Here is a 1,032,958-nt window from a genome sequence, read left to right as displayed (position 1 = left end):
CCTAGGCATCCTCTTGACCTCCTACACCATCCCCCAGCCTCCTAATTCATCTACCTCTTCAGGGCTGTAGAGCTTCCTGGGCCTCAGGACCCACATACAGAAGCCAGGAGGCCTGTGTATGGTCCCTCTCTCCCCATTCTCCCCTTGTGCCAGCAGGGATGGGCAGGCTCTAAGGGTCTTCGTCTGTGGATCTGGCTCCTATCCTTCTCAAGGAGGAGGCTCTGCCCAAATATCCCCTGAGCAGATCCCTCTAGCTGTCTAAAACCATTTCCATTCCTTTTAATGTCCTCTGTCTGGCCAGAGCACCTGGGCTCCCCTTGGAGCCCTTGTTCTCTCCTGGGAAGGCAGAGGCAGTTTTTAAGTCTATCAGACCTGAGTACTTAAAACACTGGGCAACTGTGCAAAAATGTTTGTGCAAGGAATCTCATCCAAATGACAGTGGAAGAAACTGCCTAACTTAGAAATCAGCCAGGCCCTCTGAGTGGTTGCTGCAAAGTAGTGTCTGCTAGGACAACATGGGGCTGAAGGAGTCATGAAGATTGGCAGTCGGGGCAAGAAGGGGTGAGGAGGTGGGGAGAGAGAGGGACTTGCCTGCTCTGCAGGACGAAGATGTGCCCTATACCCAGGGAGAGGTGGCCTGCCGTGGAGGTGAAACCGCCTTTGCAGAATTGTAAGTCATGAGAGAAATCTAACATGACTCCCTCTTGCTTCTAACCTCACAGGCTAAATTGGTTTTCTTATTTCTTTTTTTTTTCTTCTTCTTGTAGTGCAGAGGCCAACATAACTATGAGAGGAATTTAGTTCATAGTTAAAGGCAAGAAAAACTGACCCCCTCCTTGTCTGGAGATTGAAACCACATTCATAAGACAAGGTTAGAATTGTGGTGGGGCCTGAACTTTGCTAAAGAATGGGCATAAACAGCGACCTGCCGTTGCTCACTTAGCTTGCTTTTCTATAATGCTTACCGCCCTGGAGTCACATAGCCGGAAATCTCAAGATTTCTAACTTCTCCAGCTGCTCATATAGAGGCTGGGCACGTGGCTCACACCTGTAATCCCAGCACTTTCGGAGGCCAAGGCGGGTGGATCACTGGAGGTCAGGAGTTCAAGACCAGCCTGGCCAACATGGTGAAACTCTATCTCCCTAAAAATACAAAAAAATTAGCCAGGAGTGGTGACACATGCCTGTAATCCCAGCTACTCAGGAGGCTGAGGCAGGAGAATTGCTTGAACCTGGGAGGTGGAGTTTGCAGTGAGCTGAGATCACGCCACTGCACTCCAGCCTGGGAGTCAGAGCAAGACTCCGTCTCAAAAAAAAAAAAAAAAAAAAAAATCACCATTATGAAACCTAAAGAACTTTGAGATATTTTCTAGATTTAGAATTTTAGCAGACCAAGAGACACCACGTGGACCTGTGACCCACACCAAGAAACTGACTCAGCTGCTTGAAGATAGTTTTAACACCTCTGTGATTTCATCCACTACCAATCAGTTGTCTCAGTTCCCTAGTCCCCTGCTTGCTGAAGCACTCTTAAAAACACTAGCCTCTGAATTCTGGGGGAGGTGGTTTTGAGAATTATCTTTCATCCTCCTTGCTTGTCTGGCCCTGCAATTACGAAACTTTCTCTGCTGCAACAGTGTCCCCACTGGAGAACATGGTGAGGGGGTGTCCCTGCTGGAGGATGGTTGGGGAGGGGGTCCCTGCTTGAGGATGTGGGAGGTATACCTGCTGGAGGAGGGGTGAGGGAGGGTGTCCCACTGGAAGATGGGGGTAGGGCACAGTGGGGAGCCACACTAGGGCCAAGAATATCCCCAGGACTGGAGGTAGCTTTTGCAGCTTAAACAAGAGGCATAGTCGCGAGGGCAGGTTAGGACTTGGGTGTGTCCAAGAGGCACTTGGAAGGAGTTGCCCTTCCCAGAGGGTAGCCCTTGAGCTATGGAAAAGATCCCACTGAAAGGAGATGGTTAGATTATCTCCTGGAAATTGTCTTTGAGTTTCCATCTTCAGTGGGCCTGGTTTCCCTGTACTGGTCTGTGGTGGTCACTGTGGGAAGGCAGTGGGGAGTGGGTCTGGGGAGGGAGAGGGACTGCCACAGGGGCAGCAGTGGCCACCCCCCACAGGTCCAGACCATCCCCTCTCCAGAGTACAGTGGAGCAGGGTACACCTAAGAGCTCCAAATAATACTTATGCCCAGGCCCCTCCCCAAATAATCCAGTTTAATTGGTCTGGATATGGCTTGGGCATTGGCATTTTATTTATTTATTATTATTAATTTTTTAGAGACAAGGTCTTACTCTGTCACCTAGGCTGGAGTGCAGTGGCACAATCACTCTTGGCTGTTGTGCTCAAGTGGTACTTCTACCTCAGATTCCTGAGTGGCTGGGACTACAGGCATGTGCCCCCATGCCTGGCTAATTTTTTTAAGTTATTTTTTGTAGAGATGGGGGCGTCTCACTATGTTGTCCAGGCTGGTCTCAAACTCCTGGACTCAAGCAGTCCTCCCACCTGAGTCTCCCAAAGTGCTGGGATTACAGGCGTGAGCCACCAAACCCGGCCGACATTGGCATTTTTAAAGTTCCACAGTGACTGATGTGTGGCCAAGGTTGAGACTCACTGCTCTAGAGGGAGGGGACCCTTCAGGGAGATGGAGACCCTGACAAGAAGCGTACGTGTGTAAAAGTAAGAGCTGAGAACCACCTGAATATCCAGTGACCAAGAGCTGGTGGAATAAATGTTGCTGTGTTCATACTGTGGAATGTTATGCAGCCATTAAAAATGATTCTGTGAAGTTTTACTCTTAATCACCCAAAACTGTAAACACTCCAGATGTTCTTGACCCAGGGAACAGCTTCATACACTGGTGTGTGCATCCCATGGAATGCTAAGGAACATTGAGATGAAGGGAACCGGTAATGCAGCAGCTTGGGTGAGTCTTCAGTGCCTCATGCTAAGTGGCAGGAGACACATATGCTCTGATCCCATTTATATGACAACTCGGGAAAGGCAAAACTATAGGATAGAAAACAGACCAGTGATGGGCAAGGCTGGGAGCAGGAGTCGACTACAAAGAGTTTGAAGGCATTTGGGGGTGACGGAATGTCCTCTATCTTGACTGTGGTGGGAGTTACAGGTTACAAGACTGTGTCAAATTCATAGAATTATGAACTGAAAAGGGTGAATTTTACAGTATGGCAACTATACCGCACTCAGCCTGACTTTTAAAAACTGGTGCTGGCTGGGTGCAGTGGCTCACGGCTGTAATCCCAGCACTTTGGGAGGCCGGGGTGGCAGATCACATGAGGTCATGAGTTCGAGACCAGCCTGGCCAACATGGAGAAACCCTATCTCTACTAAAAATACAAAAATTAGCTGGCCATGATGATGGGTGCCTGTAATCCCAGCTACTCGAGAGGCTGAGGCAGGAGATTGCTTGAACCCGGGAGGCAGAGCTTGCAATGAGCCGAGATCGCCCCATTGCATTCCAGCCTGGGTGACAGAGCGAGATTCCATCTCAAAACAACAACAACAACAGCAACAAAAAACTGGTGCTGTATGGCCATATTCAGTGGCATGAGAAGATTTGACACGGTTACCTGATGAAAGCAGACAGCTGTATGTATAATGTGAGGCTGTTTTTGTAAAAACACACATATATATGTCATACGTGGAAAATAGAGGCGCAACAAAGCTAAGCAAATGTTTGCAGTGGTTAGTGGAATTGTGGGTGATTTGAACATTTTTCATTTTGTTTGTACTTTCTAAAATTTCTACAGAGGGCATGGATTGCTTGGAAGCAGGCAGGGAGGGAAGGAACATAAGTTTTCGTTCTCATTTTGTGGACGAGGAGCCTCTGTCTGAGCGGCAAAGCCAAGACACACACCCGGACTCCCCTCCTGGCTCTGAGTCCGGAGTTCTCTCTGGAGATGTCCACGGTGCCTGCTCAGCCTGCTCTGTGGCCTCCCCTAGGAGCACAGGCCCAGGGAATGCTGTGAGAGAGGGGAGGGTGAAGGCAGGCCTGGGCAGCAGTGGGCAGGGCCCTGGCCTGGATGGGTGGGTGGGTACCACAGGCTGCTGTCAGGAAGTAGGGACCTCAGCCCTCTGTTTTGGGTGAGCTGTTCCAATAAACTTGGCTTAGGGATTCCCAGAAGTCCAAGTCCCCAGCCTCCTGCTCCCTCCTCTGACACTGCCTCCCAGAAAGTCAGGAGGCTGCACAGCCACCCTCGTGGCGGGACACCTTCCAGCCAGGCTGGGCCCTTTCCGCTGCCCTGAGGCTGCAACCTCCCTCCTTGCTCCCACAGAGCCATGGCTATTCCTGCCCATCCCTTACTTATGTTTTCGATTATTTTTGCCCAGATTGAGTTTGCATTTTTCCAAGATGAATTTCATCTTGCTGTTTCCTGTTCCCATTTTCAGCTCTAGACGTCCCTCGGGGAGATAACTCAGTGCCCACAACCTTTGCACCCCCCTCCCCGCCTCGCCCCTGCTGTGGCACACCTCTCTCCAAGCTCCCTTTGGTGCTGTTTCCACCCATGTGCATTCTGTCCAGAGGCCTGCGGGGACCAGGACGTGGCCCTGCTTGGGGGCCTGCCCCTGCTGCCCTGGTTTCCTCCCTCCCGTGGGCTGCTTGCCAGCAGCATTTGGGAGAGTGTGTGGCCAAACTGCTGATGCTGCTGGCCCTGAGCTCCTGAGGGCTGTTGGCCCCAGCAGAGCTGGCCCTGGGCCTTCTCTGATCTATTCCTGCACATTGCTGTGGCTAAGAGTAAGCTGGTATATTCGTATCCCATGACTGCTGTAACAAATTATCACAAACTAGGTGGGTAAAAACAACAGAAATTTATTCTCTCCCAGTTCTGGAAGCTACAGTCAAAATTCCAGCTGTCAGCAGTGCCACCCTCCCTTGAAGGCTCTAGGGGGGATCCCTTCTCGCCTCTTCAAGCTGCTGATGCTCCTGGTGCTCTTTGGCTTGTGGCAGCATCACTCCACCCTCTGCCCCGCCTGCAATGGCCTCCTTCCCTCTGGGCCTGCTCTGTGTCTGTCTTCTCCTTCTCTCTCTCTCTTTTTTTTTTTTTTTTTTGAGATGGAGTCTCGCTCTGTCACCCAGGCTAGATTACACTGGTGCCATCTCGGCTCACTGCAACCTCTGCCTCCCAGGCTCAAGCGATTCTCCTGCCTCAGCCCCAACCAGTAGCTGGGATTACAGTTGCCTGCCACCATGCCAGGCTAATTTTTGTATTTTTAGTAGAGAAAGATTTTCACCATGTTGGCCAGGCTGGTCTCGAACTCCAGGGTTTAAGTGATCCACCCGCCTCAGCCTCCCAAAGTGCTGGGATTACAGGCATGAGTCACCATGCCTGGCTGTCTTCTCCTTTTCTTATAAAGACACTAAGACACTAGTCATCGGATTTAGGCTTTTTTTTTTTTTTCTTTTTTTGTCATCCAGGCTGGAGTGCAGTGGCACAATCATAGCTCACTGCAACCTCATACTCCTGTGCTCAAGTGATCTCCAGCCTCAGCCTCCTGAGTAGCTAGGACTACAAGCGTGCGCCACCATGCCTGGCTAATTTTTGTATTTTTTGTGGAGATGATGTCTCACTGTATTGCCCAGGCTGGTCTCAAACTCCTGGCTTCAAGTGATTCTCCCACTTTGGCCTCCCAAAGCCCTGGGATTACAGGCATGAGCCACCTTGCCTGAAAGACCATCCCAACTCAGGATGATCTCATCTCAAGATTCTTATTTTTTTTTTCCTTTTCTTTCTTTCTTTCTTTTTTTTTTGAGATGAAGTCTCACTCTGTCAACCAGGCTGGAGTGCAGCAGCATGATCTTGGCTCACTGTAACCTCCACCTCCCATGTTCAGGCAATTCTCCTGCCTCAGCCTCCCAAGTAGCTAGGACTACAGGCACATGCCACCACGCCTGGCTAATTTTTGTATTTTTAGTAGAGATAGGGTTTCACCATATTGGTTAGGCTGGTCTTGAACTCCTGACCTCGTGATCCACCCACCTCAGCCTCCCAAAGTGTTGGGATTACAGGCGTGAGCCACCGTGCCCGGCCAATATTCTTATCTTAATTACACCTGCAAAGACCCTTACACCAAATAAGGTCACATTCTGACATTCTGGGTGGAAATGAATTTGGGGGGCCACCATTTAACCCGCTGGCCTTAGTCCCACTTTGCCAAGATCAGTTCTAGACTCTGTGACCTGGGGCAAGTGGCCAGCCTTTCTTTATTTGTGTAGATCCATCAGAGCTGTGGGATTCGTATTTTTGACAGTAGATGCGCTAGTAGCTTGCCTGGGACCTGGCTGGTTATATAACAAAAAGAGACACTTTATTTTTGAGAAACCATTACTGCCTTTTAAGGAGTGTGTGCATTGCCGCTTGCTGGATGGGTTCCATATAAGAACCGGTAGTGGCGGGGGTGGTGGGGAGAGGGTAGTTGGAAGCCTGGGACAGGACTCGGAGTGGGAAGACTGGGCCAGAGGTCCAGAGAAGAATTCCCAGCTCCCTGCCAGGGGATTTGGCTGCAGAATTCCTTATGGAGGAGCGAAGTGTCCTTAAAATGAAGGCTGTTTGGGTTCATCTGTTTAACTAGCCCAGGCTCAACCAGCAGTTCAGGTATGGCTGGCAATGGTGAAGGGTCTAGGGGGCTAAGAAGGCTTACGAGAAGAGGGATGTTTGCTGACCTCAACTCTACCACAAGGTGACAAAGTTGTCCACTGTTTCCATCATGAATTAATTCATTTATGTTAAGGGAAGACTATAATGTCATTACATTCCTGGATAAACAGACCCAATGTCATTTATTTAGTATTTTCCCATTTGCCACTGTCATTCTTGAAATAAAACAGATCCAAACATGGGGAGTTCCATTTATTACCACCAAGGAGAAGCCGTGGGCTGGAAAGTTTCTGGAAGCCCCAAGGCTGTCATGGATGCTGTTTCTTGGGATGGAGAGTCCTGAGAGGCTGGACGTGCTGCCTGGTACATGGAAGGTCAAGGAGGAAGGAGGGTTGGAAGCCAGGAGTATGGCCATGAAGGGAGTCTCCAAAGTCCTAGTCAGGGGTGGAACCCAGACCGGAAGTTGGGGTAGAAGACAGGGATGGGAAGTGACAGCTGCTAACATTTATGGAGGGCGAGAAATAGGCCAAGGACTGTGCTAATTATTTTTTATGCTGTATTTTTGTTCTTTTTCCAATTATATGGAATTGGCACTACTGCCATTTTTTTCCATCTTACAGATAGGGAAACTGAGATTTTGAGCTAAAATAATGTTGCCAGAGTAGTCATAAGAGGCAGAAATATGATTTCAACAGTGGATGTTTGCTCTCCCTCTCCCTCTCCCTCTCCCTCTCCCTCTCCCTCTCCCTCTCCCTCTCCCTCTCCGTCTCCCTCTCCCTCTCCCTCTCCCTCTCCCTCTCCCTCTCCCTCTCCCTCTCCCTCTCCCTCTCCCTCTCCGTCTCCCCGGTCTCCCTCTCCCACTTTTTTCGGTCTCCCTCTGTTGCCCAAGCTGGACTGTACTGCCATGATCTCGGCTCGCTGCAACCTCCCTGCCTCGGGCTCCTGTGATTCTCCTGCCTCGGCCTGCCGAGTGCCTGGGATTGCAGGCGCGCGCCGCCACGCCTGAATGCTTTTTGTATTTTTGGTGGAGACGGGGTTTCGCCGTGTTGACCGGGCTGGTCTCCAGCTCCTGGCCTCTAGTGATCTGCCTGCCTCGGCCTCCCGAGGTGCTGGGATTGCAGACGGAGTCTCGCTAACTCAACGCTCAATGGTGCTCAGGCTGGAGTGAAGTGGTGTGATCTCGGCTCGCTGCAACCTCCACCTACCAGCCTCCTGCCTTGGCCTCTTAAAGTGCTAAGATTACAGCCTCTGCCCCGCCGCCACCCCGTCTAGGAAGTGAGGAGCGTCTCTGCCTGGCCGCCCATCGTCTGGGATGTGAGGAGCCCGTCTGCCCGGCCGCCCTATCTGGGAAGTGAGGAGCGCCTCTGCCCGGCCGCCCATCGTCTGGGATGTGAGGAGCACCTCTGCCCGGCTGCCACCCCGTCTGGGAGGAGGTGAGGAGCGCCTCTGCCCGGCTGCCCCGTCTGGGAGATGAGGAGCACCTCTGCCCGGCCGCCCCGTCTGGGAGGTGAGGAGCGCCTCTGCCTGGCCGCCACCCCGTCTGGGAGGAAGTGAGGAGCGCCTCTGCCCGGTTGCCCCATCTGGGAAGTAAGGAGCGCCTCTGCCTGGCCGCCACCCCGTCTGGGAAGTGAGGAGCGCCTCTGCCCGGCTACCACCCCATGTGGGAAGTGAGGAGCGCCTCTGCCCAGCCACCCCTTCTGGGAGGTGAGGAGCGCCTCTGCCCAGCCGCCCCGTCTGGGAGGTGAGGAGTGCCTCTGCCCGGCCGCCCCGCCTGGGAGGTGAGGAGCACCTCTGCCTGGCCGCCACCCGGTCTGGGAGGAAGTGAGGAGCACCTCTGCCCAGCTGCCCCATCTGGGAAGTGAGGAGCGCCTCTGCCCGGCTGCCACCCCCTATGGGAAGTGAGGAGCGCCTCTGCCCGGCCGCCCACTCTGGGAAGTGAGGAGCGCCTCTGCCCGGCCGCCCACTCTGGGAAGTGAGGAGCGCCTCTGCCCGGCCGCCCACTCTGGAAGGTGAGGAGTGCCTCTGCCCGGCCGCCCCGTCAGGGAGGTGAGGAGCGCCTCTGCCTGGCCACCACCCCATCTGGGAGGAAGTGAGGAGCATCTCTGCCCAGCTGCCCCATCTGGGAAGTGAGGAGCGCCTCTGCCCGGCTGCCACCCCCTATGGGAAGTGAGGAGCGCCTCTGCCCGGCCGCCCACTCTGGGAGGTGAGGAGTGCCTCTGCCCGGCCGCCCCGTCTGGGAGGTGAGGAGCGCCTCTGCCTGGCCGCCACCCCGTCTGGGAGGAAGTGAGGAGCGCCTCTGCCCGGCCGCCCACTCTGGGAAGTGAGGAGCGCCTCTGCCCGGCCGCCCACTCTGGGAGGTGAGGAGCGCCTCTGCCTGGCCACTCCGTCTGGGAAGGGAGGAGCGCCTCTGCCCGGCCGCCCCGTCTGGGAGGTGAGGAGCACCTCTGCCCGGCCGCCACCCCGTCTGGGAGGAAGTGAGGAGCACCTCTGCCCGGCCGCCACCCCGTCTGGGAGGAAGTGAGGAGCGCCTCTGCCCGGCTGCCCCATCTGGGAAGTGAGGAGCGCCTCTGCCCGGCTGCCACCCCGTATGGGAAGCGAGGAGCGCCTCTGCCCGGCCGCCCCGTCTGGGAGGTGAGGAGTCCTCTGCCTGGCCACCCCGTCTGGGTAGTGAGGAGCGCCTCTGCCCGGCCACCCCGTCTGGGAAGTGAGGAGCGCCTCTGCCTGGCTGCCACCCCGTCTGGGAGGAAGTGAGGAGCGCCTCTGCCCGGCTGCCACCCCGTATGGGAAGTGAGGAGCGCCTCTGCCCGGCCGCCCCGTCTGGGAGGTGAGGAGTGCCTCTGTCCGGCTGCCACCCCGTCTGGGAGGAAGTGAGGAGCACCTCTGCCCGGCTGCCCCGTCTGGGAGATGAGGAGCACCTCTGCCCGGCCGCCCCGTCTGGGAGGTGAGGAGTGCCTCTGCCTGGCCGCCACCCCATCTGGGAGGAAGTGAGGAGCGCCTCTGCCCGGCTGCCCCATCTGGGAAGTGAGGAGCGCCTCTGCCCGGCCGCCACCCCATATGGGAAGTGAGGAGCGCCTCTGCCTGACCACTCCGTCTGGGAGGTGAGGAGCGCCTCTGCCCGGCCGCCCCGTCTGGGAGGTGAGGAGTGCCTCTGCCCGGCCGTCACCCCGTCTGGGAGGAAGTGTGGAGCACCTCTGCCCGGCTGCCCCGTCTGGGAGATGAGGAGCACCTCTGCCCGGCCGCCCCCTCTGGGAGGTGAGGAGCGCCTCTGCCTGGCCGCCACCCCGTCTGGGAGGAAGTGGGGAGCGCCTCTGCCTGGCTGCCCCATCTGGGAAGGGAGGAGCGCCTCTGCCCAGCCGCCACACCGTCTGGGAAGTGAGGAGCGCCTCTGCCCGGCCGCCCCCTCTGGGAGGTGAGGAGCGCCTCTGCCCGGCCGCCCAGTCTGGGAGGTGAGGAGCGCCTCTGCCCGGCCGCCCCGTCTGGGAGGTGAGGAGCACCTCTGCCCGGCTGCCACCCGGTCTGGGAGGAAGTGAGGAGCGCCTCTGCCCGGGCGGCCCTGTCTGGGAAGTGAGGAGCACCTCTGCCCGGGCAGCCCCGTCTGGGAAGCGAGGAGCGCCTCTGCCCGGGCGGCCCCTTCTGGGAAACGAGGAGCGCCTCTGCCCGGGCGGCCCCATCGGGGAAGTGAGGAGCGCCTCTGCCCGGCCGCCCCGTCTGGGAGGAGAGGAGCGCCTCTGCCCGGGCGGCCCCGTCTGGGAAGCGAGGAGCGCCTCTGCCCGGCCGCCCTGTCTGGGACGTGAGGAGCGCCTCTGCCCGGCTGCCCTGTCTGGGAGGTGTACCCAACAGCTCCAAAGAGACAGCGACCATCGGGAGCGGGCCATGAGGACGATGGCGGTTTTGTTGAAGAGAAGGGGAGGAAGTGTGGGGAAAGGAAGGAGAGATCAGATTGTTGCTGTGTCTGTGTAGAAAGAGGTGGGCATAGGAGACTCCATTTTGTTCTGACTAGGAGAAATTCTTCTGCCTTGGGGTGCTGTTGATCTATGGCCTTTCCCCCAGCCCCATGCTCTCTGAAACATATGCTGTGTCAACTTAGGGTTAAATGGATTAAGGGCGGTGCAAGATGTGCTTTGTTAAACAGATGCTTGAAGGCAGCATGCCCTTTAAGAGTCATCACCACTCCCTAATCTGAAGTACCCAGGGGCACAAACACTGCAGAAGGCCGCAGGGACCTCTGCCTAGGAAAACCAGAGACCTTTGTTCATGTTTATCTCCTGACCTTCTCTCCACTATTATCCTATGACCCTCCCATATCCCCCTCTCCGAGAAACACCCAAGAACGATCAATAAATACTTCATTAAAAAAAAAAAAAAAAAAAAAAAAAAAAAAAAAAAAAAAAACAGTGGATGTTTGACCACAGAGCCATCCTCCTAACCATTCACCCAACAAAAGTGTGTTGAGGCGCGGTAGCTCACACCTGTAATCCCAGCACTTTGGGAGGCCAAAGGGGGCTGATCACATGAGGCCAGGAGTTTGAGACCAGCCTGGCCAACATGGCAAAACCCCATATCTACTAAAAATACAAAAATTAGCCGGGTGTAGTGGTACATATCTGTAATCCCAGCTACTCGGGAGGCTCAGGCACGAGAATTGCTTGAGCCCGGGAGGCGGAGTTGCAGTGAGCCGAGTTCACACCACTGCACTCCAGCCTGGGTGACAGAGTGGGACTTTATCTCAAGAACAAACAAACAAACAAACAAAAAGGTGTGTTGTGTGCCTGGCTTTCTTCTAAGTGCAGGAGGTATAGCAGATAAGACATACAGAAACCCCTGCCTCATGACATTCCTGTGGGGCAGGACAGACAATTCCCTAGGGAGGACATGGCCTATGCTGGGTGTGGTTGGTTATAGCAAACATGGCTGCAGGAGTCCCTTCCATCTGTGACCCTTCCACAGAGTGACTTTGATGCTTCCCCCAGCAAGAGATGGGGTTAGGCCTCCCCTTGATTCTGGGCTGGCTCTGGGACTTGCTTTGACCAACAGAATACAGCAGAAATGACATCTTGGCACTTGTGGGCTTAACCTTGCAAGGGCTTGCAGCTTCCACTTCTGCCTCTTGGAAGCTACTGCCATGTGAAAAAGCTGGTCTGGTCTGTGGGTGCTGAGAGGCCACATGGACAGAGGACCGAGGTGCCCAGGTGACAGCCAGCACTGAGTCCAGCTCCCTGCTGACCATCATTGCATGGGAGACCCCGGCTGACACCGTGTGGAGCAGCCAATTCACAGAATCGTGAGGAATGCTCTCTCACTGCTGTTTGAAGCCATTCCATTTTGAGGAGGTTTGTTACGCAGCCATGGATTACTGAAACAATGGTGAGAACAGCCAAGTGCATGGGTAGAGCCAAAGTCAGGCAAGGGGAGAGAGGGCCCAGGGCTCACCAAGAAGATGACATTTGAGCAGTGACTTCATGGAGGGAGGAAGGAACGTCCTCAGTGACCAAGCCTGGGCCTGGCAGGTTTAAGGAAGAACAAGGAGCCTGAGCAGCTGAAAAGTGGGGCCAGATCTCGGGGTGCCCCACAAGCCACTGAAAGGACTGTGATGGGGAGGCTCTGAGCAGAGGGGGGTGTTATTCCACTCAGTTTTTGTTTTTGATTTTGATTTTTGAGACAGGGTCTGGCTTTTTCACCCAGGTTGGAGTGCAGTGGTGCAATCTCAGCTCACTGCAGCCTCAAACTCCTGGGCTCAAGTGATCTTCCCACCCCAGTCTCTCATATAGCTAGGACTACAGGCATGTGCCACCACACGCAGCTAATTTTTGTATTTTTTGTAGAGACGGGGTTTCACCATGGTGCCCAGGCTCAAGCAATCTGCCTGTCTTGGCCTCCCAAAGTGCTGGGATTACAGGCATGAGCCCAGCCCCCAATCAGCTTTAACAGGAGGGACCAGGGCCAGGGCAGGGAAGCCCCTCTAAGAGGCTACTGCACTGACTCAGGTGAGTGTGGAGGGTGATAAGACCAGGTAAGGAATGCTGGCTTCTGACTGTGACAGAGAAAGAGGCGAGGATTGACTCTGGCAGGGGAAAGGCTGGAGTTACCACATCCTGAGATGGGGCCACCTTTGTGGAGGCTTAGGAGTGTGGCTCTAAACAGGTGACCCTGAGACCTCTCTAGAAATCAAGGGAAGACGTTGAGGATCTGACCTGGTTTGCATGTTTGTCCCCTCCAGGTCTCATGTTGAAATGTGATCCCCAGTGTTGGAAGTGGGGCCTGGTGTGAGGTGTGTGGGTCATGGGGGTGGATCCTCATGAAGTGCCCTCCCCATTGGGGTAATGAGCTCTCACTCTAAACAGATCTGTTTGTTTAAGAGCCTGGAACTTCCTCCTCTCTCTCGTGCTTCCTGTGTAGCCATGTAATGTGCCTGCTCCCCCTTCGCCTTCTGCCACGAGTGGAAGCTTCCTGAGGCCTCATCAGAAGCAGATACTGGCTCCTTGCTTCCTGTACAGCCTGTGGAACCATGAGCCAAATAAACCTCTTTTCTTTATAAATTACCCAGCCTCAGATATTCCCTTATTGGAGTGCAAAACAGACTAACACAGGATCCAATTTGACAGAAGAGGCCAGCACCGCAGGAGTGGTGTGGACTTCAGCTATAAACAGGGGATTGTCAGGGGCAAGGAGGTCACCAAAGGAGGGGAGCCCTGCAGAGGATGTGCAAGAACTGAGCCCAGGGCCTCCCAGAAATTTAAAGGATGGAGACCAAGAGGGGTGGGGGAAACCTGGGTCAGGTTGGAGTCTTAGAGACCAAGTGGAAAGGCTTCTAAAGAGGAAGGTGTAAGCAACTGTATCAGATGTTTGATGGATCACCTAAGACAAGGACTGAGAAGTGACTGGTCCCTGGAGGCTTGACCAGACAGTTCTGCTGTTAGGTGGGGGCTGGAAGGAGCCTTCTGCCCTTGAGGTGTCCTTAGGAGCATGGCACTCCTTCTAACCTCTTTTTTTTTTTTTCTTGAGACGGAGTTTCACTCTTGTTGCCCACTCAGGCTGGAGTGCAATGGTGTGATCTCAGCTCATCGCAACCTCTGCCTCCCGGGTTCAAGCGATTCTCCTGCCTCAGCCTCCCAAGTAGCTGGGATTACAGGCATGTGCTGCCACGCCCGGCTAATTTTATATTTTTAGTAGAGATGGGGTTTCTCCATGTTGGTCAGGCTGGTCTCCAACTCCCGACCTCAGGTGATCCGCCCACCTCAGCCTCCCAAAGTGCTGGGATTACAGGCGTGAGCCACCACACCTGGCCAATCTTCTAGCTTCTTGAATGTGCTGCTTGGCTTCTGTCATCTGTTATTCAAGTCACCTCACCAACCCAAACCCCAATTTCCTTATTTGTAAAATAAAAATAATGAGGCTCCTGCAACGGATGGGTGTGCAAACTCAGAGTGAACTGACAGATGCCAAATTGGACCCTCTGTACCACCTGGTCATCTTTTGGTTACTAATGGTGGCTCTGCAGTCAGATCTGGATGACTGGCCAGGTGCCTGAGTATGCAGGTGACCTCCAGGACCAGATGCTCCAGCCCCAACCCCAACCTCTCTTCTTGGTACTCTGGAAGACCTGGGAAAAGGGATGAAGGAACCCCACATGATTGTGGTGGAACGGGGTGCTCCAAATGGAAATGAAACCACTCAAGGAAAAAGTAAGTTGCATTTCTGGCATTCTGAGTTCTTGGACTGAGTTCACACACACACACAAAATATAATCATTTCATTTAAGTTTAAAATATTTAGCACAGAATGCAATCAGCAAAATCCAGACCACGGGAAACTCCAAAGGACAAACAGTCTAGTTTCAATAGATAAGTTGCCAGAACAAGAGAGATAGAGAGAAAGAGCAAGAGAGAGAGAGAGAGAGAGATTGAGACAGAGCCTGTAGGCTAAAACAGATTTAAGAGATGGATCAATCACAGCACCTGGGCCTTTCTTGGGTCCTAATTCAAACAAACAAACTGTAAAAAATAAAATGTGTGAAGCAATAGAGGAAATGTGCACTCTGGATATTGGATATTAAGGAATTATGGTTGAGATTTGCACAAGTGATAGTAGGTTAAGAGAGAAGAGAGAGGGAGAGAGGGAAGGGGAGGCGGGTAGGGACAGAGTCCTCTTTTGAGAAATGTACAACAAAGTATTTCCTGGTGAAATCATATGATGTCTGGGATTTGCTTCAAACTTATCTTGGAGAGGAGGCAAGGGTGGAACACAGATAACACAAGACGGGCTGAGAGTTGAACTGCAGGAGCGGGTGACAGGGCAGGCGGCTCAGGATGTCATCTTTTTGCTTTTGCATATTTGAAATTTTCCATAATAAAGTGTTTTTTAAGCAAATGCATGAAGCCAAGACTTGCTGCGTGCTCTCTGCCAGACTATTCTAAGCACTTGACACATGTCAACTCTTTGATGCCCAGGACTCTTATGTCAGGGGATGACACTGATGTCCCCATCTTGCTGGGGAGGAGATGGAGACACAGAAAGGGCAAGCAACTTGCCCAAGCTTGCACAGCTGGTGAACAGCAGTGTTGGGGTGTGAACCCAGGCTGCTTCCATCAGGCTTCTCCAGGTCTATGTGCTTCCAAAACAATGTCTGGAAGAGATTATGTAACAAACTGTGATTGTTCTCTCTGGGAGGTGGGACAGTGGAGTTTAATGGAACTTATCATAATGGTTTTTGTTATTTTGCCTATCTGTGTTTTCTTATTTTTCTACAAAGAATTTTTAAAAAGGAAGATGAGTCAACAGACCCACAGTCAGTGGCCATGAACAGCATGGGCCACGGAGGGGCTTCTGCTAGGTGGGAATTCTGAGCCCAAGGTCCCACCAGCTTGGAGGGGTGCAGCTCAGTGTGGCCATCAGTGGAAGCAGGCAGAAGTGAGGCTTGAATCCCACAGTGGGGAAAATGCTTTGCTCCAGGCAGAGCCTACTCTGGCAGGTCACAGCCAGGATTCAGACCCTGCAGGGAAGTCAGCAGCATCGCTGGGCGTCCAGCCCAGTGCTGGGCACCCGCAGCCACGCAGGCGCATAGGGTGTATGTGCCTGTGACCCTGCAGGTCCCAATAGCACAAACTCATTTGAGGATGGGGGGTGATGAGGGTAGGACACAGTGGCCCCTCAAGGGGTGGGGGTAGGGAAAAGTGGGGGGCACTGCCTCACCTCTGATTCTTCCATCAAACTTAGATGGGCTGGGGTCATAACCCCACCCCCATCAGAGTTTTGGAGAATGTGTGACCAACTGTTGCAGGCAGGCCCCAAACAGGTCCACCTCGCCTCACTCCTGTGACTGCTCTTCTTTGGGCCTCTCTTGGATCCCCACCCACCCATTCCCAACCAGATGCCTCACTGGCTCCTTCCTTAGCTCCGGGGCCCAGGTCTTGTGGGCTCTGCCCCAGCATCAGCCCCAGTTGGTCCCACCCTCTTCTCAGGGCAGGCCACCCCACTCCTCCCTCTGCCCACAGGTTGGAACCCAAGCTTAAGGTGGCCTCTAAGGCCCTGCTCACCTTCTCAGGCCTTGCATATGCCCGGCCCCAGCCCCAGCCCCCACAGTGTGCCCTTCCTTGTGTGGTCTGTCCCTGCCCTCCAGGGATGCGCCTGCTTCATCCCACTCACCCTTTCCTCCAGGAGGTTTGTGCTGGGCCCCAAGCCTGGACTGGACCCCTTGTGAACCCCCAGATAACTGAGCTATAGCTGTCTGTCTCTTCTGCTGGAGAGAAGGCTCCCAGGGGCAAGGCCCTCTCTGTGTGGGCTGGGGTGGTCGCCCTGCACACATCTCTGAATGTTTGCTGCTTGAGCAAGTCATCCTCATGGTCAATGCATGCATTGGATGCTTGTTGCCCTTAGGAAGTGCTTCTACCAGGAGATGGCCCTCTTCCCCAGGCCACAGCCATATCCTCCCAAGAGGGCTGAGGGCCTATCTTGGATGCACAAGGAACGGTGATCTCCCAGAATGCAAGTTCTTTTTAGGTCCTAGATAGTGAGCTCCAACCTTATGGACACAGTAACTGAGTCTGACTTCCTCACCCTTTGGGAAGGTGTTTTCCTGTAGAACTATGAGTGGGTGATTTTAAAGAAGGGGCAGGGGGGCAGGCCTGCTGTGGGCGAGGGTCAGCCATGTTATGGAGTGAGAAGGAACCAGCGTTGCTAAGGCCCAGAAGTGAGGTGTAAGAGCCTTGGGGTTCCAGGCTCACTCCAGGGCTGGAGGGAGGAGGGGAAGGTGGAGAGGGTGCAGGGTCTTAGGGCCCCCACAGAGGGTGGGATTTCCTCCTTGAGGAACACAGGGAGCCCTCCAGGCCCTCAGGGGTGGCCTGTGTGTGGTGAACTAGAGGTGTGAAGAGAAACGAAACCCCCAGGCATGTGGGAGCTTGTGGCGACAGGGCAGCTAGACATGGTCCAGGCTAGAGGTGGAGACGTCAGAATCATTGGCAGGTGGGGATCTCTGCATCAGGGGTTCATCCAGCTCCCAGGGAGAGGAGGAAGAGCGGGAAGAGAGAGGTGCCACCCCTGGGACCCCCACCAGGGAAGCGGGAGAGGAGGAAGAGAAGCCAGCCTGGAAGTGTGAGCAACCCTAACCCTAATTCTAACCCTAACACTAACCTTGGCAGGGGGAGGAGGTCACAAAGGGAGCTGCAGTGGCTGGCAAGGCCCGTTGGTCTTGGGTGATCCCTGGGGCCCTAGTCAGAGTGCCAGGTGCAGAAACAGCTGCCTGGGACTGAGGAAGTAGAAACTTTGAATGTGAACATCTCCTTCGAGAAGCTTGGCAGTTAAAGGTGAGGTCAGAGATAGACACTGGGCAGGTACACATTTTTTCAGCAGGAAAAACTCTGGGTCCACAGTGGCCTTGGGAGCATTCTGGCACTCCCTCTAATGGCAGGAGCTGGGGCGCTGGGGGTGGGTGCCTGCTGGGAGCCCCTTCCTCTCAAGCAGCTGGCTGCCCGCCTCTCCTTTTCCTTGGCAGGGCTTCTGATGGGGCCCACAGACAAACAGGCAATAACGTGAATACCTCACACAGAAACTGGCCACGAAACTGCTGATGCCATGATCCGTGATTGGTTTTTTATTCTTGTATTTTCCTGCTTTCCAGCTTTTACATTTCTCTTTACCAGACACTGATTTTTTTTTACACCTTCCTAATACTTTAGTACTATTACCAGACATAAAAGCAAGCGATTCTCCTGCCTTACTCAGCCTCCCCAGTAGCTGGGATTACAGGCGTCTGCCACCATGCCTGGCTAATTTTTATATTTTTAGTGGAGACAGGGTTTCACCATGTTGGCCAGGCTGGTCTCAAAATCCTGACCTCAAGTGATCTGCCTGCCTTGGCCTCCCAAAGTGCTGGGATTACAGGCATGAGCAACCATGCCCAGCCCTAGAAAGTGTTTTTAAAGGAATCGATTGCGTTCTACTATTCCCTTTCCTCCTTTCTGCTGGCCGGGATGATGCAATGATGGCTGGATCTCAAGTGAATATTTTGTATCACAAGATAGAAGTCACACATTGAGGCTAGGGGAGCAACAAAATGGAAAGCCAGATGCTTACCTTTGGATTTTGTTTATATGAGCAAGAAATACATTTCCTTTAAAATATTATTTTTAGAGACATGGTCTTGCTCTGTTTTCTACAATAGAGACGGGATCTTGCTCTGTTGTCTAGGATGGAGTGAAGTGTTGCAATCATAGCTCACTGCAGCCTTGAACTCTTGGGCTCGGGTGATCCTTCTCCCTCAGCCTTCTGAGTAGCTAGGACTACAAGCGTGTGCCACCATGCCCAGCTAACTTTTAATTGTTTTGTAGTGACAGGGTCTCACTATGTTGCCCAGGCTGGTCTCAAACTCCTGGGCTCAAGCAATTCTCCCATCTTGGCCTCCCAAAGTGCTGGGATTACAGACATGAGCCACTACACCTGGCAAGAAACAAATTTCTATCTTATTTTAGTCATTGTTTCATTGGTTTTTCTACGAGTGCATGGCGGGATGCCTTACTGGGGCTCAGCTGCTTTGATGGGCTTCTCTTCTTTGCAGCCATGTGACCTTGAATGAGATGCCTGAATGGTGTGGAGCTCCTTGCCACTAGTTGCTTTCAGAGGGTGATCAGTAACACCTACACTGGAAGGTTTTTAATCTTTGAGAAATGGATATAGAAAAAGTTGTACTCAGTATATTTTATTTACATTTTTATAACTTTTAATGAGGCCAAACATTTTTGTATCTATTTATTGGCCACTTATGTATCTTCTTTTGTGAATCACCTATTTATTTCTCTTAGCTCACTTTTGAAAGTGGAAACAAAGTAAAATTATTAATAGTTTTATTATTTATTTATTTTGAGACAGAGTCTTGCTTTGTTGCCCAGGCTGGAGTGCAATGGCATGATTTGGGTTCACTGCAACCTCTGCCTGCCGGGTTCAAGTGATTCTCCTGCCTCAGCCTCCCGAGTAGCTGGGATTACAGGCATATGCCACCACACATGGCTAATTTTTGTATTTTTCATAGAGGCGGGGTTTCACCATGTTGGCCAGGCTTGTCTTGAACTCCTGACCCCAGGTGATCCACCTGCCTCAGCCTCCCAAAGTGCTGGGATTATAGGCATGAGCCACCATGGCCGGCCTATTAATAGCTTTAAAAATGTAAAAAAACTAGCCGGGCATGGTGGTGCATACCTGTAGTCCCAGCTACTGAGGATGCTGAAGTAGGAGGATTGCTTGAACACAGGAGGCGGAGGTTGCAGTGAGCCGAGATTGCATCACTGCACTCCAGCCTAGGCACCAGAGTGAGATTCTATCTCAAAAAAAAAAAAAAAAAAAAGAAAAAGCTTTATTTATTAATAGCAGCTTCCCTTTATCAAAGACTTACTATTTTTCAGGCATGACTCTCCAGATTTATCTCAGTGAACCGTTGTAGCATTTTTGCAAGGCATGGTAGTGTCATTATTATCCTATTGCTATAGAGGAGAGAAACTGAGGCTCACAGAGAGAAAGTGCAATGAGTACGGAGTGGAGGTTCACAGCAGATGGGTCTGAGGCCACAGCTGCTTCTTAAAACTACAGGAGGCCAGGAATGTTCACTCTCTAAGCACTGCATTCTTTCCCAGTATTTTGTTTGCTCTTTATTTTCATTTTCAGTATATTTTGATGTACAGAAGGTAAAAACTTTTATGCAACCAAAGTTCTCTGTCCTTTCTTAAGAGACTTCCCCATCAAGAATATAAATACAGGCTGGGCACACAGGCCGGGCCTGGTGGCTCATGCCTGTAATCCCAGCACTTTGGGAGGCTGAGGCAGGTGGATCACTTGAGGTCAGGAGTTTGAGATCAGCCTGGTCAACATGGTGAAACCCCATCTCTACTAAAAATACAAAAAAAACCCACAAAAAAAACAAAGAAAAACAGCTGGGCATGGTGGCATGTGCCTGTAATCCCAGCTACTTGGGAGGCGGAGGCAGGAAATCACTTGAACCTGGGAGGCGGAGGTTGCAGTGAGCTGGGATCGCGCCACTGCACTCCAGCCTGGGTGACAGAGTGAGACTCCATATTAAAAACAAAAACAAAAAAAAACCTTAAAAAAACCTCACAATGTAAATAAAGACTCCATATTTTCTTGTAGTCCTTCCCTGGTTCCTCTTCTAACATCTACCTCATTAATCTGGAGTTAATTTTGAGGGAGGTAGGAGGTGGGGCCAAACATTATTTTTTCCACCAGACTCCATTTTGAACGACCTCTCCTTCCTTCTGACCTAACACTGGGCGGATTGTTTCACTAAGTTGTCACATGCCCTCTTCCCAGATTTTCAGGCTGTAGAATTACTCATCAGTGCTGGAAGCCTGCCCCCCCCACCCCCGCCCCACGCCTTGCTGTGGTGACCCCCATCCCAGCAGAGTCTCCCCACAGCTGGGCTTGCTGTCTGCCCTGTGGTGAGTGGAAGGAATTCAGCATGAACTCTGCTCACTCAGCAGCCAGGCCTGAGGAGCACCGGACTGTGGAAAATCACATATGTTTTTCAAGTTGTTGAAAACCAAGGAAATTGTTCTGCCAGTTGTGAGGGTGGCTAGACACTGTCTGGGAGACCTCAGGTCCCATGGCTCTGGGAGCCATCCCATCTTGTGGGCCCAAACAGGCTAACCCCACTGGTAATATCCAGGCACTTGGGCGGCAGAGAAGGGGGAGTTTCTAGGAGCCTCCCCCAAGAGGGAAGAACAAAAAGGAAGGAGCCTAGCCTGGTCCTTTCCCCTTTGGTCCCAGGAGGCAGATCCAGGACTCCAGGGAAGATATGGAGGGGCTGGCATCTGTGATCCCAGTAGCCTGCTGGCCAGATCTCAGGCCTCCCAGACCTTCTATTTAGCCCCCTCCCCCAGATACACATGGTGGTGCTGGACAACTGGGCTGTGGCAGAAGTTTACATACAAAGGGTTTGCTGGGCCATCTCGGTACACACAGCTTCACATCCTTCTGAGGCGCAACCCGTGTCTGAGCTGCTGCCATGGGGGTCCTGGGGGCCACGGAGGCCATGGGGCAGGTTGGGAGGGTCTGCTCCCGGCCTTCCAGACCCTGCCATTCCTGCCTGTCCCCAGGCCCTGATGACCTCCTATCCTTCTGTGCCCTGCAGATCCCCACAGTCAGAACTCAGGCACACTGGGCCCTGCTGGCAGGTGAGTTTCCACCTCTGACCAGGTTGAGGCACCAGGCAGCTCTGGAGGCTCAGGAGCTACAGCTTGGGTCTCAGTGGGAGGATGCTGGCCTGTCCCCCTCCTCAGCTGGCACTAACAGGCCCCTGACCCAACCTCAACTTCTCTCTTGGGGTCTCAGCCCTCGTGGCAGGGTTGATGGCCTTAGAGCTACATAGGACCTACCCACTGGGCCATGGTCCCTGTCTCCCTGTTCCCTGCAGGTCAGTTTCGCCAGCTTCCACCCTTGGACAGTTCTGGCTCTCTCAACAACTCTCCTTCCCATTCCAGCAGCAGCAAGGGATGGGGGGCACTCTCCCCAGCGCAGGCCCCACCCTCCCCAGCCCAGTCCTGCCGCAGTGGCTGTCCCTTGGGGTAGGGAAATGCCAAAGCAGTCCCTTCCACATCCATGTGGGAAGCTGAAAGTGGATCACCAGAGTGTCTACCAGCCCCCCACTGTAGCCCAGGAGAACACCTGGATGCAGGTGCAGACCCTGCTAAGTGGCAGGGGTAAGGGACCCTGAAAGCCACCAGGTGCTCTTGGCTACAAGCCTTCCATCCCCCTGACTGGCTTCGCTCTGGCAGCAGAGGGAAGAAGTCCCCTCACCGACCCCGTGGCAGAGCCTGGGCACAGGGCTAAAGGAATTTTTGGTGCAGGTCTTCAAGTGGAGTGGGAGTCCCAGCCCCACCACCCAAGGGGAGGCACATCAGCCTGGCATGGAGGGCAGCTGCCTCCCATCCACCTGCCCAGACCCTTGGTGTCAGAGGGCCCCCAACCTCATGGCCCTCCTTGCAGCCCAGCTTTCCATGAGGGCTTTTGCACATGTTTTTGTCGGTGACTCGCTGTGACTGAGGAAAAGCCTCCTTCTATTCCTTTTTTGTTTTCGTATGGCTTCTATTTTCCCTGGCAGAGGATGTTGGGCTCACATCCAATCCATGTTTGAGTTGTTCCCAGGGAAGTGACGTGCCATGCTGCTTCACCCAGCCTTGGGCCGCCGGGCTTGACATGCTCAACTGGGGGCAACGGAGCAAATTCCCAGAACAAGTTTTGAGAAAGATGATTCAAAGCTTTGCAGAGGATGAGGAAAGGTGAGAGCTTGCGGATCCTTGCTGCCACCAGGACTGGCCTGGGGGCATGTGGCAGGCAGAGGCAGGCTCAGGTGCACAGGGAGCCTGGGTGTTGGGGCTCAGGGTCTGCTCTGAGTGCCCCAGTGGGTACAGCTCAGGTTGATCTCTGAAGGCAAATGATGAGAGCTAAAGGGCAGCAGTGTGAGTGCCAAGAATGTGTGCTAGGCACAGCACATGCATGATCCTGTATGAACGACAAGGAGAACAGGGACACAGGTGGACGGCACTGAGGCTACATGCCGAGATGTGGTGCCTGGGAGGTAGAGCCAGAACCTGACGCAGTCCCACCGCTTTTTCAAGGAGATGCAGTGAGAAAGCAAAGGCAGGGTCTTGGCAGGACCAAGTGTGAGAGGAGGCAAGGCCTCCCTGTGGTCCTGCTCCCAGGGGATGGCATGTATCCTGGGCCCAGCAGCCTCCACTGTGGCCTCCCTGGCCTGCTCCAACTCACTCGGGGCTGCTCTGGGGACCCAGGTGCTTCCTGACCCACTTTTCCTCTTTCCTTTTGACCCCAGGTCCAAACTCTGCCCTGTCAATCATCCCAGGGGCTCCTAGGCTTCCCTACCTGACTACTTCACTGGGGCCAAACCCCCGCAGACAATCGTGGCTTAGGGCTGTCTGCCTCTGCACTTGGCCCATGGGCTACCCGTGAGCTTTCTCTTGTGTCCTCATTCCTTTGAGGGGGATGTCCTCGGAGCTCTGTCCTTAGCTCCCCATTCCTCCAGTATGAGACAGGGACTAGGCTTGAGTCACGGGGGACTGTGCTGTGTCACGCCCTGCCATACTAATGGGACCACTCTGCCTGTTGATGGCCATTGTGGGGCAGCCAACATTTGCCCTGGAGAAGCCTTATGGCAAACACCAGGCACCAAGGTGCACATCCCTGATGGATCCTGGGATCGGTTGACACTCAATCCACCTGCCCTCTGGGCCCTCTGGGCCCTCTGGGTCCATGCGGCAGCTGGAGGTATTGTAGACACTTTTTAAAAAATGAGTTCTGGTAAGAAGAAGGTGATAAATGGCTATTTGTCCACGTTGGGACCCGGAGGGGAGGGATGGCATGCCCTTACATAGGACTCCTACCCACAGCGGGGCAGCTGGCCACTCTGAGGGCAGTTTTGCACCTGCCTCCTGGCTGGAAAGTGAGTTCCCACTGTTCTGTCCCTCCCTGGGGCCCAGCACAGGGCCTGGCCCCACACAGACCTGAAGAGGTTGGTGGGATGACTGAATAAATTGACGCTGGGGTGCAGCAGGGCCCATGGGCAGAGGCTCCAGAGCCTGGAAAGGATGGGGTGGCCTTTCTGTGGCCCTCCGAATTGAGAGAGATCTCAGAGGCCTGACACCACGGCTTTCCGTTCAGGGTTCCTGGTCACCCGCGGAGGGCTCAGCACCCCGGTGGACTCGGGGTCCCGCCTTAAGGGCGGTGCCCAGGAGAGAAGGAGGAGGGATGTCAGCCCCCTCAGACCCGCACCCCAGGCCCTCCCCACCACCTTTCCTTCCCTCAGGCCCTCTGTCTTCCCAGTCGCCCCGCCCCCTGCCCCTCTGTCCTAGGCGCAAGTCTCCGGGCCTGGGACGCTCGCCGCCAGCGCCCGCCCGCCTGCCCCGCCCCTAGCCCCCCGCTCCCCCCCGCCCCGCAGCCCCTCTGTCCACTCTCGGCTCCTCCTTCTCTTCCTCCTCCTCCTCCACGGGGGTGGGGAGCCGGCTCCGGAAGCCCCGGCGCCCCCGCCCCGGCCCCCGCCAGCGCTTTGGAGACGGCTATCCGCGCGGGAGTGCGCCACGCGGGGCCGGAGCGCCTATTAGCCGCCAGGGCCTCGGAGCGCCCCGACTACCCCTGAGCCCCTCTGGCTTCGGAGCCCCCCAGCACCCCTTCCCGGGTCCCCTCGCCCACCCTAAATCCACTCTCCCGCCCTTTCCCGGATTCCCTCGCTCACCCCATCCTTTCTCCCGCCCCTTCCTGGATTCCCTCACCCGTCTCGATCCCCTCTCCGCCCTTTCCCAGAGCCCCCAGAGCCCCTGACCCCCCGCGCCCTCCCCGGAGCCCCCCGCGCGTGCCGCGGCCATGGCGGCCGTGCGCGGGGCGCCCCTGCTCAGCTGCCTCCTGGCGTTGCTGGCCCTATGCCCCGGAGGGCGCCCGCAGACGGTGCTGACCGACGACGAGATCGAGGAGTTCCTCGAGGGCTTCCTGTCAGAGCTAGAACCTGAGCCCCGGGAGGACGACGTGGAGGCCCCGCCGCCTCCCGAGCCCACCCCGCGGGTCCAAAAAGCCCAGGCGGGGGGCAAGCCAGGGAAGCGGCCAGGGACGGCCGCAGAAGGTAAGAGCCCGGGGCAGGGCGGGGGTGTGGGGGGCTGGCATCTCAGGTGGGAACAGGGGGATTCGGCAGGGTCTGGCCACTCCCCAGTCTGCTAGGGGAGGAATGGCTGGCTTACTAATGCGCACGCGAGCCCAGATGCCTGGAGGGACCCTGTGCCAGGCCGAGGTCAGCGCTGGCGTGGAGGTACATCCAGCACCCGGGCGGCAGGGCCGCTTTTGGGGGCCGATGGCTCTAGGGTTGGTGCTGTGGTTGTACAGGTCGCTTATCCCCATTCCTCCAGTACACGACAGGGACTAGGCTTGAGCCACAGGGGACTGTGCTGTGTCACCCCCTGCCATACTAATGGGACCACTCTGCCTGTTGGTGGCACAGCTTCACGTCGTCCCTCCCTCCTGCCTTTGCCCTCCTACTCCAGGAGGTCTCACGTAGGTGAGAGGGTTTCAGGTGGTGGTGAGCACAGGGCTTCAGGTGGTGGTGAGCAGTGGGTGGTCCTACATTAGTACCGGAATTAGATGAGGTGATGCGTCACTGAAGCATTTAACCCACGGCCTCTTGCATAATCAGTTGTCAGTAAATCTTAGCTGTTTTCATCGTGGCCCTCTGGAAGGTGGCAGAGGGTCTTGTGATCCCTGTCTCCCAGGAGATTCCAAGGCACCATCCAACATTCCTGATGTCAGCAGCCCCTCCCCTGCCACCCCAGCTCTAGATCTTTCCTGGCTGCTTCCCACACCCTGGGCTCCCTGTGCCCCTCCTGCCTCTGGCCCTCCTTCTAGGCTTGCTCTCCTGGCTCTGGGGCACCGCTCTAGCAGCCCTGCATCCCCTGGCTGTCTGCATTTGGTAGCTTTCCTGTGTTTCTGCCAAACTCCCCTCATGCTCCCCACCTCTCATCAGGTTCTCAATAGCACTTGCAGCTCCTGCTTAGGGTCCTGGGAGGATTCCCATGGGGAATCCTCACAACCAGCCCCCGCTCCCTTTCCCAGACTCTGAAATGAGTGTGCAGCCACAAGCTCCCTACCTGTCCTTTCTGTCCTCTGTGTGATCCCTGAACCCCCCAGGAGTCCCTATCCTTCCAATCAATTCCAAACCCCTTACTTCTCGAAAGGGGACCACTTCCTCTTCTTTGGGCTTTAATACTCAACCAAGTGTCCCTTTTATTTGAAGCTTTTCTTGCCCCGTAGGAGACCCGGGGAAGGTCCTGGGCCCATGTCCCTTCCTTTGTATGGCAGTTGGCAAGGATGACCAGATGCTCCTCCAGGCCTGGATGGCTCAGTCACCTCTCTGCCCCTTCTGTGCCCAGAACAGAATAGTGGAGGAGTGGATAGTAAGGAGCCCCTATTGAGGTTTTGGCAGGTGGGGGGATGAGGGCCTCCCCCTGGGAACTGGGAACCCTATGCTCAGTCTTTAGAGAGGCTGAGATTGGTGGTCACAGCCCCAGACTTGCAGACAGAAAACCCGGGTCCGGATCCCAGTTTGCCACTTGGGCAAGTGACTTAACCTCTCAGTTTGCTGATCCGCACTGGGAACTGACAAGAGTCCCTGTGCCCAGGTTCTGGGCATCTAGAGAGAGGCCTCATGGGGGCACAGAGCTGGCTCTGTTCATTTGACACGAGTCTGCATCTTGGACAGTGCCTCCGGAAAAGACCAAAGACAAAGGGAAGAAAGGCAAGAAAGACAAAGGCCCCAAGGTGCCCAAGGAGTCCTTGGAGGGGTCCCCCAAGCCACCCAAGAAGGGGAAGGAGAAGCCACCCAAGGCCACCAAGAAGCCCAAGGAGAAGCCACCTAAGGCCACCAAGAAGCCCAAGGAGAAGCCACCCAAGGCCACCAAGAAGCCCAAGGAGAAGCCACCCAAGGCCACTAAGAAGCCCCCGTCAGGGAAGAGGCCTCCCATTTTGGCTCCCTCAGAAACCCTGGAGTGGCCACTGCCCCCACTCCCCAGCCCTGGCCCCGAGGAGCTACCCCAGGAGGGAGGTTTGTGCCGGGCTCCTCTGCGGTGATGGGGCTCTGACTGCCTGCTCGGGTGGAGGCAGGGAGTGGGAGGCAGGTTTCTGGGGCCCTGCTTCCTATAGACCTTCAGCTCCCCACTGGATGGGAACCTTGCTTTTGCTATGAATTTCACAATTTGATTGGTGGGCTCCCTCAGTGCTGTAGCCCCTTTTGGGTACGGAGAGGGCTTGGCAGCCTTTTGGGTGCGACCTCTGTCCCTCAGGCCCCTGCCCAGATGTCCCTGGGCTCTTAGCCCATGGAGTTCCCTCCTGCCTTCTCCTGCTAGGGACAGCTTTGTGGTAGGGCCTCCAGCAGCACAGTAGGCTCCCCAGAAGGTGGGCCCAGCTCTTTGGCCCCATGAGATGCCAGCAGGATGCTGAAGGCCAGAGGAGCTCAGGCCTCATTGGAGTGAGCTCGGCCTCAGGAGGGTGTCCACAGGCTCTGTGTGGGCTCTATGGGTGGCTGGTGGCCTGAGGCTCCCAAGGTGGTCAGAGCAGGCCTCCCGCCCACCTGCTTCTGGAACTCCTGTGTTGCAGGGGTGCCCCTCCCAAATAACCGGCAGAATCCAGGAGAGGAGACCCATGTGGAGGCACGGGAGCACCAGCCTGGTGAGTGGCCGTTGTCCACCTGGCCTCAGGGCCAGCTGCCCTGGCTGGTCGGACTGAGGGCTTCCCCAGAGTTGGCCTGGGTGGGGTTGTCAGGCAGCTACCAGCGCTTTCCCCTCAGAGCCGGAGGAGGAGACCGAGCTACCCACGCTGGACTACAATGACCAGATCGAGAGGGAGGACTATGAGGACTGTGAGTAGGGTCCTGCCAGCCCCACCTGGGTCGGACCCCTGGCCTGGGGGATGTGCCAATGGGCCCATCCCAGCCTTGGGCCCCACTCTGAGCCAGCCTCCCCCTCAGTTGAGTACATTCGGCGCCAGAAGCAACCCAGGCCACCCCCAAGCAGAAGGAGGAGGCCCGAGCGGGTCTGGCCAGAGCCCCCTAAGGAGAAGGCCCCAGCCCCGGCCCCGGAGGAGAGGATTGGTAGGATGAGGGGCAGAAGAGGGGGTGCCGTGGCCACGGGCGCTCTGGCCCCCTCCTAACCTCCCCGCCTCCCCAGAGCCGCCTGTGAAGCCTCTGCTGCCCCCGCTGCCCCCTGACTATGGTGATGGCTACGTGATCCCCAACTACGATGACAGTGAGTACCCAGCATCCCAGAGTCTGAGGGACATAGGCAGGTGGGGGTCAGGGCTGGGGTGTGGTCAGGAGCCAGCTGGGGCAACTCACCCACCTTGCAACCCCACCTGTGCCCGTGGTTACCTCGCTGCCCCTGCTGTCCCCGCCTGCCCACCCCAGCCACTGCCCTGTCTCCTCTGCCCTCAGGCTGGTCTTTCCTTGGCCGCTTCCCTGGTTCCTGCTTGGCTGTGACCCCCACAGGCGTGTCCCTAGGCATACACTCTGCCCTGTCACCCATGTGGGTTCCAGCCCTCCCAGTCCTGTGCTCTAACTGGCTTCCCGCTGGCTCGTGGCCACTGCCCCACTCTATTTAGGGAGCCCGAGGGCTTTTGCCTCCCCGTTGCTCATGCCCCTGCGTCCCTGGAGCCCTCAGGTTCCCTTTCCTCTTGGGTGGCAGCCTGTGCATCGCCATTTCCCTGCCCCTAGGTCCCCATCAGTGCCTCCAATGTCTCCCCATCTCACCTCCCAGCCCACAACCCTAGGCACAGGTGCCAGTTGTCCCTCCAGGCCTTTCCCATGCCCTGGGCCTCGAGTCCTTTCCCCTGGCCAGATGCTCCTGGGAGGCCGGGCTGGTGACTTCAAGAGGCTCTTGCTCAGCTGCCCCCTGAGCTCGGGCTGCTCCTGACTCCTGAAAGACCCTCTCCCAACTCAGCTGTCCCCCATCTCCCATCCTCCTCCCCTCTGGCGCAGTCCTGTCCTGCTGAGCTCCTGTGGACCCAGGAGCTGAGGCCCCGCAGCAGGGTCAGGGCAGCCTCAGCTAGCTCTCCCTCCCCACAGTGGACTATTACTTTGGGCCTCCTCCACCCCAGAAGCCCGATGCTGAGCGCCAGACGGATGAAGAGAAGGAGGAGCTGAGTGAGTGGGACCAAGGACTTCCCGCACCAGGCCTGCCCTGAAGGCCACCTGGGGCCTGCCTGATCCACCCCACATGGTCCCCAAAGCCCAGAGCCAGGCTGACTGGCCCTTCCTACCTTGCACCTTCCAGAGAAACCCAAAAAGGAGGACGGCAGCCCCAAGGAGGAGACCGACAAGTGGTCAGTGGAGAAGGGCAAGGACCACAAAGGTGCATGGCTGGGGCTCGGGGCCTGGGTCCCTGTGGGGCATCTGGACTCCCGATTGCCTCCCGGGCCCTTGGTGCCATGTCCTCCCTTCATTGTCCCTAGAGCCCCGAAAGGGCGAGGAGGTGGAGGAGGAGTGGACGCCTACGGAGAAAGTCAGTAAGTGGGGGGCACAGGGGGGTGAGGGTGGGGGCCATAGGATAGGGGTGCTGGGACAAGTGACTGGCCCAAGGTCACAAACAGGACCCAGGCCCCCGGAACCCTTTCCTACTCTTAGATTCTTGAGGCCCAGAAGGGAGGGGCCCCAAGAGCCCAGGACAGCCTCGCTTGGCTGCCCCAGCCCTGGACCCCAGCCTGGCCTGCTTCAGGAGGGTGGCAGCTCCCCAGGGCCCCTAGTGGCTGGGCATGGTAGGGGGAGGACCTGGGGCCTTGGTGGGGAGTGAGGACCTCAGGTACCTTCACAGGTATCCCTGCAGGGCCATTGTGCAGACGGTCCCCATCTGGATGACATCTGTGGCTACGCCCTGGGGGACCTCTACCTGTGATTTCACATGTGTCCCCTGAGAGCTGGGCATGGTCAGCCCATTCTCCAGATGGGGCAGCTGAGGCCCAGGGAGGGGAAGCACAGGCTGGGATTGGAAGCAGCTCCTGGCCTGGCTTTGAGTCGATTCCAGGTGGGCTGGTGCAGGGCACCAGGGAGCCACCAGCTGACCAGAGCTGCCCTCTGACTGGTGCCCCCGATGTGCTGGGAGTGGGCTCTGGGCTCCTTGGTTCTGTGTTTGGTGGAGGGAAGGATGGAGCTAGTGAGCCACCAGTCTGGGGTACGCATCCTCAGAGTGTCCCCCCATTGGGATGGAGTCACACCGTATCGAGGACAACCAGATCCGAGCCTCCTCCATGCTGCGCCACGGCCTGGGGGCACAGCGCGGCCGGCTCAACATGCAGGTGGGCATTGGGATGGGCCCATCTCCCAACTGGGATAAGGGACTCCTCCGCCCATGCCCAGCCTCCCCTGCCCCCTGGACAGACCGGTGCCACCGAGGACGACTACTATGATGGCGCGTGGTGTGCCGAGGACGATGCCAGGACCCAGTGGATAGAGGTGGACACCAGGAGGACTACCCAGTTCACAGGCGTCATCACCCAGGGCCGAGACTCCAGCATCCAGTGCGTGGCCAGGCTCATGAGTAGTTGGCAGGGGGGAGTGGCTCCATAGGCACGGCTCTGTGTCCCATTAAGGAGATTCCAGTGGGCCCTTCTTTGGCCCAGCCAAAGAAGGCCAAAAAGATCAGTGAGGGACTGACCCTGCCCATCCCCACTCCTCAGCCATGGTCAGTCAGCTCCTGTGTCCTGATAGCACGAGTTTAGGGACAGACCACCTGCCCATGGCTATGTGATGGGCATAGGACCCAGGCTCAACACCTGGGCCGTGCGCCACCACCCTGCTAGCTCTTAAATTCTTGGGGCTCAGAAGAGGGAGGCTCAGGCCACCTGAGGGCCTGGGAGGGGGAAGACCCTTGCTCTGACCACTGTCCACTCCACAGTGACGATTTTGTGACCACCTTCTTCGTGGGCTTCAGCAATGACAGCCAGACATGGGTGATGTACACCAACGGCTATGAGGAAATGGTGGGCACCATGCCCAGGCTCTTGGCTCTGCTCCCATTGTCTGGGCGGGGGGTGGGCTCTCAGAGGGGCTGGCAGTACTGCTCTGAGGCCTGCCTCTCCCCAGACCTTTCATGGGAACGTGGACAAGGACACACCCGTGCTGAGTGAGCTCCCAGAGCCGGTGGTGGCTCGTTTCATCCGCATCTACCCACTCACCTGGAATGGCAGCCTGTGCATGCGCCTGGAGGTGCTGGGGTGCCCTGTGGCCCGTGAGTGTGGAGGGCTGGCAGGGGCTCTGAGGGGAGGTGGGGTGCTAGGGTGGGCCAGCCGGCACCCGGCTAAAGACAACCCCACCTCCCTTGCAGCTGTCTACAGCTACTACACACAGAACGAGGTGGTGGCCACCGATGACCTGGATTTCCGGCACCACAGCTACAAGGACATGCGCCAGGTTGGGAGCATATATCCTGGGGCTGGGGGTGGGACCTGTCTGTGGCTGACAGGAGTCTGTGCCTGGTGCTTCTGCCACTGGGCCCAGTCCCTACTTGTTCCAGGGATGCTGGCTGTCCCTCACCTTAGGAAGGAGGCCAGTACCTGGGGACTGCCTGAAGGGGTCATGCCTGTCCCTCCCCATAGAGCAGGCCCTGGAAGTGGAAGGGGCATGGTCAGTGGGGGACAGATTGCATGACTGATTCCACGTCCTCCCGCTCTGCCCCAGCTCATGAAGGTGGTGAACGAGGAGTGCCCCACCATCACCCGCACTTACAGCCTGGGCAAGAGCTCGCGAGGCCTCAAGATCTATGCCATGGAGATCTCAGACAACCCTGGGGAGCATGAACTGGGTGAGGGTCTGTGGGGGCCAGCAGCTGGCCTGTGCTGCTGATGTGCAGAGCTCACTGCCTCCCGCCTGTTCCTGAGCCCCTCTGGGGATTCTGGCTTGTCTTACAGGGCCCTAGGAGCCCCAGCTGTCCCCCAGACCCTCGGGTATGAGGTGGGTCTGGGTCCTTCCTCAGCTGCCCTGGGCCTCGGGAGATTGAGTGCTCACTAAGGATCCCACCCTTGCAGGGGAGCCCGAGTTCCGCTACACTGCTGGGATCCATGGCAACGAGGTGCTGGGCCGAGAGCTGTTGCTGCTGCTCATGCAGTACCTGTGCCGAGAGTACCGCGATGGGAACCCACGTGTGCGCAGCCTGGTGCAGGACACACGCATCCACCTGGTGCCCTCACTGAACCCTGATGGCTACGAGGTGGCAGCGCAGATGGTGGGTTGAAGGGTGAGGCTGGCCAGGGTCCAGGCAGCTGGGGGTTGTGGGGGTTTGGGTAGCCGATGCCTACCCTGCTGGCTCCCCACAGGGCTCAGAGTTTGGGAACTGGGCGCTGGGACTGTGGACTGAGGAGGGCTTTGACATCTTTGAAGATTTCCCGGATCTCAACTCTGTGCTCTGGGGAGCTGAGGAGAGGAAATGGGTCCCCTACCGGGTCCCCAACAATAACTTGCCCATCCCTGAACGCTACCTTTCGCCAGATGCCACGGTGAGGCTACAGCCTGGCTGAAAGGGCAGGAGGGAGCAGCTGGACCCTGGGGTCCTGGTGTTCTGGCCTTGGGGGTGGGGCTGAAGGTGCCTGAGCTCCAGAGGCTGAGGCTCTGGGGGTTGGGGGACAGGGGATCGTGCGAGTACTGGTGTGAAGCTTCATGGAGGGTGATCGGGCTAGGTTGGGGATGGTAGCCGGAGGCTGCAGCCCTGGCCTCACACGTGCTGGCCACTCCAGGTATCCACGGAGGTCCGGGCCATCATTGCCTGGATGGAGAAGAACCCCTTCGTGCTGGGAGCAAATCTGAACGGTGGCGAGCGGCTAGTGTCCTACCCCTACGATATGGCCCGCACGCCTACCCAGGAGCAGCTGCTGGCCGCAGCCATGGCAGCCGCCCGGGGGGAGGATGAGGACGAGGTCTCTGAGGCCCAGGAGACTCCAGACCACGCCATCTTCCGGTGGCTTGCCATCTCCTTCGCCTCCGCGCACCTCACCTTGACCGAGCCCTACCGCGGAGGCTGCCAAGCCCAGGACTACACCGGCGGCATGGGCATCGTCAACGGGGCCAAGTGGAACCCCCGGTCCGGGAGTGAGTCAGCCTGGGAGGGGCTGTGGGCGGGGCCTGGTCCGGAGAGGGGCTGACTTTGGGTCTGTGTCTGTCCCCGGCCAGCTATTAATGACTTCAGTTACCTGCATACCAACTGCCTGGAGCTCTCCTTCTACCTGGGCTGTGACAAGTTCCCTCATGAGAGTGAGCTGCCCCGCGAGTGGGAGAACAACAAGGAGGCGCTGCTCACCTTCATGGAGCAGGTGGGGTGGCTAGGGCAATGCCTGGGGAGAGGAGGCTGCACAGGCTCCTGGACGGGCGGGAGGGAGCAGCGGACCACATTGGACCTTCCTGAGGACCAGTACCCCTTACCTGCTTCCCTAGGTGCACCGCGGCATTAAGGGGGTGGTGACGGACGAGCAAGGCATCCCCATTGCCAACGCCACCATCTCTGTGAGTGGCATTAATCACGGCGTGAAGACAGGTACCTAGTGTGCACACCTTTACCCCTTCTTTCTGAGGGAGGACCCCGCCAGAGAGGGTGGGGGAACTCAGCGAGCAGGCAGTTTGGGGAGCCTGGGGGCGAAACTCAAGAGAGGGAGGGCGGCGCCTGGGGGCGGGATTCAGGGGGAGGGCGGGGCCTGGGGGCAGGACTGAGTGGGAGGGTGGGGGCCTGGGAGGGGCGCTCTGGGGCAGCCGAATCGTCCTCCCTGCGCAGCCAGTGGTGGTGATTACTGGCGAATCTTGAACCCGGGTGAGTACCGCGTGACAGCCCACGCGGAGGGCTACACCCCGAGCGCCAAGACCTGCAATGTTGACTATGACATCGGGGCCACTCAGTGCAACTTCATCCTGGCTCGCTCCAACTGGAAGCGCATCCGGGAGATCATGGCCATGAACGGGAACCGGCCTATCCCACACATAGACCCATCGCGCCCTATGACCCCCCAGCAGCGACGCCTGCAGCAGCGACGCCTACAACACCGCCTGCGGCTTCGGGCACAGATGCGGCTGCGGCGCCTCAATGCCACCACCACCCTAGGCCCCCACACTGTGCCTCCCACGCTGCCCCCTGCCCCTGCCACCACCCTGAGCACTACCATAGAGCCCTGGGGCCTCGTACCCCCAACCACTGCTGGCTGGGAGGAGTCGGAGACTGAGACCTACACAGAGGTGGTGACAGAGTTTGGGACCGAGGTGGAGCCCGAGTTTGGGACCAAGGTGGAGCCCGAGTTTGAGACCCAGCTGGAGCCTGAGTTTGAGACCCAGCTGGAACCCGAGTTTGAGGAGGAGGAGGAGGAGGAAGAGGAGGAGATAGCCACTGGCCAGGCATTCCCCTTCACAACAGTCGAGACCTACACAGTGAACTTTGGGGACTTCTGAGATCAGTGTCCTACCAAGACCCCAGCCCAGCTCAAGCTACAGCAGCAGCACTTCCCAAGCCTGCTGACCACAGTCACATCACCCATCAGCACATGGAAGGCCCCTGGTATGGACACTGAAAGGAAGGGCTGGTCCTGCCCCTTCAAGGGGGTGCAAACATGACTGGGACCTAAGAGCCAGAGGCTGTGTAGAGGCTCCTGCTCCCCCTGCCAGTCTCATAAGAGATGGGGTTGCTGCAGTGTTGGAGTAGGGGCAGAGGGAGGGAGCCAAGGTCACTCCAATAAAACAAGCTCATGGCACCGACTGCTCACATTCTGAGGTGTCGGGTGGGGAGGAGGAGGGAGACCAGCTGGTGGGTGCATGGGCTATGGTCACTGTGGGCACCCCTGCAGGAGTCCCATACCCAGAGTGCCCAGGGCTCAAGGCTCGCATCAGCAAGTGCTCAGGCTTTATTTACAATGCCGACACTGCAGGGAATGAACAGCCTCCATCTGGGTCTCTCCGGTCAAAACCACTTTTTTGAGTCAGGGGCCCAGCCCCAGGCCTCCCAGGTCATCGTCCTCTGCCCCGAAGCCCGAGAAGCTGATGGGCTGGCAGGCCAGGCTGCGCAGGTTCACAAGGCAGGCGGTCTGCGTGGCACTGAAGTCAGGGACAGTCACCAACAGCACTGTCTGGTCCTCAGGACCTGCAAACAAGTCACATGGGACCCACTGTAGGTTCCAAGTAAGTCCTGCCTCAAAGAGAAGCTGCCAGAAATAAACAGGAGTCCCCATTGGCACACAGTGGGGACACTGTGACAATAGGAGACCAGAGATTAGCCTTGAGAAGCATACAGGCTGGGAGCCATTCCAGCCCCTGCCCAGCTGGTGAGGCAGCTTGGCTCCCACAGTGAAATGGCAGCTGTGCAGAAGACCTCAGCTGTCCATCCCACAAGGGCCAGGGGGACTCCACAATGCAGGTTTTCTTCTCTGTGAACCTTGTCCCCAGGTGAGAGCAAATCAGCAAATCAGGCCTGGGCCCCCAGAAGACAAAAATTACCTCGGATGATTTTGGAGCCAAAGCTGGGGGTGTTGCCACAAAAGTAGACATGCGGGCACTCTGGGAAGATGAACGGGTCAGTTTTGTAGAAGGGGTAACAACCTGGAGGAGAAGGGGCAGCTCTGAGGAGGGTTCCACCTCAGCACTAGCACCCTGCACAGGATGTGGGGCTGCAGCCCCTCCTCCCACTGCAGGCCAGTAGGAGACCCCCAGTGTGACAATAGGAGCACCTCCAGACATTGTCACAAGACCTCGGCCCTGCTGTTGCTGCCCGTCGGGGTGGGCAGCCATTGGCCTTAGAATTAAGATTCCAGAGTAGCTTCCAGAGCAGGTGCCAAGCCTCTGAACTTCTCCTCAGACAGCTCTCAGCAATGCTGGCAAGTGCAAACCCACAGGGGGACCCTGTGCACTTCAGGGTCCTGCCAGGCCTCCTGGCCCTCTGCTCCCACCCCATATGGCTGAGCTTGTTACCTAGAGTGTCAGGGGCTGTGGGGCTGATGTGACGGACCCGCAGGGTCCACTCCAGGATCTCCAAGTGATCCTCCATGCTGCTGTATCGGAAAATGTCACTCACGTTCTGTCCTGATGTCCCCAAAAATCTGCAAGGCAAAGCTCCGCTGACCCTTGGCTTTGGGTGCCACCCATAGTGGTCAGCCCAGAGCTCATCTGGCGCTCTTGTGGGGATGCCCCAGAGAGAAGGAACAGATGCTAGGTGGGCCTCTGCAGCCCTGCCACCTTCCTGGGCCCTCCCTCCCCTCCCTTCTTTGTGCCTCCTGAGGCAAAAGGCTGGGTCAGACTGAAGTGTGGCTGTGCCAGCTACCTGACTCCATCAATGGTGGCCTGGTAGGGGTTGGTGACCAGCTGGAGCGTGGAGTAGGCAGTGGCCAGCGGGAACATGCAGGGGTGGAGGGGCTGCTGGGGGAGCGTGTAGTTGGTGGGATCAAACTCGCCTGGCATCACGTCCACGGGCACTGAGGCCTGGAAGGCACAGGGCAGGGAGAGCTCACAGGGCCCCGAAGGAACCCCCTACCCCAACTCCAGCCACTCCCCCTGCCCTCCTGCCTGCCTTCTGTTGCCCAGTGGCAGCTTTGAAGACTGCAATCCCTATCACCCCTCCAGCCCCCAGCTCGCTCACGCTCAGCTGCAGGAGGATTTCATCCAGCATCTTAACAGCCTCCACGCTGGCTGCCTGGGTTTTCTTGGTGAGGTATTTGGCCTGGAATAGAAGCCCAGGAGGCCATAAGGCCCAGGTGAGTCCCAGGCTCAGAGGAGAGCAGAGCCCCACCAGCTGGAAGATGCAGTTGTTGTCCCATAGACCCTCACTCCCTTCTAGCCTCCCACCACCTTCAGCGAGGGCCTGGGCACGAGGAGCCCCATTGCAGGAGGCCCCAGAGTCACTGCAGGGCGCTTCCCACCGACCTGCAAGACCCCACAGGGTACCCAACTCGCCATGGGGAAGGAGGGTCTTACAGGCTTGCAGGCTCCTGGGCTGGGGCTGAATGCAGCCAGGTGGGCTCCATACCTTATTGATAGAATCCCTGCTCTGGGTGCTGTGGCTGAGGAGATTGCCAGCGAGGATAACCCGGGAGACGTGGGCGGCGCTGCACTGCTCCCCTTCGTCCCCAAGCTGCCCTGTCACCACATCCACCAGCAGCTGCGTGCCCAGCAGGCTCTCACCTCCACCTCCACCCAGGCCCAGGCCGGACACCAGCAGCACGAACCTGCAGGAGAAGGTGGGGTCCTCCAGGGTGCTGAGAAGGGAGGCAGCCCCTCCTAGGTGCAACTCAAAGATTCCACTGACCATGAGCTGGTTCCAGCCCCCGAGAACCGCTGCTCACCTATCTGTGTCAAGTGGGGGTGCGGGCTTCTGGGGAGCAAGGTCAGCAAAGCAATAGTCCTCTACCAGAAACTTCCCGTCGTCTCTCACGGAGCCAAACACAGCCAGGACGGTCCCTGAGGAGCAGTGGCATCAGGCCTGAGCAGGGAGCCCCAGGTGCTACCACTCCTTCCAGTCACCCCAACGGGCAAAACAAGCCAGTTCTCCACAACCACATTGGTGAATTCTCACCTAGGACTCCAGGATGCATGCCTGCTTCCTGGAGTCACTGCCTTTGGATGGAGGTGGGGAGACCCATCTCCCAGCCAGGTCTCACCCAATCCGATGGCCTCCAACCGCCTGGAGCCTCACCTACCTCCTCAAGAACACACGTGTGCCCGGCCACACACCCCCACTCCCCCCAGGCTCCCCACTCACACCATCCCTAACACACCACCGCTGGGCTTTTCACCTGCATCACCCTCATCCCCTCATTGGGCTCCCTACCTGTAACCAGCTTTGACACGTCAATGGTGCCTTTTAGTTTGATACGCTGCAGTTCATCTTCCAAGACCAGCTCGTCATCTGGGTGTATGTATTTACTCCGAGGAGGCTGGGGGAGCAGGTTGTGCTGGAATGCAGAGACAGGAGGTATAATCTTGGGGCCAGAGCCCACCAAGGCTCCGGTGTTAGTGGGCTGGCACTGCAGCCCCCACCCCTCTGGAGCCCATTGTCTCTGAACCTGCTTCCCTACAACCCCGCCCCCAAGGAGGTGTTCTAGTGGGAGGCCAGGTCTGCCTGGCGGCCCTGCTGTGTAGCACCCTGCCTCACCTCCTCGCTGATCTCCCGCAGGATGGAGGGCTGCAGCGGCATGGCCTTAAACAGAGTGCCCACCACACAGCACTTCTCCTCAGGCTGCAGTTCACACAGCTTCTTCACTCCCACTCCACTGCCTGGGACATGACGGGTACAGATTCAGAGATGAAGTAGCCCCCCCGCCCCGCCGACAGAGGCCATGGAGGCCCTGCCCAGCACTCCACGAGAGCCCAATCACAGGGCCCTGGCCCTTGCCAGGAGAGAACATCAAGTGCAAGGACCCCCTGGACTTCAAGGTGACAGTAAAAAGTGAGTCAGCCACAGGAGACCAGGGACTCTGGGTGTGGTTGGGCCCTGGATGCCAAGTGTCCTCATGAGAACAGAGAGACAGACACACAGACGAGGGAGTGTGAAGACAGGCAGAGTGGAGTGACGTGGCCACAAGCCCAGGAACACCAGGGAGGAGGCCAGGAAGGACCCTCCCCTCGGGCCTTCAGAAGGAGCCAATCCTGCTGACATCTGGATTTCAACTTCTGGCCTCCAGAGCTGCCAGAGAGTAAATGTCTGTGTTTTTCTGTTGTTTTTGTTTTTGTATTTGTTTTTGTTTTGAGGCGGAGTCTCGCTCTGTCGTCCAGGCTGGAGTGCAGTGGCCCGATCTCAACTCACTGCAAGCTCCACCTCCCAGGTTCATGCCATTCTCCTGCCTCAGCCTCCCAAGTAGCTGGGACTACAGGCGTGTGCCACCATGCCCAGCTAATTTTTTTTTTTTTTTTTGTATTTTTAGTACAGACAGGGTTTCACCGTGTTAGCCAGGATGGTCTCAATCTCTTGACCTTGTGATCCGCCCGTCTCGGCCTCCCAAAGTGCTGGGATTACAGTCGTGAGCCACCACGCCCGGCCATGTATGTTGTTTTAAGTCAACCAGTTTGTGGTGCTTTGTTACAGCGCCTACAGGAAACTAATACAAAGTACTGCTTCACTTATACCTAAATTACAACACTGACTCTTAAAAAGAAGCATGCCAAGTCTCAACACAGCCCTGCCCCACAAATAACTGCCATTTTCTTTAAGACTTAAGATTCTTCCACCCCACCCTCCACCCCCACCAAATGCTTCATCCTCTGAGACCAGAGATACTCAAAATGCAGACCTCAGATCCCCTCCACCCATTCCATTCCCGTGGAGTCAGGTGGCTTTGTTTACCCAGGGCACCTGGGCACCGTCTTCCCCAGCCCCTTTCCAGGATCCTGGGGATGAACAAGAACACATAGGAGGGGCTCGGCACTCTCAAGAAGAAAGGTATGGAGAGTCAGTGAGGGCAGGAGGGAGGAATACAGGTCCCCACACAGCACAGATCCAGGCCTGGAGAAAACACCAAGGAGGTGATGGGGCAACGTGGATGCCAGACCAGCCCCTTAGTCTAGCTGACTCCAGCACAACCTGAGCCCCTGCTGCCTGGGAAGAACCAGGAACATTCCTCAAATCTACACCCTAGGGATCAGACAGAGGCGAGCAACTCAAAACAAGACAAGAAGGATGCCAGCAGCAGAGAGAAATGCAACAGACTCCACATCCTCACTTATCCCACTCTTACTCTCCCCCAGGTGGCCTAAGCACTGTACATGTAACTCAGCCAACCCTGAAAACGTGCCAGGAGTAGATATTATCACCCAACTGATGCACAGAGAGGTTAAGCAACGTGTTCAAGGGCACACAACTGGGATCCAAGTGTATGCCCCTGAACACTGGGCAGAATGACATCCCTGTAACCGATAGTAGGACATGCTTCCACCCAGGCAATGTGCTGGCACGAAGATCAAAACTAGACATAAGGGCCAACACTTGCCCCCACCAGCCCACTGGGTATAGGCAGGAGAACGACAACAGGCCATAAACAAGTAACTCGCCACAGTGACAAGTGTTGTGAACAAATGGTGAGCTGAGGTAGAAAACGGAGGCCCTCACTGCGAGGTGGCTTCAGGTGGCCCCTCAAAGAATATAACACTTCAGCTGACAGTGGGGCTTAGATGCGTCCATGGGAAGACGAGGGAAAGAGTGTGCCAAGTGAAGGGAAAAGCCTACAGCAGGAAGGTCTGGGCAGGTTTGGGGAACAGGTGAGTGGAAAGACCAATTTGGAGAGACAGGCTGAGCTTCAGTGAGGATGCGCAGGCCACACGGAGAAGCCACATGTAGGTATTCAGGGTGGGGGCCAGCACCAACCACCAGGCCTGTGAGCGAGTGCTACTGCTGCCCCGCTGCTATCAACACATTCATTGTGGCAGCTGTTTGGTTTCCTGACCAGTCTGTGGGCACAGTGAAATCGCTGTTGTCCATCACTGGGGAGCTTTTTTGACAGCTCCAATAACTGGAAGAGAAATGTACGACCAGAGGAGGTGCTGCCGGAAAGAATCTAGAAGGTGGCATTGACATTGGGCCCAAGTAGTAACTGAGCTCTAAAAGGAGCCAAGGAAGGTGTCCCGAGGGCTGAAAGGGAAGTGAGGAAAAGCTACCAGAGCCGCAGGAGGGAGCCCCTGATTATGTGGCAGAGGAGAGGTGAACAGCACTTTGTCTCAGGAAAACAAAACAGAAAACATCCTGATATGATTTGGCTCTGTGTCCCCACCCACATCTCATCTGGAATTATAATCCACACGTATTGACGGAGCGACCTGGTGGGAGGTGACTGGATCGTGGGGGTGGATTTCCCCCATGCTGTTCTTGTGATGGTGAATGAGATCAAACCATCATGCAATCTGATGGTTTAAAAATGGTTGGCAGTTCCCCTTGCTGTCTCTCTCCTGCTATCATGTAAACGTGCCTTGCTTTCCCTTCGCCTTCTGCCATGATAAGTTTCGTGAGGCCTCCCCAGCCATGCGGAACTGTGAGTCAATTAAACCTCTTTTCTTTATAAATTACCCTATCTCAGGTAGTTTTTTATAGCAATGTGAAAATGGACTAATACCTATCCCTAATGAATTTGATGTTCTAGCTAGATTTCTAGGCCCAGGGTTCTCCTGCCTGCCTACAATGAGAGTTGATCTTGGCTTGGTGTGGGATGAGATGGGCTTCTCAAAGCTCCCCAGGGGATTCCAATGTGCAACTAGGGCTGAGATCCATTTTGCCTGGTGCCAAGGACAGTAAAAACGAGTAAGACCTGGTCTCACCTACAAAATCCTCAGTTTAAAAATATAATAGGAGATGGATTTGAAAACTACCTGGAAAGCCACTCTTATGTTAAGTGGTAGGAATGGGGGAATGCAGCAGCACCTAAAACTCAAATAAACTCAAAGGGGGAGATGGGGGTCCCTGCTTCACCACCAAGAGTAATCCAACTGCAGGAGAGATCACCAGGGAAGAAATGGGGGCAAAGAACAAGGGTTGCGTTGGCCAGGCCACTTTATTAGGAAAGACAGAGAGCCCAAAGGACAGGAAAATTAATGGCCAGCAAATATGGGGGCCAGGAGGAGAGGCAAACAGACATGAGTGAACAGAGGGGGTCCCCTCGAGACCAGAGAGTGCATCCTCATCAGTCTTGGCTCCTGGTGCCTGGCGCCCAGGCTTGCCACACTGAGGGGCTCTCTGGCTACAGCACAGGCAAATACCTGAATAATCTGCACTGAAGATAGGAAAACCATTTTCCTCTGCCAGGGAAATAATCGCCATCACCGCCAGAGCTAAGTCCTTATCTCCAACCAGCTTCTGAACTAAAACTAACTCCAAACCCACAAATTACTTAATTTAATCCTTGTTACTATCTTAAGAAGAAACTGAGGGAAAAAGAGGTTAATTTTCCCAAGGTAACAGGAAGTGGGATCAATTAGATAAAATGTTCCCATTCTCTTGCAGAACATTTCTAAGTTCTGGGCTGCCGTGGGGGAAGCACCTTCCCAAACTCTTACTTACCCCAGTGCTGCTGGGCCCGGTTCTCCAGGAAGGGTCTCATTTGGATGAGGCGGGTGGCATAAATGTGGGCATACTGCCGGTTAAAGCTGCGCTCTCCTAGCCGGAAGGGTTGCGAGGAGTTGGTGTAGGTTGCCACTGGCACCCGGGCAAAGGTGGCATTGTTGGCTGATGGTGGGGACAGTAGAGTGTGGGCCCTCTGAGCAGCCTGCTCAGAAAACATGGCCACACTCCTGGCTTGCTTGGTCCACACAGCTTCGCCCAGGCCAAGGAGGTTCACTGCGAAAACACAAAGGCATTCCTGCTGCCCCTGTCCATCCCCCAAAGCAGCAGCTCTCCTGGTGTCTCACTGCACCCAAAGGATACTGGGAAAAGAAGGGGAACAGCTGTAGTTGACACCAGACATTGTGTCCACTTGGAAATTTATCATGTCTGGATACCGATGTCTCACCCTGTAGTGGTCATCCAAAAAGAGAAAAGGAAAGCTAGGAGTGTTTGTCCCATCTGGAGTTCTCCCCGAACCCTAGACTCAGGTGTCCTGTTCCATCTAGACAACTACCAGGGTCTCAATCAAGTTCAGCGTGCTACAAATGGAATTCCCGATCTGCCTCCATCCAGCTCTCCGGCACCTGCCTCATTTCCGGACATGAGGCCTGCCTTATTAAATAAGCCTTCTGTGAAATAATAAGCCTATGATTAAATAATAATAAAAAGAACTAAACCAAAACCAAAACATGAATCAGTTACTGCTCTGCTCAAAACTCTCCAAAGTGTCCTCATTTTATTGAATAAGGCCCCAAGTCCTTACAACTGCCTATGATATCTGCTCCACTGGTCCTCCCCGCTCCTGGTTCCCACTCCTCCACCTTGGATCCCTCTCCACAGCAGGGGGCCTCTGAACTCTTGCTTGCCCCTCTCCCATATACTTATAGGGCTCACTTGCCCATCTCCTTTAAGTTCTTACATCTTTACTCAAATGTTACCTTGCGCCCTGCCCATCTGATTTACAACTGCAACTCTCCCCAGTACTTCCATTGTTATTGTTGTTTACAACATTTACCTTCTAACAAACTGTATATTTTAAATGTATTGTCTGCCTGCTCCAACTAGACCATAAGCTCCAGGAGGGCTGAAATTTTTGTCTTATGCCACCAGCCACCTAGGGCTACGAAGTACAGGAGATGTGGTGAGTCCAACTGTGATGTTTGGGTTGGACACACAACGGATTTCTAAGAATAGTACAAAGAATATCCCAATAATTTTTTCACATACTATTGAAATAATAGTTTGGATATATTTATGGATTTACTCCAATTGATTTGTTTCGTTTTACTTTTTTCGTACACCTACTAGAAAGTTAAAAAATTCCCTAGCGGCTTGCAATCTATCTCCACGGGACAGCACTGGCCTGGGACACAGGCTCCGCACACGTGTCTAACGAGTGACTCGATAGGAGCTTTTGGCTCAAACGTGCTTGATGGCGGCAGCAGCCAGGCCGCGCTACTCGGGATGGGGCCGAGGGCGCCCTGGGGGCTGCCCCAGTCACGGCGGGTGCCCCGGCTCGGATCCAAGCGGCAGCTGCGGGACGTCCGCCAAGACACCAGCCCACCGCCCCAGGAGCCCAGCCTCGCGGCCTGGAACCGCCACCCCCAGCTGACCCCGTTTGCCCGGACCCCACTCACCGCGCGGCGCGCCGCATCCCGCCAATCCCCGCGCGCCTTCCCCGCCCATCGCCGCAACTCGCCAATCCCCGCGCGCCTTCCCCGCCCATCGTCTCACCTCACCAATCGCTGCCCTCCTCGCCCCGTCCGTCACCAGGCGCCGCATCCCGCCGACCACTGTGCGCCCAGTCCCTGGTCGCCCAGAGAACGTGGAGCCACACCCTCGGTTTCCTGGGCAACGCGGGGCGGGGGCTCGCGGGCCGGCGCCGCGGGTCTTGGTTTGGCGGCCGCGCGTGCAGGGGTTGGGCTGACGGGAGGTGACGGCCTCCAGTGGGCTGACCGCGTCACCCCGTCAGGCCCTGCCCAAACCGCCCAGTGGTCGTCACCCCGCCAGATCTCCCAGTGGTCGCCCGCCGGCCTCCTTGGTGAAGCCCCCAGCGTCCCAGCTTTCCCCGCAGAGCTGCCCACTTGTAGCGATGGCGACACGCGAGGAGGATCCCAACAGAAAGAAGGCCCAAGGCCCACAAACTTGGCCGGGGAGAAGTAACTCTTCCTGAAGGGATGGCGCGGGGTCTCGGGATTCCTCCCGTCCTGCCAGCGTCTGCGCCCGGGAAACGCATTGGCGGTTTCGGGGTCCTCCCCAGCCTGCCCACAGCTGCACACCAGCTTCCAGCCCAACACTCCCCAATCTCCAGTATCCTCGTTGTCCCCGTTACTCATACTCGTTCTTACCACCACGTCTTTCTGAGTGCTGTCTCCCACTTTGGGAATACTTTTTTTTTTTTTTCCATCTCCACTAATTTATAGAATTCCTCACCCCATCAAGAGACACTTCCCCACTAAGCTTCCCGGGCTCTTCCTGCCGCGCACTGATTCTCCCAGGCGTCCTCTGGCGCTACTGTTCTGCTCCTTCCCTGGGCCTGTTTCCTAAGTCCAGGTCTTGTCTCCGCAACGAGTGGATATTAACACTCGTTAATTATTATTTAATATTTTAATTTTTGTTTTTGTTTGTTTGTTTGTTTGTTTGTTTGTTTGACGCAGCGTCTTGCTCTGTGGCTCAGGCTGGAGTGCAGTGGTGCGATCTCGGCTCACTGCAGCCTCGAACTCCCAGGATCCAGTGATTCTCCCGCCTCAGCCTCCCGAGTAGCTGGGACCACAGGCGCGCACCACCACGCCTGGCTACTTTAAGTTTGTGTGTCTGTGTGCGTGTGTGTGTAGAGACAGGATCTCCCAATGGTGCCCAGGCCAGTCTGGAACTCCGGGGCTCAAGTGATCCTCCCACCTCAGCCTCCCAAAGTGCTGGGATTACAGGCATGAGCCACCACGCCCAGCCTTATATTTTAATTTAAAATGTGATATTTTAATTATTAAACGCCTTTGCAACTGCTTTGAGGTTATGTCACATTAATTCACCTGCTCCTCAAATAATCCTTTGGGTCGGACACAGTGGCTCACGCCTGTATCCCAACATTTTGGGAGGCTGAGGTAGGAGGATCACTTAAGCCCAGGAGGCTGAGGTTGCAGTGACCTAAGATTGCACCACTGCACTTCAGCCTGAGCGACAGAGCCAGACGCTGTCTCAAAGCAAACAAACAAAAAATCTTTGAAGCATGAACTATTATTTTTCTCCCACTTTACACGTGAGGAAATTGAGGCAGGGAGGGCAAGAGAGGTCATGTAGCTAGTGAGTAATAGCTGGGATTCACACAAAGACAGCAGGACTCTTGCTGGTAAGGCTGTACTGTTCTGAGCCTTCACCTGAAACATTGTACATGTATTGGGCAAACAAATAATTTTACTTCTTCCTTTCCAATTCAGATGCTTTTTATTTCTTTTTCTTACTGATTACTCTGGCTAGAACTTCCCATACTATGTTGAGTAGAAGCGGTGAAAGTGGGCATGTTTGTCTTATTCCTGATCTTAAAGGGGAAGCTTTCAGTCTTTAGCATTAAATATATTGCTAGCTGTGAGTTTTGGGATTTGGCCTATGGATTTTATTATTTGAGGTAGTTTCCTCCTATTCTTAGTTTGTTGAGCTTTTTCTTCTTTCAAAAGAGTGTTGAATTTTGTCAAATACTTTTTTGACATCAATTGAGATGACTGTGTGGGTTTTTTTTCTGTTAATGTGGTCTATTACATTTATTGATTTTTATGTTAAACCATTCTAGCATTTCAGGAACAAATTCCACTTGGTGGAATTACAAACCAAAGTTACAATAATACTAGCTTTTACTGTATTCTCTTTTATATAATTAATTTTACTTTAATTGCCCCTGAATTTTCCTTTACCATAGATCGTTATTTCTCCCCTCCAAGTACTAACCAGGCCCAACTCTGCTTAGCTTCTGAGATTGGACACATTCAGGGTGGTATGGCCATAGATGAGATCTTTATTCGTTTATTCGGCTTTTTTTTTTTTTTTTTTTTTTGAGACAGGGTCTTACTCTGTCACCCAGGCTGGAGTGCAGTGGCACAATCTCGGCTCACTGCAACCTCCGCCTCCTGGGTTCAAGTGATTCTCTTGCCTCAGCCTCCCAAGTAGCTGGGATTACAGGCATGTGCCACCACACCTGGCTAATTTTTGTATTTTTAGTAGAGATAGGGTTTCCCTATGTTGACCAGGGTGGTCTCTAGCTCCTGACCTCAAGTGATCTGCCTGCTTCAGCCTCTCGAAGTGCTGGGATTACAGGCATGAGCCACCTTGCCTGGCACTGAACTCTTGAAGTATCCTGTGATGACTCCCCAGTGGTGTGCACACAGGGCTGTGGCTTTCAGGGGCTCTGCAACCCTGGGAGAATGAGGCCATCTGGGGTACCAGCCCACCCCCAAGTCCATCTGCACATTTAATCAAGGGCTGCAGGGTACTGCCCCATAGGTATGCCCAGTGGTTCTGAGTTAAATCAGCTTTGCAAGGGGCTTGCTCTGGGCTGACCTCAGAAGAGGAGGCTGGAAGGGTTGGGTTGGTGCTATCAAGAGGTTGTGTAATTCAGACATCCTCATTTTAAGCTCCTGGATATGTGTGGGACACAGAAACTTCCAGGTGCGAGGACTCAGGTTGCCCATGAGCTCTCCTGGCTGTGTGCAGCCAGTTGATTCTCCTGGAGAGGGAGCCCCAGACCCACAGCCTCACTGCCTTCTGCTCTGCTCTGAGGTCTGTCGGCACAAAGGTCAATAACAGGCTCAAACCCAGCTCCACCACCTCCCAGCTGTGTGTAACCTTGGACAGCTTGCTTAACCACATGGGGCTAATACTCATACTGTATTGGTTGGGGTTAGGTTCTATTGTGAATATGAAAGACTTCAAACAACAGCAGCTTCCATCAGGTGGAGTTTGTTCTCTTCGTGTAGCATGCAATGGGAGGTAGAGGTGGTGTGTGATGCTGCCATATGTCAGAGATGCAGCCAGACCCAGCTCACGGCTCCCCCATCCTGTGGCTGTGGCTCTCATCTTCATAGCCCCAGGAGGCTGTGTGCCAGCTGGGTGTTAGCCAGCGGGTTGGAGGGAGGCACAAACATCTGTCTCTTAAGGAGAAAACTGCCACCACACCTAGTCATACCTGCCAGTGAGGGAGGCTGAAAGTGTAGTCTTTATTCTGGGGCCAGGGGTGTAACTACAGACTCAGTCATCACAGAGCGTGAGAGGGCACCGGACTGCCACGTGTGCACTGTGCCCAGCAGCTGAGTGCCTGGGGCAGAGGAGCTCAATGGCCATCAGGTGCTGTCGATATCCAGTCTAGTCCTGCTTCACAGACAGGAAACCGAGTTCCAGACAGGCACACAGAGAGGGAAACTGGGCCTACTCCTTGACCTTGGCCAAGGCCTCCCCCAGCTGTCCTGTCCCTACACCTCCACACCCCCAGCTTTTCCATCTAGAAGATTCTAGAAGGTTCACTGCAAAGGAAGAGGTGGGTGTGTGCAGACCTACCCATTCCTTATGTTTCTCCAGCTTAACCAGGCCTCTGCACTCTTGTGCAGGAAAATCAGAACATGGGGGAGTCCAGGTTCAGGCTGGGGCCTCTCTCAGCCTGTCAGGGAGGGTCAGGACTGAGGTGGGCTGTGGGCCAGCAGGCGCCCATCAGTCCCTGACAGTTACACTGGACAGCTAAGCTGGAGAAGCATGTGAGTCACATATTTCTCATGCCAGGGCAGAAATTTAAGAGCCTGTCTTTAACCTTATCAGTGGTGTTAACTCAGCTAAAGAAAGAATGTGCAGAGAGAGAGGGCTGGCAGGCTGGGACACAGCAGGAACTGGGGCCCAGGTTGGAGTCTCAAGAGGTTGCAGGATAAGATCAGAAAATACAACACAAAGCTGGGCACAGTAATCCCAGCACTTTGGGAGGCTGAGATGAGAGGATCCCTTGAGGTCAGTTCAAGACCAGTCTGGACAACATAGCAGGACCCCCTTGAACTCTACAAAAAAGAGAGAAAACACAACACAACAGGGGCCCGACCCATGCCAACAGGGAAGGAGCCTTTGGGGAGCAGCTCTTGCTGCGCACCTGGGCCAACTTGGCCAGCACTGACCGTTGGAGAGGCCACTCACCCCCACCCCCTCCCTGGGCAAGGCTGAGGCTCTTGAGGGGTGGAACATCAGGCATGTTGGGGACATAATCAAAAACAAAAATCTCCTGCCAATGCAGAAAACCTTTCCACAAATGAAGAGAAAGAAACATTTAATTATTGAATAGGCATTAAACAGATTGCGATGCTCATCACAGACAATCTGCTAATAAATTGCAAAGGCAGAAAGAAGTCTCACACTTGTATATAACCAGGTGCAACCCATCCCGTCCACGTTCTCAAGGGAAACGTCACAGGTGCTCAGGTAAGAGGACTTGACAGCACCAGTGGTCACACACAATTCTCTGTAAATCCCCAGGTAACTGTGGTGGCCATCTGGGTTTGCCTAAAGGAAAAAAAATAAATTCGTTCGTTTAAGACTGGAAGTGTGTTTGCAACTTGAGCTAGGCATCAGGCTAAAGTTAGGCTCCCCTTTGCCCACGGAAACTGGGAGATAAGGATGTATCTCCCTTGGTGATTACACTTCAAATGGTGGCTCCTAGGTCCTTAAGGAGACATTCCTGGGATGTGAAACTTGAAAGAGGCTTATTTAACTTTTGAACAGATCTACATAAAAAAGTCCGGGAAGGAACTTGCCATGATAGATTTTCTAAAGAAAAAGGAGAAGGGAAAGTCTGTTGTTTTGTTTTTTTTTCACCAAAGAGAATAAACTTATTCTCATTTTTAATTTGCATTTGCCCTTCTGGTGCCTCAAACCTGGGGTGAGAGCACTTGGGCAGCATAGCCGGCCCCTGCCCTGACTAGAGGTTGTCCTAGGGAATAAAATGCAGATTCTGACTCTGAGCCCCAGATGAGGCCTGCACTGCGGGGGAAGAGGCTCCCTAAGGCCTCTGTTTGCATCCAGGGTCTTCAGGGGTGTTGGGGCAGGGATGGAGGAGGGGAAGGTCAGACTAATGGGATGATGCTTTTTTTGCCTTTTATTTTTATACATTTTTTAATGTTAAAAAGAAAAGCATAATTGCCACAAATTGCAAAGGACTAAAGAAGTCTAGAATAATGAACACATCACTTCAGCCTGGAGAGCAGATACTGTCAATCCTATTAATCTTATAATACAAGTCCCTTCAAGTATTTTTGTCCTTTTATTTTATTGTATTTTATTATACAAAAGGACTTTTTTTGGTCCTTTTATTTTATTGTATTTTATTATTATTATTTTTTGAGACGGAGTCTCGCTTTGCTGCCCAGGCTGGTGTGCAGTGGCACGATCTCAGCTCACTGCACCCTCTGCCTCCTGGGTTCAAGCAATTCTCCTGTTTCAGCCTCCCAAGTAGCTGGGATTACAGGCACATGCCATGACACCCAGCTAATTTTTGTATTTTTAATAGAGACGGGGTTTTGCCATGTTGATCAGGCTGGTCTTGAACTCCTGGGCTCAGGTGATCCACCTGCCTCGGCCTCCCAAAGTGCTGGGATTACAAGCATGAGCCACTGCCTGGCCTTTTTTGTCCTTTTAAATGTGATATCCTAGCACATAGTAAAGATAATGTACTATGAGCGTAAGGTGGAACCTTCTCTGCAGAGCCAGATGACAAGTTCCCCTCTCCAGAGAAATGGGCTGGAAGTTCTTACCTTCTCTGCCATCAGCATGGCTGAAGGGAGAGAGTGGGGAAAATCCAGGGACTGGTCCACAAAGGAGGCACTCTGGGTTCATTCAGTAGCGTGCCAGATGATGCTTCTGCTATCAGACTGAACGTGAGTTCTTGGCAGAAGAGGAGAAGGGGCAGAAACTGATGGAAGTCCCTCCAGAGAGATGGGAAGGCTCTGGACATTCCCAGTGAGGGCAAGAGGCCTCCTCATGCACAGTCAGGGGGCTTGAGCCAGAGCAGGGTTCCATGGGGGGATGTGTGGCAGGGACACCCAGGACCAGGAGCTCTGGGACATCTGGAGCGAGCACCTTGGCTCAGATGGAGGTGTCCTTAGAGTGGCAAGGCTTCTGAGGCTTCTAGAAAGACAGGAAAGGTGAGAGGCGGTGGGTTTATGAGCAGCTTTCTGGTGAGACTCCCCTTGGGGGCCCCCAGGAACAAGTAGGGTGCAGAGTTGTGGTGGTAGGAGTATGGAGGAGGCCAGTTCTGAGTCACACAGAACTCAGGCACGGTGGGGGCATTTAGGCCCTTTGGATCCTGTATTCTTCCTTCCTCTCCTCCTCCCTTCTTTCCTCCTTCCTTCCTTCCCTCCCTCCCTCCTTCCCTCCTTCCCTCCTTCCTTCCTTCCGTCCCTTCTTCTTTTCTTTCTCACAAGATCTTGCTCTGTCACCCAGGCTGGAGTGAGTGGCATGATCATGGCTCACTGCAGCCTGGACCTGGCTCAAGCTCCCTGAATATCTGGGACTATAGGTGTGCGCCACCACAACAGGCTAATTTTTGTATTTTTTGAAGAGATGGGTTTTCGCCATGTTGCCCAGATTGGTCTTCAACTCCTGGTCTTAAGAATCCTCCCTCCTCTGCCTCCCGAAGTGTTGGGATTATAGGTATGAGTCACTGCGCCTGGCCGTGTTGCATTTCTTTCTTTCTCTCTCTCTATTTTTTTTTTAAATAGGGTCTCACTTTGTCACCCAGGCTGGAGTGCAATGGCAGAATCCTGGCTCACGGCTGCCTCAACCTCCCAGGCTCAAGCAATCCTCTGCCTTGGCCTCCCAAGTAGCTGGGATTTCAGGCGTGAGCCGTCATGCTTGGTTACCTGTTGTATTTCTTTTCTTTTCTTTTCTTTCTTTTCTTTTTTTTTGAGAGGGAGCCTTGCTCTGTTTTCCAACTGGGAGCTGTTGCCTGGCAGTGGCTGGTGGGACCCAGGCCAGGACCACACAGGGCTCACAGTGAGCAGGGCCCTGCAGGCCTGGCCAGGGAGCATCCACCTCCGCCAGAGAGAGCTTTCCTTTCAGTGGGTGGACAACATGGAGCGGGTTTTCCCCTCTCAGAGCTCTCCAGCCATGCCCACCTCACACCACCTTCTGTCCAACATCCTCAGGTGTAGACTGTTAGACACTCCACATAAGGGATGCCTGAGCTTCACCTGAGGAAAAAGTTTGGTCTCACAAGTAATTCGTATGATCTCTGCTTTCTGGAAACAGCCTTCTCTCCTTTCTGTCTGTACTGCTAGAATACTCAGAGGCAACCCCGCCCAAATGAAATTGGCTCCTTTTGAGGACATCAAAATTGCTGCTCCCTGCTGCAAGTACTCTCTGCAGAGAAGGCTAATGCCTGCCTCAGAGTCTCCCAGAAACTGCAGTCTTTATTTATTTATCTATTTATTTTTATTCTACTTTTTTTTTTTTCAAGATGGGGTCTTGCTCTGTCGTCCAGGCTGGAGTGCAGTGGCTTGATCTCAGCTCACTGCAACCTCTCCTTCCGGGTTCAAGAGATTCTCCTGCCTCAGCCTCCCTAGTAGCTGGGACTACAGGCATGCGCTACCACACCTGGCAAATTTCTGTATTTTTAGTAGAGACAGGGTTTCACCACGTTAGCCAGGCTGATCTCGAACTCCTGACCTCAGGTGATCTGCCCACCTCGGCCTCCCAAAGTGCTGGGATTATAGGTGTGAGCCACCGTGTTTGGCCTGGAAACTGCAGTCTTAAATAGACATACTACACAGTCTAACTCAGTGCTTTCCAACAGGAGTGAAAGCCAGAAATGCAAGCCACTTATGGAATTCTAGATATTCTAGTAGCCACATTTAAAAAGTGAAAAGAAATAGGTGAAATTAATTTTAGTAATAATCCAATATCCGAAACATTATCATTTCAACATATGATCTATATAAAAGTTATTAATGAGATATTTGCATTCTTTTTTGTATGAAATCTTCAAAATGTTGTGTGCATTTTACACTTGTAGCATATCCCAACTCACAACACATTTCAAGTGGCCAGTGGCTGTCATATTGGTCAGTGTAGGCTGAACTCCTGTCCTGGGTCTGTGCCCACCTGTTTCTCTCTATCCTTCTGTCTCTCTCTTTTGTCTCTCTCTGTCTCTCTCTCTCACACACACACAAATACACACACCACATACACACACCATATACATTCTACCCTCAGTTTATTCCAAACAACACTAATACAGGCAGTTTTTGTGTGGAAAGGACTAACCTTATCAGACAACTACATCAGGAGTGTGAAAGGATAATATTTTTAAAGCAAAATCTTGACTTGCATACTAAGTGAACAACTGCCAAATATTTTATTTACTTGTGAATTCATGTAGGAATCAATAAGATGTGACAGCCCAAGGAGCTGGGCAGTGCTCATCTTGTGGCTCATTCCTGGGCCTGGTTCAGAGAAGAAGTCAAAGAGCCAGTGCATGTGTAGACTGTTAGGAATGCCCAGATGAGTTTGCTTAATAGATGCAAAATTGGCTTCTTCCACAGAGAAGGGAAAAATCAATTGTGCTTCCACTGGACAACATTTATTTGCATGTTTATAGAGAAGAACCATTGCCTTGCTATTAGTTATAATTTAGAGTTGTGGCAGGGCACGGTGGCTCACGCCTGTAATCCCAGCACTTTGGGAGGCAGAGGCAGGTGGATCAACGGAGGTCAGGAGTTCGAGACCAGCCTGGCTAAAATGGTGAAACTGCTCTCTCTTAAAAATACAAAAATTAGCCAGGCGAGGTGTGCACATCTGTAATACTAGCTACTCAGGAGGCTGACGCATGAGAATCACTTGAACCTGGGAGGTGGAGGTTGCAGTGAGCTGAGATCATGCCACTGCATTCCAGCCTGGGTGACAGAGAGAGACTCTGTCTCAAAAATAATAATAATAATTTACAGAGTTTTGAAACAGCTCAAGATAACGAAAGGTTCAGACACCCCATCAAATCAGATAACCGGACACCTATGATCTTTTTGGTTCATTTCAGTCTTTCACAATTTACCCTGTAGAGCTTGGATTATAACATGATCCCTTACTTTATGAAATCAGCTTGTTGAACAAGCAGACTCACGTGGTAGAATCCTAATGGTACTTGATTTTGTTCACCCACTGTCCCAGCATGCTCAGTGGAGTGGGCTGGTGGCCTGCTATCGGGGCGGAAACTCAGGCACTTCATGACTTTTGTAATCTCTCTAAGCAACAGAAAATGCCAAAATTCCAGAAAGTCTCAAGTTTCAATTTAGTAATTAAATTGCCAGGCGCCAGATAAAATCAAAACTGAACACCTGTCTGGGTGAAAACACCTTTCCTCTTGGGGCCTTCAGGAAGGGGTGCCCCTCCTTTCTCGCTCACCTCCTCCCCACCGACCCCCAGGTACAGGGATTGCAGCAGGGCTTGTGGGGAGGGAAGGAGGCAGGCTGAGAGCTCTTACTGGGCTGTCCTGTAGGCAGGAGACTTTGTACACTCTGGATCTGGCTGAGGTTTGAGCTGTTGCTGCCTGTCTCTCTGTCTCTGTTTCTCTCTCTGGTGCTTTGGATGTCCCCTGCGGCTCCTCTGGTACTCATGAGGATCACTCTCTCCTCTAGCTCCTGGGTTCTCAGATGAAGGGTGATGGGAGCACTAACTATTCTCTCCTGAGAAGTCGTCTCCCTACCCTCCAGCTGTCTGACCTTCTTACCCCTCATGGCGCATGAGGGGCTCAGGAGGCATGATGCCAGGTTCTGGGCATTTCCTCTAAAAATTTGCACGTTCCCTGGCCCCTGCTTCGGTGTCCATGTTCCTCATGTCTTAGTGCCTTGCCTGTATTTGCAATGAGAAGCTGGTTGTGTTTCAAATGGGTACCTCTCTGCCTTTCACAAAGGGCCCATGCAGGGAGGCACCCAAGCCAGTGTATTGAGATGGGGTGCGAGCAGTGGGCCAGGGGAGGCTGTGTGATTGGGTGTGGGGGTCCCAGGGCCGCTGCCCACCCACTGGGCTGTTGGGCAGAGTTTGCTGAGCACCCAGCAAGCAGCCTCTTCTCTGCACAGCCCCAAGTAGCTGGGCAGTGCCCACTTTGTGGCTCATTCCTGGGCTTGGTGGAGGTGGTATAAATCCCACCGTCTCCTCTTCTAGAGGGCTGGCCTTGGCGAGATGCTCACACTCTCTGGGCCTCAGTGTCCTCATCTGTAGACTAGGCATGATCATAGTTCACACTTCACTTGGCAGCATGGGAGTGAATCAAGGTGAGCTGGCGAAGGGCCAGCTCCCAGGAGGTAGATGGTGGCCATGATCATGGTGATGTGTGCACTGGGACCCTAGGATCCCCCTTGGCTGGTCCCCAGCCCATCTGTCACAGACAAGACATCACAGCAATTCCAATTTGGCAACAGAGTTTATTGACGTGCCCGCCCCCGTGGGCCTGGCCCTGCCCCTTATTCCTCTTTCTCGTCTCCATGGGTGATGATATAGCACAGTGACTTGTAGTCGATGTTCCCTGCCAGGTCCATGGGCGTCAGGGCGAACATCTGCTCCACCTGCAGGGGACACTGGTGAGAGGAAGTCCCCTGGCTCCTGGCCCAGCCCAGCAGAGACCTCACCTGAGCCCTGTGGCCCTTCTGTCTGCCCCCTGCATCTGTGCTTTGTGCTTTAGCTTTTCAACCCTAGACCCCAGACTCTGGGTTAATGTTTTTCTGTTGGCTGACTCTGGGCAGACTGAGGAGTCGGTGCAAATGCGGGCCAAGGGGCAAAGGGTGCCCCTCCAGCCACAGGCACAGGCCCACCCCAAGTGTACGAAACCTCTCCCTATCCGCTTCCCCCCAGGTCTGTGCACAGTCTTCCTGCCTGGCGCACCCTGCTCTCTTTTCTGACTCCACATCTTTACCCTCTAGGTCTCAACAGAGATGGCACCTCCTCCAGAAAGGCCCTCGGCTCACCCTTCCAGCAACTGCCTCACTGGTACTGGGCTCTGGGTCATGGGTGAAGGCCCAGAGAAGGTGCTGGGGATGAGTATTGAAGGGGCTGGGTAGCCTCACCTCAGCTGGAGAGAACTTGTCTGCCTGGGTCAGGAGAAGCTGCTTGAACCTGGGGGGAGTGAGGAGGGTCTGAGCAGGAGACTGCAGGGGAGTGACTGCACAGGGAAGGTGGGTGCGGAGGCTCACATGGCGCAGGGAAGGGTTGGCTGCACCCCAAAGAGCAGTGTAAGGCCCCGAAGTACAGGCAGCCCCCTTCACAAGGGGCCTCACCCCTCTCTCTGCTTCCACCACGGTGCTCCTCATCTGGCTGGGCCCATACTTACTCATCCTTGTTCACCACCCCTTTGCCGCTGGGGTCAAACATGCGGAAGGCACTCAGGATGGCTTCCTCGGGGTCTGTCCCTGGGAGACCGAGGCAGCCAGGTGAGCATCCATGTCTCCAGCATCCCAGGTCCCCCCCAGTAGGAAGTGGGCTGCACGAGGAGCCCCCCACATCCCAGAAGAGGTGGGGGTATTCCCTAACACAAAATGTTTCTCGGGGATCAGTGGGGCTGGGAATGGTCATCCTCCTGAGGCGGGCAGCCTGGCTGGGAGATTGGAATTGGGGGGGTGCTGAAGGCACATTTCCTGGCCCCAAGTCAGCACTGGGGTGACCAGTGCACATGGGATTCTAGGGCAGAGGATGTGCTTGGAATGGGCCATGGCCAGGAAGAGTCCAGGTGGGTCCAAGTGGGTTCAATTAGAGTTCAGGTGGGGTTCATGTAAGGTTCAGGTGGGGGTCAGGCAGGGTTTAGGTGGGGTTCAGGCAGGGTGCAGGCTCCCTGCCTGGCCAAGGGTGCCCAGCTCTGTCCCAGACTTACCATTGAGCTTTTCCCCAAAGAGCGTGAGGAAGACGGTGAAGTTGATGGGGCCCTTGCCCTCCTGCAGCATGGCGTCCAGCTCCTCCTCTGGGACACTCACCTTCCCTGGTGGGGGTGGGGCATGAGGTGCACACAGGGACCCTGGGTGTCCCCCAGAAGGGCCCAGGCCACCCTCCCTCCATCCTGGCCACAGGCGCTGGAGGGGCAGAGGCAGCTGTGGGTCGGGGAGGTGAAGTGAAAGGAAGCATGACAAGGGGGGAAGGGCAGTGTGAGGAGACGGGGAGGAGGGGAAGCAGGGGAGCAGGGTGCTGTCCCCCCAGCCACTCCCACCCGCCCAGCAGCTCAGAGTAGGGACCCCAGTGTGCAAGGTGGGGCCGGGTGGGAGGTGGGTGCACGCACCTAGCTGGGAGTAGGTCTCCCTCAGGTCTGCCTTGCAGATGAAGCCATCACGATTCTGGTCGATACAGCTGAAGGCCTGTGGGATGGGGGCCTTCAGGTGGGAGCAGCCCCCAGCTCTAGAGAAGGTGGGAGGTGGGGGAGAGGCCTGGGTGGTGTGAGAGGCAAGGTCAGGGTAGAAGGGGGGTATGTATGTGGGGTGGGGTGGGGCGGCCAGTATGGGATCTGAGGCTACTGGGAATGGGCACTCACTTCCTTGAACTCCTGGATCTGGGCTTGTTCAAACATGGAAAAGACGTTGGAAGAACCACGCTGGGCCTGCTTGGTGGCTGCCACCTTGCCCCGGGTCCCCGCCTTCCTGCTGGCCTGCAATACCGTGAGTAGGGAGGGGTCCTCTCCCCAACTCCTCAAAGTCTCCCCACCCCACCCATCATGCACAGTCCCAAAGCATTCCCAGGAGAGCCCGGGCCAGGATCCTCTTCCTCTCACTGGGGACCACCCTCAACCCAACACAAGCACAGAAAACTCTGCTGCCCCAGCCCAAAGGCCAGCACCTGGGAGACTGCCAGCTTTTCTTCCCCAGCAGGCACTCACCATTCTCTCTTCAGAGGTGTGGCTGCTGTCGTGATGGCAGGGCCCAGCCTCCTTTATGTCTCAGCCTTATCACCTGAAGGTCCAAATAAGGAGAGGAACAGAGGACAGGCCCAAACTTGGCAGCCCCTGCCTGGGCTGGGGGAGGCCTAACAGATTCCAGCCATATTCCTGATGACCTTCATGTCCTCAACGTGTAACATCCTGCTGTCTATCCATCCTGGCAGGGCCAGGCGCAATGTCTGCCTGGAGCAGAGCAGGCTCAAAGCTCTCACCACCCTAGGTCCTGATGAAGGGATCCAGTTACTCCCATATCTGACCACCCGTCTTTGCCGGTCCAGCCAGAACCCCGGCCAGTGCAAGAGGACAGCTGGGGAGGGCCAGTCCAGGGCCCCCGCCAGGCATGGGAGGGCAGTGGTTAGTTCTGAGGATGGTCTGTGGCCTGAGACCCCCAGGGCTTCCCAGAGGTTTTGGTGATCCTAGGCTCTGACCTTTTGCCCCTCTGACCAAGGGGCAGAAGGCATTCCCCGAGCTAGCTGTGACCCCAAGCAGAACACTTTGCTTGGCTTTGGGGCAATTCTGGAGGGTTAACGAACTCCATCAGCTGCCCTCCCATGCAGTCTACCTTGCTCCCAGTCTGCCCTGCTGTTTGGAGCCTTGCCTTCCTCAAGCCTCATCTCAACCACACTACTTCAAAAAGCTCTCCCTAACATCCTCAGCGGGGAGCTTCTGGGGCACATTTCCCATTTGCCTGGTGGCTAATGTGTTTGTCCTTCCTGGCTTCTGTGCCCCTCCTGAGCACCCCACCTGGTTGACATCTGTATCCCCAGAAGGCCTGGTGCACAGTGGGCCGATGGGCAGGCCTGCGTGATGCTGTTCCAGAGAAGCAGTCTCGCCAGCTTCTGGAGCTGAGGGCACAGCAGACAGGCTGGGGAAACGGGGGACATCCTGGACGCAGCAGGAGTGGGCCACCCCAGGCTGGGCTCACTGGCTGCTGCCCCTCCACTGGAGCCAGACCCATGTCTGTCAGTAGCTGGCTGGTAGAGTGCAGGAGCTCTTATCTGTCAGACCCAATACCCTTTTTATATAACAAGAGTTTTCTTTTAAATTTCTTAAATTCCATTTTTTTTTTTTTTTGAGACAGAGTCTCACTCTCGCACAGGCTGGAGTGCAGTGGCGCGATCTCAGCTCACTGCCACCTCTGCCTCCCGGGTTCAAGCCATTCTCATTCCTCAGCCTCCCAAGCAGCTGGGATTATAGGCATGTGCCACCACACCCAGCTAATTTATATATATATTATTTTATTTTATTTCTATTTTTAGTAGAGACGGGGTTTTATCATGTTGGCCAGCCGGTCTCAAACTCCTGATCTTAGGTGATCTGCGTGCTTCAGCCTCCCAAAGTGCTAGGATTACAGGTGTAAGCCACTGAGCTCTGTCACCCAGGCTGGAGTGCAGTGGCATGAGTAGAGCTCACTGCAGACAACCTCCTGGGCTCAAGTGCTCCTTCCTGCCTCAGCCTCTGGAGTAGTTGGGAATACAGGTGCACACCACCCTGCCCAGTGTTTTTTTTTTTTTTTTCTTTTTTTAATTAATTAATTCATTCATTTTTGAGACAGAGTTTTGCTCTGTTGCCCAGGCTGGAGTGCAGTGGTGCAATCTCTGCTCACTGCAACCTCCGCCTCCTGGGTTCAAGCAATTCTCCTGCCTCAGCCTCCCAAGTAGCTGGGATTATAAGCGCCTGCCATCATGCCCGGCTAATTTTTGTATTTTTAGTAGAGACGGGGTTTCATCATATTGGCCAGGCTGATCTTGAACTCCTGACCTTTTGATCCACCTGCTTCAGCTTCCCAAAGTGCTGGGATTACAGGCATGAGCCACCGCGCCCAGCAGTGCCCGCCCCGCCCTTTTTTTTTTTAAGAGATGGGGTCTTGCTATGTTGCCCCAGGCTAGTCTTAAATTCCTGGCCTCAAGCAATCCTCCACCTCAGCCTCTCAAAGCACTGAGATTATAGGCGTGAGCCATCACACTGGCCCATAACAACTGTTTTATGACACCTCCTTCGTTATCTAGACAAGAAATTCATTTCATCTATTTCAATTCGGTCATTTCAATTCGGACATATAACCTACCTACGTATAGAATTTTAAGAATTAATACAATGTCCTGAACTGTAATATAAAGGAGAAATAGAAAGCAATTGATATTAAAATGTGTTCCACTATGTGAATGCTTGAGCATAACAGTAATGATAACAAAATAATCAGATGCTTGCACCAACTTACAAGGAATAATTTAGACTCAAGAGAATTAAGAAGATCCAAAGCAATTCCACATGAGAAGTAGCAGAAAACAAGAAATCTGAAGGGAGACATGACTTTCCAAAATCCCAACTTTGGGTTAAGATCTGAAGGAAACAAAACAGTTGTTCCTGATTAGCTGGGTAATATCTCTCATCAAAAAATAAATGCATGAAAATCACACAAATATGTTTCTATGTCACTGTGTTTATGCTGCAGAAAGATGGCATTAGGCCTACACTTGGCTAACTCTAAATAGGCATTCCACCGACAGAAGCATCTGGAGGAACCTTAGAAATCCAACATGTATCTGGGCCCCTACTCACTGGCAAACCTAAGTGGCTCTGACTGGACAGGACAGTGCTGAGACTGACCTGCAGCAGGACCAGCCTCATTCCCCCACTTCTCCAGAGCAGCACCTGGCCTGGCACTCCCTCTGCACACATTCCATGGGCAGGCAAGCAGGGGCCCGGGCCAGGCAGTGTACTGTCCACTGCTCTGCCATCCCCCATGACACCCCATTCCTGTTCCTACAGCCTGGTCTGTCACTCCTCACACTCCCCTTGGCACAGCTGGCTGGAGGAGCTGTCTGGAGGGCATTGCCGAGATACTGAAGTGTCCTCATGCATGTGACACAGACTCTTTATAGATTGTCCCCACAGTCCTAATGCGCAGAAGTCAAAGAACAGTGGACAGGCCATGTTTAAAACTTTTAACATTTTTAATTAAAAAACCCACGCAGTCTCAGGTTGGGCATGGAGAGGGTGGCATGTCATATGATGAGGTTGTCCCTTGGGGTGTGCTGAATGCTGCTTGGGGTTTCTTCCTGAGCCAGCGCTGTGGGAGCTGAAGATGCAGGGCTGGCCCTTCTCCCCTTTGTGGGCCCCTTGGGGCAGAGGCTTGGGGGCTCTGTCTCTTGCACCTGCTACGAGGGTCCATCCCAGAATCACAAGCCACTCAGGGATGGGGGTATGGGAGAGAAAAGGTCTCTAGGGGTATTCGCAGCTTGGGACACCTCCTCCATGGAGCCCTCTCCCATTGCTCCCTGGGCCTCTTGAGCCTCAGGCAAGAAAATGGCCAGGACTGGGTGATGAGCAGCCCCTGGCTGCCCTTTTGGCCCAGGTCTAGGTCTGGTCAAGCTATTGGAGCTGCCTCCCCACACAGGATGAGTTCCCAGGGAAGTGAGGCCACAGCAGGATCCAGAGGGCACCCCTTCCCAGAGCCTGGGCCCAGGTGAGGCCAACAGCTCTGACAGTGTGGAAATGCAACAAAGTCCTGAGTGAGCAACTCCCTTCTGGGAAGTTGATTCCAGCAAGAAAGGTGGGGGGCTTCCAGAGTCTCTGTTCCTGCTTCTGCCGCACCCCCGTTAGGGCCCTGGGGCTGTCCCACCGAAAAACTGAGGGAAGAGGCCCGCTCGGTTCCCCAGCGCGATGGCAGGCGGCCCGGGTCCTGACAAGGCCAGGCCTCCTGCCCCGCCAGGCTGCGAGCACGTGTGGGGAGCACTTCCCCATGGAGCCTGGGTGCTGTGGGGCTGTGGCATCCTCCCTGCGCTTGCGGCCACTGCTCTCACTGGCCCAGCATGCAGGCCTTCTTACAGGCCACCGCCGAGACCAGGGCTGCGCCCCGGCCACTGCCCTCCTCCGACTCGATGAAGGTGATCTCGCAGCTGGGCGTCAGCCTGCGCACGCTAGCGTGGAACCGCTCCTTGAAGCTGGGCAGAAGAGAAGCAGGGCTGCCGTTCCTCCTCCCACCCCATCCTCCACATTCATTACCGGGCGCCCTGCACGCAGTCGACCCTTCCCCCAAATCTAGGCCAAGGGGGACGAGAAGACTACGAAATCTTGGAGCTTGGGAACCGCAAGGAACCTTGGAGCGCGCGCTTTTTGGGCCCCGCTTTACCAGGGAGAGGGCGGGGCGCGCTCACCTGGGGTGCAGCTTGTACACGGAGCCATCCACGCCCACAGTGATGCGCATTACGTCCTCGCTGCGGCTCTCGCGCATGCGATTGATGACACCCGCCAGCCCCGCCGAGCACATGTGCGCAGCGCGCGTAGACACGCTCTCGCAGGCGCGGCGCACGATGTCACAGTCGGTGGTCGAGGGTCGCAGCCCCAGCGTGCTCAGGATGTTGTAGATCTGCTTGCGGTCGCCCGTGTCGCTGCGGGGCGGGAGGAGGTAGGGCGGTCGCTGAGTGTCGCTCCGACAGTCCATCCCCCTCCAGCGGCGGCCTCTCCTTCTCCAGGGAGGGGCCCCGGCCAGCAGTCCCCCCAGCGGCGGCCTCTTTCCCTCGCTGAGCCGGGGCCCCTCTCTGGAGAAATGGGGGCGATCCTGCTCTCCTCACCCAGCCAAAGCGTTTCCGCCAGGGACCAGCAGTAACCTGGTTAGTACTGCTCCCTCTAACTAAGCCCAGGGTCTCAGCCCTAACGTGGGAGTGTCAACCATGCCTCGCCATGGGGCTGTGAGTGATGTGAGAGGATGGCCACGGCGGGCAGGGAGCACCGAGGGGACTCACGGATGGGGACCACTGCCTGGACGCAGGCTTGCCCCCATCCCTGCTCTTGGCATCCCCGTCCGGACCCCGCCTCCTCCCCTTGGGCCCGCCCCCTCCTCTCCGTCTCGGGCCCCGCCCCTCCCTTTGCATCCCAGTCCTGTCCCAGCCTCCTGCCCTTGGACCCATCCCTGCCCCGCCCTCGCCTCAAGCGCCCGGCCTCGGGCCCCCCCCACTCCCACGCCCCCCGTGCCCCGCCCCGGGCCCCGCCCAAGCCCGGAATCCCGCCCCAGGCCCTAGTTTCCCATCCCTGCGCCCGGGGCCTGGGACTCAGCGTCGTCCTGAGACCAAGTCTGCAGTGCCCGGGCGTCCCCAGCCCCTGCCCTTTGCACCCGCCCTCCTCCTCCGCACACCTCTCCACCTGCGACACGAAGCGCGTCTCGAAGGCTCCGCGTGTGCGCAGCTGCTCGGAGGCCTCCCCGTGGAAGAGCAGGTTTTCGTCCACTAGTCTGAGCAGCACGAGCCGCACCAGCTCGCCCATGTACTTGCCACCTATGAGCTTCTCATACCTGGACATAGGGCAGCTCCATTACATCAGCAGGCACGAAGGAGGGCCCCTCATGCAGGTGGAAGCCGGGAGCCGGCCCCACTGCTCCCCATTGAGGTCACGAGGCGGCCACGTGGGGCACCGTGATCCCCACTCCCCCATCTGGTTCACGTCTTTCCCTCGTTAATGAGCCAGAGCTTTAGAAATGTCAGGGATTAGGAACGTGCACGTTCAAGTCAATCACGGGAGCAACTTTGGCCTGCCCCTGGGCCCACTGCAGTAAAGGGAAAGACAGATAGTTCAAAGACCCCATCCAGTCCCTCCGAAACCTTCCTTGCAGGGGGCCCTGCGCCGAGCACAGGACCTACAGCTTCAGTCCTCCTTTAGCTGCATCCAGAGCTGCTGTTCATTGGCCAGTTATGGTTGGGGAAACTAAGACTTGGAGGGTTAGTGCCCAGTCGGAGGCACGCACCATGTTGCTGGCACTTTCTTGCTTAATCTATGAACTTCCGTATTTAATTTAAATAAATCGAATACTACTGACCTATAATAATAGAGGCCTGCGAGTGGCAGAGAGGACGCTAATAAAGTAATTAGCATAGGCCTGGCGCAGTAGTTGGTAATCAAGTGATAGCCATGATTAATGATGAGCTCTCTGTGGGTTGGTTTCCAAGCTGTGACTGTCAACCCGCAGCATTCCACAAAAGACTAATATTCTTTCTGTGAATGTGGCCAAATACATACTTTGGGGAATGTTGGGTTAAACCCAGAAACCTTGCTGGGGGCGTCTCAGAGCCTCCTCTGCATGCACGATCACCTGTCAGAAGGAAAGAGGTCTGGGCTTATCAAATCACAACTGGGACTAACCCTTCATCTCTCACAGGGGCAGGTCATGACTGAGCAGAAGGGATGGAGCTTACGAACGGATTGTTAGTTTGCTTTTCCCCAGAGTTGTTTAAAAACAAGCCCATTATCTGCAATGGCCCGGCTCCCATCTGCCGCTGCACCAGAGCAGCCCAGGGCCTGGGTTGTGGGGGAGGGGGGCATCCTTACAGCTGCTGACCGGGGTTTGCAGAGCTCTCGTCCACCAGGCGGTCATACTCCAGCAGGAACTCGTCCAGCTCGCCAGAGTCCCCGAAGGCGCCCCACTCAGTGTTGACGCACATGCGGCCCTCGTCCCCCTCCACCAGCTCCACATTCTCCATCTCCTCCATGTAGCAGGCATTGCAGCCCGTACCTGGGGTGGAGGTCGGGGGGACTGTCAGCGAGAGCTGCACTGCCACGGAGTAGGGCCTGGTTCCTGCCCACAGGAGTCCCTCTCCCGCTCCCCCATGCCTGTCTCTGCTTTGCCTGGAACAATGGAAAGGCGGCTCTCCCTGGGGCTGGAAGACCTGGGTTGCTTCAGTGGCCAGGGACAGCTTTCTGGGCTGTCCTCTTTCCTAACAGGCAACAGTAACACCTTCCCTGCCTGTTACCTAGGTGGTTGGGAGGACTGAGAGAAACAGTGTGTATCAAAGAAATGGTTGTGGGACGTTATCATTTTATTTTGTCTATGTACCACCCTTGTTTTCTGGCACTGCCCATGCACATGTTTGAGCTTCTCTGTCATTTTGTCATGTTTGGATGGCAACCCAAAGTGAGTAAGGCATGGTGTGGGCCCTTGGGAGCAGCCCAGAGGCCCCTGTAGACAATTCTGGATATGGAATTTTGTAATTTGCTGGCCCCTGTGCAGAGTGACAACATGGAGTCTTTTGTTCACAAGTTATTAAGAGTTTCAAACTGCTGACAGCAGAGCCTCAAGCTAGCATGACTGTTGGGCTGCACACCCCCAAAGCTGTCAGGGACAGCAACTCAAATGCTGGTCAGTCGAGCTGCCACATAGGAATCAGGGCTCAGTGATGCCTAGCCTTCCTGTTTTTATTTATTTATTTATTTTTTTGGAGACAGAGTCTCACTCACTCCATCGCCCAGGCTGGAGTGCGGTGGCGTGATCTTGGTTCACTGCAACCTCTGCCTCCAGGGTTCAAGCAATTCTCCTGCCTCAGTCTTCTGAGTACCTGGGATTACAGGCACGCACCATCACACCCAGCTAATTTTTGTATTTTTAGTAGAGACGGGGTTACACCTTGTTGGCCAGCTAGTCTTCAACTCCTGACCTCAAGTGACCCGCCTGCTTTAGCCTCCCAAAGTGTTGGGATTACTGGCGTGAGCCACCTTGCCTGGCTGCCTTCTAGTTTTTTATGAACAAACAGAAATCCAGACTTTGATGTGAATTCTCCTAATTTTCAGATCTTGGTAATTGTTATAAACATGTTTTTAAACACTGAGCAGAGTCAAGAGTGGATGTGGTGCAGATGTGAGCCATGGGTCACTCCTTGCCACCTCTGCCCCAGGAGGGGTTATGCCTGGGCCCAGCAGCTGCTTGGTGGGAATTCATGTGGAAGTGTCTTGGGGAGTCCCAGGCAGTTCCGGAGGAGAGGGTGGAAAGGGCTGGGGGGATCACAGCCAGGGATGGCCCGGGCTCACGTTTAGATGCTGAATTTAAAGACAACGTTCCTTCTGAAAGGTGAAAATGGAAGTAAGAGAAGTATAGAACCACACGGCTGTGCGCACAGCAGATAACTGATCTGATTGGATTGCTCCTCAGTGAAGGCTCATTATAATGACCTCTGGAACTTCTGAGAAAGATCTGAGTTGGTGTGGAAGACCCCTCTGCTGGGAGGGGTGGACTGCTGCTCCCTTTCCTGGTACCTGCCTTCACTTTGGGTGGGGGCAGGGGCAGGGGCAGGTCCGTGGAAAGACCATTCAGGTAGAGATGGCACCACTTTTGCTTATCCTCTTCCACTTGGACCAATCTGTCCAGTTGGTCAATTTACCAGATAAAGTGTTTTAATTATAATCCTGATGGGCGAGGTGGATATGCAGCTGGCATACCATCTGATGCAGGAATGTGGCATCACGGCATTGAAATGCTTCCTACTGTACACGGTGCTTCCTTCTTGATACCCCAAGACCACCCAGGCTGTAGTGCCAGGCTCTGCTCTGACATCACCGGTTGTTAAGTACTTTGGTCCTCACCCCACAGGGCCCCGTGAAGCCTGTTGTACACAGGGAGCCTTGGCAGTCTGGAAGGGGCAGGGGTGCAAGGAGCCCTTACCCACAATCATGCCGACCTCGCACTGATGGTCTTCATAGTAGCAGGAGATCATCGTGGCCACCGTGTCATTCACCATTGCCACCACATCCATTTCAAAGTCCTGCCAAGAAGCACAGAGGCTGCAGTGCTGGGAGCCAAGGAGAAAGGCAGGCAGTGCTGGGGTGGTGGCCCAGGGCAGCCTCCCCCGGCAGGCACAGGTGCCCCTTTACCCCTCTCCGTTTGATGGCGTCTCGCAGAAGCCCCACGACATTGTTCCCTTCTGCTCCTGAGGCCTTGAAGCCCTTGGTCCAGTTGAGAAGGATGCCCTGTGGGGAGAGGGAGGCCTGGTGGCTGCTGACATGCTGGAGGCAGGGTGCTAGGGCCTGTCACTACCTCCTGCCCAGGGCCATAAAAGTATGCACCCTACTTTACAGCTGAGGAAACAGGCTGAGAGCAGCCCCATAGCTTTGAGAGGTGTTGGGAACGATTCTCCTTGAATATCTCATATTTCTGCAGGGCTGAGTCCCAGCCAATTTAAGAATGTTGTACTGCACAGCTCTGAGACATCATCCCAGAGTCAAGGCAGGGCTTGCGGGGAGCAGCTCTGTGTAAAATCAGGATTTCCCTCCTGCAAGGCACCCCGCTGCATGCGCAGGTGCCACCTGGCCGTCTCTGTCTCTGTAGGGACTGGGGCTTGGAAAACCACATGAGATGTTGCTCTGGCTGCTGCTTCTGCTGTGAGTGAGGATGTGGCCTTCTCCCTGACCCGAAGGTCTCGTGTTTTATGTGTGTGCATATATAACCGTGTGTGTGTGTGCACGCACAGATGTAACTGGCAGGCCACCTTGCTAGCTTGCAGGAAGGGTAGAATCTCAGTTCCTTCACATTTCTGACTCAGCTAGAGGCAGTGTGACATGACCGTGGCCTGCAGGTGACCCAGAGCCCGGCTGCCTGAGTTTGAGCCCCACCCTACTGCCAGCTGCTCTTTCCATTGGAGTGAGGAGATCACAGCTGGTGCCTCACAAGGCGCAGAGCCAGAATTAGCTAATGTGATGCTTCTTTTCCACAACATTAGAGGTGGCAGGTGACATGGCCACAATTTGAATCCAGATCTCCCTTCTGAGCACACGGTATGGGGGCTACATTTGAAGGCAGAGTTCCCCTGGGGCGCCTGTGCCGCCTGTCATCTGCCTTCTGCCCCTCCACCTGGCCCACCTTATCGATGTCTTCGTGCCTCACAGGAAAGGAGAAGGTGAAGCCCAGGGGCAGCTTCTTGTGCTTCATCTGATGCTTGTCCAGGAAGTCGGAGATGCACTCGGAGATGTAGTCGAAGAGCTGGAAGATGCACGCCATGGTGACCATCTGGCATGGGGGAGTGCACTGGCCGGCAGCCCTCCCCACAGCCTCATGCCAAGCTATTCCTCAGGGATACTGCACCACCTGGCCACTGAACGCCAGGCCTGTCCGCAGTTTCCCTCTCCTCTTCTGCTGCTGCTTGTTGGGCTCAGGCCCTAAGCCTCCCCTATGCCAGAGACCTGCTGACAGTGGCCCCCGGGACAGGGCAACACAGGGCAGGCTGGTCCCTGGCCCGGCTGTGCTCTGTCAGCCTAGCCCTCCCAGCTGAACCTTGTGAGGTCCAGCCTCAGGCCTGGCCAGCTATTCCTGAGGCTCCAGATGGAGGCACATCCTTGATTTCTGTCTCCAGCACCCGGAGTCTCCTTTTCTACTTCCAGCGGCCCTGGCCACCCATCCTTACTGAAGACCAGCCCTGACTCCCCTCACACGGGCCTCTCCATGGAAGTGGATACTGCCGAATGCTCTGCTGACTGACCAGGCTCCTCACTGGCTGCTGGGGCCAGGGAGGTCCCCACACCATCCCACTGCCTTGATTCACACCCAGCCCACAGACAGACTAGCAAGCTACAGGGGTGTGAGGACGGGTAGCCACGGGCAGCCTCCTGCCTTGGAGCCCTGCCCCTCCAGGAACTGGCCTTGGCCACGTGCTTGGCTGCAGCCAGGCCTCTGGCCTTGCCCAACTCCCCCTAGGCCTCATTCTGCTTCTATGTTTCCCGCACCCCAGTCCTCCCCATGGTCAGAGGTCCTTGCTGCCTGGGTAGACATTGTGATTGCTGTCATCCCACTTTCTCTGCATGCTGGTGGAGGGCGAGGGGTGGCCCTTGGAGAGGGGGACAGTGCACTGGCTGCCGGGTCACATTTCTGTTCTTACACATTGGTTTTTCCTCTGGTAAACCGGATAAGGTGTGACTGGCTGGGGTTCCTTTTGCCACTAACCCTTCCTCAGCCGGTTCCCCTCTCAATGCTGGCCAGATGGTGACTGTGGGACTTGGGGACATGTTGGCCAGTCCTGTTCACCCAGGCCTCCAACTGCCTCTGAGGCTGGGTGGTCCTCCAGCCCCCGCTCTCCCCACCCGTGATAGACAGGTGGCACCTCCTGTCAGGACTAGCTGGGCCCTGAGATCCTGCATGGCCTTGGCCCCCTGCCCCAGCCCCTGCCCCGCTCACCATCTCAGCAGTGCCGGTCATGGCGTCCTCGGGGATGGAGTACATCTGGTGTTTGGTCTTCACGCTCCACTGCCCCTCCTCACCTTCTCCCACCTTCACCAGCATCACCCTGAAGTTAGTGCCACCCAGGTCCAGGGAGAGGAAGTCCCCGACTTCTAAAGGCATGGAGAGAAGTGTGTCAGCCTCAGGGGCACCCACAGGCTGGCCTTGGGCTGGGTGGGCCCCAGGTGACTGAGCCCGGATATTACAGAGAGGAGAGGGAAGGCACAAGGGGACCAAGGGAGCTGGACAAGGGGCCACCAGACACCTGGGGACACCAGTGTCAACTGTGGAGGGGGTCAAAGGTCAGCCGGGGAACAGTCAATGGGAAACTCCTGCCCTGGACAGTCACCGAGAGCCCAGGGACCAACTGAGGACCTAGTGCAATGGCCCAGCTACAGAACTGGGCTGGGAGAGTTCTCTAAGTGCCCATGGGGAGCAGTGAGGTTTTTTTTTTTTTTTTTTTTTTTTTTTTTGAGATGGAGTCTCACTCTGTCACCCAGGCTGGAGTGCAGTGGCGTGATTTTGGTTCACTGCAACCTCGGCCTCCCGGGTTCAAGCAATTCTCATGCCTCAGCCTCCCGAGTAGCTGGGACTACAGGCATGTGCCACCATGCCTGGATAATTTTTGTACTTTTAGTAGAGACGGGGTTTCACCATGTTGGGCAGGCTGGTCTCAAACTCCTGGCCTCAAGAGATCCGCCTGCCTTGGCCTCCCAAAGTGTTGAAATTACAGGGGTAAGCCACTGCACCCAGCTAGGAGTGAGATTTAAAACGCCAATTTCCTGAGGTTTGCCAGCTCCAGGATGAGCCCGAGTGCCCCAGGGCCAGACCAGAGGAGCCAAGGGTGAGAACTGGCCCCACAAGTCGAGGACTTCATTGCTCCCCAGGAGATTCTGTCTCAGGCTGGCTGTGAGTCTGGGAGTGCCTGGGGTGCTTCTCCCAGCTAGGGCTGAGCCCACAGCTGCTTCTTGATGAGGAGCTGGTTCCCATGTGGTACCTGAGCCTTCTGGGGTGGAGCGCACGTAGGTGGGCAACATCTTCACACTGGCCTCTTCATGGGTCTCCAGCCTCAGGCCACGGTCCATCTCCTTCTGCATCCGTCTCATCACCTTCTTCAGGTCTTCCTCCTGCAGCTGGAACTCTGCCAGGATCTGCTCTACCTGCACAGGGAGGGGATGGGAGCAGTTGGGCTGGGGAGGGGGGTAGGCTGGGGACCTCAGGGTGGGGCTGTCACCAGGCATCTACACACCGAGGGCCTCACGGGGCATCTCCCCCACACGCTATGGGCCTCCTTCTGTCCTCTGACCCCGGGGTCAGGATGATCCATCATCTCAAACTTTACTACAGGTAAAACCAGCTGGAAAGTCAGAAGAGCAGAGTCTGGTACCAGCCACTCAACAAATGCAGCCCACAGCTTGTTGGAGGGGTGAGCAGCAGAGGGCAGAGTAGCTTCTGTCCCTGACGATATCCCTGTGGCACAGCGTCCTGTAGCACCCTGCTTCGTCCCTCAGGTCAGAGCCAGGGAAAGGAGGGGCTAACTGGGAGATCTGGCGAGGTGGGTCTTGAGCCACCTGTCTGGAGGGTGCCAGGCAGCTGGCATTGCTGTCAGAGAGACCCAGTCCTCCTACTTGGGATTTACACCAGAAAATAAATGGGCCCATCTGCACAGGTGTGCTAAGGGCCAGCGAGGAGTGAGCGTGAGCGTCTAGAAGGAGGTGTCTGCTGACTGAAGCCATCTGTGGCAATGGGCACACTGGGCCACAGAATGAAGAGGGTCCCTATGCACTGACGTGAGAGAAGCCTGGGCACACGAAGCTCAGATCTGATACTGCCACTCCCGTGAGCATGGACGGCCCATCGTGTGGCCGCTCGCTCTTCACATGGCAGTGTGAGGACAGGCCGCGAGTGCAGATGTGACTCTGCCTATGCATCCCCAGCAAGCTGGCATGTGGACAGCTATGTGTCTGTCCACTGGGCACCCTAGTGCTATTCATGGAGAAAAGGCCATGTTAATGTGCTGGTTATCTCTGGGCAGTGGTGAGAAAAATAATCATAAGAATATTTTCATCTTGAATCAAAAAGAAAAAGGAAAGATGCTCTGATAAAAGCCGTGGATCCATTCCACAAAAACTCACACACTTTTGCCCGCAGTCTTACGCATAAGCTCAGAGGGTTGGAGATGCTCTGAATTCCAGCCAGGAAGCAACATGGCCATTTTCCTCTTCTTCCTCAGTTTTTAGAACTCAGATTTTGTTGGTGTGGGGAGCACATTGCGCCACGATTAGCCTAAGTTGGGCACAGCAATTCTGTACTCCTCTTACTGATGATCGGTCTAGAGTTGGGCGTTTCACCCAGTTCTGGCCAATGACAGGTGAAGGGAAGCCTGATTTTAGCAGGGGGAGGAGCTTCAGTGTCCCCCTAAATTTGTAAACACAGCTGTGTAAGGATGTGATGGCCAGCGCTGTGATAGCCACCCTGCAATCATGAAGAAACAAGGCCAGAGGTTAAAGCTGTTAGCATACTGCGGATGTAGGGAAGAGAGAGTAATGCCAGATCCACCCTCCACGTGCAGCTTATGGGAGCAGACGCCAACCACTTATGCCACAGTGAGTCCGGTGTTTGGCTTCCTGCAGCCCAAAGCATTCCTAATAGATACAGATCTTTAGTTAAGAACCATGTCTCTTAATGAGGCCCCACATGTAAAATTTAAACTCAGGCAAGGTCAGAAAGGGATGGGGCTGATAAAGTCTGTGACAAAAGACACAGAATCAAACACCCATGTTGGCTGAGCAGGCACTGTTCTGAGGCTGTGAGCATGGGTGGGAGTGCACGCCCTCCCCGACCCCTAACCCTCCAATCCAACTGCCCCTGCGGAGCACACCCCTGGAGATGTCCTCAGGGCTCTGTGGAACAATCCAGGCTGTCCTCAATGCCCCACAGCTACAACCTTTGCCTCCTCTGTCTTTCTTTCCTACACCCACCAATGTAGAGGATGCCAGGAACTAACTGTGAAGGCATCTGCCATTTGCTGAATTCCTCCATATGCCAGGCCCTGCATTAGGTGCCTCACATAGCAGCCTCACACACTATGCTCTGTCACCACAGCACCAGGGAGGAGGTGCCAGCAGCACCCATCTTGCAGATGACGAAAGGCTTACAGAAGTCATTTGTGCAGGCACGGGCAACCAGCACACCATGGTGAGGCCAGCACCCAAATCCACACACACAGTGGCTACTGGCAGGAAGTCCTAGGACCCAATTATAAAGTACCTGTGGGCTCTCAACAAAAGTGATGCTGCTCTTGCAAAGGTCCAGCCCTCACACCTGCCTGGCACCACCTTTGTGCCTCTCTCCACGTGGCCCATCCTGGTGGCCACGGACCTGGACTCTGGTCCTTTGGCCCCAGGTTCTTCATGGGAGGAGCCAACATTTCAGTCTGAGGTCTTGGCGGAGGACAATGGCAAGGAGCCTATGCCCAGGTGGCTGATCAGGGTGTGGCTGTATTGTCAGACAGTTGGAGCCCTTGAGTGATCCTCTCTTGCAGGGCTGTGGGGAGAATTGGCCCAGCCCTTGGAGAATAAGGAGAGCTAGGTACAAGGTGGCTGTTGTTTCTCTTATCACATGTTGGGAGGCTGGGCCCTGTAGGGTGTCGAGGAGGCTCAAGTCTTCCCCCTCTGTATCAAGGCCTGTGTGTGGCCCTGCCACTGACTGGGTGAAGTCCTGGCTGTACTGCCTTCTAGGCCAGAAAGTTCTCCCGGAGGAATCCCGGCATTGCATGATGTCAAACTGATACCATCTGTTCAGAGGGCAATTTGGAGTTTCTCTAAGTTTAACTTTGATCTGACAGTTTCTCTCCTAAGAATCTGTTCTGCAGCAAGAGGGCTGCAGGCATTTCCAAGATACACAGGCGGGTGTCCTCTTGCTGCAACAGTGAAGACCCCCATATTCACCGTTGGGGACTTTAAATCAATGCCAGGACACTTACCGCAGGGCCTTCTGTGGCCTTTCCCGTGAGGGAGACGTATAGGCTAAGTGAAAACGTGAGATGGGACCTGAGGTAGGACCTGATCCCATTTCTGTAAATAAAGTTGCATCTGGCCTGTGAATCTGATTTGTTCTGTATAATATTCTCAAAAGCTTAAATTTGCTGCCACCACTTAAAATCTATTTAAAATAGAGACACTTTTACACAAAAATCTGGATTTCTGTAAAAGTAGGTCTGTATTCTCTGTGGGCTGCAGGGAAGCAGGGGACATGGGGTGGGGGAGCCTGTCTCCCCACAGTGGCAGAACTGGCCAGGGTCTCCTGGCTCAGGGCTCTCATCTGGGCCCCGCCCTAGCCAGATGCTGCAGGGTCTCTGCATTGTCCACACCGCAGGGCCTATGAGGACCCCTCACACACTTCCCAGTGGGCATGGGTTGGAGGATAGATGCTGTCAGCTTCCGAGGCTGCAGTCACCAGTAGACCTGGGGGTTTACCTCTCATGTGGGGAGCATCCTCCAAAGGTGAGCCTTGTTCTTGGTGGGAGCAAGCCCTTTCCTCAGGGTGCATCTGGGCCTGCAGAAGTTCCCCTCCTGGTGCAACCCCAGAGAAGGAAGCTCTGACCCAGCTTGGTCTCACAAGCCTGGGGGTCACGTTGTGGAGCAGAGGTTGGCCTCACAGACTCCCAGGACAAGCCCAATGGCAGGGACTGAGGCTGATGCACACTTCCTATGTGCCAGACCTGCTCTGGGCACCCCTCCCTATTATTGCTACAGCCACCCTGGGACGTGGGTACTTTTATTATCTCAAGTGAGGAAACTGGACACAGAGGTACAAACCCTTTCCCAAGCCCACAGAACCACAGGCCACAGAGGAGTTTGAACCCAGGCACTGGCTCCAAGCTTTCCTCTCACCCAGCCAGGCTGCAACCTGCTGGACTTCAGGCCCAGCACCGAGCTGTTCCTGGTGCCCAGACCTCAGCTACAAGTGTCTCTCTGGCAAGCCTCATGCTGGGTGTCTGTGCAAGCTTACAGGGCTTTCCTAAGCAGTCTAGGAAATGTGGTGGTACCTGGGGAGCCTGAGAGCCTGGCCCCCCAGGTGTAGCCTCGGAAGAAGAGCACAGACAGAGCCTGTCCCTCCCCCTGGCAGCCTCTGGGAGGCAGCCCCAGCCAGCTTGCAGAGGTTTCTCTTGCTGACCTCACCCAAGAGGTCACAGGACACATAGTCAGGGCCCACAGCCAAACGTACAACTTTTCTTGCCTGAGGACACCCCCACACTCCCTGCAGGGCGTCTGACCCTCATCTCTTCAGCAGATGCTCACTGAATGCCAGGTGCGGCACAGGGCACAGAAGCAGAGTTGACAGTGGGACCAACCCCTCTCAAGGGCGGGGATCTGCAGGAAAGAACCTCAGTCAAGTTGGGGACAGGCTGGGGGGTGAAGGAATGGGGACAGATGAAGCAGGGACGAGGTCGGGCAGCTGCTGCCAGAAGATGGGAGCAGGGGACCTGCACTGAGGCTGGAGCAGAGGCAGGGAGGGAGGAAGTGAGGCTGAGCTGTGAGCAGCAGGAGGTGAGAAGCCTGGAGGCGCCGGGCTGCAGAGCGGGGGCATGTTGGGGCAGGGTGGAAGCAGGGCGTCAGGCTGTCCTAACAATCCCTGTGCAGGGATGGTGGGCGCAGGCTTGGTGAAAGCGGTAAGAGTCTAGACTTATTCTGAAGGGAGGTGGGAGGGGCTGAGGAGAAGAACAGAAGGGCCTGGGAAGAAGAGGTTCCATCTGACCTGGGAGTTGGGTTGTGGGAGTTGGGATCTTGGTCTGGGCATGTTAACACATCTGCCAGCCAAGGGGCGATTTGTTCCAAGTAGCAGTTGGCCACGTGAGGCCCAAGTTCAGAGGAGAGTCTGGCTGGAGAGGTAGATGTGGAGCCATCAGTACAGAGACAGTCGTTAAGGCCACTGGCCTGGACATGGTCACCAGGGTGTACAGGTTGGATAGCAGTGGGAGAGGCGGAGCTGGTCGGGCAGGGCTGCCAGGGGCAGGATGCTGTCCCTTTTATGCAGCGAGCACTGCTTTGTGACCCCACCTCCAGAACACAGTAAAAAAGGCAGGATGCCTTCTAGTGCTGCCTTTGGCAGATGTGGACTGAGGAACTGTCTATTCCAGCACTGGGAGGGGCTGGCTGGTGGAGCTGTGGGTCCCTGAGGACATGGCCAAGGGCCAGGGCAGTCCTTGGGCAGACGCTGCAGGTCTGGGGGCTCCAGAGCCTATCCGAGTGCCAGATGTCCAGCTGTAGCCTGGCCCCTTCCATTCCCGGGCCCTCAGGTGGCTATGTACACAGAAGTGAGTGACTGTGGGCTAGTGCCCACATTCTCCTGAGGGACAGAATCCCCAATCCACCAACCCCTGGAAATGCCATGCAGAGCCCCCAGAGAGCCAGACAGCCCTAGGTAGCCCACCAGCTCCCCCCATAAAAGCCCCAGGCCAGGCCCCGGACACTGGTGTCCTGGGTCACTGTTAGCTCCAGGAATAAGTACCCTAGAACCCCTCAAGAGGCTGGACACTGGGTAGCCACAGTGAGGAGGGGTGGTGGGCGGGGGGCCAGTGGCAGGCACAGCTGCCCTAGCCAGGACCCCCGAGGCCTGTGTGCCTCCTTCCAAGGTGCCCCGAGCCTGCTCGCCTTCCCTGCCCCCAGCCTTGGTTTTGGTAATCTGCAAAACCAAGGGCCCTGCCCTGGGGGCTGCTCTCCCAGTGTAAAGTCCCTAACTTTGGTGTGACCCTTACCAGAGTCAAGGCTGTCTGGACCTGGCTCCTTGTGACATCCATCGCCATCTCTCCGAGGGGCTAAGAGGTAGATGCTTTGGGAGGCAGAGATGCTCCTGCCTGCTGAGGCCTAGCACATGCTGTAGCCTTGGAGCGTAAGGCCCGCCTGTGGCAGCAACGGCTGCTTGGATGGAGAGCTGCCTGAGGCTGGCAGCCCAGGGCTTCTGCACTGAAAGGGCTCAGCCCGGCGGCTGCTCAAATACTCTGCCCCCTGACATGGGGTCAGAGGCAGGGCCAGAAAGGGAGGGTAGGCCCATGTGGGGTAAGAGTTGACAGGGCCATGGGGACAGAGCCATGGGGCAGCCAGCCACACTCTGTGAACACGGGGTAGGGATTGCTGCCCAGCAGGAGGGGGTATGCAGAGCCAGCCTACCCATCTTCCATTCCTCAGCCTTGTGCGGGCAGAAAGTCACCAGGCTGCCTTGGCCACAGAACACTTACTGAAATGCCCTTGGACAGGGAGGGGGTCCTAAGGGGGCCTGGCCTGCGCTGGTGCAGGTCTGGACTTGCTCTTGGAGGCAAGGGGATCCCCAGTGGATTTTCATCTGCAGAGAGGTTCGATTTGCATTTCATACAATCCAGGGGTCTGTATGGAACTTGGGGAAGGGGTGGTGGAGGAAGGTGGCCAACTGATCAAAAACAAACAAAAAACAGGGGTATCATTCTTAATTTTGTGACTGCAAAGTCCAGGCCTCGGGTTTGCTTTGGGTGCCTCCATGGCCATAGACCATGACTCTTGGGCTCTGGCCCAGGCCTCTCCTTGGGCTCACCTGGGAGTGACATCCGCATGCTATGTACTTGCTGGCACCTGCCAAAGTCTGCTAAAATTAGCTGAAGCTGGCAAGTGAGTCGGGGTATGGAGGGTGCCTTGTCAGAATGCCAGGTCTCTCGCCAATGGCCAGAGCGATCACTCCCAAGAAAGCCCTTGATACAATTGATCCCTTTCCCAAAATAGAACAGAGATGGCCTCATCAGACCTCATGTGACAGGCCACTGACCCCCACAGCCCCCAGCTCTGAGCTACTGTTTGCTCATGGGGGCAGAGCTCACGCCCAGGTTTGGAGTGGCACTGGGGCCTTCTGGTTCAGCCAGGCCAAGAAGCAGCTACCCAGCGAGACTTGCCCTTCTTCTGGGCCAAGCACACAGCACAGGGGAGGAGAATCTAAATTCAGTTCTCAAGAAAGGCTGAAGATGTGTACAAAGGCTGAAGCTGAGGCAAGTGGGCCCTCTTTCTTGGTTGACTGAACTGCCAGTGCCTTCTCCAGCCTCTATTTAGAGCAACAGGCATCCCCTAGAGTTCCTTTCTGGGAGCCACCTGCTGATATTCATTGGCATCCATGAGGCCAGAAAGGGGCCCAACACCCCTACTTCCCCACACTGTCTAATTCTCCAGGACCAGATTCTCATGACTCATGCCAGCCCTCCTGGGCACCCACCCTTGTCCTGTCTCAGTGCCTCCTCTTCAGGATAAGGGGTGACACCAACAGGTCTGTATTGCACTGGAGTTGAGAGTCATTGTAGCAGGAACAGTTCCTGCTTTCCAGGAATTTTGGAAGGGCAAGCCTGTCCAGAACCTGTCCAGAGAAGAGGGGCCAAGAAGGGGAGGGCCTCAGAGATGATGGCTCATGGAGGATGCCCAGGATGTGCTTAGAGTCTTCAGTAGCTCAAGGGCTGTCCCGAGGAGGATGGATGAACATTGTTTCTGCTTAGAGCTTTCTAAAAAGACAGAACTGTGCAGCTGTGGGCTAGGATGTCTCAGTAGATAGTGAACTCCCCATTTATGGGGAGAGAAAGACAAGAGCAGAATCAGAAGGGACCTTGCTCTATCTCCCAGTGGTACCCCTATTTCTTAGTTGCTCAGGGTTCTGATTGACAGACATGACTTAATTTTCTTTTTCATTCATCAAAAGAAAATAATATGACAAGTTTGGTGATGGATATTCAAGATGATTAATTCTATCAAAAAATGAGACATAACCCATATATCCAACTTCAGGAGGTTGGTTAAATAAATTATGCTACACTTATATGTAGTCATTAAAAATGGTAAGATTCATCTGCTGCTATTGGCATGGAAAGATGTTCATGACATACTGTTGAAAGGGAATGTGTAGCCGCCCTTGAAGCTGGCCTTCAATTAGCCCTGCTTCTGGTATTCACCCCATGGTATAGTCCCTTCCCATGCAGAATAGGTCTAGCCTGTGTAACTAATATGATAATGCAGAAATGGTGGAGTATGACTTTGGAGCCTAAGCCAGAAAAGACCCTGTGGCTTCTGCCTTGTTCTCTCCTGGACTGTTCCCTCTGGGGGAAGCCAACTGCTATGCTATGAGGATGCCTACAAGAACTCTGGGAAGATCCATTGAGAAGAAGCGAAGCCTCTTGCCAATACACAGCTCCAACTTGCCAGCCATGTGAGTGGACCACTTTGGAAGCAGCTCCTCTGGCCCCAGTCAAGCCTTCAGGTGATGCAGCCCCAGCCAACACCTTGACCTCAGGAGAGACACCAAGCCAGACCACCCAGCTAAGCTGCTTCTGAATTCCTGACCTACAGAAACAGTGTGAGATAAAAAAGGTTTGTTGTTTCAAGCTACTATGGTTTTTTTTAAAAAAATATTTTATGAAATAAAATTTTGTTATTACAGGACAAATAAGTTTAGAAACCATTTTCTATCTTTTAGCATATGGTCCAGATATAGGACAGTGTCATACCACATTCTTGTCATCATAATACATGAAAAGGTGAAGCCAGTAAGTTTTGAGGCCGTTTGTTATACAGCAATAGATGACTAACACAGGGGGAAAACAGGAAACATAGTATGATCCATTTTTGTCATATATATGATATAGATAATATATGTATTGGGAGGAAATATACCAAAATGGTGACAGTAATTATCTTGATGATGGTGGTATGAGTGATTTTAACTTATTTTCCTTTTCGCTTATCTGTATTTCCTACATTTTCTGCAGTAAATGTGTGTTAATGGAGTAATATTTAACAATGAAGTTAAAAAAAGAAAGGTTGAGCCTTAACCGCCATTTTGCACAGAAGAAAGCCTGGAGGCCCAGATTCTAAAGGATAGAGGTTCACAGTTAAATGAGCCAAACTGCTAGACCCCATATGCCATTGGGAAAGATATTGGGAGCCAGGAAGCCAGGGAACCCAAAGTGTCCACCCTTCCACCACTGGCCTGTTCCCTGATACCCTCAGTACCAGCTGGGCACCAAGCGTGGGCACGCTGATGCAACAGGGCCTGGAGGTCAGCATGATGTTGCAAGTGTTTGCTTACAGCAGGGTAGACTTGAGACTGGCTGTGCTCTTGTGCTAAGGGGCAGGCTAAGGGCCTGGTGAGTGGGAGGGTGTTACGCAGTGGCTGATGGCCAGAACATCAGGGAAAGAGGCAAGGGGAGAGGAGCCGAGAGACAGCAGAGCATGCCAGGATCAAATGACCACAACTAGTGTGTGCCCTGTGGCTTCCACATGCCAGGGGATGTGCTAGACCCTTTAGATGGATTGAAACTGGCCTGTGAGTTGAAGGCTGTCATTTTATATGCAGGGAAATTGAAGCCTATGGGAGTTAAGGGATTTACTAGGATGCAACAGCTATGAGCGACTTGGCTAAGATTCACCCATGGGTCACTCTGACTCCAGGATTGTTGACAGTTTGGTCTTCTTGACTAGATGGGGAGGGCTTCAGGGTCAAGCATATGCTGGGGGACAGGAAATATCCTTTGGGGCTTCTTCCACGCTGGAGATGTTCAGAGGCTTCAGCTGAAGCTGGTGGAGGTGGGCACAGTGGTAGACACAGAGGTCAGTTTTGCCCCAGTGTTTGCCTCTGTCAACAGATGGAATGGAGCCTGGGGCTGGGTGTCGGGGATAAAGCCTAAGGCCAGCACTGCTGGAGGAGAAGAGCAGAGCATGAGTAAGGGTGCAGGGAGAGGTCCTGTGCATTGCCTAGGGAGGGGTTAGGAGAATCATCCAAGACCCTGTGCTGAGAGGCAGGATAACACTGGGGTAACACAGAACTTGTAGGATCTTCAGCCTGAGTCTGAAGACTGGCTTTGCCACTCACTGGCTCTAGGGCCTTGGGCAAATTTCTTAATGTTTCTAGGCCTCAGTAAGGGGCAGGCAACAATTCTACTACCTCACAGGACTGTTGAGAGGATTCAATGGGATAATGCAGGTAAGGCTGTTGGCACATACAAGTTGTTCAATAGTTTATAGCTGTTGTTGCTACCAAAGGATATTTTAGCCCTTGGGTCAGAGTTTAAGACATGGGCTGTCCCCAGCTCTTGATTTATGGCAGATCTAATGCCAAACTCCTACCCCAATGCATACTGATTATTTCTGTGTTTTAAGGAGGCAGACTAGGTGGCATAGTCTCTTTGATGCTAGTCCTACAGTAAATCAATGAAGCTTTTTGTCTGAAAAGAGTTACTAGGGAATGATCCTCATGAAGCTGGCAACGTAGGAAACTTCAGGAATTGGTTCCTCTATCTAAACAACCAGTAAGTTAGGAAAGAAAAAAATCCTGTAAGAGTCAACTCTTTCAGAATTCTGGAACCTGATTGGACACTTACAGCAACCATGGGAGTGCTCGATGAAGGGAGAGGCATGCTGATGGCTCATAAGTGAGTGGTGTGGGCAAACCAGCTACCATCCTGCATTCTTCAACATTCCTGTGGCCATGTGGACAGTAATTGTGTTCCTAGAGCAGCTGGCTGGAGCAGGAGTGGGCAGAAAAGACCTTGTCTTCTAGAAATTTGGAGAATCAAATTTCTTTTGTTTATCTGGTGGTTCCCTGAGGGCTCAGAGTAGAGCTTGCCTTTGTTTCTGCCCCTTCAAGCAGCAGCAGCCTTCCAGGTGGCATCTATCAGAAGATTTTTAAACAGGTACATGCTAGGTTTTTTGTTTCTTGGGTTTTAAAAAAATCTATGCATTTAAGGAATGCTCTTCCAGGTCATAGGCTGACTGCAGAGGCACCAGAACAGAAACGTCAATGACCAGACACAACAGAGAATACATACTTTGCAAAATCATTTGGAAAAGTCACTATACAAATGGACAACTGCAGCCCTCAACAAACAACAAAACCAATCTCAAAGGAGGGGGAGAATCTGGCTTCAGAATTACCACATTATACTACTCAAAATGTTAAGTTTTCAACAAAGTATTACAAAGCAAATAAAGAGGAAGATATGGCTCTCTAACAGGACAAAAATAATTTAAAAGAAGCTATCCATAAGGAAGTTTAGACATTGGAATTACTAGTCAAAGACATTGAGTCAACTGTCTTAAATATGCTTAATTAACTAAAGAAAGCCATGGACAAAGAACTACAGGAAATTGGGAGAGCAATCTATGAACAGATGGGGAATGACAATAAAAAGAATTTATTAAAGAGGAACCAAATAGAAATTCTGGATCTGAAAAGTACAATACTGAAATGAAAAAGTCACTGGAGAGGTTAAATGGCCAATTTGAGCAGGCAGAAGAAATAATCAGTGAACTTGAAGAAAAGGCAATTGAAGTTATCCAGTCTGCAGAGCAGAAAAAAAGAAAGAAGAAAAATGAACAGAACCCGAGGGAACAGTAGGATACCATCAAACATACCAACTAAGTATATGGGAGCTCCAGAAGAAGAGAGATGGAAAGGGGAAGAAAAAGATATTTGAGAAATGGTGAAATAATTTCCTAGATTTGGTGAAAGACAAACATACACATCCAAGAAGCTCAACGAAATCCAAGTGGGATAAACTCTAAGAAATCCACACTGAAACACATTATAGTCAAATTGTCAAAAGACAAAGACAGAGAGAGAATCTAAGAAGCAGCAAGAGAGAAATTACACATAGCATACATACCAAGGATTTGCAATAAGTTTAATAGGTGATTTCTCATTAGAAACCAAGGAGGCCAAATGGCAGCTGTAATAATAATTACACTTTAGGCCAGGCATGGTGGCTCATGCCTGTAATCCCAGCACTTTGGAAGGCCAAGGTGGTTGTATCACTTGAGGTCAGGAGTTCGAGACCAGCCTGACCAACATGGTGAAACCCCATCTCTACTAAAAATACAAAAATTAGCCGGGCATGGTGGCGGGCACCTGTAATCCCAGCTAACTCGGGAGGCTGAGGCAGGAGAATTGCTTGAATCTGGGAGGCGGAGGTTGCAGTGAGCAGAGATTGCACCACTGCACTCCAGCCTGAGTGACAGAGGGAGACTCCATCTCAAAATAATAATAATAATAATAACACTTTAATAATAATTGAAGTGCTGAAAGAAAAAAAAACCATTAACTAAGAATCTTATAGGCAGCAAAACTATTCTTCAAGAATAAAAAAGAAATTAGACATTTCAGATAAAGAAAACCAAAGGGAATTAATTACCGGCAGGCCTGCCCTATAAGAAATGCTAAAGGGAAACATTGAGGCTAAAATGAAAAGACACTAAGTAGTAATTCAAAGACATCTGAAGACATAAAAATACACTGTTAAATGTCACTATATAGGTAAATATAACAGCAAATATTAATGTAGTTTTTGTTTGTGATTCTTGTTTTCCTATATGATTTAAAGGCAAATGCAGAAAATAATAATAAGTTTATGTTAGTGAGGATATAATGTGTAAAAGCATAATTTGTAGTAATAACAATATAAAGGAAGAAAGGTGGAGATAAATAGGAGTAGAGTGTTCATATACTATTGGAACTATTATTCAAACTAGCTTCTTATAAGTGTAAGATGTTAATTGCCAGCCTCAAGGCAATCATTAGGAAAATAACTAAAAAATATGAGAAAAGGAAAGTGACACAGGATTTTTTCCTTGATCACTTTGCAAGCCGGGGACCTTGGTGATGCCCCACCCAGGCCTCACTTGGCCATGCTACCTGCTGCGGGAGATGGCCCACCAACCCGTGCTCCCCAGACCAAGTCTGGCTTGTGCACTGGTTCCCGAGTTCTTGTACCGCACCCAAGAAGAATGAGGATACGCTGACAATCAAAGAGGGAGCAAGGCGAGCGTTTCATTGAGTGATGAAAACAGCTTTCAGCAGAGAAGGGATACAGAGGTGGTCCCCCTACCTGAAGTTGGCAAAGTGCCCCCAGTGTGGCTGATTCCAGGGCTTTTATGGGCTCAGAATGGGGGAGGGGCAGGCCATAGGTAGTATTGGAAAAGGCAACATTTGATTGGTTAAAAGGGATTATAGAGGGCAGGCAAACAGGAATGGAAGTTCTCACTCTGGATCATGGGTTTCATCTGGGACCAGCAGTCCGGTCTTTCAGCCTTCAGGCTATTTTTTGGCTTGAAGGTGGGGTTTCATGGGGGACAAGTTTCTATCTGCCAGGCATTTGGCTGCCTCCTGTTGCTAACAAAAGGAGAAAATAATCAAAATGTAACAACACAGACACAAAATCAAGAAGTAAAAAAAAAATCCAGTAATGGAGGAATTGAGAAACTTAAAAATGTATAAGACACACAGAAAAAAAAATAGCTCAGTGGTAGAAGTAAGTCCTTCCTAATCAGTAATTATTTTATATATAAATAGATTAAACTCCAATTAAAAGACAGATATTAGCAGAGTGAATAAAGAGAACATTATCCACCTATATGCTATCTATAAGAGGCTCATTTTAGATATAAAGATAGAAGAATTTGAAAGTAGAAGGATGGAAGAAGATATTCTATGAAAATAACAACCAAAATGAGAGTTGTGGTGGCTGTATTATCAGCCCAAATAGATTTTAAGTAAAAAAAAAAAAAAGTTCTCAAGAGACAAAGAACATTATAGGTTGATAAAAGTTTTGATCCATTAAGAAGATATAAAAATTATAAACAGAACACCAAAATGCATGAAACAAAATTTTGCAAGATTGAAGGGAGAAATAGAGTTCTACAATAGTAGTTGGAGACTTTAGTACACTACTTTGTTTTTCGTTTTTGTTTTTGTTTTTTCTTGAGACAGAGTCTTGCTCTGTTGCCCAGGCTGGAGTGCAATGGTGCGATCTCAGCTCACTGCAACCTCTGCCTCCTGGGTTCAAGTGATTCTCCTGCCTTGGCCTCCCGAGTAGCTGGGATTACAGGCGTGTGCCACCATGTCCAGCAAATTTTTTGTATTTTTAGTAGAGACGGAGTTTCACCATGTTGGCCAGGCTGGTCTCGACTTCCTGACATTGTGATCCACCCTCCTAGGCCTCCCAAAGTGCTGGGATTACAGGTGTGAGACACCGTGCCCGGCCACTACTTTGAATAATAGATTAAACAACTAGACAGAAGATCAATAAGGAAAGAGAGGACTAGAACAATACTCTAAACCAATTAGACCTAACAGACATATACAGAACACTCTGTCCAACAATAGCAGAATGTGTATTTTTCTCAAATGTGCATGGAAATTCTCAAGGATATTTTAGTCACAAAACAAGTCTTAGTAAATGTAAAAAATTTGAAATCATATAAAGTATCTTTTTGGATCACATGAAATAAAACTAGAAGAGAATAACAGAGGGAAAACTGGAAAACTCACAGATATGTAAAATTTAATCAAGACACTTTTAAACGACTCTCAATTGCAGGGAGGGGGAGAGAGAGAACTCAGATTATTAAAATCAGGAATGAAAAAATGAAAGAGTGAACATTATTACTGACTTTATAGAAAAAAAGGATTATGAGAGAATACCATGAACCATTTAGTATTGTTTGTTGGCTTACCCAAGTTAGATAAAATGGAACTTTAACTTAGGTAAACTTGGATAACTTAGATGAAATGGAAAAATTCCACACATGAGCTACTACAACTAACTCAGGAAGAAACAGAAAATCTCATTAGACTAATAACAAGTAAGGAAATGGAATTAGTACTAAAAAACCTACCAACAAAGAAAATCCCAGGACCAGATGTCTACACTGGTAATTCTACCATCCATTTAAAGAAGAATTAACACCAATTCTCTCAAATTCTTCCAAAACATAAAAGAAGAAGTAACGCTTCCTGATTCATTTCATGAGGCCAGCATTGCCTTGATACTGAAGCCAGACAAAGATACTACAGGAAGAAAAACTACAGAGTAATATTTCCTGTGAATATAGATGCAAAATCCTCAACAAAATACCAGCAAATAAAATTCTTCAGTATTAAAAAATTTGTTTTTAGTGATGAGGTCTTACTCTGTTGCTCAGGCTGGAGTGCAGTGGTGCAATCATGGCTCACTGCAGCCTCAGCCTCCTGGGCTCAAACAATCCTCCTGCCTCAGCCTCTTGAGTAGCTAGGACTAAAGGTGCACAACCACCACATCAAGCTAATTTTCTTTTTTTCTTTTCTTTTCCTTCTTTCTTTCTTTTTTTTTTTTTTTTTTTTTTTTTTTTTGAGACGGAGATTTGCTCTTGTTGCCCAGGCTGGAGTGCAATGGCATGATCTTGGCTCGCTGCAACCTCCGTCTCCCAGGTTCAAGTGATTTTCCTGCCTCAGCCTCCTGAGTAGCTGGGATTACAGGCATGTGCCACCACGCCTGGCTAATTCTGTATTTTTAGTAGAGATGGGGTTTTTCTATGTTGGTCAGGCTGGTCTCGAACTCCCAACCTCAGGTGATCTGCCCGCCTTGGCCTCCCAAAGTGCTGGGATTACAGGCATGAGCCACCACGCCCAGCGCTAATTTTCAATTTTTTGTAGAGATGGGATCTTGTTTACTTGCCCAGGCTCTTCTAAAACTCCTGATTTCAGGTGATCCTCCCACACCAGCCTCCTAAAGTGTTGGAATTACAGGCATCAGCCATTGCACTCAGCCTCTTCAGCATATCTTCAGGCTATGGTTATGGATTATACACCATAACCAAGTGAAATTTATCCCAGGAATACAAGAATAGTTCAACATGCAAAAATTAATGTAATGTACTACAATAATGGAATAAAACAAAGAAACTACATGGTCATATTGATTGATGCAGAAAAAGCATCTGACAAAACTCAACACCCTGTCATCATTGAAACAAGAAGAAAATTTCCTCAACATGATAAATGTCATATATGAAAACCCCATAGCTAACGTCATACTCAATGGCAAAAGACTTAAACTTTCTTCCTAAGAGAGGAACAAGACAAGACTACCCACTTTTGCCACTTCTTTTCAACATAGTAATGGAGCAGTTAGGGAAGACATTTCTAACCAAAGCAATTAGGGAAGAAAAATAAATAAAAGGTATCCATACTGGAAAGTGCTATGGAAAGAATGCGTCCTCTCAAAATTCATACATTAAATCTGCTGTGTGATGATATTAAGAGGTGGGGCCTTAGAAGGTGACTAGGTCATGAGGGTAGAGCCCACACAAAAAGAAAAAGAGCCCTTATAAAAAGAATACCAGAGGCCAGGCACGGTGGCTTATGCCTGTAATCCCAGCACTTTGGGAGACCAAGGTGGGCAGATCACGAGGTCAGGAGATCGAGACCATCCTGGCCAACATGGTGAAACCCCGTCTCTACTAAAAATACAAAAATTAGCTGGGCGTGGTGATTGGTACCTGTAATCCCAGCTACTCAGGAGGCTGAGGCAGGAGAATCGTTTGAACCAGGGAGTCAGAGGTTGCAATGAGCCGAGATTGTGCCACTGCACTCCAGTCTGGTGACAGAGTGAGACTCTATCTCAAAAAAACAAACAAACAAAAACAACAAAACAAACAAACAAAAAGGAATCCCAGAGAGCTACCTTAACTTTTCCACCATGTGAGGACACAGCTAGAAGGTGCCATGTATGAACCAGAAAGCAGGCCTTCATCAGACAGTGAATTAGCTGGTGCCTTGATCTTGGACTTCTCAGCCTCCAATTTATGGCATTTTGTTACAGCAGCCCAAATGGACTAAGACAGAAAGAAGGAAATAAAACTATCTTTATTTCAGATGACATGATCTTATGTAGATAACTATAAATAATCCACCAAAATATTTGAGCTAATATTTGAGATCAAATTGAGCTAATAAGCTAATTCAGCAAAGTTGCAGCACACAAATATCAACACACAAAAATCAGGGTTTTTTTTATACACTAGCAACAAATAACCCAAACAGGAAATTAAGAAACAATTATGTGAAATTAGGAAACACTTCACACAGTCATTTAGGAATCCAGGCTTCTACTTTATGGCTCCGCCCACCCCCTAAAGCCTCATCATTATCTGCAGCTAGCCCATGGAAAGGTGAGAAAGAACATGAAGAAGCCACCCTCTTCTTAGGAGCCTACACCTGGAAATGGAAATAGTATATGTTGCTCCACTGAAATTGCATGGAGACATCACACTGCAAGGGAGGCTGAGAACTACAGAATAGCTGGCCAGCTGTTGCTGGCATTATCATCACTGTGGACAAAGAGGACATGGGTTTGGGTCTAGAGCTAGCAACCTCTGCTATGTTCACTGGATTCCTAAATGACTGTGGGGAGGAGAACCTCCCAGCTGATGAAGAACTGCATTTGACTATTATATGGGCAAGAAATACAATTCTACTATGTAACTCTATTTCATGTTTTGCTGTATTGGTTACTGCAGTGAAGTGTTCCCTAGTAACTACTCAGAATGATGGTATCAATGACCAAAAATATGTTGGAAGGGGATACTGGATCACTCATTATTCATTGTTTCTTGAGAACCTAATTTGTGCTTAGTCAGAAGCTAGAAAAGTGATTAGTTTTTAGTTTCCAAGGATCTTTCCATCTAGCAGAAGAGACAAATGAACAGCTTAATACAACCAGATACCAGCAAAGCTACAGCGTCTTTGGGGACATAAAGAGACTGACAGGTTTCATTTTGTTTTGTTTTCTGAAGGCAACAGAGCAGGATTTCTTTGATGCACTAGGGGGAACTGGCCAAGAAGGGAAGGACATTTCAGATAGAGAAACCAGCAGGACAGTGTCAGGGGTGTTTAGAGAAACACAAATATTTGAGTGGCTCAGACTTAAGGCACACCAAGGGAACACCTAGCAAATGAGGCGAGGCAGACGAGAAATAAACAACAGAGAGGAAACCAAAATATTCTGTCTGCTCAGAAAGAGAAAAGTGCTGCTGTAAATGGCATTTGGGCCAAAGGGGAAATCTGCATTGCATTACAGACCATTTATAAATGAATAACCATGAATGTACAAAATATTAAAAGTATGGCTAATAGCCAAAGCTGTCTCAGAGGAACATTTACGCCCATAAAGGCACTTACTATAAAGTAAATGGGGGCTGGGCATGGTGGCTCACGCCTGTAATCCCAGTACTTTGGGAAGCTGAGGCGGGAGGATCACTTGAACCAAGGAGTTTGAAACCAGCCTGGGCAACATAGTGAGACCCCGTCTCTACAAAAATAAATAAATACATAAATAAAATATTAGCCAGCTGTGGTGGTGTGTGCCTGAGGTCCCAGTTACTCAGGAGGCTGAGGTGGGAGAATTGCTTGAGCCCAGGAGGTCAAGGCTGCAGTGAGCCATGATTGCACCACTGCACTTCAGCCTGGGCTGTCGAGTGAGACCCTGTCTCAAAAAAATAAACACAATAAAAAAATGGGAAATCAATGAGCAAGATTTGGTAATCTGATCAAATATAACAGAGAAGACACTAATAAACAACTATAGGAAATGGGTGATTTTCAAAATATAATATAATATAAATTATCAAAATTGACTTATGAGGACAGAAAAACCTGCACAGATGGATAACAATATAAGAAAAGTTAACAGATGTGGAAAAATCTTCCTCTAACAAGAGTATCAAGTCCAGCTAGTTTTTTTTTTTTTTTTTTTTGAGACGGAGTCTTGCTGTGTTGCCCAGGCCGCAGTGCAGTAGTGCTATATTGGCTCAGTGCAACCTCTGCCTCCCGAGTTCAAGCGATTCTCCTGCTTCAGCCTCCCAAGTAGCTGGGATTACAGGTGCGTGCTACCACACCCAGCTAATTTTTGTATTTTTAGTAGAGATGGGGTTTCACTATGTTGGCCAGGCTGGCCTTGAACTCCTGACCTCATGATCCACCTGTCTCTGCCTCCCAAGTGCTGGGATTACAGATGTGAGCCACCGTGCCTGGCCAACAGCTAGTTTTTAAAAAATAAATATGGATACAGAAATGTCCAATGCAAGGCCCCAGCCAAGGATGAGGCAGAGTCATCGCTTATTGAATGAGGCAGTGACAGGCAAGACCTGTGGGCTGTCAGGGAACGTATGTGAGGGACACAGAGCTGGGACACTGAGTCCTGCACTATGTTTATGACAACACAGAAACAATGGGTTGGAAGAATAACATCATAATAGTTCATGTATACTTTGTGCCAGGTGCTGTCCTAAGCTCTTCTATGGATTAATTTATTGGATCCTCATAGCAGCACTATGGAGAGATAAAGTAAGTTTCCCTTGTGACTCTTGCTAATACAAGGTCCAAACTCTGGCACTCTGTCTTCAGGGCCCACCCTGCGTCACTGAGCCATCCTGCCTCCAGCTAGCTGGAGGGAGGGACAAACAGGCTGAGATGTCATTGCAGGAGCCACAGTGATGGGTGAGTGGTACTGCTGGGCAATAGGTAGTGGGAGGAGAGGGCTGCAGACCCAGCTCACAGAGACAAAAAGAGATGCAGGCCCAGGGTGCTTGTTAGGACCAGGGTAGAACCAGTCTCACCTCTTAGCAGACACACACCTGAATAAACATCCAGAACATATAAAGAATACTTCCAACTCAATAAGAAGGTGACAACAACCCAATTTTTAAAAACTCACCAAAAATGCCCACTAAGCATACAGAAATATGTGCAACATTATTATTAGTCAATTGTAGAAATGCAAATTACAACCACACTGACGTATCCTACACAGTCACCAGAGTGGCTGGCTAACATTTAAAAGATGGATGAAAACAAGTGTCGGGAGGAGGATGTGGAGCAACTGGAATTCTCAAACACTGCTGATGGAAATGCAGCATGGTACAGGCCACACTGGAAAACAGTTTGACAGTTTTTCTCAGTTTAAACGTACGCTTAACCACACGATACTACTCCTAGGTATTTATCCCCCCAAATGAAAACTCCTGTCTACACAGACTTGTACTTGAATGTTCACAGCAGCTTCACTCATCATAGCCAAAGCCTGGAAACAATCCAAATGCCCATTAGCTGGTGAATGAATAAATGGATGAACACACTGTAGCACAGCCATACAGTGGAATACTCACTGCTCAGCAATGGCAAGGGAGGGAGGATTGACACACTGCTGAGCTAGGCATTATGTTAAGTGAAAGAAGCCAGACACAGAAGACTATATTCTCAGTGATCTCATGTATAGAACATTCTAGAAAAGGCAAAACCAAGGGGACAGAAAACAGATGAGTGATTTCCAGTGGCTAGGGTGGGAGAAGTGATTGACCGCAAGAGGTGGGGCTGAGGGACTTATTTGAGTGATGGGACGATTCTGCCTTGATGGTGATGGTGGTTATATAACCATATACATTTGATAAAACTCATCAAACTGCACACTTAAAAAGTGAATGTTACTGTATGTATATTGTATGTTAATTTTTTTTTTTTTTTGACAGAATCTCCATTTGTTATCCAGGCTGGAGTGCAGTAGTGTGATCTCAGCTCACTGCAACCTCTGCCTCCCGGGTTCAAGTGATTCTCATGCCTCAGCCTCCCGAGTAGCTGGGATTACAGGCACCTGCCACCATTCCCAGCAGGTGCCAGTGAAGCCATTGTTCCAGCTCACTCAATGGGACTTGGGACAGGAAAGAGGAGATCTGGGGAGCTGGTGGGACGCTTACTAGCTACCTGACCTTGGATGAATGATTCATTCCTCCAGAGCTTCTGTTTCTTCACCTATGAAAAGGGAGAAGATGCCACCTCATTCCAAGGAGCTGCATGGGGACTAAAGGAAAAATCTTGACACTGAAACCCAATTTTCTGTTGTTACAGGGCCAAGGAGCTCTGGGCCTGAGAGGGGAAGAGTCTGTCTTCAGGTCAGCATTGCCCAGTATTATAGCTGGATGTTTGTCCACCCGAACCTCATGTTGAAATTTGATCCTGAATGTTGGAGGTGGGGGGGCCTAATGGGAGATGTTTGGGTCATGGGGGCAGATCCTTCACGAATAGATTAATGTCCTTCCTTGGGGGCAGGGTGTGAGTTATTTCTTACTCTATTAGTTCTCAAGACAGTTTACTATTAGGAAGAGCCTGGCACCTCCCTGCCTCCTTGTGCTTCCTCTCTCACCATGTGATATCTGCACATGCAGGCTCTGCTTCACTTTCTGCCATGAGTGGAAGCAGCCTGAGGCCCTCATCAGAAGTAGGCATTGGTGCCATGCTTCTTGTACAGCCTGCAGAACTGTGAGCCAAATAAACCTCTTTTCTCTGTAAATTATCCAGCCTCAGGTATGCCTTTACAGCAACACAAATGGTCTAAGACACCAGGACCCCCTGAAAATCAGCAAGGTCACTGGCAAAAGCAAGGCTATCCAGCACAAGCCTCTGCTTCTCCTTCTTCTTTCTTCTTCCTTCTTCCTTCTTCCTTCTCCCTCTCCCTCTCCTTCCCTTCCCTTCCCTTTTTCCTTCCTTCCTTCCTTCCCTCCTTCCCTCCTTCACTTTTCTTTCTTTCTTTTTCTTCCTTCCTTCCTTCCTTTCTTTCCTTATTTCTTTCTCTTTCTTTCTTTTCTTTTCTTTCTTTTTCTTCCGCTTCTGCTTCCTCCTCCTCATCTTCCTCCTCCTCCTCTTCCTCTTCCTCCTTTCCTCTTCTTCTTCTTCCTCTCCTTTTCTCTTCTTCCTCTTCCTCTTCCTCTTCCCCTTCCCCTTCCCCTTCCCCTTCTTCTTCTTCTCCTTCTCCTTCTCCTTCTCCTTCTTCTTCTTCTTCTTCCCCTTCTTCTTCTTCCTACTTTCTTCTTTCTTCTTTTTTGAGACAGGTCTTGCTCTGTCACCCAAGCTGGAGTGCAGTGGTGTGAACATGACTCACTGCAGTCTCAAACTCCTGGGCTCAAAAGATGCTCCTGCCTCAGCCTTCCAAGTAGCTAGGACTACAGTTGTGCACCACCACACCTGGCCAATTAAAAAAATTTTTTTGTAGAGCCAGGGTCTTGCTATGTTATCCAAGCTGGTCTTCAACTCCTGGGCTCAAGCAGTCCTCCCACTTCAGCCTCCCAAAGAGCTGGGATTACAGGCATGAGCTATCACACCTGACTGCTTCCCCTTCTTCTTCAGGTCTCAGCCCAAAGGTCACTTGGAGAGCATCACTGTATTAGGCTGTTCTTGTGCTGTTATAAAGAAATACCCGAGGCTGGATAAATTATAAAGAAAAGAGGTTTAATTGGCTTACAGTTTTGCAGACAGAACAAGAAGCATGGCGTTGGCATTTGCTTCTTGTGAGGCCCCTGGAATCTTAAAATCATGGCAGAAGGAGAAGGGGGAGCAGGTATCTCATGCAAGAGTGGGAGCAGGAGAATGAGAGGGGGCCAGGCTCTTTCAAACAACCAGCTCTCACGTGAACTCACTCATCACCAAGGGGATGGCACTAAACCATTCACGAGGGATCTGCCCCCATATCCCAGACACCTCCTTCCAGGCCCCACCTCCAACATAAGGGATTACATTTCCACATGAGATTTGGAGAGGACAAATATCCAAAGTATATCAGTCACTATTGGAAACCACCTCATGTTCTATTTATTTATTGTTAATTGTCTTTGCCCTCTAACAGGCAATGCCCGGGAGAGCAGGAGCCCAGTCTATCTCATTCAGGTCTCCAAGACCCAGGGCCTGGCCCATCATGGGCTCTCACTGCTCAGCAGCTGCTCTATGACCTGCAGGCCAGTGCAGCCTTGAGCTGTTCCCCAACACCAGGCTCTGGTCTCACTTTCCCAGCATCCTGTGACTCAGCACTGGCAAGGTCTCTGGGCCAGCCCCTGGGCTGCAATAGGAGCAAAAATGGGGCAGTTGTCCATGCATGCTCTTAGGGGTGGGATGGATACATTCTTGCCCTCTAACATCCAGTTCCCCTTCCTTCTTGCTCATGGAGCCTCTGTTTTATTCAGGGTCAAGTAGTAATGGACCCAGCAGCGGGGGCTGAATGCCCTGGACAAATTCACCCTGCTCTCTTCTGCTAGAGCTGGCTTCAGGACAGTGAGATGTGAGAAGGAAGGCCTCTGGGGAGATATGGTGGGGGATCCCCTTCCCTTCTTGTTTCCAGAACATTTTTGGGTTTGTTTGTACCTCCTGTGCCTGTGGCGGCATCTGGCAGATGTGGGGAAGGCTAAGAGAATCTGGAAAGCTGACCCAGAGCCTGACACCAGGCTGAGAGCTGCCTGCCTCTGGACTCTTTCTTATGTGCTTTGACAATGCCTGTTGGTGAATCCAGTTTTAGTTGGGTATCTGGTACAGCCTAGACAACACTAACAGACACGGTGGGCTTAACAGGTCATTCTGTTCAGCTCCACGTGACAGGTGCTCCAAAGAGATGGAAACGAGGTGTGGTGGGCACAAAATGTAGTTACCGTTTACAGGGTGGGGTTTGGAAAAGCAGGTGAGGCAGCAGCTGGGGAGGTGGAGCTCCCAGCCAGGTGACCAAAATCCAGTGCTGTGCTGGAGAAGGGTTAGCAACTGGCTGTCCTGGGAAGCAGACCTGACTGGCAGCATTTGCTGCCTTCTGTGTTGTCGGCACTTCACCTGATGTCACTCAAGGAGGAGTTGAGCAGAGGCCGCACCAGTGCCCCTCCTGAACTGCAGCTTGGAGCCCTGGGTCTGTCATAGAATCACCCGATGCTTCCCTGCTCTGCCTGCCTCCAATCCAAAGATTTCCTCAACATCTGATCCTCCTGACCCACCCGGGCCAACTTGCCCACCTCTGAGAGGCTGCAGTTCCCATGGGGATTGGTTGCAAATGCACCCACTGGCTTGATGTGGTGGGCTGGGCTGTGTCTGAAAGGACTGAGGGAAGCAAACCATTCCACCCATTGCCTTTGTCCAGCATTACCTTCCCAACCAGCCAAACTCAGGCCAATGCTGCCCTCCTGGATTTCCTGGGAGGGTGAACCACATGCATGTCCTTTGCAGCCACATTGAAAAGCTATTGGAGAGCTAGTTTACTAATAGCAGGATCACTCTCTAGGATTACAATGCTCTAGGGTTTTAAATGAAAAACAGTATGATGCCCATCTGAAAACTCCATCTAATCCCCCCAATATCACAAAACTCTCCAAATACAGCAATCCACAAAGGACTTCTGCATAATGTAATGTATTTAAAATACCAAGTACCTAATTATATAATCCCTGAAGAACTCAGCAGTGGGTACATTTGTATGTAGTATGTGATGACCCTGTTCATTTCAGATGCTGTAGGAGATGCTATGGGTGCCTGCTGGGCTCCCGTGCCTACCCCCAGCTGCCCAGGGTTGAAGAGAAGAGCTGGACTTCTTTCCTGGGACTTACTCCTGATCTACAAAGTTACTTCACCTAGAAATACCTGGGAAGTTATGCCCTTCCTAGGCCTGGCAGAGAAAACACATTATGTTTTGCACAATTTGGGACATATGCTAAAAAATGATTTGTTGTTTATCTGAAATTCAAATTTAACTGGGTGCCCTAATTTTTTATTTGCTAAAGCTGGCAGCCCTAGCCTTTCCCCAGGGGCCTCCAGCCAGTGACTGACTCATGTAGGAGCACAAAGGCTGGCCCCTGCCTCAGAGGGACAACTCTGTGATGTCATTCACATTTGAGAGCTCCCTGCTGGGTCAGACTGAGGCTCAACTGCTGCTGAATCTGTACCTTTGCGTATTTCTACCCCATTTCATCCTAAGAGCACCCTCCCACTCAATCACAGGTGCCAGAATCCTTATCTCAGGCTCTGCTTCAAGAACCTAACACAGTCTACCAGGGGTGGTCCTAGAAATCAGCCTATGAGGGCGGGACTCTGGAGTTGGATCACTTCCCAGCTGGATGCCACCTCACTGGTGGTAGAAGTACTGACAGTCTCTGGCACATTGCAGCAGTGGATTGCCAAGGCCCTGCCTGTGGGGAGCGGAGATGGAGGTGGACAGGGAGGTACTTGCTTACTCAATGTCTCTGGCACCGAGGGTGTGGGGGAGATGCTAACCCGAAGGACTATGCCACTGAGACCTGTGGATCAGTGGAGTGATGCATGGAAAAGAGAAAATGGCAGGCTCAGGTCTATCGATTTAAAGCCAAGTCTGAGAGCCAGAGGGTCTTCTTGGCAGTGTTTGAAGAGACGCTTGTCTCCTGTAGTGAGGCAGGCAGAGCTGGAGACCAGGCACAGGACTCAGTTGTAAGAGCAGCAGCAGAACTTCAGCAAGGGCTGAGTCCTCCACGAAGGCAAGCCAGGGCCCTGATGGGAAGGAGTATATGCAATCGTATGCTGGGAAATGGCTAACAATCTGCTGTCTAGAGATGCGGGATGCCCTGGTTTGTAGCATTTTCTGATTTTCATGGTTGAAATACACCCACCATGGCCCATTTCCAGCTACCGACATGGTGTCACTGAATGAAGATTTGGAAAGGGATGTGTACAACTGGCTTTCTAATGTGCTAGTGAGTACACTTGAGAATTTTGAATTCCCAGATTCCCACGAGCCACCTGCACCTACAGAAGTAGTCTTGCTGTGAGAAGGAGGCCTTTTCTCTCCTGAAAAGTATGCAGATGTCTGAAAGAGACAAGTGCCCCAGGAGAAAATGCATGCCTTCCTCAGGATCGGCCCCCACCTCCCCTCCTGGCGACAAGGAGGGCCAAATCTCAGCACGGCCCAACTTGGACCTGTCAAGGAAGAAGAAAAAAATTGTATGCCAAAGGAACTCAGTCTTTGGCTAACAAGTACTAGCAGGAAGTGGGAGACTAGATCCCAAAGGTGCTGGATCTTATGCTTGAGACGGTCCCAAAGGTGCTGGATCCTGTGCTTGAGACCAGATCCTGAAGGTGCTGGACTGAGGCAGGTGGGATATCAAGAGGATAAGAGGACTTTGCTGATGTGGGGGCATTCTCCTATGATGCAGGATTTAACACCCTGGCAAGGGTCCCAAGAGAGGGCTCTGATACATTGCTGGGGTGGCTGTTGGTAGCTTAGAAAAAGCAACAGCTCAATTAAATGAAGTAGGGATGCTTGAGTTTACGTGGTGGACCAAGAGGAAGTGATCAAAAGGATAAAAGAAATGGGGCAAAATATAATTGACCTACTCTATAAGATCAAAAAGCCTGTAAGCTGGCTATGTTCCCTGGAAAGGCAGGGAAGACACTCTGCTTCCCAGGCTGTAAAGAATCTGCTGGTGTTGGGCACATGGATGAGGCTCAGAAGGGCTGTCCTCTGTAGACCAGAGTTGATGGGAGACAACTCTTTTTCAGAGCTTCTCCCCCTAATGGCAGTGGGGATGATAGATCACTTAAGGGCAGAGACCAGGGGCAACACTTAGAAGCACATCAGAAGCAAAGTGGGAATAACTATCATATTGGGCACCAAGGTCAGACTAACAACTAGAAGGGATTTGCTTATAGGGGTCTAAGGAGAAGGCTAATAGAGTGTTGGATTCTTAGGGGCCAGAAAGGATGAACAGAAGACCAAGGTCAGTCACCCCAGTGGAAAGTTATGATGGAAAGGCACAGTTTCCAAACCTCAGCCAGTTCTCAGAACAAGAACCCATTGATTGAAAGAGGGACTGGGTTCCCATGAGGAAAGACTCTGTAGCACCACAGCAAGTGTGTATAACAGGAACCTATGGCTATTTATATTCGACCACACTGAGTAAGGGTAACACTCAGATCTTTTGATAGTGATTTCATAGCAATTCACACTTTTTTTTTTTTTTTTTGAGATGGAGTCTTGCTCTGTCACCCAGGCTGGAGTGCAGTGGTGTGATTTTGGCTCACTGCAACCTCCGCCTCCTGGGTTCAAGTAATTCTCCCTGCCTCAGCCTCCTGAGTAGCTGGGATTACAGGCACCCACCACCACACCCAGCTAATTTTTGTATTTTTTAGTAGAGATGAGGTTTCACCATGTTGGCCAGGCTGGTCTTCAACTCCTGACCTCAGGTGATCTGCCTGCCTCAGCCTCCCAAAGTGCTGGGATTACAGGCGTGAGCCACCATGCCCAGCCAGCAATTCACACTTATATCTAGGGTCCTAAAGTGCTATCATGGCTGTCCTAGTAGAGTGCAGGCTTATTGGGGTAAGACGACAAATATAGTTATGGCCCAGGTATGTCTCACATTGGATCCACTAGTTCTGTGTATTCACCCAGAAATCATTTCCTTGGATCCTGAATAAATCATTGGAATGGATATACTTAACCATAAGAAGAGCCCTTACAATGGTTCCTTGATTTATAGAATAAGCAACATTTGTAATAGCAAAGGCGAAGTGAAAATGCTGCACTCCCACCCAGACAAAATAGAAAAACACAAATCTGCAGGGATGGCAGAAATTATTGCCATTCTCAAAGACTTAAAGGATGTATGTAGAGTGGTGGGTCACATCATATCAACCTTTCATTCTCCAGTTTGATCTCTGCAAAAACTGGTTGGATCCGTCCTGACCCTTAGGCTATGTGATTGGCAAATCTGATGATACTCTGCATGGAATGTGAGATTAGGCCCCAACAGGAGTCACTGTCCAAACCCCTAGGGCTCTGGACCAAGGTCATGCCATCTGCAGCAGAGAACCAAACACCACTTGTAAAGCATTTCCTGGCATGCCACCCAGCAGAGTATCTGACCATAGGACATTAAGTGACCATGTGGCCATAACTGCCCATTATGAGTTTAGTGCTGTCAGACCCACTAGGTCATAAGCCATCTATCATAAGATGGAAATGGTATATCTGGAATCAGGCTTCAGCAGGTCCAGATGGCACAGATAAGCTGCAGGGACAGGTGGCCCAGACCCACCTGCCATCTACCACTGTTGCACGAATATTGGCCCCTGTGCCTCTTTTTCACTCACATGCACATATGGCCTCCTGGTGGGGGGTGTCTTTTGTCTAGCTGCTGGAGGAGGGAAAAACCCACCTACGCATTGATCATGGATAGGTTAGTTTGGCATGTTGATGCAAGCTGGAAATGGACTTCTGCTGTACTTCAGCCCCACTCAAGGTGGCCCTGAAAGACACTGGGGAGAAGAAATCCTCTTAGTAGAGTTTTGGAGGGTGCACCTGCTTATTCACTTTGTGTGGGGAGAGATGCGGCCTAAGGTAAATATAGACTCATGGACATTGGTGAATAGCTTAGCTCGTTCTTCAGCAGCTTGGAAGGAGCAACATTAGAAGATTGTGGAAAAGCCGTGGCATGGGGAAAAGTTGTAGAGATAAACCTGTGTGAGTGGGCACAAAGTATGAGACATTAATGACAGCCAGAAGCCACTTCTTGTGGAAGAGGCAATAATAACCAAGTGGATAGGATGGCCAGGCAGCTGAATGTCGGCCACCATGCACTCAGAAATAGATAATCATGGGTCAGAGAAGGAAGCCATGCCTGTGCCCAGAAGCATACATTCCCTCTCATCAAGGCTGACCTAGTTTTGCTGCTGTTGAATGTAGGAACTGCCAGCAATAGGGACTGGTGCTGAATCCCTGGTACAACACTGCTCCTGGAAGAGACCAACCAGCCACTACTGGGTGACAAGTTGGCTAAATCGGGCCCCTTCCAACCTGGAAAGGGCAGCATTTTCTCTTGACTTGGATTGACATGTATTCCAGCCAGCAGTGGACTTGCCTTTCCTACCCTCAGTGCCTCAGCCAGTCCTGCTAACCAAGGAATCACAGATAGAGTGGTGGAGCATCCTCTTGGAGGCACAGTGGAGCTGTCATCTTGAAGATGACACCCATGAGGAGGGCCCACTGTCCTCCAGAATGCAATATACACTCTAATGGCTATGGGATGAGGCCATGTTCCTGAAAGGTAAAATATGTGGGTTTGGGAACCAAGAGCTCTTCATCACTCTCCATGATCCACTTGGGAAATTTATGCTTCCACCATTCACAACTTTAGGTTTTGTGGGTCTAGAAGTCTTGGTTCTCAGGGGGGGTCCTTCCACCAGGTGATACATTAACACGTTCACTAAATGTACAGCTACAATTGCCTCCTGGTCATGCTGTGCTCCTTGTGCCAGCAGCCAAGCAGGTAGAGAAAGGTATTACCATCCTGGCACAAGGAGCATAATGTGGCAATTTACCCTCGTCATTACGAGGTAGGACTATAGCTACATAATGGAGCAGGAAGAATATGGCTTGCACTCAGATGATTTGCCAGGGTGTTTCTTGGTAGTCTCATGTCCAGTTGTAATTGGGAATGGACAACTTACAATAACAATAGCCTGATAAAGGAATCCAGGATTCAGATGCCTCAGGGATAAGGGTTTGGTTCCTGCTCTGGGCAAGTCACCTAGACCAGCAGTGTTAGCCAAGGGGAAGGGGACACTAGAATGGATGGTGGGGGTGGGGCATGATGGTGAGTATCAGTGACAGTCTTACAATCACCTGCAGAAGTGGGCATTGTAGTTCATCCCTCTATTTCTCCAATTGTAAGTTTTCCCTGAAGCTGTGCCTGGATGGAGAGAGCTTAAAGTGGAAAGCAGTAGGTCTGAGCAGTCAAGGGGTGGACTGTAGTGCCTGCGATTGGCGCCTCACTGGCCGACTGGCCTGCACACCCAGCCTTTAGCTGCAGTGAGCAGCAGCTGCAGACTGCTCACAGCTACACCCTTCTCCTGAGAGTTTCCTGGAAATGCCTGGAAGATCTTCCCTCCCCCCTGGCCCTCAGCTGATGGCTTTGATACAGGTACAACAGGCTGGCCCCTCTCCCAGGAGGGACAACCCTGTGATATTCTTCATGCATCAGAGCCCAGGTGGAACCAGACTGAGGCAGACTTAAGCTGGACCTGCCTCTTTGACTGGCTTCTTACCTCTCGTTTTCTGTCCCCCCAGCTTCCTTACAGCTTCTGCTGACAGTGCTCCTGCAAACACCATTTTCCAAGAATTCCAATCTCAGGCTCTACTTCTTGGGAACCTGACCTAAAACAGATACAAATCATGTTTTCCCTTCCTACTGCGCAGGCTGGCAGCAGACAAACGATGCAGGCAGGCAGTGAGACTGAGATTGGGTCCTCCTGGCAGAACAGCTGAGATATGATGTCCATACCCTCTCCCAGGACCCAGGTGGAACTTGAATACTGATTCATCATACTCACTTTTCATTTGGAGAGTGAATGAGTGAATTTTGGGTAAATGACTTTGCAATCCGTGAAAGTGAATACTCAGAACATTTTCAGGTAGCAGAGGATCCCTGTACTTCCAAGACAGAGTGTTCATTGAGATCAGCCTCACAGCCATGCCCTCTGGGTCACAGCCCAGGAGCACGGAAAATCCCACTTCTTGGCCTCTCCAGCACTCCCCTTTCCTACTTGTTTATTGGCAGGGCTGATAGTTGCTGGTTGTCTACAACAAAGATCCCACTAGGAGGGGCTAATACTCAGGTACTGCCAGGTAAGGAATGCTGTGAATATCACTCCAGGTCACAAGTGCTTGTGTTAGGGGACTCCTGGGACTAAGAAGGGTTTAGTAAGAGTAACCTGCGTTGAATCTAGCCTCATTTCCTTTTTCTTTCTTTTATAGTGTTTAATTTTTTGGTAATAGAGGACTTCGAAGTAAGTAAAGGAGATAGTATAACAAACCCTGATGTACTCACTGCCTGATATCAATAATTGCAACCTTAATTCATTCTAGTATATTTGTACACGTGTTTCAGACTGAAATAAAGGGAGACGTTCAGCCTCAGGTGTAGAAGCAGTGCGACAATTTCCTACCACAGAGGAAGATGAAGAGCAGGATAGGAGAGGCTGGCGGCTCCCAGGAGCAGGTCACCTGCCCCCACTGCAAGGCCCCTGTGTGCTCAATAAACTGACCCTTGCGCAGAGACTAAGGCTCACTTATTGGAAACCATTAATGTTACAGTTACTAAGTAATTAACAAGTGATGCATAGGGCTGGTCAGTTATGTGACTATACGTGCGCGTGTGTGCACGCACGAGTGCATGTTTAGGTCATTACAGAAACACCACCATTTCTTTGTAATCAGCTGAAATCACCACTCATTAGTGGGCCTCTCGTGGGCTATAACTGATTTTACAGCCACCTGTCATTTCTTTTTTCTTTACAACTTTGTGCGTTTGTGTTTTTCATGGCATGCTCAGGGTACACTATGTTCTGCACGCAAGCAGGGGCTGCACGGGCTCCAGCTCCCCTTCTCAGGCACGTCCCTCTTGATGTAACATGTAGGATGGAACTTCTTCCCGTGCGCTCTGTGAAGGGGCCCCGCAGCTCCCCAGCTGGGACAGCTGCTCTGGAGCCTTTGGCAGGGCTGGGCACCTGTGGAGCCTGAGGCCAGACCCAGGGAGCCACACTGTGGGAACCACAGGGCACCTGGAACATGGGTTTAACCCGGGCCTGTCTGTGAGTAATAGTGTCACAGTGGGAGGGCAGGAGGCAGGGTGAGTCAGTGGCTCCTGGAAAGGGATCTGTCGTGACTCACATGGCATTCCTTCCCTCATCCTTCTATCCTTCTACTTGCAGGACTTTCCTACAATTCTGTCTGTGCTGGTTCACGGTTATGTAGCATCAGGATGGGGCTCCCTCTTTGCTCAGGCCAGCAAAAGAGAGACAGAAAGAGAGAGAGAGAGAGAGATTGAGAGAGAGAGAAAAACAGACACACACACACAGAAAAAGAAACAAAGTGAAATACAGAAAGATAGACACACAGAGAGAGAGACAGAGTGACAGAGACAGAGAGAATACTACAGACAGACACACAGAGAGACAATGAGACAGAGAGAGAGGGGGAGAAAGAGACAGAAAGAGAGAGATACAGAGAAGTTCACACAGCTGTGAGGGGGCTAAAGGAGGAAGTGTCCACTCCTGAGAAGGGAAGGGAAGAGAAAGGCAGAAGGAGGGGCTGGGCCAGGTGTCCCAACACAGGGACAGGAGCACACAGGGGACATGCCTGGGCTGCCTCCAGAGGCCTGGCTCAGCTGAAGAATGACAGACCCCACAAGGGGCTTCCCACATCAGATAGGCCAGAATGTTCCCCTGGAGGTCACTAAACAGGGGCTTAAATCTCTCTTGCTTTGGGGTGGCTTCAAGGCAGAGGCCAGGGACACTTTGTGCCTCCCTCCATCTGTCCCCTCTTCTCCTGGGGGTCCTGCTGTGGGCAGGTGCAGGTGTGGGCCTAGCTGCATCAGTCAGAGGGGCTCACGCTGGGGCTCCTGTGGCCCACTGATCCCCTGGATCTCACTAATGATGTCCCCCTTGGCTCGCTCCTGCCCTGGGGCTTCCTAGACATAGCTACTCCTTCTGAGGGGTCCTCATCCCCAGAGGCCTGGGCCACAGGCAGCAGAGTGCTTCTCCTGGGGACAGCCCCCACTCTTGTCACCTCCCAGCCTGGCCTGGCCTCCTGTCCTGGCTACAGCAGGGGCACTGGGGTTGTGACACGGCATATGATGGATGGCCCAGCCCTGGTCCCACAAATGCAGCCCTAGCCCTCACCCCCACACCAGCTGCCTGCCCACAGGGTGCCCATTCCCTGAAGTCAGGGACCTGTCACTGCTCCGCTAGGCCTTGGTGCTGCCTGCTCCTCCCAACTGGCCCCTCTTCCCAGCACACCTGCTTGGAGGCCACCTGGAGCTTTGCACTTGCACACCTGTCTCAGAGCAGGTGCCATGGCAGTATGGGGGGCATCTCTCCTGCTGGGGCCCAGTACAATTCCTGCCAGGGATGTGGGTAAGCATGATGGAGTGCACCTTATTCCATCCTCATTCCACTTCTCAGCCTGCTCCTTCAATGGAGCAAAGGTGCCCAGGGCAGCTGGAGGGAGGAAGGTCAGTTCCTCCCGGCATGCCCTCCTGGTGTTACGGATTGAATTGTGTCCCCCCAGATTCATATGTTAAAGCCCTAACCCCAATGTGATGGTATTTGGAGATGAGACCTTTGGGAGATAATTAGGTTTAGATGAGGTAAGGAGGGGGAGCCCCCATCATAGGACTAGCATTCTTATAAGAAGAGACACCAGAGAGCTTGTTTTCACTCTCTTCACCATGTGAGGACACAGCAAGAAGGTGGCGGTCTGCAAGTCAGGAAGAGAGCCCTCCCTGCAACCTGACCATGCTGGTACCTGATCTTGGACGTCCAGCCTCTAGAAGAGTGAGAAATAAATTTCTGTTGTTTCTAAGCCATCAGTGGATGGTATTCTCTTATGGCAGTCTAAGCTGACCAATACACCTGAATCTTATCTTTCCAGGATCCTTCCTGAAAAAAGGTCACCAAATCTATCAGGCAAAGTTAACCAGATTTACTCATCTGTCCATAGTGAGGTGAGAGTGAAAATATGGACCAAAAGGTCCCCAAGAGGGGTGCCCAGGGCCCTATTTCAGGCCACCCAGAAGTGGTGGCCCAGTAAAGGATGAACCTTGATGCCAAAGGAATGAGTCAGTGATGATGCGGTACCAGGCAACCACAGCTGGTAAGAAGGGGCTTATGAGGGGTGGGGGTGGTGTCAGTGGAATCAGCCTTGCCCCTAAGGAGCTGACATCCACATGGAGAAGTCACTGGGCACAGGACTGAGGCCACAGGCTCCTGTGACCACAGGTAAGATCTGGAAGGTTGGTACCGGCAAGACGGCTGCTCTGAATCAGAGAAGTAGAAAGAGGGAAACCAGCAACACTTTACTTTCCTCCAAAGCAACCAAAAGGAGAAAGAAGACAGTTCCTCCTGGGAGTCTGCACACAGACAACCACAGCTGACGTCTTGGGGACAACTTTGAAAGTGCAAGGAGGGCATTGCTCATTGCTCCAAGGTCAAACACTGGCTTGGGGTAGGGGCAGCACTTCCCAGAGACACAGGACTAGACTGAACATGGGTGGGCCTGGACAGCCAGCTCACTTGGAAAACATCAGATCCTTAGGATGACCCTAAAACCAAGATAGGTTCCCCCAAGACAAGGACTGAGTCCTCTGTGCAGCCAGAGCAAGCAGACAGGAGTGGCCATTGCAGCTCCACGCTTCCCTCATCTGGGCCTTGGCACCCTGCGATCCAGGCACTAGAAGAGGGGTAGATGGGGTGGAGAAAAGTGCAGAAGTCAGTGATACTCATCCTGCCTTTGTTTAGAGTTTGATATTTTGTCCATCATAATTTTTTTTTGCATTCATTTTGATTATTTAAAATAGCATATATCTTGATGATTGATGTTTCTGGTGACCCCTTAAAGTTTGTGCCGGAGGCATTGCCTTGTTCCACTCTTGGCCCTGACAAGAATGTCAGTGACCTCCCAGGATTCTGGGGTTCACAGCTGGCCCTGGTCAGGACCAGCACCCACTCACATGTGGAGCAGATACAGGATGGGGCATGTGCAGCCCCAGAGTCTGAGACTGGATGCCCAGCCTAAGAAGGTGGTTCACTCACATGCCACTGTGAATGCAAGGGGCTCAGGGACAGCTCTGCTGTGGCCTTTATTAAAGTGATTCCCTGTGCACATATATGTGCACATGCATGTACACATGCAGGTATGCACAGGCACAAACATGCACACATAGCACATTCACACACACGCACACACACACACTGGCACACTATGCTTTCTCTCCCCGTTTGGGGAAAGTGCCAGATCTCCACAGCCCACATGTCCACCTCTCCCTAGCTCCGAGCCATCTTTCTGGTCATGCCAAAGACAGCCGCTTCCTTCTCCCCAGGTGGCCTGAAGGGGCCCCTTTGGGCAGGATTTCTCATCCAAATTGCTGCCGTAACACCAGTGACAGGCAGATCTGGGACTGGTTGGGGCCTCGGCCGGTCCAGCTGTCTGGCTGCGCACCCTCTCACTTGGGCTGGTTGTTTTCCTCCTAACATCATTAGCTCTGCCAGAAGCACAGCCAGCCTGGGGTTTATGCTGACCTGGTCATTTCACACAGGCGAGAGGGAAGCATGCCCAAAGTGACTGGCTCTGCCCACTTACCCCTTCTCCCCCACTCTGCCTGGGCCCCCAGCTGGAGTGATGCAGGCACATTCCCCCCAGTGTTTCACAGCAAAGTCCCCTGTCTCCAGCTCTCTCCTTCATCACTGCTGAGCTCAGGGCTGGCTCAGAGCATGCCTGGATTTCTCTTTGTTTTTGGAAAAAGTAACTGCCCTGCACTCCTCAGCAGGCCACAGCAGCCCTTGGGCTCCCTGCGAAGTGATTCCTGCCAGGAGGCAAGGCATCTTTGACTTGTCACCATGTCTAGTGAGTGTTGTCTCAAAATCAGGTAGTGGGCTTTGCCCACAAGACCTCACATCCCTAACCCCCCTGTCTAGGGCTCTAAACTCTCCAGAGCCTCTCCCCAGTGAAGGCCACTGCCTGGACCTCTTGGCAGCCTGACTTCCAGGTTGCAGGGCCAGAGTCCAAAGCTGGATGGGTCTGCCAGGCAGTAGGGGCCTTCCTGCCCCAGAAGGCACCCCTGGAAAGACCCTTCTCAAACAGCCTGTGCATAAAATCAGATTCTGAGGTTCAAACAAACCACAGAATGTTGGGGACAGGCAAGCAAACACTCCCAGGATGCCCAATGGAGGGCGAGCTACCTTCTCCTTGGCGGCCTCCATCCTGGCTCTGTCGTCCAGCATCTGCACAGCAGCCAGCGCGGGGAGCTGGGACCCCTCAGCCTTCCCCAACAGGCTTCTGAAGCGGAAATGTCCAAGGCTTCTCCCCCACAGGGGTCACGGCCCGCCCTTGGGTCCCCGGGAGAATGTCGTCCTCCTCGGGCTGGTTGGGGTTTAAGGTTCAGTCACAGTTTCCTCCTTTTCATTGTTCTCCAGCAAGTTGGCAAGCATTCCCTTCTGGACCCTTCCTCACTGAGCCTGGATGTTCTCCAGGCAGGGCCATCGCTTGGCGCTTGGGTGGCGTCCTCAGTGCTTTCTCTCCTGGTTGTGTTGAGCTGTGGGGCTTAGTGTCCTTCAGACAGATTCAGTAGGAAATGTCCTCTCCCTCCTGTGGCCTGGAGACAGATTTTGAGTAATTAGACTGCAGGTGACTGTTTCTCTCACACCTAGCCTGCTTCCCCGGGGCTCAGGCGCCGCTCGGCATTTCCTGCTCCAACCAGGTGTGGAGTGGGGGATTCTCCTGCCAGGGCTTACTGTGCTCCTGAGAGGGCCTGTGGTTGTCATGGTGACCAGGAGTGGCCTCAGCAGGGCTGACCATCCTGTCATTAGAGCTGCCATGCATAAAACTGGGACTGGTGGCAAAGAGCTTCCATCCCCATCACCATGGTGACCACTCAATCGCCTTGTCTCTGCAGTGACCGCTAGCCTGTTAAGCCTTTGCCACCTGTTCAGTTCCTGGGGCAGTGTCTCAGAGTCTCCCACACTCCTGTTCTGAGGAGCAGAGGACCCCGTGAATCTGGAAGCAGAGGAAAGGGAGCAGGCACCTTGGCGTGGCTCAGGAGCAGGCCCCTGGGACCATCTCACATCCCTAACCCCCCCATCTAGGGCTCTAAACTCTCCAGAGCCCCTCTGCAGTGGAGGCCACTGCCTGGACCTCTTGGCAGCCTGACTTCCAGGTCGCAGGGCCAGAGTCCAAAGCTGGACGGGTCTGCCAGGCAGTAGGGGAGCCCATCAGAGGGCTTTGGCATGGCCTGCCCTGACTATCGTCTTGAAATCTGAACCAGAACAGTACACCTGGCCCACACAAGCCTGGCTGAGGTTGACACTGTCAGAACAGAGGCCCACAGGGACTGGCTCCTCCTCTGGCCCTGTTCAGGAAGCTTCAGCCTGGGATGCAACCCACTCTCCCCTTCATAGCCCAAGTGCCCCTGGAGAGGTTGCCCTGTGCAGTGGGGAGGCCCAGTGAGTGGATGGAGCAGGGGGCCAGGGTGCTGGAGCCAACTCAGCTGTGGGCTCAGTCAATAGTCTGGAACAAAACGTACTTCTGCCTAAGACGCTGAGGTCTGGTGTGTATTTCCCACTCATGGCCCTTCTCAGTTAGGATTGGCCACTTTTCAAGTGTCGAGTGTGACTGGTGGCTACCATATTGGGTGGTGTCGGTATAGACCAAAGAGGGCTCAGGACCCAGCTCCAGGCCACCTACACTCAGAGGTCCAGCAGAGGGGGTGAGGAGGAGTGGCCAGTGCGATCTCTCCAGACAGATGTGCTGTAACACTTTAAAATCAACTTCCTATTGATGGTCATTGAGGCAGTTTCAGATTTTCACTATTACAAAGGAGGCTGTGGCAGAAGTCCTTGAATTTCACCAGAGTCTGAGTGTGTGTCAGTGTTTCTTCTGGATGGCTCCTGGAGGCTGAATTGCTAGTTCAAATGCTGTACACATTTTACATCTTGGTAGGCAGGACCACGTGGCCTCTTCACATGGCTTCACCAGTTTCTTCCACCAACAAAAGAAGTTTGGCTTTATCCTGGCAAATCCTTCAGATGATAAATCTTTATGAGTTTTTTGCCGATCTGTCACCTCATCGTTGCTTGAATTGCAAAATGCTGGACACCTTTTCATGTGTTTCTTGGTGATTGCATTTCTTCTTCTAAGGATGATTTGTTTATATTATTTAACTATGTTGCTATTGGATTATCTTTTGCCTATGGACTTGGAGAAACTATTTTATATTTCATCTGTAATATCTATTAATCCTTTGTCTGTTAAATATACTATGATACCTCCCCTAGTCTATTGCTAAACTTAACAACTTGATTAATTGTGTCTTTCATCATACAGGAATATCTAGTTTTTATGAATTTCAATCTTTATTTTCTTGTTTTGGGGTTTTTATATCTTGTTAGGAAAACCATTTCCAATCCCCAAATTGCAAAAATGTTCTCCCACATTTCCTTCTAATATTTTTCCAAGTTTTCTATTTGTTCAGTACTTTAGTCTTTCTGCAATTGCTTGTGCTGGGTGCGCTGCCATTCTGCACCTCACATCCTCGCCTTTCTTCTCATTCCTCTTTTCTGCTCTCCCGGGTCCTGGGAGATGGTGGTTTGAGTATGGTGCGAGGGAATACTCTAATATGGCTATTTGGTGGGGAAGCAATCCCTTCCCCACTGCTCTGGATTGTTGGCTTTCTTATAAATCTTAGCACTACTCATCCCACTTCAGAAAATAATGCTGTTGACAATTTCATTGGAAATGCATTGACTTTGTGGGTTTAGGGATTCATTTTAGAGAACTAACCTGTTTATAATATTGAGTTTTCTCATCTAGAAATACGTGTTGTTTCATTTATTTTGGTCTTCTTTTATGTCCTTCAGGTGAATTTTATTATTTTTCTCATATAGATCTTACACATTTCTTGTTAGATTTATTCCTAAAGAAAGGCAATACATTTATTAGGAGAAGGAGCAATTGTCATTATAACTAGTATTGATGAAAACATTTATGATTCACAAAGTACTTCTGCATTCATTCTGTCATCTAATCAGACAGTCTTAGTGTGGCAGGCAGTGGTATTATTATTTTATTTTTATTTTTTTGAGACAGAGTCTCGCTCTATCACCCAGGCTGGAGTGCAGTGGCTCGATCTTCACTCAATGGAACCTCTGCCTCCCAGGCTCAAGCAATTTTCACGCCTCAGACCCGCGAGTAGCTGGGACCACATGCGTACGCCACTGCACCTGGCTAATTTTTTGTACTTTCTTTTTAGTAGAGATGGGGTTTCACCATGTTGGCCAGGCTGGTATCAACCCCAGACCTCAGGTTCCACCTACCTCTTCCTCCCAAAGTGCTGGGATTACAGTAGAGTGGGGAGGGAGCGGCTGAAGCGGAAGTGTGGAATGTTTGGCCAGCACACCTGGTCAGTGGTAGTATTATTACCACCACTTTCCAACTGAGGTTGCTGAGGCTGGGGAGGTTAAAGGATTGGTAGGGATGGTCTCCCCAACTTAATGTCTCCCTAAGGGTTCCTTACCATAGCTTCCTGCTAAGGACAGGGGCCAAGGCAGTCCCTCACACAGAGGTCCCAAGTTCTGCCACATGGCCCTGCCCTCCCTGGACACAGCTGATTGAAACATCACCTGATCCAAGAGCAGCCACACTGCACACTGGCCAGAGCCTAGTGTAGCCAAGCATTAAATCAGCTTTAAAATGCATTTTAAGGCTTTTTCTTTAGTCTTAAAATGTAACCTTGAAATGTACTTTGAAACTGTGCTTCTCTCCCTTTCCCACTAGACACTCCTTTGCACCATGCCCGCTTATCTAACTCTATGCTTACTTGGGAATTCCAGGGACTAATCTTGAAACAAAAACCAGACACAGAACCCCTGCAGAATCCTCCAACTTAGGGGGAGTCGGAACAATTCGCCCACCACCATCTGGCCGAAGTAAAGATAACACCAACCAGACCTCAGGATAGGTGATACTCAAGACAGCCATTGGATCAAGACACATAGACCCTGTACCCTGCACTGCTCCCACGTATCTCCCATACCAAGTTTTCCTTAAAGAATCCTATGATAAATTTTAAAATTTGAGATAATAGAATGCTTTAAAACAACAATTCACCATCTTCTTGGTTTGCCGGCTCTAGTTAAAACTACTTTTTTAACTAAAAAAGTTAAAACCTCTCCTCTTGTATTTGGCTTTCAAGCGGCGGAATCCGAGTCCAGTTACAATGGGGGACATTTACCCTACAGGGACTACTTGAAACAATGAGTAGTTTATTTGGGGACCACAGAGTGGCAGAATCTCTGAGCCATTCAATGCTCCCAAAGGAAAGTGCTCTGTCCTCCTTCCTGGGGTGGGGTGGATGGTGCATTCCTGGCTGATGAATTGGGGAGCGGGTGGGGAGGGAGCTGCCCTCCCCAGGTATAGCTTCTTCGGGATGCCCCTTGCCTTTCTGGCCCCATCCCTCCAGACACTCGACACTTCTGCTTCAGCCCCTCCCTCCCCATCTGCTTGCCCCTGCCCGTCAGCCTGTTGCCTCCTAACTTGACACCTGCTCCCCTCTCTCCCCCGCCACACTTGGTAGCATCTCTCATTTGCGCCACCTTGCAATTGGTCTCCCCCTGCCCTTTGTCTTGTGTCATTATAGTGGGGCATATTTGGGAGGGAGTTCACATAAACATATGTATTTAATCATCCATGTTAACCGAAAGTTTGTATGTATCCAGCTCGGGGTTCCTTGACCCTCTCCAATCTGTGCCAGTTACTTTACTTCTCTTTTCTTAAGTGTCGAAGAAAGTCCTGGGCTTTGCTCTGATTGGATGGCATACTGATGGCCAGCTGAGTGGCCTGTTGATTGGCTGAAGCTTGGATCAGGTACCTATCCAAAAACCAATCGCTGTGGCAATAAGGACCACTGGTTGATAGGCTGGGGCCTGGGGCCTCATGTGGCAGGGTGTGGGATTAGCCTCTAGTTCATGATGTAGTTTCCCTGTGAGTACTTTCCCTGTGTGCTCATTGCTGTTGTTTGTTAGGTTGTGTTTGGTGTGCCCAGGCTTTCCAAGGGCACACCTTGTGTTCTTGGCCTTCCTCTGCATCCTTCTTTCTGCTCTCACGTGGGGCCTACAGCCCCGAGGACGTGGGAGGTGCACGCCTGGTGTGCAGCAGGGGACTCCTCTGCAGGCCTTCCCACCTGCCCCTCTTTGACAGCTCTGTAGACTTCCTCTCGCTTTTTGTACAGGGCAACCCCACGACTATCAGGGTACCATCAACAGGACAAGCCACTTGTCTAAATGACCATGTGTCCTAATTCTAAGTTCCTGGCATTCATCCCGTATGGCTACTGATAACTGATATGGTTTGGATATATGTCCCCACCAAATCTCATCTGAATTGTAATCCCCAGTATTGGAGGTGGGGCCTGGTGGGAGGTGTTTGAGTCATGGGGGTGGATCCCTCATGAATGGCTTGGGCCATCCCCTTGGTGATGAGTCAGCTCTTGCTCTGAGTTCACACGAGATCGGTTGTTTAAAAGTGTGGCACCTCCCAGTGCCTCTCTCTCTCTCACTCCTGCTTCCACTGTGTGATGTGCCTGCTTCCCCTTTGCCTTCCGCCATGACTGTAAGTTTCCTGAGGCCTCCTCAAAGGCTGAGCAGATGCCAGCACCATGCCTCCTGTAAAGCCACCAGAACTGTGAACCAATGAAACCTCTTTTCTTTATAAATTACCCAGTCTCAGGTATTTCTTTATAGCAGTGCAAGAATGGCCTAACACAGCTACATATCCATCTCTAGCTCCTCAGCTGCAGAGGGCTGTCTTAGGACAAATACAGCTTCTGGGAAGCCCCTGCTGGGGCACAGTCTCAAAATCAAGGCACCTGCCTCCTGTCTTCCTTGGCTGTAATCCCTTCCTGCCCATGTATACTCCTGTCCTGTCCCTCCCTTGCTCTGACATCCCCTGTTGCTTCATAGCCAGTCGCAGAGCTCAAACTTTTGGTGGCAGACTATGTCTGTCTTCCCTGGGGCCTGGAGAACACAGAGGGAGCCCAGGACGCCTTGGTGTGGGGTTGTAGTGTGGAGCAGTGTTCCTGAGGGCTGGGTCTGCTGACAGGCCCTGATTGATGACATCAAGTCTGTGCACCTGAGGCTTGGTGACCTACTCAGGCCATGGAGGCCTGACCACATTGGTGGCCCCTTTCCACACCCCTTTCCTATATGAGCTGTGGAGGCAGCTCAGCTGCCATGGCCTTGGCTGACTGAATGAGTAGGTGTGGGAGCAAGGGCCATTGTGTGGCTGGGCTCCCCACCTGGACTGGGCTTCCTGGGCGTATACTCCTTGATACGCTTTTGTCCAGCTCCCCAAAGGTTCTGCTGTACAGCAAGGGCTGGCACCTTATGTGAGCTGGGCAAGGCTGCAAATGTGGGTGGGTACTTGTTTTGCTCAGTGGGGCAAACTTAACAAGGCCTGGGCCATTTATCGTGGACAGTGTTAACTCCAGTTCTGTCTGCAGAGAGGCTTTTCTTCTAGGTCCCAGCACCTAAGGCGGGAGCCTGGACTAGAGAACTCTGCTACCCACACTCCTGTGCAGGCTTCATTCATAGCCTTAGTGCCCAGTCCCTGCATTTTCCATTCCCACAATGTTGTACTTGCAGAACAGGTGCAAGAACAATACAAGCATGAGAATCGCTTGAACCTGGGAGGCAGAGGTTGCAGTGAGTGGGATCACACCATTGCACTTCTGCCTGGGCAACAGAGCAAGACCCTGTCACAAAGCAAAACAAACAAACAGATACCCTTCATCCTGATTCCTGTATTTGCTTTATCATTCTCTCTCTCTCTGTCTCTGTCTCTCTCTCTCTCACACACACACACACAGCCTGTAAGAGTAAGTTGCAGACACAATGTCCCTTTACTTCTAAATTCTTGTGTATATTTCCTATAAACAAAGACTTCTCTTATATAACCATGGCACAGTGATTGAAAGCAGGAAATTAAAATAGACACAATACTATTATCTAATCTAGAGGCCTTACTTCGGTTTTAGCCTATCTTCAAATCTCTACTTCCCATAGATGCCTTCCACCCACTATGATTAATAATCCTTTTCTTCATTAATGAGAAGACAGATAATTATCACTGTTACCTGTTAAACATCAGCGATGACTAGAGCTTGTAATATAATGTTTTATTATTCCCAACAACATTCCTATGGAAAGAATATTTTTCTAGTTTTATAGATAAAAACAAAAGGAGACTCAGGGAGGTAATGGTTTGCTCACTTTTGTGATTTTGTGATGTGTCAGTGCTGGGACTGAATCCAAGTTGGGTGACAGCTGGGACGATGCAGCGTAAGGCAGGTCTTGCTTTTTGGTAACACAGTGAGCTTGGGAAGTCTGCAACCATATGACTATGAATGAGGCTTCCTGGAACAGTAGAGGCTGAGTGAGGCCAGAGAGGAGCAGGAAGAGTTGCCAGGAGTGGGCTGCATGACAGTTTGTTAAGCATTTCACTGTCGACATCTGAACCCCAACTCTGTCCCTTACCAACAATCTCCTTCAACTGAATCTCAGTTTCTATGTCTGTAGGGTGGCAATAATATTTTCCCCTGTTTTTGTGAGGATTAAATGATGTGGCACATGGAAAGTACTTGGTATAAGGTAAACTTTGGGACAGCCACTATAATGTGTCAAGTGAATACACTGAAATTTATTCCATCCAAGCACTGTCTTCCTGATCTTTTTGCACAACTTTCAGTGGGAGGAAGAGGGGCTCCAGAGACTTTCCTCAGAAATGGCTCTCACCTGCCTCCTATAGGGAAATGGTGTCAGTGCAGGCAGTTGAGCCCGGACTGACAGCACCCAGCAACCCAGCTTGTCAGACTACTGTGTCCATATCTGTGGGTGGCTGAGCCTAGCCATGGCCAATGGCTGTTCCTAATGTTTACTACCAAAACAGGGGAAATGTGGAAAAGCCCTTTCCACCCTCTGTACTTGGAAACACCCAGGGAAGAGGATTGGTGAGAGAGGTACCGAGTGAGTGGGCAGGTGGTGGGAACTTTCTTTCACCACAGATTATTTAAAGCAGCGTCTCTCAGCTGGGCGCAGTGGCTTATGCTTGTAATCCCAGCAATTTGGGGGGTCGAGGTGGGTGGATCACATGAGGCCAGGAGTTCGAGACCAGCCTGGCCAACATGGTGAAATCCCATCTCTATTAAAAATACAAAAATTAGCCAGGTGTAGGGGTGCATTCCTGTAATCCCAGCTACTCAGGAGGCTGAGGCATGAGAATCACTTGAACCTGGGAGGCAGAGGTTGCAGTGAGTGGGATCACACCATTGCACTTCTGCCTGGGCAACAGAGCAAGACCCTGTCACAAAGCAAAACAAACAAACAAACATATATATCTGCAAAGCAATGTTTCTCAAAACTACTGCTCCCAAAGGACATTTTGACATTTTTGATCGTGCAGTGGGGAGGGGGTGGGTTGGTACTGACATTTAGTGGGTACAAAGGCCTGAGATGCTGCCTACACAATGCACAGGGCAGTCTCCCAACAACAAAGAACTATCTAACCCAAAATGTCAATAGTGCCAAGGTTGAGAAACCTTGATTTAGAGTAATGTTTAAAGTGATGCTATTGTTTTTCCAATATATCATGTCTTTCCCATAATCTCAGATATGGCTGCTTCTAGCATCACAACTTTGTGACCTTACTGACAACTTCCAAAGACCAAGTTCCTTTCAGATGTATGTGTCTTGCAAGTTCCTTTCTGATTACATGTGAAACTGTGCCCGACAGGGTTAAAGAAACTAGTAACTAACAGAAATCTTGAGCTTGTCTTGCAGGGCAGCCGATAAGGAAACAGTTTGCTATAATCCCCTCTACTTATACAACTTGCTGGAACAGGTTGGAACCAATATGGCTGACTGGAGCCTGTACAAAATAGACTTACTAGCCCAAGGAGCAGCCCTTTGATGTCACAGCCTGAATTCCCACAGCTTGTTTTATACCAACTCCTGAATCTGCATGTGACCCTTGAAGCAGCATGAAGAAGCAACAGCTCACGACCAAGAGATTTTCTAAACGCTTCTTCATTTCAGCCAATCACTGTCCAGCCCGAAACTCCACTTCCAAAATCTCTCCCTTAAATCTACTGCTGCGAAGCAAGTATTGGGAGACAGAGTTGAGCCCATCTTCCGTCCCCTTGCAAGGCTGCTTGGCAATACATCTTTCTTGCTACAAAAATCCAATGCTTGGGTGTTTGGTTTTACGTTGTGTGCAGGCAAATGCAGCCAGTTTAGTTTGGTAACATGTGATGTCACTTAATACACAAGAAACGGGCAAGATATGGCATCCTCAGGGAGCTGTGCCTCACTCATTCCTATCCGTAGACTTGCCTTCTTTCAACAACGCAAGCAAAAAGAAGGATTCATTTGGGTTGGTTCCAAGTCTTTGCTTTTGTGAATAGTGCCACAATATACATGCATGTGCATGTGTCTTTATAACAGCATGATTTATAATCCTTTGGGTATATACCCAGTAATGGGATGGCTGGGTCAAATGGTATTTCTAGTTCTAGATCCCTGAGGAATCACCACACCGACTTCCACAATGGTTGAACTAGTTTACAGTCCCACCAACAGTGTAAAAGTGTTCCTATTTCTCCACATCCTCTTCAGCACTTGTTGTTTCCTGACTTTTTAATGATCGCCATTCTAACTGGTGTGAGATGGTATCTCATTGAGGTTTTGATTTGCATTGCTCTGATGGCCAGTGATGATGAGCATGTTTTCACGTGTTTTTTGGCTGCATAAATGTCTTCTTTTGAGAAGTGTCTGTTCATATCCTTCGCCCACTTTTTGATGGGGTTGTTTGTTTCGGTCTTGTAAATTTCTTTGAGTTCATTGTAGATTCTAGATATTAGCCCTTTGTCAGATGAGTAGGTTGCAAAAATTTTCTCCCATTCTGTAGGTTGCCTGTTCACTCTGATGGTAGTTTCTTTTGCTGTGCAGAAGCTCTTTAGTTTAATTAGATCCCATTTGTCAATTTTGGCTTTTGTTGCCATTGCTTTTGGTGTTTTAGACATGAAGTCCTTGCCCATGCCTATGTCCTGAATGGTATTGCCTAGGTTTTCTTCTAGGGTTTTTATGGTTTTAGGTCTAACATTTAAGTCTTCAATCCATCTTGAATTAATTTTTGTATAAGGTGTAAGGAAGGGATTCAGTTTCAGCTTTCTACATATGGCTAGCCAGTTTTCCCAGCACCATTTATTAAATAGGGAATCCTTTCCCCATTGCTTACTTCTGTCAGGTTTGTCAAAGATCAGATAGTTGTAGATACGCGGCATTATTTCTGAGGGCTCTGTTCTGTTCCATTGGTCTATATCTCTGTTTTGGTTCCAGTATCATGCTGTTTTGGTTACTGTAGCCTTGTAGTATAGTTTGAAGTCAGGTAGCATGATGCCTCCAGCTTCGTTCTTTTGGCTTAGGATTGACTTGGTGATGCGGGCTCTTTTTCGGTTCCATATGAACTTTAAAGTAGTTTTTTCCAATTCTGTAAAGAAAGTCATTGGTAGCTTGATGGGGATGGCAATGAATCTATAAATTACCTTGAGCAGTATGGCCATTTTCATGATATTGATTCTTCCTACCCATGAGCATGGAATGTTCTTCCATTTGTTTGTATCCTCTTTTATTTCATTGAGCAGTGGTTTGTAGTTCTCCTTGAAGAGGTCCTTCACATCCCTTGTAAGTTGGATTCCTAGGTATTTTATTCTCTTTGAAGCAATTGTGAATGGGAGTTCACTCATGATTTGGCTCTCTGTCTGTTATTGGTGTATAAGAATGCTTGTGATTTTTGCACATTGATTTTGTACCCTGAGACTTTGCTGAAATTGCTTATCAGCTTAAGGAGATTTTGGGCTGAGACAATGGGGTTTTCTAGATATAAAATCATGTCATCTGCCAACAGGGACAATTTGACTTTCTTTTTTCCTAATTGAATATCCTTTATTTCCTTCTCCTGCCTGATTGCCCTGGCCAGAACTTCCAACACTATGTTGAATAGGAGTGGTGAGAGAGGGCATCCCTTTCTTGTGCCAGTTTTCACAGGGAATGCTTCCAGTTTTTGTCCATTCAGTATGATATTGGCTGTGGGTTTGTCATAGATAGCGCTTATTATTTTGATATACTTCCCATCAGTACCTAATTTGAGAGTTTTTAGCATGAAGGGTTGTTGAATTTTGTCAAAGGCCTTTTCCGCATCTATTGAGATAATCATGTGGTTTTTCTCTTTGGTTCTGTTTGTATGCTGGATTACGTTTATTGATTTTCGTATGTTGAACCAGCCTTGCATCCCAGGGATGAAGCCCACTTGATCATGGTGGATAAGCTTTTTGATGTGTTGCTGGATTCGGTTTGCCAGTATTTTATTGAGGATTTTTGCTTCAATGTTCATCAAGGATATTGGTCTAAAATTCTCTTTTTTTGTTGTGTCTCTGCCAGGCTTTGGTATCAGGATGATGCTGGCCTCATAAAATGAGTTACGGAGGATTCCCTCTTTTTCTATTGATTGGAATAGTTTCAGAAGGAATGGTACCAGCTCCTCCTAAAATGTGGCACATATACACCATGGAATACTATGCAGCCATAAAAAATGATGAGTTCATGTCCTTTGTAGGGACATGGATGAAGCTGGAAATCATCATTCTCAGCAAACTATCGCAAGGACAAAAAAACCAAACACTGCATGTTCTCACTCATAGGTGGGAATTGAACAATGAGAACACATGGACACAGGAAGGGGAACATCACACACCAGGGACTGTTGTGGGGTGGGGGGAAGGGGAAGGGATAGCATTAGGAGATATACCTAATGCTAAATGACCAGTTAATGGGTGCAGCACACCAACATGGCACATGTATACATATGTAACAAACCTGCACGTTGTGCACATGTACCCTAAAACTTAAAGGATAATAATAAAAAAGAATTCTTACTTTAAAAAAAGAAAAAAAAAAAAAAAGGGTTCAGGCCGCTCTGGGAGGCCCAGCACCACCCAGCACAGGTCAGTACAGTATCCCGCCTCGCGCCCGACTCCACCTGGCGAGCAGGGAGGAGCCAGGCTCACGCGAGGCGTGGCATCTCGCCCCTCGCTGCATTGTGCTTCCGGCCTCATCTTTCTGCATCCGGGGTATGAGAACCCACAACCAGGCTGACCGGATCCGGAAGTGGATTGCGAGCCAGGAGGAGGAAGCCGGCGGTGGCCCCGTCAGCAGCCGGCTGCTGAGAGGCCGGTAGGCGGCGGCGGTCCCGAGGGGCGGCGGCCGCGCTGCTCCCTGAGAACGGGTCCCACGGCTGGGCAGGCGGGCGGCCTGAGGGCGCGGAGCCATGAAGCTGTACAGCCTCAGCGTCCTCTACAAAGGCGAGGCCAAGGTGGTGCTGCTCAAAGCCGCGTACGATGTGTCTTCCTTCAGCTTTTTCCAGAGATCCAGGTGAGCGGCAAAGGCTGGTGGGCCGTGGCGGTAGGGCGGAGAGGACTGGGGTGGGGGTCCGAGTCGGAGTGGGCCTGGGGTCTGGGGAGGCATCAGGGAAGGGTCGAGGAGGCAGGAGGGTAGGGGCAGGGCGGGGTGGCCGAGTGCCCGGGGTCTGAGAAGGCTGGAGTCCGAGTCAGGGGCGGGGCGGGGCGGGGAGGGGAGGGCCCGGGGTCTGCTGTCCGGGCTTGGTCTCCTGTAATGGAATGTGGCCGTGGACTGTAACTTTGAGGAACCAACATTCGCCCTTAAAGAGCTTATACCATTCTAGAATATAGTTCTCTACTCAGTGCTTTTCAAATTTCTGTGGTGTAAAAATTTTAAGGGGACTGTGAAGTAGTGCAGATTTCCAAGCTTCATGCCAAGATGTTCTGAATTAGTAGATTGAGGCCTCGGTATTTATATTTTAGACCAACACCTCCCACCCAGTGATTCTGACTCTGGGAGCTTGGGTGCCGCATCTTGAGAGCCATATTTTGATTTTCTTGCGGGGCTTCCCAACAATTCTGTATGAGAGATATTAATACACTTTTTTTGGTTTGTTTTTAATGGGTGAAGTCACTGAGGTACCAACAGGTTATATCACAACCAGCTAGAACTGAAAGCCAGGTTTAACACTTTTTAATTGGACACTAGTGGTACAAAAGGATTCCACACGGAAGATGCAAATGAAGCATGGGATCTGTAGGGCTTACGGGCTTTTACTTGTTTCTGGGGCGCTTTAATTGCTGGAACGTGTTAGAAGTAACAGATACTTCCAGACCATTCGTGGGAGGGATTGGGGTGACTCAGGCCCGAAAGAAGAAGGACCCTACATGGTCGGTATCTATGGTCATCTTGTCTCAAAATCTGATAGAATCTGCCATTTGGATTCTGTTTTCCCTGCTTCAGTGCAGCTGGTTCTTGATGAGAGTTATTTGCCGAGGACTTGCTGGATGTAAAAAAAAAAAAAAAAAAAAGTTATTTTGTTGAAACTTTCTGCTCCTTTGAGTTCTTTTAAAAAATACTTTTAATTGTGGTAAAATGGCACACAAAATTTATCTTCACTATCTTTAAGTGTGTAGTGAGTTCATTGAAACGAAATAGATTGATAGTGTTGTGCAGCCACCCACTGTCAATCATCTCCAGAACTCCTTTTTATCAAATTCGTGTCTATTAAACACATTCCTTTCTCCCCCAGCCCATGGCAACCGCCATTCTAATTTGTCTCTGCGATTTTGACTTTTCTGGTGACCTTAGATAGATGGAATCATATAGTTTTTGTGTGTCTGACTTATTTCATGTAGCATAATGTCCTCAAGGCTTATGCATCTTGTTGCATATATCAGAATTTCTTTCCTTTTTAAGGCTGAATAATCCATTGTATTATTCACCACATTTTGCTTATCTGTTCATCTGCCAGTGGACACCTGGGTTGCTTCCACATTTCAGCCATTGTGAATGATACTACTATGAACATCGATGTACAAATCTCTCTTCAAGACCCTGCTCGCATTTTTTTGGTATTTACCCAGAAGCGGAATTGCTGCATTATCTTTTAGCTCCTTCTTGGGGTTCTTGGTCTTTGCAGTCTTTACCATGGCCTACATTCACTGCTCTGTGTTGTTGCTTTTCTCAGATGGAACTTTTGGTGCCAACTTGGCTCTGATTCTTTTCCTTTTTCCTTCCCATTAGTACTTAAGATTCTCAGAAATTTCACTTGTAGGACTTATACCTCACCTGCTTGGGATACCCACACTAGTTTCCAATGACTAACAGCTACAACACTAAAGGGACATCTCTACTAATATGTCTTAAAACCACACATGTACCAGCTGATTTATTTATTTATTTTATTTTAGATGGAGTCTTGCTCTGTCACCCAGGCTGGAGTGCAGTGGCACAATGTCAGCTCACTGCAACCTCCGCCTCCTGGGTTCAAGCGATTCTCCTGCCTCAGCCTCCCAAGTAGCTGGGATTACAGGTGCGCACCACCATGCCCGGCTAATTTTTGTATTTTTAGTAGAGATGGGGTTTTACCATGTTAGCCAGGCTGGTCTCGAACTGAGCTCAAGTGATCTGCCTGCCTTGGCCTCCCAAAGTGTTAGGATTACAGGCTTGAGCCACCACATCCGGCCTGAGCTTGTTTCTTATAAGACCTCTTTACTTACGTCCTTTGTGCCCTATAATTACCAGATCCCAAACTTGAAAAAGTAGTCTCCCAGCTTTTTTGGCCTTTGTATACATGCTGTCACAATGCAGTTCTTCCTTTGTCTCTTTATAGCTGTATCTCAAATGCTGTCTCTAGGTTTACTGCAAAGCCATCCTTGTTTGAGGTCTTCTTTTCTGAGGGGTTATTTTGATCACTTCAGTCCCTCAAGATATTAACAAGTAATACTGTGTGTGCAGGCATTGTTCTAAGTGCTTTACACGTATTACCTTGTTTAACTGTTGCACAAATCTTGATTTTTTTGTTGTGGAGGCACAGCACACAGGCCCAGAGTCAGGCCTTCAGTTACCTATATGGCTCTGCTAGAGCCTGCTGCAGACTCCCATTTGAGCACCCTGCTCTGATGGCCCTGGTTGCCCTTTATATCACATTCCCAGTTGGAGGCTCCTTGTCAGCACCTCTTCCTCTGGCTGTACCATCTCCTGTGACTGTTCTGTTCTGGATGGATCTCTCTGTTGAGCCCATGATGGACCTTCTCCCTTTTACCCTTTGTATGAGCCATTTCCCACTTCTTTGTCTTGGATGAGCAGTTTTCCTTTTATTCCATCCAGAGTGTCTTGCGCTCGTTCTGTGGATGAGCCCCAGCAGACCTGAGCCAGCACTCACTATGGGTGTATGTGGCATTGCAAGGGTCTCTCATGTGGACACAGCCATAAATGGTTGTGCATTTCTGCCTGACAGTTTTTGCACACTATTTTTCTAGTGCAGTTCTTATAAATGTCCTGCTTCTTGGAAGTTATTGGTACCTTGAGAGCAGGACCTGCCTCTTGTGTTTCCATTGCATTCCAAATTATACACTCACCAAAATGTAAAATTGACCGTATCCTGTGGGAAAACCCCCAGAAAATTCACCTGTTTTGGTGAGCTAGGTAGCAAACAGATGGAGCTTTCATGGTGATGATGATTCATAATTATCAGTATTTGTGCTCATTTATAGAGTGTTTGTTACTAGGGATGGGAGGGAAAGGAATGAAACCAAGAAGCAATGTCTACTTAATGTATAAGCCCAGAGGTCACTTTCCACTGTGTTGGGGACAAGGTGATAAGAAGTAGGCAATAAATACATTTTGTGTTTCTTAGCGTTCAGGAATTCATGACCTTCACGAGTCAACTGATTGTGGAGCGCTCATCGAAAGGCACTAGAGCTTCTGTCAAAGAACAAGGTAAGAAGACCCTCCAACTTCTGTGCGTGTGCTGGCCTGGCTGCCATGCCTCACCTCACATAGCACCCAGCTCTCTCCTTTCTAATGGGACCCTACTCCTCCTCTAGCTTGTTCTCTCTTTCCCACCTCTTCCTTTTCCTATTTATGCAGAATTCTGTGCCCACTGTTGAAGTCTGAGCTTCCCAGATAAAATTGCCCTCAAACTTAGACTCATTTAAGATTAGGGTCCGACTCTTTTGGAGCAGTAAGCAGCCTTCATATCGTATTCTTCCCTATCCTCTCCAGAGTTGCAGACCCCTCAAAAAAGGATTTCCAGCTAGCACTGTTGAGGTACTATATGCATTCTGTGCATCGTAGATTTTTTGAGCAGGAATCTGAAAAAACTATTTTTTCTTTCTGATAATTCAGGTTTAGGCATTTATTTAGATGTGTATGTTATACAGACAGATCAGGAAAGAGTTACATGAGTTTCATCAGGTAGGGACAAAGATCATTTCACACTTACGCTAACCTCAAGTCACATGACATAGAGTTACTGAATTGATGATATAAATGTCAGTTATGATACAGGCAGGATTGACTATACACACTTTATGTGGGATCTCTGTGCTGTTAACATCATAGAAGTGAAATCGCATCACAAATATTTCAGTGTTCTTGCTCTGTTTTCCTTCAAACTGTACCTGCCCTTCCCACGTTTATTACTTAAAGACAATTCCCCCACTGACCAGGTTCTCAGTTTCTTTGGAGGGTATGCACTTTGACCCCATATTTGAATCTTAATTGGGGATGGTATACAAAATATGGAGAGCATTGGTGACAACCCCCTGTCCTCGTCCTCCTCCTCATTCTTGTTCTCATTTATCTCTGCTCTTTTCTGATTTCAGGGGCTCACCATCATTCCCTCCTCTTTTATTTGTTTTTCTGTTGTTTAGCATTGGAATCTTCTGGGTCAGATCCTTAAGGACAAGAAGGTTCTTATTTGTAAGCTGTAATCCTTACATTTCTCTTTCCTTGGGGATATGGTTAGCTGTATCAACTCTGAATCCTTTCAAAGTGATGAAAATGAACAATCCTGTGGATTGTGAATATTTTGCGGAAGACCTATACAACTGTACCTTTCAATCATATGAGGATTTTAGCACAGTGCTCTGGAGGCCTTAGCTGGCAGTGGCTAATCTTTTTCTAGACTAACCCCCCTACTCCCAGTCCCTCACCAGAGTGGAGCAAACCCAGCAGGTTGCTATAATATGGAAGACTGAGGCCCTGGGGGGTAATTTCCTGTCTTTTGGCTGCTCTGAAAGGATTTTTTAAGAAAGCAGAGGCCTCTTGGCTTGTCCAGGGTTCCCTAAGTTTGGGAGCAGCACAGAGCCCCAAGGGCTCCAAATCCCCAAGATATAGCTTGGCCTGACCCGAGCTTAAGGAATACACTTGGAAATGCTCCTGGGGCCATGTTGTCTAGGGTGTGTTTTCTGCACCACTGGCTGTTTCTTTAAGCCCTGGCTTTGCATACTGGGCCTCTGGGTATTTACTGGTCCTAAAGCAGGTGTTGGGCCAAGCTCCTGTGTGTGGCCCATTGGGCTGTGCTGCTAAGCCTCTCCACAAGACTTACCCAGAGCTACTGAGCTTCAGAGTGGCTTCATTTGGCCTAACATTGTGATGCTTTGATTTGGGGGGATTAAAAGAAGTCTGAAGCCCTCATGTCAGCATCCATGTGTCTGATCTCTTGTCTCCTTAGACTATCTGTGCCATGTCTATGTCCGGAATGATAGTCTTGCAGGTGTGGTCATTGCTGACAATGAATACCCATCCCGGGTGGCCTTTACCTTGCTGGAGAAGGTGAGTTTTTTATTTGCCTCTACTGGACTTGGATGATGAATGGGCACATTTATGGACTGGGACAGGTGGTGATGGCAGTGCCTGAGGCATAAGGGATGAAATGATGTGTCCAAAGTCAATACATTTTTCAGCCCCCTTCCTTGCAACCCAAGAGACAATTTGGCATCCCTGTATGGGTTTCCTCCCCGGTGCTGTCCCTCATGTGACCTGGGTCTAGGCCAGTGAGTCATAGCATCTCTTCTCTGGGATGGGACCCTCGGAGACAGCTGTGCCTTGTGTTCTCGCCCCCTGTGCTTCTGCTCAAGGAGTCTCCCTCTTGAATGCCTTCACTCTCCACATCGCCTCCTGCAGTTGCTACATCCCTCTACCTTGATGTCAGTCAGTTGCACCACAGAGCTTAGCACCTAAGCATTCGTTAATTTTTTGTGTGTACAGTGCTAATTACTAATATTAACTCTTTGAAGTCAGAGGTTTCTTCCTATACCCCAGAGCACCAAAATACCTCCAAACACATGGCATCTAGTGGTTTCTTAAATCCAGGGGACCTAATTCTCTTTTTTAAAAAATTTCTTTGGAAAATTAGAGGGCCAGTGCCCTTTTTTTCTGGAAATCTGTAGTTTAAAATTCAAATACCTTTATTACTCCCCAGGTGAGGTTCATCTCGGGCTGGGCATACTTTTGATTCTCAGAATATTTAGGATATGTTTTAATGATAAAAATTTGGAAAGAACTTTAGCCTAGATTTTCTCTGTTGCCATTATATGTCCCCCTCATTCCTCCTTCCTGGGCTGTGAAGGCCAAGGAACCTCATTCAGGGTGAGGTGCTCAGGGTTGAAGCCCTGTCATTGAGACCGCTGGTGAGTGCACAGTGGGAGGCTTGTTGAGACTCCTTTGTCTTGCAGGTACTAGATGAATTCTCCAAGCAAGTCGACAGGATAGATTGGCCAGTAGGATCCCCTGCTACAATCCATTACCCAGCCCTGGATGGTCACCTCAGTAGATACCAGGTAGGGTTAAAGAAAGCTTCAGCAGACACCACGTGGCCCAGAATCCATGTGAAACTGAAAAAGCCAACTGCCCTGATATTCTGGTCTAATTACTTCTGACAGCTTCTGATGCTGGTGTCCTCTCTCAAGCCTTCTGTTTGGAAAACAGAGAATCTACCTTCAGACCAGGGAACCCAAGCTCTAGGCAGGCTTTGGGTTTCTGTTACATGTTAAGCAGGTTGTGGGTTTGTTTTTTGTTTTTTGTTTTTTTTGAGATGGAGTCTCACTCTGTTTCCCAGGCTGGAGTGCAGTGGCACAATCTTGGCTCACTGCAGCCTGCACCTCCTGGGTTCAAGCGATTCTCCTGCCTCAGCCTCCTGAGTAGCTGGGATTACAGGCATGTGCCACCACACCTGGCTAATTTTTGTATTTTTAGTAGAGACATGGTTTCACCATGTTGGTCAGGCTGGTCTCGAACTCTTGATCTCCAGTGATCCACCCGCCTCGGCCTCCCAAAGTGCTGGGATTACAGGCGTGAGCCACTGTGCTCAGCCCAGGCTGTGGTTTTTAACCTGTGAAAGTCTGTCCAGCTTCCTCAGTTTTAGGTTTTGCTTACAGGTAGCACTCCAGTCCTGACTTTATTATTTTTCACTCTTTCCTAGAACCCACGAGAAGCTGATCCCATGACTAAAGTGCAGGCCGAACTAGACGAGACCAAAATCATTCTGGTAAGCAGGAAGATGGAGAGCAAGCCCAAGAACTGAGGCAGGGGTGCGATTTGCCACTGGCCAGGCATGCACAGATCCATCCTCGTTTTAATAGAATAGTAACCACGGCACTCTCCAGGAAGTGGGATTGCCCACCCCTTCCCCCACCCCGGGCATCAGACTGTCTCTCCTATACCCTTGTCTTGGTTAATGGCACCCATTGTTTCTAGGGGACCAAGCTGGGAACCAGTGGAACCCTCAAGTCTCCCTTCCTCATGGCCACTGCCTGTCTGAGCATTTACTGGGTTCCTAGGGTTTGGCTTCTGAAGACCTGGATTCCCACCCTGGTGCCTTTGTTAGGGTTTCAGGTGCCTCCACACCCCACAGGTGCCTCCCCTTGCAGTGTTTGCATTGAAGGTGAACAGATTGAAGCGCAGTGCACTGACCACAGGGCAGCTTCTGGTATATGGGCCCAGGGTTGTCACACAGGCCCCTTTGAAAAGCGCCATTTTGAGCTGAAATCTCCTGATTTGTAACTGCTGCTTCAACTCCTTTTTTTTTTTTTAATTTTTGCATACAAGTGGAATGTAAGCAGCCATCTGTTTTTCTCAGGTTTGTCTCTTACAGCCTTTGCCTCTAAGTGGTCCCCTTGCTTCCTGCTCACCTCCAGTCTGTCCACCAGAGAGTAGTCATTGATCTGCACAACTTAGAACCCTTCAGCAGCTCTCAGATCCGCCCCAGGATAAAGTGCAAACTAACTCACAGTCTCCTGACTGGGCCCTGTTCTTATACCCTTTCCTGCCCAGCTCACACACAGGCTCCTGAAGGTTGGGCCTTTCTGATCAGATGTCACAGTTTTGTCACTGCTTGTTTACATGTCTCCCTGACCAGCGTATGAGCACTGGGACATCTTTCCATCCTGGTCATGATACAGTGCCTAGTTTATACCATGCTCAGCAGTTGATACATACCTGGAGTGGATTGAAGCCCACATACAAAGCTTTACCATTTACACAGGCATAGCTTTAGTGTGTACATCAGCGTCTCCTGGGGTTGGAGTTGTTGGCCTGCGATGGAGCCTGGGAACCTGCATTTTATAAAAAGCATCCCAGGGGCTTCAAACGCAGGTGTGCTGACTGCACTCCAAATAACGTGGCTTTGGAATGAACGATAGCTGTGAAAGTCTCATGGTATCTGTGTCTTTTGAAACCTTGTGAGCTTTCTTACCACCTAGGTGGCATTTCTCCATTTTCTCCTCAAGCCGTCTCTTCTTTCTGTTGCTCAAGTCCTAGTCAGAGTACCATGACACCTGGGACACCCGCTGTTTCTCCTCTCCCCATGGTGGGGAGTGGATGAGTCCTATTCACCCAGCCTCATCTAGCTGCAGTTGTAAAATCTAGATGATTGGCGTGCATATCTGAATCAATTAACTTTTTGTGTTAAAAATTTGAGTCGCCCAGCTGTGTGTAGGGATGAAGGATGTTCTTGCTGGCTCCTTGTTCTATGGCACTTCATGTGTGCATCCAGCTGCTGCAGCAGTGGTCATCTGGGGAGAGAAGTGAGCTGCTGCTTCCTGAGGGCCCTGGCAGCAGAGCTGCTGGCTCTTGTGAGAAGGGGTCCATCTCTAGACCCCTTCCCGTGGGGTCAGTGTTTTCATTTCCTAAGTCAGAGTTTGTAGTGATGACATTTAGGACATAGCCCATTTAGAAGGCAGGACATGTTCTGTCATAGTGCTGTCTGGTATATATTTGGGGCATGTATGTAACTTAGAATTTTCTAGGAGCCATATTTTAAAATGATAAAAGGAAAATAGGTAGAATTTAATTTAATTATATATTTTACTTAACCCAATATATCCAAATACAATTTTTCCAACATGTAATTGGTATAAAACTTATTTTTTTTTCAGTATAAAACTTACTAATGAAGCATGTGTGAGTTTGCATCTGAAATCTGGTGTGTCTGTACTCAGAGCACTGCTCAGTTTGGACTTGCCTCACATCAAGTGCTCAGTAGCCATTTCCCACCGCCTTTGTTTCCTGTGGCTGCTGTCAACAGAAACCCTAAAATATTTGCTTTTAACAAATAGCCCTGTGGGCCTCGCTGGTGTCTTTTGGGGCTCTGAGGGTCTGTCCCAGGCCTTTCTCCAGCATCTGATGGCTGCTGGCCGTCCTTGGCGTTCCTTGGATTAGAGGTGCATCACTCCAGGCTCTGCCTCTGCCGTCACGTGACCTTCTCTGTGTGTGTTTCTGTTTCTTACCAGGACATCAGTCATGGAATCAGATGCCACCCTAATCCAGTATTACCTCTTCCTAACTAGTTACATCTGCCAAGACCCTATTTCTAAATAAGGTCACATTCAGAGATTCTGGGGATGTTAATTTCTGGGGCGTGGCTGGGGTTGAGGGGTGCGGTGCGGGTCACTATCCAACCCAGTACAATCATATAGTGCCCAGCTACTCTTTTTTCCAAAGCTCCGTGCACACGCGCATGTGCGTGCACACACACACACAAATGTATATATAAATGTGTGTGTATGTATATATATGAGTTTTCCTGGAGTGCTGGTTATCTAAGCCTGTGCTGGGGACAGGTTTTTGGGAAGTCTGCTACATCCCAGTTAGATCTTCTAGATTTCACGGGAATGTCACCAGGTTCTGTTCCATCCACTTGGACAGTAACTATTCTTGGACCGAGTCTTGACACCTAGAGGTGGAGTTTATGTGTGTTGGAGAGGAACCCAGGTAAGGCGCTTTCCCCCATGACTGAGATATGAGGGGCTCGTGTCAGGGTACGTACTGAACAGAGCTGGATTCTCTTTTCTCTTTTGTCCAGCACAACACCATGGAGTCTCTGTTAGAGCGAGGTGAGAAGCTAGATGACTTGGTGTCCAAATCCGAGGTGCTGGGAACGCAGTCTAAAGCCTTCTATAAAACTGTGAGTACCCAGCACCTGCTGCCTTCTGGGTGTTCTCTCTAGAGAGCAGTTGCAGCTTGCTGCTTCTGGCACTCTCCACTATGAACAGGTCTTTCTTAGACTATTGAATCATGGTGGATGATTCCTTGTGCAGCAAGAGCCTAAGGTGAGCGCCTCAGGCCCAGGTGGTTGGAGGCAGTTCACTTGGGCGCCGTTGGAGTCGATGCAGGCCGAGGCCTTGCTCCACTCATGCCTCTGCTCTGCCCTCTGCTGCTCTGGCTGATTTCTGAACTCCTACCCCCAGTCCAGGAAGGCTGGTTCAAGTTCTGATCACCAGAGATTTACTGTTGAATCTTATTCCTCTTTCTGCTGAGTAGACATAAGTCTTTAAGATGCAAGCAATTCAGCCTTCCTGAAGAGGTTCTTAAGCTTTTAATTTCCCTTTGACAGAAAATATTTAATTGACAAGGATGGGTGCTGCTGACTGCCGCTTTCTCTCAGGTCAGTGCTCATGTCTTCCTATGTGGAGATGGCACTGTTAGCCCATGGTTGGACAGTCATAGGGACAAATTTACTTGGTCTGTCCACACACATTTGGTTTCATGTGCACATTGGAGGGAGATGGCTAGGTGGGATTAGGAAGACAGTCTGTGACCAGAAAGCAAGAGAGAAGGTGGCAACAGTGGTCCCCACAAACCACATCCCAAGTGGGAACCACATCTGTTGTCCTCAGGACCATCTTCTAGGAAGAAACACCACCGTGGTGGTCAGATAGCATTGTTTGAAGACAAGAGTGGGGCAAAGTTAAGATATTCTGCCAATCCCATTTGTATTATTATTGGTCCTTTGTTTGTACCTGGCCTAACTGTAGGAATTTTACTCACTTTTTGATAGCATTAATGGGGTGTGAGAAAAGAAAGGAAAAAGGATCCCAGACTAGTTTTGGAAGCCGGGGCCCGCCTTGTGCTTGGTGATGGGAATTGCTTGTGGACAGCTTCCCTCAAGGCCTCCACCCCCACCCTGTTCTAGTGCTAGTTTCTCTGGCTGGCTGTGTCCTGTGGAGCTCCCTCTGCCACGCCTGCCAGGACTGGGGCTTCCCTGACTTCGTCAGTCCTCCTGCTCAGCTCCTCTTTGCTTTTTTCCAAGGCCCGGAAACAAAACTCATGCTGTGCCATCATGTGATGCAGCCTGCCAGAGGCCCAATGCTGGAACGGCACCATCATTCACATCAGAACTGCAGCCCCTGGAAAAGAAGAGACAGCCATAGACGAGGAGCCAGAGTGGGGGCAGACTGGCCATTTTTATTTTGAAGTTCCTGGGAGAAACGGATGGTGGAAGGGTGGTGAATGTTGAAATTCATATGTGTGGTAGTGATTCTTGGAAAGAATTTGAGGTCCCCAAAGGTGTATTTTTGGGCAAATGAAACCATAAACTCCGACTGGCTTCTGTAGATGCCAAAGGGCTCTTTTTCAGCTAACCCTGGGAAGGCTCTGTAGGAGGGAGGTCGGAGCCAGCTGTTTCTCGATCTTTGGTATATCTTTGGATTTTATTTGTACATTAATGATATTAACACTCCAGTGGGGGGTGGGGAGTCCCTGATGCTAGGGCTGGGGTGGGTGGAGTTTGAAGACTCTTGGGAAAGCCTCTCCTGGGGCCACTGTTGGGGGTAGGAGTGAGCCCACCACAGTGGCCACAGGCAGGCCCCCACTTCAGGCCCAAGGCCTGGGGCGGGGGGAACAGTCACTGGGTCTCAGATTCTGAGCCTGTTGTTTAGCTACCTTTCTGCTAGGATTGGCTTCCCACAGAGGGCAGGGCCCATCCTAAGCAGCTTCCAAGTCCCACAAAGGTGGCTTGTGGGAGGATTTGGAAGGAGCTGCATTGTGGGCAGGGAGTGTGTGGATTGAGGTCGTACCAGCAAGTAGACTAGGAACTGAGCCCAGGAAAGGGGGATGTTTTCCTGGTGTTTGGGTGGTCAGCTGGGAGTGTCTATTGTCAGGGGAAGATCAAACACAGGTGCACTCAGCTGCCCAGGGCCTCTGGGACACTTGCCTTGACTTGCAACTTGCCTTGAACATCACGATCAAAGCAGCAGGTGCTGTGGTCTCTCAAAACTGATTTTTATTTGCCTCTCTGGCTGCGAGACTGCCTTGAACCGCCTGAGGCCTATGCATCTGAACAAGTGGGTCTCTCCCATGAGCACCAGGAGTGGATGCCAGCCGGCCCCGAGGATTCTCAACACCCTACCTATGGTCTGGCCAGCATAGGCTTGCTAGTTCCTTCTTGGTCAGAGGCAGCTGCATGGGGGAGGGAGGCCAAGGGTTTGGTCTAAGCTGTGCCCTGCCACCTGGCAGGAGGCCCACTCACAGCCCAAGTCATGGAAACAGGCTGGAGCAGCCCAGGAGATGGGCCCAAGATGTTCTGGGTCCCTTCGGTCCTAGTGTTATGTTCCAGTCTGCTCACCTGTGCTCAGGATGCATCCCTGGGATCCAGCACCCATGGAAGCTCCTGCTGGGATGGTGTCATCTATGAGTTTTGAACCAGTGTGGTATGGTCCTTGGGAGCTCTGCTCTGAGCTTGCCACACTGCTGAGAGCGCCCACTGTCCTGACCAGAGTCTCAGTGGTCCTGACCCCCAATGTGGGCAGGGGCTGGGCAGGAGGGTGGGGTCTGCCATGGGTTCAGAGGACCCCACCTCCTGGCTGGTTTACCTGCTGCTGCCCATTTCCTCTGGGTACTGCTGGCCAGAGGACTTTAGCCTACCCCTGAAGAGCCTGTCCATGTCATTTTCCTACTGCCATAGACACCCTAAGCCCAGGGCCCCTCGAGGCCCAGACTCAGCCTGCCCACAGGTGCCGGAGACGGAGTGGAGTGGGCCTGGATCCGAGGGATGCTACCTCTCCCTTTCCCACTTGACCCTGGGGAGAGATGGGGGCGGGGAAAATGGAGGTATGAATTTGGGGTAAGAGGAAGTGAGATCTCCGCTTGCAGGTCAGCCCCTGCCTTGCAGGGTGGGCTGGCTTGACTCAGGCCCTGTGAGACAGAGGGCCCAGCCCGGCCCCGCCCACAGATCCCCTGCTCCTGTTGTGTTCTGTTGTAAATCATTTGGTAAGACTGTATTTTAGTAACTGCTGCCTAACTTCCCTGTGTTCTATTTGAGAGGCGCCTGTCTGGATAAAGTTGTCTTGAAATTTCACAGTGGTCCTGTGCTTTGTGCTTCAGGGGAACCGTTTCTTCACCAAGCCCTGCCCCTGGGGAGAGAGTGGCCTCCTGCTGTGTGCCTGCATGCCTGCCGCATGCAAGGGTCCAAGTTATCCTGACCAGCTCCTGTCCAGGAGAGGTAGCTGCAGGCCTGACTCCTTCACCTCCTTTCTATAGACCTTGCTAGCAGGAACTGTATTTTCTTTTTTGCTGTTAACCAGGTGAGGGAGCCCTGGAGTAGAAGAAGCCCTGTCATTGCTGAATCCTGTTACCTGGTCTTAGCTGCAGCCAGGAGACCCACCCTAGGAAAGCTGTCTCATAGCTGCAGAGCCGTGGGACAGGAGGCCCCATCCCCATCCTGATCCCGCTGTAGGCTTCCCGTCCTTCACCGCTGACCCCAGGGTCAATCTGAGACCACCTGGCATCCCACCAAGCACAGGTGGCAACTTTTCAGGAGCAGAGGGGGCTCCACAGGGTACCTGGAAGCTTCCTGCTTCCTGGAGGAGCCAAAGCTGACCCCTGCTTTGGTTGGGAGGTGAACCAGGAGGAAGTCAAATTCAAGTCTCACATCTCGTTTTGAGTTCAGGGAACCCTCTGAAGCCTCTGCAGCCTCCCAGGGAGGCGGGCCCAAGGCTGCTTTCAGCCTGTACTTGTGATCCTGGAAGGCAGAGACCTCTCTGACTGGCCAAGCAAGCAGCCTTGGGTAGTGCTCAGCTTTTCCTGTTCTGAGGACCTGCCAGACCTGGGGTGGCATGGGATGGGGTAACCCTTGGGGTCATGTGGCCCAGGGAGCTTTGTTCAGAGGGTGCTATTTAAAAGTGATGAATGGGCCGGGTGCGGTGGCTCACGCCTCTAATCCCAGCACTCTGGGAGGCCGAGGTAGGCAGATCATTTGAGGTTGGGAGTTCGAGACCAGCCTGACCAACATGGTGAAACCCCGTCTACTAAAATACAAAAGTTAGCTGGGCATGGTGGCGGGCACCTGTAATCTCAGCTACTCGGGAGACTGAGGCAGGAGAATCACTTGAACCCAGGAGGGAGAGGTTGCAGTGAGCCAAGATCGCGCCACTGCACTCCAGCCTGGGCAACAGAGTGAGGCTGCCTCTCAAAAATATATAAAAATAAAAGTGATGAATGAAATGCCCATCGGTGGTGTCCTTTTTGCCTGTAGTGCCTGGCCCAGTACAGGGTGGCTTAGCCCTGTGTGCTGTGCCCTAAAACCTCATCAGAGTTGCTGCCCCCATGGCATCTGCAGAAGGGCCTCAAGAATAATGTATGTGAGGGTGCACGATCCGCAGTGCCTGCAGCCTTCCTGGGGGAGGCCTGGCCTGGAAAGCCTCCTCCGATTACAGCTGATAGGCAAGTGGAGCCCTAGATACCATGCTGGGGACAGACACTGCAGCACTCGTGGGCACTGGCCTAGATTCTTTGCACCTGGCTCTTGGGACCTGCCACCTGCCCACCCACACACCTGAGAGCACCTGTCCAGGTGCAGACCATGGGGAGCAAGAAGCTGACATCCAGGGCCACTCTGCTGTGTGAAGGTGCTCAGGGTGGAGGAGGAGACTGAGGGCTTTAGTCAGTTCTGGGGGATCCTTCAGGCTCCCTGCCCATAGTGGATAGGACCGAGAGTGTGTAGGGGCACTCGTCAGAAGTTACTTGGACCCAAAATGCAGGTGTGTTTAGTGTCTGGGACTGTTTTGAAGCCCATCCTTCTGTTTCAGGAAAGTGCCGTGGCACTGCCTGGGACATAGGCGTGGAGGGGAGCCAAGGGCAAGGCCACACTCTGAGCAGGTTGCCATGGAGACACGAGGGTGCATCAGGGGGCCCAGCAGGGGCCATGAGGGTGCATCGGGGAGGAAGGAAGGAAGGCATTGAGGCTGAGAAGGGCCAGCATAGCACAGGCAGGTGCAGTTGCTTTCCCGGGCTGGGCCTGAGCGTGTGCCCCATGGGGCCAGACAGCATAGGTGGTGGGTGGAGCCTGAGGACAGGAGAAACTTGGCAGGGGGTTACTCCTTACTCCAACCTAAAGGTTTGCTCTTAGCTTGGGCTGGAGATGCAGAGGCAAGGCCTCAGGGGTGTCTGTCTCCTTCACACCCAGGACGAAGTCCCCAAGCCTGGCCTGGCCCACAGGCCTGTAGCACCTGGCCAGTCTGGCCTGGTATCTGGCTTCCCTGTCTCCATTCCAGCTCTCTGTCCTGGATTCTGGGCTGGTTGTGTGGCCTCTGCTGGAGCCTCCTGGCCCCCATGGTGGCTGCCTACTGTATCACCTTGCGCCTCGCCTATGTCTGGTACCGAGGCTGATGTCCACACAGGCCTGCGTGCCGTCTGTCTGTATAATCCACTGGGGAGGAGCCCGGCTCTGTGGTCACTGTGTGTCCTCAGCACCCAGAATAGCCAATACATGTAGCAGGGGCGAAAGGAGACAGCAGGACAGCCAGAGGTCTTGGTCCTGGGGCTCCTTCCTGCCCAGAGGCTGCCCTGGCCACATCTTTAGCGGCCACTGGGGGTGAATGGCGAGGTCAGGGGTGTTGGGGCCTGGGATCCAGTTTCAGTTCCAGCATCCAGGGTGGACAGTGCTGGGCCCAGAAGACTTCAGAGGACCAGAGGAAGAGGTGGGGACAGCTGGTGGAGCTATGATCTATGACTAGTGCCCTACCTGGGGTGAGCCGTTCACCCTAGAGGGGCTCAGGACTGTCAGGGCCAGCTCAGGGCTCCCATAGCACTACCTTTTGTTGGAGGAGGGGCCCAAGTAGGGTCTTGGCCAGGGACCGGGCTTGAGTCTGTATTTTGGCGCAGGAGGTCGGCAGGATTCCAGCTAAAGCACCCAGCTGCACTTGAAGCAGTTTGTCCTGTTTTTCTTTTATTTGCAGTTTCCCGAGACAGAACAAAATAAGAATAATTTTTGTACACTTACAAGGCTCAGAAAGAAAAGACAATGAAACTCAGCAAAAAGAGAGGAGGGGAGGCCAGCCAGCACCGTGGGCAGCCGACCCCTTGCAGCGCTGGCCAGCGGCCGCCGCCACCACACCGCGGACACCTAGCTAGCAGAGCGGTGTGGCTTGCTCTTTAGGGGTCATGCAAAAGAATTATCCCCCAGAAAAAAAATCCCCAAATTATCCCAGACAGGCAGCTCCGTGGAGGTGACAAGGTGAGAGGGAGAGGAGGGGAGGAGGCCCCAGGACGCCAGGGTGGCCGGCCGCTGGGCCACGCGCTGTCCGTGGTGAGCCCTGCCGCTGTCCCATGGCCCAGGGAGCCACTGGTGCGGAGCCCGGCAGATGTTTACCCTGTGTTCATGGATGGGGACAGCTGTCCTGGGCACAGCGTGGACGGAAGATGGTGTCCACTCTGAGTGTTCATCGGTGGACAGTCCCCTTGGAGTTTAGGATCCTGTGTCCTGTTCCCCATTCTGTGCCCCTCCCTTGGCTTGATTTGTAGGGAAGATAAAGAAAATCCTTGTTGAAAACAATGTGAATTGAAAGTGGGCAGGCACTGGGGCAGGAGCCCCGACCCTCTGCAGTCAGAGCTTCTGACCACCCCCACCCAACCTGGCTTCAGACCCGCCCTGCAGCCCCACCATGCTCGGGCTTGCCCTGTCCCCGAGCTCCCCCATGGTACACACGATCACAAGGGGCCGGGGACCCACCTCCTCGAACCCAGGCAGCCGACGCTCAGGAGCACAGGGCTGCACCCTGCCCTCCATCCACTGGTGTCCTGGGCCCTGTGCCCACCTGTTTCTGTCCCCAGCCCGCCTTATCTCCATAGCTGCATCCCTGGCCCACCTAGAAGGTGCCCTCACACGCACTGCAGCCCGCCAAGGCACTGGCACACCTGACACTGCACGGGCAGCACTGCCCTCACGCCTCCCACGTGCCCTCGGCTGGCTCCCACTGTAGCTTTTGCTCCCTTCTGCTCCTGGCCCAGATTCCAAAGGCACTCCCACTTCAGCAAACCCCTGCACCGACCCTCGTCTCAGCCCAGAAGCTGGGCAGCCACCACCTCTGACCCCACTCTGCCACTTGCTGCACCACCCAACCAAACCCCAAGCCCCAGGCTTCCCCAAACTCCATCAGCAGACAAGTATGCCCAGACACAAAGCCTGGCCTCCCCTCCCAGCTTCAGTTGGGGGCTCAGGGACTTGAGCGAGGCCCGCAGTCCTTTGTCAAAAGTCTGCTCCCCCTTGCGGGGTGCAGAGAAGCCGAGCAGGCTGGGGGAGGGCCGAGGGGCGGAAACAGGGTTGGGAGCTGCCAGTGCATCTGCTGCTGGCCAGCAGAGAAGGGACAGACACCTCACACAGGAGGGGGGCCAGCCCAGGCAGAGTCCTCTTGCCACAGCTGGCTGTGTTGGAGCTGTAGCCAGCAGTGCTGTCTCTTGCTCAGCGAGAGGCCCGAAGCTAAGCTGTGCCCCTCTTTGCACTTTACTCCCCGAGAAGGACCAGAGCTGGAGCCCTGGGTGTGTGGGGGCATCTCTGATGGCCTTGGGGATGGGACTCCCGTCTCAATACTCCAGGGGGTGAGGGGCCGGCCTGGGCTCTGCTGAAGGGTTGTCCGTGCTGGGTGTGTGGGGATACCGGGCACGGAAAACCCACACCTAGCCCTTCAGGGGATGAAAGGAAGGGAAGGGAAAGCAGGAACAACAGCAACTCTCAGGCACAACTAGCGGGAAAGGAGGCAGCCCAGCGGGCCCCCACAGCCCCTCCCAAGAGACAGCTGACAGTCACGACAGCCAGCGAGCACACCACGTGGAGCCCATGCGTTGGCAGGAGGATGCAGACACCTTAGGTGTGGGGTGTGTGCGTTACCTACAAACTAACACCGTTCAGCACGTGATGGGGGCCTGGCAGACAAGTTCATGTCCCAGCTGGTCCCCCAGAGGCCAGGAGCACAGACGGACACACGTGGAGCTTGGGTGGGGAGCGGCCCCACGAATGCCAGTGATTTTTACAGCTTTTTCCTTCCTTTAGTTTTTTTTGTTTTTTTTTTTTTTCATTTCATCTGATGTCAATTTTTTTTGTGGTTGTCGTCGTCATCTTGTTTTTTTTTTTTGTTTTTTTTTTTTTTTAAACAAATCACATCTGGTCTTGTTTTTCTGCAGACACAGGCACCAGGGGAGGGAACGAGGCAGACACAAACATGCGACAGGCAGGCCGTGTGCCCGAGGGCAGTCGGGCTCCAAACACCAACTCTGTCCGGCGAAACCAGGGCGCAGCTCTGAAATGGGGCGGGTGGGTCAGCTCCTCAGCAGCCCCCTCTCCCGTCCACCCCCAGGCTCTGCTGTCTGCCACGCGGCACTGCAGAGAGGGTTAAAGTCCAGAAAAGGGCCCACTCGGGAGAGGGGTTCAAGGTGCCCAACCCAATTACTACTATCCCTGTAAAACTGGGCTCTGGGCTCTGGGCCCGCTGCACCCGCCACCTGGGGAACTCCCATCTGGGGCTCTAACAGTCCTCACAAACGGCATAGTGCCCAGGACTGTGCTGCCTGGGGCCCATCCACCTGCAACCCACCCAGCTCTGGCCAGTGTGGACTGCTCAGGCCCTCATCAGCTCCCCAGTCCTCTGGGGAGGCCCACCACACCCAGCCTGCCGTGGTCCCTAATTTGACATCATTCCTGTGGCCTCACCAGGAAAGCTCAGGGATTTCCCAGGCATGGGCTCTGCCACAGACCCCACTGCTCCCCATCGCCTCCCCAGGCTGCAGCCATTCACACCACCACCACCCCTCTGCCCCAGCTGTCACTTAGCACAGAACACTCACCTTCACTGCAGCGGGGCCACAGGCGCGCCCGAGCAGTGGAAGTGCACGTTCTGCCACTTGCCGTCACGGCGGTGCCACACCCGGGTCTCCTCAGACTGGCTGGTGCGGGGCCGGCCCTGCCCGTCAATGTACTGCGTGAGCCGGATGTAAGCGATGCAGGCGGCGTCCTCTCCGATGACGTGCACGTGCGGGTTCAGGATGGTCGTGTGGATCGGCTTGCTGTTCTTGGCCAGCACTGTAGACAGCAGGCGGGGCGGGGGTCTCGGGTTACTGTGGCTGCTCTGGTGCCCATCTTCCACCCCCACCAGCCTAACCCTTTCCCTCTCTCAACTCCCCTTACTGGGGAGGCTCGGCTCTCCTGGGAGCAGCACGGGCCCCTCCAAGAGTGGGATTCTGGGGGCTGGGTATGGCCTCTGGCGGGTGAGAGGTGGCTGGCCAACCCTGGGCACAGAGGGGACAGGGCTTCCATAGGCAGCCACCATGCTGTCCCTGGGAGGGGCCGAGAGGCTCTCCTGGGGGCACCGCCCCCTCATGCCCACCCGGGCTCCCTCACTCACGGTTCTCGAAGTAGAATCTGTGGAAGTCCATCCCTTCAACCAGGTTGCCCAGTGCTTCAGGCTCAAACGAGGTCAGCCCTGGGTCACAGATTTTCCTGGGGGCCAAATCCAAGTGAGGAGGGGCCCCGTGGACCCCTGACTCTGAGCAGGCCCCCCCAAGGGTCCCACATCCTTGTCCTGCACAGCCCCCCCCCAGCCCCAGGGACTCACGCGTAGGCCTCAAAGTCACCGTTGTTGACGGCCTCGATGAGCTGCTCCGTGGTCTTAATGATCTCCTGCTTCCGGGCTGTGGGGAGACATGGCCAGGTGACCACTGGGTGCTGGCCCATTCCCCCCGGACCCCTCCACACAACCCAGGGGAGGGCCTGGGGGAGCTCGAGCTGCATCCACGCTGTGTTCCTGCCGCTATTCGCAGAAGAGATCCTCTCGCCCGCCCCCCCTCCATCACCAGTGGCTTCTTCATTTTCAAGTGCAACAGCCTCCATCTTATTTTTCTTAACTAAAGTATTTTTGAAGAACAGAAATATTCTATCCACATTACAAAATGCCTGGAAAATGCAGAAAGAGGAAAAATCCCCACAATCCACTTGGAGGTCACCTCCTGGCCCCACGTGCTGTCCGCCGCAGTCTCCCTCCTGCCCTCCCGTGAGCCAGCCCCGGGGCCCACCAGGCCTGGCCCTGCGCTTCCCTGCAGCTTCCCAGCCCCACCCTCCTCCCAAGCCTTGGGTTCTTAGTGCTTCCTTCACCCAGCAGCTCTGGTGAGGGGGCTACTGAGTGCAGGCACCAGGCGAGAAGGCAGAGACCTGCCTCAAAGGAGGAGCTGTCAGCAAGGCCACGCGGAGGCTGGGAAGGAGGAAGCAGCAGGGGGTGGCCAGGTGCAATGTAGGCTACAGGGTTCCCCAGAGCGATGACCAGGGCTGTCCCCGCAGAAGGAAGAGTGAGCGTGGTCTCTTGTTCCCCGCTTTTCTCATAGGAGCTGCATCCTGCTGGCTTCACCTGCTTACAGTCCGGGGCCCACATGCTACTCCTGCAGACACCCCTGTTGCCCTGCACCCCCATGCCCAGGCTTCTCCCGGGCGCCTGCCTGCGGCTCCTGCCTGCTCCCCTCGGATGCCAACAGGCCCCCCAGCCATGCTGGTCCTCACTGGCCTCCGGGGCGCTCACTGGCAGCCTGCATTGCTGCTTTAACTACAGCTTATTTTCATTGTAAAAGATTTTAAATGTATGGAAGACGTGGAGAGAATAATAGAACCCACACTCTACGGATTCAAATCTTAACACTTTCCTATTTGCTTTAGACGCATTTTTAAAGAAATAAAGCACCGCACATGTAGTTTGAAGATGCCTGTGTTCTCCTCAATCTTGCCTCATTCACTCTCCTCAGGCAGAACTACTGTCCTGAGTGAGGTCCCTAGCCACATCTGCGAGGATATATACGCAGGCATGCACATACATGCACACTCACACATAGAACACACATGCACACGCACGCTCACCTATACACATGAGTAACAGTGGTTTCTCAAAGTAATTCGTCCATGGAAAAAACTCAAACCCCCAGAAGTGCACCGGAAGCAAGTTCCTGGGAACTCTCCCTGTGGGGAAAGTCTCTGCACTCCCAGCACTGCGCTCCGTGACCCTCAGGCTGCTGCAGGCCGCACCCGGGACACCTGCCCTCAAATAGCTGCCCGCCCTGCAGGACACCATTTTCACCAAGAAGGCAGGCCCTGTGGTGACGTTTCCACTCTTCAGCTGTGAGTGCTGCCTCCAACAGTCACATACATGTGACCTGTCTGTGGTCTAAATTCCCAGAGGAGGGAATTCTTTTTTTTTTTTTTTTGAGATGGAGTCTAACTCTGTCACCCGGGCTGGAGTGCAGTGGCATGATCTCGGCTCACTGCAGTCTCTGACTCCCAGGTTCAAGCGATTCTCCTGCCTCAGCCTCCCAAGTAGCTGGAACTACAGGTGCACACCACCATACCCAGCTAATTTTTTTTGTGTGTGTATTTTTAGTGGAGATGAGGTTTCGCCAGGTTGGCCAGGCTGGTCTCAAACTCCTGACCTCAAGTGATCTGCCCACCTAGGCCTCCCAAAGTGCTGGGATTACAGGTGTGAGCCACTGTGCCCAGCCAGAAGAGGGAATTCTAAGCACGCCCTGTGGTGGGGTTGCCTTTATCTCTCCCGCCTCTGGGAGCTCACACCACCAGGGAGCCCACCTGGCAGGTGGACTGAGTCCACAAAGGAGGCGCCACATGCCCAGGTGTGCCTCATGCATGTGTGTGGGGCGCTGCCTGGGAACACCTGTGCTACACCTGTCTGCTCTGGGGCCTCATGTCCCCTGCTGCACAGTGACAGCAGGAGGAGCCCGATGGCACCTGAGGAGTGGGGTGTACACATGTTCACATATGTGATCACATGCATGTGTGTACACGTGATTGTGCGTTCATGTGCGTGTATGGAAACATGCACATGAGCAGGACGGTGTGCAGGTGAAGCTCATACATATGCATGAGCACCTGTGTGTGCATGTGTGTGTGCAGTGCCTGTGAATGTGCACGTGTCGTGTGTGCCTGTGTTGTGTGGCGTGGGCACATGTGCACTCGTGGGTTGTCCCTATCTGGAAAGGCCCTTGCTCCTGACCCAGCTGTACTTCTGCTGCCAGCCTGTCTCCCTTTCTTGCCTAACTTTCATCTAGACCATGTCATGGATGGTCCTCAGGACAGTCTTGCTACACAAGCCCAGTTCCCACCCACCTGGTGGACCCTAGAAAGCTGGCCTCTAGGAAGGTAGGCTGCAGGATCCAGAAGCCCCTTCCCCTCCAGTTCCTGCTGCAGCCACCACGAGTCCCATTCCTGCCCCATTCCACCTGCCCAGCTCTAGGAAGGCACAGAGCTCTGTCCCAACACATGCTGTGGCTGTTCCTGTCCTTGCCCCTGGGCCCCAGGACAGTAGCATATGACACTTGAGGGCCCGCCTCCGCCCCCGCCCCCGCCCCCGCCCCCGCCCCCGCTGCTACGTTCCTGCCTCCTCTCCACCCTCTGCCTGGCACCTGCCTCTCCCCCGCCTCATGCCTCCACTTTCACCTGTCCTTTCCTGGAGGTAGCCCCAAGCTTCAGGTCTGACCTCTCTTCCACCTGTAGCCAGTCCTTCCAACAGCCCCCAAGCCAGGCCCCACTAGGCTGCCTGGCTCTGCCCTCCTTGCACCAAGAGAGAAGTCTGGTGTCCACATGTCCCAAACACCTCCTGTCACTTAGTTAACCCCCCTTTCTAACGTACACAGAGAGCTGCCCCTCCCACTCCACAAGGGTTCTCAGGCGCACAGCAGCAGGCAGCTGGAATGGAGAAGAGAATGACATTATGTCATTTGGTTTCCAGTCTGCTTTGGTTCTATAGTCACCTTACACTAATGGTAAGTGAAACTAACCTTCCGTTTAATGAAGTAATATGCAGTGCTTTTAAACAAATTGTAATTAAAATGGGAGTTGATGTGAAGAGAAAGCGTAAAGTAAACAGAAGAGGAGATGCACAGTCAGAGTTCCAATCAAGAGTGGTAACCATGCTGAAGTATGGGAAGCAGGTCCGTCGTGAGATCCACCCATCCATTCCACAGAGGGGAAACCTAGGCTGCCCCTGCCCTGCAAAATGGCGCTGCCCAGACCCCAGCTTGACCCAGCCCCCACTCTGCCTCCCCACATAGCACATAGGAGCTTTTGTGTCCTTGATATCCAGGCCCCTGAAGAAGGGCATGATCCCTGATGGAGGGAAAGGAGTGGTGCCCAACATGAAGGGGTGCCCGGGTGGGGAAACCTGCTGGCTGAGGACAAGCTGTCCTGGCAGTTCCAGGGACAAAGGGGAGGTGGTGGGCAGGGTCTGGCATTGGAGGGGTCTGCACGAGCCAAGAGCCTCTGCAAGTCAGGCCTTCCAGGTGCCCCGACATGAACAGGAGCCTTTGCATTGCCTGTGGCTCTCTTGGGGTGAGGCAACAGATCCAGGCAGGCTTAATGCGTCCAGGTGGGGTCACAGCAGGTTCTCATCCTGGCCTGGACTCCTGGGACTCCAGGCTGGCCCCAACCCCATCTCTCAGAGCCAGAGGTGGCTTCGGGAGGGAGGGCAGCTGGCCAGGGATCAGGCTGGATTGTGTATAATCCGAGATTAGAGAGCGTGGGTGGGGAGGAGACGGGGCCTGAGGCGGGCCGTGGGCACCTGCCCTATTTACACAGCTGGTGGGTGCCTTCTGGATAAAGGAAGTGGAAAGGAGGGAGAAAGCTGGCCACCTGCCACCTGGGCCCAGGTGCCCTCAGGGCAGTACCCAGACTCTTCCTTTCCCTGAGTTCCCGGAACATCTCACCCACCCCTTTCCCAGCCCTGCCCAGCCCCTCCCAGGAGGGCCACACGAATCTCCATCCTGCCCTGCTCACAGCTCCTTCCTGCAGCCCCCACCTCCCCAGCCAAGCTCAGGGAAGACTGGAGGGGCAGGTCTGTGCTGTGGCCCCTGAAGGTGAGCCTGGACACGGAGCCCCGAGCTGGCCACTCCACACCCACCCTGGGCCCTGTCCTCAGAGGACTCACCCCAGATACTGCACAGACCTTGAGGGCAGGCTGCAGTCCTGGGCTGGGGTCATGCCAACCTGATGGGGTGACCTTCCAGGCAGGCTCCTTTGGGCACACCCCTCCACTTCTGCAAGGGCAGCAAGCCCCTTAAAATCAGATGAGCTGCTGTAGAAGTGGCAGGTGTGGGGGGTTCTGACCACTCCCAGAGGCTCTGCTGTGCACCCACTCCAGCTGCACGGCGGCCCCTCCCCATGCCTCCCTCCTTGAGTTCTGGTCGCCCAGGCACCCCGACCCTATCAGCATCAAGAACCTGGCTTCTCCCCTCAGCTGCTTGCCTCTGATCTCCTCAGTTAACCCCCGCTGGGGGTCCTCAGCCAACCACAGAAGCTCTGGGGGTGAGTATCCCTCCAGGGGCTGCCCCCTGCCCTCTCGGGCACCCAGGGTGGATCCAGTGCCCCTTTGAGCCTGCAGCCTGCATCCCCCTCCTCAGGCCGCTGCTCCTGTGGGTTCACTCTCCCCACACCCCTCTGCCCTGGCTGCCTGCAGCAGTCCCCAGGCCCAGCCTGCAGAGGGGATGGGGGCACGCAGACCCCACCTGTCCCTCAAGTACTTACCTAGCCACTGCCCTGCCATGCCGAGCCCTTGGCCCAGCAGCCTCTTCTCTAAAAGTATCTCCACACCACCCCCAGCCTGGTGTCTCCCCACAGGTGGGGGTGGCAGCAGCCCTGGGATGTCATCCATCCCCGTAAGTGATACTGCGGGTAGTCGGCAGACAGACGGGGAGGTGGCCCAGCCTGGCTCCTCCCTGGCCGGGGAGGCTGCCCAGCCTGTGCTTCCTGTCCCGCCCGCTCTGTTTCAGCCTGGCCCCAGCTGCCCCCCAGATCCGCACCTCCCGATCCCCATCTGCTCCCTGCTGTCTGGACTTGGACAGCTCTAATGCTAGAGCGTCTCAGGCCGGGACTGACACTTTTCTGCCCCTGCCCAGCAGGTCCACCTTGACCCAAGCCAGCAGCTCCTGGCGTGCTGGCCCTTGCCACACGTGCGGACCCTTTGCCACCCATTCCCCTCCCATCAGGAGAAAGCTGTGGACCTCAGGGTCACGAGTGCTGGGATCGGCGACAAACCTGCTCTTTCGGACACTCTTCCTACACACACGTGTCATACACACTTCATAACCATAACCTCCATTTTCTGAAAGCCAATGGCACCTTCATGTGCTTCGAAGCAATTCCCTGGGATCCAGCAGAGGGATCCTGTGCCCCGCCCTCCCCCGCAAGCTGGCCCTTCCCAGAGCACCATTGCCAGGCTCGCACGCCCCGAGCCCCTCCCGGCAGCCGCTGCCAGGGCCACTCAAGGTGCTACTTACACGGGGTGGGCAGGGGGCCAGGGATAGTCGGAAATGGGCAAGGCGGGGTCCCCACTGGCGAGGGGCCCTCGGCTTCTGGGGTCCCTGAGCCCCTCCTCACAGAGTTCAGGATGTCAGAGATCCTGGGGGCTGGGGCGGAACAGACAAGACGTGAAGACAAGGCAGGCACGGGGGGCACGCAGGAGAGAAACCATGGGCAGACAGCCAAGCCAGAGATTGAGGGGCACACAGGCAGACGTGGGGGATGGGGCACAAGGGGACAGAGGGGAGGGAGGGAAGATGGGGGGTGTGGGGGAAGATGGTGGACCTGGGCCAACAGAGGGGATATAGGGGACAGAAGGGGATGTGAGGGACAGAGGGGAGCTTGGGGGACAGAGAGGGAAACGGGAAATGGAGGAGACGTGGGGGACAGAGGGGAACGTGGGGGACAGAGGGGCATGTGCGGGGACAGAGGGGGTGTAGGGGATGGGGGTGCATGAGGGGACCAAGGTGGGTGTGAAGGACAGAGGGGGTGTGGGGGACAGAGGGGGGTGTGGAAGACAGAGGAGGGGGTGTGGGGGACAGAGGAGGGTATGGGGGACAGACGGGGAAATGGAAGACGGGGTGTGGGGGACAGAAGGGGGTGTGGGGGACAGAGGGGGGCGTGGGGGATGGGGGTGGAGGACAGAGGAGGGTGTGGGAGACAGAGGGGGATGTGGGGGACAGAGGGAGTGTGGGGGACAGAGGAGGGTCTGGGGGACAGAGGGAGAGTCTGGGGGACAGAGGGGGTATGGGGGACAGAGGGGGTGTGGGGGACAGAGGGGGTGTGGGGGATAGAAGGGGGTATGGGGGACAGAGGGGGGCATGGGGGGCAGGGGGGTGGAGGACAGCAGAGGGTGTGGGGGACAGAGGGGGGTGTGGGGGACAGAGGGAGTGTGGGGGACAGAGGAGGGTCTGGGGGACAGAGGGAGAGTGTGGGGGACAGAGGGGGTATGGGGGACAGAGGGGGTGTGGGGGACAGAGGGGGTGTGGGGGACAGAAGGGGGTGTGGAAGACAGAGGGGGTGTGGGGGACAGGAGGGGGTGTGGAAGACAGAGGGGGTGTGGGGGACAGAGGGGGTATGGGGGACAGAGGGGGGCATGGGGGGCAGGGGGGTGGAGGACAGCGGAGGGTGTGGGGGACAGAGGGGGGTGTGGGAGACAGAGGGGTGTGTGGGGGACAGAGGAGGGCGTGAAGGGACCAAGGTGGGTGTGGGGGACAGAGGGGTGTGTGGGGGACAGAGGAGGGTGTGGGGGATACAGGAGGGTGTGGGGGATACAGGAGGGTGTGGGGGATACAGGAGGGTGTGGGGGATACAGGAGGGTGTGGGGGACAGAAGGGATTGTGGGGGACAGAGGGGTGTGTGGGGGACACACGAGGGTGTGGGGGACAGAAGGGGGTGTGGGGGACAGAGGGAGAATGTGAGGGGCAGAGCAGAGTTTGGGGAGGAAAATGGAAACGAAGGAAAGAGGGGAATTTGGGGGACAGAGGGGGATGTAGGGATAGAGGGGGGACTTAGGGGGACGTGGAGAGGTTGTAGGCTGACCGAGGGGGATATGGGAGGACAGAGGGAGACGGGGGACAGAGGGTGCTGCTGCGGACAGCGTGTGCGTGGAGAGGAGGCTGCAGGAGTGAAGGGCAGATGCTCTGGCTGTCGGGTGGCGTGGGCTGAAGCTGCTGGGGGCAGAGGGCACCCTCCAGGGAGAGGCTGCTGGCCAGCAAGAAGCTATCAGGTAAGTGGCCCTTGAGGAACGCTGGGCAGGCTTACAGGGAGAGGCGGGAGTCACGGGTGTTACAGAGGAGACCTGGCCTGGCCCCATGAGGACAGCCCAGGTCAGCGGAGGCCAGGCTTATGATTCTCCGTAATATCCCCTTGTTGGTGAGCTCCAGAGACCCTGGCTGGGGTTCTAGTTTTGGCACCTTCCTCAGCCCCCTAGACTGAGGAAGGGTGCTCAGGGGTTGGGGTCACATCAGGAACCAGGGTGGCCCTGAGTGCAGGCTCCTGGGCACCATGGGCAGGGCCCCTGGGTGGGTGTGAAGTCTGTGGGGCTGGGACAGTGATCAGCAGGAGGGCCTAGGGGCATGGGGGGCCTCAGAGGGGCCAGGGCTGCCCGGGGCTGGGACAGACCCTTCTGAGAGGGGCCTGGGGCTGGACATCGAACGGGGAGTGGCAGTGGGAGCAGGAGCCGTGGAGGGGTCTGGGCCCCTGAGGGAGAAGCCAGGAGCTGCCCTGCTGGTTAGCGTGGGAGCCCACAGGAAGCCCCGCCAGGGCAGGACGCCAGGCTGCGGCGCCGGGGCAGGGTAGCTGGGCCGTGCACGCAGGTGGGAAGCTGCTGAGCGCCGGCCATTCGCAGGGAGCTGTCCGGCAGCAGAGGCAGCAGGCCTGGGGGCCACTACTTACACGGGGAGGGCAAGGGGCCTAGGAGAGCCGGAGACAGGCAGGGCGGGGGCCCCACTGAGAGGGGGCCCTCGGCTTCTGGGGTTCCTGAGCCCCTTCTCACAGAGTTCAGGATGTCAGAGATCCTGGTGGCTGGGGTGGAACAGATGAGTCGTGAACATGAGGCAGACAGACATACCAGGCGGCGGCAAGGCGGAGGAGGCCAGTAGGAGGGGTCCCGTGTTCTAGACCCCTCAGGCCCTGAATCAGAGCCTGACTCAATAGCAAAGAGCCCCGCCGCCCGCAAGCTGAGGTGGAGTGAGGCCTGCACCGACCCTGAAGACTGGAATTGAGGCCCGAGCCTCCGGGACCTCCCATCCTGCCCAGTGGCCTGGAGCAGAAAAGTGGTCCAGGGCCCTCCTCACAAAGAGGTGGGGCTCGATGGGCTGGGGCCACCCTGGAAAGCCCCAGTGAGGGATTGTGGGGTGATGAGGCTGGAGCCAAGGTCCACGCTCAGCCTGCCCTCGGCTCTGGAGTGGCCCCTCTAGGGGGTTGCCAGCCCTCCAACATGACCCCCACAGCAGCAGGGCCCAGGCTACTTACATGGGGCTGGCAGGGGGCTAAAGGGAGCCGGAGATGGGCAGGGCAGGGGCCCCTCGGCTTCTGGGGCTCCCAAGCCCCTCCTCACTGAGCTCAGGATGTCGGGGACCCTGGGGGCTGAGGCGGAACAGGTGAGGCAGGCAGGTGGGTGGGGCGCCCACAGGAAAAGAAGGCAACTGGAGAAGGACAGGGGGAGGCCAGAAGGGAGGGAGGGGGTGACAGCTGGATACCTGGGGCTCCTGGGGTGGAGGTGGGGTGGCCACCCTATGGGGGTCCTGGGCCTGTGGTGGCCACAGCAGGTATGTGAAGGCCGAAGGAGCCAACACGGGGCCGGTGCCAGAGCCAGAGCCAGCAGAGGCCAGGGCACCACAGGCCAGTGCAGGCTGGCGCAGAGTCAGAGGCCACCCTGCCACCCTAGTGCTGTGACCACCCCTGGCCAGAGCCAGCAGAGGCCAGGCGCACGGAGATGGAGTGACAGTCATTGTAGGGGCATGATGGCCACTGAGCCTGCCTGGACTCTGTGCCAGCCTCAGGGCAGCCTGGCAAGGCTTCTTTCTGCACAGGGTGGGGTGGGGGGTGTCTGCCTCTACCTTGAGAGGCTGCTCGGGCTCAGATCTGAGCCACAACTGCTGGCTTCTGGTTGTCTTCTCTTCTCCCCTGCAGGATCCAGGCTGGGCCCCCCTCCCAGGTCCCCTCCCTCACTGCTCAGCACCCCACCCAGCTGAGGGTGATGGCAGAACCTCTGGACAGCCTTCATGCTGTTGCCTTTGGGGCCTGTTCCAGGCTGCAGGGGAATCACACAAACACCCACTCTCCGGCATCCAGGGCCCAAAGTCCTGTGCTCATCTCTGCTCAGGGACAGTGTCATAGCTGGGTAGGGCAGGCAGGAGCAAGGCTATGCTTTGGACAGGTGAGAAGTTTTCTCCCCTAAACTGGCAGAGTGGCTGACACTTTTTGGGCACCAGGGTAGCCCTGAGAACAGCGTAAGGCTTATTACATGACTGTGTGAGCGATGAGGGTCAGGAGGCCCCACGTGGGTGGTCTGGAGGCGGCAGACTCCATGGAGCATGCCCCAGTGCCTGGTGTCCTGGGGGCCTCTTGGGGAACACACAAGACATTGGCCTGGGTGAGCAAGGGAGGGGGCCCTGGAATCTGTGGTGCAGAAGCCCACCGCAGCAGGACACTCCTGGCTCAGCAAAGGCAAACACGGACACACTCACCCAGCTGCCCGGCCACTTGACAAGTGCATGCTAGACAGAAATGCAAGCTTAAGGAGCTTTAAGACAAGGACAGCATCTTGGAACAAATTCTACCCATGGGCCTGTTTCCCCGTGAGGGTCCTGGTGTGGAGAACCTGCCTCCGTGCAAAGCCGTGGCTTCCTCACTTGGATGCGGTGACTGAGACTGCCCGGCTGCCGGTCATCTCTGCCACGCTTCCCACCCTCTGGGCAGGCCTGACACCCAGGCTTGGAGCGGGATTGCAGCTACAGGGCCCCTGAGCCCCTCAACACACGCACAAACCAGGCGTCGCAGGAGAGCTGACCCTGCCCAAGTCCCACCCACCTCTAAGAGCAGCCCAGCAATGCCAAGGCCGCTGGGGGGCAAGGACTCAAGTGCAGGTACCTTTAGCGTCTTCATCCTCTATGGTGGTGTTGGCACTGTCAGAAGACTCCTGAGGAAACACGGGAGGCAGCGGGTCAGGATGCGGCCAAGGATAGGTGGGACGTGGCTGAGGGCAGGTGGAAAGGGCTGGGCCTGTGTCAGCACCAGCCCAGGCTCTGAAGCTGATCTCTGCCTCGGCTGCTTCCACAGGGCTTAAAGGCCAGGGGCTCAGGGAACATGCCCTCTGGCGGCTGCAGGGCCCCAGCTCTGTGGACCTCATGCGGCAGTGACCGGAGAAGACATCCAGTTCTGTGCTGGTCCCTGGGAGGGCACCCCTCACCAGGGCACATTCTCACGGCAGCTGGCACAGGCTGGCGCAGAGTCCGAGGCTGGCCCTGCCACCCTAGTGCTGTGGCCACCCTGCATCCCCGACACATGAGGGCTCCACTTCTCCCAGCAAGATGAGCCTGGCAGAGAGACTGGTATGCTCAGCCGACTCTTTAACAAGAGAGGAAAACGGGCTTTTTGAAATTCCAAGACGTAAAACACAACAGGACTGGCTGGTTCCAATGAAGCAGCAGCCGGTGTCATCCAAAATACAGGGTGAGGCATTCCCAGGAGCTCTGCAGGTCTGCACAGGGCTCCAGGAACCTTGGCCTGGCCCCAGGCAGAGCACTCCTGTCGCCCACATTCCCTCAGGGCACCTGCCCCTCCAGGACTGGACGTCTAGTCAGGCCCCGGCCTCACCTCTCAGGTGGCCTTAGAGGGCAGAGGTGGCCCCAGACTCTCCCACCCTGCTCCAGGGCTGCTGCCCTTCAAAAGACCATCCCCCAGGTCCCCAGGAGGCCTGCTCTGCTCCTCAGAGGAAACATCTTACAAGGTCCCTGGGGGACAGCCCCCTGGTCTGGACACTGCCTGGACACTGCTCGGAGGCCCTAGACCAGAACTACGGGTCTTTCGGTGCAGGGTCAGAGTTCATCATAGCCCAGAAGGTTGTTTAGGGGTCCTGCAGAGAGCATGACCCACCCCAGACACACACGGGCCCCAGGGGCACCCATCTCCAGCTGCCAGGTGGAGAGAATGCCCAGGCCCTGGTGCCTAGCACCATGGGTGCCCCTTGGACCCCCTGGTCCCTGCCATGGAGAAAGATGTCTTCTGATGATGGGCTGGGTGGTGGCACTGGCCAGAAGGAAGTGGGGGTCCCCACAGAGGCACTCTGGGGGCTCTGTAAGGAGCCCAGGCCTAGGTGGGAGCTGGGCTGGAGGGCCGTGTTGGGTGTAGCGGCGCTGTTTTGGAAGTCCTGGAAACGGCTTGGCTGCTGGCCCCATCCCTCCCACCACCCCAGAGAGCCAGCCCCTTCCCTGGCCCCAGAGTGATGATGCCAATGTGATGGGAGCTGATGGCCAGAGCAGAGAGGGGAGCAGAGGAGGGAGGGTCTGCTCAGCAGGAAGCACTGGGGGCCGCGTGAGGGAGGTGGGGTGGAGGACAGCCAGGAGGGTCAAGGATGCAGCTCCTGAGATGCAGGCCCTGCTCCAGACCTCAGGAAGCCCTACAGCCTGTGGTAGGTGGGACACGCGGAGCCCTGGTCTGAGAGTGTTGGCCACATGGGGACCGGGCGCAACTGTGCCAAGCACCTCCAGGGGCGCGCCTGGGGCCTGAGCCAGTCTGTCCTGTTGTTGCCCACGAAGACGGACTGGGGCCCTACCATACTGCGGGGAGGGGCGGCCAGGGCCATGGGACATCTGCCCTCCACTCTGGCACAAATGCTGCCCCAGACCTCTCTCCTGGCCCGGAGGCTCCTGCCTGGGGAAAGCGGGAGGAGGAAAAGAGGGCAGTACCTTAATCCCGTCCACTGGGTTATGGATGACGGTGGTTTGAGGCTCCTACAGAAGAAGGAAGACACAGAGGAAGGAAAGAGAGGGAAAGTGAGAAGAGGAGGAAGCAGAGACCACCAGGAGGGGAACAGGGAGACAGAGGAGGTGTGGGTGGCCAGAGCCTGCAAGAAAGAAGTGCAGAGCAGAGTGGGGGACAGGGATGGAGGCGGCGTGGAGCAGCTGGGGAGGAGCCTGGGTCAGCCGGCAGGGATGGAACGGACAGGAGCTCTGTCCAGGCTGGCGGAGGTGCTGCTGTCCAGGGTGGGAGATGGACTGCGTGGGGCCCCGACAAGCTGCACAATGTGTGTGGGAGCCAGAGAAGCCAGGCTCGGTCTTGAGGGGTTCTCCCCACCCTTTACTGCCTGAACCCGTGCCCCAGCATGGTGGGGGGCACAGGTTTGAAGATGTCATGGGGGTGGGGGTGGCACATGGGATGGACAGGGTCCGAGATGGGGCTGGCTGTGAGGCTGGCACGTGGGCCTCCCTGGCCACTGGAAGGCCCTAGGTAGGCTGCACCAGGCCACCCTCCAGCCACGGCCTGGCTGCTCTGAGCAGCTCGCCCCTCCCAGGACCGCTCTCCTCTCCTGGGTCTCAAGGTGGCCATTTGGCAAACCCAGTATTCCCGTGGGCAGTCTGGGGCTGGCTCCCGAAGCCTGGCCTGGGGTTCTCAGGGGACACCAAGCCTGCTTGCAGCAAATCTGGGGACCTACGGGCCAGCAAGCCCCAAAGCTCTTAAGACAGCTGAAGAGACACAGCACAGTGCCCCAGCAGGAAGGCCGGCACCCACCAGCCACAACTTTACATCCTTGGGAGTACTGCTGTAGGGTTCACCTGTAGGAGCCCCCAGGGCAAGGGGCACTGACGGGCGCAGTCGGAGCGGAGCATGGTGGGGACCCCTCCCCTCCCCGGCAGGGAGCCCCTAAGTCCTGCCTCTCAGGCAGCCACAGAGCAGCACTGAGGGAACACAGACGGGACGGCAAGCCCCCCCCTTGGCTGCCACTGGCTTAGACACCTCTCTACTGCACCACTGTGGCCCCGTCTCCCCATGGCCGTGGAATGTGCCACTACGGGCTGTTCCCCCTGCAGATCCTGGCCCAGCCCCACCAAGCCAGAGCCTGGGAGTGGTCTGTGGGTCGGCCTGTTGAGGATGGTGGAGGAGCTGAGGGTGGGGTCCTGGTGGGGAGAGGGTGTCTTCTGCCTCACTGACTTCCTGAACACTCCTGCAGAGACATCCACAGGTCAACATGGGTGGGAGGCTGGGCCTCTCCCCTGCACCCCAACATATGTGGGTCTCAGCCAGGGGCTCCCCAGAGCAGCCCTAAACCTGTCTGAATTGGAGCCCCCCCCCACAACAGTGGCCTCTTCTCTCCACTTCACCACCAGTGAGGGATGAGGGGCGGGGGCCATGCGAGTGCTGTCAGACAGGCCAGGCGGGGCCAGACCCCACCTTCACCAGGCCCCCTCTGACCAGCGGCAATCACACAGCCAGGGGTGTAGGAGGGGCTGAGAGGCAGAGTTTGAGGAGCTCAGTACCAGGGCGGCAGGAGGAAGAGTCCCTTTGGGGCTGGTGGCGGCTGCACTGTTTTTGGTGCTATTCGTCTGGGGCTGTGGAGAGAGGGAAGAGGAACCCTTAGGTGGGAGAAGCCCCTCACTCACCATTCCCTGTCCCATGTCTGTCAGGGCATGGGGGGACGGGGACTCCAGAGCAGGAGCCCCAGGGAGTGGGGGTGAAGCTGCAGGCTCTGGGCTCCCCGGCACCCCGGCACCCCAGGGCCCGGCTGGAGCCTCACCTTGACTCCATCTGCTTTCTTGTTGAGTAAACTCTTGGCTGCTGCATGGGGAGGAAGAAGGTATGGTGAGTGATGGGCCTGGGTCTCGCTAAAGCACACCCCCACCCCTTTGCCTGATCCCACTCTTTCCCCAGAAGCAAGCCCAGGGTCCTGAGGTAAGTGTGGTTCCAGCACCCAGGCTGGCTCTGAGCAGGTCGGGGGCTGTCCCGTCACCCCAGGACAGCCCTGTCTCCAGCCTCCTCCATGACCCTGGGGCTCCTGCAAGCATCCAGATTTCTCCTCTGACCAGACCCAGAGATGCGCGTGGGTGCTGGGGAGCCCCCTTGGCTTCTGGGCCACATGCAAGCTCTTCCTAGAGGAAGGCAGGATGCCGCTTCCTCCCTGATGGGAACTCAGGACTAGCGGTGCCAGGTTGGGGTGGGGGCAGCTGAGCCAGCACCCCAGAGGTCATGCCCTCCCGGGCCCTGCCTTCCTGGGGTAGGGGTGGGTGGGCTTCAGCTGGCCGCCCACTCAGAGGGCCTTGTCCCAGCCCAGGTGCTCACCCTGCTCTCAGACCCCCGTACCTTGGCACCCAGGCCTCAGAGGTCTGTCCCATGGGCCCCTCGGCTCAGGCACCAAGGGCAGCCCTGCTCGCCCTCATTCCGAGCTGCCCAGCAGCCCTGGCCTTGGGGCCGCTTCTGTGCACTGACTGGGGCCAGCACAGGCCTTTCTGCCCACAAGCCCCCGAGGATACTTGGTCCCAGCAGCGGGGCTCCCGCCTCACCCAGCACTCCCCCTCAGAGGTCAGAGGGGCCTGGCCCCAGCCCCCAGTGCCCACACCCTCCACGGCTGTTAGGATTTTAATTACAGAACTAAAAAATAAAAATAAATAAATAAACAAAAGAGTAAGTCAGCTTACCTTACAGAAAAGGAAAGGTGAGAAGGGGAGGGAGTGAGGAAGGAAGAGAGAGAGAGAAAACAAGATTTGTGTTGGTTTGGGCAGGGGCGCAAGACTGCGGGCCCAGGACTCACAGGTCACCTGTCCTGGACCACGCTCACCAAAAAGAGCCAGGGCCATGCGGCCAGCCGGTACAGCAGGGTTAGAGAGGCAGCCAGGCTGGAGCCAAGGGCATGACGACATGGGCAGTGTGGGGATGCTTGCCCCCGGGCCAAGCCGGGAAGGAAGGTGGCACAGCAACCCCCCATCCCTCCTCCACCGCCTGGCTCCAGGACCCTGGCTGGCCAGGCCGTGAAATTGGGTCCTCCTGCCTGGGGACCCCGTGCTGCCCATGCAGGCCTGGGTGGGGACAGACAGGCACGTTTCAACCTAGGACTGCAGCGCTTCTCAAATGGGATCCTCCCCCAACCCCAGCAGCAGCAGCAGCAGCAGAATCACCCTGTACAGTCATAAATGCAAATTCCCAGGCCCACCCCGCCCTCCTGAGCCGGAACTTCTGCAGGGCTGGACATCTGTTCCATAAGCCCTCCCGGTGGTTCTGACGCTGGGTGCTCCAGGTTGCCGTGGAGATCAGGAGGCTGCACCCCACAGGGCATAGACAGGCCTGGGCCTGCTGCCTGCTGACCACCCCCTCCCTGTCCAGATGCCCAGCGCTGCCTCCTCCATGGCCCTGGCCCCTCCTGGGCTCTGTGGGGACTGGGGTCGTGCCTGCGCAGTGGCTGCATGTGGCCCTGTGGACCCCATGTGCAGTGGGCACACAGTTTCTATTCCCAGGCTCCCCTTCCTCACAGATCTCTTAACTCTCAACAATTTTGTATCAAGCCCAGGAGTCCCTCCCAGGATCCATGGAGAAGTAGAGGGGCCTCAGGCATCACTCTCCCGTCCCCAGGCCTAAGGCCCCACCTGGTAAAGCTGCGCACAGGGCCACCTCCTTGATGTCCCAAGGCAGCCCTGCCCAGTGAGTTCCCAGGACCAGAAATGCCGACTGCCCATTTCCCTATAGCACAGACTGAAAACCCTCCCCCTCGCTGCGGCTCAAATCTGCTTCCCTGTAACTTGCTGTGGAGGGAGAGTCCCAAAGACTCGGAACTCAGGGTTCCAGGACCCCCATAGCCCCCTCTCCTGTCTATGCATCCCACCCTCTCAGCTCCCCTCCCATCTCCAGTACACACAACTCATCCCAGAAACACCTGCCCAGTGCCAGCCAGCCTGAGGCTGCAGCTGGGGGATCCTGTCCTTGCTGGTGACCAGCTGCCCGACACAGCTGGGGGACGGGCTCCTCCTAGGAGCCTGAGGAAGGAGGCATCCAGCCTCGCCTTGAGGACATTTGTCGTGGGGAGCTAAACAGGCAAGGAATGGACCCAGTCCCCTCCAGAAACACACATTTCAAAAAGCTGTGGCCAACTGAAGCAGGCAGTTTCAGAAGGCTAGTTCTACCCCACCCCCAAGGGGACAGCCAGGCACGCAGCCTCCGCCAACCCAGCGGCACTTCCAGCCAGGCTCTGCATTGGAACCGGGGCCAGCATGTCACCCTAGGCAGCAGCAGAACTGAGCTCTTTCCCCGGGCACATCCTCAGAAGATTCTCACAGGAAAGGAGGCACCGAAGTTAGGCCCATCGGCGGGGCTGACAGAGACCCGGGACAGTCCTTGGTACTAAGAGGGTTCCGTTTAGATCCCTGAGTCTATCAAAACCTGCATTTCCAAACTGTGCTACTGGAGATGTACCACAGCAGCAGTGGGAAATAAAAAGACAGAAGTTCACAGTCCAGTGGGCAGCAAATGCCGCGTACAAACCAGCCCTCCTCGAAGGACTCAGGCCGACGCTGCCGTCAGAGCTCTGGGAAGCCCTGCAGCAGACGTCCCTGTTGTCTCAGTCAGTTCCCAAACATCCTTCCTTGTGAACCCGCTTTTAAAACAATCGCTTGTGCACGCCTTGGGCGCAGTGTGGGGTGCATGGGCCCGGCTCTCCTGAGTGCATGGCTCCCGGCCAACCATTTTTTGGGGGGCTGCTCATTTCACATCTCTGCCTGGGACTAACTCCAGATTCACCGTGGCCAGAGTCTTGTCAATGCCCATCTACGCTAGCGTTCAAGGGCATGGGAACTTCCTTTCTGTGTCTCAAGTTCAAAGCATGCGTTAGGTGCCGCAGGAGCCCAGGGTAGGCGGAGCAGTCACAGGCATCCCACACACCTGGGCTGGGGGTTCTGCAGGCCTCTGTGGGACAAGGAGAGACCCTCTGCCCTCCATCCTGGGAAGGCACTGCCCATTCCCAGGTCTCCAGGCCGGGGCAACTGCTGCCACCCTGCAGCTAGCTGGACACTGGGTCTCCTATGCCCTTACACCCGATCAATGCAGGAGAGACCACAGAGGCCAAACTGAAGCACACTCGACAGACGGGGTCTCTCTGCGGGCCGAGGGGGCTATGCCACATGGGCTGGTACCAGACTCTGACCGGATGGTACCAGACTCAGCTGCCATTGGCAGAGAACTGAGCTCCATGCTCACTGCTGTGTGATATGGCTGAGCTGGGCTGACCTAGCAGGATGGGTGGTCCTCTCAGCCCTGCCTCTGCCTTGTCCCCTTAGCTGGTCACCCAGGACAGCCATGCTGGGCTCTGTCCACATGCACTGACCACCCTCCAGGACAGAGCTGCTCTCGGCGCCCAGGGTTGAGCCACACATGCAGGGCCTCATGCACCGTCGCCCCACGTTCACTTGCAGGCAGGCGGGCATTGCAGCGGGAGCCCCGGGCACAGGGCAGCGTAGAGGCAGCTGTATCTCAGCACTGTCCCCTGGGCAGCAGCGCCTCCCCAGAAGCCACTAGCCTCACCCTTTTCTAATCACAGCCCCCCTCCCGCCTGTGCTCTGGAAAGGCCTGTCAAATGAAGCAGACGCGGGAGGGCCCTCCCAGGGTGGTGCCTGCTAGACACGTCCACTGGGCTCATGGGAGGAGAACAGAGTGCCCTCCCCGAGGACGGCCTGGGCCTCCCCAGGAGGAAGGTTCTCTGGCTGGGAAGGCCAGGCTGCTCACCCTGTGGGTCATGAGGAGGCCTGGGGAAGGCAGTCCCCAGCACCCCGGAACCTCTGCCTGGTCCCCAGCCCACGTTGGAGGCACCGACAGGGAACTCTGCAGCTCAGCCCAGGGAGGATCTGGGGTCACCCCTCTAGCCCTCTGTGTTCTGTGGCCAGGCGCTGTCAGCTTGGCCTGCCCTAAGCTCTTACCAGCCTTCAGCTCAGGCTGGAGCTGCAAGGAGGTCTTGGGGTCACCTAGCCCTCATGGGGTCTGCCCGTGGTCACAAGCCAGCAGGTGGGCAGAAGCCAACTTGGGCCTCTGGGCTCTGGCCCCGCACAGCCCAGAGGAGCAGGTGGGCAGTGCCGGCCTTTTCCCTCACAGGGTTTGGGGCCGGGTGAGGAGGACTTTGCAGAAACAACCCAAGAGGAAGCCTTGAAAGTCTCCTCAGGGTGCCTAAAACCCCCACCCGCTCCACAGCGGACTGTCCTGGGGGGATGCTCAGGGCAGACATGCACGTGTGGGACTCAGCAGCACAGACCACCGTCTCCATGCGGCCCCTGAGGGGCAGGGTGTGGGTCTGCCCCGAGGGCCTCTGCCTCTCTGGCTCTGCTCCTCAAGGCTCTCCTTTCAGGATTCAGACCCCCCAGCAGCAGGCCCAGTGGCTCCCTGTGGGGCCCAGGCCATTCTTAATGGGGGTCTCCAGACCCCCAGACCTCGGGGGCCAGGACCAGAAGGGCTTGGTGTAGCCCAGGGGTCACCTAGCCCAGCCCCTCCTCTTACAGGCGAGGAGCCTTGGGGGCTGCCTCCCTGCCCTTGTGGTAGGCTCTGCTGGGATGTGACCACACGGGAGCAGGGGCTCCCGGGGGCCTGGCGGCCTCTGGGGCGGCTCTGGAGCCCGGCCAGCGGCTGCGTGCAGCAGGGGGCTGCATGCTGGCAGGAGGGACGGGTGGGAGTGGGTGGGATGCTGGTCGAGACACATCTACCTTGTTCCACCAGCCCCATGGTGGTGCCGGAGGCCGCGGTGGACATTGTGGCCGGAGCGGTGGTCTGTCTGCCCACTGTTAGCACCGGGTTAGAGACGAGGGGAAGGGAGGGGTGGGCGGACACAGACGAGGGGTGGGCGAGGTAAGGGAAGAAAAGAGACAAAGGAAGCAGAAGAAGATTAGAGTTAAAGTTTAGGTGACAGATGGTTCCAGAATCCTTTGCTCAAGAGAGTGAAAACAAGATTGGACTGATTGACACGGAAAAGCATTTGCCTCCTTTCTCCTTAGAAAACCCCAGTGGGGGCTTCTCATGCCCGAAGGGTGTGGTGAGCACACAGCAGACAGGACAGTCCTATTAGTGTTGGTGTGACCGTGTGCACGCGTTCCCGGCATTACAGCATCACAGCAAAAGTAACAGGATGGCGGGTGGGGGGCACCAGATGCAAACGGACAACGAGAGAGACGGATCACAGACGCTCGCACACGGAGTGTCGGACGACGGAGAAGCCACAGGCACAGCTTGTCCAGACCTGGGCTGCCGGCTCCACTCCGGGGCTAACGTCATGCCCCGATGGGTCTGCCAGCGCCCTGGGCCTCAGGGGTCTATAACAGACCCCACCCCCCACTCACCCCACCCCCCCGCCAAGAGAACTTGCTTCCCAACCACCCATCCTGAGCAGCCGGGACAGGAGGCTGCAGCTCATCCAGAACTCGGAAGGAGGCCCCCCGAGCCTCCAGCATCACCCCACATCCCTTCTGCCCACCTCCCGCACAAAACACAATGCTCAGAGCACTCAAAATGACAAGGAGGCCACACAGATGCCCGACAAACGCCTGGACAGACACACACGATGCTGTGAGCCCCAGTGGGGCAGCACAGATGCTCGTGTTCAGGGGGTGGAGGGACACAGACCCAGCACGAAGGTGATGGCCTCGGGGGGCTGGACCCTGTGGTATCACCCAAGGAGGGAGCCCAGCGGGGCCAGGTGGGCAGTGGGTCTCAGAGCTGAGGGCAGACGCCAAGGGCAGGCCTGCCGCAGAGGAGGATTGGAGAGGCTGGTGAGGAAGGAGGCGCTCTCCTGCGTGGGCCAGCAGGGAGGGGGCAGCACCTGTCTCCCTGGAGAAGAAAGGCTCACCTGAGAAATTCCGTGTGGCCAGCATGGTGGTGAGGATGGCTCCCTGGGGAGAGACACAGATAAAACCGGGGCTATCCCATCAGTGTTCCCTGCTGGCTTCTGGCCAGGATAAGACCCCTGTCCTCCTGCCCAGATGCTCAGCCTCATGGTCATGAGGCTGACATGACCTCAGCCTTCCAGAGAGGCAAGAGCTCCAGGAAGCCAGCAGCCGCACTGAGACAGATCACCTATTTCCAGAATTACACACACCCTGGGCCTAAACCTGTTGACCAACTACAGCTTCTAGCTGCTTCAAGACCCCTCAAACCTCAGGGGTCACCAGAACAGCTGGTCACCATGGCAGCTCCTCTGGGGTCCAGATCCCTGACAGCCCCTTCTTTTCCTGACAGGCTCAGACAGGGCAGCAGTCCTGGGGCTTCCGGGAAGAACTGCTCAGAGACCAGCAGAGGGCAATCAGGCAACAAGTCCCCATCCCGGAACCCACAAGTAGAGGGAATGCCAGCGTGCGGTCTCGGAGCCAGCCCTGGCCAAAGCAGACAGGTCGGATACCCTACTGGGACCCACCTCCCTCCCCGAACTCCCCCAGCCCACCCAAGACCAGTGTGTGTGACTCTGCTCTCCTTACCAAACCTGTCTGAGCCGGAAGCTTCGGACTTGCTTGTACTAAAGAGTGTGACTGCCAGAGGGTGCGTGCTGCCTGCAGAGCCCGGGTGAGGAGCCCACAGCGAGCGCTTCAGGACAGCTCCTCCAAGGGCTGCTAGGAGGTGGCACAGACAACTAGGAGGGGCCACACCTGGCCCAGGGCCCCTCTGGACTCGTTCCCAAGCTGGCCTGAGTTCACCTGATGCATCCAGTCTGGGACTTGCTAACAGTCAGTCTTGGGGGCAGCAGCAACCCCTAGGTCTGCCCAGACCCCTCCAAGGCCCCCCCCGCTCCAGCCCAGAGGGACACAGAGAAGCATGGCCGTGCCTGGGACTAGGGGCCAGGGCCTCACCTTGAGCTTTCTTCTGGCATTGAACTTTTTCAGACACTCCACAGTCTCCTGTCTGTGCATCATGGATGCTACCGTGGAGCGTTGCTGTAGGGAAAGGGGTGGTCATATGGCGGCCGAGCCCGTAGCACAGGGGAGAGGCCAGGGTGGCAAGGCTTGCGGCACCCCGGGGTCCCCACATGCCAAGAGCCATCGGCTACCATTGCAGCAAGGGTTGTCTGTCCCCACCCGCCTGGGACTTCAAGACTTGTCTCTCCCTTGCCTTGCCCACTCTGCCCCTCATAGACAGGACTGCAGTTGGGAGGAAGGGATCACCTCTACCCTCTAATGCCCTCCAAGCGCCAGGCCTCACAAACATGCTGGTGTGTCTCAAGCCAGAGGCCACAAGGAGCACCCAGGGGACCCAGGGGAGCTCTTGGATGTCAGGAACAGGACCCTCTTGGGGCCCTCGCCAGGGAAGTGGTCTGAGGCCACCTCCACCAGGAGCCCCCTCCCTGCCATGGGCACCAAGAGCGACTCACGCAGACCCACGGGTGCTTCAGGGCCTCATGGGCTGTGATGCGCTTGGCAGGGTTGATGGTCAGCATCTGGTTGATGAGGTTTTTGGCTTCAGGAGTGACGGTGTCCCACTCAGGGGACGGGAACTGCAGAAGGAAACAGCGCCCCGGCCGGGCCTGAAGCCCCCTCTCGGGAGGGGCAAGAATTCTCCAAGGGGCTTCATCTCCAGCTACGAATCCGGGAGAGCAGGACCCAGGACCTGGCCACAGGTGGCTTCACCCCACTCCTAGCCTCTTCCCACGCTGCCCTCACCCGACCACACCTGGAGGAAGGGAGCTCATCAGAGAGGGGCTGGTGCACTCACGTCATAGGCACCAGCCTTGATCTGCTGGTACAGCTTGTGCTGGTCCTCGTCCCAGAAGGGTGGGTAGCCCACGAGCAGGATGTACAGGATCACCCCTGCGGATGGGGCCTGTGAGCACCGCAGCCACTTGCAGGGTGTCACCGTCCATGAAGCCCATGCCCTGCACCCTCACTGCCCAGCTCCTGTGGCCCTGGGAGGGCATTGGGGTCCCCAGCATTCCTTTGCCCCCACCTGTGCAGCAGACACTGGGGTAGAAGGGCACAGGCAGCCCCCCGACCTCTGCCCCACACCCACACTATCACAGGGATGAGGGTGACGCCAAGCCCCTCTGCTGCTCCCCACCTCTGTGGGAGGAGACCCCTGCCCAAGGACATGGCCCTGCCCATGGCCCAACAGCCCCTGACCTCTCTTCTCCACTCCCATCCACCCACCACACTTCTGGACCAGACCTCTGCTGAGCGCAGGTGAGCACTGGGGTGCGCCAGGCTCATGTGAGCAATTCTAATCTGGGTGGAAAGGGGGCTCCCAGCTGTGTGGGCAGACCCCTGCCAGGGCAGCTCAAGGGCAGGTCTGACACAGATAAACCCAGATGAGAGTAAGACGTGCTGGCCACTGCACACTCCAGGATGTAGGTGGGAAGTCCTGAAACACCCGAGGCCCTGCCCCGCACCAACTCGGGCCAGGCCTCACCACATGCCCAAATGTCCACAGGCTTGCCATACGCCTCTTTACGAAGGACCTCAGGGGACAGGTAGCCTGGTGTGCCAGCGAACCCTAGAGAGAGGGGAAGAGGCCACGAGGGGCCGTCAGCATCACCTCCTGCCCTGCCGACTGCCAGCCAACACGCCCTGCCCCTGGCACTCACCAAACCATGCCTGCTGGTCCCCCTGCACCTCGATAGCCAGGCCGAAGTCTGCCAGCTTCACTGCAGCCCCTTTGCACTTGCTGGCCAGGAGCAGGTTCTCCGGCTGCAGGGAGGTGACCGGCACAAGGGTGCACGTTGTTTAAACCCAGAGGTGTTATGCGGGGTGGGGTGGGGGGTTACAGAACAGAGAAAACAGTGGTTTGCAAGAGACAGGTGCACAGGTCTGAGCCCTGCCCCCATGGTGTCTGCAGGGCATGGCTGAGCCTTCACCCCAGAGTCCCAGATGCTGAGCCTGCAACCCCACAGTCCCTCTGCCCCTGGGGACAGAGACACAGCAGCTCTGGCCTTTCAGAGGAAACTTGGCTCTCAGCCTGAGCTTGGATCCCCATAACCTGGAAGGGCGACCTGGGGGCCAGTTGGACCAAAACCTCAAGCTCATCCTTACAAGCAAACTAAATGTTCCCCACAGCCCTGGGGCAGACTGTGCAGTGGCTGGGGGCTCCCATGGCCCTCGGACTCCCACTGGCTGAGAGGCTGCAACAGCCCTCCCTCCCCTCCCTGTTTCCCACTCCTCAGGAGACATGGGATGTTGGGGGCTGCTTGAGGGGAAGTTCAGGTATTTCCTGCTGAGATGGTGACCCCCAAAGGGCAAGGAGAAATGCCCAGGGGCCTCAGCACTAGGGGCAGCCCAGGACATCCACCCACCAAGTCCCCCTGGCTCTGGTCATCCCCACTACATGGGGCAGGAAGGAGGCCCCTGCAATGACCCCCTGCCCTCTGGGTATCCACAGGTGGGGGGGTTACTCAGGCCCTGACACAGGGAGCAGTGCCCTTGCTCAAGCCAGAAGGACATCTGCTCCCTATCTTGCAGCAGCGGCCAAGGAGGCCTGGGGGCACTTGGCACTGAGGGCCTGAGGGGGTCCCAGGGCTACTGCATCCCATGGGACCTTCCCGTCCCAGCTTTCAAACCCCATCGGGCTCTGGCCTACCCATCAGCCTCACCATCTCCCAGCGGTGGGGTCTCTCGGCTGCAGGCCTTCCTTGTCCCTGACCAGTAGGGGGCTCCCTGGGGCCCTCGGGTCCCCTTGGCCAGCCTCCCAGGCCACCCCTTCGCCCTGGTGAGTGCCCCGCTGTCCTGGCACTGCTTCCATCTGATGCACTACCCTCGGGATCACACTGCCGCTTGATGAGCCGCCAAAAGAGACAAAACAGACCACTTCACCTACTTTTAACACTGGTTGTGTACCTCAGAGATCCTGAAATGTGAGAAAGTGGCTCCCAGAATGAATGACATATACTATCCCCATGTGGAAAGACTGCCACAGCCCCGAGCTGTGAGCGCCCCTCGGCAGAAACCCAGAGCTTCCTCGAAAGCTCCAGCCACGCCCTACTGAGCAGGTGGGATGAGGCCATGTGCCCCCTTGACAAGGCAGCACTGGGGGCTTCTGTCCCCCACCTCCACCTCCTCGTCACCTTGGGGGTCCCAGCCTGCTGGGGCACACGCATCCCTGTCCACCGAGCACCAACCCACAGGCCACTGGACATGGTGATTTTGCCAACGTGAGTGGGTGGAGGCCCCAAGCTCCCCGTGCAGCCACACGGAGAAGTCGGACAGAGGAGGGGTCAGTGGCTGCATTTCTCCACCCAGCCCAGAGCAGACTTGCTGCATGTCCCCCCTCCCCAGAGGAAACAGACCAGCAGTTCTTCCGAAGAGAAGGAGCGTTAAGTGAACATGGACCGTAGGAAGCACTTGGCAAGAAGGCCTGGAGGCTCCAGGGTAGCTCTGAGGCTGTGCCCACCCCTGCTAGGCCACCCAGTGATGCCCCCACCCTGGCTCTTTTGCAGCTCCCTGGGATGACATCAACTGCCCTCTGCTCTCTGCCACCCTCCCCAGTGGGGTGAGAGCAACCCCACTACTCTGCTGCTTCCTGGGCTGTCACGATCAAGGCAGTGGATTTCTGTCCAGGAGAAAAGGACATCCTGTCCCCCTCAACAGAAGGTTGAGACAGCAAGAATTCTGTTTGTCCCCCAAATTGGGGAGGAGGTACCACTGACCTCCACTTCTATGCCTTGGCCCCAGAGTTAACCAGATAAATCATGGGGTCTGGTAACAAAATGTCTGTGACCCCTCACAGGAGAACCGCTGAGTCCTAACACCAACCCATGTGGCCTCGAGGGGAGCACCTGGGGGCCCTCTCCTCCCAGAGGCACCTGAGTGAGGCTGACTCAGGTGAGACAAAGCAGGACATGCTTGGGATGCAGAGATGAGAGGGAGTAGGGGGTACGGTGGCGTGTAAACGGTATAGGAGAGGGTCCCGGATCTGCTCTTGGTGTGACACTCTCCCCAGAGCAGCGCAAAGATCATCGATGTCCTAAGGAAAGGTGTGACTCCCATTCAGCATGAAAACCAATGGGGAGGTTGGTCTTAAATGCCATCAGCGTGATGGCCCCAGGGTCTGCACTGCTTGCCTGTCTACAGAGAAGCAGCAGGCTGAACCAAGCCTTGGGGAAGCTGGGGTTGAAGAAGAGGAAAGGAGATTGGAAGGAAGGAAAGGGAGGGAGGAAGGGAGAGAGGGAGGAGCAGAGAGACAGCTAAGCTTCTGAGAGGCCACCCTGTACCCTGGGGGGTGACCAACCTTCTTCTGAACAGAGCCTAGAACTGCTTTGCCCAGACCTGAGCCGGGGGCAGCAGAGACTTGAAGAAAGGGCTGGGAGGACTTAGCAGACCCTGGCAAGTCCTGCTGTCACCACCCTGCTCCCAGCGGCGTCAGCCCTGTCACCTGTGTCCTCACCTGCCAGAGTGGAGTCTTGGTGGGGGCTCACAGTTAGACCCTGAGTGGACATTTGTTACTAGCTGATTTCTCTATCGCCCAGGCTGGAGTGCGGTGTAATAGGCTGATTTCTGAAGACTAACCCCTCCCAGCCCTGGAGGTCCGGAGGGGTAGGGAGGGCCATGTGCGGACACCCCCCCCAACACACAAGTGCACACACATGCACATGTACACACATGCCCACACAGACATGCACACACATGCATCATGCACACATGTGCCCACATGTACACATTCACATATGCACGCACACAAACATGCCCACACACATACACACTTGTACACACATGCATACTCATGCATGCACACAGTCCCCACATATGTGCATGCACACATGCCATATGTATACACACATGCACACAGGCACACATACAGACACGTGACCACTCATGCAGACATACACACTCACACCTGTAAGTGTGCACATACATGCACATCCCCGCACAGGTGCAAGATGCACACACAAGCATGTATACACACATGTGCACACACACTCACACAATGCCTCCACCCAGGCATGTACATATGTACACACGAACCTCCATGTACACACATATGCACACGCACACACACACTTCTATGCACATGACACATGCACACTTACATACAGGTGCACACACATAAGCATGCACACATGCCTCCACATATGCATGCACATATGCACACCCTCCACACAGGACGTGCACACACATACACATGCATATGCATGCACACACTCCTCCATGCATGCACACAAGGACACACACACACATACACCTCACCCCTCCAAGCTCCACAGTGCCACACACTGTCCAGCCCCTCACACTTCCTTGTACACAGCATGCAGGTACAGACAACAGACACCTGGCACAGAGTGGGGTGTGGACTCACCTTGAGGTCTCTGTGGACGACCCCCATTTGGTGACAATGGAGAACAGCCTCCAGGATCTGCTGGATGCAGTGACTATGGCAAACAGCAGGTGGGTTAGTGCGAGTGGCCCTGGGGAGCAGCAAGAGGAGGCACTGGGGGCAGGGGCAATGGTGCTGTGTGGCCTGGGGGGACCAGGGGGACAAAGCGAGTCAAGGGGAGAGGAGATGCTGGCCAGGACGGGCTTCTGGGGCTCCTTCCTCACCTCCAAGGCCAGCAACTCTGGCCCTGGCCCTGCCTTCCCCTCTGGGCCCATATCTGCTCAGAGGGCATGGCCAGGCACACAGAAGTGACTTTCAAAGGAAACACCCCTGTCCCCAGGCTCCTGTTGGCCAAGCCTGACCCTAAGCTGGGCACCCTCAGGAGGGAGGCCAGGCTGAGTCTGTACCCTGCAAGGCAGGCTGAGGTGAGCGGGCCGGGCGAGCGGGCTGGAAAACCAAGGCAGGGAAGGGTCAAGGTGGCTGGGGGTGGGGGTAGGGGGCTGCCCTAGTGTGTGAGAATGCCCCAGGACCCTGCTCTGTGCTGGAGCAGAAATAATGTGCTTGGGCACATGTTATTTCATTTTAATAAAAAGTGAAACCTGCCTGGGCGCGGTGGTTCATACCTGTAATCCCAGCACTTTGGGAGGCCAAGGTGGGCGGATCACCTGAGGTCAGGAGTTCAAGACCAGCCTGGCCAACAAGGCGAAACACCGTCTCTACTAAAAATGCAAAAATTAGCTGGGTGTGACGGTGGGCAGCTGTAATCCCAGCTACTCAGAAGGCCAAGGAAGGGAGAATTGCTTGAACCCGGGAGGTGGAGGTTGCAGTGAGCCAAGATGGCGCCACTGCACTCCAGCCTGGGCGGCAGAGGGAGACTCCATCTCAAAAAGAAAAAAAAAAGTGAAACCCAAGCTTCCACATCGGCTGGTGGCTGCCGTGTTGGGTGGCTCAGTTCCAGCAGCACTAGGGGCATCTAGCTCAGCTCCCAGGGATCTGAGGGGCTGGGTAGGGGGCTGTGTGTGCACAGCACTGAGCACACGGAGCTTCCCCTTCAACCCTTCCTCTCGTAGTCAGGGAGGGCTGTTGGCAGAAGTCCAGGGCCCTTCCAGGCCATGACTGGCTGGGAGGAGAGGTCCAAGCTGCTCTCAGGCCACCTCCCTGACACCTGTCCTAGAGCACATGAGACCCAGGGCCACGGAGCCCCTGCACACACCGAGAGCCTGTGGCTTGAATCTGCTTCTGCCCGGGTGCCCCTGGAGCCCAACACAAGCCCTTCCCCGGGGACAGCTCCACAATGCAGGGTGATAGCAGCCACCACCTCCGAGGCTGCCCTGCTGGGCCTGGAGACATTTGCCACGGGCTGCCGATGCCCACCTGCCTGGGGTCTCAGTCACCGCCCCACCGAGGGACAGGAAGACCCCCTCAAGACCCTTCTATCCCAGCCAGATCCTTGGGGACAGGAGGGTGACCAGGGTCAGCAAGATGAGTGGGCTTTGTTTTCCTAACAGCAAATTCAGAGAGGACACGGGAGGCCAGCCTTCTTCCTCAAATAGCTCCCACCCCTCTTGGTCCCATCTGTACAGCGTCAGCCATTGCATTAAAAAGTGAATCTGAGTTTCCTCCTGAAGAAATCCAGCCCTCAGAGTCCTCATGGGTGATGGACTCCTGAGGTGTGTGCGGTCAGGAGAAGCCAGGCCCAAACTCATGGGAGACAGCCCCTTGGTGGTGTCACTTCAATGTCACCAAGAGTGGGAACCACAATCCTATCTCCATGCTCCATATGCCCCGGGGTGTCCTGCCTTCCCTCCTCCCCGTGTGCCCTGGGGTGTCCTGCCTTCCTTCCTCCCCGTGTGCCCTGGGGTGTCCTGCCTTCCCTCCTCCCCGTGTGCCCTGGGGTGTCCTGCCCATTTGTTGAAACATCCTCCCTTCTGCCTGGCCTACACATAGAGACTTCCTGGCCTCTTTTCTGCTCCTGCAACTCCCGTAGGGGGCTGTGTCCCTGAAGTCAGCCCATGACAAGCCACTATGAGGAGCATCTACTTCCCATGCTGCCCTCATCTGCCTGAACCAGCCCCTCCTCCTTGTTCCCGAGGGGGCCCAGCATCTGTTCCTTTGAATGGCCAACTGTGTCCTGGCAAGGCCTGTGAGCCTAAGCATGGCTGGCTGGCTGGGGTGGGGGCTTTCCTCTGGTGGGCAGACTCAGCCTCCCTGCGGGACGGGAAGCCTGGGCAGTCGGGGGTGAGGCTGTGGGGTCAGATATCCACAGCCATCCAGATGGGTCCAGATGCAGAGTGAGCTCAGTGTGGCCCTCCCAGGGGCCCTCCCAAGGGCCAGTCGGCTCCTTCATGCACTGCTGCATGGTGTGGACGGTAGCAGTGCTGGCCAGAACCTGTGGTCAGTCTTGGTCCTGGTTTGTCCTGGGAAGGGCATAGATCTTGGGCTCCTCCTGTCCAACTGTGTGCACTGTCCCCCAGCCCATCCCCGTGGTCCATCACCTCCCCGTGGTCCATCACCTCCCAGGAAAGGCTGGACTTTCCTCTGCCCTTGGGCACTCTCCAGGTGGAGTGATGTGTGCAGAGCTTGTGGTCACCAGGAAGTGCCACCTCCCTGGACACCAACAGGGACTCGGCCTGCACCGCATGCACCTCAGACTACTGCTGAGGGCGAGAGCTGAACCTTCCTCATCAACCTTCTTTCAGCCTCAGACTTACTGAGTCCTGGCCGAAGCTCTGGCCACGCCCTGTATCCTCCTTCCTCCCCAGCTGTCATCGCCCCCTGACTCCACAGTTGGCTCGCCCAGTCCTCCTCAGCCTCCCCTGCTGGTGGTGCAGGGCCCCAAACCAATGCCAGAGACGGGGACTATGGGCCCAGCATTGGGTCTGCACCTCTCCATGGTGTTCTTGAGGGTATGACGGGGACTTGGCACGTGTTGCTGAGATCAAGTCCGCCCCGTCCATTGTCACGCAGGCTCCAGACCCTGCAAACGCATGCTCAGGATTGAGTTGGCTGAGCAAGCCAGGGGTCCCCAAGACAAGGCTGGGCCAGGCTGCACCCAGCAGGGTAGGTGGGATGGGACAACCACCGGCCTGGGACAGCCCATTCAGGGCAGTCCCCTGCACTTTAGGGACCTGTCCTCATATTGCCCTTGTCCTGGTGCAATCTGAGACCACGGCCCTTGGAGGATGTGAGACTCACAGTCACACCATCTTGTCTGCCCTCACTTTCTGTTAACATCGCTGTCTTCTCTAGGAAGGGCTGACCCCCTGTAGGTTTGTTTTTGTTTTTTCATGTTTTGAACAGTTTAAGATGTCACTTTTGTGATTAGAATTGTTCCCAAGAAGCATTTGGGACGTTATTCTCAGCCTGGGCTCTGATGTCCTCCCCCTCCGCGGACAGTCAGCATTGCACCAGGTCCCTTCAGCCATCTTTCAGTAGCGACATTGCTTTTTTTTTTTGAGACGGAGTCTCGCTCTGTCACCCAGGCTGGAGTGCAGTGGCGTGATCTCGGCTCACTGCAACTTCCACCTCCCGGGTTCAAGCAATTCTCCTGCCTCAACCTCCAGAGTAGCTAGGATTACAGGCATGCGCCACCACGCCAGGCTAATTTTTATATTTTTAATAGAGACGGGGTTTCACCATGTTGGCCAAGATGTTCTCGATCTCCTGACCTTGTGATTCGCCCGCCTCGGCCTCCCAGAGTGCTGGGATTACAGGCGTGAGCCACCGTGCCTGGCCACCACATTGCTTTTTAAGGTTTTTTTAAAAAATGGGTTCTAAATGTGTTGAACTTTGCTTTCCCTGTTTGAAGAAGACGTGGGCACCCTTCAGTTTCCCCATAAACTCCAAAATAAGACCCTGCTTCCGTCTAAGAGGAATTTCCAGCTTTGTTGGTTAGAAATGAGTTCAGAAAAGCAATGACTGTCCTGTTTCTGGTTCCTTAGATGGGGCTCATCCAGAAATCCGTCAGCTGCTCCACGGCAGCAGCTCCTGGTCCTTGGCAGGTACCAGGCAGGGCATTAGTACACTTGCCCTGGCTGCGTCTGTGTGGTTCGGAAAGCACCTCCCTGCCTGGGTCTGGCCAGGAGGCCTCGGCCCATCCTGTCCCTCGCCTGTCCTTCTTTACCTCTGTCTCAGCACAATCCTGACTGTTCAGACATGGGGCTCCGCCTGGGGGTAAGTCAAGCTCTCTCCTTTGCTATAGTCCTGCCCCGAGTTTGTGGCTATGCTTGTGGGGTAGGGGCCCACGGGGGCCTCTGTCAGACTCTCCACCGAGCTCCACTGCTTGAAGGCTGAAGCTCACGCACAGAGAGCAAAGCCGCCGTGGCCCCAGGCAGGGCACGAGGCTCACCCAGAAAGAAAGGAGCCCAAGGCTGCTGAAGCCCGAGGAGGGTCCCTATGCTGAGGCTGTCGTTCCAGCAGGGCCAACCCAGGAGGGGCTCTCCAGGAGGCTCCTTCCCTCTCCATGTCCCCTCTCCCACTGAGCCTCCAAAATCACTGCCCGGATCCTGGCACCCTCTACAGGACGCAGGCCGTGTGCCCCCTCACTCCCCACAGTCTGGCTATGGAATGCCCTCCATTTGAGCTCCAAACCCTCAATGGAGGCAGTGGAGTTTCTAAGAGAACATCTCTTCTGGCTGGTTCCAAGGGACCCCATATACCAGGGGTGCCCTCCGCATCGGGAGTCCTGTGAGAGGAGATGGGGAGACCTGGGTCAGAGCAGGGAACACTACAGTTTGCTCTGGCAAAGGTTCCTGGAACCTGAACAGCCCGAGCATTTCCTGAGGACGAGAGAAATCCCTCACTTCTCCCTTCCCGAGCCTACCCTGAGGCTGCTCCAGACCTCGACAGGCCAGCTCTGCGGTCCCCTGGCCCACAGCAGAAAATCTGGGTTCAAGCATGTGGGACTCCTGCTGCCAGGCCAGGCACCCCAGGGCCGGCCACGGGGAGGGGCTGTGGGTGTGTGTGGGGTGCTGTGTGTCCATCAGAGACTCAGACTGAGGAGGGAGAGGCTGAGCAAGAAGTCAAGGCCACACCTGTGGATTGGGCAGAGGGGCTGGCGCTCTGGAGGGAACTGGCCTGGTGTGATGAGGAAGCCACACGCGACCCCTTCACCCCCATGGCTGGAGCTGCCCCATTCCAGCCTCCACCTGGGGCGGCGAGGGGTGCGGCATTCTGGGCAGGCTGACTCTCAAGCTGACCCCCAGATTGGGGGATAACAGATTGTGTCTCCTTCCCCAAACCTGATGAACACAAAGACTCCTAAACCACACAGGGCCAAGAGGGATCCACAGGAGCAGAGGGGGCTCTGGGGGCTGCAGGACATCAACAAGGAGGCAGAGGGAGCATAGGAGAGGGTGGGGCACAGAGGGGCAGGGGAGAGGGCTGGAGGCAGCAGGTGAGAAGGGTGGGAGTGAGGGGCCTGTGACGGGGCACGGGCAGGGGGTGGGGGTGGGGGAGGGTGGGGCTGTGGTCTAAGGCACTCCTGAGCCCTAGCTGTGAGGTCCGATCTGCTGATGGGAGGCTCTAGGAGGCCACACACCCCCACCCTTGCCCAGCATCTGTCCACCCCTCAGGGCACTCCACCCACTCCAGGATCCCACCTGCCCCGGCAGGTGTCTGGATGGGCCACCAGGGACCCTCGAGTCCACCTGGCCAGCAGGCAGGCAGCAGCAGGCTCTGTGACATATCTCATCCCAGAAGCTCAGAGCAGGGGGATAGGGCTCCGTTCCACTTTCTACTTTTCTTCTAAGTAGAATATAAAGGAAAACCTTGTCTTCCTGCACTCCAAGGGCACAGGCCTCTCCAGGCTGTTCTGCAAACTACAAAGTCCCTCCTCAAGGATTCTTAGAAAAGAAGCCAGTGTCCCAAACCCCACAGAAGTCTGGGGCCAAGAGACTCGCCAGCTCTGTCCGTCTCCCTGCCTGGCTCTAGGGGAGGTCCAGTGGCACCAGAGCTGATCACACTGCCCATCAGGGATGCGGGCCATGTCACGATGGGCAGTTTCCTACTGGTGCAGAGGCAAGTCACATCAAACTACTTCTGCTACTTTAAAAAAAATTCATTTTTCTGGATCAGAAAAGTAATACATATTCATTTTAAAAAGAGTTTTTTGTTTTTTTTTGGAGACAGAGTTTTGCTCTTGTTGCCCACCCAGGCTGGAGTGCAATGGCGCAATCTCAGCTCACCGCAAACTCCGCCTCCTGGGTTCAAGCGATTCTCCTGCCTCAGCCTCCCGAGTAGCTGGGATTACAGGCATGTGCTACCATGCCCGGCTAATTTTGTATTTTTAGTAGAGACGGGGTTTCTCCATGTTGGTCAGGTTGGCCTGGAACTCCCGACCTCAGGTGATCCGCCCACCTCGGCCTCCCAAAGTGTTGGAATTACAGGTGTGAGCCACCGCGCACGGCCTAAAAAGAGTTTTTAAATAGACAAAGATACAAATTTAAAATCATCCACAATTTCACCACCTAGCGAGGTCCTCCGTTAGCCTTATGTATGTATTTATTTTTTGGAGACAGGGTCTTGCTCTGTCACCCAGGCTGGAGTGCAGTGGCATAATCTCGGCTCACTGCAACTTTGAACTTCTGGGCTCAAACCATCCACCCACCTCAGCTTCCCAAGTAGCTGATGTGCATGTGTGCCACCATGCCTGCCTAATTTTTTTTAAGTTTATGGTAGAGAGGGGGTCTCATTAAATTGCCCAGGCTAGTCTCAAACTCCTAGCCTCAAGCAATCCTCCTGTCTTGGCCTCCCAAATTGTTAGGATTACACATGTGAGCTACCATGCCTGGCCTCAGGTTTTTTTTTTTAAATACACATCTCTGTGGCAGAGCAGGGTGGGCAGAGCCCAGTGGGCAGGGAGTAATGCTGTCAGCTGTCCCTGAGGTGCGATGTACTGTTACGAGAGACATCCTTGTCAGGTGTCAGGGTGGCATCTGGCCTGGGCCACAATAGGCTACCAGTGGCCTATGCTTCCAGGGACAGGGCCCTGTCACCTCCCCAGCTGACATCTGCCATCCCTCAATCTGGTCTCCAGCAGCCGGGCCACAAACAGCCATCTCTGAGACCATCTGTCCCTCTTCATCCCCCCGGGGAAGGCCAGCCTTGTGGGAAGGGCTGCCTGAGGGTCCATGGGAAGCCCCACCTGGATGGAGCCCAAGTTCCTCCATTTCATCCTTACACTGGGAGGCCCATAGACCCAGGGCCAAGCCCTCTGAACAGCACTTTGGGCGTGGAGGGGAGGTGGCCTCTTGGCTCTGTGCTGAGGTTACAAGTTTCCTTTGGCTTCTTGCCCATCACTCTGGGATGTGGGTGAGCAGGGATGCTCAGGACCAGACGTGGGTTAGAAAGAGCAGCAGGAGTGGGTGAAGGAGGGATGGTGAGGGTATAAAGGAAGAGGGACAGGACAGCGTGAGGGCTCTGTACCCACCTGGCATCAGCCTCGCTGTAGTACTCTCTCGCCACAATGTCTTCAAAGAGCTCCCCACCAGTGACCCTATGGGAGAAGCATGAAGGGGTCACAGATTCTGGAGACCCCTGTCACACTGCACTGTCACCTCCATTACTACCACCACCACCATCACCACTATCATCACCATCACTCCCATCATCACTAACGTCACCATCACCAGCATCATCACAATCATCATCACCACCACCAACTGCCATCACCACCAACCACCATATCACTACCACCATCACCACCACCGTCACCACCAACCAACATCACCATCACCACCAACCAACATCACCATCACCACCAACCAACATCACCATCACTACCACCATCACCACCAACCAACATCACCATCACCACCAACCAACATCACCATCACTACCACCATCACCACCAACCAACATCACCATCACCACCAACCAACATCACCATCACCACCAACCAACATCACCATCACTACCACCATCAGCACCAACCAACATCACCATCACCACCAACCAACATCGCCATCACCACCAACCAACATCACCATCACCACCAACCAACATCACCATCACTACCACCATCGCCACCAACCAACATCACCATCACCACCAACGAACATCACCATCACCACCAACCAACATCACCATCACTACCACCATCGCCACCAACCAACATCACCATCACTACCACCATCACCACCAACCAACATCACCATCACCACCACCACCACCAACCAACATCACCATCACCACCAACCAACATCACCATCACCACCAACCAACATCACCATCACTACCATCGCCACCAACCAACATCACCATCACTACCACCATCACCACCAACCAACATCACCATCACCACCAACCAACATCACCATCACCACCAACCAACATCACCATCACTACCACCATCGCCACCAACCAACATCACCATCACTACCACCATCAGCACCAACCAACATCACCATCACCACCACCACCACCAACCAACATCACCATCACCAGCATCACCACCAACCAACATCACCATCACTACCACCATCACCACCAACCAACATCACCATCACTACCACCATCACCAACCAACATCACCATCACCACCAACCAACATCACCATCACTACCACCATCAACACCAACCAACATCACCATCACTACCACCATCAACACCAACCAACATCACCATCACTACCACCATCAACACCAACCAACATCACCATCACCACCACCAACAACCAACATCACCATCACCACCAACCAACATCACCATCACTACCACCATCACCACCAACCAACATCACCATCACTACCACCATCACCACCAACCAACATCACCATCACTACCACCATCACCACCAACCAACATCACCATCACTACCACCATCGCCACCAACCAACATCACCATCACTACCACCATCACCACCAACCAACATCACCATCACCACCACCATCACCACCAACCAACATCACCATCACTACCACCACCACCAACCAACATCACCATCACTACCACCACCACCACCAATCAACATCACCATCACCACCACCATCACCACCAACCAACATCACCATCACTACCACCATCACCAGCATCATCACCACCATCACCACCACCACCACCACCAACTACCATCACCAACCACTATCATCACCACCATTACCATCACCACCACCACCACCACCATCACCATCACCATCACCACCATCACCATCACACCATCACCATCATCACCACCATCACTACCATCACCATCACCACCATCATCACAATCATCATCACCATCACCATCACCACCATCACCACCCCCATCACCACCATCACCATCACCACCACCATCACCATCACCATCACCATCACTGCCACCACCACCATCATCACTATCACCATCACCACCATCACACCATTACCATTATCATCACCACCACCACCATCACCAGCACCACCACCTCCACCATATTACCATCATCACTTGGGACTGACAGCTTACTAGTGCTTACTTATCTATAATGACATTTAAGATTTCAGTCCTCACAACCACTCTATGACTTTGGCCACTATTATACTCCATTTTTATGGATGAGAAAACAAATTTCAAAGATTTGGTGACTTGCCCAGAGTGGGCAGCAGAGGAGCTTTGTCTCAGGATCTGCATTGTTACACCCAGGCCTTGTGACTCAAATTCCAAGTCTGAGAAGATCTGGTCTCCCCTCCTCAATACTCTCCCACCCCCACTTAGGGCCAGAGTGGTGGCCCTCGCACAGGATCAGAGCCCAAAGACACGGTGCCTAAATCTGGCCTCCTTGGTGGCCCGGGGTCTTGAGGTGTTCAAGGTCCCATCTCTAGGAGGAGAACAGAGATGACAGGCAGAAGGGAGGTCTCTGCCCACTCTCCTGCTCTGTGTCTCCACCCAGTGAGTAGTCACTGGGCCCTATGGTCAGGATAGACCCTGTGAGCAGAAGCCACAATCTGAAGGGCCTCTGGGAGCCAGGTAATGTGGGCATGGAACAAAAAGGTGGAGGGGCTGGATGCACGGCAGGGGAGTAGGACGGAGCCCTCTGCAGGTCTGCCCAAGCCCCTCACACACTTAGCCTGCTTGAGTCTGCTGGTAGACTCCCCTAGAAGTTCTCACCCCTGAGAAGGTTAGGGTCTCTGCTCCCACACCACTTCCTGTGACCCTATGTGTGGGGCAGGCCTGTGGGGTCCGAGCCCCTCCTCTGCCTCCGCACCCTCTTCCCCATCCCCCCGCCTGCTCCACTGCACTGCCTGGGCGCTGTGGCTTCTCTATCTGCCTGGCAGTTTTCCCCATTGGTTCTGGAATGTAGGGCTTAGGTCTTCCTCATTTTTGGGCCCAGCACTTGGGGCTGGGCTGGTCCACGGCAGGGAAGACCCAGGGAGTGGGTCTGTTGAACATGTGACCTTGGCACATGTGGGTGCTCTCTCAGCACTGGAGAAAAAGAAAAGTGAGCATGTGTTGAATGTCGGCTCACCCTTGCTCCAGCTAAACGCATGCCCTGATGATCCCATTGAATCCCCTCAAAATCCTTTGAGCAATGTGAGGGTGAAATGCACTGGGAAGACACCCAAGTCCCTGGCACCCAGCAGGGCATTAAAGGACTGGGCTTTCCCTTTCCTTTCCCCATTTTTCTGTCCAGGCTGGGGGCTGGGGGCAGGGGCTCTGCCTCTGTTGCCTGACTGGCTCTGCTGTTCTGTGTCCCCGACCAGCACCTGGCATGCGACCTGGAGCTCTGCTCACCCTCGCTCACTCCTCTGCATGCCTGTCCTCTCACTCCTCATGGGTCAGCACATTTCTACAGCCAATCAACCACCACACCAACCACAAGGAAACAAAACAGTGTTGACGGGGTCCTTCCCAGGGTCATCTGGCTGGGCTCCTGAGCTTGGCCTGTCCGTGTAAGGGTGTCTGTGCGCATGTGTTCACATGTGTGGGTGCCTGTGTGTGCCCTTGTGTACATGTATACTGGCTTGTGCATGTGAGCACATGTGCACGTGTGTCTGCGTGTCTGTCTGTATCTATGTGTGCCCATGCGTGCACTCATGTTCATGTATATTGTTTTGCATGTGTGCATGTGTGCCTGTGTGCATGTGTGTACAACTGTGCGCCTGCGTGTGCCCTTGTGTACTTGTAGAGCAGTTTGTGCATGTGCACACATGTGTGCATGTGCGTCAGTGTGTATGTTTGTACATATGTGTGCTTGTGTATACATGTGCATTGGGCAGGAGGATCAAAACCCACATCTAGCCCAGGCAAGGACCTGGCATGCCCCAGTGTTGTGCTATAACTGTCTAGGTCTTGGCACACATTGAACACAGATTAGGCTCTGTAGACGCCAAGTCCAGGTACAGAACAGTGGCTAAAAGGCCTTAAGGTCTTGAGCCGGGGCTGCAGCCCAGAGTCCCTCCAAGGGGTGCCTCACTAGGGCTGATGCCAGGCCCTCTGGGGTGCTCTGTGTGCTCACGAAGCTGCAGTTTGGGCTGGTGGGCACCTGAGACTCCCTGGCCAGGGCCATGTAGTGGTTCAGTTTCAGGGAAGGGAGTTTGCTCCTCCACCCAACGTTGGTTGCTGTGGGGAGTTTGGGAAACTCAATGCTGGCCCAGGAGGGACACAGTCTGGGAAGGTACACATATGACTCCATGGCCCCCTTTCCTTAGGCTGTGGGGGACACATGGCTGATTCTAGGCTTCAGCCATGGCACCTATGGGAGCTTCTGTCCTCTGGGTGTGCAGGTGTGTGTGAGACCCTCTATTCCCAGGCCTGGTCCTCAAGCCTTGTGACATTCCCAAGCAAGGGGAGTGGGGATATCTGTCAATCTCCCAGAATCCACAGAGTCCCCAAACTACTATGGGGCCTCAGGGCCTCCTGAGGGCAATGCCAGCCAACTCCAGAAACTGCTGTCCTGGCCCTCTGCTGGCCTGGAGGCTGGCTGAGGCACAGGGGCCATGGAGGTTGGTGGGGAAGACATGGAGGGTCCTTCCTGACTCGCCAGCCAATCTCCTCTTCCCAGCCTGCCTCAGGGCCTCCCATGACACCTGCCTGGCATGTGCTTGGCAAGGCGGGAGACATGAGAGTCTCTCAAATGGGCACACACATGCACGAACACACCACCCTTTCTCCTCCTCGGCTCCTGTAACATATGCAGCCATCTGTTGACCACCAAGGGCCCTGGACCGGACCACCCCCCACTCCACAGTCTCTCCATTTCCTGGGAAAAGAGGCTGGTGGAGGTGTGGTGGGGCACACAGGTGTGGCAGCAAGCCTGCCAGCTCCCCAGGGCCACGGGACAGACGTTTCAGGACACAGCCTCAACCAGGCAGTGGCAACTGTGTCCTGGGTCAGCCCTAGTCACCTGGCTGGTGATTCGAGTTGGTGTCTTGTGAGACATGCAGGGGAACCTGAGAGGTGGCCAAGCCCCTGCAGGGACAGTCTCAGCTTCTCTAGGCCAGAGAACCTCATGTGGACAGAGGCCTCCTCAGGCCTACATGTGCCATGGCCTGACGTCTGTCACTTGAGGAAGGAGGAGCTGAGAGGGCAGCCCCCACGCAGGTGCGTCCTATCTCTGCTCGGCCTGCATGCTCACAGCAGCCATGGGGAGGGCCTGGGGTAACCATGGCAATAGCGCCAAGGCTGGGCTTCTCTGGCTGTGTGGCCTCCTGGAGGCCACAGGGGCAGGCTAAGGCCTATGGGCCCTTGCCCAGGTCAGGGTCCTGGAGCAGCACTGACTCACAGACAGCTAAATATAGCGCTGCTTAGCAGGAACTGTCAAAAGTGAGGGAGATGAGATCACTGCTTCTAAATCCGGCAGGAAGTGAGAGGCGGCAGCGGCCCCAGACACGTTCTAACTGAGCTACTGCACACACACTCATGAAACACTCACACATGCACATTCATGCAAATACACACATACACATGCATGCACACGCATGCAAACATGCATGCACACACTTGTGCCAGCGTACCCACATGCACACACCTCCACATGCTCACTCATACATTCACACAATACACATGCACATGTATGCACATCCCCACCCATATGGACCCTGATTTCATGTGCTCACACGCCCCCACGTGCAAACACCCACACACATGCATACATGTGCACAGGCTCACATTTCACAGCCACACTCATAAACACACACATGTGCACTCACGCCAGCCAGCGGTGCCCCAGTCCAGCTGGGATGAGGGCACCAAGGAAAGGAAGGTGAATGCAGCTGCTGACTGACTATTCCTCTGGGGTCCACCCACCCACTGCCTGCAGTGTGCCCTGTTCTGTGTGGAGGACAGGGGGAGTCCAGGATGTCAGCCCTGCCTCTGTGGGCCTCAGTAACCCTAGTGCAAAGCAAATGAGGAGAGGCGAGGGAAGCTAGGCCAGGCACAGCTTGGAGCAAGGGGACCAGCAGCAGAAGCACACTCAAGGGAGTAGCCAGCCCACGGGTGGGGACTATTCCCTGGGGCTGGGGAGGCTGCAGATCCCACCCTGAGCCAAGGCTGGGAGTGAGTGCGGCGAGAGTCCCCAGCTCTAGAACTTACAGATCGAAGACCAGGTAGTGGAAGCCCTCCTCGGAGATGCTGTCGTGGAGACGCACTGTGGGGACAGAGAAGCCATAAGGGGCTGGCAGTAGCCCAGGACACACCTCCTGCCTGCCTCCATACCTGTCCAGGCACACCACCAGCTGTGTAAGCCCTAGGGTTGCCCAGAGGATCGGGCTGGGTAGGGCCCGGGTGGGCAGGCCAGAGGGCAGGGCTGAGCAGAGTGCTTTGGGCCCTGCGGGCCAGCTGGCCACCCAGCGAGCACCCACAGGGCCTCAGGGCAGTGCCACTGCCCCAAGCTGCCAGTGCCTCACCCTCAGCTGCCAGTCTGGTCACCTGTCTCCTTCTGCCAGAGAGAGACCAGGCCCTTTTGGTCCTAGCCTGGGCCTCAGCTGCTCCCAAACACCATGGAAATCAACAGGAGGAGCTCACACCCCCAAACCCCAGAAAGGAGCTGCCGTGAAGCTCCACATGAGGAGAAGCTGGGACAAAAACCACTCATTATTCGCCCTGGGAAGGGCTGCCTTCTGTCTTCAGGCTCTGTGTCTCTGCTGTGTCCTGCCAGCACAGGCTGGCGGCAGGGTCCCTGCCTGATGCAACATCATCCAAAGGTTTGGGCCCTGAGCTCCGATTCCAGAGCTGGCATGGTCAGCAGGATGGACCACCATCATTCCCTCCTTCCTCCTTGCACAACTTCTCATGACAATCTATGTGCGGCGTGCCTGGCCCTGGAACTCTGCCTGGCGCAGGGCAGGAGCTGGTCAGGATGTGATGAATGAACGAGCGGATGAAGAGGCGAGGGAACAGTGAGTGATTTCAGCACAAAGCAAGCAACCTCAAGGCCTGCTTTTCCTTGAGCTGGAGATGTGCCCTGTACTAAGCAGCAAATATTTTCTAGGAATGACTCATTTTGGACACTCTCCCACGTGCCGATTCTGATGATTGCTAGAACAACGAGGACGACGACAGCCAACACGCTAGGGCTGTTCTAAGCACTTTGTGTGTGTTATTTCATTTAACCTTCCCAACCACCCCGAGAAGTTACAGATGAGGAAGCTGAAGCACAGGGAGGTTAGGTAAGCAGCTGATAGTCACACAGCTCACAAAAGGCAGAATAGGGCTGTGGACTCAGCGGGCAGTCTGGCTTGAGGGCCTGCACTGCACCAGCCTTATTCCCTCCAGTCCTCAAGTCCTGGGAAGAGGAACCTCTGAGGTGTGGCTCTCCTCTACCACCTGAGACTGGGCCACAGACGCTGAACCGGTAAGGCGTAGCCGCCTTCTCCTAGGTTCGCAGGTCCCTGGGCCTCAGGCACAAGCAGCCCCTTCTTCGCATGCTCCGGCACTGTCCCAGTTTCTAACTGGCTGCCAGTGCCCTCCCTCCTCTGGCTCTGGTTCTCCCCGGGGCCCAGCCTGATAGCGTCCTTACATCCGGGAACTCCATGTGGCCTCTGGGGCCTAGGCCTCACCTTGCAGATTCCTGGACTCCGGCAGCCCCATACCGATGGCCCTCCTTAGCCCCTAAACCTCAGGCAAAACGCCCTCCACCAAGGGCGGGCCAGGCCCCAGAAGCCTCCACAGAATCAGAAAATATAGGGCGAGCCCAGCCCCTGCCACTTGCACTGGCTGTGTGACCTGGGGCAGGTTGCTCAGCCCATCTAAGCCTCAATCTGCCCCTCTGTGAAATAGGATAAATGGCACCTCTTCATGGGGTGGCCGTGAAGATCAATTATGTAACCTCTGTGGTGCTCTGAGACAGTCAGCACTAGGTAAACCACAGCTCTGTGACCGTCACTGTCACATCATCACCTGAGTGTGAAGAATCCCAGGTGACCAACACTCAGCACCAGGGTCTGGGGCCCACTTAAGAGTCCTGGGGTTTTTGCAAGCCCAGTGCAGAAAGACCTGCTCCACTTCTCTGCCTCAGGCCCAGCAGCTCAGCCTTCTCCTCTCTGCCCCCACCAAACCCCATTCTCAAAGAGCAAGGTCTTCCCCAGACCATGTCCTGGGTCAGTGCCCTGGGCGGAGGGCAACTCCTACCCACTAGGGCTGTCTGTGAGCCGATGCTGGCCTCTGCCAAGCAGGGACTCCACCAGCTAAGGCACTCATCTGAAACCAATGTCCCCTTTCCCTCTCACCCCTCTCTGGCTGACTTCTGTCCCAAGAGCATGGATGCCCTCTCACTAGGTCCCCTGGACCCTCTCTTCACTCTTAGGCTCCCATTCTACCCAGGCTGGCCTCTGTGTCCCTAAGACATGGTGGATCCTGGAGGCCCATCAACATCCTGCTTCTAGGACTTGCCTGTGACATCTCTGGAGTTAAAAAGCTCATCCCTCTCCACTCCTTTCTAGTGGGGACTGCCCAATAAGCTCAGTTGGGGGCCCAGCAGGCTGGCCTCTCTGAGCTGCCCCACCTGGGACATGCTTCATGAAAATCACACACTCAGAGCAGAGGTCGTCCCAGGGGCCATGGAGGGGATGCCCCCCCCAGAACCCCCACAGGCAGCTCCAAGGGAGACCCTGTCATCTATGAAGGTACCTCACTGCTCCCTGGGGGCGCTGCAGGGCTGATCTCATGGTGGGGGCTGCCCCTGCCCTCAGGCACCCACCTCCCCATGCAGGCCCGGTGGGGTGGGGCAGAGGCAGATGGGCTCCGGGGTGGCAGCTGGGGGGGGGAATCCCACCTCCTTGGCAGGAAGCAGGTTGCTCAGGCCAGATGGAGCACTGGGGGGTCTGTGTGGGGAGTCTGGGCCGTGTGCACGTGGACACTTTAAAAAAAAATTTTTAACTTTTTAAAAATAGTTATACACTTATTTTAGTGGTTTAAAAGAAAACCTAACTGGCACATCAGACGGCAAATTCAAAGACAGGGCTAAGTAAAAAAGTGAATTGTCAGAAAATCTATTTAAATAAAAACAGTAAGCAAATAACACTGTGGGCAGCATACACAGGTGGCAAATAAATAAAGTCCTGGGTTACTAAGAGGAACCAGGGTGAAGAGTCCAGTCTGGATGCAGTGGGTTGGTGGGCAGTGGTGAATCTCGCCAAGGGCTAAGCTGCAGCAGCAGGACCCTGAGAGCCCACCTGGGGCTGCAGCCTGGACCCAGGCCCTGGAGCTGGGGCTGCCGCTTTCCACGCTGGGGTCCTGCTGGGTCCAGTGGGGCACCTGCCCCTCTGCCCAGCTCATTGGTGAAGCATCAGATAAGGCAAGGTGGTTCCAGCCCCCTAAACCAGGTGATGAGGGTTTAGCGACCTTCGGAGCCAGGCCCAGGTGAGTGTGTGGATGCTCCAGGCTCCTAAACAGGCTCCCAGTCCCCAGCTGTTCCTTTGGAACAAGCACGCCTGGGCTCCTCCTGGCATAAGTGAATCAGAGCTTTGGAGGAAAGGGCCCAAAATCCACCTGACAGCTCCCCAGGTGCCTCCGAGGCCAAGAGCAGCTGCCATCCCCAGGGCATTTCCTGGCTGCTCCCCGACAAAGGCAAGGCCTGGGCTCCAGGCCCCAGATGCCCCCGTGGAGCAGCTGACTCTGGGCCAGGGTCACTTGACCCAGACCGTAGTTCCAGAAGAAGCCCTGGGCCAGCGAAAGAAAACATTCAGGGGCTCTCAGCCCGAGGACGGCATGTGCTGGGGTCTTTGGTCAGTCTTTCTTTTCCTTGTAACTGGGCCATCTTGTGGCTTTTTTTGAGGCCGCAGAATGTTGAGGCCCCTGTGTGTTCTCAGCAGAATGGTAGCTCAGTGTTATGGCGGCTCAGAGTTATGGGGGTCACATGCTGGGCACTGGCTCAGTGGAGGGCTCTGTGAGGAATGTGTCCTTTACCTTCCTCTGCACCAATGCCACAGACAAGACCCGAAGGACAGAGTGGGGTGGGGAAGGGACCTGTCCAGTCGGGTGGAGCTGGGCACCCAGAGCCCCACCTTGGGGCTTCCCTGGCTCTGAGCACCCCCGGGAATCATGTCACATATGACAAAGTCCTCAAGGTCAGGGGAGAAGAGGGGGCGTCCTCAGGGGCTTCTGGTGGGATATTTCAACAGAGAAGAAAAGGAAGTCTTTCTGCATCTCTTTGAAAGTCTGACAGAGAAACTGGAATGGGCTGCTGTCCGGCAGAAGGTGGGGACCCATCCCCCCTCCCTACCCCAGGCCGCTCACCGATGTTGGAATGCTTCAGAAGGCGGCAGATCCGAGCCTCTCTCTCCAGCTTCTGGTGATCTGGGGGACAGAAAAAACAAGGCATCACCTCCTGCGCCAGCAACTGGTGGCCCACGGATCGTCCATGTCAGGAGAGGCCCATGAGGGTGTGCCAGGACCTCTGACGAAGACAGGAGTGGTTGTGACCCCACAGTGAGTAGTCATGCCCCCGCCAAGGGAACACCCTTCGTGGCACCCCCTGGGCCACTGGTGGCAAGGCTGGGGCAGGGACCAGCCAGCTTGTGTTTGGGGTGGGTGGAGAGGCCCATTCAGGTGGGGAGCGCTACTAACTCGGGGCTAAAAGTTTCCCTGGATGATTCAAAGTCAGCGGTGCACTGATTTAATCCTCCACTTATCTGTCCTAATTCCATACTCTTTGGAGCTTTTGGCTGAAGCCAAATTTGTTCTTCCGAGGCAGGGGAGGGGCTGTCAGAATGGGGCCGGGAGGGGGTGAGGGTGTGCCCCGGAGCCTGGCTGGCAGGAGGAGGAGGGGAAAGCCTCAGGGGGATAGGAGTAAACTGGTGGTGAAGCAAGAGGTGGCCCCTCCTGCCCTGGCCGCTCTCCTCCCACCCCACAAGGTGCGGGGCCCAGATCCCCGGACACCAGAGGCGTGGAGGTGACTGGTGCCCCTTGGGTGGCCCTTTCACTGGACCCCAAAGGATGGAGCAACTTATCTGCCAGAAATTTTACATTTCAAATAGAGGCAGGAGGCTTTTAAAAACTGATGGAGATTGTAATAGCAAAACCCAAAACCCCACACTTCCACTGACAGAGGGAGGACTCCATGCGCTGCAGTCACACAGGGTCCCATACTGCAATGCATCAAAGCCCTCCGCCAACCCCCACGTGCGGGTAGCACCCACATCCTAATAGTGTGGAGGGAACGAGCAGCAAAGGAAGACCCACAGTGTGCTCTTATTTACACAAAGGCCGAAACTAGACAGTCGGTGGGCACAGCCACACGTGGGGAGCTGCGAGGAAAGGCCAGTGCATTTCAGAGTTCAGGATGTGACTGGGGAGGGGGCATCAGTGTCTGGAGCCCCCTCCACCTGCCCAGTGCTGAGTCCCACTATGGGAAAGGTGAGCAGGGCCTGGGGGCACATAATTAATACACAAGACAAGACCTCGGGGATGCCTCCTTCGCCAGGAATGCCCAGTAGCGCCCAGGAGCAGGGAAAGAATGAGGCTGCAACTTCACAATCATCCTTGGGAAGCATTAAAACCTCTGATCCCCGCGCTTGGCAGAAACTTGTCCACCTGCAGGAAGGGAGGCCTGGCTGAGTCATGTCTGGGGTTAATTCCCCTGGAGCAGGTGTGGCGGTGGCGGCCTGGGGGTACAGGATATGCCTGCAAACACGCATATGTCTTGAGTGAGAAAGCCACGCCTACAGAGGGGAAGGTCTCTGGGAGCGGCATCCCCTGGCTCCCCCCTCCCAGGACAGGCATTCGTCTCCCTGCCCTGGCCACCTGGCTGCCATCTGCTTCAAGCCTAGCCGCCTGGCATCCCACGAGAGGGATTCAGAGGGATCTGGCAGAGCCTCCAGGTGGCATGGAGGGAGTCAGACCCCATCCCGCTGTTTTGCTGGAAGCCCAGGGCATACCTGCTCCCTCTCCCACCTGCACACCCAACTCAGCAAGCACTGCACAGTCTTCCAGAATACTCCAGTCCCTGCTCCCCCTCCCTCCCCTCTCCCCTCCCACTGAAGTGGGAGCTGAGGTGCCAGGAGCCTCAGGGATTTGTGATGGCGGAACTGGAACCAGCCCAAGTGTCTGTCAGCATCAGAATGGAAAAATCAAACATAGTCATAATAGAATACACATGGTGTGGGCTCCGTTTTCCTATCTGCATGGAGCTCAAAACCCAGCAACACTGGACATACCTGGGGAGGGGAGGGGTCCATGCACAAGGCCTGGCTCCAGTGGAAAGCAGGGCACCGACTCTTGCAACATCTCCGACCCCCATCCCTCTGGGATGGGAGGAGGGAGGGCTCTCAGGGTGCAGGATGGTGAGTTCAGGGGGTTATTGTTTTCTTTCCTAGTATCTTTCTTAAACTGATTGTGAACATTTTTCAGACTTAGAGAAAAACTGCAACAACAGTGCAGAGCAATCGTGTACAGCACTTCTGTATAATCTCCCTGCCCTGCCCCTGCTTCCATATAACACACTCGCTTTTTCTGACGCGTGTGTAACACCAAGCAGCACTCAGGTGCATCTCATAAGGACAGGGTGTCCCTTCCATAATCTCAGTGCAGGTCCCAGATTCAGTAAATAGAATGCAGATATGACACTCATGTCTCTAAGCTACAATCCACGTTCCACCTTTCCAACTTGTCCCAATAAAGTTGATGGCTAATCTTTCCCCAGGACAGGATGCAAGCCCAGGACCACACATCACCACGGGACATGTGGGCCAGAGCCAGGCTGAGGGAAAGGAGGACCTAGGAGGGAGATGCGTTGGAACCAGGGCACGTAGTTTCCTTTTGAAAAATTGCCCGATTAGAGTTAAATCAATAAAATCATAAATCCAAATCAGGAGAAAGATGCAATTATGAATGCATTCTCCTGGGACACAGATAATTTATGCCTGTGTTTTATTACTGAAACATCGCCAAGAACTGAGCCCCAGCCCAAAGATGACACCTATTCCTGAGCATGTGTTTAGGGAGATAATTGTTTGTGTGGGGCGAAGAAAGGGCACCTGGCTGCCCAGTCCTGGCACCAGGTGTCCACTCGTGGTGGTCATACAGGTTGCTGACTGGTCCTGTTTCTGTAACACCCGCAACAGCACCTCGACCACCTCTTCCCAGCAGCTGCAGTAGGTTAGAGCTCAGAGAGCCGTTTGGAAACCATAAACCATGACACAAGATCTAAGCTGGTAATACGCAGACAGACACACACGTCGTATAGAGTGCTTCACTCTTGGTGGCAGGATTACGGCTAATGTTGTTTTATTCGTTAACTTCCCCTCCCCCAGTTTTGATGGTGATCATGCGTTACTTCCATAATTTATTTAGCAAAGCATTGTTTTTAAAAAAGATTTTGATCCTGTCTCCAGTGACCAAGCTACTGATTCAATATGACGAGGATGTTTCATAAAATCTGCTATGGTAGCATTTGCCCTTAAACTTTAAAAATTCGGGCAAAAAATAAACCTAAGCGGATATAATGTGACTCTGGATGGGACTGAGAAGCCACAAGAAGGAGGGGGCAGGAGGAAGAGGCGTTCTCTCTCCACCTGGCTCAGACAGCCCCATCTCAGGGCAGGCCAGAATCCAGCTTCCTAACTCTGTGGACATACTATGACTTTCTTTCCACAAAACCAGGGACATTATTCTTGGCTTCCACAGGAACACCGTAAACCCCTTGTCATGGACAAGGTTAAGTAAGTTAAATTGAATCCAATCCAGTGCATAAGAAATGTGGCCCGGCCCTAAACGGTACAGCGGAAGCTGGCCCTAAACGGTACAGTGGAATCTGGGGGAACCTCCAGCTCGGTCCTATTCCCTGCCCCAGACAGTAGAGCAACCATATCTTGCTCATCCCTGCCTGCCAGCCTCATTCTGGGGGGCTCTGGTCCCCAGGGAACCTGCTGGACTCAGGAGACCAGAGCAGTGGCCAATGAGCAGGTCCCGAGGCCAGCAGGCCTGTGGCGAGAACACAGCCGGAAGTCTGCCAGCGGCGGCTCCCTACCTGCCCAGGGCCCCGTCAATGCCCCCAGGACCCCCGCGGGGCACCCCTTCCTGAAGGAGGTCCCAAGAGGCCTCCTGAGTGGCCAGCTCTGGCTATGCCCACTACGGTGATGTCCTGGTCAGGGCCAGGCAGTGTCACAGAAGTCACAGAAGAGGTGCCACACCTCTGCAGGTTGTGAATCCAACGACAAAGAAACCCCAAGAACCCACCCCATCCAACAGCCGGTGCCTGGTCAACTCCTCAGAAGGTGCTGGATCCCCTCTCCCCGTCGGCCAATGTCAGGCTCAGGCTCACAGCACCTATACGCACGCACTGGCTCCAGGAACTGCAGTTCCCTGCGATGCTGAGTTTTCCTAAAGGAGTCTAAGAACATCCTCTGAAATAGACCGTGGGACAGAAGGCAGGGGCTGGGGAGTGAGGACACAGGCTGAGCCCCTCCCAACCTCCAGGGGACCTCACCCCATCAAGAGGAGACCCCTCTGCCCTCTTGCCCTCCCTCTTCTCCCACCCCAAGACCCCTGGCCAAGGTCTTGGGGTTCCAGGGCAGACAGTCCCTGGGGCACAAAAAGCCAATGACAGCAGTGCCTGTGCCCCTTGTTACAGCAAAGTGATGAGCAGAGTGCTCTCAGGCCCTGATTCTGCCTGTGGAGACTCAAGAGGTGATGCTCAGTGGGGTTTTAGAGGATGAGTAGGAGTTTGCCTACTCATGCTTGGAAAAAGACTTGGTTCTCACACCCCCTCTGATGTGAAGCTTGGAGAGGGAACTCATGAGTTCAACCAGCTCCTAAATGCTTGGGCATCTTGCGAATCTGCACCCTAAACGGAGGCAAGGGCGTATGTGTGTGGGCCTGTATTTAAGCCAGAAGGTGACTGGCCCATTCAGTGTGGATGCAATTCTACACATGTGCACACATGGGTACACATTTACACACCTGCTCCCCAAGGGGATGGCTAAGAGAGACGCTGGCAAAAGCATTGCTATTTATTTCTCCTACCAGAGAAACATCCCACAGATCAAATACAGCATTGATTTATACCCCCATAAAAGCATTTATCAAAAAACCCCCAAAACAACAACAACAAAAAACCCCATAAACAATTGTCCTCAAAAAGATCAGGCTAAACCGGAGCCTGTAATTATCCGCCTGCCTGCTTGAATTCTAATGATAGTGCGACATCCTCAGATTCCAGCCCTCGGGGAATGCCGAGCCCCGGGAGCTTTTCTAGGTGATTTGGCTACAATCTCTGCACAGAGCCCTGGCCTGCCGGCCATTCATCCTGCCAAACCTGCACCTGGGTGTCCCCCGAGGTCCACACGACAGGTAGGGCCAAGTGCTGGGGCACAGACAGGCTGGGGGCCACTGAAAGACAGGGAAGAGAAGCACCCCCAGCCGAGCCCTGCACAGCCGCGCTGAGCTCATCTTACGGCAGGCTTCCCACCCGCTCCCGCACACATCCCAGGATGCCGAAGACACCCCGGACTGCGCAGGGCAGGCTGCTGGGCTGGGACTCAAAGCCAAGGCCTCTCGCTGAAGCGCAGGGGCTCTCTGTGATATGCCACTTGGTCTGCATTCCCTGCTGCTCTCTGAGCTGGTGGGTGGTGCCTGCCTGGTGGCTGCAGCCTCTGCTCAATGCAGAATCTGATATTTACAGCCTGCAGATGCTGGCTGTGGGGGCAGCAAGGCCGACATCACAGAGGAAGGGGAGACAACACCATGCCAGTATCAGGAGGGCGCTCAAGGGCCCAGGTGACAAAGCTCCCCTCCTCCCTCACCCACAGCCTTCTCCAAAACACTGAGAGCCCCGCTGGTCTGGGTTACCTGCCTGCAGAGGCCCGACCAAAGCAAACCACTCATGCTCGTGGGGAAAGACAAGGTCGGGTTATGCTTGCCTAGATGTCCAGCCTCTCAGGAGCAGGGACCACAGGTCCTCCACCAGCAGCCATTCCCAGAGCCACAGGACGCCCGAAGCCTTGGCGTGGAGCTCTGAGGGGCAGGGTAGGGGAGTGGGGGCTCCTCCAAGCTGTTACTGTGCTGGTGGGTTGGCAGCTGGCACCCACCACCATGAACGTGACAGGGGCAGGGGCCACCTCAAGGTGCCCACAGCCAAGTGCGGGAAGAGACAGGACCGGGACATGGGCACATGGGCACAGCCACGTGACCCATCCTGGGGCACCTGCCACATGCCAGGCACCGTCTGTTCTGGGCACATTACAGGCATCAACCTATTTCATTCCAAAAATGCCCTGAAAGACCAGGAGTGGCGGGGGAGAGACTGCAAACCTCTCCTGGTGTGGAGGGAGCTCCTCCCCTCCTGCCACGCCACCCTCAACAGCACGGGAGCCGTAAGGTCCCCTGAGCTAAGAACAAAGAGAAGCCAGCTGAGGGCGATGGGATAGGTGGAGCTGACGGGGGAGGACATTCACACCAACCCTGCTGCATCTGCAGGGTGAGGCACAGGGCAAAGATGAGGCAACTGAGGCACAGAGAGGCGCTCAAAGCTGCCAGGGCTGAAAGGCCAAGGCTGGGGGCCTGGTGGGAGCAGGGTAGCCTTCAACATCCCAAAGGCGCACTTGTGCATGGCTCCGGGGATCCCTCGTGTCCCAAGTGGACAGCACCCAGAGGCCATGGTGTGACCAGTGCCCCCCACGGGGGAAGGAGGGTCTTACAGGACAAGTTAAGGTTACATGGTTTGGTAAATTGTTGATGTTCGCTCCCATAATTTCCTCTTTCTTTCTCCAGAGCCAAGAAGGGGTCCGGGATGGGGCTGGCAGAGGCTTCCCTGCCCACCCAGGCCCCCTATGCCATCCTCCACCCTCCCCACCCCTCCTCCTCCCTGGCAGGGGGTGACTCACAGCAGGGGTGGGGGGTGGTGAGTGAGAGGAACCAGGGAGAAGGGGAACAGGAGGGCGTGGGTGGGCACCGGGCCCCCCGCCAGCCACCAGGAGAAACAGCAGAGCTGGCACCTCCAGGAGGACACCACAGGGCACTGGGCGGGGGCGGCGGAGGGGCAGGAGGGGGAGGCACAAGGCCCACCCGAGTCAGGAGGGGCTGCCTCCCTCTCGCCCCAGGGCCTCTGGAGTTGTCAGACCCAGAGACCAGGAGGAGGCCCACCGGGTAAGCTCTGTGCTGGCTGGGGGATGCAGCTGGGGCCACCTGGGACCACTGCCACCAGGGTCTGAGGGCTGGGGGGTGGGGCTCCCTAGGTGCCATGAGTCCTGCCCACCGCATGGCCTGGGACAAGGGATGGCACTTCCCTGGGCCTCATCTTGAAGATGGCTGTAATAACGGTATCTGGCCCCAGGACTGTGCCGGACTGAAAATGGAATCGTGTGTGGAAATCCACACTGGCCTGGCACAGGGTGGGTGCTCAAGAACGTACCCCCCTCCATTCCAGGCGGCCCTGCCTCACCCCGAGGGAGGTTGCCAGACCCCCCATGGGCCCATCACTGGGGGCCCCCCACCAGCACCAGCGCTCTCCACCCATTTCCTCATGCCTGGGAGGAGATCGTCAAGGACAACCCCTTCTGCTTGTCCACCACACAGCCCAGCTGGGGAGGGCACTGGGACGGTGCGTGTGGCAGAAGGGCTTTGCTCCAGCTGCCCTGGCCTGGAAGCAGTGGCTGGGGAGGGATGGGCCAGAAGCTGTGTACTGTGCCAGCTTCTGGTTCCTCAGGGCTGGGGCTACCTGGGGCTCTGCTCCTCCAGGCTAATCCACAGACCAACATCAAGACAGGTGGTCCACCTGTGCTCTGGACTAGGGTGGCAAGGACACCAGACTCAGGGCTCACCAGACTCAGGGCTCTGACCCAAGCCTGAGGCTGTCTGGCTGAAGGTGCTGTGACGTTAGTGCCATGCTCCAGAACTCAGGCCCTGCACAGGGGCCTGCTATGGGATGTGGCACGCCACCACGGCCTGGGCCAGGAAACTGGCTGCATCCAAATCCCACTTGGCCTCAGTTTCCTCCCATGAAATGGATTCAGGAGATGCCTTGTCAAGTAGCGCTGTTCCTGTCCAGAGAAGACTTCGAGGGCCACAGCAGAGAGGGGCCCCCAAAGCCTCCCCCCATCCCCACAGAGCTGGGCACACATCTGTCCAAATACTCTGGACCTTGGTGGGGGTCAGCAGCCCCTCCCTGCACTGTCAGTACATTGGCAAGACCCATCAGCCCCAGGTGACCTGCACACCTGTCTCAGCGACCTGTACCATCACAGGCATGAGAGAGCTTTCTAGACTTTTTCTTTTCTTTTCTTTTTCTTTTTTTGATGGAGTCTCTCTCTGTCACCCAGGCTAGAGTGCAGGGGCATGATCTTGGTTCACTGCAACCTCCGCCTCCCGGGTTCAAGTGATTCTCCCATGTCAGCCTCTCCAGTAGCTGGGATTACAGGTGTGCACCATCACCCCTGGCTATTTTTTGTATTTTTAGTAGAGACAGGGTTTCACCATGTTGGCCAGGCTGGTCTCGAACTCCTGACCTCAGTTGATCCACCCACCTCAGCCTCCCAAAGTGCTGGGATTACAGGCATGAGCCACCATCTGGCCCTCTAGACTCTTAAACAGCTCACCAACATCCACATCAAACACCAGCCAGGCATATTCTGCACCCTGCCTGGTACCAACACACTTAACTCAAGCGTCCCAATTCACTTCAAGGCTAAACTTGACTGCGCTCGCACACTAGTGACAGAGTACTTGGGAGCCAAGCCCAGCCCTGTGTGGTACTGAGCAGCTGGGCCAGAACCTGATAGGACATCCTGGGCCTTGACACTAGGCCAGTGGGGTCTGACCTTTAATTCTGTTTGGCCATGTCCTGGCCGGCTCCTACAGACTCTGGTGACAGAAAAGCGGGCATTGGCTGTGGGGTGGGGCAGGCATGGGGCAGGCAGAGGCCAGCTCACATCTCGGGGCCAGCACTTGACAACCTGGGCTGCCAGCAAGTCCCTTGGTAGCATTGACCTTGGATTTCTTTGAGAACAGAGAGGGCAGCTGGGTGGGGACGAGGGAGTGGCTTCCAGCAGCCCCTCTCCTCTGACTCTCCTCCCTGGCTGGTAAATGTGAAGTAAAACCAGTCCTGACCCCAGAGCCAGCTTGGGCCATGCAGCAGGGACTGCCCATCCAGTCTCAGGGTGCAGGCAGGCTGGTTTAGGGGCTGAAATGAGGCCATGGGCAGATCCCGGCCATTCTCCTAAAAGGAAAACTGCTCCTTGAGAATGACCCTGTGAGTCCTTCAGGGTAGTGACTTCTGTGTGCTGAGGACTGGCTCTGGGCAGGCCTGTGAGCTGCTCATGGCACCCATGAAACAGGGCTGTTGCTGTGTCACCCCAGCTTTCAGATGGGGACACGGGGGCAAGGAGACTGGGTAGAAGTAGAGCTGGACCCCGTCACAGGAGGCCCCACTTGGGGCCTCGGGAGCAGCCCCCTCTTCATTTTCTTTTTGGTGGGACTTCTCGGAGCCCTTCAGATGCTGCCATAGTGGGCTGGACAAGCCTGCTTTCCCTCTGGAGATCTGGGGTGGGGAATTGGGGGGGTGGGCAGTGAGGACTTGGGGAGCCCAGTGGTAGGTCTGAGGCAAGAATAACCCCGGCCCAAGGTCTGGGGGCCAGGTCAGGACCCTCTGAGGGCAGCACAAGTCTACCAGAAAAGGTGAGGTGATGTCGAAGAGGGTAGGCAGTGGAGGCAGACACCCCTCTCCTCCTGAGCACCCAGCACCTCTTGGGGTCCCAAGTGGTCCAGTCAGGCCTGTGCAGCCCCGGGAGGCTGAGCCCTGTGATGAAGATGCAAGAGGGCAGCTCTCACTGTGGCTTTCTGTGCATGTTTTGTTTTTAAAAGGCAACACGACAACCAGCAATTAACCCGCCAGCAGCTCCACCACCCGCAAGAAGCACCTGTGGGCACATCCTGCAGCTGCCTACCGCCTCAAGGTCAGGGCTCCCAGGGACCCTGGCAACCAGGTCGGCAGCACCCTGCCCCTCTGCATGAACGTGCATGATGGAGCTGGAGCCGAGGGCCTCATTGCTATTTGCCAGCCATATGGGGATGAACACAGCCATTCTGGGAGCCCAGGCCAGGCCAGCGGCTGCAGTAGGGCCACTCCCAGGCTACACACTGGGGGGTCCACAGCATCTTCCCTCCATGGGGTCCACTTGGCCTTTCAGCTGGGGCCCCATTCCCAGTGCCCTTTTCAGAATCAGAACCATCCTCGAGCTTGTGGGGTGCAGCTCTGCTTTGAAACGGAGGTGTGGCTTGGAATTCCTTCCCTGTCACTGCCAAGCTGTGGCGTTTTGTGCAGGGCTATGGTGTAAGGCCTAAAGTTAAAGCCAACATTACGTGCTACCTTGACACCCAGTAAAACCAGGAAGGCCCTGAACAACCTAGCTTCATGTCCCCCACCGGACTCTGCTGCTGTGGCTAAGTCCCCACCCAGGCAAGCCTCCTCCCCACAAAGACCAGGCACAGTTCCTGCTTATGCCTGAGTAGCGAGATGCAGCTCTCTGCCAACCCACGGAATTATTCAAACCAGCCGAAACTGCCTCTGGTGGGAACCAGGGGCCACCTCACCTCGTGGTTACTCCAAAGCCTGCCTCCCCAGCCCCTGCCTGTTCACTGTGTCCTGAGTGCAGTGTCCTCCTCTCTGGGCTCTGAGTATATGTGACAATAAAATGCCGTCCACTCATCCATCCAGTGCTGGGTGTCATGTGTTCAGTCATCCCCATAACCCCAGGACAGGACTCCCATGCTCACAAATGGGGTGAGTAGGAGAAGATTTAAATCAAGGTGCCTAGACTCTCCAGTCTAGGAAAACAACGGTGGCCCCCCACAGGGCAGGCACGGTGACAGGAGGGGCTTGCTAGGCCATCCCTCCCAGCCCTGGTGCGATGGGTCCTCCACCTAGGGTCCCCCCACCCCCAACACATACACGTCCCACCAAAGCCCATCTCTCCATAGACACCATCTTGGCTTCCTCCGGAGACAGCCAGGACACTGACTCAGGCCAGCCCCTGGGGGTGCAGGACCCACCCTGTCAGGGTCCTACTCTCAAAAATAAGGCCCAGACTCCAGGGCTGCACTCTTGACCACTGTGGCCTTATGTCCAGCCTCATCCTCTGCCCCCAACTCTGTCCATGTCCTTTCTGTCCTTTTCAGAGAGCGGACAGCTGCCCGGAGGTTCCCACTCATCCCTGAGCAGATGCCTGGGGGCCCAACCCAGCCCGAGGCCCGAGGCCAGGGAGCACAGCCCGAGGCCAGGGAGCACAGTCTGGGGCAAGCACTGCCACATTTTTTAAGGTATTGAGGAAAAAGAACAGAGAGGACTGTGCAACAGAAGCAAGTGGCCAGCAGCCCCACACACTGCTATCGGGCCCTTTCCAGAATGCCCCCCACCACCTCCGCATGAGAGCATCTGCACACATCCGCCCTCCCCAGCAGGGGAGGCTGAGGCCCTCACATTCACCCACGGGGCTCTTCTAATCCCCGCTAACCTCAGTAAACCCTCCATGACCTTCTGTAGGCTAATCACTCCACACTCCACCCCCAGGTGACATGCAGACAATGGAAACATCATGACCTCAGAGCCACTGTGCAGACCTGTCAGGACTGCAGCTCCTGGCCCTGGGGACAGAGGACAGTGGCTGCCCACAGGGGAAACACACACCCAGGGCCCCCAGGACCTTCCAGGGCTCCCTGCAGCTGTTCCCCCTCGAGCTTTGCCCTGGATCTCCAGCTCTCCAGACTTTCCCATCAGCTGCCAGACCAGCACAACAGAGACCAAAGCTCTGCCATTCCCAAGCTCGGTTCCCACCCACGCCTCAAACCCGCACCTTGCGGGCTTCCCCACTCCTGCCCAAGTCTTCCCAAGGACCTGGGCACTCCGAATCCCCTTCTCCTTCCATTGGCGGTCATTACCACTCCCTACCCAGCTCAGTCCTTAAGTGGAATCTTCAAAACACTCTTCTCCTCCCACCCGTTCAACTATGTTTATTAAGGAGGTACTACGTGCAAAGCAGGAGGCCTGCCCTTGCTGGGCCTACAGTCTGCTGGTGGGTGGCCTGGAGGGAGCAAGGGGCGGTGAGCAGAAAGGACTGGGGGAGGGGGCTGTGCCCACACTGGCAGAACCAGGTCTTCAAACCTTGGGCCCACAGGCTGTGGGTTCAGCCATCTCCCCAATCCTCACTCACCTCCTGGAACCAGCAGAGCCTGGAAGTAAGGATCCCGCCAGATCTGGGAACTGTCAGTGCTAGAAAAGCCAGGCAGCATGGAGGCCAACCCTCCACCTATTTTACAGAAAAGAGGAGTGAGGCAGGGAGGGGATGGTCTTTAGGGGCCAGAACCCAGCTCCCAGGTCTCCCCTCTGCCGGGAGCCTTTTCTGCCGCTGACAAGCCCCTGACCCTGCAAGATGAGTGGCTGGAAATGCGGAAGCACGGAAAGGGGTCCTTCGTGACAACTCCTCCCCTCCCCTCCCTCCCTTCCCTGGCTCAGGAATTCCTCCCTCACCCCCTCCAAATGCCAACAGGGTGGGCCCTGCTCCTGCATCCAGTTCAGGATGCATCTGCCTTCCAGGGATCATGGAGGCTCAGGAACCTGGCATTGGACCCTGACCAGCAGGTCTTGGGACTGGGTGTCTACACAGGGCCACACCCAGAACCAGAGAGCAGGAGGTCATGACGCTGCCCACCCTTTCTCCACCCGACAGATGGGGCCAGCAGGGGCCAGCACCCTCCGCACAGCCCGGCTCCCTGTTCTCCTGGTCCTCTTCGGGGCCGCTTTCTAGAAGCCTTCGATTAAACCAATTCGGTTTCCAAACTAATGACAAAGTCCTGTCTCTTAACAATCTGGCTTAGCATTGCCAGATAAAACACACGGTGCCCAGTTAAATTTGAATTTCAGACAAAGGATAAAATTTGTTTTTGCTATAAGTTTGTCTCAATTTCAGATACACAACAAATAATTTTTAGTTTAAGTAAGTGTGTCCCATGCAATTGGGGACATACAGTGCTTATTTTACATCTTTTGATTGTAAATCATACTTAATTGCTAAATCCAGCCGCCTAGCCTCGCTCCTTCATTGCTCCTAGGTGGCCCTCCCCCTGGGAGGGGCAGGCATGCGGTGCCCCCACTAAGCCCCCAGAAGGCCTGCCTCCCAGCTCCCCTAACTCCTTCTGCACCTGGATGCAGGGTCCCTTCCCCATAATCCCAATTCAGGGACCATCCCCATCCTGTTGAAGGCTGACCCTAGGGCAGGGGAGGGGGCGTTTCCCAGGGATTCCCCCAACTCCTGGCCACCCTCCAAATCCCTAGAGAGCAAATGTAAAAGGCAGAGTGGGCCAAGAGTTCGGTGGGGGTCCAAGCTCTAAAGCTGTTCCCTCAGGCTGGAAGCCACCCAGGGAGGTTGGGGTAGGGAAGCGGAGGAGGTCTCCCAGCAGGGAGGAGGTGGGGAGAGAAGCCAGAGGGGAAACAGGGGCAGGGGGAGGGGAGAAGAGAGGAGGGGAGGGCCCCTGAGCCGGGGAGGAGGGAAAGGGGCGGGTCCCCAGGCTGGGAGGGGAGGGTCCCTGGGCTGGGAGGGGTGCTGCTGCCACAGGCGCATGCTCAGCTGTCCCTGCAATGCGGCGCCTCGTCCTCTATTAACCCAGTTCCGCGGATTCTGCCGACCAGGCACTCATTATCCCCCTGAGCAGGGGTCGTTTTCTGGCTGTGGACTGTGCGGGAGCCACAGGAAAACTGCAGTACCGGCTGCAGTAGGAAAGCCCCGGAGGCAGCCCCGCCACCCACTGCACAAAGGGGTCCCAGGCAGGCAGATTTCTGGCTGGGGAAAGGGGGGGTGTTCAGGCTTCCCTGGGGTGCAGGCTCACCCCCAGCCCCAGTGATCACAGAGACCTCAAGATGGTCCCTGTCCATCACGCCTTTGGGCAGGAAGTGTCCCCCCAAGACAGAAGGGTCCCTGGGGAGACCAGGTGCCCCAGAAAGGGAGCTGGGGTGAGCCGCACATGGGCCTGCAGGCAGGAAAAGGACAGTGGTGATACTGATCTCTCTGTGGGGTGAGCCTTGGGCCTGGGAGGTGAGCCCCACTTGTGAGGTCAGCCCCACCTGGGAGCCCCATGCTGGCCCAACCCTCGGCCTGCCTCAGCTGGGTGAAATCTAGAGTCCTCCACATCCTGGCTCTGCTAACCACCAGCTAGGGGACCCTGTCCACCTCTCAGCTTCTTTGGGACTCAGCTTTCCCCTCATGTGAAAGGGGAGCCCACGCAGCTCAGAGGGTGGGAGGACGCAAGATAGCGTCGATGATGCCAGGCATACAGGAGCTCCACCCTGAGCTGAAGGGCCATTCCAGGCCACTAACCAGGGTCACCCCGCTGCACTGCTTCCCGAGCGCGCTTCCCTCCACACAGGGTGTCCAACAAGGCACAACAAAACTGTCCCCAAAAGAACAGCATTGTGTGGACAATGAGCAGCAGGGGCTGGGCAAGCGGGCGAGGGGTTGGGGCGGGGGGTAGATAACAACAAGACATGTTTTAAGACTTGTGTGCCTGATGATCTCTTTACCCCCAGTCAATTAATTTTCCTCTAACTGCTTTTGTTAACAGTAGTTTAATAATCTCTCATTATTCAGTACATTCACCAACTTTAAATGTCTCACAATCCTCCATTTAATTAAGTATTAAATATTAAAAATCGAACTGTTACAGCTTTGGCACCAGCTGGTGCAGTTCTGCAGTGTCCGTGTGGCCGAGTATTTCGGTAAGTGGGGGCCTGAGTTTTTCTGGAGTGGCGTCCTCCTTCCTGGAGCTGCGTGCTACCAGCTGCTTCTCATCACCAGGGGCCTTGAAGGACCAAGGCTGCCCTGCTAGGGCCTGGACATGAGTGGGTGTGGGGACACAGCACTCCTAGTGACTTGCAAGGAGTGAGTGAGGCCCCTCCACTGGCACTAGACCCAAATCAGGGGTGAAATGCAGCTGGGCAGGCTGCTGCAGCCTCCCCCACAAGGCCCAAGGGCCCAGCATCCTTCTCCCCACCCAACCCTTGCTCTCTGGGTCCCCTCTCCATCCCCCACCTCCCTGAATAGCAATGGGGAAGGCCATTGCTCTCTGGGTCCCCTCTCCATCCTCCACCTCCCTGAATAGCAGTGGGGAAGGCCATTTCGGGGAAGCCCTTGCCCCACCACAATGGGAAGGAGAGAGCCAGACACCCAGGCAGAGCCTGGGCCCAGCCCCTGGTTAGGAGGGGTGTTATGCTCTCCCACGTTTTCACAGGCTCTGGGCTGGGAGCCAGGAGGCCATCAGATGAACCAGCTGCATCTGCCCTCAAGGAGCACATGGTCAGATGAGAAATAGCCAGGGGCGCCTGCCATGGGGCCTGGGGAGTTCCAGGCAGGGTGGCTGGCTGCCCGCAGGATGATCCAGGACAGCTTCATGGAGGAGGGGGCCCTGGGGCCTGCAGGCTGGGTGGGCCAGACGACACCAGAAAGCTACTGGGTATTCACGAGGGGTCCTCCGCAGCAGGATGCAGAGGGTCTGGCCAGGAAGGGAGGCAGCAATGTGGAGAGGGATGGTCTCAGAGCTCTGCAACGTCCCTGTGAGTAGATACTTTACAGCTGGGGAAACTGACGTCTAGGATGACTGAGTAACCTGGCCATGGTCAGGCAGCTGGGCAGTCAGGGTTGAAGCAGGACATTCACCTGGAGGTGCGTGTCCCACAGTGAAGCTCTGGGGCTCCATCCAAGACCCCATCCCTCACCTGCCCCATTCCTCCTCAGCTAGGAAAGCCCAAAGGGCCTGGGAGGGTTGGGGAACCTCAGGTCCCTGCATGGGGGAGGCAGCCCAGGGCAGCAGAGGCCACAGGACAGAGCCCCCGGACTGAGGTGGGTGGTGAGCGCAGGATTCTGCCTGCGGAAGAGGGCCAGGAGGAAGTGCCAAGCATCCTTCCTCTACGGTCTCAGCAGACCGTCCAGTGCTGTCACCGCCCACCCCAAGAGGCAGGCTGGGGGCAGGAGAGGGGACACTAAGGCAATACCCACAGCATCTGGGCAAGGCCACCTCTGTCTGGGTCATTTTCTGGAGCCCCAGATTTCAACTCCAAGGGGATGAGTTTCCCTCCAAGCCGGGGTGGTGGGGCTAGCTCCCTCATCAAGAGTTCTGAGGCTCCACTGTGATCTACACTGTGTGGCTACAGTGGGGCCCCCGGGGTGTGACCTGCACACCTCAGGGCTGCTACCCAGGAGCAGGACTCAAGCACCAAGGGCAGACAACCCAATTGTGCAGGGGCTGTGTGACCCAAAGGTTCAATTCTGAAGAAACCTCTGAATCATTAGAAACACAAACACAGGCTGCATATGAGATGGTATCAAGGAATTACTGCCCGTTTTTCAGAATGATAAAGCTCCTGTGGCTGTTTTTGGAACCCTTTTCTGCTAGGGATGCATGCTGAGATATTTATGCACTGAATGGTAAACATCCCAGGGTCTGGGGCCCAGATGGAACAGGACTGGCTAAGAATTGATAACTGTTGAAGCTGGGTTCGTTCTATCATTTTCTCTGTATTTGGGAATGTTTGAAATTTTCCACCATAAAAAGTTAAATAGGAAAAAAATGCCCAAGAAAATGGCAGGGTGAGGCTGTGCAGCCCTGGGCGGAGGGCCTGTGTACAACTCGAGGCCAAGCAGAAAGGGGTCGGCCTGCCCTCTGGAGCCGCACACGGCTGGGTATCCCTGCCCCTGCCCAGAGAGGCATCCTGCTGGAAGGTCACAGCAGGGAGCTGGCTGCTGAGAATGCCAGGCAGCCCCCTGGCTGGCTACCCCTTCCTCCCACCACCCTACCCAGCTTGCATCGAATGAAGAAACAGGCTAGGCATGCAGCTTGAGAGGCACAAGCGCCTGGGAGCAAGGCCTGTGATGAGCCACAGGGCATTCATGGCAACACAAAGCAGCTCAGCTCTGCAGCCTGTGTGGTCAGCAGGGTCTCCAGGGTGCAGCCATCCTCTCCCTCAGATTCCCACTACCCTAAATCCTTCTGACTCATAGAGCACTTTGAGAATATAAATAGGGGTTGTGAGGTTAATTTAGAGGAGCTATATAATTCCACAAAAACATACTCGGGTGGTTTTCTGCTTGACCCTAACAAACTCCTACTCATCCTTCAACGCCCATGCAACACAACTTTTGGAGTGAACGAGCACAAGACAGGTCGCAGTGGCAGTGCAACTCCACTTTTAGGACTGCCTCAGGACTGCCTCAGGACCCCTCAGGACTGCCTCTCCCAGGCCCCACCCAGCATAAAGCATCGCAGCTGCTGCTTTCAGGGTGTATCTGCTCATCTCTGTGTCCTCCGTGTAAACCTGTTAGATGAGTGAGAATCTATGTCTAGGGTGTGTCTAAAGGGGTTCCTCTCTCCTCCTCCCGAGGTCTCGCACAATTGAGGAATGAGACAGAATATGCAGAGGGGCCAGGAAGCCCTGGGTCTGACATGCCCCATGGTCCCTGGCCAAGGAGAAGCAGGCAGAGACAAAGTGATCCCAAAGGAGAGGCTGGCAGCACGGTGCTGCCCTGCATGGGCCCACAGGTGTGGGCCTGGCATCCAGGAGGGAGGGAAGGCCCCACGGGACTCAATCTGTGGAGAGAGGGGCCACACTGCACACATATGTCACCAGGCCACAGAGCACGAGGCGGTGCTACCTCATACGTATGGCCCTGGGAAGTGCATGTCAGGGCTGCGGGTCTAGGTGGACAAGGCTTTGGAGGCCCCTGATAAGGAAGGGCCCAAGGTGGGTGGGGGTGGCTGCTGACCTTCATGGACAGATGGAAAAGCAGGAGGGAGACAGCCAGCTATGGATTCTGGTTTCCTAAGCTAATAAAGTTGCACAGGCTTTTAAAACACCAAGTTGACCAGCAAGCAACATTTTTGCCAAACTGAATTCACTGACACATGTCACGGAGCCTCTCCCGAGTGTGGGGTCTCAGTGGCTCTGCCAACGTCGTCAGGAATTAGCTAGAGCCAGAAAAGTAGCAGCCTTCGTTCAACAGAACATCACACAGCAGTGGGAAGGGATCCATCTCACGGACACACCCTAGAACATCACCCGAGCACAAGACAGGTCACAGTGGCAGCGCAACTCCACTTTCAGGCTCAGACACAAGCAGGTGAAATGCCCATGTGGCAAAACAACAGAGAAACGAGGCAGGGATGAGCATAAAACCAGGAGAGGGATGAGGGGAAGGGGGTGCCTGGAAGGCTCCAACATGAGGTGTTTGAGGTTCCTGCTCTTCCTGGCTTAGGGACCCCACCTTTGTGCTGGGTGATACTCCCACACCCCTCCAGAACACTTCACTCTAGTGCCTCCACCAGTGCCAGCCACAGAACGTCAGGGAACACAGAAGCCTCCTGGGCTTATCAAGCAGTGCACACAGCAAGCACGCGGGAGGTGCTGGCTTTAACATGACTGCTGTCATCGCAGGGTGGCCGTGGGACCTGAGCTGGGCCTGGCATCTCTTCAGGCCTCAGTTTCAAGCCTGCTAGAGAAGGCTGCACTGGGCAGTGCCAGGACTCAGGGTCCAGCAGGGCCACCGGACACTTGTGGGTCTTCATCCATGATGGGACAGCCACGGGACATATGAGCTGCTCCCTGGGGCCAGGAGGACAGCAGGCTGTGGCCCACACTCGATCATCCCCGTGCCTGGGCTCAAGCCAGCAGCAGTCCCTGGGTGGTCACGGGGAAAATTTGGCCACCGCAGATGACCACACTGACCCACGACTCCCAGCGGCACAGGTTTGGAGGACAGCAGAGGCAGCTTAGATCCTGTGGTCCCGGTACGGCAGCCCACTCAGGGTCTGTGCACTCAGCAGACACCCCAGGACCCTGGCCAGGCCTCTCGGCATGAGCAGCTTCCTGCCCTCTGCTCCCGGCGACATCTGCCCTCCAGCACCCCAATCACCCTTGGTCCCACCCATAATGACACACTGAGGCTCTCAACCACATGGCTCAGTCTCTGGAGCCTTCCTGGACATCCCTCCTGAGTCTGGACGGAAATCCTGGTTACAGAGGCCACTCCACTCCCTCCTCTTCCCACCTGCTTGTCCAAACACCCCAGAGCTCATCGAAGCTGACCCTTGGAGCAAGTGGCCTTCAGCTCTGCCCACTGCTCTCCCGGCCAGGGGCCACCTCCAGGACCCCCACCTGCCTCACTCCAGGCCCCTTGGGTACCTGAAGCATCTTCCCAAGCAGGAACCAGAAGGACCTCTCACTCCCCCAGCTCAGCCTGGGCTGGTCCCAGCCTAACTGCCGGAGGGCCAGACAGTCCCATTCCAGAGGCTCTATCATGCTCCACACATGCACCTACACATGCATGTGCGCACAGACATGTGTGTGAACATGCACAGGTACGCTCACGCACACACAGACCTCCTCTCTATGGCACCCTGTGACAGGCATGGAGTGTCCAGGCCTCAGGGATGTCCCCCAGAGACCCCACAAGAACTGGCCACAGGCACAACTGAGCACTGCCCACTTATGACCAGTTCTGTGTCTTGATCAAGAAAAAACAAGCTGACTGCCCTAGGTCCTGCAACACAGCCTGGCCCACCCACCCCACCACAGGCTGGGCCCCAGGGGGCCAACAGAGCTGACCAGCAGGTGGCCCACTTCCAGCTGTGCAGAGTCACAGGGCAGAAGGGACACCCAGGCCCCTGCAATGTGTGGAGAATGGTTGGGAGCGCATGCCTCTGGACCTGCCCCAGCCCACTCCTCAGTGTCCCTGCTGAACCCTCTGCAGTGTCACCCTCCCATGGCCCCTCGTGGGCTGGGACACACACATGGGGACTGACCCAGCCCTGGGCACTGCCAAGCCCCTTCGTGGCTCAGTGACGAGTAGGCAGACAAGCGCTGGGACAGGAGCAGGTCCCACTGCAGCCTAAAGGACCTCCCCACAGCCTGGTGTCAGAGAATGCTCCTAAGAAGGGGAAACACTGATGGCCTAATACACAGCAGTCGCTCAAACAATGCCGACACATCGCTCCACAAATGGCACAGGCCCGCCCCCACAGGTGGCTGGATCACTGTAAACTGCAGGCCACAGACAGTAGGCAGCTCTCCCACCAACCCAGAGGAGGCCCGTCTCTGCCCACATTAGGCCCTCAGCATCTGGCAGCCTGGCCAGATGGGTCAGGGCCTCTCCAGCTCCCACTTAGCTCAGATTTGCGCCTGGATGCTAATCAAGGCTGCTGGCGGTGCCCTGGGAGGGGAGGGGCTGAGAGCCGCAGACAGGGGCTTCGCTTGGCTCCCTCTACCAGGGCATCATCCAGCCAGCCCCTCCTCCATGGAACCCCACTGTACGGGGCAGTGACATGGGGCTGCCACCTCAGTGAGGCAGCCCACTCTTCCTGCACCCACCTCCACAGCCCCACCTGGCGCTCTGGTACACCCCACCTTGGGGCTCCAGCAGGACCCCTGCCATAGTCCCTCCCCACTGCCTCCTCAGATCTGTGCTCCAACCACAGCAGCTGCCCCGGGAGGCCTCTTCCCATCACCATCAGATTTGCTGTGTGTGCTGACTTTGGGTTTTGGGTTTTGTTTGTCCTCGACCTGCCCCACAGGACAAGGACAGCACAAGGGCAGAGAGACCCCACAAGGGCAGGGAGACCCCGTGAGGGCAGGGAGACCCCGCGAAGGCAGGAGCCTGTCTGCTCCATCACTGCCTGCAGCGCCCAGAGCTGACCATCGCCAGCAGGGCTCGGGAGGCCCGTGATGGGGCATATCCACACGCTGAGGGCCACTTGGGGCCAGCACCACTCGAGGCCCTTCCTCGCACACACGCTGCACATCTGAGAAGCCCTCGCAGGACAGGTGGGAGTGCTCTGCCACTGTGTAGAAGACTTGGGCTCTGTTAGGAAACTGCCGGGTCACCTCCCAGTAGGCCACGACGCCAGGACTCTGCTGTCAGAAGGCAGATGGCCAACCACAGCACTGCCTGGTCACCCGAAACTTTATCACTGAGCTCTCATCTGGCCCACGGCTCTCAGGGCAGATGACACCACCCAACCCCCATGGCAACCTGGCCACCTTGAACCTCTCCCCCTCCAGCTCTGGGGGCAGAGACCCCAATACTCTTGGGAAGGGGAGGTGAAAGGGGGCCCTGAGAACAACCTAACCAGAGCACAAAGGTGCATCCAAGGGTCTGAGGGTCCCTTGGCACCCCCACCAGCCTGGGCCCCACTAGGCCAGAGGCGCCCTCAAGTCCCCAACACTCCTGTGCCTCCCTCTGCCACAGCCTCCACTCCAGGAACCCCACTGCATCTGTGCATGGAGCCACAGGCCAGGTGGGCCAAGTGCTGGCCAAGACTGGGAGGGGCCTGCCGCCCAGTCCACAGGGCACGGCCTCCAAAGCCCCTGCCCCAGCCTGACAGCAGCTGGGCAGGCCACTCCCCATGCCCTACCTCTGGCTGACAGCTTCTTGGTGTTGATGATCTTGGCTGCATACTCATGGCCGGTGCAGAGCTTGACACAGCGTCGGACCACAGAGAAAGCCCCCCTGGGGAGGAAAATGGGGGAGCGAGAGACAGAGACAGAGACAGACAAGGAGAAAGAGAGAGAGCCGATTAATCTCCCCATAAACACTCCCCATTAAGCATTCAGCCACCGGCCCGGCCTTGGGCAGATGGCTGTGAGTCAGAAACTGTGAGGAAGTGGGTGCCCCTCACAAGCCACTCTCAGCTGGCCCCACTCAACACCAGCAGAACAGAGGCCGGCTTCCCGACGGCTGGCAGAGCCCTGGCAGATGGCACACCCTGGGAGGCTGTGCAGAGGAGAAGGACCAGTCAGGCCCTCAGGAGGGTGGTGGAGGGGTCCCGTTCAGCTCCTGTGTGACCTACAGGCCTGTATCCTTGTGGGTTGGCTGGACCAAGAGTGTACGTCCACAGGCCTCTCAGCAGGCATCCTCGGGGGCTCTGTACCACATCCATGAGGCCCTGCTGAGTCTTCCCCAGAGGCAAATGAAGCTGGCCTTGTCTGGAAGGCCCAGCTCCAGAGGGCAGTTACATTGGGATTTGTGCGGTCAGACATGGGGACTCATGGAAGGTTTTGTAGGGAGAGAGAAACATCACATCATTAAACTGCAAAGCTGGAGGAGAGGGTCCTGAGAGCCTCCACTGTCCAGGTGTCATCGCAGAGGCCATGGAGGTCCAGGGTAGGGGCGAAGGGACATTCACGAACTGACAGCCTGGGGGTAGGGAGAGGGGAGGAGGGACGGGGGACAGAGGGAGTTGACCAGCATCAACCATGGTCCAGAGCCCAAGAGACACAAAGAAGGAAGCAGGTTAAGGCTGCTGAGGCCATCGAGAAGAGGCCATGAACGTACCCCACAAAGCCTGGCCTGCAGAGGAGCTCCTGCCCTGGCTTCAGGGCGCCCTGAGGGAGTCAGTGCCACCCAATGGGAGCCACAGAGTCTATGAGGCAGGAGGGGAGGGGGCCAGTGCCCACCAGGAGGCCCCGCAGAATCTGACTAGTCACCACGGTTGATTTAATTTGATTTCAGATCATTTTCTAAGAACAGCACACATGAGGCAAGGGGCCTGGTCAAGAAATGTCACATGAAGGGTCTGAGTCCAGACAAAAGGGCCAGAGGATGCTCTCAGGCTGGGGCTGGGAGAAAGGGTGGCTTGGAGGAAGCCCACCACCAGGTGGGCACCCACCCGTGCAAACCGGAGCACGCAGGGCCCTCCTGTGTCTGCACCTGCAAAGTGCCCAGCCTCCCCCCTACAGGAACAGCCTCCCCTCCCAGAAAGCTTCCTCGGCCTGGACAGCCTGAGAAACCCACATGGGAGTCCAGGCCAACGGCTCTGGGTGGTGGAAGAGGAGCGTCTTACACACGAACACAGTTTTATCTACAGTCCTTTGTGGAGATAAATCTTTGTAAAGGAGTACTGTTCAATTCCTTGGAAAGATAAATAATTACACTAAATCTAATTGAACATTTTCTTAACGCCTCAGGTCTCATGAGCAGTCATTGTGCTTGGGCGGCCACTGAGCTGCGTCTTCGATTTTTAAAGTCCACCCGTGAACAGGGACAGGGGCTGCCTCAGGAGAGGTGGGGGGAGACGCAGGGGTGGGAGACACGGCGGGGGGGAGGCATGGCGGAGGGGGTGCGGCGTGGGGGGGATGCGGCATCGGGGGGACGCGGCGGGGGGGGCGTGGCGGGGGGGCACGGTGGGGGGGGCACAGTGAGGTGCTCACTGTTCACTCCTCATTCTCTTGCTCTGCTTGATTTTTTCACCATGTGCATCGGTTACATTCTCAAAATGTTTTTAAAGAAAAATATAAAGAAAGGATTATTATTTTTAACATATGACATTAACTTAGGAGACTGAGGTGAGGGCAAAGATCATGCTTTTTGGCTGGTCTGGCTTCAATTCCGGTTAGACGGGGTGACACAGCTCTCTGAGCCTCAGTTTCCCCATCCATACGACTGAGCAGAAGGGCCTTCCGGGGCCACTGTGTGGCTGTTTGCCAGACTTCTTGCTCAGGAGAGGTGAGAACTTCCCGAAACGAGCCCTGAGCTACCATCTGTAGCGCTCTGACCCCTAGAGGGCTCAGCGGCCGCAGGGCTGACCTGGCAGGCCTCCACTGAGTGTTCTGGACCAGGCCCTGAAGGGAGCGGGGAATCTGGGCCTCCGTGCGCCAGGACCCGACCACACACTGCAGGGCTGACCCTCAGTGGGAAGTTCAACAGACTGCACATCTATGCCAAGCTGATGATGCCCGTATGGCACCGCTGTGTTGAGCCAATCCCCAGAGCAGGGAGGAGACCCAAGCGCAGCTTCCCACCAGCACAGCAGGCTCCCAGCTGCTGGCCAGATTCAGACAGGTACCGGAGCAGAAGGCGGCAAGCCACAGCTGTTCCCTAGCACACGACATCCATGCACCATATCACCAAGAGCCTGACTGCAGGTGGGTGGGTCAAGGGCTTCCTCCAGTTGATCCCTCTCCCCTCCCTGGGTCAGGCAGCCCCTTTCTCCTCTGCAGAAGGCTCCAGAGCCGCCCCTGCACCATCAGCCTAGGTCGGAGCAGTCAGCAATCGGGGAAGGCGGGGGCAGGGAACACAGGTAAGACTGCCAGAGCCAGGAGGCCGAGGCCAGGCAGCATCACTGAGGAAGGAGGAAGGCATGGCTGGGGGCCTCAGGATGAGTGTGGGGTGAGAGCACCAGGCCGCACAGCTGTAGTGACATAGGATGTGGCAGGCACAGTGCTAGGCACCCAGCAGACACTCAGCAGGAAGGGCCCAGGGGTGCAGGGCCCGGGGGTGAAGAAGGCCCTGCTCTTGGACACAGGCCTGCAGGTGGGGTGGGGGGCACCCTCAAGAAGAGAGGACAGGGTCCCCTTTCCCAGCGACTCGGATGCCCCCAGAGGGAGAAGGTGGCCAGCTGGGGGAAGGCATAGGAGGGCTGGCTCCCAAGGACACCACTGCTCCCTGCGCCCCGCTCCTGGGCTCTGCCTCTCCCACGCCTTCTGTCCCTCACTGTAGCCCCAAACCTTCTCTGAGCCCCAATGTCATCGCCACCCCCCAATCTCTCCCTCTCCTCTCTCCTCCAGGGGACTTAAGGAATGTATGCTTAAGTCTCCCACCCCAGTTATTTGCCCGCTTTACCCACCACTTCCCCTAAAGAGCACCCTGAAAGGGGCTCCTCCCCATAATGGCTGTTCACCCGTACCCATCCTGCCATCTCCCCAGGGAACTTGGGCTGGCAGCTGCAGATCCACCTCCGCCTCCTCCCCTTCCTGGTGGTTCTGCCACTTGCCAGATGGTAATCTGTCACAGGAAGCCCCCTTGGAAGTGTCAGCCCTCTTGAGAAGTGGCCACAAACACGTTTAGCATGAGCCATGCAGGCCATGGCTGGGGCCCCAACATCTCCGACTTCTCCAAGAGCAAAAAAGCCAGCACCATCACCATCCTCCCTTGCGACTCAGTGCTTGCTCGCCAGAGTTTATAAACATTGAGAGACAACACTGACAAAGAGCCTGGATCTGTATCGTAAGCCTGTCCCTGATGCCAAGGCAAACTCCTATGCGTCCTTCAAGATCCAATGCAAACAGCTCCCCCCTTTCCCACCTCACACAGAAAGTCAGCTTGGTCTTTAGATATTGCACCTCCCACATTCCTTAGGTTAGTTTACTTAATTATCTATCTGTTCACTTTTGCCACTCCCCCTTCCAGTGGCTCTCTGTGGGCAGAGTGCCCTATACTCTGGACCTAGGTATCAGACACAGTGCCTGGGCCGTGATATAGGAGCAAGAACTGACCTACAAGCAACACAGTGGGCTGTGGAGCGTGGAGTTGCTGGGCCTCAGGGCTTGTCCAGCCCAGCAGTACAGGAACACCAGCCCCTAGAGTGTCCCAGCAGGAAGGGAGACCCACCAAGGCTTCCAGGGCCTGTGGGTAGACGGGTCTGTGCTACACTGAGGCCACAAGGCCCTGGTAAGTAAGGCCCCAAGTAAATAAGCCCTGGGGCTTAGGCTCCCCACCTCCCCACCAGCGCACAGACAGGCTCGAAGCCCGGTCTTCTTATCTGGAAGCACGGGCGGGCCTAGCAGGTGGCAGCATGGTCCTCCGGCTCAGCAAAGAACGCCTTGGATGACACTGCAGGTGCACAGACTGATCACACGCCTGTCCCTGGGGTGTGGCCCACCCCAGGCAGCTGCAAGGGCACAGTGGATTGGGGCAAAGGCAGGAAAAAGCCGGAAGAGGTGCTCCTATGGGATCCCAGGTCGATGTTCCTGTGGGCTGCGAACTGCAGCTGAACATCAAGGTTGCCCGCATGATGGCCCGCATGGGACGAATGCTACCGAGCCAGGCTGAAAGCGATTTTGAATAACCTGTTCAGATCATGAGGCCCCTAGGCACCAAGCATATTATGGGGCTTTTAAAATCAAATAAAGCTAATTAAAACAAGAAAATACTCTTTGAGTCCTTGCTTTGTGGAAGGCTCTGAACCCTGTCTCATTTACAGTGGGATCAACAGTACCAGGGAAACCTGTCCTGAGAGAGAAGGGGAAGAATTAATTCTGGGTGGGAATGGAGCCCCGGAACTACGTGGCCTGTTTCTTTGACTGCACCTGCTTGGGCACCTCCTTCATTGCAGCGGGGCTCAGCCTCCTCACGCGATAATGGGGTGAAGGCCACCTGCGAGGAGAGGTGCTGAGTGTAGCTCCCCTGACTGCGGCCACCCAGGGCAGTCGGTGTTTCACAGGCAACCTGTGGGCTCCCGGGGCTTCACAGGCAGAGGCGGCAGGAAGCGTCATTGTCTGCAGGATGCCCCATCCACCTCTGTCTCCTCCTCGCATCCAGTCTATGGCTCCCCTGGCTCCACAACAGACTGCTGGTCCAGGCCCTGGCTCTCCCAGCTCTGAGCTGCCCCCCAACCCTCGTGCCTGCCTCTTCCCTCCAGTCCCCACTTGCAAGCAGCCACCTGTTGCTGACTATCCGTGGCTCCCACCAACCCCCACGGAGCTCCCCACCGCAGGTGGCTCTGTGGCCTGCCCTGCTCTCCACTAGGTCATGCTGGTCGCACTGCGGCCCTCCCCAGCTGCCCACACCTCTCCCCGGAGAGCTGGGAGGAGGTGTGTCCCTGAGCAGCCTGGCTGGAGTTTGTGGGAGGGCCCAGAGAGCAGGAAGGAAATTTCGCCTTGCCCCCAGCAGGACCACACAACAGCCCCTCTAGGGCCCTCTCATGCCTCACCTTCACTGGTGAAGACTGGAGGTTACCATGATTACCTGTTCTTGGGGTGCCAGTTAAGACACTTGGTAATGACACGAGGGAGGGAAGGTCGGACCCTGCGTCCCCACAGCCTGCGTTGCCCCAGCTGAAGTGCTGCGTGTGGTCACGCAGACCTTGCTCAGGTGCCCTCCCCAGCCGCCTCACAAGGGCTGGTGACTTCCATCAGTAAGAGGGCAGTGATTGTCCCCCTACGCAGAATGAGGTGATACAGGTACCAGCCACAACACAGTATCCGGCATCCAGAAAGAGCTGGCAGTGTGATTCTGCTCCCAGGACGGCACAGGCAGGGACCCAGGTGCCCGCGGCTGCGTCGTGCATGTGATCCCCACGATAGGCTGCTGAGCTCCCGCAGGGCAGCGCTGGGCCACACAGGATCAAAGCAGCCTCTGCGTCGGCCCACTCAACGCTTGAATTCCGTTCCCTTAGCGGAAATTTCGGAGGCAGCAGCTTCTCTCTGCCTTCTCTCTGTTCCTCTCTCTGCCTCCCGCAGCCCATGTCCACACCATCCAGTTTCCTCCCCAAGTGCTGGGGCCTGTGCCACCCGAGCCAGGGCTGCCTACATCAGTCCTGAGCCTCGCCGGTCGGTTGCAGTTCACAGGCGTGTGCACACACACGTGTGCACTCTCCTCTCTCAGACGTTGCAGAATGGGCCGGAAACGCCCCCTCGGATTCCCAACAACAGTGACAGCCAAGGGCCATGGGACCCCTTCAATCTACAGCAAGGCCACACGCAATTCCAGGAAGTTCTTAAATTTTAGAATTTTAGAAAGAAGCTGAGAAGCCTTGAGTAAAAGCAAAAGATCCAAGCCTGGCTGACCTGTTTTGTAAATCGAAATTTCCCATCCAGGTTTTGCGTGTGACGCTCCCCACGCAGGCCAGGCGCTGTCTCCCTAGTAGCAAGCACAGCCCCCTCCCCCCTCGGGTCCTCCAGAGCAGGACCTTCTGGAAGAGTCTGGGCCAGCCACATAAGCACTCTCAGGTCGACAGCTTTATTTCCTGCTGTAAATTAATAAATGGTTGTTCTGAAACCAGCCTCAGGCCACCTACGTCCTTTCTTGCCTGGCTGGCCCCAGGTGGGCTCCATGAGGAGGCCTGGGCTAGGGGCTGGGGACACCCCAGCAGGCACAAGTCCACTGACCTCATGCGGACCTTTGTGTTTTTCTTGTGTGGGTGAAACTAAATCAAATTGGTATTTATTTGTGTGTTGGCTTAAAAACACAGTTCCTATCTTTGATTAAAATGAGCTCTTGGGAGTGCCGGAGGGGGAGGTCCTTTTATATTCTAATCTTGACCTAAGCAGTTTGGTGGAAACAGTAACTTTTATATGAACAGAGTGCTGAGGTTGTTGTGGGTTTTTTCTTTTGTGTATTTTTCTGCTTATGATAATATAAAAACATAACTCACCTTCACAGTAGATGGAATGTATGTTTGTATTACTGTTACGTTTACAATGTTTGTTATGGAGTAAACAAGAGGGTCTACAGAATGTGTTGACGTTGCCTCCATAACCCACAACACGGTCAGTAGGGCCCATCAATGTTTGCATGTGTGCAAGTGTGCAGCTCTGCACCATGAGGAGGTGTCTTCTTACACAATTAGGGGGCTCTTGTTGCCACTTTCCACTTTCTCCTCTCACTATGTCTCCTGCGCTGTTAATGAAGCCTCAACAGTGTGATCTGACGGTTGCATACTTCTTTGCTCATGGATACTGTCCTGTGGATGCCTGCATGGTATTTACTCCTCCCCAGCCTCTCTGGCCCTGGGGTTCCAGCAAGGGAGGAGAGTGTTTGGGCTCCTGAGGAGTTTGGGACAAGCAGGTGCCCCGCCAGGCAGGAGCTGGAGTCCCCAGGCCCAGAGTAAAATCCCACAGGGAGGCAGGTGGCCATCCTATCCCCCCACTGGCAAGACGTCCCCCAGGCAGGTGCAAGCCGAGCTCCCAGGGCTGTGTCATCCACTCCTGCTCAGGGCCCAGGCATCCTGGGTTCTAAAAACTAGGTCTGAGGTGACCCTATTGGAGACAAGCAGCTGGACACACTCACTTCTGCTTGTGAGCACCCAAACTCGGCCACAGCCTGGGCCAGCATCCAAGCATGTGCCTTATCAGCATGGGAGTTCCTGTTTTGTGTTTGACTTTTGTATTTAACATCACTTCACATACGAGCCCCATATTTTGACTGAGATCATATACTCACTTACAGGAAAGAATATTCCCTCAAGCTGACGCACCACTGATAGCTGGGTGCTTCCTCCATTAGCAAGCGTTTAGGAGGTCTCCAACTTCCCTTCTCAAAAATGGCCTGCCATGACTGTTTCAGTTATTTCAGTAGCGTTCACTTCCAAAAGCACAATTCACGTCAGCAGCAGTGGAAAACCATTCTTCCAAACTTGGAATCTGGGTGGCTCATACAGCCCCAGAGAGAGTTCCCAAAGCTCTTTCCTGCTTTGGCCCAAGGGCTCCCCAACCCTAGCTTCGGAGCCCAACAAGAGCTAAAGTCTTAACTTATCCATGCTTTATGAGTCTGCTCGGGCTGCTGCAACAAAGTACCACCAACCAAGAGGTTTAAACAACAGATATTTATTTTCTTACAGTTCTGGTGGCCAGAAGGCAGAGATTAGGGCTGGTTCCTTCCTAGGGCTGGGAGGGAGAATCTGTTCCATACCTCTCGCCTGGATTTCGGTGCTGCCTGCAATCCTTGGTGCTAGTTGGCTTCTAGATACATCACCCCAATCTCTGCCTTCACAGTTACATGGTATTCTCTCTGCATGTGTCTCTGTGTCCAAGAACACCCATTTTATAAGAACACCAGTCATATCTCCAATATGACCTCATCCTAACTTGACTAATTACATCTGCTACTATCCTATTTCCAAATACAGTCACATTTTGAGGACTGGGCTTCCACATACATGAATTCTGGGGGATGCAATTCAGCCCAGGATGTATGCTGAGTCCAGGTCTGCCTTGTGGAATCTGCTACCGTGTGCAGCTGCAGCAGGCAAACACTTCCCAAATCACACTCCTCAAACATAAGCTTCATAGGATGTTAACAGATGCTAGGTGCAAAAGGGGTTCTGTGAGAAAAGAAGTTTGGGAACCATTAGGTTAGACGGTTTTTCCTTCCTTCCTTTCTTTAACTGCAGGACTTCTCAGGACCTTTAATGGGATCATCTGTATTGTGAACCTCCAAGAAGGGAGTATGAGGTGCATCCTTTTCTTAACCTATTTGACCATAGAAATCTTTATTCAAAAAGGCTCTGGAGGGCCAGGAGTGGAAGGAGAAGGGACTTCTATTCTTAGGACTCAACACTGGCCCCTTTCTGAAACCCTACGTGATCCACTGAAGCCACAAGAGATGCTTCTGATGAAATGAACACATTAACAAAGAAACACATGGAAAGAGCCAGGCAGAAACCTCCTCTGTCCATCCACCTAATGTCCACAAGCTCATCCAAGGATACACCCAAACTTGACGGCTCCACACCACAGCAGCAGCCACTGCCCTGGGGTCTTTGTGGGTGCATCTCAGAACGAGAAAAACCCAGCAGAGCACCCTCTGCTCTCTGCCCCTCTCAGCAGAGTGGTGTGGCTGCCCCCTCGGCCTCCTGGGGACCACGTGCCCCTCCCATCAGAGCCCTTCTCCCAGGGGCAGGGCCCTTCCCACCCACCTGTGCAGCAAGCCACTCGCTTCAGCGCATCAAAGCCTCAAACCTGCCAGGTCCCAGGTCACCGTTCTGCTAAATTTCCTCCCAAATACTGAGTACCGGCTCATCCTCTGGTCAAGCCAGGAAAGTATATTCAGAGATAGCATTTTCTTCACATTTCTGACAATGCTATGAGCAGAGCACAGGCCATTTCTTAACCAAATAAGCTCATGAGAAAATCCCCCATATGCCCTGGTGAGGTTCACAGGTGAATGGTGGTGCACGGGAGCGCTTCCACATTTTCACACGGGTTAACGTGGTCGTCGTCACTTCTAGACAGCCAGATCGAGTTTGTACAGGTTTTCCTCCCATATGTTGACAATCCTGTATAGCAGAGGTCCCCAGCCTTTTTGGCACCAGGGACTGGTTTTACGGAAGGCAATTTTTCCACAGACTGGGGTGAGGGCTAGGGGAAAATAGTTTGAATAGAGTGAAACTGTTTCACCTAAGATCATCAGGCATTCGTTAGATTATCTTAAGGAGCGGGAAACCTAGATCCCTCGCTTGCGCAGAATCTGACACCTCCGCTGATCTGACAGGAGGCAGAGCTCAGGCTGTAATGCTGGCTTGCCCATGGCTCATCTCCTGCTGTGCAGCCCAGTTCCTAACAGGCCACGCACCAGCACTGGTCCATGGCCTGAGGGTTGAGGAACCCAGCCGTATAGGGTAGGAGAATGGTGTGATTTTTGACTTGTTTCTGTGACACTGTGTTCAATTTCAGCCTCAGGGGCCTCACATCTCACACTGCCCAGACCCACTGCCAGGAACTGCTACAGCCAGGACCCTCTGGGTCATGCTGGAGAGCTCAAGGCAAGAAAGCCAGTGGCAGCAAGGCAGTGGGCAGCAATCCGGGGTGGGGTGGGGTCCGACTGGCTCCCAAGGCTCCACACATCCCCAGGAAAGCTATTCTCCCTCTTCCCGCCCAGCATCCCACACACCTGGTTGACCCCTCTCCAAGGAAGGAAACCCCCAGCCTCTGCCTCTCTTCTTGGGTCCTCCCTGCCCTCGCCAAAGTCCGCAACCCCAAGGGACCACATCAGATGCCCCTGTCTGTGTATCACAGTACCGACAGAAGGGGTGCAACAGGAGGCAGGACAAGGACACAGGCATCCTGGGATGCATGCTGCTAATGGGTGGCCTCAGAGGTGGCACGCACAGGTAGCAAAAGGGCTACGGAACAGACAGTTGGTCCTCAGGCACTGATTGCTCCCTCTCTGTCCCAGCGACCAGCCCAGAACGGGCATGCAGAAGGCACTGGGCAGTGCTTGCCCAGGGATGGTGGGAGTGCTGGGGCTTGGCTGCATGTGCCCTGTGATTGATTGGCAATGTCTGCACTGAGCACCAGAAGGAGACTGCGGATGCATATCATGAGATCTCTCTTTGTGATTTAGAAAGATCTATGAGTCAACAGGCTACCTCCTGGCCCTGGATCAGTCCCTCCTGATTTGTACAAGTCTCATCTCCCGGCCCTCTGCTCCTCATCTCCCCAAAGTGCACCCAGGCCAGCACCCTCACCACCTTGGTGCCCTGGCCATGGCTTGGCCATATATAGGCTGTTGTATGTTTGTATGGCAATTCTATGGGGGTGCTGGCCTCTCTAAGACCAAACAGGACCCTCCCAGGACACTAAAGCAGTGCACCCACCCCTCCCAACAAAAGGTCAGCTGGGTCCCAGGAAACAGCAGAGTCAGATACACATGGGGATTGGCAGATGCTAATGGTGTATCCTTCCCAGCAGGCGCTGCACTTTCTGTCCCACCTGGGATGTGGAAAGTCAAGGGAAGACAATCAAGGCCCACAATTCTGGACTCAGAAAAGCCAAGGAGAGATTAGAAAGATGGGAGGTTTGAATCAGGAAGACCTGGGGTGTTCCGGACTTATAACTTAGCGCTGGTCTGCAAAATGGATTTGATGATACATATTACACATGGTTAATGTGTTAGAATAACAGGTGCCTACCTCAAATCTCACTGAAAAATAACTTCTGGGTAGATTTTTAAAAAATACCTAAAATGTGAAAAAAAAACTAAAAAATGTAAAAAGCAAAGCTTAAAACATTGGTCTAGCATGTGAGAAGCTTGGAAGTCATTACTCCTGTCCTTACAGACAAAAAGCTAAACAAACTGAAAATCAACAACTCTTCTTAGATCCATCAGAGAACTGAGGTTGCAGGAAAACTGCTGCTTCCAAAATTGGCAGATAGAGAGAATTACAACTTACCATCACTTCTCAGCCTTTGGTTAAAATCAAGTGTGCAGAATCACAACTTACCAGAGCAGAAACCTCCATGGAACCAGTGCTAGGGTAGGAAAACCTAAACTGTGATTGCCGAATTGCCAGATGCTCAGTGTGGACAAGTCTGAGAATTAAGAATTCCAGGGTGCCCAGCCTTAGCAGGGTGCAGCCACGCTTTTGTAAATTCTACCTCCAGGAGCCATACCAGGTTCTCACAGCGAAGACTGGAGGAAAACTCCCCAGGGCTTCTGGCAGGGGAAGGAGAAAAATATTCATTTTGAAATATGCCAGAGCGTTCTGTTCTTCATAACAAAGCCTGCCCTCAGGAGAAATTATCTTACTACAGCCCAACCTGCTGGGGCTTTATCAGAGCCAAACCTACCTTGGGGAAGGAAAATACCCAACTCCAGCGCCCTCCAGCCATCCTGCAAAAAAAGTGGGTAGAAGGGAGAGACTGAGAAGCACTTGTGAAGGTCACAGCACAGGGGCAGGCACAGGCTCGCTAAAATACTGAGGCCTAATTATAGGAGTACAGAATGCTTCCTCTCCCTCAACATCCTGCTGTCACATTACTGAAGGCCTGTTCACCACATCGCTTTTACCCAGTACATCATGTCCAGCTTTCAATAAAAAACTACAAGGCATATAAAAAGGCAGAAAAAAATAGTCTGAAGATACAGAGCATGCACCAGAACCAGACTCAGATATGGCAAAGCTTTTGGGAACTATCAAACTGGAAATTTAAAACAACTGTAATTCCCATGCTAAAGGCTCTAATGGGAGAAGTGGACAACATACAAGAACAGGTGGGTGATGTAAGTAAAGAGATGGAAGTTAAAATGCTAGAAATCAAAAACGCTGTAACAGAAATAAAGAATGTCTTTGATGCAGACTAGACACAGCTAAAGAACCAACCAGTGAGTTTGAAAACATATCAATAGGAACTTCTAAAACTAAAATGCAAAGACAAAAAAGAATGAAAAAGACAAAACAAAATAATCCAAGAACTATGGAAAAATTACAAAAGATATAAACACATGTAATAGAAATATCAGAAGGAGAAGAAAGGGGAAAAGCAGAAGAAATATTTGAAGTAACGTTGACTGAGACTTTCCAAAATTGAAGCCAGGCACCAAACCACAAATCCAGGATGCTCAGAGAATTCCAAGCAGAAGAAATACCCCAAAGTGTATATCGGGTTGTATCACATTCAAACTGCAGAAAATCAAAGAGAAAATCTTGAAATAACCCAGAAGCAAAAAAACACCTCACCTGTCAAGGGGCAAAGAAGCATTACATTAGACTTCTCAAGCTCACAAGAAGAGAGTGGAGTAAAATATCTAAAGTGTTGGAAGAAATGAACCACCAACCTAGAATTCTGTATCCAGAGAAATTATCCATCAAAAATAAAGAAGAAACAAAGATGTTCTCAAATAAAAATTGAGGCAATTGGTCACCAGTATACCTGCCTTGTAAGAAATGTTAAAAGAAATTATTCAGAAAGAAGGAAAATGGCATAGCTCAGAAACTTGGATCTACATAAAGAAAGGAAGAGACTTAGAGAAGAAGTAAGTGAAGGTAATATGAAATCTTTTTTTCTAATTATTCATTGATCTAATAGATAACAATTTGTTCAAAATAATGATACCAACAGTGTTTTGGGTAATTATCACTTATGGATAAGTGAAAGAAAGCAACATTATCAGGGATAGGAGAGAGGAATTAGAAATACTCTGCTATAACCTATAAGGTATTTGCATTACTTCACTACCTGTGAAATGGTGTAGTGTTATTTGAGAGTGGACTTGGGTTAGTTGTAAATGTATATAGGTATATGGCAAACTCTAGGACAACCACAGAAGAGAAAGAGAAAGAGAGGGAAAAGAAGAAGAAGAGGAGGAGGAGGAGGAATGCTAAGAGAGACAAGAGAGGAGAGAAAATGGAATTATATAAAATGCTCAATTAAACCACAGAAAGCAGAAAAAGAGTGGAAGACAAAAAAAAGAAACAAAGAAAATAGGGAAAAATAAAAAACAGAAACAAATATGGTAGCTATCAATCCAACTATATCAATAATCACTTTAAATGTCAATGGGTCTATACACAAATTAAAAGACAGAGATTGTCTTATTGGATCAAAAAACAAGACCAAACTATATGTCATCTACAAGAAACCTATTTAAATATGAAGACACAAATAAGTGAAGAGTAAAGGCATGGATGCTACTCAAAGTTATCTACAGATTCAAGTGAAATCCCTATCAAAATTCCAATGGCTTTTTTTCAGGGAAAAAAAAACCCATCTTAAAATTGACATGGAATCTCCAGGGACAAAAAAACGGTCAAAATAGTCTTGAAAAAGAAAAACAAAGTTGGGGGACTCACATTTCCTGATTTCAAAACTTAATATAAAACTGGCCGGAGCAGTACCTCACGCCTGTAATACCAGCACTTTGGGAGGCCAAGGAGGGTGGGTCACTTGAGGTCAGGAGTTCAAGACCAGCCTGGCCAACATGGCCAAACCCTGTCTCTATTAAAAATACAAAAATTATCCAGGCATGGTGGTGCACACCTGTAATCCCAGCTACTCAGGAGGCTGAGGCAGGAGAATCACTTGAACCCGGAAGGTGGAGGTTGCAGTGAGCTGAGATCATGCCACTGCACTCCAGCCGGGGTGACAGAGTGAGACTTCATCTCAAAAACAAAACAAAACAAAAAACCCAACCTGAATACAAAACAATAATCAAAATAGTCTGACACTGGCATAAGGACAGACACAGAGACTAATGGAATAAAATAGAGTGCCCAGAAATAAATTCTCCCATATATTGATTTTCAACAAACATGTCAAGGGTTATTCAATGAAAAAAGGACAGTCTTTTCAACAAGTGGTGCTGGGGAAACTGGGATACCCACATGCAAAACAATGAAGTTGGATCCTTATCTTACACAATATACAAACAATAACTCAAAATGAATCAAAGACCTAAATTTAAGGCTAAAATTACAAAACTCTTAGAAGAAAACATAGGTGGAAATCTTCATAACATTGGATTTGGCAATGATTTCTTGGATATGACACCAAAAGTGCAGGCAACAAAAGAAAAAATTAATTGGGCTTACCAAAATACACAATTTTTGTGCATCAAAGGACACTATCAAGAGAGTGAAAAGACAACCCACAGAATTGGATAAAATATTTGCAATTCACCTATCTGATGATGAATAAATATAGGAGAACTACTAAACATCAATAACAAAGAAACAAACAAGCCAATTCAAAAAATGAGCAAAGAACTTGAATAGACATTTCTCCAAAGAAGATATGCAAATGGCAAACAAGAGATGTTGGAAATATGTTCAACATCACTAGCCATGAGAGAAATCAAATCAAAACTGTAATGAGATACCACTTCACATCCATTAAAATGACTATTATAAATTTTTTTTAATTAAAAAAAGCCTGAAAATAACAAGTGTTGGTGAGGGTGTAGAGGACTTGGAACCCTTGTGCATTGCTGGTGGGAATGTAAGATGTTGCAGCCACTGTGAAAAACAGTTTGGCAGCTCCTCAGAAAGTTAAACATAGAATTACCATATGATCCAGCAATTCCACTCCAAGGTGGATCCAAAAAAAATGTAAAGCAGGGACTCAAACAGATACTTGTATACAATATTCATAGCAGCATTATTCACAATAGTCAAAAGTAGAAGCAACTCAAATGTCCATTGACAGAAGAATGGATAAATAAAGTGTGGTCTATATATACAATGAATATTATTCAGCCTTGAAAAGGAAGGAAATCATGTCTACAACATAGACATATCTTGAGGACATTATGCTAAGTGAAATAAGCCAGTCACAAAAGACACAAATACCACATGATTCCCCTTATATGGGATACCTAGAATAGACAAATTCATAGAGAGAAAGTAGAACAGAGGTTGCTGGAGTGAGGAGAGAAGGGGAAGTCAGTTTTTAGCGGGTACAGAGTTTCAGTTGGGGAAGATGAAAAAATTCCAGACAATGATGGTGGTGATGGTAGCACAACAATGTGAATGTACATAACGTTACTGAATTGTATCCTTAGAAATGGTTAAAATAGTAAAATTTTTATGTATATATGACATAATTTAAAAATTAAAAATAAATAAATAATAATTTTGATTAGCCAAATCAAAATACATATAAGTGAACTGTCTACATTAATTAGAGAAAACAATCATTTTAGGATCAATAATTTGCAATTGACCATTCTTTGTCCATTTCTGGACTCTACCATTGATTAATTGTGTGATCCTGAGAAAACTCCTCATCTGTAAATGGAGATGATAATAGCATCTCTTAGAGCTTTTGGAAAAGTCAAAAAACAATGCATAGTCTGGTGCATAGTAAAATGCTCAATAAATGTTAGCCATGATTATTTCTTTCATGGATAAAGAGTGGATTCTTTAATGGTAAATTATATGTTACGTATAATTTTGTTTTACCATAATTTTAAGAAGTAAATGGATGGAGAAAGATGTACCATGCTAACAATAATTAAAATAAAGCTGGAGTAACTATATGTATATATGTATGTATATGCGTATGTGTGTATGTGTGTGTGTGTGTGTATGTAGTTGTTCAGACAGGGCCTCACTCTGTCACCCAGGCTCGAATGCAGTAGCACAATCATGGCTCACTGCAGCCTCTACATTCCAGGCTCAGTCTCCCAAGTAGATGGGACTACAGGCATGTGCCACCACGGCTGGATAATTTTTTTTATTTTTTGTAGAGATGGGGTCTTGCTATGCTCCCTAGGCTGGTCTCAAACTCCTAGATTCAAGCATTCCTCCCACTTCAGCCTCCTAAGGTGCTGGAATTACAGGTGTAAGCCACCACGCCCAGCTATATATAGTAGAGACACGGTGTTGCTATGGTGCCCAAGCTGGTCTTGAACTCCTAGGCTCAAGTGATTCTCCCACCTGGGCCTCCCGAAGTGCTGTGATTATATGTGGGAGCCACTGCATCCACCCAGGAGTAACTATATAGACATCAGAAAAAAAAAAAAACAACAGATTTTACAACCAGGGAAATTATCAGGAATAAAGAAGAGCATCACATAATAATAAAAAGGTCAATTTTCTAAGATGACATGCAGTCCTAAACATGTACATACCTAACATAGAGCATCAAAATATGTGAGGCAAAAACTGATGGAACTTTAAGGATAAAAAGATGACTCCACTACCATTGTTGGAGACTTCAACACAACTCTATCAGAAATGGACAGATCCAGCAGGCAGAAAATCAGTAAGGACATGATTGAACTCAACAGCTTCATCAATCAACTGGCTCTAATGGACATCTATAGACTACTTCATCCAACAACAGCAGAATACATTTTCTTCTCAAGCTCAAGCTCAAATGGAACAGTCACCAAGATAGACCACACTTTGGGCCATAAAAACACCCTGATACTTTTAAAATATAGTAATCATACAAAGTATGCTCTCAGACCGCAATGGAATTAAATTAGAAATCAATAACAGAAAGATAGTCGGAAAAGCCCAAAATACATGGACACACCACACTTCTAAATGACACACAGACAAAAGAAAAAATGTCGAGGGAAATTTTAAAATATTTTGAACTAAATGAAAATACAACTTATCAAAATTTATGGAATGCAGCAAAGGTAGTCTTTATTATTTATTTATTTTTTAGGGACAAGATCTCACTCTATCATGCAGGCTGGAGTGCAGTGACACAATCATAGCCCACTGCAGCCTTGAACTCCTAGGCTCAAATGATCCTCCTGCCTCAGCCTCCTGAGTAGAAAAGACTACAGGCATGCATCACCATGCCCTGTGATGTTTTTTGTTTGTTTGTTTGTTTTTAGAAACAGGATCTTGCTATGTTTCCCAAGTCAGTCTTGAACTCCTGTCCTCAAGTGGTCCTCCCACCTTGTCTACCCAAAGCACTGGGATTACAGGTGTGAGCCATTGCACCTGACCAAAAGTAATCTTTAGAGGAAAATTTATAGCATCAAGTGCATACATTTTGAAAAGAAGAGGCCGGGCACAGTGGCTCACGCCTATAATCCCAGCACTTTGGGAGGCCGAGGTGAGTGGATCACGTGAGGTCAGGAGTTTGAGACCAGCCTGGCCAACATGGTGAAACCCTGTCTCTACTAAAAATACAAAATCCAGCCAGGCGTGGTGGCGCATGCCTGTAATCCCAGCTACTTGGGAGACTGAGGCAGGAGAATCGCTTGAACCAGGAAGTTGGAAGTTGCAGTAAGCCGAGATCGCGCCACTGCACTCCAGCCTGGTGACAGAGCGAGACTCCATCTCAAAAAAAAAAAAAAAAAAAGAAAGAAAAGAAAAGAAGAAAAGACAAATCTAAAATCAGTAATTTAAGCTTCCACCTTAAGAAACTAGAAAAAGAAAAGCAAATTAAATCCAAAGTAAGCAGAAAAAAAGAATAAAAACTAGAGCATAAATCAATGAATTGTGCAAACAAGAAATTGATACAGAAAATCAACAAAGCCAAAAGCTAGTTCTTTGAGAAGATCAATAAAATTGGAAACCTGCTAATCAGGTTAACTAAGGAAAAAAGAGAAAAGAGGCAAATTACTAATACCAGAAATAAAAGTGGGGCCACTACTACAGATCCCACAGATATTAAAATACTAATAAAGAAATACTATGAAAAACTCTATGGCCATAAATTTGATAGCCTAGATAATATGAACCAACTCCTTGAAAGATACAATCCTCTAAAACTCACACAATGAGATATAGATAATATAATATAAATAGGACTGTATCTCTAAAAGAAATTGAATGAATAATAATTTTCCAAAACAGAAAGCACCAGGCCCAGATTGGTTCATTGGTGAATTCTACCAAACATGTAAAGAAGAAATCATATCAATTCTCTAAAATCTCTTTTAGAAAATAGAAGCAGCAAGAATACTTCCTAACTCATTCTATGAGGCTAGCATTACCCTAATACTAAAACCAGACAAAGACATTATTTAAAGAAAAGAAATATACAGACCAAAATCTCACATGAACACAGATGCAAAAATTCTCAACAAAATATTACCAAATTGAATCCAACAATGTATAAAAAGAACTATATATCATGATCATGTGGGATTTATCCCAGGTATGCAAGTCTCATTCAATATTCAAAAATTAATTATTATAATCCAATGTGTCAACAAGGCAAAGAGGAAAAATCACACAACTATATCCAATACATGCAAAAAAAGAATCTGACAAAAATCCAACACTGTTTCATGATTAAAAACTCTCAGCAAACTACGAATACAGTAGAGCTTCCTAAACTTGATTTTTAAAAAATCTACAAAAGACATATAGTACAAAAGACCTACAGTTTACACCATACTTCATGGTAAGAAACTGGATACTTTCCACTAAGATTAGGAACAAAGCAAGTATATTCCCTTTCACCACTGCTATTCAACATCTTACTGGAAGTCCTAGTTAACATAATAAGGCAAGAAAAGGAAATAAAAGATACACTTATTGGAAAGGAAGAAATAAAACTGTCTTTGTTCTTAAATGATATGCCTATATAGAAAACCCCAAAGAATCAACAAAAAAATTCCTGGAACTGATAAATGATTATAGCAAGGTTGCAGGATACCAGGTTAATATATAAAAGTCAATTGTTTTCTTATATATCAGCAATGAACGATTGGAATTGGAATTTTAAAACACAATACCATTTACATTTCATCCTCCAAAGTGAAATACTTCGGTATAAATCTAACAAAATATGTACAAGATCTATATGAGGACATTTACAAAACTCTGATGAAAAATATCAAAGAAGAACTAAATAATGCAGAGGCATCCCATATTCATTAATAGGAAGATGCAATATTGTCCAATGTCAGTTTTTCCCAAATTAATTTACACATTCAACACACTCACAATCAAATACCAGCAAGTTATTTTGTATATATCAACAAAGCGATTCTAAAGTTTATATGGAGAGTCAAAAGATATATAATACAATAACCAACACAATATTGAAGGAGAAGAGCAAAGTCTGAGGTTTGTGAATACCAGATAGAGAAAGGATAGCCTTATCAACAATGGTGCCAGAACAACTGGATATTCAGATGAAAAAAATGAATCTAGACACAGATCTTACACCTTTCATAATAATTAACTTAAAATGGGTCATAGACCTAAACGTAAAATGCAAAACTTTAAAACTTCTAAAAAATAACATAGAAAATCTTTGTTATTATTGACTTTGGGTTTGGTGATGATTTCTTAGATACAATGCCAAAAGCACAATTCATGAAAGAAAAAATTGATGAATTGGACTTAATTAAAAGTAAAAAGTTCTGTTCTGTGGAAGACACGAGAATTAAAAGGGAAACAACCACAGACTTGGAGAAAATATCTACAAAACACCTATCTGATAAGACTGGTTTTCAAAATATACAACGAACCCTTAAAATTCAACAATGCAGAAACAACCAGTTTAAAAATGGGCAAAAGATCTGAACAGATACCTCACCTAAGAAGATATATAGATGGAAAATAAGCATATGAAAATATGCTCGATATCATAAGTCATTAGGGAATTGCAAATAAAACAACAAAGAGCTATCACTATACACCTATTAGAATGGCCAAAATCTAGAACTCTGACACCACCAAATGATGGTTAGAATGTGGAGCAACAGGAATTCTCATTCATTGTTGGTAGGAATGCAAAATGGTACACCTGCTTTGGAAGAGAGTGTGGTAGTTTCTTACAAAACTAAAAATATTCTTTACCTTACACTCCAGCAATCACACTTCTTGGTATCTCCCAAATACATTGAAAACTTATGTCCACAAAATACCTGCAAACAGATGTTTATTGCACCTTTATTCATGACTGTGAAAACTTGGAAGGAACCAAGGTGTCCTTCAGAAAGCAAATGAACAAACTGTGGTACATCCAGACAATGGAATATTATTCAGCTAAAAAGAAATGAACTATCAAGCTACACAAAGACAGGTTCCTCCTTCCACTTAAGGAGGAAACTTAAGTGGCCATTGCTGAATAAAGGAAGCCAGTCTGAGAAGGCCACATACTGTATGAGTCCAATGGTAGGACATGCTGGAAAAGGCAGAACAATGAAGAGAGTCAAAAGACCAGTGAATGGCAGGGGTTGGGTGGAGGGAGAGACAAACAGGTAGAGCACAGAGAAATTCTGGGGCAGGTGAAACTACTCTGTGTGATACTGTAATGACAGATACATGTTATTCTACATTTGTCCAAGCTCATACAATCTACAACAGCAAGAGCAAACCCTAATGTAAGCTATGGGCTTTAGTTAATAATATATTAATATTGGTCCATCATTGTAACAAATGTGCCAAACTAATGCCAGATGTTAACAACAGGGGTGGGGAATGGTGAAGGGGAATATGGGAACTCTATACTTTCAATCCAATTTTTCCATACAGACAAAACTGCTCTAAAAATGGAGCCCATTAATTTCTTTTTCATTGTAAAGAGAAAAAAATGTATTTTTAAAACACCAGGATAGAGAAGGACTTTTTAAAATCATAGGCAGAAAAGCATATATCACAAGGAAAATGCCTATATATTTGCCATATAGTGAAATTTCAAAACTTCACTGTGACCAGAGGCCCTGAACAACATTAGGAAAAGGTGTTTCAGGGACTCTAAAGTCTTCCCCTGGAGCTGTCATCACCCCGGGAGACATCCTGACTGTAACACCCACCTACGCATGGCCCTCTCAGTGTATAAGGGTTCCCTCCAGGGCTCTCAGGCCATGGTGAAAGATGGGGCTATGCTCCCCATGTCACAGAAAGGGACAGGCACTGAACGCTCTGCTGAGACCATGGCAGCATGGATGTGGAGGTGGGATCAGACCAGACCCCTCTGCCCCAGCCAGGCACAGTGACTCATGCCTGTAATCCCAGCACTTTGGGAGGCCAAGGTGGGAGGACTGCTTGAGCCCAGGAGTTCAAGGTTACAGTGAGTTATGATGCACCTCTGCACCCCAGACTGGGTGGCAGAGCAAGACCCAGTCTCAAAAACAAAACAAAATGAAACAAAAAATTCCCAACCCCCTCAAACAACCTCTTGCTGCCCTGCACAGGTCCCCTGAGGTGCCCTGCACTGGCTCAAAAACAGTCTCCTGGGGAGTTGGACGGGACGCCCCTGTGAGGTGGGGGAGGTGGGAGCAAGAGGAGAATGAATCACAGGACTTGAGCCAAGCTGAGCCCTGGGAATGGGAAGAAGCAGGGCTGGGAGTTGGCAGCAGGACCAAGACAGGGGCGAGAGGCCTTGGGTGCCGTCTTGGCTCACTCCATCACTCGGTCACGCTGGCTGGGCCAAGGCGGAGGCAGTGGGCGTCAGAGACAGCTCTTCCAGCTAGAGAACAGACTTTCACATTTTCTGGATTCTTGCGAGCCAGCTGATGTCATGTTGTTAGCCTGACACTGGCCACGGTGGGCATCTTCACACCACAGAAATGGGCAAACACCACCCACCAGGGACCCCACCCCCCTGTTAAACATTGACTTGACCAGGGCACCATTTGAGAGGGGACTGCAAGGGGGGATGATGTGGCCTCCCTCTACATACCCCAAATACCCAGAGGGAGGGGGGTTGAGGGGCAGGGAGGGAGGAGAACCTGACAGGCCAGAGACCACCTAGGGGCTGAAATTACATGCTCTCCATGGGAGCAAGAGAGGAGAGGGGGTGAGCACCCTTCCTGAGGAGAGGGCCCACAGGGGAGCCAGTCTGACTGGGGGTTCTGAAAGCCACGGTGGGCTGGGCTGGGATCCCCGCAAATCCAGCCTGTCCTGTGCAGCCTCGGTGGGAAGTTCCCCCTTCCAGGGAGGGTCTGGGACTTCTGCTCATTCTGTATCAGCATCCATCTTTCTCTTCGACTTCTCCGTTCTCTCAGGTGAACCATATTCTCCAGAAATCTTCAGCAACAAATGTCTTCCTTTAGCAACCCCACAGGAGCTGTGCCCCAGAGCAATGGCCATGACCCCAGTGGGGAGGTCTGCATTAAGCAAAGAGCAAAATAAATACAGAGATGAAGACAGAAGGGAGGACCGCCCAGGAACACCTGTAGCCCACTGTGCCCATGCTCTTCCAACAGACTGGGGGAGGCCTGCAGGTCAGGCCTAGCCTCTAGGGTGGAGAGGTCCAGCCTGTCTCTTAGCCCTGGACACGGCCTTGAAGCACGTGGTGGATTATGCAGATAATGCACAGGGGTTGCTGGAGAACTGTCACTCAATCTGGCCATGCTGGAACCAGTGAGCAGGAGGAGGGTGTGGGCAGGAGGAGGAGGGTGTGGGCAGGGGGAGGAGGGTGCGGGCAGTGGAGGAGGGTGTGGGCAGGGGAGGAGGGTAGGGGCAGGGGTAGGAGGGTAGGGGCAGGGGTAGGAGAGTGTGAGTAGAATGAGGAGGGTGTGAGCAGGGGGAGGAAGGTGTGAGCAGGGGGAGGAGGGTGTGAGCAGGGGGAGGAAAGTGTGAGCAGGGGGAGGAGGGTGTGAGCAGGGGGAGGAGGGTGTGAGCAGGGGGAGGAAAGTGTGAGCAGGGGGAGGAGGGTGTGGGCAGGGGGAGGAGGGTGTGAGCAGGGGGAGGAGGGTGTGAGCAGGGGGAGGAGGGTGTGAGCAGAGAGAGGGGGGTGTGAACAGAAAGACGGTGTGAGCAAGGGGAGGAGGGTGTGAGCAGAGGGAAGAGGGTGTGAGCAGGTGGAGGAAGGTGTGAGAAGGGGGAGGAAGTTGTCAGCAGGGGGAGGAGGGTGTGAGCAGGGAGAGGAGAGGGTAAGCAGGGGGAGGAGGGTGTGAGCAGGGGGAGGAGGGAAGGGTGTGTGAAGAGGAGGGTTTGAGGAGGCTCAGCCTGGGGCCTCCTGTGTCATCGGCGCCATCTGGCCCCTGGCACTGGGAATGGTCTGCCAGGGCTCACTGCATCTTTGGAATTCCTCCCCTGCCCACATGGAGAGGCTGTCACGCACATCAGGGGCCAACCCACTCCCTGGGACAAGGCCACGGTGCCTGTGTCCTAGAGCCTTGGTCCCTGCCTCATGAGATGAGCTGAGCCAGAGTCTGGTAGAGGTGGCCCATTAGCCTAGGGCTGCCTGGAAGGAGCCTGTGGGAACTCTGAGGGGAACTCTGAGAGCTGACCCTTGTTGAATTTGTTTTCCTGTTTTTACCCACTGAAAGCTTTCATTTCTTCTTCTGTGAGCTGTTGCTGCTGTCAATCATACTTCAACTGGGGTTTTGGCCATTTTTTTTTTAACTGGGGGGCCTCATTCTGTCACCCAGGCTGGAGTGCAGTGGTGTGACTGCAGCTCACTGCAGCCTTGATCTTCTAGCCTAAGTGATCCTCCCACCTGGGCCTCCCAAAGCGCTGGGATTCCAGGCCTTATTGACCTATAGGAGCTCTTTCCATATGAGGGAAACCACCCATTCACCTCATGTAGCCCAAATGCTGGGAGGGCCTGCTGTGGCCTCACCCACACAGGATATACCCAGGAGGCATGGGGCAGGCACGTTCTTGTTCTGTCCCCTAACATGAAGTGAACACTTTAAGCACAGGGCATGTCTCTTCTCCTCTTTGCCCCTAGAATCCAGATGTGCAGATGGCTAATTGCCGGGGCTGCCATCCTGACTCTCACCTGAGAAATTCCAGGGACAAGCTGAGCTGTGGGATGAAAGAAGTGCCCATGGTAGGTGGAGCCAGGATGCCAGATAGGAAGACCCAGGTGGGAGGAGAGACAGGGCCTGCCCCATGCCTGTGTGTGGTGGCGCCCAGCCCGGTGCCCTGCTCCTGGGTCCCCATCCCCCTGCCCCCGGCTTGCATCCCATGTCCCCCTCCTCTCCTCACAGCTTGCCTTCCCTGATTGGGAGCCGCTGGCCCTCCTCCTGTGCATCCCCCCACTTCCTTGGACATCCCCTTCAGAACCACACTGCTGCCCTCTCTGAGCTGGATCCACAAGGACACCCGGAGTGCAGGACAAGGTTCCACCAACGTGTCTACTTTGGGAGGATGAAGGCAGGAGTGACATTACAGAGAGAGGGAGGTGCGGGGCCCCATATCCCACCTTGTCCAGAGGGCAAGGCCCCGTCCTGCTCAGGGAATGCAGGTGACCACTAGCCCCAAGACCAGCCATGAGGCACAGAGAAGGCACTTTGCCCAGCAGCAGGCCTTGCACATCAGGTGGTGTGCGAGGCCCTCGTCTCTCCTCACAAGAGACCAGGGGCTGAGCAGACCATCCCTCCCCGGGGCCTCTGTCCATGGCCAGCCTGCCCTTTACTGCCTGCAAGCCGGAAGGCCCAGAAGGGTCCAGCAAAGGCACTGAGGGAACTGAGCTGCAGTGACCAGCCTGGCTTGGCTTAGCCCTGTCAGGGGGATTGTGTCCTCAGGTCTGGGTGGGCTGACACGGACCCCAGAGCCCTGCCCAGCACTGCCCGCCTGGCCTAGTAGGCTCCTACCACCAACGCAGATTCCACAAACCACAGCGACTGTGCTGTGCACTGTCCCAGAGGAGTGGGCAGGCACCAGGCCAGGCCCCAGGCCAGGCCCCAGAGAGGAGAGAGCAGTCTCACCACAGCCAGGCTGGTGCTCCTCCCTGCAGGGGGCTGGGACAAGGGGCAGTTCACAGCTGCCCGGCTGAAGCCGGGCTCTGGGGCCGGGGTCAGCCCACCCACCTGGGGCCCAGGCCATCTGCGCTCCTGGCCTGACGGGAGAAGGGACACAGACGGCGGCTCTAAGGCCACTGAGCTCTCAGGACGGCCCGAGCACCCGAGCTCTGAGCCAGCACGAGCAGGAGGGCTGGGCTGCGCCTCCAGCCCCGGGGCCCACCCTTGCTGCGCCCCCATCTCCCTCCTGCACGTCCAGGGGCTGCCCTGGACCACATCGGGTCCCCAGCTCCGTCGCGCCCCTAAGCACAGGGCATGGGGAGGGCCCTCGGGAAGGACAGGCAGAAGCGGTCCCCATCCGAGGAGTCCTCTGACCCCAGGGTGCAGGCATGGGCTGGAGTGCGGTGGGGTCGGGACTCTGCGCCCACGGCCTCCCAGCTGTGGAAGGGACACAGCCGCCTCGCCCGGGCAGGAGCGCCCGCGGGGGAGCAGTCAGTCCCTCACCCCAGTAGTGGGACCTGAGTGGATCCAAAAGCCAGAAACACCAGCCCATTCGGAAGAAACTGGGGACGAGAGAGATTCCGACGCCAGCACCGTAGGGGCCGCACTCGGTGTCCGCGCAGCCTTGCAGCGACCTCAAAGGCGGCGCTTAAAAGCCAGTCACGCCCCTCCTGGAGCGGCGGCCCGCGGGTAGGCACCGCCACCGCGCCGGAGCAAGAGGTGAAACCCGGGCTCCGGAATGACTCCCGCCAGAACCAGGCCGAGGCCGCGCGGCTCGCGAAGGACGAGCGGGAAGAGCCTTTCCGCCGGCTGAGCCGTGGGCGCCACCACCAGGGACCCCAGGCTCACCAAGCCACGCGCGGAACCGCAAGGGGTCCACGCACGGTGGCCGAGACCGGGCGGGGGCGGGGGCGCTTTGGGAATTAGGATACGCTTTGTGCCCGCTTGCTTCTTTTTTCCTGCAAGCTGCGCATCAATTAAAGTACTCGGGTTTTGTTTGGTTTCAGATCAATCAGATTTCATCCTTCGAAAGTTTTATTCTCAAGGAATGCAAAAGGATTTTGGAAGCTTAGAAATGTCCACGTAATCAGACTGTGGGGCACCTGCATATGGGAGAGGTGAGCTTTGGGGCAAGTCTCAGAAGAAAGAAATGGGGCTTCCACAGAACAAGTTCCTGGGGCCGGAAGGGACTCGAGAGAGTCATTTGACCCAACCCTCCTGGTTCATAAGTCGGGAGGCTGAAACCCAGAGAGTTACATGGCAGCCCAAGGCCACACAACCCAGTGGCTATGTCATGGGCGGTGGGAGGGGGCCTTGTATCATGTCCTTTAAAAATGTCCTTTGTACACCCGCATTCATAGCAGCATTATTCACAACAGCCAAGAGGCAGGAGCAACCTGCGTCTGTCAACAGATAAGCAAAATGCACACAATGGAATATTATTCAGCCTTAAAAAGGAAGGAAATGCTGACACAGGCTACAACATGGGCGAAACTTGAGGACATTATGCTCATTGAAACAAGGACAAACACTGTCTGATTCCACTTATATGAGGTCCCTAAAGTTGTCAAATTCATAGAGGCAGACAGCAGAATGGTGGGTGCCAGGGTGAGGGAGGGGAATGGGGAGTCGGTATGTAATGGGGCAGTTTCACTTGGGGAAGATGAAAACGTTATGGAGATGGATGATGGTAACAGTTGCACAACAATGTAAATACACTTACTGCCACTGAACTGTACACTTAAAAATGGTTAAGACAGCAAATCTTTCTGTTATGTATATTTTACCTTAATAAAATAATGTCCTGGTATGGTATGTAGCTGTTATCTCTGAGGAATCATTAAGAAATAATGACAGAAACTGGTACTTGCAATGCTGTCTTTAAAATCTGGTTTTTATTTTTATTATTTTTTTACTCTTTTGAGACAGTCTCATTCTATTGCCCAGGCTGGAGTGCAATGGCGTGATCTCGGCTCACTGCAACCTCCGCAACCCCCTGGTTCAAGTGATTTTCCTGCCTCAGCCTCCTGAGTAGATGGGATTACAGGCACATGCCACCACGCCTGGCACATTTTTGTATTTTTAGTAGACATGGGGTTTCACCATGTTGGCCAGGCTGGTCTCGAACTCCTGACCTCAAGTGATCTGCCCACCTCGGCCTCCCAAAGTGCTGGGATAACAGGCGTGAGCCACCGCACTCAGCCAAAATCTGGTTTTAAGAACAACTCCTTTATTACCATGTGGCAAATCAAATTCTTAACCTCTAGTAACAAACAAGAAAAACTCAGAGAAAAGAATCCCTAAGGATTCCAGACAGTAAACCATAAACTAAAAGCAATGTGTGGCTGTGAGGGGTGGCAGGCAAGACTGTTGTGCCCCAGCATGTGCCCCTGAGGCTGGCCCCGGGGGGTTGCAACCCCCACTCAGGCCTCTCCCAGCCCCAGCCCGGGGTACCCAGAGGGGCTGTCCTGCTCCTGCGAGCACCAAAACCTGGCTCTGCGGTTCTGAGCTGTGTCATCCTTCACACAGGACCCCCACCGCCCCAGCTCTGGGCCTCAGGGACAACAGTGGGAAACCAGAGGCCTTCAGGCTTGGGTCTCTGCTCCCACCTGCAGACAGGACAAGGGGAAGGGGGTGTGTGACTGACTCTGCCCTACCCCCACTCTGGGCAGGGAAGGGTGGCTGTGTGGCTGGCTCCCGGCACCATGGACTGACCCTCACGACGCTCCAAGAGGTGACCCTTCTCCTGCCCAGGGTCATACAATGGGACCCAAATGAGGCACAGGCCCATCCTCACCATGGAGTCATGCCTGCTAGAGACTTTCCTCTCCACATCTCTGTCCCCACAGCCCAGAGGGGGAAACTGAGCCCCAGTGTGTGCTTCCTGCTGGTGATGCCCCCATAGGTGACCAAAGCTGGGAAGAGCCCCACATTTACCCCAGGGCAGTGAGGCCACAGAAACAGCACAGGAGTCACAGGGAGGCTGTGCTCTGGTCCATCCACACTCCAGAGCCTCCATCCTCGGTGCCAGAAAGTGGAGGTGAGTGGAATTTAAAATGACAACTCTATTCCAGCATCCTCAGCCCACACTGGGGGAAATAGCTCAGCCAGGTGTCAGTGGCGGGGTGGGGCAGAGACCCAGAAGTGCCTGCGACACTCTCAGGGGCTGCAAAGCCCCTGAACGGCCTTCAGAGCTAGGGACAAGCCACCGAGGACCTGGGAGGGCAGGAGAAGGAGAGCCCTCCAAAAGACAGGATCCTTTAAGTGAAAGGAGAAAGGAGAGGGAGGAAGAGGGAGGGAAGGAGGGGAGGACGATGAGGCTGGAGAAAGAAACAGCCCCAGGTCCTGCCCGGGAGGGGCTGCCCCATAAAGTGAGGGGGGTGCCCAGTGGCCATCGTCACCACACCAGGAAGAGCTTAGAAAAGACCAGGAAGCAAAAGAGGGAGGAAAAGTGGAAACATGAAGTGAGAAAAAGAGAGGAGGAGAAACAGAGAGACAGAGGAGACACAGAAAGAGTAACACCTCCCGCAAGACAGACTGTCCTGGGTTGGATGTCACGTGGACCAGATAAGAATTTGCGAATGTCAATCAGAGAATAAAAATGTAAGAATAAAATGAACCTGGCCTCAGGCATGCAGAGGAATTGTGAAAAGCACCAAAATCACTGCTTTTCTCAGGGTTTTTGACTGGGAGGGGTGTTCTCCGTCAGTCCCTGGGGCTGTTATGATGAAAGGATGGGGATGGGGTGGTGGTGGGCAGTGGGCCCAGGACAACTGGGTCCCCAGCTCTGTCGAAGGAGGAGTACAGTCTCAGCCACATTAATTTCCAGGGAGACAGCAGGACCCTCGGGGTTGGTGTGCTTCTTCAGCAGCGGCCTTGTGACCACCACTGTCTCACTAGCCACTGGGCCCAACACCCCTGATGGGCTCCTGACATCCTAGCACCCAGCCCAGCCTCCACCCACCTCCCGCTGCCTGGCTGGGGTCTTGAGTGACAGGCCAGCACTCCCTCGCTCCGTCCCGTTCCCCTGATCCTTGGGCTGCCTTTCAGGGCACACACATTGTGCCTCAGAAGTCCCACACTGCAATGGAAGTCGTCCTGCTGCTATGAGGCCCTGACAAGGACTTGAGGGGCCCAGGCTTTCTCTGAGGAAGGAAAGAGGGCACAGGTGGAGGGGACCACTGAGGCCCACCTCACACTGCAGTAATGGGAGGCTACAGCCCCAGTCTTGCTACAAAGGCCTGGCCTGGAGTTTCTGATAGGATAGTCCCAAGGGCCACTCAGGAAACAAGCAAAATAGAGTCCCAGAATGTGAGGTGAGGCCCAGACATGGGGTGAGGCTATGGGGGCAAAGTTTGGAAGCCAGGGCAAGTACTGGGTTCCTAGTCACCGTGGTGGAACCCTCAGTCACACAGCCCTGAAAGTAAGGTGGTGCAGATGGCATCTTCCCCTGTGCTGGTCTCTGGAAAGGGTCACCCAATGTGTCATGTGTCCCTGAACTCCAGGTCAGAACCTGCCCCAGGCCCAGCTCATGTGAGGGCTCACAGGTTTCTGGATCTTCCTGGGCCAGTAGGAGCCTGGCCCTCCCCAGTGCCTCTGGCCTGAGCTCACATCAGGCACAGGCCCAGAGGGCTGGCTAAGTTTAGAGATGCTGTCATCCAGCACCAGTCAGATGCTCCAGTGACAAGGCTTCTTCTCACAGTTTTTTGTTTGCGAAGACACTTCGCAGCAGAGGCTGGTTCAAAGAAGGTGGCCTGGCCAAAGCCACATTTCTGCTGGGGTCCTGAAGATTAGGGGAGGCCGCCAACCATGAGCTGGGCATTGGCAGTCACTTTAATTTCTAAGCTCACTTCTCAGCAATGTGAACATCGAGATCCAGATGTGAGAGCTTTTATTTTCTGAGTAGGTTTTATTTCTTTGACATCTTTATTGAGATTTAATTCATATACCAAACAATTCACCCATTTAGAGTATATAATTCAGTGGTTTTAAATATATTAAGAGTTGTATATCCATTACCACAATCTAAGTTTATAACATTTTCATCACTTCAGAACCAAACTTCTACCCATTAGCAGTCACCGCCCATCCTCTTTCCATCCATTCTCGCTCCAGTTTCTGTCCTACAGGTTTGCCTTTTCTGGACATTTCATAAAAAGGGAATTAAACAACACATGGCCTTTGTGACTGGCTTCTTGCACTGAGCATGATGCTTTTAAGGTTCATCCACATTTTAGCATGTGTCAGTGCTTATTAGTATTTCATTCCTTTTTATGCATGAATAATATTCCACTGTATGGATATAACACATTTTCCACATCCATTCATCAGCTGGTGGACATCTGGGCTGTTTCTACTTTTTGGCTATTACGGATAATGCTGCTATGAACCAGTTTTTGTGTGGACATACGTTTTCATATCTCTTGGGCATACACCAAAGAATAGAACATTTTGAGGACCCACCAAAGTATTTTTCATAGTAGCTGTACCATTTTACATCCTCACCAGCAATGAATGAGCATTCCAACTTCACACCCTCACCAACACTTGCTATTATCTGTCTTTTTGACAATAGCCATCCTAGTAAGACTGAAATGGCATCTCATGATGGTTTTGAATTGCATTTCCATAATGATGCCAAAATCTTTTCATGTGCTGTGGGCCATTTGTTACCTATTTTAGAGAAATATCTAAGTCCTTTGCCCATTTTTTAATTAGGTTGTTTCTTCTTACTGTTAGGTAGTAAAAGTTCTTAAAGTATTCTGAATACAAATTCCTTACCAGACACATGGTTTGCAAATATTTTCTCCCATTCTATGGACTATTCTATTCCACTTTCTCAATGGTGTCCTTTGAATACAAAAGTTTTCACTGTTAATGAAGCCCAACAGCAAAACTATTTTTCTTTTGTTGTTTATGCTTGTGGTGTCATATCTAAAAAACCGTTGCCTAATACAAAGTTGCAAAGATTTACTCTTATGTCTTCTTCTAAGAATTATGTGATTTTAGCTCCTACATTTAGATCTATTATTTATTTTGAAATAATTTTTGTATATGGTGTGAAGTACAGCTCCAACTTCATTCTTCTGCATGTGGATACTCAATTGTCCATTTGTTGAATGGACCATTATTCTTCTCCACTGGAATTGTCTTGGCACCCTTGTAAAAAATCAACTGAACATAGATGTATGGATTTATTCTACACTCTCAATCCTATTTCACTGATCTATGTATTTATCCTTATGTCAATACCACCCTGTCTTGATTGCTGTAACTGTGTAGTTTTGAAATCAGAACCCGTGAGTGCTCCGACTTTGTTGTTCTTTTTCAAGATCATTTTAGCTATTTTGGGTCTCTTGCATTCCTGTGTGAATTTTAGGGCCAGGTTGTCAATTTTTGCAAAAAACGCAGCTAGAATTTTCATAGCAAAAATGTAGGACAATTTGGAGTATACTACTATTTAACAATATTAAATCTTCCAATCCATGAACATGGGATGTCTTTCCATTAATTTAGGTCTTCTTTAATTTCTCTCAACAGTGGTTTGTGGTTTTCAATGTACAAGTCTTGTACTTCTTTTATTAAATTTAGTATTAAGTATTTTATTTTTTAGATGCTATTGTAAATTGCTTTTCCTAATTTTGTTATTTTAAACTTCTAGTCCATTGAAATACAATGGATTTTTGTATATTGGTCTTATATCTTGCCACTTTGCTAAATTCATTTTTTACTTCTAATAGTTTTTTAAATGGATTCCTTAGGATTTTCTGTATATGAAAGCATGCAATCTGAAAAGACAGGTAGCTATAACTATTTATTTCCAATCTGGAAGACTTCTATCTCTTTTTCTTGCCTAATTGCCCTGGCTAGAATCTCCTATACCACGTTGCCTAGAAATGGAAAGAGCAGATACATTCAGTTTTCCACCATTAAATATGAGGTTGGCTGTGGATTTTTCACAAATGTATTTTATCAAGTTAAGGAAGTTCCTTTCCACTTGTCGTTTGTTGAGTTTTTATCATGAAATAGTATTGGTTTTTGTTAAATGCTTTTTCTGCATCTATTGAAATGGTTCATATAGTTTCTATGTTTGTTCTATCAACATGGTGTATTATATAGATTGATTTTTGTATGCTGAATGAACCTTTAATTCTTGGGATACATCCTACTTGTTCATAATGTATAAATAATCCTTTTTATATGTTGCTAGATTTATTTTGCTAGTGTTTTGTTGAGGATGTTTCATCTGCATTCATAAGTGATAATAGTCTGTAGTTTTGTGATATCTTTGGTTTTGGTATTAGGGTATTGCTGGCTTCACAGAATGAATTGGAAAGAATTTCCTCCTCTTCTACTTTTTGGGAGAGCTTGTAAAAGACTGGTATTAATTCTTCTTTAAATGTTTGGTAGGATTTACCAGTGAAATTATCTGAGCCTGAGCTTTCCTTTGTGGGAAAATTTTAAGTTACTAAGCCAATCTCTACTTGTTATAGGTCTATTCAGATTTTCTATTTCTTCTTGAGTCAGTTTCAGTAGTTTGTGTGTTTCTAAGTATTTGTCCATTTCATCCAGGTTATCTAACTTGAGGGCACATAATTATTCACAGTTATTTCCTTATAATTTTTTTTCTGTAAGGTTGGCAGTAAGGTCTCCTGTGTCATTCCTGATTTTAGCAATTGGAGTCTTCTTTTTTCTTGGTTTTACCATCCTTTTTATAATAGTAACCTTCCTCCTAACGGGCACTCCTGAGTCTTCTTAATTATTCCCAGAGGTATTAATCACCTTCTACCCTATCATATAATTTGTTTAGTATTTATGTTTATTGCCTGCCTCTATCCAGCAGTATATAAGCTCCCCAAGGGCAGGCATCCTTGACTGCTTTGTTCACTACTATTTCCCAAGCACCCATGGCACATGGTAAGTACAGGCAACCAGATTTGCTGAATAAATGAATAAGCCTTCAGGAGAGCAAAAGAAATCAGGAACAGCCTAAGACAACTATGATGGTAACTATTATCCTTAAAAGAAACCAGGAAAAATGAAAAAAAAAACAACATGGTGATTTTGAAGCTGTGGCCCTGTGTTGTCCAATATTGTGGTCACTGTCACCATGTAGTCGTAAGAACCTGGTCCAAACTGAGATGTGCCGTAGGGGTAACACACCAGATTTCAAGACATACTACAAAAAGGAACGCAAAATAGCTTAATAATTTTTGTTTTGATTACATGTTGAAATGATTTTTTTATTTTTGTACAGATGGGGTTTTGCCATGTTGCCCACGGTCTCTAACTCCTGGGCTCAAGCGATCCACCCACCTTGGCCTCCCAAAGTGCTGGGATTACAGGCACGAGTCACTGCACCAGGCCTCTGAAATGATATTTTGGATATAAGGTTAAATAAATATATTTTTAAAGTTCCTTTCACCTGTTTCTTTTTTCGTTAAGTACTAGAAAATTTTTAATCACACATATGGCTCAACTTTGTATCACATTTTATCTCTTCTGGACAATGGTGCTCTCGACAACTTGGATGGGGTGGGTGGTGGGGTAGTAATGTCATTGTGAATGTAGAGAAAATGAAGGTAAACTTCAAATTCAAGCTTAGGTGGGCTCTGAAAGAACCAAGGGTTATATGAAGGAGTGTGGGCTTAGGCAAGTGTCTGGCCTCAGGTGCAGACTCCTCTGCAGAGTCTAGGTATGCAGTGCCCATTGAAATCACCTGAGAGCTTTTAAAAAATGCTGATACCCCATTTCCCTAGTGTCTGGCTAAATGCGATGGGGACTGAACACTCCTCAGGGGCTTCCCATGTGTAGTCAGGGCTGAGAACCGCCACATGGTCATCTTCTTTGGGAGGGCCTGCTCCTAACCAGACTCATACTCTTTGCCCAGAAAGCCCCTAACTAATGGCCTGGATCAAACTCACAGACGCTGAGAATCAGACAGCACCTCAACAAACAAGAAGTCATGTGAACAACTTCATTAAGAAATGAGCTGAAGGCTGCAAGCCTCTTGGAGTCAAGCTCCATGACAGACATATAAGTGCTGACAGCCGTGCTACTGCATTTCACCAGGTGACAAGACTGTTTACCCAGACTGGACATCAGAATACCCCCAAGACCTACCTGCAGAGCCACCCAATACCTCTTATAAGGCCCTCATGTTTTACAGGGTGGGTGTGCCACTGCTCTGGGAAGCAGTCCCAGGTGCAAGGCCTGAGTGACCCGACCATTGCTGAGTCACTGTGGAGCACCTACTGTGTGCCAGGCACTGTTCTCAGCACTTGAATTCAGGGTGTGTTAGGTGACAGAATCAGGGCCCCTCAGCTCCTTGCTGGAAATGGCACTCACTGAGATGTGCTTGACACCCAGAGGGCATTACAGCAAAAGGCATAACACCTGCTGTACTTCATTGTAAGGGCGACAGCAGCTCCTGCCCTCCAGGCTTCTCTTGCTGCTCACAAAGTGAGGAAACAAGGACTGTGGGTCCCAAATTCCACCCTGTACAAGTGTGCCATTATGATTCCTCCCATAAAATCTTCTTACGTCTTTGCCTGGTTGTTGCCAATCTGTTCTAGAATTCAACAAAAGCTTCTGTCTGGCTTAACAAAGAATCATAACTTAAGTTATTTTTGGATAATTATGTCAATACAAAAAGAACTATGTCCACCAGGAACTGAGCCCTCAACAAGTGACCCTCTAACCCAGGAGACAAAAGCCACCCAAAAGTTTGGCAGCTAGCAACACCACCTTTCTCTAACATAAAAGGATGTTTTCATTTTAAATAAATTCAAGTTTTTCTATGAATAAAATATACATTTCTGTGTAATATGCCAATATGATAATTTTTTAAAAACCAAGTTGATACATAATGCATTTTTATGTTTCTATACTAACAAAGTGACTTGCAGCTGTAAAAGATGCTTTAAAAATAATCAAATCAGATTCCATTTTTGTGGGGGAAGAGAGAGAGAATTAAATTTTTTGAAAATACATTTAAAATCTCCAGAAAGGCCACATCTCTTGCCTGGACGAGGGAGGTGGCATCACGGAACACAGGGAAATGGGAGTGGTCTTCCCAGGGACAGACATTGCACACTTATCTCCACCTGGTCTCTTCTAGTAAATTACTGTTACATTCTAGGGTGGTTCAATATAGACTCTTTAAAGGCCAATGGAGCAAAAATGAGGGAAACATCCCTGTTAGAATTTTTAAGTAGAAGATATAAAACCTAAACATTGCATATCTCTCCCCTCTGCTCTTGGGGATTCCTAGAAAAGGGGGATGGAAAGATGGCAATAGGTCCTTCAGTTCTTTCAAGTGAGACCTGAGACTTCCTTAGTCCTGTGGCCTTTGACCTCGGCAGAAGTCTACTTGCACCCATCTCCACAGGCCCAGCCCCTGCAGCTGGTCGTGCTGAGAACACAGCTTTCCTTCACAACAGTTGGGCCCTCCTAATAACCTTTCAGGCCCTGATTTCAAATATAGCATCCTATTATACCCCATCACACTTGCTAGAGGATGGGTCCCAATTTTTGGTTTAAAAAATGTGGCCAACGCGTATGCACACATTTCTCTGCTAAGAATTGGAAGGCACTTAGCTGAAGAAAAGACTTACTGACACAGGGGGTCGTCATGAAAGTGTTGGGCAAACAGATTGCAGAATCACATATATGGTGATTCCATCTGTGTTTTGAAATCATATATATCTGCTATATATGTAGATGTGTATATATGTACACACACACACATATCCTCATACTGACATTAAAATTAAGAGGCCAGGTACCTCTGGAGAGTGAGGGAACTTGAGTGTAAACGAGTCACATTTTACTGCACGTACTTCTGTATTACTTGGTGTGTGTGTGTGTGTGTGTCTGTGTGTGTTTTACAAGATCATATTGCCCTGGTAATTTAATTAATAAAATAAAAATTTCTAGTCTTGCTGGTGTCATATGGAGTCAGAGTGTTGGTTGTCTTTGATGACGAAAGGAAATAACATCTTCACAAAGGGGAACCTAGAGGTAGTGCCCTTGGTTTGGAAAAGCACAAATACATCATGGTGAGCAGCCGGCCTAGGACAGGTGCCCAAAAGCCTCAGGTCAGAGTAGACCACAAGCTGGCCATGAGTCAGCCAGTGGAGTTACAGCATTTTTAAAGCACAGAATAGAGTAGGGTAATGAGCTTCTGAGAAGAGCAGAATGTGGATTCAAATCCTGACCCTGTGTGACCTTAACTGGGGAATGGGGCTTCTCTGTGCTTCAGCTACCTCTCCTGTAAACTTGGGATGATTACAGTACCTACTTCACAGATCTAGCACGTTAATATAATAATCACCATTTAAGCGCTAGCAACTGTTACCAGAAAAGAAAAGAGTCCTGGTAGCAAGCATGCAGATATATTCTTAGCTCTCAGCAAAGTAGGTTATGGTATAAAAATACCATTAAATAGTAACTAAACTAGCATCACCTTAATGCACATCTTGCCAGCAATCTCAGCATGTGCGACTTCTTTTTAAACTACCCTACATTAAGGAATCAAGACCAGGAGGACTCTTGCTGGCCTCCTGGGAGCCAGGCCGGAAGGCAGAGGCCCACCCAACTCACCCCTTCCCCACCTTGGGCCAGGCACTGGGGACACAACCGTGGGCAGGGGGCCGGACCTCCGCCTCTCTGTGGGTAAACTGTCCAGCACATCAGATGGGGCAAAGTGCCAGGGAGAAGACAAGTTGGGGGGAGGGGCAGGGAGCAGTGGGGAGGCAAAAGGAGAGCCAGGGCAGGGGGCGTCTGGGACAGCCTGCTGAGCAGCCCAAGGGAGTGAGCTGTGAGGGGTCAGGGGAAGAGAGGCAGCTTGGCCAAGGCCCCCAAGGCAGGGAGTGCCTGGTGTGCTCTGGGGAGAGAGAAAGCAAATACGATGATCCCTCCTCCTCCATTCCTCTCTTCCCTGGCAACCAGCTCAGAGCTTGGAGACTCAAAAATTGATTCGCTCTGAATTTCCTAAGTTTATCTATTAACTACCTAGCAGGCCATTCGCTGGTTCACAGTGTGCCTCGCGGCAGAAGGCATCCACCAGCTGACAGTGATGCCCCCGCCAGCGGTCAGGCCACACACGCCCCAGGATATAGCCTGCTTGCTGGCGACTGGGGTATCACTGGATGGAGTCAAGGACATATCAAGGTCAGTTTTGGGCCTATCTGAGGTTTAGTGGGAGAGATAGGAGGGGTGGGAAATGCCCTGGACTGGAGCTCAGGGGCCATTCTTGCTGCCTGGGCTTGGGCAAGTTGCCAACCTTTCCTGAACTTCGGTTCTTTGTCTGTAAAATGGGGCTGGGGAGAAGGGCCTTTCTGGACAATTGGAATCAAATAAAATCAAACATTTAAAGTAATGTACACATTAGGTGTTGTTACAACATGGCCCAGCCCTAGCTGCCATCTCCCCCAAAAAAGGAGAGGCCCATGAACCCCTGAAATGATATCCAAAACCTCGTGGGAGATGCTTTCTTCTAGGGAGATCTCCATGTTTGAAAAGAGACAACTCCCCAAAAATGGAAGATTCACAAGGCTGAATACAAAATGTGAGACCTCTTCCTACCCAACAAACGGTCGACACTGACCACCCATCAACACTGACAACCTGCCAACCCGAGGAATGGCAGCACCCAGGGAAAGGGGCGGCCCCAACGCTGCTGTGCAAGTGGACACAGCAGGGAGAGTGGCAGCACCTGCAAAGACAGAAGACACGCAGACCCTCCTCGGCAGCCCCACTGCCAGGGACATACCCTAAAGAAACTCTCACACTTGCGCCCCAGACGCACTCAGGGCCCGGGCCGTGACGGTGTTGGCCACGGTGTGCTGGGTGACAATGGAACACAGGAGACAACCTAGATTTCCATTGCGATGGGGGCAGGCAGGACAGTGTTCACACTACAGGTCGCCACGCAGCAGCCTGCGATCAAACACATCGAGGAGCACAGGTGTCAACAAGACTGTTGAGTGAAAAGTACAAGTTCCAGGCTTTTTACATAAAGTTAAGAAAAACACCCACAAAAAAGAATCCTATATATTAGTTATGGATACTTATATCCATGTGTAAATGTACCCAAAAGAGCCTGGGAGGAAAAATACAAAAGCAGTAGTTGGAAGAAAATGGGTTATTTAATATTTCTTTGTAATACTTCTTATAATTTTTTTACAAAAGGACTTAAAGCCAAAATGACAAAAGATTAACCATTTTCAATTCTGTGTAGAAGAGATACTGTGTTCATTTTATTATACCTGGGATTTTTCTGGATTTTTAAAGTTTATCCAATATAAAAAAAATTAAAACTGCACTGTGGGCTGGGCCATGCCGGGCTGAGGGCTTCCTTGCCTTGCTCTGTAACTGCTCCCACATGGGCCACCGGGCTAGTGTCTGTGAGCCCTGCCAGGCTGAGCAGGGAAGGGCACACACTCCCTACAGAGCTGGGCAGGGCAGGGCTCCAGAAAGCGGCCCCTCTTGGCTGGCTGACCATGCTGCCCAGGCCTCTGAGGAAGATTCGGGAGCAGAGACAGCAGAAAAGGATGGGGCAAGGGAGGGGAAAGGCCAGTGGCCTCGTCACACATGAGCAGCTGTGGGCCTGAGGCCAAGCCCTTCCTTTGGGCAGGGAGCTCAGCACCACCTGACTGGGTGCCAGTGGCTGCAGCTTTAAATAAACTTGGACATGTCCACCTGGGGCCAGGAAGCAACACCAACTGTGCCCCGGACAGGCACTGTCAACAACCAGCCAACATATCAACCAAGGGACCCCAGTGCTGCAAACGGGCTGAGTGCCCACAACTGAGCCCTGGCCTCAGACATCCCCCTTAGGTGTCCTGCTCTGCCCTCCCAGCTCCCTGGCCCACCTCTATGGCACGGCTGCATCCCCGAGGAATCGGACCCTTCCCTACCCAAGAGCCGCCACAGCAGGGCAGTGGTAGGCCCTTGGCGTCTCCAGGGACGCGGCGCCTAGCAGGACTCCACAAAGGTGCACTGGGCTGAGCTGCCTGCTCCTGGCTTGGGCATCTCCTCTTGTCCCAGGTCATGGGGCTCCCCTCGATGCCAGGCTCCACTCCTCACCTCGCAATGCATGGCTCCCAGTACTTTCGCGCAGGAGGCCACACTCGCTCCCTTCCAGCAGCAGCTCATTCTCTGGCTTGACAGAGAAGCCCAGCAGTCTTAGCCCCACCTGGTCTCCACCTCTGGAGCCACCTCTCTCAACCTTCCCCAGGCAGCCCCAAAGACCTCCATTCCCCAGTGTGGCTGGCACTGGCCAGGACATCCAGCTGCGCTGGAATCGGAGGCTCAGCGGGGAGCTGGCCACCCGGACACTGCCGCTGGACGCAGGGAGGCTCGCAGCAAAGGGAAGAAGGAACAGCCAGAGGGAGCTGCAGGCTGAGGACACTGGGGGCACATGGGGAGGTCTTGAAAGTGGCTTCTTTGGAGAAGACCAGGGACACCTGCTGTGAGGGCCTCTGTGCTTCTGAGCACAAGCAGAGAAGACAACAAGAAGGCCCCTGACGAAAAACTGACTTCCCACTGTTGCTCTCTTCCTCAGAGAACCAGGCACATTAACTGCCACCCACCTGCCCCTCCAGTGGCCAGGACACCTCTGGAGGCCAAGAGAACAGACGGGGGTAGATCGGTGCATCTGAGGGGTGAAGACCGGGGAGCCAGCCACCCACTCAGGGATCCGCATGAAGGGGGCTGGGCCCGTCCCCTCCCTCGAGGTCTCAGCCCTGGGGTGCTCTCCAGATCCATCCAAGGAAGGGTCCCCCAGCCAGCCTGGCCCCCCACCCCACCCATCCAGCATGGGCTTCTTGCACAGGGCTGGGCTCCACATCCCTACCCCCTACCCGAATCCTCTCCACGCGTGCAGGGAGAAGTGGGGAATGAACACACCCCCACACTCCTCCAGCTCCGCACTCCACAATTATCAATGATCAGCGTCCCTCACCCACCACAAGGTTTCACCAGACACTTATTTAGTAAAGGAAAAAAAGGATCTGTTGCTGGATGTGTAAGAGGAAATCTCGCCAGCACCGCCAGCGCCCCCACCGCCTGCACTGAAGGGACGGAGGAGGATGGGGGAGGACGGAGGAGGATGGGGCTCTGGCCCAGTCAGGCTGGAGATTCAGGAGTTCTGAAGCTAGCCCTAGGGATGCCAGGTGCAGCCACCTTGATTCTCAGACGGGAGACCCCAGGCCAGACAGGAGGCCCCTGAGGCGCTCCCCATCTCTGACCCCAGGGGCACAGCCGGGTCCGGGGACCACGAACCAGACCTTCGCCCCACACTGCTCATACTGCCAAGGAAAGAACGGGAGCCACGGCACCTGTTCCCCGTGAGGTCCCACTTCAAACAAACCTTCAAAGCCCCTTCCCCTTTAGGGCGCCCCCGCCAACAGTCCAAAATCCAGCCCCCACCCACCTCGATGACCCTGAAATTTGCAACCCAGTCAGGCTCTTAGTCTCTCCCCCCTATCCCCATGACCTGATCCAGGCTCCCTGACCTCGTCCTCCCCACACCTCCAAATTCCTGTTTCCAGAAGAATCTGGGGGAAAATCCTCCAGAACCCAGATTCCCCAGGGGACCTACAGCAGAGGCTCTCCCACGCCGGCACCCCCAGCGCGGATGGGGCCACGCGCAGGAGCAGGCGCAAGCAGGTCCCGCCACCCCCGCCGCCTGCCGCTTGGGTGGGGGTGGGGACGGAGACAGCGCGCCCGCGTCGGGGACGACCCTCTGAGGCCGCAGCCGACCCCTCCCGGCGCTCCAGGCCCGGCGGCCACCCCCGCGCGCCCCTCCTCTCTGACCTCCCCGCCGCCAAATGCGTCACGTCTGCCGGGCGCTCCGAGGACACCTGCTGCCGCCCCCGCCGCGCCAAGTCGCGAGCCCGGAGCCCCGGCCCGGCCGCCGCGCTGGGCAGAGCTGGGGAGGGCCGCGTGCGCTGAGGTCCGGCAGCCGGGCCCGGGGCCGGGGGCTCGCGGGTCGGGGCCGCGCGGGGCCGTGCGCTTGGGCCCGGAGCCCAGAGAAACCGGCGGCGCGCGGGGCCGCAGTGCGCCCGGAGCCGGCGGCGCGGAGGGTCCCGGAGGTCCCGGCCCTCTGGGGTCCCCGGCCCAGCCCGCGCGCGCCGCTGCTCTTACTTGCCAATATCCTCGTAGAGCTGGTACTCGTCGGTGAAGCGGGTGCAGGTCACCGTGGTGGCCATGGCGGCGGCGGACGGGCTCGGCGTGCGCTCGGCTGCGCTCGGGCGGCGGCGACTCCGGCTCCCGCTCGCGGGCACGGCGGCGACACGGGCGCGGGCGCGGGAGACACCTCGGCTCGCGGCGCCAGGCGGGGGCCGGGCTGGGCTGCGCCGGGCGGCGAGAGCACGCGAGATCTGCTCGCTCCGTCCTCGCCAGGAGCGCGCCGCACACCTACGCGCGGGGAGGCGCGGGCGCCGCTGTCACCGCCGCCGCCGCCGCCGCGCCCGCCCCGCCCCGCCCGCCGCCCCCTGCACGCGCCTTCCCTGCGCCCTGCACACGCTGCTCCTGCACCCGCACCCGCAGGGCACCGGCGCCCTGCATCTGCACACGCGCCCTGCACACACACCCTTGCCCCGCACCCGCAACGCACCTGCACCTGCACCTGCACTCACACGCGCGCCCGCCCCCGCCCGCCCCCGCACCCCACACACACACCCGCGCCCTGTACTGACGCCTTCATCCTGTACCCGCACCACGCCCGCACCTCGCGCACGCAGGCCACTTGCTGCTGCCGACCCCTCGCTCTCACATAACACAGAAGAGTGCACATAATGAACGCAGTCGCCTCTCTCTCTCGAAGGCCCACCTAGCCTGACAGCAGGAGGGGACTGGGGCCCACATGGAGGCAGAGGGCTCATGTGCTGCCCTCCACAGGACTCATTCCTCACACCCTCAGGAGGAGATGCTGCCAGATCCCTTCTGCCCAGTCTCCATCAGCCACACATGCCACAAAGGCTGCCTGGCCAGGAGGAACCACCCAGAAGGCCGGACGTACACACTGGGACACTAGCATGAGAAAGTGAAAGGGTGGGGCCTGCCCCCTCCCCTTGGTCCCAGCCCCTCCCTTCCCTCTCACTTCTCCAAAGACTGGTTGCTGGGTTGTCTGGAATGGAGGTCCCAGGAGGCGACATTCGGAGTCCAGACCAAGGGACCCGAGCCAGGGGAACAGGGGCTGCTCCATCAGCAATTTGGGGGGCCTGAGAGCTCACAGCCACCCTGATCAGGTAAAGGTACACATTCTCTCCTTTTCCAGCACGGTCCACCTGCCTGCCCCCTGCTTTTGCCTGGAGGAGGAGGGGCCCGTACACCCCAACCCCCTCCTCAAAGCAGCCAAGGAGGAGGAGAGTGCAGGGAGGCAGGCAGGAGGCAGAGCGACCCGGTTTCCCATAAAACAGCCTTCCCTGAGGCCTGGCACCGGGCCTGCTGTCCAGAACCGGGACTTTAGACCACTGGGCTCCAACATCCATCCCCACACTCTTTTCTGACAGGGTCCATCCTGGGCAGGCTCTGAGGAGGGGGTTTCCAGCAGCCAGCTCTGGATTTGGGTCATGCCGCTGCCCTGATACGACCTCCTTACTGCTCCCCAAGGACCAATTCTGGGCCTATCCTGCTCATCCCTCTCACCTCGTGGCCAGCCCAGGGCAAGCCCCAGAAGCCACAATAAATGTCGTGTGGATAAGGGAGGGGATAAAGGGATTCTGAGTGCCGGCAGTCAGGGCCCTTCTGGGCCAGGATGCATTTGGCATGGGACTGCTGGGCAATTAGTAGACCACACGGCAACAAGTCCCTGCCATCGACCCACCTGCACCCAGAAGACACTAGAGGAAGAGAAACTCTCAGGCCAAAGGCAAATGCTGGGCCACCTGGGGAAGTCCCCAGCTGAGGAGGCAGAGGGATCCTGGCCTTGACTTCAGCAGGACCACAGCAGGAAGGGAGACCCCGTCCATGTCAGACTTGGACTCAGAGAATCCTGGGCCATCCTAACAGACAGACTGGCATGGGCTCGAGAAAGGACTGGAGGCCAAGTCTGAGGTTTGTTCTTGGCGTTGTGTTTAACCCCACAGGAGTTTCTTCCAGCACCTGCTGGAAGCATCCACATTTTCCCTTTCTGAGCTCTAGAAAGACGAGGTAGGGCCACACAATAGAATACAAATAACAAGCCAAGCACGGTGGCTCACGCCTGTAATCCCAGCACTTTGGGAGGCCAAGGTGGGTGGATCACCTGAGGTCAGGAGTTTGAGAGCAGCCTGGCCAACATGGTGAAACCCCATCTCTACTAAAAATACAAAAATTAGCCAAGTGTGGTGGCCCATTGCCTATAATCCCAAATGAGAATCGTTTCAACCCGGCAGGCAGAGGTTGCAGTGAGCTGAGATCGCGCCACTGCACTCCAGCCTGGGCGACAGAGCAAGACCCTGTCTCAAGGGAAAAAAGAATACAAATAGGAAGACAAACAAAAGAAAATTGCACCCCTCTGTAAGTCGGACTCTTTCCAGGCTACTGTGAAGCCACACACACTCCTACCGGCATGTCCAGGAGATGATAAAGTGGTGCTGGCATCCTAATGACAGCTGACACTGATTGTGCAGTTTACATGTACTATCTCATTTAATTCTGAAACAATCCTATAAAGCATGTACTATTATTATCCCCATTTTACTAGATGGGATAATGGAGAGACAGAGAGGTACAGTAATTTACCCACAGTCACACAGCCACGGAATGACTATGATTCAAACCCTAGTGTCCCATAAAACCTCCCTTGCCTTCCACACACACACAGAGAGACACACACACACACAAACACACACGTACCCACAAACACATCCATACAAACAGATCCACACTCACACGGCTTCCTGGAGCCCTGAGTGTGGACACAGCAGCACAGCAGGTGGTCTTTTATGAGGTCATCTTTCTTGGTTTTTTTTTCTGAGATGGAGTCTCGCTCTGTTGCTGAGGCTGGAGTGCAGTGGCACAGTCTCAGCTCACTGCAACCTCTATCTCCCAGGCTCAAGCAATTCTCCTGCCTCAGCCTCCCAAGTAGCTGGGATTACAGGCACCTGCCACTCTAATTTTTGTATTTTTAGTAGAGATGGGTTTTTGCTATGTGGGCCAGGCTGGTCTCAAACTCCTGACCTCAGGTGATCCACCCACCTCGGCCTCCCAAAGTGCCAGGATTACAGGCATGAGCCACTGCACCCGGCCGAGGTCACTTTTCAAAAGTTGAGAAGCTGCCCAGGACCAGGGTTACACAAGAATGTGGGGTCACTAAGAGATGCAATTTGAGATTCATCATTGTATCCTATACTTCTTCCCACCTTTTGTACCTGTTAGCACCTGGGACCCCCAGGCAGTCCCTCCTCCGAGCTGAAATATTAGAGGTATGAAGCGGAGCTACCCTGGCAAACGCAGGAAGGTCAGCATGATTGGGCACCAGACAGTGGGGAAGGGCTAGGCTATCAGAGGCAGCCAGACTGTCCCTACCCAGACAGCTTGACCCCACACTAACACTCAAAAAACAGCCCACTCCTCACTCTCAGAACCAGATGGCTTCTCCCTATCATAGGGAAATTGGTAGAAGGGAGAAAGACTTCCAACCATGACTCTCTGGTCCCAGATTCCAGAAGCCCTCTCGTCTGCCTTTGGCTCTGGTCAGAGAGGCTCAGACTTCCCCTCTTCCCACCCCTGCCTTCAGGAAGGGCCCACTTCCACCCCAACCCCCGTGTCATCTCTGCCTCCCACCTTGTCCTTTCAAGCTTGCTTTCATAAGCGAGGAGGGCTCTCCCTCCCAGGTGGCAGCTGGGGAGGGTGTGGGGAATATCAGTTCTGGGAGGTTATTGTTAGGACAGTCACCATGGCAACAAGCACCACATCTGCAGAGCCAAAAGTGCCGCACATGGGGTTCATTATCCCAAAGAAAGCCATGCCTCCCCTGTCCCCCTCACCTCCAGGGACTGCTGTCATGTGGGAGGGTGTCACTGCACCTCCTCTCTGAGGCCCAGTCATCCACCAGGGAGAGCAGGCTGTGGTTCCCAGAGCAGGAATACCCTGGTCCAAACATCTCCCATCATCTGGCCCTTGACACGGCAGCCCATACAGGACATAGTGGCAAGCACATGGAGTGGCTACGGTGGTGATGGTTATGATAATGATGGTAATGGTGGTGGTGGTGGTGGTGATAATGATAATGATGGCAATGGTGGTGCTGGTGGTGGTGGTAGTGATGGTGGTGATGATAGTGATGGTGGTAAGGGTGGTGGTGATTATGATGGTGGCGGTGGCAGTGGTGGTGATGGTAGTGATGATAATGATAGTGTTGGTGATGATGGTGGTGGTGATGGTGGTGGTGATGATGGTGGTGTGATGGTGGTGATGGTGGTGGTGGTGATGGTGGTAGTGATGATAATGATAATGATAGTGTTGGTGATGATGGTGGTGTGATGGTGGTGGTGATGATGGTGGTGTGATGGTGGTGGTGGTGGTGATGGTGGTGGTGTGATGGTGGTGATGGTGGTGGTGGTGATGGTGGTAGTGATGATAATGATAATGATAGTGTTGGTGATGATGGTGGTGTGATGGTGGTGGTGATGATGGTGGTGTGATGGTGGTGGTGATGATGGTGGTGTGATGGTGGTGGTGGTGATGATGGTGGTGTGATGGTGGTGATGGTGGTGGTGGTGGTGATGGTGGTGGTGATGGTGGTGGAGGTGATGGTGGTGTTGGTGGTGATGGTGGTGGTGATGGTAGTGGTGGTGGTGGGGTGATGGTGGTGGTGGTGGGGGTGATGATGGTGGGGATGGTGGTGGTGGTGATGGTGGTGGTGGTGGAGGTGATGGTGGTGGTAGTGGTGATGGTGGTGGTGGTGGTGGTGGTGATGATGGTGGTGTGATGGTGGTGGTGGTGGTGGTGATGGTGGTAGTGATGATAATGATAATGATAGTGTTGGTGATGATGGTGGTGTGATGGTGGTGGTGATGATGGTGGTGTGATGGTGGTGGTGGTGATGATGGTGGTGTGATGGTGGTGATGGTGGTGGTGGTGGTGATGGTGGTGGTGATGGTGGTGGTGGTGGTGGAGGTGATGGTGGTGTTGGTGGTGATGGTGGTGGTGATGGTGGTGGTGGTGGTGGGGTGATGGTGGTGGTGGTGGTGATGATGGTGGGGATGGTGGTGGTGGTGATGGTGGTGGTGGTGGAGGTGATGGTGGTGGTAGTGGTGATGGTGGTGGTGGTGGTGGTGATGGTGGTGGTGGTGATGGTGGTGGTGGTGGTGATGGTGGTGGTGGTGATGGTGGTGGTGAGAGGTGACAGCGTGCTGGCAGTCCTCACAACCCTCGCTCGGTCTCGGCGCCTCCTCTGCCTGGGCTCCCACTTTGGTAGCACTTGAGGAGCCCTTCAGCCCACCACTGCACTGTGGGAGCCCCTTTCTGGGCTGGCCAAGGCCGGAGCCCACTCCCTCAGCTTGCAGGGAGGTGCGGAGGGAGAGGCACGAGCGGGAACCGGGGTTGCAGGCGGTGCTTGCGGGCCAGCTGGAGTTCCGGGTGGGTGTGAGCTTGGCGGGCTCCGCACTCGGAGCAGCCAGCCGGCCCTGCCGGCCCCGGGCAATGAGGGACTTAGCACCCGGGCCAGTGGCTGCAGAGGGTGTACTGGGTCCCCCAGCAGTGCCAGCCCACCGGCGCTGCGCTCAATTTCTCGCCAGGCCTTAGCTGCCTTCCCGAGGGGCAGGCCTCAGGACTGCAGCCCACCATGCCTGAGCCTTCCCCCACCTCCGTGGGTTCCTGTGCAGCCCGAGCCTCCTCGATGAGCGCTGCCCCCTGCTCCACGGTGCCCAGTCCCATCGACCACCCAAGGGCTGAGGAGTGCGAGCTCACGGCGCGGGACTGGCAGGCAGCTCCACCTGCAGCCCCGGTGCGGGATCCACTAGGTGAAGCCAGCTGGGCTCCTGAGTCTGGTGAGGACGTGGAGAGTCTTTATATCTAGCTCAGGGATTGTAAACACACCAATCGGCACTCTGTATTTAGCTCAAGGTCTGTGAGTGCACCAATCGACACTCTGTATCTAGCTGCTCTGGTGGGGCCTTGGAGAACCTTTATGTCTAGCTCAGGGATTGTAAACACGCCAGTCGGCACTCTGTATCTAGCTCAAGGTTTGTAAACACACCAATCAGCACCCTGTGTTTAGCTCAAGATTTGTGAGTGCACCAATCGACACTCTGTAGCTAGCTGCTCTGGTGGGGCCTTGGAGAACCTTTATGTCTAGCTCAGGGATTGTAAACACACGAATCGGCACTCTGTATCTAGCTCAAGGTTTGTAAACACACCAATCAGCACCCTGTGTTTAGCTCAAGGTTTGTGAGTGCACCAATTGACACTCTGTATCTAGCTGCTCTGGTGGGGCCTTGGAGAACCTTTATGTCTAGCTCAAGGATTGTAAACACACCAATCGGTACTCTGTGTTTAGCTCAAGGTTTGTGAGTGCACCAATCGATACTCTGTATCTAGCTGCTCTGGTGGGGCCTTAGAGAACCTGTGTGTCGAAACTCTATCTAACTAATCTGATGGGGACATGGAGAACCTTTGTATCTAGCTCAGGGATTGTAAACGCACCAATCAGCGCCCTGTCAAAACAGGCCACTTGGCTCTACCAATCAGCAGGATGTGGGTGGGGCCAGATAAGAGAATAAAAGCAGGCTGCCCGAGCCAGCAGTGGCAACCCGCTTCTGTCCCCTTCCACACTGTGGAAGCTTTGTTCTTTCGCTCTTTGCAATAAATCTTGCTACTGCTCACTCTTTGGGTCCACGCTGCTTTTATTAGCTGTAACACCCACCTCGAAGATCTGCAGCTTCACTCCTGAACCCAGCAAGACCACGAGCCCACCAGGAGGAACAAACAACTCCAGACGCGCTGCCTTAAGGGCTGTAACACTCACCGCGAAGGTCTGCAGCTTCACTCCTGAGTCAGCGAGACTACGAACCCACCAGAAGGAAGAAACTCCGAACACATCCGAACATCAGAAGGAACAAACTCCAGACGCGCCACCTTAAGAGCTGTAACACTCACCGCGAGGGTCCGCGGCTTCATTCTTGAAGTCAGTGAGACCAAGAACCCACCAATTCTGGACACGGTGGTGGTGGTGGTGGTGGTGATGATGGTAGTGCTGCTGATGGTGGTGGTGGTGGTAATGGTGATGGTGATGATGCTAATAGTGGTGGGGATGGTGATGGCGGTGGTGGTTATGATAATGATGGTAATGGTGATGCTGGTGGTGGTGATGGTGGTAGTGATGGCGGTGGTGATAGTTGTGGTGTCATTGGTGGTGGTGGTGTCAATGGTGGTGGTGATAATGATGATGGTGTTGGTGACGATGATGGTGATGGTCATGGTGGTGGTGATGGTGGTACTGCTGATGGTGGTGGTGGTGGGGATGGTGATGGTGGTGGTGATAATGATGGTGTTGGTGACAATGATGATGGTGGTGATAGTGATGGTGATGATGAAGGCCATAGCTACAATTTACAATTCACTCATCACCTGCCCTAAACCATTCTAAAAGTCCAACATCCACCATTTTGAATAAACTTCATAGCATTATCATTGCCTCCCTTTTACAAATGAGGAAATTGAGACACAGACTCTAACTGGCCTCAAATCAGACAGCTAGTTTAGTATTGGCATCTGGATCTGCCTGACTTTGTGGCTGGTTCCTTTAACCACTGTGTTCTGCTTAAGGGTGTCCACCAGCCTTCTTTGTGCAGTTACTGTGTGCCCAGCTCTGCCCAGGCACTCAGTCGCATCAGGGTATGAGATGGACAAGGATTCTGCCTTTGCAGAGCTTGATAACAAGCAAACAAGAATGCATCTAGTACTCATGTTGTATGTAGATTTTTTAAAAAGTGGTGTGCTAGAGAGTGACAGGGTGGCAACTTCAGAATGGAAGTCCATGGAAGAGCTTTCTGAGGAGATGATGTCTAAGCTGAAGTCTGAATGACACAGAGAGGCTACCCTTGAGAGCAAAAGGGCAGGGTGTTGGCAGAAGAGGCTGCCATGCAAAGGCCCTGTTTCAGGCACTAGCTGGTGTGTTTAGGCAATGAAGACTGTGGGAAAGAGGGTGAAGCAGTCAGACCCAGCAAGGGCATTTTGTCAGTGGCTTATTGGCAGATTCACCTGAGTCCTCCAAGGGATTTGGAACCACCTTGATGACTAACAAGCAAAGTGATAAAGCCAACTAACCATTGTGGCCCTGGGCCGGGAGCAGCCTCCGCAGGCTTGGCTCAGAGGCTTGGCCCGAGAACACAGGGTGAGAACCCCCTAGACTTCCTCCCTTCTCACCAAGCATCCAAGCATAAGTTGGACACCAGCACCTGTCCCGGAGATACTGTGCCCTTGGGCAAAGGGAGGGAAGTGAGAGCAACCCCTGCTAAGTCTGCTGCCAGGCTGAGGCTCTGGGCCACCCCCCCCCCCCTGCTGGCGGGGGTTCCCTGGAGCACCCCTGGCACTCTCTGGCTGCCAGGCGAGGTGGACCCTTCCTGACCCCACCTTAGCTATCCTCATTGCTGTCACCTCCATCCTCCTGGAGTTGCCTGAGGCCCAAGGGCCCAGAAGTCCAGGCACTGTCCCAGCCCAGCCAGGCCCCCAACGCAGGTATATCTAGCAGCTAGGAGTAGTTAGGCTGACAGGAGCAGGTCCCAGATGGCCTGTAAGTGACTCCCAGATCCTCCTTCCCTGTAGTGGACACCAGGGATTTGTCATCATGGAAATGGCCTCCTAGCATGTGTCAGAAGACTCTGCACTCAGGCCCCTTCCATCCCACCGTGTGTAGCCTCCACCTGCGGGCACAAAGGCTGTGCTAAAGCAGGAAGCCCGGCTACCAGCCTGGAGTTCCCAGCATGGACACAGGCCTGTGTGCACCAGCCAGGGCTAACACAAGGCAGCCGTTCCCCTAAGCATCAGGGGTGGCACCTGGGGTGGTCGCAAAGCTCTCAGGAACCAAGCTGCCTCCAGCTTTCTGCTCCTGCATCTGGCGCTGGCCCTCTTCCTGGAGCTCCGACATGGAGATTTAGCTGTCACATCCCTGTTCCCAGCAGCAGGATAGAGAAAGGGAGGGGGAATGGTGGGCACTGGTCAACTTTCTGCCACGTGACCCCACTGACAGCCGAATCATGTGATTTCATTCGGCTGCAAGGGAGGCTGGGCTGTGGGGTGTCTATGACTGAAGAAGTGGAGAAGGATGCTGGGGAAAATGTGGTTTTTGCCGCCTCGTCCATGCAGTGCCTCACTCATTCTCCAGCCCTCGCTGCTAAGGAACCAAAGTCCAGGGAGCACAAGGCAGCTGTTTCTGGGTTCTGCCTTGTGATAGGAGCTAATATCTAATTGCTGTTAGGATTACTATTGTTGACAGATGCAAAACACTATAAAAGAGAATGTGCATAAATACAGGACAGCCACTTTGGAGAACTGTTTGACAGTTTATTATAAAGCTAAACAAATACCTTCCCTATGACCTGGCAATTCCTCTTAGGCTTTTACCCCAAAAAAGTAAAAATATATGTCAGGAAAAGAAAAAGAGAGGCGGGGTGCAGTGGCTCATGCCTGTAATCGCAACACTTTGGGAGGCTGAGGCGGGCAGATCGCCTGAGGTCAGGTGTTGGAGACCAACCTGGCCAACATGGTGAAACCCCGTCTCAACTAAAAATTAAAAAATTAGCCTGGCATGGTGGTGCACACCTGTAATCCCAGCTACCCAGGAGGCTGAGGCATGAGAATCGCTTGAACCTGGGAGGCAGAGGTTGCGGTGAACCAAGATTGCACCACTGCACTCCAGCCAGGGTGACAGAGCGACACTCTGTCTCAAAAAAAAGGAAAAGAAAAACAAAGAAACAAACTTGTACAAGAGCATTTATAGTAGCTTTATTCACAGTAGGTGAAACTGGAAGCAATGTATTAATGTCCATAAACAGGAATGCAGGTAAACAAATTGGTGTATATAAATTAAAAAGAATAACTACTAGTACACTCAACAACATGAATGAATTGCTCAGACATGAGGCTGAACCAAAGAAGCCAGACACAAAGAATACACACTGCATAATTCCATTCTACACATTCTAGAACTAATCTATGGTTCTAGAAATCAGAAAAGTGGCTGTCTCGGCAGAGGGTTGGGGTGGTGCTGGGATTGACTTGGAGGAGCTGAAGGGAATCTTCTGGGATGTTAAAATGTTCTGTATATTTTCTGTGGCTGCACAAGGGTATACATTTGTCAAAAACCTGGAAAAAACTGTACCCTTAAAATCAGTGTGTTTTATGTAAATGTAATTTACATGTAAGTTCCATGTAATTATGTATGTAAAGTATACCTCAACTTTAAAATTACATGAAATGTATGTTCATATGCCATATGGAGAATACATTTTTTTAAGTCACATGGAAGAGCCTTAGCAATAGACCAAGTACTAGGAGACAAAAGAAATTGAAAAAAAAAAATTCTACAAAAGCAGGAATCACTGCAAGAAAAGTAAAAAGAAATAACTAAAGGAAAGCCAAATAAATCCACTCAGCAGGAAATTTACATGACAGAATGTGGAGACTACAGAAATGAAACTTAGAAACAAACATGCGTAGGCTGGAATGCAGTGGTGTGATCTCTGTGTTACAAGCCTAGCCAAAGCCATCAGAGGAGATGTCACAGGCCATCGTGCCCTTATCAGACAGCAGGCAAGACTGAAAATAAACTAACGCTTACCACTCAAGAAGCTAGACAAGAATAGCAAAACAACCCCAAGAAAGGTGAAAGGATGAACGTGATAATGCCAAACAGAAATTAATGAAAGAAAAACAATCAGTACCACAATTAATCAGTAATACAAATGCTAGATCTTTGGGAAAAAAAATTAAAGAGTAAAATAGACAAACCTGACAAGTCTGGTTAGAAACAAAAAATAAGCCAAAAAATAGGTATAAAAGAGACAACATAAAATAAAGAAATAAAGATTGGCCGGGCGCAGTGGCTCACGCCTGTAATCTCAGCACTTTGGGAGGCCGAGGCTGGTGGATCACACGAGGTCAGGAGTTTGAGACCAGCCTGGCCAACATGGCGAAACCCCATCTCTACTAAAAGTACAAAAATTAGCTGGGTGTGGTGGCGAGCACCTGTAATCCCAGTTACTCAGGAGGCCGAGGCAGAAGAATCACTGGAACCCGGGAGGCGGAGGTTGCAGTAAGCCGAGATCGTGCCACTGAACTCCAGCCTGGGCGACAAGAGTGAGACTCCATCTCAGAAAGAAAGAAAGAAAGAAAGAGAGAGAGAAAGAAAGAGACAGAGAGAGAAAGAATTATAAAAGAATTTTCTGCACAACATCTTGCTAATAAGTAGAAAATGGGACAGGCACATGGCTCATGCTTGTAATCCCAGCACTTTGGGAGGCCAAGGCAGGTGGATCACCAGAGGTCAGGAGTTCAAGACCAGCCTGGCCAACCTGGTGAAACCCCCATCTCTACTAAAAATACAAAAATTAGCTGGGCATAGTGGCAAGCACCTGTAGTCCCAGCTACTTGGGAGGCTGAGGCAGGAGAACTGCCTGAACCCGGTGGGCAGATGTTGCAGTGATCCGAGATCATGCCATTATGCCATTGCACTCCAGCCTGGGCAACAGAGTGAGACTCTGAAAAAAAAAAAAAAAAGAAACAAAGAAAGGAAGGAAGGGAAAGAAAATGTAGTTGAAATGGGGTTTTTCTGGGAAAATATGAATTACTCATATTGACCCCCAAAACAGTAAAAAATCACAGAATATATGTAAAAACTGTGGTGAACCTTGAACAATAAGAATGTATTCACAGCCAGGCACGGTGGCTCACACCTGTAATCCCAGCACTTTGGGAGGCTGATGGGGGAGCATTGAGCCCAGGAAGTTGAAGCTGCATCAGTGAGCTGTGATGGTACTACTGTATCCCAGTCTTGGCAACAGAGCCAGACTCTGTCTCAGGAGAAAAGAAAAGAAAAAGAACATATCCATTTATTATATTTGTACTACTTAAAAAAAAAAAAAAAAGACTGGGTGAGGTTGCTCAAGCCTGTAACCCAGCACTTTGGGAGGCCAAGGTGGGTGGATCGCCTGAGGTCAGGTGTTTGAGGCCAGCCTGGCCAACATGGTGAAACCCCATCTCTACTAAAAATACAAAAGTTAGTCGGGCATGGTGGTGGGCACCTGTAATCCCAGCTACTCGGGAGGCTGAGGCAGGAGAATCATTTGAATCCGGGAGACGGAGGTTGCAGTGAGCTGAGATCACTGCACTGCAGCCTGGGTGACAGAATGAGACTCTGTCTCAACAACAACAACAACAAAAAGGCAGGGGGGAAACCCTGATAAGAAAATGAGGCTGGGCCTCTCCACCGCCAGGGCCTGCTCTGCAGCCACCCAGGGCCCCAGCCTCTCTCAGCCCCAGATACCAAGGAGATCTTTTTACATTAAAGGCACAGCAAGTTCAGAAACACTGGTGGGGTGTTTTTCTCTTTCGTTTTTGCTTAGTTTTGTCCCATGTCTGTGAACTTAGATGATGTCAAGCATCTGTGCAGGTTCAAGAAAGGCCATTGGTGAGGCTGCCCCACAGCTCTGAGCAATGGAGAACAAGGGCCACCCTGATTTCTCCCCTCCCTGGGGCCTATCTGCAGGACCCAATGCAATGCCGATGGAGCAGGCCAGGAAGTGCTGTGGGTTTTGTAAGACAGCCTGCGCTGGGTACTGGATGCCCTGTGGGCTCAGTTATTCAGGGTTTCAGAGGAAAGAAGGAATTTGTAATAAAGATATGCACAGCAGTGCTATTTATAACCAAGAAAACTGGAAACAACCCAAATTGCCCCCCGCAGGGGACTGGCCTGGCAGAAACAACGGAGCGAGTGGATGGAGATGTGGGGCCACGTGACAAGTGGGAAGGGAGAAAGCTCCGTGGATACAGAGCCTCCTGCGTGGGGGACGCCAAATATAATGCAGTTTGTACACAGCCACCGTAATTATGGAAAGCTACACGCATGGACATACTTACAGGTGTCAGGCAACAGCAAGCAGAAAATAGCCAGGGCGATTACAGTCAGAGCCAGCATTTCTTGAGTGCTTCCTGTATGCCAGACATGTTATTACCAGCAGCACTTTGCAAATGAGGACACTGGGGCCCTGAATGGTTAAGTAACTTGCCTGAAGACAAACAGCAGTAGGGAAGGAGGTAGGAGGCCAGCTGGCATCCAAGGTCTGCTATCACCGGCTCTATGCCAGCATGCCTCCCCCTACCCCGGGTCCTGGCCAGGCCTGGGGGCAGCAATAAACCACTTGTTCTAATTGCACAGGGGTCAAGATGATGCAAACAGCGCTTGCAGCTCATGGGGCCTTCCTCCCAGAGAGGCGACTCCTACACTCTGAGTTCCACTGCCTCCCCCACCAGAAATACTGGTGTGGGTAGAATGGAGTGGGAGGCAGCACATCTTAAAGCTGCATTTTCTCCCGCTGGAGAGTGTCGTACGCACTCCCTCTGTCCTTCAGGGATTTCCCTCGGTTGACTCTGAAGCAGGCGCCGCCCTTGGGGCCCTTTCTTGGAGATGACCCCCGCTGCCTGGAGTTCAGGGTCTCCTACTCTGACACTCATCCCTCGGTTGCTGGATGCTCCCTTGGTCCTGGAGTCCTGGTAACCCTGGCAAAGCCAGTGGATGGAGGAGGGGACGGTGGTAGAGCCTGAGGCCCCTAGCGTGGAGTGGCCCCAGCCTGGCCGGGCTCCTGCCAGGGCCTCAGCCCGGGGGCACGTTTGCCCTGCTGGGCTCCTGCCTGCACTTGGCCCTCCTCTGTAGCCTCCACAGAAGCTTGGCACAATGAACACAGCCCTCCTGCCCCCTTTCCCAGTCCCTGCCCCCATGTCCCACCTCCACATCCCCAGCCTGGCAGGCCACTGAGACTTAGGGACTCTGATACAGAATGGTCACAAGAGGGGACTCCCAGGGAGGAAAGGATAAATGGCCCATGAAGTGTATGGGCACATGGTGCCCTTCAGGTGAACACAGCCAGGTTGGGCTGTGGCCTTGTTCTTTTTTTTCTGTGGCCCCTCTCTGAATACCCCTCAGTCTCTGGCCTGGCCGGGGCATCTGCCACACACCTGGAGGGAGGACTTCGGCTGGGGTCTCAGCAGGCTGGCCAGTGGGCCCAGACCCTCACAGAGGCCAGCCGCATGACAGCCAGCGGACTCAGGCAGAGCCTGAAGTAGCCCTGATAATGGGGTCAGCCTCCAGGCTGGGGTGCCCCTCATGCTACCACAGCCCCTGGGGCCTGGAGGGCAATGGACAGCTCCTGCCTCCCACCTAGTTAGGTTTCTACCCAGTGGCTCTCCCTCAGAGCCTCCTACCAGGACTGTGGGCCTCTGCAGGAATTGAGTAGGTCCTGGTCCCCTCCACAAGCTCCCAGGGATCTTCTAAACCCCTCCTCACCTTCCCCCTCCCCAACACTTCCCCCTGACCCCAGAGAGAAATTGCTAAGGGGCCAGGCCTAACTACTGTTTTACCACACCCTGGAAACTCCATATGTAGCAACCTCAGCTTTGTAGCCATTATCCATGCTAACAGGAGCTATCATGTATTGGCGGGGGGCTAGAGGGCATCCATTTGGAATAATATTTCAGAATCAGGACTTGGTGGCCTACTGCAAGTGAGAAGTGAGTGTGGAGGGGCTGGGGCTGCATGGATCTCTCCTATTTTTCTATAATGGCAGGATAAAGGGAAAACAAAAAGGAGGAACAGGTATGGGGTACAGATATTAAATTCCAATTAGGGAGTGTAGTGTTTAAGGGCCTCCTAAATATCCACTACCTGCAGTATCAGTGAAAATATGGCCTAGAGGCCAGGATAAAGAGAAGAATTGAAGGCACAGGCTGGAGAATGATCAATAGAAGGAAGGATTGAATTGCAGCCTAGTGAGTGTCACAGGAGGAGAGAAAAGGGCTCAGAAGGGGTCTCTGAGGGATGCGGCATCAAGGAGATGGTTTGAGGAAGGGGTGATTAAGGAGACAAAGAAAGAGCAAGTAAAGGGGCGGGATAAATCCAGGAGAGAAGAGTGTCATGGAAGCTGGGTCGAGAAGTCTCCAGGCAGAGAAACGCCAGAGGCTGGGTTGCAGTAGGTCAAGGAGGGCATGGACAAATTGGATGTGGAAACAAGCATCACCTTCTCCAGCCAAAATCACTTGTGACTTCCACTTCTAGGCGTTTTACCAGACTAGCCCTCCCACCAAAAATAACCGTGAATCTGGACAAAGTACATGAGGCAACTGTTTTCAGGGAGTGCAAGACTCAGATCCCTGTGGGAAGGGACGCTTAGGAGGCAAGCCCCGTGATTGCTCCGTGCTCCCCGACAGAGTTTTCTGACTGTGGCACACAGCACCGGAGTCTGGGCAGGGCACGGAGGTCATGTGGAGCTGAAGAGGTGGAGATGATGGTGAGGAGCAGCGGGAGCAGTGGGCATGTGTGGAGCCAAGCGTCAGGGAAGAGGGAGCTGTGCACACAGGGGTCCCAGAACCCCACACAGGAGCTCTGCAAGTCCTTGACTGACAACTAAGCTGCACATACAAAGGGAAGAACTGAGTCATGCCAAATTAGAGAGGCTTAGGAAACATTTTGGACGTTCCGTGCATCTGCAATAACAAAACATGAACCCTAAGTAAGGAAGTTCAAAGTCATCTGCCAATAATGAAATTGCCTACTAAAACAATAAGCAACATTCTTCAGAGGAAGTTAACACAATTTTGAGTTTCACAATATATTAGCCACAAAATCTAGTATTCAATTTTTTAAAAAAATCACCAGGTATATAAGGAAATAGGAAAATGTGATGCCCAGGCAAGAATAAAGCAGACTATAGAACAGTAACTTAATCTAAAATGACCCAGATGTTGGGCTTAGCAGACTTTAATGTAGCGATTATAAATATGTCCAAATAATTAAAGTAAGATATAGTCTTAATCAGTGAGTATATAGGATATCTCAGCCCCAAAATTGTATCCGGATGCAAATTTTAAAACTAAAAAGTATAATAATTGAAATGAAAAATTCACTGGAAGGCTTAATAGCAGATTGGAGATAGTAGAAGAGTCGATAAACATGAAGACAGATCAATAAACATTATCTGAAGATCACAAGGAAAAAAGGCTGAAGGAAAGTGAATAGAGCCTGAGAACCTTGTGGAATAGTATCACATAATCTAACACATACGTAATCAGAGTCTCAAAGGAAAAGGTGTAAAATTGAGGCAGAACAAATATGTGAAGAAATAATGGCCAAAACATCCCAAATTTGATGAAAAACATCAATTTACATATCCAGTAGTCTCAATAAACTCAAATCAGGATAAACAGAAAAAATAACAACACTCAGACACACAGTTCTGAAAACCTAAGAAAATTCTGAAAGCGGCTGGGTTTGCTGGGAGGTATAACATTACTTACAGGGGAACAAGTATAAGAATCATTACCAACTTCTCACCAGGAACAATGGAGGCAGAAACAATTGAATGGCATCATGAAAGTGCTGAAAGGAAAAAAGCTTCAACCAAAAAGATACTTATCTGCAAAAATACCCTTTTAAAACAAGGTTGAAATGAAGACATTTAGACAAGACTGAGAGAATTCATTGACAGAAGACCTGTAATACAGTCAAAGCTATGGACATCCTCCAGGGCAAGGAAAATAATACCAGATGGAAACTGAGGTCTACAGGAAGGACTAAGGAGCACTACATGGAGAGATCCAGCAGACACCATCTTAACCATGCGATAGAAGAGTGGGACAAGTCAGCATTGTGAGCCCCCTGATATAAATGCTGTAGGAAGAACACAGCATTGCCTCTGCACAGTTGATGAAATTATTAAGGCAGTAATATCATAAGCAAACTTTGAATGGATCTGTGGATTCAATGGTAATATCAGATAAAGATCAATTTCCTGATTTTGACAGTTGTACTGTGTTCATATAAGAAAGGACCCTTGTTTTGCACAAGAGCTTAACGGGATGATGAAGAATCACATCTACAACTTGTTATCAAATGATTCAGGAAAAAAATACATTATATATAGAGAGAAAGACTGATGAGTCAAACGTAGTAAAGTATTAACAACTGGGGAATTTGGTTGAATAGTATATAGGAGCTCTTTTTACTATTTTGCAACTTTTCTGTAAATTTAAGATTACTTCAAAATAAAACAAACAAACAAAAAAGCAGCAGCTCTGTAAGGGCATGAAGAAGGAAGAGGGCAACAGAATGGAGCAAGGGTACAGAAGGAAGATGACTTCCATAATGGTTTCTTAATGAGGTGGAATGTAAATAGAAAAGTACACAGATTACAAGTAAACATGCAGTAAATTTCCACCTTCACTCAGCACTTCAATTAAGAAAAGGAACAATATCTGCATACCTTATGTTCTCCCCCCTCCCACAGTGGTAGCTACTATCTCAACCTCTGCCAACATACATTAGTATACCCTGGTTTCGAGGTTTCAATACGTAGAATTATAAAGTAGTCCCTCTTTTGTGTCTGGGAAAACCCCCAAATGTTATGTTTGTGATATTCAAATATGTTTCTGTATGTAGCAACAGCAACTTTTTTGTCTAGTCTAAATCATGTGTCTAGTCTAAATCATGTGAACTTATTTACATATATTTATACATTTATTATCTATTATACATTTATTATGTAAATCTCCATTCTACCGATAATGAACACCAGGGTAGTTTTCAGTTCTGAGCTGTTACAAATAATGCTATGACGAACATCTTTGTTCATGTCCTGGTGAACTTAAGCATCCATTTCTGTTCAGCAAATATCTAGGCATGGAATTTCTGGGTCACCAGGTATGTGGGTGCTCGCTTTTAATGGACACTGCCACAGGATTTCAAAGTGTGTTGACTTACATTCCCACAGCATAACACGAGAGTTCTGGTTGGTCCATAGGCTTGCAGATGACAACTGGTATTTTAAGATTTTTAGTCATTACAGTGAGTGTGGTCGGGGGGTGGGGGGGTGTATTACATTGTGGTTTTTAATTTTCATTTCCCTGAAGACTCATGAGGTGCTCTTAAGGATGAGTGCCTTTTCATGGGTTTTTGGACCATTTGGATATCCCTTTTTGTACAATGTAGTTCATGTTTTTAACATACTTTTCTACTGGATTGTCTTTTCCTTATTGATTTGTAGAAGCTCCTTCCTTCCTTTCTTTCTTTTCTCTTTCTTTTTCTTTCTTTCTTTCTTCCTTCTTTCTTTCTTTCATCTTTTTCTTGAGACAGGGTCTCACTCTCTCACTCAGGCTACAGTGCAGTGGTGCCGTCACAACTCGCTACAGCCTCGACCTCCTGGGCTCAAGCAATGCTCCCATCTCAGCCTCCCAAGTAGCTGGGACTACAGGTGTGCACCACTACTCCTGGTTAATTTTTTTTTTTTTTTTTTTTTTTTTGTAGAGACGAGGTCTTACCCTATAGCCCAGGCTGGTCTCAAGCTCCTGGGTTCAAGCGATCCTCCCACCTCAGCCACCCAAAGTGCTAGATTACAGGCATAAGCCACCACACCCAACCTGTGGAAGCTCTTTATATATTCTGGATAGGAGTCCTTTGTCAGATACATTCACTGCAAATATCTTTTCCCACTCTGGCTTGTCTTTTCACCCTGTTTCACATTATTAATGATGTCTTTTGAGAAATGTAAGTTCTTAATTTCAATGTGAGCAAATTTATCAGTTTTTTTGCTCAATGGCATTTGTGCTTTTTATATCCCACTTAAGAAATTACTATCTACTTCCAAGGTCATATAGATGATCCCCTATGGTTTATTTTCCTACAGCTTTATTGTCTGTTCCTTAGATTTAGTTCTACAATCCTTATGAATTAAGTGGGGGTGTTTGTGTTGTAAAGTAGACATCAAGATTTTCTTTCCATATATACATATATATATATATATATATATATATATATATTCTATTCACCCGGGAATAATTTTATAAAAAATTATTTTCCCATTATATGATAAAGTGTTTCTGGACTCTGATTCATTCCATTATTCTATTTGTCTATACTTGACCAAGATCACACTGGATGATTCCTGTAGTTTTACAGTGAGTCTAGATGCATGGTGGTATAAGTCCTCCAGCTTTGATGTTGCTCCTCCTCCCCTTCTCATCCTTGTCCTCTTCCTCCTCCTCTACCTCCTCTTCCTTCTCCTTCTTCAAATTTATCTTACCTATTCTTGGTTCTTTGCAATTTCAAGTAGATTTTAGAATCAGTATGTCATTTACACACACACACACGCACACAAGCACATGCACATACACACACCATCAAAACGCTTCTAGGATTTGGGGGTGGGGTGTGTGTGCACTAAAACTATAGCTCAGATTCCAGAGAATCAAAATTATTTAATATTGCGTCTTGCAATCCACAAATATGGGATATATCCTTCCACTTATTTAGATGTACTTATCTCAGTAAATAATTTCCTGTGTAAACGTTTTGCATGTCTTTTGTTAGATTTACTACTAGGTATTTGTTGGTTTTGAATACTAGTATAAATGTTTTTTTTTTTTTTTTTTTTTGAGACAGAGTCTTGTTCTGTCACCCAGGCTGAAGTGCAGTGGCGCAATCTCGGCTCACTGCAACCTCTGCCTCCCGGGTTCAAGCGATTCTCCTGCCTCAGCCTCCCAAGTAGCTGGGATTACAGGTGCCCACCACCATGCCTGGCTAATTTTTGTATTTTTAGTAGAGATGGGATTTCACCATGTTGGCCAGGCTGGTTTCAAACTCCTGACCTCAGGTGTTCCACCCGCCTCAGCCTCCCAAAGTGCTGAGATTATAGGCAGGAGCCACCACGCCCAGCTAATAAATGTAATTTTTATATCTTTTTTTATTGTTTGTTGCTGATACATATAAGCACAATTTTAAAAATATTGACATTTGTACTAGTCAGCTCGGGCTACCATAACAAAATACCACAGACAGGGTGGCTTAAACAGCAGAGATTAGTGTTCCCACAGTTCTGGAGGCTGGAAGTTCAGGATCAGTGTGCCTGCATGGTTGGGTTCTGGTGAGGGCCCTCTTCCTGGCTTGCAGAGGGCTGTCATCTGGCTATGTCCACCCACTGTCTGTGTATGGGGACAGAGAGACCTTTCTTCCTCTTCTTAGAAGGCCACCAATCCTATCAGATTAGGATGCCACCCATATGACCTCGTTTAACCTCAATTACTTCCTAAAGGCCCCAGCTCCAAACTGAATCACATCGGGGTTAAGGCTTCAACATAGGAATTTTGGGAGGACACAATTCCATCCACAGCAACATTGTAGCCAACAACCTTGCCAATTTCACATATTAATTCTAAGAAGTTGCCTGAAATTCTTTTGCATATTTGATGCACACAATGATGTCATCTGTAAATAATGACTTTTCTTTCTTCCTTTCCTCCCTTTAGGTCTGCTTGCCTTGCCTTTTGTGGTTGCTGGGCCCTCCAGGACAATGTCGAGTAGTATTGTGGGTATCCTCAGCTCATGCCAAATCTCAGGGGGAAGGTTTTAAATATTTCATCATTAAGAAGGTTTTTTATAGATACTTTTTTAACAGAATAAGAAAGCTCCTTTCTATTCCTAGGACATGATCTGAATAATTCTAATCTTTTGAAAATGTGTTGAAACTTATGGCTCAACCATATGATAAATTCTTGTAATGTTCCATATGCATCAGAAAAGTGTGCGTGCGCTGTCATGATTGGGTATGGCATTCTACAGCTGTCAAATATGTCAAGTTTGTTCATCATGTTAGGCAGGTATTCTACTTGCTGAGTTTTCTGTCTGCTTGTTCTCTTATTTATTATAAGAGGAGGGTTAAAGTCTTCCACTGCGATTGCCAATTTTTCCTTCTCCTTTTAGCATTGTCAGTTTTTACTTTATATAATATGAAGTTTATATTATGTGCAGTTCATACAGATTTTTACATTGTATATTTTTGGTGGGTCCACCTTATCACTTTATGTTCCCCCTCCTCTATAGTTGTCCTATTTTCTTAATGTCTATTTCATTTAGTGATAGTACAGCTGCATTAACTTTCTTTTGATGAGTGCTTGCATGGTGTGCAGAAAAAGGTTAACTCATCAGGCTTGGTTGGTGCAGGGCCTGCACATGCCAAGAATGGACTTGCCCTTGGTAGGCTCCAGAGAGGCAACCCTTGGAATATCCTGCTTGAAAGCTTGTTTTTGTTTGCCAGAGACCTTGGGCCATGCTGTATCCTTAAGTCAATGTTATGGACTGAATTTTGTTCCCCCAAAACTCATAGGTTGAAACCCTAACTCCCAGCGCCTTAGAATGAGACTGTATGTGGGGATAGGGCCATTAAAGAGGTAATTAATCATGCCTGTAACCCCGGCACTTTGGGAGGCCGAGGCAGGTGGATCACCTGAGATCAAGAGTTCGAGACAAGCCTGACCAACAGGTGAAACCCCATCTCTACTAAAAATACAAAAATTAGCTGGGCGTGGTGGCGGGCATCTGTAATCCCAGCTATTCTGGAGGCTGACGCAGGAGAATTGCTTGAATCTGAGAGGTGGAGGTTGCAAGGAGCCAAGATTGCACCATTGCACTCCACCCTGGGAGACAGAGCAAGACTCCATCTCAAAAAAAAAAAAAAGATAATTAAGTTAAATGAGGCCCTAGGGTGAGCCTTAATCCAATCTGACAGATGTCCTTTCTAAGAGAGGAGAGTAGGACACACAGACACAAAGAGCAAAGACCACATGCAGACAAAGCAAGAAGACGGCCACCTGCAACCCAAGAGAGAGGCCTCAGGAGGAACCAACCCTGCTGACACTTGGTCTTGGACTTCCAGCCTCCAGAACTGTGAGAAAATAAATTCCTGTTGTTTAAGCCCCTCAGTCTTTGGCATTTTGTTGTGGCAGTCCTAGAAACCAGTAAAACCAGATAGCTTATGCTAACAATGTGGCTTTTGTGATGTGTGTCTGAGGTCCTGGGCTATGCTGTATCACTTTGGCTTCTTAGGGGCTGAGTAGCTAAGGTCAGTCATGCAGACAATTCCTGCCTATGTGACCGACACTCCATAAAACTGGACATCAAGGCTCAAATGAGCCTCCTTGATTGGCAGTACTTAATATGTGATTGCACATAGTTGCTGGGAGAATTAAGCATACTCCAAGCAGCTTCACTATGAGGGGACATTTGGATGCTTGTGCTCACTTTCCCCTGGACTTTGCTCATGTGCCTTTTCCATTAGGTGATTTTAATCTGTAACCTCCTGCTTTAAGAAACTGTGTGGGCCAGGTGCAGTGGCTCATGCCTGTAATCTCAGCACTTTGAGAGGCCCAGATGGGCAGATCACAAAGTCAGGAGTTAGAGACCAGCCTGGCCAATATAGTGAAACCCTGTCTCTACTAAAAATACAAAAATTAGCCGGGCATGGTGGCACATGCCTGTAGTCCCAGCTACTTGGGAGGCTTAGGCAGAAGAAGTGCTTGAACCCGGGAGGTGGAGGTTGCAGTGATCTGAGATTGCACCACTGCACTCCAGCCTGGGCGACAGAGTGAGACTCCGCCTCAAAAAAAAACAAAAACTGTGTGATCATGAGTATAACAGCTCTTGTGAGGCCAGTGAGTCCTTCCAGTGAATCATCAAGTCAGAGAGTGGCCCCACAACATACACATAGTTATATTTTTTCATTCCTTTACCTTCAACTTTTCTGCATCCTTATACTTAAGATGTGTGTCTTGTAGCAACGTATAGTTTATTTTTTTTGTTTGTTTTATTTTGTTTTCATTCAGTCTATCTTAGTCTTTTACTTGGGGTATTTAGTCCATTTACATGTAAATGTATTTCCTGATATATTTTAGTTTATACCTGCTATGTGAATTTTTTTCTTTGTCCCACCTGTTTTATATTCCTTTTCCTCTTCTTTTTTGCCTTTATTTGGATTAAACATTTTTTATTATTCCATTCTCCATACCTATCATTCTATTAGTTATGCATTTATTTACTATTATGTTATTACTTACTATTGACATCATTTTATTATTATTTCAGTGGTTACCCTTGATGACAAGATTCCAGAAGAACTCCCTGTACACATTAAAATATTTTTTCCCTAAAAAAAATCTTCATTTTACCTTTATTTTTGAAGAATATTTTGGCTATAGAATTTTGTAGAATTCCAGGTTGGCAGTGATTTTTTCCAGCAGTTTAAAAATGTTATTTCTTTCCTTCTGACTCCAATAATTTGTTTTGAAAAATCTGTCATCAGTCTGATTGTTACTCCTATGGTTACCCTATTTTCCTCTGGCTTCTTTTAACATTTAAGATTGTCTTTGTATTTATCCTGCTTGGGGTTACTGAGTATCTTGAGTTTGTGGGTTGAAGGCATTAATTTGTTTCTAAAATGATCATACTCTAATATTGCTTCTGCTCCATCACCTTTCTTTTCTCCTTCTGGGTCTTCAGTTGTACATATATTAGAACTTTTCAACATGTTCCACATATCTCTTACACTCTTTCCTCTATTTTTCATCTTTTAAAAAATCTTTGTGTATCAGTCTTGATATTTTCTGTTGTCCTATCTTCTACTAATCTTCTTCTACTTCTACTAATCCTACCAGTCTACTTCCATTAGTCCTCTCTCCTGTTGTATTCCATCCATTCTTACATCTGTTGTATTCTAAATATCAGCTACTGTGTTTTCAACTCTGAAATTTATATATTTTTTCTTTAGTGAAATTCTCTATCTTATCTGTTTTCTCTAAAATATTAATAGCTATTTTAAAGTCTGTGTCTGATACCTCTAATATCTGCATCACCTGGGAATTTTGCCCATTTTTTTCTTGGTATGCTTATTACTTTTTAATTGAATGTTGGACATAGTGTGCAACAATTTATAGAAGCTCTGGATTCCATTAACTTCCTCCAGAGACCATTTACCTTATCCTTGGGGCAGCTACAGTGTGAGCAGACAACCTTCATCCAAAGCAGCATGAGGCAGGATTGCAGTCCTTTTACATCTCATTCTCTCTTTGCTTCATGCTCAGCCCTAGGGTGTTGCCCTCCTGAGACCCCAGCTAGGATCCTGAACTCCCATTTTTGTCTCTTCATAACCATGAGATCATTGAAAAACTTCATCTTTTCACTGGCTTTCTTATTAGCTCCTCACCATGTGTATTTAATACATGGGCAAATGCTTCAAGGGAAACCTCTGAGTTTGGGGCTCCTGGCCTCTTGGGTCCTGGCTATCCTGTCAACTCTACAATTAATTTTTTATTCTCTTCTCCATGAAATTGCTGAAAGATCTGCTGGCTTCTCTGCCTCTTAGCAGTAATAGTCCTATGCTCAGATTCCTAGCCTCTCTAAGAACTGGTCATCACCTGGAGGGGTAAATGATGTGCAGAATATCAGCTCATCTCTCTCCAATTCTCTTCTATTTGGAAACTTGGTTCCTTAAGCTCTGGTTATCTGCAGTTGTCCAGTGCCTTCAAACCAGTTTTTTTAATCTGGATTTTCTAGTTGTTCTCAGTGGGGTCAGTGATCTGCTCCAAACACTCCATTATAGCTGGAAATGGAAACTCAAGGAAGGGTAATTTTATAGATGGCACCAAATTGAATTTGTTTCTAGACAGAGTAAAGTGAACACATGAAAATAATTATGACAGCTCCCCCATATTGAGCTCTTACTATGTGCCAGACTTTGTGCTATGTGACTACATATATTATGTCATTTGATTTTTACAGCAAGCTTTTACAGCAAGGCTAGGTACTATATCTATTCCCATTTTACAGATGTGGAAACTGAGGCTTAAAGAGGCTAATTAACTTGTCCAATCAATCTTTTTATCCCCTGGAGGCAAAATGCATAGCAAAAATTTTGACTTTTAAAAAAATTGTGTATACATACGCGTGTGTGTATACATACAGAGAAGTGTGTGTGTGTATATATATATAAAAAACAAGATTTGTGATTTTAACAAATTTTAAGTGTACAATTCAGTGGCATTAAGTACATTCACAAAATGTTGTGCAATCATCACCACTATTTCCAAAACTTCTTCATTATCCCAGAGATTCTATAGCCATTAAATAATAACTCCCCTATAATCCCCTATAATCTATAGCCATTAAGTAATAACTCCCCTTTCTTTTTGTTTCTATGAACTGGCCCATTCTAGATATTTCAGGTAAGTGGAATCAGACATTATTTGTCCTTTTGTGTCTGGCTTATTTCTCTTAGCATAATGTTTTCAAGATTAATCCATATTGTAGCATGTATCAGAACTTTGTGTCTTGTTAAGACTGAATGATATTCCATTGTCTGTGTAAATATCACATTTTGTTTATTCATCAATCAGCTGGTGAACATTGGGGTTCTTTCCTACTTTTGGCTACTGCAAATAATGCTGCAGTGAACAATGGCACACGAGTATATGTTTGAATCCTGTTTTCAATTCTTTGGGGGATATACCTAGGAGTGGTAATTCTATGTTTAACCTCTGAGGAACCACCAAACTGTTTTCCATAGCAGCTGCGCCATTTTCATTCCCAGCAGTGACGTATGAGGTCTCCAGTTTCTCCATGGCCTCCTCAATACTTACATTCTTTTCTTTCCTAAGTACAGCCATTCTACTATGTGTGAGGTGTATCTCATTGTGGTTTTTGCACTTCCTATTAACTAATGATACAAAGTATATTTTTATGTGCTTATTGGAAATTCGTATATCTACTTTAGAGAAATGTCTATTCGAGTCCTTTGCCCATATTTTGATTGGATTGTTTGTCTTTTTGTTGTTGAGTTGTAGGAGTCCCCTTCTGTATTCTGGATAACCTTTCTTAGATATATGATTTATAAATATTTTCTTCTACTCTGTAGGTGGTATTTTCACTTTCTTGATAATGTCTTTTGATGCACTGAAGTTTTTAACTTTAATAAAGCCCATTTATTTTATTTTTTCTTTTGTTATTTGTGCTTTGGTGTCATATCTAAGAAGCCATCATCAAATCCAAAATCATGAAGATTTACCCCTATGTTTTCCTCTAAGAGTTTTGTTATTTTAGCTCTTATGTTTAGGTTTTTGATCCATTTTTGAGTTAATTTTTCATATGGTATGAGGTAGGAGTCCAACTTTGTTCCATGAAATAGGCAAATTTATAAAGACAGGAAGTGTATTAGTGGTTGACTAGGCTTGGGGGTGTGTAGCAGGAATGAGGAGTGACTGCTAATGGGTATGAGGTTTCCTTTGGGGGTGATAAAAATGTCCTAAACTTAGATAGAGTGATGGCTGCATAACTCTGTGAATATACTAAAACCGCTGAAATTGTACACTTTAAAAAGGTGAATTTTATGCTATGTGAATTACACCTCAATAAAGCTATTGAAACAAACAAAAAGAAGTTGGAGGCTCTATAATGGGGGACAGGCCTTGCAGCCTCACCTCCTGCTTCTAGGAAAGGGACCTTCCCAAGCCTGTGGGCCAGACCCCTGTGCTGCCAGGGTCATGTTCTAAATTAAACAAGTAGCCCAGGCTCAGGATTCCTTCTCCTCCCCAGTGCCAAATTTTAGATAATAGTCTTCTTTCATGAACTTTTCCCCAATTTCAGCCCAGGTTCAGATGTTGCTGCCGGCTCTTTATCCTGGCAAAGCAATCACAAGAGGGAAATAAGTCATAGATGGCAGCTTCCTACACCCACTTCTCTTGAGAGTAGATGGGAGCCCTGATGAAAAGGCAGGAGCACTGGCAGCTCAACAAATCCTGGGTGAGGAACCAACATTTGGCCTGGGGCCTCCCTGGTGTCTTCTCCATGGTGGGAGTGGTGGCACTCAGCTTGTCCCCTGGCACAGGGGGAGCTGCTGTCTTGAGGTGACTTCCTGCTCTGGACTCCCCTGTGGTTGGACCAGACTAGCGCTGGGCATGGGGCTCATTTGCTGATGGGCTCACCTTAAGTTTCTACTGGGATATGAACATTTGGACACATGGACAGCTTCTCAGGAGCCCAAATCTCATTGGCTGGTTGCAAGAGGCCTCTTCATGGACAGGGGTGGTGGGGGTATTAGAAGGATGGAAGGATTGGAAGTTCTCTCTCTGTAGAGAACAGCATGGCTTTGGGATGTCAAAAACTGCAGGGAACCTACCATGTTCCTGCACTTGGAGGGTGGAAGAGCTTGGGGCAGGGGTGTCAGCATCCTCTGGCAGGCAGTTAGGGGGCAGTGGTGAGGGGATCTTGTTGGCTTTCCTGGGCATGGGACATTGATAACAAGGTCCAGAAAGGAGGAGACAGCAGACCCTGGTGGAGATTGTGGCTGGCAGATCTGCGTATGGGTCCCCAGGGGGCACCCTGACTCCTTGGTGTGAATGAGGCCCTGGGTTGGAGCTGAAAGCTGAGGGAAGTCTGACTGGTGCCACTGTTGTGTGGACCTTGTATGGCCGCTGCTGGAAAGCCCAGGCCTCTCCCAAGGTCCCAAGGCCCTGAAACCTCTCTGACTTCCTGCTTCCCCACCAGGGTGGGCCAAGGGAGCAAAGTGCAGGACTCCTGAGGTCTGCAAAACACAAAGGAAAAGGATGATGACCTCCCAGGAGGTTGCTCAAGCACGTACAGCCCCTCCTAGCCACAAGTCCTGCATCCCCTCATCTCAGGCACTTGCAGCTCTTTGCCTGGATTTGGCAACCATCACTGGCTGCAGACCTGCTTTGGGGTTTTAATTATAGTCATTAAGATGCCTCTATCTGTGGCCATGTCAGCAGGGCCCCTAAGGACCTGACCCCAAGAACAGTGCCTCCCCATCCCTCTCGGGTTCCTCACACAACTCCTTGGGGTATGCAGTCCCCAGAGACATAAGGGTGTTCACCATGTCACCCTGCCCCAGCCCACCTCAGCCAGTTCCTGGTCCCTCCCCAGAAGGAAGCTCCCAACCTCATTTGCTGTGTCTGCACCAAGTCTCCGTGAAGTGTGGACCTCTGCCATGGCTTTCCCAGAGAGTCAAAGGCAGCTTGGCCAGTCCAGGACACAGGCCTTCTCCATGGGGCCACACCTGCCCCTCTACAGTTCAGATGGGACATATGCCTGCCTGTTTTTTTATGGCTGGCTGGTGGAAGGGTGGGGTGGGGGTGGGGAATAATAACCAGGCTACCCCCACCTCACCCAATAAGGCAATGAGCAGAATGCCTGCCTCCCTGGGCTTCCTCCAGGGACCCAGAGCCTGCAGGCAGAGAGTCTTTGAATCCCAAGAAAAGCTGTTCAGCCAAACTTAGCATAAAATGGCAATTCAGGAGCTGAACTCTACCTAGCAACAAGATTAGCAGCTGATTTTGCAAGCTGGTATTTTTATCCCTGGGATGGGAACAGCTGAGAAGAGTGGCCGCCTCATGCTACCGCAAGGAGCGCTACTCCCTCCTGTGCCACCTGGGGACCCTGCCCCCTCAGCTGCTCCTGGCCCCATGCCTGGCTCTGCCTTCCTTTCTTGCTTGCAGGGGTCTCGGATCCATGGGGGGAGGGTGTGGGGCCTGAGAGCTTCCAGAGGGGAACGTCAGCCCCCAGGTCCAATAGGAACCATGAGATTCTGGAGCTCAGAGGCCCGACTCAGCCTTTCCTCCTCTCCTTGCCGCATCTTGTTTTCTTTTCCTCATCCCTCTGTCCCCAACACCTGAGAGCCTTTGCACTTTCCATGGTGTGCTGCAACAGCCCCTGGCACTTTGTGCCCGCCAGACAGAGGGATCTGTGGGGCCAGGGCTCCCTATTCCCCATAAGCACACAGTGGGCTCTTGATAGACATGTGGTCCTCTGGACCACTCCTTTACGTTATCTCCAGTTTTTCTTTCCACCTCCCAGCTCTTCTTTGCTTGCCTTCTCACCACCCCTCACAATGACCAAAGAACCTTCTGGTAGCCTAAAGTCCTGCTACCTTTTGTGTGGACTACCAATGAACAAAACTGCCATCTTAGGGGCCGCGATGTTGCCTGGTTTTATAGAGAAAATATTATGATGGTAAAATCTCCCAGAAGTGGACTTCCAGTTCCAGAACAAGACAGTACAGACTCACTTTTCCCACATCCTCCCTCCATGGACATAATTCAACAGACACTACAAAGGGACCACGAAAGCTGGAAAGAAGGTGGCAGACTAGCTAGAAGCCTTGGGACTTGAAAACAACATGATGGTAGGCTCTTGGGCTTTTTATCTCCCACATTCCCCAGAATGGGCACAGAGAGCCCTGCAACATGAACTGCCAAGAGGCATTGACAAAACAAGCAGAGCTGTCCTCTCTGGCCAAAGGACTGGGGAAAGGGAAGGGAGGCAGTGCTAGGGTTCTGTGCTCCACAAGCAAGACACTGAAGTGAGGGTCAATTCATCCACAGGGCAGTATCAGTGGAGCCTGTGTCTCCTGCCCTCCACCAAGTGCCACAAGAAGCCCCAGGCCCCAGTGGAAGCATCTTCCACCCTCACAGGCACAACCACCAGAATAGTATTGCAAGGGCTATGAAAACTAAACTGTCATTGGAACTACAACCCACAGAAGTAGGCCAGACCTGGATGCTAAACCTAAAAAGGGTGACTGTCTGCTAAAATAGAAGACCTAAATAGCAGTAAGAGTCTTCTAATATAACCAAAATGTCCAGGATATAATCTAAAATTACTCATCACACCAAGAACCAAGAAAACCACAATTTGAATGAGAAAAACAACCAACTGATGCCAATGCCAAGATGAATCAGATGTTGGAATTATCTGACAAGAATTTTAAAGCAGTCATCATAAAAATGTTTCAACAAGCAATTACAAATTCTCTTGAAACAAATGTAGAAATAGAAAATCTCAAAAAGGAAGTTTTATAAATTACAAGTTCATTTTTAATAAACAAATGACAATTATAGAACTCAAAATAAACTAACCAAATTCAAAACTTTGCTAAATGGATTCAATAGTAGAATGGAGATGATAGAGACTAGAATAGTAAACTTGAAGACAGATCAATAGAATTTATTAATTCTGAACAACAGAGAGAAAACATACTGGAAAAAAATAAACAGAATTGACCAGGCATGGTGGCTCATGCCTGTAATCCCAACACTTTGGAAGGCCAAAGTAGGGTGGATCATTTGAGGCCAGGAGTTTGAGACCAGCCTGGCCAACATGGCAAAATCCCATCTCTACTAAAAACATAAAATATAGCCAGGCATAGTGGCACATGCCTGTAATCCCAGCAACTCAGGTGGCTGAAGCAGGAGAATCACTTGAACCTCGGAGGCAGAGGTGGCAGTGGGCCAAGATCATGCCACTGCACCCCAGCTTGGATGACAGAGCAAGACTCTGTTTCAAAAAAACAAACAAACAAACAAAAACAGAGTCTCAGGGATCTATGAGACAAAACAGAAGATCCAACATTCATATCATCATAGTCCCAGAAGGAGGGAAGAAGAAATGTGGGGCTGAAAAAATAATCAAGGAAATAATGTCTGAAAACATCCCAATATTAACAAAAGACATAAATCTATAGATTTAAGAAGGTGAGAATATCCCAGATAGGAAAAATCCAAATTGATCTACACCAAGATACATAATGATTAAACTTCTGAAAACTAAAGACAAAGAAAAAAAATCTTAAAAGCAGATAGAAAAATGATACATAACCAACAGAGAAACACTATGTCAAATGACAGTAGATTTCTCCCCTGAAACCAACGCAGTCAGAAGTGAGTGGCACAATGTGCTGAAAGAAAAAACCTGTCAACAGCAAACTCCATATCCAGTGAAATTATCCTGTAGGAATTCAGGGGAAATAAAGACATTCCCTGATGAAAAACTAAGAGAATTTGTTGCTAGCTGAACTGTCCTTAGAGAATGGCTAAAGGGACCAGGTGGAGTGGCTCACACCTGTAATCCCGGCACTTTGGAAGGCCGGGGCAGGCGGATCACTTGAGGTCAGGAGTTCAAGACCAGACTGACCAACATGGCAAAACCCTGTCTCTACTAAGAATACAAAAGTTAGACAGTGCATGCCTGTACTCCCAGCTACTCAGAAGGCTAAGGCAGGAGAATCGCTTGAACCCAAGAGGCAGAGGTTGCAGTGAGCCGAGATCACACCACTGCCCGGTTGACAGACTGAGACTCTGTCTCCAAAAAAAAAAAAAAAAGTTCTGGTCATTGTGCGGGGTGGTGAGATGGCTAAAGGAAGCTCTCCAAACAGAAAGGAAAGTATAACAGAAGGCGGCTAGAATTTTCATCAAAGAAAGGTAAACAATGAAAAGGATAAAAATAAAGTAAATATAATAGACTATTCTTTATCAATTACTTTAATATTTTATGGCTAAAGCAAAAATTCTAGTACCATCTGATGTGGTTCCTCAATGTATGGAAAATACTTAAGATAATTATATTTCAAATTTTGAGATGATAGGCCAGATAGTGGCTCCTGCCTGTAATCCTAGTGCCTTGGGAGGCTGAGGTAGGAGGATCACTTGAGGCCAGGAGTTCAAGACCAGCAGGGACAACATAGTGAAACCTCCTCTCTACAAAAATATTAAAAATTAAAAAATTAAAAAATTAGCTGGGTGTGGTTGCACACATCTGTAGTCCTAGCTACTCAGGCGGCTGAGGCAGGAGGATCATTTGAGCCCAGGAGTTTGAAGTTACAATGAGCTATGATTGACTCTAGCCAGGGCAACAGAGTGAGACTCTGTCTCTAAAAAATAAAAAGTAAAAAATAAATGTGAAAGGATAAAGGAACCTTAATGAAAGTAAGGTTTCTGCAGTCACTCAAAGTGAGAAAATCTTGACACCAGCAGATTGTGACAAGTTGTATATGTATACGATAATAATACCCAGAGCAACTGCTAAGAAAAATATACAAAGCAATGTACCAAAAAGTTACAAATAAATTTAAATTAAAAATTTAAAAAGATTCAAGAAATCTACAGAAAGGTGAGAAAAAAGAAACAGAGGATTGAGAAGCAAAGGGAATAAACAGAAAACAAATACTAAAATGACAGTATAAATGCCTAACATATCAGTAATTATTTTAAATGTGTATTGTCAAATGCACTGATTAAAAGACAGAGATTGGCAGAATGGATTTTTAAAAATGACCTAACTATATGCCATCTACCAAAAACTTACTTTAAAATAGATACACTGAAAGTATTAATAAAAGAATGAAAAAAGTATATTGAAAAACTGTTAATCAAAAATACAATTTAAAAAGTTTTATTAATATAGATGGAATAATTATATCAACATGAAAGAAAGTATGGCAAATAAAATTACTAGGGACAAAGATGGATTTTTTTTTTAAACTTTTAGGTTGGGGTACCTGTGAAGGTTTATTATGTAGGTAAACTCAAGTCATGGGGGTTAGTTGTAGAGATTATTTCATCCCTCAGGTACCCAATAGTTATTTTTTTCTGCTCCTCTCCCTCCTCCCACCCTCCCTGGGGTCAAGTAGACCCCAGTGTCTTTTGTTCCCTTCTTTGTGTTCACGAATTCTCATCATTCAGCTCCTACTTACAAGTGAGAATATATAGTATTTGGTTTTCTGTTCCTGCACTATTTTGCTAAGGATAATAGCCTGCAATTCCAACCATGTTCCTGCAAAAGACATGAGCTGATTCTTTTTTATGGCTGCATAGTATTCCATGGCATATATGTACCACATTTCCTTTATCCAATCTGTCATTGATGGGCATTTAGGTTGATTCCATGTCTTTGCTATTATGAATAGTGCTGCAGTGAATATTTGCATGCATGTATATTTATGGTAGAATGATTCCTTTTCTTTTGGGCATATACCCAGTAATGGAATTGCTGGGTCAAATGGTAGTTCTGCTTTTATCTCTTTGAGGAATCACCACACTGCTTTCCACAATGGTTGAACTAATTTACACTCCCACTAACAGTGTTCAACTGTTCCCTTTTCTCCACAATCTCACCAGCATCTGGTTTTTTTTTTGTTGTTGTTGTTGTTTGTTTGTTTTTATGATAGCCATTCTGTCTGGTGTGAGATGGTATCTCATTGTGGTTTTGGTTTGCATTTGGCTAATCATCAGTAATATTGAGCTTTTTCCATATTATTATTGGCTGCATCTATTCCTTCTTTTGAAAAGTGTCTGTTTGTGTCCTTTGCCCACTTTTTATGGGGTTTTTTTCTCTTGTAAATTTGTTTATGTTCCTTACAGATGCTGGTTATTAGACCATTGTCAGATGCAGAGTTTGCAAATATTTTTTCCCATTCTGTCTGTTTATTCTGTTGATAATTACCTTTGCTTTGCAGAACTCTTAAGTTTAATTAGATCCCATTTGTCAGTTTTTGTTTTTGTTGCAATTGCTTTTGTTGTCTTTATCATGAAAGCTTTTCCCGTTCCTATATCCAGGATGATATTGCCTAGGTTGTCTTCAAGGGTTTTCATAGTTTTGAATTTTACATTTATGTCTTTAATCCATCTTGAGTTGAATTTTGTCTATGGTGTAAGGAAGGGGTCCAGCTTCAATCTTTTGCATATGGCTAGCCAGTTATTCCAGCACCATTTATTGAATTAGGAGTCTTTTCCCCATTGCTTGTTTTTGTCAGCTTTGTCAAAGATTAGATGGTCTTAGATGTGGAGCCTTATTCCTGGGCTCTCTATTCTTATCCATTGGTCTATGCACCTGTTTTTGTACCAGTACCGTGCTTTTTTGGTTACAGTAATCTGTAGTATAGTTTCAAGTTGGGAAAAGTGATGTCTCCAGATTTTTTCTTTTTGCTTAAGATTGCCTTGGCTATTCAGGCTCTTTTTGGGCTCCATATGAATTCTAAAATACTCTTTTTCTAGTTCTGTGAAGAATGTCATTGGTAGTTTGACAGAGATAGCATTGAGTCTGTAAATTGCTTTGGGCAGTATGGCCATTTTAATTATATTGATTCTTCCTATCCATGAGCATGGGATGTTTTTCCATTTGTTTGTATCTTCTCTGATTTCTTTGAGTAGTGTGTTGTAATTCTCATTGCAGAGATCTTTCACCTCCCCAATCAGCTGTATTCCTAGGTATCTTATTCTTTTTGTGGCAATTGTGAATGTGGTTGCCTTCCTGATTTGGCTCTTGTCTTGGCTGTTATTGGTGTATAGGAATGCTAGTGATTTTTGTATGTTGATTTTGTATCCTGAAACTTTGCTAAGGTTGTTTATCAGCTGAAGGAGCTTTAGGGCTGAGACTGTGGGGTTTTCTAGATAAAGAAATACTTGCAAACCAAATCCAGCAGCACATTCTAGATACAGAATCATGTCGTCTGTAAACAGGAATAGTTTGACTTCCTCTCTTCCTATATAGATGCCTTTCTTTCTCTTGCCTGATTACTCTGTCTAGGACTTCCAACACTATGTTGAATAGAAGTGGTGAGAGAGGGCATCCTCTTATGCCGGTTTTCAAGGGGAATGCTTCCAGCTTTTGCCCATTCAGTATGATGTTGGCTGTGGGTTTCTCATAGATGGTTCTTATTATTTTGAGGTATGTTCCTTCAATACCTAGTTTATTGAGAGTTTTTAACATGAATGGATGTTGAATTTTATCAAAAGCCTTTTCTGCATCTATTGAGATAATCATGTGGTTTTTGTCTTTAGTGCTGTTTATGTGATGAATGACACATATTGATTTGTGTATGTTGAATCAACCTTGCATCTCGGGAATGAAGCCTACTTGATTGTGGTAGATTAGCTTTTTGACATGCTGCTGCATTTTGTTTCCAAGTGTTTTTTTGTTTTGTTTTGTTTTTGAGGCGGAATCTCACTCTGTTGCCCAGGCTGGAGTACAGTGGCGCGATATTGGCTCACTGCCACCTCCACCTCCCGAGTTCAAGTGATTCTCCTGCTCAGCCTCCTGAGTAGCTGGGATTACAGGTGCCCACCACCACGCCTGGCTAATTTTTGTATTTTTAGTAAAGACGGGGTTTTGCCATGTTGGCCAGGCTGGTCTCAAACTCCTGACCTCAGGTGATCTGACCACCTCGGCCTTCCAAAGTGCTGGGATTACAGGCATGAGGCACCGTGCCCGGCTGGTTTCCAAGTGTTTTGTTGAAGATTTTTGCACAAATGTTCATCAAGGATATTGGCCTGAAGTTTTCTTTTTTTGTTGTGTCTCTGCCAGGTTTTGGTATCAGGATGATGCTGGTCTTATAGAATGAGTTGGGGAGAAGTCCCTCCCTCTCAATTTTTTGGAATAGTTTCAGTAGGAATGGTACCAGCTCTTCTTTGTACATCTGGTAGAATTCAGCTGTGAATTCATCTGGTCTTGGGATGGTTTTGGTTGGTAGGCTATTTATTACTGATTCAATTTCAGAGTTTGTTATTGGTCTGTTCAGGGAATCAACTTCTTTCTGGTTCAGTCTTGGGAGGGTGTATGTGTCTAGGAATTTATTCATCTCTTCTAGGTTTTCTGGTTTGTGTGCACAGAGGTGTTCATAGTAGTTTCTGAAGGTTTTTATTTCTGTGGGGTCAGTGGTAACATCCCCTTCATCATTTCTAATTGTGTTTATTTGGATCTGCTCTCTTTTCTTTTCTTCTTTATTAGTCTAGCAGTGGCCTATCTTATTAATTTTTTGAAAAACCAACTCCTGGATTCTTTGCTCTTTGAATGGCTTTCATGTCTCAATTTTCTTCAGTTCAGCTCTGATTTTGGTTATTTCTTGTCTTCTGCTAGCTTTGGGGTTGATTTGTTTTTGCTTCTCTAATTCTTTCAGTTGTGATATTAGGTTGTTAATTTGAGATCTTTCTAACTTTTGGATGTGGGCATTTAGTGCTACAAATTTCCCTCTTAACACTGCGTTAGTTGTGTCCCAGAGATTCTGGTATGTTGTATCTTTGTTCTCATTAGTTTCAAAGAACTTCTTTATTTCTGCCTTAATTTCATTATATACCCAAAACTCATTCAGGAGCATATTGTTTAATTTCCATGTAATCATGTGATTGCATGGTTTTGAGAGATTTTCTTAGTCTTGACTTCTATTTTTATTGTGCTGTGGTCTGAGGGTGTGTTTGGTATGATTTCAGTTATTTTGCATTTGCTGAGGATTGTTTTATGTCCAATTATGTGGTTAATTTTAGAGTATGTGTTGTGTAGAAATGAGAATGTCTATCCTGTTGTGTGCGTGTGTGTTTTGTTTTGTTTTTTGAGATGGAGTCTCACTCTGTCGCCCAGGCTGGAGTGCAGTGGTGTGATCTCAGTTCACTGCAACCTCCACCTCCCGGGTTCAAGCAATTCTCTGCCTCAGCCTCCCAAGTAGCTGAGATTACAGGCACCCGCACCACGCCCAGCTAATTTTTGTATTTTTAGTAGAGACGGGGTTTTGCCATCTTGGCCAGGCTAGTCTTGAACTCCTGACCTCGTGATCCACCTGCCTTGGCCTCCCAAAGTGCTGGGATTACCCGTGTGAGCCACCACACCTGGCCCTGTTGTGGTGTGGTGTGTTTGTGTGTGTGTAGAGTTCTGTAGAGGTCTGTCAGATCCATTTGGTCCAATGTTAAGTTCAGGTACTGAATATCTTTGTCAATTTTCTGCCTCGATGATGTGTCTAATACTGTCAGTGGAGTGTTGAAGTCTCCCACTATTATTGTATGGGAGTCTATGTCTCTGGAGGTCTCTAAGAATTTGCTTCATGAATCCATGTGCTCCTATGTTGAGTGCATATACATTTAGGATAGTTAGGTCTTCTTAATGAATTGAACCCTTTATCATTATGTAATGCCCTTCTTTGTCTTTTTTGATCTTTGTTGGTTTAGTCTGTTTTGTCTGAAATTAGGATTGCAACCCCTGCTTTTTTCTGTTTTCCGTGTGCTTGGTAGAATTTACTCCATCCCTTTATTTTGAGCCTATGGGAGTCATTACGTGTGGTATAGGCCTCTTGAAGACAGCATACCATTGGGTCTTGCTTTTTTATCCAGCTTGCCACTCTGTGCCTTTTAAGAGAATTGAGGCATTTAATCTATTTACATTTAAGATTAGTATTGATATGTGTGGATTTGATCCTGTCATTGTGTTATTAGCTGGCTGTTATGCTGGCTTGTTTGTGTGGTTGCTTTATACCATCACCAGTCTGTGTATTTAAGTGTGTTTTCTTATTGGCTGGTAGTGGTCTTTCCATTCTATATATGGTGCTCCTTTCAAGTTCTCTTATAAAGCAGGTCTGCTGGTAATGAATCCCTTAAACATTTGCTTATCTGAAAGAATCTCATTTCTCCTTTGCTTAGGAAGCTTAGTTTGGCAGGATATAAAATTCTTGGTTGAAGATATTTTTCTTTAAGAATGTTGAATATAGGCCCCCAATCTCTTCTGGCTTGTAGGGATTCAGCTAAGAGGTCCACTGGTAGCCTGATGGGGTTCCATTTGTAGGTGACCTGCCCCTTCTCTCTAGCTGCCCTTAGCATTCTTTCTTTCATTTTGGCCTTGGAAAATCTGACGATTATGTATCTTGGGATGATGTTCTTGTGTAGAATCTTGCAAGTTCCCTGTATTTCCTGAATTTGACTCTTGACATTTCAATCAAGGTTGGGGACATTGTCATGGGTGGTATCTTGAAATACGTTTTCCAAGTTGTTTGCTTTCTCCCCGTCCCTTTCAGGGATGCCAATGATTCATAGATTTGGCCTCTTTACATAATCCCATACTTTTTGGAGGTTTTGTTCATTACTCTTCATTCCTTTTTCTTTATTTTTGTCTATCTTATTTCAGACAGCTATTCTTTGAATTCTGAGATTCTCTCCTCAGCTTGGTCTATTCTGCTATTAATACTTGGGTTGCATTGTGAAATTCTTGTATTGTGTTTTTTCAGCTCTGTCAGATCTGTTACATTCCTTTTTATACTAGCTATTTCATCCTTCAGCTCCTGTATCATTTTATTGTGATTCTTAGTTTCCTTGGATTGGGTTTTGCTGTTCTCCTGAATCTCAATGATCTTAATTCCTAGCCATATTCTGAATTCTATTTCTGCCATTTCAGCCAGCTCAGCCTGGCTAAGAACTCATGTTGGAGACCTGGTGCAGTTGTTTGGAGGACATATGACACTCTGGCCATTTGAGTTTCCACAGTTCTTGCATTGGTTCTTTCTCATCTCTGCGTGTGGGTGTTCCTTTAGCTGCAGTGTAGATTGAGTAGTCAATAAACTTCTTTTCTGGATGTTTTCACAGGGCCAAGGCTTTGTGCAGGGTCTTTATTTGAATCTGACTTCTTGTTCTTGGTTTCACAGGAGGTATGTTAGCGAGGTATTTTTGGTGTTGAAGCTTCGGAGTGATCCAGTAGGTGGTGCTTAGGTGTACTGGCCAGTTGGTAGACACTTGCTGGGTTGTGTGGCTCCCCTGTTTCCTCACAGTTTCAATGCTCTGAAAGCATGGGTTCCTCACCTCTCTGAGTGCTGGATCATTTCCTGGCACTCCTGGGCTGCCTGCTGCAGTTCTGGGGCAATCTCAGGATTTATGTTCCTCCCCCCAACTTGGAGGCAGCAGAGGAAGGGATCTTAGTAGTGGTTGTGGCCAACAGTCTTTTGCTTGTTTCCTGGGGGCTCTGCCCCAGAGAGATGTAGGTCAGCAGTCATTCAGTGCAATCATCCCAGTATGGAGGGTCTGTGCTATGGTTCCAAGCTGGGGGTTCCTGGTCTGGTGATGAGTGGGGATGGGGAGGTGGAACCCATGGGAGACAGACTGGCCCCCTCTTCTTGGGTCAACTGTACCTTGTTAGAGGTGTGGATAAAGCACTTATGGTCTTTACTCTTTCGTTAGTTCGAGGGTGGCAAGGGCAGTTCCACTGCAGAGGCAATGGCAGAGAGGCTTTCAGTTGCCCCCGGGGCCTCTGTCCAGGAAGTTGCAAAGCTTCCACTGGTTTGATAGCCCCAGCAGTGGGTGGCTAGAGGCCCAGGTCTTGAGGATCCACCCAGTGAGGAGCTGTGGGAACAAGCATCCACCTAACAGTCTGGCCACTTTTCCATAGGGCTGCTGCAATATGCTGGGGGTCTGCTCCAGTCCCTAGGTACCTCAGATTTTCCAGCACCTGGAGGTATCAACAGTGAAGGCTGTGAAACAGCAAAGATGGCAGCCTGCCCCTCCCTCTGGGAGTTCTGTTTCAGAGAGGTACGGACTTGTTGCCAGCCCAAACGCACCTGTAGGAGGTGGCTGGAGACCCTGGTTGGGAAATCCACCAGTGAGGAGGAATGGGATCAAAAACCAGCTTTAAAAAGTAGTCTGGCCATGTTTTCATAGAGCAGCTGTGCTGTGCTGGGAATCCACTCCAGCCCCCAGTCACCTTGCACTCTCCAAAGCCCAAAGGGCAGAACGGCTAAGTCACCCAAACAGCAAAGATGGAGACCTGCCCCTCCCTCTGGGAGCTCCATCTCAGGGAGGTTGGAAATCTCTGATAGCCAAGGGACACTGGTGGGGATAGCTCAAGACCCCACTTGGGAGTTCCCATCCAGAGAGGATGGGATCAGGTACCTGCTTTAAAAAAGCAGTCCGGCATGTTTTCATAGAGCTACTGTGCTGTGCTGGGGATCTGCTTTAGCCCACAGTTGCCTTGGACCTTCCAAAGTCTGAAGGCTGGAATGGCTAAGTTGGCCAAACAGCAAAGATGGCAGCCTGCCCCTCCCCCTGGGAGCTCCATCTTAGGGAGGTGTAACACCACTGCAGGTGGCTGGCTGGAGTTCTAAGCCAGTGGGTCTTATCCTGTGAGGTGCCATGGAAATGGAGCCTGCAGACTGTCACTGCTCAGCCCCCAAGATTCAGCCCCTTTCCTAGGGATATGTATGGGGGTCTAACCTCCCATTTTGCTGGAGTTGCAGCTGCTTTTGCTGGGAAGCCCAAAAAATCCAGGTATCTAAAGTTCCGGGGTCTCTGCATGTGCCTGAGTGGCTGCTCTGCTGAGACTCCATGTAGCTCTGTGTGTCAGAATGAAGGCCCTGGTGGAGTGAGTTCACGAGGGGATCTCCTGACTCCATGGAAAGATCCATGGCAGAAGTGTGGGTTCCCAGGGTTGCATATTTACTAAATGCTTCCCTAGGTTGGGGAGGTTCCCCCAACTCCATATCATTCCCCGGTGGGCCATTATCCTGCATTGCTTTTCTCCATTATCCATGGATTGAGTTGTTTCCTTGATTAGTCCCAATGCATGTACCTGGATGTTTCAGTTGAAGGTGTTGTATTTACTTGCCCCTTCCATTCCTCTCCATAAGAGCAGCACATACTAGCTGCTTCTAGTCAGCCATCTTGGCCACCAGGTAAATAGATGTTATTTAATGATAACAAGATCAATCCACCAAGAAGGTATAGCAATACTAAATGTATATGTGTATGCACCAAATAATAGAGCTTCAAAATACATAAATTAAAACTAGTAGAGCTGAAAGGAGAAATAAGCAAATCCACAATTGTCTTAGTCCATTTGTGCTGGTATAATAAAGACTCATTCTGGGTAATTTATAAACAAAAGAAATTTATTTATTGCAGTTCTAAAGGCTGGGAAGTCCAAGATCCAAGCACTGGCATCAGGTGTCTGGTGAGGGGTGTCTTTTTGCATTCTCATATGGCAGAAGCGGCAAATGCCATGTTCTCACATGGCAAAGGGCAGTAGGACAAAAAGGGCCTATCTAGTTTCCTTTGGCCCTTTTATAAAGTTGCTAATTCCACTCATGAGGGATTTGCCCTCATGATGCAATCACCTCCAAAAGGCCCTTCTTCTTAATATTATCACATTGGGGTTTAAGCTCCAACATAAATTTTGGAGGGGACACAAACATGCAAACCATAACAACAATTACAGTTGGGGACTTCAAGAACCCCACTCTCAGCAGTTGATAAAACTAATAAATAAAGAATGAACAAGGATATAGAAGAACTAAACAACATCATTAACCAACAGGATCTAATTAATATTTATAGAACACTTCCTCCACCTAACAAGAGCAGAATACATATTCTTTTTAAGTGTCCCTTGACACTCACCAAGATAGACCATATCCTGGGTTATAAAACAAACCTTAAATTTAAAGAACTGAAATCACATATAGTATGCACTCTGACAATAATAGAATTAAAATAGAAATCAATAAGAGAAAAACAACAGGAAAACCTCCAAACACTTGCTTGGAAGTTAAAAATACACTTCTGATAATCCATGGGTCAAAGAGAAAATCCCAAAGAAAATTAAAAGATACTTAGTGCTGAATGGAAAAAAGTCCATATTTGTTTGATGCAGTTAAAACAGTGTTGAGAGGGAAATTCATAGCACTGTACTTCATTAGAAAAGAAGAAAGGTCTCAAATCAATAATCTCAGTTGCTGCCTCAAAAAACTAGAAAAAGAAGAACAAAATAAACCCCAAGCAAACAGAAGGAAGGAACTACAAATGATAAGAGCAGAAATCAATGAAATTGAAAACAGGAAAACTATAAGGAAAATTAATAAAACAAAAAAACCAAATTCTTCAAAAAACCAACAAAATTTATAAACCTAGAGCAAGACTGATAAAGATAAAAAGAGACATGACACAAATTACCAGTATCAGGAGTGAAACAGGGGCTATCAGAACAGATGAGGCCAGGATTACCCTGATATCAAACCAAAAAAAAAAAAAAAAAGCATAGGCTGGGCATGGTAACTCATGCCTGTAATCCCAGCACTTTGGGAGGTTGAGGCAGGCAGATTGAGACCAGGAGTTCAAGACCAGCCTGGGCAACATGGCGAAACCGTGTATCTACAAAAAATACAAAAATTAGCTAGGTGTGGTGGTGTGTGCCTGTAGTCCCAGCTACTTCAGGGCGCTGAGGCGGGAGGATCACTTATGCCTAGCAGGTCAAGGCTGCAGTGAGCCATGTTTGCACCAGTGCACTCCAGTCTGGGTAACAAAGTGAGACCTTGTCTCAAAAGAAGAAGAACATAAAAAAAGGAAATTACACAATCTCTCATGAACTTTGACGCAAAAAAAAACTTCAACAAAATACTAACAAATTGAATACAACAATGTGTAGACTAAATGGGATTTCTTCTAGGTAAGCAAGATTAGTTCACTATTTAAAAATAAATCGGGCTGGTCGTGGTGACTCACACCTGTAATCCCAGCACTTTGGGAGGCCAAGGCGGGCAGATCACGAGGTCAGGAAATCTAGACCATCCTGGCTAACATGGTGAAACCCCATCTCTACTAAAAATACAAAAAATTAGCCAGGCGTGGCAGCGTGCCTGAAGTCCCAGATACTCAGGAAGCTGAGGCAGGAGAATCACTTGAACCTGGGAGGCAGAGGTTGCAGTGAGCCGAGATCGCACCACTGCACCCCAGCTTGGGCGACAGAGCGAGACTCCGTCTCAAAAAAATCAATCAATCAATCATTGTAATCCACCATGTCAACAGACAAAAGAAGAAAATCATATGATCATATAAACTGATCCAGAACAAACATTTGACAAAATTCAGCATTTATTCATGATTAAAACAAAACAAAACAATACAAAACAAAAAACTCTTGGGCCTGGAGCAGTGGCTCACGCCTGTAATCCCAACACTTTGGGAGACCAAGGTGGGTGGATCACGAAGTCAACAGATCGAGACCATCCTTGCCAACATGGTGAAACCCTGTCTCTACTAAAAATACAAAAATTAGCTGGGACACGCCTGTAGTCCCAGCTACTTGGGAGGCTGAGGCAAGAGAATTGCTTGAACCCGAGAGGTGGAGGCTGCAGTGAGCCGAGATCGCACCACTGCACTCCAGCCTGGCGACAGAACGAGACTCCATCTCAAAACAAAACAAAACAAAAACAAATAAACAAACAAAAAAACAACTCTCAGCACACTAGGAAGAGAGATTAATTTCCTCAGTGTCACAAAGAGCATCTATCAAAAACCTACTATAAGCATTATACCTAATGGTGACAGACTGAGTGCTTTCCCTCTAAGTTCTGGAACAAGTGAAGGAAATCTGCTCTGATCACTCTTTTTCAACATAGTACTGGAAGTTCTAGCCACTGCAATCAGAAAATAAAAATATATAAACAGTGTCAAGAGTAGAAAGGAAAACATAAAACTGTTCTTTTTGCAGGTGACATGATTAACTACATAGAAAATAAAATCCTGAGGAATCTAAAAAAAAAAAAATTACTAGAGCTAATGAGTTTAGTAAGGTCACAGGATACAAAATCAACACACAAGTCTATTTCACTTATATAAAGTGACAATGAACAAGAGGAAATATGTATTTAAAACATATAAACATATACAATTGACCCAAAGAACATGAAATACTTAGGTATAAATCTAACAAAACCTGTACTGAATCTATGTAATAAAATTATATTATAGAATGCTGATGAACCAAATCAAAAAAGATCTAATATACCATGGTTGTAGATTGGAAGACTCAATATAGTACAGATGAAAATTCTTCCTAATTGATCTACAGGTTTAATGCAATTCTTTCTTTTTTTTTTTTTTTTTTTTTGAGATAGGGTCTTGCTCTGTCACCCCCAGGCTGGAGTGCAGTGGCACAATCATGGCTCACTGCGGACTCGACCTTCTGGGCTCAAGTAATCCTCCCACCTCAGCCTCCTGAGTAGCTGGGACTACAGGCTCTTGCCACTATGCCCGGCTAATTTTTTGTATTTTTTTGTAGAGACAAGGTTTTGCCATGTTGCCCAGGATGGTCTCAGACTCCTGGTCACAAACAGTCCTCCTGCCTTGGCCTTCCAAAGTGCTGTGATTACAGCCGTGAGCCACCATGCCTAGCTGGTTTAATGCAATTCTTACCCAAATCTCAGCAAGATTTTTTTGTAGACATAGACAAGCTTATTTTAAAATTTATATGGAAAGGGAAAGACACTAGAATAGCCAAAACATGTATGAAAAAGAAGAAAATTCATGATGTCAGGGCTTACCATATAGCCACGGTAATAAAGACAGTGTGGTATTGGTAGAGGAGCAGACACATAGATTAATGAAATAGAACAGAGATTCCAGAAATAGACCCACACAAACATTTGATTAATAATTAAATAAATAATAAAATAATATTTGATGAAGGAGCAAAAGTGGTTTAGAGGAGAAAAGACAGCCTTTTCAACAAATGCTCCTGGAACAACTGGACATTCATAAACCAAATAAATAAATAAATAAACCTCACACCTTATACAAAAAATTAACTCAAAATGGATCATGGACTTAATGTAAAACATAAGCTATAAAACTTCTAGAAAAAACAGGAGGAAAACTGTGAGATCTAGGACTAATCAAAGATATTTTTAGACTTGACACCAAAGCTTGATGAATAAAAAGAAAATTTGATATACTGGACCTCACCAACATTAAAAGCTATTGCTCTGAAAAAGACTATGTTAAAAGGATGAACAAACTAATTATAGACCAGGAGAAAATATTTGTAAGTCACATATCCAGCAAAGGACTTTTATCTAGAATATATAAAGAATGCTCAAAACTTGATATTTAATGGGCAAAAGACTTGACACAACATTTCACCAAGGAAAATATACATATGGCACAAAGCACATGACAAGATGCTCAACATTGTTAGCCATTGGTAAAATGCAAATTAAATCACACAATAAGATATCACCGCACACCTGTTAGAACAGTCAAAATAAAAAATACTGACAGTACCTATAATAGTTTCATACTGTTACTGTAGTAAATCACCACAAATTTCATGGCTTAAAACACCACAGATGTATTATCTTACAGTTCTGGAGGTCAGAAGTCCAAAATGAGTTTAATGAGGCTTGTGGCTATCATCCTTCAAAGCCAGCAGTGGCTGCTTGGTTGAGTCTTTTTCACTTCACATCACTCTTTTGCCTCCTTCTTCCACATTTAAAGGATTATTGTGATTATATTGGGTCCACCTAGATAATCCAGAATAATCTTTTCTTAAGGTCAACTAATTAGCACTCTTAATTCCATCTGCAACCAAAATTCTCCCTTGCATAACTTATTTCATACATCTGGAGGATTAGGATGTGGACTTTTGTGGGAGCCATTTTTCTGCCTATCACAATACCAAATGTGAGCAAGGATGCAGAGAAACTGGAGCTCACATATTGCTGGTTGGAATGTAAAATGGCAGAGGCGCTCTGAAAAAGTTTGACAATTTTCTATAAAGTTAAACATATACTTAAACATATGACCCAGCAATTGCACTCCCGGGTATTTATCCTAAAGAAATGAAATTTTATGTTCAATTTAAAAACTCTATATATGAATATTCACAGAAGTTTTATTTGTAATAGACAAAAATTGGAAACTACTCAAATGTCCTTCAACGGGTAGGCCATTAAACAAACTGTGGTTCATCCATGTACTATGGCATATTATTCAACAATTAAAAGAAACTATGGTACACACAACATCTTGAATGGACCTCAAGGAAATTATGGTGAATGAAAAAGCCAATCTTAAAAAGATAAACATTGCATAATTCCATTTATATAACATTCATGAAACAATGTAATTATAGCCAAGGGGATCAGATTAGTGGTTTCCAGGGGTTGGGGATGAGGGGCCGTGCCTATAAAGAGGCAGCATGAGGGAACCTTTTGGCTACCAAGTAGTTCTGTATCTTGATTGTGGTAGCAGTTTTATAAAATTACATGTGATGAAATTGCATACAGCTATAAGCACACATGCACACACACAAGTGTATGTAGAATTGGTGGAATCAGAATAAGCTCTGTAAATGATACTGATGTCAGTCTTCTGGTTTTGATGCTGTGCTGTGGCTTCACAAAATGTTTCCATTGGGGTAGTCTGGGTGAAGGGTGCATGAAATATTTCTTCACAACTTCCTGTGACCTATAATTGTTTCAAAATAAGTGGTGACGATTGCTTCTCGGCCTTTTGGCTAAGATCAAGTGCAAAATACATGGTGACATCAGCAGGATGGCCAACTAGAAGTTCCTAGCACTTGTCCCCTTCACAAAGAAAGCCAGAATAGCAACATTTTAATGAAACAAAACAATCAAACAAACAAACAAAAAACAGGGAGAGCACTGGAGTGCATCAGAGAAGTAACAGAAACCCTGGTGAGCACAGAAACTTGGAATAGTCAAATAAAGAAAGGAAGAAATGCTGGGCCTCACCCCATCCCCAAACCAGGATCATCTGGGAACCAGGAGGAACTTCTTCCTACAGCAAGAAGGTAAGCAAGAGGATCCCAGCAACCCCCACCAACACCTTGAACACATACAGACCTCATCAGTAGGGTGCCCTGCAGTCTTTACAAGGACTAAGCCCAGCTGAGGGAGCTGCCTCCAGTCCACATACCTATGCTCCCTCCAGAGGAGATGCTGACACTGTGCCCCATCCCCTGTGGCCTCTGTAGCTACTGTGCTACACCATCTTGGAATTGCAACTACAGCTACAGTGTCTTACTCGGGGGGTGAGTAGCCACAACTCCCCTTCATCCCTGAAGCTAAGTCATCACTGAACCACCCCAGTCTAGTAGCCCAACATCCACAAGCTGAGCTGCAAACAGCTGTTATACTCTTTCCCATGGGATCAAGGGTGGAGCTGCTCTACCTACCCCTCCCTACCCCAGGCCAGAGCTGAATCACTACCCTCTCTCCTGGAAAAACAGTATCTTGGCCATTCAGAGCAATCACACCTTGCTGGTGCCTAAGTTGAAGCAGCACCCTGCATCCCAGGAAATGGTGCCTGGTCCTCCCAGAATAGTCGTATCCCCCAGGCCTGAGCTGAAGTGGCATATCATCCCCTGGGCAATCAGTACCCTGGCTAAGCTGAGCAGTTGTACATCCCAGGGCTGAGCTTATGTAGTACCCTGGGTCCCAGAGAAACAGAGCAGTGGCTGAACTGAGACACCCGCACCCCCCACAGGCCAAAATACTCAAGTACTCCACTTTCCTGGAGCTGGACTAGCCCCCTAGAGTTTGAGCTGCTGAGACACCCCTCTCCCTGGGGAGTGGAGTCACTGCTGTTTTGTTTCCTGTCCCCCACCACCCCAAGGCCCAAATGACAGCTGTGCTCTGGCATTCTGGGGTCACAGAGTCTAGGATACTGCTAAGCCCCACCATCCCAGGGTCTAGAGTCACCACTACATGATGCCTCATCCTTTGGGACCTGAGTTGCCAATGAGCTCTATTGGCCCAGGTTCCTGAATTGCAGCCATATTCTGCTCCTCAGGCTCAAATCTGCAAAGCAGCCCTTCTTCCCAGGAGTCAGGCCAGTGCTATGCTTTGTCCCCAGGGGTAGAATCACAGCTATAAACCAGCCCCTGGGCCCAAGCAGCTAGGGGTTGCCACAGAGTCACAAATATTGGCTCTGTGGGCAACCTACACCAAACCCTGCCACACACCACAAGGCACAGGTGCCACAGTAGGTTCACAGATGCTGAGCCTAGCATCTGTGGCCACTCTGAGCACCTGCAGCCCCATGGCCACTCTGAGCACCTGCAGTTGGAATCAGCACCACTGTAGCTGCTTGTAGGCTGTGTCAGACCTGATGGCAAAGGAGAACCCCTCAGATAGCTCCCCCCACTGTGGGAAAAAAATGAGAATAGGAGGACCTCAAAAGCCCTTGACACTGAGGACATTAACATCCTACACTGCTGCCACAAACTTCTACAGCCTAGGCCACTGAGGTGTCCATAGTTACTGCTGGCATTGAATGAAGCTGAAGAAGACTTCATTCAACACAGAAAACTATATCACTGCATCTATCTGGAAGCAGAGTCACCACACCCTCTCCAGCAAGCCCACTAAAACCCAAATGCAAGTGAAAGTCTTTCTCTATGAGTCACTCTAGAAAGTTTGGAAGTGGCTATTGTCCTAACAAATGCACAAACATCAGTGCAGGAGCACAAGAAACATGAAAAAGCAAGGAAATATGACACCGCCAAAGGTACATAATAACTCTCTAGTCACAGATCCCAATAAAAAAGAAATCAATTAATTGCCAAATTCAAAATAATGATCTTAAGGAAACTCAACAAAATACAAGAAAATATAGATAGACAATTCAACAAAATGAGGAAACCAATTTACAATATGAATGAGAAATTCAACAAAGAGATAGAAATCATAAAAAAAGAACCAAATGGAAACCCTACAACTAAAGAATTCAGTGAATGAAATCCAAAATACAGTAGAGAGCTTCAACAGCAGACTCAATCAAGCAGAAGAAAGAATCACTGAACTTAAAGAAAGGTCATTTGAAAGTCCCCAGTCAGAGGGGGACAATAAAGAAACAAGAATGAAGAAAGCCTGTGAGACTTATGGGATACCATTAAGCAAACACATATTTATATTATGGAAATTTCAGAAGGAGAAGAGAAGGGAAAAGGTATAGAAAACCTAATTAATGAAATAATAGCTGAGAATTTCTCAATTCTGGGGGAGATACGAACATCCAGATCCAGGAAGCACAAATATTCCCAAATAGATTGAACCCAAAAATATACTTCTCAAGGGATATCATAGTCAAACTGTCAAGAGTCAAAGACAAAGAGAGAATTCTAAAAACAGTAAAAGAAAAGCACCAAGTCACATACAGAGGAATCCCCATTAGACAAATAGGTGATTTCTCTGCAGAAAACTTAGAGGCCAGGAGAGAATAAAATGTTATATTCAAAGTGCTGAAAGTAAAAAAAATTGCCAGCCAGGAATATTAACCCAGAAAAGCTACCCTTTAGAAATGAGGGAGAAATAAAGTATTTCCCAGATAAGTAAAAACAAAGAATTCACCAGTAAACCAGCCTTGCAAGAAATGCTCAGAAGTTCTACATCTGGATGTAAAAAGGCAATAACTACTATCATGAAAACATGCAAAAGTATAAAACTCATTGGTAGAGCAGATATACAAAGGAGAAAGACAAAAAAATCAAACCTTACCACTACAGAAAACCACCAAACCACAATGAAACAGAGTTAAGAGAAAAAATAAAGGAACAAAGGATATGCAAAACAACCACAAAACAACTAACAAAATGATAGAAGTCCTCTCCTATCAATAATAAACCTTGAATGTAAACAATTAAATTTCCGACTTAAAAGATATAGAGTGGCTGAATAGGTTTTTTGAGTCAATTATATGTTGCCAACAAGAAACTCACTTCATCTGTAAAGACATAAATAGACTGAAAGTGAAGGGATGAAAGAAAAAAAACAAACATTCTATGCAAATGGAAACCTAATGTGAGCAGGAATAGCTATACTTGTATCAGATTAAACAGACTTTAAGTCAAAAACTGTAAAAAGTGACAAAGAAGGTCACTATATAATGATTAAGGGACCAATTCAGCAAGAAGATATAACAATTGTAAGTATATACACACTCAACACCAGAACACCCAGATATATAAAGCAAATATTAGATCTAAAGGGAGAGATATATTCCGATATAATAATAGTTGGAGATTTCAACACCCTACTGTCAGCACTGGACAGATCATCTAGACAGAAAATCAACAAACACTGGATTTAAACTGCACTTTAGACCAAACGAACCTCACACTTACAGAACATTTATTCCAGCTGTTGCAGAATATGCATTCTTTTCATCAGCACATGGAACAGTCATGTTAGGTCACAAAACAAGTCTCAACCCTTTTAAAAGAATTGAAATTATATCAAGTATCTTTTCTGACCACTATAAAATAAAACTAGAAATCAATAATAACAGGAAGTTTCAAAATTGTACAAATACATGGAAATTAAACAACAGGATCTTGAATGACCAATGGATCAATGAAGAAATTAAGAATGAAATTAAAAATGTTCTTGAAACAAATGAAAATAGAAATACAACATACCAAAACCTCTGGGACACAGCAAAAGCAGTATTAAGAGGGAAGCTTATACAATAAATGCCTACATCAAAAAAGTAGAAAGATTTCAAAAAACAACCTATTGATGCATCTCAAGGAACTAGAAAAGCAAGAACAAACCAAACCCCAAATTAGTCCAAGAAAAGAAACAATAAATGTCAGAGCAGAAATCATTGAAATGGAGACTAAAAAAAATAAAAGATCAACAAAATAAAAATTTGTTTTTTGAACAGATAAACAAAATTGGCAAACCATTAGCTAGACAAATCAAAGAAAAAAAAAGACCCAAATAAATAAAATTAGAAATAAAAAAGAGACATTGCAACTGATACCACAGAAATACAAAGGATCATCAGAAGCTATTACAAACAACTGTATGCCAACAAATTAGAAAACCTAGCAGAAATGGATAAATTCCTGGACATATACAACCTACTGATATTGACCCAAGATGAAATAGAAAACCTGAATAAACCAATTATGAGCAATGAGATTGAATCTGTAATAAAAAGTCTCCCATGGCCGGGCGCGGTGGTTCACGCCTGTAATCCCAGCACTTTGGGAGGCCGAGGTGGGAGGATCATGAGGTCAGGAGATCGAGACCAACCTGGCTAACACGGTGAAACCCAGTCTCCAGTAAAAAATACAAAAAAATTAGCCAGGTGTGGTGGTGGGCTCCTGTAGTCCCAGCTACTCGGGAGGCTGAGGCAGGAGAATGGCATGAACCTGGGAGGTGGAGCTTGCAGTGAGCCAAGATTGCACCACTGCACTCCAGCCTGGGCAACAGAGCGAGACTCCGTCTAAAAAAAAAAAAAAGTTTCCCATCAAAGGGGGAAAAACCCTGCTGAGAATTTTATTGGGATTACATTGAATCTATATATCAATTTGGGGAGAATTGACAGCTTAACAATATTGTCTTCCAATTCACAAATACGATATATCTCTCCATTTTCAAAAAGTCTTATTTAATTTTCTTAAGTAGGTATTTTTTGTGGTTTTTAGTATACAGGTCCTATACATGCTTGGTTAAATTAATTCCTAAGTATTTTTCACTTTTGGTGCTATGGTAAATGGCATTTAAATTTTTATTTTACACTTGTTTGTTGCTAGTATACAGATATGCAATTGATTTTGTACATTGATCTTGTATTCTTCAAACTTACTAAATTCACTTATTAATGTAGTAGGAAAATTTTAATGAATATGGAGTTTCAGTTTGGGAAGATGAAAAAGTTCTGGAGCTGGATGGTGGTGGTTATGGTTACACAACCACGTGAATGTATTTAATGCCACAGAGCTTGTAATGGTAAATTTTATGTTTTTATGTTATATGTATATTATCACTGTTTGGGTAGATTTGTTAGTATTTTCTAGGTACATTATTATTATGTTCTATGTGGATTTAAAAAGTTTAACTTCTGTATTCATAAAGGAAGGAGGAAGACAAAGAGGAGGAGAAGACAGAAACGAAGACTGTTGATAGCCACATTTAGCTTTCATTGAATACAGTTAAGGATTCAGAATTTTTCATTTGCTGCCTATATCAGCAAAGATTAGAAAATTTGCAGAGAATGACACTCACTATTATTAGGCAATTCAGAAGATGACATAAAAAGACAGCAGCACTCTCTAATGATAATGATGAAAATGAAAGTACAAGGGAAATCTTAGAATGAGTCTTCAAATGATAACATTCCAGATAAATTTTCTTGAACTCAAGAATTAATGATGAACACTATATTTCTAATTTCAAAAAGGAAATATGACATTCTCATTCAGTAAATCATTCAGCATGAAGGACTTCATCACACAATATTTCACAAGATCCTGGACCATCCCATTTTGCTAAAAGGACAGTATTGTGTGACAGTATTCTTTCATCTTTTATGATGTTTGTACATCAAAATGTACTTTATATATTAAAATTTCTTCTGAAAAATAAGAAGTTAAAAATTAATCCAAGAAATCCTTCTAGGATTATGTTTGTTCATGTGTGGAAGGTAACTTGGGTGGCCTGTGAAGGCAGGCCTCAGACAGTTCCTTCGTCCTGGGCATCCCTTCAGCCTTTCTGGGTGGACAAGAGGGTTATGAGAGAAAGCAGCTAAAGGTGAGGAGCGCCCAGGCCGCCCTCCCTACTAATGCATCTCCTATCTCTGCCTCTGACCCAGCCCCTTGCTCTGCCATGGTGCTAAATCCAAGACCTGCCCTCCCCTGTGAGGGCTCTCCACACCTTCAACTGACCACAAACCTATCCACACCCCTTAGTTTGCCATTCAAGGCCCTATGCACATACCTGCTTGTGGATTCTACCTGGGCTGTTCCCTCTGCCAAGGCAGTCTGACTCCATTCTCCCTCTGGACCCTGGTAGCATCCCTTGCTCGGTCTCCAGTTCCTCCCAGTGCAGTGCTGCAGCCAGGCTGACCAGGCTGACAACCAATCTGCCAGGGGATACTGCCTCTAGGGCAGTGGGTCCCCTCTGCCCTGAATGTCCCTATGCGGGGGAGCTGTGGTATGAAGTGGGGAGTGGTGAGGACTGTGGTTCTCAGCCCTGCCTACCTGCTACAGCTGAGGCTGTCCCTAGAAGGATCCCACCCAGCACTGCCTGGATTCTTTACTTTTTCAAAAGAGCTCAGAAACCAGATCTTTATATAAAATCTCTTGTTTTTTTCAATGCCAGCAACAACTCAAAATTGTAATGGCTATGGAGTTTCAGTTTGGGAAGATGAAAAAGTTCTGGAGCTGGATGGTGGTGATGGTTGCACAACCATGTGAATGTACTTAATGCCACAGAGCTTGCACACTTGAAATTGTTAAAAGGATACATTTTATGTTATGTATATTTTATTACACTTAAAATAATTTAAAGTGTGTGGGGGTTTCCCAACACCCCTCCTCAAGTGAGGGCAGCGTAGTAAACAGTGACGATGGGTAGGGCAGGGGATCAGAAAGGGTAGGGGAGGACAGGGGTTGGGTTAGGGCCAGGCCGGGTCTTGCCCATGGGCAGCAGGGGTCCTGAAGGAGGGGCCATTGACGTGTGTCCAGGTCTGTATGCTGCATTGTGTGGGGGAAAGGGAGAGTGTGATCGTTCAGCAGAGCAGTGGGCTCAGGGGGTGGTCGAGGGGTGGGGATTGAGGGCAGGTGATCCTGGGTTCAGTCGCTCACCTCCGGTCGGCAGGCCCCAGGTGGCAAGAGGCCATTCACTGGAGGCCAGAGACAGGTGGTGCTGTCGAGGGTGCTGATGTCCTCATGCGGTGGGACCCCCAGGAAGCCTGCCAGTGCCTTTGGATGCTCAATGCTGGGGTTCTTCCCACTCAATGTTGGTCATTTTGCAGCTGAAGAAACTGAGGCATGGGGAGACCAGGCCCCCTCCCTAACCTTCCTGTGGTAGCCTTGGCTCTGGGCAAGCAGTCAGGGAGAGCCCAGCTGTGCTCCACCTTGCTCAGTGTGGAGGTGACAGTGAGGGCTGGGTGAGATGAGTGGGGGATGGCAAGGATCACACACACACACCTTTGAGAACAGGTCCTAAGGAAGTTCTTAGCTCCTGGGGTCACAGCCCCTTTATCTAGTGGCCAAGGGGTACTTTTATGGGGCCTGCCACCCCATGTACACCTGTGCCCAGGCCTCCACCTTGCCTCTGGCACCTGCCTTCACGTATGGAGCAGGAGATCCTGCCTGGGGATCCTTGGGGATCACACGTGGTGAGCCAAGCCACGTGCCTATGAAAAGGAGAAAAGGAAGGAGATGGAAGAGGAGCAGGGGAGAAGGGGGTTAGGGTCAGGGGAGGGGAGAGGCGGCCTGGGCCTGCACAGAGCTGCAGTGGTGGGACTGAGGGTGGCCCCACTCTCAAGGGCCAAGTAGGGTTGTGGTGTCCCTATCTCCCAGTGCCCTCCCTTGGGGTCTGGCTCCTGCCCTGCTTCTCTCTTCTGCCTTCAGACATTTGGGATAAACTCCAAACAGCAGACCATGGCCTTTAAGATCTAGCCCCCAGGGTCCCCACTCTCCTTTGTCATCCATGTCTCCAGGGCCCTCTCCCCTCTGAGGGGACCCTCCCAGGGACCCAACTTAAGCCCAGCCTGCTCCCCAGGCCCTGTGGAGTCCACCAGAGCCCAGTCCTCCCTGAGTCATGATGGCAGAGTCCTTTATCTTTTGTCACTACATGGGAAATGTGGGGTGTCAGTGGCCTGTGTTGCTCACAAAGGTCCCGAACACGGGAGTGGCTGCCTGTGGCAGGTAGATCCAGGCTGAAGCAGAGGCAGCCGTCCACTTTCTGTCCCGATGCCTCCCGGCCACCAGACACACTGCCTGCCTTCCACTTAGCAGAGGTTCAACACGGTGTCCATCACCACCTCTAAGTCCACAGGCTTGTGTTTGGCAACAACAGTGACCTGTTGACCAGGCCTGGGGTCTGGAGCCTGCACTACTGTGCCCACCGCTGGGTGGTGCCCTCTGGACAGGTGTCCCTCCAGGAAAGCTGAACCCAGGCTCTGAGCCCAAGGGGAGGGTGGGGGCCTGGGAGGGCTTCATGGCAGGTGGAGCGAGGTGGGATGGGGTGAGGGGTGACATGAGGGGGCCCTCCCAAGCCAGGGGCAGGGGGTCTCTGATCACATCCCCAGGGACCCCTGCACCCCACCTCTTGGCAGGAGGATGGACAGCTCCTTGAACTGAACCCCAGTGGCTGGGGGTCCTTTTTCTCTTTTTCCTTCCTTACCCCAGTCCTGGAACCCACGGTCTCTAATGCTGAAATTCCCAAATCACAACAGCTTGTGCATCTGCAGGAAGCTCTTCTTGTCCTCCTGTTCTGAGGGAGCGAGGACTCTCCCACACCAGCCGCCCTGGTGTAGATCGCGTGGGCTCCACGCTGTCCTGCCTACCCGCTCAGCAGGGCTCTGTGTCCTGGGGTGAACCTACGGCCATGTCTTCCCGCAGAGAGTGGGTGGTGTTGCCTCCTCCTTCATGTGTGGGCCCATCAGCCCACATTTCTGTAATGCCTAACCCATCGCTAACCAAAAGTCAGACATGGCACTGAGGAGATGTTCACCTTAAGATTCTGGCACCTTCCACCTGCCTTGGTTTCCTCAGCTGTCATGTGGGGTATGGGTAGGATACACCTCAGGCATTGTTCAGGGCAGTGCTTCTCAAACTCACCCCCAAAGCCTCCACCCCCAACCCCCCCAGGGGTTCTGATCCTATTGGGGAGGGGAAGATGGGAAATTGCACCTCTGATCCATTCAGGTGTTGGTTGCTTCCACTGGAACCCCAACGTGAGACCACCTCTGAAGACTAAACCTAAACCCACTGCTACACGCTCCAGTGCCAGCGGCAGGTGACATTCCCAGGGAATCAGCAAACCCTGCAAAGCAGACATGACGGTGGCCTCAAGTTAGGGCTCTTTTTTTCTCCAAGACACAAAAACGACTAACCTTTAGAAACAGGGATATTTGTCTTGAACACAGAGAGGACCCTGAAACTCTGCAGGGCTGCCTTGAGCACCCAAAATACACTTCCTCCATGTCCTTTCCGAGCGCACCTGTCAGCCTCTCTCCCTCCCTGTCCCTCCAGTGTCCAACTCTGAGACCCCGAGTCCCTCTCCCTCCCTTTCCCTCCTGTGTCCATCTGAGTGTCCCTCTCCCTCCCTGACCCTCCCATGTTCACCTCTGAGTGTCCCTCTCCCTCCCTATCCCCTCATCTGAGCGTCCCTCTCCCTCCCTTTCCCTCCTGTGTCCATCTGAGAGTCTCTCTCCCTCCCTGTCCCTCCCATGTCCCTCTGTGTCCCTCCCTCCCTGTACTTCCCGTGTCCATCTCTGTCTCCCTCCCTCCCTGTCCCTGCTGTGTCCATCTCTAAGTCCCTCTCCCTCCTTGTGCCTCCTGTGTCCCTGAGTGTCCCTCTCCGTCCTTGTCCCTCCTGGGTCCCTCTCTGAGTGTCCCTCTTCCTCCCTGTCTCTGATCTCGTTGGATCTCTACTGGCCTCTCACACTGCAGCCAATGTCTCTGGTCTGTCCACTCTGTCCCCACCCTGCTCCCTAGGTGCCCACTCAGCCCTGGCTGGCAGCTTTGGATGCCGGTCTTACATCCCAAGACTGATGTTCTGCTTCCTTGGGGCAAAGGACAGGGCAATCCCTGTGAGGGGGTCAGTTCTCGGAGAAGAGATGGGCCTAGCTGACCCCCAGCAGGTGTCTTCCTCACAATTGAGTGCGTGCTTCTCAGGACTTCAGTAGAGGATTCCACTGAACTGGGTGAAAATGAGTTTCTCTCTGTCCCCAGTTCATTCCCCTTTCCATGTTCCTTCCCATGGGGCTCCAGCAGCAGCCTCTGCTCCAGTCAGCTGTGGTTCTCAGTGTCCACCTGCCTGTCTCTCTGGTTTGGGGGCAGCGTGTGCTGTGTGACTGCGATTCTCTGATGGATCTGAGAAATGTGGATTCTCCGCTCAGTGGTTTCGTTGTTCAGACGGGAATCTCTTCCATGCTCCCGTGACTGTCAGGGGCTCCTCCCAGACGTGGTGGAGGCTGGAGATGTCAATGCTGGCTGGGGAAGCAGCCAGGGGTTCCCAGGCTCTGGACTTGGGTGACCCTGTCCTGAAGGTTCCTGGGAAGGGGGGAAGGCAGGTGGGATGTGGAGGGTCGGGTTGTGTCTCCACCTGGGTATTCTCCCAGAGTCAACAGCAGAGAGCTCCCAGGTAGAGCGCCAGGTGGCCAGACTTCTGTGAGGGGTAGGCACTACCCAGGCTGAGAGCCAGGAGGGGCCAGAGATGCTTTTGGTGGGATCAGTCCTTCCTGCTGGGCCCATGGTGCTGGGGTTCTCTCCAAGGGCTGCAGGCCCAGTCTTGCTCATGGCACTCACTTTCTGTTCTCCACGCAAGCCAGATGTGAGACAAGAAACTTAGACCATCTCAACTGCTTAGTGCTTTCTTCCCCCAAAGCCCTGCGATGAGGAAGTGGGCAGTGGGATAGACTGCTCATTTGGTCGTCTGACAGGTCATGAATGGGCCCACCTACAACACAGGTGGCTTGGGTGCTGCCACCAGCCACAGCCAGGAGAGCAGGTCTCTAAACCTGAGGGAACAGGCCTTGGGCACAGGCAGGCTTACTGGGGAATTTGGGCTCTATCCTGGGAGTAGAGGCAGCTTCTATCCTAAATGCATGCCCTACAGCCCTGCCCTGCCTCTGGGAAATGTGCCTGCCCTACAGTCCCACCCAGATGGGAAATGTAGGCGAAATGCAGCCTGCATCTAGGGACTCACGGTGGCCTGAGCAGAGAGTAAGGGGTGATCCTCAAGAACGCCCCCCACCTTGGGGGACCAGGAGGGTGGAAGGGGAGCTTAAAGTGCGAAGACAGGCTCCAGGCTGGGAGTTCTGGAATAAATACAACTTGCAAAATGTTGTATTCAGAAAATTCCTACAAGTCAACAATAAAAGACAAACAGCTTAGTAGAATAAATGGTGAAAAATAGAAACAAAATTCACAGAAGGAACCTGAATGCCTAATAAAAACATAAATGGGAGTTCAACCTCACCATGACAAGGGAAATGCATGGGCAATCCAACTTTACACTCAGCATGACTGCAAACATTACAGAGTCCATTAAAATGGTGAGGAGCTGAGCAACAAGACCCACTCACAGGAGGTGTACAGAGGATGCCCTGTGACCCCGCAACTCCACTCACAGGAAATGCCTAGGGAATCTCTCACACTTGAGAATGACTGCTGCATTGTTGTAATATTGAGAAATTGGGACCAACCTAAGTACTCACCAACAGGATGTTGTTAAATAAACTGTGATATCTACTCAATGGAATATCACACCCCACCTGGGGGAGCAGAGGAGAGTGTGTATGGACACAGACAGCTCATGAAGGCAAGCGAGAAAGAAAAGCAACTGACAAAGATACTGATTTATACAGTTTACAAATACACGTACAGTGAAAAATGACACCATCAAGCCAGGCACAATGGTGCACACTTACAGTCCCAGCTACTTGGGAAGGCTGAAGCAGGAGGATCACTTGAGCCCAGAGGTTTAAGTCCAGTCTGGGCAACACAGGAAAAACTCTGTCTCAAAAAAACCTTTTAAAATGACCATATCATGGAAAATTCTGGAGAGCAGTTATCTTGGGACAGAGATGAGGCAGTTGGCGGGGCGGGGAGGAGGGGGGGGCGGGGATGGGGTACGGGGGACGGGGGTGGTCACAGGAGTCCTAGCTGCTCTGAAGTTCTGAGTGGGGACAGCAGAGCCTGTTCAGGAGGCTGCTGACTGTCCAGGGCTTTGCAGAGTGCCTGGCTCTGACAATGGGACCAGCAGGAGAGCCTGGGGTGTCAAGGAGTCACCAAGGCCCTGCGCTCAGTTAATGCTCTACTGCTGCTGTCTTGATATCACTTGACTTTTGGATGTGGTTGGTGTTGCTTTAAGTTTCTGGGGATAGCAAAAACTTACGAAGTGACTCTTACCATCACATGGCTGACCACCTCTGGGGAGAACACTGGAGAATAGTTTAGGGGTGCCCGAGTTTCCCCCACTGCATAGAGAGAGCCTGGTGCCAGGGAAGACAGGCTGGACCTGGTTGTGGCCCCTTGAATGGTGGCAGGGAGACCACAGCACATTGCAGGGCCCTGAGGATGACGTGTATTTGAGGGGGTAGGGTTCTCCAGTAGCAGGTGTTGCATAGTGGGAAATGGTGGGTGCAGAGCTGGGTTAGTTTTAGCAGAGGTGTGAAGGTGATTCCTCTCTGAGCTGGAGGTGGAAGCAAATGGGAAAACAGTCTGGCATGAACAGACCAGCCCCAGGGAGGCAGACAGTGTCCACCACTACCAGGTCCACCTGCTTTAGGTATACCTTCCTACCAGGACATGAGAGCCCACGGTGGCTGGGGTCTTGTCATCAGGCACCCTGAATGCTTTCAGGTGGATGGTTTGGATCTCTCCTCACCTGGCTGGTCAGGCCAGGGAGGACAAGCTGCAGACCTAACAGGGGACCACTGCCCAGACAAGGCCTATTCTACCTCCTTGCCTGGCTGTCCCCTCCTCAGGCCTGTTGCCCCTTCCTCTCTAGACCCTCTGCCTGCCAGGTGTGTGAGCCTTTCTGCCTGGAGAGCCTCATTGAGACAGCCCTAGACTAACAGTCACCCATATTGAGCCCAAGCCCACCCTGCATGATGCCAAGCTTAGAAATGTCACCCTGGAGTCACAAAATCCCTTCTTTGCATTACCAAGAAAGAGGTGGTCACTCAGGGGTGCTGGAATCTTCCCCACCTTAAGGCTGAGCTCCAGTCTGTAGCCCATTCCCTGACAGGTACCTGGGTTTCCCAGCCTTTGATGACCCCAAACCCTATCGCTTCCCTAAGGGTCACTGCCTTGGGATTTGCCTGTAGGCTAGGCACACCTGGTACATGAGGCCTCCACACACTCGGTCATTAGTGCCCGCAAGCAATCACTGTTGAGTTCCTGAACTCTCAGGCTGGAGCTCAGCAGTCCCACTAGGGACCACCACTGGGGTCACAAGATGGCCTTGATCCCCAGTTCTCTGGATCCCCAGTTCCCTGGACCAAAGCAGCTTCCTAAACTCCCTAGTCTAGCAGAGGTGAGGGCTCACTTTCCCTGCCAGAGGGGCCTCCTCCAAGCCCCACAGTGCCCCAACCACACTCCCTGTCCTCTGGTAGACCCTTACCTGCCTGTGTCTTGCACAGAGTGCACACTGGGAGGCAAGAGCCTGTCTCTGCAGTAACAGGGGCTTGGGGCAGTGCTCCGCTGGCAGGCAGACAAGGCAGGCAGGCCCCAGCCCAATGCCTGAGTCAGCAGGCTCCCAACAGCCTGAGTGACCTCCTCATAGCATGGGGCCAGTGCAGCGGCAATGTCTGGGTTGTTGAGGGTTTTGATGGGTGATCAATGCTGGAGGATCCTCCCTCTGCCTTCCCCATCCAACACAGATCATCTTCAATGTGCCAGACCTGTGCTGGACAACAAGGTTGGCTGAGATGGCCTGAGACAGGGTCCCTTGATGAACAGTCCACTGGGAATGGGGTCTGCAGTGGCCCTGGATGATTTCAGTATCTGCCACTCACCTTGGTCATGGTGCCACAGAGAATGTGGCATGGCCAGGACTGTACCTGGGGCAGATGGTCTTGCTCTTTGGTTCTGGGGAGGAGGGCAAAGTGACTGGGCTCAGGTGAAGGAGCTGTTGGCTTAAGAGGAGGCTGCTCCAAGAAGCAAGTAGGAGACAAGGAACCACTGGTCTGCAGATGGGGCAGGATCCTGGGCCTGGGCCTCCCAAGTCACCAGCCACATGGCCTTGGGAGTGTTACTTACTCCTGTGATTGTAGCACAATGAGGGGTTAGACTACAAAGTCCCTGAGGCCCTGACCAGCTCTGGGGAAGAAGGCCCAGGACTGAGAGAGGCAGCAGGGAGGCTGGCCAGGGTCACCTTTCAGGTCCAGGCAGCTTTCCTCCAAGTGTTTCCTAAGCCATCCTTCTCCAGGGAGAATAGCCTCAGCCCTGCCTGGCAGGAGGCGGCATACACCTGAGTGCCTGACAGTACCCTCATGAACCTGCTTGAGGGTGGCCATGTTCCCATACCCCACGTGTGCCTATCTCCATCAGCACTGAGAAGACAGCAAACGCCAGCATGCCAGGAGTTTACCCAGAAAGCCCAGCACATACCCCCAGAGTGTTCTGGCAGACCTGTGCCAGCTGGGTTCAGTGACAGTTGGTCCTGCCATGGGCTCTGGTCTCCCCATCACCCTCTGAGGGGGAAGCAGGAAGTTGTGAGGGGTAGCCAGGCCCGACCTCTCTTCCCTGGCATGATGCTGTCTCCCTGTGCAAAGTGGGGACTTCAGGCATTTGGTGTGGAGGAATGGGTGGTAGATCGAAAACCCCTACCAGACCCCTGTCCCACCAAGGAGCCCAGTGATGGGGGGGTTTCTTCCCTCCCTCTGAGGTAAGACCAATCTGTTAAACTTTCAGCACTAAAAAATAAAACCGAGTGGGAGGAAGGTAAGGACTGAAAAACTACGTATCAGGTATCATGCTGATTACCTGGGTGACAAAACTGTCTGTACACCAAACCCCTATGATCCAATTTACCCATGTAACAAATCTTGAACCTAAAAGTTGGAAAGAAAAAAAAAGAAAAGGTAAAATTAACAACTCCATATTAGTGTGAGCTGGGTGAGTAGTTTAGTCTGAAATGACAGAATATTCATTTTCCGTCTCTGAGATAGTAACCACACTGTCCTCACCAGGACTGGCAGGGGAAGCCCCGGGGCTTTGTGACCCTGTCCCTATGGGGCACCCTGGTGTCCAGTGGGCACTCCCCAGGGCAGCAGCCTGGTTTAAATGCCTGTTACCCAGACCCCACAGTCAGACGGTAGAGAGGAGCCTCAGGGACATAGCCCAGTTCTTCAGGATCTTGGGCCACATGGGCTGCTTGGCCTCTGACCACCAAGGAGGGAGTTTCTCAAGGACTGGCCAGGTTCTGTGCTGACAACTTCATGCTTTTCATCCAAAAAGCGAGTCATGCTGTCCCTTCCCCAGATGAGCTGGCTGCCAACAGGCCCAGTGTGGAGCAGATTTGAGGTGGGGGTGAGGTCTGTTCCCCAAGCGCAGTGTTCTGGGCAGTGAGTTCTCTGCGCAGCAGCTGATGCCCCTTGGACACGTTTCCACACAAAACACTTCTCAACTGTTCTCCCTCCTGCACTCTTCAGGGGCAAATACGCCTCTCCTTTCTGGCGGGTTATTTCTGGCCGTGGGAGTATGCTAGGCAATTCTAAGGATTGCCTTTGAAACAGTCTTCATTCAGCCAAGAAGTACTTCTCACACCCCTAGGTCCTGTCCCCAGGGGTGAGCAGGGTCGGAGGAGGCTGGAGATGGGGAAGGCACAGAACGGGGTGGTGCACAGAGAAGGAGAGTCAAAGACCTGACTGAAGAAGAAGCAGGTAGCCAGCCACCTGGGAGACTTCTGTGTCAGACACGGGGTTATGTCCTGGAGGAAGCCCATTGGGAGGGCTCAGCAAAGGTAACAGCAGGTATGCACCTGGAGACCAAGGAGGGCCTTGGAGCCTGGTGGGCAAAGGTGGCCCTTCAGTGGAATCGTTCCCACCTCTGCACTCACCCTAAGCTTTCCGGTAACTACAGAATTCCAGAATCTGTTTGAAAGGATGTAAGATCTATAGCTACATTCTTTTTCTCCCCACTGGTCAAAATCTTACAGGATTTCTAAAGCTGTATTGAGATCTTGCCCAGTGCATTCAGACCAGATGGGAAACAACCCCTAAGAATTCCCCACGCTGGTGTTTGCTGTGTACATTGGCCTGGGACCTTAAGGCTAGAATATAACAATAATGACCATGCACAGACAGAACTGTCTCAGCAGCAAATGTCACACGCAGACCCAGAACTGCTTAAATACCAATTTATTGCAAACCAACACCAAGGAGCTGGAATAGCTTTGCAGGCTGGACACCTCACTCTCCTGGGGCCCTGGACAAGGGAAATGAGTCACCCCGCTTTCCTCGGACCTCAGCTGGTGGGACTTAGTGGCTGGCCAAACTGCGGCTGTTGTGTCTAAAAAGAGAAAACAGGCAGGGTGTGCCAGCTCTGGAGACTGGGCCGGTCCAGGGTGGTGGCTCAGGGCAGAGAATCACCCACCAGAGAGCGTGGCTCAATGGGAGCAAGGCGCGCAGGGACAGGCTCCACAACCACACCAAGCACCGCAGTGTGGCACTGGGACCAGATGCAAGTGGCTGTTCCTGCCATGGGGCCAATACCCAACACTGCCCCTCAGTCGTTCTTCCTAGATATTGGTTTGCTGTTTATTAAAGCAGGGCAGGGAGTGGGGAGAAATGCAACACAGAATATAAAATCAGGCAAAACAAACGCTAGTCACCGTGGAAGTGAATGACTCTCAAAGTCTCCCAAATAACAAGGTGTAGGGCATCTCACACCACTGCATCACTTCTGGAAGCTACCCACAGGGTGGTGGCTGCAATGGGGGCCAACTCGGGAACTACAGAGAAGAGAGGAGACACACACCACAAGACCTCCTTTCATTAGGCAGGAAAGCTCTTGTGGGACAGTGGTGTGCAAATCCTAGGACCTCGATGGGAAGAACTCCAGGAAAAAAATGACAAAAAGTCTTTCTCAGGACCCCTCATAGATGACAAGAATTCTGCTCCCCAGGGTCGAGATCTCTTTAGAGGGGCTTCACCAGCTCAGTGGCAAATATCAGACAACAAGACTCTCACATTCCAAAGGGGGTATCTAGGGCCTTTTGCTCTCCTGTGATGATCGGAGCAACATGTTTGGACCCACAGAAGACTTCCCAGGAATGCTTTCTTACAAGGGGTGTCAGCCACCACTGCAAACCAGAAACAAACCACAAACTTACTCTCCCAGAGAGCCCCCACAACCCAAGTATCCACAGAGAGTGTGCAGGGGCGGGGACCTTCCCCGACAATAGGCTCTCTTAGCATCTGCGGGCCTTGATTCTTGCTGGCCGTGCATGGTGCCAGTGTGCACTGCCCTGCTGTGTGGCTTATCCATGCTCTGAGCTTGACAGACAGGCAAACGGACAGTGCCGGTGGTAGCTGAACCATACTCCCGGCGATGGGCACCCAGAGCCCCTGTGAGTACTTGGAACACAGGCCTGAGGCCCTGTCTCATAATCTCGTCTTTGCACCTTGGCTGGAGTCAGTCAGCAGCCATGGCTCAGAGCATAGGCTTGGGGGTCCTGAGGCAGTGACCAGTCCCTGGAGAACAGGTAAGATCGGGCCATAAGTTCCAAGGAGCACAGTCTGACACCTGGCACAGAGGATGGGAAGAGGGGAGTCTTCACTCTCTTCTGGTTCAGTTGTGGTGGGACAGTGTGCCTTCACGCCCCATGCAGAAATTCCTCCTCTCCCAGAAGCCCTTCAAGGTCAAAGCTTCTCAGGACTTGTGGCTGTCCAGCCTCTGCTGAGCTGATGGACATGCTGTGGTCTCCTCCTGAGGGCACCAGCTCTCCACTCCTGCCCATGTTTTGACACCATGCACCCAAAGAGGACGTCTTATGGGGAGCCAAGCACAGCATGCCATGCGTGGTGGCCGGGCTTGGTTCACTTCCACAAGAACCAAAGCAAGGTCGCCACAGTCAGAGAACAGAATCCCCACTGCATCTGGACCTGAGCCCAGAACCTAGGCTTTCTCCGAACAACTAGAACGTGCAAACAGGGCTCCAGTCTCCACTGCTCTGACCATGAGGCTGAGGCAGGCAGAGCACATTTATAAGGGGATGAGCAAGAAGACCACATGAATGCTCTCAAAAGAGGTCAAGGGGCAAGGAGTTTCCCAAAGCAGCCCCAGGCATAGCCATTCCTTGCTCGCCCTCACGCAAGCACAGAGCTTCACACACTTCAATGACTTCAGCTTCGCCTGAGAGTCCAGCAACAACTCCACATCCCAACCAGAAGACATGCAAGCAGAATAGCGTCAAAACAACAGCAAGCAGAGAGCAGGGGAGGAAAGACATGCTGCCTGCAGTGGCTGGTTGCTGTGGAGACAAAAGCATGTGATCCCAATTTGCTGGGATATCCTCTCCTGCATTTCAAACACCTTCACTCAGTGTCAGCCACAGCGGCCACCACATAGCAGCTGGCCCTGCACCTTCTCTGGAACAGTCTGGAGATGCAAGGTCAGGGTGGAAGGCCTGGTTCACCCTTGAAAGAAAGGACGGCTAGGGGTAAACAAGACGAGTAAGTCCCTGGAATGCAGGGAGCCGAGAAGGGCAGCCGAGGATAAGGCTCTGCCTCCCCACCGGCGAGGGTTTCCTTTCCTTCTGGTCATTAAAACTGCACAGCCCCCGGGGAGATGTTGAACATGGCAGGGTCGAATCGCTGGCCTCGGAAGGGAGAACCTTCAGCATCCCACCCCTTCTTCAGCATCTCATGGACTTTCTACAAACAGAAAATAGAGAGATTAAAGGGGATCACAAGGCACTGTGTACTTTCTCCCAGAGCAGACTCTGACTGCAGGCAGAGAGCCTTCTTGCTTCCTCAGGGCTTAGGCACTTGCCTGGCAAGACCAGCTGGCCAGAGAACTGTACTACCCTGGAGCAGCCTTCGACCAAGGGAGGTACTGGGTGCCTGCCAATTTCTCTCCAAAACTGGGCTCCACAGACTGAATTTCTAACCCTCCATCTTCTGTCCCCAGCAAGCACTGGCTCCTCTTTATGGTTCATCTTGTCCCTTTTCCACCAGGATCTCTGTCCAAATTCCAAACAGCCTGCAACATCTATGGTCCCACCAGGCACTGACTAAGGCATTAAGAGGGAGTGTCCCAGCCCACCAGGGTTGTAGAGAAGGTGCGTAGAGAAAGTGCTCAAGCCCCACCTGAGTCATGACTAAGGTGTGCAGAGGAGGTACCCTAGCACCCCAGTTATCAGCATCAAGAACTATATCATCAGACAATCCAGGGTTGACCCAGCATGTGGCATGGAGGAAGAAACCTCAGAATGTCCAGTGGTAGACCCATCAGTCAGGAATTCCCCACTGCATCCTTGCAGATGCAGTCAGAGCTGGTTGACTAAGCCCTCGCCAACGTGTGGTCATTCTGGAACTATCTAGCCTCCAAGGATCAGAAACAAGATTCAGTGTGTGGCCATGGCAGGGGACATCACGAAGATTGGACCCTGAGGGAAGCATCTGTACCTGAGCTGGCAGGCCCTCTCTCCTCATAGGGACTCCACATCTGCCCTCCTCACCTGGCCACCATGAGTACACTGAGGGCTTGGGATGATCTCTCCTTCCTTCTGACCTTCTGACCTTCTGACCACAAGAGACAAAAGAGACTGTGTAGGGCCAGTAGTTATTCTACCAATATGATCCACAGTCCCTGTTGCACAAAACCCTGTAGCATAGGCCCAGAAAACGAGGCTGTGGTATTCTCAGCACCAGGGCTTCTCCTTAAATAAAACATAATCTTCCTAACAAGAGAGTTTTCTTTTTCCTGTTTTTATTTTTTACAGATAGGGTCTCACTCTGTTTCCAAGGCTAGTGTGCAGTGTGTGGTCATAGCTCAGTGCAGCTTCAAACTCCTGGGCTCAAGCGATCCTCCCACCTCAGCCTCCTGAGTACTTAAAACTACGGGTGCAGTCCACCATACCCAGCTTCGTTTTCTTTTTTTAAGACCTAAGTGATGCAACAACAAGCATATCAAAGACAGATACTATATACTAGGGATTAATTGACATTACTATCAATTTCTTATAGGCAACTCACATCAGAGACTTTGGAAAGACCATTTTGAGAACAAGTGCTGCAGCTCACATGGAGTGGCTGTGGGTGGAGAGAAGACTACATGAAGCCCCCTCTGCACAGCCCAGAAAGCATGGCCCACACCTCTGCCCACTGGAGGTGTGAGGCTGCACAGCCTCAACCAAACACAAGAATGGATGACTTCAGCAGGCTGCTGCACGAAGCCTCTGAACCTTTCAACAGAATCCCAGCCAGCTGTAGTGCAAATGACAGCTGTGGAGCCCTGCAGCCACCACAGTCTTACCCTGGGAACCCGGGTTGCTGCATGGGGGCCCGATGTAGGATGCCCAGAGTGCAAAGGACAGATTAGTAGACTTGATCTTACAATAGAGGGATCCTAGGGTGCCAAGAGCAGGCATTCCTGTGTGTCACCAAATTCACTCTTATGACCAGAGACCATGCTAATGCTATCTGCCTATGAGATGTCACAATTACTAACTGTTAGGGTGAATCCTACCAGGCTGAAGAGATCCTAGACACAGACACATCTGAGCGCAGACAGAGCAATGGCACCTGTACATTCCACATTCTCTTTCTAGATGGGGGAATCCTGCTCAAAAAAAATTAAATTAGGGAAAAGATGAAGGGTTTTAAATTTGTTGATTTTGGAAAAAGGTTAGTGACACCAAAGAATTTAAAACAATAAAAGTATTGTCATTTCAAAATAAAATTGATTCAAAATACACAGCATCTGTGGCATTAGAAGCACAATTTGAAATCTTGGCAAATTTAGAAAACTCTGAGTTCACACCATAAATGGGCATCAATGCCAGAGCACGCTGGTAACTGTGACTATGCCGACGTGAACGGCAGATGGAGGCTGACAGGAGAACCTGGCCCGTTTTCCACTCTCTCTCCTTAGCGAAGCCTGGTGATCCCAGTGAAGCAACTCCGGCCCCCTAACACTCACGAGTCTCTCTGCCTGTGAGGTATCCCTCAGGGCACCTGAATAAAATGTGGCTAACCTGCTACATGAGGCCACATGAGGGCACGTACCTACCTTCTAGGTCTGTTTCCCCATTTGATTTTTTTTAAAAAGGCTACAGTCACTAAGGACATTTTACATGAAATCTCTGCGTGTTGCAAACCTCCATATGCTGCAGACCTTGCCCCAGACACTATCATGCCCAGGAAGGAGTTGAGACTTTACCATCAGCACCAGGCAGGTGATTGGACATACACAATGAACGACCATAGCCCTGAGAGGTCAGTTCATTACTGTCTACAGCTGTTGCCTGAGAGCTAGAGGCTCCCTGGCTGTTGAGGAGCACGTCAATCTCAGGGAGAGGGTCACTCTGGGACCTACCCCTGCGCCACCAGCCCTGGGCTCCTGCATGTCGCTGAAGATCTCCTAGGGCACTTTACTCTGGGGAGGGACACACATCCTCTCAAGGGTCAGGATGCTGCCCGATGGCAAGTCTACAGCAGAATAGATTTAGATTCAACACACAGAGCTCTTTCCACTGGACCACAGCATCTTCAAGGTTCTTTGAATCCTTCCTAACTGGGTCGCTGCCCAGTCTACGGGCTCCCCCATGCTAGGTCACAAGAAGCTGTTTGCAGGCACGGGGACTTTCTGTTCCACACCTGGGCTGTGCAGTGCCCTAGGGGCCAAAAAAACAGCTTGCCAAGAGGACACCAACAGGATGACCCCACTGAATTGCCTTCAGAGCAGGGGTAGGGCATGAAGGGGGATGCCAGTTGCACCCTGTGATGCTGCATGTGTGCATGCATGTATGTGCATGGTGCATACATACAATGTGTAGTGTTGCCATCTTTCACCCCTTGAGGTTGGACTGTCCCGAACTGACAGTGAGGATCCAGGTAGGGGTTTGAGGTCCAGAACTGCCTGGAAGTTGCTTCGGCTTACCTGGAATGAACAGAGCTCCCCATTCCTGGTCCTGGGCAGTGGGCTTGGCAACAAGCCATCAAAATAAGGAGGCCTTAGGCCTCCAGAAATGGACAGACAAGAGCAGCTGTTTCCTGGGGAAGATTATCAATGAAACTGCAAAGCAGGACTGAAATACTCTTTGGAGAAGGTAAGATTAAAATGGCTGGAATCCTAGCACCACAAAGGCAGATCTGTGTCTGTCTTCCTCACCGACGTGCCCCAATAGGGGGGTGAGACTATGCAATGTTACAAGGTGTTGGCACAGAACATAAAGGATGGGGGAAAGAGACTGAGAGGAAGGTCAAGGAGAGGGGAGGATATAAGGGAAAGAAAAGGGAAACAGAAAGAAAGGAGGGAAGGGGAGGGGCAAGGATGTAGAGAAGAAGAAAAGGCTGGTGGAGCCCCTGACACCTCCATGCATGTCTTTGGCACTACTGGCAACTCCAATGATGAGCAGGTATTCCTGCTATTTTGTTTTTGAATATAAGGTTCTGTAAGAGATACAATCACAGGAAACATGAGGGCTTACAGATAAAAACAGCCAGAGAATCCTAGCTTCTCTCATGCCTCAACAGCTAAAGTCTACAGAAAACTGGCCAGGGGTGGTGGCTCACGTCTGTAATACCAGCACTTTGGGAGGCTAAAGCAGGCGGATCATCTGAGGTCAGGAGTTCGAGACCAGCCTGGCCAACATGGTGAAATCCCGTCTCTACTAAAAATACAAAATTAGCTGGGCGTGGTGGTGTGCGCCTGTAGTCCCAACTACTCAGGAGGCTGAGGCAGGAGAACCGCTTGAACCTGGGAGGCCGAGGTTTCAGTGAGCTGAGATCACACCACTGCATTCCAGCCTGGGTGACAGAGTGAGGCTCTGTCTCAAAAAATTAAAAAAAATAAAATAAAGTCTACAAAAACTTCATCAAGGCTTTGACAAACGCACAAATACCATTCAAACTACAATAACTTTTATCATCTCTCTGTAACAAAGACTCAGTGTCAGTGTCTGGGGAAGATGTGAGAAACCACCTGACCTTAGTCCCTCCATCCTGTGGCACAAAAAGACACTTCTAAGGGGCACATGGTAAGACTGCCTTCTTATCTGCCTGGAACAAAAGGCATCTGGGTTCATGTTCTTCAGTCAAAACAGACTCTTTCTCCCGAAGGTCAACTCATGAATACATCTCAGCCCTTTTGTGGACCCAATGCTGAATATGGGCACAGAGTGGGCAGACGCTCACATACACCATCCCCAAACACTACCATGAGAAGCCCTACCCATAGGGCAAAGGTTCAAAGGCTGGCCTTTCATCTAGTGGCCACAGGCAAATGCAGCATAACTGGAATGAGCCATAACCAGGCAGGTCTGGCTGTCTACGCACCTGAGCTGAGCTCAGCTGAGCATGTGCTGCAATACTACCTGAGGCTTCAAACTCTGCATGGACATAGGCCAAGCAAAGATGTCCTTTAAGCCTGCCATGCCCTGGGTGGAAAAGGGGGCCAAACCTAGAGGAACATTCTCTTCCATAGAGACAAGCGCCAGGGTGGACAGGGCTGCGAGGACAGACAGGTGTGAAATCAGATCAGAGGTCAAACCCCATCCCTGCTGCTTAAGCTACTGAGTCACAACCTCAGAAATTCAGTCTCTCTATTGTGGGGGAAAAAAAACAAAAACAAAAACAAAAAACAAACAAACTGTATTTTCAGGGGTACTGTGCAGCCAGTCAACCCCACCTTAACTGTGTGTACTAAGTGCTCAGGACGTGTCCCTGGTGTGGCAGGGCCAGGTGAGGAGAACATGCTGACACTCCTCTCTGCAGGCTCCTTCACCTCATAAGAGCAGGATGCACTTGTCTGTGAAAACAGGCAAGAACGGACGACACACAGCAACAGGGCTTGCAGAACCACCTACGATGTATTAATACGTGCTGTACCGGAAGGCAAGACTAAGACAATCCAGATACACCACAAGGTAAGGTTCCTCCAAGAGACAAAATGAGAAGAAAATATCAATCAGTGATCTTCAGGGGGAGGAGGTGGTCCGTGTTTACAGAACAAAAATAAGGAGACGGTGCCCAGCAGATGACCCCTCCCCACTGACTCAAGGCTGCACTGGGTCTGCGTGCCCTGCTGTACTGCAGCCCAAACCCACGTGCTGGGTATATGGGACACGGGAAGTTAAAAATAATCTGAGGAAAGCAACCCTTTTTTCCCTAAATAGCTACTCTTGGGGTTATTAAAATAGGAAGAAAGAATGTATACATCTAATTAATCATTCTCTTTGGCCATGAGCAAACTCTACACTGGGCACTATGCTGGTCAGACAGGAACCTTTCTCTTCCTCCTCCCTAACCCACTGCTGACATCACAGAGTCTTCACATGCTGGCCTCCAACATCCAGAAACTCGCTCTGCAGCCTGGCTCCCTCCCCTCCTCTACCAAAGGTCCCACCAAGCGACTCTTCATGGGAAGATATGTGCAGATGAGGCACAAACAAAAGCCATCAACACACTTGATGTTACCAGGCTCTGGTGCAGGAAGGGCACATCTCATGACACCCTTAGAGGTCCTATTATCTGGGCTCTCAGCCCAGGTATGAGAACACAGCTGAAAGACCAGAGTGCACCTGTGAAGCAGTGATTGGGGACAAGAGCAGGTAAGACAGGTTCCTTGCTAGGCTAGGACATGGCAGGAAGCTGGTCCACACAACCTTCTTCCCCACCGTCATCACCAACCCCTCTGCCACTATCGGCCTTGTCACCAGCACAAGGGCCTAAAGGGTGGGCTCTCCAGGACTGCCATGCTCGTACCAGCTCATGGCTCTGTGGCTTGCCCTGCAGCTTCTGGTGGTAGTCAAAGGTAAGCCTGTCCAACACCGCCTGTTCCTCCTCATCCACGGTGGCCATGGAGCGCTCCTTGTTGATCTTGTCAATGTCGATGGGCTCTTCTCCCTCCAGGATGGCGTTCCACCAATACTCGCCCACCTTGCTCAGGTTCACCTGGGGACAAGCAGGACAGAACCTGAGTTAGAGACCTGAGACAGGTGTCCAGGGCTGGGGACAGAGCAGAGCCCACTGAGGGATGGGTGTCCGGGATAAGCTCAGGACCAACTACACAAAAGGAGATGACAGACAAGAGGGGGTGCCAGAACCCAAGGCAGGACCCTCTGCGCCTGGGAATGCATTTGCTGCCTGTGCTAACATATCCCAGGGAAGAGCTAGGAGGCACATACCTGAGGGGACTGACATTCTGGAAGATGCCTTTATCCTTCTTCAGCAGGTCCTGGATACTCAGGACAGTGCCTGTTCCATGTGCTCACCTTGCCCACTCTCATGAAGAAAGGCTGTTTTCCAAGACCCCTGACACCCCCTACACCAGGACCTGTCCTGGGCCAGCCCAGCCTGTCCCCATGCTTGCCATGGAAGGCTCTGCTTAGCTCTTACCAACCAACTACCTCTCCAGTGATCTCTCTTGCTTCCAAGAGCAACACCCAGCATTCTGCTATCTTGGGGGTAAGCTGGGACCTGTGAGACTTAGGGCTCAGCCTAATGCATGACAGAATCTCCTGGGGAGTCCTCACCCCATGACAGGGCACCATGCCCTGTCCCCAGTTCTTCCTCACTGGGGCCAAGCTTGCTGCATGAGGGGGTCCTCCAGCCCCATTCCCTAAAATTCACTGATGGCTTGGGAAGGAGAAACAACCATCAAGAAACAACCCCAAAAGTGGTCCCGGCCTCCTTGGGCACCTCTGTGGGGATGGCACAGACATCCCTTGGTCAAAGGAAGCAGCACCCAGCACTTACGATCCAGCCCTCTGTGTTGGGGTCTGTGAGACTCATGTCATTATCATAAAAACTTAAAGACAACTGGAACTGCAGTATGAGAGCAAACGTGAGGGGTGCTGTACGTACCTAGGTGACCCTGGCTGCTTGGCCTGTCCCAGGGACACAGGGGAGGGCCCTGGCCACACCATGCCCTGTTATCAGTGGTCATGGGGACACAGAAAACAAGAAAACTGGCTGCATCTGCTGTGGTCAGTGGCTGGGCTCAAAATTCTTACCAGAGTGGCCAAGAAGCAACAGAATGGGTTTGTCTACTTTGCCCTAGAGGAGCACTGCACTTTTTCATCAGAAATACTTGATCTGTGTTTAGATTTCATAATATTTACAACTGAAAGAGTACATTCACATGCCCAAGTGTGATGGGACTCTCTGATGGAATTAAACCACTAGGTGCTCACAGAAAGGAAGAAAAGGTAGCAAAGGGCCCGCAAGTGAGAGCAGCTCTCATTCATGGAGGTGCAGCCACCAGGACACTTACTGACCAGGTGGGCAAAACCTACCAAGCCACACTCAGGGTAACTGTGACACTCAAGCAGTCACAGTGAGTCCACAGGACACCATGTCCCCCCAAGAGGGAGCACTGGAGACTCACCAGCATACACGGGCTTGAGAGAGCAGTGTCCTAACACTGCACCTTCCACCTTCCCACCTCCAAGTCTCTGCTGCAAAACCGACCCACACCACAGAAGGTACTCAGCACCAGACTCTGCAGAGCCCAGGGATGAAGTCCGAGAATGTGCTCTACTAATGAAGAAGGTGGGCACCGATGTGGTGCAGGAGAGCACACAGTGGAGATTTTCCAGAACTGGGAAGAGCAAGACAAAAACCTGCAATCATGATCTGAAGCCAGCATCCCAGAAATCTTGTCTGACATTCCCAGTGCAGATAGGGGGAGTGGTGAACAGGGGGAGTGGGTGGCTCCCCTACATGCCAGCTCTACCCAGTAAATGACGCTGCTCTGCCAGTGCCCAATTTAAATTTGGGATGAATCTTCCATTTCCAGATACTCTGCTAAGCTCGTTTGTCGCTGACTTTACAGTTTGTGTGACGGGGACCTGACTCACCCTCAGAGACCCCAACACTATGAACTCTACCTCGTCTTTACCAAGCTGATGCAATGAAAACCTTCCAAGAGGGAAATGCATTGTTTTCTCTATTCCAGGGAAGACTTCAGAGGAACTTACAGAACTGTAAATCTCTGAAAAGAAGAGATCCTTTACGAATTTTTTATCTTCACCAGTAGTTATTACTGTGATCTATGTAACTTATTTTATTAGCGTTCACGAGTCCCGTAAAATACATACCATTACCATTTACCATACATACCATTTTTTGTATTTAAAAATGAGAACAAACCCTTGGAAGTAAGGGCCTTTTCCAGATTGCCCAGCATGAAGAGGCAAAGCAGAGCTACACTGGGGCTGACAGCCCACCGCCAGCACCATGTGGGCAGGGGGTCGGCCTACACACCATCCAGGGGACGGTGCTGGTGCTCTCAGGCCTTTCGGCACTCCACAGACCCCAACACAGGGTTTCACCGGCCAGGTCCAAACAAACACCCAGAGTGGAGGGCTCCTGGGCACAGTGGGAGATGGACCTGAAGACAATGAGCCACCTGCCCAACAGGAAGGAGGGGAACATCCCCAAATCTTCTGTGTCCACAAGTGTACTTTGGACACAGAAGTACACTTGAACCCAACAAAAATTAAGATGAGCACGCACTTTTTCATCAGAAATACTTGATCTGTGTTCAGATTTCATAATATTTACAATTGAAAGGGTATATTCATATGCCCAAGTTGTTTCAAAAATATTTAAGATTTTCCAGTAACTAAATCAAGTAGGTTTTAAATTTAAGTTAATTAAAATAAAATAATTCAGTTCTTCAGTCACGTGAGCCACCTGTCAAGTGTTTACTCAGCTGCCACATGTGGCTAGCAGTACTGTGCTGGGCAGTGCAGCTCTCCAAGGGGGCCATCCTCACTCACAGACGTCATGCATGTGCATCAGTGAGGTATTTTAGGAGGAGATGTGAGCCGACTTTATATTGAACAATTTTTAATGGAGGCAAAATCCACTTAACACAAAACTTACCATTCAAAAGTGAACTCAACGGCATGTAGTATATCCACAATGGTGCACAACCATCACCTTTATCTAGTTTCAAAACACTTTCATTACCTCACAAAGAAGCCCTGTGCCAATTATCAGCCACTCCCCATTTGCTCTAACCCTTCCTCTAAATTGTTCCCTCAACCCCACCAAGCCACTGGCAGCTAGTACTGATTCTGCCTCTACAGATTTGCTGGTTCTGGACATTTCACACAAATGGAATAATACAGTTATCTGTTTGTTTTTGTCTGGCTTATTTCACTTGGCATAATGTCCTCCTCAATGTTCATCTATGTTGTAGCATGAATCAGAACTCCATTCCTTTTTAAGGCTGAGTAATACTCCACTGTATGGATAAACCACATTTTGTTTATCTATTCATCAACTGATGGACATTTTGGGTGCCCCCACTTTTTGGCTGTTGTGAATAATGCTGCTATGAACACTGATGTACATACATCTGTTTGAGTCCTTGTTTTCAATTCTTCTGCATATTTATCCAGAAGTGCTGGGTCATATGGTAATTCTACAGTTAACTTTTTGAGGAACTACCATACTATTTTCCAGAGCAGCTGCACCACTTTACATTCCCACCAGCGGCATACAATGGCTCCAGTTTCTCCATACCCTCACCAACACTTGTTATCTTCTGTTTTTTGTGTGTGTGTGGTTTTTTTTTTTTTTTTTTTTTAATTACAGCCATCCCACAGGTGTGGCTAGCACCACTGGTCCTTTGTCCTGACTGTATACACACAGACCTGCCTCCTCTGCCTTCCAGACCTGCTCCAGCCAAGTTTCCATCTGTCATCACTGTAACCAAGTGGGCTGCCCTCCATGCTGAGGCAGCAAACAGGACCTGAGGTGTTGTCTATAAAGGTTCTTGTAAAGGCTCTGGAAGACCAAGGTCTCAGTTGCAAAATTTTAATTATTTATTTATTTAGTACCCTCAGAATATCTTCTAAGGATGAGCATATTAGTAAAAACAATATGAACAATATTATTAACATGATAATTATTCTAAACAAGGGCATTCTAACATCGTTCTTGACTTGCCTGGAGTCCCTCTCCACACTGTTCCTTTACAGAATTCCATCTCTTACTCTGAGCTGCAGATCCCCATTCCTTTCTCCTTCCCAAACTCCAGACCTTTTTTTTTAATGGCCCACGCCTCTTAAGTCATTGAGCTGACAAGCTTCTTTATGCTCTGAACATTCTCATGTTCTATAAACTAGTTTAATGTGTAAATGTTTCTGCTGTCACTGTCCACATTTAACTACTTTCCGTAGAGTAATGCTTCTGGGAGGCCTCAGATATGACTTCTGGTAGTTAATCTTCAAAACCACTGAATGGTACAGAGCATACAAGTCTTGCAGGGCTGTCTTCTGACACCCAGTGCAAGATGCAGTTCTAGGAGGACATGGGTACAATGTTCCCAGGATGGAGTTCAAAGGCCTCTATCTAAAAATAACACCTCTGATAAAGTAGTCTGATGGTTTTACATTTGTTTTTGTTTTTTTCTGTGAATATTTTATTTTTTTAAAGTCAAGTTTGTGGAGGTATAGTATGCACATAGTAAAAATCACTCTTTTGAGCTCACATCTCCATGAGCTACTGCTACAATCAACCCACATCCCAGCAGCCCTGTTCCCCTTCTCAGCAGTCCTCTCAGCCCGATGCTCGTTTTGCCATCCAGCATGTCCGTGTCCAAAATGTCACATGTGTGGAATCACACAGTGTGCACCCCTGTATCTGCTGCCTCCTTTGAGTGTGGGGACTCCGACGCTCAGCCACACTGTGCCTTCATGGCACAGGCAGACCACACACTTGTTTGTGGACATGTGGGTATTTCCAGTGTTTTGCAATCAGGTAGAGAGCTGCTGTAGAGATCTGCCTGCTTTCTATTCTCCTTGGTAAGTAGCCAGGAATGCGTGTGTTGGGTCACGTGATGTCAGCTACTGTCCAGACTGACCACTCCGCTGCATCCCTACCAGTAGCACAGAAGAGCACCAGGTGCCCCGTCTCATTTAGCGCTTGGTGCTGTCTGCCTTCTTAGCAGCTCTTCTAAGAGGTGTCTAGGGGCATCTCATCATGGTTTTGCCTTGCATTCCCCTAATGACTCATGACGTTGAGCTTCTCATGGGCTTATTAGCCTTCTCATTTTTTTTAACATTTTATTTGTAAAGAATTTTAAGCTTAAAGTTACTAGAATAAGACAAGTACAGATACCCATACAAGTGTTCAGCAGCTGTGTGTCTGTACACAGCTCTCTCACTCTATATGTATGCTGTATGTATAATATATAATAACATAATATTTTCTCTGAACCATTGAAGAATAGGTTGCATTCATCTTGGCCCTTTGTCCTGAGTTATTTCCTAAGGATAAGGAAATAACTTATGATGATTTACGGAACAGGGTCGGGTCCAGTCCAGAGTCCCTCCTGCATCTTGGGGGTCCTGTCCTCTTTAATCTGGGACATTTCCACGCCTTTTTCCTCCCCTGACATCTCCTGATTAACTCATGTGTGCACACGCAGCTGGACACACACATGTTCCACCTGCAGGGACACAACATCCACAGCCCTCAGTGGGTGGGGTGTTCACTCAGGTTACCTGGCCAAAGGGAGGTCTGACTTCTCCACTGTAGTTATTGACTTGCAAACTCTCCTCTCCAGAACCCCTGCATCCCTGCTCCACCCTGCCCCGCGTAGCATCTGCCGGTCCCATCTCTCCCACGAAGGCTGGGAAATGCTGACTTTCTTGCCCTAGTCCCTCCACACTGACTGGTGGCTTATGCGTCTTACTGAAGCAAGCACCTTCTCTTCTGCAATGAAATTATCTATCTATTGCTGTCAGTACTGACCCCTGGATTCCTGGCCTCTCTGGTCTCTCGATGGCTTATAACTCATTACCATGCTTAATTATGTTGGTGTGAAACGATCCCAGACAAGGTTAGTGGAGGTTGCTTGACTTTGATAGTGCTCCATCATTTCCCTGGCACGTTCTCATCTTCCAGCACAACAAAATGCTCCAGGTTCCTCTTTTATCTACCCAGTCCCAGACCTCTAATCAGTCCATTATTCTGAGGGACCCCAGACTGCAGGCTGAACAGTGTTCCCAAAATGTCCTCACAGAAACTTCCACCTCAACATGAATAAACTTACCTCAGCATCCCCCAATCTGCGCTGATGACTCACCAGCATTTATATCCCTTTCCTTCCTTAGTAACGGAACCTCATTTCTATTCAGGGAAGCAATGTGCCCAGCGAGGACGACTTTACTCCTCACAGCTGCCCGCGTGATCGAGACTGGGCCAATGAGACTTATGGGAATGTTGTGGGACGTTCCTTCCGGGAAGGCACCTCGGAACGAGGGCAGATAACGGGGTGAGACGACAGCGTGGCAGAGGTCCAGGGCACCTGCTCAGCACCTGCTGCTGGGGGAATGTGGGCCACACTGGAGCAGATCCGGCTTCTCAGGACATGCCACAAGTCAGCACTGCTATGGGCAATCTCCTGATTTTCAATGCTGTCAAATATTTTTTTAAGCTTGAAAATTAGAAACAAAATTAAGACACTATATAGGCCAGATAGGACCCAGCTGTGGTCTGAGTGTGGCTGGAAGGCCCATGTATTCCAGGGATGGGGCCGACAAAGCAATGCCGAGCTGTGTTCCCTTCCTCTCCTCCAACCCCGTGAAACGAGGGTGCCCAGCACCCTGTCCATGGTGCCACCAAGAAGCACCATTAGCCGGCTCTGCTCAGTACTTTCCTTCCACTCACACTGGAAGAGGTTTCCTTGGGCTACCGTCTTCTGTTAAATCTGTAAGCTTCAGCTCTTCCCTACTGGAACTGATGAAGGATTCTGATTTCCCCTGAAAAACACTGAGGGCTCTCCCTAGAGACATCACTTGCACTGAAGGCTTAAGGGCTCACATTACATTCACATACTAATTTCCAGGCTCTGGGCTCTTGCCAAAATGCTAAGGTAATTTAATCTGTAGTTCCCACTCTGAGTTTATGAAGAAATATGTTAAGTAATCCATGGGATGGCCTCAATGAGCCAGGAAAGGTTTTGGGGACTCAGGAAAGTGGCTCGCCAATGAGGACAAGTAGACAATAAACCACCCATCTTCGTTTTATCCTCACAATTGTTCTAAGTGACACTGGAAGTATCTGGGTAAACTAGCAAAGATAAGCGAAGATGAAAAGCCCCACTGTTGGTGGGGATGTGGGGATACAGGGCTAATGTCATCGGCGACACTCCAGAAACAACTCATCCACCAGGGAGAACCACAGCAACAGCTCAGAGGCTGCAATTACACTAGAATTCCACTTTTGAGAAATAATCTAAATTGGGGGGAGGAGGTGGATACAGCTTGCACAAAAACACTCACAGGGTTCAAAAATCATAAACAAATATATTATGATGAGTTTTAAAGCCTGAGCTTCAAGGTCTAACTCCTCAAAGAATACTCCAGAGCAATTTCACTGATTTTAAATGACTTGTGTGTGCACCACGTCAATACGTGAAGACGTGTATATGGAACGGCATTCACCTCACATACAGCTACAACGACCATCTCAAGCACAGCCATGTCCAAGAGCCCCCGCAGCAGAGCAGCCACCCACGGCAGCATGGAGGACAGCCTGTCAGCTCCCCCGACTGCAGGAAGAAAGGAGGACGGTGCGCATGCCAACTGCCTAGCTTTGGGGACTGAACGAGCTATCGGAAAAAAGAGCTGGTGCCGTTGCCACGGCTGATTTTACATCTTCGTAACCAAGAAAGGAGCTTGCCTGAGTCAAGAAGTCTCATTTAACATTCTGAAGTGTGGGAGGGAGGGAGGGAGGCAAGAACTGTCATACGGTTTTAGCAGCCACCCCTGCCTGCCCTGGCTGGCTGATGTGGGATCCACGGCACAGGGAGGAGCAGGTTATGTGGAAGGCAGCTGGGAAGCGAAGGCCATGTCTGCACTGGGCTGCCGGGAGGTCAGAAGGTCAGAATCTCTAACCTAGGAGCTGGGGGTGGTGGCAGCAGCGCAGCTCCGGACGCCATCCCTTTGCATCCTTCTCATTCTCATGCGGCCTCACAGCAGTGCTGTGATGGAAGACCTGCACTGGTGTCTGGGGCTGCCCTAACAGGGAACAACAGACCAGGCGATTTAAGGCAATACAAATTTATTATCTCCCAGCCCCATGGGCCAGAACTCTGAAATCAAGGTGTCAGTAGGGCCATGCTCCTGCAGAGACTCTAGTGGAGGATCCTTCCTGCCATTTCCAGCTTCTGGTGGCTCCAGGTGTTCCTGGGCTTGGTGGTTATATCATTCGTCTCTGCCCTATCTTCTCATGGCCTTCTTTGTGTCTATCTCTGTCTTCTCCTGTTTCTTATAAAGACAGGTGTCACTGGATAATCCAGGATGATTCCACCTTGAGAGATCCTTAACTTAATCATATCTACAAAGACCCTTTTCCCAAATAAGGCCACATTCACAGGATATCTCCAATCCTTTAGAGCAAAGCCCTCAACTCACTTTCTTTAGCCATTCCCAGTGCCTGCACAGGGTTGGGTACTTAATGATAAGAAACCAACAAACATTGGAGATCAATGAGACTACAGTGCTCAACCTTGTTTGAAAGGTGAGAAATGGAAGTACAGCAAGGCTAAAGAGATGACCCAAAACCAGGCAGCTGCTTGACAGGGAGCCGCAACCCGAAGCCAGCCCCTCTGATTCATATGCAGTCCCTCTCTGCATCCACACGCTCAAAGCAGTGTGCCAACTCCACATAGCAGACATGATGCAGCAAGCGGGAAGCAAACAGGATCTTCGTGAATCAAAGCAATCGGCTCATTAATTCACAATATTATCTCAGATATGTAATCAGAGGAAACAATGTGGGCCTAAAAGGTCACACATAAATAAATAATTAAATCAAGAAGACAACAAACGCCTTAGCTCCTGTAAACAGCAAAGTTTCTGTGATATACTCTGCGTTTACTGCAGTAGAGGCTACGTGGTCCAGAAAGAGGTGGAGGCAGGCAGAGCCCTGCACAGGACCACTATGGGAAGAGTTTAAATGCTCTCCATAACTCCTCTTTATTCAGGTACTTGATTTCTCACAGGTGAAGGTACATGAGGAACGCAATGCCATCTATCGATGGCACTTTAAGGAACCATGGGAAAGAACTCATGCAGTGTTTCAATTGTAGAGGGATTTTTAGCAGAGAATATTTAGGAGCCGTGTTCACGGGCAGTGACAGGTGCCCCTCAGTCTGCAATGGTTCTGCTGAATTTCTATAAGCTCTTTGAGTAGCAGGTGTTTGATGAAAGCTAACTACAAAAACTAAAGGCAGCCAGGGCACAAATGAAGCCTGGACTCAAGCAGAACACACAGGTGGAGACAGGCCTGCCGGGGTTGTGCTATGGCCCCGGGGGCCCTGGCATGAAAGTTGAACATCCAGCTATCCTCTTAAGGCACAGCTCCCTCAACCTCCTGCCTGGTGGCTGCATCTCACACATTTACCTAACACAGGGAAGACTCTGAAACCCACAATGGGGACCCACACTCCTCCCTCCTCATGTTCTGCTCCACAGAGCCTTTCAGCTGAAACGGAGCAATGCTTCCCAGCCCCGACAGGTCTGAGCCTTCTCCAGGGACTCCCGTTTCTCACAGCACTGGAAGAAGCCTTCTGGGACAAGGCAGGCATGGGTTTGAGGTCTAGCTCTACCCCCTTCGCAAGCTACTTACCTTCTCATAGCCTCAATGTCCCAATTTGTAAAATAAGTTTGCAGAGAATTAAACAGATTGTAAGGCACCTCACAAAGAGCCTGGCCCAAAGACTGTGTTCATTGAATGGCGGCCATTATTAAAAGAAGTTAATGTTTTGGCCACTAGTCACATCCCTATTCCACTTGTATTATACATACAAGTGTACAAAACACACACAAAAAAGAAACATGGCTTTGAAATATCCACAAAGAAGTTAGAGTCACTTCTGTCAACAAAACCCTTAAGAGTTGAGCTATGTATTAATAATCACATATTTATGCAAATAGTGTAAAGTAAAAGGAATCATTGGTACCCTGATTGTAATCCCAACAGATTCCAAATACGGTGGCTATGGGCTCAGAGACCAGTGACTAAGGCTTTGGGCTTCTGCATGAAGTATTTAAAAAGTGCAACCGGACCACATGGGGAAGGCTCACCAAGAGCTCCTCGCTCAGAGGGAACCAACTTGAGAGCATCGTGACCTGCTCCATGCTCTGCACTGAGTTCACCCAACGGAAGGCAGGACAGTCAAGGCCAGTGTTTTAAGGCAGGGCCGTCAAGACCTCTCAGTCCATGGAGATGGCAACCCCAGGATCACGGGCTCACTAGTGCAATCCAGGCGACCGGGGCTGCACCTTCAGAGGGCAAGCTAGCCGGCCCCAGTACTACTAGTGCATCACTCATGCTCTCATACCTCCACAACCACGTGAAGCTCAAGTGAGGGAGAGGACATAATGGCATCTGCAAAGTCAAGTATGACATAAAGGAAAGGAACTGGTAGTAGTCACAGGAGCCCATAGCTTGAGAAAAGGCTCCAGGCTGTGTAATAATGCACAGGCTTTATATGTCTGGGGTCAGAGGATGAGGAACTGAACTGCTGGGTGATGGGGTGATCATCACAGTATTTGCAGGCAGGAGAAGAGCACTTCTCTGGTCTTTGGCTGCTGAATGCCACGGGCAGGGGAGCATACAGGGTGAGATTTAGAACAAGAACCACTGCCATCTACCACTGGCCATCAGCAGAGGTAGGCCCTGGGTGGCCAGGAGAGTCAGAACTGGGATGGGCCAGTCCAAGCCCCATTGCTGGAAACTCTACACATCACACATAGGGCCTCACGTAGGGCCTAAATAGGAGGCCCTGCTTAGGATGAAACACTCACTAGGAGAGTGAGCAGTTGAGGCCATGGCAGCACCAAGGAGCATGTTGTCTGTGCCCAGGTTGGCCCCACCTCTGTGTAGCCAGAGTGAGCTCCATTGTCCAGGCTTGGTATCAAGACCAGAGTTAAGGTTGGTCCAGGTTCCTGCAGCACTGACAGAATACCCTCCTTTCCGTACCTGGCCCGCATGTCCCTCCGAGCATGAGGACAGCCAGGACAGAGTCACTGTGGGCCCGAGAGATAGTTTGTCCCTGCCAGTCAGCACTGGCCAGGGAAGCCCAGGCAGAAGCCCGCCAAGCATGTCTTATAGAAACCAAAACAGATACCTTTATTGCATACTTTGCACATATGAAGAATATATCTGTATAAAATTCTAAAGACTTTTGTCCAGACATTATATTTTTCTTTTCACCTTTATTCCTTTTACCATGCCCTGTAAACACTCCAGTAGGAGGAAAAAAGGAAACAAGTTAGTTCAGAACATGTTGTGCCTCAATTTATCTGTAGGTAACCTCCACTTGGGCACCAGCACAGAGCCACCACTGACAAGGTTCAAAGCTTTCACAGGGGAGAAGGAGCTGAGCCACCAACAGATCTGGCCCAGGCGTGCAGCCCAATTTGTGAGCGAGTCTGCTAACTGGTAACGTGAGCTGTTCATTTGGATTCACACCTTAATCTCACTGTCCTGAACTCTTAGCTATGCCTAACCAGCAGCTGGGTAAGGAGAGCCAGTTGGTCAATGAGCCTGATTCTCTGAATTTATTAACTCTGTACCCTACAGAGTAGCATTCTGTAAAAATTCAACCTACCTTTTCATTTTCAATTTACTTGTTTTTGCCTTAGATGTACGAACAGTGGAGCTCTTGGGAATGACCAAGACCTCAAAGGGCCAAAGCTCAAGTGTCCACAGAGACGATCTCTGAGCAGTGTAGAAATGCTCAGGAAAACCCATCTGCCCCAGCAGCTGAAATTAACAACCTCACTGCTTAAGTGTAAACAGGCTTGTTGGTCAAAAGGGGCATCACTGCAGGTTTGAAGTCCACCTGGGAGCCCTACACATAGGTGCCCAAACTTACCAAAACGCACTTCCCGGGCTCAAGACTCCAGAGAGAACTCTCAGTGTTGATCTTGTGGGTGAGCTTCCCTTCCATGAGGACGCGCTCCCCATTTTCCTCTAGCATGGCCACACGAATGGAGCTGCTGCTAAGGGCCACTGAGACCTGGGGACACAGCAGAAGAAAATCATCTCTCCTATCAGGGTGACCACTGGTGTGCTGTACAGTGGGAGTGGTGACGGTTTCCAAGGTACCTGACTGCACACTACAGCGCTGTCATCAGGCTCACCAGGCATCTCAGTGAAGAAAACCATACCAGCCTAATTTATACCTAGAGCAACCTGAAGATGTCAGCTCATTTAGGTAAATCCACCAGAAAATCTTTCTCAGCATAACTGGTAACGTAAAGTGCTGTGGTGGAAGCTGCTGTGACCCAATCTTCTTCTCCCTTCTCCAGTTAAGGGAGACCAATTGTCACAGCAAAAAGTGAGCAGAGGAGACAAGTGGTATTTCTCCCTTGCCTCCCCTTGTGGCTACCTGGGAGATGCAGGAGCCCAGCCCTGGACCACAGCAACCAAGAAAGCTGAGGGGGCTGCACACCCTGAATTGCTCACCCCAGGACTGCTGTACAAGAGACAAACACCGCCTCTTCCTTCCGTGAGCCACTGCACTGCCTGGTTGACTATAGCCTGGTCTTCATCCAAGAGTATGAGACCAACTCCTTTGGTTTTGGAAGGCAGCTATGCTCACCATTATATCACCAACACTCGCACATGGTTTTGCATTTTGTCTTGGTTCTTTACAAAACCAAGCCTCTAAAAGCCTCAGCTCACCCTCCTCCCTCTGAGCCTGTCCTAGGCAGAGACTGGCCCCATGGCCTTCCCCACTGCCCTAGGAACACCTATCCCTGCCCCACCACTTGTCCGTCTCCAGAACTGGACTGGCAGCTGCTGGGAGTAGGGTTCCTTTTACTTCATATCATGTATTCCAGCCAGCAGTCTCCAAAGCAGGGTATGCGTACCCCAGGAGGTTCACATGTCAGTAATTAGAAGAGGAAATAAAACAGAACTTCCATTTACATTTTGTATCTGTATAATGTATGCATTAGGAAGACACTGGGATCGAGTACTTAAAACTTTTTTTTAATAGGTATGTGGAATAAAAATAATTTGGAAGCTACTCTCCATGTCATTTGGTAGGTGGCTCATTAAATGCTTATAAAATGATTGGAAAAAAAGACAACCCAAACTGATAGATTTTCCAAACTGGAGTTTAGTATTTCCAATGAAATACAATACCATAACATAACTGTAGTTTAAATATTCGTAAATAAAAAATGGAAATGGGAGAAATGATGTGCAGGAGTCACTGCTGTCAGTTTTTCTTCTTTTTCTTTAACAGACACGGCCTCACTGCATTGCCCAGGCTGGAGTGCAGTGGCGTGATCCCAGCTCACTGCTGCATCAAACTCCTGGGTTGAAGCAATCCCTCCACCTCAGCCTCCCGAGTAACTGGGACTACAGGCATGTGCCACCATGCCTGGGCTAATTTTATTTTTATTTTTTGTAGAGACAGGGGTCTTGCTGTTGCCCAGGCTGGTCTCAAACTCCTGGCCCCAAGTGATCCTACTGCCTTAGCCTCCCAAAGTGCTGGGATGACACATGTGAGCCACCACATCCAGCCCATCAGATAGTTTCTAAATGAAAGACAGTTTCTGAGCCATGCAGTGAGGGGAGAAGGTGGCAGAAGGCTGCCCACTGGGGGACACAGCGAAGATATTCTGCTAGCCATGGGTGGCTCTGCCAGGTTCACGTGCAGACTCCAAGGAAGTATCCTCTCATGAGACCGCAGTTCCACTTGCATGACCTTTCATAGGGGAATTTACCATGGAAAAGGGTATTTACTTGGCTAGTCCTATTGAACAATAGGCAACTGAGCTTCACTCCTTACCTTCTAACACCATGAGGAACGTGAGCAAATGGAACAACAGATCCACTCACTCCTGAAATGATCCAGACACATGTTGGGCCAAATCATGTCTAACCATGAACTTGTGTGCAATGGAAACATGACACAGAGGGCCCAAGGCTCCTCAGTCCTGCCTTCACAAGAACAAGCTCACTTAACAAATATAATTCTCCCACCCAGCTCTATATAACATAATAATTTCCAAATTTGGGGAAGCTTCTCACACTGCCTACCCAGGGGAATGAACTAAATCATCAAGGGAGAAAATCAGACAAGAAATGCTTCCAGAGGTCCCAAGTGAAGATGTCACACTGGGAACAGACAGCCATCTCTCTGACCTCTTGTGAACTGCAGGCATAATAGGCATGAAGAGAAAAACCCCAGAGAGTGAAAATGGGGGAAGAGGGAGGCCAGGAACAGATGAGATGTCAACAAATCTGCAGAAGACAAAAGGAGGAGGGGCACAGGAGACAAATCCTATAGGGTAGGAGACATCCAGAAGCCACAGCTACATAGGCTCCAGTTGGGAGTCGGCAGGTATGCAGGGCAGGAGCAAGGCCAGGGGCACATGTGGGAACTGCTGTGGCCCTGGACGCCCCATTGAAAGGGACAGGAATCCCTCTGTTTGCTACAGAAGAATGGAGGACCTTGCTCCAAAGACACTGACCAGCAGTCTGAGGACCTAGTGTGGACACCTGTGTGTCAAGTGAAGTCCTACTCACTCAAGCATTAGGATGGCCAAGACCCCATGTCCTATAAAGCAAAGCTGACTGGTCAATCCACTTAGCTGTCGGTGGTGGTGGGAAGAGAAGGTTTCAGACACACAGTAGACAAACCCATCAATACGGTCCCACATTCAAGAGAATGGGAGAAAAATAATTTTGTATTAAAAAAAAAAAAAGGCTAGGCATGGTGGCTCACACCTGTAATCCCAGCACTTTAGGAGGCCGAGGCGGGCAGATCACCTAAGGTTGGGAGTTCGAGACCAGCCTGACCAACATGGAGAAACCCCGTCTCTACTAAAAATACAAAATTAGCCAGGTGTGGTGTTGCATGCCTGTAACCCCAGCTACTCCGGAGGCTGAGGCAGGAGAATCGCTTGAACCTGGGAGGCAGAGGTTGCGGTGAGCCGAGATTGCACCATTGCACTCCAGCCTGAGCAACAGGAGTGAAATTCTGTCTCAAAAAAAAAAAACTAGAGAACTGAAGACTGCATCTTATGAGAAAAAACAGGCAGATGAAAACAAGTAAAAAAAAAAAAAAATGCAAAGCTAATTTGGAAAAAAGATATCCAAAAATATTTCTATTTCATGTCTTCACAGAGATCTGAGAAGACACTATATCCATATAACCAGAATAAAATATGAAAATAGAACAATTAGGCCAAAAAGAAAGAACACAAGAATTTAAAATACAGTAGCTAAAATTAAACTTCAATAAAGAGGCTGGAAGATAAAGTCAAAGAAATCAAGGTAGAAACAGATCAATTCAGGCAATCAATTTGGCATTCCAGAAATTATGACAGTAATAAGATAATTTTCCAGAGCCAAAGGAAAATATGCCTCCAGATTGAAAAGTCCCACCAAGAGCTAAGCAGAATGAATGAAAGACTCATGAAATTTTACGACACTGGGTGTTTTTAAAAAGGTCCTGAAAGTTCCAAGGAAGAGAAAAAGCTTACTCACAAAGAGACGGAATAGACTTCCAGAATCAATTACACACTGAGTGTAAGAAGATATCCCTTTCAATCCTAACAAGGGAAAATTATTTTTAAGCTAGAATTCTACATACACCCAAACTGAGAAATAAGTGAAAAGTTAAAATAAATGCATTTTAAGATATACAACAATTCTACATTATATATCACTTTGAGAAAAACAAAATGAGGATGAAAACTGAAAAAGAGGAATATCCAACTCAAGTCCAAAAACAGTGCATTTAATCTATAAACGCAGGAAGAAAATACCAGGAGTGTAGCTATACAGCAGAACAGGAAATAACCAGTCTAGAGCGGAGTTCAGGCAGAAAGAGATTTCTAGACAATACACAGTATTAATGAATCTGGGTAATTCTGAGGTTATGATGAAAGTATACTATTTTTGACAACAAGATAAAAAAGAAGGGCAGCAAGAACCTTCAGGAAAACAAAAACGATTTAAGAGATTCCTGATCCAAAGGATGTCAGTGAAAATGGTGGTTACTACAGGCCTCCAAAAAGCTCTCCTCCATAAAAGCAACCAAAAAGTTGGCAAAAATTGTCAGTATCAACTTCTTATGGATTTTGGAAACTAACCAAAGGTTTGCAGGAACCCAGGGAGCATTAATTCAAGGAAAACAACCACATCTCAGTAAGAACAGTGAGCTCTGTGATATTTTAATTTGGCCTAGACCCATCGCCACTCTCCAGGCTCTCAGCAGGCCGCATTCCTGGTACAGCGTAGCATCCATCGCTGGAGAAAACAGTGCTCTTAGAGCTCTTTCAAAGCTTCATTCTCAAAGAACTGTCATCATTTGACCTGTCTGATGGTTCCCTGGAAGACCTCATTTGCAAGACTGACTGACTGTTTCTGGCTAAACTCAGAAAAGCCTTCCTTCCAACCCAGGAGTGTTTGTTGAAAATACAGGCAAGTGTTTTAACTTTGCAGCCTCCTGAGGTGGCAGATAACAACTGAGGCAAACCAAAGGCAAAGGTGGGAAATAAAATGTCCGTGGGGGCTTTGAAAAGCTTTGACATTTTCCCAGGAATCTAGAAGGACACATGAATGTACAGAGCTTCAGTGCACGCTCAGGAAAAACCTAAGAAGGCCTTAAGCTCTCACCTCTGGCTGACTTTGACTCAACATCAGCAGGAAATAAAGGCTAAGGCAGTTTTTAACTGTTAGGCTAAGCGATGAAGGTATGCTCCATCAGCAGGAAATAAAGGCTAAGGCAGTTTTTAACTGTTAGGCTAAGTGATGAAGGTATGCTCCAACAGGCAGATGAAGCCCCTCGACAAAAACAGGTGTTTACTGATCCCAGGGGTTTAAGGAAATCGCCATCCAATAATTACTTGGCCACTAAGTTCACCAAGTAGAGATTTCACTGGTCAGACACAATAAAGAATACAAACTTTACAGAATTAGTTCAGAAAAGTCATTAAACAAGAACAACTGTGTCACGTACCAATAGCAACCACGAGAAGAAAGGAGCATCTGATTTCCTGAGTCACCCCATTGTTTTATTTAAAAATCCATTTTTCAATAACAGCAAAAAAAAAAAAAAAAATGAGACTTACAAAGAAACAACAAAGTATGGCCCATACATAGAAAAAAGAAAGCAATCAATAAAATCTGTCCCTGAGGAAGCCCACATATGAAGAACTTAGCAGAAAACAGTCTCTAAATCAGCTATTTTAAATATGCTCAAAGAGCTAAGAAAACTATGCAAAAATTACTAAAGGAAAGTATGGGAATAAAGTCTTTTAAGTAGAGAATATCAAGAAATATCAGTATCACTATTGATACTGATAGCGAGATTGAAATTATTATTACTATTTTTTTAAGAATCAAATACAAATTCTGGAGTTCAAAAGTAAAAGGGGGAAAAGGTAAGAGTTCATGAAAGGAGCCACTTTTTAGCATTTAGAAGAAAGAACAAGCAAACTTGAAGACAGGTCCATTGAGATTAACCAAACTGAGAAACAGGAGGAAAAAACAGTGAAGAAAAATAAACAGAGTCACAGAACCTGAGGGACACTATTAAGCATACCAACATACAGAAGAGAAAAGAAGAAAGAATATTTGAAAGAATAAAGGCTAAAAACTTTCCAAATTTGACATGAAAAAAATTACACCCAAGAAGCTCAATGAATTCCAAGTAAAATAAACTAAAAGGGAGCCAGCCTCACCTAGATGTCATAATCAAACTGTCAAAAAAGCCAAGTCAATAATGAAGGAACAGAACAAAAACAAGGGATAAAATCTTCAGAACTTACTATAAAGCTATAGTAATCAAAACAGTGTGGTACTGGCATAAGGACAGGCATCTATACAGATCAATGGAACAGAATTAAAAGTCTAAAAACAGCCAGGCACAGTAGCTCACGCCTGTAATCCCAGCACTTTGGGAGGCTGAGGTGGGCGGATCAGGAGGTCAGAAGATCAAGACCATCCTGGCTAACATGGTGAAACCCTGTCTCTACTAAAAATACAAAAAAAATTATCTGGGTGTGGTGGCGGGTGCCTGTAGTCCCAGCTACTTGGGAGGCTGAGGCAGGAGAATGGTGTGAACCCAGGAGGTGGAGCTTGCAGTGAGTGGAGATCATGCCACTGCACTCCAGCCTGGGGGACAGGGCAACACTCTGTCTCAAAAAAAAAAAAAAAAGTCTAGTAACAGGCCAGGCGTGGTGGCTCACACCTGTAATCCCAGCACTCTGGGAGGCCGAGACAGGCAGATCATGAGGTCAAGAGATCGATATTATCCTGGCCAACAGGGGGTAACCATATTTCTACTAAAAATACAAAAGTTAGCTGGGCATGGTGGTGCGTGCCTGTAGTCCCAGCTACTCGGGAGGCTGAGGCAGGAGAATTGCTTGAACCCAGGAGGCAGAAGTTGCAGTGAGCCAAGATCGTGTCACTGCACTCCGGCCTGGCAACAGAGCGAGACTCCATCTCAAAATAAAGTCTAGTAACAAACTCATATATTTATGATCAATTGATTTTAGACAAGAGTACCAAGACAATTCAATGGGAAAAGAATAGTATTTTCAAGTAATTGTACCATGAGAACTGAGTATCCACATGCAAAAGAATGAAACTGGTCTAATAATTCAAAATGAAGTTGGACAACTATTTCATAGCATATAATAAATTTTTTAAACTCAAAATGGATCAAAAACCTAAATGCAAGAGTTAAAATTTGTGATCCTGGGTTAGGCAATGGGTTTTAGATATAACACCACAAGCAGCCAAAGCAAAAAAAAAAAAATTGACTTCATCAAAATTTAAAACTTTTATGCTTCAAAGAGTAGTATGAAGAAAGTGAAGACAACCCATAAGATGGGAGAAAATATCTACAAATAATGTATCTGACAAGGGTGTAGAATCCAGAATACGTAAAGAAGTCTTACAACTCCACAATAAAAAGGCAAACAACCCAATTAAAACATGCATACGGACTTGAATAGGCATTTCTCCAAAGAAGATACACAAGTGGAAAATAAGGACATAAAAAGATGCTCAATGTTATTAGTCATGAGGGAAATGCAAATCAAAACAATGACATCCTACTTCATACCCAGTAGGATAGCTACAATTAAAAAACAAAACCAAAATAGACAATAACAAGGGTTGATGAGGATAGGGAGAAATATGCACCCTCATACATTTCTGGTGGATCTGTAAAATATAAAATGGTACAACCACTTTGGAAAACTTTTTGACAGTTCCTCAAAAAGTTAATTATAGAGGTACCACATGACCCAGCAATTCCACCCATAGGTATATACCCTAGTGGTGAAGACAGAAAACATATGTCCAGAGAACTGGAAGCGTATGTCCATGTATGGGTGGTAAAGGGAAAGACTGGAGGTACAAGTAGATGCACAGTGGGGAAATACAGAGACGCCTCTTTCTAGCCTCATTCCACAGGACAAGTCCTCAGATGCCAGCAAAGGACAAGCAAGGCAGTCTGAAGGAAGAAAAGAGATTGAGACCACCTTAGATACAATCTTATGGCACACTCATGTTCAGGCAGATGCCATGTCACAGGCCAGAGGTCATCACCCTTAGGTTCTGATAAGAACTCTACCACTGAGGCCCCTCTAAGACTAGGAAGATATCCAGGAAGCTGAGCAATGTGTCCCTTACCAAACAATAAATAAGATGAAGATACACATGCAAGTACACTGTGTGTGGATATACCCAAAAAACACATCCACGTGTACTGAGCATAATTAAAGTTATATTCGATGCAAAAACTGGTTTAAAACCCAGAGTACTCACAACCAACATGGCACAAAATCCTTATTCACATACAACTTGTAACAGATGGTGTATACAATCTAGATCATTTTATTACAATTTTTAAAAATCAAGTGTCCATTTTCAGCTTCAGTTGTATCTAATTTTGTTCAATTTCAAGTTCTATCTGTATTTTTTAAACATTTGCATTTTAGAATGCCTGTATCTAATCAAATACAATGGGAAGATCAACTGAAAGTGATAAAATTCATACTACGTTAGGCTGTTGGTTATGAACAAATGAGACGGGGCCCAAATTGCCACTTAGAAGTCTTCTATGAAGAAAACAAATCATTTCATTTCTACAACAATTAAATTAGAAACCATTGGCAGGGCCGGGTGCAGTGGCTCACGCCTATAATCCCAGCACTTTGGGAGGCAAAGGCAGGTGGATCATGAGGTCAGGAGATCGAGGCCATCTTGGCTAACACGGTGAAGCCCCGTCTCTATTAAATATACAAAAAATTAGCCGGGCGTAGTGGCAGGCGCCTGTATTCCCAGCTACTCGGGAGGCTGAGGCAGGAGAATGGCGGGAACCCAGGGGGCGGAGCTTGCAGTGAGCCAAGATCACGCCACTGCACTCCAGCCTGGGTGACAGAGCGAGACTCCGTCTCAAAAAAACAAAAAAGAAAAAAGAAACCATTGGCAGAATTTAGACAAAACTATTCTAATGGGGTAAAAAGATCAAGGTGGATTACAAGGCAGCAAGAGTTCAAATAACTGACCAAAGAAACTCTACCAAATGCAATCTACTCCTATCTAATCCTGATTCAAATTTCAGAAGCCATGAAAAAACAAAGAACCAATTAACTTGAATACATAAAAATTAGTAAGGTGAGGCTGGGCATGGCAGCTCATACCTGTAATTCCAGCACTTTGGGAGTCTGAGGCAGGGGGATTACTTGAGCCTAAGAGTTTAAGACTAGCCTGAGCAACACAGGGAGACTCCATTTCTACAAAAAAAAATTTTTTAATTAATTGGGCATGGCAGTTCGTGCCTGTGGTCTCAGCTGCCTGGGAGGCTGAGACAGGAGAATCAATATAAATCAACTCAAAAGGTTAATAACAAAATGGGACAACAGATCTGCAATACATATCACCTACAAAGGACTGATCTCTCTAATACATACAGCACTCCTAGAAATCAATAAGAAAAAGTATAGCAACCTAACAGAAAATGGGCAAAAGATATAACTAGTTCAAAGGATAGGCACATGTAGAAAGATGCTCCACCTCACTCTAAGAGAAATACAAATTCACACTACACATAGATACTATTTTTCATCTATTCAACTTACGAAACCCCAAAATTTGATAACATACTATTGTCAGCAAATTTGTGAAAAACCAAGGGCTCTTGTACATTGTTGATGGATATGTAAGTTAGTATAACCCCACATGGAAGATAGTTTAGCAACACAGAAATTAGAAATACAGGCCGGGTGCGGTAGCTCACGCCTGTAATCCCAGCACTTTGGGAGACCAAGGTAAATGGACTGCTTGTGCCCAGGAGTACAAGCAACAAAGGAAAACCCCATCTCTACAAAATACAAAAAATCAGCTGGGCATGGTGGCACATGCTTGTAGTCCCAGCTGCTCAGGAGACTGATATGGGAAGATTGCTTAAGCCTAGGGAGGACAAGGCTGCAGTGGGCCATGATGGGTAACAGAACAAAACCCTGTCTCAAAAAAAAAAAAAAGAAAGAAATTAGAAATACATATACCTTTCAATATAGCAACTACACTTCATGGGATTTTTTCTATATGAAATCATGCATACATGCAAAATGAAGTTTATTAAAGGGCATTAATTGTTTTATTGTTTAAACAGGAAAGACTGGAAACAACCTAAATGTCCATTAAGAAGAGGGTGGTTTAATAATCAGCCTATAGTTTGAAGGGGGCAAAAGCAAAGAACAGGAGTCCCAGGTGTGAGGGATGGTGGGTTTGGGGCACTTGAGCCAGATGACCAGGGAAAGCAAGGTCTACCTAGAATTTCCTGGGCACCCCTCAGGCACTTGGGGACATGGAGGTAAAAAGAGATGGGAGTCACCCTGGTGCAGCCAAAATGACACTGGGCAGGGGCAGTAAGATCATCTTAAAAAGTGGAATGCACCATCTGTGCTAAAGGTGGGGACAGAGCAATACATGTTCATACTTGATTATACATGCATAAAAATATCTGTTGAAATATCCCCAAAACCAGTTATGTGATGACTTAGGTTAGGGCTGGCTGGGGAGGGGTCAGGACAAGACAGAAAAGACACAGAGGCAGGACAGGGATTTTTGTGCTATTATACAATTTTGTGCTTTTGAACATATAAATGTGTTATACACTCAAAAATTATGTAAATACAAAAATAATGCAGTCTATTAGTCTTTTCTGTTATGGAAGTTTCCTATAATAAAACGTTTTCCTGCATTTTGTCCTAAGCAACTTCTAAGAACACATTATGGAGCTTTTAACACAAATTCCAGCACTTATATCAAGCTCACAGGCAAGGCCTCACTACGAATCTAAGCCTGGGGACCAGTTAGAGCCATACATGACACACCTACTGGCTAAGGTGGTGTTCCAAAAGGTACCCAGGGTGACGACAAAGATGGCAGGTCACAACAGTGACTGCACCAGCCTGCAGGACCACTCACAATCTATGAGAGGAAGAAGACTCAAGGGAAATAGATTCACTTGTCACTCAATAACATCCAATCATGACTTCATTTGCAATAAGGCCATAAAACAGGGTGGGGGTGAGGTGACCTTGGTTCTGGTCTATGATCTACCATCAACCCACCATGAGAGTTTTCTCATCTGCAAAATGAGAGGTTAAACTAAAAATCTCTGGAGTTTAATTTTCAAAAGCATTGCAATTCTGTGATTCAATGAAATGCCAGGTTTATAATCACCCAGGTCTGACACGAGCAATCACAAAAACATCTGTCATTAACTCAAAGTTCCTTGTCTCTATTCTGTGGGTACACTGAAGAGAGAGAGAGAGAGAGTCAGCTGCTTTTCCTAAACAGAGCAGAGTAGATTGAGCAAAGAACATGTGATGGAAAAGACCTAACCATATTTTACTAATGTATGAAATTAAAAGCTTCATTTTGAGAAGTTTTCTTTCAGATTCACTAGCAAGATGATTTTTTTAAATGTTACGATGTAAAATAGGAACACTTTCTATTTTTCTTCTAAAGAACATAAAGCATTATGCACACACTCTTATTTGTCTCCTAATACCCTTGAGAGGCAAGTGTGAACTCATCATATCCATTTCTACAGAAAATGGATCAATGAGAAACTCCAGGAGAGGCAAAGCTCTGATAATGCCTGCATCAAGCTACAGCTGGAGAGTAGAGGATCTGGCTCTCCTGTGAAGCTCTATCCACAGCCCCAACACAAACACTGGGCTGCCTGAGCAAAGCCCCTGAATCACCAACCCAGAACAGATTCTGATTTTATCAGTTGAGTTGCTGCAGCCGGGGTTACCATCGTGACAATGTCCAATAGGTGCCACAGACAAAAACCAAAAATAAACACTGCTGACAGGCAACCGTGACAGGTACACTTAGGGAATAACTGGAGCCAGGCCAGAAAGAAAGTACAGCTCTGAAGAAAAACACTTAGACAAGCAAAATCCAAGAGATACAAAATAAACTTTTTCCAAAGTTTTAAGTGAGGTACGACTTAAAAAAAAAAAAAAAAAATTCAGCAATTAAGAGACCAAGAATTTTTATTTTATTTATTTATTTATTTTTTTGAGATAGGGTCTTACTCTGTTGCCCAAGGTGGAGTGCAGTGGCACAATCACAGTTCGCAGAAGCCTTGACCTCCTGGGCTCAGGTAATCCTCCCACCTCTGCCTCCCAAGTAGCTAGGACTACAGCAGCGTGCCACCATCCCCAGCTAAATTTTTTTTGTGTTGTTTTGTAGAGATGGGGTTTCACCATGATGCCCAGGCTGGTCTCAAATTCCTGGGCTCAAGCGATCTGCCCACCTCAGCCTCCCAAAGTGCTGGGATTACAGGCTTGAGCCACCATGCCAAGCCAAGAATTTTTAAAAGAGGTCTGCAGTTAGGAAGTCGGAGGTTGCAGTGAGCCGAGATGGCGCCACCGCACTCTAGCCTGGGCGACACAGCGAGACTCCATCTTAAAAAAAAATAAAAAATAAAAAAAAATAAGAGGTCTGCAGTGTTGTAAGAATGACATGGGAAAAAAAAATACTATTGAAGGGAAAAAAAGTTTTCCAACCCCATAGGAGATGAAGCATGCCACCAAGGCAGGTCACCAGTAGAAATTAGGTCAGCGGGCATCACAAAAGGCCTATTGTCATATAGATATACCGTGTTAATAAATAAATAAGGCATGCCACTACTAAATAAGCCGCTGAAAAAAGAAGTCCCTTCCTTCCATCCTTCTATCTTGATATTTATAACCAAACTTCACCTTCAACCCTTCTCTGAGGTGAGAGAGAGCACTAGCTCCAGAGCAAGCCTTGATTGTGACCTGGCTCTTATTGACTGAGACCATGCACACACAGCTCTCGGTAGCCCTCATGGGTGCACAGTGACTGCCTGCATGATAGGAGGACTGGGAGGGACAACTCACTATTTCAAGACACAGAGAGGGCACCACACAAGTGCTGGTTAAATACACAAACCATCCAGTTTTAGGTTCTATACGGCACCTGCTTCCATCTTGCTCATTTATTTGCTGACTTTTACTGCTGTACTCCACTGGGATATAAGCTCCAAACCAGCAATCTTGTCTGTCTTGGTGACTCCCACATGCCTAGCTCCTGGGACAAAGCACAGCCCACATGTTTAGAAAACGTCTAATGTAGAATGAGCCAAATCCAGGGTTATCCTTGGTGATAGTAGAGCCATATCATCTTAGAGGTCATGACAAGTGCATTTGAGAGAGGTGTAAATCTGAACTTCAGACAAGACACAGGGCAGGACCCTCATAACACGGTGCCGACCACAGGGAAGAATCATGGCATCAACATCCCAGATAGTCAACAAGCATATCTGAGACACCATTTCCAGTGGGGAGTTGTCCCAGGTAGCTGTGCAAAGTATGGTGAAAGCTGTTAGCTAACCTGGGTCTCTTGAGTCAAAAAAAAGAGAAAATAACCAGTTTTAGCTTGGGCCTAATACAAACCCTTTCAGAGAAAGCCCCAGAGGTTCATAGAGCAGTTCAGAAGACAGATAAAGGACCAGGAAACTGTAATTTTTTTTTAGCCAAGTGAATGAAGTACGGCAATCAATGCTTTTCCTAATTTATTCAACTACATACACAGCAATACTAACAAAAAATGAAATGGAAATCAACATCTAACCCACTAAAACCCCAAAATTCTGGATAAACTACTTGGGAAGAGCTGTTAGCTCCTGCTCCTGGCCTATTAAAAACAGGAAGTAGTCATTTGAAGCTAGAATTCCATGTGGATGATCCCTAGTGATCTGGTCTGACTTTGATCTTAAAATTATACTGAAGTCTATGATTCTAGAGGTCACCAGTTGCTGGTAAGAGATATACTGGGGATGTGGGGTGGGAAGAAGGGAAAACTGAGCACACAGCTACTTGCTGCCGAAGCCAGGCCACCAGCAACTCACTGATCTGTGCCTGTGGTACCTTAAAGGCACAGGGCACTTGCAAAAGTCTCAGTCTTCTTAGGGATGCCATGGACCCCACCCAAACTCCTACACACAGGGCAGGTTTAGGACATGTCTACCTATTTCAAGTGGCCCCTGGAGAATGAAGGAGAGACTGCAGAGGGAGTGGTCATGGAGTCGGAAGGCACAGCACAGGAGGGCCAGAGGGACTCAGCTCCAGGCCAGCCTGGACTTCACACCTACCCAGCCCAGGCAGGAATGGGACTAAGCCTAGTCACCTTACTGTCACCATGTGGGATGCAAGGTGCAAGCCAAGTTGCCCCCACCATACAGAGAGGTTCATTTCCTATAAATGCACATGAGACGTGTTCCAGGACAGTCTCTCCTTCTAAGAAGCCAGCATCACTTGTATGTATAGAGTAAGGAGGGTGGCCCAGAGGGAAAAGCATAAGGTTTAGAAGCAGACACACCTGACTCAAACCACAGCTTTGCTACTTCATTCATGCAGCTATTCATTCATCCAAAAACTTATCCAGAGTGCTCACTGTTCCAGGCATAACAACAAGGGAGATGACACTGTGGATTTTCCAAGTTAACTTGGATGATTCAGTAACTTCTCTCACAGCCTCAATTTCTCATCTATAAAACAGAATGAATGATATGGGGGGATCTGGCAAGACAGCTGAATAGGAATAGCTCTGGTCTGCAGCTTCCAGTGAGACCAACGCAGAAGGTGGGTGATTTCTGCATTTCCAACTGAGGTACCCTGTTCATCTCATTGGGACTAGTTAAGCAGCGGGTGCAGCCCACGGAGGGTGAGCAGAAGCAGGGTGGGACGTCACCTCACCTGGGAAGTGCAAGGAGCAGGGAGCCTCCCTTTCCCAGCCAAGGGAAGCTGTGAAGAACTGTGCTATCCGGCCCAGATACTAAGCTTTTCCCAAGGTTCTTGCAATCCGCAGACCAGGAGATTCCCTCATGTGCCTATATCACCAGGGCTCTGGGTTTCAAGCACAAAACTGGGAGGCTGTTTGGGCAGACACTGAGCTAGCTGCAGGAGGTTTTTTTTGTTTTTTGTTTTTGTTTTTGTTTCATACCCCAGTGGCACCTGGAACCCCAGCAAGACAGAACCGTTCACTCCCCTGGAAAGGAGGCTGAAGCCAGGGAGCCAAGGGACGATCAAGCTTGGTGCGGGGAAGGGCGCCTGCCATTACTGAGGCTTGAGTAGGTGGTTTTCCCCTAACAGTGCTAAAGAGGCCTGGAAGCTCGGACTGGGTGGAACTCAACACAGCGTGGCAAAGTGGCTGTGACCAGACTGCCTCTACAGATTCCTTCTCACTGGGCAGGGCATCTCTGAAAGAAAGGCAGCAGCCCCAGTCAGGGGCTTATAGATAAAACTCCCATCTCCCTGGGACAGAGCACCTGGGAGAAGGGACGGCTGTGGGCACAGCTTCAGCAGACTTAAACATTCTTGCCTGCCAGCTTTGAAGAGAGCAACGGATCCTGACAAGGAGGATTCTCCCAGCACAGTGCTCGAGCTCTGCTAAGGGACAGACTGCCTCCTCAAGTGGGTCCCTGACCCCCACACCTCCTGAGTGGGAAAGATCTCCCAACAGGGGTTGACAGACACCTCATACAAAAGAGCTCCAGCTGGCATTAGCCCAGTGCCCCTCTGGGACGAAGCTTCCAGAGGAAGGAGGAGGTGGCAATCTTTGCTGTTCTGCAGCCTCCACTGGTGATACCCAGGCAAATAGGGTCTGGAGTGGACCTCAGCCAACTGCAGCAGACCTGCAGAAAAGGGGCCTGTTAGAAGAAAAACTAACAAACAGAAAGCAACAACATCAACATCAAAAAAAAAGGACCCCCACACAGAAACCCCATCCAAAGGTCATCAGCCTCAAAGATCAAAGGTAAATAAATCCACGAAGATGAGGAAAAAACCAGCACAAAAATGCTGAAAATTCCAAAAACCAGAATGCCTCTTCTCTTCCAAACGATCGCAACTCCTCTCCAGCAAGCGCACAAAACTGGACGGAGAATGAGTTTGACAAATTGACAGAAATAGGTTTCAGAAGGTGGATAATAACAAACTCCTCTGAGCTAAAGGAGTATGTTCTAATCCTATGCAAAAAAGCTAAGAACCTTGACAAAAGGTTACAGGAACTGCTAACTAGAATAACCAGTTTAGAGAAGAACACAAATGACCTGATGGAGCTGAAAACACAGGATGAGAACTTCGTGAAGCATACACAAGTATCAATAGCCAAATCAATCAAGCAGAAGAAAGAATATCAGAGATTGAAGATCAACTTAATGAAATAAGGTGTGAAGACAAGATTAGAGAAAAAAAAGAATGAAAAGGAACAAACAAAGCCTCTAAGAAATATGGGACTATGTGAAAAGACCAAACCTACGATTGACTGAGTGTCCCTGAAAGTGACAGGAGAATGGAACCAAGTTGGAAAACACACTTCATGATATTATCCAGGAGAACTTCTCCAACCTAGCAAGACAGGCCAACATGCAAATTCAGGAAATATACAGAACACCACTAAGATACTCCTTGAGAAGAGCAACCCCAAGACACATAATCGTCAGATTCTCCAAGGTTGAAACGAAGGAAAAAATATTAAGGGCAGCCAGAGAGAAAGGTCAGGTTATCTACAAAGGGAAGCCCGTAGACTAACAGCGGATCTCTCTGCAGAAACTCTAGAAGCCAGAAGAGAGTAAAGGCCAATATTCAATATTCTTGAAGAAAAGAATTTTAAACACAGAATTTCATATCCAGCCAAACTAAGCTTCATAAGTGAAGGAGAAATAAAATCCTTTACAGACAAGCAAATGCTGAGGGATTTTGTCACCACCAGGCCTGCCTTACAAGAGCTCCTGAAGGAGGCACTAAATATGGAAAGGAAAAACCGGTACCAGCCACTGCAAAAACATACCAAAATATAAAGACCAACAACACTATGAAGAAACTGCATCAACTAATGTGCAAAATAACCAGCTAGCATCATGATGACAGAATCAAATTTGCACATAACAATATTAACCTTAAATATAAACGGGCTAAATGCCCCAATTAAAAGACACAGATGGGCCAGGCGTGGTGGCTCACACCTGTAATCCCAGAGCTTTGGGAGGCCAAGGTGCGTGGATCACGAGGTCAGGAGTTCGAGACCAGTCTGGCCAATACGGTGAAGACGGGGTCTCTACTAAAAATACAAAAATTAGCTGGGCATGGTGGCGTGCACCTGTAGTCCCAGCTACTTGGGAGGCTGAGGCAGGAGAATCACTTGAACCTGGGAGGCGGAGGTTGCAGTCAGCCAAGATCGCGCCACTGACTCCAGCATGGGCAACAGAGTGAGACTCCGTCTAAAGAAAAAAAAAACCACACAGACTGGCAAATTGCATAAAGAGTCAAAACCCATCAGTGTGCTGTACTCAGGAGAGCCATCTCGTGTGCAAAGACACACATAGGCTCAAAATAAAGGGATAGAGGAATATTTACCAAGCAAATGGAAAGCAAAAAAAAAAAAAAAAAAAGCAGGAGTTGCAATTCTAGTCTCTGATAAAACAGACTTTAAACCAACAAAGATCAAAAAAGACAAAGAAGGGCATTACATAATGGTAAAGGGATCAATGAAACTAGAAGAGCTAACTATCCTAAATATATATGCACCCAATACAGGAGCATCCAGATTCATAAAACAAGTTCTTAGAGACCTACAAAGAGACTTAAGACCTCCAAACAATAATAGTGGGAGACTTTAACACCCCACTGTCAATATTAGATCAACAAGACAGAAAATTAACAAGGATATTCAAGACTTGAACTCAGCTCCGGACCAAGCTGACCTAATCCACAGAATATACATTCTTCTCAGCACCACATAGCACTTATTCTAAAATCGACCACACAATTAGAAGTAAAACACTCCTCAGCAAATGCAAAAGAACGGAAATCATAACAGTCTCTCAGACCACAGTGAAATCAAATTAGAACTCAGGATTAAGACACTCACTCAAAACCGCACAACTACATGAAAACTGAACAACTTGCTCCTGAATGACTACTGGGTAAATAATGAAATTAAGGCAGAAATAACGAAGTTCTCTGAAACCAATGAGAACAAAGAGACAACATACCAGAATCTCTGGGACATAGCTAAAATGGTGTTAACAGGGAAATTTATAGCACTAAATGCCCACATCAGAAAGTGGGAAAGATCTAAAATTGACACCCTAACATCGCAATTAAAAGAACTAGACAAGCAAGAGCAAACAAATTCAAAAGCTAGCAGAAGATAAGAAATAACTAAGATCAGAGCAGAACTGAAGGAGATAGAGACATGCAAAACCCTTAGAAAAAAATCAATGAATCCAGGAGCTGGTTTTTTTTTAAAAGATTAACAAAATAGACCACTAACCAGAATAATAAAGAAGAAAGGAGAGAAGAATCAAATATACACAATAAAAAATGATAAAGGAGATATCACCACTGATCCCACAGAAATAAAAGCTACCATCAGAGAATACTATAAACACCTCTATGCAAATAAACTAGAAAATCTAGAAGAAATGGATAAATTCCCGGACACACACACCCTCCCAAGACTAAACCAGGAAGAAGTCAAATCCCTGAAAAGACCAATAACAAGTTCTGAAATTGAGGCAATAATTAACAGCCTACCAACCAAAAAAGCTCAGGGCCAGACGGATTCACGGCCGAACTCTACCAGAGGTACAAAGAGGAGCTGGTACCATTCCTTCTGAAACTATTCCAAACAATAGAAAAAGAGAGACTCCTCCCTACCTCCCTAACTCATTTTATGAGGCCAGCATCATCCTGATTCCAAAACCTGGCAGAGACACAACGAAAAAAAGAAAATTTCAGGCCAATATCCCTGATGAACATCGATGCGAAAATCCTCAAAATACTGGCAAACTGAATCCAGAAGCACATCAAAAAGCTTATCTACTACGATCAAGTCGGCTTCATCCCTGGGATGCAAGGCTGGTTCAACATATGAAAATCAATAAATGTAATCCATCACATAAACAGAACCAATGACAAAAACCACATGATCATCTCAAAAGATGCAGAAAAGGCCTTCAATAAAATTCAACACCCCTTCATGCTAAAAACTCTCAATAAACTAGGTACTAATGGAACATATCTCAAAATAATAAGAGCTATTTATGACAAACCCATAGCCAATATCATACTGAATGGGCAAAAGCTGGAAGCATTCCCTTTGAAAAGCGGCACAAGGCAAGGATGCCCTCTCTCACCACTCCTATTCAACACAGTATTGGAAGTTCTGGCCAGGGCAATCAGGCAAGAGAAAGAAATAAAGGGTAGTCAAATAGGAAGGGAGGAAGTCAAATTGTCTCTGTTTGCAGATGACATGATTGTACATTTAGAAAACCCCATTGTTTCAGCCCCAAAACTCCTTAAGCTGATAAGCAACTTCGGCAAAGTCTCAGGATACAAAATCAATGTGCAAAAATCACAAGCATTCCTATACACCAATAATAGACAAGCAGAGAGCCAAGTCATGAGTGAACTCCCATTCGCAATTGCTACAAAGAAAATAAAATACCTAGAAATACAACTTACAAGGGACATGAAGGACCTCTTCAAGGAGAACTACAAACCACTGCTCAAGGAAATAAGGGAGGACACAAACAAATGGAAAAAAAATCCATGCTCATGGATAGGAAGAATCAATATTGTGAAAATGGCCATACTGCCCAAAGTAATTTATAGACGCAATGCTATTCCCATCAAGCTACCATTGACTTTCTTCACAGAACTAGAAAAAACTACTTTAAATTTCATATGGAACCAAAGAACAGTCCACATAGCCAAGACAATCCTAAGCAAAAAGAACAAGGCTAAAGGCATCATGCTACCCGACTTCAAACTGTACTACAAGGCTACAATAACCAAAACGGCATAGTACTGGTACCAAAACAGATATATAAACCAATGGAACAGAACAGAGGCCTCAGAAATAACACCACACATCTACAACCATCTGATCTTCGACAAACCTAACAAAAACAAGCAATGGGGAAAGGACTCCCTATTTAATAAACAGTGTTGGGAAAACTGGCTAGCCATGCGCAGAAAACAAAAACTAGGCCCCTTCCTTACACCTGATACAAAAATTAACTCAAGATGGATTAAAGACTTAAACATAAAACCTAAAACCATAAAAACCCTAGAAGAAAACCTAGGCAATAGCATTCAGGACACACGCATGGGCAAAGACTTCATGACTAGAACACCAAAAGCAACTGCAACAAAAGCCAAAATTGACAAATGGGATCTAATTAAACGAAAGAGCTTCTGCTCAGCAAAAGAAACTATTTGTCAGAGTGAACAGGCAACCCACAGAATGGGAGAAAATTTTTGCAATCTATCCATCTGACAAAGGTCTAATATCCAGAATCTACAAGAAACTTAAACAAATTTACAAGAAAAAAAGCAACCCCATCAAAAGGTGGGCAAAGGATAAGAACAGACACTTCTCAAAAGAAGACATTTATGTGGCCAACAAACATGAAAAAAAGTTAACCATCACTGGTCATTAGAGAAATGCAAATAAAAACCACAACAAGATACCATCTCATGCCAGTTAGAATGGCGATAATTAAAAAGTCAGGAAACAACAGATGCTGGCGAGAATGTGGAGAAATAGGAACACTTTCACACTGTTGGTGGGAATGTAAATTAGTTCAACCATTGTGGAAGACAGTGTGGCAATTCCTCAAGGATCTAGAACCAGAAATACCATTTGACCCAACAATCCCATTACTGGGTATATATATACCCAAAGGATTATAAATCATTCTACTATAAAGATACATGCACATGTATGTTTACTGCAGCACTATTTACAATAGCAAAGACTTGGAACCAACCCAAATGCCCATCAATGATAGACTAGATAAAGAAAATGTAGCATATATACACCATGGAATACTATGCAGCCATAAAAAAGAATGAGTTCCTGTCCTTTGCAGGTACATGGATGAAGCTGGAAACCATCATCCTGAGCAAATTAACACAGGAACAGAAAACCAAACACCGCATGTTCTCACTCATAAGTGGGAGTTGAACAACGAAAACACATGGACACAGGGAGGGGAACATCATACACCGGGGCCTGCCAAGGGGTGGGGGGAAAGGGGAGGGAGAGCATTAGAACAAATACCTAATGCATGCGGGGCTTAAAACCTAGATGACAGGTTGATAGGCACAGCAAACCACCATGGCACATATACACCTATGTAACAAACCTGCATGTTCAGCACATGTGTCCCAGAACTTAAAGTAAAATAAAAATTTTAAAAAAGAAATTTACAACAAAATAGAATGAAATTACTTACTTCACAGGTTACAGGTTCTCATGAAGAAGGAAATATGGATACAGTTTCTGGCATATATCAAATTTTTTTATATTATGGATTTAAATTATGTAATGTCCCATTTTGCATTGTTACTTGAGATTTTTTAAAGTGGAAATTATCTATTTACAACAATCTATGATAATGTTATTCTTATCACAATTCCTTGAGTAGACATCTCTCTCCCACTAAAAGATTAAACTTCCACTGGGAACAATGGCTCACACCTGCAATCCTAGCTACACAGGAGGCTGAAGTGGGAGGATCACTTGAGGCCAGGAGTTCAAGATCAGCCTGGGAAACAGCAGGACCCTATCTCTACAAAAAAATTTTTTTAAACTTAACCAGGCATGATAGCAAGCACCTGAAGTCCCAGTTACTCAGGAGGCTAAGGTGGGAGAATAGCTTGAACCCAGCAGTTCAAGGCTACAGTGAGCCGCAATCATGCCATTGCACTCCAGCCTGAGTGACAGAATGAGGTCATCTCTATTAAAAAAATAAAAAAAGATTAAACTTCTACTCACTTAAACTCATTAGATGGAGGTTTCAGAAACTTTAGTTTTTGAAACTCAAGTTGCGAATGTTACAGGTACATCATGACATGGTGTGGCTCCAGTGGCGCAATCGGTTAGCGCGCGGTACTTATAGGACATGGCTCCCTGCTCCATGGAAGAGCCCCACAGCACACAGGCCTGGCCATCCACTTCATTGCTGTGACCTGGGTTCTTTGCTTTGCCTCTCATGACTGGATGGGGCTTCAATGGGTCTCACCCATGACCTGATGTAGCTTAAAGGGGGGTGACGGGGTGTTTGTAGCTGAAGAAAAATAAATTTTGTGTTTGTTGTTGAGGGGAGCAAAGGCCCACAGCCTGACACCTGTTCCCTGAGGAGGCATAAAAGAAACCTGGGGAAAGCAGAATGGTTGGTATCAGTGCACAAACTACAGATCTACCTATCACGCTGCTAAGCAGTAACAGAGGCACAGGGAGTGACACCAGGTGGCTGGCCCCGGCAGGGATGGGATGCCCTTAGAGGACTCCAAGTCAACCTTAGAAAAGAGGGTGTGGGGACCAGGAAGCTTATCCTCAGCACATGCATGCCACCTATGTGAATGGAGGAAATAAAAAAATAGCAAGGGAAGCAAGTGGGGACGCTGGGATGAGGTGGGCCTGTCCCTCCCTCCGTCCCTCCTGTGCAGCCATGTTGTTGCCCTGAGGGAACTGCAGAGTCTGAGAGCTCTCTCCTGTGATTAAAGGTTGTGGAGAATTAAATCATAAACCTTTCATCTCTGTGATGCATGGCTCATCACCATACACGGGGAGGTGCTACCCACTGTGTCACTTTGTCTAATTTGAGTTTATTAGACCCTGGGCTGGCAAAGCCCAGGAAACTCACATGACAGATGCTATGTGAATGTATGTTAGCTATCACTGTGCGTTTAGTAGACTGGACTTTTCTTAGGGAAACTGAAGGCAGATTTAATCTTTAGGAAAAAAGAGAATTCACCAAGGTAATAATGTTTGAGTATTCCCTTGAAAACTGAGAAGCTGGCCATCTACAATAGGAACCCCAGGAGAGTCTACGGCTTTGTTTATAAAAGAGGTGAAGACATCAGATGTGTGGGCTTCTCTCTCAGGAAGCAGTGTGAACAGGGCTCACCATCCTCAAAGGGAGGTTTCTGCAGAACAGCTGGCAGAACCTCACAAACAGAATAAGGGGAGCAAGGATGGTATGCTCAGCTCATTCCTAGGGCAGGAGAAGGAACACACCTCACATCCTAAAGCCGATCTCAACACTCCCTCAAGGATGCTGGGTCTTCCCTGCAACAGCTTTGACTGGCTTGGGTGAAGCCGCCCACCCCTACCCACCAAGGCCATTACCTGCTTTCCCTTCACCACGTGCTTGGGTACTGGCACCCTGACCTCCAGGTCAGTATAGTCCTGTGACCAGGTGTAGTTCTCTCGGACAGCACCATTGTAACTGTCGGGATTTTTCTGGAACTGCTCCTGAATCCTGAGAAAGAATAAAAAGGGTGATCCCAGTCAGCCATGCCTGAGCAGAGGACCCCATGGGCAGCCTAGCACATGCCACTCCTACATCCTGGAGATGTGACCAACTCAAGTTTCATCTCAAGTTCACTTGCTCTGGCATCTGCAAACTCCTCTTCTTTTCAGGTGATTTCCTTTCTGACCCTCCTACATGGTACCCACGGAAAACACAGGACAAGGGCAAAGCTACAGAAAAGAAACCCCAGTGCAGCATCCCACAGTTTAGGAAAAGTGTCTGTGACCACAGTCAAACTATAGCTGGTGCTGCCAGCCTTCACAGTACTGAGATCCAGGCCTGTTAATTAACCAGAGGGCTCTTATTAATAAAATCCTTAGGCTCATGAGTCCTTGGTTTCTTATAAACTGCTTGGCAGGGCTAATCTTTAAAAAAAAAAAAAAAAAAAAAAAAGAGGCCAGGCGTGGTGGCTCACACCTGTAATCCCAGCACTTTGGGAGGCCAAGGGCGGGTGAATCACCTGAGGTCCGGAGTTCGAAACCAACCTGGCCAACATGGTGAAACCCTGTCTCTACTAAAAATACAAAAATCAGCTGAGCTTGGGAGCACATGCCTGTAATCCCAGCTACTTGGGAGGCTTGGGCAGGAGAATCACTTGAACCTGGGAGGCGGAGGTTGCGGGTTGCAGTGAGCCAAGATCACACCATTGCACTCCAGCCTGGGCAACAAGAGCGACACTCCGTCTCAAAAAAAAAAAAAAAAGGCAAAACCATTTCATCCTGCAGCTGCTAAACTTCAATCCTAATCCAACCCCTAGCCTCTATTTTCTCATAGTAAATAAATCACAGCTAAAAGGACTGCATTAAAATTGTACGCATCATTGTTAAGACATAAGCAGTATGTTTAATGAGACAACCTAAAAAACTCAATCAAGCAAATCTTATTGTATAGGCCTGTTATGAACACAGCACTAAATACAGATAGGCCTACCAAGAAGAAGCTGATGTTAAAAATAAAATATAATATTTTCCATAAAATGTAACAATGCTAATAATATAAACACTATGTAAGTTTAGACTCACAAGTCCATTATAGTGAACTGAAGATCTAAATTACAGACAAAAGCCTAGTCACGGAGAAGGCAGCAGCTATGAACACAGAACATTCCAACAGTAGGTGCATCTCAGTCAACTTCTCGAGGGCCTGCTCAGAGATTAGCAGACAAAACCTGGCAGGGAGACGGCCCCATGGGCTCATAAACAATGTGTGCACTATGATCCGGTTCATACAGGAAAACACAAAACTACATGTATCTACATCTATATAGATGCACATACAAGACAAGGGTTGGGAAGGGGTGGTTCAAGAGGGCAGGCTTTCTCTGGCCAGAGTTCTAAGACAAGAACATATTTACCTACTGTGGGTATGCCCTGCACACTGTCTATGCATGAAGCTGGGCCTCCACCACAGCCTGAGTCCTCTGGGCTGGGCAATGGTGGCTGTAAAGAACTGAATTGGGTCCCCTAAAACGCTATGTTGGAATCTTAATCCCCAGGACCTCAGAATGTGACCTTAATAAAAACAGGGTCTTTACACAGGTGATGCAGTTACAACAAGGTCATTAGGGTGGGCCCTAATCCACTATGACTGATGTCCTTAAAAGGGGGACTTTGGAGAGATGACGTGAAGGCCATGTGGAGACAATGGAGTGATGGACCTATAGGCCAAAAAACGTCAACGACCGCAGGCCACCACCTAAAGCTGGAGGAGAGGGAAGATCTTCCCCTAAGGCCTTCAGAGGGAACATGGCCCTGCTGACACCTCAGATTTCCCCTCTAGGAACTATGAAAGAATCAACATTTTTTGTTTAAGCCGGCCGTTTTGCGGTACGTTATTGTGGTAGCCTGAGCAAACACAGTGGCTAAGGAAACTAATTTCAATCAGAGGTGATATTCAAAATTCAGCACTGAATATTGGCAGGACTAGGCACTAACCAATCAGAAGAGATGTCAGCCTTAAACTACTCACACAGGCGGGCCACTGTGGGACAGAGAGATGACATACAGAAACCAGGAGTTACATAGGATTCCTGACTGAATGACATGAGAAAACAGGGTGGGGGGAAGGAAACTAAAGAATGCTCAATGGGTTGAAAATGGACAGCAAAAGAAAGATTTAGATGCAACCAATAAACATATTTTCAAAGACTATTTAGTGATATGAAGAAAGCTTTCAATATACCATAAAACTGAAAAGGGGGTACTATTACTTTTAAGTATGGTATGACTTTAATTTCTAAGAAGACATATATAATATACATACACGTGTGCACATATATATGAAAAAGACTGAAAGGAAGCACATTAAATCTTTGTGGTTATCTCTGATAGTAGAGTAACAGGAATCTTTCTTCTTTGTATCTAGGTATTATCCAAACTCCCTAGAATATGTAGACATTTGTATAACCAAGAGAAAAATGGTTCTCTTTAAAAAATGCTAACAGGAGACAGTGATGCACCCTGCAGCCCCTGTACCCAGGTGTGGTTCCAGGGCCACGGCAGCAGCACTAGCCTGACCCTTGGAGCAGGGTACGAAGGAGTCAGACACAGAGAGGGGGACTCACCCAGACCCTAAGTTTCCACAGGATCCTTCTAGGTGAGCACTGACAGCAGCTTTAAGACTCACATCTGACATAAATACGCTTGAACATGCAGAGAATATCTCCAAAAGAACAACAGGGTAGCAGCAGCTACCTTTATGGCTGGAAACTGGAGACTTCTTTTCATTGACACTTTTGTACATATATTACCATTTGAAAAAAGTCAAAATTGTGAAAATATATAAATAAAATACCACCCCCCACCACACACACACAAAATAAAGACCAACATGGCCCCAGCACTTGGCAGAGATCAGAGAGCAAATATGAAGACTCCTCAAAAGTTGGGAAAAAGAAACGGCTCTCTCAAGAAAGGAGAATGAGTATAATGCTAGGGGATATCCTTGGGGACGCTGCCGCCAGCAACAGTGCAGTCACTCGGCCTATACCACCAGTGATGCCCACATGGGTTCTGCCTCCTCCAGGGCAAAAGGCTGTCAGTCTCTGCCTTGGAGTGAGGGGGGACATCTGCCACCCTTGCCACTACACGCTGCAGTAAAGCTGTATGCTTTTGGAAAGGGCTCTGATCACACAGAAACTGCCTCACCCCATCCTCCTGCCATGTCCTCAGCAGCCCTGGCCTGGCTCCTCTTGCATGGAACCTGCAGATTCCCTCCAAAGGAAGCAGGAGAATCACTCCTAAAACAGCCCTTGCAAGTTGTTGGGTGCTTTTTATAGTGCTCTGAATGCACATTCTATTTAAATAAGGTTGATTATTTCCAGCCAACAGTATGTAAAAATAAGCGTCCTGTCAAGTGCAGGTGTCTCTGGCCCCCACTGTGCCACTGTTGGTCACCCCTGCAGCTGCAGGCCTGGGCACATGGTAGGAGGCAGGGGAGGGAGCATCCATGCTTCAGCACCAAGGGTGGGAGTAGGAAAGTGAGTCAGCAGTCAGGTTGAAGATTATGGAGTAGGTCTCCCTGCAGCTCCCACTCCTGATGAGCTGGGATAACAAGGTTCTAAATGTGTTAAAGGAAAAACACAGAACAGGCTGTTGGGTGCTGTGGGTAGCAGGGCCCTCTGTCTCCTTGGGGATAGGCCAGACCCTTCCTGGCAGACTGCAGGCCTAGGTGCTCCTGAGTGTGGCAAGCCAGGCACCAGGGTCACCTGCACAGGGAGAGCTAGCAGCACTGTCACCAGGAGTCACTGTCATGCAGACAAGCCGTTCCTGAGTAGGTCAGGTTTCTGACCAGGCACCTGAGACTCATGGTCAGGAACCTGACCTACCCAATCTGCCTGTTTGAGTGCTGCCACTAGAAACAAAAAGGTCCTCTCTCCTTCCTTTTTTGAGACGGAGTCTCACTCTGTCACCCAGGCTGGAGTGCAGTGCCACGATCTCGGCTCACTGCAACCTTCGCCTCCCAAGTTCACAGGATTCTCCTGCCTCAATCTCCAGAGTAGCGGGGATTACAGGTGTGCACCACCACTCCCAGCTAATTTTTATATTTTAGTAGAGATGGGGTTTCACCATGTTGGCCAGGCTGGTCTCGAAATCCTGACCTGAAGTGATCCGCCTGCCTCAGCCTCCCATAGTGCTAGGATTACGGGCGTGGGCCACCGTGCCCAGCCTCCTTCCATTTGTTTTTAAAAACCACAGGATTAGGTTAGGCTCACACTTGCAATCAATCTCAGCGCTTTGGGAGGCCAAAATAGGAGGATTACTTGAGGCCAGGAGTTTGAGACCAGTCTGGGCAACATAGGAAGACCCATCTCTACAAAAAATTTTAAAATTAGCCACACATAGTGGCACACACCTGTAGTGCTGACTACTCGGAGGGTTGAGGTGGGAGAATAGCTTGAGCCCAGGAGTTCAAGGTTATAATGAACTATGATTGTACCACTCATTCCAGCCTAGATGACAGAATGAGACCCTGTCTCTAAAACAAAACAGGATCAGACAATTCTGATTTTCAAAAAGCTAGTGGCAAGTATGTAAAATGAAGAGTAAAAGGAGGTCAAAGACCTAACCTAAAGAGTTTTGTCTAGGAAGCTAGAGCCCCAAACCTATAATAGATTTATAATTCAACGAGACAAGGGCTGACCTCAAGCTCTTCTCCAGAGAGAGAATGCCTATGATAGGCATTGACTGCCTGACTAAAGGCAAGGTTTGGCTCCCCAAGTCACAGCCAGTGATTCCAAAGCGGAGGTGTTTGCACAGAAATGTCAAGCTTGCTGCTCCCCACTTCCCGCCCCCTGGGGCTCAGTGATTGAGGCCCGGTTTGTCAACCCCCTCTCCACCACCCCAAATACAGTTGTTCTTTCATGTCTCTTGCAATCAATCCTGTCTACCCTTTAAATGTTCACACTCTTAACTACATTGCCCTTAACTACATTGCACAAAAGCCACTAATCTGTGCAAAGACGACAACATTCCTGTCACCCTCATCTCCTTCCATTATCCCAGGTGTAAGAGCTGTCATCACACCTCACCACCTGTTGACCTCACTGTCCCCTCAGGAGAGGTCCCACAACATTTGGGTGCAATGTACATATATGTGCTAAGGTCTGAAATGTCTGTGTTCCCCTAAAACGTGTACCTTGAAATCCTAACCCCGAAGGTGATGGCAGTAGGAGGTAAAGCCTTTAGAAGGTGATTAGGTCATGAGGGTGGAGGCTCTGAGTGGGATTAGTGCCCTTAAATGGAGGCCTCAAAGAGCTTCCTCATCCCTTCCACTATGGGAGGACACCACAAGAAAACAGAGATCCATGAATCAGGAAGCAGGGCCTCCCCAGACACTGAATCTTCTGGTGCCTTGATCTTGGACTTCCAGCCTCCAGAACTGTGAGAAGTAAATTCCTGTGGTCTACAAGCCACCCAGGCTATGCTATTTTGTTATAGTAGCCCAAATGGACTAAGCCAACATGTGTATGTGTGTGTATAGTACATGTGTGTGGCATGTGTGCAGTGCACTGTGTGATAAAGGTATGTGTGCACTATATGTGTGTGGGGGGTACGTGTGTGCATACAATGTGTGTGTGCCACATGCATGTGTCTGGTGCATGTGTACCTGCATGTGCATGTGGGCACGTGTACTGTGTGTGCAGTTTGTGTGTGTGATGCATGTGTGTGGTGCACATGTGCATGCAATGTGTGTGTGGCGTGTGTGGTGTATGTGGGCATGCAGTGTGTGTGTGCTATGTGCATGTGTGTGGTATGCATGTATGCACGCAGTGTGCATAGGTGTGCATAAGGTATAGTATGGGCACGCAGTATATATGTATGTGATGTACGTGTCATGGGTATGAGGCAACCAGCAGACATGGCTCACTCCCTCCCTTGAAATTCTCACCTGTCTCTTATCAATTTTCTTCTCATCTCACTGGCCTGGCACATCCCACACCTGGATGGCAGCCACAGCTGCGTCTCTTCTCAGTTTCTTCGCATGCCACTGGGATTACATTATTCTCGACAACCTCATATGGCTCCCCACGGCCCAGGAGACAAGGCCAGGGCCTCAGCAAGGCACTCAAGGTAGCCCATGATTGAGTCGTCATGACTCCTTCCTCCCTTTTTCCTCCTGCTCCCACAAATGAATCCTCCTCCTCATCTGTCAACTCTTCCCTGCCTATGCTCAATCTCAACTCAAGATTTCTTCCACCTGATGGAAATACAGTGGATTTTCTTCTGGGTTTCTTCATTCAAAGCTTTATAAAATAAGCATTATTATAAAAATGACCCATCCTTGAGGCCCACTGCCCTGCTTCTGAAGCCTAAAACTCATGGTCTGCCAGGCCCACTTCCTACTTCCCGGTTTTATCCTCCTAGGAGTGTTCACTCCTGAGAGCTCATCCACTCATGCTGATTTCAGTGCTCAAAAATGACTTGATGCCTGGACCCCAGCCCTGGGCCCCCAGCTGCCAGGTCTGCCCCAACTCCAGCGACCCAGATGTAGCCTGGGCCTTGGTCTTGATTTCTGCAGCCTTCAACCTTCTCACTTACGAAGGGACAGGCTGGAGCCAATCACTACTCCCAGGCTTCCACACAGACAAGCACCTCACACTAACCAGCCTTCCTGCAACTCTTGCCAGATTCGTCTGTCTAGAGGGCGGTGCCTCCCTGCCTGCTGCCCAGCTCTCACTGAGGTTCCCGTACCCGCCAGGCTCCTTTCATTGCTGTGCATGCATTATTTCTAAGTTCATGCTTCTTTACTAGCAGGGACGTGACCCCCCCGCCCCATATCAGGCCAACTGTGGATACCTTGCCACCTCAGCCAGCCACACAAAAGCCTCGATGCCAATGCAGCAAGCAGCCACCCCAGGCCACGGGCTCTGGTCTCAAGTATGTCCTACAAATCAATGTCTCCAAGCCAGTCCCCCAGCAGTCAAGCAGCTTCCCTGAATGCTCTGTGTGTCCGTGGTGTCCAACCTGAGGTCAAGCCCAGCTTCCCTGCACAGCAACCAGGTAACGGTGACTAGGTCACTCAGCCTCTCTGTGCCTTGGTCTCCTGACCTATAAAATGGGAACACTAATAGCATCTCTCCCAAAAGGTAGCTGTGAGGAACAAACCATTTAAAATGACTAAAACAAGGTCTTGTGACACTCAGTATTGCTTTCTCACTCCCTGCTTTCCCTTTAGAAAGTCTTTGGCTATGGAAAGACAACTCACTGAGCAGCTTTTATGACTATGGGATGATTCTTGAACCCTCTGAGACATCTGGAGAGAGAAGTTATGCCTTTTGCCTAGTAATTCTACACTTCTTTATTGCCTAATAATTCTACACTTTTTTTAGATTTTTCTAAAAATCTAGTATCAACAATTTTATCAATACCTGATGGTTATCTGTTTAGCATCTACCACACTTTGGTCTTCCAATGACAGTAGCCTGCCTACTTTAAAGACAATGCTAACTCACCAAGAGGAGAGCCAGAGTTCCTGGAGATGTAGCTAGTCCCCAACCTGGGACCAGAACGCACAAGGTGAGCCTAGATGTCTTCCTTACAACAAGTGGAGAACTGTCAAAGACCAGGAGGGTCATGCTGAAAGGACACATGAGCCAATTTCAGAAGGCTCCCTGCTGGCCAAAGATGGGACAATCATAAATAAATAAAGTCCACAATGGACTGAAGCACATAGCATATTAAAAATCCATGAGTTCATAAAACGAAATCTCCAGGGGTCACCTTTGGTGATCAGAGAACAGCTCAACCTGAAAAGTCATCAATAAAATGGTTCCATAGGAACTGTAATTTCAGAAAGGCCATGCCCCTAAATAAGAATTCCAGATAATAAGCAAAGAATGTAAAACAGAATGAGAACATCACTATCTTGCACCATCTTCTGTAATGAAGGCAATGAGTCTGGCGACTTTCATTCATTCCTGGTGGGCACCAGGTGAAAAGCTGAGAAGGAACCTGTGACAGAAGGATCCAGAACACCCCAAATATCTGTGACACACATGCCATGTACCTCCTGAGAGGGCCTGCCTATTGGGTACCCCTGCCCCCAACACAGGACCTCGAATCCATTCCAACCTACAGGTCTGAATACCACTTTACAGTAAAGATGAGGGGCAGAGAAGCATGGCCATCAAAACCAGGAGCACACAGTCAGCCAGATCTAGAATCAGGGAAATTATACCAGGCTAAGTTCTAAGTTTTTTGGACAAATAAATGGCATGGGACAAAAAATGAGAAGGGGAACTACCCTAAATTAAGAATCATAAGATCTATCAACCAAATTCAATGTTTTGACCTTTGCTGGGATGCTAATTTGAGGAAAAAAAAAATCTGAGACAATCAGGAAAATGTGAATATAGACTGGGTATTAGATGATTTTAAGGAATTACAAATTTGTAAGATAAGATAATTATATTAAATTTAAGTCCTTATTTCTTATTGAAGTATTTACGGGTGAAATTACATGATGTCTGGGATTTGTTCTATCAAAAACAAAAGTCTGAGGGTAGGGAGAAAGATGAAACAACAACCATGACGTGTTGCTAAGTGATGAAGCACGGTGAAAGTTTCGTGGGTGTTCATTACGCTATTCCCTCCTTTTTGTGTACTTCTGAAAATCTAAAGAGTTTGTCTTGGCTATACAACTAGGAGCAGAACTTCTAGGTCAAAGGATATATACATATTCAACTTTAAGAGATAATGCCAAACTGTTTTCCAGAGGGATTGCCCCAATTTACTCTCACCAGCAAAGTGGGTCATGCTACAGAACTACAGGATCCATGCTTTGTACTGTCAGACTTTATAAAATCTTGCCAATTACATATATATAAAAATAGTTCTCAATATAGTTTTAACTCACATTTCTCTGCTTATTAATGGGGCTGAACAGCTCTTAATATACTTATTGGTCATATATGTCTCATCACCTGTGAAATTCCAGTTCATGTCTTTCACTATTTTTGTCTGTAATTTCTTTGATTTGTAGAAGTTCTTTATATATTTGGATAAGAATTATTTGTTGGTTTATAGTTTACAAATTCTTTCTAGTTATAAGTTGTTTTCATACTTTAAAGACGTCTATCTGGTCAACACAAATTCTTCATTTTAATATAGTCAAACGCACCAATCTTTTTTCACATTAACATTTTTACATACTCAGAATTCCTCCCTTCCTTAAAGTCTAAAAGAGAGTTACATCATTTTTCTACCAATATGCTGTCATAATTTTTTTTATTCTCTATTTGTTATTACCCCTTTTTCTTTTCTTTTTTTTTTTTTTTTTTTTGAGATGGAGACTTGCTCAGTCATCCAGACTGGAGTGCAATAGTGCGATCTCGGCTCACTGCAACCTCCGACTCCTGGGTTCAAGCAATTCTCCTGCCTCAGCCTCCCAAGTAGCTGGGATTACAGGTGTGTGCCACCACACCTGGCTAATTTTTGTATTTTTAGTAGAGACGGGGTTTCACTATGTTGGTCAGGCTGGTCTCAAACTTCTGACCTCATGATCTGCCCCCCTTGGCCTCCCAAAGTGCTGGGATTACAGGTGTGAGCCACCACCCCTGGCCATTACCATTCGACCTTTGTTTCTTTGTAAATTCTCTTTTCTTCTCTCAATAAGTTGTACCAGAAGTTCATCTATGTTGATGTTTTTTTCCTTCAAAGAACCAATTTTTGCCTTTTGCTGATCTTCTATATTTGCCATTTAAAGTCCAGCTGAGGAACACAGAGGAGAGAGACTCCAGGGACTACCCTGTCACTGACCTGACTCTGGCCAGTGTGGGGGCCACAGGGGTTGGGGCACCCCCACTGATACTGTTTGATTAGTCAGGAAGGCTCCCTTTAATAAAAAATTCCTTTAAGAAGTATATTTGAAAATGTGTTTTACATTTTAAAATTAACTTTGTAGCTACAGTTAAAAAGAACTAGATGATTCTATATTTACTGAAAGTAAATAAGGCAAGATACTTGGAGTCACTGATAATATGCCCACTAATACTCTGATAGATTTAAATGCAAATTTAGGGAATACTTTTGACAATCTGTGTCAGATGGTCAGCCAACATCAACAAAAATCAGTATATTTACTATAAAACTATTTTAACTTAGTAAAAATGGAAGTTTGTACAGTGAGTTTTTTCTTAAATTGTGTTATTTTAATGAGGGAAAGAGGCTTCCTAATTTTTTAGCAGTATTTAAGTGTGAAATATATATTTTAAAACAAAATTAGATAATCTACTCCATAAATATGTCAATATAAGAATTCTGAACTAAGCTGGGTGTAGTGACTTGCGCCTGTAATCCCAGCTACTCAGGAGACTGAGGCAGGAGGACTGCTTGAGGGCAGGAGTTCGAGATCAGCCTAAGCAACATAGTGAGAGACTCCCCCCCCCATCTCTTAAAAAAAAATTCAGAATTATGTAAGTATCTTACCTTAGTCTTTACTCATTTTCCTGTTCATTCAAAATCAGAAAAATTAAGACCAGCTTTACTATTTAAATTCTCAGAAGACTTCCCATGTGAGAAAAAATTACGCCAAAGAAAACTCCTAACACTCAAACCTATAGTACCTATAGTATCAAAAAAGATGCATACCAATGACACAATTATTTCTCAGAAATGTCCTTTTCGGAAGTAGAGAAAACATGGAAGCTTTCTAATTCATCCACGGCTTACACCCTAGATTCTGAATCCCTTTCCTCAAAATCATAGCCTTGTAGACGTTGCACCAATCCTAGACTGTCCTCAACCAGTCCTAATCAAGACCCCCCCCCAACCCCACCCCACACCCAGTGCTAATTCTGATCCCACCCTATACCCAGTGCTAATCCACACCCCACCCTCATATCAAGAGAGTGCTAAGAGAAGGGGAATGTAGACTTGTATACACAGCTGGAGGATTTATTCCCCAGAACAGTATTTTTCAAAGGGCAGGTATAAAATCTCCTTAGCAGAGCAGAACAGAATAAAATGGAATGAAATACGCAAGATACACTGCCAGAAAAAGAGTAAGCTCTGTTTTGTGAAACTGCCACTATGCAGGTACATGCATACCTGGAAGCCTTGTTAACATGTATTTCTCACTATAACTACAGGTTGCAGCCAAAGTTTAAAAGCCACTGGCCATAAAAACCTATCGCATTCATAGAAAAGGAAGTAAGAACGGAAGTTCTTGCTGCACTTCGGTGAAGAGGAGGCCAGTGAGGGAACGAACTAACAGAGGGGCCCACAACAGCAATTACAAGCAGTGCATGAGGATGACTAACTCAAAAACATACAGCAGGAGGAGGAGTAGCGAGTAAGCACTGAGCAGTGAGAGGGGGTGGCCTGGGGGAAAGAAGGACATACCAACCATCATTGGAAGAAGGTGAAAAACTGGGGACTCATAACCACAGCAACAACAGAAGTGAGGACACAGGATTCTGTTGGCCAACAATTTGTCAGGGACACATCTACTCCATGACAAAGAACTCACCTATTAAAAGAGATTGTTAAATGCAGGTGACAGCTCATGTTTAGTTCCTATACATCCAGGTAGAGAGGTAAAAAAAAGGCATGTGTCACAGTGGGGTAGTAAACACACATCCATGTCCTGGCTTGGTCTGCTGACAGGGCCTAGAAGCAGGAGCCACGTGCCCTCTGAGTGCCCAGATCTTGGTTTCTAAATACCATTCAATAGAGGGAATTGGGCTCCTTGGACAATTCCCTTGGACAATGGCTGGTTCTAGGACTGGAACAGAGAAAAAACAAGATGAACCCGGAGAATCCTGTAGTGCCAGAAAGTAAGGAAGTGCTTAAAAAAAAAAAAAAGTTGGGGAGGGGGTGGGGGGATGCAAAGATGTCAAAGAACTCAGAAGCCACAATGGCCAGAGCTGGAACAGTGTGGGGGGCAAAATAAATAATACAGTAGCAAAGAATAAAAGAACCACCTGTGAGTCCATATTGATATAAGTAACTGAATAAATTATAATGAACAAATGAGGGAAGGGGACAAATCTTCCTAATGGAAGTCCAATTAAAAATGTAGAAGGAATGAGGGAAATAGGAAATTGCCATTAAAACATGATAATTGCCAAGAGCCACTGATGATGCTAACATCAGTAGGACCTTAAGGAAACAGGATATTTGCATAATCTCTAAGTCAGTGTCTTCCCTCAAGATATTTATCAATTCCTTGTAGTGGTTTTAACATATGCTAAGAATTTAACAAATAATTTGAAACTCCTCCATCCTCCTAGGAAGCAGGATTAATGCCCCGCCCTTCAGTGGGGCTGGACTTAGTGGCTCTCATGAACAGAGTACAGAGAGGGGACAACAGTCACATGAGCATTGGAGGAACCTGGCCGACCAGCCTCAGCCACATGATCCAAGCAAACATCACAGTAATAATTCATGTTAACATCATGTACCTCCGATGTGACATGATGAGAAAGACAAGACACCTCCGTGGTATTCCTCTCCAAATCCATAGCCCTGAGTCTAATCATAAGAAAACACTACATACACCCAAACTGGGAACATTCTACAACATACCTGGCCTCTTCAAAAGTGTGAACGTCATGAAAATCAAAAAAAGATGGAAACTGCCATAGACTGAAGGTGACGAGAACATAATGCCTAAATGCAAGGTGACTCCTGGACCTAATTCTGGAATAGAAAAGGGACACTAACTAGTGAGAAAACCAGAAAAATTGGAAAAAACAAAAAACAAAAACAAAAACAAAAAGCCTGTGGTCATTATTACTAAATTGACACAGGCTTTTTTTTTTTTTTTTTTTTCAATTTTTCTGGTTTTAGTTAGTTTTCACAAATATACCATGCCAACTAACATTCAAAGAGAGGGAAAGGGGAGGAGTTTTAAGTCTGCAGCTGTGACAATTCAGACCATGGGGTTCAAGCCGGCCCATAGTTTGAATCCTGGGCTTCAGCTCACACTAGGTGTGTTATCTGAGAAAATTCCTCAATCTCATTAAAGCCTCAATTTCCTCATCTATAAAATGGGAACAATAATGATCCCAATTCTTAGCCTGTTGTGAGACTTACGAGCTCTTACCCAGTCTTCTTGCATGTGAGCTCTCTCTCTCACCAACATGAGGCTATCAGTAATACCTGAGTTCACAGTTTCCTTCCCTTGATACTGAATTACAGTCCTAAGCAAAAAGGTTTAGCACCCATTTTCAACTCAAGATTACAGTATTTTTCTCTTTTTCCTCCTTTTCTTCCCATCTCCCATATGCCCCCAGTCCCACCAACTTTGAAAAGCAAATAAAAGTACTTTTCTCTGCATAATTTCCCTGCTGGGTGCCACTGTTCACAGCACTTGATACAGCAAATTCTGGCAATGCTTTCCCATTTGATTTATCTAGAAGGTTGTTATTTACTGCTCCTGCTGTTTTGGGGGCGAAAATGTTAGTGGTCTACCAAGAGGACTTTCCAAAAATAACAAGACATGTTTTCACAACAGTCAGTACGTGGAGGGCACTGTCATGTTGGTTTCTTAGCTTTACTCATAGCATGACAACATTGGATTTTTAGGGATTCTTAGACTAAGCTACTTTGATATGACTAGTGAGGTTGTCTTTTGTTTTCTTGAAGATATTATATCCTGGGAGGACTTTCAGTACCAAGAACCACCCAGTCTTCTAGGGAGAAATGAATTCCATGTTGTCCAATTTTGCTCCCGCCAACAATAGCACCAATTTACTCTTCCTGGAGTATGGAAGCATCAGAAACCCTACATACAGCCCAGTCAAAGACTCCCCATGTCTACCTGCCCTGCCCAGCCTCTGTTCAGTCTCTGGACTCTCTGTGCCACCCTCGCAGTTAGGACTACCCACACTTGGATCCCAGGCTTCAGGTCAGGGCTCCATTGCTAGCCCACACATCAGAGCCGGCCCCACCTGCCACTCAAAGAGTACTGGCCCAGGTACCCTTACTGTTGTAGGTTCCAGGACACAGATGGGAACAACGTGGGACTTACAAACTTGGAGTTAATCAAAAGTGATTAAGTGGCTCTCAGAGCCTCTGGTCAACAGAGAAGGCCCCTGGGAGGAGCTGGACATTCACACAGAACTCTGATAAATGGCAAGACAGGGCCAGCTATGAAGACCACAGAGATGAGCAGCCTAGACTGTGTCCCACACAAACTCCTTGATCCACAGCCACAGCACTGGCTCAGGGCTCATCTTTGCCTCCAACTCACTGTGCCCTTGGGTTCATATCTCCATTTTCACATTTATAAAATTTACAAAATGGGGGCACATGAGTACCTGCCTCAAAGATGTTCCTGGGGTTAATGAGTGAATAGATACAATGCTCAGAACAGTGTACGAACTCAGAGTAAGTGTTAGCTGCAGTCATCACTGTCACCATCATTAATATTTTTACTGATGTAGATTATTAATACAAATAATATTGTTATCATCAAAGAGGAGAAGCTATCTTACTAGCCAAGATCAGCATAGGGCTTTTTAAAACAGAGTTCGGAATTTAATTAAAAAGTGATTGCAAATCACTGCAAGGTTGGAACAGGGACCAATGTTATTTGGTTGTTTTAAAAGGTCAATGCACAGCTGCCACATGGAGAGTAGACTGCAGAATGCCAAAAAGAGTAGTTCCAGGGGCTGTCTGGGGGCACCAGCATGGAGACTGCAGGCAAGCCTGAGGGTGTAAGCACATGCAGGAGATTATGCACCTGGGGGACCCAGGGCAGGGCCAAGGACACTCAGGCTGAATCACTTCAGTTCCAGGAAGGCTGAAGGTGGGAGGGAACAAGTGACAAGATGGAGGCTCACCTCGCCTCATTCATCTTCTGTCTCAGCTCACTCATTCAATCACTTTCCTCTTACCCTCGAGTCTTTAACAAAATTGAACTTCCTCCCTAACTACAAGAGGGGCAGACTCTCCCCTTTTCTTTTTGAGACAGTCTCACTCTTTGGCCCAGGCCGGACTGCAGTGGCACTATCTCGGCTCACTGCAAGCTCCGCCTCCCGGGTTCACACCATTCTCCTGCCTCAGCCTCCCGAGTAGCTGGGACTACAGGTGCCCGCCACCGCGCCTGGCTAATTTTTTTTTTTTTGTATTTTTAGTAGAGACGCGGTTTCACCATGTTAGCCAGGATGGTCTCGATCTCCTGACCTCGTGATCCGCCCACCTTGGCCTCCCGAAGTGCTGGGATTACAGGAGTGAGCCACTGCGCCTGGCCTCCCCTTTTCTTTATAGCATCTTCATACTTAACACCATGACATCAAATGACAACATATTCACACAGAAAGCAGGCATTTTGTTTACTGGTTTATTTATGCTTACTTATGCAACCAAGAGAACCTATATGGCTGTCATGGGAGCCTTACCTTCTAGAAAGAGAACAACCACACCCAGCACAGTTTCTAACACACTCTGCATACAGGTGGGATGAGCTTTGAACACATTCAATATAAAAAAAAACAGAACAGGTAACAGGTAAATGAGACTGCATGCTAATCTTAAAGAAGACATTCCACACTCGTTACCTTTAAATTATCAGCTTTCCCATTACATTAAACGAGATTCAAGTAGCCAAAGTCTGAATTTTGTTTTCAATTTTACAAGAAATCTTTTTTTTTTTCTTTTCTTTTTTCTTTTCTTTTTTTGAGATGGGGTCTCGCTCTGTCGCCCAGGCTGGAGTGCAGTGGCACAATTTTGGCTCACTGCTACCTCCACTTCCTGGGTTTAAGCAATTCTCCTGCCTCAGTCTCCTGAATAGCTGAGATTACGGGCATGCACCATCACACCCAGCTAATTTTTGTATTTTTAGTAGAGATGGGGTTTCGCTATGTTGGCCAGGCTGGTCTCGAACTCCTGGCCTCAAGTGATCCACCTGCCGCAGCCTCCTTCTAAATGCTGGGATTACAGGCGTGACCCACTGTGCCCGGCCCAATTTTACAAGACTTCTAAGAGCTGGCTGCTGTTTAGGCTGAGGTCCTTGACTGTCTAGGTGAAGACCCGGGGCCCAGCTGCTGCTCAGGATGGTGGAGAAGAGACCCCAACTCAGCTCAAGCCCCATCTTCAGTTCTCCCGGGAGGTGGTTTACTGTAAAGTCAGTCTTCTTTATGAGCACCAGCCTCCTCTCATTATACTCTGAAACGCCTGTGTTTGCAAGCAAAAATGTACAACTGGAATTCAAGAGTATAATCTATGAAATTCTCATAAAAGTGAGATTCCAGGTGTGTTCATCTAAGACTAATGCATTTGGATACCTCTCCCCTTCAAAAGAAGCTATCATGTGAAAAGGCTAGAGCTTTTTCTATGAGCAAAACCAGAAGGTCTGCTGTATTGAGAACAGAATTTCTGGAATGAGAAGGCTCAGGCCAGTGCAAGGAGGGATACAGACTCAGGGTCCCTGCCCATCACTTTAACCTTCTCATCTCACAGGTTATCAACAGATGATAAGATAGGAGGCATCCTATCACCTGTTCCTTGGCCTGTAAATCTAAAAAGAGAAAGCCAGAAAAAGTAAAGCAGCCCCTCTGCCCCCCTTCTTTCTGAGAAAGCACCCAGATAATCACAAAGGTTTGCTCCCTCCAAGACTTGTCCACTCCACCCCAGGTGTCCCAGGCCTGGGGACAGGGCAAGGTGGATGTAAAGAACAGAAAGCTTTTCTGGCTGGGAGACAGGGCCCAATCCCTGAGGAGCCTCACACAAGTGCAGCATTTATATACATTTACAAAGAGAAAACCTCAACAAACTCAAGTTCGCTATTTAATAGAATCTTACAATAAGTCCTTTTGGTAAAGCAAAGAATTACTTTGACAGAGCAAAACTCCTCTACTAATTGAACACTTACATAACACCCCAACTTTGACGTTAATTAGCACACACCCACTGTCAGTAATGCTGAGTCCTGTAGGCCTGGGAAAAGCTCCCACTCCCCACTGTGAGACCCTGTGCCATCAATATCACTTTGGTCTCTTGGATCCCCAAGCTCTTCTTACCCACTGATACCTTGCCTCATGCCTCACTCTTCCTTAAAATCAGTCAAACACAAGGACTCACAACTCTTCTTTCAACCAGCCTTCTGTTCAAGCTGCTGCCTTCTTCCTTTTATTCCCAGCGAAACATCTTGAGTCACTTTCTTCCCACCTTACCTTCCAATATGCCCCACTGTGAAATCTCTGCCAATCACATAACCAAACTTCCAAGTATCATAACTAAACTTGCCTTTCTGAATTTCTGTCCATCTGATACCTCCACAACATCTGACATGAATGTCCCACCCTTGGACTACCCAGGCTCTCCCTCTGCTCCACCTCCACCTGTTCTCCCTCTCCTCCAACTCACTGGTTTCCTTTGGCTGACCCTTCCTGCTGCCTGCCCCTCACACTCCAAAGAACACAGCACTATCTCTATATCTTCCACACATACACCCCTGAACTGCAACAGCTGCCTGGTATGTAACCTTTCTACATCCCCTACCTTGTCCACCCTGACTGCTGCCTGTTAACTTTCTGACAAATCTGAGCAAACACTCTTGAGTTAGATAGGTTGCCCCAGTTTCTAAAGATAAGCCCCAATTCTTTAGCATGAATCAGGGTCTTGGCAGGGCAGAGACATGCACAGTGTGGTCCCTGCCAGCCCCATCCCTGTTCACTCCCTTCCCCTAGGAACACAGGAATATCAGCATCCCTTTAATGGTATCATTTCTTTGCATAGGTTACTTCCTCTGACCAGGTGCTTGCCCCTTCTCAACTGCTGACTTCCAATGTCATCTGCCTCACAAGGTCTCTGCAGGTTGCGCCACATCCACAATGACTGTTTTTGGTCTTTTTCCTGTTTGTTTTGTTTTTGGAGGGGAGAAGGGGTGGGTTGTGTGTGTGCACACAGGTGTGCACAGTGGAAGGTGTATCTAGACAGAAATGAACACAACACAAACAGTCACACACACTGCATGGAAATCCGCTACGACAACTTTCAGCTGATGTAAAGCTCTATGAAGCAACGAGTTCTCTAATGAGAAAGTGAAAAACCAAGGCAAAGAGGTTTTACGTGTCTGATTTGTTTAATGCAAGGTACATCTTTCAAGAATTCCAGATAAAGGAGAACCAAAACCAGTACTTAAGGACACAGACTCTGGAGTCAAAAATCCCTGCCCAGCCACTAGTTGGTGATACAACCTTGCGTCTCTAAGCCTCCACTTTGCTCATCAGTAAAGTCAGGGAAACAACACTTCCACTGCAGAAGTAGCGCAGAGCTCAGGTGAGACAACGTATTAGCTGTATCTGACATTACTGCACACTTACCTATGGGTCTATGCCAGTCCAATCATTATCCCCAACTGACACATGAGGCTGGATTATTTAAGTCCTATAGACATCCTTAGCCAAGCCTGTGACCTCTGGGTGTCACAGCTCTCAGCCACAGAGCATATGTGTAGTCATACTCTCACGAGGACAAAATGGGCTTTCCTTGTGACCATCTTGGGGTCTTGGTCAGAGTGTTGCTGTTTTCATTACCTGAGATCCAGCTCAACTTGGAAGAGAATGACCACCCCAGAGAGCAGTAAGTACAACAATCAGTGACAATGCATCATGGGAGCATTCAAGTCAGCTAGCTGAAATCTCTGCAAACAGTACTTTTCCGTTCTCATTAGTTACAAGCTGCCAGGAAATTTTAGCTGTGAACAGAATGAAGACAGGCTGGAGAAACAGTCCTACTATTTATAAAGCCTTGGTGTTAGCCAATTTGATCCTCTTCTGCATATAAATGGGCCAAGATCCTCCAGGCACGCCTGCTCTCAGGGTGGCTGGATGGCAGGCAGGGATGCCCCAAAACCTAAGCCCCAGGCTGGCCAACCAGGTCCTTCCAATGCCCAGGGTGTGACCATGCTTTGTTAGTTTACATCTGACATTTGGGTAGAGGGCTGTCTGCATATCTCACTTCAAGCCATAATAGTCACTTTTTATTGCCTCCCTTAAAAAGTGTTTCAAAGGAGTATTTTTGACTAATGTGTAAATTAGCAATCCCCATACTATTACCCTTTTAACTGGCAGAACTAGATACTCCATCAAACATGATTATATGATTTGACTGAAAATCCAAAAAATAAGTAAATAAAACAATGCCTCAGAAATCCAGCCCAGTTTCTGGCAATGTTCATTACATTTATTTGAGAATTCTCTGTAGTGAATTATATAAAAGTTTTTCAGTAAGTACAGCCACAATGAAACAAATGTCAGATAGTCATTTCTCACAGAGAACATTTACTTGGGCTGCCAAGGAAAAGCAATTAGTTCTTGCCTTAGAAGAGCCTTAACCAAGAGATGCTTCACCATGAGGCCATTTCATTCCCTAGGGGCAGGCCTGGTAGGAGAAGAAGACCTGATACCTATCTGTTAACGCACTTATTGAAGTCCCATCTCAACATGGGATGGTCCGTGCAAGTTTGACAGCCACAACGTTCACCTGACAAAACCAATAGTCTCCAGAGGAAGACATTAAAAATACTTCCTTAAGTGATGAGCCTGAGTAGCCTGCCCCAGGCCAACAAACACTGTAACGAAGGTCTTCTGTAGAAAGTTTCTGTATGTTTCCCATCTACTATGGTTTGAATGTGTCTCCTCCAAAATTCAGGTGTGGAAACTTAATGGCCAATGTGATGGTATTAAGAAGTGATTAGGTTATAAGGGCTCCTCCCCATGACTAGATTAAGGCATTTATTAAAAAGGCTTCACGCAGCATCCAGCTCTCTTCCCCTTCTGTCCCTGTCACCACGTGAGGACACAGCATTCCACCCCTCCAAAGGATACAGCATCAGGCCCATCTTAGAAGCAGAGAGCAGCCCTCACTTGACAACTGAACCTGCCAGAGCCTTTATCTTGGATTTTCCAGCCTCCAGAACTGTAGGAAAATAGAATTTTGTGTAAACACCTGCTCTCAGGTATTCTGTTACAGCAGCCCAGATGAACTGAAACACCATCCTTGCATTAGCCTTCCTCAAAGCCATGGATCTTAGGTGATATCAAGTTCACATGGAAGACAAGAGACATATGACATCAATTAGAAGGGAATAAGAAAAAGGGACAGGCCATCAGCAAGGGGCGCCTCTGCCTGGCCACACAGGGTTGTACACAGAATTGACCACACCCTTGGAAATTGTCATCTCTGGGAAATGGAGGCTCCCGGAGGCTAAAGGAATGGTCCACAGTCACATACCCTAAGTGGCTGAGCCAAATTCTGGCCTCACCCCACTTCTTCAGGCTGTAATGCACCTGTCAGGCCGCTGCCTGCACCCACCACACCTGGTAGCTGAACATAGGCTTCCCCACAGAGTACTCAGCTTCCTGATACTCACTGGCATGACTGTGGTCTACTCCCATGTGCCTTCGGCCTCCACTCTCCTTGGCCTTAATAGGCTTCTCTCATTTCCTTCGCTGCACGGCTGCCTGCCTGTCCCAATTTCAAGAGTCTAGCAGGCAGAAGGTGAAATTAATTCCTGGTCTGTGCAGCACACAGTGAACATGAACAGCAGCAAGTCCTCTAAGAGCCAGGGCAGCCTTTTCATCAGTCTGTCTGTGGTCACTCCTGAGGACCACAGAGGAGATGTGGAGAGTGACTACTGACCCAACCAGAGGCTTTCCACAGAGCCCCCAGAACACCTGCTCAAGGCGCTGGAGAGATAGTAAGTGTGATGTAATTCTGTCTTACACTTAATTCACAAATGATGATGGTATACTTCTCAATGTTGCTGGAACTGAGAGAAGCTTCTTCAGCTTTCCTGATCATCATCCAGAGCCACAGTTAATGTTAACATCAGGGTGAAATAAAACTCCACTTAGATGTGGGAACTGTCTCCACAGAATGATTTAGTCTAAGCTGAGTGACACCTTCCTGAGTCACTGTTCTGCATCAGTAGCCACAAGAACCTACCTCCAGACCCCTGCTCCAGCTCAGGCAGGAAGTTGGACATCGACCACCTGCCACCTCCACTCTCCCACTCCCACTCCAAAAGAATACAGAAAGAGAGAAAAAAAAAAAAAACACTTCATAGGTCTTGCTTCCTAAGGATGTACTCATTTTGTTCAGAATATCAAGGGAAATCACAGTGATAGCATGATTTAGAGCATGTCGGACAAGCAAGAAGGGAAGAAGGTGCCCTGAGCTTGGGCAATGAGGAGAATGGTAGAACTCTTCCTAGAGAAAGGAGGTCAGGAAGCTGGTAGATCTACAGAACATCAGGACAACTAAACTCCAAATTAAACTAGGACCAAACACAGGGAGTGGCAGAGAGCATGGAACAGAGGTCAGAGTGAATCACAGATGTATGGCTTCAGGCTCTGGGAATGGATGAGCTCTCCAAGGGAAAAAACTGCAGAAAAGAAGAAAAGGGCAGATTATAGATACAATCTTGAGAACACCCACGTTTAAGGGGTGGAAGCAAGACAAGCCTAAGAAAGAGGCTGAAAGACTAATCGTTGGGGAGGAAGAGAATCAGGAAAGTACAGAAGCCAAACACATGTGTTTCAATGAAAAGGGACAGTTGATAGCATCAAATATCAGAGAAGATCAATAAAGGGAAACCTAAAGACAAACCACTCACTCTAACCCCAAGGAAGTTGTCCATAGCTTGTGAGAAAGCCACTGTATTCATAAAGGCAGAAATCAAACTGCTGGTGTCAGCTCAAGAGTAGAAGACAAGGACTGGGTGGAACTGAGGACAAAGAAGGAAGGCACAGGGCAAAATGAAAGGGAATAATGTGCTTGACAGGTAACAAAGCAGGAGAAGATTATTGGATACAGGAGGCTTACTATGCAAAGAGGCAGAAGGAAAGAGGCAGAAACATATAAAAGTTTAGTGAAGAAAGTATAGTACTTTCAACAAATGATGCTGGTGTAACCAGACATCCATACACACACAAAAAAGGAACTTCAAGTCATATCTTGCATCATATACTAAAAATAACTTAAAATGAATCACAGACCTAAATATAAAACCTAAAACTATAAAACTTTTAACAGAAAACACACGAGAAAATCTTTGTGACTTCGAGTTAGGCCAAGATTTCCTAGATATGACACCAAAAACATGATCCATAAAAAAAAAACTGATACACTGAACTTCATCAAAATGAAGAACTTCTGCTACTCAAAATGCAATGTGAAGAAAATGAAAAGACAATTCAAAGACTGGGAGAAAATATTTGCAAATTATATATCTGATAAAGTACTCAGATCCAGAATATGCAGAAAGCTCTCAAAATTCAATAATAAGAAAACAACTCAATTTATTTAAAATGGACAAAATATTTCCACTGACACCTCGTCAAAGAAAATATAAAGGGCAACATTATTGCTTATTAGGGAATTGCAAATTCAAACCACAGTGAAATACCACACTGAACCATAAGAATGTCTAATTTTTTTTTTTTTTTTTTTGAGACGGAGTCTTGCTCTATCGCCCAGGCTGGAGTGCAGTGATGCGATCTCAGCTCACTGCAACCTCTACCTCCTGGGGTCAAGAGATTCTCGTGCCTCAGCCTCCCCAGTAGCAGGCTTATAGGCATGTGCCACCACACCCAGCTAATTTTTGTATGTTTAGTAGAGGTGGGGTTTCACCATGTTGGCAAGACTGGTCTCAAACTCCTGACCTCAAATGATCCACCTAACTCGGCCTCCCAAAGTGTTGGGATTACAGGTGTGAGCCACCGCACCCGGCCAAGAATGTCTAAATTTAAAACACCAAATGCTGGCCATGCATACTGGCTCACACCTGTAATCCCAGCACTCTGGGAGGCTGAGGCAGGAGGATCACTTGAGCCCAGGAGTTTGAGACCAGCCTGGGCAAAATAGCAAGACCCTATCTTAAAACAAAAATTTTAATTAAAAAAAAAATAAAACACTAAATGTTAGGATGAAGAGCAACTGGAACTGACACATGCTAGTGGGGATGTAAAGCATACAGTACTCTGGAAAACAATCTGGCACCTGACATATGGAATAGCTATTCTACTCCTAGGTTATTCACCCAGAGAAATGAAGTGTCCATTCACGCAAAGACTTGTACACAAATGGTCATATTTGTTGACCATTTGTGTTCTGCCAAAAGGCAGAAACAACCCAATATTAATCAATAGATGAATAGATAAAAAATAAAAAAGAAATTGATTATTCATATACATAACATGGTTGAACCTAAAAATAATTATCCTGAAAGAAATCAGACTAAAAAGAGTATATACTCTGAATATTTGTACATTCATGTTCACAGCAGCACTGTTTACAATAGCTGAAAGGTGGAAGGAACTCAAATGTCCATCAACGGATGAATGGATAAACAAAATGTAGTATATCCATACGATGGATTATTCAGACTTAAAAAGGAAGGACATTCTATACATGCTACAACATGGATGAACCTTGAAGGCATTATGCTAAGTGAAATAAGCCAGGCACACAGACAAAAATTACTATATGATTCCATTTACATGAGGTACCCCGAGAGTCGGATTCATAGAGACAGAAAGTAGAACTGTGGTTTCCAAAGACTGGGAGCATGGGGAAGGGGAGTCACTGTCTCATGGGTACAGAGTTTCAGTTTGAGAACAGACTTTTAAAAGTCCTGGATCTCAATGGCGATGATGGTTGCATGACAGCGTGAATGTACTTAATGTCACATAGCTGCACGCTTGAAAATGGTTATGATGGTAAATTTTTTTTGTATTTTACTGCAATTTTCAGAAACTAAATAAATATTTAATGTACATACTATATGATTCCATTTATATAATTCTAGGAAATATAATCTATCATGACAGAAAACAAAGCCGTGGTTGCCTAAGGATGGGAATGGAGGTGGAAGGATAGGCAGCAGGAGGGGGTCCGAAGAAACTTCTGGGGGTGATGACTGTTCACTAGCTTGATTGTGGTGATGGTTTCATAGGGGTGTACATACATCAAAACTTATTAAACTGTGTACTTTAAATACATGCAGTTTAGTACATAAGAAAACAAAATGGACTAAGTTGAAAAGAAGGTGGGCAAAGAGGAAGGATAAAAAGAGGAAAGGAAGCCAGAGTTAGTATTTAGTGGTTGACAGAGTCACCTGAGAGAAAAAACAAAACAAAGTATTCACTGTTTGGAATGATCTCATGAATAAAATCAAAGGCCATTTGTGGAGAAAAGTCATCTGTAGAGAAGAAAAAAAATCACAGTCAAGAGAAAGTACCATTGATGAGGGCAAAAATGTCCTCCCTGTGCTACAAGGATGGTGGCTGCCTTGATTCAAAACTAAATACAAACCAGAGTCAAGGGCAGCCCAGGAAGGAGACAGCCCATCCCAAGTCCCAGGGACAAGCAAACAGGAGTTAGAGTCCCAGGGATGGCCAGACACAGTGGCTCACACCTGTAATCCCAGCACTTTGGGAGGCCAAGGCAGGATGATCGCTTGAGCTCAGAAGTTCAAAACCAGTCTAGCCAACATGGCGAAAACCCACCTCTACAAAAATATAAAAGTTAGCTGGGCATGGGGGCCGCACGCCTGTGACCCCAGCTACTTGGGAGGCTGAGGTAAGAGGACTGCTTGAGGCCAGCAGGCTTCAGTGAGCTGAGATCGTGCCATTGCACTCCAGCCTGGCAACAGAGCCCGAGAGTCTCAGAGACAAAAGAGAAGGGACTCCTTTACTCAGTTAATCGGGCAAGGCCAGGGTGTGGACACGCTGAAGACACAGGCCCTCCACCAGGACTATCTCACAGGAGCTTCTCCCTGGGATGGGCATGAATCCCAGGAAGCCAACAAAGCACAGGAGCTGGCTGCAGGCAGACAGGCGCTCGGGATTCTGACTCCATACCTCCTTCTAAATGTTTTTGGGAGAAGAAAAAATGGTCATAAGATCACTCATTTGTGATGAGTGGTTTGATTTAAAATATAATCAAGTCAGAAGTCAGGAAAGGCCATCAGAGTGAGGGACTGGCCTGGCCAGGTGACAAGAACCAGCCATGTGGCTGCTCTGTGACTCAATTAAGAGAGAACTCACACACACAAAAGGTTGATATCACTTGGGCCATAAATGTAAATTCACTAAACTGTAGCTCCTTTGATGTTATGCTTTAAAAGTCCTTTGCACATTGACTTCCTCCATCTTTGCTGTTCTGGGCAATTCTGAGGAAAAGTCAGCTGTTGGATTTCAGGGACATTCTGTTCCCAGCCCAAAAACCTAATTACTGTTATGGAGGCACAGGACAGTTCCACATAACAGCTCAGACGGCTGGGAAGATGTGACTTTAAAAATAAACAACGTTGGCCCGGTGCGGTGGCTCACGCCTGTAATCCCAGCACTTTGGGAAGCTGAGGGGGGCAGATCACCTGAGGTCAGGAGTTTGAGACGAGCCTGGCCAAATGGTGAAACCCCATCTCTACTAAAAATACCAAAATTAGCAAGGCAAGGTGGCACGTGCCTGTAATCCCAGCTACTCAGGAGGCTGAGGCAGGAGAATCACTTGAACTCGGGAAGCAGAGGTTGCAGTGAGCCAAGATTGCGCCACTGCACTCCAGCCTAGGCGACAGAGTGAGACTTCATCTCAAAAAAAAAAAAATAAATAAATAAATAATAATAATAATAATAAATAAACAATGTCCATAGAATCCCATAGTGGTTTCTTTGGAAGATAAGCTATATTGCTAGAAACAAGATTCCAGCCCTAAGGAGAAAGCACTAAATCATTTTTAAGAATTTTTTTCTGGACTTTAATTTCCTGCTCCTATAACTCCGTACATCTAACCCCAAGATGAAGGTTAAAATGGTGTTAAGACTTGGCAGGACCTCTATGGCTTTGAATAGCAGCACATCTATTCAGCAATCACAGATCCAGGTAATATCTGACACAAACAACACAGTAAGCTGCAGGAAAGGTAGGCACACAGGAAAGATGAACGTCACAAGCCAACATGCTGGGATTTTAAAACATCTTTAAATGTAAATAATAAAAGCTTGGCCAGGCATGGTGGCTCACATCTGTAATCCCAGTACTTTGGGAGGCCAAGGGAGTAGGATTGCTTGAGCCCAGGAGTTCAACACCAGCCTGAGCAACATAGGGAGACCCCATCTCGACAAAAATAAAAACATTAGCCGGGTGTGGTGGTGCATGTCTGTGCTTCCAGCTACTTGGGAGGCTGAGATGGGAGGACTGCTTGAGCCCGGGAAGTCAAGGCTGCAGTGAGCTGTGGTTGTGCCATTGCACTCCAACCTGGGCGACAGAGCAAGACCTTGTTTCAAAAAAAATAATAAAGGCTGGGCATGGTGGCTCACGCCTGTAATCCCAGCACTTTGGGAGGCCGAGGCAGGCAGATCACGAGGTTAGGAGATCAAGACCATCCTGGCTAACACGGTGAAACACTGTCTCTACTAAAAATACAAAAAATTAGCTGGGCGTGGTGGCGGACGCCTGTAGTCCCAGCTACTGGGGAGGCTGAGGCAGGAGAATGGTGTGAACCCGTGAGGCGGAGCTTGCAGTGAGCTGAGATCGAGCCACTGCACTCCAGCCTAGGCGACGGAGTGAGACTCTGTCTCAAAAATAAAAATAAAAATAAAAACTCCCATGTCAAAATAGTTTGCAAAGAGCACAAGAATAGAATGATCTCCTGGTCTACCTTCCTACCAATATCAAGTTTGGTCAAATTATTATTAAATGACTGAATTAAAATCCTTTCATCTGCTCTTCATTCATAGCATATAACCACTGAGGCTAACCTCGACCACCTCCGTGAGCTATGCCTGCTGCCTCTGTGACCTGGTCCTCTGGCCACACCCAGTGTCAATCCTTTCAACTGTTTTTCAGCTCAGATTAGACTGAGTCCTTCTCAAAACTTTCTTTTAGGCTGGGCACAGTGGCTCATGCCTATAATCCCAGCACTTTGGGAGGCCAAGGCAGGAGGATCACTTGAGCCCAGGAGTTCAAAACCAGCCTGGGCAACATAATGAGACGCTATCTCCACAAAAAAAAAAAAAAAAATTTTAATTAGCCAGGCACACTGGCATGCACCTGTGATCCCAACTACTCCAGAGGCTCAGGGTAGGAGGATTGCTTAAGCCCAGGAGGTTGAGGCTGCAGTGAGCCAAGATCATGCCATTGCACTCTAGCCTGGGTGACAGAACAGGACCCTGTCTCAAAACACACACACACACACACCCTTTCTTTTAAATCTTTGATTTGGAATACTTAGACTTGCTTTTTTCTTTATCTTATCCTTCTTTACAAGCTCCTCTTCTTAATTGCCCCATAATTATGGACCTCTCCCATCTGAGCATTGACTTCTATCCTTTTCCCTTCAGAGACAGTAACTACCACTTGTAAGATGCTGACTCCCAAATCAAGTTCCAACTTCTGCTTCTCTTCCTCAAATTTCAGACTACATTTCCAACTTTCTGCTGGTCACTTCCACTTACATCTCAGTTATCTCCTAGCTGAAGTCAATCGCATGTTTCTTATGTGCATAAAGAGCAACAATACTTGGCGTGTGTATGGCACTGCACCGGGTCCTTTCTCATCCACAGTTCACATGCTCATCTGTCACCACATCTTATTGGGGATCAGGTTTGTTTTCCTGCAAGGCCTGTAGTCCTCACTTCTTCTTCCCATCACTGCACATCTCCCAACTCACTGCATCCTCCCAGCCAGTCTGGCCCAGGATTGTTACCTCTTCCACAAGCTCCTCACACAAAACCTTTCCCTCTTTCCCTCCATGCCCAATCCTTCAGGCATGTGTGTGAGAAACTGTGTGTGTACATATGTGTGACAGCTCATGTGAGTATGCATTGAGAGTGTGCGTGACAGCGCAAGTGTGTGAGTGCATGTGAGTGTGCATTAGTGCAGGTAAATGTCAGTATAAGAACACATGTGTAAGAGCACATGAGAGCATGTGTCTACCTGCTCAGAACAATGACACAACTTTGCAGCCTTGAAACAAGTAAAGAATATTGCTTAAAAAACAACAATAACAATCACTTCCAGAAAACAAAAAAAGAGCTTTTAGAAACTAATAATGATAGCAAAGAAAAAAAACCTCAACACCAGGATTAGAGAACACAGTCGAGGAAGTCATGTGTGGGTTTTCCCCACAAAAAGAATAAAAAGTCAGAGACACAGGATACAGGAAAAAAAAATTAGAAACATGAAACTAGTGATCAAATATCTGAATAACTGAAGAACTAGAGAACAAAGAAAATAAAGGAAAGCAAATAACCAGAAAGAATTTAAGGAAATTTCTTAAATTCTGATATGAAAGACATGAATCTTCAGCTTTAAAGGCCCAGCAAGTACCAGCACAAGGTTAAACTCGAGCAAACTCCTTGTTCTACTCTTTCCCCACTTCTCACTATTGCACTTGACTTGTCATATCAAAAGCACAATCAGGGTCAGGCATCGTGGCCCACACCTATAATCTGAACACTTTAAGAGGCCAAGATGGGAGGACGGCTTGAACCCAGGAGTTCGAGACCAGCCTAGGCAACATATCAAGGCCTCATCTCTACTTTAGCTAGGCATGGTAGCACATGCCTATGGTCCCAGCTCCTCAGGGGACTGAGGTGAGAGGACTGCTTGAGCCCAGGAGGTCGAGGCTACAGTGAGCCATGATCGCACCACTGCTATACAGCCTGCGTGATAGAGCAAGACCAGTCTAAAAAAAAAAAAAAAAAAAAAAAAAGTATTACATCAACTTCCTAAGGGTCAAACTGTAAGCTAGAAGAAAATGGAGGAATGCAGGGAATATTTCCAACCTTAAGTTCTACAGATTCAAACTATCAATCCAACATAAAGATAGAAAAAAAGCATTTTCAGGCACGTGGCAGGGTAACAAGCTCATCCTGGTTTGTCCAGGATTTTCCTGGCTTCAGCAGCATTAGTCCCACATCCTGGGAATTCCCTCAGTCCTAGGTAAACTATTTACCCAGATATAACCTGGTTAAAAAAAAAAAAAAACCTAAAACTCACATGTCCCAATAATCTCTCAATCCCAGGCAAATCAAGGAAGTTGGTAACCCTTGATGAGGTCTCAAAAACTTTCTGTGTCATGGTCACTTTCTAGCGAGGTTACTAGAGGATTCTGTCAACTGAATCATGAGATTTAACAAAAAGTAAGGACTGTAGCTCACATCATCCTCAATGGTGAAACACTAGACATTTTCCCTGATGAATGGAATAAGACGAGGATGCCTACTCTCACTATTTCTATTCAACATTGTACTAGAAGTTCTAGCCAGGGGAGTTAGGCAAGAAAATAAATAAATAGTATCCAGATGAGAAGAAAAAAGTAAAATTATCTGTTTGAAGATGAAAAGATCTTGTATATAGAAAATCCTAAGGAATCCACTAAAAACTATGCATTAATAAACAAATTTAGCAAAGTTGCAGGTTATAAGATCACTATACAAAAATCAATTGTATTCCTATAAACTAGCAATGAACAATCTGAAAATGAAATTAAGAAATATTCCATCTACAATAGACTCAAAAAATACTAAAATACTTAGGAATACGTGTTTTAAACTACGAAACTAATGGGAAAACATATTTGTAAATTATATATGTAATATGGGACTTGTATCTAGACTATATAAAGATGGTTAAAGAGTTTGAATAGTTATTTCTCCAAAGATACACAAATAGACAATAAGGCACATGAAAAAATACACATTTTTAGTTACTAGAAAATGCAAATGGAAACTACAATGAGATCCCACTTCATACCCACTAGAATAGCCATAATCAAAAAAAAATAGATGATAACAAGTTTTGGCAAGGATGTGAAGGAACTGGAATCCCCATAGATTGCTGGTGTACAATGGTGGAACTGCTTTGGAAAACAGCCTGGCACTTCCTCAAAAGGTTAAACATACAGTTTAACAGGACCCAGCATTTACACTCCTAAGTATATACCTAAGACAAATGAACATATATGTCTACACAAAAGCTTGTACACAAATGTTCATAGCACTATTCCTCATAATAACAATCCAACTGCCCACCAACCAATGAATAAACAAAATGAAGTATGTCCATACAATAAAATATTATTCTGTCAATAAAAGGAACGAAGTACTGATACATGCTACAACATGGATGAATCCTGAAAACACTCCATTAAGTGAGAAAAGCCAGACACAAAGGCCACATAATGTATGATTCCATTTATATGAAATGTCAGAATTGGCAAATCTACAAAGGCAAAGTAGACTGGTAATTGCCTAGGGCTGGGAGGTTTGAGAGAAAATGAGGAGTGAATGCTAATGCATACAAAGTTCTTTTTCAGGTAATAAAAATGTTCTGGGGCCAGGCGTGGTGGCTCACACCTGTAAGCTCAGCACTTTGGGAGGCTGATGCAGGTGGATCACCTGAGGTCAGAAGTTTGTGACTAGCCTGACCAACATGGTGAAACCCCGTCTCTACTAAATACAAAAAATTAGCCAGGCATAGTGAGCATGCCTGTAATTCCAGCTACTTGGGAGGCTGAGGCAGCAGAATCACTTGAACCTGGGAGGTGGAGGTTGCAGTGAGCCGAGATTATGAAATTGCACTCCAGCCTGCGCAACAAGAGCGAAACTCCATCTTGGGAAAAAAAAAAAAAAAAAAGTTCTGGAATTAGATAATAGCAGTAGTTACACAACCTTGTAAATATATGAAAAACACTGAATTGTACATGTTAAAGTACAAATTTTAAGATACGTGAACTATATCTCAAGTTTTTAAAACCGTACGTGTATCTGGTGTGGTGTGCCATGTATACTTGGTGTGATGTGTGTGCATGCATACAAGCATGTGTATGAGCCTGGAGAAAGGTGTGCAAGGACACATCTCAGTATACTGACACTGGCTGCAGGATTAGAAAGGGGGAGTGCTGTGTGTGTGTGTGTGTGTGTGTGTGTGTGTGTGTGTGTGTGTGTGTGGTGATGTGTATGCATGCATACAAGCATGTGTATGCGCCTGGAGAAAGGTGTGCAAGGACATCTCACAGTATATTGACACTGGCTGCAGGATTATAAAGAAGAAATTCCTTTCAACACTGTTGTGTTGTTTTGGGAGTATTATTAGTTTTGGAGTTTTAAAAATTTATTCCCAAGTTTTTTTTTATATATATATTCTATTGTAGATGGATTTTTCTTAATTTTCTTTTTCTTTTTTTTTTTTTTTTTTTGAGACAGGGCCTCACTTGGTTGCCCAGGCTGAGTGCGGTGGCACAATCATGGCCCACTATAGCCTCGACCCACAGGGCTCAAGCAATTCTCCCACCTCGGCCCCCTGAATAGCTGGGACTATAGGCACGCACCACCACGCCTGGCTAATTTTTCAAGACGGGATCTCACTATGTTACCCAGGCTGGTCTGGAACTCCTGGGCTCATGCAATCCTTTTGCCTCGGCCTCTCGAAGTGTTGGGATTACAGGAATAAGCCACCACGCCTAGCCCTGTGGTCATGTATTTTCTAATATTATAATTGTCTAATAAAGAACTAGCAAATATAATTGTTTTAATCAGAAGAAAATTGAATAAGGTAATAACAGTGATAGAAATGGATAATTCTATTTTCCAAATTTTCCAAATTACTTTTGTAATTAATTAAACAACTGCTTTCCTAACTGTCACATAACTATAACATATGGTGGAGAAGGAGATACCATTGCTAAAAGCAACACAAACGTTAACTGTATGGCTATTAATGGAACTGAGGACACATGAGATTTGTGTATAATTCTTGAGGGCAACTTTCTGTAACTGAATTTAATGAGAGAAAAAAGGAAGCCACCAACAATAGAATGATATGCTTCCTTTTAACAGGAAAATTTAATGAGAACAAAACTGATCATACTCTTCAAGTTAATATGCAATTTTAACATAATATCAATTAAAGTCCCCAAGTGGTATAATACAAAACTTGATCAAGTCACAGTGGAATTCATTTTAAAGAAATCAAACAATATTAAAGAACAGTCTTGAGCCCTTTAGTAGACAATGGAATGGTATATTTAGCCTACAACATTAAAGCAAAGAGAAATTTCTAAAATCTAACATAAAGAAAATCACTGAAGGCAATATCGATGTGGTAAAATCCCCACACTAAATTCAGTGAATCAACTGATAGAAGAAAAGCAGTGAATAAGAAAATGTGAGGATTTGTAAAACTCTACAGAAGGATAATATCCAGACTCCCATCAATGAGTAAGTGGAGTTAATGAGTTAACAAAGTAGGAAATACCAACAGTAAATCACTGTGTAGGAAATGTAATCTTTCTATAAATAAAGAAATGCAAAGTAAACTATAAGGTATCATCATAACTGTTTAACTAAAATTTTAAAACATATTTCTTACCTGGTATGACTAAGTATGGCCTGCCCTAGGAAGGAAAGCGTAGAAGGCCATTATGAACATGCTCTACTGCATTAGCAGGAAGTGGGCAGCTACCACAAGACTCCAAATAGTATGCCAGACTCTATCACGTGCCCTTTTTAAAAACCCACCAGCATATATAATACTTACCAACACCAAAACTAGACTAACCAAGAAAAAAAAATTTACCACTGACTACATCTGGGGTTTTAAGCCACCTAAGGTTCTAAACCTATTTATGTCACTATTTCCCCTCAAAAAAATAAACAGCTATCTCAAAAACGTAATATGAAGATATGAATGAAATTAAGATGAAAAGGATAGGATGCTTTAATCTGGGGGGAAAGAAAGAGAAAACAAAAGTTTAAACCCTGGATCCAGTACTAACTCTAACCTATACTAAATTTCACAAATACTACAAAACATTACTCCAAATGAATTAACTCTACACTAGTCAACACCAGGCAAAAACGCTTTTTTGCAAAATCTGCATTAAAGGATTTTAGTTTTCCTCCATTGGAAAATCTTTCATTATTTTTAAAAACGTATTTGAACTGTGTAATAATTCTTTTCTCCTACCACATATCCTAGGTGGTCCTAGACAACAGGCCTAAAAACCCGACGGGTTCAACTCTGCTTATCTCAAAACGCTCCTTCAAGACTATACCCCTCCCAAGGGGATTCTCTGGACACAACTCAAATGCTTTCTTCTATCTCCTTGCCTTCCAGGAATCCCTTCCTCCCTTCTCCTGGCTTCTTTGGCCCTGCACCCATGAAGGCCAGCACAGGCATCACCTTCTCCAGGAAGTATTTCTGACATTCCAGAAAATGGGTCTGGACCCTTCCTCTGCATTCATCACATGGGATTGCAACAGTTTCTCCAAGCTCCCCCTAAACTGTGAGCCCCTTCAGCATCTCCCACTCTATATGTCTGACTGCTAGAACAGAGCCTGAAACATCATAGAAGGTATGCCACATATACATGGAATGGGAGGATAGAAGGGCAAGCTGCATATGAAGAGAAGTCTTCTCTAAAAATCAGTGTGATCTGCAACAGGAAAAGGCTGTCTCCCTGTGGGGGGAGGCACACTCATAAAGACTAAATCATTTCCTGCCTGTTAGGGATGCTATGGCAAGGACAGAAAAGCTACCATGATTGAGTCAGCCGCAGACACATGGTACAATCTGACCTATACCATTGAAAGTGAAGGAGCCTTTGAAGAAGCACCAAAGAGAGAGAGAAAGGAGTCTTTCAACAGCCATGTGACATGCAGTATGGCCACACCTCAGCCATAATGGTTGAAAGGGGGAGGAAACAAAGAAATAGAAAGTTTGGGATCCGGGCCCTAACCCAGACTGTGTGAAAGCTCATTTTCTCGAATGTCAGAAATGCTTCCTAGAGAAGGTGGTGCCTGTGCTGGCCTTCATGGGTGCAGGGCCACAGAAGCCAAGGAGAAGGGAGGAAGGGGTCCTGGAAGGCAAGGAGGTGGACCATGTGAAAGCTGTCCACAGTTGGGATGGACACAGTTGGGATGGGACAGTGTTCAAGTGCCTGGCTCCGTGGTAAACAAAATCAGGGCTCACATGATTCAGGTGCATAGGCAGGTGGTCCCTGAACCCAGGTAGTCTCCCCAAGAGATGTTCTGAGGCAGTCTACAAATATAGCACATGCAAAGCATATTATCAAACTCAGAGGCCTTCCACTGCTCTGAGATAGGAATTATCAGGGACATGTGCACACACACACTCTCTCTCTCTCATATATACACACATACAGAAAGAGAAAAAGAAATGTGTATTACCTCTCTATCTTTAAGAATATTTAAGGTAACTTTAGTCAAGGAGCTGGGTACATTTTGCTTATAAACAACATTTCATGAATTGCTATGAAATTTTATAGAAGCCTAATTTCCAGGGTTCCAGTTACAGTTACTGAACAAATGTAACCATAATGTGTGCCACTAGCATCTCAACCACATAATTACCCAGAAAAAATTAACAGATACACAACTTATACTCTAAAATCCCCTAATAACCACATGTTCAGAAAATGTTCCTAAATGGGAAAACACTGACCAATATTATTAGCTTAACTTTTCAGGGAATAAAGAAATTATAAAGCAGATTATTCCAACTTTTCAAATATGAATGAAAACAGAAAACTCCTACTTGATCAGTAGCTCTCAAAGGGAGGGTAGGCCCTGCCTCCTGGGAGTTTGGGAGTGTGTGGGCAGCGTTAGGTGTCCTTGGGGCAGTCAATGGGCACTGTCCCCTGCCCTGCACTACCTTCACACATCCCATTAGACATGCAGGTAGACAGAAGCTGTTTAACATTCATCTGAGCCTGTAACCTAACTCAATTTTAGATAAAAACCCAAATAATTTTTTGCATGTTTTTATTATATCGTGAATTTTCCAGGAATACAACATGTCTGATTCTGGCCTTTACTAAAATGTAATTTGCCTTTTTGAAAATACTCATCACCAAAGCAACACGGCCTGTGTATTTTGGGTTACCAATCAAGACACACCCAGGGTGTGTGTGTGTGTGTGTGTGTGTGTGTGTGTGTGTGTGTGTGTGTGTGTGTGTGTGTGTGTGTGTGTGTGTGTGTGTGTGTGTGTGTGTGTGTGTGTGTGTACACAAAGATACAAGAGATTTATAGTATCTTTTGCATTGTATGAGTGTGTGTGTGTGTGTGTGTGTGTGTGTGTGTGTGTGTGTACACAAAGATACAAGAGATTTATAGTATCTTTTGCATTGTATGAGTGCCCGTGGCCCTCATGAGATAGCTGCTGGCACTGAATATAGACACTAAGCAAAGGCTACATGTGCAGCCTGGGTGTGTCTTGATCCCGATAGGATCAGGAGGCAGAGATACCCAGAAACCCTAGCCCGCTCTAGTTTGTCTTTGTGAGTATCAAGGGACAATGCGGTTAGGGTATAACAATGGAATGACCTCCTGTCCCTCCCCCAAAACACAGATGTAACTCCACTCACTTGAACCCAAGTGGCATTGAACCCGGAGAGAAGGAGAGTTGGACACTTGGTTTGGGAGGACAAGCTGGTGACACCCACAGAGGGCACGGAGCCTGCCATCCCTGAGAACTAGCAGCTGATACAGTCCATGCCCAGCCAAGCCACCAACAATGTCTAGAGACCAATTTTGGAAAACTGATGCAGCATCCAGACAGGCTAACAGGAACCTCAAATTTAAAAGTTAATACACAGCTGAGTATCCCCAAACCCTGAGAAAAGGGCAACAAATTCCACACCTAAAGAAGTGATGCTGCAGAACACAGAGTTAGTAAAGACACAGGACTTAAAAACAGGCACAATCAACAGCCTCCAAGTGGTGTGAGAGGATATTACACTCATAAGAATCAACAAGCGATCTTAAACATTAAAAACTGGAATCACTAAATTAAAATAAATAAATAAAAGGTGAGCCCAAGAACAATTGTTATCTCTGGGAGAATACTGGGCTTGAGGGATGATCAAAGGGGTCTTGAGTTTTATCTATTTACAAAAGGAATGTATTTTTACTAAATAAAAAAAAATCAACGGATATTTTCAAAGAAATATATTTTCTGGATGAAATGGGAATTTAGTACTTCTACAACTTCACAAGCAGTATGAGGGACCAAAAGAATCATTTCCTGGCCGGGCACAGTGGCTCACGCCTGTGATCCCAGCACTTTGGGAGGCTGCGGCAGGTGGATCATCTGAGGTTAGGAGTTCGAGACCAGCCTGACCAATATGGTGAAACCCCGTCTCTACTAAAAATACAAAAATTAGCCAGGCATGGTGGTGCACGCCTGTAGTCCCAGCTACTTGGGAGGCTGAGACAGGAGAATTGCTTGAACCCGAGAGGAAGAGGTTGCAGTGAGCCAAGATCATGCCACTGCACTCCAGCCTGGGTTAAAGGGCAAGACCCCATCTCAAAAAAAAAAAAAAAGAAAAGAAAACGAAGCAAGAATCGTTTCCCAAATTAACTTCCTCCAAATAACAGTCCCTCAAAGTGACAGCAGGCCAACTAGAAAGAAAAAGAGCTCCACAGTCCCATTAATTTGAGTTAAGTTACGTTTTTTTCATTTCAGGGCCTCTGGGTTAGAACACAATATAGCCCAGACAAATCATACACCCATGTCTCAGAAAACATCAGGCAGAGAAATGTACCTTGACTAGATTAACAATTTTTTTTTTTTTTTGGTGGAGTCTTGCTGTGTCACCCAGTGCAATGGCACAATCTCAGCTCATTGCAACCTCCACCTCTCGGACTCAAGCAATCCTCCCACCTCAGCCTCCCGAGTAGCTGGGATTACAGGCATGTACCACCACACCCAGCTAATTTTTGTATTTTTAGTAGAGACAGGGTTTCACCACATCGGCCAGGCTGGTCTCGAGCTTTTGGCCTCAAGTAATCTGCCCGCCTTGGCCTCCCAAAGGGCTAGGATTACAGATGTAAGCCACCATGCCCGGCCCACCAAATCTTTACATAAGCTTTAATTTTTTCTTATTCTATGGACCAATACCCTTTTAGAAGGAGCGTTATCCCCATTCCGGCTTTTAGATTAAGACACCGAACAACACTGGCATTTAGTACAGAATCTCAACCCTCTTTTCCTTATTCTAAATTCCCTCCTCTTACAGTGCCAAAAACAATAACCCACATCCATCCCGGGGGCCAAGCCCAGGGCAGGGCTCAGGAAGTGGCAGGGGAGCAGAAGGGCCCAAACAAAGGTGGAAGCAGAAGCTGACACCTGTGCTCTGCCCCACCTCAGCAGCACCAGTTCAAACACATACGCTTTGCTCTCCGCCCTATGCCCTAGACCCCACACGAGCATGGGACATCCCCAGGACATTTCCAGAGAGCATTTTAAATTTCCTTAATCTTAGTGTTTTTTACATGTATTTTCTAATTTTCCTCTATATTACTATAAAGAAACTTACAGTGATTTTAAAAATCTCACAGTCATCTCACATCATTCTCCCGTAATTCCACCAGAAATGAGGCTGAGAGAATACACAGACAGCCACAGCACAGTTCACACAGTAAAACATCAACACCTTAAGGCCTGTCCACATGAAGTGGGAAACTTCTGAACAGCCGTTAGAGAACACAGCAGACACCCACTGAGACTGATGTGGATGAGCAGTGTATACAGCCACTATCATCTGTGGAAAGGTTAAAATTGAAAAAGTAGAGAATGTGGGACATTAATCGTGGAGGCCATGGGCACAGGGAGAACTCTCTGCACTTCCTGCTCAATTTTGCTGTGAACCTAAAGTCAGTCTAAAAATAAACTGTATTAACCAAAAAAGAAAAAAGTAAGAAGACAGGCATAGATAAGTATGCTTGTATTTTCATAGAATATCTCCTAACCGGTACACCAGATGCTGGTAACAGCAGCCACTTAGGGTAGAGTGGATAAACACAGTCACCTCTCTGTGTAGAGCAGAACAGAGCCACAGACAGGGCCGTGAGTGAGAAGACCACCAAAGTTCCACAATACACCCTCCCGTACTTCTCAAATTGCTTTTGATATATGCATACAGCATTTTTCAAAACACCAGTTAAAAAAAAAAGAAAAACTTTTAAGGAAAAATAGGAAGTTCCAGGGTAAAAGGGGTACAAGAGAGTCAAATCTAAAAACTAGAGCAGCAAAATCACAGATGCTTGGCCCCAAAGATACAAAGCTGACCTCGTGAATGCATACTTTTGGGAAAGAAATGACCAGTGAACCCAGGACCATGGAAGCCTGGGTGGCACAGCCACCCCACATGAGACATCTTAGTGGTATAAGCCAGATGCTTGCTGCCAGGAGCCAGCACTGCACCAATGTAAAGCTCATAATGCCACCTAGAAGCAGGGACAGCCACCCCAGGGCCAACTTGAGAAGGAAAAAAGCTAAAAAACAAGGGAAAAGTTGAAGAATCCTCATCCCATCCCGAGTCACCCTAAATTGGAAAATACTCAGCAGACACAAAAAGCCCCTCAAGAGGACACTGCCAACCCACTCGGGCAAGGGATCATACCCATATGCCCTGAACACTTCTGGGGCCACCATGCCTGGTTTCCTTTCTTATTCAGAGCCCAGGGAGGTATGTACATGGGGTTTATTGCTTGTTTTCCTTGGAGGGAGAAACGGTTTTCTGTTTTTCTTACTTAAGACCCAGTACAGTCAGCAGGGCCCTAAAGGCCTCAGGAAGGAGGTTGCTAGTCACCACACCAATCTGTGAAGTGCTCATCCTGCCAGCCACTCTGGTACCAGGCTCAGCCATGTGGTTCTGGGCTCAGCCATGCTGCCTTCAAAAATCAGGGGAAACAAAAGGTCTGGAAGTTTGTTCTCCTAGGAGAACTTGAGCATCCAAAGTGACATTTCTCCTGCTTTATTCAGCTTTTCACTAGGGACATTTGGATAATGCTAAGTGTTTTCTAGGTCACAGCTAGTCCTACCTACCCACTTATTGGGAAGCTCTAGCAGCAGCAGAATAGAAAGCTCTGGGTGAGCCTGCAAAGCAGGAGGCATGCTAGTGGGCAGGAGGGAGAAAGTGTGCAAACACCCCTGCTTCCCATGAACCGCTAGGTCACAAAGCCCCACCAGGTGAGGGAACGTGTAACCCACTCAGACTGCTGTTTCAGACTCTGCTATGCGGGTCATGGGAAGAGAGCACTGGCCCTCCTTGGGAGAAGATTCTGGTCCAAATCTATGGTGTGGCTCAGCTATCAGCAGTGAAGACTGAGGGGCACTGGCTGGTTTCTTTCCCCACATTCACCCTAACCAGCCCCCTGTGGTGAAGAATGTTGGGTGTCACTTCCTCCAGCCTCTGCAGGGCAGAGTGTGCTGCTATTACAGGGCCTCCTGAACCAGCATCTCACCCCTACTGAAGAATGGGTCAATAAAGATAGAAAAGTTATGACAGAAAAGGAGGGAAGGAAGGACAGTTCCTTCCAATGGTCCTCACAATAATACCACCCACAGAGATCGGTGTGAAATTTTGCTTTCAGAAGCAGAATGTGCCCAGACAGAATCAGAACTGCTCATTTAACATGGGAACGGCGAAGCGCCCACTCCAAAACTTCTGCTAGTGGGTGGCCAGAAAGGAGCCATCCTCTCTCCCTTCCTGACTCAAATTGTACAACTGCTCAAGGGAAGAAAGAGAGGCCAGAGGTTCCTCTGCATCAGCCAGAGGCCGATCACCCTGATCCAGGCTGCCAAGTTAGAACTCAAGCTCCCAGATCAAGGAACAAGTCAGAGGTGGAGCTCTTTGATCAAGGGGCAGGTCAGAGATCAAGGTCCCCACTGAGGCCCGGCAGGGACGGGGCAAAAGACTGGGGCAGGCTGACAATCTTAAACCCCATTTGCCCCAAGGCCCTAAAAAAAAAAAAAAGTATTCCATAAATACTTGCTGAATCCAAGAACCAAACCTAGTACTTAGCTTATACTGAAAGCTTTAATTATACTATCTCATTTAATCCTTACAACAGCCCTTTAATTGTTATCACCCTACTGTATATAAGAAAAAAACTAAGACCTCAAAAAAAAAAAAAAAAAAGAAAAGAAAAGAAAGAAAAAAAAGAAAAGGCTCTCTTCCTCGGCACTGCCTATGGAGGTGGCAGCCATCTCCTCCTTGGCATCATGGCCACCCTCAGACCCCTTGTGAAGCCCAAGATCGTCAAAAAGAGAACCAAGAAGTTCATCCGGCACCAGTCAGACCGATATGTCAAAATTAAGCGTTACTGGCAGAAACCCAGAGGCACTGACAACGGGGTTTGTAGAAGATTCAAGGGCCAGATCTTGATGCCCAACATTGGTTATGGGAGCAACAAAAAAACAAAGCACATGCTGCCCAGTGGCTTCCGGAAGTTCCTGGTCCACAACGTCAAGGAGCTGGAAGTGCTGCTGATGTGCAACAAATCTTACTGTGCCGAGATCGCTCACAATGTTTCCTCCAAGAACGGCAAAGCCATCGTGGAAAGAGCTGCCCAACTGGCCATCAGAGTCACCAACCCCAATGCCAGGCTGCGCAGTGAAGAAAATGAGTAGACAGCTCGTGTGCATGTTTTCTGTTTAAATAAATGTAAAAACTGCAAAAAAAAAAAAAAAAAGAAAAGAAAACTAAGGCCCAGGGAGACGAAATAATTTGTTCATTGCCAGACAGCTTATCAGTGTCAGAGCTTGCAAATGAACGCACGGTCTCTAGACTCCAAGATTCATACTCTTATTCCATAACATAATTTTTTTAAAAGGGGGAAAAAGACTAGAGTCAGAAAGTAAAAAGATAAATGTAACAGTTTCAGAGATTAAAGGAGCAAACCACAAGGCAAGAGACAGGTATCCTCCTTGCTCATCCACTGGGAGAGTCTAGAAGCCTGATACCACAGCACCAACTAACACAGCAGGCCCAGCTCTTGGCTTGCAATCTCAATCTCTTATCAAAACCCAAGGACTTCTTGGAGAAGGGGTCCATTCCACAGCCAGGGCAGGAAAAGAACTCAAACCTGGAACTTCCTGTAGTGTACAAGAAAATAAAGAAGTGCTCGAAAAATGATGCAAACATGTTAACAGGAAAAGTCAACTGGAAGAGGCCACTTGAGCAATTAAACAACAGTAATGGACCATAACCTATGGAATAACTATCCATGAATACACACTGACATACACCAAGAACTAATAAATAAGTAGAGGAGAAAGAAAAGCTCTTCCTTACAGCATGTGAAACTTACAGTCCTTACAGTCCATTTGTTTTGGACTGAGCTCCTGCACAAGGCCCCAGCACACCAGACCAAACCAGAATGGAGACAGTCAAAATGAACTTTAAAAAGGGCCAGTTTTCAAACAAACAAACAAACCAAAAAAAAAAACAGGAGATTTCAGTCAATTTGAGTCAGCAGGTAAGGAAGACTCCTCTGTTTCAACCCTATGAGGAAGTGACTTTGAAACGACCCATCTGCTTTTTGTTCTCTGTGTCTGCTTTTCTCAGCCCTTTTCTGCCTATAAAACCTACCTTCTTTGGTCAGCTCATGGGAATACTCATTCTATTTTATAGAATGAGATGTTGCCCAATTCTAGAAACACAAAAGCCAACTAGATCTTTAAACTAAATTTGTTATAATTTTGTCTTTTGACAAGTATAATTCTAAATAATAAATGGAGAAAGAATGATAAAAATAGAAAATCATTTAGCAAACAGTACAGTAATAATTGTTTCAGGCAAGAATAATCAGTGGTTGCTAAGATTAATGGTAAAAGTATGCTGAGAAACAAGATATTTATCTAGTCTCAAAGTTATCTCCCCACAAGATACTTATTAATTACAAAAAGGAACACAGTAACTCCACAGTGGAAGAAATGTGCAGCCATCCATTCAGCCAAATGATCACAGTTATGATCACAATTAACATCAGAAGGAATGGGACAAATCCTGGCATGACACACCAAGGGCCCACTGTGGTATTCTTCTGTGGTATTCTTGCCAAAAATATGTAACACGAATACAGTCATAAGGAAGCATCAGACAAAACTATAATGAGGGACATTCCACCAAAAAAAAAAAAAATGGCAATGAAGGGAAAAGAAAAGGACCAGTTCTCTTTAACTGTCAAGGTCATGAAAAGACTAAGAAACTGTCACTGTCCCAGATAAAGGAGACTGAAGAGAGACACAACCACGAATACAATGACAATAACAAATTGAAGCCTGAGCCAAGGATAAAGGACATGATTCAACAGGCAGAATTTAAACAAGGTCTACAGATGAGCTAATGGTAATCCCTCATTATAAAGACTCTAACATTCAGTGAAGCTGGCTGAAGAGCATATTTGAGAATTCTTTGCATTACTTCTGCAATTTTTTTTGGTAGATATGAATTATCTAAAATTCAAAGATTTTTTTAAAAGACCAAAAAATAAACAGACATTAACAGTTATATGAGAGAGAGAATATGCTAGTATTTGGTTAGCTAAGAACACTGACTCTATACCACAGCAGCCAGCAGCCCGACCACAGATCTGACCCTCACTCTTCAGAATCCCACAGCTGCTATTTTAAAGACCAGATAACAGGCTCCAAATCTGATTTCTCAGCTCACAGAACTCACAGACAAGTCATTTGAGATGACTTATTCCAGAGGGTCTCAAAGCAAATTCTACAGGACAGAGCTGCCTACAAGCCCAGGCTCAGCTTAAGGTCCCCCCAATGTTAGCCTCTCGCTCAGATGCTGCTTCCACAGCAAATTCTTTGGCTTAATTAAAGGAGATACAAAAACTTAGGTCACTCCAACTCCCTCACAGCGTGGCTCAGAGAGCACAAGGCCTGCGTGGACCGGGCTCTGCATAGTCCTGGGCATCTGTAACTCAGGGGCTGCAAGGGAAGCAGCCCATGAGGGAAGGGAAAGAAGGACAAGAGCACAAACAACAAAACCAGAAGGGGCAGCTAACAGCCTGATGGCTCAGCACAATGGCTGGAAGACAGAGAAGTGGCCTCAGGACTCTACTAGCAAGTTTAACTTTTAACTATTTTTATTTATCTTTACTTTGACCAAACCAAAACAAGAGTTCAAACTACTACCAAGTTTAAAGTACAACTCTGAGTTGCCCTAAGAAGACAGAGAACATACACAAATGTGAAAATATGAGAAAAACTAAACGTTACTGAAGAGTGGCATTCATGAGATATGTTAAAATTCAAAGGTTGATCATCTTCAATGTGACTTTTAACTTCAATCATTATTTGTTTAGCTGTTTACTGAGTACCAACTATGTGCCAGGCAGTAGAATCCACAATGAACAAAGTTCCTGCCTTGCATGGTGACGACAAATGATACCCAACGAGTAGATATGCAGTTGTCCCTTGGTATTCACAGAGCGCTGGTTCCAAGAGCCCTAAGGATACCAAAATCCAACGATGCTCAAGTCCCGGATATCCTGATATCAAATGGTATAGTATTTGCATATGCACGTCCTCATGTATACTTTAAATCATCTTTAGCTTTATAATAGTTAATACAATGAAAATGCTATGTAAATAGTTGTTAAATATTTTTTATTTGTATTATCTTTATTGTTGTATCGTTATTTTTTTATGGTTTTGGCTTTTTTAGTATTTTCAATCCAAGGTTGGTTGGATCTGCAGATGTGGAACCGAAGGATACAGAGGGCCAACTGCACATGGTAACAACCAGCTCAGGGCCAGGTGATCTAGGTCAGTCCCACTCCCCTCCTCCCGACTTCTCTGCTGACAGAATGAGCAGGGCAAGCATGAGTGGCCACAAGAAAAGACACATAAAGGGCAGTTTGCACAGGAAAGGCACATAGAGATTTTTTATAAACACATAGGAGTGTGTAAACACATAGAAGTGTTTACAGCCACCACTCATAGGCTAGAGAACACAGAATCACCTACCCAGGGACACACTGAGGCCACTACAGAGTAGAAGTGACACACAGACCTTAGATATACCTCTTAGAAGCAAGGGGTGACAAAGACTCACAAAATGACACAGGATTTTAGGTGCTCATCCGGACTCCATGAACAAACCAGAGATGAAGCAACAGGTCTAATCAAGGGGTTACTGCACCAGTCACAAGGGCTCCTGGAATGCTCTCAGGTTTGTCTTCTCCATCCACCCTCACTGCCTCGGTGATCTTACCCAGTCTATGGTTAAATGCACCTAAATGCTAATGTTTTCCAAATGCCCATCCCAGTCCCTACTCTTCTCAGAACTCCAGACTCGTGTGTCTATTGCCTACTCAGTAATGCCACCTTGACCACTGGTCAGCTTCTCAGATTGATGGAAGCCATGACCAACCCCAATCAACCCTGAGAAACTTCCCCTCCAGTGCTTTAGTGGCTGCCAGTTCCATCCTTCCAGTTGCTCAGCAACAAATTTTGAGGAGGAGGAAAAAAATACAATTACATTTAGAATTCTAAATGTGACAAATACATATACGACGTATTACTAAATATAGTCGTTACTAAAATACTACTATAAATAAGAAATAGTCTGTACTCCTAGAAAATCCAAGAAAATCAACTGAGAAACTATTAGAAACCAGTAAGAGAATTCAATATTGGTGTATAGGACTTACTGAATAAAAAGATTAAAATTCTACAGAAGAACATAAAGCAAGACTTGAGTAAATAAGACATAACCTTTTCTTAGACCAAAAGACTCAATAATGTAAAGATGTCAATTCTCCCTAATCCAAAACATAAATTTAATGTATTCTCAATGAATATTTCAACAGAATTTTCATATGCAAAAATTAATTTAAGGAAATATTTGAGAAAAGTCTGGGGGTAAAAAGATTAAACACTAGTTCTACCAAGTGCTAAAACGTATTATAAAGCTATGAAACAAAATAGCGTGGTGTTAACAAACAAAATGAACAAATGGTTTAGTATTTGTAAATACACAGAATGGAAAAAAATACAGAAACATACACAAAGTTAAATCCAAGATATTTCAAAAGTGAATGACATTTCAAAGAAAACCAAAGAAGAAAAGGTAACAGTAGCCTAGAAAGGAGTTAGGGACTCTGGCTAACACCTAGGATGGGGTCGGGTACTCTGAGACAACCTAGCAACCTAGCAGTGAGAGAACAAACTGACACAAACTCCCTGAGGCCAATTTAGCAACATCCATCAAAATTACAAATGCTATACCCTTTGACCCAGTAATTCCTGTTCTGGGAATTCATTTAGCTGATATTCATACACATGTTCCAAGAGACACTTAAACGCATATTCATTGCAACATCATTTGTGATGCTGGCACACGGGAAACAACTTAAGTACATACCCCTTGGGGACTCATTAAATAATAAGATCTACAGAGCAGAATACTACATGGCAGTTAATAAACATCTTGGCCACACATCAGAGTCACCTGCAAAGCTTCTGAAAATCCAGACATGACACAGAAGAGGCCATACTCAGACCAATTAAATCAGATCTCTAGAGCAAGGACCCAGGCATTTTATTTTATTTTATGTCTTATGGACCAAACAATATGAACATCAGCATTTTAACATAGCAGAGAATCTCAGGGCAAACCACCCAAAGGCAAACTAGGTTCCACTGCTCAACAACATGAGCCTGGGTCAGTTTCCTAAACTACAAAATGGGAAGGCAACAGACCAGCCTCAAAGAGTTGTGAGGACAGTGAAAAACCTATGTGTACACTAAGGAGAAGCTACCTGGCAACAGGAAGTATTCAGTCAGTGTCAGCTGCTTATCTAGTGCAAGGGTTCACAGCACATTCCAGGGATATGACAAAGGCAACACTCACAGATGTGCTTTTGTCTGTGCATGTGTACTATATATAGTAGGGAAAATATATACATACATATAAAATATTAAAATTTTGCAAAAGATGATACTGAACAACAGTCACCTTTAGGAAGAACCTGCTTCTATTACATACTCTCCTAACTTTCAAAAATGTTACCCTAAATCCAACTCCAACTTATAGGAAATAGGACAGAGGACATCCTAAACCACATGTGGGTAACAATCAGCAAAATCCAGCTAGTGGGAAATACAAACAAACAACTTGATTTACTTTACCAAATAAATTTTGAGGGAAAAAAGAAAAGAGAGAGAGAAAAATGGAGGGTTGACTATGAGGCATTGGTGTTTGGAGCCTTATTAGTAGCCTGATTCAAACAAAACTTTCTTTTAATTAGGACACTATAAGAAAACTGGAAGTTTAAACAGTGGCAGAAAATATTTACAGATGAAGTGATACAAGGCAGAATTTATTTCAAAATAACCCAGGAGGGAGAAAAGCAGGCTGCTGTTGGAACTGGGCAATGAGCACATGAGGAGTTATGTTCTTCTGTCTACTGTCTTTTGTATTTCAAATTCTACCTAATAAACATTTTGTGAAGTACATATATTACCTTTCCAACATCAAAAAAAAACCAAGCTAGCATAAAAGGAAGAACTATTATTAGAGAAAAATATTCAAATAGAAGTTGGTTATTTTAAAAGAAATTGGCTAGTTTTTAAAAAGTATCTCTCAGATAGTATGGTAATTAGTTGCTTTTTTGTAACACAGCAATGCAAATAAATCCTCAGTTAGTCCACGAGGTAGTTCTGCTTCAATTCCCAATAACTCTCTGGCCCTACCTTCTAAATGTATGATTTTAAGCAAAGCACTTGACCATTGTACATCTCAATTTCTTCACCTGTAAAAAGGAAGCAGATCATTGGTTCTCAATTTTTGGAAATACACATTTTTCCAGGGGAAAAACTCCACAGATGATTCTAACACTCCTCTTCCTCCTCCCTGACCGCATGCTCCCCCAACCCATCCAACTCTGAAAACGTTAAGATACCAGGTTATTTTCTGATATAACTTCAATATCCAGCAAACTCAACACTGCTTTCTAAAAATGAAGCATATAACCTTCACTGCAAAATAAAAATAAACTGCAAAATAAAAAATAAAAATGCAATGTTTCTTGTGAGAATTTTTTAAAAGTCCTCCTAACAACTTAAATCAGGTTTTCCTGACTTGTGATTTAAGTCAAATCGCTTGGCGGCTTCTTATGCCTGAGCTTTCTTAAAGAAGGTGCAGTTTCAAGGTGAATCACTGGAAAGGTGAAATAGCAGCTATGACACAAGATGAGACTGAGCCAGGTGGCCTAAGGCTCAATCCCCAGGTGGGGTCCACAGATAGCTGAATCTGAGGGGAAACAGACAGACATCCCTCAACCCCTGGCGTTCTATTCATTATTCTCTCTCAGTGCATACTATGCAGCATATGCCCTCATCCAAGGACAAGAGCCACGTCAGGTAGACAACACTTAACAGTGTACACCACGAATTCATTTCTTTTTTTTTTTTTGAGACGACGTCTCACTCTGTCACTCCGGCTGGAGTGCAGTGGCATGATCTCAGCTCACTGCAACCTCCGCCTCCTGGGTTCAAGCAATTCTTCTGCCTCAGCCTCCTGAGTAGCTGGGACTACAGGCATGCACCACCACACCCAGCTAATTTTTGTATTTTTAGTAGAGACAGGCTGTCACAATACTGGCCAGGCTGGTCTACATCGCAAATTCAAAATCAGCAAAAGGAATGCAGGAAATGCTAAGGATACTCTGTTCAGCATAAAAGAAGATAAAGTGTAATAAAATTGTATAAATATACATACATGTATTTATGTATATGTTTACATGCATAAGAAAAAAACAGGCTGGACACAGACACTCATGCCTGTAATTCCAGCACTTTGGGAGGCTGAGGCAGGAGGATCTCTTAAGCCCAGGAGTTTGAGACCAGCCTGGGCAACACAGGGAGTCTCGTCTCTACAAAAAATTTTTTAAAAATTAGCCAGGCATGGTGGTACACATCCGTGATCCCAGCCACTCAGGAGGCTGAGGTAGGAAGACAGCTTGAGCCCAGGAAGTCGAGGTTGCACTGAGCTACAGTTGCACCGTGCTCCACTATATTCCAGCCTGGGCAACAGAGTAAGACTCTGTCTCAAAAAAGAAAAGGGAAGAGGAAAAGAAAGAAGGAAAGAAAAGCAAAGCTATAGAAAATATCCCAAAAAGTTAATAGGAAGTGAAGGGATTTTCTTTAAATACTTATCTGTATTTTCCAAATATTGTACATTGAGTATAATCAGAAAGAAAAATGAAAAGCTTTTTCTTTTTTAAGAGAAATAATAGTAACGATAATAGCTAGTATCTACTTGAGTGTACACTCTGTCAGGAATCATGCTAAGCAGGTCTCATTCAATCCTCACCACAGTCTATGGGGTTGGGTATATGGAGAGAAGGGGATTCTGATTAAGCCCCCGTGACTCTACCAAGAGGTCTCCTGCAATGGGCACCTGAAAAAGCCTTGACTAGTAAAGGAAGAAGCTGTTTAAAGACGAAACAAGGAACCCAAATTTCTCAAGCAGTGTGAGCCTACACACGGAAAGAAGTCTCAGGCCTGGAGCGCAGGCACCTTTCTATTCTCCTGACAGCCCACCCAAGGGACATCAAGAGCCACAGATGTCATGATAGGTGTGTGAACGCTATAGAAGGAATGTTTGTGTCCCTCCAAAATTCATGTTAAAGACCTAACCTCCAAAGTAATGTTATTTGGAGGTGGGGCCTTTGGGAGACGATTAGGTCATAAGGGCAGAGCCCTCGTGAGTATGAGTAGTGGCCTTATAAAACAGGCCTAAGGGAGTTCATTTGCCCCTTTCACCATGTGACAACTCGATGAGAAGACAGAAGTCTATGAACCAGGAAGTGGGCCCTCACCAATGAACCTGCTGGCACCTTGATCTTGGACTTCTAGCCTCCTTTAGAGGCTGTCAGCAATAAATGTCTGTTGTTTATAAGCCACCCAGGCTACAGTATTTTTGTTATAACAGACTGAGCGAAAACAGTAAGCAAAACGAAAGAAGAGGTACTAAGAAATGGAATTCGGCATGCACTGGGAGTCATCTCACACAGGACCAGGAAGTGAGAAAGGCTGAGTAAGTCTCTGCCCCTAATCACTGAAAATGTGGGCACAGTCAGCCATAAAGGAATAACGTAAAATGAAGTGCAAACTCCAAGGAGGCACGGTTACCTGCTGGGGAAAGCAGAGGGATGAACCACTGGAAAAGACTTTGCTGATGAGAAGAGTGAAGAGTGCCCATACCTACGGAGACCAAGTCAGGAGGGAGCAGCCTGATGATGATGATGAAGTATCTGCCAAGGACACCATTAGGAAACCTGAAATTTATCTTCCAAATGATGCCATTCCCTTCCCAAGAAGCACCAAGGTCCCTGTAACTGGGCACAAAGGCCACACTACCCAAAGCAAGAGAAAGTACTGAACAGTTTTCTCAGGTATTATGTTCTAATGGGCTTGTCCTAGAAGGGGTTAATATGTCAAATTGTTCCATGACATCCTCTTTGTACACTGCCACTACTCTTCTTCCCTGTCCAGGGCAGGAGGAATGGCCTAGTTGGACCCAGGGCCCTGTCACTGCCCAGTGCACACCAACAGTGTTGGAGCACTCTGTTCCTCATCCAAAGGACAAAAAAAAACCCAGTCCAAGCATACAGCACAAAGACAACGGTTTCTAGGCAGTAATTGACATTCTTAGTGCTATCATATTTTCCTTCTTCTTTGTTAAGGAATTCTGCTCGTGATTTTTCAAAAGGAAAAGCCCAGAACTGACACAGCCTTTCAGAGATTTTTGTCAGCATCCCAGCACGAGCAAAGGCAAAGTCACCAACCTACTGTCTACAGCAACACCTGCAGGTCAAGAGCCTGAACTGCAGGTGCTATGAAAGTTGACACTGACCGCCCATGCCCAGGAAACCAACACCAAACCCTACTGTGAGGTCATCCAAGAGGCAAACCCTAACAGGCAGCTCTTGAGAAATGCCTGATTAGTGACTATGTCATAAGATGCTGCAGACTTTGCGCCCCTCTCTTCCACAGTGCTAATCATGTCTGCAGGCACCGGTCACCCAGTCTAGTATTACATAAACACTGAGGCTCAAATGGCACTTTTCACTTTTTACAAAGTCTTTACTATGAACAATTCCTTTTTTTTTTTTTTTAGATGGAGTCTTGCTCTGCTCTGTCGCCCAGGCTGGAGTGCAGTGGCACAATCTCAACTCACTGCAACCTCCACCTCCTGGGTTCACGCAATTCTGCTGCCTCAGCCTCCTGTGTAGCTGGGATTACAGGCACGCACCACCACATCTGGTTAATTTTTTGTATTTTTATAGAGACAGAGTTTCACCATGTTGGTGAGGCTTGTCTCAAACTCCTGACTTCAAATGATCAGCCAGCCTCAGCCTCTAACAGTGCTGAGATTACAGGCATGAACCACCACACCCAGCCTGAACAACTATTAAAACTGTAAAGTATCCTTACAGAATATAAGCACATTCTCTGATGCTATCTTGTGCAAATAGGGAAATATCTGTGTGCGAATTCTCTCTCTTCTCTGAGGAATAAGATGGGTTATTTACTTTGGGCCGGGCGCGGTGGCTCACGCCTGTAATTCCAGCACTTTGGGAGACCGAGGCGGGTGGATCACCCAAGGTCAGGAGTTTCAGACCAGTCTGGCCAACATGGTGAAACCCTGTCTCTACTAAAAAAATACAAAAATTAGCCAGGCGTGGTGGCAGGCACCTGCACTCCCAGCTACTTGCGAGGCTGAGGCAGGAGAATCGCTTGAACCTGGAAGGTGGAAGTTGCAGTAAGCCAAGATCATGCCATTGCACTCCAGCCTGGGCAACAAGAGCAAAACTCCGTCTAAAAAAAGGAAAAGATAGGTTACTTTAAGCCCTGGGGTGGGAGCATTTCTGATCTTCATTTGACATGCCCTGGCAGCAACAGTAGGGCAGAAACAAGAATGAAATTCAGACCAGTTGTAGGTTATTAGTCAGGGAGATGCTAAAATCAGAGTGATGGTAAAATTAGGTCAAAATAAAATTTCCCCCAAATCACCCCAAAAATACTATAAATGAAATCTGTACATTATTGTGTATAAATAACAATGTATGCTGCAACAGCTTTAGGGCAGAACACAGGCACAAGGTTGCCAGGATCTGGGAGTCTGGCACCAACGGAAATGTCATTGTATTAGTCCATTCTCACGCTGCTATAAGGACATACCCAAAATGGGGTAATTTATAAAGAAAAGAGGTTTAATTGACTCACAGTTCAGCATGGCTGGGGAGGCCTCAGAAAACTTACAATCATGACAGAAGGGGAAGTAAACACATCCTTCTTCACATACCAGCAGGAAGAAGTGCCAAGCAAAGGGGGAAAAGTCCCTTATAAAACCATCTCATGAGAACTCATTATCACGAGAACCACATGGATATAACTGCCCCCATGATTCATTGCCTCCCACCGGGTCCCTCCCATGACATGTGGGGATTATGGGAACTGCAATTCAAAATGAGATTTGTGTGGGGACACAGCCAAACCATACTGGTCATCTATCTTGACTGTGGTGGTTACAAGACTACATTTGTCCAAAGTCATAAACTGTATTCTAAAAGGAATGAATTGTATTGTTACATAAATTATACTTTACTAAAACACAAAACAATTGTCTGTATACAGTAATGAACACCTTACAATAAAAATGCATATATAGAGGCAGGAGGATTACTTGAGCCCAGAAGTACAAGTTTAGCCTGAAAAACACAGCAAGATCCTGTCTCTAAAAAAATAAAATTCAAAATACATATATACAAAATATAAATACATTATTTTTAATCTTGTTTCTTTCTTTCCCAGCACTTACACTGAATTTATTTAAATTAAATAAGCACGTGATGTGACTTTACTGTAGTATACAAAAAGGGAGTTTTTGCCTAATACTGGTTAGAGCCAAAAAACGTGTCAAGTAAAAGTCATCAGATATCAGCAATCTAAGATTTAGATTCTTAGATTTTAGACAGAGTGCCCACAAAAGGTGGTGCTTCTGTGTGGTCTTCTACAGAATAACTACCCTAAATTACTCAATTAAAAGAACTGCAGATTCACAGTTTATAGGATAAACCATCCTGAACACTGGTGGGAGGACTTGGGGTACAGCTAAAGGTAGAACAAGGAAAATGATGGTCTTTCACATTCTATTTTCAAATCTGCTAAAACACTACATTTCAGGTATAACTAGAGATCGGTGCCACAACTTCCTGTTTTGTTCAAGGAAAACAAGTAACTGAAGCTGAGAATGTTCCAGTCCTTGGAAATGTTTGATTAGGATTCTTGTGGTACCAGTCTATTCTGAACAAAGAGCTACCAAGTAGAAAGGTTAGCTTTCCTGAAACATATCCAAGTCTTCACTCTATACTTATTTTTAAGGTAGAACTCACAAAACTAACTCTAATTCTAACCCAGAACAAAATTCATTGGTTCAAGAATTTTAAAATAGGGTCTCTACAAAACAACAAAGTAGCTATTCTAGTCTATTACTCAGAAATCAAAACCAATCCCCTCTTTTCATTTTTTAGAGATCATAAAAGGAATACAAAAAAATTAATAAAACAAAATAAATGGTCATTACAGAAAAATTAGAAAATACAGTAAGGGACAAAGTAAAAATGAAGAACACTCACAATTCCACCACTCTGTGATTACTACTACTATTTTCTTCCAGGTTTTTTTCTACATAATTTTTAAAGTTTTCAAATTTGATATTAGACTATACAGTTTGAATTCTCCCCTTCTCACTTAACATTATATCATGAAAATATCTGTATAAGTCAAGGTTCCACCAAAGAAACAGAAGCAGCAGATATAGTCAGCCCTCACTATCCATGGGTTCCATAGCCCAAATCAAAATATTCCCAAAAAATATTTATCAAAATATTTGCTGCAGATCAAAAATATTCCCAAAAAAAGGCCAGGCATGGTGGCTCACACCTATAATCCCAGCACTTTACGAGGCTGAGGCTAGTGGATCACTTGAGCTCACCAGTTTGACACCAGCCTGGGCAACATGGTAAGACCCTATCTCTACAAAAAATACAAAAATCAGCTGGGCAAGGTGGTGCACGCCTGTAGTCCCAGCTACTTGGGAGGCTGAGGTGGGAGGATCGCTTGAGCTCAGAAGGCAGAGGCTGCAGTGAGCCAAGATCATGTCACTGCATTCCAGTATGGGCAACAGAGCAAGACCCAGTATCAAAAAAAAAAAAAAAAAATCCAAAAATTTGAAAAAAAAAAAATGGATTGTTTTGTCTGTGCTGAACATGTACAAACTTCTTGTCATTATTCCCCAAATAATACAGTGTAACAACTATTTACATAGCATTTACATTGTATTAGGGATTGTAAGTAATCTAGACATAATTTAAAGTATATGGGAGAATGTGCATAGATTATACACAAATATTATATTGTTTTATATAAGAGACCTAGACATCCATGAATTTTGGTATCCACAAGGGACCAGGAACCAATCCCCTGCAGATACCAAGGGATAAGTGAATTTATTAAGAGAGTTACTGCAAGAAATTGGCTTACATGATTGTGGGGGCTGGCTAGGCCAGTCTGAAATCCACATAGCAGGCCAATGTGGAACTCTCCAGAAACTGAGTGCAGCTGCTGTCCATCGGAGAAATTTCTTCTGCTTCAGGGGAGCTCTGCTGTGCTCTTCAGGCTTTCAGCTGATAGATCAGGCCCACTCAGATCACCTAGGACAATCACCCTTACTTAAAGTCAACCAATTATTAACTTGCATCATATCCACAAAATACCTTGACAGCCATGCCAAGATGAGTGTTTGACTGAATAACCAGGACTGTAACTTAGCCAAACTGACAAATGAAACTGACAATCACAATAACCATGTCAGTAGTCTTTAAAAGCATTTTATAAATTTATTTATCCATTCCCTTACTACAGAAATTCAGCATTCTTCCAAAATTTTGCTAATATAAGTAATGTTGGAATAAATAGAACTGAAGTGAACAATGCTATAGACTGAATGTTTGTGTCCCAAAATTCCTATGGTAAATCTTAATCCCAAGATACTGGGATTAGTACTTTGGGAGGTGATTAGGGCTCTGCCTTCATGACTGGAATCAGTGCCCTCATAAAAGACTTGAGAGAGTTCTCTCACCTCTTCCACCATTTGAAGACACAGCAAGGTAACTATGAATCAGAATGTGGGTCCTCACCAGACACTGAATCTGCCAGTACCTTGACCTTAGACTTCCAGTCTCTCGAACTGTGAGCAATAAATTTCTGTAGTCTATAAGCCACCCAGGCTATATTATTTTGTTATAGCAGCCTAAGTGGACTATGACAAACAACTTTGTATATTCAATCTTCATTCTTACATCTGATTATTTTACAGAAAGACTACTAGTAAAGAGGCTGCACATAAAAAGAACTCCAAAAAACTTCATAGGATCCCCTTGAGTCTTTGGCTGAATACAAAACTGCACATGTGTAAAGTGCAACTCCATGAGACAAGTACGAAACCTGGGTAACTGACATGGACAATCCCTAGAGCTGGGAGACGTTCAAGCCTCAACCAGTCAGAATGGAAAGACCTCACTAACAGCTGGAGCACTCAGAAGCCCCAAAAAGGCATGTCTTAGAAGACTAAGCTAGCTTTAAAATAAAAGTGCCCTAGACACAGCTTAACAAAGCTGAAAAACAAGGCCAGACACATTGGTGCACACCTATAATCCCAGCACTTTGGTAAGCAAAGGTGGGAAGATCATTTGGGACCAGGAGTTCGAGATTAGCCTGCGTAACATATTAAGACTCCATCTCTACAATCAATTGATCAATCAATACAAATAAAAAACAAGCTTCAAAAAGATCATTCTGATCAGCAAATAAATTAATTGCCTGCAAGAACAAAACTCTATACTCAACAGAAGAAATCAAAACCCAGAAACTCGACAGCATAACATTCATTAATGTCTAGCATCCAATAAAAAATTATCAGACATTTGAAAGAAAAAGAAAATGCAACCCAAAATCAGGAGAAAACTCAATCCATAGAAATAAACCAAGAAATCACAGAGATAATGGAATTAGCAGATAAAGACTTTAAACTATTGTAAGTATACTGGAGGATTTAAAGGAAAACCAAGGTAGAAATCGAAGCCATAAAAAACAATCAAAGGGAACCTGCAGGGCTGAAAAATAAACTATCTGAAATTAAGAAGTTACTAGATGAGTTTAACTAAAGATTAGACACTAAAGGAGAAAAGACAGTAAAGTTGAAGGCAGGTCAACAGAAAATATTCCTAAGTGTGTGTGTGTGTATGTGTGTGTGAGCTCAAAAGTCCCCCAATAGTATAAACACAAGGAATATCATGCCTGAGTAAATCTTAATCAAATTGCTCAAACTAATGATAATAACTTCAAGAAACTGATATAACAAGAGAACGGGGATATTTCACACACAGGGGAACAAAGAATGTCTACTCACTTCTCATCAGAGACAGTGCAAGCTAGAAGACAATGGAATGATAGTCTTTAAAATGTTTAAAGAAAAACAAAAACAAAAAAAAAGTGTCAACCTGCAATTCTATATCCAGCAAAAATATCCTCAGAAATGGAAGATGAAATAAAGGCATTTTCAGACAAAAAAGCTGAAAGAATTCACTATCAGCAGATCTGCGCTATAAAAAATATTTTAAAAAGATCTGCAAGGAAATATCAGACGTCTGCCTTCCACCCTATACTTCCAATCTCTAAATCCTTATTTCACCCCTTCTCATCCAGAGCTCCATATTCAAGAGCTGCTCCCCTTCTCCACCAGCTTGGTTCTGCCATCAAACAATTGTTTTCTCCGAACTCCATTAGTTAGCCTGGACTTTAAGACTCTGCAGTCTTGCCCCTCCTGTCTTTACAAAACTTATTTTCTCTTACTCCATATTTTATAAGCCATTCCAAGTTGTTCACTTTGCTTCATTAACTAGAAAAAAAATTCAAAAACTCCCCCACAGCCTAGGCAATACAGCAAGAAAATATTTTAAAAATTTAGCCAGGTATAGTGGCAGCCATGTCTACAAAAAATTACAACACTAACCAGATGTGGTGGTGCATGCCTATGGTCCCAGCTACTCAGGAGGCTGAGGCGAGAGGATTGCTGGAGCCCAAGAGTTCAATTCATATATTGCGCTATGATCACGCCACTGCACTCCAGCCTGGCCAACAGAGTAAGATCTGGTCTCTATTAAAAAGCGTGCAAGCACACACACAATCTCCCCCAAAACAGGTCAGAAAGAGAGTACAGGAGTGAGAAAAACAGAGAACTCAAGGTGGCAGGGATTTGGGGGGACACAGGTGACCCATCCTATCAAGGAGGGAAGAGAGTGAATTTTCCAAAAAAACAAAGCAGGCCAGGAGGCTTGTGGCTGTCTTGCAGACACTGCTACAACTCCCACACAAGAAGGGATCAGCTCCTCTCACTCAGACTATAAGGAAGGACTATAACTAAGTTTAGAGCACCCACGAAACATAACTCCTAAAAAGTGAGCACAAGTACAGTAAGAGGCTTGATTCAGGGAAACCTTATGTCATATTCAAGCTCTACTGCTCATTAGCTGCTTGACTATCGGCTCATTTAAAATCCACAACAGCTCTATGAGACAGGTACTATTATTATCACCTACATTTTATAGAAAAGAAAACTGAGACACAGAAAGGTTATACTGCTTGCTCAAGGTAATACATTCAGGAAGCGGCATAGCTAGGATGTGAATCCAGTCACCTAAAACAGACTGTCATTTCAGGTGTCCATTATACCTCAGGCATGATGAGCAAATCCTAGCAGTGCTCCTGCAGAGAGAAAAACACAAACAATCGAGCTGCTGAGGCTAAGCCTCTAAACACGGATAAAGTTAGGTCTTTGTGAGAGGAGTCAAGTGTTCTAATTTTGGCTCCGGATCTCAAATGGTTGTATGACTACTGACCTTACCTAATGAGGGAACTGACCTTAAGCCAACTGACCTCCCATCCTACATAACTGAAAGACTGTAATGCAGCAGTTTACAAACATGAAGAGCTAAATAAATACTGAGATCAAGAACTGATGTGTTACAAAGTAAGAATAAATTATGGACAAACCCAAACACCAGATGTTAAACAAGAAAGAAGGAAGCTGCAAAGTAGAAATTCCCACCTGGGAAGAACTGGTGGTTCCCTAGGGACTTCAGCAGCACCAGCAACTGCTCCTGGAGCTTCTGCCTCCAGTGAGCCATGGGCCATTTCCTTCACAGGGCCTGGAGGCTGCACTTTCTCTACTTCCTGACGCCCACCCAATTCTGTGGTGGAGTCAATCTCTATTTCCTGGACTGGAACTGGGACTGGCTCCTTCTCAGCTGCAGCAGCTGACACAGTCTTGGCCTCTTCTTCTTCCTTTCTTCTGATTTTCTCTTCAAGTTCCTGCCTTCTCTTCTCATCATCCTGACGGGCCATGTGGTCAAAGGTTTTGAATACCTAAAATCAAACACCAATCCAGCAATCAGTTCATCTGCCCAATACTGTACCACATATCTTGTAGAAATGTGGTAAAATCTGTGAAGGAGAGAACTAAAAGCCATAAACTGACAAGTTCTCCCACTGGCAAAATGGAAATGCAGTGCCACTTCACCAAAAGCTGACAGGTAAACAGTGTTTAACAGGAGGATTTCAAAATCAACAAAATCAGAAACTTACAAGCCAAGGCTAACAATATTTACATACCTAAAAGATGTACAGTTAGATGGTCTTTGTTGTCATTATTTTACAGACCCCAGTGTTGTTCACAATGCAAAGAATACACGGTCCTGGTACAACTGTGGGTTATAAAGGCACCAAAATTCAGACTCACAAATGAAACATGAAAATATGGCTGAACTTCAATTCCCAAAATGGAACCAGGTTTACAGGACTGCTGCTATTTTTCACCACACTGCATGGACATTCAATTCAACAAACACCTACTATGTGCCTACAGTGTGCAAGAAACACACATGCACAAAAAACATCAAAATGATTTCTGCTGCCTCCTCAGAACTCAAAATTCTGGTGTGTAAACAAGTTCTTAATCTTTTCTGGGAAACAGTCACACCCATGAAGGTGCTGGGACCTCTCTACCAAAAAAGTACAGTCAAGACATACCCACACATGAAAACTCTGATACAAGAGGGGGCGTGACAAGGCCCTCAATTCCCTTCAGAGTATGGGTGGGAATGAGCATGTCTGGCGAAAGAAATCTAGGGAGACTTCTTGGAACAAGGAGGATCTCAGTTAGACCTTGAATGAGAGGCACATCTTTCACAGGAAACCACTGGAGGAAATGCCATAGCTCCAAGAATAGGCTTGTCAAGGAAGGGCAAAAGCTCTTGCAATAACTGGAGGGAGGAAAGGCTGAGAGAGCAACCTGGGACATGGGTGGGAGTCAGATTCCAAAGGGCTAGAATGCGGACAGGTATTAAATAACAATGTTCTGTGCACTGCGCGGGCAGTCAAAAGGGTGCTAACAGACTAACTGTGTCAAATTATTTTACAAACATTCTCTCAAAACCCTCACAAAAATACTGTGAAGAAGACAGCATCAACATTTCAAAAATGAGAAAAAATAAGGCTTGGAAAGGTTACGTAACTTGCCCCAGCTCCTGCTGGCAAAAGAAGTAAAAAATTATGCAGCACACACCAAACAGGGCGGGGAGATGATGATGTAGGCAGAGAGGAAAAAAAAATCAATAAAATCCTAAAAGGTTAAAAACTGGAAACAACACTGGAACCATTTTTACTTCTGCAGATAACCTGAAGCCCTGACTTCATTCTAACATTAGTGTCTCTACCGCTTTGAGTCCACTGCTTTCAGAGTTGCTCATCCTCCTGATACTCCAGATCTTCATCTTAACTCCACAAAAGCAAAGCAACAAGATCTCTCTCTCCTAATACCTAAGACTTCTAACACAGAACTCCCAGACTTGATAGTCCTCACCATGCCGCTGCCTCTGCTCACTCAGTACATCCAGCCTTCTCTGACCTACCCATTCACACCACCAGGAAGTGCTAACACTGCCAACCTCCCAACCATCACATGTTCTCAGTACTCATTCTAGAGTCACAGAACATAGAGCTGGAAGAGAACTCTAATCTGTAACCTCCAATCAATCTTCTCAGCTGACAAGAGGTGAAGTGACTCTCCCAAGATTTCCCAACAATTTACGTAAGGAACAGGATGTAGCTAGCTTTCCTGATTCTAGTTTCGAGGACTTCTACAAAGGAGCACTTCTCAAAGTGGACTCCAAAAAAAACAGCATTATCGATTATAATGAATGGCTTGTCAGTCTAAACGATTTTTGTCTTAAAACATACTAACGTATTATAAAGTGGAATGCAATTTTCACATACATCATTCCTACTGAGGTTCTTCAAGCTGTGTATCCGGGCTATGCAAACTTTTAGGAGGAAACGTATGAGCTGCCTAACTACACCAACACTGTACTCCCCAAAATATTAAGGGAACGCTTTGAAGTTCCACAATGATGCAGCCCAGCACTCCCGTCCAAATTCTTCTCTGCCTATATTCAGCAGAGACACCAAGCATCCCACATCTGGTGGGGGTGGAGGGGCAGACCACAGGAGGGAGTTTTATGCCATCAAGTTAGGGACAGAAAAAAAAAAAAAAAAAACCCTAAGAGGCAGATGAGTAGGAGTGGGGAGGTCAGGAGATCACCTACTACCACGAAGAAATAATGTTATGCTGGTACCAAGTCACTCAGTCTCATTCAGTGTTGTTCCACCCCACAACAAAACCCTTGTCAATACTGAAATCACCTTTACAAACCTCCTGTCAAATGAGCTTTTGTGGATAAAAGAACAGGTTCCGGCCAGGCGCAGTAGCTCATGTCTGTAATCCCAGCACTTTGGGAGGCTGAGGCGGGTGATCACCTGAGGTCCGGAGTTCAAGACCAGCCTGGCCAACACGGTGAAACCCCATCTCTACTACTAAAAATACAAAAATTCTCCAGGCATGGTGGTGCACGCCTGTAATCCCAGCTACTCGGGAGGCTGAGGCAGGAGAATCACTTGAACCTGGGAGGAGGAGGTGCAGTGAGCCAAGATTGTGCCACTGCACTCCAGCCTGGGCAACAGAATGAGACTCCATCTCAAAAAATAAAAAATAAAAAAATTAAAAAAAGAACAGGTTCCCAGGATTCACCCTGATCTACTCAACCAAAATATCCAGGAATATGTGCTTTTAAAAGTTCCTTGGCCATGCGCAGTGGCTCACACCTGTAATCCCAGCACTTTGAGGCCGAGGCAGGCAGAACACAAGGTCAGGAGTCTGAGACCAGTCTGGCCAACATGGTGAAACCCCATCTCTACTAAAAATACAAAAATCAGCCGGGCGTGGTGGCGCATGCCTGCAATCCCAGCTACTTGAGAGGCTGAGGCAGGAGAATTGCTTGAACCCAGGAGGTGGAGGTTGCAGTGAGCTGAGATCATGCCACTGCACTCCAGCCTGGGCGACAGAGTGAGACTCCATCTCCAGGAAAACAAAAAAAAAAAAAAAAAAGAAAAAAGTTCCTTAAGCGATGCTGATGGTTGAGAACCACTTCCAGAAAACATGACACCTCTCTTAACCATCTGCTGGAGACTGTTGTCCCCTTGGTTTCTGTGAAACTTATTGTTCTCCACCAAGATTATTCCCCAAGGCCTGTTGTTCACCTTCGGCTTCTTCTCTCTCCCTCAGACCACTCCAGTTGCTCTAGCTCCCAAAAGATCTAGTCCAGTAATTCCAATAGCCTATGGGCAGGGACTCCTACCTGCAACTTCAAGTTCAACCTGTCTAAAACTGAACTTTTCCCCCTAAACCCAGGTGACAGTTCAGTTAATGCATTATCACTATTCCAGTCACCCAAGTTGAAACCTTGGATCATCTTTGACCAATCCCTCCCCTTCCTCCATCCCTGCTCCCCATCTCCACTACTTCATTAGACTGGTCACCAAATCCTAACCTATGGAAGTGTCTTGTAAGAGGTGTTACCAGGTAAATGAGTTACCAGGTAAATGAATGCTCTGTCAGTTCATCTGTGAAACAAAGACCAACCTCTCAGGTTATGTTAAGGGTTAAATAAGATAACGACCCCAGAATATAAAACATCTGATACTATACATATTACTCAGTATATACTCCTTTCTCCTCCACAACTTTCTGCAAACTATAATCAATCTAGACAAAAGTGTTCTCATCCTACTATGGAATGGTTAAATAATAGCACAGAAAGATTTGGAATCCACAAAATGAAATTTTTAGTTCCAGCTCTACAGTGAACTGGCTGTGTGTTCTTGGTCAAATCACTTAACCTTGCTGAATTGGTACATAAACTTGAAACTTACCTGTTTCACAGAGACACTGAAGATCAAATGGCAAGACTTCATTAACCTGCCAAAAGATCCTGCTAAAGGCCACCTCCAACAGCTCTCTCATCACTAAGATGGCACTTATGCCACTGACAAGGACGAGGAATAGCCTTAAGTTCTGAAATTGAATCCTAATGGAACCCCATTCCTCATTTGGCCCTATTACCCTGGTAGCTACCAAGACATTCAAAGCTTTGGCTTCTGCTGAGGAAAGTAACATCAACCTGCAGCATGCATTAAGACTTCAGGAGGAAACATCTGAAGCACTTTATAAACTGTAACATCTAGAGAACTGAGGGAGGTATCATCAGCATTTCTATCTTCTTGGGTTTCTACAAATAGGCTTAATGCTTGGCTGAACAGTTTCTCTTAATCTCGTCAGAAGTCCCACCTCTCTTATAAAACCTTCTTCACTTCTCAACCATCATTTCTATTTCCTTTCTTTACAATGGGCTCCATCAAATAATTGCCCTTACAAAGTTTTCTATTACTTTTTGGGTTTCCTCTCTTTAACTGTAAGTGTCACAAGGAGAGAGAAACCATTACTTAAACACCCGTATCACCCGTACCTGCGGCAATTAAGAGTGTAAACTACATTCAGCAAACGGTTGCTTACCACTACATTCAAAAGTGCCCAGTCAACTTCACTGAATGAGTATTGACAGCGTTTCCAACATACAATAAACTTAACCTGGAAGGTACGGAATTAAGTTCAAATGAAATTTTAATAATCACTACAATGACAGTCTTTGACCTGGGAAGTCACATTTCAAACAAGCGGCCACACCCATTGATCAACACAATGCCTCCGTCATCCCCGCCAGCTCAAGTCTTTGGTAGTTCTGGGGCATGCACGTTTCTGTTGCTGTAAATGTCCTTCCTTCTGTCTGGCCTGCATGGATTTCGCTCCCTGACTAGCAGCCCCCAGCACCGTGAGGGGTACGCGCTGGCGGGTGCTGAGTAGGGCTCTTAACAGTCGGCTTACTACTTCTGAAACCTCAGGACGTCCGGAGCGAACCCCGGCTGCTCCCTCAGCGGAATAAGCTGACATCCAATCCGCGCTTCAAATTACTGAAGCCATTCTCACAAGCTCAACCCCAGGACATCAGGAAAAGGAGGAAACAGGCTGGGAGAGCTTGGAGGAGCGGGCGCCAGGAGTCAGGGCAGGCCGGGGGCGGCGGCTCCCCAAACCGCAGGCCCGCCCGCCTCACCTGCAGCACCAGGGCCTGCGCGGCCCCGGGCGGGAAGCCCATGCGGTCCGATGGGTGGCGCAGCAAGCGATAGAAGTCTGTCTTGCGGTAGAGGAAGCCAAAGAGAACGCGCAGGAAATCCTGGACGTTGCCCACGTGCTGCAGGATGCCCAGAAGGGCCTGGTCATACAGCTCGGCCGCCCCTGGCTCCATGTCGCCTCCCGCCCTAGGTACGCTTCACACACACACAGTGCCGCCTCAGACCTGCCGACTGGCCACTTCCGGCGTCCGCAGCCAACGGCTCCGCCGGACGGCGCGGCTGCGGAACTTCCGGTCCGTGCTCGTTCGGCCCCGCGACCCCGGGCTGTTTTCCCCAGACCCAGCTGCACCACGGGCTTTGCCTTGAGGTGGTCTTCGATAAAAGAGCCCGACAAGGGCAGCAAGGAGGTTCCTACGCGGAAGGAGGCCCGCGGCTTCTGCTGCGCTGTGGGGGCTTGACCGCCATGTTTGAAGCGGGCGGAAAAAAATTATGGGGCGTGCAGTGTCACGTGACTGCTAGGATTTTTTTTTTTTTTTTTTTTGTCACGTTGTCTGTGGATCCTTTCTTATTTCTGTGTTGAATTCCAGCCTGGGTATTCGGAACCTATGGTTAAAGCTGGGGCTACGGTAAGCTTTTTGTTAGTGAGCCAGACACGGGAAAATGCGTATATGTGGGATGTCTGGGTTTCTTATTAACAGATCTGTGACTTAAACTCAGGGCGTTGCATCAGAAGAAAGTCAAGATGACGAAGAAAAGAAAATAAAGAATGAGTGCATTCACGTATATTAAGTGGAAAGAGCTAGATTCAGAATAGAGAATCCGTATGCCATCATTGTGAAATATGCACGTGTATGTGTGTGTATAGTATGTATATACATATATATGTCATATATACATGTGTTGTTAATGTCCGTCAAAGTATAATCTTAAAAAAGTAAAAGGCATGACACTCATACAAATATATCATGAACACATATCCAAGATTTCTTCAGCAAATTAACAATGATATGGTAAAGCTGGTTCAAAAGCGTTTTGAGGAAGTGGACATTAAACATTTTGACAAAGCATTAGAGTAAGATTAGGTTGGATACAAAGCTGGCTGGTGTTCTACAAGATGATAAAACCATAGGTTATCATTTCTAGTGGATAGAAATGATTTGCACCTCTTCTAGATTAAAACATGCAAGTTAACATGTCTTCATAGTATATAAGCTTTAATGAATTGTAAATAAAATCAAACTCAGGTAAATTGCCCTAGAACAGTGGTTCTGAAACTCTCGATTTAGGAACCATTAATCCTCTTAAAATTTGTTGAACATTCCAAAGAACATTTGTTGATATGGGTTATGCTTATCAATATTTACCACATTAGAAATTAAAACTTAGAAAACGTTTAAATATTTATTTACTCATTTTTAAATGACCATAAAACACATTACATGTTAACATACTTTTATGCAAAAAATAGTGTTCTTCAAAGCAATAAAAGTTCAGCGAGAGGAGTAACATAGTTTTACATTTTTGCAAATCTGTTTAATGAGCTTACTAGAAGACAGCAAGATTTGGCTGGCACGGTAGCTCACGCTTGTAATCCCAGCACTTTGGGAGGCCGAGGCAGGAGGATCAGGAGTTCGAGACCAGCCTGGCCAACACAGTGAAACCCTGTCTCTACTAAAAATACGAAATTTAGCTAGGCGTGGTGGCGGGTGCCTGTAATCCCAGCTCCTCGGGAGGCTGAGGCAGGAGAAACGCTTGAACCCGGGAGGCAGAGGTTGCAGTTAGCCAAGATCGCACCACTGCATTACAGCCTGGGCGTCAGAGCTAGACTCTATCTCCAAAAAAAAAAAAAGAAGACAGCAAGATTCTCACATCTGCGTTCACTGCAACATAATTTGCATTATGTTGTTTTGATTGAAGTATATGAAAACATGCAACCTCACACAGACAGTTGCAAATGAGAGGAATATTTTGTCTTTTCAAATAAGTGTGGATATTTGTCTTTAAAATGACATCAAAATTCTTCTACAAGTGATAGTTTCTATTTTTTTTATTTTTAAGAGGCAGGGTCTCCCTCTGTCACCCAGGCTGGAATGTAATGATGTGATCATAACTAACTGTAGCCTTGAACTCTTGAACTCAAGCAATCCTCCTGCCTCAGCCTTCTCAGTAGCTGGAACTACAGGCACATGCCACTGTGCCTGGCTAATTTTTAAATTATTTTTGTAGAGACGAGGTTGGGCCTACATTGTTCAGGCTGGTCTGAAACTCATGGGCTCAAGCGATCCTCCTCTCTCAGCCTCCCAAAGTGCTGGAATTATAGGTGTGAGCCACTGCACCCAGCCCTATAACTGGTAGTTTCTTAAAGGTTACTTGCCATATGGAATCTAAAACTGTATCTATAGACTTTTCATACTCTGTTACATTAATATCGATTGGTCTTTCATTTTGAATGGGTCTTTAATAAATACATGATTTTATACCATCATGTATTAATTAGTCATTTGAAAATGTTGGTCCACTGTGTTATGTAGCTCTTCCAAATGTTCACTCGTTTTATGCAACGAGCGTGTCTTGCCCCCAGATCTCGGTTTCTAATATCATTTCATTATATAATATCAAAAAATAACATTTGTTAGAATTACCACTAAACTCATCAGAGAAGTCTTTATTTATTGACAAGCACTCAAGCTCATGGAAGCAGGATATGGTTTTTTTGAATTCTAATTTTAGCTTAAAAACTTGAACTTTATTATTGGAAGTAGATACAATCAATTATTTTCCTTGAAGAGACAGGCTTACTTCATTCTGTCATTCAAGTAAAAATGATGCTCTGTGACTTGTTCAATTGGCAACTCAATCACATAAGTGCTTTGCATCAATGCAACCATTTTGCTTCAGTATGAGGCAGACATGTCTTATGTGTACTTCTCTTTTAATCATACACTATTAAAAAGACTTGTTCTCAAGTGGAGAACCTTTAATAAAACAACTTTTAATAAAATTAATAATTAAATGCTATCAGGGGCATTCTTAAGTGAAACTGAACATTTTTAACCTGTAAGTGTAAGGCAGTGCATACTAGTCGAGTTTGGTGCCCATTATGGACTGAATGTGCCTGCCCCCCATCAGATTCATATGTTGAAGCCCCAGTCCTCAATGGGACTATATTTGGAGTCACATTGGTGATTAGAAGGGCCTTTAAAAGATACTTAAAGGTTAAATGAGGTTATAAGGGTGGGACCTTAACCCAATGGAACTGGTATCCTCATAAGAGGAGAAGGAGACACTAGAGATCTCACTCTGCACACACGCAGAAGAAAGGCCATATGAGGACACAGTGAGATTGCTTCAAGCCAGAAAGAGAGCTCTCACCAGATGCCAACACCTTGGTCTTGGATTTCTGGCCTCCAAGACTGTGAGAGAATAAACGTGTTGTTTAAGCCACCCAGTCTATGGTACTTTGTGACAGCAGCAAGCTAGGACAGTGCCCTGCCTTGATTCCTGCTGAGACACTTGCAGTTTTACCTGCCATTGCTTTTGCACCATCATTGCAAATGTCAACATAGTAAAAAAGCAAATAACATCATAGTATTGTTATTTTTACCTTGGAGGCCCCCCAGGGCCACATACTACACTCTGAGTATCACTGCCCTAGAGAATTAATGAATCTCGAGTGAGCCTGTTATATAATTCCTCAGTATAACTGAAAGGACATGCACTCATCTTCTTGCTATATTCAAAGTTTTGAATAATTTTCTTTAGCACCTAAAGGAAGAAATGGAACAGACGCTGCATCTGGAGAAGGGAAATTGAGGGAAACACTATAAAATAGGAGAAAAACTTACTTTTGTATTTGATACCATATACATGCATTACCTATTCAAAAAGTAAATAAAATATCTTTTTTTTTTTTTTTGAAACAGAGTCTTGCTCTGTTGCCCAGGCTGGAATGTAGTGGCGCAGTCTTGGCTCGGCTCACTGCAAGCTCCACCTCCCGGGTTCACGCCATTCTCCCGCCTCAGCCTCCCGAGTAGCTGGGACTACAGGTGCCCACCACCACACCCGGCTAATTTTTTGAATTTTTAGTAGAGATGGGGTTTCACCATTCACAGGATGGTCTCAATCTCCTGACCTTGTGATCCACCCGCCTCAGCCTCCCAAAGTGCTGAGATTACAGGCGTGAGCCACCGTGCCCGGCCAAAATATCTTTTAAATTGAATGGAAAGCTAAACATAATGTCATAACACAGTCCAGCAATCATGCTCTTATGTATTTTCCCAGCTTATTTGAAAACTATGTCCATACAGAAATCTACATGCAAATGTTTATTGCAGCTTTACTCAAAATTGCCAAAAATGGGAAGCAACCAGGTGCCCTCAACAGGTGACTGGATAAATGAACGGTAGTACATTCATAGAATGAAGTACTGTTTTCAGCGGTAAGAAGGAATAAGCTGTCAATCAATACAAAGATATGGCTTAATCTTAAATGCATATTGCTAAGAGATAGAAACCAGTCAAAAAATGCTACCACCCAATTATATGACATTCTGAAAAATGCAAAATGGAGAAACAGTAAAAGATCAGTGGTTGTCAGGGTTTGGGTGTGAGAAAAGGTTGAATGATGCACAGGGAATTTTTTAGGATTTAAAATTATTCTGTGTGATAGTAATGATAGATACGTGACACTACACATTTGTCAAAACCCATAGAAATTTATAGCACCAAGAGTAAACCTTAATATATGCAGTCTTTTGAAAAATCACTTAGGAGATTGGGGGATCCCAGAATGGGTTGCAGAATGTGACAAAACAATCTAACTGTGTCACAGATGTATGAAACAACCTCACTGAAGGGATGATAGAAAGAGATGCTGTCCTAAGTAACTTTGGAAATGAGCAGAGTCTGTAAGACTAAAGACAAAAGGAACTGTATATAAACACTGAAATCTAGTTGATACAATTATTTCTAACAGGGGTATGGGTTATCAATTCTGAAACCACTAGATATGTATAGTGGAAATGAACAATTAAGTAAATGGTTGAGGGTGGTGGGATCCAGGTTTCTCACTGGTGGAGTGAGAGGGTTATAGATAAGCAGGGGAAGGAGGCTAGAATGATCCATGTGGTAATAGATCAGAGTTAGAAATTCATCCTTATAGATACAGATGGCTATGTGTAGAACTATTTATAGAAATGTGTATATATGCAGGTGAGTGTACATACATGTATTTACTTGCTCTCAGCTGAGAAGGTCTAGAAGCAACAATGCTCCAGTAGCAACGAGCATACCTTCCACCCAGATCTTGGTTTCTGATATTCTCCAATAGAAGGAACCAGGGCTTCTTGGAGAAATGGCTGATTCTAGGACTGGCACAGAAAATGTACAAGATGAGCCTGGAGCATCTTGTGGGTGGTGCCTCAAAGTAAGGAAGTGCAAAGAAAAAAAAAAACCCACAATGATGGGGGTATGACAAAGGAAAGCGCTTCCAATGGCCAAAGATGGAACAGTTTGAGCAGCAAAATGAGGTATTATTATATTAGAACCCAAAATATAAAACAAATACCTGTGAGTCCATACTGATATACATATAAATATATTGATATATACATACCTATATGATATATAGAGATATTTATCATACTGAATAAAGAAATGGAAGAAAATAGACACATTTTCTGTTCGGAAGAATTCCCAGTAATTTATGTAGCTATTCTGCCCTCAAGGAGGTGGAGCATGACTCCTTACTTCTTATGTCTAGGATATGTGTAGTGACTCTTCCTAATGGTAGAGCATGGAAAGGGGAGAAACCTGATGAGGATGACTTCAGCCAGGTGATCGAGGTCAACATCAACAGTGATAAGTCATGTTGATAGTATACACCTTTAATATGCTATGAGTGACACTTTACCTCGGTGGTCTTCCTCTCAAAAACCCATAACCCTAGTCTAATCATGGGAAGAATGTTGGACAAGCCTCATTTGAGGAACATTCTACAAAATACCTAACAAGTACTCCTCAAAACTGTCAAGGTCATCAAAAATGAAAGCCTGAGAAACTGTCACAACCAAGAAGAGCCTAAGGTGACCTGACAACTAAATATCATATGGGGTCCTGGGTAGGATCCTGGAACAGAAAAAGGACATTAGGTAAAAGTTAAGGAACTCAAAATAAAGTAGGCACTTTAGTTAGTAGTAATTATCAGTATTTATTAAGTGTGAAAAATGAACCATACTAATGTAATATGTTAATAATAGGGTAAACTGGATGTGAGCTATACAGGAACTCTGTACTCTCTTTGCAATTTATTTTGGAAATCTAAAACTTATTTTAAAATGTACTCTTAAAAATTGTATTTTATTTTATTTATTATTATTATTTTTTTAGAGACAGAGTCTCCCTCTGTCGCCCAGGCTGGAGTGCAGTGGCGCGATTTCAGCTCACTGCAACCTCTGCATCCCGGATTCAAGCAATTCTGCCTCAGCCTCCTGAGTAGCTGGGATTACAGGCGCACGCTGCCTTGCCTGGCTAATTTCTTTTGTATTTTAGTAGAGACGAGGTTTCACCGTGTTGCCCAGGCTGGTCTCGAACTCCTGAGCTCAGGCAATCTGCCCGCCTTGGCCTCCCAAAATGCTGGGATTACAGGCGTGAGCTATTGCGCTGGCCAAAAATGTATTCTAAAAAGTGGTAATCATCCACAATCCCGTTCCCTCCCCTAAAAAGTAAGTGGACATGTTAGGGCAAAGTGCCTGCCTGAGCTCTAGAGGTCAGACATAAAACTGAGTAAGAGGAGATAGTGTAGGGCTGGGCCCCTTCTGGCCCAGCTGAGACTCTCACATGGGGTTCAGGAGGGCAGATGCTTTTAGCTGTTTCTCCAGTAATGTTCCTAGGCACACTGGTTTGGGGATTGGGCCTCCAAGGCCTCAGGCAGCCAGGTCTCCATGGCTTTCTCTTGGTTTGGAGTCTCATGACTGCAGCTCTCCCAGGCTGGGGTTACACAAGGGTAGCTCTACAGTTCTGGGCTCTACTAGGTACCGCCCTGGTGGGAACTCTCTGTAACAACTCTGACCACACATTCCTGCTAAGCATTGCCTTAGTAGGGACTCTCTGTGGTGGCTCTTCCCCTGCAATAAGTCTCTTCCTGGGCCTCAAGTTGTTTGATATATCTTTTGAAAACCAAGTGGAAGCTACTGTGACCCCACCACCTATGCACCCATCCCGGCAGAGTTAGCACCATGTAGACATTGCCAAGGCTTACTGGTGAATAGCATCTGGCTCCCTTCTATTCATGCTAATCTCTTCAGCAAGCAGTCTCTGGGCCACACCCTGAGTTCACTCTCCTAAATGTACCTTTTTATACTTTACATGGCCAGGCTATAAATTTTCCAAATCTTTCACTCTGCTTCTTTTTAAATTATAAATTCTGTATTTAAGTCATTCCTTTGTTCTTGTATCTCACTATATGTGATTAAAAATAGCCATGCAGCAGTCTGAATGCTTAACTGCTTAGGTATTTCTTCCACCAGATATCCTAGTTTATCATTCAAATTCCACTTTCCATGAAGCTCTCAGGCATGGACACAGTTCCACCATTACTACTTTATAACAAAGATGCTCTTTATTCAAGTTTCCAATACCTTGTTTCTCATTTCCATCTGAGACCTCATCAGAATGGCCTCTATCAATATTAAATATAATGTTGGTAGATAATATAGCCAGTAAAGGCCATTCACTGTTCATATTGGTAGAGATATAGACAGTAAAGGCCATTTACTATTAATGTTCTTAGAGATATAGACAGTAAAGGCCATTTACTGTCCACATCAGAGACTGTGTCCATATCTCTGTCAACAGTCATGACCACTGAAGTAATCTTTAAGAAGATTTTGACTTTCCCTGTATCTCTTCTCTTCTGAGACCTCACCCTTAATGCTCCATTTATGGCATTATATCGGGCTCTTTCTAGCATGCTCCTCAAAATTCTTCCAGTCTCTACCCATTACCCAGTTCCAAAGCTACTTTTACATTTTCAGATATTTGTTATAGCAACAGACCCACTTCTCAGTGCCAATTTTCTATCATAGTCCGTTTTCTGCTGCCATAACAATACCACAGACCAGGTAATCTATAAATAACAGGCATTTATTTAGCTCATGGTTCTGGAGGCTGAAAAGTTGATGCCAGCATCTGTTGAGGGCCTTCTTGTTTAGTCATCCCTTGGCAGAAAGCAAAAGGCAGAAGGGCAAGTGAGTACACAAGATAGAGGCACCAGGGGCCAGCCTGACTTTATAACAACCCACTTTTATGGTAACTAACTCACTGTAGTAATAACAACATTAATTCATTCGTGAGGGCTCTACCCACATGATCCAATCACCTTTCATTAGGCCCTAGCTCCCAACATTGTTTCATCGGAGATTACGTTTCCAGCACATGAATTTGGGAGACACATTTCAACCATAGCAAGCATGTTAACTAAAGAGAAGACATAAAAAAAAAGAAATCAATTATTTAGGAGTGAAAATATGATGTATTACCTGAAAAATACACCAGATGAGTTGTACCACAGATTAGAAGTACAGCCGGGAGCGGTGGCTCACAGCTGTAATCCAAGCACTTTGGGAGGCCAAGGTGGGTGGATCACTTGAGGTCAGGAGTTAAAGACCAGCCTGACCAACATGATGAAGCCCCGTCTCTACTAAAAATACAAAAATTAGCCACGCGTGGTGGCACACCCCTGTAGTACCAGCTACCCGGGAGGCAGAGGCAGGAGAATCGCTTGAACCTGAGGCAGAGGTTGCAGTGAGCTGAGATCGTGCCATTGCACTCCAGCCTGGGCAATAAGAGTGAAACGCCATCTCAAAAAAAAAGAAAGGAAGGAAGGAAGGGAGAAAGAAATAGATAAAATATTATTGAACCTGAAAAAATAGCAATAGAAACCACCTAAACTGAAAAAGTGAGAAAAAAAGACTTAAAAAAAAAATAGAGCATCAGTGAGTTGTGGGACAACTTCATCTTGTCTAATTTACATGTAGTTGAGTTCCTAAAGGCTGGGGTGGGGTACAGAAGAAATATTTGAAGAATCAGTGGCTGAACATTTTCCAAATTTATTAAAACTAAAAACCCATGAGCCAAGATGCTCAGTGAACCCCCAATAATAAGAAACATAAATAAAACTACACCGAGGAACATAATAGTCAAATTGCTTAAAAGCACTGATAGAGATAAATCTTAAAAGTAGCCAGAGAAAAAAGGTAAATTATGTACAAAGGATTATATAAGAATAACAGCAGACCTCTCAAACCAATGTGAGTCAAAAGATAATGTAGAAACATATGTAAAATGTTTAAAGAAAATGTCAGCCTAGAATTCTGCCCTGAAAAAAAATATATTACCAAAATGAATGAAAAATAGACTTTCTCAGACATACAAAAGTTGAAATAAGTCATAACTAGTAGACCTGAACTACAGAAAAAAAAAGTTAAATGTCTTTCAGGGAGAAGGAAAATTATATCAGATGAAAATTCTGATCTACACAAAGAAATAAAGAGCATTCAAAAGTTTTTTTAAGTGAGCAAATATAAAATACTATTTTTATTAATTTGAAAATCTCTTTAAAATATACTTGACTGCTTAAAGCAAAAGAATTAATAACATGACATCCTAAGGTTTATAATGTGTAGAAGTAAAGTGTATTATAACCATAATACAAAGGCCAAGAGGGACGAAGTGAGAGGATACAGTTGTAAGATTTTTATACTGCATGTGAAGTTATATAATTTATTTGAAGGTAGACTGTGGTAAGTTAGAGATTATCTATAAACTGTAAAGAAAGCTCTAAAAATAAAAATTAAAAAAACAGAGTCACATAAGGCAACAAAGGATATAAAGTAGAATCATACAAACCACTCAATAAATTCAAAAGCAGGCAGAAGCAGCAGAACAATAACCCAATTACAGATTTAAAGCTATATTGATAATCATAGCCTACTCAGAAAAGCTCCTTTTGGGTCAAAAGGAAAAGGCACTCTCACCCTCCACATCAAAGAATGAACTGTGGAGATGGTGGCCCAGAAGACAAACAAGGGGCTGGAGCACCTTGTCAAAGCAAAGAAATACCTGAAAACTTTTTTTTAATGGAAGCCAGATTATGACAGTGCTGCTTCTGAATATGGAAAATATATTTAAAATAACAGTAACATTAAATGTAAATAAATATTTCAATTAGAAGGAAGAGATTGTCTGATTGACTAAAAAAGCAAGACCCAACCGCATGCTGCTTAAATGAAACCCACTTTAAATGTAAAGTGAAATACATTAAAACTAGGCTGGGCACAGTGGTTCACACTTGTAATCCCAGCACTTTGGGAGGCCAAGGCGAGAGGATCATTTGAAGCTAGGAGTTCAAGACAACCTGGGCAAAATAGCAAGGCCCGGTCTTCAAGAAAAAAACAAAAAAAATGAAACTAAACTAAGTGGCAAAAGGTATACTATGTTTAAACCAATCAAAATAAAATGTTAACTGTAAGTGACAGAATGTATATTTTGAAAGTCTGAAAAGATTGTACACACACACACAGTGGTTATCTCTGGGTTACAGATAAAAGTAATTTTTGTTTTTTGTTTTCTTAACTGTACTTTTCTTTGTCTTACAATTATTCTGTCGTAAGTATATGGGGATTTAAGGAGTGTTTGTTTGTTTGTTTGTTTTTAAATAGAGATGATGTCTCACAATGTTGCCCAGGCTGGTCTCGAACTCCTGGACTCAAGTGATCCTCCCACCTTGGCCTCCCAGTGTACCAGGATTACAGGTATGAGCCACTGTGCCCAGTCTGTTGTGTTTATTATCAGAAAAATAATTTTTTTTTTTTTTAGACGGAGTCTCGCTGTGTCGCCCAGGCTGAAGTTCAGTGGCGCGATCTCGGCTCATGGCAACCTTCACCTCCTGGGTTCACGCCATTCTCCTGCCTCGGCCTCCCTAGTAGCTGGGACTACAGGCACCCGCCACCACGCCCGGCTCATTTTTTTGTATTTTTAGTAGAGACAGGGTTTCACCATGTTATCCAGGATGGTCTCGATCCCCTGACCTTGTGATCCGCCCGCCTCGGCCTCCCAAAGTGCTGAGATAACAGGCGTGAGCCACCATGCCTGGCCAGAAAAATAAGTGGTTTTAAAACAAAAGAATATTTTCTGAGAATACACTAAGCTATCACTGCTATGTAATAATTGCTCTTCAGAGTAATCAGAGCAAAAGAGCCCTCTGTTTATTTCAGTCATTTATTTAATGGATATTTATTGTGTGCCTATGTGCCAGATGCTAGGTGCTAGAAACACAATGGTAAGCAAAAAGATAAAGTCATTGCCTCCTATAGCTTACAGTTTAGAGGAGGAATCAGACATGGGGGAGCCATGTAACCCCACCAATGAATTTTCATCTTCAAACTGTGATGGGGACTAGGAAGGTGAAGTATATGGTATAGTGGGAGCACATAACAGGGACCCGACCAAGACTGGGGTAGCAGGGCAGTATCCCAGTAGAAGTCACTTCTGATCTGAGATCCAAAGGAAGATGGATGGGAGGGAGCAAACTAGGACCATCTAAATCCTTCTTGGAGATTTTTCTGGCTGTAATTGACAAGAAAGAACTCTCTTCTCTGGGATAAGAGAAGCCATATCATCTGCTACATGGAGGAAGCCCATTTTTTACTTGAGAGAAGGAAACCAACCCATAAAGAGAAGCAAAAAACTACTGGGCTTTCTAAAAGACTTTTTTAGGTAGTTATAGGTTCACAGCAAAATTGAGAGGAAGGTACAGAGATATCCCATATACCCACTTCTGCCTCCGCACATGCATAGCCTCTTTCATTCTCAACATTCCCCTTCAGAAGGTACAAAATGATACATTTGTTACAACTAATGGTGCATTTGTTACAATATCACTCAGAATCCTTAGTTTACATTAGGGCTAACTCTGGTGTTGTACATTCTATGGGTTTGGACAAATGTATAATGACATGCATCCATGATTATAATATCATATAGAGTGGTTTCCCTGGCCTAAACATCTTTTGTGCTGTACCCATTCAACTCCCCTAACCCCAAACCCTAGAAACTACCGATCATTTTATTGTGTTTATAGCTTTGCCTTTTACAGAATGTCATATAGTTGGAATCAGACAGATGTAGACTTTTTAGATTAGCTTTTTTCACTTAGTAGTATACATTTGAAGTTCCTCCACGTATTTTCTTTCTTTTTCTTTTTCTTCTTCTTTTTCTTTTTTTCTTTTTTTTTTTTTTTTTTTTTTTTGAGACGGAGTTTCGCTCTTGTTGCCCAGGCTGGAGTGCAATGGCGTGATCTTGGCTCACTGCAACCTCTGCCTCCCAGATTCAAGCGACTCTCTTCTCCTACCTCAGCCATCCCAGTAGCTGGGACTACAGGCGCCTGCCACCACATTCGGCGAATTTTTGTATTTTTAGTAGAGATAGGGTTTCACCATATTGGCCAGGCTGGTTTCAAACTCCTGACCTTGTGATCTGCCCACCTCGGCCTCCCAAAGTGCTAGGATTTCAGACTTGAGCCATCGTGCCCGGCCCCTCCATGTCTTTTCATAGCTTAGCTTAATAGCTCATTTCTTTTTAATGCTGAATAATATTCCATTGTGGGGATTAACCCATTCACCTACTGAAGGACATCTTGGTTACTTCCAAGTTTTGACAATTATGAATAAAGCTGCCATGAACACCCATGTGTTGGTTTTTGTGTAGACATAAGTTTTCAACTCCATTGGGTACATACCAAGAAATGTGATTGCTGGATCATATGGTAAGATATATTTAGTTTTAGCAGAAACTGAAGAACTGTCTTCCAAAGTGGCTGTACCATTTTGCATTCCTATCAGTAATGAAGGAGAGTTGCTGCTTCTCCACATCCCTACCAGCATTTGGTGTTGTCAGTGTTCCAGATTTTGGACGTTCTAGTAGATGTGTAGTAATATCTCATTATTGTTTTAATTATCATTTCCCTGATGATATATGACATGTAGCATCTTTTCATATGCTTGTTTGCCATCTGTACATCTTTGGTAAGGCTAAGTTTTTAATTGAATTATTTGTTTTCTTATTTTTGTATTGGAGAGTCCATTTAGATTTTAAATAAAAGTTCTTTATCAGATAGATCTTTTTCTTTTTTATATTCTGAAGCACTTCACAAATGTGCATGTCATTCTTGTGCACAGGCCATGGTAATCTTCTCTGTACCATTGTAATTTTATATGTGTGTTGCTGAAGCCAGCACAGATGTGTCTTTCACTAATATCTTCTCCCAGGCAGTAGCTTGTCTTCTCATCCTTTTTTAATTTTATTTATTTATATATTTTTCGAGACAGAGTCTCGCTCTGTTGCCCAAGCTGGAGTACAGTGGCACAATTTCAGCTCACTGCAACCTCTGCCTCCTGGGTTCAAGCAATTGTGCATCAGCCTGTCAAGTAGCTGGGATTACAGGTGTGCACCACTGCACCCAGCTAATTTTTCTATTTTTAGTAAAGACAGGTTTTCACCATGTTAGCCAGGCTGGTCTCAAACTCCTGGCCTCAAGTGATCCACCCGCCTCGGCCTTCCAAAGTGCTAGGATTAAAGGCATAAGCCACCACACCTGGCCATTGTCTTCTTCTTCTTGACATTGTCTTTTGCAGAGCAGAAGTTTTAAATTTTAATGAAATAACACTCATCATTCTATTACTGCTAAAAAAATTTATTAATTACAGTTTATCAATTATTTCATGGATTATGCCTTTGGTGTTGTATCAAAAGGTCACTACACCCAAGCTCATCTAGGTTTTACCCTATGTTATCTTTTAGGAGTTTTATAGTTTTGAATTTTACATTGAGGTCTATGATCCATTTTCAGTTAGTTTTTGTGAAGGGTGCTAAGTCTGTGTCTAGATTTATGTTTTTGCACATGGATGTCCAGTTGTACCTGTATCATTTGTTGGAAAGACTACCCTTTGGCTGGGTATGGTGGCTCACACCTGTAATCCCAGCACTTTGGGAAGCCAAGGCGGGCGGATCACCTGAGGTCAGGACTTTGAGACCAGCCTAGCCAACATGGTGAAACCCCATCTCTACTAAAAATGCAAAAATTAGCCAGGCATGTTTGCGGGCCTGTAGTCCCAGCTATGCAGGACACTGAGGCATGAGAATCACTTGAACCCAATGATTCTCATGGTAAAGGTAAAGGTCCCATTGAACCAAGATCATACCACTGCACTTCAGCCTGGGTGACAGAGTGAGACTCTGTCTCAAAAAAAAAAAAAAAAAAAAAAAAAGGCTACCTTTGCTTCACTATATTTATTTGGGTCTATTTCTAGACTCTGTATTCTGTTACAGTGATTTATTTATCTGTTCTTTACCAGTTCTTTCACTGTCTTCATTACTATAACTTTATAGTAAGTCTAGAAGTCAGGTAGTGTTAGTCCTCTGACTTTGTTTTCCTTCAATATTGTGTTGAGTATTCTGGGTCTTTTGACTCACCATGTAAACTTAGTTGGCAGTGAGATAACTACTGCAGATGCCTGAGACTCCAGGTCTCACTCTCAGCTGATGTCTTTGGTCTTAGGTAAATTTAGTTACCCGGAATGATGACTTACTTCTTCCTTACTGCATAGGCAACCTTGGTTATCTGAGATGATGATTGTCTTCCTCAAGGGGAGTATGGTCTTTGAACCCCATTTATAACTCACTTAAAAATGGGTATGGACAGCCTGGACAACATGGTGAAACCCCATCTCCACTAAAAATACAAAAAAATCAGCTAGGTGTGGTGTCACATGCCTGTAGTCCTACCAGTTACTCAGGAGGCTGAGGTGGGAGGATAGCTTAACCCTGGGAGGCAGAGGTTGCAGTGAGCCGAGATCACACCACTGCACTCCAGCCTGGGAGGGAGGGAGGGAGAGAGAGAGAGGGAGGGAGAGAGAGAGAGAGAGAACGAAAGAAAAGAAAAAGAAAAAAAAGAGAGAGGGAGGGAGGGAAGGAAGGAAGAAAGGAAGGAAGGAAGGAAAGGAGGGAGGGAGAGGAGAGAAAAAGGATGTTAGGTTGATAGGTTTTGGCTGTGTCCCCACCCAAATCTCATCTTGAATTGCAGTTTGCATAATCCCCATGTGTCGTGGGAGGGACCAGGTGGAGATCATTGAATCATGAGAGCGGTTTCCCCCATCCTATTCTTGTGGTAGTGATTTAGTTCTCACGAGATCTGCTGGTTTTATAAGGGGCTTCCCCTTTCACTGGGCACTGATTCTTCTCTCCGCTGGTGCCATATGAAGAAGGGCATGTTTGCTTCCCCTTCTGCCATGATTGTAAGTTTCCTGAGGCCTCCCCAGCCATGCTGAACTATGAGTCAATTAAAACTCTTTCCTTTGTAAACTACCCAGTCTTGGGTATGTCTTTATTAGCAGCATGAAAACAGACTAATACAATGGGTATAGAAAGGTTTCAAAGAAGCAAAACCTTAGTAAGAATATTTGTGTGATGGGGGGAAATTTTTGTATATTTCGTGTTTTATATGCTTGTAACATTTAAAAGTATTTGGTCTATTAGTGTAAGAATTGTATAATTCCAATTTAAAATGGTATTTCATATAAGCTTAAGATTTTAAATTGAAATGTTGCTAAATCTATGTGCAGTGTTACAACATCTATAAGAACTTTATATTAATGATATTCCATAAATTTAATTTATTTGGTTTAAAAGAGTTAAGTATATGGGAAGATTTTGTTTCTTATGCAGAGTATTTAGGAAGAAAATGGAGACTATTACCTTTATAAATGCAGTTAAAATATGTTCAATTAATTAAATTTGTAAATAGGCTAAATATTTTCCAAAGGTTACCTTTAAAGTAGTGATTAAATAGAAAAACAGAGGCTTGTACTATTGATTGAAATTAAGGCTGTTGAGGCAGCACTAATTTGATCAAGGTTTATTTGAAGCCAAATGTGAGAATCCGCTTAGGAAACACACCAACAATGTTAGGAATGTTCCAGTCTGTTACAAGGTAGAAGGCTTTTATAGGAAAGTTTAGGAGAAGGGAGGGGACTCCTCATACAAGAGTTTTTTCCTCTTTCATTGGAGGGTACAATACAGAGGTTACAAGTGTTGGATACAGATTGCAACATACAAGCTAAGATGTCTACATGCAAGACAATCAGTAAAACTTCATGATTCAGAAATAAATCAGTGTTCTTCCCAGTATCAGAGGGTTACACATTAATCAGTACATCAACAATTTGAGGAACTCATGGTTAGATTCTTTCCTTAGGGACAAGATGTCACCATGGATCACAAGGCCTTTCCAAGGTAAGTATATTAGTCTGTTTTCACACTGCTGATAAAGACATAGCCTCGACTGGGCAATTTACAAGAGAAAGAGGTTTAATTGAAGTTACAGTTCCACATGGCTGGGGAAGCTTCACAATCATGGTGGAAGGCAAGGAAGAGCAAGTCACATCCTACATGGATGGCAGCAGGCAAAGAGAGAGAGCTTGTGCAAGGGAACTCCTCTTTTTAAAACCATCAGATCTCTTGAGACTTGTTCACTATCATGAGAACAGCACAGGAAAGACTTGCCCCCATGATTTAATTACCTCCCACCAGGTCCCTCCCACAACGGGTGGGAATTCAAGATGAGATTTGGGTGGGGACACAGCCAAACCATATAAGTAGGTTAATTTGGAAGCCTGTTTATTTTTAAAGTAAATCGTCAAATGTGACTGATAGTTCATCAGTATACTGAACTTAAAACTGAAGGAAGAACAAGGTTTTTTTTTTAAAATTTCTGACTTTAGTACATCAGGTATCGGGGTGGAGGGGGGTATTGTTATCCTTGAGGTACCTCTGGCTGCGTCTCTTCTCATCACAGTTAGATATCTGGAACTCAGGAACTGAACTCGGTTTTAGGCAGAAGTGAAGTGGAAACACTTAGTAAGCACCTACTATGTCACAAGTACTAGATGCTTTCACATATAATATCTCATTTCATCCTTTAAAAAAAACTGTGGGGAGTCATGGCAAATTTTCCTAATTTTTTTTTTTTTTTTGAGACAGGGTCTCACTTTGTGACCCAGGCTGGAGTGCAGTGGCACGATCACAGCTCTCTGCAGCCTCCACTTCCTGGGATCAAGTGATCCTCCCACCTCACCCTCCCAAGTAGCTAGGACCACAGGTGAGTGCCACCAACCCAGCTAATTTTTTTTTAACGCAGAGATTGTGGTCTCTCTGTGTTTCCCAGGCCGGTTTCAAACTCCTGGGCTCAAGTAATCTTCCCACCTTGGCCTCCCAAAGTTCTGGGATTGCTGGAGTGAGCCACTGTGCTCAGCCACTAATTTTTTTTTCACAGATGGGGTCTTGCTATGTTGCCCAGGCTGACCTGCGATTCTTAGGCTCAAGTGATCCTCCCATCTCAGCCTCTCAAGTAGCTGGGATGACAATTAGCATCACTGTGCCCAGCTAAACTATCCCAGTTTTTACAGGTAAAGAAACCAAACCCATGCCGGGTACGGTGGCTCACACCTGTAATCCCAGCAATTTGGGAGGCCGAGGCAGGCATATCACCTGGGGTCAGGAGTTCAAGACCAGCCTGGTCAACATGGCAAAACCCTGTCTGTATACAAAAATTAGCCAGGCGTGGTGGCAGGCGCCTGTAATTGCAGCTACTCGGGAGGCTGAGGCAGGAGAATCACTCAAACCCGGGAGGCAGAGGTTGCAGTGAGCCAAGATCATACCAGTGCACTTCAGCCTGGCCAACAGAGCAAGACTCTGTCTCAAAAAAAAAAAAAGCAAAAAAGAAACTAAAGCCCAGATAAGTCAAATATGTTACCCAAAGAGGCCCAGCAAAGGAGTGACAAAACCAGCTTGGAAACTCTGCCTCACTGTGAAGAGTGAGATTATCTGCCCTCCCATTTCCTCTGAATTGCCATCTCTAGATGGCTCTGACCCTTTCCTCCACCCTCCATCTCCAACATCCAGTCCCTCTGCTCATGGAGAAAGGCACATCAGAGCTCAGTTCTGACATCTTAGCCCTATACTGGGCCTATGTAGTTCCTATTCTGTGTGGAATGCCCTCCTCTCCTCCCTCAGACCCAATGTGGAAACCCTCCCCACACCACCTGGATTCTGACACCCCACATGTGCTGCCTGGCCCCACCTTACCCCATGGCCTGTAGGCCAAATTGTGAGGGAAGGGAAGAGGAAGAACTCTCACTGTGCTTTTACTCAGCCTCGCTCTGGTGACTGACAAAGTTGAGGAACTTGTATTGGCCATTTGCTTGTTTGAGTAGCCAGCCTAGCTTTTCTTTTGGTTGTCTGTCTTTTGCTTACTGAGTTGTAGGAGATTTTTTATACATTCTAAACACAAGCCCTTTCTCAGATGCGTGTGTATTTCAGATATGTGCAAATATCTTTTCCTCTCTATGGTTTGAATCTTATCTTTCCTAAGGATGTTTTTTGAAGAGCGGAAGTTTTTTTTTTATTTCAATACAGTTCAATTTATCAATCTTTTTCTCTATAAGTAAGGCTTTTGTTTCCTAAGAAAAGTTTTTCCTATTTCAGTCTTGGGGATACTCTCTTATGTCATCTTTTAGAACTCTGTCATTTTATCTTTCACATTTAGATCAACAATCTATCAGGAACTGATTTTTGTGTATCTTGGGGAAGAGGATCATGATTCATTTCTTTCTGTATGGATACCCAACTAGGCCAGCATCATACATTGAAAAACCTCCTTTACCCAATGCTCTGCATGCCTCCTCCATCATAAATCATGTGTCCTTGTGGATATCATCTGTTTCTGGACTTTCTATTCTTTCCATTTTTCTATTTGTTCTTCCTTGTGCCAAAATCTCACTATCTTTATTTCTGTATATTTATAATATCTTGATTTCTGGTAGTGTAAGTTCTCTGACTTTGTTTTTCTTCAAGATTGCCTTCGTGAATTTTCATCTTTTGTGGTTCTATATGAATTTTTGAATCAGCTTATCAGTTTCCACAAAACATTTTCTGGGGTTATGATTGAAATTACAGTGAAACTAGTAGTTAATTTGAAGAGAATTGACATCTCTGTAGTATAGAGCTCTCAATTCATGGTATATTCCTCCATTTCTTTTGACAGTTAATTTCTCTCAATATTATACAAATTAAATTACAAAGTTGTTATTTTTCATAGTTTTCTTGACCACCTTTTGTTAGAGTAATTCCAATAGTTTATATATAGATTCTTTTGGATCTTTAAAAAAATTTTTTTTTGTAGAGGTGGGGTCTTGCTATGTCTTGAACTCCTGGCCTCAACTGATCCTCCTGCCTTGGCCTCAGAAATTGCTGGGGTTACAGGCATGAGCCACTGCACCCAGCCTGAATCTTTTTTATACACATTTATGTCATCTGTGAATGATGTCAATTTTATTTATTTCTAATCCTTATAAACTTAGTTTCTTTTTCTTGCCTTATTACAATGGCTAAGACCTCCAGTACAATGTTGGGTAAAAGTGGGCAACTTTGTCTCATTCCCAATCTCAGGGGAAAGGGTTTCAATGTTTGACTATTAAGTATAAAATTTGTTCAACCATATGTTATTTTATATGTGTGTGTGTGTGTGTGTGTGTATATATATATATATAATAATGTTATAGAGTTGAACAAATACTACAGATACGACTGGCATGGTGGCTCATACCTGTAATTCCAGCTACTTGGGAGGCTGAGGTAGGAGGATCCCTTGAGGCCAAGTATTCAAGACCAGCCTGGGCAACAAAGTGAGAACCCCATCTCTTAAACAGACAAAAATAAATACTAGAGATAAAAAGGGATATTTTTATAGTCATTTCAAACTATAAAAGTCTCAATTTATCAAGAAGGTTAAAACACCCTAAACTTGTATGCATCATACACACACACACACACACACACACACACACACACACACATGGCTAAGATTTATTTTAGCTAGAATGTCTATTGTTTCTAATGGGAGGGTTAGCCACATAACCCAGACCTCCCCCCCTGCACTCCTTCCTCTCTTTGTATATATATATATATATATATATATTTTTTTTTTTTTTTTTTTTTTTTTTGAGACAGAGGCTCACTCTTTCACTCAGGCTGGAGTACAGTGGTGCCATCATAGCTCACTGCAGCCTCAAACTCGAGCTCAAGCAATCCTCCCACCTCAGCCTTCCAAGTAGCTAGCCTGGCTAACTTTTAAACTTTTTGCAGAGACAGTATCTTGCTATGTTGCCTAGGCTGGTCTTGAACTCCTGGCCTCAAGCAATTCTCCTGCCTCAGCCTCCCAAAGTGCTGGCATTACAGGCATGAGCCACTGTACCTGGACTCTCTTTGTATATTCTTTTTTTTTTTAAACATAAACTCAAGATTTTATTGTCTTCATAATAAAACAAAAGATGACACTTAGAACTGGATCACTTGGCCCTTGCTCTTCTTACCTCCTCCCAGTTCAAAATACTTGTATCTCTTAATAGCCAGCATTTTCTTAGATCTGCAGTTGGGCTCCACGCACTCAAAACTTAGCACAATCTTCTTTGTAGTTTTAGCCTTTTTCTGGAAAATTGGCTTAGTCTCCCCACCATAGCCCCTCTGCTTCCTGTCATAATATGGCTTTCCCTAGGCATACAGGGAAATGTGTCCTGTGTCACTCTGTGGGGCTGGTGCTTCCCACACTTCTTACAGAAAGTCCAGTGGGTTTTAAGAGTGTTCACCATGTTTGCGGGAGCGCTATTGGCACTCTTTGTGTTTTCTTGATTTTATTTGCTGTTAAATATGTTGCAACTATTTTTCTGAGCTCATATGTGTCTTTCAACTTTCTTTAATTTTTTGTTTGTGTGTTTTCAGATGTTTTCCATTATTATATGGTCATACCTTAGTGTTTACCTTTATGGCTTCTGGACTTTGTGCTTAGGAAACTTTTCCCCCTCCAAGATTATAACATACTCTTCTGTGTTTCCTTCTGATAGTTGTATAGTTTCATTTTTGTGTTTAGTTATTTAATCTGTCTGTACTTTTATTTTGTGTATTGTGTGAGGTATAGATATAACTTTATTTTGATCAAAATAATTTGCTCACTACTCTCCCACCGTTTACTGAAGGATCTACCCTTTCCTCTGATTTGAAATGTCTGCTGTCAAAAGCTATTTTGTTCCTCAGATCTATCTGTTTATTCTGCACCTGTGGAGTTTTTAACAGGGTGACTCGTGCGATTTCTCCTCGGCCTCTATTCCCTTGTAGCCGTCCCTTCACCAGACCTCCTGTCCATCATGGTCAGCCAGCAACCCTCCCAAAGGTGGGCTAATGATGCTGGCACATGGGGCTCTTATGAGGACCCAAAAGTAGATAGTAGGCTCCAGAAACGCCAGCTCCTTTCCACCCCTTTTTGCTTGTCTTCCCTTTACATGCCGACAGTCCCTCTGAGCCTCAAAGCAACAGCAGCCCCTCAGCCAAACAAGGGCTGGACCCAGCATGGGGCAGAAAGAGTCGAGGGGATCTGGAATGTTCCTTGACATTTCCACCCACTGCCCTGGCCTGGGGCCCTCCTGGGAGCTGGTCGTTTGTCCGGTGGGTTCTTCCCTCCCTGAATGCACCGTGGTTCTCCTGTAGCTCCTCCAGGTGTTTTCTACTTCACATACTTCACAGGCTGTTCCAGAATAGGAGGGGCTGCACATCCTCCTCCTGACTGACTCTCAGGCTCTGTGCCCTCCCAGTTTGAAGGGAAATTACTCCCACTCCTCAGAGGAGCGCACAACGGCCTGGCTACTTTCTTGAAAACAGGGAGGGGAAATAGAACAAAACACACACTAGTATCTCCACAAATCACTCTCCCACACATGTATTATTTGTGTCATTCACAAAAATTATCTTAAACTGAGAGGAAGCCAGGGTAGGACATGTGACATAAAACACCATTTCTGCCAACAAATGTTTATTAAACACCTATGTGCACAGCACAGAGCCAGGATCTTCATCTCCACTGCAGTTCATGCTTCTGGAGAGCTGTCCAAAAGCTTGGGTTGGGCTGGTTTGAGGCCTGGGATCCAGGCCCGAGGTGAAGATGGGAGGACCAGCCCAGCCCCAAGAGCTCCCAGCCTTCAGACTCCTGGGTGGCCTTGACTGGCAGCAACAACCTTAATAAGAATTGGAGCTAGAGACCAAACCCAACACCATTTTCCAGAAGGGGCTAATCCATGACCAAGGTGCTTATGAGAACATCCTTCCTGGGCCCTTCTCTTGCCAGAAAAGGCCGTGGATGGCAGACCTGCAGGTGCGCCCTGGAGGGAGTGGCTGCCGACTGGCCTCCCACAGCGTTGGCTCTTGGCCTGAGCCTTTGCCTCTCCCTGGCCTCCCGTGATATCACACCCAGGGTAGTGGTCACTGTCTGTGTTCTCAGGGACACTGCTACGTGTTAAAGACTTACTGACACAGAATTAAGACTTTTGAGAGAGGAACTGAGAAGGGAAAAGTTGGAAGAGAAGTGGGCTTCTAGGAAAGTGAGTGAGTGTGGGACAAACATGGAGTGTGTCTGTTCCTGCCAACTTCCAGACCCAGGCCCAGAAGGAGGAGGCACTGCCCAAGGCCTAGGTGACTTGGAAACTGGGGACCCACTATGGGAGCAGAGGAGCCATCAGTGGTGCTGCCTGGATACCTCAAGAGCAGGCCATCCTCCAGTGACAGGCAGTCTCATGGGAACGGCCTCCCCTAGGATTTGAGGAGGGTGTGCGTCAAGGGGCAGTCACAAGGAAGACCCCCATAACCCTTTGGTTCAGGGCCATAGAGCCTAGACAGGGCCTCTGGCTGTATCAGAACTGCCGCCCATCGTTGGGCAAGAAGTTGCTGATGGCACCAGCACCTTTGATAGAACCTTCAAAGCTGTGGTTGACATAGATGTTGTCAGCTGTGGAGACTCGGGAGGGGTGATTTGGGCAGGAGGCCACTATGACTGCTGCCGCCGCCTCCTCAGCCCGCTTCTGCTCCAGTGCCAGAGCCGGGTTGACGTCAGGCCCTGCAGAGAGACAGAGAACCACAGTCAGGGAGGTGGGCAGGGGACACAGGTGAGAAGCTATTCCTGGTTCTGTACAACAAACCCAGGGCAAGAAGGGTCCCAGGGGGGATCTGTGCCATGTGCCTTCCAGGGTCACTATGTTCGCAGCCCAAGCTTCAGGGATGTCCTGGTCCCTCCATCCCCCAAGCATTTTGGGAACCTCCAAGGAACAGCCACCACCTGCAGCTCCAAGGCCCTGGATATCCCTCGTCCAAGCACACCCCACGACTGCTCCTCCTTGCCCCTCTCTTATGTCTCACCCACCACCCCCAGCACACACACTCTACTCCTTCCAAGAGGGTCAGGGAGTCCCCACAAGAGACATGGTTAGGAACCATGGAGCTGTGTGGGCTCCAACCCCTGCTACCTCTGACCAAGTCTGTAACCTGGGGCAGTTGTCTCAGTTCCCTCATCTGTAAAATGGGAAGGATAATAATACCTGCCTTGGGGGTAGTAAGAGAATTACAGACACATATGTTGATGCACAAACACACCCCTCTATGAATGTCCTCTAATAATATTATTACCATCTGGTGGGGGGTAAAATTGAACTCCTCCCAGCTTGCCCACCCTGAGAGCCAGAAACACCTTCATCCTGGGAGGCTCAATTTGAGCCTCCATGCACCTCAGCCTCCCAAAGTGCTAGGATTACAAACATGAGCCACCACTCCTGGCCAGCATTTCAAAATATTAATGAGACCGGGTGCGGTGGCCCACACCTGTAATCCCCGCACTTTGGGAGGCCAAGGCAGATGGATCACCTGAGGTCAGGAGTTTGACACCAGCCTGACCAACATGGTGAAACCTGTCTCTAATAAAAATACAAAAATTAGCCAGGCATGGTGGCGTGCACCGATATCCCAGCTACTCAGGAGGCTGAGACAGGAGAATCGCTTGAACCCAGGAGGCAGAGGTTGCAGTGAGCTGAGATCACGCCACTGCACTCCAGCCTGGGCAACAGAGCGAGACTCTGTCTAAAAATAATAAAAATAAAAATAATAAAAATAATTTAAAAATTAATGATAGGGCTGGGCACAGTGGCTCACGCCTGTAATCCCAGCACTTTGGGAGGCCTTGGCGGTCGGATCACCTGAGGTCAGGAGTTCCAGACCAGCCTGTCCAACATGGTGGAACCCCGCCTCTACTAAAAATAAAAAATAAATAAATGAATTAGCCAGGCGTGGTGGTGCGCACCTGTAATCCCAGCTACTTGGGAGGCTAAAGCAGGAGAATGGCTTGAACTTGGGAGGCAGAGGTTGCAGGGAGCTGAGATCATACCACTGCACGCCAGCCTGGGCAACAGAGTGAGACTCCATCTCAAAAAATAAAAATAAAATAATGTAAAGTAAAATAAAATAAATAATAAATTTAAATTAAAATAAAAGCCAAGCGCAGTGGCTCACACCTGTAATCCTAGCACTGTGGAAGGCCATGGTGGATCACTTGAGCTCAGGAGTTTGAGACCAGCCTGGACAACATAGGGAGACCCCATTGCTACAAAAAATAAAAAATTAGCTGGGCATGGTGGTGTGAACCTGTGGTCCCAGCTACTCAGGAGGCTGAGGTGGGTGGATCACTTGAGCCTGGGAAGTCAAGGCTGCAGTGAGCTGTGATCATGCTACTGCATTCCAGCCTGGGTGTCAGAGCAACACCTTGTCTCCAAAAAATATTAATAGTAATAATAGAATGGAACCAGCAATATCAGAATGCTTCACATGTATAAAGGAAGTATTAATATTATTTAGTGAAGCATTTGTTTTAGGCAGGCATGTCTATGTGTGCCCGTGCGTGTCACCTCTCTGTGTAAAATATATTTCTTGCTGAAGGGCATGCTTCAAAGTCAAACAGCAGTGCAGTGAAGATCCACAGTGTACAGGGCCACAGAAACATTGTTTGAGACATACATCGCTGACAAAAAAAGATGTTCACAGCACATTAAATGAACAATAGTAGCTTCCAAGACTAGAATTGCCACATGGTCATAGTCCTAGCTTCTGACATCTGCCAATGGCTTGTGTGCACTTCCTGAGCTTTCATGGTGAGCATGCACTGTTACTGTTGACGTCATCATAATCATGACAGCCTGGTAGGAACAGGCCTGGGCACTCACCCACGTAGCTGAGGATGACGGGCAGGAAGACCAAGCCGTGCAGCAGGCCCAGCAGAGTGATCAGGAGGTTGAGGCGAAAGAAGAAGATCTGAATGAGCTGGGCCTTGGCGAGGCCCAGGACAAGGATGCCAGGCAGGTTGGTCATGGCCACACCTGCAAACACCTGGGGGGGTCAGAGCCAGGTGTCAGGCAGGGCACAGGGCATCAAGCAGGGCACAGGGTGTCGAGTGGGGCACAGGGTGGCCCACTTCTCCCCACTCACCGCACTTCCCATAGAGATGGTGGCCTCTTTGGCCCTCTCCAGCCAGGTGGGCTTGGTGCTGATGGCAAAGGAGCGGGTAATGTGGGACACGAACTCCACAGACATGCCCACTGCCTATGGGCAGAGAGGGGGCATAAGCCAAGAAAGGCAGATGTGGGGAAGGAATTGGGGAGATGAGGCCTCCACCAGGACCAGTGTGGGGCAGGCATCTAGATTCTAGACAGAACTGGGAGTATTTGGCCGGGTGCAGTGGCTCATGCCTATAATCCCAACACTTTGGGAGGCCAAAGTGAGAGAATCACTTGAGCCCAGTAGTTTGAGACCAGCCTGGGCAACAAAGTGAGACCCTGTCTCTACAACAAAAATTAAAATATTAGCTGGACGCAGTGGCACGTGCCTGTAGTCCTAGCTACTTTGGAGGCTGAGGTAGGAGGATCGCTTGAGCCCAAGGGTTCGAGGCTATAGTGAGCTGTGATCATGTCACTGCACTCAAGCCTGAGCAACAGAGCAAGACCCTGCCTCTAAAAAAAGAAAAGAAAAAGAACTAGGAGTATTCTATGAGGCTGGATCCCCAACCACCCCTCTAGGGGCCCCCTGGTGCCTGTGTCTGCTGGGTTACCGAGACCAGGTTGATGAGGGACACAGCATTGTAACTGATGCCCCACAGGGCCATGAAGCCGATGGTGTCCACGAGGATCATGACAATGGAGAGCAGGTTGAGGAGGCCGGAGCGCAGGTCCAGGCCCAGCAGGAGGCAGGAGACAGCGAAGGTGGGCACAAGGCAGAGGCTGAGCATGAAGAGCCCCTCAGGGAGGATGGTCAGGTACTGCTCATAAAACACATTGGTGATCCTGCCAGAGTGCAGAGCATGGTCACAAGCTCAGGCCTCTGGGGCCCTCAAGGTGGGTGGGATACCCCACTTCAGAAGGAGAATGCTGAGGGTCAGGCAGGCTTATACTGGGGTGCAAACCAGCCTAAGAAATAGGCCCAAGGCTGCAGCCAGAGCCTTCTGACCTAAAACTGGTCCTCATCTCATGCAACTCCTTGCAAGCCCTCCAGCCTAACCTCCAGCAACCATCCCCCACCTCCCTCCAGCCCAGCCACTCAGGTCCTCACGTGTAGGGGAAGACCTCAAAAGCCGGGTCTGTCCCAGGCACTTTCCGCAGGTCAGCAGTGATGTTGGCTGCCAGCTCTCGAGCTGCCCGCAGAGCTTTTGTGTAATCCTGTGAGTTTTTCAGGGGCTTGTGATATGCCATGAACCTGGAGGCTGGACAGCCATGGCACACAGAAGATGGAAGAGCAAAGGTCAGAGCCCTTTCCAGGACACCTTCAGAACACCGCAGACGCAGTGGCACAGGCATGTGATCAAGCCGGGTTCAGGGCTCTGCAACTACCATTTGAAATTCTTAGTAAATTTTGTGCAAGAGGCCCATATTTTTGTTTTGCACCAGCCCTGCAAACTCCATAGCTGGCCCCACTGCTGTGGGAAACCCAGGCCTGACCTTTGAAGAGTGAAGCCTACAGAGATCTCCCTAGTGAATCGAGATTCTTCTCTGTATGGTTTCAAGATATGCACTGGATTTTTAAAATTAACTTAATTGGTTTTTAATTTGCGTATTCCTATAGGAAAGGACTAGAAAGGAAGACAGAAAAATGAGAACGGTTGGATTATTAGAGCTGTGGCTTAGGGCTCCTGCCAGATAAAGGTTATTTCTTAATGACTTTTAAGAAATTAAGGTTATTGGCCGGGTGTGGTGGCTCACGCCTGTAATCCCAGCACTTTGGGAGGCTACGGCAGGCTGATCACCTGAGGTCAGGAGTTCAAGACCAGCCTGCCCAACATGGTGAAACCCTGTCTCTACTAAAAATGCAAAAATTAGCCAGGCGTTGTGGCACACCCCTGTAATCCCAGCTACTTGGGGGGCTGAGGCGGGAGAATTCTTGAACCCAGGAGGCAGATGCTGCAGTGAGCCAAGATCATGCTGCAGCACTCCAGCTGGGCAACAGAGCAAGACCTCATCTCAAAAAAAAAAAAAAAAAAAGAAGAAGAAATTAAGGTTATTAAGACCTTTATACAATAAAGGGTTTTTTGTTCTTGTTTTTGTTTTTGTTTTCGAGACAGAGTCTCACTCTGTCACCGCAGCTGGAGTGCAGTGGTGCGATCTTGGCTCACTGCAACTTCTGCTTCCCGGGTTCAAGTGATTGTCCTGCCTCAACCTCCCGAGTAGCTGGGATTACAGGTGCATGCCACCATGCCTGGCTAATTCTTGTATTTTTAGTAGAGACAGGGTTTTACCATGTTGGCCATGCTGGTCTCAAACTCCTGACCTCAAGTGATTCGCCGGCCTCCGTCTCCCAAACTGCTGGGATTACAGGTGTGAGCCACCGTGCCTGGCCCAAAAAGGTTATTTCTTGGCGACACTCTGCCTCTATTAATAATACAAAAATTAGCTGGGCATAGTGGCACGTGCCTGTAATCCCAGCTACTAGGGAGGCTGAGGCAGGAGAATTACTTGAATCCAGGAGGTAGAGGTTGCAGTAAGCCGAGATTGTGCCACTGTACTCCAGCCTGGGTGACAGAATGCAACTGTGTCTCAAAAAAAAGTTATTTATTTATTGTGTACAGTGAGCATGTGTATCTGAAAAAGAAACAATAGTGCTACATAGGTGTGGAGAAAAAAGAAGAAAAATGTTCTTGGATACATACAATCTCAGAGCAGGGGAGGTGCCTGGAGAACTTCCCACCAGGCCTCTGACCACCTGGAGGGTAGTTCACACACAAATGCCCACCCCAGCCCAGCAATCCCGGGTCTGCAAAGTCTTGGGTGAGGGCAGAGAACTTGCATTTCTTTTTTTCTTCTTTCTTTTCTTTCTTTCTTTTTCTTTTTCTTTCTTTCTTTCTTTCTTTCTTTCTTTCTTTCTTTCTTTCTTTCTTTCTTTCTTCCTTCCTTCTTTCTTTCTTTCTCTTTCTCTTTCTTTCTCTCTCTTTCTCCCTTTCTTTCTTTTCTTTTCTTTTCTTTTCTTTTCTTTTCTTTTCTTTTCTTTCAATATCTGGCTTTTTTGCCCAGGCTGGTCTCAGACAGACTAGACTCCTGGGCTCAAGTGATCCTCCCACCTTGGCCTCCCAACGTACTGGGATTATAGGCGTGAGCTGCAGCACCTGGCTGGAACTTCATTTTGGACAATTTCCAGGTTATGCTAATGCTGCTGGCTGGGGGACCTCACTTTTGGGAAGCACTGCTCTAGACTAACCTAGTGTACGCACGAGAAGACAAAGGTCAGAGATGGTGCAGACTTGCCCCCGGTTATGGGGGCTTGGCTCTACTGTGTGCTCCTTCCAGGCCCTGCTCCTCGTTCCCTGACTGACACACCCACTCCCATCTGTCCACACCAGCCCCACCACACTGGCCTCACAGAGCCTGTTGTGCTCAGGGACTAGGGCCGGGCAGGGTGCATTGCCCTTCTGGGAACATGGGAACTTCATAGCTGGAAGGGTGGGGTGAGTGAACTTGAGGCAGCTTTCAGCCAGCAGTTCAAACTATGAATTATTTCAGTACAAAGAGATCATCCTTCAAAAGCTCCCCCACCCACCGACGACCCCCATGTCCGTCTCCAGCACAAGCTCCCTTAGGGCCCCTACACCAAGCATGTCTGCACAGAGCTATGGCCAGCTCCTTTATACAGATGGCTGTCTCGTTCTGCCATCTGCTGTATGAGCTGACAGCATGTTGTGGGTCCTTTTCCTGTCAGTCCAACTGCATCTCTCTTGTTACTTTTTTCTTTTTTTTTTTGGAGAGAGGGTCTCACTTTGTTGCCCAGGCTGGAGTGCAGTGTTGCGATCACAGTTCACTGCAGCCTCAACCTCCCAGACTCAGGAATTCCTCCCGCCCAGCCTCCTGAATAGCTGGAACTACAGGCACATGCCACCACACCCGGGCAATTTTTTAAATTTTACTTTGTAGAGGAGGCCAGGCACAGTGGCTCATGCCTGTAATACTAGCACTTTGGGAGGCCAAGGCAGGCATATCACCTGAGGTCAGGAGTTTGAGACCAGCCTGGCCAACATGGTGCAACTCCGTCTCTGCTGAAAATACAAGAATTACCCAGACATGATAGCATGCTCCTATAGTCCAAGCTACTCAGGAGGCTGAGGCGGGAGAATCGCTTGAACCCGGAAAGTGGAGGTTGCAGTGAGCCAAGATTGCACCACTGCACTCCAGCCTGGGCAACAAAGCGAGACTCCATCTCAAAAAAAAAAAAAGAGGGCCTCCCTAATGTTGCCTGGGCTGGTCTCAAACTCCTGGGTTCAAGAGATCCTCCCGCCTTGGCCTCCTAGAGTGCTAAGATTACAGGCGCCCAGCCTCTTGTTACTTTAAATGACTGCTAGGATTGTGCTGTGCCAAGCATCCTAATTCATTTAGCCAGCTGCCCTTTGGGTGTAATTTGTGCTGGTAAGAAAGGTGCTTAGCCAGGGTGCAGAGAACTCCCAAGTATGGTATCAACTGCTGAATGAATTCCACAAACTTAGCACTGACCATGGGCTTGGGAGTGAGAGAAGGGGTGAAGTCTGAGATGTGGAGTTGGGAAACAAGACCCCTGCTGACAGGGCCAGCGCAGTTAGAACCTCCTGACAAAGGAGGGAGACAACATGTGACAGGCTGTTCCCTAGGGTTTTCAGGGGCCCTCCAGAGCAACCGATTTATGTCCTCCCCTCCAGGCAAGGCCATGCTTACCTAAAACCTGGCCATCTGAAGTCAAGTTCACAGAGGTGCTGTATGCTGCCAGGCCGCTGCAAGAAGGTCAGGGCAAAGGCTTAGCCAGGGACAAAGCTCCTTTCATCTGCCCAGCCCACAGCCACCCCAGAGAGGCCCCTGATAGCCTCCTTCTGCCTCTCTATATTCACCCCCATCCTGGGTCCCACATGTCTGTCCTCCCCAGCAGAAGGCCCTCCCAAGCTTACCCTTTGGGACATTTGATGTTGGGCCGGTCGCTCAGGAACCAGGGAAGATACTTATGGAACTGCTCCACCGAGGGCCTCACAGAGCCCATCGTGATGCTCATGCAGTTCTTTAGGCAGTTCAGAGAGTCTGCAGAGAAAGCAGGGGTCTGGGCAGTGACACCCCAGGGCCAGCAGCTCCTGCTTTGTGCCCCTCCTTCCCCAACAATCCCATCAAAGGTCCCGGGCACTCCAGCCTCAACCAGTCACTTCTAGGGGGATTTGCATTTGTCATTTGTGGGAGAAGTTCTCCTCTTGGCTATAGAAACTGTGGGCACCTACAGGCAGAAGGGGAAAGGAAGTTTGGGGCAGAAAAACAGGCCCCACAAAGGCCTCACCACCTACAAATGCCACTGCTTTGGGCGGCAGGGCCATGTGCTAACCTCAGCAGCTCTCCCCTCCTGACTCCCCACTGCCCTGCCACCCAGGAGCACCACGTGCTCTGAAAGTGGGGGCACAGTACACAGCAGCATACATGTGTGATGCCCACGGGCCAGCACGGTCACCCACACAGGTGCTTCTCACAGAGTGCCTGTCCCTCAGGCCACGTCTGCACCCATGCCCCCGACAGACCCTGCAAGATGCGTGGGAGAGGTTGAGGGAGCCTCTCCAGTCCTCTCCTTTCTGTTGCCTCAGTTTGCCCAAGCTGTGGTGGACAGTGAGCCCCCATGGCCCCACACTCACTGACGGTCGAGGGGCAGAACTTGTCCTTATTGGGGCCAGATATATAAAGGCGGCAGCAGGAGGATGGGGTCAGCCAGTCAATGAAGTCATCCACCCAGGAGGAGGCAGGGATGGCCAGGTAAGACCTAAGGGGCAGGTGGGAGGAAGGGTGAAAAGGCCAGCTGGGCAGGGTGGTGGGTCCTTCTCGTGGCCCAACCCCCACGCAGTCCTCCCCAGGCATACAGCAGCAGGGCAGCAGGGCAGCAGGGCAGCAGGACAGGGATAGAACAGGCAGGAAGAGGGGACTGGAGAGGACTGGGGGGACTCAAACAGGGAGTAGGCCGGGATTTGGGGTGGGCCAGGAACTCACTGCTCAGGGAACTCTGTGGCATACTGGATCTTCTGGGTGAAGGAGAAGTTGTTGCAGCCTGCACTGGAGCAGATGGCATTCATCCCAGCCTCGCTGGAGAAGTTGTAGCCCGAGGTGGTAACAAAGTACACCGGGGCCCCCACCTCGAAGTAGCGGTTCAGAAAGAGGAAATAGTCAAGCAGGTATGAGTCCTAGGAGTGGAGGAGGGTCAGTGAGCTTTGGTTCGCTATGCACACCCCTAAAGGGCTCACTCCAGCTCACACTCTTGAAGGTACACACAGAGGTACATGCTAAAAGGCACATGCTCAGAGGTCCATGATCAGAGGAACACACAGAGGAACATGTTCAGAGGTACACATGCAGTTACACACTCAAAGGGATGTGCTCAGTGGGACACTCAGAGATATACACGCAGATACATGCTTAGAGGTACACAGAGGTACATGCACACAAGAACACAAAATATACACAGAGATGTACATACTCAGAGGTCACACACAAGGTACATATAGAGAAGGACATGCACAGACACACACACTCAGGGGTACCTTCAAGATGTATGTGCACTGTACAGTTACACCGGAACAGTTTTCAGTGCACCCACAGATGAACATACTCCAGGGTTCACAGAATAGGTACAATCACAGGTGCAAACAGAAGTACACTTATGCAGGTACAAGCACAGAGCAACACCTATCACCTCACATGAACACACACTGACACACACAAACATGCACAGACACATAATTGTACCCCTTCCTATCACCCCCAATTTGGCACAGCCACAGTCTAACAAGCTGGCCTGTGACAACGGCCCATATTTGTGTGCACATATAAATGTCAGTGTGTACACCCTCAAAGCCATGCACCAGCCATCCTCTTGGTCTGCTCCCTTCTATAACATAAAGGCTCAGAGTGACATTAGGGAAAATGGCACAGTAGGAAGTGTCAGGAATCTCCCTCCCCACCTAGACAACAATTTGTCTGGTATAACTATTTTGTTTTTGTTTTGTTTTGTTTTGTTTTTGAGACAGAGTCTTCTGGGCTGGAGTGCAGTGGCGTGATCTCTGCTCACTGCAACCTCCGCCTCCTGGGTTCAAGCGATTCTTGTGCCTCAGCCTCCTGAGTAGCTGGGATTACAGGCACGTGCCACCGCTTCCAGCTGATTTTTGTATTTTTAAGAGAGATGGGGTTTCACCATGTTGGCCAGGCTGGTCTCAAACTCCTGACCTCAAGTGATCCACCCGTCTCGGCCTCCCAAATGGCTGGGATTACAGGCATGAGCCACCATGCTGGACCTAGTGTAACTATTTTGGAACTCTGGAGTCTATTGAGGGCTGGAAGCTTCCAGGATAAGGCTTGGACAGTAAATTGTGGTTAATTTCAGGCAATCTCAGCTTTTAGTACAGTAGCAGCTACCCATTTGCCACTCCCAGCCTCAAGGCATGCAGCTGTGTATGCTTTCCAGAAGCAGCTTGTACACAGCTTGCAGGAGCCAGGTAGGCAAGGACACCATCCACCAAATATCAGCTGGGCATGATGGCTTACACTTGTCATTTCAGAACTTTGGGAGGGCAACCAGGAGGGTCACTTGAGCCCAAGAGTGGGAGACTGATCTGGGCACATAGAGACACCCTGTCCCTACAAAAAAAAAAAATACAAAAGTTAGCTGGGTGTGGTGGCACGTGCCTGTAGTCCTAGCTACTCAGGAGGCTGAGATAGGAGAATCATTTGAGCCTGGAAGTTTGCTGCTGCAGTGAGCTATGATTGCACCACTGCAATCCAGCCTCGGCAAGAGAGCCAGACCCTGTCTCTAATAAATAAATAAATAAATACATTCAAATATCAAGGATCTGAGTTCTGATCATTGATCATTACTTCTGATATTGGTGGTACAGATACACAGGCAGGCAGCCACTATTGCAACTCCCACCACCATTGTTGCAACCACCTCCACATCTTACTAAAGTGACTTCCAGGAGATTTAAAAAGTAAGCACCTATCCCCCACCCCTTCATTTTTCCCTTTTTCTCCTTTTGGGAACCATACATATAAGGACAAGGACATTCAAAAGCAACCATAAATATAGGGATATTTAGACAGACACCACACTGCATAAATGCTCAGAGAAAAATGCAGTCTCAAAAATACCTGAGAAGACATTAACTCTGCGCCTTTGGCTGATCCCCAGCACAGAAACACCAACAGCAATAAATAAAATAAAGCAAGCCCTGGGAAAGAAGGAGAATCTGATCTCCAGAGCTACCACATTATAAGAATCAAATGTCCATTTTTCAACCAAAAACACACCAAGAAAAAGAAAAACACGGCCCATTCAAAGGGAAAATATTAACCAACAGAAACTGTTCCTGGGTAAAACCAGACAGCAGAGTTACTAGACAAAGACTTCAAAACAATTGTCTCAGCCAGGCGCAGTGGCTCATGCCTGTAATCCCAGAACTTCAGAAGGCCAAGGCAGGCAGATCACATGAGGCCAGGAGTTCAAGACCAGCCTGGCTAATATGGTGAAACCCTGTCTCTACTAAAAATACAAAAATTAGCCGAGCATGATGGCAGGCACCTGTAATCCTAGCTACTTGGGAGGCTGAGGCTTAACCCCAGGAGGCAGAGGTTGCAGTGACCCGAGATCACACCACTGCACTCCAGCCTGGGTGACAAAGCAAGACTCTGTCTCAAAAAATAAATAAATAAATAAATAATAAAATAAATGAATAAAACAATTGCCTTAAAGTTGCTCAAAGAGCTAAAAGAAAACAAAATCAAGGAAATAATTTATGAACAAAATGGAAATGTCAATGAGGAGGAAACATAAAAAGGAGCAAAAAAACTCTGGAGCTAAAAAGTACAGTAACTTAAATGAAAAATTCACTAGAGGGATTCAAAAGCAGTCAGAAGAAAGAATTAGCAAACTGAAGATAAGACCATTGAAATTACTGAGTCTGAAGAAGAGAAAGGAAAAAAATAACAAAAGTGAACAGAGCAGAGCCTAAGGGACCTGTGAGACATCATCATCATCAAATAGACCAAAATATGCATTGTAAGAATTCCAGAAGAAAAGAGAAAGGGGAAGCGAGATTATTTGAAAAAATTATGGCCAGAACTCCCCAAATTTGATGAAAGACATGAATATAAACATTCAAGAAACTCAATAAACTCCAGTAGGGTAAACTAAAGAAACCCACACCAAAGGATATTATAATTTTTTTTTTTTTTGAGATGGAGTCTCACTTTGTTGCCAGGCTGGAGTACAGTGGCACGATCTCGGCTCACTGCAACCTCTGCCTCCTGGGTTCAAGTGATTCTCCTGCCTCAGCCTCCCAAGTATCTTGGACTACAAGTGCTCACAACCATGCCCAGCTAACTTTTGTATTTTTAGTAGAGATGGGGTTTCACCACGTTGGCCAGGATGGTCTTGATCTCTTGACCTTGTGATCCACCCACCTTGGCCTCCCAAAGTGCTGGGATTACAGGCGTGAGCCACTGCACCCGGCTGGATATTATAATTTAGCTGTCAAAAACCAAAGACAAGCCAGGCATGGTGGCATATACCTGTAGTCCCAGCTACTCAAGAGGCTGAGGTGGGAGGATTGCTTGAGCCCAGGGTTTCAAGTCCATTCTAGGCAACATAGCAAGACCCTGTCTCTAAAAAATAAAAATAAAAAGTAAAATAAAATAAGTTTTTTAAAAAATAGAAAATATTGAAAAAAAAAGAAGTGACTTGGCATATGCAAAAGATCCTCAAAAAGATTATCAGCATATTTCTCATCAGAAACCTTGAAGCCCAGATGGCAGTGGGTTTGTAAATTGAAAGTGCTGAAGAATGCTGGGCATGGTGGCTCATGCCTGTAATCCCAGCACTTCAGGAGGCTGAGGCAGGTGGATCACCTGAGGTCAGGAGTTTGAGTCCATCTCTACTGAAAATATGAAAATTAGCCAGGCATGGTGGCACACACCTGTAATCCCAGCTACTCAGGAGGATGAAGCAGGAGAATCACTTGAACCTGAGAAGCAGAGGTTGCAGTGAGCTGAGATCACGCCACTGCACTCCAGCCTGGATGAGAGAGTGAGATTCTGTCTCAAAAACAAACAACAAAAAAAACAAGTGCTGAAGAAAAAACAATTGTCAATGAAGAATCCTAATTCCAACAAAACTGTCCCTTAAAAATGAGGGAGAAGGCCAGGCATGGTGGCTCATGCCTGTAATCCCAGCACTTTGGGAGGCTGAGGCAGACAGATTATTTGAGGCCAGGAGTTTGAGACCAGCTTGACTCACATGGTAAGACCCCATCTCTGCTAAAAATACAAAAATTAGCCAGGCGTGGAGGCATGCACCTGTAATCCCAGCTACTTTGGAGGCTGAGGTAGTAGAATCTCTTGAACCTGGGAGGTGGAGGTTGCAGTGAGCCGAGATCACACCATTGCACTCCAGTCTGGGCGACAGAGTGAGACTCCATCTCAAAAAATAAAAAAATAATAATAAATAAAAATAAGGGAGACGCCAGATGAGGTGATTCGTCCTATAATCCCAATACTTTGGGAGGCTGAGACAGGAGGACCACTTGAGCCCAAAAGTTCCAGACCAGCCTGAGTAACATAGTGAGACCCCCATCTCAAAAAAAAGTTTTAATTAAAAAATAAAAATCAGCCAGGCACAGTGGCTCATGCCTGTAATCCCAGCACTTTGAGAGGCCAAGGCAGGTGGATCACCTGAGGTCAGGAGTTCATGACCAGCCTGGCCAACATGGTAAAACTCCGTCTCTATTAAAAATACAAAAATTAGCCTGGCATGGTGGCATGCACCTGTAATCTCAGCTACTCAGGAGGCTGAGGCGGGAGAATCACTTGAACCCAGGAGGCGGAGGTTGCAGTGAGCTGAGATCACGCCATTGTACTCCAGCCTGGGCGACAAGAGTGAAACTCCATCTCAAAATAAATAAAAAATTTTAAAAAATTAAAATGTGGGTGAAATTAAGACACTCTCAGATAAACAAAAGCTGAAGAAGTTCATTATCACTAGACCTTCCCTGAAAGAAATGCTAAAAGGAATCCTGTAGGTTGAAATAAAAAGACATTAGACAGGCTAGGCATGGTGGCTCATGCCTGTAATCCCAGCACTTTGGGAGGCCAAGGCGGGCGGATCACCTGAGGTTGGGAGTTCGAGACCAGCCTGACCAATATGGAGAAACCCCATCTCTACTAAAAATACAAAATTAGCCTGGCATGGTGGCACATGCCTGTAATCCCAGTACTCGGGAGGCTGAGGCAGGAGAATCACTTGAACCCGGGAGGCGGAGTTTGCAGTGAGCTGAGATCACACCATTGCACTCCAGCCTGGGTGGGCAACAAGAGCGAAACGTCTCAAAAAAAAAAAAAAAAAAAAAAAAAAGACATCAGGCAGTAACTCAAAGATGTACGAAGAAATAAAAATCCCTTGGCTAGGCATAGTGGCTTATACCTGTAATCCCAGTACTTCAGGTGGCTGAGGTGGGAGGATCTTTTGAGGCCGGGAGTTTGAGGTTATAGTGAGCTATGATCACACCACTGCATTTCAGCCTGGGCAACAGAGCAAGACTCTGCCTCTTTAAATAAATAAATAAATAAATAAATAAATAAATAAATAAATAAATAAATCCCTGGCAAAGGTAAATGGGCAGTTATAAATGTTATGATTTACAACTCCACCTTTTTGTACATAATTTAAGAGACTCATGCAAAAAAATCATTAGCCTATGATTTTGGATACATAATGCATAAAAATACAAAAGTTTTTGAGACATAGTCTCGCTCTGTCGCCCAAGCTGGAGTACAGTGGTACGATCCCAGCTCACTGCAACCTCTACCTCCTAGATTCAAGCAATTCTCATGTCTCAACCTCCCAAGTAGCTAGGTTTACAGTTGTGTGCCACCATGCCTGGCTAATTTTTGTATTTTTAGTAGAGATGGGGTTTTGTCACATTGGCCAGGCTAATCTTGAACTCCTAGCCTCAAGTGATCCAACCACCTCACAAAGTGCTGGGATTATAGCCATGAGCCACTGCACCCAGCTGAAAAATATAATTTTTTGAGACAAGGTCGGTCTCTGTTGCTCAGGCTGGAGTGCAGTGGCATGATCATAGCTGACTGCATCCTTGAATTCCTGGACTCAAGCAAGCCTCCCACATAGCTGGGACTACAGGCATGTGCCACCTTGCCCAGCTAAATTTTAAATTTTTTCTAGAGATGGGATCTCACTGTGTTGGCCAGGCTGGCCTCAAATTCCTGGCCTCAAGCAATCCTCTTGCCTCCACCTCTCGAAGCATTGGGATTACAGGCATGAGCCACCATGGCTAGCTCAAGATATAATTTTGTGACATCAATAACTGAAAGGGAGGTAAGATGGAGTTGTTATAGGAGCAGAGTTTTTGTATGCTATGGAAACAAAGTTGGCATAAATTTAGAGTGTTATAACTTCAGCACATTTAACATAATCCCCATGGTAATCACAAATAAAATTAGCTGTAGACTATGCACAAAAGGAAATGAGAAGGAAAATGTAAAATTTCACTAGTAGCAATCAACTAAGCACAAAATAAGTCAGTAATGCAGGAAATGAGAAATAAAAAAGCTACAAGGCATATAGAAAACAAATAGCAAAATGACAGCAGTAAATCCCTCGTCATCAGTAATTACTGTAAATGTAAATGGATTAAACTCTCCAATCAAAAGAGAGTAGTAGGACCAGGTGTGGTGGCCCACGCCTGTAATCCCAGCACTTTGGGAGGCCGAGGTGGGTGGATTACTCAAAGTCAGGAGTTTGAGACCAGCCTGGCCAACATGGTGAAACCCTGTCTCCACAAAAAATCCAAAAAAATTAGCCAGGCATGGTGGCATGCACCTGTAATCCCAGCTACTCAGGAGGCTGAGGCAGGAGAACTGCTTGAACCCGGGAGGTGTAAGTTGCAGTAAGCCGAGATTGCTCCACTGCACTCCAGCCTGGGTGACAGACCGAGGCTCCATCTCAATAAAAAAAAAAAAAAAAAAAAAAAAAGAGAGTGGTAGAATGGATTAAACACACACACACACACACACACACACACACACACGATCGAGATTGTGAGAGTCAGCATACTGTGCCCTAGGCAGCCCCCATCTGCTCAAAAACAATAAAACGTGATCTAACTATATGCTGTCTCCAAGAGACTCACCTTAGATCCAAAAACACAAATCGATTGAAAGTGGAAGAACGGAAGAAAGATATTCCATGTAAATAGTTACCAAAAGAGAATAGGGGTAGCTATACTAATATCAGACAAAATATACTTTTTTTTTTTTTTTGAGACGAATCCTCACTCTGTTGCCCAGGCTGGAGTGCAATGGCGTGATCTCAGCTTACCGCAACCTCTGCCTCCCAGGTTCAAGCAGTTCTCCTGCCTCAGCCTCCCAAGTAGCTGGGATTACAGGCGTGTGCCACCATGCCCAGTTAATTTTGTATTTTTAGTAGAGATGGGGTTTCTCCATGTTGGTCAGGCTGGTCTCAAACTCCTGACCTCAGGTGATCTGCCTGCCTCGGCCTCCCAAAGTGCTGGGATTACAGGAGTGAGCCACCACTCCCAGCCAAAAAAATAAATATTGTATGAGTTCACTTACCTGAGGTGCCTAGAGTGGTCAAACTCATAGAACAGAAAGTAAATGGTCCGGGAACGGTGGTTCTTGCCTGTAATCCCAGCACTTTGGTAGGCCAAAGCAGGCAGATCACAGGGTCAGGAGTTCGAGACCAGCCTGGCCAACATGGCGAAACCCCATCTCTACTAAAAATACAAAAATTAGCTGGGTGTGGTGGCACACACCTGTAGTCTCAGCTACTCAGGAGGCTGAGGCAGGAGAATCGCTTGAACCTGGGAGGCAGAGGCTGCAGTAAGCCGAGTCCGTACCATTGCACTCCAGCCTGGGTGACAGAGCAAGACTCCATCTCAAAAAAAAAAGAAAAAGTAGAGGCCAGGTGTGGTGGCTCATACCTGTAATCCCAGCACTTTGGGAGGCCAAGGCCAGTGGATCACCTGAGGTCAGAAGTTCAAGACCAGCCAGGCCAACATGGTGAAACCCCATCTCTACTAAAAATACAAAAATTAGCTGGGTGTGGTGGCAGCCACCTGTAATCCCAGCTACTTGGGAGGCTGAGGTAGGAGAATCACTTGAACCCGGGAGGCAGAGATTGCAGTGAGCCGAGATTGCACCATTGCACTCCAGCCTGGGCAACAAGAGCAAAGCTCTGTTTCAAAAAAAAAAAAAAAAGTAAATGGTGATTGTGTCAGGGGCTGAGGGGAGGGGAGAATGGGGAGTCACTGTTTGTTGGGTAAAGTTTCAATTTTGCAAAAAGGAAAGAGTTTTGGAGATGGATGGTGGTGATAGTTAAACAGTATGAGTGTACTTAATATCACTGAACGGTACACTTAAAAATGCTTACAATGGTAATTTTCTATTATGTGTATTTACCACAATAAAAAATGGAAAAAAATGATAAAATTTTTAGAAGCAGTAAGAAACAAATGTCCCCAACAGAAAAATAAACAAAAGACATCAACATAAAACCTCAGCAGGGTCTGGCGGCCCATCACGTCCTTCCTTCTTGCTCTTGGGGCAGTAGAGACCCTCTTCACCTCAGCCCCGTGACATAGCCCCCAGGACTTCTGCAGGTGGCAGGTTCATTCTGTGACTCCTCACCTGCTCTCCCTCCATACGGTCACCCAAAGTACAGTCCTGAGCCATCTGCTCTTGTCCTCCCTCACCTGGCTTCCAGGACCCCAGGCCAGTACTGCCTAACACACCTACCCCAGCCGCACCCCACTCAGCCCTGTTGTGGGCTCAGGCCTGGCTGCTTCCACTGGGGCTCCTGCCAATGCCCAGACCCTTGCCCAAACCTCCATCACAGTTCCCTAGATGGGACCTAGACATCGAGTCCCCTTGATGCCCTCCCTCTCCCTAGAGCTTGCTCATGCAGTCTGACCGTGTGTCTCAGACTTTGTTGTCTGTGGCTGCTTCCTCTTGGCCACCAGCCCATGGCCACCACTGATGCATATCCAGAAAAGCCAGGTCCCCAGCCTTGGCTGATGCATTGTGCCTGTTGGCCCACACACTTACTGGTCCAGGCTGGGCAATCAGCACTCTCCCCCACCAAGCCCTTGGCCTCCAGCTCGTCCCACCCCCACAGTCGCTGCCACGCCCAGGAAACACACCTGGGCTCACCCCAGCCTCCCACTGGCGAGTCTGTCATCAGTTTCCTCTGAAAATCCTATGCGACCTTGGAGGTCCCCTCCAACCATGGGGCTTTCCTTCCCCTGAACCCCTGCCCTCCCCGGGCTTCAGGCCCAGAGAATTCGCAGGGCTGGACACTGGGCAGGCACTCAGCAAAGTGGCAGTCATTCTTTGTGGCCTGCCGTCTCACATGGACAGCCATCCGATGCCTGGGCCATCTCTCTTACTGTGGCCTGGGGCTGGCACCTGGCTCTTGTGCTGTTCATACACGAATGTGGCTTCGCTCCCCAGGACTGCTGGAGATACCTCCAAAGCAGTGAACAATTCTGCACCTCTGGCCAAGCCCCTGGCCGGAGACCCCCCACCCATCCCTGCTGGTTGCTACTGCCCCTCCCCAAATCCCAGGGACCTAAGAGTTGAGAAGGGCCTGGGCTCACCTTGGGCAGGGCCAGCTCCTGGTCCAGTCCCACGCTGATGTGGCACATGTAGTAGAGGCTCACTCCAAACAGGGCGAGAAACAGCAGCAACTGAGAAAGGACCTGCTGCATGAGACCACCCTGCCCAACAGCCGTCCCCCAATCTCCCCACAAATTTATGTCAGTCAGGGTGTCATGGGCAACATTCTGGAGTTGAGCAGACTTGCGTGCCAGCCCCAAGTATCAGCACTTGGGCCTAGGCAACCTCCCCACTTCCAAACCTGCTCTCCCAGGGCGTGGTCCCCACCTAGTTCCCCTGCTCTCGTGTGGTTCGAGGCCCACTCACCACAACCCCTCGAGTGATCCAGTGCAGCAGGAAGGGGGCATAGGCCTTTTGGAAGAAGCCAAGCAGGAGCCCCTCTCCCTGGCCAGGCGGGGGCAGCTCCCGGGGCTTGACGCAGCAGCAGACGTCCAACCGGGAGGCCTGGAGTGGGAGGCAGCCCCTCAAGGTAGTCCCAGAGCAGACAAGACCCCAGGGACCACCTTCCTGCCCCCAGGGAGTGTCACCTTCTGTGGGTGGCCTGTGCCAGTGCCCTCATGGAGACATACCAGTGTGCTGTTTTCTTTGCTTTTTTTTTTTTTAATCTTGATAAAATATCTTTAAATTTTACACCATCATGGGAACCAACAGATCAACTCCTGTTGACCTCTCATTTATACAGCTGACTCGTGAACAACACGAGTTTGAACTGCCTGGGCTCACTAATCCCTGGATTTTCTTCCACCTCTGCTGCCCCTGAAACAGCAAGATCAAGCCCTCCTCTTCCTCCTCTTCCTTCTCTTCTTCAGCCTACTCAACCTGAAGATGACGAGGATGAAGACCCTCATGATGATCCACTTTCACTTCGTGAACAGTAAATAGATTTTCTCTTCCTTATGATTTTCTTACTAACATTTTCTTTTTTCTTGCTTCCTTTATTGTAAGAATACAGTTTATAATACATATAACATTCAAAAGATGTGTTATCGACTATTTATGTTATCATTAAGGCTTCCAGTCAATAGTAGGCTAGTAGGAATTAAGTTTAGAAGGGTCAAATGTTACATGCAGACCAGGCATGGTGGCTCACGCCAGCACTTTGGGAGGCCAAGGTGGGCGGATCACCTGAGGTCAGGAGTTCGAGACCAGCCTGATCAACATGGTGAAACCCCTTCTCTACTAAAAACACAAAAATTAGCCAGGTGTGCGGAAGGAGGGGGCCTGTAATCCCAGTAATCGGGAGGCTGAGGCAGGAGAATCGCTTGAGCCCGGGAGGCAGAGGTTGCGGTGAGCTGATATCACACCATTGCACTCCAGCCTGGGTGACAGAGCGAAACTCCGTCTCAAAAAATAAAAAAGTTACATGCAGATTTTCAACTGCTTAGACAGTCGGTGCCCTAATCTTCACATTGTTCAAGGGTCAACTGTATTTTATTTCTCAACCTCATGCACTTTAGGAGGTTTGATTATATTTTAAAAATTGTCAAAACAAATTTATTTTTCTATAGGAAATTGGAGAATACATGGCCTAAATATTACCCTCCTGGGACAATGCCCCTGTCCCCCACCCCATTCTCTGGGCCATCTCTGTGGTGGTAAAGACACTCCCTCTCCCTGCCATGGTGGGAACCCAGGGGCAGGTCCCTCAGTACTGGCTCAGCTGCCCCTACCTCCTGCCTCTTGCTGTCCAGGGAGAGCAGGGCCACAAAGGCTGACATCTGCAGGAGGAAGTCAAGGATCACTGCAAGGCCAGAGGTCAGGGCGAAGGTCCGCACAGCTGGCATGGGGGTCAGGGCCCCTGTGAGGGAGCAGAGGGCTGTCAGGGCACCCTGGCTTCAAGGGCAGAGTGGGAGCCGACATTGACAGGGTGCAGGGGGAAAGGGGTCTGCACTATACCCACTGCCCTCTGGGAACTCCTAGGCCCCGGCACTAACCCAGCAGGCCTAATGCCAAGTGGGGAGGGTCTGACCCAGGCTCACCTAGGAAGAAGCAGATGGCCTCAGAGAGGCTGCACAACAGCATGCTGGGAGCCACCCTGCCTAGGGCTCGCCCAATGTGGACCTCTCGTGGCTCCCCAGGCCTCCGGGGCAGCCTCTGTGTGGGAACAGCAGGGATAAGAGCCAGGGCCCTCCAAGGGCACTGCCCCTCAAAGGCCAGCAGGGAGCTGGCAAGTGCCCAGAGCTGCAGCCAGGCCTGAGGAGCTGCTCTGACCTTCCTGAATCATCAGAGACTCTCATATTCTCCACGGCCAATGTTCTTCTTCCAGGGTCTGGCTGGGAGAAATGCTTGGTGCATTCGAGATGTCTATAGCATCCCTGTTCCAAGCATTGTTGGAACCCTAATTGTTCACCAACAGGGAGAGGTGAAATCGACTCTGATTTATCCTTACCATGGAATGCTACGTAGCAGCATAAAGACAGGAGGAGGCTGTAATGTACTAACATGGAGAGGTTTTACTAGACATTGCAAGGGGTTAACAGAAAGCTAATTCCAGATGGTAGAGGCAGGATGAAGTCATTTATGTCAACACACTCTAGTTTCTACAGATATTGTAAACATGAGTGTCGATGAACAGAAAGAGTCTGCAGGGAGACCCAGCAAATTCACGCCAGAGTCCCATCTGGCCAGGAGGTGAGGTTGGGAGAAGAGTGGGCAGTTGGGGGTGTGGAGAGCTCCTCCCTTCTTACCTGGTACTCGAGAACAAAGATGAAGATGTTATCAGCCCCCACGGACAGCACCAGGAAAGGCACCACTTGCAGGATGACCAGGGAGGAGCGGACACCCAAGTAGCAGAAGAAGCCCATGGCAGCCATGACTGCTCCCAGGACCACGGCCACCCCGCCGAGGCCCAGCGTGGCCTTGGAGTCCACCTGCAATGCAAACAGGCTCAGCCCCCTAGCCACCTAGCACCTACCCAGTATGTCCACCAGCCTCAGCTAGGCGAGACAACGCAGCTGGCAGGCACCCTCAGTGCCTGCAGGTGCCCGATACTGCCCCCAGTGGTGAGGAGCTCACATCTCACATTAAAGCCCCTCTGCAGAGCCATCCTACCAAGGGCAGGTCCAGGAAACCCAAAGGCATGGGTGAGCCTACTCCATCTTCCTTGAGCATGCATTGCAAGAGATTTTAAGTATTAGCTTTGCATTTGGGCAAGTGAGGGTATGGCATGTAACAGACAGAAAACTGCTCTTAGGCCAGGTGTGGTGGCTCACACCTGTAATGTCAACATTTTGGGAGGCTGATGAGGAAGAATCACTTGAGCCCAGGAGTTTGAGACCAGCCTAGGCAAAAAGCGAGACCCTGTCTCTACAAAAAACAAAAAACAAAAAAAATAGGTGGACGTGGTAGCTCACACCTGTAACCCCAGCACTTTGGGTGGGCGGATCACCTGAGGCCAGGAGTTCAAGACCAGTCTGACCAACATGGAGAAACCCCAACTCTACTAAAAACACAAAATTAGCCGGGTGTGGTAGCACATGCCTGTAATGCCAGCTACTCGGGAGGCTGAGGCAGGAGAATCGCTTGAACCCGGGAGGCGGAGGTTGCAGTGAGCCGAGATGTGCCATTACACTCCAGCCTGGGCAACAAGAGCAAAACTCTGTCTCAAAAAAAAAAAAAAGATAGCTGGGCACAATGGCATGTGCCTATAGTTCCAACTACTTGGGAGGCTGAAGCAGGAGGATCACTTGTGCCCAGGAGTTTTGAAGTTGCAGCGAGCTAAGATCATGCCACTGCACTCCAGCCTGGGCAACAGAGCAAGACCTTGTCTCAAAAGAAAGAGAGAAAAAGAGAAACAGAGAGAGAAAGAAAAGAAAGAGAAAGAGAGGGTAGGAGGGAAAAGAGAAGAGAAAAGAAAAGAAAAGCAAAGAAAAGAAAAAGAAAGGAAAAGAAAAGAAAATCGCTCTTGACCTTTCAGCACAGAACACTTACAAGAGGTATTACCCTTTGGGGCAGCCACTTGGGTGTGTCCACTTTGCTGTTCTGAGGTGCTCTGGTTAGGAAAGTTGTAGAAAGCCTGCTGAAGATGCCTGGGGTCCTGGGCTAGCCCACCTAGCTGTGTCCCTCCCGCTTCTCACCATCACTCGGCTCCAGCTGGAATAGCTGCCCAGGGCCAGAGAGATGTACAGGAATATGACAATGTAGCTGGTGGCAAAGATGGGCAGGTCTTCAGCTGTGGTGCGATTGATCTCGTCTTCCAGAGAGCGCTGTGGACACACACCCGACCAGCCGCCACTGACCGTGCCTGCTCCAGCCAGGCCAGCTCTCAATAAATAGCTCGGTCACTGGGCACTAATTGTGTGTTGTGTCACAGGGCCTGATGGCCCCCTATAATCGCTGGCGAGGCTACAAGAACAGCCATCACAATCACCCCGTTCTGAGCAGGCAGCCACTGCCCAGGGTCACTTAGGAAGGGCCAGGGCCAGGATGGGGACACAGGAACTGACCCAAGACCACCTGGGTTGCACCCCCAGAGCCAGGGACCCTGCAGCCCCTACCTCAGCCATGAACGTGACCTGGAACATGCCAGCCGTCTGACGCTGGAAGGCTCGCATTTCCTCTAAGAAGGCCTCCTCCCACAGCTTGGCCTGGGCCAGACGGGGGTCCCCGGCAGGGTAATTGTTGAGGGAGAACGTCATGATCAGGGCCTCCGCCTCAGAATAGTCCTTCCCTGGGATAAGAAATACTCAGACCCTTCCTGCTGCACCCGTGCCTCCCTCCCCCTCCAGCTGCACCCCAATATTCCCTCCCCATATCTAGCTGCACCCCTCACATCACCCCTTGCTCCTTCTCCCCCACTCCTTCCTCATCTGATACATGGCCTTACCTCCTACACCCCACTTCTCTCAGCCAAAGGCAAGACCTTTGGGCTCAGGCAGAAAAACCAGACTGCCTGAGTAACACTACGAGAAGATAAAAGAGATGGCAGAGAGAGGAGACAGGACAGGGTTGGCCTACAGCTTCCAGAAGCCAGGCTACCCCTAGGCTGCGAGAATCCCCAGCACCGCTCCCATCCTCCCGTCTACGGTTCCTGCCCCAATACTGCATCTTCCTTGGCTTCCTCTCAGGGCCCACTTAGCTTACCTTTGTACCCCCCAATGGCAAGGAAGGGGAAGACAGGGGCCCCGTAGTCAGCCATGCAGCTCAGGGCCAGGGCTGTGCCATCCTTGAAGGTGAGCGGGGCACTGGAGGGAGATGACCACAAAGGGAAAGGGCCTTTCCTGGCCCTGCCCAGTCCATATGGCCCCTCCCTTCCCCTCCCACCCCAGACCTACAGCACTACGGAGGGTGAGCTGGCGGGGTGGGGGACACTGGCTGCAGATAGCTGCAGATAGCCCAGCTATCTGCATTTAGGCCATTTAGCCATTTAGGACCCAGCTGAGTGGGTCCTAAATGGCTCCCATCCAGCAAGATCTCCTGCAGGCCCCCGCCCACGGAGTGAGTTGGAGCTGCCCTGAGTGCCTTCTCTGTGCCAGGCAGGGGCTGCTCCAGGCCCTGTCTCTCTGAGCCTCTCATGTCTCCACACACTAGCCTGACCTTCCTGGCTCTGACATTATCTGATTCCGGATTGAGCATCACACCTGAAGTCCCATGAGGGTGGAAGAGCTGGGATTTGAGCCATGGGGTCTGGCATGGGCAGTCTCAAACGTTGCCCTCTCAGCCTCCTTCTCCTGCCCAGGGCCCCGCAAAACCCTCTAGGTATTGAGGTCAGATTTGGAACCCTGGAGCCCAGGAGCCAATGTTTTCACAGTTTACTAGACTGGTGCCCTCAGGCAAGTCTGTAGGTCCTTCAGCTTAGCCCTTTCTGCAAAGCCCATCATTGTGAAGATGCAGTGGGACACCTGAGCAAAGCTCTCTACCCCCCCTCTCAGATCTCAGCAAGCGAGTGCTGGTTGCTGTGTGACCTTGAGCAGCTTACCACACCCCTCTGAACCTCAGTTTTCCTGTCTGTAAAATGGAGATAATTGGACCACCCAAGAGTTGTTGTGAGCATCCGTAGTCAAAATAAAGATAATACCCTATAATGGACTATAAAGCTACCATCAGACATGAGTCTGAGGTCAGACCATGATGCCTCTCCAGAGCAAACAATGGCTCCTCTCGTTCCTGCTATTTCCAAGAGACAGCCCTTGGGTTCCTGGCACAGACACTCTGGGAAGCAGCCCAAACTTGGGGCCCAGCAGAGGGATGCAGAGCCAGGTAGCGGGGGACAGAAAGTGTCAGCACTCTCTTCCAATCCAGTGGTTCTCAAAGTGTGGCCTGGGGCCCTTAGGCGTCCTGGAGACCCTTTCCAGGGTCTGTAAGGTCAGAACTGTTTTAATAATAACACTAAGATGCTATTTGCCCCTTTTAACTCTCATTTGCTCTGGAGTACGGAGTACTAAACGTTCGTTTTGAGGACCTCTGCTCTACTCCAACCTCAAGGAGCCTCCACTGCCACAGCCCTGCTGCTGCCCTTGGCTCTTGGCCCCCTTGGCCCAGCAGCCTTCTTGGCATCTTGTTGGCAGCACACCAGAGTGGACAGAACCAAGGATCGAACCCCAATCAACAGAAGTGTGTGTGGCTGTGGCCTACCCCAGGACACCCAGCCCAGATGCCTGAGACCAGCCACGACCTCTGGCCTGAGGGCACCTTTTCCAATGCATACCATGGTACCTCATGGGCTACCGATGGCCCTACGGCACCTGGCACAGAAACAAGAAGCAAAACAAAGCAAATATAAATATGTGCTCTGCCAATCAGACTCCTCTGTCAGACTTAAACCAAGAGTGTGGCAGGGAGCTCCCACATGTCAAGAAATCTGCAGAAAGACAGAGTGGACTCGGGGTTGAAGGGCCAGCGATGGCCATGCACAAACCTGCAGCCATGAGCAGGAACTCTCACCAAAGGAAATGGCGGCCGGATGAGGGGTAGAGATAATCATCTGGGCAGCCCCAGGCCAGAGCCATAGGAATAGCTACCTCTGGTCCTTCAGGACCAGCTGTATGCCAGGCCAGGTTCCCAGGAGGCCATGGCAGCCCAGCCCCAGCCCACTCCTCGCTTGGGCCCCACCATGGACTCACTTGGCACAGTACAGAAAATGGTCCTTCCAGTCGACTTGGGAGGTCTGCCCCATCAGTGTCTGGTTGGCCGTGAGCAGCAGGAGCGTGCGGTTGTTCTGGAAATACTGCAGGAGGCTGTTGATGCAGCAGTCGTAGAGACTGGTATTGTCCGGATTGAGGGGGGCATAGCAGATGTCCTGCAGGGAGATGTTGCGCTGTGCTTCGGGCGACCATACCTGGAGGTGCCGCAGCCTCTCCTGCAGCTCTAGCAGCTCCAGCAGCAAGTCCAGGTCCAGGATCCCGCTGAAGTTCTTGGGCCCCAGCAGCAGAGAGTCATACCTGTAGCTGGACCGGTTAGGAGCTGTCAGGATCACCTGGTTGGTTCGGAAGAAGGGGCCGAAATGCTGGTCATGGAAAGCCTTCTCACTCCGGGCTTGGCTGTTGGGGGCCGACCACAGCTCCACGGGGTCCGTAGTGAGTTCTGTAAAGACCAGGCCCGCTGCCAAGGCCACCACCGGGATGACAGATAGCACCAAGATGGTCAGAGGCCACGAAGCCACCCACGTGCCCCAGCCCTGGAAGAACTGGCCAAGAAGGGTGTGGGTGGAGAAGCTGAGCTTGTCAGAGAGGCTGGTGCCCTTCTTGGGGTCCACCGTCTTGCTTTTGTCCCTGGCGGGGGCCACACAGAGTCCCACAAGCAGGATGGTGACCACAGCAAAGACAGAGCAGAGGATGATGATGAGGACCAGACTGCCCGGCATCCGGCCCAGGTAGAAGGTGGAGTCCAGGGCCTGGGGATGGGCTATGGCAGGACAGGATGCAGCACAGTCCTGGCAGGAGCAGGCCGCCATGTCGTCACCTTGGGACTCATTGCAACGTGCAACCCCCTCATTCAGAGGCTGAATCCCACTCCCCACGACCTCGCCGGGCTCCAAGAGGTGGAAGGTGATGTCCAGTGGGGCCAGACCATTGCCTGTATCTCCCTGGAAGTTGAGCCAGCGCTGGGCATTGCAAAGGGCAGAGCCATACACGCCACACATGGTGCCCACAGCCAGCGTGGCGGCTGCAGGGACGCGTACACGGCTGCAGGAGTCATAGCTCTGCTCGGCAAAGCTATGCTGGTAGAAGGCCTCATAGGCCACCACAGCTGGGAGTTGTCCAGCCCCTAGCTGGGCTACGCGGGTCACATTGATGAAGAGGCTCTGGTTGGGGCTGCACGTGTTGTGGCAGTGCAGGTTCACGAAATTGTCAGAGCAGGCTGGGCAGCGGGTGAGGAGGGCCTTGGTGACCGACATACTGGCTTCCAGTGATACCAGCTGCTTGGCGGAGCAGCAGGCTTGGGTGTTGGGGCCGGTGTAGAGGCGGGGGCAGATCTTCTGTAATAGGATCAGGTGATCACCTGTGATCTTGCGGGCCGGTGTGTTGGACAGGCAGGACACGTTGGAGAGTGTCATGAGGCTTCCAGACAGCTCTGGGTTCTTCCCACATTCGTCATAGAAGGCGCAGTAGCCAGGCTGGTGGATGGGTGTGTAAGGCTCGCTGTGGGCCTGCAGAGAACAGCAACATCACGCGTGGGCCCTGATACAGCTGGGTGCCATCCAGGCAGCAGGCAGCCAGGGAGGGTGTGGGGGTAAGAAGGACATGGAGCAGGGGCAGGGAAGCGGGGAGTGTGAGGAGTAGGAAGCCTCCTGGAGGCATGTGCCAGCCAGCCAGTGTTGGAGTGACAACACTGGCCTTTCTTCCTGGGGGTGGCCTGATAGACCTGCAGCTTAGGAAAGTCATGCCGGAGAGGCCAGAGATGGGTAAGGAGGCAAAGCTGACTCCAAGGTCCCGGGCTCTGCCCATGTCGAAGTCAGCCTGAGTCCCCACACTGTACACCACATCCAGAGGCCAGGGTCTCTCATGGAGAGTCTGTTCAGGAGGCCCCCCCGGCTCCCACCACCACCACCACCACCTGCTTGAGGCCAAAAGCTGTCACCCACCTCCCAGACACAAAGTGAGCGAGGAACTTAAGAGGCGCCAGCCCTGGATCTTCTCCCAGCCTCCAGAGTGCTCAGTCCTCCCTAGGTGATGCTCACCAGGTAACCCCATCCCAGCACCTCCTTTCCTCAGACCTCTCTTAACTGCAGGCCTGGGCCCCACAGTAGGGCCAGTGACAGGAGGGACTTGGAGCACCCCAGTCCAGCAGCCTCTTTCACCCCTGTGTGCATTCAACCCTGTAACCTGGAAACCCTCCACCTGCACCCCTCCTCTGTGGGGCCTGGCATCCCTCATGTGTCCAGAGACTGGCCCAGCCCGCAGGCCCTGAGGCTCCCTTGCTGTCACCCAGTAACGCTCGCCTGGTACACGGCTGGCCCCAGGGTCCCTAACTGGAGGCTGCAGGGGAGGGGGAGCCAAGCCCTGGGACTCACCAAGTGCAGGAGCAGGGCCCACAGCAGCCAGCCCCTCAGGCCGGCCTCCGACATCCCGGGTCTGGGAAGGGGTCAGCAGGGAGCCAGGCCAGGCCTCAGGAACAGCCAAGGGCTGAACACACATTAAGGCAGCCTCCTCCCTTTCAATGACAACCCTGGCCTGACTGGGTTAGGGACCAATGAGGCTGAGCCCTGCTAGTTAATGATCCACCACTCCCATTGTTTGGCCCCAGTCCACAGGCCCCCGCTTTAGATGAGCCTCATCACGCAGGTGCTAGGGTCTCCACTCACTTCCCAAAGCGACCGAAGCCAGAGGGCTGAGTCAGCTAGGGGAGAGACCATGCTATTAGCCCCTAACTCTGCTGGAGTTGGTGCCAGGGCCTGGAGGCACAGATGTGACCAGGCACTGGCTGGGATCCGGCCTCAGGAGCTCAGCATGGCTGAGGAACCTCCGCACCCTCCCTGGCTCAGCCTCAGACCCCAGCTCTGCCCTACCCCCTCTTGGGACCAGGGCCAGCAATAGGCTCAGAGGCACCCTCTGCACTGTCATCCCTAGCAACTGTTGTTAATTAATATTAACAGCCTGATAACGGAGGGGCAGTCAGGGTGGAGTGAAGCAGTGACAAAAGTCCCCTCCTCCAGGAAGCAAAGGGAAAGAACAGCTCACTCTAGGGCCTGACAGTTGACAGAGACCCCAGATAGTGGAAGACTCTCCTTTGCTCACTTTGCTCTTCATCCCCCCTTCCCCCCGACCTTCTCCCTCTTGTCCCTTGCCCAGGCCTGTCCCACCAGTCACCCCTAGCAAGGGACAGACTGTGGCCGGGAGCCTTGAGCAGCAGCCCTGCTCCACCTGGGCCCAGGGGTGTGGTACACACTTTCTGCTCCCTCCTGATAGGAATCTTCAAAGCCTACCTTGGGTTCTCACTATCACCAGGATGGGCCATGACCTTGGCCCCCATTACCAAAGTTGAGCTGCAGATAAGGGCAGCTTGTTGGGAACATCTCCTGCGTGGCCATCTACTGGAGATAGCTGCAGGGAGGGACCTGTCTCTAGTGTTCTGTGGACCCCTGCCTGATTCACAGGGGAGCCACCCAGCCTCATGCAGGAGAAAGAGGCTGAGAGGAAGGGGACCAAGGCAGGGTCAGGCTGACCCCTAAGTCCTCAAGCCAGCCATAGTGGAGAGGAAAGACAGTTAGCAGCCAAGGGCCTGCCCCTGTGAGTGACAGCACCATCCAGCACCTTCTCAGCACTGCTCCCAAGTCCCTGGCCGGCAGAGGTGGAGACCCCACCACCCATGAAGCTGCCTCTCTAGGTCCTCTGTTCCTGGTATTGTCATCTAGTTCCTCCAGAAACAGATCCTGAAACAAGGATCCCAGTGCAAAGAGTTTATTGGGGAGATGATCCCAGATGACAGCAGTCGGTGAATGGGGAATGAGACAGGGGATGGAAGGAAGCTGACCAGAGTGCATCCAAGAGCTTGCTCCTGCCCCCAGGGACCTCCAGGAGCTGGTGGGGACGTGCCCAAGAAGGTCCCCTCCAAGGAATAAGGACACAGACAGCTTTCCACCACGTTCATCTGTCACTGGTAGAGGACATTCCTGGAAGCTTTAGCCCCAGCACGTGGCGGGCACATTCAGTGTCAAAGGGCCTTAGGCAGGGCCATGGGCACTTGCGGCAAGAAGACACTGTTGGCATGCACGGAGCTGTGAGTGTCAGAACAAACATATGAAAGGCCCACCCTGCCTTTCATATGTTTGTTCCTGTGGGGGCTGCCTAGGCTAAGCCCCTAGAGCCCAGCTGTGCCCAGCCTAGCACCACAGACAGATAGAGTCCAGCTATGTGGTCTCCTGGGGTCATTTGTGAAACACATGCAGTGTAACAGTGGCACAATCCGGCTCGGAATGACAGTGAAAATTTCACACCCAATCTCCCAACCCAGCTGCTGGTGCCTCTGGACACACGTGCTGAGCTGTGACCATATGATATGTACATGCATCCTGCTTTTTCTCTTGACTTTTCACATAAATCCTCCCTGTTGCCTTCAATCTCTGATCAGCACGTCTGTGACTAGGTTATGGTCCACAGAACGCATGGATCTTCTCCTCTTCTGGTGCTGACTGTCGAGCCGGTTCCCAATAGTTCATTTTTGATAAATAAGTTTCTGGTTGACTTCTTTGCACCTAACAATGTTTCCTCTTTTTTTGAATTTATTTCCTTAGAACAAGTTCCCCCGGATGAGATTTGTGAGTCAGAGTACAATGTTTACCATCCTTTTTTTTTTTTTTTTTTTTTGAGACAGAGTCCCACTCTGTTGCCAGGCTGGAGTGCAGTGGCGCAATCTCGGCTCACTGCAACTTCCGCCTCCTGGGTTCAAATGATTCTCCTGCCTCAGCCTCCCAAGTAGCTAGGACTACAAGCATGTGCCACCGTGCCTGGTTAATTTTTGTATTTTTAGTAGAGACAGGGTTTCACCATGTTGGCCAGGATGGTCTCGATCTCCTGATCTCGTGATCCACCTGCCTCGGCCTCCCAAAGTGCTGGGATTACAGGCGTGAGCCACCAGCCCCAGCCCAATGTTTACAACTCTTACGTGGACAGCTCATTTCTTTCCTCAGGCTAATCTAGGATTTATTGGGTGATTATCAGATTCTCAGTTATTGGAATTTGGTGAAGGGTTGATCCCAGTCTTGGGTAATGAAGACTCAGTGATTTCCCAAGGGCTGTGACTCTTACCACTGACATGGGCAACTTGCAAAGGCACCATCTTCCCGCAGTCTCAACTTCATCGTGTATTATGTTTGTCATTAGACCTTACTAATTTAATGACTGCCAGATAATACCTCATTTTCCACTTTCTATTGGTATTAGTAAGATTGATATTATAAGTTTGATGTTAGAATCATAAGACACACCTGAAATGTGGCTACTCTGAGAAGGTCCCGAGAGGGGTAGTCCCAGCTATTTGGGAGGCTGAAGTGGGAGGATCATCTGAGTTTAGGGGTTTGAGGCTGCAGTGAGCCATACCCCAGCACTGCACTCCAGGCTGGACGTTGACTCAAAAAAAAAAAAAAGAAGAAGGCACCAGGTGCAGTGGCTCATACCTGTAATCACAGCAGTTTGGAAGACCAAGGCAAGAGGACTGCTTGAGGCCAGGAGTTTGAGACAAGCCTGGCCAAGATAGTGAGAGCCTGTCTCTACAACAAAATAGAAAAGCAGGCTGGGCATGGTGGCTCACACCTGTAATCTCAGCAATCTGGGAGGTTGAGGTGGGAAGATCCTGCCCTGATCCCAAGAGTTTGAAACCAGCCTGGGAAACATGATGAGACCCTGTCTCTACAAAAAAATAAATAATTGGAAGGGGCCAAGATGGCCGAATAGGAACAGTTCCCATCTGCAGCTTCCAGTGAGACCAGTGCAGAAGGTGGGTGATTTCTGCATTTCCAACTGAGGTACCCAGTTCATCTCATTGGGACTAGTTAGGCAGTGGGTCCAACCCACAGAGGACGAGCAGAAAAAAAATAAATAATTTGACGGGGGTTATGCACCTGCTGTCCCAGCTACTTGGGAGAGACACAGGAAGATCACTTGAGCCCTCAAGGTTGAGGCTGCTGTGAGCTATGTTCATACAGGACAGGATGGGGAGGGGAGGGGAGGGGAGGGGAGGAGAGGGGAGGGGAGGAGAGGGGAGGGGAGGGTAGGGGAGGGAAGGGAAGGGAAGGGAAGGGAGGGGAAGGGGGAAAGAAAGGGAGGGAGGGGGAAGGGAAGGAGGGAGGGAGAGAAGGAAAGAGAGAGAGAGAAAGAAAAAGAAAGAGAAAAAGAGAAAGAAAGAAAGAAGAGGAAAGAAAAAAGCAAAAGGAAAAAGGAAAGGAAGGAAGGAAGGGAAGGTGGGAGGGAGGAGAGAGAGAGAGAGAAAGAGAAAGAAAGAAAGAAAGAAAGAAAGAAAGAAAAAGAAAGAAAAAAAGGAAAGAAAAAAGCAAAAAAAAAGGAAAGGAAGGAAGGGAGGGAGGGAGGAGAGAGAGAGAAAGAAAGAAAGAAAAAGAAAGAAAGGGAAAGAAAGAAAGGAGAGAAAGAGAGAGAGAAAGAAAGAAGAAAGAAAAGAAGGAAAGAAAGAGAAAAGAAAGAAGGAGGAAGGGAAAGGAAGGGGAGCGGAGAAAAGGGAAGGGAAACTTAGCTGGGCATGGTGGTGCATTCCTGTAGTCCCAGCCACTCGGGAAACAGAAACAAGAAGATCACCTGAGCCCAGGAGTTCGAGGCTGCAGTGAGCCATGATCATGTCACTGCACACCAGCCTAGACGACAGAGTGAGATCCAACTCAAATAAAAATAAAACGGCTATGTATATGGAAATTGAGAATGCCACATGCATGTACAGGGCAAAACACATGTTCAGAAAAGCGCTGAAACTTTTGTCACAGGCTGATCCTAGGCTCAGAACAAGCCTAGCTAAGTGTTAAAAGAGTCCCAACCCCAATTTGCAAAAGATGGGAGAGGTATGCTTGTGTGTGTACGTGTGTGTGTGTGTGTGTTGGTGTTGTAGTTTTTTAGCTCCTGGCATTCAAGGAAATCTCTGTCAAAACACTGGCTAAACATAAGCTGAAGAAACAGACACTTTGGTGACCTCAAAAAAACAATGAATAGTCTTTGCAAAAATAGCTTGGGAAAGTATAAAAACAAACATTACTACAGCCTTCAGCAATTAAAAAAAAATGCTGAGGAAGAGAGAGAATCTGATTTCCAGACTTATCACATTATAATAGTCAAATGTCCAGTTTTCAACAGCAACAGCAAAATCACAAGTCAGAAAAAGAAATGGGAAAAGATGGCCTATTCAAAGGAAAAAAACAACAAGTTGACAAAAACTGTGTCCACGGCAGCCCAACATTAGACTCATTAGACAGAAAACTTTAAAATAGCTATCTTAAAGAACTAAGAGCAAAAATGGATGAGGTCTAAAGTAAATTAGGAAAACTATGCATGAACAAAATGAGGTTATCAATAAAGAGAAATTATAAAAAGGAACCACACAGAATTCTGGACCTGAAAAGGATAATAACTGAAATAAAAAAACTTCACTAGAGGGGCTCAAGAGCAGATTTGAGAAAGCAGAAGAAAGAATCTGTGAACCTGAAGGTAGGACAATTGAAATCATCAGGTCTGAGAACAGACATGAAAAAGAGTGAGGAAAAGTGAACGGAGACTGCTACTTATGGTAACACCATGAAACAAAATAAACATGGGTGTTATGGAAGTTCAATAAGGAGAAGAAACAGAGAATGAGACAGATTATTTGAAGAAATAATGGCCTAAAACTTTCCAAATTTGATGAAAGACATGAATATTAAATATCTGAAAAATCCAATAAACGCCAAGGAATATAAATACAAAGAGACTTATATTGAGCCATATTATAATCAAATAGTTGAAAGGCAAATACTAAGAATATTGAAAACAAGAGAAAAGTGACTCATCACATACAAGGTGTCCTCAATAAGATTATCAGCTGATTACTCATAAGAAACGTTGAAGGTCAAAAGGCAGTGAGCATGATATATTTAAAGTGCTGAAACAAACAAAATTATCAACCAAAAATCCTATTTCAGCAAAACTATCCTTCAAAAATATGCGAGAAATTAAGACATTTTCAGATACATAATAGCTGAGAGAGTTCATTACCACTAGACCTGCCTTACAAGAAATGCTAAGGGGACTCTTTCAGGTTGAAATTAAAGGATGCTAGACAGTAACTCAAAGATGTTTGAAGAAATAAAAATCCCCAATAAAGGTATTTACATGGGTAAATATAAAAGCCAGAATTATTATAACTTTGGGGTTTTTTGGGGGGTTATTTTTTGTTTGTTTTGAGACAGACTGGAGTGCATTAGTGCAATCACAGCTCACTGCAGCCTCGACCTCTGGGCTCAATTGATCCTCCCATTTCAGCCTCCCAAATAGCTGGAATCCCATTACAGGCACATGCCACCACGCTTGGCAAAATTTTGTATTTTTTGTAGAGATGGGGTCTCACTGTGTTGCCCAGGCTGGTCTCAAACTCCTGGAGGCAAGCAATTCTCCCACCTCAGACTTTCAAAGTACTGGCATTACAGGTCTGAGCCACCATGCCTGCCAAGTCACTCTTTCTATTTCCCTTTTTTGTAAAGCTGGGATCTTGTTATGTTGCCCAGGCTGGTCTCAAACTCCTGGCCTCAAGCAATCTTCCCACCTCAACCTGCCAAAGCACTGAGATTGCATGTGTGAACCACCACACCCAGCCAAAAATACATAATTCTACATTTTTGAGCAAACAATGTGTAAAGATGGAATTTTTGACACCAATAACCTAAAGCAGGGACAAAGCTGTAAAGGAGTAGAGTTTTGTATGCTGTTAAGTTGGTATCAATTCAAATTAGATTTTTATAACTCTAGGATTTTATTTGTAATCCCCAGGGTGACAACAAAGAATAATACATAGAATATATGCAAAAGGAAATGAAAAGAGAATCAAAATGTGTCACTACAAAAAAAATTTTAAAAACCCAGCCAAGCAAGGTGACTCATGCCTATAATCCCAGCACTTTGGGAGGCTGAGGCAGGAGGATCATTTGAGGCCAGGAGTTCAAGACCAGCCTGGGCAACATAGTGAGATTCTGTCTCTACAAAAAATTAATAAATAAAACAAAAAGCAAATAAATAAATACAGAAGTCAATAATGAAGAAAATGAAAGACAAAAATCTATGAGACATACAGAAAAGAAAAGGTAAAATGGCATAAATCCTTATCAGTAATTACTTCAAATTTAAATGGATTCAACTCTGTAGTCAAAGTTGGAGAATGCAGAATACATTGTTTTAGAGATAGGATCCAACTATGTGATGTCTAAGACACTCACTTTAGATCTGAGGACACAAATAGGTTGAAAATAAAAGAATACAAAAAGATATTCCGCGCAAATAGTCACCAAAAGAGAGCTGGAGTTGCTACACTAATATCTGACAAAATAGAATTTTTATTTTATTTTATTTTATTTTATTTATTTTTGGAGACAGGGTCTCACTGTTGTCCAGGCTGGAGTGCAGTGCCGCAATCTTGGCTCACTGCAACCTCTGTCTCCCGGGTTCAAGCTATTCTTGTGCCTCAGCCTCCCAAGTAGCTGGGATTACAGGTGTGTGCCACCACACCCAGCTAATTTTTTGTAGTTTTAGTAGAGATGGGGTTTTGCCATGTTGGACAGACTGGTCTTGAACTCCTGACCTCAAGTGATCTGCCCACCTCGGCTTCCCAAAGTGCTGGGATTACAGGCATGAGCCACTGCACCTGACCACAAAATAGAACTTAAATAAAGAATTGTTACAAAAGACAAAAATGACATTATACATTACTAAAAGGGTCAATTCATCAAGAATATGTAATAATATATATGCACCAAACAATGTGACCTTAAAATATGTAAAGCAAACATTACATCATTGAAAGGAGAAATAGACAATGCAACAATAAGTAGTTGGAGACTTCAATACTCCATTTTCAATAATTGATGGAACAACTAGACAGAAGACCAGTAAGGAAATAGAAGTCTTGAACATTTATAAAACACTTGGACACTTGTATATATACAACATTCCACTCCACAACAGCAGGATACACATTTCTTTCAAGTGCATATGGAATATTCCTCAGGATAGACAGTATGTTAGGCGACAAAACAAGCCTTGTTATATTTTAAATAATTAAAATCATAGAAAGTGTATTTTCCAGTCACAGTGGAATGAAACTAGAACTCGACAACAGAAGGGGTTAAGCACGGTGACTCACACCTGTAATCACAGCACTTTGGGAGGAGAAGTTGGGAGGATCTCTTGGGCCCAGGAGTTCAAGATCAGCCTGGGCAACATAGAGAAACCCCATCTCTAAAAATAAAAATAAGTTGGGTGTGGTGGCTCACACCTGTAATCCCAATACTTTAGGAGGCTGAGGGAAACGAACTGCTTGAGTCCAAGAGTTCAGAACTTCCTGGGCAATATGGTGAAATCCCATCCCTACTAAAAATACAAAAAATTAGCCGGTGTAGTGGTGTGCACCTGTAGTCCCAGCTTCCCAGGAGGCTGAGGTGGGAGGATCACCTGAACCTAGGAGATCAAGGCTGCAGTGAGCCATGATCGCATCACTGCACTCTAGCCTGGGCCACAGAGTGAGACCCTGTTTCAAAAAAAAAAAAATTAGCCAGGCATGGTGGCACACACCTGTGGTACCAGCTACTCAGTACTCAGAAGGCTGAGGTGAAAGAACTGCTTGAACCCAGGAGATCAGTGCTTCAGTGAGCCACGATCACACCACTGCACTCCATCCTGGCTCAAAAAAAAAAAAAAAAAAGTAAATAAATTACAGGAAAAAAAAACCCTGAAAATTCATGATATTTGGAAATTAAACAACACATGCTTAACAACCAATGGATCAAAGCACAAATCACAAAGGAAATATAAAAATACCTTGAGACAAATGAAAATGAAAACACAACATACCAAAACTTATGGGATGCAGCAAAGCTGTACCAAGAGGAAAATTTTTAGCCATAAACACAATAAAAAAAGAAGAAAGCACCCTGGCGCGGTGGCTCATGCCTGTAGTCCCAGTGCTTTGGGAGGCCAAGGGGGCAGGATTGAGGGAGACCAGCTCGGGCAACATGGTTAAACCCTGTCTCTACAAGAAAGATAGTAAAAATTAGCCGGGCATGGTGGCACTTGCCTGTAGTCCCAGTAACTTGGGAGGCTGAGGGATGAGAATCACTCGAGCCCAAGAGGTCGAGGCTACGGTGAGCTGAGATTACAGCACTGCACTCCAGCTTGGGCAACAGAGCAAGACCTTGTCTCAAAAAAATTTTTTTAAATTAAAAAAAATTTTTTTTTTTTTAAAGAAAGGGCCAGGTGTGGTGGCTCATGCCTGTAATCTCAACACTTTGGGAGTCCATGGCAGGAGAATCATATTAGGCCAGGAGTTCAAGACCAACCTGGATTAACATAGCAAAACCGCATCTCTACAAAAAAGAGAGGAGGAAAGAGAGGAAGAGGAAGAAAAAGAAAAAAAGAAGGAGGAGGAGGATGTTGGGAAAAAACTGAGTGTTGGGAGGGAAACTGAGGCAGGACTTGCATAATGTCCTCTGGAATGTGTCTAGACTTGCTGGCTCCTTGCTTCTAGCCCTCCTAGGCTCCTATTCCCATTATCTCAAGTAGCAGAATATGTTCCATATAAATGCTAAACCGTCACAGCTGTAGATCATGCGCCTGCCCTTTTGACCTCCACATTCTCACCACCTGTTTCTTTTTTTTTGTTTATACTTTAAGTTCTACGGTACATGTGCACAACGTGCAAGTTTGTTACATATGTATACATGTGCCATGTTGGTGTGCTGCACCCATTAACTCATCATTTACATTAGGTATATCTCCTAATGCTATCCCTCCCCCAACCCCACAACAGGCCCTGGTGTGTGATGTTCTCCTTCCTGTGTCCAAGTGTTCTCATTGTTCAATTCCCACCTATGAGTGAGAACATGCCTCACCACCTGTTTCTTTGTTGGATTACCAATAAATACCGTGGGCTGCCGGAGCTCGGGGCCTTCGTAGCCTCCATGATCACGATGGCCCCTTGGTGTCCCACCTTTATCTCTCAAACTGTCTTTGTCTCAATCCTTTGACTCCGCCGGACTTTGTCACCCCCACGACCTGGTGTTGGGTCTGATCACCCCAACAGGAGGAGGGGGAGGAGGAGGAAGGGGGAGGAGAAAGAAGGAGGAGGGGGAAGAAGGAGGAGGGGGAGGAAAAGAGAAGAAGAAAGATTTGAAATTTTCTAACTGCACACCTTAAGGAGCTAGAAAAACTAAACTCAAAGCTAGAATTTTTAAAAATAATAAAGACTACAACTGAGATAAGTGAAATAGGGAATAGAAAACTATAGAGAACAGCTATGAAACAAAAAGTTGATTTCTTGAAAAAAATATTCTGAAGGAGCAATCTATAATACAAATAAAATAATACAGAAAAATAAATTTTAAAAGAAAAAATCAACAAAATTGACAAACCTTTAGGTAAGGTGACTAAAAAAAAGAAAAGACTCATATTACCAAAATCACAAATGAAAGTGGGAACTTTACAATTTTACAGAAATAAAAAATACAAGATAATACTATAAATGAATGTATAACAAACGATAATCTAGAAGAAATGGACAAATTGCTAGACATTGCATACCAAAACTGATTCATGAAGAAGCAGAATATCTAAATAGACATATAACTAGTAAGGAAATTGAATCAGTAATTTTTAAACTCCCCCAAAAGAAAAGCCCAGGATCAGATGACTTTACTGGCGAATTCTAGCAAATATTTAAAGCAGAATTAATATCAGCTGGGCATGCTGGCTCAACGCCTGTAATCCCAGCACTTTAGTAGGCCGAGGCAGGCGGATCACCTGAGGTCGGAATTCGAAACCAGCCTGACCAACATGGAGAAACCCCATCTCTACTAAAAATACAAAATTAGCTGGGCATGGTGGCACATGCCTGTAATCCCAGCTACTCAGGAAGCTGGGGCAGGAGAATCGCTTGAACCCAGGAGGCAGAGGTTGCTGTGAGCCAAGATCACACCATTGCACTCCAGCCTGGGCAACAAGAGCAAAACTCCGTTTCCAAAAAAAAAAAAAGAAAAAGAAAAAGAAAAAGTAATACTATCAATCCTCCTCAAATTCTTCCCTAAATTGAAGAGGAAAGAACACTTCCTAACTTATCCTATGAGGGCATGTTCATAGTATCCTGATCCTATGGTATACTGATATCAAAACCAAAGACACTACAAGAAAACTACAGACCTCATAAATATTGAATAAAATATACAATATCCTTCATGAATACTGAGTAAAAATACTAGCGAACCAAGCTGAACATCGTATTAAAAAGATTATACACATTGGCCAGGCGTGGTGGCTCAAGCCTGTAATCCCAGTACTTTGGGAGGCCGAGGCAGGCAGATCACTTGAGGTCAGGAGTTCGAGACCAGCCTGGCCAACATGGTGAAACCCCGTCTCTACTAAAAATACAAAAACTAGCTGGCTGTGGTGTTGCATGCCTGTAGTCCCAGCTACTTAGGAGGCTGAGGCAGAAGAATCACTTGGACCTGGGAGGCAGAGGTTGCAATGAGCTGAGATCACGCAACTGGACTCCAGCCTGGGCCACAGAGCAAGACTCCCACTCCAAAAAAAACAAACCAAAAAACAAACAAACAAACAAAAAAAAAGAGTATACATCATGACCAGGTAGACTTTATTACTGGAATATAAGGATGGTTCAATATATGGAAATCAATTAATGAACTATACCAGATTAACAGGATGAAGGGAAAAAATCACATGATTCTCTCAACTGATGCAGAAAAGACATCTGACAATATCCGACATCCTTTCATAATAAAACCACTCAGAAAACAAGGAATACAGATAACTCTCTCAACATGATAAAGGCCATGTATGAAAAAAATGTCCAGGTGTGGTGGCTCATGCCTGTAATCTCAGCACTTTGGGAGGCTGAGGCAGGTAGATCACTTGAGGTCAGGAGTTAAGAGACCAGCCTGGCCAACATGGTGATACCCCATCTCTACTAAAAATACAAAAAATTAGCCAGGCGTGGTTGCACACGCCTGTAATCCCATCTACTCAGGAGGCTGAGACAGGAGAATCACTTGAAATCAGGAGGCAGAGGTTGCAGTCAGCTGAGATTGTGCCATTGCACTCCAGCCTGGGCGACAGAGTGAGATTTCGTCTCAAAAACAAAAACAACAAAAAACCCCCACAGTTTACATCATCCTCAGTGACAGAAGGCTGGCAGGCTCAATGATTCATGCTCATAATGCCACTGCTTTGGGAGGCCAACGTGGGAGAATCACTGGAGCCCAGGAGTTCAAGAGAAGCCTGGGCAACATTGCAAGACCCTGTCAAAGCAAGGTCAAATCAAGGGTCAAAGCAAGGTCAAAGGAAGGTCAAAGCAAGACCCTACCAAAAAAAATTTTGGTGCGGTGGTGCATGCCTGTAGTCCTAGTTACTCAGGAGGCTGAGACAGGAGGATCACTTGAGCCCAGGAGTTTGAGGCTGCTGTGAACCACGATTACATCACTGCGCTCCAACCTGGAAAACAGAGGAAGACTCTGTCTCGAAAAATAATTTTTTTTTCAATGATGAAAGACTGAAGGTTTTTCCTCTAAGATCAGGAACAAGAGGGCTGGGGGTGGTGGCTCACGCCTGTAATGCCAGTACTTTGGGAAGCTGAGGTGGGTGGATCACAAGGTCAGAAGTTCAAGACCAGCCTAACCAACATGGCAAAACCCCGTCTCTACTAAAAATGCAAAAATTAGCCGGGCGTGGAAATTAGCCAGGTACCACACGTGGCTAATTTTTGTATTTTTAGTAGAGACGGGGTTTTGCTATGTTGGCCAGGCTGGTCTTGAACTCCTGACCTCAGTTGATCTGCCCACTTCTGCCTCTCAAAGTGCTGGGATTACAGGCATGAGCACACCATGCCCAGCGGAGATACTTTCTTTTTTATATTTTGAGATAAGAAAAGCTTTATTTAAAGTCAACTGGCAAGGAAGGAGGGAATGCTCAATCTCTTTCTGAGCTAGGGGTTGGGTTGGGTTTTATAAGCATAGGGTAATGAGGCATGATCTAATTGGATCTCACAATGAGGTGATGCTGGAAGGTAATATCTGACTGGATCCTGCCATGGGGTGATGCCAGAGCTTGAGCTGATTGGATCCTGGATCCTGCCATGTGGTGTCTGATGTTTTGTTTTTTTAACTTTTTTTTTTTTTTTTTTTTTGAGACAGAGTCTCGCTCTGTCATCCAAACTGGAGTGCAGTGGAGCGATCTCGGCCTACTGCAACCTCTGCCTCCCAAGTTCAAGCAATTCTCCTGCCTCAGCCTCCCGAGTAGCTGGGATTACAGGCAAGGGCCACCACACCTGGCTTTTTTTTTTTTTTTTTTGATAGAGACAGGGTTTCACCACATTGGCCAGGCTGGTCTCAAACTCCTGACCTCAAGTGATCTGCCCACCTCGGCCTCCCAAAGGGCTGGGATTACAGGCATGAGCTACCATGCCTGGTCTTGTTTTTTAACTTTTATTTTACGTTAAGTTGTACACATGCAGGTTTGTTATATAGGTAAACTTGTGTCGTGGGGGTTTGTTGTACAGATTATTTTTTCGCCCAGGTACTAAGCCTAGTACCCAATAGTTATTTTTCCTGCTCCTCTCCCTCCTCCCACCCTCCACTGGGCTCCAGCATCTGTCGTTCCCCTCTTAGTGCCCATGTGTTCTCATCATTTAGTGAGAGAATATAAGTGAGAATATGTGGTATTTGGTTTTCTGTTCCTGCGTTAGTTTGCTAAGGATAATGGCCTCCAGCTCCATCCATGTTCCTGCAAAGGACATAATCACATGTCTTTTTTATGGCTGCATAGTATTCCATGGCATATATGTACCACATTTTCTTTATCCAATCTGTCATTGATGGGCATTTAGGTTGATTCCATGTCTTTACTATTGTGAATAGTGCTGCAATGAACAGACGTGTGTATGTGTCTTTATGGTAGAACAACTTACATTCCTTTGGGTATATACCCAGTAATGGGATTGCTGGGTGGAATGGTAGTTCTGCCTTTAGGTGTCTGAGGAATTGCCATGCTGCTTTCCACAGTGGTTGACCTAATTTACACTCCCACCAACACTGTACCAGTGTTCCCTTTTCTCTACAACCTTGCCAGCATGTTATTTTTTCTTTTTTTTACTTTTTAATAATAGCCATTCTGGCTGATGTGAGATGGTATCTCATTGTGGTTTTGATTTCTGTTTCTTTAATGATCAGTGATATTGAGTTTTTTTTCAAATGTTTGTTGGTTGCATGTATGTCTTCTTTTGAAAAGTGTCTAGGAATGAGATACTTTCACCACTTCTATTCAACATAGTATTAAAAGTTCTAACCAGAGCAATTTGGCAAAAATGAAATGAAAAGAAAAGAGAAGAGAGAAAGAGAGAGAGACAAAGAGAGGGAGAGAGGGAGGGAGGGAAAAGGGAAGGGGAAGGGAAAGGGGAAGGGGAGGAAGGAAGGAAAAGAGTGTCCAAATTAGAAAAAAATTAAACTTATCTCTATTTGCAGATAGATTTTATATTCTAAAACAGTAAATACTCCACTGAAAATGTATTACAACTTGTCTGAGTGTGGTGGAGCATGCCTATAATCCCAGCACTTTGGGAGACTGAGGCAGGACAATCACTTGAGCCCAGGAGTTCAAGACCAGCCTGGGCAACAACGTGAGACCCCATCTCTACAAAAAATAAAATAATTAGCCGGGCATGCTGGCATGCCTGTAGTCCCAGCTATTCAGGAGGCTGAGGCAGGAGGATTGTTTGAGTCCTGGCAATGGAGGCTGCAGTGAGCTATAACCGTGCCACTGCACTCCAGCCTAGACAACAGGGTGAGACCCTATCTCAAAAATTTTTTTTAATAAAAAAAATTACTAGAACTAATAAATGAACTTGGCAAAATTATAGGATACAAAATCAATACACAAAAATCAGATGCATTTCCTTCCTTCCTTCCCTTCCTTCCTTTCTCTTTCTTTTTCTTTCTTTTCTCTTTTTTTCTTTCTTTCTTTCCTTTCTTTCTTTCTCTTTCTTTCTTTTCTTCTTTCTTTCTTCCTGTCTTTTTTCTTTTTGAGACAGGGTCTCACTTGTCACCCAGGCTGGAGTGCAGTGACACGATCATCGCTAACTGCAGTCTTGACCTCCCAGGCTCAAGCAGTTCTCCCACCGTAGCCTTCGGAGTAGCTAGGAGGGACTACAGGTGCTTATCACCATGCCTGGCTAATCTTCCCCCTCCCTCCTTCTCCTCCCCGCTTCCCCCCTCCCCTCCCCTCCCCTCTGCTCTCCTTTCCTTTCCTTTCCTTGACAGGGTCTTGATCTGTCGCTCAGGCTGGAGTGCAATGGCATGATCTCAGCTCACTGCAACTTCCGCCTCCCCAGTTCTAAGTGATTCTCTTGCCTCAGCCTCCTGAGTAACTAGGATTACAGGTGCGCCACCACGCCCGGCTAATTTTGTATTTTTAGTAGAGACAGGGTTTCACCATGTTGGCCAGGCTGGTCTCAAACTCCTGACCTCAGGTGATACACCCGCCTTAGCCTCCCAAAGTGCTGGGATTACAGGCGTGAGCCACTGCACCCAGCCCCTGGCTAATTTTTTTAATTTTTATTTTTAGAGATGGCATTTCACTGTGTTGCCCAGGCTGGTCTTGAACTCCTGGCCTCAAGTGATCCTCGCTCTTCAGCCTCCTGAATTGCTGGGATTATAAGTGAGGGCCACCACGCCTGACTTTAGCACCACTTATCTTGACACATGAAAAAGATAAACCATTCTGTTCCCACTGTTCCTGCCATCTGGTGGTCTCTTACTTGCAGTTGTATACACTCCTAACTGATGTACCTGTAATTCCCTGCCGTCCACCACCTGACTATTAGCACCCCTTCTCCTACTGTTGCCCCACAGCAGAGTCCTCAACCTCAACACTATGGACATTTTCAACCACAGAACTCTCCTGTGGGGGCTGCCTTGTACATTGTATGATTTTAACAGTATCCCTGGCCTCTTCCCACCTAATGCCAGTAGCATCCATTGCCCAGATATGATAACCTAAAATGTTTCTTGGCTGGGACAGTGGCTCACACCTGTAATCCCAGCACTTTGGGAGGCTGAGGCATGTGGATCACTTGAGGTTAGGAGTTCATGACCAGCCTGGCCAACATGGTGAAACCATATCTCCTAAAAATACAAAAATTAGCTGGGTGTGGTGGCACATGCCTGTAGTCCCAACTACTCGGGAGGCTGAGGCAGGAGAATCACTTGAACCCGGGAGGTGGATGGAGGTTGTAGTGAGCCAAGAACACACCACTGCACTCCAGCCTGGGCAACGGAGCAAGACTCTGTCTCAAAAAACAAACAAACAAAAACGACAATATTTCCATACTTTCCCAAAAGCCCCACTGGGGCAAATCTGGCCAAGAACCACCACCCTGCAGGAAGCCTATGCTAAGCCAACTAATCTGCTCCCTCCACCCAGCTCTGCTATAACCAAGCCAAGCCTGTCTCTCAGGCTTCTCTGGGCCTTCCCAACACCTGCCCATAGAATCTCCTTGGCAGTGAGGATTTCTACCACCACCCAGGCGTGAATGGTCTCTCCCTCCTCTGGCCATGATAGCAGGGGTTGGCTGTCTCCCTTGGCACTTGGCCTAACCATCACTGCATTCACGCATTTTGCTTCTGGAAGCTGAGGTCCCGGTTCCTGGGGCGGGGGCCATACCTCCTACACCAAGAATCCTTGCACCTATAGGGGTCCAATTTGTACATTTCAGTGATTGTATTAGATACTTGGCTTCAGGAATACACCTGCAGTCAGGACCCGTTGCTGTCAAAGCCATAGACTCAGGGCTGTGTGACCCTCCATCTCCCCACTGCTGGAACAGCCACAAGCAGTTCAGGAGCCTGGTCCCCCAGCCCACTGCTGAGAAGAAGGGCGTGTAGGTCCATGCAGAGGATGAGGCAGGCTGAATCTATAAATGTTCGGGAGGTCTCAAGTACTTCCTGAGGGCTCCCTGAAGGGGAGGATGAGCAGCTCTGCCCTGACTGTTGCTCCCAGCATCCCAGCTGCAGGTTCTGATGGAAGAGGGTCTTAGCCTGGGCAGGGCTAAGATGGTGAAGCCAGACCACTAGGGGTAGCCACCAGAAATGGAGATCACATGTCAAGGCTGAGGGGAGACAAGGTCTGGGGACTGGCCCTACATGCTTACTCTCCACTGTACAAGCATCAGTTGCTTCTCACATTCATCCCAGCCCTGCAAGCTGATGGGCAGCCTTCATCCTGGACCCTTTGTCTTCTGTGGTGGTCCCCCTCGACACAGAACTGCATTTTCTAACCCTGAACCAACAAGTTGTACAGTGAGCTGTGGGGAACAAAAGGGGCCATGAGAGGGGCCTGAAGCAGAGTCTCCCAGATGGGAGCAGGCATGGGCCCCTGCCTACGCCTGATACCCCTGGCCTTGACAAACATGAGACCCGTGGAGGATGAGGATGAGGGCTTCCTGTCTGAGCCCTGAGTCATGGAGGTGACACAGAGGGAGGGTCCTGCCTGCTGCATGGGGGGCACAGAGTCCAGCTCCATGCGGTGCTATTCCTACCACATCCTTCCCTCTGCTTTTAACTGGAATTAGTCCTCAAGAGCCTCAGGCAGTAGAAAGGTTGTGAAAAGAGAATTACCTCCAGGGCATTAAGGATACTCTCAGGGAAAAGCTTTTAATGAACCACTGGACTCAGGAACACACGCATGTGCAACTTGGCATGGTCCTTGCCTCCGAAGAGCTCCCACACCAAGGTGGGGACAGGCCCCAGCAATTAGAGCTTCATGAGGTCAGAGCAGCATCAGACACACAGAGGAGGATGCCCAGCCCAGGCTGGCGCTCAGGAAGACTTCCTGGAGGAGGCCACGCATGGGTCAGAGAGGCCTCACAACCTACGGTTGCACATTTAGCAAATAAAAAGCAGGATGCCCAGGCATATTGGAATTTCAGAGAAACAGTGAATATCTGTTTTAGCATATGTCCCAAATATTGGACAGGACACGGTTATCCTGTAAAATTCCTCATTATTTGAAATTCCAATCTAGCTAGACATCTCCTACTTTACCTGGCCTCCCACGTCACCATGACTTTCGGATTAAGTGTTGGGCTCAGAGAAGGGATGTGACAGAGGAGTTTCATATCCAGGACTTGAACCTAGGTATCCCACCTCCAATTCCAGACTAGAGTCTGACAGACACAGCACCTCCCCTCTACCACTTAGCCAAGTGACATTGGGCTGGCTCGTCAATCTAAGCTTTTGCCAATCTGCAAAATAAATGTGTGTGGTGGATATTAAAGCCTTGCCTCTCAAATGTGGACTAGAGACCAGCACCTTTGGGCTCACCTGGGACGGAGGTGAGAACTCAAATGCAGAACCCCAGGCTGTGCCCTAGACGTATTCTCATGGAAGTATGGAGACACATCCCAGAAGGCAATGGTGGATTCAACAGGCATTGGGAGGTGCTAGCACAGAGCTGGGCTGCAACAGGCGTGCCAGGTGCCTGAGCCACTTCAGCCCCTACAGGAACCCTTGGAGGGGACATTTTACCCCCACTTACAGGTGAGAACCTACAGAAGGCCAAGAAAAGTGACATGCCTTCCCTGTACGAGACCATACAGTCAGAAAGTGGCCATCGTGGTCTGACCTGGCCACTGTGCCCACAGAGCACCTGGGACATTGAGGCGAGCCACAGCAGGATGCTGCGTGGTAGAGGCAGCCCTTGGGGTGTTCGTCTGAAGACCCCCTTGATGTGCCTTGTTCTTTAGCCCACTGGTGCCACAGATACCCTCGGTGCATTCTACGCCAAACCTACTGCATCTCAGCAGGTTTGCAGATAGGCTGGAGGGATAACAAGACACGATGCATTGAGTTCTGAAAACATTTCAGGATAAATAAACTAACTACTGTGCATTTGCCCAGTGTCATGCCTGGCACAGAGCAGGTCTACTTGGCCAAGGCACGTTCCCCTCTGCAATGATGAACCACTCCTTCCCTTCCTTACCCTTGTAAACGTGGCTGTGAGGAATGGAAGAGCAGCAACTCACAGCCTGTTCCACAAGGCAGGAGTCTTACATAATGATGTTCCTGGGGAAAAGGATGACAGCTGACAGGGGCACCTTCCCTGCTCAAATTCAACTTTATCACCATTGCCTCTTGGGGCCCCTGCCCCTGAAGTCCAAAGTCTCACAACTAATTCCCCCAAAGCTGAGTCATTCATCCTTAGCAGATGCAGGCAGAGAATCCGCTAGGCTGGGAATGCACCCTGAGCCTTTTGTGCTCCAGGTCCAGAGGTTTCTGGGCACACCACTGTCCTCCCATCTGCTATCACCAGCTATATCATCACAATGCTGTTGGCTGGGTGTGGTGGCTCACGCCTGTAATCCCAGAACTTTGGGAGGCTGAGGCGGGTAGATCACCCAAGGTCAGGAGTTCATCCTGGCCAACATGGTGAAATCCCATCTCTACAAAAATACAAAAATTAGCCAGGCATGATGGGGGGTGCCTGTAATCCCAGCTACTCAGGAGGCTGAGGCGGGAGAATCGCTTGAACCCAGGAGGCGGAGGTTGTAGTGAGCCGAGATGGCGCCACTGCACTCTAGCCTGGGTGACAGAACAAGACTCCATGTCAAAAAAAAAAAAAAAAAAAAAAAAGAAAAAGAAAAAGAATGCCCTTGTTTTCAAAAACCCTCCATCTTCTGTATCTTTTGAATTTTTAACATGTGACTATTACATTTTTTTAAAAAATCGAATTTTCAGCCCCCATTGCATATTTTGGTAACAACCCTCTGGTCTTTTCACCCTCAAATGTGCAGGGATCCCTCCCACCCCAGGGAATTTGCACATGCTGTCTCCCCTGCTAGGATTGCTGTTCCCTCCCACCCTTCCCACCTCAGCATAAACCTCGCTTTCTCAAGGAAGCCAGCATTCTCTCCAACTGGGTGAGGGCCCCTTATAGCCCTCCAGTACCCTGAACTCCCAACAACATGACTATTGAGCAGTCTGCATCGGCTGACCATCTCTGCTCCTTGCTTCATAGACTGTGCCTTGTCCATCCGATTCCAGACCCTAGCACAGTCCACACACCCAGGCACCCATTCACGTATAGGTGTGGGCAAAACTGTGCCAGCCCAGAGTGGAGAGGCCACTGCATTCTCCTGACCTTCCTGCTTGAGCCAGGGCGTCACCAGCCTGAAAACCATCCAAGCTTCTCTGCTGTTTAGTGAAGCCTTAGGCTTCCACGCAGCACGTGCCACACCCCTTTCCTCCCTTCCAGGCCCACACACCCTCTGTGCTGTTTGGCCCTGGACGGCCCTAGGTTCATTTGCCCATAGCACACACACCCTCATCCAAGGCCTGCCCCAGTCCTGATTTGCACGTTTGTGCAAAGGGCACAGGCTTTGGCCAGAGATTTAAGTCCAAGAGGCCAACACTGAGTGCCTGTTTGTTCACACGTAAATGGGCACATGGTACCTGCCTCCCACGTGGGGTGTTGAACGAGCCCTGTATACTTACTTTCTCTCTGTAGTCTCAGGATACGAAGATGGACCTTCCTGTTCTTTATTTTTTAAAGATAGAGTCTCACGGCCAGGCATGGTGGCTCACGCCTGTAATCCCAGCACTTTGGGAGGCCGAGGTGGGTGGATCACCTGAGGTCAGGAGTTCAAGACCAGCCTGACCAACATGGTGAAACTCTGTCTCTACTAAAAATACAAAAAACTTAGCCAGGAGTGGTGGCGTCCACCTGTAATCCCAGCTACTCAGGAGGTTGAGGCAGGGAGAATTGCTTGAACCTGGGAGGCAGAGGTTGCAGTGAGCTGAGATTGCACCACCGCACTCCAGCCTGGGCAATAAAGCGAGACTCTGTCTCAAAAAAAAAAAAAAAAAAAGAGAGAGAGAGAGAGAGGGTCTCGGTATGTTGCCCAGGATGGAGTGCAGTTGCGTGATCATACAGCCTCGAACTTCTGGGCTCAAACAATCCTCCCATTCTTTCCAATGCCCTGGCCCCAGAGCACCCACGTGGTGCCTAACCCCATAGCAAAAACCCCCGTGGTACCAGCTACTCCACCAGGGTGGACAGTCCAGAACCCAAATCCTGCAAAGAACCTAATTCACCAGGCAACTTCTAAGCCTCATCTTCCCCACCTAAAACATAGAAATAGCTTCCCCCAGGGATGCCGTTAGGAGGAAGGAATGTACACTTTGAACAAACAGCCACCATACCTTTACCCAAACTCCTCTGCTCCGGGCCCAGACCCTGCTGTCCCCAGGCAGGAATACAGCATAAGGCTGGCTCCATGTTCCTCTACCCCACCCCGCAAAGAAGGAAATCACTGGAGAAACCAATCTCCTCTCCATCAGGGTGGCTCTGGGATACAAACTCTTGGTAGGGTGTGCCTGGAAGTGACAGGGTCAGAGAGATAAACGTAGTGGAGACAGACTGTGCATCACTTTAGAACACAGCTTGGCCAAAACATCCAGAGCACTCACTGTCCCCAGGACCAGCCTCAGCACTCCATGAAGCCAAGTGGGAAGGCCAACCTAGGGCAAGGACCAGGCCTCAGCACTGCAGGCACTCTCTGCCCTGTCTCGTCTTCCAAGAGGTGGAAGTGATGCCCATTGATAGGGTCTGTGCAGTTGACAGATGTCTCCCAGCAGATGCTCAAATGGTTGCTCTTTATCTCCAGTTCCATTAACTCTTTTTCCTTCTGAATACTGCTAACCACCAAACTGCAAGAATATCGTCTGCAGCTCCTTAGCAGCTCTAGTTCACACCTGCCCAGAAAATACTACCGTCCTGCCCCCATCATACACACTGGCTTCATGGAAATCCTTGGGTGTTAACAGAAGAGGAGCAGGGATCATGGAAGCCCCAAATCTCGGGTCCTGCTAGCTTCAGTCCTACCATGACCAAAGGTCCAGACTCCCTCGTCTCTGTACAAGCTTTTGCCAAGCAAAAACTTGGTTCTTTCTAAAATACTCAGGCACTCTCCTAGTTTCTCCCCACTCTCCCGCTGCCCCAACCTCCTCATGCCCCCAGCCTGGCCTTGTGACGCCTGGTAAGCAGGTGACATGCAATCTAGAACCCCAAGCCAGCAGAGAAGCCCAGCCTTCAGGCTGAGAAGGCAGCTGGAGAGCTCAGGCCAGGGCACAAGGAACAGTACATGTGTGTGTATGTTACACCACCACTTATGCACATAACACACAGACACAGCTCACACATCAACAGTTGTTCCGAAAGGGACCAGCAGATAGCTGCCCTGGCTTCTCTAAGGAAGAGCAGGCAGCTTCCCCACAAATCTACATGTGCGTGTGCTCAGGGAGAGGAAGGCTGGCGGTCAGGAAGGCCCATCTCCCAGCCTGATCCCAGGCAGCAGGGCTGCAGGAGCTGGGCAGGAAGGCTCTGGGCCGGCCATAGCCACCTGCCAGCAAGGGCAGGCTTCTCTTCTCATGGCTGGGGCAGCTCTGCACAGCTGACCTCTGCTGGCCAAGTGAAGCACTACATGCAGCCGCAGAGCCAGGCGCAGCTGTCTTCCAGAAGTTTCCCGACTCCTGATGTTTTGGGGATTCGAATAGTCCTTTTCATATGCCGGAGGCACAAACTGGGGCAGCTAAAATTTTTATTCTGTTGTCAAGGGGCAAGATGCCAGGTTGGAAGTGCCAAGGAGCTAAAGGGCCCAGCACTGCCGGCCCCAGAATTGTCTGTTCAGGCTGTGCAGTAAGCACCAGAGCCTCGCCTGTCCACGAAGGGTGTAAGCCCGTGCTCCACAATGTGCTCAGCTCCAGAGAGGCTCAACAACCTCAGGAGGGCTTGGCTGTGGGTCTGAATTTCTTTCCTTTGTGCTTGAAGCTGCGCAGTGGGTTCTGGGACTTCGCTCTCTAAGGAGGCAAAGTCACAGGTTAGTTGGGGGAATCAGGCCGACAGACTATCCACCCACCCACCCACCCAACTGAGAAAGACACAAAGGGAGCCGTGCCAGCAACTGGCCAACACCAGAAGGTGCTGCAGATAAGGAAATGCGGAAAGGCAGCTGGGGAAAGAAAAGCAGGGCCTGCAGGCGGCTGCAAAAGTACCCCTATCCCACACCAGATTTTTGGGGCCCGGTTCTAGGGTGCCCTCTCTTCCCCTCCCTAGGGCAAGGCGCCTACACATTCTGGTGATGACAAACGAGCAGATGGGGAGGAGTCCTGCAGCTGTCCGCAGTCCCCAGGAGCCATACCTTGGCCTTCCTACAAGAGGAAGACAGCTTCTTCCGCTTCTTGTGAGGGCGCACCAGGCCACGGAGAGCAGGAGGAACTGGAAGAGATGCTTGCCTGAGCAGTGGGCTCACCGCTACTGCTCCCACCCCTGCCCTCCCACTGATTCTGCAGCAAATTCTCCAATTCTGACCGAACTGGCAGCCTATGACATACATCTATTCACTATCACATCTGCACAGGGCCAGGAGAATGTGAGCACCTTAGACTTCCACTATCTAAATCACTCTCCTATATTGTTTAGATTTGTTGCAATAAACATGTAACAAGAAAGAAAAAGACAGGCATCCTTAAAGAAAGAAAATGTAGCTGAAATAAAAGTCAACAGGTAGTTTCTTCACCTGTGGCCCATTACTACAGATCCAGGGGGCCCTGCATCCCAGCTGCACCTGATCTTGGCTCTGTCTTCACCTTACCCACCCCATGGACTCCCCCAGGCCAACCACACCTGGGCCCTCCCCTTCAAATGTCAAACATCCCACATCCTGACACCTTTCCACCTTCTCCTGGCCCTTCTAAACCTCCTGGCCACACCTTGGCAAGTGACTCTGCTATAGCAGCAGACTGGGTTCCTGAGGCCAAAGTTCCAGCCTTACCTTCTCCCTCCCTATCCACCCTCCCAACTCCCCTCCTCACATCTCAGGCCAGGACCTGGACTGGGGTCTCCTCTAGCTCACTGTCCCGTGGGAACCCGGCCCCCACTGCTCTCTCTCTGGCATTTTCATGTTCCCATCTCTTCTGGATCCTTCCTTTCCCAGTGCCCAGGCTTTTCCTGCCCTGGAACATTCCATCTCCACCCTTTGTCACATCCACAGCAGCAACATCACACCCGCTGGGTGGCTGCAGGTCCAGGCTGAGCAGACCCTGTGGCATTGGGAAGGGTCCTGTACTGGCTGCCCACAGCCTCCTCTCCACCACTCTCCTCCTTCAATCCATTTTAGGCATAAAAGTCACACCTACTCATTACCAAAAACACCTCCTATGAGACACTGAAAGAAGTCATTACCCAGAGCCTGCCAAAGATGAGGAGAGGTGCCCAGCTTTAATGGTCACATAAAGCTCTAGCCTGGGCTGCACCACAGAAACCAATCCCAGGGTCCTGACCTCATGCCTGCCAACCCCTGCATCCCTCGCACCACCACTGGCTCTTCTCTTGCTACCTTGTCTGTTTAGGCCTTACAGAGTCTGTCTCCCTGCTGACTGTTCTTACCCAGAGACTCCACAGATGCCTCTTCAGCAGCTGCTAATCTTGAGTCTTTTGCAGCACAGGTGGCTCTCTCTGCCTCCTACCCGTGACTCTCTCCCAAACCTGTTCACTCCCTTCGACCCATGGATGGCCATTTGGCCCAGCTCTGGAGACCACCTGGCCTGAAATGCTGGGTCTGCCACCCACCCTGCACTACCTCAATTTCCTCATCTCTACAATGGAGACAGCAACAGCTAACCCGTGGGACCAAGCAAACAAGTTTAGAAACACAGGGGTGTGCCTGTTTACATGCCCGCGTGCTGCCAGGATCTCCAGGTTCTATTCTGCCTGAGCATCCCGAGCACCAAGCACAGGGGCTGACCCAGCAGCGGAGAAATTGATGCCACTTCCCTAGCCTGCTGCCTCCTGCCCTGTCAGGCCACACTCACCCAGATAGTCAGGAACATGGCCCAGGTGGGGCTTCACCACTGCGGGGTGCAAAGGTAGGTCATGCCGCAGCAGCTGGAGGTCCCTAGGGTTGTCTTCAAAGTATGTCTGCCGGGGGAAGAGGGACAGCCACAGAGTGAGCATCTTTCTTGTGTGACTTCACAGACCTAGCTTTTCAAAGGATAACACAGTCATGTGTTTCAAAAGGCATGAGGCAGCTGCTTCTGCGCATTTCTCAGAACCTTCCGGGAGTGGATGTTTCCATTTTCCCTTCTCCATGACACGCATGGCAGTACTCTGCACGCCCTTTTGCTGGGCATCATCTTACAGACTGTTCCATATGGACACGCAACCAACCTCATTCCTTCCCACGTAACCTTCGGCTCTGGATGCACCTGAGTTTACCTAGCAAGCCCCCTATGATGGCCCCAGGCTGTTTCCATCTTTTGGTTCCATGATAATGCCATGGATGGATGAATGCAGGCACATGCTTGACTGTGCACGTTCACAAGTGTGACCAGGATTAAGTTCCAGAAGTGGAATTTTAGATGAAAGGACACATGAGCTCGTAATTCTGCTGGACAGTGTCCACCATAAGGTTGTGCCAATTTACCACCAAGCGGAGCAGACTGGCTTCCTTCCATGATTCTGGGTCCATTTCCTCCCCTTCTGTGCCAAAAGCCAGAAAACCGCCCAGTTCTCTGCTTCTCACCACTCGGAGCTCAGCCCGTCTCCAAAAAGGGCAGCCGTCTAAGATCTATCCCCTTCTCACCTCCCACCCCCTCACCTTAAGCTTCTCAGAGTGCAGAAGCTCCTCCTTGATCTCCTTCAATCTTGCCTCCCGAATGGCCTGCTTAGTCACTGAGCGCATGGCATCCTGGGGGTGGACACTGAAGGTCAAGACAGTGAGGCTGCCCCAAATCCTCCCTTCACACCTGGATGCTCAGCAACACGGTGCAATCCCTGGGCCACAGCCCCTCCCCTCTCATTCCCCTCCCCACCACAGCAGCTCACCCTGCAGCGATAGCGGAAGCCCTCGATCTCCTCCATCTGGAACTGGTAGGGGAGCAGAATGGGGCCCCTGTTCTCTGTGGAGAGGAAAGCAGTGAGGGTCGCACAGGCTGAGGCCTTAGGACAGGGTCTTCACTGGACACCTCCTGCACCTCCTCCTTGGGGGAAACCAGCAGGGGACCCACCACCTTCCTGGGATGCTGAACATGCAGCTTAGCTGTACCTGGGCCTCTTACAGTGATGACCCATCTGTCCCCGTGTGTGGATGGGGGTGGCCTGTGTGGCCCCAAGCCCAAGAACCCGTCACCCACTCTCTTCTCCTCTCCCAAGGAGTACCCCATGGTATTCCTTGGGAGTCAAGGTACCCTGTGACGATGGCCACAGAGAGCAGTCTAGGACCACCCAGCACCCTGGGGTCAGGTGCTGTCCTGAGCTGTCACAGCAGCCTGTCAGGTCACTCAACGCTCATGAGGCAGACAGTAAACACAACTTTGGACAAACTACCTCAATTTGTTTATCTCTCGAGGGGGACAGTGCCTGCCACTCAGGGCAGAACAAAGATGGATGGTGGAAGTGGCCTGTCACACTATGTTGTGACCTCTGTCATCATTATCATGGAATTTTAAAGCATCATGAGAGAAGCCTGACCCTGGCCCAGGACCACAAGAGCCAGGCTCTTACCTCCACTAAGAAGCTCCTCAATCTTGCCTAAGTGGGACTGCTCCGTGGGCAGCACAAAGGTTAAGACTATGCCTGGGTTGTTAGCGCGTGCTGTCCTGCAAGGGGAGACAGTGCAACTTGCATCTCCAACCCGCAGGCTCTGTCCAGCACACCCCGAGTCCCTCAGCGTGCCCACCACGCAGATGCCTGGGCCATCACACTACTACCTGCCAGCTCGATGGATGTAGGCCTCAGGGGTTGGGGGAAGATCAAAGTTGAGCACAGCAGACACATGGTGGAAGTCTATGCCCCGGGCCACACCTGCCTCCAGATCAGAGGCCCTGCAGAGATAACTCAATGTCAGCTGGACCCTTCCTCTCCTCTGGGCACGTATTCACAAGCTGAATCAGCAAAACTTCCTCTAAACAATGCCTGTAGATCATAAGACCCTGACATACAGAGGACTCTTCAACAATGGAACCGTTCCAGGAGTCAGGGTTTCCTGGGGCAGCCTGGAGCTTTGACATGTAGACAAATCTTGGCCTGACCTCTGTTCTGGGACAACAGCAGAACTCATTGCCCTACCTGGTGATCTGAGAACCAACCCTGAGCTAGTCAAGCCTTCAGCTGGACAGAGACTGGAAAGTTGGGTGGTTCCTTTTCCCTTCAGAAATATGCTCACTGCAAGTCACAGCCATACCACCCATGCAGGATGGGCCATCTCCCCTTCAGGGCTCTGCATGCCAACAACCCCGGCAGTTTTGCCCTTCGTGGTGCATGTGCAGTGTGCACCATCCACTCCCTTCTCTATATCCAGGCAGCTGAGCAAGAACCTGTGGGGCTCTCTGGGCTACACTACGAGCCAGGCCTGGAAGGTTTGGCTCCCTGCTCTGTGCACTCTGGTTTTAGTCTTCCAAAAAGTTAAAACACAGGCATTTCTGGGGAGGGATGGAAAAAGAGGCATGGACTCACTTGTCCCCTTTGGGCCCTCGGCCCCGACGCTTGCCCTTGACCGGGGCCCCCAGGACTTCAGCATCAGTTGCTATGACACAGTCGTAGAAGCCTTGGTTGAACTGTGAGATGATGTGGCACCTGCAGCCAAGAGCGGACAGAGAATCAGCTCGGCAGAGCAAGCTCAAGGCCCCACTGTCATCCCTAGTATCACAGTAACCATCACCCTTTCCTTTCTCCTCTTCTTAATCTCTTTCCCTACTTAATCATTGTGCCTCAGTTTCCTCAGCTGGAAATAAAATAATTATAGGGCTTTGTTTTGTTTTTTTGAGACAGAGTTTCTTGTTGCCCAGGCTGGAGTGCAATGGCACGATCTCGGCTCACTGCAACCTCCACCTCCCGGGTTCAAGCAATTCTCCTGTCTCAGCTTCCTGAGTAGCTGGGATTACAGGCGCCTGCCACCATGTCCGGCTAATTTTTGTATTTTTAGTAGAGACGGGGTTTCACCTGCTGGCCAGGCTGGTCTTGAACTCCCGACCTCAGGCGATCTGCCCACCTCGGCCTCCCAAAGTGCTGGGATTACAGCAGGCATAAGCCACGGCGCCCGGCCATGATAGGTATTTTGGAGTTGGGAGAAGTCATTATCAGTCACATCTAGAACCTGGCCCCTACTAAGTGCTTAAGAAACAGAACATTAACTGGGTCCCCTTTCCATCTCTATCTTCAACTTATTTCAACCAAGATGTTGGCTGTGGCAGACCTGGAGCGCAGTGGAAGCTCTCCATTGAGCACACAGGTGGGGATGCTGAACTGCTCCAGGAACAGGCGTAGCCGGTAACTCCGCTCTAGAGTGTTGACAAAGAGCAAAGACTTGCCCCGAATCAATGACAGCTTGAGCAGGGCATACAGCAGGAGGAATTTGTCTTCCTCAGTCTCACAGACCACCTGAAACTGCTGTAACTGGTCTGGCCCAGGCAGCTGGGACTCCTGTAACTTAAGGGTAACCTGGGGAGAAAACAGGCCTGTGGTCAGAAAGGAAAAGAACACAGAGATGGTATGGCCACTTACTCACCAACCAAAGCATCAACATTTTAGTGCAGGGCAGAGATGCATTTAAGGATTCCTGGCACCCTAAGTCTCCTCCAGTTTTGTAACCTAAAACCCCAAAATGCCCTTATTGTTGTGGTATATAGAGTATACCACATAAACCATATATAAAATACTTCCAAGCACAGAACAAAGAGAAACACATCAAAAAAGGACTACATCGAGGAGGGAAGGCCTACAGCAACAGGCCTTCTGAAAGGTAAACTTTACTTAAGATGAGAACCTTGGCCTTAGAATTTTGGCTCTGCTGCTCAAAGCTGCCCCTTAGGGGAGGTCCTTGCTCAGGATTTTAGGCAAAGCATGGCCTGAAACGGGAGACATCCCTTGTGGACACTTGGAAATATATACTGATTTTAGACCACTAACTTTTACTGCCTCAGGACCAGGGATGAGACACTAAGTGACAACTGTCCCACCCAAAACACCAAAGGCTCCCCTAAGAAGGAGCATCAAGATCTTTGAGTGCCCCCATGCCTGCAGCTCCAGACACTTCCATGGTGCCTCTTACCGGGTTATGTAATACCAGCTCCTTGAGTGCTTGTACGTCCTCGTTAAAAGTAGCCGACATGAGAAAAGCCTGGTAAATCCGGGGCAAGTGACTGAAATGAAAGAGTCCAGTCAGATTCCAGCTCCAAGGGCCGCTAATTGCAGTAACTGGCTTCCAGCCACCCCGCTCTCGTCCCAACTCCTCCTCACAGATGTTTCCACTAGGAATCACACCCACCTCTGCCTTACCAGAGGAGACTCTTGAGCTCTTCTTCAAAGCCAAAGGAAAAAAGAAGATCAGCTTCGTCCACCACCAAAAGCTCCAGGGAGTCACGAAGTTTCAGGCTGTCTTGTTGCAAGTGGCTTAATATGCGAGATGGGGTCCCCACTACCACATCTGGCTTCTCCATCAGCACAGCTCTGCAGGTGGGCAAGACATCAGTATCAGGGAGAATGTAGCAGCTGGGATCTCACTCTAGACTTGCTCTCTTTTTTGCCACACACAAACCCAACCCCACAACACTGTGTAGCTTCATTCAGGTACAGCTTTGCTGCTTTTACCCACCTCTGAGAGGCTGAGTCTTCAGCAGCTGAGACATTGGCCACTCGGACATCCCGAGCACAGTAGGTAGCCAGCTGCTGAATCATGGACTGTGCCTGCCGTGCCAGCTCCTTGGTAGGAACAAGAACAAGGCCTCTCACTGCCTGTTCTACCACCGGACCTGTCTGTAAGAATATGAATTAAAGACTTTAGCCAGCAGTGCACATCACTGTGTCCACGTGTCTCTACCCCTTCCAGCCTACCCGACCCATCTGCTACAACACTACTCAGCAGTACTTTGATCATCTATCACTCTGCCCGCCTCAGAATGCAGAGTGGAGAGTTCTTTCCCTAGGCACTGACCCTCAAAAAGAATAATGTACTCTGATGTTTATGAAGCTACTTTAAATGTACTAGTTATGAAGCTAAATTCTCACAATAATTCTATAAGTAGAAAAGAGAGATGTGCTCCCTTTTTATGTAAGAAAGAAAAGAAAGTGCTTTGTCGAAGATGACGCAAAGGTTGGTGGTAGCAAGGCCAGACAAGGATCCAGGTAACCTGAACTCCAGCCCAGAGTGTTTGCCACAACAGCACCAGGTTCTCAGGCCGGCCTGCACGGGTACAGGGCCAAGAGAAAACCTCAGACAAACGGGAACCGCCCTTCCCAGGCTTTTGGAGCTTGCCTCCTTCCTCCCCTCAGCTCTCTCGTTACCCACCGCCTTCCTATGGAGCAACAGCTGCAGCATCGGAATAGCATAAGCGGCCGTCTTCCCGGAGCCCGTGCGGGCCCGAGCCAGGAGATCCTTCCCTTCTAGGGCCAGTGGGATGGCCTTTTCCTGGATCAGCGTAGGTCGCGACCAGCCCAGATCGGTGACAGCCTAGGAGAGACCAGGAGTGCGGTTCAAGCGGCGTGAAAAGTGATGGCGCGCCCCGCGGAGCCCGTAAGCCGGCCCCCCAGCCCTCGCGTGTACCTGAAGGAGCCGGGGATCAAGGCCCATGTGTTCGAAGCCCAGTGCTTCAGAGTCCTCCATGGCACTGCTCAGTAGCGCAGCACGCACGCGCTGCAGGAAAAACGCCACGGACGCGAGCGGGAGCAAAGCAACAACCAATCGGCTTCGGAGACGAAGTCACTTCCCGGAAGTGCTGGCGCCTAGGCTTCCGGTGCTCGGACGGAGCTCTGCGACTGCGCAGTCCCAGGGACGGGGATCTAGTAGGAGGCGGTGGAGCGGCCGTGCTGGGGTCGACGGGGTACTTTGGACTACAGAGCCGCTCCACTGGCTCTTCCGGCGTTCCCGGACAGCGCTGACGCACCTGATTCTCGCGACCTGCAGGAGAAGCCTCGGCCGGGGCCGAGGGCCGAGGTCGTGATGGGCATGACAGTCTCTCTGCTTGGTTAGGGTTAGTGTCCCGCCGGGCACATCACCCTATGATGGAGCCACTGAGATAGACTGGGCTGAGGGGAACCGGTTGGAATAATGAGCCATGGCAGCAACTGCCTGAGAGAGAGGACCGGCGGGTTGCTGTAGGGCTCCCTAACCGGGCTGCCTGTCAGTCACCTGCACAGCTTGGTTTCTGTTCTTTGTGTCCCAAGTCTGACCCGGGTCACCAGTTAAGACCCGTGTCAGACTTCTGACCTACAGACTTGCGTCGTTTTAAGCCACTAAATTTGTGGTAATTTGTTACAGTAGCAATAGGAAACTAATACAGGTGAGGACTAAGAATCCTAATCACAAATCTTTTTTTTTTTTGAGACATGGTCTGACTGTCACCCAGGCTGGCGCGATCTCAGGCTCAACTGGTCCTCCCACCTCAGTCTCCTGGAAAGTTAAGAATACCCGGACGCACCACCACGTCCAGTTAGCGTGTATGTATGTATGTACGTACGTGTGTGTGTGTGTGTGTATGTGTATATATGTATCTCCTCCTCCTCTCCCCCTCTCTTCTTTCTAGATGGGGTTTCGACACGTTGCCCAGGACGGTTTTGAACTCCTGGGGCCAAGCGATCTGCCTTCCTCGGCCTCCCAAAGTGCTGGGATTACAGGCCCGAACCACTGCTCCTGGCCCATAAGTCTTTCAGTGTAGAAGAGGGAAGCAGAAGAGGTCAAAGTGGTGCCATGTGAGAGCTCAACCCACCCTTGCTGGAGGAAGGAAGCCAGAGCCAATCTGGAAGAGGCAAGGAAACAGACCTTTGTGATTACATTAGGCCCATCCAGATGATCCAGGATCATCTATTTTACAGTCATCTGATTAGCAATTTCTCTTTTGTCATGTTAGGTAACATATTCACGTGTTTCAGAGTGGTAGGCCATTATTCTGCCTACCATACCACCCAACACAAATCTACATTAAGACTATATCTGATAGTTGCACAGGAATCTATGTCAACAAGCTTCCAGGATGATCCTGTGCATCCTATCTGATGCAGCCCAGCATCTGAGTACCAGAGACTAGCATCTGGCTGTTAGGTTAGGAGAGATCAGCTCATGCACCAACAGGTAGTCATGCTGGGACCAAATGATGAAGATAGGTGCAACTAGTCCCAGTGAGAGCTGGGGAATTGGGCTGGGATAATAGAGGATGTTAAGAATGGAGTGTCCCCTCAACCCCAGAACTTTTTTTTCTTTTTTTGTGGTAAGGAGGGAGAAGGCTGTTTGGTAAGGATGTTGTAAACTCTGAGAAAGCAGGAATTTCAAAAGAGTCAAGGGTAGTATTGGGGGAAAAATCACCAGAATTTTTGTGTGTACACCCTAACTACTGTTTTGTTTTTGTTTTTTAGAAGGAGTCTCACTCTGTCACCCAGGCTGGAGTACAGTGGCGTGATCTCAGCTCACTGCAAGCTCCACCTCCCGGGTTCACGCCATTCTCTTGCCTCAGCCTCCCGAGTAGCTGGGACTACAGGCACCTGCCACCACACCCGGCTAATTTTTTGTATTTTTAGTAGAGACGGGGTTTCACAATGTTAGCCAAGATGGTCTCGATCTCCTGACCTTGTGATCTGCCCACCTCGGCCTCCCAAAGTGCTGGGATTACAGGCGTGAGCCACCGCGTCCGGCCCCTAACTGCTGTTTTTTAAAAAACTTTTTAGGTCACAACCTATCTGCAAATATGACACACCAGTATGGAAATCCTTATTCTTCTCACAGCCACCAGCTATTGGCCCATCCACTGACCATCCCAATTCCACCTGCCTTATCAGTGGAAAGGTGAAATGTATGTCCACTTTTTCCTCACACCATTCCCCTTTCTATCAAAAACTACCAAGAGAAACCCAGGACCTACCAAAATAGTTAAGATGTGCTCCACTGTGTCTACTGCCAGCCAAACCTGTTGAAGGCCAGCTCAACCCTAATCTGTGCCTTCCTGTCTTCTCACAAATGTAGCCTGATTTGCCGGCTAGATTTCTAGTAACAGCCACAGAGCAGAAATGTGTCCCTTCCCAATATGTCACATAATCCCCAAGAGCCTCAGGCCAGAAGTCTACAACATGTAACTAGTTCAAAGGACATGATTTTTCTCTGCATTAATTCTAACATGAGGAATACTGAAAACTCTTTTAAACATCTGAAGAATTTCAGCAATTCACAATTCACCTTACTGGACTGTTACACTGTCATCCAGATTTAGAAATAGGAGGATATAAAACTATTAAATGGAAAAGCCTAGAGAACTAAATTGCTTTTTTTTTTTTTTTTTTTTTTTTTCTGAGACAGAGTCTCACTCTGTCCCCCAGGCTGGAGTGCAGTGGCTCGAGTTCTGCTCACTGCAACCTCCTCCCAGGTTCAAGTGATTCTCCTGCCTCAGCTTCCTGAATAGCTGGGATTACAGGCACACACTACCATGCCTGGCTAATTTTTATACTTTTAGTAGAGACGGGTTTTCACCATGTTGGCCAGCCTGGTCTCAAACTGCTGACCTCAGGCGATCCCCTTGCCTTGGCCTCCCAAAGTGCTGGGATTATAGGCGTGAGCCACCCCACCTGGCCCTAAATTGTGTTTTGTTTTTTTTTTTTCCCAGATGGGATCGCTCTGTTGCCCAGACTGGAGTGCAGTGGTGCGATCATGGCTCACTGCAGCCTTGACCTCCCAGACTCAAGTGATCTTTCCACCTCAGCCTCTCAAGTAGCTGGGACTATAGGCATGTGCCACCAGCTAAATTTTTTGTATTTTTTGCAGAGACAAGATTTCGCCGTGTTGCCCAGGCTGGTCTCAAACTCCTGGGCTATAGGGATCCACCCATCTTGGCTTCCCAAAGTGCTAGGATTACAGGCGTGAGCCACCGTGCCCAGCCCACATGTATTTTTAAGAGTAAAAATAGCCAGGCACAGTGGGGTATACCTGTAGTACCAGCTACTTGGGAAGGTAAGGTAGAAAGATCACTTGAACCTGGGAGCTCAAGGTTGCTTTGAGCTGTGATGGCACCACTGCACTCCAGCCTTGGGGACAGAGCAAGACCCCATCACCTGTGCCCGGCCAGCTCACACCTGTAATCCCAGCACTTTGGGAGGCAAGACGGGTCACCTGAAGTCAGAAGTTCAAGACCAGCCTGGTCAACATGGTGAAACCCTGTCTACTAAAAATACAAAAATTAGCTGGGCATGGTGGCGGGCGCCTATAATCCCAGCTACTTGGGAGTCTGAGGCAGGAGAATCTCTTGAACTCAGGAGGTGGAGGTTAAAGCGAGCCAAGATTGCACCACTGCACTCCAGCCTGGGCGATAGAGTGAGACTCCATCTCAAAAATAAATAAATGAATAAGATAAAATAAAAATACAAAAATTAGCTGGGTGTAGTGGTGGGTGTCTGTAATCCCAGCTACTCAGGTAGCTGAGGCAGAACTGCTTGAACCCGGGAGGCAGAGGTTGCAGTGAGCCAAGATCACGACACTACACTCCAGCCTGGGCGACAGAGCAAGACTGTCTCAAAAAATAAATAAATAAAAATAAAAATATATATATATAAATAGGTACATATATGGTATAGGACATAAGAAATAACAAAAGGAGAAGAATTTAGTTCTGTAGGTCAGATAATTTAATAAATATTTCAAATAAATATATAATAAAAACAAATAAAATGTCAAAAATGGGGAACTAATGGTATTAAGTTTTATATAGAAGGGCATGAGGGAAGTCTATTAAAATTTGTTCAAATTTATGATTGAGAGGGCTAAGAAGGTACTTAATTTCCTCAGATGATACTTTGCGAACATGTGGTCTATTTGGTTGACCTTTGCAAATAGTTGAACAACCACACCGTGTATTCCCATACCCGCTAGACTGCCTGTCCAGGCCAAGCCTTAGTACCACGAGTCCACAGTGAAGTCCACTCCAGGTCATCTCCATAGGTAGCCCAGGCACCTTTCCTCTTTTCCTTTAGGTGCCTCCCCTCTGCCCACAACCTCTTATTTCATTTCAAACACAGCTATTACAACATGTTTTATTTCACTGGAAAATTCTGTAAAGAACCAAATCTGGTTCCCTTGAAGAAAACATTTAGCACAGCTTAAATAAAAGTTGAGAAGGAGGGTAAGAGTGTATTGCCCCATGCTAGCTCTGTTGCTACCTTACCTCTGACTCTAAGGCCCTGTGGGATGAAAAGCAGGTATCCAAAAGAACTCTGCTTGGCCCTCTGATACGGCCTTGAGGTCAGCCCCGGTGCCTGCTTTCTGGCCCACAGACCGCTGAAATCCTAGGAGCTGCCATGGGAGTTACCAAAAATATGTGAATAAACTGAATGCAGAGGCTGAGGCAGGTGGATCAACTGAGGTCAGGAGTCTAAGACCAGCCTGGCCAACATGGTAAAACCCCATCTCTACTAAAAATACAAAAATTAGCTGAGCATGGTGGCGGGCACCTGTAATCCCAGCTACTCAGGAGACTGAGGCAGGAGAATCATTTGAACCCGGGACGCAGAGGTTGCCAGTGAGCTGAGATCACGCCATTGCACTCCAGCCTGGGCAACAAGAGCAAAACTCAAAAAAAAAAAAAAAAAAAACCCGAAAAACAAAACCCAGAATGCAGAAACTGCATTGGTGTTTTGAGCTAGTTACAGGCAGTAACACTTCTACTAGGAAGGAAAATATATAATTTATCCAAAAATAGTTCTAAGATATAGAAAAACATTTCAATCCTCTAGGGCCAAGACCTGCCCCTTATTTACATTCACAAAGCCATTGAGTGAACCCAGAACTGACCAGCAGACAGTGAGGCAGGGCCTGCTCTGCGGCACATGCCAGTCACCTACTGCGTAAGTGGACAAAGAGAGAGCAGAAGGTAATGGAGAGAGTTTTCATTTGCTTATTTAGTGAAAAACAGAGGACAATCACTTGAGGCAAAAGAAACAGGACTGAGTCCTGGGTTAGTTCTGATTCCTCACAAGCCCTAAGACAGATTTTGAAAGATTGGACTAATGTCATGTGTCCTTAAGAACCAGGGTCAGCAAGTGGCTGATCTGAATGGTTTGTGGCCATGGAACCAATGTGACTTATTCTCTTTCATTTTTTTCCCTAAAAATCCAGGTGGATAAAGGACTGTGTGGGGAAAGTACCAAATAAATGAGGTAAAAAGGAAGGTTAATACAAAGAGGGCACTACACAAGCTTCTTGGCCTCAAAGAAGCTCTTGAGGTGACGCATCTGCCAAATGCCAGTGAGGATGAGGATGACAGTCTGAGCAATGGACCACCATAGGACCCTCTGGTTGGTGCTCTCGCTCGTCAGTCGGAAGCGCTCTTCACGATACTGTGTGGGGCAACACAGGGTTAAGTGAGCAGGAGAAACAGTCTGGCTGTTGTGAGGTCCCTCCCTGCGTGTAACTACTCAACTCCAGGACCAAACTCCTTTTGGAATACTATCTGTGACTCCATTAGGAGTGCTATGGTCTCCCCACTGAGGCTGCCCCAAGAAAGGGACAGGCTGTCCCTCCACAAGCATCTCTGTTGGGACTGAAATCATGATCCTACCATTTCCAACAAGATTCCAAGAAAAACAGGTAGGCAATGGCTATTACTAGATTGTGAACTGTCCTTTCTTCACTTTATTTTATAGAGCTTAAAAATGACTACTGAAAGCAAAATGTGGCACATGCATACAATGGAATATTAGCCTTAAGGAAAGAAATTCTGACACGTGCTATAACATGGATGAACTGTGAGAACATTATACTCAGTGAAATAAGCCAGTCACAAAAGGACAAATACTGAATGATTTTGCTTATATGAGGTAGGGTAGTCAGGATCATAGAGACAGAAAGTAGAATGGTGGGTGTCAGGAGAAAAGGAAACGGGAAGTTATTGTTTATAATAAGTACAGATTTGCTGGGTGTAGTGGCTCACGCCTGTAATCCCAACACTTTGGGAGGCTGCAGCAGTGGATTGCCTGAGGTCAGGAGTTCAAGACCAGCCTGGCCAACATGGTGAAACCCAGTCTCTGCTAAAAACACAAAAATGAGCCAGGCATGGTGGCACTTGCCTGTAATCCCAGCTACTCGGGAGGCTGAGGCAGGAGAATTGCTTGAACCTGGGAGGCGGAGGGTGCAGTGAGCCGAGACCGCACCACTGCGCTCCAGCCTGGGCAACAGAGCGAGACTCCATCTCAAAAACAAAACAAAATAAGTACAGATTTTTAGTTTGAAAAGATGAAAAAGTTCTGGAGCTGGATGATGGTGTTGGTAGCACAACATTATGAATGCACTTAATACCACTGAACTATATACTTATTCGACAGTTAAAATGGCACATTTGGTGTTATATTTTACCACAATAAAAAGTTTTGATAAAAAAGCAAAACAGGCAGGGCACGGTGGCTCACACCTGTAATCCCAGCACTTTGGGAGGCTGAGGCAGGTGGATCACTTGATGTCAGGAGTTCGAGACTAGCCTGACCAACATGGAGAAACCCCGTCTCTACTAAAAGTACAAAATTAGCCGGGCATGGTGGCGCATGCCTGTAATCCCAGCTACTCAGGAGGCTGAGGCAGGAGAATCGCTTGAACCTGGGGAGGCGGAGGTTGCAGTGAGCCAAGATCATGGCATTGCACTCCAGCCTGGGCAACAAGAGTGAAACTCCGTCTCAAAAACAAACAAACTACCTATCTAAACCAATACCTCTTCCATTCTCTGCAGAGCTGATCTCCCAAGCAGAAACTTGAGTAGGTATAGTGGGTATAAAGGTCAACTGCCCTCTCCAATTACAAGGAGATATGCACTTACCCTTTGGTAATCCTGCTCCTTCTGAATCTGTTCCACCTGATCAAGCAACTGGCGGGCGCGGAGCTGTAGCTCCGTCAGCTTATCTTTTGCAGCAATCTCAGGGTAGTTGTTGGCATGCTCCCCAACCTGGATGTCGAGATGCACACGCTACAAGGAAACATGGAATGTATGAGTGGTGGGGCCTCCAGTTGTCTGTTTCAGGGTATGGAACCCACTATTGTCCCTGGCTGTGGAGCAGAAGGCAACATCTGTCTCCCCAATTCTGACTGTGCTACAAAGTTTCACAATGATGATAAATCAAAATTTGGAAACAAGTGAGAGATTCTAAGCTGAAGCCAAAGAGAAAATCCTCTTACCAGTTTGCCGCCAGCGAAGAGAGCCATCCTGGTAGAGTTGGAGTGTAGACAGATTTGATGGTCACCGGGCGTGTGGGAGGTGAACGTGAAGCGGCCCTCCGAGCCGTACTGCCGGGACAGCACCACCTGCAACATGTGAGTGAAGGCCCCACCTTTATACCGCAGCCTCTCCAAGTGCAAGCTCCTGTCCCTTAAGGCCTCCTCCAGGCAGTGCTTTACACCCCACGGGAACTCCACTGAAGAACGGCTGCGTGGGCCAACGCCAGCCTTACCTTGCCGTCGGGGTCCTTCACTTCCACGTGCATGCCCAGGCCAGGGGTCGAGGGCAGAAAGACCTCCTTCTGCTTATCCCACATCTGGGTACGATAGTTGCCTGCGGGGCAGACACATAGTCACGACCGGCCCTAGTGGGCCGCCTCTCCGCCCAGCCCCCTCCGACGTGCGGCCCGGAGCTCTAGGCAGGGGGCCTGGCGTCCTCGGGGCACCCTCAGGCTAGGTATTGGGGGGCCAGCGACCCGGCTGGGCTCGGGAGAAGGGAGCGCCGCCGAGGGCTGAGCTGGGTACAAAGGGCCTCCCCACCCTCAGCCCGCCTGACCGATGACCATGGTCTCGTCGGGGATTTCCTCGATGAAACACCGCTTCTCGGTCTCGCCGATGTGGAAGTAGAGCCCCCAGGCGCCTGTGGCGCACAGCGCGAGAAGCAGCAGTGCCTGCCGCCCCATCGCCCGCAAAGGCCCAGCCCCGACACCTGCCATCGCGCCTCACCCCCTAAGCGCCTGCGCACATTTGCGCATCGCTCTGCGCCTGCGCGCCACCCTAGCGACCCTGAGAGTTAGGGGAAGAGGACGCCTGCGCAGTGATATGCACTCGCCGTCTCCTGCAACCCCATCCGTACCGAACACTGCCGAGCCCCGCCCCCTCACACAGCCCGGCGCCCGCCTACCCCCGCAACGAGGGTAGAGGGCGCATGCGCAATGACATTCGCCCTTAATTTCTTTCCCCTTACACCACAGCTTACCTCCGGCATCTCGCAGGGGAGGCGCGCCTGCACAGTCACGCCTGCGCAGTCACGCCCGCCCTCGGCCCCAGTTAGCTATTTGGGTCTCGGAGCACCAAGGAGACGGTGGACGGAATCTGGCCAGGCTTCGTGGCTACGATGGCCTGAAGCGTGCCTTTTGGGTTGTCAGCTCGGGCTCACGAGTGTTTTCTGTGCTAAATACAAAAAGCCCTGTGATGTTTTTCTTTGCGTGTCCACCTATCTGACTCGTAAGAACCGAGGCTGAATCCAAACCCACACTGTCACGTCGGGAGAGCCTGCCGCGGCGAGCCTCCGCGAGCGGGCATTTCTTGGGTGGGGACCAAAAGCCCAGTGCTGCCATAGTTTCGGATCATTCTTTTAAGAAGCTGGGGCCGGGCGCGGTGGCTGGCACCTGTAATCCCAGCACTCTGGGAGGCTGAGGCGGGCGGATCCCTTGAGCCCAGGAGTTCGAGACCAGCCTGGGCAACATGGTGAAACCCCCGTCGCTACAAAAAATACAAAAAATTAACCGGTGTGGTGGTGTGCGCATGTAGTCCCAGCTACTTGGGAGGCTGAGGCAGGAGAATCGCTGGAACCCAGGAGGTCGAGGATGCATTAAGCAGTGATCGCGCTCCAGCCTGGGCGACCGAGGGTGATACCTTGTCTTTAAAAAAAGGGAGAGTGGAACGAAAACTTGGATTAAATAAGTAGGGTCATGGAGCTTGTTTACATCCCCTAGTTACAGCACACCCTTTTGAAAGTGAAAAACAAACTAGAATGTTACTTAGTGGGCATGGAATCGAAGCAACGGAAGGTTGAAACTTTGTTTTTATCAAGGCCGGGCGGGCGCGGTGGCTCACGCCTGTAATGCCAGCACTTTGGGCAGCCAAGGCTGGTGGATCATCTGAGGTTAGGAATTCGAGACCAGCTGGGCCAACAAGGTGAAACCCCCGTCTCTACTAAAAATATATTTTATCAACAGAATTTCAAAACGTTTATATAAGTAGAATAATTACAATGAACTTTCATAAAGGACTTGAGCATACCTGGATTTTGGTATCCGTGAGGGTCCAGGAATTATCCCCCTTGGATAATAACAGAGGACTGTACTCATCCAACTTCAACAACAGTTTGCTGCCTTTCTCATTTCACGTATCTCTTTCTGCATTTTTTTTTTGAAGTGCTGTATATTAAAGCAAATCCTGAACACCATGTCATTTCACCTATAAATACGTCAGTGTGTGTCTCTAATAGATAAGGACTTTATACTATTATCACACCCACCAAAATTTTAAAAATTATTTAACATCACTTAATACATAGTATGTGTTTAATTTTCCCCATTGCCTTAAAAAATTTTGTAAATTAGATTGTTTAATTAGGGTCCAAACAAGATTTACTTACTGCATTTCATAGAAATATATGTCTCTTAATATATAACAATTCTGGCTGGGCACAGTGGCTCATGCCTGTAATCCCAGCACTTTGGGAGGCTGAGGTGGAAGGATCACTTGAGGTCAAGAGTTTGAGACCAGCCTGGCCAACATGGTGAAACCCTGTCCCTACTAACAATACAAAAATTAGCCAGGTGTGGTGGTGCATACGTGTAATCCCAGCTACTTGGGAGGCTGAGGCAGGAGAATTGCTAGAATCAGGGAGGTGGAGGTTGCAGTGGGCTGAGATGGTGCCACTGCACTCCAGCCTGGGCAACAGAGTGAGATCCTATCTCAAAACAAACAAACAAAAACAGGGCCGGACGCAGTGGCTCACACCTGTAATCCCAGCACTTTAGGAGGCCAAGGTGGGCAGATCACGAGGTCAGGAGTTCGAGACCAGCCTGGCCAATATGGTGAAACCCTATCTCTACTAAAAATACAAAAATTAGCCGGGTGTGGTGGTGCTCACCTGTAGTCCCAGCTACTTGGGAGACTGAGGCAGAAGAATCGCTTGAACCCAGGAGGCAGAGGTTGCAGTGAGCCGAGATCATGCCACTGCACTCCAGCCTGGGTGACAAAGAGACTCCGTGTCCCAAAAAACAAAACAAAACAAAACAAAAAACATGTAACAACATGCATATATATATATATATAAAATTTCCCCTCTCTTTTTGTTGTTATTCATGGCATTTACTTATTGAAGAAACTGGGTCATTTGACCAACAGAATTTTCCACTTTCTGGGTTTTGCTGATTGTATCTTCAGGTGTCATTTAATGTTTTTTGTCCCTGGTATGTCCTGTAATCACAGTTAATTCTAGAGTCAGGGGAGGTTTACAGTGAAACTAATGAAGCTTAATCTTCAGGCCCTCCCTTGCATAGACCCCTGTACCTAATTTCACATTTATAATTTTGTGTCTTTTTCTCAAAGAGGACTGTGAAATTTGTATAGTTTAAGGCCCCACAAAGCTTGGATTTACCCCTGGCTAGAGGCTTCGTTAGGTTTAGGTGTAATGTTGAGGTTTGGGTTTTTTTGTTTTGTTTTGTTTGCAATAACACTTCATGCCTGGCACTATGTACTTCTATTGAGGCACAAAGCGGGTTTGTCTCTTAGTAATATTGTAATTCATCTCTCAATCTGGGGGTTGTCATCCTGATTATCCATGAAGTTTACCATCAGCCTTTCTTCTAATAGTCTAGCAAACACTGATGATCATTAGACCACTGGTTCTCAATGAGGGTTGATTCTGCCCTGTCCTACCAAGGGGAAATTTGGCAATGTCTGGAGATATTTTGGATTGTTGCAACTGGGTGGGGGGTGGTGGGTGGTACTGCTGTTTATCTAGAAAACGAATGCAAGGAATACTGCTAAACATTGTATAATTCACAGAGCACACCTCCCCCCCACAGCAAAGAATTATCCAGCTCAAAATGTCAGTAGTACCCAGGTTGAGAAACTTAGTGTAGTTTTATGATGTTCCTTAGGTGTGCAAAGTGGTGATTTCAAATGCTCTCATTTCTCCTGCATTTATAAGATGAGATTCTTCTACAAAGGTGAGCATTGCCTCATCTCTCTGGTTACTTTGAAATACAATCCATTCGGGATAGCCAGGATGTATGCTTGATGCCTTCCCGGGCACAGTGGCTCTGCCTATAATCCCAGCACTTTGGGAGGCCAAGACAGGAGGACTGCTTGAGCCCAGGAAACGGCAAGATCTTTACAAAATATGTAAAAATTAGACAGGCATGGTGATGCATGCCTGTAATTCCAGCTACTTAAGAGGCTGAGGCAGGGAAATGGCTGGAGCCCAGGAGGTTGAGGATACAGTGAGCCGTGATGGGGCCACAGCACTCTAGCATGGGTGACTGAGTGAGACCTTGTCTCAAATAATAGTAATAATGATAAAGATGGATGGATGGATGCCCCAGCAACCTCTAACTGTGACCACTTTGGGTTCTTTGGGGAGAAGGGGCAGTGCTATCATGAATTGATGGATGTTTAGATATTTGATGTGCTTTAATCCATTACAGTCATTGTCCTTTTTTAAATGTTCAGATTGTCTCATCAAATATTTAGTTGCTCCTGTGTCCTTCTGGCACAATCCTAGTAATCCACAATCCTAGTAGTCTTTAGGTCAAGCTTGTCCAACCCGTGGCCCATGCAGCCCAACACAAATTCGTAAACTTTCTAAAAACATTATGAGTTTTTTTTTTTTTTTTTAGCTCACCGGCTATTGTTAGTGTATTTTATGTGTGGCCCAAGACAATTCTTCTTCTTCCAGTGTGGCCCAGGAAAGCCAAAAGATTGGACACCCTGGACTTCCTTGCTTTCCGTTTTATACATTTACTGCCCTAGAAACAAAATCAACCATTTCTCCAAGGAACCCTAATTCACTTTAGTAAGAAATGGTATTTGTATTGGCAAACTTCTTTTCTTTTTTTTCTTTTTTTTTAAGGAGGATCCTGAAATTTGTCTTAACTGAGAGATAATATTAAAGAGATTGTATTCTCCACTGCAGAAAATTTAACTTAGGAGGTAAGGCACCGTGGCTCATGCCTGTAATCCCAGCATTTGGGAGGCCGAGGCAGGAAGATTGCTTGAGTCCAGAAGTTCAAGACTAGTCTGGGCTACATGGTGACACCCTGTCTCTACCAAAAAAAAAAAATTAGCTGGGCATGGTGGCATGGGCCTGTAGTCCCAACTACTCAGGAGGCTGAGGTGGGAGGATTGCTTGACCCCCAGGAGGTTGAGGCTGCAGTGAGCTGTGATGGTGCTGCTGCACTCCAGCCTGGGCAACAGAGTGAGACCCCATCTCCAAAAAAGAAAGAAAATTTAACTTAGGGAGTCTAATTCCCCAGATGAGAGATTTTTCTGCTCAGAAGCCATGAGGCAATTTCTACCAATGTTTGTCTAGGCTCTTTGTCTAGACCAGCCACCCCTTCCTTCATTTGTTCAACCAGTATGTGCTGTGCAGCCATTTGTGCCAGCCACTGTTCTAATGGGAAAACATAGGTGACCAAAACAAAAATCCTTGTCTAGGCCAGGCGCAGTGGCTCACGCCTGTAATCCCAGCACTTTGGGTGGATCATCTGAACTCAGAAGTTCAAGACCAGCCAGGACAACATGGCGAAACCCCGTCTCTACCAAAAATACAAAAAATTAGCCAGGCATGGTAGCAAGCACCTGTAGTCCCAGCTTCTCTGGAGGCTGAGGTGGGAGGATCACTTGAGCCTGGGAGGCAGAGGTTGCAGTGAACCGAGATTGTGCCACTGCACTCTAGGCCTGGGTGAGAGTGAGGCCCTGTCTCAAAAAACAACAACAACAACAGCAACAAAAATCCTTGTCTCCATGGCTTTATCTTGATTGTCGTCTGCCAAACAAGATAAATAAAGAGATATAGAGCATGTCAGATGGAGATAAGTATCAAGAATAAAAATAAGGCACGGAAGAAGAAAGTATAGTGGACTTAGGCCAGGCGCAGTGGCTCACGCCTGTAATCCCAACATTTTGGGAGGCCGAGGCAGGGGGATCACGAGGTGAGGAGATCGAGACCATCCTAGCTAACATGGTGAAACCCCGTCTCTACTAAAAAAATACAAAAAAATTAGCTGGGCATGGTGGCGGGTGTCTGTAGTCCCAGCTACTCGGGAGGCTGAGGCAGGAGAATGGCGTGAACCTGGGAGGTGGGCTTGCAGTAAGCCGAGACCGCGCCACTGCGCTCCAGCCTGGGCGACACAGCGAGACTCCATCTCAAAAAAAAAGAAAAAGAAAAGAAAGTATAGTGGACTTAATGGGGGACCAGAAGACATGTCCATGTTTGAATCACTGGAACCTGTGAATGTGACCTTATGTGGAAAAAGAGTCTTTGCAGATATAATTCAGGATTTTGAGACTTGATAATCCTGGATTAACCAGGTGGGCCCTAAATCCAATGACAGGTGTCCTTATAAGAGATAAGAAATACCTCACCTAATAATGGCTACTATTAGAACAACAAAAACAGAAAATAAATTGTAAAAGAGTGTTAAATAATTAAAAATAGAACAATCATACAATCCAGCAGTCTCACCTGCAAGTATTTATCCAAAGGAAGTAAAGTCAGGATCTGGAAAAGATATCTACACTCCCATTTTCATAGCAGCATTATTCATAATAGCCAAGAGGTGGAAGCAATGTAAATATACATTGTACCTACCACAAAATGTGGTATATACATACAATGGAGTATTATCAAGCCATAAACAGGGATGAAATTCTGATTCATGCTACAACATGGATGAAACTTAACATTATGCTAAGTAGTATAAGTCAATCACAGAAAGACAATTGCCATATGATTCCATTTTGATAGTGTCTAAAGTAGTCAAAATCATAGAAGCAAAAAGTAGAATGGTTACCTGCGGGGGGAGCTGTTGTCTAATGGGTACAGTTTCAGATTAGCAAAATGAAAAAGTTCTGGAGATCTGTTTCATAACAATGTGAATATATTTAATATACTGAACTGCACACCTAAAAATGGTTAACATGGCCAGGTGTGGTGGCTCACGCCTATAATCCCAGCACTTTGGGAGGCCAAGGCAGGAGGAATGCTTGAGCTGAGGAGTTTGAGACCAGCCTAGGCAACATAGAGAAACCCTGTCTCTACAAAAAATGTAAAAATTAGCCAAGTGTGGTGGCACGTGCCAGTGGTCCCCAGTTACTTAGGAGACTCAGATGGGAGGATGTCATGAGCCCAGGAGGTTGAGGCTGCAGTGAGCTGTGATCATAACACTGCATTCCAGCCTGGGCAACAGAGTCTCAAAAAAAAGGTTAAGATGGTAAATTTTATGTTGTGTTTTTTTCTCAAAATACAAAAAAAAAAAAAAAAAAACATAAAAAAAAAAGAAAAGGAGGCAGTATGATCACAGAGGCAGACATTGGAATAATAATGCTGACATAAGCCAAGGCATGCCTGGAGCCACCAGAAACTGGAAGGGACAGGAAAAAAATCTCCCCGAGAGCCTAGGAAGTGCAGCCCTGCCCACTCCTCACTTCGGACTTCTGCCGTCCGTGACTGAGAGAGAGAATACATGTCTTTTTTTTTTTTTTGAGATGGGAGTTTCACTCTTGTCGCCCAGGCTGGAGTACAATGGCATGATCTCGGCTCACTGTAACCTCCACCTCCTGGGTTCAAATGATTCTGCCTCAGCCTCCCAAGTAGCTAGGATTACAGGCGCCTGCCACAATGCCCAGCTAATTTTTGTATTTTTAGTAGAGACGGCGTTTCACCATATCAGCCAGGCTGGTCTCGAACTCCTAACCTCATGATCCGCCCACCTCATCCTCCCAAAGTGGTGGGATTACAGGCGTGAGCCACCGCACCTGGCCTTGTTGTTTTAATCTATCATGTTTCTGGTAATTTGTTATGGCAGCCACAGGAAACTAAAATGTAAGGAGTGTTTAGCTGGAGGTGGGGGTGGGTACAATTTCAGATGGAGTGGCAGTAAGGCTCCCCAAGAAGGTGCCAGATGAAAGGCCCCTCACGAGGGGCAGTCGTGTGTATACCTGGGAAAAGAGTGAAGGCTGGAGGCTAATGCATGTCTGGTGAGTCAGGAGGGCAAGAAAGCCAGCGGGGCAGGAGGACAGCATGTGAGAACGTCAGAGGAAAACAGTCATAGATGGGCTGGCCTTTTAGAACATTTGAAGGACTTTGGCTCTTACCCTGAGCAAGAACTCTTTAGGGGGTTTTGAGTGAAGAATGACAATCTGAAGTAGGTTTCAGAAGTTTCAGAATTATCCTGTCCAGGCAAGAGATGATCATCCTAACGTAAGGATGATCAGTGGGTACAGAGAATTTTTGCAAATAGCATTTAATCTTTTTGTTTGGTTGGTTTGTTTTTGTTTTGTTTTGTTTTTTGAGACAGAGTCTCGCTCTGTTGCCCAGGCTGAAGTGCAGTGGCACGATCTCGGTTCACTAAGACCTCTGCCTCCAAGGTTCAAGCAATTCTCCTGCTTCAGCCTCCAGAGTAGGCGTGCACCACCATGCCCCATTAAATTTTGTATTTTTAGTAGAGACGGTGTTTCAACATGTTGGCCAGGTTGGTCTCAAATGCCTGACCTCAAGTGATCTGTCCACCTTGCCCTCCCAAACTGCTAGGATTACAGGTGTGAGCCACCGCACCAGCCCAGTTTGGGGTTTTTTTTTGAGGCAGAGTCTCGCTCAGTTGCCCAGGCTGCAATGCAGTAGTGTGATCTTCACTCACTGCAGACTCGGCCTCTCAAGCAATCCTCCCACCTTAGCCTCCCCAGTAGCTGGGGCTATAGGCACGTGCCACCATGCCCAGCTAATTTTTGTATTTTTTTTGTAAAGATGCAATTTCACTATGTTGCCCAGACTGGTCTCAAACCCCTGGGCTCAAGTGATCCGCCCACCTTGGCCTCCCAAAGTGCTGGGATTATAGGCGTGAGCACCTGTCCTTAATAGCATTTAACCTGATCTAAGCAGGTCTTTTATCCCATCTTGCAGTTTACAGGAAATTTAGGAGACAGAGGGCAAAGTTAGAGGAAACAATAAGGCAAATCCAGAGTATGGGAAAGTTTGCCTCAGCCCTTCAAAAACTAGTCAAGAAGAGAGACAAGATAAAGAAAGTGGGGGAAATGTACTAGTTTAAAAGAGACCAAGGCTGGGCGCAGTGGCTCAGACCTATAATTCCAGCACTTTGGGAGGCCCAGGTGGGTGGATTGCTTGAGCCCAGAAGTTCAAGACCAACCTGGGCAACATGGCTAAATCCCATCTCTACAAAAAATACAAAAGTTAAGCCAGGAGTGGTGTTGTGTGACTATAGTCCCAGCTACTCAAGAAGCTGAGGTGGGAGGATTGCTTGAGTCCAAGAGGTGGAGGTTGCAGTGAACCAAAATCGCACCATTGCACCCAGCCAGGGTGACAGAGTGAGACCCTATCTCAAAAAAAAAATAAATAAAAAGATGCATAATACCAAAAAAGACGTGAACCTTGATTGGGCTTCAGTGTGTTACTGTCTGCAAAGACCACTGCTGACAATTCCTCCAATCCCTATAAACACATACTGTTCCTCCCATTGAGGGGTGGAGTCTATTTTCCCTCACCTTGAATTTGGACTGGCCCTGTGGTTTGTTCTGACCAATTCAATGCAGTGGAAGAGAAGCTATATGACTTCTGGGGCTTAGGCCACAAGAGACCTTGCAGCTTCCATTTTCATTCCCTTGGAACCCAGCTGACAGGAGGTCCAGCCCACCCAATTGGACCAGTCATTGGAATGAAGCCATCTTGGATCCTGCAGTCCCAGTGGAGCTGTCCCAGCCAATACCAAACGGAACGCTGATGAGCTATCCCTACTGAAACCACACAATGCAGTTATGCAAATGGAAAAAGTCAGGCAGCTCTCTATGAACTGAAAAGCTTTCTACGAATAGAAAGATTTCCAGGATATACTGTTCAATTTGTTTTTTTCTTTTTTTTTTTTTTCTGAGACGGAGTCTTGTTCTCCAGTCACCCAGGCTGGAGTGCAGTGGCGCAATCTTGGCTCACTGCAAGCTCCGCCTCCCAGGTTCGCACCACTCTCCTGCCTCAGCCTCCAGAGTAGCTGGGACTACAGGCACCCGCCACCGCGCCTGGCTAATTTTTTGTATTTTTAGTAGAGACGGGGTTTCACCGTGTTAGCCAGGATGGTCTCGATCTCCTGACCTTGTGATCCGCTCGCCTCGGCCTCCCAAAGTGCTGGGATTACAGGTGTGAGCCACCGCGCCCGGCCTTTTTTTTTTTTTTTTTTTTTTTTTTTGAGACAGAGTCTCACTCTGCAGCCCAGGCTCGAGTTCAGTGGCACCATCTCGGCTCACTGCAACTTCTGCCTCCTGGGTTCAACTGATTCTCATGCCTCAACCTCCCAAGTAGCTGGGACTACAGGTGTGCACCATCACACCTGGCTAATTTTTGTATTTTTAGTAGACATGGGGTTTCACCATGTTGGCCAGGCTGGTCTCGAACTCCCAACCTCAGGTGATCACCCACCTTGGCCTCCCAAAGTGCTGGGATTACAAGTGTGAGCCACTGCACCTGGCCATCAATTTGAAAAGCAGATGTGGAAGAGAATACATAGTAAACTCTCTTTGGTATCTGTACCTTCATGAAAAAACACTGGAAGAATATTTAAGAAACTAATATAAGTGGTTATAGGTAACCTAAGATTTAGCTCATATACACCAGTAGGGTTATACTGGTTAAAATATAGAAATATTCTTGTCCTGATCGGTAAATGGCCACTACCAAACCCCTGAATTCCCTCCACCTCTGCTCTCACCCCAGGATAAATGATTGCCCCATGATCCAACAACAGCTAACCCCAGCAGGGAACGGGTCTGGCAAGCCAACAAAGAATGAGGTGGATGGTCATGGGGTAGGAGACTTTACAAACAAAACTTTTAAGCATACTTTTTATTTCTGAGCCATATGAATATATCACTTGGTAAAAAGGAATCTGAGGTGAGGTATGGTGACCCATGCCTATAACCCCAGCACTTTGGGAGGCTGAGGCAGGAGGACTGCTTGAAGCCAGGAGTTTGAGGCTGTAATGAGCTATGATCATGCCACTGCACTCCAACCTGGATGACAAAGTGAGACCCTGTCTCTAAAAAAAATAAATAAATAAAAAATTAAAAATCAAAGTCAAAAGGAATTTGAGAGTAAAAAACAGAAAATAATGTGTTGCTTATTTAATAAAATAAAAATTAAAAATTAAGTGCTAGAGACCAGGCGCAGTGCCTCATGCCTGTAATCCCAGCACTTTGGGAGGCCGAGGAAGGTGGATCACCTGAGCTCAAGAGTTTGAGACCAGCCTGGGCAACATGGTGAAACCCTGTCTCTACCAAAAATACAAAACTTACCTGTGTATGGTAGCATGTGCCTGTGGTCCCACCTACTCAGGAGGCTGAAATGGGAGGATGATTTGAGCCTGGGAGGCAGAGGCTGCAGTTAGCCGAGATCGCACCGCTGTACTCCAGACTGGGTGACAGAATGAGACCCTGTCTCAAAAATTAAGAAAGAGGCTGGGCGCGGTGTCTCACACCTGTAATCCCAGCACTTTGGGAGGCCCAGGTGGGCGGATCACCTGAGGTCAGGAGTTCAAGACAAGCCTGCCCCACATGGCGAAACCTCATCTCTACTAAAAATACAAAAAATTAGCCAGGTGTGGTGGCAGGGGCCTGTAATCCCAGCTACTCGGGAGACTGAGGCAGGAGAATTGCTTGAACCCAGGAGGTGCAGGTTACAGTGAGCAGAGATCATGCCACTGCACTCCAGCCTGGGCGACAAGAGCGAAACTCCATCAAAAAACAAAAAACAAAAAAAAAGAAAGAGAGAGAAAAGAAAGAGAGAGAGAAAGAAAGAAACAAAGAAGGAAAGAAGTGCTATTGCCACTCTGAGTGAAACTCGGTCAAAAAACAAAAAAGAAAGAAAGAGAGAGAAGAAAGAGAGAGCAAGAAAGAAGGAAAGAAGTTGCTATTGCCACTCTCTATCACAGTACCATTTTATCTATGGATTTCAAACCAATTACTACCTTGTTTGTACATCCTGAAAATGTCAGCTCTGTAATAACATAGATCCTGTTGTGTTCACCTCTGTATCCCCAGCACCTAGAAGCAAACCAGTATAAATATTTGTTGAATGAGGCTGGTCGGGTGGCTCATGCCTGTAATCCTAGCACTTTGGGAAGCTGGAGCGGTGGATTGCCTGAGCTCAGGAGTTTGAGACCAGCCTGCGCAATGTGGCGAAACCCCATCTCTACTAAAAATACAAAAAATTAGCTAGGCATGGTGGCAGGCACCTGTAATCCCAGCTACTTGGGAGGCTGAGGTGCAAGAATCGCTTGAACCTAGGAGGCGGAAGTTGCAGTGAGCCAAGATCGTGCCACTTCACTCCAGCCTGGGCAACAGAGTGAAACTCTGTCTCTAAAAGCAAACAAATAAACAAACAAATATTTGTTGAATGAATATGGAATGTATACTTTAATGAAAAATCATACTGAGCAAAAGTTATGGGATGTAGTTAAAGGCAGTGTTCAAAGGGAAATATATAGTTGTAAATGTCTACATTTAAAGAAGATCATGTGTAAAATTTGTGATAGTGGAAATGAAGAAAGATATCAAATCAATAACCAAATTTATACCTTGACGAACTTGAAAAAGAGCCAACTAAACCCCAAACTAGCAAAAGGAAGGACATAATAAAGATTAAAGTAGGGATAAATAAAATAGAGGATAGAAAAACAATAGAGTCAATGATAGCAAAAGTTGGTTCTTTGAAAAGATCAACAAAATGAACAAACCTTTCCCTACACTTACACAGAAAAAAGAAGACACAAATAACTAAAATCAGAAATGAAAGTGGAGGCATTACCAACCATATAGAAATAAAAAAGATAACAGAATATTATACAAAATTACATACCAGGGGGTGTGGTGGCTCACGCCTATAATCCCAGCACTTTGGGAGGCCAAGGTGGGCAGATCACCAGAGGTCAGGTGTCGGAGACCAGCCTGGCCAACATGGTGAAATCACGTCTCTACTAAAAATACAAAAACTAGTCGGGCGTGGTGGCGGGCATCTGTAATCCCAGGTACTTGGGAGGTTGAGACAGGAGAATCGCTTGAATCTGAGAGGCAGAGGTTGCAGTGAGAGGAGATCGTGCCACTGTACTCCAGCCTGGGTGACAGAGCGAGACTCCATCTCCAAAATAAAAATAAAAATAAATAAATAAAAAAAAATACAAAAATTAGCTGAGTGTGGTGGAATGTACCTGTAATCCCAGCTACTCGGGAGGGTGAGGCAGGAAGATAGCTTGAACCTGGGAAGTAGAGGTGGCAGTGAGCCAAGATTGCGCCATTGCACTCCAGCCTGGGTGGCAGAGTGAGACTCCATCTCAAAATAAATAAATAAATAAAAACAAAAAAATTAGCTAGGTGTGGTGGCAGGCACCCGTAATCCCAGCTACTTGGGAGGCTGAGCCAGGAGAATCTCTTGAACCCGGCAGGCAGAGGTTGCAGTGAGCCAAGGTCATGCCACTGCACTGCAGCCTGGGCAACAGAGAAAGACTCCATCTCAAAAAAAAAAAAAATTACATACCAACAAGTTTGATTAATTTACATGAACTGGACAAATTCTTAGAAACACACAAATTACCTAAAGTGACAAAATAAAGTCCAGGAATAGTTTCCCTGGTAAATTCTACCAAACACTTAAAGAATAATTAACACCAATCCCCAATCCTTTTTTTTTTTTTTTTTGAGACGGAGTCTCGCTCTGTCACCCAGGCTGGAGTGCAGTGGCACGATCTCAGCTCACTGCAACCTCCACCTCCCGGGTTCAAACAATTCTCCTGTCTCAGCCTCCCGAGTAGCTGGGATTACAGGTGCCCGCCACCACACCTGGCTATTTTTGTATTTTTGGTAGAGATGGGGTTTCATCATATTTACAGGCTGGTCTCGAACTCCTGACCTCAAGTGATCCACCCTCCTTGGCCTCCCAAAGTGCTGGGATTACAGGCATGAACCACCTTGCCCGGCCAACATCAATCCTTCTTAAACTCCTCCAACAAATTGAAGAACGGGAACATTTCCTAACTCATTCTATGAAGCCAGCATTAACCTAATACTAAAGCCATTTAAAGACATCACAAGAAAACAAACCAATATCTGTTATGATTCTAGATGTAAAAGTCCTTAACAAAATAGTAGCAAACCAAATCCAACAGCATATTAAGAGGATTATATATAGCCGGGGGCATGGTAGCTCATGCCTGCATTCCTAGAACTTTGGGATGCCAAAATAGTCAGATCACTTTGAGCTCTGGAGTTCAAAACCAGCCTAGGCAACATGGCGAAACCACATCTCTACAGAAAATACAAAAATGAGCCAGGCATGCTGGCTTGTGCCTGTGGTCTCAGCTACTTGGGAAGCTGAGACTGGAGGATCGCTTGAGCTGGGAAGCAGAGGTTGCAGTCAGCCGAGATTGTGCCACTGCACTCCAGCCTGGGTGACAAGAGCAAGGCCCTGTCTCAAGAAAAAAAACAACAGGATTATACACCATGACCCAGTGGATTTTAGCCATGAATGCACAAGTGGCTCTGTGAAGCAGGTCCGCTGTGCACTGGTTACCACTTCAGCCTACTGCCTCTTGGGCTGCACTTTTACTACTTTCCTGAATCCAGCGAGGCAGAACACTCAGCCTCACATACATAATAAGTCACATGAAACAGGTTTACTATTTATAGATAGGCAGCAAGGAACAACAGCAGCCTAGGATTCAGGTTTAGCCAGTACCCCAAGGCTCAGGAAGGCTGCTTGAGGCAGTTAAGTCTTATCTGTACCTGCCCCACTTGCACCACAGTTGAGAGACCCCAGAAAGTAGTCGGCCAAGGGTTTTATATCCCAGGGACCACATGAAACACTGGGCTAAAGCACTGAAAGACATCCTGTTTCAAGGAGAAACTGGAATAGAGCCCAGGCTGTTCCAGCCAATTCCCCCCATCTCAGGATGTTGCAATACCAGCCCATTCTACAGTTATCCTTGAAAACTATAAGTGAGAAAGTGGGGGAGAACTGGATCAGTTCAAGGCCACCCAGAGAACTGTCCTGCAGGTTCAATGTAAGAAAATCAATTCATGGTCAGGCATGGTGGCCTCCCAAAATGTAACCCCAACATTTTGGGAGGCCAAGGAGGGCAGATCGCTTGAGCTCAGGAGTTTGAGGCCAGCCTGGGCAACATGGCGATACCCCGTCTCTATAAAAAATATTTAAAAAATTAGCCGGGTGTGGTGGGGTGTGCCTGTAGTCTCAGCTACTCAGGAGGCTGAGATGGAGAATCACCTGAGCCTGGGAGGTGGAGGCTGCAGTGAGCCATGATCATGCCACTGCACTCCAGTCTGGAGGACACAGTGAGACCTCTGTCCAAAAGAAAGAAAGAAAGAAAGAGAGAGAGAGAAAGAAAGGAGGGAGGGAGGTGAGAAAGAGAGAGAAGAAAGAAAAGAGGGGAGGGAGGGAAAGGGAGGGGAGGGAGAGAAGGGGAAGGGAAGGGGGAAGGGGAGGAGGGGGGAGGGGACAGAAGACAGGAGGGGAAAGGGGGGGAGGGGAAGGGAGGGGAGGAGAGGGAGAGAAGGGAGGAGAGGGGGAGAGGGGAGGGGAGGGGGAGGGAAGGGGGAGGGAAGGGAAGCGGGGAGGGGAGGGGAGGCAGGTGGATCACCTGAGGTCAGGAGTTTGAGGCCAGCCTGACCAACATGGTGAAACCCTGTCTCTAATAAAAATACAAAAATTAGCTAGACGTGGTGGCATGCGCCTGTAATCCCAGCTACAGAGGTTGAGGCAGGAAAAACGCTTGAACCCAGGAGGCAGAGGTTGCAATGAGCCGAGATCGTGCCATTGCACTCCAGCCTGGGCAACAGAGAAAGACTCCATCTCAGAAAGAAAAAAAAAAATCATTTCATGCTGGCCAGGTGCGGTGGTACATGCCTGTGATTCCAGCACTTTGGGAAGCCAAGGCAGGGATTGGGGTATCACTTGAAGTCAGGAGTTCAAAACCAGCCTGGACAACGCAGCAAGATATTGTGTTTACTAAAAAAAAAAAAAAAAAAAAAAAAATTGAGACAGTGTCTCATTGTGTCATCCTCCAGGATGGAGTGTAGTGGCATGATCACGGCTCACTGCAGCCTCGACCCCCAGGCTCTGGTGATCCTCCCATTTCAGCACCCCAAACAGCTGGGACTACAGGTCGTGCTACCAGGCCTGGCTAATTTTTGTATTTTTTTGGAAAAATGGGGTTTCACCACGTTGCCTAAGCTGATCTCAAACTCCTGAGCTCAAGAGATCCAGCTACCTCAGTCACCCAGAGTGTTAGAATTATAGGCATCAGCCACCGTACCCAGCCGAAAATTTTTTTTTATTAAAAAAAAAGAGGCCAGGCACAGTGGCTCACGCCTGTAATCCCAGCACTTTGGGAGGCTGAGGCGAGTGGATCACCTGAGGTCAGGAGTCCCAGACCAGCCTGGCCAACATGGTGAAACCCCTCTACTAAAAATGCAAAAATTAGCCAGGTGTAGTGGTGCGCGCCTGTAATCCCAGCAACTCAGGAGGCTGAGGCAGAAGAATCGCTTGAACCCGGGAGGCGGAGGTTGCAGTGAACCAAGACCGTGCCATTGCACTCCAGCCTGGGCGACAAGAACAAAACTCCATCTCAAAAAAAAAAAAAAATCCAGGAAGGGCACAGCATTAGGATAAATAGCCAACGCATATGGGGCTCAATAACTAGGTGATGGGTTGATAGGTGCAGCAAACCACCATGGAACACATTTACCTATGTAACTCACCTGCATGTCCCGCACATGCAGTCCTGGAACTTAAAATAAATTAAGGCTGGGCATGGTGACTCACGCCTGTAATCTCAGCACTTTGGGACGCCGAGACGGGTGGATCACCTGAGGTCAGGAGTTCCAGACCAGCCTGGCCAACATGGTGAAACCCTGTCTCTACTACAAGTACAAAAAAAATTAACCAGCTGTGGTGGCAAGTGCCTGTAATCCCAGCTACTCAGGAAGCTGAGGCAGGAGAATTGCTTGAACCTGGGAAGTGGAGGTTGCAGTGAGCTGAGATTGTGCCACTGCATTCCAGCCTGGGTGACAGAGCGAGACTCCACCTCAAAAAAAGAAACATAAAATGTTTAAAAATTTTTTTAAAGAAAATCAATTAATGTGATATATCACAGTAATAGAAGAAAGGGAGAAAAAACATGATTATCTCAAGTGATGAAGAAAAAGCATTTGACAAAATCCAATGCCCTTTCATGACAAAAAGAAAACATTCAGAAAACTAGGAATAGGAGGAAACTTCCTTAACATGTTAAAGGGCATCTATGAAAATCCCAGAGCAAACATCACACTCAACAGTGAAAGCCTGAAAGCTTTCCCCTGATTGTTCCACCAACTAGGAACAAGACAAGGACTCCCACTTTCACCACTGCTATTCAAATTGTACTGGCTGCTCTGGCCAGGGCAATTAGATGAGAAACAGAAACCAAAAGCATCCTTACAGGAAAGGAAGAAGGAAAACTATTTCTATTGACAGATGACTAAATCCTACATATAGAAAATCTCAAAGAATCCACAAGAAGGCTACGAGAGCTAATTAACAATATCAGCAAAGTCACAGGACACAATATCAACACCCAAAAATCTATACACCAGTAACGAACAATCAGAAAAGGAAATTAAGGCCAGGCATGGTGGCTCACACCTGTAATCCCAGCACTTTGGGAGGCCAAGGCAGACGGATTGGTTGAACCCAGAAGTTCAAGAACAGTCTGGGCAACATGGAGAAACCCCATCTCTACTAAAAATAGAAAATATAGCTGGTCGTGGTGGTGTGCACCTATAGTCCCAGCTACTCAGGAGGCTGAGGTGGGAGGATCACCTGACCCTGGAATGCAGAGGTTGCAGTGAGCTGAGATTGCATCAGGCCACTGCACTCCAGCCTGGGCCACAGAACAAGACACTGTTTCAAAAAAAAGAAAAGAAAAGGAAATTAAGACAACAATTCCACTTACATATGCATTGGAAAATATAAAGTATCTAGGAATCAATTTAACCAAGGAGGTGAAAGACTATACATTGATAACTATAAAACATTGCTGAAAGAAATTAAAGACAATCTAAATAAATGGAAAGACATCCTGTATTCATGGACTGGAAGATTTAGTATTGTTAAGATGTCAGTACTACCCAGTGATCTACAGATTCAATACAATGCCTACCTATCAAGATCTCAACAGCTGGCCAGGCATGGTAGCTCACGCCTGTAATCCCATCACTAGAATGCTGAGGCAACAGTATTGCTTAACAGGAGGTTGAAACCAGCCTAAGCAACATACTGAAACCTTGTCTCTATATAAAAATTTAAAAGTAGCTGGGTGCGGTGGTACATATCTGTAGTCCCAGCTACTCAGGAGGCTGAGGCAGGAGGATTGCTTGAGCCCAGGAGTTCAAGGCTGCAATGAGCTATGATCCTATGATCATGCTACTGTACTCCAGCCTAGGTGACAGAGAGAAACCTAGTCTCTAAAAACAAACAAAAAACCCAACAGCCTTTTTTGCAGAAATGGAAAAGCAAATTCTTAAAATCATATGAAATTGTAAGGGGTCTTGAGTAGACAAAACAATCTTGGAAAAGAACCAAGCTGAAGAACTGACATTTCCCAATTTCAAAACTTACTACAAAGGTACAGTAATCAAAACAGTGTGGTACTTAAAATGAACAGGTTTTCCTAAAAACAAACAGTGTGGTACTGGCATAAGGACAGACATACAGACCAATGGAATCAAAGTGAGGTCCAGAAATAAACCCAGTGCTTGCTTCAGCAGCACATATACTAAAAGTGGAATGATACAGAAATAAACCCAACATCTATGGTCAACTGATTTTCAAAAAGGGTGCAAGTCCATTCAATGGAAAAAGAATAGTCTTTTAAACAAATGGTGCTGGAACAATTGGAGTTCTACGTGTAAAAGAATGAAGTTGGTCTGGGTGCGGTTGTTCACACCTGTAATTCCAGTGCTTTGGGAGGCTAAGGCAGGAGGACTGCTTGAACCCAGAAGTTTGAGACCAGCCTAGGCAACATAATGAGACTCTTGTCTCAAAATAAACTTAAAATAAAATAAAATAAAATAATAAAATATAGAATAAAATAAAATAGCCAGGTGTGGTGGCATGCATCTGTATTACTAGCTACTTGGGAGGCTGAGGTAGGAGGATTACCTGAGCCCAGTTCAAGGCTGCAGTGAGTTATGATCATGCCACTGTACTCCAGCCTGGGTGACAGGGAGAGACCCTGTCTTAGAAAAAGAAAAAAATGAAGTTAGATCCCTACTGCACAGTCACATATAAAAATTAACTCAAAATGGGTAAACAATCTAAATATGAGCTAAAACCATTACCTCATAGAAGAAACATAAGGGTAAATCTTCATAACCTTAGATTTGGCAATGGATTCTTAGATAGGACATAAGCAACATCAAAATAAAAACTTTCAACCTTTTGTGAGTGGTGGCTAGCACTAAGAGAAGCCAGGAAGGCCTGGGGTACACATCAAGAACACAAGGTGGTGGGGTGTTGCCTGACCACCCCCAAAAGCTGCACACCAACCCTCTACCCCATGCGAATCTTTGAGCCTCTGGCACTTGGTATCTCAGCTGAAGAAGTCTTCGGTGGAAACTGTCTCCAGTGGGCAGGTGTTGGAGAACCCTCCCTCTTCAGGTGAAGAGTTTGGGCATCTGGCTGCACTATCCTCCAAGTGGCACCCAAAACCTCCACTGGGAACATGGGCCCTGACCTGGTGGACACCACCACCTGGTGACAGAGTGCCAGGCACATTCCATCCAGATGAGGAAGATGAAGGAGACTGCATCAGAAAGTGCTGCCAGTCAGCGATCAATTCCACCACTTCACTATCAAGTTCCTTCTGCCCCACCAGTCCTGCCATGCCAGCATGAGCCACACTTTGCTAACAAGAGACCCAATACCTTCTCTAGGTGCAGAGTCCTCTCCACCCCCAAGACAGCCCAGATAAACTCCTTAGGAACAACAACAACAACAAAATTAAAAACTTTTGTTCATCAAAGGACATTGTCAAGAGATAAAGAGAGGCCCGGCACATTTGAGAGGCTGAGGCAGGAGGATCTCTTGAGGCCAGGAGTGCAAGACCGGCCAGGGCAACAAAGCAAGACCCTGTCTCTACAAAAAATAACAATATTGGCTGGGTGTGGTGGCTCACGCCTGTAATCCCAACACTTTGGGAGGCCGAGGCGGGCAGATCACGAGGTCAAGAGATCAAGACCATCCTGGCCAACATGGTGAAACACCATCTCTACTAAAAATACAAAAATTAGCTGGGTGTGGTGGCACAGGCCTGTAGTCCCAGCTACTCAGGAGGCTGAGGCAGGAGAATCGCTTGAACCCAGGAGGCGGAGGTTGCAGTGAGCCAAGATAGCACCACTGCACTCCAGCCTGGGGACAGAACAAGATTCTGTCTCAAAAAAAATAAATAAAATAACAATATTAGCTGGGCGTGGTGGTGTGCACCTGTGGTATGGTTCCAGCTACTCAGGAGGCTGAGGCAAGAGGATCACTTGAGCCTAGGAGATCAAGCCTGCAGTGAGCCATGATCACACACCACTGCACTCCAGCCTAGGTAACAGAGTAAGACCCTGTCTCAAAACAAGCAAACAAACAGAAAAAAGAAATGAAAACCTACAAAATGGGAGAAACTATCTGCAAATCATATATCTGATTAGATTTAATATCCAGAATATATAAAGAACTCCTATAACTCAACAACAAGAAAACCCAATTTAAAAATGGGCAAATAACTCAAATGGACAGCTCTCCGAAGAAAATATACAAATGGACAAGCACCACATGAAAATATGCTCAACATCATTAGCCATTAGGGAAATGCAAATCAAAACCACAATGAGCCATGGATGGTGGCCTACACTTGCAGTCCCAGCCCAGGAGTTCAAGGCTGCAGTGATCTCTGATTGTGCTCATGCACTCCAGACTAGGTGGCAGAGTGAGACTCTACCTCTAAAAAATAATAATACTTTCTAAACCACAATGAGATGCCACCTCATACCTATTTATTATAGTTGGCTGTAATAAATTTTTTTTAGAGATGGGGTCTTGCTGTGTTGCCCAGCTGATCTTGAACTCCTAGCCTCAAGCAATCCTCCTGACTCAACCTCCCAAAGTGGTGGGATTACAGGCATGAGCCACTAAACCTCACCAAATTTTTTGGGAGGGGAGTGGGGAGGTGGGGGAACAGGGTCTTGCTCTGTGCCCAGGCTAGAGTTCTGTGGCATGATCATAGCTCACTGCAACCTCAAGCTCCTGGGCTCAAGCAATCCTACTGTCCCAGCGTTCCAAATAGGCAGGACTACAGGCATGTGTCACCACTCCTAATTTTTTTTTTTTTTGGAGAGACAAAGTCTCACTATGTTGCTCAGGCTGATAATCCTCCTACTTTGGCCTCTGAAAGTGCTGGGATTACAGGAGTGAGGCACCATAACTGACCAATAATAATTTTTTTTAAATAGAGACAGTAAAAAAAAAAGAGACAGACCTGTAATCTCAACATTATGGGAGGCTGAGGCAGCAGGATCGCTTGAGGCCAGGACTTCGAGACCAGCCTGGGCAACACAGCAAGATCCTGTCTCTACAAAAAATAGAAAAAATTAGCCTAGCCTGGTTGTGCATGCCCGTTGTCCCAGCTACTCAGGAGCGTGAGCTGAGGATCGCTTGAGCCCCGGAGGTTGAGGCTGCAGTGAGCTGTGATCGCACTACTGCACTCCAACCTGACACCTTGTCTCAAAAACAAACAAACAAAAAAGGTGCGGTCACTGTGGGAATTTATCACTTCCTGAAAAAGCTAGACAGAATTCCCATGTAACTCAGCAATTACGCTCCCAGGTATACAAACAAAAGAATTATAAACAGGTGTAACCACAGGACCGGTTGAATCTGGTTCAGTTTTTTTTTTTTTTTTTTTTTTTTGAGACGGAGTTTCGTTCTTCTTGCCCAGGTTGGAGTGCAAGCACGGTTTTGGCTCACTGCAACCTCCGGCTCCCGAGTTCAAACGATTCTCCTGCCTCGGCCTCCCAAGTAGCTGGAATTACAGGCAACCACCACCAGCCTGGCTAATTTTTTTGTATTTTTAGTAGAGATGGGGGTTTCGCCCTGCTGGCCAGGCTGGTCTTGAACTCCTGACCTCGGGTGATTCACCCACCTCAGTCTCCCACAGTGCTGGGATTACAGGTGTGAGCCATTGTCCCCAGCCTGGTTCAACTTTTATCAGTAACAAAATGATGAGTTGTTTTTCAGTTACAATAGATCCCCAGGCTGCAAGTCATGTAACCTGAGCATGCCCAGATGAACAAAGTGTGCCTGATAGCTGACCCTGGTGTCGGTGGGAACACAAAAGTCAACCACAGGCAGGACTTAAGCACTCAAATGGAGGAATGGACACCAAATTAGGAAGCATGGGGCGCCCTGTTTTGCTGCAATATGAACTTAAAAGCCAAAGATCCAGCATTGCCCCTTTGCATGACCCAAACAGATCACACCTTGTTGTATTTTCCCATCTCCCTCATAGTTGCTTTCTGCCTATAAAACCTGCCCCCAGATTCCATCTCGGGGAGACAAATTTGAGTATTGCCTCTGGTTTCCCTGCTGGTCGACCTTACAATAAAGCCTTTTCTCAAAAGCTGATGACATAGTATTGGCTCCTATGTGCATCTAGCAGTGAGCCCACTGCTTGGTAACACAATGGGCTCAAACATTTATAAGCCAATGTTCATTGCAACATTATTCAAAACAGCAAAAAAGCAGAAATAACCAAGTGTCCATCAATAGATGAATGAATAAACAAAATGTGGTATATACATACAATGGAATATTATTCAGCCATAAAAAGAAATGAAGTTCTGGCCAGGCATGGGGGCTCACGCCTGTAATCCCAACACTTTGGGAGGTCGAGGTGGGTGGATCACTTGAGGTCAAGAGTTCAAGACCAGCCTGGCCAACATGGTGAAACCCCATCGCTACTAAAAATACAAAAAATAAGCTGGGCATGGTGGCAGGCGCCTATAATCCCAGCTACTTGGGAGGCTGAGGCAGGAGAATTGCTTGAATCTACGAGGCAGAGGTTGCAGTGAGCCAAGATGGCACCACGGCACTCCAACCTGGGCAATAAGAACGAAACACCATCTCAAAAATAAAAAAAGAAAGAAAGAAAAAGAAAAAAATATTAGCTAGGCATGGTGGAGCGTGCCTGTAATCCCAGCTACTTGGGAGGCTGAGGCATCAGAATCACTTGAACCTGGGTAGCAGAGATTGCAGTGACCTGAGATGGCACCATTGCCCTCCAGCTTGAAACTGAGGGAGATCCTGTCTCAAAAAAAAAAAAAAAGAAATGAAGTTCTGGCCCATGCAACAACACGGATAAACCTTGACAACCTCATGCTCAATGAAATAAGGTAGACACAAAAGGACATATACAGTATGATTTCACCCACATAAAGTAATTGCGCAATCAAATGTATAGAGACCGTATAATAGAGGTTACCAAAGGAGAGAAGGACAAGAGGAGAGGGGGAAATAGGAAGTTATTGCTTAATGGTTACAGAGTTGCTGTTTCAGGTGATGAAAAAGTTTTGGAAATTGAGTGGTGATGGTTGCATAATATTGTGAATGTAATTAATGCCACTGAGTTATACACCTAAAAATGGTTAAAATGGCATTAAAAAAAAAAAAAAAAGACAGTATCTTGCTCTCTGGCCCAGGCTGGAGTGCAGTGGTACAATCATAGCTCACTGCAGCCTCAATCTCTCAGGCTCAAGAGATCCTCCTGCCTCAGCCTCCCAATTAGCTGAGACTACAGGTGAGTGCCACTACTCTTGATTTTTAGTAGAAATGAGATCTTGCTCTGTTCCCCAGGCTGATCTGGAACTCCTAAGCTCAAGTGATCCTCCCGCCTCCACCTCCCCAAGTGCTGGGATTACAAGTGTGAGCCACTGCACCCAGCTGCAAATTTTTAGTACATACATTTTTACCGTAATTTATTTAAAAAAAAAAAAAAAAAAAGGAAAAACGAATACAGAAGTTTGTTCCTTGGTCTCTTCACCTTCTTCCAGTCTCTAGATCCTTGTCACATACATTAGCCTAACTTTGTTCTATAATAAGCACTTATACGCCCCCTTTTTTTGTTTGTTTTTTGAGACGGATTTTCACTCTTGTTGCCCAGGTTGGAGTGCAGTGGCACGATCTTGGCACACCGCAACCTCCGCCTCCCGGGTTCTAGCGACTCTTCTGCTTCAGCCTCCCGAGTAGCTGGGAGTACCAGCTACTGCGCCACCACGCCCAGCTAATTTTTGTATTTTTAGTAGAGACGGAGTTTCCCCATGTTGGTCAAGCTGGTCTCGAACTCCTGACCTCAAGTGATCCGCCTGCTTCGGCCTCCCAAAGTGCTGGGATTACAGGCGTGAGCCACCGCGCCCGGCCTTTCCCCAAATTTTAATACTTTAAAATAGGGAGCATCTTACAATCAACAGGTTGTGATAGGTTACTTAGCCGAGTTTTATTTTTGATAGGTGGCTCTAAAGTCAAGACAACCTAGGCAAGATCCCGGGCAAGATCCCAGCACTGCCAACTGTCATCTGTAGACCGGGGATAGGAACACCTGTCTCACAGGTTGTTACACAATAGCGCCGGTGAAGCGCTTGTCACAAAGCCTGACTCAGGACAATCTCAAAAACGGAGATTCTGTTATTCAAATTGTTTATTTTTGTGCGCTAAGTTTCACATCAACCCAACTATCTCTTGATAGGTTCCTACCAGGCGCGAGAGATATCTTACTTTTAGAAATTACTTATGATAGTAGAAGCCGCTGGAAGTCCATAGACTCACTCTCATCTCTCTAGCGGAGCAAACAGCTTGGCTCCAGCGGGCCCTGGCTTCTGCAACTGCGCAGTCGGCGCTGTGACGCCCGGCGCGGCTCTGTGACGTCACGAATCGGTCCTCTGTGAGAGGGGAGGGCATTCTTCTCCAGGGGAGGGCTACGTGTTGACGCCATACGCCGGGGCGGGGCCCGAGAGTTTGGAGCCCCGGAGTGGGGTGTCGGCGCCTCATTCGGGTGGAGCTGAGCCGGAGACAGGTAACCGTGCGCTGTCGCCGCGCCCGTCCCAGTGCCGGGTGTCGCGGCGCTTGGCGGCCCGGGGTTGGAGATCGCGGTAAAGGGGAAGGCCGCTGCGCCCTTGGTGCTGCGGACGCCGCGGTGACAGGGGAGTGGAGCTGGATGGAGTGGGGCTCCCGGAGGGTGGTAGGAGGGACGGGACCTGATGGATGGCCGTGGCAGCCAATGGCGCTGCGGGGCCCGCCCGGCGGGCGGAGATTGGCGGGTACGGGCGCGCTCCGAGGTCGCGCGGGGCGCGGAGCGACGCGCCATTGGCGGTGGGCGAGCGGGGGGCGGGCGCGGCGGCGGATGTGAGGGAGAGGGCGGTGCGTCCGCAAGGGTGACCCCCAAGGTCGCCGGGGGCGTCACGTGGGTAGGCCGCTCTCCGACGGCGTCCTTCCCGACCGGGACGCACTCTCCTTCCCGCCTGTGAGGACCGCGTCGCTTTGTCCGAAAGACAGTGTGGCCTGCTTCAGTTGCGTCGGAGCATTTAGCCTTGAGGTGGCCCTGGGTGGGACTGCCTGTTTGGATTACCGCGCAGACCTTGGCGCCGCCCCCACACCTGCTGCCCGAAGTTGGGTCGAACAGATTGACCGAGATGAAGCTTATTTCCCGTAGAAACATCTTTCAAGCACCATTTTCCCTCGAAAATGTATCAGACATTGGATATGAGTTGTAATCTACCGAGATTTAATAGAAAACTTGCCGCGCCCTCAACCTGACCCGGGTGCGTCCCACCTGCCATCCCCATCCCTTTGCCCCGAACGTAGGACTTCGTGTTAGGGTTTCCTTGTGCCTTGTCTTGCAGTCCGTACTTTGAGGCTGATTTCCAGGTACACTGCTCTGAACAGCTGGGTTTAGGATGGGTAGCATGGGATAAAGCCTTTTTTTGTAAGGCAGCACTAGTTGCAACAGTCAAACTGTAGTTTGCCGTGTAGACCTAGGAAAGTATGTAACACTATTGTAGTTTTGTAAATTAGCTGAGGACTGGATCTTGGAAAGTTGAATAAAGATCACTGTGTGCGCATTTTTTGTTGTTGTCTTGTTTGAGATGGAGTCTCACTCTGTCGCCCAGGCTGGAGTGCTGTGGCGCAATCTCGGCTCACTGCAACCTCTGCCTTCCTGGGTTCAAGTGATTCTCCTGCCTCAGCCTCCCAAGTAGCTGATATTGCAGGCACGCGCCACCACGCCCGGCTAATTTTTGTATTTTTAGTAGAGACGGGTTTTCACCACCTTGGCCAGGCTGTTCTCGAACTCCTGACCTCAGGTGATCCGCCCGCCTTGGCCTCCCAAAGTGCTGGGATTACAGGCGTGAGCCACTGCGCCCGGCCCCTCGTTATTTTTTTTAAGCGCACTTTTCACATTTCAGTTACTTTTTCCGTTTAAATAACATCTTTATTGAGATAAAGTTCACATACCATACAATTCACCCATTTGACGTGCACAATTTCGGCCAGTCGTGGTGGCTCACGTTTGTAATCCCCGCACTTTGGGAGTGTGGAAGGAAGATCCCTTGAGCTCAGGAGTTCAAGGAGACCAGCCTGAGCAACCAAAGTGATACCCGGCGTCTACGAAAAATAAAATTATCCGGGTATGGTGGCGTATACCACATGTACCTGTAGTCGCAACTACTCAGGAGGCTGAGGCGGGAGGATGGCATGAGCCGGGGAGGTCCAAGCTGCAGTGAGCCATTGTTGCCCCACTACACTCCAGCCTGGGTGACACAGTGAGATCCTGTCTCAAAAAAAAAAAAAGGCCGGGCGCGGTGGCTCACGCCTGTAATCCTAGCACTTTGGGAGGCCGAGGTGGGTGGATCCCCTGAGGTTGGGAGTTTGAGACCAGCCTGGCCAACATGGTGAAACCCTGTCTCTACTAAAAATACAAAAGTTAGCAGGGCATGGTGGCGTGGGCCTGTAGTCTCAGCTACAGGCTGAACTCCTCCAGCCTCAGCAGGAGGCTGAGGCAGGAGAATCACTTGAACCCAGGAGGCAGAGGTTGCATCGAGCCGAGATGGCACCACGGCACTACAGCCTGAGCGGCAGAGCAAGACTCCATCTCAAAAAAAAAAGGAAAGAAAAAGCTACAGTATCATCTACTTTTTAGATTTTTAGAGATCATTGTACAAATTATTGAGAAATTCATTTTGAGAACAGTAAAATTTTAAGAAATTGTACATAAAAATTTATTCTATGCAGTCATAATAAATAGTACAGAGAGATCCTGTGTTCCTTTCCCACTTCTCTAACATTGTGCAAAACTATAGTAAATATCACAGCCAGATATTGACATTAATAAAATTCAAGATAACAGAATATTCCCATCATCACAAGGATCCCTTCCATTGCTTTTTTATAGCCACACCCACATTCCTCCCATTCCCAGTCCTTCAACTCCTGGCAACCACTAATCTGTTCTTCATTTCCCTAATTTTGGCATGTCAAGAATGCCAAATAAAGGGATTCATAGAGCCTTTTGGGATTGGTTTTTTCCAGTCAGCTTAATTCCCTGAAGAATCATCCAGGTTGTTGCGTGTATCGGTAGTTCGTTCCTTGGCCAGGCGCAGTGGCTCACGCCTGTAATCCTAGCAACCTTGGGAGGCTCAGGCAGGCAGATCGCTTGAGCCCCAGGAGTTCGAGACCAGTCTGAGGAACATAGTGAGACCTCGTCTCTACAAAAAAAAAAAAAAAAAAAAAAATTAGCCAGGTGCAGTGGTGCATTCCTGTAATCCCAGCTACTCAGGAAGCTGAGGTGAGAGGATCGCTTGAGCCTGGGCTGTGGTGGCTGCAGTGAGCCGAGATCACGCCACTGCACTCCAGCATGAGTGACAGAGTGAGACCCTGTCTCAAAAAAAAAAAAAAAAAAGGTACTTCATTCCTTTTTATTGAAGTTGGGCTATTGGGCTATGGATGTACCACAGTTGATTTATTCATCCATTAAAAGATATCTTTGCTGTTTCCATTCTTTGGCTATTACAAATAAAGCTGCTACAAACCTTCATGTACAGATTTTTATTTGAACATAAATTGACATTTCTCCAAGATAAATGCCCAGGAATACAATCACTAAGTCGTAGTGCGTGCTTAGTTATTAAACAAATAGCCAAACTGTTTTCCAGAGTGACTGTACTATTTTACATTCCCACCGGCACTGTATGGTCTTGTTTCTCCACATACTTGCCAGCATTTGGTGATGTTACTTTTTTTATTATAGCCATTCCAATAAATGTGTAGTAATGTCTCTTTGTGGTTGTAATTTGCATTTTTCTGATGGCTAATGATGTTGAACATCTTTTCATGTGCTTATTTGCCATCTGTCTATTCTCTCTTTTTTGGAAGAGATGGGATCTTGCTATGTTGCCCAGGCTGGTCTTGAACTCCTGGGATCAAGTGATCCTCCTGTCTTGGCCTCCCAAAGTGCTAGGATTTCAGGCATGAGCCACCATGCCTGGCCCCTGTATACTCTTGGGTGAAATGTCTGTTCATATCTTTTGTTCATTTCGTAATTAGATTGTTCGGTTTTTGTTAACTGTTGAGTTTTGAGAATTCCTAATGTATTCTAGATACCACTGCTTTGTTGGATATGTAGTTTGCAGATATTTTCTCCTAGTCAGCAGCGTGTCTTTTTTTCATCTTGGCTTTTTTTTTTTTTTTTTTTTGGTTTTTTGTTTTTGAGTTGGAGTCTCGTTCTGTCCCCCAGGCTGGAGTGCAGTGGCGTAATCTCTACAACCTCTGCCTCCCAGGTTCAAGTGATTCTCCCACCTCAGCCTCCTGAGTAGCTGGGATTACAGGCGCTTGCCACCACACCTGGCTAATTTTTGTATTTTTAGTAGAGATGGGGTTTCACCGTGTTGGTCAGGCTGGTCTCGAACTCCTGACCTCGCGATCCGACCACCTCAGCCTCCCAGAGTGCTGGGATTACAGGCGTGAGCCACTGCTCCCAGCCCTTTTCATCTTTTTGTTTGTTTGTTTGTTTGAGACAGAGCCTTGCTCTGTTGCCCAGGCTGGAGTGCAGTGGCACAATCTCGGCTCACTGCAACCTCCGCCTCCCCGGTTCAAGCGATTCTCCTTTCTCAGCCTCCCAAGTAGCTGGGACTACAGCCGCGTGCTACCACGCCCGGCTAATTCTTTTGTATTTTTAGTAGAGACGGGCTTTTACTGTGTTAGCCAGGATGGTCTGGATCTCCTGACCTTGTGATCAACATCCCCTCAGCCTCCCAAAGTGCTGGGATTACAGGCGTGAGCCGCTGCGCTCAGCCCCTTTTCATCTTCTTAACAGGGTCTTTTGCAAAGCAAAAGTTTATAATTTTGATGAGGTCTGGTTTACCAATTTTATCTTTTATTAGATTGCTTTTGGTGTCAAGTCGAAGAACTCTTTGCCTAGCCCAAATTCCTGAAGACTTTATCATATGTATTTTTCTAAATTTTTTTTTTTTTTTTGGAGACACGGTCTTACTCTGTCACCCCAGGCTGGAGTGCAGTGGCATGATCACAGCTCACCGCAGCCTCAACCTCCTGGGCTCAGGTGATTCTCACACCTCAGCCTCCTGAGTAGCTAAGACTACCGGTGTCTGCACCATGCCTGGCTAATTTTTGTATTTTTTGTTTTTTGTTTTTTTTGAGACAGAGTCTCGCTCTGTCGCCCAGGCTGGAGTGCTGGAGTGCAGTGGCACGATCTCGGCTCGCTGCAACCTCCGCCTCCCGGGTTCACGCCATTCTCCCGCCTCAGCCTCCCAAGTAGCTGGGACTACAGGCACCTGCCACCATGCCCGGCAAATTTTTTTTTTTTTTTTGTATTTTTTAGTAGAGATGGGGTTTCACTGTGTTAGCCAGGATGGTCCCTATCTCCTGACCTCGTGATCCACCCGCCTCGGCCTCCCAAAGTGCTGGGATTACAGGCGTGAGCCACCGTGACTAGCCTAATTTTTGTATTTTTTTTAGGGACGGGTTTTGCCATGTTGCCCAGACTGGTCTCAAACTCCTGGGGTCAAGCAATCCTCCCACCTTGGCTTCCCGAAGTGCCAGGATTACAGGCGTGAGCCACTGCGCCCGGCCACTTTTATAAAATTTTTAAATTTTACATTTAAATCTATGATTCATTTGGACTTAATTTCTTTTTTCTTTTTTTTTTTTATGTTTTCACTTTATGGTACTTTTTGATGAACAGTTTTTAATTTTAATGTAATTGATGTAAATTTAGTCTTGTGGCCAGCTTTTTTTGAGTCCTAAAAAGATCAAATAGATACTCTAAAAGTTTTAATGTTTTTTTTTATTATTATGCTTTAAGTTCTAGGGTACATGTGCACAACATGCAGGTTTGTTACATATGTATACATGTGCCATGTTGGTGTGCTGCACCCATTAACTTGTCATTTACATTCGGTATATCCATTTGGAGTTAATTTCTGTATGTGGTTTAAAGTTTGAGTGTTTTTTGGTTTTTGTGGGGTTTTTTTGCTTATGAATATCTAACTAGCACCATTTGTTTGAGAAGACTGTTTTTCTTCCATTGAATTGCTTTTGCACTTTCGTCAAAAATCACTTGGCTGTACTTGTGTGACTGTTTCTGATTCTCTGTTGCGTTCCATTGATCTTTGTGTCGATCCCATCACTAATACCAAGAGTTTTTATTATTGTAGCTCATAAGAAATCTCAAAATCAGATAGATTGATTTCTCTCACTTCTTTTTCAAAATTGTTTTAGCTAATCTAGTTCTTTTGCCTTTCTTTTTTTTTTCTTGAGACGGAGTCTTACTCTGTTGCCCAGTCTGGAGTGCAATGGGCATGATCTCGGCTCACTGCAACCTCTGCGTCCTGGGTTCAAGCGATTCTCCTGCCTCAGACCCCCGAGTAGGTGGGACTACAGGCGGGCACCACCACACCCTGCTAATTTTTTTTATTTTTAGTAGAGATGGGGTTTCACCATGTTGGCCAGGCTGGTCTCGAACTCCTGATCTCATGATCCACTCACCTCGGCCTCCCAAAGTGCTAGGATTACAGGCGTGAGCCACCACGCCTGGCCACCTTTCTTTATTATATTTATTTATTATTTTTGAGACAGGGTCTCACTCTGTCACCCAGGCTGGAGTAGAGTGGCATTATCACAGCTCACTGCAGCCTCTACCTTCCAGGCTCAAGCAATCTTGCCACTTCAGCCTCTTGAGTAGCTGGGACTGCAGGCACGTACCACCATGCCTGGCTGTTTTTTTTTCTTTTCTTTTCTTTTCTTTTTTTTTGGGGGGGTGGGGGGACAGAGTGTCACTCTGTCGCCCAGGCTGGAGTGCAGTGGCGCGATCTCGGCTCACTGCAATCTCCGCCTCTCGGGTTCAAGCGATTCTCCTGCCTCAGCCTCCTGAGTAGCTGGGACTACAGGCGCGTGCCGCCAACACCTGGCTAATTTTTTTGTATTTTTAGTAGAGACAGGGTTTCACCATGTTAGCCAGGATGGTCTCGATCTCCTGACCTTGTGATCCACTTGCCTCGGCCTCCCAAAGTGCTGGGATTACAGGCGTGAGCCACTGTGCCTGGCTTGTTTTTGTTTTTTGTTTTTTGAGACAGTCTCACTTTGTCGCCCAGGCTGGAATGCAGTGTTGTGATCTCGGCTCACTGCAACCTCTGCCTCCCAGATTCATGTTATTCTCTCACCTCAGCCTCCTGAGTAACTGAGACTATAGGCACCCGCCACCACACCTGGCTAATTTTTTTTTTTTTTTTTTTTTTTTTTTTGTGAGACGGAGTCTCACTCTGTCACCCAGGCTGGAGTGCAGTGGTGCGATCTTGGCTCACTGCAAGCTCCGCCTCCCGGGTTCACGCCATTCTCCTGCTCAGTCTCCCGAGTAGCTGGGACTACAGGCGCCCACCACCATGCCCAGCTAATTTTTTATATTTTTAGTAGAGACAGGGTTTCACCGTGTTAGCCAGGATGGTTTCGATCTCCTGGCCTCGTGATCCGCCCGTCTCGGCCTCCCAAAGTGCTGGGATTACGGGCATGAGCCACTGCACCTAGCCTAGCTGTGTTTTTAAAATTTTTATTTTTTGTAGATATAGGGTCTTGCTCTGTTGCTAAGGCTGGTCTCAAACCCCTAGGCAAGCTATCCTTTCACCTCAGCCTCCCAAAGTGCTGGGATTACAGGCCTTTTTTTTTTTTCTTCTGTATAATGCACCATTTCTCTCTGGCTGCCTTCAAGGTTTTGTGTTTTTTTTGTTTTTTGAATTGAGTTTTCTGAATTTGTTTATGATGTGTCTTGGTGTGCATTTATTTGGGTTTATTCTTCATGGGGTTCTTTATGCCTTTTGCCAGATTTGGGAGATTTGTAGCCATTATTTCTTTGAATGCTTTTCCAGCCCCTCCTTCTGCCTTCATCAGGGACTCCAATGACATCAATATTAGATCTTTTGTTATTTCCCTGAGGCCTTGTTCTGTCTTCAAGTTCACTGATTTCCTCTGTTTTTAATTCTGCCATTTAACCTATGCTTAAGTTTTTTTCTTTTGCTTAGTGCATTTTTCAGTTCTGAAATGTCTGTTTTGTTCTCTACATCTTCTCTTTGCTGAAACTTTATTTTTCATTTGTTTCAAGCATGTTCATAGTTGCTCGTGGAAGCATTTTGAGGATGCCTCTTTTAGAATCTTTGTCAGATGATTGTAAGTCTATGTCATCTTGGTATTGGTGTCTATAGATTGTCTTTTTTTGTTTGAAATTATCCCGGTTCTTTTGGTTTTTTTTTTTGAGATGAAGTCTCGCTCTGTCGCCCAGGCTGGAGTGCAGTGGCGCAATCTCGGCCCACTGCAACCTCCCGGGTTCAAGCGATTCTCCTACCTCAGCCTCCCAAGTAGCTGGGATTACAGGCATGTGCCACCATGCCAGGCTAATTTTTGTATTTTTGTAAAGATAGGGCTTCACCATGTTGGCCAGGCTGGTCTTAAATTCCTAACCTCAAATGATAACACCCACCTCAGCCTCCGAAAGTGCTGGGATTACAGGCATGAGCCACCATGCCTGGCCAAGATTATCCTGGCCCTTGATGTAAAGAGTGATCTTTGACTTGCAACCTGGACATTCTCGGTGTTATGTTATGGACTCTTGATCTTGTTTAACTCTCTAAGCAATGCAGGCTTCCTCTGCTGGGGCAGGGAGGGGCTGCTTCCTCATTGTTGCTGGTGGGGTGTCTGGGGGGAGGGATTCCTTGTTATTGCTGTATGACTGTAAGAGTTCCCCATTAGGCCTTGGTGATATCACCCTGCCTGGGAAGGGAGGGGTGCTGCTTCATTACTGCTGGATGGGATTGAAATCCAGACTCCCTATCTGGTCTCCACTAACTTATCAGGGAGTGAGTTGGGAGGGCTCATTATTCCCCAGGTGGAGATGAAAGTCCCTGGTCTCTATTCTGACATCAGCTGAGTGGAGTGAGGATGTTTCCTGTGGAGTTTGGCCGCAGTAGAGCAATTGTTGTTTAAAACTTTAAAAGTTTTCCATCTTGCTGCTCTTTTCCTGGTCCTTTGGCTAAAGAGAACAGGTTTCTGTTTGTAGTTTTCTTTGTCTACACCTGTTGGCATTTCTGGGTTGTAGGCTTCTCGAGTACCTAGGTCTGAAACACATGAAGCATAAAGAAAATCAAGAACTCAGTGCTCGGCCGGGTGTGGTGGCTCATACCTGTAATCCTAGCACTTTGGGAGTCCGAGACAGGCAGATCACTTGAGGTCAGGAGTTCGAGGCCACCCTGGCCAACATGGCAAAACTGTCTCTATAAAAAATACAAAAATTAGCCAGGCATGGTGATGTGCGCCTGTAGTAGTCTCAGCTACTTGGGGGACTGAGGTGGGAGAATGACTTGAGCCCGGGAGGTCCAGGCTGCAGTGAGCCGAGATCACGCCACTGCACTCCAGCCTGGGCAACAGAGCAAGACCCTGACAGAAAAAAAAAAACAAAAAAAAACCTCAATGCTCTTTCTTTGGGTCCTCTGGTTCCTAGCCAGTCTGCTTCCTTCTCTCCACCTTTCAGTCTTGTTTTGTCTTAAATGTAATGCCTCATGTTTTTAGCTATATTTAGCAGGAAACACGTTTTGTATATGCCTTAATGAGATATTGAAAAATTGTCCTGCTTTCCATAAAGATTTAATAATTTACACTATATCAATACCTTTTAAAAGTGCCTATTTATCTACACCCTCCCCAGTCAACCTGTTTATACCACATCAGTCATGGGCACCTCTGATGCTGTGGGGCCACGTCTCAGGGAAAGGGCAGAACAGTCTTCAGACCTATATACTGAAGCGTACTCAGGGATCTGATCAGGGAGGTGTCAGTCCCTACCAGTGGTGACCACCCATGATTGGTGAGCTAAATAGGCTTCTGTGCTAAATGATGGAGACAGCCTACTAATGTTTTGGAAGTTACCAGTTGGCCGCCACTCCAAATTAGCTAATGTTTAGGTTTAAATATCTTGGAAATTTGAACTTTTTATATCACTAGTTTGCCTTTTTTTCCTAGGCTACATATATATATATGTGTACATATACATATATATGTGTATATATACACATGTTTATGTATATGTACACATATATATATACGTATATATATGTATATGTGAGCCGAGATTGCGCCACTGCACTCCAGCCTGGACAACAGAGCGAGACTCCGTTCGGAGCTCTGGAGTCTCGCTCTGTCATCCAGGCTGGAGTGCAGTGGCGCGATCTCGACTCACAGTAACCACCTCCCAGGTTCAAGCAATTCTCCTGCCTCAGCCTCCCAAGTAGCTGGGACTACAGGCGCCCACCACAACGCGCAGCTAATTTTTTTGTACTTTTAGTAGAGGCGGGGTTTCACCACATTGGCCAGGCTGGTCTCAAACTCCTGATCTCAGGTGATCCACCCACCTCGACCTCCCAAAGTGCTGGGATTACAGGCATGAACCACCATACCCAGCCATTTCTTTAGTCATAGATATACCTTCAAGTTTTTAAAGTGCTTTCATATTTGTGTTACAATTACAAAAAGACATTATGAGGGGTTAGGAGTAATTACTGTCTCCATTTTATGGCCCAGGAAAGCTCACACAGTGACTTGGTGTCATGTGGTCTCTGTTGGCCCAGGAAAGCTCACACAGTGACTTGGTGTCACACGGTCTCTGTACCTGCAGGCTCAACAATTGTTTCCATCTAGCAATGAAAAAAAACTTTACAGTTTAAAAGTAATCCTCACTACTTCCCTCAGCTTATGTGTCATGAGGTGTCACTAGTGAAAGATAATAAATTCTTTGAGATTCTCAGCCAATAAGGGAGAATTGATATCTGTACTCTGTACATGAGTTCTTTGTATTACTACTAAAACAAAAATAATTGCAGGCATGAGACAACAGCCATAGGTCTGTAGCAAATGTTGTGTTCATGATTCATCAGAAGAATTGAGTCCGAAACTGAAAAAAAGAAAGTGGATGAGTTGTCCTTTAAAATGGTTGCCAGCTAACACTCATAGGGTTTAAGGATCATGTAATGATGTGTGGTTTTTTTCCCTCAAAGACTCATTTGCTGAGAAACAGCAGACTGTTTTTGCTAGGTCTTGCCTTTTTAATTACCCCCCTACCTAGCCAGTGTCATATTGATAGGCGTCAGTAGTTGGTTTATTTCCCTCATTCTTTGTGCCCTGGGATAGGGTACCTCCTACCTAACTGGAGAAATTCGAGGCATAGACCTCAAAGGCTTCATATTTCAGACAGAACCCTATTTAAGTATATCGTTTCCTAAGGGCAGGGCATTTAACATCTAAAAACTAATTTTCCTTTGGTTTTTACTTTTTTTCTTTTTACAACTTATTTTTCCCAAATGTGTGTGTTTATTCTTGCATCTTGAAATTAATGGATTACAACTTGTATCATTTTTGTGTACAGTGATAAGTTCAGTTACATTTTTTCTTACACATTAAAAAAATAACTTTATTGAGACATAATTCACATACCATACAATTCACTCATTTAAATTGTAACACAGGTGAATGTTTTTCAGTATATTAGAGGGTTGTGACACTATCAGCACAGTCTAGTTTTAGAGCATTTTCATCCTCTCCTCCCAAAAAGAAAGCCCTATATCCATTGAGTTACTCCTCATCCTTCCCTCATTCCTCTGCCCCAGCCCCAGGCAACCACTAATCTACTTTCTCTCTGTATAGATTTGCCTATTCTGGAATGTGATATTATTATCGTATATGGGTTTTTGTCCATGATTCCTGGTTATAACTCCCATAGTTCTTGTTATTTCCTAAGTAACTAAAATAAGCATGTATTTCGTTAAAGTATTTCTCCTTGGTTCCTGAAGTAGCTTCCAAACAGCTTCAGAGTGATAAAGGTGAAAGACAGTCTTTCGTTACAATGTTGAGGTGCTTTAGGCCCCAGAAGCAGGCCTGTGGCACTCCTTTCACCTGCTGCTTTTTCTCCCCAAGGGAGGCCATAGAAACTAAAAATACGCTCTAATATTTCTTCACTGTTCTGTCTTGGAGCTGGCCATAAAGAAATTCTCTGACCTACCTTGTCTGATTGTAGGTCACAAGACACCCACTTCAGGAGTCCTGCCTCACACCCACAGGAAGGAATCCTGTACAGAGAGGCCAAGAAGAATCTGAACAAACAGGCCTGGCTGGGTTTCCCCACTCGGTCTGTTAGTATTAGATCATACCCTTTTTGTCTGCTCACCTATCTACATGGTTATCTATGCTTCAGTCATGCATATCCAATGAAGTTTCCATAAAAGGCCCAAGAGGATGGGGTACAGAGAGCTTCTGGATAGCTGAACATGTGGAGATTCCTGGAGGGTGGCATGCCTGGGGAGGGTATGGAAGCCTCCTTACCCCATCCTACACCTTGACCTGTGCAACTCTTAATCCACATCCTATGTTATATTCTTTGAAAAAAACAGTAGATGTAAGTAAGTGTTTCCTGAAATTTATTGAACCAAAGGAGGGGGTCATGGGATCTCCAGTTTCTAGCTGGTTGGCCAGAAGTACAAGTAAAACAACTGGGGGCTTGCGATTGACATTGGAAGTAGGGGGCAGCCTTGTGGGATTGAGCCCTTGACCTGTGGTATCTGATGCTGTCTCCAGGTAGGTAGCAGCAGAATTGAATTGCTTATTGGTAGGGAGAATTCCCCACACATTTAGTCACAGAAATCTTATGTGTTGGTTGTTGTGTGAGAGCAGAGGAATAGACTCATAATATGTCTTTTGCGTCTGCTGCTTTTTACTGAGCAAAATGTTTTCAAGGTTCCTCCAGGTTGGAGCATGCACCAGCACTTCCTTAGTTTCATTGCAGAATGCTTTTATATTCTACAGATATAACATGTTTTGCTTATCCATTCGTCAGTGATGGACATTTGAGTTGTTTCTACTGTTTGGTTTTACCAATAATGCTGCTATGAGCATTTGTGTACAATTTTTTTTGTGGACATAACGTTTTCATTTCTCTTGATTATATATCTAGGAGTGTAATTGCTGTGTTATATGGTGACTTTATGTGTTTATTGGCTGTTAGTATATCTTCTTTGGACAAATATCTATTCAAATCCTTTGCCTATTTTTTGATTGGGTTGTCTTTTTACTGTTGCATTATGAGAGTTCTTTATATATTCTGTATATAAGTTCCTTATCAGATAATTGCAAATATTTTCTCCCATCTATATCATTACTTTCTTAATAAGTTCTTTGAAGCACAAAAATTTTTTTGTTATGTTTTGTTTTGAGACAGAGTCTCGTTCTGTCACTCAGGCTGGAGTGCGGTGGTGCGATCTCAGCTCACTGCAACCTCTGCCTCCTGGGTTCAAGGGATTCTCCTGCCTCAGCCTCCCAAGCAGCTGGGACTACAGGCGTGCATGACCACGCCCAGCTAATTTTTGTATTTTTAGTAGAAACGGCGTTTCGCCATGTTGGCTAGGCTGGTCTTGAACTCCTGACCTCAAATGATCCGCCTGCCTTGGCCTACTAAAGCACTGAGATTACAGGCGTGAGCTACCGGTCCTGGCCAGATTTTTTATTTTAATGAAATCCAATTTGTGGTTTTTATTTTGTTGTTTATACTTGTGGTGTCATAACTAAGAATACATTGCTTGAATCAGGGTCACAAAGATTTACTTCATGGAAGTTATAAAACTTCTAAGTATCTTATAGTTTTGTCTCTTACATTCAGGTCTTTGATCCATTTTGAATTTTGTTTGTATATGACTATGCAACTTCATTCCTCTTTAGACGTGGAACTCTAGTTGTCCCAGCACCTTCAGTTGAAAAGACTGTTCTTTTCCCTGCTGAATGGAGTTGGCACCCATTTAAATAGAAATATTCTTTTAAACCAAGCTTGTCCAACTCCCAGCCTGTGGGCCACATGTGGCCCAGGACAGCTTTGAATGTGGCCCAACACAAGTTTGTAAACTTTGTTAAAACATTGTGAGATGTTTTTGTGATTTTTTTTTTTTAAAGGTCATCAGCTGTCGTTAGTGTTAGTGTATTTTATGTGTGGCCCAAGACAATTCTTCCAGTGTGGCCCAGGGAAGCCAAAATATTGGACATCCCTGTTTTAAACCAAAAATCAAAACACTTGGATATTTTGGACAACTCAGAGGAGCTTTCACAAAAATTGTTTAAACAATTGAATGTCTCTGCCAAATAACGTACTATTCTTAAAGTTGACTTAATATCAGTTACAGAATTCTAAGTTGAATTTCAAGACCTAATGTTGACTGGCTGGCAGTTTTCCTTCTTTTTGTATTTAATATATTTTGTTTGTTTGTTTGTTTTTAGAGATAGGGTCTCACTCTGTCACCCAGGCTGGAATGGAGTGGCACGATCGTAGCTCACTGAAGCCTTGACCTCCTGGGCTCAGGCCTCCATCTCAGCCTCTGTGGTAGCTGGAACTACAGACATGTGCCACCACACCCTGATAGCTTTTAAATTTTTTGTGGAGATGTGGTTTCACTATGTTGCCCGGGCTGGTCTCAAACTCCTGGCCTCAAACAATCCTTAAGCCTTGGCACTCCAAAGTGCAGGATTATAGGCATGAGCCACCGTGCTTGGCTTTTAATATCTTCTTATGCCGTTTTATGTAAGAGAGAAAGGTGAAGAATGGGTATTTACCAGAATTAGAAATGTGCGTTAGTGTTGGCTCTGTGGGTCTGTCAAAGTGTGGACAGCAAACAGCTGTCCTGGCCGTTCCTGGGTGGAGCTGAGGATGTTGAGCCATCTGCTGAAGGGCACCTCTTCCCATGAGTCATCTTAAGGGAAGTTTAAAAATCTCAGCTGGGTGCGGTGGCTCACGCCTGTAATACCAGCACTTTGGGAGGCCAAAGCGGGCAGATCACGAGGTCAGGAGTTTGAGACCAGCCTGGCCAACATAGTGAAACCCTGTCTCTACTAAAAATACAAAAATTAGCCAGGCATGGTGGCACGCACCTGTAGTCCCGGCTACTCGGGAGGCTGAGGCAGGGGAAGTGCTTGAACCCGGGATGGGAGGTTGCACTAAGCGGAGATCACACCACTGCACTCCAGCCTGGACTATAGAGCAAGACTCCGTATCAAAAAAAAAAGTCTCCAGCTGTCCTGGCAGCTCTGCTGGGCAGCACTTAACTATGTGTCAGATTCAGTGACTGCAGATAGCAAAATGTCATGATTTACTTAAAAAGGATCATGTTGAAGGGGCCACTTTGGGAAGAACAGATGAAATTGGTGTTTTACGATCGTCAGTTCAGTGCCTGTTAATTGGGCTATTGCAGCAACTGAATACTGATAGTTAATGAGGTGATGCTATTGTTTTCTGGGAGAAAACCCAACTCAGAGGCAATTGGGTGTTTAATATTGCCTAGATAATGACATTAAAGGAAAAAAAATGAACATTTTCCTTTGAGCCTGAGAAATGAAAAAAAAATAGCATAAAATGAAACAACAGTAGTATTTTTGCTGTCAATGTTAGGGCTGTTTGTCTTCCTTAAATATATCCGTGGAAAAACTTGGAGTGTAGTTGGAGGTAGGAAGCACTACTGAATTAACTTAAAACTTTTGATTTCTAAAGTAAAAACCCAGGGGTAAAGATTGCATTCCCTAATTATATCCAGAATATATTGCTTGTTTACCTTTAATTTGTAAGGAGCAAGTTTTTGTTTGTTGTTCAGTTTGTCTTTAAAGAATATGTTCTGCTGTTTACTTTTGCTGACCTATCTCTTCTCAGTGGAGCAGGCCAGAGGTGAAGCAGGACACTCTAAGCCCTCTGTCTTGGTGTCCCTTAAGTGTATTCTGAGCATATTTGGGCCAGGAGGAAGGTTCTGATAAATAATATAGAAGATATTTTTATGTAACAGTTATTTCTGGGTAATTCACACTATGTTTCAGAGCTTGGATTTTCTTCGGGTAGGTGTGGACATGGGGTGTAGTTCCAACTTTACAACCAGAGTACCTGCTTTGAGACAAATTCATGAGCAACCATGTAGGCCAGCAAGCACCTTTTTTTCCACAGGCAGCGTCCTTGTGAACTTTCCTCTTGGATCCTGACTCTGCTGTTAGTAGCCTATGACCTTGGATGAAATGTAAGGGAATGGAAACTGAAGCTATCTGTAAAGTGAAAGAGCTGGCGCCTGCCTTATTGGGAGCCTCTGGGTTTATGCATGAGTCAGATGTGTAGAGTTGCTCACCATGGAGGGCCCAGGGTAGGCAGGCATTATTGAACACCTGCTCCATGTGCTCTTTTCAATCTTTGCAGAGCCCACCCATGTCTCCCTTGCCCAGACCTGGCTCCCCATGGCTTATGAAAGGGGGCTGAGTGCAGAAGGTGGCGGGCAGGACACTGGACAACCCTCTGTGGCTTTTCCTTACCCTTCGTAGTACCATGAGATTCTGGCTCTTCCCGTCTCTGTGTTTCCGCCTATGGGTCCTTCCACATGCAGTGCCTCCTCTTCCCTCCTTCCCATCCATGTCCTTTTGTCTTGAGACACACCCACTTGGAAGGAGCCCATCCTCTCACAGGGTCTGCTGGCATATTCTGCACCTCTCAAGTACTCAGTATTTCCTCTGCAATCTCTTCTATGTTATTTTTCCTCTGCTCAAGGGTAAATTGAGAATAAGGAAAGTATTTTTCTAATTTCTTTGTATTTTCCATAATATCGTAAGTACAGCAGGTACTCAGTAGTTTCTGGACAGATTAGAAAATGTTTTTCTTATTCTACAATTAATCCTAATCCTAATTCTAAATTAATTAATCCTTGTTGCCTTTCTTCTAATTGTTTTATATATATATAATATATAAATTTAAAGAACATCATATGTTTATCATCTTAGCCCTTAAACTAGATTTAATTTTTTTTTTTTTTTTTTGGGAGACAGAGTCTCACTCTGTTGCTAGGCTGGAGTGCAATGGTGCAATCTCGGCTCAGTGCAGCCTCCACCTACCAGGTTCAAGCAATTCTCCTGCCTCAGCCTCCCGCGTAGCTGGGTCTACAGGCATGCGCCACCACACCCAGCTAATTTTTGTATTTTTAGTAGAGATGTGGTTTCACGATGTTGGCCAGGGTGGTCTCGATCTCCTGACCTCGTGAGCCACCGAGTCTGGCCTAGATTTAAATTTTTAAGTGAAGATGGTAATATCTGCAACTGTGCACTAACCTTCCTTGGGCTTGCACAGGCATCCTGTGTCAGTAGGTGCAAGAGTGTGTTTCAGTTTCACACAGTCACAGCTCTGTTGTGCTCTCAGGCACATGAACTGGTGGCACTGAGCAGGTAGCACTCTTGTGAATGCATTTATAGGCCAGGGTCTTTCTCCTCAACAATTAGAGTTGAACATGTTTTGTTTTTGTTTTTCTAGTAGCTTTTTTAAAAAAAATATCCTTTCTCTAGAGCATTAGGATCTAGTAGCCTTGTCTCCTAAATACTTGTTTTTAAAACCTTTCTTTCTTGTTTTTGTTTTTTGTACAGGCAGTTGTGAAAAACTTCAGGACAAAAATGTTTCATTTAAGGACTTGTGCTGCTAAGTTGAGGCCATTGACGGCTTCCCAGACTGTTAAGACATTTTCACAAAACAGACCAGCAGCAGCTAGGACATTTCAACAGATTCGGTGCTATTCTGCACCTGTTGCTGCTGAGCCCTTTCTCAGTGGGACTAGTTCGAACTATGTGGAGGAGATGTACTGTGCTTGGCTGGAAAACCCCAAAAGTGTACATAAGGTAAGGCTCGCAGGGCTGTGGGTCTGCCTCATGTTGGTGTGTTGGCCTGTTCCTGACTGGTCACCAGGTAAGTGTGTGCGTCCTGAGGAGTCAGTGGGCAGACAGGCAGCTGGAGCACCGTACCAACCACCGTATCTGTATCAGACCCAGCATAGCCCCAGCAGAAGCCATGGTCCCTGGATTGGCGTCCAGCAGTAGACACTGCGCTTAACTCTGCGAGGATGTGAAGAAGCATGTGTGTGACCCTCCAGCATCTCCGCAAGGTCTGCTTCAGGATGAAGCTGCTGAAGAAAGAAGAAAGAAAGAAAGTGTGTGGAAAAGAGCAGGACCTCAGGAAGCTCCTCCATTCTAACTATCTGGAGAGGATACTTTCATTTGTAACATGCCTTAGTCACCTCATGTAATTTCTGTATGAATGGCCTTTTAGCTCATTATGTTCATTATTTTTTCCTGTTTGTTTCTAACTTCTCTGTATTACATATAAGGGCATTTTCTAAACTTTTCACCACATGATTGCTGATGTAAGTCATGTCTTGTTTTTTTTGTTTGTTTTTGTTTGTTTTGTTTTGTTTCAGACAGTCTCGCTGTTGTCCAGGCTGGAGTGCAGTGACGGGATCTCGGCTTGCTGCAACCGCCGCCTCCTGGGTTCAAGTGATTCTTATGCCTCAGCCTCCCGAGTAGCTGGGACTACAGGCACACGTCACCACGCCTGACTAGTTTTTGTATTTTTAGTAGAGGTGGGATTTTACTTTGTTGGCCAGGCTGGTCTTGAACCCCTGGCCTCAAGTGATCTACCCACCTTGGCCTCCCAAAGTGCTGAGATTACAGGTATGATCCACCACGCCTGGCCATGTTATACCTTGTGACAGAATTCCTTTATTCTGTTTTGAGCCAATAAATATTTATAGGTTTTGATAACCATTCCTTGATTTTCAGGGAAAGCAGCCAGCCTCCTGAAGGAATTGGGAAGGCAGTGTAGTATAGTAATAAGAGGGTAGGTCCCAGCGTTTCTAAGCTCCTGTGCCTCATCTGTAGGTGGTTGGGAGAATGAAAGGAGGTAGCATGAGCAAGGCACTCAGCTCGGAGGCAGTGCCTAGACAACATTGCTTATCTTCACTGTGGATTTGGCTTTTTTCCTACTCTTGAATCTTGGGAGCTTGTCACCAAAAGGAAGTCTGCTTCCACTGGGCTCCTGTAAACAAGCTTTCCCTTTAAGTGTTAGTGACACTTATGAATTTTTTTTTTTTTTTAATTTAGCTGTGTGTGGTGGCACATGCCTGCAGTTCTAGCTACTCCACAGGCTGAGGTGGGAGGATTGCTGAAGCCCAGGAGTTCGAGGTTACAGTGTGCTGTGATGGTGCCACTGCACTCCATCCTGGGCAACAGAGGGAGACGCTGTCTCTAAAATTTAAAAAAAAGGTAGGGGGCCGGTATATTCCTATGACTGCTGGGCCACCAGGTCCCATTTTTTCAGGAATGCTACTTTGTCTCAGCCTTATTGCCCAGATCTAGCCCAGTCCTTCCCTGTTTCCATGGCAACCTGGGAGCAGCCTTGCTTACTGGGCAAGGTGAGACCTGGTTTTCTGTAAGAAATCTGTAGTTTATTTCCCTAGTCTGTAAACAAATTGCCCAGAAGAAGTGCTCTGTGAAACTGGCCCCTGCTTTTGATGTGATGTCATGGATGTTACTGAAGACTGTGGTTGCAGATTGTGGCAGATTACACACACACACACACACACACACACACACACACACACACACACACACACACACACACACACACACACACACACACACACACACACACACACACACACACACACACACCCTACAGCTGCACATTATATCTAGAATAAAACTGAGCCCTGAGGTTTCAGAATCAAGGACTATTACTATTATGTGCCCAGGCCTATTCTTTTGCCTTCCTTTTCTCAAACATAACCTTTTCTTGGAACCAACCAAGTTGTTTTCAGTGATGTTAGGATTTGGAGTCAGTAGCTCCTAAATGACAGTGCCTAGTGTCTGAAAGGTGAAGAGCACCTGGCTGAGACTGCATGTCCTTGTGAAGGTTTGGTCCTCAGTGATTCGTGGGTAAAAGGTGCACTCTGTGAGCGGTGTGGCCACAGTGCTGTGGACACTGGGCCTGTTGCCATCATAGCTGCTGCTGCTGGAAGCTTTTGAAGATGGTTTTTGTGGGGGCATGGTGGCTTTATGTCTTTATGCCTGTTTCTGTTGCTGGGAGTCTCCAGGGGGCACAGTGTGGGAATCACATGCATGCTCTGCCCCTCCCTGCTTGTAGAGGGGAGGGGACAGGATGGTTAAAAGTGGGCGTGCCGTCCAGCAATCCCAGTTGTCATCCAGCAGGGTCTTCATCACTCCTTTGCCATCCCAGACGGCCAGGTGGGTCCTCTTTAAGTTGAATTAGGCCCAGTATGTGGTGTGTGCATGTTTTTTTTTGTTGTTTTTTTGTTTTGTTTTGTTTTGTTTTGTTTTTGAGACGGAGTCTCACTCTGTCGCTCAGACTGGAGTGCAGTGGTGCGATCTCAGCTCACTGCAACCTCCGCCTCCGAGGCTCAAGCGATTCTCCTGCCTCAGCCTCCTGAGTAGCTGGGATTAGAGGCCTGTGCCACCATGCCCGGCTAATTTTTGTATTTTTAGTAGCGACAGGGTTTCACCATGTTAGTCGGCCTGGTCTTGAACGCCTGGCCTCGTGATCCGCCCGCCTTGGCCTCCCAAAGTGCTGGGATTACAGGCGTGAGCCACTGCGCCTGGCCGTGTGCATGTTTTTCAAGGGAGATAATCCATAACTTCTGTCCAATTTTCAAAGCATCTGTCACCCATGAAAGTTTAGGATCCATAGCCTTAGAGCTATTTCACTTTATTTGTGCTCTTATTTTAGATCACATAGTTTAAATAGAGATAATAATAGTTTAAATAGAGATAATAAAATTAGAAGTGCTGTAGGATTTAAATAGATCATCTATCTCATCTTCTGTTTAAACATCAGAAATGTCCTGAGGTCGGATTCCGTACTTATTTTCAGAGAGCTTATGGGGGGCTGCAAGGACTAAACTCATACAGCAGAAAAGGAACAAACTCAACATCTTCCTCTCCTGCCCTTTGGCACTACTTTCCCATTGTTGTTTTTATTTTTATTTATTTTATTTATTTTTTTGAGATGGAGTCTCATTCTGTCGCTCAGGCTGGAGTGCAGTGAGGTAATCTCAGCCCACTGCAACCTCCACCTCCTGGTTCAAGTGATTCTCATGCCTCAGCCTCCCGAGTAGCCAGGATTACAGATATGTGCCACCACGCCCGGCTAATTTTTGTATTTTTAGTAGAGATGGGGTTTCACCATGTTGGCCAGGCTGGTCTCAAACTCCTGACCTCAATCAGTCTGCCCACCTCAGCCTCGCAAAATGCTGGGATTACAGGCATGAGCCACTGCACCCAGCCCCATTGTTATTTTTAAATCTGTGTTTTATAGTGTTTCCAAGCATACATAACAGTAGAGAGAAGAGTAGATGATAAACCTAATGAGGAGACTGGTCACGCAGCTTCAACAGCTGTCTTAAAAATCTATTCCCTACCCCAGTGACTTTTTTATTTGTTGGTTTATTTGGGGTTTGAGGAGTAGACACTGGAGTATTTTAAGGCAAATTCCAGACCTGTGTCATTTCTGGCATAAATGCATTAGTGTAACTGACTGTTAAGTAATTGTTTTCATAACCACACCCAATAAAATTAACAGGCTAATTCTCTAATAGAATTTTTTCTCAGTGCATGTTTAAATATTTACTCTTCTCTTAAAGCTGCCCTTTTACATTTTGTTTTGTTTTGTTTTGTTTTTTAATTTTTATTTTACTTTTTTTTACATTTGGTTTTACACTTTATAATTGGTTGTTGTATTCCTTATTTTTAATTTTATTTATTTTTTAATTAAAAACTTTTTTAAATATAAGTAGGAGCCATGCCTGTAATCCTGATACTTTGGGAGGCTGAGGCAGGAGGATTACTTGAGTCCAGGAGTTTGGGACCAGCCTGGACAACAAGGCGAGACCTTGTCTCTATTAAAAATAAAATAGAAAGCTTTTTAAAAAATAAAAAAATGTAAATAGAGATGGAGTCTCTTTATGTTGTCCAGACTGGTCTTGAACTCCTGGGCTCAAGCAATCTTCCCACCTTGGCCTCACAAAGTGCTGGGATTACAGACGTGAGCCACCACACCCAGCCTCTTAAAAAAAACTTCTATTCTTAAAATGCTTAATTGATGTGAAAATTATATTTGTGGTAAAATATTTTAGCAAATCAGAGCTGCAAGTACCTTTTTTACCCTAAGTCTGCTCCCCAGAGCAGAATCCAGTTAACTAGCTGACCTGGGTCTGTCTCTGTGGTGGGCCCATCTGCCATCTCCCTTTTGTTCCTACCTTTGGTCCTGTCCTAGACTTTTGTCTCTGTTCTACTCTGGCATTTGTGCTCCTCACTGACCCCTCTTAAGAGCCTTCATCGGTGGCCTGGGCTGTCAGCATATGAAGCCCTCCTCATTAGGGTCTCAGCATATTTGAGGTCACATCAAATGGTGACATCTTACTTTTATGTCTTTAAGACACAGTCAGAGCTAAGTTATCCTTGTTAATGTTTAAGACAAACAGGTAATTGAGAACTGCTAAGCCCCCATGAGTCTGGGTGTTTTGTTTTGTAGGGACAGGTGCCCACCTACAGCTGTAGCATGGTGTTAAGTTCCTTGTGATGCATCTGCCAGGTTCTGGCCCTGCTGAGGAAGAGCCAGGATTAGGTCCTGAGGGAGTGGAAGGAGCTGGGGCCTGTTGTTCTTCTCTCAACAGTGCCTTCAGCAGCTGCCTTGAGGGTGCCATCATTGGCCCTGCTTTTCTTCTAGGCCCTCCTGGCCATTTGGCTTTCTCACAGCTTGCTTTGTACCTCAGGGCTCTTCCTCTGCTCTGTGCCTTCCTCTGCCCTGCCCACCTCCCTAAAGCCTGCCTCCCTGTTCTTGTTAACTGATGCCCTTTTCTTTTCTTTTCTTTTTTTTTTTTTTTTTTTTTTTTTGAGACAAGTCTCGCTCTGTCACCCAGTCTGGAGTGCAGTGGCGCAATCTCAGCTCACTGCAACCTCCGCTTCCTGGGTTCAAGCAATTCTTGTACCTCAGTCTCCCACCTAGCTGGGATTACAGACGTGCCCCATCACACCTGGCTAATTTTTGTATTTTTAGTAAAGACGGGGTTTCACCATGTTGGCCAGGCTGGTCTTGAACTCCTGACCTCAGGTGATCCGCCCGCCTCGGCCTCCCAAAGTGCTGGGATTATGGGCGTGAGCCATCATACCCGGCCTGATGCCTGTTTCTTGATGGTTTTTTCTTCTTGTACTTTTCACGTGTCAGCTCCTAAAGTGTGTACATGTGGTTGCTGCAGGAGGGAGGGGCTCTATGCGTTCAGATTACAGGTGCAGGCTGTTGGCCCGCTGCTAAGTCTGGCATCGCTGCTCATCTGTCAACACCATTCTGCTTCCTCCTTTCATGCTTACGAAACACAGTACTGGTATTTTCTATGAGTGAAACTAAGTGGAGGAAAAGCACAGATACACACTGTCCCATTATGGGGTGTTATGGGCCTTTTCCCTCTGCAGTGTTGAAACTGCCTTGGCCTCACTTTGAAAAATAGGACTATGGTACCCATGGTTCTCTCCTGGCCTGGGGCTCCTCCCATGGCAGGAGCCCTGCTCCAAGTTACCCTCCTAGCCGCTGCATGTGTGGTGAAGGGGCTTCCCACAGTGGGTATGTGGAAGTCTGATGTGCTCATAAGGAGATCTGATATGTTCACGTGACAAGGAACAGCTGTGTTGAAAAATCTGCAGAACACTTTGGTGCCACTCAAGTTATTTATTTCTGGGAATAATTCACAAGACACTTTAGGCAATGCCAGTTGGGTGGTTGGAATGCATTTTGAGTATTTTAATCTTTTATGTAATTGATTTATGAATGACTTATCAGAAATACATGTAGTCATTCCTCGGTATCTGTGGGGGATTGGTTCCAGGGCACACTGAGGATACTAAAATCCAAGGATGCTCATGTCCCTTGTATAAAATGAAATATAAACTATGCACGTTCTCCCATATACTTTAAATCATCTCTAGATTACTTGTAATACCTAATACAAGGTAAATGCTATGCAAATAGTTGTTATACTTCATTGTTTGTGGCAGCATCCCCAACTCCTCTGGCACCAGGGACCAGTTTCGTGGAAGACAATTTTTCCATGGACTGAGGGATCAGGGGAGGATGGCTTTGCAGTGAAACTGTTCCACCTCACATCATCAGGCATTAGTTAGATTCTCATAAGGAGTGAACCTAGATCCCTTGCATGCACAGCTCACAATCCGGTTGGCTCTCCCATGAGAATCTAATGCCCCTACTGATGTGACAGGAGGCGGAGCTCAGGTGGTAATGCTCGCTTGCCGCTCACTTCCTGCTGTGCAACCCAGTTCCAAACAGGCCACTGACCAGTTTGGTCTGTGGCCCGGGGGTTGGGGATCCCTGATTTAGAGAATAATAACAGGAAAAAAAAAGTGTACATGTTCAGTACAGGCAGTTTTTTACCAACTATTTTCAATCCACGTTTGGTTGAATCCATGGATGCAGAACCCACAGATACGGAGGGCTGACTGTATACATAAACTGCATGGTCTACGTAAATGGGGTTTCAGCGATGAGCTTTGAAGTTACCCCTTGATGATTTTTTGTTTTTGAAGATTCAGGAGGTACATGTGTGGGTTTGTAACATGGGTACATTAAGTAATGGTGGGAATTGGGCTTCTAGTGTACCCATCACCCAGATAATGAACATTGTACCCAATGGGTAATTTTTCAACCCTCACTCTCCTCCCACCCTCCCCCCGCCACTTGATAATCTTTAACTTCACGTGTTAAGAGCAATCTCAGCACTTGTGGCTTTTTGTGTTAAATCAGCTAAACTGACTGAGTGCGCCTTCTCCAACTTTAGCACAGTATTTCACTCTTAAGCAGTTTGCATTTATGGTTTATTTAGGGTGATAAAATTATAACCTCTTTGAAACAACAGGAAACATGAAGCAACACCCTCACTTGTGTGGTAGTTTGCAGCTCATGACAGCTGTGTTCGAAGCCTGTGCTGAGTGGCGGCTGCAAGAGGAAAAGCAGTCTTGCCCTGTCATCCTAGCAGGATGATTAAATAAGTTTAAACAACAGTTAAAATTCTAGCTCTCTCTTCTCTCTCTCTGTCCCCCCCTCCGCCCCCTTCCCTCTTTCTTTTCTCTCTCCTCTCTCTCTCCCCCCCAGCCCTTAAAAAGAAAAATAAATAAATAAATAAAAACATTTAAAATTCTAATAGAACCCACTGAGCTTCTGAAGGGAAGTGCATTATGCTGTGCTATGAAGGAGCCCAACAGGGGCTCACGGTCACTCAGCAGGATGATGGACGCAGGCTTCAGGGCCAGGAGCCAGACGCAGCAAGAAAAGACCAAAAATTTGGGTTATGAGGTTCCAAGATCAAACCAAGAGGTGTTTGTTGATTTTGTTATGTGCTGTGGGAGCATGGACCCCTCAGCAGGTAGAAGGAGAGCAAGTTTGAGGATGTGGTGCAGGAGGAGTTGGGATCCCCTAGAGCAGGAGGGACTGAGGCCAGGACAGCAGGCATATGAGGTCACTGAGGCTGGTGGGAGGAGAGAGGCTTACTCTAAATGAGGATCACTGCATCTTTCGGAGCTTTTCTTTTTGAGACAGGGTCTCCATTACCCATACTGGAGTGCAGTGGCACCATGATAGTAGCCTCAAACTTCTGGGCTCAAGTGATCCACTCCCCCACCATTCCCCCACGCCTCAGCTTCCTGAGTAGCTGGGAGTACAGGTGCACACCACCATGCCTGGCTAATATTTTAAATTTTTTGTAGAGACAGGGTCTTGTTTTTTTGCCCAGGCTGGTCTCAAACTCCTGGCTTCAAGCCGTCCTCCTGCCTTGCCTCCTAAAGTGGTGGGATTACAGGCGTGAGCCACTGTGCCTGGTGGATGTTTTTTGTTGTTGTTATTGTTGTTTTGAGATGGACTCTCGCTCTGTCACCCAGGCTAGAGTGCAATGGCACGATCTCGGCTCACTGCAACCTCCGCCTCCCCGGGTTCAAGTGATTCACCTGCCTCAGTCTCCCAAGTAGCTGGGACCATAGGCGCGTTGCCACCACGCCTGGCTAATTTTTTGTATTTTTAGTAGAGACGGGGTTTATGCATGTTAGCCAGGATGGTCTCAATCTCCTGACCTCATGATCCGCCTGGTGGATGTTTTTAATGATTATCCTTTTGTACTGTACTTTAAGAAAAAAAAAGTTTTGTTTAATCTCAGAAATTAAAGGAAAGGGGAGAGAAATCAAAAATACCTTAATGGGGCCGGGCACAGTGGCTCACGCCTGTAATCCCAGCACTTTGAGAGGCTGAGGCGGGCAGATCACGAGGTCAGGAGATCGAGGCCATCCTGGCTAACACGGTGAAACCCTGTCTCTACTAAAAATACAAAAAATTAGCTGGGCATGGTGGCACACCCCTGTAGTCCCAGCTACTCGGGAAGCTGAGGCAGGAGAATGGCGTGAACCTGGGAGGCGGAGCTTGTAGTGAGCGAAGATTGAGCCACTGCACTCCAGCCTGGGCAACAGAGCAAGACTCCGTGTCAAAAAAAAAAAAAAACCTCAATGGGAAAGTAGACTCCAAGAGTGAAAAGGAGCAAATTGTTCCAGTGAGTTCCATTCTGTAGCACAGGTGGCCACAGGTGCTTGACTTTGAGGAAATGAAAGAGCCATGCTTTGTAAGTCAGAGGCAGCTTAGCTTCCCCGCAGTCTGAAGCTGGGTGGCGGTGAGAAATTACTAAAAGATTAGTGCCGGTTTTTTAGATGAAGTCATCATGTTATTAAAAATAGTCTGTTTAGTCTCTAGGTTACTGTTCTCTGGCTCCCCTCCCCATCCAAGACTCCCTTGGAGGGAGGTTTGAGGGCTTTGGGATTCTCATCTCTCTTCACATCCGTGACTGGATCGTGAGGTGAGGAGATAGCCTTTAGAACCCTCTCTTTGAGTGGTCAGTCACGTGGTATTCGGTCTGAAACCCTGTAGCAGATGCTTTGTGTAGCTGGGCTGCGGTTCCCCCAAATAGGGTTGCATAATTATTGAGGACAGATGAGGCCTCAACCAGACGACCACAGGTGACCCCACACTGTGGGTCTTCCTCACGTCCCTTGAGAGTTGCAATTCTGAGAGCTGATAAAAACGTGCCATTGTGTGCAGATCTGGGTAGTTTGAAGCGTTCTCATTTCCTGAGGGATATCAGAAAGACTGTGTGAGAAAGTGGTCACAGTATCTTGGATGTCATCTTTTCATGCAGTAAAAAGTCTGGTTTCCATGAGTGTTTGTATAACAAACCACCTCAAAACTTGGCACCAGTGTAGCATGTCTCATGACTGTGGGTTGGCTAGGTTTCCCCACTCCTCCCACTGCCAGCTCCCTTGGAGCTGAGGCTCACACCAGGCTAGAAGCCATGAAGGCCTCTGATGTGTCTGGCAGTTTGTGCTGGCTGTTCACTGGGTCCTGCCATCCTCCAGTAGGCAGGAGCGATTCCTGCACAAAGTCCCAGAGTAGCTCCAGACAGGGAAAGGAAAGACTGTGGGGCCTTTGAGGCCTAGGTCCAGACCGTACACTGCTACTCCCCACCCCATTAACTTGGTTAGAGCAAGTCACAGACAACCCTTAGGGACATCCGTTTGGGGAGAGGAAAAGGCATGGCCACTGGACAGCCCTCCACATCCCTTTTCATAATGACCTGATAGAGCAGCCACCTTTAGTCTAGTGCAGAGTCCCAGCAAATATCATTCTGATATCAGTAGATTCCATAGGGCAGAGCTGAAGCAGCTGTTCTTTGCTAATCTTGGAAGTTGCTGATGTTTTATTTACACACCTGTACAGAGAGAAGACAATAGAGATTGTTTAGAAATATTCTGTCACCTATAATGACTAAGCATTGCTATAATGGAGCATGTGGTTTCCTTAATTGAAGAATACCTAAATAGAAGCCCATTCTTAACTGGACTCAGTATAAACAGTTTGTAGTGGCAGGTCACCAGGCCTGGATCACAGTGCCCTATCTTGTTTTTGCTTCATAGGCAGAATGGTGGTAGGTGGTACTCTGGCCTGGGCAAGGTCTGAGCAAGGCCTGCATTGATGGAGGGTCCAGAGTCCAGCTCTACCATCTGCACATTTTCTTTGGAGACTTGTGCTTATCCCAACAGCAGGAATCATTTGCTGAAGGCTCTGGAGGTGGGCATTCCATCCACAGGTCTCCCCAGTAGGGAGTACCCTGTTTGGACATTCAGGGTAGTCACACATATGGGTTTTAAATCTTGTTCTTAGGATATTTTCGGGAAAAGCTCTGGCCCACACGTTTAGGGCCATTTCCTGGGCAGCATTGGAAGGAGTGGTAGAGGTCATGCAGGCCTGCCCTGTCTTGTGTGCAGGAAAGGAATGAGTTGTTGGTCTAAACTGAGGCCAGGATGGGAGGCCGGGATGGGAGGCCTGCCCCTTACAGCAGCGCCAGCTGAACTCCAGGCTGGCTGGTCACATGGTGCTGGTCACATGTGATAAAAAGCTGACTTTTTATCAGCTTGGCTGGATTAGAATGAGCTGAAAGAAGAGCCATACGCCTGTGTTCCTTGGTTACATGGTGCCCTGTAGTTCATATTTATAGCAATTAAAAAGCATTGTCAGTGTCAGAACTTAGTAAGTGAGGTTGTGTGGATAGTGCTGGGCCTCATCAACTTATCAGCTGTGTGACGGCCTTTGAGCCTGGGTGTGGCTCCATGCAGCAAGGAGACCGGAGCCTGCCCCACCCACGCCCCAGATTATTTAGACAAGGTGGCAGTAATGTGGTGACCAAGGGTAGCTACGTGGGTGGGCTGGGCTTGTTCTGTGGCTGAGGTGGAGTAGGGAGGGCAGCTGGAGTGGCGTCTGTAGGGGCTATGGATAGGTAAGAGGAAGTGGTCTTGTCAGTCCAGAGCCACCCGTAGTCATAGAGCTTGGGCTAAGTTGTAACACTTTCCTCATGTTCCTCATCAACTTCTTGAACAAATGCAAGTATATGTGCAAGGACTTTATAAATTTTTTTTGTTTTCGAGATGGAGTCTCGCTCTGTCTCCAGGCTGGAGTGCAGTGGCACGATCTTGGCCCACTGTAACCTCCGACTCCCTGATTCAAGCTATTCTCCTGCCTCAGCCTCCCGAGTAACAGGGATTACAGGCACGCGCCACCACGCCCAGCTAATTTTTGTATTTTTAGTAGAGATGGGGTTTCACCACGTTGGCCAGGATGGTCTCAATCTCCTGACCTTGTGATCCGCCCGCCTCAGCCTCCCAGAGTGCTGGGATTACAGGCGTGAGCCACTACACCTGGCCAGACTTTATAAATTTTAAAAAGCTGCAAATGCAGGGCCATCGTCTTAAATAGCCTGTGTTTGAGACTTTTACAGACAAGAAAACAGGCCAGAGAGCTGAAGCAACTTCCCGAATTCTCATGCAGTTCATGGGAGGCAGACCTAGGACCTGGGGACCCAGGAGGCGGCCACAGTCAGTCCTGCTGGTCTGTGAGTGGGCACTGGGGGGCTGTAGAGCACCATCCTGCATGACGATGGGTGTCAGCTACTGCTAGGGGAAGGGATGTCGGATGGTATATTTGCCACCCTCAGAAATAGGAAGCATTACCTATTGGAAACCTCACAACCAAGGACTGGCAGGGAGCTTGGCCCTCAAGACTCCCGACTGCTGACTCAGGAAGGGCAGAGTCTGCTGCCTGTAGCTGCTGATATGTGGGAACAGACAAGTGCTCCTTGGTTAGGAGTGGCACCTGCTAAGGTCAGCGCCTTTGCTGCAGTGAGGGGCAGCCCTGGACTCAGACTCTCCCAGGATGGAACCCCATACCTCTCAGGCTGTTCCCCCAGAAAGGAGGCTGAATACCATCTGAATTTAATTCAGTAAAGGTTAGGTGAGCAGCTGCCACATGCAGAGAGCACTGAGGTGTTTCCAGCCTTTCAAGAGCTTCCTTTGAAGAAAGAGCACTGGTTACTGTGAGGAAAGTGCATTGTGGTTGCATAGAATTCTGAGTTTGTGGGAGCCTGGGGAGCAGTGACTTTTGACTTGGAAAACAGAGCTGCTTTTATTACAGCTAAGTGCTTTCAGCTACCTAAAATTAAATAGGAGGTCTGGTTTCATTTCATCCAGAATGTAAAAATTATTTACCGCTGAAATCTATCATGTTTAAGTCATCTCAGCAACAAGTTGATGATCTTAAACCCACTCATGGGAAGTTGGCGGTGAGTGGGGTTGGGGGGCACACAAGCTGCCTGCCTGCGAACCACCCCTCCCTCTGATACCATTTGGTGGCAAAAGTCAGCCACTACCCTGGTCAGGTGCTTGTTCCTCTTGGGAGTGGTTAGTGGTTTTCTCCTTAATCTCCCATATTCTTTTTCACTCACCTGCAGCCTGGTCCCAGCTCACCTGCCCAGCCTGGTTTCTTAACTATCTGTACACCCTGCATGTGGCAGTACCATGAGTCTCAGCACATGGTGGACGGGCATTGGTCAGGTGCTTCCGTTGTCTGTTCTATTTGGCCAAATGTCTTCTCTCTCCTCCTCAGGCTCTGCAGGCCTTACCCTGCCTTTAGGGCTCAGACCGTGGGCCCCTCCTCAGAGCAGCCTTGCTTTCCTCTCCCATCCCACTTGTCTTACTCTTCGTTTCTCAGCACTTGGATCCATTCTGTGAATTTACACATTTACTGGTTTTTCTTATTGTTGAGAGTAAGAAGCTCATTTTCGTCATCTTCCTGTTCACAAACCTTACAGTATGCCACATATAGTTAATAGATATTTGTGAATTGAATGAGAATTATTGGATTTTTAGAAATAATGGTATTCATTGGCTCAGCATGGTGCCTCACACCTGTAATCCCAGCCCTTTTGGGAGGCTGAGGTGGGTGGATCACCTGAGGTCAGGAGTTTAAGACCAGCCTGGCCACCATGGTGAAATCCCGTCTCTACTAAAAATACAAAAATTAACGAGACACGATGGCAGTGCCTGTAATCCCAGCTACTGGGGAGGCTGAGGCAGGAGAATCACTTGAAACCGGGATGGGGGTTGAGGGGTGGTTGCAGTGAGCCAAGATCACACCATTGCACTCCAGCCTGGGCGATAGAGCCAGACTCTGTCTCAAAAAAAAATGGTATTCATTTTTTGACATGGTACATCCTGCACACATCTGACACTCTTAGGAAAATATTTATGTGTGGTAAGAACTTCATCAGAATCCCATAGCCCCTTGCAGGGCTCAGAAGTTGGCCTTCCAGGAGTGAGTGCTTTCCCACACCCCTCCCCTGACCCAGGAACCCTCACTCCTTCTGGCTCAACTTTTCTGGCAGCTTCCTGCCCCCTTGAATGTCATTTACAACCTTGCCTACTTACCTTAACATTTTAACCTTTTTCCCCTTATCAGTGACATTGTCATTGGTGGTCAGAGAATTAACTGTGTGTAACTGTATATTTGAGGCAAGGCAAGGGGACAGATATTTTCCTTACGTTATTAGTTGTGCAACAGAAGCCAATTAAGAGATTGGAGAGGTGAATAACACTAGTGATGGGTTGCAACTTGGGTGTGGAGCTGGGCACACCCACGTACGTCATTGTGACTCAGAAGTCCATGTCACCGCCCTGAGCCAAGTACTAAAGTAAGGCCCAAATACCACACTTACTTCATAAAGAAACCAAAGTCTGACTGCCTCCATTTCTCATGAGTGAAAAACTATTTCTATTATAGGAAACTTTTGTCTTCAGTGTGTTTGATGGTAGCATGCGATTAGATTGTGTATTCTTAAGTCTGATTTTCCCCATTACTGTGCTTTCTCCTTTTCACTTCTGCTTTGTCACTTGGAATGTTTCTAGAAGTAGAAGTCACTGCCCCTGCCTACATCAGACTGCAGTTCCGGGACATCCAGGCAACAGCAAGGGATAATTAGGAATAAATTTGGCTGGAAGAAAGGGAAAATGCAGCTTAGGCAGCTTAAACCAACAGGCTTATTTTTCTCACTCAGTAAGAGAGCTGAGGTTGCCTGACTCAGCTCAGGTTCTCAGTGAGCCATCAGCCACCAGGTGCCACCTTTCAGTGAGTGGGCTTCTATCCCTTCCAGGTGTCTCTTCATGCTCCATGGGAATTAGATGGGACGTGCTTTGACTCTGTCTTCCAGAAGCTTTCTCTTCGTTTCGAAGGGGCTTCTGTTTGCGCTGGGTGGTCAATGACTCAGCCTAGTCTTGATTTATCCCCCAGGATGGGGACAGACAGCAGGGGAGAGATCTCAGGTTGAGATGAGTGTACAGTAAGGGCTGGGAGTATCAGAAGGGGAAACCCTCTCCCAGATAGTGACAAAGCTAAGTGACCATGTGAAGGGAGAGGACAAACATCCCATGGAAAGAAGGGTAGCTGCCAGGCCTGTGGGAAGGAAGGAGCATGGTGCTTGGGGCGTGGGAGCAAGTGGACAGGGAGGGCTCTGCAGGTCCCCTGGAACCTAAAGCCAGGGGTTATGGAAGGCAGATCCAGATTCAGGTGTTCGGAGGATGAGGCAGGGGTGGGTAGTTTAAGGAGCTGGAGAAGAGGTATCTCCTTGGGGAGTGGAAGATGTTAGAGAGATACAGGGTTGCAGGACAACAGGGAGGTGGAAAGAGAGTGGGGGATGGACTGTGGCATCTGGGCCCCACCAGGAAGGAAGTGGCCCCATTGGTAACTCATACAGGGAGGGGTGGGGCCAGTGGGTGGCTGGAAGCTCTGGTACTTGGGCAGGTCTGGCTTCCTGCTGCCACCTCTGTTGGGAGGTGAATCCTGCAGGCCAAATAATGACCTTCATTTTCAAAGCCTTTTTGAATAAATAAACTTTTTTGAGGTTTAACCTACATACATTAAAATTCACTTGTTTTAAGTGTTTAGTGCAGTAGGTTTTGCCAAATGTGTGCAGTCACTACACTCGATACAAAACATTCTATCACTCAATTCAAAAACCTTTTAGTATACCTCCAGGTCTTGGTGCAAAGAGGGCTTGCTGTTGTTGGGTGTGCAGGCTCGCCCAGTCCTGGAGACAAAATGGGCTCTTTGTCTGAAGGTGGGGCAGGGTGCTCCCCCAGTGGTGTGGGAACTGAGCCCACTGGAGAGTGAAGTGGGATGCTTGGTGTAAGATGAATAAGGGAAAGACTGCAGAAGTTGCATTCCCAGCATTTTCCTTCCCGGGGATTCCCAGCAGCTCAGCAGTACCGGTATGAACCAGTTTTTTTCTGACCGCCTCCAGCATGAGCTGAATTTCCGTCTGTGCAGTTGTCCTCAGCCAATTGAAAATCACCTGGAGTTGTATTCCAAGCACAAAAGAAGGTCAGAGAGAGGAGGCCCGATGATCATGATCGCCCTGTCTCCAGGGCCTAGGCTGGAAGGAGTCCTGCAGCCTTTGTGTGCTAAGGACCAGAGAGCTGACCTTGACCTTGACCTTGACCTTGTGACCCCAGGCATCAGTGGGTGGAAATTCCTTTCATTTTATTGTTGAGCCCAGAAGCTCCCAGCTCTCTTTGGCAAGGTTAAGCTAGGGTAAGAGGCACTGTTACTAGAGTGACCAGAGTTCTTTAAGCGTTGCTCTGCTATTACTCAGTTAACCTTATTAATACCCTGCCTGGTGACTGCTGTGTGTAAATTCTGCCTGGGCCCACATCTCTCCAGTGGGAATATGATTGACATTCCAGGTGCTCCAAGTAAGTTAAAAAAGCCCACAGAGAGCCTCAGTAAAAGTTAGCTATACCTATCCCTGCTGCTATTAGTGGTTTTTTTGTTTGTTTGTTTGTTTTTTTTACTGTTTTAATTGTTATTCAAAGCTAATTTTATTGAAAAGAAGTAAACTTGTGATTTTGCTATGATTTTTGGCTCTGGATCCAAAAGTAGATGTTGTCCCCTAGGATAAAGGAGGCTGTCTGTACAGCTGGAGAGACTCTTGATCTAAGGTCTTGTTCTTGGGTGACTTTGCCCTGTGTTTCTGGACACTTAATGGGTTTTACGAAGTAGAAGAAAATATGTTTTAGGGGTTTAATAAAGTTTGGGTTGTGCTGTTCTCCAGTACTTACTGGGTTTGAGGGTCATGCCCTATCCATGAACCTGTTGTGGCCCCAGGGAACTAAGTGTCTACAGCTAGACTTGGGGTGCGGGTCACATGGTGTGAGGGTAGACATTCTAGCACTGGAGCAAGTTTGGGGTAAATAAAAATTTTGATTAGGTTTTTTGTGGGGTTTTTTTTTTTTCTGTTTGAGATGGAGTCTCGCTCTGTTGCCAAGCTGGAGTGCAATGGCATGATCTCGGCTCACTGCAACCTCCGACTCCCTGGTTCAAGCGATTGTCCTGCCTCAGCGTCCTGAGTAGCTGGGATTATAGACACGCACCACCATGCCCAGCTAATTTTTGTTTTTTGTTTTTTTTTTTTTAGTAGAGACAGGGTTTCACCATGTTAGCCAGGATGGTCTCGATCTCCTAACCTCGTGATCCGCCCGCCTCAGCCTCCCAAAGTGCTGGGATTACAAGCTTGAGCCACCAAGCCCAGCCTTTTTCTTTTTTTTTTTTTTTTTTGGAAACAGGGTCTCACTCTGTCGCCCAGGCTGGAATACAATGGCGCGATCTCAGCTCACTGCAACCTCTGCCTCCCAGGTTCAAGCGATTCTCATGCCCCAGCCTCCCAAGTAGGTGGGACTACAGGCCTGCACCACCACACCTAGCTAATTTTTGTATTTTTAGTAGAGACGGGGTTTCACCATGTTGGCCAGGCTGGTCTCAAACTCCTGACCTCAGGTGACCCACCCACCTTGGCCTCCCAAAGTGCTGGGATTACAGGCATGAGCCACTGCGCCCGGCCTCATTAGGTTTTACGTGACAGTGGTAACTTGCTGTTGGTTCTTGCTGTGCAGGGGTGGGATACAGCCAGACTGACTCCTGCTCAGTTTCCTGCTGTATTCAAGGGGTTTCTCCTTTTAGGTCAGGTCCTTAGTTATTGGAGGCCTGGGTAGAGGCCAAGAAGTGCAGTCATTGGTCATCCCTGCTTTCACAATGAAGATGGATGTCCAGTGCATGTGGTCCCCAGTCATCTCTGCTTCTAGAATGTAGGGAGCTCTCAGTCCTGCTGGAAAAGCTCCATGAAGTCAGAAGTACCTGAGGGTGTCCAGTGTATTTGTGCATAGCCACCTTTTAGATCCCTGTGTCCTTGACAGAACCAGTCATGGACTGAGTGGGAGGCAGCCTTTACTTTGCCTAGGGAGTTGATGCTGAGACATCCTCTGTTTTCTCTCCTAAGAGTAAGTCAGTTTTTTTCTCTGGTGGAAATACTGCCTTTTCTCATGTTAGAGGAGAACACTGAGTTTTCATGAGAACCGATTTAATGGAGGAAGATGAGAATCTCTTTGGAGATTCCAAACCCTGGGTTTCTTTAGCAAACATTTTGATAGCATCTGTTGAAAAGGAAAGTTTAGGCCCAGCATGGTGGCTCATGCCTATAATCCTAGCACTTTGGGAGGCTGAGACGGGCAGATCACTTGAGCTCAGAAGTTCAAGAACAACCTGGGCAACATGGTGAAACCTCATCTCCACAAAAAAATATTTAATAAAAAAATTAGCCATGCGTGGTGGTGCATGCCTGTGGTCCCAGCTACTCAGGAGGCTGAAGCAGGAGAATCACTTGAGCCCCGGAGGTGGGGGTTACATTGAGCCAAGATCGTGCCAGTCTACTCCAGCCTGGGCAGCAGAGCCAGACCCTGTCTCAAAAAATAAAAAAGAAAGAAAGAAAAGGAAAGTTTGCAGCCTTTTTTCATGTTCCTGATTGTTGGGTTACATTTGTATAAGATGCTTCTGTAATAGGTTTTGTGGGAGGTGCCAGAAGAGAACCCCAAATCTGTCTTCTACATCAGCCAATACACCAGAAATTAACCAGAAAGGTAAAAACCGTAAAACCTCAAATAGTTTGATTTGTAAAAACATTTTAAAGGCCAGGTGCAGTGGCTTACGCATGTAATCCCAGCACTTTGGGAGGCCGAGGCGGGTGGATCACGAGGTCAGGAGTTTGAGACCAGCCTGGCCAACACAGTGAAACCCTGTCTCTACTAAAAATACAAAAATTAGCTGGGTGTGGTGGCGAGCACCTGTAATCCCAGCTACTCGGGAGGCTGAGGCAGGAGAATCGCTTGAACCCAGGAGGCAGAGGTTGCAAAGAGCCAAGATTGCACCACTGCACTCCAGCCTGGGCAACAGAGCTAGATTCTGTCTCAAAAAAAAAAAAAAGAAAGAAAGAAATTTAAATATAATTCACATAACATAAATGTAATTATTTGGCCTGGTCCTGGTGACTCACAACTGGATTCCCATCACTTTGGGAGATTGAGGCTGGAGTTTGAGACCAGTTTGGGCAACAGAGCAAGACCCTGTTTCTTTAAAAAAAAAAAAAAAAAAAAAAGTCATTTTTAAGTGTACCATTCAGTGGAGTTTTGTTTTTAACAGATGGGATCTTGCTGTATTGCCCAGGCCAGCCTTGAATTCCTAGGCTTAAGTGATCCTCCTGCCTCTGCTTTCCAAGTGGCTGGGACTACAGGCACATGCTACTACACCCAGCTATGGTGGTTTTTAGTATATTCACAATACTGTGCAGTCACATCTCTGGTGGTTGTTTTCTTTAAATTATTTTTTCTGAATACCAAAAAATACATGCTTATTACAGAATGTTTTAAATATTCTACAAAAAAGAAAAAGGGAAGGAAAAAAAAAGTATTCCACAAAACTCCCCTCAAAAACAGATTTCACTGAGAGACCAGACTCCCCTGCATGAGGCAGATGGTCCAGGCCTGTGCATTATCATTGTGTCTTTTCTAGTTTGTGTCTAGCAGCAGTATATAGCAGTGCTCTTGGTAGTGGGACCATCTGAGTGACGTACATCTATGCCCTAGCCAGCATTATAAAAGAACCTGTCTGAAAAAAACAGAAAACCTTAAGGACCAGCATACTGGATTCTGTAGCCATCTCTACCTTCTGGTCTCCAGACTGAGACAGACCCATTTGATAGCCACCCATGTCCCAGACAAGGAGCACATCTGGGTGGCATCTTTTTAGAAGGAGAATGCAAAGATCTCATAAAGTTTTGTCTTGCCTCTCCAAGTTTTTCAAGACAGTCTTATCAGAGTTTATTGATGGAAGAATTTTAGAGGCTGGAAAATGTATTGCAGAAAAGAAAAACAATGTTTCTATTTTTTTTTTTTAAACTGTTGTTTTGCCAGGTGCGGTGGCTCACACCTGTAATCCCAACACTTTGGGAAGCCAAGGCGAGTGGATCACTTGAGGTCAAGAGTTTGAGACCAGCCTAGCCAACATGATAAAACCCCATCTCTACTAAAAATACAAAAATTACAAGCCTGGTGGCGTGCGCCTGTAATCCCAGCTGCTCAGGAGGCTGAGGCAGGAGAATCCCTTGAACCTGGGAGGTGGAGGTTGCAGTGAGCCAAGATCATGCCACCACACTGCCTGGGCAACAGAGCGAGACTTCACCTCAAAAAAATTAAAATAAAATAAATAAACTGATGTTTAATTGTGCTTTTCTTTTCTTTTTACAATGAACTTTTGTGAAGTCTTAATATGTCTGATCTCTTAAATATTTTAAAAACTTGCATCTTTGTATGAGATGAATAAACCATTACAGTTCACAGTATCTGCAAATTGTAAATCAAATAATTCAGACATGAAATAGCCAAAAATAGTAGGAATATAAGTAAATTCGTGTATAGTTTTTCTAAGGAAATTCAAACTGATACTAATACCTGACTTTGTGAAGTACTTGTGACGTATTAGACTGTGTGCTAATGCCTTTAACTAGGGTAGTCTTTACAGCATACCTATGAAGAATGTGTATATTTCTCTCCTCATAGATGAGAAAACAGCACAGAAAGGTAACTCACTAAGAGCCTACCTCTTGAATTTGAATTTTGATCCCTGACACAGAGATCAGATTTGAATTTCCATCTCTGACCCCACACCTTGAGCTCTTAGCTCCAGAGTTTCTCCTGAGGTAGCAATGAGATTATTTCTGTATGGGGTTAGTGCTGCCTCTTACAAAGGATCAGGTTCCACTTTGTTCCCAGGGAAGTGAAAGGACGTGAGCAACGTGACCCTGGGCTCTTCACAGGCTGTGCTGAGCCCCTGGGCCTTGAGGGAGGTGTTTGATGGGGTGTGAGCATCTGGCATCCCACAGAAAAACTGGTAGAGTTTGCAGACCTATAGACAGAAGGTCAAGAGATCACCTCCCAGGTGCTGGGGCCTGGGGAGAAGGCTGAGACAGTAAGTGTCTCTGTTGACCTACATCCTGAGTCTGTCCCCAGGCCTAGTGTATAGGAGCTGAGGAGAGCTGTTGGCACTGGGCCTTTGGGTTATGTGTGTTGATGGAAGGCGGCCACAGGGCATCTGTGTTATGGCTGTGGGGGTCAGAAAGTGCATCCCGAAGACAAAAGTTGTGGAAAGCAGGGAGCCTGAACGCTGAGAGAAACCCACCGTTTGGGAACAGACAGAGACCCCACTGTCCAGGAGGAAGCAGGCTCAGCCAGCCTATGGTAGACTTGCCTTGCCTGCAGAGAGCAGTTCTCTGTGGCCACAGATGCATCCTGGACTTAGGGGAGCAGTGAGGTAACCCTGTACCTTCTTTGTCTTTAGTCATGGGACATTTTTTTTCGCAACACGAATGCCGGAGCCCCACCGGGCACTGCCTACCAGAGTCCCCTTCCCCTGAGCCGAGGCTCCCTGGCTGCTGTGGCCCATGCACAGTCCCTGGTGGAAGCACAGCCCAACGTGGACAAGCTCGTGGAGGACCACCTGGCAGTGCAGTCGCTCATCAGGGCATATCAGGTAAGGCGGGCGCTTTACCTGCACACGGGAAAGGGTGCGGTGTTCCTTAGGTCTTGCCTCATGGGCCCTATTGGCCTTTCTGAGTGTATGTTGTCACTTTACTTATACCTCCTCAAATACTAGGTGCTTTCTCCCTGCTTTGGGAGGCTAAAAAACAAATACACAAGAAAAGGAACCAGGCTAGCCCTATTTGAGCAAATCTCCAGGCACCAATAATGCCTGCCTTATAAAAGGGCTCGTTATTTCTTTTCCTTACTTGGCAAGAAATATTTGTGGGCAAGGAAAACAAGTCAGTACCCGGGCATCAAGGAGAAGTGCTGCCCATCTGCCAGTGAGCAGTGGCTGGGAGGGGTGGTGCTTTTGGGTGGTTGATGCCCCCTTCTCAGTTGCTAACAACTGAATACTATAAGAGAAGAAAACCTATAGAGTTTGGGGATATGGAAGCAGGGAGAGGCAGCTGAGGGTACAGCTGAGCCTACAGAGAGTGATGAGGGGCAGGGGAACTCTCCAAAAGTATTGCAGTTAGTGGCCAGTCTCATTAGGCAAGTGTTGAGCAGGACAAGGTTTTTCCCCCCTGTCCTTTCCCAGAGCACAATAACCAAAGTTTTTCTAGGATGTCCACCTGATACATGGGGAGAGCCTACAGTTCAGATCTTAAGACTTCATCTGTGATAGTTCTAAGGACAACAGGTAGAGACAAGTGAGCCTGGTGCTTCCCTTCTGGAAGCTCCCATGGGCATCCAGGACCCTGCCACCTGTTCTTGTGTAACTGCTTTGGTGGCAACAAGGGGACTCATGTCCCTGGGATGTCTTTTCTCTCATGCTTTGGTTTCTGGTGGCATGGGCCATTTCCTGTGCCAGCAGGGCAGTAATGCAGGTGTTGTAATGGGGCAACATAGGGGAGGTCCTGGGTCTCTGGCCCTTCATGCCATGGCCTGGCAAATAAGGCTGTCTCCCTGGGGCAAGTGTATTCTGCCTTAGAAAAGAGATGCATGGAGTTTTGTAAATGCCGTATGCTTTAAAGTGCTATCCATGTGGATATTCGCATAAGGAGGAGGCCCAGTGGTGTTTCTTTATCACTGCCTGCACGCAGTTGGCCTCAGTAACAACTTCAGCCTGATCTTGCAGTGACTTACCAGCAGCTGCTCCCTTCTCAAATTGCTAGCAAGAAATTGTGAAAGAATCTTAAATTGGAAGGGATTTTCTTTCTCCTTTTGGTTTTTAAATAGTTCAAATCAGATGCTTTAAGTCTGTCGTGTAACAGGGTTTTTTTGTTCTGACTACTGTGTGCTGACCTACTCATCAGCAGCAGGACCAGAGCCCTCACTCCTCGCAGGGATATATAATAAAGGCAAACCTTCTCTTAGTAAGATGACCTCTTATCTGCACTCCTCCCCAATTAAGGCCAACACTTAAGCCTTCATTTTCCTACTTAGAAAAATTTTTCTTTAAATTTGATTTATTTTAAATTGAGATGGGATCTCACTGTGTTGCCCAGGTTGGCCTCAAACTCCTAGGCTCAAGAGAGCCTCCTACCTCAGCCTCCCAAGTAGCTGGAACTACAGGCATGTGCCACTGTACCCAGCACCTTAGGGAAATGTTTATGTTCTGAGCTGAGGCAGGCTTCACATTGGAGTAAGAATTGCCCAGCATATCTCATTTCTGTTTATCCATGGAAACTGTATAAAGATCCCAAGAAACAGATCCTTTCAGACTCCCAAGTTTATCATAACCTGAGTTTATCTCTTTTTTATAAAAGTACATTTATGCACAATAGTGCTTTTAAAATAAGTTATTCCAAGACTTTTAAAAACTAATTTTGTCGTTTGGGTTTATTGGTGCTGTGTTCCTCTTTGGAAAAGGTTTGCATAACCTATGACTCTTTTAACCCTCCCCACAGCTCACTGGATCTGCTTAATGACTTGCTTGTGTTATTGCTTCCAGGTCAGGGGTCACCACATTGCAAAACTTGATCCTCTCGGAATTAGTTGTGTAAATTTTGATGATGCTCCAGTAACTGTTTCTTCAAACGTGGGTGAGAATTAAGCTGTAAATGCTAATTTTAATGTAATTTTACTTTTTTTTTACCCCTTCCCTCTTTTTTTTTCTTCTGTCCTTTTGTGTGTGTCCTTCCCTCTCATCGTTGCCCACTCATAGATACGAGGGCACCATGTAGCACAGCTGGACCCCCTGGGGATTTTGGATGCTGATCTGGACTCCTCCGTGCCCGCTGACATTATCTCATCCACAGACAAACTTGGTGAGGGTCTGAGAGCAGTCAGCTGCGTTGCTTGAGCTCCTCTCGCTGTGCCACTACCTGTGGTAGCCAGGATGTCCAGGCAGGAGGGAAAGGCTCTTAAGTTTCCTTTCATTCTGATCACTTGAAATTTATCGGTATTGTAGCCTTAGTGTGTTTTGGGCAAGTTATTTTTATCTTAGTTTTTCAGCCAGATTGTTTAAGTCTCAAAATTTGAAAATAAAATTTTGGACAGAAAGGTTTGTGGCACAGGGAAAAAGCTTGTCCACCTGGGGCAGGTGGATCAGAAGCACTTCAGAGTATAGCTCATTTGGCTTCAGGTTTTCAAATGTCAGTGCAGCACTGCCTTCAGTGAGGCACATACATGAGGCCTTGCTCAGGAACTGCTGACACAGCCATCCTTTTCTGAAGCCCAGTGTGGCCTGCCCTTGACTGGAGGCCATGTCCCTTAGGGGACGAATTCTAGAGCAAGTTGTGCAGTTTGGGTCTCCTGATTTGTAATTGCTGGTGATCACACTGAGGAAACTTTGGAAGGCATTCCCACAGCGTCAGGAGGACAGGGCCTTTGGGAGGTGCATGTGTGGAGCACACTGGGGTTCTGTCACGGTTGCCAGAAGATAGTCCCACCTATACCCTCTCCTCCTCATGAAGTGAGGTGGATGTTGTGGCTGGGCTCTCACCTGCAGTTGCTTTGCAGAGTTAGTCTGCTTTACGTCACTGTGCTGCTAACCTGTACTAAAGAAATGATGATGTGACTAATTTTTAAATGGCCAGGGTGTTCACAATAGGCACTGTGCATGCTGATGAAATTGATGATCACTTACCTGCCTAATACTGCTCTTGGGATGGGTACGAAATTAGCCTCCTCACAGCCACTTTTGGGGAATGGTACAGACAGTCTCTAAGGCTCTGCAGTGCCCAGATATCTTTATAGGCATTACTAAGTTATGTCTAGGGTATGAGGCATTAATCATCAAACATCATTGACTTTGGAATTGGCATTGATGGTTTGTAATTGTTTTTTTTATACCAGCCCTTTAGCGGATTTAGGAAGGGAGTTTAGAGAAATCCTCTTGAATTTTATTGATTAAGGCCAGTTCAGATGGTAGACTGGGCATGAGTTGAACCCTGTTTTTTCATTCCGTGGTGACAACTTTGTGCTCCCAAGAAGAGGGCCTCTCTTTGCAGTGTCCCAGGAGGTCTTGGAGCCTCTTCCCTACTGCTCACCCCTTAGTATAGCGATCCTCCCTGCTGGCACCCCCAGTCCCATCACAGCCTGTCTGCCCTGTGCCTCTCCAGCCCCCAGAGACTTCTAGACCTGTGAGATCCTCTTCAGGTGCTCAGAGCAGGCCAAACTCCCCAGCTGGTAGACTTGCTGCTCCCTGATGAAGAGCACAGGGACTTGCATCTGGAAGCCACCTCTTCAGAGGAAAACCTCCCTCTGCATTTAGGCAGGGTAGGGGAGCTGTGGAATGCTCATTTTCTTTTTTTTTTTTTTTGAGACGGGGTCTTGCTCTGTCACCCAGGCTGGAGTACAGCGGCATAATCTCGGCTCACTGCAACCTCTGCCTCCCAGGTTCAAGCAGTTCTCCTGCCTCAGCCTCCTGAATAGCTGGGACTACAGGTGCGCACCACCACACCCAGCTAATTTTTGTATTTTTAGTAGAAACGGGGTTTCACCATGGCGGCCAGGCTGGTCTTGAACTCCTGACCTCACGATCTGCCCACCTCAGCCTCCCAAAGTGCTGAGATTACAGGTGTGAGCCACCGTGCCTGGCTGGAATGCTCATTTTTTACAAGCAGCAAAACATTCGAACAGGAGAGGAGCAGATGAAGTGACTGACTCTCCCTCTCCTTCCAGAACCTGCATTGTCCCAGCTCTTTGTCCCAACTGTGCACGTTAGTATAACCAGGGGAGCTCTAAAGCTCTCCTCTCTTCCCCTTCAGACTAATATCAAGAGGGGCCACACCTTGGTAAACCCAACCCAGCATAGTCTTTTAAGGGTGAGAAACCCTAAGCACTGTCAACATACACACTAATTTCCCATCTCATTAGTGGCTGAGGCAGGGCCAGAATCTGGGAATCTCTTCCCAGGCCATCACAAGGTCTTACCATATATTTCACTCTGGAATAGTGTCCTCAGTATTTCTGTGAGGTTTGTGGTTCCAGATTCAGCAACAACATCATGGTGAGGATGAGAGGACAAGAGGACTTTATAAACCAAGAAACTAAAACATACAGAAGTGGCCCTAAAGCTTCCTGGAATCCTTTGAGGAGGAAAACTTCTGACCTCTCTGGCCAGGAGCTCTTTGGAACCACTGAGAGAGAGAGTCAGGGAGTAGTCTCCACGTTTCAAGAGGAAGGTGCATTTTAATCCTGTGGATTTGAAATAGTGTGACCTAAAAATCTCACTAAAGTCTTCAGGTACAAAAAATGGAAACCGCGTAAACTTGTTAAAACATTTGTATTTGTAGGAAAATTGGTCTCGAACTCTCACCCTTGATGTATGCAGGTCTTCAAGAAAAGAGCAGGTCAGATGTGACCGCTCTAGACAGTTTGTAGAACACTTCAAGACCCGTCATCTCATTTGAACCTCAGAGAGCCTGGACTCTGGAGCCACACTCCCTGTATTTGAATCCCAGCCCACTATTACTAGCTGTGTGACCTTGGGCTAGTTGCTTAACCTCTCTGTGCCTCATCACCTCATCGGTAAGGCAGGGGTGATGGTACCTACCTCCTCAGGTGGTTTCAAAATTGAATAAACTCCTTAAAGTAGTGCCTTGACCTTAACTATGCTCCAGGTGGGCTTACTAGCAATCTTTTGAGACGAGTAGCTGCCAAACTCTCTGATAATAAGATAAATTCAGAAACTGAGAGGTCAAGCAAAAAGACCAGGAACACACAGGAGTTAGTGGTGAAGACTGTCCTGTAGCCAAATGATAAGGAAGCAGTGTAGCATCTAGTGCAGGAATTTGCAAACTAAGAAGTGAGGACTCTCTATGGGGGATGTTTGGGGCCCAGGAGAACTGTTTGCCAGCTTAGGAATGAGGCAGTAGAAGGGGATAGGCTGAATGGCAACCTGGTGACCTGACCAGTGTGTAGACGGGTCAGGGACTGTTGTGTAGTGGTGTCCTGTGTCACATGACTATTTCCCCAGAGCTAGGATTCTTGCCATGCCTCCGCTTAGCCGCCCTTCCCACCTCCCTGTGGATGCAGGCACAGTTTCTCTCTCTCCTTGGGGAAACAGGCTCACAGCAGTGATCATACCCATGTTGGAACATAGCCTTTGGTGCTTCCGTCAGAGCTTGTTCTGTCTTTTGTTGGAAAAGCTCCAGGTAGGGGGCAGTGATGGAGGGCAGGAGCCGTTGGCAAAGCCATTCATTCTCAAAGGGCACTGATGATGCTGCCCTGAAAACACTCTGCCAGCTGAGCACCTGGGTGGTTGGCCAGTTTGGTCTGCAGTGCAAGCAGGGAATTCTGTCCACTCTGAGTTTTTTAATAAAGCGGAATATATGCTATAGTTTCCACTGAGCTGAACTTTTATGACCATTTTTGAAAAGTTTGGGAAATCCTGGCTTAGGGCACCTGTCTTCACTTCTCAGAAATTCTCCTGGTCCCTGAACTAATAAGGAAAGATAATTAACAAGTAGACTCTTGCCAGTTAGGAGAGACTGTACAGACACAGAACCTCCTCAGTAGCACCGGAGTGTCAGGATTTACCATCAGATGTTATGGACACACTCTTGCCCTCAGTTTTATCTTTCAAGTGTAGCATGATAGAACTTGTTATGAATACAGCAAAAAAATATTGTTGAGATGGTAGGGCCAGTGGTTTATTATTATTATTATTATTATTATTATTATTATTATTATTATTTGAGATAGAATTTCGCTCTTTTGCCCAGGCTGGAGTGCAATGGCGCCATCTCGGCTCACTGCAACCTCCACCTCCCGGGTTCAAGTGATTCTTCTGCCTCAACCTCCCAAGTAGCTGGGATTACAGGCACCCATCACCACGTCTAGCTAATTTTTGTATTTTTAGTAGGGACCGTGTTTCACCATGTTGGCCAGGCTGGTCTCGTACTGCTGACCTCAGGTGATCCACCTGCCTTGGCCTCCCAAAGTGCTGGGATTACAGGCATGAGCCACCACACCCAGCCTAATTAAATTTTTAAAATTTAAATAGAGACAGAGTTTCACCACGTTGCCCAGGCTGTTCTCAAACTCCTCTGAGCCACGGCGCCCAGCCTAGTAAATTATTTTCATTAACAATTTTTAAAATTAATTTTAGAACAGTTTCTCAATTATGTGTGGATTATGTTCCATAATTGTGCAGGTGATGGCTGGAACGGAGATAACTTTTTTTTTTTTGAGATGGAGTTTCACTCTTGTTGCTTAGGCTGGAGTGCAATGGCACGACCTCAGTTCACTGCAATCTCCACCTCCTGGGTTCAAGCAGTTCTCCTGCCTCAGCCTCCCAAGTAGCTGGGATTACAGGCACCCACCACCATGTCCAGCTAATTTTTTGTATTTTTAGTAGAGACGGGGTTTCACCATATTGGCCAGGCTGGTCTCGAACTCCTGACCTCAGGTGATCCACTCGCCTCAGCCTCCCAAAGTGCCGGGATTACATGTGTGAGCCACCGCACCTGGCCAGAGATAACTTTTTAATGAAGTGTTAAAGTTAGGGGCCAGTTTCCAGGTAAATCTCCAGATGCCCATCATAATTTGTGCCAGACTGTACTATAAACATCATTTCCCTGGGGAAAGAGGGTTGAGAGTTCCAACATGAGATACTTTATTTTTTTATTTTATTTTATTTTTAAAATAGAGACAGGGTCTTATTATGTTGCCCAGGCTCATCTCAGACTCCTGGGCTCAAGCAACCCTCCTGCCTTGGCCTTTCAGAGTGCTGGAATTACAGCAGTGAGCCACCGCACCCAGCTGACACGTATTAAATACACATTTCTCTTCACTCACATTCCATAGTGAGGTTCCTTGACAGCAAATTTGCAGATCTGGAGAATGAGGGACCAACCTCACGTTATAATATCCCTGAATGGATCCAGTCAGAGTGGGAGGTAGTGGCAGCCCAACGTCTTCTGGTAGGAGGGCTCCTAGGGAGGCTTTTTCCACTGGCTCTTGAAGAAGGGTCATCAGTTGGGGTGCCACGGTAGATATGGGTGCATATTGCAAAACACTAGAACTAGGGTATTATCAATGGAAAGGTCTAGACAGTAAGGCCCACTCATTTGCCTAATTAGAAACAGTTAGAAACTCTTGCTTAATTAGAAATTCTTGCCCTCCGTTTTTTCTTGCTGTTGTTTGGTTTTTTTTTATTATTATTTTTGTTTTTTGAGACAGTCTTCTGTCGCCCAGGCTGGAGTGCAGTGGTGCAATGTCAGCTCACTGCAACCTCCACCTCCCAGGTTCAAGTGATTCTTGTGCCTCAGCCTCTCAAGTAGCCAGGATTACAGATGTGCACCACCATGCCCGGCTAATTTTTGTATTTTTAGTAGAGAAGGGGTTTCTCTGTGTTGGTCAGGCTGGCCTTGAACTCCTGGCCTCAAGTGAGTCGCCCGTCTCAGACTCCCAAAGTGTTGGGATTACAGAGGTGAGCCACTGCGCCTGGCCCAATTTTATCTTTCAAGTGTAGCATTTGAATTAATTTCCCACTTAAAAATGCCATTGTCTGTGGTTTCGGTATAAATTCTGTAGTATAACTTTTCACAGTGACAAAAATGATTGAGATGTACTTTACTGGGTTTTTTGTTGTTATTGTTGTGTTTTTTGAGACAGTCTCTTTCTGTAGCCCAGGCTGGAATGCAGTGGCACGATCTTGACTCACTGCAACCTCTCCTCCCGGATTCAACCATTTCTCCTGCCTCAGCCTCCTGAGTAGCTGAGACTACAGGCGTGCGCCACCATGCCAGGCTAATTTTTGTATTTTTAGTAGAGACAGGGTTTCACCATGTTGGCCAGGCTGGTCTCGAACTCCTGACCTCATGTAATCCACCTGCCTAGGCCTCACAAAGTGCTGGGATTACAGGCGTGAGCCACTGTGCCTGGCCTAATTAAATTTGTTTTTTTTATTTTTATTTTTATTTTTTTTTTTGAGACAGAGTCTCGCTCTGTTGCCCAGGCTGGAGTGCAGTGGCAGGATCTCAGCTCACTGCAACCTCTGCCTCCGAGGTTCAAGCAATCCTCCTGCTTCAGCCTCCCACATAACTGGGATTACAAGCATGTGCCACTACGCCCGGCTAATTTTTGTATTTTTAGTAGAGATGGTGTTTCACCATGTTGTCCAGCCTGGTCTCAAACTCCTAAGCTCAAGTGATCCACCTGCTTTGGTCTCCCAGAGTGCTGGGATTATAGGCATGAGCCACCGCACTCAGTGAGATGTACTTCAATGTGAGATTTAAACATAATTAAAAGAGAATTAAAAACCAATTGTATAAATAAATGGGAAGAAAGTGTGAAACTTCTCTCCCATTTACCATTGATGTTTACAAATTGCTAATACCATTTTAGGAAATGAACTTGAGTTAAATAGTTAAAAAGTCCATTTAAAAGTTGAAAAATGTGGCAAAATGTCAACTACTTAGCTCTTGCCTTTCTCTGACAACCTGCTGTCATTAACAGCACAGCGAGTCATGACAAAGTTTCCACACATCCTCCTGACCTTCCAGGGCTCTCCGGTTTGTTCCTTTGATGGCTGAGAAAAATAAGCTAAAAATAGAGTTGATGTTTAATTAGCTTTTGTAATTTCAGAGTGATATAGAGCAGTTCATTTAGTAAGCATTGATTGCTGTGTGCAGCGTGCTGTGTGCCACAGATAATCGAGGAGCTGGAGATGAGGTTTCCTAAGTGACTCGGGAGGGCGGGGCCAAGCTAAGAACATAACCAGGGTGGTTGAAGCCATGGGCGATATGGTCACCCTCAAGGAGAATGAAGCTGGCCAAGCAGACGTGACATTTGAGAAGATTCTTTGGAAATACCCAGAAACTGGTAAACTGAGTCCCCTAGCTCCCAGCGTCACATTCCTGCCTCTGTGCTTCACTTGGAAGTACTGTGGCCAAATCTCCATCCGCTCCCTCTCTCCTCCCTCACAGCACCTGCACTCTTCAAGAAGTAATTTACAATGCTTCAAAGCACTCAGGTGTTGGAAAATCTGTGTGCTTTCTGTAAATTGTGACAACCAGAATATCTTCTGTTGTTCTCTTCACTCTCCTCTTCTTTGGTTTGTGTCTTTTGTTTGCCTTTTATTTTAAAAATATTAAAAAGTACAGATAAAAGTAAGAGCATTCACCTACTCAGTACTAAGAACGTAAACATTTTACCACATTGCCTTTAGATTTTTTAAAATGGATATGGTATTTAAGGTTCCTTTCGAGGCCCTCCCCTGTGTAGATCCTTACCTGGAGTCTCCAGGGTGACTAACATACACCTCACTTATGGCATCTTGACATGGTCTCATGTCTTGGTTTTGAAGATTGAAGGAGAAAATTTAAGATTCTTCATCCTTGCCTTAAGCAAAATATCGACTTTTAGATATTCTGTTGTCTTAAGAGCCACTTGGCTCTGAGTTCTTCAGTGGTTGTTGTTCCCTGGGAGAAGGAGACAGTATGGCTTGCCCAGGACTGGAGAGCTGCAGCCCCTGTCACAGCCCTAGGAAGCAGGCCTGTTTCTTGGGGTCTGAGTCTGACTTCAAAGGAAGCACTCGCTGGCCTTTCTCTGCACTCCCAGTACAGGGAACATACCCAGTGACAGCACCCTGAGTGCTCAACCGTCAGCCTCTCTGTGTGCCTGTGTTACTGCCTACCTTCCTGACCCCATCCCCCAGGCCCACACGCCCAGACAGTAAGGGTCAGAAGCATGTTTTGTGTATCCAAATAAATGTCTTGATTTCACCAGTGGCTCAGAAAGCTGTTATGTATAGTAGAAATCCAATGAAAAGTTTACAGGTAGAAGGAAATGTACAGCTGTGGAGATGTAGCTGTGGCTCTTGGGTTGTTTTCAGCTAGCAAGCTCTTCTTTTCTAGTTTGCCTTCTTGAGATGGGAGATCAAGGACTCCTTCCATTCTTTAGAATTCTTCAAAATCTTACGGTTTAGAGTAGTCTGCCGCCTGAATCTAGTGCTGAGAAATGTCTACTCTAAAAATCAGGCTTTTTCATTTTCTTTTCCTCAATTTTCATCTCAAAGTAGTGACTTCCCGGGAAAGTGCTGTTATCCGCCACTTCTTGAAGCTAAGGAGATGAGGAGCTCTCAAACGACGCTGCCTGATGGCTTTCCATTGTCAGGGTGCTAACCTCCCCTCCTTCTGATTCACCTTATTCCAGCTGTTCTATGAACCATTTCCATGTTTAACAAAATTGACCCCCTGACCGTGTAACCCACCCACTTCTCCCTTGATGTGTGTGTGTGTGTCCCTGTGATGGTGTCTGTGCTACCTGTTACTGCGGTAATGGTGTAGGGTTTTGGTGTTTGGGTCTTTTTTAAACTAACTCTCACCTGTCTTTTTCCTTCTGCGCTCACCCATGATACCCCACTCTGCCTCTCAGATCTTGCAGTTTTCAAGGAACGACTTCGAATGCTAACAGTAGGAGGTATGAAAATAATGAGCCTTTCGCCTTTTCAGAGTTGAGGACTTCATTTGAATAGGATGTGCAACTTTTCCTAGCATGCAATATGGGGAAAGTTGACACAACTTCTGTCGCGTGTTTTTAAGTTTGTTAATTGTTCTGAAATGTGTTTTTCCCTTCATTTAGTTATTAACCAATAAGTAGAGCTACTTATATGGTATTGTTTTGTTTCTGTTCATGTGTGTTTCAAAGAGCACTTTTCATCTTCACATGTGCTTCATCGCTTCACTGTGAGCTTCCATCTTCAGCATAATTCACCTTTAGCTGCTGCCGTAGCCAGCTGGGCACATGAAGCCATGTTCAGCTCTGCATGGTGGCTTGTCCTGTCTTCCACATTTTGTGCTGAGGCTTTGACTGGACTCTGGATTCTTCCAGATTCTTCTTCCTGGGCATTTTGGGCAAGATTTCCAAAATGTTTTATGTTTGAAGGCCAACTGAAGTATTAATAAAAACTTACCGAGAACTCTTAGTGACCCTCGGTTGGGCAAAACACATTTGAGGAATCCAGAGTCGAAATGCTGGGGGATCATCAGCCTGTTGTCATCCACCCTGGTGGCCAGTCTCTTCTTTACACTCTGGCTTCTCTAAGCAGTTATCTTTTTTCTCCTTCTTCTAATATCTGTGAAACTCTACTTTTTAATTACACTTTTTATTTTGAGATCATTGTAGATTCATATGCACTTGTGAGAAATAACAGTTCTGTGCCCTTTGGCCAGCTTCCCCAATGGTAACATCTTGAAAAGCTATAGTACAACATCACACCACTACACTAAATTGATAAAGTAAGACTCTAGACATCCATCACCACGAGGATTCCTCCTGTTGCCCTTTTATGACCATATCTACTTCCCTCCCATCCCAGCCACTACTTGTATTCCCTGGCAACCACTATTTTATTCTCCATTTCTGTAATTTTGTCATTTCAGGAATGTTATAAATGTGGAATCACAGTATGTAACCTTTGGGGATTGGCATTTTTCAGTCAGCATAATTTTCTTAGAGATTCATGCAGGTTGTTGGTGTGAATCAATACTTTGTTCCTTTTTATTGCTAAGTAGTATTCCATGGTGTGGATGTACTATGATTGTTTTTAACCATTCACCTGTTGAAGGACCTCTTCATTGGAATGGATTGTTTCCATTCTTTGGCTAATAGGATCTTTTGCAGAGCAGAAGTTTTTAATCTTTTTTCCCCCTCGTTTCCTACCTCAGCTTCTATGCCCTAAGTTTTTAAGCTTGATGACATCCAGTTTATTAATTTTCCTTTTATGGATTGTGCTTTTGGTATGAAGTCTAAGAGCTCTTTCCTTAGCCCTAGATCCCCAAAATGTTCTCCTATGCATTTTTCTAAAGGTTTTGTAGTTTTGTGTTTTACATGTAAATCTATGATCCATTTTGAGTAAATTTCTGTGTAAGGCATTTAGATCAAGATTCTTTTATTGTTCATTTTATATTTTTGTGTGTAGATGTCCAGTTGTTCTGGTGCCATTAGCTGAAAACTCTGTCTTTCCTTCATTGAATTGCTTTTGTACTTTTGCCAAAAATCAGTTGGACTTATTGGTGTGGGTCTATATCTGGATTTTCAGTTATTTTCGTTTGTGTGTCTGTTTTTCCCTTGATACCACAGTGTCTTGATTACTGTAGCTACTAAACTTTATTTTTCATTTACAAAATCGTTTTGACTATTCAAGGGCCTTTTCCTTCTCCATATAAATTTGAGGATAAGCATATCTATGTCTACATATACCTTGCTGCCATTTTGATAGAAATTGGCTTAAACCTATATATAGATCCATTTAGGGAGAAAATACATTTTTACCATGTTGTCTTCCAATCCGTGAACATGGTATGTCTCCTCATTTATTTGGATCACTGAATTTTTAATCAGCTTTTTGTAGTTTTCATCATATACATTGTGTATATGTTTTGTTATATTTACACTTAACTATTATTTTCTTTTTTAATGTTGGTGTCCACATATTCATTGGTAGTATATAGAAATATAATTGATTTTAGCGTTTATGTTGCATTCTGAGATCCTGATGAACTCATTCTAGGGCTTTTTTTTTTTTTTTTTTGTAGATTCCTTAGGATTTTCTATATAGACAGTCATGTCATCTGAAAATAGGAAGTTATTTCATCCTTCCCAATCTGTGTGCCTTTTATTTCCTTTTCTTGCCTTATTACAGTAGCTACAACTTTTAGCACTGTGTTGAATAAGAGAGGTAAGAGTGGATAGCCTTATGCCCTGTTCCTGATCCAAGGGTAAAAGCATTTAGTCTTTCATCATTAAGCATAATGTTAACTGTAGATTTTTTGTAAATACTCTTTATCAAGCTGAGAAAGTTCCTCTGTATTCATATTTTTTCTGAGTTTTAATTATGAATGTATATTGAATTTTGTCAGATGTTTTTCCTGCATTGATATGATCTTGTGATTTATTATTATTATTTTTTTTTTTTTTTTTTGAGACTGATTCTTGCTCTGTCACCCAGTCTGGAGTGCAGTGATGCAATCTCAGCTCACTGCACCCTCCACCTCCCAGGTTCAAGCAGTTCTCCCACCTCAGGCTCCCAAGTGGTGGGGGCTACCAGTGTGCACCACCACGCCCTGCTAATTTTTGTACTTTTAGTAGAGGTGGGGTTTCACCATGTTGGCTAGGCTGGTCTAGAACTCCCGACCTCAGGTGATCTGCCCACCTCACCCTCCCAAAGTTCTGGGATTACAGGCATGAGCCACCACACCCGGCCGATTTTTATTCTTTAATGTAGATGATTTAATGCTAATGTAGTGGATTGTATTGATTGATTTTTGATTATTCAACCAGCCTTGGATTAGTGGAATAAACACCATTTGATCATGGTATATAGTTCTTTTTATATGTCTTTGTATCTGTCTCTTTATATATTTTGCATCCATATTGATGAGGGATATTGGTCATTTTCTTTTTTTGTGCTATCTTTGCTTTTGGTATCAGGGTAGTTCTGGCTTCATAAAATGAATTGAGAAGTGTTTCTCCTATTCATTGAAAGACATTGAATAGAATTGGTGTTAACTCTTCTTCAAATACTTTATAGAATTTTCCAGCAAAATCATTTGGGCTTAGAGGTTAGTTTTTCACAAGGTTTTTATTTATTAATTAGATTTCCTTATTAGCCATTAGCCATAGGGCTTTTCTAATTATCTGTTTCATATTGGGTGAGTAATGGTAGTTTGTGTTCTTCTAGAAGTGGTTTATTTCATCTAAGTTGTCAAATGTGTGTAGTGTTATTTATAGTATTCCCTTATTTTTGATAGTCATTTTTTAAATTTCTTTTTCAACTTCAAGAAAAGGAACAGAATCTTCTTGATATTTGAAGGATCTGTATCGATATCCCGTTTCATTCCTGATATTGGTCATTTGTGTCCTCTTTTTATTTGTCAGTCTTGTAAGAGATTTGTCGATGTTACTAATCTTTTCAAAGAACCAGTTACTTGTTTCATTGGTTTTTTTCTGTTGTTTTGCTGTTTTCAATTTCATTGATTTCTGCTCTTTATTATTTCCTTACTTCTGCTTATTGGCTTTTGGCTTGTTTGTTGTTTTTCCCTCTTTTCTAGGAATGGGAACTTAGATTATTGATTAGAGACTGTCCCTCTTTTCTGATGTATTTACTACTATAAATGTTTCTCTCAGTACTGGTTTAGCTGTCTTACAAAGTTTGATATGTTATATTTTCATTTTCTTTCAGTTGTTTTTGAGGCAAGGTCTTCTTGCTCTGTCATTCAGGCTGTAGTGCAGTGGCATGATCACAGCTCACTGCAGCCTCTAATTCCTGGGCTTAAGTTATCCTCCCACCTCAGCCTCCCAAGTAGCTGAGGCTACAGGTATATGCCACCATGCCTGGCTATTTTTAAAATTTTTTATAGAGATGAAATCTCACTGTATTGCCCAGGCTGGTCATTATTGTATTCTTTGTATACCCCTTGATATTTTGTCTTTGGCCTTTGGATTATTTAGAAGGGTGTTATTTAGTTTCCAAGTGTTTGGAGATTTCTTGTTACCTTTCTTATTATCGCTTTCTAGTTTGATTTCACTGTGGTTGGAGAATGCACCCTATATGATTTGAATTGTGCTAAATGTGTTGGGTTTTTAAAAAATGGCCCACCATATTGTCTGTCTTGGCATATGTTTCATGAGTGCTTGAAAAGAATGCTACTGTTGAAATGCTATTGTTGGGTGGAGTATTCTCTAAATGTCTGCTAGAGCCAGGCATGGTGGTTCATGCCTATAAACCCAGGACTTTGAGAGACTGAGATGGGAGGATCACTTGAAGCCAGGAATTTGTTGCCTGGCAACATAGCGAGACCCCTATTTCCACCACCACCAACAACAAAATTAGCCGAGCATGATTGCGCATGCCTATAGTCCTAGCCACTCAGGAGGCTAAGGTGGTAGGATCATTTGAGCCCAGAAGTTTAAGGCTGCAGTGATCTATGATTGCACCACTATACTCTGGCCTGGGTGACCCTATCTGTAAACTACACACACACGCGCACGCACACACACACACGTCTGTTAGATCCTGTTAGTTAATGGCTGTTGAGTTCTGTATTTTTGCTGAATTTTTGTCTAGTTTTTTAGTCAGTTATTGAGAGAGGGGTATTAAAGTCTTCAGCTATAAATGTGGGTTTGTCTCTTTCTCCTTTTAGTCCTATCAGATTTGGGGTCACTTGTTTTGCAGCCCTGTTCTTTGGTGTATACACATTTCAGATTGCTGTATCTTCTCAGTAGATTGACCCTCTTACCATGATGGAATGTCCCTTTTTGTCTCCAGTAATTTTCTTTGCTCTGAAGTCACTTCATCTCATTAATATAAGCCACTCCTACTTACATTTGATTAATGTTTACATGATACATTTTTTCCTCCCTTTACTTCAACTTGTCTGTATCACATTTGAAGTGAGTTTCTTGTGGATAAGCATATAGGTGGGTTTTGTTTTATATTTTTCCACTCTTCTCATAATCTCTGTCTTCTATTTAATATATTTAGGTCATTTATATTTAATGTAATTATTGGTATGTTAGGGCTCAAGTCTGCCATTTTATTATTTATTTTTTGTTCTGCTTTTCATTGCTTTGCTTTCATTTTCCTGTGCTGTGGATTTTTAAACCCACATTTAAAAAATTTTTTTTAATTATGTATAGTTTGTGGGTTTTTTTGTTTGTTTTTTTTTTTTTTTTTGAGATGGAGTTTCGCTCTTTCACCCAGGCTAGAGTGGTGCAGGGGCGTGGTCATGGCTCACTGCAACCTCTGCCTTCCCATTTCAAGCGATTCTTCTGCCTCAGTCTCCTGAGTAGCTGGGATTATAGGTGCCTGCCACCACACCCAGATAATTTTTTTGTATTTTTAGTAGAGGCGGGGTTTCACCATGTTGGCCAGGCTGGTCTTGAACTGACCTCATGATCTACCTGCCTTGGCCTCCCAAAGTGCTGGGATTACAGGTGTGAGCCACCACGCCTGGCGTGTTTTTGAGTGTATCCTTTTATATAGCATTTGTAGTAGTCGTTTTAGGTATTACTACTTTATATAGACATAACTTATCATCTACTAGTGTCATAACTTTTCAGTACATATTAAGTATGGAAACCTTACCTCCTTTCATATCTCTTTACCGTCCTGCATTTATAATATAATTATCTTAGATATTTTCTCTACATACATTTAGAACTTCATCAGACAGAGTTATAAGTTTGCTCCAACCATCAAACATAATTTAGAAGACCCAAGAGGAGGAGACTCTGATGTATTTACCCAGATTTTTGCTTTTTGTGTTCTTTCTTCCATCTTGGTGTTCTAAGATTCCTTCTTTTATTGTTTCCTTTCTGTTTAAAATACTTCCTTTGGCCAGTTTTTTAGGGCAGGTCTGCTAGTGACAAACTTAGTTTTCCTTTGCCTGGGAACCTCTATTTCCCCTTGATTCCTACAGGACATTTTTGGTGGATATAAGATTCTGGTTAGACATCATCCTTTTTCCCTTTTCTTTCAGCTCCTGCAAAGTGTTGTGCCACTTCTTTTCTTTTCTTTTCTTTTTTTTTTTTTTTTTTTTTTGAGACGGAGTCTCACTCTGTTGCCCAGGTTGGAGTGCAATGGTGTGATCTCTGCTCACTGCAACCTCCACCTCCCGGGTTCAAGCGATTCTCCTGCTTCAGCCTCCTGAGTAGCTGGGATTACAGGCACGCACCACCACGCCTGGCTAATTTTTGTATTTTTAGTAGAGACGGGGTTTCACCATGTTGGTCAGGCTGGTCTCGAACTCCTGATCTCGTGATCTGCCCCACCTCGGCCTCCCAAAGTGCTGGGATTACCGGCATGAGCCACTGTGCCCTGCCTGTAGCACTTCTTTCTACCCTCCATGGTTTCTGATGAGAACTCCTGTCATTTGAATTGTTTTCCATGTAGGTAAAATGTCACTTTACAACAACTGCTTTTAAGATTTTTTCTTTGATTTTGTTTTTCAGAAGTTTAATCATCATGTGTTTTGGCATGGATTTCTTTGAGAATATCCTGTGGATTCACTCAGCTTCTTGAATCTGTGGGTTTCGTCTTTTACCATATTTGGGAATTTTTTAGCTAAGTACCTTTTCAGCCACCCTCTTTATTCTCTGCTTCTTTGATTTTATCCATTTATATATATGTGAAATCTTTGATTATACTGTCACATGTCTCCTGAGGCTCTGTTCATTTTTTTATTTTCTTTCTGTTCTTCAGATTGGTTAATTTCTGTTGTTCCGTCTTCAAATATACTGATTCTCTGCCCCTCCATTCTGCCATTGAGCCTATCCATTGAATGTTTTTTGATTTTTTAAAAAATTTCTATTTGGTACTTCTTTGCATCTTCAGTTTTTGGCTGAGACATTGTAATTTGTAACTCACTTTTAAAAATTTGTCTCTATCGTGTTTTTAATTGCTCATTGAAATTGTTTGGGCCAGGTGCAGTGGCTTATGCCTGTAAGCACTTTGGGAGACCAAGGCAGGCAGATTGCTTGTCTCAGGAGTTCGAGACCAGCCCGGCCAACAATGGCAAAACTCCATCTCTATTACAAATACAAAAACTAGGCCGGGTGCTGTGGCTCACGCCTTTAATCCCAGCACTTTGAGAGACTGAGGCGGGCAGATCATTTGAGATCAGGGGGTCTAGACCAGCTTGGCCAACATGGCGAAACCCCGTCGCTACTAAAAATACAAAAATTAGCCGGGTGTGGTGGTGCACGCCTGTAGTCCCAGCTGCTCTACTCAGGAGGCTGATGCAGGAGAATTGCTCAAACCCTGGAGGCGGAAGTTGCAGTGAGCTGAGATGGTGCCATGGCACTCCAGCCTGGGCAACAGAGCAAGACGCTATCTCAAAAAAAAATTACAAAAACTAGCTGGGCGTGGTGTCGTGTGCCTGTAGTCCCAGCTACTCAAGAGGCTGAGGTTGGAGGATCACCTGAGCCCTGGAGGTTAAGGCTGCAGTGAGCAGTGATCAAACCACTGCACTCCAGCCTATGCGACAGAGTGAGACCCTGTCTCAAAAAAAAAAAGAAAAAAGAAATTGTTTGATGATGACTCTGTTCAAATCTTAGGCGATTCTAACATATTGGTCATCATGGTGTTGATGTCTGTTGATTGTCTTTTCTCATTCACTATGAGATATTCCTGGGTCTTGTTATGAATTATAGTTTATTGAAACCAGGACATTTTGGGTATCGTGAGAGTCAGGATCTTATTTAAATCTTCTGTTATAGCAGACCTTTTGTAGACACTGTTCCCCACTGTGGTGGGGGAAGGGGAGGGCACCACCTTGTTATTGCCAGCAGAGGTGGAAGTCCTTCTCCCACTCAAGTATCCACCGTTACTGGGATTAGGGGAAGGGGCTGATGCATTACCTCCCAGAGAGGAGGACATTTTGGATTCCCTCTTGGGCCTTCGCTGAAACCTCTGTGATGGGGTTGGGTGCTAGGGCCCATTACAGCCTGGTGAGGGTGGGGTCACAGTGTTTTCTCTGGTATTTGGCTGTAGTAGAGCAATTTTTGTCTGAAAGTTTTTTGTCTTGATAGGCTACCTCTTTCCTGGTCTTTTGGTAGAGAGCAGCTTTTGTCGGGCTTTTGTTCTCAAACACACCTCTTAAAGTTTTGGGGTTGCTGGTTCTTCTGCTCCAAGTCTGCGGTATTTGAAGCAAAAAAGAAATTCCAGGGAACTCCCTGGTGTGTTTTGCCTTGAGACCTCCCTAGCTGGTGTGCCTTATTCTCTCCACCTTTCAGAGTTGTCTTACAATTGTTTTGCATATAATGTCTAGAATTTTTAGTTGTACTTATTGGGGGAATAGGGAAGAATATGTGTACTCCGCTTTCACAAAGCACTCATATGTAGATTTAGTTTCTCAAATAGCTAAAGAACTAAAAGTGTACCAGCAGTTCTGAGGCTCAGCAGAATAGCCCAAGAACTATGAACTCAGGATGGTAGAAGTGAAAGACCATCACATGGTGAGGTCAAGGGATGTCTGTAGGCCCCTACTTCACAGGGTCTTCATGCTGAAAGATTGCAACCAATACACAGCCCTTATCTGGGGGCATACACTGGACCGATTAGTTTCACAATCAAAATATTTCCCAACAAAATGTACACTGTTATTGTGGTACCCAATCAGCTGCACCTGGCCTGAGTTTTTTAGTCGGGAAAAATTTCTCAAAGATGATTCTGTTTTTCCTCCATAAATACTATAGGGCAATTGCCCAAAAGCCAGGCCATAAATGGCAAGAGCCACGTGCTTCACCTAGGCCCAAGTGGTTGCTGTGCCCTCAGTGTTGACAGACTAACAGGAGGGAATGGGTGGTCAGGCTTAACTAAGCCACTACTACCATCACCACCCTCCAGGTTAAAAAAAAAAAAAAAAAAGCCAGATTTGCTTTGTTTTAATAAAACAAACAGGGCTTGGAAAATGTAGAGTTTGCTTTTAAGACTTAAAAAACAAAACAAAACAAACAAAAAAAACCTCTCCTAAAGCATTAGATAAATAAAGGCTATAGTTCCCAAACCATGCTTGAATCAGAATCACCTTGGGAGGTTCGGGGGCCCACCCTGAGACTCACTGGTTCAGTACCAGGGTTGGAGCCTAGAAACAAGCCTTTTTATAAATCTCCAAGGAGATCAAAATACACAATTGTGTTTGCAAACTACCACCGTTAATCCCGTGCTGGACACTTATGGCTCCTTTTAGTCTTAATTTGGCCAGGAAACAATGAGAATATTTCATCAGGTCTAGTCAGATGTTGGAGACTTTGCAGAATACCAGTTCACTGTGCATTCCTGGAGCCTGAGAAAATGCTGATGTAAGGTACTCAAACGCTAGTGATTCTTGAACTGTGCTTTTTGCCGTACTCTAGCTGATATATTATGTCAGGAGAGATGCCAAACTGGATAAAAGAATATATGGTGTCATTTGACAGTCTTCCTCTTTGATACAGCAAGATAAAACAAGCATATAATGCCAAAGAAAGAGCTCTTCCAGTATTATTCTTTCTCAGACTGAGATGCACTTTCAGGTGAGGTGGTGTCTTCCCCCACAGTGCTGCAGTGAATATTAGTGCTGACTCAGTTGGTTCCCGCTGAGTGATTGGAGTCGGGAGAAGGGAGGGTTATAACTGTGACTGCTGAGTATTGCCTACAGAATGGGCTCAGAACACATAGTTCAGGAATTTCAGGAGAAGACGACGGTCCTTAATCCAAGGCCGGGGGCTGTTTGCACGCTGCTTTGCTGCCCTGTGGTGCACCCTTGCCTGGAGCTCCAACAGACAAGTTGACTTCTGGTGACTGTTTCTCCCTCACTTCTTAGTCCCCCTCCCCCCACTTTTTGACATTCACCACAAACATATATTATTGTCATATGATCTGTTCTTCTATATCAGTTCTTCATTTTCTACTTTAATTCCTCCTTAACTATTGTATTGATTTTTGATTGACTTACCCAGTGCCTTTTCATGGACCTCTCTTCCCACCCCCAAAATTGGTTATCTTTGGGACCTTGAAATAAATTTGTCTCTAAATTATGAATAATTGGTGTACTTAACTAACATATGCATAATATGAATTTTATTGTAACTTACCTGTCATACTCTAATAGCCTCAGCTTCTATTTATTGCTAAAGTTTGTGTTTCTGGCTGTAAAATATTACTTATTTCACATATATCAGGGGCTTTTTATATGATTTTTTTCTTTTTCTTCTCTTTTTGCTCCCCTGGGGAGTTCCTTCCCCTTTCCATAAACTGTGGTCCCTGCATGGCCGTGCCCCGTCCCTCCTCATCTGGCTTGTCCTGCCCACATCGCCCTGCAGGGTTCTATGGCCTGGACGAGTCTGACCTCGACAAGGTCTTCCACTTGCCCACCACCACTTTCATCGGGGGACAGGAATCAGCACTTCCTCTGCGGGAGATCATCCGTCGGCTGGAGGTAAGAACAGTTTCTGGAAAAATCTAGTGGACTTTTTAAGAACTTGTATTGGCAGGATGGCTTTGAGACTAGTTTTATTTTTTTTCTTTGTCCTATCTTTTTATTTTATTTTTTCTCTGGGACAGAGTTACTGTCACCCAGGCTAGAATGCAGTGACACAGTTTGGCTCACTGCAGCCTTGACCTCCCAGTCTCAAACCATCCTCCCACCCCAACCTCTTGTATCTGGGACTACTGGTACACACCACCATGCCCAGCTAATTTTTTTTTTTTTTTTTATAGTAGAGATGAGGTCTTGCTGTGTTCCTCAGGCTGGTCTCAAATGCCTGGGCTCAAGTCATCCTCCTACCTTGGCCTCTCGAAGTGCTGGGATTACAAACATGAACTCGTCTGTCTTTTTAAAAATTGTAAGGGAAGGAGGACTTTTGTGGCTATTGTTGCCATTTTATAGATAGAAACCAATGGTTTTGAGATCAGCCATAGACAGGGGAAGTAAACTCTGCTTTCAGATCCCACTAGGAGTTTATTACAGATGGTAGGAGAGTCACTTCAACCCTGAGGGACAGGCCGCAAGTCAGGGGTGGCTTCCTGCACAGCTCAGTGTCAGGGCTGCTGAGTGGTGGCCACTCTTCTTCCCTCTCTCCCTCTGTTCCTCTCATCCTTGTGTTTTGTTTCATTTTTTTCCTTCTCTCTGGACTCAGTACTAAGTCTGCCAGGAAATTCTTTCATGTACACACATAGACAGTGGCTAAGAGTTGTGGCTCTGCTGTTAGGCTACCTGTGTCTAGTTCTTCCATCCTGGGCAAGTCATAGCCTCCCTCAGTATAAGGGTGACTTCTATGCCCATTGCAGAGGGGAGAATGGATTTGATGAGAGGTCCATGCCAAGAGTTGGCTATTACTGTTACTTAATGCTTTTCCTGGTATTCAGAGCTAAAGGATCAAGGTTAAAATAAACTGAGGAAATACTCTGGAATGGGGACCCTCAGAATTGAGTATATAGATCACCTGGGGTCCTGCCTATCATGCAGAGTCTGAATCCTGACATCCCTAACTAACCCAGGTTGAACCACACTGGCCATCAGGGCTCTCTGAGGCTGTTCCTCTCATGGCTGGACATTAGAACCACCTGGAGAGCTTACAGAACTGATACCCAGGCCACAGCCCAAGTCCCCTAAATCAGAAGCCCCCAGCACCCCAGGGATTAACGCTTGCTGCCGCAAGTGAATTTTAATTTAAAACTCTCTTGTCAGTGTTTCCACAGTTGGCTGCACAGTGGCTTAAAAAGATCTGAGTGTCCAGGCCAGGCACAGTGTCTCACGTCTATTGTCCCAGCACTTTGGGAGGCCGAGACAGGTGGATCACGAGGTCGGGAGTTCAAGACCAGCCTGGCCAAGATCGTGAAACGCCATCTCTATTAAAAATACAAAAATTAGCGGGGTGTGATGGTGGGCTTCTGTAATCCCAGCTACATGGGAGGCTGAGGCAGATAATTGCTTGAACCTGGGAGGGGGAGGTTGCAGTGAGCAAAGATCGTGCCACTGCACTCCAGCCTGGGCAACAGAGCAAGACTCCATCTCAAAAACAAAACAAAACAAAAAAACTGAGTGTCCAATGCTGGCATTTTCTGTAGTTTGTGATGAGCATCCTGAAGTATTGTCAGCATCTCAGCTTGGAGCTTGCTTCACCACCTGCCTTCCTCACTTGTGGAGGAGAAAGGGGTAAAAACCAGAACTATGTGCCAGCATCAGAAGCTTGTGGCCAATGGGATGTATTGGGCACCAGGGGGGAGTGATAAGGGTTAATCCAAGAAGAATGAACCTTTAGGTCCTTCCTGTCGCCTTTATCTGCACCCGCATCACCACACTGACCATAGTTTCTAGTTCTGCCTACTAGCCACATGGTACTGTTGAGCACTTGAAATGTACAAAATATTTGAATGACTTTTTAAATGTTGAAAAGATAATGTTTGATACATCGGGTCAAATAAAATAGGAAAATTTCTTGTGGGTTTACTAGAAAAACAAATTACATATGTGGCTCACATAATGTTTCTGTTGAATGTTGCTGATCTGTGAAGTTCTTATGTTGCCTGGACCCCCCACAAATGGCACCCCATATAGCTTCTCCAAGTGGCCCTACCCCGAAGTTATTTCACTGCTCATGTGTTCCACCCAGTTCCTTCAGTGTATTTTCTGTTACAACAGCCATCTGGTGATACCAGTCTGTGCTGAGAGCAGTCGCAGCACTAGTACCTTTTACCTCAGAGGAGTCCCCTGTGGGGAACCTGGCAGCTTTTTTTTTTTTTTTTTTGAGGCAGGGTCTCACTCTGTCACCCAGGTTGGAGGGCAGTGGCACAATCATAGCTCACTGCAGCCTCAACCTCTGGGATTAACCGATCCCCCTACTTCAGCCTCCTGAGTAACTGGTAGTTACTCAGGCATAGGAGTGCACCACCATGCCTGGCTAATTTTTGTATTTTTTATAGAGATGAGATCTCACTGTGTTGCCCAGGCTGATCTTGAACTCCTGGAGTCAAGTGATCCTCTTGCCTTCGTCTCCCAAAATGCTGGGATTACAGGCATGAGCCACTGCTCCTGGCCCCAGCAGCTTATCCTTAAACATGCTCCCACATTGGAAAGCTCCCATGCAGTCACTGTCTCCATAGCACATCACAGTGTCACCTCTCAGGGGCCTCTTCAGCACCTTCCTTCTCAGAGAGCAGAATGAGGGGCGGAGGTATTGATGTCCCTATGGCTAACTTCCTCTCTGAATCTTGAATCCCAAGTAGTTCCGATTTCATCATACGAAGGGGGTGGAGGGCCTGAAGCACGTTGAAGGGCTGCCTCCCTTCCAGTCCAGTTGATGCCAGAGCCCTGGAGTTGGCTCTTGTTGTCTGAGATGGTTGGACCTGTACCCAGGAGTGTAAAGCTATACGCCCTCCTGGCCCCAGAGCGGCCCCAACTTAGAAGACTCCATTTTCACAACAGTTTACAGACATTTGCATAAACTTCTCATCACCCTGCCTGATGGTGATGCTTTATTTACATTTAATGTGTGTGTATGTTAGATTGGTGATATAATCAGACAGATCTTAAGCTATTGATCACGTGACGTGGTGGTCAATTTGTACCTTTTTCAAAAATTAGAGGAAATTCAACTTACTGGCTTCCTAAAAATTGTCTCATTAGAGGGAAAAACAAAGAATCAGCCCCTGAAACTTGCTGCCCTTTTCTCCTGGAGACAGGGCCAAGAACAGGGAAAACACAACATGATCTATTGGCCCGGTAACTACATCTCCAAGTTAATTGCTAAAGTAATGCTGATGTTGGAGAGATACTGATTTCTAGAGTTTTTAACCCAATAGTTTCTTCTGTCCAATAATGGAAATTCTGCCACTGTCAGGTGTAAAAGGGAGAGAGGAAAGGCATGGGCAGAGCCTGGGTAGCACAGTTCTGCCAGCTCTGTAATTGGAAACAGCAGTAGTGATGAAGGGAAGAGTCCTTCCCTCACAGCAGCCCTTGCCAGTGGGTCATTTGGGGTCGTGATGATGAAGAAGGGACAGATAGCCAGTTACTGGGTTTGCAACTCAGGCACGGACCACATCCAAAGAGGGTGGGTCTTCTTTGAAGGTTCTCATTAACAGCCACTCTGGGGTTGGCCATGTCTTCTTGAATGGGTTTCTGCAGAAATGTAGTTTCTTCTGCTGGTCAGTACATTGAGAACTATGGATCCCCAAGTGTCTGTAAAGGTGAGATGGGACAGTGCACTGATGTTGACTCTAAAGTTAGGGATTAGGGGGCCCACTACACCCTCTTCTTGTATTTTTTGTGCATCTAATTTAGAAGTTCCTAGTTTTATCTTAGATGTGATTAGAAAATATGGTTTGTGGGGCCGGGCATGGTGGCTCAAGCCTGTAATCCCAGCACTTTGGGAGGCCGAGGCAGGCGAATCACGAGGTCAGGAGATCGAGACCATCCTGGCTAACACAGTGAAACCCCGTCTCTACTAAAAATACAAGAAAATTAGCCAGGCGTGGTGGCGGACACCTGTAGTCCCAACTACTTGGGAGGCTGAGCCAGGAGAATGGCGTGAACCCAGGAGGCAGAGCTTGCAATGAGCCGAGATTGTGCCACTGCACTCCAGCCTGGGCAACAGAGCAAGACTCCATCTCAAAAAAAAAAAAAGAACATATGGTTTGGGGTTGTCTTAGTCCATTTTGTATTGCTATAAAGTATAAAGGAATATCTGAGGTTGGATAATTTATAATGAAAAAGGGGTTATTTGGCTCACAATCTAATTGGGCATCTGCATTTGGTGAGGGCCTCAGGCTGCTTCCACTCCCAGTGGAAAGCAGAGGGGAGCCTGCTTGTGCAGAGATGACATGGTGGGAGGGGAAGCAAGAGAGAGAGTGGGGAGGTGCCAGGCTCTTTTTAGCAACCGACTCTTTCAAGAACTAATAGAGCAAGAACCCACTCACCTCTGAGTGAGGGCATTAATCTATTCATGAGGGATCTACCCTCGCAACCAAAACATCTCCCATGTGGCCCCACTTCCAACATTGGGGGTCAAATTTCAGCATGAGGTTTGTGGGGGAACAAACGGGTTAATAAAAATATCTTAAATAGCCGGGCGCGGTGGCTCACACCTGTAATCCCAGCACTTTGTGAGGCCGAGGCGGGCAGATCACGAGGTCAGGAGATTGAGACCATCCTGGCTAACACAGTGAAACCCCGTCTCTACTAAAAATACAAAAAAAAAAATTAGCCGGGCATGGTGGCATGCACCTGTAGTCCCAGCTACTCGGGAGGCTGAGGCAGGAGAATCGCTTGAACCCAGGAGGCGGTGGTTGTAGTGAGCTGGGATCGCACCACTGCACTCCAGTCTGGGCGACAGAGCGAGACTCCATCTCAAAAAAAAAAAAAAAAAAAAAAAAAAAGGCCAGGCGCGGTGGCTCACGCCTGTAATCCCAGCACTTTGGGAGGCTGAGGCAGGCGGATCACGAGGTCAGGAGATCAAGACCATCATGGCTAACATGGTGAAACCCTGTCTTTACTAAAAATACAAAAAATTAGCCGGGTGTGGTGGTGGGCACCTGTAGTCCCAGCTACTTGGGAGGCTGAGGCAGGAGAATGGTGTGAACCCAGGAGGCGGAGCTCGCAGTGAGCCGAGATTGTGCCACTGCACTCCAGCCCTGGTGACAGAGCAAGACTCCATCTCAAAAATAAATAAATTCATTAATTAATTAAAAAAAAAAAAACTTTATATACTAGGGTCTTTCCCAGCAGCACTTTCTCTTTTAGTTCCTAGGCAAGATTTTTCTTCTGTTGATTTGGATAATAACTAGAGAATTGTGGTTGGCCATAATTTTGAGTTTAGGCAAAGTTTGCTTTGTTTCATGGTCATGGAGCTTGTGTGCAGGGATAGCCCGCCCTCCTCTGCAAAGAACAGGGCTGGTCTCAGATTCAGCACATCCTTTAACTGCTCATGCCAGCTGGTCTCATTGTCTGTTGTGAAAACCAAGTGGGGTCATGGATGAGAGCTGCTGATCAGGACCTAACACTCTTAAGTACTCTGGCAGCAGTGGCTGCTGTAAAGGCAGTTACAGGAGGCTTTGGGGGTCTGTGAAGTGTCTGTTGGCCCACATCAGGGCCTGTCTTCTTTTTATTCCATGCTGACTTGCAGTTTGCTCTCAGACTCTCATTCTGGTCCTCCAGGGCAGCTGTGCAGGTCGAGTTTTGGGCCTCTGCAGGAGTACCAGGATGAGGGCAGCCCGAGAGGGATTTCTTTTTGTTTTTGTTTTTGTTTTGAGATGGAGTCTCGCTCTGTCACCCAGGCTGGAGTACAGTGGCATGATCTTGGCTCACTGCAACCTCTGCCTCCCGGGTTCAAGCTATTCTCCTGCTTGAGCCTCCTGAGTAGCTGGGATAACAGGCACGTGCCACCACACCTGGCTACTTTTTGTATTTTTAGTAGAGACAGGGTTTCACCATATTGGTCAGGCTGGTCTCAAACTCCTGACCTTGTGATCTGCCTGCCTCAGCCTCCCAAAGTGCTGGGATTACAGGCGTGAGCCAACGCGCCTGGCCCCGAGATGGACTTCTAAGAGCCTGGTGCCTCCTCTCGCTCCTGGCACCTCTCCTCTTCCTGAATTCCTCCCTGCCGAGCTCTGCAGATCTGGGTGCTGCTTCCTCACCCAACTGTGCAGTGTGAACGTGGTGCAGGACGTCTTGATCTGCTCAGGATCCTGACTTTTGTCTTATGAGCAGTCTTGCTTCCTGAGGCAGAAGGACCATTTGACCCTAGGAGTTCAAGACCAGCCTGGGTAACATAGTGAGACCTCATCTCTCCAAAAAATTCAAAACATGAGGTAAGAAGATCACTTGAGCTCAAGAGGTTGAGGCTGCCACGGGCCCTAATAGCGCTACTGCACTCCCGCCTCGATGACAGAGAGAGACCCTGCCTCAAAAAAGTAAATAAATAAATAAATAATTTTTAAAACCTGCAAATCTTAAACAGCCATTGAGCCTATGACACCCTATGGGCATTTCCTGTCATGGGTGCTGGTACAGGTCTGACCTTGATGACAGCCTGTCTTCCCTGGGGAAGGACCCAGTTCCACAACTGTTGCGGTCTGTGCTTCTTGCCACAAAGGTAGCAGAGTAGAACTGGGGTTGTCCCTTGGAAGGCTAGGAGGTTCTCTGTGTACAAGTGACCCAGGTCCCTGAAGGAAGCACTTCATGACCCTATGAAGAGGGCTTCTGCCTGGCACCCACTCCATCCCATCTTCAGTCACACTTGACTGGGGTACATTTCAGAACAAGCCTCCTGCTCATCCCCTCCTTCTGGCCGAATGGGCAGTCGGCACTCTTCATTCAGCCAGGCCTGGTTAGAAATCCCCTTGACTGTGTGTTTCTGTATGGAATAGATGGCCTACTGCCAGCATATTGGGGTGGAGTTCATGTTCATCAATGACCTGGAGCAGTGCCAGTGGATCCGGCAGAAGTTTGAGACCCCTGGGATCATGCAGTTCACAAATGAGGAGAAGCGGACCCTGCTGGCCAGGCTTGTGCGGTCCACCAGGTATGGGTCTGGCCCTGGGCCATGGGGTAGACATTCCCAGGGAAGCAGTGACCCTGTCTGTGTTGATTGGGCCTGTGTGCAGCCTGTTGGCCGAGGTGAGAGGGGGTTTGGGATGGTACAGGCAAAGCTCCAGCTGCACATGTGTGAAGAGACACCAGGCAAGTAGAGTCAGCCTTCAGAGCAACCTCTGCCTCCTGAATTCAAGCGATTCTCTTGCCTCAGCCTCCGGAGTAGCAGGGATTACAGAGGCACACCACCACGGCTGGCTAATTTTTATATTTTTAGTAAAGATGAGGTTTCACCATGTTGGCCAGGCTGGTCTCAAACTCCTGACCTCAGGTGATCCGCCCACCTCGGCCTCCCAAGGTGCTGGGATTACAGGTGTGAGCCTCCATGCCTGGCCAGAATCCCCTCTTTTTGGTCAGGAAGAGTGACATTGCCCTTCAAGGTGGCTTGGTTCCCTGTCCAGGTTTGAGGAGTTCCTACAGCGGAAGTGGTCCTCTGAGAAGCGCTTTGGTCTAGAAGGCTGCGAGGTACTGATCCCTGCCCTCAAGACCATCATCGACAAGTCTAGTGAGAATGGCGTGGACTACGTGATCATGGGCATGCCACACAGGTACGGCCAAGGGCGCGCCTAACCTGGTTTCTCACCACCCCTGTGGGCTGTGTAGGAGGCACCAGGTAAAGGCACTGAGAGAGCAGCTGTTTCCTCCTTGAGTGCCAGTTGTGAGTCTGGGCTCATCTGGTACCTGAGGGTGTATTGCTTTGCAGGGGATTCTCACATTGCCTGCCTCTGGAGGACTGCAAAGTCACGGTCACCTCCAAAGCCACATGTAGTTTCAGACTGGCATTTGGCCTTACAGTGCATCTTTATGAAAGTTAAACCCAAGTTCCCTTGTTGGGGTCTAACCTGGAGGGAAGGCTGCTTCCTGACATTGAAGGGGAGGCCAAGACTGTGAAAATAGGGAAGGTGTGGGGAGGGAGGAGGATAAGGAAGCCTCAGGCCCGTGGCATTGCTGCATCTTCTACCTTTGTGCTGCGCACCGTGGCCTTGATTGCCCAGCACGGAGAGGCTCGGTTCCCACATTAGCTCCAGTTTTCAGCTATCCTTGGGCTGCAAACCGAGGAGGTGCTGTGTCCTGGGGGAGGGGGAGGGGGAGGGGATTATAACACCCTCATCTGCCATCTGGATGCCGTGACCTCAGGCTCTGCTCACCCTGCTCGCCCATATGTTCCAGAGGGCGGCTGAACGTGCTTGCAAATGTCATCAGGAAGGAGCTGGAACAGATCTTCTGTCAATTCGATTCAAAGCTGGAGGCGGCTGATGAGGTGAGGCACCTGCATAGAGACACATCCAGCATAGCCCCAACTTACACAAAACCCCTGGCTCCACTTCTTTCTTAGAATGACTTCCGGGGGGTTGGTTCTTCTGTACCATTTGTGATTTGCCTTCCTTGTTGGAAGAATTTTAGTGTTGGAACAAAGGTGGCCAGTGGCCCACCTCCTGGTCAGAGGTCCAGCAGCCCCACTCTGAGTGCAGGGGTGTATCCCCTCTGGCTGAGGGACATTCTCCCTATGCCCTGGATGGGAATGATCCTGGGAAAAGGCCTCCATATCATTCTACGTTGGGTTCCTGGGAATAGAAATCCCATATAAGGCTGGGTGTGGTGGCTCACATCCATTACCCCAACACTTTGGGAGGCTGAGGCAGGCGGATCACGTGAGGTCGAGAGTTTGAGACCAGCCTGACCAACATGGAGAAACCCCATCTCTACTAAAAATACAAAATTAGCTGGGCGTGGTGGCGCATGCCTGTAATCCCAGCTACTCGGGAGGCTGAGGCAGGAGAATCGCTTGAACCCAGAAAGTGGAGGTTGCAGTGAGCTGAGATCACGCCATTGCGCTCCAACCTGGGCAACAAGAGCGAAACTCCATCTCAAAAACAAAATCACGTATAAAAGGGCTCTTTTGGAGACTGAGCATCTCCTTGGCCAGGGTGCAAATTCACTGTTTACCCCATCAGGGCTCCGGAGATGTGAAGTACCACCTGGGCATGTATCACCGCAGGATCAATCGTGTCACCGACAGGAACATTACCCTTTCCCTGGTGGCCAACCCTTCCCACCTTGAGGCCGCTGACCCCGTGGTGATGGGCAAGACCAAAGCTGAACAGTTTTACTGTGGCGACACTGAAGGGAAGAAGGTAAGGCCCAGAGAGAGGCGTGCAAGGCAGATTGTCAAGGCCCCACGTTCCAGCATGGAGTTCCGCTCACCAGCATAACCCAGAGCCCTGGGTGCATCTAGACTTTAAAAAAATATTTAAAGTTGGCCGGGCGCAGTGGCTCACGCCTATAATCCCAGCACTTTGGGAGGCCGAGGTGGGCAGATCACTTGAGTTCAGGAGTTGGAGACCAGCCTGACCAACATGGAGAAACCCCATCTCTACTAAAAATACAAAATTAGCTGGGCGTGGTGGCACGCGCCTGTAATCCCAGCTACTCAGGAGGCTGAGGCAGGAGAATCGCTTGAATCCGGGAGGTGGGGGTTGCAGTGGGCTGAGATCACGCCATTGCACTCCAGCCTGGGCAACAAGAGCGAAACTCTGTCTCAAAAAAATATATATATATATTTATTTATTTATTTATTTATTTAAAGTCAACTTTTAAAGAATAGCAATAGTAAAACAGTCCCGCTTACAGTGTTCCTTCTCCTGAAGTTGTAGTCGTCAGAACTATGTGGGAAGTTTGCTTTTGTCTTCACCAAATCTGTTAAGAAGCCAGGTTGCAGTTACTCTGAATGGACAGAGATATTTTCACTGAAAAGGAGGGGAGTCTGAGAGTCTCTGTAAGGAAAAAGTGTAGGTGAGCCTGAAGGAGAAATTGTAGAACTGAGACTTGTCAGGAGAGTCATGCTTGCTGTGATCAGAGGCGGGAGTTTACGGGCTGGTAGGAGACGGAGGAGGACACAGACTGCAGGCGGGTGGGGTCCTGCTTCACCATTTCTGATCATGTGACTGAGTGTTGGGGGTTGACTCGCCTGCCTGCTAGTGTAGAAATAGTCTCAACAGACTGTAACAGTTTGCCCTTATTTAACTTCAAGATAGAATCTTGTCTGACAAATTTTATATTTCCTATTAATGATGACCTAAAAACCAAATAATCAGAAAAAAATCAAATATTTGTAATGTCTTATGTATGGGTTCTGGGAAACATACAAAGAAGGCATCACCACTTTTCTCTCCAGAGCCTCCTGTTCTTTTTAGAAAAAAGGTCGTGTGTAAAGAAGCAAATAGCACATACACGGCATGATAGGAAACTGGAGTTAGCTGTGAAGAGCTTTGGAAGAGGTGTGCAGGGGTGTGTGGGCTAGAGTTGGACCAAGGATAGAAGGCAGACCCCTTAGTAGCAGAGCAGGTAATTGTCATTTTATTTGAGAAGTGGCAGGATTTAGGGAGGTGGGAAGGGAAGAATGTTTTCTGGAGATGAAAGGTAAGAGCAAAGATGTAGGGGGAATTGGGGACACAGAGCAGGGAGGGGCCAGCCTCCTAGTTGTGCCCTGGAAAGAGGTCAGGTCTATGTTAGAAGTGGAACCAATTGGCCGGGCGCGGTGGCTCACCCTGTAATCCCAGCACTTTGGGAGGCTGAGGCGGATGGATCACCTGAGGTCAGGAGTTCGAGACCATCCTGGCTAACACAGTGAAACTCCATCTCTACTAAAAATACAAAAAAAAAATTAGCCGAGCATGGTGGCACGCGCCTGTAGTCTCAGCTACTCAGGAGGCTGAGGCAGGAGAATTGCTTGAACCTGGGAGGCGGAGGTTGCAGTGAGCTGAGATCACGCCACTGCACTCCAGCCTGGGTGACAGAGGGAGACTCCTTCTCAAAGGAAAAAAAAAAAAAGAAGTGGAACCAATTATTAGTTTACCAGGTTCTATAATTTTAAATACTGTAAATCTACTACTGTCATGCTTACAGTGTTAGAGGAAGGGAAACTGTCATCATAGGTAATGGAGCCTGGGCTGGGGATGTGATTCCCGCATTGATCAATACTCACTGTAAAGAACGAGTCTGACCCACAGGGACGCAGAGGTCATCATTCCATGGCTTCAAGCTCATGGGCCAGGACAGTGTCACAGAAACTTCAACTAGATGCAAAGAGTCCTCAGCTCTGTTTGGGGAACCTGCAGCCCCCGCAGGCAGTAACAACAATGGGTGTCTGGGATGGCCTGGGCTAAGGCGAGATTGGCATGGGGAGACCAGCATTGTGATGACCAGAGCCTCTGGTATTTGCACCCTCCTTGGCTAGGACACTCGCCCAGGCATTTGGGCTGAGTAGTGGAATGAGATTACCGAAAACTTTGGGTGACTCCTACATTCATAGATTGTGGACAGAAATCCACTCTAGCAGTACTCACCTCATAATGCTGGAAATTTCCCAAAAAGGAATGAAATCATTAGAGTAAAAGTGATAGAGTGTATTTTAAACTGCTACAGATGGTCACACTGATTGGTCCCTTCATGAGACGCCAGGACAGGAGAGGCTGGTTAGTCCCGATTAGCTCATAAGTCTGCATGTAGCTGAGTCCGAACTGTCAGTCCCTTTGTTTTCCAGTCTACACAAACCTTGTTGTCACAAGTTTGCCCTTGCCCCAATGTGGATAGCTGCCAGGCCCTCTCTCTGAGCCTCCTCGTCACCTTGCCTTAAGCCCTCACATGTCCCCAGCAGGGTCAGTGTGGGTCATTGCAGGCTCAGCCATCTGCCTGTTCTTACTCCTCTTGACACCCATAGGACATGATTTTATTTCTGTTAAATCCAGAAACTCAGGGAGCTGAAGTGTGTGTTATGTAACTCTCAGCATTCGTGAAGAATTACATACTTTCTGTAAGTGCAGCTGAGGTCGTCCCATAACCTCATGCATGATTGTGAAACAGACCTGATTTGGCTCAGTGCTAATATGGCCTTTGGGATCTTTGTTCATGAAAGCATTTCCTCAGTGCAGCAATGCAACCTGCTGCAAAGGGAGAACCCGCTCCTGCCAGAGGTACGGCTCAGGCTGCCAGACACAAGGAGATTCCCCATGTGTCCTGGCTGTGATTTCAGCAGACAGTTACCACAGTGCAGTATGGCATGGTAGTCGCAGTACAACATCACCAGGATGATCAAGAACAAATACCATGACAAGAGGAAGACTGACTACAGGTGCCCTGTCAGCAGAAGACAGACTGGACAGAAAAGTATCTGCAGGAAGAAACAACACACTATGGGGATCAGGAAAGCATGAAATGTCAGTGACTCAAAACCAATGGCTTTTACACTCAGGCAGCCTGGGCATCGTAGCAAAGCTGCACACCTCCAAGGGGGCCCGTAAGCAAACCAGATCCTTACGTTTACATGCTACTGTCCTAGTGAACACCTGCCACATCCACCAAAAGGCAGGACACCTGCAGTTCTGTTTTTAAAAATTCTGGGTTTTGTCCCTGACACACAAATCATGGGTCTTAACCAAGGATGACTCAGCACAGCGCTGAGGACCAGGGTAATCACAAGAACTCAGGGAGGTGCAGGTCAGTAGGCCCATAGGCTGAGGACACAGCAGGAGAGGGTGTGTTATATATCACCTTGGCTAGCCACAGCGTCCAATTTTTTTTGCTAAACACCCATCTAGATGGCATTTTGTAAAGATAAGATTAACGTTTAAACCAGTAGATTTTGAGTAAAGTAGAAGACCTTGCACAATGTGAGTGGGTTTCATCCGGTCAGTTCAAGGCCTTCGAGAAAAAACTGAGGTTCCCAGAAAAGAAGGAATTCTGCCTCCAGACAGCCTTCACACTTAAGCTGCAACATCAGCTCTGCCGTGGGTCTCCAGCCTGCCAGCCCGCCCTGCAGACTTTGCACTTGCCAGCCTGATTCCTTAAAAATCCATCTTTCTCAGCCAGGCACGATGACTCATATCTGTAATCCCAGCACTTTGGGAGGCTGAGGCAAGAGGATTGCTTGAACCCAGGAGTTTGAGACCAGCATGAGCAACATGGTGAAACCCCGTGTCTACAAAAAAATGCCAAAATTAGCCAGGCATGGTGGCATGTACTTGTATTCCCTGCTACTTGGGTGACTGAGGTGGGAAAATCACTTGAGCTTGGGAGGCAGAGGTTGCAGTGAGCTGAGATCGTGCCACTGCACTCCAGCCTGGGTGAGAGAGTGAGACCCTGCCTCAAAAAAAAAAAGAAAAAGAAGAAAGAAAGAAAATCATTCTCTCTCTCCCTCTTCCTCTTCACCCTGTCAGTTCTGTCTCTCTGGAGAGCTCTGACTAATACAAGAGTTTTAAAGAGGTATAGCCTGTGTATCCAAGGAGTAGAGGTGGTGGGCTTACATGATTGTGGCATTGGGGACACAGAGCAAATGTGGAAACATATCAAAGGCAGTGGGGATGGAGTGTCTTGCAGTTGTAGGAGATATTTATAGGTATGGAAGGAGGTGGCCTAGAAAGTGTTGGATTTAAATTTGGAGGTATCAATACAAACTCATAGTTTTATTACATACACACACACACACACACACACACACACAGAAATAGCCATGTATATGTGCGCCTGCATATGCACACATATATTTTTTAGATCTATGCGTAATGGGCCTAGAAATGATATCCTGGCAGTGATGAGCACACAAATACTGGTCTTAAATCCCATCCTCTACTGGAGGAAGCTGGCTTCTTAGAGAAACAGCTGATATTGTACAGGGCTGGACAGGGACAGCACAACATGGAAGCAAGGAGGTGCTCATAAATGAAAGAGACCTGTCCCTGTTCACAGGAAAGGGAGGCAGCTGGAAGGAGCTGCTCTCCATATCAACCTGGAACAGTGTGAGCATTAAAATAACTAACAATATTAATGAAACCTGTCGAATAAAATAGGAACTATGAGTACATATTAACACGAGTAAACAAACAAGGGAGAAGGGAAAGCTCTTCCTTGCAGAGAATGCCAACTAATAAATGCAGGAGTAACAGAAACTGGTGTTTGCCATCCATCAACCACCCAAGGGGCTGGTTCAGACGCAGTTGTCAATACTGCTGAGGCTGGGGTGGAGGTTTGAGGAGGAACAGGATATAAAGTTTCTTCTCACAAAATACTACCACTATTCTCATTGCCAAGGAAAACAATGGTGAGTGAAAGGGAGGATAGCAGACAGCAGCCTCCCAGGTGACCTGACCTGATGCAGTATGTCCTTCCCAAGTGGGGACCCAAGGTCTGTCAAGGGTGCAAAGACAAGAAGGATGAGGAGCTGCTCCAGGTTGGAGGAGCCGAACAGACCTGGCAAGCGATGCTGCCCTCCCATGTGGGGTCTGGGGCAGATGGCTAAGCTAGTGCTGCCCTCCCGGAACGGAGGGTCCAGGTGGTCATGTTGGAGAGTGTCCTAGCGATGCATCAGGTCTACAGCTCTCTCAGTGCTGAGAACAGATGATGATGGCAGGGTGTGTTGGTGTTGAGCAGATATACCAAGGTGCTAGCATGTTGGGGATTTGGGGCCCTGTGGACTTTCCTGCTACTTTCTATGTTTGAAATTATCTCAAAACGTTATTTTTTGAAAAACAAATGATGCATTTCCTCTGTTTGCCTTGTGGACTTGGCAATCAGAACATTTTGGATTTGGGGTCTCCTTTGGTGTCTACAGGTCATGTCCATCCTGTTGCATGGAGACGCTGCATTTGCTGGCCAGGGCATTGTGTACGAGACCTTCCACCTCAGTGACCTGCCATCCTACACAACTCATGGCACCGTGCACGTGGTCGTCAACAACCAGGTACCTCACACCAGGCTGCGGCTTTGCTGCTCCCATCAGTCTTACTTAGAATGACATCTCTGAGTCATTTAGGACATTCACAGTTTTCTGATTATAAAAATACATCTGCTATTAAAAACCAGGTGCAGTGGCTCACGCCTGTAATCCTAGCACTTTGGGAAGCCAAGGCAGGAGGATTGCTTCAGCCCACGAGTTTGAGACCAGTCTGGGCAATATAGTGAGACCCCCTTTCTCTGCAAAAAAAATTGAAAAATTAGCACTGGGTGGCCGGGCCCAGTGGCTCAGGCCTGTAATCCCAGCACTTTGGGAGGCCGAGGCAGGTGGATCACCTGAGGTCAGGAGTTCAAGCCTGGCCAACATGGTGAAACCCCATCTCTGCTAAAAATACAAAATTAGCCATGTGTGGTGGCACATGCCTGTGATCCCAGCTGCTTAGGAGGCTGAGGCAGGAGAATTGCTTGAACCTGAGACGTGAAGGTTATAGTGAGCCAAGATTGCGCCATTGCATTCCAGCCTGGGCAACAAGAGCAAAACTCCATTTCAAAAAAAAAAAGAAAAGAAAAAAAGTTAGCACCGGGCATGGTGGCCCACACATGTAATCCCAGCACTTTGGGAGGCCAAGGTGGGCAGATCACTTGAGGCCAGGAGTTCGAGACCAGCCTGGCCAACATGGAGAAACCTCATCTCTACTAAAAATACAAAGCTACCTGCTTGGTGGCATGCACTTGTAATCCCAGCTGCTTGGGAGTCTGAGGCACAAGAATCACTTGAAACCCTTGAGGCGGAGGTTGCAGTGAGCCAAGATCACACCACTAAGCCTGGGCGACAGAGCAAGAGTCTGTCTAAAAAAAAAAAAAAAAATTAGGCATGGTGGTGCATGCCTGTGGTCCTAGCTACTTGGGGGTTTGAGGTAGGAGGATCACTTGAACCTGGGAGGTTGAGGCTGCAGTGAGCCATGATCATGCCACTGCACTCTAGTCTGGGCAACAGAGTGAGACCCTGTCTTGAAAAAAATAAATAGGCTGGGCGTGGTGGCTCATGCTTGTAATCCCAGCACTTTGGGCGGCCGAGGCGGACGGATCATGAGGTCAAGAGATCGAGACCATCCTGGCTACCACAGTGAAACCCCGTCTCTACTAAAAATACAAAAAAATTAGGCGGGTGTGGTGGCGGGCACCTATAGTCCCAGCTACTTGGGAGGCTGAGGCAGGAGAATGGCGTGAACCTGGGAGGTGGAGCTTGCAGTAAGCTGAGATCACGCTACTGCACTCCAGCCTGGATGACAGAGCAAGACTCCATCTCAAAATAAATAAATAAATAAATAAAAAAGAAAAAAATAGATTTTAATGCATTATTTTTAAGATGGCATTATTGTTTTAGATTTTTGTTTGTTTGTTTGAGACCAGTCTTGCCCCGTAGCTCACGCTGGAGTGTAGGGGCATGATGATAGCTCATTGCAGCCTTGAACTCATGGACTCAAGCAATCTTCCTGCCTCAGCCTCCCGAGTAGCAAGGACTATAGACGTGCACCACCACTCCTGACTAATTTTTTTTTTTATTTTTTGTAGAGGCGGGATGTCACTCTGTTACCGAGGCTGCTCTTGAACTCCTGGCCTCAAGTGATCCTCCCACCTTGGTCTCCCAAAGCACTGGGATTGTAGGTGTGATCCACCATGCCGGACAAGAATATTTTCTTCTGGTTCCACAGGCATACAGATGGCCCATGCATGGGGACGTTCTCTTTCTTTAAGAAACTGGGTTCCATGTACACAGCTTTATATCCACTCTTATTTACCACATATTTGCTCATACCATTACATACCCTTTTAAAATAATTTTAATAGAAATATCTTATAACTTGTTTCATAAAATGGACTCTTAGGATTCTCATTTTTTATTTTCAGTAATGCTGTGATGAACATTCTCATGAATATTTCTGCCCAGGCCTGATACATATCACCTGTTAGGTTCTTCCACCAGCCATATCTAAGGGTTCCCCTCATCGATGCGTGTGAAGTTTCCATAACAGATATTCTAGTGCCTTTTAACTCTAGGTACTCTCCTAGGTACCAGGCAGAGCACAGGTGTGCTCCCTATCATCACAGACCTTATAGTTTAGTGCAGGGTCAGGGGGCTCATGGACAGTGCCATGAAGTGGGTGTGGGAGGTGTTCTGCAAGATACTGGGTTAGTCAGCAGACTAGTCACTGAGCATTTGACATTTAAATGGAAACTTCAAGGTCAGGTAGGCAAATATTGGGGAGCATCGGATCAAGTCAGGAGAGAGGTCCTAGTGTCTGAGGGAATGGACAAGGCCATCGCAGCTCATCATTAGTGCAAGAGAGAACTGCCATCAGCCAGCGCCTGAGGAAAGCTCCCAATGACATTGGGAGGCCATTGGAGAGACTGACGCAAGGAAGTGATGAGATACTGGTTGGTTATAAAGATGATTTGTTATAGTTTAGAATTGATTAGAGGAGGACAGAGAAACACATGCAGCTGTCTCAGCAAGAAGTGGAGAGAGAAAGGGAAAAATTTAAATTTAAATAAGTAAATATGCTCACTAAGTAGCAAACACTAAAGAGCTCAAAATTTAAGAGGTCAAATACTAAGAGAGGGTAAGAACATTATCCAGTGTAAATATAACACACAATATGGTAAAAGCTACCACTTACTGTCTACTGTGTCTCAGATGCTGAATTAGGTACTTTATGTATATTAATTTGTAGGGTAGTTACCCATGCGGTGAGTGGTACTATTCCCATTTTACAGAAGTGAAAATTGAGGAGCAGAGAGATTGAATTAGCTTACTAGAGGAAATGATAAGAGTCAGTATTTGATCTGCTTTCTTTGAAAGAATAGTGTTAGAAGACCTGAAAAGTTCCCTGTACCAAGGGAACAGAGATGTCTAAAAAACCAACCTCACTACTGAACTGAGTTTTTTTCTTTTTTTTTTTTTTGAAACAGAGTCTTGCTCTGTCACCCAGGCTGGAGTGCAGTGGCGTGATCTTGGCTCACTGCAACCTCCGCCTCCCAGGTTCAAGCGATTCTCCTGCCTGTCTCCCGAGTAGCTGGGATTACAGGCACATACCACCACACCTGGCTAATTTTTGTATTTTTAGTAGAGGCGGGGTTTCACCATATTGGTCAGGGTGGTCATGAACTCGTGACCTCGTGATCCACCTGCCTCAGCCTCCTAAAGTGCTGGGATTAAAGGCGTGAGCCACCACTCCTGGCCTTTTTTCTATTTTTTTACTATGGTAAAATATACATAAAATTTACATTCTTAACTATTTTTAAGTGAACAGTTTAGTGGTATTAAATACATTCATAATATTGTGCAACCATCACCACCATCCATCTCCAAAACTGTTTCATCTCCAACAAAAATTCCATACCCATTCAACATGAACTCCGAGTCCCTGCTTCTCTGACCCCCAGCCCCTGGGAACCATCCACTCTACTTTCTGTCTCTATGATTTTGAGTACTCTAAGGACTTCATATAAATGGAATCGTAGTATTTGTGTTTTTGTGCCTGGGCTATTTCACTTAGCAGAATGTCCAAAAGGTCCATCCATGTTATAGCATGTGTTAGAATTTCCTACCTTTTTAAGGCTGAATAATATTCCACTCTATAAGTAGAATATATCACATTTTGCTTATTCATTCATCAGTGGATACTTGGGTTACTTCCACATTTTCCTGTTATGAATAATGCTGCTATGATGCTATGAACATGTATGTCCATATATCTCTTTGACACCCTGCTTTCTTTTTTTTTTTTTTCCTTTGAGACAGGTTCTTGCTCTGTCGCCCAGGCTGAAGTGCAGTGGTGTCATCATAGCTCACTGTAGCCTCCAACTCCTGGGCTCATGCAGTCCCCCCACCTCAGCTTCCAAAATAGCTGGAATTACAGGTGTGCACCACCATGCCCAGCTAATTTTTTTTTAATTTTCTTGTAGAGTTAGGGTCTCTCTATGTTGCCCAGGCTGCTCTTGAACTCCTGGGCTCAAGCAATTCTCCCTCTCAGGCCTCTCAAAGTGCTGGGATTACAGGCATGAGCCACTGTGCCTGACTGAAATCCTGCTTTCCGTTCTTTGGAGTATATATCCAGAAGTGGAGTGGAATTGCTACATCACATGATAGTTCTATTTTTAACTTTTTGAGTAACTGCTTATTAGTTCTAATTTTCTTTCTTTTTTTTTTTTTTTTGAGGATTCTTTCTGGATGGACAGTCATGTGACTTCAAATAGAGAAAGTTATTTCCTTCCTTTCCAATCCACATGTATCTGTGCTTTGTATTTTCTTTTTTCTTATTGCACTGGCTAGGACCTCAGCACAGTGTCAAAGTGGATAAAAACGGACATCCTTTTCTTGTTTCCAATTTTTGGAAGAAAGTGTTTAGTATTTGATCGTTAAGTATGATGTCAGCTGTAGCTTTTTTGTAGATGTCCCTTACCGTGACTAGGCGAGTTCCCTTCTGTCTCTAATCTGTGGACAGTATATATAATGAATGGATGCTTATTTTTGTCAGTGCTCTTCTGCATCCATTGAGATGACCATATAGTTTGCTAATGATGAAGTACATTGATTTTCAAATGTGGAATTTTTGTCTTATGTTCATGAGGGGTATTGATCTTTTGTTGTAATGCCTTTGTCTGGTTTTGGTATCAGGGTAATGCTGGCCTCATGAAATGTAAAGAGGAGGTTCCTCTTCTGTATTCTGAATGAGTTTCTGTATAATTAATATTATTCCCTTCTTAAATGATTGGTAGAATCCACCACTGAAAGACTTCTGGGCTTACAGTTTTCTTTGTGGGAAGGTTTTTCTTTTCTTTTTCTTTTTTTTTTTTTTTTTTTGAGACGGAGTCTTGCTCTGTCACCCAGGCTGTAGTGCAATGGCATGATCTTGGCTCACTGCAGCCTCCACCTCCTGGGTTCAAGGATTCTCCTGCTTCAGCCTCCTGAGTAGCTGAGACTACAGGCGCCTGCCACCACGCCCAGCTAATTTTTGTTATTTTTAGTAAAGACAGATTTCACTATGTTGGTCAGGCTAGTCTCAAACTCCTGACCTCAGGTGATCCACCTGCCTCAGCCTCCCAAAGTGCTGGGATTACAGGCATGAGCCACCACACCCGGCCATATTTTCTTTGTCTAGTTTTCAGAAGTTTGATGTATCTTGGCATGAATTTCTTTGGGATTTGTTTGGGATATGCTCATGTTTTTAAAAAATTTATTTTTTATTTTTTATTTTTTTTCTGAGATGGAGTCTAGCTCTGTCACCCAGGCTGGAGTGCAGTGGAGTGATGTTGGCTCACTGCAACCTCCACCTCCCAGGTTCAAGCGATTCTCCTGCCTCAGCCTCCTGAGTAGCCGGGACTACAGGCACTTGCCACCACCCCTGGCTGATTTTTGTCTTTTTAGTACAGACAGAGTTTCACCATGTTGGCCAGATTGGTCTTGAACTCCTGAGCTCAAGAGATCCGCCTGCGCTGGCCTCCCAAAGTGCTGGGATTACAGGCATGAGCCACCATGCCCAGCCAAAAAAAAAGAATTTTTTTTTTTTTTTTTAAATTTTTAGACAGGGTCTTAACTCTGTTGCCCAGACTGGGGTGCCCGGGCACAATCTAGACTCACTGCAGCCTCCACCTCCGAGGCTCAAGCAATCCTCCCACTTCAGCCTCCTCAGTAGCTGGGACTATGGGCATGCACCACCACACCTGGCTAATTTTTATGTTTTTTTTGTAGAGACAGGGTTTCACTGTGTTGACCATGTTGACTGGTCTTGAACTCCTGAGTTCAAGTGATCCACCCTCCTCAGCCTCCCAAAGTGCTTGGGATTACAGGCGTGAGTCACCACACCCACCTGCTCAACTTTTTTAAATTGTATTTTTTAATAGCTTTATTAAATATAGTTCACTTATCATGTAATTTACCCCTTTAACAAGTCTGCAATTAAGTGGTTTTTAGTATATTTATAAATACGTGCAACTATCACAGTTGATTTTAGAGCGTTCATCACCTTAAGGAAAAACCTTGCATCCCTTAGTTATCTTACTCCTACCCCTCCATCCTCCCAAGCCCTAAGCAACCACTAATCTACTTTCTGTCTCTATAGATGTATTTATTCTGAAAAGTTCATATTAATTGAATCATACAATATGTGCCCTATATCAGTTGGTGAACATTTAGATTGTTTCCACTTTTGGGCTATTATAAATAATGCTGCTGTGGGCTGGGCACGGTGGCTCACACCTGTAATCCCAGCACTTTGGGAGGCTGAGGCAGGTGGATCATCTGAGGTCAGGCGTTCGAGACCAGCCTGGCCAACATGATGAAACCCTGTCTCTACTAAAAATACAAAAATTAGTCAGGTGTGGTGGCCCGTGCCTGTAATCCCAGCTACCCTCGAAGCTGCGGCAGGAGAATCGCTTGAACCCGGGAGGCGGAGGTTGCGGTGAGCCGAGATCGCGCCATTGCACCACAGCCTGGGTGCAGAGCAAGATTCTGTCTCAAAAAATAAAGAAATAAAATAATGCTGCTGTGAACATCTATGTACAAGTGTTTATATATACTTTTTTTTTTTTTTTTTTTGAGATGGAGTCTCGCTCTGTTGCCCAGGCTGGAGTGTACTGGTGCAATCTCGGCTCACTGCAAGCTCCGCCTCCCGGGTTCACGCAATTCTCCTGCCTCAGCCTCCCAAGTAGCTGGGACTACAGGTACCCACCACCATGCCCAGCTAATTTTTTGTATTTTTAGTAGAGACGGGGTTTCACCCCGTTAACCAGGATGGTCTCGATCTCCTGACCTCGTGATCCGCCAGCCTCAGCCTCCCAAAGTGCTGGGATTACAGGTGTGAGCCACCACGCCAGGCCTTATATGTACATTTTTTGTTGTTGTTTATTTTTTGTGCCACCTACACTCCTCTCTGTGGCCCAGGCTGGAGTGCAAGTGGCATGATCTCAGCTCACCGCAACCTCCACTTCCCAGGTTCAAATGATTCTAGTGCCTGAACCTCCCGAGTAGCTGGGACTACAGGTGTGCACTACCATGCCTGGCTAATTTTTGTATTTTTAGTAGAGACGGGGTTTCGCCTTGTTGGCCAGGCTGGTCTCGAACTCCTGGCCTCAGGTGATCTACCTGCCTCAGCCTCCCAAGGTGCTATTATTACAGGCATGAGCCACTGTGCCCAGCCTGTGTCTACATATGTTTGAATTCCTTTTCGGGTATATATCTAGGAGTAGAATTGCTAGATCATGTGGTATCTCTGCGTTCAACTTTTTGTGGCAATCTCAGACTGTTTCAAAGTGGCTGTGCCATTTTTACATTCCCACTGGAAATATATCAGGGTTCCTTTTTTTTTTTTTTTTTTTTTGAGACAGGGTCTTACTCCATCACCCACGCTGGAGTGTGGTGGTACAGTCTTAGCTCACTGCAACTTCTGCCTCCCAGGTTGTAGCGATTCTTCTGCCTCAGCTTCCCAAGTAGCTGGGATTACAGGCATGTACCACCACTCCCAGCTAATTTTTTTTTCTTTTTTTTTTTTTTTTTTTTGGTAGCAACAGGGTTTTGCCATGTTGCCCAGGCTGGTCTTGAACTCTTGACCTCAAGTTATCCACCTGCCTCAGCCTCCCAGAATGTTGAGATTACACACATGAGCCACTGCACCCCCTGCTAGGATTCCAGTTTTTTCATGTCCTCATCAACTCTTGTTATTGTCTGTTTTATTCTAGCCATCCTAGAAGGTGTGAGGTGATATCTCATTTTGGTTTTAATTTACATTTCCCTAATGACTAATGATGTGTGTGTCTTTTCATTTGCTTATTGGCTATTTGTATATCTTTGGGGAAATTTCTATTCAGATCCTCTGCCTTTTTTTTGACTGGATTGTCTTTTTATTGTTGAATTGTAAGAGTTCTTTATATATTCTGGATATGAGCCATGTATCCGATGATTTGCAAATATGGGACAATTTTGGTGTCCTTGGAAGCACAAAAGTTTTATTTTTTATCAAGCATAATTTATCTGTTTTTTCTTTTGTTGCTTGTGATTTTTGGTGTCATATCCAAGAAGGCTTTGCCTAACCCAAGGTCACAAAGTTTTACCTCCTATGCTTTCTTCTGAGTCTTATAGTTTTAGCCCTTACATCTATGATCTGTTTTGAGTTAATTTTTGTGCATGGTGCAAAGGAGTCCCACTTCATTCTTTTGCACTTGGATACTGTTTTCAAATATAAATGATTGAGTAGCAAAGCATCTAATGGACAGAGTTAGCTCCAGTGGGTGGCTCCAATTACCAAGAAGCAGATTTTAGTTGAATGAAAGGAAGAACTCCTAACAGTGAGACCTGTTCCAAAAGGGGAACCGGCTCCTCCAGAAGTTTTGGATTCCTCCTCATTGGAAGTATTGGCACAGCTAGTGAACGAGTTGTCAGGGTTGAAATAGATGGGAGGGGTGAGAAGGGCTAGGGGTGAGAGGAGAAACCATTTGGCCCTAGGGTTCCTTTGTCTCCCAGACCAGCTTTTCCTCTTAGCGAGATTTTCCTACTAAAACACTAACTCCCAAAAGTATACTAAGAGAGTACATTGGTGGTATAGTGGTAAGTATAGCTGCCTCAAATAATATACCAAGAAGTATTATTAATACACCCATGGTAGAAAAAAGTACAGAGTATATTTGGAGTATACCTCTGTCATATGTGTGTATGCACAGCCACTATATAGATAACCGTGCCGGTAGAGTGCACCTCCATCACATGTGTTCACATCCACCCAAGTAGATACTCCTGCTGGTAGAGTGCACCTCCATCATGTGTGCTCCCATCCATATGTGCATGAAGGCACAGAAGCTCATAACAGTGGTGAACATTGGAGAGGGCAGCTGAGACCTCAGCCTTGCAAAATGGGTTTCTTTCTGTGAGGTTCTAGCAGTAAGGCATGTAATGATCACTGACTTCCTGCTGCAGGCCTTTCTTTACATGCTGAAGCCCCAGATGGGCGATGCTGGCTTCAATACCAGCTGAGATTGTTCAGGGCTCTCTTATGTGTCAGGCTCTGGTACATCATTTTTTTTTTAATATTCTCATCAGTGTCTGACTATGTCTGATCATTTCTTTAGTCAGTGTGAGAAGGGAGATTATTTAAAAGCCATTAAACATAAATATAGAGTTAGATTTTGCTAATATTTTCTTTATCTCTTTACTGTTTTGACTCATTGCTCATGAGGTAGTGTGGCATCAGGAAGATCTGTAGGAGAGGAAGTAACTTCTTAGCTGAGTCTCTTATTTCTTTTAGAACATACTTAGAAATTCCCCTTCCAGAAATTTCACCTAAGGAAGCCATCTGATGGTAAATATTTTTTCATAAGACTCTTTGTCTGCCAGATGCAATGGCTCAAACCTGCTCCCAATACTTTGGGAGGCCAAGGCAAGAGGATTGCTTGAGCTCAGGAGTTCAAGACCAGCCTGGGCAACAAAGTGAGACCCTGTCTCTACACAAAACAAAATAAAACAAAAATTAGCCAGGTGTAGTGGTACATATCTGTAGTCCCAGCTACTGAGGAGGCTGAGGCAGGAGGATTGCTTGAGCCCAGGAGGTCAAGGCTGCAGTGAGCCGTGATCACACCACTACATTCCAGCCTGGGCAATAGAGTGAGACCTTGTCTCAAAAAAAAAAAAAAGTTTTTGTCAAAACCATATTTGCGCTGCCACAAAGTTAGGAAACAAACCTATGTCCAACAGCAGAAGCGTCTTTGCATAAAATTTGGCAAAGCCATAGGAAGGGATATTAAACAACCACTAAAAAGTTTAATATCCTGGGGAATGGCTGGTCATGGTGGCTCACGCCTGTAATCCCAGCACTTTGGGAGGCTGAGGCAGGGGATCATGAGGTCAGGAGATTGAGACCATCCTGGCTAACACCATGAAACCCCATCTCTACTAAAAAAAAAATACAAAAAATTAGCCAGGCGTGGTGGCGGGCACCTGTAGTCCCAGCTACAGGCGTGGAGGCTGAGGCAGGAGAATGGTGTGAACTCGGGAGGTGGAGCTTGCAGTGAGCGGAGGTGCGCCACTGCCCTCCAGCCTGGGAGTTAGAACGAGACTCTGTCTAAAAAAAAAAAAAAAAAAAAAAAAAAGTTTAATATCCTGGGGAAATGGTCACAGTATGGTAAATGGAAATTGCAGGATATTAATATGCTGCTAGTAGGAGTGTAAGTAGAACAGCTACTCAGGAGAGCATTTAGAAAAATTTAAAATGCTCATGCCTATGGCTCAGTTTTCCCTTTCTAGGATTAGATTGCAAAAAAACTCAGCGTTTGAGGGAGAAAATTTGTATAAGGATGTGTACAGCAACATTGTGTTTACCACAAATTGGAAACAAAAGAAATGTCCACCAACAGGAGAATGGATAAATACTCTGTGGGGTATACTGTGTCTGGTTAAGTTTCACTCGAAAGTAGAGACTAAAGGAAGTATAGCTACATGTTTCAACCTGGGTGTATCATAAAAGCAAATGTTAAAAGGCAAACTGCAAAGTTACCAACAAGCCTCAGAAGATACTATATGCTGTTTACGGACATATGAAATACAAATAGCAACTTGTGGCAGTGTCCTTCTCTGATTTAAGGGTAAGGAGACCTGCGGGCTTGAGCCTCTGTGACAGAAACATTTTGGTCCACTAACAAATATGGCGAAACTGTTGAGATTCGTTCATGTTAGGTGAAGGCGTTAAGGGTGAGCAGTGTGGTATTACCATGCTTTGTGTTTGAAATATATCATAAGATAAAAATTTAAATGCAGATCATAAAATTATGAATATATCATTAAATTTTGGTACATCTAACTGGTAGGGAATGTTATGAAGCCTTTAAATTTTCTTTTCTGGCTGGGTACTGTGGCTCACACCTGTAATCCCAGCATTTTGGGAGGCCGAGGCAGAAGGATCACTTGAGCCCCAAAGTTCAAGACCAGCCCAGGCAACATGGCAAGACCCCATCTCTACAAAAAAAATTTAAAAATTAGCTGGGCCTGGTGGTGCACACCTATAACACCAGCTACACAGAAGGCTGGCATGAGAGGTGAGCTATGATTGCACCACTGCACTCCAGTCTGGTTGACAGACCATGACTCTCTCTTTGAAAAAAAAAACAAAAAAAAATTCTTGCTGGGCATGGTGGCTCACTCCTGTAATCCCAGCACTTTGGGACGCTGAAGCGGGTGGATCACAAGGTCAGGAGTTCGAGACCAGCCTGACCAACATGGTGAAACCCCGTCTCTACTAAAAATACAAAAATTAGCCAGGCATGGTGGCGTGTGCCTGTATTCCCAGCTACTGGGGAGGCTGAGGCAGGAGAATCGCTTGAACCCGGGAGGTGGAAGTTGCAGTGAGCTGAGATCACGCCATTGCACTCTGCTTGGGCAACAGAGTGAGACTTCGTCTCAAAAAAAAAAAATTCTTAGGCTGGGCACAGCGCCTCACTCCTATAATAACACTTTGGGAAGCCGAGACAGGAGGATTACTTAGGCCCAGGAGTTTGAGGCCAGCCTGGGCAACATGGTGAGACCCTATCTCTACAAAAAATAAAAAGAATTAATCAAAATAATAGAAATAATAAGATCCCAAATTTAAATATTTATTTACGTATATATGCATACAAAGAAAATAATCTGGAAAGGAAAACATCAGAATATTTACCCCATAGCCTGTGGAATTATAGGTAACTTAATTTAATTTTTTATACTATGTCTTTTAAATTCTCTATGTTAAATATATATGGATTTTGTTATCAGAATAGGAAAAAACAAAGGAAAAGAAGAAGTGTAAACAGCCATTTTGGGGCACGTACTCAGAGTAGCCAGGTGGCAAGTGCACGCCATGCCCGGCCTCAGCCCCGCCCTCTGGTCCCTGTGCCGGCTATGCCAGGTGCCGTCTTGCTAGGCTACATGTTCCTTGCAGATCGGCTTCACCACCGACCCTCGGATGGCCCGCTCCTCCCCCTACCCCACTGATGTGGCCCGAGTGGTGAATGCCCCCATTTTCCACGTGAACTCAGATGACCCCGAGGCTGTCATGTACGTGTGCAAAGTGGCGGCTGAGTGGAGGAGCACCTTCCACAAGGACGTGGTCGTCGATTTGGTGAGTGACTCTGGGGACAGCACGTCCTGGGCGGAGCATCTGACCCACCCCTCTTGCCCTCAGCACCACTGTGTCCCAAGGAGAGGAGCTTGTCTAGATGAGTCACCTCAGAGCTCTCTACTGCCAGGCCTCCTGCTGGTTCCTTTGAGCTCCAAATAGTTCAGGCCTGTAAGCACCAAGGAATGCTTCCCAGGCAGGAGCTGTGGTGGTGAGGAGGGCCACTCCTCATTGATAGAGCAGCTCTACTGTGTGAAGGAGAGATACACAGAATCCTAATTCTAGAGAAGGTAAACTCCAGGGCAGGCATGAGGAATGAAGAACGTGGCCATCACCTAGGAGAGATGGGGCAGGTGCCTGAACAGCACTTCTTCCCAAGGGGCCAGCCCTTGTCTCTGACATCCTCTCACTGCTCTGAGCAGGTGTGTTACCGGCGCAACGGCCACAATGAGATGGATGAGCCCATGTTCACGCAGCCGCTCATGTACAAGCAGATCCGCAAGCAGAAGCCTGTGTTACAGAAGTACGCCGAGCTGCTGGTGTCGCAGGGTGTGGTCAACCAGCCTGAGTATGAGGTATGTCCCTGCAGCTCTATCCCAGTGTGCCTTTCCAGGGCCAGGGATGACTAGAAAAGGTGGGCCACAGAGCCAGTTCTCACTTTTGCCATTTATGAGGATACACGTGAGAGGATGTGAAATATTTACAACTACAGCATTTCAATGCATAACTTTTTGGAGAATCTGGGCCACTGAGATGCTTTGTAAAGGAAGTGGGCCTTAAACAGTGTTTTGGGGAAGGGAAGGGGATGTTTTCAGGTTGAGGTAGTAGCGGCCCAGTAGGTTTTCTCAGATTTCACAAATTGTGCATGGTTGAGAGGTAGGTGGTGGATCCAGCTTGGTAAGGGGCCTGTTGTAATCTGGATAGTAAGTGCTGGTTGGTTGTGAGTGGGAAGGCAAGCAGCTGCCCTAGAGAGAGAGAGAGTGGGTGTCAGGAGCTATATCTGAGCATGGGAACAGGACAGATCCCAGATCAGAACAACCTGATAGCCTGCAGCCTATGCTGGAGACAGAGCTTTGTGCTGGGAACCATGAGAACTGAACCAGTTTTTTTTTTTTTTTTGAGACGGAGTCTAGCTCTGTCACCCAGGCTGGAGTGCCGTGGCGTGATCTCAGCTCACTGCAACCTCCACCTCCTTAGTTCAAGCAGTTTTCATGTCTCAGCGTCCCAAGTACCTGGGATTACAGGTGTGAGCCACCACGCCTAGCTAATTTTTGTATTTTTAGTAGAAACAGGGTTTCCCCATGTTGGCCAGGCTGGTCTCGAACTCCTGACCTCAAGTGATCTGCCTGTCTTGGCCTCCCAAAGTACTGGGATTATAGGCATGAGCCACTGCGCCTGGCCTGGACCAGTTCTTAAGAAAAAATGTGGTGGGCTGGGCATGGTGGCTCACACCTGTAATTGCAGCACTTTGGGAGACTGAGGCAGGTGGATCATGAGGTCAAGAGATCGAGACCATCCTGGCCAACATGGGGAAACCCCGTCTTTACTAAAAATACAAAAATTTGCTGGGCGTGGTGGCACACACTTGTAGTCCCAGCTACTCGGGTGGCTGAGGCAGGAGAATTCGCTTGAACCCGGGAGGCGGAAGTTGCAGTGAGGCAAGATCACGCCATTGCACTCCAGCCTGGTGACAGAGCAAGACTCCGTCTCAAAAAAAAAAAAAAAAAAGTGGTGAAGGGTTAGGGGTTCAAACTCCGAGCAGAATCTCTACCCAGCAAATGTGAGGAAGAAACTTTTGGGAGTGAAAAGAATAAAATCTTAGAAAGGTGTTATGCCTGTTGAGAAGGAGCAGGCCCAGAGGCTGAGATGTTTCACGTCCACGAAGTGTGAGAGTATGGGTGGGCGTGCATGGGAGTTGTGCCGGGGGTATGGTTGGGCTTGCGTGGTGGCCATCAGAAAGTGTGGGGGTACAGGTGGGCGTGTGCAGTAGTCATGCCCTGTGCCAGTCACACTGTGTTGTGCCCAACCCTCCAGGAGGAAATTTCCAAGTATGATAAGATCTGTGAGGAAGCTTTTGCCAGATCTAAAGATGAGAAGATCTTGCACATTAAGCACTGGCTGGACTCTCCCTGGCCTGGTGAGTGAAGAAACAGTGCCACAAATAAGCTCCTTTGAGGATCTGATGTAACGAGGCATCCTCTTCCCAGAAAAAATTCATGCTTTGCACTTTGTACTCACAGTGCACAGTTGTGTGCACCATTTCAGCAAAGCCCCCTGCAGACCCTGGACCCAGACCCCTGCATTAATGTTTTCTGGGGAACACAGTGTGAGCTACATCGTCTCTCACCCTGCTTCTCCCCAAAATCACGTGTCTGCCATGGTGTGGTCCCTGGAAAAGTAGAGCAGATGTCATGCCTCAGTTGTTCTTCCTCTCCTAGGCTTCTTCACCCTGGACGGGCAGCCCAGGAGCATGTCCTGCCCCTCCACGGGTCTGACGGAGGATATTCTGACACACATCGGGAATGTGGCTAGTTCTGTGCCTGTGGAAAACTTTACTATTCATGGAGGTAACATACTCTGTGCTGACCTGTGGAAATGTTGGGGCCCAGGCCAGGGGTGACAACTGTCTAGGACTGTGACCTTGGCCCCCATCAGGTGTCCTACAGAGACTCCCTTCCTGCCCTGCTCAAGGCCTCTGGGGTGGTTGGATGGAGCCACCTCTCCCACTCCCTGCCCTTAGCACGATCCTACACTTCCTCAGTGGTAAAGGAGAGACTGAGGTCACAGCTTTTCCAGCAAGTCAGAAAACCAGAAACTATGAGTAAAGAAGGCTCCGCTCTTGCCATGGGCACGCTGAGAAGCAAGGCAGGCATGTGCAGGCAGGGCCTGCAGCAGCTGGTGAGAGCTGTGTCTCTGCAGGGTTGAGCCGGATCTTGAAGACTCGTGGGGAAATGGTGAAGAACCGGACTGTGGACTGGGCTCTAGCGGAGTACATGGCGTTTGGCTCGCTCCTGAAGGAGGGCATCCACATCCGGCTGAGCGGCCAGGACGTGGAGCGGGGCACATTCAGGTAACGTTCTGGGCAGTTTCGTTTGCCCTCCAAAGAGTAGAAGATGGAAAGGGAGGGGTTCTGGTGTTTCTTTTCCAGAAGACGGTTACTGAGTCCCATTGCTCTCAGGCTGAAAACCTCTGTCCCTCATTTGCTGTGGGTGCTTCTGTTAAGACCTGGGTGGGGCCGACCCTGCAGCTGCCTGGCCAGAAGTCCAGGTCACAGAGCATGGCATCTGCTGTTGCTTCGTGTGGGTCCCCAGCATATTTGCTTGTCAAGTCAGAGCTCCTAATTATTACCTCTGTTGTCCTGCCTCAGCCACCGCCACCATGTGCTCCACGACCAGAATGTGGACAAGAGAACCTGCATCCCCATGAACCATCTCTGGCCCAATCAGGCCCCCTATACTGTGTGCAACAGCTCACTGTCTGAGTACGGCGTGCTGGGTGAGTGCCTGGAGCCACGCCACCAGGGCCTCTCACCCACCCACCCCCGCTGGGCCTACTGGCTGGTGTCCTGGACATGGTTTTCTCCTTCCTTTGTTCGCTTGTAGGCTTTGAGCTGGGCTTCGCCATGGCCAGTCCTAATGCCCTGGTCCTCTGGGAAGCCCAATTTGGTGACTTCCACAACACGGCCCAGTGTATCATCGACCAGTTCATCTGCCCGGGACAAGCCAAGTGGGTGCGGCAGAATGGCATCGTGTTGCTGCTGCCCCATGGCATGGAGGGCATGGTGAGCCTCTGGCCCTTCCCTGCCAGACCTAGGACTTGGGAAGGGCCTGTGTAGGACCCTGACCCCAAAGACTGGCACGAGAGCCAGCGGCTCACACCAGCCTACTAAGGGCTCTGCTGGTGCTTCCCGTCCATCTCAGATGGGATGTCACTTCAGAAAGCCAGAGTAGCCCATCTGGATGTGGCTAGCGTTTCCTGTCCCTGCTGGTGCAGACTCCCTAGATGCATAGGCGTCCAAGTGTGGAAATGATGAGCCAAGTGCTTTGTTGGTGGGAAGGGGAAGGAACTGAACCCTGCCATCAAGAAAAAAGATAACCAGAAATGAGCTAGTTGGTTAAGGAGGAGGAACAGCAGATGCGGCAAATGTCAGTACACAAGAGCTCCTAAACTGTAACTTGCATGTCTGGTTCCAGGGTCCAGAACATTCCTCCGCCCGCCCAGAGCGGTTCTTGCAGATGTGCAATGATGACCCAGATGTCCTGCCAGTGAGTAATACAGGCCCTGTCAGCCCAGCCATTCTCGGGGTGTCTGGTGGGAAACCTGGGGAAGAACAATCTGTCTGGTCATCCTGAAGTGGCAGACCGTGCCTCTGTCCCTTTCTCCATCCTGGGGAGCTCACGTGAGTGGACAGATGTGTCCCCATGCCTCTGGGCGCCCTGGGATGAGAGACTTCCTCAGAGCACAGAGGAAGGTGCAGGGATTGCCTCTATTGGCTTCCTGCTGTTGCTGCAAGCACAGAAACACCATGTGAGCTCCTCAGCAAGGGCTCCTGCGGGATGCTTCCAGACCCTGATTCAGGTCTGGAAGCACTGAGGAGGAGAGAACTTTGGGGTGATTCCAGTGAAACTTTAAGAACTCAAAGAACCAGCCTGGGCAACATGGTGAGACCCCGTCTCTACAAAAATTTTAAAAATTAGCTGGGCGTGATGGTGCACGCCTGCAGTCCCAGCTACTTGGGAGGCTGAGGTGGGAGGATTGCTTGAGCTTGGGAGGTCAAGGCTGCAATGAGCCAAGATCGTGCCACTGCACTCCAACCTGGGTGACAGAGCAATACCCTGTCTTAAAAAAAAAAAAGAACTGTGCCGGGTGTGGTGGCTCAAGCCTGAAATCCCAGCACTTTGGGAGGCCCAGGCAGGCGGATCATGAGGTCAGGAGTTTGATACCAGCCTGGCCAATATGGTGAAACCCTGTCTTTACTAAAAGTACAAAAATTAGCTGGGCATGGTGGCGCCCACCTGTAATCCCAGCTACTCTGAGGCTGAGGCAGGAGAATTGCTTGAACCCAGGAAGCAGAAGTTGCAGTGAGCCAAGATCGTGCCGCTGCACTCCAGCCTGGGCAGCTCCGTCTCACAAAAAAAGAACTGGCCAGGCACAGTGGCTCACACCTGTAAGCTCAACACTTTGGGAGGCCCAGACAGGTGGATCACGAGGCCAGGAGTTCCAGACCACCCTGGCCAATATAGTGAAACCCCATCTCTACTAAAAATACAAAAATTATTCAGGCGTGGTGGTGGGCACCTGTAGTCCCAACTACTCAGGAGGCTGAGGCAGAGAATCGCTTGAACCCGGGAGGTGGAGGTTGCAATGAGCCAAGATTGTGCCACTGCACTCCAGCCTAGGCGACAGAGGGAGACTCCATCTCAAAAAAAAAAAAAAACTCAAAGAAAATGATTAGGAGTCAGTGTCTAAGGAAAATTGGTTTTAGGTAGAACTTGTGTCTCTTAAAGTGGTATCTGTTTCATGCTGGGCAATAGCTTTCAGAGAAATAGTACGGATTGAGTGGGACTGAGGCTCTCCTCCAGGGTATGAGGCTGGCCGAAGGAGCTTGCTGGACTCACTTGTTAGTGTCAGCTTGTGTCTCCTGGTGAGTCAGTGTGTTAGGCCATTCTTGTATTGCTATAAAGAAAAACCTGAGACTGGGTAATTTATAAATAAAAGTTTAATTGGCTCACAGTTCTGTAGGCTGTACAGGAAGCATGATGCTGGCATCTGTTCAGCTTTTGGGGAGGCCTCAGGAAGCTTACAATCATGACAGAAGATGAAGTGGGAGAGCAGGCATGTCACATGGCCAGAGCAGGAGTACAAGAGTGGGGGAGAGGTGCCACACACTTTCAACAACCAGATCTCGTGTGAACTCAGAGTGAGAGCTCACTCATCACCAAGGGGATGGCCCAAGCTCTAATCCTAACACCTCCCACCAGGCCCCACCTCCAGCAGTGGGAGATTACAATTCAACATGAGATTTGGGCAGGGACAAATATCCAAACTAGATCACCTGAGGGCCCCCAGATGCCCCAGAAGACTCAGTGCTGCATCCTGGCCTCTGGCCATTTCCTTCCTTGCTGCAGGACCTTAAAGAAGCCAACTTCGACATCAATCAGCTGTATGACTGCAATTGGGTTGTTGTCAACTGCTCCACTCCTGGCAACTTCTTCCACGTGCTACGACGCCAGATCCTGCTGCCCTTCCGGAAGCCGGTGAGTGGCAGGGCCTCCCTTGCTCAAACGAGGCCTGGCCCTGCCCTGTTGGTGCAGGGAAGGGCTCCTCAGAGAGCCTCTTGCTTGGGGTTAGCTAGGTGGGCACCTGCAGGGGTAGTGTGAACAGGACATGGTGTCAGGGAGCCTGGCCCCTCCTCCTCACTGCTGCCATGAGGGAACTACGTGTTCTGTGTGTCCTCTTCCCCGACTGGGCCCCTGCATACTGCTGAGCATCACATGCGGAGCAATCACATAGGCTGCAGGCCCCAGCCCGGTGGGGAGGACGGGTGTTTGAACAGGTGGTCATAGGGGGTGTGCTGAGCTCTGGAAGAGAGGTGAGCCCTGGCAGAGGCCAAGGGAGTGCAGGGTCCCCTGGGAGCGGCTCCTGAGCTGGGTGTTGAAGGGTGAGTAGAAGTTGAGTGGAGGGATACATTGGAGAAGTGATTCATAAGAAGGAAGGAGGCCGAGCGAGGTGGCTCATGCCTGTAATCCCAGCACTTTGTGAGGCCAAGGCAGGTGGATCATGAGGTCAGGAGATCGAGACCATCCTGGCTAGCACAGTGAAACCCCGTCTCTACTAAAAAAAATACAAAAAATGTAGCCGGGCATGACAGCGGGCACTTGCAGTCCCAGCTACTCAGGAGGCTGAGGCAGGAGAATGGCGTGAACCCGGGAGGCGGAGCTGGCAGTGAGCCGAGATCGCACCACTGCACTCCAGCCTGGGCAACAGAGCGAGACTCCATCTCAAAAAAAAAAAAAGGAAGGAGTGTGGGGGACAGCGAGGGAGTGCCCTGCTGCCCTGGGATGCTACAGGGGTGGGAGTATGGGGCGGAGGCTTGCAGCTCGGAGTGTCCCCAGCAGTCCAAGGGCCCACAGGGCAGGACAGCTCTGGTGCTTCTTGGTGCTGGGCCATGTCACAGCCTTACATGGGCTTTGGGTGCATTTGCTCTGTGACTGCCAAGGAGAGGGTCAGAGCTCTTTCCTAGGTACAGAGAAGCAGGGAGGGGAGTATTGGGAGTCCGAGCAGGCTGGGATGGGCCCTGCCAGGAGTGGATACCCAGCTAGGGGAGGTGAACAGCAGGGAAATTGTTCATCTTTCCTTTTCCCTCCTTCTCTGCCTCTTCTGACCTGAGGCTCCTGTTGAGTGGGAGGGCAGGTGTGTTTCATGGCCTGAAGGTCAAGGCTTGGGTAGCCTTGCTTTTGACCTTCTTTCTGGAATCTTCAGAATCTGATCCTTCACGAGCCTATTGTTCTGTATTTCAGTTAATTATCTTCACCCCCAAATCCCTGTTGCGCCACCCCGAGGCCAGATCCAGCTTTGATGAGATGCTTCCAGGTGGGTGTGAGGGAGATGGGCATTTCCTTGGGGGAAGCTATGTTTGGGGCTTCTTTGCTGCTGCTCTTTTACAGCTCGTGGGGCTGACATTTGTGATTCTCACTGGCTCTTGCCGGATTTTTGGTTGTAAAGACCCGTGATACATGGCTGGGCACAGTGGCTCACGCCTGTAATCCTAGCACTTCGGGAGGCCAAGGCAGGCAGATCATCTGAGGTCAGGAGTTCGAGGGCAGATCACCTGAGGTTGGGAGTTCGAGACTAGCATGACCAACATGGAGAAACGCCATCTCCACTAAAAATACAAAATTAGCCGGGCGTAGTGCCACATGTCTGTAATCCCACCTACTCAGGAGGCTGAGGCAGGAGAATTGCTTGAACCCAGGAGGTGGACGTTGCAGTGAGCTGCAATCATGCCATTCATTGCACTGCAGCCTGGGCAATAAGAGCAAAACTCCGGCACAAAAAAAAAAAAAAAAAAAAAAAAAGACCCATGATACCAGATGAGGAAGGTCACAGCTTACATTCAGGTTGGTCAAATGACATGTCTTAACATGCAGCCCAGGAGCTGTTGCCTCTCACCTGCAAATGCCCCCAAGGACTCCACTAGAGGCAATTAAGTATGTCCAAGATTGAGGGTTAGTGCTGCTGCCTGCGGCCTCCTTCAGCAAGTGAGTGGCAGCTCACCACTGGCTCGGAGGCCCAGCCCGAAAGCAAGCCCTTCAGGACAGAGAAAAAAACACTGGACGGCAGGTCCTGCCAAGTCACATGCCAGCTGCACTTGTGTGAAGAGAGACCCATAACATTGAGATTTCTATAGGGACAGTGGAGTGCAGGATGCTGACACAGCCTTTACCACCCACCAGGGGTCACCAGGCCAGGAAGCCTGCATCCCACCAGTCACCAAAGCCCCTTTAGTCTTCAATCAAGGCGAGCCCCTTGTTTTTTGGGGTTTTTTTTTTCCCAATCTTTTTTTATTTTTTATTTTTATTTATTTATTTATTTTTCAGACGGAGTCTCGCTCTGTCGCTCAGGCTGGAGTGTGGTGGCACAATCTCGACTCACTGCAAGCTCTGCCTCCCGGGTTCACGCCACTCTCCCACCTCAGCCTCCCAAGTAGCTGGGACTACAGGCGCCCACCACCACGCCCGGCTAATTTTGTTTTTGTATTTTTAGTAGAGACGAGGTTTCACCGTGTTAGCCAGGATGGTCTCAATCTCCTGACCTCATGATCCACCCATCTTGGCCTCTCAAAGTGCTGGGATTACAAGTGTGAGCCACCATGCCCAGCCCCCAGTCTTTTTTTATTATGGTAAAATACACAACATAAAATTTACCATTTTGACCATTTTTAAGTATCCAGTTCAGTGTGTTACTGCCTCTATAAATTTGACTACTCTAAGGAACTCATAAGTGAAATCATATAGTCTTTGTCCCTTGGGACTGGCTTGTTTCATTTAGCATAATGTCTGCGAGGTCCATCCATGTTGTGTAGCATGTGTCAGAATTTCTTTTTTTTTTAAGACTGAATAGCCAGGTGTGGTGGCTCATGCCTATAATCCCAGCACTTCGGGAGTTCGAGGCAGTTGGATCACTTGAGGTCACAAGTTTGAGACCAGCCTGGCCAACAGGGTGAAACCCCGTCTCTATTAAAAATACAAAAATTAGCAGGGTGTGGTGGTTCACGCCCCGCTCGCTACTCTGGAGGCTAAGGCAGGAGAATTGCTTGAACCCGGGAGGTGGAGGTTGCAGTGAGCCGAGATTGCACCACTGCACTACAGCCTGGGCAACAGAGTAGGACTCCATCTCAAAACAAAACAAAAAAAGACTGAATAGGCCGGGCCCAGTGGCTCACGCTTGTAATCTCAGCACTTTGGGAGGCTGAGGCAGGTCGATCACTTGAGGTCACGAATTTGAGACCAGCTTGACCAATATGATGAAACCCTGTCTCTGCGAAAAATACAAAAATTAGCTGGGCATGGTGGCGTGCACCCGTAATCCCAGCTACTCAGGATGCTGAGGCAGGAGAATTGCTTGAACCTGGGAGGCAGAGGTTGCAGTGAGCCAAGATTGCGCCACTGCATTCCAGCCTGGGTGACAGAGAGAGACTCCGTCTCAAAAAAGTAAATAAATAAATAGCCAGGAGTGGTGGCGCATGCCTGTAATCCCAGCTACTCGGGAGGCTGAGGCAGGAGAATCACTTGAACACGGGAGGCAGAGGTTGTGGTGAGCCGAGATCGCGCCATTGCACTCCAGCCTGGGCAACAAGAGCAAAACTCCGTCTCAAAAAAAAGATCGAATAATACTCCATTATATGTGTATGCCACATTTTGCTCATCCATTCATCTGTCGATGGACACTTGGGTTGCTTCCATGTTTCAGCTATTGTGATTAGAGGAGCTGCTATGAACATTGGTGTACAAAGATTTCTTTGAGTCCTGCTTTCAATTCTTTTGAATATGTACTCAGAAGTGGAATTGCTGGACCATATGGTAATTCTATTTTTAGTTTTTTGAGGAACTGCCAAACTTTCCACAGTGGCTGCATTTTACATCCCACCAACAGTATATGAGGATCCCATCTCTACATCCTCATCAGCACCTACTATTTTCTGGTTTTTTCATAGTAGCCATCTTAATGGGTGTGAGATGATATTTCATTGTGGCTTTGATTTATATTTCTGTAATGATTAAGTGATGTTGAGCATCTTTTCATATGCTTATTGGCCACTTGTGTATCTTCCTTGGAGAACTGTCTATTAAAATCCTTTTTTTTTTTAATTTAATTTTTTTTAAGAGACAGGATCTCACTATGTTGCCCAGGCTAGTCTTGAACTCCTGGGCTCAAGGAATCCTACTTTGGCCTCAAAGTATTGAGATTACAGACATGAGCCACGGCACCCAGCCTATTCAAATTATTTGCCCATTTTTGAATCTGGTTGCTTGTTTTTGAGTCTTAAGAGTTCTCTGTATATTCTAGATATTAATTCCTTATCAGAAATATAATTTGCAAATATTTTCTCCCGTTCTATGGGTTGTTCTTTTATTCTGTTGTTAGTATCCTTGGTTTTGGTTTTGGGTTTTTTTTTTGGTTTTTTTTTTCCGAGATGGAGTCTTACTCTGTTACCCAGGCTGGAGTGCATTGGTACAATCTCAGCTCACTGCAACCTCTGCCTCCCGGGTTCAAGTGATTCTCCTGCCTCAGCCTCCCAAGTAGCTGGGATTACAGGCACACGCCACCATGCCTAGCTAATTTTTGTATTTTTAGTATAGACAGGGTTCCACCATGTTGGCCAGGCTGGTCTTGAACTCCTGACCTCAGGTGATCTGCCCACCACGGCCTCCGAAAGTGCTGGGATTACAGGCGTGAGCCACCGCACCTGGCCTGTTGTTAGTATCTTTTGATGTACAAAAGTTTTTAATTTTCATGAAGTCAGATTTGTCTGTTTTTTCTTCAGTTGCCTGTGACTTTGGTGTCATATCTAAGAAATCATTACCAAATTCAGTGTTGTGAAACTTTTGCCCTATGTTTTCTTCTGAGTTTTATAGTTTTTGCTCTTATGGTTAGATCTTTAACCACTTTGAGCTAATTTTTTTGTTTTGTTTTTTATTTTTTGTTTGTGTTTTTTTTTGAGACAGAGTCTCACTCTGTCGTCCAGGCTGATGCAATCATAGCTCACTGCAGCCTCATTTCCTGGGCTCAAGTGATCCTCCTACTTCGGCCTCCCAGAGTACTGGGATTACATGTGTGAGCCACTGTGCCCAGACTTTTATTCTTTTTGTATCATAAATGGAATTGTTGGCCTAATTTCCTTTTCTTACTGTTCATTGTTAGTGTATAGAAACACAACTGGTTTTGGTTACGTGTATATGATGCGTAGTGCTTAAGTCAGGGTATTAGGGTGTCCATCACCCGAGTATGATACATGTTTGTTAAACTTACTCCTTTATCAAACATTGAACTTAATTCCTTCTATCTAACTGTATGTTTGTACCATTCAACCCACTTTTCTATATTTTTTTGAGATAGATTCTTACCCTGTCACCCAGGTTGGAGTGCAGAGGCGTGGTCATCATGGTTCACTGTAACCTCTGCCTCCCAGACTAGAGTGATTCTCCCACCAAAGCCTCCCAAGTAGCTGGGAACACAAGGTGTGCACCACCGTGCCTGGCTAATTTTTGTACTTTTGTAGAGACGGAGTATCACCATGTTGCTCAGGCTGGTCTCGAACTCCTGAGCTCAAGGGATCCTCCTGCCTCAGCCTCCCAAAGTGCTGGCCAACCCACTGTTCTCTATCTGAATATTTTCTCTGATTGCGTTGAAAGTTTTTATATTTGTAAAATTCTGAGCAGCAGAAACGGAGTAAACATGGGTTTTTTTAAATATAATTTTTATATATATATATTTTTTTTTGAGATGGAATTTCACTCTTGTTGCCCAGGCTGGAGTGTAATGGCTCATTCTTGGCTCACCACCTCCGCCTCCCGGGTTCAAGGAATTCTCCTGCCTCAGCCCCCCGAGTAGCTGGGATTACAGGCATGCGCCACCATGCCTGGCTAATTTTGTATTTCTAGTAAAGACACCATGTTGGTCAGTCTGGTCTCAAACTCCTGACCTCAGGTGATCCGCCTGCCTTCAGCCTCCCAAAGTGCTGGGATTTACAGGCATGAGCCATGCGCTCGGCTGGGAATTTTTTTTTTTTTTTTTTTTTGTGGAGATGGAGTCTTGCTCTGTTGCCCAGGCTGTAGTGCATGATCTCGGCTCACTGCAGCCTCTGCCTCCTGGGCCCAACCAATTCTTCCACCTCAGCCTCCCAAGTAGCTGTGACCACAGGCGCACCCCACCACACCTGGCTAATTTTTTGTATTTTTTTAGTAGAGACGGGGTTTCACCATGTTGCCCAGGCTGGTCTCGAACTCGTGAACTCAGGCAATCCGCCCGCCTCGGCTTCCCAAAGTGCTAGGATTGCAGGCGTGAGCCACCGCACCCAGCCAGGATGTTTTAATATACTCTTGTCCCCGAAGTCTGAGCCAAGCTGTTTTGAAGGCTAGCCTGGTGTTACTTGATACCCAGAGCTGGCCATGTCTGCTGTGTATTTGTTACACATAACATGCTTTTCAAAGTGCGCCTGGTCTGAGCAAATACAGGGCATCAGAGGCTGGTGAAGGGGAGGCATCTCTAACCCTTGAAAGCTGCGTGTCCTGGCAGCAGTCCCTGGCACAGCCCTGGCTCCAGAAGCCCTCTGCTCACACACAGCAGAAGTGAGATGGGCCCAGGAGAGCTCTCAGCCACATCCCTGAGAGAACCAGCCTAGCCATAGGAACTCTCTTGTAGGAACCCACTTCCAGCGGGTGATCCCAGAAGATGGCCCTGCAGCTCAGAACCCAGAGAATGTCAAAAGGCTTCTCTTCTGCACCGGCAAAGTGTATTATGACCTCACCCGGGAGCGCAAAGCACGCGACATGGTGGGGCAGGTGGCCATCACAAGGATTGAGCAGGTGAGGGCAGGTGGTGCCATCAGGGTGTCCCCCCAGCAGGGGTCAGGGCTCTGGTGCCTTCACAGAACAGCCTTGCCTGGGGTGTGGCCCTCAGGTTCCTGACCTTCCCTGCTCGGAACACCAGTTTCCCTTTGCTGGATCTTGCCTGCCCTCTGAGTTTCCTCTTTTTGATCTGACCCCTGCTGTCTCCTAGCTGTCGCCATTTCCCTTTGACCTCCTGCTGAAGGAGGTGCAGAAGTACCCCAGTGCTGAGCTGGCCTGGTGCCAGGAGGAGCACAAGAACCAAGGCTACTATGACTACGTGAAGCCAAGACTTCGGACCACCATCAGCCGTGCCAAGCCCGTCTGGTAAGGCCTCAGTCCCTGCCAGGAAGGCTGTGGGACCCTCCCCTCAGGCCAGTAGGCAGTTAGCCAGGCACATGCAGCAGAGGGATGGGCTGGGCCAACTCAGTGGCCCCTGCCCTCACTGCCCCCTCCCTCCATCTCTCAGGTATGCCGGCCGGGACCCAGCGGCTGCTCCAGCCACCGGCAACAAGAAGACCCACCTGACAGAGCTGCAGCGCCTCCTGGACACGGCCTTCGACCTGGACATCTTCAAGAACTTCTCGTAGATGCTGCCTAGGGTTGCTTGGGCCACTGCCCTCTCCACACCCATGACTGCCCCTTGCTTCTCAACTAAAGAATAGTGCCTCAGCGCTGCCCACACCACTGCCCTCCTCGCTGTGCCACCACCCCTCCCTCTGCTCTCGTAGGAGTTAGGCTGTCGTCCCCCTCCAGTGCTTGGCTGCCCCACAGGCCACACGCTGCCCAGGCTCTGCTGACTTCTGAGCAGTTTTCCAGGAGGCCGGGGGGAGCGGGAGGAGGAAAGGTAGCCCCCGAGGGATGTCCTTGGGGAGGGGTCGGCTCTGGCCACAACCCTCCCCACCAGTCTCACCCACTAGGGTAGGGACTGAGCCTTGTGTGGCTTCCTAGTGTGCTGGCAACCCCTGTCACCCAGCAAGGCACAGGCTCCTGTATTTGAGACTAGGATAGCTTCATCTTGAGCCTGAGCCTTAGAATCTGTAGAGGAGCCTGGAGTCAGATCTAGCCATGGCTGGCAGAGGTTTCTAGGGTGGGCCCCAGCTGTGGCGTGAACTGAGGATGACCTGGGGCAGCTGGCAGGAGAGAGCCTTGGCCTGACCTGGCACGGAAAGGGCAGCTTCGGGCTCTGCAGTGTCCATTATCTGCTGTTCCTTCGAGGGTTCCAGGCTGTGTTTGGGGCCCAAGCATGCCCCACCCACCCCGCCTGGGCCCAGGCAGCACCTGGAGCCCACAGAGTCTGTGTGTAGCCAGGAAGCCCCGCTCAGGTCGCCACCGCCGGGGCACTGGCTGCTGTATCTTGGTCCTGTTAACCCTCCACCTCCACCCACGTCCTCCCTTGGCCTCCCTCCTCACCCCAACCACTCTTTCTTTCTCCTTTTAACCCAATGGAGACTCTGATGCATCATTTTCTTGGCTGTGCCAAAGCAGGTCAGAAGAGGGAGAGGAGGGGCTGGGGGTGAGGGGCCAGCTGCCCCTCATTTATCACTCTGACCTTCACAGGGACAGATCTGATTTATTTATTTTGGTTAAAAAAAAAAAAAAAAAAGGAACAGAAACAACTTTGCATTGCATTGGCTTGACCCATAAACTAAGTTATATCCGTGGGCGTGTCTGCTGTGTCTTTCTGTCTGTTCTGCCTTCTCCGCTGAGGGGATGGGGCTGGGCCAGTCCCCTCCTAACCCGCCTGGGAAGCAGCCCCCTCCTCACTCCTCATTGGACAGGGGGAGTGATGACCACTACCTACAGGCCCTCGCAGGCAAAGCCGTCATTGTGAACATGGCAGAGATGGCCTGGGCTGCCGGGCTGTTTGGGTGCAGTCCTGTTTCTGAGCTTTCCCTGCTCTGGGTCCTTCCCCTGGCTCCACCTTGAAAAAGTACTCTGCACTCTGTGCCTCTCCGTTTGAGGCAGCGTGCCTGCGGGTTCACCCTAACCACACGTTTGTTAATTAGTGCTCCCCAGAGCCCAAGCAACGATCCCAACCTGGAGATGGGGCCTCTCACCAGCACACACCTGGGTCCCCTCTGGCCAAGAGCTTCATCCCATAACAAGCCAGGTATTGGCTTCCTGAGCACTCAACCAATCTCACCCCTGAGGAAGAGCTTAAGTGGGGTCAAGCCTCTGACCCACCACCCTGTTCTCTAGGGAGCACCTGCCTGGGTCCCTTGATTTGTCCTGTTGTCGCTTTGCAGCATGGCCCAAGGTTCTTCTGATGGAAGCATGACCACCAGCCAGTGCCAAGTGGAGTGGGTCCTGGGGTGGGCGTGAAGAGCTGCTGCCACCACTCCCAGAGCTGTAGACAGGTGCTCCTGCGTGCGTCTGCTGATGACCAGTGCCACCTCCCTGTGCCTCACCACTTACCCAAAATCCTGTCCAGGCTGGGTGGCTCACGCTTGTAATCTCAGTACTATGGGAGGCCAAGGCAGGAGGATCGCTTCAGGCCAGGAGATCAAGACCAGCCTGGGCAACATACCCTATCTCTGCAAAAAATTTAAACATCAGCAGGGTGTGATGGCGCATACCTGTAGTCCCAGCTACTCAGGAGGCTGAGGTGGGAGGATCACTCAAGCCTGGGAGGTCAAGGCTGCAGGGAGCTGTGGTTGCACTCCCAGCTGGGTGACAAAGCAAGGCCCTGTCTCAACAACAACAAAAAATAGATTTTGGAAAAATGGCCTCGGTGTGCTGCAGCAAGGGAAGCTGGGACTCACCTCGATGCTTCCCAGCTGGCCAGGGAAGTGGAACATCTGGGTGAGCAGAGCCCAAACTGGTTCTGAGGGTCTAGGAACACTTCCCAGAGAGTGGGGCTTGAGTTGGTTCCTGAAGCGGCTCAGCACGGTGACCCCTAGGTTGTCCTGGCGGTAGTTGTGACCACAGGAACAGGCAAAGCTCCTCTGGAAATTCGAAGTATGTGGCGGGTCTTTGCAAGTTCTCACTGCAGGTCTGTGGCCTTCAGCACCCTGCAAGAAGAACAGGGCTTTGTAAGGGCTCTGGAAAGATCAGGAACAGTCAGAACATGCTGACCAGGTGCTCACACATGACGGCTTGCAGATGGTTCCCTGGTTTTGTTCTGTTTCAGTTTTTAATTGTCCCATTTTCTAAAATTGGAAAACAATTGTTAGAAGGAAGAAGCTCCACGCAGTCTAGGCAGCATCTTGTGTGTTTAGATGAGACTTCATGGGCCAGGACCGGGTGTGTGTGTGTGTGTGTGTGTGTGTGTGTGTACCAAACAGCAGAGTGACATCAGGTGACAGCCTTGGGTTAGCATCACAGATGTAGCAGGCATGGTGTGGTGTGGGTGAGCTGAAGGGAAATGCAAACCGTTTTTAGGACAAACAGGCCTTGTTCTGGTCACTGGTGAGCAGCTTTGCCCAGACTCACCCCTGAAGCTCCTGAATTGTCACCGGTGGGGCAGGGCAGACGGGGACATAACCTACCCAACATCACTGCCAACGTCCTAGTGCTTTTCTGGATATAAAAAAGGTACTTCTGGATCCTAAATACCTAAGCTAGATGTGAGAGCGTCAGCTTGCTCCACTGGGGAGGGAACTTCAGAGCCAGACCCCCTCACCCAAGTACTACTGCTGGTGATGGGTGGGGTGGGTGAGGTGAAAGAGAGGCATCACCAGCCCCGTGAACTCAGTGTGGTCTGAGAGCTAGTGCCTTCTGGAGGGGGTGGGGGATGGGGGATGGGGAATGACAGGCTGAGGCTTCACTCCATCTGCATGTTTGTGCAAAGGTGTCCACACTTGAGAAGGGAGAAGAGGCTGTCAGCCCCTCTGGAGTGACTAGGAACCCTACACCCGGATTCCCTCCCTTTCCTCCAGCAGAAACAGAATTGGAATCAATGTCCAGTGATACTTCAGGCCTAACTTTGGTAGGGTAGTGAGCTCCCTGTCGGGATAGTATTCAACTGGGATTTCACTGTACAGAGATGGTAGAAATGTCCCTGTGTAGGATTCCGTGATCTTGTGACCAGCAGGTCTCTGCTCAGGGACCCTTGCTCTGCCCACTCCAGTGTATGCTAGCACACCTGGCTCTCTCAGTCGCCAAAATAAACCATCAAAGACTTCCCTGAATGAGGGCCAGAGCAGGGGGTTTTCTCCAGGATACCCAAAGGGGCCACATTACCCACCTCCTAAGGCCTCATTCCCCCACCCAGCCTCACCCATCTTCCCAGACCTCTCCTCCCTAGGGCCTCACCGGCCCCCAACCTGGCTCATGGGCTCAGGGCCCCAGATTGCCATGGGAACTTCTGTTAACTCCCAAGTGCCCAAGTCCACCCAGGCACCTGGCCAGAGGGTCTCCCCCTCCAGCGCTCTATCCACTGGTGTGTCGGTTGTGGTTTGTCAGCCTTGAGACCTGCCAAGACCCTGTCTCCTTTCCACCTCTCCCCAGCGCAGAACTGGTTTCTGGTCTGCCTCTGGAACTCTTGACCTGGGCACCCTGAGTCCCTTCCCTCCCCAGACCTCTACCCTGTGTAGGGAACCAGCCCTAGTGGGAAAAGTCGCTACTGAACAGGCCCTGAGGATAGGGTTGTTCCCTCTGTGCCAGGTCTTCTCTCTCATTTCCTCTGCTCACTCTGGTCCTGAAGGTCAGGCTTAACAGAGTTTAGCACTTAAGTTCAATGAAGGGTCTGGGCTGTGGATCAAGGAAGAGTTTTGCTTAGTTCTGGAGTTAGCAAAGCCGCATTGCCTCATTTGTCACAGCCAGAGGCCAGGAAAGGAAGGTAAACAGATTGGTGACCAGGTTGGTATGTCCAGAGGCTGTAGTGGTCTGTGGGAGCAGATGTTACCGGCACCCAGAGGTGTTGGAGGGAAATGGGAGGAGCTTAGAGATCCAGGTGAGATAAAAACTTGGGCGGAAGGCAGACAGATGTCAGGAAGGCTTGCCTGGCCAACCGCAACGTGGAACTGGGAGAGAGTAGGTCAGAGGGGTGTGTAGGGGGTGGGGGAGGCTGAATTTGAAAGCTTTGTGACCTCCAGGTGGAAATGTCAGGGAGGCCATTGGCTTTACAGATCAGAGCAGGGAGACGCACTGGGTCCTATGAGTCATCTGTGGGTGGGGGTCCTGGCCCCTGGGGCACTGGATAAGACAGTGGGAAGAAAGGAGGTGGGGAGCAGGCCCCCGACAGCTAACCATGTGCTTCTGCAGAGCAGGGGCTGAGTCTAGATGTCCAAGGGGAGTCTCCTTTTCTTCTCCACTCAGCCCCAGATCTTGTCCCTCCCTAGGTTTTTGGTTTGGTTGGTTGGTTGGTTGGTTTTTGGAGACAGAGTCTTGCTCTGTCACCCAGGCTGGAGTGCAGTGGTGCGATCTTGGCTCACTGTAAGCTCCGCCTCCCAGGTTCATGCCATTCTCCTGCCCCAGCCTCCCGAGTAGCTGGGACTACAGGCGCCCACCACCTCGCCCGGCTAATTTTTTTGTATTTTTAGTAGAGACAGGGTTTCACCATGTTAGCCAGGATGGTCTCGATCTCCTGACCTCGTGATCCGCCCATCTCGGCCTCCCAAAGTGCTGGGATTACAGACGTGAGCCACCACACCTGGTGTCCCTCCCTAGGTTTTTTTAATCAGCCATGCCAGTAACCTGGCAGTGCCACTGGGCATCCTGTACCCCTTATTCCCTCCCCCTGCTGGGGCTGTGCCAGGAGCCACCTGCTCGTCTCTTCAGGGCTGTAGGACTGCCTTGTTACTGCAAAATGATCTTCAAACTCAGATTGGATCCTGTCTGTCCACTGTAGGAAACCACTAGCTCACCTTCCCCAGCAGTCTGGTTGCTTAGGGGGCTGTTCTCCCTCCCCACTGGTGCTCCAGGCTGCACAAAGAGGACCTGAAGAGGAACTAGGTGCCCCCTCCTCTTCTCCTCGCTCCCTCTCCCTGGAAGCCCTTTCCCTGCCTTGTCGGCGGAGCCCACTCCCTCCCAGCCCACCCTGTCACTCAGAAGCTGTGTGTGTGTCACCATCCTGCCACTGGCTTGTTTGCTGTCCCCTACATTGGCTGCAGTGCCTGGCGCATGGCAGGGACTCCCTTGGGCTTCCAGGATGAAGGGATACTTGCTTGTCTATTACATTTTCCCTCCATTGGAGAGGTGGTAACTAAAGACTGAGCAGAAAGGCTGGTAATAGGAAAATGGAACAGGACTTTGGCCATCATTTCAGGAAGCTACCATAGCTCTTTCCTTCCAAGACTCAATACCAGAGCCCCTTATGCCACGGTGGGCCAGGTCCTGCCTTGATTTCCAAAGTTCGGATGGGACTCCCTACCCCCTCCCCACCCTTCATCCAGGGCTTATTTACTGAGTGGCTGGCACTTGCTCTTTGGGGTTCAAGGCACCACAAACGTGTTCATTCTGTGTTGTAAGAACCTTCTAACTCCCGCCCAATGCTGGTCATTTCTACTTCCCCGAAGGGGCCTCCTGAAACTGTCATTGCAGAATTGTAACTGAGACAGTGACAGAGGTCTGACCTGGCCAACTCCATCCTGTTTCTGACCTCCAAGCTGTCTTTGTTCATTCCCGGGCACAGGCTGAACTAATTTTAGGAGGAACTTAGTTTATAGTTTGTAGTTTGAGACAAATATAACTGCCTTTTCCCAAAACAAACCCCCTTCTTGCCTGGGATGAGACTGCCTTTATAGGACTAACAAATTAGTCAACAGGTTAGAAATTTTGGTTTAGGAGTCATATCCCTGGAGGCTACAAGATTCTGATGCTCCCCAAGTCGCTCCTGGTGATAACATCACTATTGTAAAACCTAAGATAAGTGCTTGAGATATTTTGCAGACCCTGCACTAGATGGATCAGCTGGCACCACTCAGATTGATAAACTGGTTCATGTGATCTTGTGGCCCCCACCCGGGAACTGACCTAGCACAAGAGGGACAGTTCAGTTCCCTATGATTTAATCTCCAACCCATCCAATCAGCACTCCTGACTCACTGGCTGCCTCCCCCTACCCACCAAACTATCCTTAAAAACTCTGATCCCCAAATGCTCAAATGCTTGGGGAGACTGACTTGAGTAATAATAAAACTTCAGGCTGGGTGCAGTGGCTCACGCCTGTAATCCCAGCACTTTGGGAGGCCAAGGCAGGTGGATCACCTGAGGTCAGGAGTTTAAGACCATCCTGGCCAGCGTGGGCTGCAGCCCCTCAGAGGCTCACTGCAACCTCTGCCTCCCAGGTTCAAGCGATTCTCCTGTCTCAGCCTCCCGAGTAGCTGGGATTACAGGTGCCCACCACCACGCCCAGCTAATTTTTGTATTTTTAGTAAAGATGAGGTTTCACCTTGTTGGTCAGACCGGTCTCAAACTCCTGACCTCAGATTATCCACCTGCCTCGGCCCCCCAAAGTGCTGGGATTACAGGAGTGAGCCATCATGCCGGGCAATTTTTTTCTTTTAAATATACATGGGTTTTTGCCATGTTGCCTAGGCTGGTCTCAAACTCCTGGGCTCAAGTGATCCACCCTCAGCCTCCCAAGTTCTGGGATTACAGGCATGAGCCATCACACTCAGGAGTTTGAGAACAGCCTGGCCAACATGGTGACCAAACTACGTCTCTACTAAAAATACAAAAAAATTAGCTGGGCATGGTGATGCATACCTGTCACTAGTTGGGTATTATTTGTTTGGATCTGTTTCTGGGTTTGCTACTCTATGAATTGATCTTTGTCTTTATTCTTCACCAATACCACACTGTCTTTTTAGTTATGTAATGAATTTTTTATTTTTTTGAGACAGGGTCTCACTCCGTCAACCAGGCTGGAGTGCAGTGGCGCAGTCTTGGCTCACTGCAACCTCCTCCTCCTGGGTTCACGTGATTTTCCTGCCTCAGCCTCTTGAGTAGCTGGGATTACAAGTGTGCACCACCATGCCCGGCTAATTTTTGTATTCTTGGTAGAGACAGGGTTTCACCATGTAGGTCAGGCTGGTCTCGAACTCTTGACCTCAAGTGATCCACCTGCCTGGCTTCCCAAAGTTCTGGGATTGCAGGCATGAGCCACCGCACCCGACTGCCTACATGCTTTTTGTTTTTGTTTGTTTGGTTGGGTTTTTTTTGAGACGGAGTCTCGCTCTGTCACCCAGGCTGGAGTGCAGTGGCACGATCTCGGCTCACTGCAAGCTCCACCTCCCGGGTTCACGCCATTCTCCTGCCTCAGCCTCTCCGAGTAGCTGGGACTACAGGCGCCCACCACCACGCCCGGCTAATTTTTTGTATTTTTTTTTTTTTGGTAGAGACGGAGTTTCACCGTGGTCTTGATCTCCTGACCTCGTGATCCGCCCGCCTCGGCCTCCCAAAGTGCTGGGATTACAAGCGTGAGCCACCGCGCCCGGCTTGTTTTTTTGTTTTTTGTGGTTTTTTTTAGATAGAGTTTCACTCTTGTTGCCCAGGCTGGAATGCAGTGTTGTGATCACAGCTCACTGCAATCTCCACTTCCCAGGTTCAGGCGATTCTCCTGTCTCAGCCTCCTGAGTAGCTGGGATTACAGGCATGTGGCACCAAGCCCAGCTAATTTTTGTATTTTTAGTAGAGACGGGGTTTCTGCATGTTGGTCAGGCTAGTCTCGAACTCCCGACCTCACGTGATCCGCCCACCTCAGCCTCCCAAAGTGCTGGGATTACAGGCGTCAGCCACCATGCCTGGCCGGTTGGTTGTTTTTTAAGACAGTATCTGGCTCTATCGCCCAAGATGAAGTGCAATGGTGTGATCATGGCTCATTGCAGCCTTGACCTCCCAGGCCCAAGCAATCCTCCCACCTGTCTCCTGAGTAGCTGGGACTACAGGTACATGCCACCGTGCCCGGCTACTTTTTGTATTTTCTGTAGAAATGCATTTTCACACTGTTGCCCAGGCTACCTACATGTTGGGTTTTTTTATTAATTAATATTGAAACAGGGTGTCACTCTGTCACCCAGGCTGGAGTGCAGTGATGCAATTTCAGCTCACAGCACCCTTCTTGACCTCTCAGGTTCAAGTGTTTCTCAGGTTTCAGCCCCCCAAGTTGCTAGAACCACAGGCATGTGCCATCATAACTGGCTATGTTTTTTGTTTTTTCTTTTGTAGAGATGGGGTCTTTTATGTTATGCAGACTAGTCTTGAACTCCTAGCCTCAAGCGATCCTCCTGCCTCAGCCTCCCAAAGTGCTTGCCAGGCAAGGTATCAGAGTCCAGCACCAGGAAGTTGTCGACTCACGGGTTGGTAGGAAGAATTTACTGACAACAGTATAGGTTTGAAAAACGAAAGTTTATTAGAAAGGAAGAACGCTTCCGCCAGGCACCGTGGCTCAAGCCTGTAATCTTAGTACTTTGGGAGGCCAGGGCGGGTGGATCACCAGGTCAGGAGTTCAAGACCAGCCTGGCCAACATGGTGAAACCCCGTCTCTACTAAAAATGCAAAAATTAGCTGGTGTGGTGGCAGGCACCTGTAATTCCAGCTACTTGGGAGGCTAAGGCAGGAGAATTGCTTGAACCCAGTAGGCAAAGGTTGCAATGAGCCGAGATTGCGCCACTGCACGCCAGCCTGGGCAGCAGAGTGAGACTCCGTTTCAAAAAAAAAAAAAAGTAAAGGAATAAAAGAATGGCTACTCCGTAGAAACAGCAGCCCATTTTTATGGTTGCCCATTTTTATGGTTATTTCTTGATTATATGCTAAACAAGGGGTGGATTATTCATGAGCCACATTTTTAGACCATGTACGGTAACTTCCTATCGTTGCCATGGCATTTGTAAACTGTCATGGCACAGGTGGGAGTGTAGCAGTGAGGATGACCAGAGGTCACTCTCGTCACTATTTTGGTTTGGGTGGGTTTTGGCCAGCTTCTTTACTATTTTATCAGCAAGGTCTTTATGACCTGTATCTTGTACCAACTTCCTATCTCATCCTGTGACTTAGAATGCCTAACCATCTGGGAATGCAGCCCAGTAGGTCTCAGCCTCATTTTACCCAGCCCCTATTCAAGATGCAGTTGCTCTGGTTCAAATGTCTCTGACATTTCCCTCCCCCTCTTTTATAGGAGAACCCTTAATCCTAAAGGTTGCAGAGGGATGAAGATCCATCTTCTGTAACTTCTTCAGCCAGAATAGGGGCGATGACATTCCTGCCTAACTATTGGGTCTCTTGCATTTAGGGTGGAGAGGAACCCAGTCAGAAAACTGGTATGGCGAGGGCCATTCATAACTTTTGAGTTCCAACAAAAGGTGATTATCTGGGGCCAGGAGCAGTGGCTCAGACCTGCAATCCCAGCACTTTGGGAGGGCGAGGAGGGCAGATCGCTTGAGGTCAGGAGTTCATGACCAGCCTGGCCAACATGGTGAAACCCTGTCTCTACTAAAGATGCAAAAATTAGCCGGGAATGGTGGCGTGCGCCTGTAATCCCAGCTGTTCCCAAGGCTGAAGCAGGAGAATTGCTAGAACCTGCGAGACGGAGGTTGCAGTGAACCGAGATTATGCCACTGTGCTCCAGCATGGGTGACAAAGTGATACTCCATCTAAAAAAAATAATAATAAGCCAGGCGCGGTGGCTCACGCCTGTAATCCCAGCACTTTGGGAGGCCGAGGCGGGCGGATCACGAGGTCAGGAGATCAAGACCACAGTGAAACCTCGTCTCTCCTAAAAATACAAAAAAAAATTAGCCAGGCGCGGTGGTGGGTGCCTGTAGTCCCAGCTACTCGGGAGGCTGAGGCAGGAGAATGGCATGAACCCGGGAGGCGGAGCTTGCAGTGAGCCGAGATCGCGCCGCTGCACTGCAGCCTGGGCCACAGAGCGAGACTCCGTCTCAAAAAAAATAAAATAAAATAAAATAAATAATAATAATAAGTAAGCTTATCCTCATTCCTACACAAAGTGTACAACAATAATATATTCCAAAACAATAAAGCAAAATAAGTGAAATTATCCCAAGTAATCTAAATAAGAAGGCTTTCAATGAACTGGGCTACTGTTGGAACCAAACTGATATGAAGTTGCTAGCTGATTCCAATGCGTCCAGAATTAGAATACTGATCCAGATTTTTACATTACCCATCCCTTCTGTTTCTTTTGAGCTGCAGCAAGAGATTACTGGTTGGTTCACAGAAACAAGCAGTTAGTCTAAATTGCAGGAAAAAAACATAAAAGCAACTGATGAGATTAGAATATAATAACAAGTGTACCATACAAAGCTCTTGAAACTTAATTTTTCTCTCTCCAGTTTCCCCCATTTTCACTAAAGACAAATCATAGTAAGACCGATTTGCTTTATTATGCTTGGCCTGATTATTTGTATAAAGTCCAGCAAGAATAATTACTTGTCATATAGGCTTTTTTAATTAGCTTTAATGGAACTCTGTTCCATAGAAGGAATCTCATATAAAACTTTTTTTAGGCCAGGCGCGGTGGCTTATGCCTGTAATCCCAGCACTTTGGGAGGCCAAGGTGGGTGGATCACCTGAGATCAGGAGTTCAAAAACAGCCTGGCCAATATGGCAAAACCCCATCTTTACTGAAAATACAAAAACTAGTCAGGCATGGTGATGCACGCCTGTAGTCCCAGCTACTCGGGAGGCTGAGGCAGAAGAATCGCTTGAACCCAGGAGACAGAGGTTGCAATGATCTGAGATCGCGCCACTGCACTCCAGCCTAGGTGACTCTGTCTCAAGAAAAAAAAAAAAAAAAAAAACAACTATTTTTAAAGCCGAGCCCAGCCATGGGTTTATACCATCAAATACCTATGAGTTGGGTAAATTCCTCTCCTCTTTATGTTCCAAGATAACTTGGGACTCCTGGGATTGTCAGAAGTGACATTCTGCCTGGGCGAGGTGGCTCATGCCTGTAATCCCAGCTACTCGGGAGGCTGAGGCAGGAGAATCACTTGAACCTGGGAGGCAGAGGTTGCAGTGAGCCAAGACTGTGCCATTGCACTCCAGCCTGGGTTACAAGAGTGAAACTCTGTCTCAAAAATAAATAAATAAAAATAAAAAATAAAATAAATAAATAACCAATTCTTTTTTTTTTTTTTTTTTTTTTTTGAGATGGAGTCTCGCTCTGTTGCCCAGGCTGGAGTGCAGTGGCATGATCTGCAACCTCTACCTCCTGGGTTCAATCAATTCTCTGCCTCTGCCTCCCGAGTAGCTGGGATTACAGGCACCCACCACCATGCCCAGCTAGTTTTTTTGTTTTTTGGTTTTTGGGGTTTTTTTGAGATGGAGTCTCACTCTGTCACCCAGGATGGAGTGCAGCGGCATGATTTTGGCTCACTGCAACCTCCGTTTCCTGGGTTCAAGCAATTCTCCTGCCTCAGCCTCCTGAGTAGCTGGGATTACAGGCACCCACCACCATGCCCAGCTAATTTTTTTGTTTTTTGGTTTTTGGGTTTTGTTTTTTTTTTTGAGATGGAATCTCACTCTGTCACCCAGGATGGAGTGCAGTGGTGTGATTTTGGCTCACTGCAACCTCCGTTTCCTGGGTTCAAGTGATTCTCCTGCCTCAGCCTCCTGAGTAGCTGGGATTACATGTGTGTGCCACTGTGCCTGGCTAATTTTTGTATTTTTAGTAGAGACGGGGTTTCATCATGTTGTCCAGGCGGGTCTTGAACTCCTGACCTTGTGATCTGCCCACCTTGGCTTCCCAAAGTGCTGGGATTACAGGCGTGAGCCACCACACCTGGCCATTTTTTTGTATTTTTGATAGAGATGGAGTTTCACCATCTTGGCCAGGCTAGTCTTGAACTCCTGACCTTGTGATCCACTCACCTCAGCCTCCCAAAGTGCTGGAATTACAGGTGTGAGCCACTGCACCTGGCCTAAAATAACCAATTTCTCCAGTTGTGTCCTGTTGCAAAAACAAACAGACTCTTTTTTTGGGGGGGTGCGGGGACAGAGTTTTGCTCTCGACGCCAGGGTGGAATGCAATGGCATGATCTCAGCTTACTGCAACCTCCGCCTCCCAGGTTCAAGCAATTCTGCCGCCTCAGCCTCCCGAGTAGCTGGGACAGCATACAGATGCCCAGCACCACGCCTGACTCATTTTTGTATTTTTAGTAGAGACGAGGTTTCACCATGTTGGCCAGGGTGGTCTTGAACTCCTGACTTTGGGTGATCCACCCACCTCAGCTTCCCAAAGTGCCAGGATTACAGGCGTGAGGCACTGCGCCTGGCTAAAAACAGATTCTTATTGCACTTATGCCAATAACTACATTGCCATAGGTTAAGAATACTCACAACTAGTTTCCAAATTCTGGAGAAATCAGGTAGAGAGAAACAAATATGCTCTAAATTTTGTTCACTTTACTCAATTGTTAAAAGCTGTAAATAGCTAAAAAGAAATTTTTTCTTAACGCTGAAAAACAAAGCAAAGGATTAGTAACATTTTAAGCAAATATTAAAAAAGATTACTTCAGGCTTCTATTAGTTTAGTACATGCAGTTAACTCCTGTTTGATAGTCATGAACATTTCAGCTCTTCATGAGAGTCCTGAAAGTTTTTTCCTCTACTCTAATGTCACAATCTCAAAAGTTATCAGAAACCTGCATTTAAGAACATCTGTTAGAGTTCTATAGTTGATTATAAACCACCTTCTAAAGAGGAGCAAAACAAGACAACAATTATTTATGGATGACAAAACGTCTTAGGACAGCCACAGTCAACAACAGATTGACAAAGAAATTTGGTTACCTCTGTGGCATACAATGACTTTATGTAACAATTATAATTATTAATAACATATACTAAGTCATATCTGAATTATGAGTTTCCCATTATTTTGGAACACCTACCAAGAACATATTTATAAAAATACAGCCTCAAGAAAGCCAAATACCATTTCAATTTGACAATGCTTCCTGTATGATTTTTGTACCAAATAAGACAAACTTTCGCCTTTATATTAGTGTATTATTAATGTTAAATCTAATTCTCAATAAAACCTTATAGACATATATACCCAATGTCAATGTTTAACCATAAGGTAAGATTCTCATAAACCTTTTATAACCCTTTACAAATTTTTGTTAAACAGCATATTATAAGCAGGTTTTTGCTTTAAGAAAAACATATTTTGCTTTTATTCCAGTGTTTACTTTACAGAAAAACTGAATAATATCCCCTTAACTTTAGCCAATATATTCACACAGAGAATTTTTTTTTTTTAGACAGAGTCTCACTCTGTCATCCAGGCTAAAGTGCAGTGGCATGATCTTGGCTTACTACAACCTCCACCTCCTAAGTTCAAGTGATTCTCATGTCTCAGCCCCCTGAGTAGCTGGGATTACAGGCTCATACCACCATGCCCAGCTAATTTTTTTTAATTTTTAGTAGAGACTGGGTTTTGCCATGTTGGCCAGGCTGGTCTTGAACTCCTGACCTCAAGTGATCCACCCAACTCAGCCTCCCAAAATGCTGGGATTACAGGTGTGAGCCACCATGTCTGGCCCATACACTGAATTTTTTAAACAAGATTATTTATTTCTTTCTGTGTGTTTTTTTTTTTTCAAGATGGAGTCTCGCTCTGTTGCCCAGGCTGGAGTGCAGTGGCACAATCTTGGCTCACTGCAATCTCCACTTCCCAGGTTCAAGCAATTCTCCTGCCTCAGCCTCCTGTGTAGCTGGCACTACAGGCGTGTGCCATCACGCACAGCTAATTTTTTTTTGTATTTTTAGTAGACATGGGGTTTCACCATGTTGTCCAGGCTGGTCTCGAACTCCCGACCTCAAGTGATCCACCTACCTTTGCCTCCCAAAGTGGTGGGCTTATGGGAGAGAGCCACCATGCCCAGTCTACAGGATTAATTTTTTACAAACCTTCCACAATTTGCTTAAACCTTCAGCTTTATTCCATCTAACGTAATACAATCATTTAACCCATTAATCTAGTCAAAAAAATTTACATTCCCATGACTTCTTATAATCTTTTACCAAAAACATATTTCACTTTTCTTACACACCTTGCATGTAAAACTGTTTCTTCAGTAGTCTCAATTACATGTTACAGTGTTAACTCTTAGTGACTTTTACTTTTAGTGCCAACCTTGGTAAGTTCGGGATTTTAATGATGTAATAGGTGTGGAGCCTAGGACTCAGACAGAAGTGCAGATAAGGTCTGACTCTTTCCAGCATCTAACTCCATGTGTGCCAGGCCTTACCTAGCTGTAAAGCAGGCAAGTTGTACAACTGAGAGTCATAGTGGCTTTTTATGAAGCATTTAGGAGGCTTAATCACTTTTCTTTTAGAGACAGAGTCTCACTCTGTCGCCAGTCTGGAGTGCAGTGGCACGATCTTGGCTCACTGCAACCTCCTCCTCCCGGGTTCAAGCAATTCTCCTGCCTCAGCGTCCTGAGGAGCTGGGACTACAGGGGAGCGCCACCACGCCCAGCTAATTTTTGTATTTTTAGTAGAAACAGGGTTTCACCATGTTGGCCAGGAGAGTCTGAATCTCTTGACCTGGTGATCCGCCCCCTACAGGCCTCCCAAAGTGCTGGGATTACAGGCGTGAGCCACCGCGCCCGGCCTCCCCCCTCCCTTTTATAAGATAACTCTTATTTATTTATTTTATTTATTTTTTTTTTTTTTGAGGTGGAGTCTCGCTCTGTAGCCCAGGCTGGAGTGCAGCAGCGCGATCTCGGCTCACTGCAAACTCCGCCTCCCGGGTTCACGCCATTCTCCCGTCTCAGCCTCCCGAGTAGCTGAGACTACAGGCGCCTGCCACCAAGCCCGGCTAATTTTTTTTGTATTTTTTTAGTAGAGACAGGGTTTCACTGTGTTAAGCCAGGATGGTCTTGATCTCCTGACCTCGTGATTCACCCACCTTGGCCTCCCAAAGTGCTGGGATTACAGGCGTGAGCCACCGCGCCGGGACGAGATAACTCTTTTTTAAATATTTTTATTTTTTTTAGACAGCATCTCACTCTGTCACCCAGGCTGGTGTGCAGCGGCACAATCTTGGCTCACTGCAACCTCTGCCTCCCAGACTCAAGCAATTCTCCTGCCTCAGCCTCCTGAGTAGCTGGGACTACAGATGCGTACCACCACACCCGGTTAATTTTTGTATTTTTTGGTAAAGATGCGGTTTCACTGTGTTGGCTAGGCTGGTTCTGAACTCCTGGCCTCAAGTAATCCACCCACCTCGGCCTCCCAAATTGCTGGAGTTACAGGCATGAGACACTGTGCCCGCTCTATAAGAGAACCCTTAATCCTAAGGGTTGCAGACAGACGAAGATCCATTTTCTGCAACTTCTTCAGCCTGAATAGGGGCGATGACATTCCTGCCTAACTATTGGGTCTCTTGCATTTAGGATACAGAGGAGCCCAGTCAGAAAGCGTTGGTATGGTAAGGGTCATTCATAACTCTGAGTTCTGACAAAAGGTGATATCAGGAAGATTAATGTGTTTAATTTAAGAAAATGTTGAGTAAGCTTACTCTCAATCCTACACAAAAAGTATGACAACAATATATTTTACAACAATAAAGCAAAATAAGTAAAATTATCCCAAGTAATCTAAATACGAAGGTTTTCCATGAACTGGGCAACTGTTGGAACCAAGCTGATATGGGGTTGCTAGCTGATTCCAGTGTGCCCAGAATTAGAATATTGATTCAGATTTCTACATTACCCATCCCTCTTGTGTTTTCTGAGCAGCAGTCAGAGACCACTGGTTAGTTCACAGTGCTGACCTCCTATCTCACCCTGCAACCAAGAATGCCTTAACAGCCTGGGAATGCAGCCCAGTAGGTCTCAGCCTCATTTAACCAGCCCCCTATTCAAGATGGAGTTGCTCTGGTTCAAACGTCTCTGAGAATTGTGTTTGTAGACATTTTGGTGCCTCAGTGTCAGCAAGGGTTGCTCAACGAGTTTTGGCATGACGTTCCAGAGATATACAGAAATTCTAATTACTGGCCAGGTGTGGTGGCTCAAGCCTTTTGGGAGGCCAAGGCAGGCGGATCACCTGAGGTCAGGAGACCAGCCTGGCCAACATGGTGAAACACCATCTCTACTAAAAACTCAAAAAAATTAGCCATGCGTGGTGACGGGCCCATGTAGTCCCAGCTACTCTGGAGGCTGAGGCAGGAGAATCTCTTGAACCTGGGAGGTGGATGTTGCAGTGAGCAGAGGCCCAGCAACTGCACTCCAACCTGGGTGACAAAGTGAGACTCCACCTCTAAAAAAATAAAAAAAGGGAAGGCTAATTACTACTAATTTCCCCAGAGAAGGAGTTTTGCCTCTGGATGGCCTGTTAGATGGTCACCAGGTGGTCTTTGCTGTCCTCTAATTCTTTAGATAAGGAGATTTTGCCTCCGGGGCCTGTTCAATTGTCACCAGGTGATTTTGTCCTCCTCAGTGTGAGATTACAGGAATGAGCTACCCCGCCTGTCTCCCTCGAAAATTTTTGAGGCCGGGCACAGTGGCTCACACCTGTAATCCCAGCACTTTGGGAGGCCAAGGAGGGCAGATCACCAGAGGCCAGGAGTTTGAGACCAGCCTGGCCAACATGGTGAAACCCCATCTCTACTAAAAATACAAACATTATCTGGGCATGGTGGCACAAGCCGGTAATCCCAGCTACTCCAGAGGCTGCGGCAGAAGAATCACTTGAACCTGAGAGGTAGAGGTTGCAGTGAGCTGAGATCACGACACTGCACTCCAGTCTGGGCAACAGAGTGAGACAACGTTTCAAAAAAAAAATTCATTTGAGAGTGCAAAGTTGTCCTGATACCAAAAAATATGAGAACCATTGGCCTGTATGAAATAAGAAAATAAATGTCCTAGCCAGGCACAGTTTCCTCTGCCTGTAATCCCAGCACTTTGAGAGGCTGAGGGGGTTGGATCACTTGAGGTCCAGAATTCGAGACCAGCCTGGCTAACATGGTGTAACCCTGTCTTTATAAAAAATACAAAAGTTAGCCAGGTATGGTGGCGCGTGCCTGTAACCCCAGCTACTCGGGAGGCTGAGGCAGGAGAATCGCTTGAAGCCGGGAGGCAGGGGTTGCAGTGAGCCAAGATTGCACCACTGCACTCCATCCAGCCTGGGTGACAGAGCGAGACTCTCTCAAAAATAAAAAATAAAAAAAAAAGAAAAAGAAAGAAAGAAAGAAAGTTTTCTAATCTTGTTTTCTCAGATTGTGAATTTGTCTATTTGGCATCCATTAATCACAGAGCCAATTGTATTAACCATATTTTCTTTTCTTTTTTTGAAACGGTTTCGCTCTGTCACCCAGGATGAAGTGCAGTGGTGTAATCACTGCAACCTCCACCTCCCTTCCCGAGTAGCTGGAACTACAGTCACTTGCCACCACGTCTGGTTAATTTCTGTATTTTTTTTTTTTTTTTTGGTAGACACATGTTGCCCAGGCTGCTCTCAAACTCCTGGGTTCAAGCCCAGCCCACCTAAGCCTCTGAAAGTGCTGGGATTACAGGCATGAGCCACCATGCCCAGCTTTATTTTCTGAATCCCTTTTTTTTTTTTTCAGGTGGAGTCTCGCTCTGTTGCCCAGGCTGGGGTGCAGTGGTATGATCTCAGCTCACTGCAACCTCTGCCTCCCGGGTTCAAGCAATTCTCCTGCTTCAGTCTCCCAAGTAGCTGGGATTACAGGTGCCTGCCACCATGCCTAGATAATTTTTGTATTTTTAGTAGAGACAGGGTTTCACCATGTTGAGCAGGCTGGTCTCAAACTCCTGACCTCGTGATCTGCCCACCTCGGCCTCCCAAAGTGCTAGGATTACAGGCTATTTTCTGTATTCTTAATGCTCTAGCATTTGTGACCTTGCTGGCTGGAGAAAGATTACCTTTCCTAGGGCTAGTCAATTCTTACAAAAGTGCTCGCTGAGAATATACCGTTTATATGCAAACTAATCAGTCTAGAGCCTATACACCCAACCATCTCCTTTATCAAACACTCACATACCAAGTGAATATTTCCCCTGGCTGAAATCAACACAGGGCCAAGTTCCAGACAACTTGGGACAGCCCCAATATCCCAAAGCCCACCAAAATTATTCAAGTGAGCAAATCCCAAACTATTCACCTTTCTCTGCCTTGCCTGTGTGAACCCAAAATATCTGAGAAAGGTCTCAGTCAATTTAGAAAGTTTATTTTGCCATGGTTAAGGACACGCCCAAGACGCAGCCTCAGGAGGTACTGAGGATATGTGCCCCAGGTGGTCGTGATACAGCTTGCTTTTATACATTTCAGGGGGACATGAGACATCAATCAATATGTGTCAGCTGTACATTGGTTGGCTCCAGTAAGGCAGGACAACTGGAGGTGGGGTCTTCCGGGTCCTAAGTGGATAAGAAACAAAAGGTTGCATTATTTTGAGTCCTTGATCAGCCTTCCACTGAATACACAATTTAGTCTCACTCAGTGACTATGCTTTTTTATATAAACAATAGGGCAGAGGAAGCAATCAGATATGCATTTGTCTTAGGTGAGCCTCAGAGAGGTAACTTTGAGTTCTGTCTGACCTTTGTCAGACAGAAATTTCCTTGTGGGCAAATTGTGAGGGAGGTATGTGGTTTCTTATTTTTGTAGCTGTCTTATCTAGGACTAAACTGAGAGGAAGGTTTGCGCGACATAGTTGCCAGCTTGACTTTTCCCTTGGCTTAATGATTTTGGGGTCCCGAGATTTATTTTTCTTTCACACCTGTCCCACAGAAACCCCAATAAAGAATCTGAGGCCAGGTGTGGTGGCTCACACCTGTTAATCCCAGCGCTTTGGGAGGCTGAGGTGGATGGATGGATCACCTGAGGTCAGAGACCAGCCTGACCAACATGGTGAAACCCCGTCTCTACTAAAAATGCAAAAATTAGCTGGGCATGGTGGCGGGCGCCTGTAATCCCAGCTACTCAGGAGGCTGAGGCAGAAGAATTGCTTGAACCCGGGAGCCAGAGGTTGCAGTGAGCCAAGATCGTGCCATTGCACTCCAGAATGGGTGACAGAACAAGATTCTGTCTTAAAAAAAAAAAAAAAAGAAGAATCTGGCGTAGGCTTCCCCCAGATCCTGCTTCTGCCTCCTAACCAAACTTGGTGCTTCTCCATGTGACATGGCATGACATGCCTCTTGTTTCTAGAAAAACTGTGAGTTACATTAAACTTCCCTTTCAATGGCATTGGTCTCCTCACTTTGTCACTTAGTCACCTCCATAAATTAAAATGACATGGGTACAAATGAGACAATGAGCCATATGGAAGTCTGGGAAAGAAGCAGCACAGGAAAGGGTATAGGAAATGGAAAGATAAGGAACTTAGAGAGGTCTGGGAGTCAGAAAGTCAGCTAGTGTGGCTGGAGCATAGTGAGCAAGGAGAGGAAGTAATAGGAGATGAAGGCAGGAAGACAGCTGGGCCAGAGTGTGTCAAACCTTAAAGTTAAGGACTGGGTCTTATTTGAGCATGAGTGCAATGGGAAACCATTACAGGGTTCTGAGAGGAGTGTCATGTGCTGGCTTATGCTTTACAGGGACCCCTTTGGCTGCTTTCTTTGAGGTAAGGGCAGAGGCAGGGAGACTAATCACTTTTCATCACTTCTATTCAACATTGCACTGGAGGTTCTACCCAGAGCAATTAGGCAAGAAAATGAAATATGGCCAGGAACAGTGGCTCACGCCTGTAATCTCAGCACTTTGGGAGGCTGCGGTGGGTGAATCACTTGAGCTCAGGAATTCAAGACCAGCCAGGAATTTGAGACCAGCCTGGGCAAGATGGCGAAACCTCGTCTCTACAAAAAATACAAAAATTAGCCAGGCATGGTGGTGTGTGCCTGTAGTCCCAGCTATTCAGGAGGATTGCTTGAGCCCAGGAGGTTGAGGCTGCAGTAAGTCTTGATCTGGCCACTGCATTCCAGCCTATAGAGTGCAGTCTGTAGGATGACAGAGCAAGATCCTGTCTCAAAAAAAAAAAACAGAAAGAAAAGAAAAAGAAGATGAAATAAAAGGCATTCAGACTGGAAAAGAAAAAGTGAAATTATCTCTATTTGCAGATTACTTTATATTTTACATAGAGAATACTGGTTGGGTGCAATGGCTCACGCCTGCAATCCCAGAACTTTGGGAAGCAGAGGCAAGTTGAGCTTCTGAGGTCAGGAGTTCAAGATCAGTCTGGTCAACATGGTGAAACCCCATCTCTACTAAAAATACAAAAATTAGCCAGGTGTGGTGGTGGGCACCTGTAATCCCAGCTTCTCTGGAGACTGAGGCAGGAGAATCACTTGAGCCCAGGAGGCAGAGTTTGCAGTGAGCCAAGATTGCACCACTGTCCTCCTGGGTGACAGAGCGAGAAAAATAAAAATAAAAAAGAATACTAAAGAACCTACTAAAAAAACTGTTAGAATTAGTAAATGAGATCAGCTAGATTGCAGGATACAAAAATCAATGTACAAAAATCATTTGTATTTCTACACAGTAGCAGTGAACAAACTGAAAATAAAATTTTTAAAAGATTCCATTTGGGCTGGGCACCGTGGCTCATGCCTGTAATCCCAGCAGTTTAGGAGACCAAGGCAGGCAGATCACCTGAGGTCAGGAGTTAGAGATCAGCCTGGCTAATATGGTGAAACCCCGTCTCTACTAAATATACACAATTAGCTGGGTGTGGTAGCAGATGCCTGTAATCCCAGTTACTTGGGAGTCTGAGGCAGGAGAATCGCTTGAACCTAGGAGGCAGAGGTTGCAGTGAGCTGACATCGCGACACTGCACTCCAGCCTGGGCGACAGAGTGAGACTCCGTCTCAAAAAAAAAAAAAAGATTCCATTTTTGGCAGGGCATGGTGGCTAACGCCTATAACCCCAACACTTTGGGAGACTGAGGCTGGAGGATTACTTAGGCCCAGCAGTTTTACTCTAGACTAGTTGACATAGTAAGACACCATTTCTACCCTAAAAAATTTTATTTATTTATTTATTTATTTATTTTTTGAGACGGATTCTCGTTCTGTCTCCCAGGCTGGAGTGCAATGGTGCGATCTTGGCTCACTGCAACCTCTGCCTCCCAGGTTCAAGCGATTCTCCTGCCTCAGCCTCCTGAGTAGCTGAGATTACAGGTGTGCGCCACCATGCCCAGCTAATTTTGTATTTTTAGTAGAGATGGGATTCACCATGTTGGTCAGGCTGGTCTCGAACTCCTGACCTCATGATCTGCCCGCCTCAGCCTCCCAAAGTGCTGGGATTACAGGCGTAAGCCACCACACCCAGATATAAAAAAAAATTTTAAAGAAAATATTTCATTTTGGCTGGGCGAGGTGGCACACGCCCAGTGAGAGCAGCAGGATACCTATCCCAGTGATAGCAGCAGGAGGCAGACGAATCACTAGGCAGACAGGGTCAGGTCCCTGGTGAAACCTGACCTTCAAGCCAAAGGCAGTTTAAAGCCTGAATACCATGCTATGAATCTTGGATAAATCCATGGACCAGATTGAGAACCTCTGTTCCCATTTGGTGCACTTTCCTGATTCATCCCCACCCTTCACCTATTTTACATATACCTACCCTTTCCTAGTTGTTTTTTTTTTTTTTTTTACAGTCATGTCCATCTTTGAGTAGTGCCTTTTTTTTAGCCTTTTTTGCATACTCACAAACCAATCAGCATGCAATCCCCCATTATGAGCCCATAAGCCCCAGACTCAGCCACACTTGTGGGTGGGGGACCACCCTCCCCAAGTCCCCTCTCAGCTGAGAGCTGTTCCATCGCTCAATAAAACTCTTCTCTGCCCTTCTCACCCTCTGGTTGTCCACGTAACGTCATTCTTCTTGGTTGCAGGACAAGAACTCAGGACCTACTGAATGGCGGGTGCCAAAGGAGCTGCGCTAACACTGTTGCCCTCTGCCCTCCACTGGCTCCAGGCAGATGCCCCACGTGACAGGAAGCCACAGCGAGGCCAGGCCAGCCCTGGAGCCATGGGCCAGAGTGGAGCAGCGGGACTCAATGAGCTGTAACACAAACTGTCTTAAACATGCCCCCAATCCCCCTGTTCGAAATGCTGTGGGCGATGGGAAGAAGAGAAGAGCTACGACCCTTCTGGGATCCTAGACCTTGGGGCTCCCCAAGCCAAAGCTGTAGCACGCTGTAACACCTCCTGTGGTGGGCTTCGGGGTCGCTGGCATCTTGATTTTCTCAGGTGCCACTGCGTTCCCCTTGTCCAGGCACTGGTGCCCAAGGCAGAAGCAGGTCACAGCACCCCTGGCCCACCAGTGGGCTGAGTGCAAGCCAAGGGCAGCCTCTGGGCTGCATGGGTGGGGTACCTCCAGATGCAAGCCTGGAGCCAAGCAAAGCCCTGTGAAGGGGGTTGCCAGCCACAGAGGTCTCTGGCTGATGAAACAGCACCAAATAATCCTGCATCACCAGCACTTTGAGAGGCTGAGGTGGGCGGATCACCTGAGGTCAGGAGTTCAAGACCAGTCTGGGCAACATGGTGAACCCTCATCTCTACCAAAAACACAAAAAAAATGCCAGGTGTGGTGGTCTGTGCCTGTAGTCCCAGCTACTTGGGAGGCTGAGGTGGGAGGATCACTTGAATCTGGGAGGTCGAGGCTACGGGGGGCTGAGATCACACCACTGTACTCCACACTGGGTGACAAAGGGAGACACTGTCTCAAAAAAAAAAAAAAAAAGAAAGAAAAGAAAAGAAAACATTCCATTTTTATTTTTATTTATTTATTTTTGAAATGGAGTCTTGCTGTGTCTTCAGGCTAGAGTGCAATGGTGCGATCTCAGCTCACTGCAATCTCCTCCTCCTGGGTTCAAGCAATTCTCCTGCCTCAGCCTCCCAAGTAGCTGGGACTACAGGCGCGTGCCACCACACCCAGCTAATTTTTGTATTTTTAGTAGAGACAGGGTTTTACCATATTGGCCAGGATGATCTCTATCTCTTAACCTTGTGATCTGCCCACCTGAGACTCCCAAAGTGCTGGGATTACAGGTGTGAGCCACCGTGCCCAGCCAACATTCCATTTTTAATAGCATCAAAATGAATAAAATGCTTAGGAATAAGTTTATCCAAAAAGTGCAAAACTTACACTCTGAAAACTATGAACTATTGTTGAAGAAATAAAAAAATCTAAATAAATGGCAAGATATCCCATGTCCATGGATTGGAAGACTTAATATAAATAAGATGACATTACTCCCCAAATTGATCTACAGAGTCAACACAATCCCTACCAAAATCTCAGATTTTTTTTTTGTGGAAATTGACAAGCTGACCCTAAAATTCGTATGAAAATTCAAGGTTTCAGCCAAGCACAGTGGCTCACGCCTGTAATCCCAGCACTTTGGGAGGCTGAGGCAGGTGGATCACAAGGTCAGGAGTTTGAGACCAGCCTGGCCAATATGGTGAAACCCCATCTCTACTAAAAATACAAAAATTAGCCGGGTGTGGTGACACATGCCTGTAGTCCGAGGTACTCAGGAGGCTCAGGCAGAAGAATTGCTTGAACCCAGGAGGCGGAGGTTGGAGATCGTGCCACTGCACTCCAGCCTAGGAAACAGAGCGAGACCCCATCAAAAAAGAAAGAAAAAGAGAAAGAGAGAGAGAAAAAAAAAAAAAAGAAAGAAAGAAAGAAGGAAAGTTCAAAATTTGACAAAACTCAACCTCCTTTTATGATAAAAACTCCCAACAAATTAGATATAGAGGTAATGTTCCTCAACACAATAAAGGCCATATAACACAAGCCCATACCAGCTAAAATCATATTCAACAGTGAAAAGTTGAAAGCTTGTCCTCTAAGATCAGGAAAAAGACAAGGATGCCCACTCTCACTTCTTTTTTTTTTTTTTTTTTGAGACAGATTTTCCCTCTTGTTGCACAGGCTGGAGTGCAATGGTGCGATCTCAGTCTCGGCTCACCATGACGTTCACCTCCCAGGTTCAAGCGATTCTCCTGCCTCAGCCTCCCGAGTAGCTGGGATTACAGGCATGCGCCACCACACCCTGGCTAATTTTGTATTTTTAGTAGAGACTGGGTTTTTCCATGTTGGTTAGGCTGGTCTCCAACCCCTGACCTCAGGTGATCCGCCTGCCTCGGCCTCCCAAAGTGCTGGGATTACAAGTGTGAGCCACTGCGCCCAGCCCACTCTCACCACTTCTATTCAATATAATACTGCAAGTCCTACCAGAGCAATTAGGCAAGAAAAAAGAAGTAAAAGCTATCGAAATAGAAAGGAAGAATTGAACGTGTCTTTATTTGCCAATAACATGAATACCCCAAAGACTTTGAAAAAACCTGTTAGAACTGCTAAACAAATTTAGTAAAGTTTAAAGTTTTCAGGATACTGGCTGGGCATGGTGGCTCACACCTGTAATCCCAGCACTTTAGGAGGCTGAGGCAGGTGGATCACTTAAGGTCAGGAGTTCAAGACCAGCCTGGCCAACATAGTGAAACCCCGTCTCTACTAAAAATACAAAAATTAGCCAGGCATGGTGGCACACTCCTGTAGTCCCAGCTACTGAGGAGGCTAAGGCAGGAGAATCGCTTGAACCCAGGAGGTGGAGTTTGCAGTGAGTCGAGATTGTGCCACTGCACTCCAGCCTGGGCAACAGAGTGAGACTCCATCACAAAAAAACAGAATTATAGAAGTAGAGAGTAGAATGGTGGTTACCAGATGTAGGAGGAGGCAGGAGGAGGCAGGAGGTGGTGGATGGGGAAAGGGTTGGTCTAAGGGTACATGCAAAGTTTCAGTTAGGAGAAATAAGTTCTAGTGATTTACTGCACAGCATGGTGACTATATTTAATAATAATGGATTGTATATTCCAAAATTGCTTAAAGAGTCCATCTTAGATGTTCTTTCCACAAAGAAATAAGTATATGAGGTGACAGATAGATAGATACATAAGTTAACTTTTTTTTTCTTTTTTTTTTTTTTTTTTTTGAGACAGAGACTAGTTCTGTCACCCAGGCTGGAGTACAGGGGTGCAATCATACAGAAGCTCACTGCGGCCTCCACTTCCCAGGTTCAAGAGATTCTTATGTCTCAGCCACCTGAGCTGACTAATTTTTGTGTTTTTTTTTTTTTTTTTTTTTTTTGAGACACAGTCTCGCTCTGTTACCCAGGCTGGAGTGCAGTGGCGCAATCTCAGCTCACTGCAATCTCTGCCTCCAGGGTTCAAGCCATTCTCCTGCCTCAGCCTCCTGAGTAGCTAAGACTACAGCCATGTGCCACCACGCCCAGCTAATTTTTTTTTTTTTTTTTTGAGAAGGAATCTCACCCTGTTGCCTAGGCTGGAGTGCAGTGGCACGATCTTGGCTTGCTGCAACCTCCACCTCCCGGATTCAAGCAATTCTCCTGTCTCAGTCTCTGGAGTAGCTGGGACTACCCACCACCATGGCACCCACCACCATGCCCAGCTAATTTTTGCATTTTTAGTAGAGACAGGGTTTCACCATATTGGTCAGGTTAGTCTCGAACTCCTGACCTCAGGTGATCCACCCACCTCGGCCTCCCAAAGTGCTGGGATTACAGGTGTGAGCCACCACGTCTGGCCAATTTTTGTATTTTTAGTACAGATGGGGTTTCGCCATGTTGGCTGGACTGGTCTTGAACTCCTGACCTCAGATGATCCACCCACCTCTGCCTCTCAAAGCGCTAGGATTACAGGTGTCAGCCATAGTGCCCGGCTAATTTTTGTATTTTTAGTAGTGACGGAGTTTTGCCATGTTAGCCAGGCTGGTCTCAAACTCCTGGACTCAAGTGATTCGCCTGCTTTGGCCTCCCAAAGTTCTGGGATTACAGGCATGAGCCACTGTTCCTGATCTAGTTAACTTGATTTAATCATTCCACAGTGTATACATATAATAATACCTTTTACCCTATAATGATATACAATTATTATTTGTCAATTAGACATAAAGTTATAAAAAAAATTCAAGTGACCCAGAATAGCCAAAACCACCTTGAAAAAAAGACAGCAAAGTTGGAAAACTCACACTTCCCAATTCCCTTCCCTTCCCTCCCCTTCCTTCCCCTCCCCTCCCCTCCCTTCCCCTCCCCTCCTTTCCCATCCTTTCCTTTCCCTTCCCCTTCCGAAGCCCTCCCCTCCCCTCTCCTACCTTCCCCTCCCTTACTCTTCCCTCCCCTCCCCTTTCCTTTCCCCTTTCCTTTCTCCTTTCCTCTCTCCTTTCCTTTCTCCTTTCCTCTCTCCTTTCCTTGTTTGTTTTGTTTTTACAGACAGGATCTCTCTCTCAAGCTGGAGTGCAGTGGTGCAATTACAGCTCACTGCAACCTCAAACTCCTGAGCTAAAGCAATCCTCCCATCTCAGCCTCCTGAATAGCTAGGGCTACAGGTGCATGCCACCAAGCCCAGCTAATTAACAAAAAATATTTTTTGGCTAGGTGTAGTGGCTCACACCTGTAATCCCAGCACTTTGGGAGGCCGAGGCTGGCAGATCACCTGAGTTCAGGAGTTCGAGGCCAGCCTGGCCAACATGGCAAAAGCCTGTCTCTACTAAAAATACAAAAATTAGCCAGGCATGGTGGCAGGAGCCTATAATTCCAGCTACTCAGGAAGTTGAGGAAGGAGAATCGCTTGAACCCAGGAGGCAGTGGTTGCAGTGAGCCAAGATCATACCACTGCAATCCAGCCTGGGCAACAAGAGCAAAACTCCATCTCAAAAAAAAAAAAAATTCTTTTGTATAGACAGGATCTCGATGAGTTGCCCAGGCTGGTCTTGAACTCTTGGCCTCAAGGGATCCTCAGTCCTCAGTCTCCTATAGCATTGGGATTATATGTATGAGCCATGGAAACTGGGCCCCAATTTTAACTTACTACAAAGCTACAGTAATCAGATCAGTGAGGTACTGGCATAAGAAGAGATACATAAATCAATGGAATAGAATTGAAAGTCCAGACATAGGCTGGGTGCAGTGGCTCACGCCTGTAATCCTAGCACTTTGGGAGGCTGAGGTGGGCAGATCACGAGGTCAGGAGTTCGAGACCAGCCTGACCATGGTGAGACCCCGTCTGTATTAAAAATACAAAAATTAGCAGGCATGGTGGCAGGCACCTGTAATTCATGCCACTGCACTCCAGCCTGGGCGACAGAGCAAGACTCCATCTCAAAAAAAAAAAAAAAAAGGAAAAAAAATAAAGTGAAAGGACAATCCACAGAATAGGAGAAAATGTTTACAAAATATATATCTGATAAGGGACTTGTGTCTAGAATATACAAAGAATTCCAAGTTGGGAGCAGTGGCATGTGCCTCTAGTCCCAGCTACTCAGGAGGCTGAGGCAAGAGGATCACTTGAGCCCAGGTGTTAGACACCAGCCTGGGCAACACAGGGAGACCCTCATGTTCTTGAAAAGAAATCCAATTTAAGAACAGATAAAGGACCTGAAGAGTCATTTCTCCAAGGAAGATATACAAATGGCAGTAAGTACGTGAAAAGATTCTCAACATCATGAATCATTAGGGAAATGCCAACGAAAACCACAATGAGATGCCACGTCACACCTACTAGAATGACTAATAAAAAGACACAGGATGTAGAGAAGCTGGAACCTCATACACTGCTGGTGGGAAAGTCAAATAGTACAGCTGCTTTGGAGAACAGGAAGGTCATCTGGTAGTTTCTCCAAGTTTAAACATAGAGTTACCATTAAACCCATTAATTCCACTTACAAGTATGTACCCAGAGAAGTGAAAGCATGTCCACACAGAGACTTATACATGAATGTTCATAGCAGCATTATTCATAGTAGCCAAAAAGCTGAAATAACCAAAATGTCCATCAACTCATGAACAGATAAACAGAATGTGGTGTATCCCTATGATGGAATATTATTCAGCAATGAAAAGGAGTGAAGCGCTAATACATGCTACAACATGAATAAACCATGAAAGCATTTATGCTCAGTGAAAGAAGCCAGATACAAAAGATCACATATTTTATTATTCCATATATATTAAATGTCCAGAATAAGCAAACCATAGGAACAAAAAATAGATTATTGGTTGCCAGGGGCTGGGGAGGAGGTAATGCAGAATGACTTCTAATGGATATAGGATCTCTTCTGACAGTGATAAAAATGCTCTAAAATTGATTATGTTCATATACATAACACTGTTGAATTGTATACTTTTTATAGGTGAATTTTTTTTTTTTTTTTTTTGAGATGGCATCTTGCTCTGTCGCTCAGGCTGGAGGGCAGTGGTGCAATCTCGGCTCACTGCAACCTCCACCTTCCGGGTTCAAGTGGTTCTCCTGCCTCAGCCTCCCAAGTAGCTGGGATTACAGGCGTGTGCCACCACGCCTGGCTAATTTTTGTATTCTTAGTAGAGACGGGGTTTAACCATGTTGGCCAGGCTGGTCTTGAACTCTTGACCTCGTGATTTGCCCACCTCAGCCTCCGAAAGTGCTGGAATTACAGGCGTGAGCCACCAAGCCCACCCCAGGTGAATTATATAAATGTGAATTTACAGCTCGAATAGGCTATTATTAAGAGCAAAAAGAGGCTGATGGTAGTGGTTCACCCCTGTAATCCCAGCGCTCTGGGAGGCAGAGATGGGAGGATCACTTGAGCCCAGGAGTTTGAGACCAGCCTAGGCACACAGGGAGACCCCGTCTCCACAAAAAGTACAAAAATTAGCTGGGCATGGTGGCACGTATCTGTAACCCCAACTATTTCAGAGGCTGAGGTGGTAGGATCACTTCAGCCAGGGAGATTGAGGCTTCAGAGGGCTCTGTGTTCACACCACTGCACTCCAGCCTGGGCTACAAAGAGACCCTGTCTCAAAAAATAAAAATTAAAAAAAAAAAAGAGAGAGCAAAAAGAGAGGGCTGGCAGGGGCTGGGACAAGGGCAGCAGTGATTGGGTGTTGCAAAGTGCTTGGATGTGGCTCAGTAGTGGGTACAGAAGATCAGGGTCCTGGAGTAGGGAGGAGCACCAGAGCGGGCTGAGCCCAGGCCAGAGGCAGCTGCGTGGGGTCCCGGGAAGAGGCACCTGTTGAGCCTCCCTCCCATCACTTTTATGGGCTCAGTGGACTCAGGAGGAAGGTCATCTGTGAAGAGTGAGCCAAGGAGGTGAGAAATTGTGGTCTGTGTCTGGAAGCACACGGTGCATTGACTGGGAAGGAATCAGTCCAACCTGCCAGCACCCAGGGTCCACCCGAGGTCAGGGATCAGGAAGATCAACTGAAACTAGGCAGCAGGGCCTACACAACCCTGGGCTGCTGGTGTCTGGGTATGGACATGGGTGGGGGTTAACAGGGCTTGGAAGGAGACACTTGAAAAATAATACAAATGTTAAATGGAAAATAGGCAACACAACTTCCACCTTAGAATCTCACCTCTGTTAGAGCATTATGCATGTGTGTTGGGAGTTTTGGGGGACTGAGTTCCTCTGGACACTACCCCATCTCTCCTCCCTGCCCACCTGCACCAACTTAGCCCATGAGAGCTGCTGGCCCACAGGAAGTTCTGGGGTGCAGACCCGTGTCAGGTCTTGGGCATAGGAGCCCAGTGGCTAGAAGGGCCCAAAGGCAGCTAGAGGAGGATGGGTTGAAATTTATCCCTCCTGTGACCAGCCAGCAGAGTTTGGGGCATAGCTGATTTTTGTCCTCACTTTGTAGATGTCGGCACCTTGCCTGACTTGGGGTTCAGAAACTCGGCGCGGTGGCTCACGCCTGTAATCCCAGCACTTTGGGAGGCCGAGGCGGGTGGATCACGAGGTCAGGGGTTTGAGACCAGCCTGGCCAACATGGTGAAACCTCGTCTCTACTAAAAATACAAAAATTAGCCAGGTGTGTGGCACACGCCTGTAGTCCCAGCTACTCAGGAGTCTGAGGCAGGAGAATCACTTGAACCCGGGAGGTGGAGGTAGCAGTGAGCCTAGACTGTGCCATTGCACTCCAGCCTGGGTGACAGAGCAAGACTCCATCTCAAAAAAAAGAAACTCGGAAGTATCTGAATATGGTGCCCATGGCAAGGACATGTCAGCTGGGGCCACAGCCAGGGGCCTGCTGGTCATGGGCAACTGGGAGACAGAGGCAGAGAGAGAAGTGTGGAGGGTCCTTCCCAAGACTGTGCCTGTCAGGCTGATGTAGCTCCTGCAAGCTCCCCAAGAATGCCAAGGAGCCAGGGGGAAGTGGCGTGGTGACCCTGGGTGGAGGGAGCACGGATGATGGAGCTGACCCAGTTCCATCTGTATAAACACATGCAGTGGGGGCCAGTGCTGCTGGAATGTTGTATGCGGAATAGCAGAAGAATATCAATACGCTAAAAGTAGTAGTTTTTTTTTTCTGGGAGACAGGATTACAGTAAATTTTATTTAATTCTCTTTACTTTAGCTTTTCGTTTTGTTTTTAAGAGACAAGGTCTCACTCTGTTGCCCAGGCAGTGGTGCAGTCACAACTCATGGCAGATGACCTCCTGGGCTCAAGCAATCCTCCTGAGTAGCTGGGGCCTCCTGAGTAGCTCCTCCTCCTCCTGAGTGGCTGGGGCCACAGGCATATGCCACCATGCCTGTGCTGGCTAATTTTTAATTTTTTGTAGAAATGGCGTCTTGCTATGTTATCCAGGCTGGTCTTGAACTCCTGGGCTAACCCATGTCAGCCTCCCAAAGTACTGAGATTACAGGCATGAGCCACAGCACCTGGTCTTACCTTTTTTTTTTTTTTTTTTTTTTGAGATGGAGTTTCCCTCTTGTTGCCCAAGCTGGAGTGCAATGGCGCAATCTTGGCTCACTGCAACCTCCACCTCCCAGGTTCAAGCGATTCTCCCGCCTCAGCTTCCCAAGTAGCTGGGATTACAAGCACACGCCACCACGCCTGGCTAATTTTTTGTATTTTGAGTAGAAACAGGGTTTTACCATGTTAGCCAGGCTGGTCTCGAACTCCTCACCTCAGGTGATCCACCCGCCTCAGCCTTCTGAAGTGCTGGGATTATAGGCGTGAGCCACCGTGCCTAGCCGGTCTTACATATTTTTATGTTTTACAATAAATAGGTATTGTTTTTGTGACAGTCTGGGGCCAGGCCTGTGGTGGAGCCTGGGTGCAGGCTGGACAAGTCCCGGAGTGGGGCATGGGTGGGGCCTGAGGTGGGGCTTGGAGTGGGACCTGTGGTAAAGCCTGGGTAGGACCTAGGACCTGGGTAGGACAGCCTGGGACAGAGCTTCGGAGGAGCCCGGGGTCCTAGTGGACCCTGTGAGGCTATGACTGGCTCAGTGAGCCCTGGCCTCTGCTGTACTCTGAGTGAGGAGCGGCAGGGTGGCCAGGCTTTTGGAATCTGTGCTAGGAAGTGAAGGTGGACGGGAGAAGCAGCAGGAGATCAGCTGCAGCCACCACACTGGTCCTAGGCCCGGGTGACAGGACAGAACTGTCTGGTGCCACCTTCACTTCACCCCTCCTGACCTCTGACCCTGCACCGTGGGCATGCATATTAACCCCTGCTCCCCATGTCCAGTGCCCGCTCTTTGACCCTCCCCTCTTCACTACTCTGTGTTGAGACCTCAACTCGCAGGGTGGCCAGCCACTGATTCTTTTTTTTTTTTCTGAGGTGGAGTCTTGCTCTGCCTCCAGGCTGGAGTGCAATGGTGAGATCTCGGTTCACTGCAACCTCTGCCTCCCGGGTTCAAGCTATTCTCCTGCCTCAGCCTCCCGAGTAGCTGGGACTGCAGGCACGTGCTACCACACCCAGCTAATTTTTGTATTTTCAGTAGAGACGGGGTTTCACCTTGTTGCCCAGGATGGTCTCGATCTCTTGACCTCATGATCCAACCGCCTTGGCCTCCCAAAGTGCTGGGATTACAGGCATGAGCCACCGCACCGGGCAGATTCTCCTAGAACTTTAAGACGTATGAAAAGGTTGAGCCAGTTAGCAGGAGAGCGAAGGTAAGAAAATTGAATAGGGAACTTGACCAGCAGGACCGGGTGGGCCACCTAGAGCCAAAGCTCCAGGACAGCAGAAGCTCTAAGAAGGTAGAGCTATCTGAGCAGATATGAAGAAGCAGAGAGGAAGGCTTTTTCATACATAACTCTGAGAAGATCTCCATGATCCTTGCAGCAAAGAAGACAAAACTATGGCAGGGGACCCTGGTGTAAAGGGACCATCCACTCCCACCCGGCTCTGCTGCCTGCTCCAGGGCAAGTCACCCTGCTGGGAAGGCACCAGCACTGTCAGACCAGCCCTGCCCCTTTCTCTCCAGACCTCACCTATGGCAAAGTAGACTCTTATGAAGAGACAGCTGTTGGCGGCTGTCCCACCCCCACCTCTGCTCAGCTGCCCAGTAAGATGGCACGGAGAATGGCCGTAGCCACCCAGCCTGTTTCCAGCTCTCTCCCCCGCCACATCTGCTCAAGTCACCATTTCAACAATGTGATTTTAGACATCTGCAGCCTCTCTACCCACTGTTAAACAAATTTCAGCACATTTAGTTTAGTTTAAAAATCAAATTCAGCTGGGCACAGTGGCTCACGCCTGTAATCCCAACACTTTGGGAGGCAGAGGCAGGTGGATCCCTTGAGGTCAGGAGTTCAAGACCAGCCTGGCCAGCATGGTGAAACCCTGTCTCTACTAAAAATACAAACTTCGCTGGGCATGGTGGTGAACACCTGTAGTCTCAGCTACTTGGGAGGCTGAAGCAGGAGAATAGCTTGAACCCGGGAAGCAGAGGTTGCAGTGAGCTGAGATCACGCCATTGCACTACAGCCTGGGCAACAAGAGTGAAACTCCGTCTCAAAAATAAATAAATAAATAAATAAATAAATAAATAAATAAATAAAGATTTTAAAAAATGTTTTATTGAGACAGAGTCTTGCTCTGTTGCCTAGGCTGGAGTGCAGTGGTGCAATTTCGGTTCACTGCAACCTCTACCTCCTGGGTTTAAGCGATTCTCCTGCCTCAGCCTCCCAAGGAGCTGGGATTACAGGCACGCATCACCATGCCTGGCTAATTTTTGTATTTTTAGTAGAGACGGGGTTTCACTATGTTGCCCAGGCTGGTCTCAAACTCCTGGCCACAAGTGATCCACCCACCTCGACCTCCCAAAGTGCTGGGATTACAGGCATGAGCCACTGTGCCCAGCTAATTTTGTATTTTTAGTAGAGACGGAGTTTCACCATGTTGGTCAGGTTGGTCTCTGACCTCAGGTGATCCACCCACCCGCCTTGGCCTCCCAAAGTGTTGGGATTACGGGTGTGAGCCACTGTGCCATCCTCAAATTGGTTTTTATTAGTGGTTCATGAGTGGCCAGCATATCATCTAAGGATTTAGAAAACGCACTCCAATGAGAGGAGCGGAGGAGATTGGTTTTGTTGAAAAGGGCTGAGGAAAGAAAAATAGAGAACAAAAAGGGGGTGGGTCATTTTAAATTACTTTCCTTATAGGGTTAAAACAAAGAGGACTTTCTTGTCAAGCCGGCTCAGGAAAACAGGGACCCTTCTGATTGGTTGCTGTGAATTTCCTGTTTTTTGGTAAACTGGCCTGTTTCAAAGTTCAGTTGGGCAATGTGGTACCTAGCATGAGTGATTCCATTCTGGTTTGCTCTGGTCCACTGGGGCCTAGTGCAGGATCTTACTCCAAAACAATGGTCTCCATACATTTCACTGAACTCCACCCCACTCAGCAGCCTGCTCGCTTTATGCCTCTAACAATAGCTCCTGTCTTTGGTCCCCCTCAGTCTAATGGGTCCCATACTCACCTCTAAGATTCATCTCCCTAAAGTGCGATAAGGCTATTCCATCCTGCTTTATTTATTTATTTTTTTTGGTTCCCTATTGCCTACAATGTAAATCATGATACATCTATAAAACAGAGAGTCATGAAGACTATTTTAGGCTGAGCTTGGCGGCTCACACCTGTAATCCCAGAACTTTGGGAGACCAAGGCTGGAGGATCACTTGAGGCCAGGAGTTTGAGGCCAGCCTAGGCAACATAACAAAACCCTATCTGTACTAAAAATAAAAATAGCCAGGCACGGTGGCTCACACCTTTAATCCCAGCACTTTGGGAGGTTGAGGTGGGCAGATCGCAAGGTCAGGAGTTTGAGACCAGCCTGACCAACATGGTGAAACCCTGTCTCTACTAAAAATACAAAAAGTACCCGGGTGTGGTGGCACGTGCCTGTCGTCCCAGCTACTCGGGAGGCTAAGGCAGGAGAATCGCTTGAACCCGGGAGGCAGAGGTTACAGTGAGCTGAGATCGCACCACTGCACTCCAGCGTGGGTGACAAAGCAAGACTCCGTCTCAAAAATAAATAAATAAATAAAAATAAAAAGTAGCCAGACGTGGTAGTATGTGCCTATAGTCCCAGATGCTCAAGAGGCTGAGGTGGGAGGATCCCTTGAGTGCAGGAGTTTGAGGTTGCAGTGAGCCATGATCATGCCACTGCACTCCAGCCTGGGTGACAGAGAAAAAAATAAATTGTAAGATTTTTAAATAGGTTTTTTTTTTCTGATTCTACAAATAATGTATTCTTGTTTTGTTTTGTTTTATTTGAGGCTCTGTTACCCAGGCGGGAGTGTAGTGGTGTAATCACAGCTCACTGCAGCCTTAACCTCTCAGACTCAGGTGATATTCCTACCTTGGCCTCCCAAGTAGCTGGGACTACAGGTGCAAGCCACCATGCCCGGCTATTTTCGAAAAATTTTTTGTAGAGATGGAATCTCACTACGTTGCCCAGGCTGGTCTCAAACTCCTAGGCTTGACCGATCCTCCAGCCTCAGCCTCCCAAAGTGCTGGATTATACGTGTAAGCCACCGTGCCAGTCCCTGATTCTACAAAGAATACATTCATGCATTCTTATTCATGGTTTGGCACATTTCCTTCCTGTCTTTTTTTTTTTTTTTTTTTTTTTGAGATGGAGTCTCATTCGGTGGCCCAAGCTGGAGTGCAATGGTGTGATCTCAGCTCACTGCAACCTCTGCCTCCCAGGCTCAAGTGATTCTTGTGCCTCAGCCTCCTGAGTAGCTGGGACTACAGGTGCATGCCACCACACCCGGCTAATTTTTTCTATGTTAGTAGAGACGGGGATTCACCATGTTGCCTAGGGTGGTCTTGAACTCTTGAGCTCAGGCAATCCGCCCACCTCGGCCTCCCAAAGTGCTGGGATTACAGCCGTGAGCCACCGCACCTGGCCCCTTCCTGTCCTTTTTTTTTTTTTAATGCCTTTCTAAATACTTTTTTAGATGTTAGTGCCCCTACAAACACTGTGCCATGTTTCTTTATTTCTGTCTACATACACACACACACACACACACACACACACACACACTCTTTGTTGTTTTGTTTTAACCTTATGAGCCTTAATTGCTGACCCATGACTCCCAGTGGGCTATTTAACATTCATTCAATGCAATTTATTTATTTATTATTATTATTTTTAGGACAGAATCTCACTCTGTTGCCCAGGCTGGAATGCAGTGGTGCAATCTCGGCTCACTGCAACCTCCACCTTCCGGGTTCAAACGATTCTCCTGCCTCAGCCTCCTGAGTAGCTGGGATTACAGGACCCCGCCACCACGCCCAGCTAATTCTGTATTTTAGTAGAGATGGGGTTTCACCATGTTGGCCAGATTGGTCTCGAACTCCTGACCTCAAGTGATCTGCCCGCCTCGGCCTCCCAAAGTGCTGGGATTACAGGCGTGAGCCATCATGCCCAGCCCGTTCAATGAAATTACCCTCTAAGCTATAATCAGATTTCCCCAATTGTCCCAATAGTGTCCCTGCCCCACTCTAGTTAAGGAGTATGGCATTTTCTTCTCTTGTCTCTAGTCTCCCCTAATCCAGACCTGTGGAGGCTAAAGCAAGTCCATCTTTGATGCCGATCTGCCATGATGACCTCTGATTAATCCCAGTTCTGGGAAGGCCTCTAAGATTTCCAGTTTATCTATTGTTCCTTGTGTAAGAGGCCTTATTGTAATTCCTGCCCTTAGGTCAAAACAGTCTTGATGTTATCATACTTCAATTATCCTATACATCCCTTCAGGGTCACCCTTTCCCTATCACATGTAAGCCCTGGCTTCGGCTCATGAGTTCCTATTAAATGTTTCTTTTGGAGAAACTGAATTTGTCAGCCTCTTTCTTTGACCTCTTAGCTTCCTCGGACTTTGGAGGCAGGCTTGCACAGACCTGCTTACCGAGAAATGAGACCATTTCCCCAGGCCTGACGTTCTCTGAGAGTCACAGCCAGTGCTGGAGACTGAGCCTTTGTGTAGATCTGTCTTATTTTTTCATGGTCAGATTCAGGTTGAACATTTCTGGCTGGAAATTCTACTTGAAGGAGTCTGTATCTTTTCTCTGAATATCACATCAGGTACCCAGGATGTCAAATGGTCCCACTGTTGGTGTTGTTGACCTTGGTCATTTTGCTAAGGTGGTGTCTGACCGATGTTATTATAAAGGTTCCTTTCTCCCCGTATAATGAATTAGAGGCCTGTGGGAAGACTGTGTGCTCCGTAAAGGCTTTTCAGGAAACAAAAATGTTGGCATTGTGCAACTTTGTATGATGTTTTCAGTTAGCAAATTGTGACTGTCTGCTCATACCATTAAATATTCTTCAAAAACACGATTTCCAACCTGTGGGTGCATTCTACTTAACTATTACCTACTAGGATGTAACTATTAGCTTGCTAACACAAGCTCCACGACAATGCAGATTTTTATCAGTTTTACTTACTGTCATGTTTCCAGCACTGAGAGTGGTATCTGGCATACAGTAGAAGCTCAAGAAAAAATTGTTGAATGAATGAATACAGCTTGTGTGTAATTTTTCAATATCCTAATGTCACAGCAAACATCCTTGTAAATAAATCTTTGAAGTATTTATTTTGTGAGAAACACAGATAATGCTTGTAAGGGAAATGTTTATGTTGATAATGTGAAAAAATAAGAATGCAAAATCATACATATGCCATATTCTCCACAACATCAAGATATGCAAAGAGAACCATCTGGGAAAAAAACAGAGCAAACAATTGACTGGAATTATCTCTGAACAGTTTTAATGTATTTTGAACATTTCTGTGTATTTTCCACAATGAGAATACATCGCTTGTATGCAAAGGAGCAGCAGCACCTTTCTATTTTTTTTTTTTTTTTTTGAGATGGAGTCTCGCTCTGTCGCCCAGGCTGGAGTGCAGTGGCGCGATCTTCGCTGACTGCAATCTTCACCTCCTGGGTTCACGCCATTCTCCTGCCTCAGCCTCCCAAGTAGCTGTGGCTACAGGGCCCACCACCATGCCTGGCTAATTTTTTGTATTTTTAGTAGAGACGGGGTTTCACCGTGTTAGCCAGGATGGTCTCAATCTCCTGACCTCGTGATCCGCCTGCCTCGGCCTCCCAAAGTGCTGGGATTACAGGCGTGAGCCACTGCGCCTGGCCTACCCTTTTCTTTTTAAAGTTAGTTTTGCAAGTCAAGAGTCATAGTAACTGGGGGTACCCAAACTGGTTAAAAACCAAATTCAGGTTTAGGCCACACCGACTGTAGGAGACTGTGGACTCGCAGGAGCCCCTGGACGCTGGGCTAGGCTGATTACATTTAGGATATCAGGCTCCCTTTCTGGTGTCACATTTTAAAAGCAATATTGTCTAACTGGTGCCTGTCTAAAGGAGAGTGACCAGTTGGTACAGGATCTGAAAATTGTGTTATTGTTAACACTTAAGGAACTGGGAGCATTTTTCCTCCAACAGAAGACTGGGGGATTGAGAAGTTGCTTTTAATATTTGAAGAGCTGTCAAATAACAAAGTGATGAAGAGCTGTCAGATAACAAAGTGATGATTCTTATTTTATGCACTTGTAGAGGAAAAGCTTCAAGAAGGCAGCTTTTTTATTCTAGTAAATAAGGAAGACTTTTTTTTTTTTTTTTTTTTTTTGAGACAGAGTCTCGCTCTGTCGTCCAGGCTGGAGTGCAGTGGTGTGATCTCGGCTCACTGCAACCTCCACCTCCCGGGTTCAAGCGATTCTCCTGCCTCAGCCTCCCGAGTAGCTGGGACTACAGGTACACACCACCATGTCCGGCTAATTTTTGTACTTTTAGTAGAGACAGGGTTTCACCATGTTGACCAGGCTGGTCTCGAACTCCTGACCTCACGTGATCTGCCTGCCTCGGCCTCCCAAAGTGCTGGGATTACAGGCGTGAGCCACTGCGCCCGGCAACTTTTTTTTTGGGGGGGGGGGAGGCAGATACAGTCTCACTCTGTCACCCAGGGTGGAGTGCAGTGGTGCGATCTCAGCTCCTCTGCCTCTCGGGTTCAAGCAATTCTCCTGCCTCCGCCTCCCGAATAGCTGGGAATACAGGCGCATGCCACCACACGTGGCTAATTTTTGTATTTTTACAAAATACAAAATTTTTACAAAATACACCACCATGCCTGGCTAATTTTTATATTTTTTAGTAGAGACAGGGTTTCACCATGTTGGCCAGGCTGGTCTCGAACTCCTGATCTCAGGTGATCCACCCATCTTGGCCTCCAAAAGTGGTAGGATTACAGGTGTGAGCCACTGTGCCCGGCCTCAAGGAAGACTTTCTTAACAATTCATCATATAGTAGAAAATGAAAACATTCCCTAGAAAGGAGTAGACACCAGGTGGCCTCTCCCAGGGGCACAGGGCAGGCATAATTGTAGCAGTTAGGAGGTGACAGAGATGCCTGCCCTGGGGGCACCTGGGTTGCTTGGCGTGGCCACTTCCAGCATCCTCCACAAACCTGCCTGCAACTCTCCCATACATGCAGCCTCTTCTGAGACAGAGGAATGGTCAGGGTCCCCTGGTGCCTGCCTCCCCCTTCATTCGGGTCTCTTCTTCAGGGCCAGCTCCCCAGAGAATCCGTCCCTCATACCTCATCACTCCCTCCCCATTCTCTGGCCCTGCTTTAGTTTTCTTCCTAACACCCTTTCTGACAGACACACTGTTACCTGTTAACTCATTTCCTTCTGTTTGTCTCCTCTAATATGCTTGCTGTATGGATGGAGGGGCCTTATTCTCCTGGTTCCTGGGGACAGACCAGTTTTCACAGATCCCAGACCAGGGACTGTTGCACAGCAGGCCTGCCATATTTGTTCAATGAACGAATGATTCCCAAAAGAAATAGAGCACAGAGTTCAGAGGCGGCCTTCAGGGAAGAAATTTCAACAATGTCAAAAATTAATTGTGGAGTATCCATTGATGGATGAATGGATAACTTAAATGTGGAATATGCATACAATGAAATATTATTCAGCCATAAGAAAGAAGGGGCTGGGCGTGGTGGCTCACACCTGTAATCCCAACACTTTGGGAGGCCCAGGCGGGCGGATCACGAGGTCAGGAGATGGATTCCATCCTGGCCAACATGATGAACCCCGTCTCTACTAAAACACACACACACACAAAATTAGCCGGGCGTGGTGGCGTGCCCCTGTAGTCCCAGCTACTCAGGAGGCTGAGGCAGGGGAATCGCTTGAACCTGGGAGGCGGAGGTTGCAGTGAGCCGAGATTGCACCACTGCACTCCAGCCTGGCGACAGAGTGAGACTCCGTCAAAAAAAAGAAGGGAAGGGAAGGGGAGGGGAGGGGAGGGAAGAAGGAAGGAAAGAAAGAGAGAGAGAAGGAAAGAAAAAAAAGAAAGAGAGAGAGAAAGAAAGAAAGAAAGAAAAAAAGAGAAAGAAAGAAATTCTGACACATGCCACAACATGGATGGAAGTGAGGACACTGTGCTAACTAAAGTAAGACTGTCACAAAAAGACATATAATGTATGATTCCACTTATACGCGGTCCTTAGAGTAGTTTAATTTAGAGACAAAGCAGAATAGTGAATGCCAAAGGCTAGGAGGAGGAAAGAATGGGGAGCTAGTGTTTACTGGGTATGGAGTTTCCATTTGAGAAGATGAAAAAGTCCTGGAGACGGATGGTGGTTGCACAAGAATGTGAATGTACTTGGTGCCACAGAACTACACTTGGAAACAGTTAAGATGGTAAGTTTTACGTTATGTGTATTTTACCACAATTAAGAAAAATTAATTATGGGTAGTTGAGAGAATGTGGTCTTCCTCAACTTACGGTAGGAAAAGTCAAGAATAACTTAAAGGCTGATAATAGCATTTCAAAGGTCGAAACTGATGAGAGAGGCTATTCCATCAGGCTAGACTAGCTTAATAGTGACTTTTTCCAGGAGGAGAACCACTGGGAAGAGAGAACTGAGCAGTGAGGAAAGCGAACTTGTTAAGTTTGGTTTTCCGCTTTAACGAGGAGCTTCCGAAGTCCTTTAATAAGATCCCCTCCCAAAAGTGGCACCTTGGGTCTCTCCGTCTCCCAGTCGTGTCCCCGCCCGCCGGGCCAGAGCAATGGACTCCCTGGAGGCAGAGGCGGCGCCGGCGGGGCGGATGGGGGAAGGGCAAGGACTCACTCTTCCTTTCCTCCTCCGCCGGGGCCCACCCCGAGCCCTGGCCCCGCCCCGGCCCCCTGGCTCCGCCTCCTCCCGACCCCGCCCCGGCACCTTGGCCCCGCCTTCCACTCGGCCCCGCCCCGGCGTCTTGGCCCCGCCTCCGCCGCCCGGCCCCGCCCCGCTCCCGGCGGACTGCGAGCAGGAAGAGCGCGGTGGCTCTGCCGACGCCGCGTTCGGAAAGGTGTGGAGGGGGCTGAGGGCGCAGGTCGCGATCAGGCTGCGTCTCCTGCCCGCCCAGCCACCTGCGGCCCTGGCCCCACCCTGCCGCTTTGGGCCGCTCGGGCTCGCGGCCGCCCCCGCCCCGAGCGCCGGCTCGGGGCTCTGCTGCTCTGGCCTGGGAGGCGGGGCCGGCTGCGCGGCGTCATGCATATGCATGAGCGGCGCGGCGGCGGCTCCATTGTGCCCTCGGAGCGGGCGGCGGCGCGATGGCGCGGGTGGCGGCGGCCCCAGGGCGGCGGGCGGCGCGGAGGGCGGGCTGAGCGCATGGAGCGGCGCGGGCCGGGGGCCGCCACGGCGAGGGGCCGGGCCAGGCCGGGCGGAGGTGAGCGGGGCCCTGGGGGTGGCCCCTGGCAACGCCGCCCGCGGGCAGGTGCGGGCCGGCGGGGGCGGGCAGGTGCTGCAGGTGCGGGCCGGCAGGTGCGGGCGGGCAGGTGTAGCCGGTCGCCCGGGGCGCCCCAGTTTCGCTGCGGCGCCACGGTAGGGTTCACAGCCGGGCTGGGGCTCGAGGCTCTGCCGCCCACCTGCCGGCACCTGCCATGCGTGCGTCGTGGTCTTGGGCAGGCTCGGCCCCGTGGGCGTCAGGGTCGTCCAGCCCTCCCCTGAGTCTTTGTTGGAGGCTGGCCGAGGGGTGTAAGCGGCGCTCGGGGTTCTCCTGAGCGATGAAGGCTGGCCGGGCCTTCGCTCCAACCTGATCGTTCCTAGCTCTGGGGCCAGGCAGTCTCACCTACATGGTACGCCCCTCCGCTCCTACTTACGTGCCCACCAGCAGGGCGATGTGGGAGCCCTCTGAGGCCGTCACCTGCTCGCGGAGGAGCTGTTCCACTCCTGGGCTGAACGACGCTGAGCTGCCAGCCCCCAGCTGCCAGTTTTGATGGGGACACCCCTTTCCAAACTGGACATAGTGAAGCTCAGGCGTGAGGATGCTCTGCTCCCCTGAGGTGCCTTGTCTTCCCTAGTGCCAGGTGTCCTTCACCGTGGCACCCCCACCCGGTGCCTTGTTTACCCCTCCACCTACCCTGTCTCTCCTCCCATTCCCTGGACCCTCTGCCCTGCAGTGTTCTGCCTCTCCTTCTCCCTAGGGTATCCTCTTTCCAGTATTACAGAATATCCATGGTGGTGTCTTTAATTTATGTCATCGCAGATTTCACAGGGACACACACAGAACATGTGACTTGGTCTGAGACCGTGGTGATTACGGATAGGATGGACACAGACTCACCACCAAGTTCTGGCAAGCTAGAACCAGAGGGCATCCCTTGATGCTTAGTGTGGAAACAGGAGAAGTGAAGGAATCTTAACTTCCAGGGGTACTGACCTCTAGCCCTTGTCATGCCCAGGGGATAGTTACAAGCTGGAAGTGTAATTGAAGAGAACAAGCAGGTGACAGTTGCCAGTGTAGATTTCTGAAGGACAGGCCTAAGATGTTTGGGGAGCATCCTGATTATTGGGATTGAGCTCTCAAGGGCTGATGACATGAAGGTGGTCATGTGTCCTCAGTCCTAGGATGCCACCAGATATCCATCTTACACATTATAAACTGATGCCAGGTTAAGGTTGTCCCTTCAGCTGTTCACTGAAATGTCTTATGCCTGGGCCATTGCTTATTCCTGGACTTTTTGATGAACTCTGCATCCTGACTTAGCCCCACGCTTAAGACAGTTTAGTACTGTGGCCTTACAGGTAGAGGGGGCAGGACTTTCAGCTACTGCACATGTGAGTACCCCACTTTTTGCTACCAAGGACCCCGCTCCTGCCCCATTCCAGAGCCATCATTTCTTCAAGACCCTTTGACTCCATTGTCACCTGGGTTGGATCCTGACCCTGTAATCTTGGAGACAGTGAGTCCTGATTTGTGACCTATTGAGAAGGGTTGCCTGCCACAGGGCCCACTTGCTGGTCCTGCTCCTAGCTGACTAGGCACGCAGAGAGGTGGCATGGAACAAGGCTCAGGAAGTCAACCAGGAGACTTGGGGGTGCAGCTACTCTGGGACACTCGGGGAAGAGAGGTCTGGGTAGTGAGTTCTGTAACTCTGTCTAGAGGAAGATGTGATCTGACCCCCGAGAAAGGCTTGTGGCCCTCTAGACTGACCTTGTCCATCTCTCAAGGGGTCCTAGCTTCCAGCTGGAGTTAGTTTACAAGGAAAGCGCCAGGCACTAAGACCCTTGGTGGGCATCGGCCTTGCGTGATCTGGGATCCAGATTCAAGGCTCCAGGCTTGTTCCCAACCCAGACTCAAAGCCAGGAGATGGGAAGAGGATCTGCACACACACAACGCAGAACACTTCCCTATGATCAGGGGCACAGGGTCAAGGATACCAGACCTGGAGACTGGAAGTCTTTTCAGAGAGACTGTCCTCACAGAGGAGACCAGAGGCATGAGTTTGGGTCGGCAGGAAATCCCCCTGTGCAGTGAAGAGTAAGCTCAGAGGGAACTGGAAATCTTTGTGGTCTCTGTCCACAGCAGAGAAGCATCAGGGGTGGAATTCCCCAGGCTCATGTGACATAGGAGCCTGCTGTGGGCTCCTCCCCTCCTTGTACCTGCCCTGTGCCCCTTCTCCCCAGCTCACTGCATTTCCTAGATCTGAGGCTCTCAAACTACAGTTCCTGGACCAGCAGCAGTACTAGCTGCAAACTTGTTAGAAATTCTGGGCTTAGGCCCCAGCCCATCCTACTGACTTCAGGTGGGGCTGGGCAGCCTGTCATCACCAGCTGCAAGCTGGTTTTGATGTGCTGCAGTTGGGGAGCTGCTTCCCTAGGTGACCTAAAATGAGGCAGTGCTGCACGGAGTGCTGCCTGCACTTTGAGGCCTTTGACCAGGGGCGGGGGAGGGGCACATCTGCTTGCCTGCCAGATTCCCTCCCTGTTCTTCTTGGGACAGCAAAGTGGCCAGCCAACCCAACCAGCTTTCTGGTGGGGAAGGATTGTCACAGCAGTTCTGTGGAGACAGAAGGCTGGTGGTAGCAGTTGTATTGTAATTAAACTTTTTATTTTGAAATTATTGGCTGGACACGGTGGTGCTCACCTCTAATCCCAGCACTTTGGGAGGCCGAGGTGGGCGGATCACTTGAGGTCAAGAGTTCAAGACCAGCCTGGCCAACATGGCGAAACCTCATCTCAACTAAAAATACAAAAATTAGCCAGGCATGGTGGTGTACACCTGTAGTCCAGTTACTCAGGAGGCTGAGGCAGGAGAATCGCTTGAACCTGGGAGGCGGAGTGAGCCGAGATCGTGCCACTGCACTCCAGCCTTGGTGACAGAGCAAGATTCCATCTCAAAAAAAAAAAAAAAAAATTAAAGATTCATGTGCATTATAAGAAATGACACAGAGAGATTTATTCTGTCCTTTACCCAGTTTCCCCCAATGGTAACATCTTGGAAAACTAGTGCAACATTGCACCAGGACACTACGTTGATTAAAGAGGTTACAGCCTGTTGCCTTCTTTTTTTTTTTGAGATGGAGTTCCACTCTTGCTGCCCAGGCTGGAGTGCAGTGGTGCCATCGGCTCACTGCAACCTCCACTTCCCGGGTTCAAGTGATTCTCCTGCCTCAGCCTCCTGAGTAGCTGGGATTACAGGCGCCCACCACTATGCCTGGTTAGTTTTTGCCCAGCTAATTCCTATGTTTTTAGTAGAGATGGGGTTTCACCATGGTGGCTAGGCTGGTCTCGAACTCCTGACCTCAAATGATCCGCCCACTTCAGCCTCCCAAAGTGCTGGGATTACAGGTGTGAGCCACGGTGCCCAGCCTGTTGCCTTGTTATATTCACGCCCACCTTCCTCCTGCCAAAATTATAGAAATGGAGAAGAGATTAGTACCTTTCTCTTTACCCCCACATTTAACCCCTGGCGATCACCAATCTGTTCTCCATTTCCCTAATTTTGGTGTGTCAAGAATGCTAAATAAAGGAATCGTACACCGTGTAGCCTCTTGGGATTGGCTTTTCCACTGAGCATTAATTCTCTGGAGATTAATCCAGGTTGTTGCATATATCAGTAGTTCATTCCTTTATATTGCATCCAGGCTATGGATGTACCACCGTTGATTTAACTATTCATCCATTGAAGGACATCTGGGCTGTTTCCATTCCATGGCTATTACAAATAAAGCAGTTATAAACATTTGTGTACAGGTTTTTATGTAAACATAAGTTTTCATTTCTCTGAGATAAATGTGTACAAGTGCTGTTGCTGGGTCATAGTAGGGTAGCTGCTTCCTTAGTTCCATATGATACGGCCAGACTGTTTTCCAGAGTGGCTGTACATTTTACATTCCCACTAGTAATGTGTGAGAGATCCAGTTTCTCCTTGCCAGCATTTAGTGATGTCACTATTTTTTATTTTAGCCATTCTGATGGATGTATAGTGATATCTCACTGTGGTTTTAATTTGCATTTCCCCACTGACTAGTGATGCTGAGCATCTTTTCTTATGCTTATTTGCCATCTGTATATTCTCTTTGGCAAAGTGTCTCTTTGTGTTTTTTGCTTATTTTCTAATTGGAGTTTTTAATTTTAATTTCTTTTTTTTTAGTTTTGAGAATTCTTTTTTTGTTTTGTTTTGTTTTTTAAATCATGGTTCACTCTGTCATCCAGGCTAGAGTACAGTCACATGATCATGTCTCACCCCAGCCTCCACCTTCTGGGGTCAAGTGATTCCCCCACTGCAGCCTCCTGAAAAGCTGGGACCACAGGTGCATGCCACCACGCCCAGCTAATTTTTAAATTTCTTGAGGAGACGGGGGTCTCACTCTGTTGCCCAGACTGGTCTTGAACTCCTGGGCTCAAGCAGTCCTCCTGCCTCGGCTTCCCAAAGTGCTGGGATTATAAGTGTGAGCCACTGTGCCTGGCTGAGAATTCTTTATATGTTCTAGATACTAGTCCTTCGTTGGATATGCAGCTTGCAAATATTTCTCCTGGCCTGTAACTTATCTTTTCATCCTCTTAAGAGGGCCTTTCACGAAGGAAAAATTTTAATTTTGATGAAGTCCAGTTTATCATTTTTTTTCTTTTATGGATCATGCCTTTGGTATCAGGTCTAAGAGCTCTTTGGCCTAGATCGCAAAGATTTTATCCTATGTATTTTCCTGAATATTTTATAGATTTATGTTTTACAGTTAAATCTATAAACCATTTTGAGTTACTTTCTGTATAAGGTGTGAAGTTTAGGTGTTTTTTGTTTGTTGTTTTGATGCCCAGTTGCTTCATTGTCCCAGCACCATTGGTTGGAAAGGCTGTCCTTCCTCCTTTGAATTGCTCTTGCGCCTTTGTCAGACATCGTTTGGGCCTATTTGTGCAAATCAATTTCAGATGCTCTGGTCTCACCTGTTGGCCCATGGTTCTGTTCCCCTGTTGGTACCACACAGTTTTGATTACCATATCTATATTCTAAGTCCTAAAATCTGTGTATGGCTGCTCAAGTCCCCACCCAGCAGCTCTGGGGAGGAGTTTCTGGCTGTTGGCAGGTTCCTCTGTCCCCCAACATCACTATTCCTGAGTCAGGCTATGGGACTGGGATTGCCACCCCTACCTTGCCTGGCTGGGCCATCTCAGCTCCCAGGCCTGTTCTTGCCCAGAGTCCAGGTGCCTGGAGCTTTCTGGAGCCATCAGCCCCTGGTTTTCCTCACCCCTGCTTCCTGGGCAGGACTTGGTCTGGGGGAGCAAGGGGAGGAGCCTATGGGCCGGGAATCAAGTCTTGCCTCCCCTGAGGGTGTGAGGAAGTCCAGAACACTGCCCTCTCCCTCTTCCCTAATTGGTACCCCCCAGTCCCAGTGCTCGGTGATGGGAAGATCCAGTGAAAGGCCACATGCTTAGACTCCCCAGGCAGAGCTCAGCTCTACTTCTCACCTGTTCTGGGGCCCTGGGCACACAGCTCGCCCTCAGAATCTCCAGGTCTATATTTTGAGGGGTGAGGCTGTTCCTACCTCCATTGGTGAGGCTCTCGGTCAGCACAAGAAATGGCTGCCTAGATGAATGCGGGGCCACCCTCTCCTGGGGCAGGGAGAGGTCATGTGAGTGCTGCGATGGCAGGATGGCACCAGTGGTCAGCACACCTCAGGTGGCATGTCTGTGTGTGTGGCAGCCTTGTAGGCTCTAAAAGGGAGTAGTATCCAAGGCGAGCATGCCTGGGGACTCCTGAGAAACAGCTGAAGCGGCCTCTCCTGTGCTGCAGCCAGTGTTCCTCTGTGGATAGCCCAGGCAGGCAGAGGTGGACATGGCAGGTGGTCCTGGGAGTGTCAGGACCCAGGGTAGTGCCAGTGAGGGCCCTTCAGGGACAGTCCAGGGGCAGGCCCCCAGGGGATGTCTGGGCCTGCTTTGGTAAGGGGCTTGCTTGTGGCAGTGTTGGAAGGCGTGGCACTCGGAAGCAGCCTGAAGGTGTGGTCACTTCCGTGGCTTGTTTACTAAATGGGGAGAGCAAACTTAGCGTGGCACGTAGAAGTCCCATGGTGCCAGCACTGTGGTCCTGCAAGCGTCCTCCCTGACACACCCCCTCTGCTGCTCTGTCCTGAGCACCAGGTCACTGGTATCCACTCAGCCCTATCTTGCAGAGTCACTTCAGTGTCCCCCCAGCCCCTTTCTTAGAAACACTGGCCAAGTCGCAGTCCCTGCCAGGTCTGTGGGTGCCCACCCTCCATCTATTGTGCTGTGTGACCGTGCCCTCTCCTGGGGGTGTCATGGATGGGCCATTGGGTCTGCCTGCCTGGCCCTTATGACCATATCAGCCTCAGGCAGCCCCCACTTGGTGGAATCTGGGTCAGTTCTGAGGTCCCCTGGTCTGGAGCCCTTCTACTACCCTAAGGAGGGCCTTCTTGTTGGGAGGGGCTGCTAGCCAGAGCCCAGGTTACTGGCCCCACACCCCATTTCAGGAGATATCCTGCATGTCGCTCCCCAAGGCCGGGATGGAGAGTTGTTGGTTGACCACTGCACTCCTGTGATCCCTGCACCCCTGCGCTCTCCTCCTTGGCTTTCTCAGCCCCTGGCCTCCAGAATCACCTATGCCCCTAGCTGGGCTACTCAGGGTAGACAAGACCTTGAGGAGGGAGTCTCCTCACCTCCACTGGCCCCCTGTCCTTCACCCCAGGGCCTTCTGTGGGGTTACTGACTACTGGCTCCTCTCTAAACCCCAGTTTCCACGGGGTAGCTAGGATTGTCTCTGGCTTTATAAGGATAGCCAGGCCTTGGTGTGGGCGGGAGAGTGGGGAAAGTATTTGGAATCAGGAAGTCCATCTCTAGGGTTGATCCAGGGACTCTGGGTGGCAGGGCCTGGGTCAGAAAGGGTTCATGCTGGCCTCCAGGCTGGATTTGTGGGGGCAGACCCTCACCAGAGTGGGTGGGGTGGGTCAGTACTAGGCCCTTCCACTGCCTTGCCTGCCATCAGAGCCCAGGGGTCCCTTATTGAGAAAGAGGTGGGGCCTGCTGGCACCGGGGTCCCTCCACCCTGCTGAAAGGGTCTCCTGGCTGCATCTCAGCTAACATCCCTTCCTTCCTGTCGGGCAGCCAGAGCAACTGAGTTCCAGATAAAAACTGTCAGACCCGGCCTGTAGGCTGCTCCATTGCCAATGAACTCCATGAACCCCATGAAACCTGCCCTGCCCCCTGCGCCACACGGGTGAGTGTGGGCTCCTCTGCCCACCCCTCAGGCCCTGGGGTTGGGGGTGGCATTTCTGGAAGATCCTAGACTCTTGGACACCAATGGCTTCCTGACCCAGGCCTCAGCAGCCTCTTTCCCTGCAGTGATGGTTCATTCGCATACGAGTCTGTGCCTTGGCAACAAAGCGCCACTCAGCCGGCTGGATCGCTGTCCGTGGTCACTACTGTGTGGGGAGTTGGCAACGCGACACAGAGCCAGGTAAGCACCCACTGGCGCCCCACCCCTGAGCAGACAGAGCCTCCCAGCACTTGGCAGTGCTTAGTGCCTCCTCAGAGCTCTGAGAGACAAAGAGGCTGAGAGGTGAGGACAGAGAGGCTGAGGCATGACATGAGGATGGGGCCTCCTGAGTTCCTTAAGTCTTTGGACACTGGTTCTCTTTCCACACCTGCTGTGGGATTTTCTTCTCCTGTCTTCACCTAGCCTTCACAAAATGCCCCAACCTACCTGTGGACAGCTGCTTTCCCTGCTTCCCTTGCTATACCCTGTTTCCCCCAACCCACTTGCCAGGCCTGTTGGTTTCTAGCACTTTGGAGCTGCTGCATGAAGCACGTTGTTTGGCTGGTTCCCTTTGGTGATTCCTGCTTCCTCATAGGTTTTGGGGAACCCCATGGGCCCTGCAGGGAGTCCCTCTGGCAGCTCCATGATGCCTGGTGTGGCAGGGGGCAGCTCCGCCTTGACCTCCCCACAGTGCCTGGGACAGCAGGCGTTTGCTGAAGGCGGCGCCAACAAGGGCTACGTGCAGCAAGGCGTGTACAGCCGCGGGGGCTACCCTGGGGCCCCCGGCTTCACCACCGGGTAAGCAAGTCCCCTCACCTGGCAGGTATGCTAGGAGCCATCAATCTGGCAGGCACCTCAGAACTGTGGCGCTGATCAGCTGGACGTTCCCTCTCTGCTTCCTGACAGCTGTAGTGGAGGGTCTAGAAAGAATGGGCTCCCCCTGGGTGCTGCATGCCTCTGGGGTGAGCACGGTCCTGGCCCTCATGAGCCCACGCAGACAGCGTGGCAATCCTGTGTCTCCTGCAGGTATGCAGGCGGCCCGGGGGGCCTGGGCCTCCCTTCACATGCTGCAAGACCCTCCACTGACTTCACACAAGCGGCAGCTGCTGCGGCTGTGGCTGCTGCGGCAGCCACTGCCACCGCCACAGCCACAGCCACCGTGGCTGCTCTCCAGGAGAAGCAGAGCCAGGAGCTGAGCCAGTATGGAGCGGTGAGCCCCCCTCAGCAGCTCCTCCCACGTGGCAGCCAGCCTGAGGGCCTGGGAGGAGGTACTCAGCCAGACAGTGGGCTCCAGGGACAAGCATGGAATATGCCAGGGCTCATGAAGCCAATAAAAGAGAGATGTGTGGGAAGGAGTGAGGGTCTGAGGGGAGAGGTTTCTGGGGTGTCTTGTGAAAGGGTATGGTGCCCACATGGGTGGTATGCCTATCTTTTGGAGCCCTTTGTGGGTGGGATCTGGACCATTCTTCTTTTTTCTCTTCCTAGATGGGGGCCGGACAGTCTTTTAACAGCCAGTTTCTGCAGCATGGAGGTCCCCGGGGGCCTAGTGTCCCCGCTGGCATGAACCCCACTGGCATAGGAGGGGTGATGGGCCCCTCTGGCCTCTCCCCCTTGGCTATGAACCCCACCCGGGCAGCAGGAATGACACCCTTGTATGCAGGGCAGCGTCTGCCCCAACATGGGTATCCTGGGCCTCCTCAGGCCCAGCCACTGCCCCGACAGGGGGTCAAGAGAACCTACTCTGAGGTGAGTGTCCAGGTCACCTAGTTTGGGGCCTTGGGTACCAACTCCCTCACCCAGGCACTCTTTAGAGCTGTGGTAAAGAGCAGGCTTCTGGCCGGGCGTGGTGGCTCACGCCTGTAGTCCCTGCACTTTGGGAAACCAAGGAGGGTGGATCCCTTGAGCTCAGGAGTTTGAGACCAGCCTGGGCAACATGGTGAAACCGTGTCTCTACAAAAATTAGCCTGGTGTGGTGGCATGTGCCTGTAGTCATAGCTACTTGGGAGGCAGAGGTGGGAGGATCGCCTGAACCAGAAAGTTGAGGGTGCAGTTAGCTGTGATCGCTCCCCTGCACTTCAGGCTGGGCAACAGGAGTGAGACCCTGTTCGAAAAAAAAAAAAAAAAGCAAAAGCCGGGCGCGGTGGCTCATGCCTGTAATCCCAACACTTTGGGAGGCTGAGGCAGGTGGATCACTTGAGGTCAGGAGTTCAAGACCAGCCTGGCCAATGTGGTGAAACCCCATCTCTACTAATAATACAAAAAATTAGGCCGGGCACGGTGGCTCACGCCTGTAATCCCAGCACTTTGGGAGTCCAAGGCGGGTGGATCACGAGGTCAGGAGTTCAAGACCAGCCTGGCCAGCATGGTGAAACCCCATCTCTAATAAAAATACAAAAAGCATTAGCTGGGCGCGTGGTGGCGGGCGCCTGCAGTCCCAGCTACTCGGGAGGCTGAGGCCGGAGAATTGCTTGAACCCAGCAGGCAGAGGTTGCAGTGAGCTGAGATCACGCCACTGTACTCCAGCCTGGGTGACAGAGTGAGACTCCATCTCAGAAAAAAAAAAAAAAAAAAAAATTAGCCGGGCGTGGTGGTGTGCACCTGTAATCCCAGCTACTTGGGAGGCTGAGGCAGGAGAATTGCTCGAACCCAGGAGGTGGAGGCTGCAGTGAGCCAAGATTGCACCACTGCACTTCAGCCTGGGCGACAGAGTGAGACTGTCTCAAATTTAAAAAAAAAAAAAAAACAGGCTTCTGCATGTGAGAACTGCCTGTGCCTGACAGTGTCACAGCAGGATCTTCAAGGGAACCAGGAAATCTCCATTCCCCCAACCCTGCCACACATGAGACTCCACTTTCCTTCTGGAACCAGCTCCCCTGATGCCTTTTTTCTCCCCTCGGGCATTTTGCCTCTTGTTCAGGTGTATCCAGGGCAGCAGTATCTGCAAGGAGGCCAGTATGCACCCAGCACCGCCCAGTTTGCGCCCAGCCCTGGGCAGCCCCCTGCCCCCTCCCCTTCCTACCCTGGGCACAGGCTGCCCCTGCAGCAGGGCATGACCCAGTCCCTGTCCGTGCCCGGCCCCACGGGACTGCATTACAAGGTAGGGCAGGCTCCTCTAGGCCCTGTGCTGGGCTCCATGCTGAGTGCTGTGGGACAGGGGACCTTGGGGCAGTCCTGTCCTCGAGAGCGACAGGGTGGCTAAACGGGCCAGCAGGATGTGTAGGTCCATGTGTGCTCATGGACCACAGCTCTACAGGAGATGGCGGGTGTGGGGTGGGGGCATTCTGACCAGTGCAGGAGCTGCTCCTGGAGTTTGGGATCCAGTTCTGAAAGGACCCTCTACAAGAGTCATACATCTCAGGGGTATCCCGTGCAGGGAACAGCAGGCGGGCACCCAAAACATTTGAACGTTCTTTACGGAAAAGTGTCCTCATTCTTTCTGCTTGCTGCAGAGAAATCCAGTGAGAGGACAGGCCCTCGCTGCTGGCCATGCACCCTTTCTGGGTACATGGGCAGAGCGCACCTCTCTGGGAGCCTGGGTGTGCTGGGTGGTGCAGCTTGGGGGAGGAGAGGAGGAGGGCTTAGCGTGCCTTTGTCTTTTCAGCCCCTCCAACCTGTTTGATCATTTTCCTCTGTGGCTATGATTGCTTTAAGTAGTGTTACTTGTAGATTATTTGGAAAATACAAGAGAGTGTAAAGAAGACCGTGTATGGTGGGCTTCTAGGGTCAGGTCCAGGGGGCCCGGCAGGGGTCAGGCTGGAGCCCCAGGTGCATGCAGTTTTCTCTCCCGCAGCCCACAGAGCAGTTCAACGGGCAGGGCGCCAGCTTCAACGGGGGCAGCATCAGCTACAGCCAACCTGGCCTGAGTGGGGTAGGGGGCCTGGCCGGGAGGATGGGCCGGGAGGCTCACCGGGTGGGCATATGGAGAGAGGGCGACCGGGCAGGCACCCGTGGGGCTGCCTCCTGTCCACCTCTGTTATCATGGTTCCCAGTGGGTGCGCCGTGAACAGACTCCACTCCCATCCACCCTGGCAATCTGCCTTGACTGTTTGTGCTCAACCCTACAGCCTACCCGTTCCATCCCGGGCTATCCCAGTTCCCCACTGCCAGGGAACCCCACGCCACCCATGACCCCAAGCAGCAGCGTCCCTTACATGTCACCAAGCCAAGAGGTCAAGTCTCCCTTCTTGCCTGATCTCAAGCCCAACCTCAACTCCTTGCACTCATCGCCCTCTGGTAAGTCTGTCCACTCTTGGGACAACGGGGTGACAAGGCCAGGGTGGGCATGGGGGAATCACAGGACTCCAGAGAGTCCTGTAGGAGCTTGGGGGACAGGTGGTGGCTTCCATATCCCTAAGAAAAGGGCTGGGTGTGGTGGCTCACACTTGTAATCCCAGCACCTTGGGAGGCTGAGCACAAGAGTTCAAGGTTACCGTGAGTATGATCTTGCCACTGCACTTCAACCTGGGTCCCAAAGCAAGACCCTGTCTTAAAAAGAAAAAAAGGCCAAGGATTCCATCTTCTTAAAGACAAGTCGCTTAGTGCCAAGCCTTCACCTTTTTGTTCTGTTTGTGGCTTTCTTTGCAAAGGAGGCTGTGGCTCTTCTCTCCCCTGCGCACAAAATGTTGTATATAATTTCAGGGGATTTATGAACCCCGGAAGCCTATTCCAGGGAGACCACAGCAGCAGAAGTTGGGATCGCAGAACTCTAAACGGAGCTGTAGGGCAATTGCAGGAGGCCCTCACACACCTTGGCCTCCCAGTCTCTCTGAAAGCACTGGAAACACCTTTTGTCTGGGTTGGGGACATGTTCCCCTATTATGGTTTAGGGGACACTGGGCTGGGCTGCTGAGGCAGGAGGCAAGACAGAACATCATGACTGAATGCCCAGGCCTCAGGAGAGATGCTGCCCGTGGCCCCAGCCGCAGGGTACCACTCAGGCCTGCCAAGCAGTGCCTGACAGGAGGGGCTCCCTTCACCAAGGTCCCTGCTGGGAAGGTGGCTGGGGAGCCGCTGCCCTCCTTGAGTGGCACAAGACGCTCTGGCTGGGGCAACCCAGCTCACAGCCAGTGGCCTCTGCTCCCAGGAAGCGGGCCTTGTGACGAGTTGCGGCTGACCTTCCCTGTGCGCGATGGGGTGGTCCTGGAGCCCTTCCGCCTGCAGCACAACCTGGCTGTAAGCAACCACGTCTTCCAGCTGCGAGACTCAGTCTACAAGACGCTGATAATGAGGTGAGCTCCGCCTGGCCCCCACCTGACCCCCACGAGGCTCTGTTCCTCCTCCCACACTCTCAGGGCCCGTTTTCTGGGTGTCCACCCATCTTCCTGAGCAGGCCTGACCTGGAGCTGCAATTCAAGTGCTACCACCACGAGGACCGGCAGATGAACACCAACTGGCCAGCCTCGGTGCAGGTCAGCGTCAATGCCACGCCGCTCACCATCGAGCGTGGCGACAACAAGACCTCGCACAAGCCACTCTACCTGAAGCATGTGTGCCAGCCAGGCCGCAACACCATCCAGATCACCGTCACCGCCTGCTGCTGCGTGCGTGTCCTGCGCCGAGGGGGCGGTGCCGTGGGGTGGGGCGGGGTGTGGGCGGGGCCTGGCCCAGCGGCGCAGTGGGAGCGGAGCCAGGACATGGGCGGGCCGGGCTGCAGCACCATCATCAGATCATGCCTCCGCCTGCTGTTTTGCTGCCCACCGCCTGCTGTAGCATGTGTGCCCCCTTGGGGGGTGGAGAGCAGGACGTGGAGGCTTTATTATTTCAGAAAAATGCATTGCTTCTCTTTGTTACTGCCTTGTATTTCCATTTTAATCTGTCATCCTTGCCCTTTAGGAAAGTGATCCAGTAATACACCCTAGCTGTTTTCCAGTTAGAATAAATTGACTAGATTTGATGCTCACATTAATTATGTAAGAGAAACCAGGATATGCGGAAAGCTCATGGAGCTCGGAGTCCCCAGCTGATCAAGCATTACCGGTTCTAGCAAGCATCAGGGTCACCCTTGGGCTAGAGGAGAAAGACATGGCTTATGAGTGCACTAGTCAGCCTGGGCGTGAGGGCCTTGGGGATGGGTTGGCCACACACCACATTCTCTGGGATGTGGCAGATGTCAACACAGGCCCAGCATCTGTGACTGTGGATATGCAAGCAGGGGGAACGTTCAAGGGGACTTGAGGTGATTCTCTTCATGGAGAGGTGGTGACTGGGCAATGGTTAGACCGGCAGGATGCCCAGCACAGCTGTAGAGATGGGTACAAGTGTGGGCAGGGCACTGAGGCCAGGAAAGGCAGCTGGATTGGGCCAAGCCACTGAGGAGTTTTGTTGGCTGACCCCTCACCCCCAGCTCACCCTGGCCTCAGCCTTGTCCCTCCCCCACCTGGCAGCCCCTGACACACACACCCCAGCACACCCTTTACCTGGCCAGGGTGGCCCCTGGCCCAAGTACCCCCGATGACATCCTCCCTTTGTATTGCAGTCCCACCTCTTCGTGCTGCAGCTAGTGCACCGCCCGTCCGTCCGCTCGGTGCTGCAGGGCCTCCTCAAAAAGCGCCTCCTGCCTGCTGAGCACTGCATCACCAAGAGTGAGTGGCCTCTGCCCCTCAGCTGCCAGGCAGCCATCTCCATTCTGTGTGGCCCATGCCCAAGCCCAACAGTCCTCCTTGTGGGCACCTCCTCATGTCACACCAGGCCTTCTCCTTGGACAGGTGGCTCTGCAGTAGGGGCAGTGGTTAGCTCCAGGTGGCCCCTCAGAGCTGTCAGTGGGTCAGTGACTGGGTCCCTGCCTCGTTGGCATCCCCATTCACACCTCCCCATCTTGGGGACCCTTTACTCAAGTCCTTTACCTTGTTGATGTCAGTAAAGCGAAACTTCAGCAGCGGCACCATCCCTGGCACCCCTGGGCCCAACGGAGAGGACGGGGTGGAGCAGACAGCTATCAAGGTGTCCCTGAAGTGCCCCATCACCTTCCGCAGGATCCAGCTCCCCGCCCGAGGTCATGACTGTCGCCACATACAGGTAGGTGGTTACTGCAGAGTCTTGCCGGAATTTGCTGCTGCTGAAATATCTTGAGTTGATACACCAGCGTCATTCTCTGGACAGACGTGAACTCTGAGTGCCTTGGCTGTCAGGCTGACAGGACAGGCCTCCCACACCAAGGAGGCAGGTGGGCCTGGCCCCCACGAGACTAGGCTATTTTTTCTTCCAAATACAATTATCATTTTACTAACTTTTTTACTGCCTGCTTCATTCATGGGTTCAAGTTTTGAAAGGCATAAGATTGCAGGGTCCAGTCTTCCTGCCCTACCCCCAAGGGTGACCATCGTTAGCGTCTGTTTTTGCAGAAATACTCTGGGTATGGACAAGTAGACGCACAGCCCACTGTCTCTGTGGTTACATAGTGGTCCCTATTGCACAAACTGCTCTGTGCTGTCGTTTTTCTTCTTTTAACACCACGTTCTGAGGCTGGGCGCGGTGGCTCATGCCTGTAATCCCAGCACTTCGGGAGGCCAAGGTGGGCGGATCGAGGTAAGGAGTTGAGACCAGCCTGGCCAGCATGGTGAAACCCTATCTCTACTAAAAATACAAAAATTAGCTGGGGCATGGTGGTGTGTGCCTGTAATCCCAGCTACTCAGGAGGCTGAGGTAGGAGAATCGCTTGAACCTGGGAGGCGGAGGTTGCAATGAGCTGAGATCGAGCCACTGCATTCCAGCCTGGGCGACAGAGCGAGACTCTGTCTCGAAACAAAACAAAAACACCATGTTCTGGAAGTGGGTCCCAGTCAGCACAGCTGCCCAATTCTTGCTTTGGCCACATGGCATTCCAGTCCCAGTGAGAGCTGTTTGGGCTGTTCCCAACCTTGATCCATTAGAATGATGTTGCAGTGAAAACCTGGTACATGCAGTATCTCAGTTATGCATGTAAATAAGTCACACATTCCTGAAAATGGATTACAGAGTGACCAGGTTTTCCCTGTCCTACCCACAGTGAGAAACTGACTTTCTCCCCATCTCTCTACAGTGCTTTGACCTGGAGTCATACCTGCAGCTCAACTGTGAGCGCGGGACTTGGAGGTGTCCTGTGTGCAAGTGAGTCTCAGATGCAGCATGTGATAGGGGAGGGGCTGGTGCTTTTAGAGGCTTTCATGGGTGAAACCTCCAACAACATCATCAAAGACACGAGCCTGGTGGGAGAAGTCACTGCATGGACTGGGATTGTGAGCTCAGCGCAGAGAGCTCGTATGGAGTGGCCTCATGCAGGGTCATCTCATGCAGTCACCTTGTGCAGAGTCACTTCACACAGGGTCACCACATGCACAGGATCACCTCACACAGGGTCAGTCACACAGGGTCACCTGGTACTGTCACCTCACACAGGGTCAGCTCACACAGAGTTACCTTGTTCAGTTGCCTCACACAGGATTGCCTCATGCAGGGTCACAGCTGACAGGGCTGAGAAATGAGAGGGCCTGTGCCCAGGACAAGGTTGTGCAAGGTCTCTGAGCTGTGTCCCTTTTTTTCCCCACAGCAAGACAGCTTTGCTGGAGGGCCTGGAGGTGGACCAGTACATGCTGGGCATCCTGATTTACATTCAGAAGTAAGCATCCTCTTCCTGTGATCCCCGCATCTGTGGCCACTGGAGGGCAGCCCCAGGACGTGTCGGGGGATGTCCCTTGCCAAGTGCAGCCTTCCAGCCTCTTTCCGGCATGGAGCAGGCTGGATTCCAGGCCAGAGACAGCGTGTGTGTCCTACCTGAGTGTTGGTGCTGGGCCCAGCTTCCTGCTCTATGTGGAAGGTGCTGGGTGGAAGCAAGCATTTGAGTGGGGGAACCTGCCTGGAAACTTAGCCCAGGGCTGGGAGGGGCAGTGGGTGCCGGGCCAGCAGCAGGCCAGGAGGTAACCATTCCCCACCTGACCCTGCCCAGCTCTGACTATGAGGAGATCACCATCGACCCCACGTGCAGCTGGAAGCCAGTGCCCGTGAAGCCTGACATGCACATCAAGGAGGAGCCGGACGGGCCGGCACTGAAGCGCTGCCGCACCGTGAGCCCCGCCCACGTGCTCATGCCCAGCGTGATGGAGATGATCGCCGCCCTGGGCCCCGGCGCTGCCCCCTTTGCCCCCCTGCAGCCCCCCTCAGTCCCTGCCCCCAGCGACTACCCTGGCCAGGGTAAGTACAGCAAGCTAGCCTTGAACCTCAGATGACCCTGGGCATATGGCTCCTTTCCCCAGATCAGTCTCCTCACCTGCAAGAATGTGGCTGTGCAGGTCACACACCTAGGTTATCAGTGTTTCCACACAAAACATGCCTCGGGGGCACCTCCAGCCCTTCCCATCTCAGGGAGGTGGCAGTGAAGGCACAGTCTCGGCTATGGTCCCAGGAAACAGACAGTGGGGCCTCCACTCTTCCTTCCCCCTGTTTGGATTAAGGGGCTCCTGGCTGGAACACCTCACAGGACTGGCCCCATCTGGGGCCCCCCTCTGGGACCCACCTCACACGCGTGGTGCATTTGTTTGTGGCTGCTCCCATTCCTATAACCTCCGAGACCTTCACTCCTAGGAATGTCCCAAGGCCAATTCCCTTGGCAGCAATGAGAAGAAATGCCCTTTTCCAAATAGCGACTTCTGCAAAACCCGCTGTTGTTTGTGGGTGAGCACTGCAAGTCCCACCCATGCCACAGCCAGCCTCCCTCCTGGCCCCTCTGCCAGCGGTGGCCTTCCCTAGCCCTCACCCAGGCCCCGACTCTCCTCTCACAGGTTCCAGCTTCCTGGGGCCTGGAACTTTCCCTGAGTCCTTCCCACCCACCACGCCCAGCACCCCAACCCTTGCTGAGTTCACCCCGGGGCCACCCCCCATCTCCTACCAGTCTGACATTCCCAGCAGCCTCCTGACTTCAGAGAAGTCTACCGCCTGCCTCCCAGGCCAGGTCAGTGCCATGCCGAGAGGCCAAGGGGCCCTGTCTCCCCAGGGGAGCCCCTGAGCTGTTTTAACAAGTTCTTCTCTCTGTCTTCAGATGGCACCAGCAGGTCACCTGGACCCGACTCACAATCCTGGGACACCAGGACTACACACCTCCAACCTTGGGGCCCCTCCAGGTCCCCAGCTGCACCATTCAAACCCTCCCCCAGCGTCCCGGCAGTCCTTGGGCCAAGCGAGCTTAGGACCTACGGGCGAACTGGCCTTCAGTCCTGCCACAGGCGTGATGGGGCCCCCCAGCATGCCTGGAGCCGGGGAGGCCCCAGAACCAGCTCTGGATGTGAGTACCAGGCCCCATGCTGGGGAGTGCGTGGGAGCCAGGGCTAGAGGTGGTGTGTCTGTTCCAGGTGCATTCTGGAAGGGAAGACAGTGACCCCTCAGAGAGCCGGTCAGATAAGGTCATCTAAATGCAGCTTTCGTTCATGAGTTAGATACCTGGAGTAGCTGTGGGTGGGATGCGATGTACCACATTTGTGTTCATGAGGGGCCTGGATTCCGTACGGGTGGATGCAGAGTCCTCAGAGGAGACTGCACTGGAAGCTGACAGCACGGTCCTTAGAGTCAAATTTCGTCTGTCCATTTGCTCAGTAGCCCTGGGTCTTGACTCACAGGTAGAATGGGAGTGCAAGCTCAGTACATGAAAGACAGAACTGACTGTCCCTGGACCATAATAGAAACCCATTGAAGTTCAACATGAAAAAAGTTAGGAAGAACAGCTCCAAGCAGAAAATCCAAGGGGTGTGGAATTCCACCACCAGCATTCACCTTGGGGCATCACCGTGGGGATCCCCACACAGGCTGATGCACAGAGGGAGTGTGGAGTGGCTGCACTCCCTCACATCCCGTTTCCTAGTGGTATTGAACAGCATGTTGCGAGCTGTTCTGGCCCCCGAGCAACCTTGCAGGGAGGTCCCAGGGGGTGGCGTGTGCCTCTTTGAGCACATGCAGGCCTATGGTGGGGCCCTGCACCCAGCCTGTGTGTGAGGAGGGGCTGCTCAGCATCCCCACTGTGCCTGGAGACAGGGCCGGGATGTGGTGACAGGATGGTCACTCAGGTGTGGCCAGTCAGTGACCAAAGCTGCTAACATAGTTCACTTTGTCCTCAGCTGCTCCCAGAACTGACCAACCCTGATGAGCTACTGTCCTACTTGGGCCCACCCGACCTCCCTACGAACAACAATGACGACCTGCTCTCTCTGTTTGAGAACAACTGATCCTGTGTTTACCCCAAGCCTGGCGGGGACACGCTCACAGATGTCACCACAGCCCTGCCCTTCATGCCCAGCCCCATGGGACACCCGGTGGTCTTTCCCAAACCTCCCCCAAAACACACCTGGAGCCAGAGCCTTCTGCCGCCAGCCCTGCCCCTGAATTGGAAGCAGCCCTGTGCTTGATTGGAGGGGCTCCCAGGCCGGCAGCCCTCACCACCTCCCTCTACCAAGCCTGCTGCTGCAGAACGGTTTTTGCTGAGGTGCCCCTGCCCAGCCCTGTCCAGCTTTGTCCACATACACATCTCACGCCCCTGGCCTCACAGCCTCACACCTTGTCCTTCCACCCCTGCCTGCCCCCACCCAGCCTGCTTCTCGTCCAGCATTGATCCTTCTGTTTCAACAACTCCTCCACTGGGCAGAGCTGGGCATCTGGCAGGGCTGGCTCTGTCCCCTGGGCCTTTGGCTCTAGTGGCCCCTGTGCCCAGCAGTCCAGCTCTTGGAACCTCGCTGAATGGCAGCCTCTTGGGGGCCTGGAGCTCTGGCAGCCCAGCCGTGTGTGGTGTCAGGTTCCTCTCCCCACCCCAGCTTCAAGCAGAGGCCTCGGGGTGGGGGAGCTACAAAGCACAACAATGTACATAGTGTAGAAACACTAACAGCTGAGAGAGGGGAGCCAGCTGTCCAGCCAGCATGTTCCTGTTGTACAGCCGGGTCTCCCTGTGCGCTCTGCTCCTTCCCATGTGCAGACAGATCAGGGAGGAACCTCCAGTGGGTGGGGGACAGTGAGCTTCGGCCCGGCCGAGGTAGGTGGGTGGGCTCTCAGATTCAGCTCTGTGTAAAGATTCTCTAGCGGGCTGCGCTCCCAAGTTCCCCTTCTCTGTGAAAGTGAAGAATTAGTACAGCTGTGTTTTTTAAAGCCACCTCTCCGTCTCCACCCCATGGGCCCACACCCAGGTGGGGGAGGAGGAAGCCACTGCATCTGTTGGCTCAGGGCCCCAGCCTGTGCGAGCAGGGCGCCTGGGCTGTTGTGTCTCCTGTCTGTGCCGATCTCTATTAAAGGACTCCCTCTTGGTGGGCCTGGCCGAGTCCCTCCTTCGTGCTCCCAGGGACTATTTTCTCCCCTGTAAGCCAGCGACCTGCCTAAAGCTTGGGCGTCTGTGCCTGCAAAGCTTGTGCAGGACCTGGGGGCCAGGTCGACCTTCAAGTGGCTTTTGGGGCCCCAGGTTGAGCTCTGGATGTTTCAAGCCAAGGCTCAGCTATTCCAGCCCCATAGTAAATTTCCTTTTCCCTGGAATTTTCCAAGTTGGCTTCAGCTGAAGAGCTGTTTTGTGAAGCGTCCCAGGTTTGCCCAGGAGAGACATTTGCCACTATGTCACCTTATCTGGGCTTGCCCTGGGGCACTGAGACAGTTGTTTGGCAGCCCCAGCCCAGCCAGGGGCTCATCCTTCTCAGCTCTTTTCCCTGGGAGGCCTCTGCTTGTCACTTCCCAGAGATTGCAGAGGTGTGTCCTGCCTACCATCTGCCTGTCCAGCTTGGTGGGGGTCCGGGTCACCCTTTCCTCCAGTCCTGGGCCCCATCCTTGAGGGCCTTCCCAGCCAGCCAGCAGGAGAGGCAAGAACTGGAGGAACATAGGAACCTAGGGGAGGAGGGGAGCGCTGGGCATCCTCAGGCTGGAGGCCAAGGCCTGCCCCTGGAGGCACTAGAGGAGGGCATCTGTCTGTGGGAGCCCAGAGGCTGCAGGGAGAAGAAGAAGGGAGGTATCTGGTATGAGCGTTACCCCTGTGACATTTGGGACCACACAGGTGGGCTTCCTTATTCCCTGACAAAGCCTCTGTTTCCAGCTCTTCTGCCCTCTGGATGAGGGAACAGAAGTGGAGGAAACAAAAGAAGCAGCAGCGCACAGATTCCTGTCGCTGGGTGCGGAGACAGCCCAGCAAAGTCCCACTCAGCCATGGCCTGATCCAGGCCCCGGGCCCTCCTTTCTTGGGTGTCAAATGACTGTGTCGTGGACATGTGATGCACCACCTGCCCTGCCTGTTGCAAATGTGATGCTCCTAGATGGAGTGGAGAAACCAGGAGACTGGGACAAGCAAAAGGCTGCAAACAACCCAGAAGCCCATCCTCAGAAGGCTGGAGAAATGATTGAGGAATGCATGGGCACCGTGGCCCTGTGCTCCATCACAAACACCTCTCAGAAACAACGTGGGGTGAAAAAGCAAGACAGTTCATACAGTATGATGCCATTTTTATAAAGCTCAAAACCAAATATGTATGGAATTCATACCCAGGTGCTAAAGTCATCAAGGAGGGCAGGGAGTCAGCACAACACAGTGCTCACCCGTGGGGAGGGGACAGAGCCGCGCTTAGGGAAGAGCAGAGAAGCTGGAGGTTCTGAACCTCAGGGTCAGTGGTGGCTTTGTGGGTTTCACTTTATTGTACTTTCTGTTTCACACATTTTCTTGTGAATGTGCCAAGTATTATATAAAAACCAAAAGGCTAACCAGACCTAACAGAATGCTCCACCCAATAGCAGAACACACATTTCTAAGTGCACAGGGAACATTCTCCAGGACAGACCACACATTAGTGCACAAAGCAAGTCTCAGTAAATTAGAGATCGGAATCCTGCAAACCACCTTCTCCAATCACAATGGAATAAAACCAGAAATCTATACCAGAAGGAAAATGAAAATTCACACGTACATGGAAATTGAACACACTTTTTAACAGCCAAAGGGTCAAAGGAGAAATCGCGAGGAAAATTAGAAAATAGAGATGGATGAAAACAACATACCAGAACTTAAGGAATGCGGCAAAAACTGCTCTGAGGGAAATTTATAGCTGCAAATGCCAACATTTAAAAAGATGCGACATCTTGGCTGGGTGTGGTGGCTCACGCCTATAATCCCAGCACTTTGGGAGGCCGAGGCAGGCAGATCACCTGAGGTCAGGAGTTCGAGACCAACCTGGCCAATGTGGTGAAACCCTGTCCCTACTAAAAATACAAAAGTTAGCCAGGCGTGGTGGCTCACACCTGTAATCCCAGCTATTCACGAGGCTGAGGCAGGAAAATAACTTGAACCCAGGAGGCAGAGGTTGCAGTGAGCTGAGATCATGCCATTGCACTCCAGCCTGGGAGACAGAGTGAGACTCTGTCTCAAAGAAAAAAAAAAAATTCCTAGAAAGATACAAATGACCAAAACTGTCCCAGGAAAAATAGAAAATCTGAACAGGGCCAGGTGCAGTGGCTCACACCTGTGATCCCAGCACTTGGGGAGAACTAGTTAGGAGGATGGCCTGAGGCCAGGAGTTTGAGACCAGCCTGGGCAACAGAGACCCCGCCTCGACAAAAACTTTAAAAATCAACCGGGTGTCATGGCACGTTCCTGTAGCCCCAGCTACTTGGGAGGCTGAAGCAGGAGGATAGCTAGAGCCCAGGAGTTCAAAGCTGCAATGACCTATGACAGCACCACTGCACTCCAGCCAGGAATGAGGCAGAGACAGAGATCTTGCCTCAAAAAAAGAAGAAAAAGGAAAAAATCTGAACCAACCTAAAACACATTGGTAGAACCAGTCATCAAAAGCTTCCCAACAAAGAAAAGCCCAGGACCAGATGGTGAATTCTACCAAATGCTAAAGAATGGACATAAATCCCCAAATTCTCCCAAACATTGCAGAGGACAAAACACTTCCTAACTCCTCGAACTCAGGGACCAGCTTCCCTCCCATTCTGCCCCAGCTCCCTCCAGTGGCCCTCCCCAGCAGGCAGTGGCCCCCACCTCTGCCCCCTGTAACTCTACCCACTGTGGGTCTCCTCCTTGCCACCCTTCCAACCTTCCAGGCTTTGGGGGCCATTGAGACAGCCCATCCTGCCTGCACTGGATGGGAGGGCAAGACATGACTGGCTCAGGATGGCCTGTCACCCGAGTTGCTTCAAAGAGAGAAGCCAGGGACATCAGTGCAGTCGGATGCGCAGTGCAGTAGGTTTTGGTAAGTGCACACGTGTGTGTACCTGCCCTTCCAAACCTGACAGGAGAGACCAACCTACACCCCACCCCAGGTCATCACTGTTCTGGCCCCTGTCACCAGAGATTAATTTTGCCCTTTCTGAAACTTTATGTCAGTGAATATTAGAGTCTGTGTCCTGTTGTTAACTGATCCTTAAAGCGTCTGTGTTTATTTTCTTCTTTTTCTTTTTTCTTTTTTTTTTAAGACGGAGTCTTGCTCTGTCACCCAGGCTGGAGTGCAGTGGCATGATCTCAGCTCACTGCAACCTCCGCCTCTCGGGTTCAAGCGATTCTCCTGCCTCAGCCTCCTGAGTAGCTGGGATTACAGGTGCGTGCCATCACACCTGGCTAATTCTTGTAATTTTAGTAGAGATGGGGTTTCACCATGTTGGTCAGGCTGGTCTCGAACTCCTGACCTTGTGATCTGCCTGCCTTGGCCTCCCAAAGTGCTGGGATTATAGGCTTGAGCCACTGTGCCTGGCCTTTTTATTTTCATTTAACTGTATATTGTTCTTGTTCATTCTCTCAGTTACCACTTAGAAGGGAGGATTAATGGGTACCCTTCCCCAGCGTTCTATACCCCAGCTCTTCTCTGACCAAGTCTTGAATCCTGTCATGGTACATTAGCTAGGACTCGATAGGTTGCAAGTGACGGTGACCAATTCAAACCAGCTAAGGAAGGAAGGGGCTCAAAATAGCAGTCCCGAAAGGGCCCTGGGGCAGCTGGACATGGGTAGGCATCCTTCCTTAGCCTCTGTGTGCAAGCTTCACCCTCAACCAGCTGCTTCTGTGAACTTGAGATCCAAGCTTCGGAGCCTCACTTCTCATTGATTCACCCTAGAAAAGAGGTGATGATCACTCTCCTTCTGGTTCCAAGTTTAAAATCCCAGGGATGGGATCTGGTTGACTCAACCAGGTAGGGACCCACCCACACAGCTAGAGTGGGGTCAGGAGCACTGCCCAAAAGAAGGGAAGCAGTTATCACAAGAGGGAGTACAGATGGCCTCCCATTGCCTTGGGATGAAGTCTTTGCCTGCTCCCAACAGTCTCCACATTACCCCGTTCCTGCCTGTCTACCTTCTGGGTCAGGCTTCAGCTAAGACGCCATTCCTGGGAGAACCCTCTGCTTCCAGGACAAGTCAGGGCCTCCTCCTGAAGCCTCGATTCACTCTGTGGAATGCCTTTCACAGTTCCCATCATAGCTGATCAGTTAAACAGTGGTGTGATTGTTCTTCTCACTTTTTTTTTTTTATTTTTTAGAGATGGGGGGGTGTCACTCTGTCACCAGGTGGAGTGCAGTGGTGCAAGCACAGCTCACTGCAGCCTTGACCTCCAGGGCATAAGCACTCCTCTCATCTCAGCCTCCCAAGTGGCTGGGGCCACAGGCTTACACCACTACGCCTGGCTAATTTTTTTTTTTTTAAGCAGAGTCTCACTCTGTCGTCCAGGCGGGAGTGCAGTGACGCGATCTCGGCTCACTGCAACCTTTGCCTCCTGGATTCAAGTGAATCAGCCTCCTGAGTACTGGGATTACAGTACTCAGCCTCCTGAGTACTGGGATTACAGTACTCAGCCTCCTGAGTACTGGGATTACAGTACTCAGGCTGAGTACTGGGATTACAGGCATGTGCCACCAAGCCCTGCTAATTTTTGTATTTTTAGTAGAGATGGGGTTTCACCATGTTGGCCAGGCTGGTTACGAACTCCTGACCTCAAGAGATCCGCCCGCCTAGGCCTCCCAAAGTGCTGGGATTACAGGAGCGAGCCACCGCACCTGGCCCTGGCCCCAACTCTTTATTTTAATAAACTTAAAAAGTAATGCAATGGCAAGTGCAGTGGCTCACACCTGTAATCCGAGCACTTTGTGAAGTCAAGGCAGGAGGATCACCTAAATCCAGAAGTTCAAGACCAGCTTGGACAACAAAGTGAGACCCTGTCTCTACAAAAAATTTTTTTTAATTAGCCAGTTGTGGTGGAGCACACCTGTGTAGTCCCAGCTACTTGGGAGGCTGAGAAGGGAGGATCACTTGAGCCCAAGAGTTTGAGGCTGCAGGGAGCTATCTTGGTGCTACTACACTCTAGCCTGGGTGACAGAGCAAGACCCTGTCTCTAAAAAACAACAAAAATAAAAATAAATTTAAAAGAATAGTGCAGTGAGCACCCACATAACCTTGAGATTCACCAATTGTTAACATCTTGCCACGTTCGCTTACATGCTCTCTCTCTCTCCATATATCTATTTTTTTATGCACACACTTTTTTTTTGTTGCCAACTTTGGAAAGTAAGTTGCAGACAAAATAAATACTTCATCTCTAAATACTTCGGTATGTATCTTGGAAAAAATTTAAGTTTTATTTTTCCTTTGCTCTGTCACCAAGGCTGGGGTGCAGTGGTGCAATCACAGCTCACTGAAGCCTCCACCTCAATCCTCCTACCTCAGCCTACGAAGTAGCTGGGACTACAGGCACACACCCCAACACCTGGCTATTTTTTTTTTTTTGTAAAGACAGAGTTTCACCCTGCTGCCCAGGCTGGTCTCGAATTTCTGGGTTCAAGCAATCTGCCCACCTCAGCCTCCCAAAGTGCTGGGATCACAGACATGAACCACCACATCCAGCCAGCAAGTTTTCATTTATAACCACATTACCATTGTCACAGCTAAGAAAATTAACAATACTATCATCCCTTGGTATCCGTGGGGGATTAGTTCCAGGACCTCCTGTGGATACCAAAATACACGAATGCTCAAGTCCTGTATATAAAGTGCCATAGTATTTCCATATCTTTCTCTATGCCTTATTTAAATTTTTTCTTTTATTTTTTTAATTGATATAAAAACAAGTACACATTTATAGGGTGCATAGTGATGTTTTGATACATATAATGTATAGTGATGAGATCAGGGTAATTAGCATATTTATCTGGAACATTTATCATTTCTTTTTGTTGGGAACATTCAATATTCTCTTTCTAGCTATTTGAAATGATGTAATACAGTCATCCTAAAATACTATAGACCACTAGAACTTAGCCCACTTATCTAGCTGTAATTTTATATCCTTTAACAAATCTCTGTCTACCCACTTCCTCCTACCGTTTCTGCCCCTGCTGTATGCTTTAAATCATCTGTAGGCCAGGCGCAGCAGCTCACGCCTGTAATCCCAGGACTTTGGGAGGCCAAGGCAGGCAGATTGCTTGAGCTCAGGAGTTCAAGACCAGCATGGGAAACATGGTGAAACCTTGTCTCTACAAAAAATACAAAAATTAGCCGGGTGTGGTGGTGTGTACCTGTAGTCCCAGCTACCCAGGAGGCTGAGGTAGGAGGATCACTTGAGCCCCAGAGGCGGAAGTTGTAGTGAGCCGAGATTGCCCCACTGCACACTCCAGCCTGGGTGACAGAGTGAGACCTTGTCTCAAAAAAAAAGTAAAATTTTAAAAAACATTAAAATTAAAATAATATCTAGATTACTTATAATACCTAAGACAATGTAAATAGTTGTTATACTATATTATTTTCATCTGTATTATCTTTATTGTTGTATTATTTTTATTTCCCCCAAAATATTTTTGATCTGAAGTTGGTTGAATCTGTGGATGCAGAATCGGTGGATACTGAGAGTAATTCCATGGCATCATTTATTATATTCGTATGTTCCAGTTATAAGTTTTTTCAACAGAATGCAATCAACACTCACATTTTGCACCTGGTTGTTGTGTCGCTTTAGTCTCTTTTAATCTAAAACAGTCTTTTTTTCATTACATTGATCTTTTCGCACAGTTGAGGAGTTTCTTATAGAATGTCCCCTATGCGTTCCCTCCTGGTGTCATTTACTCTTTCCTTCATTACCGTATTTCCTATCACTTGAAAGATAAGGCTGGAGCCTGATTAAACATTTTTGGCCTGAGGAGACTCTCATTTTTCACCTGTTTTCCTGGCTAGACTGTAAGCTCCATGAGGGCAGTATCATCCCGATATGCTCCAGTGCTAGCAATATTTGTCAAAGAAATTAACCCTGGAACAAAGGGAGCAAACACACCTCCTGCTTGTCTTGTGGGTGTTATCATGTCCACTCAGCCTGTGAATGTCCTGGCTAAGGAAGTGCACCCTGCAGGGTGAAGTGGGACATGGAGGTATCCAGTGAACATGTGCTGGTTTGGTTAAGGAAGTGCCTGCCAGTCTACTGTGATAGGATTGGTAATTGAGTGGGACTGATGGGTGGCCCAGGAGTCACAGTTCGGGGTCAGGGGTCCACTGTTGAAAGAACCCTCAATCACAGCATAGCAAGGAATGCCAGGCACCACCCAGACACCTGCCTGCTCCCCCTGCCTTGGTGGCAGGAACCCTCATTTTTAGCTGGACACTTCGCTGATCAGGAGAACAGACTCCCTCTCCAGATGCTTCTGCAGCTCTGTGCAGCCACTGCCTGTGGCCAGGCAGTGGGATATCAAAAGATGTCTCCTTAGAGTGTGGGATGTGCCCCCTCTGCACTGCTTTTCCTTCCTGCTGCTGGAATGTGGATGTGCCACTCAGCACTGACCTTCAAGTAGACACCAAACGCTGAGAGTGTTGGAGGGAAAAGACAAGGGCCTGGGTTCCAGTGCTTGTGCAGCCATAACGCTGGCCTGGGCTGAGACTGGAGGAAGAGAAATAGGTGTTTGCGCTGTTTGAGTCTGTGTTGTTGGGGTTTTCTGTCTCAAAGCCAAACCTCATCCTGATGGAAGCCGCACAGGACCACAGAGCCTTGGAGGTGAAGCAGAAGTATTCTTAGGGCTCCTGGCTCCTGGCTCCTGGTCCCTAAGTCAACCTGCTCTTCCAGTTTCTCTTTGCAGAGAGATCTGGATCACGGCCTGCTCTTTTGTGTTTTCCCTTGGCATTTTTCCCAACTGTCCCCACAAAAGCCCAAAGTAAGAACAGAAAGACCACCCTCATCAGCAGTGGAGTTAGCCAGGATGCCCAGGCCGTCACCTCATAATGAAGTGTCACATTCAACCTTCAGTTGCTTGCAACCTGCAGGGAAATGCTGCTTCTATATAGTAAATACACGCTTATGGTAAAAGCAAACAAACAAAAAAACAAATAAAAATTTAAAATAGGCCGGGCAAGGTGGCTCACGCCTTTAATCCCAGCACTTAGGAGGCTGAGGCAGGAGGATTGCTTGAACCCAGGAAGTGACAACACAGTGAGATCTCGTCTCTATAACAACAACAAAACAAATGGGCCGGGCGTGGTGGCTCACACCTGTAATCCCAGCACTTTGGGAGGCCGAGGCAGGCAGATTACCTGAGGTCAGGAGTTCAAGACCAGCCTGGCCAACATGGTGAAACCCCGTCTCTACTAAAAATACAAAAATTAGCTGGGCGTGGTGGCACACGCCTGTAATCCCAGCTACTCGGGAGACTGAGGCAGGAGAATTACTTAAGCCTGGGAGATGGAGACTGCTATGAGCCAAGATTATGCCACTGTACTCTAGCCTGGCCAACAGAGCAAGACTCTGTCTCAAAAAAAATTAAAACTTAGCTAGCTGTGTGCGGTGGCTCATGTCTGTAATCCCAGTACTTTGGGAGGCCGAGGCAGGCAGATCATGAGGTCAAGAGATCGAGACCATCCTGACCAACACAGTGAAACTCCATCTCCACTAAAAATACAAAAATTAGCTGGGTGTGGTGGCGCATGCCTATAGTCCCAGCTACTTGGGAGGCTGAGGCAGAAGAATCACTTGAATCCGGGAGGCGGAGGTTGCAGTGAGCCGAGATCACGCCACTGCACTCCAGCCTGGCAACAGGGCGAAACTCCGTCTCAAAAAAAAAAAAATAGCCAGGCATGGTGGGCAAACACCTGTAGTCCTAGCTCAGGAGGCTGAGGCAGGAGAATCCTTTGAGCCCAGGAGGTCGAGGCTGCAGTGAGCCGTGTTTGCACCACTATACTCTGGCCTAGGCAACAAAGCAAGAACCTGTCTCTCACACACACAAAAATTAAATAAATAAATAAATAGATAAATAGATAAAACAGCAGCACAACAGGAAATCATTGCTGGTGGGAATGCAGAATGGTACAACCACTTTGGAAGACAGTTTGGCAGTTTCTTTTTCTTTTCTTTTATTTATTTATTTTTTTTTTGAGTGCAAAAAAAAAAGCATGGGAGTGCAATGGCGCAATCTCAGCTCACTGCAACCTCTGCCTCCCAGGTTCAAGCGATTCTCCTGCCTCAGCCTCCTGAGTAGCTGGGATTATAGGCATGCGCCACCACACCCAGCTAATTTTGTATTTTTAGTAGCAATGTGGTTTCTCCATGTTGGTCAGGCTGGTCTCGAACTCCTGACCTCAGGTGATCTGTCCGCCTCGGCCTCCCAAAGTGCTGGGATTACAGGAGTGAGCCATCGTGCCTGGCTGGCTGTTTCTTATAAAACTAAGCATACAATCCAGCAATCACGCTCCTTATATTTACCCAAATTAGTTTAAAACTTATGTTCACACAAAAACCTGTATGCAGTTTATAGCAGATTTATTCATAATTGCCAAAACTTGGAACAACCAAGATGCCCTTCAGTAGGTGAATGGATAAATAAACTCTGGTACCTCCAGACGATGGAGTATTATTCAGCACCATAAAGAAATGAGCTACCAAGCTGTGAAAAGACATGGAGGAGGAATGTTAAATGCATTTTACTAAGTGGAAGAAGCCTATCTGAACAGGCTACATACTGTGTGATTCCAACTCTATGCATACTGGAAAAGGCAAAACTTTGGAGACAGTAAAAAGATCAGCAGTTGCCAGGGGTTAGTGGGGAGGGAGGGAGGGATAGGTGGAACACAGAGGATATTTAGGGCAGTGAAGCCACTCTGAATGATATTATAATAGTAAAATTATACATACAAGATTCAAAACTGCTCTAGAAAATAAAGATAGTTTGGGCCGGGCGTGGTGGCTCACGCCTGTAATCCCAGCACTCTGGAAGGCCGAAGCAGGTGGATCACCCGAGGTCAGAAGTTCAAGACCAGTCTGGCCATGGTGAAACCCTGTCTCTACTAGAAATACAATTAGCCAGGCGTGGTGGTGCGTGCCTGTAATCCCAGCTACTCAGGAGGCTGAGGCAGGAGAATCACTTGAACCCGGGAGGCGGAGGTTGCAGTGAGCCAAGGTTGCGCCATTACACTCCAGCCTGAGCAACAAGAGCAAAACTCCATCTCAAAAAAAAAAAAAAAAGACAGTTTTTAAAATTAGCATCTGTATTAGTCAGGGTTCTCTAGAGGGACAGAACTAATAGGATAGATGTATATATGAAGGGCAGTTTATTAAGGAGTATTGACTCACATGATCACAAGGTGAAGTCCCACAATAGGCCATCTGCAAGCTGAGGAGCAAAGAAGACAGTCCAAGTCTCAAAACCTCAAAAGTATGTAATGTGACAGTGCAGCCTTCAGTCTGTGGCCTAAGGCCTGAGAGCCCCTGACAAACCACTGGTATAGGTCCAAGAGTCCAAAAGCCAAAGATGTTTGAGGGCAGGAAGCGTCCAGCGTGGGAGAAAGATGAAGGAGGGAAGACTCAGCAAGACTGCTCTTCCCACCTTCTTCTGCCTGCTTTATTCTAGCCACACTGGCAGCTGATTACATGGTACCCACACAGATTGAGGGTGGGTCTGCCTCTCCCAGTCCACTGACTCAAATATTAATCTCTTTTGGCAACACCCTCACAGACACACCCAGGAATAATTGCATCCTTCTATCCAATCAAGTTGGCACTCAACATTAACCATCACAGCATCTTACATATTATTTGTAAATACCAAATAACATCTATAATTATTTTTATTGATTAAAAAAAACAACAACAAAAACAAGGCTGGGCACTGTGGCTCACGCCTGTAATCCCAGCACTTTGGGAGGCCGAGGCGGGTGGATCGCCTGAGGTCAGGAGTTTGAGACCAGCCTGGCCAACGTGGAGAAACCCCATCTCTACTAAAAATACAAAAATTAGTTGGGTGTGGCGGCTCACACGTGTAAACCCAGCTACTTGGGAGGCCAAGGCAGTAGAATTACTTGAACCTGGGAGGCAGAGGTTGCAGTGAGCCAAGATTGTGCTACCGCACTCCAACCTGAGTGACAGAACGAGACTGTCTCAAAAACAGAGGCCGGGCGTGGTGGCTCACACCTGTAACCCTAGCAGTTTGGGAGGCCGAGGCAGGCGGATCATGAGGTCAGGAGATGGAGGTCATCCTGGCTAACACGGTGAAACCCTATCTCTACTAAAAAAATACAAAAAAAAAAAAATTAGCCAGGCATGGTGGTGGGCGCCTGTAGTCCCAGCTACTCCGGAGGCTGAGGCAGGAGAATGGCGTGAACCCAGGAGGTGGAGCTTGCAGTGAGCTGAGATCGTGCCACTGCACTCCAGCCTGGGCAACAGAGTGAGACTCCATCTCAAACAAACAAACAAACAAACAAAGAAACCAAAAAGCACATATGTAAGTCTAGAAAGACATTTGCCATATGTAAGTCTTCTTCTGCCTGGACCCCTGTCCACATAGACACCTCCAGTGTGAGAGGACTGGGGCTCGGCCTTCCCATGACAGCAGCTATGGCAGGCACATGGCCTGGGTTCAGGTGTAGTGAGGTGGGGATGCTGCAGGTGCGGGCCAGTCGGGTGGTGAACGGGGCTGTAGAATGTCCGGAACAGGGGACCTCATCCATCCCACGCTGATCACCAGGATAATGCCACCAATTCCTTGTGTGTATGTTCCCTTAGTTCCTGCCTATCTTCTAAGCGTGGGTCTCCTGGCTTCCCACTGTATTTGTGAGGTATGAGAGAGAGCCTTCCAACAAATTCCTTTTTGGTCTAATTTAGCTAGAGTTGATTTCTGTTGATTACAACCAAAATTTTTTACTGGTACAGAACCCTACATCTTTTTTTTATTTTTATTTATTTATTTATTTATTTTTGAGATGGAGTCTCACTCTGTCCCTCAGGCTGAAGTGCAGCGGCATCCTCTCGGCTTACTGCAACCTCCGCCTCTCAGGTTCAAGCCATTCTCCTGCCTCAGCCTCCCGAGTAGCTGGGATTACAGCTATGTGCCACCATGCCCAGCTAATTTTTGCATTTTTAGTAGCGACAAGGTTTCACCATGTTGGCCAGGCTGGTCTCAAACTCCTGACCTCAGATTATCTGCCCATCTTGGCCTCCCAAAGTGCTGGGATTACAGGCATGAGCCACTGTACCCAGCCCCTACATCTTTTAAAAGGACACATGGATTCCAATTCTGGTCATGACAGAGTGACTGACTGGAAACTTGCCCTCCTGTCAACACTGGACTTTGGAAACCACAGCTTTCAGCCACTGGTCAGCTAGAGCTGTGGTCTCTGGGAGAGGCAAGGGCTTGGGGCAGGCCCCACATTCTCTCTGGCCTCAGCCAAGCACAGTGCTGAAAGGTGGAACCCAGACAGCGGGGACCTCATGGGGCCAAGGAAAGGCTGTGGCCAGGGCTCCCAGACAGTTGGGACTTGGGGGACAGGGTCCCAGAGACAAGAGGGCTGCAGAGAAGCACCACCAGCCCTGGGTGGTGGTTCCTCTTGGGTCTTCAGCTGCACCTCAGGTTGCACGTGTGTGGGATGCAGGCCCAACTTCAGACAGGTGACTCTTGCAGTCACATAGGACTCTCTCTCAGAAGGGCTGGGCTCAGGTTAAGCTCTGCCATTGCTGTTGTGAAATTCTTCATAACACTTGAACAAGTGAGGTCTTGGGAGAGGTGCCACAGCCCTGGGGAGAAGTGCCATTGCACCAGGGTGAGGTGGCACAGCCCAGGCAGCCCCAGAGAGAGGTGGCACAGCACCAGGAGAGGCTGGCACACAAACCCAACCAGGGAAAAGGCCTTTGAACACTTTGGAGTGAGGACCACATCCAGCAATCTCAGGAGAAACGGGGTCTCTTTCCCAATATTTTCAGCACAAGTCCTAAGAAGGTTCACCTTGTCAGGATTTGGGGTTTGTGCCCATCCTGAACCAAACACCAAAGTTTTTACGGGCCAAAGCCAAGTGACTGCTCCATTCTGGAGCTGGAAATGAGGTCAGCTCCACCCAGACCACATACACCGGGCACGGGGTTCTCTAAAGGGAATTAAGGTATTGTTAGCAAAAACAGAGAGCAGTGCCGCCGATCTGGCAGAAGGCATAGGCATCCCATCCATGTGATCACTGACTCTTCATTGTTATTTCCTGTGTTTAGATGCCTTGTGTTTTGTTGTTGTTGTTGTTGTTTTTTGAGCTGAAGCCTCGCTCTTGTCCCCCAGGCTGAAGTACAATGGTGCAATCTCGGCTCACTGCAACCTCCGCCTCCCAGGTACAAGCGATTCTCCTGCCTCAGCCTCCTGAGTAGCTGGGACTACAGGTGCATGCCACCACACCCGGCTAATGTTTTGTATTTTTTGGAGAGCCGGGGTTTTGCCGTGTTAGCCAGGATGGTCTCAATCTCCTGACCTCGTGATCCGCCCGCCTTGGCCTCCCAAAGTGCTGGGAGATGTGAGCCACCACACCTGGCACCTTGTGTTTTTTTACACACCCCTACCCTGAGTCTCAGAGCAGACTTGGCACTTGGGAGAGGGGCACCCCTCTCTCTCAGCCTGCCAGCACCAGGCTTTGGAGGAAGCAGGAAAGTGTACCCAGGCTCATAGATATCCACTGAATGAACAGAGGTTTGAAAAGTGGAAACAAATTGTACAGCAGGACACTCCTTCCCTCCCAGTCTGACCAGGCCACTCACACTGACTGTCCCGGAGGGATGCTTTCTGGTTAACTGGCTGGAGTGGGGTTATTTCCCCTAATCACTGTTTTGTTGTGGGATGGGGTTTGGGGGATTCATCTATGGCATCCCTGCTGTGAGTCTCCACTGGCAGTTGGATAGGACTAAGGAGGGAAGGGACCCATGGAGATTTCCACTGCAATCAGCAGAGAGAGACCTTTTAGGGAATGGGGAACCTCAGGTTTCGCTTTACCCCAAGGCAGAGAAGAATTACATTCAGCACCTCTGGGAGAGGTGTGAGCCATGGCCCAGTGTGTTCTCCCAGCCAAGAATCAATGATGATTCAGCTGAGGGCCTTGCTGGACAGGGCTGATGGTAGCTGGGAGACCAACACAATGAGCCCAGCCCAAGGTAAGGAAAGGAAAGGGAGACATTTGTTGAGTTTGAGTCTTGTCCCAGGAACTTGTCTTGAGCTCCAGTGAAACAGCAGGTGACATAGAACTTCGCCTGTCAAACACCAATAAATGAATCAAATGAAGCAGTGAGGGCAGATGGCAGAGGGGTCCAAGCAGGGAGAGCAGCTGCTAGAGGCCAGGAGGCAACTGCTACTGCTTTGCAGCTCCAGCCTTTCGGGAATAGCCAGGCCTGAGGGACACCCCCGAGGGCCAGGGCGCCTCTCTGGAATTCCAAGTAAGGCTTAGACAGGGTTCTTGGTTCTGAATCAGGTCTCACCAGATGATATGCTGGCCCAACTTGTCCCAACCACCCAGAAACACACTCATAACCCGTGGTGAACATTTGTGGCTCCAGGGGGATACCAGTTCTGCTTTATCTTTTTTTTTTTTTTTTTTTTTTTTTTGAGACAGAGTCTTGCTCTGTCGCCCAGGCTGGAGCACAGTGGTGTGATCTCTGCTCACTGCAACCTCTGCCTCCCGTGTTCAAGCGATTCTCCTGCCTCAGCCTCCTGAGTAGCTGGGACTACAGGCACGTGCCACCATGCCTGGCTAATTTTCTTTTTTTTTTTTTTTTTTTGTATTTTTAGCAGAGACAGGGCTTCATCTGTTAGCCAGGATGGTCTTCATCTCCTAACCTTGTGATCTGACTGCCTCCACTTCCCAAAGTGCTTTAATCACAGGCATGAGCCACTGTGCCTGGCCATATCAGCTCTGCTTTTCTAACGATCATGCCCATTGTAGATCAGTGAGTATCCTCATAGATACAGTGCCTTCTCACTGCGTCCACACATGGCAAACAGGCAAACAGGCTCCCCCCTTTTCATGCATGTTGTACACTCTTTGCACTGCATCCTGTTAAACATTTCTCATGGCCAATGTCTCTCTGAGAATGTAGGCCATCTCTGGATCTGCTTCTATTGACTGTTGCCTCTCCGGATGATGGATTACATTATCTTGTTTTTTGGGGTGTCCAGATTAGGGTTCTCCAGAGAAAGAGAATATATAGGGATCTACGGGGTGAGCTAGCAAGCTGGAGACCCAGGAGAGCAGAAGGCATGAGTTCCAGTCCAAAGGCCAGCAAGCTGAAGACATGCAGAGGACAAATGTTTCAGTTTCAACCTGAAGGCAGGAAAAAGTTGATGACCCAGTTTGAAGGCAGCCAGGCTGGAGGAATTTGTCATTAAATGCTAGATATTGTGTGTAAAAGAATATCAGAGGCCAGGTGTGGTGGCTCACACCTGTAATCCCAGCACTTTGGGAGGCCGAGGCAGGCAGATCACATGAGGTCAGGAGTTCAAGACCAGCCTGGCCAATATGGTGAACCCCTATCTCTACTAAAAAATACAAAAATTAGCCGGGTGTGGTGGCAAACACCTGTAGTCCCAGCTACTTGAGAGACTGAGGCAGAAGAATTGCTTAATCCTGGGAGGCCAAGGTTGCAGTGAGCCGAGATTATACCACTGTACTCTAGCTTGGGCAACACAGTAAGACTCCATCTCAAAAAAAAAAAAAAAAAAAAAAGGAATAGCAGAGACTGAAGTAAATAGCAGTTCTGCTTGGAGAATTGCATACACCTTCCTCTGGCAGGCTGATAGTGTTGGGGTCAAGTCCATCTAGTCTTCAGGGAGCTGGGTCTGGACTTTGCTGTGGAATTCAGTTCACCACAGGCTTCACATTATTTGAGGGCAGACACCTTCCTTTATTGGTTTGGCATCTCCGTGTTTGCAGGGTTTGTTGCAGTCAGCCCTGTGCACCTGCACCCTAGCAGGGTAGCCTACTGCTGCTCTCCTTTCCCTCTTCAGTGAGAGATGGCTGCTGCCTAGCAATCAGTGCAACCCCTGGGAACACCTGTGGTGTTTCTCACACTGCTCCTTGCTTGCACAATGTACTCACCCTGACAGGCCTCAGTTCTCTTGTCACAGCCCCCATGGTGGCCAGTGTAGGACATGTCCAGCAACTTCCCACTAGAACTCTGGCTCTGTCCCCAGGTCTCACTCATGCCCCTCCCCAGGGGCACTCTCAGGCTCTCACTGCAAGGCCCCTTGTGTTAGGAGGGCTCCTCTCAGCACTCCTTCTCCACCTTCAGACTCCAGCGTCTGTCCTCACATAGGCTTCTTCAGTCTCTGGACTGGCCTCCACTCTCCCCCTTAGCAGTGGGCGATGGCTCTTGGGAAAGAGTGGGCGAGTGGGTACAAACTCTCTTGCATCTGGCGCACCTAGAGGTTGACTACAGTGGCAGGGCCAATGTCCTGGGTGTGAGTGTGCAGCCGCACAGACCCCATGCTCAGAAGGGCTTCGTGTTTGGTTTAATGCTTTGCTGTTATGGTCTTGAAATTCAATTCTTGTTAATTTTTGGATGAGGAGCCCCACATTTCATTTTGCTCTGGGCCTGGGCAGACGGTTCATCTTCAGCTGCCGCTGTTTTCCCTCCTGCTTCATCCTCACCTCCTGCAATTCTGCCTTCGGTATCAGAAGCCAAGATGATCACCTCAGGGACCAAAATCACCCCAGGAGCCTGGAGAACAGGGCCTTGTGGGAAATGCTGACCTTACATTTGGTGGTAGGACCCAAACCCATATCAGAGCTATATTTGAGTTATTGTGCAGTTGAATATAGGACGTGGCCAAATGAACACAAACTGTGCACTCAAAAAAAATCAGGAGAGGCCGAGTGTGGTGGCTCATGCCTGTAATCCCAGCACTTTGGGAGGCCGAGGCGGGTGGATTGCTTGAGCCCAGGAGTTTGAGACAAGCCTGGGCAACATGGTGAAATCCTGTCTCTACTAAAAATGCAAAAATTAGCTGGGCGTAGTGGCACACACCTGTAGTCCAAGCTACTTGGGAGGCTGAGGCAGGAGGATCGCTTGAGCCTGGGAGGTGGAAGCTGCAGTGAGCCGAGATTGTGCCACTGCACTCCAACCTGGGCGACAGAGCAAGACTCTGTCTCAGAAAAAAAGAATAACAATAGTAAAAATAAATATTTAGGCTGGGCGTGGTGGCTCATGCCTGTAATCCCAGCACTCTGGGAGGCCGAAGTGGGTGGATCACCTGAGGTCAGGAGTTCGAGACCAGCCTTGCCAATGGCTTTTTTTTCTTTTTTTTTTTTTTTTTTGAGATGGAGTCTTGCTCTGTCACCCAGGCTGGAGTGCAGTGGCGCTATCTCGGCTCACTGCAAACTCCGCCTCCCGGGTTCACGCCATTCTCGTGCCTCGGCCTCCCGAGTAGCTGGGACTACAGGCACCCGCCATCATGCCCGGCTAATTTTTTGTATTTTTAGCAGAGATGGGGTTTCACCGTGTTAGCCAGGATGGTCTCGACCTCCTGATCTCATGATCCACCAGCCTCGGCCTCCCAAAGTGCTGGGCTTACAGGCGTGAGCCACCTCGCCCGGCCTGGCCAATGGTTTTCAACATGGTAAAACCCCATCTTTACTAAAAATACAAAAATTAGCTTGGTGTGGTGGCATGTGCCTGTAATCCCAGATACTTGGGAGGCTGAGGCAGGAGAATCGCTTGAACCCAGGAGGCGGAGGTTGCAGTGAGCCAAGATCACACCACTGCACTCCAGCCTGGGCAACAGAACGAGACTCCGTCTCAAAAATAAATAAATAAATAAGGTCGGGTGTGGTGGCTCACACCTGTAATCCCAGCACTTTGGGAGGCCAAGGCAGGTGGATCACCTGAGGTTGGAAGTTCGAGAACAGGCTGGCCAACGTGGAGAAAACCTGTCTCTACCAAAAATACAAAATTAACTGGGCATAGTGGCACATGCCTATAATCCCTGCTACTCAGGAGGCTGAGGAAGGAGAATCGTTTGAACCCGGGAGGCGGAGGTTGCAGTGAGCCAAGATCATGCCATTGCATTACAGCTTGGACAACAAGAGTGAAATTCCGTCTCAAAAGATAAAAATATAAATAAAAATAAATAAATAAATATTCAAAGGACTGCTGTGAGAATTTAACAATGACCATTAGGGCCGGGCGCAGTGGCTCACACCTGTAATCCCAGCACTTTAGGAGGCTGAGGTGGGTGGATCACCTGTGGTCAGGAGTTTGAGACCAGCCTGGCCAACGTGCCGAAACCCTGTCTCTACTAGAAGTACAAAAAATTAGCTGGGTGTGGTGGCGGGCACCTGTAATTCCCGCTACTCGGAAGGCTGAGGCAGGAGAATCACTTAAACCTGGGAGGCAGAGGTTGCAGTGAGCAGAGATCGTGCCATTGCACTCCAGCCTGGGCAACAAGAGGGAGACACCGTCTCAAAAAACAAAACTAAACTAAACAAAAAACCCAATGACCATTAATTTTTTACTGTGTTTACTAACTGAAGACTTGTTTCTGGGTTTATTTTTTGTTATTGTGGCCCTTCCTGTTAGGGAAATTCCCCACCTTCTGAGCTCAAGTGGGAGGCAAAGTCTGAAGACCTTAGACACTGAGGCCTGAAGTTACAGGCGGAGATTAAGGGCTCAACCCAGCAGGTGCATCTTCCCTGCCCCCAACCTCAACTTTAGCATCACCCCAGAGGGATGCTTCAGGGCTGGGTCCACTGGAGAGTTGGTAGAGTCCTCCCTAGGCCCATGCTGGGCTCTGTTTGTGCCAGCTTCATAGGTGCCCAAGGACTCTCCAGTCACTCCCTTCTCTCCTGAGTCAGGTCATAAGTGCATCAGATATCCACCCATTGTCTACACAACAGGCTTCTCTCTTGCCTTCTTCCTTACTATCAGGATCTTGAGTGGTGTGGGCAGCCACAGGCCTAATCAAAATACAGTTGACCCTTAGCCGGGCATGCTGGCTGAACCTGTAGTCTCAGCTACGCAGGAAGCTGAGGCAGGAGGATTGCTTGAGCCCAGTAGTTCAAGTACATTAGTACTATGATTGTGTCTGTGAATAGCCACTGTACTCCAGCCTAGGCAACATAGCAAGACCCTATCTCTAAAAAGAAAAATACAGTTGACCTTTGAACAACATGGGGGTTAGGGATGCTGATACTCTTTTCAGGCAAAAATCCACATATAACCTTTGACTCCTCAAAAAGCCTATTTAGGCCGGGTGCGGTGGCTCACACCTGTAATCCCAACACTTTGGGAGGCTGAGAGCAGATCACCTGAGGTCAAGAGTTTGAGATCAGCCTGGCCAACATGGCAAAACACCATGTCGTTCAAGGTCAACTGTAGTTATCTTCCTGGATGCTTATAGCCAAGAATGGAAGCTGCTGAGTGGGGCTCCTGGGAAACTTTTGAAACAGGACAGATGGTGGTGGCTCCTCCCTCAACTTTTGCCCTTCTTCCTTCTTTCCTGGTTTTCCTGTCCAATCCTTGGCACCTGTTGTGGCAGTTTTGTGTCCTGTGGCTTTCCTACGTAGAAAGACTATTCAGGGTTTATTATATGTTAACAACTGATATTTAATTCATTAAAGCTACAATTTTAATTAAAGCAATTTTTTTTTGTAGAGATGGGAGGGGTCTCACTATGTTGCCCAGACTGGTCTCAAACTCCTGGGCTCAAGCAGTCCTCCCACCTTGGTTTCCCAAAGTGCAAGGTTATGGGTGTGAGCCACTGTGCCCAGCCTAAACTACAATTTTGTTTTTTATTATTTTATTTTAAAAACATCAAGTTAGTAAAAAATAAACTACAATTTTAAAACCTACTTCTTTCCTGGGTTTTAAGTTTACCTTAGAAATAATATTAGTCTCTTTGTAAGTATAGCAAATTTGAACTCTTTGAACATATTTGCAAACTTTTTTTTTTTTTTTTTTTTTTGAGACGGAGTCTCTCTCTCTCTCCTTGCTCAGGCTGGAGTGCAGTGGCAAGATCTTGGCTCACTCCAACCTCTGTCTCCCATGTTCAAATGATTCTCCTGCCTCAGCCTCCTCAGTAGCTGGGATTACAGGCGCCCGTCACCATGGCTGGCTAATTTTTGTATTTTTAGTAGAGATGGGGTTTCTCCATGTTGGCCAAGCTGGTCTTGAACTCCTGACCTCAGGTGATCCACCTCCCTCGGCCTCCCAAAGTGCCAGGATTACAGGAGTGAGCCACTGCACCCAGGCATCTTCTAACATTTTAAACTACATTTGTCAATGTAATAAATTTGATTTCCTATTAAAGTACTTAATTGTCCAAATTAACAAAGAAAACCTCCCTATTAAATAACTCTAATAAACTTTTAAATATGTTGAACTTAAAGTTATCTTAAATATTAAAATGCAGGCCAGGCACGGTGGCTCACATCTGTAATCCCAGCACCTTGGGAGGCTGAGGTGGGCAGATCATGTGAGGTTGGGAGTTCGAGACCAGCCTCACCAACATGGAGAAACCCTGTCTCTACTAAAAAATACAAAATTAGCTGGGCATGGTGGCGCATGCCTGTAATCCCAGCTACTGGGGAGGCTGAGGCAGGAGAATTGCTTGAACCCGGAAGGCGGAGGTTGCTGTGAGCTGAGATCGCGCCATTGCACTCCAGCCTGGACAACAAGAGTGAAACTCTGTCTCGAAAATAAATAAATAGGCCGGGCGTGGTGGCTCCTACCTGTAATCCCAGCACTTTTGGAGGCTGAGGCGGGCGGATCACGAGGTCAGGAAATGGAGACCATCCTTGCTAACACGGGGAAACCCTGTCTCTACTAAAAATACAAAAAATTAGCCGGGCGTGGTGGCGGGCGCCTGTGGTCCCAGCTACTCGGGAGGCTGAGGCAGGAGAATGGCGTGAACCCAGCAGGGAGAGCTTGCAGTGAGCTGAGATCGTGCCACTGCACTCCAGCCTGGGCGACAGAGCGAGACTCCATCTCAAAAAAAAAAAATAAAATACAATAAATAAATAAATAAATAAAAATGCAATAAGTTTTGTGATATTTCAATTAAAAATCACAAGTCTCAATCAACTTTTGCCCACATATGCGCTTACTGGGTGGGAACAGGGAGTTGCTAAATACAAGCACAGGCTTCTTTTGGAGTGAAAGAAAATTTCTATTACTAGATTGTGATGTTTGCACAATTCTGAATTTACTAAAAATTATTAAATTGTATTCTTAAAACAAGTGAATTTGAGGGTGTGTAAACAACACCTCAACAAAGCTGTTGAAAATGGATACATAAACCAAAGTGAGAAAAAACTACTATATGTTTTAATTAAAATTAAATAACTATCCCTTTTTAAATGGAATTATAGGTTGTTGCTGTAAAAAAACAAGTTCACTTAAGTATTACAACTCCTGAACACATGCCTAAGGTATGCAACACACCTGCCTGATGTGTGTGACAGCTAGACTCTGGCCTGGCTGTGGACAGTGTCCTTTTGGCTGCCCCAGGTGCCTGCCATAGAAAGACCTCTATGCTTGAGGACAGCACAGACCTGTTTTCCTTCCACTCATTGTTCTTTCTCATTGTTCTTTCTCCATGCCCTCCCTGGGTGGAATGTGCAGGTCTCTTTTGCTTCTTCTTCTAAACGCTTTTATATTTGATGAAATCCTCATTTATATTAATATAAATGTCTTTTCTGGGCCAGGTGCTGTGACTCACACCTGTAATCTCAACAGTTTGGGAGGCCGAGGCAAGATTACTTGAGCCCGGGAGTTTGAGACCAGCCTGACAACACAGCAAATAATTTTTTTTTTTTTTAATTAACTGGTGTAGTGGTACATGCCTGTGGTCCTGGCTGCTCAGGAGGCTGAGGTGGGAGGATCAAAACTGCACTCCAGCCTGGGCAACAGGGTAAGACCCTGTTTCAAAAAGAAAAAAAAAAAAAAGATTAATGTCTCTGACCATTTCTGTGCTTGATAGGCATTTAGGAATCTTTCATATACTTCAGGGCCTGCACAACTCTTAGGGCTAATAATGTGATACTATTTGAATTTGTTATTCCACATTGCTTTTCTGACTTCTGATCACTACTTAGTAGGTCCATTCTACTAAGAGCACCTTTGAGTTGCTCTCTGCCTCTGGATTTTTTATTGTATGAGACAAATAAACTCCTGTCTAAGCCAGTATTGATGAAGTTTTCTACTGCTTGCTAGAAAACTTGGTTGGCTTTTTTGTTTGTTTGTTTGTTTTGAGACAGTTTCGCTATGTTGCCCAGGCTGGAGTGCAGTGGCTCGATCTTGGCTCACTGCAACCTCAACCTTCCAGGTTTAAGAGATTCTCGTGCCTCAACCTCCCGAGTAGCTGGGAATACAGGTGCACACCACCACGCCCAGCTAATTTTTGTATTCTTAGTAGAGACAGAGTTTCACCATGTTGGCCAGGCTGGTCTTGAACTCCTGACCTCAGGTGATCCGACTGCCTCGGCCTCCCAAAGTGCTGGGATTACAGGTGTGAGCCACTGTGCCTGGCTGAGTACTTGGTTTAGAATCATCTGAGAATTTGAGCCATGGGAAAGGATGAGGTTCATCTTGGAGGGTATGTAAGGAAACAAAACAAGATCAAATGCTTAATGCTGACAGAGGAAAAATTTGTGAAAAAGTTAAAAGGGAAATGGTAAAGGAAACATGAGAGAAAAGTCAAAGCCATCAAGGAAAGGAAGCTTTCCAATCAAGGAGGTGATGAAACCTGTCTGATGCAGGCAGTGTCAGACCTGCAAAAAGCACCTGGGTTTGGTTTGTGGGCTGAGAGGTCACTGATAGTCTCAGCAGAAGTGGTTTCCATTCAGCCTGGAGAGCAGAGGCACCAAGCTAGGCCTTGGGCAAGAGGCACAAAGAAGACAAGTTACTACCCAAAGTCGTCTGTTTTCATAATTTTAAATACCCTAATTTTTTCCCTGGTTACCTTCTCTCTTGCTCAGGCACATTTTTGAGATAAGCATTTGTTTATAAGATGCTATATGATCAGAAGCTACAGTTGAGTTTCAGAGTTCTGCTTGCTGGCATGGAACACCTCCAGCTAGCCAGAACAGGGCACTGTTGAGTTCAGCTGGATTTGCTTTTGGTCTGATTCATCCAAATAAGGCATGGACAGCCCTACATTCCTGAGGTTCTGTGTCTGCTGATATTTTCCACAGTTAGACAGTCCCACTCAACAGATAATGTCAGAAAAGGAACCCCCAGAATATCAGCTCCCCCACTTAACAAACAAAACATGAACATTTGTATTCTTGAGTGTACATACCCCATGCCTGTGTAGATGAAATGACAAGAACTAGGACTTTGCTGTGACAATGCTGATGGTGACAAAAAGGCAGGACTTCAAATAGTAGCGAGAGGCAGGACAAGTCACAAGGATGTATTTATTTATTTATTTTGAGACGAAGTCTCAGTCTGTCACCCAGGCTAGAGTGCAGTGGCTCGATCTTGGCTCACTACAACCTCCGCCTCCCAGGTTCACGTGATTCCCCTGCCTTAGCCTCCCGAGCAGCTGGGACTACAAGAGCCCACCACCACACCAGGCTAATATTTGTATTTTTAGTAGAGACGGGGTTTCGCCACGTTGGCCAGGCTGGTCTGGAACTCCTGACCTCAAGTGATCCACCTGCCTCTGCCTCCCAAAGTTCTGGGATTACAGGTATGAGCCACTGCACCCAGCCGGATGTATTTATTTTTATTTTTATTTTTGAGACAGGGTCTTGCTCTGTTACCCAGGCTGGAGTGTAGTGGCACCATCATGGCTCACTGCAGCCTCAACCTCCTGGGCTCAAGTGATCCTCCCATCTCAGCCTCCCGAGTAGCTGGGACTATAGGTATGCACCACCGTGCTTGGCTAATTTTTATTTTTAAAAATGTTTTGACCAGGCACAGTGGTTCATGCCTGTAATCCCAGCACTTTGGGAGGCTGAGGAAGGCGGATCACCTGAGGTCAGGAGTTCAAGACCAGCCTGACCAACATGATGAATCCTATCTCTACTAAAAATATAAAATTAGCTGGGTGTGGTGGTGCATGCCTGTAATCCCAGCTACTTGGGAGGCTGAGGCAGGAGAATTGCTTGAACCCAGGAGGTGGAGGTTGCAGTGATCCAAGATCACGCCATTCATTGAACTCCAGCCTGGGCTTCAAGAGTGAAACTCACTCTGTCCTAAAAAATAAATAAATAAATAAATAAAAATAAAACAGGTCGGGCACGGTGGCTCACGCCTGTAATCCCAGCACTTTGGGAGGCCGAGGTGGATGGATCACCTGAGGTTGGGAGTTCAAGACCAGCCTGACCAACATGAGAAACCCCATCTTTACTAAAAATACAAAATTAGCCAGGAGTGATGGCGCATGCCTGTAATCCCAGCTACTTGTAAGGCTGAGGCAGGAGAATTGCTTGAACCCAGGAGGTGGAGGTTGCAGTGAGCCGAGATTAAGCCATTGCACTCCAGCCTGGGCAACAAGAGCAAAACTCTGTCTCAAACAAATAAAAATAAAAAATAAAAGAAAATATATATTTTTTTGTAGAAGCAGGCTTTCCCTCTGTTGCCCAGGCTGGTGTCGAACTCCTGGGCTCAACTGATCCTCCTGCCTTGGCCTCCCAAAGCACTGGCATTACAGGTGTGAGCCACCACGCCCAGCCTATTTATTATTCATTCATGCATTCATTTACTGTTTTTTTTTTTGAGATGGAATCTCACCCCATCCCCCAGACTGGAGTGCAGTGGTGCGATCTCGGCTCACTGCAACCTCCGCCTCCCAAGCTTAAGCGATTCTCCTGCCTCAGCTTCCTGAGTAGCTGGGATTACAGATGCGCACCACCATGCCCGGCTATTTTTTGTATTTTTAGTAGAGACGGGGTTTCACCATATTTGTCAGGCTGGTCTTGAACTCCTGACCTCATGATCCGCCTGCCTCAGTCTCCCAAAGTGCTGGGATTACAGGCGTGAGCCACTGTGCCCAGCCCTAATTTTTGTACTTTTTAGTAGAGATGGGTTTTCCCTGTATTGGCCAGGCTAGTCTTGAACTCCTGGCCTCAAGTGACCCACTTATCTCGGCCTCCCGAAGTGCTGCAATTACAGTGTGAGCCACCATGCCCAGCCCTGCCCAGTTAATTTTTGTATTTTTAGTAGAGATAGGGTTTCACTATGTTGTCCAAGCTGGTCTTGAACTCCTGACCTCAAATGATCCGCCCGCCTCTGCCTCCCAAAGTGCTAGGATTATAGGCATGAGCCACCTCACCCGGCCTCATTCATTTACTTCTTTGGAGGAGTTCCTAACTGCTCTAGATTTTAGGATGGAGAGAGAAATTGAAAGAATTTATGCCTGAAGGCCTTGGGCAATATTTTTCAGTGTCAGATGAGGACAAGTGGCTTCCTTAAGATCACAAAGCAAGAAGTGATGTGGAGTGGGGGGAAAAAAAGCAGTTTCCCGTTTGGCTTTGCTAACACTCATAAGCGATTATTCTGAACAAGAAGCCAGAGCCTTACTTTACACATCTGTAAAATGGGGATAATAGGATGGTGGTGAGAACAAAACAACATAGTCTAAATTTCCAACACAGGCTGAGCATGGCTGTTCACACCTGTAATGCTGGAACTTTGGGAGGCCAAGGTGGGAGAATCCTTTAAGCCCTGGAGTTTGAGACCAGCCCTGACAATACAGCCAGAACCAGTTTCTGTAAAAAAATTTAAATTAGCTGGCACAGTGGCTTGTGCCTTTAGTCCCAGACATTTGGGAGGTTGAGGAGGGAGGAATGCTTCAGTCCAAGAGTTCGAGGTTACAGTGAGCTAGGATTGCACCACTGCACTCCAGACTAACCAACAGAGACCCTATCTCGAATAAATAAATTCCTAACACGTTGGCTCATGGTTATTAACAATGGCAAGAGGCCAGAAACTGTACTTCATCTATCAGATGAATTCTCATTTTTGTCTCACCATAACCCTATCCTGGTTGTTCAGATGAAGAAACTGAGTTTTAGAAACATTAAATAACATCCAGGTGCAGCAGCTCATGCCTATAATCCCAGCACTTTTGGGAGGCTGAGGCGGGAGGATCACTTGTGTCCAGGAGTTTGAGACCACCCTGGGCAATGTGGCGAAACCCCATCTTTACAAAACACACACACACACAAAATGAGCTGGGTGTGGGTGCACGCCTGTAGTCCCAGCTACTTGGGAGGCTAAGGTGGGACGCTCGCTTGAGCACGGGAAGGGGAGGTTGCAGTGAGCCGATAACACACCACTGCACTTCCAGCCTAGGTGAGAGTGAGACCTTGTCTCAAAAAAACAAAAAGAAACATTAAATAATATCCTTAATATTGCAACTTAAGTGACAGCCCAGGATATATCAATTCCCTTGTAAGGTTTTCTTAACAAAACACCAGTCATATAAGTGCATTTTATTTTATATTTTTGTTTATTTATTTGAAACGGAGTCTCTGTCTCCCAGGCTGGAGTGCACTGGCGCAATCTCTGCTCGCTGCAACCTCTACCTCCTAGGTTCCAGCGATTCTCCTGCCTCAGCCTCCCGAGGGGGTAGCTGGGACTACAGGTGCGCGCCACCATGCCCAGCTAATTTTGTATTTTTAGTAGAGATGGGGTTTCACCATGTTGTCCGGGCTAGTCTTGAACTCCTGACCTCAGGTGATCCTCCCGCCTCGGCCTCCCAAAGTGCTGGAATTACAGGCGTGATCCACCACACCCGGCCTATTTTTTGAGACAGGGTCACACTCCGTCGTCCCGGCTGGAATGCAGTGATGCGATCACCGCCCACTACAGCCTCGACCTCCGGGCTCAAGCAATCCTCCCCGCCCAGCCTCCTGAGTAGTGAGCGCCACCACGCCCAGCTAATTTTTTTTTTGTAGAGACGGCGTCTCTCTAAGATGCCCAGGCTGGTGGCAGGTGTCGAACTCCTAAGCTGAAGCGATCCTCCCCGGCCTTGGCCTCCCCGCCTCCTAAAGCGCCAGGTATGAGCCACCGCGCCTGGCCTACAAATGCATTTTAATGAAAGTATTATTAATGTCTTTGCCTGAAGAAATTCGCTTTTAAATTGTGGCTTATCTTTCACCCAAAAGTCAAAGCACAATTCAGCCCCGAGGCGGGGACGGTAGGAGCTGGGCGGGGCGGGGGCAGGGAAAGACCAGGAGCAGAGATTCAAAAAGAATAAGAGGGCAAAATGTGCACAATGCATCTTCGCAGGTAAGAGCCTGGCCAGGCTCCTGTTTTAATGGCTTCCTCCTGAAGAAGATTCAAGCAGAGTGTAAGATATTTTCGGAAAGTAGGGCATTTTGAAAGCATTTCATAATCTCTCAAAACCGGAGACTGCTCCTGTCCCACCTCATTAGAGAAAACAGCGATGCTCAAAGGCAGCCTCCTTCCTGACATTGCTGGTAGGACGCGACGTGGTGATTGCCCGCGCGGAATGCGGACGCAAGTCTGCTCCTAGGTCTCGGGGACGCGCCATCCCCATTTCCGCTCGCGGAGGCGTAGGGTCCAGGCGCGGGACCCCAGTCGACCTTCACTGGCGGCGCGACCTTGAGGCCTGCGTTCGCCTCAGTTGCCCCCTCTGTGCAATGGGAAGACGCGCCTCATCGCTTGACAAAGGCCGAAGAGCTGCCGCGCTTCCGTCTCCCGCGTGCGCGCGCCATGCTGCCCACCATCGTTCCGCACTGACCGTCCCCCGTGCCCCGCGTCCCGTACTGCCGCCCCGCCCCGAGTCCCATGCCGCAGCCACCGCGACGGAGCCCGCGGGCGGGAACCTGCCTCCGCGCGTTAGCGCGCACGCGCGCCTCCCGTGTCGTCCCCCCCAACGCCGGCTTCCGTCTATAAGCCAGATGCACTGTCACTCTGGCGAAGTAGCAGATGCGATTGGCCGGGACGGAGGCGCGAGACCGGGTTGCGGGCGGGGCCGAACATGGTATAAAAGGGGCGGGAGGCCAGGCTCGTGCCGCTTTGCAGACGCCGCCGCCGAGGAAAACCGTGTACTGTTAGCCATGGTCAACCCTACCGTGTTCTTCGACATTGCCGTCGACGGCGAGCCCTTGGGCCGCGTCTCCTTTGAGGTCGGGCGGGCAGCGGCATGCGGGAATGGGGCCCAGAAAGCGGGCCGGGGTCGGGGTGGGTGGTGGCGCCCCGAAGGCCCGGGCGCGGGGCGACCGTTCTTGAGGGGCGAGCGCGGGCGGGCGGCGGCGCCATTTCCTGACGAGGGGCCATTTTGGGAGGTCCGCGAGGCGCGGGGAGGAGGCCGGGGCGGCGGCGGACAAAGGCAGGCGGGGCGGCTGCGCGGCCGTTGGGGGAGGGGGTCCGCCCGCCCGCCCGCCTCATGTGGCCGCGCCCTGTCCTGTCCTGTCCGACGCACGTGCTCGGCGGCCGCGCTCAGGTCCTCGCCTTGAGAGTCGTTGGGCTCCGCCCTAGCTCGGCCTGGGCGCCGCAGACCGGAGCCAGAAGCGCGCTCGCGGGGGCTTACGACCGCCTTTCTGGGAAGCTGTCCCCTGGCAGGCATGGGTGCTTTACATCCTGAGCTGGGAAGCTGTTTGCTTGAAGGTTTTTCTCAAGGATCGAGGTGCAGTGTGAGCCCGTCCATGCTCAGTCCTGTAGATCCCGGGAGGCCATGTTATAAAAGGAGACTTGCTGGGATGTGACGGGTTGCCACTTGAAATACCTTCCATTTGGATAAAGTAGGAATATTTATGCATGTGCCCCAAACGTCCCTCCGTGTCCCCCACCCCCAAGCGGAAATGTGAAAATGGGCCTTGCCTTTGCTGGTGCCCAAGGACCGCCTTCCACTGCAGTGACGGCGCTGGCGGGGGAGGCGCTCTTGAGCCCCTCCCGATTGTCCCTCTGCCTAGCAAGCAAGTTGCTACTGGCCACAAGGTAGGCCTCTTCCGACCAAGGTGGATTACCAGCGATTACCTAATTAGTTTTGAGAGCGTTAAATGAGTTCTTAAAGATCAGGTGTAATTACAGCATAATATCTAAACTTGGCGCGTGTCTTAAAAGTTAAATATTGAGTGCGATTCCGTTCCAGTTAACATGGATAGACCTTAGGGAGTAGCGAAATAGGATGTTAGTGGTTTTATTCCTTTAAACCACATCTCAATAGGCCACCAATGGCTAGTTTGGGATCTTATTCCGAAAATAGATTCATCCTCATTAAGTCTTCGTGAGGACAGGGCGGTTTCCTTGTTGCCTACCCTGTCCATAGTGCCTGGCACATAGTAGACACTGAAACACTGCATGTTAATCCACACCCCACCCCACCTATGACTGTAGTCAAAGCTGGTAAGCGACAAGGGCTTTCGTGGAAACTTGGCCTGACCTAATGTTGGGCATCAGGTTACCCAGAGAGCTTGAGGGAAATGAGAAAGGACTTGCAGGTCTTGATGAGAATGGAGGGGTAAGTGCCAATTAGGGCTTTGGCTTTAGCGAAAGTCTGAAAGGGAAGCCATAGTAACTTAAATGTACCGACTACACAGCTTTGAGAAAAGCTGATGTTTTAGAAAGACCATACATTCTAGGTACAAATACCTAAAAACTAAAAAATAAGTACGTTGGCCAGGCAGGCGCATCACGAAGTCAGGAGATCGAGACCATCCTGGCCAACATGGTGAAACCCCACCTCTATTAAAAATACAAAAATTAGCTGGGCGTGGTGGCGCTTGCCTGTAATCTCAGCTACTCTAGAGGCTGAGGCAGGAGAATCGCTTGAACCCTGGAGGCGGAGGTTGCAGTGAGCCGAGATCGAGCCACTGCACTCCAGCCTGGCGACAGCGAGACTCTGTCTCAAAGAAAAAAAATAATAAGTACATTGCTGTAAGAGAAATGCACACGGATACTAATAGTTAATTCAGTCACATCTGTGAAATAGCTTATAAAATGCTACTTTTAAACAAGCTTTTTATGAAAGGGCTTGTAAATGTTTATGGTATTTAAGCTACCTCTCTAACCATAATGTATTATACATTCAAGAAAGGTTCAAAACCAGATATACTAGAAACCAATCTTTATTTTTTACCCCACTACTAGGTGTAAGGGGCCTGGAAACCAAGAAGTGACTGCTCATCTAATCCATAAAGCTATGTTAACAGATTGGAGGTAGTAGCATTTTCATTACAAGTGACTAAAAGAACAGCTGTTTACCCCTGATGGTGCAGCAGTGCTTACTGTTCCTTAGAATTTTGCATTGTAGGTTCTAGCTCAAGTTGGGGGGTGGTGATAGACATTTAAGAAGCCATATATCTTTTCAGAGGTAGGTGTGATGTACTAAAAGTTTGAGACACTTTCTAGAAGTCTCACTATTTAAGTTATGACTAGTTCTGGATTTTTGGCATGTCTTTGGGTTTCATGTTTCTTAACCCAACTACCTGCAGGGCCTTACGGCTGTCAGGAGCAGTTCTTGGGATTTAAAGTAATTACTGAAGAAGTATTCTGGTGAGAAAATGAATTTATGACTCAGAAGCCCCTTAAAGACAGGGGTACTAAGCAACAAAGTAAGCAGATGTTAATTAACTGTAATTTTCTCTTACAGCTGTTTGCAGATAAGGTCCCAAAGACAGCAGGTTGGTCCATTTTCTAAGTTTAACAAAGATGTTCCAATTGTGACAGTTTGTGTGTGTGTGTGTGTATATATATATATTTTTTTTATGTATGTTTATATGTGTTTAATTTTTTTTTTAAACAGAAAATTTTCGTGCTCTGAGCACCGGAGAGAAAGGATTTGGTTATAAGGGTTCCTGCTTTCACAGAATTATTCCAGGGTTTATGTGTCAGGTATGAAATTTACTGAATTTTATTTTATTTGGGTTGCTCCCTTCATTTGGGATTGAGCCAGAATATTTCAGGATACACATATCTGAACTGTTACTCTACCATTTCGGTTCTATTTAACCCTTCTATTCAGTTTGAACTTGGGTTTAAAGTTTGAACCTTGCAGATTTGGCACACTTTATGGTTATGTTGTCAGAAGTGACATTTTTCCTGTATGTTGACAGGGTGGTGACTTCACACGCCATAATGGCACTGGTGGCAAGTCCATCTATGGGGAGAAATTTGAAGATGAGAACTTCATCCTAAAGCATACAGGTCCTGGCATCTTGTCCATGGCAAATGCTGGACCCAACACAAATGGTTCCCAGTTTTTCATCTGCACTGCCAAGACTGAGTGGTAAGGGTACAACATGGCACACTAACCACCTGACTAAATGAAAAGTTGCCCTGGGGGGAACGGAACAAACACTACTTGTTTTCTTCAACCTTTCCTTCCACAGACTTTTTCATCCCTAAGATACTAGAAGAAGAGCATACATAGCAACAAATACAGCCAATGTGATACAGAATGTCAGATACTATAATAGAAATTGGGCCCTTAGCTGGGTGGTTGAATTAGGTGCTACTTTTTTGAGATGGAGTTTTGCTCTGTTGCCCAGGTTGGAGTGCAGTGGCACAATCCGGGCTCACTGCAACCTCTGCCTCCTGGGTTCAAGCGATTCTCCTGCCTTGGCCTCCTGAGTAGCTGAGAATACAGATGTGTGCCAGCATGCCTGGCTAATTTTTTGTATTTTTGTGGAGACGGGGTTTCATCGTGTTGGCCAAGCTGGTCTTCAACTCATGACTACTTACCTGCCTTGGCCTCCCAAAGTGCTGGGGTTTCAGGCATGAGCCACTGTGCCCAACCAATTAAGTGCTTTTGTTCCCCCCCAGACTGGATCTCGCTCTTATCTCCCAGGCTGGAGTGCATTCGTGCCATCAGCTCACTGCAACCTCCTCCCGGGTTCAAGCAATTCTTCTGCCTCAGCCTCCCAAGTAGCTGGGACTATAGGCATGCACCACTCCCAGCTAAATTTTGTATTATTAGTAGAGCGGGATTTACCATGTTGTCCAGGCTGGTCTCAAGTGATCTGCCCACCTTGACTCTCCAAAGTGCTGGGATTACAGGCATGAGCCACTGTGCCCGGCCAATTAATTGCTAGTTTTGTGTTACTATTAATAGCATGTGGTTGGTTGGGTTTTTTGTTTCTTTGGGGTTTCTTTGTTTTGTTTTTGTTTGTTTGGGGAGGCGGGGGCGCAATTTATTCTATATGTGTAACTTTTGAGACGGAGTTTCGCTCTGTCGCCCAGGCTGGAGTGCAGTGGCGCGATCTCGGCTCACTGCAAGCTCCGCCTTCTAGGTTCACGCCATTCTCTTGCCTCAGCCTCCCGAGTAGCTGGGACTACAGGTGCCCACCACCATGCCTGGCTAATTTTTTGTATTTTTAGTAGAGACGGGGTTTCACGGTGTTAGCCAGGATGGTCTCGATCTCCTGACCTTGTGATCCGCTCGCCTTGGCCTTCCAAAGTGCTGGGATTACAGGTGTGAGCCACCACACCCGGCCTATATGTGTAACTCTTTAATGGTAATTGGAGAATCATGTTTAATGACATTTAGTACTAAAGGCTTCAGTTAAAAAAAAAAAAGCAAGCTACCTTTCTCGTCTTGGTTCATGACACATGGAGGCTGCTTGTTTGTGGTCGCCAGTCATAGTGATTGTTCTTCCCTTTCAAGGTTGGATGGCAAGCATGTGGTCTTTGGCAAAGTGAAAGAAGGCATGAATATTGTGGAGGCCATGGAGCGCTTTGGGTCCAGGAATGGCAAGACCAGCAAGAAGATCACCATTGCTGACTGTGGACAACTTGAATAAATTTGACTTGTGTTTTATCTTAACCACCAGACCATTCCTTCCGTAGCTCAGGAGAGCACCCCTCCACCCCATTTGCTCGCAGTATCCTAGAATCTTTGTGCTCTCGCTGCAGTTCCCTTTGGGTTCCATGTTTTCCTTGTTCCTCCCATGCCTAGCTGGATTTCAGAGTTAAGTTTATGATTATGAAATAAAAACTAAATAACAATCGTCTGTCCTCGTTTGAGTTAGAGTGTTGATGTAGGCTTTATTTTAAGCAGTAATGGGTTACTTCTGAAACATCACTTGTTAGCTTAATTCTACACAGTACTTAGATTTTTTTTACTTTCCAGTCCCAGGAAGTGTCAATGTTTGTTGAGTGGAATATTGAAAATGTAGGCAGCAACTGGGCATGGTGGCTCACTGTAATGTATTACCTGACGCAGAAGACCACCTGAGGGTAGGAGTCAAGATCAGCCTGGGCAACATAGTGAGACACTGTCTCTACAAAAAATAATTAGCCTGGCCTGGTGGTGCATGCCTAGTCCTAGCTGATCTGGAGGCTGACGTGGGAGGATTGCTTGAGCCTAGAGTGAGCTATTATGCCACTGTACAGCCTGGGTGTCACAGATCTTGTCTCAAAGGTAGGCAGAGGCAGGAAAAGCAAGGAGCCAGAAATAAGAGGTTGGATCAGTGTGCAGTGCATGCATTTAGAGGTGTTCAAGATGACTAATGTCAAAAATTGAAAACATCTGTTGCGGTTTTTTCTGGAATGCAGTGGTGCAATCTTGGCTCACTGTAGCCTCCGCCTCTTGGGTTCAAGTGATTCTAGTGCCTCAGCCTCCTGAGTAGCTGGGATTATGGGCGTGTGCCACCATGCCCAGCTAATTTTTGTATTTTTAGTACAGATGGGGTTTCATCATTTTGACCAGGCTGGTCTCAAACTCTTGACCTCAGCTGATGTGCCTGCCTTGGCCTCCCAAACTGCTGAGATTACAGATGTGAGCCACCGCACCCTACCTCATTTTCTGTAACAAAGCTAAGCTTGAACACTGTTGTTCTTGAGGGAAGCATATTGGGCTTTAGTCTGTAGGTCAAGTTTATACATCTTAATTATGGTGGAATTCCTATGTAGAGTCTAAAAAGCCAGGTACTTGGTGCTACAGTTAGTCTCCCTGCAGAAGGTTAAGGCGCAGACTGCCTGCAGTGAGGAGGTACTGCTTCTAGCATATAGACTCCCTAGCTTGGGTTATGGAGACTTTGAGGTTTTGCAAACCTGACCGGTTTAAGTCATAAGATCTGGTCAAAGGGATACCCTTCCCACTAAGGACTTGGTTTCTCATTAAATTATATGTACAGTGCTTGCTGGCAGTTAGATGTATAGGTTTAACAGTACATGTCAGGACAATCTAAGCGAGAAAACCCCTTCACTGCCCACCTTAACAGACCTCTAGGGTTCTTAACCCAGCAATCAAGTTTGCCTATCCTAGAGGTGTCAGATTTGATCATTTGGTGTGTTGGGCAATTTTTGTTTTACTGTCTGGTTCCTTCTGCGTGAATTACCACCACCACCACTTGTGCATCTCAGTCTTGTATGTTGTCTGGTTACGTATTCCCTGGGTGATACCATTCAATGTCTTAATGCACTTGTGGCTCAGACCTGAGTGCAAGGTGGAAATAAACATCTTTTCATTATCCCTGGTATTTCCTTATTCTATTAATTAACAATAGCCTCACCACATCAAGTCATTAACTGCTTTTATTCATCCAAGTATTTAACTTTTTTTTTTTATTTGAGACAGTTTGGCTCTTGTTGCCCAGGCTGGAGTGCAATGGCACCATCTCTTCACTGCATCCTCTGCCTCCCAGGTTCAAACGATTCTCCTGTCTCAGCCTCCAGAGTAGCTGGGATTACAGGTGTACGCCACCACACCCAGCTAATTTTTTGTATTTTTAGTAGAGTAGGGGTTTACCATGTTGGCCAGGCTGGTCTCGAACAGACCTCAGGCAATCCACCCACCTCAGCCTCCCAAAGTGCTAGGATTTCAGGCATGAGCCACCGCGTCCGGCCCCATCTCTTTTTTTTTTTTTTTTAAATTTCTCCAGTGCCTAGCATGATCCCTGACATCTGGTATTAGAGTTCAGTACTTGGGCCAGGCCTTGGTAATCCCAGCACTTTGGGAGGCCAAGGCAGGCAGATTACCTGAGGTCAGTAGTTTGAGACCAGCCTGGCCAACATAGAGAAACCCCATCTATTAAATATGCAAAAATTATATGGTCATGGTGGTGCATTTCTGTAATCCCAGCTACTTGGGAGGCTGAGGCAGGAGAACTGCTTGAACCCAGAAAGCACAGTGAGCCAAGATCATGCCACTGCACTCCAGCCTGGGAGACAGAATATGAGAGACTGTCTCAAAAGAAAAAATAAAAGATGGGTCCAGTTGTGGTGGCTCATACCTGTAATCCCGGCACTTTGGGAGGCCAAGGCCTGAGGACTTTGAGCCAAGGAGTTTGAGACCAGCCTGGGCAATATAGGGGGACCCTGATTCTACAAATAAGAAAATAAGCTGGGATGCCAGGCGTGGTGGCTCACGCCTGTAATCCCAGCACTTTGGGAGGCCGAGGTGGATGGATCACCTGAGGTCAGGAGTTTGAGACCAGCCTGGCCAACATGGTGAAACCTCATCTCAACTAAAAATACAAAAATTAGCCAGGCATAGTGGCAGGCACCTGTAATCCTAGCTACTTGGTAGGCTGAGGCAGGAGAATCGTTGAACCCAGGAGGCGGAGGTTGCGGTGAGCTGAGATCGGGCCATTGCACTCCAGCCTGGGGGACAAGAGTGAGACTTCGTCTCAAAAAAGAAAGCTGGATGTGGACGCATATGCCTGTGGTCCTAGCTACTCAGGTGTCTGAGATGGGAGGATCCCTTGAGCCTGGGAGGTCGAGGCTGCAGTGAGCTGTGGTAGCACTCCAGCTGGGTGACAGAGCAAGACCTAGTATCAAAAAAAATGTCTTGCTATGTTGTCCAGGTTAGTCTTAAAAACTGGCCTCGGCCGGGTGCGGTGTCTCACGCTTGTAATCCCAGCACTTTGGGAGGCTGAGGTGAGCGGGTCACGGGGTCAGGAGATGGAGACCATCCTGGCTAACACAGTGAAACCCCGTCTCTACTAAAAATACAAAAAATTAGCCGGGCGTGGTGACGGGCGCCTGTAGTCCCAGCTACCTCGGAGGCTGAGACAGGAGAATGGTGTGAACCTGGGAGGTGGAGCTTGCAGTGAGCCAAGATCACGCCACTGCACTCCAGCCTGGGTGACAGAGCGAGCCTGTCTCAAAAAGAAAAAAACAAAAAACTGGCCTCAAGCAATCCTCCCGCCTCCATTTCCCAATGTGCTGGGGTTACAGTTGTGAGCCACCATGCCCAACCACTGGGAAGATAACTATGTGCCAAAGTAGACAATTTCCTCCCTCAACAGACCTTTTGAAAGGAAGGTCGGGCCAGGCACGGTGGCTCATGCCTGTAATCCCAGCACTTTGGGAGGCCAAGTCGGGTGGATCACCTGAGGTCAGGAGTTAGCGACCAGCCTGACCAACATGGTGAAACTACGTCTCTACTAAAAATACAAAAAATTAGCCGGTAATCCCAGCTACTGGGGATGTGGACATTGCAGTGAGCAGAGATCGCACCATTGCACTCCAGCCTGGGCAAAAGAGCAAAATGCCGTCTCAAAAAAAAGAAAAAGGAGGGTGAATCACATGCCAAGTTGGTATCGTGTCATCAGCATGTGTAGTAAGATTTGATCTGGTCAGAAAGGTCTCAAATGGCTACCCTGAGAAAGACGTGGAGCTTGGAATAAAGGTAACCAGGAAAACCCATCATTTTTCTGCTGGTTGGAGGCTCTCATGGAAACCCTTAGGAAACTTACAAGCTGAGAGGCGGGAGTTTGCCTAGACCACACTGTGAGTTTGCTGTATATATCCATGCCTTACACAGTGAATAAGAAGATACTCGGGGCCGGGCTCGGTGGCTCATACCTGTAATCCCAACACTTTGGGAGGCTGAGGCGGGTGGATCACCTGAGTCCAGGAATTCGAGACCAGCCTGACCAACATGGTGAAACCCCGTCTCTACTGAAAATACAAAAATTAGCCAGGCATGGTGGCACGCGCCTGTAATCCCAGCTACTTAGGAGGCTTGAGGCAGGAGAATCGCTTGAACCTGGGAGGTGGAAGTTGCAGTGAGCCAAAATTGGCCCCATTGCACTCCAGCCCGGATGACAGAGTGGGACTCCATCTCAAAAAAAAAAAAGATACTTGGCCCAGCATGGTGGCTCACGCCTGTAATCCTAACACTTTGGAAAGCTGAGGCAGGCAGATCACCCGAGATCAGGAGTTTGAGACCACCCTGGACAACATGGTGAAACCCCGTCTCTACTAAAAATACAAAAATTAGCTGGGCGTGGTGGCATGCGCCTGTAATCCCAGCTACTTGGGAGGCAGAGGCACGAGAATCACTTGAACCCGGGAGGCGGAGGTTGCAGTGAGCAGAGATTGTGCCACTGCACTCCAGACTGGGTGACAGATCAAGACTCCAGCTCAAAAAAAAAAAAAAAAAAGATACTCTGCTTCACAGGGTTGTGGGGATTAGATATGAAGTACTTAGAAGAGTGGTTAGCACATGGTACATGCATGAACAGTTCTGTTAGTGTGTAAACACCCAGCAGGGATTTGTCTAGCTTTTCACCAGCCTATCCCAGTACCTAGGCTAAAGCTTGGTTCAGGAAGGCTCAGAAGAAATATCACAGTAACTGTGTGATAGACCCCTTCTGAGCCCTTTAAAAATATTCTAGGCTGGGCATGGTGGCTCAGGCCTGTAATCCCAGCACCCGAGAGGCCAATGCAGGCAGATCGCTTGAACCCAGGTGTTCAAGACCAGCCTGTGCAACATGGTGAAACTCTTGTCTATATTAAAAATAGAAAAATTACCCAGGCGGCCAGGCATGGTGGCTCACGCCTGTAATCCCAGCACTTTGGGAGGCCAAGGCGGGTGAATCACAAGGTCAGGAATTCGAGACCAGCCTTGCCAACATGATGAAACCCAATTTATAGAGGTGGGGATAAGGGACCATCTTTAAGAGGTGCTTACCACAAGTCTATAAAATACATACAGTTTAAAGACCAGAAATAAAAAGAACCCCAGCATATCTACTAGTATTCCAGAAATGCCCTTTGCGAGTCCTCTTCAGTTGCACGCTCTTTCCTCTTCAGAGGGAACTATGATTCCATTTTTTTTTTTTTTTTTTTGAGACTAAGTTTTGCTCTTGTTGCCCAGGCTGGAGTGCAATGATGCAATCTCGGCTCACTGCAACCCTCCGCCTCCTGGGTTCAAGCGATTCTCCTGCCTCAGCCTCCTGAGTAGTTGGGATTACAGGCACTCCCAGTAAAATCCTGGGAGTGGTTGGAGAGAGGAGGAACAGTTATGTTAGGTGTCTTTGGTTTCTTTTACTCCAGAGTAGTCTTTCCACCTTAAAAACAAAACAAAACCAAAACCTGTAATTTCTGCTTATTAGCTTTTAAAAATTTATTGAGATTTAATTCACATACCATGCAATTACCTTTTTTTTTTTTTTTGTGAGATGGAGTCTGTCTTTGTCACTCAGGCTGGAGTGCAGTGGCCTTGATCTTGGCTCACTGCAATCACCCCCTCCTGGATTCAAGTGATTCTCCCAGCTCAACCTCCCAAGTAGCGGGGATTACAGACACCCGGCTAATTTTTGCATTTTTAGTAGAGACGGAGTTTCACTATGTTGGCCAAGCTGGCCTCAAACTCATGACGTCAGGTGATCCACCCATCTTGGCCTCCCAAAGTGCTGGGATTACAGGAGTGAGCCACTGCACCTGGCCAAAATTACCCTTTTTAAGAGCACAGTTCAATAATTTTCAGTTAGTTTTAGAGCATTCCATCACCCCAGTACAAGGCCTTGTGCCCATATGTGGTCACTCTTGCTTTAAATGCAGTCTCCTCACCACCTGGCAACTGCAAACATGCCTTCTGTCTCTATAGATTTGTTGTTTCCGGACTTTTCTTTTCTTTTTTTTTTTTGAGACAGTGTCTTCCTCTGTAACCCAGGCTAAAGTGCAATGGCACGAACATCATTCACTAACACCTCGACCTCCTGGGCTCAAGTGATCTTCCTGCCTCAGCCTCCCAAGTAGCTGGGACCACAGGTATGTACCACCACGTCTCGGTAATTTTTAAGTTTTTTGTAGAGAAGAGGTCTCGTCACGTTGCCCAGGATGGTCTCAATCTCTGGGCTCAAGCAATCCTCCCACATCTGTCTCTCAAAGTGCTGGGATTACAGGTGTGAGCCACTGGGCCTGGCTGGACTTTTACAGTGAATGATACACTGTGTGGTCTTTGCTCCTTCCCACTTTTTTTGTTTGTTTGTTTAGAGATGGAGTCTTGCTCTGTCACTCAACCTGGAGTGCAGTGGTGCAATATAACTCACTGCAGCCTCAAACTCCTGGACTCAGTGCAGGACTGGACTCCTGGACTTTATTTTTTTTTACTCCATGTTTTTCTTGTTTATTTGAATCAATGGTTCTGTATGAATGCAATTTTAGGAAATATAAATATTCATCTTAGGGGACTGGCTAAATCTCAGCCTCTTGAGTAGGTGGGATTACAGGAGCATGGCGACATTGTTTTCCTTAATTGATAATGATTTTTTTTTTTTGAGATGGAGTCTCACTCTATCACCCGGGCTGGAGTGCAGTGGCGCGATCTCGGCTCACTGCAAGCTCCGCCTCCCAGGTTCACGCCATTCTCCTGCCTCAGCCTCCCAAGTAGCTGGGACTACAGGCGCTCGCCACCACACCCGGCTAATTTTCTATATTTTTAGTAGAGATGGGGTTTCACTGTGTTAGCCAGGATGGTCTCAATCTCCTGACCTCGTGATCTGCCCACCTCGGCCTCTCAAAGTGCTGGGATTACAGGCGTGAGCCACCGTGCCCGGCCTCTTTTTTTTTTTTTTTTTTTAAGACAGAGTCTCACTCTGTCACCCAGGCTGGAGTGCAATGGGCGATCTTCACTCACTGCAACCTCCGCCTCCCAGGTTCAAGTAATTCTCCTTCCGCAGCCTCCCAAGTAGCTGGGTGGGATTAGAGGCTCGTGCCACCACGCCCAGCTAATTTTTGTATTTTTAGTACAGAGGAGGTTTCACGATGTTGTCCAGGTCGGTCTCGAACTCTTGAGTTCAAGTGATCCTCCAAACTCTGCCTCCCAAAGTGCTGGGATTACAGGCGTGAGCCACCGCGCCCAGCCGATATTGACTCTTTTAAAAGTTCAGGACAGGCCGGGCGCGGTGGCTCACACCTGTAATCCCAGCACTTTGGGAGGCTGAGGCAGGTGGATCACGAGGTCAGGAGATCGAGACCATCCTGGCCAACATGGTGAAACACTGTCTCTACTAAAATACAAAAAATTAGCCGGGGGTGGTGGCACGTGCCTGTAATCCCAGCTACTCAAGAGGCTGAGGCAGGGGAATCACTTGAACCTGGGAGGCAGACGCCACTGCACTCCAGCCTGGAGACAGAGCGAGACTCTGTCTCAAAAAAAAAAAAAAAAGTTCAGGACAGCTGGGCGCGGTGGCTCACTCCTGTAATCCCAGCACTTTGGGAGACCGAGGCAGGTAGATTGCTTGAGCTCATGAGTTGGAGACCAGCCTGGGCAACATAGTGAAACCCCATCTTTACAAAAAATACAAAAATTAGCCAGGTGTGAGCCTCTAGTCACACAGGATGCGAGCCTGTGGTCCCAGCTACTCAGGAGGCTGAGGTGGGAGAATCCCTTGAGCCTGAGAGGTGGAGTTTGCAGTGAGCCGTGATTGTGCCACTGCACTCCAGCCTGGGTGATAGAGCCAGACCTTGTCTCCAAAAGAAATAAAACAGCTGGGTGCAGTGGCTCACGCCTGTAATTCCAGGCCGAGGCGGGTGGATCATCTGAGGTCAGGAGTTCAGGACCAGCCCGGCCAACATGGTGAAACCCCATCTCTACTAAAAAATGGAAAAATTAGCCGGGCGTGGTGGTGCATGCCTGTAATCCCAGCTACTCGGGAGGCTGAGACAGGAGAATTGCTTGAACCCGGGAGGTGGAAGTTGCAGTGAGCTGAGATCGTGCCATTGCAGTTCAGCCTGGGCGACAAGAGCAAAACTCCATCTCAAAAAAAATAAATAAATAAAATAAAGAAATAAAACAAAGAGTTCAGGACATTGACTTTGTGGAATGTCTGTTATTCTGGAGCTAATTGTTTCCTGTTTTTCTCTCTTAGCTCCTGTATTTTCTGTAAATTGGAAATTACACTAGGCCTAGAAGCTTAATTGGATTCAAATTCATCATATTTAGCAGGAAGATTTCATAGGTGATGCTTTGTGTACTTAATCTTGCCTCACATCAGGAGGCACAAAGTCTCAGGCTGACTCATCAGTGAGGCTAAATTTGAACTTGCAGTTAAGGTAATGCCTGCCAGACTGCTCCACTGGAAAGGTATCTTTTCCCTTTTCTGAAAATTAGGTAATCTTGAGGGGTGTTATTTTGCCTCTGCATAAAGACCCTCTTTCCAAGAAGAGAGCCTTTTCACCTGATTGTTGTGTTTTGGCATTAATTATATTTGTCTGAATCAATTATTCCCTTTTGCAGTTGTGAAGTTGTGAAGTACCCTTCTGATCCCTCCCTCCTCCTGTCACTATGGACTTATGTATTTTTATTCAATATATTAAATAATTGTTTTTATTCAATATATTAAATAATTGTTTTCCCAGTTGTCTTATTTGAATTTAGATCCAAATAGGATCCATATATCTATAGAATTTTGAGCAGAGGAGTGACAGCTTTTGCCTATTTTTTTTTTTTTTTTTTTTTTAGATAGGGTCTTGCTCTGTTGCCAAGGCTGGAGTGAACTGATCTCAGCTCACTGCAGCCTCAACCTCCTGGCCTCAGGCGATTCTCCTATCTCAGCCTCCTGGTAGCTGGAACTACAGGCATGTGCCACCCACCACACCTGGCTAATATTTAAAAAAATTTTTTTTTGAGACAGAGTCTTGCTTGGTTGCCCAGGCTGGAGTGCACTGGTGTTATCTCGGCTCACTGCAACCTCCGCTTCCCAGGTTCAAGCGATTGTTGTGTCTCAGCCTCCTGAGTAGCTGGGACTATAGGAGTGCGCCACCACGCCCGACTAGTTTTTGTATTTTTAGTAGAGACAGGGTTTCACCATGTGGGCCAGGCTGGTCTCAAACTCCTGACTGCAAGTGATCCGCCTGCCTTAGCCTCCCAAAGTGCTGGGATTACAGGCGTGAGCCACCACTCCTGGCCAAAAAATTCTTTTAAAATTTTTTGTAGAGACAAGCTTTCACCATGTTGCCCAGGCTGGTCTCAGACTCCTGAGCTGAAGCAATCTGCCTGCCTTGGCCTCCCAAAGTGCTAGGACTACAGGCATGAGCCACCGTTCTTCTTTTTTTTTTTTTTGAGACAGAGTCTCACTCTGTCACCCAGGCTAGAGTGTAGTGGTGCAATCTCGGCTCACTGAAGCCTCCACCTCCTGGGTTCAAGTGATTCTCCTACCTTAGCCTCCTGAGTAGCGGGGATTACAGGCGAGCACCACCACACCCAGCTAATTTTTGTATATTTACTGGAGACAAGGTTTCGGCATGTTGGCCAAGCTGGTCTTGAACTCCTGACCTCAGGTGATTCACCTGACTCAGCCTCCCAAAGTGCTGGGATTACAGGTATGAGCCACTGTGCCCAACAGAGCCACCCTTTTTTTTTTTTCCCCCGAGACGGAGTCTTGTTGTGTCACCCACTCTGGAGTTCAGTGGTGTGATCTCGGCTCACTGCAGCTTCCACCTCCCAGGTTCAAGCAATTCTCACTGCCTCAGTCTCCCAACTAGCTGGCATTACAGGCGCCCACCACCACGCCTGCCTAATTTTTTGTATTTTTTAGTAGAGACGGGGTTTTGCCATGTTGGCCAGGCTGGTCTTGAACTCCTGACCTCAGGTGATCTGCCCGCTTCGGCCTCCCAAAATGCTGGGATTACAGGCATCAGCCACCGCACCCAGCCTAAGCCACCATTCTTAAAAAGGCCACTTTGACTGAAGTCTATTGAGGATAGACTATGTGGCAGAGTGAAATCTGGAGACTATTGCATCATCCAGGAGTGAGGAAAGGGGCTTGGGCCAGGATAGTAATGCCAGTGGTGAAAAGTAAATCTGCTTTAATGACAGGATTACTTTAAATGAAAGAGGAGGCTGGATATGATGGCTTATGCCTGTAGTCCTAGCTACTCAGGAAGCTGAGGCAGGAGGATTGGTTGAGCCCAGGAGATCATGGCTGCAGTGAGCCATGATTGCACCACTGCACTCCAGCCTGGACAACAGAGCAAGACTGTCTCAAAAAAAATATGGCAAGGCGCAGTGGCTCACGCCTGTAATCCCAGCACTTTGGGAGGCCATGGCAGGCAGATCACCTGAGGTTAGGAGTTTGAGACCAGCCTGACCAACATAGAGAAAACCCGTATCTACTAAAAATATAAAATTAGCCGGGCGTGGTGGCACATGCCTGTAATCCCAGCTACTCGGGGGGCTGAGGCAGGAGAATCACTTGAACCCAGGAGGTGGAGGTTGCAGTGAGCCAAGATCGTGCCATTGCACTCCAGCCTAGGCAACAAGAGTGAAACTCCATCTCAAAAAATATATATATATATAATATATATATATACACACATATATTAATATAAAATATAAATAAATGCAAGAGGAAATGAGATTGGTTATCTTTAGGACCTTAAACTCTGAAATACTATTTTTTCTACTTCATGTTTAAAATTTTCTTGCTTTGTTTGAATCAATGGTTATGTACGAATGCAATTTTAGGAAACAGTATAAATATTCATCATAGGGGACTGGCTAAACAAATTACAGTTCTCTATTAATTTATTATTTTATTTTATTTTATTTTATTTTTTGAGATGGAGTCTCACTCTGTCTCCCAGGCTGGAGTGCAGTGGTGTGATCTCAGCTCACTGCAACCTCCACCTCCCCGGTTAAAGCAATTCTCCTACCTCAGCCTCCTGAGTAGCTGGGATTACAGATGCCCGCCACCATGCCCAGCTAATTTTTGTAATTTTAGTAGAGACAGGGTTTCACCATGTTGGCCAGGCTGGTCTCGAACTCCTGACCTCAGGTGATCTGCTCACCTCAGCTTCCCACAGTGCTGGGATAACAGGCGTGAGCCACCGCGCCCCGCCTATTAATTTATAATAGCCTTACGGATCCAATGCTCCCTTTTACTGCCCTGAACTCAAATTATGGGTGTGACTTTCTTACATCATTTTTAAAGATCAGTAATGTCTAACTAGACAATAAAGGACAAAGGAAAGGGAAATCCCTGATGATGAAATAATACGTGTTTCACTCTGTATTATTATTATTATTTTTGAGAGGGAGTTTCACTCTTGTTGCCCAGGCTGGAGTGCAATGGTGTGATCCTGGCTCACCGCAACCCCCGCCTCCTGGGTTCAAGCGATTTTCCTGCCTCAGCTTCCCGAGTAGCTGGGATTACAGGCATATGCCACCACACCCAGCTAATTTTGTATTTTTAGTAGAGACGGGGTTTCTCCATGTTGTTCAGACTGGTCTCGAACTCCTGACCTCAGGTGATCTGCTCACCTCAGCTTCCCACAGTGCTGGGATAACAGGCGTGAGCCACCGCGCCCCGCCTATTAATTTATAATAGCCTTACGGATCCAATGCTCCCTTTTACTGCCCTGAACTCAAATTATGGGTGTGACTTTCTTACATCATTTTTAAAGATCAGTAATGTCTAACTAGACAATAAAGGACAAAGGAAAGGGAAATCCCTGATGATGAAATAATACGTGTTTCACTCTGTATTATTATTATTATTTTTGAGAGGGAGTTTCACTCTTGTTGCCCAGGCTGGAGTGCAATGGTGTGATCCTGGCTCACCGCAACCCCCGCCTCCTGGGTTCAAGCGATTTTCCTGCCTCAGCTTCCCGAGTAGCTGGGATTACAGGCATATGCCACCACACCCAGCTAATTTTGTATTTTTAGTAGAGACGGGGTTTCTCCATGTTGTTCAGACTGGTCTCGAACTCCTGATCTCAGGTGATCTGCCTGCCTCAGCCTCCCAAAGTGCTGGGATTACAGGCGTGAGCCACTGTGCCTGGCATGTTTCACTCTGTAAATGCTTGGGTCTCTAAGGTCACTGGAGAGGGTACAGTGAGAGGTCGAGCCCATCCTGCTGTAACTGCTTGTAGCAAGGAGTGCAGTTTAGGTGTCTTTCAGTATCTCAGGTGACACCAGCTGACTTTCAGAAGTGATGAACAACTCAACAAAATTCCAAACAATGAAGTTCATGCTTTGGCCAGGCACAGTGGCTCATGCCCGTAATCCCAACACTCTGGAAGGCCAAGATGGGAGGATTACTTGAGGCCAGGAGTTCAAGACCAGCCTGGTCAACATAGGGATACCCCATCTCCAAAGCAAACAATTTATAAAAGTATATAAGTAAAATAAAGTTCATGCTTCTCTCTGATTACACTGCAGTTTACAGGCCTGGAGAATGTCAGGGATGTTAAAACTTTTAACAAGCAAAACTACAACCAAACCCCTTTGTGTTTATATGTAAAATAGAGTTCTAGACTTAGGCAATGATAAATGAGTTATTCATGTACATGAACATCTGGCTGGACATTTCAGTCATGTGGACAGTGCCATGCATGACAAGAATCTCCCCAACCACTGTCAGAGGCCCACAAATCTTCGAAGTGCCTCCTGGAGGCATTGCTGTCCTGCTGAAACCACCAACATGACGAGGTAGAAGTAATTGTTAAAAGACCAGTGTAGGCTGGGTGCTGTGGCTCATGCCTGTTATCTCAGCAGTTCGGGAGGCCAAGGTGGGAGGATCGCTTGAGCCTAGGAGTTCGAGACCAGCCTGGGAAACCAAGTGAGACATTGTCGCTATTTTTTTTTTTTTTTTTTTTTTTGAGACGAAGTCTTTCTCTGTTGCCAGCCTGGAATGTAGTGGTGCATTCTCGGCTCACTGCAACCTCCACCTCCTGGGTTCAAACGATTCTTCTGCCTCAGACTCCCGAGTAGCTGGGACTAAAGGGGCCCGCCACCAGGCCCAGCTAATGTTGTATTCTTAGTAGAGACGTGTTTCACCATGTTGGCCAGGATGGTCTCGATCTATTGACCTCGTGAGCTGTCCGCCTCCGCTCCCAAAGTTCTGGGATTACAGGCATGGACCTTGTCTCTATTTTTTAAAAAAAGACCAATGTGCCAGGCGTGGTGGCTCACACCTGTAGTTCCAGCACTTTGGGAGGCCAAGGCGGGTGGAAACTTTTCATATGTAATGCAGGTAAAAATAAGTCCTCTCTAGCCACAGTCATTGAGCCTCTACTTGGAGACACCCACTGTGAAATATTTCTTCGCTGTCCTTCCAAGGATATTCTAGGCACATGCAAGCATCTCTACTAAAAATACAAAAATTAGCCGAGTATGGTGGTGGGCGCCTGTAGTCCCAGCTACTCAGGAGGCTGAGGCAGGAGAATTGCTTGAACCCAGGAGGCGGAAGTTGCAGTGAGCTGAGATTGCGCCACTGCACTCCAGCCCAGGCGACAGAGGGAGACTCCGTCTCAAAAAAAAAAAAAAGACATGTAAAAAAAAAGAAAGAAAGAAGATAAAGGCCAATGTAGTACATCCTCAAAATAGCCTCAGACAGACGTAGACATAGATTTTGTAAAGTTAGATTTAAAAAAACAAAGAACAGTAGAATGCAATATAACATATGCCACTGTTTTTGTAAAAAGTAAAATTAAATGTATCTTTATGCTTGCATGTACCTATAATATCCCTGGGAGGACAGTGAAGAAATGTTTCACAGTGGGTGTCTCCAAGTAGAGGCTCAAGGACTGTGGCCAGAGGACTTATTTTTACCTGCATTACATATGAAAAATTTGAAAAACATACATTTTAAAATAAATCAGTAGTATGTGGCTCACTCCAAGCGCTTAACAAATATATTGTTCAAAAATTATTTTTTCTGAGATGGAGTTTTGCTCTTGTCGCACAGGCTGAAGTACAATGGCACTATCTCAGCTCACTACAACCTCTGCCTCCTGGGTTCAAGCAATTCTCCTGCCTCAGCCTTCTGAATAGCTGGGATTACAGGTGCCCGCCACCACCCCCAGCTAATTTTTGTATTTTTAGTAGAGACGGCGTTGAGTACAGGTGCGCATTACCACACCTGGCTAATTTTTGCATTTTTATTTATTTATTTATTATTTTTATTTTTATTTTTTTCGAGATGGAGTTTTGCCCTGTCACCCAGGCTAGAGTGCAGTGGCGCAATCTCGGCTCACTGCAACCTTCGCCTCCCAAGTTCAAGCGATTCTCCTGCCTCAGCCTCCCGAGTAGCTGGGATTACAGGCGTGAGCCACCTCGCCTGGCTATTTATTTATTTTTGATACGGAGTCGTGCTCTGTTGCTCAGGCTGGAGTGCAATGGCACAATCTGGGCTCACTGCAACCTGCGCCTCCTGGGTTCAAGCGATTCTCCTGTCTCAGCCTCCTGAGTAGCTGGAATTACAGGCGCCCGCCACCATACCCAGCTAATTTTTTTGTATTTTTAGCAAAGATGGGGTTTCACCACGTTGGCCCAGGCTGATCTTGAACTCCTGACCTCAGGTGATCCACCTGCCTTGGCCTCCCAAAGTGCTGGGATTACAGGCATGAGGCACCACGCCAGGCCATAATTTTCATATTTTTAGTAGAGATGAGGGGTTTACTATGTTGGCCAGGCTGGTCTTGAACTCCTGGCCACAAGTGATCTTCCCACCTCGGCCTCCCAAAGTGCCAGGATTACAGGTGTAAGCCTCCACATCCAGCCCATTCATTATTACTTTTATTACTTATTAGGAAATTTTCCAAAACAAAAGCTAGAAATCGGGCCAGGCACAGTGGCTCATGCCTGTAATCCCAGCACTTAGTGAAGCCGAGGTCAGGAGTTCAAGACCAGCCTGGCCAACATGGTGAAACCCCATCTCCCCTAAAAATACAAAATTAGCCGGGTGTAGTGGTAGGCGCCTGTAATCCCAGCTACTCAGGAGGCTGAGGCAGGAGAATCACTTGAACCTGGGAGGCAGAGGTTGCAGTGAGCCGAGATCGTGCGACTGCCTTCCACCTTGGGCAACAGAGCAAGACTCCATCTCAAAAAAAAAAAAAAAAAAAAAGTCAGGCGAGGTGGCTCCTCACCCCTGTAATCCCAGCACTTTGGGAGGCTGAGGCAGGAGGATCACCTGAGGTAGGGAGTTTGAGACCAGCCTGACCAACATGGAGAAACTCCATCTCTACTAAAAATACAAAAGTAGGTGGCCATAGTGGCGCATGCCTATAATCCCAGCTAGTCGGGAGGCTGAGGCAGGAGAATCGCTTGATCCCAGGAGGCGGAGGTTGCAGTGAGCCGAGATCAAGCCATTGCACTCCAGCCTGGGCAACAAGAGACTCTGTCTCAAAAAAAAAAAAAAAAAAATTAGCCAGATGTAGTAGTGCATGCCTGTAGTCCCAGCTATTCAGGAGGCTGGCCCAGGAGGTGGAGGTTGCAGTGAGCCAAGATTATTCCACTGCCCTCCAACCTGGGCAACAGAGTGAGATCCTGTCAAAAAAAGAAAAAGAAGAAAGCAATTTGTGTTAATCCACTCTTTTTAAATCTGCTTTTCATAGAAAAACTTTTTCATATTTATTTCATAATAGATTTACATAATTGCTAACTGAATTGCATATTTAAAATAGATATTTTTCACATATGCAGACCTGGGAAGAAAGAAATAGAATGGATTCTTTTTTTTTTTGAGACGGAGTCTCTCTCTGTCACCCAGGCTGGAGTGCAGTGGCGCGATCTCGGCTCCCTTGCAAGCTCCACCTCCCGGGTTCACGCCATTCTCCTGCCTCAGCCTCCCGAGCAGCTGGGACTGCAGGCGCCTGCCACCACGCCCAGCTGATTTTTTTGTATCTTTTTAGAAGAGACGGGGTTTCACTGTGTTAGCCAGGCTGGTCTCGAACTCCTGACCTCAGGTGATCTGCCCACCTCAACCTCCCGAAGTGCTGGGATTACAGACGTGAGCCACCAGGCCCATAATCCCAGCACTTTGGGAGGCTGAGACGGGCAGATCACATGAGGCCAGGAGTTCGAGACCAGCCTGGCCAACATGGTGAAACCCTGTCTCTACTAAAAATTCAAAAATTAGCTGGGCGTGGTGGCACGTGCCTGTAATCCCAAATACTCAGGAGGCTGAGTCATGAGAATCACTTGAGCCCAGGAGGAGGAGGTTGCAGTGAGCCGAGATCGTGTTACTGCACTCCAGCCTGGGTGACAGAGCAAGACTCTGTCTCAAAAAACAAACATGCCGGGCACTATGGCTCACACCTGTAATCCTAGTACTTTGGGAGGCCGAGTTCAGGAGTTTGAGACCAGCTTGGCCAACATAGTGAAACCCCGTATTTACTAAAAATACAAAATTAGCCAGTTGTGGTGGTGGGTGCCTCTAGTCCCAGCTACTTGGGAGGCTGAGGCAGGAGAATCGCTTGAACCTGGGAGACGGAGATTGCAGTGAGCTGAGATCGCACCATTGCATTCCAGCCTGGGCAACAAGAGCAAAACTCTGTCTCAAAAACAAACCAACCAACCCGCCCACCCCGCCCGTAAAAACAAACAAACAAACAAAAAAAACTATTGTTCAGCCAGATGCTTAATTTCCTGAATTTCAGTATTTTTGGGGAATCCTTTAGGCAAACAGTAACTAACATATATCCCTAAAAGTTGTGGACATTTAAGCTTTTTCAAAATTTCTAACCCTAACTACAACCAGTCAGCCCCCAGCACTAGCTGAAGCTGCAGTGGGAGGAGGCATCCAGAGGTGGGAGATGGTGAATACCTTGGGCCCAACTTGGGCTCCAGGGGCCTGGTTTTAGGTCAGTGGCCTCCCTGGAGATTTCGACACCCTCTGGATTGTAGTGCTGCCTCCAGCTGGTTCTCCACTCTGAGATGAGCTCTGGTCAGACTGGCTTTGAGTCAACTTTTATCATTACCATCTGGGGAGCCTTGGGGCAGTGATTTATGCTAAGTCTGTTTCCTTATCTATAAAAGGGGTATAATTACAGTACTTCCTCTGGTAGTGCCTAATTTTGGTACAAATTGAGTATCCCTAATTAAAAATCCAAAATTCAAAATGCTCCAAAATCCAAAACTTTTATAGTGCTGACAAGATGCCACAAGTGGAGAATTCCATATCTGACCTCATGTGATGGGTTGTAGTCAAAATACAATCAAAACTTTGTTTTATGCACAACATTTAAAAAAAATATTGTATAAGCCAGGCACGGTGGCTCAGGCCTGTAATCCCAGCTCTTTGGGAGGCCAAGGTGGGCGGATCACGAGGTCAGGAGATCGAGACCATCCTGGCTAACACAGTGAAACCCTGTCTCTATTAAAAATACAAAAAATTAGCTGGGCGTGGTGGTGGGCGCGGTGGCGGGTGCCTGTAGTCCCAGCTACTTGGGAGGCTGAGGCAGGGGAATGGCGTGAACCCGGGAGGCGGACCTTGCAGTGAGCCGAGATCGTGCTACTGCACTCCAGCCTGGGCGACAGAGCAAGACTCCATCTCAAAAAAAAAAAAGAAAAAAAATATATATATAGTATAAAATTATCCTCAGGATACATGTATAAGGTGTATGTGAAACATAAATGAATTTTGTGTTTAGACTGCGGTCACATCCCTAAGATAGCTCATAATGTATATGCAAATATTTCAAAATCTGAAAAAAATCACAAATTCAATAAGATGGTCCCAAGAATTTCAGAGAAGGGATACTCAACATGTAATTTTTTTTTTTTTTTTTTTTTTTTTTTTTTTTTTTTTTTTGAGACGGAGTCTTGCACTGTCGCCCAGGCTGGAGTGCAGTGGCGCAATCTTGGCTTCCTGCAACCTCCGCCTCATGGGTTCAAGCAATTCTCCTGCCTCAGCCTCCCGAGTAGCTGGGACTACAGGTGTGCACCACCGTGCCCAGCTAATTTTTGTATTTTTAGGAGAGATGGGGTTTTGCTATGTTGGCCAGGCTGGTCTCGAACTCCTGACCTCAAGTGATCCTCCTGCCTCAGCCTCCCAAAGTGCTGGGATTACAGGTGTGAGTCAGCTTGCCTGGACTGTATCTTTCATTTATGCAATTTCTAATTATTTTTAAAATCCAGCTGCTCTTTTTTTAATGGTGGTTTGCCTTCTTGTTTTGTTTTTTTTTTTTTTTTTTTTTTTTTTTTTGAGACAGGGTCTCATTCTTTTGCCTAGGCTGGAGTGCAGTGGTGTGATCATGACTCACTGTGCCTTGACCTCCCTGGTTCAAGCAGTCTTTCCACCTCAGCCTCCCAAGTAGCTCGGCTAATTTTTTATTTTATTTTTGGTAGAGTCAGGGTCTCCCTAAGTTGCCCATGCTGTTGTTGAACTCCCGAGTTCAAGTCCTCCCACCTAGGCCTCTCAAAGTTTGTACTTTTTTTAAAAAGGTGTTTTCCATTAAAATCCCGTGTGTCCTGGGACACATAAACATCTTTTTTTTTTGAAATGGAGTCTCGCTTTGTCACCCAGGCTGGAGTGCAGTGGCGCAATCTCAGCTCACTGCAAGCTCCACCTCCAGGGTTCACGCCATTCTCTTGCCTCAGCCTTCCGAGTAGCTGGGACTACAGGTGCCTGCCACCACACCTAGCTATTTTTTTTGTATTTTTAGTAGAGATGGGGTTTCACCGTGTTAGCCAGGATGGTCTCGATCTCCTGACCTCGTGATCTGCCCGCCTCGGCCTCCTGAAGTGCTGGGATTACAGGCGTGAGCCACTGTGCCTGGCCCCACATAAACATCTTTACAGCATGGTTCTGAGTCTGCCTAGTTCACTTCCTGCAGGTCTGCTGCTTGCCGCCCAGTTTTTGTATTCATTGATCTGCGGGGCAGTGACATGGTTCTCAGAATGGGGACTCTATTTTTGCACCTGTGATGCTGGGCAGATGGCAACTTCCTCGATTTCCTGTGAGACTGTTTGTGTCATTTATCTAGGTCAATTTCAAGGACATAAAGTCTTTTAATTTTTTTTGAGACAGAGTCTCACTGTGTTGTCCAGGCTAGAGTGCAGTGGTACAATCACAGCTCACTGACGCCTCCATCTCCCAGGCTCAAGTGAACCTCCCACCTCAGCCTCCTAAGTAGCTGGAACTACAGGCACATGCCACCATGCTTGACTAATATTTGATTTTTTGTAGAGACAGGGCCTCACTATGTTGCAACTAGGCTGGTCTTGAACTCCTGGACACAAGTGATCCTCCCACCTTGGCCTCCTGACATGTTGGGATTACAAAGTCTTTTCTAGTCCCATAGTCAGGGAGTCAAGCCCAGCCAGCCCCCTTTCCTCAATGGGCCTTGAGTCCTCCTCAGTCCCCACTGCACCCTCTGGCTGTGGTTCCTTAGTACCATTCACCCCTGAAGCTTTTTTCCTTTCTTACTCTGGCAATAATTTTGTTATATTTTTTTCCAGTGTGTCTCTATGCATGGAGTAAGAAAGAAACCATCCTACAGTAGCACCAAATCCAGCATGGATGGGTAAGAAGACTGACCACCAGGTGTTCTGGAGTAGCCCGCTGCAATGTAGAAAGGGTGGAACAATGACCTCATAATGATGCAGCAATGACCTTGTAGAAAAGTGGATAGGCTGGGGGCAGTGGCTCACACTTATAATCCCAGCACTTTGGGAGGCCGAGGTGGGTGGATCACTTGAGCCCAGGAGTTCGAGACCAGCCTGGCCAACGTGGTGAAACTCCATCTCTACTAAAAATACACAAATTAGCCAGGCGTGGTGGCGTGTGCTTGTAGTCCCAGCTACTTGAGAGGCTGAGATATGAGAATCACTTGAACCTGGGAGGTGGAGGTTGCAGTGAGCCTAGATTGCGCCACCGCACTCCAGCCTGGGCAAGAGATCTAGACTCCGTCTCAAAAAAAAGGCAGGGGTGGTGGCTCACGCCTGTAATCCCAGCACTTTGGGAGGCCGAGGTGGGTGGATCACGAGGTCAGGAGTTCAAGACCAGCCTGACCAATATGGTGAAACCTCATCTCTACTAAAAATACAAAAATTAGCCAGGCGTGATGGCAGGTGCCTGTAATCTCAGCTACTCAGGAGGCTGAGGCAGGAGAATCGCTTGAACCTGGGTGGCAGAGGTTGCAGTGAGCCAAGATTGCACCACTGCACTCCAGCCTGGGTGACAGAATGAGACTGCCTCCGCCTCAAAAAAAAAAAAAAAAAAAAAAGGTAAATGTGATCGCTCATCTCTGGACTATACTGGAGAAACAGGAAGTTTTCTTTTCTTTTCTTCCTGACGAAGGAAGGATGAAGGTATCAGAAGACAGGAACAAACTGGGATTTATCCCAAGAACAACTTACTTGTGAATTTTAAAGGGCTCCCATTCTCCTCTGGCAAGCGGCAATTTAGACTATGCCACAGTTCTGAGGACTTGCTCTTGGGCCAAGGCCTCAGGGCTCAGGGTCCTCTCAAAGCCTTGACCCGCCCTGGGGTTGTAACTCTCCCTGGTGTGGAAAAATGGTTCAAATGCTGTTGCTTTCAAGAGGTTCTTTTTCTTTCTCCTCAGCTGTGTTGGTGCAGGACTTTCACATGTCTTTGGAGTAGAATAAGATGTGCCAATCCAGACTCAACCCCATCTCATCAAGATCCAGTGATCTTCATTTTCTGATTGTCTACCCCAAGCTCTCTTCCTCCCCAAACTCATCCTCCACCCTGCTACTGGACTTGTCTTTGTACTCTCAAAGCAGTGTAAGGAGATTCATCAACCGGTGGTGTGGACATGTGAACAGCGTGAGGCAGACAGTAAGCATCACCCTACAAAACCTAACCCCCTATGGGAGTGGCATTCCCTTTCAGTCAGTCTCTACTAGCTACTGATCAGAGGAGGGAATTTGCCCCTCAGCAACTTGACATGCCACAGTTCTCATCCTCTTCTGGAATGCCTGCCTGTCTGTGCTCCCTCCCTCTCTCAATCTCTCCTTCCCTCCACTTCTCTTTTCTTCCCCTCTGTCTCCTCCCTCCCCTCCTTCTTCTTCTCTCCTTCTCTCCTCCATCTCCCTCCCTTTTTCTCTCCTTCCCTCCCTTCCCTTAGCTGGGTGTCCCCATCTCCAAGGCTCTCACTTTCACACTCCCAGGACACTCCCAGCCACTGAGGGGAAATCTCCGCCTTTAAACTCTGAGGTGTTTATATTTGGGTACTTTGGAACACTTAAAAACATTTTTTTTCCCTTAGAACACCTTCTAAAAGAACCTTAAAATTAAAAAAATTTTTTTTTGGTGGGGAGATGAGGGTCTCGCTATGTTGCCCAGGCTGGTGTTGATCTCCTGGGCTCAAGGGTTCCTCCTGCTTCAGCTTCCTAAGTAGCTAGGACTATAGGAATGAGCCACCACATCCAGCTTTTAAAAAAATCTTAATAGTTTTTACTTGAAAAAACAATCTGTGGCCAGGCACAGTGGCTCATGCCTGTAATCCCAATACTTTGGGATGCCAAGGCGGGTGGATCACCTGAGGTCAGGAGTATGAGACCAGCCTGGCCAACATGGCAAAACACTGTCTCTACTAAAAATACAAACAAAATTAGCTGAGTATGGTGGTGTGTGCCTGTAATACCAGCTACTCAAGAGGCTGAGGCAGGAGAATCGCCCAAACCTGGGAAACGGAGGTTGCAGTGAGCTGGATCGCGCCACTGCTCTCCAGCCTGGGCAACAAGAGCGAAAACTCGGTCTCAAAAAAAAAAAAAAAAAAAAATCTGTAGACAAAGGGAAGGGGCCAGTACCACACATCTGGCGCCCTGTCATACAACAATATGCAGCCTTGTGCCTGGAATCCGTCTATACGCCCATGTCTCCTTCCTTCACTTAGGTTATAAACTTCTTGAGGGTGGCAGCCAGACAGTAGCAGTTTGCGTGCGAAGCCCCTGCAGTGGCATATGGAAGACTTTCAATACATCAGGACCAGAGGATGAGCTGGAAATGAAATCACACCCACTGGTGGGAGAAAACTAAACTTGATGACAGAGGACCAACAGAGGAAGCAGCTTGAGTATGTGTCCTCAGATGCAGACACACAAGGCCTTGCCTTCCTGGATGAGACAGGCACTGACTGGAGCAGAGTTTGCCAGACTCAAAGGGCCACATTTTAGGGACAGTCTAAAATGTGGTATATGGACAATCTGGCAGTGGTATGTAGAATGGGTTAAAACTGGAAGACTGGGCTGGGTATGGTGGTGCATGCCTGTAATTCCAGTACTTTGGGAGGCTGAGGCAGGAGGATTGCTTGAGCCCAGGAGTTCAAGACCAGACTGGACAACACAATGAGACTTTGTCTCTAAAAAAACAAACAAAACTGGGTGATTAGGAGGTGACTACAAGAGCATAGGGAGTGAGTGGAAAATGAAAGGATGTGTGTAAATCCGAAGAAACGGTCAGAACTGAAGGTCAGAATGTGTGCTCTGCAATGTGTGAATACAGTACAAATGTGCTCCAGGAAGAATATCTGAAACAGATTCTCATGAGTTTCCAGAAGTACGTGGCTGTACTCAGAGTTGGGGAAGAACATAGCAGGAAGTGGCCAGAGGTAGTAAAAGCAGAATGGGGATTGAGGAATTGATGCTCCTAAGTGAGAAAAAAAAGGCAGCTTGTGTTGGGGCATGTGTGGGAGCAGGAGCAAGTTTTTGACAGGACAGGCTGTCACATAGGGTTTTGCTGCTGAACTCCACCAAGCAAAGCCTTGAAGCAGAGTTCCTCAGCTGCTGAGGTCCACACTCATACTCAGCTGTGGCGGGAGGCTATGGAGTCTACAGGCTTATAGGCAATTCCCAGAGTGTTAGTTTCCCACTGGCATTCTGGGCATGTGAGGGGCTTGTAGGGCTGGGCTGAAGACTAGATGAGCCTGCCTGTGTGCAGGAAGTGCTAAACTGAATACTGAGTGCCAGACTTGCCTGGCTCCATACTAAACAGGGAGTCACGGCTTCTGTCCATCCAGGAAATACATGTACATCTCATATATACCTATTCCACAAACTCTTTTTGAAAGCCCAGACGATAAATAGGCACGAAGCTACCTAAGCTGAAAAGGCCACCTGGCTCTACATGTGAGACATTAACATGAGGGCTTTATACTTTTCTATATGTGGCCTCAAGCAAACCAGAAGAATGTAAGTGCCATCGCATGTCCACAGACCCCCTTGAGCAGACTGGTGAGACTTTTTGCACTGACCTGGATTTGTGGTCAGACTGACCTGGGTTCAGATTCCTGTGTCACCAACTGGAGCCATGTAACCCTGGGCTTGGGCTAACATCTCTGGGTTTTGTTTTGTTTTTTTTTTGAGACAGAGTCTCACTCTGTCACCCAGGCTGGAGTGCAGTGGTACAATCTTGGCTTACTGCAACCTCCAACTCCCAGGTTTAAGCAATTCTCCCACCTCAGCCTCCCGAACAGCTGAGACTACAGGTACGTGCTACCATGCCTGGCTAATTTTTGTATTTTTTGGTAGACCTTGTTGGCCAGGCTGGTCTCAAACTCCTGACCTCAAGTGATCCACTTGCCTCCCAAAGTGCTGGGATTACAGGCGTGAGCCACCACACCAGGCTCTAGCTAACATCTCTGAATCTGAATTTCTTTGCTTGTAAAATGAGGCTGGTATTTATTTCCCAGATTTATTCAGGGGGTTAAATGAGCTAAAGCCACATAAGGCAGGCTGGTAGGTTTTCAAAGAAATGTTTAGTGACCTTCCCCTTCCATAGGAAAAAACTTAAGTTTTGGAGCTAAACAGACCAGATTCTCAGCACTTTCCCATTTCAGATTATGTGACCCTGGGATGTTGAATCATCTTCCTCTGCCTGAATTTCCTCATCTGTAAAATGAAGTATTATTGCCTTCTTGCTGTGGAGATGGAAAACTGAGAGGAGCCTGAGGCTCTCCAGCAGAGTGTGGCCTGAGAGTGGCCAGGGCTGGTTAGGTCCACCCTCTCCTCCAACACCTTCAGAGATGGGAGGACTCACTTTTTCAGTTTCTTCTTCTTCTTCTTTTTTTTTTTTTTTAAAGACAGGATTTCACTCTGTTGCTCAGGCTGGAGTGCAGTTGCATGGTCATAGCTCATTGCAGCCTTGACCTCCCAGGCTCAAGCAATCCTACTCAGCCTCCCAAGTAGCTGGGACTACAGGTGTGCACCACCACACCCAGCCCTTTCTCAGAGTTTCTAAAACTGAAAGCCATCGTCCAGAAATATTTAGTCCATACATCTTTTTACACAGAATATATTTAATTCCATCATATAAGCTAGGAACAATGTTAACCAACAGAAAATGTGATCACGAGCTACATACAATAGATCAAATGAAGCACACATATCCATGAAAAAATCATGTCAATTAAATATACTCTGCATTTCCATTAATATTAGTATGCTATTCTTTGATTTTTTTTGCTGATAAGCAGTCAAAACATTTAAACTCAAAATTGATAAATCAACTAGCTTGCTTTTTGTCATTTGGAAGACTACCATTATTCAAATTTAATATGTAATACACTCATCCAGATAATGAAACATCTGTGAAAAAAAGTGTGGGAATCACCTCATCTGTGCATAAAATGGCTACTATACATTAATGCAGACATTTGAAGTTAGAAAGGAATATAACTCAAATGGCAAAAGGTCCTAATTACAGAGTTTACAAATAAGCAGTTTTATTTTCAAAAGTACATAGTAAGTCCAGACTGGGCTATTGCCAAAGAACTAATCTTTAGTCTACTTTAACATGTTACATGGTATTCCTGACTCCACAGACTATCAACATCTGTGGAGGTTAGCTCCTAAAGGTCCCAAAGAACAGGAAACATGCAGGAATGAAGGACTCCTCATGAAGAGTAGGTGGGAGCAAGTGGGCAGGCCTGTATCTTCTCAGCGAAGTAAGGATTGAGTATAGAGAGCTGTTTGTCTTAACTGGGCTTCCCTGAAGAATCTGAGCCAAACTGGAAGAAACCAGCCTCATTTCCAGTGTTGAGATGTTAGCTGTACAGTGGCTGTACAACTGCAGAGTTTATTTATAGAATTAGAAATAATTTTTAAAAATTTTAAAAGCTTTTGTGTAATCATTAACCAGAGATGATGGTCACAAATTCTGGTAAAAATTTGACTCTCCAACTATCACCACATCAACAGGAAACAGGGCCATGCCACCAGGGAGGACTGTCTCAGCTGCCATTTAGGGAGCTGACCCCTTTGCTCTCTTGAGACCAGTTCCTGAAAGGAGGGCCTGTTTTGTACAGATGTGGCCATGGAACTCATGGGGCCCTTGTATCACTTATAAAAATACATATCTTTGGCAGGCGAAACGTTCATTCTGATTTCACTAATTTTCATGTATCCATTTCAAAGGCCTATAACATACATAGTAATTTAGTTTTCTAGGTGCATAATTTGAATTTAGGGTGCTTACAGCTAGGAGACAAGATGAACAGAGCTAACTGTCAGGCACTCCTATTTTAACATGGCTATTTTTTTCTGTTAGTTCACATATTACCAGCAATTAGTATATATTTTGAAGCTTTTGTGAAACTATGCCCTGTGATGCTCTTCCAACTTGGGGATAACGATACACATGGCTGTGTCTGAGATATACATTTTTCTGAAATGTCAAAGGTCTACTTCTCAACATTCTAATGGATTCACAGATTACTTATTATTACTGGTTCTTAATGAACTTGGTACTTCCTGTAGCAGTCTTCTAAGTGACTGGTCTAGGAGTCCCAGTTTTTATGTTCTCCATTTTGAGTTTACCCTGCCCATGTTCTCACTGAACCTCTGGTAATAACGACTTTTAGAAATCTTGACTGAAAAACAAACGGGGCCATGGTGCTTTCAGGTGTTGGAACTCTTTGAGCACCAGGAACTGTGCTAAGTGTCTTACATGTGTTCTCATTCAGAGATCAGAGAGAGGTAGGTACTATCATCTCCACTTTAAGGATGAAGACAGAGGCTTAAAGCAGTGAAGTCACATAGCCAGGGACTGGCCAACAAAGATCTGAACCCAGGTAGATAGGACTCCAGAACTACAATCGCCCTTGAAAGAATTACAAAGCCCAACTCTCCACTGCTCTCTACTTGTAACACAAGTCATAAATCTCTACCCTCAGGGGCCTAAAGCCAACAAATTCTGTATGTATTCCTCTATTTGTTTTCTATTGCTGCTGTAACAAATTACCACAAACTCAGTGGCTTTAAACCGAGTTTCTGTAGGTGAGAAGTGTGGCATAGCACAGCAAATTTATATGCTCAGGGTCTCACCAGGCTAAAATCAAGGCATCAGGTAAGGCCAAGTTTCTCATCTGTGCCTCAAGGTGCTCTTCCAAGCTCACTGGCAGGATTCACTTCCTTCTCTTGATTTCCACATGGCCCCTCTATCTTCACGTCAGCAATAGCACCTTGGGCCTTCCTTTGAATCTGACTCCTGCATCCTCTTCCATTTTTAAGGGTTCATGTAATTACACTGGGTTCCCCCAGGTAATCCAGGATAATATCTCTATTTTAGAAATTTTAGTTACATCTGCAAAGTCCCTTTTACCACATAATGTAACACATTCACAGGCATAACACTGGGCAGGGAAGGTGATGGGGACCAAAATTCTGCCTATCACCCCCTCCTGGAACCTCTCTTGTACATCTACAGCACCCAAGGCAAAATGCTGTCTCCCTTAGACAGTTTTTCAGTACTCTGTCCTCTGCCAAGTGTCCAAGCAGTTATAGCAGCTGGACTGGGTCTCACTCAAAATATAAATTAACACCATGTGTTTTCACCTTAAGAAATGCTGGTTGGCTGGGCCTGCTGGCTCATGCCAGTAATCCCAGCACTTTCGAAGGCTTAGATGGGTGGATCACCTGAGGTCAGGAGTTCGAGACCAGCCTGGCCAACATGGTGAAACCCCATCTCTACTAAAATACAAAAATTAGCTGGGCATGGTGGCATGCGCCTGTAATCTCAGCTACTTGGGAGGCTGAGGCAGGAGAATCGCTGGAACCCGGGAGGGAGGGTTGCAGTGAGCCAAGATTGTGCCATTGCACTCCAGTCTGGGTGACAAGAATGAGACTCTATTAAAGGAAAAAAAAAAAAAAAAAGCTAAGTTAATTGGTAGAAGATTGTGGAAAGGCCTATTTTTACTGGGGATAGGAATGGGATGATCTTCAACTGTTAAACATTTCAGGTTACCCCACTCAGGACTCCCTATGAAACAAAACCCGAAAAATGGACACTAACTATAACTTCACTCCCAGGTTCTCACTCTTTCCAGTGCCTGGAGATTCTCAGACTTACTAAGTCTTCACTTAGGATGGTAGTGTGGACCAACACTGCAACACAGTTTATCCAAAAGGTCAAACATAAATAGAATATTTTATACATTCAGAAAATTACTCATATGCAAGGAAAAGTGCTCTGAAATTACTTTAAATCAAAGCTGCTCTGAAGCAGATCAAGAATCTTGCTTAAAATTGAATTCACATATCTGAGAAGCAAATGTCCTTGTTCAGCACATTCGGGCAGTTCCTTGGTTCAGCTCAGCACACATCCCAGTAGAATCTTGTTTCACTAGATCAGCAACACCTTGCAGTCACCTAATACAATGACATCTTCCGATCTAAGAACACCTTCTCTTCTCTAACAAGAAATAACAGGACAAATAGAGAATAAAAACAGCAGGCAAATAAATAAGGGCCATCTCATAGATGAGCGGGTAACTGGATAAAATACAAGTAAAATGTTAGTTATAGATATAGGTGGTGAGTATAAGAATTCACTGGATAACTACTGGAACTTGTTTGCATGTTTGAAAATTTTCATGTCAGAAGCATCGCAATAAATTCAACCATAGGCACCAAAGCGAGTCACAATTCTCATTAAATGTTTCATAAAGAGTCAGATACTCTCCAGGCCGTTTGTTACAACTCCCTATATAAACACCATTCTTCATTCTCAAGACCTTATTTGTGTTGTTTCCCCACTGGACTCTTCCCAAATGCAAACCAGGCCCAGTTCAGGTTCTAACACCTTCTATTTAAAAAAAGAAAAAGAAAAATCCTTCTTCTCTCTGCTTAAGTGCCATTGCACTTCACTGTGTTGTACTATCTAAAATACAGATCTGACAATTTTTCAGGTGTTATACTAGTTAGACTGGGTGTTGTTTTTAATTATAAGAAATACTTTTTATGCTGGGCACAGTGGCTCATGCCTGTAATCCCAGCACTTTGGGAGGCTGAGGCGGGTGGATCACTTGAGGTCAGGAGTTTGAGACCAGCCTGGCCAACATGGTGAAACCCCATCTCTACTAAACAAATAAACAAACAAACAAAAAACACACACAAATTAGCTAGGCATGGTGGCGCATGCCTGTAGTCCCAGTTGCCTGGGAGGCTGAGGTTGCAGTGAGCCAAGATTAGGCTATTGGACTCCAGCCTAGGCAACAGAGTGAGATCCTGTCTCAGAAACAAAAACAAAAGAACAGACAAACATTAGCCAGGCATGGTGGCAGGCACCTGTAATCCCAGCTACTCAGGAGGCTGAGGCAGAAGAATCACTTGAACCTGGGAGGTGGAGGTTGCAGTGAGCTGAGATTGTGCCACTGCACGCCAGCCTGGGTAACAGAGCAAGACTCTGTCTGAAAAAAAAAAAAAAAAAAAACATAAAAAAAAATCTATCTTTTAGCTACGTATTAAGATATTATACATGAAGTGATATGATAGCCAGAACGTGCTTTAAAATAACTCAAGGGGTTGGGTACAAATGAAACGAGACTGATCATAACTGTGAGAGCTAAGCCCAGAGTACATGACCTAGTTGTTCTATTTCTATGTTTTTTGTTAGAAAACGAGGTGAAAATACAACCCTGGGAAGAAATTATGTAGTCAAGTAACTATACTATCAAAATGAATTAGACATTTGAAGCAATTATCTATAAAACTGTAGTAAAAATTGCCCTGAATCAAGTGATTCAGCCCAAGGAAGGTCTGTTGATTATATTGCACACCCCCCCCCCTTTTTTTTTTTCCAAACAATCAGCTTTCTATTGCTACTTTTACTGTAGGCCTGACTCTCAATACAGAAACTTCAAAATGGGTGCCTAGATAATTCAATCAGAATTTGAAATTTCTATTTTATCCTGCCTCATGAATTAACGAGCAAAAGTTCTTTATAGGATTCCAGCTAACAGACGCAGAAGGAATGACAAAATATCACCAGTTGGCAACCCCTGATGGAATCCCAGATCTGGGCAAATATCATTAATGATGGCAAAATCCATCAGGGGAAAAGCTGATAGAGAACTTTTGTAATGAATGGAGTGGGCTGGCAGCATCCAAACCCACTATCAATCTTAATGTTACAAGATGAGAGCCATTCATTTCACCTATGAATTATTTCTGTGAAAAAGCAAAACAGAACAACAAAAAAGCCCTCTAGATCTGTCAGTTTATAGAACATATAGGGGACAGAAAAGGTGTACATGATCCCATTAGGATACATTCAGTAAAATCCACTGAGGGACAATTCTATAGGACAAACAACTTAGTTTCTTCAAAAATTAATAACAGGAAAGTTAAATCTATAGATTATATTAACAAAATGCGAGATCTAGATCTTGCCTGGATCTTAATTCAAATAAACCAACTGTTAAAAAAAACTTACAAGACAATCAGGAAGTTTGAATATTGACTGGTACTTGGCATCAAAAAATGTTTTAGCAGTCTTACACAATGGTATTGTGGTTATGTTCAAAAAAGTACCCTATCTTTGGAGTTATAGTTGAATTATGTCTCTGATCACACAGACATGAAAATACTATGCCTGTAATGGGACTCAAACTGATCCCTGTGGGTTGGGGCAGGGGATAGGTGGGGATGCAGGTAAACAAGACTGACCCACAGGACAGCTGTTGGAGGATGGGTACACGGACTTCATTCTGCTATTCTTTTTATTTGTGAAAATTTCTATAATAAAATGTTTTTAAAAATGAGTTTGGATAGCGTTATACTATAAAATATTTTAAAATTTCCTTCTTTAATGAAGACTTACAAGCAGAAAAATATAATTTTCTAAGGGTCAATTAACTAGTACATTAACTCAAGTAACAGTTACTTAGGGCAGGGCATGGTGGCTTATGCCTGTAATCCCAGTACTTTGGGAGGCCAAGGTGGGAGGATGGCTTGAGCCAGGAGTTCAATACCAACCTGGGCAACATAGGGAGACCTCTGTCTCTTACATAAATAAAAAAAATTAGCCAGGTATGGTGGCATGTGCCTGTGTTCCCAGCTATTTGCAGGGCTGAGGTAAGAGGATTGCTTGGGCCTGAGAGGTGGAGGCTGCAGTGAGCCAGGATCATGCCACTGCACTTCAACCTGGGCAACAGAGCAAGAGCCTGTCTCGAAACAAACAAAAAAGTTTCTTAGAAACTGATAAAAATAATTTTTAAAAGATTGTACAAATTACTGTTATTGCATGACTAAGAGACTACTAAAAGTTGGGATTTTTTTTTTTGGAGACACAGTGGCACTCTGTCACCCAGGCTGGAGTGCAGTGGCGTGATCTTGGCTCACTGCAACCTCTGCATCCTGGGTTCAAGTGATTTTTTGTGCCCCAGTGCCCCACGTAGTTGGGACAACATGCGTGTAACACCATGCCTGGCGAATTTGTGTATTTTTAGTAGAGACTTTTTTTTTTTGAGAGAGAGTCTCGCTCAGTCGCCAGGCTGGAGTGCAGTGGCGCCATCTCGGCTCACTGCAAGCTCCGCCTCCCGGGTTCACGTCATTCTCATGCCTCAGCCTCCTGAGTAGCTGGGACTACAGGCACGTGCCACCACACCCGGCTAATTTTTTGTTTTTTTTTAATAGAGACGGGATTTCACCATGTTAGCCAGGATGGTCTCGATTTCCTGACCTCGTGATCCGCCTGCCTTGGCCTCCCAAAGTGCTGGGATTACAGGCATGAGCCACCGCACCTGGCTGAGACGGCATTTTACCATGTTAGCCAGGCTGGTCTCGAACTCCTGACCTCAAGTGATCCACCAGCCTCGGTCTCCTGAAGTGCTGGGATTACAGGCGTAAACCATAATGCCAGGCCAAAAATTGGGATTTTAAACCAAAAGGAGAAACCTTTGATAAACTGAACATCAATTCCAGTTAAAACTAGGCTCTGGAGTCAGCCAGATCTAGGTTTGAATCCTGGCTCTGTCATTTTCTATCTACTAGTTCAATGTTTTTTGGCATAGCATACAATTTCTGTGACCCTTAGGCTCCACTATCTATAATGTGACAGGAATAAAATTTCTTGGTCAGTAGAGCACTCAGCAAAGGGCCTGGCACATGGTAAGTGCTCAGTATAGAATTCAAATAATTCCACTACCATTTCAGTCATAAATGCATACTTTTCTATAATCTAACATCTCTCAAATTGGGATGTCTCATAATTGATGGCGTATCATGATTTAATTGGCAAGTTTTTTTCTTAGTGGTTTGTAAAAAATGGTGCTACAGATCAATAGCATCTAAGAGTCAATATACCATGGTATCAATCATTGTAAAGCTATATTCCCAATTTCTGTTCTAAGGTTACTCTGAATAACCAATCTGAGATTTAAAATATTTAAAGTCTGAGCAAAATATTTCTAATACATCATGAACAGAACAGTTTTGAGACAAATTAATTTTGTAAAAAATGATTTATCAATTCCATTTTTGTATAAAACATACGGGAGAAACCTAGCCAATCAACACACAACTGTCACCACATGAAAAGGTACTTTTATCAAACTTCGAGTCTAAGAACGTACAAATGTTTCTTTTATCATGTCTACAGTAATTGTCTATGCTTTTCCATTTAACTGTTGTTAAAAATTCCACATATCCCCATTATTTCTTCTGTCCCAGTTACAGTACAATGACGGGGAGGAAGAGGGTTGGTTAAAGCATCCCTCTAAGCAGTTTTCTGCTGTCCCTTCTTTCCAATCAGAGATTTGTGGATGTGAGGGATCACACCTAGAATGAAATTAAAAAAAGTTATTAAAAACTTTTAAAGTTTTTGCCTCAAGTAAAAAGTTAATTATAGAAAAAATGAAATTTACTTAAGTCCCTTTTCATATTCTGATACTGCTAAACTATCTATACCAATGGCTACACCCCAGGGGTCTGTGAACCCTTTAAAACTGTATGTAAAATTGTGTGACTTTCCGTGCATTTTTTGAGAAGAGTAACCACAGCTTTCTTTTTTTTTTGAGATGCCTCACTTTGTCGCCAATGCTGGGGTGCAGTGGTGTAATCTTGGCTCACTGCGACCTCTGTCCTGGGTTCAAGTGATTCTCCTACCTCAGCCTCCTGAGTAGCTGGGACTACAGGTGTGCACCACCATGCCCAGCTAATTTTTGTATTTTTAGTAGAGATGGGGTTTCACCACGTTGGCCAGGCTGGTCTTGAACTCCTGACCTCGGGTGATCCACGGCCTCTCAGCCTCCCAAAGTGCTGAGATTACAGGTGTGAGCCACCATGCCCAGCTGTAACCACAGCTTTCATGAAGTTCTTTGAGGGTTATCCAGAGAAGATTAAGAACCACCAACTTACCTCTCACTTTCACTGATCCTGACCCACTTTTCAAGTGTATTTATTTCAACCCTTTCCAGTGTATGTTATGCAACTTCTCCAACTCATTTTTCAAACACAGTTAAAAAAGTATGGGAAATACGTTAAACATCAGGCTTTAAGTATCATACGAAATTTAGACAAAGAACTGGCTAAAATAAAAATAGCATTACATATGGCTAGAAGGTGCAATATTTATTCAGATCATTATGAAAAGAAGCTTAGAATTGTTATACATTTAGTATTTATGAAATTAAAGTTTATATGCTTTCTAGTTAACCAATCAAATATACTGTATCACTGATCTGAAAGATATATTAGTCAGAAAGACCAATAAGAATCAAGGCTTAAGTAGTAATACATACCACCCCCAGCTATGGTAGCCTTGATAAGAGAATCCAACTCTTCATCACCACGGATTGCAAGCTGCAAGTGACGCGGAGTGATACGCTTTACTTTGAGATCCTTAGAAGCATTACCTGCCAGCTCCAGCACCTACAAAGCATCCATGATTAGCATATCAAATGAAGGACCTAGGATCCCAAATGAAGGATCACTTAGCATTTGTACATACAAAATGCACACACAATACATAAACTGATAATATATTTTTCTTTCTTGTATTTCTATAATGCTTTTATAAAGCTCTCTTTAATTCATTTAACTTCTTTTATATTCATTCTCTGCAACAGAGACACAAACTTGAGCAAAAACCCACTTCCATATAGAAATAAAGGTAAGGACAAGAGATATTATCCCTTAGCCAAGATGCTAGATGTGAACATTTAGAAAAGTCTTTTTTTTTTTTTTTTTTGAGACAAGGTCTCACTCCATTGCCTAGGCTGGAATGCAGTGGTGTGATCTTGGCTCACTGCAGCCTTGACCTCTCAAGTGCAGGGTTATTCTCCTGCCCTAGCGTCCTGAGCTGCTGTGACCACAGGTGAGCACCACCAAACCCGGCTACTTTTTTGTATTTTTTTTTTTTGTAGACACGAGGTTTCCCCACGTTGCCCAGGCTGGTCTCAGACTCCTGGGCTGAAATGATCTGCCCACCTGGGCCTCCCAAAGTGCTGAGATTATAAGTGTGAGCCACCACGCCCAGCCAAAGTCATATATTTTAATATATACTTGTAGTCCATTTTTGTACAACCCTTAATAGCTGAAATGTATTTCTTAATGCTTTTAAAAGTTTTCAAATGTATTTTTTAAATTTTTTAAAAATAAAAGAGACGAGACCTCACTATGTTGCCAGGGCTGGTGTCAAACCCTTGGCCTCAAGTGATCCTCCTACTTCAGCCTCTCAAAGTGCTGGGATTACAGGTGTACTGGGCCATCGCACTCAGCCTAAAATATAATTTAAAATAATTTCTTTTTTTTGAGATGGAGTCTTGCTGTGTTGCCCAGGCTGGAGTACAATGGTGTGATCTCAGCTCACTGCAACCACTGCCTCCTGGGTTCAAACTATTCTCCTGCCTCAGCCTCCAGAGTAGCTGGGACTACAGGCGCCTGCCACCACGCCTGAGTAAGTTTTGTATTTTTAGTAGAGATGGGGTTTCGGCTGGGTGCGGTGGCTCATGCCTGTAATCCCAGCAATTTGGGAGGCCGAGGGGGTGGATCATGAGGTCAGGAGATCGAGACCATCCTGGCTAACACGGTGAAACCCCGTCCCTACTAAAAATACAAAAAATTAGCTGGGTGTGGTGGCAGGCACCCGTAGTCCCAGCTACTCGGGAGGCTGAGGCAGGAGAATGGCATGAACCCAGGAAGCGGAGCTTGCAGTGAGCCGAGATGGTGCCGCTGCACTCCAGCCTGGACAACAGAGCGAGACTCCGTCTCAAAAAGAAAACAAAAACAAAAACAAAAAACAAAACAAAACAAAAAACAGACACAGGGTTTCACCATATTGGCCAGGCTGGTCTCAAACTCCTGACCTTGACTCCGTCTCAAAAAAAAAAAAAAAAAAAAAAAATCAAACTCCTGAACTTGTGATCTGCCCGCCTTGGCCTCCCAAAGTGTTGGGATTACAGACGTGAGCCACTACGCCAGGTCACCTCCTCATTTTAAATAGAGCAGTGTTGGGTATACATGAGAATCAACTGTTGAACTTTAAAAATACAAAAATCAGCCAGGTGTGGTGGTGCACGCCTGTAATCCCAGCTACTTGGGAGGCTGAGGCAGGAGAATCGGTTGAACCCGGGAGGTGGAGGTTGCAGTGAGCCGAGATTGAGCCACTGAACTCCAGCCTGGGCAACAGAGCAAGACTCCGTCTCAAAAAAAAAAAAAAAAAAAAAAAAAAAAAGTTGACTGCACCCACATATTCATTGTCCAATCTTAACCTAAATGTTTTTTTTTTTTTGAGACATGGTCTCACTGTCATGCAGGCTGGAGTGCAGTGGTGCAATCATGGCTCACTGCAGCCTCAACCTCCTGGGTCAGGTAATCCTCCCACCTCAGCCTCTCCACTAGCTGGGACTACAGGTGCACACTATCACATCTGGTTAATTTTTTGTATTTTTTTTGTAGAGACAGGGTTTTGCCATGTTGTCCAGGCTGGTCTGGAAGTTCTGGACTCAAATGATCTGCCCACATTGACCTCCCAAAGTGCTGAGGTTACAGGCATGAGCCACTGCATTAACTTTAAAAATTTTAACCAAAGTTCTCAAAGATTAAAACAAAAAGGGGGGCTTAGATGGGGCTTGAAACTTGTGAACCAGAATGTTCAGTGGTAAGCCACCACCCCCAGCCAAAGTCATATATTTTAATATATCTATGTGGTCTATTTCTGCAGAACCCTTAATCGCTGCAATTTCTTTTTTTTTTCTTTTTTTTTTTAAGACGGAGTCTTGTTCTGTCAGCAGGCTGGAGTGCAGTGGCGCGATCTCGGCTCACTGCAACCTCTGCCTTCCGGGTTCAAGCAATTCTCCTGCCTCAGCCTCCTGAGTAGCTGGGACTATACACAGACACACGCCACCATGCCCAGCTAATTTTTGTATCCTTAATAGAGATGGGGTTTCACTATGTTGGCCAGAATGGTCTCGATCTCTTGACCTTGTGATCCGCCCACCTCAGCCTCCCAAAGTGCTGGGATTACAGGCGTGAGCCACCGCGCCCAGCCGTGAAATTTATTTCTTAATGTTTATAGAAAAGTTTTAAAATGTATTTTAATTAAAATTTAAAAAATTTTAAAAATAAAAGAGGCCAGGTGGCCTCTTTTAATAAAAGGTGGCTCATGTCTGTAATCCCAGCACTTTGGGAGGCTGGGGTGGACAGATCATTTGAGGTCAGGAGTTCGAGATCAGCCTGGCCAACATGGCAAAACCTTGTCTCTACAAGAAAATAACAAAAATTAGCCAGGTGTGGTGATGCACACCGGTAGCCCCAGCTACTCCGGACGCTGAGGTGGGAGAATTACTGGAACCCAGAAGGCACAGGTTGCAATGAGCAGAGATCATGTCACTGCCTTCCAGCCTGGGAGACAGAGAGAGACCCTGTCTCAAAACAAACAAACAAGAAAAACCCCAAAAACAAAACACCCCTTGATCATGACACAGAGAAGTTGAAACTATCCATAACATCCATAATTTGATGTTAAATCCCCAGTGGGACACAGATGACTTGGTGAGATTAATGAAATAAATGACAGCAATGATAACTGACATACAGATTAAAAGCTAAATTCCTCAGCCTAGCTCCCATTCACATCTCCCCAAGACAGACCCTTCTGTTTCCACCAGAATGAATGTGTCTACACTTAACCTACTTGTTACTCAAATTACTTCCCCAGCCTGGAATGTAGCTGAAGTTTTATGACTTCCCAATGGATTTTTTTAAAGGAGGAATAGGGATGGGGAAAGTGGTGGTCTATGACCCAAGAACTCTTGCCCAATTAACTTGTCTTCCTGAAATTTAAAACTGAGTAATATACAGCAATTTTGTATGTATAACCCTGCAGAGAACCAGGACAGACCGAGTCTTTTACTTCTATTATCATATTTGTGATTTTTATATATCATCACGCTGGCCAAACTTTACATCATCCCCAATCTTCATAAACTAAAACATTATGCTCTAACTTCACAAATACTGTCTACTGATTACACACATACTTCAAAGTTCACTGGGGTATGGTAGCTTATGTCTGTAATCTCAGCACCTTGGGAGACCACTTGAGGCCAGGAGTTAAAAACCAGCCTGGGCAACATAGGGAGCCCTGTCTCCAAAAAAAAAATAAAAAATAGGCTGGGCGCGGTGGCTCACGCCTGTAATCCCAGCACTTTGGGAGGCGGAGGTGGGTGGATCACGAGGTCAGGAGATCGAGACCATCCTGGCTACCACGGTGAAACCCCGTCTCTACTAAAAATACAAAAAAAAAAATTACCCGGGCGTGGTGGTGGGTGCCTGTAGTCCCAGCTACTCAGGAGGCTGAGGCAGGAGAATGGCGTGAACCCAGGAGGCGGAGGTTGCAGTGAGCTGACACTGAGCCACTGCACTCCAGCCTGGGTGACAGAGCGAGACTCTGTCTCCAAAAAAAAAAAATAAATAAATAATAAAAATAAAATATTAGCACCCGGCGCAGTGGCTCACACCTGTAATCCCAGCACTTTGGGAGGCTGAGGCAAGTGGATCACCTGAGGTCAGGAATTTGAGACTGACCTGGCCAACATGGTGAAACCCAGTCTCCTCTAAAAATACAAAAATTAGCCGGGTATAGTGGCGGGTGCCTGTAATCCCAGTTACTGGGGAGGCTGAGGCAGGAGAATCGCTTGAACCCAAGAAGTGGAGGTTGCAGTGAGCCAAGATTGTGCCACTGCACTCCACCTGGGGTACAGAGCAAGACCCTGTCTCTAAATAAATAAATAAATAAATAGCCAGGTGTGGTGGCACACACCTGAAGTCACAGCTACTAGGGAGGCTGAGGCAGGACGATCCCTTGAACCCAGGAGGTTTGAGGTTAGAGTGAGCTATGATCATGCCACTGTACTCTAGCTTAGGTGAAAGAGTGAGACCCAGTCTCAAAATAAAAAAATAAAAATAAAAGATAAGAGATTGCTGGCCCTTGCTTAACTTTTTAAAATTTTTTTACTTTGAGATAGGGTCTTGCTCTGTCGCCCAGCCTAGTCTGGAACTCCAGGACTCAAGTGTACAATCTACCCACCTCAGCCTCCCAAAGTGTTGGCATTACAGGCGTGAATCACCGTACCCAGCCCCTTGCTTAGCTTTAAAAATAAGTACACCAAGGTTCTTTTACATTGGCATTGGGTAACAGCTGACAAGATGCATCTCAAACTGCTATTAAAGAAACCAATGAGGCCGGATGTGGTGGCTCAAGCCTGTAATCCCAGCACTTTGGGAGGCCGAGGCAGGTGGATCACCTGAGGTCAGGAGTTTGAGACCAGTGTAGCCAACATGGTGAAACTCCATCTCTACTAAAAATACAAAAATTAGCTGGGCATGGTGGTGCACACCTGTAGTCCCAGCTACTTGGGAGGCTGAGGTGGGAGAATTGCTTGAATCCGGGAGGTAGAGGTTGCAGTGAGCCGAGACTGGCCATTGCACTCCAGCCTGGGAAGCAAGAGTGAAACTGTCTCCAAACAAACAAACAAAAAAGCCCAATGAGCATAATATGTCTTTTTTCAAATATATTCCATGGGTTTCTGTCACTAAGACTAGTGCACTTTCTGGACTGCCATATACAAAAGACATTCCTGTACAAACCTCTGCAGTGAGGTACTCCAGAATCGCAGCACTGTACACGGCAGCAGTGGCACCCACCCTTCCATGGCTTGTGGTGCGAGTCTTCAAGTGTCTGTGGATGCGGCCCACAGGAAACTAAAAGAGAGATGTCTTAGTGGGAAGCACTGCAGAGTCTTAACATGGCACTGACTGTAATCAAAGGCTGAACAATGTAAGCATGAAATAATAAAAAACTTGATCACACATATCAGAAGCCAAACCTATTAGGCATTAACAGTTTCCAGGGCCTGTGTCTATGTTCTGGTAATCTGTCCAAAATCTTTAACCTCTGCATAATATGGAGAATATCACTTTAAAATGAAGAAAAACCATGCTGGGCTGTCATCAACTGTATGTTCAACATGACCCATGGATCAAATTCCTATCTGGTTAATTTCTTCACATAATAGCCACATGCAACTTTGAACCTCCAATACCTTCCTCAGATCTTAAATGTTCTTTCTTCAGTTTCAAGAGGTGATCTGATAGTTAAGAAAAATCAATACTATTATCTAATTGTGATTCTTTCTACTTTCTGAAAAAGAGGGTATTTTTCTCATTTCAAAGTATCCTAATCCCACTTGTCTGTGCCCTTTATTATTTTTTTTATTGAGACAGAGTCTCACTCTGTCACCCAGACTGGAGTGCAGTGGTGCCATCTTGGCTCACTGCAACCTCTGCCTCCCGGGTTCAGGCAATTCTCCTGCCTCAGCCTCCTGAGTAGGTGGCATTATAGGCGCGCCAGGACGCCTGGCTGTTTTGTATTTTTAGTAGAGATGGGGTTTTGCGTGATCTGCCCACCTTAGCCTCCCAAAGTGCTGGGATTACAGGAATGAGCCACTGCGCCCCGCCAGTCTGTGACCTTTCTTACAGGCCTCACTCATCCCTTCACTGCTCCATTATTTCAACAGTTACAATTACTTCCTTTCCGCTGGTTCCTTTCCTTCTACAGACTTTACTGAAAACTTCACAATCTATGAAAACTGCTTCCAGTTATAGTCTAGACAGTCTCTTTCCAAAGACTGAATTGAAAAAACAAATCCTGAAACCCTTACTTTCTTGTCACCCATTTTTCCTAACTCTAACTTGACCTTTGAAGGCCAGCAGTGACATTTTATTTCCTTAATAAAAACAAGCAATTTTTTTTTGCATTTATACTTCATCTCTAAGTGACCAAAAGCTTCTTAAGAGCAAGATTTGTCTTCTTTTCCTTTGTATCCTTAGTAACCAATATGTTGTCTGGCATACAGTAGGCCCTCAAAAACATTTCTTCTTAGACTTCAGAGTTCTCATACCAAGTCTGACTACTCCTCAGCCTTTTCTTAAAGTTTTTGAGGGGTCCACCAATGTCCCTGTGCTCCTTTCTCATTCTCTTAGGTTAGGAAACTCATCCATAACATAAACTATCAATTTTACATAAATGATCTCAAATTCCTAATTCTATCACCTCTATTAGAAAACTGAACTCATGTTTCCAACTTCTGGACATTTTCACTTGGATGTTTTAGTGAACTTCAAAATGATTCCATTTAAATTTACTCATAACTTGCCCCTACTACAAACTCCTCTGTTCCTTAGGTTCTAAGCCTTAGAGAATCATGTGACTTTCTCTCCACCTTATACTGCTTCACCTATTTTCTGCACACACATGCTTTCTACTCCTTCCCATTCAAGTATGTTACTTTATTCCTAAACCACTGCAATAACCTCCATTGGCCTTCCATTTTCTACTTCAAATTAAGTATGCCTTAAAATAAATTCTAATTGGGAATTACATGGAGACCTAAAATACAGAATGTGCACATCAGTGTAAGTTCCCATCCCCCTTCTTTCGGTATCATCTGGATCATGTTGTCCTCTTGCTCAAACTCTCAATGGCTTACCACTGCCAAGAGGATAACAGTTTACAGTTTGGCCTTCCTGATTAAAAGGGTTCCTCGGCCAGGCGCGGTGGCTCATGCCTGTAATTCCAGCCCTCTGGGAGGCTGAGGCAGGCGGATCACGAGGTCAAGAAATTGAGACCATCTTGGCCAACATGGTGAAACCCCGTCTCTACTAAAAATACAAAAACTAGCTGGGTATGGTGGCGCACGCCTGCAGTCCCAGCTATGTGGGAGCCTGAGGCAGGAGGATTGCTTGAATCCAGGAGGCAGAGGTTGCAGTGAGCCGAGATTGCGCCATTGCGCTCCAGCCTGGCGAAAGAGTGAGACTCTGTCTCAAAAAAAAAAAAAAAAAAAAAAAAGTTTGTAGTAATACAAGTAGATTTTTGTAATTGATGAAACATAGGTCACAAATTACAACAGTAAAGAAAATAATAATGTAATGACAGCATGGATTCATTACCTGTAGCCCAGCTCTCTGTGAGCGAGATACTGCCTTAGCCTTGGCCTTCCCACTGTCCTTTCCAGCTTTGCCTCCAGCCTAAATGCAAAAAAAAATTTTTTTGAATGAAAAGAATTGAAAATACTACTTCAAAAATATTCTGGAAACAGAATTTTTTCTAGTTTTACTTTAGGTAGTTAACAATACGTAGGTGATCCCCTTCCTCATTTGTAAATATACATGGGATTCTATCACCTTTTATAATTTCTATCAAAGAAATCAAAACTTAAACACTTATTTGAAATATCAAATTTTTCTTTTTTCTTTTTTTTTTTTGAGACAGAGTCTAGCTCTGTTGCCCAGGCTGGAGTGTAGTGGTGCGATCTTGGCTCACTGCAAACTCTGCCTCCCGGGGTCAAGCGATTCTCCTGCCTCAGCCTCCTGAGTAGCTGAGATTACAGGCGCACGCCACCACACACGGCTAATTTTTGTATTTTTAGTAGAGATGGGGTTTCACTATGTTGGCCAAGCTGGTCTTGAACTCCTGACCTCAAGTGATCCACCCGCCTAGGCCTCCCAAAGTGCTGGGATTACAGGCATAAGCCACAGTGCCAGGCTGAAAAATATGAGATTTCTAAAAACGAACATATTTATCAATTTCCAGATTGAAAAATCTTGCAAGTCAATATAACTTTTATGCATACATGGAATATTTCACAATTTTTATCAATGTCAATGTAACATATATTACTTCCACAGAAATATTTAGAACTTAGCTCTCAGAAAAATAAAGCATGTTCCAAGAAAAAAAAAAAAACCCTCAAAAAATTAAACACAGAATTGTCATATGGTCTAGCAATTCCACTTCTAGGTATACACCTAAAAATTGAAAGCAAGGATTCAAACAAATACATGTACACCCATGTTCACAGAAGCATTATTCAGAATAGCCAAAAGGTAGAAACAATCTTGAGTGTCCAATGATGGATGAACAAAATGATATACATATAATGGAATAGTATTCAGCTTTAAAAAGGAAATTCTGACACAAGCTACAACATGAATGGGCCTTGAGGACATTATGCTAAGGAAAATAAGCCAGTTACAAAAAAGACAAATACTGTATGATTCTACTTATGAGGTCCCTAAAATAGTAAAGTTCACAGTCAGAAAGCAGATTTGTGGTTGCCAGGGGTAGGTGCCTCCCGGGTTCAAGTGATTTTCCTGCCTCAGCCTCCTAAGTAGCTGGTAGTATAGGTGCGCGCCACCACGCCCTGCTAATTTTTGTATTTTTAGTACCAACAAGGTTTCTGCATGTTGGCCAGGCTGGTCTTGAACTCCTGACCTCAAGTGATCTGCCTGCCTCATCCTCCCAAAGTACTGGGATTACAGGCGTGAGCCATCACGCCTGGCCGAGTTATTGTTGAATGGGTAGAGTTTCCACTTGGGAAGATGAAAAAGTTCTAGAGACAGAAGGCAGTGATGGTTGCACACTGTAAATGTACTTAATGCCGCTGAACTGTACGCTTAAAAAAAACCTACTTCTGCATGAAAAAGGCAAAGTATGTGCCAATGTAATAAGCTTTTAAGTAAATATGGGGTATTACAGAATATGTGTGGACACATGTATTTCTAGTAGGTGACACAATAAATTAGAAATGTTATTTGTCTCTCAGGAGGAAACACTAAGGGTCTGACTTAAGAAGAAAACTAATTTTCTCTCATATATTTTGCTTTTACCATTTAAATAGATTATTTCTTTACTGTTTAAAAAAAAAAGAAATCAGTTTACAAGATTGGCTGTTTGAGGGGCTATTCTTTCAAAATAGATGGTAAACTTTGAAATGGCATATCCCCTTTGTAGCTAACCCTTTCCTTAAAAATTTTTTAAAGCTAAAAATTACCCCTGTATACTTCCTCTAATTGCACGTCTCAAGTGGATTAAGTGTGTGTCACCCAAGATAATATGGAAGAAAAACAGTAAAACCCTGGCAGGTATTAGAAACAGGAAAAATAAAAATCTAAGAACTAATTCATATTCACTCTCTTATATTAGGTAATTCAACAAGAGACTGATTTAAGTTTACCAGTAAGAACTGAGATGCTCTGTTTCTACCAGAATGCCTCATATATTTTAATAATTTTTGACTATGTTGTTATATAAGAAAAATACAATTTTTGGATTTTTGAGGTCAGCTCCACTAACAAGACAGTCTTACTTACTTTTCAAATAAAAAACCCTTTTTATCTCTATTTGCCCTAATATATAACACTTAAAAACCTCTCAACTGGCATCTAAAATTATAATCACTGTCTTCCTATGACTGGATTGGAAAAAATAAGAACTAGTCACTAATGAAAAGCCAACAACCACAAAATTCTCCAGGCTCCCCAGGTCATATAATAACTACTCTGCTTACGCAATTTTATCCTCACTGTTTCAGATATGTCATATTTGCTGTTCTATTTGCTTTTTAAGGAAGTAGACATACAGTCAGGTTTTAAAAGCCTCAATCCATTAAATGACTATTTCCAACATTTAGAGACTCCTGATACATTTCTCATACTTAACAAAAGAAAACTTGTATGGTATCAAATTTATCTGAATATAAAATTATACAATAAATGGATAATTACTTTCTTTCCGATATCCCCTCAAACTGTATAGCCTCCCTACTTTGAACATTCATTTTAATATAATTGGTGCTTGAGAAACCAAATCTAAATTTTTTAATTCCAAGAACTGGCTTCATATTAACCTGAGTTAAGGTTGTTGGTTTTAAAAAATTACACACACACACACACACAGAGAGGATGAAGAGGGAGTTCGTTCATTTTACTTGGATAAACTTGCAAACTGGATACTAAGACAGTTTCATGTCAGTTTTAACAGACATCTGCTTACTTCCTCTCAGGTTTAAAATCTATCAAGAACGACAACTCAATGTCTCCTGCATTTTTAGCTTATGTTAATACTTACGTATTTTTAGCTACTGGTAACTGGATATAAAATATATAGCGTATCACTAAAGACTGAAAAATATCTAAAAAACTAGAATTGGCCGTGCGCGGTGGCTCACGCCTGTAATCCCAGCACTTTGTCAGGCCGAGGCGGGCGGATCACAAGGTCAAGAGATCGAGACCATCCTGGCCAACATGGTGAAACCCAATCTCTACTAAAAATACAAAAAATTAGCAGGGCGTGGTGGCGCACGCCTGTAGCTACTCGGGAGGCTGAGGCAGGAGCATCGCTTGAACCCGGGAGGCGGAGGTTGCAGTGAGCTGAGATCGCGCCATTGCACTCCAGCCTGGCGACAGAGTGAGACTCCGTCTCAAAAACAAAAAACAAAAAACAAACAAACAACAAAAAGCCAAAAAAAAAAAACAACAAAAAACTAGAATCATGAAAATCATCTGTTTGAGCAAATCCTTTTACAGATTAGATGTACGCTGTACCTCAGTTTGTTAAGGTACTATAAAGTACTTTACAATAACAATAAACTATATGTGAGACGTTGGAAGCAATTATCCCTAAAGTCTATTCCAGCTCTAAGATTTGGGTTTTTTACAATAACAATAAACTATACGTTAGACGTTGGAAGCAACTATCCCTAAAGTCTATTTCAGCTCTAAGATTTGGGTATTTTACAATAACCAAACATTGTCCTCTCGACTGGCCAATATGTTTATAGTTAGGTGTTATGTCTATTAAATACCGTATCTGTCACATCAAGCACAAGACAAATCATCTAATACTATCTGCAGTATGATAAATGACAGCCTGGTGCTAACTTTTAAGCGGGTAGCTCCCGTTGAAGTAACCTTTCAACAGAATGCTTAAAGCACGAATACTGGCAAAAATAAGATTCCATAACAGTCTTATTATTTTTACACAATCTTTGATGCAACTCAGAGCGTATCCTTTAGCACTTTCTCCTTTCCCTCAACTTTAAAATGGGGCTGAAGTTCTATTCACTTTCATTTTTTAAAAGCCACACTTTTCTTATCTAGATCTGAATTTCAGAATGAAAAGATGAATACTTTAAGACTGAAAATCCATAGCAAGGGCAAAGGAAAGTACTGTTGTATAATGAAAACCGCAAACTGGAAGGGGCTCAGAAGATAACGGGCGTTCATTTCTAACCCGTGCAATCACCTAGAACAAATCGTGTGGTTCTGGTCTATAAAACCATTCTTTGTCCCTCAAAAGACCACAAATACAAGCACCCTTTCGCAGAAACCCTCAAATTGACTGCCAGGGAGATTACGTAACCAAACATCGCCAAAGACTTATCTAACTTGTATAGCGGCAGCCTGTTTGACCTCATTCATACAGAGGAGCGATCACATTAAGATCCAGCACTTGTTTCTACATTTCCAAGCCGGATTCTGCCGTCGTCCTCCTTCTAAGACGGGCGGTGCAGCGTCACCAGCGTCGGGACAGACCTGTCTGGCTCGGAAGAGACTTCGCGCTCTACCCGGCCAGGCCCAGCTCTCACCCGGGAACCGTGTCGGGCTCCGCAGCCAGGACATGGCGCCCCCCGGCGGGCGGCGAGGGACTCGGCCGGACGAAGCCCTGACACCCGCAAACTCCCGACTCCACAGGTAGCGGCGCCGACGCCGGGGCCTCCGCTCTCTGCTCCCCCAGCCCTGCCCCAGGCCCCGTGCCCCCGGCCCACCCGGCCGCCCTTACCATGTTCTCGGCGCCGACTCTGCCTCCACTCGGCCGCGCGCCCTACCGCTGCCGACCCGCGCCGCCGCCGCCGCTCTCGCAGCACCGACCGCCGCCGCCGGAGCCGGACAATACCCCGTGCCCGCCTCGCGCTGCTGTGGCCAATGCCTGCTTGTCTTGCTGGTTCGAACCCCAGCGGCTGTTCAATCGCGCGCCTCCTTCTAGCCAGACCCCGCCCCCCCGGCACCGCCTTCCTAACGGCTGTTTGTTTTTGCACACGGCACGCGGAGGCGGGGCCTCCAGCCCCAATAGTGACGCGCTCTCCGCCTTTCACCAGGCGCCCAAGCCTGACGAACAGAAAAGCAAACCAATGAGATTGGACGCCTCGCAGACGAAAGCCAATAAAAATATCGCCCGCGAGCAAGGGAGGCGGGCCACTGGGAAGGACAGCAAAATCAGCTAATAAGGTGAAGCGATTGCAGGCGGTGTGGCTTTCCCGCCCATTCGCAGCGTTGGTTTTCCCGCTTTTGAGACTTGCTTGAGGAGGTAAAGAGTGTTGGACGTGCTTCTCCTGGTGGGTTTTCACAAAGACTGTGAGGATTTATTCGTCTTAGAACGTGTGGATCAGGAGGGCGCTGGGTTTCAAGGTTAGGCAGGCCTCATGCTCAGCCGTATTCTGGCGGACTGACTACCCTGACGTCCTCTCAGCGCGGACCCTGACAAGGTCCGCGGCAGGCTGAGGCGGGAGAATCGTTTGAACCCCGGAGGCGGAGGTTGCAGTGAGCTGAGATCGCGCCACTGCACTCCAGCTGGGCGACACATCGTCTCAAAACAAACAAACAAAAACATACGCTATCAATTGGCTACATATTATTTGTATGACAAATTCTTTTTCCTTTTTTAGAGACGGAGTCCTGGGACTACAGGCGCGCGCCCCAATGCCCAGCTAACTTTTGTATTTTTAATAGAGACGGGGTTTCTCCGTGTTGGTCAGCCTGGTCTCGAACTCCTGACCTCACATGATCTGCCCGCCTCTGCCTCCCAAAGTACTGGGTTTACAGGCGTGAGCCACCGCGCCCGGTGTGTATTACAAATTCTGAGAACACGAAGATAATGGGGCCAGCTTGGTGGCGCGAACCTGTAGCCTCAGCTACTGTCAAGACTGAGACAGGAGGATCTCCTGAGCCCAGGAGGTCGAGGCTGCAGTGAGTCATTATCGCACCACTGCACTCCAGCTTGGGAGACAGAATATACCCTGTCTAAAAAATAATAAAAAAAAAAAGGTAATGGATGAAGCCGATAGTCAGGAATGAAATGACTTTAAACAATTGGGTATGCATGGGATTGGGTATGTGTGTATGTGGGGGCAGGGGGTGGGCATAACCGAAGTCCCATACTCATGTCCCTCTAGGCCTAATACATTTTGCAGACCTCACAGAGCTCAGACTGTTGTGAGCCGTTTTGCTTTTCTCAGCCTCTTCAGTGTGTTTATTTTGCTTACATCATTAGGTTAAAATTTGGAGGGTAACTCCCAGCTAGAAAGGAAGAAAAGCTCTAAAGTGGAATCGCCTTCCCCCGGAAGCTGTTGTAAACATTAAAGGATGTATGTGAGTGCACAGGCTCTCCAGCGATCGTTTTTCTTCCGCAGTGTTTCCACAATTTATTTATGTATTTATTTACTTTTTGAGATGAAGTCTCACTCTGTTGCCCAGGCTGGATGGAGTGCAGTGGTGTGATCTGGGCTCACTGCAACCTCCGCCTCCTGAGTTCAAGCGATTCTCTTGCCTCAGCCTCCTGGGTAGCTGGGACTACAGGCTCCCACCACCATCCCCTGTTAATTTTTGTATTTTTAGTAGAAATGGGGTTTCACCATGTTGGCCAGGCTGGTCTTGAACTCCTGACATCAAGTGATCCTCTCGCCTCAGCCTCCTAAAGTGCTGGGATTACAGGCGTGAGCCACTGCGCCTGGCCTGTTTCCGCAATTAAAAAAGGCCCATCACCCTATCATGATCATCTCTATTACAGTCTGGACAATATGAGCTTTCTGGGAGAGCCAGCTTCATTTCATAACTGAAGAAATGGGCTTAGGTGAACTTAGTCATTTGCCTGAGACCGCATAGCCTGTAGATAACCAAGATACCAGCTCACATTTGTTCCAACTCATTCCAGCTTTAAATTCTTTCATTCTTTTCACAGTATGATGCATTGGCTGTGCTAGAATGTGTTCTTGGTGTTGGTGAGTTAATAGTGAAAAAAACAAGTTTCTGCCTTAGTGGAGATTCTGTTCTCATAATTTCCCAGGCTGGCACTTTAGAAATTTATATCCAGGCTGATGATAGCTGTTCCAAAGTTTGAATCAGGAGAAGCAACTTTGGGGAAGTGAGTCTTTAAAAAAAGGTAACTTAAATTCAAGAAGAGGAAGAGGGTGAGCTTCTAAGTATGAATTTGGAAAAATACGGATGAAGGTACAGACAAGTGTGAGGAAGGGTGTCCAGTGAAATAGGAAGGAATGGAACAATGTGCCCAGATTAATAGAAGCCTCAAAACTAGGTAGAAGAGTGGAATTACTTCAGTAGCAATAGCCATTGTTAATTCCTTCTCCTCTGTTTCTGGCCTCAGTGGATGGCATTACCAGTGTACCAAGGCATAAGCCTGTGAGTTATTCCTTTAACAAATCACTCAGTGCCTACTGTTTGCAGGCACTGTGCTAGGTACTGAGGATTTGGTGATTAGCAAAATAGACATTGTCCTTGCCCTCATGGTCCTCTGCAGCGGGAGTCAGATGTTAAAGAAATAAACAAATACCATATGTGAATTATAATAAGTTCAAGTGTGCTGAAGGAAAAGAACAGGGTGCTTTAAGAGAGAAACAGGGAATGTAGTTTAGATGGTGTGGGTGGTGTTCCACAAAGAAAGAGCATGCAGGCTGGGCGCGGTGGCTCACTCCCGTAATCCCAGCAATTTGGGAGGCCAAGGTGGGTGGATCATCTGAGGTCAGGAGTTTGAGACCAGCCTGGCCAACATGGCAAAACCCTGTCTCTACTAAAAATGCAAAAATTAGCCAGGCGTGGTGGCGCATGCCTGTTATTCCCAGCTACTCAGGAGGCTGATGCAGGAAAATCACCTGAGCCCAGGAGAGCCGGGGAAGCGGAGGCGGTAGTGAGCTAAGATTGTGCCATTGCACTTCAGCCTGGGCGACAGAGCAAGGACTCCATTCCATCTCAAAAAAAAAAAAAAAAGAAGAGTTGCCCTTGTGAAGGGGGGCTGAAAGAAGTGTCCAATAATGTATGAGAAAGCACCTAGCACTGTACCTAGAACATAACATCCAATAAATGTTAACTTCCTTCCTTAACAGGAAAATCATTTTCTCACCACTCTACCCCTCAGCCTTCATGTCATTGATTCAGATTTTGATGAAAATGGAGTTAGGTTGAAAAAAACTGGTTCTCATTGTAGATAATAGTAATCCTTTTACTGATTTATATATCATCACTAAATTATATATCATCACTGTAAACATGGATGCCAGAAAAAAGTCTGCCTACTAACAGTTTTATAAACCAAGTGTGTTAGTAAAATCTAGTTTCTAGTGAATTAGGGTTACAAAAAAGGCAAAGATGAGCTCATGAAGAACACCAGTCTAACCAGAAAATGTTATGTATTAGCATCTATAAATGATAAACTACAAACATCGACAAATTATTCAACTTTGGGCTGGGGATGGTGGCTCATGCCTGTAATCCTGAAGCTTTGGGAGGCCAAGGCATGAGTCACCAGGAGAGGAGTTTGAGACCAGCCTGGGCAACATGGCAAGACTCCACTTCTACAAAAATTAAAAGAAAAAAATTAGCTGAGTGTGTGGTGCATGCCTGTGATCCCAGCTAGTTGAGAGGCTGAGGTGGGCAGAGAACTTGAGCCCACGAGTTCAAGGCTGCAGTGAGCTATGTATGATCGTGTCACTGCTCACCAGCCAGGCAACAGAACCAGACTGTATCTCTAAAAAAAAATTATTCAGTGTTGCTGGATTTAACCCAGTAATATATAGCATAATTGTTTTCAAAGTGTGATCCTTAGACCACCAGCATCAGCATCACTTGGAACTTGTTAGAAATGTATTCTCACCACCATCCCAGACCTGCTGAATCTGACACTGAGGGTGGGACCTACAAGCGCTCCAGGGGATTCTGGTGCATACTGAAATTTAAGAACCACTGGTATAGTATATGCTGCAGTGCACAGTCCAGAGCTCACGTATTCCTTATAAAACTGGAGCACTTGGCCAGGTGTGGTAGCTCATCCCTGTAATCTCAGCATTTTGGGAGGCTGAGGCAGGCAGATCACCTGAGGTCAGGAGTTCCAGACCAGCTTGGCCAACATGGTGAAACCCCATCTCTACTAAAACAAAAATTAGCTGGGTGTAGTGGCGCGCGCTTGTAGTCCCAGCTACTCTGGGAGGCTGAGGCAGAAGAATCACTTGAACCTGGGAGGCGGAGGTTGCAGTGAGCCAAGATGGCGCCACTGCACTCCAGCCTGGGCAACAGAGCAAGACTCTGTCTCAAAAAAACAAAAACAAAAAAACTGGAGCACTTATTTAGCTCCTGGAAGTGTTGACTGATCATTACTCAGGGATCTCTACCGAGGAATTGGACTTGGCCAAAGGAAGCTGTATCACCCAAGTTTACACTCCTTTTCAGGGGGCCTACCTCCAGTGACTGGTGGATGTAGGATATAGTGCCTAGCTCTTTTGCCTTAATTTGAGACAATTCTGAAGGGCCATTCCAGCTCCAGAGTTTCTTGTGTGATTAGTTTTGACTTGCTCTAACTGCATTGAAGTTCAACTTCTGCTTAATCCTACTTCCTCTATTTTCTCATAGTAATGTCCCCAAGAGCATTCCATACTATTACCTCTTGAAAGCAAATCCCATTTGTTTCCTGGGAAACCTGAACTAAGACAATGATTTTTCTCTGCAAAAATGTAGTCAGTTTTTGAATGGGCAAGATATTCACACATACAAAATTTCAAAAGGTACAAAGGGTATACAGTGAAAAGACTCCCCTGGGTGCAGTGGCTCATGCCTGTAATCTCAGCACTTTGGGAGGTTAAGGCAGGAGGATCGCTTGAGCCCAGGAGTTCGAGACCAGTGTGGGTGACATAGTGAGACCCACATCTCTATGAAAAATAAAAAAAATAAGCCGGGTGTGGTGGCTCATGCCTGTAATCCCAGCACTTTGGGAGGCCGAGGCGGGCAGATCACGAGGTCAGGAGATCGAGACCATCCTGGCCAACGTGGTGAAACCCCGTCTCTAATAAAAATACAAAATATTAGCTGGGCATAGTGGCGGGCGCCTGTAGTCCCAGCTACTTGGGAGGCTGAGGCAGGAGAATGGCATGAACCCGGGAGGTGGAGATTGCGGTGAGCGGAGTCCAGCCTGGGCGACACGGGAAGACTCCATCTCAAAAAAATAAAAATAAAAAAAATAAGCCAGGCATGGTGGCGTACACATGTAGTCCCAGCTACTCAGGAGGCTGAGGGAGAAGGATCACTTGAGCCCAGGAATTTAAGGATGCAATGAGCTGTGATTGTGCCACTGCCTTCCAGCCTAAGTGAGAGCAAGACTCATACACACACACACACACAAAAACTCCTCCCATCCTTGCCCTTAACCATCAGTTTCACCTCTGCAGAGGTGTTGCTGATACAGTGAAGTGTGTTAGCATTTAGAGACTTCAGCCTTAAAGATTACTATACATAGATTGCAGGAGCTTTTATCCCTGTGTTCACTTTTAAATTCCATTTTAATGCTGCAGTGCTCTTCAAAATATCACAAAGACTGTAAGAGACAGAAATTTTCTTTTGGCTACTCTTTTTTTTTTTTTTTGAGATGGAGTCTCGCTCTGTCGCCCAGGCTGGAGTGCAGTGGCTCGAACTCGGCTCACTGCAAGCTCCGCCTCCCAGGTTCACTGCCATTCTCCTGCCTCAGCCTCCCGAGTAGCTGGGACTAGAGGCCCCCGCTACCATGCCCAGCTAATTTTTTTTGTATTTTTAGTAGAGACGGGGTTTCACCGTGTTAGCCAGGATGGTCTCGATCTCCTGACCTCGTGATCCACCAGCCTCGGCCTCCCAAAGTGCTGGGATTACAGGTGTGAGCCACCGCGCCCCGCCTCTTTTGGCTACTCTTGTAAAGGATAGCCAAATTCTCCTTTTTAAAGTACAGTCATGCATTGCTTACTGATGGGGATACCTTCTGAGAAATGTGTCATTAGGAAATTTCATCATCGTGCTCACATTATAGAGTGTACTTACACAAACCTAGATGATATATATAGCCTACTAGACACCTAGCTATATGGCATAGCCTGTTGCTCCTAGGCTACAAATCTGTACAGCATGTTACTAGTGCTGAATACTACTGTAACATAATGGTAAATATTTGTATACCTAAACATAGAAAAGGAACAGTAAAAATACAGTATAAAAGATACAAGGCTGGGCGGGGGTGGCTCATGCCTATAATCCCAACACTTTGGGAAGCTGAGGCGGGCGGATCACCTGAGGTCAGGAGTTCGTGATTAGCCTGGCCAACATGGTGAAACCCCATCTCTACTAAAAATACAAAAATTAGCTGGGTGTGGTGGCACGTGCCTGTAATCCCAGCTACTGGGGAGGCTGAGGCAGGAGAATCGCTTGAACCTGGAAGGCAGAGGTTGCAGTGAGCTGAGATCGTGCCGTTGCACTCCAGCCTGAGCAACAAGAGCGAAACTCTGTCTCAAAAAACAAACAAACCAACCAACAAACAAAAACCCCAAAAAAGATACAAAATAGTACACCTGTATAGGGCACTTAACATAAATGGAGCTTGCAGGACTGGAAGTTGCTTTGAATGATTCAGTGAGTGGGGTGGTGAATGAATGTGAAGGCCTAGGACTTTATACTCTATAGTACTGGAGACTATGAACACTGTGCATAGGCTCCTCTAAATTTATAAAAATATTTTTCTTCAATAATAGGTTAACCTTACCTTACTGTAACTTTTTAACTTTATAAACCTTTACATTAAAAAAATTTTTTTGAGTTTTTGTAAAACACTTAGCTTAAAACAAATACCCTGTATGACTGCACAAAATATTTTATTTCTTCATATCCATATTCTGTAAGCTTTTTGCTTTTTATTGAGAAGGGATTTTACTCTGCCACCCAGGCTGCAGTGCAATGGCGCGATCTCAGCTCACTGCAATCTTCGCTTCCTGGGCTCAGGTGGTTCTCTCACCTCAGCCTCCTGAGTAGCTGGGACTATGGGCACATATCACGAGGCCCGGCAAATTTTTGTATTTTTTGTAGAGATGGGGTTTCACCGTGTTGCCCAGGCTGGTCTCCAACTCCTGGACTTAAGTGATCCTTCCCTGCTTTGCCTCCCAGAGTCATGGGATTACAGACCCGTGAGCCATGGCACTTGGTCTATTTTTGATTTAAAAAATTGTTTTTTCACTTTTAAAAACTTGTATGTTAAAAACGAAGAAACAAACACACATATTAGCCTTGGTCTATACAGGGTGAGGATCATCAATATCACTGTCTTCCAGCTCCACATCTTGTCACACTGGAATGTCTTCAAGGGCATTAACACATATGGAGCTGTCATGTCCTGTGATAACAATGCCTTCTTGTGGATCCCTCCTGAAAGACCTGCCTGAGACTGTTTTACAGTTCTTTTTTATGAGTAGAAGGAGTACGCTCTAAAATAACGATAAAGGGCCAGGCGTGGTGGCTCACGCCTGTAATCCCAGCACTTTCGGATGCCGAGGTGGGCTGATCACTTGAGGTCAGGAACTTGAGACCAGCCTGGCCAACATGGTGAAACCCCGTCTCTACTAAAAATACAAAAATTAGCCGGGCGTGGTGGCAGATGCCTGTAGTCCCAACTACTCGGGGGGCTGAGACAGGAGAATCGCTTGAACCTGGGGCGGAGGTTGCAGTGAGCTGAGATCGAGCCACTGCACTCCAGCCTGGGCGACAGAGTGAGACTCTGTCTCAAAAAAAAAAAAATAAAAAAATAAAGAAATAAATAAAATGTTGATAAAAAGTACCAGTAACGGCTGGGCGCGGTGGCTTATGCCTGTAATCCAGCACTTTGGGAGGCCGAGGCTGGCAGACACCTGAGGCCAGGAGTTCGAGACCAGCTGGCCAACATGGTGAAACACTGTCTCTCTAAAAATACAAAAATTAGCTGGGTGTGGTGGCACACATCTGTAATTCCAGCTACTCAGGAGGCTGAGGCAGGAGAATCGCTTGGACCTGGGAGGTGGAGGTTGCAGTGAGCCGAGATCACACTACTGCACTCTATCCTGGGCCACAGAGCAAGATTCCGTCTCAAAAAAAAAAAAAAAGTATCAGTAACATAGTTTTTTATTATCATTAGCAATTATATATTGTACATAATTGCAAGTGCTATACTTTTATACAACTGGCAGCCAGTAGGTTTGTTTACACAAGCATCACCAGAAACGTGGGTAATGCCTGGCACTAAGAAGTTATAATGGCTAAGATGGTGATATAGGCAATAGGAATTTTTCAATTTCATTGTAGTCTTATAGGGCCACAAATAAATGCCCTATGTGGCACATGACTGTATTATTATTATTACTATTATTTTGTAAAAATTCCTGGAAAGGTTTAGGGCAGATTGCAGTGGCAAGGCAGCTACTCACATGAGCCAGAACCTGCCCAATTTTTCTTTATTTTTATTTTTTTTTTTGGAGACGGAGTCTCGTTCTGTCGCCCAGGCTGGAGTGCAGTGGCGCGATCTCGGTTCACTGCAAGCTCCGCCTCCCGGGTTCACGCCATTCTCCTGCCTCAGCCTCCGGAGTAGCTGGGACTAAGGTGCCCGCCACCACACCCGGCAAATTTTTTTTTTGTATTTTTAGTAGAGACAGGGTTTCACCGTGTTAGCCAGGATGGTCTCGATCTCCTGACCTTGTGATCCACCCGCCTTGGCCTACCAAAGTGCTGGGATTACAAGCGTGAGCCAGTGTGCCTGGCCCAAGCCTGCCCAATTCTAAATGAGGTCAGTCAGGATGCACCCACCCTTCTATACTCAGCTGTGATGCCTGGGACTCTGCAAAACACTTCTGCTTTGCCTTTGCGTCCCTGCTAGGCTTTGCCAATAGGGGGAACTAGAGGGAAATGGAAAGATTGAAGGCGCCCTCCGGTCCACTTTCTGTGTCTCTGAGTGTCACTTATTCAGGACTTCACTCTGGCAGGAGCAGTTCGTTAGGTAGCAGCAGCTGACTCAGTTTTTCAGACTCTTGAAAAACCAGCCTAGTTTTCCCTAACCCCCAGCACCAGCCGGCTACTTCCTCAGAGGTTTGAGTTGCAGCTCTAGAGGTCCCTTTCTCTAGGTTTCTAAGATTTTCCCTTTGATTTTTTCAAGGTAGCTGCTAGTTGCTACCTCCATGACACCTTAGAGTTCTCTTTTTACCCTTTAGTAGTTAACTATATATATATGGTTGTATCTATAGTTATATATAGTATAGATAGTTACATAGTTATATATATATATAGTTTTATATATAGTTATATATATATATTTTTGTTTGTTTGTTTGTTTGTTTTTTGAGACAGAGTCTCGCCCTGTCGCCAAGGCTAGAGTGTAATGGCAAGATCTCAGCAGACTGCAACCTCTGCTTCCTGGGTTCAAATGATTCTCCTGCCTCAGCCTCCCCAGTGGCTGGGGTTACAGGTGCCCACCACCACGCCCAGCTAATTTTTGTATTTGTGGTAGAGACGGGGTTTCACCATGTTGGCCAGGCTGGTCTCGAACTGCTGACCTCATGATCCACTCGCCTTGGCTTCCCAAAGTGCTGGGATTACAGGTGTGAGCCACTGCGCCCGGCCCTAGTAGTTAACAATATTATACCCAGTTAATGATATCTTATATTGTCTCTGTTCAGATAAGTGATGGGCTGGGCACAGTGGCTCATGTGTGTAATTCCAGCACTTAGGGAGGCAGAAGTGGTGGTAGGAGGATCCCTTGAGCCCAGGAGTTTGAGACCAGCCTGAGCGACAGAGTGAGACCCTGTATCAAAACAAAAAAACATTGTATTTTCTGGAACCTGAATGAATGTTGACTGATACAGCATATGATTTTGTTTTTTTTTGTTTTTAAACTTTCTCTTCTCAAAAACTTTAAGCTCATATGAAATTAAAACAAATAGTGCAATGAACCTGGCATCACTCAGCTACAATAATATCTCATGGCCTCTTTTACTTTATTTTATATTCTCATTCATTTTGCCCCACTTTCAACTGGGTATGTTGAAGTAAATTCAAAGTAAATTGGCAACAAATGTTTTTACAAGAAAATTGTTTCTTTAAAAAAACCTTGGGTCACTAGAATTTGTACAATGTGCATGCATTACCTATTTTATCCACTAGCAATGCACAAATGGAAAATGAAACTTTTTTTTTCTCTTGCAGAAATGTAACTTGTATTTTTTTTTTTCCTTTTTTTTTTTTTTTGAGCCAGAGTCTCACTGTGTCCGCCCAGGCTGGAGTACAGTGGCAGGATCTTAGTTCACTGCAACCCCTGCCTCCCATGTTCAAGTGATTCTCCTGCCTCAGCCTCCTGAGTAACTGGAACTACAGGCACCCGCCACCATGCCCAGCTAATTTTTTTGTATTTTTAGTAGAGACGGGGTTTTGCCATGTTGGCCAGGCTGGTCTCAAACTCCTGACCTCAAGTGATCCACCTGCCCTGGCCTCCCAAAGTGCTGGGATCACAGGCGTGAGCCACCCCACCCAGCCTGTTTCATCAAATTTATATGCTACAAAATAGTAAGTCCTCTCAATTTCACTCCATTCCAGTACAGAATATATTTTTTTTTTGAGACAGAGTCTTACTCTCTCACCCAGGCTGGAGTGCAGTGGCTGCCATTTCAGCTCATTGCAACCTCTGCCTCTCAGGGTCAACGATTCTCCTCCCTCAGCCTCCGGAGTAGCTGGGATTACAGGCATGCGCCACCACACCCAGCTAATTTTTGTACTTTTAGGAGAGACGAGGTTTCGCCATGTTAGCCAGGCTGTCTCAAACTCCTGACCTCAGGTGATCTGCCAGCCTCGGCCTCCCAAAGTGTGGGGATTACAGGCGTGAGCCACCACGCCTGGCCAGAATATACATTTATCCAATTAAAAATGAAAATTCATTGCTTTGAGAGGCTGAGGTGGGAGGATTGCTTGAACCCAGGAGTTCAAGACCAGCCTGGGCAACATAGCAAAACCCCATGTCTACAATAAATACAAAAAGTTAGCTGGGTGTGGTGGTGCCTGCCTGTGGCCTCAGCTACCCTGGAGGCTGAGGTGGGAAAATCACCTGAGTCTAGGAGGTTGAGGCTGCAGTGAGCCGAGATCGTGCCACTGCACCCCTGCCTGGTGACAGAGTAAGACCTGTCTCAAAAAAAAAAAAAAAAAAAAAAGTTGCATTACAAGATTTTTTCCATAAGCCAAGGTATTTCAGAGTGATTTATCATTATTTGTTCAAACTTTCCCTGGTAGGGATCAAGTCTAATGTCTTCCTGTTTGCAAGTATTGCTCTCAACACTTTGCAACTCAGTAAGGGCTTCATAAACTGAAGTTTCTTTCTTTCTTTCTTTTTTTTTTTTTTAGATGGAGTCTCACTCTGTCACCCAGGCTGGAATGCAGTGGCATGGTATTGGCTCACTGCAAACTCCACCTCCCAGGTTGAAGCAATTCTCCTGCCTCAGCCTCCTGAGTAGCTGGGATTACAGGTGCCTGCCACTGTGCCTGGCTAATTTTTGTATTTTTAGGAAAGACTGGGTTTCACTATGTCGGCCAGGCTGGTCTTGAACTCCTGACCTCAAGTGATCTGCCTGCCTTGGCCTCCTGAAGTGCTGGGATTACAAGCCTGAGCCACTGCGCCTGGCCTGATGTTTCTCTCTCTTTTTTTTTTTTTCAGAGTCGGATTCTCACTCTGTCACCCAGGCTGGAGTGCAATGTGGCAATCTCGGCTCACTCCAACCTCCACCTCCTGGGTTCAAGCAATTCTCCTGCCTCAGCCTCCTAAGTAGCTGGGATTACAGACACCCACCACCATGCCCAGCTAATTTTTTTATTTTTAGTAGAGACAAGGTTTCACCATATTGGCCAGGCTGGTCTCGAACTCCTGACCTCGTGATCCACCTGCCGTGGCCTTTCAAAGTGCTTGGGATCACAGACATGAGCCACTGCGCCTGGTCGAAGTTTCTTATCATTCTATTCTTTCAATGCTCAGATGAAAGGTTCCCAATTGATTTTAAATAAAATACTATCAACTGGGTGCAAGTGGCTCATCTGAGGTTAGGAGTTTGAGACCAGCCTGGCCAACATGGTGAAACCTCATCTCTACTAAAAATACAAAAAATTAGCTGGGCGTTGTGGTGGACGTCTGTAATCTCAGCTACTCAGGAGGCTGAGGCAGGAGAATCACTTGAACGCGGGAGGCGGAGGTTGCAGTGAACTGAGATCACCCCCTTGGACTCCAGCCTGGGCAACAAGAGTGAAACTCCTTCTCAATCAATCAATCAATCAATCAATAAAATACTACCAAAATTTAGAGGCTTCATTTATCAAAAATTTCAGTATAGGATAGGTTGATTTTCTTTTTTATTTATTTATTATTATTATACCTTAAGTTTTAGGGTACATGTGCACAATGTGCAGGTTAGTTACATATGTATACATGTGCCATGCTAGGATAGGTTGATTTTCAAAGGCTTAAACATTTCTAAAAAGGATGATGGGCAAAACCTGCCATGCTGAAGTGCTTTTTAAAAATTTATTATTATTATTTTTTGAGACAGAGTCTCTCTCCGTTGCCCAGGCTGGAATGCAGTGGTGCAATCATAGCTCTCTGCTGCCTTGAAGTCCTGGGCTCACGTGATTCTCCTGCCTAAGCCTCCTAATTAGCTAGGACTACAGATGCCTGCCACCACGCTAGCTAATTAAAAAAAAATTTCTTTTATATAGATGAAGTCTTGCTATGTTGCCCAGGCTGGCCTCAAGCGTTCCTCCCAGTTAAGCCTCCCAAAGTGCTGAGATTGCAGGTGTGAGCCAAAGTGCTTTTTAGATTCAACATCTACTTTATCACAGCAATTTTGTAGGTTAGTTACTCAAAACTTGTTAAAATTTGACAACTACATCTTCTATTTTAGTTGGTAGAATAAAACAGCTTGCTTGGACATTATTATGAATTATATGTACACTACATCCAATTCCAAGTACATTTATCCTCCACTGATTTCCTAATTCATTAAATACATTTTTGTATTACAATGCTCTGCTCCACCAAACTTTGTATTATCACAAATACAATTTTAATTATTGAACTTAAAAAAATTTTTTTTTAAGTTCCTGGGTACATGTGCAGAATGTGCAGGTTTGTTGCATAGATAAACATGTGCCATGATGGTTTGCTGCACAAATCAACCCATCACCTAGGTATTAAGGCCAGCATGCATTAGATCTTTTTCCTAACGCTTTCCGTCCCCGCAGTGCTTCCCCGACAGGTCCCAGAATTGTTGAACTTTTAAACTAATTTCCTAGTAACATTAAAATATCAGATTGTTTTACTTCAACACTGATTAAAAGAATTGAGTGAAAAATTTGAAACTTACCAAAATTAATGAAGTCAGTTTTTCTATTTGAATCTGAAGATGTTACTGATAAAATTGGCATCACGTAACTGGAAGTTCTATGTAGTCACATATATCTAGTCTAGTCTGCATATTAAGAGCCATGGCTTCACTTTTTGTATGGGCATAAGAAAACTCTGAATTGAAGATGAGAAGATGAGTGAAATTAATTAAAAACAGTCAATTTATTTAAGTAAAAAGTCTTGCTTCACAGAGTGATTTGTAAGTGTACCTTCTGTATTAATTGTATTAATTAAATCATTGTCTCTGGGTAATTTTTTTTTTTTTTTTTGAGACAGAGTTTTGCTCTGTCACCCAGGCTGGAGTGCAGTGGCACGATCTCAGCTCACTGCAACCTCTGCCTCCTGGGTTCAAGTGGTTCTCCTGCCTCAGCCTCCCAAATAGCTGGGATTACAGGCACCCGCCACCACGCCCAGGTAATTTTTGTATTTTTGGTAGAGATGGGATTTCACCATGTTGGCCAGGCTAGTCTTGAACTTCTGACCTCAAGTGATCCACCCACCTCAGCCTCCCAAAGTGCTGGGATTACAGGCATGAGTCACTGTGCCCGGCCTCTGGGTAATGTTTATTTAAGGTAATTGGTAAGTTTTGAAGTAGATGCAGATACTTCTACAGAAAATTTATGTCTACTGGATTTCCTGTGGTTATTGATCTTTTTATTTTATGAGACAGAATCTCGCCCTGTCACCCAGGCTGGATTGCAGTGGCGTGATCTTGGCTTACTGCAACCTCTGCCTCCTGGGCTCAAGTGATTCTCCTGCCTCAGCCTCCTGAGCAGCTGGGATTACAGGCGCCTGCCACCACACCTGGCTAATTTTTGTATTTTTAGTATAGGTGGGATTTCACCATGTTTGCCAGGCTGGTCTTGAATTCCTGACCTCAAGTGATCCACCAGCCTTGGCTTCCCAAAGTTCTGGGATTACAGGTGTAAGCCACCACGCCCAGCCTGGTTATTGATCTTGATATGGCATTGATAGTAAATGTCAACAAAAAATTTGTGCAGGTTATACACAGAAATGGAAATTCAGTATTCACTTAGGTATTTTTTAGACACCTTTTAAGCTCATTATTGAAGAAAAGGCTTATTGCAAAATAGAAAAATTATCAAATAACAAATATAGATTTCTACCATACAATAAATGGTAAAATAGTTGTAGCAAGAACGTTTAGAGTTCTCTCTGTACATGGTTCATACATCACTAGCCTATCATTTATTACTGATCCCAGATAGCAGCCTGAAAAACTTCTCCAACCACCACAACTACAGAAGGAATTAGCTCTTCCCAGCCACTCCAAGTGCACTGTTTTGTCAGTAAGTGCTGTCCATGCTGACTTGAGAGAAAATGTTACATTGAGTTTGGGAGGGTCAAGCACAGGGACGTCATTGCTGGTCTTTTTTCAAATTCAACGAGGTGTTCAAGGGAGAACTCTGTTCATTGAGCACGATACTAGACCATGACAAGCTAGGAATACAAAGTAGAGGTCTAGTAAGCTAATCCCTGCTTATTCTAGTAAAAGTAAAAATCATATTACCTTGTAAAGACTGAAAAATCTGGGACAAATGCTAAACTGATGGCATACTGAGACAGACAAAATGGGACTGTCCAAGGCGAATGCTACTCATGGTAACGAAGAGGATGGATAGAGACAGAGTTAGGATCAAGATTTCTCAATCTCCATTTTATGTTATTTCAATTATTATTTATTATTTTATTTTTATTTTTTATTTTATTTATTTTTTTTTTGGAGACAGAGTCCCACTCTGTTGCCCAGGGTGGAGTGCAGTAGTGTAGTGGTACAATCTCTGCTCACTGCAACCTCTGCCTCCTGGGTTCCAGCAATTCTCCCACCTCAGCCTCCTGAGTAGCTGGGATTATAGGCACCTGCCACCACGCCAAGCTACTTTTAAAAAAATTTTAGTAGAGATGGGTTTTGCCATGTTGGCCATGCTGGTCTTGAACTCCTGACCTCAAGTGATCCACCTGCCTCAGCCTCCCAAAGTGCTTGGATTGCAGGCATGAGCCATCGTGCCTAGCCTGTTATTTCAATTTTGAACCATTAAAATGTATTATCTATTTTAAAGTTAGACTAAAAAAAGAAAAAAAGAATAGTGTATAGAATGCCAACATCTGTGGGCATCTGTTTATTAAAAAAAAAGACCTATTTATCTATAATTTACTTTATTTATTTTTTTTTTGAGATGGAGTCTTGCTCTGTCACCCAGTCTGGAGTGCAGTGGTGCAATCTCAGCTCACTGCAACCTCTGTCTCCTGGATTCAAGCGATCCCCCTGCTTCAGGCTCCTGAGTAGCTAGGACTACAGGCATGTGCCACCACGCCTGGCTATTTTTTTTTTTTTTTCGTAGAGACAGGGTTTCACCATATTAGCCTGGTCTTGAACTCCTGAGCTCAGGTAATCCACCTGCCTCAACCTCCCAAATTGCTGGGATTACAGGTATAATTTACTCTTTTTAAACTAGCAGTCTCCAATATTTTTGGCACCAGGGACCGATTTCATGGAAGACAAATTTTCCATGTCCTAGGCAGGGGGATGGTTTGGGGATGATTCAAATGCATTACATTTATTGTGCACTTTATTATTATTACTTTGTGATATATAATGAAATAATTGTACAATTCATCATAATGTAGAGTCAGTGGGAGCCCTGAGCTTGTTTTCCTGCAATTAGACAGTCCTATCTCAGGGGGGATGGAAGACAGTGACAGATCATCAGGCATTAGATTCTCATACGGAGCATACAGCCTAGATCCGTTGAATGCGAAGTTCACAATAGGGTTTGTGCTCCTATGAGAATCTGATGCCGCTGTTGATCTGACAGGAGGTGGAACCAGTGGGAACTCAGGCAGTAATGTTCACTCGTTGGCTGCTTACTTCCTGTTACAGGCCAAGGACCCAGTACTGGTCTGTGGCCCAGGAATTGGGGAACCCTGTTTTTAGTTTTGTTTTGTTTTTTGAGACGGAGTCTTGCTCTGTCACGCTGGAGTGCAGTGGTGTGATGTCAGCTCACTGCAACTTCTGCCTCCTGGGTTCAAGCGATTCTCCTGCCTCAGCCTCCCGAGTAGCTGGGACTACAGGCACACGCCACCATGCCCAGCTAATTTTTGTATTTTTAGTAAAGACAGGGTTTCACCATGTTGGCCAGGATGGTCTCAATCTTTTGACGTCGTGATCTGCCCTCCTTGGCCTCCCAAAGTGCTGGGATTACAGGCATGAGCCACTGCACCCAGCCGGGAACACTGTTTTAAACAATATTCTGAGGCTCTTCATATTTTACTTGTAGTCAGTGAAGAGAAGATCTAAAAATAAGGAAATGCCTTTGTCATTCCAAGTACAAAATTTCTTAGCTTGCCATAAATGAAGAGGGTTAGGATATAAGTCCTCACTTAATGTCATTGATAGGTTCTTGGAAACAGAACTTCAAGTTAAATTGTTTTTTAACAAAACCAATTTTATCATAGGCTTGTGAAAGTTAGAGATACCAGGAAGAAATCACTTTTCTCAGACCCAGGCAAAGTAGGACCAGGAAGGTCTGAAGGAGAGGAGGCTCATGCTTGCATATCTGATATAAGAACTGTTTCCAAGGACTTTCTAAAAATCCTTTCATATCCTTCACAAATCTCCTGCTTTGATAAGGTTTATCACTAGACATTCTTTAGGACTTCAGTAATTCGGTTAAGATGTTCTTGAAAGAACACTTGTATCTCCACCAAGGAACTGACAACTCTGGCTTTGAACCTCTGGAAGTGATGAACTCTGTTTCCAAGCAGCTTATGTAATCTCTTTTTGCTAATAAAAGCTCCCCTCACCCTTCCCTCACTAAATGCACTTGTAGCTTGCCATTTCATGCACTCTAGATTTATTTTTTTCTTTTTTTTTTTTTTTTTTTTTTTGAGACAGAGTCTCACTCTGTCGCCCAGGCTGGACTGCAGTGGCGCAATCTTGGCTGACTGCAATCTCTTTCTCCCAGGTTCAAGCGATTCTCCTGCCTCAGCCTCCCAAGTAGCTGGGATTACAGGCGCATGCCACCATGCCTGGCTAATTTTTTTTTTTGTATTTTTAGTAGAGACGGGGTTTCGCCATGTTGGCCAGGCTGATCTCGAACTCCTGACCTCAGGTGATCTGCCCACCTCAGCCTTTCAAAGTGGTGGGATTACAGGTGTGAGCCACTGCGCCCGGCTGCACTCCAGATTATAATCCTTATTTCTATTCCAGAGTAAACCCAACACCCAACATATTTAGAGATAATTTTTTTCTAGTGTCTTTTTTTTCAGGTTGACCGGGTAATTGATATAAACAAGAGTTAAGTTCCTACAGCATATTTCTGGTCACAAAAACATCAACAAACTTCTAAATAAAGACCCAAAAAGCTTCTAATATTAAACATTGAAATAAATTTGAGCTATACATAAATTTAAGAAAGATTAATAAAAACAGGCTGGACACGGTGGCTCACGCCTGTAATCCTAGCACTTTGGGAGGCCAAGGTGGGCAGATCACCTGAGGTCAGGAGTTCAAAACCAGCCTGGCCAACATTGTGAAACCCAGTCTGTACTAAACATACAAAAAAAATTAGCCGGGCGTAGTGGCACACACCTGTAGTCCCAGCTATGCAGGAGGCTGAGGCAAGAGAATTGCTTGAATCCGGGAGGCGGAGGTTGCAGTGAGCCGAGATTGTGCCACTGCACTCCAGCCTGGATGACAGAGTGAGACTCCATCTCAAAAAAAAAAAAAAAAAGATTAATGAAAACAAGTAGGATAATTATTTGCCTGATTTTTGGTGAATGAATGAGTGATGACTGTCATAGTGGGGTGGGTTAAATTAAGGAATAAATGTTTATAAAGCAAAATTTGTAAGGAATGGCCTCTGCTACCACACAGTTAAAAAACAATCACACATTTGGCAGGCTCACTGAGCAATTTCATTCCTCATTGTTCATTGTCTATTGTCATGCATTTGTATAATTATCATATTCTTTACCAATTTTTATTTTATAATAATTTTTATTCATTTATCCATGCATTGATTTTCTAACCCATTTATTCCAGTTCAGGGTTGTTGGGTGGCTGGAGCCTATCCTGGCAGTTGAGGGTGCAAGGTGGGAGCCAATCCTGGACTGAATGCCATTCCACACACGGCACATGAACTCAGACTGGGACACTTTAGACATGCCAAGGAACCTAACCTGCACATCTTTGGGATGTGGGAGGAGACCAGAGTACCCAGAGAAAACCCACACAGACATGGGGAGAAGGTGCTCTAGAACACACCCCAGCAATGATGTCAGGCCTAGCCCCAGAGGGTGAATGGGAGCAGCTTGCAGGGAAAATGAGAGAGCTGGCTCCCCTCCCGAGCCCCGCTTCTTTTGAGACAGGGTCTCATTCTGTTGACGAGGCTGGAGTGCAGCGGTATCATCATGGGTCACTGCAGGCTTGATCTCCCAGGGTTGGGTGATCCTCCCACCTCAGACTTCCAAGTAGCTGGGACTACAGGCATGTGGCACCATGCCTGGCTAATTTTTTATATTTTTTAATAGAGGTGAGGTCTCACCATGTTGCCCAGGCTGGTCTTGAACTCCTGAACTCAAACGAGGCACCCACTTCAGCATCTCAAAGTGCTGGGATCAGGAGCCACCTGCCTGGCCCTGGCTTCAAAGTGTGACCTTTGAAGGCAAAATGGTAGGTACAATATAAAACACTGCAACAAACCCTGATAATTCCCACGCTTGTCTCTATCCTAAGTCTTGCCCACAAAAGAGAAAACCTATAGCTGACAAAGGTTTGGGAGAGTTCAGCAGGTGTAATCAAAAGAGAGTTTGCAGTCCCCACCAGAAAAGATGTGGGGTCAGATGAGGAGCAGATAAACGAGCACTGCTTTGATGAGTCACTTGCCTAAGTGATGTCACCAGCTGGGTTTTCACTGCCAGAAAATCAGCAGCTGCTGGACTAGAACATTCCACATCGCTGACAACAGCTCTTCTTCCTTCAGAAGTTTGTTTTCTGCCATTCTGCCAGAACACCTAGCATGCTTTCTCTTTTTATGTTATTTATACTAGAAGGTGAGGAACCTGCCTTTATGTTCTGAACTATGCATGATAGAGGACCCAATTAAAAAAAAAACAAAAAACTCTTTCAGAATTCCAAGCCAAAGCTTCAAGGCCAGAAGCAGCTAGATGTAAATAAGGGCAGGGATTTTTTTATGCAGAGAAACAACTCACTTAAGGTCATATAACAAGCCAGTAAAGACAATACATTTTCTTATTCTTAAACTTAGCAATCGTCTCATAAGGCCAATTGGATCCCAGTACTCCTTCATCCAGTGAATTATCAGCGGAGAATCACTTCATTTAGTGACTTGTTCATTTTATTTTATTTTTTTGAGACGGAGTCTCGCTCTGTCACCTCGCCCAGGCTGGAGTGCAGCAGTGCAAATCTCGGCTTACTGCAGCCTCCACCTCCAAGGTTCAAGCAATTCTACTTCAGCCTCCCGAGTAGCTGGGATTACAGGTGTGTTCTGCCACACCTGGCTAATTTTTGTATATTTAGTAGAGATGGGGTTTCACCATGTTGGCCAGGCTGGTCTCGAACTTCTGACCTCAAATGATCCACCTGCCTCAGCCTCCCAAAGTGCTGGAATTACAGGCATGAGCCACTGTGCCTGGCCAACTTGTTCATTTTAAATGTAAGTTGTTTACCTCAAAGGGAAATATGCACCTATTAGGTGATTTTTTTTTTTTTTGAGACGGAGTCTCACTCTGTTGTCCAGGCTGGAATGCAGTGGCACAATCTTGGCTCACTGCAGCCTCCGCCTCCCGGGTTCATGCGATTCTTCTGCCTCAGCTTCCTGAGTAGCTGGGACTATAGGTGCGCGCCACCATGCCTGGCTAATTTTTTTTTTTTTAAAGTTTTAGTAGAGACAGGGTTTCACCATATTGGCCAGGCTGATCTCGAACTCCTGACCTCATGATCCGCCCACCTTGGCCTCCCAAAGTGCTGGGATTATAAACGTGAGCCACGCCTGGCTGAAGACCAAGAATTTTCATTTTACCATTACATGAGATGTACTTATCTGAGTCTGATTAAATGAGGCCTAGAAGAAAGAATGAAATTACTTTTCTTTCTTTTTTTTTTTTTTTTGAGACGGAGTTTCGCTCTTGTTGCCCAGGCTGGAGTGCAATGGTGCGATCTCGGCTCACCACAACCTCCGCCTCCCAGGTTCAAGTGATTCTCCTGCCTCAGCCTCCCTAGTAGCTGGGATTACAGGCATGTGCCACCATGCCCAACTAATTTTGTATTTTTAGTAGAGACGGGGTTTCTCCATGTTGGTCAGTCTGGTCTCAAACTTCTGACCTCAGGTGATCCGCCCTCCTCGGCCTCCCAAAGTGCTGGGATTACAGGCATGAGCCACCGCACCCGGTCTGAAATTACTTTTCAATTTATTTCTGCAAAAGAAAAAAATCTCGGCATGGTATAGTTCAAAAAAAAAAAAATTATTTCTGCCTAAGATTTGTGGGCCTTGTGCACAGCTCAATATAAGACATGTATGTTAGAAAATGCCTCAGGAGGCCAGGCGGGGTGGCTCACGCCTGTAATCCCAGCACTTTGGGAGGCCGAGGCTGGCAGATCATGAGGTCAGGAGTTTGAGACCAGCCTGGCCAACATAGCAAAATCCCGTCTCTACTAAAAATACAAAACTTAGCCAGACATGATGGTGGGCACCTGTAGTCCCAGCTACTCGGGAGGCTGAGGCAGGAGAATCACTTGAACCCCAGGAGCAGAGGTTGCAGTGAGCCGAGATTACGCCACTGCACTCCAGCCTAGGCTACAGAGCTAGACTCCGTCTCAAAAAAAAAAAAAAAAAAGAAAAGAAAGCTTCAGGAAAAATTCATCAGTGTGATCAGTGTGCTCGACATAAATTCATTATCATTTTATTTACTGAGCTAATACAATTTTTTTCAATATATATTAATACATACATAAATGTGATGGTCACTTAACACTGTGAGATTTAAAAAATACTTCATTAAAAAATTACAAAAGGATGCATACTAAATTGTTTAACAGCAGTTATCTTTAAAGAGTAGGTTTGGGGAAAGAAGGCACATTCATTTATTTCTTTACAGAGAATCTATACTGTTCATCTTTGTAAAAATGAGTTGCATTAATTTTGTAATAAAAGAAAGTTTGGAGACTATAACTTCAAAAAAGAAAAGAAATTGCCACCAACTATAAGGGGTACTGAGTAAATGAGGCAAAGGATGGGATGATTTTGAGAGTGTGAGTACAGTCCAGGGCTGCGTGGAGGAATTCCTGGTACAGTCCTGCATGTGAGAAGATGGGGAAGTGTGTGTGAGGGTTGAGTCTAGGGCAATCTCTGTGTTACCCACAGGCTTGAGAGACTTAGTCCATTCTCTCCAACCTCTGTTCTACAAACTGCCAGTGGATTTGTTGTGTCATCTCAGACACACAGCATAGGAGTAAGAAGTTTGTCCTTTCTGTAACAACATGGTGTCAGATAAGAAAGCTAATTTAGATGTATGTTTGCTCTTGTCATTAACTAGTTTGGAGACCTTAATTAGGTCCACTGAGGGGTCTACATAAGGTACCATGGATGTCTAAGATAAGTTAAACATCTGTGTTGTGTAGGGAATATTTCCTTTTCTTTTAAATTTCAATGGGGCTGTCTCTTGTAAGGAGTAAATGTCTGGTTCAGGAACGATGTTGCAAATCAAATTATCTATTGCTCGAATGGAGGCCTGGTTGTAGCTAGGGAGACTAGTTCTTCCTAAAAGCTTTCTCTTCTTTCTCCCAACGCACTAAACTATAAGTCCCACATGAACGACAACCGTATCCTCTACCCTAGTACAATACCTGGAATATAGCAGCTACCCAATAATTAACTGAATGAATTTACAAACGATCTAAGAATGGTTATTAAAAGATTTTGGGGCCGGGCGCGGGGGCTTACGCCTGTAATCCCAGCACTTTGGGAGGCTAAGGCAGGTGGATCACGAGGTCAGGAGTTCAAGACTAGCCTGGCCAACTTGGCAAAACCCCGTCTCTACTAAAAATAAAAAGAAAAAATTAGCTGGGCATGGCGGCGGGTGCCTGTAATCCCAGCTACTCAGGAGGCTGAGGCAGAGAATTGCTTGAACCCGGGAGGTGGAGGTTGCAGTGAGCTGAGATCACGCCACTACGCTCCAGCCTGGGTGACAGAGTGAGACTACGTCTCAAAAAAAAAAAAAAAAAAAGATTTTGGTACTGAAGGTACTTGCGCCAAATCACACTGTTAGTTTAGAACAGAGTCAGGGATAGTCATGACATGAAAAAATACAAAAACTATAAAGGTAATATCCCTTTTCCTCCAGGCATTTGCTCTAATGCAGCTCTTCAGGCTGTAGCCTGGCTGCATCTATTGTTTAAACTTGTACAGTAACAAACTTCACATGAATGTGAAAAATTCAAACCATCTACAGGGTTTCTAGTGAACCAAACCCAGCCTCAGCAGCACTATAGCAGACTAACTCATCAGGGCAAATACTACCTGAGACCTCTGTCAGTTGGCAACTAAGCTAATTCTTCCCGGAACTTTTGTGATTTCTGCAGTTAGTCCCCAAGCATGGTCCTCAAATCAGCAGGATCAGCATTATCTGGGAACTTGTTAGAAATGCAACTTAAGGCTGGGCACGGTAGCTCACGCCTATAATCCCAGCACTTTGGGAGGCCAAGGTGGGTGGATCACCTGAGGTCAGGAGTTTGGGACCAGCCTGGCCAACATGGAGAAACCCTGTCTCTACTAAAAATACAAAAATTAGCTGGGCGCAGTGGCACGTGCCTGTAATCCCAGCTACTCGGGAGGCTGAGGCAGGAGAATCACTTGAACCTGGGAGGTGGAGGTGGCAGTGAGCCGAGATCGCGCCATTGCACTCCAGCCTGGGCAACAAGAGTGAAACTCTGTCTCAAGGGGGGGGAAAAAAAAAAGAAATGCAACTTAACATTCCCTCTAGAACTGCTAAATCAGAAACTCAGTAATCCATGTTTTAACCAGCCCTCTAAGTGACTCTGATGCATGCTAAGGGTTCCTCTGTGCTAGTAAAACCCCAGATTTTCCCAGTGAGGGGCTACTAATATCAATACTCAAGGATTCCATTTACAAACTTTTCTCAAGATGAGTTATTTTAGAGGTTTAAGTGGTAATTTAGGCACAGTGGTTGGGAGGTGAAAGCCATACATTCAAGGAATGTTCTGCTATACTCTTGTTTTCCTCTGGCAGAGATTCCCAACCCTTTTCCCTTCTTTATACCTTAAAATCCCACAGGCCACTGGTTTCACCCCTGACTGTAGACTAGAATCACCTTGGGGAACTCAAAAAGGCAAAGCATTACCAAAAAACTCCATGTCTGTGTCTCAAAGATTGATTCAGTTGGTCTGTGGTGGTGCCTGGGCATCAGTATTCAAAGCTTTCCAGGTGGTTCTGCAGCCAGCATTGAGAACCACTTAAGAGATTGTAGAAGTGGACAATCACAGGAAAGTTACGTATGTTTTGTGTTGGGGGGGCCGGGGCGGTGTGGGCATTTTGTAGCAGGAGCTTCTAATATAAAGAAAATATACGAGAACTAAAGGATTAAGCTATCTATCTATCTATATATATTTTATATATATAAAAAACCATCCCTCATTTTCAGAAAGGCACTATTTACTTATTAGTCTAGTTAGTGGTTCTCAAGAGTGTGATCTAGAATCCCCTAGGGTTGCCCGAGACTCAGGAGCCCAAGAGTTCAAAACTATGTTCATAAGAACATTCGCATTTTCCACTTTCATTCTCTTATAAGTTTACAGTGGAGTTTTCCAGAGGCTAAATGACATTATGATATAATTGCTCTGATAGCTGATGGAATGTGTACTTGTTATTTTTGTCTTGAAAATGTTTCAGCTTCTTGGCCGGCACGGTGGCTCACACCTGTAATCCCAACACTTTGGGAGGCTGAGATGGGTAGATCACGAGGTCAGGAGATTAAGACCATCTTGGCCAACATGGTAATACCCCGTCTCTACTGAAATACAAAAAATTAGCCGGGCGTGGTGGCATGTGCCCGTAATCACAACTACTTGGGAGGCTGAGGCAGGGGAATCGCTTGAACTCGGGAGGCGGAGGTTAAAGTGAGCTGAGATTGCACCGCTGTACTCCAGCCTGGCGACAGAGCAAGACTCCGTCTCAAAAAAAAAAAAAAAAAAAAAAAAAAAAAAAAAAAAGTTTCAGCTTCTAAAATGTAAGTATCTATGGATAAAGCCTAGAAAGATAAAACCTCCTTGGGGGTATTCAGTAAATTTAAGTGTAAAGGGGTTCCTGAGACCAACCTGGCCAGGATAAATGGACACAATTCAGTTTTTTTCTTAAACATTAGGGGAAGAAAAGGCTGGCCTAGTTTACCTCCTAAGCAATTACAATGTTGATAAACAATGAAGGAAGACTTAGCAGTTTCTTTCAAGCCATTGTAAATGATGGAAGAAATTAAGGGAAGCAAGTAGCTGTCTAGGTTATCAACCAAAGCATAAAATTAATTTGCAGTTTTGATTTACTCCACAAATTGCTTACTAGAAAAGGGTTACGGCAACCCAGAAGTTCTAGAACAGGCTATAGTTCAGATGAAATGTGCAATGACTTAAGTCATTTTAAGTGGGAACTCCTGATTCCATACCCATTCGTGAGCCCCAACAGATGGGATTTCCCTCCCCTATCACCTCCTAATTACTTAGAGACACAAGCACAAGATTGTCATTCACTTTTCTGCATACTTTATTTGTTACAAACATACAATTTTTTTTAAATATAGACTGTAAAACTCCATTTGCAAAAGTCTATTGTAAGGAGTGCACACCAGCAGGAAGGATTCTTACATTTTTTTCTCTGTGAGTTTTTCTGTCAGTTTTGCTAGTTAGTGGTAAATACGGGACCCGCCATTTTTACAGACCAGTCTGAAGCTTCTGACTGTATTCACATTGCTCTTTTGAAGCAGCCCTGCTCCTCAAAATTGATCAGAATCTGAGCTTCAACCTACAGGCAGTGAGATCAACAGCCCGTCTGGACTCTGCTTTTGAACGGTTTTCAGGAAGTGTGATTTCTGAATGGGTACTGCACTTCACAGATTTGTTTGAATTGCCCATGCAGCTCTATGTTTGTTAAAGTGCATTCTTCTTTAAAAAATAAGAGGAATAATCTTTATTCTTTAACCAAGGTACTTAAAAAAATGAACTTTTTGGTCTCTCAGCAGATATTCCCAAATTGATCCTATCACTACAAATTTTAGTGTTTTATTTACAGACATTTATAGGGTTACAGGTGGAGGCGACCTTATAAAATTAAAGGTGCAGCTTCTCTTGAAGCAGAAATCAGTTCTACAAATTCATACATAGGAATACACACTTGGTTTACAATGCATAAGCATGTGGGTATTTACACAGAGATTGAAGACATCCCCAAAATACACATTTTAAAGTAATTTCCAACCTAAACTCTAATTGTACATCTAGATCAGGAAGCTGTCTCCTGCTATCAAGATTTGGTTTTAATTCATTCAAATTATTTCTGTAGATTCTCTACTGGCAGGACATCAGTCCCAGCTTTGGAGTGAATAGTCTAAGGAAGCCACTGGTAGATACTATGATTGGCAGTGAAGATTCCTATAGAACGGAAAGTATGTTATCTGGAAACAGAAGACAAATGAATTTTTAAAAATGATCTTGGAAAAACATCTGGATGGAGGCCCAAAATAATAAATCCCTACTATAATTGTTTTAGAACTTCAAAAAAAGAAGTCCAGATACACTGACAATCTTAGTTACTATTCAAATATTGATAAGTCATTGAAAAATAACTCAGATTTACTTGTCTACCGAAACGTGCAAAACCATGGGACATATTTTAAAAGTATGTCCCATACTGACTTAAAGCCAGTTTCTAGACTTTTTGGTCAACCTATTGACTTTTAGAAATTCAGAGAGTAGGCTAGGCGTGATGGCTCATGCCTTTAGTTCCAGCACTTTGGGAGGCTGCGGCAGGCAGATCACTTGAGGTCAGGAGTTTGAGACCAGCCTGGCCAACATGGTGAAACCCCATCTCTACTAAAAATACAAAAAATTAGCTGAGTGTGGTGGTACGTGCTTGTAATCCCACCTACTTGGGAGGCTGAGGCAGGAGAATCGCTTGAGCCCGGGAGGCAAAGGTTGCAGTGAGCTGAGATCAAGCCACTGCACTCACTCCAGCCTGGACGATAAGAGCGAAACTGCACCTCAAAAAAAAAAAAAAAAAAAAGAATCCAGAGAGCTTTTGTACACAGGGATGACATATGTGGGCTGGAAGAAGGTTTATGTCTAATATCTTATCAGTTCAAAATGAAACTCCCAAATTCCTACAAATGTGTTTAATGATATAATCCAGTTCTTCAATTCTCTTGAGACTCTCCCTGCAGTTATGTCTCTGAAAAAGGAATTTAACAGGAGAATAAACAAACCACTCACCATCCTATTTCTAAATATAAAGATTCTTCCAACCAGCCTGATCTTGCAACTCAGGGTTAAGACTGGGGATGAAATATTTGGCTTTAAGAAATAAGAGATGGCCTAAATGGATATTTTGGAAAAAGTTAGCTATTGAAGTGTTATTTAAGGTAAGGGGGAGAAAAGGACAAACTCATGCCTTCTGCAATATCCATCCTAGTGGACAATGAATAGGGCTATTGCTTTCTTTCCAATACTCTGGGCCCACATTTCATCATACTAAAAAGACATAATTAGTTTTCTTACCCATGTCAATGGATATTAGATATAACACAAGGAAAATGAAATTTGCTTCTAGACTCAAAATCTGTTGACACTTAAAGTATAATTATACTTTTTTATTAAACTGTTAGAATCATCTATGGAGAAAAATGAGTTTTAGCTTCCAATAAAGCTCTGCTCTTATTAGAAATCATATTGAGCAGTGAAACTACCAATATGGCAGTTGCTATTCTATTGTTTTAACATGGCTCTACCTATCCCAATTGGAATGTCTAATTCAGAGACATGAGTTAGATTTTCAAATTAAATGATTGTGAATAGAGGTGATTACATTGATGGCATATTCCCTATTTAGGAAATATAAAATACATTCATAAAGGCCTTACTTGGATCAGGGGTACAGATATCAACTGGGAATCTCTAAGGTAATAAGTTTTCATGATGCGATTTTATTTTTTCATTTTCCAAATCTAATTTTCAGTACTGATAATTGGACAATTTTCAAGTAAGAGTCTGTTAAATCCGTCAGTAATAAAACTGAGTTTTAAGACTGAGGGCTGGGAAAGGAGACTTTAAATAGCAAAGTCAGACATATCAAAAGAACTCATTATTCAAGAGTCCAGCTATCTGCTGAAACTTCTGGGGGGCTAATACTTGAAAATCAAGGACTTTGTTTTTTCTAAGTTAAAAATGGGGGAAATGAAGTTATAATCTGCCATTTCCACCTTACATTTGGAATTTATTTATTTATTTTTTGAGACGGAGTCTTGTTCTGTTACCCAGGCTGGAGTGCAATGGCGCGATCTTGGCTCACTGCAACCTCCTGGGTTCAAGTCATTCTCCTGCCTCAGCCTCCCAAGTAGCTGGGACTACAGGCATGCACCACCACGCCCGGCTAATTTTAGTATTTTTAGTAGAGACGGGGTTTCACCATGTTGTCCAGGCTGACCTGAACTGATCCGCCCACCTCAGCCTCCCAGAGTGCTGGGATTACAGGCGTGAGCCACCGCGCCCGGCCACATTTGAAATCTCAAATGGAGCATATGACACATACTTTATTCTTTTTTGTCTATATTTTCTTAAGGTAAATGTGTTTTTTTTTTTTCTTTTTTCTTTTCTACAAACTATCTCCCACCCTCCCCAGCCCCACCCACACACCCATTATCCAGTATACTGAATGGGAGTTGTAACTCTTTAGGAAGACAGCTAATTGATTTACAGTACTCTAAAACCAACCCTGAAAACTGATAATCTCATTCACTTACTATAACTTCAGTGCTGTAGTTGACAGAAAAGAAAAAGTTACCTTAAGGCTCAAGGGAAAGTAACTTATTAAATTGTGAATGCAGCATTGTTTACTCTCCCATCCATTGGAAACTAGCAAAATGCATTCTGGATCAATAATACAAACCTTCTAACATTAGCAAAGATTTCTACTCTTCTTACACAGAGTTAGAACAATATTCATAAGCAATTATCTAAGGGAGCCTGAGAAACTATGATCCACATCACACAAAGATTTCATGTATTTCATGATCAAAAAGTGCTTTATCTTTGAGAAATGTCAGGGTTACAATGGAAATATACAATGTAAAGTCACTTGACATTTTTTCAAGTGAAGTACAAAGTAGAAAAGGAGCAAAAAGATGGAGGCTCTGCTCTCTGAACAGGCCTTATGCATGTGACTTTTAGGGTGTACGAAATTAAAATTGTTTTAAGAATTAAAAATAGTGGGACTTTACACCACTATATTCTAAAACCTGAGATTGGACATCAAAACAGTCAACTTTGTTATTTATCAGAGCAATTCTGATACTTCCTAAAAATATAAGATAACTCAACTGAATTAACTCCAGGGTCAAAAACATTAACTTTCCCCAGTCAAAAAGGAGACCGATCACTAACATTATACCAAGAGTGCTGCAGAAAGACAAACTCTCAGCAAATGAGTCTATATAAGCAAAAAAGTCACTTTTCTCCTTCCCTTTCTCACTGATCAAGGCCACACTATTTTCAAATGAATATCTACTGAGAGATCAGTTGTGCATTGGATAAAGTACCATAATTGGGTTAAAAATGAAAACAAAATTTACAGTGAAGAATACTTATGTGCATGGCTTACACACTCCAGCTTCTCAATTTCATCCACCTCAAGAGCAAGATAGATGCAAAGTCACCTTGTGTAGATTACATTCTACACCCCTGTGAAACCAGTCAAGGTCACATTTAACAAAGCATCTTCAGCAACTACAGTGCCTGAAGTGTGCAGCCGTTTACAGACCACTCAATATGAGGGCATTATTATAACCAGCCTCTTTTGCCCACAACCCTGCATTTTCAGATAAGACAGGATAATTGTTTTGTTTTGAGAAAACTGAAGCTTGAATCTCTTAAAAGACCTGCAATTTACTGCAAAGTAATCCAGAGGTAACAAAGGAAGCAGGAGGTTAATGGCTGCCTGCACCAAAAGCCTCTCAATCATTTTGCAGTAAATAATTATGGAAAGTGATGTGACAAGTAGCCATGTGTGTATCACAGCTACAGTCATTTATACCACCTATATGCCTCCGATAGTTACATAGGGTGTTTGGGTTTTTGGTTTGGTTTTCACTTTGATTTTTGGTGCCATACAGATTTATATTTTGTTCTGTGCAGCATATGCACTGAAAAACTTGCTGCTGTTCCACTTGCTGAAATGATAGGTAGGGACAACAGAAACCAAAACATAGAAGGAAGAGTAGTAGGATCTCTTCACAGATTTTTATTCTTTTGATTCTGTTCCTAAAATTTGGCTTTTCACCTTGTAACTATGGTAGTTTGGGAAACAAACCTTCTAACAATTATCTGAAAAGAAGTTTTAGTTTCCTACTTCTCAGGAATATGACTATTTTGATTAGCTGGGATGTTTGCCAAGCTTAAAAAAAAAGGCTCAAAATCATTCATAGCAACAACTGAAAAACAAAACCAAAAAAATTGGTTGTTTCCCATGTCTGTACAATGCCATTATCTGACTGGAATTAACAAAGACCATTTCCTTTAATAAGCTATTAATAATATTTACGAATGAATCTGTGTTTTGCAGGTTTCTATTGTCCCTAGTGACTGGAGTGAAGATCAGTGAAATGCTACAATTAATCCACAGCCTTCTGCAATCTTCCTGCAGTGGGAAGAGAGGCCATGAACCATCCCTTGCAGGAGAAACAAACCTTAGAGATTGGTTAAGACTTAAAAACCCACCACTATGACATTACCACTTAATCTTACATAGGCAGGTCAAAATTTTAATATAAATTACTTTTGCCAACACATAGCTTATGCATTCTTTGCTCCTTTTTTTGGAGGATTTTCAAATTGATATCTAAAGATTTACATATGATATATTACTGTTACATGGTCTAATGACTAAGAAAATTTCTCTGGTAACCAAAGCTGATGCCATATATGGTAGTGTTCTTGGCATATACTCTATATGCCTCAGACCACTTCCACATTCTTTCTATTCAGCTAATTATAGCTTAGTAGCCACTGGTGAAGGATTGTGAAGACCCTGTCATTTCTACAGAATAGAAAGGCAAGGCTAGTTACTGCAATTCAGCCAAACAAAAAAAAGAATAAACCAACCCCTTGAAAAGGAGAGGTACTGCACCTTTGCAAAATTGAACTGGCTTACTGCAGCTGAGCAACAGAACCACCACTGAAGCAAGAAAACAAGTTGGTCTATACAAGAATTGTACATGGTTTGAAAATGAAAAAGTTACAGCAATCAACTAATAGCTGCAACCTAAATTTTCATTGCTGCCTCAGAGTTGAAACTTAAATAGTTTCTGCAAACCTAATGCTAGCTTCTCAGCTCCTTTACTAAAACTATTTAGGAATTTGTTCTCCGCAGCAAAGAAATAGACACTCAAAACACGTAGGTAAATACAGCAGGACATTATTGAAAACAGCTGCCTTGTAGTACAAAATACAGTACAAGTATACGGATGTCATTAAAACATCAAAAATACTATTGCTCCCATACAATTTAGGAAACATTCTTTGCAACGGAGAAAAATTTAAAAGAAAAGCTTTAAAAAAATCTGTTTAAAAATTCTACTGTGGATGATGAGAGTAGAGAAATAGTCTGAAAAGGGCACCAATGTTTGTGGCTCTTCCACTTTTTTTTAAATCTAAGATCAACAATATTCTGCATCATAATCTTTTTTTTTTAAAAAAGCCTAATTTTATGTACACAATTATTTCCCGCCCTCTCAGCCACAAATACATGAAAACCTTTTTGTATATTACTCATTTCCCAATAAATACAAAAAGATTGTATAGATTGAATAATACCAAAATAAGATAATAAAAAGGATATGCAATAAATTAAAAAGGCAGCTCAAATAAGGGGCAGGCATGCAGTTTAAAAAAAAAAACTAAGATTGTGGAGGTGGGGTTACTTGCCTCCTGGTTGAGAAGGTGTCACACAAAGAATACCTGAAAACTTTGGAAAGAACGTTAGCTCCCATTCAATTCAAAGTTACCTAGGACTATGACATTTCTAGGAATACCTTTTGATGGGGTGGGATTAACTTGATTAGTAAAAATCATTTCTACTGAAAATCCATTTAAAATATAGAAGAGGCGATCCTTGAAAACCCCAACTTTTATTCTTGAAAGACAGCTGGATTAACTGGCAAAAGCCAGTTTGTTGAAATTTCAAGATGGTATAAAAATGCTTCCAGGATATAGTCAGCATATTCACGTTCACTTCAGTTCCATTCACAGATGGATTTCAGCTTCCACCGGGTGCACTGCTTGAATCACTCATCCATCATTTGCCAACTCTGATTGTGAGGTACTGATACAATGGATCAAGTTCTTAAAAATTTTAAAAGAATAAATGATGCTGGAATTCTGGACCTGAGGATCTTTAGTATTTGAACAAATCCACAGATTAAACTGAAGGTAAATTAAGACTTCAGTTTTGGTTATTTCTAACTTTTCCGTGAGGATGTATATCCATTAAAGCTCAGGCTTATAGCCACACTGTTACTTTTGTAGGTAATCTTCAAGTTTTATGGTTTAAAATCCAGCCAACCAGTGGCTGTAACAGCCGAATTAGCCATAATTCACTGGCTCACACAGTGGAGATCTGGCTCTCATTCATACCAAAGCATTTCTTGGTAATGACCTCCATATTTAGAGATCAGGGGAAGAACTTTAGTGAGCAGCAACCAATCCACTCAAACAGTCTGCCTTGTGCTTTATGCCTTTTTCTTGTGCCTACCTCCGCAACCCCCAATGTAAAACTGCTTTTATCTGAAAATTTTTTTGTCAACTTTGAAACTATTTTAGTAACGGATTCTACTCCAAGCATTGCTATCTGAATCCACTGGCATCCTGGAAAACAATTCTGCAAAGAAAAGACATCTGCCCTGGTCCAGGTTCCATGCAAAACCATTTTTAAAAAAAATGGATCCAATTTGGTTCTGTATTCTTAGATGGCTTCTTGGAATCTTATCTTTAACCTGTTCATGATTATCCCAAATCGCATTTCTTTTCGTGAACCTGAACCCTCAGAACTGGGTAATTGTAAACGCCTCTCTTCTCAAGGATTCCATGAAGACCTAGATCCAAAATGCTGTTTTCAATGGAGGTGAAGGGATAGACACTGCAACAGTGAGGCCTAGAGAGATCTTTTATGCCAGATTACCCAGGTGCAACCTAAATGCAACTGTTATCAATGGTCTGGGTAACTTGGACATGTTTCTTGCCCTGGATGTGCAAGGATCTATTCCCTCCAGGGATTATCCTGATGGGTTTAGGAACCTCAGTTGAGAAACAACAGAAGCTGAGACAATTTTACGCAGGTGAGGAGATGCTGTTTTCCTCTTTGCAGGTTGCTGTCAGTTCCTTGGAACTTGACTGCTTTTCTCAAGTTGTCCGTCACTGTTCTCTTTTGATTATTTCTCTTAACTGTATTATGTTTTTTTCCCTCTGCGGCCTCCCTTGCTCCCTCTCCACTAGCTCACTGGGGATGAGCAGGAAAGGGAATTCTCTAGCCAAGGGGATGGTGGTTGGGTGGAGGAGGCCTGTAGGGGAAGCTGCCCGTTTCAATCCTCATCCACCTCCTCACCCTCTGACTCTTCGCCGCCGCCGCTGCCCCCACCACGTCGCTCATAAAGCTTATCCCTCTGTCGTTCCTGGATTTCTTTCATCTCATCCGCATACCGGCAAAAGGCGCCTCCGAACTTGCCCCAGGCTTTGAAGGGCACGGTGATGGCATTGCGGTAGGACGGCTTCACCTCGCTCACTCGCAGAAACACCCCGTATTTGTTGCAGCCCACATCGAAGAAGAAGCGCTTGGAGTCCACGGTGATGGAGGTGCCCTCCGGGAGCTCTCCATACAGGCCGCCCCCTGGGCCCCCGGCGCCGCCTCCCGGGCCGCCTGCCAGCTCGTCGTCCTCGCCTCCGTAGTCGTCTATGAGCTTCGCCAGCGCGTCGCGGAACTCGATGAGGCCCTGCGCAGGCAGCGCGATGGTCTGGCCGCTCTGCAAGCCGCCGGGCCCGGGGCCCGCGCCGAAGCCGCCACCGCCGCGGTTGACCGTTTGGCGGATGCGCAGGAAGCGGCCACGCTGGTTCTCCTTGAGGTCCAGGTAGTACTTGCGGTTCTCACGCACCAGGAATTCGCTCTTGAGCGCGCGCCGCGGCCCGCCGCCCTCCTCGGCGCCCGCAGCCAGCTGCTCGGGGCTGCTAGGGCCCAGCTGCGCGTAGTGTTCTATGAAGTCGCCCAGCGAGTCGCGGAACTCGGCGGCCACCGCCATGGACAGCGTGAGGCGGCTCTTGGAACCGCCCGCGCCCACCTCGGCGATCTTGAGGAAGCGGCCCTTGGCGTTCTGCTTTACATCTAAGTAGAACCGCTTGTTCTGGATGTCCAGCCGCTTCGAGGCCAGCTCCTGCGTCTCCTGCTCGCCGCCGCCGCGGGACGCGGGCTGGAACCCGCCCGGCCCACCGCCGCCGCCGCGCTCGCTGCCGCTGTCGCCGTCCGCCATCTTCTAGGCCGCCGCCTCGCCGCCACCGCCCGCCGCGCTCGCGCCCCCGCCCTCCGCCCTGCGGCTCGCGCTCCGGGGCCCCCCAGCCTCGCCCGCCCGGCTCGCTCACGCGCTCCCGCCGCTCATCGCCGGCCGCCGCCGCCCCCCCATCGCCTCCGCGCCCCGCCCCCGCGATTTCCGTGCAGCCCTAGCCACTTCCGGCGCGCGACTTCCCGTGAAGTCACTCCGTCCCGCCCTCCGCGGCCTCGCGGCCGGAAGCGCCGCGGCGGCGTGGCGCAGAAGGGTGACGTCAGGGGCCGCGCCGGGAGGGCGGCAAGCTGGGAGTAGGCTGGTGTTACTGTTCGGTTTCTAGGCCTGGGGGCTTGCCAGCCTTAGCGTGACTCAGCCGCCCGCTGCGACTGTCTACGCGCCTCTTCCCATGACGCTTTTACTTTACACTCCGGTGTCGTCCACTTCTCTCCTTCTCGCTTCCGGGGCGTTAGCTGAGCATACTCAGGCCCCAGCCTGCCCGCGCTGATTGTGTGCTGGGAACAGAGTTCCAGTCTACACACTGGCGACCGGGGGTAGGGAGAGCCTTTGGAGCACTCGGAAGCGGGTTCTGACCAGCCTGTGGGGTTCCCTAGAGGAGGCATGAGCTGACTCTGAAGGGCAAACTGCAGTTGGCCTGGTAACACTGGAGAAGAGCCTCCCAGCATAGGATACGGCAGTGCAGAGGCACCCAGGGCCTGATGCTGGGAGCTCAGAGCAGCTGGGGGTGTGTATGCCTGAAGAATGGTAGTAGATGACACAGGAGGGTGGATTAGATCAAGGAAAGCCATTTGCAGTGCAGGAGAGTTAGTGCCTACCCCAGAGTCTGGAGCCACCGTATGTGATCAGGTTCACATTTTGGAAAGATCGCTGTGGGAACAACATAGAAGATGATTTAGAATGAGGTTAGATTTGGGATCCAGAGATCAGCTAACTGTCCCCACAGTTAACCATATTAAAGTGGTTAAGGGAATTGACTGCCAATCTTTAGTTTCTTTATCAATAAAGTGAATAATTCCTATGAGGTCTTTTTGTGGTAAGCATTGAGGTGTAACGAGGCAGTATTGGAATAGTGTTAAAAAGTGTAGGCTCTGCAATTGCACTGGGTTTGAATCTGTGACCTTGACCAGTTACTTAATTTTCCAAAGCCAAAATGTCCTCATCCTTAAATTTTTTTTTTTTTTTTTCTCAGTCTTGCTCTGTCACCCAGGCTGGAGTGCAGTGGCGTGATTTCAGCTCATTACACCCTCCACCTCCCGGGTTCAAGCAATTCTCCTACCTCAGCCTCCTGAGTAGCTGGGATTACAGGCAACCGCCACCACACCCGGCTAATTTTTGTATTTTTAGTAGAGACGGTGTTCCACAATGTTGGCCAGGCTGGTCTTGAACTCCTGACCTCAGGTGATCTGCCCGCCTCGGCCTCCCGAAGTGCTGGGATTACAGATGTGAGCCACCACACCCAGCCTAAATGTAGTTATTAATAGATAGTGAATCCAACAATGGACTTGTAAAGAACACTTACAAATAATAAGATAACCCAATAAAAAAGGCGAAAGATTTTAACAGACACTTCGTCAAAAAAGCCAGTAAGCACATGAAACAATGCTCAACATTATTCATCATTAGGGAAATATAAATTAAAGTCAGAATAAAATACCAACTAGAATGGCTAAAATTAAAAAATGTAACATCAAGTGTTGAGAAGGATGTGAAGAAACTGGAACTCTCATACATTGCTAGTAAGGATATAAAATGGTATAAACGCTTTGGGAAACAGTTTGACAGTTTCTTATATACCTTCATAAAATAAGACCCAACATTTCCACTTCTTTTTTTTTTGAGCAGTCTTGCTCTGTTGCCCAGGTTGGAGTGCAGTGGAACGATCTTGGCTCACTGCAACCTCTGCCTCCTGGGTTCAAGCAATTCTCCTGCTTCAGCCTCCTGAGTAGCTGGGACTATAGCCATGCCCAGCTCATTTTTTGTATTTTAGTAGAGATGGGGTTTCACCGTGTTGTTCAGGCTGGTCTCGAACACCTGAGCTCAGGCAATCCACCTGCCTCGGCCTCCCAAAGTGCTAGGATTACAGGCGTGACCCACCGCAGCCAGCCTCCACTTCTAGGTATTTACCCAAGGGAAGTGAAAGTATGTTCACACAGTTTGTATGACCCCATTTATATAAAAGCATATGAAAGAGGAAGGGGTGTATGACCCCATTTATATAAAAGCATATGAAAGAGGAAGGGGTGTGTGTGTGTGTGTGTGTCAGAGAGCAAATCAGTAGTTGCCTGGGCCTGAATATGGAGGGACAGACTGGAAAGGGTAATACAAGGAAACTTTTATGGGTGATGTATTCTGTGTCTTGTTTATGGTAGTGATTTCACAGATTTGCCAAAACTCATTCAAATGTAGTTTATTGTGGAGAAATTAGACCCCAATAAAGTAATTATTATTATTTTGAAAAGACAGGAATCAAAGAGGATGTTGGGGACAACTGCACTAAAAAAAAATACCTTGTAGGGTTGTTGGGCAATAATCCTTGAAACATGTTTAGCATAATGCCTAAATTACAGTGAGTGCTCAATAAATGTGAACTCTGGGGTGCATCCACAAGGGTCAGTAGTAATTAGGTGTGGGAGCTGCCAGCAGATAGGGTGGATTTGACATTAGTTTCCTAGAAGAAGGAGAGTTTAGAGGAAGATACCAAATTTTGGGTCGTGAACAATTCAATCCTTGGAGAGGATTGAGACATTTAAAATCCCTAAGGAAGGAATGCAATGTCAGGCATCACTTGACCTTTGTGAAAGATGTCCACCCAGCTCCTTCTCTGGTTTCCTGCTAACCAACTTTCTGATTTCTCCTCTCTAATGCAACTTCCCTACATAGAGGACCCCAACATTCAGTTTATGAAAAGGACTGTCTCTCTGTTCATTTCTTTTTTTTTTTTTTGAGACAGAGTCTCACTCTGTCACCTGGCTGGAGTGCAGTGGCATGATCTCAGCTTACTGCAACCTCTGTCTCCCGGGTTCAACGGATTCTCCTGCCTTAGCCTCCTGAGTAGCTGGGACTACAGGCATGTGACCACCGTGCCCAGCTAATTTTTGTAGTTTTAGTAGAGACAGGGTTTCACCATGTTGGCCAGGATGGTCTTGATCTCTTGACCTTGTGATCCGCCCATCTTGGCCTCCCAAAGTGCTGGGATTATAGGCATGAGCCACCGCGCCCAGCCCCCTCCGTTCATTTCTTTCGTTCTTTTTTTTTTTTTTTGAGATGGAGTCTTGCTCTGTCGCTCAGGCTGGAGTGCAGTGGCATGATCTTGGCTCACTGCAAGCTCCGCTTCCCGGGTTCGTGCCATTCTCCTGCCTCTGCCTTCCGAGTAGTTGGGACTGCAGGCACCTGCCACCATGCCCGGCTAATTTTTTTGTGTTTTTAGTAGAGACGGGGTTTCACTGTGTTAGCCAGGATGGTCTAGAGCTCCTGACCTTGTGATCTGCCTGCCTCGGCCTCCCAAAATGCTGGGATTACAGGCGTGAGCCACCGTGCCCGGCCCCCTCTGTTCATTTCTTATCAGTTTGATTTTGACAAGTCAAATTCTATTTAATGAGTCAGATATATTGCTTGTTTCTTTTGAAATTTCATTCTTTGCTTTAAGCTTAGGATCTTCTCCCCTTTCAGATATTCAGTAGTCACGTTTTTGAACACTTTTAGAAGCTTTTTATGGTTTTGTTTTTTATGTATGTGATTTTACTATATATTTACATTTTATGTTTAACTATCCGAAATATATTTTGGTGTATAGTATGAGTGAAGAATTTAAAAAATTTCCTTCAAATGACTAACCAATTGTTCCAGTACTATTTATTGAATAATCCTTTAGAGATAGATCTCAACAGGTGGAGACAGGGGTAGGTTATTTTGGGCAGAGGGAACATAAGTCCCCAGATGGTGAGAAGTTCAGTTTGGATAGAGCCCAGCATCTATGAGGAGTGGGTGGTGAACAATGGATCTGGAAGGTAGTTACACTGGGTCCTACTGGGGAGGCTTTTGACTTGTAGGCAGGGATCTTGGGCTAGATTGAAGAGTCAAGGGGGAGCCACTTGACTGTGCGAACAGAAGTGTAGCACCTCCAGCTCTGTGCTTCAAGGAAGTGATCCATAGTAGAGGATAGCATGGGTGGGTTAGGGTGGGACCTAGGATGGGCCCTTAGTTGGAGGCAATGACTGTGTTGCAGACAAGAGCCAGCAAGGATTGGGTGCAGCTGGTGGCAGTGCTGGCGGGAGGGGAGGGAGCATGTGGGGCCTTTGGCTCAGGATTCAAAAACTAAATGTGGGGCATGAGAGAAGGAGAGGAGGATGATTTTTTTTTTTTTTTCGGAGACAAAGTCTTATTATGTTGCCCAGGCTTGTCTTGAACTTTTAGGCTCAAGTAATCCTCCTACCTCAGCTTCCAAGTAGCTGGGATTACAGGCATACACCACTGCACCCAGTTGGAGGATTATTATTATTATTTAGACAGAGTCTTGCTATGTTGCCCAGGCTGGAGTGCAGTGGCACGATCTCGGCTCACTGCAACCTCCGCCTCCCAGGTTCAAGTGATTCGCCTCCCTTAGCCTCCCAAGTAGCTGGCGCCAGCCACCATGCCTGGCTAATTTTATTTTGTATTTTTAGTAGAGATGGGGTTTCACTATGTTGACCAGGCTGGTCTTGAACTCCTCACCTCGTGATCTACCTGCCTCGGCCTCCCAAAGTGCTGGGATTACAGGCATGAGCCACCACACCCAGCCGGATTATTATTTTTTATTATTTATTTATTTTTATTTATTTTTATTTTTGAGACAGTCTTCTCTGTCACCCAGGCTAGAGTGCAGTGGCGTGATCTTGGCTCACTGCAACCTCCATCTCCCGGGTTCAAGTGATTCTCCTGCCTCAGCCTCCCAAGTAGCTAGAATTACAGGCGCCCACTACTGTGCCTGGCTAATTTTTGTATTTTTGGCAGAGACGGGGTTTCACCATCTTGGCCAGGCTGGTCTTGAACTCCTGACCTCATGATCCACCTGCCTTGGCCTCCAGAAGTGCTGGGATTACAGGCGTGAGCCACAATACCTGACCTATTTTTTATTTTTTTATTTTTATTTTTATTTTGAGGTGGAGTCTCGCTGTGTCACCCAGGCTGAAGTGCAATGGCATGGTCTCGGCTCACTGCAGCCTTTGCCTCCTAGGTTCAAGTGATTCTCCTGCCTCAGCCTCCCGAGTAGCTGGGACTATGGGTGTGTGCTACCACACCTGGCTAATTTTTGTAATTTTAGTAGAGACAGGGTTTCACTGTTGGTCAGGCTGGTCTCAAACTCCTGACCTTGTGATCTGCCGGTCTTGGCCTCCCAAAGTGCTGGTATCACAGGCTTGAGCCACCGTGCCTGGCTGAGGATTATTTTCAAGTAGGTGCTCAGATGATGAGGGACCAAGGCTAACCTTAGCGAAATGAGGCTGTTTAAGAGGATGAACTCTTTAGATGAAGATGATATCAAACACTGAATTGAGACTTTCAGAGTCCCCCTTGCTGCAGATGTTAGGTACTTCTCCCCTATGTAATTCACAATACATGGCACATAACAGGATGAGCTGCTTTGATGCATTTTTGGAATATCAAATAGTTTCCTCAGAAGTTTTTTACTTCTTAGTGGCCTTAAGTCCCTGCTTTGACTGCTTTTTGGCAATTTGAGCATAACTGAGAATGGATCTCACTGTTGGCATGTTAAATTTGAGGAGCTGGCTGAATGCCTGAGAGGATATTTCCAAGTGTCTCTGGAACTCAGAGAATCAGAGTCCAGAAAAGAAGCAAGTAGCAGAGATGCAGATTTGGGAGCCACCAGCAGACAGGTGGAGTGGACATCAGGCTCAGAGAGGGTTGTGTGGGGAAATCAGGGACAGATGAAGAGGATGAGGAGAGAGAAAGGCCAAGGGGTCAGAAGACTGTGCGGTCACAGGTGATAGTTCATAGTGAGCTGTATATGAACTATGTACTTGGGCTTCCCACATGTTTTGGAAACACATCACAAATCACCCAGCTCTTAGGAGGTGGAGCAGAGACTGGAACTCGAGTCTTCTGATTCTAAATTCTGTGTCTCTGACACTATGCCACTTTGGGGCCTCAGGGGATGGAAGCCAGATGTCAGAACGCTCACAAGTAAATGCAGGGGCAGGAAGTGTGGATTGAGGAGGTATTTCATGTGGCAGAGGGTGACAAAAGATGGGTACCGGCAAAGGAAGGCAGGATGAAGGCTGTTTTACCCTAGAGAAACCTGAGCCAGCTCTGAGGCTGAGGAGAGGAGAGGGGTGCTGAGGGGTCGTGACAGAAGCCTCTCAGTGAGGCCTGGAGTAGGCACAGAAGTTGGGCAGTCAGGAAAGGAATTGGGTCCTAGAACGTGAGAAGGCATCCTTTTTCTTCTGAGATCAAGGAGAGAAAAGGAGATACTGGAGCTTCCAGTGGAGAGGAGGGAAGTTGGAGGAGTTCTTGCTGAAAGGGCCTAAGAGTGAGGCCACACTAAGGAGGAGGCTGCAGAGACCTGTGAGGCGTGGGCTGGACTAAAAGCCTGCTGAACAGCCCCAGGGCCTGGCCAAGACTAGGGCAGAAGCAGGATGGGCTAGATCTGCACCTTGGAGGAGCTGGGAGTCTAGGCTGGAGGCAGCAGATGGAAGTGGGCCTTGCCAGGGCTGGGAGATGGTTGTGGGGGTGCCAGGTCCTGGGGACAGTAGCCTCAGATGGCCAGCCATGGGCAGACAAAGCTGGGCACTCAGGAGAACCAGGCCAGGAGAATGAGGAAGGGTTTGCACATTGCAGGGTGGGCATGCCTTTTTTCCCTCATTACTTTTTCTTGTAAACTTTTTACTTGTTTATTTTTGAGACATGTTCTCTCTCGGTTGTCTAGGCTGGAGTGCAATGGCGTGATCTCTGCTCACTGCAGCCTCTGCCTCCTGGACTCAAGCAATCCTCCCACCTCAGCTCCCAGAGTAGCTGGGATTACAGGCATGTGCTACCACACCCAGTTCATTTTTAAAATATTTTTTGTAGAGATGGGGTTTTGCCGTGTTGCCCAGGCTGGTCTTGAACTCCTGAGCTCAAGCAATCTAACCGCTTTGGCCTCCCAAAGTTGGGATTACAGGCATGAGCCCAGCTCTCCTTTTAAACTTAAAATGTAAACTTACAGAACAGCTGCAAGAATAGTATTCTTCACACAGATCCCCCAAAATGTTAACATCATGATGTTTGTGTCATTATGCTTTTCATCTTTATGTTTCTTCATCTGTGTCTCTACACACACACACACACACACACACACACACACACACACACACACACACACACACACACACAATTTGACATTTTTCTTTCTCCTGAATCATTTGAGAATAAACTGAAATATGATGACCACTTACCTTTAAACACTTCAGTGTCTATTCAAGGTCATTCTCTCACCTATATAGAGCACAACAATCAAAATCAAGAAACCAGCACAGATCTGACACTGTTATCTAATCTGCAGACTTTATTATTCAGATTTTGCCAAGTGTCTTGATTGCATCCTCTACAGCAAAGGAGACTTTTGCAGCATTAACTGCCACAGGCCCACCCCCAACCACCACTTCTTTTTTAAGATAGAGTCTCGCTCTGTCACCCAGGCTGGAGTACAGTGGTGCTATCTTGGCTCACTGCAACCTCTACCTCCCAGGTTCAAGCGACACTCCTGCGTCAGCCTTCTGAGTAGCTGGGATTACAGGTGTGCGCCACCATGCCCGGCTAACTTTTGTAATTTTAGTAGAGACGGAGTTTCACCATGTTGGCCAGGTTGACCTCAGGTGATCTGCCCACCTTGGCCTCGAAAAGTGTTGGGATTACAGATGTGAGCCACCGCGCCCAGCTACCCCACTCTCTTTAATCTGGAGCCATCCCTGGGTCTCTCTTTGTCTTTCACATGAGTGACATTTTGAAATATGAAGGCCGATTATTTTGTAGATTGTCCCCATTTGTGTTTGCGGGGAGTGCTTCTTGACCACAATCTGAAAACTCCTCATGTCCTGGCTGGCTCAACTCCCCATAGTGAGCGAGACGCTGCCTGTTGTGCCTGACCCGACCTGTGCCTGACGCTAAGAAGAGGATGAAGAGATGGTTGAAGGTCCCAGGGTCAGGGACAAGCTGGCAGGAGAGCTTGGGGATGGTCAAAAGGGGTTTGCGATGGATGGAGACTGCATATGTGCCTCCTGGGCCCTCCTGCTTTGAGCTGCTTAGAAGCTGCAGTCTTCTTTGCCTTTCCTGCCCATCAGGCATGAAACTGGACTAGAGGGAACAAGGCAAGATGACAGTTAGGAGAAACTGGTGTCCAGGATATGCCATCCTAGCGGGTGCTGACACTGAGATTCCCAGGCCAGGCACCCCGTGTTGCAAATGCTTTGCAGTTTGACACTCTGGGCCAAGTATCCAGCTGGCTTGCTTTGAAGCCTCCAGTGATGTCTTTTTTGGATTTGTGTGGCTGAAAGCAAGTTTGTGCATCTTGCACAATCTAAAGAGATTGCCTAATTCTGGCTCTGGGCAGAAGGCCCACACCTGCCGTTTATTCTGGGGATTTTTGTCTTATGTAAGGTAGAAAATCAATTCCTTGCATTAGTATTGGGTTCCAGGAAGCGGAGTTCTCAGCCTCAGGGCTTATCAATCAAATCAGCTGCCCTCCATGATTTGTAGCTCCTCTTCTGGCACTCCCAGAGGTTGGGAAGCTGCGTTAGGCACAGTTGCTGTGCCCTGTGGAGTCTGCACTCACGTAGTGCTCCCTGGGGGCCTCATGAGCCCCTGGAAGGTTGATATGTTAAAGGGCTGGAGCCTTGAGGCCATGCGTGTAGCTCACACCTGTAATCCCAGCACTTTGGGAGGCAGAGGCAGACGGATCATTTGAGGTCAGGGGTTTGAAACCAACCTGGCCAACACGGTGAAACCCCGTCTCTACTAAAAATACAAAAATTAGCTGGGCACGGTGGTGGGCACCTGTAATCCCAGCTACTTGGGAGGCTGAGGCAGGAGAATTGCTTGAGCCCGGGAGGCAGAGGTTGCAGTGAGCAGAGATCATGCCACTGCACTCCAATCGGGGTGACAGAGTAAGACTCTGTTTCAAACAAACAAACAAACAAAAAACTGGAGCCTTGAAACATTCCAAACCTTCACTGCCCAGTGTTCCTGGGACAAGTTACTTCACTTCTGTGGGTCATGCCCTCCTGGAGGGCAGGCACTTGCACTTTACAGAGCTGCCTGAGCAGTAAGGAAGGTATTGTGTGCAGGCCACTTGTGGACGTGTTTGGTACATCCATGCTCAAATATGTTGCTGCTGTTATTGATGTTATTCATGAATATGGTTGAGCTTCCTCCATAAATCTCCTGGCTGGCTCCATATTCTATAAGACTCTACTGGTTTCAGCTAATGTTGGGTGGAGAGAACCTGCAAATAAAACACAGATGTACTTGGATGAGGGAGTTGAAACCCCCAAATGCAATGATGTTCAAGGGAACAGGATGCCTAGGAACATAGTGGTTGGAAAGCATATCAGCTGGTGATGAATAAGCAGGTCTGAGGCAGTCATAACCAGGGTCACTGGTGTTTGAACCCACTCATTTATATCCTGAAACAATAGGGGAAGGACTTACACACATGGCCTTCTGTGGGATGGCTTCTGCCCTTCATGCGCTGTCTCTCAGCCAACAGCTGAGTATGAGAAGCCTCCTCCCAGACTCCCAGCTGCCCCCGACCCCTGGCCAGGGCCAGCTGTTGTGCCAACAAAGCCTCCAGTCAGGGGCTGTGGTCCCAGCTGCTGTGGGGAACAGGTTTGACCTTTCCAAGCGCCCATAGGTCACTTGTGGTCTTTCTGTGGAGACAGCCAACAGCCCATCTGTTCTTGCTTCTCATCTCACTCAGAAAATCCTAGCGCTCCCCCTGCTCCACTGGAACCCCTCACTTCCTGGGGATTCTATTTCTGCCTCCCCTGAACCTTCCAGAAGGGCCTTCTGGCTCAGAACCAGACCCCTGCCTGGTTACTCCGTCTGCCCTTCTGCCTGATTAGAGCAAGGGTCTCGCACAGGCTGGACAATGCCCAAGTCTATGCTGAGCACAAAACAAGGCCATGTGATGGAGGGGCAGGGTTTCTGGATGCTGTCATTAATGATAACAGCCTGAACTATATCCACGACCTTTAAAAACATCTTTAACTGAAGGAAGTTACAAATACAGAAAGAGGGAAGATTAGGACAAACCTTATGGTTGGATTAGATTTAGAGATATTGGTGGGAGCTCATGATTTCATTACACGCACACACACACACACAGATTGATATAGAAATTTGGCTGGGCATGGTGGCTCACGCCTGCAATCCCAGCACTTTGGGAGGCCGAGGTGGGCAGATGACTTGAAGTCAGGAGTTCAAGACCAGCCTGGCCAACATGGCAAAATCCAGTCTCTACTAAAAATACAAAAAGAATTAGCTGGGTGTCATGGCGCATGCCTGTAATCCCAGCTACTCGGGAGGCTGAGGCAGGAGAATTACTTGAACCCAGGAAGCAGAGGTTGCAGTGAGCTATCATGCCACTGCACTCCAGCCTGGGCAACAGAGTGACCTGTCTCAAAAAAAAAAAAAAAATACTCATATGAATATTTACACACAGATATAGGAGTACACACATATGTGAATTCACACTCATGCAGACAGATATAGAAATACATACATATGCAAATTCATATGCATACAGATATAGAAATATGGCCACATAGGTATGGGTGTGTATATATTTAAACACATGTATGTGTGCTAGAAGCAATGATGGCCCAGGGGGAACAAGCACACCTGGGACCCAGATCTTGGTTTGTTAATACCATGCTCTAAAAGGAACCAGAGCTACTTGGAGAAATGACTGATTTTGGGCTAGAGAAGAGAAAAGATAAGTTGAGCCTAGAATATCTTGTGTCAGAAAGTAAGTCTTTAAAAGAAAGAGGGATGGCTGGGTGCAGTGGTTCACACTTGTAATCCCAGCACTTTGGGAGGCTGAGGCGGGCGGATCACGAGGTCAGGAGATCAAGACCATCCTGGCTAACACGGTGAAACCCCGTCTCTACTAAAAATACAAAAAATTAGCTGGGCATAGTGGTGGACGCCTGTAGTCCCAGCTACTCAGGAGGCTGAGGCAGCAGAATGGTGTGAACCCGGGAGGCGGAGCTTGCAGTGAACCGAGATCGCGCCACTGCACTCCAGCTTGGGCGACAGAGTGAGACTCTATCTCAAAAAAACAAAACAAAACAAACAAACAAAAAACAAAAAACGAAGGGACATGTCAAAGAGACACTCTTGCTGGCTAAATCTGTGACAATTTAATCTTGAAATAGATAATGATAGCAACAGTCAAAGGGACACTCCTGCTGGCTAAATCTGGGACAATTTAATCATGAAATAAATAATAATAGCAACAGAATATCAGCTACTGAATAAAATAAGGATTCATGTATACGTGCTGATATGCATACATAATTGAGAGCAAGAATGGTTCTTCCTTATAATAGAATGCCACAGGATAAATATGGGAAAAATGATGGAATTTGAAACCAGTGGGTTAAAGTTCGCTGAGTAAAAATATTTACGTCGGCCAGGCATGGTGACTCACGCCTGTAATCCCAGCACTTTGGGAAACCGAGGTGGGTGGATCACGAGGTCAGGAGTTTGAGACCAGCCTGACCAACATGGTGAAACCCCATCTATACTAAAAATACAAAAAAATTAGCTTGGTGTGGTGGCGCATGCCTGTAATCCCAGCTACTCGGGAGGCTGAGGCAGGAGAATCGCTTGAACCTGGGAGGCGGAGGTTGCAGTGAGCCGAGATCGTGCAGCTGCACTCCAGCCTGGGCAGCAGAGTGAGACTCTGTCTCAAAAAAAAAAAAAAAAAAAAATTACATAGTCTCCCCAGAAGTACTTATTAATTACAGAAGGAAAATTAGCAACTCTACAGTGATGATCCCAGCGTCCACTGCCTTATCCCAGTGATCACAGTTAACAGCAGCAGAAATGGGACACATGGGCCCCATGAACCTCCTGATATGATCACCAGGAAGGACATAGCATCACTTCTGTAGTATTTCCACACGAAATGCAAAACCTGAGTCTCATCAGGAGGAAACAGCAGACAAACTCACATTGGGGGAAATTCCACAAAACCACAGGCTACGAAATAACTACGAAAACGTCAGTGTCATGAAAGAGAAAAACTGAAGAATGGTTTCAGATTAAAGGAAAATTAAGAGAAGTAATGACAGTATGTGTTTGGGCTTTTCTTTGCCATAACCAACATTAAGGTCTGTAAATCAGATAATAACACTGTGTTAATGTTAATTTCCTGATTTTGATAATTGTACTTTGGTTATGTAAGGTAATATCTTTGTTTTTAGGAAATACACACTGAAGTATTTAGAAATGAAAGAGACATAATTGCTGCAATTTACACTCATTCAGAAAAAGACATACACATGCACAGAGAATGATAAAGCAAATGTGGGAAAGTATTAACAGTTTGAGAATGGTAAAGGGTATTAAATTAAATATACTGGCTGGGTGTGGTGGCTCACGTCTGTACTCCCAGTACTTTGGGAGGTCGAGGTGGGAGGACCACTTGAGCTCAGGCCAGCCTGGGCAACAGAGTAAGACCTTGTCTCCAAAAAAATTTAAATAAGCAGGAGGCCATTAGCCTGAGCCTGTCTCTGTTTTTTGAATTACTGCATAATAAAATGCAACCTAACTTAGTATATAAAGAAACCAAAACTTAAGAGTATGTTTTTTGTAATAGATAGCCAGATTTCAGCCAATCACAACAGCCAAGCTTCAGCAAATGACAGGCCACCAACTCATCATACCATGCCCAAATAAGGCAGATGCCTGGCTGTAGCCAGTCAAGTGATTTCTTTATTTTTGTGTTCGGCCTATAAAAGCTCACTGTTCACTGCCAGGCAGAGGTCCCTGAACCTCTTCTTTTTTTTTTTTTTTTTTTTTAAGATGGAGTCTGGCTCTGTCGCCCAGGCTGGAGTGCAGTGGCGTGATCTCGGCTCACTGCAAGCTCCGCCTCCCAGGTTCACTCCATTCTCCTGCCTCAGCCTCCCGAGTAGCTGGGTCTACAGGCGCCCGCCACCATGCCCGGCTAATTTTTTGTGCTTTTAGTAGAGGCAGGGTTTCACCGTGTTAGCCAGGATGGTCTCTATCTCCTGACCTTGTGATCTGCCTGCCTCGGCTTCCCAAAGTGCTGAGATTACAGCTGTGAGCCACCTCGCCCGGCCCTGAACCTCTTCTGATTCTGAGTGCTAATTGATTCATGAATTGTTCTTTACTCAGATAAACTCTGCTAAACTTATTGTTTCTAAAGTTTTTCTTTTAACAAGGTTATACAGAAATTCTTTTTATTTATTTATTTATTTATTTATTTTGAGATGGAGTCTCACTCTGTTGCCCAGGCTGGAGTGCAGTGGTGTGATCTCGGCTCACTGCAACATCTGCCTCCCAGGTTCAGGTGATTCTCCCGCCTCAGTCTTCCGAGTAGCTGGGATTATAGGCATGCACCACCATGCCTAGCTAATTTTTGTGTTTGTAGTAGAGACAGAGTTTTGCCATGTTGGCCAGGCTGGTCTCAAACCCCTGAACTCAGGTGATCCGCCAGCCTCAGCCTCTCAAAGTGCTAGGATTATAGGCATGAGCCACCACACCCAGCCATATACAGAAATTCTTTGTACTGTTCTTGCAACTTTTCTCAAAGTCTGAAATTATGTAAAAATAAAAAGTAAAAAGAAAAAAACCTTCAACTTCTTGAAATGTTTTAAAAATTATTTAAAATAAATTTTGTTAGTGCCCTTTTTCCCATTGTATTCTTTTCGTTTTCACTGTCTAGTTTAGCATGAAATCCTTGTAATTGGTCCCTTGCCCATTTAGAATCTCTGTGATCTTCTGAGGGCCTCTGAGCCGTGGTGAGTTCTCTCTGGACAGAGACACACAGCCGTCTGGTATACTCTTAAGAATTTACCATGTTCTGCCTTAGGGTGCAGCTATTTCTGAAGTCTTCTTTTCCTACATACTTGCAAACTCCTTAGGGTCAGGGACTATCTCTTATCTTTGTATCTTTGTTGTAAACACTCACTAAATATTTAATGGAATTAAATTGAAAAGAAGTACACAATTTTCAACTTTCCATTCATTAAACATGAAAATGAACACACATTAGACAATCATAACTGAGTTTCAACAGAACATCCTGATGATGTCACTATGTTTCTTCTCGTATTTAAAAATGTGTTCTTGGCTGGGCGTGGTGGCTCACGCCTGCAATCCCAGCACTTTGGGAGGCTGAGGTGGGCAGGTCACGAGGTCAGGAGTTCAAGACCAGCCTGGTCAACATTGCAAAACCCCGTTTTTACTACAAATACAAAAATTAGCTGGGCATGGTGGCGGGCGCCTGTAATCCCAGCTACTCGGGAGGCTGAGGCAGGAGAATCGCTTGAACCTGGGAGGCAGGGGTTGCAGTGAGCCAAGATCGCGCCACTGCACTCCAGCCTGGGCAACAAGAGCAAGACTCCATCTCAAAAAAAAAAAAACAATTAAAAAATAAAAATATGTTCTCCTTTGAAAAATATGCTTTTATTGTAGAAAATTTTGAAATTTCAGAAAAGAAACAAAATAAGAACATGTAAATGATTCAGAATGCTGCCTGCTACACAGAGATATTAGTGTCTAGCCTTCTGAGTTTTTCCTATGCAAAATTTTAAATGCAAATTTACACATATATGTGTGTATAAATATATATATAAATATATATATTTGTATTACATAACTAACATCCAACCATGCATACTGATGTGTAACATGAAATTTTTATTTTATGCACAGGATTAGACTGATCAAAATCTTTGGTTCATAATACACTCTTATTGTTAATCCATTTATTCATTCATTCATTTGCTAATAATGTTTTCATAAAACTTCTTGAATTACGAGCCAACCTAAGAACTAGAACGCTGACAATAATTCAAATCTACTATATGTGTTCCTTCCATATTTTATTCTCCCCCCACCTCTCAGGTGGCCAAAATCCTAAATTATTTTAAAAAATCATTTAGTTTTATTTTTTAAACATTATAAAAAGAGAATCATATTATACATTGTATTAGTCAGCGTTCTCAAGAGAAGCAGAACCAATAGGATATCTATCCATCTGCCTTTTTTTTTTTTTTTTTGAGATGGAGTCTCACTCTGTCGCCCAGGCTGGAGTGCAATGGCGCAATCTTGGCTCACTGCAACTTCCACCTCCCAGGCTCAGGAGATTCTCCTGCCTTAGCCTCCTGGGTAGCTGGGATTACAGGCGCACACCACCATGCCTGGCTAGTTTTTGTATTTTTAGTAAAGACAGGGTTTCATCATGTTGGCCAGGCTGGTCTCAAACTTCTGACGTCAGGTGATCCACCAGCCTTGGCCTCCCAAAGTGCTGGGATTACAAGTGTGAGCCACCGAGCTGGGTTTCCATCTGCCTATCCATCTATCTATCTATCTGGGAGATTTCAGTAAAGAATTGGCTCACAGGCCAGGCGCAGTGGCTCATGCCTGTAATCCCAACACTTTGGGAGACCAAGATGAGTGGATCACCTGAGGTCAGGAGTTCGAGACCAGCCTGACCAATGTAGTGAAACCCCATCTCTACCAAAAATACAAAATTAGCTGGGTGTGGTGGCGCATGTCTGTAATCCCAGCTACTTGGGAGGCTGGGGCAGGAGAATTGCTTGAACCCTGGAGGCAGAGTTTGCAGTGAGTGAATATCACACCATTGCACTCCAGCCTGGGCAATAAGAGCGAAACTCCATCTCAAAAAAAAAAAAAAAAAAAGAATTGGCTCACATGATTATAGGGGCTGACAAGCCCCAAATGTGCAGGACGGATTGGCGGGCTAGAGATGCAGGGAAGAGTTGATGTTAGATGTTGCAGCTTGAGTCTGAAGGCCTTCTTGAGGCAGAGTTCCCTCTTTGGGAACTTCAGTCTTTTCTCTTAAGGCCTACAACTGATGGGATGAGGCCCACGCAATATGGAGGCTCATTTGTTTTACTTAAATCCTACTGACTTAAATGGTAATTCATCTAAAAAATACCTTCACAGTAACAAGACTAGTGTCTGACCAAACACTGGGTGCCATGGCTCAGCCAAGTTGATGCATAAAATTAACCATTACATGTGCTTGATGGACTTGATTTTTTTCACTCCACATTATGGTTTAAAAGTTTACCCATGCTTTTTGTGTTTAGCTAAAGTTAATTAGTGTTCACCACTGTATACTACTTCTTTTCTTTTTTTTATTTTTTAGACAGAGTCTCACTTTGTTGCCCAGGCTGAGTGTAGTGGCGTGATCTCAGCTTACTGCAACCCCTGCCTCCTGGGTTGTATATTATTTCATCATGAGCAAATAACACCACCATATCATCTGCCCATGGGCATAGGGTTGTGGATGTTCTCACTCACTGGAACTTGTCTCCTGGGGCAGATGTGTGGGGCTTGTCATAGGTACGCACCTGAGAATGGTTTTCTGAGTTGTCAGGCATGTGAATTTCAGAGTTTGTGAGAAAATGCCCAGTGGTTTTCCCATATCATTATAACTTTTCACTTCCCTCATGTATATATAAGAGATGTCTTTAATCCAGAACCTTTTCAGCTCTTGGCATTGTCAGATTTTTAATTACTGCCAGTGGAATGAATGAAAAGTACTGTCTCTTGTCTTGGTTTACATTTCCCTGATTACTGAGGAGGCCAAGCATCCCTCTGAGTGCCTGTTGGCTGTATGTGTTCCCCCTTTGGTGAAATGCCTCTTCATGTCTTTTGCCCATTTAAAAAAACAGGGCTAGGAATTCTGTACCTGTTCTTTTTTTTTTTTTGAGATGGAGTCTTGCTCTGTCACCCAGGCTGGAGTGCAGTGGTGCGATCTTGGCTCACTGCAACCTCCGCCTCCGGGGTTCAAGCAATCCTCCTGCCTCAGCCTCCCAAGCAGCTGGGACTACAGGCGCCCACCACCATGCCTGGCTAATTTTTTGTATTTTTAGTAGAGATGGGGTTTCACCGTGTTAGCCAGGATGGTCTCGATCTCCTGACCTCATGATCCACCCACCTCAGCCTCCCGAAGAGCTGGGATTACAGGCATAAGCCACCGTGCCCGGCCACATGTTCTTTAAATATTTTTTTGTATTAAAATTTTGTTGGCTGGGCGTGGTGGCTCATGCCTGTAATCCCAGTACTTTGGGAGGCCGAGGCGGACGGATCACCTGAGGTCAGGAGTTCGAGACCAGCCTGACCAACATGGAGAAACCCCGCCTCTACTAAAAATACAAAATTAGCCAGGCATGGGGGCACATGCTTGTAATCCCAGCTACTAGGGAGGCTGAGGCAGGAGAATCGCTTGAACCTGGGAGGTAGAAGTTGCAGTGAGCCGAGATAGTGCCATTGCACTCCAGCCTGGGCAACAAGAGCGAAACTCCGTCTCAAAAAAAAAAATTTGTTTTGTTTTGTTTTGTTTGAGACAGAGCCTCCCTCTGTCACCCAGGCTGGAGTGCAGTAGTGCGATCTCGGCTCACTGCAACCTCCGCCTCCTGGGTTCAAGCAAATCTCTTGCCTCAGCCTCCCAGTAGTTGGGATTATAGGCATGCACCACCACGCCCGACTGATTTTTTGTATTTTTAATAGAGACGGGGTTCCACTGTGTTGACCGGGCTGGTCTCAGACTCTTGGCCTCAAGTGATCCACCTGCCTCTAATTTTTAATTTTTTAAGGACAGAGTTTTACTCTGTCACTCAGGCTGGAGTGCAGTGGTGTAATTACAGCACTGCAGCCTTGAACTCCTGGGCTCAAGTGATCTTCCTGCCTTAGCCTCCTGAGTAGTTAGGACTGCATGCATGTGTCGCCATGCCTGGCTAATTTTTATTTTTATTTTTAAATTAAATTAAATTTTATTTTATTTTGAGACAGAGTCTTGCTTTGTCGCCCAGGGTAGAGTGCAATGGTGCGATCTCGGCTCATTGCAACTTCCGCCTCCTGGGTTCAAGTGATTCTCCTGCCTCAGCCTCCTGAGTAGCTGGGATTACAGGTGCCCGCCACCACACCCAGCTAATTTTTATATTTTTAGTAGAGATGGGGTTTCACCATGTTGGTCAGGCTGGTCTGGAACTCCTGACCTCAGGTGATCCACCCACCTTGGTCTCCCAAAGTGCTGGGATTACAGACATGAGCCACCATGCCCAACCTAATTTTTATTTTTTAATTTTTTGTAGAGACAAGGTCTTGCCAAGTTGCCCAGGCTGGTCTTGAACTCCTGGGCTCAAGTGATCCTCCTGGCTTGGCCTCCCAAAGTGTTAGGATTACAGGTGTGGGCCACCTCACCCTGCCTGTACCTGTTATTAGTGCAATCATTTGTTGATTACGTCTTCTCTTATTTGTAGCTTATCTTTTATTTCCTTTAGACTATTATTTAAAAAATTCTTTAAACATTTTTTAATTGTAGTAAGAACACAACGTATCTACCCTCTTAACAGATTTTTAAGTGCATAATACTGTATTGTTAACTATAGGGAAAATGTACAGAAGATCTCTAGGGCTTTATATACATTGATTAGCAATTCCCCTTTTTCCCCTGCCCCTAGCCCCTGGTAACCACATTGTAATGGCTTATTTCACTTAGCATAATGTTCTCAAGGTTCATCCGTGTTGCTGCATATTGTAAAATTTCCTTTCTTTTTAATATTTCATTGGATTTACACACCACATTTCCTTTGTCCTTTCATCCATCAATGGACATTTAGGTTATTTCCACAGCTTAGCGATTGTGACTAGTATTGCTATGAACAGTGAGTGCAGACATCTCTTCAAGATCCTGATTTCAATTCTTTTGGATAAATACCCAGCAGTGGGATTGCCAGATCATATGGTAGTTCTGTTTTTAATTTTTTGAGGAGAGGTCAAAGCAGGTATATCTCTCGAGCCTAGGAGTTCAAGACCAACCTGGGCAACATGGCAAAACTCCGACTCTACAAAAAATACATGCACACATGTAGTCTCAGCTATTTGTGGGGCTGAGGTGGGACGGTCAGTTGAGGCCAGGAGTTCGAGACCAGCCTGGGCAACATGGTGAAACCCTGCCTCTACTAAAAATACAAAAATTAGTCTGGCCTGGTGGCAGGCGCCTATAATCCCAGCTACTGGGAGGCTGAGGTGGGAGGATCACTTGAGCCCAGGAGGCAGAGGTTGCAGTGAGCAGAGATCACGTCATTGCACTCCAGCTTGGGCGACAGAGTGAGACTCTGCTTAAAAAAAAATAATTTTTTTTTTGAGGAACCAAACCTCAGTTTCTATAGAAACTGCATGAGGCTCTTCAGGATATTCTTAATGACAGCCTATTAATTTACCAGTATATCACAAAGGATGTACAGTGTATCACTGAATTCCCGGTTCTTGTCTCAGAATCACCCAGTGAATCTGTCACATTCTGATTTAATTACCTGGGATGAAGCTGGGGCATTGCTATGTTGCAAAAGTTCTCCAATTGAGTCTAATGTGCAGCTGGAGTGGAGAACCATGAACCACTTCTAGCTGTTGAGAGGCTCCTCAATTTGAGTAAGAAATAAAGAAAACGTGTATTTATTAAGACAGCACTCAGGCAGTTTCAGCAAGGTGGACGGGGAGTGGAGCATGAGCATGGGAAACCTTCCAGCATCGAATCAACTGTGTAGAAGCTGAGAAGCACGCACCTGCAGGTGGGAGCTGGGAGGTAGGCCCTGGGTCCCGGTGACTCTTTGGTGTAGTTTACAGCTGAGCACTTCCCACCTGCTTCTCAGCAAAGGTCCCTTATGCATCTCTCACGTGCTTCTCCCACTCATCTTGCAAGACTCTGAGGTGTGAGTGCCATCTTTTCAGTTAGGTGAGCAGTATATGGAAACTTTCTCATGGGAAAAACCAAAGGAGCACGAGCATGTGGCGCACTCTGGACGTCACTTCTTGGCTGGTCCTGGATGCCCACCTCACCCCACCACACTCATGCCCCTCCCAGGAGGCACCTTCTTGACAGTGTGGTCCTTCCTGACTGACAGTGACTTGGGTTTTCGTCGCCTCAGTTCCTGGCAGAGCTGTTCCCGTGCCCCAGTGCCACTGTGTGCACTTGCTTTAATCACCTCCCACCGCAGCTTCTGTCCTGCCACCCCTTGGGCTTCCTGATCTTCCCTTCATGCTTGCCCTTGAGCATCTGATGACCTCTTTGAGCTTTCACTGTTTCTGCAATGGGGCTATTTCCATATCGACAGCTCTAGTGTTTCTGTCACTACTGGATTCTCCCATTCACTTCGTGATGCATCATGGCTCTAGCTACACATCCTGCCTCTGTCTCAGACTCCATGTGTCTGTGACCAGCCCCCTGGACTCCCTCCAGCCACTCACCCTGGCTGTCCCCACCATCAGGAGCCTGGCCACGCCATCTGCTGCTGAGCTGCAGGACATGGCTGATCAGAAATGGAGCACAACAGTCAGGGGCAGAGCCCATTGACCAAAGCCTTGAATATACCATGATTTCCAAGATGTGTCTTGCTCTTCTGTCTTCAGAGTACAAAAGGGTAAACTCCTCTCAGGCAAGGATTCTACTTTCTTTTTGATAAATTAGCAGCATAGTATTTTCCTGCTTGCTAGGTTAGATAAGCACTGAGATCTGTCACCTCTTTGTCCTCCTCTGGTTGAATTGCTTCTTTAATTCAAGTTTTAGTTTAGGAGGTAGAACTTTTTTTTTGTTTTTTTGAGACATGGTCTCATTCTGTTGCCCAGGCTGGAGTGCAGTGACACGACTACAGTCCACTGCAGCTTCTACCTCCCGGGCTCCAGTGATCCTCCCACCTCAGCCTTCTGAGTAGCTAGGACCACAGGCGCACACTACCATGCCTGGCTAACTTTTTTATTTTTTATTCTGTAGAGACGGGGTTGCGCAGACTGGTTTCAAACTCCTGTGCTCAAGCAATCCTCCCACCTTGGCCTCCCAAAGTGCTGGAATTATAGGCACGAGCCACTGCACTCGGCCAAATATTTTTAAGGTATATTTTATTAAAACCTTACTAAAATATTACAGAAATTTTCCGGTTTTTTGTTTGTTTGTTTGTTTTTTCTTTTTTTGAGATGGAGTTTTGCTCTTGTTGCCCAGGCTGGAGTGCAGTGGCTCAATCTCGGCTCACTGCAACCTCCACCTCCTGGGTTCAAGCAATTCTTCTGCCTTAGCCTCCCAAGTAGCTGGAAATACAGGCACCCACCACCATGCCTGGCTAATTTTTGTATTTTTAATAGAGATGGGGTTTCACCATTTTGGCCAGGCTGGTCTCGAACTCATGACCTCAAATGATCTACCCGCCTTGGCCTCCCAAAATGCTGGGATTACAGGTGTGAGCCACTGCGCCTGGCCAGAAAATTTTAAGTGAACAAAATTTCATACATAATCTTACCATCCTAGTGCACCTGTTGTCTTCATTTTTGTTTTTTCTGGTTTCCTTCTACTTTCTACTAACATGTACATCTGTTTTTACATTGTAATTATAGTATGTAGCTGCATATAGTATAATGAAACAAAATTGTTTTCTGTTTTTCCCCCTGCTTTACATTATTGAGAAAACACGGTGCCATGTTTAATGTTGTCTTAGTGATTACCAATTTAAATGAGCTGATGTAATCTTTTTGCATGCTCTGTGGTTGGAGATTTAGGTTGTTTCCAGGTTTTTGTTTGTTATAAGTAATACTCATATGGGCAGCTGTTTTCACTCAGTAAATCTGCAGGGCTGACCACCAGGTCAGAGGCGTTGGAAGTCGGTCTTTCCACAGTGGTTTTGTCCACATCCTCTGGCGGGCGTTGTTGATCTCTGAATCTGCTTTCCCACAACTGTAGATTCCCCTGGCCCCACAACTATAGTTTGATCACTTCCCTCCAAATATAGATGTTAAGAGATCAGCAACGAATAACTATATGGGAAAACGTGAGGAGAAAATAGAAATACATGCGGGAAGAAGAATCGGGACTACAGGTTGAATATCCCTTATTTGAAATGCTTAGGACCAGCAGTGTTTTGGATTTCAGATTTTTGTGGATTTTGGAATATTTGCATATATATAATGAGATGTCTTGGGAATGAGACTCAGGTCTAAACATCAAATTCATTTATGTTTCATGTATACCTTAAACACATAGCCGGAGGATAATTTTATACAGTATTTTTCACAATTTTGTGCCTGAAACAAAGTTTGTGTACATTGAACCATCATCTCGGCCACCCATGTGTGACATCATGTCATTGCTCACAAAGCTTCAGATTTGGCCGGGTTGGGTGGCTCACGCCTGTAATCCCAGCACTTTGGGAGGCCGAAGTGGGCGGATCACCTGAGGTCAGGAGTTTGAGACCAGCCTGGCCAACATGGTGAAACCCTGTCTCTACTAAAAATACAAAAATTAGCTGGGTGTGGTGGTGTGTGCCTGTAATCCCAGCTACTCGGGAGGCTGGGCTGGAGAATGTCTTGAACCCAGGAGGTGGAGGTTGCAGTGAGTTGAGATCATGCCATTGCACTCCAGTCTGGACGACAAGAGTGAAACGCTGTCTCAAAAACAAACAAACAAACAAACCCCAAAACTTCAGATTTGGGAGCATTTCTGATTTTGGATTTTTGGGTTAGGGATGTTCAACCCATACTGGCTCTCCCATGTCCCTGCACACGCTGTGCCATGGGGCATCCTTTCCTGCCTGCCTGGCTCCCTGTCTGACTTCTCTTATTCTCTCCAGATTGAGTCTGAATTGCCTCCTGTGTGACCTGGGCCCAGCATCCGTGCCGCACTGTGGTGGTCTTGCTGCAGGGTGCAGGCCTATCCTCACTAAGTCCCACTTAGCATCTCTAGTTAAGACTTGAATAAAACACGATTATAAAGTGTGCAGATCCACAAATTGACCCAGCTCTTGTTTGCTCCCTGTCTGGTTCCTCCAGCATCGTATCTATGAAGAAAGTGGCTGAAATGCTCTGGCTAGAGGATGGTCTCCACTGTGTGAAAACTTCCCAGGCAGCTGCAGTCTTAAAACAATTGTCTGCAGAATGCTCAACGTGACCCTCTGCTTCCTGGAATTTCTTCAGATACAAATAACTCAGACCCTAGAAAGTGTGTTCGCAAACCACTTCTCATGAACCGTTGAATATTCAAAAGAGAGCTAAATTTCAAGCCTGTATAAAAGCGTATCCCTGTAACACATGTGCCATAATACATAACTTCTACTTTTGTCAGTCCTTACCATCTACCTCTCTGAATTTTCATGAATTTCTATTTCACAAGGGTAATTGTTTTACATATACTGGCAGTAGCATACAATAAAATACTCAGTATACATGCTGAGCACAGTGGCTTCTGCCTGTTTTTGGTTTTTTTTTTTTTTTTTTTTTTGAGACAGAGTTTCCCTCTTGTCACCCAGTTTCCCTCTTATCCATTGCACTAGAGTGCAGTGGCAAGATCTCTGCTCACTGCAACCTCCGCCTCCCCAGTTCAAGCAATTCTCCTGCCTCAGCCTCCCAACCAAATAGCTGGGATTATAGGCATGTGCCACCATGCCCGGCTAATTTTTGTATTTTTAGTAGATACGGGGTTTCTCCATGTTGGTCCGGCTGGTCTGGAACTCATGACCTCAGGTGATCCACCTGCCTCAGCCTTCCAAAGTGCTGGGATTACAGGCGTGAGCCACTGCACCCAGCCGGCTTGCGCTTGTTATACAAATGCTTTGAGAGGCCAAGGCAGGAGGATTGCTTGAGGCTAGGAGTTCAAGACAAGCCTGGACAATATGGTGAGACCATATCTCTACAAAAAATAAAAAATTATCCAGGAGTGGTAGCATGCACCTATAGTCTCAACTACTTGGGAGGCTGAAGCAGGAGGATCGCTAGAGCCCAGGAGTTTGATGTTACAGTGAGCAATGACCGCAACACTGCAACATTGCCACTTCAGCTTGGACAACAGAGTGAAACCCTGTCCCCCTGAAAAAGAACCCCCAAAAACCTCAGCGTAAAAATAAGTAAATAAATAAATAAAATGTGCAGACAAACTAAAACCAGCCGGAACGGCTAATAAGAGAGAAAATGAATCAAGATTTGAAAAAAACACAGCAGGCTGGGTGAGATGTGAGATGGCTCACACCTGTAATCCCAGCACTTTGGGAGGCTGAGGCAGGAGGATCGCTTGAGCTCAGGAGTTTAATATCAGCCTGGCCATGGTGGAGAAACCCCGATTCTATGAAAATTTAAAAAAGAAGAAGAAGAGGCTGAGTATGTGGTGCGTGCTTATGGTCTCAGCTACTCGAGAGGCTGAGGTAGGTAGATCACTTGAGCCTAGAAATTCGAGGCTGCAGTGAGCTGTGATTGCGTCACTGCACTTCAGCCTGGGTGACAAAGGGAGACCTTGCCTCAAAAAACAAAGCAAAGCAAAACAAATCCACAAGAGACCCTGGCAAAGATCTCTGTGCGAGGCAGAGAACTTCAGTGGTTCAGCTGCACCCCCACAATGTTTATTAAAGTTAATCTATGAACATAGACAAAGATTCAAAGGCAGCACAGAAAATAATTTTATTTGTAGGCGTGATAGAATTGTGGGTGCCTTTTTCCTTTTTCTTAAAATTCCTATGTTTCCCAATTTAACTACTGTGCAAATACTACTAATAAAGAAATCCTCTATGAAAGACAAGATTGGAGAAGCCAGCTTGACAGCAGCTCAAGAGAAGGAGGTTCTGAAAGGCCTGGCCTCAGGCTCTGTCATTGTGGGTGGGGCCCGCAGAGCAGTTCAGGAGGATGAGTCCAGACTGGGCAACACGAGAAAAAAGGAAGACCACGGAATGGGACAAAATAATTGCAAAGCATACATCTGATATGGGATTAATATGCAGGCTATCATATAAAGAATTAAAGCTGAGGTTGGGCATAGTGGCTTGTGCCACCATGGATCACTTGAGGCCAGGAGTTCAAGACGAGGCTGAGCAACATAGTGAAACCCTGTTTCTACAAAAGATAAAAATAAAAATAAGGCCAGGCACGGTGGCTTCCACCTGTAGTCTCAGCACTTTGGGAGGACAAGATGGGCAGATGAGTTTCAGACCAGCCTGGCCAACATGGGGAAACCTCGTTTCTACTAAAAATACAAACATTAGCCAGGCATGGTGGCACACACCTCCTAGTCTTGGGAGGCTAGGCCCGAGAATCACTTGAACCCGGGAGGTGGAGGTTGCAGTGAGCACTCCAGCCTGGGTGACACAGTGAGACTCTGTCTCAAAAATAAATAAATAAATAAATAAAAATAAAAAGTAGAAATTAGGTGGGTGGGTATGGTGGCTCACGCCTGTAATCCCAGCACTTTGGGAGGCCGAGGCAGGTAGATCACGAGGTCAGGCGTTTGAGACCAGCCTGGCCAACATAGTGAAATCCCATCTCTACTAAAAATATAAAAAATTAGCCAGGTGTGGTGGTGGGCGTCTGTAACCCCAGCTACTTGGGAGGCTGAGGCAGGAGAATCGCTTGAACCTGGGAGGCGGAGGTTGTGGTGAACCAAGATTGCACCGTTGCACTCCAGCCTGGGCAACAAGAGTGAAACTCCGTCTCAAAAAAAAAAAAAAAAAGAAAGAAAGAAAGAAATTAGCCAGGCATGGTGGCACATGCCTGTAGTTATAGCTACTTGAGAGGCTGAGATAGGAGGATTGCTTGAGCTCAGAAGTTGGAGGCTACAGTGAGCTATAAATGCGCCACTGCACTCCAGCCTGGGTGACAGAGCAAGATACTGTCACTAAAAAAAAAAGAAAAAAAGCGGCCGGGCACGCTGGCTCACGCCTGTAATCCCAGCACTTTGGGAGGCTGAGGCAGGTGGATCACGAGGTCAGGAGATCAAGACCATCCTGGCTAACATGATGAAACCCCGTCTCTACTAAAAATACAAAAAATTAGCTGGGCATGGTGGCGGGCGCCTGTAGTCCCAGCTACTTGGGAGGCTGAGGCAGGAGAATGGCGTGAACCCGGGAAGTGGAGCTTGCGGTAAGCAGAGATGGCACCACTGCACTCCAGTCTGGGCGACAGAGCGAGACTCTGTCTCAAAAAAAAAAAAAAAGAACAAAAACTCAACAATAAAAAACCCACATAACCCAATTCAAAAATGGCAAAGGACCTGACAAAGCATTTCTCTGGAGAAGACACATAAATGGCCTACAGCACATGAAAGGACAAACCTAGTGCTCACTTTGCATAAGTCACCGACTGAATACTTAGGATATATATCTGTTATACTTCAATTAAAAAGTTTAAAATGTATTATGGGGACCCTGGGGGGTCATTTAGATGGTAATGATTGGCTGACCAAACTTCTAGATCCTAGAAATCCATGCGTCTTGATTGCCAAACTTCAGGCCTGGCCTTGGAAGAAAGACGTTGGCAGGAACCCAAGGAGGTTCAGGGGTCAGGGGTCAGCAGTCAGGGTGGATGGGGATCCAGGCTGCAGCCCATACAGCAAGGGCTAGTGCTGGGCTCAGTCCCAGCAGGAAGTCACAAGGCCAGGAGGCAGATGGCCTCTCCAGCAGGGCAGAGTGGGGCTGAGGCCCGGGTCCGTGTGGTGTCTCAGTCTGGAGTGACCATTGAAGCTGCCCGTGTCCTGCCCTGATCTCTCATGGCTTCTGGCCGGTGGTCCTGGGCCTGCAGCCAGCAAGGCAGAATGAGGACAGGCAGGGACTGTGTCCCGGTGAGTTCTTGCCAAGAAGGGACCCAGTCCCCCACTGTGGCCCATGCCTTTCCATCTGTGATTTGTGACCCAATTCCACAGTCTTCCCACGGACCTGGGAAATTGCTTCATTCCCAATAATGGGAACTTTTTATGATGACTTTGCTGGTCTCAGAGGTATGCCAACTCAGCTCTCTGGAACTATAGGGAGAGACTGACACCCAGAGAGATGGCATGATTTGTCCCAGGGGGCAGATTGAGAGAGAAAAGCCAGGGTTTCTAACAGCTGGGGCTCTCAGGCTCACTGCCCACCCCAGGGAGGGCAGTTTTAACTCTGCTCAGGATGGGTCAACACCTCTCCAAATGCATTGTGGGCTGAGCCATATCTGAGAAACTGTTTAAAGGGAGGCATAAGAACATCAGTTCTTTTAATTAAAAAAAAATCTCAATTGCAAAACAAAATTGAGAGCCAGGGGCTCATCACATTCCTGGTGTTGATGAGGTACAGAACTACAAGGCGGGGTTCTGTGCTTAAGGTCAGCTTTCTCTGCCATCTTCCCGACCCTTGCATCTACTTTCTCAGCACTGGACAGTGTGGGATATTAGGAAAGGGCTGACTCCCATCCCATTTCCAGAAGCCGCAGTCTCTGCTCCTCACCAGCTGTGTGTTCTTCCATGTGGCTTGGCCGGATTCAGCAAATAGAGGCACCAGGAAGCACCAGACACCCTGCTGCCCTCCCTTCAGCCTGGGGGACATAGGCCCTGGCATGAGGAGGACCTGCACGGGCTTTTAGGAAGGAAAGCAGGAAACGGGCCCTGAGATAGGAATGTTTCTAAGGGTGGAATGGCCAGGCTGAGGTGAGGCAGGTCCTGGATCTGTCCAGGCCTCTTTCCTACCTGCCCTCCCACCCCCAACCCCCAGGCCCAGCCCCCGCCTTCAGATCAGCTGTCCACCTGAAGCTCCTTTCCTCCTGGCTGATCACTGACTTCTGGCCACCACCAAGCTCACCACGTGGCTCTCTTTACAAACCTGCTTCACACACAGGCTGCTTCACACGCGTGGTCCATTAGAGAGCCTGCTCCTGATGGCACACTTTGGGACACAGACACAAGCTGTCATTTGTTCAGACAGTATGGGAGTGCTCAGATTTAGAACCACTCAAAAATCATCCACAGTTATTGAGCACCTACTCTTTGTTGGATTCTGGGTCAGTAAAACCTGTACAGGATGGAGGTAGACAGGCTGTGAGAGTAGGGTGGCTGACGGAATCCCGTAGTCGCTGTGTCCAGCCATCTAACTGGGCTGTAGGTAGCGTGGTAACTCAGTTTGTATTCAAAATATTGCTTCTCTGGCCAAGTGCACTCTGAGTTCCAAACAGTGACTGTATAGATGAGCTTTTCTTTTCTGTTTTCTTTTGAGACGGAGTTTCACTCTTGTCGCCCAGGCTGGAGTGCAGTGGCGCGATCTTGGCTTACTGCAACCTCTGCCTCCTGGGTTCAAGCGATTCTCCTGCCTCAGTCGCCCGAGTAGCTGGGATTACAGGGTGTGCCACTGCACCCAGCTAATTTTTATTTTTACTTTTAGTACAGACGGGGTTTCGCCATGTTGGCCAGGCTGCTCTGGAACTCCTGACCTCAGGTGATCCATCCTCCTCGGCCTCCCAAAGTGCTGAGATTACAGGTGTGAGCCACTGCACCTGGCCTTTAGATGAGCATTTCAACTATCCCAGGCCCTCTGGCGTGGCTCCCAAGCCCTGAGGGAGATGGTTTGGCCTCTTCTCCTGGCCCTCCAGCCTCCACACACTCCTGCCCTGGCTCTGCCTTCTCACCTGAAGTTGCCTCTTCCCACCCCCGGTTGTGCACCTGCCCTGGGCCTTCACCCATGGTCTCCTCAAACCCTTTCCCTCCCTCCCTCTTTGGGTGCCTTCAGAGCCCAGTTTCAATGACACCTACTCCAGGACCCCTGATCTGCCTGAAAACTTGGTGGCTGAAAGCAACATCACATTGATTTTGCTCACAAATCTGCAGTTTGGCAAGGCTCAGAGGAGATGGCTCAAGACTGGGGCTGGAGCCATCTGACATCTCACTCACTTGCCGGCTGGCTTTTGATGGCCTGCTGCAAGGGGGCAGAGTCGCCTCCATCTCCACATATTCCTTAGCCACACACTAGGCTGGCCCAGACTGGAGGCCACAAAAGGGCCTCTTTCTTTCCATGCTTTCGGTTTCTTCCAGTGAGCATGCATGACTTCTATACTTTAAAAGAACAGAAAATAAAACATAATTCTAATTTCCTTTTACTTTCATGTCAGGTTTATATCTCTAATTGTAATATCTTCAAACCATGGTATCTGAACATCCCATATTTTGCCCACTCATCTTCCCAGGTACCATTTCTAATTATTTGATAAAAAATAGTAGAGTGGGCTGGGCATGGTGGCTCACACCTGTAATCCCAGCACTTTGGGAGGCTGAGGTGGGTGGATCACCTGAGGTCAGGAGTTCGAGACCAGCCTGACCAATATGGTGAAACCCTGTCTCTACTAAAAATATAAAAACTAGCTGGGCCTGGTGGCATGTGCCTGTAGTCCCAGCTACTGGGGAGGCTGAGACAGGAGAATTGCTTGAACCCGGGAAGTGGAGGTTATAGTGAGCCAAGATTTTGCCACTGTGCTTCCAGCCTGGGTGACAGAGTGAGACTCTGTTTCAAAAATAAAATAAAATAAAAATAGTAGAGTGAATTAATACTCCACATTTTGAAAGCTTATCGGTTTAAGGCTGAGTGAAAACATTTCTGCTTAGAAATGCTGCTTTTGGTGATCTCTGTGCTATTGAAGTGGGTTCTGGCCCACATTTCAGCCCAGACATGCGAGCGCCCATTTGGGGCTGTCCCAGGAAGTGTGCTCGTGTGTGTGCGTAAGCATGCATAAGTGTGTGTAGCTTGTGTTGCCATAGTGATTTGGTTTGGGAGAAGTAACATAGAGCTCAGGCTTTTATGGACGGTTATGTAGTTTAGACAAGTAGTCTTTCTTTTTCCTGGAATCATAGAAAAGCAGCCTTGTGTGATGGTGAAGTCTGCATCTTCTCCAGTCCCCCAATTCTGCCCCCACAGGCTCAGTGCTGCCTGTGGCTGTCACAACCACATACTGTTCCAAACGGGAATCTGTACCAGTAAATGGATTTGGGTAAATCTATGAGAGTGGCTTGACTTTTTAAATATCAAACAATATAAACACCTCAATGATTAATATAATAGAGCTTTTGAAAAGTTATAAAAATTATTTGCTGGCCAGGCGCGGTGGCTCACACCTGTAATCCTAGCACTTTGGGAAGCCAAGGTGGGCAGATCACGAGGTCAGGAGATAGAGACCATCCTGGCTAACACGATGAAACCATGTCTCTACTAAAAATACAAAAAATTAGCCAGGCGTGGTGGCAGGCACCTGAGACTCCGTCTCAAAAAAAAAATTTTTTTTTTGCTAATTATCTATATTCATGTTAGGAATTTTAGTGCTTCTTTTACTTTTGGCAATAGTTAATACATATAGTCTTAAAGACTTCATTGGAAAAATGTAATGCACTCATGTAGTGGCTAAGCAATATCTGAATAAGAACAGTCCCTCTTGACGGGAGATCTCAGGGGCCCCCAGGGTCTCAGGACCTAAGTGTTGGGAGGTACTAAATTGGACAGAAAGAACCGGAGCCCCATCCCTACACATCTCTGAGCCTACGTTTCCTCAGTTGAGACGTGACGGTATGAACACCTACCTTGAAGGTTAGTTGTGATATGAAGTGAGGGGTGTGTGTGAAAGTGCATTGTAAATGTCTGAAGTCATTTCTTTTTTTTTTTTTTTTGAGACAGAGTCTCGCTCTACTGCCCAGGCTGGAGTGCAGTGGCGCGATCTCGGCTCACCGCAAGCTCCGCCTCCCGGGTTCACGCCATTCTCCTGCCTCAGCCTCCCGAGTAGCTGGGACTACAGGCGCCCACCACCATGCCTGGCTAATTTTTTTGTATTTTTAGTAGAGACGGGGTTTCACGGTGTTAGCCAGGATGGTCTAGATCTCCTGACCTTGTGATCCGCCCGCCTCGGCCTCCCAAAGTGCTGGGATCACAGGCGTGAGCCACTGCCCTCGGCCTCTTTTTTTTTTTTTTGTGAGACAGAGTCTCACTCTGTCACCCAGGCTGGAGTGCAGTGGCGCAATCTCGGCTCACTGCAGCCTCGGCCTCCCGGGTTGAAGTGATTCTCCTGCCTCAACCTACCGAGTAGCTGGGACTACAGGCACCCGCCACCACGCGCGGCTAATTTTTTGTATTTTTAGTAGAGACGAGGTTTCACCGTATTAGCCAGGATGGTCTCGATCTCCTGACCTCGTGATCTGCCCGCCTCGGCCTCCCAAAGTGCTGGGATTACAGGTGTGAGCCACAGTGCCCGGCTTTTTTTTTTTTTTTTTTTTTTTTTTTAGACCTAGTCTCGCTCTGTCATCCAGGCTGGAGTGCAGTGGCGTAATCTTGGCTCATTGCAACCTCTGCCTCCCGGGTTCACGCCATTCTGCTGCCTCAGCCTCCCGAGTAGCTGGGACTACAGGGGCATGCCACCATGCCCAGCTAATTTTTTGTATTTTTAGTAGAGACCGGGTTTCACCGTGTTAGCCAGGATGGTCTGGATCTCCTGACCTCGTGATCCGCCCGCCTCAGCCTCCCAAAGTGCTGGGATTACAGGCGTGAGCCACCATGCCCGGCCTGAAGTCATTTCTAAGTATGGTGTTGGGTAAGTTCTACCCTTAGGTTCAAATACTCAGACTGGGTCACATGAAGAAAGAGAACAACAACATGAGAGTTATTTATTTGGCCTCCCACTGAGTAAGGCATTCTGTTAGGTCATTAGTGTTTATAAGCCAAGTGTGGCATTCTGGAAAGGTAAATAGGCATTTAGTAAGAGATAAGAAACAAGTTTCCCTGCTACCTTTTTTTTTTTTAGAGACAGGGTCTCACTGTGTGGCCCAGGCTGAAGTGCGGTGGCACCATCACAGCTTACTGCAGCCTCAAACTCCTAGGCTCAAGAGATCCTCCCACCTCAGCCTCCCAAGTAGCTGAGACTACAGGCATATGCCACCACACCCAGCTAATTTTAGTTATTTATTTATCATTATTATTATTATTATTTTTTGAGATGGGCTCTTGCCCAGTCACCTAGGCTGGAGTGCAGCAGCACGATCATAGCTCACTGCAGCCTTGCACTCCTTGCCTCAAGCAATCGTCCTGCCTCAGCCTCCCAAATAGCTGGAACTATAGGCACAGGCCACCATGCCCAGCTAATTAAAAAAAATTTTTTTTTTTCTGTAGAAACAGAGTCTGGCTATGTTGACCAGGCCTATCTCTAACTCCTGGCCTCAAGCGATCCTCCTGCCTCAGCCTCCCCAAGTGCTGGGATTATGGGCACAAACCACTGTACCTGGCCAGAGACAAGTTCACAAACATTCTGAGGGTTCAGAGGGGCAGGCTACTTCCAAATGTCTGGATTTTTTTTAAGTTATGTAGACTATTTTATTTTTAAACTATATTGATGTGTTTCAGAAGAAAAAAAATGACCATATTTAACTAGTCACTGATACATAATTAGTTGTATTTTCCTTTGGGACAACATAGAATTTGTTTATTCTTCAGTGGCTTCATATTTACAAAATACCAGTAAAAATAGTAAGGAAAGGGTTCAATCCACACAGACCATCACGTACAGAATAACTAGCTGAATATTTATCTTCCAGAAATCTGGTAAGCACTGGTTTCTGAAACACAGGATATGCCCAATTCTGGTTACTAGCGTCTTCATTCTTTATTGGATACATTTCTTTTGTTTAACTGATACATATTTGTACATATTTATGGGGTACATGTGATATTTTGTTACATGTATAGAATGTAATACTATTCAGCCATAAAAAAGAATGAAATCCTGTCATTTGCAGCAACATGGATGGAAATGGAGATCACTATGTTAAGTGAAATATGCTAGGCATGGAAAGACATATATCACATGTCCTTTTTTTTCATCCTCTCATTATTGAACATATCACATGTTCTTACTCATATATGGGAGCTAGAAAAGTTGATCTTAGGCCAGGCACAGTGGCTCATGCCTGTAATCCCAGCACTTTGGGAGCCCAAGGTGGGCGGATCACTTGAGGTCAGGAGTTTGAGACCAACCTGGCCAATATGGTGAAGCCCTGTTTCTACTAAAAATACAAAAATTAGCTGGGCGTGGTGGTGTGTGCCTGTAATCCCAGCTACTTGGGAGGCTGAGGCAGGAGAATCGCTGGAACCTGGTAGGCGGAGGTTGCAGTGAGCCGAGATCGCACCACTGCACTGCAGCCTGGGCTACAGAGTGAGAGTCTGTCTCCAAAAAAAAAAAAAAAAAAAAAAATGGCTAGGCACGGTGGCTCACGCCTATTATCCCAGCACTTTGGGAGCCCGAGGTGGGTGGACCACTTGAGGTCAGGAGTTCGAGACCAACCTGGCCAACATGATGAAACTCTGTTTCTACTAAAAATACAAAAATTAGCTGGGCGTGGTGGCACATGACTGTAATCCCAGCTACTCAGGAGGCTGAGGAAGGAGAATCGCTTAAACCTGGGAGGCAGAAGTTGTGGTAAGCCGAGATCGCACCACTGCACTCCAGCCTGGGCAACAAGAGTGAAACTCCATCTCAAAAAAAAAAGTGGATCCCATAGAAGTAAAGAGTAGAATGATAGATAGTAGAGATTGGGAAAGGGGTGTCAGTGGGAGGGGGGAAGAACACATTAGTTAATGGGTACGAACATACACTTAGAAGGAAAAAGATCTAGTCACAGTAGGGTGACTATAGTTAACAACAATGTTTTGTTTATTTCAACATAGGTAGAAGAGAGAACTTGAAATGTTCCCAACACATAGAAATGATAAATGCTTAGGGCAATGGACATCCTAAATACTCTGACTTGATCATTACATGTTCTATGCAGATGTCTGGGTTTTATTCTGATGGAGGTGCCACTGGAGGCATTTCAGGCACTTGCAGAAAAGTATCCCCCCACCATACCCCCCTTCAGAGCTGCACTTTAGAAAGATGGATCTAACAGGAATACACAAAGTTAAGTAGAAAACAGAGAAACCAGAAGCAGTTAAGAAAGTGTCCTAAGAATTCACAGAGTGGAAAATCACCTAGATGTCTTTTATGGGAGGCGTATCCTGGGGAGCATCTGGAGAATCTAGGAGGAGCACCCTTGAGGAGCATTCAGGAAGCACTCAAGAGGAACATCTATAACTGGCTGGAAATCGCAGGGAGCATCTTTTTGCATACTCAGTATGTGATTTGAGCAGGAGTGCTGTAGGAGAAATTGAAGGAGAAACCCCTCTGTATCACATACATAACACCTTTCCCCTGTGGAAGGAGCCAGTCTTCCAGAGGCCCCACTTACGATATGGCAAAGCCAAAATTCTCATGGAGGACATCTGGTATCATGAGGATCCCATTGGAGCAAAATTCTTTTTTTTTTTTTTTTAGATGAAGTTTTGCTCTTTTTGCCCAGGCTGGAGTACAATGGCATGATCTCGGCTCACTGCAACTTTGCCTCCCAAGTTCAAGTGATTCTCCTGCCTCAGCCTCCCGAGTAGCTGGGATTACAGGTGTGCGCCACCACACCCAGCTAATTTTTGTATTTTAAGTAGAGGTGGGATTTCGTCATGTTGGCCAGGCTGGTCTCAAACTCCTGACCTCAGGTGATCCACCTGCCTCGGCCTCCCAAAGAGCTGGAATTACAGGCATGAGCCATTGCACCCAGCCCATTGGAGCAAAATCCTATTCAGCCTACAAATCTGGTCAAAAGCTTTTGATCTGTTCAATCCAGGCTTCAAGCCTACCTGTCAATGCTTTGTGAAGTATATTGAGCTGCAGAAACTTAAAGAAACAGATGAAGAGAAGTTATTTGTAGAAACAAGGAAAGCTTTATTGGCAGAAAGTGTCATTTTAAGATGAGTAGGAGAAGCAAGGACTCAACAGGAAGGTAGTCACATTTCCTGGAAATCTGAACACATGATTGTCAGACCCCAAACTGCGTTGAAAGAAAACCATCCTCAGAAAGAAAGAAGTTCCACAGGACCAGCATTTGGAGGCACCTGAAGGACAGTCAAAAGGTCTTGCAGCTCTGTAAAGGGTTTGTATACTGTGGATACTGACATACACACTCTACTCACTAGCTCAATGTTGAGCTGTTTCTAACAGTTGAACTACATAAACGTCTCTTGATCTTGAAGGCATTATATTTGCCTTCTCTTAGTCCTTACTTCTGAGTTGTCGTAAAGCTCAGTATCATGGTTTGACAGAAGCAGTTATGATCCAGAGGATTTATATAAAAGAATAATAAAAACTGGAAAAAAAAAAAGGAGTTATGTGAACTTTCATGGTAGGACATCATTAAATAAAGAACTCCGGCTGGGCTTGGTGGCTTATACCTGTAATCTCAGCACTTTGGGAGGCCAAGGCAGACAGATCACTTGAGGTCAGGAGTTTTGAGACCAGCCTGGCCAAGATGGTGAAACCCTGTCTCTACTAAAAATACAAAAAAATGGCCGGGCGCAGTGGCTCATGCCTGTAATCCCAGCACTTTGGGAGGCCCAGGCGGGTGGATCACCTGAGGTCAAGAGTTTGAAACCAGCCTGGCCAACATGGTGAAACCCCTTCTCTACTAAAAATACCAAAAAGTAGCTGGGCATATTGGCGGCGCCTGTAATCCCAGCTGCTCAGGAGACTGAGACAGGAGAATCGCTTGAACCTGGAAGTCAGAGGTTGCAGTGAGCTGAGATCACGCCATTGCACTCCAGCCTGGGCAACAAGAGCGAAACTCTGTCTCAAAAAAAAAAAAAAAGCAAAAAACAAAACAAAACAAAAAAATTAGCCAGGCATAGTGGCACGTGCCTATAATCTCAGCGATTCTGGAGGTTGAGGCAGGAGAATCACTTGAACCTGGGAGGCAGAGGTTGCAGAGACCCGAGATCATGCCACTGCTTTCCAGCCTGGACAGCAGAGCGAGACTCCATCTATAAATAAATAAATAAATAAATAGAATTCCCTAGGTGCTTAACAAAGAAAGAGGAAAAAAAGAGGTGCATCTAACATCTAGGAAGAGCACCTGGGGGAGCACCTACTGGGAGCACCTGAAGGAGCAACTCAAGGGCCACTGGCAGGAGCCTCCGGGAAGCGCAGAAGGCATGTGTGGGGAGAGATTGGTGGGGGTTGGGTGTTCTTACCCACTGAGTGGGCGGGCTAGAAGATCAAGAGGTGACAACCTGGAAGAGAAATGGGGCTAGAGACAGGCTGGCTGTAAGCCAGTGGTTGTCGAGGAGATAGCATCAGCGAGGGAGATACCCCAGTGGGAAAGCCACCCTGAAAAGGGAGGAGGGTGTCTCTCCCCTGTTGAGCCAGAGCCACGAAGAGGGTTGACTCTGCCATAGAGCGTCCTTTCTTCCCAGCTATTATGTCGGCTCTGCAGGGACCCTCACACTTGATGAGTCAAGGGGCTTGTGCGTTACTGAGCAGCCAGAGGGATCCCTCTCTGAGACCCTCAGACCTTCTCCTTGCCTGGCCAGTGCCAGCCCTCCTCCCCCTGCTCACCAGGGGATGGCTGAAGCATGGAAAAGTGGCCCACAGCAGATGGTGGGGGGGCATGGGGACTCAACGCCCTGGGTTGCTGAGTCCTGTGAGACCTGTGGCCCCGGGACACCCCACCCCAGCCCTGGGCTTTCAGCAAGGATGCCATGTGGAGCCCGTCAACTAGCTCGTCAACTAGCACTCTTGCGCCCCCTGGTGGCCGTCCCTGATGAGGCGGTTATAGGACATCGTCCCAGTGAGAATTTGTGGCAATCCACAGTTCATGCCTACGTTCATTCATTCATTCATTCTTGAAATATTTGGGGAGTACCTGCAGGCCTCCGAGGCTCTATGCTGTCCACTGTGGCACCCACACGCGCTCTGAGCACTTGAAGTGCAGCAAGTCCACTGGAGAAGTACAGTAAGTGTAAAGAGTACACTGGCTGTCAAAGACATTAGTGTACACAATGTAAAATATAGTATCGATCATTTTCATATTGTTGATACATTGAAATTATAATGTTTTGGATCAACCATTTTAAATAAAATATGATTACAATCAATTTCACCTGTTTCTTTTTTGCTGAGACCAGCTGGGCCGGGGAGACCATAACCCAGTGGTGCTAGAGGAATTAAAGACACACACACACAAATATAGAGGTGTAAAGTGGGAAATCAGGGGTCTCACAGCCTTCAGAGCTGAGAGCCCCGGACAGAGATTTACCCACATATTTATTAACAGTAAACCAGTCATTAGCATTGTTTCTATAGATATTAAATTAACTAAAAGTATCCCTTATGGGAAACGAAGGGATGGGCTGAATTAAAGGAGTAGGTTGGGCTAGTTAACTGCAGCAGCAGCATGTCCTTAAGGCACAGATAACTCATGCTATTGTTTGTGGCTTAAGAAGGCCTTTAAGCAGTTTTCCGCCCTGGGCGGGCCAGGTGTTCCTTGCCTTCATTCCGGTAAACCCACAACCTTCCAGCGTGGACATTAGGGCCATTATGAACACGTTACAGTGCTGCAGAGATTTTGTTTATGGCCAGTTTTGGGGCCAGTTTATGGCCAGATTTTGGGGGGCCTGCTCTCAACACTTTTTACTTTTATTATAATGTGGCTTCTAGAAAGCTTAAGCTTCTTTATGTGGATCGATTTCTATTTCTATTGGATAGTGCTATTCTAGACCATCAGTTCCCAGACTTTGGGATTTCAAGGACAAGTAAAAGTCCTCCGTATTTTTACTACCAACTTTCTACTTTCTTAAATAATGGTGTCTATTTGTCTATTTCTTTCTTTCTTTTCTTTTCCTTTCTTTCTTTTTTTTTCCTTTTTTGAGACAGAGTTTTGGTCTTTTTGTCCAGGCTGGAGTGCAGTGGAGCGATCTTGGTTCACTGCAACCTCCGCCTCCTGGGTTCAAGTGATTCTTCTGCCTCAGTCTCTTGAGTAGCTGGGATTACAGGCATGTGCCACCACGCACAGCTAACGTTTTTGTATTTTTAGTAGAGATGGGGTTTCACCATGTTGGCCAGGCTGGTTTTGAACTCCTGACCTCAGGTGATCCACTTGCTTTGGCCTCCCAAAATGTTGGGATTACAGGCATGAGCCATCATGCCCAGCCTACTTATTTCTTTACATTTTTCCTACTGCCTGTATAATTGCAGAAATTAATGATGTTTTAAAAAGTAACACTCTCATCAGGAAAGGAGGAAAGGGATGGTCATCTTAATACCAGAAATGCAGGAAGCCATGGTCAGAATGTAGAGTTAAACAAAAAAACTCACCTATTGACCTTTGATTATTTTTCCACAAATCATTGAGTGTTTGAGGAGACCCAAGTGCGAGTTCTCTAAGGAGCCTCTTGGGAGTGCATCCACATCTGTGGCTTCTCGCTTCCTGGCCTGCGATCATCTACAGGATAGCCCAGTGTTGACACAGGCTGTGTGCTGCTGCCTGCCAGGTACCAAGCTGAGAACTGTGTACACGGGAAAGGTGAGGGGTTGATGGATGCTGTATTGTCTAGGACTGGAGCTGGCACCTTGCTGGTCCCTTTGTACACTGGTTATCTTAATTTTCACACACAAATGTTGTTATTCATGTGGTCTGGTGGAGGGAACTTAAGTGTATGGTCTTATAAACTGTAAAAGGGGTGGGGCGCTGTGGCTCATGCCTGTAGTCGCAGCACTTTGGGAGGCCAAGATGGGCAGATCACTTGAGGTCAGGAGTTTGAAACCAGCCTGGCCAACATGGTGAAACCCCATCTCTACTAAAAATACAAAAAAATTAGCCGGGCATGGTGGTGCATGCCTGTAATCCCAGCTACTTGGGAGGCTGAGGCAGGAGAATCACTTGAACCTGGGAGGCAGAGGTTGCAGTGAGCTGAGATCGTGCCATTGCATTCCAGCCTAGGCAACAAGAGCGAAACTCCGTTTCAAAACAACAACAACAACAACAACTGTAAGAGGATATCCAGATAGCCAACATGCCTGAAAAGGTGCTCAATCTCATCAGCAATCAGGCAGAAGCAAATAAAAACACAAGGCCGGGTGCAGTGGCTCACACCTGTGATCCCAGCACTTTGGGAGGCTGAGGCAGGAAGATTGCTTGAGCCCAGGAGTTCAAGACCAGCCTGGACTAAATAGTGAGACCCCATCTCTAAAAAATATTTAAAAATTAGCTGGACATGGGGGCACACACCTGTAGTTCCAGATACTTGGGAGGCTAAGGTGTGAGGATTGTTTGAGCCCAGAAGATGGAGGCTGCAGTGAGCCGTGATTGCACCACTTGCACTCCAGCCTGGGTGACAGAGTGAGACCCTGTTTCAAACACACACACACGCGCGCACACACACACACACACACACACATACACACACTAAGATACCACTACAGACCCATAGACCCATCAAATGAAAAAGACTGACAATACCAGGAGTAACATCCCCGCTTCTGATGGGAATGTAAATTGGTGCAGCCACTTTGCAAGTAGTTTGGCAAGATCTTTTTTTTTTTTTTTTTGAAATGGAGTTTTCCTCTTGTTGCCCAGGCTGGAGTGTAATGGCGCAATCTCGGCTCACTGCAGCCTCCGCCTCCCGACATCAAGCCATTCTCCTGCCTCAGCCTCCTGAGTAGCTGGGATTACAGGTGCCTGCCACCATGCCTGGCTAATTTTTTATATTTTTAGTAGAGACGGGGGTTTCGCCATGTTGGCCAGGCTGGTCTCGAACTCCTGGCCTCAGGTGATCTGCCTGCCTCGGCCTCCCAAAGTGCCGGGATTACAGATGTGAGCCACTGCACTGGCCAGCAGGATCTTTAGTAGATAAGTATCCACACATGGTAGGACCTCGCCACTCCACCCAATAGAAACATGCGCTTATGTGATGTGCAGTAGCATTTACTAGAGCCCTAGACTGGAAATAGCCAAATGTCCATCAACAGGAGAAAAATGAAATAAAATAATGATGAAAACAAAAATAAAATAATGAAAAAAATGAAATAAAGTAATCATGCAATGGAATACTATACTATGAAAATAGGCCAACTACTGCTATACATAGCAGCTATGATGTTCGTACCTAAATGATGTGTTTTCCAAATTTTATCATTAATATCATGATGAATACCTTTAAACATGTCTTTCTGGAATAATTCTAGAGAATGACTACAAAGTAAATTGCTAAAGAGTAGCTGATGAATCAGGCTATGGGAATTCTTGATTTTTATAGATGTTGTTCGTTACCTTCAGAAAAAGACTAAATCAATTTATACTCACACCAGCCATGCCTCAGAGAGTCTGCTTTCCCACACACCTGCCAATACAGAATGTATATTTGTTTAAAATATACTTTGAAAACAAGTAATATTCCTTCACAGTTTCACCTGGATCCTAATTTACTTATGTTGCCTGTTTTCAATCATTTTTAGTGTGTTAGTTAGGAAAATGCCACTTGCTATGACTAATTGACTGTAGAAGGAATACTACCTCATCAGAACAGGAGTCCTTTTTTACTCCTACAAAGAAAAGGTAAGGTTTCTGATGATTAGCACTGGCAAGATTTGCTCCAAATGATCATTCAAGAACCTAGATGGAAATATATCACTGATTTCTGTTTCTCCATCTATAAAATGAGAGTAAGGATACCATGGATACCATGCCCTACCTTGTAGGGATAGAGTGATTGTCAGCTAAGGTCACACATTTGAATGTCTTAGTAACAGAGTGCAGACTCACCCATTCCCAGCTTCTAGGGTGGTAGGAAAGGGCCCATTCTCCATAAGCAGAAGATCTATTTCAGAGTGAGAAAGAAAAAGGTGCTGAAGCAGTGTCAGAGCACGGCAAACTATCCTTCCTCCTCTTGTTACCAAGCAGTCAATGGGCTTGCTGTCCCATGTTCATACAAGCCAATATCAAGGCCTTGGCTTTTGAGAAAAGGAATTGGAGGCTAGATAGGGTTTTATTAGCATAAGGTAATGAAGTGTGATCTGACTGGATCTTGCAATGAGGTGATGCCAGAAGGCATGGTCTGACTGGATCCTGCCATGGAGTGATACCACAACTCCATCTGATTGGATCCTGAATCCTGCCACGTGGTGTCCGTTCTTAATTCAGTCCCTACTCCTTGGTCTGAGTGTTTAGATTCCCCCTGTGGTTGTACACTTGACTCATCTAGGTGTGCTCAGGTTACATGACCTTCAACCTGGGGGTCCATGGCAACTAAAAAACAACTCATAACCCTGTTGCATAAAAGTTGAACCAGATTGGTCTGATTCAGTTATATTCTCTCCATGGCAAGACAGCCCTTGCTAGACATAGAAATGTTAACTTTTTTAATGACCAGAGGTAAAGATGGGTCTGTACTCTGGTTCACCACTGGAATGATGAGTATTTTATTTTATTTTGAGACGGAGTCTCTGTTGCCCAGGCTGGAGTGCAGTGGCATGATGTTGGCTCACTGCAACTTCCACCTCCCGGGTTCAAGCGATTCTCCTGTGTCAGCCTCCTGAGTAGCTGGGACTACAGGCGCATGCCACCATGCCCAGCTGATATTTGTCTTTTTGGTAGAGACAGGGTTTCACCATATTGGTCAGGCTGGTCACAAATTCCTGACCTCAGATGATCCACCTGCCTCAGCCTCCTCAAGTGCTGGAATTACAAGCGTGAGCCACCGCGCCTGGCCTGAAATTATGAATATTTTAGAGGAGCTTTCATTGGGTACTTTTGGAAGGATGAAGCTGTTTACAAAAAAAGAATTCTATATTCTTTGTATTTGTTAAACCTAATATTAAAAAAGAAAAAGAAAAATGGGCTGGGGAGATTGAGACAGGCTGGACTGGTGTTTGGGCCATGAGCTGGGAAAAGGCAGAAAAACCAGCTTTCCCATGAAGGGCATCAAACCAGATAGACCACGGAGGGCCAAGTGCTCCTCCTTTCTTATAATATTTGAAGCTTCTCTACAGTGTAAGAGTTTCCCAGAGAGCAGAGAGAGGCTTGACACAGAGGGTAGCTTTTTGAAGATACCGTGAAGAAAAGACACCGAGAAACTAAAGGAACAACAATAATAAAACAGTCACTGTATGCGGCCGGGTGCGGTGGCTCACGCCTGTAATCTCAGAACTTTGGGAGGCTGAGGCAGGCGGATCACGAGGTCAGGAGATCGAGACCATCCTGGCTAACACGGTGAAACCCTATCTCTACTAAAAATACAAAAAATTAGCTGGGCGAGGTGGCAGGCGCCTGTAGTCCCAGCTACTTGGGAGGCTAAGGCAAGAGAATGGCGTGAACCCCGGGGGGGCGGAGCCTGCAGTGAGCCGAGAGTGAGCCACTGCACTCCAGCCTGGGCGACAGCGAGACTCCGTCTCAAAAAAAAAAAAAAAAAAATAGTCACTGTATGCATAATAGTAAAAGACACATGGCTGATCCTTGTCTATGGATGTCACACCAACCTTAGAGTTGCCCCTAAGAGTAAGTGAGCAAGTGCCAGCCCCAGTGTGCAAAAGAGAGCAGAGATTTGGACAGGGGGATCCCCAGCAGAAGGAGCAGACTCTGGCTGGGGCTGTGGAACCCCAACATTGCCCCTACTCTCGGCAGCACACAGTCTACTTTCCTTAGAGACAGAGACATGAGCTAGGGAAGACTGCCTTTCCATACAGAGACTCCCAGGCTCAATCAAGTAGTTCTTAGCAAGGATATCATGTGAGCACAAAATAATTTTTTCTTCTTGCAACATACAATGTGTTCCAGAGTAGAAACTTCAGAAGATAGAGGTGAGGAAAAAGAAATAAACACAAATGACATCACCCACAACGACAACCACTATTCGCAGTTGAAAGCATTTCTACCCTGTTATTTCCCCTCTCATACCCATATCTGCATTTACATTTTCAAGACTGTTACTAAGCTATAATTTAAAAATAACTACTTATTTCATTTTGCTTGAGTGAACATATTTCTGTCATTAAATATTATTTCAACAATCTTAATGATAGCATATGTTCCTTTGTATGATCAACCATAATTTATTGAATTCATTTTTAAACATTTTGAAATTTTCCAAGGTCTTACATTTAAATATAGATGCTCCTCGACTTACAATGGGGGTTATGTCCCAAGAAACCCATCCTAAATTGAAAATATCATTAAATTGAAAATGCACCCCAGCAAGTCGTGATGGTCTGCGCTGTAGTCCCAGCTACTCGGGAGGCTGATGGGGATGATCGCTTGAGCCCAGGAGTTTGAGGCTGCAGTGAGCTATGATCACACCACTGCATTCCAGCCTGGAATGATTATGGGTGACAGAGTGAGACCCCCATCTCTTAAATTAAAAAAGAAGAAGAAGAAGGAGAAGGAGAAGGAGAAGAAAGAAAAGTAGCCCAGAGAGTCTTTGATCAGAGAATCACTAGTGCTTAAAATCTGAAACCTTGTGGTTGTACCATTGTAAAGTTGAAAAATCATTAAGTCAAACCATCAGAAGTCAGGGACCATCTGTACAATAGTGTCTTGATGTCTTGGTCTACTTGGTCTGCTATAACAAAAGACCATAAACTGGGTGGCAAACAAACAATAGAAATTTATCTTTCACAGTTCTGGAGGCTGGAAGATCATAATCAAAGCACTGGCAGATTTGGTGTCTGGCAAGAGCTTGCTCTTTGCTTCATAGATGGCATCTCACTGTGTGCTCACATGGTGGAAGGGATGAGGAGTCTCACTGGAGTCTCTCATATAAGGACACTAATCCGATTTATGAAGGCTCCACCCTCATGACCTAATCACTTCCCAAAGTCCCCACCTCCTAATACTATCACACTAGGGGCAAAGATTTCAATATACAAAGTTTAGGAGAACATGAACATTCAGACCACAGCACTTGATATTTCTGCTAGGTCAATATTGCTATAAGTATGTTGTTATTACCTTTCTTCCTTTCTTTCTTTCTTTCTTTCTTTCTTTCTTTCTTTCTTTCTTTCTTTCTTTCTTTCTTTCTTCCTTCCTTCCTTCCTTCCTTTCTTTCCTTCTTTCTTTCTTCCTTTCCTTCCTTTCCTTCCTTCCTTCCTTCCTTCCTTCCTTCCTTCCTTCCTTCGAGACAAGGTCTCACTTTGTCACCCAGGCTGGAGTGCAGTGGTAGGATCATAGGTCACTGAAGCCTCGACCTCCTGAGCCCAAGTAATCCTTCTGCCTCAGCCTCCTGAGTGGCTGGGACTGAAGGTGCGTGCCATCACGCCTGACTAATTTTTTTAAATTATATTTTTGTAGAGATGGGGTCTTGTTATGTTGCTCAGGCTGGTCTTGAACTCCTGGCCTCAAGAGATCCTCATCATCCCAAAGTGCTGGGATTACAGGCATGAGCCACTGCACTTGGCTGAAATGTGCTATTTTTAATTTTCCTAGGAACTGTCAGTGCTTATCATAAGTTATGTTAAAGTGGTGTTTCACATTTTCATTTTCATGTCTTATTAAATTCCATATTTGCTATTTTTTCATGAATTTACTGACCATTCATATTTCTTCTTTGTGAATGTACTACATGTGTTCTTTATTCAGTTTTCCAGATGTCTGCCAGTGATAATAATTTTTAAGAACACTATATATAAATATAAAAAACTTCCTGTATATGTTACAATGTTTCATTTTGTCATTTGCTATATAATTTCACTTATGGTTTGTTTTTTTTTTTTTTTTGGATGAGAGAATTTTACTTTTTTTTTTTTTTTTTTTTTTGAGATGGAGTCTTGCTCTGTCACCCAGGCTGGAGTACAGTAGCACAATCCTGGCTCACTGCAACCTCCACCTTCTGTGTTCAAGTGATTCTCCTGCCTCAGCCTCCCGAGTAGCTGGGATTATAGGAGTGCGCCACCACACCTAGCTAAATTTTGTATTTTTAGTAGAGATGGTGTTTCACCATGTTGGCCAGGCTGATCTCGAACTCCTGACCTCAGGTGATCCACCCACCTTGGCCTCCCAGAGTGCTGGGATTACAGGTGTCAGCCACTGCAGTCAGGGAGAATTTTACTCTTTATGTAGTTGTGTGCATATATACATATACATAGTTTACGCATATACACACAATACACACATACACACACACACATGCATTTTTCTATTTTATGCCCTGCTCTTATGCTTAAAAAAACTTCCATTTATAAAGATGTTTTAGATATCTATTATTTAACTGTTTTCTTTTTCTTTTTTTGAGACGGAGTTTTGCCCTTGTTGCCCAGGCTGGAGTGCAATGAGTTGATCTTGGCTAAACACAACTTCCGCCTCCTGGCTTCAAGCAATTCTCCTGCCTCAGCCTCTTGAGTAGCTGGGATTATAGATAGGCATTGCCACCAAGCCCGGCTAACTTTTGTATTTTTAGTAGAGACGAGTCACCATGCCCTGCCAACTGTTTTCTTTTACATTAAAAATTTTAATCAACCTAGATTAATTTTGGTATGTGGTGTGAAGTAGAAACATTTTCTCAGATGCCTAGCAATTTGGCTCAATAACATTTACTGAGAAAGCAGCAATTATTTGTAGCCATATTTATCATATGTCAGATGTTATAACGGAATTCTGCCTATTGGCTTCCTGATATGTTTCATTAATCTGCTCTTCATATTTGGATTTATTCTTCATATTCAGTATCAAGATACCTCAAAATTACAGCAATGTGTTAACATCAATAGGGCTTGTCCCCTAATTTATCTTTTGACTTTGTAGTTCCCTGCCTATTACTATATGTTCATTTCTTCCCAACGATTTTAGAATACTATTATATGTTAATCCCCTTAAATTCAAGAAGGAGATAATGGTTCTCATTGGCCAGGTTATTACGCTTTTTCCTACTGGAAGTATTCTAAAAATCTTGAGAGTAAAAACACAGGAGAGAAATAAAAGAGAGGTATTAAAATCATGAAGAAGATAAATATAGTACTATTTACAACAGACAAGGCTTTATACCAGAAAAACCTAAGAGAAATAACCAAAAGTTCACTATTATCTTACTCAAAGTGTTGTAAAAAGTAAACAGTGGTAAGTTATATATGTATATTATAATATGCAGAACAACCACAAAACATATCTATAGATATACAGATACAGTTACACTTAAAACACTATAGATAAAAATAGGATAGGATGGGGCGGTGGCTCAAGCCTGTAATACCAGCACTTGGGGAGGCTAAGGTGGGTGGATCATGAGGTCAGAAGTTCGAGACCAGCTTGACCAACATGGTGAAACCCAGTCTCTACTAAAAATACAAAAATTAGCCAGGTGTGGTGTCATGCGCCTGTAATCCCAGCTACTCGGGAGGCTGAGGCAGGAGAATCACTTGAACACAGGAGGTGGAGGTTGCAGTGAGCCAAGATCACGCCACTGCACTCCAGCCTGGGAGACAGGGAGAGGCTGTCTCAAAAAAAAAAAAAAAAAATTGAATGCAATTTATAGAGGAAAGAAGATGTTTTATTTTTATTTATTTATGTATTTATTTGCGACAGAGTCTCGCTCTGTCGCCCAGGCTGGAGTGCAGTGGCGCAATCTCTGCTCACTGCAACCTCTGCCTCAAGGGTTCATGCCATTCTCATGCCTCAGCCTCCCGAGTAGCTGGGACTACAGGCACCCGCTACCACACCTGACTAATTTTTTGTATTTTTAGTAGAGACAGGGTTTCACCATGTTAGCCAGGATGGTCTCGATCTCCTGACCTCGTGATCCACCCGCCAGGGCCTCCCAAAGTGCTGGGATTACAGGCGTGAGCCATCATGCCTGGCAAGGAAAGAAGATGTTTTAAACAAATCATGCTGAAATAATTAGAAGTCTACCTGGGAAAAATTGAACATTTATACTCACCTCACACCATTTACAAAAACTAAAATTTGAGATGGATCATATATCTAAATAGAAACTCTAAAACCGTAATGCTTTTAGAAGATAACAGAGGTGAGTATTTTTATGAGTTGAGGGTAGCAAAATTTTCCTAGTTTGGTCACAGAAAGCAATACCCATGAAAGAAAAAAAAGTGATGAATTAGGCCAGGCACGGTGGTTCACGCCTGTAATCCTAGCATTTTAGGAGGTTGAGGTGGGTGGATCACCTGAGGTCAGGAATGCAAGACCAGCCTGGCCAACATGGTAAAACCCTGTCTCTACTAAAAATACAAAAATTAGCTGGGTGCGATGGTACATGTCTGTAATCCCAGCTACTTGGGGGTCTGAGGCAGGAGAATTGCTTGAACCTGGGAGGCGAAGGTTGCAGTAAGTCGAGATCATGGCACTGCATTCCAGCCTGGCAACAGAGCGAGACTCTGTCTCAAAAAAAAAAAAAAAAGAAAAAGTGGTGAATTAGAGCCTATTAAAAATTAAAAGCTCTTGGATGCCAAGAAGAAACTCCCTACCTCATGAGGCTGACTCCAGCACTGCCAAAATAATAATAAATTAAAACCTCTCCTCACTGAACTATCGCTTAAAGGAAAATATTTGCAGAACATGTGTCTGACAAAGGACTGGTATCCAGGGTGTATAAATAATCCCACATTTAAATAATAAAAAGCCAAGCAGACCAACTGAAAAATGAGCAAGATTTGATCAGCCCATCAGAAAAATAACAACAAAAATCATGGATAACCAAGAGACCAAAAGTGGCAAGGGAGTGGGCCCACCGACTCTCTAGTTGTGGGACCAGTGGAGACCACTGTGGGAAGATGTCCGGCAGCTTCTTATCAAACAATACAGACTTACCCCATGGGTCTGCAATTCCTCTCCTGAGAAAAACGAAAACTCATCTACACAAACTAATGTACTGAGAATACATCACAGCTTTATTCACAGTAGCCAAAAACAGGTAACAACTCAAATAAATTTCCATCAACAGGTGAATTGTGATCCATCCATACAATGAACTAGTTTTGGACAATGAAAAAGAAGAAACGCTGATACAGAAAACATTTGCCATGGTGGCTCGAGCCTGTGATCTTGCACTTTGGGAGACCGAGGTGGGCGGATCACCTGAGGTCAGGAGTTTGAGACCACAACATTGATGAATATTAAAAAATGGCAGAAAACATTTGCCACGGTGGCTCATGCCTGTAATCCCAGCACTTTGGGAGGTCAAGGCTGCAGTGAGCCCTTTCCAATCCAAGGCTGCCCGCCTCGGCCTCCCAAAGTGCTGAGATTACAGGCATGAGCCACCGTGCCCAGCCTTTTGTTTATTTATTTACTTATTTTGAGGCAACGTTTCACTCTGTTGCCCAGGTTGGAGTGCGGTGGCACCATCATAGCTCACTGCAGCCTTGAACGCCTAGCCTCAAGCAATCCTCCTGCCTCAGCCTTCTGAGTATCTGGAACTACGCGTGTGCACCACCATAGCCGGCTAATTTCTTTTTATTTTTATAGAGATGGGGTTGCCCAGGCTGGTCTTAAATTCCTGGCATCAAGCAATCCTCCTGCCTCAGCCTCCCAAAGTGCTGGAATTACAGGCGAGAGCCACTGCCCCCGGCCCTGCATATTTTTTATTGAAATAAAAATCTGTAAACACTAAACTCTAGTTAATGATATGAGTGCTGAGGTATTTGGGGGAAAGTGCACTGTAATCTACATTTACTTTAACATACATCAAGAGAAAAAATGATGAATTTATGACTGGAGAGAATGATGGATAGATATAGCAGTGTTGTTGGTGGACTTGAAGTGGGAGGTCTAAGGGCATTCACTGCAAAATTCTATCAGCTTTTCTGTAGGTTTGAACATTTTTTTTTGTTTTTTGTTTGTTTTGTTTTGAGAGGGAGTCTTGCACTGTCTCCCAGGCGGAGTGCAGTGGTGCAATCTCGGCTCACTGCAACCTCCGCCTCCCAGGTTCAAGTGATTCTCCTATCTCAGCCTTCTCGAGTAGCTGGGTTACAGGCACGTGCTACCATATCAGACTAATTGTTGTATTTTTAGTAGAGATGGGGTTTCGCCATGTTGGCCAGGCTGGTCTCAAACTCCTGACCTCAGTTGATCTGCCAGCCTCGGCCTCCCACAGTGCTGGGATTACAGGTGGGAGCCACATGCCTGGCCTGAACATTTTCATAATAAAATGCTGGAGGAAATCATCACCGAGGAGGATGTTTTTTGAGCTGCACCTCCCTGGGGAGGGTGCCATGGGCACAGGGTCTGCTGGGGAAGGTCAGCGCTCAGGGAGAAGGGGAGGGAGAAATTAGGAGGTGATGGAGGAGAGATAAGGTTGAGGGACACCCTGGGAGGCACTGGCTAAAGAGAATGCTTTGAAGCTGCCCAGCGGACACTCCCTTGTTCCCAATCAGAGCCCAAAGGAAAAAACACATTCCACGTTTAAAACTACCCCTGGGATCAGCCACCTCCCTCCAGGACCTACTGGGAGCCACCATTGCAGCCAACCAGAGCCAAGAAGGAGCCAGCCTCCTCTCTATAATGACAGGCAAGGGGCATGAGACAGGCTGACCATGGAAGAAGCCTAGTGGTTAGGAAATGGGCATTCTCTGAGGGCAAGGGAGCAGGGAGCTACCAAGAAAACCACTCCTAAAATTGGGGTACCTGTGAGGAGAGAAACTGACATATCTTTCCCTGGGAGGGGGTCTTAACATGAGACGAAAGGGTCTGGGGCATGGAGGGGGCTGAGGAGAGTGGACATGGATGTTGAGTGGCAGGGACACTCCCTGGAGACCCCTGTCCCCAAGGAGCTAGGAAGATGGGCCCACCAGTGCTCACCCACCCTGGGCTGGTGCTGAGGGTTGTTGATGCTGGGATCTGTGTGCCTTCATGGGAGATGCTCCAGTAAGTGGGGATCCCACTGCTGCTGTGGGGGTATCCTTGGTGCAGATCCTTTGGTTGCAGCAACATTGCAGCCTCCACTGTCCCCTCTGAGTCTGCAGGTGGTGAGCTAAACTGGGTGATGGCAGTGGCCTGATTGAGCAAGAAAGCCTGCCATCAACTCCCTAAGGGGCAGGGAAGGAAGGAAGCAAAGAGGATACTGACCACAGACCCCTCCCACAGAGTTCTGGCAGGGCACAGAGAGAGGGAAACATAAGATCCACATTTGAACTCAGCCAATTAGCCAAGAAATTCATGACACCAAGAAGGCTGCTGTCCATGACAGTGAACTGTCTCTGATGGAGGTGATCACAGGTACATGCAAATAGATATCTCTCTGTCTACACCTGGGCCTAGTGTCAAGCCAGTAACTGTTACATGAAATAGTTGTTAATTGTGTTATGCTTTTATTGATAAGATGACAATTATCAATGACTGTGATCTCAAACGTGATGTGTGTAGAAACAGGGGTGTGAGTTAAGGAATGGCGATAACTGCTTTTACTCCCATGATATCGTTCTCCCAAGGTGAGTCTTTAGAAATGGATGCTTTTGTTGGATTGGCTTCTTCCCTGTTTATTTGGGGGGAACTGTTTTAGAAAAGAGGTTATACTTTCTTGTAAGTCCTGGGGCCGGCATCTGTGCTTCGTAGCCCTCTTGGCAGCTTTAGGAATTCTCAGATTTGACATTGGCACAGCAGCCCTTGCAGAGAGACAGCCCAGGACCGCTTGTCCCCTGTTCTTGGGTCTGGCAGCCTGTGACTGGCCTGGTGTCCCCCATGCAACCTCACAGAACAGAGTCAGGGTCACAGCACTGTTATGGCTGCACCATGATCTGGCAATCATTCTGAGAATTGTGGGTGACCACAGGAACATGCAGCAGCCTTTTATTTCAAATAAGCTCCAATAAGCTCATTGCTTGGAAAGAGTAAACTGTGGGGTCTGCAGCTCAGAGGAGACATTCTGGACTCCTTCACTCACTGTCAGAGAGCAGGCTATCTGGGAGCATCGAGTTTGATTGCTTTTTGTAGTCTAATTTTTTTTTTTTTGAGATGAGGACTCGCTCTTGTCCCCCAGGCTGGAGTGCAATCTCAGCTCACTGCAACCTCTACCTCCTGGGTTCAAGTGATTCTCCTGCCTCAGCCTCCTGAGTAGCTGGGATTACAGGCATAAGCCACTGTGCCTGGCCCTAATGTTTTATTATATTTTATTATTCAATGATTTTACCGAAAGCTATCATAGTTTAAAAGTTTTATGAGCATCATCTCTTAACAGACAACTGTCTTGCAAATAGAAAAATAAATAAATGTAAACAAAATTACTGGATTGATTCTTTGAATAGCCAAGGAAACTTTGTGGTTGTGTTATAAAATTACATGTGACAAAATAAGTTGAAATTCTGAAGGCTGTTTTCCCTGGGCTGGTGCTTGGCAGTCTCCCCAGCACATTCATGAATGTCATGTCAGTACTCCAGGCTCTCTCCACATTTTAGAAATTCCAAAATCGATTTGAGATTTGTAACTACATTCTATAAGAAGGCTCCTGTGAGAGTAGAGTCAAACAAAGGACTTTCTAGAAGCTTGAGAATAATGCCCTTCTCCCAGCCCTCCCCGCACACCTGTCTCATGAAGTCAGGAGGGTGAGACTTACAGGCATTGATCATCTGGAGACTTCTGAAGGCAGGAGCAGGGTAAGAATCGAGGCAGAGTGCAAAGAGAATGAGAAGTACTGTCCCCTAGAGACAAGGACTCACTCCGATTTGAGTCTTGCATTTCTCACTGGGCACAGGAGAGGCCCTGGTGCTACTCTGGCCTAAAATGATGGAGCATAGGGTGTAGCCAGTGGAGCAGAGGACCTGCTGTCCCATGGAGGGCCTCCAGGCTGAGCAAAGGGCTCCCCAAATAGAAAAGAGCTGGAGGTACACACGTCTCAAGGGGCCCATGGGCCGTGGCTGCTCTATTCTGGTGAAGGGGGTCCTCCACATGAGAGAAATCAGCCCCCCAAATAAAACTATGCATGGTCACATAGCAAGCCCCCTGCCAGCTGAGACTGCTGCATCTCCCACCCTCTAACAGTGTCAGTGACAGATGGGGTACAACCAGGCAGGAACCAGAATCATCCCCTCTTCAGCCACAACATTGCTGGGCCCCTGGTGGATGAGAGACCCTGAGGGGGTAAGACATTGGAAAAAAGACAGAGAGGATGAGATTGCATATCACCCCTCACAGACACATGCACATTAACTCTTCTCCAAGACACAAGTCTGAGGTGAACGGCAGTGGGAGCAGAAGTGGGGACCTCTGAATAAGTATAAAAATGGATTTTCTTAATTGTCTGGATTAGTGAAAATGACCAAAAAGCAATGGCCATGACTTAGAGATATGTGTGTTCCCATTACCTAATGATACCATCTGCTATAAATTTCTTAGCAGGTATTGTACCAATAAAAGCATTATTAGAAGCCATTAGAACAATGACTAAAATAATTATGGTATAAATCCTAGGACTGAGTGAGTTGGGCAGCCTACCAGGGTCTTATCTACACTGTAAAAACAAAACCTCTTACCCTGCTCTGAGTTACTAAAATGGAAACTGAAGACTTCTTCCTCCACTCCTGAATCTGAGCCACATCACAAAGTGGGACCCCTTGAAGCAAGGTGACCCTGGGTCATGTCCACAGAAATGGGCTGTGACTCTCTCTCCTAGGTGTTTCCAGAGGTGCTTGCAAGACGGCTGTGCTCTGGGGAAAGGGGAATGAGCAAAGACCCAGAGAAACCTCCGTGGACCACAAATCAGAGAGGAGCAGGTGGAGGTTGAAGTAGGTGGTGCTGTAGTGGGCCCAGTGTTCTGCAAACCCACCTTCGGTTATTTCCCAAATTCTTCATACATGTCCGGAATAGACATACTTGGTTACTTGCCAGAAACTCTGCATTAGGGGCCAATGAGCTAGAGCTCTTCAGCTAAACTGGTTATGTGTATGTAACATCTATATCTATGTTGCTATATATGTCTATATGATCATATATACATGTTGCACATATATATTTGTGCATGTATATCCATGTGACCAAAGAAATAGAAAGATCGATTTGACCTTTTGGAGACACAAAATTTAAAAATACAATGCATTTGTTGGAAGGAATCTAGTATATAAGAAATGTGTAATGTTCAGGGGAATTAATCAACACCAGCTGTGGTTTGTGTCATGTTTTAAACTTAATGATATCTGTAGATCCAATGGATGGCAGAAATAGAAATGAATATTGTCCATATTTAATGATGAGGAACTTAAAGCTTTCCCACTAAGATCAGGAACAAAGCAAGGATGTTCCCTCTCACCACTCTTTTTCAACTTTGTACTGGACAACCTGGCTAATGCAATAAGACAAGGAAAGAAAACAAAAGGTATACAGGGTGACTTTTTTTTTTTGAGAGTCTTGCTGTGTCACCCGGGCTGGAGTGCAGTGGCATGATCCCAGCTCACCACAACCTCCGGCTCGCGGATTCAAGCGATTCTCCTGCCTAAATCTCCCAGGTAGCTGGGACCACAGGTGCCCACCACCACGCCCGGCTAATTTTTTTTTTGTATTTTTAGTAGAGATGGGGTTTCACTATGTTGGCCAGGCTGGTCTTGAACTCCTGATCTCGTGACCCATCCACCTCAGCCTCTCAAAGTGCTGGGAATTACAGGCATGAGCCACCGTGCCCAGCCAGGATGACTTTTTAAAAAAGAAATAAGGCCGGGTGCAATGCCTCATGCCTGTAATCCCAGCAATTTGGGAGGCCAAGGTGAGCAGATCACCTGAGGTGAGGAGTTCAAGAACAGCCTGGCCAACATGGTGAAACCCCATCTCTATTAAAAACACAAAAATGAGCCAGGCGTGGTGGCGGGTGCCTGTAATCTCAGCTACTCTGCAGGCTGAGGTGGGAGGATCGCTTAAACCTGGCAGGTGGAGGTTGCAGTGAGCAGAGATTGTGCCACTGCCCTCCAGCCTGGGCAACAGAGCAAGACTCCATCTCAAAATAAATAAATAATAAAAACTAAAAAAGAAATAAAACTTTTTAAAGATGGCATGATTTTCTATGTAGTGAATAACAAAAACAAAAACAAAACCTCCTGAAGCTAATAAAAAATTATAGCAAGGTTGTAGGATACCAGGTTAATGTATAAAAGTCAAATTGCTTTCTTATATACCAGTAATGAACAATTGAATTTTTTAAGAGACAGGGTCTGACTTTGTTGTTGCCCAGGCTGGAATGCAGTGGTGTGATCATAGCTCAGTGTAATCTCAAACTCCTTGGCTCAACCAATCCTCCCCTCAGTCTCCCAAGTAGCTAGGACTACAGGTGGATGCTACCAAGCCCAACTAAGTTTTAATTTTTTCTGTAGAGACAGGGTCTTGCTATTTGCCCAGGCTGATCTTGAACTCCTGGCCTTAAGCAAGCCTCCCAAGTAGGCCTTCCAAAGCACTGGGATTACAGGTGTAAGCCACTGCACTTGGCCTGAAATTTTAAATTAAAAAGACAGCATTCATATTAGCACCAAAAAAAAGGGGGGAAAGAGGAAATAGGTATAAATCTAAGAAATATGTACAAGTTCTATATGAGAAAAACCATATAACTCTGATGAAAGAAATCACAGAACTAGATAAATGGAGAGATACCCCATGTTCATGGACAGAAAGAGTCACTATTGTCAGGATGTCAGTCCTTCCCAATTAGATCTATATATTTAATGAAATCAAAATCAAAATCCCAGCAAATTACTTTTTAGATATAAACAAACTAATTATAAAGTTTATGCAGAAAGGCAAAAGACCCAGGATAGCCAACACAGTATTGAAAAAGAAGAACACAGTCGGAAAACCGATACTGCCTGACTTCGAGACTTACTGTAAAGCTAGGTGGGGTACAGTGGCTCATGCCTGTAATCCTGTAAACCTGTGCTCATGCCTGTAAAGTGCGGTGGCACTTTGGGAGGCCAAGGCAGGTGGATCGCCTGAGGTCAGGAGTTCGAGACCATGGTGAAACTCTGTATCTACTAAAAATACAAAAAATTAGCTGGGCGTGGTGGCAGGTGCCTGTAATCTCAGTTACTCTGGAGGCTGAGGCAGGAGAATCGCTTGAACCTGGGAGGCAGAAGTTGCAGTGAGCCAAGATTGTGCCACCGTACTCCAGCCCGGGTGACAGAGCAAGACTATCTCAAAAAAAAGAGACTTACTATAAAGCTACAATATTAGTGAAAGAATAGACAATAGATCAATGGAACAGAATATAGAGCCCAGAAATAGACCCACACAAATATAGTCAACTGATCTTTGACACAAGAGCAAAGACAATATAATGGAGCAAAGATAGTCTTTTAAACAATTGGTGTTGGGGCACGGTGGCTCACCCCTGTAATCCCAGCACTTTGGGAGGCCAAGGCAGGGGGGTCACTTGAGGTCAGGAGTTTGAGACCAGACTGGCCAACATAGCAAACCCTGTCTCTACTAAAAATACAAAAATTAGCTGGGCGTGATGGTGAGTGCTTGTAATCCCAGCAAGAGGCTAAGGTAGGAGAACCACTTTAATCTGGGAGGCGGAGGTTGCAGTGAGCCAAGATTGTGCCACTGCACTCCAGCCTGGGCGACAGAGTGAGACTCTGTTTCAAAAAACAAACAAAAACAAATGGTGTTAGAACAACTGGACATCCATATGCCAAAAAAAAAAAAAAAAGAATCTAGATAGATAGACAGATATCTTATACTTTTCACAAAAATTAACTCAAAATGAATCATAGACCTAAATATAAAACACAAAACTATAAAACTCCTAGATGATAACATGGGAGAAAACCTATATGACTTTGGGTATGGTAATGATTCTTTAGATATAACACCAAAAGTATGAACCATGGAAGAAATAATTAATAAGCTGGACTTCATTAAAACTAAAAATATTTGCTCTGTGAAAGACATTATTAAGAAAATGAAAAGACAAGCAACACACTGGGAGAAAATATTTGCAAAACACGTATTTGATAGAAGGCTTGTATCCAAAATATGGAAAGAACTTCTATAGAAATAAAATATAATATAGAAATATAATAGGCCGGGCGTGGTGGCTCATGCCTGTAATCCCAGCACTTTGGGAGGCCAAGGCCGGCGGATGACCTGAGGTCGGGAGTTCGAGACCAGCCTGACCAACATGGAGAAAATCCATCTTTACTAAAAATACAAAATTAGCCAGGTATGGTGGTACATGCCTGTAATCCCAGCTACTCAGGAGGCCAAGGCAGGAGAATCACTTGAACCTGGGAGGCAGAGGTTGCAGTGAGCTGAGATCCCATCATTGCACTCCAGCCTGGGCAACAAGAGCGAAACTCTGTCTCAAAAAAAAAAAAAAAAAAAGGCAAAAGATCAGGACACCTCACCAAGAAGATATACAGATGTCAAGTAAGCATATGAAAGGATGCTTAACATCATATACCATTAGGGAGATGCAAATTGAAACAGCAATGATATACCACTACACCCCTGTTAAAATGGGCAAAATCCAAAACACTGACAATACCAAATGATGGTGAGGATGTGTAGCATCAATAGCTCTCATTCATTGCTAGTGGGAATGCGAAATGGGGACAGCCACATGGAAGACAGTTTGGCAGTTTCTTTAAAATCTAAACATATTCTTACCATATGTTCCAGCAATTGCGTTCCTCGGTATTTACCCAAATGAATTGAAAACTATGTCCAGACACAGAAAACCTGCACACAAATGTTCATGGCAGCTTTATTCATAGTTGCCAAAGCCTGCAAGTAACCAAGTTATTCTTCAGTAGGTGAATGAATAAACAAACTGCGATACAGCCATAAAAGGAAACATTATTCAACAATTAAAGAAAAAAAAGAGCCATCAAGCCATGGCTCTTAATCAAGATCCATGATCAAGCTCTTGATCACCCAAGAACCTGGGTGATCACGCCACTACACTCCAGCCTGGGTGACAGAGCAAGACCCTGTCTCAAAATTTTTTTTTAACTTTTATTTTTTTATTTTTGTTTTTGTTTTTGTTTTTTTGAGACAGAGTCTTGCTCTGTCGCCCAGGCTGGAGTGCAGTGGTGCGATCTTGGCTCACTGCAAGCTCTGCCTCCCGGATTCACGCCATTCTCCTGCCTCAGCCTCCTGAGTAGCTGGGACTACAGGCGCCCGCCACCACGCCCGGCTAATTTTTTGTATTTTTAGTAGAGATGGGGTTTCACCGTGTTAGCCAGGATGGTCTCGATCTCCTGACCTCATGATCCGCCCGCCTCGGCCTCCCAAGGTGTTGGGATTACAGGCGTGAGCCACCGTGCTCGGCTTTTTATTTTGAAATAACTGTAGATTCACACGTAATTATAAGAAATAACACAAAGCCATGAAAAGACATGGAGGAAACTTAAATGCATTTTGGTAATTGAAAGAAACCAGTCTGAAAAGTCTACATACTGTATTATTCCAACAATATGATATTCTGGAAAAGGTAAAATTATGGACATAGTAAAAAGATCAGTCAGTGGTTGCTAGGGGTTTGGAAAGAAGAGGGGAGGGATGAATAGGTGGAGTAAAAGGGATTTTTAGGGAAGTCAAACTATTCTGTATGATACTATAATGGTAGGTACCTGACATTATGTATTTGTTAAAACCCATAGAACCATACAACACAAAGAGTGAACCTTAAGGTAAATTGTGAACTTTAGTCAATAATGTATCAATATTGGTTTATCAGTTGTAACAAATGTAGCACACTAATGCAAGATGTTAACAATAGGAAGCCATATGTGTAGTAGGGAGAGGGAATACATGGGAAATCTGTACTACCTTTCAATTTTTCTATAAACCTAAAACAGAAAATCTATTAACAAAATATCAGCTTTCCACTGTAGCTCATTCCTGTAATCTCAGTACTTTCCAAGGCTGAGGCTGGAAGGTTGCTTCAGTCCAGGTGTTTGAGGCTGCCATGAGCTATGGTCCCACCACTACACTCCAGCCTGGGTGACAGAGCAAGATCTTGCTTAAAAAAAAAAAAAATTGTATTCTCACCACCAACATATGAGAGTGCTTCTTTCCCAACAGCCTCACCAACAGAGTGCGCTGTCATATTTTTACAATTTTTAATCTGATGTGTGGATGTAGTTTTCATTTGCAGTTATTTAATTTTGAGTGACATTGAACATCTTTTCACATATTTATGCCTTTTTATGTATGTGGGAATTGTCTGTTTATAGCTTTTGCCCATTTTTCTATCAGATTGTTGGTCTTATTTTCGCCTAATTTTTTTTTTTTTTTTTGAGACAGGTTCTCACTCTGTTGCCCACGCTGGAGTGCAGTGGTGCGATCACAGCTTACTGTAGCCTCAACCTCCTGGGCTCAAACAATCCTCCCACCTCAGCCTCCTGAGTAGCTGGGACCACAGGCATGCACCACCACACCTGGATAATTTTTAAATATTTTGTAGAGGCAGGATCTCCCTGTGTTGCCCAAGCTGGTCTTGAACTCCTGGGCTCAAGTTATCCTCCCGCCTTGGCTTCCTAAAGTACTGGGATTATAGGCCTGAGCCACCATGCCTAGCCCTCCTTTTAAATTTTTAAATTAAGGGTGGGCATAGTGGCTCATGTCTGTAATCCCAGCAATTTGGGAGGCCAAGGTGGGAGAATTGTTTGACCCTAGAAGGTTGAGACCAGCCTGGGCAACATAGGGAGACCCCACCTCTACAAAAATATTTAAAAATTAGCCAGGCATGGTGACGCGCACCTGTGGTCCCAGTCCCAGCTACTTGAGAGGCAGGGGTGGAAGGACTGCTTGAGCCCATCATGCCACTACACTCTAGCCTCGGTGACAGAGCGAGACCCTGTCTCAAAAAGAATTTTTTAAATTAAACTTTTTATTTTGAAATAATTGTAGATTCACATGTAATTGTAAGAAATAACACAGAGAGATCCTATGTCCTCTTTACTCTATTTCTGGCAATGGTAACTTTTTATTTTTTGAGATGGAGTCTCACTCTGTCACCCAGGCTGGAGTGCAGTGGCATGATCTTGGCTCACTGCAACCTCCACCTCCCGGGTTCAAGCGACTTTCATGCCTCATCCTCCTGAGTCACTGGGATTACAGGTGCATGTCAACACACCCGGCTAATTTTTGTATTTTTAGTAGAGACGAGGTTTCACTATGTTGGCCAGGCTGGTCTAGAATTCCTGACCTCAAGTGATCCACCCGCTTTGGCATCCCAAAGTGCTGGGGTGTGAGCCACCACGCCCAGCCCAATGGTAACATCTTGCAGAGTGAGAGTACAGCATCACACCAGGACACTACAGTGACGCAGTCAAGGTACAGAATGTCCATTTCCACAAGAACAGCTCCTGTTGCTCTCTCCAGGCAATCATAGCCCCTACAGGATATGGGATACAGATTAGTGGTTTCCAGGGAATAGGGACTGGGAGGAGGAATGGGGGTGGGAGGGAGGTGGGTGTGCATATAAATGGGCAACATGAGGGATCTTTATGGTGATGGAACTTTTCAGTATCCTGACCATGATGATGAATACATGGACTTATACAGGTGATAAAATTGTATAGAACTTAACATGCACACAGGCACACGCACACAATGCAGAAGTAAAATGAGGAAAATCTGAATACGATCAATGGATTCTATCCATATGGATATACTGGTCATGATGTTAGATTATATTTTTGCAAATGTTACCCTTGGGGGAAACTGGGCAAAGTGTACAAGAGATTGCTGTGTTATTTCTTACAACTGATTGGGAATCTCCTTTTATCTCAAAATAAAAACTTTAATTAAAACGAGAATTTTCATAGCAGCTTTATTCATAATCACCAAACACTGGAAGGAGTTCATGTAGCCAGAGAATAGATAAACACTCTGTGGTTTATCCCTATAGTGAAATATCACTCAGCAAGAAATATGAATAAACAACTTATAAACATGCTTAACCTCAGAAATATGCTGAATGAAAGAAGCCTCAGAAAAGAGTACTTACTGTGTGATTCCATATGTGTGGCATCTAGAATGGCCAAAAATAATCAATCTATGGTGGAAAAAAAAATAGAACAGTGGTTGCCTGGTGAAGGGGCAGGCACATTTGGTTTGGAAATGCTCTCTAACCCCCTTGCTAGGGGTTAGGTTACAAAAGTATACACATTTGTCATCAAATAAAAAGTGGGAAAAAACATAATCAAATGGTACACTTAAAATTTGTGTATTATGTTATATGTAAATTGTACCTTAAAAGAAAAACAAGAGCCACAAACAAATAACAAACCAGTTAATAATGTGCAAACAGAAGTATTTGAATAGGGGAAGTATACTGTTGCCTCTAACTTAATTTGAAATGCCCCAGAAAACAAAAGCAAGATGGATAGTAGAAAGGATAAATGGATACATATGTGATAAAGCAAGTAGAATATAAAATATAAGTCTTTTCAACTTTTCTGTGTGTTTGAGAATGTCCATAATAAGATGACGGAGGAAAAAGTTTTTGATCCAGCAGTTTGAGACGCCATCATGATCAGGTACTAAATTTTCATGTGAATTTGGGTCTGTTCCTGTACTTTCTTTTTTTTTTTTTTAAGACAGAGTCTCACTCTGTCACCCAGGCTGGAGTGCAGTGGTGCAACCTCTGCTCACTACAACTTCCGCCTCCTGGGTTCAAGTGATTCTCCTGTCTCAGCCTCCTGAGTAGCTGGGACCATAGGTGCATGCCACCACACCCAGCTAATCTTTGTATTTTTAGTAGAGACGAGAGTTTCACCATGTTGGCCAGGCTGGTCTCAAACTCCAGGCCTCAAGTGATCTACCCGCCTTGGCCTCCCAAAGTGCTGGGATTACAGGCGTGAGCCACCGTGCCCGGCTCTCTACTTTCTTTTCTATTCCACTGGTAATCATTCTAGTACCACACTTTTCATTTTAAAGGCCTTTGTAGCATGTTTTAATATTTGGTGTGGCTAGCTGGCTCTTGTAGCTTCTCTTTTTCAGTGGTTTCCTGGCTATTGTTTCCTTCTAATTTTTCTGTATGAACTTTAAAATAACTTGTTTATATTCGGGGCCGGGCATGGTGGCTCACACCTGTAATCCCAGTACTTTGGGAGGCCGAGGCAGGTGGATCAAAAGGTCAGGAGATCGAAACCATCCTGGCCAACATGGTGAAATCCCGTCTTTACTAAAAATACAAAAATTAGCTGGGCGTGGTGGTGGGTGCCTGTAATCCCAGCTACTTGGGAGGCTGAGCCAGGAGAATGGCTTGAACCCGGGAGGCGGAGGTTACAGTGAGCCAAGATCATGCCACTGCACTCCAGCCTGGTAACGGGGGAAGACTCTGTCTCAAAAAAATAAATAATTAAATAAAATAACTTGTTTATATTCATAATTGGTGTTTTTGTTGGAATTGTGTTAAATTTGTAAATTTGCTTAGAGAAAACTGACATCATAATGATGTTGACTTGTCTGTCCAAGAACAAGGGACAAATGTCTTCCATTTATTCATACCTAGCCTTGTATCTTACAGGCTTATATAGGTTTTGCACATTTTATTTTATTTTTATTTATTTATTTTTTGAGATGGAGTCTTGCTGTGTCACCTAGGCTGGAGTGCAGTGGTACAATCTTGGCTCATTGCAACCTCCGCCTCCCAGGTTCAAGTGATTCTCCTTCCTCAGCCTCCTGAGTAGCTGGGATTACGGGTGCCCGCTACCACACCAGGCCAATTTTTGTATTTTTAGTAGGGACGGATTTTGCCATGTTGGCCAGGCTGATCTCAAACTCCTGACCTCAAGTGATCTGCCGGCCTCAACCTCCCAAAGTGCTGGGATTACAGGCATGAGCCACTGCACCCAGCCAGGTTTTGCACATTTTAGGTTTATTCCTAAGTATTTGACCTTTTTGGGCTGTTACATATAGAGTGTTTGCTACCACTGTACACTCTGACTGGTTGAGATTTGTGTATATGTAGGGCATTATTGATTCCTGTGTGTCAATTTTATTTATTTATTTATTTTTAATGTTTTCCACGCTGTTTTATGGTACTGAACTGTGTGTTAATTTTATAACCCAGTTATGTTCGTGAATTCTTTTGTCTCAGTAACTTTATCATTGACTCTCCAAACACAATTTTAATCCTAAACCTAACTTTCACTGTAATTCTAGCCTAACAAGACCCTAACTAGCATCAACCCAAAAGCTAAGTCTGTCATTGATTTTAATCCTAACCCTATTTCTATCCCTAATCATAAATCTAACCATAACATTAAGCCTGACTCAAGCCTAATCTAACATTTACCTTAGACCTAACCCTAGTCAAACCCCAAAGTTACCACCTATATTAAATAAAACATAACCTTACCAAAACAGAATATAAATCTTAATCCAAGAGCTCTCTCTAAGCCTAACTCCTGACCCTAACAACAAATAGCTCCACTAATAAACTTTATCCTAATTATAACAATAACCCACATCCATACTCTAATCCTAATTTTGAATTTAACATAAATTCACTGTCACTAACAATACTCTAACCACACCCAATCCCCAAATTAGCATTAATTCTAAACCTTAACACTAAGCCTAACCCAAATGTAATTTAATCCTAACCTGAACTTCAAACCTAAAACTAACCCTAACCTTAAATCTAACCCTAAACTAACTGTAACCCTAACTCTAACTCCAGCTCTGAGAATCAACTTTACCTCAACTCTACCCCATTAACCTAAACACTAACGATATCCTTAACTCTAACCCTAAGTCTAAATGTAATCCTCACGCCAACTAAATATTAAGTCTAACCATAATCATAAATATAATCATATTGCCAAAACTAATTCAAATTTAACTCTAACACCAAATTTAGCCCTAACCCAATACTAATTCTAACTCTAATATTTGAACTAACCCCAAATATTACCTTACTATAGTCATGAACTTCACCAAATTGCCAACTCTAACCCTAACTCCAACACTATCGTTAACCTTCAATTTAACTGTTAATAATATCACTAAACCTCGGCACTAATCTTTACCCTCATATTAACTCTATCATTAAGCAAACCCTGGATTAACAAAACTCATATGTAAACCCTTACTCTAATTCTAATTCTAACCCCAACTCTACAACTAAAAACAACTCTAGTCCTAATGCTCATTTTAATAACCCTAAGCCCAGTGCCAACTCTAGCACTAAATTTATCCTGAAACCTAATACTAACCCCAAAACAAGAAACAGAGCTCTAATTTGAATAAATAATCCAATTCGAAATCTGTCACTTTTTTTTTTTTTCTTTTTTTGAGATAGAGTCTCGCCCTGTCACCCAGGCTGGAGGGCAATGGTGTGATCTCGGCTCACTGCAAGCTCCAGCTCCCGGGTTCAAATGATTCTCCTGCCTCAGCCTCCCGAATAGCTGGGATTACAGGTGCCTGGCACCACACCCAGGTATTTTTTGTATTTTTAGTAGAGACAGGGTTTCACCATGTTGGCCAGGATGGTCTTGAACAACTGACCTTGTGATCCGCCCTCCTTGGCCTCCCAAAGTGCTGGGATTACAGGCGTGAGCCACCGCACCCGGCCACTGTTTTTATATTTTACTGTCTAATCAGATTCAAAGACCTGTGTCATCTGACAGGCACATTTCCCTCTAATTTGCTATGAACGTTAAAATTCTAAAGAGAAATCATGTGATGGTTTTCAGAGAGATTAGTATCTATTCCAATAAGGCCCCTTCTCTGACACCTGGATCTCATTACCAGATCCTAGGCTGTTTTTTGTCATTTCTGGAACTTGTCCTGAGTATTTGCAGAGTTGGTCAGACTTTGGGGGAGTAACTCATACTAACCCAAACCTATCAGACAAATGTATAATGCAAATCACCGATGTATTGTGAGTGTGGAGTTGTATACAAAATGGACAACCAGCCCATTTGTACAACTAGAACTCTGAAGCACAGCCTGCAGCCACCTACCCAGGAAAACAACTTTTTTTTTTTTTTTTGAGACAGAGTCTTACTCTGTTGCCCAGGCTGGAGTTCAGTGGCACGATCTCGGCTCAATGCAACCTCCACTTCCCGGGTTCAATCAATTCTCCTGCCTCAGCCTCCTGAGTAGCTGGGATTACAGGCGTCCGCCACCATGCCCGGCTAATTTTTGTATTTTTAGTAGAGATGGGGTTTCACCATGTTGGCCAGACTGGTCTTGAACTCCTGGGTTCAAGTGATCCACCTGCCTCGACCTCCCAAAGTGCTGGGATTGCAGGCGTGAGGCACGAGCCCAGCCACAACCTCTTTTATCTACGGTAACCAGCCTGGGGTGCCAACCTGCTCTAAGTCAAACTTGCAGGAAGCCAGGTGCTATCTCTAGTGACAATCTAGGAAGCTAGTAATTGGCACGGTGGCTCACACCTGTAATCCCAGCACTTTGGGAGGCCGAGGTGGAGGATCTCTTGAGACCAGGAGTTCAAGGCAAGCCTGGGCAACATAGCGAGACCCCATCTCCACAAAAAATTTAAAAATTAGCCAGGTGTGGTGGTGCTCATCTGTACTCCCAGCTACTGAGAAGGCTGAGGCAGGAGGATCACATGAGCCTGGAAATTCAAGGTTACAATAAGCTATGATTGTGTCACTACACTCCAGCCTAGGCAACAGGACAAGCCCTGTCTCAAGAAAAAATTAGCATCTTAACAATTTTCAAGTGCACAGTTCAGTGGTATTAAGTACATTCACATTGATGTGCAATCACTACATCCATCTCCAGAACTTTTTCATCTTCCCAAACTGAATTTCTGTCCCCATTAAACACTAACTCCCCATTTCCCTTCCCCCAGCCCCTGGCAGCCACCATTCTTTCTGTCTGTATTAATCTGATGACTCCAGGTTCCTCATATAAGTGGAATCAGACGATTTCTTTTTGTGACTGGCTTATTTCACTTAGCATAATGTTCTCAGGGTTCATCCATATTGTAGCATGTGTCAGAATATTCATCCTTTTTAAGGCTGAATAATATTCCACTGCGTGTATATACCACATTTTGTTGGTCCATTCATCCATCAATGGACACTTGGCTTGCTTCCACTTTTTAACTATTGTGAATAATGCTGCTATACGTATGGATGTACAAATGTCTCCTCAAGATCCCTTTCAACTCTTTTATACATATACCCAGAATTGGGATTGCTGGATCATATGAGAATTTTTAAAAATTTTTTTTGAGGAACTGACATACTGTATTCTATAGAGGCTACTGCCAAATTTTTATTTTTAACTCCTCTTTTTAAGATCTGTGAAGAGCTTCTGTCTTAGTCCATTTGTGCTGCTGTAAAAGAATATCACAGACTTCCAAACACAAAGAAAAGATAAATGTTTGAGGTGAAGAATATCCCAATTACCCTGATTTGATGATTAATATTGTATACTTGCCTGGATGTGGTGGCTCACGCCTGTAATCTCAGTACTTTGGGAGGCGGAGGCAGGTGGATCACTTGAAGTCAGGAATTTGAGACTAGCCTCGCCAACATGGTGAAACCCTATCTCTACTGAAAATACAAAAATTAGCCAAGCATGGTGGTGGGCGCCTGTAATCCCAGGTACTCAGGAGGCTGAGGCAAGAGAATCGCCTGAGCCAGGGGGGCGGAAGCTGCAGTGAGCCAAGATAGCACCACTGCATTCCAGATTGGGTGACAGAGTGAGACTCCATCTCAAAAAAACAATTATATACATGTATCAAAATATCATACGTACCCTCCAAATATGTACAACTATGATATATCAAATTAAAAAAGAATAACACAAACTAAATAATTTATAAAGAAAAGAAATTTATTTGTCACAGTTCTGAAGACTGGGAAGTCCAAGATCAAGTTGCCACCATCGGGTGAGGGCCCTCTGCTGTGTCATCTCATGGCAGAAGGCAGAAAGGCAAGACAGCAAGCTAGCCAAGTGCTGCATGAAGCCTCTTTTTTAAGAGCCTTAATCTCATTCACTTATTTATCCCATTTACGTATTCATTCCTTATTAGGAAGGAGCCCTCATGGCGTAATCACCTCTTAAAGGTCCCATCTCTCAATGTCAGCACACTGGCAACATCTGAATTTTGGAGAGGATACATCCAAACCATAGCATCCTGCTCCATACCCTTCCCAAAACTTATGTCCTTCTCACATACAAAATGCATTCATTTCATTCCAATAGCCCCAAAAGTCTTAACTCCTTCCAGAATCAACTCAAAAGTCTAAAATCAAAAGTCTCATGTAAATCAAATATGAGTGAGACTCAAGGTGTGATTCTTCCTGAGGCAAATTGTTCTCCAGCTGTGAATCTGCGGAATCAAACAAGTACATGTTTCCAAAATACAATAAAGGAACAGGCATAGCATAAACATTCTCATTCCAAATTGCAATAGGAAAGAAGGAAGGAGTAACAGGTCCCAAGTAAGTCCAAAACCCAACAGAATAAATAACATTAAATCTTAAGACTTAATAATATTTGGCTAGGTGTGACAGCTCACCCCTGTAATCCTAGCACTTTGGAGGCCAAGGTGGGAGGATTGCTTGAGTCCAGGAGTTCAAGACCAGCCTGGACAACAGAGCGAGAACCCACCTCTACTTTAAAAATAAATAGGTCGGGTGCAGTGGCTCACACCTGTAATTCTAGCACTTTGGGAGGCCAAGGTGGGCAGATCACCTGAGGTTGGGAGTTCGAGCCCAGCCTGACCAACATGGAGAAACCCTGTCTCTACTAAAAATACAAACTTAGCAGGGCATGGTGGTGCATGCCTGTAATTCCAGCTACTCAGGAGGCTGAGGCAGGAGAATCGCTTGAACCCGGAAGGCAGAGGTTGTGGTGAGCTGAGATTGCACATTGCATCCCAGCCTGGGCAACAAGAGCAAAACCCTGTCTTAAAACAAAACAAAACAAAACAAAATTAGCCAGCCATAGTGGCAGGTGCCTGCAATCCCAGCTACTTGGGAGGCTGAGGCAAGAGAATCGCTTGAGCCTGGGAGGTGGAGGTTGCAGTGAGCCGAGATGGCACCACTGCACTCCAGCCTGGGTGACAGAGAGGAAACTCTGTTTCAAAAAAAAAATTTTAAATAAATAAATACATAAATTTTAAGTAAAAAATAAATGTATAACTTAAAAATATTTTTTAAAAATTAAAAAAGAAGAATAATCTTCTTTGACTTCATGTCCTGCCATCTGAACAGAGTGGGGCAGGGGTTAGGCTCCCAAGGCCTTGGGCAGCCCTGACTCCATGGCTTTGCTGGCCACAGACCATGCTCAAGTTTCATGCATTGAATTTTCATGCCCGCTGGTGACTTTACAGGTCTGAGGTCTTGGGGGCAGCCCCACTCCCATGGCTCCATTAAGCATTGCCCTAGTGGATGCTCTCATTTGTGGCTCTCCCCCTGCAGCAAGTCACTACCTGGACCCTGAGGCTCTTTGAGACATCTTTCGGAATGTAGGTGGAGGTAGCTATGCTTCTACAGCTTGTGCACTCTGTGCACCTGCAGAGTTAGCACTATGTGGATGCCACCAAGGCTCACGGCTTGTGTCCTCTTGAGTGGGCAGCCCACTTGTGGTATGGCAACTCAGCCACACCCGAGCCCACCTGAGCCACAGCTGGGGCGGCCAAGGACTGCTGTGCGAGAGTGGGGAACAGAGACCTGAGGTGGCCCTGGACAGCAAGCCCTAAGGTCCCTTGGGCATCTTGGACCCCTCCCTTGAAACTGTTCTGCCCTCAAGGCCTTATCACTCTAAGCCTGTGATGGGTATGGCAGCCCTGAAGATATCTGGAATGCCTTCAAAGTCACTCTCCCATTGTCTGGATGAATAGCACCTGGTTTCCTTCTAGCCATAATCTCTCGATTAAATGGTTGTTTGGCCACACCCTTAGTTTTCTTTCTTAAACATACTTTTTTATTCTTTCTATTCCGACCAGGCTGGGAATTTTCCAAATCTTTACATTCTACTTCCCTTTTAATGAAAAACTCTGTCTTTCATCTTTCTCTGTCTTTCTCGCATCTCACACTTTACCATAAGCAGGTAAGAGAAGCCATGCACCATCCTAAACACTTTGCTGCCTAGAGATTTATTCTGCCAAATACCCTAGTTCATAGCTCTCAAGTTCTGCTTTCCATACATTAAGTCCTAGGACACAAACACAGTTCTGCAAAGTTCTTAGCAATTGTATAACAAGGATGGCCTTTCTTCTAATTTTAAAAAAATTTTTTATTAAAAAAAATTTTTTTTGAGATGGAGTCTCGCTCTGTCACCCAGGCTGGGGTGCAGTGGCACGCTCTCAGCTCACTGCAGCCTCCGCCTCCTGGGTTCAAGCAATTCTCCTGCCTCAGCCTCCTGAGTAGCTGGGACTACAGGTGCACACCACCACGCCTGGCTAATTTTTGCATTTTTAGGAGAGACACGGTTTTGCCATGTTGGCCAGGCTGGTCTCAAACTCCTGACCTCAAGTGATCCACCTGCCTCAGCCTCTCACTCTTGGTACCACCCCACTCCTGGTATCAATTTCTGCCTTAGTCTGTTTGTGTTGCTATGACAGAATACCACAGGCTGGGTGACTAATAATGAAAAGAAATTTACTTCTCACAGTTCTGGAGGCTAGGAAGTCCAAGATCAAGTTACCAGCATGTGGTAAGGGCTTTCTTGCTGTATCATCTCATGGCAAAAGGTAGAAGGGCAAGAGAGCAAACCAGCCAAATGCTGCATGAAGGCTCTTTTGTAAGGTCCTTAATCCCATTACTACTGAAGAAGTCCTCATGGCATAATCATCTCTTTTTTTTTTTGAGACAGAGTTTTGCTCTTGTTGCCCAGGCTAGAGTGCAATGGTGTGATCTTGGCTCACTGTAGCCTCCGCCTCCTGGATTCAAGTGATTCGCCTGCCTCAGCCTCCCGAGTAGCTGGGATTACAGGTACCCACAATCACACCTAGCTAATTTTTTGTATTTTTAGTAGAGATTTTCCCCTTGTTGGCCAGGCTGGTCTCGAACTCCTTGCCTCAAGTAATCCCCCTGCCTCGGCCTCCCAAAGTGCTGGGATTACAGATCCACTGCGCCCGGCCAACCTCTTAAATGCCTTACCTCTTAGTACCAGCACATTGGCAACACCTGAATTTCGGAAGGGATACAGTCAAACCATGGCACTATCACTTTCCTAAGAACACATTTTTTCCAGACAAGCCCGGAACAGCTGGGTGGTCACAATCACCTAGACTAGCCTGACCTTCCCAAGCCTCTGCGCCATTCTCTGGTGCTGAGTCTCTTACTCCACACTTGCTCCTGTCCCATCCACCCATGTGGCTTGTCACAAGCCTCATTCATGAGAGTAATGGGTTTTCACACTCAGAGGCTGCTTGCTGGCTCTGTGCTCTCACCTCCACACCCAGCCTGTCCTTGCAGCAGCTGTGGTCAATTCCTTTCTTCTCTGTCTCCCTCTGCTCAGGCTGGGGTCACAGCAGTGTGGTGAGGTCAGCCCTGTGTGGGGAGGAACACTCAGCATGGCTTATTGCTAAGGAAGAGCTGGGAGGTTTCTGTCCTGTTTTGTTCACTTGGAAAATGTATTGATTGCTTGGTGGCACATTTTTCTGATAAACAGGGCAGAGTAATGGATGGTGTATGGGAACTGGACCTGGGGAAGCTAACCCCACACTGCTATGATACGGACCTTGTGATGTGCAGCATTTCTCCATCTGCAGGATTACTCTTCTGTTTGCTCAGCTCAGTGAAGATTTAAACTGAACAGATGGTCATGTTCCTTCAGATTTGCTTTCTAGAATATTCTGACCTTTTGTAGCCTGTAAGAATTTTTTCCTCCAAGCAAAAGTAAAAGCAAGAGCATATCTTGGTTGCATTGGGTGTTACTAAAGTGATTTGTGCAGGCCTCTCAGTCTCAGGACTTTTCCCAGCCCCTGCTCTGTGGGAGCCAGTACCCTTGAACTTCTCTACCAGGTGCTGGAGGTGGAGGCCTCACACCACAGATGAGGCCTATTCCCACCCCGTTATATGCATGTTGACCAAAGCCAGATTGAATTTCCCAGGTTCAGCCTCAAAAAGTACCATCTCCCAACTGACAGGGATGGAGGCAACTGTTTTGGCTAGCTTAAGGGGCAGGTAGGGGTCAACAGAAAGCTGCCTACCCCCACCCTGCTGCTTATCTTGGTCCTGGGTGGCCTTGGTCCAAGGCTGCTTATGAAATACTGCCCTCCTGCTGAGAGCTCAGCACATGAGGGAACCATGGGAGCACAGACAACCCCTGGCCTATAGCCACTCTGTGCCCTGCCACCTATAAACTGGCATGACTTGGCAGCATTCATTGTAGCAATTTGGGGGAAAATAGGAAAATACCTGCAAAAACAGGATAGAAACCCCCTGCAATCCCACCAGCTGGACACAAGCACTCTCAATGTTATATTCCATCTTTTTTTTTTCTACCTACACAGACAGAGAACGGATTCTACAGCAGTTTTGTTTCTGACTACCCTGGCCTGCAGCGCCTCTCTCCAGCCCATCCCAGCATCTTCCCTAGATCCGTCTCACGCATCAAGGTGGGGTCTGGGCTCCCGGGAGGGACAGTGTGTCACAGTGCTCTCTGTGGCCTCCAGCTCAAGTATCTTGTGACCCTGCAGCAGAGTGACAGCAAGCCAGGGGTTACTGCTCCATCTGTTCTTTAGGAGCTCTGGGGGCTGAGCATCACTTTAGGCCAGGACAGAGCTTCCAGAAGACATGGCTGCATTCTAGGGGAGGGGGACTTGTGGGCAAAGCTCTGACCCTTCTGGGGCTCGGAGCAGTTTTTGGAGAGGATGAGTTTGTCGGTGCCCACCTGCGGTGCATACACACCCACATGGCTGTAGGACCTGCTGTCTGGCCAGAGCGCTTGCCGCTCCTCTCCCACCAGGCAGGGAGGGGGTCACAGCAGACAGAGGCCAGAGCCAGCTTTTCCCTGCATGGAAAAGGAGCACCCTGGTGACCACTGGAGAATGGCCTACAGTCCATGAATTAAAAAAAAAAAGGGGGGGGTTGTTGGGGGAGGCCGGGCATGGTGGCTCATGCCTGTAATCTCAGCACTTTGGGAGGCCGAGGCAGGTGGATTGCTTGAGGCCAGGAGTTCAAGACCAGCCCGGCCAACATGGTGAAACCCCGTATCTGCAAAAAAATATATAAATTAGCTGGATGTGGTAGCACATGCCAGTAGACTCAGATACTTGGGAGGCTGAGGCATGAGAATTGCTTGAACCTGGGAGGCGGAGGTTGCAGGGAGATACAGATTGCAGTGAGCCAAGATCGCACCACTGCACTCCAACCTGGGTGACAGAGTAAGGTTCTGTCTAAAAAAAAAAAAAGAAAAAGAAAAGAAAAAGTGGGGCGGGGGCAAAGAATTTTGAATAAACTGGCCAGATGCAGTGGCTCACGCCTGTAATCCCAGCACTTTGGGAGGCCAAGGCAGGTGGATCATGAGGTCAGGAGATCGAGACCACCCTGGCTAACACGGTGAAACCCCGTCTCTACTAAAAGTACAAAAAATTAGCCGGGCGTGGTGGTGGGCGCCTGTAGTCCCAGCTACTTGGGAGGCTGAGCCAGGAGAATGGCGTGAACCTGGGAGGTGGAGCTTGCAGTGAGCCGAGATCGTGCCACTGCACTCCAGCCTGGGCAGCAGAGTGAGACTCCATCTCAAAAAAAAAAAAAAAAAAAAGAATTTTGAATAAAAATTCCTCCAAAGACGATATATGAATGGCCAATAAGCACATGAAAAGTTGTCCAACATCATTCATTATTAGGGAAATGCGCATAAAAATTGCAATTAGGTAAGATTTCACATCCTTTAGGAAGGCCATTAAAAAAAAAAAAAAGAAACATTTTGGGAGCCAGAGGTGGGCGGATCACCTGAGGTCAGGGGTTCGAGACCAGCCCGGCCAACATGATGAAATCCTGTCTCTACTAAAACTACAAAAATTAGCCAGGCATGGTGGCGGGCACCTGTAATCCCAGCTACTTGAGAGGCTGAGGCAGGAGTATCGCTTGAACCCAGGAGGCAGAAGCTGCAGTGAGCTGATACCGCGCCATTGCACTCCAGCCTGGGCGACAGAGCAAAATTCTGTCTCAGAAAAACAAAACAAAACAAAACAAAAACACCAAAACTTGGCCAGACACGGTGGCTCACGCCTGTAATCCCAGCACTTTGGGAGGCCGAGGCGGGAAGATTACGAGGTCAGGAGACTGAGACCATCCTGGCTAACATGGTGAAACCCCGTCTCTAATAAAAATACAAAAAAATTAGCCGGGCGTGTTGGCAGGCGCCTGTAGTCCCAGCTACTCGGGAGACTGAGGCAGGGGAATGGCATGAACCCGGGAGGCAGAGCTTGCAGTGAGCTGAGATCTCACCACTGCACTCCAGCCTGGGCCTCAGAGCGAGACTCCGTCTCAAAAAAAAGAAAAAGAAACAACCACAAAAACTTCAGAAAATAACATATTGGCAAAGATGTAGAGAAGTTGGAACCCCATATATTAGTTGTGGGAATGTAAAATGATGTAGCCACTTTGAAAAACCATCTGGTGGTTCCCCAGAAAGTCAAACATAGAATTACAATTTGATGGCCGGGCCCAGTGGCTCACGCCTGTAATCCCAGCACTTTGGGAGGCCGAAGTGCGCAGATCACCTGAGGTTGGGAGTTTGAGACCAGTCTGACCAACATGGAGAAACCCCATCTCTGCTAAAAATACAAAATTAGCCAGGTGTGGTGGCGCATCCCTGTAATCCTAGCTACTTGGGAGGCTGAGGCAGGAGAATCGCTTGAACCCAGGAGGTGGAGGTTGCAGTGAGCCGAGATCACGCCATTGCACTCCAGCCTGGGCAACAAGAGCAAAACTCCGTCTCAAAACAAAACAAAACAAAAAAAGAATTACCATTTGACCCAGAGATTCCACTCCTAGATACATACCAAGATAATTGGAAACATGTATCCACACGAAAACTTATACACAAATGTTCTTAGCACCACTGTTCATAATAGCCAACCCAGATGTTCATCACCTGATGAATGGATAAACAAAATGTGGTGTCTCCATACAGTGCAATATTATTAGTACATAGAAGAGTGAAGTACTGACAGATGCTACGATATGGTTGAGCCTTGAAGACATTATCCTCAGTGAAAGAAGCCAGACAGATGAGGCCATATATTGTATGATCCCATTTATACTAAATATCCAAAATAGGCATAACTGAAGAAACAGAAAGTACATTAGTGGTTTCCAAGGGCTGAGGGTAGAGGTAGGTAATTACTACCAGGTAATGAAGAGTGACTGCTGATGGGTATGGGTTTCGTTTTGGGGTGATGAAAATGTTCTAAAATTAGATAATGGTGTTGGTTGGTTGCACAACCTTACGAATAATACTAAAGATTACCGAATTGCACGTTTTCAAATGGTAAGTTTTATGGTGTGTAAATTACACTTCAATAAAGAAGCCGGAGGAGTATATGTGAGGATAATTAAACTAATTAAGTCTAAGCATTTTTTGAGGGGAGACCAATTTAACTTTAAATGTAAAAAAGAAAAAGAAAAAAGGTCACCTTTATGGTTCTGTTTCCTCATCTGCAAAATGGAGATAGTCACTCCTGCTCCCAGAGCTGCTGGGGGATCGGACACTGCAGTGAGGGAAGCCACCCCCAAGCCCATGTATGGGATCTCCTCTTCCCGCATCCTGGAAAAAGGATCTCCTCTGTGTGCGTGTCATCGCACGCCATGTCATGTAGTCCTCGTACCAATTTGAGGGGAGGGTTCTAGTAAACTCGTTCTGTTGGTGGGAAATGTGGATAGACTGGAACAAGTGGGTAGAAGCTGGACTCTTATATAGGCACTGTCCAACACAAGCCAACGATGCCATCCCAGTGCTCAGGCATCGCTCCCCATCTGCAAAGTGAGTGCATTGGTATGACACGGAGGGCATGTGCCTGCACATGTGGCCACAAGTCCTGACATCATCCCCCTCAGTGCCTCAGGTATGTCATGGAACCTCTGTTTTCTTACCAGTAACTAGGCAATGATGGTAACTCTCACCTCAAAGGTATTGGGTGGGGGATATTTGCAAAGTGCTGGAACTACCGTGCTTTGTGAGTTTTTCTATTCACTATAGTGAATGCTATGTATGGGTTTGTCAAAGTGGTGTGTGATGCATGTGAACCTTCTGTCACCTTCCCCTTCCTAGCATGTCGTTCCATCCCTTGGGCTGGATCTCAGGACCCCAGGAACCACCTGTCAATTATGACCTTTTCCCCTCGAGGCTGTGGGCATGAGCAGGGAGTGCCCACCAGCAAGCTGGACCGCAGATGTGTCTCCCACTCTGGACTTCCCTGAAGTTATCACTTGTCACTAAGGCCCTCCACTCAGCCTGACAGTGGGGCTTCCTAAAGATCTGGAGGAGCTTTGGGCTCTCCTCCCACTCCCAGTGCACTAGGGAGGAGAATGTAGACAGGAAATGGGCAGATGCTGCCGGGCTCTCTGATGAGGTCACCTGCAGAGGGCAGAGGACCCACCTAATGTCTAGGACTGTGTAGGATTGTGTGATTGAAAGGTACCCTTCATGTCTGATTGCTCTATGAGGAAGGTGCCTGGCCCAGTCCTGAAGCCACCTAAGCCAGGGACAGACTCCAGAGCTGGCTGTGTGGAGGCTTCTGGGGGCTTTTGGGTTGGGCTAGGAGACAGCTGCCCTCCCCAGGATAGGAGCAGCAAGACATTGACCTGCAGGCCAGAGGTGACCCTGAGCCCCTACACCTGCAGGTGCCTAGCCATTCAACAGGAGAGGCCCCAGAAAGTACAGAGACTGGACAATCCCAAACTGTCATATGCCACCCAAAGGCCCTGGTGGAAGACGTGAACATGCCCACACAACAAAGTGGCAAACCAAGCCAGGGTGCTCTCTGAATTTAGGTTGCCCCATAAGAAGGAGGAGAGCACAGCTCTGGGGGCACAGAGAACACCAACTGATGGAAAAGAGGAAGGAGATAAAGGGCTGAGGGCTGAGGGGATTGAGGGGTCTGAGGGGGCTGAGGGCTGAGGGGCTGAGGGCTGAGGGGCTGAGGGCTAAGGGCTGAGGGGCTGAAGGGGCTGAAGGCTGAGGGGCTGAGGGGCTGAAGGGGCTGAAGGCTGAGGGGCTGAGGGGGCTGAGGGCTGAGGGGCTGAGGGGGCTGAGGGGGCTGAGGGGGCAGAGGGGCTCAAGGAGGCTGAGGGCTGAGAGGCTGAGGGCTGAGGGGGTTGAGGGGGCTGAGGGGGCTGAGGGGTTGAGGGGGCTGAAGGGGCTGAGGGGTTGAGGAGGCTGAGGGGCTGAAGGAGGCTGAGAGATGAGAGGCTGAGGGCTGAGGGGCTGAGGGGTTGAGGGGGCTGAGGGCAGGGGGGCTGAGGGCTGAGGGGTGTAAGGGCTGAGGGCTGAGGGAGCTGAGGGCTGAGGGGCTGAGGGGGCTGAGGGGGCTGAGGGGCTGAGGGGTTGAGGGGGCTGAGGGCTAGGGGGCTGAGGGCTGAGGGGGGTAAGGGCTGAGGGAGCTGAGGGCTGAGGGGGCTGAGAGGGCTAAGAGGCTGAGTGGTTGAGGGGGTTGAGGGGGCTGGGGCCTGGGGGGCTGAGGGCTGAGGGGGGTAAGGGCTGAGGGCTGAGGGGGCTGAGAGGGCTGAGGGGGCTGAGGGGATGAGGGGTTGAGGGGACTGAGGACTGAGGGGCTGAGGGTTTGAGGGGGCTGAGGGCTGAGGGGCTAAGGGATTGAGAAGGCTGAGGGCTGAGGGGCTGAGGGAGCTGAGGGGTTGAGGGAGCTGAGGGCTGAGGAGCTGAGGGGTTGAGGGGGCTGAGGGCTGAGGGCTGAGGGGCTGAGGGGCTGAGGAGGCTGAGGGGCTGAGGGGCTGGGGGGGCTGAGGGGGCTGAGGGGTTGAGTGGTTGAGGGGGTTGAGGGGGCTGGGGGCTGGGGGGCTGAGGGCTGAGGGGGGTAAGGGCTGAGAGCTGAGGGAGCTGAGGGCTGAGGGGCTGAGGGGGCTGAGAGGGCTGAGGGGCTGAGTGTTTGAGGGGGTTGAGGGGGCTGGGGCCTGGGGGGCTGAGGGCTGAGGGGGCTGAGAGGGCTGAGGGGGCCGAGGGGATGAGGGGTTGAGGGGACTGAGGACTGAGGGGCTGAGGGTTTGAGAGGGCTGAGGGCTGAGGGGCTGAGGGAGCTGAGGGGTTGAGGGAGCTGAGGGCTGAGGAGCTGAGGGGTTGAGGGGGCTGAGGGCTGAGGGCTGAGGGGCTGAGGGACTGAGGAGGCTAAGGGGCTGAGGGGCTGGGGGGGGTGAGGGGGCTGAGGGGGCTGAGGGGCTGAGTGGTTGAGGGGGTTGAGGGGGCTGGGGGGCAGAGGGCTGAGGGGGTTAAAGGCTGAGGGCTGAGGGAGCTGAGGGCTGAGGGGCTGAGGGGGCTGAGAGGGCTAAGGGGCCGAGTGGTTGAGGGGATTGAGGGGGCTGGGGGCTGGGGGGCTGAGGGCTGAGGGGATGAGGGGATGAGGGGTTGAGGAGGCTGAGGGCTGAGGTGCTGAGGGCCTGAGGGACTGAGAGGTTGAGGGGGCTGAGGGCTGAGGGCTGAGGGGCTGAGGAGGCTGAGGGGCTGAGGGCTGAGGGGCTGAGGAGGCTGAGGGGCTGAGGGGCTGAGGGGGCTGAGGGGGCTGAGGAGGCTGAGGGCTGAGGGGCTGAGGGAGCTGAGGGCTGAGGAGCTGAGGGGTTGAGGGAGCTGAGGGCTGAGGGGCTGAGGGGTTGAAGGCTGAGGGTCTGAGGGCTGAGGGGTCTGAGGGCTGAGGGGTTGAAGGGGCTAAGGGGCTGAGGGGCTGAAGGGGCTGAGGGGCTGAGAGGCTGAAGGGGCTGAGGGGCTGAGGGGCTGAGAGGCTGAAGGGGCTGAGGGGCTGAGGGGCTGAGGGGCTGAAGTGGCTGAGGGGCTGAAGGAGGCTGAGGGCTAAGGGGCTGAGGGGGGTTGAGGGTGCTGAGGGGCTGAGAGAGCTGAGGGCTGAGGGGGCTGAGGGAGGCAGAGGGGCTGAAGGAGGCAGAGGGCTGAGGGCCTGAGGGCTGAGAGGCTGAGGGGCTGAGGGGCTGAGGGGGCTGAGGAGGCTGAGGGCTGAGGGGCTGAGGGAGCTGAGGGCTGAGGAGCTGAGGGGTTGAGGGAGCTGAGGGCTGAGGGGCTGAGGGGTTGAAGGCTGAGGGTCTGAGGGCTGAGGGGTCTGAGGGCTGAGGGGTTGAAGGGGCTAAGGGGCTGAGGGGCTGAGGGGCTGAAGGGGCTGAGGGGCTGAGAGGCTGAAGGGGCTGAGGGGCTGAGGGGCTGAGGGGCTGAAGTGGCTGAGGGGCTGAAGGAGGCTGAGGGCTAAGGGGCTGAGGGGGGTTGAGGGTGCTGAGGGGCTGAGAGAGCTGAGGGCTGAGGGGGCTGAGGGAGGCAGAGGGGCTGAAGGAGGCAGAGGGCTGAGGGGCTGAGGGCTGAGAGGCTGAGGGCCTGGTGCCATGAGGGCCCCTGAGGGGCTGGCGAAGCTGCTGGAGGCTGAGGCTGGGGTAGGCCTGGAGAAGGGGTGGTCAGCCCGGGGGCTGCAGGGGTCTCCTAAGGCCTCCCTGTGGGTCTTTCCAGGGCACAGGCCCTGCTCCCGGAGGCTGGGAGTTCTGGCCACAGGGCCTGTCCTTCAGTTACCAGGCTCCAGAGGTCGGTCCCAGCGCCTCAGACACCCACATCCAGCAGGGACAGGGACAGCTCGCGGCTGGGATAGCGTCAGCCCTGGGCCACGGCGGCTTGGCAGCACATCCCGTGATAGCTCTGTCTCCAGGCGTGCTCCCCAGCCCCGCCTGAAGATGAACCCCAAGCCCTCCCCAGTGGCCCGGTAGGAACAAGGCCAGGAGCCCTGTGGAGAGGAACAGGGGACCACTGCGTGGACGGGGCAGGCTGGGGCACAAAGGGCACTGCTTCCTCTGGATAGCGCTAACTCCGAGAGCTCGGGCTCCTATACCCAGCCGGGGCGCCTGGCCGCCTGCAGTTGGGGCCCCAGCGGCTGAGCCGGGCGCAGGTGGACCTGACCGAGGAAGCCGCCGGAGCCCCTGCGGGTGAGGCAGGAGCGGCAAGCAGGAGGGCTGACTCAGAAGGTTTATTTGCAGCGCGGGCGGGGCGGACAATCGGCGGCCTCGGGGTGCGGCGGGTGCGGGCGCTCAGCCGCTGGGCCAGAGCAGGGTGAAGGAGCCGCGAGAGCAGCGGAAATCGGGCTCTGGCTGCTCCGGCCTGGACTCCACGGAGATGAGGCGCCGGACCCCGCGATGGCTTAGTGGGATGCAGTCGGAGACGCGAACCTCCAGGGCGCGGCCCTCCCTGCGGCAGGAGGAGGGGTCAGGGCGGCCACGCGACCGGGGCTTCGTGCCCGCCACCGCCCAGCCCGCACTCACCCCTGGCAGTGTGCGGCCAGCACGCCCACCAGCTCCCCAACGCGGTTGTCCAGTGGCGGCCGCGAGCGGTGCAGGCACACCACGAGGTCGTCCTGGCCGCGGGCGTGCAGCACCACCAGCTGGTCTCCTCCGCTGGTCACGCTCAGCCCCGTCACCTGAGCGGAGCGCAAGGTCAGAGTGCAGCCGCCTCAACCTGCACCCCAGCCTAGCCGGACTTACCCCCTCCCCAGGAAGCCTCTCCCGAACCCCCAACCGCACCCGGGGAGCGCCGCCCTCGCCAGGGCCACCGGCCCCCCACCGCCCCCTCCTCCCTCTCCGGGCCCTGCTGACACGGGGAAGCTTGGGCGGAACGCTGCACAATAGGACTTTCTCCAGGACGGATGGTTCTAGATCCTTGCTGTCCAACAGGGCCGCCACTGCTCATCTGTGGATGCTAAGCCCTTGCATGTGCTACTGCCTGGAGGAGCCGTTTTTAGTTCTAGGTCACTTTCGCTACATTTAAACAACCACGCCGGCTCTGGGCTGTGGCATTAGACAGCGAGGCACTCACCGCGCTTTCTATTGGGACAGTCGTGGGACCCCTGAAACTGTGGGAGACCCAGAGGTAGCCTGGCCTTGATCCCTGCCCCCATCCTGTGGGAAAGAGAATTTATGGGAACAGCGGCTGCTAATGAAGGGAGCAAGTAGGCCACAGAGCTCGGCAGAAGGTTCCAGAGTGGCCGGGACGGTATCCCACAGGAGACCCTGAACATTGTGTCGGGGACTTAGGTCCCAGAATGCCCAGGTGGGAGAACCCCCAGTTGGGCACAAGTTGGAAGAGGGGACCATTTGGCTTGGCTAGAGTGTGAGAGTGGGGGTGGGGGGTGACTGGGCTGGTGGGGATCACAGGATGGGACCTTTCACTCTGTGGGCGTGGGAAGCCACTGCAGGATTTTCAGCACGGGTGCCACCATCGCTCAGTTTTAGGATGGTCTGGGCCATCTCAGGTAAACAGGGGGGAGAAGACTGAGGCAGGACTCTGAGCAGCCCAGCAGTGCCCCTCACAGATGCTGCACGCTACTCCCAACCCACATTGCTCACCGCCTCAAGGGGCACCGCCCGCATCACCCGGTACTGCCGGTCAGGGTCCAGCTTGTAGAGGTGCCGGTCTGTGAGCAGGAGAGCCCGGTTCCGGATCTTGTGGAAGCGGTTCACCTGTGGGAGAGGTGGCTGGACCCAGGCTGGTGCTGCCCTGTCACCCACCAGGGCCCCAGGCCTCGGCAGTCCCTACTGCCTCCCCTCCCCGCTGACGACAGTTTCGGGAGTGTCAGGAGCAGCTGGGCTTGGGCTGGGGTTGCCTCCATTTTCTCCCAAGTGCCCCCCCAAAACTCTGCACAAGCTTCTAACCTTGCAGATGTGGCTAGAAAAAGAGCACAGCCCTGAAGCCATCCTTGTCCCTTGTCTAACCTTGCGGACGTGGCTTGAAAAGAGCACAGCCCCGAAGCCATCTTTGTCCTGAAGTGCCTTTAGTCGCTGAGCAAACAGGCTTGATGCTGTGGGATTGTCAGTGGCCTGAGGACAGATGGAGGGGAGGGGGCACTGCTTGGGATTGGGTCATGGGACTACACTCAATTGATAGCAGCTGTCTGTGAATCAGCATAGCTATCCTTCATCTCGGGAAACTGAGTCACACAGACATGTGCGTGAGCTGAGCAGCCCTGGATTTCCTGAGGGCACAGAGCCCTCTTGTGTTGACTTCTAGGCTGCATCTGAGCCTGGCCCTCCTGTCATCCACACCTACCCCCGAAGGCCACTGCTCCTGAAGCCCAGGTTGAGACCTTGCAGAGCTCTGGTGGAGGCTGAGGTGCAGGGCCACCAGGACAGACAACCCCAGGCCTGGGAGAGGACATCTGAGGGGACCTGGTCACAGCATTAGCCGAGAGCCCTCTTTGGCAGCCCACTTCCCCCTGGCAGCCCTGGACTCGCCTGGCACTTACAGAGGACAGGTAGTCTCGGGCCCAGGCCCGTCGGCAGCCCCAGTCCTGACGAAGCCCTTGCAGGGCCCCCATGGCGGCCACCTTGGCCTTGATCTGGGGCATGTCTGAAGGGGGGATGTTCTTCACCAGCTGCCGGGCCCGCCACCTGGGAGAGGGCATGCAGTCAGACAGATGCTGGCCATGTGTTCACGTGCCCCCTGAGCCCCCTCTCCACAGAAGAAGCTGAGCCCTCAGCCTGGTACTGCCTGCCTTTCGTGTCCCAACCTCTGCCGGCCTCTCTGGCCTTGGCCCCTTGTGCCTAATGCTTGTTCCTGGAAGGTGACCCTGGGACCAGCAGTCGCCCAGCGTCCTCCCGTTCTGAGCCTGCTCTGTGCCCCTCCTTCTGGAGAACTCCTACTCAGCCCTCAAGACCCCACTCAGATGCAGAATCCCCTTACTTCCCAGCCCTGATGAGCCTCCCCCTGCAGGCTGCAGCCCTGGACCTTGAATGACCACCACAGTACCCAAGATGGTCAGGGCTCTGCACCAACTGTGGGACATAAGCAGTCAGCTAATGTGGCATAGCATCCATCTTCCCACCTATCAAGGGGGCTGGTGTGTCTCCCATCCACACACTGCAGGCCCGGGATGATGGGTTAAGGTGTTCAGTGGATGCCAGCTGAATGGAATGTGTGGTGGGCTGAGAGTAGTACCTGCAGAAGAGTGCGTGGCAGGTGTCCTGGAAGGGCTGCAGCACAGCAGGGGGCAGCGGCCACACAAGGTCACGACCGTAGAGTGGTGGCTGCCTTGCAGCCTGGAATCGCCGCTGCACCTCAGCCAGGTGAGCCCGCACCTTGTGTCTCCGGAACCAGCGCATGATGGTGTAGATAGCCCTCAGCCTCCGGCAGCGCCACCTCGCCAAGGTGCCCCGCCATGCCTGGGTGGGCCAGGCGGGATGGGATACGCAGTCAAATTCAATCAGGCCCTAACCCTTAGCCCCAAACCTGGCCCTAAGCATTTATTGAGCACTCCCTGGCCTGTCTCCATCAAGCAGAGACTCCTGTGAAACTTACAAGTGTGTTTGTGGCCCCTGGGACACAAGCTTTCCCCACCTCCATAGTGGATGTCTTCCTGCCCCACCCACCTCACCTTCTGCAATAGCAGCACAATGATGGGGATGAGGCGGGCTCGGCTCTGCTCCAGTGTGACCAGTGTCCGGGGTGAGCGGATGAACAGCTTGCTGTGGCCAAAGGCCACATCCCCCTGCAGCCCGTGCTGCTCCAGGAGAGCGCTCACAGCTGCCTTGTCGGAGCCCAGCAGGTGGTTGGGCCATGTGTATTCACAGGTCATCTTGTACCTGTCACCACAGGACAGGGCAGTGTGGCCCAGGCCTCAGGGAGAGATGATGGAGCCCACCCTGCCCACCTCACACCTGGGGAGATGGCAGGGATACAGAATGTGTTCCTGGAGCACTTATGACACCTATGCACATGTGTCTTCCCATACACATGTCCTCACATACATGTCCTCACACAGACCTCATACCCATGTTCCCACCTGTATGTCCCCACATGCATGTGCTCACACACATGTCCTCCCAGATATCTTGGTGTCTTGAGGCCAGCAGCGTGCTGGTTCCTGCTTGTACCGATGTTTGTGACATGCTGTTTGGGGACCCTCTGCTCCTACCCCTTGGACTCCACACAGGGACTACGGCCCATGGAGTGATGGGTGTCAGGTGCCAGTACCTGAGCAGGAATCGAGAGTAGGGCTGGCGGGAAGCGAAGCCAGCCCTGCGGACCCTCACGTTCTCCAGCAGCCCCAGGTATGCGACCTGATGGCGACAGTGGTTCTCGTCCAGCTTCCCAGCTACCTTGTCCTCATTGGGCTTAATGCAGCGGACGTAGAAGGGCTCCTGCGGGGACAGAGGGGACTTGGAGAGGGTCTGCGCCAGCAGCACTGTGCACCCTGCCCCACACCAGGGGCTTCCCAACCCCTCAAGGTCCCAGGCCAGGAGGAGAGTCGGGAACAAAGAAGGGAAATCAGCAGAACAAGGGCCCTGGAAGCCCTAAGTGCTGGGCAGAGGCCAGCAAGGCCAGGTTCAGAGCCAGGTTCCAGCCCCTGGTCAGAGGGGCGGGGGACTGGGCGTGGCAGGGGCAGGAGCAGGCCTCACCCCATCTGCCTTCCTTCTCTCCTTCCAAAAGGGTCTGACATCTCTGGATGTTCTGTTGTTAAGCTCACCCTAATGTGTCCTCTCCCCCACCCTTCACCTGTTCCACCTCTGACTTTTGACCCAAAGCTCCCCGAGAAAGCTTGTGCCAGTTTCCTGTCTCTCTGGCCCCACCTGCCAGAAGAATCCTGGGTTTTTGCCAAGAGCTGGGCTGGGCCAAGCCAGCCTCTCAGCAGGTTCTCCCCAAACCCCTCCCTGTTCAAGAGACAATGGGGCGAGGAGAAGCCTGGGTTCCCCATGATTGATCAAGCCTCAGCCCAGCCCCTGAGGCCCCACATCTCACCTGTGCAGTGGGTAGGGTCCACTGCTGGAGCAGATGTGGCTCATGCAGACAGGACAAGAACCCTCTCCCCACCACTATGATGTACAGAGGTGGTTGGGACCCTACTTGGCACCGAGGGCACAGAGAGAAGGATCCAGAACAGCCAGAGTGGGAGAGGGGTGGAACATACCTTGGAGGCAAGGTTCTCCACCAGGGCCACCATGGAGTTCTTGAAGAGTGTGCCAGCCGTCAGGGGGCGCTTGGTCACCTCTGTGATGTCCTGCTGCCCATCCGGCCACATGGCCCGCAGAGTGGGGTCCGTGCTGCAGACACAGGCCGAATTCCCAGCCATCCTCAGGGAGAGCAGCCCCGCCCACCCCCGTCCTGACGCTAGTCAATGCCTGACCCCAGAGTCTCTGGGGCCCCAGGGCCCTGGCCCTCCCTATGGTGCCCAGCAAGCCGTGCTCACCTGTTGTACAGCAGACGCTTGAAGTCCTGGAAGAGGAAATCTCTGTTCTTGTCGATGAAGCCTTCCACAGAGTACCTGACAGAAGCCAGGGCTGGTGAGCGAGCAGGGGCGGGGGCTGCCAGGCCAGAGTGCTAATGACCCCAGCAGCCCCCACTCTCTTCCCATCTGCCTCTGTTCCCATAGGTCAGTCTCTCTTCCTCCCTCTGCCTTGGCTCCTCTCCTTCCCCCTCACACCTGCTTTCTCTTTCATCATCTAAGACTCCCTCCCTCAGGAGACATTTCTCTCCTGGAAGATGAATCGAGTGGTTAAGCCCCCAGCTCTGAAGCCAAATGTCCTAGCAACGAGTCCTGCATCTACCACATGCATGCTGTGTTACCTTGCCTAAGCCACTCAACCTCTCTGTGCTTCAGTGTACATCAGTTGCTCAGAACAGTGCCTACTGAATTTTGATAAACATCAGCGACTACAGCTATGACTAGGAACTCCTGAGTCCTGGGCCTATTTTGATCTGTGGGCACTGAGAGCCTCAGAATCACTGTCTAGTTCTTGGACTGCTAGAAAGGTCAGTACCAAATCTTGGCTCCAACTGCAGCACCTGTGAAGGCTCAGGGAATGGATTTTTTTTTTTTTTTTTTTTTTTTTTTGAGAAATAGTCTCACTCTGTTGCTCAGGCTGGAGTGCAGTGGTGTGATCTCAGTTCACCACAACCTCCGTCTTCCAGGTTCAAGCAATTCTTGTGCCTCAGCCTCCCAAGCAACTGGGATTACAGGCACGCGCCATCATGCCCAGATAATTTTTATATTTTTAGTACAGATGAGGTTTTGCCACGTTGGCCAGGCTGGTCTCGAACTCTTGGCCTCAGGTGATCCACCCACTTCGGCCTCCCAAAGTGCTGGGGTTACAGGCATGAGCGACCTCATGGGTGTAGATTTTGCGAGCAGATAAAGGTAAATGATATTGGGCTGCTTTGTCATCATCATCTATTTCTATTTCCTCTCCTTGAGAAATTCTCATGAAACACTTTACCTCCATGTGAGTCACCTTAAATCATTTTGGGATGCGGCAAGCAACACATAAATTAATAGCCATCATGACAACCTCTGAAGGACACCTGGGCTTTGGCACTGGGAACGTGGTCCAAGTATGGTAGCGAGGCCTCACCTGGGAGCTTGTTAGAAATGCAGAATCTTGGCCCCCTCTGCACCTTCCACTCCCTCCCCACCCCCACGTCACCAGCCTGAAGCCCCTCACCCCACAGATGCTGGTATAGGGTTGGGCCCAGACATGAGATGTGGGTATTTTTTAAAGGCTCCCAGAAGAATGCAGCCATGGTTAACCACTATCCTCAAACCCTGTTTCCTGCTCTTCACTTGTGAATCTGCTGTCCGGCATGTTTTCAGTGTCTTGAAGGGGTGGTGGTGGCAGAAGGGGCCATAACACCTGTCTCCCAGCCACTCTCCTGAAGTGCTCCTGCCCCATGACACATGCCATGCTGCCTGTGGGAAGGCCAGGGATGTGGGTGGGAGGGGGCCCTTACGTAACGTCCCCTGCATAGTGCTTGATCCGGAAGTCTCGGCCAAACTCCATGGTCTTGTCTGTGGGGCAGAGCTATGGGGACAGGCTGAGGTCAAGGCACAAAAGATATGTGGGGGGTCTGTATGAAGGGATAGCCCTGCCTCCCCACCTCCAGGGCAGAGAAGGTTGCCACAGTGACGACAATGGCACCAAAGCTGGGTCCCCAACCAGGCCCCACGAGGCATGGGCAGCGTGGTGCCTGTGGGGCAGGTCCCACCAGCCCACTGTGGCAGCACTGGGACAGCCGGGGGCACCTGGCGGCTGGTGTAGTGTAGGTGGTGGCGGTGGTGCGTGTCCAGGGTCTGCAGGAAGATTCGGTCAGTGATGGTCCCGGCAGAGCTGCAGGCCTCGTCCAGCACGGCCAGGATGCCACGGTGGGGCCGCTCCACCAGATCCACAATGGTGGCGTTGTTGAAGTACTCAACCTGGGGCGAAGGCAGCCAGCAAGGAAACTCCCAAGGCCTTTCAGGCCACCTCCCCTCCTCCGCCCCACACTCAGCCACCTGTCAGGCTAGCCCGGGCCCCTCCCCATGGGCTGAGGCCCCTCCACACCCCACCGCCTGGCCTCCCTCCAGGCCACAGAGCTCACACTCTGCCAGGTGATGCCCTCGCGCTCATACTCCTCCTGCTCCTGCTTCAGGATGAGCCGGATGAATAGCTGCTGCAGCTTCTCGTTGCAGTAGTTGATGCAGAACTGCTCGAAACTAGGGGTGGGGTGGGCCTTTCAGAGGGGAGGTCGCTGCTTGTGGAGTGCATGGTAATGGATGGCTGCTCCCCTGAACATCTCTGCTAATGTTCATCGAGGGTTCTGGTGCCAGCACCCTGTGTGGCTTCCCTGTGGCTTACGCATCCCTGCCCTGGACTCCTCCTTTACCCCACACACACCTCCTGCATGCGTGTTCTGGAGTGGACTTGGGAGTCATGACCAGAAATTACTCAAGCCCCGTAATTCTGCCTTCCATCAGGACATCAATGGCCAGAGGATGCAGGTGAGGCAGGCTTGGGAGGCATGAGCCTTGGTCCCAGGGACCAGCCGGAAGAAACTCAGACATTCCTGCTGCCCAGCCCCAGCCGAGCTTTCCAGGACTAAGTGGGCAAAGCCACTGGGCATCAGAGGTGGCGATGTGGCTGGCCAGCCACCCACCTGTTGACGGGAAACACCTCGAAGCCATAGATGTCCAGCACGCCAATGACTGTGTCCTTGCCATCACGCCGAGGATCCCGGCCCCGGGGTTCCATGACACTGTTGATCCTGTTCACCACCCACTCAAACAGCCGCTGGTACACTGCCTGAGGGACAGGAACACCCTGCTTCCTGCTGCCTCTGTCCTGGCCTCCCCCATGAAGGCCTCCTGGGCTTCCCTCCCTGTGCCTGCCCCCAAAATACCTTGGCACAGGCATCCCGGGCATAGCTGGCCTCAGCTGCAGTGTGGCCCTTCTCTATGAGTTCCCTGCCTCCCGAGGCAACTGTGCGAGCCAACAGGGAGCGGAGCACAAGGTCCCGGGGTGTGGCCGTCAGCTCAGCCACATGGTCCACCAGCGCCTCCTCGGCCACTGCCAGGCCCTCCTTCTGCAGCCCATCCTCCTCCGTCTCCACAAACTCAATGTTTCCCTGGTGATGGGAAAACCATGAACAGCCCAGGCTCCATGTCCCAAAGGAGCCTGGACAACTTTGGACAGGAAGGAGGAAGGAAAGCAGGGGACATGGATGCGGTAGAGTACAGCTCCTTCTCAGACCAGCGTGGTCAGCTGCTCACCATGGGCACAGACACAGCCAGAGATTGGGGGAAGGGGGCATGGGCACACCAGAGTCTCTGCCAAGGCCTCGAGTCCAAATGATATGTGAATTACCCCATCGCATCCTCCCAGGAGCCAGAGGAGCCCTACACTACTTACTCCTCATGCCGCTTAGAGAGAACTGAGACCAAGAGGCACTGAGTAAATGCACCCAAAGCCACACAGCTCATGACTGCGCTAAGAGGCAGTCTGCATGATGCTCAGCTTTTACTGTGCCTGGCTGCCCTGGCCCTAAGAATGGGGTCTGGACCATGAACCAACAGAGCTCATCACTCAAGCAGCTCAGCTTCTGCAGGAGAGGCAGTCAGCCTAGCACATTGCTGGGGAATCTCCAGCCAGTCTCCTCCTCATCCCTGGGTGCTTCCCAGCCGGGAAACCCCTGTGGGGAGGTAGCCCTCCCAGGCTTCTGAGCCAGGCTTACCAGGTGCAATATGGCAGCCAGGATGCGATGCACAGACTCCACCTCTTCAGGACTGAAGCCGATGACCCTCATGGCCTCGGTCACTGCCTGGTGGCTCTGCTCATCACTGTCCAAGGCCTAGGGTAGAAGGGATTCATCACTCCAAAGCCACACTGGGCCCAGGACACCTGTCCCCCTTGAGGCTTGATTCCTCCATCCTAGGCACCTGCTCACCCCTGTCCCCTGTCCCCTTCCTGAACCCTGATTACTCCAGCCTAAGCACCTGCTCACCCCTGCACTCTGTCCCCTCCATCAGCCATCTTCCCTCCACCCCGACCACCCTCCCCACTCACCCAAACAGTTCACTTCACCCTGGCCTGTGCTGAGTGCTGCCCATTCCCTCTCACCACACTCAGGCCCTGACACTGAGCCCAATTTGAGCCCTTGGTGCCCCTCACACTCACACTGTGCACAGTCACGTTGAGTCCTGCTCCCTGGCGTGTGAAATTGTATACAGCAGGGTTTCTCTCCAAGTGCAGTTCATGCAGCTGCTTGTCCTCACTGCCTCTCAGCAACTAGAGGACACAGGCATTCTTTAGACAAATAAGCTCCCAGGATGTCCCCCTGTACACACACAGAGGCAGGAGAACAAACCGACTTGCACTTCCTTCCAGTATTGAACGAACAAACATGGGGGAAGGTCAGACAGTGTGAACAGTTTCTGTGTGCCAGCGAGCTCCCCGTTCAGCTATTCAGTGGGTCAGGGAGCTCCACATCAGTGGGAGCTATGACTCCACCATGAAGACACTGTTCTTGTGCCAGACCTCATCTTGGTAAGGAGCTCAGTCCCTGTGGAGACATTGCCCTCAACCCAGGGGGATCCCACCTCAGTGGGTAGCTCAGAGTATGTGGAGACACTACCCGGGTCCCAAAACCTCCCACTGAGTGAGGAGGTAAGAGTTTGTGGAGAAACCGCAGAATCCTAAGGAGCTCCACTTCAGTGGGAGCTCAGAGTTACTGGAGACCCTGCCCCTGTCCCAGGAAGCTCCCACCTCAGTAGGAAGCACAGGTTCCGTGGAGACATTGCTCTCCACCCAGGGAGAGCCCATGTCCTAGGGAGCTCAGCCTCTGTGGAGACACGACCGGTGATGCATGAACTCCCACCTCAGCAGGGAGCTCAGAGTTCATGGAGACACTGCCTGTGTCCCAAAAGTTCCCACTTCACTGGAGGCGGTAAGAGTCTGTGGAGATCCTGCTGTTATTCCAGAGAGCTCCACTTCAGTGGGAGCTCAGAGTCTGTGGAAACCCTGCCCTGTGTCCCAAGGGGCTCCCACTAGTGGGAAGTTCAGATTCCACAGAGACAATGGTCGTGTCACAGAGAGCTTCCACCTCAGAGGGGAATGGAGAGTTTGTGGAGACATCGTCCATGTCCGAGGGAGCTCCTAGCTCCGTGAGGAGCTCAGAGACCATAGAGACACTGCCAGTGTCCCAGACAGCCCTACTTCATGGAAGCTCAGAGTCTGCGTGGACACTCCTTGTGTTCCAGAGGGCTCCCACCTCAGGGAAGCTCAGAGTTCTTGGACACTGATTCCCAGGGAGCTCCACTTCAGCGGGAGCTCAGAATCCGTGGAGACACTGCCACTGTCCCAGTGAGCTCCACTTTGGTGGGAGTTCAAAGTCCAAGGAGATAGTGCCCCTGTCCCGGGGGCTCTTACCTCAGAGCAGAGCCCAAAGTTGATAGAGACACTGCCTGTGTCCAAGACACAGCTCACCTGAGTGGACAGCCCAGAGTCTGTGGAGACACTGCTTCACATGTCCCACTGAGCTCCCACCTCGGTGGGTAGCTCAGAGTCCTTGAAGACACTGTCCATGCTCCGAAGAGCTCCATTTCATGGGAGTTCAGAGTCTGAAAAAAACTCTCTGTGTCCCAGGGAGCTCCCACCTCAGTGGAGAGTTTATAGTTCATGGAGACCCTGCCCAAATCCTATGGAGCTCCCATCTCATGGGGAGCTCAGAGTCTGTGGAGACCCTGGCAACGTCCCAGGGAGCAATCACCTCAGCCAGGAGCTCAGTCATTAGAGAAACTGCCCATGTGCCACCGAACTCCCCCTTCAGTGGGGGAACTCTGAGTCCATGGAGACCCTGCCCATGTCCCAAAATCTCCCATTTCAGTGGGGAGGTAAGAGTCTGTGGAGATCCTGCCGGAGTCCCAGGGAGCTTCATTTCAGTGAGAGCTCAGGGTCTGTGGAGACACCCTCTGTGTTCCCAGGGGCTCCCACCAGGGGGAGGCTCAGAGTCTCTGGACACTGCCAGTGTCTCAGGGAGCTTTTACCTCAAATAAAGCTCAGAGTCCACACAGACACTACTGGTTTCCCAGTGAGCTCCCACCTCAGTGCAGACTCACTGGAAAGACAGCCCAGGGGGCTCCCACCTCAGTGGAGCTCAGAGTCCTTACAGACACTGCTGTGTCCCAGAGAGTGTGACTTCAGTGGGAAGTCAGAGTCGTGAAGACATTGCCGTGTCCCAGGGAGCACCACACCATGGAAGCTCAGAGTCCTTAAAGGCACTCCTTGCATCCCAGGAGGCTCCCACCTCAGCGGGCGGTTCATAGACCCTGGAGACCCTGCCTGCTACCGAGGGAGCTCCTGTCTCATGGGGAGCACAGAGTCTGTGAGACACTGTGCTTGTCTCAGGGAGCTCCCACCTCAGTAAGGAGCTCAGAATCCATGGAAACACCGCCTATGTACCAGGGAGAAACTGCTGTGTTCCAGGGAGCTCCCACTGCACTGGGGAGTTGAGAGTTGGTGGGGACCATGTCTGTGCTGCAGGAAACTCCTAACTCAGTGGGGAGCTCCAAGTCCCTAGAGACACCGCTCCAGTCCCAGGGTGCTCCCAGTTCAGTGGGGGAGTTTGGAGTCTGTGGAAACACTGCCTGTGTCCCAGAGGACACAGTGGGCAGCCCACAGTTTGCAAACACACCGCTGGTGTGCCAGGGAGCTCCACTTCAGTGTCAAGCTGAGACTGCAGAGACACTGTTTGTTTCCAGGGAGCTCCCACCTCAGTGGGGTGTCAAAGCTTGTGGAGACAGTCCCTGGGCGCGCCTATCTCACAGAGGTGCTCAGAGTCAATGCCCGTGTCCCCAGGAGCACCACTTCAGTGTTGAGCTCTGATATCACTAGAGACACTGCCTGTAATCCCAGGGGACACCCACCTCGTGGGGAGCTTATTGTTCACAGAGACACTTTATGGGTCCCAGAGAGCCCTCATCTGGAAGTGTCTCAGATAAAGGGGACATCCTGCTTTTGTTCCCTCCAAGCTCACACCCTCTTGTGTGTGGGGTGTGGGGTACTGATTGGGGTGAGTGTGGTGGGGAGTGAGGACGATGGGCTAGGTGGGGTTGAGTGGGCAGAGAGGGGGACTTGGGGTAGTGATGGAAGGGTCACAAGTTGGCCCAGCTTGCTGCCCTCCCTTTCCCCACCCCATTTTTCCACCTCCCCTTGCCCTCAGGGCTTACTTGGTAGAAGGCGTGGAAGTTTCTTTCACCTACGTGCTGCTTGAGGACCCGAGACTGAGGAGAGAGGGGCAGATGGACTCAGGCCTGGGAAGGAGTCTGACCCTGGAGACCCCATCTGAGCATTCCCAGGTGCAAGGCAGGCTGGGGGTCAGAAAGTCCTGACTGTGAGGACACTGAGGCCCAGAGAAGGGCCACAGGGAGAGAAGGCCCAGCCCTCCTAAGCTGCACCGTCGGGATGGGTACCTTCCCAGGCCTGGGATGGGTCTCAGCCAGGGCTCCCCATGAAGGTCTCCTCAGCCCATCTGCCCACCTTCTCCAGTAGGTAGCTGTGGATGTGTCCTCCAATCGGGTCCCCCTTGAAGTCGAAGTTGATGTCCATGTACTTGCCAAAGCGGCTGGAGTTGTGATTACGGTTGGTGCGGGCATTGCCGAAGGCCTCCAGCACACAGGTGGACTTGAGCAGCACGTCCTTGACCCTGTCAGGGCAGAGGGGCTGGGGCTCAAGGCAAAGACTTCCCATCTGGGGAATGCTGTCCCTGCCCCTGAGTCTTCCCAACAGAAATCACAGCATCTCAGCTTGGGTTCCTCTGAACTTGCTGAGAGGGAACCAATGGCCTGGCCTCGCTCAGTGTTGCCTCTGAGGTTGTGTGACGGTCACTTCACCTCTGAGAGGCTGGGAAATGCACTTGCCAGGCTGGCTGTGCTCAGCACAGTCTGTGTAGCATTGAGGTCCTTGTTTCTCACAGCCACCTCTTCCCCTCCCAGGCCTCAGTTGCAGCCTGGGGAGGAGGGGCTGTTCTGACCACTGGGCCTTAGACCTCCAGCTGCAGGGGTGGGCAGTGGTGCTGGCCATATGTGCTCAGGAACTGACATTGCTTGTCCCCCCTGAATCCCATCTCACTGCCTCTTGACAGCAAGAGACAGGCACTGACAGAGGAAGCTGCTTCCATAAGGGACAGGTTTCCTGGTTTCAAGGCTCCTGGCCATCACCCACACAGCCACCTGGCATGCTTGGCCATCTTGGCCAGGGCCTGCCAGCTTCTCCAGGTTTCCACGGAATCTGCCTGCTGTCCTGTCCATGAGCCATTTCAAGCATCTCTGGGCCCTGCTGCACTTCTCCTCATCCTACCTGTGGCTGCTGCCTCCTCCCAGCTGGTAGGCCCAGTCCCTTGGCTAGGTCTCACCCACCCAAGGAGAGGTCCTTGGCATGGGTCACCCTGTCTCACCTCCGGGTGTGTTAGCATTATCTGGAAACTTCCCAAGTTCCCACTGAACTTGACCTGAGCTAGACTCCAGTTGCCGTCTCTCGCTCCCCAGAGCCAGCCCTTCCTGCCACACTGAGGTCCCTGGCCTGCCATGCTGAGGCCCAGGGCTGCCCATTGCCGCTCACCTCTCCACCTCAGCCCTCTGGCTTGGATTGGTGACAGCAGCGATGTACTGCATGATGTGCTTACTGGCTTCTGTCTTCCCTGCCCCACTCTCTCCTGCCGGAAAGACCAGAGTTGACAGAATCAGCCAGGTTCGCTCTCTTAGCCCAGCTCCCTGTGCCCACCCACACCCCCGAGACTGGCAAGATGGGGTCCTAGGGCCCCCATCAGGACACAGGGCACAGGAGATGCTCTAATGGCCCTCCAAATGTTCACAAATGAAGATGCCGAGGGTGGGGGCCCGGTTGCAGGGACAGGTACCTGAGATGACGATGCAGGTGTCCCTGGACCGGTGCTTCATTGCCTTGTAGGCGGCGTTGGCCACAGCATAGAGATGGGGTGGCCGCTCATAGAGCTCACGGCCCTGGTACCTGGCGATGGCCTCAGGCCCATACAGGGGCAGCTCCTGGTAGGGGTTCACGGACACCAGCACTTCACCGATGTAGGTGTAGATGCGGCCCTTCTCGAACCTGGACACAGCAGGGGCAGGCCTCAGCACTCACAGGCTTACAGGCACCCACAGGCCTCTCGCCAGAGCCCATATCAGGGCCTGGCCCCAGTAGGCCAGCGCTCCCACCCTGAGGGGCTGAGAGTGGAGAAGGAAGAAGGGGGCAGGTGTTGACCTTGCGTCTCCCTGGTGCCATCCTGGGTGAGCTGAGCCACTCAGAGACTGTCCCCATTGCGGCATAGAATTTGGGGTCCACAGTGGTCTCCCCAGTGGTCCCAAGGTCACTGGAAACATGACCACCGGTTTTGCAAAGGAAACAGACTTGCCCAAGACTGCACTGGGTGCTGTGAGTCAGGGCTGGCTCCTGGGGTTAACCCCACAGGGCAGATGGGGAGATGGGGTTGAGAAGAAGTGACTGGGCTGGGAGGGGAAGGAGGGGCCTCCTCGGCTGTTTCCTGTCTCAAGGCCTGGGCGGGAACCCAGAGACAAAAGGGGACCCCACCCAGCCCCACCCAGATGACAGGGAGGGGGTTGATGTCGTTGTCTTTGCACCCCCCACCCCCCAGCCTGTGGCCAGTGGCTGCTGCCTCTCCCCTGGCACAGCCTCAGACTTCTCGACCCTTTTCCTTCACAAATTGGTCACCAGTGGGGGTGGATGTCTGCCCTTCTCTTGACCTTTCTGCCCCTGGGGGGAGGACTGGCAGGCCTGCCCCTCAGACCCATCTCCCCTTGGTGTGTTGTACCCACCCTTCCCCGGACGGCCCTGTCTCCCGGCAGCCTGTCCTGGGTGGGCCTGTCCTGAGATTCCTCTTTCTCCACCACCTCTGACATGGGTTTTCTTGGGCCTAGCTCCCGTCCTCCTACAAGCTGGGGATGAGGGCGCAAGTCACCCACGTCTCCGGGGCTCAGTGTTCTCCTAATCAAAACGGAGAGGACAATGTTTCATAAGCTCATTTTATAAGAATGAGGTAGAACAATGTGCACAAAGTGCTTAGCTCATGTGCTGGCTAGCCCTCCTCTCTTTGGGCCAGGCTTGTGGTCTCTTGACTTCTGTGCTTAGTGGGCATCCTGGTCCCCAAGCTCTCCCCAGGGAGCTTCCGGAGCACACAGCAGGTGGCCTTCTGCCCCTCCCTGGGAGTCCTGGCAGGAAGCCCAGCTGCCTGCATGGCCACGCTACTGTGCCATGCCCCTAGCTCCTGGGCTTCTCCCGGCCCTCCACCCACCCTCCTTGATGGTAAATTGGGCTCCAATATCACTTCTACCAACTGTGTCCTGTGATACTCCATGTACACCAGGAGAATGTCACCTCAACTTGGTGGGAATGTTTGGACCCTAGGGTGGAGGCTGACTGCTTCATCTCAGTGTCCCCAGGGCTCAGGCCAGGCCCCATGGATGAGATGCATCGAGGGAGCATCAACAACTGGCTGGGAAGTGGCTGGAAGGAGGTGCCCCTGGTCCCTCCTGCAAAGATAGTGCCTGGTACCTATCTGTCCAAGAAGTGTCATGCCCTGGCCCCATCGGGCAGGAAAGAAGGGGCAGAAGATGCCTGGACTGTGTGGGAGGCAGGGGTGGGTTGAGGCGGTGGGCAGCTCCAGTACTGACTTGCCAGCCCTGACAGGGACAGTTGCTTCCTTGTCTGTTCCTGTCCCCTGGGGCCGTGCTTTGAGGCGCTCATTTCAGCCCCATCTGGTCTGGGTGGGTGTGTGTCACTGCCCCCTCCCTTGGACAGCAGCGTGCCTTCCTCTTTCCCTCAGGTCTCTGTGAGGACGCAAGGTGGGAGACCCTGGAGGAGGGGAGCCACTGCCTCCTGCCCTGGGCCTACCTGAGCTGCAGGTTCCTCATAAAGTCCTCCATGGTCACTTGGTCCAAAAGCACAAAGTCAGGTTTGCCATACTCAGGGCCTTCCTCGTCCTCCATCCTGCCGGCTGGAAACACCTTGCCTCACCTTCCTGTGCCTGCTGGAAGAACAGTGAAGGAGAGGGGGAGGGAAGGCTGGGGGAGGCCCCACCACCCCCGCCCTGCCCCACCAGCCTCCTCCAGTGCTGGTGTAAAGTAGGAAGTGGGTTCTAGTCCTGGGAGGGGCTGCCCTCCGCACTTGCCACTCCTTCCCCCTCGAGGTGCTCTAAACCCTGCTTCCTGTCCCTGCGCCCCACAAGGAGGCTGTGCCTAACGGTCTGACCCGTTTGCAAGCCAGGGCTGAGGGGCCGGATGCTGGGTCCTCCCCGCTCTGGAGGGTTCTTTGCTGGCCTCCTTCGGAAGCTCCCCTCCACCCACAAGCAGGAGACAAGACTTCGTGGGTTGGTTTCCAACCCTGGCAGCACATTAGAGTCACTTGTGGGACTTTAAAGAAAGACTTTTTGACGTGATCTTGGTTACCTGGCTGTGCGTGTCTCTCAAGTCAGAACTGAACACTGGATGCAATTTACTGTATGTACATTGTACATTCATACAAAAATGAAAAAGGATCCTAATGCCCAGGCCTTTGGGGTGGGGGCAACAGCCTTCTTTGAAGTGTGAAGGCCACAATGGGGTGTAGACGAGCAAAGCTTCTTGTGTGACCTGCCAAGGGCCAGTGGTCCTAGCACTGCAGTTCCCCACCCCATCCACGGGGGAGGGACAGAGGACCCCAGAGCATCCTCTGCATGGGGCTGGCCTTCAGTGGGACCCCTGTGCCCCTAACTGTCCTCTGCTTTGTACTTGCGTCCAGCCAATCCCCCATAAACTGCAGTGAGGACCAGGCACATGCCTGGAGCCCTGGGGCCTCATCTCAGAACTGCTGTCCCTGCGCTTTGAAGATGAGGCAGCGCATTTGGGCAGTGGCTGCATTTAGGGAGTGGCCAAAATCTCCAAACACTTCATTCCTGACCCTTGGTGCTCCTGGAAGAAGTGGGAGGGGTGCAGTTCTCTTAGCTTCCAGACAGACTGGAAAAAGTTCTTTTTCATCCCAGGACAGACTGGGGCAGGTCACACCCATCCTGTAGGAACACTGGGGCAATTCTCTCATCAAAGGTCAAATGGATGCAGTTCTCTCTCATCCTACAAATAGACTGGGGACATTTCTCTTTCACCCCTTCCCTCATACAGGGAGGTCAGAGGGCAGACTCCAGAATTGCCAAACTTCAGTCATTCATGTGCTGCCTTTGAGATTTGTTGTACTCATAAGCACTAGTTTAACTATTGTCTTTCAGTCATCCCATTTTTTAAACTTTGAAGTAACGGATAGGCAAGTTAAGGTTATTTTTTTTTCTCTCAAATACCTTAAAGCAAATGCATTCCTGATAAAACTGAAAGTACTTATCCAAGTACCTAATAAAACTGAGTCATGCGCCATCTGCGACAAGGGGCCGCTGGCCTGAAAAATCCCCAAATTTGTAAGTGGGCAGCCTCTGGCTCCACCCTGGGCCAGACCTGGGGCTCCTCTTGGGCAAATTCAAGATCAGTCCTTCGGAACTCTGATAAGTGTGGCCTCCTCCCCACCCCCGGGCTCTTGGGCTGGTGCTTTTGAAGGGTTTCCCAAACCTACACTCAAGTCTGGGAATTCTCACCCAGACTCTTGCCAGCTCATCTGCCTTTTCAGTTTCACTTCCCCAGCCCCCAGGGAGTCAAGCCAACCAGTGGAACCAAGATGGCTGTGTTCCAGTAAAACATTAAGGACACCGAAATCTGAACTTTGCAAACTTTTCATCTGTCACGTAATCATACTATTTTAGGTATTTCCCCCACCACTAACCACTTAAAAATGTCAAGACCACTCTTAGCTCAGAGATTTGGCTGGTGGGAGGGGTTCGCCCGCCCTTGCTTTAGCCGCTGCTGGTTGCTGGGACCCTGGGCGTCCTTCCTTGGTAGTTTGCACAAATTTGCCATGCATTGCCTCATTTGATTCTCATGACACATGTAGAAGTTACTGTTATTTTCATTTTACATATATTAAAACTGAGGCCGAGATGACATCACTGCAAAGGAAGTTCCCTCCTGGGTCAACAGACCTCTGGGCCCTTCTAGCACTGAATTCAGTGGGTCCTACTCAAACCCCAGGGAAAAGCCGGTCAGTCAGAGTCACGGCCTGGTCCTCAGAAGGCAGGACAAATGGTAGCTCTATCTGCAGCTTCCCCAGGGCATGCTCCTTACGGGGTATGACTGGTAGAACAGGTAGATGAACAAAGGCAGAGGCTCCTAATGGAAGGACAGCAAGGAGGGGCCACCATCAACTCAAGCCTGGCAGGGGCTGAGGAAACCATCCTGGCCCTGGTGAGTTTCACTCTCATTATCTCATCTGGATCAGTTTCACAATGCCTCCCTCCACCAGGGCTCCTACTGCTGCACCTGCAGTTCCCTTGCCCTCAACCTCCTCGATGCAACCTTCAAATCCCAGGCTTGCTCTGTTGGTGCTGACCTTGCAGCAAATCCCCAGCCCCAGAAAAATGTCCCCTTTCAGGGGAGTTGCTTTTTCGGCTCTACACAACTGTACCATAAATTAGTATTTCTATTTAAAATTTTTTTTTACCTCATCTGAGGTGATACCATTGGGCTAATTGTAGGGGAATGGCTCTACCAAGGGGTGTACTCTCATAGGCCACAGGCCACACAGCTCAACTGAGCCTCCTGGAACTGAGAGTGGAGGCCTAGGAGGCGCTGCCATAAGGCGAGCTCCATTCCCTGCTCCATCCTTCTGGGAGGCTATCAGGAGTTGCTGTCTCCTGGGATTTTTTTCTAAGCAGGGATGTGAGACTTCCGGTTCATACCCCACTCCCCCCATGGTATAGCTGCAGACTAGGCAATCTGCTCAGCTGCAGTCTAGAATTGGCTCCTCAGCAAGGTGAGATGCTGTGCCTCCTGTTGCAGGCCCTTTTGGGTGCTTTTCCATTCACTGTCAGTAGTAAATTGAATGTAAGTCACTGGAGGCCGGGCGCAGTGGCTCACACTTATGATCCCAGCACTTTGGGAGACCGAGACAGGTGGATCACCTGAGGTCAGAAGTTCGAGACCAGCCGGACCAACATGGTAAAACCCCATCTCTACTAAAAATACAAAAATTAAGGCATGGTGGCATGTGCCTGTAATCCCAGCTACTTGAGAGGCTGGGACAGGAGAATCGCTTGAACTCGGGAGGCAGAGGTTATAGTGAGCTGAGATCATGCCACTGCACTCTAGCCTGGGTGACAGAGCAAGACTTCGTCTCAAAAAAAAAAAAAAAAAAAAATGCTGGGCCTGGTGGCTAACGCCTGTAATCCTAGCACTTTGGGAGGCTGAGGTGGGTGTATCACGAGGTCAGGAGTTCCAAGACCAGCCTGGCCAAGATGGTGAAACCCCGCCTCTACTAAAAATACAAAATTAGCTGGGCATGGTGGTGGGCGCCTGTAATCCTAGCTACTTGGGAGGCTGAGGCAAGAAAATCACTTCATCCGGGAGGCAGACGTTGCAGTAAGCTGAGATCATGCCACTGCACTCCAGCCTGGACGACAGAGACTGCGTCTCAATAAAAAAAAAAAAAAAGTCACTGGTACTTTAATGGCTCTATTTGTCAGGCCTTGGCCTGGCCTGCTGCAACATTCCTTGACAACATCCCCAACACCAACCTGGGGCATATCACACAAATTAAGGGTATTACTTCTGTAACTTGTTTGAATGCTTAGGTGAATACCTAAGACTATCTGAAGAGACAGAATGTCTTATCGAGCCAACCATCAAATGTTCCTGGAAACCACTGAGGATCTGAAGGTAAAGCTCCTGATGACAGTGCTTTTGTGCACCATCACCTCATTGTAGAACTCAGCCAGTTGGCCTTGGCTTGTGAACTCTCACCACAGCTTGCCACTGTAAGTTGAAACCGGTGGCACGTGCACATAAGATGATCAGAGTTCCAAGTGGCTATCTACAAGCATGAGCATTGAGAATGGTGAAATACTTGGGGATCCCTTGGACTTAGCTGACAACTCCTTCAAGAAGACGCAGGGTCTTCCTATCTTTCCATCTGGCATACGTAAAGAAGAGGCAAGACTAAATTACATATTTAAATCCATATTTATTAAATATCCCTTGTTTTTCATTCAGGAGATACCAGAAGGGCCCAGGTCCTGGTGCACAGCAAAGCCTCTCATTCTGGAAGCAGAGAACCTGGCACCCAAACCTAGGGCCAGAGGTCTGTCTGTCAGACCCACAGCCAAGGCCCAGAACTGGAAATTCCTGACTCCTTCCAGAAGGGCAACAAGCGAGGTTTCAAACTTGCTCAATTAAGGTGCCAAGACTTGCGTTTAAATTCAGCTCCACTCCTCACTAAGTGTATTAACACAGGCAGGCCTCATCTGTAAAAATGAGATGAGAAACACTTCAGAGACCTGTTGTAAAAATTAAGTGACATAATTGACACAACTAGGGATTATTACAAACCCCTGTTGCCATCAGTGGCAACAACAGAACTGAATCCTACTTACCAACTCCTGAACCCACTCCCGCCATGAGCTGAGAGGCCTGTGACCAACCTCAGTGGCAGCCCATGCCCTTTCCAGGGGCTGAAACACTGGCCACTGACCTAAGGTAACTCTGGAGAAAAGACTATACATGTTGAAACTAAATCAGAAAAGCAGTAAAATACCACCCCCAAGAATCAGCGTTCATGAGTCCAAACACTAGACAACTGTTTGTCCCAAAATAGTACTGTCAGCTTGAAGACAATGAACCTTTCTGGGATTCAATCACCTGACTTACAATACGGGAAGGTCAAAATAAGGCGACGGTTTTTGAACTTTTCCTTAGCCAGGTGACTCTAAATAAAACAGGAGTGAAGTGACTTGCCAGGTCAGACCTTCCTGCACACTTACCCCTGCACAGGTTCCAAGGAACAGCCTGGCAGCCACTGAAGGTATCTTCTCTCAGGTCAGGTCCCCTCTAGCTCTGGCATCTCGGGATTGCTGCTGTAGAAACACTGAGGGATGGCAGGCACTCTTGTGCCCTGTGCTGGGTCAGGGACACAGAGTGAGGCCACTGGTGAGAGGTGGCTGTCAGGAACTGGCAGCTAACAAGGTCGCCTCCCAGTTTCATGGACACTGGTAGAAAATACAAAATTCCTCGATTAGGGACAAGGGACCACTGATTATTCAAAGCAATAGCAATAGCCAGAGTATCAGCATTTTCAACCACACTCCCAAGCTTGCCCCAGTTCCCATAGGGGAGTCAGAGGCACCTGCATGGGCCACTGGACTACTACAGGAAAGGAGCGCAGGACTCTACCCTTTCACAGCGCACAGCAAGAATGCCTGCCCTCTGCTCTGGAAGAAGGTACTACCTCTTACCTTCCAAGGTGGTGGAACATCCTTGAAAAGATAGTAAGTGAAAAGGGGTAGCCAGTGCTTTACTCACAAGACTGCTTGAACATGAGACTCAAGGAGGGACCTCAGCAGGCCTGGGGTGTTCAGCAACTGTTCCTGGCCTGAAAAGACAGAATCAGCTGGAAGCCTCTACCTTTAAGAGAGGTGACCCCACCACCCAGAGGAACACAGGAGCTGTGCCGCTCGTGCTATGCTCAAGCCAGCAACACTCTTCCCATCCCAGCCAGTCCTTTAACACACCTAACACCAAGACAAGAACTTGAAGGCATCCATCTCCTTCCCATTCAAACTTCCCACCAGCTTCTATATTCCACTCAGGCTGCAGGGTTAGAGAGGCCTGGCATCAAACCCTGATCTGCTGGTTTGTGGCTGGGCAACCCTGGACACATAATTCTGACCTTGGGCCCCTCATCTGTACTGAACTTAAAAACGACCTCATGGTGATACCTCAAAGATTTAAAACAAGAATTAAGAGGTCTGGCGCAAAATAGGTGTTCAACAACATTAGCACCTTCCTCTTCCATGAGTTTTTCCTTTAAGATGAGCACACATTGACCTCACCCTCCACTAGCTCCTGGGGCACTCAGCTCCTCTGCAGAACTGAGACTTTGGTTCTCTTTGCTTTGCCTTGTAAATATCCTGTTCCATGAGTCTCTCAGGGCAGGACTCTTCCCTGTTATTCCTCTTTACTGTTTCAACTCCTACGCTTACCACCTCTCTTGGCTTCATCCTCAACTTTTATAAGGCTTTTGCTTTAAGTGCATAATAAAATAAAATTTGTACTGAGCCTGGAGCATAGCAAACACTCAGGATTCCCTTCACCTTTCACACCAGCATTGGCCAGAACAACTTCCACAGCGACAGAAATGCCCTCTCATCTGTGCGGTCCAATACGGTAGCCACTGGCCACCTGTGGCTACTGACCACCTGATATGTGGATAGTGTGAAAATGAAATAGAACTCCAAATTTAATTTTATCATGCATGCCAAGTGGCTGCCACATTAAATGGCACAGATCTATACAAGGCCCAGCATGCTAGATCCAGGAGGGAGGAAGTCATTGTCTGAAATTTCTATAACCTTGCTCTGGATGGAGCAGGGCAAGGCCTCAAACCGTTTCAAAACTGTTCTAGCAAGCACTAAAGGAATGCATAGGGTCACCGCAGACCCAAGCACGCTGGAGGCTTGCTACCCTCATTCACCCAAATCCCCCACACTCAAGGAATCTGGCAGTCCACTCTCACTAAGCACCAGTCCCTGCTGGAGGCTGTGGGAAGAGACCAGAGTTCAATTAGGCACCTGAGCTTGGTTCCAGGAGCCCAGAGCTACTGATGACTCTCAGGGGAAGATCCTGTCTGGCTGAGGAAGAAGGGAAGGTGTCTTGGAGGAGATAACCTTATTAAATTATTAAATAGATCAGACAACACGAACTAAACTTCCACATTATTCTATGACACTACAATTCTAGCATGGCTTTTCACTGTGACCAGAAACATCCTTATCATCGTGTAGTTAATATAAATATTGCCTTTTCCCCTTCATTTTTTTCTCATGTATCTTACGGCTCAGAAATCATTTCTGAAGGAGTAAGTAGGCCAGGCACATGAAGTAGATTTCATTTTCCCCATGAAATAATGGTTCAGAGAAAACGCAGGCCTAGTTCCAGGAAGGCAGAGTTGGGGTCTCTGCAACGTGATTTACCGGGGCATCTTGCAAAAGAGTTGCTGTGACAGTAAGCTCTTCCACTTTGAGACCGTCACCTCAGCCACGGCTCCCACCTAGAAGGGAACAAATGCAGTTAGCTCCAAACGCAGTTAGCTCCAGCTTGTGCCTCTGAACCATTATCCAGCTCTAGCTCCTTGCAACGCCTGGCCCACTCTACAGCCTCTCTTGCGGTAGGTCTACACGCTACTCTATGCCTTCCGGTGAGGTCCCTCCTGACCACATGTCCCATCCCACCTACTGGGGTCCACCCAGGTCATGCAGAAGCCCCACTTCTCTGCTGAAAGAGAAGCACGAGGTTACTCATCACGTAACCCCCGAGTCTCCTCCGGGTAAAATGTTCCGAACGCGCTCAACCGCCTCTTGCGAGGAAGTAGCACGTGTAGTGAAGGCTTGGGCTCCAAGAACCACTGGTGCCCCCACTCACTGCGGCCCAGCCTCCCACGCCGCCCGCCAATGAACCCGATCCCCCAGGACCCCTACCTGGGCTCAGGAATGGTCAGGCAACACGTGGGGCCCAGGATGGCGGTGGATGACTAGGCTGCCGAAGACCGCGCCGCTGCGAGTACCGCGTACGGAATACAGAGTACAAAGTCTGCCAGCCAAGACTGACGCCGCGCGCTGCGCCGCGCACCTCGACGTCACCGCGTAGTCCCGCCCCGAAGCCGTGCGTGGCCGGGGCCACAGCTTTTGGGGTAGATGACGTCACGCGGCCGCTGGCGCTCACTTGGTAGGGTATGTTGGGGCGTAGAGTTTAGGGTCCTGAGGCTGCGTCTGCGTGTCAACTCAGTGGAGTCTCTCGACCGCCCTTTGTTACCCTCCTTTAGTGACCAGAAGGCTGGAGTTACGTAATCTGCCCCTACAGCTAAAAGGACGGAGGCCTGACTGCGTGGCCTGGAGGGGCGCGCTGAACCCCTAATGGGTGGTGCCTTCCTGGTGCGGCCTCACAGGCGGGGCCGGGCGGAATCCAAGCACGATGTGGACACGGAGCCTTGGGAATGAACAGGAGCCTGCCTGTGGGAGCATGTGGGAAAGGTGATGCAGGTGGAAGGGCAAATACAAATTATACATAGGGTTTAATTTTCCCTGCGGAAAATAAGGGACAAGAAACCATCCCCCTCCCTTTTTCTTTCAAAATTTCAGCCTCTCTCCTTTCCAAATGTACTCAAGTCTTTTTCTTCTATGGCCAGGCTCAACTCAGGAATGTTTCTTGGGAGCCATCTCCTTGAAGTGTAATTGTTGGCTGGGTGCGGTGGCTCACGCCTGCAATCCCAGCACTTTGGGAGGCTAAGGCGGGCGGATCACAAGATCAAGAGATCGAGACCATCCTGGCCAACATGGTGAAACTCTGTCCCTACTAAAAATACAAAAATTAGCTGGGCCTGGTGGTGCACACCTGTAATCCCAGCTACTCGGGAGGCTGAGGCAGGAGAATCGCTTGAACCCGGGAGGTGGAGGTTGCAGTGAGCCGACATAGCGCCACTGCACTCCAGCCTGGAGACAGAGCGAGACTCCGTCTCAAAAACAAAGAAAGAAAGAAATGCAATTGTTAAGGGACGAAAGGGCCAAGAGTCCAGCTTCTTAGGAGGACAAAGACTTAACTTGGCACCTGACTCCAAAATGCAAAACCTACATAATGTGATGGGCTATCTCTACTTAGCTGTGTAGAAAAAGTGAGTTTCTGTCTTTGTGTTGCCTTTAGCAGGTTGCATGTGATGTACGGCATCAGAATCTGGTTTAATACTTATTCAATAATGGTTTTCTGTCTCTTCTACCTTTGTGGACAGGTTTCATGGGTTGGGAGAAAACTACCCTCCACCCCCCACCCACCCCCAGGCAGAGGAAAGCACATTGAAAGGTCCTGAAATTGGGAAGGACATGGTTTGCTGGTGATACAGCTAAGTATTACAAGTTTGTAGTGTTCTGGAAGGGTCTCAGTGAGGAGCGAGAGATAAGGACTATGTGTTCAAGGGTGTTGAATGATCAGGCTAGAAAAGTGAGAACGTGGTTCTATAAGTAAAAGCAGAGCAGTGCTTGAAACTCGTATTTTATGTATTGCACCTAGTAAATACATTCAATCACTTTACAGTATACAAGTCCCATACTTCACTAAATGTCAAAACCCTAACAGACAGATAAGGCAGAACTGTTACTTCCAGATTACTAACATGGAAACTAAGGCCCACCCAAACAAGTTAAGTGGTTTGTTCAAGACCTCCTACAACAGGCCAGGCGCGGTGGCTCATGCCTGTAATCCCAGCACTTTGGGAGGCTGAGGCGGGCGGATCACCTGAGGTTGGGAGTTTGGGACTAGCCTGACCGACATGGAGAAACCTGGTCTCTACTGAAAATACAAAATGAACCAGGCGTGGTGGTGCATGCCTGTAATCCCAGCTACTTGGGAGGCTGAGGCAGGAGAATCGCTTGAACCCAGGAGGTGGAGGTTGTGGTGAGCCGAGATCGCACCATTGCACTTCAGCCTGGGCAACAAGAGTGAAACTCCATCTCAAAAAAAAAAAAAAAAAAAAAAAAGACCTTCTACAACAGCCAGGGCCTGGTGCAGGTTGTCCTAGCACAGGGTTCACTGGTCTGTCCATTCTGCCACTGCTATGAGATTGTAATGGCCCAACAGGTTCACCTTGCCTGCTGCCTAGGCAGAACCAATTTATCAAGACAGGGGAATTGCAATAGAGAAAGAATAATTCATGCAGAGCCAGCTGTGTGGGAAGCTGGGACTTTTTTTATTACTCAAATCAGTCTCCCCAAGCATTTGGAGGTCACAGTTTTTAAGGATAATTTGGAGGGTGGGTGGCAGCCAGTGAGTCAGGAGTGCTGATTGATCGGGTCAGAGATGAAATCATAGGGAATCGAAGCTGTCTTGTGCTTCAGTCAGTTCCTGGGCAGGGGCCACAAGATCTGATGAGCCAGTTTATCGATCTGGGTGGTGCCAGCTGATCCCTCCAGTGCGAGGTCTGCAAAATATCCCAAGCACTGATCTTAGACTTTAGTAATGTTATTCCCAGGAGCAGTTTGGGGAGGGTCAGAATCCTGTAGCCTCCAGCTGCGTGACTCCTAAACCGTAATTTCTAATCTTTTGGCTAATTTGTTACTCCTACAAAGGCAGTCTGGTCCCCAGGCAAGATGGGGGTTTGTTTTGGGAAAGGGCTATTATTGTCTTTCTTTTAAACTATAAACTAAGTTCCTCCCAAAGTTAGTTCAGCCTACACTCAGGAATGAACAAGGACAGCTTGGAAGTTAGAAGCAAGATGGAGTTGGTTCGGTCAGATCTCTGTCACTGTCTCAGTTATAATTTTGCAGTGGTGGTTTCAAGATGATGAAAGAGTACTGGGAAAGTAAATAGTTACGAAGGGCCAGAGAATGTGTGTTACCGAAGAAAGTGGGCTCTCCAAAGAGACTGAAAGAGAAGAGCTTTTTAACACAGTGATAACCCCAAAAAATTCACTAGAGAAGGGGGGGATGCGGCCAGGCACGGTGGCTCACACTTGTGTTCCCAGCACTTTGGGAGGCTGAGGTGAGCAGATCACCTGAGGTCAGGAGTTCAAGACCAGCGTGGCCAACATGGTGAAACCCCGTCTCTACTAAAAATACAAAAATTAGCCGGGTGTGGTAGTGCATGACTGTGGTCCCAGCTACTCAGGAGGCGGAGGCAGGGGAATCACTTGAACTCAGGAGGCGGAGGTTGCAGTGAGCTGAGATGGCGCCACTGTACTCCAGCCTGGGTGACAGAGCGAGACTCCGGCTCAAAAACAAACAACAAAGAGCTAGGCGTGGTGGCTCACCTGTAATCCCAATGCTTTGGAAGGTAGGTCAGGAGTTCAAGAGCAGGCTGGCCAACATGGTGAAACGCCATCTCTACTAAAAATACAAAAAATTAACCGGGCGTGGTAGCACACGCCTGTGATCCCAGCTACTTGGGAGGCTGAGGCAGGAGAATTGCTTGAACCCGGGAGGCAGAGGTTGCAGTGAGCCGAGTTTGTGCCATTGCACTCCAGCCTGGGCAATAGAGTGAGACTCTGTCTCAGAAAAAAAAGAGAAGGGGAGATGCTTACTTATTATCAAAGTACTTAGAGGCCGGACATCGTGGCCTGTAATCCCAGCACTTCAGGAGGCTCAGACAGGAGGATCGCTTTAGCCCAGGAGTTCAAGACCAGCTTAAGCAACATCACAAAACCCGTCTCTACAAAAAGTTTAAAAAATTAGCCAGTCGTGGTGGCGTCCGCTGATAGTCCCAGCTACTCAGGAGGCTGAGGTGGTGGGAAGATCACTTGAGCCCCAGAGGTTGAGGCTGCAATGAGCTGTGATCGTGCCAATGCATTCCAGCTTGGGTGACACACCAAGACCCCATCTCAAAAACAAAAACAAAAATAAAACAAAAAAACAAAATTAATCAGAAAGGAAGCCAAAACATAAAAATCACATTATCAGTTTAATTGTGATTATGCTGGGAAACTACATGAGACTGGCACAAAGAGAGAAACATGACAGCAGTATTTTAACTGCTTATCAGAATACTAAAAATAACTTTCTTCAAACCCACATCTCAAATGAGTAATTCCGTTGTTCTTCTAGGCCAAGTAGTGATGCACGATATTTTTCTTCTTAGTTCAGCTAAAATCTGGGCTCTTGTCTCCCGATCAGGAAAAATTAGGCACGTGGACACATTGAAGGGTCAGAATGTATTAAGTGAAAAGAAAGCCCTTAGCAAAGAGGTGGTCCTGCCAACAGGCTCCCACTCCACAGATTGAATACCAGGCCACCACACTGGAGCTGAAGAGGCCCGGCTCCTCCCCTGCATAAAGCATGAATTCCTGGTGGCCCCACCCCATTCCCCCAGTGCACATGGGGGTCCCTAATCTGAGCCACTCCACACTGATTTATTTCCCTTACTGCACATGTGTTAAGGGATGGAATTTTTCATTGTAGGCATGTTTAGGCAAGCCCCCTGTGCATAATGACCTGGATGGCATTTGGCTGTCTCCTGCCTCTATCAGTAGCATATTTAGGGGAGGAAAGATGAATTTTCTTGCTACCCTTCTAAATTCTCAGCTAGAGTCCTTGTAACAAAAGATAGATTTTTTTTTTTTTTGAGACAGGGTCTCACTGTGTCTCCCAGGCTAGAGCACAGTGGTGCTATCATGGCTCACTGCAACCTCCACACCCCCAGGCTCAAGTGATCCTCCTACCTCAGCCTCCCAAGTAGCTGGGACTACAGGAGCTTGCCACCACACCTGGCTATTTATTTATTTATTTTTGAGACAGAGTCTTGCTCTGTTGCCCAGGCTGGAGTGCAGTGGCATGATCTCGGCTCACTGCAACCTCTGCCTCCCGGGTTCAAGCAATTCTCCTGTCTCAGCCACCCGAGTAGCTGGGATTACAGGCGCTCGCCACCATGCCTGGCTAATTTTTGTATTTTTAGTAGAGGCGGGGTTTCACCATCTTGGCCAGGCTGATCTTGAACTCCTGACCTTGTGATCCACCTGCCTCAGCTTCCCAAAGTGTTGGGATTACAAGTGTGAGCCACTGCGCCTGGCCCTAATTTTTTAATTTTTAATTTTGTAGAGACAGGGTCCTGTCATGTTGCCCAGGCTGATCTCCAGCTCCTGGGTTCAAGCAATCCTCTTGCCTTGGCCTCCCAAAATGTTGGGATTATAGGCAGGAGCCACCATGCCCAGCCCAAAAGATTAACAAGAGAAAAACAAATGGAGCTATATTAACATGTATACTTTGCATATACATGTGAGATGCCCAAGAAAATGAGTAATTCTCAAAGGAGTGGCTTAGAATTCAGGTTTAAGTACCATCTTCAGCTAAAAACAAAGAAGGGAGTGAGGAAGGCCAGTTTTGGGAAAAAGACCCAGAGAAGCACAGAAAACAAGTTGCTGCCTTCTCCATTGATAAGGGTCTCTGGTGATTTAGAGTCATCTTTCTCTTCCTGGTACAGAGAGGGAGACACCCTTACAAAGAGCGATTTCTTTTAAGACTGTAAATTTCTCTTTCAAAGGGGTAGCTTATGCTGTTTTCATAGCTTCTGTTTCTCAAAATTATCAGCTCAAAATAATCCTTATGCCAAGGAGGCATATTTTGGGGTGGCATATTCTGGTCTCCTACAGATGTATGCCTGAAAAGAAAATTAGCAATTTGGCTCTGGAAAAATAAACAGTGTTAGCTAATGAGATGTCAAAATGGAACTTGCAAGGTTGCTTCCATTGGGGGCCACACAGTGTGGCTGTATTTCTGAGGGGTCATTCTGATCCAGAGTTGATTTGGTCCTTCATGATTTATAGGCCTGGAAACTGGATATTAAAATTCACTGATAGTTCACTCTAATCAACTCTAAAGTGTCTTTCCTTCACTAATGAAGCCTACATGGTTTTATCACGTGCACAACAGTCAAAGTGTTGCGTGTCATACGTCAAAGAATAACTCAGAGAAGGCCAGGCGCGGTGGTTCATGCCGGTAATCCCAACACTTTGGGATGCCAAGGCGGGTAGATCATGAATGAGGTCAGGAGTTTGAGACCAGCCAGGCCAATATGATGAAACCCTGTCTCTACTAAAAATACAAAAATTAGCGGGGCATGGTGGCACACGCCTGTAGTCCCAGCTATTCGGGAGGCTGAGGCAGAAGAATCGCTTGAACCCAGGAGGCAGAGGTTGCAGTGAACCAAGATTGTGCTACTGCGCTCTAGCCTGGGCCACAGAGTGAGACTCTGTCTCAAAACAAACAAACAAACAAAAAAATCAGAGACATCTAGTTAGTTATTTGCAAGCCAGTTAGTTCTCATATGAGGGAGACAATTGATAGACTCAAGGACAGATGGCTGAGAGGCACAATAAGAAAACAACTGCAGTCAGTTTCGAGAACAGTGAAAAGATTCACTTAAAAAAATTGGCTGGTTGGCTGGCTGCAGTGGCTCGCACCTGTGATCCCGACACTCTGGGAGGCCGAGGCTGCTGGATCACCTGAGGTCAGGAGTTTGAGACCAACCTGGCCAACATGGTGAAACCCTGTCTCTACTAAAAATACAAAAATTGGCTGGGTGTGGTGGCGCATGCCTGTAATCCTAGCTACTCGGGAGGCTGAGGCAGGAGTCGCTTGAACCCAGGAGGTGGAGGTTGCGGTGAGCCAAGATCACACCACTGCACTCCAGCCTGGGCAATAGAGCAAGACTCTGTCTCAAAAAAGAAAAAAAAATTGGCTGGAAGGCTGGGCACAGTGGCTCATGCCTGTAATCCCAGCACTTTGGGAGGCCAAGACAGATGGATTGCTTGAGTCCATGCGTTCAAGACCAGCCTGGGCAACATGGCGAAACCCTGTCTCTACAAAGAATACAAAAGTTAGCCAGTGTGGTAGCATGCATCTGTAGTCCCAGCTACTTGGGAGGCTGAGGTGGGAGGATAGCTGGAGCCTGGGAGGTTGAGGGTGCAGTGAGTCGAGATGGTTCCACTGCATTCTAGCCTGGGTGACAAGAGTGAGACCCTGTCTCAAAAAAAAAAAAAAAAAAAAATTGGCTGAAATCTAGCAAAAATGCAAATCTGGGAACACTGTCTTTGAATAGGCCAATTAAGTATAAATTTTCAGTGTTTAGGGGTTTTCTGAAAACCAGGGAAACATTACCTGAACAGGGCCTAGCTGGGAAGCATCTATGAGAAACTATGTTCAGGTAATGTTGCCAGTGCCCCTCCACCTCAGTCTGGCTCAGTGTACATAATTTCCCTTATTAGAGTTTATTTCAGATAGAAGGAGGAATCCCACACAGTCCGTACCTTCAAAGGAGCTTATTCTAGTAGAGGAAATGTCCTAAACATGGTTAACTCTAGCATCATAGACATACAGATACAGTTATCTGGAAACTGGAGGAGGGAAAAATTGCATCCAGAAATTTAGTGGAAGATGTGATTATTGAGCTGGGTCACAAAGCTCAACAGCCAAATTCACCAGCAGTCTAAAAGACTTGGGTTTAAGCCAGGCGCGGTGGCTCACACCTGTAATCCCAGCAGTTTGGGAGGCCGAAGCAGGCAGATCACGAGGTCAAGAGATCGAGACCATCCTGGCCAACATGGTGAAACCCCATCTCTACTAAAATATCAAAATTAGCTGGGCAAAAAGATTTGGGTTTATTAACTTACCATGACCAGGGAGAGCACCCCAGAGAAAGAAAGGCTGCTTCTCATTACGAGGGAATAGGAAGCGGACTTTGTAAGGTTTGGGCTGGCCCTGAGTAATTCTGAAGAGGGGACAAGGGGAAGTGAGTATCATGGCTATAAAGTTGCTTTCATGAAGTGTGGGCAGTTTAGTAATTGGGTACCTCGGTCGCTTTTGTTCAAGATGTAGGAGCCACACAACAGGCTGGGGAGGTAATTGGTAAGAAAGCAGTAATCAGAAGTAGGTGGCTGTTAGGACACTTTATAGCCAAGGTGTGACCTGGAGAGAAAGAAAAGATTGTTTTATGTTATAATTGTCTCATTGGTGTCTGTTATGAGAGACTGAATATACAAGTAGACAATGGCTGGACCATTTGTACAACTAGAACTCTGACCTACAACCTGCAGAAACCTCCTCAGGAAACCAATTCGTTATCTACAGCAACCAGCCCAGGAAACAAGCCTGCTGTAAGTCATACCTGCAGGAAGCCAGGTGTTATCTCTAGTGACAATCCAGGAGTAACTTTTGTAACAGCCCCCAAAGCCTAGGACTTAATTAATAACTGGTACCCTATCTCTCACCAGATACAAAAATCAACTCAAAATGGATTAAAGACTTAAACATAAGACCTGAAACTACAAAACTACTAGAAGAAAACGTAGGGGAAATGCTTCAAGACATTGAACCAAGCCAAGATTTTATGGCTAAAATTTCAAAAGCATAGGCAACAAAACCAAAAATAGACAAATGGGACTATATTAAGTGAAACTAAAAAGCTTCTGCACAGCAATGGAAACAATCAACTGAGTGAAAAGACAACCTTTAGAATGGGAGAAAATATTTGCAAACTATTCATTCGGCAAGGGACTAATATCCAGAATATACAAGGAACTCAAACAGCTTGACAGCAAAAAACCACAAATAATCTCATTAAAAAGTGGGCGAAGAATCTGAGTAGACATTTCTCAAAAGAAGATGTACAAATAACAAATAGGTACATATAAAAAAATACTCAGTATCACGAATCATCAGGGAAATGCAAATCAAAACCACAATGAGATACCATTTCACCCCATTTAGAATGGCTATTATCAAAAAGGCAAAAAATAAGGGTGGTGGCACACCTGCAGTCCCAGCTACTTAGGAGGCTGAGGAGGGAGGATCCATTGAGCCCAGGAGTTCAAGGCTGCAGTGAGCTAAGATCATGCCACTGCACTCCAGCCTGGGTAACAGAGGGAAACCCTGTCTCTAAAAAAAAAAATAATAAATAAACAAAAGACAAAAAATAAGGCTGAGCGTGATGACTCAAGCCTATAATCCCAGCACTTTGGGAAGCTGAGGTGCGAGGATTGCTTGAGCCCAGGAATTTGAGACCAGCCTGGGCAACATAGAGACCACATCTCTACAAAAAGTAAAAAAATTAGCCAGGTGTGATAGCAGGCACCTGTGGTTCCAGCTACTGGGGAGGCTGAGGTGGGAGGATCTCTTGAGTCTATGAGATCAAGGCTGTAGTGAGCAGTGATCATACCACTGCACTCCAGCCTCGGTGACAGAGTGAGACCTCATGTTAAAAAAAATTAGTATATATGCACAATAGAATACTATTTGGCCATAGGAAAAAAAATGAAAATGTCATTTGCAGCAACATAAATAGAGCTAGAGGTCACTATATAAGCCTGTAATCCCAATACTTGGGAGGCTGAGGTGGGAGGATGGCTTGAACCTAGGAGTTGGAGGCCAGCCTGGGCAACATAGTGACCTCATACCTATAAATTTTTTTTTAAACAAAAAAACAAAGACAAGTATTGCATTTACTCACCCATATGTGGGAGCTAAACAAATACTAATCTCATTGAGATAGAGACTGGGATGATAGACACCAGAGGCTGGGAAGGGTGTGTGTTGGGGGAAAGTAGGGGGCTGAAGAGAGGTTGGTTAGTGTGTACAAACATACAGCTAAACAGAAGCAATAATTTCTAATGTGGGGTGTGTGTGTGTGTGTGTGTGTGTGTGTGTGACAGATCTTGCTTGTTGCCCAGGCTGGATTGCAGTGGTGCAATGACAGCTCACTGCAGCCTGGACCTCCTGGGCTCAAGGACCCCACTTCAGCCCCCTGAGTAGCTGGGACCACAGGTGCACACCACTATGCCCAGCTAATTTTTGTATTTTTTGTAGAAACAGGATCTCACTGTATTGCCCAGGCTGGTCTCCAATTCCTGGGTTCAAGTGATCTTCCCAGTTTAGCCTCTCCAAGTGCTGGGATTACGGGTTTGAGCCACCACACCCAGCCTAAATTCTAATGTTCCATAGCAGAGTAAGGTGACTATAGTTAACAACAATGTACTGTATATTTCAGAATAGCTAGGAGAGATTTGAAATGTCCCCAATGCAAAGAAATAAGTGTTCAGGTGACGAATATCCTATATACCCTGATTTTATTATTACACATCATATGCGTGTATCAAAATATCACATGTATTTTGGCTGGGTGCAGTGGCTCATGCCTGTAATCTCAGCACTTTGGGAGGCTGAGGTGGACAGATCACATGAGGCCAGGAGTTCGAGACCAGCCTGGGCAACATGGTGAAACCCTGTCTCTACTAAAAACACAAAAATTAGCCGGGTGTGGTAGTGGGCGCCTGTAATTCCAGCTCCTCTGGAGGCAGGAGAATCGCTTGAAACCGGGGGGTGAATGTTGCAGTGAGCTGAGATTGTGCCACTGCACTACAGCCTGGGCAACAGAGTAAGACTCTGTCTCAAAAAAAAAAAAAAAAAATTAGCCTGGTGTGGTGGCGCATGCCTGTAATCCCAGCTACTTGGGAAGCTGAGGCAGGAGAATTGCTTGAACCTGGGAGGCAGAGGTTGCAGTGAGCTGAAATCATGCCACTGCACTCCAGCCTCGGCGACAGAGTGAGACTCTGTCTCACACACACACAAAAATCACATGTACCTCATAAATATGTACAATTATTATGTGTTAGCTGGGTGTGATGGCTCATGCCTATAATCCCAGCACTTTGGGAGGCCGAGGAGGGAGGATTGCTTGAGCCTAGGAGTTTGAGACCAGCCTGGGCAACATAGTGTGACCTTGTCTCAACAAAAATATACTAAAATTAGCCAGGCTTGGTGATGCGTGCTTGTAGTCCCAGCTACTTGGGAGGCTGAGGTGGGAGGATTGCTTGAGCCCAGGAGGTTGAAGCTTCAGTGAGCCATGACTGCATCACTGCACTCTAACCTGAAGGACAGAGTGAGACTTTGTCTCTAAAAATACAAAAGAAACAAAAAATTATTTGTCAATAAAAAAAAAAAGCTGGCAGCTTTCCTAGTTTTCGGCTCTGCTTCCATCTTAGGAGCAACCAGAGAAAGACAAATATGTGCCCTAACCAATCACTTGGGATGCCCTGCCTCTTGCTTCCCCAGGCCAACAGCCTCAAATGAGGACATCCCTGGAGGCTTCCCTTTTTTCACTATAAAGCTTACCTACTACTCTGCCTGACATTGAGTCTCATCCAAATACAAATGATGGTGGCTGACTCCCTTGTTAGGGAGCTACCAGCCTTTTTGCTTTTCTCATTTTATTATCTTTATTCCCAGTTATCACCATCTGATCATTAGCCGGTGGATTTTTACTTGAAGCATGAACCTTTGTATGAAAGGGCAAAGGTATTCTGATGGATAAGAACAGCCTGAGGAAGTCAGCACATCCAGAGTTAGGCTAAGGGAAGTTTTAATAGTGTTGTTTACTGTATTATGGAGTGATAAGTATGCATTTGTGGAAGACAGTGTGGAAGACTTTAAATATCAGGCCTTTGTTCTGTGAATGGTGGGAAAATAATGACAACCAGATGCGCTACATCATTTGTGTGTGTAAATGTGGCAAACTGGATTATTGCAGAAGGCAGATTGAAAGGATGTTTCCACTATCTCTGCTTTATCTTGCAGAGAATGGAATACTCATGCCTTTGGAGAGGTCTAGAGACCAAGTATTTCTTTTGTATCAGTATAAAATAGGCCCAGTCAGGAGACAGAAACACAGTAAAGAAAAGTTTAATATAAAGAATTATTAGGCCGGGCGCGGTGGCTCACGCCTGTAATCCCGGCACTTCGGGAGGCCGAGGTGGGCAGATCAGGAGGTTGGGAGTTCGAGACCAGTCTGGCCAACATGGTGAAACCCTGTCTCTACTAAAAACACAAAAATTGGCCGGGCATGGTGGCGGGCAGCTGTAATCCCTGCTACTCGGGAGGCTGAGGCAGGAGAATTGCTTGAACCTGGAGGCAGAGGTTGCAATGAGTTGAGATCGTGCCACTGTACTCCAGCCTCGGTGACAGAGCAAGACTCCATCTTGGGAAAAAAAAAAAAGAATTATTAGGGGTTGGGCACGGTGGCTCACACGTGTAATCCCTGCACTTTGGGAGGCTGAGGCAGGCGGGTCACTTGAGGTCGGGAGTTGGAGACCAACCTGGGCAACGTGGTGAAACCCCATCTCTACTGAAAATATAAAAATTAGCCGGGTATGGTGGCACGTGCCTGTAATCCCATCTACTTGGGAGGCTGACGCAGGAGAATCACTTGAACCTGGGAGGTGGAGGTTGCAGTGAGCCGAGATGGCTCTACTGCACTTTAGCCTGGGCGAGAGGGAGACTCCGTCTCAAAAAAAAAAAAAAAAAATTATTAGGTATACAAGCGGATTGGAGTAACAAGGAATAGAGGAGACAAGAATAGACCAGGCACAGTGGCCTGTAATCTGAGCACTTAGGGAGGCCGAGGTAAGGGGATTGCTTGAGGCCAGGAGTTCGAGACCAGCCTTGGCAACATGGCAAGACCCAGTCTCTATCAAAAATACAAAAATTGGTCTCTATCAAAAATACAAAAAATGTGGTGGCACATATCTCTAGTCCCAGCTACTTGGGAGGCTGAGGTGGGAGGATCATCTGAGCCCGTGAGGTTGAGGCTATAGTAAGCCGAGATCACACCACTGCACTCCAGCCTGGGTGACAGAGCGAGACCCTGTCTCAAAAAAAACCCAAAAAACCCAAAAAGAATAGTAGAGATAAGGAGCAGCTACTATCCTGAGGACTGAGATAAAGCTGAGATAAATAACACCACTCCCACACCCCCCAGGGCTGGGATACAGACCTTGGAGCACTGAAAATGATTAAGTGATTCTCCAAAATATGGCACTTTGGTATGCTGAATGCCTTAAAAATGGAAAGATTTCAGAAATAAGCCTCTCTGGAATTTCCTTATCTGACTAGGAAAGCTTCTTTCCAAAACAAATGCAATTGTCCCCACCCAGGCAATGTGCAACGTGGTGAAACCTTGTCTCTATAAAAAAATGCACTCCAGCCAGGGCAACAGAGTGAGACCCTGTCTCAAAAAAAGAAAAAAAAGAAAAAAAGATAAATGCAATTGTCTTTAAAAGCTCTCTCTAGGATTCTCATCATATAACCAGGAAAGATCAACCAAAAGACTGGGAGTTGTCATTGACTATTGTCTATTCTTCTGAGGACAGCTCCAAGAGATTACCTGACTGGGGACTTATCTGCATAGTAAAGCAGTCTTTGTTCTTCTGCAGTTCTGTCCCTCAGCTTCCCAGAGATGAGGGGCAGAACTCACAAAGTCCAAAGCTCATACAGTTTGCCACACAACAGCCAAAGACAAGAGACAAGGAAAGCGATGTTTATTCTGGAGAGCCAGTGAACTGAGAAGATGGGGGAGTAATGTCCTAAGAACCATTTTAAGTTAATATGAATTTCAGGCTCCTTTTATGTTAGTGGGAGGGTGAAGAGGGAGCAGGTTGAAGTCATGAGTTGTCCAATGATCATGGACATCTGGGCGACGGTGGGGGCCCGATGGGGTTGTGAAACTTCTTTGTCCTTGATTGGGTCACAATGCTCCTATAAATGTTTTTTTTTGTTTGTTTTTGAGACAGAGTTTCACTCTGTCGCCCAGGCTGGAGTGCAGTGGTGAGATCTCAGCTCATTGCAGCCTCCGCTTCCTGGGCTCAAGCGATTCTCCTGCCTCAGCCTCCCGAGTAGCTGGGATTACAGGTGTGCACCACCAGGCCCAGCTAATTTTTGTATTTTTAGTAGAGACGGGTTTCACCATGTTGGCCAGGCTGGTCTCGAACCCAAGTGATCCGCCTGCTTCGGCCTCCCAAAGTGCTGGGATTACAGGCGTGAGCCAACGCGCCTGGCCCACCGATGATCTTAAGATTGTGTCTTCGGCAAAGGAGGAATGCTTAAAGGGCCCAGCTCCATATTCTCAGAGCAGGAAAAGAGAAGTGAATGTGGAGCTGAGAGACAATACACTGACAAATGGTACAATATCCAATACTTAAAAAAAATCAGCTGAGGCTGGGCGCGGTGGCTCACGCCTGTAATCCCAGCACTCCGGGGGGCTGAGGCGGGCGGATCACGAGGTCAGGAGTTTGAGACCAGCCTGGCCAACATGGTGAAACCCCGTCTCTACTAAAAATGCAAACAAAATTAGCCGAGTGTAGTGGTGGGCACCTGTAATCCCAGCTACTCTGGAGGCTGAGGCAGGAGAATCGCTTGAACCCGGGAGACAGAGGTTGCAGTGAGCCGAGATCTCACCACTGCACTCCAGCCCGGGCGACAGAGTGAAACTCAGCTCTGTCTCAAAAAAAAAAAAAAAATTAGTTGAGACAAATACTGCTTCTCTTAACAGTTTACATTCTGGCCGGGCGCGGTGGCTCACGCCTGTAATCCCAGCACTTTGGGAGGCCGAGGCGGGCGGATCACGACGTCAGGAAATCGAGACCATGGTGAAACCCCGTCTCTACTAAAAATACAAAAATTAGCCGGGTGTGGTGCCTGGCGCCTGTAGTCCCAGCTACTCGGGAGGCTGAGGCAGGAGAATGGTGTGAACCCGGGAGGCAGAGCTTGCAGTGAGCTGAGATCACGCCACTGCACTCCAGCCTGGGCGACAGAGCAAGGCTCCGTTTCAAAAAAAAAAAAAAGAACAGTTTACATTCTAGCTGTGCTACAAAGTTCTTACCGGCAGATTGGTTTAGTGGCAAAATAGCAGACCTGCTGGTGACTCCAATTTGCAGTGTGCTTTTGGGCGAATCACCTCATTCCCCGGACCTCATCTGGAAAATGTGGAAATTATACCAGATGACTGGTAAGGTTCTACGATTTTATTCTGATAGGGTCTGCACATCCTTGTGGTTGCATTTCTATTTTCCAGATGTGTTTGTCTAAGGCAGGCAGACTTTAGAACAGGGAAGTATTAGAAAACGGATTCCCTGTGGCCCAGGGAATAAAGTGGGACACAAGAAAAAAGAAAACCGCACCGCACCCAGACTCTCGGCGGGACGCCCCGCTCCTCAACAGTGGCCGCCTCCTCGCGCCCCTCCTTCGCCATCTGCCGGCTGCGTCCCCTCCCGCCGGCCCCCGTCCCCTTTTCAGAGGCCTGAGCTCCGCCTCCCCGGCCGCGAGGCAGGCTGGGAAGTCGGCCACCGTAAAGATGGCGGCAAATTGAAAAAGTTGGAGCCGCTCCCGCGCGCGCTCCCGCGCGCGCTGAGTGGGCGGGGCGAACTGCGGGTTGGACAGGTGGGTTCTCGCGGCCGTGCAGAGGCGAGGTGGGAGTAGGAGCGTTTCCGGCTCTCCTGAAGGACGCGGGGCGGGCTGGGGGTGGGGCAAGGCAGGCGCGTTCTCGGCCGTCCTGAAGGGGCAGGATCTTCAGCCTGTGGGCGGTGCTCTCGCCGTGAGCAGGGCCAACGGGCCCTGTTCTCCCTGAAGGGGCGGGGTCTGGTCGCCTCGGGTCCGATTCCCTTGGGCCTGAAAGTGAGGATGAGCGACAACTGTGGGCGGGGCCTGCGCTGGGGAAGGTGGGGCCTGGGCGGGGCGGAGGTGGGGGCCGGCTCTCTCGGGCCCGGAAGTGCGGGTGCGGGGCGCGGCCGGGGCGGAGACTTCGGGACCGGCTGGCGGGCGGCGCCGGGAGCGCGGGGGCGGCGGGCCCGGGACGAGCATGTAGCGGCTGCTGGCGGCGGGGCTCCCGGGGCGGGCCGGGCGGGCCGCGGGAGCCGCACGCGGCGATATGGAAGAGGAGGGCAAGAAGGGCAAGAAGGTGAGCGTGCGCGGGGGCGTCCTGCTGCTGTGGTCGGCGGGCGGCTGGGTTGGGGGGCCAGGGTGGGGTGGGCGAGTGTTCCTCGGGGCCCGGGCGGGGGCGGTGGGCCAGCTGGCGGGGCGGGGCGGGGCAGGGCCGAGACCCCGGACAATGGTCAGGTGGGCTTTCGCGGCCGGGCGGGCAGGAAGCGCCGCGCCTTTCCTCTGGCCCGGGCAGCGGCTCGCCCGGACCTCGGCCCCAGACGGCCTTCCCTGCGCGTCGGGACCTGGGGCTGCAGAGGAAGTGGGCCCGGCGAGGGGCCAGAAAGCTGTCCAGGGCTGGAACTGGAGCTAGTGGGCTGTGTGGTTAACGTGGAGACGTTTGCTGCTCACTGGACTTCGTTTTTGGATATCCAGTAAAAGCAAGGGTGGCCTTCACCTTATGGCCAGCTCACTCGTTCACTATCACTCAGACCTAAAACCATTGATTGATTTTAGTGACGCTACATTTGGCAGTGGGATTTAGGACATAGTTCAATGTTTAGGACATAGTTTAGGACATAGTTCATAGTCAAACCCCAGTTTATGTAGTTTTACAAAATGTGGCTTTAATTACAGTAAAGGGATATAGTAGTCGATAAAGAAACATTTTAAGACTGGAAAAACGATGTGGATTGAGCTACCATTAAAGTGGAAAATGGATTTTAATAAAATGTATCTTTTTCAAATAAATGCTTTATAATCTTCACGTCTTGGCTATCATTTTCTTTTTGATGTGTGTGTGCGCACTTTTATCCACAAGTTTAAAGCAGACCTCGATAAGTCCGAACTATGATTTTACTACCCTGAACTCTGCAGGGCAGTGTCCTTTAATTGACAGCTGTTCACCACCTTGTTTGATACAGTGCCCCATTTAAAAGTCCTGTTTGAAATAGAATGTAGCCAGGTGGCCTTCAGGGAGTCCTGTGGTGCTGGTTCTCTACTTTCTCAACTCATTGTTTCATGTTAGCACCATGCACGTCTAATTTAGGTGCAGTATAATTTGCGGTTACCTACAAAGATGTTTTAAGGCTGGAAAATAGCTCAAGATAGTGATTCGGCCTGCAGGTGTTAGATTAGAGATGGGTGCTGCGCACAGAAGAGGGAGGAGCCAAGCAGTGTAAAAGGAGTTAGCTGGAAAGGAGAGGTGCTAACCCGGTGGCTGCTTAGCAGGGACCATCAGGCCCAAGTGTGGATGATGCTGATCTTTGCGGAAAGTGAGCCATCTGCCCTGTGGAATGCCGGGATCCAAGAGCGCGCTAAGGACTGATGACCTCATTGTGCACCACTTACAGGAGTACCTGGCCCGTCTACCTGTGTGTGATAGGCAAGGATGGAATTGAGTGATTTTTTTTTTCTAGAGCTGTCTATCAGCTTTGGTAGAAACATGAAACACCCAGCAATAGGGAGAGAGAGAAGCAGTAAGACTGTTGAGTTTTTGGGATACAAGTGAAAAAACAGTAAAATTATCAAGAATTTTCCAGTTGGGTAATGAAAAAATTTAGGCATAAACAAGGTTAATTATTAATTTCATTTTCTCACTAGAGAAGATAATCAGTTGTTATGCAGTTGCTTAAGCCAGGGATTTTGTGTTTTTTCTGTATTCTGCCACTTGTCTTAGCTTGTTTCCTGTAGACAAGCCAGACAAGGAGCTTTGGGGCATGGATTCTTCTCCAGGTCATGACTTAACACACTTTACCTCGTGTATTCTGCCAATTGCAAGCTGGCAGAACCTTCCTGCTCAGCTACCACTTTCAATGTGAGGTCACCTCCAGTTTAATAACTTCTGTGGTTAAATCATTCTCATTAAGGTAAATTGCATTGCTCTAAACTTATACACAAATTCAGACATAAGTAGCAGAAGTACTGACAATAGTTTTATGAAAGTACAGTTTGGACGTTTAAATTCTTCTAAGTTAGCTCCTTCAAAAAATGCAGAATTAGGCTGGGTACGGTAGCTACGCCTGTAATCCAGCACTTTGGGAGGCCGAGCCTGGATCACTTTAGCTCAGGAGTTCGAGAGCAGCCTGGGCAACATGGCAAAACCCCATCTATACAGAAAAGACAGAAATTAGCCAGGCGCAGCAGCGCTCGCCTATAGTCTCAGCTACTTGGGAGGCTGAGGCAGGAGGATCACCTGAGCCCAGGTGGGCCTTTTTTTTTTTTTTTTTTTTTCCTTTTTAATCTCAGACACTTGTCTTGGTGTCTGCCAAGCAGTGATTCAGGCTTGTTTTACCTCGGCCCATTTTCCTCAGGACACAGGAATCAGTGAGTTGGCAGAGAACCGATGGGCCAAAGTGAGTCTCACGGAAACTTGGCCCCAGTGTAGCACTGCCCTTTCTCAAGTCACCTCAGCACATGTGGTTATGATGACTGTACACCTGGGTTTCCTCAAGTGGGCCATGGTTCGTTTAACAAATGTCTGTTGAGCCCCTCTTGTGTCCCATGAAACTCACTGGGTGATGGGGATGCAGGAAGAGCTTGTGGCCCCAAGGGGCCGATGGGGAGATGGATCACTCATGGGTCCATCTGAAGGAATGAGTGCATTGACAGAAAAGTCCTCTGGCCACTAAAGGTGTGGGGCCTGGGTAGTAGAAGTGACCACTTGGGGCTGCTCTTCTGTCCTGATGTCTACAGAGTGTCTACTTTTTAGCCTATAAGTTCTGTTCTGGGATTTGGAGAATAAGGCTCCTACCTACAGTATGGACTCATGTTCTGTGCATTGTGGCACTATGTAATTCCTTTTTTGTTTTTTTTTTTTTGAGATAGAGTTTCACTCTTGTCGCCCAGGCTGGAGGGCCATGTCATGATCTCAGCTCACTGCAACCTCCGCCTCCCGGCTTCAAGTGATTCTCTTGCCTCAGCCTCCCGAGTAGCGGGGATTACAGGCATGTGCCACCATGCCCAGCTGATTTTTGTATTTTTAGTAGAGACGGGGTTTCTCCATGTTGGTCAGGCTAGTCTCAAACTCCCGACCTCAGGTGATCCACCCACCTTGGCCTCCCAAAGTGCTGGGTGGCGTGAGCCACCGCACCTGACAGTAATTCCTTTTTATTAGAAACTTGGATGCACTGAAGTTGGGTTTTGTGGATGTTTATACTCAGATCACAGCCCAAAAAAGCTGTCTTGTCAGGGCCAGGTGTAGGTAATCCTAACACTTTGGGAGGCTGAGGCAGGCGGATCACTTGACACCAGGAGTTTGAGACCAGCCTGGCCAGCATGGTGAAACCCCATCTCTACTAAAAATACAAAATTAGCTGGGCGTGGTGGCATGTGCCTGTAATCCCAGCTACTCAGGAGGCTGAGGCAGGAGAATAGCTTGAACCTGGGAGGCGGAGGTTGCAGTGAGCTGAGATCACGCCACTGCACTCCAGCCTGGGCAACAGAGCAAGACTCCGTCTCCAAAAAAAAAAAAAAAAAAAACCATCTTGTGGCCTTAACCTTGTGGGTCTCAGCTTCTCTGCTGCCTCTGGTCTTCTGTTGCCTCACCAGGTGGCTATGATTTCACACTGATCAAAGTTAAATATTTTTACATTGATCTAATTTATTTGCATTGTTTAAGGTAGAAAAAGGTGACAGGCTGAGTGCAGTGGCTACGCCTGTAATCCCAGCACTTTGGGAGGCTGAGGTGGGAGGATCACTTGAGCCCAGGAGTTTGAGATCAGCCTGGACAACGTAGTGAGACCCTATCTCTACAAAAAATAAGAAAATTAGCTGAGCATGGTGGTGCATGCCTGTAGTTCTAGCTACTTGGGATGCTGAGAAGGGAAGATCGCTTGAGCCCTGGAGGTCGAGGCTGCAGTGTGATTGTGCCACCAGCTGAGTGACAGTAAGACCCTTGTCTCAAGAAAAAAAAGAGACAAAAAGGTTATAAAGTTCCCTAGAAATGTAGGACTAGATATTAAACAATAAATAAGGAATTATTAATTTGGGGTATGATATTAAGTTCTGATCTGATAGGCATGTATTCTGAGATATTTGTAGGTGAAATAATATGATTTCTGGGATTTGCTTTACTCAAAATAGAAGAAACAAAGGGGATAGCTGAATGCTTTGGTAATGGTTATATATTGTTCTGTCTACTTTTATGTATTTTTGAGAATTTCCATAATAAAAAGTGGAGGGGAAAAGATCCTCTAGGTTACAGGCCCTGAGCTATCAGCTGCTGTAGTCACCGCTGGACCAGTGTCTGTGAGGAACTGAAAGCTTGGATTGGACCAGTACCTTTTAAAATTTTGTCACTGCAGGCACCAGGAAGCCATACCTTCTCCATGCTGACCTGATGCAGACACAAATGTGTGTGTCTGTATAACTGAAGTGAAAGTTTAAAGGAACCGCACTTAAACGCTCTGATTTTTTAATTCTATTTTTTTTTCTTTCCATTAAAACTGGTGGTTGGCTGGATGTGGTGGCTCACGCCGGTAATCCCAGCACTTTGGGAGGCTGAGGTGGGTGGATCACCTGAGGTCAGGAGTCCGAGACCAGCCATGGTGAAACCCCATCTCTACTAACAATACAAAAATTAGCCGAGCGTGGTGGCGGGGCCTGTAATCCTAGCTACTTGTGAGGCTGAGGCAGGAGAATCGCTTGAACTTGGGAGGTGGAGGTTGCAGTGAGCTGAGAACGTGCCATTGCACTCCAGCCTGGGCGACGAGTAAGACTCCGTCTCAAAAAAAAGGCTCATGGTCATGATCCACTAAACCGATTCTATAACTGTCACAAGCCATACATGGGTTCAGAAGGTGAATTGGGGCTGCTATATTTTGTTTTATTTTTCCTCTTGGGTAGCTATCGCAGTGATTCTTGGATGGCAACTTGGTAACTCAGGGTCAGGAGGCTGGAGAACCAGGCAGGAGGTGCTCAGCAGAGAACCTAAGGCAGCTAGTAGATGAGGCCAGAATGATCGGCAACATAAGGCTGGTTACTTTTCTGTCTTGAAGAGTTACCATTTACATAGTATATATTTGTTGATTTTCAACATATTGTCAGATTCTGTCATAATTTAGATTCAGAAAGCACATCAGAACCTTCCAGGGCTGCTCTGAGCATCCTTTCAGAGGAAGATAGTGTAAAGCAAAACGTTTCTCTTAGCAATATTATTGCAGTGAAGGGCTTCCCTGCAGATGAGAAGGGCATCTGCAGTCTGCCGCACTGGGGCGCTTACTCTTGATCTTCCAGTTTCTTCATTTCCGTCAGCAGTGCCCCCTCCTTGTTGTCACTTTGCAGTGTAAGTAAATGGTCATGATTAAGTCCTATAAATGTAACTATTGAGCATTTAAATCATCCTCTGTTTACTTGTTGGTTTACGTGGTGGCGATACAAGTTTTTAATGAGATAACTTGGTCATGCCTTGCCTATTACGTGTATAGCACACTGAGAAGAGGGTTAGGGACATTGCACTTTGGAAAGTAGGTCACTTACACCTAAAATTAGAGAGTAAGGGCAGACCTAGGATGTCAGAAGAGACATGGGGCAGGCAGCAGCCACTTCCAGACAGGTTGGGACCGGGACTCTGTCCTGCAGTTCAGAAGCAGAGATGAGATGGAGAGGGCCCCCCAGTCCTGGGAGGTCCTTGGACTGGGGAGTTGGGTGTTGGTTCTGTATGCACTTGAAGCCACTGGAGGTGTTCCACATCATGCATTCACTTGTCCATTAAACTACTGTTTATTAGCACCAACGGTGTCAGACACAGATGCTGGAGACTGAAATGTGTACCGTGAGCCTATGGCCACAGAGCAGGAAGTGGAGCCCGGGGATAGATAGTGGAAGCAGGCTTTGGTAAGAGTGATCAGGAAAACCTTTATGAAAACTTTAAAAGCAAATGTAAAGAAAAAAGTTCCCTGTGTCCATGTGTGGGCGGTCAGTTTCATGTACACCTTCTCATCCCTGCTTCCTGCCTGTGTGGGCTGAATAGTGTCCCCTCAAGAGTCATGTGCTGAAGCCCCTCAGGATGTGACTGTATTTGAAGATGGAGTCTTTTTTTTTTTTAGACGGAGTCTTGTTGCTCTGTCACCCAGGCTGGAGTGCAGTGGTGTGATCTTGGCTCGCTGTAAGCTCCGCCTCCCAGGTTCACACCATTCTCCTGCCTTGGCCTCCTGAGTAGCTAGGACTACAGGCGCCCGCCACCACGCCCGGCTAATTTTTTTGTATTTTTAGTGGAGATGGGGTTTCACTGTATTAGCCAGGGTGGTCTTGATCTCCTGACCCCGTGACCCACCCACCTCGGCCTCCCAAAGTTCTGGGATTACAGGCTTGAGCCACCACGCCTGGCCTGAAGATGGAGTCTTTAAGGAGGTGATTGAGGTAAAATGAGGTAATTGTGTGGGCCCTAATCCAATCCGATGGATGTCCTTATAAGAAGATATTAGGACACAGAGATAGAGGAATGATCATTTGAGGACTCATGGAGAAGGCACCCATCTGCAAGCCAAGGAAGGACCTCAGGAGAAACCACCCTGCTAAATTTACCTGGATCTTGGACTTTCAGCATCTAGACTCTAAGAGAATAAGTTTCTATTATTGAAGCCACTCAAGTCTGTAATACTTAGTCCTGGCAGCCCAAGAAGGCTAATGCACCAGGTGATTTTGAAGCAAACCCTAGAGTTCAGTTAGTAGATAGAAGTGCAGTAGTAACTCACCAAGACAGAAGAGTAACAAGCCTTATGTTGCTGGTCATTTTGGCCTCATCTACTGGCTGCCTTAGGGTCTCGGGTGAGTTCTGAGGACCAAGTCTACACTGTCAGCATGCCCACAGACGAGCTGCTCAGAGTGACAGGACAACCCTCACTGTGCTGTATGTAAACCGTAAATCACAGCACACTGTTTGTGGTTGGGAGAACATGTATGGTGTTTTGGGAGCTGGCATGGTCAGGCATGTCATTCATTTCACCTGGGACAGGCTTTGTGCTCTGGGATCTGTGGCGGGAGCAGTGAGTCCAGCCATGTCCTCTGCATGCATCCCTGTGTCCTTGTGAACAGTGGATCTTTGTTAGCGCACTTCGCACTCCTTGGCTTTTTTATCTTTCAATCAAGAACAGCAACTGCTCTTCAAATGATTCTACAGGTATGAGGGAGTTTACATTTGGATTTGTCAATGGAACCACTAGGGTTTTTTGTTTGTTTGTTTTGTAGAAATAGGAACTTTTTTCCTTAGCCTTGTGTCTGTGCCAAAAATGTGACCTTTTTTTTTTTCTCCCAAGTGTGCCCAAACAGTAACAATTTTTTGCTTGGATTATGTTAAGAATTAGGGCATTTGATCATAGGCATTAGATGTATGTGCAATGAAAGTGATCCCCTTTAATAAGCATAATAGGAACATGGAATTTGGGTTTTTGTTTGCAGCTTGGGATGGTGTGTCTTGTAACCCAAGGAGGTTTTTCACTTTTCTGAAAGTGAGAAGACTGGTCAGCCTAAACTCGTGGTATCACTGTTCTTAAGGGAAACCTAGTGAGGAGTGGGAGATACCATTTCACTCGTTGTTTTTGTACCTTGGAGAAAAAAAAGAGAAGCCTTTATTTAAATCTTGATGTCCATTCTGTAGTTTAAAATTCCATGCAGGTTTTTTTCAAAAAATCAAATTTGCTTCCTGTGTGTTGTCACCATGAGCTCTCTGGTCAGGCGCGGAAACCGAATGTTTCCCTTGTTGGTTTATGTGGTGGGGTACATTTTTTTTTTTTTTTTTTTTGAGACGGAGTCTTGCTCTGCTGCCCAGGCTGGAGTGCAGTGGCATGATCTCAGCTCACTGCAGGCTCCGCCTCCCGGGTTCAAGCAATTCTGCCTCAGCCTCCCGAGTAGCTGGGACTATAGGCGCTGCTGCCACGCCTGGCTAATTTTTTTATTTTTAGTAGAGACGGGGTTTCACCATGTTAGCAAGGATGGTCTTGATCTCCTGACCTCATGGTTCACCTGCCTCGCCCTCCCAAAGTCCTGGCCAGTGTGTGCCACCGTGTGCCACCGTGCCTGGCCAAGGGTACGTGTTCCTTTTTTTTTTTTTTTTTTTGAGACAGAGTTTTGCTCTTGCCCAGGCTGGAGTGCAATGGCGTGATCTCGGCTCACCACAACCTCCACCTCCCAGGTTCAAGCGATTCTCCTGCCTCAGCCTTCCCAAGTAGCTGGGATTGCAGGCATGCGCCACCAAGTCTGGCTAATTTTGTATTTTTAGTAGAGACGGGGTTTCTCCATGTGGGTCAGGCTGGTCTCGAACTCCCGAGCTCAGGTGATCCACCTACCTCGGCCTCCCAAAGTGCTGGGATTACAGGTGTGAGCCACTGCGCCCAGCCAAGGGTACATGTTCTTAATGAGATGCCTTGGTCAGGTCTAAGTGTCAGTTATGGTGCATGTTGACTTTCTGTCAGATGTCTGAAAATGCCCTAGGTATGATTATGTCTAGCTGATTTATTACTGCCATTAGGTACATCACCTTTACATAGCTTTTACTTTTCATGTTCTTGGGTATAGACAATAACCATAGCCCACCTGCCTGTGCACTTCTAATGTCAGGCTGAGTTCAAGTTCCTTTCTAAGGCTCCTCCTCTCACTTAGTATTGCCCGTCTTCCTTGAAAGAGGAATGTGCAGCCTCTGTGTCTGCTTTTTCCAGCACATTCTTCCACCCTCAGCATTTTATTATGAAAATTTTTGGGACGGGCATGGTGCTCACACCTCTAATCCCAGCACTTTAGGAGGCCAAAGCGGGCAGATCACCTGAGGTCAGAAGTTCAAGACCAGCCTGGCCAACATGGCGAAATGCTATCTCTACAAAAATACAAAAATAAGCAGGGCATGGAGGTGTGTGCCTGTAGTCCCAGCTACTCCAGAGGCTGAGGCGGGAGAATCGCTTGAACCCGGGAGGCAGAGGTGGCTGTGAGCCGAGATTGTGCCATTGCACTCCAGCCTGGGCGACAGAGGGAGCCTCTGTCTCAAAAAAAAAAAAAAAAAATTTTTTTGAGTACACCAAAGTTGAAAGAATTTTGCAGTGAATACTTGCACACCCACCACCTAGATTCTGCCACTAACATTGGCTATACTTGTTTTTTATTTTTTATTTATTTATTTATTTTTTTGAGACGGAGTCTCTCACTCTGTCGCCTGGGATGGAGTGCAGTGGCGTGATTTCGGCTCATTGTAACCTCCGCCTCCTTTGTTCAAGCGATTCTCCTGCCTCAGCTTCCCCAGCAGCTGGGATTACAGGCATGTGCCATCACGCCTGGCTAAGTTTTTGTATTTAGTAGAGACATGGTTTCACCCTGTTGGTGGGGCTGGTCTAGAACTCCTGACCTCAGATGATCCGCCTACCTCAGCCTCCCAAAGTGCTGGGATTACACGCATGAGCCACCCTGCCCGGCCTGGCTATACTTGTTTTATCCCATATCTAGCATCTGTTTATCACTGTACCTGCCCATCAACTCATTTTATTTTTCTGATGCATTCCTCAATAAATTGCAGACATTGTTTCACTTTGATCTAAATACATTAGCATACGTGTTGTTAACTAGGGTTCAATATTTGCTTACAGTTTTCTTTTGATGTAAAATTATGTAACAATGAAATACACACTTTTTTTAAAAAAAAAAAAAAAACAGGGTCACACTCTGTCACAGAGGCTGGAGTGTGGTGGTGCAATCATGGCACACTGCAGCCTTGACTTCCCAGACTCAAGTGATCCTCCTGCCCCAGCCTCCCGAGTAGCTAGGACTAAATGGGTTTGTCACCATGCCCAGCTAATTTTTTTATTTTTTGTAGAGACGAGATCTCACTGTGTTGCCCAGTCTGGTGTTGAATTACTGGGCTTAAGCAATCCTTCTGGCTCGGCCTGCCAAAGTGTTGGTATTACTGGCGTGAGCCACCACTCCTGGCCAAGTATACACATCTTCAGTGAATATTAGCTAAATTTTGACAAATGCATACTCCTATGTAACTGAAACCCCTACTAAGAAATAAAACATTACCTACCATCACTGAGAAAATTCCCTTAATGCCCCTTAGAAAAGTCCTTCCCCCAAGGTACTACTGTTACGATTTTTTTCCACCATGGGTTAGTTTTGTTCATTCTAGAACTTCACACAGATGGATTCATACAGTATACATTCTGTTGTGCAGGGATCACTGTACTCAGCATAATGTTTTTGAGATTTATCCATATATTGCTGCATGTTTCAGTTGCTGAGTAATATTTTTTTGTATGTTTATGCTGTAATTTGTTTATTCATTTGTTGGAGATTTAGTTTCTTTCTAGTTTGTGTATATATATATACACACACAATATATATATATATTTTGAGACGGAGTTTTGCTCTTGTCGCCCAGACTGGAATGCAATGGTGTGAGCTCAGCTCACTGCAACCTCTGCCTCCTGGGTTCAAGTGATTCTCCTGCCTCAGCCTCCTGAGTAGCTGGAATTATAGGCGCCCGCCACGATGCCTGGCTAATTTTTGTATTTTTAGTAGAGACGGGGTTTTACCACATTGGCCAGGCTGGTCTCGAACCCCTGACCTCAGGTGATACACTTGCCGCGGCCTCCCAGTATACTTTGTATTTTGAAAACACTGCTGTGAACATTTGTGAATGAGTCATTATGTGAACATGTTTTCATTTCTTTTGGGTAAATACCTAATAATGGAATTGTTGAATTTTATGGGAACTATATGTTTAACTTTATAAGACACTGCCAAACTTTCTGCTAAATTTTTGTCTACTAATTCTTTGTTTTTTTCTCTTTCCAGAGACAGGGTCTCATTCTGTAACCCAGGCTGGAGTGTAGTGGTGCAATCAGAGCTCAGTATAACCTCAAACTCCTGCAGTTCTCATGCCTCAGTTTCCCAAGTAGTTAGGACCATAGGTGTGTGCCACTATGCCCAGCTAAATTTTTTTTTTTTTTTTGAGACGGAGTCTCACTCTTGTTGCCCAGGTTGGAGTGCAATGGCGCGATCTCAGCTCACTGCAACCTCTGCCTCCCAAGTTCTAGCGATTCTCATGCCTCAGCCTCCCTGGTAGCTGGGATTACAGGCGCCCGCCACCACACCCGGCTAATTTTTGTGTTTTTAGTAGAGACAGGGTTTCACCATGTTGGCTGGGCTGCTCTCGAACTCCTGACCTCAGGTGATCCAGCTGCCTTGGCCTCCCAAAGTGCTGGGATTATAGGTGTGAGCCACTGCACCCAGCCCGGCTAATTTTTAAAAATTTTTATTTTTATTTTTTATTTTATAATGGTTGCTTTATTTATTTATTTTTTTTACTGAGATGGAGTCTCACTCTGTTGCCCAGGTTGGGGTGCAGTGGCGTGATCTCAGCTCACTGCAACCTCTGCCTCCTGGTTTCAATCAATTCTCCTACCTCAGCCTCCCAAGTAGCTGAGATTACTAGTGCCCACCACAAGGCCTGGCTAATTTTTGTATTTTTAGTAGAGATGAGGTTTCAACATGTTGGCAAGGCTGATCTCAAATTTTTGATCTCAAGTGATCTGCCTGCCTTGGCCTTTCAAAGTGCTGAGATTATAGGTGTGAGCCATCATGCCCTGCCCTGGCATGGTTTTATAGAGTATCAGTATTTTAGTATGTTGTCCAGGGTGGTCTTGAACACTTGGCCTAAAGCCACCTTGGCCTCCCAAAGTGCTGGGATTACAGGCATGAGCCACTGCATCCAGCTAATCCTGTCGGTTATTGAGAGAGAGGGTGTTAAGTTCTCTAGTTATTATTTTGGATTTGTTTTTCCCTTTAGTTAGTTTTGGCTTCGTGTATTTTGAAGCTCTGTTGTTAAGTACATACACATTTAGGATCATAATGTCTTTTTTTTTTTTTGAGAGTGAGTCTTTCTCACTTGCCCAGGCTGCAGTGTAGTAGTACGATCTTGGCTCACTGCAGCCTCCACCTTCTGGGTTCAAGTGATTCTCCTGTCTCAGCCTTCTGAGTAGCTGGAATTACAGGCATACACCACCATGCCCAGCTAATTTTTGTATTTTTAGTAGAGATGGGGTTTTGCCGTGTTAGCCAGCCTGGTCTTGAACTCCTGACCTCAGGTGATCCACCCGCCTCGGCCTCCAAAGTGCTGGGATTACAGGCGTGAGCCACTGCTCCCAGCCCATAATGTCTTGTTGAAATGAATCTTTTTCATTATGACATGACCATCTTTATTTCTAGTAAGACTTCTTGTCCCGATCTCTTGTCTGATATTAACATAGCCACACCATGTTCTTTTTTTGCCTTAGGGACTTTAGCAACTGCCAAAGAGTCTCGCTCTGTTGCCGAGGCTGGAGAGCAGTAGTATGATCATAACTCACTGCAGCCTTGAACTCCTGGGCTCAAGTGATATTCCGCCTCAGCCTCCCAGGTAGCTGGGAGTACAGGTGCACGCCACCATGCCTGGCTAATTTTTTTTTTTTTTAGAGATGGGGTCTCACTACGTTGCCCAGGTGGTCTCAAACTCCTGGCCTCAGTGATCCTCCTCAGCCTCCCGAGAAGCTGGGGTTACCGGCTTGAGCCAGCCACGCCTGGCTACCCCGCTTTCTTATGCTGCATGTTTGCATGGTGTGTGTCTTTCAACAAGTCTGGAGTTTTAAACTGCATGCTTTATAAAGAGCATTTTGTTATAGCTTGCTTTTTTATGTAGTCTGATAGTTTCTGCCTTTTAATTGTGAAGTTTACATAATTGATGTCATTATGTTTAAGTCTATCATTTTGATATTTGTTTTCTCTTTCCCTTTGTGCTTTCTTCCTTTGTTTCTCCTTTTTGATTATTTTTAACTCTGTTCTATTGCTACTGGCTTTTTTGCTGTAACTCCTAGATATTGCTATATATATCCATGTCTTGTCACAGATTACCATCCATTAATATCATTTCTTTCTTGTACAGTGTAAGAACCTATCAGCAGTATCATTCCATTTGTACTCCCTCCTGTTTTTTGCACACTTTTTGGCATATATTTTCTTCTATACATGTTATAAATCTTACATTAGATTTTTTTTTGCTTTAAACGATTGACTTTTCACCTTTTTATATTGAAATGATTTAATTATATATACATAGTAGATTTAAAGCACACAGAGTATATACAGAGTACACAGAGCCCTCATATACCTTCCACCCAGATCCCTCAAGTGTTAACATTTCTGAACCATTAAGAATAAACTGTAGACATAATGCCCCATGACCCTTTAACACTTCAACTGTACCTTCCTTGGTATAAGGACACTCTAACCACACCATTCTGACATCATTAAAATCAGGAAATTGACATCCATTTGATCTTGCTACATAATTCATGACCCCACCCAGACTTGCTGATTGTTACGATACTTTCTTTATATAGCTCTAGGATCCACAGATTTTATAGATTCAGGATCATGTGTTGCATTTGGTTTGCATGTCTCTTTAGGCTCTTTGAACTTGAAATGGTTCCTAGTCTTTTCTTGTCTTTGATGATTGATATTTTTGAAGATTACAGATCAGTTAGTAGGATGTCTTTCAGTTGGGTCTGTTTTTTTCTCATGACTTTATGTGTTTTTGATAGGACTGCCACACAGATGATATATTCTTCTCATTGCATCATATCAGGGAAAATGATGTCGATTTGTCCCATGTTGGCAGTGTTAACTGTGGTTACTTGGTTAAGATAGTCTTGCCAAGTTTCTTCATTTTAAAGTTCTCATTTATTCTTATTTTACTTATAAGACTGTAGTCCTCTAGTATCCTTATTTATTTTGAAGCTCAAATTGTCCCAGACTCAGCAAGTGGGAAGCACTTTAAGCTGGCTCTGGTCTCTTTTACTTGTATTTTTATTTATTTTAATTATTATTACTTTTTTTGAGATGGTGTCTTGCTCTGTTGCCCAGGCCGGAGTGCAGTGGCACAATCTTGGCTCATTGCAACCTCTGCCTCCCAGGTTCAAGTGATTCTTCTGCCTCAGCCTCCCGAGCAGCTGGGATTTCAGGCGCCCACCACCACATCCGGCTAATTTTTGTATTTTTAGTAGAGATGGGGTTTCACCATGTCGGCCAGGCTGGTCTGGAACTCCTGACCTCGTGATCCGCCCACCTCGGCCTCCCAAAGTGCTGGGATTACAGGCATGAACCACCGCACCCGGCCTATTTTAATTTTTAATTGCAGTAAAAAAGCAAACGCATAACAAAATTTACTATCTTAACCTTTTTATTTTGGCCATGTTGCCCACGCTAGTCTTGAACTCCTGGGCTCAAGCTGTCCTCCCACCTCGGCCTCCCAAAGTGCTGGAATTACGGGGCTGAGCTACAACTCCTGGTCAGTCTTAACCTTTTTTTTTTTTTTTTTTTTTTTGAGATGGCGTCTTGCTCTGTCACCCATGCTGGAGTGCAATGGTGCCATCTTGGCTCACTCCAACCTCCACCTCCTGGGTTTAAGCAATTCTCCTGCCTCAGCCTGCCCAGTAGCTGGGATTACAGGCGTGCACCACCAAGCCTGGCTAATTTTTGAATTTTTATTAGAGACGGGGTTTCGCCATGTTGGCTAGGCTGGCTGTGAGCTCCTGACCTCGGCTAATCCGCCCACCTCAGCCTCCCAAAGTGCTGGAATTATAGGCATGAGCCACCGTGCCCGGCCAGTTTTAACCATTTTTAAGTGTACAGTTCAATAGCACCAAGAATATTCATGTTGTGCATCTGGCGTCTTTTTGACAAGCCCTTGTCATTCTTTGAACACTTTCTTACGTTTGCTAAAACAAGATGTTTCAGCTAATCTTATTCTTTCCTGTCCCAGCCCTGGAACCAGACAGTCGTCCAAGTAGTCCTCCTTGCTTTTAGTGGAAATGGTATTTGGAAACCAAATAGATCTTTTTCTGGATCTATTTATGTATTAAACATTAGCGTTCACACTGATACCTCTAATTCCAGTCCATGACACAGAATTTATTCCAGTCTTACCACTTTCCACATTTATACCTTGCTTTTCCAACCGTGAGAAATCTGGTTCCGTTTTCCATGTATTTGCTTTTTTGCTCAGTCTCCCCATAGGTTAACACTCCTAGCTGTGCTAGCCAAACTCAGCTGAAGACATGCTGCTGTTCCCTCCCCACAGTTTGCTGCTGGGCATGCTGTCTTAAAGCTGAACTAAGAAATATTCCCTTCCCTTTCCCCTTCCTGGATTCACTGGCCAAAAGCTTGGGTTTGATGAAAGGGAGGGGGAGGTGAGGATGAAAAAAGGGTAAAGGTCAGTTACACAGCTCAGCCCTGACCAACATGTTCCTGTGCCCTGCTGAACACATTGGCTTAAGCTGGGCTCTGGGTATCTCAATTTTCCCCATGTCTTGCATGTTGAGCCAGAGTTGGTCCCAGACATGCCTTCTCTAATCCTATGGCATGTGTGCCAGTCCAGAGCTGGCCCAGGACATCCTGGTTCCTTAAGCGTGGCCCTGATGAAGGGGAAGGGATAGTGAGAAGACACAGGATAAAAAGCCAGTTAGAGAGCTCATCTCTGGACATGCTTCCTGTCTTGTTCTTGACATGCATGCTGGGCCTTGGGCATTCTGCCCTTTTCAGCTTGACAGACTGATACTGCCCCCACCCCCCCATCCGAAAGCCACAATTTGACATTTTTAAAAGACCAAAGAAAAGAAAGAAAATTGATCTTTTCTGTTTATCCCTCTGTTTATCATTTTTAGCACTTTTATTTCCTCTGGAAAATTTCCATCTGGAATAGTTTACCTTTGGCCTTGTCAACTTAAAATTCAAGAAGTGTACTTATTTGGAAAGGATACTTTATTTCTTACAAAGAGTTGCAACCTGTAGGCTGGCCATCCCACAGGCTGGGAAGCGTAGCCTTTGGCAGAGCCTGAAAGGTAGGCACTTCAGAGGAGGAGGGGTTGGAACAGGAATTTGTGCTGAATGGGTTGACCAAGTATATATATATTCAACAGGTTATAGGAGGAGTTATGAATATTCATGGAGGGGGTCCTGATGCATGTGTACTGAACAGACATGCAATTTATTTTATTTTATTTATTTTTTTTGAGACAGAGTTTCACTCTTGTTGCCCAGGCTGGAGTGCAATGGTGCAATCTTGGCTCACTGCAACCTCCGTCTCCCGGGTTCAAGCGATTCTCCTATCTCAGCCTCCTGAGTAGCTGGGATTACTGGCGCATGCCACCAGGCCTGGCTAATTTTTGTATTTTTAGTAGAGACGGGGTTTCATCATATTGGTCAGGCTGGTCTCGAACTCCTGACCTCAGGTGATCCACTCACCTCAGCCTCCCAAAGTGCTGGATTACAGGCATGAGCCACGGTGCCTGGCCTAAATATGCATCTTTTTTTTTTTTCTTTTTGAGGTGGAGTCTTGCTCTGTCACCCAGGCTGGAGTGCAGTGGCGCGATCCTGGCTCACTGCAACCTCCGCCTCCCAGATTCAAGCGATTCTCCTGCCTCAGCCTCCCGAGTAGCTGGGATTACAGGCGCCTATCACCACGCCTGGCTAATTTTTGTATTTTTGTTAGAGACAGGGTTTCACCATGTTGACCAGGCTGATCTCTAACTTCTGGCCTCAAGTGATCTGACTGCCTCGGCCTTCCAAAGTGCTAGGATTACAGGCGTGAGCCACCTCTCCTGGCTAATTTATTTTGTATTTTTAGGAGAGATGGGGTTTCACCGTGTTAGCCAGGATGGTCTCCATCTCCTGACCTTGTGATCCACCCGCCTTGGCCTCCCAAAGTGCTGCGATCACAGGCATGAGTCACTGCATCTGGCCCAAACATACATTTTTAAAAGAACTTTTAGGTTCAGGGGTACATGTGCAGGTTTGTTATATAGGTAAACTTCTGTCATGGGGATTGGTGTATAGATTATTTCATCACCCAGGTACTAAGCGTAGTATCTGACAGTTATTTTTTTCCAGACAGGCATGTTCTTTGCATTCCATGTTCACTTTGAGGTGGAGACGACATTATATTCAGGCCCCATACCTCAAAAGGTGAAGCAAGGAGACAGGGCACTCAAGTGCACAGCCTCTATAAACTGGCTAGAACCAGTCTATGGCTGGTGGTCTTCTCGTCAGGAGAGAGTTACTGAAGTCAGTCTCTTATACAGTCACAGCTATAGTTTTGGCTTGTGGAACAGGCGGTCAGTTGGCATCTGGTGGTGAGCTGCAGTTGTTTTCCTATTGCTTATCCAGGACAGTGCTTGTTTGGCTGCTAGAGAAAAAGAAGAACCCTGTGGCAGTTAGAACAGAGTTGATCTTGAAGAGTCAGACTGTGTGGCTGAATCCTTACCTGGCATGGTCGTAGGTCTTGTTTGTAATTTGGTATCTTTTTTTCCCCATGATCTTCATGAACACATGTAATTTGGTATTTTATTGCCACAGAGTCCCTTCTGTCAGTTTTGTGGTCTCTATTTTATAAACATTAATGCTGGTCAGTTGTGCCTGAACTACAAAAGGGAGGGAATATAATGAGGTGTGTCCCAAGCCATCTTGTCATGGCTGAGACCAAAACAGGCTTTGTTCAGTCAGTTGGGGTGCTTAGGATTTTATTTTTAGTTCTTAGCCTGAAGACCTTGCTTAGAATTTTTCATGGTGTAGGTCTGACACATTGTTTCATCTTTTATTATCTGAAAATACCTTCATTTCATCTTCATTTTTGAAGGATAGTTTTACAGCAGCAGTCCCCAACCTTTTTGGCACCAGGGACTGGTTTCGTAGGAGACAGTTTTTCCATAGACCAAAGTGGGGAAACAAAACAGGCTTTGTTCAGTCAGTTGGGGTGCTTAGGATTTTATTTTTAGTTCTTAGCCTGAAGACCTTGCTTAGAATTTTTCATGGTGTAGGTCTGACACATTGTTTCATCTTTTGTTAACTGAAAATACCTTCATTTCATCTTCATTTTTGAAGGATAGTTTTACAGCAGCAGTCCCCAACCTTTTTGGCACCAGGGACCGGTTTCGTGGGAGACAGTTTTTCCATAGACCAAAGTGGGGAAAAGGTTTTGGGATGAAACTGTTCCATATCAGATCATCAGGCATTAGATTCTCGTAAGGAGTGCATAACCTAGATCCCTCCAACACACAGTTCAGGGTTTGTGCTCTTATGAGAATCTAATGCAGCCACTGATCTCACAGGAGGCGGGGCTCAGGTGGTAATGCTCGCTGGCCCTCTGCTCACCACCTGCTGTGTGCGGCCTGGTTCCTAACAGGCCATGGACCCAGACCAGTCTGTGGCCTGGGGGTTGGGGATCTCTGTTTTACAGGATATAGAATTCTAGGCTGACTGTTTTCTTTCAGCATTTTTTATTATTTATTTATTTACTTATTTATTTTGAGACGGAGTCTCGTTTTGTCACCCAGGCGGGAGTGCAGTGGCGTGATCTTGCTCACTGCAACCTCCACCTCCTGGGTTCAAGTGATTCTTCTGCCTTAGCCTCCTGAGAGATGGGGTTTCACCATGTTGATGGGGCTGGTCTTCAACTCCTGACCTCCAGTGATCTGCCCGCCGGAGCCTCCCAAGATGTGAGCCACCATGCCCAGCTTCTTTCAGCATTTTAAAGATGGAAGACTCATTATCTTCTGCATCCATTTTTTCTCTTGAGAAGTTACCTGTCATTTTTGTTGTACTGAATGTCTTTTATTTGATAGTTAAAAAAAATTTTTTTTTTTTTTTTTTTTGAGATGGAGTCTTACTCTGTTGCCAGGCTGGAGTGCAGTAGCACAATCTCGGCTTAAACTGCAACCTCCGCCTCCCAGATTCAAGTGATTCTCCTGCATCAGCCTCCCAAGTAGCTTGGATTACAGGCATGCGCCACCATGCCAGGCTAATTTTTGTATTTTTAATAGAAATGTGCTTTTGCCATGTTGACCAGGCTGGTCTCGAACTCCTGACCTCAGATGATCCGCCTGCCTCGGCCTCCCAAAGTGTTAGGATTACAGGCGTGAACCACTGCGCCTGGCCTTTTTTTTTTTTTTTTTGAGACAGGGTCTCACTCTGTTGGCCAGGCTGGAGTGCTGTGGCGTGATCTCGGCTCACTGCAACCTTGCAACCTCTGCCTCCCGGGTTCAAGTGATTCTCCTGCCTCAGCCTCCTGAGTAGCCGGGACTACAGGCGTGCACCACTGTGCCCGGCTAATGAAAAAAGTTTTTAAAATATAGATGGAATCTCAGTATGTTGCTCAGGCTGGTCTTGAACTCCTGGCCTCAAGCCATACTCCTGCCTCTGCCTCCAAAAGTGCTGGGATTACAGGAATGAGCCACCGCACCTGGCTGGGTTTTATACTTTGGTTTGGTAGATCAGTTTTGATCTTTGTCCTTACTCTTAGGATAAATCTTAGTCCTGGAATGTACATTTTACTCCTAAGATGTGGCCCTTGTGGGGTTTCAAATGGATAGTCTCAAGTGTTTAAGGTGCTTATTAAGCCCCTCTAACTTGGCAGGACTTGGACTCCAAACTCTTATCTACCCTGCAGCTAGGGAGAGCTAAAATCTCAGCCTTTTTTTTGAGACGGATCCTGCTCTGTTACCCAGGTTGGAGTGCAATGATGTGATCGTAGTTTACTGTGACCTTAAACTTCTGGGCTCAAGCAGTTCTCCTACCTTAGCTTCCCAAGTAGCTAGGACTACAGGCATGCACAATCTGGCTTATTTTTATTTTTGTAGAAATGGGGTCTCACTATGTTGCCCAGGCTGGTTTCAAACTCCTGACCTCAAGTGATCTTCCTGCCTTGGCCGCCCAAAGTACTAGGATTATAGGCATGAGCTCCCGCGCCCAGCCATCAGCTCAGCTCCTTCAGCCTTCAAGCTATCGTGTCCTTTCTGGGCTTGTGGGAGTCTCACTCCCCACTTACACAGTTCAGGGTTCAGCCAAAGATTTGAGGGGACCTTATACTGAGACTTTGGGTTCCTTTTTTAGTGGATTCCTCCTTTCCTATATTTCCCTCTCAATTTCCAGCTTCTTTAGCAGTCTCAAATCCTCCTTTAACCTGTCAGGCCAATAAAATTGCAGCTTTTTTTCTCTGCTCCACTCCTCTCAGACTGGGGCGCACTCTCAGGAGTAAAGCAGTATAAAAGTGGATCTTGCCCAGTGATCCCTTCTTTCAAGGGTCATATAAATTCCAAGCTTCTTTTTTATTTCTTGTTTGTCTCCAGTGTCTTTAGAAGATTGTTTTTCACATTTTATCTAGAGTTCATAATCTCAGTCTGTGAGAAAGTTATTTTGATACAGTCTACTTCTCTCTTAGGGGAATAAGAACTTCTTTGGGTTTATTTTTTCTTGACTGTGTTTTGGAGCTCTTTCATTATAGATATATAGTTTCTTTATTCTTCTTTAGAGTGGAATGGCATTTTTATCTGTGGGCTACTGTATTTAAACAGCAGCCCTCCTATGGACTTTTAGGTTGTCATTTTGCTTAACAAATAATGAAGCAATTAATTTTCTAACCTGTCATGTATGTAATGCATCTGTAGGATTAATTCCTGAAAATGCAATTGCTGGGAAAGCATACGTGCATTTGTAATTTTAGTAGATGTTAACAAATTGTTCTCTATAGTAGAACCAAGGTTTATTCTTTTTTTCTTTATCCACCTTTCAAGAGAACAATTTTTATTAGGTGAAAGTGATATTTGCTAAAAATTTTGAGTATTTTCCAAAATGAGCTTGTTAGTTTTCTTACTAAAAAATACATTTATATCTCAGAAGAAAGTAGCAAAATATATTATATGAAAAAAATCACACCCACTAGAAACAACTGTTATTAGAGTCTTTCACGTTGCTTTCCTGTTTGTGTACGCTTTTCTGTGTTTGCAGTAATAATACAGTCATTACCTTGGTATTTATTTCAAACACTTGCTTAGTGCCCACTGTGTAAAGAGCTTTTTGGGGAGCTGTCACTGCCTGCCTGAATCTCCCTTACTGTCTGAGGGTGGTCTTAGTGCTCATGAGGTCGAGAACATCGAGTGCTGTGTCAGAAGGGCAGAGGTCAGGTGGATTTAAAGCTGTTGCACCAAAGCCAGGTATGGCGACATGCCTGTAGTCCCAGCCTGCTCATGAGGCTGAGGTGGGAGGATGACTTGAGCCTAGGAGTTAGAGAATGCAGTGAGCCATGATTGTGCCACTGCACTGCAGCCTGGGTGATGGAGCGAGACCCTGTCTCTGAAAAATAAAAAAAATAATGAATAGGCTGGCACGGTGGCTCACGCCTGTAATCTCAGCACTTTGGGAGGCCGAGGTGGGCGGATCACCTGAGGTCAGGAGTTCAAGACCAGCCTGGCCAACATGGTAAAACCCCCGTCTCTACTAAAAATACAAAAATTAGCCAGGCATGGTGACACATGCCTGTAATCCCAGCTACTCAGGAGGCTGAGACAGGAGAACTGCTTGAATCCGGAAGGTAGAGGTTGCAGTGAGCTGAGATCGTGCCACTGCACTCCAATCTGGGCGACAGAGCGAGGCTCCTTCTCAAAAAAAAAAAAATAAATAAAATAAATAAATAAATAAAACTATGCATCAAGCACCACCTCCCTGTCCCCTGGGTATGCCTTGGAAGTGCGGTTTGCAGAGTGAGTGAGGTGAGGCAGGGGAGCAGGAGGAGGAGCTGAGGAGGAGAATGGGGCAGGGGAGGATGAGCCAGGGAGGAGGAGGAGGAGGGGAGGAGAGGGGAAGGGATGAGAGAGGGAAGGAAGGTGGAGTCGTCGTTCCTGCTGTTGCCTTGCATGGCTGTGACAAAGAGCTGTTGAAGCTGTCTTCTCACAGTTATGCACACTGTGGGTTATGATTCATTAGTGGCATGTGAAATCAACCATGTAGGTAGCAACCTTTTTTTCATGTAAGAATTTAAAGACTACAAGTATAAAGTTAAAGAACTTAAGGAAAAATTTTGCTAGATTCATTTTGAATTAGAGCTGTCATGTATTTCTTAGCTATCTGCATGGAAAACACCTAGAAGCAATGACAGTCCAATAGCAGTGAGCACCCCTAGGACTTTATTGTAGTCTGAATTGTATGTCAAGTAGTGTGGTTACAGTAAGTGAGGGGATATAGCTTTTTGCCACAAAATCTGTACTTTGGAAGGTGAATGTCAAGCAGTGAGAACAAATGGAGACTATTGATCTGTGCTGTGGTTGGTGTTCAGAATTGGGCCACATTTTAGTATGTTTCATGTGGGGATCATTATTTTTCTTTTGGACCAGCTTTTTTTTTTTGAGATGGAGTCTCGCTCTGTCGCCCAGGTTGGAGTGGAGTGCAGTGGCGCAATCTCGGCTCACTGCAAACTCCGCCTCCTGGGTTCATGCCATTCTCCTGCCTCAGCCTCCCGAGTAGCTGGGACTACATGCGCCCGCCACCGTTGCCGGCTAATTTTTTGTATTTTTAGTAGAGACGGGGTTTCACCGTGTTAGCCAGGATGGTCTCAATCTCCTGACCTCGTGATCTGCCCACCTCAGCCTCCCAAAGTGCTGGGATTACAGGCGTGAGCCACCGTGCCCGGCCTTTTCTTTAGAGTTTCTGATAAATTGCTTTTCTTTTTTCTTTCAAAAGAAATATTAAATTTAAAAAAATTTCAATAGCTTTTGGGGTACAAGTGGTTTTTGGTTACATGGGTGAATTGTATAGTGATGAAGTCTGGCTTTTATTTTATTTTTTGAGACGGAGTCTCATTCTGTTGCCCAGGCTGGAGTGCAGTGGTGCGATCTCAGCTCACTGCAACCTCCACCTCCTGACCTCAAGCGATTCTCCTACCTCAGCGTCTTGAGTAGCTGAGATTATAGGTGCCCACCACCACGCCTGGCTAATTTTTATATTTTTAGTATAGACGGGGTTTCACCATGTTGGCCAGGTTGGTCTTGAACTCCTGAGCTCAAGTGATCCACCAGCCTCGGCCTCCCAAAGTGCTGGGATTACAGGCATGAGCCACCTCACCCTGCAAGTCTGGGCTTTTAGTGTACCCATCACCCAAAGAGTATACATTGTTTCCAGTAGGTAATTTTTCATCCCTCACCTCCCTCCCGCTTTCTCCCTTTCTAAGTCTCCGGTGTCCATTATATCACTCTGTATGCCTTTGTGTACCCATAGTTTAGCTCCCACTTACAAGTGAGAGCCATGCCCGGCCCAAACTTCTTTTTTTAAATGTTCTAATAAAACTTTATTTACGGCTGGGTGCGGTGGCTCACGCCTGTAATCCCAGCACTTTGGGAGGCCAAGGAGGGTGGATCACCTGAGGTCAGGAGTTTGAGACCAGCCTGGCCAACATGGCGAAACCTCATCTCTACTAAAAATACAAAAATTAGCCGGGTGTGGTGGCGCGCGTCCTGTAATCCCAGTTACTTGGAAGCCTGAGGCGGGAGAATCGCTTGAACCTGGGAGGTGGAGGTTGCAGTGAGCTGAGATCGTGCCACTGCACTCCAGCCTGGGTGACAGAGCGAGACTCCGTCTCAAAAAACAAAACTAACAACAACAAAAAAAAACACAAGAAAACCCCACTTTATTTACAAAAACAGGTGGCTTGCCTGTGTGTTAGTTTACTCAGCCTTTTTCTAGAGAATGCCTTGTTATTGTGAATGAGGGTCAGTTTTATTATGGTAGGCAGTGAGATTACTGGGAAATCTTTTTTTTTTTTTTTTTTTTTTGTCCTGTGCATCTTTGTTTAGTCATTATTTTGATAGCTGTGTATCAGTTTTTTTTTGTTTGTTTGTTTTTGTTTTGTTTTTTTTTTTTTTTTGAGACAGAGTTTTGCTCTTGTTGCCCAGGCTGGAGTGCAATGGCGCAATCTCGGCTCACTGCAACCTCCGCCTCCCAGGTTCAAGTGATCCTCCTGCCTCAGTCTCCCTAGTAGCTGGGGTTACAGACATGTGCCACCACACACGGCTAATTTTGTGTTTTTAGTAGAGTTGGGGTTTCTCCATGCTGGTCAGGCTGGTCTCGAACTCCTGACATCAGGTGATCCTCCTGCCTCTGCCTCCCAAAGTGCTGGGATTACAGGCATGAGCCACCGCACCCGGCCTCTGTATCAGTTTTGAATTTAGTTCTGGGTATTTTCCTTACACCTTTAAGTGTGGACTTTTTGGATTTCTACTGAGTAGCCAGTTCAGCAAAGTCTCTTCAGCTGATTATAATGTTCAGGAAAGCCTCTTCAGCTGATGATAACTTCTGGCATAACCATTCAGCAGTCAATCAAACATTAAATGATTGCCTGTAGGCATTGTGGAGTTTCATCTCTGCATGTCCAGGCCAGCCCTTAGTCAAGGCCCAAGAAACGTGTTTTTATCGTCAAGAACTTCTAGGCTCTTAGTTTACATGATGGAATCTTCTAGATTTTCCTTTGTTTGCTTGCTGAACACTGTCATTGTCACCCTGGGATTTCTTTTCTCTGCTTCCTGGGTTGGTTCCACCGTTTCTTGGAGTCCACATCTTTTTCTCTCTTGGATCCTCCTCCTTTGCTGGGAGTATATCCTCTAGTGTGTTTTTCCAAAGGAGGTTTTTAGAGTGTAAAGATCCCAAGGCACTGCAGGTTTGAAAATAACTATTTTGCACCTTGATTGACAGTTTGGTTTTAAATTAACTTCCAGATTTAAATTAATTTCCATACAGAATTTTAAAGTTTATTTAAATTTTTTTATTCCATACAGAATTTTAAAGAATATTTAAAATAAATATTCCCATTTATCATGATACATCTGATGCTGATCTGAGTCTTACTGCTTTTACTGGTACTTTTTTTTGCATTTTCTTATTGGAAACTTAAGATTCTCTTGAAATTCTGCAGTTTTATGAAGATGAGTCTAAGTGTTTAGGGTTTGTCTCTTACATTCAGCCTACTTGTTACTGTGCTTTTTCTGTCCATAAAATTGAGTTCATCATTGTTGTTTTCTGATATTTGTGTCCCTCGTTGATTCTGCCTGCTCTTATTCTCCTCTTAGGAAACTGTTAGACTCGATGGACCCGGCTTCTGTGGCCTTTAATTTTTCTCACATTAAACTTTTTACCTTTTCACTTTATGTTCTAAGACAGGGTTGGCAAACTTCATGTAAAGGACCAGATAGTAAATATTTTAGGCTGTGTGGGCCAGGGGGCAAAATTGAGGCCATTAAGTAGGTACTTATATAAGAGAGAAAGCAAATTTTCATAAATTTTTTATTGATGAAATTCATGGTATAATAATTGAGTACAATTTTTTGTAATGTGGTTCTACTACTGAGAATGGAATTCGTTTTGGGGGCTAACATTTTGCTTAATCAGGGTTCAAAGTTGGTGATTCCCTTTATCGAATAGGTGGCAAATGTTCATCTGTAAAACATTTGCAGCTGTGGCCATCAGCAGCAGGCAGGCATAGGCCAACCTCGCAGTTCTCCTTCACAGCATTCTTTGGGCTCTCCGCTATGTCCTTGTTACTATCCTATGAGTTTTTTATTTTGGCAGTCATATTTGTAATTTCTAAGATATATTTCTTGTTCTCTGTTCTCTCTTTTTCTTTTTTTTTTTGAGATGGAGTTTCACTCTTGTTGCCCAGGCTGGAGTGCAATGGCGTGATCTCAGCTCACCGCAACCTCTGCCTCCTGGGTTCAAGTGATTCTCGTGCTTCAGCCTCTCGAATAGCTGGGATTACACAGGCATGCGCCATCACGCCCAGATAATTTTGTGTTTTTAGTAGAGACGGGGTTTCTCCATGTTGGTCAGCCTGGTCTCAAACTTCCGACCTCAGGTGATCTGCCCACCTCAGCCTTCCAAAATGCTGGGATTACAGGCGTGAGCCACCGCGCCCGGCCGTTTTCTCTTTTTCATAGCTGTCTAGTCTTATTTTATGGGTGCAGTTCTTCTCAAGTGTCTCTGAGTATACTAGCTAGAATGTAGGTTCCTGTGCCTGTCTCTTCCCATTTGCTCTTTGGCTTTTCTCTCTCATGCTGACCGTGGGGATCACTGTGTTTGTGAGGGAAGGTTGGGGTTGAGTGTTCAGAGCATGTGGGTTTTCTTTTTAGTCATGTCTATTTCCCTGGAATCCTTCCCCTCCCTGCAGTAGCCAAAATAGAGGTGAGGCTGCTCAGCTGAGTGTCACCTCTTTCTGTATCTCACTCCTGGTTTGCCTTTTTCCCTTTGAGCCTGCCTGAAGGTCAGGGTCAGCTGGTTCTGCCCTGTATAGGCAACTTTTAGAAAGGAGCAATCTGAAATTGTGACTCTACTCTGGTTTTTAAAGACAGAAAGTGACAGTCCAGTTAATACCGGATATTGACTCAAATCTAGTTCTGATGCTGCTTTTCCAACTTTATGACAGTTTCTACATCTGTGGTATATGGAATAACAATTGAAGCACTAAATTATTATTCTGAAGCAATCAGTCTTTTCGGAATCAAGAAATATTAAACTTTATTTGTTACAGGTTAGTGAAATAGAACTGTATGAAAGTACTATTTTTATAGCCAAAACACTGTTGAAAATCAGCACTTTGATTTGGTTCAACCTAATATTTAAAAAATTGTATTGTAATTGTTATGTTTATTTATTGATCTGTGAATATAGTCACTCTAACCAGATTTTTTTTTTTTTTTTTGAGACGGAGTCTCACTCTGTCACCCAGGCTGGAGTGCAATGGTGCTATCTTGGCTTACTGGAACCTCTGCCTCCCAGGTTCAAGCGATTCTCCTGCCTCAGCCTCCCAAGTAGCTGGGATAACAGGTGCCCACCACCACGTCCGGCTAATTTTTCTATTTTTAGTAGAGACGGGGTTTCACCGTGTTGGCCAGGCTGGTCTTGAACTTCTTACCTCAGGTGATCCACCTGTCTCAGCCTCCTAAAGTGCTGGGATTACAGATATGAGCCACCGCACCCAGCCAACCAGAATATTTAATTAAGTAGCCCTCCCTATTTGCAAGCCATTCTGGAATTTTCAGAGTTCTAAGAGCCTTCACCAGCAACAGGTCCGACTTCTGCTTTTCTAGATTAGGAAATTTGCCTTGAAGAAGTGAGCTTGCCCAGAGGCACCCTGTTTAATTTCAAAGTGCTGCTGACTCAAACTCATGAGTCCTGGAGGCAGGTAGAGGCACTTGTAGGCTGAGGATCCGTAGAGCCTGGTGTGCCCTGCTGAAGCCCCACCTGGGAATGGAGTTATCTCTGTAAAGATCTTGCTGCCTTTGAGCAAGCACTGCAAACAGGGTGACTGGAACAGCCTCGTCACATGTTTCCACCCTTCGTATGAGGCGGGTACCGTGGGTCTTCACCAACAGCACGGCCTGTTGTCTCCAGGAAAGGGTAGCCCGTCACTGTGCTTTCTGTCTGCTTATTTAGCTTTGGCATTTGAATGTGCAGAATGGTGGACTTTCAAATTAATGTCCTTCCATTGACTGCAGAGTTTCTGCTGGAAATGCAGGGAGGCTGCCTGTGGGTTTCGCGTGCTGTGGGAAGTAGGGAAAATGAGCTGGTTTACTTTATGTCTTTTTGTGCATGCAGACTGTTTGGATTTTGCCAACAGTTTCTGGGTGCTGCCTGCTTTTTAAACTTTTAAAAAATTGTAAACAGCTTCAGTGGCTTTGCAGAAGGAAGCTGTGGTTTCTGGTCTTCCTGTTCAGTCATGTTTTTTTCAGAGAGAGGGCTAACATCTGGCCATATTTTTCAACAAATTCAGAAGTGAATAGAGAATGCATAGTAGCTGTCGGCAAAGGAGGAGGAACCAGAATCTCTCCCAAGAAATTCTTCAAACAGAATTTCACACAGGGTATTCCATGGAGAATGAGGTAGGTGCAAGTCCAGTGTGGAAAGCGCCATTTAGAATGATGGTGTGAGTCCCTTGTGGGTGGCTTTCATGGCTGCTTCCCAGGGCTTGCCCATTGTGAGCTAGGGTAGCCCAGTCTCCATGACCTCTGCTTGGGGAGGATGGGGTGGTTGGAGGGTTCATTTGCTGGCTTCCTGGTCTGAGACCCTGTGGCAAGGGGCGTGTATGGAGGAGAAGTGCCGTCCCATCCAAGTGGGGTGTATAGGTTGTTGCATTCATCCATCTTGACTCAAGGAAGAAGAAGCCACAGGTTTTACATCTTCCAGGGAGAAGTAATTTTCCTATGGATTTGTGGTCAGTTGGGACCCAAGAGCTTGGTTGAAAAATGATGTAGGGAGATGGTCAAGCAAGAGAGCACCCAAAGCTGGAATTTCATCCACGAAGCCTGCAACACGAGTTGGGTGCTGCTTAAGACCCCACCAGCATGGATCCTGGCCACCCCCAGTGTGGCCTCCTGTGGGCCTATGCCTTTCTCACTGAAGCAAACAGGCAGTAGTGGGCAGAGCTCTGGTTCCCCTTGAAATTCGCTCTGTCAACCAGGTGCAGTGGCTTATGCCTGTAATCCTAGCACTTTGGGAGGTGGAGGTGGGCGGATCAGGAGGTCAGGAGATCAAGACCATTCTGGCTAACATGGTGAAACCCCGTCTATACTAAAAATACAAAAAATTTGCCGGGTGTGGTGGCACGTGCCTGTAATCCCAGCTATTCGGGAGGCTGAGGCAGGAGAATCACTTGAACCCGGGAGGTGGAGGTTGCAGTCAGCCGAGATTGTGCCACTGCACTCCAGCCTGGGTGACAGAGTGAAACTCTGACTCAAAAAAAAAAAGAGCCGGGCGCAGTGGCTCACGCCTGTAATCCCAGCACTTTGGGAGGCCGAGGTGGGTGGATCACGAGATCAGGAGATGAGACCATCCTGGCTAACATGGTGAAATCCCGTCTCTACTAAAAAATACAAAAAAGTAGCCAGGCATGGTGGCGGGCGCCTGTAGTCCCAGCCACTCGGGAGGCTGAGGCAGGAGAATGGCGTGAACCTGGGAGGCGGAGCTTGCAGTGAGCCGAGATTGCGCCACTGCACTCCACTCCAGCCTGGGCGACAGAGCGAGACTCAGTCTCAAAAAAAAAAAAAAAAAAAAGAAAGAAAAAAAGAAACTAGCTGTGTCCTGAGATGCGGGTGCACACCGGCTGTGTCATACTCATCATTTAGGCCTCTCCAGCACCGAGGAAAGGTCCTTTTTCCGTTGGTAGGCACCAAAGCACTTAAAAAAAAAAAACAAAAAAAGCTAATCTGTCAACTGGCACTGCAGGGAGTGCTGGAAGTTTGTGGAAATTCAGATAGGCAGGGCTGCAATGTGGGTGTCCACAGAAGAGTTCTTTGTCATGGAGCTTGTAGGAGGGGATTTGTTGTAGTGCCTCTGATGTGCACCTTAGGCAGTGTGATTTATGAGGGATGGCAGGTGTCACTCTGGGACTATAGCCTATCACTGTCCAGCGGGACAGAATCATCGCTCCAGGTTCCACTGTCTTCTCAGACCCGGGCACTGAGTTTGGTGCCTCTTCCAGTAATTTTCCCTCATTCCTGCTGGGCCCTCATGTGGCTGTGCAGTTGCAGTTTGTCTGTCTCCCTCTTTAGACTGGGGGTTCCCTGGGGGCAGGGACGGTGGCTCCTACAGCCCCAGTGTCTGGCGCATAGTGAATACTCATGAAATGTACTGAATGTTGGCCTTAAGGATACCTAGGCCTTTTTATAATACTTTAAACATCTTTGTTCAGAGGCGGTTTTATTAGATAAAACTCACCTTGTAGTTTATTCCTAAGGGTTAAATAATTTGCACAAATGAAAATGCCTGAACCCTGTAGCGGAGACATGCTGGGTACTGCTCAGTGTGACTAAGTGTTCTTCTCTTTCTTCCTTCATAAACTTTTTAGCACTTTCTCCAGAGTAATACTGAGCTCAGTGTTTTGCATGGAGAACGCAGCTAGAAGGTATAGCCATACTATTTACTTTGGTCCCCAAGTAGAGGCCACTGTCTCATGAGTCTGCTTTTGCTGGTTCTTTTAGTGGATTCATTTCTCCTTGTAAATTAAAAAACAGGTGCCCTGACTTATAAGTTAGTTTCTGAGAATTTGTTGAGTAGACCCAGTTACTCCAGATCCTGTTCACCCAAGTGAGCTGATAATGTTGAGCTGCAGATCTAACAAAACTCAAGACCCGCAGTTGGCACCCAAGGGCCAGCCTTGCCCAGAGCCTGACCCTTGGCTTTGTGTGAGGAGGGCATTCTCACTAGGTAAGCCCTAGTAGGCCAGATTTAGTTTTAGTTTTTTAACTCAGAAGTACATTTTAGGTTTCCAACTTTTAAGAGTTGTTTTAAGCTTAAGATGTAAACTTTGCAAGAATTTGTAAGGATCTAGGGATCTTCCAGAGTGAGTTTAGAAAGTTCTGTAGTTATCTGAGGCGGTATATATTCCATATGGATGTCTTTGCACAGCGCTGCATGGTGACTCAGAGCCCTGTGTTCCCTCCTCCTGGCTCCATACTGTGGACTCTGGCAGGTCCCTTCAACCCTCACAGCCTCAGTTTCTTCAGGAGAGACTTAGGCTGGGATAGACCCCACGCCTCACCTTGGTGCCGGGACTCCACTGATGGAAGAGAAATAGCACTTAGCCTGGTTTCCTTCTGGGGACTGAATTGGTCCTTTGGTCTCTGAGGTTCAAAGGTGACAAGATCATTTAGTGGTGATAAACAGGCGTACTCAATCAAATACATGTTGAATGAAGAATGGTTGCCTGGGCTAATCCCACCTTTTAAATTCTATGTGTCCATCTATAGTACATTCTAGTGAGTTAAAGAACCCATGATGGTTTACTGGAATCCTGATTCTGTACATTAAAAATATTCTAAACCATTTAATTATTTCCCTCGTTCTTTCCAGACAGGGTCTCACTCTGTTGCCTAGGCTGAGTGCAGTGGTGTGATCACAACTCACTGCAGCCTCAACCTCCCAAGCTCAAGTGATCCTCCCACCTCAGCCTCCCAAGCTCAAGTGATCCTCCCACCTCAGCCTCCTGAGTACCTGGAACTACAGGCTAATTTTTAATATTTTTTAGAAACAGGTCTCGCTATGTTGTCCAGGCTGGTCTTGAACTCCTGGCCTCAAGCAATCCTCTTGCCTTGGCCTCCCAAAGTGTTGGAATTACAGGTGTGAGCCACTGTGCCTGCCCTCAATTTATTTTATTTTGTTTTTTCTTGAGACGGCGTCTCGCTCTGTCACCCAGGCTGGAGTGCAGTGGTGTGATCTTGGCTTACTGCAACTGCCATCTCCCAGGTTCAAGCAGTTCTTCTGCCTCAGCCTCCCGAGTAGCTGGGACTACAGGTGTGCACCACTATGCCCAGCTAATTTTTGTATTTTTATTAGAGACGGGGTTTCACCATGTTGGCCAGGGTGATCTCGAACTTCCGACCTCAGGTGATCCACCCACCTCAGCCTCCCAAAGTGCTGTGATTACAGGCGTGAGTCACTGCACCTGGCCTCGATTTATTTTTTAACTAGAACTTTCCTTTAAATTTATTTTCTTTCTTTTTTTAGATTTAAAAGAGAACAGGGCCTTGCCCAGGTGCAGTGGCTTACACCTGTAATCCCAGCACTTTGGGAGGCCGAGGTGGGTAGATCACTTGAGGTCAGGAGTTTGAGACCAGCCTGGCCAACATGGTGAAACCCCATCTCTATAAAAATACAAAAATTAGCCAGGTGTGGTGGTGCACACCTGTAATCCCAGATACTCGGGAGGCTGAGGCTGGAGAATCGCTTGAGCCTGGGAGGTGGAGGTTGCAGTGAGCCGAGATCACACCACTATACTTCAGCCTGGGCTGTATAGTGAGACTCCAGGTCAAAAAAAAAAAAAAGAGGGCCTTGCTCAGTCACTTAGGCTGGAGTGCAGCGGGCAGTCATAGCCCACTGCAGCCTTGAGCTCCTGGGTTCAAGTGATTCTCTCACCCCAGTCTTTCAGGTAGCTGGGACTACAGACGTATGCCACCACGCTCAGCTTTTTTCTTTTTAATTAATAATTATTATTTGTTTTGAGATGGTCTTGCTCTGTCACCCAGGCTGGAGTGCAGTGGTGTGATGAACAGCTCACTGTAGCCTTGACCTCCTAGGCTCAAGTGATCCTCCCACTTCAGCCTCCCCAGTAGCTGTGACTACAAGTGTGTGCCACCATGTCCCGCTAATTTTTATGTTCTAAGTTTTGTATTTTTTTTTTAAAGATGAGGTCTCACCCTGTTGCCCAGGCTGGTCTTGAAGTCCTGACTCTAGTGATCCTCCCATCTTGGCCTCCCAAAGTGTTGGGATTACAGGTGTGAGCCACTGCGCCTAGCCATCAGCTTAAATTTTGTGTTCAAAAGCAACTTCTTTTCCAAAAATCTGAGGTGGCTTCTTGTTCAGTTCTGTATCTGGAATAGCGGAGAGCTCTCCCCCAGCACTGGCTGTCCCTCCTACCACCCCCTGCAGCGGAGAGCTGAGCAAACACTACCTCTGAAAAGCCCCATCATCCTCAGCGAGAACAGCAGCTACCCTGCATTCCGTGCTGAATGGGTAGGAGTGGCAGAGGGAGGCTGCAGCAGATGTGCAAGGATGCATTTCTTAATAGTGTTAATATTCCACTTTCTAGGAAGGCTTACCCATCAATTAAAATTATTTGAGACATTAACAAAAGAAACTTGGGGTAGCTGCTATTGAAGACTAAGGACTAGGGCCAGAGAGACGCCTGCCTCCAAGTAGTCCACAGAGTCTGCTTGTTAAACTGTTCATGATTTGGAGGCCCAGGTAGAAGGGGCAGGTTCCTCTGAAGCATCTTGGCATGCCCTGTCTTTGGTGTTCCGGGATCACCCTCATCTGCTAGTCTGTGAGCAGTCAGAAGGTTGTATCTCTTGTTCATTCCTCTCCTTGTCTCTTGCTGCTCAGAACAGCAGCTTTAAGAACAGGATGGCTGAGCCCTAAGTGTACCTTTGGAGCATGCTGTGTGTCTTTAGCATTGATTGGCTGTTATTACTGTGGATTTAATTTCAGGTACTTTACTCTGGTCTTACTACTTCTGCTTGACTGTAACATCATTGAGGGCAGGGGCTGTGTCACCTCTAACCAAAGGGCCTCCCCAGATGCCTAGCCTGGTCCAAGGGTTCCATCAAGAGTCAGTACCAGCATTTATTGCTGTCCAGTCTGTGCAAGCTCCATGCTGGCTGCTGGGTAAGAGCCAGGGGCACCCAGGCGTAATGGTTCATGCCTGTAATTCCAGCACTTTGGGAGGCTGAGGCTGGTGGATCACCTGAGGTCGGGAGTTTGAGACCAGCCTGGCCAACATGTTGAAACCCCATCTCTACTAAAAATACTAAAATTAGCCAGGCATGGTGGCGGGTGCCTGTAATCCCAGCTACTCCGGAGGCTGAGGCAGGAGAATTGCTTGAACTGGGGAGGCAGAAGTTGCAGTGAGCCAAGATCACGCCATTGCACTCCATCCAGCCTTGGTGACAAGAGCAAAACTCTGTCTCAAAAAAAAAAAAAAAAAAAGAAAAAGAAAAAAAAGAGCAAAGGCCAGAGGAGGACAGAGCTGGGCTCGATCTAGGGAAGAACTGATGCTTGGGCAATAAGAGGCATCTACAGAGGGCCGTCGTGGTTTCCTTGTCCTGCAAGAGTTCCTACTGTTTCTCACTGCCTAACTGCAGAGGGTCTCTCTTTAGGGGTGGGATTGTAGGACGGGGGGGCCCCAGAGTCCTTCCCAGTGCAGACTATAATTCTGTGTGGAGACTATAATTTTATGACCTGTACATCAACATTAAAATAACAGTGTAGGTTGCATGTGGTTTGTGGGACCTATTGATTTGGTGTGGGCTTCTTGGTTAGAGGTTGATCTTGGCAAATCTCCTGTCTCAGAGTTGGTTTCCTGTTGCTCCTGTAGGTACATTAGTAACTAGTTTGGCTAACAGGCAGCTTTGAGAAGAGCCAACAAATGGAGCCAGGCTGCTTGCCACACTGTCGGATTCAGAGCTAAGTCACTGTCCATGACACAGCTAGTTATCATTTAGGAGGAATGAGCTTTGGGGGCTAGCAGGCAGAAATGGTTTAGGGACAGCCATTTTCCTGTGGCTGATGTGAGATTATCCATGTCTGTGGAGACGTAAGCTTCCGAAAAGCTGGGCTCATGGGCCACATGCCTCTGTATTTCCATAACCTCCAGGCCAGGGTCTTGCACATCATAGGGCCTGGGAGAATAAGTGAGTGGTCAAGCATACACATTTTAAAAGTAATTCATGTGCCATCTGGTCACCTGGGAGTGCCAGAAGAGAGGAAATCACAGGAAGCAAAGCCTGGTGTGTTTTTAGTGAGGCTAGAGAAACATGATTTTTTGCATGGCTAAAATTGCATTACTAAATTTTGAGGGCGGTTTTTAACTTACAGTTTACCATGATTTCTTGGCTGACAAATCATAGGTGACCATTTCCCACCATTCTCCCATGAGAACCCCGCACTGCAAACTACCTGTCATGTCCAAACTTGTCCTGGGGCTCAAAGCTTGTCAGGGATTAAGGAGAATGAAGCCCGAAAGTGCCTTAGGGACATCCTGTCTTCACTGCTGTCGTAGAGCCAGGGCCTGGGCAGCACAAGGCCACGTGCTTTCTGAGCCCAGGCCAATCCCAGCAAGCTCTTCTGGAATCACTTTTTTTTTTTTTTTTTTTTTTTTTTTGAGACGGAGTTTCTCTCTTGTTGCCCAGGCTGGAGTGCAATGGTGCGATCTCAGCTCACTGCAACCTCTGCCTCCCGGATTCAAGTGATTCTCCTTTCTCAGCCTCCTGAGTAGCTGGGATTACAGGCATCCGCCACTATGCCCAGCTAATTTTTGGTATTTTAAGTAGAGACGGGGTTTCACCATCTTGGCCAGGCTGGTCTCAAACTCTTGACCTCAAGTGATTCGCCAGTCTTGACCTCCCAAAGTGCTGGGATTATAAGCATGTGCCACCATGCCTGGCCTTTTTTTTTTTTTTTTTTTTTTTGAGATGGAGTTTCACTCTTGTTGCCCAGGCTGGAGTGCAATGGCACAATCTCGGCTCACTGCAACCTCCGCTTCCCTGGTTCAAGCGATTCTCCTGCCTCAGCCTCCCAAGTAGCTGGGATTACAGGTGCCCACCAACACACCCAGCTAATTTTTGTTATTTTTAGTAGAGATAGGGTTTCACCATCTTGGCCAGGCTGGTCTCTAACTCCTGACCTCAAGTGATCTGCCTGTCTCACCCTCCCAAAGTGCTGGGATTACAGGTGTGAGCCACCGTACCCAGCTTCTGGAAGCACTTTTTAAAAAGTTTTCATTTTTCTTGAGACAAGGTCTCACTCTGTTGCCCAGGCTGGAGTGCAATGGCATGATCACAGCTCACTGCAGCCTTGACCTACCGGGCTCAAGCAACCTCCTGCCTCAGCCTCCCAAGTAGCTGGTATTACATGCGTGAACCACCACACCTGGCTAATTTTTGTAGTTTTTGTAGAGATGGGGTCCCACCAGGTTGCCGGAGCTCGTCTTGAATCCCTGAGCTCAACAATCTACCCACCTCGGCCTCCCAAAAGTATTGGGATTACAGGCGTGAGCCGCTTCACCCAGCTTGGGAGCACTTTCTGTCCCCTCTGTGGTTCGTCTTAGAGCGGATCATCTTGTAAGGATGTTGGTGATCTTAATTTTTTATGCTTTTATATTTTGCCTCAGTTTAAGTGTAATGAGCAGGAAGCAGAAAATATATTCATCCTTTTAAAAAAATATTTAAAAATTCAAATATTAAAAAAATACAGAGAAAAGTTAACAAAGCTACCGTATACATCATCTGGCTCCAACTGTTACCAACTCTGAGGACCTTTAGTCATCCTTACTCCATACTCTCCCCTACCACTGGATGTGCTGAACAGCAGAGAATGGGACTTGGGAGGGGGCCTATTCCAGGTCAAAGGGGAGAGACTACTCCTGGTCAACGGGGGACTACTCTGGGTCTATGAGAGGACTAGTTCAGGTAGATGAGGGACTATTCCAGGTCAATGGGGAACCACTCTGGGTCAAGGGAAGACTATTCCAGGTTGGGCAGGGGGAGCTATTGCAGGTGAAGAAGGCGGATGCAGGGGTGGGTCCAGTCAGCCCAAGTGAGAGAGGAAGCATTTTAGCAGATTATAGGGCTTTAAGCCTGGGTCACAGGTGTGTCACCTGTTGGGGGCATGAATGAAGAGCTTTGGCTGGGATGCTGCTCCAACTTTATTATCTAGTCTGTGGTAGTGATGAGTAGGAGACAGTCTGATTGTATATAAATATATATAGAGAGACAGCAGTGGAAGAAGAGATAAATTTTAACTTATTGTCAAGGTAAATACAGCCATAAAATTAACTGGTATATATTTTGCTTGTTCACAACGTATCAGACATGTGCTCAGAACTTTATGTAGATTATTGTATTGATTGCCTGTGGCACTTCTCTAAGGATTGTTAGCCTGTTGTGCGGATGGTGAGAGCTCATCCAACCAGTTTGCTTTAGTAAGTGGTGCAGCCTAATGCATGCCGGAGCAGAGATCATGCCTAGGACCTGAGGAACATCTGTATTTACTGGTAGAAGAAAGAGAGCTGGCAAAGCGTGCATGAGATGCAGGAAACATGGGACAGAGTGACAGAGGCGTGGTGGCAGTGTTAGTGCACTTCTCTGGAAGCAAGACTTTCTGTTGTGTTTTTTGTTTTCGTTTTTATTGAAAGAGCTTCCTGATTCCATATCTGTTTTAGTGGGTGAATGGAATAAAAACCCAGCTATGAAAGGGTGAAATAAAGAAGGGTAAGGAGGAAGCTGAGGAACAGAAAGCTCAGCCTTGGCTGTCAGGAGGCAGCAGGGTCAGGAAAAATGTTGGGTTTTGCTTTTTGAGGATTTGTTTTATTTTGGGTGGCCTTTGTTTGCTTATTTACTTTTCCCACTAATGCTGGAGAGCTGAGCATGATGGTGGTGGTGGGGAGGGGCTCATACAGGGCAGGGTCCAACCCCAGCCTCATTAGGGAAACAGCTGCAGGGCCTGCTGGGAGCCACTGGACGACCAATTTCTGCTTTTGTCAGGAGTGGTTACTGAATAGTGTAGTCCTTGGCTGCGATTGTCCGTCTGTGAAATTCGTGGGTTTGAGGAGGTGTCCTTATAGGACCACAGGTTCTGCTACACCGTTTTATATTGGATTTTGCATATGGGTGAATTTCCCATATGCTGGAGAGAGACAGAAATGAGAGCTTTTAATGAAAGTTTGGTGATTTATTGTATATATGTTTTGTTAGTTTCTGTGTTTGGTGATAAGGGGGGTCTGAGCTTGGCCTACTGTGGGGGTTTTGGCTGCCATCTGTGCACTGGGTCACCCTATCCCAGCAGGCACCTGCAAAAGGAGTGTTGTCATCTCCTCCTGCGTTTCCTCTGTTGAGAGTTATGGAGAAGACGGTGGGGAGTAAGTTCTCACTCTTAGTCACGGCTCTGGTTTTTGCAGGCCTGTGTGATGTTTCCTTGCTGCGGCTGCACATCAGTGTCTTGTTTTCTCGGGTTTATGTTCGTTTGGGTGACTGTAGATAGGGATCGTAGCATGATCTCTCAGCACAGTTTGGGATTGCTTCCACCCAGCCCCCAACCCCTGCCGTCATTGTCAAAGGTGGTGATGAAAAGCTTTCTTACGGAGTTATTGTGAATGAAGTGTCAGGTCTTTTCCTGGGTTCCGCAGGTGAGGCTTGCTGTAATCCTCTCTTGCTCTCTCACTGATTCTCACTCTTTAAGTTGACTTTGATTGCAGGATTAGCCTTCAGAACCCTCATGAAATGCTGGATAGGGTGTGAGGTCATCAGAGTTAGGGGCTGGCCAGCTGCTGATCAGGGCTTCTCCCCCTACTTTTTTTTTTTTTGAGACAGTATCTTGCTCTGTTGCCCAGGCTGGAGTGCAGTGGCATCTCAGCTCACTGCATCCTCCGTCTCCTGGGTTCAAGCAATTCTCCTGCCTCAGCCTCCCGAGTAGCTGGGATTACAGACATGTGCCACCACACCTGGCTAATTTTTGTATTTTTAGTAGAGACAGGGTTTCACCATGTTGGCCAGGCTGGTCTCGAACTCCTGACCTTAAGTGATGTACCCGCCTCTGCCTCCCAAAGTGCTGGGATTACAGGCGTGAGCCACTGTGCCTGGCCTGGTTTCTCCCTTGTTGATCTGCATTGGAGCTCAACACACTCAGTGTCCCCACTTGGAGTGTTCCCCATTGGGGAAGGAATTGCATAAAAAACATATGCCCCATTAAGCCATTAAGAAATATGCTTCTGTAGAATGTGCTCAACCTTGGCTGTTGAGATGCATGACTTGTTGATGCCAGCACTGGCCACACCTTCCACCTGCCTTCCCAGAGTTCTCAGAAATGAAGTGTCCCAGCTGAGCTGGAAAGAGTTGGAGTGATGTTATGTTTTAACTTCTGTGGGGAATCTCCACCTTCTATCATTGTCTTGCCAGATAAGGTTACCTGCCTTCTATGTGTTGCAGGACTAGGTGAAGAACAAGGTCCCTCCGTGCCAGAGGCTGCATGGCAGCCCAGCCCCACCCTGCCGGCCTGCGTGCTGGCTGTGGTCGCTTAGGCTCGTGTGCTGTTGGTACCTTTCTCACTAGTCTGGCAGTCGGTGATCCCTGTTGCATGGGGGCTGTGGTAGTAGTTTTGGCTACTTCTGTTTGTTAACCATCGGTACAACACAAAGCATTTGTAAATAATGAACTCCAATCATTGCCATTTCTGCCTGCAGCCTGGAATTGTCTCGCCATTTAAACGAGTATTCCTAAAAGGTGAAAAGAGTAGAGATAAGAAAGCCCATGAGAAGGTGACAGAGAGGCGCCCTCTGCACACTGTGGTGTTGTCATTGCCTGAGCGCGTCGAGCCAGACAGACTGCTGAGCGACTATATTGAGAAGGAGGTAAAGGTAAGTCGTCATGGGCCACAGGACGTGCCTGCCAAACGACAGTGACGGTCATGCTTGTATCCACCAGACACTCTTGAGTTTATAAGACACAGCCACACAAACACCTTAGTAGTTGATTATCCCACCCATTGTCTTGTCTATGCTGATAAATTTAATAATTGGATAACCAAAAACCCAGATTCTGTCTGCTGACCCCAGTTTGTTTTTTTCTGTAGTAGCAATGCCACCTTCTTTCTCTTGAAGAGTTGGCCGTGTGGGTGGTATGTGCTGCTCCACCAGAAGAGAGTTAAAGAGCTGGGAGAAAACTCACATCTCCTGTAGTTTGCAGTTGAAAAGAGTTACCTGGTCAAGGCCATGACCTTGCAGGTCTAACAGTCACTGCCTAGAATTCAGACCATGTGTTTGAGGCTCATCATTGGGTCTCAAAGGCCTGAGGCCAAAATACTGTGCATAAACCATGTGATGTGCATAAGTTGATTTTTAATCCCTCCCCTAAAATGAAAGTAAATAAATAAAAAGGTATAAAGCCATGAGGTCAGAGAGAATAGGAAAGGAGACAGCAGTGGATGAGGTGGTCCATAAACATGGGAGAAGGAAACCGCTGACGGTGAGATGAGTTAGAGCCAACCCAGCCAGACCTGAGTTCCTGCAGAGGACACGGAGTCCAGGGGCTTCAGGAGGGGCATGGGGCAGTTCTAATGTCCATGGGAGGGATTTCCACTCTCACCTGGACCAGCCAGATGATTAACTCATCCCCACCCACTGGAAGATGGGGCTTTGGACGTGCAGAAACCTGGTACAGGAGCAGGTGGGGGAGACCAAGATAGAAGATAAGGAAGTCAAGTCAAAGCCTGTATGTGGAATGGAGAGAATTCCCAATTCCTTTTTCTTTCAAGCTTCTAGAATGCCTGCAACCAGGCCTTTCCCACAAAGGAATTCTTGGAAGGGTGCTCGTTGGGGAAGTTAAGCAGCCCATACTGGCTCTTGGGGTTACCCACCCAACCAGCCTGAATAAACTCCCAATAGTCAGGACTCCCGCCAGGCATCTGACGTCTGTCAGCCCTTTGGAGCCTCATTTCAACATAGGCAGCTGAGTATAAGTACACATTTGAGGACAACTTTCAACCTAAAGGCAGAGCTCAAGACAAATACACAAAATAAACATGAACAAACAGCAACAATGCAGAAAATAGGGGGAAGAAATTTAAAAAGTATATAATATTTTCAGAAAGATAAGAGGAAATATTGTTGACAGTGACAACAGGATTCTACTTTTAAATAAATAAAAGGTGAGAGGAAGAGCTTCTGGAATTAAAACTATGTTAATTAGGCCGGGTGCGGTGGCTCACGCCTGTAATCCCAGCACTTTAGGAGGCCAAGGCGTGCGGATCACTTGAAGTCAGGAGTTCGAGAGCAGCCTGGCCAACATGAAGAAACCCTGTCTACTAAAAATACAAAAATCAGCCGGGCGTGGTGGCAGGCGCCTGTAATCCCAGCTACTTGGGAGGCTGAGGCAGGAGAATTGCTTGAACCCGGGAGGTGGAGGTTGCAGTGAGTCAAGATCACACCACTGCACTCCAGCTTGGGTGAAAGAGTGAGACTGTGTGTCAAAAACAAACAAACAAAACAACTATATTACTTACATATCTTTAAAAAATTCAATAGAGGTGTTGAAAGATAAAAGTAAAAAAAAGGCTGGACGCTGTGGCTCATGCCTGTAATCCCAGCACTTTGGGAGGCCGATCACGAGGTCAGGAGATTGAGACCATCCTGGCTAACACACTGAAACCCTGTCCCTACTAAAAATACAAAAAATTAGCCGGGTGTGTTGGCGGGCACCTGTAGTCCCAGCTACTCGGGAGGCTGACGTAGGAGAATGGCGTGAACCCAGGAGGCGGAGCTTGCAGTGATCCGAGATCGCGCCACTCCAGCCTGGGCAATAGAGCAAGACTCCGTCTCAAAAAAAAAAAAGTAAAAAAATCCCAGAAAGAATATTCAAAAGACAAAGAAGGTTAATAAACAAAAGATGAGAAAGAGAAATGAGATTAGATGATCAATTCAGGAAGTTCAACATCTGACTCCCAAGAAAAAAGAATGAAGGGAAGAGTGAGAAGAAGTTATATTAAGACAGTAAAGGAAAAACATTTTGAAGAATTGACTGATGGACATGACTGCCCCCATTGAAAGGATCCTGTCATGATGACTAGATAGGTCTCTAAAACCTCAACTCACAGAAGCCTGTTCTTAGAAGTTACTGGAGGATGTGCTGCATCAAAACATAAGGGGAGGCCGGGCATGGTGGCTCACGCCTGTAATCCCAGCACTTTGGGAGGCCAAGGGGGGCAGATCAGATGAGGCCAGGAGTTTGAGATCAGCCTGGCCAACATGGTGAAACCCTGTCTCTATTAAAAATGCCAGAAAAATTAGCCGGGTGTGGTGGCACACGCCTGTAATTCCAGCTACTTGGGAGGCTGAGGCACGAGATTCGCTTGAATCCGGGAGGCAGAAGTTGCAGTGAGCCGAGATCGCACCCCTGCACTCCAGCCTGGGCGACAGCGTGAGACACAGTCTTCAAAAACAAAACAAGGGCAAACCAAGAATAGGAAAACACGGATTCATAGCCCAAGGGGTCTGCCAGGGAAAGGAACAAAGATAATTCCCAGGATGACAGGAAAGCGAAGTCCCAGGAAATTAATCTAAGAAACAGGCCACAGAAGCTCTGGGGTAAGTAAGTATAGACTATATGTTTGGGTAGAATAATGTATTGAGAAGTTGCTGAAGAAATAGAATAGTACATAGAAAACAAAGCAAATGGAGGTGTGGAGGAATTGATAATAAATCATTAAAAATGAAAACTTAAAGGTTGGAAACTCCTGTTTCTGGGAAGATGAAGTAGACATTCTTTTCCCTATTCTTCTAGTTAAGTGCACCTAAAATCTAAAATCCTTGGACACTATATACAATAAGATAAGAACAGGTAGAGAGAAGGCAGACCACCCAGGACCCTGAAAACGACCCAGTAGTGATTTCTTCAGGTTGTCTTTTTGCCTCATGTAGCCCAGACTATGAGCCGAAGAAGCTGGCAGCCCGGAAACACCAACAGGTACAGACAGAACCCCCTGCAAAAGCCAGCTCCTTCTGATCAAAGGACCAGGAAAGGGGCAGCCTAGCACAAAACAAAATATTTAGACAACTGCTCAGTACAAACCAAACATGACAGAAAGAACTGTGGTCCTACCTCTGTGCCTGCTGGCAAAGGCTAAGTGAGGGCCACTTACTCCTCCAGAGAAAGTTGAATAGGGACGATGGACTTTTATCCCTGTTGGGCAGTAACAAACCCCTAAGGAACCTTGTGTGGTTCTGAATTGTTAGTGGAGACCACATTGGGTGGGGCAGTAATGAGGCCCTCCTATTCTTTCCAAGCAGGGAAGAATCAGTGGAAGCCACATGGGGAACCAGAACTCTTATCATACCCAGGAGTAACGAGGAAGGAGCCCTCCACGCAGGAGGCCAAGTAGGGAATCTGACCTTTGACCCCTAATTGGTGGTAAAAAGGTGGTGTTGCCAAGCGCCATGGCCCATGCCTGTAATCCCAGTACTTTGGGAGGCTGAGGCGACGGATCACGAGGTCAGGAGTTCAAGACCAGCCTGACCAACATGGTGAAACCCCGTCTCTACTAAAAATACGAAAATTAGCCGGTTGTGGTGGCACACGCCTGTAATCTCAGGAGGCTGAGGCAGGAGTATTGCTTGACTCCGGAAGGTGGAGGTTACAGTGAGCTGAGATCTCACCACTGCACTCCAGCCTGGGTAACAGAGCGAGACTCCATCTCAAAAAAAAAAAAAAAAAAAAAAAAAAAAAGTGCTGTTCCCTTCCCTTCTGAGGGCCTAGGTTAAATTTTCTAGCATTTGTATTGTTGAAGTCCTGAAAAGAGAAGAGAAAGAGGGAAGGGCTGAAAAACTTTTCAAAGATCTTATGGGTTGAAACGTTTGGCAAAGGACAAACTTAAAAGATTCAGAAAGCTGAGCAAACGCCAAACAAGATAAAGAAATCCACTACTAAAGCCCATCATAGTAGAATTTCTGAAAAGTAAAGACAACAGCAACAAAAAATCTTGAAAGTGTAAAGAAAGAAACACTTTACTCATAGGGGAAAACAGAAAGCAGATTTCTTGTTACACATAATGAAGACCAGTGGCACAACATTCTTTAAGTTCTGAGAGAACCTGAGAATCAAAAGGATAATGAGAGAACACAAGCAACTCCACACACAAACAGTAGGCCAAAAAATAGACCAATTCCTTGAAAAGCACAAATTCCTCCTACAGTCATCCAATACGAAATAGATCATTTGAATACCCCTATAATTATTGAAGAAATTCAGTATCTAATTTGAAAACTCCCATTAAAAAAGTCTTCAGGCCCAAATGGTTTCACTGGAGAATTCTGTCAGACATTTAAAGAATTAATGTCAATTCTACATACTCTTCCAGAAAAACAGAAAGGGAGGGAACTCTTCGGTTCTCTTTTCTCTTCTCTTCTCTGCTTTCTCTTCTCTTCTTCTTTTTTTATTTTTTCTTGAGATAGGGTCTGTCTCTGTTGCCCAGGTTAGAGTGCAGTGGCATGATCTTGGTTCACTGCAGCCTCGACCTTCCAAGCTCAAGCAGCCCTCCCACCTTAGCCTCCTGAGTAGCTGAGACTACAGGTGCCTGCCACCATGCCCAGCTAATTTTTTATTTTGTAGAGGTGAGGTCTCACTGTGTTGACCAGGCTGTCTTGAACTCCTAGACTCAAGCTGTCCTCCCACTTCAGCCTCCCAAAGTCTTGGGATTATAGGCATGAACCACTGCACTTGGAATATTTTCGGACTCATTTTGTAAGGGCAGTATTGCCCTGATACCAAACCAGACAAAAAACAGTGCAAAATTAAAAGAAATAATAGACACCAATACAAACATAAAATTCCTCAGGAAACTATTAGGTAACATATTCAGCAATATAGAAAAAGAATTATACCTACTGTGGCTGTGAGAATAAACAACAAAAAAGAATTATACACCATGAACAAGTGGAGTTTATTCTAAGGATGCAAGGCTGGTTTGATACTTGAAAATGTAATCCGTTGGCAGGAGAATCACTTGAACCCAAGGAGGCGGAGGTTGCAGTGAGCTGGGATCGCGCCACTGCACTCCAGCCTGGGTGATGGGGTGAGACTCCATCCCAAAAAAAAAAAATTGTGGAGAAATTTTAATTAACAGTTCTTCAAATATTTAACTTTATTTTTTTCTTTCCTTCTAGGGCTCCCATTAATCACATATTGATATTTATTTTATTTTTCATGCCCTTTCATTTTTCTCTCATTTTTCCTATTCTTTACTCTTCCGGATGCCTTCTGGGAATGTTTCAAACCACTCTCCATCTTATGAATTCATTCCTCAACTGTATTCATTCAACCCTGAATTAAATTGTTTGTTTCTACTATATCTGATTGGTCCTTTTTTATAACTCCTTGTCCCTATTTGTTTCCAGTGCCCTCCTACATGCCCTTGAGAATATTTATTAGGATTATTGTAAATTCTTGTTTTCTCTGGCTCATCAGTTCTTCTCCCTCCAGAATTAGTTGTTTAGTTTGTGATCTTGCCTTTCCAGTGCTTTAGGTCTGTGTTCCACAGATCTCTCTTTATTTTTTCCATTCCCTCCAGAATATCAGCTATAGTTTTTTTGTTTTGTTTTGTTTCGTTTTGGGACGGGGTCTCGCTCTGTCTCCCAGGCTGAAGTGCAGTGGCGCAGGCTCCGCTCATTGCAAGCTTTGCCGCCCACGTTCACGCTGTTCTCCTGCTTCAGCCTCCCGGGTGGCTGGGACTGCAGGGGCCCGCCACCGTGCCTGGCTAATTTTTTTTTTTGTATTTTTAGTAGAGACGGGGTTTCACCGTGTTGGTCAGGATGGTCTCGATCTCCTGACCTTGTGATCCTCCCGCCTCGGCCTCCCAAGATGCTGGGATTACAAGCGTGAGCCACCACGCCTGGCCCAGTTGTAGTTTTTATATTACATTCTGAGTTCCATCTATAGCCCACTTGCTTCTGAGGCATCTCCAGGATGAGATTCAAAGGAGGGAAACCCCAATTGCTGTAAGATCCCCATCTTGACTCTTGACTTCCCTACAGCATAAACTACACTTATGGTCCTCAAGGTTTAGCCCAATTTGACTGGGCTGTCTTTTTATGTTTGGTAGAATTAGACTACATCACAGAACCACCAAACATTTTTTACTAGTTTATGGAGAGAATTACCATTTTCTAGAGGTAGGGAAGAGACATTAATGGCCTCATATGGCAAATTACTATGGAAAATGTAATTATTTCCAAATTTTCCTAGAACCATAATACTTTGTGATTGTTATAGTGATTCTTATTTTCCTTCCTTCCTTCCTTCCTTAGACCTCTTAAGTATACCCTATATAATTTGATTTTTAATTCAAAAGTTATTAAAATTTTGTTTTGAAGAGTTCATAACTAAACTCTAACTGATCCCCAAGATAACTAGAAAAGCCTCTTGGTTTTACAAAACTAGTTTGGATAGTGCTGTTCTAAAAGTATAATAGAAATTGGTGAAATTATTTGTGGCCTGTCTTTGTGTTCTTGCTGTATCAATATTTGTATCTTATCAGATACCTTTACATATGTCTAGCCTTTTCTTTCTGACATTAACTTATTCAACAAATATATGTTGAACGCTTGCTCTACTATTGTTATAGCTGCTAGGTGCAGCTAGAAGTGACAGCTGATAGAGCAATTTCTTTAGAGTAGTTTGTGCAGTTTCAGTTGAAAAATCAATTTCTTTAGAGTAGTTTGTGCAGTTTCAGTTGAAAAATCAGCACCTGGTTTCCATTCAGGCCCTGCTATTGTGCATGGGAACTTGAATCACCTTGGAACTTTTGTATTGATTTCCGTAAATGAGAAGTTAGATGAATTGCTTAATAATACCATGTGTTTGCAGAAATAAAAGAAAAATCACTGCTTAAAAAAAAAAAAGAAAATGTAATCCATTATATTAACAAGCTAAAGAAGAAAAATCACATAATTATATCAATCAGTGGCAGAAAGTTTATTTGACCAAATTCAACACCCATTCTTGATTAAAAACTCAGACAAATGGGGCCGGGCGCGGTGGCTCACGCCTGTAATCCCAGCACTTTGGGAGGCCGAGGCAGGTGGATCACGAGGTCAGGAGATCAAGACCATCCTGGCTAACATGGTGAAACCTTGTCTCTACTAAAAATACAAAAAATTAGCCGGGCGTGGTGGCGGGCGCCTGTAGTCCCAGCTACTTGGGAGGCTGAGGCAGGAGAATAGCATGAACCTGGGAGGCGAAGCTTGCAGTGAGCCGAGATCATGCCACTGCACTCCAGCCTGGGTGACAGAGTGAGACTCTGCCTCAAAAAAAAAAAAAAAAACTCAGACAAACAAGATATGTTTTTGAACAATGAATATGTGGATATCAAAATTAAATCAATACCATTTACAATCACTTAAAAAATGAAACACGGATATAAATCTTACAAAACATGAATAAGATTTGTATGCTGAAAACTATAGAACACTGATGAAAGAAATCAAAGATCTGAATAAATGGAGAGACATACTGTATTCATGGGTTGGAAGACTCAACCTAGTTAGTATGTTAGTTGTCCCTAAGTTGATATAAATGGACCAACTCCTTGAAAAGCACAAACTACTACTACAAGTCATCCAATATGAAATAATTTGAATAGCTTGTAACTATTAAAAGTGAATTTTACAATTCCTATCAAAATTTCAGCAAGAATTTTTTGTAGATATAAACAAGACTATTCTTAAAGTGCAGTGGCATGATCTTAAATTTCAAGCTATTCTTGAAATTTAAGTGGAGAGGCAAAATAAGTAGAATAGCTAAAAATAATTTTGAAAGAGAAGAAAATGAGAGGAGTCAGCCTGCCTGATTTCAAGATAGATCATACTGCTATCACATTCAAGACTGTGTGGTACCTGCAGAGGGACTGACACAGAGACCAGGGAAGCAAAATCATGAACCTAGAAGCAGATCCACACATATATGCCCAGCTGATTCTTGACAAAGGTTCACAAGCAATTCAGTGGAGAAAGGATAGGATAGCCTTTTAACAAATGGTGCTGGAGCAGTTGGACATTTGTAGGCAAAAATTGAACCTTGCCCTAAATTTCACAACTTAAACACAAAAATTAACTCAAAATGGATCATAGGCTTAAATATAAAATACAACTTCTAGGATAAAACATAGAAAATCTTCAGGATGCAGGGCTACGCAAAGAGTTCTGAGACTTGATACCTAAAGCATAATTCATAAAAGAAAAAACTGATAAACTGGACTTCATCAAAATTTAAAACTTTTGCTCTATAAAAGACAATGAAAAGATATGCTACAGACTGAGAGGAGATATTTTTAAACCACATATCTGACAGAGGGTTGGTATCTACAGTATATAAAGAACTCTCAAAACTCAACAGTAAAACAAACAATCCAATTAAGACATAAGCAAAAGACAGGAGGAGATACTTCAATGAAGAGGATATACAGATGGCAGTAAGCACATGAAAATATGCTCAGCATCATTAGCCATCAGGGAAATGCACATTAAAACCATAATGAGCTGCCAATACACACCTAACAGAATGTTTAAAAAAAGTAGAACACAAGATGCTGGAGAAGATGTGGAGGAACTGGACCCCTCATTCATTGCTGGTAGGGATGTAAAATGGTACCGCCACTCTAGAAAGCAGTCTGGCAGTTTCTTTAAATCTCCACATGCAACTACCAACAACTTGGCAATCGTACTCCTAGGCATTTATCCCAGGGAATTGAAAATTTATGTTCACATGAAAACCTGCCTACTAATACTCAAAACAGTTGTATTCATAGTAGCCCAAAACTGGAAACAACTCCATGTCCTTTGGTGGATAAATGGTTAAACAAAATGAGGTCCATCCATGCCACGGAAGACTATTCAATAATACAAAGGGCTGGGCATGGTGGCACCTGCCTGTAGTCCCACCTACTGGGGAGGCTGAGGCTGGAGGATTGCTTGGGCCCAGGAAGTCAAGGCTGCAGTGAGCCATGATCACGCCACTGTGCTCCAGCCTGGATGACAGTGAGACCCTGTCTTAAAGCAACAACAAAGGAACAAACTACACAGCAACCTGGATGGGCCTCCAGAGAATTATGCTGAGTGAAAAAAGCCATTCCGAAAGGTTTCACACTGTATATTCCTTTCTGTAACATCTTTGAAATGACACAGTTGCTGAGGTGGAGAACAGATTAGGGTTTGCTAGGGGTGGAGAGAAGTAGGTGTGCCTATAAAGGGCAACAGGAGGGGTCCTCACAGTGATGGGTGCTCTGGCTGTGTTTACGTCCGTGTCCTGGTGTGATGTGCTGTAGTTCTGCAAGATGTCACTGCTGGGGGCAGTAGGGTAAAGGGAGCGATGGATCTCCCTGTATCATTTCTTATAATAGGTGAATTTACAATTACCTTAAAATAAAAGTTTAATTATAAAGAAATTGCAATTTGACTACTACTTGGCATGTCAGTGAGAGAATGTAGATAATAAAATGATGTAAGAACTAAGTAATGATTAAGAAAAATTATCTAAGTTGTAAGAAAAGAGGGAAAGTAGGAATGGTGATACAATTGGAAGTCAATAAATATCTTAAATTGATAAGCAATAGCAATATAAGCCCATTATTTAGAAAAATGGCTCTAGATGCTAGAAGAATCAGAAGACTCCAGTGTGGCTGCCTTTTGGAAGTGGTTTGTGGATGGGGTTGTCCCGGTTAGTAAAGGAGATTGTTGTTTTTTTGTTTTACAATTTTTTGAACTTTATTTGCCTTTTTAAACTGTATACATTTCATAAAATAAAAACAATCACAATAATAAAATCCACCAGTGATACGAGACATTTAATCCCACATACTCCAGTGTAGTGTTTATGGGAAGTATTTTGTTTTTAGAATGAACATTAATGAACAAGTTGAGAAGAATTTAATAGTAGCTTCTGTTTTGGAATGCTTACTGTGTGCAGCAACACTGTTTAACATTTTAAATATATTTTTCTCATTTAATCTTCACAAAACCTTCATAAAGTAGAAACATTCCTCTCGGAGGCCAAGGCGGGCGGATCACGAGGTCAAGAGATCGAGACTAGCCTGGCCAACATGGTGAAACCCCATCTCTACTAAAAATACAAAGATTAGCTGGATGTGGTGGTGTGCACCTGTAGTCCCAGGTGCTTGGGAGGCTGAGGCAGAAGAATCGCTTGAACCCAGGAGGTGAAGGTTGCAGTGAGCCGAGATTGTGCCATTGCACTCCAGCCTGGTGACAGAGCAAGACTGTCTAAAAAAAAAAAAATTCTTTCTGTAGTTTCCATCACAAGCTGACATTTGCCCCAGTAGGGTTTGGTGCAGTGCAAGGCTCACGTGGGCTCACCTAGTGACTATGAATGGACTGAGAGGAGGCTTGCTGTGTGGTTTTAATAATGGGACAGGGTAATTAATCACATTTGTGATATCAAACCCAAGAAGCTCTTCTCAGATTTGTTATTATTTTTTGAGACAGGGTCTCACTCTGTCACCCAGGCTGGAATGTAGTGACACAGTCACGACTCACTGCAGCCTCGACTTCCCTGGGCTCAGGTGATCCTCTCACCTCAGCTTCCTGAGTAGCTGGGACCACATGTTGCACCATCACACCTGGCTAATTTTTGTATTTTTTTTGTGGTGATGGGGTCTTGCCATGTTGCCCAGGCTGGTCTCGAACTCCTGTGCTCAAGCGATCCTCCTGCCTCGGCTTCTCAAAGTAATAGATTACAAGTGTGAGCCACCATGCCCGGCCTATTACTTATTTTTATCTAATTGAATATGTAATTTATGTACATGGTTCAAAATTCAAATGATAACAAAGAGATTCTTGGTGAAAAGAAATCGTGTGCGCCCTCCGTGGGAGGAATTGCTGACACCAGATTCTTGTGTCTTTACAGTCTGTCCATATATGAGCATACACATGCATTTGTTTCCCAAATGATTACACGGTATACACTGTTTGCACCTTGCTTTTTACACTGAACAGCGTATCTTGATTTATCGCAGAGTGTTCACATTAGCACACATAAAACTGCATCTATTTTAATGGTTGCATGATATTCCATTAGATAGCTGTGTCATATTCTATTTAACCAGTGATTTATTAATACATATTTAATTTATTTTCAACTGTTATATATGTTTTACTGTACCTATAGAATAAATTACAAAAGTGGAGTTTCTAGATCTAAGGCTAGGTTACTTTTTAATTTGACAGACATTTCCAAATTGCTTTTCATAAAGGGTTGAAGTCAGTGCATACGTGAGGACTCTGTGAGTGTGCAGGCGGCCCTCTACCTCTGCACGTTCTTCACCTGAGTCAAGCAACTGTGGGTTGAAAATATTCAAAAAAAGAACAATAAAAAAACCACTACAACAATAAAAAAAATACAAATTAAAAAAATACAGTGTAACAACTATTTACATACATTTACATTGTATTAGGTATAAGTAATCTAGAGATAATTTGAAGTACAGTCTTGGCCATATAACAACATATTGGTTATATGGCCAATATGGTTATATGGCCAACAACGACAGACCACACATATGACAATGGTCCCATGAGATTATAAGGGAGCTAAAAAATTTCCATTGCCTAGTGACATAGCTGTCTTAACATTGTAGCACAACGCATCACCTTTTCTGTGTTTGGATGTATTTAGAGTCACAAATACTTACCATTGTGTTACAGTTGCCTGCCTACAGTATTCATACAGTAACATGCCGTAAAGGTTGTAGCCTGGGAGCAATACCATATAGCCTAGGTGTGTAGTGGGCTATATATACCATCTGTGTTTGCGTAATTACACTCTTGTGATGTTCACTCAATGATGAAATTGCCTAATGACGTACTTCTCAGAATGTATCCCTGTCGTTGAGTGATGCATGACTGTTACACAGGAGGAGTGTAGGTTATGTGCAAATAATACTGCCATATTGTATGAGGAACTTGAACATCTGCAGATTTTGGTATCTCAAGAGGTTCCTGGAACCAAGCCCCAGCAGATACTGAGGGACAGCTGTACCTCTTTCTCCACCCTCTGAGGAACGCAGTGTTTATTCAGACTTTTTGGTCTTTGTCAGTCTGATATTCTTAAAATGTTTTCTCGTTATAGTTTGTACTTATAAGTGAGGTTGAGTGTCTTTCAAATGGTCAAAAGTCAGGTCTCTTTCAGACTACCTTTCTAGATCCATTGCCCATTTTTTCTGTTGGGTTGTTGCTTCTTTTCTTATATCTTTGCAGTAGCTCTCAGTGTGTCGGGTAAGTTAGTCCCCTGCTGTAAAGTTAGTTTTAAATATTTTCCCCTAGTTTGTCATTTGTCTTTGTTCATCGTTGTCTTCAATTGGTTCTCTTGCAGCAGAGCCTGAAACTGGGGATCATGTTCCACTGATCTGTTAAGGGCATGCTCAAGAGAAAGAGTGAAGGGGGTAGGGTAGGGCAGAGGGGAAAGATGCCTGAAAATCATAGACTCGGGTTAATTTCAACCTGATCCATGCTCTAAAGCCTAGAATGCCACAGCTCGGTGAAGACAGAAGTAGCTCAGGGTGTTACCCATCCACACTCAGAGCACGGGGGGATCCTGGGTGGGACACCACTGCCTGTAGTACACTCCACCCTGCACTCCCTCATCCACATATTTCTCACGTTAAGTTGACTCCATCCAGACTTAGCTTCTCCAGAGGCATTTGGTCATGATTTCTGGAAACCTTTCCAGATGAACTACAGCCCTGACTACTTCAGTGGGTCCCAAGGCCTCATTCCACCCACTGGGGACATAGCACCATGTAGCAGCTATTGGTTTAGATGTATACTGCATCCTAAAGGAGAGGGGGCATTCTTTCAGGGTGTCATCTCCCAGCTGGCCACAGCTCTATCAGGATGACAGCTCCAGGATGCTTGGGTATTTATTTATTTATTTATTTATTTATTTATTGAGACATAGTCTCGTTCTGTCACCCAGCCTGGAGTGCAGTGGCGCGGTCTCGGCTCACTGCAAGCTCCACCTCCCGGGTTCACGCCATTCTCCTGCCTCAGCCTCCCAAGTAGCCAGGACTACAGGCGCCCGTCACCACGCCCGGCGAATTTATTTATTTATTTTGAGACAGAGTCTTGCTCTGTCTCCCAGGCTGTAGTGGTGGCATGATCTCGGCACACTGCAAGCTCCGCCTCCTGGGTTCACGCCATTCTCCTGCCTCAGCCTCCCGAGTAGCTGGGACCACAGGCGCGTGCCTCCACGCATGGCTAATATTTTTGTATTTTTAGTAGAGACGGGGTTTCACTGTGTTAGCCAGGATGGTCTGGATCTCCTGACCTTGTGATCTGCCCACCTCGGCCCCCCAAAGTGCTGGGATTACAGGCATGAGCCACTGCGCCTGGCAATGCCTGGCTAATTTTTTGTATTTTTAGTAGAGATGGGGTTTCACCGTGTTAGCCAGGATGGTCTTGATCTCCTGACCTCGTGATCCACCCGCCTCAGCCTCCCAAAGTGCTGGGGTTACAGGCGTGAGGGTATTTTATAGGACATTGAATTCCATGGTCATGTGCCTACTGCTGTACCTCCTTTAGCACTAAGTGAGTCCCTTGATCCAAGGTGATGATGGTACTTGTGACAGCAAGTTTTTCCACATCGGAAACCACATGCCCCACAAGCCCTTGGAGAGTAGGTTGGCACCTGCTGCAGGCAGGAGAGGCAAACCCATATGTGGAGCACATGCTAATTTTTGCCAGAAGAAGTGTTTCTTATTGCAGGATCAAAGGAGTTCTGAAGTATTCAGCTGGCCAGCAGACAGGACAACTGGTTGGTCTCTTTGAGAGGGTTATGCCTTATCAGGGCTGCAGAATTGGTATCCTGCCGGCAGGTCTGCCACGGTGAAGGGCTGTAGTGTATTTGCTTGTGCCTAAGTATGTGAACCGTGCTTGGGGTTTTCTTTCTGTCAGCTGCGTATTGGGAACCCTTTCTGAGGCTGTGGGTGTAATTTAAGGGAGAGGCTTCAGAACAGGTCCGCTGGGAAGTGTTTAGGTTTGGGCCACCTGTTCCTGCAGCTGGCACTCTTAGCACAGTCCTGCAGTAAGAACATGAACATGTACTGTTGTCCATCCCACATGAACATCAGCAGTTCCTGTTAAGTTTGAGGAAGAAGTGTTTACCGCATCAATAGCTACAAACCATGTACCCAAGATTGTTTATCCACTTGAATAAAGATTCCATTTAGCTCAGTTTGTGGCAGTCTACAGTCATCTACCACAATTTATCCACCATAATTTCTATAGGAGCCAGACTGGGCATGAGATGGGGACCCCTACCCTGTATCATTTACGTTTTCAAGAGCAGCATTAATCTCTGCTTTTCCCACTGGGAAATGATACTGTTTTTGATTTACTATGGCCAGGGGTCAGGGGCCGGGATAAATTTCAGGGGCTTCCAAATGGCCTTTTCTACTTATAGCTCTTATTCTTTAGACAAAGGACCAATGGAAGGATTCTGCAAAGTGCTAAGTATGTCCGATCCTCTTATATTACGTCTCTTATATTCAGGGAAGTGGGCAGATGGCCACCAGTTGAGTCTTTACCCAGTGGATGCACTTTCAGGTGGACCTGGCTGGGCTTCATGTATTATCTGACTCCCATATGTTCCTACTCTGCAGAGGACCTTTTTGACAGTTTGGGTCCCTAAGTATCTGCATTGTCTCAGACCCTCTATTTCAAAAACCTCTGAAGACTTTCAGTTCCTATGGTACTTTTACCCAGGTGAATGAAGTCCCTTTGAGAAGAGCTGGGGAAATCACTGTGGTGTGTACTTGCCTTGGTGTTGCAGGTCGACTCCCACGCAGGCTTGGTCTCTCCTATAGTCAGTGTTTCTGAGTCTGAGAGCTGCTCCAGATCTAGAAACGGAGTCAGGGATTGATACTTTGCATTGCAGAAGCTCACCTTAGCCTTCTGCTTATTCCGTTTTGATTTTCTTGTTTATATATATTAAGCAGCACCCTTGTTGGCTTCCTATCTGTCCTGCCCATGGAAACTCCAGCATTCTGTGAGCCGTCTCCATAGATCCCTGCATGGATCCCAGGCTCCCCTGGCTGCTATTTTGACCTTGCTGCCTATTACCGGCTGACACCTACACCTGCTCTATGCAAGTCAGTGCTGCTCCCTGGCTTCTGCTAGGGAAGATCTTATTACCCCCTTGCTCCTGGGGAGCCCAGTTCTGTACATGCACACCTGATGGTTAGCTTCCCCTTCGGAGGCTGGCCAGCACAGAGCTTCCCAGTGATGCCCATAGCCCTTCTGCACACTCATTAGTGCCATGGTTGATGGAATGCCATCACGTTCTCCTGAGGGACATGGGCCACTGGTGGGCTTTCCTGTCATTTTATAGGTCGACTGTAGTATGTCTACTTCCCCGAGCCTTTCGATACCTGGATCCACTTTGCCACAGCAGTCCCACAATCTCTGCTTTAATATGAGCCATCACTTTGGCTGAACTTTGAAGAGCCTGCCAGCAGTATCTGAGAATGGCTTCTGGACCACTTCTCAGGGTGTTAAATGCTGTGTTATAGTACGTGCCCTAGTAGAGAAGATCTCTCATTCAGCTTAATATTCTGTCCCCCTGGATCCAACACCTTGAGGTCCTCTCCCAGGTGCATTCCCCAGCTCTGTCAGAATTCGTTAGGCACACCCCGTAGTGGGTCTCAGCCATGAGAGGAAGACAGGGCAGATTCTGGGGAGAGCAAGCATTATCTCATGAGATTCCCATTTCATTTGAGGCCTATGTGTTATATTCAAGCAAGGAGTGTGTGGGGGGCTTCTGTCATACAACAAAAGGGGATAGGTCACTTCTGTAGGCACAGTGTTAAGAAGAATTTGAGGACTAAGGTTCTCAAAGGCATTTACCCAGCTATCCCCATCCCAAATCTCAGAATCCTGTTCCTTCCCTGTCAGGGCCCAGACCCTGCCATGGGAACTTTATCAATCAAGGCCAATAAAGAGAAGTTATGGGGAGACTGATTTAGGATTAATATTAAAAAAAAAAAACACTTATATCTTGTCAGAAGTTATTTTTAGAAGAACTTTCTGTTTAGAGCCAACTCCCCTACCTCACCCCCTAGACAAGGTGCTTGAGGAGGTGGTGAGCCTGCCAGCATGGAGCCATGTGGTTGGCAGTCAGGCAAGGGTGTGTGAGAGGCCACCTGGCCATACCGTCTTCTTTCACTAATCCCAGGACTGATGGAGCTGATGGCTGGCTGGTCAGATGTCCCCTTGCTCTCACTGCTTCACCGTGGTCCTGTCTCTTGTAGCTGTGCTCTTGGCTTGCTGGGACAGTGGGTGTGGGCTGGGCATGGCATTGCCATAGGGGCAGTGGGTGTTGGCCAGGGGACACCCAGTAGACAGGGTTCCCCAGGGCAGATGGGGAGCCCATTGTGAGAACTGTCCAGGAGGCATACATACTGTGTCCTATTCAGATATTAGAACAAGGATTAGAGCTGTACTTTTTCTTTAGTGATAAAAGTTGTTTTACTACTATAAATATTTCACAGTGAAAAAAATCTCAAATGAGTAAAGATTCATCCCTATAGGAAGAAAGTAGAATCGTGAATCCTCTTTAGAGATCTGTGAGCCTGAGTTTTTGAAGCATCATGGCCAGATTTTGGATAACACCAAAGAAAAGCAATATAATGATGGTGATGTTGTGTCACCCCAGCCACAGGGAGACCAGGGAGAATTCCTGTACAATTCTGTAAACATAATTCCGGGGTACTTTTGTTTCAGCAAAGCACTTCACATGTGACCCCATCTTAGTCAATATTTTTTATTACCCTTTTGAGAACAGAGAATAATATTTGTGGACGATACAAAACTAGGAGGGATAGCAAATGAAATTGAATAAAGCTAATAAGACGAAATTTTTTATTGTAGTAAAATATACATAAGATTTATTATCGGCCGGGCCCGGTGGTTCACGCCTGTAATCCCAGCATTTTGGGAGGCTAAGGCAGGTGGATCACGAGGTCAGGAGTTCAAGACCAGCCTGGCCAAGGTGGTGAAACCCCGTCTCTACTAAAAATACAAAAAAATTAGCCAGGTGTGGCGACGGGCGCCCATAATCCCAGCTATTTGGGAGGCTGAGGCAGATAACTGCTTGAACCCAGGAGGCGGAGGTTGCAGTGAGCTGAGATCGCACCACTGCCCTCCAGCCTAGGTGACAGAGCGAGACTCCATTTCAAAAAAAAAGATTTACTATCTTAATCATTTTGAAGTGTAGAGTTCAATGGCATAAAATCAATTCACATTGTTGTGCAACCATCAGCACTATATATCTCCAGAGCTTCCCACCAGCCCTTACTGAAACCATGTTCCTGTTAGACAATGCCTCTCCATCCCCCTCCCACAGCCCCTGGCAACCACTGCTTTACTTTTTGTCTCTATGATTTGACTACTCTAGGTATCTTATGTAAGTGGAATCATACAATATTTGTCCTTTTGTGACTGGCTTATTTCACTTAGCACAATGCCCTCAAGGTTCTTCCATGTTGTAGCATGTGTCAGCAGTTCCATTGCTTTTAAGGCTGAATAATATTTCATTGGATGTATAGATCACATTTTGTTTATTCATTTATCTGTCAATGAACATTTGAGTTGTTTCTTGCTTTAGTTGATTGTGAATCATGCTGCTATGAACATGGGTGTACAAATGTCTTTTCAAGCCCCTGCTTTTATTTCTTTTGTATATATACCCAGAAGTGGAATTACTGAATCATATGCTAATTCCATGTTTAATTTTTTGAGGAACCACCATATTGCTTTTCACAGGAATATCATTTTACATTCCCACCAGTAATGCACAGGGTTTCAATATCTCCGTATCTTTGCCAAGAATTGTAATTTTTCCCTTTTTTAAATAGCCATCTAGGCCGGGTGTGGTGGCTCACGCCTGTAATCCTAGCACTTTGGGAGGCTGAGGCAGGAGGATCAATTGAGCTCAGGAGTTCAAGACCAGCCTAGGCAACATAGTGAGACCCCACCCCCATCACTATTAAAAGAAAAAAGTAGCCATCCTAGTGGGTGTGAAGTGGTATTTCATTACGGTTTTGATTTGCATTTCCCTAATAACTATTGATGTTGAAAATCTTTTCTCGTGCTTGGCTTATTGGCCATCTGTGTATCTTTAGAGAAATGTCAAGTCATTTGCCCAGTTTTTAATTGGGTTGTTTGGTTTTTGGTTGTTGAGTTCTAGGACTTCTTTATATATTTTAGATATAAATCCCTTATCAGATATGATTGGAAACATTTTCTCCCATACTCTGGGTTTTTTCACCTTGTTGATTGTATTCTTTGGCACACAAAAGTTTTTAATTTTGGTGAAGTCCAGATTTGTTTTTCTTTTGTTGCCTGTGCTTTTGGTGTGATAGCCAAGAAATCATTGATAAATCCAATATCATGAAGCTTTTCCTGTGTTTTCTTCTAAGAATTTTATAGTTTTAGGTCTTACATTTATATATTTGACCCATTTTGAGTTAACCTTTGTAAATATTGTTAGGTAAGGATTTGAACTTCATTCTTTTGCCTGTGGGTATCCAGTTTTTCCAGCACCATTTGTTGAAAAGACTGTCCTTTCCCCATTGAATGCTCATCATGGCACCCTTGTTGAAAATAATCTGACCACATACGCAAGGGTCTTTCTTGGGCTCTCTTTTCTTTTTTTCTTTCCTTCTTTCTTTTTTTTTTTTTTTTTTTTGAGATGGAGTCTCACTCTGTCACCCCGGCTAGAATGCAGTGGCATGATCTCGACTCACTGCAGCCTCTGTCTCTTGGGTTCAAGCAGCTCCCCTGCCTCAGCCTCCCAAGTAGCTGGGACTACAGGTGTGCACTGCCACACCCGGCTAAGTTTTGTATTGTTAGTAGAGACAGGGTTTCACCATGTTGGCCAGGATGGTCTTGATATACTGACCTCGTGATCCACCTGCCTCGGCCTCCCAAAGTGCTAGGATTACAGGCATGAGCCACCGCGCCTGGCCTTGTGCTCTCTTTTCCAATCCATTGGTCTATGTCTGTCTTTATATCACACTCTTTCCATGACTGTGGTGGTGTAGTAAGTTTTGAAATCAGGAAGTATGAAAATAGTTGAAATTTATTACTGATAAATGTAAGCAAGTATCTACATTTGGTTTATATGAGCAGATTGGAAGAGGATGGAAAGGCCTCAGCTAAGGGCAGGTCTGTGGAAACATTCCAGAATGTTCACTGATGACAAGCTAAGGATGAGCCAGTACTTGGATGTGCTGCTTATTTGTTCTGAAACTGCTCTAATTATCAGAAGGGTCTTACCAGCACTGTAGAGATTGGGGAAGCCAATACATACTTTTGCATTCTTCCCTCCCCACTTCCATCCTCACCTTATGAAATATAAAACTTCTTGGAATAACTATACATTTCCTTATGGAGCTGCCCAGCACATGCAGTTCTGAAGTTTAGGTTGCCCATCTGACTAAGCCCAAGATGAACTTGTATTTGCCAGCGTGCCCTGAGTGTGCTTCAGCCAGTTACTCTTCTGCCTATTTCCTGCTCCATCCAGTGAGAAGGCTGCATTGCACAGCAGCAGGTAGACTGACTCATGTCACCATGTTTACGTTGCTTGGATTCGGAAATCTCCAGAGTGACCTCCTTGCTTGGTTCCCAGTCAGAGAGGTCATCTGTCAGCAAAGACAGTTTCCCAACCTTTATACTTTTTGTTTCCTTCTCTTGCATCATTGCATTAGCTGAGACTTCTATATGATGTTAAATCATAGTGATAAGAGGGGACATCTTTGCCTTGTTCCTGATCTTAGAGGGAAGGTATCTAACTTTTTTGCCATTAAGTATGATGTTCGCTTTAGGGTGTTTTTTTTTTATTATTATACTTTAAGTTTTAGGGTACATGTGCACGAGGTGCAGGTTTGTTACATATGTATACATGTGCCATGCTGGTGCGCTGCACCCATTAACTCATCATTTAGCATTAGGTATATCTCCTAATGCTATCCCTCCCCCCTCCCCCCACCCCACAACAGTCCCCGGTGTGTGATGTTCCCCTTCCTGTGTCCATGTGTTCTCATTGTTCAATTCCCACCTATGAGTGAGAACATGCGGTGTTTGGTTTTTTGTCCTTGCGATAGTTAGCTGAGAATGATGGTTTCCAGCTTCATAAATAGATGTTTTTAATTAGTTCAGGAAGTCTCTATTCCTGGTTTGCCGAGAGTTTTTGTCATGAATGGGTGTTAGATTTGTCAAATGCTTTTTCTACATCTATTGCTACAATCATATGATTTTTCTTTAGCCAGTTAATGTGATGGATTACAATGATTTTTTTTTTTTTTTGAGACAGAGTTTTGTTCTGTCACCCAGGCTGGAATGCAGTGGCGCGATCTTGGCTCACTGCAACCTTTGTCTCCTGAGTTCAAGTGATTCTCTTGCCTCAGCCTCCTGAGTAGCTGGGATTACAGGCGCCTGCCACCATGCCCAGCTAATTTTTTTTGTTTTTTTTTTTTTGTTTGTTTGTTTGTTTTTGTATTTTTAGTGTAAACTGGGTTTTGCCATGTTGGCCAGGCTGGTCTCAAACTCCTGACCTCAGGTGATCCACCTGCCTTGGCCTCTCAAAGTGCTGGGATTACAGGTGTGAGCTACCATGACCAGCCTAATTTTCTTATTTTTAGTAGAGATGGGGTTTCACCACATTGGCCACACTAGTCTTGAACTCCTGACCTCAGGTGATCCACCCATCTTGGCCTCCCAAAATGCTGGGATTATAGGCATGAGCCACCGCCCCTGCTACAACGATTGATATTTGAACATTGAATCAGCCTGGCACACCTGGGATAAATCCTGCTTGGTCGTGGTGTATAATTATTAATACATTATTGGATTCAATTTTCTAATTTTTTGCTTAGAACTTTTGGCCAGGCATGGTGGCTCATGCCTGTAATCCCAGCACTTGGGAGGCCAAGGCAGGAGGATCACTTGAGCCTAGGAGTTTGAGACTAGCCTAGGCAATGTGGTGAAACCCTGTCTGTTTAAAAAAAAAAAAAAAAGAAAAAACAAAACATACAGGCTGGGTGCGGTGGCTCATGCCTGTATTCCCAGCACTTTTGAAGGCCGAGGTGGGCGGATCGATTAAGTTCAGGAGTTTGAGACCAGCCTGGGCAACACCCTGTCTGTCTCTACAAAAAATATAAAAATTAGCTGGGCCTGGTGGCATGTGCCTGTAGTCTCACCTACTGGTGGGAGGATCGCTTCAGCCTGGGAGGTTGAGGCTGCAGTGAACTGTGATCGTGCCACTGCACTCCAGCCTGGGCAACAGAGCAAGACCCTGTCTCAAAAATGTGTGTGTGTGTGTATATATATATTTATTTTAGTGGTTGCCTTAGGGTTTGCAATATACATTCACAACTAATCAAAATCCACTTTCAAATAATGCTGTGCTTCTTCACAGGTAGTGCAAATACCTTGTAACCAAGTATTCCCAATTTACTCCTCCCACCGCTTATAACATTGCTGTCATTTATTTCATTTATCCTTAGGCTACAGTCACCCAATACACAAATTTTATTTTGAACAAACTGTTAATGTGTTAGAGCAATTAAAATAAGAAAAATAAAAGATTAATTTTACCTACATTTATTTCTTCTGTGATGCTTTTCTCCTTCTTTACATAGATCAGAGTTTCTGACCAAATCATTTTCATTCTCTCTGAAGAAGTTCTTTTAACTTTTCTTGAAATGTTAAATCGCCGAGTTTTTGTTTTTCTGAGAAAAATCTTTATTTCTCTTTCACTTTTGAAGGATAATTTCACTGGATACAGAATCAAATAGTTTCCTCCTCTCTCTTCTTGCTTGGATGGTTCCTGAAGAGAAATCCAGTGTCATTCTTGTTCTTGCCATTTTATAGGTAGGATGTTTCTTTCCTGTGGAAAAAGTTCCCAGATTTCTGCAAAGAGATAATCTTCCTTTCTGATTTTCTTTTTGTCTTTGATTTCTGCAGTTTGATGTGATTTGCCTCAGTGTAGATTCCCTGCTTTTTACCGTTTCATGTTCTCTGACCTTATTGGATCTGTGGGTGGGTGTCTGACATTAGTTTGGGGAACTTCTCAGCTCTCATTACTCCAAATAGTTATTGTGTTTTCTTTCTCTTAATATCCTCATTGCACATATGTTACACTTTTTGTAACTGTCCCACAGTTCTTGCATATTCTGTTTTCTTTCTTTTGTTCTTTTTTCCCTTTGCTTTTCTCGTTTGGAAGTTTCTGTTGATGTATTCTTAAGCTCAGTGAGTCTCTCCTTGGCTGTGTCCAGCCTCTTGAGCCTGTCGAAGGCAGTCCCCATTGCTGTTACAGGACTTTTGCTTTCTGGCATTTCCTACTGATTGTTGCTTAGGGTTTCCATCTCTGCTTATGCTGCCCATCTGTTCTTACATGATGTCTGCTTTTTCCATTAGAGCCATTACCATATTAATCGTAGTTGTTTTAAATTGCCAATCTGGTAGTTCCAAAATCTCCACCATGTCTGAGTCTGGTTCTGATATGAGGAACTTAGGCGTCAGGTTAATAGGCCTTAGTGTGAGGTATGTTTGTCTGGCTGGGAGTTGGGCTGTGTTTACTGTTTGCTGCCCTTGTAGGTGCTGGGGGATAAAAATCTCCTGTGTGTCCTTGTTTTTGTCTTCCGTTGTTTTGGGTTTTCTTCAAGATTCCTTCTTAAATAGAATCTGAGGCCTGCAGTTCTTATAGGTATGCATCCCTGTTATTACACAGGGGTCCTGTTGATGTGGCTTTCAGGGGAGAGGAAGTGTTCTGTAGTCCTGGGATTAGGTCTCAGTGTTTTAGTGAGCCTGTGTCCCTGGGCCATGGCCTTCACATGTGCTTCTCAGTTTTGTTTTTTTCCTCCCCCTTAGGAGAGACATAAACGATAGAGGAGGCAGGAATTGGGTGTTTCCTTACCCCTAGGTGGTTAGGCTCTGGTAAAATAGTTTTCCTTGAGGAAAGGCCTTTGTTAAGGATAACAGAGTGCTCTGGTCATGCCTTTTTCTTTCTTTTTTCTTTTTCTTTTCTTTTTTTTTTTTTTTTTTTTGAGATGACCTCTGAGCCCTTTATATGTTGGTTGGGAAACTGGAGTGCAGTGGCACCATCATGACTCACTGCAGCCTCAACCTCCTGGGCTCAAATGATCCTCCCACCTCAGCCTCCTGAGTAGCTGGCACCACAGGCACACTGCCATGCCCAACTATTTTGTTGTTGTTGCTGTTGTTGTTCTTGTTGTAGAGATAGGGTCTCACCATGTTTCCCAGGCTGGTCTCAAACTCCTGGCCTCAAGCAAACCTCCTGCCTTGGCCATCCAAAGTCCTGGGGTTATGGGCATGAGCCACCACACCTGGCCTGGTTATACTTTTAAATTATGTATTTTTCTCTCCTCCTACCAGAGTATGAGGAGATGTTTCTCCAGTCTCACCCTGAGAGCCTGGTGGGGCTCCTGGAGGTAAAACTCAGACTGGTATGGGGACCTCCCCAGTGACTGTTCCCCTGGAGTTTTTGTCTCATACTGGTCCATGCCAGTCTCTGCCATTTGTCAGCTCCCCTTTCCTCTCCGCTGGTGCTGGCTCTGGGGTTTCTGCCCCGCAGTGAGCTGTGATTCTTAGCATTGCATGTCTGTCTCTCCATCTTTGGGGTTATTGTTTTTTCATGTGACCTCAATTATCTGCTGGATCTAAGAACAGTCATTGATTTTAAGTTTGCCAGCTTTCTTGTTGTGAGGATGGGAGTGATGCCTTCTGAGTCCTTTACAAGCTGGACAGGAAATTGGAAAGTCCCATTTCATTCTTTTTTAATAGAGAGCTTAACTGTGTGAGGTAATGAACAACTGAGAAATGTTGAGTGCAAGAAGCCTGTTCTTGGGAAGAATCAGCAACCCATTTTAAAAAACAGAAACATTAAAAATGTTATGGTGGTTGGTAAGATGCAGGCAGGAGCACAGCAGGTACAGTGCTGCTGCCCACAGCCTTCTACACCTGAGGCCCTGCGTTATGGAGGTTTGCTAAGCCAAGTGCCTCATGGCTATGCGTGACCAAAAAAACCTGTTTACTAAATGTTTTGTGCTGCTGTAACAGATACCACAGACTGGGAAATTTATAATGAATAGAAATTTCTAGGCTGGGCATGGTGCCTCACACCTGTAATCCCAGCACTTTGGGAGGCTGCGGTGAGCAGATTGCTTAAGTCCAAGAGTTCGAGACCAGCCTGGGCTACATGGCAAAACCCTGTCTCTACAAAAATTAGCCAGGCGTGGTGGCACACACCTGTAGTCCCAGCTACTCAGGAGGCTAAGGTGGGACAATTGCTTTGAGCCTGGGAGGCAGAGGTTGCAGTGAGCCAAGATCACGCCTCTGCACCCCTGCCTATGTGATAGAGTGAGACCCTGTCTCAAAAAAAAAAAAAAATCATATCGTTCTGGAGGCTAGGAGGTTTAAGGTTGAAGGGCACAGCTGGTGAGGGGCTGCATCTGCATCTTATGTTATCCCAGGGTGAAAGGTGGAAGGGCAGGAGAGGGAAGGGGGTCAAATATATCCTTTCATCAGGAAACTGCTCTTGAGATAACAAACCCTCTCCCAGGATAACAGCATTAATCTGTTCACAAGGGCAGAGCTCTCCTGGCCTAATCAGCTCTTTTCTTTCTTTCTTTTTTTTTTTTTTGAGATGGAGTTTTGCTCTCGTTGCCCAGGCTGGAGTATAATGGTGCAATCTTGGCTCACCACAACCTCCGCCTCCCGGGTTCAAGCAATTATCCTGCCTCAGCCTCCTGAGTAGCTGAGGTTACAGGCATGCACCACCACGTCCAGCTAATTTTGTATTTTTAGTAGAGACGGGGTTTCTCCATGTTGGTCAGGCTGGTCTCGAACTCCCGACCTCAGGTGATCTGCCCGCCTTGGCCTCCCAAAGTGCTGGGATTACAGGCGTAAGCCACTGCACCTGGCCTAGTCACCTCTTAAAGGCCTCACCCTTAACACTGTTGCATGTGGGGACTAAGTTTCCAGCACATGCTTTTTGGGGGACACATTGAAACCATAGCACTTCATTTCTCTATTTATGCTCATTTCTCAGCTGTGTTGACCTTTGCAATTGAGGAAGTTTATTTTTTAGTGAAGTTGTGCATGGTGCCATTGTTTTCAGTTTCCCCAGCAGTGATGAGAAAACACTGACCATCCCTGTTTTAGAATACAGTTTCTACCAAAACTAGTAGTTTTGGTACTAGTAGTTTGGGATGCCCATTGCAGGACTTTTGATGATGACCTTCACTGTAGAATAGTAGGAGATGGGGCAGCACTGTCCTCAGCCAGTAGAGATTTCTGTAAGAACCCAGGACTCTCTTCCTAGAGTTGGGCCTCCACACGAGCCGGAATGGAGACCCATGGGCCTGGTGGCCTGAGTATGAAGCACTTGGTTTGTGCTCTTGGCGGTGGTGATGGTGGTGTTGGCTCAGCTCCCATTTCTCATGGCATTTTTTTTCTTCACTTTCTTTCAGTATTTAGGTCAGTTAACGTCCATACCAGGATACCTGAATCCCTCCAGTAGGACTGAAATCCTGCATTTCATAGACAATGCAAAGGTAATCCTATCCTCTCAACCCTGTGCACTAGCCCTCAGCCCCCACCAGCCCTTGGTCCCTGTACTCTTGGCCTCGTGGCTGTGAGGAATGAGCCAGTCCCATCACATTATGGGTATACTTGGCTCTTGGCCGTAAAGACTGTTCCTTAGTATGGACATTAACTTGATTCTCGACACTTGCTCCATGTGATTTTGGGCTGTTTCCAAAATTTACATTTTCAAGATATTTCAAACCACGTTCTGTAAGTCCGAATCTGAAGGCATTTCCAGAAGAATCTCCCAAATGGTTTGAACACATTGGTGTCCCTGGAATAAGCACTGTTCTGAGGGGAATAACACTGACCTTATTCACTCAGCATTTGTCACATGTGTGACATCGGCCAGCAAAATATTCTCAGGAGAAGCGCCCCATGCCGGTTGACAGCTGAGTCTGCATTTCTGACGCCCTGTGGTTCCTTCCAGAGAGCCCACCAGCTTCCGGGACACTTGACTCAGGAGCATGATGCTGTGCTCAGCCTGTCTGCGTACAACGTCAAGCTGGCCTGGAGGGACGGGGAGGATATCATCCTCAGGGTGCCCATCCATGACATCGCCGCCGTCTCCTATGTTCGGGATGACGCTGCGCACCTGGTGGTCCTGAAGACAGGTACAGGAGGTCAGGGGTCAGGAGGGTCCTTGTCCTAAGGAGTACATGTGTGAATTTTATGAAGTTCTGGAGACAGTTTTTGCAGCTTCGTGTTGGGTGCTGCTGTTTGTCATGACCAATAATTGTCTTTCCTGTCTCTGAGATCAGCCAGAAGAGGGCTTGAGATCAGTTACCAGACACTGGGGGTCACTGTCACACTAAGAGCCTTTGGGGACTCAATAATACTGGGATACAGTATTTAGGACTGGTATCCTGTTCCTCTGCCCGGCGGGGCTCCTATTGACTCTCTCTGAGTACAGTGGAGTTGCTCCTCTGCCCAGGTGTGGTGGAGCCTAGAGAGAGTGTGGTGGGTAGGGACCTCACCTCAGCTTGACTGACATTTTGAGCTCTGCACAGTGTCCTCAAACCTGGGACAGCAAAGATGAGACCCAGACCTTCCAGGAGCTCTTGGTCATAGAGGTTGCTCTTTGTGTGTCCTTGCTGTCTGCTGCTTTCACAATGGGATAGAATTGGGCAGAATTGGGCAGAATGTTATTTTTGGCTGTGGTGAGTACAGTGCTGCCTCACTGGACCCAAGCCCAAGCTGCCCATTAATTTCCAGCAGCTTCCAGCCCAGGCATTCAGGCCACTGAGGATGAGGGGAGAGACCATGGTTCACCCTCCCTGTATTTTGCCCCTCCCAGTCCTGAGTTTTGAGGCTGGCATTGCAGTGGGGACAGTATCCTGGGCTCCTTGGATCTCTGCTGGTGACTGGGTTGATCCCAAAGCCTTTCATTTCCAGAGGGCCAGTGGCAGGGTGTGAAGGGGTCACAGTGGGTCTGCCTGGACCACACACTGTGTTTTAGGTAGCAGAGAGGGGAAGTTGTTGTTCCACTTAAGGTCAGTAGTTCATTGAGAATCTGGCGAGTGTGTTCATTATTGACCCCTTGAGCCATGAAGCTGCCAGCTTGAGTGCGCTCTTGAGAGCAGTCCACAGAAAGCCTGTGAGTCTAGATGCTTGGGGTTGCTGTGGTCACAAACTACACAGGGAACACTGGCGGGGTTTATGAAGGTGGCTGTTGCTCTGTTTTGTTCTGTGTGTAGCAGTAGCTTAGACTTGCGTACACCCTCCCCAACACAGGCACACACCACACCTACACGCATGTACATTACTCACCCTGTCTGGCTTAGAAGGCTGGCTTGGTGGCTACTTCCAGCCCTACTGTCCGACACCATGGTGACCCTCCTGTTTTTCTACCTTTGGACCCTGCGAGAGGCCTTAGGCCTGGGACATCCTTAGGGACAAGGAGTGAGGAGACTGGTTTCTGACTGGCTTCTTGTAGGTGTTTCAAGCTGGTAGGGAGGGGAGATAGGCTCCCCCCTTTATTTCTTCTGCTGCATGACAGTTTCTCAGCTTTAATTATTAGAACACATTGCTAAAGGAAATGGATGACAGATTTTTTTTAATGGAGAGAGAATGAGCGCCATAGGAGAAACTTTCCAAAAATAGATGAAAAACAGGACCTCTGGTCTTTGAGAGAACTTTTGGTTTAAAGGAAGAGAGTGAATCCCTGTGTCCTGGGGGCCATCTTCCTTGTTTTTGCGTATACACCGGAGCAGTTGTGTGTCCCCTGTGTTACACGAGGCATGCTGTGTTTATTTTTTAATTTTTAAAATATTTTAAAATTTTTTGTAAGGATGAGGTCTCTCTATGTTGTCCACGCTGGTCTTGAACTCCTGGCCTCAAGCGATCCTCCTGCCTTAGCCTCCCAAAGTGTTGGGACTATGGGCATGAGCCACTGCACTGGGCCGACATGCTGTGTTTAGGATTAGGCATCCAGAGTTCTCAACATAAGAGACTAGCAGGTGAATAGCTAACGTTTACTTGGTGCCTGCTACGTGCAAGCAAGTCTCTGTGCCTCTTTGGACCAAAAGTACCCTGGTATTTGGGATAGCACAGGAGTGGGGAAGTTGGGGGCCAGGTCTAGCTGCAATAGGGTCCATGTGGCAGGAACTGCTTGGAGGGTGGTGACTTGAGTTGATGCCAGATGAGGCAGGGTCACCCGGGCACCCGTGGTAGCAGTTCCTGGACAATACAGGAGAGGCACACAACTCACTGCCTGCATCCTTAGGCTGCCCACCCTGCTTCCTTGAGAACTGCCACAGGCACACACCAGGGAGCCAACATATAAAAAATGTTTAAAAGGTAGAGATTTCTTACCAAACTCATGCCAAAAAAAGAAAAAAAGTAAAGGGAAACAAGTAAATTTTTTTTTTTTTTTTGAGACGGAGTTTCGCTCTGTCACCCAGGCTGGAGTGTAGTGGTGTGATCTCAGCTCACTGCAAGCTCTGCCTCCCGGGTTCATGCCATTCTCCTGCCTCAGCCTCCTGAGTAGCTGGGACTACAGGCTCCCACCACCACGCCTGGCTAATTTTTTGTATTTTTAGTAGAGATAGTATTTCACTGTGTTAGCCAGGATGATCTTGATCTCCTGACCTTGTGATCTGCCCGCCTTGGCCTCCCAAAGTGCTGGGATTACAGGCATGAGCCACCATGCCTGCCTTTTTTTTTTTTTTTTTTTTTTTTTTTTGAGACGAGTTTGGTTCTTGTTGCCCAGGCTAGAGTGCAATGGTGTGGTCTTGGTTCACTGCAACCTCTGCCTCCCGAGTAGCTGGGATTACAGGCATGAGCCACCACGCCCAGCTAATTTTTTTGTATTTTTAGTAGAGACGGGGTTTCACCATGTTGGCCAGGCTGGTCTTGAACTCCTGACCTCAGGTGATCCACCCGCCTTGGCCTCCCAAAGTGCTGGGATTACAGCCATGAGCCACTGCGCCTGGCCAGTTATTTTCAATAATATACTTTATTTACCCCTGCGTACCCAAAACATTATTACATCAGTATATAATCAATATAAAAATCGTTGAGCTACATAGCATTCTCTCTTTGCCTACCTCTGAAACCCTGTGTATAGTTTGCACTCACACATTTCAATGTGGACTCATCACATTTTGCATACTCAGTAGTCCTGTGGCCAGTGGCTGCCATAGGGACAGAGCAGCCCCAGGAGTCTCACTGTGGGGTTTGAGGTACAGTTCCTTATGGAGCCCTTGTCTCTGTGCATGCGCCCACTTTGCCTCTGGCCTGGGACGGCCTTCCTCTCCCTCCTGAGGGTGGCCTGCCCTCCGACACCCTGGCACTAGTGGCACTTCTAAGTTTTGTTTTCAGTCCTGAAGTCCTCCCAGGGTGGTCCGAACTGATGGTGAGAGCCCTGCTTCCTGGGGATTGGCCTCCCTTCTGCCATCAGGAAAACCACTGAGTTACTCCATGTGTTTCCGGAGAACCTCATTTGTCTAGGGAGGCGATGGGTAGGATGTTAGAAACAAGGGCACTGGGGTCTGACCGTCTAGATTGCCACGTGGACAGTGCAGCTCACGCGACCTCAGGCCCGGCCTTTTACCTCCCTATGCCTCAGTTTACCCATCTGTAAGAAGGGAACTCCCCAGAACACATGGAAACCTCCTGGAGGTGACTGTTCTCAGGGTTGTATATGTGGTCTGTTGTATATGAACTTGAAGCGTGTGAAACTGCAGGACGACATGCAGCTCTGGTGCCCTTGGAGCTCAGGGGTCGCGTGTTCCCACCCTTGTTTAGAGAAGCGAAGTGTGTCTGGTGCAGGCCCTTCACCTGGATTGTTCTGTGGGTGCCTGAGCCAGGTAAAGATCCTCTCAGCCTGTTTCCATAGCGGCCTCAGCTGTTGCCTCAAGTGCCCCCGTGCCTGCCCTTCCACTGCACTAAAATGAGCTGGTATTGACTTCTCAGCCCAGGACCCAGGGATCTCCCCCAGCCAGAGTCTGTGTGCGGAAAGTTCCAGAGGCCTCAGTGCAGGCTCCCTGTCGGAGAGTGCAGTTGGGCCCGTGGAGGCATGCTGCCTGGTCATCCTGGCTGCAGAGAGCAAGGTGAGACTTTCTCGCCCCACTTACTCAGAACTGGCTCCTCCCAAACCCTGCTCATGGCCAGCCCCACCCATGGCCCCACGCTGGCCACACCCAGCACAGTGCTGGGCACTGCTCTTGCCCCAGCTACTTCCTCTGCCATTGCCTGTCCCCGCCTTACCCTAGTCCCCGCCCAGCCCCACCTCTCTCTGCTCAACCCTGCTCCAGGCATTGCCCCCATCCTGGCCCTGCCCACAGCTCCTCTACCCATGGCTGCATCCCAGGTCCTGCCCCAGGCCCAGGCTCCCTACCGGTTCCCACCCCTATGCCTTCTGACCCTCCTGTCTCCAACCCCCAGCAACTTCTCTGAGACCACCTGGCCACTGAGCTTTTTGCTTATTCTTCAAGGTGCCCCCACGCTGGGTGGGCAGCGGTGGTCACCTGCCTGGGGGCTGCATCCTAGACCTGCCTGGTGTTCAGAACTGTGCTTGCAGATTCTTCATGGCCTAGAAGAGCCAAGGGCCGGGCCCTTGTAGGCTAGGATTTGGGGCCCCCTCAGCCACCCAATAGCTGTGGGGCCTTGGCAGTCACTTAACACCTGTCTGTTTAATTTCCATATCTGTAAAATGGATACTAGTGACCACCCACCTTAAATATCCTCTAATGAGCATTTCTCAGTGTTGGTGCTACTGTCATTTTTAGCTGGATAATCTTCCATTGTGGGGGGCTGCCCTGTGCATTGTAGGGTGTTGAGCAGCATCCCAGCTTCTCCCCTTGTGACAGCTGAAAATGTCTCCAGATATTGCTACATGTCCCTTGGGAGGGGGACACAAAAATTGCCCCAGTTGAGAGCCTCTGCTTTAGACAGCACACTGTTATAAAACTGTTTTATAGCATTAGAAATGCCTCCAGGTGGGCTGTGATACTGATGGTATCTCCTCTCACCCGTTTCCTGGGCTGGGATAGGGTTGTGAGGGTGTTGATAGGTCAGGTTAATGGAAAGAGGGCGTTGGGCTGGCAGCTAGCACTTGTGCCCTGCACAGTCCCCTCACACTTGCAATATCACCCCTGGGCCACGTGGCAGTCCTAGATAGAGTCCTGGGGCAGTTGGCTGGGTCTCTCTTTTGATACCCCTTTGGGTCAGTGAAAGGCAGAGGGACACATTCTGGTATCCACTCTTCATTCATGTTTATTGAGCATCTGGGCTGCCCCAGGTATCCTGGAAGCCGCCTGGGAAGGCGCAGTCTCCAGCCAGACTGACCGAGCAGCTGCTGTCCCCCACTGCAGGTCGCTGCGGAGGAGCTTTGCTGTCTGCTAGGCCAGGTCTTCCAGGTTGTTTACACGGAGTCCACCATCGACTTTCTGGACAGAGCGATATTTGATGGGGCCTCTACCCCCACCCACCACCTGTCCCTGCATAGCGGTATGTTGAGTGAGAGTGGGCAGCGGGTGGGAGCAGGGACAGGAGGGGCTACTGCAGTGGCCCCCAGCTCCCCATGAGTTACTCCTGGAATAGCGCAGTTACTGCCATGACATGGTGGCCTTTTGTTTCCAGACTTTACTGTTCATATTAGCCCGTAGGGTTTCATGAAGGCAGAAATGTCACCTGTCCTTGAGCGAGTTGCACCAGGTCAGCACTATGGCTTCCTGGAATAAATTTGGGGTCTGTGAACACTTTTTTGGAACCACTTGTGGCTAAAGTCACTTCACTTAACTCAGAACAAAGAGCCTGGAGAAGGCTCCTAGCATTGGGGCCTGTGATGGAATTGGGGAGGCTGAGAGTGGGTCTGGGGAGCCTCTTTTTCAGTATGCCCAGACCATGGCTGCTCTTAATGTGAAACTCCTTCCAGGACCATGGCCAGACCCATGGGAAGCTGCTCAGGCTGCCCTGGGAGGCCAGCTGGCAGTGGTGGAGCAGTGGCAGATGGGGAAGAATGGAAGGCACCCCAGAGCTGCCTCCTGCATGGCCCACACAGCATTTTCAGGAGTCTGTTAGTCCATTGAAAACGCTTCATCAGCAAGCTCACTTGAGTTAAGTCTTCAAAAACATCTGTTTTTCAGATGTATTACTTATTGAGGATTAATGGGTTATATAAATGAGGTGCATAAAAAGCTGTTGGAGGCCGGGTGTGGTGGCTCATGCCTGTAATCCCAGCACTTTGGGAGGCTAAGGCGGGCAGATCACCTGAGGTCGGGAGTTCGAGACCAGCCTGACCAACATGGAGAAACCCTGTCTCTACTAAAAAATACCCAAAAAAAAAAAAAAAAAAAAAAAAAGGCTGTTGGAAACAGTGCGGCTTGTTGAGTACAATTTCTTCTTTTTATGGAGATAAGTCCCTGCCCTCTGCCCTTTCCCCAGTAACTTGCACATCTCAGTGAGGAGAGTAAATGGTGGAGAACCCTGGGGAAGCCTGTGCTGGTATGAGGGCTGCTCCTCAGTGCCTCCTTCTTCCCTTTCTTGCTGCTGGTGCCAGAGCCCTTTGTGGACACCACACGCCCTGTGTTGGCCCAGCAGCTGCAGAGAGGACAGCTGCTGAGCTCTCAGGCATCCTCTCCATCTCATTTAGTCCTCGGTGGCCCAGTGAGATAGGTGCAATCTTCATCCCCATTTTAGAGATGGGGAAGTGGAGGCTTAGAAGTCAACAGCTTATCCAGAGGAATGTACCATATGAGTAGCAGATGATTTATCAAGCTGTAATTAAACATTCAGTTTTAGTGTGATTGGTTTGGCCCTTGTGCTTTAAAATTCCCAAAGGGCCTTTTTTTCTTTAATAATTTTTTTTACTGAGAAGTACACAAGTCATACATGTACAGTTGAATGAATTTTCATAAAGTAAATACATCTTGTGACACCACTGCTGGGGGTTGCTGAAGTGGGCTTCTTCCCCTGCCAGCCTTTCCCAAGACCTTCCCGTGGGATCCATACACAGATGTGCACACGTTACGCACACCCATACACGCATGCATTCTCTGCTTATTTCTGCCTTGGAGTTTTGCTTGCTGTGTTCTCTCTACTACAGCTATGCCAAAACATAGCAGCATAAACAGCAGAAATATATTCTCTTATAATTCTATACATTAAGAGTCCAGTGTGGGTCCCACTGGGCTAAAGTTGAGGTGTCCACAGGGCTAGTTCCTTCTGGAGGCTCCAGAGAAGAAGACATTTCCTTGTCTTTCCAGCTCCTAAAGGCGGCTGCATGCCTTGGCTCATGGCCCTTCCTCTGTCTTCACAGCCAGCCACGTGACCTCTTCCACAGTCACATCTTCCTTTGACTGTCAGCTTCCTCTGCATTTCAGGACTCTTGCAATCACATTGAGCCCACCCAAATTCTCCAGGGTCATCTCCCTATTTCAAGGTCAGCTGATTAGCATCCTTTACTCCCCTTTGAAATTGGTAACGTATTCACCAATTCCAGGGATTAGGATGTGGACGTCTTTGGGGGGTCATTATTCTGCCCTCCATACTTACCTTGTTCCTAGTGCCAGAAATGTCCCTTTCATCTCCCAGCCTCTCCCTCTGCTTCATTTAAAATCTTACCCTCTCTGCAGCACTCACCTGCCTCGCTCACAAAGCTTTCACTCACTGTCTGTGCTGGTGTGAAATGTGCCTTCCTCAGGTTTGAAATAGCAAATTACAGTCTGTGTCACACAGACCTAATGTCATTTGTTGAATGTAGCTGCTCACTGCCAGACCCTTTGCTGGTCTGAGGGTCTTGGGAATCCTGTGGCTTCGCTGGGTTCAGTTGGGGAGTCAGACTGCCCGGCTCTGACTGTGGTTTCTGCTGTGTGACCTGGGCCAAGTTGCGTAACTCTCTGACTTGCTTCCTCATCTACAAGTGAAGACAGGGGTGATATGTGCCTGGGTTAAAGGAGACAAAGCCCCAGTAACCCTGCCTGGCACGTGAGTGATACCTCAAAGACAGCTTTTGTTGGCTCTGGCCATGGGTGAATGTGGACTTCAGCCCAGCCTGCAGCAGGATTTGCATTTGCCAGGATCCCCAGGAGGGGTGTATGTGGGCTCAAGTCTGGGAAGCCCTGCCCTGAGGCACACAGCACATTCCAGAGTGCGGGCAGCTTGATGAAGGACAGCAGGGTCCCTGAAGACCAGGGCTGCTGCTGTCTCCTGTAAATACAGCAGTGGGCTGGACTCAAAATGCCTCCCCACTGTGTCCCTGAAAGTCATCTTAGTTTTCTGCATCTTCCTTACAGATGACTCTTCTACAAAAGTGGACATTAAGGAGACCTACGAGGTAGAAGCCAGCACTTTGTGAGTGCACATGCCACCAAGCCCTGCGGTGGGACACGCACCAAATGCATTGCCTGGTGTTGTCCAGGCTGCAGCCAGTCAGCTCCCCCATCTTAGCTCACCCTCGCTAAGCCATCCCCAGACCCACTGTCCCCAGCTTAGTGAATGGCTGAGGCCTGGCTCGCCGCCCTCTCCTCGTAGACTTCAGACTTCTAGAGCCCTTGCTGTCCCTCTGGTCTCTCCCTGCCTACCTTCCCATGGCCTCCCAAGAGTGAGCTTGTAATAGGCATGTTGGATGGAGCTGTTCCCCTGCCCGAGCCTGCCAAGGCGCTGGCCTTCCAGCCCATCTCTGCCACCGCCTGGGGCTCTGTAGTAGTTCACCCACTTGTGCTCTCCATTCCTGCCACCTCCCCAACCCCGGCTCCTTCCCCTGCCCAACAATGCTGCCCACTTCCTTGACCTGTGTACTCCCTCCCTTCACTCAGAGCCCAACTCAGAGCCACACCCCCGGGGAGCCCCAGGACCAGGCCAAGCTGACCACCCTGCACGCCCGGCCAGCTCTCCTCTCATCATCATCATCACTTACATTCCTCTGTTCAAGGACAGGGACCCACACACACGGCATGGACTAGGTTTCCTGAAACGTGTGTGGGATGGAGAGTCGGGGAAGCCACCCACTCACATACCACATTCTTTCACAGCTGCTTCCCTGAATCCGTGGATGTGGGTGGTGCGTCACCCCACGGCAAGACCATCAGTGAGAGTGAGCTGAGCGCCAGTGCCACTGAGCTGCTGCAGGACTACATGCTGACGGTAGGCCTCCGCCGCAGGGACGCTGGGCTGCATGAGGGAGGGGGTGCCCCAGGGAGGATGGGGGGAAGGGGAGGAGGAGGAGGAGCAGTGCAGGGCAGGCTGCAGTGAGTGAGGTCACCTAGAGCACTCTTGGTCAATTTTGCTGACATCACTGCCTTTTCCCGGGGATAGTCTAGGAGAGCATGAGTCAGTGGGGCTGAGTTGGGAGTGCTGTGGCCATCAGGGCTGGACTGCAGGCCTGTGCTTAGGTCCTGGGGGAGGGGAGGGAACAGTGGCCCCTGCAAGGCCACATGGCCAGACATTTTTATCCTCCCCATCTTGTATAGTTCTGTCATTGAAAACTCAAGTCTTCCTGATCTGCCTGTGTGCCTGTGTGTAGCCTAAGGGCACAGGCATTGGCCCCGGGCCAGGTTGCCAACTTCCACCCTGCCCTGCTGGCTCCTGTCCCTCCCATGCACTCTGTGTTCCAGCTCAGGAGAGTGGAGCTGCCCGGGTGCCTTGGTCTCCTCTGGGTGGCCCTGTGCCAGGCCCGGTAGGATGGGGACACATTGTGGGCATTCTGATGCCCCAGCCTGTGCAGAGGTGAAGCCAGAGACAGCTGGTGCTCCGGCTGGGGTTATTGGCTGTGGCAGGGTGGGCCCGACTGCCGACTCTTGCCCACTGTGCCCAGCCCCCACCTGGCTCTGCTCTCTTGTAGCTGCGCACTAAGCTGTCATCACAGGAGATCCAGCAGTTTGCAGCGCTGCTGCACGAGTACCGCAATGGGGCCTCTATCCACGAGTTCTGCATCAACCTGCGGCAGCTGTACGGGGACAGCCGCAAGTTCCTGCTGCTTGGTGAGTGGGCCCTGGAAAGAGGGTGGCTTGTCCAAACCTGGCTTGGAGAGGCTGATCCCTCCTGGGAATGTGCACACGGACCCCTCAGTGGGTGCAGCAGGGGCTCCATCAGGGATGGGAGATTGGAACCAGAGATGGTCATGACAGCACAGTCCAGAGATCGGGGAATCTGCCGTGATTAGTCGGAAGGGCTTTTCCCAGGTACTGTTGGGGGCCCACCGACAGGCCTTCATTCTCCTGGGGACTCAAGCTGAGCTGGATGGGCCCTGCCAGGAAGCAGCAGAGATCCCCCAGGAGCAGGGCTGGGAGTGAACACAACACTGAGATTTAGGAGAAGAGTGCTGGAGGAGCCAGAGAGGCATGGGTTTTGGTGAATGGGTAGGACTTCAAGGCGGAAGGACCAGCATTTGCCAAGACCCCCAAAATGCTCGGCACATTAGGTCAGTGCGGCTAGAGGGCTGTGTGGTCTGAGCAGCAGAGTTGGATGTTGGCCCCACACCTCTCAGGGGCGGTGACTTAGCTGTGGTTTCCCTCTGCCGACACTTAGAACACAGCAAGTTGGCAGTAATGTGTTGCTAGTAGCCAGTTGAAGGCTTCTGGGTCCTGGCCTGTTTTCCCTGCAAACCAAGGAAGGTGGGTTTGTTAACTGTCGTACCGACCTGGCAGTGGCAAACGTGGGTTGCCTGCCCAGGGCTCCCCACTCTTAGGAGCATGAAGGGCTGGAGGCTGGGGCAGCCTCTCTGTACAACAGGTTCTGTCTAAGCAGTGCCTGCCCCTTCTGTGCTGGGCCCTGCGTCGCCTCCTGGCATGGGACTCTGTCTGCCCCTCCACAGCGGGGAGTAGAGATTCTGAGAGACACACTAGGCTTCCCGAATAAGAGGGCAGCCCTCTGAGTTAGGGCAGTCACCTGGGTCATGGCAGGGAAACAGTGGACTTTGGCATGAGGCCTGCCTCTGAGGACTGCACCCTTGTTGCTGGGTGCCAGCAGGTGGCTTTGAGGACTGCTCTGGGCCTCAGCTTTCCCCACTGTAAAATGGGGACTTTGTGAGGACTAATAGAGAGAGAGGAGGCCACAGGTTCTTGGCCTGTGCTGGTGCCTTGAGGCCAGGGAGTGTGCATGTGGCAGAGGCAGTAAGCTGTCAGGGCCAGCAGCAGTGTCTGTCAGAGTTGAGGTTTTAGCCAAACTGTCTGGCCCCAGGAAGCATGATTTCAATCAGGATGCTAGATGCAGTGAGCATGGCATCAGGGTCCCCAAGGCCATGCACCAGGGGCAGCTGTGGCCCTGTCAGGGGGCTTTGAGCCCTGAGAGAAGAGCTGAGTGGGCTGAGCTGAACTGGAGGTGCCATGCTGGGTGTTGTGTGTCTGCAGGTCTGAGGCCCTTCATCCCTGAGAAGGACAGCCAGCACTTCGAGAACTTCCTGGAGACCATTGGCGTGAAGGATGGCCGCGGCATCATCACCGACAGCTTTGGCAGGCATCGTCGGGCCCTGAGCACCACGTCCAGTTCCACCACCAACGGGAACAGGGCCACGGGCAGCTCTGATGACCGCTCGGCGCCCTCAGAGGGGGATGAGTGGGACCGCATGATCTCGGACATCAGCAGCGACATTGAGGCGCTGGGCTGCAGCATGGACCAGGACTCAGCATGATGGACAGTGGATGGGGGGCACCCATACCTTCCGCGCAGTCATCGTAGGCCTTCCCAGAAGGAGCTGCCCAGACCTGCGTGTCAGCCCTTGGTGGTGGCCAGGGAGAGGCTCCAGGCGCAGATGGCCCCGGGCGGCCCAGGTCCTCTACTGTGAAGGAGCAGGGAGCTGCCGAGGGACACGAGCCCCAGTGCGGGGTGGAAGGCTCTTTGCCTTGTCCACCAGGGCTCAGCCAAGCCCTGCAGCATGTCCCTGCTCGGGGAGGGCCCGGCCGAGCTGGCAGGGAGAGCCAGTCCTGTCGGCTGGGCCCTTGGACAGCTGTCAGTTTTGCACATGATGTTCCTATTGTAACTCTCAGAGACCTTAAAAAGAAGTTTACTGCAATGTGAATAATTTAATCTCCGGTTGCCAAGCATATTTCTGATCCAGTTGGGTGAAAGCCATCGGTGCCAGGAGGGGTGTCCGCTCTAGTCTCTGTCCCTGGGTCCCCGTCTGCCCTGCAGCACCTGGGACTCGGCAGTGGTCCCTGGGGGCTGGGGTGGAGGAGGCAACAGGCTCTTGTGCCACAGGAAGGGCTCGATTTGGACTTGAGTAGTGTGGGTGTGGGGCAGGAGCGAGTGTTCTGAGGCCTTTCGTGGGCAGCGTGTGTGGGGATAGCGTGCGTAGCGTGTGTTGGCACCTTGATCTTTACATCCTGTGCACTGAATCCTTCGAGGTCACTGGCTGTGCCCTGCACCCCCCTTCCCCCCAACCCCATGCTGCAGGTTTTTTCCTCAAGCAGCCTGCACTACCCCGTGGAACAGAAATGCTATCTGAGATCTCGTCACTTTGGAGCCCGGGGGCTGGGTCTTCAGAGGCCAGTGTGCAACTCTGCCGACCCTGTGCCCTCATTGTGTGCCTGTCTCCATCCTTGTCCCATGAGCTCTTCTCCCCAAACCCTGTTGGCCTTGGTCTTGCCTATACCCTTTGGGCCCTTACAAACCTTCCTTGGATATGGGAAGGGGAGGAGAGGTGACCTGGGTCAGGTTGTCCTGAGCCTCTCCCTCCACCGGAGAACAGCCACAACCCTGCTGAGACCCCCAAGGGGACAGACATCTAGGAAGGAGATTGGCTGTCACATCTCCTTCCTGCCCAGGCTGGGGGCCTAGCCTTGCTGGATGGAGGGGTTGCATGTCAGGCCCCAGGGCTTCTCTGGCCCAGGCTTGGGGAAGCAGGGAGAGCCTCTGGGGCTCCATGGACACCCTGATTGTGTCCAGGCCAAGCCAGAGGATCTGGAGTATCTCAGGCACCTTCCTGAATAAGGTGGACGGGTTTGTATGGTATCACAGCTTCTGGACAGGAAGGGGCCTGGTTGGTGTTTTTTTGTTTGTTTTGTTTTGTTTTTCTGAAGACAGAGTCTCACTCTGTTGCCCAGGTTGGAGTGCAGTGGCGTGGTTTTGGCTCACTGCAACCTGCACCTCCTGGGTTCAAGCGATTCTCCTGTCTCAGCCTCCCGAGTAGCTGGGACTACAGGCGCCTGCCACCACGCCCGGCTAATTTTTGTATTTTTGGTAGAGACAGGGTTTCACCATATTGGCCAGGCTGGTCTCAAACTCCTGACTTTGTGATCCGCCTGCCTCCCAAAGTGTTGGGATTACAGGAGTGAGCCACCGCGGCCGGCCCTGGTCAGTGTTTTATGGGCGAGTTTTCCCACTGTACTGGGCTGTTGTAGAGCTGCTTACTCATGGGACCCCAGGCCAGGGCAGGCAGCAGGCTCTTTACTGTTGACACTGTCTCTAAGTTTACATGAAAATGGACATGCCCTGGAAGCATCAGGAGAGGCTGAGGACGAACCACACAGTCTCCTGGGCTCTTGCCCCCTACCAGAGCCCACCCTGTGCCAGAAGGTTCAGTGTCCGCCTTCCATCCCACTGGTTGAACATGGCCTTGCATGGGCCTTCTTTGTGGAGTGTCAAAGGAGCCACATGCCTGCCCCTCCAGGGTCCGTCCCAGGTGCGGCCCCCATGCTGCAGTCACTGGTCTTTGCTAGCAGAAAGAGTAGAGGACATGGAGCAGATGAAGGGACACCAGAGGGTAATGAGGGGACACCAGGAAGTAATGAAGGGACATCAGAGGGTGGTGACAGGACACCAGAGGGCAGTGAGGGGACACCAGGGAGTAATGGGACATCAGGGAGTGATGAGGGGACACCAGAGGGTGATGAGGGGACACCAGAGGGTGATGAGGGGACACCAGAGGGTGGTGAGGGGACACCAGAGAGTAATGAGGGGTACCAGAGGGCGGTGAGGGGACATCTGAGGGTGATGAGGGGACACCAGAGGGCAGTGAGGGGACATTGGAGAGTATTGAGGGGACACCAGAGGGCGGTGAGGGGACACCAGAGAGTAATGAGGGGACATCAGAAGGCGATGGGACACCAGAGTGTAATGAGGGGACATCAGAAGGCGGTGAGGGGACACCAGAGAGTAATGGGACATTAGAAGGCGGTGAGGGGACACCAGAGAGTAATGGGACATTAGAAGGCGGTGAGGGGACACCAGAGAGTAATGAGGGGACATCAGAAGGCGGTGAGGGGACACCAGAGAGTATTGAGGGGACATCAGAAGGCGGTGAGGGGACACCAGAGAGTATTGAGGGGACACCAGAGGGCGGTGAGGGGACACCAGAGAGTAGGGGACACCAGAGGGCAGTGAAGGGACACCAGAGAGTATTGAGGGGAAACCAGAGAGTGGTGGGGGGACACCAGAGAGTAATGAGGGGATATCAGAAGGCGGCGAGGGGACACCAGAGAGTATTGAGGAGACACCAGAGAGTAATGAGGGGACACCAGAGAGTATTGAGGGGACACCAGAGGGCGGTGAGGGGACACCAGAGAGTAGGGGACACCAGAGGGCAGTGAAGGGACACCAGAGAGTATTGAGGGGACACCAGAGAGTGGTGGGGGGACACCAGAGAGTGGTGGGGGGACACCAGAGAGTAATGAGGGGACACCAGAGGGCGGTGAGGGGACACCAGAGAGTATTGAGTGGACACCAGAGGGCGGTGAGGGGACACCAGGGAGTAATGAGGGGACAACAGGGCGGTGAGGGGACACCAGGGAGTAATGGGACAACAGGGCGGTGAGGGGACACCAGAGGGTGGTGAGGGGACACCAGGGAGTAATGAGGGGACACCAGAGGGCGGTGAGGGGACACCGGTGAGTATTGAGGCGACACCAGAGAGTAATGGGACACCAGAGGGAAGTGAGGGGACAAAAGAGGTTGATGAAGGGACACCAGAGGGTGATGAGGGGACACCAGAGGGAAGTGAGGGGACACGAGGATGATGAAGGGACACCAGAGGGTGATGAGGGGGCACCAGAGGGCAGTGAGGGGACACCACAGAGTAATGAGTGGACACCATAGGGCGGTGAGGGGACACCAGAGGGTGGTGAAGGGACACCAGAGGGAAGTGAAGGGATGCCAGATGGTGATGATGGGACTCCAAAGGGCGAGGAGGAGACACCAGAGGGCAATGAAGGGATACCGATTTATTAAGTAGCAGAGCTGAGGGAAGGCATAGGATGGCTCCAGCTTCTGGTCAGTGGCTACATGGTCAGTTCCTGCAGAAAGAGATGGTCATGCTGGGGGAAGCACCCCGCAGTGGAGCCAACATCAGGACCCCTCGAGGCCCTTGGGGACAGCTCAGGGGCAGGGAAAGGGGCCAGTGCTCACTCACCATGATGGCGTTGACGATGTCACTGTGGTTGTCTCTCAGAGCCCGCACGGCCTTGGCCCTGGACACATTGGCCTGTGCCATCACCAGCTCAATGTCACGCAGTTCCAGCCCCGCCTCGTCCACCTGGGGTTGGGGGAGCAGGGAAGTGGCTGGAGTTGCTTGAGGTCCCTGGGGCAGAGCTCCCATGTAGCACCTCCCACCACCCTCTGTGAGGTCCTGGAGCCCCTGCACCTCACCTCTTCCTCCTCCTCCTCTTCTTCTTCCTTGCACTCCAGCCTCACCCGGGGCCTGGGTGCTGACTCAGGGACCAAGGCCGAGGGCTCTGAGGGCACCTTAAACTTCTCAGCTGCGGCTTTGTGCACTTGCTGGGACAGGTCCTCAATCTGCAACATGGAAGACAGCTGTGTCAGTAGAGCCTGTCCCCCCTCTTGTCCCCCATCCCTCAGATCCCCCATTCCACCACAGCCTCCACCCAGACCTTGGCCTCGCCAAAGACCACATAAGTGTCTGAGGCTGGGCTCTTGAAGACATCAGGCTTGGCGATGACAAAGAGGATGTTCTTGGACTTCTGGATGGTGATCCTGGTGACTCCCTGAATCTGCCGCAAGCCCAGCTTTGACATTGCCTGGGAGTAGAGGGCAGAGGGGGGCTCAGACCTGGTGTTGACCCACATCGGGGGAGGAGAGCAGCACAGTGCCCAGGAAGGCAGTTTCCACCGCCAGCTTCCCCAAGACTTTGGGCTGGTGGTTGGTCCTTCCCCATAAGCCTCAATCTATAAGGGCCCTCTCATGACATTCCAGCCTCAGCTGTTTAGGGGAAGGTGTGTGGGTTACTGGCATGGACCCAAAGGTCCCCCGATGGATGGGATTTCATTAGCCATGGAGTGTGAGGGTCTTGGTAAGGACGTTCCCCACACAGATGGTCCCAGGCCTGAGGTCCCAGGGGGAGCCACCAGCCCACCTTTCGGGCCTTCTTCTCACTGCGACTCTGCTTGGCTTTGGCGATGGTCTCCTCACTGCCGCCTGCTGGGGCCTGGGAAAAGGTGAAGGCTGAGCATCCATGGGTGGGGTATGGGGCCCTCCCAGAGGCCCACCCTCCTCCCTGGACTGGGCACCTGGGCTGGACACTGCGCGGTCTGAGGAGCCAAGATGTCCTGCTCGTCCAGCTCGGCTGACGACTCCCCGTGGCTATCCGAATGCTGGCCCGAGCCCAGGGCCCGAGGTGAGTCTAGGGAAGGGGAGAGGTGTGAGGATGCCCTTTTGCTTCTAGGTGGCGGGGAAGGGGGTTCAGGACCCTGGCCCTGCTGCCACATCAGGGCCAGAGGAAGCAGTGCCAGCTCTCCATGGTGGCTGTGGGGTCTGGGCCCCCCACCCTGCCACCTCAGAGGCCCTCCAGCTCAGGACAGCTCTAAGGAGGAGTCCAGTTGACCCAAGCCCCAGGGCACTTCACTCCCACCCTCTGCCTTACCTTCCTCCAGGCTGTCCTCATCCTCTTGCTGCTCGGGGGCCGAGAGCCCTTGAGGGCCAGCTGGGCTCTGGGGCCCAGAGGGAGGAGGCACTTGGCAAGGCGGCGAGATCTGCAAGGCCAGGTCTTTGGCATCCATGGAGGCCACCTTGGGGCTGAGGAGTGGGGAGTGAGGTGAGAGGCTGACTCGCAGCCCAGTCCCCAGAGGCTGTGTGGTTCCTGAGACAGCAGCGGCGGCAGGCTGGGCTCCTGCCTGGGGCGGTGGGAGGCCCAGAAAGCCTGGGGGCTCCTCGTCTTCCACGGAGTCTTCCTGGGAGTCCTGGCACAGGCAGGGGGCTGGGGGCTCCAGTGGGGGTAGGGCTGCCCCAGCAAGGGTACCAGGAGCAGAAGGGTCAGGGCCCAGGGGCCTGTCCATGGGTGCGCTGGGCTGACCCTTGGCAAGGTTTTTTGGGGGCTGCAGCAAGGGGGCGCCAAGGACACTGGGTGCTTCGTGGGGTTGCTCAACACTGCCCAGACCCAGCACAGGCTCCGGCTGCTGGGAGGTTGGTGCAGACGTGGGGGCAGGCGCATCAGGGCAGCCTCCCAGCACAGGCTCCGGCTGCTGGGAGGTTGGTGCAGATGTGAGGGCAGGCGCGTCAGGGCAGCCTCTGTCCAGCCTGGACACAGCCCCTACTGAAGACTCTGGGCAGGAGTCCAGACTGGCCTCTGTGGCCACAGCTGAGGGAAGCGTGGGCTCCGGGGTGGACTTGCCACTCAGGCCTCTTTCCTCCCTGGCTGGGCTCAGGAGCCGGGCCTGGCTGACCTCAGGGCAGGCAGCAGGAGGTGCCTCGGGGACCTTCCCTGCACCTCCAAGTGCTGACCTGGGTCCATGTTCCTGTGCCAGTGGCTTCAGGCCTCCTCCCTGCTGGTTCTCAACCTCCAGGGTCTCCTTTTGGGGCAAGTCAGGCTTAGCCCCATCACCTGTGTGCGCTCGCGCTTCCAGACATGCTTCCCGTCCAGGCCTAGAAACGGCTTCTGCTACTTCCTCCCCAGCACCAGAGGCAGACTCAGGGAGACTGAGGGCCTCCATGCCCAAAGTGGAATCCGCATCTTCCTGTGCGGCCCAGGGTGTCCCAGCTTCTGCAGCTGGCTGTGGGTCATCCTGTTGGACCTGGTCCAAGGCTGCAGGCTCCAGGACTATAGGGAGGGCTGCATTCTTCTCCTCAGGTGCTGGCCTGGGGCCTAAGGCTGCACCTACTTCCTGCTGAGCCATGGTGGCCACAGGCTCTGTCCCTGGGGCGCAGCCTGCTTCTGCCTGAAAGGTTTGAGGGGTGGCCATAGCCAGAGGCTCTGGACCTGAGGTGGGGCCTGTGTCTTGCAGAGGCAGAGGTGCTGTCATAGCGGAGTCCTGGGGTAAGGTGAGGCCCTCTTCAGCCTGCTGGGGCACAAGCGAGGCTGCAGCCGCAGGCTTTGGTGCTGACGAGAGATCTGTGTCTTGTAGGGGCAGACATGGTGTCATAGCGGAGTCCTGGGGTAAGGTGGGGCCCTCTTCAGCCTGATGGGGCACAAGCGTGGCTGCAGCCACAGGCTTTGGGGCTGACGAGAGATCTGTGTCTTGTAGGGGCAGAGGTGGTGTCATAGCGGAGTCCTGGGGTAAGGTGAGGCCCTCTTCAGCCTGCTGGGGCACAAGCGAGGCTGCAGCCGCAGGCTTTGGGGCTGACGAGAGATCTGTGTCTTGTAGGGGCAGAGGTGGTGTCATAGCGGAGTCCTGGGGTAAGGTGAGGCCCTCTTCAGCCTGCTGGGGCACAAGCGAGGCTGCAGCCGCAGGCTTTGGGGCTGACGAGAGATCTGTGTCTTGTAGGGGCAGACGTGGTGTCATAGCGGAGTCCTGGGGTAAGGTGAGGCCCTCTTCAGCCTGCTGGGGCACAAGCGAGGCTGCAGCCGCAGGCTTTGGGGCTGACGAGAGATCTGTGTCTTGTAGGGGCAGAGGTGGTGTCATAGCGGAGTCCTGGGGTAAGGTGAGGCCCTCTTCAGCCTGCTGGGGCACAAGCGAGGCTGCAGCCACAGGCTTTGGGGCTGACGAGAGATCTGTGTCTTGTAGGGGCAGAGGTGGTGTCATAGCGGAGTCCTGGGGTAAGGTGAGGCCCTCTTCAGCCTGCTGGGGCACAAGCGAGGCTGCAGCCGCAGGCTTTGGGGCTGACGAGAGATCTGTGTCTTGTAGGGGCAGACGTGGTGTCATAGCGGAGTCCTGGGGTAAGGTGGGGCCCTCTTCAGCCTGCTGGGGCACAAGCGAGGCTGCAGCCGCAGGCTTTGGGGCTGACGAGAGATCTGTGTCTTGTAGGGGCAGAGGTGGTGTCATAGCGGAGTCCTGGGTTAAGGTGGGGCCCTCTTCAGCCTGCTGGGGCACAAGCGAGGCTGCAGCCGCAGGCTTTGGGGCTGACGAGAGATCTGTGTCTTGTAGGGGCAGAGGTGGTGTCATAGCGGAGTCCTGGGTTAAGGTGGGGCCCTCTTCAGCCTGCTGGGGCACAAGCGAGGCTGCAGCCGCAGGTTTTGGGGCTGACGAGAGATCTGTGTCTTGTAGGGGCAGAGGTGGTGTCATAGCGGAGTCCTGGGGTAAGGTGGGGCCCTCTTCAGCCTGCTGGGGCACAAGCGTGGCTGCAGCCGCAGGTTTTGGGGCTGACGAGAGATCTGTGTCTTGTAGGGGCAGAGGTGGTGTCATAGCAGAGTCCTGGGGTAAGGTGAGGTCCTCTTCAGCCTGCCTGGGGACAATTGTGGTGGCAGCTACAGGCTTTCGGCCAGAGGGGAGGTCCAGCCCTCCTTCTTCCTTTAAGTTCTGAGGAGAGTCTGGACACAATGTGAGGCTTGTTTCTTCCTGTGGAGTTGGAAGTTTTTCTGCAGTGACAGACTCTTGGCCTAAGATCTCGCTGATGCCCTCCTGGGAGGGCTGAGGCATTGCCGTGGCAGCAGATTCTTGTCCAGTGGTGGAGTCCGCTTCTTCCTCCCCAGCCTGTGGGGTCACCCTGGTAGCCGCCTCCACCTGGAGGCCTGGGGCTACCTGCAGAGTGTGAGGGGTCACAGTGGCAGTGGACTCCTGGCCTAAAGCAAGGCCCTCTTCTGTTACTTCTGAGATCGATTCCTGTCTCTGGGAGAGATAGGCCCCTCTGTCTAAGGTCTGAGGAGCAGCCTCCAGGGCCCAGGACACAGTCCCTTCCTGAGCCTGCAGCCCCTTGGCCCCACCTCCGCTCTCCTCATCTGTCTTCTGGACACTGTCCTGGAGCAGGGTGGCCTGGGCATGGGGCTCCCCGCTGTACAGCCTCTCATCGTCTGCCTCTGCGTAGGAGGCCGAGTCTGAATCAGAGGAGGCTGCAGAGGTGTCGTCCCGGAAGGCAAAAGCCTCGTCCATGCCCTCCGTGATGGACAGGTCAGACAGTGACTGCAGGAAGGAGGCGGACGTGCTGTCCTCCTCACCCTCCCCAGCCAGGTCCCCACCTGGATCGGGATCCGCCACAGCCTCCTCTTCTTCTTCCTCTGGGGATAGCGGTGTCACCTCCACTGCCTCCACCTGGAAGATGAGGCTGCCCTGGAAGGGTAGGAGGGCTGCGGGGATCATCGGGTCACTGGCCAGGAAGTCCAGGTCGAAGAAGTGGCCCTCCTGGCCCCAGGAGGAGCTGCTGTCTGCAGAGAGGCTGGACTCAGAGGATGGGGGCTCTGGGGTCCCGGCAGGGTGCAGCTCTCGTTCATCCGCCATGGACCCCTGTGGGGACAGGCCCCAGCTTGAGGGGAAGTCCAGCCCTTCAGCCGGAGCCAGCAGGCTGAGGGAACAGGAGGGTGAAGAGGCCCAGCTGTCCCCATCGGCCGTAATGTAGGAGCCCGAGGGCGAGGCAGGGGGCGAGTCCAGCAGCTCATCCCGCAGCTCAGCCTCTGAGTCCCCGGCGTCCCCATGGGGCCCACAGCCAGGAAGCAGGGCATAGGTGGTCTTGGTGGGGGTGGAGGGAGGCGTGAAGAAGGAATCAGGGTCTGGCGGAGGGGAAGGCACAGAAAGATCACCCTGAGAACACAGCTCGGGGGGTGGGTCTGGGCTTGCGTGCCCAACCTCCCGGTCCCTGAGCGCTGTCCGGGCAGCCCTGGGTGACAGGAGGGCCTGGCACGTCTCCTCTCCCATCACAATCCGGGGCTCCAGGGTGGCCGGGAGAGGAGCCTCGGTGGACAGAGCCTGGGAAGATAGGCCCTCAGGGAGGAGCATGGGGCTCTGGCCGCCCTCCCCTGGGTCTGCCCAGGCCGAGGGTGCCCCACCAGGCCCTGCATCCCAGCTGGCTCCCTCGGGCTGAGGCCGGGCACCCGGCTTGCTGGGCAGGAACGTGAGGGCCAGGTGGCTGGGCCCTGGGGTCAGAGCACAGGGCTCCCGCTGGTCCCCTCCCAGGATGGTGGTGGCAGCAGCCGCATCGCAGGACAGATCTGTGGAGATAGAGAAGATCGTGAGGTGCCCCTGGATGCATCTCCCAGGCAAGGGCCAGGCCCAGGGAGATGAATTCCGGCTGCATAGGGCCCAGAGGAAGGCGGATCCAGGAAGGCAGAAGAGAAAAGAGAAGACCCTGTGCGCGCTGCGTTTGAGGGAGAACTTCCAGGAGTTTTGACAGCAGAGAGCAGCTGCTAGTGGTTTCCTAGAGAGGGGTTTTGAGAGAAGTGTTGCTGGGAGTCATGAACAGACCTGCCCGGCAGCTTTTCTCAAGGACACCTCAGCAAAGAACTAGCATTTAAGCCTCTCTGGGGAGACTGGATTGCAGTTTCCATTCCATAGAATCAGTGTGGTTCAGCTGGGCTCAGTGGGAGGGGCTGGTGGTGGGACTCTGCCGGGCAGTGCCAGCCCCATCCCATGACCTCCCAATAGATGCGCCACATGAGGCAGGCGGCACCAGCACGACGTGCGCAGCTCGAACACTCCAGGCTTCATGGCTCGCTCTGCCTCCTCTCTCTGCTGTCCTTGCTACCTACACTTGAGGCCAATATGTCAGGGTTTCACCAGGCCCCTCCGACCCTGCTCCCCTCCTGCGGCCAGGGAGATGAGGAAGCCAGGGGCCGCCACACTCAGCCAAGTTTCTGGAGAACAGAGATGAAGTGTCCCGCGGAGGCTTTGTTGGAGCATCTGGCCACAAGGGCAGTAGTGGGCAGGAATGGAGACCGTGGAGCCCAGCAAGAGCACAGGACAGCTTCAGAGGGCCAACAACAGCCTCTGGCTGAGTCCTCTCCTTGGTGGCAGCCACCCCATGGGTGACCACCAGTTCCTTCCCGGGTGCTGGGAGTTCCCGCCCTGCCCTGTGGGCCTTCTCTGGGTCCCATGATGCACTCCCACAACCCCCTGGGCAGGCTTCAGTATGAGGAGGCTCTGGTACTCAGTACATGTCTGTGAGCTAACACACCTCCAGCTGAGAAAGGAGTCCATAGGAAGTAGCACTCATGGGTCAGAAAGGACTTAGGGGACTCAGGAAGATGGAAGAAAACCCCTCCGAGGTTGCAGCACACCACACCGCTATGGTTTTCTGCCTCCTGGACTCTTACTGGCCTGTATTTTATCACAGGCGAGATCACATTGCACATTCAGTCTTGAATCGAGCTGTTTTCACCCAGCCTAATCTCATAAGCATTTTCCTGTGTGCTCTAAATGCTCATAAGCCTCATTTTAAATGTCTCCATTATGTCCACTCCCTCACTTGGACCTAGGCCAAAGCACCTCTGCTTGAAGCATCCAGTGAAGGCCCTTCAGAGCCCAGGCCAGGTCTTGCCCAAGGTGGGGGAGCGGCGGCACACAGGGGCCAGCTCTCCAGGCTGCAGATGCCTGCCTGGTGGCTCCTGCTCTACTGCACTCACTGGTGACCAGGACAACATCTCCTGCACCTCAGCTTTCTCATCTGCAAAGCAGAGCCAGGATTAGAGTTGAAGCTGAAAGAAGGGGGACCCTGTTGCCAGGCTGCTCCAGCTCCCCTCAGCAGCATCAGAGCCCTGAGCCCTGAGCCACCAGCCAAAACTCATCACCCGAGGGCTTTGCTGCTGGGGCGATGGGACATCCAGGGGGTCCTGAGACAAGGGGGTCCTTTGGGTTCCTGCATGCCTGACACCCAACATCAGGAGTGGGCGTGGCTGGTGGGGCATCACTGGGTGCCCTGAAGCTGGGCTCTTGGTTCTGGCCCCTGGTGTGGCCCCCAGGGCAGGGGAACGGCTGAGCTGTTGGGATGGTACAGAAACCAAAGGCCAAAGGTTTTTATAACTCATTCAAGGTCACCAAGCAAGCCAGAACAGAGCCAGCACAAGACCCTGGGGCTGGGAAGTCCGGGCCTGCACTCCCTGCCTCCCACCTAGAGCAGAGGCAGCAGCCTGTGTCACCCCAAACCAGGCCCCAGGCCCCAGCAGTGGTCCCATCTCTGGGTGACTTCTTGCCCACAGCAAGGTGCCCTTGGCCCTACCCACACATGGCTGACCTCCACACCAGGACTGTCCAGGCTCGGCTCTTTCTAGGCCCCCGTAGACCCCATCAGCCTCCACCAGCATTTGTTGACCCAGCCTAAGGACAAGTCTGCACACCCAGGGCCATTGCTAATCAGGCCACCTCCCCCAAGGCCTTCCACCTTCCAGACCCAACTTAGGCTTTCTTCCACAACCTGGCCCTCCATCCCGGCTTCCCAGGCTCCAGGCAGTCCTGCTCCTCCCTCCAGAGCCATGACCCATCGCCGGCTCAGGACAGACCGGGTGCAACTGAGGACCCTCCCGGTGGTCACCTGATCGTACTGGGGGTATCGGCCGGACACCCCGCCTCCAGAACCCGCTGCCTCTGTCCAGAGCGGCCCAGCCCCGGCAGGCTGGCAGCTCGGTGCAGACAACGGGATGCAGCGGGCGGGATGCGAGCCCCACGATCCCTGGGTCGGAAGCCAAGGGCTTAAGCCCCCACGTCCTTTCTGGCTCGCGGAGGGCACTTCGTGCGCCCCACCTTCCCCGCGGTTCTGAGAGAGGCGGTAGCAGAGTTCAGATGGAGGGAAGGACAGGGCGCAGAAAGGGGAGGGGACTCGAGGGGGGCCAGGGGGATGGGGGAGAGGGGTGAAAGGTGAGCGATGGAAAGAGAACCCGGGCTGGAGAGGCGAGAGGCTGGAGGCAGGGAAAGAGTGGCCACGGCCTCACCTGTGCGGGGCCCGGGTCGGTCCGCCTCGGGCAGCAGCAGCTCGGCGCGGGCAGCCTCCCCAGGCATGGCCTGGCCGTGCGCCCGCCAGTCCCTCAGTCCTTCCGACCCTCCGTCAGTCCGTGCCGCCGCCCCGCCGAGCCTGCGCGGCCACCGCCCCTCGGCCGGGCCGTGGGGGCAGTGGGTGACGTCAGGCCGCCCCGCCCGCCGGTCCCAGCGAGTGAGCGTGCGCGGGCTCGCCAGGCACTGCGGAGGGCGTGGGGGGGGCTCCCTCCCCGCCCCCACCCCACTCGGCTGTGGCCTCCCTCTCGCTGTGGGCGGTTTCGAGGGGGAGCGGGGGTGGGCGCCTGCGCCCGGTCCCACCCTTTCCACAGCATTTACGAGGGAGGGTTTCAGGGCCAATTGGAAGCTGGGTTGCCTCAGGATGGCATTAGCCCGTGGCCGGGAAGAGGCGGGGACGCCCCTAGCATTCTGGTTGCGGGAGACTGGGGAGGTGGTTGGGATCCTGGGATGCTCGGAGCGCTTTGGGTGGAGTTGGCGGCGCAGCCTCCTTCCCCGCTGACCAAGCAGAGGGTGCAGGGCCTGGGGAGGGAGGGGGCCCCGCCCAGCCCGATGCCTCCATCCAAAAGGTGAGCTGGAGCTGCAGCTCCGGAGTGATTGGCTGGTCCTGGCAGTCGTCGGTCTCCGTGGCAACCGCCTCCTGTCTCCATGGCAACCAGGGATGGAGCCGACGAGAGCGCACCAGGGAAGGCGGCCCGGATGGGTTCGTCTCCAGGTCTCTTGGCAACTCGGTGATCTGTCCCATCATCTCCCCTCCACCCCCACACTAGGCAGTAGAAGGAAAAGGGAAGAAAGTGTTTCCCTCTATTCCTGGCAGCACCCTCTGCCACACCTCCCAGGAGGAAGCCCGCCCCGTGAATTTCCTGAAATGCCTCTTGCTTTCACACAGGCTACTGCGCCACCCAGATTCACTGAGCAGCCCTCCTCCCCCGTGCCAGGCACCAGGGAGACAGATGAATGAGACATTGTCATCACCCCAGACTGCGGTGGGGGGAATCAGAGTAGCCATTGTCACAGGCAGGGAGGGAGGTTTCAACATCCTCAGTCTTCTGTGGGTTCTAACTTTGAGCTCATGAAGCCAGTGGCTGCCCTCTGACTCCCGCAGACCTGCCTCAAGGCTCAGTGCTACACACCTGGCTGCCTGCTGGGCATCTCTCCCCGCTGTACCCCAGGAATCAGACACACCACACCATTAGAATTAACATCAACTTTAAACAATCTCCTCCAGAAAACAAAAGAGAAGGGGACACTTCCTAACTCATTTTATAAGGCAAGAAATATCCTGATGTCAAAACTAACAATGTGTCGCCGGGCGCGGAGGCTCACGCCTGTAATCCCAGCACTTTGGGAGGCCGAGGCTGGCAGATCACGAGGTCAGGAGATCGAGGCCATTCTGGCTAACGTGGTGAAACCTCGTCTCTACGAAAAATACAGAAAATGAGCCGGGCGTGGTAGCGGGCTCCTGTAGTCCCAGCTACTCAGGAGGCTGAGGCAGGAGAATGGCGTTAACCCGGGAAGCGGAGGTTGCAGTGAGCCGAGATTGTGCCACTGCACTCCAGCCTGGGCAACAGATCGAGACTCCGTCTCAAAAAAAAAAAAAGCTAACAAAGTGTCAATACACCCCAAAACCCCCAAAACGAAAACTGCAGACCAGCATCTCTCATGAATTCAGGCACAAAAATTCTCAATATTGGCAAATCAAATATAATGATGTATAAAAAAATACACCATGACCAAGTGGAATTTATTCCACGTATGCAAGGCTGGTTTGACAGTTGAAAATCAACCAACAATAATCCACAACACCAACAGGCTAAAGAAGAAAAATTATGGTATCAGTTGACACGGAAAATGTGTTTGACATAACCAACATCATTCATGATAAAAAAAAAAAAAAACACTTTCAGCAAGTTAAAAATAAACTTGATAAAGATCTTATATAAAAAACTTTTACAGCTGACATCATACTTAATGGTGAAAGACTGAATGCTTTTTAAGATTGGGAACAAGGCAAGGGTGTCTGCACTCACCACACTTTTCAACATATTATTGGAATTTCTAACCCTTTCAATAAAGCAAGAAGAAATAAAAGGCAGATTGACTTCCAGAATGAAAGCATAGGGAGTTCTGCTGAGCAGCTCCCCAGTGAAACTGGTAAAAATTATTATTATTAAATTTAATTTTTTAATGTGAGATGGAGTCTCGCTCTTTTGACCAGTCTGTAGTGCAGTGGCATGATCTCGGCTCACTGCAACCTCTGTCTTCCGGGTTCAAGCGATCCTACTGTCTCAGCCTCCCGAGTAGCTGGGACTACAGGTCCCACCATGCCTGGCTAATTTTTGTATTTTTAGTAGAGACGGGGTTTCACCCTGTTGGCCAGGCTGGTCTTGAACTCCTGACCTCGTGATCCGCCCACCTTGGCCTCCCAAAGTGTTGGGATTACAGGTGTGAGCCACCACACCCAGCCTGGTAAAAATTATTTAAAAAAAAAAAACTGAGTTGAAAGGTCAACAAGCCAGGCGTGGTGGCTCATGCCTGTAATCCCAGCACTTCAGGAGGCCGAGGGGGGCGGATCATGAGGTCAAGAAATCAAGACCTTCCTGGCCAACATGGTGAAACCCTGTCTCTACTAAAAATACAAAAATTAGCCGGGCGTGGTGGTGCATGCCTGTAATCCCAGCTGCTCGGGAGGCTGAGGCAGGAGAATTGCTTGAACCTGGGAGGTGGAGGTTGCAGTGAGCCGAGATTGTGCCACTGCACTCCAGCCTGGTGACAGAGTGAGACTCCGTCTCGGAAAAAAAAAAAAAAAAAGAAAGGGCCCAACAAAATAAAAATGAGAGAGAGAACAAATTAAAGCTTCTGGAAATGGTCTGAAGGGCAAACAGCAAATGAAGAAACATCTATTCAAGGCTGGGTGTTGTGGCTCACGCCTGTAATCCCAGCATTTTGGGAGGCCAAGGTGGGCGGATCACTTAAGATCAGGAGTTCGAGACCAGCCTGGCCAACATGGTGAAAACCCATCTCTACTAAAAAAAATACAAAAATTAGTTGGGTATGGTGATGCATGCCTGTAATCCTACCTACTAGGGAGGCTGAGGCAGGAGAATTGCTTCAACCCTGGAGGCGAAGGTTCGTTGCAGTGAGCCGAGATCCTGCCACTGCACTCCAGCCTGGGTGATGAAGTGAGACTCTGTTTCCAAAAAAAAAAAACATCTATTCAAGAAAATCTATGAGAATTTAGTAAGAAAGGCGAGAGTCTGTGGTATTTGAATCAAGACAACTCAGTCCAGCAAAGGGAGGTGGACTCCACACCAGACTGGGGTTGCCAAGAACACAGGCTTCTCTTCTTCCATCTCCCGGTCAGAGGGCTTTCTTACTGGGAGGAGGGAGTACTTCAGTGTATCTCATCCTGCTTCCAGCTGCCTGTTGTGGAAGTAAGTCCTGGGTGAGTCTGGTTGAGGTGGAGCTCCCTTCTTCCACTTAGCCCCCACTTGTGGAAAGTGGGCTCTACTTCGGGTGTGGCATGCTGAGAATACTGGGGTCCTGACAGCCCTTCTCACGGCTTGTGAGGTGAGAGTTCCATGCCAGGAGAGGCTGCTGCCTCCCTTCCACTGACTGCTCAGCTCCCGGAGTGTGACTCAGAAGTTTGCCACTGAGCTAAGAGATTTTGCCTGGAGGGGAGAGGCAGGTTGTAAAACAGATAGCCCATGATCTCTTCCCATAGGAAATGACCTTACTTGCAAGGCAACACAAGGAAGTTTAAACCCAAGGGTATTCTCAACAGCAGTAGAGGTTATGGTGAAAGGCAACTGGAAGGAGATTCATGGGTCTAACGAAGATACAGCCTAGGTTGGAAGTTGGCTAGTTTGCAGGAGAAAATGGGGTAATAAGACAGCTGGGTGGAGCCCTACTGGGATTAAAGAAAATGTTAAATAAACACTGGCCTCTGAAACTATTCTAGCTAAGAGGCCACAATTTGGATTAGTTTGCAGAGGAATTTGTGCCCAGAGTATTGTCGAAAACAATAGAGCAATCAGTGGAGTTTAGGAGTGGCAATTAGTGGAGTTTAACAGCTGGGCATGGTTAGGAAAAGGGAGTAGGAGAGCCTTACCAGAAGCACTGTCATTCCAGGGTGACTGTGGGCATACACATAGCTGCACCTCCCTGAAGAGGACCATCAGAGGCGGAACATTGTAGGAGAGCGGGAAAGACCTCACCAAAATAATCCAGCTAGTCACTAAGCAAATAAACAAGCAAACAGCAATACAAGCTCCAGAAGAGAGGGGGTTTGGACCTGTACCCAGAGTTGCTATTGGGTACTGTTCAATTATTTATTTAATGTTATTAAAATGTCCACTTTCCAACAAAAAATTAGCAAAGAAATGAAAGTATGACTTGTATACCAGAAAAATACAAAAGGCAGGAACAGAACCTGTGTGCGTAAGCAACAAGATTTTAACAGAAAAATATTTCAAAATAACCACTACAAATATGTTCATAGAATAAGGGAAAGCATGATTAAAGAAGTAATGGAAGGTATATGATGATATTCCATCAAATAGAGAATATCAGCAAAGAGATAGAAATTATTTTTTTAATTAAAAAAATATTTTTTTTGAGACAGGCTCTCACTCTGTTGCCCCAGCCGGAGTGCGGTGGCGTGATCATGGCTCATTGCAGCCTCCACCTCTGGGGCTCAGGTGATCTTCCCACTTCAGCCTCCTGAATAGTTGAGGTATATGCCACCACACCCAGCTAATTTAAAAATTTTTTTGTAGAGATGAGGTCTCACCATGTTGCCCAGGCTGGATATAAATTTTTAAAAAATGCAAATTATGGAGTTGAAAAGTAAAATATCTGAAAGAAAAAATTCACAAGAGGGCTGAACAGTAGATTTCAGTGGGCGAAGAAAGAATTAGTGAACTTGATAGAGATTAGAGATTGATGGAGATCATCCAAACTGAATAACAGAAAAAAAGGAAAAATGAACAGAAACTCCAGAGAACGTGAACACTATTAAGCACACCCACATACACATAATGGGAATACCAAAAGGAGAGAAAAGAAAAAGGAGAAAGAAAAATATATGAAATAGTAATGACTGAAAACTTCTCAAATTTACTGAAGAACAATAACCTACACAGCCACAAAGTTCAATGAACTAAAAAAGAATATATGAAAATAGACCCACATGCCTGTAATCCCAGCATTTTGGGAAGCTGAGGTGGGTGGATCACCTGAGGTCAGGAGTTCAAGACCAGCCTGGCCAACATGGCAAAACCCCATCTCTACTAAAAAATACAAAAATTAGCCAAGCATGGTGGTGGGTGCCTCTAATCCCATCTACTCAGGAGGCTGAGGCAGGGAGAATTGCTTGAACCCAGGCGGCAGAGGTTGCAGTGAGCTGAGATCATGCAACTGCACTCCAGCCTGGGCGACACAGCAAGACTCCGTCTCAAAAAAAGAAAAAGAAAATAGACCCACAGACACATTATAATAGTTCAGCAAGGTTGCAGGATTCAAAATCCATATATAAAAATCAATTGTTTTTCTGTAAACTTGCAATGAAAATCCAACATTGAGATTATGAAAATTCCAGGAGCCAGGCATGATGGTGCACACCTGTAGTCCCAGCTACTTGGGTGGCTGAGGCAGAAGGACTGCTTGAGCCCAGGAGTTTGAGGCCACCCTGGCCAACACAGCAAGGCCCTGTTTCTAAAAATAAAAAAATAAGCAAACAATTCCATTCAAACTGGCATTAAAAAAAATAACATACTCAGGAATAAATTTAACAAAAGTAGTTCAAAACTAATACTCTGGAAACTCCAAAACAATGTTGAAAGAATTAAGGAATATCTAAATAAATATGAAAGTATCCCATGTTCATGGATCAGAAGACTTAACATTAACATGGTAACAATCCCCAAGATCTAAAGATCCAACCCAATCCCTATCAGAGTCCCAACTAATTTCATTGTAGAAATGGATGAGTTAATTCTAAAAATCACATGGAATTGCAAGGGACCAAGAGTAGCCAAACAATCTTGAAAACAAAACCACCTCCCAATTTCAGTACTTAGTACAAAGCAACAGCAATCAAGAGATAGTGTGCTACTGGCAGAAGAATAGACATAAACATAAATGGAATAGAACTGAGAGCTCAGAAGCAGACCCACACATCTATGGTCAACTGATTTTTGACAAGGGTGTCAAGATCATTCAAAGGGGTAGGGGGAAAGAACAGTCTTTTCAACAAATGGTGCTGGGACAAATGGATAGCCACATGCAAAATAAAGTTGACACTTACTTCACACCATGCTATGGTTTGAACATGCCCTCTTAAACTCATGTTGACATTTAACTGCATTGCAACAGTATTAAGAGGTAGGACACCTCTAAGAGGCATTTAGACTAGGAGGTCTTGGCTATCATTAATGCTGTTAACATGGGATGGTTTAGATTCTGAAGGGTGGGCCCCTGATAAAAGAATAAGTTTGGCCTCATTTTCTCTGTCTTGTGCATGCTATCTCACTGTGTGATGCCTTCTGCTATAGGATGACACTCACCAGATGCTGGTGCCATGCTCTTAGACTTCCCAGCCTCCAGAACCATGAACCACATAAAATTCTTTTCTTTCTTTTTTGAGACACAGTCTCACTCTGTCACCCAGGCTGGAGTGCAGTGGCATGATCTTGGCTCACTGCAACCTCCACCTCCTGGGTTCAAGCGATTCTCCTGCCTCATCCTCCTGAGTAGCTGGGATTACAGGCATTTGCCACCATGCCTGGCTAATTTTTGTACTTTTAATAGAGACAGGGTTTCACTATGTTGGTCAGGCTGGTCTTGAACTCCTGACCTCATGATCTGCCCGCCTTAGTCTCCCAAAGTGCTGGGATTACAGGCATGAGCCACCATGCCTGGCCAAGTTCTGTTCTTTATAAACTACTCAGTTTGCAGTATTCTGTTGTAGCAGCATGATATAGTCTGGTATTTGTCTCCACCCAAATCTCATGTTGAATTGTAATCCCCAATGCTGGAGGTGGGGCCTGGTGGGAGGTGTTTGGATCATGGGGACGGACTCCTCATGGTTTGGTGCTGTCTTTGAGACAGTGAGTTCTCCTGAGATTTGGTCTTTTTTGAGACTGAGTCTTGCTCTGTTGCCAGGCTGGAGTGCAGTGGTGTGACCTCGGCTCACTGCAACCTCTGCCTCCCAGATTCGAGCAATTCCCATGCCTCAGGCTCCTGAGTAGCTAAGACTACAGGCATGCGCCACTAGGCCCAGCTAATTTTTTTTTTTTGTTGTATTTTAGTAGAGATGGGGTTTCACCATGTTGGCCAGGATGGTCTTGATCTCCTGAACTCGTGATCCGCCCGTCTCGGCCTCCCAAAGTGCTGGGATTACAGGCATAAGCCACTGCGCCCGACCAAGATTTGGTCATTTAAAAGTGTGTGGCATCTCCCCACTCTACACACTCTGTCTCTCTCTTGCTCCTGCTTCACCATGTGACATGCCTGTTCCCCCTTTGCCTTCTACCGCGATTGGGAGCCTCCTGAGGCCTCCCCAGAAACAGATGCCACTATGCTTCGTGTACAGCTTGCAGAACTCCATGCCAATTAAACCTTTCTTATACATTACCCAGTGCACACACATACACACACACCTTTGCAGCAAGATGAATGGAGCTAGAGGCCATTATCTTGTGAAATAACTGAGAAACTGAAAATCAAATACCGCATGTTCTCACTTATAAATGAGAGCTAAACAATGGATGGGTACACATGGACATAAAGATGGAAATAATAGACACTGGAGACTCCAAATGTGGGGAGGGTGGGAGACAAGGGTTGAAAAACTACCACTGGGTACTATGTTCATTACGTGGGTAATAGGTTCATTAGAAGCCCAAATCTCAGCATGATACAGTACACCCATGTAACAAACCTGCACCTAGTGTACTCCCTAAATCTTTTTTTTTTTGAGACAGTCTGGTTCTGTTGCCTAGGCTGGAGTGCAGTGGTGCGATCTCAGCTCACTGCAAGCTCCACCTCCCAGGTTCATGCCATTCTCCTGCCTCAGCCTCCCAAGCAGTTGGGACTACGGGCACCCGCCACCACGCCCGGCCATTTTTTTTGTATTTTTAGTAGAGATGGTGTTTCACTGTGTTGGCCAGGATGGTCTCAATCTCCTGACCTCATGACCCGCCCACCTTGGCCTCCCAAAGTGCTGGGATTACAGGTGTGAGCCCCCACGCCCGGCCACTCCCTGAATCTTAAAAAAGATATTTTTAAAAGACATGCAAATGGCCAAATAAGTAAATGAAAAATGCTGAAAACCATTAGTTATTAGGGAAATAACAAAAACCACAATGAGAAATCACTTTATACCCTCACATGGCTAAAATAAAACTCAAATGACAAGTGTCATTGAGGATGTAGAGAGATCTGAAACCTTACACACTGCTGGTGGGAATGTAAAACAGTCTAGCAGTTCCTTAAACGACTAAACATAGTTACCACAGACCCAGCAATTCCACTCCTAGGTATATAACCAAGAGAAAAATGAAAACATACATTTATACTCAAACTTGTACAGGAATATTTATAGCAGCATTATTCATGTATTAGTCCATTTTGCATTGCTATAGAAGAATATCTGAGATGGTAATTTATAAAGAAGTTTATTTGGCTCACAGTTCTGCAGGCTGTACAAGCATGGTACCGACATCTGCTTGGCTCCTGGGAAGGCCTTAGGAAGCTTTTACTCATGACAGAAGGTGAACAAGGAGCAGGCATGTCACATGACGAGAGAGGGCAGAAGAGACAGGGCAGGAGTTCCCAGTCTCTTTTAAACAACCAGCTTTCAAATGAACTAATATAGAGCAAGAACTCCCTCATTACAAGGATGGCACCAAGCCATTTACGACAGATGTTCCTATGATCCAAACACTTCCTAACAGGCCCCATACTCCAACACTGGTGATCCTATTTCATGAGATTTGGAGGGGACAAAATATCCAAACTGTATCAGTTCATATTAGCCAGAAGGTGGAAACAATCCACATGTCCATCAATGGATGAATGGATAAACAAAATGTGGCACAAACATATAATGGAATATTATTCAGCCAAATAAGGGAATGAATACTCATACATACGACACGAATGAAACATGAAAACAATATGCTAAGTAAATGAAGCCAGTCACAAACCACCAAAATATCAATATGAGGCTTAGAAAATGTTCAAATTGTGGTGATGGTTGCATATATCTGCAAAGAGACTAAAAACCACTGAATTATACATTTTTGTTTTTGAGATGGGGTCTCACTCTGTCGCCCAGGCTGGACTGCAGTGGTGCTATCATGGTTCACTGCAGGCTTGACTTCCCAGGCTTAAGTGATTCTCCTACCTCAGCCTCCTGGGTTGCTGGGACGACAGGTGTGTGCCACTGCGGCTAATTTTTATATTTTAAAAAATAGAGACAGGGTTTTGCCTGTTGCCCAGGGTGGTCTTGAACTCCTGGGCTCAAGATCTTCGGGCCTTGGCCTCCCAAACTGCTGGGATTACAGGCGTGAGCCACCACACCTGGCCGAATTATACATTTTAAATGGGTGTAGTGTATGGCATGTGAATTATATTTTAATAAAGTGGTCATAAGTAACAAAATAAAAAGCATATTGATTTGAAAGGATAAATATATTCCTGTTTTCAGGACATAAATATCTACATAGGAAATCCAAAGGAATTTAAACAATGCATAAAGTTTAGCAAGATCACATAAAAATCAATCCCATTTCTATATGCTAACAATCAATGTGTGAATGCCAAAAGTAAGCACTATACCACTTACAATTGCTCCAAAATCATGACTTAGGGGTGTGTATATACGTATATATATACATATATACACATATATATACTTATATACATATATACACACATACACACGTATATATATACACACACACACATGCACATATATATATATATATATATATATTTTTTTTTTTTTTTTTTTGAGGCAGAGTCTTGCTCTGTCACCCAGGCTGGAGTGCAGTGGTGCAATCTTGACTCACTGCAGCCTCCACCTCCCGGGTTCAAGTGATTCTCCTGCCTCAGCCTCCTGAGTAGCTGGGATTACAGGTGCCCGTCATCATGCCCAGCTAATTTTTATATTTTTAGTAGAGACAGGGTTTCACAGTGTTGGCCAGGTTGGTCTTGAACTCCTGGCCTCAGGTGATTCACCCGCCCCAGCCTCCCTAAGTGCTGGGATTACAGGCGTGATCCCACCACACCTGGCCGACTTAGGTAATACAAAACAAAAACTACAGGCTGGGTGCGGTGGCTCACGCCTGTAATCCCAGCACTTGGGGAGGCTGAGGCGGGTAGATCACCTGAGGTCAGGAGTTTGAGACCACCCTGGCCAATATGGTGAAACCCCATCTCTACTAAAAATACAAAAATTAGCCAGGTATGGTGGCAGGTGCCTGTAATCCCAGCTACTCAGGAGGCTGAGGCATGAGAATCACTTGAACCCAGGAGGTGGAGGTTGCAGTGAGCCGAGACCACGCTATTGCACTCCAGCCTGGGTAACAGGAACAAACTCCATCTCAAAACAAAGCAAACAAACAAACAAACAAAAAACCCAAACTATGAAACACTGATAAAAGTAAAGGCCTAAATAAATATCCAGTCATCCCTTGGTATCCACACATGCTCCAGTTCCTAATAGAAAATGGCATAGCATGTCCATATAATCTACACATCCTCCTGTAAACTTTAAACCATCTCTGGGCTACTTAAAATACCTAACACAGTATAAAAGCTGTGTTGTTATTTAAATTTGTATTCTTGCATTATTTTTTGCTTTTGCAATCTGGGGTTGGTTAAACCCTTGGATACAGATGGCTATTATTTCAATTGGAAGATTCCACACAGTAAAGATGTCATGTCTCCCCAAACTGATCTATAGGTTTAATGTAATTCCTATCAAACCCTCAGTAAGACTTTTGTTTTGTTTTTACACAGACGAGATTTTTCAAAAATTTACAGGGACTGGCAAAGGAACTAGAATAGCTAAAACAATTCCTAAAAATATAGTAGGAGAACCCATCACTCCACCCAATAAGGCGGCCTGCTTTACAGCTACAGTAATCAAGAACGTGATATTGGCAGACAGATAACATAGATTAACAACATTACAGTACAGAAAATGCAGAAACAGACTCACACAAATATGCCCAACTGACTTTACAAAAATGCAAAAGTAGAGTCAACGGGAGAGGATGGCCTTTCAACAAATGGTTCTGGATAAACTGACATCTAGAGGCACAAACAAACAAAAATATCTCAATGTTAAGTCTCACAAAGTCCTCTCAAGACTGATAAAAAAGCCAATGCAAGTACAACAAGGGCAAAAGGCATGAGAAGACATTTCACCAAAGAGATGGGAAATAAATGTCTATTTATCAACAACTTATCAGAAAGAGATGAAAAGATGGTAGTTTTTTAGAGAAACACATACATTCCTTCTGACCTGGCAGTTACACTCCTGGGAATCTTTATCCCAGAGAAATGAAAACTTACAGAAAAACCTAGACACAGATTTTCTGGCTACTTTATCAGTAATAGCCAAAACCCAGAAACAACCAGGATGTCTCCCCAGGGTTAAGGGAGCAAATGGTTGTTACAGCCACATCACGGAATAAAGCACAACACAGATACAACAGCAATAAAAAGAAACTACTGATACATGCAATTTAAGAATTCAAATTTTCAGAGAACTATGCCAAGTCAAGAAATACAATTCCATAAGTCACATCCTGTGATTCCCTTTGTGACATTCTTAGCATGACCAAAGACTCGTGGTTGTTGGTGGTGAAGGATGAGGAGGAGGTGAGTATAAAGCGCAATGTAAGGGCTCTTAGGAGATGGAAATGCTCTCTGCTTGACTTGTGCTCACGTCAGTACTGGGATGTGACCTTGCACCCTACTCTGCCATGGAGCAAATCACAGATTATTTCTTACAACTGCACAGGAACCTGTGATTATCTCAAAATAAAAGTCAGGGGCCCTGACGACGAGCTTTTATTTCCTTGGTTAGATATACATCAGGCCCTCCTGAACTGGCTCCTTCAGCTCCTCGGTCTCACCTCTGCAGACTCTGTGCATCCCACTCTAAGAACTAAGTTGCTGCCACACCCTGGGCATTTCTCCTGGCTGTCTCTTCACTTTGGGATGCTCTTCCTCGCTTCAGAAATCATCTCCGGCAGCTCTTTCCCCTCCCACTGTGTGAGGGACCACTCCAGTGGTAACCCTAAAACCTGTGCAAACAAGGACCATGGTCACCTGTGCCTGATGGTGCCCAGTGAAACCAGCACAAACTATCCCAATGCTTGGGTGAGTGGCCAAGCATCAGAGCAGTGACTAGACTTGTTCTTTTTGGGGAAACAGCCTAGGGTGGGGAGCCTAGAGTGCTGAGGGCTGTGGGCCTCTCCACTCTCAGCTCCACCCCACTGTCCTGCTCTCCATTCTGTATGGCTGGAGGCAACCCAGTTCCCTGCTATTTAGTCAGGTTCTGCCAATGGGTGTCTCTAAGAAGAGGCTGGAAGATAGAAAGCTTGTTGCCTCCCAGCACCTGGTAATCCCCGCAGCAGCAGGGAGGCCGCCAGGGCCCTGTTTGGGCAGCCAGTTCCTAGATGACAGCACAAGGCTCTGGTTAGGGTGGTGAAGACAACGATGGAGTTTGGCTCTTGGTGCCATGGTGTCAGCCAAGTGGGATCTTCTCCTCTCCCAGAGCCAGCGCCTCCCAAGTGCTCACCCAGGCCTCACATCAACTGTCACCACAGGCTGTCAGGGTGCCTTCCACTCAGCTAAGTGTGAGACAACTGATGGGAGAAAGCCTCCCAGGATGGCTGTGGTTCAGTAGCCACAGCTCCATCAGAACCCCCAGCCATGCACTGAATCTCCAATCAGCTTCCCTGGGAAGCTCCTCTGCCCTGGAGGTTCAGAATTCTAGGACTCCACCTGTCTGCTGGGGCTGATACAGACCCCTACGCAAGAGGCCGGCATATGCGAATAAGCACTCATGGAGGGAAGAAGCTGGGAGAGATAGGCAGGTAACAACCCAGGTCTGTCCCTAAAGCAGGCCTCTTGCGCTGGGCGTGGCGGGGGAGTGCACAGGGCAGACTGGAGAACCACGCCCTGCTCAACAAAGCAGACAGACAAGTGCTGACAGTACAGAGGGTGACCAAGCCTGGGAAGGCCCCAGGGGTCCAATACCAAAATTAAAGGTTTATTATACACAAGAGGACGCTCTGTCCCTCAGAGCGGCTGGCCACCCTCCCCACTCTGGCCAAGGTGCTGCACAGAGGTTTGTCCTCAAGAGTGACCCTTCTTGCCCGCCCACAGCTAGACCTCCAGCGGAGAGGCATGCAGTCCATGCTGCTGGCACAAGTCACTTGGCCAGCTCCTCAGCCACCGCTTTGCGCATCTTGTCCTTGAGGTAGGCGCCTTTCTGCCATTCAGACTTGAGTTCCAGCCACTCATAGAATGGGACCTAGAAGGAGGCAGGGGAGACAGGTCACATGGGCAAGGAGATCCCTTCCAGCCAGTGGCTCTGCCTGCTTGCCTGCTGTCCTCACATTGACCCCTCACCCGACACCTCTGGTGACCAACAGCTCTGCACACCTGCCCCTTGGCCTCCAAGTCTTCAAGGCAGAGCCCATGAACTGCAGGCAGTGCGGGCGGGGAGAGGTGCTAGCACTGTCAGTGCTGGAGGGGTCTGCAAACTACTCGGAGGCCCAAGAAGGGATTCTGAATTTTAAACAGCTAAAAAACTCACAACAACCCAAAGAAGCAAACAGAACCCTTGTGTGGCTCATGAAGCCACACGTTCATTCACTGGCCCTTCCCAGGGAAGGTGACCCCCTTTGATCTTAACCAAAGTCTCCCAGGTGTGAAACCAGAGTCAGGCCCCAGGACCTGCATCTTTCTGCTCCTGCCAGTTCCACTGGTCCTACTTTTCCTGATAACAGGCGCTGACCAAGGGGGCAGAGCAGCTGCACTCAGAGCCCCAACAGCTGTGCAGCCTCTTGGACTTCGAGCTGCTTATCTGTGAATGGGCCCTACCCTGCCCAACTCTTAAGCTGAATAAGCAGGCTTGGTTGCCTTTTTGGGTTCACCCATGGGGTGAGATGCTGGGAAGGTTAGAGGGGAGGCTGGAGCAGCTAGGATCCACAGTAAACTCCCTCCCTGGGCTCCTGGGAGAGGCCCGGGGCCACGGGCAGGGCATGTGTCTATACCTGCTGGCTCAGTTCCACCTGTTCCCCTCTCTAGCATGGGTTGGGGATTCTCCCTGTGCAGTGACCACCTGCCCAGGAGGTACTCACATCCACTATCAGGAAGCCTGCAGCCAGTATGTGTCGCCGGGCCAGAACAAAGCGACCCAGCAAGTCCTTGCTTCGGCTGTTGAAGTTGGGGAACTCCCACCGCAGGAAAGCTAGCCTGGAAGGAAGAAGGGGTGGCTGACATGCTTCCACTCTCCCAGCCCCTCGGAGGGGAAAGACGGAAAGCAAAGAATATGCAGTCCAACAGCCATGGTGCCCCCATGGCCAACAGGTCCCTGGCCACCTACCTCTTAGACCCTGGAGGTGGTGACTGACTCCCAGTTGGCTGGGCAAGGTGAGGTGCCACAAAGTCCCTTACGGGCAGAAACTCGCCGTCACTGTCCAGCAGCACCTCAGCATCTGGGGAAGGGGTGTGGGATGAGAACATGTTGGGCGACATCCCTCAGAAACACCCCCCACAGGAAGGATGAACAAAGACGGGATTGTGGGGAGCCCAGGCTGACACCCTGCAGCTCTCTAGGTCAGTTCTTGCTGCAGACGGGGTGGGTTAGAAGAGTCCCGTTAGACTCAGGCAATGCCAGGCCCTGTGCCGACCAGGGGGAGCCCTCACCCAGCACCCAGCCATACTGCGTGGCCACCTCGAGGCTGCCCCTGTCGGCGCTCCCCAGCAGCCCCTTCAGTGTCTCCTGCAGCTCCTTTTGCAGGGGGGTCACCTTCCTGTCAAGGGCTGAGGGCCCAGGGGCCACAGCCGAGGCAGGCAGAAGGGGACCTGAGTACTCGGGGTGCTCCAGCAGGGCAGTGGCGTTGATGTGGAGCAGCTTCTGGAAGGTGTTCTGATCCTTCTGAGACTTGCCCCCTAGGGGACAAGGAGAAAGAAGAGGGAGGTAGGCCTACGGCCAGAGATGGGGAGACCCTGGATGAGAGGGCAGTGGCACCCCTACACCCAGTCCCAGCCCAGTTCTCTGGGTCAGGAGGCAGCAGAGTTACGGTCTGCTGGCCACCCACAGGGAGAGGATGGAGAGCGAGGGGGAGGGAGAGCCCTGGCCTCCATCTGCCCCAAATTCTCACCTGGCACTAGGCAGACAAGACCAGGCAGTTCCCCAGTTCCAGTAGTACTAGGGGCAGGGGGCTCACCTAGAAATTGGATGTGAAATTCAGGGTGGAGGACGGCTTGCAGCTCTGCTTCCCGTGCCTGCTGCAGCACACACAGGGCCCACACCAGATCCACCTGCAGGGCTGGCTCCAGGCCTGGCAGCTCTGACCCCAGCTTCTCATGTACCTGGGCAAGGATAGGGTGTGGTGGAGAAAGCAGGCTCTCCTTAGGGGCTGCAAATAGCCATGGGTGAGACACAGTCCATGATGTGGTCTTAGCCTGGTTGGGATGAGGCCAGAGGAGGCTACTGGGTAACAAGAGGCAGAACCCTGACCCTTGGTGAGGCCTGGAGCAATCCTGGGCTTGAAGGTACCAGGAATCTTCCTCATGCCCCAAGACCACTCTGAACAGCAGAAGAGTGCTGCTGAATGCTGGCATTTGATTAGGTTTACTACAACCAACCTACTGGCAGGGAACAAGATCCCTTCTCTCATAATGTCTCCAAGTGAGCACCTGGGACAAGGCAGGAGGAATCTCTGGTCCTCTGAGAGATGAAAGCATCCAAGAGGTGAAGCAGCACTCCCCAGCCCCTGGCTAATTGTTCTCAGGACTGTGCTAGACAAACCCCTGATGGAATCCCAGGGAGCCTGGGGTCACATCTGGCCTGCTGGCCTCTGTGGCTGTCCTAAGGTCTTCATAAAGAAGGCTCCCCCTCCCACCCTGAGCTGATGCACATAGCATGAAGGCCCACCAGAGCTTCTGAGCATCAACAGGGCATTAAAAGGAGCACCAGAGGCAGGACCCCCCAGAGCTGCCTGGCAGGACAGTCAACCAGACAGCAGGATTTCATGTGTTCTCAGTGATCCCTAGGACGCCTGGCTCCAACCAGCTCCCCCTGCCCTCCCATGCCACGCATAGTGGCCTCTCCCCCTCCGCCTAGCCCGAGCTGATCTTGGGAGGACGGTTCATGAGCCATTAGCTGAAGGGGAGGATAAAGGTCGAGTAGTGGGAGCCCAGAGGCCCTACCAGGCTGAAGAACTGATCCTCTTGGTCTGGATGGAAGTTCAGACGTGCAAAAGCCAGAAGCATGCTGCACAGGTGGGGCAGGGCGATGTCCTGCGCTCTGTTCAGGACGTGCTGGGTGGGTCAGAAATAGCAGAGGGACAGAATAAGCTTTCTGCCCAGCACGCTGTCCTCCTGCCCGGTTCTGAGTCTGAGGAGAGCCTGCATGGCCAGGGGCAATGGCAGGACCCTCCATCCAGGGCCCATGAGCTGTGCCGGGCACAGAGGACTTACACAGGCCCAGACACTCCTTCGCCTGGCAGCAACTACCCACAGAGGCTGGGGACACCTAGAAGCTGCTTCTTTCTGATAAGGGATTTAGAAATATTCTCCAACCAGTAAACTTAGTTTAGACCGGTCACACATAAACGTAACTGCAGGTGTCATCTTTCTGTACAGTTCCACTTTGCGAGGGGGATCAGTGATTCAGTAGACAGTTCTGAGTGGATTCTCAGCCTCACCAGCCATGCTGCTACCTGCTACAAGCTACCCCAAAACGGATGGAAGCACTTATAATGGTCAGTGAAAGAAGAGAGGAAACAGTTCTCAAACACTTTTTTGAGAACTGAATAGCAGCCCTTTCAAAATAAGCCAAAATGCAAGAAATATGTATCTGCCCCCACAAGTGAGCATTTTCAGACTGGCTTTACTTTCCCGACTAAGGCAATGGTTCCCAGCAGATGGCCAGGAAGCCAGCTTCTCTGAGTTGGGGCCAGGCCCTGGCTCACCTGGGCAAAGGCCTCAAACAGGGGCAGGCTGAGCCACTTGAGTAAGGCGAAGGACTTGGCACAGTGGGCCACCTCACCAGAAGTCAGGCTGGGCGTGAGGGACAGCAGGTCGGTGGCCAGGCGCTGGGACACCTGGGTCTGGTGAAAGCTGAGTTTGCCTTCGGGACAGAGCAGATCACAGGGTTTAGCTGGAGAATCAGCAATCACCCAGCAGCTCCACCCCACCTCAGCCTCGAGGTCTAGATGCTTGATGTCTGTAACCAAATTTATCCCTGAGCCTGGGACACAGGAACAGGGCCCATGGGTCACAGTGTTTCTGTGGCAGCCTTCTGGGCCAGTGCCTACCATGCATAGGACAGGTACTGAATTTGACACGGCTGCAGGCATCTGCAGGGCCAGCGCTCCCCTCTCTCCACCGTTCTGTCCAAAGGGCTCACCATAGGCGTAGGCCACGTCCAAGAGCACATCTTTTGTCAGAGAGAAGGGCTTCTGCACCAGGTGGTAGGAGATGGCCCGCAGCAAGGGCACGGACCGCCGGCTCTGAGCTGCCAGCGTCACCAGCACCTTCCGCAGCTCACTGGGGCCAAAGTGCTCCACCAACTCCAGGCACTGTCAACCACAGCCGCGCAGAGGTCAGCTCAATGGCCTGGGGTGGCAGGGACGAGCTGGGGGCAGGGGTCCCATGGTCCCATCCAGTGCAGCCCCTGTGAGACAGCAACTGGGCCTGAGCTGACTAAACACCGGACCACTGTGCAGGGCCTGCCTCCTCGTCCACCCCAGGGAACCCCTGGACCTGGAGCACTGTCCACAGCCAAACTTATCCCCAGGTCCCAGGGTAGGTGATCCAGGGCCCATGAGCTGTGGAGCTTGCTGTGGCAGCCATCTGGGCCAGCCCCCGCTATGACAGGAACGGGCACTGAATTTGACTTGACTGCAGGGCTACAGCCGATAGGTGTTAGCACATCTCCAGGAGAGTTCTAGCCAGAAGCCAGGCCTGGGCAGTACCTGTGTTACTTCAGGAGCTGCCTGCCATGGCCCCCTCTCAAGATCGTGCTATGATGGGGTTTGGGGGAAAGATAAAGGTGCAATCAGGGAAGCGCCTGTGTTGGGCGGAGCAAGTGGTGCTTGATAAATGCAGCCACAGGGCAACCACCTGTTGCAGCTCCGAGCCCTCTGGTCCTGCCCCATGTGATGCCTGAGGCTCCAGACAGAAGCTCCCGGGGCTCTAATCCCAGTGCACACAACGCACCCCTCTGCAGACAACTGTCACCCAAAGAACAAGCCCAAAGCCCAGGGGAGGCAGGCTGGGTGCCACCTGCTTTCAGGCGCAGTACCTTGTCTTCCAGGCGGTTCATTAGTGGCTCCGAGAGGTGTCCCACCTTCATCATGACGGTCACTAATGTGTGGGAATCTTCAATTTCTGTCCAGCGCCTTTCCAGGTGCATGAGCAGCTCAGCCAGCAGCTCCTGCGAGTGCTGCTCCTGTGAGAGAGTGGCACAGGACTCTGCCAGCAAGGCCAGTTGCTTGTACTTGAGCTTCCGCATGCGCCAGCGGACCTCCTGCTCTACCGACTGCAGCTCCTTGGAGGTCTTGGGGATGCCCAGAGCATACAGGCTTCCCAGCAGCCTCGAGAGGGTAGCATGCCAGACCGAGGCTATCTAGGCAGGGAAAGGACACAGGAGAAATGATGTGGCACTGTCGGTCCTGTGTGTGAGCTGGAGGCCACCTCTCTGAACCTTGTTTCATGAGCATTTACTACAACTCTTCAGAGAAGACAGTATCAGTTCCCCACTCCATTGTAACAGGGCCCCAGTGCCTGGCTGCTCCTCACAGCCTTGCTCAGCCTCGAGGCCTAGACGCTTGGTGGTTGTAACCAAATTTATCCCTGAACCTGGGACACAGGAACAGGGCCCATGAGTCACTGCCTCTGTGGCAGTCTTCTGGGCAGTGCCTACCATAGGCAGGGCAGGCACTGAATTTGACATGGCTGCCAAGCACCCGCAGAGCCAGAGCGCCCCTCAGGCACAGGCCAGATCCAAGGGTACACCTCTGAGCCTGATCCTCTAGGCTACAATAAATAGCACATTTCTGCTCAAGGTGGCTGAGGTCATTTGCAATTGCTTGCAAGCAAGAACTCTAGAGTGGCAAGGGAAATTCTCCAAGTTTCCCCAATGAAGCTTTGACCTAATGTAGTTGATTAAAGAGAGACCACACTCTTTTACATGGTCCTGGCTACAGCTCTGGGTAGTGGGCATGCAGACTTCAGCTGCAAGTAAAGCTGTCAAGTCAATACAAGAGGTCAGAGAAAAAGTTGAGCCTGATGGATGTCACCTGATGGCAGAGAAGGTAGCACCTAGGCTTGCTAAGATCAGTTTTGTTATTATTCATGACTTTTACTTGCAATGACATTAAAAGTTTTAGGTATTAAAAACTTGGGCCGGGCAGATCACCTGAGGTCAGGAGTTCGAGACTAGCCTGGTGAACGTGGTGAAACCCTGTGCCTATTAAAATTACAAAAACTTGTATTTTAGGCATTTGTGGTGGCACATGCCTGTAGTCCCAGCTACTTGGGAGGCTGAGGTAGGAAGATCACTTGAACCTGGAAGATGGAGGCTGCAGTGAGCTGAGATTGTGCCACTGCACTCCAGCCTGGGTGACAGAGTGAGACTCTGTCTCAAACAACAAAACAAAAAACACTGGCTTTTCTCCAGGAAAATAATTTGTTTTTGAGTCAGAGAAGCTCCAACCCCTAAACGTTCTCTAACAAACCAACCTCGCAGTTTCTGGCAATGTGAAAGTTTCTTAGGAACGCAACTGCTGCAATAAGCAGGAGTTCCTGCAGAGCGTTAGGCAGTGAACCACCACCTTTACCCTCCAGGGACGTGGCACCCAAGCACGCCAGACCCTCAACTGCCTTCAAAGGAAGGAGCACCCCAGGCACAAAGGTTTGCAGGAAAGCCTTTGACATATGGGTAAAAAGACCCCTGGTATCACTAAGCCCTGCCCACTCCCAAATGCAGAGGCCTCCTGGGGATGACCAAGCTGCTGCTGCTACCAGCAGCACCTCTGAACAGGCTCTTACTAAATGCCAGGCATCCTTCTGTGTGTGTACCCCCATGAGACACCAACATCCTATGAGAACCATCAGTCCCACTGTACAGGTAAACAAAGGTGAACTTATTTCTACATAGTTCTGGGTCCGGAACCTGCACCACAGCCCGTCCTCTCTGCTGGTGCCTGCTTTGTTCCTGAAGAGGGTAACTGCTATTCAGGTACTGCGTCCACACGGCCCACAGTGTCAACATGGGTGGCTCTAGAGCCCTTTGGCCCTGAATCCAGCCTCGCAGAAGAGAGCAGATGGTAAAACAAGTATGGCTCTGTCCTTTCCTGGGCCAAGTCTCTCAACACTGAACCCTCAGGTTCAGTCTCTTTGCTTATGAATGAGAAGCAGAAACCACACCTTCAAGGAAGTGAGCTGGGAACAGAGAAGCTGCTGTCTGAAGGGCTGGGGATGAGGGAGAAAGTACTGGAGTAAATTCTAATCTTACAGAAGATCTGGGTGTCTACCTTCCGGTTTCATGGACAGCAGGAAAATCTTTGAAAAGAAAGCTGTTATTACATTACAGATACTTGCCTTATAATTTTGTTACAATGTTCAGTCTTGCATCATAAGACTTTCTTAAATCACATGTGAGTAAAGAGTCAATAAACAGCAATTAGAATTATAGCCAAATAACAAGGGAGCCTAACTAAGTTCATTTTATGAATTATATCCCCAGCAAGAAATAATTATGTACTGTAACCCCAGTCCACACAACACATGTATATATATACATACTTAACTAGAACAAAAGTTCCATGAGACATTAGTGAATCCCCTTACTATATGTGATGAATTCTGTTATTTTTTATACTACTCTACCTCATAAAGAATCAGCTGGCTACATCCCACTACATTGATTTTATAACCTGCAGCTTGAAAAGCACTCAGTTAGTGCAACTCCTTCCTTGGATAGTGCCTTTCTCTTCATTACACCTGACAACTGGAAACATGGTTTCAGTGCCCCAGCACTTCCCTTCCAAAGCAGACCAGGGAGTTAGGGCCAGTTCAGCCACAGCAGGAGTCTGTACTCCTTATTTTGTACATGCAGCCCAGGGGAAGACTCTCTAAGAAGGGAGTCCCTCACAGTGAGCAGGAACTGGCTTCTGTAGTCTGAGTTCTGCCCTGCTCAGTGCCACACAAATGGGTCTTGTTGCTTCTCTCCATGGTCATCCTTGGAGGGTCTGAACATGGCTAGATCATGCCCACGTCTGTCTCAAGTTTCAAGGACCTTCCATCAGTCATGCTGCATCTCCTTTGGCTTCAAAAACAGTGCCTTGCCATCAGCCAGACACTGGCAGAGAGCAATACACGTCAAGACTATATGGTGAGGCGGAAAGCACCCAAAGAACTGAGAAGAACCAGGCTCACTTCCCATGCTTCTATCACTATGCGTCTTGGCTGTCTGTAAGATGAGCATAGCAATATTTACCTAACAGGGCTCTTGTAAGGATAAACAAAGCGAAAGCACGATAAAGCACTTTGAAATTTATTAAAAAAAAAAAAAAAAAATCACAAGAGATGCAGGGCCCCTGTCTATGCTTGGTAAGCACTGGCTGCTGTGGACCCCAGCATTTCTGGCTGTTTTCCTCTTGTCTATGCTCTCAGACAACACTCCGGCACCCACCTGACTGTTGAGCAGACAGAGAAGTTGATGAAAGTGGGCATCCTGTATGAGCAAGGCTTTATCTTCTGGCTTCTCAGACAGCAAGTGAGAGAGCTGGATAAGTATCATTGCTGCTTGATTGCTGTCCAAGTCGTGACTGCCACCAAGCTCTAGGAGCTCCTCTGGCCTTGTGGCCTTCTTGATGAGGTGGTCCATCTGCTTCTCTATGTAGGGAGTAAATGCTCGTTTCTTCTCCACCGGCTCCATCAAGGAACCTGGGAAGTGGGAAATGGGTGAGGTGGCTGAGGAAGTCAGAGTCCTATGGGCTACCCAGGCAAGTCTCAGTCGGCCAACTGGAGCCATGGCAGGGGCCTGACGAGCAGCTTCTCTCAGGAGGCATGTGCATCGCTTTACCAGGTGAGCTGCCATGATGTCCTGGGTGGCAGAGAGACAAGACTCCTAGCAAGTGATTCCAAACCCTGAAGAGAAAAAGGAGAGAGAAGGGGCTAATACAGGGGCAGTTCCTGACTCACAAGCTTGACAAATGAAATAGTCAAAGCCACCCTATCTGTAAAATCAGACTAAGTCTTTCTTGACAATCCATAGGTATGTGATAGTATTTTCTAAAGCAAAAATCTCACAGGATTTTTGTTTCAGTACAGAATGCCATCAAATATCAAAACTCAGGAACATTACAGGCTGGGTGGGAGGGTTTTCATCCTGCTTGTAATTTGAAATCACCTAGGATGTGGTTCATCAATTCAGATTCCCAGGTCCTGCCCAAAGCCTCCCAAACGATGGCATCTCTGCAGACAGGACCTAGACAGCACTAATTTTTTTTTTTTTTTTTTTTTTTTATTTCAAGGATAACCAGGATTAAAAATTACGGGCTTGGCCAGGAGTGGTGGCTCATGCCTATAATCCCAGCACTTTGGGAGGCCTAGGCGGGTGGATCACTTGAGGTCAGGAGTTTGAGACCAGCCTGGCCAACATGGTGAAACCCCATCTCTACTAAAAATACAAAAATTAGCTGGGCATCATGGTGCATGCCTGTAATCCCAGCTACTTGGGAGGCTAAGGCACGAGAATTGCTTGAACCTGAGAGGCGGAGGTTGCAGTGAGCTGAGATTGCACCACTGGACTCCAGCCTGGGTGAGAGACTCCATCTCAAAAAAAAAAAAAAAAAAAAAAAAAAAAAATTCACATTCCCAAAGCCTCTGTGGATATATTTTAACACTGTAGACATAGGTGTAAGCCTCTCCAAACCAAGGTAGATTACATCACTAGCCTACTAAAAACACCCAACAAATTTCTAACAGCAAAAATTCTGAACCAATAATAAGAAGCACTTCATAACATGGCCCAGAATGATTTTCTCAGTCTTAGCCTTTTCTGCCTCCCAGCAACACAAGGCCCCATTTTAAACAGGCCTTGCACTTCCACTTCACCTTACAGGGCTTGTTATCCGGGTCTCCTCCTCCCCCTATAAGACCCTTTAAAATACATCTCATCCTTCCAAGGCCAAACTCAATGTTGCCATCTCCAGCAATGTGTTACATATCGCCTTGATGTTCCTTTTAACAATTCTATCGGCCAGACGCAGTGGCTCACGCCTGTAATCCCAGCACTTTGGGAGGCTGAGGCGGGCAGATCACGAGGTCAGGAGATCGAGACCATCCTGGCTAACACAGTGAAACCCCGTCTCTACTAAAAATACAAAAAAATTAGCCGGGCGTGGTGGCGGGCGCCTGTAGTCCCAGCTACTCGGGAGGGTGAGGCAGAGCTTGAAGTGAGCCGAGATCGCGCCACTGCACTCCAACCTGGGCGGCAGAGCGAGACTCTGTCTCAAAAAAAAAAAAAAAAAAAAGAAAAAAAATTCTATCAGCTAGTCTAGCTCCCTACGGTGATTACATGATCCAGGGAAGACATGCGACAAGGGCAAGCTAAAACGTTCACCTAGGCCTCATTTCTGCCAAAGCAGAATGTACGTTTGATCTTTCTCCACTTCCTGGAACTTGGTATACGGCCAGCACATTTTCTTTTTATATGAGGGGATTAAAGCAGCTGTAAAAAGCTTAATCTAACTCCACTTAAAGAAAAAAAAAAAAGAGAGAGAGGTCAGACAGTCGGAGTATTTGCCCAAACGCAACATCTACCACTTCCTGAGCCTAAGCACAGTGGAGAAATCTTTCCGACTTATTTTATTTTTTTGAGACGGAGTCTCGCTCTGTCGCCCAGGCTGGAGTGCAACGGCGCGATCTCGACTCACTACAACCTCAGCCTCCCGGATTCAAGCGATTCTCCTGCCTCAGCCTCCCAAACAGCTGGAACTACAGGCCCGCGCCGCCACACCTGGCTAATTTTTGTATTTTTAGTAGAGACAGAGTTTCACCATGACCTCAAGTGATCCACCCGCCTCGGCCGCCCAAAGTGCTGGGATTACCGGCGTGAGCCACCGCGCCCGGCCTCCTTTCCAATTTTTTAAGAGCCCTAATAGCAGTTTAGCCGAGTAAACGGAAGCCCAGGAGCCGGACTTGGGTTTAGGCACACAGCAATCCAAAACTTTAGTTCTAAAATGCAGAGAGAAAACAACTTGCACTAAGTCACGAAAACTGGCTCGCTGGGGTCATGGACGGTCAATAGGGGCGGCGTCTTCCAGGCCTGGCCGCGCGGGCTAGATGAGGGGAAGCGTGCGCACTGGCAAGCCAGCACGGAACGAGCAGACGGCCAGGCCCACCGCATCCTACCGCGTCCCAGCCTGCTCCCCAGTTTCACCGCATCCCAGGACCTTCTCAGCCACGCCTGTGTTGTGCACTCGAAACCCACGATCAGCCGCCCCTTCTCTCCGTGCCACAAGACCTACGCCGCGAACACCACCGCTGACCTCCATCCGCCGCCTTAACTGTCCCCGGAACCATGAGGTGCGCGGCGCGCTTCCCTACGTCACTCGGAGCGCCGGCGGAAACGAGACGAAGCCTCGCACCGCCCGTCCGGAAGCCACGCCTCCAGCTTCCGGCCGCACCTTTCGGCGGGTGACATCTTTGCTGAGGGCTCAAGCGGAGCGATAGGTCATGGAAAACTTAGAAAAGATGAAGAACCTAGGAAGAAAGGCTTCGGTTGCCCCCGACCAGTACCCCATCCTCATACGGAGTGCGGGAGACGACCCTTTGTTGTCGGTGCTATCCCCCCATCCCTCCCGGCTTGCGTAGGCGTAGGAGAGTTCCTAGGGCGGTGAAAGACTGGACTGGTGGAGTGGGATAGGCGACGTTGAGGCCTGTGGGGGCTGGGAGGACGAGTGAGTGGAGACTGGGGAACTTCAGAGCGCCCACTTGCAGCTGGATTTTTGTGTGTAATTTTCCTGATTTTTAAATAGTGGTGTTTACAAAATAAAATGCAGGATAGCCCAAACGAAATGTATCTGAGGTCTATATATGGACTTGATTAATTTTACTTCCTGCACAGCCTTTTATTTTCTGTGGAGTTAATAATTACTTTGGCTACGCATGGTGGCTCACGCCTGTAATCCCAGGCCTCGGTGGGCGGATCACTTGAGTTCAGGAGTTCGAGACCAGCCTGGCCAACATGGCGAAACCCCGTCTTTACTAAAAATACAAAAAAATTAGCCGGGTGTGGTAGCGCGCACCTGTAGTCTCAGCTGCTAGGGAGGTTGAGGCATGAGAATCGCTTGAATCCGGGAGGTGAAGGTTGCAGTGAGCAGCGATCTTGCCACTGCACTCCAGCCTGGTTGACAGAGCAAGACTCTGTCGCAAAAAACAAAACAAAAAACATAAAAATAAATAAATAATTACTTTGGTTTGTGTTTGTAAACTAAAAATAAAATTGTAAGCTCCCCAAGCACTGAATGGACCTCCTCTTAGCCAAGGAGACCCCAGAGAAACCTTAAAAACTGAGTTCCCAGCCATTCTGGAAAGGGAGGTTGAACACCCCTTGTTATAGTCCCTCCGTTTTGGCATTTAGACAACTGACCAACATTAATGTTAAAATAAAGATCATAAGACTAACAGACTTTGTGGTAGTAAGATACCAAATTATAAACAAGACCTAAGGCCGTGCAAGGCAAGGGTTAAGTCAAGCTTGCAGACCATCAATCTTGCTGAAGAGGTCTTTTTTGACCCAGTGTATTGTGGCTGATTCTGGCATACTATCTTAAACATTCTTTTCTGCTGACTCCAAGTTTTACACAGAGCCTCACTCTTTTAACCAATTGCAAATTAAAAAATCTCTTGGTCAAGCTGGCTGAGGTGGGAGGATCACTTGAGGCCAAGAGTTCAAGACTAGCCTGGGCAACATAGGGAGACCCTATCTATCCCTACTAAGAGATCTATCTATCTATCTATCTCTCTATCAATCAATCAATCAATCATATATTGTGTATATATCTATGTATTTGAGTCCACTTATAACTTGTAACCCCCCCACATCAAGACATCCTGTCTTTTGGAGCCAAACCAGTGTATACATTCCACACATTGATTTATGTCTTTGCCTGTAACCCCTGGCTCCCTGAAATGTATAAAACCAAACTATAACCTGACTGCCTCGGGAACACTTAAGGCTTTTTGGGTTTGTATTTTCCTGGGGCTGTGGTCACTCATTGGCTCCGAATAAACCTCTTTAAGAAATTTACAAAGTTTGATTTTTCTGTTAACAGTTAATTAAGATTCCATGTATTTATCACAAATTCTACTCCAAATCCTTCACAAGTTGTCTGTCAAAAGACAATATTACAACAGATTTATAGATCTGTTAAAAGAAAAGCTTTAGACAAACTAATGGAGTTTTGTTGAGGAAAGAACCTTGAAAACATGCTAAGGGAAAGAAGTTAGACACATGAGGCCACATATTGTATAGTTCCATTTATATTTGCAATGTCCAGAGTAGGTGAATTGATAGAGCCACCTGTGTGATGTTGAGGTGGGGAGAATAGGGAGTGACTTCTGATGGGTTTGAGGTTTCTTTTTGAGATGGTAAAAGGGTCCTGGAATTAGATAATAGGGATGGTTGCACAACACTGAATATACTAAAAGCCACCCGTGACTTAAGAAATATATATGTGGTCTCTGCATAGAGCTTCTAAAACCCTTGTGACTTTTTTTTTTTTTAGGTTTTCATTAAGGCATTTTATAAAGATAATATCATTTGTGTTTATAAAATGTTTGCTACATATACATAATATATATAGTGTATATATAAATTTAAATATGCTCAAGTTACAAAGCAGAATTATAAAAAGAAACCCGGGAACCCGTTACTCCACTTAAGAAATAGAATATTACCAATATTGTTGCAATTTTCTGAGAGTTTCCTCTTCTTTCTTATCCCTCCACCCCAGCTAATTGCTATCCTGATGTTTTTCATTTGTGTATGTGTTTTTTAATTTAATTTAATTTAAAGTTCCAGGATACATGTGCAGGATGTGCAGGTTTGTTACATAGGTAAACGTGTGCCGTGGTGGTTTGCTGCACCTCAACTCATCACCTAGGTATTAAGCCCTGCATGCATTGGCTACTTATCCTGGTGCTCTGCCTTCCCCCTGCCCCATGGACAGGCCCCAGTGTGTGTTGTACCGCTCCCTGTGTCCATGTGTTCTCATTGTTCAGCTCCCACCTATAAGTGAGAACATGCAGTGTTTGGTTTTCTGTTCCTGTGTTAGTTTGCCAAGGATAATGGCTTTCAGCTCCATCCATGTCCCTGCAAATGACATGATCTCGTTCCTTTTTATGGTTGCATAGTAGTCCATGGTGTATATGTACCACATTTTCTTTATCCAGGCTATCATTGATGAGCATTTTTAAAACACTTGTAACTTCTTGAATGATAGTGACATCTTTTGTTATTCATCATAAGCCCCTTTTAACCATACCTGAGTTTATGCCACTAATGAAGTGGCTTTTGGAAGATGGGAGCTGGTTATCAGAGAAACCAACCATGTGATTAGAGGGCTGAAACTTTTAGCCCCACCTCTCAACCTCCAGAGAGAGGAGAGAGGCTGGAGATTGATTTGATTACAGTTTATCTAAAAGAAGAAACTGAGGCAAAATTAATAAAAGTGGAGAGTTTACATTTGAACCAAAATGAAGACAGCTGCCCAGGAGACTCACATGCAAGTAACCTGGGATATGAGCTTCATTAAGCGTTTGTTACAAGCAGGTTTTTAAAGGTAAAAAAGGTGACTAGGCATGGGGCTGATAAAAAGTTGTTTGTCAGGAATTCTCATTGGTTTACAGAAATAACATTGATTAGTGATGGCTATACATTGTTGAATGATAGGGTATTAGTTATGTTGTGCAGCATGCAGTATTGTTAGGTTAATTTATAGCTACTTGGGGGGCAGTCAGTCTAGAGTCCACATAGCAAGCAGCTTCAAGAGATAATTATTTAGCAAGAGGGAGGAAGTGAGATGTGACTGCTGTCTCTT

The 1,032,958-nt window shown here is 48.4% G+C and overlaps 22 protein-coding genes, 3 long non-coding RNA genes and 5 other non-coding genes across 83 annotated transcripts; 9 read left to right on the top strand and 21 right to left on the bottom strand.

Annotated features, from left to right (window-relative positions):
- The first annotated feature begins 22,278 nt into the window (after positions 1 to 22,278).
- On the top strand, positions 22,279 to 34,376 carry AEBP1 (AE binding protein 1). 2 transcript variants are annotated; one of them, XM_054494755.2, is made up of 22 exons: positions 22,279 to 22,396; positions 23,793 to 24,744; positions 26,371 to 26,712; positions 27,264 to 27,335; positions 27,454 to 27,525; positions 27,634 to 27,756; positions 27,833 to 27,910; positions 28,726 to 28,803; positions 28,934 to 29,011; positions 29,112 to 29,165; positions 29,842 to 29,951; positions 30,034 to 30,173; positions 30,551 to 30,635; positions 30,739 to 30,883; positions 30,980 to 31,065; positions 31,333 to 31,456; positions 31,680 to 31,876; positions 31,968 to 32,147; positions 32,385 to 32,736; positions 32,818 to 32,957; positions 33,079 to 33,178; positions 33,413 to 34,376. In XM_054494755.2, exons 2-22 carry the CDS (start codon positions 24,492 to 24,494, stop codon positions 34,075 to 34,077), a joined length of 3,474 nt encoding a protein of 1,157 aa, XP_054350730.1. In that variant the 5' UTR covers positions 22,279 to 22,396; positions 23,793 to 24,491; the 3' UTR covers positions 34,078 to 34,376. The 2 variants fall into 2 exon arrangements, with proteins under 2 accessions (XP_054350730.1, XP_063523422.1); XM_063667352.1 differs by lacking the exon at positions 22,279 to 22,396 and having other exon boundaries at positions 24,126 to 24,744; positions 33,535 to 34,376.
- Positions 34,377 to 34,503: 127 nt separating this feature from the next.
- On the bottom strand, positions 34,504 to 43,425 carry POLD2 (DNA polymerase delta 2, accessory subunit). Of its 5 annotated transcripts, XM_054494759.1 has the most exons (12): positions 42,998 to 43,262; positions 42,708 to 42,812; positions 41,651 to 42,099; positions 37,763 to 37,884; positions 37,439 to 37,562; positions 36,954 to 37,068; positions 36,638 to 36,836; positions 36,251 to 36,331; positions 35,936 to 36,093; positions 35,587 to 35,714; positions 35,116 to 35,217; positions 34,504 to 34,762 (listed from the first exon to the last, which is right to left on the bottom strand). In XM_054494759.1, the coding sequence occupies exons 3-12, from the start codon at positions 41,868 to 41,870 to the stop codon at positions 34,602 to 34,604; spliced, it is 1,410 nt and encodes a 469-aa protein (XP_054350734.1). In that variant the 5' UTR covers positions 41,871 to 42,099; positions 42,708 to 42,812; positions 42,998 to 43,262; the 3' UTR covers positions 34,504 to 34,601. The 5 variants fall into 5 exon arrangements, with proteins under 5 accessions (XP_054350734.1, XP_054350731.1, XP_054350732.1 ...); XM_054494756.1 differs by lacking the exons at positions 42,708 to 42,812; positions 42,998 to 43,262 and adding an exon at positions 43,330 to 43,425 and having other exon boundaries at positions 41,651 to 41,926; XM_054494757.2 differs by lacking the exon at positions 42,708 to 42,812 and having other exon boundaries at positions 41,651 to 41,926; positions 42,998 to 43,297.
- A 10,678-nt stretch (positions 43,426 to 54,103) lies between these two features.
- Positions 54,104 to 56,597, bottom strand: MYL7 (myosin light chain 7). Its single transcript, XM_054494754.2, has 7 exons — positions 56,553 to 56,597; positions 56,211 to 56,324; positions 55,962 to 56,037; positions 55,563 to 55,667; positions 55,026 to 55,104; positions 54,763 to 54,811; positions 54,104 to 54,264 (listed from the first exon to the last, which is right to left on the bottom strand). The coding sequence occupies exons 1-7, from the start codon at positions 56,553 to 56,555 to the stop codon at positions 54,163 to 54,165; spliced, it is 528 nt and encodes a 175-aa protein (XP_054350729.1). The 5' UTR covers positions 56,556 to 56,597; the 3' UTR covers positions 54,104 to 54,162.
- A 2,949-nt stretch (positions 56,598 to 59,546) lies between these two features.
- GCK (glucokinase) lies at positions 59,547 to 104,486 on the bottom strand. 4 transcript variants are annotated; one of them, XM_054494751.1, is made up of 10 exons: positions 103,960 to 104,486; positions 68,582 to 68,744; positions 67,543 to 67,697; positions 66,235 to 66,354; positions 65,250 to 65,345; positions 65,041 to 65,140; positions 62,937 to 63,120; positions 61,750 to 61,905; positions 60,773 to 61,006; positions 59,547 to 60,559 (listed from the first exon to the last, which is right to left on the bottom strand). In XM_054494751.1, exons 1-10 carry the CDS (start codon positions 103,999 to 104,001, stop codon positions 60,415 to 60,417), a joined length of 1,395 nt encoding a protein of 464 aa, XP_054350726.1. In that variant the 5' UTR covers positions 104,002 to 104,486; the 3' UTR covers positions 59,547 to 60,414. The 4 variants fall into 4 exon arrangements, with proteins under 4 accessions (XP_054350726.1, XP_054350725.1, XP_054350724.1 ...); XM_054494750.1 differs by lacking the exon at positions 103,960 to 104,486 and adding an exon at positions 74,345 to 74,554; XM_054494749.1 differs by lacking the exon at positions 103,960 to 104,486 and adding an exon at positions 68,834 to 70,059.
- An 11,477-nt stretch (positions 104,487 to 115,963) lies between these two features.
- On the top strand, positions 115,964 to 129,304 carry YKT6 (YKT6 v-SNARE homolog). Its single transcript, XM_054494748.2, has 7 exons — positions 115,964 to 116,253; positions 119,582 to 119,664; positions 121,403 to 121,503; positions 122,406 to 122,510; positions 123,152 to 123,217; positions 126,032 to 126,133; positions 127,259 to 129,304. Exons 1-7 carry the CDS (start codon positions 116,150 to 116,152, stop codon positions 127,292 to 127,294), a joined length of 597 nt encoding a protein of 198 aa, XP_054350723.1. The 5' UTR covers positions 115,964 to 116,149; the 3' UTR covers positions 127,295 to 129,304.
- A 2,848-nt stretch (positions 129,305 to 132,152) lies between these two features.
- On the bottom strand, positions 132,153 to 242,481 carry CAMK2B (calcium/calmodulin dependent protein kinase II beta). 12 transcript variants are annotated; one of them, XM_054494747.2, is made up of 24 exons: positions 242,163 to 242,423; positions 201,085 to 201,179; positions 179,941 to 180,000; positions 175,798 to 175,852; positions 169,734 to 169,799; positions 162,287 to 162,359; positions 158,586 to 158,688; positions 158,411 to 158,494; positions 157,721 to 157,815; positions 157,380 to 157,502; positions 156,862 to 156,945; positions 155,868 to 155,910; positions 154,732 to 154,806; positions 149,799 to 149,836; positions 149,542 to 149,613; positions 147,973 to 148,017; positions 146,156 to 146,204; positions 144,536 to 144,649; positions 143,957 to 144,085; positions 141,538 to 141,666; positions 135,831 to 135,906; positions 135,621 to 135,715; positions 135,064 to 135,298; positions 134,340 to 134,519 (listed from the first exon to the last, which is right to left on the bottom strand). In XM_054494747.2, exons 1-23 carry the CDS (start codon positions 242,225 to 242,227, stop codon positions 135,066 to 135,068), a joined length of 2,001 nt encoding a protein of 666 aa, XP_054350722.1. In that variant the 5' UTR covers positions 242,228 to 242,423; the 3' UTR covers positions 134,340 to 134,519; positions 135,064 to 135,065. The 12 variants fall into 12 exon arrangements, with proteins under 12 accessions (XP_054350711.1, XP_054350714.1, XP_054350719.1 ...); XM_054494736.2 differs by lacking the exons at positions 134,340 to 134,519; positions 141,538 to 141,666; positions 143,957 to 144,085; positions 144,536 to 144,649 and adding an exon at positions 132,153 to 132,735 and having other exon boundaries at positions 242,163 to 242,418; XM_054494737.2 differs by lacking the exons at positions 141,538 to 141,666; positions 143,957 to 144,085; positions 144,536 to 144,649 and having other exon boundaries at positions 134,340 to 134,599; positions 242,163 to 242,418.
- Positions 143,981 to 625,563, top strand: OGDH (oxoglutarate dehydrogenase). Of its 6 annotated transcripts, none has more exons than XM_063667354.1 (24): positions 143,981 to 143,993; positions 541,154 to 541,402; positions 562,218 to 562,409; positions 564,567 to 564,669; positions 573,230 to 573,274; positions 583,661 to 583,776; positions 590,703 to 590,857; positions 591,327 to 591,473; positions 592,096 to 592,186; positions 592,881 to 593,060; positions 598,532 to 598,660; positions 610,614 to 610,793; positions 611,213 to 611,365; positions 612,825 to 612,927; positions 613,229 to 613,357; positions 613,710 to 613,860; positions 614,158 to 614,285; positions 614,393 to 614,571; positions 614,984 to 615,055; positions 616,919 to 617,047; positions 618,311 to 618,383; positions 623,715 to 623,878; positions 624,072 to 624,226; positions 624,369 to 625,563. In XM_063667354.1, the coding sequence occupies exons 2-24, from the start codon at positions 541,181 to 541,183 to the stop codon at positions 624,487 to 624,489; spliced, it is 3,117 nt and encodes a 1,038-aa protein (XP_063523424.1). In that variant the 5' UTR covers positions 143,981 to 143,993; positions 541,154 to 541,180; the 3' UTR covers positions 624,490 to 625,563. The 6 variants fall into 6 exon arrangements, with proteins under 6 accessions (XP_063523424.1, XP_054350696.1, XP_054350693.1 ...); XM_054494718.2 differs by lacking the exon at positions 143,981 to 143,993 and adding an exon at positions 524,114 to 524,207; XM_054494719.2 differs by lacking the exons at positions 143,981 to 143,993; positions 564,567 to 564,669 and adding exons at positions 524,114 to 524,207; positions 564,354 to 564,444.
- On the bottom strand, positions 304,236 to 410,927 carry NUDCD3 (NudC domain containing 3). Of its 2 annotated transcripts, XM_054494732.2 has the most exons (6): positions 410,420 to 410,927; positions 404,968 to 405,284; positions 347,820 to 347,952; positions 324,964 to 325,107; positions 312,822 to 313,010; positions 304,236 to 306,767 (listed from the first exon to the last, which is right to left on the bottom strand). In XM_054494732.2, the coding sequence occupies exons 1-6, from the start codon at positions 410,609 to 410,611 to the stop codon at positions 306,657 to 306,659; spliced, it is 1,086 nt and encodes a 361-aa protein (XP_054350707.1). In that variant the 5' UTR covers positions 410,612 to 410,927; the 3' UTR covers positions 304,236 to 306,656. The 2 variants fall into 2 exon arrangements, with proteins under 2 accessions (XP_054350707.1, XP_063523421.1); XM_063667351.1 differs by lacking the exon at positions 304,236 to 306,767 and having other exon boundaries at positions 308,760 to 313,010; positions 410,420 to 410,611.
- Positions 387,972 to 388,449, top strand: LOC129040333 (large ribosomal subunit protein eL32-like). The gene has a single exon (XM_054494734.2). The coding sequence runs from the start codon at positions 387,990 to 387,992 to the stop codon at positions 388,395 to 388,397; it is 408 nt and encodes a 135-aa protein (XP_054350709.1). The 5' UTR covers positions 387,972 to 387,989; the 3' UTR covers positions 388,398 to 388,449.
- Positions 410,987 to 452,586, top strand: LOC129040334 (uncharacterized). The gene is made up of 3 exons (XR_008503599.2): positions 410,987 to 411,064; positions 421,156 to 421,248; positions 452,318 to 452,586. It is a non-coding gene; the product is annotated as an uncharacterized LOC129040334 (long non-coding RNA).
- Positions 423,626 to 423,730, bottom strand: LOC129041780 (U6 spliceosomal RNA). The gene has a single exon (XR_008503930.1). It is a non-coding gene; the product is annotated as a U6 spliceosomal RNA (small nuclear RNA).
- NPC1L1 (NPC1 like intracellular cholesterol transporter 1) lies at positions 432,397 to 461,211 on the bottom strand. 2 transcript variants are annotated; one of them, XM_054494729.2, is made up of 19 exons: positions 461,087 to 461,209; positions 458,697 to 460,222; positions 456,718 to 456,818; positions 456,132 to 456,304; positions 455,712 to 455,840; positions 454,323 to 454,505; positions 453,615 to 453,729; positions 453,306 to 453,433; positions 451,942 to 452,079; positions 451,617 to 451,706; positions 441,928 to 442,118; positions 441,579 to 441,703; positions 440,859 to 440,985; positions 440,632 to 440,687; positions 437,015 to 437,165; positions 436,518 to 436,749; positions 435,899 to 436,012; positions 435,637 to 435,799; positions 432,397 to 433,487 (listed from the first exon to the last, which is right to left on the bottom strand). In XM_054494729.2, exons 1-19 carry the CDS (start codon positions 461,138 to 461,140, stop codon positions 433,285 to 433,287), a joined length of 3,999 nt encoding a protein of 1,332 aa, XP_054350704.1. In that variant the 5' UTR covers positions 461,141 to 461,209; the 3' UTR covers positions 432,397 to 433,284. The 2 variants fall into 2 exon arrangements, with proteins under 2 accessions (XP_054350704.1, XP_054350706.1); XM_054494731.1 differs by lacking the exons at positions 432,397 to 433,487; positions 435,637 to 435,799; positions 435,899 to 436,012; ... (7 more) ...; positions 451,942 to 452,079; positions 453,615 to 453,729 and having other exon boundaries at positions 461,087 to 461,211.
- Positions 483,389 to 494,708, bottom strand: DDX56 (DEAD-box helicase 56). Its single transcript, XM_054494724.2, has 14 exons — positions 491,404 to 494,708; positions 491,149 to 491,310; positions 490,456 to 490,616; positions 490,140 to 490,310; positions 489,913 to 490,003; positions 489,058 to 489,302; positions 488,319 to 488,438; positions 487,574 to 487,687; positions 487,368 to 487,462; positions 486,690 to 486,763; positions 486,463 to 486,552; positions 485,678 to 485,783; positions 484,006 to 484,082; positions 483,389 to 483,664 (listed from the first exon to the last, which is right to left on the bottom strand). Exons 1-14 carry the CDS (start codon positions 491,461 to 491,463, stop codon positions 483,587 to 483,589), a joined length of 1,644 nt encoding a protein of 547 aa, XP_054350699.1. The 5' UTR covers positions 491,464 to 494,708; the 3' UTR covers positions 483,389 to 483,586.
- Positions 495,853 to 500,042, bottom strand: TMED4 (transmembrane p24 trafficking protein 4). 3 transcript variants are annotated; one of them, XM_054494728.2, is made up of 5 exons: positions 500,012 to 500,042; positions 499,266 to 499,366; positions 498,994 to 499,119; positions 498,638 to 498,784; positions 495,853 to 497,168 (listed from the first exon to the last, which is right to left on the bottom strand). In XM_054494728.2, exons 2-5 carry the CDS (start codon positions 499,347 to 499,349, stop codon positions 497,019 to 497,021), a joined length of 507 nt encoding a protein of 168 aa, XP_054350703.1. In that variant the 5' UTR covers positions 499,350 to 499,366; positions 500,012 to 500,042; the 3' UTR covers positions 495,853 to 497,018. The 3 variants fall into 3 exon arrangements, with proteins under 3 accessions (XP_054350703.1, XP_054350702.1, XP_054350700.1); XM_054494727.2 differs by lacking the exon at positions 500,012 to 500,042 and adding an exon at positions 499,573 to 499,822; XM_054494725.2 differs by lacking the exon at positions 500,012 to 500,042 and adding an exon at positions 499,589 to 499,822.
- Positions 625,564 to 665,350: 39,787 nt separating the features above from the next.
- On the top strand, positions 665,351 to 685,386 carry ZMIZ2 (zinc finger MIZ-type containing 2). Of its 8 annotated transcripts, none has more exons than XM_054495043.2 (19): positions 665,351 to 665,446; positions 672,979 to 673,090; positions 673,216 to 673,330; positions 673,725 to 673,927; positions 674,156 to 674,339; positions 674,615 to 674,875; positions 676,047 to 676,226; positions 676,920 to 676,997; positions 677,194 to 677,362; positions 678,213 to 678,357; positions 678,459 to 678,669; positions 679,605 to 679,710; positions 679,986 to 680,143; positions 681,147 to 681,214; positions 681,654 to 681,722; positions 682,050 to 682,294; positions 682,882 to 683,051; positions 683,139 to 683,381; positions 684,208 to 685,386. In XM_054495043.2, the coding sequence occupies exons 2-19, from the start codon at positions 673,041 to 673,043 to the stop codon at positions 684,313 to 684,315; spliced, it is 2,763 nt and encodes a 920-aa protein (XP_054351018.1). In that variant the 5' UTR covers positions 665,351 to 665,446; positions 672,979 to 673,040; the 3' UTR covers positions 684,316 to 685,386. The 8 variants fall into 8 exon arrangements, 7 of the variants coding, with proteins under 7 accessions (XP_054351018.1, XP_063523418.1, XP_054351021.1 ...); XM_054495046.2 differs by having other exon boundaries at positions 665,362 to 665,446; positions 673,821 to 673,927; XM_054495042.2 differs by lacking the exon at positions 665,351 to 665,446 and adding an exon at positions 665,661 to 665,806.
- A 27,097-nt stretch (positions 685,387 to 712,483) lies between these two features.
- On the top strand, positions 712,484 to 718,219 carry PPIA (peptidylprolyl isomerase A). Its single transcript, XM_054493751.2, has 5 exons — positions 712,484 to 713,395; positions 715,861 to 715,891; positions 716,014 to 716,102; positions 716,324 to 716,496; positions 717,874 to 718,219. Exons 1-5 carry the CDS (start codon positions 712,907 to 712,909, stop codon positions 718,007 to 718,009), a joined length of 918 nt encoding a protein of 305 aa, XP_054349726.1. The 5' UTR covers positions 712,484 to 712,906; the 3' UTR covers positions 718,010 to 718,219.
- A 7,994-nt stretch (positions 718,220 to 726,213) lies between these two features.
- Positions 726,214 to 745,284, top strand: LOC129040007 (uncharacterized). Of its 2 annotated transcripts, XR_008503526.2 has the most exons (4): positions 726,214 to 726,528; positions 737,629 to 737,693; positions 738,735 to 738,970; positions 740,031 to 745,284. It is a non-coding gene; the product is annotated as an uncharacterized LOC129040007 (long non-coding RNA). The 2 variants fall into 2 exon arrangements; XR_010126886.1 differs by lacking the exon at positions 726,214 to 726,528 and having other exon boundaries at positions 737,114 to 737,693.
- Positions 742,413 to 763,999, bottom strand: LOC129040006 (histone H2A.V). Of its 4 annotated transcripts, XM_054493753.2 has the most exons (5): positions 763,535 to 763,999; positions 758,863 to 758,940; positions 756,502 to 756,615; positions 751,152 to 751,281; positions 742,413 to 750,189 (listed from the first exon to the last, which is right to left on the bottom strand). In XM_054493753.2, the coding sequence occupies exons 1-5, from the start codon at positions 763,535 to 763,537 to the stop codon at positions 750,128 to 750,130; spliced, it is 387 nt and encodes a 128-aa protein (XP_054349728.1). In that variant the 5' UTR covers positions 763,538 to 763,999; the 3' UTR covers positions 742,413 to 750,127. The 4 variants fall into 4 exon arrangements, with proteins under 4 accessions (XP_054349728.1, XP_054349730.1, XP_054349731.1 ...); XM_054493755.2 differs by lacking the exon at positions 756,502 to 756,615 and having other exon boundaries at positions 763,535 to 763,776; XM_054493756.2 differs by lacking the exon at positions 751,152 to 751,281 and having other exon boundaries at positions 763,535 to 763,753.
- A 25,016-nt stretch (positions 764,000 to 789,015) lies between these two features.
- Positions 789,016 to 800,008, bottom strand: PURB (purine rich element binding protein B). Its single transcript, XM_054493750.2, has one exon. The coding sequence runs from the start codon at positions 798,047 to 798,049 to the stop codon at positions 797,111 to 797,113; it is 939 nt and encodes a 312-aa protein (XP_054349725.1). The 5' UTR covers positions 798,050 to 800,008; the 3' UTR covers positions 789,016 to 797,110.
- Positions 800,009 to 875,924: 75,916 nt separating this feature from the next.
- Positions 875,925 to 892,397, bottom strand: MYO1G (myosin IG). 5 transcript variants are annotated; one of them, XM_054496451.2, is made up of 22 exons: positions 892,151 to 892,397; positions 890,142 to 890,350; positions 889,844 to 889,937; positions 888,764 to 888,929; positions 888,454 to 888,507; positions 885,404 to 885,514; positions 884,961 to 885,077; positions 884,130 to 884,354; positions 883,887 to 884,032; positions 883,332 to 883,446; positions 882,997 to 883,167; positions 882,705 to 882,775; positions 881,167 to 881,241; positions 880,888 to 881,020; positions 879,954 to 880,120; positions 879,355 to 879,562; positions 878,919 to 879,142; positions 878,227 to 878,371; positions 877,637 to 877,801; positions 877,331 to 877,444; positions 876,251 to 876,405; positions 875,925 to 876,176 (listed from the first exon to the last, which is right to left on the bottom strand). In XM_054496451.2, exons 1-22 carry the CDS (start codon positions 892,243 to 892,245, stop codon positions 876,020 to 876,022), a joined length of 3,117 nt encoding a protein of 1,038 aa, XP_054352426.1. In that variant the 5' UTR covers positions 892,246 to 892,397; the 3' UTR covers positions 875,925 to 876,019. The 5 variants fall into 5 exon arrangements, with proteins under 5 accessions (XP_054352426.1, XP_054352428.1, XP_054352425.1 ...); XM_054496453.2 differs by having other exon boundaries at positions 877,697 to 877,801; positions 892,151 to 892,396; XM_054496450.1 differs by lacking the exon at positions 892,151 to 892,397 and adding an exon at positions 890,504 to 890,816.
- A 3,933-nt stretch (positions 892,398 to 896,330) lies between these two features.
- On the bottom strand, positions 896,331 to 901,877 carry LOC129040323 (uncharacterized). 3 transcript variants are annotated; one of them, XR_008503597.2, is made up of 5 exons: positions 899,859 to 901,877; positions 899,355 to 899,431; positions 897,685 to 897,754; positions 897,147 to 897,371; positions 896,331 to 896,630 (listed from the first exon to the last, which is right to left on the bottom strand). It is a non-coding gene; the product is annotated as an uncharacterized LOC129040323 (long non-coding RNA). The 3 variants fall into 3 exon arrangements; XR_008503595.2 differs by having other exon boundaries at positions 896,331 to 897,371; XR_008503596.2 differs by having other exon boundaries at positions 896,331 to 897,754.
- On the bottom strand, positions 898,712 to 898,844 carry LOC129041832 (small nucleolar RNA SNORA9). Its single transcript, XR_008503967.1, has one exon. It is a non-coding gene; the product is annotated as a small nucleolar RNA SNORA9 (small nucleolar RNA).
- Positions 901,878 to 915,473: 13,596 nt separating the features above from the next.
- On the top strand, positions 915,474 to 992,595 carry CCM2 (CCM2 scaffold protein). Of its 4 annotated transcripts, none has more exons than XM_054494701.2 (10): positions 915,474 to 915,636; positions 954,151 to 954,324; positions 980,013 to 980,096; positions 980,558 to 980,741; positions 984,544 to 984,680; positions 985,944 to 986,079; positions 988,866 to 988,923; positions 989,604 to 989,715; positions 990,413 to 990,551; positions 991,920 to 992,595. In XM_054494701.2, exons 1-10 carry the CDS (start codon positions 915,607 to 915,609, stop codon positions 992,198 to 992,200), a joined length of 1,335 nt encoding a protein of 444 aa, XP_054350676.1. In that variant the 5' UTR covers positions 915,474 to 915,606; the 3' UTR covers positions 992,201 to 992,595. The 4 variants fall into 4 exon arrangements, with proteins under 4 accessions (XP_054350676.1, XP_054350679.1, XP_054350675.1 ...); XM_054494700.2 differs by lacking the exon at positions 915,474 to 915,636 and adding an exon at positions 943,136 to 943,303; XM_054494704.2 differs by lacking the exon at positions 954,151 to 954,324.
- A 624-nt stretch (positions 992,596 to 993,219) lies between these two features.
- On the bottom strand, positions 993,220 to 994,810 carry LOC134739940 (arp2/3 complex-activating protein rickA-like; the record flags this gene model as incomplete). Its single annotated transcript, XM_063668470.1, has 1 exon — positions 993,220 to 994,810. A coding segment is annotated over one exon (588 nt), but the record flags the coding sequence as incomplete, so codon positions are not given.
- LOC129041513 (DNA-directed RNA polymerase II subunit RPB1-like) lies at positions 994,777 to 995,776 on the bottom strand (the record flags this gene model as incomplete). Its single annotated transcript, XM_054497053.2, has 1 exon — positions 994,777 to 995,776. A coding segment is annotated over one exon (816 nt), but the record flags the coding sequence as incomplete, so codon positions are not given.
- NACAD (NAC alpha domain containing) lies at positions 995,712 to 1,004,799 on the bottom strand. Of its 2 annotated transcripts, XM_054494698.2 has the most exons (8): positions 1,004,525 to 1,004,797; positions 997,382 to 1,001,812; positions 997,029 to 997,141; positions 996,875 to 996,946; positions 996,393 to 996,539; positions 996,151 to 996,297; positions 995,915 to 996,037; positions 995,712 to 995,798 (listed from the first exon to the last, which is right to left on the bottom strand). In XM_054494698.2, exons 1-8 carry the CDS (start codon positions 1,004,589 to 1,004,591, stop codon positions 995,784 to 995,786), a joined length of 5,115 nt encoding a protein of 1,704 aa, XP_054350673.1. In that variant the 5' UTR covers positions 1,004,592 to 1,004,797; the 3' UTR covers positions 995,712 to 995,783. The 2 variants fall into 2 exon arrangements, with proteins under 2 accessions (XP_054350673.1, XP_063523414.1); XM_063667344.1 differs by having other exon boundaries at positions 995,712 to 996,037; positions 1,004,525 to 1,004,799.
- A 13,014-nt stretch (positions 1,004,800 to 1,017,813) lies between these two features.
- TBRG4 (transforming growth factor beta regulator 4) lies at positions 1,017,814 to 1,029,490 on the bottom strand. Of its 5 annotated transcripts, none has more exons than XM_054495320.2 (11): positions 1,029,404 to 1,029,490; positions 1,026,541 to 1,026,998; positions 1,023,148 to 1,023,471; positions 1,022,251 to 1,022,422; positions 1,021,814 to 1,021,971; positions 1,021,050 to 1,021,160; positions 1,020,065 to 1,020,209; positions 1,019,541 to 1,019,786; positions 1,019,218 to 1,019,329; positions 1,018,973 to 1,019,087; positions 1,017,814 to 1,018,140 (listed from the first exon to the last, which is right to left on the bottom strand). In XM_054495320.2, exons 2-11 carry the CDS (start codon positions 1,026,946 to 1,026,948, stop codon positions 1,018,039 to 1,018,041), a joined length of 1,893 nt encoding a protein of 630 aa, XP_054351295.1. In that variant the 5' UTR covers positions 1,026,949 to 1,026,998; positions 1,029,404 to 1,029,490; the 3' UTR covers positions 1,017,814 to 1,018,038. The 5 variants fall into 5 exon arrangements, with proteins under 5 accessions (XP_054351295.1, XP_054351294.1, XP_054351293.1 ...); XM_054495319.1 differs by having other exon boundaries at positions 1,029,383 to 1,029,485; XM_054495318.2 differs by having other exon boundaries at positions 1,029,308 to 1,029,473.
- LOC129041821 (small nucleolar RNA SNORA5) lies at positions 1,022,062 to 1,022,195 on the bottom strand. The gene has a single exon (XR_008503957.1). It is a non-coding gene; the product is annotated as a small nucleolar RNA SNORA5 (small nucleolar RNA).
- Positions 1,022,613 to 1,022,749, bottom strand: LOC129041823 (small nucleolar RNA SNORA5). The gene has a single exon (XR_008503959.1). It is a non-coding gene; the product is annotated as a small nucleolar RNA SNORA5 (small nucleolar RNA).
- LOC129041822 (small nucleolar RNA SNORA5) lies at positions 1,023,675 to 1,023,805 on the bottom strand. The gene has a single exon (XR_008503958.1). It is a non-coding gene; the product is annotated as a small nucleolar RNA SNORA5 (small nucleolar RNA).
- Positions 1,029,491 to 1,032,958: the final 3,468 nt, after the last annotated feature.

The sequence above is a fragment of the Pongo pygmaeus genome, chromosome 6 (genome assembly GCF_028885625.2).
Source record: "Pongo pygmaeus isolate AG05252 chromosome 6, NHGRI_mPonPyg2-v2.0_pri, whole genome shotgun sequence".
NCBI classification, from domain to species: domain Eukaryota; kingdom Metazoa; phylum Chordata; class Mammalia; order Primates; family Hominidae; genus Pongo; species Pongo pygmaeus.
This window is presented reverse-complemented; position numbering and strand designations above follow the sequence as displayed.

Coding starts and splice junctions, on each gene's coding strand:
- AEBP1 (XM_054494755.2), top strand. CDS start 24,492: ATGGCGGCCGTGCGCGGGGCGCCCCTGCTCAGCTGCCTCCTGGCGTTG. Junction 28,804..28,933: donor TGAAGAGAAGGAGGAGCTGA/GTGAGTGGGACC, acceptor TGCACCTTCCAG/AGAAACCCAAAAAGGAGGAC. Junction 32,148..32,384: donor ACCTTTCGCCAGATGCCACG/GTGAGGCTACAG, acceptor TGGCCACTCCAG/GTATCCACGGAGGTCCGGGC.
- POLD2 (XM_063667353.1), bottom strand. CDS start 43,378: ATGGGCGGGGAAGGCGCGCGGGGATTGGCGGGATGCGGCGCGCCGCGC. Junction 37,563..37,762: donor TGCGGGAGATCAGCGAGGAG/GTGAGGCAGGGT, acceptor TCTGCATTCCAG/CACAACCTGCTCCCCCAGCC. Junction 36,332..36,637: donor GCAGGGATTCTATCAATAAG/GTATGGAGCCCA, acceptor CTTCTATTCCAG/GCCAAATACCTCACCAAGAA.
- MYL7 (XM_054494754.2), bottom strand. Junction 56,038..56,210: donor AGATCCAGGAGTTCAAGGAA/GTGAGTGCCCAT, acceptor CCCATCCCACAG/GCCTTCAGCTGTATCGACCA. Junction 54,265..54,762: donor ACAAGTTCTCTCCAGCTGAG/GTGAGGCTACCC, acceptor TGTCCCCTGCAG/GTGGAGCAGATGTTCGCCCT.
- GCK (XM_054494749.1), bottom strand. CDS start 68,914: ATGATGGATCATCCTGACCCCGGGGTCAGAGGACAGAAGGAGGCCCAT. Junction 67,698..68,581: donor CTCCACCCCAGAAGGCTCAG/GTACCACATGGG, acceptor CCATGCCTTTAG/AAGTCGGGGACTTCCTCTCC. Junction 65,141..65,249: donor ACGCCATCAAACGGAGAGGG/GTAAAGGGGCAC, acceptor GCTTCTTGGCAG/GACTTTGAAATGGATGTGGT.
- YKT6 (XM_054494748.2), top strand. CDS start 116,150: ATGAAGCTGTACAGCCTCAGCGTCCTCTACAAAGGCGAGGCCAAGGTG. Junction 116,254..119,581: donor AGCTTTTTCCAGAGATCCAG/GTGAGCGGCAAA, acceptor TGTGTTTCTTAG/CGTTCAGGAATTCATGACCT. Junction 123,218..126,031: donor ACGAGACCAAAATCATTCTG/GTAAGCAGGAAG, acceptor TCTTTTGTCCAG/CACAACACCATGGAGTCTCT.
- CAMK2B (XM_054494747.2), bottom strand. CDS start 242,227: ATGGCCACCACGGTGACCTGCACCCGCTTCACCGACGAGTACCAGCTC. Junction 154,807..155,867: donor GGCCACACGGAATTTCTCAG/GTGAGCCTTTCT, acceptor CGGTGCTAACAG/TGGGCAGACAGACCACCGCT. Junction 148,018..149,541: donor CTCTTCCTCCTGCCGCCCTG/GTACTGAGCTCC, acceptor CTTCTTCTGTAG/GAGCCTCAAACCACCGTCAT.
- LOC129040333 (XM_054494734.2), top strand. CDS start 387,990: ATGGCCACCCTCAGACCCCTTGTGAAGCCCAAGATCGTCAAAAAGAGA.
- NUDCD3 (XM_063667351.1), bottom strand. CDS start 410,611: ATGGAGCCAGGGGCGGCCGAGCTGTATGACCAGGCCCTTCTGGGCATC. Junction 325,108..347,819: donor ACGTGGTGAAGGGAAAGCAG/GTAATGGCCTTG, acceptor CTGTGTCCCCAG/GTCTCAGTGGCCCTTAGCAG. Junction 313,011..324,963: donor AGCCCGGGAAGTGCGTTTTG/GTAAGTTTGGGC, acceptor GCTTGTCCCCAG/GTGAACCTGAGCAAGGTGGG.
- NPC1L1 (XM_054494729.2), bottom strand. CDS start 461,140: ATGTCGGAGGCCGGCCTGAGGGGCTGGCTGCTGTGGGCCCTGCTCCTG. Junction 455,841..456,131: donor AGGTCACGTTCATGGCTGAG/GTAGGGGCTGCA, acceptor GTGTGTCCACAG/CGCTCTCTGGAAGACGAGAT. Junction 454,506..455,711: donor CCAGCTGGAGCCGAGTGATG/GTGAGAAGCGGG, acceptor TTTGCATTGCAG/GTGGACTCCAAGGCCACGCT.
- DDX56 (XM_054494724.2), bottom strand. CDS start 491,463: ATGGAGGACTCTGAAGCACTGGGCTTCGAACACATGGGCCTTGATCCC. Junction 491,311..491,403: donor TTGATCCCCGGCTCCTTCAG/GTACACGCGAGG, acceptor GGTCTCTCCTAG/GCTGTCACCGATCTGGGCTG. Junction 487,463..487,573: donor TACATCCATCGAGCTGGCAG/GTAGTAGTGTGA, acceptor CTCCCCTTGCAG/GACAGCACGCGCTAACAACC.
- TMED4 (XM_054494725.2), bottom strand. CDS start 499,748: ATGGCAGGTGTCGGGGCTGGGCCTTTGCGGGCGATGGGGCGGCAGGCA. Junction 498,785..498,993: donor TCTTCGCTGGCGGCAAACTG/GTAAGAGGATTT, acceptor GTTTCCTTGTAG/CGTGTGCATCTCGACATCCA. Junction 497,169..498,637: donor AGGAGCAGGATTACCAAAGG/GTAAGTGCATAT, acceptor TGCCCCACACAG/TATCGTGAAGAGCGCTTCCG.
- OGDH (XM_063667354.1), top strand. CDS start 541,181: ATGTTTCATTTAAGGACTTGTGCTGCTAAGTTGAGGCCATTGACGGCT. Junction 541,403..562,217: donor ACCCCAAAAGTGTACATAAG/GTAAGGCTCGCA, acceptor CTTTGTCTTTAG/TCATGGGACATTTTTTTTCG. Junction 591,474..592,095: donor ATCATGGGCATGCCACACAG/GTACGGCCAAGG, acceptor CATATGTTCCAG/AGGGCGGCTGAACGTGCTTG.
- ZMIZ2 (XM_054495043.2), top strand. CDS start 673,041: ATGAACTCCATGAACCCCATGAAACCTGCCCTGCCCCCTGCGCCACAC. Junction 673,091..673,215: donor CTGCCCCCTGCGCCACACGG/GTGAGTGTGGGC, acceptor CTTTCCCTGCAG/TGATGGTTCATTCGCATACG. Junction 679,711..679,985: donor TGAGCACTGCATCACCAAGA/GTGAGTGGCCTC, acceptor TGTTGATGTCAG/TAAAGCGAAACTTCAGCAGC.
- PPIA (XM_054493751.2), top strand. CDS start 712,907: ATGGGAAGACGCGCCTCATCGCTTGACAAAGGCCGAAGAGCTGCCGCG. Junction 716,103..716,323: donor TTCCAGGGTTTATGTGTCAG/GTATGAAATTTA, acceptor GTATGTTGACAG/GGTGGTGACTTCACACGCCA. Junction 716,497..717,873: donor TGCACTGCCAAGACTGAGTG/GTAAGGGTACAA, acceptor TTCCCTTTCAAG/GTTGGATGGCAAGCATGTGG.
- LOC129040006 (XM_054493753.2), bottom strand. Junction 756,616..758,862: donor CACAGAGAGCTGGGCTACAG/GTAATGAATCCA, acceptor TCTCTCTTTTAG/TTTCCTGTGGGCCGCATCCA. Junction 750,190..751,151: donor GGCTACCATAGCTGGGGGTG/GTATGTATTACT, acceptor ATTTCATTCTAG/GTGTGATCCCTCACATCCAC.
- PURB (XM_054493750.2), bottom strand. CDS start 798,049: ATGGCGGACGGCGACAGCGGCAGCGAGCGCGGCGGCGGCGGTGGGCCG.
- MYO1G (XM_054496450.1), bottom strand. CDS start 890,622: ATGTTTCCAGTGACCTTGGGACCACTGGGGAGACCACTGTGGACCCCA. Junction 885,078..885,403: donor TCAACGTGACTGTGCACAGT/GTGAGTGTGAGG, acceptor CTTCTACCCTAG/GCCTTGGACAGTGATGAGCA. Junction 877,445..877,636: donor TTTCTAGCCACATCTGCAAG/GTTAGAAGCTTG, acceptor CCTCTCCCACAG/GTGAACCGCTTCCACAAGAT.
- CCM2 (XM_054494700.2), top strand. CDS start 943,208: ATGCATAGTAGCTGTCGGCAAAGGAGGAGGAACCAGAATCTCTCCCAA. Junction 943,304..954,150: donor GGTATTCCATGGAGAATGAG/GTAGGTGCAAGT, acceptor TTCTGCCTGCAG/CCTGGAATTGTCTCGCCATT. Junction 990,552..991,919: donor CCGCAAGTTCCTGCTGCTTG/GTGAGTGGGCCC, acceptor GTGTGTCTGCAG/GTCTGAGGCCCTTCATCCCT.
- NACAD (XM_063667344.1), bottom strand. CDS start 1,004,591: ATGCCTGGGGAGGCTGCCCGCGCCGAGCTGCTGCTGCCCGAGGCGGAC. Junction 996,947..997,028: donor CCGCGCAGTGTCCAGCCCAG/GTGCCCAGTCCA, acceptor ACCTTTTCCCAG/GCCCCAGCAGGCGGCAGTGA. Junction 996,298..996,392: donor TGGTCTTTGGCGAGGCCAAG/GTCTGGGTGGAG, acceptor TCCATGTTGCAG/ATTGAGGACCTGTCCCAGCA.
- TBRG4 (XM_054495320.2), bottom strand. CDS start 1,026,948: ATGGCAGCTCACCTGGTAAAGCGATGCACATGCCTCCTGAGAGAAGCT. Junction 1,023,472..1,026,540: donor TCTGTCTGCTCAACAGTCAG/GTGGGTGCCGGA, acceptor TTCCCTGCCTAG/ATAGCCTCGGTCTGGCATGC. Junction 1,019,330..1,019,540: donor GCAGTATGGCTGGGTGCTGG/GTGAGGGCTCCC, acceptor CCCCTTCCCCAG/ATGCTGAGGTGCTGCTGGAC.